General features: G+C 33.0%; 11 protein-coding genes and 1 long non-coding RNA gene across 38 annotated transcripts; 7 read left to right on the top strand and 5 right to left on the bottom strand.

Annotated features, from left to right (window-relative positions):
• Positions 1 to 21,972: 21,972 nt before the first annotated feature.
• Positions 21,973 to 111,123, bottom strand: LOC114338218 (protein Malvolio). The gene is made up of 7 exons (XM_050650195.1): positions 110,831 to 111,123; positions 45,319 to 45,508; positions 40,612 to 40,771; positions 31,001 to 31,454; positions 30,886 to 30,948; positions 27,503 to 27,885; positions 21,973 to 22,290 (listed from the first exon to the last, which is right to left on the bottom strand). The coding sequence occupies exons 1-7, from the start codon at positions 110,993 to 110,995 to the stop codon at positions 22,014 to 22,016; spliced, it is 1,692 nt and encodes a 563-aa protein (XP_050506152.1). The 5' UTR covers positions 110,996 to 111,123; the 3' UTR covers positions 21,973 to 22,013.
• A 102,554-nt stretch (positions 111,124 to 213,677) lies between these two features.
• Positions 213,678 to 214,276, top strand: LOC126879294 (uncharacterized). Its single transcript, XR_007696033.1, has 2 exons — positions 213,678 to 213,940; positions 214,015 to 214,276. It is a non-coding gene; the product is annotated as an uncharacterized LOC126879294 (long non-coding RNA).
• A 1,220-nt stretch (positions 214,277 to 215,496) lies between these two features.
• On the top strand, positions 215,497 to 248,800 carry LOC126884256 (clumping factor A-like). Its single transcript, XM_050650191.1, has 5 exons — positions 215,497 to 215,796; positions 226,854 to 227,087; positions 227,931 to 227,982; positions 241,591 to 241,703; positions 248,589 to 248,800. Exons 1-5 carry the CDS (start codon positions 215,613 to 215,615, stop codon positions 248,720 to 248,722), a joined length of 717 nt encoding a protein of 238 aa, XP_050506148.1. The 5' UTR covers positions 215,497 to 215,612; the 3' UTR covers positions 248,723 to 248,800.
• A 14,174-nt stretch (positions 248,801 to 262,974) lies between these two features.
• On the top strand, positions 262,975 to 281,913 carry LOC126893383 (uncharacterized). The gene is made up of 2 exons (XM_050663499.1): positions 262,975 to 263,137; positions 281,290 to 281,913. The coding sequence occupies exons 1-2, from the start codon at positions 262,975 to 262,977 to the stop codon at positions 281,874 to 281,876; spliced, it is 750 nt and encodes a 249-aa protein (XP_050519456.1). The 3' UTR covers positions 281,877 to 281,913.
• Positions 281,914 to 305,461: 23,548 nt separating this feature from the next.
• On the top strand, positions 305,462 to 345,040 carry LOC114344572 (protein obstructor-E). The gene is made up of 5 exons (XM_028295408.2): positions 305,462 to 305,631; positions 327,577 to 327,771; positions 332,787 to 332,990; positions 340,342 to 340,555; positions 344,909 to 345,040. The coding sequence occupies exons 1-5, from the start codon at positions 305,589 to 305,591 to the stop codon at positions 344,979 to 344,981; spliced, it is 729 nt and encodes a 242-aa protein (XP_028151209.1). The 5' UTR covers positions 305,462 to 305,588; the 3' UTR covers positions 344,982 to 345,040.
• A 5,401-nt stretch (positions 345,041 to 350,441) lies between these two features.
• LOC114344868 (voltage-dependent calcium channel type A subunit alpha-1) lies at positions 350,442 to 811,031 on the bottom strand. 27 transcript variants are annotated; one of them, XM_050650056.1, is made up of 37 exons: positions 810,771 to 811,031; positions 758,078 to 758,266; positions 751,422 to 751,527; positions 747,923 to 748,062; positions 709,270 to 709,370; positions 670,565 to 670,720; positions 649,203 to 649,426; positions 643,882 to 643,985; positions 620,419 to 620,534; positions 615,263 to 615,424; positions 605,399 to 605,623; positions 600,691 to 601,118; positions 597,182 to 597,591; positions 591,024 to 591,326; positions 585,954 to 586,214; positions 575,647 to 575,790; positions 563,060 to 563,261; positions 560,839 to 561,003; positions 539,409 to 539,519; positions 506,988 to 507,071; positions 503,261 to 503,290; positions 494,267 to 494,311; positions 482,011 to 482,193; positions 479,922 to 480,013; positions 479,594 to 479,744; positions 469,716 to 469,843; positions 462,897 to 463,099; positions 454,098 to 454,309; positions 427,240 to 427,272; positions 411,976 to 412,172; positions 405,779 to 405,788; positions 395,032 to 395,153; positions 389,988 to 390,145; positions 375,647 to 375,835; positions 367,820 to 368,010; positions 361,419 to 361,651; positions 350,442 to 350,686 (listed from the first exon to the last, which is right to left on the bottom strand). In XM_050650056.1, the coding sequence occupies exons 2-37, from the start codon at positions 758,182 to 758,184 to the stop codon at positions 350,626 to 350,628; spliced, it is 5,787 nt and encodes a 1,928-aa protein (XP_050506013.1). In that variant the 5' UTR covers positions 758,185 to 758,266; positions 810,771 to 811,031; the 3' UTR covers positions 350,442 to 350,625. The 27 variants fall into 27 exon arrangements, with proteins under 27 accessions (XP_050506013.1, XP_050506028.1, XP_050506009.1 ...); XM_050650071.1 differs by having other exon boundaries at positions 605,399 to 605,611; XM_050650052.1 differs by lacking the exon at positions 709,270 to 709,370 and adding an exon at positions 701,367 to 701,467.
• Positions 811,032 to 861,210: 50,179 nt separating this feature from the next.
• On the top strand, positions 861,211 to 862,479 carry LOC126893376 (uncharacterized). Its single transcript, XM_050663489.1, has one exon. It carries the CDS (start codon positions 861,211 to 861,213, stop codon positions 862,477 to 862,479), a length of 1,269 nt encoding a protein of 422 aa, XP_050519446.1.
• Positions 862,480 to 886,487: 24,008 nt separating this feature from the next.
• LOC114344625 (protein crumbs) lies at positions 886,488 to 1,107,162 on the bottom strand. Its single transcript, XM_050650029.1, has 22 exons — positions 1,106,914 to 1,107,162; positions 1,017,271 to 1,017,411; positions 1,000,865 to 1,001,067; positions 995,509 to 995,704; positions 987,479 to 988,092; positions 980,489 to 980,831; positions 967,887 to 968,164; positions 964,713 to 964,899; positions 963,051 to 963,275; positions 954,283 to 954,636; positions 948,144 to 948,588; positions 944,635 to 945,327; positions 941,603 to 941,814; positions 938,440 to 938,594; positions 935,394 to 935,645; positions 934,650 to 934,840; positions 932,538 to 933,252; positions 918,510 to 918,960; positions 916,006 to 916,128; positions 909,491 to 909,724; positions 896,157 to 896,428; positions 886,488 to 887,304 (listed from the first exon to the last, which is right to left on the bottom strand). The coding sequence occupies exons 1-22, from the start codon at positions 1,106,978 to 1,106,980 to the stop codon at positions 887,077 to 887,079; spliced, it is 6,579 nt and encodes a 2,192-aa protein (XP_050505986.1). The 5' UTR covers positions 1,106,981 to 1,107,162; the 3' UTR covers positions 886,488 to 887,076.
• On the bottom strand, positions 1,032,662 to 1,037,563 carry LOC114344594 (sterol carrier protein 2). The gene is made up of 2 exons (XM_028295424.2): positions 1,037,398 to 1,037,563; positions 1,032,662 to 1,037,342 (listed from the first exon to the last, which is right to left on the bottom strand). Exon 2 carries the CDS (start codon positions 1,037,325 to 1,037,327, stop codon positions 1,035,705 to 1,035,707), a length of 1,623 nt encoding a protein of 540 aa, XP_028151225.2. The 5' UTR covers positions 1,037,328 to 1,037,342; positions 1,037,398 to 1,037,563; the 3' UTR covers positions 1,032,662 to 1,035,704.
• Positions 1,107,163 to 1,114,512: 7,350 nt separating the features above from the next.
• On the top strand, positions 1,114,513 to 1,134,164 carry LOC114344613 (delta-aminolevulinic acid dehydratase). The gene is made up of 6 exons (XM_028295444.2): positions 1,114,513 to 1,114,808; positions 1,114,887 to 1,115,034; positions 1,117,805 to 1,118,024; positions 1,118,630 to 1,118,774; positions 1,124,996 to 1,125,300; positions 1,133,961 to 1,134,164. Exons 1-6 carry the CDS (start codon positions 1,114,672 to 1,114,674, stop codon positions 1,134,029 to 1,134,031), a joined length of 1,026 nt encoding a protein of 341 aa, XP_028151245.2. The 5' UTR covers positions 1,114,513 to 1,114,671; the 3' UTR covers positions 1,134,032 to 1,134,164.
• A 10,236-nt stretch (positions 1,134,165 to 1,144,400) lies between these two features.
• Positions 1,144,401 to 1,146,970, top strand: LOC114344603 (uncharacterized). The gene has a single exon (XM_028295435.2). It carries the CDS (start codon positions 1,144,818 to 1,144,820, stop codon positions 1,146,180 to 1,146,182), a length of 1,365 nt encoding a protein of 454 aa, XP_028151236.2. The 5' UTR covers positions 1,144,401 to 1,144,817; the 3' UTR covers positions 1,146,183 to 1,146,970.
• An 826-nt stretch (positions 1,146,971 to 1,147,796) lies between these two features.
• Positions 1,147,797 to 1,150,479, bottom strand: LOC126884149 (piggyBac transposable element-derived protein 4-like). Its single transcript, XM_050650028.1, has 2 exons — positions 1,150,404 to 1,150,479; positions 1,147,797 to 1,149,875 (listed from the first exon to the last, which is right to left on the bottom strand). Exons 1-2 carry the CDS (start codon positions 1,150,474 to 1,150,476, stop codon positions 1,147,891 to 1,147,893), a joined length of 2,058 nt encoding a protein of 685 aa, XP_050505985.1. The 5' UTR covers positions 1,150,477 to 1,150,479; the 3' UTR covers positions 1,147,797 to 1,147,890.
• Positions 1,150,480 to 1,152,752: the final 2,273 nt, after the last annotated feature.

Genomic DNA, 1,152,752 nt, shown 5'->3' with positions numbered 1-1,152,752 from the left:
GTGGTCATAGAGCAAAATAACACCGAACCTCCAAAAATCATATGAACAAGCTGAATTTTGCTGAGAATCAGTGGCGTAACAAACTCCGTCGGGCCCCCCCCCCAGAATTGGAAATGGGGCCCCCTTTAAAAAACTACTAAATGCAACATGTGTAACAAATACCTGTATGTGTTATAGTCCAGTAAATGAACGTAAAATATAGCGATACCGTGTAATTTTCAGTGTCACCACTGAAGTGGTCAACTCAAGACTTTTCGAGTTATTTATGAGTAAAAATGTTTATTGTTCAACAAAAAACCACGTTGTTAGGCGATTTTTCGCAAATAGTTCAAAGAGTAAGTATTTGATCGAACAGAATATTGTTAGCAAAAATGTATCTAGCTTATAAAAAAATGAAACAAAAATGAAGTCTATCAACCCAGTAAAAGAAAAGTTGTAGCTCATGAAAAGTTTTTCTTATTCGTCAAAAATTCCAAATCGAATATTTCAACGTGAAATAACCAAAACGTGCTTTATTTTTTACAAAAGTTTCTAGCATCAAAACTAAGCCAGTTACGCTTAAAATACAGTTAGTCCCATTTTTTGGTAAAAAAATTGTGAAAATCTCCCCCTATTTAGCACCCCAAACGAAACTAATCATTATCGCCTTACAAATTACTTAACTTTTTTTATATGACCTGTAAAGTGCTTATTGGCCGGTTCAAAGTGCTTATTTTTAAAAGGTTTCTAGTTGAAAGGGCTTAAACGAATCACTAATCACGAGTATATGCAAATTTTAAACAACCATATCTTAACCAATGTTTGTCTTACAGAAAAACAGAATAAAGCCAAAATATTTATAAAAGCAAAGCCTACATTTCTTTATTCTTTCAGATTTTTCGTATCACTAATATTTACTTTTTAAGTTATTTTAAAAAAAAGGCATTTTTCCAAAATAAAAAAACTTTTTTTACTGTGAAACCAAATTTTTTCAAAAATAATTTCGAACTGGTCAAACTTACAGATCATATAAACAATAAATATTTAAAGTAAATGGTAGTAAAGCGCTAACGATAAATTTTTTTTGGGGTGCGAAATAGGGGCAGATTTTCATGATTTTTTTTACCAAAAAAGGGGTACTTTATTTGAGCGTAACTCGTATAGTTTTGGTGCTAGAAACTTTAAAATAAAAAATAAAAATAAAGCTTTTTTTGAAACATTTAAAAAAAGTTTTAATTAGTTTTCCCGAAAAGTGCTTCATTGTTTGGTTATTCCAAGTTGAAATATTTGATTTGGAATTGGACGAATAAGAATAATTTTTCATGAGCTTCAACTGTGCTTTTATTGTGTCAATAGACTTCATGAAAAAGTACACCATTTTTTTGTATCGTATGAACTACATTTTTGCTACAAATATGTTTTCTAAAACGTTGTTTTTTTGTTAAAAAATAAACATTTTCATTCGAAAATGACTTGAAAAGTATTAACATAGATAAAGAAACTCTATAGAACAAAAGTTGCTTTACTAGCCCATTTATGCATTTCCGGACTAAACGTACAACCTAAATCCAAATTGTCAAGCAAATACGTCCGTCGTGACGTTGCTAATTTCACTCCAAAACTGTCAGTTACTGTAACTTCATTTTCAATACTGCACTGCTTAAAAAACGTATGTGTGCAAATAATATAACAACACATTTTAACATATATTCGACGGCAAGATGGGGCGCTTGACATATTGGGGCCCCCATAAGATTGGTAAGCTTAGGGCGTGGAGGCCTCTGTTACGCCTCTGGATAATTGTATCGAAATACTAACTAAACGTAGGTAAAGATTAAAGAGAAAACCCATTTCTAGATTTAGAAATATTGTTCTAAAATTCGGCAAATTGCAATTCTCAAACCTTTCACCATAAAATCACCATAAAAGTTCGTGAGGCCGGAAAAGAGTAAATTTCTAGATGTGAGATGATTCACTTGCCGAATACGCCTATTTAGAAATTTACGTTTTTAAATTAAAACACACAAAGTAAAATCATATACCTATAACAGACTTTTGCATAATATCAGACGACAAGATGGGGCCCCCCGCAAGCTTCACCCTGCGGTGGCCTCTGTTACGCTCCTGCTGAGAATGTCAATTGTGGGAACCCAAAAAGGTGCAATAAAGTTTGGCACTCCTATCCCCAGGTTTCTCCCTGAATGGAAACGGAAAACATCGATTTCCAAGAATCTGTAGGTCATAGGAAAAAATATTTCAAACAAGAAATGTAGCTGAGAAAATTTTGAACAAAAATGTTTATTAGCATTTTTAATGTAACATGAACCGTTCTCTCAGAAACAGCGCTTGAAGCGAGCGGCGATTTTGAATGTCAGTTACGCGTGCAAAATCAATTTTTTAAATAAAATTTGTATCAACTGAACGGTAAAAATTCAGTCTCGTTGGAAAAGTGTCGTATCGACAATAATCGAAATCTGTTTTAACAATGAATAGTAGGTATAGCCTTCGTATACAACTTTTGCATTTGATCGCAAATGAAGTTCATAACTAAAAAAACGCTGGACGGAAGGGCCGCCCGAGAACTTTATCGTACCGATCTATTATCGTTATCGTACTAGATACTGCCATTCTATAAAAATAACAAAGTTACTCGTTATTTTGATATTTTAGAAACACCTTGTATACTTGAAAATATTTTATGGTTCTACGCATCATTAATTCCCGCATTTGAGAAAATGTTCGGGGACACACTATAGATTATTGCATAAATCAATAGAATATTAGTCATACTTTCATTTCAAATTAGTCCATTTTTCTGAGAAATTAATAGTTTACAATATTTGCATTTTACTGCATGGATTGTAATGAAATTTTGGGAGTAGCACAAAGCCCAATCACCTAATTCAAACTCTATCCTATATACTATGGCGCTTTTATCGTGGGGGCGGTTCTCACCACTTCTCGGGGATAGAACATTTTTATTTGCGAATTGCATGGAGCAAAAGGAAGAATTTTAAGAAAATTTAAAAATGCGCCCTATAATTTGATCTTATTTTTTTCACCCGTCCAACTTTTTGAAAGTAGAAATAACACTATATTAAGAGGTATTGCAAAAGAAAAACAATGCATTTAAATTCTGGTGAATGAGGGGTTAAATGTATGTACTTCTCATTTTTCCTTAAAGTACATTAGTCATATATTTTTTTGCACCATATCTCGCTTAGTTTGAATGTAACCGACATTTAACAGTGCTCGTTTTAAAGGCCTTTTCAAACACTACAAAAGCATGAGCATTTTGAGCATGCACCAAAAACCAAACTCTTTTTACCTACCATATCTCTTTTTGTATTATATATAGAAAATTTACGAAGGAACGAATCTCTTTGTTATTTATAATTAAAAAAAAATTTATATAGTGTTTTTAGTTTGATGCATAGTTTTTAAGGTATTCACAAAAAACCGTCCTAAAACGTGTCATTTTTAAATGAAAATGGCCAATTTTCAACTGCGCATAACTCAAAAAGTATTGAGTTCTCAAAAAAAAGTATAGATCAGTTTTTGCTTAAAAATAGGTTCTCTAGCCACTTCCATGCTTATTTTGACCAATAAATTTTCCACCCCCTTGAAGGGGTGGGAATTGCCCCAAGATAAAAGCGCCATAGTATATAGGGTAGATTTTGTTTCTTGAGCTATTCCCTACTTACTGTGAAAATATCAAGTACATCGATGTAGTAGGATGGAATTCGGAGCCAAATACCCTCATTGACTGCCCTATAATAATGCTCTGCTATGATCGCGTGAGAGGACACACACAAGATTCTAGCAAAATTTCAATTTTCTGTAACTTTTCGAGTTTTTGAGTTACAGCAACGAGTTTTATGTCATTGGAAAGATAATTTTACATTCTTTCAAAATATGTAAAATATACAGGGCGTATGTAAAAAATTAAGATTTATTTTTCATTTCCGGTTAAACCGGAAGCCATATTGTGGGTAAAATTTATTGTGCTAATAGATAATAAAGTACTATATATGTCTGCCAAATTTCAAATTTTAGTTTCTATTACAGAGGTAGTTACGGGCACTCGAATATTTTTTTATAAAAAATTCATAACTCCCCTCCTATGAGGAGTTAAGAAACCTGACTAATGTTATTCAATTTACCGATAGGATATCAAAAATATATCAAAAAATAAACAAATTCCTTGGAGTCATTTTTGAGAAAATTTAGTTCAAATTTATGTCAAATTTTGACCCCTTAAATATAGGCAACCCATAATTTTTTCTGAAAAACGATAATATTCTTGTTATAGCCCCATCTTTAGGCTATATAAATGTTTTTTCAAATTAAATTTATCTTAAACAAATTTTTAGATTGGTAGGGAAATGTGTCGGGTGGGCGGTCGGCCATGCTGGCCGCCATTTTGGATTTGGAAATGTCAAATTCCGTATTTCTATTTATCTATCGATGAGCTAACTTTAAGTTAAATTTCATTCGTTTCGGTCAAAATTTGCAAAAATGGGCCCTAAATAACCCCCCTATTTCGGTCCCCCTTTGAGAGGTTTTTTTCAAAAGCTTAGTTTCTCGACAAAATTCTCTTAAACTTACTCATACCGAATTTCATCGAAATCGGTCCAGTAGTTTTTGCTGGGCGGTGGCGACATACGTACGTACATACGTACGTACATACTTCCGACATGTTTTTTTTATTTGCTTTTTAGACTCAGGGGGACTCAAACGTCGAAAAAAAGTGAAATCTGAAAAAAATTTTTTTGCACGATCCTATAACTTTATCTATTATACTCATACTGCGTATGTAGTACGATAAAGTAAAATGTTAAATTAATTAAAAGTTAGGAGACTTTAATTTTTAATGATTGTCATGAGGTCAATAAAAATTACCACTTCCATTGACGAGTGACTATGGAATTTCCATTTTTATAGTCTAATCTTCAAAGCCCATTAGATGTAATGGATTTTGACAAGAGCTATGAGTCTTGCCGATGCAGTACACAAGTTTACGTGTTATTTTCAATATCATAGCTCTTGTCAAAAGCCATTACCTCTACATGAAACTTTTATTTTGAGTTTTGGCAACAACGAGGCATTTAAAGTAGGTATGCCTAAAAACGCTGAATTTAAACTTTCTCATTAAAATGTTTTAAAACGTATGACGGTGTGTAATGTGAAAGTTTAAATTCGGCGTTTTTAGGCTGCCTCATGATGTCAAAACTCAAAATCGGAATTTTAAGTTAAGGTAACAATGGAAATTTCTTAGCGACTATATGCAAATTTTATTAAAAAAATTGCTTTCGCACGCGTAACTCACATTAAAAGTCGTCGGTCGTTTCAAACGTTGTTTGAGAGAACCATTGATTCTACACAAAAAAAGCCAATACATAAACATTTTTGTTCGGAGTTATCTGTTACATTTCTTGTTTGTAACATTTTTTGCTACGGCGTACCAGTGGCGGCTCGTGACCTCAGTATGCGGGTAGGCTACACATATACTTCGGGTAGGCGACAAAAATTATCCTACAGTTTGTAATACATTTTGAGCCGTCTTGCAATACTAAATGTAATCTATGAGCGTAACGATGTGTAAAAATTGCTTTTGGAGCATCTACTTTAATTTTTGATTGTAATCCGTTTAAAGAGCCAGCCATTACACTTGCACCATCGTAAAATTGAGCAATTTATTTATTTTTGTAATCATATGGCTCAAGAACGTTTGAAATTAAACTATATAGAGCGTCTGCAGATCTATTCTCCCTAACATCAAAAAGCCCTAAAAATCTTTCTGTTACCTGACCAACTTTGTTAACAAAACGGATTGTTAAAGTACACTGTGATTTTTCGGTTATATCAGCAGTATCGTCCGCTAGTATAGAAAAAAATTGACTTTCATTAATTTGTGTTGAAATTTCATTTTTTACGTAATCGGCAAGACAATCTATTAAATCATTTTGTATTGTTTTTGACAAACCCGTGAACACCCCTTCTATTTTTTAACATGATCCTGGATTTCCTGATCGCGCCCAAGTAGCAATTTTTCGACGCATTGGTTGTCAGTACAAACAAATGTACTGTATACAACGTTGCCTGAGAGCATTTTCAGTTGTTTCGGCCAACGTCCCCTACCCCGACTGACATTACGATGTTACAACCTTTAGTTATACGGGCAACTAATTTATTACCATTGTGTCACAATGATTGTGACAACTACATAATATCACAGTTCAGTGTGGTTCAGTTTTTTCAACAATCACAACGAGTTAAAAATGTTATAATGCTAAACTAATTTACGCCCTGGCCGACTCTGTAGTTGTAGTTGAGTAGTTATCTGTCACGTCACGACCCTTGCGTTGTTCTAGAGGTGTGACACGTTTGCGGCAACTAGGAGAAAAAGAATTTACTTTATAACCTTATTTTTTTCTTATTATTATATATTTTATTTTGATGGAAATTTTCGATTTATTTAACAACCTGTTTATTTGTTTTTTTAATAGCTGGTTTCCATTCCATTGTTTTATCAGTAGATTTGATAATCTTGTATCAGCTTTCGTAGACAGGGTTGCCAGGTCAGTTTTTACTCTTTCAGTAGTTTTGTTTTCACAAAATCAGTAGATTCTTTTTAGGCCATGTAAATATACAGTAATACAGTGATATGCACATCCGTCCTAAATGTCCCAAGAGGAATTCCACAAAATTGGAAACCTAATTATTCCAAACCACCAACTGGTAATTACCATTTTTTAGCTAAAATCTACTAAATCAAAAACTAAAATATACTTAAGGATTTTTGGGATATATTTGGGATTTTTTATAATAAAAACAACAGCTAACTCAAGGGGATAGGCGCAAAATGTCGTCTGTTAAAATGTTCAATGTATTTTAAATATTTTCATTTTTTGCGAATCCTTAGAAAACTAATAAGTATTTTTGAAAAATTTAAACGCACAAAGAAAGATTACGTTATTACCGAGGACCGAAATTCCCTGAAAACTTCTATAATGTTTATTTTAATAAGTTACAGGGGTGAAAAAAAGAAAAAATTTAGTGTGACTTTTAATTCCAAATATCTCGTTCAAAAGAAACGTTTTGGTTTTTCTAAATAATGCAGTCTTTCATGCTGCGTTTAAATTTTTCAAAAATACTTATTATAGTTTCCTCATGATTAAAAAAATGGATCAAATTCTGTTGAAATATACCAAAAATCTACTAAAAAATATTGCCTACTAATGGTTTGTTTTTAACCAAGAGGAGTGATTCAAATTTACCGCGCTGTAATGCTTGTTTGTAATTGGTCCAACTGCAGGCAAGTTTACTCCACTCTTATAAAATTTTAACACTAATGACATTTATCAAATTTTGACCCTAGTGGAATTTCATAGGTTACTAAAGATATACCGGCGATTTTTTGTGTTATCTGTGTTATTCCTTTAATTTTTAGATTGTTAGTCTGCTTTTATATAAAAAGCAGTCGTTTTTAGAACTCTTTAGCGACGTATTAATATAATATAATATTCATGGATTACCGTTGAGGGCCGACATGATCAACCAAAAAAGAAGATGTATTTGGTTATTATTCTAGTGACTTTCTTAGGCGTGAATCTGCCTTTTAAGTTATTTACTCCTCCTGGTTAAAAAATAAACTATAGAATTTTTAAAAAAATATATCAAAAATCTACCAAAAAAGTAGAAATCTACTAAATGTGGCAACGCTGTTAATGAGAATGATACACTTTTGACACTGGTCACATGACCTCTGTCACCCAATAAGAGGGTGCGTTCTAAAATGGTTTTGATAATCGGCGCAGCCGGGTTTGGTTGGCGATTGGACTTCTAAGTTGTCTTATCCGTCTAAGGTTGGTGATAAGGTATTTTTTTAGTAATATTGGTAATATTGCTTAATGCGCCATTTTGGTTTTACTTGAGATTTTTGGGATGTAAAGAAAATGAAAACACAGAATATAAAAAATGCAGGCATTTTCTGATATCTTTAAAAGCATCATAAATACATTAAATTTATACAGAACATCTTTAACATAAATTTTGACTTTTATATTAAAATTTGATTTTTTAAATTTGCATATTTTTTGTCAAAAATGTCATAAAAAAAGGAGCGCGTGTGTTTGTTAAAGGTGAAATATCCATATTTGACGGTAATCTGAGATGCGTTTATAAATTTCACATCAGGTAATAAGTCTTTTATGTATTTATACATATAAATTTAAATACCGAATACGATGTCGAAAACAGTTTACTTTTTGGTTTTCGCATTCACCATACAGGTGTTAAAAATATAGGTAAAAAAACATAACTAGTCTGACTCCTTGAGCAACCATTGCACGCGCAGGTGCTTTTTATAGTCGCTTCGGTTGTCTTATGCAACGCGTACGAAACGATGTTGCTTAAACAGGAGGTTGCCTAGGCAACGTTAAGACAACTCAAAAATCGTCCACCAAATCAGTGCAGAATAGGGTCGTCTTCTAGGCAATAACAACGTTGTAAGAAAACGTTGCCACGCGGTAGATAACGTTGTCGCGTCGACAGATTGCTACTTGGGCGTTTAACTACTAAATTAAAAATTTCTTTAAAATTACCCATGTTTGAAGAATTATGGCTCTCACCACGACCGCGAAATGCAAGTTCTTGTTTTGCTAACACAATTGTAACATCAATTTCTTCAACTTCTTCAATCTTTTTCAACTTCTTCATTATATATCTTATTAGATAGAGAAATATGTCCAGCTAAAGCACTGTCAATAGTTTGTTTATTTTTTTCTAACCGTTTTAAACCTAAGTAATTGTTTAAATGGTCTTTCGAAGATTCATGTTTTTTTACACTAGCTAATAAATTTTTCAAATCTGAATATCCCTGACTCACCCAAACATTTTGCTTCAAATTTGAGAGCAACAGACAAGGCCAACAGAAAAGTGAATTTTTAAAATAACTTCCGCTTAGCCATTTATGATTTTCATACCATATTGTTTTAAACGATCTCGAAAATGGTCGATTGTCTTTTGTCTTATCTGTGGATAAAATTGTTAAATTTGGTAAAGGCCGGCCCATTGAAATAATTTCTGATCTTTCTTGATTTTGGCACCTTGAAAAAGGCGTCTAGGTCAAACTGCATATTACATCGTTTTAAATATTCATATTCGATGACTAAAGTTTTTCCACCAATAAAACTAACACACCTACGTTTCAACAACGTCAAATATTATAATACTTATTTTATTTATGTATCAAATAATAATTTACTCTTCGAATAAATTGATAAGTTAACAATTAACATCGCTTTAAATTTTTAATTATCTATATAATCTAATAACACAATTCGTCAGTTTAACTTTAAATTATCCAAATTGTATTGAAACACAATAAAAATATAATGGACGACTGACAAATAACTATTCACAGATTTATTTGTCGTTAGTGAATTATTACTAAATTAATATAAAATTAAAATGCCCTTCAATAGACCGATCTCAAATTTACCTGTTTATTATTCAGTTTTCATAAACAAATTTAAATTGTCCTACCTAGTTTTATTGAATACTTAACCTACCTAATAACAGCCAACATCAAAAAACAATTATTTAAAACAGTTTCACAAGACACAAGAGAAGCAACTGATAAAATTTTGAGGTCCGGCTATAAGACTCTGTGCCTATCCGCCCTTTCAAAATCGTGGCCAGCAGACCTGCAGCAGGCTTTTAGTTCGCGTAAACAGAGAGAGATCGCACGTCAATTCGGTGTTGGCGTCGTTCTATTTCAGGCTACGTTTTCAAGTGCCTGACCAAGGAAGAATATAGAATCTTATACAGTACTACTGATACTACAAGGAGCGTACAATAATTATAACTACGGAGAAAATTTTTTGGATATTTTTAAAAATAATTTGGATAATTTTTGCTATTTTATTGTAGGTATTGTGTCAAAATTTATAAATTACAATTTTGAAATAAGTAATTTATATTAATAATTTATATTATTGTACTACATTTGCGAGGGTAGGCGGCGCCTACCTTGCCTACCCCCACGGGCCGCCCCTGCTTGATAGTGATTCTAGCTCGACTGGCAGCGCAGGTGACCTCCTTGCTATGTGCTGTCGACATCGACCGCGACCTACACCTCCACCTCGACCCACTTGTTCTGTTCTTACCCTTAGAGGAGGCCCGGGTAGTAGTGATAAACTTTTTTGCATTTTTTGGTATCCCAAAAATTGCCATTCTCGGCAAAATTCAGCTTGTTTGTCTCATTTTTAGAGATCAAATCTCTGGAGAATGGAGTAGAGGTTGTTATCATGTTATTAATTATAGTTATTTATTTGATTTAATTTTTCTTAAACAGCTTATGGCGTAGCTGTGTGCTGCTTCAATAGGTTTTATTTTCGAAAAAAGTATGTTGAGTAAACACTTGAATTTGAAGAGGTAAAAGTAAAAATGACTAGTCATTATGATACATATGTATTAAAAAAAACTAAAAAAATGTCCAAAATAAAAAATATGAAAGTTATATTTTATAGAATATATTTTATTTGGTAACAAGAAAAGGTAGCTTTAACCGACCGCGTGGACACTCCACTCATCTTTTTATCCCACAACCAATTTAACTTTCTTTTTTTTTCCCAAATTATATTAATATTTCCAATATAATTAGTTTGAAACCCTCTTCGAATCGTTTTTTGCAAATTATTGTTAAATCATAATCTTATAATATTATATCGTTTTAGTAACACAAAGATTCTATTTTATTAATCATGGACTCTCATTTTTCTCTGGTCTCTTCAATTAGTAGTACGAAAAAAATGTTCTTTTGTCATTGTTTGGGTAAACATATGCAAATAAAATTAGACTTGCTGCCTGGCATATTACATTTTTTATATGTGATATTGTAAACTAAAATTCCATAATAGTATTGTAAAGTATTGTAAATATTTTATGTTATAACATGATGTCCCAAGGAATTGGGATTTTTGTAGTTTCATAAGTTTTTAGTTGTAAGAAAATACATTTTTTATGAAACACGAAAAAATTTTGACAACATTTAGCTGCTTTTATTTATTTTCCCTACTAATTCTAGATCTTGTGGACACCATTTAAAAACGATGTATTACCTACCTCGTGAGACTTTTTATTATTCCGTTCAACTTTTCTATTTCGGAAATTTTTTGTGTGGGAGCGTTTCGTAAATATAGAGGTTTCTAAACTTTGGTTCGTCCCACAACTGAAGTAAGTTCGTCCCTTAAAAATTTGTCACACAATATGACCAGTTAATTGTAAATATTTTATCAATCTTGCAAAAATCAGCTGCGAAGGCATACACATTTTATGACTCTTTATGATGCGTGCGCTCCCCCTCCCTTTATGGGGCGCGCACTATGGATTCGTAAATGGTGATTTTTTCAATATTGTTGATAAAAAACTTACGAGTTACTTTTAATATGGTCCGACAAAAATTTTAAGGGTACTCCAGTTATCGGACAGCCATTAAGGCCCAGAAAAACAATAAAGCTCCGGGAGTTGACGAAATACCAGCAGAACTATATAAGGTAGGTGGCAACCACCTAGCAAGTGACATCCACGGGCTCATCAAAGACGTGTGGCAAGAAGAGAAAATACCCGACGACTGGGAGAAAAGTATAGTATGCCCGATCTATAAAAAAGGAGACAAACTTCAGTGCAAAAACTACCGTGGAATCTCTACTATGTACAGCATATAAAGTCCTCACGTATATTATAAACCAGCGGCTCCAACCATTAGCAGAGAATATTATTGGAGAGTATCAGACGGGCTTCCGACGGGGAAGATCGACACTGGATCAAATATTTACAGTCAAACAGATCTTGAGCAAAGCATGGGAACACGATGTTGATGTTCACAACGTGTTTGTAGACTTCAAACAGGCATACGACTCGGTCAAAAGGAACAAACTATACTACACTGCTCGTCATAGAAAACGGGCACCCTAAAAAATGGGTCATTTTTGATGTCGTGTATCTCCTTAACCTGTTGTAAGTGATTTTTTGAATATGTTATAGCCTTATTCTTTGTCAATATCCTTGTAATAATATTGTTGCTAAACAGGTAAATTTTCATTGTATTCCGGGTGTACGAATCAAACTGTGTTTTTTTCTCAAAGTTCGCAACACCCTGTGGAATATTCTAGCCTTTATAAAATACTGAAGTGAAATCCCGACTATAGCCTCGGGTTTTCTGAACATTCTGTTTTTTGATTCATTCTCTTATGTTGGATAATACAAAAGTTATGTACTTTAACAACTAGTCATGTTCTTCATCAGTATAGGTTGTTTGTAAATAAGTGCGACAAACTTTAGGGGCAATTCTGCATAAAAAATAATGACCGTTTGCTTTATAAACTTATGTCCGCAAATGCTTCGTTTACGAGATACGGGATGTTAAATTTTTTTTACAAACTAACGATTTATTTTATTGCCCTAAAACCGGTTGAAATATGCAAATGAAATTTGGTAGGTTTTAAGAGATAGTTATTGCGAATTTTTTGACTTGCAATCAAGAATTTTATATTCACTATTGGCGTGCATATGGGTAATATGACCGATCAGATTACCCGTATGCACGCCAATAGTGATTATGAAATTCTTAATTGTATGTCAAAAAATGTGCAATAACTACGTCTTAAAACCCACCAAATTTCATTTGCATATCTCAACCGGTTTTAAAGCAATAAATAAATCGTCAGTTTGTAAGAAAAAATTCAACATCCCGTATCTCGCAAACGAAGCATTTGCGGACATACGATTATAAACCAAACTGTCATTATTTTTTAATGCAGAATTACCCCTTAAAGTTTGTCGCACTTGTTTAGAAACCATCGGTACTGAAAAAGAACATGCTTATTTGTTAAAGTACATAACTTTTGTATTATCCAACATAAGCGAATGAATCAAAAAACAAAATGTTGAGAAAACCTGAGGCTATAGTTGAGTTTTAATTTCAGTATTTTATAAATGCTAGCTGCTAGGATATTCCACAGGGTGTTGCGAACTTTGAGAAAAAAAAAACAGTTTGATTCGTACACCCGGTATACAATGAAAAATTTACCTGTTTAGCAAAAATATTATTACAGAGATATTGACAAAGAACAAGGCTATAACATATTCAACAAATCACTTAAATCGGACAACAGGTTTAGGAGATACGCAACCTCAAAAATTACCCATTTTTTAGGGTGCCCGTTTTCTATGACGCGCAGTTTATATATTGGCTGAATTGGCAATACCACACAAGCTAATAAGACTCATTAAAGCCACAATGGATGAAACTCGGGCATGTGTACGAATACAAAACCACCGGACATACTTTTTCAACATTTCGCAGGGACTAAAGCAGGGAGATGGGCTGGCCCCAACATTGTTTAACCTGACACTGGAGTATGCGGTTAGGCAAATGCAAACTGGACGAGGAAATCTACTGACCAACCGAACGGTTCAACTGGCTGCTTATGCAGATGATATTAATTTTATAAGTAGAACATCAACAGGAGCACAGGAAACATATGCAGAGTTAAAAACACAAACAAAAATGCTAGGTCTGGAAATTAACACAGAAAAAACAAAAATAATGACTCGGACGAGAAGAAATATAGTCCCAGAAAACATACATGAAGATGACATTGAAACGGTTGAAAAGTTTACATACCTGGGAGTAGAAATATATGCCGACGGATCAGAAGATGGAGAAATACGGAAGAGAATAACGCAGGCAAACAGAGCTTATTTTACCCTCTCCCATATATTTGGGTCTAAAAGTGTCAACCGAAATACAAAGATGAGAATCTATAAAACCTTAATTCTACCAATAACATGCTATGGCAGTGAAGCCTGGGTCCTGAAAGAAACATCCAAAAACAAACTCGACACATTCGAAAGGAAAGTACTTAGGAGAATACTAGGACCTGTGAGGGAAAACGGAATCTTCAGAAGTCGATAAAACAACGAGCTTTATCAACTTTATAAGGAAACGCCCCTGTCAGACTTCATTACAATACAAAGATTGCAATGGGCCGGACATGTGATAAGAATTGGAGAGGATAGGCTACCAAAACAAGCACTGAATGCTAGAATGCAAGGAAAGAGACTGGTTGGGAAGCCACGAAAGCGCTGGGAAGACACAGTAAACAGCGACGCACAAGCCCTTTTAGGAGTCCGTGTATGGAGAAAAGCAGCCACAGACAGGCAAGGGTGGAGGCAAAAAATAAAGGAGGCCAAGGCTCAATTTGGGCTGTATTGCCGTAGAAGAAGTTGTCGGACGCACCAAAGCTTAGAAATATATATGAAACGCCCACCTCCCGAAACAGAAAAGTTGTCCGACTCAACATGAATAACGGAATGAAATAGTCTCTTGTCCTACGGCCAGACGAGCAACAATTACAGCGCTATACGAGCAGTAAAATGAAGCTCAAAGAATGGGTCCCACGCCACGGTGAGTATAGTGAGTATATTTACAGCGCTGTCGCCATCCACTATGATACTCACCTTAGGCTACGGCTCCACGGGCGAGAAATTGACGCTAGCTGTAGCCGTAAAACGAACTTAAGGTTCCGCGGAACGGAATAGGAATAGCCGAATTGAACCGACTACGCACAAGTCCTATAGTCGGTTCAGTTCGGCTATTCCGTTCCGTGGAACCTTAAGTTTGTTTTACGGCTACTGCTAGCGTCAATTTTTCGCCCGTGGAGCCGTAGCCTTAGGACCTATTTTTCGAGCTTCATTTTACTGCTCTTACAGCGCTGTCACTCGTCTGGCCGTAGGCTTATAAAAAAGCAGCGGCTTTACTATGCAGCTGCTGCATCTTCGTGTTGCAAAGAAATTGAAAATGTTTATACATTTTTAATTCATTTACTCTTTTGTTGAGTACTAAGGAATCTTTCTTGTTGGAACTTTTACCACGCTGAGCAGATGGGATGTGAATTATTTAAAATTCTCTCTTCTTAATTTCCTCGGCATCCTGCATGATTTATAATTTTTGAAAATCTCGGGAGGTTGTAACTAAAGAAAGTATTCCACCTGTTGTACAATCTGGTGGTATGGGAACGATATTTACTGTCTTTTTCTGTGCTACTTCGATTGATAACTTATTTTGTTATAAAAAAAGTCTCGTGACGGAGGTAATAATTATTTTAATGGTTTGTTTTAAATTGGGCTTAAGGACTATTCCATTGCACTTTTATGGGACTTAGTTTATTATTGTAAATATATCATGAGACATTGTTTTATCCGTATCATAACACAGTGTGGAATCGTGAACACTGAAGAAAAATTATGTGATTAACATGCACTCTGGATATATCACATAGCATTAAGGCTTCAGGCTTAGCAGGGATCACGAATAACCGAAATATTCATACTAATAATGAGACAAAGCTATAAGCTAACAAATTTATTTGCCAAAGTAGTAGTTTAAAGTAATAAATGGATCTGTGGCTTAAGAGCAAACAGTAGCGATCAACAGGTAGCAACAAACGCGTTCCAAGATTGCGGCTCTAATTTTGAATATTTTGTCGAGATATTTGGCACACATATTCGTAATATAATAAAGAATGGCGGTACAGAGCCCAATTTCAGAAATATGTTAGTATGTGGAAATTACTCTATATAAAATATTGAAAAAAGGAGCCTGTACCACCATTAAAAAAGACAAAAAATACACTTTCTTCAAATAAACTTTTTTATCCCGTGTCTAGATTTTAAATCACATTGGAACTACTAAAAATCGATTTTTTTATAACAAGAAATCGAACGTCACTTACTTCGCAACATTTCGCGCCTATGTGTATAAAAATTATTGTTTTTGATAGTATAAACGTCACTGTCAGTGTCGAATTACCGACGCACTGTTGTCTCACTTTTGAAAGTTCGCAGAACTTTCGCAATCTTGGACCGCGTTTGTTGCTACCTGTTGATCGCTACTGTGTGCTCTTAAATTAGAATTTATCGTTAGATCGGTTGGGCATCTTGTAGATAAGAAGTACCGTAAGGCTTGGAGACACTAGAAAACCACAAAATTGATAATGCAATGACAAATCAATTTAAAAACGATTCTGAAATTGGTTTCGTGTGGCAAGTTAAGATACAGTAGGTCCCGTTAATCCGAACTTTAGTAATCCGTAACAGAATTTGGCAATAGATTTTTTGAGAAAATATGCAGTTACTCTAAGAACTACTTTATATATCTAAAAATGACAATAAAATATTTCAAGTAGGTACTTACCTAACTGTAATAAACCTTTCTTTGAAAAAATCAGTTAAATTTCTTTGCTTTAATGAATTCCAAGCTAAATTATGCCAGTGTCTCAAAACATGCTATCCACTGGCGTAGCGGCGGGGTGTTGCTCTACTCGCTGTTCGCTGTTGACATCGTTCCCATCACTTTCATAAGAGGTTTTGAAGGTTCTTCTGTAACCATTTCAATGATTTGCTGACCCTCATATTTATAATATCTCGTGTCAATCGTCATCTACTCACACCCATTTTCCTACAATCTAGATCATAGTTTTACGCCTCTTCACAGCCAAGAATATTTTGCACAAGGTGCCTTAATAAATTGGTTTCTTCAGCCTCTAGATCTGGCATTTCTTCGTAAATAAGACTTGGCCAAATTTTTTTCCAGGAGTTTCTTATAACTTTCTCATTCACAGATTTTCAGGTCTCTGCTACCCAGTAAATTTAGGTCTGGATCCCGCGTATGAAAAAAAAAGGTGATTAATAGCAAGCTGAAAATTTGTTAATAGTTTAAGGGTGTCTAGTCGGACAAACTTTGATATATGGGAACACTGGAACAGGGGAAGTTTTAATTGTGGAACAGGTTAAAAATTTGGAACGGTCAGACCACGAAAACGGCACATGTATTTTGTCCGACAGAACAAACTTAAACTCTCCGAACAGAGATTAAACTCTCATGCAAAAATCAGACTGCTATTTATCACCAAATGCGGGCGTTTTAATGAGTGGAACATGTAGAATATGTCAAATGACAGGAATTATGATAGGTGATAAATAGCAGTCCGATTTTTGCATGAGAGTTTAATCTCTGTTCGGAGAGTTTAAGTCTATTTTGTCAGACAAAATAAATGTGCCGTTTTCGTGGTGTGACCGTTCCAAATTTTTAACCTGTTCCATACTTAAAATTGCCACTGTTCCAGTGTTCCCATATATCAAAGTTTATCCGAATAGACACCCTTAAGCTATTAAAAAATTTTCAGCTTGCTATTAATCAACTTTTTTTTCATACGCGGGATCCAGACCTAATGTGTCTTTTATACATATAAAAGTATTATACATATGTATATGGGTTTGGTCCCAATTATTTCGGATTGCCGGAACTCCACTTTATTATATTTATATGGGATTAAGTCACAATTGATTGTAATAAAAATGACATTTTTAGACTATTTGACGTTATGAAGGATGACTTGAGAATGATGAATTAAGAAAAGAGAGGAGAATAATAGCACAAGAGAGATTTGAGTGGAAGGAAATATCCAGATACGGCAAATACTGACTTACGGTTATAAAGCCAAAAGAAGAATACGAATGTTTATTTAGAATAAAATATTATTTTCGATTCGAAAAGTCTTTTTTGAAACAACAAAATTTGCTCGGTTTTTGACTAGTCCAGTTATGTTCTGAGCGGTGTAGGACGTAAAAAGATGTAATAGCTAGGTAATATTCGCCAATGGACAGGAATCCACAGCTATGGAATGCTTCGCAATGCTGCTAAAAACAGAATCATTACCTTCTGACTATCTAACACCTTGTTCTGACAAGACAATGTACGGTGGACGCCTGCGCAGAAATGCACGGCGCCTTAAGAAGAAAAATGGAGGTTCAATTTGGATACGTATAGCTGGATATACAAACACATAATGTATACATTTTGAGCCATTGTTAGTCTACGCTTGATTTCTGAGGAGTCATCGCCATTGTGGGTTATCAGGGAGCTCAAGTATACAAATCTGTCTACTACTTCGAAATTCACCACTTGGTGGATGTGTGGTACATTATTCTGCAGATTACTGATTTTTTGCCTCTAGAGGTTCCTCCACTCCATTCGTCTAGTAAATTTCCTCATTATACAGGGTGTCCCGAAAAGATTGGTCATAAATTATACCATATAGATTCTGGGTTGATTGAACCTCACCTATATACAATAGTGCACACAAAAAAAGTTACAGCCCTTTGAAGTTACAAAATGAAAATCGATTTTTTTTTTCATATATCGAAAACTCTTAGAGATTTTTTATTGAAAATGGACATGTGGCATTCTTATGGCAGCAACATCTTTAAAAAAAATTAAGTGAAATTTGTGAGCCCCATAAAAATTTTGTGGGGGTTTTGTTCACTTAAACCCCCCAAAACTTTTGTGTACGTTCCAATTAAATTATTATTGTGGCACCATTAGGTAAACACAATGATTTTAAAACTTTTTTGCCTCTTAGTACGTTTTCGATGTTCGAAGCCAGTGTTTATCGAGATATTTTGAATATTTGTCGAATCCACCACATATTTGTATAATATGGTTAAGTACAATTATAGAGACCTGTTATTAATCTGAAAATTTATTTATAATTTACATTTTTAGGTATATTTTGAAAAAGAAAGCCACATCTCGATAAAAGGTGACGTATCAAAAAAAAAAGACTGAGAGGCAAAAAACTTTTAAAAACATTGTGTTTAACTAATGGTACCACAATAATAGTTTAATTGGAACGTACACAAACATTTGGGGGGTTTAAAGGAACAAAAACCCCATAAAATTTTTATGTAAATCTATTAAAAAAGAAGCCGCATCTCGATAAAACCTGGCTTGTCGAAAAGATACTAAAATCGTAATACGAATCGTAATAAAAGTCCGTGTGATGTTTCAACAGTTTTAATTATTAAAATAAACAACTAAAATTATAGATACTATTAAATTGACGAAATGTAAAAGCGTTTGTGTAATTGCGACCAAAATTTACGTGTTCTTGTTCTTACAAAAAGAAATGTATTTGGAGATAATTGCGTCTAATCAATATTATAACCGGCTTGTCATAATACCCGTCTTAAAGCGTCTTTTTACGTCTTATCCCAAATAACACGTCTGTCATGGTTCTGATGTTAAAATCGACTGACTGCCTTGATTCCCACACTAACCAAAACGCCGTCTCCTTTCTTCCCCTCTTCATGCTTAAAATCTGAAACTATTAAAATTCGACTGCAATAAATTTCACTCCCTATTAGTAATAAAAATTAGTTCACAGAGTGGCGACTGTTATTCTTACTTATGTCTTAAAGATTCAAAGTTACAAGTAGTTCGCACCGGCTGCGGCTGGGCTACCGTAGTAATCCCAATCCGTTCCACCCATCTGGGCCGACGTAGGTTTATATGTGTGAGACTCTTATTTCGTGCTCTTAATAATAATTAAAAAATCTAAACAAAAAACTTAACATCTAAGATTCAATATTTAAAATTCTACAGGTATTTTGCATATTCCTGTAATTTTATCGATCCGTCTTGTTGTGGGTCTTCCTCGTGATCTTCGGCCTTCCATCTTACCTTGTATAAGGAGTCTTTTTAGATTAGCTAGAACACTATATTATAATAAACTATTAAACAGTCCTACATTTCCCATTATACTCTAGAGGGGATCCCATTTTACTGAATCAAAAGCCTTTGTTTAAGCTACGAAACGGCAGCATTTGTGTATATCGTGTTCCCTCGGTTTTTTATTCTATGTCTGTTGTTCAATATCTGCTCACGCGTTCCTTCTCCTGGTACCAATCTAAATTGTCTTTCCGTTATATCTAGCTGTACAAAGTTTTTATCCCTTCATCGATTATATTTAGCAAGCTTTTCTTGCATGAGGAATAAGAGCGATGGTTCTGTAATTGCTGCATACTGTTAGTCGCACCGCTCATCAGGTCATTTACCTCTTATCCATATTATATTGCACATATGGATATTATCCAGTATTACATCTATACCAATCTGACCTATTGCTTTTATTCTCCGCTTGTACCCTCTATCCCTGAGTTTTTTGTTTCTGAGTTGGTTGAGGGCCTTCTCTACTTTTGCTCGTAAAATGATTGGTCCTGTCTCTTTGATTGCATGTTTCTTATAGTTCAGAGAAATAAGGAAAGAGAAAAAAAATAGCCTGTTGGTGACACAACCCCCTCCAGGCCGAAACCAAATTTTTTGAGTAATATGGACATCTATAATAATAACCTATATATTTCCTGCAGCCGATTTTGATGATATACATAGTTATAAACAAATGAAGATCAAAAAACGGTAAATTTTCGCTTTTTTCGTCTATTACTAAGAAAATAGTCATTTTAAAGAAATTTGAGAGTAAGAAACTCATAAACGGTATAAAAAAACTTCAATATGGCGTTTGCTTAATATGTCTATCCTTATTGGTTGCTTAGAAAATTGCAAAATAAATCATAAATTTTAAGTTTTTATAAATATTTATAACTTATGTAAAAATTAACTTAGAACCTTCTTATTACACGGAATGCTGAGACTTATGGTGCTTAATTCATACCCTAAATTTCGAAGAAATTGGTCAAATAGTTTAAAAGTTATTTAATTTGTTTATCCCAAATTTATTTTTTTTGCAACACTGTAAGTCAGAAAATGATGAAGCTACAGTAATACTTTGGATAGTTTATGGAAGAAGGAAATTTACAGTATTAATTTAATTAAAAAAAATTACAAAAAATAATTATAAATATTGCAAAATTATTTTCCAAAAACATGTGAATTGAATAAATGGGGGGGGGCTAACTTTGTCACTAATTGTCCTAGGACAGTTGTTTTTCTTTCTAAATGTGTATAAAAATTCAGTCTTTCTAAATATGAAAAAATAATTTTTCTACAGGTAACGGTTAAGAAGTTATTCTAATTGTTTATAAGTAAGCAAAAAATCGACATGTTTTTTCAAAATAATTTTACACTGTTTAAAATTATTTTTTGTCATTTATTTTTAATAATGGTAATAGTATAAATGTTCTTCTTTCATAAACTGTCCGAAGTATGATTGTAGCCTCATAATTTTCTGACTTGTAGTGTTGCAAAAAAAATGAATTTGGGATAAACAAATTAAATAACTTTTAAACTATTTGACCAATTGCTTTGAAATTTAAAATATAATTTAAGTACAAGAAGTATCAGCATTCCGTGTAATAAGAAGGTTCTAAGTTAATTTTTACATAAGTTATGAATATTTTTAAAAACTCAAAATTTATGATTTATTTTGCAATTTTCTAAGCAACCAATAAGGATGGACATATTCAGCGAACGCATATTGAAGTTTTTTATACGATTTATGAGTTTCTTACACTCAAATTTGTTTAAAGTGCTTAACTTTTTGGTAATATACGAAAAAATCGAAAATTTAACGTTTTTTGATCTTTATTTGTTTATAACTATGTATATCATCAAAATCGGCTGCAGGAAACATATAGGTTAATAATATAGATGTCCATACTACTCAAAAAATTTGGTTTCGGCCTGGAGGGGGATGTGTCACGAGAAAAATCTTATTTCTCTGGACTATTATGTTCAGAGACTGTTGCATATTAAGCCTCTACATAATTCTGAGCAGTAATTTTTGCAGGTTTATCCAATGCTCCCTATGTAGGTTTTTATTTCTCCATTATTAAATGGCTTGAAGTTGAACTCTCTAGCCAAATATTTAACTTTTTTAAATAGTTCATGATTTTCATGGTAATTTGCATATTGCTCCAGTTCTTGCCCATGTGATTGCTGCTATATCTCTGATGTGCATACATTCTATTTTCCTGCTTAGCTCCTCTATTTCTTGAGTGTTGTTTCCTGATTTTGTGGTATGCTGTGTTGAATTACCACAATAATAAGTAATAAGCTTAAAAAAGACACCTATTGTAATTTGAAGTTTGCAGTTGAGGTTTATTGGTCTAAGGAAAAAACGTAAATTAAAAAAATATATATATTTACATAAAAAAAATACAATAAATTACGGGTTTACGTTTACTATACTTGGAGGCCTTTTCATAGGTACCATTATGAACTTTTCCACGATAGAGGTTTTTTCGTTTAGTCCTATTCCAACCATTCCAACATAGAGGTGGATAGATATATAAACAACGAGTACAAAATAGCCAAAGGCTATTATATATATTATCACGAGAGCGTATAACGGCAAATCGGCTTCGTATAGTTTTTCTGTGACGAAGAAGATGTTGATTGAGATTATGATGACTGCTAAACATATCGACACAGCGTTTAGAATTCTGAAACAAAATTAAGTAAATAGCGTACGTATTTATATTTATAAATGAAGACCTGAAATGCTAATAAATCTAAGTGCCACTTTTTACAAATATCCTTTTCTTGTTGCTAACTGACCTTTGTCCCTATGCCAATGCACTGCTAAGAGACCTATGTGCCAAACACTCTCCAAACGGCTACAAAAAATTCCAACAGAATGCACTGTGTGTAACTCCACAGGTGGTGAAAATGCTATTGGATCTAGGTGCCAATGTAAACAAACAATATTCTTGCTTAGCATTAGCTAAATAGAGCATCTCTAAATCAGAAAAGGAGTATTTAAGCTCAGATTTAAATATGAGCAGACTGTTTACATCATGTAAATGTAAAGATAAACACCATAACAGTATCGTAGGTTAAAAGTTTTAAAGTAAAGTTTTTCTTAGATTTTCCTAAATTGTCTTTCAGAAGACCAAGAGTAGATACATGCAAAAAATGTGATTAGGTACCTACATATGAAATCCAAAGTACCTAAGAGATGGTATTTTGTCAATCAAAGCCAAAAAACTATTACACTTAAACCAGTCACAGGGCACAGTTTCTTTGCTGCAGATAATAGAAAATAAAGCCAAAGTGTCAAAAACGCAGACTGTTCAAGATGTTCAAAATGTAATTTGAACGATCCACAAACTTAAAGGCCTTTTCAAGTTCTCAGCATGGACAGGTATTTTGACTTTGAGGAAGCTGCCTCAAAGTACATCAACATAAAAAATATACGAATTTCTCAACATTCATGTACATCGATTTTTCAGCCAAGAAATCTGAGCTAGAGGTTCTCGTTTTTCTTCTACTTTTTCTTGTAAAACTAGTTGCAGCAGTACATTATATCTCTCACTCTTCCCCATGATATGACCGAGGTATTCTATTTTTGATGTTTTTATTGTGGTTAACAGCAAAACCTATTAAACCTCTATTCATGCCTTAATATTGATAAAAACAACCCTGTATTTGTGAGATGGAAGCAAAATTTTAATGAATTATTATTTGAGTGGGAGAAATTAAACGTTCTCAAGAAATATTACTACATATTACGAACATATAACTTAACAGCTTAACGTAAAACAGGTTAACGTAAAGCTTAACACCTTAACAGGGGAGCTTCAATTGGCCGAGAAAAAGAAAAAGGATCTCCAGAACATGCTAGAGTTTATTGACGAACTTAACAGGGAGTTCTACCGACAACTGTGTGAAGGTACTTAGATCTCTTATAAGTGACTATACCTATCGGTAGACTTAGATCTGTTCATAAAATAGTTAGTAATAAATTTCATAATACCTATTGTTAAGAACTATTAAAACATTATGACATAAACAAGCATTTGCCGTTAGTATAATATTTTAAAACATCTTTTGCAAAAATTTAATGAATTTTGTGTAAACTGTTGTGTTTTTATTCATTTACCAAAAATTTTGTTTTTGGCACTTAGATCAATTAGCATTTCAGGTCTTCAAATATGTTTGTCAGTATTCTTGTTTAGATGAGTTAGATATTGTATCGAAGAATTTTTTCTTGTAAAAGTTCTTTATCCCATCTTATAAGCTATTGATGAAAATGATTACAAACCGTTTAACCAAAAAAATAGACTTCTACTAACAGATAGGACATGCTTGTATCAGAAAAGGATTAAGTACAATCGACCACCTTCACACTGTACCTAATAATACTAAACAAATGTGCAGAATACGATGTACCGCGACAACTTGGCTTTTATAGATTATCAAAAAGTCTTCGATTACTTTAATCAATATTCAATACAAGTCATTACTTCCTACTCTCTTATATGTGTATTACTTCCTACTCTATAATTTAAGCCAGATAAATGAGATTTCTCAGAAGAATGAAATACTTGATACACAGGTATTAGAGAAAAACACCGACTAATGAAAAGTATCTCTAATGTGGTTTGTGAAGTAATAACATTTACTAATTTCAATGTGAAACCACAAATTGCAAAACAATTATTTATTTAATAAATTTAAGGACGCCTTTCGACATCAAAGTCATCATCAGTTTTATAACAGGAAAAACCAAATTAAGTCTAATTGAGTATTTATTAAAAAGTGGATGGGTTTCTAAAGTCATAGGGAACATCACAAACTAAACAATTAATATTAAAAAAAAACATTTAATAATAGGTTATTAAAAAGGCACAAAACGTAAATGACCTTTGCTTTATGATGAGAAAACTAAAGCAGGAATATACAAAGAATGTACTTAATGGAAATAAACCTAAAGAAAACTGAATAAAACAACGAAGAATACAGAAATAAAACAACAGAAAATAGTCGAAGGTAAACAAATCAAAGGAAGAGACAAGTACAAGTACCGATTTAGGTCAAATTACCACTAATATCAAACAAAGGAATAACTGAAGCAGATATAAAAAATAGACGAGAACAAACGAGAGACTGTATACAAAAATTTAACCCGTACACTGTGGGATGAGAAATCATGATTCAATAAAATTGTGCTTTGACTAGGAAAGTTTTGGGGTAGTTCTAATTTTTTTCATTATATATGGATTTTGGGCTGCTGAATCCGAATATGAGGTTTGCAGACAAAATTTCTTGCCGGAACATTGAAAAAATCGCGAAAAAAGCGAAAAATTTCAGCTTTTTTCCGCTTTTTTGCACAAATCCCGAAAACTATTAACTTTTAGTAAATGGTCTGTTAACAGAAATTAAAGTACTTAAAATTATCTACAAATATCACTATTTACTTTTTTTTTCAGACGAACCGTTCGGTCTAAAGTACAAGTTGAAAATTGCCAATTTTTAGCGATCTCGGCATAAGACCACTTTTTACATTCCAAAACTTAATTTTTTATTAGAATGCTGTCATTTGATACAATTCTCCTAGTTTTCTGTACAAATAATAAATGTTAGTTCATAGGTATGGTAGTATGTAGTTATCGTACACCTGCTGTGTAAAGCACGGCAGGTCAATTTTCTGCGGATCGCCTGCGAATGCTGACACTTCCAGGCGAACAGCTTCTGTATAGGATGAACAAAACCCCAAAGAGGAAACTACATCAACCTATTTTCTTGAGCCGTACTTTTTGTAGAGAAAACGGCCAACCCTGCAAGGAATGGTGAGACCAACTTTCTGGGCCTTACTGCCGCTACAAGACTTTGAGCAAGCGCGTTGCTTATCTGGAAGTGTCAGCAATCGCAGGCGATCCGCAGAAAATTGACCAGCCGTGCTTTACACAACAGGTGTTCGAAAACGCTGATTTTAACCCTTTCTATGCCAGGCCTTAATTTGCATGTTGGTCCCTCAATCCCAAAGGTTTTTTCATGCTTAGAGCCCCATTGCCTTATATATACGTCGCATATAACATGTTTTTTAATAAGTTTTTTTTTAATCAACTTAAACTTGAAAAAATATATCTAACTTAAAAAAAATAATGTAATGTAAATTAACATTAAAAGTTTTCTTTTGTGTGGTAGGTACTCCTCAAAACATGACAGTACACAAAGGCCGACTCCGCATCTTGCACACATGTATCTCGATTCGCTTCTTTTTTTCTGGTCTTTTCTGTGGCTACAAACGCTTCAACTCCTAGCAGCTACCTATAAGCGTTGCCACCAGTGCTACAATATAGCATATATATATATCTAAAATATGTGAACAAATATATACGGCAATGGGTCCGCATGACCTGTCTTAGGTGGCAACATTTTGAGGCTTTGGGAACAATAATCTAACATTTTCGGACATATTTCTACGGCATTGGGACACCAACGAGTGTAAAATTTTATAAGCAACGCATACTTTCGGCTTTGGTAAATTGAGACCATAACACCTTGAACGTATATATACGGTGGCTGGGAATACAGACCCACTTTTTCAAAAACATATATATGCAGCGTTGGGACAGAAAGGGTTAATGTACATACAATGGACGGATACCACACTTTTTACGTCATGGGTGGCATTTCTTGTATTGCACCTAAACATGCAATAGCTCCTAACCAATCCATTCCTCGGCTAAAAACTAAACCCGCACCTGAGGTTTGTGGAAGTCAGAGAGCTTTTCAACTAATACATTTTGAAAGGACAAAACCTCAAGGTTTATCAGAAATCAAGATCCGAAGGGAATTTTCACACCAACTGAAACTGTGACTCCATTTGTGCCTGATCTTCTGTGGCTCTAAGGGAAAAGCGGAGACATTATCGGTATTTTAGGATGAAATGGATTCATGGAGGCTGTGAGAAGAGACATACCATATTCATATTATGAACTAACATTTATTATTTGTACAGAAAACTAGGAGAAATTTATCAAATGACGGCATTCTAATAAAAATTAAAGTTTTGGAATGTAAAAAGTGGGTTTGGCCGAGACCGTTAAGAATTGGCAATTTTCAACTGGCACTTTAGACCGAACGGTTCGTCTGAAAAAAAAAAAGTAAATAGTGATGTTTGTAGATAATTTTAAGTACTTTAATTTCTATTAACAGACCATTTACTAAAAGTTAATAGTTTTCGAGATTTGAGCAAAAAATCGGAAAAAAGATGAAATTTTTAGATTTTCTCGCGATTTTTTCAATGTTCCGGCAAGAAATTTTGTCCGCAAACCTCATATTTGGATTCAGCAACCCAAAATCCATATATAATGAAAGAAATCAGAACTACCCCAAAACTTTCCCACTATTGAGCTCGTAGGGTACAAATTCACTGAATCATCAGTATAAAAACAAAAAGACAAATATTATTTATGATAGCATGACAAGAAGTATCCTCACTTATGGGTGTGAAAGTTGGATAATAAATACGAAAAACAAAAGTCAGAAGAGAAGACAAAAAGTTGGATAAACAGAATAACATAGTGGGGCCAGATAGAAAGAAGGAAGAGAGGCAGACCCCGAAGATCTTTCAGAGATGAAGTGGACGAAGTAATGGAAAGAATAAATCTGCAGGAAGGAAACTGGCAAAACAGAAAGAACTGGAGAGAATAGTTGAGTGAAGGAATACAGTGAAAACTGTGGAAAAAGACCCAAAAACTTCTAATTGTTTTCATATGGACCCCATTTTCAAATTACAAGAACTAAATATCTTTTCGGTCGCTAAGAAATTAAAAGAATATGAAATTAAGAAAATGGTGTAGTAATGTTCAAAAGAAAACAATGGAGCAGTTTTTATAAGTATTTTTAAATCTGTCGAATACTTACACTCCATTGGCAAACTCTCCCATTATCTTTTTGTTACTCGTAAACGCTATAGTCGGTATCAAAGCAAACGGTAGCTGCAGACTCATGACTGCATTTAAGTAATCATTTAAGCTTGTAAGGTCCGACATCGAAGTGAAAAACGCTGTGCAGAAAGTAGGAACCATAGCTATGGATCTGGTAAGGAGGACTCTCTTCCATCTGGACCATCGTAAGTCTAAGAAACCTTCCATGGCGAACTGGCCGGCGTACGTTCCTGTCATAGTGGAGCTTTGGCCTGCCGCGAGAATACCAACTGCCCAAATATACATTGCGGCTGTTCCAAAGGCACATCCAAGGAAAATGCCTCCTTTGTAGAGATCTGCCTCTACAAAATCCTCGCTAGTCTGAAAAATAGTGTAAAATTATTAGTTTTTTAAATATGGAAGCTTAAACTTAAAAATGTGCATATAAAATATAGAAATATTGAAAAACAAAAGAACAAGTAGCAAGATGTTAGTAAAATTAGGTCTAACATCTGCCATTTTGATGATAGGGTATTTGATATTTTGTACTTGTTTTATTTAGCTTAATTCCTCGACAACCAATGGCCATTGGCATGGTACAGTTAATTTTGCAATCCGATTCCTAGTGTAGTGTGTAATGTGTGTGCTGAGTAAATGTCTTGTTACTTTGAAAAGTCGACTTCATTGTCTTTACAAAGAGACGCTCAAGGCTCAGATTTTTAATTTTTGCATCCTTCAGATCATGCCCGGACCACTACAGAGGAATAACTCTCTTAAATACGACAATGAAGTTATTCACAGGCATACTCAAGAATAAATTGGAATCACAGATAAAGAACAGAGAAGAAGAGCAAGGATAAAGAAAATTAAGCTACCGGCAAACATTGTTGAAGTCATAAAACAAATGAACAATAACAACACGACAAAATTAAAAACAAACTACATTACTACGGTCAACATACCAACACCAGGAGGAATCAGGCAGGGAGACAGCCTCAGTCCATTTCTATTCAATATGCGAATGGATGAAATAATAGAAGATGCGGAATCGCTACAACTAGGATACAGACTCGGCCACAGTAGAATCAGTATAGTGTGCTATGCGGATGATGCAGCCCTGATTGCAGAGGACGAGGATGACCTACAAAGACAACTTTATCGATTCTATCAAGCATGTCGACGACTCAACCAGAATATATCCACGCAGAAAACAAAATGCATTACCATTGCGAAAGACCCAATTAGATGCAAGCTAGTGGTAGAGGGGAAACCCATAGAACAGCTAAACCAGTTCAAATATCTAGGTGTAGAGTTATCAAGTTATCATGACCCAGCCAGAGACCTAAGAGGACAAATTAACAAGGTCGCTGCCTTGTCATGATGTTTGAGAGATGTGGTCTGGAATAACCCATATATGAGAATGGACAGCAAAGTTAGAATTTATAAAACTTGCATCAGACCTGTTACGACCTATTGCATTGAATCAAGAGAAGACACCAATAAAACCAAAAGTATGCTAGGAGCAGCTGAAATGAAGACACTAAGAGCAATAGCAGGGAATACAAGAAGAGACAGAATACGAAACAACATCATCAGGGAACAATGTGGCGTGCAAGATGTAGTCACATAGGGCAGGCAAAGACGAAGAGAATGGTTCAGTCATTTTAAAAGAATGGAGGAGCACAGACTACCAAGAATTGCTCTAGAGTCTAGAAGGAAAACCAGCAGGCAAGTGTCCACCGGGGTGACCACCAAAAAGATGGAGAGATAACTGGCAGTCTACCTCTCAAGAAATACTTCAACTTCAAAATTAACAGATCGACAGATCTACAAGTATAAGAAGAAGAAGAAGAAGCATCCTTCAAGTGATGACATACGTAATAAAGAAATACGTAGAAGAACAAAATTAGAGGACGTAAATACAACGCGCGATGTCTTATTGATGGAAATATTTCCTAGGCGGGTATGGAAACTCGAAGGGGAGCTTTACGTCCAGAAGTTAGCAGTCAAGGGCTACTGAGGGCTACATCACTTTTGAGGGCTACATCACTTTTAACCCTGCAGTCAATCCAGTTACCCAGATATCTAAAGTGTTCCAACCTTTCCAGGATTTTGATATTATCTATGTAATTTTAGTTGGTACTGTGTCTTCTATATTAATTTTTCCGACAACCATCCATTTTGTTTTCTTTGCATTGATTGTTAAGCCCTTTGCATACATTCTTTGTTTACAGTAAAGGTCTGCCGGAACTTCTACCATTATGGAGGTGTCATATGCGTATCTTATGTTAGAATTCATAGTATATAAAAATGAACAGCTTATTTCAGGAAGGGACTCGAGTCATGTTAACTAACTTTTGAGAAATATGCAAAAAACTGTGTGGATATGAAGTCCTTTTCTGTCGTAAACGAAAAATATGCCATACGATTTCTCTATTAGATATAATAGAATGAATTGGTTCCCTTTCTACCGTAAACGATGTGTCTACCATCATAATGAATGAATCCACTCTTAACAAAAAAATAAAAAAAAAACTGACTCGCTAGACTAGACTAGCGCTAGAACGCGCTAGAACAGGTTTATTTCCGGAATTGCTTAAGCCAGGAATATCTTTGTAAAACTGGGTGAACGGGCTTCATTTCGATCCACATCTTTATAAAATCTTAGACTACGGCTAATAAAATGTGAGTAAATGAGACAAGTGTAAACAAATTCAAAGCCTTTGAGATGTGGCCCTATTGACGTAATCTTAAAATATCATGGACTGCAAGAGTACGCAACTAAGAAGTCCGCGAAAAGTCAAACTTGACAGAGAACTTATCACTTATAATTACACAAGAGCTCTAAAATTACCGATTTGTATCCCGAGTGACACTTTGACAGTTTTACTTTATTTACATTTATTTAAATTATGTGAAATTACCACGAGGGCAATACAAATCGGTTCTTTTAAGCGGTCGAGTGTAATTCGGTAAGATTATTTAATGAATAAAACTGTTCAAAACATAAATTTTCTGTTCAAAAGTTGTTGTTTGACTTCGTCGTATTAATTGATTATCACTTCTTTAAATCGCCTTATTCACATCTTTGTCTGAATATTTGCTAAACCTGCTCATAGTGTTCACTTTGAAAAGTTGTAAAACATTAATTGTGATTAATATGTCACTGAATGTTTATTTAATTTTAAATCCTGCCCCGGAACTGGGCAGGATTAAGCTTGAGACAGAGCTGTGGTAGAAAAGAAGCAGTAGGAAAACCAAGGAAAAAATTTGAATGAAATAAAAATTTTAGTCAACGACAGAAAATAAATGGATAAAAAGACCAGATGTTTTAATAAAAATCTAAATTAGAGAAAATCAGTATAAAAAATAAATATTTACCCCAAACTCCTCAACGGCCAGGTTAATAAGATAACTATTATTTGTTGTTTGACATTGGTCCACCTAAAAAAAAAGCATTTAATAACATTATTATGTCAAAAATATCATCTCTTACCAATCCTCTGTTAGACTTCTCAAACAACCCATATGCAAATACAGAAACCACAAAAATGTTGATAATTAAACTGCACAAAAGAGCTATAGCGCTCTCTATGTAGTAATACATATTGGCCTCCTTAATTTTGGCTGGTTTACTTCTATCAATATCTCTGCTTTTCACCAGAGCCGAATGCAGATATAGATTATGTGGCATAATGACTGCACCAATTACTCCGACGGCTTGGAGCAACACCTGCGAATCGCAATCTTGGCACATTGGAATGAAGAGTCCTTTAGCCACGTCTGCTGAAGATGGCTGCGCTACTATATACTCGTAACCAAAGGTAATACCCATCACAGCAATAAGGAATCCAAATAGAAGTTCCAGTTTTCTCAGGCCGTACTTGTCCAGAAAGAGAAAGGTGAACGTGTCGAAGATTGTTATTAGGCATCCCAACCATAAAGGTATGCTGAAAACAATAGAGTTTTAGTAATTTTATCCTTTTGTTTAAAGTAGGTAGGTATATATTTAAAAGAAGAAATTGGATGGTTGAATGAAAGTAAAGTACCATAAAAATGAAAATAATAATTACTATACAAAATGAAAGATCGGCGATAGTAAAGATACCCTAGGTCAGGGCCTCTAATTCTTCATTTTCTTGATTTTATTCGCTCCCTTCCGCAATGGAGAAAGGGAAATTTAGTTTGTTCATGAAACGTAGTGCTGAGCGAGCATTTTGAAAAGGGCGTGATAGCAAATATCTTTAACGGCTAAGGTCTAATAAGGGCTACCTAGAGTATGTAGTTTCCTAGGCCAGACTATCCTAAAGGGATAAGTTTATTGGCCGTCGTCTTGGTAAGTGATTCGAGTACCTCATACCTAGATGATAAAGATAATTTTTTTAGCTTCCCCTTAAGGTACCTGGATATTTAAGTTTAGAAGGGATAGTAAATTATTTAGAAACCCCAGTCCAATCATTTCCAAAATTTACTGGGTAAGTTATTAGTATTTTATCTGTCCAATTTTTTACTTGTTGTCATTCTTCGTTTATAGCATTTTTTGTTAAACTTTCTGTTTTAACATTTTTATAGTAGAAAATACTTAAAGAACGATTCTGTGGGAATAAACTTTCTATTTACAATAGGGAACTTGCATAAAATTTTAAATTCGAAAAAAATGTTATAAATCACAACAGAACATAATTTAAAACATGTATCAAAGATTAAAAAGTTTTATTTGGCTTTCGTTTGGCCCCTAAAGATGATTAAAATTCAAATTAAAACAGGTGGCCCAAAACGCGTCGTGACGTCATTCGTTTAAATTATGTTTACATTCTTCCAAAAAAGTAAACAAAATTTAAAATTAGACATTATAAACGTCAGTAGAAAATACAGTTATGTAACCTCACAAGTGTTTTTGATCGTTTGAACTATTTTAAATTGACTAAAGGTTCTCTAAACCAAGGCCAGAAAACAAAAAAAAATATATAGATTTTAAATTTGTACTTGTTTATGAGGTTTTAAGGCGTGAAATTTTGGAAATATTATTTTTAAAGGAAAGTGAATATTATTATGCAATAAAAAAATGTGAATGTGAATGTGAAAAAAAGTTCCCTATTAGGTTTGGCATTCGTTTTGACACTGACACTATTAAATTACATTTAAAATAGTTCAAACGATCAAAAACACTTGTGAGGTTACATAACTGACGTTTATAATGTCTAATTTTAAATTCTGTTCACTTTTTTGGAAGAATGTAAACATAATTTAAACGAATGACGTCACGACGCGTTTTGGACCACCTGTTTAATTTGAATTTTTAATCATCTTTAGGGGCCAAACGAAAGCCAAACAAAACTTTTTAATATATGATACATGTTTTAAATTATGTTCTGTTGTGATTTATAACATTTTCTTCGAATTACAATAGGGAACTTGCATAAAATTTTAAATTCGAAAAAAATGGTATAAATCACAACATAACATAATTTAGAACCTGTATCAAAAATAAAAAAAGTTTTGTTTGTCTTTCGTTTGGCCCCTAAAGACGACTAAAAATTCAACTTATACCAGCCACCCCAAAACGCGTCGTTACGTCACTGGGTTGTATGTTTACATTCTACACCAATTATTGTATATAATTTTGGATTAGACATTATAAACGTCAGTAGAAAATAGAGTTATGTGACGTTACAAATGTTTTTGATCGTTTGAACTATTCATAGAAAATTTGTACTTTTACAAAATGGTTTTATGGTTTTATTTTTAATAGTAAACCTTCTTTCCTTTCCTTCAAAAACTGTATCAAACTGCAATCTCAACAAACTGGTATATTTTATTACAATGACATACGATAAATGTCATTAGAATATAAATATTTTTCCTTTATTCCTCGACGACGATCTGGCTAAATACCCAAATAGGTGGAGGCCAATAAACTAAAGAAGAAGAAGAAGAATATACGTAAATATAACCATAAACTGAACCACATAGTCAAACTCTGTGATGTCACGGGTCGTTTGAACTGTTTTAAGATAAAGAAGACTTTAAATTTGTACTTCTAAGTTATTATGAGTTTTTGAAGCGTGAAATTTTGGAAATCTCATTTTTATACAAAACTGAACATTATTATGTAATAAAAAAAATGTGCAAGTTCCCTATAAGTGGTTAGAAGTTATAATTGGGGAAAATTATATTTTATTTAGGAAATATGTAGGAACTTAATCCTGATTTTCCCAGTTGTTTTAGGATTTCTCCTGATGGAGGTACTTGTCTGTATAAGGACTTGTTTCTACTGGTAGATGGACTTTAGTCCTTGTACGTAGATATTTTCTACTGAACAAATTTCCTGGGTTTATTGGAGTAGATTTTGAATTTTACTTCCTCCTGCTGGTTTGCTAGATTCCCGGTCACGTTTGGATATCCATACCGGTTTTCCTAGTGGTTTTCTGAGAAGGAGTAGGAGAAGACCATATCGACGGCGACGGGAGGAGTACTTGTATTAATAGATTTAGTTAAGTTCCGTTATATTCGGACGGTAAGTTCTTATAAATAATTTTTACTTCATCCCGTTTTGGTCAAGATCTACCATTTTTAATTGATAATGGGTATTGCATTGGATATTATTGTACAATATTGTGTTAATTTGTAATTAATATCATTTATCATATATTTAGGGATTATATGCATTACATATGTAACTCTATGTACACCGAGAGAACAATTTCTTTTCTCCTAAAACACTGATTTCTTTGAGCCATCTTTCTTAAAAGTTAACATATCATATTAACTTAAACATACCGGTTCACATAATAATATAAAGAAACGAGTTTTTTAAACACAACTCAATAATTTCTTAAAAATAATTTCCTCAATACTAAGAAATGCATTAAGAGGATCGGTACGTATTTTCGGCTGCAATGCTATTCAAATGGGGATTCATTTTTTTCGAATCCTGAGAAAACTAATAAGTATTTTTGAAAAATTTAAACGCAGAATGAAAGATTACGTTATTAGCGAGGGCCGAAAGTCCCTGAGAACTTCTATACTGTTTATTTTAATAAGTTACAGGGGTGAAAAACTAAGAGAAAATTTAGTGTGATTTTTAATTTCAAATATATCATTCAAAATAAACTTTCTATTTATTCTAAGGGACTTTCGGCCCTCGGTAATAATTTAGTCTTTTATTCTCCGTTTAAATTTTTCAAAAATATTTATTGGTTTTTTCAGGATTCGAAAAAAATTAACACAATGCCGTGGTAATATTTTCCAAATCTATCTTTGTCTTACAACGCACTCAGCCGAATATAATATTGTCAGCATATATTGTCAGTCAGACACTGACAATCAGTGACAATTTTAAATATTTGACATTGCATCGGGAATATGTTGAGTTATTGATTAAATATTATTGATATATAGTGTATTTGATAAATAATTGATTTAAGACGTGAATTTAATAAAAAGTTATTTATTGTGTATTATTTGTGGAAGATCCAAGCATTCCAAGCAGAGAATACATCAGGATAATATAATATATTCTGTGATCCAAGTATTTTGTTGTTAAAGATGTTCAAAATTGTAAGCGTTCCATAACAGTATATTATTAAAAAATCACTTTAACACTTTTCCTCTTTTCTCGATTGAGTATTAGTCTTTGTTGTACAAATAAATTATTACAATCACTGAATACATAGTAAGTGAAAAAATGATCACATTTATTAACTGAATTAATAATTTGCAATTATAAAAAATAACAGTTATCCAAGAACATTCAAAACCCGTCTCTTTAAATTAATGATGACATTTTCAAGTAGAATGACATTCTAGTAATGTTTACATATCCATAAAAGTGTGAATTTTCTTCTTTTTCTTCATGTGCCGTGCTCGATTATCGAACGTTGGCTATCAAATTGGCTATAGTAATTTTGTTAACGGCAGCTCGGAAAAGGGATGCAGAGGATCTGTTATACCATTCTCTCAGGTTTTTAAGCCATGACGTTCTTCTTCGACCTGGCCCTCTTCTTCCGTCTACCTTGCCTTGTATTATTAAATGGAGTATATTATATCTCTCTGGGTGTCGCATAACATGGCCAAAATATTCAAGTTTTCGATTTTTAACTGTTCTGACGACTTCTGTGACTTTTCCCATCCGGTGCAAAACAACTTCGTTACGAACTCTATCCACCCAACTTATTCGTAGGATTCTTCGGTATACCCAAATTTCAAAGGCTTCCAATTTCTTGAGAAGAGTATTTGTTAAAGTACAACCTTCGACACCGTACAAAAGAGTAGAGAACACATAAAATCTCACTAATCTAATTTTAAGATTCAAAGTAATGTTGTTTCCACATAAAAGTTTCTTTATCTTAAAGAATGCAGCTCTGGCCTTCTCTATACGTATTCTAATTTCTTTGCTCATGTCCCAGTTCTCATTTAGATTACAACCAAGGTAGGTGATACTGTTAGTTCTTTCTAATTGTTCACCATAAGCTGTTACTACTTCCGGTTGTATTGGCGTCTTACTGACAACCATCACCTTGGTCTTTGCGGTGTTTAGCTTGAGTCCATATTCATCACACGTTGTGGTAATCCTATTAATCAGATGTTGAAGTTCTTCATAATTGCTCGCAATTAACACCGTGTCATCCGCATATCTCAAATTATTAATATTGACGCCATTCATTTTGATACCACATTGAGCATTATCCACTGCTTTATTGAAAACAAACTCAGAATAGATGTTAAATATTAGTGGGGACAAAATGCAGCCCTGCCTTACTCCTCTTCGTATTTGAAGTTCTTCAGACGTGTCCCAGCCAATCCTGATGTTTGCACGTTGATGCCAGTAAAGATTTTTGATAATGCGTAGGTCTTTATCATCAATACCCACTTTCTGAAGAATAGCAATCATTTCCGTATGTTTTACCCGATCAAAGGCCTTCTCAAAGTCAATGAAACACATATAAACCGGATGTCCAACATCTCTGCATCTCTGTACCATAACCTGAATACTAAACAGTGCTTCTCTGGTCCCAAGGTTATTGCGGAATCCAAACTGTGTATCACCAAGCTGTGCTTCTATTTTTTGGTACATCCTAGAGTGCAAAATTCGTAGAAATATCTTTAAAACATGACTCATCAAGCTAATGGTTCGGTAGTCCCTACATCTTTTCGCGTTTGCTTTTTTAGGTATCGTCACAAAAGTCGACAGCAGCCAATCCGTTGGTATATAGCCAGTTTGATAAACTTTATTAAAAAGATGAAGGAGAGATCTTTTACCTGAATTTTCGAAGAGCTTTATTATTTCATTCGGTATTTCGTCTGGTCCCGTCGCTTTTCTGGTCTTTGCTAATCGTATTGGTTGTTCAATTTCGTCCATAGTTATGTCAGGTCCTGTAACTACTTCGTTAATTTCAAGCTCGGGCCTTTCATCATTAAACAGTTCCTCAATGTATTCTTTCCATCTGTCTATTTTATCCAAATCAGTGATAATCAGTTTTCCGTCTCTATCAACGATGTTATTTGCATGTTTTTTGTTCTGACCGGTGAGTTCTTTTATTTTTTTATACATATTAAATGAATCATGTTTTCTCTGCAACTCTTCAATTTCTAAACATTTTTTTTTCAAAGTATGTTTCTTTTGCCGCTCGTATTTTAGTCCTTATCTCTTTATTAATGCGTTTATACATTTCGATGTTTTGATTCTTAAATTTGCGTCTTTTTTCCATCAAATTCAAAATCTCATCGTTCATCCACTGTTGCTTCTTTTGATTTTTCTCTTTGAAGTTTGGAGTTGAGTTGCTTATAATCGTTTTGATTTGGTTCCAATGATCCTCGATGGATTCTTGTTGTTCGCTATTCTCAAAATTGCTCTCTAAATTGTTTGAAATCCCCTGACTGTTGTTTCTAATAAAATCGGTATCCAGTTTGTTAGAGGATCGTGGTTGTTTTATCCGTTTAAGTTTTAATTTTATTTCGGCTAACAATAGATTGTGATCAGATGGCACATCGGCGCCAGGATAGGTTTTTACAGACTTTACTGCATTTCTGTAACGCTCACTGATGGTTATGTAGTCAATTTGGTTTCTTACGATATTATTGGGGGTATCTGCTGGAGATTTCCACGTATATAATGTCCTTTTAGGTAATTTGAAAAAGGTATTCATTATACATAGATTATGTTCTTTGCAAAAATCTGCGAAATAGTCTCCCCTTTCATTTCTATCGCCCAGTCCATAACAGCCAATAATATTACTTTGTCTGCCTTTTCCTATCTTAGCATTAAGGTCACCCATCAGAATGGTGAGATCTCTAGTCTTGAGTTGGTCGGTAACAGTTTTTACATCGGCGTAGAACTTGTCAAGTTCTTCCAGTTCACTTTCCGCTGTCGGTGCATACACTTGTATTAAATTTATGTTTCTGGGTTTCGCGTTCAACTGAATCATTATGACTCGTTCAGATACCTGGCGTGAATTTTACTACACGTAATTTGCCGTGTAAAGACAGAAAAAGTAGGGATACACGTAAAATATTTGCGAATTATGTACCCATAGCCTTAATGGTTACATTTAATTTTCTTATCCTAAAGTTTTTGTTTCTTAAATTGAAAACTACAAATATTTTGCAGTATCAGAAATATATCTTAAGTTAATCCATATTTATATTTTTGTGAAAAAGAAATTTTCTTGCAATCAAATAAATATTTTAAACCACAAGAAATAATTCTTCAGAAATACCCTCTGTAGTAACTGTGGTTATAAAATAAAAACTTTATAAGCCGAAATGCTACTTGCAAAGAGATTTCTTCCACAAAAGAATTGCGCAGATTAACTATTTATGATTTAATCATTGTTTGTCAGTGTTTCTCAAGATGACGTGATATTAGTTCATGTTCATATAGATGGATTTTGGATTTGTTGGTGCTCTTTAAAAATTAACGGACATTTTGAAGGTACGTACATATATAGGTATTAAATAAAAGTAAATTGAGTAATTTAAGATGTAATAATAATATTGTTGCGTATCCGAATGGTTATAAAAGAAACATAATAGTATCTTTAAATGCTTTTTAGGTATAATGATGGACAACTCTGAAAGAAAGGAGCTTATCTATTATTCTAACTGGGAAATACGCCACAATTTAAAGCTGGGACAGAATGATATAATATATAGCTTCAGAACAATATTAAGAAAGGAGCTATTAACCAATTGCGGGGCCTTCCAGAAATGGTAGAACTTTATACATGTAAGTACCTTTTTAAAAATGTGTATACATACTTATGTATGTATCAACTATAATAGGTTTCTTGAATGTATCATCTTCTATAAAAATATACTACCTATACGACGCTATATCAAAATGGCGGGTGCAACGCTGAGAATGTGTTCTGTTCATTTATTTGTGATAAAGAAATCAGTTAGCATAAGAGAAATATTTTAATGGTTAAGAAATTTTATTGTCCAAAACTGTAAATTAGTTAATATGTATTAAATGACTTAAATTGTAAACTAATAATACTTTCCCGTAATACAATTTCTTAATGGTTAGTTATGCTGTCTCTTTTAGATTATAAAAATAAAGAAAATTACATATTATGTCTGCTTCAATGTTTTACATTGGTTGTATGTTCCTTCTTGTTTTAGCTAAACAATGTTTATTGTGTGACTTAATATTATACAGATAAATAATTAATATTTCATTAACAAAAAGAAAAAAATAAACAAAGATGTGTAGGTTAAATAATGCCATGTTTGAACTAAATATGATTGATATTAGTATTAATAGTTCTTATGTGGGGCCGTGTATTTGTATTTTTTTTTGTATTTTCTAAATTTGTCAAAATAAATATCTATATCTTTATAAAAAAAAATATTAAAATAAGTTTACTCTTTCCACATAACGATTTTGTTTTAGTGAATTGCTGATATACAAAGTGCTATTAACAAAAGAAGGAAAAATTGAGGAAGTTGGATTTGCCTCTCCATCCTTTTATTGTTATGTAGAAGCTAGTGGTTTAAGAGTGGAGAAAATATTTGTATGTAATAATGTTTTATATCTTCTTTTTATTAATAAATAATGATTTTACCTTAACACGATGATTTATTTCGCCGTATGTGATATCACTTTATTTTCAAGAAATATTACCTTAATTCTAAATATACGATTATATCTGCGAAATATATTTCTTAACATTAAATACATTAATTATTAATAGTAAGATAATCCTATTTCTTACTAAGAAATATTATTGCTTAGAAAGAATAGTTTTGTAATGCAAAAAAAACATATTCTTATGACTAATAAAATCAATTAACATCAAGTGTAATTTTTTTCTGATAAATGGGTTTGAAGTTTGCCAAAGAGTGATAGTTCAATCATGTTTAAGATATATTTCTTTGGCTATAGTAAAATTTATTTGAAATATTTTAGAAAATTATATATTACATACAAAGATATATTTCTTAGGCAATATGCCAAGTCAATCTTTCTTAAATATAAATAAAGTTTCTTTATCCCAAGAATTTTTTTCTCTCGGTGTAGGATACAAATAAGATATATCTTGACGATCCCATACCTGATCAGGTACGCAGGAAGGTTTCAATATTCATCAATATTATTGATGTTTCTACATCAATACGTTCTGTGTACGATATGTTAATACACGTCGTATAATTTATATTTTTATTATAAGAAACTTAGTTATTGACAAATTTTAGTACAATTTTTGTAAAACGGATTTACATTTGTATAATCGGGATTGATTTATTGTTTTTGCTTTGTCAGGACTTGCCGATTCCGTAATTCTCCTCATTTATTTATTTTTCGTTTATATGAAGAGTCAATATATGTTTGGTTAACTTTAAGGCTCGTTTTATCTCTTGTCTGTTTCAAAAATAAAATATTCTTATCCGAGGGGTAGTCCATTGGAACGGACTGGCGCCCATTTTTACTTCTGATTTTGGTCAAAAGAACTCCGACCCACTCCGCTACCCGACATGTTTCAGCAAGCCGGGTATACCTCTATGTCTCCCCTTCTTATTTGCGGCTTTAAAGGCGGGAGTTACAAATCAAAAAACGTTTTACTACAGTGTGTTCTCGCGTAAAAAGAACAAATTAATACTTACTATTTGTTTGTCAATAAATAGAGAGCGATGGCTGTACCGATAACTTCTTGCATATCTGATCCTATCACAGCAATTTCCACCATTATCCACAATATTAATCTCGGCACTTTTTTGTATTGTCTATAACACATTTCTGCTAGATGTAGGCCCGTTACGACACCTATAACAAACGAAAAAATAAAGAATATCTTGTCGTTAAAGATAAAACAAATACAATATATAGTACAACCCCATTTGAAGGATCTCTATAAAAAATAATATAATAATTTTTAAATTCAACAGCTTTTTGTCTTTCAGATCAACAGATTTACTATTCTAATTGGGAAATAAGCTACAATTTATCTTGAACAATGATTGTATTGACGTTTCGACTTCCACTTCGGACGTCGTTATCGAGTATAGAAGTCAAAACGTCATTAAAATCATTTTTCAAGATAAATTGTGGCTTATTTCCCAATTAGAATAGTAAATTACATAAATGCTACAAAGAAATAGCTTCAGATCAACAGATGTAAATACATCTTTTTTAATTGCAGCTATAAGCAGGTCGATCTAGAGAGCATTGCATATTTTTGCATATCTAAATTTAGCCATATAGTCTATTCTATTGCCGATCATCGAAAATTCACATTCCAGCAATGTATCGCTTATTTGATATTTTATGTAGGTAATTGTTAATTTGTTTATTTCAAGGTTCAGGTGTAATTTATTTAAATAACTTATTTAGTCAAACAAGAATATATTTATGGTATTAAAAGTTGTTAAATATATACGACAATTGGTTTAAATACGGTTTTTTAATAACAAAAAAGTGTAATGTATCTAAACGGATGTAATGTATCTATTAAATAAACGATTGATATAAGTAAAATAAGTCCAATAAAATTTTATACCAGATTATTAGTTGTCCAATAAAAACTTTTTTCAGTACTTGGAAGATAATTTTTCATATTGCTGCCATACATACGTATACAATCATGTTGTATCATGTATCCGGCTTGAACATTCCCGAAACAAAATCAGCTATTTGTGTATTGCATTCACTATTCTTGATAGTTTTTCTTGGTAAACTACGTCGTCAATGTTGTTTTTCATATTTAAATTGATGAAAAACCAAGTAAACCACAATTAATACCTTTGTACTTTATATTTGTCGATGATGATGAGTAATTACCTATTTATATCAATCACAATTGCATAAACATGAAAAAATATGTGTACATGTACATATATTATTATCTTGAGGTTCTCTAGAGAAGATCTATAGTCCATTTAATCCCAACGTGCGTTCTATATCAGATAACTGAAAAAATTTCACTATAACTATTTTAATTGTATATTTATATTCAGATGAATATTTACATTACTTCAACAAATATAAAGTGGTTAGTTTATTTCCTTGCCTTTCTGTGAGAGTTTGTACTGATCAAAGAGACCTCTGAATTGAGTAGGAATTCGTCAACACTCCACGCAGCATAAACTGTGTTCTCATTTCCGATACACCCCATTTTAATGGATAATACGGAACGTGGTATGGATATATAGGACATGTGCACAGAAGAGATATAAGAAAATAAAAACACAATTGGTATATAACATAGTGGCTGAAGGTATGTTTCGTACCAAACTGTAGATTTTTTGATTAAATATGAGAGACACACACATACATGTATATGCACATGCACAAACACAAAATACACATGCACACATACGCCATGATCAATCAACAATTCATCAGAAAATGTCACCTTCATTGGCTCGATCATATTTTCAACACCAATTAACCGCCAAAATCTAAAGATTTCTGGGAAAAAAAATACTGCTACAGAAACACTACTACTAAACAAGAATGAATTAGATGATGTGTAAACTAAGAGACCTGTTCTAGGTTCATGTTATATTTTTATATTTTTCTGTTCATGTAAAATTCAAATTTTCTGTAAAATTCAAAGACCAACAATCCAGCCTCTGTCCTATTAACTCCGGATTTCCGCAAGGTAGTGTTCTCGGGCCGCTGCTTTTCTCACTCTACACAGCCGATATACCAGAGTCTCATAATACTACGATCGCTTTCTTTGCTAATGACGTAGCAATACTAGCTGTAAATGAAGATCCCATACAAGCCTCACAAGACCTGCAACACCATCTGGACATACTCAGTGAATGGTACACAAAATGGCAAACAAAAGTAAACAAAACAAAATCATCTCAAATAACGTTTACCAACCGCCACAACACATGCCCACCTGTAAGAATGGAAAATGTACGAATACCAACAGTAACAGACGCTAAATACCTTGGCCTCCATCTTGACCAACGTCTTTATTGGAAGAAACATATCCAGACCAAAAGAAGACAGCTAGACTTGAAATTCCGGCAAATGTATTGGCTCCTTGGGCGCAGATCAAAACTCAACATCCAAAACAAAATTCTTCTGTACAAAGCAATACTCAAATATATTTGGTACTACGGACTACATATCTGGGGGTTGTGCAAAGTCAACATCACTGAATATCATCCAAAGATTTCAGTCTAAAGTTCTAAGATCAATAGTGGATGCACCATGGTACGTAAGTAATCAAACACTTCACGAAGACTTAAATATACCTTTCATCAGAGAAGAAATACATCGAGCCACGGAGTCACAAAATGAGGTACCATTCACCATGAAAATGAGTTAGTAAGGGAATTATTCCATAATGGCCCTGTCACAAGGAGACTAGATAGAACTATTTTAAAACAAACATAAATAGAATAAGATGCGACATCATTGGAAGTATCTTCTTCATGCACAAAAACATGGAACAAATTTACTTAATACTAGTAAAATTTAATAAAAAATTTTGGTCTTGGTAAAAGGTATATTATTTTAAAAAGCCCTATAGGGCTACAAACATCGAACAGAACGTTTTCGCTCTAAAAAGAGCATCATCAGTGTTGCAAGAACATGGTGAGCCAACCAAAAAATACGAAGGTCAAAGCCTTTCAAAAATGGACTAAAAGTCACATCAAAATGCTAACATAGCAAATTATAAAGGATGGATATAATCCCTAAGGATATTGCCCTAGGATAACATATGACTCCCACACGTTGTAAGTGGGTCAAAGGTAACAAATTAGGTCATTATGTTACAAGGGCTGACAGGCAACTGTCTGCCTGTCAGCTCTTGTAACATAATGACCTAATTTGTTACCTTTGACCCACTTACAACGTGTGGGAGTCATATGTTATCCTAGGGCCATATCCTTAGGGATTATATCCATCCTTTGGAATTTGCTATGTTAGCATTTTGGTGTGACTTTTAGTCCATTTTTGAAAGGCTTTGACCTTCGTATTTTTTGGTTGGCTCACCATGTTCTTGCAACACTGATGATGCTCTTTTTAGAGCGAAAACGTTCTGTTCGATGTTTGTAGCCCTATAGGGCTTTTTAAAATAATATACCTTTTACCAAGACTAAAACTTTTTATTAAATTTTACTTGTAATTAATGGTATACAGCCAGCTACAGGAAATTCTTCCTAGTGGATTTTTACTTAATACTCTTTTAATGATGTAGATTGTAAATAAACATAATTACATAAAAAAAATTTCTGTTAACTCTACTCTATCTTCTCGTACCATAATGATAATTTTTCTATGTATCCCTCGTTTTTAATTAATTTCGATGTATGTAATCAATATTTATAATCTATTCTACAGTGAGCACGTAATGGTTGGAATAAATTCATTTTCTCGAGAATGGACGATTTTGGAAAAAAATCCCGATACAGGTCAATTTTTATTTTTAAATTCCGACTTTTTGGCATATATATATCATACTAGTGACGTCACCCATCTGGGCGTGATGGCGTCATCTACGAATTTTTTAAATGAGAATAGGGGTCTTGTGATAGCTCATTTGAAAGGTAATTCAATTCTCTATTCAGTAATGTAAACATTAACATAATTGTTTATACAGGTTGCACAAAAAAAATTTTTTTGGATTAAATTTATTGACATAAAAAGAAGAATGTGTGTAATTTATTTAATTCAAAATACATTTTACTCCTATCAGAAAACAGGAAATAATGTTTATTTGACAAATAAATATTGTCTTTTGCTTAAATTCAGTATTAAAGCAGCCACCCACCTTCCTCTTGACAGTTTGAACATTTAATTTAAGCGAAAAACAATGATTATTTTTCAAATAATTATTTTTTCTGTTTTCTGAGAGCAGTAAAATGTATTTGAATTAAATAAATTACTTGTATTCTTCTTTTTATGTCAGTAAATTTAATCTAAAAAAAATTTTTTTTTGACACCCTGTATAAATAATTATGTTAATGGTTATATTATTGAATAGAGAATTGAATTACCTTTCAAGTGAGCTATCACACGACCCCTATTCCTATTTAAAAAAAATCATCGATGACGTCATCACGCCCAGATGGGTGACGTCACTAGTATGATATATATGCCAAAAAGTCGCAATTTAAAAATAAAAATTGACCTGTTTCGGGATTTTTTTCCAAAATCGTCCATTCTCAAGAAAATGAATTTATTCCAACCTTTACGTGCTCACTGTATATGTATAAACTTCCCCACGCTATTTTTTAAAGCGTATAATGTACTCATATATACGCATACATCTTAAAAAAGTGTATACTCATACCAATATTCTTTTGTTGTTTTGGAATATCGAAAGAGAAATTTGATAATATTCATACCTAGTTTTGTGGCCAAGGTCTGCATGATGAATCCCAAAATGGTCGCTCCAAATAAAACCCATAATAGTCTATAGCGTCCTACGGTTCCTGATTGAAGATCGCTTTCTATATTACCAGGATCGAGGTATGCTATGGACATTAAAAATCCCGGTCCTGTGAACGCCCATAACTTCTTAAAACTGAAGCGACTCTAAAAAGAAAAATAACTTTATTAATACAAGATGTTACAAAACAAGAAACACACATACAAGTTGAAGAAGTAAGAGTATTAAGAGGACCGAAGTGCGGAACTCACCACTATATGGTAATCTTTTTCTCATGGGCATCTTTCAGTGTGTCACAGTTTTTCGATTTCTTTCTAACGCATTAAATTGTATGTGACATAAAAAAAGGCATGTCTGTGATTAGAGACATTTATAACACTTATTGTAGTTATTCTAGTTGTCGATAGATGGCGCTATAATCGAAGAAAAAAATTATTTACGAATTATATAGTATATCTGCGAATATAATCTGTACAATTTATAAGACTATACAAATCAAAGAAAATACCATTTTATAAATGCAATAAACAGTATTGGTTTGTTTTTATACCAAATTGCAAATAAAATGTGACAACTGTCAGATTTAACTAAAATGTCATGTTAGAATAAATGTCATAAATGTATATTATCACGGACTTACCTTTCTTTCTATCATTTGTGACGCACCGAAAAATGCATATGAAAAGAAGCATATGATCAAAATTTTACCTACAGTATCGACCGCGACTACCACATCTAAATGACAACCACCTCAATCAAAACCACTGGAAACGAATCTACCTAAATATTACTTACTTACTCCGTGGCGTTACATCCCTTCGTGGGTTTTAGCCGACTCGACAACACATGCCTCCACTGTTTTCTATCTTGAGCAACCTCCATCCAATTTTCCACGCCCATAGTGCTTAGGTCTCCTGCTATATTATCTCGCCACCAGAATCGAGGGCGTCCGCTTGATCTTCTTCCAGTTTCCTCTCACATCAGTCTTACTGTTCTTTGGTCAGAATGTCTTCTGAGGTGTCCTACCCATTGGAGTTTTCTGAACTTTATTTCTTTTATGATGTTAACGTCTGGGTAAAGTTCTTCGAGCTCTTTGTTAGTTCTTATCCTATATTGTCCTGATACTTCATCCAGAACAGTCTCAAAGATCTTCCTTAGGATTTTTCTTTCTCAAACACGTAGTCTCTCTTTGTTTGTCTTTGTTATCGTCCACATTTCGCTTCCATACATAACAACGTGTCGTATGATTATTTTATAGACTTGTATCTTCGTACGTCTTGTTAGTTGTTTCGATTTTATAAGGTTTTAAGGCAAAAAGACATCTGTTGCAGGGCTTCATCCTGTTGTTTATTTCGTGTGATCTGTTATTGTCTTCATTTATTGTTGTTCCAAGATGCTTAAATTCTCTAACGCACTCAAAGTTAAAGTCATCGATGGTGATGTTCTGACCGATTCTGTATCTGCTTTGGTTATTGCGGCTCATATACATATATTTCGTCTTGTTTTCTTTGATTTGGAGCCCCATATTCTCTGCTTCCTTCACGAACCTCACGAAAGTCTCCTTTATTCTTAATCGTGTGTTTCCTATTAGATCGATATCGTCTGCAAATGCCAGTAGTAAGTTTGGTCCTTCTCGATGAAATAATGTGTTCGGTTTTTCGATTCTTACACTTCTGATTGTGTGTTCCAGAGCTAAGTTGAAGAGTTGTGGTGAAAGTGCATCTCCCTGTTTTAGTCCATTGTTTACTTTAAATGTCTCCGAGTATTGTTGTCCAACTCTCACCTTATATCGTAACCGTTTCATACACATCCGTATCAACCTGACTAGTTTTTTTGGAAAGCCAAGTTCCTGCATCGCTGTCCACGGTCTAGCCCTGCATACTCTATCAAATGCTTGTTTAAAATCTATGAACATCTGATGAAGCTCACGATCAAACTTCCAGCATTTTTTCATTATCTATTTTATTGTGAATATCTGGTCAATAGTAGGGCGGCCAAGTCTAAATCCGCATTGATAATCCCCAACGATTTCTTCTGTGTATGTTTTGGTTCTTTGTAGCAGGATGTTTGCAAGGATTTTATAGGTGGTGTTTAGGAGTGTTATTCCCCGGTAGTTAAAACATTGCTTTTTGTTTCAGTTTTTGTGGATTGGTACAATAACCCCTTCTTTCCATTCATCTGGCATTGTTCCTCTCTTTCAATTATAATATTGATGCACTGCAAAATGACTTAAGTATCTGGAGTATATAATGGGAGGCAGCAGCAGAAAAAGAAGAATTGGTAGGAATAAATATTCATGGCTCCGAAACCTTCGTCAATGGACTGGCTTATAAAAAGATAAATTGTTATATGCCGCGCAAGATCGAAAACGATATCGGTAAATTATCATGGAAGACTATAGACAGAATACCTATAACGAGATAATAAACAAAATCAATGAAGCAGCTTATGAAGCGCTCGGCACAATTCCAAGGAAAAAAAGAATACTTCATTGCGGTTGACAAATGGCATCGCTAATTCAGTACACAACAAGAAACAAGCGTATCAAAAGTGTATAACATAATGTAAAATAAGTCCGGAAATGGATAAACTGACTAATTTTAAGTAACTTTTGTTCTATAGAGCTTTTTCGCCAAGTCAACAATTTTCGAGTTATTTGCGAGTGAATATGTTCATTTTTCAACAAAATAACTACATTTTTAGACGGTTTTCCGCAAATAACTCAAAAAAGTAAGTATTTTGTCGAAAAAAACGTTCTTAGCAAAAATATAGCCTGTAAAAAAGTAAAAAAATGGTGTACGCGTTAGGTCTCTGGACCTCGTAAAACCAGAGTTATAGCCAATGAAAAATTGATTCATATTCAACAAATTTCAAATAGAATATTTCGAAGTGAAATATCCAAAAAATTAAGCACTTTTTGGGGAAAGCCCATCATAACTCTTTTAAAGTGTTTTAAAAAAGCTTTATTTCTGTTTTTATAAAAAGTTTCTAGCATTAAATTTAAGCAAGTTACGCTCAAAATAAAGTTGGTCGCTTTTGTTTTGGCAAAAAAAATCGGGAACACCACCCCCTAATTAGCAACCTAAATGAAATTAATCGTTACCGCTCCACAAATTATTTTACTTATGTTGTGTTTATATGATCTGTAAGTTTCATCGATTCAAAGTGCATATTTTGGAAAAAATTTGGTTTTAAAGTAAAATTTTTAAAAATTTTAATTTTGAAAAATATGCTTTTTTTCAAAATAACTTAAAAATTGTTAGAGATACCAAAAATCTCAAAAAACAAAAAAGTCAGCATTGCTTTTTGGAACACCATGTATTTTTTTGTTTTTCTGTTAAATAAAATTGATTGAGATTTGGTGTTTCTAAATTTGCATACATTCGTGATGAGTGACTCGTTCAACCCCTTTTAACTACAGCCCTTTCAAAAATAACGACTTTAAACCGATGAAACTTACAGATCATATAAACAATACATACACGGGTCAATAAACTTGTGAAGTCGTAACGATTAAGTTCATTTGAGATACTAATTAGGAGGTGATTTTCCCGATTTTTTTACCAAAATAAAAAGGGACTAACTTTATTTTGAGCGTAGCTTGTTTACTTTTGATGCTAGAATTTTTTTTATAAAACAAAAATGAAGCTTTTTTTAAACACTTTAAATAAGTTGTAATGAGTTTTCCCCGAATTGTACTTTATTTTTGGTTATTTCACGTTAAAGTATTCCATTTGAAATTTGACGAATATGAACATATTTTTAATTAGCTATAACTCTGCTTCTACTAGGTATAGAAACGTGATATATAGACCATTTTTTTTAAATTTTTTAAAGGCTATATTTTTGCTACGAATGTTTTTTCGACAAAATACGTACTATTTGAATTATTTGCAAAAAACCGTCTAAAAGTGTGGTTATTTTGTTGAAAAAATGAACATATTCACTGGCAAATAACTCGAAAAGTATTGACTTAGTGAAAAAACTCTATAGAACAAAACTTACTTATAATTAGTTAGTTTATCAATTTCCGGACTTACTTTGGACGAATACTTTTTCACCCCCTAGAGGGGGTGAAAAGCACCCCCGGGGCCAAAGCACATATCGGCACAACATCACTTTTTTTCTTTGACTTAGGGAGGCGTAGAATGGCATGGCAGCGCAACCTGAGAGAGTGTTATGTACATCAAACGAATTTTTCAGGGCAGTCAGCCGCCTCTAAGTCCGAATAGCTATGATGATTGCCGAACTCCGCGAAGATGGCACTTGGAGAAAATATTTATTTTTAATTCATATTTTTCTTGTCTTGAAGGTACTTGTCTTGTTTTGTAATAATTCGCGTTGTTCATCAGAGCTTGCCATAATTACGTTGTCATCTGTATATCTTATAATGTTGATAGTTCTTCCATTAATTAATATTCTATCACTTTCAAATAGTATGAAATGGTTCTTTGAGTGAAATTCATATTTTGCTGAAGAGAAACATGCTCTGGATTTTGTTAAAATCCTTGTTTCCAAATATTTCATGAAACAAATTTATGGATGCATTTTGTTTTTACTGTGTAATTACACTACTCTCAAACACAGCACAGACAATAATTTGTGTACATTTGATAACCTTCAAGTTATTTTTACTAATTCTGTTTGCAGTTGAAGTAAAAAGTAGATAACATGTTTTTATATTATTACTCTAAAGTCAGGATTTCCCTGATGAACTTAGATAAAGATATTTTGTTTATTTTTTCTTTTATTAAGAAATATTGACAGTTTGGTAGAACCTTCTGTTGGTTTTCCTTATGTACTAATTTAATAAGAAACTTATCTAGAAAGGTCAATTTCTTATTTGAATAATGAGATAAAACATTAGTTGAAATTCTAGGAAAGCGGGGTTTATGCATGATGCAGATATTTGGTAGGATTTTTTTTATTTAATGTCGTCTGAACCACTGGGGTTATAGCTTTCATTATCTAGATTTACAATCAAGATGCAGTAGAAATAAACAAACCAAGACACGTTAAATGCTACTAGGAGCACTCCCGAATCATAATTTACAATGTACATACATTGTAAATCCCAAATTATGATTTCCAAAGTTTATACATTGTAAATATGATTCTTGAGTGCTCCTAGTGGCATTGAACGTGTCTTCTACTGCATCTCGAATGTAAATCTAGGATGGGTAGGTAAATTGGATATGCTTAATTATTTTTATAATATATAGTCAATTTTGATTTAACTTGTTTATTGTTTATTGTTTATTGTAATGTTATAAACGTGTCGAAATGGCACACGATACATAATTTTTTTGCCTCGAAAACTAAGGCCATTGGCGTGGTGCGTTTGATTTCGCAATCAGTTGCGGTAGTGTGTGTGTCTTGTTACTTAGTAAAATCAACTTCTGTTTTTATAAAGAGATGCTAATTGTATCCGAACGTCTGCGGTCCCTTATGGGATCGAGTACCGATCCCATAAGGATAGAAATTGTTTTCATTTATTAATTTTTAATAAAAAACAATTCTTACCCTGCTGTGATTCGAACTCACAACCCTTGGATCCATAGGTAGACTCTCCTATAGGTCTGGATCTCGCGTACCAAAAAAAGTTTATTGATAGCAAGCTGAAAATTTGTTAATAGCTTAAGGGTGTCTAGTCGGACAAATTTTGATGTACGGGAACACTGGAACAGGTGAAGTTTTAATTGTGGAACAGGTTAAAAATTTGGAACGTCAGACTACGAAAACGTTCCATGTATTTTGTCTGACAGAATTTCCAATTGATTTGATACTATTTCATTAAACTCTGATGCAAAAATCAGACTGGTGTTTATCACCAACTGGGCATTTTAATGAGTGGAACACGAAGAACATTCCTGTCAAATGACAGAAATTATGTTGGTGATAAATAGCAGTCTGATTTTTGCATGAGAGTTTATTAAAAGAGTAACAAATCAATTGGATGTTCTATCCGACAAAATACATGGGACATTTTCGTAATATGACGTTCCAAATTTTTAACCTGTTATGACAGGTGATAAATAGCAGTTTGATTTTTGCATGAGAGTTTAATCTCTGTTCGGAGAGTTTAAGTCTATTCTGTCGGACAAAATAAATGTGCCGTTTTCGTGGTCTGACTGTTCCAAATTTTTAACCTGTTCCACAATTAAAACTTCCCCTGTTCCAGTGTTCCCATACATCAAAGTTTGTCCGACTAGACACCGTTAAGCTATTAACAAATTTTCAACTTGCTGTTAATAAAATTTTTTTTAGGTACGCGGGATCCAGTCCTATTACTACTAAAATTATATATTTATAAAGGAAAATAAATAGTGGTAGGGGAGCCCAAGCGGGGATTTTTGCAGTTATTCGACCGCGTCAGATTATGACATGGAGATAAATCTTGTACCCTGTAAATGTGCTCCTACCATATATTGGTTCTTAATACAGAGGAGTTCGTTAAGGAGGGCCCAAAAAAATTTATCCTTAGAAAACCTCGAAATCGTCAGAATAAGATAAGGTAAGTTAAGTACATGCAGAACAGTATACACTGTGTCCGTAAAGTATGGAACAAATTCTTTTTTAGCTAAACAGAGCATATTAAGAAATAATCCTGAAACATGTCGATTTTTGATTTTAATTTACCGTATTTTAAAATAATATTCTAATATACAGGGTGAATTACTTTCGAGTAATGACGTCACCGTCATTTTTTTTTTAAATGGAACACCCCCATTTTGTTTCAATTTTCGGATTACTCTAGCTGAGCTGATTCCAAAAATGTATCACATGTTGATTCAAATTGGTACAGGGTGGACAAAAATACAATAGTTTTGTGTGTGTTCATAAAGTACGCGTTAGTTAAATTAACAATATTATCAAAAATACTTATTTATTTTTGATATTTTAATTAATTTTTGATTTTAATTAATTTTTGATATTGTTTAATTTAATATTTTAATTTAATATCAAAAATTAATTAAAATTTAATATTATGAGTACACACAAAAGTATTGTATTTTTGTCCACCCTGTACCAATTTGAATCAACATGTGATACATTTTTGGAATCAGCTCAGCTAGAGTAATCCGAAAATTGAGACAAAATGGGGGTGTTCCATTTAAAAAAAATGACGGTGACGTCATTACTCGAAAGTAATTCACCCTGTATATTAGAATATTATTTTAAAATACGGTAAATTAAAATCAAAAATCGACGTGTTTCAGGATTATTTCTTAAAATGCTCTGTTTAGCTAAAAAAGAATTTGTTCCATACTTTACGGCCACAGTGTATATTTCAAAAATATGACGGTTTGAGCTGGGCGTAAGAAAATGGGTGAGTCACAAAGTTCACAAGAAAAAAGCAAATGTTTCGAGAAATAAACGTCAGATCGAAAATCAAAAAAATATGTGTACAATATTTCTTAAAAATCTATGGAATGATACCAAACACGAGCCCCCACGGAGAGAGGTGAGGGGTAAATTTAAAATTTTAATAAGATAATTCTTAATAGAATCAGGCAGAAATGTAAAGAGACAATGGGAAACAAACAATTCGGTTTAGAGAAGGATTGGGAACGAGGGCAGCTTTGTTCTCAATGCTAACATTACTTCAACGATCATGGGAAGTACAGAAACCAATTTACGTCTGCTTTGTAGATTTTGAGAAGGCGTTTGATAGGGTTAAACATGATAGGCTGTTTGAATATCTAGAAATGATTGGAATACATGATAAAGATCTGAGACTTTTACAACATCTACATTGGAATCAAGAAGCTTCTATTCTGGTAGACGGCACAGAAACAGACAAAATTTGCATTCATAGAGGTGTCAGACAGGGTTGTGTGTTATTCCCAACTTTGTTTAACGTTTACTCAGAAATAATTTTTAACGAAGCCTTGGAAGGGCAATGTGGAGTTCGAATCGGGGGAGAAACTATTAACAACATCAGACATGCAGATGACACCGCGATCATGGCTGAAAGTATCGAAGATCTTCAATTCCTTATAGATCGAGTCACTAGAGAATGCTCTAATAACGGACAGCATAAATACAACAAAGACTAAGTTAATTGTGGTTAGTAAACAAAACGTCGGCCCTATGCAACTGATTGTCAGTAATGAACTGATAACAAAAGTTAACCATTTCAAATGCCTAGGATGTTGGATAAATGAGACAATAAATCCGGATGAATAAATTAAAACTCGTATAAAAATTGCAAGAGGGGCATTTATGAAACTCAGATCTATTCTGAGCAATTCTCAGCTGAATTTACAACTATGAATCAAGTTCCTAAAATGTTATGTGTATCCTGTATTACTTTATGGTTGCGAAATCTGGATCATCAAGGTTAAAATGATGAACAAATTGGAAGCCTTCGAGATGTGGTCATATCGTAGAATGCTCAGAATATCTTGAGTTCAACGCATTTCAAACAAAGAAGTCTTAAACAGAGTAGGTCAAGGCGAAGGTGACCTAATGAAGATAATAAAAAAAAGAAAACTTGAATATCTGGGACATATAACGAGAGGTAGCAGATACAGGATATTGCAGGTAATACTCAACGAAAAGATCGACGGAGAAAGAGGAATTGGTAGGAAGAAATATTCATGGCTCCAAAACCTTCGTCAATGAACTGGTTTATCAGCAGATGAATTATTACATGCCGCGCAAGATCGAGAACGATATCGGCAAATTGTCATGGAAGCTACACACGCCTAAAATTTGGGCACGGTACTTAAAGAAGAAGTAATGGATACAAGAGTATATAGAGGAGTATCATGTGATTCGGATCACTTTATGGTAAAGTCCGAAATAGTTTTTCCGTTTAGATCCAAGAAAACAAAAGAACCACCTGAAGCCACAGAAATTTTTAACACAACAAATTACAACCTGGACAGCTTACAACATGAAAGTACGAGAACACTATATCAACGAAGACTAAATGAAAAATTAGAAGATGTAATCCAAAATGTATCCGTGCAAGAAGTGTACAAAAATATAATAGAGAGTATACAAATAGCCGCAAAAGAAGCGCTTGGTTTAAAATCCGAACGCCACAGTAAAAAGCTATGGTGGACCGAAGACATACAAAACCTAATAATGGAGAAAAAGAAAGCGTACGCAAGGTGGCTAAGTACTAAACATCCAGTAGAAAAAGACAAATATTTGGACCTACGCAGAACAACAAGAAGAGCAGTAACAGCAGCAAAAAAAAGAAATGTGGGATAGGAAATGCCAAGAGATCAACACTTACATAGGCGGAAGGAAGTGTTCAGAGACATGGAAATTTTTAAACAAAATAAAGAACACAGAAAGAAATACTACTTCTATTCAGTTAATATCAACAGAAAAATGGAAATAATAATCCGAGAGTTTGCTAACAGAAAGTAGAGCCGAATATACCACACAATCACCAACAGAAGTATTTGTTGAAGGCGAAGAGATTGTAGGGGGAGTTGATATGGTGAAGAAAGCTGTAAATGAACTAAAAAATGGTAGAGCTCCAGGGCCCGATAATATTCCTTCCGAATTAATAAAATGTGGCACAGATAAACTCTTTCAAGCACTTACTTGGTGTATGAACAAATATATAAACGGTGTCACACCACCCAGTTTATGAAAAGTAACTTATATTTCTTCCATTCATAAAAAAGGAAATAAGTTGGATTGCTCAAATTACAGAGGAATATCGGTAACTAGTACACTAAGCCGGGTGTACGGGCGGCGAATTTACAAAACCTATACCATTTCAGTCATAGCAGCGACTGAATTCGAATAGGGTTTGTATGCAGAATATTAGTTACATATCCTATACCATTTCAGTCATGACAGCGACTGAATTCGAATAGGGTTTGCATGCAGAATATTAGTTACATATCCTATACTGTTTCAGTCATGCAAGTAAAACTAATCAAATATTTACTTAGTGCATTTATTATTATATCATAAAATTTAGATATGTTTTGAAAATTAAAATTAATAATATATATTTCGATAATATTAAAAATTAAAAACAAATGAGTAATTACTAATGTACGAATATATGTATACAGTATGTCCTTGTAAGTTGGAACCATATGGAAAACAGGTCGATTTTTATTTTTAAATTATAATTTTTTTGGCATATATTTTATAGGTACTAATGACGTCGTCCATCTGAGCGTGATAACGTAATCGATGATTTTTTTTAATAGGAATATGGGTCGTGTGGCACCTCATTTGAAAGGGTGTTTAATTCTCTATTCAGTAATATAAACACAAATATCATTATTTATACAGGGTGGCCAAAAAAACAATTTTTGAATTATATTGATTGACGAAAAAAGAAGAATGTATGCAATTTACTTCAATCAAAATACTTTCTATCGCTGTCAGAAAATAGAAAAAACTGTTTATTTGGCAAATAAACATTGGTTTTTTGCTTAAATTAAATGTTCAAACTGCCAAGAGTTACGCGGGAGGCTGTTTGTGATTTAATTTAAGCAAGGCGGAATGTTTATTTGTGAAATAAACATTTTTTTCTCTATTTATTGATAGCAGTAAAATGTATTTTGAGTTAAATAAATTACATACATTCTTCTTTTTTGCGTCAATTAATTTAATTAAAAAATATTTTTTTGGTCACCTTATATTGGTATACATAATGATATTATTGTTTATATTACTGAACAGAGAATTGAACACACTTTCAAATTAGTTGCCACACGATCCCTATTCCCATTTAACAAAATCATCTATTACGTTATCACGCTTAGATGAATGACGTCACTAGTATGAAATATATGCCAAAAAATTGTAATTTAAAAATAAAATCGACCTGTTTCGGGATTTTTTTCCCAAGTCGTCCATTTTAGATAAAATGAATTTATTCCATAACTTAGCCCCTCTCTGTATAAAGATACTTTACTCTTGACAGAAATTCATATTTTTTGACATCTCTCATATACTATTAATAAAACTTAATATCAGATGATTGCATCTTCGGTTTTAGACCATGCAGAACTTTTTATGAAGAATATCTTTTTTGCGTAAAATCGTTAATAAAAATTTTTTCCATATGGTTCCAACTTACAGGGACATACTGTATATATTCATACATTAGTAATTATTCATTTGTTTTTAATTTTTAATATTATCCAAATATATACTATTCATTTTAATTTTCAAAACATCTCTAAATTTTATGATATAATAATAAATCCACTTAGTAAATATTTGATTAGTTTTACGTACATGACTGAAACAGTATAGATATTTGCTCAATAATAATAAAAAATTTCGTTTGCAAATCCTACACCAATACAGTTAATTTCTAGACCGAAATAGTATAGGATATGTAACTAATATTCTGCATACAAACCCTATTCGAATTCAGTCGCTGCCATGACTGAAATGGTATAGGATATGTAACTAATATTCTGCATACAAACCCTATTCGAATTCAGTCGCTGGCATGACTGAAATGGTATAGATTTTGTAAATTCGCGTACGGGCGCATTCTTAGAAATCTCATTGAGATGGAGTATAGGGAACAAGAAGTAGAAGAACAGGCTGGTTTCCGCGCTGGAAGGACTTGCACAGATAATGTTTTCTGCCTAAAACAATTAATTGAAAAAAAATCAGCAACCAATCAAGAGACCCATCTCATGTTTGTTGACCTCCGTAAAGCATACGACAGCATTCCTGTGACTAAATTGTGGAAATCACTACAAGAAACTAACATCAGCTACACTCTAATCAAAGCCTTAAAAAATCTATATGAAAATTCTACACTATCTAAAAAGTTCATAGTTAACAAGGGTCTGCGCCAGGGCTGCTGTTTTCACCAACTTTGTTCGAGATATATGTTGCAAAAGCACTAAACCAGTGGAAACGTAAATGCCACGGTATGGGTATAGACCTCGGAGAGGTTTGTTTGTATACCTTACAATTTGCTGATGACCAAGTCATCATAGCTAATGATAAAGACGACCTACAGTATATGGCAAGAAAACTGAAGGAGGAATATGAACAGTGGGGCTTGGAAATTAATGTGGAAAAAACTAAATACCTACCCATAGGAGCTGAGTTATCCAATATCGAACTAGAGGATAATGAACAAATCACATCCTGTAGTGAATACACGTACCTGGGAGTAATCTTCGATAGAACGGGAAAAGACGATGAGGAAATAAAGGAAAGGGTAACACAAGCTAGAAGAACAATTGGATGCCTAAATGGAATACTTTGGAGCTCCGAACTAGGAATACAGCGAAAATACAACATCTATGAAACACTTATTAAAAGCAGCCTACTTTACGGAGCAGAAACTTGGAGAATAACCGAGAACAACAGGAAAAAATTAGAAGCTGTAGAAATGGATGTGTTTAGAAGATCGTTAGGTATATCTCGCAGGGAAAGAATTCGAAATGAGGAAGTAAGACGAGGAATTGGAATAGATGGTTACTTAACAACAGACATTGAGAGGAAACAGTTGATTTGGTATGGTCATGTTCAAAGAATGGAAGACACAAGATTGCCCAAAAAGATCTTGGAGTGGGTACCACCAAACCGCAAAAAACGAGGAAGACCCAAAAAGACATGGAAAGAAGGGGTAACCAAAGCAATGAGTACAAGGGATCTTAGAGATGGCCAATGGGATGATAGAAGGACGTGGAAGTTAGGCATCGGACAACGTCGAAAGACGTTCTAAAACCGATACATACATACTTAAAGAAGAAGAAGGCTTTATTTTGTTTCGTTAACGCTTTGGTGCAGAAGTATAGGTACTTAATTCTCTTATTTTTTAAACGCTTTTCTTTACTTCAATAGTTTGCATCAAATCTTTAGACGTTAATTTGACTGACTTTTCTTTAATGCAAATGAATGAAAATTGGTGGACATATGCATTCGCGGGAACAATACACGAATAGTCAATAATTTTTTTTATGTTTATTAGTTCTTTAAATAAAAGAAAACGGTTTTAATGGAAAATGCTTAAATTCTCTTGTTTTCTACAATGTAGAAACTTGAAACTTTTACGGATTGTAGCTAATGATATGAACTATACATAATTTCACTTTTTACATTAATTGTTTACGTTATACTTCATAAATAAACAATAAAGTTGTAAATTTTGAACGCTCATATATTTGTTTATTCGCGGTGTGCAAGTACAGTAGGAAAAATGAAAGAATTCCCATGAACGAACATATAAAACACCCTGTATTTTCCTGTCACCGTGTCACAAAGAAAATTGTCCAGCGCAAGTACATGTAACAATAATCATTACATGTACTTGCGCTGGCCAATTTTTTGTGTGACACGGCGACAGGAAAATACAGCGTGTTTTATATGTTCGTTCATGGGTATCCTCTTTCATTTTTCCGACTGTACTTGGAAGGGATACGTGAAACGATCGTGCGCGAATAGCGGAGAAATATTGCAACTTGCAAATTGACATACATTTCATATCTACTGTCATTGGAGAAGAAAAATTATATGTTGCTCCACAATATTGATATGATATGCAATTATTATATAAAGGTAAATTTAATTAATTGTATTTTGCTTGCAGTACTGCATTTTATTAACTAATTTTATTTACTACATACAATTGTTTACGTTTTAATAACATAACCTGGATCTTATTTTTTCTTCTTATTATTTTTTTGGGCTATGGCCTTGACAATTATCCAGTAACCAGGACTAATATAATTGGCCAATATAATTAAAAGTGCGAATAAAGTTGCAGAGCGTAGAAATAGGTGTCGCTTTGCCGAACTTGCACGGTCCCAATATATAAATCGGCGTTTATTCGTGTCAAATTTCAATACGATACGAAACAAAACTTCAACCAAAACTCGAATTCAAAAAATTCGTGTTTTTATCGTAGTCTTAGAAAAACCACCGGTAGAGACGTTTTGTGCTACAATTAACATTAGAATTCGTTTTGTCATATTCATTAATTAAACGCTTTTCTTCAGTTCAATCGTTTGAGTCAAATCTTTGGACGTACTGCCTTTTCTTCAATGCAAGTGACTAAAAATTTGTAGACATATGCATCCACGGGAACAATACACGAATAGTCAATAAAAAATTTTTTTGTTTATTAATTGTTTAAATAAAAAAAAACGATTTTAACGAAAAATGCTTAAATTCTCTTGTTTTTACAATAAAGAAACATAAAACTTTTACAGATTATAACTAATTATATTATGAACTATACATAATTTCACTTTTTACGTTAATTGTTTACGTTAAAAACTAAAAATTAAAGACTAAAATTAAACATATTATAAAAAAATCAACTAAAAATCAAAAAATAAAAAAAATTGAAAAAATCTAACACATTTGTTAAAGAAAAGCGTGGTGCGAAAACCGTTTATTCCAGGGCTTCCCAAACTTATTCGTACTGTGACGCCCTTGGTACTTTGCTATTTTTTTGCGACGCCCCTCAACCCCATCCCTAATAATACTTAACAATTTTAGTACTAGCCTAGTAACAGGTTATAGTTATATCAAAAACATTATTTGAACAATTATAATTTTTATTAGAAATTAAAAACGAAATCAAAACATAGGCACAAAAGCAAAAAGGGATATATATTTATGTAACTGGCTAGTTAATGTGAGGGATGTGCTTGCTTTTTTGAGCACAGCTTATGAAACCTAGGCTCCAGTTTGGAAACTGGCACTCTCATTTCTTTTTCTAAGTTTATGTTTGAACTGTACTTGTTTTTAATTACTGCAACTGCAGAAAAGCCCGTTTCGCACAAGTACGAAGTCGCAAATGGTAATAAAACCTTTAATGCAGAAACACTGATTGCATGCTATTCATGAGAAACTGAGCTCCAAAATTCAAACAGTTTGTCCTTGTCATATTGAAGCTTTAGGCTAAAATCACAGGACAATTCTGTCAGTTGTTCTTTCCTCTTCCTCTGTTGAAAGTATCGATGGTGTGGATGACTGGAAAGGGTTTGTGACCCAGTCATAGTGCTCCAGATCTTCAAGAAAATATTTCTCAAAGTTTTCGCTCAATGATAATACATATGCGTTGTGTAAACATAATTTTAAAGAGGGATCGAGGATTTCTAACGATTTTTTTTGTACAATACCTTGTAAAGCAGGGAAACCGTCAATTTGTTGATCTTCTAATTTTCTCTTTCATACAAGCAACTTCTTAATTTGATCTGCCAATTGCATATGACTATTGTTTCCCTGTAAAGACTCATTAAGGTCATTTAATTTGTTAAATATGTCACAGAGGTATGCTAATTTTATTATGAACTCTGAATGAATAAAGTTTTGCGCATTTCAAGGATCTATCGATTTGATGTTACATTTTTTATTTCATTTATTTCTTAATACATTATTCTATATGTTTTACTCATTTAAAATCAAATAAATATATTTTCTGTATTGAAAGTCCGCGCGGGCAGGCGACGCCCCTGGGACAACGCCGCGTCGCGACGCACAGTTTGGGAAGCCCTGGTTTATTCGATGAAGACGCGCCACGCTTTTCTTTAACGAATGTGTTAGATTTTTTCAATTTATTTTCTTTTTAGTTGATTTTTTTATAATATGTTTAATTTTAGTCACTCGTAACTAAAGAAAGGCGTTTCTTAAAAATATTTTTTTCATTTTTTTTATTTCTAATATGCGCAGTGCTACTATGTTATGTTGCATATTTTTAGGCACTACGCTTTATTCTCTTGTCGGAATGTTTACAATGTGTAAAATTTACACAAACAGACAATTACTTTTTATTATTATTCTTTTTGCAGAAACAGTGTGGTAATGTACTTGCAGCTAATGTAAGAGTAATAAAAGTGGTGTTTGACTTCCTTTATCTAAAAATTAAATGGCATCTTGTGTAAATCTAACTCATTCAATATGCTTTGAATTTTCAATCAACTCATATATTTGTGGTTGATTATGAAACAAGTAATCAAGGTTTTTTGCAGCAAAGACATCGACTTGCACATGAATATGCATTTCTAAACGCAGGTTATGGCAAATTGAACTCATTCTTGCAGATGTTAAAAAAATATTTCATTAAACCAGTGATGAAACTATCGTACAGGTGGTTAACGAGATTATATCGAAACCTTTGATTAAGGTAAGGGGTTATTAACAGTCTTGGTCTGTTATTAAAGATAAGGTAATTGAAAAGGAATTGATAGTTTTTTTGACAAATTGGAATTAGTTTCTTATTTTTAAAGAACGCAAATTAGTTGATTAATTATTTTATAGATTGTGCATGTGAGGTTGCATATTTTGTATTTATCAGAATGAAACCACTCCTTTTACAACTTTCAGATTTAACATTTTTGACGAATCAGATTGCTTTTTTTTTATTCTTTTGAAAAAATAACTTGTCTTACTTTTATTTATTAAGGCATTTTTCTACAAAATCGTTTTTGCTTTTGGAAGCCGTAGGTACCTGTCATACAGCAGCCAATTTGCTTGTTGAACATCTTCCATTCGCTAGGTATACCCATTTCAGCATTCTGAAACCCTGTATCAGCTTATACAGGTCTAAGAGATAGTACCATATGCCTTTGGAGTCACTCGATAGTCTTCGAAAAGTATTTGCCGCCTGCTAATGTATGGCAAGTTGAAAATGAACTGACTGAGGATATCCAGATTCGCCGTGGGGTGCGCCAAGGGTGTATTTTATCACCATTGTTATTTAATTTATATAGTGAAGCTATCTCAGAATTAGCGTTGGCCGAAGTCAATGAGGGCCTAATAATAAACGGTGAGCCACTTAATAATACAAGATATGCTGACGATACCGTACTTCTAGCGGGAACACTGGAAGAATTGCAACACCTTGCTCAACAACTAAATATATATAACCTTGCTCAACACCTACATTGCAACGATTATGGACTAAAAATAAATTTGAAGAAAACCAAGTTCATGGTATTTACAAAAGCACAAAACATCAGAGTTAGACTAGTACTGGATAATACAGAAATTGAGCAAATATTTTCGTACAAATACCTTGGAGCATGGATCACAGAAGATACCGATCAGACAAAAGAAATAAGATGCCGCATTGAAATTGCATGATCCATTTTTAACAGAATGAGGAAACTTTTCTGTAATCGCAATATCAATGTAACGCTCCGGATACGAATGCTTCGTTGTTATATTTTCTCCACCCTTTTGTATGGGGTTGAGGCATGGACACTAAAACAATCCAACATTAAAAACCTGGAAGCATTCGAAATGTGGTGTTATAGACGTATTCTGAAAATACCATTTACAGATCGTAAAACAAACGCACAAGTGCTCGAACAACTAGGAAAACAATGCGAAGTTTTAAATTCTATAAAAATCAGGAAGTTGGAATACTTGGGGTACATCATGAGAGGTGAAAAATACGAACTCTTAAGGAATATAATGCAGGGCAAAATCAAAGGCAGAAGCGTAGGAAGACGTAAAATCTCGTGGCTACGCAATCTCCGTGAATAGTTTGGATGCAGCTCAATTGAACTATTCCGGCGCGTAACAAACAAAATTATAATTGCCAGAATGATTTCCAATCTCCGATAGGAGCGGAACTTTAAGAAGAAGAAGAATGCATGGCAGTCATCTAATGTATGGCAGTCACATGTTCTTGACCAGGTATATTTTTCCAGTGATCATATATTCCAGTAACCCATACCATTGTGACACTGTTATGTTCCGCAAGTTTGTCTAGTTCTCTTGCATTCTCTCTAGCATGCTCACACTAACCAAGAATCCTCCATATGGCTTATGGGAGCCCCTATGAGTGCTTTTAGCTCTCTGTGCTTATATTGATCTGGTTCCCTGGATATCATTATCACTAGCTTTACTGTATCTAGCGCTGCTCTGAAGAGTTCTATGGAACTACATTTAAACCAGTTCCTTAAACTTTTCAACCATGGCCTTTTCTTCTTCCTCTACTCGTTTCTTCTCTTATCTTCCCCTGTATTATCAGTCTTAGCATTTCATATCGCTGTATTAGGGATGGGAAAAACCTACCGTTTTAACCTAACAACGGTTTTTTTACTTCGCAATAACCGGTTTTAATGGTTGTTTTTTTTGTCCCGGTTATAACCGGTTTTCTCTTTTTAAAGTAAAAACCGGTTATTAGGTTTTTACGGTGATTGGGATTAGGTTAGGTATTATTTTGGATCCCAATCATAATTATTATTCTCAAGTAATTATTCCAAACAAAACCATAATTCAAATTTTATTTTATAAATACAGAAGCAAACTGAAATAGCAAACTCACATCAGCCAGAAACAATTAATTAAGTTTTATTATAATATTTCGTTGAAAAGGTATTTCTAATTATAATATTTACATAAGAAGTGATCTGGTTGAAGTAGACGCATACATCATCTATTTTTCACACTTGACTCTTGACATTGAAAGTGGGTGAATGACTTTTTCTAATTACCAAAAATAATGTTCTGACTATGAATATCGAACTACCGATTACGAATACGACTCTCCAAGGATTTCCCTACGTTTTCAAAACGATACACCATACAGGAAGTATTAAATGAGTTAAAATGTACCTATTATACAAATATACAAACGTGTTAAAAGAAATACATGATACATTTTTTGATGGTAGTAAAAATAAAAGATAAATTGCATTATCCAATTTATTTATGTAAATCCATAAATATATGTGTATCCAAGTAAAATATTTATGTTGATATTTTTTTTAAATCCCATTTGAAAGAGTCTGGGAAACTTTTTATAAGTTGAAATGGTTGAGTTAAATTGTATATTATTGCAATATGTATAGTCCGTCCGCTATAACTTTTCCCATGCGGTACGATTCATTTTCAATCAAACTAAGTCAAAACATAAATTGAAACGAACGTCGATGTGTATATACGTTTTGTATACCTACTGTATACTATATACTACACACATCGGCGTACGTTTCACTTTCTCTTTTGACTTAATTTGATTGAAAATGAATCGTACCGCATGGGAAAAGTTATAGCGGACGGACTATATATATTAATCTTACGATATATTATATTTAATAATAATCAATAAATATATAATAATAATAAAATAATAAATAAATATAATAATTAATAGAATAAAATGGTTTTATTAAAAATTGTGTTTTATTTATATTGATATTGATGTTCTTTCGATGGTACTAATTTTGATCATATTGATATCGAGTATCGAGTCGAGTGGAGTATCGCAAACTAAATGCATTGTAAATGTAACATTGTAACCTATTGGATTAAAAAACCGAAAACCGGTTTTTGGCGGGTTAAAACCGCCAGGTTAAACCGTAAGCAAAAAAAAAACGGTATAACCTTAAACCGGTGTTTTGTCAAAAACCGCCATCCCTTCGCTGTATTCTTGTATTCTTGTATTCATATTAACTCATTGTATGACCCAGAAATTGTAACTTTTTTATTTTTATTGTATTTATTATTTCGATTCTTTGTTCATTTCTCGCAATACCTCCGTGCTCATTTTTTCTGTATCCAGGCTATTCTAGCATTCTTATGTAACACCTCATTTTAAATGACTTTAGGTTATTTAGGTGTTCTGGCATACATATCATAATAGTGACATTATCATCTATCAGGGAGTGATGACGTAATCGATGATTTTTTTAAATAAGAATAGGGGTCATGTGATAGCTCATTTGAAAGGGTATTCCATTCTCTATTCACTAATGTAAACATAATTATTTATACAGGGTGTTCATAAAAACATTTTTTTAATTAAAATAATTGAGACAAAAAGAAGAATGTATGTAATTTATTTAATTTAAACTACTGTCAGAAAACAGAAAAAAAATTATTTGACAAATAAACATTGATTTTCGCTTAAACGAAATGTTCAAACTGGCAAGAGGCAGGTGGGTGGCAGCTTTAACATTGAATTTAAGAGAAAAACAATATTTATTTGTCAAATAAATATTTTTTCCCTATTTTCTGACAACATTAAAACGTATTTTGAATTAGATAAATTACATACATTCTTCTTTTTGTCTCAATTATTTTAATTAAAAAATGTTTTTTTGAACACCTTGTATAAATAATTATGTTAATGTTTATATGTATTAGGAAATAGAGAATTGAATACCCTTTCAAATAAGCTATCACATGACCCCTATTCTCATTTAAAAAAATCATCGATTACGTCATCACACCCAGATGGATGACGTCATTAGTATGATATATATGCCAAAAAATCGGAAATTAAAAATAAAAATGGACGTGTTTCTGTATTTTTCTTTAAAGTCACTGGTTTACGAAATAATGAATTTATGCGTTACTTTATGGACGCACTGTATAAGTTCATAAGTGTGTATTCTTTAAATAAATTCCTATTTTTAATAAAATTTAATAAATTTAAAATAGATAATTTTATAAAAAATATACCCCTAAGCAATATGCAATTAAGAAAATAAGTGAACAAGTTTACAAGTATTAAATATTCATTTATGTAACTTAATTATGCACTGCAATATGCAAATGCATGTACTTCTAATTAAGCAAAACTGGCAGAGGAGTCATTTTTGGAATTACAGAATTGTTTATAGTAAATAAATTATTTCTAATGTATTTCGGGTACAAATTATCGTGAACAGTATAAAATTTATTGATAACCTTATAATTTTTTTGAAAATGCTATAACATATTAACGTTTGTTTTATTATTATTACCAATCCATGAATCATATAACGAGCATCAAAAGTTTCCAGTAATTACCTCCTTTAATGTTTGAAAATCCAATGATAATATTACAGGTATTTTGTGCTATTAATATATTTTTTATTTGTCACGGTGTGGTAGGTATTTTTTTTATAAGTGACGAGAGAAAACTGTGGTAAATGCTAATTATGTGCATTAAAAATATATTATGAAACAAATTGAAATATTTGTGATATGCATTAGGGAATTTATAAAGGAATTTAAGGCGTTTATACAACAACATACCTCATTACCTAATGTTAAAAGTTTTGTCAACTTTACCAATACAAACATTCAACAGTAGATATTAGTGTAAGAGCTAGTGAACCCTCCGACTAACGGTTGTCCTGTAAGTCTAGAAATTTGTCTAGTGATAATTCATAGCACACCAAGGCTAAAAACCATGACCTGGCAGGCATCAGCCGTGCACGTGTATCTACCAGGTGAATCGAAAAGTGGTAAAATAAACTTTGTAAAATAAAAAGTTTAGGGGTAAAATAAACTTTCTCCTGTAAGGTTTAAATTTAAGTATGTGTTTAAGTAAGTCATTTAGAGGAAATGTGTTCAATGACAGGCGATTCTGAAGAGCATAAGACCTTGCCAGGCGAGGGGAAAGATTAGGGGTTTTTCCTAAAATTATATTTTTTGCATCGAACAAACTTTTTTTTAGATTTCTGAATCATTCCAAACAGAAAAGGTATTTAGTGATTTTTCTCTTAAGTTGATAGTTTTTGTTATATAAGCGATAGAAAATTTTGAAAATTGGGAAATCGGCCATTTTTAACCCTAAATCGGACATTTATCGAAAAATTTCAAAGTTGCCAAGGTAGGTAGATATTCTTTAAACATTGATTGATGAAATCCCAAAAAACTTTTTGCCATACAATATCGGGAACCCCTTTGTTTTTTAATTGCTAATCAAGCGGGCGCGACACTGTAGTATAAGTGAGGACGTTTGAGTTGGCATAAATTCATTATCTCGAGAATTGGCAAATTTCAAGAGAAATCCTTAGACAAGTAGATTTTTATTTTTAAATTAGGACTTTTTGGCATATATTTAATACTAGTGACGTCATCCATCTGAGCGTGATGACGTAATCGATGATTTTTTTAAATAAGAGTAGGGGTTGTATGATAGCTCATTTGAAAGGTTATTTAATTCTCTAGTTAGTAATATAAACATTAACATAATTATTTATACAGGGTTTACAAAAAAAATGTTTCTTCTATTTATAAAATTTAATCAAAGATAATTTAATAAAAAAAATTTTTTTTGTACACTTTGTATAAATAATTATGTTAATGTTTATATTAGTTTATAATAGAGAATTAAATAACTTTTCAAATCAGCTATCACACAACCCCTACTCTCATTTAAAAAATCATTGATTACGTCATCAGGCTCAGATCGATGACGTCACTAGTATTATATATATGCCAAAAAGTCCTAATTTGAAAATAAAAATCGACCTGTCTCAGGATTTCTCTTGAAATTTGCCCATTTTCGAGATAATGAATTTATGCCAACTCAAACGTCCTCACTTATACTACAATGTCGCGCCCGCTTGATTAGCAATTAAAAAACAAAGGGGTTTCCGATACTGTATTGCAAAAAGCTCTTTGACATTTCATCAATAAATGTTTAAAGAATATCTACCTACCTTGGCAACTTTGAAATTTTTAGATAAATGTCCGATTTAGGGTTAAAAATGGCCGATTTCGCAATTTTCAAAATTTTCAGTCGCTTATATAACAAAAACTATTAACTTAAGAGAAAAATCACTAAAGACCTTCTCTGTTTGGAATGATTTAAAAAACCTAAAAAAAATTTGTTCGATACAAAAAAAATAATTTTAGGAAAAACCCCTAATCTTTCCCCTCGCCTGGCAAGGTCTTATGCTCTTCATAATCGCTTGTCATTGTACACATTTCTTCTAAATGACTTACTCAAACACATACTTAAATTTAAACCTTACAGGAGAAAGTTTATTTTACCCCTAAACTATGCACTTTTCGATTCACCTGGTAGATACACTTGTACGGCTGATGCCTGCCAGGTCATGGTTTTTAGCCTTGGTGTGCTATGAATTATCACTAGAGACAAATTTCTAGCCTTACAGGACGACCGTTAGTCGGAGGGTTCACTAGCTCTTAGACTATATTGAATCACCAGATATTTTCAAAAATAATACAATTCATTTTCCTAATAGGTCCATATAAAGCTGCATAAAAGCTGCAGGGGGGAAAGCTTATTTTTGAGAACATAATGAAATTTAAAAAAAATATATCTTGGTTTGTAGGATCCAAATTCGAAAATACCCCATTTTTCATTGGTGTTTCCCCCATGTTCTTAGCACATAAACTTAACTGCATGTCAATAAAATAACGATTTTTGATAAATTTTTTTCTTATTTCTAATACCGGGGTCCGATTTGCCATTTTAAGAGCAGAACATGCCCTAAATACGGTAAATTCTTTTTTTTTTCTAATTACTAATTTAATTTCTTACGGTAAATTTTTGAAAATTTTTCCCAAGTTTTTAGCACATAATATAAGCGTTGATTGATTTAAGCTTAACTGCATGTGAGTGAAAAACGATTTTTCAATTATTTTGCCGTATTTCTAATAGCACGGCCATGTTGCCCATTTTCAGACCGAAATAGTGTAGTTCCAAAATTACATTTTTCGGTGATTCTTGTTTCAAATTTTAGGCACATAACCCAATTTAATGTCAAAAATAACGATTTTTGTTTAATTTGTTTTTTTTTGTTTAATAATAATTTTACACAATTTCATTATTATTAATACTAATTGAAAGAATTTATTTATTATTATTAGATAATTATTTTATTAACTTAATCCATAAATGATAATATTTAAATTAGCCCAGTAAATGAACGGGAAATTCGGCGATACCGTGTAATTTTCAGGGGCAACTCCGAATTGCATGAAAATTTGGATTTAGGTTCTACTTACCCTCCACTTCAAAGTTGAAATAGTGCCGTTGGTTGCTTTTACTTGGGGGTGACAGTCACCCCCTTCTTGGGGGGTGAAAAAACATACGTTCAAGATAAGACCGGAAATGGATAAATTGACTAATTTTAAGCAACTTTTGTTTTATAGAGTTTTTTACTTAAGTCAATACTTTTCGATTTATTTGCCATTGAAAATGTTGATTTTTCGACAAAGAAACTACGTTTTCAGACGGTTTTTCGCAAATCACTCAAAAAGTAAATATTTTATCGAACAAAATATCCTTAGCAAAAGTGTAGCTTATAAAAAACCCAAAAAATTGTGTATCAGTATAGTCTATCAATCAAATAAAAACAAAGTTATAGCTCATGAAAAATACGTTCTTATTCGTCTAATTCCAAATCGAATATTTCAAGGTGAAATCACCGAAAAATTAGGCACTTTTAGAGAAAAACCCATTTAAACTTTTTTAAAGTGTTTATAAAAAGATTTGTTTTAATTGTTAACAAAAGTTTTAGCATTAAAAATAAGCGAGTTACGCTCAAAATAAAGTTTCTATTTTATTTTGTAAAAAATCATGAAAATCTCACCGTGTTTAGCTCCCCAAATGAAATTAATCGCTACCGCTTTACAAGCAATTTACTTACCTATCTATTTTTTATATCATCTGTCAGTCTCACCGGTTTAAACTTTTATTTATGAAAGAGTTATAATTGAGAAAGCTTGAATGGGTCACTAATCACGAGTGTATGCAAATTTTGAACAGCCATATCTTAACCAATTTTTGTCTTACGAAGAAACAAAACGAAACTATCATATTTATAACAGCAAAACCTACATTTTTTTACTCCTTAAGATTTTTCTTATCACTAATACTTTTAAGTTCAAAAATTTTTAGAAAATTTGTTTTTACTATAAAACCAAATCTTTTCAAAAATAAGCACTTCAAACCAATCAAACTTAGTGATCATATAAACAATACACATACAGTTAAAATAGATGGTGAAGCCAAACGATTAATTTCATTTAGGGTGCTAAATAGAGAGAGGTTTTCACGATTTTTTTTTCCAAAAAAAAAGGCGCCAACTTTTTTTTTCAGTGTAACTCGTTTATTTTTGATGCTGTAAACTTTTGTAAAAAACAAATAATAAGCTTTGTTTCGATGCTTTAAAAATGTTAATAAAGTTTTCCCGAAAAACGCTTCTTTCTTCGGTGATTTCGAGTTGAATTATTCCATTTGGAATTAGACGAATAAGAACTTATTTTTCATGAGCTACAACTTTGCTTCTACTCAATTTGTAGACTTTACTGGTACACACCATTTTTTTCGTTTTTTTATAGGCTACACTTTTGCTAAAAATATTTTGTCGATAAAATATTTACTTTTTGAGTTATTTGGGAAAAACGGTCTGAAAACGTAGTTTTTTTGTCGAAAAATCAAAATTTTAAATCGTGAATAACTCGAAAAGTATTGACTTACGTAAAAAACTATATAGAGCAATAGGTGCTTAAAATAAGTCAATTTATCCATTTCCTGCCTTATTTTAAACACGCGTTTTTCACCCCCCGAGAAGGGCTAAATGTCACCCCCCAAGTAAAAGGAACCAACGGCACAAAATCAACTTTGAAGTGGAGGGTAAGTAGAACCCAAATCCAAATTTTCGTGCAATTCGGAGTTGCCTCTGGAAATTACACTCCAAAACGATCATTTATTGGGCTAAATGGTAACCAATACTTGAATGAAGAGGGAGAACAAAAATCGTCATGTGTCACATTTAAATAATGTTATGTAATTTAAATACAAAAAAAATCAGAAAAATGCAGTTTTTTTGGACCCACCCTGCTTTTAGAAAAAATTAAAAAAAAATAGATAAATACATTCTTCCTTCACATGCAGCAGAAGTTATGTGCTAAGAACATGAGAACGATATAAAAAAGGTTTGTTGCATTTTGAGTATATTCTGGGTTAAAAATTGAAAAACTGGTCTTGGTATTAGAAATAAGTAACACAATTTTTTGAAGTTATACTTCTTTAGGCGCGATATGAGGGTGATTATTTATTATTAATCTGCGCGCATGCGCACACCGACAGTATGATATTAGTCGTTGTACGGGCTCTGATTGGGTGTTGAAATGATCTGTCAATAATAATTGTTCAATATGAAGGTAAACAAATGTTGTATAATATATTAGTTTTATTGTTGTGAGGACAGAAACAAAAAAGTTTATAATTGTAGTGACTTTTTAAATAGTTTTTAAAAGCAACAGGTACGTAATATTTGTAAATGTTTCAGTGTCCTAATAAAAAATTGCATAGGTGCCTACCTATTTGAACCTACCAAAATACATAGTATGTAGTATGTAATACTTTTATTTACATAATTTGATTACCATCAAAATTTCTATCAATATTCACCTAATATACTGTTTTCTTACTCTATGTTTTGTTGTATTTTTTCAATTCTAAATCATTTCAATTCAAAATCAAAATAATTTGATTTAATTCAGAATTGTCAAAAGTTTAATCCGTTTAGTTACTTGAACTTCGCACATGATGATGTATAGTCTCCGTGGATAAGCGTTCAAGGTGAATGAATTCCAACACCAACCGCGCTAATAAGCGGGTTCGAACCCCAATAGAAACTTTTATTTTTTTATTTTTTTTATACATTTTATGATTGTAAGTGTATTTATTATATAATTTTATTTTCAGAAAATACGTATTTAGTTAAAAAAATTTCCGAAAATTATTGTTCAGAAATCATTTGTGGCATTTTTCAATGTGTTTGTGTGTGTTTTATTCTTTTATTATTTTAATTTTTGGCACTGTTTTAATAAAAATGTTTGAGAAGTAGTAAGTATAAATTAGTTTAATATTTAAATAAAATATAAATAAAAGTATATTAATTTCGTTTAAATCATATAATAGAAGTATAACTTCTTACGTGCGTACAAAGTACATACACATTCTTTTTTTTCTAAAAATTTATTATGTGCTAAAAACATGGGGGAAAACAACAAAAAAACATGGGGTTTTTCGAATTTTGAGGATGTTCCGGATAGAAACTGGAAAAGTTAACCCAGCCATTCAAAAGAACTGACAAAAATACATGGAAAATAATTATTTAGAAGTTTGCCAAAAATGACCTACATAACCTAAATTTTGTTTGAAAAATTTAATTATTTTTCCTGCGCTCAAATTTTATCTAAAAAATCTGAAAAAAAATCACAGTGTTTGTGGGCATGACAATATATATTCATGATTTTTTTCCGATTTTTCGAGGCAAAGGTGGTTTTTTAATATCTACTTTCCCCAAATATTATCCCAAATAAGAATCTGATAGAGTCTTTGGAAAAAACTTGTATTAACTAGATATATTCTTGTATTAGGAAACTAATCTAGATAACTAGAAACTAGATAAATGTTCTCTGAAATCTCTGAAAAAAATCACAGTGTTTGTGGGCATGAGAATATAATATATTCATAATAAATTTTTTCCGATTTTTCGAGAAAAATCTGATAGAATCTTTGGAAATAACTTGTATTAACTAGATATATTTTTGTATTAGGAAACTAATATAATCTAGATAACTAGAAACTAGATAACAAGACTCATTCCTGTTTGGTTTGTTGTTACCTATAGTTGTTGATGATGGCTTGTGTTGGGCCGAAAGGCGTCTAAAGTGATTTAGACTTAGGTATAATGTTTTTAATAAATTTTTTTGTGGTTCATCTTGGAGAGAGTTTAGGTATTATTACATTTTTTATTCTAGGAGCAATCGTAAAATTCGCGACTTATTTACATTATGTGGGTACACAATGTACAGGGTGAGGCAAATAAAGGGCCTATTAGAAATATCTCGAGAACTAAAGGCAACAGAATCATGAAAATTGGAATAAAGGGGTTTTGAAGGATGATCTATTAAATGAAAATATTTTCATCTCTTTGCAACTTCCGGTTATACCGGAAGTTGCTTATAACTTCGATTTTTTAAATGGGACATCCTGTATATTTTTACATTTTTGGATTCTCTTCGATGTCTTCTTTCTTAAAATATGAGGTTTTGTAATATTATACAGGGTATTTTAAAAGATAATTACGTTTTTTTTATTAATTTCGTAGCAAAATTAACACCCTGTAGAATTGTAGTAGTTTGACATGTAAAACTCTACTTACGTTCAAATGATTTTAATATACTCTACTATTGTTAAGAATCATTAGTATAGCTAAATTTTTAATTTTAGTATACAGGGTTGGTCGAAACTCGGAATGAGTATTTTCTGAGTTCTCTTAAATGGAACACCCTGTATTTTAGTATTGTAATGAAATGATATTTTATGGTACTTTTTTATTTCTTAAGCATTCCCTATACCTAACTGCTTTAATTTGTGCTTAATTGTTAATCGCACCAACAATCTTAACTAAGTAGGTATTTCGATAGCTAAACCATTATTGGTAATTTTAAGGACCAGTCTGGATTAATATGTATTTATTTCTGAAAAATTATTTGGGATTGAGTATTTTCACGGCCAACCTAATAAAATTTTACGTATTTTTTGTTGCAATTAATGTTTAGCTTGAATCACCAATAACTCACAAATTAAAGCAGTTAGGTATAGGGAATGCTTAAGAAATAAAAAAGTACTATAAAATATCATTTCACTAAAATACAAAAATACAGGGTGTTCCATTTAAGAAAACTCAGAAAATACTCATTCCGAGTTTCGACCAACCCTGTATACTAAAATTAAAAGTTTAGCTATACTAATGATTCTTATAGTAGAGTACATTAAAAATCATTTGAACGTAAGTAGAGTTTTAGATGTCAAACTACTACAATTCTACAGGGCAGGGTGTGAATTTTGCTACGAAATTAATAAAAAAACGTAATTATCTTTTAAAATACCCTGTATAATATTACAAAACCTTATATTTTAAGAAAGAAGACATCGAAGAGAATCCAAAAATGTAAAAATATACAGGGTGTCCCTTTTAAAAAAACGAAGTTATAAGCAACATCCGGTATAACCGGAAGTTGCAAAGAGATGAAAATATTTTCATTTAATAGATCATCCTTCAAAACCCCTTTATTTCAAATTTTCATGATTCTGTTGCCTTTAGTTCTCGAGATATTTCTAATAGGCCAGTTATCTGCCTCACCCTATACAGGGTGTCCCAGACTAATTTAGCCACGCTATATCTCTTAAACGAATAGAGATTTTCGAATGGGACAGAAAGTGATCTATTCTACTTGTAATACACTTTAATATGACGTAGAAAAAAATCATCCCCTAAATATTCATCCCTTAGTTACAACCCCTAACTTTAATTTTTTTAATAGCACCCTGTATATTTTTTTATAGTTTTGGATGTGGTCTTCTATCGTCTATTCAACACATTTTTTTAAAATAAAATCGGTTCGTAAATTACCAAGAAAATATCAGTTTAGTTTTGTTAATTATGTGTCCCAGACTAATTTATCCAGGCTATATTTCTTAAACGAATAGAGATTTTCGAATGGGACAAAAACTGATCTATTACATTTGTAATACACTTTAATAAAAAAATTATCCCCTAAATATTCATCCCTTAGTTACAACCCCTAACTTATTTTTTTAATAGCACCCTGTAAGTTAGGGAGGAATATTTACGAGATGAATTTTTTCTAAAGTGTATTACAAATGGAATAGATCAGTTTTGGTTCCATTCGAAAATCTTTAGTCGTTTAAGAAATATAGCCTGGATAAATTAGTCTGGGACACATAATTAACAAAACTGATATTTTCTTGGTAATTTACGAACCGATTTTATTTTTAAAAAATGTGTTGAATAGACGATAGAAGACAACATCCAAAACTAGAAAAAATATACAGGGTGCTATTAAAAAAATTTAAGTTAAGGGTTGTAACTAAGGGATGAATATTTAAGGGATGATTTTTTTGTACGCCATATTAAAGTGTATTACAAGTAGAATATATCACTTTTGTCCCATTCGAAAATCTCTATTCGTTTAAGAGATATAGCCTGGCTAAATTAGTCTGGGACACCCTGTATATACACATGCAAACATTTTCGCAATAAATTTACGTGACATAAAAAATAAGCGTTTACGTCAATGATATGAGTATAATGACAAAAAAGTGCCCAGAACTTTATTTTTATGTTACTGATTTTTTAATTGATAATAAAACATTGATGCACGTACAGTATTCCTCATTCTTTCGCATCTGTATTTGTAAACGAGGATACATGAACCATATAATGAACATTTATATTCCAATAAAACTAAATCGGTCAATACTATAAATTAGATAGTTACTTTCGTTATTGAGTTATATCTGTTGCCTTGATATATATTCCAAACAAATAAGTTTTGCAAGCCAAAAAAAAAACAAATTTTAATTGAGACTCTGGTTTGTTTGTAAATCAGGAGCAGGAGTGGTAAACTAAAAAGACAGATTCACACTCAAGAAAGTCACTAGAAACATCACCAAATATATCTTCTTTTTTGGTTGGTCATGTCGGACTTCGCCGGTAATCCATAAATATTGTAATATAGATACAAATATGTTGCTAAACAGTTCTAAAAGCAACAGTATTTCATATAAAAGCAAACTAAAAATCTAAAAATTAAAGGAATAACGCAAAAAACAAAAAATCGCAGATATAATTTAGTTAACCTATGAAATGCCAATAGTGTCAAAATTTTGTAAATTATGTCATTAGTGTCAAAAGTTCATGACAGTGGAATTAACTTGCCTGCGGTTGGACCCACGGTTATTAGACTTTATTACGGTTGTCTTGTCCGACGGTGGTGTGGAGACTTATATTTTTGACTTTACGTCACAAGAGTTTACATTCCCATATTTTTAAATGATTTTCGATCATTGAATGTGTGTTATTGTGTATATATGTGTATTATTTGTATTATTATGAAATAATTAGACAAATAGTACACATTTTATCTTATACCGGGTGGTGAATCGTAAAAAGGGCCATAGGAAACTCAATGTAAAATTCTGAATTGTTGAATTCCTGCTTCCCTAATTATTTTACATCAAAAGTCATGAGAGAATACTTGTAGAGAATTAAAATCTGTATTAAAATCAAAAGTTAAAATTGTTCTACGATTTAAATGCATAACAAAATTTTGAAAAATAGTATGATACATTTGCCACAATAGGTATGCGTGTAAAAGTAAGGCCACACGTTACTATTTAACTGACAGTGCTCACACCATTGACTGAATAAAAAAATCTATGATTAATCCTTTCTCCGCAACTGTGGGTATATTATCAACTGTATTGTTTTTAAACAATAGATCATAAAATAAAAATATTGACAGTTCAAAAATGTGAACATTATTGCATTGTGTGTGGCCTAAGTTTGGGCTGAAAACTAAAATGTATTACATTTTTACAAAATTTTGGAATATGTTTAATTACGTAGACCAATTTTAACAGCTATTTCCAATACAGATTTCAATCCTCTACAAATAGTTTCTAATGTCTTTTGATGTACAATAATTATTAGGGAAGCTGGAATTCAACAGTTCAGAATTTTACATTGAGAATGCAAAATTTTGACGCATGTCAAAATTCTCAATGTGTTTCAATTGTATTCATTTTTTTCGAATCCTGAGAAAACTAATAAATATTTTTGAAAAATTTAAACTCAGAATGAAAGACTACATTATTACCGAGGGCTGAAAGTCCCTGAAAACTTCTATAATGTTTATTTTAATAAGTTACAGGGCTGAAAATAAAAGATAAGTGTGATATTTAATTTCAAATATTTCATTCAATAGAATCTGCTTGTTTATTCTAAGGGGCTTTCCGTCCTCGGTAATAATGTAATCTTGCATCCTGCGTTTAAATTTTTCTAAAATACTTGGTTTTCTCAGGATTCGAAAAAAATCATATTACGATTCAAATGACAGTAAACTCTCGTGACGTAATCTCACCCTTAATGTTCATTGGTTAGTCGATTTAGGCAACCGTAGTAATGTCTAAGAACCGTGGGTTTAACCAATTACATACAAGCATTAAGACGCGATAAATTTGAATTACTCATCCTGGTTAAAAAACAAACCATAGTATGACATTAAACATTTGTTTGAAGGGAGTATACATTTCATGCATAGTTGGATTGTTTGTACATATTTCGCAAGGTCACAAATATTGACAATACTAGGTAATAAGTAATTCATCTTATGCGGTATTTTATGTAAATTACGTCAAAATATGAAAATGGTGTTAAACGGAGTTAAAATTTTGTTGTGTAACAATATTCATTTAAGTATGGAGGTGACAAACTAAATAAAAACATTTTTTGTCGACTCATATAAAGTCTGTGGAAATTAGAAACAATGGCATAAAAAGATATGGAAAATAGAATAAATGTACGAACAATAAAAACAATAGGAACAGTACAATATCAAAACCATGGGACTACATATTCTGCATAAACTCACGAGATAATAATTGACCCAATAAATAGAATATTTCGTACCTTTCGTAGGTTTTCATCTTCTACTGCTACCAAGACCAAAAGTTTGTAGTTTAGCAATTCACAAAAAAGTATGCATGTTAAAATATTACAATGGCATAATTTTACCGTTGAATAGAACACATAAAATACTTGCGGTGTACCTAGGGTAAACATTTTAGGATCTATTATATGAAAAATCAACTACATATTTCAAAACCTAAATAATTAAATCGGTAAATAAAATATTAGTGTGGTTTCAGAAGAGAACATTAGATTTTTCTATTGCGAAAAATTCAAGCAGAAAGTTACGAATATGAAAAACCCACCCAAATAAAAGAATAAATTAAAAATGTTTCGATTTAAAAAACAATGAGATTTGTGTTTGTACGTGGAAGCGTTTGTATCAAAATATACATGCATTAATGGTAGTTTTATCTACTGATAATTCCTACCATTGTTATTGTTGATTGTGAAATGCAATTTTAACCTTGGCATTGATGTTTATCCTCACCTGCAGTTTTAAAGGCAATATATACTTGGACCTTTCGCAAATTTGTATTAAATTTTTTGAATTAAAAAAGTATTATAATAATTTAATAAAAGGAGCTTCATATAAACCACATGCTATTAACCCGGGAGCAGTCGCGCCGTTAGAAAAAAGCTCACATTTTATCCTTTTCCGTGATAACTTGATGAAAAATTTTGCAACATAACTTTCCACTTATAAGTGCCTCGAGGAAGATTTTTGTAACGCGTTGGAATTTTTTTAAATTTATTTTTATTTCTGTTATTTTTTTTTGAATTTATGGCTTTGATGAGAACCAATTAGCTTTAAAATTGATGGATTCGACCGTTACTTGATGGAAGTTCATTTTATCTCACAATAAAACACTGAAAACTTTTGTTTTCTATACTTCCACAAAATTTATTATTTACAACTATGTGACTAAGCTGTTTCGGCAGAGTGCCTTTCTCAAGTGATATAATTTACATCATCATCTCATTGTTTGATTTGCTTGTCTAGAAAAATGCTTTAGAAGAAATGCGTACAATGTGTTTCCCTGTTTAGGATTTTGTCCTCTTCAGGGTTTGAGGTGAATGTTTAGTGTTGGCAGCAAAAGCAAACAGTCCGAAAAACACACTGGGGCAAGCGCCGTGTCCTGGTGTTCTTGGATCCTGGGTTATGCCGGACGGTGGTGTCCAGAAGGCTAAGAAGTCAACAGAGAAGAAAGTTTGATGGATTGTTGTTGGTTCCATAGACATTTACGTGTACTGTCCGTGCTTTGCTCTCGACCAGTCTCCCTAGAAACCATTGTACAACGACAGGCGAACCTGCGTCCCTCGTCGGCCGTCAGGAGGTGGCTTTGAGCGCAGCGTGGACAGTGTGCGTTCGAGTGGAGAAAATAGTTGCGGCTATTTTCTTGGGACGAACAGGTATAATTGTGCAATGAAGTTGGGAAACCGCAAAAAACCAACTTCTCCCTGTTCGGGGTAGGGAAGAGGAAATGTTAGAGGTGGGTACGGTAGGCTAACGGGGTAGCCTCAAGGATGTTTTCGTACTCCACCGGGAGTTCGTCAATGCATGTTTGCATTAGAGCGGACGGTACATGAATCTTTTTGCGTTTGGGCTTTCGGTGGAGTACGTGGCCGGAAGATGAACAGGAGCATTTGAGAGATTCTTGTGTGTCGGAAGGGGGGCCGTTGATTACTTTGATTGTGAAGTTCCTGTTCAGAGAGTTTATTCTCTCGGTGATTTTGGGGGTGTTCGAGATGTTATGGATTTCGTTTGAGGGATATCGCCAGTGCTCATAGTTACATCTACGCAAGACTCTACGCTCTGTCCTCAACAACCTCTCTTGTTTTTGTCTTGAGCAAAGAGAGTAGATACATGATTTGTACTCCATGACGGGTCGAATAAAGGTCTTGTAAGTGTGAATGAGAGTCTTCTTGTGTGTCTTGCCAATTTTTCCCGAGAGAGCGTTGAGAAGTCTGGCCCTGTTCCTTACCCTATCTAAAGTTGCCTTTAGATCTGCGTCCCAGTTGAGAGTCCTGGTAAACAGTACTCCCAAATAGTTCACAGTCGGGCTAACAACAAGCCTTTCTCCCAACAGACTCAGGGGATGTTGGTCGTCATCATTGCAAATGATTCTATTTGACACAGAAGGGGCGCGAAACACAATTGTTGTTGTTTTGTTCGCGTTCAGCGTGACTCTCCACTTACAACACCATTCGCCGACGCCGTCCAACAGAGCCTGGGCTCTTCTGAAGAGGAGTCTTGGGTTGTATCGAGAGGTAGTTGAGAGCAGAGTCGTGTCGTCTGCATAGAGAAACAGCCGAGTACCTGGGATATTTTGGTTAGTGATGTCGCTGTTGTAGATGATGTACAACAGCGGCGCTAGGACTGAACCCTGGGGAACTCCAGCTTGTGGAGTGAAGGGGGTGGACTTTTGATCGCCTATTTTAACTCTGACAGTACGGTTGTGGAGGTAGGAGTGTACAATTTTGGTAAATTGCAATGGTAGCCCGATGTCCAGAAGTTTCCGAACAAGCCCGTCGTGCCAGACCTGGTCGAAAGCCTTCTGCACATCCAGAAATGTGGCTATGGCGATTGAACCATCGTTGATGGTTTGGGTAACTTTGGTAGTGAAATCTATTAATGCATGTTTAGTAGATTTACCTGACTGGAATCCATATTGGAATTTTGGTATGATATTGTGGTTTTCGAGAAAGTTATTGAGCCTCTCTTTTAGGATTAGCTCAAGAACTTTACCCAGAGTATTGATTAATGAAATTGGTCTATAGGATTCCACGTCGGTTGGGGGTTTGCCTTTTTTCAAAAGCATGATGGTGTTGGCCACTTTCCAAGGAGTAGGAAAGTGGCTGTTTTTGATACATGTATTGAATATTTTAGTTAGAAGAGGAATGATACTCTCTGGAAGTTTTTTGAGGCACCTTCGGTTGATGCCATCAGGTCCGGGAGCGCTGTTTTTGCCGATTTGGCAAAAGCTCTCCGTTTCCCTGTCGGTGATGGGGTCCATGATAGGATCATAGACTGGAATGTAGTGGTTGAGAGTAACATTTACTATGTATTCTGTGTTGAATTTAAATATGCGTTCAAAGTTCGGGTTATCTGGCGTGATATAATTTACAATGTGTTTGCCTTTTTAAGTCTCTAACTGAAGAGGTTGAGGAGTGGGGAGCTGTTTGTCTCGAGTTGGTCATTCAGAAATTTTATATGTATTTTTCAGTTTATTAATTTCCATAGATTCTAAAAAAGATAGCTTAAGGCCTTTATTTTGAATATGCAGAATTTGAAACTCTTCATTGAAAGAATGATTATGATCTAGAAGGTGAAGTGCGTATGTAGAAGTGTCTGTTTTTCTATTGTTGAAAGCCCTTTTGTGTTCTGCTATCCGTTTGTCAAAAGTTCTGCCAGTTTGACCGATGTACGTTTTCGGACAGTCACCACAAGTTAGTTTGTACACACCACTCTGTAGTTGCTTTGTCTTTCGGCTTTTATTGTTCTTAATACCCGTGTTGAGCTGCCCCCCCCCCCACTTGCAAAAATTAAAAAACAAATAGCCCTGATTTATGAGCTATTTATGAGCTCTCATATTCCGCAAACTAAAAATTTTGAGCTCGTTCCACTGAGCAGGAATTTAATACCCTGAGTAGTAGTGGGGGGGGGCTGAGTCAGCCCCCCCCCCACTACTTAAAAATAGGAATATTCAATCGGTTGTTGCGGCAGAATTACAAGCTATTTATGAGCTCTTGAAATTATATAGTTTCGATTTTTGAGCCCATCCCCTTCACCCCCAAACAACCCTTTAATTGATTTAACTTAAGAGAAAGATGCTGAGAAAACTTAAAATATATCGTATTGCGAATATAATTCCTATAGCTTATATACTCTAAGAATAAACTATTAAATCAAGAGCATTTCGATTATTGAGCTACAACCCCTTCGCCAGAAAACCACCCTATCTTCCCGGCTTAAGAGAAAGTTGTAGTTAAAATGCGTTAAACTAATTATTTGGCGAATACATATCATTTAATAATTTATAAGCTTCCAAATTACGCGCATTTAGATCAGTAAATTGCAATTTATTTTGTATAGTGCAGTCACTGAAGGTAAAAATAAACGATTACCTTCAATTTCGGTGAACCTTCATCGATTTTCACGAAAATTGGTTAGTGGTTAGGGGATACGTCAAGAAACAAAGGTGACATGGTACCACCTTGCGCCTTTACCCCGAGGGTGGATACCGCCCCTTCTCGGGGGTGAAAATTATTTTATAAAAAATAACTGCACAAATCAATAAAAGAACAAATTAAAAGCAAAATTTATTATATAAAGTTAATAAAATAAGTAAATACTTTTTAAGTTATTAAAGATCAAAGATTTTAATTATTTGTGAAAAAAATGCATGTTTTGAAGAGGTTTTTTGTAAATCACTGAAAAACTGTAAGTTTTTACAAAAAAGTTAATAGTAGTTTAATTCGTATAGCTTATATTCTAAGAATAAACTCTATAATCACGCGCCTTTCGATTATTGAACTTCAACCCCTTCGCAAGAAAATCATCCCATATTCCCGGCTTAAGAGAAGGTTGTACTTAAAATAATTTAAATTAATTATTTGTCGACTATATATTGTTTAATAATTTATGAGCTCGCAAAATATACGCATCTCAATTATTGAATTGCCATTTTCTTTCTATAGTGCAGTCACTGCAGCTAAAAATCAACTATGACCTTCGATTTCGGTAAATCTCCATTCATTTTCACGAAAATTTGATACTATCAACTTTTTCTGGATCTTATTTTTCATAGGTATTTCTAAGTACTTTGACAAGTATTTAGTACCTAAGTGTTATAAAATGCATCTCTTTCCCGTTATTTAAGCTTGAACCCTTAGATTTGAACAGTCGCGGAAAAAAAATACATTTAATTACCAATAACTTACTTTAAATTAACATTAAAGGGTTTTTCAAGTAAGCAATTTATTATATTTTTTATTAGCTTCAATTTTAGTGATGAAAACTTTTTTGTAAAAACTTACAGTTTTTGAGTCATTTATGAAAAATCGCTCTAAAGCATTCATTTTCTTTCCAAAAATTAAAATATTTGATCTTTAATAACTCAAAAAGTATTGATTTATTTTAATCACATTATATAACAAATTTTGCTTACAATTTGTCCCTCTCTCGATTTGTGGGGTTATTTTTAATAAAGTAATTTTCACTCCCGAGAAGGGGTGACATATACCCCAGGCTAAAACCCCAAGTTGTTATTGTCAATTCGTGAAAATAAATGGCGATTTACCGAAATCGAAGGTAATAGTTGATTTTTACCTTCAGTGACTGCACTATAGAAAGAAAATGGCAATTCAATAATTGAGATGCGTATATTTTGCAAGCTCATAAATTATTAAACGATATGTAGTCGCCAAATAATTAATTTAAATTATTTTAAGAACAACTCTCTCTTAAGCCGGGAATATGGGGTCGTTTTTTTGCGAAGGGGTTGTAGCTCTATAATCGAAAGACGCGTGATTTAAGAATTTATTCTTAGAATATAAGCTATACGAATTAAACTACTATTAACTTTTTTGTAAAAACTTAAAGTTTTTCAGTGATTTACAAAAAACCTCTTCAAAACATGCATTTCTTTCACAAATAATTAAAATCTTTGATCTTTAATAACTTAAAAAGTATTGACTTATTTTATTAACTTTATATAATAAATTTTGCTTTTAATTTGTTCTTTTATTGATTTGTGCATTTATTTTTTATAAAATAATTTTCACCCCCGAGAAGGGGCGGTATCCACCCTCAAGGTAAAGGCGCAAGGTGGTACCATGTCACCTTTGTTTCTTGACGTATCCTCTAACTACTGACCAATTTTCGTGAAAATCGATGAAGGTTCACCGAAATTGAAGGTAATCGTTGATTTTTACCTTCAGTGACTGCACTATACAAAATAAATTGCAATTTACTGATCTAAATGCGCGTAATTTGGAAGGATATAAATTATTAAATGATATGTAGTCGCCAAATAATTAGTTTAATGCATTTTAAGTACAACTTTATCTTAAGCCGGGAAGATAGGGTGGTTTTCTTGCGAAGGGGTTGTAGCTCAATAATCGAAATGCTCTTGATTTAATAGTTTATTCTTAGAGTATATAAGCTATATGAATTATATCCGCAATACGATATATTTTAAGTTTTCTCAGCATCTTTCTCTTAAGTTAAATCAATTAAAGGGTTGTTTGGGGGTGAAGGGGATGAGCTCAAAAATCGAAAGTATATAATTTCAAGAGCTCATAAATAGCTCGTAATTCTGCCGCAAAAACCGATTCAATATTCCTATTTTTAAGTAGTGTACTAGTACCCACTAGGGTATTAAATTCCTGCTCAATGGAACGAGCTCAAAATTTTTAGTTTGCGGAATATGAGAGCTCATAAATAGCTCATAAATCAGGGCTATTTGTTTTTTAATTTTTGCAAGTGGGGGGGGGGGGGGCAGCTCAACACGGGTGTTCTTAATATGTATATTTGCTTAAGTTGTTGTTAGTTCTGAAAGCTGGTATTATTCCTTTCTTTTTTATGTATCTGGCTTTTTTGGTTGTTATCTTGCCAGTATATGTGAGAGAGCAGAAGGTACTGGGTTCTTTCTGTGGTGGTGGATACACTAATTTCAGGGCTTTCTTATGGAGTTTTTGATTTAAAATTTTGTTAACTGTTTGTTCATTATAGTCGTTGTTTACTGCTATTTGTTTAATGATGTTTAGTTCTATCTCGAAGTTATTTTTTGTGTAGGATGGGATGATGAATTGTGTATAGTTGTGTCAGTATGGGTAGGTTTATGATATACGGAGAACTCATGTTTGTTGTGTAGTCTGGTAATCGTTACATCTAGAAAGTTTATGGAATTATTCTGTTCTGTTTCTATTGTAAGCTCAATATTACTATGAAGTGAATTAATGTATGATAGAAATTGGTCAAGTTGTCTGTTAGTTCCTGTAAAGCATACTAGTATATCATCTACGTATCTCCACCAATATAAGAACTGTTTAAATACGGGATGTTTAGAAATTGTTGTTTCAAGTTGGTTCATAAATATATCTGATAGTAATGGGCTTAGAGGATTACCCATGATAAGTCCTGCACTGTTGTTTGTGTATATTTGATTATTGAATTCACCGTAAAAATACACTAGAACTAGTTAATAACATACAACATTTTCAATTGCCCAACAACTCCAGACTAATTTCATTTGACGTAAAAAATCTTTTTCCTAGTGTTCCTCCAACAGAAACTTTTGTTTTAGTTAAAAATCTTTTAGACCATAATAGTACAAATCCGATCATTGCATCTGAAATTTTACACCTTCTTGAAATTTGCATAAATCAAGACTATTTTGAACTCAATAATCAAATACACACAAACAACAGTGCAGGACTTATTATGGGTAATCCTCTAAGCCCATTACTATCAGATATATTTATGAACCAACTTGAAACAACAATTTCTAAACATCCCGTATTTAAACAGTTCTTATATTGGTGGAGATACGTAGATGATATACTAGTATGCTTTACAGGAACTAACAGACAACTTGACCAATTTCTATCATACATTAATTCACTTCATAGTAATATTGAGTTTACAGTAGAAACAGAACAGAATAATCCCATAAACTTTCTAGATGTAACGATTACCAGACTACACAATAAACATGAGTTCTCCGTATATCATAAACCTACCCATACTGACACAACTATACACAATTCATCATCACATCCTACACAACACAAATTAGCAGCCTACCATAACATGATACATCTTCTTCTTCTTCTTAAGGTGCCTATCCGTTCCGGATGTTGGCGACCAGCATGGCTATCCTAACTTTGCTTGCTGCTATTCTGAATAGTCCGGTTGTCGATGTATTAAACCACTTTCTCAGGTTTTGAAGCCAAGATATTCTTCTTCTCCCTGGTCCTCTCTTTCCAAATACCTTGCCTTGAAGAATGAGTTGCAACAAGCCATATCTCTGTTCATTCCTCATAACATGGCCAAGATATTCTAGTTTGCGCTCTTTGATTATGTTAATAATCTCGCATTCCTTGCCTATTCTACGTAGAACCTCAATATTAGTCACACGATCCACCCACGAAATTCTCAAAATGCGCCTGTAACACCACATCTCAAATGCCTCGAGTTTTCTCAACATGATACATAGAGTGACAGAAATTCCCATGACAAAAAATAACTTCGAGATAGAACTAAACATCATTAAACAAATAGCAGTAAACAACGGCTATAATGAACAAACAGTTAACAAAATTTTAAATCAAAAACTCCATAAGAAAGCCCTGAAATTAGTGTATCCACCACCACAAAAAGAACCCAGTACCTTCTGCTCTCTCACATATACTGGCAAGATAACAACAAAAATAACCAGATACATAAAAAAGAAAGGAATAATACCAGCTTTCAGAACTAACAACAACTTAAGCAAATATACATATTAAGAACAATAAAAGCCGAAAGAGAAAGCAACTACAGAGTGGTGTGTACAAACTAACTTGTGGTGACTGTCCGAAAACGTACATCGGTCAAACTGGCAGAACTTTTGACAAACGGATAGCAGAACACAAAAGGGCTTTCAACAATAGACAAACAGACACTTCTACATACGCACTTCACCTTCTAGATCATAATCATTCTTTCAATGAAGAGTTTCAAATTCTGCATATTCAAAATAAAGGCCTTAAGCTATCTTTTTTAGAATCTATGGAAATTAATAAACTGAAAAATACAGATATAATTCTGAATGACCAACTCGAGACAAACAGCTCCCCACTCCTCAACCTCTTCAGTTAAAGACTTAAAAAGGCAAACACATTGGGTGCGTTCGGACGACCATAGCGGCTGGCTGCCAGCAGAAATCGGCTGAGTGGTTGTATCCAGCCGTGATAGGGAAAGCTTAGTAAATCTCTCAGCGGCTGACTTCCAGCGGTGACGTCTGACAGCTACTGCTGGCTCAGCTGTCCAGCCGCTGTGGTCGTCCGAACGCACCCATTGTAAATTATATTACTTGAGAAAGGCACTCTGCCGAAACAGCTGTAGTCACATAATTGTAAATAATAAATTTTGTGGAAGTATAGAAAACAAGAGTTTTCAGTGTTTTATTGTGAGCTTTAAAATTGTTAGAAATATATATTCTTCACATAAAAAGTAAATAAAAATATTATAAAATAGAATTTGTTTTAAATTCGTATTAACATTCGTCTGGTGAGATTTTTTCTCTACGCGCGACTACTTACGTGAGAGAAGTGAGTGCGACTGCTCCCGGGTTAAACAAAGTAAACCGAGCATACCTAAATTATTTCGGCTACATTGCCAGAAGAACGAGGATTATGGAATTATTGGTGGTAGAAGGAAAGGTAAGGCCAAAGATCAAGAGGAAGATCTCCAACTCGATAAGAAGACCAAATGATGACTACGGAAAATCCCTCCATGAAGCCGTGCCTCTGGTACAGGATCGAAGTCAATGTAGAGAGCTGAGCAAGCTAACAATATTTGGAGTGAAGTGAAATGTAGTTATCGATCATTTGGACAATGGGAAATGGTGGTACAGGTAGGTACTACGGATAAGAGTGAAAGGCAATAATAAAGACGCCAAAGACTCACTAATAGCTGTAAGATCATTGATGATGATTAACAACAATCAACGTCATCTGCCACAAAGCAACAGCATCATCGTTGTCGACCAATTTGTGTATCTCTGGTACTTGGTTACTAATTTAAGAGAGAGCAATGAAGTCATACCACCGAAGAGGTGGTTGTATATCAACATTACAAAAGCTGAAATAACAGAATAAACAGAAAAAACACTTTTCCTACAAGAAAAAGAAGAATGATCAAAAAGGATTAGTTAACATGACATAATGCCGATGATTAAAGATTTCTAACTAAAGGGGAACATCTTTAACCCTTACTCGAAATTGACGACAACCAGAACTAATAGCCAACTGATGTACCTAATACATCCAGGAAATCCCTGTTGATGATCCGGTAACGCCAAAAACGTTTTGATGATAACTTTTTGTAACTAAATATATCAATTATTTCCTTTTATTACTTTAAGACAACATTATTTGGAGTCATCATCAATGGAGAGTTTCTGAAAAATTTAAGGTTTGCAGACGACACAGTCCTTATTGCAGACCGGCTAGATCATGCCTGTCAATTTCATCAAGACCTTCAGACCTCTTGTACAAGAGTTGGTCTTAAAATTAACTTTTCCAAAACGCAATATATGACCAAGCTTGTTCTGGTCAAAAATATCTCAACTAATGACACACAAATTGAACTATATACTTATAAATATCTGGGCCACTAGATGAATTTAGGAAGAAACAATCAAACAACAGATAAACACGAGAATAGGAATAACATGGGCAGTTTACAAAAAAAAACTGAGGGAAGAAGTCTTTCGAGTAGATATTCGCATGTGCTTGAAAAGGAAGGTATTTGATCAATGTGTTCGTAACCATAGGAGTTCCTTTTTATCACAATGTGCGAGAGTGACAGAAGCTAGAGAGAAATGAAGGAACATGGGAAAGGTCAACTTATCAATGTTATCAATGAAGTCATGATATCGCGATAGGTCATCAACTAAGAATACAAAGAAGATTGGATGTTGCTATGAGTACTAAATATCAGTCATAATGTCTATATTGGTAATTGAGATGGCGCGATAATTGAAAAGCAAAAGTGCGCAATACAAAGTTGACAAGTCAAGTGTTTTATCCGAATCAAGCATCAATAAATTTCAAAACAATGCTCCGATTAAATGATCCTTTATAGTCCAGGGCCCATCTGTTTTGAGATGGACGTTGAGAGGTGACTCAAATTTTTTTGCAGAAATTGCTTGAAAATAACTCAAATAATAATATTTCAGTTATCCTCCCTCTCAAAAAGGTCCGGAACATTCTTTAAATAATTAAAATGTCAAAAAATGAAGGAAAAATTCGATTTTTTTCTTCGTTTTTTGATTATAACTTTAAAAGTATTCATTTTCCAGAAAAGATGTACTGACATAAAAGTTGCGCAATTAAATTTCCTACAACATAGAATTAGTTAAAAGTTGAAAAAATAGTCACCCTTGTTGCAAAATAGCAATAATTGCGAAAAAAATCCATACAAAAACAAGTATTCGCATTTTACGTTGTTCAACCATTTATGCTAGACTTATGACCTTCATATTTCACCCAGAAAAACTTTATGATACAGTAAAACAATACTGTAAATTTTATTAAGATCGGTTTAATAGATTTTGCAAAATAAATTTTGCAATCCAGCTTTCGCAAAAACATTTCATTTTTTCAAAATGTTACAGGACTGAAAATAAAGCAGATAGCAAGTTGAAATTTTTTTTGCGTATAGAAGTGTACTGTACCTTTTATTTGCAATTTGCAAAATTAAAATCGATTAGCTACCACGGCGTCAGGAATTTTTTTAAATAAACATTAATTATTGGTGCTGCGCGCAGGACAGCGGTGTTCGATTCACATGAAGTTGATTTCCACCAAAATTTCTTCCAATCTTCATCTAATATATTATTTTCTTACTCTATATTTTGTTGTATTTTAATATTTTAATTCCACAAAAATCAAACTAATTTTATTATTGTTTGTGAAATATTGTTTAAACAATTGCATATGTTTAAAAATAATAAACTTTTATTCCCAAGTTAAAACATATGAACAAAGAAAGTTTTTGCTAAAAAAAGTGTTATTTCAAAGGATAGAGTATGGGTTTTTATTTTGCAATAAACAAATTTATTTATTTATATCGAAATGTAATAAAAATTAAAATGTATCAATAATTATCAAAGGTCGTTGGAATGCCCAATCAGAGCAAACTATCCGGTGTCCTGCGCGCAACACCAATAATTAATGTTTATTTTAAAAAAATTCCTGACGCTGTGGTGGTTAATAGATTTTAGTTTTGCAAATTGCAAATAAAAGGTACGGTACACTTCTATAAGCAAAAAAAAATTCAACTTGCTATCTGCTTTATTTTCAGTCCTGTAACAGTTTGAAAAAATGAATTTTTTTTGCGAAAGCTGGATTGCAAAATTTATTTTGCAAAATCTATTGAACCGATCTTAATGAAATTTGCAGTACTATTTAACTGTATCATATAGTTTTTCTGGGTGAAATTTGAAGGTCCTAAGTTTAGCATAAATGGTTGAAAAACGTAAAATGCGAATACTTGTTGTTGTATAGTTTTTTTCCCAATTATTGCTATTTTGCAACAAGGGTGACTATTTTTTAAATTTTCAACCAACTCTATATTGTATGAAATTTAATTACACAACTTTTATGTCAATACAACTTTTCTCGGAAATGAATACTCTTAAAGTTATAATCAAAAAACGAAGAAAAAAATCGAATTTTTCCTTAATTTCTTGACATTTTGATTATTTAAACAATGTTCCGGACCTTTTTGAGAGGGAAGATAACTCAAATATTATTATTTGAGTTATTTTCAAGCAATTTCTGCAAAAAAATTTGAGTCACCTCTCAACGTCCAAATGTACTAATATTTTTACAGATGCGCCCTGGTCTATTAGTGTATAAAAATATTATATGTAAAAACACATATTTCTTCTAGATTGCTTTGATTATTGGTACTGTAGGAGCGATAAATATAATCAGTACATTTTGGAAAATAGAATTGTAATGGCAATTTTTATAACAGAAAATTATTCCTAATGTAAATTTTTGTAGTCACAAAGCGAGAAGGAATTAAATAAAAAATATACAGCATTTATGTGCCCTTCGCAACAACATTTATCCTGAAAAGTCTGATGAGATTTGATATGGATGCGCATGCGTACATTTGTCAAATAATATATCATTCTACTCCCCCTCCTCAGTCGGTTATCCCACGCAAGAATATGGTGACATCATGATGCTTGATTAAATGTGAGTGATTGATAGATTGACCATTCAATTCCATTTAAGCTTTGTGAAATGCTTATGGAAGGGAAAGTACTGCGAATTATTTGATTTAACTAGACCAATGCGAAAGAGCCATCCTTTCCATGCTATTTTTCTTTCTAATAATATTGATTCATATGACCAATATATCTCAGAATATGTACGTCTACTGTTGTAATGCGTCTGGTATTAATATTAATTTAGTTCTTATGAACTCTCCACTTTTCTCTGTTTTGTGCTATTTGGTGCCAGTTTCTCCCCACTTTGGCTTTCATGTCGTCTAGCCATCGTTTTTGAAGTCTTCCTCTACTACGACTGTGTTACCCTCTATAATTCCGATAGAGGGTAGACTTACTTCAGGGATTTAGCATCCCTGCCCACGCGAGCTCCTGGTTATTACTACACTCCCCACTTAGAAGAAACTAGGCCCAAAACCCAGTATTATCCTACCCTAAACCCCAAATTCCTTCCCTATATCCCCCCACACTCGCCAACCGGTCTTGCCAGAGTGGCAAGTTATGGCTAACTCACCCCAAATGAGTTTTAATAATGATAATAATGTAAGAGGAAATATCAGTCAAGATGCAAGGCGAAGTTTCGTGGCTTTAGTTATGTCAATGTCGGTGGCATTACAGAGTTTCCTCAGTTTTGCTGTTGCTGACCTAACCGTTGTTAGTCGTCGACTTATTTCTTCTTCGCATCCACCATTATTTGTGATTATCCATCATACGTAGACCCTTAACCCTTAATTACTCAAGGATTAATGGTTATTATATAATATGTTAAACTGGTCATTTTCCAATGACAAAAATGTCTCAATATATACCATAGATCTGGTCAATCACTCAATTCAATACTTAATAGTTGTTTGCTTTTTACTTTTTAGTTTTAGTTTTGACTTTGTTGTTTAAATTTGTTTCTTATCGTTTTAGCCCGTAGTTTGTTTTTCTCCAAGACTGTCCTGGGCCTGATGATGAGGTAAATAATGTAAGCCTCGAAACCGGTAGCCCCCTTTTTAACTGACTGAATATGAATACTGACTTTTTTATACCCAATAGTATAATGGAGTCACATTGGCGACCGTTTCATAACTTTTAATTTCTTTGCATTGATCGTTAGTCCGTATTGTTGACTTACTTGTTGAGTTTTTGCATTATCTGTTCTAGTTATTTCTGACATTCAGCTAATACCAAGGTGTCGTCTGCGTATCTTAGGGTATTAGGCCCAGCCACTGTTATTCTTTCACCCCAATCTCCGAAAACTATTTACATGATATGCTTACTATAATATTATGTATTATTAAATAGGAGTCCCTACATTAGCAGGGTAGCAGACACATATTTAGCCTTTCATTGATGATATTAAGGAAACATTTACTTCGCAAAAACTAAAGTTTGGCAAAATTGACTCAAAATTAGTGAAATCATATATACAGTATGTCCCTGTAAGTTGTATCCATATGGAAAACTTTTTTATTATTAATTTTACGAAAAAAAGTTATTCTTTATAAAAAGCTCTGCATGGTCCAAAACCTAAGATTTAACCATCAAATATCAAATTTTTTGAATATTATATGAGGTATGTCAAAAAGTTTGAATTTCACTCAAGAGTAAAGTAGCTTTATTTTTCGTAATATTGGAAATTGCTATTATGAAAAGTTGTTTGGAATTAAAAACTATATTCTAATATGCAATTACATTCTTCTAATTGAATTTTTTTTTAAATTATGGATAACTATCATTATTTTTTCAGTTATTTCAATTCTGATAACTCTTTTATTATTAATTTTACGAAAAAAGTGATTCTTAATAAAAAGTCCTGGATGTTTTAAAACTTAAAATACAATCATCTTATATCAAATTTTATCAATTTTATACGAGGTATGTCAAAAACCAAATTTAGATCAAAAGTGAAGTACCTTTATAGTTCAGAATATTTCAATTAGAAGGATGTAATTACATACTGAAACATAGTTTTTAATTCTAAATAACTTTTCATAATAACAATTTTCGATATTGTGAAAAATAAACGTATTTTATTCTTGAGCGAAATTCATATTTTTTTGACATACCTCGTATAAAATTGATAACATTTGAGAAAAGATGGTTGTATTTTAGATTTTAGACCATGCACAACTTTTTATTAAGAATCACTTTTATTCGTAAAATGAATAATACAAGAGTTATCTGAATTAAAATAACTGAAAATAATGTTAGTTATCCATAATTTTTCAAAAAAAAAAAAATTTCAATTAGAAGGATGTAATTGCATACTAGAATACAGTTTTTAATTCCAAACAACTTTTCATAATAGCAATTTTCAATATTGTGAAAAATAAAGCTACTTTACTCTTGAGTGAAATTCAAACTTTTTGACATACCTCGTATAATTTTCAAAAAATTTGATATTTGATGGTTAAATTTTAGGTTTTGGACCATGCAGAGCTTTTTATAAGGAATAACTTTTTTTCGTAAAATTAATAATAAAAAAGTTTTCCATATGGATACAACTTACAGGGACATACTGTATATAAATCCACGGAAATTTACACGAAGAGTCCAAATATGGAATTTCACTTCTACATCTGGTAAGGTTAGGTGAAAACCTAGGACTTACGAAGTCCAGTTGCTTGTTTTCATTGTTATTAATCAACAAAAAGGCCTTTTCCGTTGTTTAAAAAAATATTTTCATTAAACAAACATTTTACTTAACTTTTGTTTCACCTCTATGAATTGTAAATAGTAGATAATGACTAATATTTAAGGAAAACAATTAAATATTAATGGTGGTTTTCACGGTTTTTCTATTTTTGTAACGTATGAAAAACAAACTGAGCGATGTAGTTTACCAACGAAACATTAATTTATTAATTGGTATTGGAAAACTATTGTATTTAGTGACAATAAACGTAGTATTGTATGTTAAAGAAATATTAATATGTATTTTGAGCCATCGATTTACGAATTAAATAGTCTTCAAAATAATGGATTGAGCCACAATTGATTGTAATGAAAATTACATTCTGTGATTTGTCGAAGACTGTGTTTTTAATGTATATTTCACACTGATTTATATAGGTAATTAGTGGTCTTGTTTTCTTTCACATAGAAATTGTTGCCCTCACAAGGTATTTTATAAATGCAGTTCTTTGATCTTTCTTGTGTGTTGTTAGGTTTGATTTTGGACAGGAGAGATAGGTGTATTGGTTGTTTATTTCCTATCCTGTTTAAATTTTCCGATAAGCCTTTTACATATGGTATTTTTGTCATTTTTCAATCCCTTCTTCTCATTGTTTCTGGATTGCTTGTGGTATTTTGTTTTATTTCTTTCACGGACTATTAGAAGCATTGAATAAATTTCTGATGGACATCAAAAATAAAGAAGAATCAATCATATCAGTCTATCGCTAGTAGATTAACGACACACGTACATTTTTGTGCTCCTAGTAATTTTCAAGATTACGCTGTAAATAATAATAATTTCGCAAACAAATTTTGCATACCAGTTTCCATATACCAATAGTCATTAGTGGTTGTAAAAAATTTTGTGTAAAAAAAAGTGCAATTACAGTGAACATAAACAACTGTGAGTACCATTTCACAATTTATTAATAATAAAACAAACTATACTAATTACATACCAGTAAAAAACCCGATCATGCCTTCTACCTCAGTTTGTTCTAACTGCTCCAAAAACATAGCAACAGCTGACCGTAAACTTCAGTGCGATGGTTGTAAGCGACAAATACATATCACATGCACGGATCTTTCTTCCGACGATCGCGTTACTCGACAGAAAATTCGTGGGATAAGTATCCTATGTAATTCTTGCAGCTCAAATATCTCTAATTTTTCGGAAATAAAAGATCTTTTGCTGGACTTTAAAATGGAAATTCGTACGAAAATTAATGATTTTGAAAGTAAAATAACTGAGTTAAATAACAAGCTCAGCCAAATTGACTTGTTTAAGTCTACCGAATTCACGGATAATATTGCAAACGAAGCTGTAGATCGCATGACACGTGCGAAGAATATTCTAATCAGAGGCGTTCCAGAATCTTCCTCTGGGGATGCACAACGCAGAAAAGATGACGACGCAAATAAGATTAACCTTGTCTTGGCAACTGTTGGCTGTCAGGAAAAGCAAATCACTTTCTACAGAGTCGGCAAAGCGAACCAACGTTTTTCCCGAATGATAAAGGTAGTAATGAGTTCGGAATACCACGTTAAAGATATTTTGAGAAATAAAGCAAAACTTTTGGAAAACAAAGCCACGGAAAAATTCTCAATAATTGACGATAAGACGCCCATCCAACAAACACGCTTAAAAGAACTCCGAAATGAACTAGAAATTCGCAAAAATAACGGTGAACATGACTTAACAATTAAATACATTAATGGCACTCCCAGAATCATGAAATTTCGTTCATAATTTTTCTACCGATAGATTTAATGATTGGCTATTTCTATATACGAATTTAGATTCACTTTCTGCAAAATTTGATGAATTTGTATGCACAGTGCAACTTCTTCAGCCACACATTATGTGTATTGCTGAATCCTGGCTTAAACCCTCAATCCCTGATTCTTCTGTTAACATCAATGGATATACAATTTATCGTAAAGACAGAGAAAATCGTGTCGGTGGTGGTGTATGCATTTATTTATCTAATATTATTACCACAACTTTCAAAATTAACATTAACCCATTAGATATTCCTGGAATAGATGCTATTCACGTGTCTATTACTAAAAATCCATTTTGCCTTAATTTAGTCTGTATATACCGTCCACCTCTTACAGTACTTGCACACGATAATATTATGTTTACTAAACTTGAAGAACTATCATCTCTCGATAATCTCATTATTACTGGAGATTTTAATTTTCCGGAGATCACCTGGCCAATAACTTCGTTATCTGACACCGAAAACTCTCATAATTTATTTAAAAGTTTTGTAGTAAATTCGAACTTAATACAGCTCATTACAGAACCTACCAGATTTAGAACTAATAACCAACCATCTACTTTAGATCTGGTGCTTATTAACGACGAACAGCTGATTTCATCTCTCGAAATCAGCTCTCCTATAGGAAAGTCAGATCATGCAGTTATAACGGCTCACATCCAATTCAATCAAATTCTACCCCGCAAAAATAATATTGTAACATACACCACAACAGATTTTTCTGAAGTCGACGCTGAATTCTCTCAAATCAACTGGAATTTGTTTTTTGCTGACTTAAACGACCCATCATCAATGTGGACTGCATTTCTCGATACCGTCCACAATATAATTTCTAAAAATACTACCATCCGTAAGACTTATAAAAACAATCTTAAACCGTGGATTAATCAAACGGCAACAGAAAAAATTAATCACAAACGACATCTCTGGCGAAAATTTAAACAGACCGGGCTTTACAGCGATTTTCAAAACCACCGCAGATTTTCAAATAATTTACAAACATTTCTAAAAACTTTAAGACGTAATTTTGAAACAAGTGTTATTGAAAGCGGTAACATTAAAAAAGTTTACAAATACATAAGATCCTCATTGACATCTAAAGTGTCCATACCTTTACTACAAAAACCTAATCAGACTTTATGCTCTTCTGACACAGATTCTTCCGAAACTCTCTCCTTAGCATTTTCACAGGTTTTTACTAAAGAATCGAATGATGGCAATCTACCTCCTATTAGGTGTAACCGTGTCGGCGCATCCTTAGAGCAAGTCGAATTTACAGTGGATCATGTCAAACAACATTTAATGAAACTTCACACAGTCGCTTCACCTGGTTTAGATGGTTTAACACCAAAAATGTTAAAAAGATGCGCAGACACGCTTGCAATACCTTTAACGTTAATTATGCAGACTTCTTTTATCCAGAATTCCTTACCCCCTAGTTGGAAATTAGCATCCGTCACCCCCATTTTTTAAAAAAGGCAACAAACTCGATCCAAACAATTATCGTCCGATTAGCTTGCTGTCAGTAGTTGGTAAGGTCATGGAAGCCATTATTTCCGAGGAGATGACTAAATTCCTTCTCCAGGAACATGTCATTCCAACACAACAACATGGATTTGTGTCTGGCCGCTCTACTCTAACCAATCTCCTACATTGTGTTAACGACTGGACGCTATCCCTTAACAGTTCGCAGCCGGTCGACGTTGTTTATCTAGACTTCTCTAAAGCCTTTGACCGTGTCCCTAAGCGCAGACTTCTACATAAGCTAGAACATTTCGGAGTTCGCGGTACTTTACTTCGTTGGATAGATGATTTCCTGACAGATCGACATTACAAAGTTAGAGTTGGCGAATCTTTCTCACAGGACAGGTTAGTGGAAAGTGGAGTGCCTCAGGGTTCTGTCCTCGGACCTCTGCTTTTTACGGTTTATACCAGCGATGTTCCTTATTATGTTTCCAGTAAAATATCGTTCTATGCTGATGACACAAAAATATATGCCAATCCTATGACAAACCAGTTAACCCTCCAAAGGGACTTGGACTCTATCTTTACTTGGTGTTCCCAATGGTTACTACCCTTAAACGCGGAAAAATGTGTAGTGCTTAGAATTGGTAAAAATAACCCACTTGTGCCGTATTTTGTTAACGGGCGACCATTAGATTCAGTGTTCTCGTATAACGACCTTGGTGTTATCGTAAACAGCAGTCTAACGTGGTCCGACCACATTACTTCTATTTGTAAACGTGCGAACTCCAGACTATATCTTATTCGGAGGTGTTTTTCGAGAGTTTCAATGCAGTCATTCTGTAAACTTTACACTATTTACGTAAGACCGATTCTTGAATACGCTGGTCCAACGTGGCATCCTGATTTGGTTCGAGACAAAACATTGTTGGAAAACGTCCAAAGAAAAGCAACTCGAATTCCATTGGGACTGAGAAGACCCTCCTATGCAGAGAGACTTAGTATGGCCAATCTAACTTCCTTCGAACTTCGTCGACAACGTGGAGACTTAATAACCACTTTTAAAATATTAAAATTCAGTTTCGGAAATCTCGACGAAATGTTTACTATAAACCAAGATGAACGCCTCAGAGGTCACCAGTTCAAACTTAAAAAAGAGAACTTTTCTACGAGATCAAGGCAGAACTTCCTACCAAATAGAGTGTTCGAGAGTTGGAATAACCTTAGTGATAACATTGTCACGGCCCCCTCTACTAACACGTTTAAAAACAGACTTGACCGTTTCTTATTATAGCTGAACTATTTTATTTTTTTTTTATGTAAACAAAAATTATATCTTTTTTCTTTTGTTTTATATTGTATCTACTAGTAGGTTAGTTATGTAATTTCTTTGTTTTTGGGCATAATAGGGACTTGTCCCTCTGCCCTTGCTTATGTATAATAATAATAATAATAATAATAATATTCACGATGGAAAAAGAAAACAACTCACTTTCTTTTCTGGGTGTGTTAATCACAAAAGAGGATACTGAATATGCAACCAAGGATTACAGAAAACCATAACGTAAACAGCAGAAAGGAAATTATCAAAGTATTATACTAGAAAAAAAACTAAAAAACTAAGTTTTCAATCTCATAGCACATAAAACAACATCCAAAAATGTTATTTTACATCCTACCAGACTGAAAACAATGGGAACCTTCTCTGGTAACACCTCCAAGGCTTCTATAATTTGCAAGCCATAATGGACACTGAGACTAAGGAAGATGAGGGAATTTTACAATTTATAAATCACGTCCCATCTGCTCAGCGCGGTAAAGTTCCAACGAGAATGGTTCCCTTCGTACTCCAATCAGAGTAAACATGTAAATCAAAAATGAATAACCATTTTCAATTTCGTTGCAACACGAAACTACAGCCGCATCATTATTCCAGTTCAATCAGAGAGTGTAGCAAGCACCTCTACCGGTTTCGAAACTTATTAGTCTCTCATCAGGAGGCACATATGCTGCTCTCTCTGACCCAACTAGGACAAACCCCGGCGTGCAGTCACGGATTGCAACGAACGAAATGGCACAGATGCCCTAGGGCAACTGCTAGCAAAAAACTAAGTTTTCAATCTAATAGCACATAAAACAACATCCAAAAATGTTATCCTACATCCTACCAGACTGAAAACAATGGGAACCTTCTCTGGTAACACCTACGAGGCTTTCCCAATTTGCAAGCCATAACGGATGCTGAGACTAAGGAAGATGAGAGAATTTTACAATTTATAATTGAGGTCCCATCTGCTCAGCGCGGTAAATGTAAAATAAAATTATATATTTTATACAGGGTGTTTCATTGGGAAACGGAAATACTTTAACGGTGAATAGAGGTCACCGAGGCGGTTCTAGATATACTAGATTTTTTGCCCTATCGACTTTTATAACCGAGTTACAGGGTGTTTTATCGATTTTGGCCAATTCTTTCCTAAGCCATAACTTAAAAACCACCCTGTATATTTTCTTGATATTTGGTACACATATGTCTCATTCAAAACCCAAACGACCGACATACTAACCGTAAGAAAAATCCAGGTCCGGATTAACAAAAAATTATAAAGTAATTGTGACCTTACAACAACACCCTGTATATTAAAATTTTGAAAATCGGTTTGCATATTTGAAAAGAGCACAAAAAAGTAAGTTTAATGGTTCGCTTCAATTTTTCGGCCAGACAATTTTATGGCTTTAATTTTGAAATTATATTGAATTTTTTAAGAATTCTGACATTAAAGAGCAGGTATTATTAACTTTTAGTTATAAATGATTAAAGTTAATGAATAAATACCCATTTTAAAAATAATCAATACCTATTTACCACATTGGAACGACCCAATTACTAATGACAAGGAAAATCCAGGTCCGGATTAACAAAAAAATATAAAGTAATTGTGACCTTGAAACAACACCCTGTATATAGAAATTTTGAAAATTTCTCTGCGCATTTTAAAAGAGCATAAAAAACTGTGATTAAAGGTTCATTTTAATTTTTCGCCGTTGATTTAATTACATCAATTTTGAAATTATATTTAAATTTTAAAGAACTCTGAGATTAAAAACCAGGTATGTATTATTAACTTAATAATTTAATGTCAATGAGTCAATACTTATTTTAAAAATACTTAATACTTATTTACTACGCTGGCTTCATAGATTCTATGGATTTGTAGCTGTATGCACATCATTAAAAATTAGATTTGCGAGAATTGGGATATTTTAATGATTTAGTAAAGAATTAAAAAACAGCTATATTAAATAAAAAAAAATTGTTTAAACAATTCAACAATTTAACATACATTAAAAATATTTGAACTATAACAGTTACTCAAAATGTCCGCATATATTGTTCGATGCATTTCCTTGCTCGTTTTAAAAGATTTCGAATCGATTTTCTAATTACATTGGGATTGTTCTTCATTTTACTGGCAGCTTCTTGTGACCTTGACAGAATTAATCAATATGATTTCAAAATTGCCGTAATTAAATTATCCGTGCAAAAATTTGACATGCACCCTTTAACGCAGTTTTTGATGCTCTTTTAAAATACACAAACAAATTTTCAAAATTTCAATATACAGGGTGTTGTTTCAAGGTCACAATTACTTTATATTTTTTTGTTAATCCGGACCTGGATTTTTCTTGTCATTAGTAATTGGGTTGTTCCAATGTGGTAAATAAGTATTGATTATTTTTAAAATGGGAATTTACTCATTAACTTTAATAATTTATAACTAAAAGTTAATAATACCTGCTTTTTAATGTCAGAGTTCTTAAAAAATTCAATATAATTTCAAAATTAAAGTCATCAAATTGTCTGGCCGAAAAATTGAAGCGAACCATTAAACTTACTTTTTTGTGCTCTTTTCAAATATGCAAACAGATTTTCAAAATTTGAATATACAGGGTGTTTTTTTAAGGTCACGATTACTTTATAATTTTTTGTTAATCCGGACCTGCATTTCTCTTATGGTTAGTATGTCGGTCGTTTGGGTTTTGAATGAGACATATGTGTACCCAATATCAAGAAAATATACAGGGTGGTTTTAAAGTTATGTCTTAGGAAAGAAATGGGCAAAATCGATAAAACACCCTGTAACTCGGTTATAAAAGTCGGTAGGGCAAAAAATGTAGTGTATCTAGAACCGGCTCGGTGACCTCTATTAACCATTAAAGTATTTCCGTTTCCCAATGAAACACCCTGTATATAATAAAAAATTTAAAAAAAATTATCAATTGTAAAATTTCCTCATCTTCCTTAGTCTAAGCATCCGTTATGGCTTGCAAATTGTAGAAGCCTCGTAGGTGTTACCAGAGAGGGTTCCCATTGTTTTCAGTCTAGTAGGATGTAGGATAACATTTTTGGATGTTGTTTTATGTGCTATTAGATTGAAAACTTAGTTTTTTGCTAGCAGTTGCCGCTAGGGCATCCGTGCCATTTCGTTCGTTGCAATCCGTGACTGCACGCCGGGGTTTGTCCTAGTTGGGTCAGAGAGAGAAGCATATGTGCCTCCTGATGAGAGACTAATAAGTTTCGAAACCGGTAGAGGTGCTTGCTACACTCTCTGATTGAACTGGAATAATGATGCGGCTGTAGTTTCGTGTTGCAACGAAATTGAAAATGGTTATTCATTTTTTTATTATACTAGAGTCCAAAATACCTGCTCTAATGAAAATGTATTTTAGGAAGAGAAAACAAGGAATTTTGCAGAATCTAGAAACTCCAACAAGAAAGGATTTAAGGATGACAACAATGCCACATGTAAAGAGCATATAATAAAAATTAAAAAGGATACTAATATAAGTACAACAAAAATAAAACAACCAATACACTGAGATATATTCTGTTCGAAACCAAACCTATTAACACACAAGAAAGATTAAAGAACTGCAACTATAAATTACCCTGTGAATCACTAACTTAACTTTTTGGTTATATTTTTCGTACAATTTTTAAAATAAACTTTTTTGAAAACGATTTCTGCAGTGGAAATCGAAACGTCAAACAGCAGTTAAAAATGTAATTTTCACTACAGTCGATTGTGGGCCAATCCCATATAAACATAACAATTTAATTAAAATTTATATTTTATAGTCGATAAATATGTTTGTTTCTTATGTACTATTACATCCCGTAAAGGTGTTAATTATTGTCTTAAATATTAATATAAGTAACCAAATTATTAAAAATGTTATTTTTTTTACTATCGGTTTATAGCGTTCTCCGACGCCTTCCGACTCCTAACCGCCATTCTTCTCTGTTTAACCATAGACCTGGAGGGATTTCTGTTTCCTCTAGTTCTTTTTCAATTCCCTCCCTCCAGCTTTTTCTCGGCCTTCCTCTTTTTCTTCTCCCTTGTGGTGTCCATGCCAAAATCTGTTTAGGGATCCTGTCATCTGGCATTCTCTGTACATGGCCGTACCATACCAGTTGTTTTGTTTTTATGTCATCAATTATTGTATGTGTTACTCCCATCATTTCTCGTATTCTCTCGTTCGGTATCCGATCTCCTCTTAATTTGCCTGCTGCTCTTCTCCAGAAGTCCATTTCTGTTACTAGTAACATTTTCTGCGCTCTTTGTTTCAATGGCCAAACTTCACTGCCATATGTGATTATACTTTTAAGTATGCTATTGTATATAAGCTGTTTGTTCGCTTTAGATATTGTCTGGTCCCACAGAATGCCGTTCATCATGGATATGGCTTTTCTACCCTGTATGTTTCCGTCTTTTATAGCAGCATCGAGTGTTCCATTTTGAGTTATCTTCATGCCCAGGTATTTGTATTCATCGCAGTGTTTAATTTTGACCCCATCGTCTAATGTAATGGACTGCTTTGTTCCTCCAATACACATGGCTTCAGTTTTCTTAATGTTGACTTCGAGGCCCCGTTTGTTATATTCTTCTATTAGCTTCCGCGTCATGTAACTTAAGTCGTCATGATCTTGAGCAATCAGAATTTGGTCATCAGCGAAACATAAAGTGTATAGTGTTGTGTCGTCATTGAGAGGGATTCCCATGCCATTACATTTTCTTTTCCACAGCTTGAGTGCTTGTTCCAGATAAATTTTAAAAAGGGTAGGCGAAATACAACAACCCTGCTTCAATCCTTTCGTGACCTTAAATCCCTCAGACATCCTTGATCCAGTTTTAATTTTTGCAGTCGTTCCATTATACAGACTTTGGACTGCTTTGATAAGACCATGTTTAATGTTGGTTTGATGTAGGGTTGACCATAGTTTGCTGAGGGGCACACTGTCATATGCTTTTTGTAAGTCTACGTATACCAGGTGAACTTCTTTATTGACGGCTGTTTTTTTCTCAATAACTTGGGTAATAGAGTATAGGTGGTCTACTGTGGACCGCCCAGCTCTAAAGCTAGCTTGCTCCTCTGCTTCGTAATCTCTATAGTCATTTTCTATTTTGTTCTTAATACGTTTCCCATACATCCTACTTATTGTGTTGTTTACCGCATTTATTAAAAATGTTATAATTAGGTTTAATTATTTACAAATGTGTCATTAGGTAACACTTGAAAAATTATAATTATCGAACTACAGAATAAGGTATTTACCACTATGACACAATACAGTAATAAGCGCGCTAATAACCGGCAAGATAACGCAAAAGATGGAAAACATAATACATTGTGAAGTAAAAAGAGATGGAAGTAGTAGAGGTGGAAATTATCGATATAAACGTATAAATTAACATTACATTACATAGTTTCCCACTTTTGGACGTATCGGAGAAGTATGATAACTGTTACTGTGACGGGAGAATTTTATAGAATACTCCTGTCACCGAGTCACCGAAGTCTAAAAGTGGGAAAATATGTAATGTAATGTTAATTTATACGTTTATATCGATAATTTCCTCCTCTACTAGTTTCATATCTCTCTTTTTCAAAACGTATTAGGTTTTAACCGGCATTTTTGCACTGTATATGGAAATAGCCTGGCTATTGAGATGTCCCGAACCGGAAATTTTGCTTATTTTTCTGGAGTATAAGGGCTAGACCTGTTAATATGTCGTATTCGTATTATATTCCATGTATAATTTTAAAAGGATAAGTGGACTATTCTCACTAAAAATGTATGCTATTGTATTTTATAAAGTGTTAATATTTGATGTTATAATTGTATGTGTTTATGGATTTTAAATAAAATATGTAAATAGATCATTGTTATTTTTTTCATTATTTACACTACTGTTTTATATTTTATGATCATGTAAATATATTATACCATACATGATTATTTTAATAATACGTTCTAAATCATAGGCTTTTGCATTTTAGCATATACGATCTGAATCTTTCTGTAACTTTGAGCCAGTTGATAATCCAAAAGTCTGCAACTTGACTACAAAAAGGAAACTACAAACTATATTTTACACTGGTGTGCAAGAATTTTAATATGAAAATATTGATAAAAAGACGAAAATTATGGCATTAGCAGGTGAACACTAGAACACCACACAAGAACAAAAATAGTAATTGACCATCATCCACTAGAATTGTTTGAGCTGTTGAAATGAATTGTTTGAGTTACTATGATTTCAAGAAATCACTTAAACTATTCTTAAAAATAGTTATTCCTTGAATGCCCCCTTAATCATACTAAGAATGCTAATCTTCTCATCTTCTCTAAAATGTATATTGCCTTAATTGAATTCTCAGTACTACGAACACAAATAAGAATAAATTATTAGTAGATTATTATTTTCTTAACAAAATAAGACAGATCATTCAACTATCTTATTATTTATTTTTATACACAAAACAAGATAGTATTTTAAGAACTGCTACCAATTTGTAAAGTAAATAGTTCTGAAGCTATTTTATTGTGACATCTTAATGCAATTTACTATTTTTATGGAAAATATACAACAGTTTTAAGTTAAAATAAGTATAGGTATTTTGACGTTTTGATTTGATTGTTCTCAAAACACAAAACGTTAATAAATTAAACAAACTTTGTTTTTGTTACTTGGTAAAAACTTCTTATAATAATTTAATTTTATCAGACTCATTGATATTGACAATATTTGACTTATTCATATTGATATTCTAGCCTTGATTGATTTCTAGTCAATATTTTTGAGTTGCGTTTCTGGAACGACTTTATTGGAATATAGTTCATTCGATTAAAAAAACTAGGAAATTAAACCTCATGATATTATCCCGACATGGTAAGTACCTATTTGATTTTGATATGAGACTCACGTGTATAGAAAACCAAAACACATCAAAAGATGTCTAAATTACAAAGTAAATCACATCAATATTAAAAGGAGAATCATTAAATAATTATACGATAGAGTCAAAATTACTTGTTTTAATGAAAACTCCTTCTTAGAGGAGAAAAATATTTTAACATTTGTTTTATTAAAAAATCAATAGGGAATTCTTTCTTTTATTTTTCGTTTATAAATAATAGGGAATTTCAAGAATAGACCGCATGAAAGAGAACAACTTGGACCGAGATCCTCTAGTATTCACAAGAAAACAAAATTCAAAACAACAACCACATTGAGAAACATTTCATCTAAAACGAAACTCGACAATGAACAATAAAGAACAAAGAATTGTATTTACCCTACTTACCTTGCCCTATTTAGGTGAAACATTAACACTATTAAATGTTAGAATAAGTGAACATCAATCTTAAATCATCTTAAATCAAAAATAGAGAATTTGATAAATTTCAAGTATGTAAAAACGCATGGGAAAATAAACATAGAGTTCAATGGAAATATTAAGGAAACAGCCCCGAGGAAAAGGAAAAGAAAAGAAAAGAAAAGAGGTCGCCCAGCACAAACTTGTAGAAGATCTATTATGGACGAGATAAGAGGTCAAGGAAAGTCTAGGAATGAGGTGAAGGCCTTAGCGCAAAATAGAACGCGATGGCGCGTTTTCACTGTAGCTCTTAAGGAGTTCAAGAACATTATAATATACAGGGTGTAACAAAAATACAGGTCATAAAGTTAATCACATATTCTGGGACCAAAAATAGTTCGATTGAACCTAACTTACTTTTGTACAAATGTGCACATAAAAAAAGTTACAGCCCTTTGAAGTTACAAAATAAAAATCGATTTTTTCCAATATATCGAAAACTACTAGAGATCTTTTATTGAAAATAGACATGTGGCATTCTAATGGTAGTGGTATCCTAAAAAAAATTATAGTGAAATTTTGACACCCCATAAAAATTTTATGGGGGTTTTGTTCCTTTAAACCCCCCCCAAACTTTTGTGTACGTTCCAATTCAATTTAATTATCATTGTAGTACCATTAATTAAACACAATATTTTAAAAACTTTTTGCCTCCTAGTACTTTTTCGAAAAGTCAGTTTTTATCGAGATATTTTGAATATTTTTCAAATCCACGACATATTTGTATATGGCTAAGTACGATTATGGAGACTTGGTAATAATATGAAAATTTATTTATGATTTACATTTTTAGGTATATTTTGAACCATATTAAAAAAGAAGTAATATCTCGATAAAAATGCTTTCTCGAAAAAATACAAAGAGGCAAAAAAGTTTTAAAAACACTGTGTTTAACTAATGGTACCGCAGTAAAAGTTTAATTGGAACATACAGAAATATTTGGGGGGTTTAAAGGAACAAAACCCCCATAAAATGTTTCTGTAAACATATTAAAAAAGAAACAGCAACTCGAGAAAAACTGCCTTATCGAACAAATACTAAGAGGTAAAAAAGTTTTAGAAATATTGAATTTAATTAACGGTACCACAATAATAATTTAATTGGAACGTACACAAAAGTTTGGGGGGTTTAAGGGAACAAAAACTCCCATAAAATTTTTATGGGGTGCACAAATTTCACTATAATTCTTTTTTAAGATTTTCCTGCCATAAGAATTCCACATGTCCATTTTCAATAAAAAATCTCTAATAGTTTTCGATGTATTCGAAAAAATCGATTTTCATTTTGTAACTTCAAAGGGCTGTAACTTTTTTTATGTGCATATTTGTACTAAGGTAAATTAGGTTCATTCGAACTATTTTTGGTCTCAAAATATGCGATTTAATTTATGACCTGTATTTTCGTTACTCCCTGTATAAATGAAACAGACGGTAACAAAAGAAAAATCAAAGAATCCGCTCCAATTATGTTAAATGCAACAGATTGCGTCTCAAATACCTCGCCAGAATGTAGGAATATTACCCATACTATTGCCCATATGCCCATGTTACATTAAAAAAGGAAATAAATAGAAAGAAAATACCGCTGTTAGTGAGTCAATACCATATATCATTTATGTTTTAAAATAATAGTTATACCTACATAAAATCACAGTTTCGTGTTAATGTCGTGAGGTTGTTTTCCTAGATTTTCCTCATGATTTACAATAGGATCACTAACAAGTGAAATGTCATCATTACATGTGGCTGTGTTTTTAAATAATACAAATCACATGCTATGTTTTTTCTGACAAGTATTCTTAAGTTAAAGTGGATTTCATGTAATCGAATAAACTATCTTTCAATAAAGTCGTCCGAGGAACGTTACTCCAAAATGTTGACAATATCATTTTAATAACATTTTAATTGTCAATATAAATGAGTTAGATAAAATTAAATTATTAGAAGAATTGTTACCAATTACCAAGTAACAAAGACAACTTCTTTAAATTAATGTTTTTCTAGAAAAAATAAGAAAAGTCCCAGATACAAAATTCATTATAAAAATAAAATTAAAATAACAAAATAATGATTTAAATCTGAAACCTTTCTTGGAACCATTTTCTGGTAACATCCTTTATCTTTGACATATACAATTTATAAGCCAAGATACTACGAATAAAGAAAGTGAAAATGATTCTACAATATGAAATTACATTTTGTCTTACTCGTCTAGTACTCTGGGCTAATTAGAAAAATACAAGGAAAAGTTATTTACCAGCAATTTTATTGCTGGAATCGAATCTTATGATTGTATATATTAATAATATAGGTATGCAAAGTCCGCAGATAGTGTGCTACTTTTTTTATAAACAAAATGGTGCCCGAAAATCGTGTTAGATGGCTCTGCTCGAGTTACTTGGGAACACAAAAAGAATGAAGAAAATTGCTCCATGGGAACCCGAGGAAATGAATTTTTTGAACGTATACCGATTTTGAACATTGAGATTACATTTTCTCCAACCTAATTTTTGATTGGAATTTTGCTAATTTTTGCAATTTTCTCCCGTAATATCGATAGTTTTTATTATAATAATATATGTTACGAGTATTTTAAATATATAAAGATTTGTGGGGAGAATGAGGACAAAAATAGAAAGGTGATTATTCAAAAATTATGATCCTATTTTTTATATCTTTGCCGTAATTGCCGGTCAACTTTGACCGGTTGTATCTCAGGAACCACTCATTACAGTTAAGCGTTTTTTTTCCTTTAAAAGAAGCGTCCTGCCGCTTTTTTTCAACACCGTTTTCATGATTTAATTTAATTTAATATTTCCCGAGATATGCTACTTGTTTATAAGACAAAAAATTGTTTATAATCTTAAAATATGCCTGAGGCCGCTTAAATAGTCCAATTTCAATTCTGTAACGTACATTACGAGTAGATAGGTACAGTGTCGTTTTATACAAAAATCATAGTTATTCTTATGTATCATAATTATTGTGGTTATTTTACCGACCGAAAATTTTTAAATAACAATTCAATTGTCACTTAACTGTTCATTCAATTTTCATCGGCTTCTGGAATTATAATCTATACAAAAAGAGCTTTAATATTGCTAAGTTATTTAATTATTGATTAACAATTACTTATCTCAAATATTAGTTGAAAAATAAAAATTTTGTTGGAAAACCCGCATGTTCCGCGGAAAATTTTCGTTGAACTAAATCGGAAAAAACACGTCTCTATGCAGATTTCAATTACGGTGAATTTTTATTTGGGTGTTTTTGATTTAAAATTAAAATATTTGGAGTTATAGAGCAAAAATTGAAAAAAACACGATTTCGGGCGCCATTTTGTTTATAAAAAAATTAGCACACTATCTGCGGACTTTGCATACCTATATTATTAATATATACAATCATAAGATTCGATTGCAGCAATAAAATTGCTCGTAAATAAATTTTCCCAAAAATGGCCTATTCTCCGATAATCTGCCCAGACTATAGGAAAAGGTCCGAAAGATAGTTCCAATACTCAAAATCTGAGTAAAGATAAATATAAAAGATAAAAGTAAAAGACAGTTTATATTTCCTTTCGATGTTGAGGATATCCACCATCCCTAGACAGCTGTTTCTGTCTCTAGACGTCTTCAGTAGAGCTACGTGAACACTTCTGAACCAAGACGAAAATAAACTGCGTACTAATTAGCCAAAGACAAAAATATAATGGTTAAAATCTGCGAACTCTCTAATTTAAATATTATAGTCATGGATTTGTTTCCATAGCAGCCAAAATAGTGCGTTAAGTTTACAGAACGGAGAACTATAGTATAGCTCAAGGGTCACCAATTAGTTTCCCTGTGGGTCCGTTTCGAAAACCTATGACACTTCCGGGGTCCGGATAAAATGCTGCCTGTGTCTGGTTGTTATGATTCGGTTTCTTTGCGAATTCTTGTTAAGAAATATCCCCTATAAACAAACCAGAAGAGTGCCGGGCGAAATTTTTGGGCAGAAACTGTTTAACAATTTTTTTTAACAAATTCAAAACATTACCTTTTTTGTCCCCGAAAATATGTTTTTAGCATTTTTGGATCATCTTATACAAAAAAGATCTTCTATCATTTTACCGAAACTTGAGAGTTTTCAAGCATCGAAAATGCGTATTTTCGCATTTTTCAGATTTTAAATCGCTTATAGCTCGAAAACTATCAACTTTTCAAAAATATGAAAGAAACCTAAAATACATTTTTCGAGACAAAAAGATAATTTTGAATTTGTTTAAAAAAATTGTTTCGTTCTGATTTGTTTAAAGGGGACATTTTTGAAATGGAATCCGCAAATAAATCGAGTCCGAAATATTTTTCATACGAAAGAGGCCTCACACATGGACTAATATGGAAATGAAAACTAATAATATCTATCTGATTTTTTTTTGGTCACTGTAGACTTTCCTGGTACAGTAAATATAAAAAATATAAATCCATCGTGTATTGTTTTGATGTTATTATCGGTATATTTTGAACATAGCAATATTCTAAATTGTTACTGAGAATATTATTTTAAAAGTTAGGAATTTATATTTTGAATGCTAATGAAGTTTTTAGACATCTTCAGTTTTGTAGAAAGGAAATTGAGGAATTTAAAATAAATAATCATAGTACAAGATGGTAATTATTAACATGTTATCTTTTCTACATTAGTTTCAATGCAAGCTGTTTGTTGCAAACTTATTAAATCTGAAAAGTATTTCAAATAAAGGCACAGCTGAAAAGTTCTCCCACTTAACATATACTAGAGAGGAAATGAATATAGAAAAACGCACGTGACAATTTTATATTACAGTTTACTTAAATTCAAAATTAATGAATATAGTAAGTATAACAAAGGGGAAAAACTTTTTACAAAATTAAATTATCAGAGAGAAAAATGACATTTTTGTTATGTACAACCTGTCTGAAGTTTGGAATGAGTTTAGTGCAACTGATTCTCATTAGGGAGTTGGGATATTCATCTGTAAGCTGAGATCTGTACCAATTTTTAATAAAGTTTATTCTTGATAACGCGAATTCGCACACATAAGTTGAGCCAAACATAGCACACAATTTCATGGCCAAACATTTTCAAAATTGCCAAGCACTAGGTATATTGTGAATTTATTGACGGTCCGCACAAAACTAGCTCACGGTCCGGATGCCGACCGTGGTCCGCTAATTGGTGGCCCCTGGTATAGCTTATGAAAAAGAAGTAATCTGTTTCACCCTGTCGCATGTCGTAAAAATGTGGCACGATATACCTACCCATCTTTTGTTTATACAAGAAACCCAATTTTTTAAAGGGGTATAATATAATATAAGCTGGGAATCTACATACATATTTATATCTCCAGTGGCCATAAATGCAAGATAAACGTATCTAATTTTTTACTGTTGTCACTTTTCAAAAATAAATCTACATGTGCAGGATACATTACCAGACATTAAGTTGAGCAGCCTACTCACAAGTTATAAGTAATTTCCTGTATAATCAAATTAAATTGTAATAGTAACAACAAATATGAATGAGCGAAAGTATCGTCCAATGCCAAGGATAATATGAATTATTTTTATAATAACTATCACACATACTTTCTATAAAAAATGTACTAACCGTATCGTCCTCGGGAATTATAACTTTCTCGTTAGAAAAATAGGTATCCACTTCATTATCATTATTTTCATAGTAATAAGGAGGTGGTGGGTCATTGACACAATATTTTTTTGTATTATTGTCACTGCAACAATCGTCTGTCACGTTTGGTTCGGTCCCGACCATTTTGGTGTATGCGAAAATCAAGGCAGATTCGAGATAGAGGCCTCACGCGCCGCAACTTTACATCATTAACTAATGTTCCAATGACACTAGTACGATACATATATTTCCCTCACCACGTATCGTACCAAATAATTAGCCATGTGCTTGCGATTACGTTCGGTAGTGAATCCTCACGTCTATAGATAATGAGTCAAGTGGGTATTCTTTTTGATTGATTGGAGGGTACTTTTAAGTTTCGTAGTAGTCCAGGGCGCATCTGTTTTGAGATGGACGTTGAGAGGTGACTCAAATTCTTTTGCAGGAATTGCTTAAAAATAACTCAAATAATAATATTTGAGTTATCCTCCCACTCAAAATGGTCCGGAACATTGTTTAAATAACCAAAATGTCAAAATATGAAGGAAAAATTCGATTTTTTATTGGTTTTTTGATTATACCTTTAAAACTATTCATTTCTGAGAAAATTTGTACTGACATAAAAGTTGCGTAATTAAATTTCCTACAATAACAATATAGAATTGGTTAAAAATTTAAAAATTAGTCACCCTTGTTGCAAAATAGCAATAATTGCGAAAAGAACCATACAAAAACAAGTATTCGCATTTTACGTTTTTCAACCATTTATACTACACTTAGGACCTTCATGTTTTACCCAGAAAAACTTTATGATATAGTAAACCAACACTGTAAATTTCATTAAGATCGGTTTAACACACTTTGCAAAATAAATTTTGCAATCCAGCTTTCACAAAAAAAATTCATTTTTTTTAATGTTGCAGGACTGAAAATAAAGCAGATAGCAAGTTGAATTTTTTTTTGCTTATAGAAGTGTACTGTACCTTTCATTTGCAAAATTAAAATCAATTAATTAGCATGGCGTCAGGAAATTATTTAAATAAACATTAATTTTTGGTGCTACGCGCAGGACAGCGGTGATCGATTCACACAAGTTAATTTCCACCAAAATTTCTTCCAAACTTTATCTAATATATTATTTTCTTACTCTATACTTTGTCGTATTTTAATATTTTAATTACACAAAAATCAAACTAATTTTATTATTGTTTTTGAAATATTGTTTAAACAATTGCTACGTTTAAAAATAATAAACTTTTATTCTCTACCTTTAAATATATGAACAAAGAAAGTTTTTGCTAAAAAAAGTGTTATTTCAAAGGATAGAGTATGTGTTTTTATTTTGCAATAAACAAATTTATTTATTTATATCGAAATGTAATAAAAATTAAAATGTATCAATCATTATCAAAGGTTATTGGAATGCCCAATCAGAGCAAACTATCCGCTGTCCTGCGCGTAGCACCAATAATTAATGTTTATTTAAAAAAAATCCTGACGCCGTGGTAGTTAATTGATTTTAATTTTGCAAATTTCAAATGAAAGGTACAGTAAACTTCTATATGCAAAAAAATTTCAACTTGCTATCTGCTTTATTTTCAGTCCTGTAACGTTTTGAAAAAATGAATTTTTTTGCGAAAGCTGGATTGCAAAATTCATTTTGCAAAATCTATTGAACCGATCTTAATGAAATTTACAATATTGTTTTATTGTATCATAAAGTTTTTCTGGGTAAATATGAAGGTGCTAAGTGTAGCATAAATGGTTGAAAACCGTAAAATGCGAATACTTGTTTTTGTATGTTTTTTTCGCAATTATTGCTATTTTGCAACAAGGGTGACTATTTTTTAAATTTTTCACCAATTGTAGTAAAATTAAATTCGCAACTTTTACGTCAGTACAACTTTTTTTTGGAAATGAATACTTTTAAAGTTATAATCAAAAAACAAAAAAAAAATTTGATTATTTAAACAATGTTCCGGACCTTTTTGAGAGGGAGGATAACTCAAATATTATTATTTGAGTTATTTTCAAGCAATTTCTGCAAAAAAATTTGAGTCACCTCTCAACGTCCAAATGTACTAATATTTTTACAGATGCACCCTGGTCTATAGACGTTTAGAGAAAAGAAACCCTAGATATGGTAAATGAGCCGTTTACTATATAAATCAATGTGAATTACTAAATTTTTTGAAGATATTATTTAGATCTTTTTATGCTAAAGTGGTACACTTAAGAAAAAAGGAATATAAAAACAAGGATTATCAGTGGAAAATCTATGAATAAGAAAAGCTCTTTGCACATTTTGTATTTCGGGCCATATACAGGGTTAGTTTTTAGTTAGAAATTTGTCGATAATTCCATTATGGTACACGTAAATTATTCGAGTTCTACTTTGCTCTAAAGCCTTCACCTCATTCCAAGACTGTCCTTGATCTCTTGTTCATGATGGAACTTCTCCAAGTTTGTACTGGACTGGCTGTTTATTGTTCCTTGGGGACTCTCTAGGGTAGTCTTTGCAACCCCTCTTATCAGTTTGTCTGTAAAGTTTCACATCCTTAAAGTAGAACAGGGCACAAAGAGCAAGAGAAGAAAGAGGATTTAACCTCAATATAAATAAAACAAAATGGATGTTGGTCAGCAAAACTCAAAAACCTGCCAGACAATTGAAAATATAAAACCAATTAATTCAACAAGTTGATTCGTATATATCCCTTGGAACAGTTGTTGTCAACTCGAAATGGGATCAAACAACCGAAATACGATCTAGAATTGAAAAGGCCAGAGCAACATTTAACAACATGAGAAATACAGGGTGTAACAAAAATACAGCTCATAAATTAAAGTACATATTTTGGGACCAAAAATAGTTTGAATGAACCTCACTTACCTTAGTATAAATATGCACATAAAAGAAGTTACAGCCCTTTAAAGTTACAAAATGAAAATCGATTTTCTCGAATATATTGAAAACTATTAGAGATTTTTTTATTGAAAATAGGCATGTGGTATTCTTATGGCAGGAACATCTTGGGGAAAAATTATAGTGAAATTTGTGCACCCCCTAAAAATTTTGTGGGGTTTTGTTCCCTTAAACCCCCCCAAACTTTTGTGTACGTGCCAATTAATTTATTATTGTGGTACCGTTAGTTTTTTAATTCAATAATTCAATATTTTCAAAACTTTTTGCCTCTTAGTATTTTTTCGATAAGACAGTTTTTATCGAGATGCGGCTTCTTTTTTAATACGTTTACATACAAAATTTATGGGGGTTTTGTGCTTTTAAACCCCCTAAATGTGTGTGTACGTTCCAATTAAACTATTACTGCGGTACCATTAGTTAAACACAGTCTTTTTAAAAATGTTTGCCTCTTTGTATTTTTTCGATAAGACACCTTTTATCGAGATGTGGCTTCTTTTTTAATATGGTTCAAAATATACCTAAAAATGTAAATCATAAATAAATTTTCATATTACATAATATGTAAAGTGTCCATAAACGTACTTAACCATACAAATATGTGGTGGATTTGACAAATATTCAAAATATCTCGATAAAAACTGATTTTTCGAAAAAGTACTAAGAGGTAAAATAGTTTGTAAAACATTGTGTTTAACTAATGGTACTATAATAATAATTAAATTGGAACGTATACAAAAGTTTGGGGGGGGGGGGGTTAAGGAACAAAACCCCCATAAAATTTTTGAGGGGTTTCCAAATTCCATTATAATTTTTTCTTAAGATACTACTGCCATAATAATGCCACATGTCCATTTTTAATAAAAAATATCTAATAGTTTTCGATATATTGGGAAAATTCGATTTTCATTTTGTAACTTCAAAGGGCTGTAACTTTTTTTATGTGCACATTTGTACTAAGGTAAGTTAGGTTCAATCGAAATATTTTTGGTCCCAGAATATGCAAATAAATTTATGACCTGTATTTTTGTTACACCCTGTATATTCACCAATTGTGACATATCTCTCTCACAAAAAATACGGCTGCTAAAATGCTATGTATTTCCAATTTTGCTGTATGGCGCAGAGGCATGGACAATAACGGATACATTAATGAGCAAGCTGAAGACATTTGAAATGTGGGTGTACCGACGTATCCTCAAAATATCCTAGACTACTCACACCACCAACATTGAGGTATTACGCCAAAAATGAAAACAAAAAGAAATCTCTTTCACACTTAATAAACGGAAACTTGAATATCTCGCCCATATTATGAGACATGATAAATATCATATATTCCAACTGATAATACAGGAGACACTCATGTCTTCAAAACTTACGCCAATGATTTGTCGATTGAGTTATTCAGAAACGCAGCAAACAAAATTAAAATTGCTATAATGATAGCCAACGTCCGCAACTGACAAGGCACATGAAGAAGAAGAAGAAGAAGAAGAAGAAGAAGAAGAAGAAGAAGAAGAAGAAGAAGAAGAAGAAGAAGAAGAAGAAGAAGAAGAAGAAGAAGAAGAAGAAGAAGAAGAAGAAGAAGAGTAGAATAAACATGACGTACTGGCTTGACCTCCAAACAGGAAGAGCGTGCTGAAAGCTCGTTGAGTTTTTCGTATCCTCCTATGAATATCGTCTTCTGTACATCAGCTTTCTGTTATGACACTTCCAACATGCGGAGTAAGCACGCATCCCTGTTTGACTCCAGTAAGTAGTACGTTAATCCCATTGTGGTCACGCTGCAATTTGGCTCAGTGTAGTGATTTTGTAACGCAAATTATTTTTTTTTTGAGGGATATTTCCTAGTTCTAAAATTTGCCATATAGCGACATGAGATAAGCTGTCAAAGGCACACTCGAAATCGACAAAAACCATGTATGGTGGAGTGCGTTCCATTCAACCGATTGTTCCATTATTACACACTACACTCACATTCTTAATGTCGTCAATGCAGGAGAATTCTGGTCTAAAGCCTGTTTAATTAGCTCGAAATTCAACTTTGTTTATTAATCTATTTAGTTGATGGTCGTGAAAATTTTGTTTATGGCGTTAAGCAAGGTGTGAGGCTAAGCAAGCTAAAATCTTTGCACAGTGTGAGGTTGCGCTTTTTTGGAAGCTTAATAATGTTCCCTTTTTGCTAGCCCACTGAAATGCAGTTTGTTTCACACCTCTCGGATTATGGGGAGCAAAATTTCAGCATTTAGATGCGGATCAGTTTTTAGTATAACCGCAGCAATGTTATCGATTCCAGGGGACCTGTTGTTTCTCAGAGAATTGATAGCTATTATTATCTTCTTTTGGAAGGAGCCTCGTATGATATATGCAGATCTATATTTTGTGGGTTTTCGACAATTTCATCTGCGTTATCCCTTGGCATACCTAACATATCCTGAAAATGCTTTTTTATCTTTCTACTTGGTCATTGCTGTAATAAGTTTTTTATCTTTCTACTTGGTCATTGCTCTAATAAGTAATTCCCTTGTCTTGGATCTTATATTGAAGCCCATTTTTTGTTAGTCGTCTAGTAATTTGGTATAGCTCTCCAGTTTTGTTGTGTTGTGCAACTGTTTGTGCTTGTTTTTGCTAGTTCTGCTAGCAGCCCATCTTCTTTTGTCTCTTCTTACATTTCTTTTAGCTGCCTTATTGTTTCATATTCTTGTTGTCTATTCGATCTTTCATCTACAGTTCTTGCTTCAAGATATTCTCTTTTCGCTATTTTCTTTCCCTGATAAGCTTCCAAATTTCATTTGGTATCCATTCTATTCTATATTTCTCTTTTTATCCTGTTTTTCTTTAGCTATTTCTCTCATTACCTCTGTCAAATCTCCTCAGCTATTTACATCACAGTCTCTTGTTTTGAGTTGAAGTTCCTCCATAAACATGTGCCTTTCTAGAGACGTTTTTAGTTTGTCTAGATCTAGATTGTATGTTGGTGTTTCGCGTGATTTTGTTTTCATGGTAGTGATTAGTAGATGATGGTCACTTGCGATATCAGCTCCTCATTTATTCAACAATCATCTTTCACGCTTAATTCGGTTCCGACCATTTTGTTGTATGCGAAAATCAAAGCAGATTTGAGATAGAGGCCTCACGTGCCGTAACTTTACATCATTAATTAATGCTCCAATGACACTTGTATACGATACATATATTTCCCTCACCACGTATCGTAAGAAATTGTAGGGGACGAAGTATGTTAAATGTGCAGTCACTCGAGCGTTATGGGGACCTATTGGGTTGTGAAGAGTAGATCCTAAAACCAAAAAAAGTTAAATAAAGTTTTCCATTTTAGTGGGGACTTTCCATTTTTAATTTATTTTCCGACAATCGTTTTTTCTGATTATAGCGCCATCTATCCATAATTAGAAAAAATGTTTCGAATAAAAGTTGCTTATTTTTACGTAAATAATCCAAATCTGGAAAAAAATTTGGGCTTCTATTTAAAATTTTAAAGTACCCCTCACCCCACCTCCGTGGGGGGTCGTGTTTGGTACCATTCGATAGATTTTTCAAAAATATTGATTAAGTGTATTTCGCAGTTTTTCGATCTAATGTTTACTTTGCGAAATATCGCGGTATTTGTATTTAAAATTTTAAATTTACCCCCACCCCTCCCCGTGGGGGGTCATGTTTGGTATTATTCGATAGATTTTTGAAAAATATTTAACTCGTATTTTTTAGTTTTTGTGAAACTTTTTAACTCACCCATTTCCTTACGTCCCGCTCAAATCGTCAGATTTTTAAATATACACTGTTTTGCATGTCCTTAACTTAGCATATCTTAATCTGACAATTTCAAGTATTTTTAAGGATATATTTTTTTTCGGGCCCCCCTTAACGAACTCCCCTGTGTTAAAAGCTAATATATGGTAGAGTTACATCTGCAGGGCACCAGGTTTCTCCCCATATGATAATCTGACGCGCTCGAGTAACTGCAAAAATTCCCGCTTGGGCTCCCTTACCAAAATAATTAGCCATGTGCTTGCGATTACGTTCGGTAGTAAATTCTCACGTGTCTGTAGATAATGAGTCAAGTGGGTATTCTTTTTGATTGATTGGAGGATACTTTTAATAAGTTTTGTAGACGTTTAGAGACGAGACACCATCGGTGTGGTAAATGAGCCGTTTACTGCTTAAATCAGTGTGAAGTACCACATTTTTTGTTTTATTTAGAGGTTTTTATATTTAAATTTAAATTTAAAATAAAGGGTAAAGGTACAAGGGAACAAATCCTGAACCTGAAACAACTCATTGAAAAGTCTAGAGAATTTCAAGTACCTATGATTATATGCTTCGTTGACTACCAAAAGGCATTTGATTGTGTAAGCTGGATAAATCTGTGGTAAATTTTAATAGAAATGGGCGCACCAATGCACCTGGTGACACTTATTAAAAATCTGTACCAGTCTAATATAGCGACAGTACGACTAGATCAGAAGTTCTCAAACCAATTCAAGACCGAGAGAGGTGTTAGACAAGGATGCGAGTTGTCACCTGACTTATTTAAAATTTATGGTGAACATGTCATGAGGATGGTTTTAGAAGGATGGGCCGGTGGAGTAACAGTAGCTGGTAGGAAAATCTCCAATTTAAGATTTGCTGATGACACTACACTTATAGCAGCAAATGAGCAAGAAATGTTTGATCTTCTGCGAAGAGTTGAGTACGAAAGCAATAAAGTTGGTCTGAAAATCAGTAAAGCTAAGACAAAAATAATGGTGGTAGACAGATTTGACACTATTCAACTGACTAACATATTACAGGAATACCAGATAGTAAACACCTTTGTCTATCTCGGGTCTAGTATAACTAACGATGGTAACTGTGAAACAGAAGTTCGGAGACTTATTGGTATGGCAAAAAATGCGATGAGTCGCCTAACTAAAGTTTGGAAAGACAGATCTATCTCTCAAAATATCAAGATGAGACTGGTGAATGCCCTTGTATTCTCAATATTTCTATACGGAGCAGAGACTTGGACTCTTCGCGCATGCGAGTGCCAAAAAATTGATGCCTTTGAGATATGGTGCTGGAGATACCTTGGACAGCTCATAGGACAAACGTTTCCATTCTAAACCAACTCAATATTAAAAAAAGGCTGTCCACATTATGTCTGCAACGAATTCTGCAATTCTTTGGTCACGTGGTTCGCAGAGGTGACGACAGTTTGGAGAGATTAATTGTTTCTGGAAACGTTCTGGGGAGAAGATCAAGAGGACGATCACCAACTAGATGGTCTGACCAAATAAAACATTCAGCTGGAAACTCATTCTGCGAAGCTCTTAGAGCAGCTGAAGATAGAGACCAATGGAGAAACATTGTTAGGAATATTGGAAGAAATCACGATCCTCAGTAAAGGGGAAACGACAGGAGAGAGAGAGAGATATTTAAATTACATTTTCCAGATAGGGAATAACAATAATAATTTATGCAATAACTGCCAAAGTGTTACGTGAATTTATATTAGAACATGCCGTTTACGAAACGGCTGCCTTTTAGGACACATCAAAGGATCGTGTGAAATAAAAGACATTGGGTAGTTTATAGTACAACGGAACGGGGCGGCAACGGGGACCTGCACCGTCTAGCTGCCGTACTCGCCCCGTACCTGCGCAGCTCCGTTCTAACTACTTTTCAGCGGTCGCATAACTCAAAAGTCGCATATTCACGGGGAACTATTTTATTTTAATTGTTTTTGACCAATCCTGCTTGTCGGTATATGGTGTATTCAGAGTATACTATTATAGTTACATTCTAAAATATCCAAAAATCCCAGTTAATTTAAAGTGAAAAGTTTTTGACACATATATCCGTCTTGTCATGTCTTTGGAGTGGAGACCATGACATTTAATAAAAAATCTCACAATAGACTTATATAACTCAAAGAGCATTTGAAAGAAATAACCAAAAAATCAAGCACTTTTCGTAGAAAACTGCAATTTTTTAAAGTATTTGAAAACAGCTTTATTTTTGTTTTTTAAAAAAGTTTCTAACATCAAAAGTAAGTAAGTTACAATTAGTATCCAAAATTAAATTAATCGTTACCGCTTCAGAAATTACTTTACTTTTTATTGTTTGTAACATCTGTAAGATTCATTGGTTTAAAGTGCTTAGTTTTGAAAAGGCTGCAGTTAAATGGGCTTAAACGAGTCACTAATCACAAGTGTATCCAAATTTTTAACAGCAATATCTTAACCAATTTTTGTTTTCAGGAAAATAAAAAGTCCAAAATCCAATAGTAAAACCTATAAAATAATTATTTAAAAAATATTATATTTTTACTACTTGAGATTTTTGGTATCACCAATAACCTACAAGGGACCAAATTTATTTTGAGCGCTACATACTTAATTTTGATGCTAGAAACTTTCATAAAAAAAAAAACAAAAATAAAGCTTTTTTTAAACACTTTAAGAAAGTTGCGATAAGTTTTTCCCCTAAAAGTGCTTAATTTTTTGGTTATGTCAAGTTAAAATATCCGATTTGACGAATAAGAACCTACTTTTTATTACCTACAACTCTGCTCCTACTGAGTCTACAGACTTCGTATATATGTTACAGTTCAAGTTGATTCTCAGTTAGAGTTGACTCCAACTAGTTGGAGTCAACTCCAACTGAAACGACCAGTAAAAGTTGATTTTATAAATTTAAATCAACTTTTACTAGTTGGAGTTGACTCTTCCTGGATCGATTCAGTAAATGTTGATTATACGAGAATCTCAAGTGCATTTTTGATGAGTGTGCGTTTCTTTGTTTTGACCGTTTCAACTACTTATTAGTATAGTCTGTAACGTCGCCCCCGTTAGGTAAATTATTCTGATTCGATTTTTTGCACAAACTTACTCAAAAAAATACATCCGTATAACAATCCTTATAACAAATACATAGGCTGTCACGCGGTACCGCGGTCGAAAAATTGTTTAACCAATTTCAGTAAAGTCAGTCAGTAAAGTGACTCTTTATCGAATGAGTCTGATATTACGAGCAGAGGAACAGACACTTTCGATAAAGAGTATTGAGGTGGTGCGTACAAAATTGTATCGTCAATCATAAAAAACATTAACACTTACTTACAACTTTGAGGAATTTTTTTTAATTTTAGACGAAATAAAAAATTCGAATGACAGTAATGACAGTAATGACAGTAATGACAGATGACTTTTGCATGATGGCCGGTTTTGATGTTTAATCGATAGTTATCAATATTGTATACCTACCTAATTACTATATCTGTAAAGTTTTGATTTATTTTGTATGAATATAATTGCGAAACACTGCAGAATTTTACTTTTTGACATAAATTTTATTAATAATAAGATAAATTTTGTAAAATATTTTTAATAATTAAAGTAAATACATTTTAATTTCACTCAAATAAATAATCGATTGCTGCCATTGACCACTTACATTCAATCTCGGTTAATTTGATTAATTATCGCGGCAGGTAAAGTAACATTCTTCTTTTAATACAACAAAATGAGGGCACATGAGTACAATACTGCCGAAAATGAGGGCAGATGATTACAATAATGAATTATTTTAGTGACGTTTGGCGATAAACAATGATTTTAAACAAATTCGCAAAAATAAATTTTTTCACTTCGTACAAATTTTTTTTTAGATCCTTTGGGCTTTTTCTCTAAAATTGACTGTTGTCGAGTTATTAGCGACTTAAAATTTGAAAAACGCCAAAATATCCATTTTCAAGGTTTAATAACTCGGTTAAAGATCATTATTGTGAAAGTCGAGCGAGCGGCCGTGGAGTAACGGCATAATCTCTGGCCTCATACGCCAGTGCACGTGGGTTCGAGCCCTGCTTAAGACAAACCATTTTCATTTCCAATAATGACACGAGCCGTCTCACCATGCCTTGGAGAGCACGTTAAGACGTCGGTCCCCCTGGGCTAGTGTACATCGACACTAGTTACTTGAAACAGGGTTAAAGATGTAATTGGTGCCGGAACTGTCCGAAAGGCAAAAATGCCATACGATATTATATATTATGAAAGTCAGAAACTAAAAAAAATCAAAGATTAAAGCTACCTCTATAAGATCCTGAAGAAATTTTTGTCATTATTTCATTAATAAGATATTATTTTTAATTATCAACAATGAGCGCTAACCGTGTATTGAGGGGGCCGTCAATGTGAGTGCGAGTGAGACTCACCATTGGACGGCTGGAATGGTGCATCTCTTTAGCACCCACCATTGACGGCCGCCTAATACGCACTTAGCGCTCATTGTTAATAATTAAAGATAAAGCTTAGTAATAAAATAGTGACAAAAATTTCTGCTGGATCTTGTAGAGGGGGCTATAAACTTTGATTTGGTCACTTTCTGACTTTCATAATAATGGATTTTAACCGAGTTATTAAGCCTTGAAAATAGCTATTTTCGCATTTTTCAAATTTTAAATCGCGTATAACTCGACAACAATCAATTTTAGAGAAAAATCACAAAATACCTTTTTTGCTCAGAATAACCCAAATGATCTAAAAAAAAATTGTTCGAAGTGAAAAAATTATTTTTGTGAATTTCTCTGAAAAAAATATTTTTGTGAATTTGTCTAAAAAAATTGTTTAAACAATGTATCGATCAAGGTACTGTCTGGCACCCAGTAGATTTGTTATAAGTACCTCTTTTTGAGTAAGTTTGTGCAAAAAATTCGAATCGGAGTAATTTACCTAACGGGGGCGACGTTACAGTATAGACTAATTTGAACATATTCAGTAACATTTAATTTCTAGAATCGGCTGTTTGTGTGAATCAGAATCAACTTTTACTAAATGGCATTGGGAAGAGTATACTTTTCCTAGTTGGAGTCTACTTTTACTAGTAAATGTTGAATATAAATCTTCATTTTATATTTATAATCAACTTTTACTGAAACCAGCCGTTAGAGTTGACTCCAACTAGTTGGAGTCAACTCCAACTGGATAATCAACTTGAACTGTAACACCATTTTTCCTATTATATAAGCTATATTTCTACTAAGAAAATTTTTTTTGATAAAATACTTACTTTTTGAGTTATTTGAGAAAAACAGTATAAAAGCGTATTTTTTTTTGTTGAAAAATAACCATATTCATCCGTAAATAATTCGAAAAGTATTGACTTACAGTGAAAAACACTATAGAACTAAAGTTGCTTAGAATTATTAGTCAGTTTATTCAATTCCGGACTTATCTTAAACGTATGTTTTTTCACCCCGAGAAGAGGTGAAACTCACCCCCAGAGCAAAAGTACACATCGGCACAATATCACTTTTTTCGTTGACATGTGTACGCCAAATTTCATGTCAATCCAAGCGGTTTCTTAAAAATTCCAGCAAAAGTTCTGAGTAAACGGACTACAAATTAGCTTGAGTTTTTATACATATGTACCGGGTGTCCCAATAAGAATGGCTCTCGGCCATATCTCAGGAACGGTTTATAGTAGAGCTTTGAAATAAAAAATTTTATAACAAAAGTTGCCTCAGGAAAAGCCTGGAAATTATTTTCATAATTGTGGGTCCACCGCTAGAGGGCGTAATGGAATATCAAAAATAAAAAAATCTAAATTTTACAAAATTTTCCTAATGAAGGGGCACTGGAAATCCGATTATTGTATTCTTCTTCAAATTCTGCGCATATTGGATTTAACAAGTTTAACTCTACCTCTGCAAATAAGAGGTGGAGGTGAGTGGGAACCTTGTTATAAAAAAATGGCTGTAAGTCCGGTTCTGCTAAATCAAATTTTGAAAATTGGGTCTTGTTCAAGACAGATCTTTTTCTTCAATGTAAGCGTGATAATTTTGAACCATCCTAATAAGTAATAAGCCAGCTGGGAGGCGTTATTTAATTTTTTTCAGAAATCTAGTTTTCTTTGGAAAATATTAAATACAAGTATGCATTTTTAATCATACTTTATAAAATTAGATTAAATTAGCAATAGAATAGTGAAAACCGCATGTCGATACCTTTTGTCTATCTCAAGATATCTCGAGAAACGTGTAAATTTTATACATAACTGTTACTATCACCGGTAAACTAAGTTAATGAAAAGTAGTGTGCTGTGGAAAAAAACAAAATAACATTTTCCAGATGTCAATGTATAAAAATATAATTAATTAAAACAACAATATAAAGAGAAACAATACTATTAAAATTAAATATAACACAGAACAAAAAGAACTACTTAGTGACGACCTAAATATTCAAATTGTTGCCCATCATACACTACTCTAGAATACATTATCCAGAGAATACTAAACGCCATTCAAAGCATATCGAGAGCAGAAATTGAGATTGCTGTTCAATCTACTCTTGAAAGAGTAAATGTTTGCAACGAAAATGATGGGCAAAAATTTGAACGTTTATGTCATCACTAAATAGTTGTTTTTATTTCTTTGTAATAGGGCTTTTCAACGCTTCTCATTTGTTTCGAGCCTCTGTCATATGCCGTATAATCCGTGTATAATATTAATATACGAGATATGAACGAGGCTCGAAACAAATGAGAAGCGTTGAAAAGACCTAATATACGTTGACAGCTGGAAAATGTTTCTTTGTTATCTCCATAGCACACTACTTTTAATGAATTATTTCGTTTACCGGTGACAGTAACAGTTATGTTTTTAAATTTACACGTTTTGTAAGATATCTCGAGATAGAAAAAAGATATTAACATGCGGTTTTCGCTATTCTGTTTCTAATTTTGTCTAATTTTGTAATATGGTATTAAAAATACATGTTTGTATTTAATATTTTCCAAGGAACACTAGATTTCTGAAAAAAATTAAATAACGCCTTCTAGCTGGCACATTACTCAGTAAGTTGGTTCGAAATCATAACTTTTACATTGACGAAAAAGATCTGTCTTCAACAAGACCAAGTTTGCAAAATTTGATTAAGCAGAACCGGACTCACAGCCAGTTTTTCATAACAAGGTTCCCACTCACCCCCACCTCTTATTTCCAAAGGTAGACCTAAACTTGTCAAATCAAATATGCGTAGAATTTTATGAAGAATACGACGATCGGATTTCCAGTGCCCCTTCATTAGGAAAATTTTGTAAAATTTAGATTTTTTAATTTTTGATATTCAATTACGCCCTCTAGCGGTGGTCCCACAATTATGAAAATAATGTCCAGGCTTTTCCTGAGGCAACTTTTGTTATAAATTTTTTTATTTCAAAGCTCTACTATAAACGGTTCCTGAGATATGGCCGAGAGCCATTCTTATTGGGACACCCGGTATATGATATACAGGGTGTCCAGAAACTCTACCGACAAACGAAGACAGGAGATTCCTCAGATAATTTTAAGATATTTTAACTAAATTCACCTAGTCCGAAAATGCTTCCTAAAGGAGCTAGAGCTCTTTGAAGATGGCGTCTTGTAAGTAGTTTTTCTTAAATACCTCCAGAACACTTCTATTAAGAAAAATGAAAATTGGTACACATATTTATCTTTCAGAGATAAATCGACTCCATGCATTGAGAATTTCTAGTACCGGTCATAGGCGTCCGTTTTGGGTAGGGCAACAATTATTTTATCGCATAACTTTTTTATCTTTAATTTTTAAGCATTTTTGACTCTGGATTATTAAATTGTGAGATATTCTACAACTAAAAGATACTCTTGTTTTAGGTCGATAGGATACACCGTTTTCTAGAAAAATCGATTGGAAATTTTTCTTTTTTTGAATTTCCAAAAAAAATTAAAAAAAACTATTTAGAAATCTGAAAACTGGTACGTTTATTTATATTTCAGAGACGAATCGATTTGATTAACTGCGAATTTCTAGTACGGATCATATGCGTCCGTTTTGGGTAGGTCAACGGTTATTTTATCCCATAACATTTTTGTCTTTCATTTTTAAGCATTTTTGACTCTAGATTATTAAGTTATGAGGTATTCTAGTACTAAAAGTTACTGTTGCTTTAAGTTGATAAAATTCACCGTTTTTTTTTGAAAATTGCTTTCAATTTTTATTCAAATTCAAAAAAAGAAAAATTTTCAATTAGATTTTTCTAGAAAACCGTGTGTCCTATGGACTTAAACTAAGAGTACCTTTTAGTACCAGAATACCTCACAATTTAATAATCCAGTGTCAAAAATGCTTAAAAATTAAAGACAAAAAAGTTATGTTATAAAATAACCGTTGCCCTACCCAAAACGGACGCCTATGATCGATAATAGAAATTGGCAATGGATGGAATCGATTTATCTCTGGAAGATAAGTATACGTACCGATTCTCGTTTTTCTAAATTGAAGCATTCTGGAGGTACTTAAGAAAAACTAATTACAAGAAGTCTTCTTCAAAGAGCTCTAGCTCCTTTAGGAAGCATTTTCGGACTAGGCGAATTGAGCTAAATTGTCTTAAAATTATCTGAAGAATCTCCTGTCTTGGTTTGTCGGTAGAGTTTATGGACACCCTGTATATTTTATGATATATTATGCTGATTTATATTATGTTTATTAAATACTTTGATATACAATGTGTGTGCTTATTGGGCGAGCGGGCCCTCATCCCAACTGGAACCAGGGCCCGCTGATCTGTCAGTACGCCACTGCATCATTAACTAATGTTCCAATGACACTAGAGCGATACATATATTTCCCTCATCACATATCGTTCTCACGACTTTAATAATGAATCAAGTGGGTATTCTTTTTGATTGAGTGGACGGTACTTTTAAAAATAGGCGAGGAAATAAAGCAATAAACCTACCAATTTTTTCCAGTTGAGTGAATCTCAATAAAACTTTTTGCATTCGATTCGCATGAGTCTTAGGAATTTTCGTGAACAAAAACGGAGCAAATGAAATAAGGAAAATGCATTTTCCAAAGGTGTTTCAAAGTGATGAGTTCAATATTACTTTTTGGAGTTTTATGGGAATTCGATACAAAATCAGGTTAAACTCATATCTCGGGGGTATTTTGGGGACGTCGATCACGAATATCATGACGACGATGGTACCCAATGCACCTGGTGATCAGGACGTGTCTCAGTTCCTGGAGTTTTGTGAAAATTAGATACAAGACCATTGTGCAAAGTCATTAATCGGGGTGTTTTTGGGGCGACGATGGCCTCCGAAACACTTGACCAGGATAGGCCTCGGTCTTGGAGTTTTGTAGAAATTCGATACGAAATTAGTACAAACTCGTTACTCGAAGTTTTTTCGGGATGCTGAATAGGAATATTATGTTGCCAATAGTCTCCGAGGGGTCTACCCCAAAATCCCGAGATCCAAAATCTCGACAGCCAAAATACCGACGGCCAAAATACCGACACGCCAGAATCCCGACAGGCCAAAATCCCGACAAGCCAGAATCCCGACAGGTTTGATAAGTTCCTTTTTAACATATAATTATATTTATTCCTGGTTTTTTGTTTATGGTCATGTGTTTTTTATTTTTTGTTACTAAACAAAAGTATTTACCATTTAATATGAATTAATTTTCTAAATAAAATTTCTAACATGGGTATATGAATTGAAATATTTTTTTCGCCAATATATAGTCCAATAATATATTCATCATCATTAGCCTCTCTCAATCCACTGCTGGACATAGGCCTCCCCTGTTTGTCTCCAAAGTGTTCTATCTAGTGCTTTCTGTATCCAGTTTTTTGTTGTCTTTCGTAAGTCGTCTTGCCATCGTATTGGTGGTCTTCCTCTGCTACGTTTATCGGCTCTTGGTCTCCATTCAACTAGTTTGCGAGTCCATCTTCCGTCCTTCATTCTGGCAACGTGTCCAGCCCATTTCCATTTTAAGTTACAGCTTCTTTCAATGACGTCTATGACTTTGGACTTAGCTCGTAGATCTTCGTTTCTAATCCTGTCTCGCAGAGTGGCCCCTATCATTGATCGCTCCATTCTTCTCTGCGCTACTCTTAGTTTTTGTGCGTTTTTCTTTGTGAGCGATAATGTTTCTGCACCATAGGTCATCACCGGTAGCACGCATTGTTCGAAAACTTTTTTCTTCATGTTAGTTGGAATGTCATTCTTAAAAATATCCCGAAGAGCTCCGTATGCTGCCAATAATATATTATGTATAATAAAATCCTGAATTCAAGTTTACTTTTATATAATGATATTATCATGTCACTTACAACCTTCCATTTCTGTAAGTATAGCTTTTATATTATAAAATGTAGTGTTTAACGATTTTTTCTTTTAAAATACATAAAAGTTAGTACCCGTACTTATTAGTAAGTAATTAATTTTTCAATTTCAATACTCTATAATATGATTTGGTATTGCATTTGAAAAGGAAACAATAAATATTCAAAATGTAGTGGTCGGGATTTTTGCTTATGCGAGGATTATTGCATGTCGGGATTTTGGCCTGTCGGGATTCTGGCGTGTCGGTGTTTGGCCATCGAGATTTTGGCTGTCGGAATTTTGGCTGTCGGGATTTTGGGCGTCACCGGTCTCCGAGACACCTGGTGGCCAGAATCTGACTCGTCTACAATAGTTTTATGTAAATTCGATAAAAAATTAGTTGTTCCTGCTCATCAGGTTCCATGGAGGCCTTCGCCGACATGATATTCTTGTTTAAGGATCAGCAAAATCTTCTCAGTAACGAGTTTGACTGATTTTATATCGATTTTCTACACAATTCCAGGATAGGATGCCCGTCCTGGTCACCAGGTCACCCAAAAACCTTCGATTAACGCATAGTGATTTCATATCTAATTTTTACAAAACTCTAGAAGACGAGGCCCGTTGTGAGCAAAAAGTGCATCGAAAACCATCGCCTTTATGATATTCGTGATCAGCGTCACCAAAACCTCCGAGTAAGGAGTTTGTACTAATTTTGTATCAAATTTCCATAAAACTCCCAACGAGGCCCATTATGGGCACCAGGTTCATCGGAGACCATCGCCGACATGATATTAGCGTTTATCAGCCCCCAAAAACCCGAATAACGAGCTTACATTAACTTTGTTCAATTTTCACATGTTAAAAATATTATTATATTTTTTACTGTGTTTAATCTCTTATTAAACCCTTAACTTTAAATAAATCTCAAGCCAGCCCTGTTCAATAGTACCATTTCATCACTCCTATTTCTTACCCTCCCTCCTCACCCTTACAGACAGACAATATTTGGACAATTTGGACATCCGCTGTAGGGTGAGCTTATCTCTCGTACCTCTTGCAAGACGTGAGAGTGCAATCTCTCTGTTGCTCTCTCTCATCAGCCGTTCGACGGTCAACAAGTACCACTCACAACGAGGGTGCAATTACTCACTCTACTCTTACACCCGCAAAAGGGTGAGTTCTCTCTCTCATCAGCGGTTCCACAGAAAAGTCGGTACCGCTCATCTCTCTTCACTCTGGACGGTCCAGCCTTCCTTTTGGGCTGAATCGAAATAGCAATACGTGTTACGTTACGTGACGAACAGTATATCGGGAGTGACGTCATACCTGATTTCGCAAATCGTGGTACGGGAACAATCAATTCGTGTGTGACCACGGCTCTACAACGTTCACAGTTTGGTAAGATTTTATATACATATTAATATTGTCTGTATAAAACCTTATACTTTATACTCTCACTTGAACCTGAACCTAACAATCCTACACTAATTACAGTCCACAATCAAAACTAGAGATTGTATTTTACAATCTCACATATGTACAAGCTTTTCGTACATATTGTGGTCCTTCGAGCCGGATTCTCACTCTCTCTCTCATTATCTCATTAGTCTGGTTAATTTGAACCAAATAACTCTAGAAACGATTATTCTATCGCTTTTATCTCTTTGGCAAATGCAAAACTGCAAACTTTCGTAGTGCAATTATTCATACATGATCCTTGATCCACATACCAGGATAAATCGTTATTGGTCTCATACTCTTTTATATAATATCATAGTATCTCTTTGGAGCATCTATATTGTGTTCAGTTAACACGTATCTCTTTTTATTATATCTTTTATAATATATGTTATAAATCTCTTTATATCAAGCGATCTATATATTGTGGTCAATATCGACATTAAGCTCTCTCTCACCAGCCGTTCGACGGTCAACAAGTACCACTCACAACGAGGGTGCAATGACTCACTCTACTCTTACACCCGCAAAAGGGTGAGTTCTCTCTCTCATCAGCGGTTCCACAGAAAAGTCGGTACCGCTCATCTCTTCACTCTGGACGGTCCAGCCTTCCTTTTGGGCTGAATCGAAATAGCAATACGTGTTACGTTACGTGACGAACAGTAATTCGGGAGTGACGCCATATCTGATTTCGCAAATCGAGGTACGGGAACAATCAATTCGTATGTGACCACGGCTCTACAACGTTCACAGTTTGGTAAGACTTTATATACATATTAATATTGTCTGTATAAAACCTTATACTTTATACTCTCACTTGAACCTGAACCTAACAATCCTACACTAATTACAGTCCACAATCAAAACTAGAGATTGTATTTTACAATCTCACATATGTACAAGCGTTATCGTACAAACTATGTATTACATTGTCATAAAACTCCAGGAAACGAGGCCCATCCTGGTTACCAGGTGTCCCGGAGACCATCGTCGTAAAGATATTCGTGTTCAGCGAACCCAAAAACCCTTTGGTACCAAAATTGAATTCATCTTTGTAAATTATTTCCGAGTTACGAATTTGTCATTTTTGCTCAATTCTAAATGCATTTTGGAAAATGCCTTTTCCTTGGTCAATAATGCAATGTTCATTTCGTCATCATTTTTGTTCACAAAGTTTCCTAAGGCTCGTATGAATCGTATGCAAAAAGTTTAGTTGAGATTCGTCCAACTGCAAAATTTTAGGTTTTAGGCTTTTTATTGCTTCATTGCCTCGGCTATAAGTTTTGTAGACATTTAGAGATGAGACATCGTCGTTGACTACATAATCATGATATGGGCCACATATTATGTAAATCAATGTGAAGTATGTACTAAATTTTTTGGTCGAGTTACACGTTTTTTATATTTAAATATCATTTTTGACAGATAGGGAATAACAATAATAATTTATGCAATAACTGCCAAAGTACCACTTTAAAAAAAGGAATATAGAAAACAGGACCAGCCGTCAGTGACGACTCCATGAATAAGAAAGGCTCTTTATGCGTTTTGTGTTTCCTGCAATATACAGGGTATTAATTTTTACACAGTTTTTAGTGCGATATTGGCCGATAAGTCCGTTATGAAACAGAATATTAATAAAAACTCATTTAGAAAAAAAAATAGGCAATGACATTCTCCATGCTTGAAAATATGCCGAATTCTACAGAATTATTAATAACTACGTGGTAGAGCAAACATACAATTTGTTAAATTGGACACCCTGTAAATTTTCTCATATTTAGATTTCTCCCATAATCCCTGATCTTAGAATATGAAGTTTTACACCACTGTACACACGAGTTTTAAGCATTTTTTAATTTGCTATCGTTATGAAATATACACCCTGTATATTAAGAAATAGTACATTAATAATTCAAGTGATGAAAAGGTTGCAAGTGTGATTCCATGATGTATAGATGTATGAAAAAGGCCAAAACTCACAATCTTATTTTTTTTAGTGATAAAAGATGTTATTGAAGGCGTCCTTTCGGAGCTTACAGTAATATGCTCCATCATCAGGTCCAGTAAAGAGCTTGTTTGTTTAGAAAACAATACTAAAAGATATCAGTTATAAGAAATTTTCCGCTAACATCCAAGGCACTGTCTGTTCTTATTCTTTCTTTCAGGCACTATCCGGAAATTTAGCACCCTAATGAAGGTGTCCGTGTATGGAGAAGAGCAGCCACAGACGAGCAAGAATGGAGGCCAAAGCTCAATTTGAGCTGTAGTGCTGTAGAAGAAGAAGAAGAATGAAGGTGAATAGAAGGAAATAACACAGAGGAAATATGGAAAAATATAAAAAATCCATTTTGAATATTACTAGAAGAGGTACTAGAACAGAGGGAAATAAAAAGAAGAAAAGAGTGGTTTGATGCAGAATTCGAAATCAAAATAAAACAGAAAAACCAAACAAGAGATAAATGGATATTAACTAAAGAATAACATCATCGAAACGAATACAACGAAGGAAGAAGGAAGGAGGGAATGCGAAGTGATTCACCACAATAAGCCAATCAGAGAGCTCTAAGTAAGAGAGGCAAACATTCCATCCGGAATAAGAACCCTTGATGATAAATGAAGGTTGGCTGTAATCATTGAAAATTCGTCTATATCTTCTTCTTTTCTGATAAGCGTCTGTGTGTTTAACCCGGTCCAGTCGCGAATGTTTTTCAGTCAGGATATTTGTCGTCTACCGAGACCCCGTTTTCCCTCGATTTTACCCTTTATAATCAGCTTGTAGGATTGTTAGAGGTCAAAAGAAGAGGAGAAATGTGTATAGAACTAGAATCAGGAAATCGCCTCTATTACAAACGAAAGGAGGACGAAACATATGGAGGAATAGGATTTTTGATCAAAGAGAAAATTAAACAAAACGTAATCGAGTATAAGAGCATATCAGATAGAGTAGGATATATCATACTAGAAATTAACAGGAAGACAAGAATGAAACTAATACAAGTATATGCTCCAACAACAACACATGATAAGGAAGAAATTGATAACTTTTATGATGACATCCACAGCAATGGAAGACAAAAATATAAAAACAACAATCGTTATGGGAGATTTTAACGCAAAAATCGGAAAGAAAATGGAAGATTCAGAAAACAAAATAGGAAACTACGGACTAGAATATCTGGAACAACAAAACCTTCATGCAATAAATACATACTTTAATAAGAAGCCAAACCGAAAATGGACATGGGTCTCCCCAAATGGGGTGACAAAAAATGAAATAGACTACTTCCTCTGCCAAAATAAACAAATCTTCGAAGACGTAACTGCACTTAATAAATTCTCAACTGGCAGCGACCACCGCATACTACGAGCCAAAATAGAAATAAGCAAACTAGAGACGCAGAAACCGAGAAGAAAACCAACGGCTATTGACCATAGCAGAATAAGACAAAACGCAGAAGAATATAGACTTTAAGGGAAAATTATAAACAACAAGTAGCAAAGGAAGAGTCAGAAATTAATAAGATTAATGAAGAAATGAAAGAAAAACTCTTGGAAGCGGGAATGAAAACTGCCAAAAAACTAACAACAAAAGAAAATAGATTAAGTAGCGGGACAGTTAAATTAATGGAAAGTAGACGAAAACTAATAAGCGAAATCAAAAGAAACACAGTAGAATACGTAGAACTGAACAAACTTATTAGGAGAAAAACCAGAGAGGATCTAAGAAAACACACTGAAAATGAAATCGAGAAAGTAATTGAGAGAAATAAGGGCCTAAAATGCTTACGACCAAATTTAGGGAAACCACTACTCATTTCAATAAAGGATGAAACAGGACGGGAAGAGAGGAGAAAAGATAAGATATCAGAAGAAGTAGAAATGTTTTATAAAGAACTATACACCTCAAAGAAAGACGCAAACTTCAACACTCAGGAATATATCAAGAAAACAATCACGAATGTAAACTCAGAAACATTACCAAAAATAGAAAATTATGAAATAGAAGCAGCACTATCACAATTAAAGAACAACAAAGCACCAGGACCAGATGGAATCCTTGCTGAAATATTGAAAGAAGGGAAAGAAGAAATCTTACAAACATTAAGAAATCTGTTTAATCAGTGTCTACATAAAGGAGAAATACCCGACGAATGGAACGAAAGTCTTACAATCCTGCTATTTAAGAAAGGCGACAGAAAGGACGTAAAAAATTACAGACCCATCTCACTGCTGTCGCAAACGTATAAACTATTCATGAGGATTATCAACAACAGGGTAACACACAAATTGGACTCTTATCAACCAGTAGAGCAGGCAGGATTCCGAAAGGGATATAGCGCCACTGACCATCTTCTAACAATTAGGACACTAATAGAAAAAGCTAACGAATACCATATAGATCTGCACTTAGCGTTCGTTGACTACGAAAAACCATTTGACAGCGTGGAAATGTGGGTAATAGAAAAAGCTATAAACAACTGTAGAATAGATTCCAGATACAGAATGCTAATATATAATATATATATAAGAAAGCAACAATGACAGTACAATTGGAAGAAACCACAAAACCCATACCAATTAACAGAGGAGTGCGACAGGGAGATTTTATTTCTCCTAAACTATTTACATTAGCACTGGAAGATGTTTTCAAAACAATGGAATGGACAAACATGGGAATAAACATAAATGGAAAGAAACTAAACCACCTAAGATATGCAGACGATGTAGTAGTATAGCATCAAGTTTTGAAGAACTACAAACCATGCTAACCGAACTAGCAAATGAATCCGAACAAATAGGTCTAAAAATGAATTTTGCCAAAACAGAAACAATGACAAACACACAAGAGAGTAGAAACGTAATACTGAACCACACCACAATAGAAGCGGTTAATGATTATATATTTGGGACAGATGATAAAAATAAATAAGGAAAACCAAACAGCGGAGGTAAAAAGAAGGGTCAGATTGGCCTGGGCAGGATCTGGAAAATTAAAATGGGTCCTAAAGAATAAAAAAATACAACAATACTTAAAAACAAGAGTGTTTGACCAGTGCATACTCCCAATTCTCACATACGCATGCCAAACATGGACCTTGACCAAGGCAAACATGGATAAAATAATGAAGACACAAAGAGCCATGGAGAGAGCAATGTTAGGAGTAAAATTGACAGAAGAAAAACAAAACAACTGGGTCGGAAATAGAACAAAAGTCAAAGACGCAGGCCAACATATAGCCAGGCTAAAATGGAGCTTCGCAGGTCATAACGTTAGACAAACGGACAATAGGTGGAATAACACGATACATCAATGGAGACCATGGACAGGAAAGAGAGCAAGAGGACGACCCCAGATAACATGGAGAGACGACATTCAAAAGATAGGAGGAACGCACTGGAAACAGAAAGCACTAAACAGAAGCGAATGGAGGAAACTGGGGGAAGCCTATGTTCAAAATTTGACGAATTAAAGGGCAAAAGAAGAAAGAAGAATCAGCTTACTTATCAGTTCTTAGTATTTTCCCCAAATATGCTGTTTTTTTCTTTTTGATAGTCCAAGCTTTGACGGCATAAAGAATAATAGAGAGGATATAACATTTTACCATCCGATGCTGGATTTGCAGATTGAGTCTTTGCTTACTCAGAAATTTCCTCATCTTCAAAAAGGCTGCTCTTGATGGCTCTATTCTTAATCGAATTTCTGATTTCGGCTTTAGATCTTCCGTAATATTAATCCCTCAATTTTCAACCCTATATACAGTTGCACCATTATGCATCTGAAACAAGTTCTAACATAGCGCGTATTTCAATAACGACGCAACTACCCTATAGTAGCTCAGTACATAGTTACATCTCCGTTGTTTTTGTATCATATGTACATAGTATTTTAGACAATAAACAGGAATTGACAAAATTTGCAGTTCCGTCATTCTTCTCCCAGACCGGACTGAATATCCGCCTGCTATTACTGTTATTATTATAATTTATTTTAAGTTACACAGCATTCGGTTCCTCTCTACTTATTCTTACAGTTGTGCTACATATTTTGCCACGTGAAGTCGTATTAAAAATTGTGAAGTATTTTAAGTTTTATCGTTAATACTATTGAGAGTCTTGCGAGTAAAATTTATATTTTTGTAATAAGCATTTTGACTTTTTTTAAGCGTGCATCATAAGTGGTTGTTTTATTTGTAACAAACCTCTGGGGAAAATTATTTGTCAGTGAGAGAGTCGAACCATCTTTACTCAGTGTTGTTGGCGAATGTTTTTTCGTCTCTTTGGTGGAAATAAAGACGATTTTCTAGAAACCCTGAGATACAACTTATTCGATAAAACAGTGACAAGAAATGCATTTAACCTCTTCTCACTTCCTCCAACACAAGATGCAGCCTGTCTCCACAGACTCCGAGTGTGTCACCAGATTCAGTCATGGCTCGGTAAACATTGTGATCCAGAAAATTGGGACTGGAACAAGCATGGAAAATTTTGGATACGAATCCAAAGTTCGAAGCCTCCAATACCCCCGAGCTTATTAAATTCGTTTTTTGCAGATGCAATGGAAACTGGAAGTACGTGCGGTTGCCGAAAAGCAGACATCAAATGTTTAGCAGTGGGCCTCCATTGTGGTGGTGAAAGCTGCAACAACATCGTGGACATACCAAAATTAATTGAAAAAAATGGATTGGGAGATGAATTACCGAAAACGACGCCAACGCTAACTCCCATTATACCACAAAAAATAATTCACCTCTGATACTGATTCAGATCTTGATTCGCAGCCTGGACCGTCGAAAAAAATAATAATGGTAGGGCAGCCCAAGCGTTGATTTTTGTAGTTACTTGAGCGCGTCAGATTATCATATGGGGAGAAACTTTACACTGCAGATGCACCTCTACCATATATTGGCTCTTAACGCAGGGGAGTTCGTTAAGGCCGGTCCGAAAAAAAAGATATCCTTAGAAAAACTCGAAATTGTCAGACTAAGATAAGGTAAAGTAAATATATGCAAGAGAGTGTATATTTTAAAAATCTGACGATTTGAGCGCAAAACGAACGTCAGATCGAAAAACTAAAAAATACCTACGTGTTCAATAGGTATTTTTAAAAATCTATCGAATGATATAGAAATAGAAATACTTAGCAAAAAAATATCAAAACATTTTTTTTTTTTTTTTTTTTTTTTTTTATTTATTATTTATACATATGACCTGGCCTCTAGTGACTAATCCAGGTCGTTTTTTCCTGATGGGATTACAGATATTTTTTTTTATATTTTTACATTTTTTACTCAACTATTAAATCTATTTTTACAATAACAATTTGCCATAATCTATTAATTACGTATAACAAACAAATTTAAATAAACAATTTAAAATATTTTTGGTACTATCAACTCCCTTCTAAGTTATAAAGACAGTCCCTCTATTTTCAGAAGAGAGTTGGTAGTTTTTTTTTTTTTTTTTTTATTTTTTTATTTTTATTTTTATGAATTATGTATTGAATTATTATTTTTATTGATTTATTTTATATTGAATTATTATTATTATAATTGTAAATATCTATTTTTGAATTTATATTTTATTTTATTTATTTTAACTTTATCTTACTCAACTTCATCAGGGTTGGATTATTGGTTGTCTTCTTCTATTATTATAGATTTCTTGTTGTTTTTTAGATATTATTTGTGTGAGATTGTTTAATATTTCAAAATATTCTTCATTTTGTAATATATCTCTTATTTCAATTCTTTCTAATTTTCTTCTCATTTCTCTATGTTCTTCATTTTCTATAGTATTTTCACAATGTAACACTATATGTTCTGGTGTACCTAGTTCTCCACATTCACAATATGCATCATCTTTTAAGTTAAATCTTTCCAAATATGTTGGGTACGGTCCATGTCCTGTTAAAAAGTGTATTAAACCTTGTTTTGGATTAAAATAATTTGGAATGTTTTCTAATATTGGTATAAAATTGTATAAACGTCTAGATTTTGTTGAATTTTCCCATTCATTTTGTCTTTTTCTATTTATTATTTCTTTTAATTCTCTTTTATTTCTTATATCTAATCCTATTATTTGTATTATTTTTTCATATTTTTCTTTTTTTAGCCAATAATTACATGCTCTTTTTTGTGTTTCTAAATGCATTGGCATTACTCCAGTTAAAACTGTGAGTGCCTGTGTTGCAGTTGTTCCAAATGCTCCCGTCATTCTTACAAGAAATCCTCTCTGAGCTCTATTTAATTTTTCTGCGTTTTTTTTATTTATTAATCTATGTGCCCATACACTTGAACCGTACCCTACAATTGATGCAAGTATTGTACTTAGGTATATTCTCATCTGTCGGAACGAAATTCTATATTCCTTCTGTGCTAGACTAGCAATGCTATGCATGATCTTTGTTGCCTTTTCACAGACACAATTCATGTGTTTTGTAAATAATTTTTGTTCGTCTATTATAATACCTAAATATCTTGTTTCCATTTTTCTTTTTATTGTTTTCCCTCTAATTTTTATAATTGGATCTCTTTCTAAATTTCCTTTTATTAAACTATATGTTGTTTTTGAATCTGATATTGTTAATTTTACTTTATTCATCCAATCATTTACTCTTATTAATACTTCATTTGATTTATTTTCTAATTCTCTTCTTGAGTTTGCATCTATGATCAACAACAAATCATCTGCATATGCTATGCTTCCAAGCACTTCAGGATCTATAGTCAATTGTTCCAACAGTTCCTCTAGCATTACATCCCAGAACATAGGTCCACAAACTGATCCTTGTGGACATCCTTTTGTGATATGTTTTGTCTTTTTTCCTGTTGGACAGCTTAGGCTTGCATATCGGTCTTGACAGTAGTTTCTGAGACTTCCGTACAGATTCTTTGGACATCTCATTCTTCGAAGTCTTTCAAAGAATGACGGCCACCAAAGATTGTCAAAAGCCCCAGACACGTCTATAAAGATCATTAAAACATACTTTTTTATGCTTTCGTTTACTATTTCAAATACTTTATTTATTGCATCTTCTGTTGATCTACCTTTCCTAAAACCATACTGACCAGGATGTAATCCAATTTCTGTTCTTATTTGATTTAATTTTTTACATAGTAATTTTTCTTGTAATTTTCCCATTGTATTCAATAAACATACCGGTCTATATGATTTCGGTAAGGCAGGATCTTTATCTTCCCCTTTATGTATTATTATAACTTCTGCTTGTTTAAAATTATTGGGAAACCTTCTTTGTCTAAGACATTCATTATATAATGATGTTAGTACTGGAATTATTTGTTCCGACAATGCTTGAAGTATTTCAACATGAATATTATCCGGTCCAGGTGCCTTCTTTCTTTTCATTTCTCTCATACTTTCATATACTTCTTCTTCTGTGAATTCCTCTATTTCTCTTTCTTCTTCTATTTGGTATTCTTGTATCATTTCTTCTCTTATATTTCTTTGTTCTACTGTTTCTCCTTCTAATTTATCTGGAGGTAATAATACATTAAGTAATGTTTCAGCCGATTCTTCCCAACTTTCTGTAAATGTTCCATCTTCTTTTTTTAAAGTAGAAAGCATTGTCGGACATCTAATTTTTTTAGAAACTATTTTATATGGTATTCCCCACATATCTAATTCTAAGTGTCTTGATACGAAGGTTTCCCAACTTTTAGCTTTTGTTATTTTTATTTCTTGTTTATATTCTTGTTTTAGTCTTCTATACTCACCTAGAAGGATTTGCCTCTCAAGATAGATACCACATCGTTGATATCGCTTTCGCGCATATCTAACTCTGCTTCTCATTCTTGTGAGGTTTTCCTTCCAGGCTGAGTTTTTTACTTTACTATTTTCTTTTATTTTTGGTATTGCTATATCCATTGCTTTTTTAATTTGTTTGGTTAATTCTTTTGTTGCAATATTTATATTAGATCCCCTTTGTACCAGACAAGGTGGTCGAAACTCAGACTTTAATAGTTCATAATTTGCTTTACCTATATTGTATCTTACCGAAGATATTTCCGTATTACGTGGATTTAGGTTATTAAGATTGAAAGTTATAAGGTTGTGATCACTTATTGTTGCATGCTCCATCACTTTCCAATCCTTAACTAGGTGTGCTACTGCAACATTTGATATTGTTATATCTATATTGCTAGCCGCACCAGCTCTGTTTTGAAAAGTTGGTGGGTTTCCTGGTTTATTGTGTACTATCAACTCTAGTTCATTAATCATATCTTCTACTAATAATCCTTTTTGATCTGTTTGAGTTGAATTCCACAATATTGATTTTGCATTTACGTCTGCTACAACTATAACTTTTTCCTCTCTATACGTTATAAATATAGCTCTTATCTTTTCCACGTATTCATCAATATCTTCACAGAACTGACAATATAGGTTAGCTATGATAAATTTACCTGCTTTTGTTAGCAATTCTACACAGATACAGTGTCGATCACTAAATTGTTTTAGAATTAGAAGTCTCATATTTTTATTGAATAATACGGTTACCGCCATTGGATTTTCTCCTATGCTTGCACATTGTGCATTAATTGGCATGTGTTGAATTTTTCCTAGTCTTGTGTATGGTTCTTGAATGCAAACCATATCAAGACTATTTTCTTCTGCTGTTTTTCTTATTTCATGTAGTACTGTGATACTTCTCATACCATTTATTTGTCCTATTTTTATATTGAATGTTTTGTTTGTCATTAATTAATTTGGTTTGTTTTTTTTTTTATTAATTTCATTTTGGTTTCCGTGTTTATTAGAATCGAATAAATTTTCATTTTTAGTATTTTATCACCATATCTGTGTATTTTATTATTTTTAATTATTTTATCTGAGTTTATTCCCTCTTCTCTGATACAATAATTTTTATTATTTTTAAAGTATTTTTGTTTTATATTATGATTTATATTTTTTGTATTTTTAGCATTTAAAGTATGATTTTTTGTTCTCATGACTCTGTTTTTAACCATTGCATCACATTGGTTTTTATGTTTTTGAAATTTTTTATTTTTTATTATATTAATTTTTAATGTTATAAAATTTAATTTTAATTTAATTTTAATTTCAAATTTAGTTTTAATTTTCATTTTAATTTTAATTTTAATTAAATTTTAAATAATATTTATGCACCATAGTCTGTTTTTTGAATTAGACGATTTAAAAGTAGAGCATAAGTTGTACAATTTTTATTTTCTTTATTACATTGTTTTCCTCTGTGTTTGCAAGGTATGCATAGCTTTGGCTGTCCTGTTTTATTACAATTTTTTCTTTCGTGATTTTCACCACAATGGTTACATGTTGTTTCTTTATTACAGTGTTTGCTTACGTGTCCTAGATCATTATATTTATTACATTTTGCTACCACTATGTAATCTTTTGTGTTTACACTTGTAAAACCAACATATGTTTTATTTATTATTAATTGTTTTCTTATATCAGGTGATACTTCTAATACATAATGGACCGTAGATTTCTCTCTTGGTCCTGTCTTAAATTTTAATTTACAATTGTTTGTAAAGTCTTCTTTTGTTATATTTTCAAAATTTTGAGTATATATTTTATTTAATATAATTTCTTCTTTTTCGTTGCTTGGTAAATCATACATTATTACTAGTGGTTTTCTTTTTTTTGGAAGTTCACATTTAAATTTTTCTTTTATTTTTTCATTATTTTTTATTTTTTCAATGTCTTCTAGTGTTGGAGTTTCAATTATTAATACTCTTCCTGATGTTCTCATTTTGTTTATTTTTAATTTATTTTTTTCTGGATCTAGAACTTTCGTAAGTTCTTCTTGTACTTTTCTTCCAGTTTGTGCTGTTTCACTTGTTATAAAAAGAGTGTTTATTTGTTTTTGTGTCTCTATTAGTTTTTGATTTTCAGTTTTATTATTTATTGGTTTTGATGTTATTGCAGCATATGTTTGTTTCGTTTCTTGTGTTTGTGTTACTTTTCTTAATTTTTCATATTCTATTCTTTGTCTATTATTTTCTTCTTTTAATATTTTTATTTGTCCTTCCATATTTCCATATTCCATTGCTAATAACATTATTCTATTTTTTAAATCATCTTTTCCTATTTTACTTAATCTTTTACCTATTTCCATTTCACCTTCAATGAAGTCAAGTAAGTCTTTAATTTTTGTTTTAGTATTATCAATATTTTCATTCAAATTTATATTTAATTCAGTATAATTTATATTATTATCTACAATACTATTATCTAATATTTCATTATTATTATTATAATTTTCTTTTTATCTCCCATTTTTTTCCACTTTTTTATCTACAATTTCTTCAGTGTGTTCTTAGCCCTACCACTGAGCTTATTGTGGGAGGACCCCGACTTATGGCAGTGGAGTGGTTGCCCGCCCCCTAACCACGTGGAGGTGGCAGGAGTACTAACTACTAACACTAAAGAAATACAGGATACATACACAGATGTTCTTACTAAAATAAATAGAAATGTTCTAACCTATTTGAATTTGGATGCCTGTTATAAAATCCTCCTCCATGGGGTTAACGTTTATATATATTACAACTAGTTGATGGGATCATCAAGGAGAGTTCGTTTCACACTTTCGTATGATTTGAGACCGTTAACGGGATTCTCTTAACGGGATATCAACAGATTTTATTAAAGTTTTGACGTCTATTTGTGTCACTTCTTCAGTAAGAGCTTCACTGGTTTCTTGAACACTAACAATTTTTACCTTTATCTGGATATAAATGTAATCCTTTATATTATGGTCAATTAAATCACTAAAAAAGGATACTAAACGAGATCAAATAAAGATTTTGATATCTATGTTTATCACCATGTACTAATATAGTTTTCTTTCAGTGAGGAATTCACTATTTCTTTGCGTAATAATAATTACTATATATATTTTGATATAAATATATTCTCTTGCACCTTTACAGCTTCCAAAGTAACTAAAAAATCAATTTTCTTCTAAAAAACTTTGATAAGTACTTCGACGTCAATTTGACAATTTCAGGCATAATATATATTAATTAATATATATAAGCATAATATATATAAGCATAATAAATATCAAAACATCAAAAGCAATAGAAATACGTAGAGGAGTGCGACAGGGATGCATTTTGTCACCACTGCTATTTAATGTATGTAGTGAAAGCATCTGCCAGGAAGCCCTTTTGCAAGTAAATGAAGGAATCGTAATCAATGGAGAGGTTGCAAATAATATTCGATACGCGGACGACACTGTACTAGTTGCAAGAAGAGTAGAAGAATTACATCGATTACTTACAACCATAAATATTGCTTGCAACAATTATGGCATAAACATTAATATAAAAAAAAACAAGTATAAGGTCTTCAGTAAAAACATGACACAACCAACACATATTAGTACATATTTATAAACGGCATTCAAATTGAAAAAGTATCAAGTTACAAATACTTGAGAATTGTAATAAACGAAACCGGAGACCAAAACAATGAAATAAGACATATCGAAATTGCCAAGGTCACCTTCATAAAGATGAGAAAAGTCTTCTGCAACAGAAATAAAAGCATCCCTCTACGACTAAGAATACTAAGAGGCTACGTATTTAACACGCTATCATATGGTGTAGATGCCTGGACTTTTAAACAGAAAAACATAAAAAATATTGAAAGTTTCGAGATGTGGTGCTACCGTCGAATGCTGAAAATAGGTTGGGTTGAAAGAATCACAAACCTTGAAGTAATACGAAGGACAGGAAAAGCCCCAGAATTTTTTTTAACGATAAAAAGAAGAAAACTCGAATATTTGGGTCACCTGATGAGAGGTCATAAATACGCATTACTTCAAAATATAATGCAAGCAAAAATAGAAGGAAAACGGAATCCAGGCCGTAGAAGAATGTCATGGTTGCGGAATTTGAGAGAGTGGTTTGGCTGCATCACTAATGAACTTTTTAGGTCAGCTGTAAACAAGGTCAGCAAGAAGAAGAAGATTGAATGATACCAAATACGACCCCCCATGGAGAGGGGTGGAGGATAAATTTAAAATTTTAAATACGAACCCCGCAATATTTCGCGAAATGAACATCAGATCGAAAAACTGTTAAATATACTTGTTCAATATTTTTGAAAAATCTATCGAATGGTACCAAACAGGGACCACCACGGAGGTGGGGTGGGAGGTTACTTTAAAATCTTAAATAGGAGCCCCAAATTTTTATTGCAGATTTGGATCCTTTACGTAAAAATAAGCAACTTTTATTCGAGATATTTTTCTAATTATGGATAGACGGCGCTATATCAGAAAAAACGATTGTTGGAAATGGAAAATTAAATTAAAAAATGGAAAGTCCCCTCTAAAATGGAAAACTTTACTAAACTTTTTTTGGTTTTAGGACCTAGTAATCACAACCCAATAGGTCCCCATAACGCTCGAGTGACTGCAAATTCAGCATAATTTCCTCCCCTACTATAACTACGTTAGACCCTTTTCAATGTTTACTAAGGAAGTAAAACTTCTCTTGTAGGTAGATGGTATATAAATTTATTAAAAATTTTCTATACAGATATAAGTTAGATTAAAGTGGGTACATCACTAGTACAAAACAACAAACGGACTAATCAGTCCATCATCAGGTTGAAACTTCAGATCCAAAGTAGTTGGAACTAGCTACATAGTTAGGTCGAAGGGCCTTAACATTACAAAAATTAAGCCATTTCGGCTACAACAATGTCGACAATAAGTCGATGTTAAAAGAATACAATTAGACTATAATGGAGTCATTATCTTGGCTTCAAAATGATTGAAGAGGCTGGCTTCAAACTAGAGTCAGTTTGAAGCCAAGATGAGGACTCCATTATAGTCTATTTGTATTCTTTTAACATCGACTTATGGTCAACTTTGTTAAGGTCCTTCGACCTAACTACTTCAACCTGATGATGGACTGATTAGTCTGAAAACGTTTGTTGTTTTGTACTAGCGATGTACCCACTTTAATCCAACTTGGATCTTTTAGAAAAATTTTAATCAATTTATATACCATCTACCTACAAGAGAAGTTTTACTTCTTTAGTAAATTTTTTATTATGGTATACAGCCAATGAGAGGAATTTTTCCTTTTTATTTTACTTTTTCAATGTATAATAATAAAAAATATTATTTTGTTTAGAAATTGTCCGTGGATTAGGCCTACTTAACTAGGAATACCACAAAATAAAACGCGCCTCCAGACTCTACCTCAAAGGTGGCTGGAAAAAAGAGTCAAAAATAGGCTAATAATAGCATAGGAATATTAGGATCATAATAAATTGTATGAATAAAAAAATATATAGATAGAAAAGTAAGCCTAACGTTTTGTTTTTATTGTATTCCTATGAGCATTAAGTTGGGTGTTAACCCAACTTAATGGAGCACTGTAAAACAGTGGTTTTACACTGGTTAAGTTTGGTTAAGTTTGGAGCACTGTAAAACATAGATAAATAAATTAAATCAAACAAAAGACTAAGTTTTCACTCTAATGGCATATAACATATCCCACCAGAATGAAAACAATGGGAACCTTCTCTGGTTACACCTCCGAGGCTTCTACAATTTGCAAGCCATACGGATGCTGAGACTAAGGAAGATGAGGGAATTCTACAATTTACAATTCACGTCACATCTGCTCAGCGCGGTAAAGTTCCAACGAGACTGGTTCCCTTCATACTCCACACAGAGTAAATGTAAATCAAAAATGAATAACCATTTTCAATTTCGTTGCAAAACGAAAATACAGCCGAACCATATTCCAGTCCAATCAGAGAGTGCTGCAAGCACCTCTACCGGTTTCGAAACTTATTAGTCTCTCATCAGGAGGCACATATGCTGCTCTCCCTGATCCAACCAAAACAAACCCCAGCGTGCAGTCCCGAATTGCAACAAACGAAATGGCATAGATGCCCTAGCGGCAACTGCTATCAAAAGACTAAGTTTTCACTCTAATGGTATATAACATATCCCACCAGAATGAAAACAATGGGAACCTTCTCTGGTTACACCTCCGAGGCTTCTACAATTTGCAAGCCATACGGATGCTGAGACTAAGGAAGATGAGGGAATTCTACAATTTACAATTCACGTCACATCTGCTCAGCGCGGTAAAGTTTCAACGAGACTGGTTCCCTTCATACTCCACACAGAGTAAATGTAAATCAAAAATGAATAACCATTTTCAATTTCGTTGCAAAACGAAAATACAGCCGAACCATATTCCAGTCCAATCAGAGAGTGCTGCAAGCACCTCTACCGGTTTCGAAACTTATTAGTCTCTCATCAGGAGGCACATATGCTGCTCTCCCTGATCCAACCAAAACAAACCCCAGCGTGCAGTCCCGAATTGCAACGAACGAAATGGCATAGATGCCCTAGCGGCAACTGCTAGCAAAAGACTAAGTTGTCACTCTAATGGCATATAACATATCCCACCAGAATGAAAACAATGGGAACCTTCTCTGGTTACACCTCCGAGGCTTCTACAATTTGCAAGCCATACGGATGCTGAGACTAAGGAAGATGAGGGAATTCTACAATTTACAATTCACGTCACATCTGCTCAGCGCGGTAAAGTTCCAACGAGACTGGTTCCCTTCATACTCCACACAGAGTAAATGTAAATCAAAAATGAATAACCATTTTCAATTTCGTTGCAAAACGAAAATACAGCCGAACCATATTCCAGTCCAATCAGAGAGTGCTGCAAGCACCTCTACCGGTTTCGAAACTTATTAGTCTCTCATCAGGAGGCACATATGCTGCTCTCCCTGATCCAACCAAAACAAACCCCAGCGTGCAGTCCCGAATTGCAACGAACGAAATGGCATAGATGCCCTAGCGGCAACTGCTAGCAAAAGACTAAGTTTTCACTCTAATGGCATATAACATATCCCACCAGAATGAAAACAATGGGAACCTTCTCTGGTTACACCTCCGAGGCTTCTACAATTTGCAAGCCATACGGATGCTGAGACTAAGGAAGATGAGGGAATTCTACAATTTACAATTCACGTCACATCTGCTCAGCGCGGTAAAGTTCCAACGAGACTGGTTCCCTTCATACTCCACACAGAGTAAATGTAAATCAAAAATGAATAACCATTTTCAATTTCGTTGCAAAACGAAAATACAGCCGAACCATATTCCAGTCCAATCAGAGAGTGCTGCAAGCACCTCTACCGGTTTCGAAACTTATTAGTCTCTCATCAGGAGGCACATATGCTGCTCTCCCTGATCCAACCAAAACAAACCCCAGCGTGCAGTCCCGAATTGCAACGAACGAAATGGCATAGATGCCCTAGCGGCAACTGCTCTTGTAAATCAAACAACTTTATAGTGGAAATTGTTCGTTGAAAAATCTTATTCCAAATTACTGTGATGTCATTTTATTGTAAAATGAACTGAAAAAAGTTATAAACTCCAAAAGGAAACTTGTTACAAAATTTTCACTTATTTTTGTTTATAACTTTTTTGTTGGTCACTTGACGATAAAAAGTAATAGAAATAAAATTGTAGAAAATTTAATTGGCTGCATTTTATGTTTCATTAAATTTGTCAGTTTGCTAGTTTACGAGATACAGCGCGAAACCCATTTGCACCTTTTTTCCAAGATGGCGACCCCACAAACAAATGCAAGCTAAGGCCTAAAAATGTAACATTTCAATGTACTATTATAATTTTTTATTTTATGGAGATCTCTTTATTTGCAATTTAAGGTTCTACTTCTTAGTTTATGTTATCTTAGGTCTGGATCCCGCGTATGAAAAAAAAGTTGATTAATAGCAAGCTGAAAATTTGTTAATAACTTAAGGGTGTCTAGTCGGACAAACTTTGATATATGGGAACACTGGAACAGGGGAAGTTTTAATTGTGGAACAGGTTAAAAATTTGGAACGGTCAGACCACGAAAACGGCACATGCATTTTGTCCGACAGAACAGACTGAAACTCTCCGAACAGAGATTAAACTCTCATGCAAAAATGAGACTGCTATTTATCACCAAATGGGCGTTTTAATGAGTGGAACATGTAGAATATGTCAAATGACAGGAATTATGACAGGTGATAAATAGCAGTCTGATTTTTGCATGAGAGTTTAATCTCTGTTCGGAGAGTTTAAGTCTATTCTGTCGGACAAAATAAATGTGCCGTTTTCGTGGTCTGATCGTTCCAAATTTTTAACCTGTTCCACAATTAAAACTACTCCTGTTCCAGTGTTCCCATATATCAAAGTTTATCCGACTAGATACCCTTAAGCTCTTAACAAATTTTCAGCTTGCTATTAATCAACTTTTTTTTCATACGCGGGATCCAGACCTATCTCCTTTCCTTTTAAATTATTTTTTTCTACGACCGTTTAATAATATACTCATTATTCGCTATTTTTGAATAGATAATAACACCCATTACTTTACCCGTGAGTAATAATTCATTACTCACGGGCTGAAGTTACTCGCGGGTCATTACTCACGGGTTGAAGTTAGATTCAAGTGGTGCATGGCACTTTTAATATACCTATTAGCAAATAAAATTACTTAGGGCCGGTTGTTCGAACGCTAATCAACAATGATCATTATTAAATATTTAATTACTGTCACCAAAACTGTCAATGTCAACTTTGTTTGGGTCACTGAAAACATAATTAATTACAATTATGAGATTTATTATTAATTATGTTAATAATTATTGTTATATTAATTGATTATAGTCTCAGAATTGTAGTTAATTATGTTTTAACAATTGACATTGACAGTAATTAATTATTTGATAATGATCATTGTTGATTAGCGTTCGAACAACCGGCCCTAAACTTGTTTATTTAATAAAATAATCATTGTAATTTATATGAACAATTAAATTTGAAAAATGTTTAATACCCCAGGCTGTGGGTGAAAAAACGTGATATAATTCAGGAATTTTTGAAACCTATCAGATGTTGTAAAGGACGATGCCAGGAATAACTTCTATTAAAGGGGACCAAAAATATTGTGAGCTTTTTTATTTATTGCGATTTTCATTTGTTAAATTTGCAATTTTTAAAGATTTTTAATTTTGCAGCTTAGGATATTGATTCTAGAGAAAAACTTTTTAATAGAAAGTTGTAGTAAATTAAAAAACCTACAATTTGAGCTATAATAGGTTTAATTTTGTTTATTGTTATTGCAAAACAGCCTGCGAAAGTTCCAAAATGACCGTTTTTTACAATTGCGTTATTTATTGTAAAAGTAATCTTTTTTTTTATTTTTTAAAGCTTTAAAATGAACATCTTTCAATTCCAAATATAAAAAAAAATCCTAAGGCCGGATTAACTAATTTGTTGCGTAGATATTATAAATTGATTATCCCAAGAGGTCAAATGTCGAAGACTATAACTTTTTGAAAAAAAATCATAGAGAGTTGGTGAAACATCCAACCTCCTTCTAAAGAGTCATGTTTTCATATTCTGATATAAATAAATGCGTAAAACATTTTTAAACCTCTAATTTTTGGGTTTGAAAATAAGGGGGCAAATTTCGTTATAAACATTTAGAGCTGAAGCGGCCCTTGTACATCCTATGAGTTTCTAACTTACAGATTATTGTTGCTGAAGACAAAACGAAGATTTACAAAAAATAAAAAATTTCTACGACCAACTGAAGCCGAGATAATTTTTGGGTTTGAAAATAAGGGGGCAAATTTCGTTATAAACATTTAGAGCTGAAGCGGCCCTGTACATCCTATGAGTTTCTAACTTACAGATTATTATTGCTGAAGACGAAACGGAGATTCATAAAAAAATGAAAATTTTCTAGAACCAACTGAAGCCGAGATAATTGTTTCTTTTTTCTTAAATCGTAGTGCCTTTATTTATAACAATTAAGAAATTATATTACAGTCGTTGACTAAAGAAAGACTTATATTATCTTAAAATAAAAATTACTATAAAATATAGTTTCATTTAATTATTAAAAATTATTTTTAAAATCGGTGCTTTTGCGAGCGGCCGAATTTTGCAAACCGCCCGGCTCGATTCAAATCCGCGCGCTCGGAAAATTTTTACGTAACTTGTATTAAATTTTGACTGAAAACAATTTAATAATATTACCATTATAATATAGTCTATTTACCACTGTATTTGTTTTTCTTGATAAACTTTTATATGTGAAATCTCATTTCTGAAGAAATAATATTACAAAAATGATACATATATATGAAATATATAACTATATTTTTAATTTTTTCATTGTTATATAAATATAATAATAATAATGTTACTTCTTATTATACAATATAAAACATTTTCTTCTTGTAGTGACTATCTGTTTTGGATGTTGGCGACATGGCAATTTGGTAAACCCCATTTGGAAACTGAGAACCAGGAAGGCGAAGTATTACCTTGCTAGAAAATTTACGTACGTCGTTCAACACAACAACTACAAATCTTTTTAGAGCAGCAGTACCGATTTAGTGTGCAAGTACAGATTGCCATGATGGTCGCCAACATCCAAAACGGATAGTCACTACAAGAAGAAAAAGTTTTATATTGTATAATAAGAAGTAACATTATTATTATTACATTTATATAAAAATGAAAAAATTAAAAATATAGTTATATATTTCATATATATGTATCATTTTTGTAATATTATTTTTTCAGGAATGAGATTTCACATATAAAGGTTTATCAAGAAAAACAAATACAGTGGTAAATAGACTATATTATAATGGTAATATTATTAAATTGTTTTCGGTCAAAATTTAATACAAGTTACTTAAAAATTTTCCGAGATTTGAAGCGAGCCGGGCGGTTTGCGAAATTCGGCCGCTCGCAAAAGCACCGATTTTAAAAATAATTTTAATAATTAAAGGTAACTCTATTTTATAATAATTTTTATATTAAGATAATATAAGTCTGTCTTTAGTCAATGACTGTAAAATAATTTATTAATTTTTATAAATAAAGGCACTACGATTTAAGAAAAAAGAAACAATTATCTCGGCTTCAGTTGGTTGTAGAAAATTTTTATTTCTTTATGAATCTTCGTTTCATCCTCAGCAACAATAATCTGTAAGTTAGAAACTCCTAGGATGTACAGGGCCGCTTCAGCTCTAAATGTTTATAACGAAATTTGCCCCCTTATTTTCAAACCTAACATTTAGCTCGGCTTCAGTTGGTCGTAGAATTTTTTTATTTTTTTTTATAAATCTTTGCTTTGTCTTCAGAAACAATAATCTACAAGTTCGAAACTCATAGGATGTACAGGGCCGCTTCAGCTCTAAATGTTTATAACGAAATTTGGCCCCTTATTTTCAAACCCAAAAATTAGAGATTTAAAAATGTTTTACGCATTTATTTACATCAGATTATGAAAGCATGACTCTTTAGAAGGAGATTGGATGTTTCACCAACTCTCTATGATTTTTTTTCAAAAAGTTATAGCCTTCGACATTTGACCTCTTGGGATAATCAATTTATAATATCTAAGCAACAAATTTGTTAATCCGGCCTTACAATTTTTTTTTATGTTTGGAGTTGAAAGATCTTCATTTTAAATCTTTAAAAAATAAAAAAAATAATTTGTACAATAAATAACGCAATTGTAAAAAACGGCCATTTTGGACCTTTCGCAGGCTGTTTTGCAATAACCAATAAACGAAATTAAACTTATTATAGCTCAAATTGTAGGTTTTCTAATTTACTACAACTTTCTATTAAAAAGTTTTTCTAGAATCAATATCCTAAGCTGCAAAATTAATAATCTTTAAAAATTGCAAATTTAACAAATGAAAATCGCAATAAATAAAAAAGCTCACAATATTTTTGGTCACATTTTAGTAGAAGTTACTCCTGGCATAGTCCTTTACAACACCTGATAGGTTTCAAAAATTCCTGAATTATATCCTGAAATCGACCTATTTTTCACCCACAGCCTGGAGTTTAAGGATTTAGTACTTTAACAGTGGGTTAGTATATTTTTTACAAATATTGAATGGGTTGCATATGTGAGTTCATATTAAATGTAGTAATGAAACAAAGACTTACTCACAATCATTTAATTATACTTTGACGACCGGTATCGATCTCTACATTATTCAGATCATCTTCAGGTCGGCGTTACAATTAAAGATAACCAGAGTTAGAACATTGTCTGGTTGCACAAATGTTAATAGAAAGCTAAATTCGAAAACATTTTTTGAAATAACGGTTTGCAACTGTTGACATTTCAGAAATGCGATACATACAAATGCACACTTATGAGTAACAGATACTCATAAGCATGTATAAGCAAATGGATGCATGCAGTTTATGAATATTTGTTGAAAAAGTTAAAAAAAAAAAATTTTTTTAAAATTTTTAAAAAACTAATTAAAGTATTAATCAAAATTAAATATTCTTCCAAAATTCAAAAATAATAATAATAAATAGTAATATTGCTCTGATCTACTTACATGCCGTTACAAGAGATGCGTTGCATGCAAGAGAAATTTCTATACATTTCATAGATTTCAAAGTGTTTGGCACCTACAATTTATTAAATTTGTGACATCCCTTAGTCCTTTGACCGGGAACAAGACATTTTAATTTAATTTAATTAAATACTTTCCTATTTGTCATTTCCCATACTTTGACCTCTGCCCATATCGCAAAACATCAACGAGCAAAGACCATCACATTAGTACAAGAGTCTACAATAAAGTGATTTCAAACTTAGCTACATTTAAAACACATCCACTCGAGCATTGTCTTCCTCCTGTCTAACACAACATCCTTTGTTTCACAGCACGCATCTTCCTTCAGGATCCATTCAAATGTCAAAAAATTTACTGTGTTTTGACCTACGTAACATGTCTGTTTGCCCTATTCCTCTCCCAGCTAACCTATTAGCAAAAGTTGGACGTATTAACATGTTAACAACTAAGTTGCAACGCATCTCTTGTAACGGCATGTAAGTAGATCAGAGCAATATTACTATTTATTATTATTATTTTTGAATTTTGGAAGAATATTTAATTTTGATTAATATTTTAATTAGTTTTTTAAAAAAATTTATTTTTAACTTTTCCAACAAATATTCATAAACTGCATGCATCCATTTGCTTATACATGCTTATGAGTATCTGTTACTCATAAGTGTGCATTTGTATGTATCGCATTTCTGAAATGTCAACAGTTGCAAACCGTTATTTCAAAAAATGTTTTCGAATTTAGCTTTCTATTAACATTTGTGCAACCAGACAATGTTCTAACTCTGGTTATCTTTAATTGTAGCATTTAACTACTTGTAACGCCGACCTGAAGATGATCTGAATAATGTAGAGATCGAAACCGGTCGTCAAAGTATAATTAAATGATTGTGAGTAAGTCTTTGTTTCATTACTACATTTATATTTTTTACGTTTAAATTTCAACATTTGACATTTTAAGATTGACGTTATTAAAAGGTAAACAATAAACAATCGGTATTAATTTCGTAAAAGGACTTACGGATATGAAATTCATATCAATAAATTCTGTTTTACTTACTGTTCATTTTACAATAGATTTTAATTGAGAGCACACCTTCTTTTTCATGTAATTGCCTTAAATATGTCTTATTTTTAAAAGCCACCGCCATTCCATGACATAATGACAACTTTTTGACTGTTTTATAAGCTCAACGAATGTAATTCTAACAGTGTTGTTATAGTTATATAAAATATATTTTCTTATGAAAACAAAATATTTCGTTTTAAATAATGTTAGTAGTTGATAATTATATTTTTCTACTAATCCAAATAAAAAAAGGTCGTAGAAAAAGTATAGTATTCTACTTGCTTGTAATGGTTATTACTCACTCTGATGAATTACGACACTCTCCAATGGCTCGTGTCGCAAACTTCATCATTGTGAGTAATAGCCATCATTACATGCTCGTTGAATAATATACTATTATATCTTTTGTGGGAGAATTTATAGTTGAAAATTACCGTACTGTAAGTGAAGTGAATTGCTTTTGTAATTTCGTCAGTTAATTCTTATATTTGTTTTATTAATTTCGGCTCTTCTTAATTTTGTTACCAGTTGTTTCATTGCAAAAGGTAAAACATTGCAAAAATCGCGCAACTTTTATTTAACAGCTTTATAGAAAAGGACTTCATTGCATACGAAAGCTGCACTCCTCACCAGATATCCAATTTTTACCGTCGAATTGAAACAAATTTTATTTAAATTTATGTCGCGCGAGTAACTGACATTAAAAATCGCCATTGGTTTAAGTGTTGTTTCTGAGAGTACCGTTATTTTTACATAAAAAGTGCTAATATACATTTTTGTTCAGAATTATATCAGCTGCATATCCTATTTGAAACATTTTTTTCTACGGCGTATAGATTCTTGGTAAATCGATATTTTCCGTTTCCCAACACTTATCTCGCGGGGCGTTTTAGGGGGAAACCCGATAGGAGTGACAAACTTTTTTGCACCTTTTTGGGCTCCTAAAATTGACACTCTCAGCAAAATTCAGCTGGTTCATATGATTTTTAGAGGTTCGGTGACATTATTATCTCTGATGACTCGAGTAATAATTATAGACACCTGATAATCCAAATATTTGATGTACTTCAGATAAAAAAAATACACAATTATTTATCTTCGAATATTAAAAAAAGAGAAGCGATGCCTATGAAGATAGCCATTGGTTAATAGTTTCTTAAATAACAAGAATTCGCCGTTACTGATTGTGTTTGCAACAGTTTCTCACTGGGGAAGCGATTCCAATAAGTGCTTCTCACTTCTATCCGGTTCTTCATTAAGCAGCTACCTAAAATGCTTCTGCCATTTACCTAGCTTCTTCTGCTTATCTCTTATTAGGTGCTCGTATTTACTCTTATAGTAATTCTGTTTTCTTGCCCATTGGTCACTGCTCCTTTTCGCCTCCCGAGCTACTTCAGATAAATAAAAGTAAACAATTTATCTTTGAATATTAAAAAAAAGACAAGCGACGCCTATGAAGGTAGCCATTGGTTAATTGTTTGTTAAATAACAAGAATTCGCCGTTACTGATTGTATTTGCAACAGTTTCTCACGGGGGAAGCGATTCCAATAAGTGCTTGCAAAATAATATTAGTTGTTGTGGCCAACAACTTAGCCTAGATTTTTTGCGTTAATTCAATAAAGAAAGGCGATCTTAATTCTACGGTATAATACAATCAAGCAAGTGAGGCAAGATAACGAAACAATCGAAGTGGGTATTTTCTTCAATTTTATGATTATATTTATATGTGGTTAAATTAATTTGTGGGTTGAGACGTGGTGTAGACACTAAAAAATATATTATTATATATATTTCATAATCAAAAATTTTTCATCATATTATTAAATTAGAATATGGTTCTCTATGATAAAATTGAAAAATGTAAGAAATGAAAAAAAAAATAGCTGAAGGTAAAGAAACAGAAGATCCGGACACAATATGAAACGGTTTCAAAATAATATAGCAAAAATTCGAAGAAAACCTCAAAAGAACAGATAAAACAACAATGAACAGCACCCTGGATGCCAAAGAGATACTCATGAAAGAAGACAATAACAGAACAAAGGCAACAAAAGATGGGTGAAGTACATACATAACTTATTTGGAGATAACAGAACACAAAGCATTAACAAGCATAATATATACCTGACAAAGATAATTTTCTTGTAAATCAGAAATACAATTTTCAATACAAAACATGAAAAATGGAAATTTCTCAGAGTCCTTATAATATTTGTACAGAGATTATAAAACTCATTGAACAAGAAAATTTAGACTTGTTCCCTCAAATCCTCAACATTATACTGGTTGGCTGGAAAGTCCCTTTGCAGTAATGAATTGTTTTTTTTTCATACTACACAGGAAAAAATTACTAACACAATTTTGTTTGTAAGTTATTTATTATTTACTTATTAACTATATGACGCTCCGCCATGTCCACATGTTCATCCATCTGGGCATGTCGAGAGTCGGGAGTCACTGACGTAAAAGCTTGGCGAACTCCGTTTCGCAAGTAGGGGAAAGGTAGGTAAAGTGGAATGGGTGGGTAAAGCGGAATAAGCTTAAAATTTAATTTCAAAATTGGCGGTTTTTGTTGTAACTCCTACCACAATATACCTTTTGACATTTGGCAATATTTACTTCAATATGGCGCACTTTCATTGATATGTTCATGTGAGTTAAACAAGATCATTGTTTTTTAACAAAAAGTTGTAATATTTGGTGACTAAGACGAAATTTCTTATCAGCAACAGGTAAGTTTTTCTAACCGTATTTATTATCTATTGTATAAAATGGTTATTTGTGGACATAAATACTCTTTCTTTAACTTATTAGCACGTTTGGTTAGTAGCTATCGTGTTTGTACAGAAAAAATGTTGATGCGGGTAAAGTGGAATGAAACGTATGCGGGTAAAGCGGAATGACGTTCCACTTTACCTCCTAAAAGTTTAACAATGTAATTAAATGACAACATTTTTTTAGCATGCCTAATTTTTACAAACGAAAGACTTCGCAGCAGAGTTGGGACGAGAAGGCAATGGCTGAGGCTCTAACTGCATGTCAAGGTGGTTTATCAATTCATTCTTCTGCAAAACAATATAACATTCCATCGACAACTCTTTTTAGAAGATTAAAGCGACCACCAGAAGAACGTTTAGTGAAGCAACTTGGACGATTCCGTTGCGTGTTCACGGTAGATCAAGAGAGGATGTTGGTAGACTATATTCTTAAAATGGAAGAACGCCTGTTTGGGCTAACTATTTCTGACTTAAAATATCTTACCTACGAGTTTGCCATACGAAATAACATTGAACATAGATTCAATAATGAGAAGAAAGAAGCTGGTAAAGTATGGTTGCTTGGTTTCATGAAACGGCACCCAGTTCTTTCACTTCGACTTCCAGAGAAAACGTCAGCAGCGCGAGCGTCAGCATTTAACGCAGTTAGTGTCGGAAAGTTCTTTGATTTATTGGAAGACTTATACCAAAAACACAACTACAAACCTAACCGCATCTATAATTGTGACGAAACCGGAATCTCTACCGTGCCAAATAAGCCTTCAAAGATTATTTCAAAAAAGGGGAAAAAGCAAGTAGGAGTTTTATCATCAGCTGAAAGAGGTACGCTTACAACTGCAGAAATTTGCTTCAACGCTGCAGGGGAATACATCCCTCCTGCTCTTATTTTTCCACGGGTGAGACATCACTTGACATTCGACATTGGAGTTCCTCTGAATACCAAAATTTTCACGCATGCTTCTGAATGGATGCAGACCGAAATCTTTACGGCTTGGTTTCACCATTTTATTAAATTTGCGAAGCCTACCTCCGAGGACAGGGTTTTACTAATTTTAGATGGCCATTCAACCCACATAAAAAACATTGAAGTCTTAGAGCTTGCTAAGAAAAACTTTGTAGACATCCTGGTGCTACCACCACATTGCACACATCGACTTCAGCCACTGGACGTATCATTTATGTATCCCATGTCGACCTTCTATGAACAGGCAGTGCGAGTTTGGCTGCGAACCCACCCGGGGAAAGTTGTGACGATTCATGATGTCGGTCCTCTCTTCGGAGAAGCTTACTTGAAGGCAGCTAGTATGGCAACAGCTATCTCAGGATTTAAGAAGACGGGTATTTGGCCGTTTGAGAGACCTGATCCAAACGTTTTCGTGGCTGCAGATACAACTGATCGTCCTGGGCCTCTACTCGCTACATCTAACCTGCCATCAGCGTCCACTCCAGTGTCAAATGACATTCTCCTCCATAAGACTATTGTTAGTCCTGCGGATATTTTACCTATCCCACGGGTCGCTTCAAATATCGAAAATCCAACGAAGAAAAGGGCTCGATCAGGAAAAACTGTAGTAGCAACTTCTACCCCTTTTATTGAAGAGTTAAAGAATTTGAAGGCTCCGACCCCAAAAAATCCAACCAAGAAAGTTACGAAGCAACTATTTCAAAGCGACAGCGAAGAAGAAGATGATGCAAACATCAGCATTTATAGTGACACCGACAGCGGTTCAGAGTTGGACCTACCAGTTCAAATTCCTACCATAAAAACAGAAGATATTAAGGAAGGGATATATGTAGCTGTAGAGTACAACGGACAAACATTTCCCGGTTTAGTAATTTCAAAATCAGGTGAATCAGCGTCTGTAAAGTGTATGGAAAGGACGCAAAAATATTTCAAATGGCCTAATAAAGATGATGTATTAGATTACAACATTAAGGACATTAAAATGATTATTAATGAACCAAAACAGTTAAGACGAGGGTTTTTCAATGTTCCTGAGCTCTGTTTATATGCTTAGTTGAATAAATAATATTAATTCATTTTAAGTTTTTGTATTCCGCTTTACCTCCAATATGGCGGGTAAAGTGGAATATTACACCACTTTTACTTTTGACGTTTTTCTCCGAAGTGGTGATATATTAGTTTAATTTCTTAACAGTACTACGTAGGGCTATAACGTAAGTGGCTTCTTCCATAAACTCAAACTTTTAAGACGAATACTTCTACCGGGATACAAGCTTGAATCGGTAATTATTCCACTTTACCTAACTTTCCCCTACTCATTCGAAACTTATCTTTCTAACCTCCTCTTTAATTGAACATGACACTTCATTGTCCGATATTGTTAGATCTGGACTTCTTGGTGGCCAAAGCATTGGTGGAGGACAATTTGGAGAACCTCGTTCAATCCATTGGTCCGGGAAGATTTCATTCAGGCTTTTGCGGACAGTGAAAGCAAAATGAGATGGATCATCATCTTGTTGAAATTATACAGCGTCAGTAGTGTAATCAGATGCGCGCATGCGCCGGAACTCACTGTAAAGGAGTTTTCCGGCCACCGGGCATAAACGTTGAGGTATAAAACAGGAATGATTACTGTTAACATCAACTTTATTTCTCTACCACAAGAAATGGTTAACATCAACTTTATTCCGCTACCAAAAACTAGAGCTCTGCCAAAAACATTTCAGTTTTCTTAAATGGATCTGTATTTTGTTAGTATTTTAATGAAATGATAATTTATGGTACTTCATTATTTTTTAAGCATTTTCTATAGATAACTGCTTTAATCTGAGCCAAAAATTAATTGCAACAACTATTAGGTGAAATTTTGTAAGGTAAAACATTCAATCAAAAATATTTAAAAACAAAACTTACCTAATAATCTAGACTGATGCTTAATGTGTTACTATTCTAATATAAAGTTAAAAAACATATTAGTTAAAAAACATATTAAGTGTTAAAAACAAATTAGTTAAAACTTTGATAAAATTAAACTGAGAAGATAATAAGTATCTGCATTACAATCATTATAAAAAATCTAAATTTTATGCCCAGTAACAAATCAACATAAAGTGAAGACAAAAATAACGAGAAAATCGTTGAATTTATAATAAATATTCAAAATGGCCTCCGTCAACGTCAATATTATTCTTGTAAGAGATCTTCTTTCGTAAATTCATTTCTAATTATCTCTTTCATACCATCTTCAGTTACAGCTGGTGTTTTATACACCTTATCTTTTATACAACAATAGAAGAAAATCTAGCTTGTTTCACTATGGAGATCGTGGAGATCAACTCCCCTTCCAATCCAACTTCCAGGAAAAATATCATTTAAATGCTCATTCACTAAAAAAATGGGATGTACTGGAGCGCCGTCATGTATTATCCCTATTCTTTGATGCGGGTTCAACGGTACTTCTTTCAATAATTCCGGAAATTCGTTGTACAGAAAATGTCTCGAAAAAGTAGAGTCTGATGATTTAATTTCCAAGAACTTCAGCCCAAATATTAACAACAATCTTGTTTGACTATTTGTGAGAGTGTGAAGTGGAGTAGAAGTTAGTAATAGCGAAAATTATCTGCAAAATTCAGAGGAAAATAAAATTCCTGTAGCTAGCTGTATACCATAAATAACAAATATACGAGATCCTTTGTCTCATTCTTCTTCTTTTTGCATATATATGTCTCTGTTTATTCAATGTGCCTCTAGTAAGTTGTCGTTCCATCGTTTTCGTGGTCTTCCCACTGAGCCTCTTCCTATTGGGGAACCGTCTCTCGCTGACCTGACTACTCTATTTGTTGTCGTTCGGCTTATGTGGTCATTCCATTCTATACTTCTGTTTCTTACCCAGTTATTAATGTTATCCACCTTGCAGCTCCGTCGTATATCTGTACTTCTAGCTCTGTCCTATAGAGTCCATATAGTCTTACCATCGATTTTTCGAAGGGTTTTCTTCTCCGCTGTTTCGAGCAATATTTTATCCTCTCTGTGTCGGGATCCTTTGTAAAAGATATATTTAAAATTCCCTAAATAAGGCTTAAATTAAATCATAGAACGTTTTCGGTTTAAGAAATCCATCATCAGTGTTACTAACAGCCAAAAAATAGCATGCCTGAGCCACCAAAATGTTTTGGGTGAAAACCCTTTAAATGTTTGCAGCTGTTGTGTTATACTTCATATTAATAAAAATACTCAATGATGTAGCAAATATACCTGGATATTACCCAGGGCAACACAGGACTCTTCGGAATTTGAGGATTAACACCTCACATACAGAAGTTCAATGGTCAACTTTGGTTCAAAATTATTTGTGTTTATAGTACCATTCTTCTGAAAAATTACTTCATTTCGAAATAAAACGTATTCGAAGAAATCATAATTCTGAATTTGTTGCTGCGTCTACTGACAAAATACTCTTTAGTAGGATCAGGATCAGCAAAATAGGACCATACTAGAAGCATGCAGTGGCGTACCGATAGATTGGCGGGCCCTGGTACCAGTTGGGATGCGGGCCCGCCCGCCCAATAAAAACACAAATTGTATATCTAAAGTTTTTAATACACAATAAATATACCCCATTCCACGAATATAAGTCTGTTTTGGATTATCGCGACAACGAATATTTTACTGTGCAAAATATGAAGAACGAAAGTAAATTGCAAATTATATTGTTGTTTATTGGAGTATTATTTATTAGAGCAAAATACTTTCGTACTTCTTATGTTGCACACTAAAACAGACGTATATTCGTGGAATACACCATATAAATCATCATATCATAAAATATACATTATATATTTATAAAAATTCAAGTTAATAATTTCGAATATAAACAAAACCTGCCTTGAACCCTTTTTATTCTTAATAATTTTACTCACTCATTTTTGCTGTAAATTTTAAAGAACCACTTGGATTGACATGAAATTTGACTTACACATAGCTAACATGTCAAAGAAAAAAAGTGATATTGTGCCGATTTGTGCTTTTGCCGAGGGGGTGAGTTCACCCCTTTTTGAGGGTGAAAAAAATTACGTTCAAAGTAAGTCTGGAAATGGATAAACTGACTAATTTTAAGCAAAAAAAAGAATGTGTGTGTACTTTGTACGCACGTAAGAAGATATTCTTCTATTATATAATAGGTAATTTAAACGAAGTAAATATACTTAAAAGGTTATTTGTACTTATTTCATTTAAAAATCAAACCAACTTTCTTATCTACCACTTTCAAAAAAGAAGAATATCTTCAAAAATTATATAATAATATACTTACAATCATAAAATCTATAAAAAAAAAATAAAAAAATAATAACTTGCTTGGGGCTTGAACCCACTTCACGTCTACCGCGCCGTACGAAAGTTGACGCCATTTCAAACTGCACCAAACTCTCGTATACGTCATGTGGGAATATACACAAACTAAACGTTTACACCATAAATTTATATGAATTTAATAAAATCATTAGTTTGATTTTTGTCGAAATAAAATACAACAAAATATAGAGTAAGAAAACGATATATGAGATGAAGATTTGTAGAAAGTTTGTTCGTAATCAGATTATGTAAATTAAAGCATTGCCTACTAATAGGTAACTACATTATTTTGTTTACATTTTCCAAATAGATAGGTATTGAAACTATTAGGTATTTCCAACTGAGACATTTAGAATTACGTACCTGCGGCTTTTCAAAACTATTTAAAAAGTGACTATAATTATAAATTTGATTTTATTTCTGTCCACACATCAATAAAAACTAATATTATACAATATTTTTGTTTACCGATAACCTCCATATTGAACAATTATTGACAGATCATTTCAAAATTTCAACACCCAATCAGAGCCCGTATAACAACTAATACCATACTGTCGGTGTGCGCATGCGCGCGGATCAATCAAATTTTACCCTCAATCGATTCGCCGCTAAAGAAGAATATCTTCAAAAACGATAAAATCCTTTATAAAAGGTATATTTGTTAAAATCCCTAAAAAGGGCTACATCACAACAGAACTAGTTTTCGATCAGATGACCGATCATCATCAGTGTTTGCGTGATCTAACATGCTAACCACCAAAATATAAAAATATGTGGGTAAAAATACTTTAAAATTGATCCGTCATGGAAACATGGATAAAATATGTGAACTTAACCATGGATGTACAAATTATTTCATGTAATATGCTCCAGGTACCATTTGAGCCCAAAATTGACTTGTTCACATGCTGACTATATCGTGGCAAGTAACTTGCCACCATTGTCTATTGTCTTGGGATTATTTTTATGACCCACCGCATAAAACTTGCATTGAATATCTCATTTTACGAATTTCTGAAACTTTGTAGTTTACAACTTATTCATGGATCATGCAAATATAAAAAATACAAGTGTTTGTGTTAGCACGTGTAGGCAGGCACCGGCGCGGCGGTTTTTCGTTAACCAAGTATTGAAATATGCGCTTTGGTTTAAGCAGGTAAAACGAGTAAGGAACCTTACAAAAACGTTCCCTTTAGTAAATTTTGTTTTCAAATTTTTTGATGAATACGTACTCATCGTTTCTATATAAGTACCTACACAAAAATTAAAATTTAATAAGCAGTTACATTTCCTAGTGTGTACTTGTGTAGTTCAAAATGTCACCATCAAATTAGAAGCAACATGAGGAAAAAGGGCGATAGAGCGGGCCCTGGTTACCTTGAACCCGCGGAACTATGCTCAGTACGCCACTGGAAGCATGGTATTATTTGTGCTCCAGTGGGCCTCTTCCCCAAACAATTGTTTTCGCATTTCTTACGACAAATGAGTAAGTTGGACTTCCTCACACTAATGCGGCGTCCTGTACAGTTATTCTTCCTCTTCTTCAAGTCCGTCTCCTATCGGAGGTTGGAAATCATCACAGCTATTCTTATTTTACTGGCGGCTGCCCTAAATAGGTCGATGGAACTGCAGCCGAACCATTCCCTCAGATTTCTTAACCAAGATATTCTGCGCCTACCGATACTTCTCTTACCCCTGATTTTACCCTGAATGATCAGTCTCAGCAGCGAGTATTTGTCACCTCTCATAACATGGCCAAAGTATTCAAGCTTTCTTCTTTTAACAGTAAGTACAACTTCACATCCTTTTCCGATCCGACGTAAAATTTCGGCATTCGTCACGTGGTCCACCCAAGATACACGTAGCATTCTACGGTAACACCACATTTCAAAAGCTTCAATGTTTTTAATGCTGCCCATCTTGATGGTCCATGACTCAACTCCGTATAATATCTAAAGTGGAGAAGATATAACACCGCAGCATACGCACTCTCAGATCAAGATTTATGTCACGACTACAGAGAAATATTTTCATCTTGTTAAATGCTGATCTAGCTATTTCTATTCTTGCTCTTATTTCTTTTGTTTGATCGCCTGTATGATCCAGGCAAGCTCCAAGGTATTTATAGGAGGATACCCTTTCTATAACCGTGTTATTGACAACCAAATCATTCCTGGCGTGTGGATCTTTTGTTATTACCATCCATTAGTTTTTCTGAGGTTTAATGTAAGTCCGTAGCTGTTGCAGTAGTGGTTAGTGCGTTCCATCAGTCGTTGCAGATCTGTAAGATTGTCTGCTAATATCACTGTGTCGTCATCGTATCTCAAATTATTGATTGTATTTCCGTTGATCACTACACCACAACTAACGTCCGACAGAGCTTCTTTAAATATGACTTCGCTATAAAAATTAAACAAAAGAGGAGACAGAATACACCCCTGTCTTACTCCTCTACATATTTTGATCTCCTCAGTCATTTCATCATCTACCTTGACTCGTGCTGTTTGATTCCAATACAAATTAGTTATTATTCTAATATCTTTTTCATCAATGTTCTTTTCGACTAGAAGTTGTCTCAGTCGGTCGTGTCGGACTCTATCGAAGGCCTTCTCAAAGTCTATAAAGCAGGCGTATACATCCTGATTGATATCCAAACACCGTTGAAATAGTACGCCCACACCAAAGAGCGTTTCCCTCGTACCAAGGCCGTTCCTGAAGCCCATTTGTGTTTCACTTATATCTTCTTCAAGTTTGCGGAAAATTCTATTATGAATGATTTTTAGAAAAACTTTAAGCATATGACTCATCAAGGCAATCGTTCTGTAATCCGAGCACTCTTTTACATTTGATTTTTTAGGTATTAAAATGAATGTGGACCTTAACCAGTCTTGTGGTATTATTCCAGTATCATATATGTTGTTAAATAACTCGAGTATCATGTTCATCACTTCTCCATCAATAAGTTTTAATACTTCAACCGGTATTTCATCAGGCCCTGGTGTCTTACCATCCTTGGTGTTTTTTAAAGCATATTCCAGTTCTTGTTTAAGTATCCTTAAACCCTTCATTTCTTCTCGTTTCACTGTTATTAATTCTCTTTCGTCGTCAAAAAGTTCTTTTACGTATTATTTCCATCTTGTGAGTTTTTGTTTGAAATCTATTATAATCTTGCCTTCTGAATCATTCACCATTCCACTATGAGTCTTCTTCTTTGTACCAGTCATTTCTCTGATCTTCTTATGCATGCCGAAACTATCGTACTTTCTCTCACATTCCTCAATATCCTTGCATTGTTCTGACAGCCACTTTTCTTTTTCCTCTTTGATCATTCTCTTTATGGTTCGATTTATTGCATCATATTGTTGTTTGTTTTTGTTCTTATAGGCACGTCTCTCATCCATTAAATTAAGAATTTCTTCTGTCATCCATGCCTTTATTTTAGTTCTCTCAGTTCGTTTAGGAGTCAACGTCTCTTTAACAGCTGTTGTTAGTGCTGCCTTTATCTGTTTCCAATTATTTTCAACTTCTTCGGAGTTCACGCTATTAATTTCTTTCAAGTTTTTATTAATTTTTTCTTTTATGTCTTCTCTTGTTCTTGTATCTTTTAGTCTATTGAAATATATCCGAGTCGTTTTTTTCTTTTTTAGTTTCTTTAATTTTATGTTTAACACATATACAACCGGATTGTGGTCAGAGTAAATGTCCGCACCTGGGTAGGTCTTTGTTGATAGTATAGAATTTCTAAATCTGTGGTTAACCAGAATGTAATCTATTTGATTTCTAATCATCCTCCCGTTACAATCAGCAGGGGATTTCCATGTGTAAAGTCTACGCTTCGGGAGTTTAAACATTGTGTTTGTAATTACAAATTTTTCATTTTGACAAAATTGAACCATTCTGCCACCACGTTCATTACGGTCTCCTAACCCATAGTCTCCAACACAATCTTCCACTCTACCCTGACCCACCTTGGCGTTGAAATCACCCATTATTATTATGGGTTCCTTTTTCTGTATACTTTTGAGGACCGCTTGTAATTGTGTATAAAAGTCCTCAATTACATTGTCATCCTTATCTGCTGTAGGGGCATATACCTGAATAATATTAATGTTCTTCGGTTGTGCTTTTAATAATAATAATAATAATAATAATAGCTTTATTGCCCAACAGTTTCCCATTTATAGGACAAATACAGGAAAAAAATAACATAATTCATTAGTATAACATCTACAAAGTAATAGTAGAGACCTAATCTAAGTAAAGAGAAGCCATTTTTAACAAATCATTAAGTGAGCACGAAAAAATATCACAATGATTGCAAATACTATTATAATTCTTACACATGACAAAAAGAGGCGATTTAACTAATATATTTGTTCTTGCTCTTGGACACTTAAATAAAACGTTTGATCTAGATCTAACTCGAGGAACGTTGAAATTAATTTGTGCTAATAAATCACTACAGTCAATACTGTTATGTAATAATTTATACAAAAATGTTAATGAACTAATTTCTCTCCTTAATTCTAAACTAACCATGTCAACTCTACAACATAATGTATTATTATCACATCCACGGTTAGGATAGATTCCATCAATTTTAAATATCAGATATTTTATAAGTTTTCTCTGTACTTTTTCAATATCTTTTGTATAACAATTATATATAGGATACCAAACTAAACTGCAATATTCTAATTTTGGACGTACTAGAGAATAGTATAATAATTTTATTGGTGTTATGTTGGTGAAGTTTCTGCAATTCCTAATAATGAAACCGTACATTCTCATAGCTTCAGAAACTTTTTGTTCAATATGCAAATTGAAAGTTAACTTGCAGTCAAAAATGACACCTAAGTCTTTGAGGCTATTACATTTTTCCAAAACAGAGTTCTGAATTATATAGTTAAAGTTAATTGTCGTCAATTTCCTGCAAAAACTCACTACTTTACATTTTGCAGAATTTAATAGTAGTTTGTTATTAGTACACCATGTATCAATAGCAGTTAAGTTACGCTGAAGTTCTAAACAATCGCCAATAGTGTCGATCTTACAGAAAATTTTCAAGTCGTCCGCAAAACACAATTTTTTACAGTTAATTTCTTGAAACAAATCATTAATATAAAGTAAAAATAATAACGGTCCTAGATTGGAGCCTTGCGGAACACCAGACTTAGACAGAATTAAATCTGACTTAAAACCATTATAGAATACATACTGTCTCCTTCCTATTAAATAACTACCAAAGAATTTAATTAAATTAACAGAAAATCCTAAATTTTATAACTTGGATAATAAATACGGATGAACCACCTTATCAAATGCCTTCGAGAAATCTGTATATACGACATCAATTTGTCCTTGTTCATCTAATACTTCAGAAATAAATTGTGTCATCACTACCAGGTTTGTGACAGTAGATCGTTTATCTATGAATCCGTGTTGAAAAGGTGCAATATAGCCGCGAACACACGGATATATACGATTATACAGAACAATCTCGAAAATCTTTGAGAAGTTACACAACAGAGAGACAGGTCTGTAATTAGATATATCAGATTTAACTCCATTTTTAAATATAGGACATACTTTTGACTCTTTCCATATTTCAGGATATTTTCCAGTTTCCAAAGACAAGTTAAACAGTTTTTGAAGCGGTTTGACAAATATTCGTGTACAATCTTTAACTAGAAATGCTGGAATCTTATCTGGACCAGTCGTCATTTTATTTTTTAATCTTTTAAAAGCTTCCAGAATTTCATTTTCTTCAAATTTCAAAAAATTAATGGTTGGTAAATTAAAACCCTGAACGCTGATGTCCTCTGGTTCATTATTGTCAGTAGATACATATACTTTTTCAAAAAATGTTTTAAAAGCGTTGACAATATCCTGGGGATTATCAAAAGTATTTCCCTCATAGCACATTTCACCTGGAATTCGCGATGACTTATTTTTAGTATGTACATAAGACCAAAATGATTTTGTTTCAATGGTAATACTGTCTTGAATGTTTTCAATGTAATTGTTATATGCAGTTTTAATTTGCTGTTTAATAACTTTGCGCAATCTTTTAAATTCTATGTGATATATTTCGTTTCCTGTTTTTCTATACTTTTGACGGTTTTTGGCTTTGATTTTAATATTTTTAATAATATCTGAGTGATACCAATTTGGATACTTATGTTTATAATTTTTGTATACCGGAACATATCTATCAACTATTGTATACAATATATTATAAAATTGCTTTAATGCTATATTTACATCATCGTAATTATCTAAAAAGTCCCAATTAGTTTGTAATAGTTCAGAATACAGAGAAGTGAAATTTGCTTTCCGAAAATTATACATTTTCGAATTAGAATTTGGTAAAAACCTAATTTCCTTTTTTCCCAAATTATTAATCTTTATCATAAGTGCAGGATGATGACCATCTTCTTTAACCAGTGAAGAATTATCATGAATAATATCACATTTCTCTGATGACATTACTAAATCCAACAAACGACCTAAGTTATTAGGCACATCATTGTATTGAACTAAATTAAATAAACTTAAAAAATCTAATACAGTTGATGTTTTTTTATCTAATCTGCTTTGATCTACAAACTTGGGTACATTGAAGTCACCTAATATAACAATGGTTTCATTAAATATATCCAGTTGTTCTAAACATTCAAAAAAGTATTCGAAGTCTTCAGAACTTAACTTATCAATAATATAAAGAACTAAAACATAAAATTTTCTATAACCAACACAACATTTTACAGCTAACATATCGATTAGGGGAAACTGTAGATCGTATGTGGATACATCGATAACAGACGATTTAATCTCCGTCTTCAGCGCTAATAAGACGCCTCCCCCAGTGGTTTTATCTACAACATCAAATTTTCGATCCTTTCTATACACATCGTATTGATCAGGAAACAACTCTAGACTGGACACATCCTTGTTCAACCAGGTCTCACTTAAAGCAATAATGTCATATTCACCCTCACTTACACTAGTATAAAACTCTGAAACTTTAGAGTTAAGACCACGTACATTCTGGTAATAACATATAAGTTCACATCCTACAACACTGTCGGGCTCTATTGGTTTAAAGGCACTACCTTGGGTATACCATTCATATACTTGATTTTGAAAGATCCATTTCCACTCGCATTCATGTTGTTTAGTTCAACCTTTACATTGTTGTAATAATTAATTTGATTTCTAGTTCGATCAAATGACATTGACACATTTTTGTAGTTCCCATTTCTTAGAAATTTAGCTTGCCGTATTAAAGCAAATACATCATTTTCATCATCTAATATGACCTTAATTGGTCGAATTCGCCCTTGGTTAACTTGCCCAAGTCTGAAGAGCTTAATGTTGGCAGTATTCATATTAGGACTTACGCTTGAGATTATTTTTGGAACTTCAGACTTATCGCTAATCTTACGATGATCCTCAGATAGTTGTTGATCCTGTTCCGGCACACCAAAGAAAATAACATTTCGTTTTCTTTTATTTCGTTCGTTGACTTCTTGTATTATTTCTTCCATTTCTAGTGGGTTCGAAGAAGATTTCAAAATCTGGTTATCATTTTTTAGGGCTTGTATTTCAGCCTGAAGTGAGAGAATTAATGATTTTAAGTCTTTAATCTGATTACCAATTTGTCTACAATTTATGCAAGACCAGTCACATCCCTTCTCTTCATCATTAATCAGTTCAAGCTCATTTGCACTAATGTTAACACAAGTATGTCTAAATACTTTAGTACACACCGAGCATTTTAACATTAAATTTGGTTTGTATGATTTGCTGCAGCAAGAACATATTAAATTTGACGGCATATTTCCGAAAATACAGCTAACGATACGCTTATGTTCCTCCAAATACTTTAAAAAAACAACAAGAAACAAAAAACAGACTGGAATGTGTTACCTTACTTTATGAATTCTTGTAATTAGCAAGCAATTAAAAATTGTAATATACCTGTTCCAAAACACTAATTGCAAATCACTTTTTAGACTAGTAAAAAGAAATCACAACAAATATCAAATATTAATACGTTGATTCGGTTATTAAAGAGATTCGATGTTGCTTCGATCGTGTCTCAACTACTACTCTCAACTACTTTTAGTAGTCTCAACTACTTTTAATTGTATCAGCATTACTCTATCTGAATAAGGAACAAAATTTATCATCGAATCATTTATGCGACTGTCCAGAACAATACCGACTCCATAAAGATGAGCTGGATTGTTGTTTCCTACATAGTACATCGTGCCATTTGTTGTTGTACATTTACCGTCTCCTGGTCACCTAACATCGCTTATGCCGAGAATATCTATTTTCAGTCGTTTCATTTCGGATACAACATTATCGATTTTACCTGGAGAATATAGACTTCTCGCATTCCATGTAGCAATTTTTATGCAGGGATTTCGCAGGCTGACGACCAGAGGGACCCTGCAGTATGTTGTCATGCCACTCCTGCCGGATCTTGGTTTCCGTGTTCCATGATCAGTAATCTTTAATCTTTCATTACTTGTAGTCATGATGATTTTACTAGGGATTTTAATGAGGTGGTTTCCCATTGCCTTCCTCATCGCAGTGTAGAAGCCATTAAAACTGTTTCAGTCATGCCTCCTAGTATCCAATGATGAGCCGGTCCAAGATCTATTCCTGTACGCCACAACTTGGTACTGAAAACGCTGCTTCCGTCTCCAGGAATTTGATTTTATATTAACCCTAACATCAAGGGTTGCCACTTCCGCCGTCCGCCCCGTACCGAAGCTCTGCTTCTCCGCCGTGTCTGCCGTTGTGGACTTCATCCGTAACCCTGGACAAGGGACCCTAAACAGGTGCTAGTTTCCCGGGTCAGGAAACCCCCGGAATCTGCGGTGGGCAGGGATTGATTCATTTTCCCTGATAGGACTGTCTTCAAGAATTTAAAGAGTTCCTACCCGCTACCCTTACAGTTATTACATCTTCATATTTTATTCCTGTTATCTATTAACATTAGAATCGTCTTTTCTTCCATTGTGCACATAGATTTTGTTTTGTTTGAGTTCGTTTTTAGTGCTTTATTTTAGTATCTTTTTTCTTAACTTTCTCGTTGTGTATGCTAAGTTGTCTTTGTCCTGGAGTCCAAAATGATGTGCTTATCCAGAAATTGCAGCGTATAAATCTCTACATTATTTTTAGTGGTATATCCATTCCGCTACGTTTTTCTTCCAGTTTTTTATTACATATATGCGATTTGACATATATTTTGAATACTGTTGAAGATAAAAATCAAATCTGTTTGAGAAGTTTATTTACACAGAAGCCTGTAATTAATTTACCTATTTCGTATTTTATTTTTTTATTGTTGCATGTTTACATTTTTTGAGTTAATTACCTTATTTATATTTACCTTTTGTTAAAGGTTACAGACCTTTAAAAGTATTTACTTTCTTAACAATATATTTTATATTTTAAAGTAAATAAACAATTTACACACGAACATCTTGATTTGAACGTATCTGTCACTATTTCCTTTAAATTTTTAGTAAATATGTTAAACAATGGTGTTATTGCAATGCCACCTTTAGTTGTCGCATATTGTCTGATCTCCCCTTTTTATATACTGACATTAAACATCTATTTATTTTCCATTCTTTTAGTTTTTGCCGTATTATTTTGGATTTGGAAAGCTGCGTGGACCTAAAATTGGCATTGAGGATGCGACCCACTTCGCTGAGACGTATTCTCGGTCTTACTTTATTGTGTCGATTACTGGAATGTGAATAAAATCGACATAAATCGCCTTGAGACTTTCGAAATGTGGTGCTGAAGAAGATTTTTAAAAGTTTCTTGGGTGGAGAAGATTAGAAACTCCACAATACTAGAACGTCTCAGCAAGACTACTGAGATTATAAAAATCATCAAGAAGAGAAAGCTGCAATATTTCTGATATGTAATGAGAGGTCCCAAATATAAGTTGCTACAAAATATAATGCAAGGGTAAATAGCAGGCAAACGAAGTCCAGGAAGAAAAACTTCATGGTTGAAGAACTTAAATTGGTATGGTGTTGATTCAAGCATGCTGTTTAGGGTGGTAGCGAATAAAATTAAGATAGCTACGAAGGTAGCCAACGTTCTGAAAGGACATGGTACATGAAGAAGAAGAACGCTACGTGGGCCCTAGTCTCCTCAAGAATTTCTCTCCAGTCGTCCCCATCCATTGTTTTCCTCCGTCAAGCACGTATTCCTATATTTCTCATGTATGGGCTATTCCACGAATATACGACGGTCTTGGATTATCGCTACAACGCATATTTTAGTGTGCAACATAAGAAGTGCTAAGTAAATGGCTCTAATAATTGTGTAAAGACTGAAATAGTTTTGTACACACTTATGACAACAGGTGAACACTTTCAAGAGGTGAACGCTTTCGGCTTATAAAGCCATCTTCGGAGCTATGGTCAAAGACCATACTCCAGACTTTTGACCATAGCTCCGAAGATGGCTTTATTAGCCGAAAGCGCTCAGCTAGGAATTATTTGTTTTACACACTTCAAAAGTACACTTTCCCTGTTCACCTGTCTAATAATTGTTCCAATAAACAATAATCTATTTTGCAATTTACTTTCGTTCTTCATAATTTGCACAGTAAAATATTCGTTGTCGAGATAATCCACAACAGACGTATGTTCGTGGAATTTAATAATAATAATGTTTATTTAGGAATAACAATAAATATTTACAAAAAAAAATAAAAAGCATAATAAGTACTACCTAAATAAACATAAATAACTCACTAAAGTTGAGCTACCCTGTATATATATATATATATATATATATATATATATATATATATATATATATATATATATATTACTAATATACATACAAAAGTAGCACCCTTTGTGCGTGAGACTTAAAAATATAATATACTAATTTACAAATATAAACAAACACAAAAAATATTTAACAAATGTATAAATGTATAGAGTTATATGAAAATTTATAAAAATACTAAAAACTCTAACATTAATCAAGAAAAAATAAAAATATAATAATTTTAATATAATGTGTGATATAAATGTGGCCATCAATAATTCAAGAAATGTCGCAGTTGATAATAAAAATCTATTTAGATTTTTATTATTTAGACAATTTTTATTTTCGATACAATTTTTTATTTCTTATTTAAGTTTATTTACTCGTATTACAATTATTGTCCATTAATAAGTTCTTCGTAGAATTCTGTTGATTTGTTCCCAATCCATTGTTTAATTTCATATTTATACCTATGTTTTTTATAATTTTTAAATTGTTTTAAATTATCCGGCAGCAAATTGTACAATTTGGGCCCTATGTAACCAACATATCTTTGAAGGATGGATTTATTACATTTTGGTAGAATTGTATTATGTTTTATATATCTAGTTTGGTGGGCATGACTGTTAAAATTTAATATTATCTTTTTTTCATGTATATGTATAAGGGCTTTATAACAGAATAATTTACGTACATTTAAAAATTTACTTTCATTATATAACAGCTCACTAGAATATCTTAAATTTTTCCCGTATATAATTATTCTAATTAGCCATTTCTGAATAATATTTATAGAATGTAAGTAATTATTGCGTATTCCACCCCATCCTAAAAGGCCATATGTAAGTTGAGATTGTATAAGTGCATAATAAAGAATTCGCAAATGAGTTATTCCTAAAAATTGTTTTAAAAATTTAAATCTTGATAAGAGTCCTCTTAATTTATTTACTATATTATTTGCTTGGGTGTTCCATCGTAAATGTTTATCAATTATTATACCTAGATATTTAATCTCGTATGTATGTGGAATTTCATTTTTTGCATCAATTTTTAATGAGCAAAGATTTGGGAGGTTATTAACATATGATGTAAATGGTATATATTTTGTTTTTTCTATATTTAAGGTAAGTTTATTAAACTGAAACCATTTCTGAATTGTAGCAAAATCTGTTTCAGCTTTTTGTTTTAAATTATTCCATGTATATGCATCATAGAAAATAGCTGTGTCATCTGCAAAACTTATTATCTTACCTGTTACATTCAGTCTGAATAGATCATTGATATAAATATTGAAGAGAATTGGTCCCAAGGCTGTTCCCTGTGGTACTCCGTAAGATATAATATATAGAATATATATAATATATGGAATAGGGTATATTCTTTCGTGTTTTTAAGAGGCCTAGTTCTGGGTCTTTCTCTTCTTCTCTGACCAATGGGTCTCTCAAAGAGCGTTTTTACAGTTGCGTCAAATTGTTTCACCGTATTATTACGATTGTAAAATAGCTTTGTTATTATTCTTGTCAAATCCATCCGTTATCGGTTCCTCCTTAATATTTCCCGGTTCGCTTAATCGTGGTTTTTAATCGCTCTTTCATTATATTTATTATTTATAATACTGGTTCTACTTGTATTTCTATATTTTATATTTGCCTGGCAATGGGATAAGACAGTGGGATTTCGTTGCTGTTTTATCCGATCATGGATGATTTAATCCGATCATGGATGAAATAATAAAAAAAGTAAGAAAAAGGATAGCAAATGGGAGAAAAACAACTTAAAATAATCTGCTATGCAGGCGATGCAATAATAATCTCTTAAAGTGAAGATGATTTACAATGTATAGTGATGTAAGAAGAGAATATTTTCTTAAGAGTTGCTGCGTCCTTAATCGTGCAAAGACGATACATAAAAAGGGAAAATGAAAAACGGAAAATGTGTATACGGCTTTTCTAAGTAAACGCGAAACAAAGAGTAATTTAACTGTGGAAATAATGCTAGACAATTATTTGTTTAAGAATTTTACAAGAATGTTAAAAAGTGATTTCGAACTATTAATAAATAATGACAGGGCCAAGAATAGAGAAGAAATATCAAACATAAGAAATGCAACACCAATCTCAACAAGATTAGCAATTGTTTTTTAATATATACTAACAGTTTTAGTTTAATGTATTTATTCAGAATGCACTACTCGTCTCATCGTTCCAGAAGTATGCCAAGTTCCACAACTCTGGACGTAAATGTACTGCATTAATAAACCTTATTGTGATTTCATTTGACCACGTATTCATCATTTCTTTGTATGTTTTGACAAAACCAAATTAAATTTCAACAGAGTACAGGAAATAAAGAGGAAATACAGAGCAACATACAAAATTTTCCACAGCAGTTCGACTTTATCGGCAACGCATCAGACACTGCAATAGTGTTCAAATACAAGTAAAATTTCGGCCACATGGCTCAGCCAAACGGCGATATTTTCATTAGATGGTTGTAATGTTGCCAGAAACATCCCAAATATATATTTTCGGCAACATATATATTGCTTCAAAAACTAGCCCGTCTAAATTCCCCTTTCGTAGACCAATCCATGACTGACCTGAAGACTCGTGAAAAATAAAATCTCACAACTTCTCATCAGTACATTGAAATGCAGAATGTAGATGACCAGGATGAGCTAATGATAGAAATAGATTCTGAACCTGAGACCTCATGTTTTTCTGATTAAATCGCCACATTCATTTCTAGCATTATTTGTTGTTAAGAAGAAACTTTCATTTTTTTATCAAATAAATTTTGTGTTCTCTGTTGTTTTTGTATTTTGTTTATATATAAAGAACACTGTTGTTTAGTCTCATAATTTTGTATATAATTTCATGATTTTTAATACCCTATTTCATCTTCAACAATATCCCTAAATACATCGTAGGATTCATTCTCAGAAAATTCTCCATATCGAGAATATTCTCGAGAATATTCTCGAGAATAATTTCTGATTTTTCATTCTCGAGAATTTTTCAACACTAACAATGTATGCTGTTAATTTCCCCATAAAAAAAACAAAATTCATGATCATGGCAGCAAATCTACTAAGCTTTAAATTAGAGCAGGATGGCCATATAGTACAACAAGTGATGGAGTTAAAACTCGAAAAACTCTATTATGGAAAACTACGGAAAACTCGAAATAAAAGTGGAAATCAAGTAAATAGAGCAAACAGAGCCGCAGTTTGCCTGAATGAAACAATCAATTTGCATGGAGTAATAAAAATATCGGGAAAGAAATAAAAGGCAGAATTTACTAAATAGTCATCGGACCAATAATGACATACGCGACAGAAAAACGACCTGACGTAGAGAGGACAAAAATACCACGAAAAAGATGGAACAACAACTTACTGGAGGCACATTAAAAAATATACAAAAAACAGAGTCGTGTCTACAAAAAAATGAGAAGAAAAAGAAATTTCTATATTATTTAGTGGTCTATTCATTACACGACGTTTATTCTTCCAGTTTTTAATTTCATATTTGATTCGACATTGGAATATTTTGATTACTGTTGGAGATAAAAGTAATTCCTGTTTGAGAAATGTATTTACATAGAAGCCTATTGTAGCTAATTTATTTCGTATAAATTTTACTATTATTTCTTATGTACTTCTTTTTAGTTAACTAACTTCTATTTTATATTTTTCTTTTGTTAAATGTTAAAGGCTTCTTAAAATATTTACTTTCTTAAAATTTATGTACGGCTAAAAAACAACTGGTATGGTACGGCCATGTACAAAGAATGCCAGATGACAGGATCCCTAAACAGATTTTGGCATGGACACCACAAGGGAGAAGAAAAAGAGGAAGGCCGAGAAGAAGCTGGAGGAGGGGAATTGAAAAAGAACTAGAGGAAAGAGAAATCCCTCCAGGTCTATGGTTAAACAGAGAAGAATGGCGGTTAGGAGTCGGAAGGCGTCGGAGAACGCTGTAAACCGATAGTAGTAGTAGTAGTAGTAGTAGTAGTAGTAGTAGTCGTAGTAATAGTAAAATTTATGTACGTATTTCTATATTTTATATTTCTTTTCATTTCATACATTGATATACAACATGAATTACAATATAAGCGACACAAAGTTAGAAATATAGTCAACGTCACACACAGAGTAAGTAAAGCACCTCTACCCTTATTATTTGTAGACTTGCAGCCTCAAACTTATAATAAGGAAATATTTGATATACAATATTTACACCACACAAGAATAACGGTTGAGCCTCCTAGACCGAAGAATGAAATAGTTCAGTGTATGAGATGCCAGAGGTATGGACATTCAAAAACATACTGCACAAAACCTTTCAACTGTGTAAGATGTGGGCGTGGACATGAATCAAAAACCTGCCAGAAGCCACGTAACACTCCCGCCAAATGTGCTTTATGTAATGGAGGCCACCCTGCCAATTTTAAGGGCTTTTTTGTGTACCGAGATTTAATTAACAAGAAAACCAACAATAGGGGTCCACCTCAAATCCACCAACAAAATCAAGAAACAGTAGACCAAACGCCAACCATTAATACAACATTCCAAAATCATCATCCGGACACAAAGCCGACTTATTCTGCAATAGTACAAAATAATCCCAACAGGCAGTCAACACACAATGAGAACGAACATTTAACAGACATCTTGAGCAGCTTCCTTAACCAATTCAGAGACATGTTCAATCATCTACTTAATCAGAACAGCACGATCTTAACAATGCTCACAACTGTTATCAACAAGATTGCACACTAATGGCTCATACAATTATCATAGCAGCTTGGAACTCAAACGGACTTTTACATCGTATACAGGAGCTTATTATTTTTCTGAAAATGCACAAGATTGATATACTTTTGATTTCTGAAAGTCACAGCACTGAGAGAACTGTAGTTAAAATACCCAATTATGTGACATATTATGCCAATCATTCCGATGGTGGAGCTCATGTAGGATCTGCTGTAATTATTAAAAACTCCATTAAACATTATGAACTGCAGCCATATATTACAAACAAAATACAAAGTGCAAGAGTAAGATACAAAGCACAACATGGCATATTACCATAACTTCACTATACAGTCCCCCTCGATATGTGATCTGAACTGAAGAATATAATGAACTTTTTGATTATCTAGGCTCCCATTACATAATTGCTGGAGATTGGAATGCAAAACACACTACCTGGGGTTCAAGGCTTATTACAACCAAAGGAAAACATCTCCTGGAAACAGTTCAACAAAAAAATCTCAACTATTTATCAACTGGCGAGCCAACTTATTGGCCCACTGATGGAAATAAAATTCCAGACATATTATATTTTGCTATAATCAAAAGTATACCAATCCATCAATGTGATATTAAATCAAACTTTGACCTTAGCTCCGATCATAGTCCCATAATCATCAATGTGAGTAGTGAAATTCTGCAAAAAGTTTCCCCTCCTAGACTATGTTCTAAACGAACTGACTGGCTAGAATTTCAAGAAATCGTAAACACCAACCTAAATCTCAACGTAAGGCTAAAAACAGAAGAAGAAATTGAGACAGCAGTTCACGATTTCACAATTCTGATGCAAAACGCGGCCTGGAAAGCAACACCTGTACATCATAACAGAAAGACAGATGATGTTCCCAGATATATTAAGGAGTTGGTAACTGAGAAGCGTAGGACACGCAGAATCTGGCAGCACACAAGAAACCCAGCGGACAAAACCAATCTCAATAGACTGACTCACAGACTACATTCAGCACTTCAAGAGTCCAGAAATACATCTTTTGAATATTTCATCAAAAACCTGACTCCCAGTGATCACTCATTATGAAGAGCGACCAAAAAAATAAAAAGACTCGTCGTAACAGCTTCTCCATTAAGACAGACCGATAATGCATGGGCTAGTTCAAATAAGGAAAAGCAAGAGTTTTTGTGGAACACCTTGAAAAAGTGTTTGCACCAGTAGATTTATTCGAAGATGAAGAAATAAACAGCTATTTAGATCCTCCCTGTCAACCATCACCACTTTCTAGATCAATTACTCCATCAGGAATTATGGAAGAGATAAAGAAAATCAACTCCCATAAAGCTCCAGGTTATGATCTAATTGTGGGACAAATTCTCAAACGTTTACCAAGAAGAGCCATCGTGTTTCTCACTACTTTATACAACAGAATCCTTCATCTTTCCTACTATCCAACGCAATGGAAATTTGTTGAAATTATCATGATCGCCAAACCTGGAAAGCCTCCAACAGAAGCTGCCTCTTACAGACCTATAAGCCTGCTGTCTATACTTTCTAAAATATTTGAGCGACTATTGCAAAGTAGAATAAATAGTATAACCTCGATTAATAATTTAATACCAAATTATTAATTGGGCTTTAAGGAAAAACACATCACAACTCAGCAATGCCATAGGATAGTAAATTTAATCAGAGACGGCTTGGAAAACAAGAACATTTGCACTGCAGCATTTCTAGATATTCAGCAAGCCTTTGATAAGGTTAGGCACCAAGGGCTTTTATACAAACTAAAAACAAACATGCCGAGTCAGATTTATTTACTTCTAAAATCATACCTTTCCAACAGACATTTCGATGTTAAAATGTAAAAAGATAATAGAAACTACCAACTCATAAAGGCGGGAGTATCCGAAGGCAGTGTTTTGGGGCCATTTTTGTACTTATTATACACTGCTGATATACCAACTACTACATTTGCCGATGATACAGCAATAATAATTGCGCTTGACCATGATCCAGTAGTGGCCTCCAACAAGCTACAAACACATTTAGATCGATGACAAAACTGGCTCCAAAAATGGAAAATCAAAGTAAACCACGAAAAATCGGCTCACATAACATTTATGAACCGACATGTAAATTGTCCACATGTTACAATAAACCACCAAATTATCTCAATGAAGACCGAAGTCAAATATTTAGGTATTCATCTTGATCAGAAACTAACATGGAAAGTGCACCTTAAAGCTAAAAAACAACAACTCCAATTAAAAATCAGACAAATGAATTGGCTTCTTGGTAGAAGATCACAATTATCCATAGAAAACAAACTGGCAATATACAAAATAATACTAAAACCTATATGGACCTACAGGATTGAACTATGGGGATGTACGAAACCATCAAACACCAAAATTCTGCAGACATACCAATCAAAAACTTTATAAGAATCATTGCAAATGCACCCTGGTATATTTCAAACCAAACATTACATGAGGACGTAAAAATACCATTTATAAAGGACGTAATAGGACTGCATGCGACCAAACATAGAAAAAGAAGTATCAATCATAACAACGAGTTGATTTCCACGCTTACCAATCGTCCATTACCAGTTCTGAGACTCAAGAAATAGTGGTCAGAAGACTTGTGTGAGTGACACTTGTGTTAGTGAATACAGTGGTGAATAAAGTGAACCGGCACTGGCCGGCAACACCTACACAACATTATACTCTGGGCTAATTAGCAAAATACAAGGAAAAGTTATTTACCAGCAATTTTATTGCTGGAATCGAATCTTATTATTGTATGTATTAATAATATAGATATGCAAAGTCCGCAGATAGTGTGCTACTTTTTTATAAACAAAATGGCGCCCGAAAATCGTGTTTTTTCAATTTTTGCTATATAACTCCAAAGATTTTAACTTTAGACCAAAAATACCCAAATAAAAATTCACCGCAATTAAATTCTGGATAGAGACGTGTTTTTTCCGATTTACTTCGACGAAAACTTTCCCCGAAAAAATCGGGTTTTTCCAACAAAATCTTTAATTTTCAACTAAACTTGTAGATAAGTAGATGTTAATCAATAATTAAATAACTTGGTAACATAAAAGCCCTTTCCGTATATATTATAATTCCAGAAGTCTATGGAAATTGAATGAACAGTTTAGCAACAATTAAAATGTTAATTAAAAATTTACGGTCTATAATAACCACAATAATTATGATGCATAAGAATAACTATGATTTTTTCATAAAAGACACTATACCTATCTAATGTACTTTACAGAATTGAAATTGAATTATTTAAGCGGCCTCAGGAATATTTTCAAATTATAAACAATTTTTTGGCTTATAAACAAATAGAATATCTCGGGAAATATTAAACTAAATTAAATTGTGAAAACGGTATTCGAAAGACAGCGGCAGGAAGCTTCTTTTAAAAGAAAAAACGTTTAATTATGACGAGTGGTTCCTGAGATACCACCGGTCAAAGTTGACCAGAATTTACGGCAAAGATATAAACAATAGGATCATAATTTTTAAACTATCACCTTTTTATTTTTGTCCTCTTTCTCCACACCAATTTTCATATCTTTAAAATCCTCATAACATATATTATTATAATAAAAACTATCGATAATACGTGTGAAAATTGCCAAAAATAACAAAATTCCAATCAAAAATTAGGTTGGAGAAAATGTAACCCTCAAAGTTCAAAATCGGTATACGTTAACAAAAGGCATTTTCTCGGCTTCCCATGGAGCAATTTCCTTCATTCTTTTTTTGTTCCCTAATAACTCGAGTAGAGCCATCGAACTAACGTATCATTAAATGTCAAACTTGCTTTTGTTTTGTTATAATAGATTAATTTATTTATAAGAACAGAAAATTACACATTTTTTCCAGTTGTAGGCTTTTTTTAGATAAACTTACTACAAGTGTACCTTTTAAAGTTAAAAACATAAATATTCTCATTTGAAAGCTGTATAATTATTTAAACAATTTTTATTTACACAAATTAAAATATTGTGTTATAATAAATAAATTAATTTATTATAACAAAACAAAAGCAAGTTTGACATTTAATAATGCGTTAGTTCGATGGCTCTACTCAAGTTACTTGGGAACAAAAAAGAATGAAGGAAATTTCTACATGGGAAGCCGAGAAAATACATTTTTTTTAACGTATACCGATTTTGAACTTTGAGGGTTACATTTCCTCCAACCTAATTTTTGATTGGAATTTTGCTATTTTTGGCAATTTTCTCACGTATTATCGATAGTTTTTATTATAATAATATATGTTATGGAGATTTTAAAGATATGAAAATTGGTGTGGAGAAAGAGGACAAAAATAAAAAGGTGATAGTTTAAAAATTATGATCCTATTGTTTATATCTTTGCTGTAAATTCTAGTTAACTTTGACCGGTGGTATCTCAGGAACCACTCGTCATAATTAAACGTTTTTTCTTTTAAAAGAAGCTTCCTGCCGCTGTCTTTCGAATACAGTTTTCACAATTTAATTTAGTTTAATATTTCCCGAGATATTCTATTTGTTTATAAGCCAAAAAATTGTTTATAATTTGAAAATATTCCTGAGGCCGCCTAAATAATCCAATTTCAATTCTTTAAAGTATATTAGATAGGTATAGTGTATTTTTATGAAAAAATCATAGTTATTCTTATGCATCATAATTATTGTCGTTATTATAGCGACCGTAAATTTTTAATTAACATTTCAATTGTTGCTAAAGCGTTCATTTAATTTCGATTGGCTTCTGAAATTATAATATACATGAAAAGGGCTTTTACATTACCAGGTTATTTAGTTATTGATTAATAACTACTTATCTAAAAGTTTAGTTGAAAATTAAAGATTTTGTTGGAAAAACCCGCTTTTTCCGGGGAAAGTTTTCGTCGAAGTAAATCGGAAAAAACACGTCTCTATGCAGAATTTAATTGCGGTGAATTTTTATTTGAGTGTTTTTGGCCTAAAGTTAAAATCTTTGGAGTTATAGAGCAAAAATTGAAAAAAACACGATTTTCGGGCGCCATTTTGTTTATAAAAAAAGTAGCACACCATCTGCGGACTTTGTATATCTATATTATTAATATATACAATCATAAGATTCGATTCCAGCAATAAAATTGCTGGTAAATAACTTTTCCCAAAAATGGCATATTCTCCGATAATCAGCCCAGACTATTACATAATTTATCAGTTTTACTTAATACTCCTTTGTAGAGTAGATTGTAAATTTGCAAGTTTCAAATAAAAAAAAATAAAAATTCTTACAATGATATGTCTTTGAATAAAAAGTACATGATATATGGATAGGTCTGTAAATATTGTTAGTGTGCTGAATTAAATAAATGTTTTCTTGAATAAGTTTACACAATTACTAATAAGTAACAATAATTCACTTTGTCAAGCAAATATTTGTATCCTTCAGATTTAAATTTAGAAAGAAGTCCCATAGTACAGGACTTCCCCACTTGTTATGTACCATAGTCACGTTCTAAGATAACATAAAAAGAAAACAATACCGATTATATTATATTATGGAAAATTATCAAAAAAGTTATCGGAAAATGGTAATCCCAGTTTCGTTTAACGACTATTAAACATACAATTATTAGTAGCACCTAAAATTATAGGCCTGGATCCCGCGAACAAAAAAAAGTTACTGCAAGCTGAAAATTTGTTAATAGCCTATTAGTCCAAGGCGCATCTGTTTTGAGATGGACGTTGAGAGGTGACTCAAATTTTTTTGCAGAGACTGCTTGAAAATAACTCAAATAATAATATTTTAGTTATCCTCCCACTCAAACTGGTCCGGAACATTGTTTAAATAATCAAAATGTCAAAATATGAAGGAAAAATTCGATTTTTTTATTATTTTTTTGATTATAACTTTAAAACTATTCATTTCCGAGAAAAGTTGTACTGTCCACCAAAATGTCTTCCAATTTTTATCTAATATATTATTTTCTTACTCTATATTTTGTTGTATTTTAATATTTTAATTCCACAAAAATCAAACTAATTTTATTATTGTTTGTGAAATATTGTTTAAACAATTGCATATATATTTAAAAATAATAAAATTTTATTCTGTAAGTTAAAATATATGAACAAAGAAAGTTTTTGCTAAAAAAAGTGTTCAAAGGATAGAGTATGTGTTTTTATTTTGCAATAAACAAATTTATTTATTTATTTATATCGAAATGTAATAAAAATTAAAATGTATCAATCATTATCAAAGATCATTGGAATGCCCAATCAGAGCAAACTATCCGCTGTCCTGCGCGTAGCATCAATAATTAATGTTTATTTAAAAAAATTCCTGACGCCGTTGTTGTAAATCGATTTTAATTCTGCAAATTTCAAATGAAAGGTACATTACACTTCTATATGCAAAAAAAATTCAACTTGATATATGCTTTATTTTCAGTCCTGTAACATTTTGAAAAAATGAATTTTTTTTGCGAAAGCTGGATTGCAAAATTTATTTTGCAAAATCTTTTGAACCGATCTTAATGAAATTTACAGTATTGCTTTACTGTATCATAAAGTTTTTCATCGTAAAATATGAAGGTCCTAAGTGTAGGATAAATGGTTGAAAGCCGTAAAATGCAAATACTTGTTTTTGTATGATTTTTTCGCAATTATTGCTATTTTGCAACAAGCGTGACTATTTTTCAAATTTGCAACCAATTTTATATCTTAGGAAATTTAATTACGTGACTTTTATGTCAGTACAACTTTTCTCGTAAATGAACACTTTTAAAGTTATAATCAAATAACGAAGAAAAAAATCGAATTTTTCCTTCATTTTTTGACATTTTGATTATTTAAACAATGTTCCGGACCTTTTTGAGAGGGAGGATAACTCAAATATTATTACTTGAGTTATTTTCAAGCAATTTCTGCAAAAAATTTTGAGTCACCTCTCAACGTCCAAATTATGTACTAATATTTTTACAGATGCGCCCTGGTCTATATCGGTGTCTAGTCGGACAAACGTTGATGTACCTATGTGAAGACTGGAACAGGAGAAGTTTTAATTGTGGAACTTGATTTTAATTGTGGAACGTGTCATATCCTGACAAGTTTATGATTGTGAAAACTAGCAGGTTGTTTTTAAGTTTATTCAATAACAAACTTTTAGTACATTATCTGACGCTTTTTTCTGTAAATTTTAAAGAACTGTTTGGATTGACATAAAATTTGGCATACGCATAGCCAACATGTCAAAGAAAAAAAAAATGATATTGTGCCGATGTGTGCTTTTGCCCTGGGGGTGAGTTTCATCCCTTCTCGGGGGTGAAAAATATACGTTCAAAATAAGTCCGAAATTCAATAAAATGTCTAATTCTAAGCAACTTTTATTCTATACAGTTTTTTCACTAAGTCAATACTTTTCGAGATATTTGCGAGTGTATATGTTCATTTGTCAGCAAAACAAACACGTTTTTAGACAATTTTTCACAAATAACTCAAAAAGTATTTTATCGAAAAAACCATTGGTAGCAAAAGTATAGCTTGTAAAAAAGTGAAAAAATGGTGTATACATGAAGTCTCCAGACCTAGCAGAAGCAGATTTATAGCTAAAGAAAAATAGGTTCATATTCGCCAAACTTCAAATAAATATATTTCAACGTGAAATAACCAAAAAATTAAGCACTTTTTGGAAAAAACTCATTACAACTTCTTTATGTCTATTTTTATAAAAAAATATTCTATCTTCAAATGTGAGCAAGTTACGCTCAAAATACAGTTGGTCCGTTTTGGTTTGGCAAAAAAATCGAGAAAATCACCCCCTTAATTAAAAACTTAAATAGAATAATTAATCTTTACCGCTTCACACGTTGCTTTATTTATGTTGTGTCTATATGGTCTGTAAGTTTCATCGATTCAACGTGCTTATTTTGAAAAAAAAAATGGTTTTAAAATAAAATTTTTAATTTTGAAAAAAATGTTTTTTCCAAAATACCTTAAAAATTATTAGTAATACCAAAAATCTCAAAAAGTAATAAAATGTACGTTTTGCTTTTCTGAATATTTTGGACTATTTGTTTTCCTGTTATACAAAAATCGGTTATGCTATGGCGGTTCAAAATATGCATACATTCGGGATTAGTGACTCGTTCAAGCAATTTTAACTACAGCCTTTTCAAAAATAAGCACTTTGAACCGCTGAGACTTACAGATCGTATAAAGAATAAATAAACAAAGTAACCTGTGAAGCGGTTACGATTAATTTTATTTAATATGCTAATTAGGGGGTGCTTTTCGGGATTCTTTTTACCAAAAAATAAAAGGTACCAACAATATTTTGAGCATAACTCACTTACTTTTAAGGTTAGAAGTCTTTTTAAAAAACAAAAATAAACCTTTTTTACACACTTTAAAAAAGTTTAAATGAGTGTTCCCCGAAAAGTGTTCCGTTTTTTGGTTATTTCTCGATGAAATATTCAATTTGGAATTTGACGAATATGAACCTACTTTTCATTAGCTACAACTTCGCTTGTATTGGGTCTACAGACTTAGTATATGCACCATTTTTTTCATTTTTTTATAAACTAAATTTCTATTAAGAATATTTTTTTGGACAAAATACTTACTTTTTAAGTTATTTGCGAAAAACCGTCTAAAAACGTGGTTATTTTGTTTGAAAATGAACAAATTCATTCGCAAATAACTCGAAAAGTATTGACTTGGTGAAAAAACTCTATAGAACAAAAGTTGCTTAGAATGAGTCAGTTTACCGAATGCCGAACTTATTTTGGACATATATTTTTTCACCCCCGAGAAGGGGTGAAACTCACCCCCAGGGCAAAAGCACACATCGGCACAATATCACTTTTTTTCATCGACTTATTAGCTATGTGTATGCCAAATTTCATGTCAATCCAAGTGGTTCTTTAAAATTTAGAGGTTTTGCAATATTTTACAGTTAAAGAAGGTACTATTTATATAGGGTGTCCCGAAAAGATTGGTCATAAATTATACCACATATTCTGGGGTTAAAAATAGGTTGATTGAACCTCACTTACCTATATACAATAGTGCACACAAAAAAGTTACAGCCCTTTGAAGTTACAAAATGAAAATTGATTTTTTTTCATATATCGAAAACTCTTTTTTGTTGAAAATGGACATGTGGCATTCTTATGGCAGCAACATCTTAAATAAAAATTAAAGTGAAATTTGTGCACCCCATAAAAATTTTATGGGGGTTTTGTTCCCTTAAACCCCCCCTTAATTATTATTAAGGCACCATTAGTGAAATACAATGTTTTTAAAACTTTTTGCCTTTAAATATTTTGAATATTTGTCAAATCCACCACATATTTGTCTATGGTTAAGTACGATTATAGAGACCTGTTAATAATCTGAAAATTTATTTATAATTTACATTTTTAGGTGTATTTTGAAAAAGAAGCCACATCTCGATAAAAGGTGACTTATCAAAAAAAGACTAAGAGGCAAAAAAGTTTTAAAAACACTGTGTTTAACCAATGGTACCAAAATAATAGTTTAATTGGAACGTACACAAACATTTGGGGGGTTTAAAGGAACAAAACCTCCATAAAATTATTATGTAAATATATTAAAAAATAAGCCGCATCTCGATAAAAACTGGCTTATCGAAAAAATACTAAGAGGCAAAAAAGTTTTAAAAACGTTGTGATTAACTAATGGTACCACAATAATGAATTAATTGGAACATACACAAAAGTTTGGGGGGTTTAAGGGAACAAAACCCCCATAAAATTTTTATGGGGTGGAAAAATACTATAATTTTGTTTTAAGATGTTCCTGCCATAAGAATGATACATGTCCATTTTCAATAAAAAAATCTCTAATAGTTTTCGATATATTGAAAAAAATTAATTTTCATTTTGTAACTTCAAAGGGCTGTAACTTTTTTTATGAGCACATTTATACTATGGTAAGTTAGGTTCAATCGAACTATTTTTGACCCCAGAATGTGTGGTATAATTTATGACCAATCTTTTCGGGACACCCTGTATATTATATGAAAAAATGTTTGTCTGACAAAAATGTTGGGCATTTTAATAAATCCGACACGTAGAACATGTCAGCTGACCGGAATTATGCTGGTGGTAAATAACAGTCTGATTTTTGCATGAAAGTTTAATGAAAGGGTAACAAATGGAAGTTCTGTCCAACAAAATACATGGGAAGTTTTCGTAGTCTGATGTTCAAAACTTTTAACCTGTTCCACAATTAAAACTTCCCCTGTAGCAGTGTTTCTGTACATCAAAGTTTGTCCGACTAGATACTGTTAAGTTATTAATATATTTTCAGCTTGCTATTTTTTTTTGGTACGCGGGATCCAGGCCTATTATACTAATTTTAACAGTAGTTGATTTTCTCGAGAACGATTAAAGGAATTTTTTTTTTGTATTATTTTAAATTTTTCTTTGGTATTTACACTGTTGGGCAAAGGTTTACTCAAACTTATCTTTTGAACTTATACTGGGTGGAAGAAAAAAAAATGTTTTTTTATGTTAACTTTGAAAGTTCCCTGTAGGGAAGAAAAGGTACAAAGATGGGTATACCTACATGGAAATCATGTTGTGGGATCATGCATTGTGAACATTTCCCTGATATCTTTAAAAACAATGATAATAGACGGTTTTACTCTTTAACATTTTTTTAACTGAAACAATACTGAATACTGAAACAACACAATACTAAAGTAACAATAAAAATTAACAAGAGTTAACAAAATTTAAAATAAAAAAAAACAACGTAAACTTATAATATCGCGTGTTCTCCCTCTCGTCCTAATAACAGCTTTACATCGCCTAGGCATGTTGGGTATTAAGCAGGCTCTTTCGTTTTTGTCTATGAAGTTTCAGATACCAGTAACCGTATACTACAATGACAATGTAACCAAGACACACTGTTACAAGGAGCACTCCTGAATCATGATTTACAATGGATATACATTGTAAATCCCAAATGATGATTTAAAAAGTTTATACATTTTAAATCATGATTCAGGAGTACAGTAGTGCAGCTTGTAATAGTTAACGTTTCTTTGTTTGATTTCTAGTTCATCTTTATTGTGATTTTAGTATAGTTTCTATATCTTTAGAAAACAGGAAGGGGCTGACGAAGTCTTAATTGTCTACCGACCGTTTCCCATAAGTGATCAATAGGATTCATGTCGGGACTGTAATGGTAGGGGAGCAAAGTATGCTAAATATGCAGTCACTCGAGCACTTTGGGCACCTATTGGGTTGTTAAGAGTAGGTCCTAAAACCAAATAAAGTTAAGTAAAATTTTCCAATTTCCAAAAGTATGCTAAATATGCAGTCACTCGAGCGCTTTGGGGACCTATTGGGTTGCGAAGAGTAGGTCCTAAAACCAAAAAAATTAAAGTAAAGTTTTCCAATTTAGTGGGGACTTTCCATTTTTACTTTAATTTTCCATTTCCAACAATCGTTGTTTTAGATTATAGCGCCATCTATCCATAATTTGAAAAAATGCCTCGAATAAAAGTTACTTATTTTGGTGGGGGTCGTGTTTGGTGCCATTCGATACATTTTTCAAAAATATCGAATAAGTGTATTTTTCAGTTTTTTGATCTGATGTTCATTTCGCGAAATATTGCGGGATTCGTATTTGAAATATTAAATTTACTTGTGAAACTTTGGGACCCACCCATTTCTTTACGCCCCACGCAAATCGTCAGATTTTTGAAATATACACTGTTTTGCAAGCACTTAACTTACCTTATCTTAATCTGACAATTTCGAGTTTTTCTAAGGATAGATTTTTTTTCGGCCCCCCGTAACGAACTCCCCTGTATTAAGAGCCAATTAAGCCAATTAAGAGTAGAGGTACATTTTCAGGGTACAAGGTTTCTCCCCATGTAATAATCTGACGCGCTCGAGTAACTGCAAAAATCCCCGCTTGGGCTCCCCTACCATGAGGTTGCTAATTAAATATCTCAATATTTGTATCACTTAAATATTGAATAACTACTCGATACGTGACGTGATGAGGTATTGCTTTATCATGTATTAAGATGAATTTATTTCCTATATAAAGTGCGAAAGAAACAAAGTTTTCAAAGAAAGAAAATCTCTGTAATGTACCTTTCGCAATTTAAAGACTTTTTACGAAGACACCAAATCCGTTCTTGCTGTCAAGGAAATTCTATTCCAACACATCACAGAGCCTCCATTAAACTTTCTCATTTCTCTTGTGTTGCGTCGAGTATATAGCTCACCTGGCAGACAAATAACTAACAGATAAGTATCAATCAGAATTTTTTACGTTTTGTGTCTTGCTGTTTTTAAAGTTTGGTTAACTATTATTTTTATTGTTAATTTAGTATTATTTTAGTTAAAACACAATGTCAAATAATAATCTAATAAAGTAAATTAAAAAAAAAACAAAATGTTCACACAACATAACACTACAACATAATTTCAATGTTTACCCACTGCTGGTACCTTGTCATCCCTACAGGGTGTCTCAAACTTAACATAAAAATAACATTTCTTTTCTTCCACCCGGATTAAGCTCAAAAAAGAAGTTTAAGTAAACTTTTGCCTAACTGTGTAAATACCAAAGAAAAATCTAAAATAAAAAAATTAGCGGAATCCGTTAATCTGTTCACGAAAAAAATCAAATATGAAAATGAACATAATTTTAGGTGATGCGCAACTTTTGAAACTATGTCACACCTCTGCTCAAATAGTGTCACAACTCAAAAAAATAAATAATTACGGTTTTATTGCATCAACAGTTTAATAAAACTACAAAATCTTATCTCAAAAAGTGTTACATTTACAAGTATTTGTCGTTAGATGACACTAGTGTCATTATATTATTAACCAAAATCAACCGTGCACCGAACATGAACAGTGTCACATTAGCCCAATAAATGACCGTTTTGAAATGTAATTTTCAGGGGCAACTCCCAATTGCATGAAAATTTGGATTTAGATTCTACATACCCTCAACTTTAAAGTTGAATTTGTGTCGTTGGTTGCTTTTACTTAGGGGGTGACAGTCACCCCTTCTTGGGGGTGAAAAAACATACGTTCAACATAAGCCCGGAAATAGATAAATAGACTGATTATAAGCAACTTTCGTTCTATAAAGTTTTTATTAAGTCAATAATTTTCGAGTTATTTGCGATTGAAAATGTTTATTTTTCGACAAATAAAGCACGTTTTTAGACGGTTTTTCTCAAATAACTCAAAAAGTAAATATTTTATCGAAAAACAATATTCTTAGCAAAAGTGTAGCTTATAAAAAAACTAAGAGAATGGTGTATCATTAAAGTCTATAAACCGAGTAAAAGCATAGTTGTAGCTCACGAAAATTACGTTCTTCTTCGTCTAATTCCAAATCGAATATTTCAACGTGAAATCACCGAAACATTAAGGGATTCTTGGGAAAGAATTATTAACATTTTTTAAACTGTTTAAAAAAAGCTTTATTTTTGTTTTTACAAAAGTTCCTAGCATTTAAAATAAACGAGTAACCCAAAAAAAGTTGGGGCCTTTTTTTGGTAAAAAATATCGTGAAAATCGCCCTCTATTTAGCACCGTAAACAAAATGAATCATTACTGCTTTACCATTTACTTTAAATGTTTTTATACTGTTTATATGATCTGTAAGTTTGACCGGTTTGAAGTGCATATTTTTGAAAAAATTTGGTTTTATAGTAAAAAAAAATTTTTCTAAAAATTTTGTAAAATTTTTTTTTTAAATAACCTAAAAGAGTATTAGTGATACGAAAAATCGCAGAGTAAAAAACTGTAGGTTTTGCTGTTATAAATATACTAGTTTCATTTTGTTTTTCTGTAAGAGAAAAATTGGTTAGGGTATGTCTATTCAAAGTTTGCATACACTAGTGTTTAGTGACTCGTTCAACCCCATTCAACTACAATCCTTTCAAAAATCTGGACTTTAAACCGGTGAAACTAACAGATCATATAAAAAATAGATAATTGAAGTTAATTGTTTGTACAGCGATAACGATTAATTTCATTTGGAGAGCTAAACACGGGGAGATTTTCATTATTTTTTTTTACCAAAAAAGGAGGCCAACTTTATTTTGAGCGTAATTTGCTTATTTTTAATTCTAGAAACTTTTATAAACAATTAAAATAAAGCTTTTCTTAAACACTTTAAAAAAGTTTGAATGGTATTTTCCCGAAAGGTGCTTTATTTTTTGGTTATTTTACGATGAACTGTTCGATTTGGAATTGTACGAATAAAAACGTATTTTTCATGAGCTACAAATTTGCCTTTGCTGCATCTATACACAACCGTCTGAAAACGTAGTTTTTTTGTCAAAAAATAAACATTTTCAATCGCAAATAACTCGAAAATATCGAAAAGTATTACATAAAAAACTCTATAGACCGAAAGTTGCTTATAATCAGTCAATGTATCCATTTCCGAGCTTATCTTGAGCGCATATTTTTTCACCACCGAGAAGGGGTGACTATCACCCCCCAAGTAAAAGCAACCAACGGCATAAATTAAACTTTGGAGTAGAGGATTAGTAGCACCTAAATCCAAATTTTCCTGCAATTCTGAGTTGGCCCTGAAAATTACACGGTATCGCCGTATTTTCCGTTCATTTACTGGGCTACATATCGACTTGTGCTTATTGTGCAAGGCATTTGTCCATCTAAGATGTGTATAAAGCGTCGTTTGTCGAGTTGAGACAGTATATTTATATGATTACTTGATTCAAAACAATCTGCGTATATTCTCAATAAAAGTGACACATGTATCACTTTTTATCTTTCATTTTGCAGTACTTTTTGTTTAATGTTGTTATTTGTATTTAAAATTATATCATTAAAAAGTATAAGTCTGTTAACCAGGTAATAATAATGATATTATATTCTTATTCTTATAAGAGCCGTTTTTCGTAAATTTCTTGTTACTTTATTATAATGTCACAACTCAAAAAACTATATTTTTAAAAATATTTTTAGCAGAATTAATACACTATTTTGTAGAGCTCCAAAAACTGACTAAAATAGTTATTATACTAATTTTTTCTACGAGCGTGCAAAAATGTCTACTATCGCGCACGCGTTTTAGTTTAGAAAGTTTTACTTTTCCGCACGCGTTTTACTTTTCCGCACGCGTTTTACTTTTCCGCACGCGTTTTACTTTTTCGCACGCGTTTTACTTTTCCCCACGCGTTTAGATATTTTAATATGGTCTTAAACTAAGTATAATACTTGCAATAAACTAATATTTAGATATTATTTATAATAACAGTAGTTTTGAATCATCGGCATGGAAACCAAGATCGTCGTCGTGCTAACTAATTATATTGAAAGTTTGGTTTTGACAACCTTGTCAAAGATTTAATTTGTGTATGTATTTTCATATTAATTAAATTAATTGATTAAGATTTGGTCATTTTTTAAAGACTCGTAGAAAAAATATTGTTCCTAACTCTTGCAGAAAGTCTTTTTTCCGCACTCGACTGCTTGCGAACTCCCGCTTCGCGTCGTTCGGCAAACTGCAGTCGCGTGCGGAAAGTATGACTTTCTGCACTTGTTAGGAAATAGTATATTGTGCAACAAGTGCAGAAAGATACTAATTTCTCACGAGTTTGAAAAGTTGCGGTACGAGCGCAAGCGAGTGCCGCAATTCAAACGAGTGAGAAATTATCTTTCTGCACGTGTTTCACACTATACTTTTTCTAAAAGCACAGTTTTTCCTAAAAATAAAAATCACAATTTCCAAACGACGATTAATTATAATAGGTACCTATGTGATAAATTTTAAACTATATTTAATTAATACCTACTAATCAATTTAAATTCCTTATACCTAAATAAATTGCACAGAAATCAATTAAAAAATTAATGCACTGCCTTAATTTTTTTAAATTTAAACAATTATTACACATTATTGACATTATATTTATGCAGTCACGGATTTACACAAAACCTACTTCATTCGACGTCTCTTGCACAAGTTGCTAAATCCTTATTGGTTATTTGATAATTATAATATGTTTAATAAGAATAAAATTGTAAAATAAAACAGTTGTAACATCCATAATTTAGTTTCTATGCTATAGTTAAATATAATAATTGTCTTATAGGTTATATATTTGTCTAAAGTTTAACCACGGATGTAAACAGAATATAACGTTACTCAGAATGCGGTAGTCCACGGATGTAAACAGAATATAACGTTACTCAGAATGAGGTAGTCAACTGTGCAGAAAAGAACTTTGCGGCACAGAAACGTCACTTTGCGGCACAGAAACGTCACTTTTCTGCACACTAATGTCAAATATCTTATACTGTGAGAAAATATCAAGTTTGCTAACATAAAGCCATGCAGAAAAATGCACTTTGAACAGTGGTTGTAGAAAAATAACTATAACAGTTTTTTAATTAAACCCGGAAAAGTTCTAGCACAAATTTTAAACTTCGTTTTCTCGATACTTTGCATTTTTGACTTATGACACTGTTTGAGCGGAGGTGCTATATGTATAATATCTCAACAAGTAAATGTTAATGCCTATTTGTGCTTTATTTTGTCCAAGCTGAAGTAGAGTAATATTTTTAAAATATAAATCAAACAAAAATGTTATCATAGGAAGATGAATCTACGGGGTTTTCTGTTTTTAATGGAAGTTGTTTTCTTTCATAGATATTAGTTAGTAAATAGATTTCTTCACTAAACCGAAAGGGATTTTTCTTTTGATAATGTTTTCAGCATAACTCGGTTTTTCCTTAATTGATTAATCAATTAGAACACCCGTTTGCTCTGATTGACCCGTTCCGGTCAATTTTTCCAGTAGAGATGTTTATCAGGTTTTAAAAACTAGACCGATTTAGATAATTTTAATGTCATTTGCTTGTATAAATATAATACATTTCTTTGAAATAATAAATATGTTGACTCTGTTGATTATTTTTAAATGACTTAAACTAATAATTCTCGCAATAATATAACTGATAAGAAATACCTAAAATGAGATGTTACTGCATTATTTCATGCGCTATTTCTAACGTTAATTGAGAAAAATTTTCCGTTATTTTTGGCGTAAATCAAATCTTATCTTTTATTGTAGTTTATAAATAGACAATATTATTGTCTACCTTTTTAAAGAATTGCAAAAATTATTTTGTTGTGACATATGGATAATTGCTATTTTGCAATAACAATTTCAGTTATTTGTCGTTAATGTTTATCACTGGCATTCAGTTGCTATTTTCCTAAAATACCGGTTTATATAATATTCTCTCTGATAAAATACAATTATTGGAAAATAGATTGCAAAGATTGCAATGTTTAGGTCACGTCCGTTGTCAGACGAAAAATGGAAATTATTTGGGTCGAAGGATAGAGGGGGTCCGGACAAATAATCCCCGGACAAATAATCCCGGACAGAAAATCCCCACAAATTATCCCGGGACAAAAAATCCCCGGACAAAAAATCCCCACAAAAAATCCCCACAAATAATCCCCACAAATAATCCCCGGACAAATAATCCCCGGACAAAAAATCCCCACAAAAAATCCCGGACAAAAAATCCCCACAAATTTTTTTGGACAAAATATCCCCACAAAAAATCCCGGACAGAAAATCCCCAAAAAATGTTTGCTGTCGAATAGTTCTCTAAAAGTTTTCCCGTGAATGGTGGAAGATATGGGAAATAAGCTAAGGCTGTGGGAATCATGTTGTAATTGGCTTAAATCTTTTGATCACTCTGCTTTGAGTAACTCTGTTCAAAACATGTCTATTCATGATAATAACTGATAACTATACTGAAAACAATAATCTTGATTATACTAATGTAAAAAATCCGTTCCACGCATCGCATCGCCATGAAAGTTATACAAAGCATTTCGATTATTTTGACTTTTTTGTTGGTTTTGGGAATACATTTATGTTCATTACTATTCGATATCAGGTTTTTAGAAAACGTAATTGAGGATCTGTGTGCTACCATAAAAAAACTTTAAAAATTTATCCGTAAATCAAACCAGTCATGGCTGCATGGGGGAGAGGCTAGATGGGAGAAGGTCTGTAGGGCGGCCTAGAAAAAGATAGAAAAATGCAGTCTGGCGGCCTAGAAAAAGGTGGAAAGATGCAGTCTGGCGGCCTAGAAAAAGGTTGAAAAGTTATAACGCCATTGATGATGATGATGACTAAATATTTTTGACGTTAAACTTACAAAAAGAACAGAATTTTTTGCATTACTATCAAGATTATCGTTTTCTGGACCAGCAGTTATCATCACGAATAGACAATAAGTACAACGTGATTCCCAAAGCCTTAGCTTATTCCCCATATCTTCCACGATTTCGAGTTCGACATTTGGTAATCGAAATTACAATATATGCTTAATTTTAATCGCTAATCATTATTTTCGTGCCGAAGACTGGTTTCATGGCGATTGCTATAACTCTCATGCACTGAAGCTGAAAAACATTTGCGTCTATTGCATTCACGGGAAAACTTTTAGAGAACTATTCGGTAGCAAAAAAATTTCTTGGGGATTTTTTGTCCGGGATTATTTGTGGGGATACTTTGTCCAAAAAAATTTGTGGGGATTTTTTGTCCGGGATTTTTTGTGGGGATTTTTTGTCCGGGGATTATTTGTCCGGGGATTATTTGTGGGGATTATTTGTGGGGATTTTTTGTGGGGATTTTTTGTCCGGGGATTTTTTGTCCGGGGATAATTTGTGGGGATTTTTTGTCCGGGATTATTTGTCCGGGGATTATTTGTCCCAGCTTCGGATAGAGCTTTTAGAAGTTGATGGAAAGAGAAGTAGAGGAACATCGAGGAGAAGATGGAAGGACTATGTGACAGAGGACTTAATAAAGATAAATGAAAAACTCACGATGAACAGGAATGAATGGCGAAGAAAAGCTGAGAAGGAATAAAGAGACAATTGGGTAACAGATAGGAATCCGTGATGGTCTGAAACTAAGTCTTGGCTATCCAATACCCTGCACAGGGAAGACCTGGCTATGAAATTATCATTTCGTATACCGCGCGTCTCAATAATAGCAAATGAGGAATGTCCTTTAAATATATAGAACAATAGGGTAACGTTTTTATGTTCTAAGTCATAACTGCCCTTAAATTTTGATTATGCTCAATAGTGCAGTTACTGAAGGTGGATATAAGCTAGTACCTCCGATTTCGTTCAACCTCTATCGATTTGCATGAAAATTGGTGAGTGATTAGAGGATATCTTAAGGAACAAAGGTTAGATGGTGTCAACTTGCGCTTTTACCCTGGGGGTGGATGCCACCCCTTCTCGAGAATGAAAACTTTTTTATTAAAAATAACCCCATAAATCGATAGTGGGACAAATTCTAAGCAAAATTTGTTAAGTAAAATTATTAAAATAAATTAATACTTTTTGAGTTATTAAAGATCAAAGATTTTAATTTTTCGTCAGAAAAATACATGTTTTAATAGTCCAGAAAGCCACTGCGCATCCGCTAGGAAAATTATTCTAATTCGGATTTTTTGCACAATCTTACTCAAAAAGGACCCCTTTTAACAAATTTGCATGTTGCCAGGACCAAAAGTTGGTCAAAAATTTTTTAAACGTTTTTTTTTGTTTTTTTCCTAAAATTATTTTTTTTGCATGGAATAAAGTTTTTTAGGTGTTTTGGATCATTCCAAACAGAAAAGGTCTTTAGTGACTTTTCTCTGAAGTTGATAGTTTTTGACATATAAGCGATTAAAAATTGAAAAATTGCGAAATCGGCCATTTTTAGCCCTCAAAAACTATATGAAAAACTGAAAATTTGAATGTTGCCAAGGTAGGTAGATATTCTTTAAACATCGATTGATGAAATCCCAGAGCGTTTTTTGCAATACAATATTCAAAACTCCTTTGTTTTTTAATTGCTAATCAAGCCTGCGCGACACTATTTTCCACCGTCGCATGTGTACCTACCTATACAGCAGCGGTGCTCAAAGAGTCGATCGCGATCGACCGGTCGATCGCCAAAGTTTTTGAAGTCGATCGCGATTCACAGAAAAAAATACAAATGGGAAAAGACGAGGACTGTGCTGACTCACCACACTTGCTGACTTCTTTGTCAAAAAATTGAAATTATTGATTGATCAAAGGAAGAGAAAGGAAACAACATTCCATTGTTGAAAAAAGTTGTTTATTATGAGATGGAGCTGCAAGCAGTTCGTAGAGATTTTGAAAGAAGCTTCGCTAATTTTTAAAAACTGACAGATATTGTAACATTCATGTCTAATTCATTTTCTTGTGAAGACGTGGAAAAAATTGCCACTGAATTATCCGTTACTTTCAATATAGAGATCATTTCCGTCCAAAATGAGGTACTGAAAATAAAATTCCAGAGCGACCGATACGAAATTTTCGTCTTTCATATCCCATGACAAATATCCCTCTTTGAGGTAAGTAGCTATTCTGCTCACAGCATTCTTTGGATCAACGTACAAGTACTTTTTTTGTACTTTTGTGAGAGTCTGCATTTTCCCTAATTAATAAAGGTCGTAAAATTAAATTGTCGTAATCGGCTAACTGACGAACATCTCTCATCATGCTTGCTTTTGGCTTGGCAATTACGTACCATCATATATGAAAAACTTGTGTATGATATGCAGTGCCATGTATCAACATCCAAATAAAATTAAGATGAAAAACATTGCTGTAATTACAACTCTATATACAGGGTGTCCAGAAACTCTACCGACAAACGAAGACAGGAGATTTTTTAGATAATTTTAAGATAATTTAACCCAATTCACCTAGTCCGAAAATACTTCCTAAGGGAGCTAGGGCTCTTTGAAGATGGCGTCATGTAATTAGTTTTTCTTAAATAACTCCAGAACGCTTCTATTTAGAAAAACGAAAATTGATATGCATATTTACTTTCCAGAAATGAATCCATCCCATCCATTGTGAATTTCTAGTATTGGTCATAGGCGTCCGTTTTGGGTAGGGCAACGGTTATTTTATCGCATAACTTTTTTGTCTTTAACTTTTAAGCATTTTTGACACTGGATTATTAAATTGTGATGTATTCTAGCACTAAAAGGTACTCTTGCTTTAAGTCGGTAGGACACACCGTTTTCTAGAAAAATGGATTTGAAAGTTTTTCGTTTTGGGAATGAGAAAAAAAAATTGAAAAAAAAATTTCAAAAAAAAACGATGTATTTTACTAACTTAAAGCAAGAGTAACTTTTAGTACTCGAATACCTCATAATTTAATATTCTAGTGTCAAAAATGCTTAAAAATTAAGGACAAAAAAGTTACGCTATAAAATAACTGTTGACCTACCCAAAACGGACGCCTACGACCGGTACTAGAAATTCGCAATTAATGAAATCGATTTATCTCTGGAATATAAATAAATGTACCAGTTTTCGTCTTTATAAATAGGTTTTTTTGGAATTTTTTTTTTTGAAATTCAAAGAACGAAAAATTTTCAAATCGATTTTTCTAGAAAACGGTGTGTCCTACCGGCTTCAAACAAGAGTACCTTTTAGCATTAGAATACCTCACAATTTAATAATGCAGTGTCAAAAATGCTTAAAAATTAAAGACAAAAAAGTTATGCGATAAAATAACCGTTGCCCTGCCCAAAACGGACGCCTATGATCGGTACTAAAAATTCACAAAGGATGGAATAGATTTATATCTGGAAGATAAATACGCGTACCAATTTTTGTTTTTCTAAATAGAAGCGTTCTGGAGGTATTTAAGAAAAACTCATTACAAGACGCCATTTTCAAAGAGCTCTAGCTCCCTTAGGAAGCATTTTCGGACTAAGTGAATAGGGTTAAATGGTCTTAGAATTATCTGAAGAATCTTCTGTCTTCGTTTGTCGGTAGAGTTTCTGGACACCCTGTAGTTACAACTTTTTATCAAATAGAAATGTGCAATAAAGATTTTTCCACCTACCTCTACCGAAAGTATACTTTTCCGGACCTGATTGTAGGGAGCAAAGTTGTACTTTTCCTCCCTAGGGAGGAAAATATTTTTCCTCCCTAGGGAGGAAAAGTAAAAGTGACGTCATAATATTTCATTCATGAAATATAACTTATTGACGCCCTGTATAATATCTATTTTCTATTACGGAGTATCTATACATTTTAACGTTTATTTATAAAACATCCTGTATTTTGCAGAATGGTAAAAAACAGTAAATTGTTATTTTTATTTAACAATGTTTACATTAATAATTTGACTTATATTTGACAGCTGACAGTTATATTGTACCTACTTGTTGTTTTAGTTCTAATAAATTTTGTTGGTTAGTTACATAAATAAATTAAGTAAAAATGACAAAATGACTTGTTATTTGAGGAAGGTGGAAAAACCATATGTATAACATGGGAGTAAAGTGCCTTTTCCTCCCTTGAATGATTACTGCCCTCCGCTACGCGTCGGGCAGTAAACTTCATTCTCGGGAGGAAAAGTTACACTTTCCTCCCTTGTTATACAAATAGCTATTTATTTTCAAAATTACTTTTTTTCCTAGCAGTCGATCGCTAGACGCTTGCAGTTTATGTGGTAGATCCCTCGCAGTAAAAGTCTGAGCACCACTGCTATACAGTATCGTGTAAATGCAAGGAATAAATTAGTTATTTCGTAAACTATCGAGTTTAAGGAAAAATCCCAAAACAGGTCGATTTTTATTTTTAAGTTATGATATTGTGGCGTATATGGTATACTAGTGACGTCATCCATCTGGGCGCGATGACGTAATCGATGATTTTTTTAAATAAGAATAGGGCTCGTGTGCTAGCTCATTTGAAAGGTTCTTCAATTCTCTATCCAGTAATATATTTACTACATAATATATAATAACATTTACATAATTATTTATACAGGGTGTCTAAAAAATTTTTATTAAATTAAATTATTTGACAAAAAAGAAGAATGTATAAACAATTATGTAAATGTTTATATTATTGAGTAGATAATTGAAGAACCTTTCAAATGAGCTAGCACACGACCCCTATTCCCATTTAAAAAAATCATCGATTACGTCATCACGCCCAGATGGATGACGTCACTAGTATACCATATATGCCACAATATCATAACTTAAAAATAAAAATCGACCTGTTTCGGGATTTTTCCCTAAAGTACGGTTTACGAAATAACGAATTTATTCCTTGCATTTACACCATACTGTATAGGTACACATGCAACGGTGGAAAATAGTGTCGCGCAGGCTTGATTAGCAATTAAAAAACAAAGGAGTTTTGAATACTGTATTGCAAGAAACTCTCCGGGGTTTCATCAATCGATGTTTAAAGAATATCTACCTACCTTGGCAACATTCAAATTTTCAGTTTTTCATATAGTTTTTGAGGGCTAAAAATGGCCGATTTCGCAATTTTTCAATATTTAATCGCTTATATGTCAAAAACTATCAACTTTAGAGAAAAGTCACTAAAGACTTTTTCTGTTTGGAATGATCCAAAAAACCTGAAAAAACTTTGCTCCATGCAAAAAAAATAATTTTAGGAAAAAAACAAAAAAAAAAGTTTCAAAAAATTTTTGATCAACTTTTGGTCCCGGCAACATGCCAATTTGTTAAAAGGGGTCCTTTTTGAGTAAGATTGTGCAAAAAATCCGAATTAGAATAATTTTCCTAGCGGATGCGCAGTGGCTTTCTGGACTGTAAACCGATCTTTCATAAATAACTCAAAAACTATAAGTTTTTGCAAAAAAGTTATTACTATTAAAATTTAAGCTAATAAAAAACGAAATAAACTCCTTACTTGCAAAACCGTATGATGTTAACTAAAAGTGAATTATAGGTAATTGTATGTATATTTTTTTCGGCGATTACCCAAATCTAAGTATTCAAGCTTAAATAACGGGAAAATGATGCATTTTATAACATAAACTTATTAAACATTTCTCAAAGTACTTGAGATATCTATCAAATAATCTGCCGAAAAAGTTGATACCATTAAAATTTACGCTCCAAAAAGTTTTCAAAATTTATCTTTTAAAAATTTTTCCAAAAAATGTTATGTTTTTTTTTAATAACTCCCTTAATTTTTACGACATCAGGTTCAACTACAAACCTTTTGAAAGTTAATTTAAAGGGCTATTAAACCGCGTTAAATTAAATCTTTTAAACCCCTTTCTTTGTTAAATATAAAAGGTTAAATGGCCCCGGTTACATGGTTCTCTCAGTAAAATTTAAGATTTAAACGTTTCTATCTCGGTTATTTTTTACCCTACAGAAATAGTGAAACAAGCAGGATATTTGATAAAGAAAAATCTAAAATTTGGTTATATATTATGATTTACTATTTTCAATGGGAAATACGCCACAATTTTACCAAAAAAAATGATTTTGTTAACGTTACGACGCACAAGTCGAGTGTTGTTGTCAAAATACAAAATAATACTGAATATATATATGATTTTTTACTTATATTCAGTATTTTTGGAGTAATTTTTAAAAGAATATGAACATTACGATAATTTTAAAAATTATGACTTTTTTGAATTATATCTTTTTTTCAAAAATATGCATTCTAAAGCGGTCAAAATTGTTAAAATCATTACTTATGCTAATATAAAGAAATTCTTTTAAGGATTACTATAAATTTTAATATTTGTGGAAATGGCGTATGTTTTATTTTTCACTTTTTTTCTAAAAAATTTGAAAGGGTTCTCTTATTTTCATCATAACTTGCTTAATTTCGATGCTATTAACTTCTTCTGGAGCTTATTTGATAGGTATTTCGAAGTACTTTGAGAAATGTTTGATAAGTTTATATTATAAAATGCATCATTTTCCGTTTTTTAAGCTTGAAAACTTAAATTTGGGTACTCGCCGAAAAAAAAAATATTCAGTTATCCATAACTCACTTTGAATTAACATTATTGTAGTTCTTTAGTAAGGAATATATTCAATTTTTTATTATCTTCAATTTTGGTAACAAGAGCTTTTTTGTAAAAGCTTATAGTTTTTGAGTTATACGTGAAAAACAGCTTTAAAACATGCATTTTTTTACGAAAAAATAAAAGCTTTGATATTTAATAACTCAAAAAGTATTGATTTATTTTAATAACTTTATTTAACAAATTTTGCTTAGAATTTGTCCCTCTATCGATTTGTGGCATTATTTTTAATACAATAATTTTCACCCGCGAGAAGGGGTGACATCCACCCCCAGGGTAAAAGCGCAAGTTGGCACCATGTCACCTTTGTTCCTTGAGGTATCCTCTAACTACTCAGCAATTTTCATGAAAATCGATGGCGGCTCAACGAAATCGAAGGTAAAAACCTTCAGTGACTGCACTACAATCATAATATGTATTTTTTTTATTTAAATGTATGTGTCTCGGCAGCAATGGCCATTGACACAAACAATATTGGTTATACAAGAATTAATTACAATAAGGACTTAAAACTAATTATTATAACAGTTAATTTCTAAATCGCAAATAACATTAGGTAAAAATTATGAAAAAAAATTGGATATACAATCATTGGATACTATAGAGACGTACAACTAATTATAAAATTGCTTCGGTCTTCTTGGGATACTTCGGACGTTGTTTCGTCGTAGTAGCAGTTGCATATGAACTAGTAAGATTACTGGAAGAATTGGGTCCAGACATGGTGATGCTAACAGTGGGGGAACATTGATTTAAATTGTTACTCATGTAGTCAAAAGTAACTTGAATTTGTTTATATTACGCTTTAGATGTCTGGAAATAAGAGTGATAACCTTGGATACATCCCTGCAATACTGGTTGGCGTCCGTTGGGACGGGATAGCAACAGTGAAAAACTATTGACAGTTTGAGACTGAATGGGTTTAAGTTGGAAGATTATTAAGTAAAACATCTCTTACTGACTGACGTTACAGCTTGTTCTTGATGATTAACACGTAACACAATTGTTATTAGTCACTATTTGAGCGAAAACTAATTTTAATAACTAGTATTGACAGTAATAATTACAAATTTCGGCACCAATTTACAGATCGATACATACACGTTCTGACGTTATTTTGACCAATATGTATTTCTAAACTGTATATTATACATATTTCGTCAAATTTCGTCTGGTCAATTTAATTTCCGTTAAGTCTATTTAAAAATTTTGTTAATTACTTTTCCAGTAAAGGTACTCAGTTTTGTATTATATACAATACGGTATTGTATCATAAATAAATAAACTTTTTAACGGAAGTTGATAAAAAAACTGGATGTATATATTTATTTTGTTCTAGTTTGCTAAAACGCGTAGAATAATATATCGCTTGTATTTTTTAAACGACTTTAAAGCAGTACTTAACCAGAAATCCGAGTTAAAATTGTTCAATTTTAATATTATAGTTGGGTTATAGGCTCGCATTCGACAACCCATTTGCCATTCTGCCTGTTCTAATAACGAAATAATTGTATTTACTGAAGGACAAACAGACATGGATAATTCAAGGTTTTTTACATTTTAATGTAAAATGGGTGAAAACAAAATTGGCTCTCCTTAAAATTTTCGTAAGTCCCGTAGGATGTATGTTAAGAGTAAGTGAATTTACAGAATATTACAAAAATATTACAAATAAAGTAAAAAGTATAACACGTCTATTTTCAAATTCTTGTAACACTTTTTGAAATGTTTCTTTATTTTTATCTCTGCAAATTTGAATAATTTGCTGTTATAAGTAATCAAGATAATATTGGTTGTATCTTGTAGTCCTCAGATTTTAAGTTTCATCACAAAAAAGCCGAGTGGTTTATGGTGGACATCTAGGTGGCCACTGTATAGCACCCCTTCGACCAATCCGCTTGCTGCGTACATTTTAGTTAAACGAAGCTTTGCGATTCGTGCGTTACTCATTGTATCCCCATGTATCCCCTACCAAATTAATTGTTTTTGCTGGAAGACGTTGATTATTCATTTTTCCACAAGGCGATATCAAATTATTTGCTTTTGTTGGATGTGGTATATTATTGTTATTTCCAACTTCATCATTTCCCTCATTTCAGTATTTGTTATTTTCTCGAGAACTATTTTTCTCTTCTTTGTATAAGAGACGTCGGTCCAGAGTTGATTTGCTAAGTCATAACATAACTGGTTATTCCCATAGGATAGGTTCTTTGACCAAATAATTCAGTTAAAACATTCAAATTATTTTACTCTATTTATAATCCTCTACCTAATTTTACGTTCACTCCTTCCAGTTTTATCAATTTGTGTGCCCAAGTGGACCTGTTGCATGGTCTTCTTCTTCTTTAAGTACCGTGCCCAAATTTTTAGGCGTGGGTAGCTTCCATAACAATTTGGCGATATCGTTCTCGATCTTGTGCGGCATGTAACAATTGATCTGCTGATAAGCCAGTCCACTGACGAAGGTTTCGGAGCCATGAATATTTCTTTCGACCAATTCCTCTTTTTCCGTCGATCTTTCCATTGAGTATTAACTGCAGCATCCTGTATCTGCTACCTCTCATTATATGCCCCAGATATTCAAGTTTTCTCTTTTTTATCATCTTCATTAAGTCACCTTCGCCTTGACCTACTCTGTTTAAGACTTCTCTGTTTGAAATGCGTTGAACCCAAGATATTCTGAGCATTCTACGATACGACCACATCTCAAAGGCTTCTAATTTGTTCATCATGTTAACCTTCATGATCCAGGTTTCACATCCATATAGTAATACAGGATACACATAACATTTTAGGAACTTGATTCTTAGTTGTAAGTTCAGCTGAGAGTTGCTCAGAATAGATCTAAGTTTCATAAATGCTCCTCTTGCAATTTCTATACGAGTTTTAATTTCTTCATCCGGATTTAGTGTCTCGTTTATCCAACATCCTAGGTATTTAAAATGGTTAACTTTTGTTATTGATTCGTCATTGACAATTAGTTGCATAGGGCCGACGTCCCGTTTACTAACCACAAGTCTTATTGTCTCGTTCTATCTAATTGTATACACAATGTGATTCTTGTCCTATACACAATTATTATCAGATACCAGTCTTCATTTTTCATAATCTTTTATGTAGTAATTTGACCGATCATAAAATCGAGATGTTCTTTATTTTGCCTTATCACGACCTTGCAGTCGGCCAAATATAGGGTGTATAAAGTTCTTCCGTTGTTAAATTGTATGTCCATTTATGTTAAGTTGTATGTGCTGGCATTTATGTAGATTTTTAACGGTCATAGTAGAAGAGGAATATCATAGTAGAAGTGTAGAAGAGGAATAATTATGTGTGTATGTTGAACAGAGTCTGAATAATTAAATTTTCTGACCACTTCGTACCGCCTGCCATATTTCTTATTAATTATTATAGTGCGGCAGATTCGTGCAAATATTATAAGAATTGTGCAATTAATGATAGAAGCATATAATTTTGACCACACATACTACACATATAAAGGTTCAAAATTAGATACGAGGTCATTTGGTCATCTCAGATTTTGCCTTTTACAAAAATGGCGGGCATTCAAAATGGCGACTATACATATGTGACTAATAGCACGATAACTTTTGAACGAGACGTCAGATTTCAACCAAATTTGGTATAAAGGTTATTTTTTGATGTATAAGATCAAGGTCTTGAACCGGAAGAATCGGTTTACCAGAAGTTGTGCTCTTCCTAGTTTTTATGTAAAAATATGTTGTTTCTTTCCAATTATTTTACCCTGTATGTACTAATTTTTCAAAAAGTTAATACCGTCATTGAAAAGAGCGTAAAAATATTTTTTAGGGAATATTTTGAACTTTTTAGTTATGTTAATTATTACTATGTAATAAATGCAAAGTGGCAACGTGGCATTAGATAGAAAACAAAGTGTTTTAATTTTCGCCTGCATTTTACCCGATTTTCGCGTGGTGCAGCGAACATTGAATGCTGAGTGGGTGAAAAAGGTAAGGTATAAACTGTGCCCTACCTAATGCAAGAATAATATAAGTAAAAACGGTAAAAAATAGTATAAAATACTAAACGGACAAATAAAAGTGAGGTTAACAGCTAACAGATAAGCTTATAAACACTGGCGAATGCTGGTCAAATTTCAAGCGGTGTTGCCGGATTTAAAAAAAATAGAAACACCTGCCGAAAAACAAAAGCAATTTTGGTGCGTGGATAATTGGGCATACCTCCTCGTGGTTGAAACGGGTGTGCCCAGTTAACGCTACGTACAAAATGGCTGAGAACGAGTATAGTGTGGACGAAAAGACAAGAAAAAGAGGAGATGAATCGGAAGATGAGGCAGACGATAGCAGAAGTAAAAAAGTACATCGGTCGCCTGGGAATGATAGGCAACTAGAAAAAATATTGGAGAGCCTAAATATTATCACAATGGAAATAAGGGAACTAAGAGAAGAGCAAAAAGAGTACAGAGCGGAAATGAAGGAACTCAGACAAGAAAATGAAAAGCTGAAACAGGAAAACAGAGAAACCCAACAAAAAGTGGAAGAATTGGAAAATAAAATAGACAGAATGGAAAAGGACAAAAGACGAAATAATATAATACTGCAGGGAGTAGATATGGATACCTACGATCAAAACATAACAAAAGATAACGTCCAAGATTTTTTATGCAATGCACTAAAAGTTGAGACAAAAATAAAAAGCGCAAGAAAAATTGGAAGTAAATCCTGCTTGATTGAGCTCGAAAATGCAACGGACAAAGAAGAAATTATGAAAAATAAAGGCAAATTGAGAGACATAAAGGGAAAAGAAATATATATTAATGACGACATGGACAAAAATGAACGGATGATACAGGGTAAAATCAGAACGAATGCAAAAGAGGCTAAATTGGAAGGAAAAAACGTCAAGGTAGGATTTCAAAAAATAAAAATAAATGAGGAGGTATGGACATGGAATAAACATCAGCAACAACTCTTAAAAATAGAAAACCAAAACAGAAACCAAAAAAACTAAACGACGTAAATGAAACGGTAGCAACAACGGCAATGGACAAGGAGACGATTGGGATTAAAAACAAGAAAATGAAAACTAATTTGGGAACATGGAACGTAAGAGGCACTTATGAAACGGGAAAACTTAAAGAATTAATTAGAGAAACAAAAAGATATGAAATAGATATATTAGCTTTACAAGAAACAAAACAATTAGACACAGAAATAGTAGAAATAGATGATATAGTATTTTTTAAAAGTGGGGGGAATAACAGATTGCTAGGAACAGGCTTTATCATACAGAAAAGATGGAAAACCAGAGTGATGAATTTCAAGCCGATATCAGATAGAATGTGCACAATCAGGTTAAAAGGGAATCAACGAAACATAAGCATAATAAATGTACATGCACCAATAGAAGACGCCACCGAAGAAGACAAAGATGCATACTATGAGCAACTAGAGAGAGAATATGACAGATTACCAGCATTTGATATCAAAATAGTAATGGGAGACTGCAATGCTAAAGTGGGAAAAGAGGATATATATGAAAATATAACAGGAAAATACAGTAAACACGATGTATCAAATGATAATGGTCAACGAATTATAGGTTTTGCCACAGAAAGACAAATGGTAATAAAAAGCACATACCAACGCAGAAAAGATATACATAAAGGAACGTGGATTTCCCCTGACAAAAGGACAATAAATCAAATAGACCACATATTAATAGAGAAGAAGCACGCCCATAATATAATAAATATAAAAAGTATGAGAGGAGCGGAATGTGACTCAGATCACTTTTTGGTAAGAGCAGCCTATAGAATAAATGCTAATATAAAGAAAGACAATCAAAGGGACAAAGAAATCAAAAAACAATTCAACACAGCAATACTAAAAGATAATATGACACAGAAGAAGTACGAACAACAAATAACCAGCAGACTAAACGAAGAACCAGAAACACTAGACCCGGAAGAAAAGTGGGAAAGCATAAAAGAAGCAGTTTTAAACACCAGTAAAGAAATATTAATTAAAGGTAATAGAAAACAAAAAGCAAAAGAATGGTATGATGAGGAATGTCAAAAAATAGCAGAAGAAATTAGAAAAATAAGAATAAAAAACTTAAGAAATAATAGTGACATTAGCACACAAGAATATAGAGAATTGAAGAGAATTATGAAGAGAACATGCAGAAATAAAAAAAGAAAATACAACGAAGAAAAACTCAAAGTGATAGAGGAAAAATTCCAAAAAAAGGAAATAAGATCCTTTTACCAGGAAACAAGAAAAATGGAAAGGGGATATCAGAAACATAACCCATATATGAAAAATGAGGAAGGAATATTAATAAATGAACCCGGGGAAATAATGAGAAATTGGCAAACTTATTTTACACAACTTTTAAACAAAAACGAAGAAGAAAGGGGAACAATCCAGGAAATTGAAGATGACCATATAGTAATAGAAACACCTACGAGGGAAGAAATAGAAAATGAAATAAGAGGGCTAAAAAACAATAAAAGCCCAGGAATAACGGAAATATCGGCGGAAATGATAAAGGCAGGAGGAAAAAGACTACACAAGGAGATACATAGCCTGATAAAAAGTATATGGGAAACAGAAAGAATGCCAGGAGAATGGACCAGGGCAAGGATATGCCCCATACATAAAAAAGGTGATAAAATGAGATGTGAAAATTATAGAGGTATCGCGTTGCTAGAAGTCGTGTACAAAATATTGACAAACATCTTAAGAAAAAAGCTGAATCAATACACGGAAAAGATATTGGGCGAATATCAGGCAGGATTCAGAAGTAATAGGTCGACGACAGACCAAATATTTGCGTTAAAAGAAATCCAAACTACGTGCTACGAACATAAAATAGCAGTATACGTCCTGTTCGTCGACTTTAAACAGGCCTATGATACGGTAAAGCGGCAACAGATGTACGCACTAATGAAAGAAATGGGCATACCAAGTAAAATCGTCAGGATGGTAAAGATGACTATGGATAACTCCACAAACGAAATAGCATGGAAGGGACATAAATCAAATAATTTTGAAACAAAGGAAGGATTAAGACAAGGAGACCCACTATCAACGACTCTTTTTAATGTAATACTGGAAGGAATAATCAGGAAAAGTAAAATAAGCACACAGGAAACGATTTTTAAAAATGGCCACCAATGTATTGCATTCGCAGATGATCTAACATTATTATCGACAAGTAAGAAAGAGCTAACAAAATTAATGAGCAATATAATAAAACAAGCCAAACCTTTTGGTCTTCTCATAAATAAGGAAAAGACAAAATACATGATAATGGGAGAAACAGATAAAGAAAATGAAGACAATTTCACATTGGAGATAGAAGGAGAAAATGTATGCGCATTTAAAAGAGTTTCAGAATTTACATACCTGGGTGTAAAAGTAGATGAAAAGGGACATGGGGAAGGGGAAATAAAAGCAAGAATAGCAAAAGCAAACAAAAAGTATGGAGCATTGCGTCCATTAATGAAATCCAAAGATGTGTCAAGAAAAACAAAAATAAGAATCTACAAAACAGTTATCAGACCTACAGCTACATATGCATGTGAAACATGGGTGCTTAAAAAATCAGAAATAGACCTTTTAGAAAGATGGGAGAGGAAAATACAACGAGCAATATATGGAGGCGTGAAAATAGACGGTCAATGGAGAAGAAGAAATAATAAGGAACTTGAAGAACTATATAATGAACCAAAAATAACGACGGCAATCAAAGCACAGAGAATCCAATACTTAGGACACATAGAAAGAATGGGAAAGGCGAGAATGCCAAAAATGGTTCTATTACGTAAGCCAATACAAAAAAGAAGAATAGGAAGACCAAGAAGGAGATGGAAGGACAGCGTATATGAAGACTTAAAACAAAGTAATATTGTAAACTGGAAAGAAAAAGCTTTGGACAGAAAACAATGGAAGGAAGTGGTGAAGAAATGTATGGAAAGACTATAATGTTAAGTGTAGTATTAAGTGTTTTATACAAACAAATGTAATATTGTATATATTATAGTAGTATAGGATATAGCATTATATATAAATATGTAATAGTAATTGTAAGGAAAAATTAAATCTTTCAGCCCTAGGCCTTCACGGCCTGTTGAGCTTAATAAATAAAATAAATACATAAATGCATAACTTATTTTCACATGTACCTATGTGCGGCATATGTGCATTTAATGGTAGAAGCATATAGTTTGGACCACATATCCTACACATACAAAGGTTTAAATTTAGATATGAGGCCATCTCAGATTTTGCCTTTTACAAAAAAGGCGGGCATTCAAAATGGAGACTATACATATGTGACTAATAACACGATAACTTTTGAACGAGACGTCAGATTTCAACCAAATTTGGTATATAGATTATTTTTTTGATGTGTAAGATCGAGCTCTTGAACCGGAAGAATCGGTTTACCAGAAGTTGTGTTTTTCCTGATTTTTTTGTAAAAATATGTTGTTTATTTTTTCAATTCTTTTACCCTGTGTATATTAAGTTTTCAAAAAGGAAACACCGGCGTTAAAAAGAGCGTAAAAATATTTTTTAGGAAATATTTTCAACTCTTTAGTTATATTAGTTACCATTTAATAAATGCATAACGTATCTTCACATGTAGGTACCTATGTGCGGCAGATTCGTGAAAATAATAATATAAGAATTATTGTACATTTAAAGGCAGAAGCATATAATTTTTACCACACATACTACACATACAAAGATTCAAATTTAGATATGAGGCCATCTCAGATTTTGTCTTTTACAAAATTGGCGGGCATTCAAAATGAATCTGCCGCCCGTAGGTACATGTGAACATACATTATGCATTTATTAAATGGTAATTAACATAACTAAAAAGTTCAAAATATTTCCTAAAAAATATTTTTACACTCTTTTCAATGGCGGTATTACCCTTTTGAAAAATTTATATATACAGGGTGAAAGAATTGGAAAAGAAACAGCATATTTTTACATAAACAAACAGTAAAAACACAACTTCTGGTAAACTGATTCCTCCGGTTCAAGAACTCGACATTACTCATCAAAAAATAACCTATATATCAAAATTGGCTGAAATCTGACGTCTCGTTCAAAAGTTATCGTGTTATTAGCCATATATGTATAGTCGCCATTTTAAAAACCCGCCATTTGTGTAAAAGAAACAAAAACTAAGATGGCCTCATATCTAAATTTGAACCTTTATATGTGTAGTGTACATATGTGGTCCAAATTATATAATCCTATCATTAAAGGCACAATTGTTTCACATATCGGCTGCACTATTATTACTCCAATTTTCCTTTCTCCTATACTAGCTCCACCTTGACATTTGTCAAAAACTTGACGCATGTGATCACTATACCTATATATTGAATAGAATGGAGGATATTCTACATTCTTTACAAAATAAAATCCACGAGGAAAATAAACTTCCTGTAGCTGGCTGTATACCATAAATCACAAAAATGCCAAGTTTCTTGTAAAAGGTATATATTAAAATACCCTAAATAAGGGTCAAAATACAAAACGTTTTCGGATTAAGGAATCCATCATCAGTGTTTAAAAGCCAAAATTTGCATGCCTGAGCCACCAAAATGTATAGGGTAAAAACCCTTTAAATGTAAATAATAAAGATGTTTTACATATTTATATAAAATTCATCGGATGTAATAGATAAACCTGGATGTTACCCAGGGCAACACAGGACTCTCCCCACGTGGTTGGAACTTTTTTTGGTGAAAACCTCACATATTGGATTTCAATGGCCAACTCTGAGTTGGCCATTGAAATCCAATATGTGAGGTTTTCACCAAAAAAAGTTCCAACCACGTGGGGAGAGTCCTGTGTTGCCCTGGGTAACATCCAGGTTTATCTATTACATCCGATGAATTTTATATAAATATGTAAAACATCTTTATTATTTACATTTAAAGGGTTTTTACCCTATACATTTTGGTGGCTCAGGCATGCAAATTTTGGCTTTTAAACACTGATGATGGATTCCTTAATCCGAAAACGTTTTGTATTTTGACCCTTATTTAGGGTATTTTAATATATACCTTTTACAAGAAACTTGGCATTTTTTCTTTACAAAATACTTTACATTTCTTCCAAACTCCAGATTTGAATTTGAAAATTTTCGAAACAACATTATTAACGATAACATTATAAGCGATATTATTATTTATATACAGTTTTTTAGTCCGTTCTTTAACGGTAAAATATCGCAAAACCTCTAAATTTTAAAGAACCGCTTAGATTGACATGCAATTTGGCACACACATAGCTAACATGTCAAAGAAAAAAAGTGATATTGTGCCGATATGTGCTTTTGCCCTGGGGGTGAAAAAATATTCGTCCAAAGAAAGTCAGGAAATGGATAAACTGGCTAATTTTAAGTAACTTTTGTTCTATAGAGTTTTTTCACTAAGTCAATACTTTTCAAGTTATTTGGCAGTGAATATGTTCATTGTTTCAACAAAATAACCACGCTTTTAGACGGTTTTTCGCAAATAACTCAAATAGTAAGTATTTTGTCGAAAAACATTCTTAGCAAAAATATAGCCTGTAAAAATTTTTAAAAAAAATAGTCTATATATCACGTCTTTATACCTAGTAGAAGCAGAGTTATAGCTAATGAAAGATAGGTTCATATTCGTCAAATTCCAAATGGAATACTTTAACGTGAAATAACCAAAAATGAAGCATATTTCGGAGAAAACTCATTACAACTTATTTAAAATGTTTAAAAAAAGCTTCATTGTTGTTTTATAAAAAAAATTCTAGCATCAAAAGTAAACAAGTTACGCTCAAAATAAAGTTAGTCTCTTTTTGTTTTGGTGAAAAAATCGAGAAATTCACCCTCTAATTAGTATCTTAAATGAACTTAATCGTTACGACTTCACAAGTTTCTTGACTCGTGTATGTATTGTTTATATGATCTGTAAGTTTCATCGGTTCAAAGTCCTTATTATTGAAAAGGCTGTAGTTAAAAGGGGTTGAACGAGTCACTGATCACGAATGTATACAAATTGAGAAACACCAAATCTTAATCAATTTTTGTCTAACAGAAAAACAAAAAAATACATGATATTCAGAAAAGCAATGCTGACTTTTTTGTTTTTCGAGATGTTTGGTATCTCTAACAATTTTTAAGTTATTTTGAAAAAAAGCCTATTTTTCAAAATTAAAATTTTTAAAAATTTTATTTGAAACCAAATTTTTTCAACAATAAGCACTTTGAATCAATGAAACTTACAGATCATATAATAATAACACAACATAAGTAAAATAATTTGTGGAGCGGTAACGATTAATTTCATTTAAGTTGCTAATTAGGGGGTGGTCCTCCCGATTTTTTTTTTCCAAAACAAAAGGGACCAACTTTATTTTGAGCGTAACTTGCTTAAATTTGATGCTTGAAACTTTTTGTAAAAACAGAAATAAAGCTTTTTTAAACACTTTAAAAAAGTCATAAGGGGGTTTCCCCAAAAAGTGCTTAATTTTTTGGATATTTCACGTCGAAATATTCTATTTGAAATTTGGTGAATATGAATCTATTTTTCATTGGGTATAACTCTGGTTCTACGAGATCCAGAGACCTAACGCGTACACTAGTTTTTTTACTTTTTTATAGGCTATATTTTTGCTAAGAACGTTTTTTTCGACAAAGTACTTACTTTTTGAGTTATTTGCGAAAAACCGTCTAAAAATGTGGTTATTTTGTTGAAAAATGAACATATTCACTCGCAAATAACTCGAAAAGTGTTGACTTGGCGAAAAAGCTCTATAGAACAAAAGTTACTTAAAATTAGTCAGTTTTCCCATTTCCGGAGTTATTTTGGACATATATTTTTTCACCCCCAAGAGGGGGTGAAAGTCACCCCCAGGGCAAAAGCACACATCGGCACAATATCACTTTTTTTCTTTGACATGTAAGCTATAAGTATGCCAAATTTCATGTCAATTCAAGGGGTTCTTTAAAATTTAGAGCAAAAACCGTGAAAGAATGTACTATTTGTAATAAATAGATTACTGGCGTACACATCTCTTTAGGTATATGCCATATTTTATCTCATTTTACGTTATCGAAGGACAAGGTTCATAGATAGGGGTTAGGTTATCTCATAACTATGTGGGCGGAAGCGAGAGGGAGGGGAATGCCTACGTCACTCGTACGACAAAGTCAAGTTTGACAGTTGTTTGTGGTTATATTTCCGTATATTTTTGTGGAATTTTCTTGTAATATCGTTTATTTGTTTAATATTTGTTGAGTTTTTAAGCATATAAGGACAATATTACTATAATTACTTATTTGGGTCCTATACAAAGGCAGTAATGACTTGTGAAGTGTGTTTTCGTAACCGTGTAAAGTTAGTTTAAAAATTATAATATTACACATAATAATATGTAGTTTTGTATGTTATAATAATAAAACATTTTTTAGATGAGTGGTGGTAGCATTTGTAGCATAGCTATATGTAAAAGCAACTCCAAAATTCCTGAACCAGATGGAAACAAAATAATGCTTTTGGACATTTCCCAAATACCTTAACATTATCAAACAATAATGGATAATAAAATGTTACAAGATAAATGGGCCTCTAAACATAAGACAATAGGTAGCAAACATTTCCTCGTGTCTGAATATGTTAATATTATGTTATGTCTTTTTTATATTTTAACCTAATAATAAATTATTTATATTATTTGTTCTTTTGTTGTTGCATACCACCAAAAATGATAAAAGTGCTGCACATTCCACGAAAAACATAATGAGTAAGTACCTACATATTAGTATTTTTGATTTTAAACTTTTTCTTCTATTTTTTTTGGATTTTTGTGCTAATTAAATTGTTTTCTCCATTTAAAACACACATAATAAGTGTTAAATGAATTCTAGTTTTTTGTTAGCAGACTATTGATTTTTAAGGGAAAAATTGATATAATTACCAATATAAGAACCACTTAATATACCTATACCCAAGAAAATCTCAAAATATATTGCAAAACCTAAGTTTTTGAACCTTTTATTAGCATTGACTCTTATGGCAATTTTAAAATTGTCGTACGGATGACGTATTCCCGCCTTTAAAAAGCCAGCCTTTGATTGGTCTACAGTTATGAGACAACCTACGCCCTAATCTATTAACCTTGATCGAAGGACTTGGAGTAGTCAATAAAGAACATATATGTTAAAATCTCGAAATTTTTCCATAATTTAACGAATATTAATAATATGTTCTCTTATTCCTCTACTAGGGATGAATCCGCATTGTTCTTGGGGAATTTGTGGTAAGAGAATTGATTTTGGTCTTTTATTAATGATGGTTAGAAGTACTTTGCGAGCGTGAGATAACCATGCTCACGGTAATTACTGCAATCTGTCCAGATTTCATTGCAAATTATAAGCATTACTTCCGTCTCTAATTCTCCCATTTCTTTGAGTCTCTCTGCTATTATTCCATCTTCCCTTTCTTCTTTTTTGAATATTAGCCTCATATTCTTATTGCAGCCTCAATTTCTGATTTTAATATTTGAAGTTCTTTTCATAACTGATTTCTTCTTAAAAAGTTACTCATAAAGTTGCTTAATTACTTGCAATTCTGTGTTTTTTATTGAGTGCTCTTGTTTTTAATATCGGTTAGTATCTCTTGCAATATTTCAAATTGGATCTGGTAATATCTGTCCTTAATTCAACGAAAACAATAAGTTCTAAATAAGATCAAAATTGCCCATTTATAATGACTTTTCTAACATTTTTGTCTACATTTTATAATCCATTACAAGAACAACAAATCTACGCCACAGGTAACTGATTAAGCTGGTTCGACTGTGTCCTATTACATTATTAAACCACAAAGCAATCCAAAACTGTATTACCAATTATGTAATTGCAAACCACATCTGATACAATCTTTCCACTATTAAAACATGGCAAGAGATATGGGTTTATAAATACATCTCTGTCGGAATTTTAAAATTAAAGGTGTCGAACCTCACGAGTGCTCTAGATTTTTTGGTTGTTTTCTTTCAAAGTCAAACATGATGAAAATTTTAGGAGTATATGGTGTAGTGGTGGTGATGTTTTTGAGTTTTTCGGGTAGTTCTGGGTACTTTTTCGATGATTTGATGGAGGAGCAGAACGATGATACTGCGTTAGTGGAAAGCACGATCAGAGAAGCGAGGGCTGTGAGACCGCAGAGCATACACGACCTTTTAAAACCTGGTAAGAAGTTCTTGTAGTTCTTTTTTTCAGTTTTATATTTTCAACGAAAACTTTTCGTTTATAAATTTGCAAAAGTCTGTGTGTTATTGCGTCGCCGCTCCTGCAATACTTAGAGCAGATGTATCGATGGATTCTTATGTAGTTTTGTCTTTTGAATCCAAATCTGAAAACGGCATTTCGATATCTCAAACCGTCTTCGAGATAATCGACCTCAAAATCTAAAATGTGACGTCACAATCCGGTTATCTCCTATCAGGCACTAAACGTCAGCTGAAATCTTTGATTAGGAAGTAGGCTACTTTTTTAATCTGAATTTGTTAAGCAAAGCAAATGTTATTATTTATATTTGAGTTTGACACTTCGTTAATGTCAAACCAAATTTTAAATTATTTAGCTATTAATAAAATATAAATGACATTTTATAGTGAATTTAATTATTATAATAATATGTGTAATAAATGTATAAAAATACAATTTGAGTATATTTTGAAAGCAATAATACATATTATACTATATTAATAATGAATCAGTACAAACGATTATATTTAAATTTGGTAAATTCTCCACTTGACCAGCGACCAGCGCACACAACTCAAAACACAAGTACCTACGCAAATACGGTTGCGTGAAGCGTGGCGCAAAGCCGTGTAATTTACGAGACTCGCTAGGTCTGTAGATCCAAGTAAAGTTCATCAGTAAAAAGTATCTTTATCATGTATGTATTATTTATTTTACAATACTGGAAAATTGTTATTTAAAATGTAGTTTGGAATAAAAAAGTATGTTCTGATATATGAAATTACATCCTTCTAATAAAAAAAAATGTTTGACGAATTTTCTCAAATTATGGATACCAACATCACTTTCATTTATAACTCTTGTATTTTTAATTTGACGAAGAAAAGTTATTCTTCATAAAAATCTCTTCTTGGTCTAAGATTTATGATGCATCATGAATCAAATTTTATTAATTTTATACGAGGTATGTAAAAAAATATGAATTTCGAGTAAAGTATCTTTATAGTTCACAACATTTAAATTAGAATGATGTACTTGCACATTAAAACATAATTTTTAATTCTAAACAGTTTTTCGTAATAGCAATTTTCTATATTATGAATTTAAATAGGTATATAAACAAAGTTTTCGTTATGATAATGCTCGCAATTTCAGCTTGTTTTAATTTTCATTCGCGCGTTTACAATATTATCTTATGTTTTATTATTAAGAGTTTTAATCTTAGCTTTTAATAAATTCGAATTAAACCACAAATAAGAAATAAACACTTATCTTAAAAATAATCTCTTGATCAAAGAAACTATCTTCCTTTGCTACTTTCAATACACAATAAAAAATTGTTGTCATAGTTGTTATTATATTTGTCTCACTAAATAAATTTTTACTGATCATTTGAATATGACAGTTTTTAAATCAATTTAGCTTTATTGAAAATATGAGCAAACCTAGAAAAAATAATTATGGTACTGTGTATGTCCGATTATATCATAATTTTTTAATGGCATAGACATTAGTCATTCAGTCAGTTGCAATATATTCTAAAGAATCACTTACGTCTGGTCTAGGGGTCCATTAAGACATTTTTAGTATAGACGGACAGTATGTACCTACGATGTGTAGATTCTTTTATGAATGCAATTTTTTTCTTCAGTTTTGTTCATTTCTATGTATATTCTTAGATAAAATACGTAGATCATAATGCACGGTTATTGGTTTTTAAATTTTTTTCTGATAAACCTTTTACGTACTATCTATTTCTTAACAACTTAACAAATCTTGGAAAACAAAGGCTTAAACTTTACAACTCTACAATATAGAATAATACTTCTTGTAGTAATAAAACACAGACTTACTCACAATCATTTAATTATACTTTGACGACCGGTTTCGATCTCTACATTATACAGATCATCTTTAGGTCGGCGTTACAAGTAGTTAAATGCTACAATTAAAGAAAACCAGAGTTAGAACATTATCTGGTTGCACAAGTGTTAACAGAAAGCCAAATTCGAAAAAATTTTTTGAAATAAAGGTTTTCAACTGTTGACATTTCAGAATATTAATACCTACAAATGCACACCTATGAGTTAAAATGCTCATAAGCATATATGAGCAAATGGGTGCATGTAGTTTGTGAATATGTGTTGAAATTTAAATTATTAACAATTAAAAACAAATTAAACCATTAAGCACACTTAAATATGCATCCAAACTCAAAATAATAATAACAAATAGATAGTAATATTGTTCAAACCTACTTACATGCCGTTACAAGGGATGCGTTGCCACTTAGTTGTTATCATATTAATTCGTCCAACTTATGCTAATTGGTTTGCTGGGAGGGTTATACGGTAAACAGACATGTTACGCAGGTCAAAACAAAGTAAGTTTTTGAATTTGGAATGGATCCTTACTTTGTTTTGACCTGCGTAACATGTCTGTTTACCGTATAACCCTCCCAGCAAACCAATTAGCATAAGTTGGACGAATTAATATGATAACAACTAAGTGGCAACGCATCCCTTGTAACGGCATGTAAGTAGGTTTGAACAATATTACTATCTATTTGTTATTATTATTTTGAGTTTGGATGCATATTTAAGTTTGCTTAATGGTTTAATTTGTTTTTAATTGTTAATAATTTAAATTTCAACACATATTCACAAACTACATGCACCCATTTGCTCATATATGCTTATGAGCATTTTAACTCATAGGTGTGCATTTGTAGGTATCAATATTCTGAAATGTCAACAGTTGAAAACCTTTATTTCAAAATTTTTTTTCGAATTTGGCTTTCTGTTAGCACTTGTGCAACCAGATAATGTTCTAACTCTGGTTTTCTTTAATTGTAGCATTTAACTACTTGTAACGCCGACCTGAAGATGATCTGTATAATGTAGAGATCGAAACCGGTCGTCAAAGTATAATTAAATGATTGTGAGTAAGTCTGTGTTTCATTACTACATTTAATATGGACTCACATATGCAACCCATTCAATATTTGAATAATACTTCTCTTATTCTCCGTCATTCTTTTTAAAAGGCACAGTACCACCAAAGCTTTTTTAGGTCGTCCAATGCTTCTTCGCATATTTGCGATTTGTCTTAATTCTTTTCTTACTATTCTGTTTTGCGCCACATTATCATGTCTATTCTATTCAATTTTTCTTTTCTGCACCAATAACGTTTTCACTTACTTCTCGATCGTATAAAGTTTTGCCGGTTCTTTTTTAGCATTTTGAGTTATGATATTTGTATTCTATGTTCCTTTTGTGTGGGAATGTAGGTCTTGTTTTTGCAGTGTATAAATCATAAGAGTACACCTATTGTTTTTTGTACACTTTAGTTTTTATGCCTAGATCAAGATGCACATTTCTTCATAACATTATATCGTTTAGACAGCCTGATAGTTTAATATAGTGCAGTCACTGAAGGTTTTTACCTCCGATTTCGTTGAACCTCCATCGATTTTCATGAAAATTGGTGAGTAGTTAGAGGAGACCTCAAGGAACAAAGGTGACATGATGCCAACATGCGCTTTTACCCTGGGGTGGATGCCACCCCTTCTCGGGGGTGAAAATTATTTTATTCAAAATAATACCATAAATCGATAGAGCGACAAATTCTAAGCAGAATTTGTTATATAAAGTTATTAACATAAATCAATACTTTTTGAGTTATTAAAGATCAAAGATTGTCTTTTTTCGTAAAAAATGCATGTTTTAAGGCCGTTTTTCACGTATAACTCAAAAACTATAATCATTTACAAAAAAGTTATTATTACAAAAATTGAAGACAATAAAAAAGTGAATATACCTAGCACTTAAAGAACTGAACTAATGTCAACTCAAAGTGAGTTATGGGTAATCGAATGAATATTTTTTTCGACGAGTACTCAAATCTAAGTATTCAAGCTTAAATAACGGGAAAACGATGCATTTTATAACATATACCTGCTAAGCACTTTCAAAGTACTTCGGAACACCTATTAAATGAGCTCCAGTTCCCTAAAAAGTTAATAACATCAATATTAAGCAAGTTATGATGAAAATAAGGAAACTCTTTTGAACATTTTAGGAAAAAGTAAAAAATAAACCATACGCCATTTCCACAAAAATTCAGGTTGATAGTAATCCTTACAACAATTTCTTTATATTAGCATAAGTACTGATTTAAAAAATTTTAACCGGTTTAGAATGCATATTTTTGAAAAAAGATGTAATTTAAAAAAATCAGAATTTTTAAAATTATCGTAATTTTCTTGTTCTTTTGATAATAACTCCAAAAATCCTCAATATACGTAAAAAATTATATATAACCATATTTTAGTTTTTTCTGTATCAAATATTTTACCTGTTTAACTATTTTGGTGGGGTAAAAAATAACCGAGATAGAAACGTTTAAAACATAAATTGTGCTGCGAGAACAATGTAACTGGGGCCATTTAACCTTTTATTTTAAAAAAAGTAAGGGATTCAAAAGATTAAATTCAACGTGGCTTAATAGCACTTGGAATTTACTTTTAAATGCTTTTTAGATGAAGCTGATGTCTTAAAAATTAACGGAGTTGTTTTAAAAAAATAATAACATTTTTTGGAAAAAATTTTAAAAGCTAAAATTTGAAAAAAATTTGGGTATTCGCCGTAAAAAATATACGTTCAATTACCTATAACTCACTTTAAGTTAACATTAAAAGATTTGTCTAGTAAGGAGTCTATTTCGTTTTTATTTGCTTCAATTTTGGTAATAATAACTTTTTTGTAAAAACTTATAGTTTTTGAGTTATTTATGAAAAATCTGATAAAAACACGAATTTTTCTCACGAAAAATTAAAATCTTTGATCCTTAATAACTCAACAATTTTTGATTTATTTTAATAACTTTATATAACAAATTTTGTTTATAATTTGTCCCTCTATCGAATGGGGTTATTTTTAATAAAATAATTTTCACCCCTGAGAAGGGATGGCATCCACCCTTAGGGTAGAAGCGCAGGTCGGCACCATGTCACCTTTGTTCCTTGAGATATCCTCTAAGCACTCACCAATTTTCAAGCACATCGAAGGAGGTTCAACGAAATCGGAGGTAATAGCTCATATCCACCTTCAGTTACTGCACTAATAGGGTTCTAAAAATATGTCATTGTGATATTTATATGTTATCAACTATATTTCAAGAGATTTAATCACAGAAAATAAAATAATTCGCTGTGCTACAAAAACTAATAAAATATCAAGCAATCTACTATATTTCATGGCAATTAACCACAATTTTTATTGAAAATATATTCATTTTGTCGTTTAGATATTCGCTTAAAAAGTCGTTCAAAATTAAAAAATATAAAGTTCAAATTAAGTAACTGAATAATAATTTCGTTGTAAACCGAAACAAGAACGGTCTTATTTTTGGTTCGTTCAGAGAGCGCCAAAATCAACCTGACCGTTTTCAATCCTTATTAGAATATACTTAGAGAGTGCATATTTGTTTCTCTTGAACAACAAAAATTCGGGCGACCAGCATCGATTCACAACGAAGTAACCTGATGGCGTGGATGTCGTAGCGACATCTGCTCAAGACAAGTGTAAGTTACTTTTAATAAAAATTAAAAAGACTATCAAAAATGAGACTATTGGGACCAATCTTCTCGTAACATTTTTGTGGATTCTAAAATTTGCAAATCAACGAACTGCCGTTGCAAAGAAGGCCTCCCGTGAAAATCTCGGCTCATTTTTTTCTACTGCATTTGAAGTTTTAATTCAACAAATAATTGAACTATTTGCTTATTATGCTGCTCATACTCGCCCGATGAACCTGTATTGTTACATGTCCATTTTCATCTATGTATATAGCGGAAGAGAAATATATAAAGTCACAAAGCAAGAAGAAACCAACAGTTAAGATTGATCCCAAAATATGGGAGAAATACTACGAAGAGTTATTTAAGGCGAGAAAAAGTTCTCTCGAATATACAGAAGAAACAGACCTTGATAATGAAATCGAAATCGAAAAGCCGTCATATGAGGACTTTCTACGTGTGATAAGAAATCTAAAATAAAAAAGAGCAGCAGGCCCAGATGAAATCCCAAATGAGCTAATAAAACGAGGCGGAGAAGACAACGGAAAATATACGACCTAATATGGATTTGGGAAGAAGAAATAATGGCCGAAGAATGGAAAACTGGATGAATATTTCCGATTCTTAAGAAAGGGGACACCACAAAATGTAACAACTATAGAGGAGTAACACTTTTAAACATCTGCTACAAAATATTGACATCATTAATCAGACACAATCAAAATACATTGAAACTAAAATAGGAGACTACCAGCACGGATTTAGAGAGGGAAGGTCAACAATAGACGCAGTTCACATAATGACACAGTCAATTGAGGAATGTTACGAACATGATATCGACTTACACATCCTTTTCATAGACTTCAAGCAAGCCTTTGACAGCTTAACAAGACCCGACCTAATAGAAAACATGAAAAACCTAGATATATCAATGAAACTTGTAAAGCTTACGAAAATGACAATGAAAGGATCGACTGTAGCAATAATTATAGATAACGGAATCACCAAAAATATAGAAATAGCAAGTGGAGTACGACAAGGTGACTCTCTATCAACGTCACTATTTAATGTCGCTATAGAAGGAACAATAAGATCTACAGAAATAAAAGGTACGATTATAACATCGACGTCGCAACTTGTGGCGTATGCTGACGACATAGCATTAATTAGCAGAAACCTAAACAGTTTAAAGGAAGAATTTACGAAGTTATGCAAAGAAGCATCAAGGTAGAACATTTTAAATATCTTGGAGTCTCAGTTAATAGAACTAACGATAGAAGTATCGAAATTAATAAAATAGTCCAGACAGGAAACAGAACCGACTGGAAATAAAGTAACTTCCTCAAAGATAAGAAGCTTACTTCGAATACAAAACTGAAAATTTACAAAGCAGAAATTTGACCAGTAATCACATGTAGCTGAATCACACGTGTTGAAGTAATGTGTCTAACACAGAAAGAGGAAAAAAGATTAAGGATTCTAGAAAGGAAAATAATTCGGAGGATAGCAGGACCACTAAACTTAGGTAATAATTAATTTAGAAAACTAACGAACCACGAAGTAAGAGAACTTCTGAAAGGAGAAGACATCGTCAGATTTATCAAGGCACAGAGACTCAGATGGATGGGACATATAGAAAGGAGGAATCAATAAGCCGTTATCAAGAAAATTTCCAAATGGAGACCTGTATCAGGCAGACCACGAGGAAAACCCAAAACTAGATGGAAGAACCAGATAGTAGAGGACCTTAAAAAGATGGGAGTCAGAGAATGGGTAATCAGAAGCAAAAACAGGAACGAATGGAGGAAAATTGTAGAAGATGCCAATTCACATAAGCAATTGTAAAACCAAAATGTTAATGCGGATTGATTCACCGCGACAAACGGAAGAGCCCAAAGAGGGCGGCAATCACTCCGCTAGGAGTGTAGACGCCATGATGATGATGATATAGCGGAAGAAGGCTAATGAAACTAGGATGTTGTCTGGGGTACACGACAATTAGACCGAAATCATTAGACCGAAAGTAGCATACCGAACTCATTAGACCGAAAAGCGGTTTACCGAAACCTCACTAGACCGAACAGCATTAGACCGAAATGTTACATAAATTAAAAAAGAATGCAAAAAATCATGCTAAGATTTTGTATATCTGTTTTTTTGTTTATTGTGTTTTTTTTTGTATTATTTCATATATAGGTTGTCTGCAGTACAGTAATGTATTGTACAGTCTGATATAAAATAATTTTCATCCATTAAACAAATTAGTGAAGGTAGAAATAAATTAAGGGTAGAGTGACGTTAACACCATTTTAACTATTTTTAATAACCATCCAAATAACATTTAGTTGTAATTACATTTGTCTTATCTCTTTGACTGCGACAAGTAAAAAAGAAATTGAGGGTAAATTTTATTTGCTTCTAATTTGAATTTAATGATTATGACAACAAACATTATGGATAAAGGGTGAAGGGAGGTTGGTGTTACCCTTCCTCAGATTACAATCCTGTTTGAGCACCCTGTATTATGTACCTAATGCTTTTCGGTCTTCTGCTTTGCGGCCTCCTACTGTTCGGTCTAGTAGGTTCTTTTCGGTCTAATGAGTTCGGTCTACTGCTTTCGGTCTAATGATTTCGGTCTCTTTACTCTAAACCGTTGTCTGGTATTCATAGTTGATTTGTTCTTATCTTTCACTTAGGTATTTGTAATTTTTTTGAGCTGCTTGTCTTTCGTTCACTCATGATATGCCAGGGTTTTATAAACCATGCCCCAGCTTGTACAGATGTAGAGGATGGGAACGATATGATTTTTCAATTACTAGATAGTCTCCGAAAAATGTTCGCTGCCTGCGATCTAATGCCTCGCAGTCGTGCAAGATAAGTTTCAGGCCGTTTGCTACAGAGTGTGCAACTTATGACTCTGTAAAACTGTCCCATTGTATGCAGGTGTCCCTTGACTGGCGCATATTCAGTAAGGATGTCTGTGTTAGAAAAAATCATAAGAGAAAGCGGCATAAACAGAAGTATAAACAGATATGCAGATAATGTGGTTCTGTGATTCTATGATGAAGAGCTGTAAAGAAATTAGGACAAATTGTTAGCAGCTAATTAACACTAGCCACTAAAAAAAGCTGATATATGGAACAAAAAAGTTAAAAGGGAACAGGGAATTAAAATATTCTTTTTTATAACGACTCAAGAATGACTGGATCGATTTGGCTAATTTTGATTTTTAATGATATGTAGAAATAGGAAAAATAAAATTCTAGAAAGGTTTAAAAGGGAAAAAATAATGATGAGATTGTAGGCAAAAATAGGAGCAGCAACAATTTTACTTTTCCATACAAATATGTGCAAACATACAGTACATTCCTGTGATTAACGTCAATAAAACGGTGGCTATATTCACGTCTATTTACATTTTTTCGTTGCACGTGGGGGCCCGGAGTTTAATTCCCCGCCATTCATTAACTTTTTTTTCTTTATATTTTAAATCTTATAAATGATTTACCAATCAATAAAATTAATATGAAATAAGTAGCCTGTGTATAGCTTGCATATCTAATTCTGGAATTAGATTGCTCATGTCAGTTCATTTATCGTCTGTTTGCTTCCCAAATTACAGAAAGCACAGTCATGGCATTTTCGTGAATAATTTTAAACGTACGAAAGCTTTGAACTTCTGTTGTTTTTAAAAGGTATCGCTATAACGTCTTTTGTACATTATTTTTAAACATGTTTGCTTATATATTATGACAGAAATAGTTTGTTTGCTTTTGTTTTTGCTAATATGACAGGAAGAACGCGAATTTGTCTTCATTCAAAATGTCTTTATAGATTTGCTTTTTGTCATTTACAGTGATGAGACTAATAACCGGCAAAATAACGCAAAAGATCGAAAACATATTAAGTTGTGAGATAAAAAGAAATGAAATTATTGGAAGTGGGAAATTTAGCGATATAAACCTATAAATTTATAGTCGATTTATTGTTTACCACCTTTAGACGTATCGGACGAGTTTGGCAACTGTCACTGTGACAGTGACAGTTTTAGTTGACATACGTCTGATACGTCTAGATATGGGAAACAATAAAAACATAAAGATAATGTAAATTTATAGGGTTTTATTGCTGAATTTTCCACCTCCACTAGTTTCATTTCCTTTTATCTCATAACTTAATATGATTTCTATCTTTTGCGTTAACAACTTTATCAGATGAACAACAAGGATTCAGATCCGGAAGATCCTGCGTATGCGCCGTATTTGTGCTGAGACAAATCACAGAAAAGGCCACTGAGTAAAATAAACCAGCATATCTATGTTTTATAGACCTGACAAAGGCTTTCGATCGCATCCAAGTCGAAGACGTCTTACATTTACTGTATAGAAGAAACATACCAATCAATATTATACAAACCATCGAAAACATCTACTTTCATAATCGAATACAGGCAAAGATAAATGGAAAACTAACGCAGTTTATACCAGTACAAAGCGGAGTCAGACAAGGTGACTCATTAAGCCCACTGCTCTTTGATATAATAGTGGATGAAATAATAGAAGCAGTACGTAAAGGTCTGGTTACAGAATGGGGAACAAAGAAATCCAAATATTATTTTATGCAGACGACGGACGCCGCATTAATCGCCGAGACAGAGGACGATCTCCAAAGATTAACACACATCTTCAATACAACAGCCAAGAAATACAATATGATAATATCAGCAGAAAAAACCAAATGTATGACAACATCTAAATACCCACTACGATGTAAAATCGAAATTGATGGGAAAATAATAAAGCAGGAAGCAAGGTTTAGATATCTGGGAATAGATATAACCAGTTACGGAGATGTTGAAGAAGAATTACGACAACAAAGCTGAAAAGCAAGTAAAGCGGCGGGATCTCTTAATGACACAATCTAGAAGAACAAACACCTAAGGCAAGACACAAAAGCAAGAATCTATAAAGCAGCAATTAGACCTATATTAACATACACGGCGGAGACGAGACCAGACACATCTAAAACGAGACAACTACTAGAAACAACAGAGATAAAAATACTCCGACGAGTATCAGGGAAAACTCTGTTGGATAAGGAGAGAAGCGAAAACATAAGAAGATCATGCAATATATAAGACATAAATGGATGGGTGACAAAACGGAAACAGGAGTGGAACGAACACATTAGTAGATTGGCTGAGGATAGGATAGTACGAATAGCACGAGATAAGTCACCAAATGGACGAAGAAGTATTGGCAGACCAAGAAAAAGATGGTGCGATAACTTAAACAATTTAGGAGGCTAATTGGCTAATATTGAAGAAGAAACAGGCTTTAAAGCCTACATACAAGAAGGAAGAAGAAAAAGAAGAAGCGTTATTGTATATATATCCTCATCTGTATATATCACTGTATATCCTACTGCACTTCTTCTTACGTTTATAACTATTTCGTTTTAGGTGTTAAAGAGGCTTATCTACACACGTACGGTGACGAACCTGGAGCGGATGGAAATGTTCAAGGATTTCTAAAGAAGACCAATGATAAAGGGGACGATGGATACAAACACTTTGACAGTTACCATAAAAAGGATGCTGACAAATTTGGGTTTGAAGTTCATTCCGAATATGGAAAATTAAACAAGGCAGACATCGATACTACAAGCGGTAGAAAGGAGGCTACTTCTAACAAAGGTATTTATTAAGGCCACTTACGGTATTGCCGCGTCGTCCAATTTCGTCGAATTGATAGAGATTTTTGTCGTGTGTGACTGTGCATCCAGCGAGATCATACAATTTGACCGCAGACAGAATAGTTTGTCTTCTACAGTACTGCAGAAATTATCGGTATCATCGACACCGCAGTACCGTGAGTGGCCGGTTTTATACTTGTTATATGAAATTAAATATTAAGGGCATAGGCGCAAAATGTCGTCTGTTAAAATATTCAATGTGTTTTAAATGTATTTATTTTTTTCGGATTATTTGAAAACTAATAAATATTTTAAAAAAATTTAAACAAAGAATGAAAGATTACATTATTACTGAGGGCCGAAAGTAACTGAAAACTTCGATAATGTTACAGGGGTGAAAATAAAAGAGAAAATTTAGTGTGATTTTTTATTGCAAATATTTCATTCAAAAGAAACTTTTTATTTATTCTAAGGGACTTTCGCCCCTCTGTAATAACGTAGTCTTTTATTCTGCGTTTAAATTTTTAAAAAATCTTTATTAGTTTTCTCAGGATTCGAAAAAAATAAATACATTTAAAACACATTGAAAATTTTGACAGGCGACATTTTGCGGCTTTCCCCTTAAACAACTATAACAAAGCTGTTTTCTGTATTTCTTATACAAGACTATTTTTACTTAGTTTTATTCCTTTATATGGCTATGTCCTTGATTTCTGTCTTGCATGTCCTATTTATGGCAATTTTGTAAGTTTTTCTGAACCTTTTCTTTCAAGTTTTTAAGTAATAATTTGCTTGAAGTTGGTTTATTATATTCCTATAAAAAGTCTATCTATCTTTTTTTCAGATAACGCTGATGAAACTAAGAAGTCCTACAAAGTGGTAGAGGATCCAGAAAGGTATGTTATTGTTTTTTTATAGAATGCATTACTAAATAATTATACACCATATATCATATGATTCTATGATTATATTAAATTAGTATGGTATAACTAGACCCAAACCCAGACATCCAAAGTGAAAGTTATCCTCCAATACCAAATTGTTCTATATGATCCACATAATGTTCAGAAAAAAGTCACACCATTTTGAGCGTTGGGTTTGGGGGGAGAGGGGGTAGAAATGGGTAAATTCGTAGTTTTTTAAGTTTTTCGTAAATATTTCTAAAACTATACGATTTAGAATAAACAACCCTCTACACAAAAATGTTCTACATTAAATTTTAAATAAAAAAGGTCCTATGCATAATCCTTCTAAAATGAACGGTTTCAAAGTTACGGAGGTAGTATAGTATAATTGGTCCAAAAAAAGGCCTAACCTAAACATCCAAAGTAAAAGTTTTCCTACAACACCAAATTGTTCTATATGGTCCACACATTGTTCAGTAAAAAGTTACACCATTTTAAGCGTCCGGTTTGGGGGGGAGATGGGAGAGAAATCGGTAAATTAGTAGTGTTTTTAGGTTTTTCGTCAATATTTCTAAAACTGTGCTTTAAAACAAAAAAGGTTCTACACATAATTTTTATAAAATCAACGGTTCCAGAGTTACGGAGGGTGAAAAGTGGAGGTTTTCGATACTTTTTATATTGTTTGGGCAATTTCCTACAGATTTTCTTTAACAGGATTGGGTTTTATAAATCAAATTTGCTATTTCAGTGGCCGATAGTATGTTAGTGATAAGCCCTTGAAGAAACGTCAACCTCTCCACCCAAAATCATCATCAATTGCCCAAGAAATATAAAAAGTATCGAAAACCTCCACTTTCACCCTCCGTAACTCTGGAACCGTTGATTTTATAACAATTATGTATAGGACCTTTTTTGTTTTAAATTTTATGTAGAACATTTTCGTATAGAATATTGTTTACGCTAAAGCATAGTTTTAGAAATATTGACGAAAAACGTAAAAAAACTACTAATTTACCGATTTTTCCCCAATCTCCCCCCAAAACCGGACGCTCAAAATGGTGTAACTTTTTACTGAACCATATGTGGACCATATAGAACAATTTGGTGTTGGAGGAAAACTTTTATTTTTGATGTCTGGGTTAGGCCTTTTTTTGGATCAATTATACTATACTACCTCTGTAACTTTGGAACCGTTCATTTTAGAAGGATTATGCATTGGACCTTTTTAATTTCAAATTTAATGTAGAACATTTTGGTATAGAAGGTTATTCATGCTAAACCGCATAGTTTTAGAAATATTGACGAAAAACGCAAAAACTACGAATTTACCGATTTCTCCCCCCTCTCCCACCCAAACCCGACGCTCAAAATGGTGTGACTTTTTTCTGAACATTATGTGGACCATATAGAACAATTTGGTGTTGGAGGAGAACTTTCACTTTGGATGTCTGGGTCATGCCATCTTTTGGATCAATCTTATCATATTAAATAGTATAAAATCTAAAAACAATTAAATTGTGGTCAAGAACGTAAGTAACCAATAATTATGTAAAATCAATAATTTAAATGGACATCCTAAGTCTTGACGTCACAAAATTGGGAGGAACTTATATTTGGCTCCAAACAATTTTGTTTATAATGTTAAACACTCATAAGGAATTTTTAATTTATTGTTTACGTGGTTTGTGTGACAAAATAGACTTTTCATTTAGGTATTTAGTTAAAGAATCGTGCCAATTAAGAGATTTTTATTTGTTTTGGCCCAGGAACCGAAAAGTGGGCGACGCCTGGTGGCGAATTTGAAAAGCATCAACTCAAGGAATACTTTGATTTTGCCATTAATTTGTGTACATATTTGCGGTCAGTTTATGTTGTATAGTATTTTTACTACAAAAACGTTATTACGTAGGTCAAAATTTTTGACGTAAGAGAACTGTCAAAACATTAGAATGTGACTTTTCATTATTGCTATGTTTATTATAAACACGGCAATAATGAAAAGTCACATTCTAACGTTTTGACAGTTCTTTTACGTCAAAAATTTTGACCTACGTAATAACGTTTTTGTAGTAAAAATACTATAATTAACAATAATTTCGACTTAAAAAAACTATTGCAGTGTTCCACAGTATTCATTCCTATTATACTCTACGTAATGATCTAAATTAACCAATGCCAAATCACACATTTTGTTAATTTAACGATTGTATTAAACGTAGTATTATTTAATGTTTAGGCGACTGCAAAATTAAATAAACAAATAAAATGTAGTATATATTCTGTACATATAATGTACATTGTTATGCAAAGTGAATTCAAATGACAAAATGAATTGTTTTCCTAGAGTTCTCGTCCATCTTTGAAATTTTGAGCGCCCTCTGTTGGAATTTAATTTTTCGAATACCTATATATGAAAAAACATGAGTCTTTATTTTGGGTTGTATCAATATCAATCCCCTTTAACGACATGTCTTGGCTTACCGCCTCACTCTGGGTCTTCTTCGGTCTTCCTTCGCTACTCCTTCCCTGAACCAGAAGATTGGCAATTCTTTATATTGGGTGATTAACGTCTCGATGATGAACTTGATCAAACCCAAATCTTAACCTATGCTCTCTCATGAGCATCAATTGGTGTTACCTTTAGACTCTCCCTGATAATTCATTCATAATTGTGTTTCTGTCACTACACTTATCCATCTAAGTATTCTCATTTCCACCATATGCATTCGTTATTCCTCTTTCTTTATGAATTGTTATTCCGTACGTCATTGCTGCTCTTATATATGTCTTATAGAATTTTCCCTTTAGCGTCACTGTATTTTTTTTCACACAACACAACACACAAAGATATCATTTTATTTGTAGTGACTCCATCTTTAAATGAACATTCAAAATACTCTGTCCTTGTTCACCCTTTTACCGCAAGGTTTGTTTTACAGTTCCAGTTTTGTGTCATGTTTTTTTGAGTGGTTTTAACTATTTAATACTAACAATATATCATCAGCATACATTAAACAGCAGGGAATGTGACCCTATAGTTTCTCTGTTTATCCTCATCATAATTGGCTCTGCTGCAAACTCATAGTGGGTCTTGTCCTGTTCAAGGCTCAGCCTCCATTTTTTTCCTATCCATTGCCTTGATTTTCCAATTTCGTACTTAACATTCGTAAGTATTCTTCGACCTAATCCTCAAACCGTGCTCTAGGCCTGCCTCTTCTCACTTCATCCTATCCTTGGATACGATTTAATTTACGTTAAAGGAAATAGTCCAGGGTAATAAAGTTTTTTCCATGACACTCGAGCAGCCAGGGTACTGAAGCGTTTTTTCGACAGGTAATACCTATAAGAGCCGGTAGCGAGTAGGAACTCCTTTTGGATAGTCCTATCAGGGAAAGTGAATCAATCCCTGCCTTCCGCAGATTCCAGGTGTTTCCAGACCCGGGAAACTAGTACCTGTCAAGGGTCCCTTGTCCAGGGTCACGGATGAAGCCCACAACGGCATCCAGGGCGGAGAAGAAAATCTTCACAACGGCCTGGAAGGCGGAGGTGGCAGCCCACTGGTTTTAGGGTTTGTATAAAATCGAGGGGAAGATTGATCTCCAAAGTCCAGAAAGACAGTCAATCTAAAGGATGAAAACCTTAGACAAATTTCCGGGCCCTCCAGGTTGGGGGTTGGATCATTGAGCTAGCTCCTTAATATCTAGAAAAAAACTACTGCTAAAAATCCCAAACCAAGCCTCGGAAATAGAGACGGATCTAAACAAAGACGAAAACGGCTACGAAAAAGGACCATGATGATAGGTACATGGAATATACAAGGAATAAGGGGTAAAACTGAAGAGATCATCAAAGAAATAAAACAACTTGGCCTCAACATAGTGACCCTCACTGAAACAAAGAAGAAGGGCGTTGGATCAGTAATGATAGGAGAGTACATACACCTGTATAGCGGCGTACCAAAGGAAGAAAGAGCTAAGAGAGGGGTATCCGTAATTATTAACAAAAAGTTTAAAAGGAAAATAACCAGCTGGACTGCAATAGATGAAAATATCCTGCAAGTAAATATGACCCCACACCATAAAAAAAACAACAATACTAGCCATATATGCTCCCTCAGATGATGAGAATGTAACCACAAAAGACGAATTCTTTGCAAAATTAAACGAAGTTATCACGAGAATTGGAAATAACCGAGAAATATTTTTATTAGGCGATTTTAATGGAAGAACAGGAAACAAGCGCCACAACAATGTAATTGGACCTTATGGAGAAGACGTCGTAAATGATAACGGAGAAAGACTTATTAATCTGTGTGAAAGTAATAGACTCAAAATAACTAATAGATATTACTGTCACAAAAACATACACAAACATACATGGTTTCAACCAACAAGGAATCTTAAGTCTATAATAGATTACGTGATAGTTAAACAAAATTCACAAATACTCATTAGTGATATTAGAGCTATGAGAGGAGCAGTATGCGGATCAGATCATCACATGGTCAGGGCGAAAATTATTTTCTCATATAGATTAAACGAAAGGGTCTCACCAAGCCAAGACGAACAGCTTTTAGAAAGAATTGAACTTCCTCAATACAATCTGTCCAGTTTAATTCATGAGAGCACCCGTACACTATATAAGACTCGACTGGACTCCAAACTTGACGAAACACTAACAAATACCAAATACATATATGAGAACATAATATCAAGTATTCATCAAACAGCACAGGAGGTTTTAGGAATCAAACAAAATAAAATTAGTAACAAGCTTTGGTGGAATGAAGACGTCGAAAAACGGTAACAGAAAAGAAAAGATTATACCATAAATGGTTGAGTACAAAAGGTGACGCAGACAAAGACCGATATAATGAAATGAAGAAGAAAACTTAGAAAGATAATTATGACCTCCAAACATGAGACGTGGGACAGAAAATGCAGAGAGATAGAATCCTATATTGGAGGACGACAATGCACTGAGGCGTGAAAGTTTATAAACTCTGTTAAGAAGCCGACTAACGAGAAAGTGATTCTAAATCCCGTAAATCCCGAGGATTGGACACATTATTACAAACATCTATTAAATGAGAACAGAGACGAATTTAAAGAAGATATGAATTCATCAAGAATCGAAATTCTGGGAGAGCATATTACCATAGATATCAACAGAGTGCAAAAAGCTATAGCAGGGATGAAGAATGGGAAAGCAAGCGGACTAGAGGGAGTAACTACGGAACTAATAAAGAATGGCTCAGAGAAATTACACAGAATGATCACTGGGATATTTAACGAATATAGTACATTAATGGCCATCCAACACCAGATAAATGGAAAACAGCATATATGACTCCAATATATAAAAAAGGTGACAGGAGAAATTGTAAAAACTATAGAGGGATATCGGTCACAAGTTCAATGAGTCGGCTATATGGTCGAATACTACGGGACCTGATAGAGGAAGATTATCAATCGTCTGAAGACGAAGAACAAGGAGGATTTAGAGCAGGTCGTTCATGTACAGATAACATCTTTTGTCTTAAACAAATTATAGAAAAGAAAGTTGTGACAAATAGAGAGTTACATATGACTTTTGTAGATCTTGAGAAGGCATATGACACAGTCCCGCTAAATAAACTATGGGAAGTCCTGGGCACATCAAACATACATCAAACATTGGTTAGTGCTCTCAAAGATCTATATTACGGCTCAAACTCCCAAATGAAATTCGGAAACCTCTTAGCTGAAAAATTTGCAGTTACTAAGGGTCTCAGACAGGGATGTTGTATCTCTCCGACTTTGTTTAAGATTAATATCTCTGCAGCTCTGAAACAATGGAAAAGGAAAGTCAAAGGAATGGGTATACAATTGAACGATCAGGATTGTATATATACTTTACAGTTTGCAGATGATCAGGTGGTGATCTCAAATGACAAAGATGACATGGAATATATGCTTAGAAAACTAATTGAAGAATACCAGAAATGGGGATTAAATATCAATTTAGAAAAGAAAAAATACCTCTCAATTGGCGCTGAAGCAGAACAACTCGATATCGAAGACAATCAAAAAATAAATCCATGTGACGAAAATAATACCTGGGCGTCATCTTCGACCGTAGTGGAAAAGACGAACGAGAAATTGAACATCGAATCATACAAGCCAGAAGAGCTATAGCATGTCTAAACGGAGTTCTATGGAGTGAAGAAATATCAAAGAAAAGAAAATGGAACATATATGAGACAATGGTTAAAACTAGCCTACTTTATGGAGCCGAGACATGGAGAATAGCCGATAAATATAAGAAAAAGGTCGAAGCCACGGAAATGGATGCCATCAGAAGATCGCTGAGAATATCAAGAGCCGAAAGAATAAGGAATGAAGTAATAAAACAACAAATGGGTGTAGAGGGCACTATAGTTGAGGATATTGAAAGAAAACAGCTCATATGGTATGGGCATGTGAGCCGAATGGGGGACGAAAGATTGCCTAAAAAAACTATGATGTGGCAACCCCCAGAGAAGAAAAAACGAGGACGACCACCACAGAGATGGAATCTGGAAGTTAGGAAAGCGATTAGCGCTCGAAATCTAAATGAAGACCTAACTCAGGACAGAATACAGTGGCGTTTGGGAGTCGGACAACGTCGTAAGACGTTATAAAACCGAATATATATATATATATATATATATATATATATATATATATATATATATATATATATATATATATATATACATATATATATAATACTTTTAAGATCAAATTGTAACTATTTTCTGCGTAGGATCTGGCGGCCATTTTTATTTATAAACAATTAAGTGTCAAAAATGGCATTTTTCCCTTTTTTTTCAAATCAATGGAAAACAGTGAAACTTATGGTTTTTTTGTACAAATATCTTTGAGATTATGGAAAAAGCTTTAAAATGACGTATTACAAAGTTTGACATACTCATTTATTGTTAATATAATTGCGAAAAAAGGTCGGAATTGCAAAAAAAATTAATTTCGCAATATCTATTGTGAAAATTAGTGTACAGCTTTGAAATTTTTGTCATATAAGGATTCTTTGGTGCTTAATATGTGATAAAAATTTCAAAGCGATTCATTTAATTGTTTAAATTTTATTCAAATTTTTTCCCAGACAGCATATTTTTTACAATAACATAAGTCAGAAAAAAATGACGTTAGAACCATTCCACAGATGTCAAATTAAAGAGCATGAGCTATACTTTTAACTTGGTTTAAAAATGCGAATAAAAAATGCATTTAATAGTAATAAATAATTATGCAAAAGTATCGTAAATCTTTCCTTATAAACTTTTTATTTTGTTATATAAGAAATTATATATATTTATTACAATTTTTTATTAATAATGATATAAATAACATTACTTGGTAGTTGTGCATTTAAAACAAGGTAAAAAAGTTAATTTTTTTGGAGAAAGTTATTCAAAAACTTTATAAGGAAAGATTTACGATAATTTTGCACAATTATTTATTACTAACAAATGCATTTTTTATTCGCTTTTTTAAACCAAGTTGAAAATATAGTTCATACTCTTCCATTTGACACCTGTTGGAATGGTTCTAACGTCATTTTTTTCTGACTTATGTTAGTGCAAAAAGAATGCTCACTGAGATAAACAATTGGAATAAAATTTAAACAATTGAATGAATCGCTTTGAAATTTTTATCACATATTAAGCACCAAAGAACCCTCATTTGACAAAAATGTCAAACCTGTACACTAATTTTTCACTCTTCAGAACTGCTGCAAACAGAGTAAAATGGGCCATGACGATCGTCAATGTCCTCAAAGGATGAGGAACATGAAGAAAAGTTAAAAACGTACATGTTCATTATGAACTGCTTTGGTGACGAAAACGTGTAAAATCAATTTAATAAACTATTATTTCTATAAAATAATAATAAATAATTTCGTATTAATTAATCTCATAACAAATATTGAATCATCTAAAATCTATAGAATATACAGGGTGTCCCGAAAAGATTGGTCATAAATAATACCACACATTCTGGGGTCAAAAATGGTTCAATTGAACCTAACTTACCTTAGTATAAATGTGCTCATAAAAAAAGTTACAGCCCTTTGAAGTTACAAAATGAAAATCGATTTATTTTAATATATCGAATACTATTAGAGATATTTTATTGAAAATGGACATGTATCATTCTTATGGCAGGAACATGTTAAAATAAAATTATAGTGAAATTTGTCCACCTCATAAAAATTTTATGGGGGTTTTGTTCCCTTAAACCCCCCCAAACTTTTGTGTACGTTCCAATTAATTCATTATTGTGGTACCATTAGTTAAACACAAGGTTTTTAAAACTTTTTTGCCTCTTAATATTTTTTCTATAAACTAGTTTTTATCGAGATGCGCCTTCTTTTTTAATATGTTTACATAAAAATTTTGTGGGCGTTTTGTTCCAAACCCCCCAAATGTTTGTGACGTTCCAATTAAACTATTATTGCGGTACCATAACTTAAACACAGCGTTTTTAAAACTTTTTTGCCTCTTAGCCTTTTTTTGACAAATCACCTTTTATCGAGATATGGCTTCTTTTTCAAAATATACCTAAAAATGTAAATTATAAATACATTTTCAGATTATTAACAGGTCTCTATAATCGTACTTAACCATATAAAAATATGTGGTGGATTCGACAAATATTCAAAATATCTCGATAAACACTGCCTTATCGAAAAAATAATAAGAGGCAAAAAAGTTTTAAAAACATTGTTTTTAACTAACGGTGCCACAATAATAATTTAATTGGAACGTACACAAAAGTTTGGGGGGTTTAAGGGAACAAAACCCCCATACAATTTTTATGGGGTGCACAAATTTCACTTAAATTTTTTTTAAGATGTTCCTTCCATAAGAATGCTACATGACCATTTTCAATTAAAAATCTCCAAGAGTTTTCGATATATGAAAATAAAACGATTTTCATTTTGTAACTTCAAAGGGCTGTAACTTTTTTTGTGTGCACTATTGTACATAGATAAGTCAGGTTCAAACAACCTATTTTTGACCCCAGAATCTGTGGTATAATTTATGACCAATCTTTTCGGGACACCCTGTATATTAAAAATATTAGATAAATTGTTGACCTAGACATTTCTAGTTCAGAGATAACAGCGCTTTAAACTCATAATATAATTTAGGTCAAGTTGAGTATACCCTTTTTAGTAGTTAATTTTTTTATAATTTTTTAATTTGTGTAGGTTTTGATATAATATATGGAATGAATAAAATTAACAAGGTCATTTTAATACTGTAGTGATAGGAATCACAATCAAAACAGTCGATTTGAGTAATAGTCCAAGTAATGAAGCTTAAAATATTACAAAACATCTCTATTTTTACAGAATGGATCGATTTGCGTGAAAATTTGAGAATAAGTAGTGGATGGTCCAAGGATCAAAATCTATATGATGCCGAAAGACGCTTTTACCATGGGGGTGGTTGCCACCCCATCTCGGGGGTGGAAATTTTATATTATATTTTGACCGCAAAAGTTGATAAAAAACACTCATTCTAAGCAAAAAATGATCTATACATTTTTTTGATAAAATTAATAGTTTTCGATTTATTCGAAAGTGTTAGTTTTATATCAAAAAAATCAATGTTTTTCGATATACATTTACGATTCACTAAATTTTTGCCATAGAATAAAATTTTTCAAACCAGCTTCTTGGAAAGTAAATAACCTTCAATGTCATATTTAAACATTTTTTCGTATCTCTGATACTTATCTTTCTATTCTGAAGAAAATGGCATTTTTTACCAAACTACAAAATTCGTTTTGGCTTTTAACTCCAGTTTTTTAAAAACTAATTATCTGAGCTCAAACTTGTAGAATCTATTAATAATACAAAAATAAAGAAGAATCAGTAAGGCCAATGACTAAAAGTACCGCTAACTTACAGTATTATGCTTCCAATAGGATTTCCACTTTTTTTTTCAAAAAAATATATTGATTTTTTAACCGTAACTTTTTTATTTTTTATCTTAGAAAGTTCGGTAAAAAATAATTTTGTAGGTTTTTGCAAGTTCTTTAAGCATATTGATATTAAATCTTTTTAAAATCCTCAGACGCAAAAAGAGGTAACGTTGAAAGGGTTGATAAACGTGGTTTTTGCATGTTATTACAAGTTTTAATTTTCAATAGCTCACTCAATTTTTGACGTAGAAAAAATGTTTACAAATTAGGTTCTTGGGAATTAAATAAGCTACAATTTCATATTTAAACATTTTTTCGTATCTCTGATTCTAATCTTTCTATTCTGAAGGAAAAGCCATTTTATTCCAAACTACAAAAATTCATTATTTGCTTTTAACTCCATTTTTGGTTAAACTAATTATTGTAAGCGGGTCAAACTTCTAGAGCCTATTAATGATACATAAATAAAGAAGAAATAATAAGGTCAATGAAGATTTTTAATTAGGTTGGTGATTAGAAGGTTGCTTCCGATCCCTTTTTCGCTGAAAAAATAGGGACTGACATTCTTCTCATTATAAGTCACTTAATTTTTGAGCTAGAAACCTTTGTTTTATATCTATAGATATATATCTTTAAATACTTTAAATCAGTTTGAGCAAGTTTTCCTCGAAAAATGCGTAGTTTTCCCGTCTTTTGACTTTGAAACTTACAATATTTAGCATTTGACGAAGAAGAGCTAACATATAATAAAATATAGCTCGATTACTATTAGTCTTAAAGAAAATTAAGAAAAACTGTTTTGTTTATTTTTTCAAAAGGTACATTTTTGTTAAGTAGAATTGTTTTGATAGAACGAAAATTTTTGGAGTTATTAGCAGAAAACTTATTAAAAACATTGATTTTTTCGATATAAAACTAACACTTTCGATAGCGGATAAATCGAAAACTATTAATTTCATCAGAAAAATGTATGGAACGTTTTTTGCTCAGAATGAATGTTTTTACCAACTTTTGTGGTCAAAATATAATAAAAAATTTCCACCCCTGAGATGGGGTGGCAACCGCCCCCATGGTAAAACCGACTTTTGGCATCATATAGATTTGATCCTTGGACTACCCACTACTTATTCTTAAATTTTCAAGCAAATCGATCTATTCTCTAAAAATTTCGAGGTGAAAAGCTTCGGTTCCTGGACTATAATATCTTTTGATTAAATGATTGTTTTCGAATATAGTTTTGAAATTTAAGTATATTGTAACAATATACTTATATACTTAATATACTTAACAACATAAGTATATTGTAGTATCATAATATAGTGCCTACTTAGATGTATGTAATTAGTAAGTCAAAATAGTAAGTCCTTAAACTAACTATTGTTTTCATCCAATTTTGAAAAAATGTGAAAACGTTGAATTACGTCCGTCCGTGAACACAACTCCTTCGTCACTATACCACGTATAATGACAAATGAGGTGTCGAATGAAAGCTCATAATCCAAAGATGAAAAATTTGACCCAAGACTTCCAGTTTTAGAAATATAGCCGAAAGTACTATTCTAAAGTCGCCAAAATAATACAAGCGATATATTATTCGACGCGCGATATATAACAAGACGAGAACAAATATATACTTCCGGTTGTATGACTGTCTGTCCGTCTGTCCGTCCGTCCGCGAATATAACTCCTCTAATATTAATTCAGATAGAATGGCAAATAAGGTGTCGAAGGAAAGCTTATAACCCAAGGATATTAATAAAGATGAGAAATTTGACCGCGGACGTCCGGTTTTAGAGTTGCAACCGGAAGTACCGTTTTAAAGTCACTGAAATAGTATAAGCGATATATTATTCGACGTTTCTTAGCAAGACGAGAACAAATGTATACTTTTGGTTTTTATATCATTTCCGGTTAAAAATATTTAACCGGAAGTGTCATATTATAGCCACAGAAATAGTACATGTGATATATCAATCGAAGCGTATTGAAAAATTAAATTTAGTTCCGGTTTTGAAGTCATTTCGTCTTAATTACGACCGAAAGTTTAGTAAAAGAGTTCAAATATCAACTTCCGGTTCTACTTTCGATCACTTTGGGTGAAAACCTAGGACTTACCGAATAAATACACCGAATATAAAGATACACATTGTGTATCTTTCATAACACTATAATTAATTCATTTCAACTGTTGATGATTCCCTTAGGGGAATACTTTTTCTTAGGCCCGATACTTTCTGACCAGATTAAATCCCGGTTAGTGGAATTTTGTCAGGCAAAATTCATCTAACCGAGGTTTAATCGGGACAGAAAGTACCGGCCCTTAGAATGTCAGAAGTAGAAATCTCAGTAAAGTTAATCTATAATATAGGTATAGTTAGCAAAGAGTAAATAATAGGATAAAATATGATTACAATAAAAAAAAAAGATAAAAATAATAGCCCTGGCTCCCGCGTACCAAAAAAAAATGATTAATAGCAGGTTAAAATTTGTTAATAGCTTAACGGTCTCTAGTCGGACAAACTTTGATATATGGGAAAACTGGAACAGGGGAAGTTTTAATTGTGGAACGTGATTTTAATTGTGGAACGTGTCATCCTGACAAGTTTATGGTTGTGAAAACTAACAGGTTGTTTTTAAATTTATTCAATAGCAAACTTTATATAATATATACCTAAAAAATGTTTTCCGACAAATATATTGGGCGTCCCAAACGTAGAACATTTCCAATGACAGGAATTATATTGGTGGTAAATAGCAGTCTGATTTTTGCATGAAAGTTTAATGAAAGGGTAGCAAATCAATTGGAAGTTACATCCGACAAAATACATGTAACGTTTTCGTAGTCTGACGTTCGAAACCTGTAACCTGTTCCACAATTAAAACTTTCCCGCTCTTCCAGTGTTCCCGTACATCAAAGTTTGTCCGACTAGACACCGTTAAGCTATTAACAAATTGTCAGCTTGCAATAAACTTTTTTGGTACGCGGGATAAACTTTACAGTTTTTAAATAGATACATTCCCTAACATTACAAACTAGTAGTAATGTGTGTTGCATATGCTTAAGATCAGTTATTTAGAGATTCATGTCTTTTGAGAAGCAAACAACAAAAATTAGCATCAGATTTCTAATAATTAGTAAAAAAAAATGTTACAAAAATAAAAAGAAAAAGGTAACAGCGGCACGCAGCATTTTATATAGGTATAAATAACATACACGTGCAAAAACCAATCCTTCCATCAAAGATTTTAAAAATGCGGAATAAATAGCGGGGTTTAATAAGGTAGTACCGTTGATTGAGATATTAATACCGTATTAATATTTCAATCAACGGTAGTACGTATATTTTGGATTTAAATTCAAAAGTAGCGACAAATCCTTTAGAAAAAATATCTAGATATTGTCCAAATAAACCTACAATTTTTAAATTTACTTATGGATACATACTAGGAAATAAACCTACAGCAAGTAATCATTTTAATAAAAACAACATTTTCAAAGTAATATATGTATTCTTTAAAATTGTTAACAATTTTGGTTTTCATAAGTTCCTGTTAATTTCTCCAGAATTTGGTAGTACATCATATTGAGTTTCATAAATTTTATATTATGTATTTTATTTTTTAGCAACAGCCAATATTATGGAGATTACGAAGGAGAAGGGGAATCTGAAAAATATGCCGATAGTGAGTCGAATGCAGAAGCTGAAGAGGAAGAAGAGTCCAGTCCCTACTCTTCACGTAAGATGATGCTATATTAAAATTATTAGATTATATAAATTATTGGAAATATTTTTCCGTCACAAAAAGATCACTAAACTACATTTAAATGTTTTTCTTGAAAGTACATTTATGGTACTTTGGATTGTTTATATTTTATGTTGTGCATATTGGAACATAGGGGGAGTCAACAGTCAAATAAATGTCAGAACTAAAAATGTATTTCCATCTTTAGAAATCCTAAATCCAGAAATTTTGTACGATAAGAGTTGATTTCTGTTTTGGTAATGAACCACCAGGCCCGGTCCGAGAGATTTTGCTGCCCTGGGTTAGGTCGGGGACTGCGTCTCCTCACCCTCACTTTCTAAACAAAAATTGGCTCTTTTCTAAATTTTGCCGCCCCTAAAAATTTGTCGCTCCGGGCAGCTGCCCAGTTCGCCCACCCTTGGGGTCGATCTTGTGAACATGTGTCACTGTTGTGCCAATTCGAAGGTTTATGTCCAAAGATTGATGGTCTTGGTTGATTAGATAGATAGAATCAAAGATATATTCTGATACATACCCTGATGTGATATGCAGATTTGTAAATAAAGGTTTGCAGTCTTCCTACGCATCGATTTAACAATATTTTTTGCGCATACACGTAATGTCCCTAGTTAAACATTAAACTACTATTATTTCTAACGAAGATGATCTGCTTAGTTAATACGATTGTTATGATATGTCCGAGAGCGTAATTCTCTCTAGAAACTAATGCTCCTTCTTCTTCTTTAACTGCCGTCTCGAGGTTGAATATCATCATCACTATATTTACTTTAATACTAATAACACCAAACATTCCATGTATGTTCCTAGAATGTACACACAGGACATTGAAAACATTCCTGGAATGTCCTCAAAAGCACAAGAACGTCCCCTAAATGTCCCAGGAAAGTCCTCTGTCAGCATTTTAAACATTCCCTGAATGTCTTATTGGAACATTTCATGAATGTCTTCGAATGTTCTTTGGACATTCACAGTATATTTTTTAGACATTCCCTGGATATAGTCGCTGATGTAATATAATACCTCCGATTTGTTTTTTCATGAGTTTTGTAAGAGAGACTAAAAACTTTTTTTACAGTCACCTCCTGTTTTCATATATGATATTTTTTGACATGTTTTGTAGTAAATTCAACTATCTATTTACTACAAAACATGTCAAAATTTACATGTAAAAACAGGAGATGACCCTAAAAATGGTTTTTCGTCTCCTACAAAATTCATGAAAAAGCAGATACGAGGTATTGTCACATCACCGACGATATACCAGAAGTATATGTGGCCATACCAAATACCATATCCTTGATAAATATAAACATTTTTATTACACAAAATCTTGTCATATATTTTTTCCATAATCATCACTACGATGATGATTCATTTTATTGAATTGTACATTACAATTACAATGTGGTCATAACTGACCAATGAGCAATTTTAATTTAACCTAAATTACTACTGTTCCTTAAAATAAAGAGCTTACCCCATAGCGTCTCTTATCTAATCTAACAAGATCGTGCACTATTCTAACATACACAGGCACACAAGCACTATGCTCTGCTTTTCACTATTACCTATCACTCAAACTAGCTCAAAAGGCTTTGTCCTCTTCAATCTTCTAGTTTGCCCAGTAGTATCGAGGAGCTGGATTTCCTCAATATTCTCGTACTTATGAAGTTGTTGCTCGTGACTTCCTGCCATCATCTTGATGATTATATCCAGGTTCCATTCCTAGGTCCTTATGGAGATCACTGTTTGTCACATACCAATGAGCATCTACAATATTTCTCAGTATTTTGTTCTGGAATCTTTGTATAATTTTTATATTACTTGGTCCATACAGGTCTTAATATTTGTTGATAAAGTAAACTTATTATGCATCGACAATGTGAAGTTTCTTCCAAATAGCCAATACACTTTTTATATCTATCTTTTGGTTATATCTGTTTTTTTTTGTAGACCACTTTCAGCTGATTCTAAAAAAAAATTAAAATGAATGGTAATTTTTCTATTCTTTACAATTAAAAATCAAAAGAAATAGGTACTATTTACAGGTAATAATATGCATAAATAATTCGTTTCATAAAGAATAAAGAAAATTGAAGGATTTTATAATACTTACATAATTGTTTAAACAAAAAAAAATCCAGCCAGAGCAGAGCAAAACCAACACTAACAGACAGCAGACAGAACAGCAAAAAAGCCACTAAGGGCGATTTTTCGCCCGTGTGGCCAAAGCCTAATTTCCATTTTCCAGAAATTTTTAGGTTATCATGAAAATGTGATGACCACGCGACCCTACACAGATACACGCGCGGCAAATTTGAAAATGAACGCAAATTGAATAGTAAATGGCCCCTCTTAAAATATAGGACATTGGTGGGATGTTCATAGAATGACTTGTGGTAACATTCCAATTCCACCAATAATTTAATCAGATGTTCACCGAATGTTCCTTGAATGTCCAGGACATTCAAACATTAATAGAACTTTGATAGTACATTCCTGGAATGTTTTGTTTTGTTAGGGATCTATCGCTGCCGCTGCTCTGAAGAGTTTTATAGAACTGCATTTAAACCAGTCAATTAAATTCTTCAACCATTACACTCTCCTTTTTCTATACTCCTTCCTCCTCTTAACTGTCCCTGTATTATCAGTCTTAGTTGGTCTTAGCATTTTATATCACTGTTCCACCATTACATGTCCCAGATATTGTAACTTTCTTATTTATATGGTCTTTATTATTTCTCGCAATATTACTACCAAAGAATATATGGAGAGTATATATTCTTTGCTACTACAATCGTTCGTTTTCTTCCGTGTCCAGGCTAAGCATTTTCCTGTAAACAGTCATTTCAAATGACTGTAGCTTATTTATGTACCTATTCTTGCTCCAATGTCCAGCTTTTAAGTCCATATTTCAGTATCGAAAACACGTAGCATCTCAGAGCGCTTATTCTCAGTTCTAGTCTAAGTTCTTTGTTGCAGAGAATTGTTTTCATTTTTACAAACCCTTTCTTGCTATTTCTATCCTGGCCCTTACTTTTGTCATTTGATCACTATTGTCTGAATTCAGGTTCCTAGGTAGGTATTTGTATTTATCAACAATTTATGTAGGTAAATTTCCCAAATGTATGTTTGTATATTTGTTTCCTTGGTTATTATCGTGTATTTGGTCTTTTTTATATCCATTTTTAGTCCATATTTTTTTTCAGGAACTGTTTGTTTTGTATAGTAGTAATTGGAGATGTTTCGCGGAGCTTGCCACAATCTCGGTGTCATCTGCATATCTTATGTTGTTAATAGATCTTCCGTTAATTATTATCCCTACACTTTGAGATAGTAATGCTTCTTCAAAACAGGCTTCACTATAGGTATACTTAATAATAATGGAGATATAATACATCCTGGCCTAACTCCTCACCTGATTTAAATTTTTGGACTGGGTTCATTATCTATTACTATTTGTGCTCTTTCATTCCAGTAAAGGTTTGTAATTTTTTCGTAAATCTCATTTGTCTATGTTTTTGTCTTTAGAACTTGGAATAATTTTTCATGTCTTACTTTGTCAAATGCTTTTTCAAAATCAACGGTACAAATCAACATTTTGAGCTGTCACATTAAAAGCCAATAACGCCTCTCTTATTCCTAGTCCATTTCTGACACAAACTGTCGATGCTCTTGTAGAACAATATTTTTACGTTTCGTTTCGACTATCTATACTTTTATTTTAAAACCATATTCTATTTGAATAAGTTATCAATCACTATAATTCAGTCAATTTGTACTCTGCGAGCCCCCTAGTGGGAAAGTTTTGGGGTAGTTCTGATTTCTTTCATAATATGTATTTTGGGCTGCTACATCCGAATATGAGGTTTGCGGACAAAATTTCGGGACGGAACATTGTGTAAATCACGAAAAAAGCGAAAAATTTCTGCTTTTCCCACTTTTTTGGTTAAATCTCGAAAACTATTAACTTTTAGTAAATGGTTTGTTAACAGATATTAATGTACTTAAAATTCTCTACAAATATCACTATTTACTTTTTTCTTTAGACGAACCTTCCGGTCTACAGTGCAAGTTGAAAATTGCCAATTTTTAACGGTCTCTGCAAAACCCACTTTTTATATTTCAAAACTTTATTTTTTATTAGAATGCTGTCATTTGATAAATTTCTCCTAGTTTTCTGCACAAATAATTAAAAAGAAAAAAAGGTCGAAATTGTACAAATTCACTATCACAAAAGTTAGGCCTCTAACAAAATAAAACAAAAAATATCGTGATTATTAATATTAAAAATTAAAATACAAATAATGTATAATTTAAAATTATATGAGCCGTTGTCTTTTAGAAGGTACTGGCTGTGGTTCTCCGGTGACGATAGGTCCCGATATATTATTCTTCGGTTCCGCATGTTCTGGAAAATAAAAGAGATGGTGTCAGTTCTAAAGGAGATATTTGTGGCGATTGCAAAATAGATTGTGAGATTAAACATACCTTCCGCATTGTGCTGAAGTTTTTCGATGGCATCATGTTCTGGCTCAGGGTCTAATTGCTCCATCGTCAGCGTAAGGGGGCGTTTTCCTCGAAAATAAAAGAGGTAGGGAGATACTGACTTGTGATCATATATATCAAGGAGAGATGAATGATTACGAAAAAGCTTGTGAGATTCTACATAAGACTGTCTCTTTCTTCAATCTCTTACGTCTACGTCTATATCAGAGCTATCTTCCGGTTGCTCAACGTTGTCATACAGTCCTTCGCATGATGTGCAAATTGGGGAACAATGGAGGCCCGCCTTCCTGCATCCACAATTGCGTTGGCAGCCCCTTTTACATTTACAAGAAATATACCGTAGTAGTGAGTTTGGTGCATGGTCCAAAGTGGTTGGCACTGGCACGAGACCAGTAGTAGTTTTTTTCCAACCCCACTCACTTGGATCTTTTTGTTTCTCGTCAGGCGTGGCTCGACATAAAGATAGCCATTGCTGCACCTGATAATAAACTCGAAGTGAATGTTCTCGTGCAGCAGATTCGGCAGGGGGCAATGATACGTATTGTCTGATCTCAAATCGTTTAGATTGGTCTCTTTTTTTCTTCCATATAAAGCCATGAGAAACATAACAACCTCAACTTGATGTGCATTAGGGTATTTAAAAGCCTCAATGGTTTGTTGCAAGTCTGTATTATTCTGCAGGACTAAGAAATTTCAGTTTTCCCTAATTAAACAATGCAGAGGTAGTATCACAACTACTCACCGCATCTAGGGATACTATATGGTCCATTAGGATTTTCCCAGCAGCCAGATGAGAGTTGTAGAAGCTTTGCGAAACCTTTCCTTTTCCTGGTTTCAGAAAAAATACATTTTTCGAGTTAGGACTACACAGGCCAATCAAAATGACCAGACGGTCGATACCTTCCCCCACCACTGTCACATGTTTATTTGACGGTGCCATCTCAAGAGCTGTTGTGATAATTAGGCTATCAGCACCCTCCATAGGATGGAAGATATAAATTTATCAAATGACAGCATTTTAATAAAAAAAAGGTTTGAAATGTAAAAAGTGGGTTTTACAGAAACCGTTAAAAATTGGCAATATTCAACTTGCACTTTAGACCGAAAGGTTCGTCTTAAAAAAAATAGATAGTGATATTTGTAGAGAATTTTAAGAACTTTAATTTCTGTTAACAGAACATTCACTAAAAATTCACAGTTTTTGAGATTTAAGCTAAAAATCGGGAAAGAGCACAAATTTTTCACTTTTTTCGCGATTTAGTCAGTGTTCCGTCACGAAATTTTGTCCGCAAACCTCATATTCGGATTTAGCAGGCCAAAATACATAGATAATAAAAAAAATCAGAACTACCCCAAAACTTTCCTAGTCAAAACACAATTTGATTGAATCACTAATGGTAGGGGAGCAAAGCGTGCTAAATGTGCAGTCACTCGAGCGCTTTGGGGACCTATTGGGTTATGATTATTAGGTCCTAAAACCAAAAAAAGTTAAGTAAAATTTTCCATTTTAGCGGGCGCTTGCTATTTTTTAATTTAATTTTCCATTTCCATTAATTGTTTTTTCCGATTATAGCGCCATCTATCCATAATTCGAAAAAAGGGTTCGAATAAAAGTTGCTTATTTTTATGCAGATAATCCAAATCTGTAATAAAAAATGGGAGTTACCATTTAAAATTTTAAAGTAACCCCCCACCCCACCTCCGTGGGGGGTCGCGTTTGGTACTATTCAATATATTTTTCAAAAATATTAAATAAGTGCATTTTGCGGTTTTTCGATGTGATGTTTATTTTGCTAAATATTGCGGGATTTGTAATTAAAATTTTAAATTTACCCCCCACCCCTCTCTGTGAGGGTTCATGTTTGGTATCTTTCGATAGATTTTTGAAAAATATTCAACGTGCAGTTTTTAGTTTTTCGATCTGACGTTCATTTCGCGAAATATTCGCTTTTTTCTTGTGAAACTTTGTGACTCACCAATTTCCTTACGCCCCGCTCAAATCGTCAGATTTTTTAAATATACACTGTTTTGCATGTACTTAACTTACCTTATCTTAATCTGACAATTTCGAGTATTTTTAAGGATAGATTTTTATTTTCGGGCCCCCCTAAACGAACTCCCCTGTGTTAAGAGCCAATATATGGCAGAGGTACATCTGCATGGTACCACGTTTCTCCCCAGATGATAATCTGACGCGCTCGAGTAACTGCAAAAATCCCCGCTTGGGCTCCCCTACCATAATGATTCAGTTGATTGCCAGTGGAAATTTATGAATCTTCAGTAAATTTCCCTTTATAAGTTTTGAAAACAAAGTGAAAAATATTCCTAATTTTTATAAATATATTTCAGTCTACTCTAACAGTGATGCAGAGAGTGATGGAGAAAGCTCTGAGGATGGTGAAAAATCCTCGTATACTTCTAGTGCCGATGATGGTGATGAGGAATCGGAAAGTTATACAAACGAGGAGGAAGAAGAGGAATAATTATAGGAAATTTTTGTATATTATTTTAGTATAAGTTTTGTGTATATTGAATTTAAAATTATATTTTATAATATTTGGTTTGGTCTCTTTACTTTTATCCATATAGAAATGAAAAACTGAAAAGGGCCGGATAGCTCAGGTGGTAGGATGTCTGATGTCCAAGCAGAAGCCCGGGGATCGAATCCCAGCGCAGCGCCGGCAAGAACAGCTAGACATTTTTACAAATGTCTACAACTCTGCAGAGTGACAGTAGAACCACTCTCCGAAAAAAATTTTTTTGAAGTTATACTTCTTTACGGGCGTAATGACGGTGAAATTTTATATGGGAAAACCTAGCGACCGGGCGCATGCGCATTATAACTTTGTTCTGATTGGATGTTCAAATGACATGACAAAAATTATCCAATATGGCAGCTGTGGCACAGCTGTGGGACTGTGTTTGGTTATAATGTATGCTTGTTGCGTTTTAAAATTTGTAGGAAGAGAAACAACAAACAAAAAGTTAGTTAATGGTTATACTGCCTTTTTAAATAGTTTTCATATTATATTTTTGGACTTATTTACATAGAAGAGATGATTGTTGCATGCCAATGTGAAAGCTCATCAAACTGTGCCTAGTATGAGTGCCGCAGATCTCGCTTATTCAAAGCTAAAGAATCTTTCACTGGTAAGTGTTTTATAAATAGTTGATCAAATTTTGTTATGATATTTGAACATAGCCACTTTGCACGACGCAAGTGATTGCGAAATGTATTAGTCGTTATACGGGCTCCGATACCTACCTTGAACCTACCAAAATACATAAGTAGTATGTAATACTTTTTTTTACATAATTTGATTACCATCAAAATTTATATCAATATTCACCTAATATTGTCTTCTTACCCTATGTTTTGTTGTATTTTTTCAATTCTAAATCATTTCAATTCAAAATCAAAATAATTTGATTTACATAAGTTAAAAATGTCAAAAGGTTAATCTGTTTAGTTAGACGATCTTCGCACATAATGACAAGCTGCCTCTGTGGTGCAGTTTTAATGCGGGTGAATCCCAATACAACGCAAATACCAGCCGCGTGGTAAGTTGGTTCGAATCCCAATAGAAACTTTTATTTTTTTATTTTTTTTTATACATTTTATGATTGTAAGTATATTTATTATATAATTTTATTTTCAGAAAATACGTATTTAGTTAAAAATTTTTCCGACAATTAATGTTCAGAAATCATTTGTGGCATTTTTAATGTGTTTGTGTGTGTTTTATTTTTTTATTATTTTAATTTTTGGCACTGTTTTAATAAAAATGTTTGAGAAGTATTAAGTATAAATTAATTTAATATTTAAATAAAATATAAATAAAAAGTATATTAATTTCGTTTATAATCATATAATCATATAATCATATAATAGAAGTATAACTTCTTACGTGCGTACAAAGTACACACACATTCTTTTTTTTTTAACGTTTATTCAGCAATCTGTTAGTTATAAAAATTCTAACAATAAGCGTCTTTGGGGTTTGAAATAAAAAAGAATTGACGTTAGAGAGGTCAGTCCAATGACTGGACCTCTAATATGGAACAAACATGACATTCCGATAAGATGCTACATACAAACATACATTTTACATTTACAAACAATACATATATCTAAAATATAAACACAATTACGGTGAGGTATAAAACTTATTTATAAATAAGGTCCAGTGGATTTTTACGTTTTAGTCTGTGAGTTTGTTGACTATTATCAAGCAAGTTTATTGCCAGGGCATTTGGATGGCTTTCTAGGCGTTTTATGTACCGAACACTGCACTGAACTATCACTTCACTGATCGTAGGTACTTCTAGATCACAATAAATGTCTTTGTTTGACACGAACCATGGGGCGTCTGTTATAGAGCGTAACACTTTGGATTGCAATCTTTCCATTATGGATATGTTGGATTTTGCTGCTGTACCCCATAGCTGGATCCCATAGGTCCAGACCGGTTTGAGTATTGTATTGTATACCAACAATTTGTTACGTATAGACAACTTCGATGTTCTGCCCAGTATCCAATAATGTTTACGAAATTTTAAATTTAACTGTTGGCGCTTTTTCCATATATGTGTTCTCCATGTCAAAGTTTTGTCCAGGTGCATACCAAGGTATTTAACGCTTTCGGCTTGTGGAATTGCTTTGTTATTTATTTCTATATTAGGCGATATTTTACGACATTTTGTAAATATGATATTGTAGCGGAAGAGAAATCTTGGCCGATCCCCGTATAACAGTAAACACCTCGAGAATGACGTAATCGGATGTGCTAGGCCTCGCCGGAGAATTCTGGAAGGTACGTCACGTAGGCGGAACAAGCCGATAGCTCGAGATGGGAGTCGATTGTTCCAGAATAACAACTGGGTATAAATACGGGCATATTTTGTGAATAAGTTTAGTGTATAAGATAAATTCGTCTGTAACTTATATAAATAAAGTCGTATATAAATTACGAACCGCTAGTTTTATTGTAATTAGAAGTAATTACACTAGTCACGCTACAGTTGGTGTCGGTGTTCGGTTAACTTAGTGCGATATAAATAAGTGAATTACAGAGAGACTTTAAAAGACTTTTGAACTTTATTCGTCGGGAATAACCGGAGTGCGTTAATTGTTCGGTATTCGGAAAGACTTTAAAATACTTTTGGACTTTATTCGTCGGGAATAGTTAAAGTGCGTTGATTGTTCGGTATTCGGAAAGACTGTTAAAAGACATTTTGGAAAGTACGTGTGTGCCGACCAAAGATGTTGCTACAAGAACTTACAGTAAAACAGCTCCGTGAACAGCTCGAGGAACGGGATCTGGACAGCAGTGGGCTCAAGATAGTCCTAGAAGCACGACTCGAGGATGTCCTCACGAAGAACGGAGAAGACCCAAAGACGTTCCACTTCCAGTCAGCAGAACAAGTAATCTTATCGAAATTAAAAACTGTTTCTGAAACGATCGATGAAACTTCTAGAAGAAGCGACGAGAAACTTGAAGAAGTTAGTAGAAAAAGCGACGAGAAATTCGAAAATGTTGCTAAAAGATTCGATGAGACTTCTCAAATAATTAAAGAGGTCTGTAGGCAAAACAACGAAAAACTAGAAGAAGTTTGTAAACAGAACAATGAGAAATTTGAAGAAGTTTCTAGAACATTCGATAAGATGCAGAAAAGTGTAGAGACCGTAGAAGAAAAGATCAAACAGCTAGAGAGCAGGATAACCGATACAAAAGTACAACCATCAGTTAATGCAGCAACGTTAGATCCTTTAGTGAAAGATGAACTACCGAGAGACGAAACGTCGCATAATATGAGATTCAAATTACCACCATTCGATGGAAAGTCCTCTTGGTCCATATATCTTAGACAATTTGAAGCTATTGCGACCGCCAATCATTGGACCGAACAGGAAAAGGCTGTTTCCTTGACTGCTGCTTTGCGAGGTGATGCTGCAGATATATTAAGATCAATTCCTAAGGGTCAAGAAAATTGTTACCAGACCTTGTTCACTCGTCTAGAAAAACGCTATGGAGATGCCCATCTACAACAAGTATACAAAGCACAACTGCGAAGTAGAAGTCAACGAGCAAGTGAGAATCTGCAAGAATTTGAAGCAGATGTGGCTCGTGTGGTGCGGTTGGCTTATCCAGAGGTGCCAGACAGCGTTTTAGAAGAAATTGCAGTAGATACCTTCGTCAATGGGCTGAAAGATAATGAACTACAGAAAGCTTTACGACTAGCAAGGCCGAAAGTTTTAGATGAAGCACTTGCTATTGCCTTGGAACACGAAGCAGCTAGCCAAGCTTCACGAAACAATCGAGTAATAACCGTGGAAAAAGGCGATAAGAGAAAAGATGAACGTTTGGTGGAAATGGTACGGAGGGTGATTCGTGACACGATGCCGAAGAGACGCATGAAGAGGGCTGGAAGAGTTGGTTCAAATACAGATGCTTCCTCGATACGGCCATGCAGTGAAAGTTGTAATCACCGGCTTAAAGTAGATGAACAGCTTTGCCCCGTGAGACGAACCACCGTAATTAATGAGCAATGGCAGCCCCAACAGTTACAAGACGCCCAAGAATCCATGTATAAAAAGAGTATTGGATTGGATGCGGCAAGGTGAGAGACCTAGTTGGCAGAACATTAGTGCATGTAGTCCAGAAGTCGAGGCCTACTGGAGCCAATGGAATTGCCTGGTACTAAAAGATGATCTTCTGTACAGAACCTTTGAGAACGATGATGGTACAGAATCTAAGCTTCAGTTAATTGTACCTAAAAGTAAAGTGTCAGAAGTATTGCGTCAGTTGCATGACGGTACATCAGGTGGACACTTTGGTATTACGAAGACTCTGCAAAAGGTTCGAGAACGGTTCTATTGGGTGAACTGTAAAGATGATGTAAGAAGATGGTGCCGAAAATGTGAACCGTGTGCATCCGGTAATGGTCCGGTTGGTAAAAAGCGAGCACCCATGAGACAGTACAATGTTGGAAGTCCTATGGAAAGAGTAGCTATCGACATTGCAGGTCCATTTCCAGAAACCGATGCTGGAAATAAATACATCCTGGTAGCCATGGATTATTTTACAAAATGGACTGAGGCCTATGCATTACCAAATCAAGAAGCTGCTACCGTTGCAGAGGTACTTGTTAAAGAATTCTTTAGCCGATTTGGTGTTCCCTTGGAGATCCACTCCGACCAAGGGCGAAACTTTGAGTCAGCTCTTTTCCAAAACGTTTGTAAATTGATTGGTGCCAATAAGACCAGAACAACACCCCTGCATCCTCAATCAGATGGGATGGTCGAGAGGATGAACCGAACGATGGGTAAACACTTGTCCAAAGTTGTATCTGAACATCAGCGAGATTGGGACCAACACATTCATTTATTCCTGATGGCCTACCGCTCGGCCGTAAATGAAACTACAGGTCAAACACCAACCTGCCTGATGTTGGGTCGTGAAGTTCGGTTGCCCTGCGACCTAGAGTTTGGCTGCGGACCTTCCGAGGAACATGTTGCAGGCGAAGACTACGTTGACCGCCTGAAATTACGAATGAACAACATTCATGAACTTGCCCGACAACACATCCAGATAGCCAGTGACAGAATGAAAGATCAATATGATTCTCGATGCAAGAATGAAAGCTTCGAAGTAGGTGATCTTGTCTGGCTTTATAATCCGCAACGTCGTCGAGGCTTATGTCCTAAACTGCAAAGACAATGGGAAGGTCCATATGAAGTTAAAAAGAAAATAAATGACGTAATATATAGAATTAAGAAGTTGCCAAACGGTAAACCAAAAGTTATTCACATAAATCGTCTTGCACCATATGCTGGCTCAAATGAAACAGAAGAAGCACGAGTCGTCCAACAGGAGATGAAAGATGTCGCACAGCCAAGTTTTAATCAATTTATGTCAAATTACGCAGCGAGAAAGAGTGCTAGATTCGGCGTGACCACAGAAGTTCAGCAAGATCTGTTTGGTGTTCCAGAAAACGTCTCTCTGGCCCACTGTGTTGCCCAAGACCTCGAGATGACTAAAGGAATATCGTCCGTATTCAATAGAAAGTTCGGCCGCCTGGACGAGTTAAGAAATCAGCAGCCTAAAATTGGAAGAGTACTGCGATTGGAAGATGGTCCTCGATCTTTGCTGTATATGGTGACCAGAAAGTCTTATACGGACACGCCAAGCTACGAGAACATATGGCGTGCTCTAACTAATTTGAAGAAAATCGTGTGTAATTATGACATCAAAAATTTGGCTTTACCAAAAATAGGCCATGCAGTAGAAAATCTGGATTGGAAGATTGTGAGAAGCATGCTTGAAGTGGTCTTCAGAGGAACTGGTGTACAAATCACTGTGTGTTGCATGAACCCGAAGATGTCGTACCCTTCAAAGACAGTAGACTGTTATTTCTTCTTGAAGGGTGTATGCAGAGCTGGAGAGTCGTGTAGATTCCGCCATCCTGGGCCTTCATTTAGAGTTGCTGATCGAGACGCTCAGATCTTAAGAGGGGAGCAGTGTAGCGGAAGAGAAATCTTGGCCGATCCCCGTATAACAGTAAACACCTCGAGAATGACGTAATCGGATGTGCTAGGCCTCGCCGGAGAATTCTGGAAGGTACGTCACGTAGGCGGAACAAGCCGATAGCTCGAGATGGGAGTCGATTGTTCCAGAATAACAACTGGGTATAAATACGGGCATATTTTGTGAATAAGTTTAGTGTATAAGATAAATTCGTCTGTAACTTATATAAATAAAGTCGTATATAAATTACGAACCGCTAGTTTTATTGTAATTAGAAGTAATTACACTAGTCACGCTACAATATGTTGTGATTTTGATTCATTGATCTTTATTCGCCATTTCTTTGTCCACTTTTCAATATGCCTTTGAAGAGATTCGGTAGCTGTTGCGGGATTTTCATCTGTGACTAACATAGCTGTGTCATCTGCGAATGTTGTAGTCGTTACATTTTCGTTTGTTGGTATGTCGTGTGTAAATATTAAATATAATATAGGACCCAGAACACTACCTTGAGGGACTCCAGATCGTATAGGGTAGATTTTCGATGTATCTGCTTCATGCTTGACACGGTAGTACCTTTCTTCTAAATATGATTTTAGTATAGTAAACATTGAATCAGGAACGTTCATTTTTATTTTGAAGAGCAACCCTTCATGCCAGACTTTATCACAAGCCTGGCTGACGTCAAGAAAAAGTGCAGAACAGTACTTTTTTTCTTCAAAAGTTTTATTTACTATATCAACGACTCTATGAACTTGTTCTATTGTTGAATGCTTCTCTCTGAAACCAAACTGGTGATCCGGAAAAAGATTATTATCAGTTATTATCTTCATTAGCCTGGTCGCTAATAGCTTCTCAAATAGTTTAGCTAGTATCGGTAAGAGACTAATAGGACGATAAGAGGTATGTTCGTGAGGTGGTTTACCATGTTTATGGATCATTATTATATCAGCAATTTTCCATTGCGTTGGTACAATTTTCAGCCTTATTGCGGCGTTGAATAGTTGTGTTATCATAATTACACCTTTATCTGGTAACTCTTTTAAGATAGTTCCTGTTATAAGGTCATAGCCAGGAGCTTTTTTGGTTTTTAATCTATATTGAATAGTATTTTTTACATCTCTTTTTGTTACTGGTTTCATTTGCTCACTTGGCTGTTGGATTGTTGCTAGACTTTCATAGATAGCCTCATCTTCTTCAGCACTGACAGAGGGCAGAGGTTGAAAAACTTCTTCAAGATATTTTCCAAATGCCTCTGCTTTTTCTTGATCTGTTCTCGACCATGAGCCATCTGGATTTCTTAATGCTGGTATGTGTTTACTGGGTTGTTTTAATTTCCTGGTTGCCTTCCAAAGTGAATAATCGGTATCTGCTGTTGGTGTTAAATTTTGAAGATAATTTTCGATGTAGGAGTTTTTGTGCTGTAGTATTGTATTTTTCAGCTGCCTTGCGGCTCTATTGTAGTTCATTTTGTCTTGATGCTGCCTTGTGTTTTGCCATATCTTTCTTAGTCTCCTCTTTTCTTTAATTTGATTTCTTATATTAATAGGATTGTTTCTTTTATTCTGTGTATCTTTACATTTTGGAGTGGCATTCCAAGCAGCTTCTTGGAGAAGTGTAGCAAATTCATATACTGCCAATTCAAGTTCATCTTTTGTTTTGAGAGAAATATTAAGGTTTATTTTTTGATGTATTTCTTCCCTGAACTCATTCCAGTCAGTTTTATGATTGTGCAGTTTTGCTGGACGTTCCTTCTCAACAAATCTTGAATTTAGCGTCGCTATTACAGGGGTATGGTCTGAAGTAATTTCATAATTTGGTACAATATTTAGATAGCCTTCTCCAAAACCTTTGCTTACACCGAAAAATTGGAAGTAAAATCTTTAGTCGCGCATGGCGACCGCGCAATGTTCCCAGTCGCTTTTGCCCCACTCTCGCATTTCTAGTCGCGTAGAAACGTACGGGTTTTAACAAGGAAAACCCGCATCCACCACTGGTGAATTACCAATTGCGTACTGCGGGTATTACTTCTTGAGATCAAAGTGCCGACATAAAAAAAGTTTTACTGTCTCTGCAGGTCCAAAACCAGGTGTAATAATAGGTGGTTAAGCGTAACACTGGCCCTATTACATTCCTTGTATACCGTAGGCTCTAGAGATAGCAGTCTACCCTGCTATAATCCCAAAGCCGCGTTAGGCGTTAGCGATATAAAACGGGAGACTATTATTAAATAAAACTGAAAAACTACATCAATAACTTCTTAAAAATCATGGAAATCATATTATACAGCGAGGACGTTCGAGTCGGAATAAATTAATTTTCTCGAGAATGGGCGAATCTGGAGATAAATCCCGAAACAGGTCGATTTTTATTTTTAAATTAAAATTTTTTAACATATATATTATACTAGTGACGTCATCCATCTGGGCGTAATGACGTAATCGATGATTTTTTTAAATGAGAATATGAGTCGTGTGATAGCTCATTTCAAAGGGTATTCAATTCTCTATTCACTAATATAAACATTAACATAATTATTTAAACAGTGGACCCAAAAAAATCTTTTTTAATTACATTAATTGAGACATGCTAAATACATTTTACTGCTGTCAAAAAAAAAAAAGAAAAAAATATTAATTTGAAAACTAGGCATTTTCGCTTAAATTAAATATTCAAACTGCTAAGAGGCAAGTGGGTGGCAGCCTTAATATTGAATTTAAGCGAAAAATAATATTTATTAATCAAATAAACATGTTTTTCTGTTTTCGGACAACATTAAAATTTATTTCGAATTAAATAAATTACAGTAGAGCGTCGATAATCCGAACTAATTGGTACAGGAGTAGTTCGGATTATCAAATTGTTCGGATTATCGAACATATGTTCAAAATACATACAAAGCTCATAAACATAGTACATGTACATATGTATGATACGTTTTAGTTACAAGGAATAAAACACCTGCATAATAAACAAATATATTGTATGTATTTCTGCATAAACAAAACAAAAATCCGCGGTCATATTTTGCCCATATTGTCATATTAAATCCAAAAATTCGGTCCGCGATCATATTTTTTAATTTTATAAGTTTTTTTGCGTTCTGATTAGCGATCGTTCGGATTACTAGGGTTCGGATTATCGACGCTCTACTGTACATACATTCTTCTTTTTGTTTCAATTAATTTAATTGAAAATTAATTTTTTTGGACACCCTGTATAAATAATTATATTAACGTTTACATTACTAAATAGAGCATTGAATAACCTTTCAAATGAACTATCGCACACGCCCTATTCTTATTTAAAAAAATCATCGATTACGTCATCACATCCAGATGGATGACGTCACGAGTATGATAAAATAACAAAAAGTCATAATTTAAAAATAAAAATCGACCTGTCTCAGGATTTCTCTCCAAATTTTTTCATTCTCGAGATAATGAATTTATTCCAACTCAAACGTCCTCACTGTATAATATACAACTTAAAATACAATACAAAAATACAATATGTAATATGTTACAGTTCAAGTTGATTATCCAGTTGGAACCCTAAATCGGACATTTATCTAAAAATTTCAATGTTGCCAAGGTACGTAGATATTCTTTAAACATTGATTGATGAAATTCCGAAGAGTTTTTTGCAATAAAATATCGAAAACCCCTTTGTTTTTTTAATTGCTGATCAAGCGGGCGCGGCACTGTAGTATAAGTGAGGACGTTTGAGTTTGCATAAATTCATTATCTCGAGAATGGGCAAATTTCAAGAGAAATCCTCAGACAGGTCGATTTTTATTTTTGAATTAGGACTTTTTGGTATATATAATACTAGTGACGTCGTCCATCTGGGCGTGATGATGTAATCGATGATTTTTTTTAAATAAGAGTAGGGGTTGTGTGATAGCTCATTTGAAAGGTTATTTAATTCTCTATTCAGGAATATAAACATTAATATAATTAATTATACAGGGTGTACAAAAAATTTTTTTCTTCTATTTGTCAAATTTAATCAAAGTTAATTTAATAAAAAAAAATTTTTGTACACCCTGTATAAATAATTATGTTAATGTTTATACTAGTGAATAGAGAATTAAATAACCTTTCAAATGAGCTATCACACAACCCCTACTCTCATTTAAAAAAATCATCGATTACGTCATCACGCTCAGATGGATGACGTCACTAGTATTATATATATATATATGCCAAAAAGTCTTTATTTAAAAATAAAAGTCGACCTGTCTGAGGATTTCTCTTGAAATTTGCCCATTCTCGAGATAATGAATGTATGCCAACTCAAACGTCCTCACTTTAATACTACAGTGTCGCGCCCGCTTGATTAGCAATTAAAAAACAAAGGGGTTTCCGATATTGTATTGCAAAAAACTCTTTGGGATTTCATAAATCAATGTTTAAAGAATATCTACCTACCTTGGCAACTTTGAAATTTTTAGATAAATGTCCGATTTAGGGTTAAAAATGGTTGATTTCGCAATTTTCAAAATTTTCAATCGCTTATATAACAAAAACTATTAACTTAAGAGAAAAATCACTAAAGACCTTTTCTGTTTGGAATGATTGAAAAAACTTAAAAAAATTTGTTCGATGAAAAAAAAATAATTTTAGGAAAAACCCCTAATCTTTCCCCTCGCCTGGCAAGGTATTATGCTCTTCAGAATCGCCTGTCATTGTACACATTTCTTCTTAATGACTTACTCAAACACATACTTAAATTTAAACCTTACAGGAGAAAGTTTATTTTACCCTCTAAATTTGCACTTTTCGATTCACCTGGTAGATACACGTGCACCGCTGATGCCTGCCAGGTCATGGATTTTAGCCTTGGTGTGCTATGAATTATCACTCTACAAATTTCTAGCCTTACAGGACGACCGTTAGTCGGAGGGTTCACTAGCTCTTAGACTAATAACCATTCCGCGTCCGAGTACGCAGCTATCTGTCTCTGAGAACACAGGGCCCGGTTCCACCTGCCAACCAAACTGTGGCCAACTCCATGCTTTTCAGCAGCATTGGATTACATATGTAATCCAAAGTGGCGCAGCTAAAGGCTCCCTCAATATTTATAAAGAAGCCCAGGCTGTATTACTTCCGATCTAACTCTCGCTTCACCCTGTAGACAAGATGATGCAGGGCCATCTCACAATAGTTCTCAGCCTGGTAGGCGTATTAGCTTGTATGCAAAGGGCTTCCCCTAGGTGCTCCATCATGTATAAACTGGTCTCTCTAGAGCCTTTACTATTGTTCCTGTCATTTGAGCAGATTGTAAATTTAATTTTTCATTATCAATAAAAATATTAATAAGGAAGTTTACCCAGTATGTAAGTAAATAAAGATAACAAAAATAAATATAAAAACAGCAATACTTTACGTATACAGGGTGTAACGAAAATACAGGTCATAAATTTAATCACATATTCTGGGACCAAAAATAGTTTGATTGAACCTAACTTACCTTACTACAAATGTGCATGTAAAAAAAGTTAAAACCCTTTGAAGTTACAAAATGAAAATCGATTTTTTCCAATGTATCGAAAACTATTAAAGATTTTTTATTGAAAATGGACATATGGCATTCGTATGAAAGTAGCATCTTAAGAAAAAATTATAGTGAAATTTGGACACCCTATAAAAATTTTATGGGGGTTTAGTTCCTTTAAACCGCCCCAAACTTTTGTGTACGTTCCAATTAAATTATGATTGTAGTACCATTACTTAAACACAATATTTTTGAAACTTTTTTGGCTCTTAGTACTTTTTCGAAAAGTCAGTTTTTATCGAGATATTTTGAATATTTTTCAAATCCACCACATATTTGTATATGGTTAAGTACGATTATGGAGACTTGGTAATAATATGAAAATTTATGTATGATTTACATTTTTAGGTATATTTTGAACCGTATTAAAAAAGAAGCCATATCTCGATAAAAGTTGCCTTCTCGAAAAAATATAAAGAGGCAAAAAAGTTTTAAAAACATTTTGTTTAACTAATGGTATCACAGTAATAGTTTAATTGGAGCGTACACAAACATTTGCGAGGTTTAAAGGAACAAAAGCCCCATACAATTTTTATGTAAACATATTAAAAAAGAAGCCGCAACTCGATAAAAACTGCCTTTTAGAAAAAATACTGAGAGCCAAAAAAGCTTTACAAATATTGAATTTAACTAATGGTACCACAATAATAATTTAATTGGAACGTACAGAAAAGTTTGGGGGGTTTAAGGGAACAAAACCCCCATAAAATTTTTATGGGGAGCACAAATTTCACTATAATTTTTCTTTAAAATGCTCCTGCCATAAGAATGCCGCATATCCATTTTCAATAAAAAATCTCTAATAGTTTTCGATATATTCGAAAAAATCTATTTTCAGTTTGTATCTTCAAAGGGCTATAACTTTTTTTATGTGCATATTTGTACTAAGGTAAGTTAGGTTCATTCGAACTATTTTTGGTCCCAGAATATGTGATTTAAGTTATGACCTGTATTTTTGTTATAATTGTATAATAAGGAAAAAATGAGATTCCGATTAAATAAAGCATTTAGTATAATTTAAAAAATATTAAACATTAATTAATATTTTCTTTCTATCTGAAAGCTTTCTATCTGAGAGTTGAATCTTCATGTAAAACATTAGAGCTTAATCTCTAATGTGTGGTTTACCTCCATCGGGATATTTGATTTCAATTTGATGAAATATCTTCCTATTATTGTATTAGACCAGGTCATTTGGAATAAAATAAATTAATTTTTAAACATAGCACCTATCGACCAGCAACTTTTTGTATTGTGCTCGGGATGACGCCAGAATAAAAGTGTTTAATAGAAAAATGAGTGAAAATGGATAATTGCATTTACAGTGATAAAATGCATCCAAAAGTGATTAAATATGTCAAAATCAGTATATTAGGTGCCAAATTTTGTTAACCTGGACTTTTTGGGATCGTTGACCATGAATACCCTATCAGAACCGAACCTCAGAATACCTGGTGACCAGGTTCACTGCTGAAGCCCGACAAGTTCTAGAAGTTCAAGGGTTTTCGTCACTAAATTGATGAAAACAGATTTTTCGGGTAAAGACGAGTTTTTGGGGTTGTTGAACACGAATATGACATCACAGCACCTAGTGCCCAGAGTGACCGCGATGCACGTCCCTGACACCAGGTGTTCAGTAGATCGTTTCGAATAGTGTATTCGTATTCAACTACCACAAAAACCCCCGAGTAATCTGCTTCAATTAAGTTCCGAAAATCCTCGAAACTCCAGAAAACGACGTGCCTTAGTAGTTACTCTGGACACCAGGTGATCCGGGAAGAGTAAGTTCTTATTGCGTATTCGTGTTCAGCAACACCAAAACCATCGGGGTAATCAATTTGCTTCAATTTAGTGCTGAAACCCCTTTAAACTCCAGAAGATGACGAGCTTTAGCAGTGATTCTGAGAACCAGAGGCTCCAGGGGTCCGTTCTCATAGCGTATTTATATTCAGCGACCCTAAAATCTCCTCGGGTAATCTGTTTGCATCAATTTAGTACCAAAAACCTTCGAAACTGCAGATGGCGTGCCTTAGCAGTACCTTTGCTCACCAGGGACTGCGGGGTCAGTTTTGATGGCGTACTCATGTTCAGCGACACTAAAACCACCGAGTATCAAAATCTGGCCCGTAATATGCTGATTGTGACATTTCTATGCACTTTTGGATAGGTTTTATGCACTTTAAAATGCAATTATGCATTTCCACCTATTTTTCTATCACAGACTTTTTTCCTGGCGTCATCCTGAACATAACTCAAAAAGTTACAAGTCGGTAGGTGCTGTATTTAAAAACCAATTTCTTCCGGTATTTTTGTTCTAAATATCCTGGTCTATATGAATGTAATAATATAATGAAGGAAGTTCGACCGGTAACAGTTTATATGGATTCATTTATTAAATAAAAAAAATATTACACTTGTAGTTTCTTATGAGAGCAAATTACATAATGGTAAATTATCCTCATTTCTAGAAAAGTAGGCATAACAAACCAAAATTAAATACATTTAAAAAACGACTATGATCAGTCAACCGAAAAGCCGAAGAATGATCTCATTCCGATTTGGTCGTTTTTTCGATCTTCCGTTAGAAAGTAAACAAAAACAAATGTTATAAAAGAGCCTTTTGTAGTACATTTTCGAGTTAGTATAAAATGATCGTTTATACGATCTTCACTGCGATAGTTTTTTCGAAATTAAGTTTAGCTGGACGATTACCTTTTCCTTACGCTGTGGGAGTCGGAAATTTGAATGGATCAACAGCAGAGGCATTGCCCAGTGCCGAACAGCTCGTTGCTAATGCTTTTGTCGAAGAAGGTAAGTACAGTAAGGTCTCTTTTTATGCGGATTTTTTTATGCGATTTTGAAGTTATGCGGTTTGTATTTCATCCAAAAATTTCCATTATTAATTACTAGTCTAATTCACGGTTATTAGACTTTATTACGGTTGTCTTGTCCGACGGTGGTGGGGAGACTTATATTTTTGACTGTACGTCACAAGAGTTTACATTCCCATATATTTTTAAATTATTTTCGATCATTGAATGTGTGTTATTGTATATATATGTGTATTATTTGTGTTATTATGAAATAATAAGACAAATAGTACACATTTTATCTTATACCGGGTGGTGAATCGTAAAAAGGGCCATCAATGTAAAATTCTGAATTGTTGAATTCCTGCTTCCCTAATTATTATACATCAAAAGTCATGAGAGAATACTTGTAGAGAATTAAAATCTGTATTAAAATCAAAAGTTAAAATTGTTCTACGATTTAAATGCATTCCAAAATTTTGAAAAATATGATACATTTGCCACAATAGGTATGCGTGTAAAAGTAAGGCCACACGTTACTATTTAACTGACAGTGCTCACACCATTGACTGAATAGAAAAATCTTTATTATTAATCCTTTCTCCGCAACTGAGGGTATCTTATTAACTGTATTGTTTTTAAACAATAGATGATAAAATAAAAATATTGACAGTTCAAAAATGTGAACATTATTGCATTGTGTGTGGCCTAAGTTTGGGCTGAAAACTAAAATGTATTACATTTTTACAAAATTTTGGAATATGTTTAATTACGTAGACCAATTTTAACAGTTATTTCCAATACAGATTTCAATCCTCTTCAAATAGTTTCTAATGTCTTTTGATGTAAAATAATTATTAGGGAAGCTGGAATTCAACAGTTCAGAATTTTACATTGAGTTAATGCAAAACTTTGACGCATGTCAAAATTCTCAAAGTGTTTTAATTGTATTATTTTTTTTTCGAATCCTGAGAAAACACATAAATATTTTTGAAAAATTTAAACTCAGAATGAAAGACTACATTATTACCGAGGGCTGAAAGTCCCTGAAAACTTCTATAATGTTTATTTTAATAAGTTACAGGGCTGAAAATAAAAGAGAAGTGTGATATTTAATTTCAAATATTTCATTCAATAGAATCTGCTTGTTTATTCTAAGGGTCTTTCCGCCCTCGGTAATAATGTAATCTTGCATCCTGCTTTTAAATTTTTCTAAAATACTTGGTTTCCTCAGGATTCGAAAAAAATGATATTACGATTCAAATGACAGTAAACTCTCGTGACGTAATCTCACCCTTAATGTTCATTGGTTAGTCGATTTAGGCAACCGTAGTCACGGTTCTTAGACATTACTACGGTTGCCTAAATCGACTAACCAATGAACATTAAGGGTGAGATTACGTCACGAGAGTTTACTGTCATTTGAATCGTAATATGATTTTTTTCGAATCCTGAGTATTTTAGAACCAAGTATTTTAGAAAAATTTAAACGCAGGATGCAAGATTACATTATTACCGAGGGCGGAAAGCCCCTTAGAATAAACAAGCAGATTCTATTGAATGAAATATTTGAAATTAAATATCACACTTCTCTTTTATTTTCAGCCCTGTAACTTATTAAAATAAACATTATAGAAGTTTTCAGGGAATTTCAGCCCTCGGTAATAATGTAGTCTTTCATTCTGAGTTTAAATTTTTTAAAAATATTTATTAGTTTTCTCAGGATTCGAAAAAAATGAATACAATTAAAACACATTGAGAATTTTGACATGCGTCAAAGTTTTGCATTAACTCAATGTAAAATTCTGAACTGTTGAATTCCAGCTTCCCTAATAATTATTTTACATCAAAAGACATTAGAAACTATTTGAAGAGGATTGAAATCTGTATTGAAAATAACTGTTAAAATTGGTCTACGTAATTAAACATATTCCAAAATTTTGTAAAAATGTAATACATTTTAGTTTTCAGCCCAAACTTAGGCCACACACAATGCAATAATGTTCACATTTTTGAACTGTCAATATTTTTATTTTATCATCTATTTTTTAAAAACAATACAGTTGATAAGATACCCTCAGTTGCGGAGAAAGGATTAATAATAAAGATTTGTTTATTCAGTCAATGGTGTGAGCACCGTCAGTTAAATAGTAACGTGTGGCCTTACTTTTACACGCATACCTATTGTGGCAAATGTATCATATTTTTCAAAATTTTGGAATGCATTTAAATCGTAGAACAATTTTAACTTTTAATTTTAATACAGATTTTAATTCTCTACAAGTATTCTCTCATGACTTTTGATGTAGAATAATTAGGGAAGCAGGAATTCAACAATTCAGAATTTTACATTGAGTTTCCTATGGCCCTTTTTACGATTCATCACCCGGTATAAGATAAAATGTGTACTATTTGCCTTATTATTTCATAATACCACAAATAATACACATATACACAACAACACAAATTCAATGATCGAAAATAATTTAAAAATATGGGAATGTAAACTCTTGTGACGTAAAGTCAAAAATATAAGTCTCTCCACCATCGTCGGACAAGACAACCGTAATAAAGTCTAATAACCGTGAACCGTAGTAATGTCTAAGAACCGTGAGTCTAATTAATATTAACTATGTCATATATTATAATTCATATGTCAATATAATATGTCAATATAATAATGTCATTAATCTGCATAGAGGTATATATTAACATAGAGGGAGCCTACCTTCCGCGCTTCCTGACGACAAGATCTCATGGACTGGTTTGCTGCATCTCTTTCTAACACATTGTATGGAAAATCTACGATGACATTCAGTGTGGACATAGGCACGGAAGAGTAGGACAACTGTAGCAGCTTTACTATGCGTAAGAGTGAAACAGCACTAATCCAAATAAAAAAGATGGTGTCGTCACTTCGCTCTGAATGACACTCTCTCTATGCTAATATATAACTCTATGCTAATCTGAGGGTTTGCAATTCGGGTATTCCCCTTGTTAAATGATGTAGCATGTAGCTATTACATTACATCAATCTGAGATTCACATTGGAAGGTATAACCTGTAATTCTTTTGAAATTAAATTTAAATGTTTAAGTATTTAAGAGTTTAACGCTCGGTTTCATAATCAGTTAAAGTGGACTTTAAATTTTAAGTTGGTACCTTTATCAATGCAATTCATATGGGTAAATGTCAACGTTAAGGTGAACTTTAGTTAATGTCCACTTTAAGTTAATTATGAAACCGGGCGTAAATGTTGCTGATTTCAAGTTGCAGTATAATAAACAGCACATTTTGATTTCTGGATTGAAACATTTAATTAAGTGTCATAAAGTTTTAAGTTTCATTAGAAGAGGTTTTTGCAATTTCAGTATCGTTAGTTTGCGTTTTTAATTCCTTCTTTAAGATTTTATTTGGCCTAATGGAGAAAAAAACATCAAACACATACAATTTTTGGTGGACAAACGTCCATCATTTTATGTGATTTTAGAAAACTATGGAACGTATCCCTACTTTTTCAATGCAAGTAAAGTCTTTTTTTATGCGATTTTTTTATGCGCTTTTCTGTAGAACGTATCCACCGCATAAAACGAGACCTTACTGTAAATTATTGTCGTGTACTGATGGCCAAAGAAGATGGAACACGGTTATATACGATGACATACGGTTGTTTATTTGGATCAAAAGTACATATTTCTTTTAGACCTGGATCCCGCGTACCAAAAAAAGTTGAATAATAGCAAGCTGAAAATTTGTTAATAGCTTAACGGTGTCTAGTCGGACAAACTTTGATAAACGGGAACACTGGAACAGGGGAAGTTTTAATTGTGGAACGGTTTAAAAATTTGGAACGTCAGATTACGAAAACGTCCCATGTATTTTGTCGGACAGAACATCCAATTGATTTGTTACTCTTTCATTAAACTCTCATGCAAAAATCAAATTGCTATTACCAATCAACATGATTCCTGTCATTTGACATATTCTTCGTGTTCCACTCATTATAAAGCCCAGTTGGTGATAAACAGCAGTCTGATTTTTGCATGGGAGTTTAATGAAATGGTAACAAATCAGTTGGAAATTCTGTCCGACAAAACAAATGGCACGTTTTCGTAATCTGATGTTCCAAATTTTTAAACTGTTCCACAATTAAAACTTTACCTTTTCCAGTGTTCCCATACACCAAAGTTTGTCCGACAGACACCGTTAAGCTATTAACAAATTTTCAGCTTGCTATTAATCAACTTTTTTTGATACGCGGGATCCAGGTCTATTTGTCTTATCTAAAAATATAAATGTATTATGTGAAAAAGTTTTTACCTCGTTATTTTTTCTTTATCTGATTTTTTTTTATTATATTTATATCGGATTGAACCACAATTATTGGTATAATCAAAATGAAATTTCTTAATTAGCTACTGACGTTTCGATTACCACTCCGAACATCGTTCTCGAAAAAGAAAAAGGAAGTTTCTCAAAAATTCTGTGATTTATAACCGTATTTTATTAGGTTATGTATTCCTTTCCAAAAAAAATTTATTTTGGATATTTTGGACCGTAGCACTGTGTGGTTAAAAATTGTATGAACATGATGTTAGTTTCCTTGTGGTATCCAATTTTGACTGTTTGTGTGTGTTATTTTGTGTTAATTTTTTTGGTGGAATAAGTGTCGTATAGGCCTTTTCATTCACAGTCATTTGTTTCGAGCTTCTGTCATGTGTCACATAATATTAATATATCTACGTCATACGTTATTGATAATATAACCAATGATACAAACCAAAGACGTATGATGTAGATATATTAATATGATTTGACACATGACAGAAGCTCGAAACAAATGACAATCGATGAAAAGCCCTATATGTGATTGTTGAAAATAATAAGTTTATTAACTTTGTCGATGGTTGTATTGTGCGTTGCATATGTATTGGGTATGAGGGTTTGTTCTTCACTCGGCTATTGTTGGTTTTTTCTTGTTATTAACTTCTTCTTTTAGTATTGGTAACCAAAGCCTGTTACACTCTCCTGATGGGTTTGCTACATATTTTTCTTCGTTTGCAGGCTGAGGGCTGCTTCTTTAAATTTGATCTTTTTTATGTCTGTTTCTTTCGTGGTTATTGATGCATCTTTCACGTTTGCATATCTGAGATTTCTCGAAGTCTGTGTTCTTGATGTATGTTTCATTCTTGTTAACCCTAAGACTTAGAGGTTGTGCAGTTTCCGTAACGTAGAAGTTGTCGCATTCAGAGGCTATTTTGTAAATGTAAGTAGTTATTGGTTCTTTCTTGTGTGTTGTTGATTTTGGTTTTGGACAGGATAGATCTCAGGGTTTTGGTTGCTTTGAATGTTGTGATGTTATACTTTTTTCCTACCCTTCTTAAATTTTGTGATACGCCCTTTACATAATATGGTATTGTTGTCATCCTTAAATCCCTTCTTGTGGACATATCTGGAGTACTAGTGGTGTTCTGTTGTTTCTTGTCTTCAATCTTGTGGAGTTTCTTGTTTATAGAAGACAGCGTCAAGTCATTTCTTATCAAAAGCTTTGTTAGCAGCTTTGCTTCTTCCTGGACGGCATTTTTATCGGAGCAGGGGCTTTGGACTATACCATGATATAGAGATTTGATTTAATTATTCCTTTCTTCAGGTTTACGTTGTGGTTGGAGTGAAATGTAAATATTTATTGGTATGGGTTTGATTTTCTGTAAACTTTGGTTGCATAGCCTGTGCCTTCTTTTATGATTTGCATAGTTCCAGAAGCTTGCTAAACGTTTGTTGTTGTTTTTTTTTTCGAAAAAACAAAAAAGATTAGAAAATTTATTTCTGTGTACTCAACTTAAGTTTATTTGTAATTTTTAGTCATTTTGGATTGATTTACACAATAAATTTAAAATGCTAAGAGTTCGTATCGTTGGCAATTTCGTCATTTAAGCGACTTCGAAAAGAGGTGCACTGTAGGGAAATTCCTCTAAGAGTTAACGCTAATCCATGAACGGTGTTAAGAGTTTGGATGAGCTTGTCTAATGATGAGACTTATCGGCGTCGTGAAGGAGATGGACGTCCTAGAATATTGCAAGGCCGTAATTTGCGCCATCTTAACCTCCTTGATACCAAAAATAGACGGGACAGTGTACATCAACAAAGATATGATTTAGTTGCAGCTACAGAGAGGGTAGTCACAAGAACAGGCAATCAAAGATTACTTGAAATGGAACAGATAGCTTACCGTTCGCTGTAGGTGTTACTTTGATACCCCAGCATAAGGTTCGACGCTTAAACTGGTGCAGAGCTCGGCAAAACTGTAATGACCAATGGAATTTTATTTGCTGCAGTGATGAATCTAGGCTTTGTTTAGGTGGCTTTGATGGGCGGATAAGTGTAAGATGAGTGTCTCTAGGTGAGAGACAAAATATAGACTTGGCTGTTGAAAGTCATACAATAAGACAACCAACCATTATGGAAAGGGGTGCTCTATGTTTGGGAAGTAGATCACCTTTAGGTTTTATTGATGGCACTCTGAAAGCCTCGACGATATATTGGCGAAGTACTATAGCCGGTTTTACATCCCCACCTACAAACCATTCGAAATGCGACCTTTCAAAAGGAGAACTCAAGACCTCATCATCATCATCATCACACAGCCAAATTTGTCCACTGTCGGACATAGGCCTCCTAAAGATGTCTCCACCCTTCTCTGTCCTGGGAAGCTGCAATCCAGTTTGTCGCTATTCTCTTTATATCGTCGGTCCATCTGGTAGGTGATCTTCCACGACTTCGTTTGTCCGCCCTTGGCCGCCACTCTAAGATCTTCCTCATAGACCTCATATTGCCCTTGAAATCATGGAGTTCATACAAGAATTTGATAGGTATGGAGACTTTGGAGTGCCAATTAAGGTCAGCTGATTTATCATCTATCGAGTATGTGTGGGATATTAAACCTTAAACCTTCTATTATCACGTCCTCTTGCAAACTTAACAGACCTATAGCATGCCATAATAAGGATCTGGATGAGTATTCCGCAATATAATATAACCAATTAATTCTGTCAATCTCCCATACAGTAACTAAGTGTACAAAAATGCGAAGAGAAGCCACTCATTATTAATTTTTTGACGAAGATGACGTTTCAAATTTGTTATAGAATAGAAATACACTCGGAAGCAAAAAAATCGATCCACTGAAAATTTGGTCATTTTTGATGTCTCGATTTTCCTAAACCTGTTGTCCGATTTAAGTGACTTTTTTACCATGTTATAGCCTTATTCATTAACAATATCGCTGTAATAATATTTTTGCTAGACAGATAAACTGTCATTGTATACCGGATGTACGAATTAAACTGTGTTTTTTCTCAAAGTTCGCATTAACTTGGACTATTCTAGCGTTTATAAAATACTGAAATTAAAAATCAACTATACCCCCAGGTTTCCTTAACATTCTATTTTTAGATTCATTCGCTTATGTTGGATAATAAAAATTTTAGGTAGTTTAACAATTGGACTTGTTCGTTATCAGCACAGGGTGTTTCAAAATAAGTGCGGCAAACTGTCAGGGGTAATTGTACACATTGAAAATAATGACAGTTTGCTTTATAATTATATGTCCGCAAACGCTTCGTTTTCGAGATACCGGATGTTCAATATTTTTTACAAACTTACGATTTATTTTTGGCTTTAAAACCAGTTGATATATTTAAATAGAATTTGGTGGGTTATAAGACGTAGTTATTGCACATTTTTTGACATACAATTAAGAATTTAATATTCACCATTAGCGCGCCGATTATGACCGATCATATTACCCGTATGCACGTCAATTGTGCATAAAAATTTCTTAATTGTATGTCAAAAAAATGTGAAATAACTACGTCTTAAAACCCACCAAATTTGATTTGCATATCTTAACTGGTTTTAAAGCAAGAAATAAATGGTTAGTTTGTAAAAAAATTGAACATCTCGTATCTCAGAAACGAAGCGTTTATAAATCTTGATTATAAAGCAAACTGCCATAATTTTCTTATGTTAAATTATCCCTTAAAGTTTGTCGCACTTATTTAGAAACACCCTGTACTGATGACGAACATGGCCAGTTGTTAAAGTACCTAAATTTTTTGTTATCCAACATAAGCGAATGAATCTAAAAACAGAATGTTAAGAAAACCTGAGGCTATAGTTGGGTTTTAATTTTAGTATTTTATAAATGCTAGATAGCCCAGTAAATGAACGGGAAATGCGGCGATACCGTGTAATTTTCAGGGGCAACTCCGAATTGCATGAAAATTTGGATTTAGGTTCTACTTACCCTCCACTTCAAAGTTGAAATTTTGCCGTTGGTTGCTTTTACTTGGGGGGTGACAGTCACCCCCTCTCGGGGTTGAAAAAACATACGTTCAAGATAAGACCGGAAATGGATAAATTGACTGATTTTAAGCAACTTTTGTTCTATAGAGTTTTTTACGTAAGTCAATACTTTTCGAGTTATTTGCCATTGAAATGTTGATTTTTCGACAAAAAACTACGTTTTCAGACGGTTTTTCGCAAATAACTCAGAAAGTAAATATTTTATCGAAAAAAATATTCTTAGCAAAAGTGTAGCTTATAGAAAACAAAAAAAAATGGTGTATCAGTAAAGTCTATCAATCAAGTAAAAACAAAGTTGTAGCTCATGAAAAATACGTTCTTATTCGTCTAATTCCAAATCGAATATTTCAAGGTGAAATCACCGAAAAATTAAGCACTTTTCGGGAAAAACCCATTTAAACTTTTTTAAAGTGTTTATAAAAAGCTTTATTTAAATTGTTAACAAAAGTTTTTAGCATTAAAAATAAGCGAGTTACGCTCAAAATAAAGTTACCCTCTTTTTTTTTGTAAAAAATCATGAGAATCTCTCCGTGTTTAGCTCCCCAAATGAAATTAATCGCTACCGCTTTACAAACAATTTACTTACCTATCTATTTTTTATATGATGTGTCAGTCTCACCGTTTAAACTGTTTATTTTTGAAAAGGTTATAGTTGAAAAAGCTTGAATGGGCCACTAATCACGAGTGTATGTAAATTTTGAACAGCCATATCTCAACCAATTTTTGTCTTACTGAGAAACAAAATGAAACTAGCATATTTATAATAGCAAAACCTATATTTTAACTGTTTCAGATTTTTCTTATCACTAATACTTTTTAAGTTATTTTGAAAAAAGGAAATTTTTCAAAAATTTTTAGAAAATTTTTTTTAATATAAAACCAAATTTTTTTAAAAATAAGCACTTCAAACCAATCAAACTTACAGATCATATAAACAATACACATACAGTTAAAATAAATGGTAAAGAGGTAACGATTAAATTCATTTAGGGTGCTAAATAGAGGGAGGTTTTCACGATTTTTTTTACCAAAAAAAGGGGCCAACTTTTCTTTTCAGTGTAACTAGTTTATTTTTGATGCTGGAAACTTTTATAAAAAAACAAATAGTAAGCCTTTTTAGATACTTTAAAAATGTTAATAAGGTTTTCCCGAAAAGTGCTTCACTCTTCGGTGATTTCACCTTGAAATATTCGATTTGGAATTAGACGAATAAGAACGTATTTTTCATGAGCTACAACTTTGCTTCTACTCAATTTGTAGACTTTACTAGTACACCATTTTTTCGTTCTTTTATAAGCTACACTTTTGCTAAAAATATTTTTTTTTGATAACATATGTACTTTTTGAGTTTTTTGCGAAAAACTGTCTGAAAACGTAGTTTTTTGTCGAAAAATCAACATTTTAAATCGCGAATAACTCGAAAAGTATTGACTTACGTAAAAAACTTTATAGAACAAAAGGTGCTTAAAATCAGTCAATTTATCCATTTCCGGTCTTAACTTGAACGTATGTTTTTTCACCCCCGAGAAGGGGCGACTGTCACCCCCCAAGCAAAAGCAACTAACGGCACAATTTCAACTTTGAAGTGGAGGGTAAGTAGAACCTAAATCCAAGTTTTCATGCAATTCGGAGTTGCCCCTGGAAATTACACTTCAAAACTGTCATTTATTGGGCTAAGAATAGTCCAGAGGGTGATGCGAACTTTGAGAAAAAACACAGTTTGATTCGTACCCTCGGCAAACAATGACAATTTACCTGTCTAGCAACAATATTATTACAGCGATATTGTTAATGAATAAGGCTATAACATTGTAATCACTTAAATCGGACAATAGGTTTAGGAAATTCGAGACATCAAAAATGACCAAATTTTCAGTGGATCGATTTTTTTGTACCTGAGTGTAGAATAGAAATATACTTTATTGTACTTAAAATTTTTACAATTTTATGGATAAAGCTTACATACAGTCAAAAAATAATATCAATAACAAATAACAAATATACAATTTACTAACATTAGATAAATCGTCAATCTACAGTAATATAAGATATAAAGGCAAGGACATATTTATAACGGTATCAAATAATAAGCATATAATAGTGAAAACTTACATAAATAAATATTAACAAAAATATTTGTGATATTGCCACTTGCTTCTACACAGCCATAATATGAAAAAGTCAAATTTAGCTCAATGGTATCTCCAGCGTGAAACATTGGATATTTTGTACATCCATGTGTAAAGTCACATCAATTTTATATTAGATATTTATTTATTTATCATAATAGATAATACACAAAACAAAAACATTGCACTCCACACCTGTACAAATTACATAAGAATTGTCAAGACAAGGAGCGCTGTATAATTATCATAAAGTATTACAAAAATTAAAAACATGAGACTAAACAAATAAAGAAATAAGCATTGTCAAATTAAATTAATCAGAAACATTCAATATATAAATAAAAAAAGAAAAAATAAAATAAAAATAAAAACACTGGAAGAACAACAAACATTGCCAATTGGTTTCTAGGTCTTAGTTTTAATATAATGGATTAATAATCTCTTAAAGATAGTTGCATTATGGCTATTTTTAATGTGATAAGGTATTTTATTGAACTGTACAATTCCTTTATGAAACAAGCTTTTCATTGAACTGGACTTGTTGGTTGTTCTAACATAAAAATTTATTGAATTTGCAGCTCTAGTGCTATGCTCATGAACATTTTCTATCGGGACCAACTGACTGTTCAAATACTCAGGCAATAAATGGTTTACCATCTTAAATAAGAATGTCATAGATTGGACATACATAAAATGTTCAACTTTTAACCAATTTAAAGTTTTCAGCATATCTTGAATTCGAGTATATCGATTGCATCTCAATATTACTCGCATAGCCTTATTTTGGAGAATTTGAAGCCTGTCATAATTAGAACATCCTGTATAAATCAATGAACAACAATATAAAAAGTGAGGTAATATTAACGAATTATAAATTGTTAATTTAGTTTGAAATGTCAAAAATGGTGATACTCTTCGAAAAAAACCTATTTTCTTCCCTATCTTTCTGCAAATGTAATCAACATGTTTACTAAAAGTTGGTTCCCTATCCAATATGAATCCCAAATACTTTATTTCCTGAACCATTTCAATTTTTTCATTATTTAATTTAATGTGAACATCCGAACTTAAGAATTTTCCGAAAAGAGTATTATTACCAATAAACATGTATTTGGATTTTAACTCATTGACTTTCAATTTGTTTAACTTAAATCTTTCAGTTAATAAATGCAATTCACGATTCATCGTGTCCACTACATCAACAAAATCTTCCCCATAAAAATATATTAATGTGTCATCAGCAAAAAGATGAATTTTACATTTGCTTAATACGTTTCCCAAATCATTAATGTATAATATGAAAAGTAGAGGTCCAAGTACACTGCCTTGCGGCACACCAATATCATTTAACTGTGGATTTGACATTTCACTATTTAATTTAGTCCTTTGGTACCTATTTGACAGATAATTTTCCAGCCAATTAAAAACTGTCCCGTTAAAACCATATTTCTTTAATTTCAAAAGAAGTATATGACGATCTATTGTTTCAAATGCTCTTTTGAGATCTATAAAAACTGCGCATATACCGACCCCTGTCGTATCTAAAATACTTTTCATATCTGAGACAACTAACTGTAATGCGGTCTCACATGAATGAGAATTTCTAAATCCAGACTGGTAATTATACAGGATATTATTTGAAGTAATAAATTTAATCAGCTGATTGTACACCACAATTTCTAAAACTTTTTCACAAAATGGGAGCATATTTATTGGACGTAATTGATCAAGTTTATTAGTATTAGGAACTTTTTAAACAGGAACTATAGTTGATATTTTAAATTGCTTGGGCACCAGGCCCTTCTCTAAACTCATATTAATTAAATTTAATAAAGGATAACCTAACACATGAAATAGATTTTTGATAATATCAAGACCTACTTCATCCGTACTATTTTTTTTATATTGTACTTTGATTATATCATATAGTTGGTTTATTGATATGCTCTCAAAAGTTTCAAAATTTACATCAGATGAAACAACTGTCTGCAAATTTAAATTAATATCACTATTTTTTTTTCAAAACTTACAATAATATCTTTAATACTATCAACATAATATTGATTTAATATGTTTGCCAAATTTACACTATATGTTACACCTTCATGTTCAAGACTTTGAAATTTTGATATAGTTTTATTAGTTCCTACTAACTGTTTGAGATGTTTCCACATTTGTTTAGAATTACCCCTATTCCTATCAATATTTGACTCATAAAATCTAATTTTAACTTGTTTTAAAATTCTAACACAGTTATTTCTTTCAATTTTATAGTTATTCCAATCTACGCAATCGTTTGTAAACAAAAATCTTTTATAAGCAAGATTTTTATTCTTAACTGCCAATTTACAAGTGTTGTCAAACCATTTATTACCAAAGTTCTTAACTTCCACAGTTTTAACTGGTGACACTCTATCCAAAACATCTACGATATTACTGATGAAAGTATCAGTAACGTCATCGATGCTTACCGAAGAATATGCCCAATCTTTTTCAATCAACATGTTTATCATATTATCATATATTATTTTAGAACGAATTTGTTTTGTTTCAATGACTTCATTTTTAGTTACTTTATTATTGAGCACATGGACAATACAGTGATCAGATATTATGTAATTTTTTTCTACATGAGCAGTTAACATATAGTCATTACTTATGACAAGATCAATCATAGATTTTGAATCTTTAAAAATTCTTGTATATTCATTTACAAGTTGCTGCATTCCATTATTTTCTATATATTCTTTCAATTTACTTTTACCCTGACAATTTTTATCATAATGTATGTTGAAATCTCCAGCAATGACTATACTACAACTATATGTTCCTATGACGGATTAATTTTAACCCATTAACGGCCAAGCAAAGAAATACTGCAATAATATGTAATATATTTAATTAACTAGAGTAAAATAAACTTAAACATTCGTAAAAAAATTGTTTTACACTTTGATAATGGCAGGTGTCACAACAACAAAATGGTTCGTTTTCGAACCTTTGGCGGAAATGAGATATAAAAATTGAAATACACAATTTTTTTTGTGAAAAGTCTCAAAACATTTAGAGTGTAAATGGACCTGGAAGTTTTGATAAACAAAAATAGTATGGTAAGAACATTGCCTACACCTTCTTCAGCTTCTTTCCCAAAAACGAAGTCGAACGGCCCTCTATCTTTTTTAGAAATTATTTTAGATATTTCCAGTTTACACTTTCCAATCCTGTATCTTGCACTGTGCCAGTTGCATAAATTCGACAAATCGACATATTGTCTACAACACTACACAACCTCCCTTATGTAGCCCCCCCCCCCACCCTAGATTATAACAAAACTGAATACCAGAATACCCGTCTTTCTAAAGGTACGTATCCACTACGTTCGTAATATTGGACCATCGAGGCACTGCCGCACGGTCGTTGGCGCACTGTTGCACGGTCCGGGAGCGTGAACCATCCACTATGTTCACAAACCTCTTGCACTCCCTGCAACTGCTCCAATCGATACGGTATGCGCTCCTCTACATATAAACCGTCACCTATTGGACCGCCGAGGCGAAGCGCGCACTTTTGCACGGTCCGGGAGCGCCAACCATCCACTATGTTCACAAACCTATTGCGCTCCGCGCTCCCTGCAACTGGTCCCATCTACATGCATAAATTCCTCTACATATAAACCGCCACCTATTGGACCGTTGAGGTGGAGCGCACACTGTTGTATGGTCCGAGAGCCATCCACTATTTTCACGAACTTCTTGCGCTCCGCGCTCCCTGAAACTGCTCCAATCGATACGGTGTGCGCTCCCTTACATATAAACCACCACAGATTTGAACGCCGAGGCAGAGTGCGCACAATTGCACAGTCCGGGAGCGCCAAACGTGTCCACTATGTGGAGCAGTTGCAGGAGCTCGGAGCGCAAGCATAGTGGATACGTCTTTTTACACATAATAAAGAAATATCCCAACAAATTACTGCCTGTGCATCACCTTGAACTTATTCCTGATCAGACAGGATTATATGTCGACTTCCGCCAATGGTTCGTTATCGAACCATTATTTTCAAACACGAGATCTGATGACTCAGAATTTTTTTTTGTATTTTTATAATAATTGGTGTACAAGTAGGTTAAAAAAATAATGTTTTAATTTATTTGACCAGAAAAGTGTTATGCCAATAAAATTACTACAGTAAAAATAAAGTTGTGTCGAAGGATTGAAAATGTCGGACATTTAGAAAATATTTTTGTGATGAAAGCATGAATTTGGAAATTAAACAAAATTAAATTTAGTTACACTTATATCTTCTCGTTGCTTAAAAAATACAAAGATTTAAAAAAATAACGAATTGTCAAAAAAAAAATTCTACAAAAAAATGGTGCGTTTTCGCACCTTTGGCGCTAAATGGGTTAAAGGGTTTTTATCCTAATATTTTCACTTTGGTGGTTAGCACGTTTGATTCAAGAAACACTGATGATGATCGGTCAACCGATTGAAAACTAGTTCTGTTTGTTTGATGATGTAGCCCTGTACCTATAGGGATTTTAACAAATATACCTTTTATAAAGGATTTCATGTTTTTTTTTTAATATTTGTCTTTCTAGGTGTTGCATTTTTTTGTCTATCGGTATATTTAAATACACGTTGTTTTTATGTCTAACTGACAGCACTACCCCAGAGTGAATTTAGTGAATATTAATATAGGTACATAGAATACCCTAAACAAAAAATGCATTGCTGAGATACAGTGGTTTAAGAGCTTTTAGTAAACATTTTATATTTTGTAATAATGCACTTTGATTTAACCACTGGCGTCAGGTATTAATGAAGATATTCTTCCCCAATTTGGTAAGACACTAAAGTAAATATATATCTACTAGTACCAGCTACATAAGAGACGTAAGAGCTCAGCGGCGTGCTATATGTGAAATTACATAAAAAAGGCATCATCTCATAAAACAGGTAGACCCATTGTTTATGGAATTACATACTTACTTACTTAGTCCTAAGCCTTTCTACGTGGCATTGTAGTCTCCATGCTTTCCGATCTTACGTTAGGTTTCTTGCACTTTCCAATGTCAATCCCTTCTTCTCGACTTCTTTCCTGATTTCATCTACCCACATAACTCTTGGTGTTCCTCTTTTGTTTTTCCCCTGCACTCCAATTTCGAACACTCGTTTTGTTATCCTCTAGTTCTACATTCTACACACGTGCTCGAAGCATCTAAGTTGTCCGTGTACTATTTTTTCATTGATTGGTTCTACTTTTAGGTTTTGTCTAATTGTTTCGTTTCGTATTTTGTCTGTCCTCTTTCTGTTTGCTATTTCCTCAGGAACCTCATTTCCATAGCATTGACTCTGGATTTTTGTCTCCCCGTCAATGTCCATGTCTCGCTGCTACACATGATTGTGGGTCTAACTACTAATTTAACGACTGCCGTTTTTAATTTCGCCGGTATCTCTTTTTTCCACAAAAATGTTGTTTTCATAGTGTTAAATAAGCTTCCTGTTCGTCCCATTCTCTCGATTATTTCCACGTCTTGTTTACCATTTGATCCGATTATTACTCCTAGGTATTTAAAATATTCCACTTGCTCTAGTTGTTTCCCGTCTAATTATATTGCGTGTGTCTTCCTCGTATTTGAAATTATCATTGTTTTTGTTTTCTCTGTATTAATTTTCATATTTATGTTTGATAGTTCTTCTTCTAGGATTTCAAGATTGTTCTGTAGGTCTTCTCTGTTTACTGCTATCAATACCATGTCGTCTGCAAATAGTAGCTCCGATAGTTGAGTCCGTTTCATTTGCCAGTATCCTAATGTTAATTTTCTCATTCTTCTCTTGGCTTTCTTTATCGCTTCATCCAGTACCACTGAGAATAGCAGTAGACTCAGCACGCATCCCTGTTTGACGCCTTGACTTGTAGTAAGATCTCTGGTTTCCTCGTTATTGGTTCTTACTTTATTTGTATTATTTTTGTACATATCCTTTATTACTTCTATTATGTTGTGTCTGTCGACTCCCCTTTCTTTTAGTGTTTTCCACACGTCCTTTCTTCGGATTCTGTCAAACGCCTTTTCCAGGCCAATGAAGTACATATGTATCTCTCTATTCTTCTTGATTACCTTCTCACTTAATTGTCTTAATGTGAATATTAGGTCTTGCGTGCTTCTGTCCTACCTGAATCCACACTGTGTGTCTTCCATAGTTGTTTCTATTTGGGTTTTTGTTCTTGTCTCTATTATTCTTGCGAATACCTTCCCAGGGATACTTGATATGGTGATACCTCGGTAATTATTACAGTTTCTCTTGTCTCCCTTTTTGTGTATTGGTAATAAAATGTCTTTATTCCAGTCCTTTAGTAATTCTGCTCTATTTATGATATCATTCATTAGTCCTTTCATGCTATCCATTCCCTCTGTACCCATGAATTTTATCATTTCCGGGGTGATACGATCCTTGCCTGGTGCTTTGCGTAATTTTACTCTTTCTATTGCTTTCTCTAATTCCTCTCTTGTTATGGATTCCACTTGTTGTTCTTCATTCCTTTCTTGTATCTCCCCTATGTTTTCCGTGTCTGCATGAGTTAGCTTTTTGAAATGTTCTTTCCATCTTTCCATTATTTGTTTTTCTTCTGTTAGTACGTTTCCATTCTTGTCTTTTATATTCGGCATCGTGTGCTCTTTCTTTTGTCTTTGAGTTGTTTTAATGTGCCGCAGAAGAGTTTTTGGTTTTCCCTATAATTTTTTGTCATTTTTTGTCCAAATCTCTCGCATGACTTTTCTTTTCCTGTTTTCACCGCTATTTTAACCTCTTTCCTTTTTTCTCTATATGCCTTGTAATATTTCTGGTGTTTTGTGCTTAGGCATCTCTTCCATTTGTCTTTTTTGTTCATTATTTTCTCTCGTATTTGCTATTTTTGCTTTCTCGCGAGTTTCCTCAGCTGCTTTGATTATGCTGAATTACATACCGGGAATAATATCAACTCGCTAAGCTGAGTACTTATTAAGTCTATTAGATAGCTGGTACTATAGTTCAGCAAGCAAACTAAGAGAGTCATTAATATTCAGCTCAGCGTGCAGTACTAAAGTACTGTAAAGTACAGAACTTTACAGTAATTACTGTACAATATTTACTTTTCAATCAAATTACCTGTTGGTTTAAAAGGTAATAACTAAATTTTTATACGGCTAAAGTGATTGGTAAATACTGTAACTAGAGTATAATCTCACTAATCTGATATCATTAAACAAGAGGGTGCCGGATTAGTGGAATATCCGGATTACCATATTGCACATATAAATTCACAATAAGTAAAGTAAATTATTTATTCGTAGAAGAAATAACTACACATTTAACTGATTGCGAACCTACTTAGTTTTTTTTTTGTCAAAGGTTCTATGTTTGACAAACCTATAGCAGCACAGGAAAGGGCTTTCAATAATAGAAAAACAGACACTTCTACATACGCACTTCACCTTCTAGATCATAATCATTCTTTTAATGAACAGTCTCAAATTTTTATATGCCAAATAAAGGCCATAAGCTATATTTATTAGGGTCCATGGAAATTAATAATTAAAAATACAGAACTGAGCATTAAAGATCCGGCTCCTTATTAAATACTATTAAATATATTAATATTGCTTAACAATGAATTTTACAGTTTTAGGTGATGTAAGAGAAATACAACCTTTGGAAAAGCTAGATCCACTGAAGGCTACGTTACCATTAGATGGAAAAGATGATATCGACGAAGCTGATACTAATCAAGACGACCAAAAATCCGAACAAACTACAGCTGAAGCCGATGGGAACGACCACGATAAGATAAGCCAAGTTCAAAAACAATACAAGGGCAAAAAAGGGCACAAATCAGCAAAGTTTGGAGAGAAAAAGGGCCATAAGAAGGGACATAAAACCAAAGGATACAACAATAGATTCCATAAAGATGAGTATGTCAAAGAACACAAATTATACGGGGATGCCTACAGGGATAATCACAAGAATCGTTATGTGGACTCACAGAGTAGGCATGCGAATAAGGATAGGGGATATGGCAGAAGTGATAAACATAGTCACAGTCATAGTGCTAACAGGTTCGGGAAGAAGGGGGTTGATGATGTAGGAAAATATGATGATCATCATGAAGACTTTGATAACGATTCAAAACACGAACAGATTAATAGACATAAAACTAAAAGAATCAAAATCAAGCATGAGAATCCCTATCCAAATCATAGGCCATATTAAAAGTAACCAAATTAATATCAATAAATTTTTTTTTATATATTTATCTATTATTTTAATACCACTTTTGTCTTCCCAAATATATTTTAATATGTGTTTTTTAATCGGAACTTAAGAAGGAACAAAGAAAGAAAAAAGTAAAGACAAATAGATGAAAATACTTGCAATCAATTTATTCTACCACGGATGACCGGTTTCACTTACTATTATTTTTTACTAAGCATCTTCAGTCTCCAATACGGCAAAATTAAATTCTGGTGGTGGTTTCATGATATTTTCCGTAGTTATCGCCTCTTTTGAATTTCGCCACATGTGTGTTTTATGCTTAGGTTGTCTCCTCCTTTCTGACATTTTTATTTATTTCGTTTAAATATTGTTCTTTTGTTTTATGCCATTTAGTTTTTCATATCCTATTCTCTTTTTCCCTTTCTTCTTTGTTTTTTTTTCTAATCTTTTCTCTCAAGTAGCAAGATGAACAGCTAGTACCTATACGAGATATAGTTGAAAACCTTTTTATTCCCAATACTGATACTGATACTGATACAATAATGATTAATCTCTCTTATTCTTCATGTACCATTTGCTTTCAGAACGTTGCTACCATCAAAGCTACATATATTAATTTTATTCATTGCCACCCTAAAGAGAATGCTTGTACCAATAACATACCATGAATCATGTATAAGTTCCTTAACCATGAAGTCCTTCTTCATTCTGGACTCCGTTTGCCTGCTATTTTCTCTTGAATAATATTTTGTATCAATCTATATTTAGGACCTCTCGTTCTCTTCTTCTTCTACGGCACTACAGCCCAAATTGAGCCTTGTCCTCCTTTATTTTTTGCCTCCACCCTTGCTTGTCTGTGGCTGCTCTTCTCCATACACGGACTCCTAAAAGGGCTTGTGCGTCGCTGTTTACTGTGTCTTACTAGCGCTTTCTTGGCTTTCCAACCGGTCTCTTTCCCTGCATTCTAGCATTCAGTGCTCTTTTTGGTAGCCTATCCTCTCCAATTCTTATCACATGTCCGGCCCATTGCAATCGTTGTATTCTAAGTCTGAAGTCTGACAGGGGTGCTTCCTTATAAAGTTGATAAAGTTCGTTGTTGTATCGACTTCTGAAGATTCCGTTTTCCCTCACAGGTCCTAGTATTCTCCTCAGTACTTTCCTTTCGAAAGTGTCGAGTTTGTCTTTGGATGTTTCTTTTAGGACCCAGGCTTCACTACCATAGCATGATCTTGGTCGAATTAAAGTTTTATAGATTCTCATCTTTGTATTTCGGTGGACACTTTTAGACCGAAATATATGGGAGAGGGTAAAATAAGCTCTGTTTGCCTGCGTTATTCTCTTCCGTATTTCTCCATCTTCTGATCCGTCGGCATATATTTCTACTCCCAGGTATGTAAACTTTCCAACCGTTTCAATGTCATCTTTATGTATAATGTTTTGTGGGACTATATTTCTTCTCGTCTGAGTCATTATTTTTGTTTTTCTGTGTTAATTTCCAGACCTAGCAATTTTGTTTGTGTTTTTAACTCTGCGTATGTTTCCTGTGCTCCTGTTGATGTTCTACTATAATATTAATATCGTCGGCATAAGCGGCCAGTTAAACCGTTCGGTTGGTCAGTAGGTTTCCTCGTCCAGTTTGCATTTGCCTAACCGCATAGTCCAGTGCCAGGTTAAATAATGTTGGGGCCAGCCCATCTCCCTGCTTTAGTCCCTGCGAAATTTTGAAAAAGTCTGTCCGGTGGTTTTGTATTCGTACACATGCCTGAGTTTCATCCATTGTGGCTTTAATGAGTATTATTAGCTTGTGTGGTATTGCCAATTCAGCCAATATATAGTATAGTTTGTTCCTTTTGACTGAGTCGTATGCCCGTTTGAAGTCTACAAACACGTTGTGAACATCAATATCGTGTTCCCATGATTTGCTTAAGATCTGTTTGACTGTAAATATTTGATCCAGTGTCGATCTTCCCCGTCGGAAGCCCATCTGATACTCTCCAATAATATTTTCTACTAGTGGTTGGAGCCGCTAGTTTATAATATACGTGAGGACTTTATATGCTGTGCATAGTAGTTTTTGCACTGGAGTTTGTCTCCTTTTTTATAGATCGGGCATACTATACTTTTCTTCCAGTCGTTGGGTATTTTCTCTTCTTGCCATATGTCTTTGATGAGCGCGTAGATGTGACTTGCTAGGTGGGCGCCACCTACCTTATACAGTTATGCTGGTATTTCGTCAACTCCCGGAGCTTTATTGTTTTTCTGGGCCTTAACCCTTAAACGCCCAACCTTTTTTAGTTTCCATGTACGCCCAAGGGTGTGTAAAAAATGTCCACCTCGAAAATAGCTAATATATTTTTTGAGAGTTGTTAGAAATGGATTAAACTTAAGAATATTTTGCTTAATAAACACAGCATCTTCTAAAATATTAATATAAACAATTTACAAACCTTAGAACAAAATTACAATGTACATCAAAATTAACATACCAGTAAAAGCCAGCAATTCAGATTTGTCGATTTTCACCACATTCTTCCTTTCAACCTCCTCATTGGAGGATAATTATGTAGATTATGTAATTATACGTCGATAATTATATGAATTATCTTCCTGCCACCGAGAAATTATAAAGAAACCTTTAGTAACAAGTTTTACCAAGGGTGTACTTTTTATGCCCACCCATAGTTAACTCAAGATGCTGCTTTTATTTTAAAAAATATCGGTAGAACCAAATTAACATTCGATAAAGGGCTGTCTTTTTAACAATAAATAATTTTTTTTAAATTTTTAAACACGTAATAAATATGTTACAAGGGAATACGCATTAGGTGGACATTTTTCACCCACCCTTGGGCGTTTAAGGGTTAATAGCTTCGAGAACTTCCTCTATAGTTAGAGCTTCTACTTCATCATCTACTTCATTCTCTTCTACGTAGTTCATACCCATTTCATCTTCCATCTCTACTTCTGTTCCAAGTTGGGTCTGAAAATAATGCTTCCAGGTTTCTGTGACTTTCTGTTAGTCACTGATTATTTGCCCCCTTTCATCTTTACATAGACTTGAGGTTTATACCCACTTCTTGTCTTTTTTACGTATTCGTATGCCCCTCTAATTTCGTTATTTTTGAAATTATCTTCCATTTTTTCTATTTGTCTATTTTCATAAGCTCTCTTTTTCTTTCTACATATCTTGTCTGCTTTCCGTCTTGCGACTTCAAATACTGTTCGTTTTTCCCGTGTTCTTCTTGTTATGTACATTTTGTGTGCTTCATTTCTTTCCCCTATTGCTTGTCTGCACTCGTCATCAAACCATGCTCCTCTTCTCTCCTTTTTCTGGTTTCCCAGGGTGGACGCTGCTGCCGTCAGAACTGCTGTTTTGATATTACTCCATTTGCCCTCTATGGAGTGCAGTTCTAGCGTCCATAACTCATTTACGACTTCTTGTTCGAACTTCTCTTTACATTCCTGGATCTTCAGTTTTTCCAGGTCCAGTTTGTTTGTTCTTTGTTGCCTTTTGTTTCTTTCCCTGTTAACTCTGCATCTAAATTTGGTTTGTAGTAAAAGATGGTCTGATCCACAGCATGCTCCTCGTCGTGTTCTTACATCGGAGATGTGAGGATCTCTCATTACATGTCCGAAATATTCCAGATTTCTCTTCTTGAAATCCCTCTGATCGTTATCATTTCTCGATAGGCTTTCTGACCTCCACGGTATACATAGATTACTTCGCTACTTTCTTATTCAATCTCCAATTATTATATTTATATTGTGTTTGGATAAATTATATTTAGCAGATGTTCATATTAATCCATTAGTTGCTCGTAAAATAGGCTGTTTTTCTTCATCTTTAACATGTACAGACTGCTACTGTCATCTTACATATTTGTACACATGTTCTTTCTAAGCTCCATTCTCAGCTCTTCCTTTTTATTTGTAAAATTTTCATTTTTTATACGTCATCCATAGCTTACCATACTCATAGCTTGGTTCGTTTTCTTTTTATCAGTCACCTTTCCGTCTTTTACCTTTTTTTGTTTTTTTCTAATTTTTTATTCCCCTTGTTCTACTTCCATATCTCTTCTTCTATTGATATCTTCCTAAAGCCTATTCTTACTTATTTCCCATTCACCTTTCTCTTACCCTCATCGTCACATCATGCTTTTCATTATCGTTTCTTTTTTATTCAACTCTTACGTATGGTTCAAATAAACCCTTAAGTTGGTTAAATTTTTTAGTTTGCGTTTGTTCTGCAGTAGTTTTTTTCGTCAGTGTTATCTAATTCCAGCAGACAGGTACACCGAAGTTCTGAAATACGTTTTATGTAAACATTTTCTGTGAAGCATGAAAATTGGCAGCATTTGAGATGTGGTTATATCGAAGAATGCTTAAAATCCCGTGGACTGACTGAGTTATAAATGAGAAAGTCCTCACAAGAATGAAGAAGAACCGAGAGGTACTGACCACCATCAAATCTCGAAAGTTACAATACTTCAGATACATTATGCGAAATAAATCCAGATACGCCCTCCTACAAGCCATCCTGGAAGAAAGAATATTTGGAAAGCGGGGTTTACGAAGAAGAAGAACATCCTGGTTGAAGAACTTCAGAACCTGGTTCAACACAACATCTGTGCAGCTTTTCCGCGCTGCTGCAGATAAGATAAAGATTGCCATGATGATTGCTAATATTCGTCATGGATAGGTACTTCAAGAAGAAGAAGATGTTCTGTAATATTATTATTTTCTTTCTTATAGTTATTTAGAATCCTCTATACCCATTTTTTAGCCTTTAAAAAAAATTGTTCTCACTCTTTTTCCTATTTTAGCGGAATATTCGTTTTCTTGTTAAATTTAATTGATTATCTTCCTGCTTGATATCATAATTGGTGCCTATGTAAGATATTATTAATATTTCTAGTGTAAATTATATCCAAGTTTTTAATTAATCACATATGGAAAGTAGTTAAGAAAGTAACAACTATCATTAAAATTATTATTGATTACTTTCAATACACACAAAACAAAGTTCGATGAACAAACAAATTATCCTTGGCTGGAAGAATTGTTCAAAAAAGAATTAAAAAAAACTGATATTTTTAACCAGATTTAAGATAATGTCAAAAATTCATTTATATACTTATAGACTAGGAGCCGGTATAGGTGAAATTTGCTAATCATTTTAGGCACTATAAGACCCTATAACTTAAATAGTAGAACCTAAAAGAAAACGTATGAACACTCTGCCGTCACTTTTTAGTGGTACATGCGTTGACAGTGGCGCATCAAACTTTCCACTTATGGACGGGATAAATAAATTAAAAAGTACCCTTACTTACTCCCAGAATTCAATTTTTTTGATGTTTTTAAGTTTTATGTGATTAAACAATTAGGCTCAGCGTAATTTTATCCCGTAATGTTTTACCTTTCGTAGTGTTACAATTATTTGTGGCATCATAAGATGCCATTTCCTTGTGGCCTCACAATAGACTACACGGTGTACATCAACTAGGAAATGATTTAGTTTCAGCTACAGGAAGGGTAGTCTTAAGAAGAACAGTGAATTAAAGATTACTTGGGACCTGAGAGCTTACCGTCCGCTTTTGGTGTTACTTTTGATACCACAACACAAGGCTCGATGCTTAGAATAATGCAGAACTCTGCAAAACTGGAATGGCCAATGGAGTTTTGTCTGCTTCAGTGATGAATCTAGATTTTGTTTGGGTGGCTCTGATGGGCGCATAAGAGTACGACGTATTCTAGGTGAAACACGAAATATAGACTTGGCTGTTAAACGTCATACAAGACAACCAAGCATTATGGTATGGGGTTCTTTATATTTGGGAAGCACATCACTTCTAGTTTTTATTAACGGCACTCTGACAGCTCGACGATATATTGGTGAAGTACTGCAACCGGTTTTACACCCATACTTACAAACAATTGTAAATGCGGTCTGTCAACAAGATAACGCAAGACCTTATATTTCCTATAAAACCATAGAGTTCATGCAAGGATCTGTTATAGAAACTTTGGAGTTAGTCCAGGGTAATAAGCTAGAAATAGACCATGTTTGGGCCACTCAAAGATCCAGGTGGCTGACTACTTTTTTTAGTTATTAGGCTACGGCTCCACGGGCTGGAAATTGACGCTAGCAGTAGCCGCAAAACGAACTTAAGGTTCCGCAGAACGGAATAGGAATAGCCGAACTGTACCGACTACAGGACTTGTGCGTAGTTGGTTCAGTTCGGCTATTCCTATTCCGTTCCGTGGAACCTTAAGTTCGTTTTGCGGCTACTGCTAGCGTCAATTTCCAGCCCGTGGAGCCGTAGCCTTATAGACTGTAGGAAGAAAACCTACCTGTTTCCTGCCTAAAGTTCGCGTCCATTTTTTAATTATTAACAATTTAGTGTAAAAATCGCGATTTCTTCGATTTTTTGCACCCCTTTCAAAAGCTAGACAGTTGACATAAAACTACAAAATTTAATTTTTTAGAACATTGAAAAACCTTCAAAATGCCGATTTTTGGAAGTTAAAAAGTTAGTTTGTTGCTACGCAAACTGAAAAATAAGTGAAAATAGTTATTTGTTAATAAGTTTTACTAAAACTACTTTAGAATTTTAGTGTTTCACCCAAAGTTATGTATTGGGGTACTTAACAAACTCTCAAAATTTGAGACCAATCCATTAGTTAGTTTAAAAGTTATTCTATTTGTTTATCCCAGAGAGCTTTATTTTGCAATAACATAAGACAGAAAATAATGAAGATAAGGCAATTCTGCGTATGTGTAATGAAAGTAGAACAGTGATACTATCAAAATGTACTAAAAAAAGATAAAAAATTATCTCATATAGTCAAAAATACTAATGCCAAAATTTTTGAAATTTTGTAGTTTATAAACATTTAGAACAACTTTAAAAATATTGTCCGTAGAAAAATCGTTTTACATATTCGAAAAGTCGGCATTTTACACGAATTTTTAAAAATGTTGTTCAGTTGGTGACTAGTCGTGGTAAGTGAAGGGGAAGCTGGCAGCCGACAAATGCATGAGTTCAAAAACTCAAAAAGGCAAACTTAAAACTACATACTATCATTTTCTATATCTCGGGATCTGCTAAATATATTTTGATCTTCCTTTTTTTAATTTGTATGTAATTTTTCTGTACATTACAAATATGTGATTCGTCTATTTGCAACTTGACATTTATTATTTAATAAAAAGTTTAATTTGTTTAAACAATTTTTGAAAAAATTATTTTTTTCCCAAGAATCAATGTTTTTAATCAGACTATCATTATTAATCATTCAAAAAGTTAGGGTATACTTTAATAAATAAATTATCTTCAATAAATAATTATCTAATAAAAATATTTTATTTATTTAAGTGAACGTTAACTTTTTGTATGATCAAAATTAATGATATTATGATTAAAAAAATAGATTTTTGTAAAAAATATTTTTTCAAGTATGGTTTAAATAAATTAGACTGATTATTAATTAATAAATTTATAAACAAATTGCATATATTTAATGTACGAAGAAATTACATACAAATTAAAAAAGAAAGATGAAAATCCATTGAGTTCATCCGGAGATACAGAAAATTGTATTAGTTTGAAATTGCTTTTTTGGTATTTTAACTCGGTGGATTCGTAGGTTCCCCCCAGTAACCGTTTGAACTACAATTTTGAAAAATCGTAGAGGGTGCTGTTATGATACAATGTTTATGCAAATTTTTTAACAAAAAATACAAATCCCATTATTGAAATGGCATCAATGAAATTCCTTAATTATTATAAACAAATCAGCTGTGAATTAAAAAAAAACACGGCTAACTTTGTCCCTAATGAACCCAGGCTATTTTTTTTATTTGAAAATTCGTGTTGAAATACTAGAAATTTTCGAATATATAAAAAGATTGTTCCTACGGACAATATTTGTAAAGTTATTCTAAATGTTTATAAACTACAAAATTTCAAAAACTTGGCATTAGAATTTTTGATTATATTGATTAATTTTATTTATCTTTTTTAATACATTTTGATACTATCACTGTTCTACTTTCATTTGGCATACTCAAAATTGCCCTATCTTCGTTATTTTCTGTCTTATGTTATTGTAAAATAAAGGTCTCTGGGATAAACAAATAGAATAACTGTTAAACTAATTAATGGATTGGTCTTAAATTTTAAAGGTTTGTTAAGTACCTCAATACCCAACTTTGGGTGAAACACTAAAGTTCTAAGATAGTTTAAGTAAAAGTTATTAACAAATAACGATTTTCACTTATTTTGCAGTTTGCGTAGCAACAAATTAACTTTTTAACTTTCAAAAATCGGCATTTTAAAGGTTTTTCATTGTTCTAAAAAATTGAATTTTGTTTATTTGTAAAGTTATGTCAACTATTTAGCTTTTAAATGGGGTGCAAAAAATCGAAAAAATCGCGATTTTTGCACTAAATTGTTAATAATTAAAAAACGGACGCAAACTCTAGGCAATAAACAGGTAGGTTTTCTTCCTATAGGTCTACCATAACTAAAAAAGTAACAGCTACCAGGATCTTGTCCCGAGAAAATCCTTATTACCCTGGACTAAGTAGCCATCACGATGATTTGTCATCCATCCAAAATGTGGGATATGGTTCGTCGAAACCCAAATAAATTGCCGCCTTCTCCAGCAAACTTACAAGACCTATGGCATGTCATAAGAAGAATCTGGATGAGTATTCCGCAATATGATATATTATTACTTAATTCGATCAATGCTCCATAGTGTAACTAAGTGTAAATTGACGTTGTAAATTTGTTTAGGTATAATGATGTAATAATAAGGATATTATATTTAATGTGTTGCTTTTTTGTCCATCAGTATATTCTCTAAATTTTTTAGCATATTGTTTATTAATTAAAAGGAACAAGAATTTTATAGACATTCAAATACACCTGGGCATTTAGCATTAAAAACACCGGAAAAAATTGCAACTCTTTGCATTGTGTTAAGGATGATGTCAGTAAAAAAAGATTGCTATACAAAAACGGGTGGAAATGCATAATTTTATTTTAAAGTGCTTAAAATGCATCCAGAAGTATATAAACATGTCAAAATAAGCATATTAACGGCCAGATTTTATTACTTAAGGGTTTTTGGAGTCGTTGAACAGGACTACTCCATCAGAATCGACTTCCGGGACACCTAGTACCCAGTATCACTGCTAGGGCACGCCATCTTCTGAGGTTTCGAGGGGTTTCAGTATTAAATTGATGCAGGCAGACGGTTTTCTCGGGTGGTTTTTGAGGTTGCTGAAAACGAATACGCATCACAACCGTTTCCCGGAGCACCTGGTCCTCACGGTAACTGCTAAGGAACGTAAACTTCCGGAGTTTCAAAGGTTTTCGGCCCTAAATACATGCAAATAGATAACTAGGCTGCTACGGACCGCCTGGTACTCAAAGTCACTGCTATGGCATGTTATTTTCTAAAGTTTGGAGGGTTTTGGGCACCAGGTACACCGGAAGTCGGTTCTGATGGTGTATTCTTGTTCAGAAACCCCCAAAACCCCCCGAGTAATCTGTTTGCAGCAAATTAGTGCCAAAAAACCCTCGAAACTCCAGAAGACGTGCCATAGTAGTGAACCTGGGCACCAGTTGCTCCGGTGGTCGATTCTGATAGCGTATTTATCTTCAGTGACCTCAGAAACCACCGAGTAACAAAATCTGACCCTTAATACACTTATTTTTGACATGTTTATGCACTTTTGGATGTATTTTATGCATTTTAAAATGCAACTATGCATTTCCACCCATTTTATATTGTAGACTTTTTCTTGACATTATTCTGAATATAATGCAACCAATTGTAAGTTTCTGTGCTTTATTTGAAAATCGATTAATTTTGTGCTAAATGCCCTGTCTGACAAATAAGTTGATTTAGTTCTAAGTTGATTTTATTGACATAACTCTATACTCATTATTAGCTTTTTACTTTTCTTTAATAAACTACTTAGTTTGTGTGTTATTTATGTCAATAATTATGCGCGTTTCTTGTTATAAATCAAGATGTATTTTTTACTTCAAAAATTTCTTAGAAGGATAATAATATTTAAATTTCTTGGCAAGAAAAACAAGTTTGGTATCCTTGAAATTCTTTAGTATAGAGTAAAGGTGTCACCTCGTTAAAGTGAATAAAAGTAAAAGATCATTTTTTGATAATTTTGGGTCTGACATCCTCTAAATTTGACTGTTGATATGGAAGCCATGGTCAACAGGTGAATACACTTATTAAGAATATATAAAATAACAAATTATTTGCAGATCAGATCAAATTCTTTCACCTTTTGTTATTTTTTATAGCGCTCCTCTTATGTGTTTTTTTTTGTCAAAAAAATCATGGTTTTTAATTTTACCTCGTGCATTTATTTTACAAATTGCAAAAAATTTTAGTCTACCTATTTATAAAATAGTTATTTATGAAACAGTTCGTGAAGTATGCTTTTTGCGAACGCACGCGATGTTTAGAGCACGAGCGACAACGGAGCGAGTGCTATACATCGCGTAAGTTCGCAAGATACCCTAGAAGTATCAAGAGGAATATTGTAACTAAAGAAATCTTATAGCAATGTGTACAAATAGCAATGATAGCAATGTTAACTGTTATTAGAAACTATATTTGACTTAGAAATGTTAGCTACAGCACCAGGTTAAATATATAAAATATTTGAAAGTTTTTGTACTTTTTTGTTAAAAATCTCTTTTTAAAGCTCTTGCGGCACCTCAAGATGTAAATTTAGAACAAAACTATTGTGTAGTTTTATTGTAGACATAATAAGGCAACTTTCGAGTGCTATTAGAAAGTTCTTTGAAAAAAAATGTTTTTGAAGTTATACTTCTTTACCGGCGATAGAGGGTGATTTTTTTATATGTTAAAACCTATCAGCCCGGCGCATGCGCATTATAACTTTGTTCTGATTGGAAGGTAAACAAATGTATAATATATTAGTTTTATTGTTGTGAGGACAGAAACAAAAAAGTTTATAATATTGTAGTGACTTTTAAATAGTTTTTAAAAGCAACAGGTACGTAATAATTGTTAATGTATCATGGGTATAAACCTACCTATTTGATCTGCCAAAATACATAGTATGTAATACTTTTATTTATATAATTTGATTACCATCAAAATTTCCATCAATATTCACCTAATATATTGTTTTTTTACTCTATGTTTTGTTGTATTTTTTCAATTCTAAATCATTTCAATTCAAAATTAAAATAATTTGATGAATTTTCAAAATATCAAAATATCACAAGTTTAATCCGTTTAGTTAGTCGATCTTCGTAAATAATGACACATAGTGTCCGTGGCTAAGCGGAGAAGGCGAATGAATTCCAATACCAACCGCTCTTAGCGCTGGTTCGAGTCCCAATAGAAACTTTCTTTTTTGTTTTTTTTAATACATTTTATGATTGTAAGTATATTTATTATATAATTGTATTTTCAGAAAATACGTATTTAGTTAAAAAAAATTTCGACAATTAATGTTCAGACATCATTTGTGGCTTGTTTAATGTGTTTGTGTGTGTTTTATTCTTTTATTATTTTAATTTTTGTCACTGTTCTAATAAAAATGTTTGAGAAGTAGTAAGTATAAATTAGTTTAATATTTAAACAAAATATAAATAAAAAGTTTATTAATTTCGTTTAAATCATATAATAGAAGTATAACTTCTTACGTGCGTACAAAGTACACACACATTCTTTTTTTCCTATCCTTTCGTTCCACCCTACTGCCCATCCGCTAGGAAAAATATTCCGATTCGGATTTTTTGCACATTCTTACTCAAAAAGGAAGCCTTTTAACAAATTTGCATGTTGCCAGGACCAAAAGTAAAATTATTTTTTTTTTCATGGAACAAAGTTTTTTTAGGTTTTTGGGTTCATTCCAAACAAAAAAGGTCTTTTCTCTAAAGTTGATAGTTTTTGACATATAAGCGATTAAAAATTGAAAAATTGCGAAATCGGCCATTTTTAACCCTCATAAACTATGTGAAAAACTGAAAATTTGAATGTTGCCAAGGTAAGCAGATATTCTTTAAACATCGATTGATGAAATCCCGAAGAGTTTTTTGCAATACAATATTCAGAACTCCTTTGTTTTTTAATTTCTAATCAAGCGTGTGCGACACTATTTTCCACCGTTGCATGTGCATTAGGGTGGAACGAAAGAATAGGAAAAAAATTTTTTTTTCTTTCATGGAACTTTCTAATAGCACTCGAAAGTTGCCTTAGCATGTCTACAATAAAACTACAAAATATTTTTGTTCTAGGTTTACATCTTGAGGTGCCGCAAGAGCTTTGAAAAGATAGGTTTTTAACAAAAAATACAGAAAATTTTAAATGTTTAATATATGTAACCTGGTGACGTAGCTAACATTTCTTAGTCAAATATTGTTTCTAATAACGGCTAACATTGTTATCATTGCTATATGAACACATTGCTATAAGATTTCTTTAGTTACAATATTCATCTTGATACTTAAATAAAATGGTTTTTTGTCTCAAACTTGGGCATGACCTCTTGGGAAGAAATCTTTGCTCTAACAAAGCCATTTTTGCTTCTAGACCACAGACACAAAGAGATGACTCAGTAACGAGCTTTATAGCTCATTCCACTGCCTGTGTATGACAGGGAAAACACGGAAAATCCATACACTGTACCTGACAACTAGGGTATCTTGCTTCACTTATATATTTTTTAAGTCCTCGCCAGTTCTATGTTTTGTCATAGGATGCTAACGCCTGGTTGCACCAACAGATCTTAAGCTCCAGCTTAGCTAAGCTCTACTTATAGATAGGGCCTCCTTGAGTATCACTTACGTTGCACCATAATTTTAGATTCTTACCTTATTATCAATTATATCTATTATTATATTATGGTATTCTTATTGTAATATATTATAATTATATTATATTAATTCTTATGATATTCTCGACTTAAGCTTAAGATCTGTTGGTGCAACCGGGCATAAGTAATTTTATTCTTCCGTCCAGTTAATTATATCTATATCAATGTAAGTAGAAGTAAGTAATCGACGTAAGTAAACTTCCTTCACCATTTATGAGTTCCGATTTTGCCTTCAAAAGTCGCCGCAGACCAGCTCTCTTATATGTTTTCTCTTGTCACATTCCTTTGAATTACTGGATCAATTATTTGGAGATGTTGCTCACAAAGATAACGTGAAAATTTGATGAGTCTTCATAGATGTTTTGATCCATTTACACAAAATGGTTTCAGTTTGATATGAAACCAGACTGGGACATACACCTTCATCACATACATAGTTACAGTTTTCAGATTATTTGAAGGATTCTCTGTTGCAACATATAACCCAAGAAGGCGATTGGCCAACGTAAGCCATCGTGAATGAGCTAATTTCCCATGGGTTTCTAAAAAAAGATCAGAAGGAGATACACCACTGGAGATTGCTATGCACATTTCAAGTAAATATTTTTGATCTGTGCTTACATCATCCTTAATCTCTAGAGTAGGGAGGTTGTTTTGTATGGGAACGAAATTAACCACATGAAGCTGGTTACACATTTCAAGTTCTTCGTCTAAAAGCCCTCCTAATAAGGTCTTTAGTTTTTCCATTCAATGTGCAAAACAAATTATGCAAAGGCAATTATTCATTGGTATAGGACAAACAAATCGGCCACTTCAGCGGCTTGTTTAGGTTGTCTTCTATAAAAGCAATTACACCATTGTTAATACCGGTGTTAGCGGCAGTTCCATCAAATCCGACAGCTGTTATATTGGAAATGTTCAAAAGATTGTCCTCTTAAAAATGCTCCATTATCTTTTATAACTTCACGTGTTCCGGAAGCAGAAGTTATATACCCTAGCAAGGTTGATCCAGGCTCCTCTACTATTGAAATGTGCTCTTCTGCTATAGTTAGAATGTTAAATTGTATTAAGGAATGAAATAAAGATTTCCTATTAAATATTTCTTTAAATGTGGAATTCAAGTTTAAACTTTGCCAGTTTTAGTAAAAATAAACATTGGATTGTTGTAAGTTAAAACTAAAATTATCTTAAAAGAGTAGTTTTAGAGTGTGTATTTATTATTTAAAATAGGAATTAAGACATTACAATATCTATTTTTTACCAAACCAAAATCATCAAAATTCGCAAAATTTAACTAAAAATTCTAACTTTCAGCCCTTTTGCGGCACCTCTAAAAATATTTTGTTTGGAAACATATTTTATTTGTGACTTCACAATGGCTATAGGCAACTTTTTATCACTATTACACATTGAAATTATGAAATCATTTTTTTCGTTCCACCCTAATGTGCATACAGTATGGTGCAAATGAAAGGAATAAATTTGTTATTTCGTAAACCGGCGACTTTAAGGAAAAATCCCGAAACAGGTCGATTTTTATTTTTAAGTTATGATATTGTGGCATATATGGTATACTAGTGACGTCATCCATCTTGGGGTGATGACGTAATCGATAATTTTTAAATGAGAATAGGGGTCGTGTGCTAGCTCATTTGAAAGGTTCTTCAATTCTCTATTCAGTAATATAAACATTTTCATAATTATTTATACAGGGTGTCCTGTATACTGTCCTGTAAATTTTTGGACACCCTGTATAAATAATTATGTAAATGTTTATATTACTGAATAGAGAATTGAAGAACCTTTCAAATGAGCTAGCACACGACCCCTATTCTCATTTAAAAATTATCGATTACGTCATCACCCCCAGATGGATGACGTCACTAGTATACCATATATGCCACAATATCATAACTTAAAAATAAAATCGAGCTGTTTCGGGACTTTTCGTTAAAGTCGCCGGTTTACGAAATAACGAATTTATTTCTTTCATTTGCACCATACTGTATACACATGCAACGGTGGAAAATAGTGTCGCGCACGCTTGATTAGCAATTAAAAAACAAAGGAGTTATGAATATTGTATTCCAAAAAAACTCTTCGGGATTCCATCAATCGATGTTTAAAGAATACCTACCTTGGAAACATTCAAATTTTCAGTTTTTTACATAGTTTTTGAGGGTTAAAAATGGCCGATTTCGCAATTTTTCAATATTTAATCGCTTATATGGCAAAAACTATCAACTTTAGAGAAAAGCCATTAAAGACCTTTTCTATTTGGAATGATCCAAAAAAACCTAAAAAAACTTTGTTCCATGCAAAAAAAAATAATTTTAGGAAAAAAACAAAAAAAAACGAATAATAAATAAGATGGTTTTGCTTGTTTTCGATTCAGAGGGATGCACACCCGCTGGACAGGCTGTTTCTACCATTGCAGGCGTCATCAGCAGCGTTCGTTAGCGTGCACTCCTCTGAATCGAAAAACAGCCGGACCATCAATTTAAAGGGAATCTGAAAGATAATTCAAAATCCCCATTAGGACGCGATACAGCGACATCTCTTAACAAATTGAAGAGTCTCAGATGCAGAATCCACCAAAAATGGTAAATAGTTATTTAAATCTGAGACTATTCGTGTTGAAAGTTCTTTCTGGTACATCCTTAATCTGTGACTTTTTCAATTAATAAGACCGCAGACGACGAATATAGAAAACGAGAAGGAAACGATCACATTCCGTTTTCATTCGTCTAGGAAAAAAGGAAGAGGAACTTTCAGTACTCAAATCCGAGTAAAGATAGAAAAATAATAAATGATGGTTTTGCTTGTTTTCGATTCAGAGGGATGCACACCCGCTGAACAGGCTGTTTCTACCATTGCAGGCAAAGAAAAAACGTTTAAAAAATTTTTGACCCACTTTTGGTCCTGGCAACATGCAAATTTGTTAAAAGGGGTCCTTTTTGAGTAAGATTGTGCAAAAAATCCGAATCGGAATATTTTTCCTAGTGGATGTGCAGTGGCTTTCTGGACTATATATGAAAGTGTGTCAAAAACAGTGCGAAAAAGTAAGTCCAATTTAAAATACATTGTTACTTCACGCACTGCTATCTATAATGACAGTTTTCACAAACTAAAAACTTATACATAATATGACATAGAGTAGATAAATATCTTTTGTGAATGTATAAATTGCTATTGAAAAAAAGAACCCATTTATTATTGGTTGCAATTTTTTTCTTGGGGTCTGTTGCCAAGTAGGGAAATGTCAAGTAGAGAATAAAATGTCAAGAAAAATAGCGAAATTCCCGAATCTGAACAAAAGCAGCTGGAAGAAAATTCAAACCGAGAACAACGTGTGAAGATAATGAGGGTAACATAATATGATCAGACCAGCCAGAAGTACTCAGAAGATGGACATACAATTTTAAGGAAAAAGTTGGAAGAGATAGAGGAGTGGCAGACCCTTATATACCCATCTTACTTTAACATGATATACCAGAAAACAGCGAAAAAAATCCACCAACAATTGCTGATATTAAAACAGCAGTAGACAAATTAAAGAACAATAAATTACTGGGATTGGATCAAATAACATCGAAGTCACTAAAGGATAAAAGACGCATCACTAAAAATAATACGACAGCTGATAACCAAGCTAAAGTTGAAAATAAGTACCTAGTTAGATACTTTTAATAGACCTGGGTCCCGCGTATCAAAAAAAGTTGATTAATAGCAAGCTGAAAATGTGTTAATAACTTAACGGTGTCTAGTCGGACAAACTTTGATATATGGGAACACTGGAAAATGGGAAGTTTTAATTGTGGAGCAGGTTAAAAATTTGGAACGTCAGACTACGAAAACGTTCCATGTATTTTGTCGGACAAAACTTCCAATTGATTTGTTACCATTTCATTAAACTTTAATGCAAAAATCAGACTGGTGTTTATTACCAACTGGGCATTTTAATGAGTGGAACACGAAGACATATCAAATGACAGGCATCATGTTGGTTAGTTCTAGCAGACTTTGCATAAGAGTTTATTGAAAGGGTAACAAATCAATTGGATGTTCTGTCCGACAAAATACATAGGACGTTTTCGTAATCTGAGGTTCTAAATTTTTATAAACTGTTTCACAATTAAAACTTCCTCTGTCCCAGTGTTCCCGTACATCAAAATGTGTCCGACTAGACACCATTAAGCTATTAACAAATTTTCAGTCTGCTATTAGTTAACTCGGGAATCTCGGTTCTATACTCAACAAGTTTTTTTGGTACTCGGGATAATCATTAGGCAACTAAAATCAGATACCGTAGCTAGAAAAACAAAGTGTCTAATATACAAAACTTTTTACACACCAGTAGGTACTCACATGTGGTACAGAAACTCTCTAAAAGATTATAAACAATTATAAAAGATTATAAAAATAATTAGCCACCTTTGGAAGAAAAATCTTCCGACACATATACAAAGGCACAAAAAGGAAAATTAAATTCGGCAAATAATATACAACTTTGAGCTTTATAAAATATACCAGAATGCATATTATATACTTCCGGTTTTATGTCTGTCTGTTCGTCTGTCCGTCTGTCCGTCTGTCCGCCAATATAACTCCTCCGTTATTAAAACAAATATAATGACAAATGAGGTGAGGAATGAAAAAATATAACCCAAAGATGGTACTAAATATGAGAACTTTGAACTCGAACTTCCGGTTTTAGAGTATCAACCGGAAGCACTGTTTTAAAGTCGCCAAAATAGTTCAAGCGATATATTATTTGACGTGCCTTAGTATGACGAGAACAAATATATACTTCCGATTTCAGGTCTGTCTCCTTCAAGAAAAGATAGAATGACAAATGAGGTGTCTAATGAGAGAGTATAACCAAAATATGATTTTAAAGGTGAGAAATTTAACCTTGGACTTCCGGTTTCAGAATTAATGTTTTCACCGTTTTCACCGTTTCACACTGTTTTAAAGTCGCCGAAATAGCACAAGCTTATTCACAATATTATTCGACGCGTCTTAGCAAGACAGGAATAAGCATATACAGTCGAACCCGCTTAATAGAATACCTCTTATAGGAATATCCTCCTTTAAGGAATAGAAATTTGAGGTCCCGAAACGTTTCTACTAGCCACCGATGATCGGTTATTAGAATATTCCGGTTATAAGAATACTTTTGATTGGCACGAAGACTATTCCAATAAGCGGGTTCGACTGTACATACTTCCAGTTTTTATATCACTTCCGGTTAAAAAGGCGTAACCGGAAGTGCGACATTGTAGTCGCAGAAATAGTACATGTGATATAAATAAATACATGGAGCTCCAATATTTATTTCCGGTTTTGATATCATTTCCGGTTAAGAAGTTATGACCGGAAGTTTGGCAAACATGACTCAAAATTAGTGAAATCATATATCAAAAAACGCAAAGTTACACGAAGAGTTCAAATATCGACTTTCGGTCACGTTGAGTGAAAACCTATGACTTACGAAGTCCAATTGCTTATTTCTTTAAGGTCTCACTATTTTCTGTTGCATGGTGAATATAAAATATAAATAATTGGAAGAGACTGTAAGACTTGTACACACTTCTAAGTAGGTCAAAACGGCAAACAAGTGTATGTTCTCAAAAAAATTGATAGTGTGTAAAAACTGTTTTTTTATCAGCTTTCAAAGTACTTTCAACACATAACGTGCCATCATCAGTGCTTCCTAAAAGGACATTTAAGATAAGATTTTTTATAAAAAGAAAGATTGAAAAACTTACGTCCTCTTAAAAAACCTTCATAGAAGAACAATTGCTAAACGTTACAATAAAAAACATATATTCTGGGCAAAAGCCACATATATCTAGTATAAATGAATAAATTCACATCTAACTTCAAATTTACGTGTCAGTAGTGAATTGATTCATTTCAAGGGCTTGTTATACCCGATATCTGTTGCTTTTGCCCAGAATCTATGTTTTTTATTGTGTCGTTTAGCAATTTCTCTTCTATGAAGGTTTTATAAGAGGACGTAAGTTTTTCAATCTTTCTTTTTATAAAAAATCTTATCTCAAATGTCCTTTTAGGAAGCTCTGATGACGGCACGTTATGACACTATCAATTTTTTTGAGAACAAACATTTGCTTGCCGTTTTGACCAATACAGTCGAACCCGCTTATTAGAGTACCGGTTATAGGAATATCCCGGTTTAAGGAATAGAAATTTGAGGTCCCGAAACGATTCTATTTACTCCTTAATAAATTTATCCGCTTATAGGAATACGTTTTAATGAATTATTATCGCTTAATCGAATATTATTCAAGTGGACGAACAACTTTTTATTCATATTTTCCAAAAAAATCAAAATTATGTCTGGTTTATTATATTTTTCAGATAATAAATACTTTATTACGCACTAGTTGGACCCTTTTACGAAATACAACAGGCCATAAAATACCTACTTTTACTTGTCTCACAAATCTTGTAAAAATTTATATTGCGACCCACCTCGTTGCAGTTATAAATTTTATTGGTTAATGGTTTATTGACTTCGACAATACAATGGCAGACAAGAATAGAAATGTTCTCTTTTATTGATAACCGACCCGTCCATAAACCCGACATAAGTTTGAATATTTTAATAATCCGTTTTTTGCCTGCCAATTCATTAAATCACAGAATTCGACAAAATAAAGGACGAATATTTTTGTTTCTTTTGACGATAATTTATCGGTTTTCGAAGATACTTAAAATTTAGAACAAAACAATGAAACCACTCAACTCAATATTAAAGCGAAAGATGAGGCAAAAGATGAAGATTTTTTCGATTTTGTGGATATTTCATCCAATTTAGCAAGTCCTAACCGTTTGTAATATTATAAGAAGATTTCTGGAGGGCCAATTCAATGAAATTTGTTCTAATTTGTATAACTTAAAGATTTTTCAAAAAAAAAATGAGCAGTAATTTTGGCGTATGCATTTTAAATAAGACAATATATACATGTTTACATATTGCACACATTTCATGCTTAATAATGGATTTATGCACAAAAATATGATTTGGTTTTTTAATAAAATAAGTTACACTGCTGTATCATTGACATAAAAGGACCTAAAACCATATAAATATAATGTAAATGTAGGCACATACATAGTATGTACTATTATTATGTAGGTATATTCAGTAGGTATACTTATTTCTACCAGCCATCAATGATCGGGTATTAGAATATCCCCGTTATAGGAATATTTTTGCTTGGCACGAAGGCTATTCCAATAAGCGGGTTCGACTGTATAATATATGGCCTATTGTGATATGTACTTTCTTGAATTCGCTTCGTATGTCATCTAGTTCGTGTTTTATTTGTATTCTGATTTTTATTTCTATTATTATTTTATAAATATAGTTTTGCTGCTACACATTTCAGGGTTATGCCTCTAGAGATCTGACAGTCTTTTGTATTTCCCTTCTCGTGCACTTGTATAATTATTGCATTGAACCATCCTCTAGGCCAGGCAATGTTTATATCTTCCTTATTAGATTTTGCTTGTAGGTATGTATTTTAATATTTCTGTACTAACTTCATGGCACCCATCCAGGAGCTTTCCCAGTTTTTATATTTACTTTTGCTTCCTCTGGTTGTTCTTCCTATATACTGTTTTCTGTGTTTTTGCCTGATTCGCCAATTACGTTGTTTTTATTATTCTTTGCTTTTCCTTGCTCTCCGTTTAAGAGATATTTGAAATATTCCCTCCATATTGTTATTTGTCCATCTATTATTTGTTTTAGCCATATTTTTTTGTTACTTCGTAGGGTTTTGGGTGTTCTATAAAACAATTTTACACTTTCTTTGTTGTTTTCTTCCACTTTTTCTCCGAACTTGTCCCAGATTTTTATTTTCTCATTTTTGGCTATTTCTTTGACTTATATTTTGTTTTTACCTCTTTATTCCACCATGGTGTCCGTTTCTCCTTTCTATTATTTCTTGTGGTCCGAGATATTAGTTTTGCTCTATTTATCATGGCATTTCCACATTTTTCCGATTTTTCTTCTTTTATTTTTGTCATTTCGTCTTCTTTGTCCATTTTCTTCTCTAACTCCTCCTTGTTTCCAAATATTGTTTAAATTAATTTGTACATATATGTATATGCTTATTTTGATGTCAGTTATTAACAAAAGACACAATTCTCAGGCTTTTGTCTTTGTTATGTATTGTATAAATATTTAAACGATATATACAGGGTGTAACAAAAATACAGGTCATAAATGAAATCACATATTTTGGGACCAAAAATAGTTCGAATGAACCTAACTTACCTTGGTACAAATATGCACATAAAAAAAGTTACAGCCCTTTGAAGTTACTAAATGAAAATCGATTTTTTCGAATATATCGAAAACTATTAGATATTTTTAATTGAAAATGGACATGTGGCATTCGTATGGCGGGAACATCTTAGAAAAATTATAGTGAAATTTGTGCACCCCATAAAAATTGTATGGGGGCATTGTTCCATTAAACCCCCCCCCCAAGCTTTTGTGTACGTTCGAATAATATTATTATTGTGGTACTATTAGTTAAATTCAATATGTTTTAAACTTTTTTGGCTCTTAGTATTTTTTTCGATAAAGCAGTTTTTATCGAGCTGTGGCTCCTTTTTTAATGTTAACATAAAAACTTTATGGGGGTTTTGCTCCTTTAAACCCCCCAAATGTTGTGTACGTTCCAATTAAACTCTTACTGCGATACCATTAGTTAAACACAGTGTTTTAAAACTTTTTTGCCTCTTTGTATTTTTTTGATAAGGCACCTTTTATAGAGATGTGGCTTCTTTTTTAATATGGCTCAAAATATACCTAAAAATGTAAATCATAAATAAATTTTCATATTATTACCAAGTCTCCATAATCGTACTTAACACATACAAATATGTGGGTCTAGGACGTTTCATCGCCGCCAGTTCACCGCCGTCGTTTCGATGCCGCCAGTTCATCGCCGACCGATTCATCGCCGGCCCATTCATCGCCGGCCGATTCATCGCCAGTCAGTTAATCTCTAACTGATATATTTCCGAATTTTCGACAGTTACATTTATTATTTATTTTTAGTAATAATTAGGAATTCTAGGAAATGCGAGATATGACAATTCCCGTTGCCATACTTAATCTTTTAATAGACTTTTAAACTTTTATAATATAAAATATAATTTAACACTACAAATTTAATACTATTTAGTATCAAATTTAGGGGAAGTAGAAATAGAACAGTAAATTAATATAATAATATTTTTTCCACCTACCTCTACCGAAAGTATACTTTTCCGGACCTGATTGTAGGGAGCAAAGTTGTACTTTTCCTCCCTAGGGAGGAAAATATTTTTCCTCCCTAGGGAGGAAAAGTAAAAGTGACGTCATGGTATTTCTTTCATGAAATATAACTTATTGACGCCCTGTATCTATGCATTTAAATGCATCTAAAATGTATCTATACATTTTAACGTTTATTTAAAAACACTCTGTATTTTGCAGAATGGTAAAAAACAGTAAATTGTTATTTTGATCTAACAATGTTTACATTAATAATTTTACTTATATTTGACAGTTGACAGTTATATTGTACCTACTTGTTAGTTTTATTTCTAATAAATTTTGTTGGTTAGTTACATAAATAAATTAAGTAAAAATGAAAAAATGACTTGTTATTTGAGGAAGGTGGAAAAACCATATGTATAACATGGGAGTAAAGTGCCTTTTCCTCCCTTGAATGATTACTGCCCTCCGCTACGCGTCGGGCAGTAAACTTCATTCTCGGGAGGAAAAGTAGCACTTTCCTCCCTTGTTATACAAATAGCTATTTATCTATTTATTTGTCATAAGTTTTGAACTGAATTTAACGTCGTGTCGTGTCATCTCCCATAATACAAAATCAACTGACTAACTGGCGATGAAACGGCCGGCGATGAAACGGACGGTGATGAAATGAACTGGCGATGAACCGGCGGCATCTAAACGGCGGTGATGAAACGTCCCATTCCGCAAATGGGTGGTGGATTTGACAAATATTCAAAATATCTCGATAAAAACTAGACTTTTCGAAAAAGTAGTAGGAGGCAAAAAAGTTTTTAAAACATTCTGTTTAACTAATGGTACTACAATAATAATTAAACTGGAACGTACAAAAAAGTGTGGAAGGGTTTAAAGGAACAAAACCCCCATAAAATCTTTATAGGGTTTCTAAATTTCACTTTAATTTTTTCTTAAGATGCTACTGCCATAATAATGCCACATGTCCATTTTCAATAAAATATCTCTAATAGTTTTCGATATATTGGAAAAAATCGATTTTCATTTTGTAACTTCAAAGGGATGTAACTTTTTTTATGTGCACATTTATCCTAAGGTAAGTTAGGTTCAATGGAACTATTTTTGGTCCCAGAAAATGTAATTAAATTTATGACCTGTATTTTTGTTACACCCTGTACACTTCCTACTGATAATTACGGTTTTCAAGTATGTATTGTGGTAATACATCATAAACAGACATAAACTTAGTTAAAATTATTACATTTCTCAATCAATCGCCTTTGTATAGAGCATCACCATATTCAAACGAATTTACGCTTCAAACTAGACGAATCTCTCTGTATATTTCTTCATATCCTTCACTCCTTTCCTTAAAATTATTACAGCTATTTCTTTAACAGACGAACGTGGCAAGAACTTGCACTTTCTACGGCCTCGAATGTGAGAACAGTTAGCCAACAACTTTCAGTTTCGCTGGAACTTCAGTACATGTTAACTCTTCTACCACGGCACTTTTAAGATGAAATTTTTAGTTTTTGTCTGTGTTTGTATAGCTGCTGCAAGTATGTATTACTTTTATTTATTAAATACTGTACCTTATATATCCAATAACCATGAAGAATCGTACTTAAATAATATAGATATTGTATACTCTAGAGTCTAGAGTAACGGTGGTTCTCTTTAAATCAATGCATGGTTAAAAGTTTCTCGTGGAGCAATTATTAATATGTTCTTAAACATGTTTAAGTTTAATGTTTATTTAATACATAATATTTTATCATATATAACCATAGAGATGCCTAAAATCATTTTTGTCCTACCATTCATTGCATAATTTGAAAAAGAAAATGGTGTAATAACTGTTAACGACGCCGACGTTTGATCGTTTCGTTATTGATGAATATCGAATATGTGAAATATGTGTTCGAAGAAAAAAAATTCTGTGTTTGACGCAATTTTGTTACAATTATGAAACAAAATACGAACTTTACATGCTTTAAAAACATAAAAATTATTTCAAAAATATAACTGCATTATCCCTATGGGCTATTCCACGAATATACGACTGTCTAGGATTACAACGAATCTGGCTACAACGAATATTTTAATGTGCAACATAAGAAGTGCGAAAGTAAATGGCTCTAATATTTGTTCCAATAAACAACAATGTATTTTTCAATTTAATTTCGTTCTTCATAATTTGCACAGTAAAATATTCGTTGTCGAGATAATCCACAACAGTCGTATGTTCGTGGAATAGGGTATATCAGCGCTGAAAACAGGGATTATTATTCATTAAATTAAAAAACCGTTTGGTTAAGTTTTTTGAGTATTAGGGATGTTATATCATCTCCGAAATGTATATTACTATTTATATCCAAATCACTTTTGAATCCCGCAGATCTAAAAATGAGGCCGGCTAAAATATTATGTTTTTGTAATGGTGAGGTTTAAGCAATTTGTATTGTTCGTCCATAAAGATGACCATCCATAACTCCTTTAGTAGGTTATTTGTATGAGAGAATATTTTGTCTTGGCATATTCTTCGTCTCGTAGAAAATCCTTCTTGGTCATGACATGACATCTGCAATTATGCCAGTTATGACATCTCTTTAACTTTAGAAATCGCAAATAAGAAGGTACAATACGAAGAATAATACTCTGCGGTACTACCAGTTTTAATCAGTGCCGGTTTAACCTAACTTCGGGCCCTGGGCGCTGAATATTTAGGGGCCCCCTTAATTGCTATTCGTAGTCAGATTTTTTTACAAGAAAACACATTCATGTATTTATACCCGTAAAATCCATACACAATTTTTAGCAAACAAGAAGAATAGCAAACGTAAAAAATATTCCAAAAAATATATTTAAAAATGTATAAAAAAACAGAAAATTACACAAAACAACACTTGACAAACAAAAAAAATATATTCTAAAAAATACATATGACAAAAATTAGATCACTTTTTTGCTTGACTAGGCATTAGCAATCTGTCAGATAATATCACAATTAAGTTGCTCCAGGTCTTCAATTTCTATAATACAATAGTGATATGCGTCTACATTTTCTTGACCCAAATTTGGCGTTAAATATACTTTTATTCTTTTTAAAGCCGAAAAAGGCCGCTCGCCTGATGCATTAGAAGTTGGTACCTATCGTGAAATAAACTTGCAGTAAAGGTAAAATATTGGAAAATGTTGCCTTTATAATCTTTACATCCATGATGACACCAAATTTTATAAATGTTTATTCAAATTTTGGCATAATGTTATAGAATGGGTAATTTCGTTATGCAAGTTCTCTTTGGTTTCATCAACATATTTTTTATATTTCACATATAGAGTATTAGTTGACGTCTTGATTGCTTCCTTATCTAGCGTAGAAAATCATCTAACAGTTGATGTAACATCTTTGTAGCATATATCCCCGTCTTCGTAAAAAAATATTTTTGGCTTCTACTTCAATATCGCTTGGACATATTTCTTACGTCTCAAACAAATCTCAAAATAGATGTCATTATTTCTACTCCAATTGACACGTTTAAGTCCACAGTTTCTTCACGTTCACGTATTGCTTTTTGCATTAACTCATTCCAAAGTTTTTGACCATATCAGTGTCAATAGAGCTGTCTCAAAGATTTTATTCAGCAGTGTCTTGGCTTCAATTTTAATTGTTAATTTTTCGTCTCTGTTATTGCTTAACTGAAAATTGACTAGTTCTTAACAAAGCATTTACAGTGTCAAAAGTTTCTACAAGCTTTGATATCATTACTTCCAAGAATTTATTGCAAATTTGGTGAGACAAATAGCTAACTGAACCTTTTAATTTATTCGCATTTCGCTGTAAATGCTCAGCTAAGAAGTAGTCAAATTTAGCCTAGTATACAAGACAACTTAAGTAATTTCCTTTATGATGACTCGTTAAATCCTCATTGCATCAACGGAAAACTAGTCCTTGAGAAGCAAGTCATTTAGTAGTGACAACAATTCTTTATGGACGTTTATCCAATAGCGTTTACAACTCCAATCAATGATGATCTTGTTATTAATGTAACCATAGAGTTCAGATGAAATTTACTTTCTTCGTGAGATTTGAGCAAAATATTCAAATGTTTCCAATGGGTCCATCAAAACTCAGTTAAACTATTTTTTCAAATGAAAATAATTTGCAAGGGTAACAATAAACAGCTTTAACACTTGCGTCATATATTAGCCCAGTGATTCCCAATCTTTTATATCTGGCGACCCACCTTCTGATGTTTTTTCATATTTGCGACCCATCCCCCACCCATGATGATATAATATGTACTTTATTCAGTTACTGTAAGAGCGACGCCGCGACCCATCTGCAATCCGCCCGCGACCCACTAGTGGGTCGCGACCCACCGGTTGGGAAACGCTGTATTAGCCAATCTCTCTTTTCTTTGCCTCCATTGGGTTTTCCTCTATAAAAGTTGCTTTTATTTAATCTACTATAATAAGCTTTTTCTCCATCTTCAAATATTTTTTACAATGTTCTATCACTTTTTTGTTTAAAAGTTCACAGTTTTTATAAAGTCATCAGTCTTAAAATCAGACCATTTCGAAATCGCAGGTATTTCGTCGTCTTTTTTTTCTATTATGGAAAATACGTAGATTATTTAGAGGACTTTACTTTTTTATTAGTAAAAGGAACGAGCCTTACGGGCCCCTCCGGGGCCCGGGCCCCTGGGCGCCCGCCCCAAGCGCCCAGTGCATAAACCGGCACTGGTTTTAATATTTATTTCCTCTTCTTTTATTGTATAAAATCTCTTAGTTAATAATCATCATCATCAACATCATTGGCGCTACAACCCAAGGTGGGTCTAGGCTTGTTCTAGAAGCAGCTTCAATTCCTTCCTATATTTCGCCTTGGTTTTACAATGTCATATTCTTAACACCCGTATCGTATTTTATCTGGTCCTTCAATCACTCTCTGGGTTTAGTTCATTAGTTTATTCATAGCAGCTAAGCATTATAGTCCAGAGAAATAAGATTTTTCTCGTGACACATCCACCTTCAGGCCGAAACCAAATTGTTTGAGTAGTATGGATATCTTTATTAATAACCTATATGTTTCCTGCAGTCGATTTTGATGATATACATAGTTATAAACAAATGAAGATAAAAAAACGGTAAATTTTCGCTTTTTTCGTCTATTACTAAAAAGTAAAGCATTCTAAACAAATTTGAGAATAAGAAACTAATAAATCATATAAAAAAAACTTCAATATGGCGTTCGCTGAATATGTCTATCCTTTTTTTTTTGTTTAGAAAATTGCAAAATAAGTCATAAATTTTGAGATTTTATAAATGTTCATAACTTAAGTAAAAATTAAGTTAGAACCTCCTTATTACACGGAATGCTGAGACTTCTTGTGCTTAAATTAGATTTTAAATTTCAAACCAATTGGTCCAATAGTTTAAAAGTTATTTAATTTGTTTATCCCAAATTCATTTTTTTTTGCAACACTGTAAGTCAGAAAATTATGAGCTTACAGTAATATTTCGGACAGTTTATGAAATAAGAACATTTATACTATTACCTTAATTAAAAAAAATGACAAAAAGTAATTTTAAACAGTGTAACATTATTTTGCAAAACATGTCGTATTTGTACTTACTTATAAACAATTAGAATAACTTTTTAACCGTTACCCGTAGAAAAATTATTTTTTCATATTTAGAAAGTCTGAATTTTAATACACATTTAGAAAGAAAAACAATTGTCCTAGAACAATAGGGACGAAGTTAGCCCCCCTTTTTTTAATTCACATGTTCTTGTAAAATAATTTTGCAATATTTAGAATTATGTTTTGTCATTTTTTTTAATTAAATTAATAGTGTAAATGTTCTTCTATCATAAACTATCCAAAGTATTACTGTAACTTCATCATTTTCTGACTTATAGTGTTAAAAATTTTAGTTAAGAGTTGTATTGCTATTATAGCAATACAACTCTTCGTGAGTATTTCAGCGTTTACAGCGTTTACATGTTTTTCCAGAAAGACCTAGACATGACTATTCCACCAGAAATTCTACTTTTGACATCTATTTACCGATCCCGTCCAGTGAGTTAATAAAGAAATCTATATTATATTCTACAAAAAAACTATACAACCATCTCCCTCTACAACTTAAATCTGCAACATCTTTCCCCAAGTTCCGTAAAATGACTAAAGCCTATTTATCTGAAAGACCATATTATTCAATAGCAGAGTTTCTTAACCAATAACTAAGAAATTACAGTATTGTTATGTATAAGTAGAATCTTAATCTATATTTGAGTGTCATATGCAGCAGCATAATTTATTAAATTTCTTATTAAATTTCTTAAGGTAGATTACGCAATTTGCAATTTTTTTTTAATTTTGCAATAGATTGTTACTGATTTTTATTTGACTTTATTATGTTTTATTTATATTGACGATTTGTATAATTTTAGTAAATTGTATTTGTTATTGTTTTTATTTATGATTCTTGTAAGCTTTGTCTATAAAATTGTTAAATTTTTCATGACAATAAAGCATATTTCTATTCTATTCTATTCTACTATCGCCTTCCATGTTTGTCGATCCTGTGCCACTATTTTCCATTTTCTCACATCCCTTTTCTCCAGATCCACTCTTTCTACATCTTTTCACCTTGTTCCAGGTTGTCCTATTTATACACTTTCTCCCATCTGGACTTTCCCAATATACATTTTTTATAAGATGACTATCGTTACTGCGTTTCACATATCCTGTCTATTAGTCTATTTATTTCGCTTCGCTTAATGGCGACCTGGAAAGCCCTGTGTTCTTAGTCTTCCTCCTCTGCCGGTCCTGGTTACCGATAACTATGAACAGTATTTGTGTCTCCAGACGAATATTTGATAACCATGCTGATGATAATAAAGGCACCTATTGCAAGTCTGTAACGCGGTGATTTCCTCTTGATTTCTTCATCAATTAATGGATCACGAAATCTCGTCGTCCATCAATCAACTTGATCTACTTAAGGGGGGGGGGGGGAATGGTTTGAAATATTTTTTTTTTATTATATAAAATAAAAGTGTGTACTTTCAAGAATACTCTCTAAAAATTTCAGATTGATCGGAGTAAAATTACCAGAGATACAGCGTGTTGAATATCCCTACGTTCGATGCCGCTTTGCCGCGGCTTCGCGCCAGCACGCTTGAGCGTAGTGAGAAACGTTAAACAACTGTTCGCCTTCTCTTTTGTAGATTACTACGCGATTCAAAAAACATATTCCAATGTTCATCACTTTAATATTTCGCAGACAAATAAGAAGATGAAGAATGCAGTTGTCAAAACTTTAAACGCATTTTTCTCAAAACTGCTTTTTCAAATGCGGTGGACATTGTAACTGAAAAAATACTTGACCGATCTACCTGACATTTTGCATAAATTTTCTTTAGACATTTTGTGAGGTAACAATTTCGAGATATTTTTCGTTTTGTGTTTATTTTTTGATCAACAATAATAAATCTATTCATTTTCACAAAATTTTTACCTAACATTTCGTATTTTTGATTTCTGAGTGATACCAAAAATTTAAAAATTATTAAAAATAAAAAAACTCGACGTTGTTACCTCGTGAAACTCATATGCTAATTAAATCTTTTTGAATTTTTTGTTTCGTATGATCCAGTGACGAGTTCTGATGTTCACCGCAAAATCCATTTTTTTAGCTGCCTGACAAAATTTGTCACCAATGGCTTAGTTTTCAATATTTTGGATTGACTTTCTTAAATATTCTTTAAATTATACTTAATATGTTTGTTAAATTTAAAAGTAAAATAATTCTACCATAGCTTCGAAAGAACTATACTCCCCTCCGATTTCAAACCATACTCCCCCCCCCCCCCTAAGTCTATTTGAATTCAAAATCGCATTAACAATTATTTTTATTAGTTCTAAACTAAGATGATTATTGTAAAGAAATGACTTCATTTTCATGAAAGTAGTTTTGGTCATCGCTAATTTGCGTTTTATTTCTATGTCTGGATCTAGTTGGTCCGTTACGACAGTTCCCAAATATATGTCATTTTGTGAACTTTTTTAATTTGGACTCTCAAAGATGGTGGCTCAAATTTCAAAGATATGGTGGCTCCTGGCTTCTGAGCCACCTTGGATAATTAGGGGTTGGTTACCCCCTACCATAAGGGTTGATGAAATAACTCGTATCACCGTAGATGCATTTATTTTATAAGTTAGAGTACTAACGGTAAATAGCTGGTGGTACGTTAGTTCTCAGTAGCTGTGATGTTTTCCCTTTGGGATCTCAAATATTAATGACTTACTCTTCGCAATGGAATTAGAAGATAATAATTAGTCTTCTCCTGTTTATTGTTTTGGTATATAATGAAAGTAACATTGTTTTGGTTAAAAGCGCTGAGTCGACTCGGTTATAAAAATAATGAATACTATTGTTATTGCAAACCGACCTTTGTCAAACCTAAACTGTTACACTGATATGTGCTAATTTAGGTCGATCGTATTTACTATAAACAAACGTAGTTTGTTTTGCTAAAGACATTTAAAATTATTAAAAGGATTTGTTTTAATAAGAAGATTACTAAGAGATACCGTGTATCCCAACACAGTACCTATATTGTGGAATTTGAAAACTGACACGTTATTGTAAAGACAAGGCCTTTACAATGACGTAATATTAATATCAATTGTATTTAAAAAATTGGACTGACTCCTAATCCGGCTTGAAGAGCAAAAGTGGCAAAGTTTAGTACGTATATCGAAAAGTGTCCCCTTTAAAAAAAATCTACGGGACTCTGTGCTTTTCTGAAATGTTGACATAGTGATAATGATAACGCTGTGTTTCGTTTAGCTCAGTCAACCGTGGTCAACCAGTATTTTCTATTTCACTGTTTCCTGAATCACACTGCACATAGTAAATAATGTAGGTATTAACATTTTTATCGACCTTATATTTCAAAACCACTCTAGATACTTCTTAGTACTTAATCAGTGACCTCTAAAATTCTTGTTTTTAAGTTATTAAATTGTCTTAAATGACTAACCAAACTAGGTGCGCTAGTTGTCTGCAATGATTTATATTATGAATTACTTAGTTATGACTTTGTTCAATTTCTTTTAGTTGCTACTATTTTGTGAGAAAGGTTTTTGTGAAGAATTTAATAACAAGCAATCATTTTTAGCTTTAAATAACTCACTAGCATTCTTGACGGTTCCTCATGCGTATATGACAGATCAAGCATGATAAATATTCAAAAGTGTATATAGAGTTGAGAGACCAGACATTACCATAAAATATGACCAAGTTTAAAAGTAATTATATGCTTTCACTTATATTTAAGTAAATAAATCGATTATATAATATGTTGCTTAACGGCTATTCTGACTTTTGCTGTGCCATTTTTGTTTTTGATCGTTTAAAGACCGCCAAAACAGAAGTTTTTATATAAAATATTAATAATCATAATGTTGCTATCAACGAAAGTATGTTATTGCATGTTAGGTGTATTGCAAGAAAGTTTCCTGTTGATAATATTGGAAATCAAAATAACAATTTGAATGCCGATTGGACAAACTAATAACTAAAAAGAAAAAAATATGAAAGGAACCAAAAAACAAGAACAGCGAAGAACAAATTGCGCCCAATCAGTTTGGATTTGTGAACGCCGTTGGTGCGAGGGAAGCTTTGTTTAGTACGCAGGTGTTGTTTTGAAAATATAGAGATGTCAACTGAAATGTTTTTGCATGCCTGATTGACTACAAGAAGGCTTTAGATAGAGTCAGGCATGAACAAATGATGAAAGTGTTGAAGAGGACAGGGATTGACGGAAGAGACCTGAAAATAATAGCTAACCTTTATTGGAATCAATCAGCAGTGCTCCTAATAGATGGAGAATATACAGACCAGGTCAAAATTTTAAGGAGAGTCAGACAGGGATGCATAATTTCACCGCTGATATTAAATCTGTACTCAGAGCACATTTTTGAAGAGGTTCAAAAAGATATTGATGAAGGCATCTTAATAAATGGAGTCAAGCTCAGTAACCTGCGGTTTGCAGATGATACAATAGTGTTTTCCAATACCATAGAAGGGTTGCAAAACTTAATGAATAAAATATCGGAAACAAGTAGAACATATGGACTAGATATGATCACCAGCAAAACCAAGCTAATGATCATCAGCAAGCAAAACATAACTGGAGAATTGAACGTGCCTCACAATACAACTACTTGGGAACTATAATCAATGAGTCGTGGGATAATATACTCAAGAGATAAGATGTCGCATCGGAAAGGCAAAAAGTACATTCTTGACTATGAGCTCTGTGTTAAAGAGCCATGACCTCACCCTAAAAACAAAAATAAGGCTCCTTAAATGTTACGTGTATTCAGTGCTTCTATACGAAGTAGAAACGTGGACATTGAAGGCAGAAACTCGATCAAAACTTCAGGCTTTTGAGCTGTGGTTGTCCAGAAGCATCGTGAAGATACCATGGACAAAAAAAGTCACCAATGAAGAAGTACTACGGAGGATGAACACAACCGCAGATTTAGTCAACATTGTGAAGAGCCGTAATCTGCAGTGCTTGGGACATATAATGAGAAATCAAGGCAGATACGAGCTACTCCAATGCATTTTACAAGGTAAAATTGAAAGAAAAAGGGCCCCTGGATGAAGAAGAATATCCTGGCTAGCTAACGTGAGAGCATGGTATAGAAAGACCTCAACAAAATTATTCCGTATAGCAACCAACAAAGTGATTATAGCCAGAATGATCGCCAACGTTCGGAACGGACAGGCACGCTAAGAAGAAGAACCAAAGAAGAATAAACACTACTAAAAAATATAAACCAATAAAATAAAGGTTCTAAATAACACCTGTATATGCAATGACAGCAACCAAAATAGAAAAGAAGAAAGGAATAAACACAAAAACATTAAAAAAATCTGTCACAACCACTTACTCGGACTAAATATACCTAGATTGGGTGAAATAAAAACAAATATAAAAAAAGACTTAAATAGAGAAAACGTAATTAAATACAAAATATTAAAACGAAAAAGAATAGAGCATATTTAGAACTTTACAGAACAGAACCGACTACTTTAAGGAAAAATCCCGAAACAGGTCGATTTTTATTTTTATTACGATTTTTTGGCATATATATCATACTAGTGATGTCATCCATCTGGGCGTGATGACGTAATCGATGATTTTTTTAAATGAGAGTAGGCGTCGTGTGATAGCTCATTTAAAAGGTAACTGAATTCTCTGTTCTGTAATATAAATATGAATATAATTATTTATACAGCGTGTTTAAAAAACATTGTTTTAATTAAAATAATTGAGACAAAACGAAGAATGTAATTTATTTCATTTAAAATACGTTTTACTGTTGTCAAAAAACAAGAAAAAAATGTTTATTTGACAAATAAATATTGTTTTTCGCTTATATTCAATCTTAAAGCTGCCACCCACCTGCCTCTTGGCAGTTTGAACACTTCGTTTAAGCGAAAATTAATGTTTATTTGTCAAATAAATTTTTTTTCTGTTTTCTGACAGCAGTAAAATGTATTTAAAATTAAATAGATTACATACATTCATGTTTTTATGTCAATTAATTTAATAAAAAAAAACAATTTTTTGGCCAACCTATATAAATAATTACGGCAATGAAGTAAAGAAACACAGACGTACTCACAATCATTTAATTTACTTCGACGACCGGTTTCGATCTCTACAATATACAGATCATCTTCAGGTCGGCGTTACAAGTGATTAAATGCTACAATTAAAGAAAGCCAGAGTTAGAACAGTGTCTGGTTGCACCAAAATGCTAATAGAAAGCCAAAATTTTGAAAGGTATGTAAATGTTGACATTTCAGAACAACAAACAAATACATACGTATGCACACATACAGTACGTAAATCGTTCTGCTGGACATAGGAAATATACATTAAGATCATTGTCGCTACTGTGCTAACCTGTGTTAGTTGAAACTTCTGTTCAAGTACGAGTTTCTGGTGCAATAGAGCTGTTAGAACGAATAGAATAAGTGATTTTGAATGCAAGGCAGTCCATAAATAAATCAAAAACAAAGATTTTAATGCCCCTTAATGCTAATAACAATAATTATTATATTGTCATTGAGAGAGCGAAGTTGCCACAATTATCTTAATATAATACAATGTATGTATTTATGTATCTAAATATATACAGTGAATGTTCCCTATATACAGCTGAACGATTTACGCACTGTATAAGCAAACAAGTACTCATAAGCACGCACACGCACACAGATGCATGAGGTTGCATCATGCACATGCTACTGATGAACTTACAAATCATCCCTTGTAACGGCATGTAAGTAGATCAAAATTTAAAATTTAATTTTAATTTAACAAATAGTCATAATAAACCTCATGCATCTGTGTGCGTGTGCGTGCTTATGAGTACTTGTTTGCTCATATGTGTGCATACGTATGCATTTGTTTGTTGTTCTGAAATGTCAACAGTCACATACCTTTCGAAATTTTTGGCTTTCTATTTGCATTTTGATACAACCAGACAATGTTCTAACTCTGGCTTTCTTTAATTGTAGCATTTAACCACTTGTAACGCCGACCTGAAGATGATCTGTATATTGTAGAGATCGAAACCGGTCGTCGAAGTGAAATAAATGACTGTGAGTACGTCTGTGTTTCTTTACTTCATTTAAAATGAACTCACATATGCAACTCATTCAACATTTGAATTATGGCAATGTTTATACTACTAAATAGAGAATTGAATACCCTTTCAAATGAGCTATCAGATGACCCCTATTCTTATTTAAAAAATCATCAATTATGTCATCACGCCTAGATGGATGAGGACACTAAAAATTGTAATTTAAAAATAAAAATCGACTTGTTTCGGGAATTTTTCTTAAAGTCGTCGGTTTAGGGAATAACGAATTTATGCGTTACTTTATGGACGCACTGTATATACTCTTCGACACTTTCAATACATTACAGATATCTAATTTTTTATAAATATATTCTATTGATAGATAAAAGGCATTATATTTAATTTAGAGCATCATTACAGTTGCTTTCTTGATGAGAACAAAAAGAGTTCGAAATGGTCCATAGAAAGATGGTAATGATCTCTGAATCGAAATTAAATATAATGCCTTTTATCTACCCACGGTTTTACTCACGTATCGAGTACTAGGAAGCAGATTTGTTGATCTTTACCTCGGTGAATTTATATGTTGTGGAGTGCAACTATGTAGACTCCCCATGTCTCTACATTCATCACCCTTTTCCTTGCAATTTTTAGGATGGGAATAGGTATAAGAGATTTTATTATTTTTAAACATTTATTTGTTTGAAAATGGAGTCTTTTGGGTTTCGACATTTTGTTTATATTCTATTGACTCTTCCATTACCATTACAAAGTCTGTAAGGTCGCTTGTGTATACACTGCGTGGGTAGTCCCACACTATGTGCCTGGTCATCAGTCTTGCATAGCCGCAATCACAAGAAATCGAGGAAAGTTTACCCCATCTGTAGAGAAAGTCGGCGCATCTTCCACAGTTATGATTCGATTAAGGGCTGCCCAAGTCTTACGGGGATATTCAAATTTTCCAGGTTTGTCATAATAGGTCGACGGGTCAGTGTATATACTCGCTAAGAGTGGTCCCGGACTCGTCGGCTGGAGAAAGAGGAGGTGAGTTTAGTTGGTAGGCGATCCGGCATGGTGAAGCGTGGCGGATTGAATCCAACACACCTGGGACACCTTCCCAGACGGTCTTTAAAAGATTCTCACCTCCCAAAAAAAAAGGTTTGTCATAATGTTCAGTAGACTATGGTAATATGGATCTGTCCTAATTTCTTCTCTCCATCGAGCATTTAAGTCAAAATTGGATTGCTGCAGGTCTTGAGCGGATTTTAGGAGAGGTAACTTGGATCGGAGATGGTTTTTAAGAATATCGGGGATGTCGTTGTGGTCTAGAACTTGACGACTATCCATAGTTCTGTTGCATTCTTTAACCAAAGCATGGTCGTGGCGTAGGTTGGGTGGCCATATGTTATTCAGGGTGAGTAGTCACATTGTGTGCATAATTGTGCCCGTTATGCCGACCAGGTGGGTATGCATGCTATTTAAAATACCGGTGCACAGTATTCTGCCATCAGATATATCAGGCAAAGAGCAGAGAATTTTAAGGCTGGTGTGGTGAACCCCATGTAGTGCCGCAGAGTTTCTATACAGGGTGTAAAAAAAAATACAGGTCATAAATTTAACTACATATTCTGGGACCAAAAATAGTTCGATTGAACCTAACTTACCTTAGTACAAATGTGCGCATAAAAGAAGTTACAGCCCTTTGAAGTTACAAAATGAAAATCGATTTTTTCCAATATATCGAAAACTATTAGAGATCTTTTATTAAAAATAGACATATGGAATTCTTATGGTAGTAGTATCTAAAGAAAAAATTATAGTGAAATTTGAACACACCATAAAAATTTTATCGGGGTTTTGTTCTTTTAAACCCCCCCAAACTTTTGTGTACGTTCCAATTTAATTATTATTGTACTACCATTAGTTAAACATAATATTTTAAAAACTTTTTTGCCTCTCAGTACTTTTTCGAAAAGTCAGTTTTTATCGAGATATTTTGAATATTTGTCAAATCCACCACATATTTGTATATGGCTAGTACGATTATGGATACAGTAATAATATGAAAATTTATTTATGATTTACATTTTTAGGTATATTTTGAACCATATTAAAAAAGAAGTAATATCTCGATAAAAAGTGCTTTCTCGAAAAAATACAAAGAGGCAAAAAACTTTTAAAAACACTGTGTTTAACTAATGGTACCGTAGTAAAAGTTTAATTGGAACATACACAAACATTTGGGGGGTTTAAAGGAACAAAATCCCCATAAAATTTTTATGTAAACATATTAAAAAGGAAGCCGCTACTCGATAAAAACTGCCTTATCGAAAAAATACTAAGAGGCAAAAAAGTTTTAGAAATATTTAATTTAACTAATGGTACCACAATAATAATTTAATTGGAACGTACACAAAAGTTTGGGGGGGGGGCGGGGTTTAAGGGAACAAAACTCCCATAAATTTTTTATGGGGTGCACAAATTTTACTATAATTCTTTTTTTAAGATGCTCCTGCCATAAGAATGCCACATGTCCATTTTCAATAAAAAATCTGTAATAGTTTTCGATATATTCGAAAAAATCGATTTTCATTTTGTAACTTCAAAGGGCTGTAACTTTTTTCATGTGCATATTTGTACTAAGGTAAATTAGGTTCATTCAAACTATTTTTGGTCTCAGAATATGTGATTTAATTTATGACCTGTATTTTCGTTACACCCTGTATAATATTGTTACAGATTTTTAGTTTTGCTGCTGTTTTCGTCAGATGTCAGTTGTGAGTATTTTGTCTAGAATAACTCCAAGGTATTTCGGTTACTTATTGTGTTTCAACAGTTTGTTATTAAAATACACTCGTAATTCTTTGTTTGCCAGCCTGTTGTTGCGATGAAAAATTGATATTTAAGTTTTTGTAGTAATCTCCATTTCTTAAAGTATTCGCTTACGATGGATAGGTCCTTCGTGACAGTAATCTCTGTAGTTTCTAAAGATTGGTGGTTTGTAACAAGGGTCCAGTCGTCAGCATATCCAAACTTCCAAGATTCGGTTGCAGGCATGTCAGCAATATTGAGGCTGAAAAGTAAAATGGCAAGACAGAACTCTGCTTTCATCTGTCTGCTAATCTTCCTTTCCATTATTACTTGGAATGTTCTGTTTGTCAGCATGTTTTGAATGAGGATAATTATATTTCTGCAGGAGACCATATGGGTCAGTGTATATATTAATCCCTGTTTCCAAATCGATTCGTATACAAAATCTATGAATGCGGTTGATGTTTTTTTATTGTTTTGAAAACTAGCTTCCATAAAAGTTGTTAGTGACAAGACTTGGTCCGTACAGCTTCGATGAGGGCGAAAGCGTGCTTGTTCAGTGAGAACATTTTTAAGTACTCTGTGACTAATTCTGTTAAGGAGAAGCTTTTCTAATAGTTTATACCATGCTAAGTAGTGCTATGGGCCGGTAGTTTTCTGACTTATCGTTTGGTTTGTCCGGTTTCGGTTCGCTTAGGTGAAATTAAGTGAGAAAGGAATGTTGCATTACTGAAGTATATCAGTATGGAACATTGCAAGCCACTGTTTCCTGTATGCACCACTGTGTATCAGGAACTCACGATGGATGCCATCAAACCCAGATGCTTGACTTGATTTCATTTCTTTCAGCGCATGTGTGATTTCACAAATAAGAATTCTTGTTGAATATTTTGAGTCTGGTCTGTTCGTTTGTTTTAACGTCCATGTCCCTAAGTCTCTTTTTACTTTGGTAGTATGTGTTAGATCTCGAGGAACTCTGGATAGAGATACTATATGGGAGGCAACCTTGTGATTATGATGATGACTTTTAAATAATGTTTCATAATTTATATATTCGTTGAGTTACATGCTTTATAATATCTGATAAAATTGGTGTATATTATGTTTAATTTTTGTAGCATGTTCGAGAGTAATTCTCAATTTACTTATTTAATCAATATGTGGCTGAATAAATGTGAAGAAATAGACACTCTTATGGGAGGAACAAAAAGCAAAGAAGCTTGGAGATCAATATCAAATACAAGACAAAACGTACAAGAAAGATGCCAGATATCCCTTATAAATGTAGGCGAGTGGGAAACATACTTTAAAAACCTATTGTAAGATTAAATAGACAGGAATATGTAAGGCAAACCATTATCGCCCCAAACAACCTGGAACAACTAGAAGATATAACAATTTAAGGACTAGAACGAGAGAAATGAAAAACAATAAAGCTCCTGGTCCCGGAGGTATTCCAATTGAACTCATCAAGCACAGAACGACACAAGCAAAACAAATTTTAATTGAAATATTCAACGGATGCCTTTCAGGCAATAGTGGCGTACCCTCCGAATGGAAAAAGTCCATAACTACCCCTATCTACAAAAAGGGTGGTAGAAAAAATTGTAATAATTACAGTGGCATTAGTATGACCAGCTCAGTTGGAAGACTGTACGGATGTATAATAAAGAAACGGATAGAAAAGGAGTGGCAAGATTCCGAAGAACAAAGTGGATTTGGGCCAGGTATATCATGGACAGATAACATCTTCTGCATAAGACATCTACTAGAAAAACGTTCTGCTAGGAATCTAGAAACTCACATGGTATTTGTAGACTTAAAAAAGCTTATATGATACCGTTCCCAGAGAAATAATGTTTGATGTATCACAACAAACCACTTTAAATAGAAAATACATCCAAAGAATAAAATATCTCTGTGCTAATACAATAATAGCAATTAAAATAGGAGCGAAACTTTCAAATACTCTTAAAACTTCGAAAGGTCTTTTGCAGGGATGCTGTCTGTCGCCCACTTTATTTAAAATTTACTTTACACATGTGTTAAAATATTGGACTAGGAAATGCCAAACAATGGGGATACCAGTAGGAGATTCTTATTTGTACACGTTGATATTTGCTGACGACCAAGTTGTGATTTCTGCTGATAAAGAAGATGCCAATTACATGATTAGAAAATTGAAAGAGGAGTACCGAAAATGGGGTTTGAAAATAAGCATGAAGAAAACTGATTACCTTTTAGTCGGAGGCGATACGGAAGACTTAGAATTAGAAGGGGAATACATAAAAGGATGTGATGAATTTAAATATCTAGGGTTTATTTTTGACAAAAACTCCAAATTCGACCAAAATATCGAATAAGTCAAAGAAGAAAAGTTATAAAGCAGGTGAATGGCATTTGGTGGAGTAAAGGACTGCAAAATCAGACAAAGAAAATAATCTACCAAACTATCGTGGAAGGGATTGTATTGTACAACTCGGAAGTGTGGGAAGTAAAAGACCGACAAAATAAAAGACTTCAAGCTTTAGAAATGGACGCACTTAGAATAAGCTGAAGAATATCTAAACTACAGCATATCCCAAACGATGAAATAAAAGAAATAATGTAAGTAGAAAAGGATATTATAGACAGAATAGAACAAAAAAGATTAATATGGTACGGGCATGTCCAGAGAATGGCACCAACAAGATGGCCCAAGAAAATAATCCAGTATGCACCACCTGAGAGAAGAAAAAAAGGCAGACCGAAGAGAACATGGGTACAAGATGTAGAGAAAGCAATGAACAGTAGACAACTCAACGAGGAAGATATTCGTGATCGAAAAGCATGGCGAATAGGATGGGGGAAACCGCGGATGCTGTAGAACACCCGATATATTTTATATATACTTATTTAATCATTCATCAGTTAAATTCCAATAATATGAAATGTATTTCTATAAGCTCTCTATAGCATATCCAAAGATTGATTTTATTACTAATTATCAATCAAAAGTTTTCATCATTCTGTGATCTTTACGTTATGCTAGAAAGATTTCTAATTTATATTAAAATTAATCGTAAGCAGCAAAAAACTTTCAAGGTAACGTAATATACCGATCCTACTGGCAACATTAAAACAGTTATATCTGCATATATTTTTTATTAATTCAATCATGTCACGACATCTTATAGTAAAAGGATGTGAAGAATGTCACGGTTATGCAACCGATTTGTACAAAAAACTTTTAGCGTTAATTAACAGTCTAAACATTTCTTTGACATTTAGCATTACTCAGACAACTTCTTGCTGAATCACAATGAATTCTACAAATCTAATAAATGTCTGCAGTAACTTCATGCATGATTTTTAGTCAAGAATTCGACGGGGTGATCCAAGTGTGACATACCTACTCTTGTTATGTAATCGTAGATCGTTAGAAAGCAACAAACATAACTGTGCAAAACATATATAAGTCATTAATTTCTCTGCATCAACGAATCTATTTTGTGGTGGGTAGCAATGACATCGCAGTATTTTAGTCAAAATAGTACCAACATTCTAAATATTCATGGTTGTGGGTGTAAATGGCAATATTGTTGAACACTCCAAGCGAAATCATTGATGAAATGTATTTATTCTTGTTGTTTCTTGTATTCTTGTTGTTGTACGCAAAAATGGAAAATATTAGAAACAATACAAAAGAAAGTAAAGAGTATTATAAAAACAAAAGAAGAGAAGCTCAACGATTATGCAGGCAAAAAAAGGGAAATGTACTGGAAAAGCAACTATAAATAATAATTGAAGAAAACTAAGTCCAAAAAGAAGTTAAACATTTTTATCAAGGAGTAAAAAAACACGAGAGACTCAAAATAAATTCACAATGTTTTGCAGAAATAAAGACGGTATGTTGCTGGGAGACAAGATAGAAAAATTGAATAGATGGGCAGAGTACTTCGGAGAATAATGATTATTAAACGATAGAGGCCAAGCAGAAACAGAAATGCAACAGCGAGGGCAAGAAATCGAACAACAACAAAAACAAGAAGCTGAACCACAACAAACACAAGCACCGACAGAAATGGAGATAATAACAGTAAAAAAGACCTAAAAATAATAAAAGTGCCGAAGAAAGCGGAGTGCCAGCAGAGATATTAAAGGTAGGAGGAAATATACTGCAGCAAAAAATAGCTCGACTTATAAAGAAAATATGGGAAAACGAAAAAATGTCGGAGCAATGGAACACAGCACTCATTTGTCGAATTCACAAGAAAGGTGATAAGACCATATTATATGAAAATTACAGAGGAATCGCACTGTTAGAAGTAGTGTATAAGGTATTGGCAAAACCTATAAGAACTAGATTGAAAGCTTATGAATCAGAAATAATAGGAGAATGCCAGGCTGGTTTTAGTCCTGTCGCCAGGGGGGGTACAACGGCCTCCTTAATTCAGATGGACTTACCCAAGTTTTTTTTATATTTTTTGACCCGCAGAATACGAATTTTTTGGGTAACAGTTGATCCGGATGTCGATAAGATTGTTATAGAAAAAGAACTTGAGGAATTACATAACAGTGATTTCTCGCAAAACAAAACATATTTTTGTATTTTTGGGTCATTCTAGGCAAAAAATACTGTGACAAGTTTTTTCGTAGGATGCATAGTTTTCGAGATAACCGCGGTTGAACTTTCAAAAAATCGAAAAATTGCAATTTTTAAACCCGAATAACTTTTGATTAAAAAATAAAGTAGCAATTCTGCTTACCGCATTTGAAAGTTTAAGTCAAATTATATCGGTTTTGATTATTTGCATTGCTAAAAATTTATTATTTTTATTGTTAAACAAAGCTATAAACAGCTAGTGCGTGAGTGATGTTTTCAATGATTTCTCATTTAAAATCGAACGAGTAGGTAGAGTAGCTACAAGTGCAAGCGAGGCAATTTCTACGTAGCATGCGTTAAAACGCATGGATTAGGGACGGGAAACACTATGTGTTTATAGCTTGGTTTAACAATAAAAAAATTAATTTTTAGCAATACAACTAATCAAAACCGATATAATTTGACTTAAACTGTCAAATGCGGTAAGCAGAATTGCTACTTTATTTTTTAATCAAAAGTTATTCGGGTTCAAAAATTGCAATTATTCGATTTTTTGAAAGTTCAACCGCGGTTATCTCGAAAACTATGCATTATACGAAAAAACTTGTAGGAATATTTTTTGCTTAAAATGACCCAAAAAATACAAAAAGATGTTTTGCTTTGCGAGAAATCGCTGTTATGTAATTCCTCAAGTTCTTTGTCTATAACAATCTTATCGACATTCGGATCAACTGTTACCCAAAAAATTCGTATTCTACGGGTCAAAATATATAAAAAAACTTGGGTAAGTCCATCTGAATTAAGGAGGCCGTTGTACCCCCCCTGGTGACAGGACTATTTCAGACAGGGAACATAAACAACCGATCAAATTTCTATGCTAAAATTAATACAAAACAATAGTTATGAACAAAATCTAGGCTTGCATATAAATATGCTCTTTATCGATTTTAAACTGGCTGACGACTCCATCTCACGAAACGGGCTATACGAGCAATGAGAGCACTAGAAATATCAGAGAAAATGATACGATTAGTTAAAATGACGTTAACCAATACAGTCAATAAAGTCATGATAGAAGGCAGTTTTTCAAGTTCAAATCAGTTTAACGTCAACAGGGGATCAAATCAAGGGGACCCCTGTTAACAGACTTATTCATTCTAGTACTAAAAGAGATAATTAGAGGAGCCAATATCCAGACAAGCGGCACGATTCTTAACAAAAGACAACAGTGCATAGGTTTTGTAGACAAAGAGAGAGATAGATAAACGGTTGTCGAAAGCAAAGCAGTAGGTTTATTAAACGCACTATTAAAGGCAAAAACCTGTCCGGGGCAGCCAAGATCCGAGCGTAAGAAATAATAATGAGACCAACGGTGTTGTATACATGTGAAACTTGGACAATGAACCAGACAGAAGAAAAAAAGCTAGATATTTGGGAGAGGAAAATAATGAGAAAAATTTTTGGTGGTGTAAAGGAGGCTAAAGGGGAATGGCGCAGAAGAACACACCAGGAGCTAATGGAGATGTATAAGAAACCTAAAATAACTCAAGGTACAGAAAGTTAGATGGTTGGGATATGTTTTACGAATGCCACAAGAAAGAAACATCCTAAGAGTTTTATCAGCAGGTGAACAAGGGAAGGAAAGAAGAGGGAGACCACGAAGGAAGTGGTTTGATGCAAAAAATATGTAAAGAGAAAACAGTTTCTTTTCGTATTTTCTATTGACTTTAAAATTATGTATTTGATGTAACTTTGTCCTGTTTCATATTCTTTATATTCGAATTTCTGACATATTTTTTGCAACTTTCCGTTTTAATTGAAGTATGGTACAGTTGTAATTATTGTATTGTGTATATAAAATGTTTTAGTTAGTATATGACTTGTAATATATCTATATAAATATTCAAATTTTCAATAACTTCCATAATAACATTAAATTTACTTATGAAATGGAAGAAAACAACAAAATTAATTTTCTCGATCTAAGTTTGGAGTATAACAGCAATAACGGACTTATAACTACCAACTGGTTTACAAAAGAAGTCTGGTCTGGAAGATATTTAAACTACAATACCAACGCACCGGTAAGTCACAAAAGAAGTATTATATTCAGTCTAACGGATAGAGCAATTAAGCTATCTAGCCCACAATTCCATTCCGAAAATCTGAAAAGAGTTAAAGATATTTTAGAAAAAAATAATTATCCGCCAGAATTTTAAAACCCTCTAATTAAAAAAAGAAAATATATCATCAACAACCAATCAAATTCCAATACCACTCCAAATCAAATCCAAATTTCACCTAACAATGTCAATAGTAATATCACCAACCCAAATAAACGCTATATATCCCTACCATATATAAATGGATTTTCCGAACAAATGTCGAGAATGTTTGCAAAATATGATATCAATGTTGGACATAAAGCGCCTAAAACATCGGGGCAATGTTTTTCAAAATTTAAACCCATTGTTACTAAGGACCAGCAGTCAGATGTTGTTTATAAAGTAAATTGTAAAGACTGCAATTCGACATACATTGGGCAAACACATCAATATATACATAGAAGGATGGTTGCACACAAACATAGTGTACAAACCAACAAAGTAAACACTACAGCATTAGCCAAGCATTCAATAGAAAATAACCATGCTTTTGATTTTGAAAATGTACAAATTTTAGAAAAAGAACAAAACTACAACAAAAGATGTATATTGGAGATGATTCATGTAAAGAAAGACCATAATTGCATAAATAATAAAACTGACATCAAGGATCTCTCCAATGTATATCATAATTTAATAAATTGATTTAATTTTTATAAATGTACAATTTGGCAAATATTTTAAATACGGTCCTTAACGGACGTCAATTTTGAATTCTGCCATATGGTTTCAAGAGTCAACGCATTCCACAACAAAACGCCAAGCCAACAAGTGCAATGTAAATTTTAGTCTTTTGTTTTGTTTTATGTAATGTTTATAATTATTCATTAAAGTGCTTATTGAAAATCGCAATTAGCCGAAACGTTTAAGCCATAACAAAGTGTTTTATTTTTCTCAGACCGAAAACCCAGGAATTAAAAAGTTTCTATTATATAAATATATATACACCGTTATGAAGCGTCTACACTCTTCGGTAGGGATCTATGGAAGAGTATCATCAAGCCGGAAGCCCTTATCCCTTGCCGCACCGCTCCTCCATAGGCCGATCAGACACCAGTTTACTCCAGACCAAGTCGTAGATTCTATAGAATTTTATACTACGACGTTTATATACGATGTTTTTATTTTTGAAATGACCGTGCTGGGACTCGAACCTCGATCGTAAATCCACTAGATTTCTCGATCGAGCACGCCTCAGCCCACTGAGCCATCTGACCGACATATACATATATATCTTTATGTTATCCTATTTTTTAGGTGCACAATTTAAATGTCCACCAAAAGATGGCCAATACCCAGACCCCATTCAATGTGATAAATTTTATGAATGTGAGGATGGAATAGCCAAAACAAAATTATGTCCAGATGGTTTAGTGTTCGATCCAGAAATTAGAAAACGGAATAAATGTGATCAACCTTTCAATGTTGACTGTGGAGATAGGGATCAATTACGTAAGTACAATTTAAATTATGTTTACAATTGAAAGTTTCGTGGACTATTTCATATTTGTATAAGTGATGGTTTACTACTCTAAAGACTAAGATTAATTTATTATCAAATATACTGGATATCTAAATTACAACTCTTCACACCAATAAAGGATTCTAAAAGGCTCTATTTCAAATAACCAGAATCAAAAAAGCATAGAAATACGTAACTTTACAAAGCATCTCTTCTTCCTCTTCCTAGTCAGTAGCTTGTTTTCCAGCATCATGATTTCGTGAAACCTTTTGTAATGTTAATTTCCATTTGACACGATCTTCCGATATTTTTATTAATTGTAATAGTCGACTTTGAATTTCATAATAAGATCTGTATAGGTCTGTAATATGGTTAGCGATCTTCCTCGACTTCTTTTTCCGTGGACCATACCCCCACTGTAAGCCTTTAAAAACCATTTCTTTTAATAACGCGACCGAAGGACTTAGCAATATTTTCAGCGGCTACGGTCCATAGTCTCTTCTTTGTTTTGGATCTGTTAAAGGATTGATAAATGAGCTCTTTTCTTTATCCAAGATACTCTCAATTTTAGACAATAGTTTTAACTATTCGTACCTTGATATTAGGTATTATAAGATGACTTTTCCAAATCTTTGTAAGTTTTGTCATGACCTGATTGACCACTTGACCAGTGCAATAAATTTTTCAAATGATTCACTGCACCCCGCTTGGTTTGTTATTGAGGAGCCAATATAGGGTGAAAGCGTCATAGATTTCTTTTATATTTATTTAAATTCTTTGGGATCTGTCAGTCTACTATCATTATTTTAGATTTTTGTTTTTTAATCGGAAGACTTAAATTTTTTATATCAACTCGTTATATGAGTTCTTCTAATTTTTCTTTAAATGCAGTGATGAGGGCGTATTATCAACGTACCGAAGGTTATTCATTTTGGTGCCATTGATGGTGATTCCTCCTTCCTAGTATTCTAAACTCTAAAGCATGCCACATAATCCAATCTCCGTATATGTTGAAGGGGATGGAGTTCAGTACCTACTTCTGTCGCACACTCTTGTTGACACTCATTAAGATCACTTTCTACCTAAATTAATGGTACTTATTTCTTCGAGAAAGCTTCATAGTTATCTACCAACGCAAACAGTCGAAAGGTTTGGTGTAATCAATATAGCATAAATAGTTTCTACAATTTATCTATGTTTAAAATATGTTCTCTAGTACTCTAGTGCATCTGTAAGGTACAAAGCCCATTTGGTTCGGCATGTAATGTTTGAGACGCTCCGATATAATCTGCAGCATTACGTTGATGGCATGTGAAATGAGCGCTTCTTGTTATGATGCCTATCTGTTACGGATGGTGGATACTAACAAGACTATTTTGGCTGTGTTGACTGCTGCTCTAAAATGTCAGGTAGTGTTCAAGTTAATTTTCTTATGGTATGAAAACAGAATACACCTCTAATGCACCTTACGTTGAATTATGGTCCGAAACAGATCGTACCGTTGTTAATTACGCATTATATTGCCCAGGTATTTAAGTTTGCGACAATTTATTGATACATAGTTAGTTCACGCTCTTTACCCATTCTGTGCAAAACTTCTTTGTTGGTAATTTTGTCTATCAAGGAAATCCACAACATAAATCTATAATACCGTAATGAAAATGCTTCGAGTCTTTTAGTGATGCTTCAGTTAAGGTCCATGACTCCATTTCATATAGACGGACGAAGAATATGTAGTATTTTATAGAAGGGGAGGAAAGTATGCTAAATGTGCAGTCACTCGAGCGTTATAGGGACCTATTGGGTTGTGAAGATTTGGTCCTAAAACAAAAAAAAATAAATAAAATTTTCCATCTTAGTGGTGACTTTCCATTTTTTAATTTAATTTTCAATTTCCAACAATCATTTTTTCTGATTATAGCGCCATCTATCCATAATTCGAAAAAATGTCTCGAATAAAAGTTACCTATTTTTACGTAAGGAATCCAAATCTGAAATAAAAAAGGGGCTCGTATTTAATATTTTAAAGTAAGCCCCCACCCGTGGGGGGATATTCGATAGGTTTTTCAAAAATTCTAAATACGTGTATTTTTCAGTTTTTCGATCTGTCGTTCATTTCGCGAAATATTCGCTTTTTTCTTGTGAAACTTTGTGATTCGCCCATTTCCTTAACCGCTCAAATCGTCAGATTTTTGAAATATACACTGTTTTGCATGATGTACCTACTTACCTTATCTTACTTTGACGATTTCGTGTTTTTCTAAGGATAGATTTTTTCCGCCCCCACCCTTAACGAACTCCTTTGTATTAAGAGCCAATATATGGTAGAGGTACATTTACAGGGTACAAGGTTTCTCCCCATGTGATAATCTGACGCGCTCGAGTAACTGCAAGAATCCCCGCTTGGGCTCCCCTACCATTAAATGCCATTAGTAAACGAACTTTTATTTCCAATTTTATATAGTGACTGTTAAAATTGTTTCCATTTGGACGAAAGCTGATCTTATTCCTTATCTTAATTTCTGTCGGGTGTTTCCACTGTTTATTTAAATTTGCACCTAATAGTCCAGAGAAATAAGGTTTTTTCTCGTGACACATCCACCTTCAGGCCGAAACCAAATTGTTTGAGTAGTATGGATATCTTTATTAATAACCTATATGTTTCCTGCAGCCGATTTTGATGACATACATAGTTATAAACAAATGAAGATCAAAAAACGGTAAATTTTCGCTTTTTTCGTCTATTACTAAAAAGTAAAGCATTCTAAACAAATTTGAGAATAAGAAACTCATAAACCATGTAAAAAACATCAATACGGCGGTCGCTAAATATGTCTATCCTTATTTGTTGCTTAGAAAATTGCAAAATAAATCATAAATTTTGAGATTATATAAATGTTCATAACTTATGTAAAAATTAAGTTAGAACCTTCTTATTACAAGAAATGCTGAGACTTCTTGTGCTTAAATTATATTTTAAATTTAAAAGCAATTGGTCAAATAGTTTAAAAGTTATTTAATTTGTTTTTCACAAATTCATTTTTTTTGCAACACTATAAGTCAGAAAATTATGAGGTTAAAGTAATACTTCGGACAGTTTATGAAAGAGGAACATTTATACTATTAACTTAATTAAAAAAAATGACAAAAATTAATTTTAAACAGTGTAAATTTATTTTGCAAAAACATGTCGATTTCTTGCTTACTTAAAAACAATTAGAATAACTTTTTAACCGTTACCCGTAGAAAAATTATTTTCCATATTTAGAAAGACTGAATTTTTATACACATTTTGAAAGAAAAACAATTGTCGTAGGACAATTAGGGACGAAGTTAGCCCCCCCCCCCTTTTTAATTCACATGTTCCTGCAAAATAATTTTGCAATATTTAAAATTATTTTTTGTCATTTTTTTTAATTAAGTTAATAGTGTAAATCTTCTTCTTTTATAAACTATCGACAGTATGACTATAACTTCATCATTTTCTGACTTATAGTTTTGCAAAAAAAAAATAATTTGGGATACACAAATTAAATAATTTTTAAAATATTTGACCGATTGCTTTGAAGTTTAGGGTATGATTTAAGCACCAGTGGTCTCAGCATCCCATATAATAGGAAGGTTCTAAGTTAATTTTTACATAAGTTATGAATATTTATAAAAACTCAAAATTTATGATTTATTTTGCAATTTTCTAAGCATCCAATAAGGATAGACATATTCAGCGAACGCCGTATTAAAGATTTTTATACGATTTATGAGTTTCTTATTCTCAAATTTGTTTAGAATGCTTCACTTTTTAGTAATAGACGAAAAAAGCGAAAATTAACCGTTTTTTGATCTTCATTTGTTTATAACTATGTATACCGTCAAAATCGGCTGCAGAAAACATATAGGTTATTATTATAGATGTCCATACTACTCGGCCTGGAGGGGGTTGTGTCACCAACAGGATATTTTTTACTATACATAGCAAATGTTTGATGTTAAATTCAAGCCTAAGCCTGCTACTTACTTCTGCGATCCTGGAGATAAGCGTTCAGACTGTATGCAAAAATGACGTATTTTATGTTGTTCTCCAGTCGTTCTCTATTATAAGTATTCCCTTGTCTATATCAGTTAGCGCTAGGTTCGCAATGTACTCTGTTAATATGAATGTGCTCTGTTAAAAATGATCTCTACCTGCAGCTGTTGAAGAAAGTGAGCGCTGTGGTGCGATAAATTTCACATATATCTTTCGGAGTTTTTTGTAGATAGGTACATACTATATATTGACCATGAATTCGGCATCAATAAAAAAACTAGGATCATTCGAGCTGCGGGTGTACAGAAGAATTCTGAAAATATCGTGGACAGAACACGTCACCAACAAAGAGGTTCTGAGAAATATGAATAAAGAAATAGAAATCTTAAATACCATCAAAACAAGAAAATTAGAGATGCAGAATATCATGTCTGCGCAACCTGAGAGAATGGTACGGATGTAGATCAAATGAATTTTCAGAACAGCAGTCTCTAAAGTGCAAATAGCTATGATGATTGCGGACCTCCGTCGCAAAGATAGCACTTAAAGAAGAAGATATATTGATTTAGTCCAGTCTTCAGGCCAAGTTTGATTGCTCCAGATTATATGACATATTTTTTAAAAAATATCAGTGCCTGCATCTTCGATCCCATAAGCATTTTCGTCTGCATTTTCATGTTGTCTGCTTCAGATTATGTGTGAGTTTTTAGCTTTCTTAGCTTTAAGCTTTAAACATTTTTCTTGTCTCTTTTTTATCTATATGTTATTTGACTTCGTTGCATAGATCGTTAAGATATTTATTTTGATCGTCCCTACATTTCTGCTTTATTTCCTTGCTAAGCTCTGAGTCTTTTGGGCTTGCATCAGGAATTTTGATATCTTGGAATTTAAGATCTTTCGGGTTCGAATTTTACAATACAATAAAGCATAGCTACTATTTATATTGTTTACATTACATAATATTTTTTGTTCTGTTCTTAGAACCCCCTCAACCAAAAGGTGTTTGCCCCAGGTTAAACGGTTTCTTTGCACATGAAGACCCTACTGTTTGTAACAAATTCTACAACTGTATCCAAGGTGACAATACTGAACAGACCTGTACGGCAGGTCTAGTATTCGATGAATACAATGGACTCTGTGTCTGGCCTGAAACAATTGACAGGAAAGGTTGTAACATGCAAGGAAGTAAGTAATCATTTCTTTTAAAATCAAAAAATAAACTGTAGACATAGGCGAAGCAACGAAGCACTAAAAAACCCAAAACCTAGGAATTTTGTGCAGTAAGATGAATCTTCATGCAACTTTTGCAACTTTTGAGTGTCAGGAAAGTTTGTGAACTAAATTGATCTCCGGCAGATAAAAATTTCTATAAGATTCAGCATTCAAAATTAGCCCATGTGGTGAGACCGCTCCCGTCTGAAAAAAATTCTGATTCGGTTTCTTCGTGGATTCCTACTCAAAAAGATCTCCTTTAAACAAATCTGAAGAGTGCCGGGCGGAATTTTTGGGCAGAAATTGTTTAAACAAATTTTTTTAAACAAATACAAAAGATCACCTTTTTTTGTTCTAAAATATATATTTTTAGGTTTTCTGGGTTATTATAAACAAGAAAGGTATCTTGTAATTTTCCTCAAAAATTGATAGTTTTCCAGTTATAAGCGATATAAAATCTGAAAAATGCGAAAATACGCATTTTCGAGGTTTAAAAACTCATATTTAAATTAGCATTTTTGAGGTTGCTAGATACTTAATTTTAAGGTTATACATTCAGCTTCAAGATTCGGAAGAGTGATCACCTCTAACTTTAATTTATACCGTTGTTTTTTAATTGTTAAATATGCATGTTTATCCGATTGTTTTGCTGGTGCGGTGCGCTCTATTTCAAAAATCTCCTATTTTCTTCCGAAAAATATTTTTCCTAGATTCTTTGGTATATTCTAAATAAAATAAGTTTCCTGACATTTTTCTCAAAAGTTAATAGTTTTAAAGTTATAAGCGATTTAAAATCCGAAAAATGACAAAAAAACGTATTTTCGGTTTTTAAATCGCTTATAACTTTAAAACTATTAACTTTTGAGGAAAATGTCAAAAAACTTTTTTTATTTATAATGTCCCAAAGAATCTAAAAAAATATTGTTCGGAGGAAAATAGAAGATTTATGGAATAGAGCGCGCCGCACCGGCAAAAAAATCGGATGGACATGCATCTTTAACAATTAAAAAACAACGATTTAAATTAAGGTTAGACGCGATCACCCTTTAGAATCTTGAAACTGTTTAAACTTTAATTTAAGTATATGGCAACCTCAAAAATACTAATTTAAATATGAGTTTTTAAGCCTCAAATTTTCGCATTTTTCAGATTTTAAATCGCTTATAACTCGAAAACTATCAATTTTTTAGAAAATTTACAAGATACCTTTCTTGTTTAGAATGACCCACGAAACTTAAAAATATGTGATATGGAGCAAAAAAACGTGATCTTTTGTATTTTTTTTTAAAAACTTGTTTAAACAATTTCTGCCCAAAACTTCCGTCCGACACCCTTCAGATTTGTTTAAAGGGGACATTTTTGAATAGGAATCCACAAAGAAACCGAATCAGATATTTTTCCAGACGGGAGCGGTCTCACCACATGGAGTAAGTGCATCTCGAAGAGATGTAAAATGAAAAATTTATAGCTCAGAAAATACTGACGGAAATGAGTTCAATTTTTTATAATCGGCGGTTTTAGAGGTCATTGAACACGAATTTGATCTCGGCGATGGATTCCAAGGTACCTGGTGCCCATGGTGGATGGAACCAGTCGTCTGAAATTATAGGTTATAATTCGATTAAGGCCCTTAATCGAATTAGAACAAACAAAATGAACATACAATGCCACAATAAAGTAATTCAGTTGTCAATATTTTCAATATCTGAAAAGTCGTCCAAATATCCAATTTCTTCCAGTGGTTCATTATTCCCAGTATCTGGTAGAATCTATTGGCAAGCAGCAATTTCTGCCTACACTGTTTTGTGCAACCGAAAGGTGCATTTAATTTTTTTGGTTCTATTTTCTTCCCTTTCGTATTTATATATTCGTAACCTAGATTTCTTTTAATCTTGCACTTATTTTTTTTATGTCGATGTCGTTGGGTATCCTTCTGTCTTCATCTAGACGGCGTCTTATTTTCTGGAGTTGGCAAGAGACCTCGAGAAGTCTTTGGGGTATAAACCTATTCATTTTTCTACAAAAAAGTAGGTATTTTACTAAAAAGGGATAAGCCACAAAAAACCTTTAGAAAAATCCAAATATTTTTAGATTCGAAAAATATAACATAAGGGGACAAGCCACACATTCAATAAACTTACTGTTCCTTAGTTTATATTTTCCGAATCGCTGCTACTTCCGGATACTGTATAGTTTTTGTCATCTTCGCTTTTATTTAAAAACGGATCTTGATCTTGGTCACTGTGTTTAGAATCAAACTCAGAAAAGTCTATTTTCCGTTTACATGTACAGAAATATTCCGCCGCCACAGCAATCAACATGGCGCGCCCTCTTGATTACTACTGTGGCTTGTCTCCTTCTGTTGCAATATAAAGTAATGATGACACAACGAGACTTACTACAGCGGTGCCGTCTATGAGAAAACAGCTGAAATTTTCTGTTTGGGGCATTAATATGATCTTAAAGTGCGCGATTTCCACTTTAACTCATTCTTGACAAAATTGTGGCTTGTCCCGTTCTGGTTCCAAGCTCTTCAATTATTCAAAATCAGTCAATAACTAGAATAACTACTACTTAGGGGTTTGTGGGGTCCATGAGCACTAATTTCATGTCGGCGATGATCTCGGAGGTATCTGGTGTCTATGGTGGAACTCGTCGCCTGGAATTTTATGTTACAATCATTCAAGAGCAGTCAATAACCATTATTCGGGGTCGCTGGTCGCTGAGCGCTAAGTTCATGACCACGATAATCTCCGGGGTACATGGTTTAATAAAAATTAAAAATTAATATTCAGCGACCCCTAAAACCCCCGAGTAATGGTTATTAACTGATTTCGAATGATTATAACATAAAACTCCAAGCAACGAGTTCCACCATGGGCACCAGGTACCACTGAGACTATTGCCGTCATGAAATTCGTGTCCAGCGACCACCAAAACTCCCCGAGTAGTAATTATTGACTGATTTTGAATATAACATAAAACTCTAGGCGACGAGTTCGACCGTAGGCACCAGATACCTCCGAGATCATCGCCGACATGAAATTCGTGCTCAGCGACGCCCAAAACATTTGGATATTAGTGATTGACTCATTTTGAATGATTATAACCTAAAACTCTAGACGACGAGTTCGATCCTGGGCACCAGGTACCTTGGAGTCCATCGCCGAGATAAAATTCGTATTTAACGACCTTCAAAACTCCCCGAGTATAAAAATTGAACTCTTTTCCGTCAGTATTTCATGAGTTTTAAACTTTTCAAGTAAATTTAATGAAAAATTTTGTCTTGGTAAAATGTATATTTATTTAAAAGCCCATAAAAGGGATACAAATATTAAAACAAAACGTTGTCGCTATGTAACAAGAGCATCAGTGTTACAAGAACATGCTAAGCCACCCAAAGATACTAAGGTTAAAACCTTTTAAAAATAGACTAAATGTCTTATATAAATGGATACATCATAAAATCCAAGGGACGTATATAATTCCTATGGATATGGCATTAGGGCAACATATGACTCCCACACGTGGTACACTTCCCGTCATTAAAAACTGGTACACTTTTTTTTCCCAATGTAAACCTGTGTTCAGACTGGATACAATAATTCGTGAATCACTTCGTTGTTGCCATAACAGATAACGGGATTGCACAAAATCTAAATACAAAAAAAAGACGTTAAAAAATGTATAAAGGTATTAAATAGGTATTATTTTTATCACTACCAATTGACCATCATTGAAGAAACCTGGGATAGGTTGGTCGAAGATAAAAACATATAACTAAATTTATTTCCCACTGCCCAGAAGATTACAACAAGAGTTTAATAATAATGTAGCTATGACAAAATATTAATATTTCAGCAGTTTCGAATTGTAATACATATATTTAAAAAAAAAAAATCAATGGGAAAATCCCAATAGTTGGCTGTATACCATAGTTTAAAAAAACCAATACAGAAGTAAAAACTTCGAGATGTATTCTGGTATAAAATCGTTTATTTAAAAACTATAAAATGTCATCGATTGCAGAACGTTTTCGTTCTAAACAGAACATCTTCAGTGCCTAGAATGAAGTATTTCCACGTTAGATTAAAGCAAAAGGTTAAAAATGTGACTGTTAAAATGAAAAAAGTGTGGGAATACTTACATCCTGCCGAGTATTTTGAAACTAGCACACCGTAAATAGTGTTAACATCATCATATATGGTTTACATAATGTAATATGTTAAAATGTTATGACTACAAGTCGATGTTAACGGATAAAGTGGAACACATGCTAAACACATCCGTTAACATCGACTTGTAGTCATAACATTTTAACATATTACATTATGTAAACCATATATGATGATGTTAACACTATTTACGGTGTGCTAGTTTCAAAATACTCGGCAGGATGTAAGTATTCCCACACTTTTTTCATTTTAACAGTCACATTTTTAACCTTTTGCTTTAATCTAACGTGGAAATACTTCATTCTAGGCACTGAAGATGTTCTGTTTAGAACGAAAACGTTCTGCAATCGATGACATTTTATAGTTTTTAAATAAACGATTTTATACCAGAATACATCTCGAAGTTTTTACTTCTGTATTGGTTTTTTTACATATATTTAAATTCCACACTTCTTGTTCACTGTAAAAGTTATTCATATTGTATTAATTTCAAATCAATATTTTTATTTTTCTCGTGTGTTTATTTTAGTATCCCACAACTCAATAGAGTTTTGTATTTACAGTACAATTTACGAGAAACCAATCACGCTTCTCGATTTTAATTTAAACATAATAATTTAAAGTTATGTCTAGATTTATTAATTATTATTATTTTTGAATTTTTCGAAATATTTTCATAAATTATAATAAAACACGAATCAATGTATGGGTACTTAATTGAGATGACTGGCAACGTTGCCCTAGAAATTAGAATGACACATTTGACAAGATCAACTTACACAACTTGACAAACGCGATTTTAGGTTATAAGAGTTGTACCAGTTTTTTTGACGCGAAGTGTACGTGGGTTACTAGATATTAATTGATTAGGTCATTACGTTGAAACAGGTGATTGTCTTTCACCTCTTTCAACGTAATGACCTAATTAATACTTATTACCCTATTAATACCCTATTTTTAAAAGGTTTTAACCTTAGTATTTTTGGGTGGCTTAGCATGTGTACAGAGCGCAAACCGTTTTGTTTTAATATTTGTAGCCCTTTTATGGGGTTTTTAAATAAATATACCTTTTACCAAGACAAATTTTTCATTAAATTTACTTGTAATTAATGGCATACAGCCAGCTACAGGAAATTCTTTCTTGTGGATATTTATTAATTTTTCATTTTCCATCTCTTCGAGATGCACTTTGAATGAATTTTTGTTATTGAAATTCTCATCTGCCGGAGATCAATTTTGTTCACAAACATTCCTGACATTCTCCTGAATCGAATGCAAAAAGTTGCATGACGATTCATCTGATTGCACAAAGTTCCTAGTAGTGCAGCCACTGAAGGTGGATATGAACTATTACCTCCGATTTCGTTGAACCTACATCGAGTTGCATGAAAATTAGTGAGTGGTTAGAGGATATCTCTATATTTTAATTTTTCGTGAGAAAAATGCATGTTTTTAACCGATTTTTTATCAGTAACTCAAAAACTATAAGTTTTTACAAAAAAGTTGTTATTACCAAAATTGAAGCCAATAAAAAATGAAATAAACTTCTTTCTAGAAAAACCTTTTAGTGTTAACTAACAGTGAGTTATAGGTAATTGAATGTATATTTCTTTCGGCGAGTAACCAAATCTAAGTATTCAAGCTTAAATCGGGAAAATGATGCATTTTATAACATAAACTCATTAAACGTCTGTCAAAGTACGTAGAAATATATATATATATATATATATATATATATATATATATATATATATATATATATATATATATATATATATATCAAATAAGCCCCCGAACAAGTTAATAGCATGAACGTTTATGCTACAATTTTTTTAAAATTTATCTTTTAAAAAGTTTTCCAAAAAATGTTATTGTTTTTTTGTAAATAACTCCGTTAATTTTTACGACATCAAGTTCACCTAAAACCCATTTGAAAACCAATTCCAAGGGCTATTAAATCACGTTGAATTTAATCTTGTAAACCCCTTACTTTTTTAAAAATAAAAGGTTAAATGGCCCCGGTTACATGGTCCTCACAGTAAACTTTAAAGCTTTAAACGTTTCTATCTCGGATATTTTTTACCTTACAGAAATAGCAAACAGGTAGAATATTTGATACAGAAAAAACTAAAATTTGGTTATTTATCATTTTTTATGTATATTAAGTATTTCTGGAGTTATTATCAAAAGAATAATATGAAAATTACGATAATATTAAAAATTCTGATTTTTTTAAATTACCTTTTTTTTTCAAAAATATGCATTCTAAACCGGTCAAAATTGTTAAAATTATTACTTATGCTAATATAAAGAGATTCTGGTAAGGATTACTATTAATTTTAATTTTTGTGGAAATGGCGTATGTTTTTATTTTTCACTTTTTCGTAAAAAATTCGAAAAGGTTCTCTTATATTCATCAACTTGCTTAATTTTGTTGCTATTAACTTCTTCTAGAGCTCATTTGATAGGTGCTCCAAAGTACTTTGACAAGTGTTTAGCAGGTATATTTTATAATATGCATACTTTTCCCGTTATTTAAGCTTGAATGCTTAGATTTAAGTACTCGTCGAAAAAAATATACATTCAATTGCCCATAACTCACTTTGAATTAACATTAGTTTAGTTCTTGAAGTAAGAAGTGTATTCAGTTTTTTATTATCTTCAATTTCGGTAATTTCAACTTTTTTGTAAAAACTTAAAGTTTTTGAGTATACGTGAAAAACTGTTTTAAAACATGCATTTTTTATGAAAAAATAAAATTTTTGATCTTTCATAACTAAAAAAGTATAGACTTATATTAATAACCTTATATAACAAATTTTGCTTAAAATTTGTCTCTCTATCGATTTATGGTATCATTTTTAATAAAATAATTTTCACCCCTAACAAGGGGTGGCATTCACCCCCAGGGTAATAGCGCAAAGCGCAAATTAGCATAATGTCACCTTTGTTCCTTGAGGTATCCTCTAATTACTTACCAATTTTCATGAAAATCAATGGAGGTTCAACGAAATAGGGGGTGAAAACCTTCAGTGACTGCACTGTAGGTTTAATGCTTTGTTTCCTCGCCTAACATACTAATTTACAGGTTTCATCAATCATTTTGTATCTAATGTAAATGCTATATCTAATATAATTTTTCAATTTAGACACCCTTAAGGATGGTTTTACTTGCCCCAAAGAAACTCAGAAGGACGCCAATGGAAATCTAGTAGTTCATCCTAAATTCCCCCATACCACAGACTGCCAAAGATTCTACGTGTGCCTTAATGGTGTAGAGCCTAGAGATTTAGGATGCCAAGTAGGTGAAGTATACAATGACGTTACTCAGAGGTGTGATGCTCCAGAGAATGTTCCTGGATGGTAAGACATTTTTACAGTATAGTTTTTATCCCTTTTTGTAGATAGATTTAGTATCAAAAATTTTATTTTGTTTCAATGTTTTTCTTAAATAAGAAATTATGACTATGAATCTGTAATCAATCACAAACAAATCTGGCTAATTTGCTCCGCCAAAGCCATTTTCAGAAAAAAAAATTTCCTTCGTAAATTACAATAAATTTAGCAATAAATAGTGCTATTTTGGCCCTCAGGATCACATGAGAGCTAGTTACCTTAGAGTAATATCGAATTTATACTACAAGCAGCAAAAAAAAGTACACTTTAATGAACAGCTAGAAAATTTAAATTAGGCGTGAAATGAGAGAGAGATGCGTATTACCGCCAAACCTTTTTTTATGCCTACTCGGAAAATATCCTGAAAAAGGCTCTTGAATGTGGAACAGCTAGAATAAAGGTAAATGGAGTTCCCATTAACAACATTAGATATGCGGATGACATTGTCAAAATGGCGAAAAATATTGAAGATTTTCAGAGACTGGTGACCAGAATAGCAATGGACAATAATACGGTAAAACAATACACGTTAAAGAGGTAGAGTTTATAAGAATATTAAAAACTCAAATAAACAACAAGAATCTTCTAATAATCGGAACCAATGTCAAACGGATCTTATAATAAACGAAGCCAATGTGAAACGAATGTAAAAATATGCATATCTGAGAACGATTATTAACAGAAATAATTACCTCCAGGAAATTAACATGAGGATAGAAGAGGCTAGGGCAAATTTCAAAAAAAATGAGAAAAGCACAAGAAATTTAAAGTTAGAGCTAAGCTAATAATTTAAATTTTAATTTAATTTAAAGTTAGAACTAAGCAAGCTAAGCTTGCCTATTGGCGACGTGCTACGTTTTCTCTATTTTGTTTTATGAACTGAAAGCATGGACCTTGAATGCAATATCAACTAAAAACTGGAATTATTCGTGTGGTGAGTGTACAGAAGAACTCTGAAAATATTGTGGACAAAACACGCCGCAAACAAATAGGTTCTGAAAAGGTTGAATAAAGAAATGTAAATTTTAAATACAATCAAAACAGAAGAAGATTGGAATAACTAGGACACAAAACACGTAGAGAGAGATATACCTTACTCTAACTGATTATACAGGGAAAAATCTAAGAAAAGAGAAGTGCAGGGAGACGTAAAAATATCATGGCTACGCAATCTGAGAAAGTGGTACGGATATGTACATCAAATATGTATACTTTTTAAAGCAGCCGTCTCTAAAGTCCGAATAGCTACGAAGATTGCCGAACCCCATGACAAGATGAGACAAAAATACTATTTTAATCTTTGAGGCCATTTCACACCTGCTTTAAATTTTCTTATCTGTCTTATAAAGCCCGTTTTTACTGATCATATTATGAGATGTTTTTTTAAGTGAGGACAGTATTGATATATTACAATAATTAAATTCTAATAACAATTTACTAATCCGACGCCCTGAACGTCACTAAGGATTCTGAGAAAGAAGAATATAACAATTTATTTTTTACATAAAATACTAGCGTTTTATCCACTTTTACACATAATTGTCAAAAGGTTTAAACTATGCTGTTACTCATCCATCTATTTCAAAATTAGACATAATTAGCTCAGTGGAAAAAATATCCCAGTGTTTACCAACTCATGAAAAAGAACAATATAGGGTACTATGTAAACTTGAATTATAAAAATCTAATAAAATTGAACAGAATATCAGCAAAGAGGAAATGAAAGCTTTAAAAACTTAAAAAAAAATGATGACTCCTTAACAAACCTACCAGCGGGTAAAGGAAATGCAACTGTAATAATGGATAAAATACAATATGAGGACAAAATTACAGATCTAATTACAAATGGACCTTATACCAAATTAACGAAGGATCCAACGGAGACACTGGAAAACAAAATCTATAGAACTTTATTCAAATTTCAAAATGATATAACTTACTATCAAAGAAAATTAATGACACCTCATTACAGTAAGACACCACATTTTTATGGAGTACTGAAAATTCATAAAGCGAATATTCCACTTAGACTTATTTGTAGTACCATCAATTCTCCTTATAGTGAACTATCAAAATTTTTATTAAATATTACAAAACCATTTGCAAATAATAATGACACATTTATAAAAAATACACAACACTTTTTAAACAAATTACCAAATATTGAATTTAATCCAAATAATATTTTATTAAGTTTTGACATAACAGTTTATTTAGAAATGTGCCATTAGATAAAACTTAAAACATAATCAAAACGAAATTAGAGAATGATAACACATTGGCAACTAGGATAAGACTAAATGTATCAGCTATAATGGAGTTATTGACATTATGTACTAATAATACCTATTTTCAATATCAATACCTATTTTAAATATCCTATACACAAAATTTTGGTCTAGCAATGGGCTCTTCTTTATCTCCATTATTGGCTAATATATTTATGGAGGATTTCGAAACTAATATCATTTCTAGTGTATATAAAACCAACACACACCAACAGATATCTCAATTACAAATCAAATCACAACACAAACGTTAAAAAGGAAATCATTAAATCCTTATATGATAGAGCCAAAATTACTTGTTCCAACGAAAATTCATTGTTAGAAGAAAAACAATTGTTAACATCTATTTTATTAAAAAATGATTATCCTTTATCGTTTATAAATAAGGAATTGTCAAGATTGGATCGAATAGAACAGAACAGCGTAGAACGGGATCCTTAAACAGTCACAAGAAATAATACGAGGAACATATCAATACCATATATAAAAGGACTTTTCGAGAAACTTAAAACAATAGGAAATAAATTCAACATTTCAACAACATTCAAAACAACAAACACGTTGAGATCTCTTCTATCTAAAACTAAACCTAACAATGAACAATAAAGAACAAAGAATTGTATTGATACAATACCTTGTGAATGCGAACAATTTTATTTAGGTGAAACAAGACCATTAAACGTTAGAATACGTGAACATGTGTCTTATATTAAAAATAGAGAAAAAAAATTAAAAATAGAGAATTTGATAGATCTCAAATATGTCAACACGCATTGGATAATGAACATAGAGTTCAGTGGAGAGATTCAAGTATAGGCCTGAAAGAAACAGGTAGTAAAAAGAGAAAAATCAAAGAAGCGGCCCTAATTATGCTAAATGAAACCAATTGTGTCTCAAATTCCTCGGTAGAATGCAATAGGATGTGGTTACCCATACTGAAAGAGGAAGTCAATAGGAAGAAAATACCATGATTAGTAAGTCAGTAACAAACCGAAATATTCACTGCAGCATCCATCTGGCTTGCATCTTGTAGAAGACTTGGAGGTGGTACCAGGGAAATGGACCAATAAGTTTTCAATTTAAAAATCTTTTAGTAATATTTTTAATATTTTTCAATATTATTAATGTTGCTATTAGGATTGAAAACTTTACCTTTCAATTGCCAGATGACGCTAGTCACCTAATCCATACACGTCAGTTGCAATGTGGAGATGAACTTTCATGGTTGGTCACTTCGAGTATGGAGCAGCAAGCCGACGACGCCTCTCCATTGATGACTCCAATAAGAGTCGAAAATCGTCGATTCAGAGTTATGAACTGCGCTCCGTATTCTAAGTGAAAAATAAGATTGTTTTGCCTTCGCATTGCAACTGAATAAAAATTGTATACCTTTGTATTTGTATTTTATTATAATATAACTATATATAATATGTTATAGCATATTTAACACAATATAATATAAAAAATAAACACCATATTAGTTATAAACTCCAATTTACACAAACAAAATGCGCTAATTCCATCACTAAAATAAATGGTAAACGTCAAAATTTTTAGTAAACAAGATATAAACGTAAAAAATATACTGACATTGATACAGTTAAATTCCTTTAAACATTTTTCGAAGTTATTTATTGATATAAATAACATTTAGATTTCGAAGATAATTATTTTATTAAATAAACAAGTTTAAGTAATTTTATTTACAGTGTATACACGATTAATATTAAAAGTGGCATGCGCCACTTGAATCTAACTTCAGCCCATGAGTAATGACCCGTGAATAACTTCAGTCCGTGAGTAATGAACTATTACTCACCGGTAAAGTAATGGGTGCTATTATCTATTAAAAAATAGGGAATAATGAGCATGTTATTAAACGGTCGTAGAAAAATTATATTTAAACTACATATTATGATATAATCAATATATTAGTGCAATGGGCAAATTTGACCACAATTTATAATACTTATAATGTATTTTAAATTTCGATAGAATTTTATTGTACTGATTTTTGCTTTTTGTTTTACAGTGAAGACTGGTACCAAAGTGAAGAAACTCCTTCATCAGGTAATTCAAAACCTGCGAAGCCTAAATCTAAATAATTTTAAGTTCGTTGTTTTAGAATGTAATAATTTTCCTACGAATTAAATTTTTATATAAAGTTTGTCTTATTTATTTGAAATACACTTTAATTTACACTAAGTCCAATAATCAATTGAAGGGGGTGACTCACTGGCCAAATTCAAATATTACACCCGTAAACTGTTATAAAATTCCACAACTCCAGCGCCGTCGTTGTTTAATTAATTTTTAAGATTGAATTAAACATTGAAATAAACATTGAAGAAGCAGAGGTAATGGAAGCATTAACCTTTAACTACACGCGCTGGCGTATTTTGTACGCCAGATATATATATATATATATATATATATATATATATATATATATATATATATATTTAAAAATTTAATTTTTGACCCTTTTATCTATCTAACCTATCACTGGAATGTGCTTTAAAATTGGGTTTAGTTTCGTTATAATCGGCGTTCTGGGAAGATCGTAATTTACAGTTTATTATTTGTTGTTTCCGGTGGTGGACAATATACGCCACGATTATAGTAATATAAGTAGTAATATAAGTACAGTGGAACCTCGATAATTCGGATTAATCGGGACCGCGGCCGATCCGGGTTATCGAAAATCCGAGATAGCCGGAGAATATGGTAAAAATTAATAAAATACGGTATACTTACAGATAAACTCCGTTAGAATTGAAATACCATGAAATATATTTATAAATATGCACAGTACCTACTCATTAAAATTACTAAAAAAACACCAAACACAAACGGAAGCGAACAATACAAGACACACAATACAGTCACAACGATGTAATGTTATTTAAGAACAGTGAAAACTAAAGACCATTGTTTATAAAAGAATTTTTTAAATAGTCTTTCCTAAACAATGCTAAGACAGTTTGAAATAAAAAGGAATAGGTACTACAGACAGGTGGCTGTTGTTTCTGCGGCGTGTGCTATGAGTCATTTTTAATATCGTATAGTTCAAATTACACACATACACATTATCTCTCAAATATTATATTACATACATTTTTATTGTTGAAAGGTTTGTCTGATAATTAACTATTTTGATGGGAAATAAGCCACAATTAAATTGAAAAATACAAAATATTGAAAATCAAAATGTTTATCTGATGAAAGTCGGTCCGGGTTAGCCGGACTTCCGGGTTATCGGGGGCCGACTTATCGGGGTTTCACTGTACATATTTCAATTGTTTTTTAGTCATTAGGGCACAAAATATATTTTTCTTTATAAACAATACTTTTTCTCATCTAAAAAATCACATTTAAAAAAATTTTTTATTAGTAATTTTATTTATCATGGAATCAGATTCCAGTTATAAATCCCCATTGGCTTACTGAGAAGGAACTACTCGTGCTGATGCCGAATAAGGTTTATAACAAACAACTAAGTGTATTTTTCAAAAAAAAAAAATAATAAAAAAATCCGATATTTTTAAGTGTATTTTCTTGTGGTGTATAAAATACGCCACGCGTGTTGTTATGTTATAACTTGATGCGCAGGCAGTTAAATGTTAAGGAAATTAAAAAATAGGAAATCACCAGGTGTGGACAGAATATCTAATGAACTGCTAAAGTACGGAGGACAAGATCTGACCAAACTATTAAAACTAATCCAAAAAATAGTATAAAACAGAATACCAGAAGAATGGAGATCAAGCATCCTAATACCTCTCTTCAAAAAGGGAGAAAAATCGGACCCAGAGAATGACAAAGGAATTAATTTATTAAACGCAACACTAAAATTATCGACCAAAGTAACAACAAAGAAACTGAATAAAATTATAACATTAGCAGAAGAACAACATGGCTTTAGGTCGGGAAGATCATGCACCGACGCTATATTTATAATGAGGCAGGTTCATACTTATGTTTCATGGACCTTAAGAAGGTATTCGACAGAGTCAAATTAAAGGACGTTATCCATTTATTGTACGCAAGAGAGGTACCTCCAGGAATAATTAAAACGATCGAAAATATCTACCAGAACAACGCAATAAAAGTAAAAGTAGATGAAGAACTAACTGACCCAATTGAAGCTGGCAATGGCATAAGACAGGGAGATTCCCTGAGTCCTCTATTGTTCAACCTGATCATGGATGAAATAATAAAAAAAGTAAGAACAAAAAAAAAGAATACCAAATGGAAGAAAAACAACTTAAAATAATCTGCTATGCAGACGACGCAATATTAATCTCTCGAAGTGAAGATAATTTACAGCGTATGCTACACCGATTTAATATAACCGCTAGAAAATTTAACATAATAGTTTCCCCAAAAAAGACTAAATGCATGGTTACAACAGCAAATCTAATAAGGTGTCAAATAATAGAGCTGGAGGGTCAAATAATAGAACAAGTCATGGAGTTTAAATATCTAGGCATCACACTATCTAGCTACGGAAAGCTCGAAACAGAAGTGGAAGATCAGGTGAATAAAGCAAACAGAGCCGCAGGTTGCCTGAATGAAACAATATGGAGAAATTAAAACATCGAAAAAGAAGTGAAAGGCAGAATTTACAAAACAGTCACCAGGCCAATAATGACGTACGCGGCAGAAACACGACCTGATACAGAGAGGACAAAAATAATGCTAGAAACAGCATAGATGAAAACACTGGAAAAATCAATGGGATGACACTCTGGGATAGAGCTAGAAGTGCAGATAAACGACGGAGATGCAAGGTGGACAACATTAATAACTGGGTAAGGAACAGAAGAATAGAATGGAATGACCACATAAGCCGAATGACAACGAAGATAGTAGTAAGGACGGCGAGAGACGGTTCCCCAATAGGAAGACGATCAGTGGGAAGATCACGAAAAAGGTGGAATGACAACCTACTGGAGACACATTGAAAAACAGACAGAGTCACGTCTTCAAAAAAAGAAGAAGAAGAAGATTGCATTAGTTAATTAAAAATTAATTACATTGTGATGTCTTTGTCGCTACCTTCTAGGTCGGTATATGGATTTCTTACTCCCCAAGTGTTAATATTATTATCTAATAAAAATAATATGGTGTGGTATTTTTGCCTGGGAGATTCTTTCGTACAGGTTCCGGTGCAATTGCATCTTTAACCCTGTCTTAGGTTTATAATAAAAACTAGTGTCGTTGCTCACTAGTCCAGGAGGACCAACGGCTTTACGTGTCCTCTGAAACACGGTGACGTGACGGTTCGTATAATTTTTAGACAATTAAACTTTCATTGTCGGTTAAAAGAATTGAATTCGTGCATTCTGGCTTGATATATGTCTGTATATGTCATATCAGTAGCTAACTACAGCAGCCATTATATGTGCGCAAGTAACCTGCCCAAGTGTTGCGTTACTATTAAAGCAATATTCGAAGAATTAATTTCTTAAATCGACACATATCATTGAACAGCATTACCATTGGCTACAGTGAAACGTATTTTGCGCAAAATAACCTGACTATATAACCTCCAAATACAAATAAGCGCGGATGAAAACATATTAAGTTGGATGACCCCAAAAAGATATCTTCTAAAGAACTTTACATTTTTGTTTTTCTTTGAAAATGTGCTAGAACTCATAAATATTCTTCTTCTTATACTTGTTGTAGATCTGTCGATCTGTTAATTCCGACGTTGAAGTATTTCTTGAGAGGTAGACTACCAGCTATCTCTCCAACTTTTTGGTGGTCTTCCCGGTGGACGCTTGCCTGCTGGATTTCCTTCTAGAGCAATTCTTGGTAGTCTGTGCTCCTCCATTCTTTTTACATGACTGAACCATTCTCTTCGTCTTTGCCTGCCCCGTCTGACTACATCTTGCACGCCACATTGTTCCCTGATGATGTTGTTTCGTATTCTATCTCTTCTTGTCTTCCCTGCTATTGCTCTTAGTGTCTTCATTTCGGCTGTTCGTAGCATGCTTTTGATTTTATTGGTGTCTTCTCGTGATTCAATGCCATAGGTCATAACAGGTCTGATGCAAGTTTTATAAATTCTAACTTTGCTGTCCATTCTCATATATGGGTTATTCCAGACCACATCTCTCAAACATCCCGACAAGACAGCGGCCTTGTTAATTTGTTCTCTTAGGTCTCTGGCTGGATCATGATAACTTGATAACTCTACACCTAGATATTTGAACTGACTTAGCTGTTCTATTGGTTTTCCCTCTACCACTAGCTTGCATCTAATTGGGTCTTTCGCAATGGTAATGCATTTTGTTTTCTGCGTGGATATGTTCATGTTGAGTCGTCGACATGCTTGATAAAATCGATAAAGTTGTCTTTGTAGGTCATCCTCGTCCTCTGCAATCAGGGCTGCATCATCCGCATAGCACACTATACTGATTCTACTGTGGCCGAGTCTGTATCCTAGTTGTAGCGATTCCACATCTTCTATTATCTCATCCATTAGCATATTGAATAGAAATGGACTGAGGCTGTCTCCCTGCCTGATTCCTCCTGGTGTTGGTATGTTGGCCGTAGCGATGTCGTTTGTTTTAATTTTTGTCGTGTTGTTATTGTTCATTTGTTTTATGACTTCAACAATGTTTGCCGGTATCCTTTTTTGCTTAATTTTCTTTATTATATCGCTAAGTCCGACTCTGTCAAATGCTCTCGTTAGGTCTACGAAGCAAATATATACAGGTTTGTTATATTCTATCGACTTCTCTTTCAGTTGTTTTATGACAAATATTGCATCCGTCGTCGACCTGTCTTTCCTGAATCCTTGCTGTTCTTTTCTGTTTTTTATCTGTGATTCTAATTTATCCATGAGTATGCCTGTGAATAAGTTCATTGTCGTATTTAGAAAGTTATTCCTCTGTAGTTGTCCGGGCATGATCTTTGTCCTTTCTTAAAAATCGGTATTGTGATACTGGTGTGCCAATCTTGTGGTATCTCTGCTCTGTCTAAAATTCTGTCTAAAAATCTGTCTAAGATTTTGTTAAACAATGTTGTGAGACAATTAATGAGTTTCTGACCGCCGTATTTCAGCAGTTCGCTCGGTATTCCATCAGTACCTGGCGATCGTCTATGCTTTAAGATCTTCGTTCTCGCTTCTACTTCAGTTTCTTTAGTGATATACCTGTCTTCTGTATTGTAATCGTGTTCGTTATTGGCGTCTTCACCTTTGTAGAGCTCTCTGAAATATTTTTCCCATGTCTCAGTTGGTATCCCATCTGAGGAACTCTTAAATCTATATTAACAAAAATAGCCAAAATTGATCATTTTCCTAGAATGAGCCATGTATTTGATATTTGGTTCATACTTCACCTATCAACTTTGTGAATTCTCCTTGTAGGCTTTGACCACGTTTCTCTGGGACTCTACTGTGATGCCATTTTCACCGGTTTTCTCTTTATTATTCATATTAACCACTGTGTGCATTTTTTTTTTCAAATGAAACTCATATCGTTCACTTATATCAGAATCTGCAGAAAGTGAAAAAAAAAAGAATGTAAATGGATTAAAAAAGATACACATTTGTCTATAAAAAATTTCTTATTTCCTTATAATAATCTAACGTGACCCAGCTGTACACAGAAATTTAAAAACAGATTAAGTCTAATATTATAATAATAGTAGTAATAATCATAGTAATTTGTTAAAGTCTCTTTATGTAAAAACACTGAATATTATATACTCTCATAGAGCATTAAGCAAATGCTAGCACCAGTCATCTTCGTCTGATTCGGAGTGGCCAGATCCAGTTGGTTTGGGTTTGTACCTTAAAAATAAATTAAAAATATAATTAATTTTATTATGTTTTTTAAAAGGATAGTGCAGTCACTAAAGGTGGATATGAGCTATTACCTCCGATTTCGTTGAACCTCCATCGACTTGCATGAAAATTGGTAAGTGGTTAGAGGATATCTCAAGGAAGAAAGGTGACATGGGGCCAACTTGCGCTTTTACCCTGGGAGTGGGAGCCACCCCTTCTCGAGGGTGAAAATTATTTTATTAAAAATGATCCCATAATTCGATAGAGGGACAAATTCCAAGCACAATTTGTTATATAAAGTTATTAAAATAAATCAAAACTTTTTGAGATATTAAAGATCAAAATATTTAATTTTTCGTGAGAAAAATGCATGTTTTTAACCGATTTTTCATAAATAACTCAAAAACTATAGGTTTTTACAAAAAAGTTATTCTTACCAAAATTAAATCTAATGAAAAACAAAATAAACTCCTTACTAAAAAAATCTTTTAATGTTAACTGAAAGTGAGTTATAGATAATTTAATGTATATTTTTTTCGGCGAGCACCCAAATCTAAGTACATATTCAAACTTAAAGAACAGGAAAATGATGCATTTTATAATATAAACTTAATAAACATTTCTCAATGTACTTAGAAATATCTATCAAATGAGTCCTCGAGCAAGTTAATAGCATTAAAATTTATGTTACAAAAATTTTTCAAAATTTATCCATTAAAATTTTTTCCAAAAAATGTTATTGTTTTTTTTAATAACTCATTTAATTTTTAGGATATCAGGTTTGCCTAAAAACCATTTAAAAGTTAATTCAAAGGGCTATTAAACGTCGTTAAATTTAATCTTTTAAACCTCTTATTTTTTTTTTTTAAATAAAAGGTTAAATAGCCCCGGTTACATCGTTCTCGCAGCAAATTTTAAGCTTTAAACGTTTCTATCTCGGTTATTTTTTACCCTACAGAAATAAAAAAAAATATTTGAAACAGAAAAAACTAAAATTTGCTTGTATATCATTTTTTACGTATATTGAGTATTTTTGGAGTTAGTATCAAAAGAAAATCAAAATTACGATAATTTTGAAAATTATATCTTTTTTTTCTTCAAAAATTTGCATTCTAAACCGGTGAAAATTGTTGAAATAATTACTTATGTTAATATAAAGAAATTCTTGTAAGGATTAATATAAATAATATTTTTTGTGGAAATGGCGTATGTATAATTTCATCTCACAATAAAACACTGAAAAACGTTTGTTTTTCTATACTTCCACAAAATTTATTACAACTATGTTATTACTACAGCTGTTTCGGCAAAGTGCCTTTCTCAAGTGATATATTTTACAATGTGTTTGCCTTTTTAAGTCTTTAACTGAAGAGGTTGAGGAGTGGGGAGCTGTTTGTCTCGAGTTGGTCATTCAGAATTATATCTGTATTTTTCAATTTATTAATTTCCATTGATTCTAAAAGTGATAGCTTAAGGCCTTTATTTTGAATATGTAGAATTTGAAACTCTCCATTGAAAGAATGATTATGATCTAGAAGGTGAAGTGCGTATGTAGAAGTGTCTGTTTTTCTATTGTTGAAAGCCCTTTTGTGTTCTGCTATCCGTTTGTCAAAAGTTCTGCCAGTTTGACCGATGTAAGTTTTCGGACAGTCACCACAAGTTAGTTTGTACACACCACTCTGTAGTTGCTTTCTCTTTCGGCTTTTATTGTTTTTAATATGTTTGCTTAAGTTGTTGTTAGTTCTGAAAGCTGGTGTTATTCCTTTCTTTTTTATGTATCTGGCTATTTTTGTTGTTATTTTGCCAGTATATGTGAGAGAGCAGAAGGTACTGGGTTCTTTCTGTGGTGGTGGATACACTAATTTCAAGGCTTTCTTATGGAGTTTTTGGTTTAAAATGTTGTTAACTGTTTGTTCGTTATAGCCATTGTTTACTGCTATTTGTCTAATGATATTTAGTTCTGTCTCGAAGTTATTTTTTGTCATAGGAATTTCTGTCAGTCTATGTATCATGCTATGGTAGGCTGCTAATTTGTGTTGTGTGGGATGGGATGATGAATTGTGTATAGTTGTGTCAGTATGGGTAGGTTTATGATATACGGAGAACTCATGTTTGTTGTGTAGTCTGGTAATCGTTACATCTAGAAAGTTTATGGAATTATTCTGTTCTGTTTCTATTGTGAACTCAATATTACTATGAAGTGAATTAATGTATGATAGAAATTGGTCAAGTTGTCTGTTAGTTCCTGTAAAGCAGACTAGTATGTCATCCACGTATCTCCACCAATATAAGAACTGTTTAAATAAGGGGTGTTTAGAAATTGTTGTTTCAAGTTGGTTCATAAATATATCTGATAGTAATGGGCTTAAAGGATTACCCATAATTACAGATTACACATAATTAAAGGATTGCCCATTACTATCAGATATATTTATGAACCAACTTGAAACAACAATTTCTAAACACCCCTTATTTAAACAGTTCTTATATTGGTGGAGATACGTGGATGACATACTAGTCTGCTTTACAGGAACTAACAGACAACTTGACCAATTTCTATGATATATTAATTCACTTCATAGTAATATTGAGTTCACAATAGAAACAGAACAGAATAATTCCATAAACTTTCTAGATGTAACGATTACCAGACTACACAACAAACATGAGTTCTCCGTATATCATAAACCTACCCATACTGACACAACTATACACAATTCATCATCCCATCCTACACAACACAAATTAGCAGCCTACCATAGCATGATACATAGACTGACAGAAATTCCTATGACAAAAAATAACTTCGAGACAGAACTAAATATCATTAGACAAATAGCAGTAAACAATGGCTATAACGAACAAACAGTTAACAACATTTTAAACCAAAAACTCCATAAGAAAGCCTTGAAATTAGTGTATCCACCACCACAGAAAGAACCCAGTACCTTCTGCTCTCTCACATATACTGGCAAAATAACAACACAAATAGCCAGATGCATAAAAAAGAAAGGAATAACACCAGCTTTCAGAACTAACAACAACTTAAGCAAACATATTAAAAACAATAAAAGCCGAAAGAGAAAGCAACTACAGAGTGGTGTGTACAAACTAACTTGTGGTGACTGTCCGAAAACTTACATCGGTCAAACTGGCAGAACTTTTGACAAACGGATAGCAGAACACAAAAGGGCTTTCAACAATAGAAAAACAGACAATTCTACATACGCACTTCACCTTCTAGATCATAATCATTCTTTCAATGAAGAGTTTCAAATTCTACATATTCAAAATAAAGGCCTTAAGCTATCACTTTTAGAATCAATGGAAATTAATAAATTGAAAAATACAGATATAATTCTGAATGACCAACTCGAGACAAACAGCTCCCCACTCCTCAACCTCTTCAGTTAAAGACTTAAAAAGGCAAACACATTGTAAAATATATCACTTGAGAAAGGCACTTTGCCGAAACAGCTGTAGTAATAACATAGTTGTAATAAATTTTGTGGAAGTATAGAAAAACAAACGTTTTTCAGTGTTTTATTGTGAGATAAAATGAACTTCCATCAAGTAACGGTCGAATCCATCAATTATGTATAATTTTTCATTTTTTCCTAAAAAATTCGAAAGGGTTCTCTTGTTTTCATCATAACTTGCTTAATTTTAATGCTATTAACTTCTTCTAAAGCTCATTTGATAGGTAATCCGAAGTTCTTTGACAAGTGCTTAACAGATATATTTTATAAAATGCATCGTTTTCCCGTTATTTAAGCGTGAACACTTGATTTGAGTACTCGTCGAAGAAAATTTACATTCAATTACCCATAACTCACTTTGACTTAACATTAGTTTAGTTATTTAAGTAAGGAGTGCATTCAATTTTTTATTATCTTCAATTTTGGTAATAATAACTTTTTTGTAAAAGCTTATAGTTTTTGAGTTATACGTGAAAAACATCTTTAAAGCATGCATTTTTTTACGAAAAAATAAAATCTTTGATCCTCAATAATTTAAAAAGCATTGATTTATATTATTAACTTTATATAACAAATTTTGCTTAGAATTTGTTCTTATATCGATTTATGCCATTATTTTTGATAAAATAATTTTTACCTCCGAGAAGGGGTGGCTTCCACCTCCAAAGTAAAAGCGCAAGTTTGCATCATGTCATCTTTGTTGCTTAAGGTTTCCTCTAACTATTCATCAATTTTCATGAAAATCGATGGAGGTTCAACGAAATCGTAGGTGAAAACCGTCAGTGACTCCACTAAGTGTGAACATAATATTATAAGTTTAATAAAGATATAAACTAATATATTTCTCTTTTATTAGCTTATTCAGTGATTGCTAAAAGTAATATATTATTTGGTTACAATAAAAATGTAAACAAATCGTTTTTCAATATAACTTTTTCAATACATAAATTTATCTGATCTATACAAAATCAACTAACCGGCTGTAAGAAGTCCTTACGTTATACAAAAAATTATAGAAAATCTTGTGCATTTTTGACACATTTACTAGAGCAGCGTTTCTCAGCTTTTCGGTATTCTTGACCCAACTTTCAATCACAATTTTCATCGCCCTTTCTGAATACAATGTATACAATAATCATGTATATAGATAAATAGCATTTGACTTTACAGACGCTTACAGACACCACTATTAAAGAACTTGAAGCATTTGAGATGTGGCTTTATACACGAATGCTGAGAATATCATGCACAGCAAGGATCACGAACAAGGAAGTTCTAGGAAGAATGAAGAAGGAACCGGAGATTGCGTTTACCATCAAACGAATAAAATTGCAGTATGTGGAATACAATTGTAGTTATGAGAAACCAGCACCGTTACTCCCTCCTGCTGCAGTCCATATTGCAAGGTAAAGTCAAAGGTAAGCCTAGTACGCATCTAAACATTCCGTATATGTATTTGGCACCTAGGAGTTTTCTATTCTTTCCTTGCGGCACGCGGCCATATTTCAACTAATAGGCGGCGAGGTGCCATTCACTTATACGGAATGTTATTCGGTGCGAAATTCATATACGGAATGTTAAATGTTCGTAGACGGAAAAAGACAAGGTTTTATTAGAGTCGATTAAAAGGAGATTGATTATAAAATACTTGTTAATGCATTATTCAATAAAAAAAAAATAAAACAATTATAGCATATGGAATGTTATTTGGTGCGAAATTCATATACGGAATGTTAAATGTTCGTACTTCGTAGATAAAAAAGACGACTATTTTCGTCTGGTCGCACACAGCCCTAAACTTCAACAGAATTAAATAGCTGAAATATATCTAAACTAAACATACTAAACAACACGTGCAAGTCATTAAAAATTCTGCGAAAGCGAAACTTTAGTCAAATAAAGAAATAATGTCTCTCAAATCTATACCATTCGCATTATTTCGCACCAAATAACATTTCATATAGGTAATAATTGTTTTATTTTCTTTAATAATACATTAACAAAATATTTTAAAAATCAGTCTTCTTTAACTGACTTAGGTAATAAAAAATCGTATTTTTTAGTATATGCATGAAAACATTCCGCATATGAATTTCGTACCAATACAAATACACAATTCGCACAATTTTCCAAATACTATAATTATTGTTTTATTTGTATTTAATATTACATTCAAGTACAGGGTGTCCACTTATATTTTTCCCCATTTTAACTGCCTATAACTTCTAAACGGCTCAAGATAGAAATATGCGGTTTTCGCTGAAATGTTTTATTTTAGTAAAAGTTTTGTCTGAATGGACTGAATTTTTTATATCGCTTTCAAATACGAAAAGAAAAATGGCGGATTTTTGAAAGAAACGTTGTTGACTTTTTTTAATAGAACACCCAGTATATTTTTTTATAAATTGAAATAAAGGTCATTCACCTATCCAGCGGTATAAAGTTTTTTAAAATCGGTTGTCAAATCACTGAGTAATTAATTTTTAAAGTGAGAGGTGCAACGTGGATATCACATATCTAAATAACATAACTAAGCAAATTGATATTATGTTATGTGATTTCCACATTGCATCTCTCATTTTAAAAATTAATTGCTCAGTCATTTGATCACTGATTTTAAAAAAATTTATATCGTTGGATAGGGAAATGACCGTTTTTTCAAGTTTTTAGGTAAATTACTATTTTTTATGTCGCTTTTAAATAAAAAATGGCGGATTTTTGAAAAAAAAACGTTGTTGACTTTTTTTATTGAAACACCCAGTATATTTTTTGTAGCTTGAAAAAACGGTCATTTACCTATCCAGCGATATTAATTTTTTTAAAATCGGTTGTCAAATGACTGAGAAAATAATTTTTAAAATGAAAGATGCAATGTGGAAATCACATGTTATGTTATTTAGGTATGTGATATCCACGTTGCACCGCTCATTTTAAAAATTAATTACTCAGTGATTTGACAACCGATTTTGAAAAACTTTATATCGCTGGATAGGTGAATGCCCTTTCTTTCAATTTACAAAAAAATATGCTGGGTCTTCCATTAAAAAAAAGTCAACAACGTTTTTTTCAAAAATCCGCCATTTTTCTTTTCGTATTTAAAAGCGATATAAAAAATTCAATTCATTCAGACAAAACTTTTACTAAAATAAAACATTTCATCGAAAACCGCATATTTCTATCTTTAGCTGTTTAGAAGTTATAGGCAGTTAAAATGGGGGAAAATATAAGTGGGCACCCGGTATTTTAAAATAAATCTCCTTTTAATCGAATCTAATGAAAAGTTGTTTTTTCCGTCTACGAATATTTAACATTCCGTATATGAATTTCGCACCGAATAACATTTCGCATACGTGCATGGCACCTCGCCGCCTTTTGGTTGAAATATGGCCGCATGCCGCAAACAACCAATAGAAAACTCCTAGGTGCCAAATACATATATATGGAATGTTTAGATGCGCCCGGTACCCGGTAAAAGGAGAATATCATGGTTGCGGAATTTGAGAACATGGTTTAATAAAACCTCAACGGACTGTTTTTACCAAATTTACGATCAAGATGCAGTAGAAATAAACAAACCAAGACACGTTAAATGCTACTAGGAGTACTCCCGAATCATAATAATTTACAATGTATAAACTTTGTAAATCATGATTTGGGATTTACAATGTGTATGTCGTAGGCAAGTACGAAATTCAAGTATCCTTGCAAAAGCCTAGTCACTTTCGTAATGACTTGGCAGTTTGTATCGCGTTTTCATTTTTGCGAAATTACTTATTCACACTTTTAGGCATTTGCAAAATTGCCGGAAAGGGGCGTTGGGTAATTTAATTTTTAGAGTATTTTTAGTGTTGCAATTTAGGCACAGATCATATATAAGTTTAGGTTATGTTGTTTATTTTTGTTATTGTTGTATAGTTTTATTTTATCATCTATGCAAATTAGTGCAATTAACTCGTCGTATAGCTTTTCCAATAAGTTCAGTGAAATAAAAATTTACTACCAAAATATTGAATAAAATCAAAAAAAGTTTAATTAATTAAGTTAACATTGTTAATGCTGAGTCCGCGAGTCTTTACCCGTGCGTCATCATTTAAAGCATACGAAATAAGTCGGAAATCTATTTCAGGCAACAACAACTGACAGAAAGTGGCTACTGTTTCGATTACGGGTTTTATTATAAAATTTGACGTTATCAAATATATAGAATGTCAAATAATGTAAGTTTTGCTTCAAAATTTTTGTGCAGAATTACAGCTACATTTGAAATAGCTTAATAAATTATTTTATTATTATTGATTAATAAATAAATAAACAATTTATAAAAAAAATCAATAACATATTTTATTTTTGGTATTTTATTCACTTTGACGGAAATCTAAACACAATCATTTCTTTACTGTGTGAATGACGTTAGCTTTGTATGTTTTAAATATTAATTGCCAAAATATAATTATTTACCTTAAAATTTCAAAGCCCAATATAAAATTAGTTGTGAAAACAATTGTTTGTGTAATATAAAGAAACTTCAAAACGCAAAAACTCGACAAAAACCGCAAAAAATTCAACTGACTGACAGCCACAAAAGTAAACAAAGCAGAAACGTCAAACAAATTGTGCGTAAAATATGAAAACATACCGAATCGTCTTTTTTTGTACCTATCTCTTTTCAATGCACTGAGTCTAGATGGTTCATAAAAATAACATGTGTTTTTACTTAATAACAAACCGCAGCTGGTTTGTCAAGGAGTTTCATTCGTGGAAGAGAATGATGCTAGATAAAAAGTATGTGTTTTATCTCGCCAGGTATTAATGACGCACGGGTAAAGACTCGCGGACTCAACTGTAGAATAATATTTGTTCCTTACTATAAAATAAAGGTTTAAGAATCACTGGGTGTAATAATTTTATAGCAAAAATTATTTAAATTTAATAGATTTTATAAACATAATCTAATTTGCAACACTGTTTCAAAATAAAATTACCCTTTGACAGAATTGCGTGAAGGTAAAAACGTTCACGTTTCCGGTGGTTTTGTAAATGCCTAAAAGTGTGAAGTGATTTTGTAAAAATGAAAACGTTATACAAACTGCCTAGTCATTACGAAAATTACTAGGCTTTTGCAAGAATGCCTGCATTTCATACTTGCCTACGACATATACATTGTAAATTATGATTCGGGAGTGCTCCTAGTAGCAATTAACGTGTCTTGGTTTGTTTATTTCTACTGCATCTTGATTGTAAACTTAGTATAGTTGGAACGGATTTTGGATCATTCTGCACATCGTACAAATCTAGTTGGAACGTATAAAATTTAGTGCGCGGGCGTTGAACGGTTACCGCATGGTTTTGTATTGAGTTGGAACAAACCTTTTAAATTATAAGTGTTTTTTATCTTACTTAGAGCTTGCTTTCTTAATAGTCTAAGAGCTGGGAGCGGATTTTGTGCGTGATAAGTAATATGGAAAAACTATACGTGGATATGTTGAATTAGTTGTGTACATGACTTTCACCAACGGCCGGAAACCAGAGTGGGGGCCGAGGGTAGTTATAAGGGGTCAAAGTCGCGGATTTTATTATTTTTTTTATGAAGCTCATGATCGACATAGTGCACCAAAATTTGGGAATATGTAGGTTATGACGTACCTAAGTAAAATCTCTAGGGGCACAACACTGCGTGGCCGACAAAGGGGTGGGGGTAGGGGTGAATATAAAAATATAAGGGGCTTTTTGCGACGTTCGTGATAGAGAGAGTGCACCAAAATTTGAGTATAAGTAAACCATGACATAAGTAAGTAAAATCCCCAGAGCCGGAAACCAGAGTGGGGGAGGAAGGTAGTTATAAGGGGTCAAAATCCCGTTTTTTATTATTTTTTTTTGTGACGCTCATGATCGACACAGTGCATCAAAATTTGGTAATAAGTAGGTCATGATGTAAGTAAGTAAAATCTCCAGGAGTGGAATGCTGCGTGGCCGACAAAGGGGTGGGGCAGTGGTGAATATAAAGAAATGTAAGGGGTTTTTTGCGACGTTCGTGATTGAGTAGTGCACCAAAATTTGGGAATAAGTAGACCATGACATAACTAAGTAATATCCCCAGAGACGGAAACCAGAGTGGCAGACGAGGGTAGTTATAAGGGGTAATATTCGCGGCTTTTATTATTTTTTTTGTGGCGCTCATGATGGAGATAGTGCACCAAAAATTTGGGAGTAAGTAGGTCATGACGTAATTAAGTAAAATTTCCAGGGGCGGAACGCTGCTTGGGGTACAAAGGGGTGGTAGGCAGGGGTGAGTTTAAAAATATATGGGGGTTTTTTTGCCGTTCGTGATCGAGATAGTGCACCAAAATTTGGGAATAAGTAGATCATGACATTACTAAGTAAAATCTGCAGGGGCGGAACGCTGCGTGGGGGACAAATGTTGTGCCAGGTCACAAAAAATAATACACACTGCGATTTTGACCCCTTAAAAACTACAATCATCCGCAACTCTGGTTTCCGGCTCTGGGGATTTTACTTGGATAAGTTATGGTCTACTTATTCCCAAATTTTAGTGCATTATCTCAATCTAGAACGTCGCAAAAAACCCCTTATATTTTTTATATTTACACTTACCCCCACCCCTTTATCGGCCACGAAGCGTTCCACCCCCGGAGGTTATACTTATTTACCTCATGACCTACTTATTTCCAAATTTTGGTGCACTATCTCGATCATGAGCGTCACAAAAGAAAATAATAAAAACGGCGACTTTGACCACTTATAATTACCCTCGTCCCCCACTCTGGTTTCCGGCTCTGGGGATTTTACATAGTAATGTTATGGTCTACTTATTCCCAAATTTTGGTCCACTATCTCAATCACGAACGTTGCCAAAAATCTCTTTATATTTTTTATATTCATCCCTACCCCCACCCCTTTGTCGGCCACGCAGCGTTCCGCCCCTAGAGATTTTACTTAGTTACGTCATGACCTAGTTATTCCCAAATTTTGGTGCACTATCTCCATCATGAGCGTCACAAAAAAAATAATAAAAACCGCGAATTTGACCCCTTATAACTACCCTCGGCCCCCACTCTGGTTTCCGGCTGTTGGTGAAAGTCATGTACACAACTGATTCAACATATCCCCGTATAGTTTTTCCATATTACTTATCACGCACAAAATTCGCTTCTATCTCTCCGCCTATAAGGATAGTGACAAAAAGAAATGATAGTTTATTTTTATTTTTACTGTAATAATTGTATCATTCATAAACTTACCCGTTAGGTAAAGGACTAGGGAGTACTCTTCCACCCCTTCCCATAGCAACGGCTTGCTCGAAACTCAGAGGTGTTTGGTTGGCATCCCTGACTCCAGGATTGACTGCTACGTTGACGGGGTTGATGTTTGCGGTCTCTGGAGGAGATATTTCCCTGAGAGGTTCTCGGTCGAGGGGGAACGTGTGCGGGTGGTTGTGTGGAGTTACGTGCGCCGAATGAGACTGAAAATGTTGCTAAAATACAAATATATAACATCAACTCTATACTATTTATTTTAATAAGTAATATATATCTTAAAATTGATGAAAATATAGTTAATAATTTAGTTTATTTAATGAATTTGACACATCTCAAAAAGTGAACAAGCTAAACTTGGGCTAAACAAGCAGCTAAAAGATAAGAATTTAAGCCAAAACCGAAACTAACAATATACAGGGTGTATGATTAAGAATGTCAAATCTCTGAGTTGTAGATTCTAGACCTCAGAATATTAAGATTTAACCAAAATTACTTATATAAAATGTGGCTCCTTATTGAGTTACAGGGTGTTTTATTTATTAATTTTAAAACTATTTTTGCCCATTACTTTAAAACTATCTGACGTTTTCTTATCATACTTGGCAAAAAGTGTGGTTACTATACACCCTACTAAACTGTGATAAATAAATGTTTCTAGCTAATGCCAGAGGCGTACGATAGGGGATAGTGAATGGATAACCCTTAGGCATTAGGGGAATTACTATTTTAGTGCAATTTTTCGATTCTACAATACTTTCTATGTAAATAATATACTCTTCATTGGTAACGACAAAGTCATTAGTTTTCGAGATATTTGAAGATAAAAATGAAACGGCACAATTATTTTGATTAATGTATTGTCTAGCTTTATTTTTAACTTCAAATGTCTCGAAAACTAATAATTTTATCGATACCAATGAAGAATATATTATTTACATAAAAAGGATTGGAAAATCTAAAAATTAACTAAAATATCAATTCCGTCAGTGGCGTAGAATTTGGGAAGGGTTAACCAGTCACTTTCCCCTGTCGTACGTCTCTGGTAGTAGCCAGAAACGATTAGTTAACATAATTTAGTAGGGTGTACAGTAGCTACACTTTCTGCCAAGTATGATAAAGATACGTCAAATAGTTTTTAAGTACTGGGTACAAACAATTTTTAAATAATAATCATATGAATCATATCATAAATTAATCAAAATAACTGTGTCGTTAACTTCAAATATCAAATATCAAATATTAACTTCAAATATCTCGAAAACTAATGACTTTATCATTACCAATGAAGAGTATATTATTTACATAGAAAATATTGAGCTAAAATAGTAATTCCACCAGTGGCGTAGAGAAGGGATTTGGCGTAGAATTTGTATCGCCTGTCGTACGCCTCTGGTAGTAGTTGGAAATGTTTATTTATCATAATTTAGTAGGATGTATAGTAGCCACACTTTCTGCCAAGTAGGTATGATAAGGAAACGTCAAATAGTTTTAAAGTAATGGGTAAAAATATTTTTAAAATTATTAAATAAAACACCCTGTAATTCAGTAAGGAACCACATTTTATATAAGTGATTTGGGTTAAATCTTAATAATTTGAGGTCTAGAATCTATAACTCAGAGATTGAACATTCTTAATGAAACACCCTGTAGAGAACACTCATCCTACCAGTGCTGAGATAATAAACGAACATAGACATCTGCTGCTCTTAGAAAGAAAGATACTAATCGGCGAGAATGGTGTTTGGAGAAGACCATGTAATTTCGTAGTGTACGAGAAGTATAAAAAAATAGTAAATAGCAAAGATGTAGTATCTTTTATAAAAATAGGTAGTCTTAGTTGGCCTAGACATCTGTCAAAAGTGAATAAAATTACCCACCCAGACGAACCCCTTTGGCATTCTTTTTTGTAGGAAATGGGAGTAGAATTAGACCAACACTGAGATAAATGGACGGTGCGGACGACGGCGTGAGAAAGATCAACGCAGTACACTGTAGTGATGTTGATTATAGTTACTTTCGAGAATTCGTTACAAATCGTTACTTTTGTATAAAGTAATAATTTACAGTATTCGTTACTTTGATTACTATGATTACTTTTGTTACTTTTGTATTTAAGTACCGGTAATCATATCTAAAATCGTATTTCTCAGTAGGTATTTATTTTGTATAAAGTAATCATTTACAGTATTCGTTACTTTGATTACTATGATTACTTTTGAAACTTTTGTATTTGAGTACCGGTAATCATATCAAAAATTGTATTTCTCAGTAGGTAGGTATTTTATATAAAGTAATCATTTACAGTATTCGTTACTTTGAGTACTATGATTACTTTTGTATTTGAGTACCGGTAATCATATCGAGAATCGTATTTCTCAGTAGGTAGGTATTTTGTATAGGGATTCCGATATAATAACGACCTTCACGAAGTACGAAGTAATCAAAGTAATCAAAGTAATAAAAGTAGATACAATAGTCGTTACTCGCTCGGATACGATTGGTACGAAGTAATCAGAGTAATCAAAGTAACGATTTGCCTCTCTGTATAGTAATCGTTACTTTCCGTATTCGTAAGTAACGAGTACTTTGTAACGAATAGTTACTTTTTCAACATCACTAGTACACTGGCAAGGGTTGGCCATGAATAGAAACGACTGGCGAAATAGACTGGGGAAGGTGGATGCGTAACTAGGGCTGTAGTACCACTGATGATAATGATGATTTTTAAATTCCGCTTGATCCCATTTATTATGATCGAAACTAATATTTACTCCACATCTATTGGTATAATATCAGTTGTTTATGGCTCTTTCAGTGTTTCCACTATCTATCTTTTTACCTACTCTTCTATTGATTGAAAAGTTTGCTGATTTTCGTTTTTATCCTCAAATATTTTCTTTAGAGTGTTATACAGAGTGTCCCAAAAGTAGTGGAACGATCGAATATTTCGCGAACTAAACATCGGATCGAAAAACTGAAAAATACGTGTTCAATCATTTTCAAAAATCTATCCAATTACATTAAACACCAACCCCCACTACACCCCCTGGAGGTGGGGTGGGGGGTAACTTTAAAATCTTAAATGGAAACCCCTAGTTTTTCTTGCAGATTGGGATTCGTTACGTAAAAGTAAGCAACTTTTATTCAAGACATTTTTTCAAACTGTGGATAGATGGCGCTATAATTGGGAAAAACGGTTTATCCTGATACCATAGGTAAATTATAGAAACGGTCTAATATCTCGAGAAATACACTTCCAAATGAGAAACCAAAAAAGAGGTTTTTAATATTTTTTGAAAACCTATCGATAAACACCAAACATGACCCTCCAACCCACCTCCTGGAGGTGGGGTGGGGGGTAACTTTAAAATATTAAATAGCAACCCCAATTTTTATTACAGATTCGGATTTGCCATGAAAAATTAAGCAATATTTATTCGAAACATTTTTTAGAATTGTTGATAGATGGCGCTTTAATTGGAAAAATACGATTTATTAGCGCCATCTATCAGCAATTTTAAAAAATATTTCGAATAAATGTTTCTTAATTTTTCATGACGAAATGGAATCTGCAATAAAAAGTAGGGGTTGCTATTTAAGATTTTAAATTTACCCCCACCCCACCTCCAGGGAGTGGGTTGGAGGGTCATGTTAGCGTTTATCGATAGGTTTTCGAAAAATTTTAAAAACCTCTTTTTTAGTTTCTCATTTGGAAGTGTATTTCTCGAGATATTAGACAGTTTCTATAATTTACCTATGGTATCAGGATAAATCGTTTTTTCCAATTATAGCGCCATCTATCCACAGTTCGAAAAAATGTCTTGAATAAAAGTTGCTTACTTTTACGTAACGAATCCAAATCTGCAAGAAAAACTAGGGGTTTCCATTTGAGATTTTAAAGTTACCCCCCACCCCACCTCCAGGGGGTGTAGTGGGGGTTGGTGTTTGGTGTCATTGGATAGCTTTTTGAAAATGATTGAACAAGTATTTTTCAGTTTTTCGATCCGATGTTTAGTTCGCGAAATATTCGACCGTTCCACTACTTTTGGGACACCCTATATAAAATCATTTTTAAAAAAATGTGGTATGGTCATGATTAGGGTAGATCGCGGAGAGCTAATTTGTGAGCCCTTCAGGATTAAATGTTAGCAGAGGCGTCGCTGCTATAATCACTGTGATCAGTAGAGAAACAACATATATACTGTTTATTAATTTTGGTTTTTAATCTTGTCCAGCGACTTTTCAGATATTTGGCAGGTAATACTGGATGGATTTTATTTAAAAAATTGAGTAGTTTTTCGATATCTTCTGTATAAGTTTTAGCAATGCTACGAGGATCAGCAGAGTTGTGTGCGTTTTCGAAGAAATCAATTAATTCTTTCTGGGTTAAATATCTGTTGTCAGAATTCTCTTGGAAGAAAGAACTAGTGCATTTAATAAGATCTTCTGCTAAATTCTTATTATCTTCAGGAACAGACTTGCTTTCTTAGATTTAAGGAGAGGTTCTTTGAATGGGTTCTGGTCTACTGATGTTGAAGAAGACGATATTTCTGATACCGTTTGTTTAGACGATTGAGTGTCAGAGGATCTAGGAGGTTGATTTTGCCTGTGATTATTCATTTCAACGTTATCTGTCTGGATAGGTGTTTGAATGGGACTTGAATCTACTAGAGAAGTATTGATTACTTCTTTTGATTGTTAACTGGTAGATTGTTGTGAAGATTGTGAAGAATGGATAGTTGGATGAACATATGTTATGTTGGGGTGGCAATTTTGGATATAATTTTGTTTGAGTAGTAGGTGATGAATTTTCGATAGATGTTTGAGTGTTTGTATTTTTTGTGCGCTGAGAGGCTTGATGACCTTATTGTGTGCAAATGTAGCATGACTCTTTTTCAAGTGAAAAATAAATTCGATAATTGATTTGTTCATAGGTAATTAATATAGACTCAGGAATATTTTCCAAATTTTTAGGAGCAATGTAAGTATAACGTCGGAAACTCAAGATATGCTTAAATAAAAAGTTAGTTGTTCCTATTCTTAAAAAATCCAATGGAGTTATTTGATGAATTCCAATATTTTGTAGTTCAGTCTCTATAATACTGTGAGGTATTATTTGGCAGACATTAGAAATTATCAGTTTTTCGCTTGGTGTGATTAATTTCCTGGCTTGGATACGTTCCTGATTGATTACTATTGTTCCATTATCTGTTCTTAAACATTTGGTGACTGTTTCTTCAGTAGTAAAATATATGCAAATACGATCATTTACAATCCTGGAAATGGCGAGAATTTTATTGGGATCGAGCTTAGTTGCTATGGCATTTAAATAATCTTCAATTTTAGTATTTGGAAGTGGATTGAACAAAATGGATTGCTTTTTGCTGGGTAATTTTTTGTTAGGTTGATTCACAGCAGTTGAATATAATTTTGATTGATTGGATGGATTTATAACATGTTGAGAATTTTGAAGTTCAGAAGTTCTCTCCTCTGGACTTTCCTGCATATTGGGCCTATGTTGCCTGATTACGGCCCTGGTACTTAGACAGATTCATTAGTAATTAAGCTAATTATTACCTCGGTACTGGTATTTATAACCGTTGTTTTCTGTTTGTTGGTTAAATAATAGTAAAAAAGATGGTCTAACTTACAGTTTGATCCCAAAATTGGATTAAGCACTATATAATACACTATAATACCAACTTTGATAATTTTCTAACAAGTAAAATTACCTTAATTTTGATAAAAACTAAGAGCTAATCGGAACATTGTTTACTAGCTAAGAAACCAGTTTCGAATCCAAGATAAAATTTTGTTGTATCGAATTTATTGTTCAGTAAAATATAAGTGCATTTTTATATTCTTTCTAAAACCGGTAGATCTGTAGATAGGCCATCACTGCTAGGCACATAAGTTTCTACCGAACCATCAGCGACAATTAATAAAAGCGTTGTATAAAAGCACCAATTTAATTTAATGCATTTTTAACACGCCTGTCACCACGCATTCTCTAATTCCGTGTGACAGAATTTGAGAACGCGGTGACACAATCTCGCCGACGCGCAAAGTTGTTGCATAGAGGCACGTATCCACTATGTTGGTGCTCCGCGCTCCTGTAACTGCTCCACATAGTGGATACGTTGGCGCTCCCCCTCGGTGCAACAGTGCGCTATCCGACTCGGTGCCCCAATCTGTTATATGTAGAGAAGCGCATGCCGTAACGATTGGAGCAGTTGCAGGGAGCGAAGAGCGCCAACCTAGTGTATATGTGCCTTAACAGAACACAATGACTTTAGAGAACGCGGCGTTTCTGTCCCCAAGCGACAGGCGACAAAAAACGCATGCATAAAAGGTACCTAAGGTATTAATTTGGCGTTACTTACGTGTGTAGGAGATGCGTTGAGTTTAGGGAAATTAATGGACCCCGGCCGAAGCTGTAGGGTGGAAGGCTTGCAAGGAGTCGGAGGCAGTCTTCTTCCTTGACCTTTACGCCCTCCCAGCGTCGGATGACTGTGCTGCACGTTGCCCTGATGGGCAGCAGATTTCTGCATCGGTATACCTACCACAGCACCAGCTGTAAAATATCAATCAGAATTTTCGATAAAAAGATCTAAGGATGACTCTCTTGGCACATCAAACACCTATAAGGGAGTGTCAAAGTCTCATGCGAGTGAGAGTTTGACTGTGCATAGAAACATTGAGAGACTTTGATAAAATCATGTTTAAAGTATTTATAAGTTTTCAGTTTTTTTATATTTCCTATTTTAATTTGGATCGATAGATGTTAACAATATTTATTAATGAACAAGGTCTGCCAACTAAAAATACAAAATAAGTTTCTAATAAACCCCATTTCATATTAGAAAAATCAGGATAGGGTCTTGAAATAGTTTCTAGATATGCTGAAAATAAGGAGAATACAAGCCTTAGGCGAGCCATGGTAAGAAGACGACTCTGTGAAAGACGAAATCCACAGTTTTGTTGTCGAACGTCTCCTGCACATCACTGTGGGGATTATGGTGTGAGGTACCATCGAGTATGGTTCAAGGTGACCTCTAATCTTCGTCAGAGAAAAGATGAGAACTCACCGATACGTAGAAGAAATTCTGGAATCTCACCTCATGCTATATCTTCAGACGCTCCAATGTCTTTTTCCGCGGGATAACAGAAGTCCACACATTTAGAGTCACCATGGACTTCTCTTAACAGGCTAGAGTCAATATTTTGACCAGGCCCCCGAGATCCCCCGATTTATTCCCAATTTAAAACGTGAGAGACATTATGGGTCGAGATTTCTTAATATAGAGCAACCTCTTCTGGGAGCATCCAAGACTGTGTTGTTTACAGAGATGTAGTGGTAAGTGGTTTCAATCATATTGTAATTTTGATTGTTGGTTTATAGGAATACTCTGTATAATTATTAAAATATATTCAAAATATAATAATTTTTTATGGTTTTTCGGATCCCTATGTCCCTATAAAAAAATTACAAAATTAAACTGAAAAACATTTTGTACTTAAATGTAAGCAGCGAAAAAGTACGTTTCTAAGTTTCTAGTACTTAGGTAATTTTCAACTATATAAATGCTATAAACAAGATTAAAAATATATTGCGGGAAATGCGCAAATATCTACATTTTTCTGATTATTTCATTCATAGGAGATTCTGGCCAATAGAAAGCTACAGACATGCAAATTAAGGTGATAATTTTTGATAATCTCCCGTCGTTAAGCATATTACGTCAGATGCCCTTCGTTGCTACGAAAAAATACATTCAGTGACATTAATGACAAATGTTTTAAAAATTATAAAAGTGATGACTTTCAACCGTCAAATACATATTTATAACAACTGTGTGTTTAATTTCACTAATTGGTACTTACATATATAAATTACAATAAAATTTTGGTTTTGAACAGTTTTATTCATGAAATAATAGCAACAAATTGCACTCGAACTCTAAAATTAATATAGAATTTTTGCCCTCGTGACACTTTGACATAATTTCACTTGCCTTCGGCTCGTGAAATTAAAACTGCCAAAGTGACACTCGGGAAAAATTCAATAATTTTAGAGCTCTTGTGCAATTACTACTGATAATATATATTAAATACATACACAAATAATCTATAGAAATATTAATTTATTCATTGGACTCCAACAGCTATTTTCAGATTTTGACGTTTCTGTTTTAGTAATTTGTTATAGTAAAAACAAATCTACCACTTGGTAAGCAGTATTCAACTACGAACTATTCTCAGTAAATTTTTAACTCATTAATATTCACACCTCAGCATTAACTGCTTTAGCAGTTTGAAAATAGTATTACATTTTAAGTCATGAATAACATTACGGCAAATCCTACAAATAATATTATCCTTGTTTAAGATTTTTCTGTTTTTTTTTTGTTTGCCCTTTTTCTTGGCTTGGTTAAATGAAAGACTCCTTTTGTAATACCTATATAGGGTGAGGCAGATAACTGGCCTATTAGAAATATCTCGAGAACTAAAGGCAACAGAATCATGAAAATTAGAATAAAGGGGTTTTGAGGGATGATCTATTAAATGAAAATATTTTCATCTCTTTGCAACTTCCGGTTATACCGGTTATAACTTGGTTTTTTTAAATGGGACACCCTGTATATTTTTCCATTTTTAGATTCTCCTCAATATCTTTTTTCTTAAAATATGAGATTTTGTAATATTATACAGGGTATTTTAAAAGATATTTACGTTTTTTTATTAATTTCGTAGCAACATTCACACCCTGTACAATTGTAATAGTTTGACATTAAAAACTCTGCTTACGTTCAAGTGATTTTTACTATAGTCTATTATTGTTAGGAATCATTAGTATAGCTAATTTTGAAATTTTAGTATACAGGGTTGGTCGAAATTCGGAATGAATATTTTCTGAGTTTTCTTAAATATAACCTGTATTTTAGTATTGTAATGAAATGATATTTCATAGTACTTTTTTATTTTATAAGTATTCCCTATACCTAACTGCTTTAATTTGTGAGTTATTGGTGATTCAAGCTAAACATTAATTGCAACAAAAAATACGTAACATTTTATTAGGTTGGCCATGAAAATATTCAATCACAAATAATTTTTCAGAAATAAATACATATTAATCCAGACTGATCCTTAAAATTACCAATAATGGTTTAGCTATCAAAATACCTACGTAGTTAAGATTGTTGGTGCGATTAACAATTAAGCACAAATTAAAGCAGTTAGGTACAGGGAATGCTTAAGAAATAAAAAAGTACCATAAAATATCATTTCATTACAATACTAAAATACAGGGTGTTCCATTTAAGAAAACTCAGAAAATACTCATTCCGAGTTTCGACCAACCCTGTATACTAAAATTAAAAATTTAGCTATACTAATGATTCTTAACAATAGTAGACTATATTAAAAATCATTTGAACGTAAGTACAGTTTTAGTTGTCAAACTACTACAATTCTACAGGGTGTGAATATTGCTACGAAATTAATAAAAAAACGTAATTATCTTTTAAAATACCCTGTATAACATTACAAATCCTCATATTTTAAGAAAGAATACATCGAAGAGAATCCAAAAATGTAAAAATATATAGGGTGTCCCATTAAAAAAAACGAAGTTATAAGCAACTTCCGATATAACCGGAAGTTGCAAAGAGATGAAAATATTTTCATTTAATAGATCATCCTTCAAAACCCCTGTATTCCAATTTTCATGATTCTGTTGCCTTTAGTTCTCGAGATATTTCTAATAGGCCAATTATCTGCCTCACCCTGTATAGGTAGGTATTGTGCAGTCGGGGACATTTTTTACTTTTATTTACTTTTTGTTGTTTCTTCTGTTACTTTTCCTTTGCCAGACTCTATAGGTCCGTGTTACTGAGTTTCTTTAGCATAATAATGATGCAACTAATTAGGGGACACTTGTTTATAAATGTGTAATATTTTTCTGTGAGGATTTTATTTATGTGTGGTCCTATTTTCTTAAGAGTATGAAGCATATCTCCAGTGGCCGATCCAGAGGAGAGTGTCACGGGGTCACGGGGTGAAAAAAAATCGATAGCTGTCAAACAAACAAAAAAATTAGGTCCATCCAAAAAATAATTGAAAACCCACTTATCCTATGGTTGGTAAGACTAAGTTACCTTGCATCAGAGAAAAGTAATTAAATCACCTTCAAGATTCATGACCACCCCCCCAAATTTTTGGAACTGCCACTGCGTATCTATCATCTCATCGTATTACACATTTATAGGATTTCATTTACTGGCGATATCCAACTCAAGACCACGAGACGAGATAGTCTTTGGTGCCAATTTGGATATTTTAATCTTCTATTGTAGAGTTTAGAGCTTGTTTTTACATTTTCCATTTTTATGTAAATTCTTTATACCTTACACTCAGAATAAACTAGTTTAACATTTTGGAACGTCTTGTCTATTTTAATAATATCACATATATAATACAAATGCAAGATGTCTTACACACTAAACAATTACAAAAAAGGTCCTGCCACAAATGCTTAGAACTCAAAATTTATAAAATTATCAATACGGAAATTCATAAAAAATTGTTAAAAATTCTGACATGAGACAAAGAAAATGAGTCCAAGAAAAAATTGGTTAGGCAGAAAAATACCAGGATCCTCAACAATGGTTTTTCCAAAAATATCTGTAAGCTAATGAAAATTACAGTAAACTAATCGAAGAACCAAAAGAAAACAGAAATATCTAAAGTTTTACAATACTAAAACGATTAACAAAGATGCTAAAATCAGTTAAATAACTTAAAAAGAACTGAAGCTTATTAAATATTGAAAAATCTTTCAGGTGTAGCACTTTTCACATGATTTTATCTGTTATATAGTTTGACACTTAATTCGGTTAGAACATATTAGTACCATTGGGTACTTACTTAATATATTTCTGGATGCAATTATCGTTAAGGGGGTAGACGAAAAATATTGGTCCAATGCTGTTTAAATGTATATTTTTTTTGAATCCTGAGAAAAGTAAGAAATATTTTTGAAAAATTTGAACGCAGAAGGAAATATTACATTATTATCGAGGGCCAAAAGTAACTTAGAATAAACAAAAAGTTTTTTTTGAATGAAATATTTGAAATTAAATATCACATTAAATTTTCTTTTTTTTTACCCCTGTAACTCATTCACACAAACATTAGAGAAGTTTTCAGCCACTATCGGCCCTCGATAATAATGTAATAATGTAATCTTTCATTTTGTGTTTAAATTTTTCAAAAATACTTATTTGTTTTCTCAGGATTCGAAAAAAAAATGAATGCATTTAAACAGTATTGCGCCTACCCCTTAGGTAAAGGTTTATAAAATTTTCATAACAAGGAGAAAAATGCAGGAGCACTTTGATATCATCGATCGCTGACGTCACGTAAATTAATTATCCCAACAAGAAAGAGTTTTCAAAATCCACAAGGAAGAATCCTGTCAGTTGCCTGCCACCTCTTATAACATAATGACCTAGTTACCTTTTGACCCACTTACCACGTGTGAGAGTCATATGTTGCCCTAGGGCCGTACCCTTAGGAATTTTATCTATCCTTTGGATTTTTCGATGTATTTATTTATATTAGACTTTTGTCTGTTTTTTGAAAGGATTTGACCTTATAATTTTTGGTTGGCTCACCATGTTCTTGTAACACTGATGATGCTCTTGTTACAGAGCGAAAACGTTTTGTTGATATGTTTGTAGCCCATTAGGGCTTTTTAAACTAATATACCTTTTACCAAAAGGAAATTTTTTTATTAAATTTCACTTAAAGAGTTTTCAGTTACTTAAAATAAGGCAATAACGTGATCATAACATATAAGATTAATGCCTAGGACATTCTTAGATAGTGTACTCTCTCTCGCTCTCTCCCCTCCCTTCTCTCCCCCCTCCCTTCTCTCTCTGTCTATCTCTCTCTACTTCTCTCTCTTGATCTCTATTGTTCTCTCTTAGTAATCATGTATTTAAAATTTGACATCGGCCTTCTTTAGATCCTCCACTTTTCAATATTTTATACTTTCCATATCACACTTAGTTCTGCGGCATTATTTAGATCATGGTACCCCCTTGATTGTGGCCTTTTTGATGCCGCTTTCTTAAATGTGTAGTAAATTCCATTTCTTCTTCTTCTTCTTCCTCTTTATAAGCAATTCTGCTTGTTCATTGGCGGATTGATACCTCTATGGAAGGTTGTCACTCCATCTTTTGCGCGGTCGGCCGATACTTCTTCTGCCGATTGGTGATTTATCTCGTGCTATTTTGACCACACGTGTCTCCCCCATTCTGGTAATGTGGTTGTTCCATTCTTTTTTTCTATTTAGTGTCCATTCGTTTATACACTGTAAGCTACATTGTCTTCTAATATCTTCGCTCCTCTTTCGATCTCTCAGTGTATTTCCTGTAATTCTTCTCAGTACTCTCATCTCTGCCGTTTCCAGAAGTCTTTTTGTTGTGGCTGTATCGGGTCTTGTTTCAGATGCATATGTCATTATTGGTCTTACACTGGCTTTATAAATTATTGACTTCATCTCAGTGTTAATATATCGGTTTCGCCATATAGTGTTATTAAGGCATCCTGCCAATCTATTTGCTTTTTGTACTTGATTTCTCACTTCTTTGTCTAGGTCTCCGTAACTTGACAATGTAATTCCAAGGTATTTTACTTCCATTACTTGTTCAATACTGATACCATCAATTTCTATTTTGCATCTGATTGGTTCTTTACTGATTACTATTGTTTTGGTTTTCTGAGATGAAATTGTCATATTGAATTCCTTTGCTCTTATGTTAAATCTGTGGACTAATCTTTGCAGACTATCTTCATCTTGGGCTATCAATATTGCGTCGTCTGCGTAGCAGAGTATTTTTACTTCTTTGTTTCCCATTCTATATCCTCTTCCTTTGTTGATCCCATTTCGACTGACATTATTCTCAGCTAGTGCTTAACTATTTTTCATTTAACACTTATCGTAACTTATTTCAATCTCTGGTGACGTCCTTTGGTGATGATGGGATCCTTTCTAGTAATGGGATCCAATTTGTCATTGTTTTTTAGTTCTATCTTATATGTATATATATTTTCTGTCTATAGTTTCTTTTAATATTGCCTTGAAACCAGGAGCATCTTTATTTGCTCTGACAGCCAGGCAGAGCTAAGGGTTTTGGAATTGCCCAAGATCAGCTCTAAGCTGGTTGGTTCATGAGTGCAAGAGAGCACTGGATGATGTTGCTCTGATCAACAGGGTTAGCTTAATATGGGTACTGGGACACACAGGTGTGGAAGGAAATGAACGGACTGACGCCTTGGCAAGACAGCGCCAACCACTCTGTCTGTAGCACCCGACCTGTGATTGGCGTGCCCTTCAATATTGGTCGGTGTAATCTCAGGGAGCTTCTTCTGTGAAGGTTCCAGGACGCCTGGGTCAGTTGTGGAGGTTTGAGATAGGCTAAGCTCCACATAGTGGGGCCATCCAAAAATCTCACAGCCCAACTTCGTCTTCTAGATCGTAGAATATGCTCCCTGGTGGTCAGTATGCTCACCGACTATTGTAGTCTCCGACGGCACTTTCATCTGCTTAGATTGGCGGATGGCTCACGGTGCCTTCTATGTATGAGGAGGAGGAAACCTCCTCACATGTCCTCTGGAAGTTCCCGGCTTTGGTCTATCAGAGGTGACAGATCCTGAGATCGGCTTCTATGCAGCCGAGCTAGATCGCTGAAAGATTGGACGTTCGGGGTGGCATCGACAGAAGGAGCTGAGTTTTGCAGACCCTGCTGATACTGAAAGACATGGGAGCCCGGTGCAACTTAGGTCCAAGAAACGCCGAAAACCGGGTTCTTATGGATCTGGTCTGTAAGATAGGGGTGATATAACGGACCCGCCGTAGGAGATCTAAGTATCTGAAGGGCTCACAGGTACGCCTACCCCGATGCACCATACTATACTATCATGTCGTACTTACGTTTACACGCGATCAGTAAATCAAGTAATTTTTATTTACAATTGTGCTCTTATTAATTCGAAAGTTTAATGTGCCAGTTATTATTTTTGGCTGTATATTCTCTAACCGAATTAAGCGCCGAATCTACAATCAAGACCAAGACCCACGACACTTAACACACGAATAGACAGCATTCACCAATATCCATTCATGCCATTGAAAATCTCACCAATAAACGGTGGGCCCTGATGATGCGGCAGCGATGAGTTCGTAGGACTAGGTGATCGAGATCTTTGACACAAACTGGTCGTACCGTAATCCATTTTTCTGGAGAAGCCAAAACCGCCAAACTTCGAGTTATGTCTTCCTCCGGAAGGCGACGGCGACCGAGTGGGACTGGTCGATGCTGACCAGGAGCCTTAAACAAGAAGTAAGTATTAATTTAGTAAAATTAAAGTACGTAAAACTAGACCAGAGCACGTAGGAAAAAATAAATCGATTTTTAAATACAGCACCTACTGACTTGCAACTTTTTGCATTGTGTTCAGAAAGACGACAGGACAAAAGTCTACAATGAAAAAATGAGTGTACAATTTTGGGGTCGCTGAATATGAGTACGCGAATAAAACCGACCCATGGATCACCTGGTATCCACGGTTATTTCTAAGGTACGTCATCTGGACTTACGTGGGTTCTCGGTATTAAATTAATGCAAACAGGGATTTTGGGATCGCTAAACATGAACACGTCATCAAAATCAACACCCGAAACACTTAATGCCCAGGGTCACTGCTGAGGAATATGATCTTGTGGAGTTTCAAGGGTTTTCGCCACTAAATTAATGGCAACAGATTACTAAGAGGTTTTGGGGTTGCTGAACACAAATCTGTCAGTCATCAGAACTGAACCCCTTGGAGATACTGAGTACGATTATGACGTAGGTGAAGGCCTCTGGAATATTTGGTGTCCATTGTGGATAATTTGATCGCATTATTAAGTATTGACGTTATTATTCGTCATTCTGGACATCAGATATTCCAGAAGCCTTCCACCTACCTCATATTCGTACTCAGCAACCCCAAAATCCCCCAAGGACCCTGCTTACATCAATTTAGTGCCAGAAACCTCCGAAATTCTGGAAGATAGTGTGCATAGCAGTCATTTTTGGCACTAGGGGCTTCGAGGATCTATTCCTGTCACATTCCTGTTCAACAAACCCAAAACACCCTGGTAATCTGTTTGCATCAATTTAGTGGCAAAAAACATAAAAACTCCAAAAGATGACGTACCATAGCTGTAACTCTGGGCACCAGGTGCTCTGGGGATCGGTTCTGATGGAGTATTTATATATAGTAACCTTAAAACCCTCTGAATACAGAAATATGGCCCCCAGTATACTATTTTGACATGTTTATGCACTGTTGGAAGCATTTTATGCATTTTAAATGCAATTAGGCATTTCCACCAATTTTTCTATTGTAGACTTTTTTTACTGTCGTCATCACGAACACAATGCAAAAAGTTGCAAGTCAATAGGTGCAGGTCAATAGGAACATACATTTAACAATCGATTTATTCTAGCGTTTTTTGTTGTAAATGCCCTGATCTAAACGAAAAGGATTGTTAAAATGAATTGTTTCATGTTAGTCTTTTCTGTGAATGTTTCAATTTGTTTTTGTGTCATTGTTTATTCCTCTATTCTAATCTAGTGTTCTTTATGTGTGTGCATTAAGACTATTTTAAGCCATTCAAATGTATGTGGTGAGTGCTGTCTTTCTTGTTTATTTATTGGTGAATGAATTGCTTTCGTGAAAGTTTTTCTGATAAAATGTAATTTTTTTCTGTGTTCATTTCTGTATCAAAACAAATAGTTCTGTGTTTATTAAAAATTTCTATGACGTCAATATAAGTGAGTGAATATGTCCTGTTTATGTAATTGTTAAAACTGATTATAGTTTTGCCAACAAATTTGTTGTTTTCCATTTACTAGTCTTCTACCAGGATATACTTTTTTTATGTGGATGCGTGTGGATATTAAAAGTTACTGGATGTGTCATTTGGCTTGTAAGAGAAAAACATAGAAAAGCTCCTCCTCAACAAAATTAGTCACAGGATACTTGAAAATGCTCCCACTAAACAAGCAGATTCCTGTCCTTATCGAACCTGTATGAGCCATGTCGTGTACAGTGTAAAACAAACTTTATAGAAGCTAGTTTTCAAATGAAATAAAAAGCAGCAACAGCATTCGTAGATCTAACAGCAGCGTATGATACTCTTTGGAGACAAGGAATAATATATAAAGTGTCCCGTATTATCCCTTGCAGTAAGATAATTAATCTCATTGGCAACCAGCTGACAAACAGAACCTTCCAGGTAATAAAGGGAAAGATGAGCATACATATGAAATTTAATAATGGCCTTTCACAGGGTTCTGTTCTTACCCCTTTACTATTTACATATACTGCGAACATGCCTGCAACCGAATCTCGGAAGTTTGGATATGCCAACGACTGAACCTTTCCAACAAGCCACCAATCTTTAGAAACTACAGAAGGGCTAAAAAAATGAAGAAACGTTGGACTAAGTATATAGAACGAAACGAAGACTATGTTGAAAAATAAAATATTTTTTTATATAAAAACGTATTTTCCATTCAAAAAGTCACGGACTTATTATATTAACTCGGCCCCTAGTAATCGTGTACAGAGAATTTCTACGATGTACTCGTAAACACCTTTAAAATAATAACTAACATAGTCGGAAGTAAGAAATACTGTGAGGAGCAAAATTATAGAATAAATTCATTATTTCGAGAATAGGCGAAAAAAATCATCAAATACTTCACCACGTTCATAATGATACAATAACGCCACAAGTATGATATGTATACCAAAAAATCATAATTTAAAATAAAAATTTTAAAGATAATTAACTTTATTAAAGATAAAAGATAATTTGAAAATAAAATTTTTTTAATAATTTAAAAAGAAAATTAGGGATTTTTCTCGAAAAAATGAATTTATTCAATAGTTTTGCTCGACCCTTAACCATATAATGAAATGATATTCATATGTAAACCATATTACTAAAGTATTATCTGTTACCAAAGACAGATAAGACTATTCATGGACTCTAACTATTTAAATTCAATTACACTGCCATAGTCATTGGTAAAAAATTCTACCCAATCCACAACAAACCTGTAGTTTGCTGATCTTTTAAAATAGGGTTAAAAAATAATATATGAATAGGAAAAATGTGGTACAGTACTGACTTGAATAAAACAAGATACTTTATACGAAAACTACAATAAAGACGAGATATTACATAATTATATAACTTTTTTTGAAGAATGAAGATGAAGAATTCAAATATCTAGGCACAGCAGCAGATAAAAGAGAAACACCAAATCAAAACGTACAACAAACGTATCCGATCGAAATATCCGCAAACATTTTAAAGGAGAAAAAGATACATTGATATAGAAGAAATGGACTATTAAAGGAAAGTGAACTTTTGCTATTTGTTTAGAATTATTGAGAAGAAACTGGCCGTCAACCAGGAGGTGCGTCTGTTATATGTGGACTTACAAAAGCGTATGATAGCATCCCACAAAACAAACTATGGGAAAGCATTAGAGAAAACCAATATAAGCGCAAATTTAATAACAGCGGCGAAACAATTGTATACCAAAACTGCAGCAAGGGTGAAAGTTGGAAGCAGGCTATCGAGAGGATTCCAAATTAGCAAAGGCCTAAAACAAGGGTGCTGCCTTTCACCGACATTATTTAAGATCTACCTCGAGCAAACTCTAAAAACGCAAATGCAGAAACATGGGATTACCGATCAACAACAATACAATATACACTTTGTCATTTGCAGACGAGCAACTTGTACTAGCGCAAGGCTACGAAGATATTGAATATATGACAAAGAAATTAATAGAGGAGTACAAAAAAGGTAGTTTGGAAATAAACATAAAGAAGACCGAATATATGTGTATCGGTGGGACACAGCAGGACCTTACACTGGGGAATGGAGAAAGTATTAAACATTGCGACGCATATAAATACCTGGGTATGACCATCACACCGTCGAGCGGGACGACGCCTCCAACCCCCTTCTGCAGCGATATGCAAACGATTTTCCGCCTTTGACACCAGCACAGGCTGGTCCTCAGCGTCAGAGCGCTCGGAATAAGCATGGTGCTATACCAAAAATTCCAACCCAACCGTCTAAACAAGCACCCCAACAATCGCAACAACAACCCACGCAACAACAACCCTCTTCTCAACAACAAGCATCCATCAGCGCTTCCAACAATCCTGAACCCAACGATTTCGTCTTCCAAAGAAGACAACTAAGACAGATGTCTTATGCCAATGCCGCAGCCAATCCACGCCCCAAAACCCAAGCCAGAAACCAAAACGTCATTAACGCCATAAACGATCCTACACTGTCCGAATATCTCATCAAAGATCTCCCAAAAGATCTGTGTAACAAACGCACCTTCTTTCGGCAAATAAATGCCACCACTCTCTTAGCCAACAAAATCCATTCTTGTAAAGTACTCTCTCATGGAATCGCACACCTTCGACTTTTCAATCCGATAAATGCAGGGGATATAGAAAAAGCTATCCACACAGCAACTGGCCAAACCATGGTTACGGTTCACAGCCGTAGCAGAAATGCTAACACTTCCACTAAAGAGCCCACCTACCTCCTCTGCATTACTGGAATCGACGTGGATTACTCCGAGCAGGAGGTCACTGACTTGCTCACAGAACAACAATTCCCAGTCGAAAGACTGTGGAGAGTCAAAGCCTATAAAACAGGCAAGGACTCTAAAGTGATCAAGGTGGTGACCAAATCCTTGGAGAAATTCACGTCAGCATTGAGCCGAGGCATAACTCTAGATGGTGAGATCTACAATGCCGAACTTCCTCATGGCTCCGATCCTACAATCCCCACCCCAAAATATTGCAGCAAATGCTGCATCAACGGACACTCCATCGACGAATGCCCTCAAAAAACATTCGTCTGCCCCCACTGCGGCGGCAACCACAAATCCAGCGCCTGCACCAAACAGCAGGAACCCAAATGCCCGAATTGCGGCGGTGACCACCCCGCATACTCCAACAAGTGTCCACAAAGACACACCATCCCCTCCGCCCAACACGAAATACAGCCACTAACGATCGAAAGATCATTCCCCCCTTTCAAACTCCCAACAGAAACAAAGAACATCTTGTCGATTCAGACTGCTCTGCTGCTGAACTTGTTGCCCGAACTTCGAGAACATATCGCTGCAATCACGGCTAATTTAATTAGCCAAGTCTACGACCAATCGACAGTGGTCCACGGGTACGGGAGCAATGTCACGGTGACATTCCGCTCCAACCACTAAAACCCTCCCTTTATGGATTTCACCCTAGGCACAGTCAACTGTCAGGGTCTCTCCAAAAAGAGACCCCTCATCAAGAATATCCTGTCGAAGCACAACATCCAGATCCTCGCACTCACAGATACTCTGTCGAAAAACGATCCACACTTCGCAGGATATTCGATTATCCATCGAAGCCGCTGTCAGGTTTCACGTGGGAATGGTATACTCGTGAAACACGGAATACCGCACAACACACAAACATTCCCACAAAATTTTCGTCCACCTGATGTGGACTTCCTGGCAATCGACGTGCATATCCCCAATAACGAAACCCTCACGATAGTCTCTTACTACAAACACCCGGGTCAGCCACTCAGCAGGCACTTGCTTGAGTATTTTTCAACGCTTAGCAAGGCCGTGCTGATGGGTGACCTAAATTGTAGACACACTCAGTTTGGTGATCACCGCTTAAACCCAGAAGGCATCCGCCTCACGGATTATCTACTAGACCTTCCCATTTCAAGAATCACCAACACTGAATTCACGTTTTTGAACGCCAATGGGGCCTCTATTGTCGACCACATCCTAGTTACTAGTAACATTCTGGATCGGTTCGGGGATAGATGCCACACGGGCGATTCAATAACGTCAGACCACGTACCTCTTCTTGTCGACACCGACATACTAATTCCAAAACAACCAAACCCTCCAAGATCTATAAGAGACTATCGTCACGCTAACTGGACTGAATTCCAAAACTTCATCACACAAAATCTCCCTATGTTAGGCGAACTCGATACTAACGACAGTATCGACACCAGTGCAACCGAAATCGAGAACCTCATCACTGAGGCGATCACGCACGCAATTCCACTCAAACAAATAACCTATACATCACCGGCACTTCCACAATACATCATTGCCAAAATCCAACAAAAACGACGTCTTCTACATCAATACAAGGCCAACAGAAACCCACTAATCAAAACAGAGTACAACCGGATCTGTGCCAGGATAAAGAGGGAGATATCTGTCCTAACGGCTCGCCGGTGGGAAGATGCTACCTCAAAACTGGACTACAGAGACGGAGGTAAATTCTGGCAAAAATTCGAAGTCCTAACAAAACAAAAAATATCTCAACCATCCCATCTGTTGGTCAACAATCACATAGTCAATTCCCCAGAAGGGAAAGCCGAAGCATTCAGAAATTCGCTTCAAAACAATTTTCAAACTCCAGATAACCCGAACTTTGATCGCATATTTAAATTCAACACAGAATACATTGTAAATGTTACTCTCAACCACTACATTCCAGTCTATGATCCTATCATGGACCCCCTCACAGACAGGGAAACGGAGAGCTTTTGCCAAATCGGCAAAAACAGCGCTCCCGGACCTGATGGCATCAACCGAAGGTGCCTCAAAAAACTTCCAGAGAGTATCATTCCTCTTCTAACTAAAATATTCAATGCATGTCTCAAAAACAGCCACTTTCCTACTCCTTGGAAGGTGGCCAACACCATCATGCTTTTGAAAAAAGGCAAACCCCCAACCGACGTGGAATCCTATAGACCAATTTCATTAATCAATACTCTGGGTAAAGTTCTTGAGCTAATCCTAAAAGAGAGGCTCAATGACTTTCTCGAAAACTACAATATCATACCAAAATTCCAATACGGATTCCAGTCAGGTAAATCTACTAAACATGCATTAATAGATTTCACTACCAAAGTTACTCAAACCATCAACGATGGTTCATTCGCCATAGCCACATTTCTGGATGTGCAGAAGGCTTTCGACCAGGTCTGGCACGACGGGCTTGTTCGGAAACTTCTGGACATCGGGCTACCATTGCAATTTACCAAAATTGTACACTCCTACCTCCACAACCGTACTGTCAGAGTTAGAATAGGCGATCAAAGGTCCACCCCTTCACTCCACAAGCTGGAGTTCCCCAGGGTTCAGTCCTAGCACCGCTGTTGTACATCATCTACAACAGCGACATCACTAACCAAAATATCCCAGGTACTCGGCTGTTTCTCTATGCAGACGACACGACTCTGCTCTCAACAACCTCTCGATACAACCCAAGACTCCTCTTCAGAAGAGCCCAGGCTCTGTTGGACGGCGTCGGCGAATGGTGTTGTAAGTGGAGAGTCACGCTGAACGCGAACAAAACAACAACAATTGTGTTTCGCGCCCCTTCTGTGTCAAATAGAATCATACGCAATGAAGACGACCAATATCCACTGAGACTGTTGGGAGAAAGGCTTGTTGTTAGCCCGACTGCGAACTATTTGGGAGTACTGTTTACCAGGACTCTCAACTGGGACGCAGATCTAAAGGCAACTTTAGATAGGGTAAGGAACAGGGCCAGACTTCTCAACGCTCTCTCGGGAAAAATTGGCAAGACACACAAGAAGACTCTCATCCACACTTACAAGACCTTTATTCGACCCGTCATGGAGTACAAATCATGTATCTACTCTCTTTGCTCAAGACAAAAACAAGAGAGGTTGTTGAGAACAGAACGTAGAATCTTGCGTAGATGCAACTATGAGCACTGGCGATATCCCTCAAACGAAATCCATAACATCTCGAACACCCCCAAAATCACCGAGAGAATAAACTCTCTGAACAGGAACTTCACAATCAAAGTAATCAACGGCCCCCCTTCCGACACACAAGAATCTCTCAAATGTTCCTGTTCATCTTCCGGCCACGTACTCCACCGAAAGCCCAAACGCAAAAAGATTCATGTACCGTCCGCTCTAATGCAAACATGCATTGACGAACTCCCGGTGGAGTACGAAAACATCCTTGAGGCTACCCCGTTAGCCTACCGTACCCACCTCTAACACTTCCTCTTCCCTACCCCGAACAGGGAGAAGTTGGTTTTTTGCGGTTTCCCAACTTCATTGCACAATTATACCTGTTCGTCCCAAGACAATAGCCGCAACTATTTTCTCCACTCGAACGCACACTGTCCACGCTGCACTCAAAGCCACCTCCTGACCGCCGACGAGGGACGCAGGTTCGCCTGTCGTTGTACAATGGTTTCTAGGGAGATTGGTCGAGAGCAAAGCACGGACAGTACACGTAAATGTCTATGGAACCAACAACAATCCATCAAACTTTCTTCTCTGTTGACTTCTTAGCCTTCTGGACACCACCATCCGGCAAACCCAGGATCCAAGAACACCAGGACACGGCGCTCACCCCAGTGTGTCTTTCGGACTGTTTGCTTTTGCTGCCAACACAATACATTCACCTCAAACCCTGAAGAGGACAAAATCCTAAACGGGGAAGCACATTGAACGCATTTCTTCTTAACATTATCAAGACAAGCAAATCAAACAATGTAGTAGTACCATCACACAAGAACGAAACGTAGACCGGACGATAGAAGAAAGAAACAACCAGGGAAGAAAACAATTACCCTTCTCAAGTAAAGATAAAATTAATAGTTTTCGATTTATTCGCTATCGAAAGTGTTAGTTTTGTATCGAAAAAATCAATGTTTTTAATAGGTTTTCTGCTAATATCTCCAAAAGTTTTCGTTTTATCACAACAACTTTACTTAAGAAAAATGGAGCTTTTAAAAAAATAAACAAAACCGTTTTTTAAATTTTATTAAAGACCAATAGTAATCGAGTTATACTCTATTATATGTTGGCTCTTCTTCGCCAAATGCTAATATTGTATGTAGTTTCAAAGCCAAAAGACGGGAAAACTATGCATTTTTCGAGGTCAACTTGTTCAAACTATTTTAAAGTACTTAAAATTATCTATCTCCAAAAATAAAAAAAAGTCTGTAGCTCAAAAATTAAGTGACTTATACTGAAAAGAATGTCAGTCCCCATTTTTGTCAGCGAAAAAGTGATCGCAAGCAACCTCTTAATCACCATTCTAATTAAAATTAGTCATTAACTGTTTTTGGTCTTTTTTATTTATGTATTACTAATAGGTTCGAGAAGTTTTACCAGCTTAGAATAATTAGTTAAAAAAAATGGAGTTAAAAGCGAATAACGAACTTTTGTTGTTTTAAAAAAAATGGCATTTTCTTCAGAATAGCAAGATTACCATCAGACATACGAACAAATGTTTCGAAATGAAATTGTAGCTTATTAAATTCCCAAGAACGTGGTTTGCAAAAAATTTTTCTACGGCAAAAATTGAATGAGCTATTGACAATTAAAACTTGTAATAACATGCAAAAACCACCTTTACCAACCCTTTCAAAGTCACCTCTTTTTGCGACTGAGGATTTTAAAAAGATTTAATATTAATAGACTTATAGATTTTATAAGAACCTACAAAAAAATTCACGGTTAAAAAATCAATATATTTTTTTGAAAAAAAAAGGAGAAATCTAATTGGAAGCATAATAATGTAAGTTGGCGGTGTTTTTAGTCATTGGTCTTATTAATTTTTATTTATTAATGTATTAATTTTTAATAGATTCTAGAAGTTTGACTGGCTTAAAATGATTGATTTTTTAAAAACTGGAGTTAAAAGCGAATAACGAATTTTTTTAGTTTGGTAAAAATTGCAATTTTCTTCAGAATAGAAATATTAGCATCAGGGATACGAAAAAATGTTTCAATAGAAAATTGTAGGGTATTTAATTCCCAAGAATTTGGTTTGAAAAAAATTTTTCTACGGCAAAATTTGAGTGAATAGGAAATGAGTATATCGAAAAACATTGATTTTATCTATACAAAACTAATACTTTCGATAGCGAATAAATCGAAAACTATTAATTTTATCAAAAAAATGTATAGAACATTTTTTGTCTAGAATGAATGTTTTTATTAACTTTTGCGGTCAAAATATAATAAAAAATTTGCACCCCCGAGATGGGGTGGCAACCACCCCCATGGTAAAAGCGCCATTCGGAATCATATAGATTTTGATCCTTGGACTATCCACTACTATTCTCAAATTTTCAAGCAAATCGATCCATTCTGTAAAAATTGCGAGGTGAAAAGCTTCGGTTCCTGGCCTATTGCTATTACACGAATTGCTTAGACTTCTGGTGCTTAAATTATATTTTAAATTTCAAAGCAATTGGTCAAATAGTTTAAAAGTTATTTAATTTGTTTATCCCAAATTCATTTTTTGTTGCAACACTATAAGTCAGAAAATTATGAGGTTACAGTAAGACTTCTGACAGTTTATGGAAGAAGAACATTTATACTATTGACTTAATTAAAAAAAATTAAAAAAAGTAATTTTAAACAATGTAAAATTATTTTGCGAAACACGTCGATTTTTTGCTTACTTATACACAATTAGAATAACTTTTTAACCGTTACCCGTAGAAAAATTATTTTTTCATATTTGAAAAGACTGAATTTTTATACACATTTAGAAAGAAAAACAATTGTCCTAGGACAATTAGAGTTGAAGTTAGCCCCCCCTTTATTAATTTCACATGTTTTTGCAAAATAATTTTGCAGTATTTAGAATTATTTTTTGTCATTTTTTTTAATTAAATTAATACTATAAATCTTCTTCTTTCATAAACTATCCAAAGTATTAGTGTAACTTCATCATTTTCTGACTTATAGCTTATATCTAAAAATTAATTTGGGAAAAACAAATTAAATACCTTTCAAACTATTTGACCAATTGCTTTGAAATTTAGTGTATGATTTAAGCACCAGAAGTCTCAGCATTCCGTGTAATAAGAACGTTCTAAATTAAATTTTACTTCAGTTATGAATATTTATATAAACTCAAAATTTATGAAATAAAAATGTGTACCATTTTATTCGGTTGCAATGCGAAGGCAAACCAATCTTACTTTTTAATTAGAATACGGAGTGCAGTCCAGTTCCTTTAACCGCGATTTTCTGCTCTTATTGGAGCTTCATCAGAAGAAACGTAGGCACTGTTCTCCATACTCCAACTAAATTGCATCGAGAGGTTTTCCCACACATCGCAACCAAAGTGATGATAATAGGTGGCAAGCGCCATCTGGCAATTGAAAGACGAAGCAAGTTTTCAATCCTAATAGTAAATTAATAATATTGAAAAATATTAAAAATCACTAAAAGATTTTTAAATTGAAAACTTATTGGTACATTTTCATGGTAACACCTCCAAGACTTCTATAATTTGCAAGTCATATGGATGCTGCAGTGAAGACGACAGGGAAGGAATTCTACTCCTTGCAATTCACATCCCCCGTCTGCAGCCGGCAAAGTTCCAACTGAAAAATGCACCTGGTTACTCTACGGAGTAATACGAAAAATAAAATAAAAATGTGTACCATTTTTATTCGGTTGCAATGCGAAGGCAAACCAATCTTACTTTTTAATTAGAATACGGAGTGCAGTCCAGTTCTTTTAACCGCGATTTTCTGCTCTTATTGGAGCTTCATCAGAAGAAACGTATGAGTATGGAGTATGGAGAACAGTGCCTACGTTTCTTCTGATGAAGCTCCAATAAGAGCAGAAAATCGCGGTTAAAGGAACTGGACTGCACTCCGTATTCTAATTAAAAAGTAAGATTGGTTTGCCTTCGCATTGCAACCGAATAAAAATGGTACACATTTTTATTTTATTTTTCGTATTACTCCGTAGAGTAACCAGGTGCATTTTTCAGTTGGAACTTTGCCGGCTGCAGACGGGGGATGTGAATTGCAAGGAGTATAATTCCTTCCCTTTCGTCTTCACTACAGCATCCATATGACTTGCAAATTATAGAAGTCTTGGAGGTGTTACCATGAAAATATACCAATAAGTTTTCAATTTAAAAATCTTTTAGTGATTTTTAATATTTTTCAATATTATTAATTTACTATTAGGATTGAAAACTTGCTTCGTCTTTCAAAATTTATGATTTATTTTGCAATTTTCTAAGCAACCAATAAGGATAGACATATTCAGCGAACGCCATATTGAAGTTTTTTATACGATTTATGAGTTTCTCACTCTCAAATTTGTTTAAAATACTTAACTTTTTGGTTATAGACGAAAAAAGCGAAAATTTACCGTTTTTTGATCTTCATTTGTTTATAACTATGTATATCATCAAAATCGGCTGCAGGAAACATATAGGTTAATAATATAGATGTCCATACTACTCAAAAAATTGGTTTCGGCCTGGAGGGGGTTGTGTCACCAACAGGATATTTTTTTCCTTATTTCTCTGAACTATCCTCCAAATATTGAAAATAATGAATTCGAGAGAAAAACTGTGAAAGATCTTTAATCAAAACCAAATCTCAAAATAGACAGAATGTCTCAGAACAAAATTTAATGTATAAGGTATAAATAAGTTGACACTAAAGAGAAAAAAGAATGGAACAATCACATCAGTAGAATGGCGGACACAAGAGTCGTTAAATTAGCATAAGATACCACAAAGTGGAGGAAGAAGAAGACTTCTACTTCAGAATTTTTTTTTCTTAAATGAATAAACATTTTAAATTTCGTTGCAAAACGAAAATACAGCCGAACCATATTCTAGTCCAATCAGAGAGTGCAGCAAGCACCTCTACCGGTTTCGAAACTTATTAGTCTCTCATCAGAAGGCACATATGCTGCTCTCTCTGATCCAACCAAAACAAACCCCAGCCTGCAGTCCCGGATTGCAACGAACGAAATGGTATAGATGCCCTAGCAGCAACTGCTAGCAAAAAGACTAAGTTTTCACTCTAATGGCATATAAAACAACATAATGCTATTCTACATCCTACCAGAATGAAAACAATGGGAACCTTCTCTGGTTACACATCCGAGGCTTCTACAATTTGCAAGCCATACGGATGCTGAGACTAAGGAAGATGAAGGAATTCTACAATTTACAATTCACGTCCCATCTGCTCAGCGCGGTAAAGTTCCAACCAGAATGGTTCACTTCGTACTCCAATCAGAGTAAATGTAAATCAAAAATGAATAACCATTTTCAATTTCGTTGCAAAACGAAAATACTGCCGAACTTTATTCTAGTCCAATCAGAGAATGCAGCAAGCACCTCTACCGGTTTCGAAACTTATTAGTCTCTCATCAGGAGGCACATATGCTGCTCTCTCTGATCCAACCAAAACAAACCCCAGCCTGCAGTCCCGGATTGCAACGAACGTTTGTTGCGTGGCGTTTGTTTTGGTTGGATCAGAGAGAGCAGCATATGTGCCTCCTGATGAGAGATAATAAGTTGCAAAACCGGTAGAGGTGCTTGCTGCACTCTCTGATTGGACTAGAATATGGTTCGGCTGTATTTTCGTTTTGCACCGAAATTGAAAATGGTTATTCATTTTTTATTTACATTTACTCTGATTGGAGTACGAAGTGAACCATTCTCGTTGGAACTTTACCGCGTTGAGTAGATGGGACGTGAATTGTAAATTGTAGAATTCCCTCATCTTCCTTAGTCTCAGCATCCGTATGGCTTCCCATAGAGAAGGTTCCCATTGTTTTCATTCTGGTGGGATGTAGAATAGCATTATGTTGTTTTATATGCCATTAGAGTGAAAACTCTATGTTGTCTTTTTTTCTTCTTTTTCTTATTGTAAGACATGGTCCTGATAATTTTTGCATCCCAGTTCTTGTGATATTGATGTACAGCTGACATACTCCATTTTCGGAGTCTTCCTAGTGGTTTTTTATATTGGTTTTATGTGAATTTTCCATCAATTTAACAGGTCTTCATGGCTCCATTCTATCGACATGATCTTGATATGATCTTTAATTCTAAATGAGCTTTAGGGTTTAGCCCATTTAAAATTGAATTATTAGGCATCAACCTCATTTTTGGAGTAAAATTTGAGAGCTCTTCCATATTTTGGCCTTCTTTATTACTGTGACTTTTTAGTGGACCTGTCTTTGTGATCAATGATCCCAGATATAAGTATGAGATAACAACCTCAAACAGGTCAATCGTGGTTATGTTTGGATGATTCTTATGTAGCTAATCTACTATTATAATCTTTGTCTTTGATATGTTTAACTGCAGATCAAATATTTGATTTTCGTTTACAACCAGTCTTATGAGGTAAATTAAATCTTCTTGACTATTTGCAAGAAGGGCTCTGTATTATTTACAAAACGTAAGTTGTTTAAATTTACTTAAAATACACTAAAATTGATAGATATTAGCTGGTTTTAATTATCATAAAAAAAATGTAGATACTTGCTATTTTTAGTTTTGCCATAAATCTAAACCCAACACCTACCTCTAGGGAATCGATGCCTTTGAGAGGCCATTTGATGTTCTTGTTTAACAATTTCAACTACGTTAGAAACTGTATCAGAGAAGCCGATGTCATGGTGAAGATGATGCGGATATCTTCTACGTGGCGATGGACTTCTCTGAAATGACGGAGAGTTTTGCCTGAAAAATAGAGAAATAGTAAATATATGAAATATTATGTCCCATCAAATATGTTTAAAAAATGTTTAGTGTAAGGACCTTGTGGGTGCTAACGAATATACCAAGAAGTAGACTCTTAATACGGTGAGCACTATGGAGGGCCTGTGGGATGGAGCAGACTTTATGCAGTAGACTGATAGAATGCCTAAGCAGGCGATATCAGGTAATCATCCTGTACCCTAAAGAGACTGATGAAATAATTATCAAGACTTGACTAATGGAAACGTAAGGAAACAAAAATCAAGACCTTAATATGGCAGACTGGTTATTAAAATATCGGAAGATCGGAAGGATGGACAAATCCTAGTGTTCTCAATCGACGAAATCTCTTGCAAGGGTAAAAGGCTGTTTACTTCAAGGCATAAAACTGAATTAGCAAGCTGTCCTTTAAGGCGATTAGAAACCTTGATGGCTCCCATCAGAAGCATGATATGTAGAAGAACCGCTAGCAGAATAAAGCAGTCTTGTTACCTCTAGGAATAATTAAATCGATCGAAAATATCTACCAGAACAACAAAATAAAAGTAAAACTAGAAGAAGAACAAACTGACCCAATTAAAGCTAACAATGCGATAAAGAGGGGGATTCCCTAAGTCCTCTATTGTTCAAGCTGATCATGGATGAAATAATAAAAAATTAAGAACTGAAAAAGGATACCAAATAGGAGACAAAAAACTTAAAATAATTTTGACGATGCAATACAAAGTGAAGATGGTTTACAATGTATGCTGCACAGATTTAATGTAACCGCCAGAAAATTTACATACGCTAATAAGGGCTAGGATAGAAATAGCAAGAAATGGCAACAAAGACCTTAGATTAGAACTGAGAGTAAGAGCTTTGAGATGCTACGTGTTTTCAATACTACAATATGGACTTGAAAGCTGGACATTGAAGCAAGAACACATAAATAAACTACAGTCCTTTGAAATGTGGTGTTACAGGAGGATGCTTAGAATAGTATGGACACAGAAAAAAAACTAACACGGATGTATTGCAAGAAATGGACAAACAATACAAAATTATAAACACAATAAAAATAAGAAAGTTACAATATCTAGGACACGTAATGAGGTGACGATATGAACTACTAAGACTGATCATACAGGGAAAGATAAGAGGAGAAAGGAGTATGGAAAGAAGGAGAGTGTCATGGTTAAAGAATTTAAAGGACTGGTTTAAGTGCAGTTCAATAGAACTTTTCAGAGCAGCGGTAGATAGAGTAAAGATAGTGATGATGATATCTAACCTCCGATTGGGAGACGACACTTAAAGAAGAAGTAATTGCAATTATAATACTGCCGTCCTAAGCCAAAAAGACGCATCTCAATATTTTAAGTTTTTGAGTTATTGCGATTTATCGGTGTTTCATTACAGGACTCGTATTTATTTAATTTTTGAATTTCTTTTTTTTTGGTTGTTTGTAGTAATGTGTTTGAGTAATAAATAACTTTGAAGTTTTATTTGTTTAGAAAGTGATTTTTAGTTAAAAATTTAGAAAGTGATTTTTGGTTAAAAATGAGATGCGTCTATTCCGCTTAGGATTTTAGTACAAATTTCAGATACGTCAAGAAGGATATTGCATTTTGCTAATATTTTAAAAGAAATAGACACCTTTATTACATACTTTTTAAACAAAGGAGGTTTATTGAAAGTTAATAAATTTAACATATCAGCTTACAAAAAATACTAACATTTTAGTTTGTGTCATCGTCTTGGGAAACTGGAAGATCTTTCCAAAACTGAAGCCTGTTGTTTTTCATTATTGCACCGAGGTTTTTTTATTATTAACTCTTTCTTTTCAGATGAAATTCCAAGGACTTTTTGTTGTTTTTTTGGCGGGGGCAGTATTTTATTTTTTGTAATTTTGGCAGTAAGAAAATCAAGTGCAATTTTTGGACAATCGAAGTCATTTTGGTATGTCATAATATGGGAACCCCTTTGGACAGATACCTGGACTATTTCATTTACATATGGCCGGGGGTTAATTTTACTAAGTTTATATTGCGAGGTGTAATCCTCCCAAAGAAAAAAATGATGTAACTCCATTAGCAGAACTTCAGTTTGCCGGGCGGATTGTTTTACGGCTTGAACAAAATCTGCAAAATCGTACAGTTTGTTGCCCATCTTTTTCATTGACAGTTCAACTTTGTAATGAAACGAATCCGCTGCCATACATGTATGGCCTGGCTCAAAATATTTTATAATAATTTCATTAGCATTAATTTCATGGGAATTAACATTGAAGGGCAAAAATGAAAGAATTCTTATTTTGCGCAGAGCAATTATCAAGCCATAATGTTATTTTGATAGCGTCTCCCTTAACTAGTGGTAGGGGAGCAAAGTATGCTAAATGTGCAGTCACTCGAGCGTTATGGGGACCTATTGGGTTGTGAAGGGTAGGTCCTAAAACCAAAAAAATGTAAGTAAAGTTTTCCATTTCAGTGGGCGCTTGCCATTTTTTAATTTTATTTTCCATTTCCAACAATCGTTTTTCCGATTATAACGCCATCTATCCATAATTCGAAAAAATGTTTCGAATAAAAGTTACTTATTTTTACGTAAGTAATCCAAATCTGCAATAAAAAATGGGGCTCCTATTTAAGATTTTAAAGTAACCCCCCACCCCACCTCCGTGGGGGTCGTGTTTAGTGCCATTTGATAGATTTTTGAAAAATATTGAATAAGTGTATTTTACAGTTTTTCGATTTGATGTTCATTTCGCGAAATATCGCGGGATTCGTATTTAAAATATTAAATTTACCCCCCACCCCTCTCCGTGGGAAGTCATGTTTGGTATCATTCGATAGATTTTTAAAAAATATTGAGCACATATTTTTTAGTTTTTCGATCTGTCATTCATTTCGCGAAATATTCGCTTTTTTCTTGTGAAATTTTGGGACTCCCCCATTTCCTTACGCCAGTCTCAAATCGTCAGATTTTTGAAATATACACTCTTTTGCATGTACTTAACTTACCTTATCTTAATCTGACAATTTAGAGTTTTTTTAAAGATAGATTTTTTTTTTCGGGCCCCCCTTAACGAGCTCCCCTGTGCTAAGAGCCAATATATGGTAGAGGTACATTTGCAGGGTACCAGGTTTCTCCCCATATGATAATCTGACGCGCTCGAGTAACTGCAAAAATCCCCGCTTGGGCTCCCCTACCATAGGAAAAACTGGTAAAATGTACTTATTAATTCATCTTTACTGCGTTTAAACAAGGCGTCATGCCAAACAGCGGCAAACCTTTTGTCATTCTTTTTTTGACAATTAGTACAAAGCTCTCATTGTAAACTGTTAATCTGTTTGTGAAAATTGCAGTTTTAAATGTTTCCAGTCTTGGCAGCATAATAACTTTTTCAAGGTCTGCGCAGTATATTATAATCTTACCTGGTTCTTCTGGTTGACTACCATCATCTCTGTAATTTTCACGCGACTTTGCTGCTCTGTCTATATGTTTTTACCAATTGTTACAATTATCACAGGAAACGTTAATAAAATTATTTTTTTCAAGTTAATTGTAGCTTATTTCCCATCTAAATAGTTAATTATAAAAATGCCACAAGGAAATAGCTTCAGAACAACATCACAGGTTTCGTCAAGATTATCTTTTGTGTGACTTTTATCATGTAGAGGAAACTCTTCACAACTTTCACATTCTTCGTGTCCAAGACTTGCTAGCGAAATATTTTCTTAGCTACTACTCACAGTTTATCACCCCGATAAAACAAATTTGTTGAAACAACGATTATTACAATTCACATAAAAGTTAGGTTCTAAACAGCCCATAACAGGTGCTCGTGTGTTCTTACCACCACTAACTCATTACACAGAAACTACGATGTAAAAAAATAACTAATTAGGACGCATCTAAATGCGCACTGTGCTTAAAATTACCAAAAATCCTAAGCGAAAAAGGCGCATCTTTGAGAACCGTCATATTCGCTTGGGAAAATGAGATACGTCGAATCGGAGTAGGATTTTGTATTTTTTTAAGATGCGTCTAATTTTATTACCAATTTTTAGGCACCATGGAGTTAAAATGCGTCTTTTTCAGTTAGGAAATTCGTTAAACACTGTATTTGGTGTCGTTAAGAACCATAATATAAAAATCGAAAAATTTTGAGATACGTCATTTTGGCTTAAGACGGCAGAATAGCAAATCAACTAAGATAATTATTTAGAGCTGGAGGGTGATGGAGTTCAAATATCTAGGGATCACACTATCTAGCTACGGAAAGCTCATCGTCTAGAAGTGGAAGATGAAGACAAGTGAATAGATCAAGCAGAGCCGCAGGTTGCCTAAATGAAACAATAAGGAAAAATAAAAATATTGGAAAAGAAATGAAAGAAAGAATTTACAAAACAGTCATCGGAATAATAATGACATACGCGGCAGAGACTTGATACAGAGAGAACAAATAGAATGCTAGAAATAACATGGATGAAAGCCCTTCGAAATATCGATGGTAAGACACTGTAGGACATAGTTAGAAGTACAAATATATGACGGAGATGCAAGGTGAACAACATTAATAACTAGGTAAGGAACAGAAGAGTAGAATGTAACGAACTCATAAGCCGAATGACAACAAATAGAATAGTAAAGACCCAATAGAATAGTTCCCCAATAGGACGACGATCAATGGGAAGACCATGAAAACGATGAAACGACAACTTGCCGGAAGCAAATTAAAAAACAGGCATACTTATGTCTACATAAAAAGAAGAAGAAGAAGACTAAGAATTTTTATCATACAAAAACAGATTCTACAGATTAATATTAATTATGTCAACCTGTAACTTTGTGTCTATGTTTACATTAAAGCAATAAAGTGCACTTGCCTATGACTGGGACTTCTTCTATGATGGTTGATGAAACTTCCTGGCCGCAACAAGGCCTGATCCCCGGTACTATCACACGACGGCCTTCGCGAGCCTCCGATGATATCCTGAAATTCCATCACCTGTAGAAAGTCCATACTCTAACTATGATAATACTACAGCTAAATCGATAGAAACTGAACTATGTTAAAAAGAGTAAAATTATTAGGTTGTCATTTATAGAACAAGTCCTGTATATATGCAGCATCAATAAATCTAAACATGCAGAAACATGCAGTAAGGTAAAAAATAGAAAATAATAAAAATGCAAAATACTTAAACATCAAATAGCAAATGGCTGGTGGGATACCACCAAGTTTATAGGGAGGTTATTTAATATTTAAAATTTAAAAGGAGTGTTTAAAAGTAAAATCAAGTGGTGACAAGGTAGTAGTAATCTGGTATTTTGAATAAGCCACAAATATCTTATTCTTAAAAATCCTCCTCTTGGTTCACAAAATATACTGTGTATGTGTCTTTCCACATTCCTCGATAACACGACATCTCAAAGTTGGCAAGTCTTTTTTCAGTTGCGTCCATAATTGTCCAGGCTTTAACTCCATATAAATGGACAGAGAATACGTAACATCTCCATACTCAAGTTTTAATTTCTATTCTCAGTTTCCATTGCATAATACTGATTTCATTGTTCGCCATTGTTTCACAGGTTGCGATCTCATTGTTCATTTAGTTCACATCCCAAACAATAAGGCTTTTCATCGATTGTCATTTGTTTCGAGCTTCTGTCATGTGTCACATAATATTAATATAGCTACGTCATACATCTTTTGTTTGTATCATTGGTAGATACCAATGACGCATGACGTAGATATATTATTATTATTATGTGACACATGACAGAAGCTCGAAACAAATGACTGTGAATGAAAAGCCCTATAAATTGTATCTGAGTACTTTCTCTAAAGCTTTTCCTTTATAAAGGCGGGTTCTCACTTGTCAGTTTCCCTGACGCATTCTGGCTGATTCATTAAGGTGAAACAGTAGCGATCAACAGGTAGCGAAAACGCGTTCCAAGATTGCGGCTGTAATTTTGAATATTTTTTCGAGATATTTGGCACACGTATTCTTAATATAATAAAGAATGGCGGTACAGAGCCCAATTTGAAAAATATATTAATATGTGGAAATTACTGTGTAATTAAATTCAATATTAAAAAAACGAGCCTGTACCGCCATTAAGAAGAACAAAAAAATACACTTTCTTCAAATAAACTTTTTTATCCGATGCCTAGATTTTGTGTCATTTTGGAACTACTAATTAAATTAAAAATGTTAGTAGTTCCCAAATGACACAAAATCTAGGCATCGGATAAAAAAGTTTATTTGAAGAAAGTGTATTTTTTTGTTCTTCTTAATGGTGGTACAGGCTCGTTTTTTAATATTGTATTTAATTAAAGAGTAATTTCCACATATTAATATATTTTTCAAATTGGGCTCTGTACCGCCATTCTTTATTATATTACGAATACGTGTGCCAAATATCTCGAAAAAATATTCAAAATTACAGCCGCAATCTTGGAACGCGTTTTTGCTACCTGTTGATCGCTACTGTTTCCTCTTAATGAAAAATAAAAAGTGACCATTGCATTCACACGTTTCATATTTTGTTCCATTCAGTCCTCAGTTAGTCCAAACATTTTATATCGTGGTAATGAAAATGGTTCAAAAAAAATTGAAACCTGCTTTTCGGGAAGTATGTTTACAATGAGTATAAATGAATTACAGAATATTCCAGTGAATCGAAAGAAAAGAAAACGTCGCAGATGTTGGGGCAGGTCCTGAATATTTCGCAAAAATATATGGGGTGCTAGTGCAACTATGTATATTGAAAGAATTAGCTTTGGAAGATTGTGATTCATATACAAACCACTTAAGAACAAAGACAAATTTCAAGAGATTCTGCAAAAAATTGCTCCAAAATTGCTCTCAAAACTTGCCACATTGAACAAATCACGAAAATGGATGTTCTCGCGCTTCAGTTTCTATTCATTATGCGACCATGATCAGTCAATAATGATAAAAAGTAGAACTGGCTTTCACTTTAACTAAAAGTATGAATGTACTGATCATTTAAAATGAAAAGGTGTTCTCATGTTCATTATTTGTTCAGGATCACTGAATCAATTAGACTGCGTCAGCAAAACTGACAAGTGAGAACCCGCCTATAATGAATAGAAACTGAAGCACGAGAACATACATTTTCGTGATTTGTTCAATTTGGACCTGCCCCAATATCTACGACGTTTTCTTTTCTTTCGATTCACTGGAATATTCTGTAATTCATTTACTAATCATTGTAAATTTACTTTCCGAACAGCTGGTTTAAATTTTTTTTAACCATTTTCATTACAACGATATAAAATGTTTGGACTGACTGAGGGCTGAATGGAGCAAAACATGAAACGTTTGAATGCAATGGTCACTTTTTATTTTTCATTATTAATGAAACAGCCAGACTGCGTCAGCGAAACTGACAAGTGAGAACCCGCCTTGAGGACTCAATGGAGCAAAACATGAAACGTGTGAATGCAATGGTCACTTTTTATGTTTCATTATTAATGAATCAGCCAGACTGCGTCAGCGAAACTGACAACCTACATCATCAGCAATGGCCAACAATAGTTTTGATCCTCGATTCGCAAGGCGCGAATCCGCGGATTCGCCCTGTCAGCTCAGTCAGATGATACTTTACTTATATTCTAAGGCCAAATTGAATAGCAACGGTGATAAGAGGTTTCCTTGTCTAATTTCTGATGTTACACTAGTCTTTTATATTTGTTGTCAGTAATTTAACACATTTTGAAACACAAAATTAAACATAATTCAGGTAGATTTATTGAGAGCCACAAATTATCCTTCAAAGAGCCACATGAACCCGTCTTCGTAAATTGTTTCGTCTTCAAACTTGTTCAGTGTGATCAACCACAATTTGCAGCGCTTCTCTGCTGTGTGCAAGGAGTATTGTATCGTCTGGACCTCGATTTTTGACCCTTCGCTTCGTTATCGAACGTATTCGCTTCGTATACTAAACAGATACGAAACCAATACGTTCGATAACGAAGCGAAGGGTCAAAAATCGAGGCCCTGGATAACTGAGATTATTCACTAGTGTTCCGTTAATAATTGATATGCCTTTATTTATGTATTCTAGTGCCTCTTGAAATATGTCTTCTGAGGACTTATTAAAAAGTAAAGGGATATTACACATCCTTGTCATACTCCTCTTCCTATTGGGTAAGGAGAACACATAATAATCGGAGAGGAAGTAATCAGCAGAATAAGCCGAATGGGCAAACAACTCGAAGCTCAACTCAAGAATTTTTGCCATTGTCAAAACTCTCTTGGGAGCAGCTGCATAGTCTTATAGGCTATTATAATGTAATATTGGCTATTATACATTGATGTAAATTTACCATTTTTGGTAAAGGATCAGCAAAGGCAGGGTAATTTTTTTCACATTCAAAACTTCGTTAGAAATATGCGTAGTGCGTTCTTTACTTAATTCTTGTGATTCTCTCTATGTAATTCTCTATCAATTTACACACCTTCAATTTACGATCAGCTAGAACCATTTCGTGGACTTTCTTTACATTTTTCAGTGTAACTTCATCATTGAGCAGTGCAGTACGTGGTTCATCCAATGTAGATATATGGCCACTACGAAATTGAAAACGCAATATGAACATTTAACAGTGTAGTCTGAAGGAGCGTTAGTTCGATAGTATATAGGCAAGGCACTCAAAACCTACCAAATTTTTGCAATTGGAAGCAGCGTCTAAATGAATCTTGTTGTATTCGATTTGTAAGAGCCTTATGAAAATAAGATGAAAATTAAATTACTGAATAAGGAAAATTAATTTTCCAACAAGCCTTTCGGTTTTTTGGGTTCGCTGTGATAAAAAATAATAAATTTTTAATTCGGAAATAATTGACGGAAATGGGTTGAATATTACTACTCGGAGGTTTTTGGGCTCACTAAACACGAATATCGTGACGAAGATATTATAGTCTAAGAGCTAGTGAACCCTCCGACTAACGGTCTTCCTGTAAGGCTAGAAATTTGTCTAGTGATAATTCATAGCACACCAAGGCTAAAAACCATGACCTGGCAGGCATCAGCCCTGCACGTGTATCTACCAGTTGAATCGAAAAGTGCATAGTTTAGGGGAAAAATAAATTTTCTGCTTTAAAGTTTAAATTTAAGTATGTGTTTGAAAAAGTCATTTAGAATAAATGTGTACAATGCCAGGCGATTCTGAACAGCATAAGACCTCGCCAGGCGAGGGGAAAGATTAGGCTTTTTTCCTAAAATTATTTTTTCTTGCATCGAACACATTTTTTTACATTTTTTGAATCATTCCAAACAGAAAAGGTCTTTAGTGACTTTTCACTTAGGTTAATAGTTTTTGACATAAGCGATTAAAAAGTTTAAAAATTGCTAAATCGACCATTTTTAACCCTGAATCGGACATTTAACTGAAAATTTCAATGTTGCTAAGGTAAGTAGATATCCTTTAAACATCGATTGATGAAATCCCAAAGAGTTGTTTGCAATACAATATCGAAAACCCCCTTGTTTTTTAATTGTTCAAGCGGGCGCGACACTGTAGTATAAGTGAGGACGTTTGAGTTTGCATAAATTCATCATCTCGAGAATGGACAAATTTGAAGAGAAATCCTCGGACAGGACGATTTTTATTTTTAAATTAGGACTTTTTGGCATATATAATAATACTAGTGACGTTATCCATCTGGGCGTGATGACGCAATCGATGATTTTTTTGAATGGGAGTAGGTGTCGTGTGATAGCTGATTTGATAGATTATTTAATTCTTAATTCAGTAATATAAACGTTAACCTAATTATTTATACAAATTGTGTGCAATTTTTTTTTCTTTTTGTGTAAATTAATTTAATAAAAATTTTATTTTTTAGATCGTGTATAAATAAATATGTTAATGTTTATATTTATGAATATAGAATTAAATAACCTTTCAAATGAGCTATCACACGACCCCTACTCCCATTCAACAAAAAATCATCGATTACGTCATCACGCCCAGATGGATGCCGTCACTAGTATTATGTATATACCAAAAAGTCTCAATTTAAAAATAAAAATCTATTTGTTCGAGGATTTCTCTTCAAATTTGCCCATTCTCGAGATAATGAATTTATGCAAACTCAAAGTCCTCACTTATACTACAGTGTCGCGCCCGCTTGATAAGCAATTAAAAAACAAGGGGGTTTTCGATATTGTATTGCAAAAAACTCTTCGGGATTTCATCAATTGACGTTTAGAGAATATCTACCTACCTTGGCAACATTGAAATTTTCAGTTAAATGTCCGATTCAGGGTTAAAAATGGCCGATTACATAATTTTTAAATTTTTTAATCGCTTATAATATGTCAAAAACTATTAACCTAAGAGAAAAGTCACTAAAGACCTTTTCGGTTTGGAATTATTCAAAAAACCTAAAAAAACTTTGTTCGACGCAAAAAAAATAATTTTAGGAAAACCCTAATTTTTGCCCTCGCCTGACAAGGTCTTATGCTGTTCAGAATCACCTGGCATTGTACACATTTCTTCTAAATGACTTACTCAAACACATACTTAAATTTAAACTTTACACTAGAAAGTTTATTTTTCCCCTAAACTATGCACTTTTCTATTCACCTGGTACATACACGTGCAGGGCCGATGCCTGCCAGGTCATGGTTTTTAGCCTTGGTGTACTATGAATTATCACTATACAAATTTCTAGCCTTACAGGATGACCGTTAGTCGGAGGGTTCACTAGCTCTTAGACTAATAATCTTCGATGCACCTAGTGCCCAGGATAGATCTCTTCTGGAGATTTATGTAAATTTGATGTAAAATCAGTACATACGGGTGTTACTCGGGGGTTTTTGGGTTCGCTGATCACGAATATCGTAACGGATATTTGTTTCTGAGGCCCCTGGTGCCCAGGACGGGTCTAGACTCTTGGAGTTTTGCGGAAATTTGATATCACGATGAAACGCCAGGAACAAGGGTTGCGGAATATTTCCTAAAAACTCCCATAACAATTAAACTTTACAAATACACCCGGTAAATTAACACATTGATTGTATATAACAATCCTATGTGTCCTATATCATATATCCCATATTTATATAACAATCCTATAGTAATGCACTGTACTGTGGCAGTGAACTCAATATTGAAGTCTACCGAGATAACATCTTCCGATGACGACTCTCATCGAAAGAGGTGCATTTAACACAGAACAGTATCAACACTATTAATTTCTGACTATAAATACGGATTAATTGCTTGCCAGCTTCATTTTATGTTCTTCCTGATATGGCAAATTTTGCAGCTTATCCGAAATACGCAAATAAACTACCAGATAACAAATTATGAGTCTAATATGTAATGTAAAACTAAAGGTACCAATAAGATAAAATAAACAAAAATTTAAAATAAAAAAAAAGGTTTCTAATAAATGTTGGGTTTGAATTTGAATATCTCATTAAAATTTTTCGGTATAAATTTTTGTTATAAATTTTTATTATATTTCCTAGATTTTTTGTCCAATTCCTTGCTAAATTTGAAGCTATAGACGCTACACAACAAAATTAATCTAAGACTTTATACACATATTGTATTATAAAAAGTGTATGAACATGCCTTTTTATATGTATTTTTTTTTAATTACTAGTCTAAAAATGTGACAAAAATTGCGATAGTTCGTGCAAAAAAGTAATGCAAATGTAGTAGATGTGTCTAGTAGAGATTGGTAGAGTTAAAACAGTGAGTGTATGGTTACTGATTATGAGGTATAGTTAGGACCATTTCAACAACGTCTTTGATAAACCAAGTAAGAATTTATTCCAGAGAATGACCTATAAACCCCACAAGAAATGTACTAATAAGGAGGTTTTTCGTAAAAATCATATTCCAATGTCCACCCAAAAACCTATAATATAGAGCTTGACTCATTTACAGCCATCTGTGCTAGTATATTTCACAGAAAATTAGGCCAGTCCATTATCCACCCCTTTGGCTTATATGCTATTTTAAACAACTCTAAGAAATACTGTGACAATAATAATATGACTCATCAGGGTAATAGTTTGATGATCGAAACAGCACTAATAGACCAGGGTATTTAGCACAAAAAACACCGGAATAAATCGATTTTTAAATACAGCACCTAGAGACAACTGTTTGCATTGTGTTCAAGATGATGACAGGAAAAAAATCTAGTATAGAAAAATGGGTGGAAAGGCATAATTACATTTTTAAAGTAAGTAAAATATATCCAAAAGTGCATAAACATTGCAAAATAAGCATATTAAAGGCAATATTTTGTTACTGGAGGATTTTTGTGGTCGCTGAGCATGACTACGTCATCAGAACAGACCTTCGGGTACCTGATGCCCAGACCCACTGTTAAGGCACGTCATCAGGAGGTTTGAGGGTTATCGGCACTAAATTGCTCCAAACAGATTACTTAGATGTTTTTGGAGTCGCTAAACACGAACACACCATCAGGATCGACCCCCGGAGCACCTGGTGCCTAGTGTTACTCCTAAGGCACGTCATCTTCTGGAGTTTCAAAGGTTTTCGGTATTAAATTGATGCAAATAGGTTACTATGGCGGTTTTTGGGGATCACCCGGAGCACCTGGTGCTTAGTGTCACATAATTTTCTGGAGTCTCGAGCGAGGTCGGTACTAAATTGATGCAAACAGAATACACTGGGTATTTTAGGGGTTACTGAACACGAATACGCCATCAGAACTGATCCTTGGAGCATCTGGTGCTCACGGTCACTGTTAAGGCACGTCATCTTCAGGAGTTTCGAAGGTTTTTGGCCTTCAATGCATTGAAGTAGATTACTAGGAGGTTTCGGGGTCGCTGAATACGAGTACGTCATCAGAAACGACCCCCCAAACCCCAGGTACCGAAGGTCACTGCTAAGGCGTGTTATCTTCTGAAGTTCGGGGGGTTTTGGGCAACTTTTTAAGAAACTGAATGAATGGGAAAAGAAAAGTATTTTTGAAGTAATAAATTTGAAGTTTTGTAAATTTTTTTTAATCTCCTGGCTGACCGTTTTCGCCTTACAAAGTTATCTTCCGAGCTATAGTCAAAGGTTTAAGGTACCACTAAACAGAGAGAGGAATGCCATTTTTTGAATTGAAAACATTTCTTATGCAGTTTTAAAACTTGGTCGGGGGTTGAAATTTTTATATGTAAAAATTGTAAAAACTTTAAATACATCTAGAACAGCACATGGGACTTTCACATGTACTGGCCTAGACTTTTTTTACAATTTTTACATTTATAAAAGTTTCAACCTCCGGCCAAATTTTAAAACTACAAAGGATTTTTTTTCAAATCAAAAAATGGGATCTCTCTCTCTCTCTCTCTCTCTCTCTCTCTCTCTTTCAAGTGATACTTCAAATCTTTGAACATAGCTCTATGAAGATGGCTTTGTACAACTGGTTCCTAAAAAAACTGATACGACTCTTAGTAAAATTTGATTATTTTGACCAGTGTATTTGATTGGTCTGACATTATATTATATTTATTATGACAGACTGTCAAAGTCAGTTAAAATAATCAAACAAACAACTACTGATTACATTTATAGTTATTAAGGTACCAAGGGTATTATAAGGATAATAACGCTTGAGGTCAATGGTGTATAGACCGAGGGCCTTCGGCCCGAGGTATATACGTTGACCGAAAGCGTTATTATTATAATACCCGTGGTGCCTTCAACGTTTAATATCCGACTAAATTATTCTTTATATAAAAAAATTGAATGAATTTTGAATTAATTAGTTTTCAAATAAGTACATTTACCAGAAATAGTCGTAACGTAATTGTGGTAACCATAGTTTTACTTAGAGTTTTATTTGTCAACTTGACAGTACATATTTAACTCGTTATTTAAATTTAATAGGCCCTAGGGCGTTATATCGTACTTAATAAACTTCAAAATAATGTCATTATTTGTCAAATAAAAGACCATTCGGACATTAATTTAAAAATTGTAATAATTATTAAGGTCTAAATTTTTATATTATTTTGAATTTCTGCATTTTATAAAGAGTATATAAATGATAGTTTTTACATAAAGTAGGGTTGTTGTTATCATTTTTATTATTAAAGGAATAAAACAAACGACTTAACTCAACAATACATATGTATATTAAAGCAAGAATTATAACCAAATTAAAAGATAACTGGGCACTATCAGAGGCACCAAAACATTTTAACATAAGCAGAACCACAGTTTTTCTATTAATAAAAAATGGAGGGAACAAGAAACTCTCGAAAAAAAGGGAGGGTCTGGAAGACCAAAACTATACTAAATTTAGGTATGTAAAAATAAAATTAGTATTTTGTAATATGTCCATCAGCAGTGATAACAGCTTGTAGTCTTCGGTCCATCTGCGTGAAAGGAACTATGAAATTGTCTTCTTCAGAGAGCTCTTCCCAAACCTTGCTTTCTTTTGAGAGTTTCTTGTTCTCTCCATCTTTTATTAATATTAAAAACGGTTGTTCTGCTTACGTTAAAATGGTTCGCTACGGCAGATGGTGACCAACCATCTTCTAAATTCGTTACAATTCTTAATATTAGTTTTTTGCCAGCATGTGGAGCCACTTTTGAGGTTGAATAGAATAAGTTATCTGACAAATTTTAAGATTTGGCAGTGACAGTGACAGTATGTAAATAATAAGTATTTATCCTTTAAAATACACTGCTTAATTTTTTACAAAATACGCTTTAAGAGTCTTATCAGTTTTTTTTTGAACCAGCTGTAAGTCTAAAGCGCTCAGCTAGGAAAAAAAAATTTACAAACTTCAAAATTACTCTTTTTTTTCATTCAGAAGAGTGTAAAAATCATACCAGTCTTTTAAACTTTTAAAAAACTGACACATCGGTACTCACCGGAGGGACCGCAGACGTTCGTATACAATTAGCGTCTCTTTGCAAAGACAATGACGTCGACTTTGCAAAGTAACAAGACACTTACTCAACACACACTACACATTACACCTGAGTTGGTGATAAGTTATACAATTACGTGGCTAAAGGTTCTAGTTCTAAACCAAGGCCAGAATCAAAGAGAAAAAAAAAAGAAAAAAAAACTGACACAATTTCAAATATTTTGTGCAACTGTTGAAAGAAACAAGGCAAGAAGGAGATAATAAGATAGGGTAATTGAAAATTTCTGATGCTGGAGAAATAGTAAGATGAGTTGAAACTATAAGCGGAAATATCACAAAATGAAATAAAGTGGTGTTAAAAGCTGCATATGGGATACTTGATAATGGGACATTACTAATTACATATCATATTCTCCACTTATCTCCATAGACTCTTTGGTCTACTATATGTGCATTTGATTGTAATAATTGTAAACTGTGAAATTAGTAAGAGTTTAAGAAATATTAAGTGAATTAATAAAGTAAAAATATGTACTTGTATCATACAAAAATCTATCAAAGACTATTCTACTATTATACCTTAAGGATGGATTCTAAGACTATTTTTATCATATTATATCTGCATCTGGAAATGAATATTTAAACATTTATCACCCAACTATGTAAGGTTCTAGGTATTTTCCTGACCTAACTATTCTAATACATATAATATACCACCTAAGCAGAGGGTATTTTCACCTTTTTGTTCCTGAAACAAAAAAAAATGTGTTTTTAGTGGTTTGAAAATGTATTAATATATTTTTAGTAAAAAGCTGTTTATCATCTGTTTATACACAAAAAACTATCTTTTGAGGGTTGGGCCCTTTCTTTTGAAGACGAAGTAAGAGCTGAAGTTAAAATTTGAAGTGGAAAAATCTGCAATCCAAGCCCAGAAGGGTATGATCAGTGGAGCAGATCAAATATACAGTAAATGACTGAAATTTTTAACGATATGGCATTCATCAACTCGTCAGCAGAGGACCGAATGCTCATCGATACCAACGCAATCCCACTAAGTTCTCCACTCCAATGAATCCAAAAAGTGATGGGCCGCCGAGAGTGCATTTAAGAAGAAAGCCGAGGGCCATGAAATCAGTTCAACTCAGTGTACTGAATTTAAAAGGAACTCAAACGGCACTATACGACCCATTGAGTCAGAATCTGCCGGGGTGAAGGAACTCTGTATTTAAGAGATGCTTCGCTGGTAACTGTATAACCGCAGTTAGCGGTTGCTGCAATCTCAGATCCGGAGTTGTTGGATGGGTAGCTGTGTGTATAGTTGTCAATGTTTTTATTTCGAGAAAATGTGTGATTATACGGGATTGGGGTATAATGGGGGCTACGAGTCTTTGTGTAGTTATTCATATATTATATTTAAGGAAATAAATTTATAGTTGAGATATTTGTAACAGTGGATGAGTTTAACAGCAGAAAATAGCTGCACATAGCTCCAGAGCAATATAGAATCGAGTTTATTATACGAAAACTGTAAGCATGTTAGTAGCAGACGTTCCTCGGAACAAGGTAGATACACTAAGAAGAAAAAGAATTTAATTTAACAAATACTCTCTTAATTTGCTCTTAGGCACTACTTATTTTTTTTTTGTTTTTTGAACGTGATATTTTTAATACAGCTTTTATAAAAATATTAGTTTTCAATGACGTTTAAAATACACTCATCGACAAAAATTTCCGCCACCCAAAATTTTTGATTAATTTTAACAATATATAACTTTATTATTTGTACTCCGATTTTCAAGATTCTTGCATCGGTTTGTAGGTACATGACAATATCTTCTTACGTGCGTACAAAGTACACACACATTCTTTTTTTTTTCAGAAAATACGTATTTAGCTAAAATTTTTGTCAACAATAATTATTGTTCAGAAATCATTTCTTTGTTTCATTTTTCATTGTGTTTTGCGTGTGTTTAATTCTTTTATTTTTTTAATTTTTGGTATTGCTTTAATAAAAAATTTTGGAAAGTAGTGACTATTAAAATTAGCTTAATATTTATATAAAATATAAATAAACTGTTTAAAGTATATTGATTTCGTTGAAATCATATAATAGAAGTATAACTTCTTACGTGCGTACAAAGAACACACATTCTTTTTTTACCGGAATAATAACAACATCAATACATTGTGTTGATGTCGTTTGTTATTATTCCGGTAAAAAAAAGAATGTGTGTGTGTACTTTGTACGCACGTAAGAAGTTATACTTCTATTATATGATTTCAACGAAATCAATATACTTTAAACAGTTTATTTATATTTTATATAAATATTAAACTAATTTTAATAGTCACTACTTTCCAAAAATTTTTATTAAAACAATACCAAAAATTAAAAAAATAAAAGAATAAAACACACGCAAACACAATGAAAAATGAAACACAGAAATGATTTCTGAACAATAATTATTGTTGACAAAAATTTTAGCTAAATACGTATTTTCTGAAAAAAAAGAATGTGTGTACTTTGTACGCACGTAAGAAGACATTCTTCTATTATATAGGTCATTTCAACGAAGTAAATTTACTTAACAGGTTATTTGTATTTTATTTAAAAGTTAAACTAACTTTCTTATCTACCACTTTCAAAAAAAATTTTAATAAAACAACCAAAAATAAAAAAAAAGAATGGGTGTACTTTGTACGCACGTAAGAAGTTATACTTCTATTATATAATTTCAACGAAATCAATATACTTTAAACAGTTTCTCTACTACTTTCCAAAAATTTTTATTAAAACAATACCAAAAATTAAAAAAATAAAAGAATAATAAAACACACACAAACACATTGAAAAATGCCACAAATGATTTCTGAGCAATAATTGTTGCCAAAAATTTTAATTAAATACGTATTTTCTGAAAAAAAATATATAATAATATACTTACAATCATAAAATCTATAAAAAATATAAAAAAATGATATAACTTGCATTGGGCTTGAACCTAATTCCCGTGTATCCCGCCGTACGAGAGTCGAAGCGATTTCAAACTGCACCACCTTCGCGTATACGTCATGTGGGAATATACACAAACTGAACAACTTTTTGACATTTTATTTATATGAATTTTTATTAGTTTGATTTTTGTCTAATTAAAATACAACAATATATAGAGTAAGAAAACGATACATTAGATGAAAATTTGTAGAAAGTTTGTTCGTAACCAGATTATGTAAATTAAAGCATTGCCTACTAGGGGTATAGCATAGCAATTACTAGGTAAGTACATAATTTTTTTTACATTTTCCAAATAGGTATGAAGATAATTTTTTATTGGAATACAACTGAAACATTTAGAATTACGTACCTGTGGCTTTTCAAAACTATTTAGAAAGTCACTATAATTATAAATTTGATTTTATTTCTGTCCTCACAACAATAAAAACTAATATATTATACAACATTTTTGTTTACCCATAACCTCCATATTGAACAGTTATTGACAGATCATTTCAACACCCAATCTGAGCCCGTATAAAGACTAATACCAAACTGTCGGTGTGCGCATGCGCGCAGATCAATATAAATGCACCCCTCAATCTCAATCGCGCCTAAAGAAGTATAACTTCAAAAATACGAATCGCCCAGGACTTGAACCCACGTCGTTTCAATCTCGGAGCTAACGCCCTACCAACTACTCTAGCGAGGTCGTTGCAATTGACATGTAAGTTTCGGATATAATTACACAACACGGCGAGGAATAGTGTAAAAATGTTATAATATAATATTCTTTTACTACAGAGAAACACAAATCCAAAAACACAAGAATTATATTAAATAATACATTTACTAAAAACAATAATATATTCTTTTAATGACTTATCTGCACGGATACAGATACATACATACCTATCTTGAAAGATTAGCAAGGAACTACATACTGTCTGTGTGCGCAGGCGCGCAGATTTATGTACAATTTTACCCTCAATCAAGAAGAGTATCTTCAAAAATATAATAAATATACTTATAATCATAAAATGTATAAAAAAAATAAAAAAAAAATAAAAATTTGCATTGGGAATTGAACCTGCGTCTATAATATTTTGAACTCACCGCACGTAGAACTTAGCTAGTGAGATATGTGAATGATATGGGAAGATATAGCAATGAAACGTTAACTTTTTTGACAGTTGCTTATTCTCTTACAGTGGAATTAAAATATTAAAATACAATAAAATATAGACTAAAAAGACCCCAAATATCCCCAAATCTAAAATATAGACCCCAATTTATTAGATATGAAGATTGGTAGAAATTGTGGTGGTAATCAAATTATGTAAATCAAAGCATTACCTACTAGGTACATTTTCCAAATAGATATGTAAGTCCTAATCTTTTATTACAATACTGAAACATTTAAAATTACTTACCTGTTGCTTTTACAAACTGTTTAAAAGTCACTAAAATTATAAACTGGCTTTTTGTGTCTGTCCTCACAACAATAAAAACTAATATACAGTTGAGTCCGGGAATCTTTACCCGTGCGTTATCATTTAAATCATACGAAATAAGTGGATGATAAGTCGAAAATTGAAATTCACTAAACGCAACAGCAAGTGAAAGTAAGTGTCTTGCTGTTGCGTTTAGTAAATTTCAATTTCCGACTTATTATCGACTTATTTCGTATGTTTTAAATGATGACGCACGGGTAAAGATTCCCGGACTCAACTGTACACACAATGTGTTTACCTATATAACCATTGACGTATAACCGTAATAAAATAACCGACATATTGAACAATTGTTTACAGGTCATTGTAATTACAAAATCAGAGGACGTATAACGTTTAAGCTGCGCCAGGGACCAAGATTTTCATGATTTCGCGCACATATAAATTTACTCCCAAAGCGCCTAAACAAGTACAACTTCAAAAATTTTTGCTTAGATGGCATTATACGGGGGAGAATGGAAGCATTGTTTTTTCTCCTAAATTTAAAAAATTCTTTGGAAAAATTGGAGGGCTGTTTTTGTTTCATACTCCTTTTGTATTATCCTGGAAGTATCACTAAGGTTTTGATTTTTGAATTATCTGCTTTCTTGTAAGAGCTGTAAATAGAAACACTGCTTTGAAGGTTTATTTAATTAAAAATATCAAACGCACTAAAATTAACAAAACAAAACAAAATTAACAACAAAACAAAACAATTCAATAGCGAGTATGTCCACCTCTTGCAGCAACGACTGCTCGCAATCTGTTTAGCATCGAATATAGACGTGTTATCCTCAGGGCCGCCGAGAGGGCGGTACACCCGGTACATTTTACCGGGGCCCGGCGATGTAAGGGGGCCGGCGTCGACCAGACCAAAGACGTAATTTTTCCCGTTTTTTTGCTCTTCACTTTATGTCCATAATGCGTATAATTAGATAATACTCGGCTATATTTAATATTATGACCTTTAATCGATTTTGTTTAAAATTTTAACAGCAATAAATCACAAGATCAAATACTACAGTGCAGGAGATATGGATATGGAGATTAAAAATATATCAGCGCTTCTAGAATATTTACATAAAATCAGAAGAATCTATGTTGCAGCATCTAAATTAGTTACCAGCAATTATGGAATAAATCCAGAATTTACATCAAATAAAGAAAAACCGCGCAAAGAGCCTATGAGATTTTTTAATGATTTGCGTGGGCCTAGAATAAACAATTTAACCAGGAGATTTAACGCGGAAAGTAAAATTCATTCGCTATTTAATATTTTATGGATATTCCGAGATAAAGATGACGACAATATTAAGAAAAAAATTGATATGTATTGGGCGAGTTTTATAAAAAAGACATCAGTGAAGAATTGATAGATGGAATTTTTCATTTGAGAGCGAAATACAAGGACAATATTGGTGAATTTCGACTTTCTCCAATATATTTGCTAAATAAACTTAAACATCTCAAATTTGAATCGTTATTGCGTTAAGAATATTTTCCACATTACCGGTACAGTCGCAGAAGCAGAAATATCATTTAGTTTTCTTTTTCGCATAAAAAATTCTATGAGGTAATAATAGCTACAATGAAACAGGATCGGTCAGCTGCCTACCAACTTTGTGAATTGAGAATGATTTGGCAAAATCATGCGATTTTTTGAAAATTAGAGACATTTTTGCAAATTAGAAATTTCGAAAAGCACCTGTATTATAAATATTTTCACTATTATAAATATAATAAAAATTTAATAAAATTTATATTTGAATAATAATTTTATTTCTATAAAAATTAAACAAATTTTTTCGCTCTTCACATTTTGTCGGAAGCCCTCCCTTCACTTTTACCGGGGCCCGCTCATCCCTCTCGGCGGCCCTGGTTATCCTTGCCTGGGGAATAGCCCCATATTCCTCTAGCAGGTCCATAACTGCACCAAATTTTCTGGAGGCCTAGGATGACGGCGAATAGCTTTTTTAATTCATCCTATAAATGCTCAATAGGATTGAGATGCTGCATGTGGGCAATTCGAATCTTATCAATCCAACCAGAATTTTATGAGTCAATAAGTGTTTTTATTTACAAAAAATGGTACAGCTCTTACAAGAAAAGAGATATTCGGATAATTAAAAAAAATTTTAGTGATGAATCCGGGATAATATGGCAGAACTATGAAACAAAATCAGCTATTCCATTTTTCCACAGAATTTTTTAAAGTTAGGAGAAAATACAACGCTTCCATTCACCCCTGTATAATGCCATGCAAGCAAAATTTTTTTGTTACCTGAATAATACTAAATAATACCAATGCATGTATCTACAAACTGGTATAAGAATCTTGAAAATCGGAGCACAAATAATAAAGTTATAAATTGTTAAACTTAATCAAAAATTTTGGGTGGCGGAATTTTGTGCCAGTGAGTGTATATACAAAACAGAAAAATACTCACCTAATCGATCGGTTCCTCTTCGTGTTTCTTCTGGCAAGGGTAATAAGAGAGCTATCCTCTGGCAGGGTGAGATGGGTTTCAGAATGATCTTGTCCCCCCATAAGGGGGGCGACCTCCAGACTAAAAGACCCAGCCCTGCTGCCTCCGCCTCCGAGATGACCGGCCATGTCCATCAGGCAGTCGAAAAACGATGCTTTCTGTTTCGGTACAAATAACTTTTAGGTACTTTAAGCGTTTCAAAACTAACCAAAAAACTTCCTTTTTTAAACAATTATTAATATCACAAGGATTTCTAATCATTTAACTTACTAGGCAAAGAAAGCTCTCTATGAAATTATCTAGAAAAAGAGTTCCAGAACGATTCGACGAATTTCTAGCTCATTCTATAAAACTCATGCACTATAATTTTTAATTAAATTATAGTAATACCACGGTTGAAGACTAAAATTAGTGCTAATGTGAAAAACTCTAGTAATAAAACTTATTTTGTTTAAATGTATCTAGAACTATATTAAAAGTGTATTTACATGCCTTTATACTCGAAATTTACAATTTTGCTATTGGATACCCCCGTTAAGATAATCGAAATACCCTCACCCATAATTCAATTTTATTCATTTTTTACATTGTTATTAAACCATAAGACGTCTCATATTTTTTTGTTTTTATTTTTTTTAGGTGATATACAATCTATTTAAAAATTTCAAAAAATTCACACACATAGATAAGGCTTTTACAAAACACGCGTAGGTTGAGTGTGCGTAACATCAAAAAAGATTTCCCAAAAAAAACCCACGTTTTTGGGGAGTTTGAATGTACTTAGTTATTTTAAACGTTGTATAGCTTATAAAAGAAACCTTCATCTGATTTATTTTGAAGTCTATAAAATAGGGAAAATCCCCAAAAACCCCCAAAAAACAGTTTTCGAATCTTTTAAGGTTAAAGGTTTCCAAAAATTAAAAAAATACAGTTTTTGATAAAATGCACAAAATAAAAAAATAGACCTGCATCCATCTCCAAAAAAATGTATGGGCTCTTTTCCAAAAAAAAAAAAAAAAAATTTATAAATCTGACATGTTTTGTAAATGTCCCAACTACGCTGTGACTTTTCGAAATTTTTAAATGAATGCATCCCTACTAAAAAATAAATAAAAACGAAAATCTGAGGGTTTTTTGTGTTGAGTGAATGGGGAAGGGGTGGTGGGTTAAAATTGCGTCGAGTCTTATTTTTTAATCACATAAAATGTAAAAAATTGGATTCTGGAGTGAGGACATTTTATTTATCTTGACGGGCAGTACCTATCCTATACATAAAATTATTAATATTTTCAACTCACTTATAAATAAAAAACTATCCATTCAAACTTTTTCTAGATTGATACCATTTTTTTTTCTGTGACGTTGATTTGATTAAGATCTATTTGTTCCTTCATTAATTATTATTAATTTTTAGTTTGAACACAATCCTGATATTATATTAAATTATGTTTTTGCTTCTGATATTTTTGTAACGGTCTGTTGAGCGTACTAGGAGCAATGAAGTCGTTAAAAAATTCAAAAATTGATCAATCTTGTTGAACAATATTTATTTATATAGAATAATTTGTTCTATTGTATATTAAGTCAATAGTTAATTTTTATTTCGTTACTAAAAACGTATCCATTATTATAGTTTTATTAAAGATTACAGGAATTTTATTTTATTCTTTTTTTGATGTGCCTATACGTGACTAATGTTAGCGGGAATCTTTATCTTATATTCAACAGTGAGAAAAGTTGCACAGATGTTGTATTGAACCAAGTTCTGAAGTTCTTTAACCAGGATGTTCTTCGTCGACCTTGCTACCCAAATATTTTTCTTTGTAGGATGGCTTGTAGAAGGGCATAAGGGATTCATTTCGCATAATAAATCTTGATAAAGCCAATTTGACAGATCAAAAATAAAATCAAAAATTGAACTCATAAACCTATTAACGAGACATTATGATGCATCAATAAAAGCAGGAAATAAATTATCAGTAATCAAAATTTATGAAAATTATTAAGAAAATACCAAGCAGGTTGTGTAATGCAAGGGGACAAGGACTGGGCAAAATTAAACTAGAGAGTTTTGTAAACTACAAATTTCTAAATATCTAGGAACCATTACAAACGATAAAGGTGAAGATAAGGATTAAATAAAGCATAAAAAGGCTCGTATAGGCACATTAATGAGGTAAATTACTCATATATCATTTTATAGGTGACAAAAAATATCTCAGTCAAATCAGTGTTCACAAAAAATGTTGTATGGTATAAAGTAAATTTTAAATTCACCAATTTTTGCCAGGAAGTGTACTTTAAAGAATGGTTGTGTTTATACAAATAAAATTGGAAAATTTAAGATATCATCCTTGAACTTTAATCAAAATAAAGTTTAGAGAAAAAAATTTTATCTTACAATTGAATTTGATCTAAAATTTAATTTTGTAGTGCTTTTTCCTGTTATTATTATTTTTTATCTAAAAGTTTCTTTATTATGTATATAAAACATTTACATATCTCTCTTTCGTGTTTTCATCGAAAAATTTTTGGCTCTCCTTGTTTTGGAAACGTTTTTTAAGTACGAAGAAATAAAGAAGTGTTAGTTAAAAATGAATACCAATGTTTTTAAAATAATAATGTTATACTGATCCTAAGACAATTTGAATTGTCAAAATTAAAATTAAAAAAAATATATATTTTTAAAAAGTAATGTGTGAATAAATTTATAATAGGGGCTTAACAGTAATAATAGTTTGTATATTTTCGCAGAAACTATAAAATAAAATACCAGCAAAAATATTATATACATAGTAGTTTTAGATTTTAAATTTATCATTTTTAGGGTATTTCATTAAGAGGTCATAATATTATGGAAAATAGTATCAGTAAAATAAATTTCATAGATTTGTTAATAGAGTTAGATTACTAGTTGTATAATATTAATATAATTGTAATAAATTTGTCAAAAATTAAAGCTAAAAGAAATCTATAAAAAAAATTATTAGAGGAAGTATTAAACATGTTTGTGCTTTATAGTATATTTTTCTTCTTTTTTGGTTCTACTGTTTCTTTTCTACTTTTTTTAACCCATTTTTAGTGAGATAGAGATGTTTGACATATTCATCCATCGTTTGACTTATTTCATCTATTTCCTCCTAAAAGTGTACCTAAGTCATAACTGAATTTTATGCTCTTAAAACCCTTAAAAATAACTCAACTATATTTTAGACGGAAACGATATTATACATGTCAATGAACAAAAGTGCCATGGTAGATACAACAGAAATTCAAGTATCTACACTCCTTGGTATAGACAAGTCCTTTAGAAACAGGAGAATTTTACATAAAAATTGTATAAAAATGAAAAAAATTAGAAACTGTAAAATATACACTATACACTATCCTACTAAGCAGCATTGGTTTTCAAGTGGATTAAGTTACTAGAGAGTAACTTTCACACCAGTTTAGATTAGGAGTAGCCCTTATGAAGCTGTTCTTCAAAAAAGTTCTTGTTAAATCAGATATTATTTCTCCATTGTATAATTAATCTCGTTCCAGGTAGTACTGATTCACTTATTGCTTAAGTTTTTGTCTTACTCCTTTTAAAATATTCGCGGTGTGCAAGTACTTGGAAGGGAAAGGAGAAACGACCGTGCGCGAGTCGCGGAGAAATATTGCAACTATCTTAAATAATTCATATTGTCAATTGAAATTGTCAAATTGACGTATATTTCATACCTTCTGTCATTGAAGCAGAAAAATTATATATTGCTCCACAATATCGATATGATATGCAATTATTATATAAAGGTAAATTTAATTAATTGTATTTTGCTTGCAGTACTGCATTTTAATAACTAATTTTATTTACTACATACAATTGTTTACGTTTGCATATCATAAGCTGCATCTTATTTTTTCTTCTTATTATTTTTTTGGAATATGGCCTTGACAATTATCCAGTAACCAGGACTAATATAATTGGCCAATATAATTAAAAGTGCGAATAAAAGTACAGAGCGTAGAAATAGGGGTCGCTTTGCCGAACTTGCACGGTTCCAATATGCCAATGTCACAATATTCACTGATATTTTGACATGTTTAATACGAGAGGAGAGGTGACTTTTGGCTAGCACTGTATAGAAAAGATAAGAATAAAAAATGTTCAAGAAATAATAACAAAGTATCAAATAAGGAATAGAGAAAATAAAAATAAGCCCAGAGACCTCTAAAATGACTTACCTTAAATATTATATTAGGTAAAGTAGTTAGAAATATACGAATTTATTTTATAGTTTCCACATTTTCATACAAAAAATTTAGAGTCTATCAGCTAAATATCCGATTCTTCTCCTGGTTCGTCTTCAATACCAACCTAGATACGCAGAGGGTAATCCTCATACCCAAAATAATAATCCCCAACAAATAAGCACGACATATACTTTCACAGTAGGCAGGAATTGGAAACACTAAGTAATGGTGATAAAACTGTGAGTGTTGTTATTTTTTTTTTTTTTGTTTACATGTATATACATTTAGTTTATTTTTTATTTAAAAAAGCATGCTGAAGAAAATAGACATATTAAAAAGAGACTAGATAAAAATTACGCACAGGATGTTTTTTTAAATCCGTACCAGAAGTAACTTTGAGATATTTGACCAAAAAATGTAAAAAGATCCAAATATACTGCGAATATAATAAAAGTATTACCATAAAGTGTTACTGAAGAACATAATAATAATCAATTGAAGATAGAATCACAGGATATGATTAATGGCATATAGCCAGGGAGGTAGTGTCAAATTTGACCGGAGCATTTTAGCATGGCTGGTTTCTTATTATTTAGGTAGGTGCTCCAAAGCTTATTAACAAATGATGTGTCAGCTGGCCCACAACCGGGGATTTTAGTCAAAAAAAGGTAAAACATGAAAGTTGATGGACCAACGCTACAGCTTAAATGTCAAATATTTATATACGTTACTCAGAACATTTAATGGACTTGCTTATTTGGCGCCTACCTTGCACTCAGGAGATCGGAGTTCAAATCCTGGCGCGGAAAATTCTTTTTGTTTTTTAAATTGACATTTTATTTTGAAAAATATTTATTTTTATAATACCACGTTTTTATTATTTATACGAGACAATATAAAAAAATCTGTATGTCTTTTATAGAATTATGCATAGAACTTATGAAATAGCATAAATATACATTTGATCATAAATATTATGATTCACCTTAATAAGCAAAATTACTGTACATGAACCCCTGAAGCTTCCTGAGTTAGTACGACCAATCTAAGTGAAAAAGGGGGTTGGCCTCCCCACCCCACCCCCCTCCTGACATTTTTTATCTTTTTAGACAAACTGTTTTTTGCATAATTTTATGTGATGTAAAACCAAAAAATACATACAACCCTAATTTTTCACTTTTCTATCACCAACCCCCATTTTTAATATCAATCTAATTATTTCCCTGTTCTCTATAATATATAAAAATGAATTTTTGTCTGTATGTCCCTTATAGAATCGTAAATTATGCATTTAATCATATAATGACCTCAAGCAAAGTTTTTGTACTTACATGAACCCAGGAAGGAGTTAATACGACCAACCTAAGTAATCATTATTTTGTGATGTCTGCGTAAATAAATTATTTACGCAGACACCACATAACAATAAGTATGTATTGTTTATTAGAAAAAAGTAGACACAATATTTTTGAGTATTTTTTGGCTTTCTGGTAATTTTTAGGTATTTAACTTTTAAACATTATTTGGTTCTAAGGCGGTACGAAGTTTGCCTGGTCAGCTAGGTAATACTAAAAAAATATTCTTGGACTAGTTTGGCAAAGACTAAAAAGTATAAATCATTAATTTATGAATTTTAGATTGTAAGAAAAAAGCGTCCACATGGAACTAGTGGAAGAAGGTCTGAAAACACTTGAGATTACCAATTGGAGGAACAAAGCAAGGAACAGAACAGAATGGCGGAAAATCCTAGAACAAGCCAGGAGCCAAAAAGGGTTGTCGAGCTACTGATGATGATGATGAAGAAAAAATCGTCAGCTGCATTATGTAGGTACATGGCAAAAAATGTTAGCTGACCAAGTGAACGTGACAGAAAAATACGGAAATCCCGTATCATTTTTTCTTCATCATCATCATCAGTAGCTCGACAACCCTTTTTGGCTCCTGGCTTGTTCTAAGATTTTCCGCCATTCTGTTCTGTTCCTTGCTTTGTTCCTCCAATTGGTAATCTCAAGTGTTTTCAGACCTTCTTCCACTTGTTTCATGTGGACGCTTTTTTCTTACAATCTAAAATTCATAAATTAATGATTTATACTTTTTAGTCTTTGCCAAACTAGTCCAAGAATATTTTTTTAGTATTACCTAGCTGACCAGGCAAACTTCGTACCGCCTTAGAACCAAATAATGTTTAAAAGTTAAATACCTAAAAATTACCAGAAAGCCAAAAAATACTTAAAAATATTGCGTCTACTTTTTTCTAATAAACAATACATACTTATTGTTTTGTGGTGTCTGCGTAAATAATTTATTTACGCAGACATCACAAAATAATGATTACTTAGGTTGGTCGTATTAACTCCTTCCTGGGTTCATGTAAGTACAAAAACTTTGCTTGAGGTCATTATATGATTAAATGCATAGTTTACGATTCTATAAGGGACATACAGACAAAAATTCATTTTTATAATATATTATAGAGAACAGGGAAATAATTAGATTGCTATTAAAAATGGGGGTTGGTGATAGAAAAGTGAAAAACTAGGGTTGTATGTATTTTTTGGTTTTACATCACATAAAATTATGCAAAAAACAGTTTGTCTAAAAAGATAAAAAAATGTCAGGAGGGGGTGGGGTGGGGAGGACAACCCCCTTTTTCACTTAGATTGGTCGTACTAACTCAGGAAGCATCAGGGGTTCATGTACAGTAATTTTGCTTATTAAGGTGAATCATAATATTTATGAACAGATGTATATATTATGCTATTTCATAAGTTCTATGCATAATTCTATAAAAGACATACTGATTTTTTTATATTGTCTCGTATAAATAATAAAAATGTGGTATTATAAAAATAAATATTTTTCAAAATAAAATGTCAATTTAAAAAACAAAAAGAATTTTCCGCGCCAGGATTTGAACCCCGATCTCCTGAGTGAAAGGTAGGCGCCAAGTAAGCAAGTCCATTAAATGTTCTGAGTAACGTATATAAATATTTGACATTTAAGCTGTAGCGTTGATCCATCAACTTTCATGTTTTACCTTTTCTTGACTAAAATCCCCGGTTTTGGGCCAGCTGACACATCATTTGTTAATAAGCTTTGGAGCACCTACCTAAATAATAAGAAACCAGCCATGCTAAAATGCTCCGGTCAAATTTGACACTACCTCCCTGGCTAATAAGCTGTATGGATCGAAATTCACTAGAAAATACAAGAAACTTAATATGGCAATAAGAAAAAAAATACTACGACACAATAGGGACAGCAGTACGGAAAAAATCAAAAATTCTAAATAGCATAGGCTGACAACAAAGTAATACATCAAATAAAAGACAAAAATGAAATCACTATAAACGAGAAGAATTAGATAATAAATACTGTTAAAGAATATTATCCAGAATTATGCTCTTCCAGCTTAGCAAAATCGGAAAACCACGATAAAGAATGAAGAATATTAAATATAGGATCTAAAACACTGTCAAAAAATAATAACCAGGAAGTTGGATCAATAAAAAAGCTCCTGGAGACGACGGAATAACAAAAAAAATAATTAATGCTGGAGGTCAAACTACTTTATTGGCAGTTAAAATCCTAATGAACAAGTGCCTCTTGGGCTTACTATTCCAACCTCTTGGCAAATAGCGCAAATACTTTTAATAAACCAGAAAGCTTACAAACACAAACTCAAAAAGTACAGACTAATAAGCCTGTTACCACATCTGTACAAACACTTTACGCAAATAATTACCAACAAACTATCAAATAAATTCGATAGTTACCAGTCTGTTACTGTTACTAAATAACATACGTTATAGTACCACAGAACACCCACAGACAATACGGACACTAACTTAGAGAAAAGTATAACGAATACAATGGAACTATTCATTTGGCAGTTTTGGATTAAAAAAGACAACAGATTCAATAAAACTCTGGCACATATTAGAAGGAACGAATAACGCTGTAATTGATTCCAGATATGGAATACTCCTTAAATTTATATATGATAATGCAACTATGCAGAAAAGTAGCAGGTCTAACAACAAACAAAATAAGATCAGAAAAAGGAATTAGGCAGGAAGACAAAAACCTTCCAAAATTGTTTACTCTTGCATTAGAAGATGTGTTCAAGAAGTAAAATTGGGAACAACGCAGAATTAAAATCGATGGCAAATTTTTATGACTTGTCTATGAGATAGTACTCGTAAGGAACAATACAGAGGATCTACTCTGCATGTTAAAGGAACTTAAACGAGGGTGTGGGACTATCATTCTAAAAATGATTTCAAATAAAACAGAAGTGATGGACTGAACTGGACAAACAGAATCAAACGGAGAGATCACTAAAATAGTCTAGTGGTTTAGGAATCCTTAATAGGTAACTGTATGTTTTGCGAGCTTCATAAGATCCCCAACACGATGGGTAGACCAAATGAAGATAGACCAGAGCGCATCTGTAAAAATATTAGTACATTTAGATGTTGAGAGGTTATTATATTTTTTTTGCAGAAATTGCTTGAAAATAACTCATATAATTATATTTGAGTTATCCTCCCACTCAAAAAGGTCCGGAACATTGCTTAAATAATCAAAATGTCAAAAAATTAAGTAAAAATTCGATTTCTTTATTCGTTTTTTGATTATAACTTTAAAAGTATTTATTTTCGAGAAAAGTTGCACTGACATAAAAGTTGCATAATTAAATTTGCTACAACATAGGATTAGTTAAAAATTTTAAAAATTGTCACCCTTGTTGCAAAATAGCAATAATTGCGAAAAAAACCATAAAAAACAAGTATTCGCATTTTACATTTTTCAACCATTTATGCTACACTTAGCACCTTCATATTTCACCCAGAAAAACGTTATGGTACAGTAAAACAATACTATAAATTTCATTAAGATCGGATTAATAGATTTGGCAAAATAAATATTGCAATCCAGCTTTCGCAAAAAAAATTAATTTTTTCAAAATGTTGCAAGACTGAAAATAAAGCAGACTGCAAGTTAATTTTTTTTACATATAGAAGAATACTGTACCTTTCATTTGCAATTTGCAAAATTAAAATCGGTTAACTACCACAGCGTCAGGAATTTTTTTAAAATCAACAATAATTTTTGGTGCTACGCGCAGGACAGCGGATACGTTTGCTCTGATTGGGCATTCCAATGACCTTTGATAATGATTGATAAATTTAAATTTTTGGTACATTTAGATATAAATAAATAAATTTGTTTATTGCAAAATAAAACTACATACTCTGCCTTTGACATAATACTTTTTTTAGCAAAAACTTTCTCTGTTCATATATTTTAACTTAAAGAATAAAAGTTTATTATTTTTAAACATATGCTTGTTTAAACAATATTTCACAAAAAATATTCAAATAAGTTTGATTTTTGTGGAATTAAAATATTAAAATACAACAAAATATAGAGCAAGAAAATAATATATTAAATAAAGATTGGAAGAAATTTTGGTAGAAATCGACTTGTGTGAATCGAACACCGCTGTCCTGCGCGTAGCACCAAAAATTAATGTTTATTTAAAAAAAATTCTGACGCCGTGGTAGTTAACCGATTTTAATTTTGCAAATTGCTAATGAAAGGTACAGTATTCTTCTATGCGTAAAAAAATTTCAACATGCTATCTGCTTTATTTTCAGTCCTGCAACATTTTGGAAAAATGAATTTTTTTTACGAAAGCTGGATTGCAAAATTTATTTTGCAAAATCTATTAAACCGATCTTAATGAAATTTACAGTATTGTTTTATTGTATCATAGAGTTTTTATGGGTACAATATGAATGTCCTAAGTGAATCATAAATGGTTGAAAAACTTAAAATGCGAATACTTATGTTTTTTTCGCAATTATTGCAACAAGGGTGACAATTTTTATAATTTTTAACCAATCCTATATTGTTGGAAATTTATTTACGCAACTTTTATGTCAGTGCAACTTTTCTCGGAAGTAAACACTTTTAAAGTTATAATCAAAAAACGAATAAAAAAATCGAATTTTTCCTTAATTTTTTGACATTTTGATTATTTAAACAATGTTCCGGACCTTTTTGAGTGGGAGGATAACTGAATTATTATTCGTTGAGAGGTGACTCAAGCAATTTCCGCAAAAAAATATGAGTCACCTCTCAACGTTAATCTCAAAACAGATGCGCCCTGGACTAAGAATCTGGTGGGCAAATCCCTACACGAAGCCGTTTATTAACAATATTTAGAGGTCACTACGGCGTACAAGGGCTCAATGAATGAGGAGGAGGATGTTTTGCCAGCTATAAGTTTTTGTAAAGTTTATGTTGCCGTTCATTTCTAGCCTGGTTTAATAAATTAAGATTGAGTTTAAATATTACAAATATTTTAGTAAAATATCTCACATACCCCTACAGATTAAAAAAAATCTATCCCGCTACTTCATGCTAACACAGAAGTAAGTTTACTAGAAAAATCTGCACAGCACTTACTCATGCACAAAAGTTTAAGTACAAAGTTTAAGCAATAGAAAGATTAAAAAGATACTGAGTCGAGTGCAGTTTGTAATAGAAGAAAAATATGTCTACATCGTGGACTAGATCCAGATATTAAAAAGCTGTTTATGAATTTGATGAAAATTTCTGTAGAGATTTGGTTGTTGTTGAAACTGTTTACCGTTAGTCTTATGAAAAAATGAAACGTAAGCTTAAAATTTCCTGCTAAATTGGAAAATCTGCAACATTCGTTGTAAAAAAATAGTATTTAAATAAACCATGTTTATGTTTGTGTTTAACGCATACTCTCATATTAATGACTCCAAAAAATATCTTGTTGGTTTCCATGGATGGTTTCCAAAATATATCTATATATTTTGACTGTTTGGTGGTGGTTAATTCTTCATTATGAAAGTATTTAAGGTATTGTATAAATGTGATCTAATTTAGCTTACCTACTTATTATAATTCAATGTTTTCTTACGTAAAGTATGTTGTTGATACTTGATTTTATCTTAATTGTTTTAACTTCTGGGTATATATAAATTGTCATTTATATTTGAACTGAGATCAATGATGTTCTCGGTTTTTCTATGTTAGTAGGTACCATATGATGCAGTTATGTAGTCGTCTACTGGTTTTTCTGACTACCATATTGTTGGTTTTTGAAGTATTCAGTTTTAAGTCGTAGACTTCACATTTTTCAGTAGTACTATTAATTCATAACTAACGTTCTTCCGCAGAACTCGCAGGCAACACAGTATCATCCGCATATCTCAGATCATCTGATTTTAATTTCGTTTAACCGTGATACCGACATTAAACCTCACAAGTGCTCTTTGGGAATATGCTCAGCGTGCCGATTAAAAAGCCTTGGTGACAAGATGCATCCCTGTCGAACTCCACGGAGAATTTATATTGATTCAGGCGTATCTAGAATTTGCTTACTGGTGATATTATAGATTTTATACAACTCTTAAGTTTTTGTCAACTGTTTCTATACGTCCAAGAATTTTTATCAATTTTACATGTGCAACTTTTTCAAATGCTTTCTTAAAGTCTATAATGCACATGTACACAAGATGATAGACATCTCTACACCTCTGAATCAGTACTTTCACGTTGAATAGTGCCTTTCTTGTTCCAAGATTATTAGGTACGTAAACCAAATTGCGTAGCACTAATTTCTCCTACAATTCTAGCATAAGTTCTGGAATGAATTTTCCGAAGAAGTATTTTTAAAACTCTTAATAATTGGCCGCAATAAAACTCCTATAGTTGGAGTATGCTTTTGCATTTCCTTTTTTTCTTTTTTGAAAGCTTCAGAAAAATAGAGCTTTTTGATCTGCTGATGTTTTTTCGCTTTTGAATACTTTATTTAAAAGGCTAAGAAGACATTTTCCTTTTATTTCCAAGGTTTTTAAGTATTTCTCTTGGTTTTTCAATTCTTTCATTGTTACTGGAGTACCTGTAATAAAATTTTGTATTTCTTTTACTTGTCGTTCATCACTAAATAGTTCGTTAATGTACTCTTCCCACCTTTTTAGTTTATCGATATCGTTTATGACAAGGTTTACTTTATCAACAAAGTTGTATAGATCAGGTTGTATTATCTTGTATTTTGTATAGCAATATCCTCTCCATGTTCTTGTTTAAGATGAATACATCTTGCTTTTTTTGCAGATCTTCAATTTCCAGATATTTACATTCAAAATTATTACGCTTTTACTGTTGCACAAATAAAATAACGTTTGTATATTACTAGTCTAATAATAAAATTACAGTTAAATTAAGTAAAATAAAATTACACTACATGTAAATCAAAATTAATGTAAATTCGTACAGGTTGAAACAAACTTTATATCAAAGTTTAGGTGGGTACAAAAGATATTCTCAAAAAAGTATCCAAATCATACAAGGGGATCATTATTTGAATAAGTAAAAAGGGGTCATTTTTGCAAAAAAAAATACTTTTTTAACTGCTGAAGTCATTCAATTACTAATGATGGTCAATAGGACTGTTTTCTGCAAAGTTGAAAAGTAAATCTTTCACATAAGTCTTACTAAATTAAATTTGACCCCCTATTTATTTAAATAATTATACATAAAACTTTAAAAACTCATTCGCAAAAAATTATTTTTAGCGTTTTAAATAAGCACTATAAAATATCTTATTTTACAGGGATAGTTGAGCTATGTTATCAGTATTAATAAAAAATTGGTCCAAAAATATTTAATATTTTTTGAGATATTGAATTTGTTTATTAAATGTTACTTTATTTTCAATTGCAAAAACGCGGTTGTTGCTAAAGAAATATTCACCTGTATTAAAGCTTATTATTTTTATGTTTATGTATATTTTCGATAAATGTATTGATAAATTCAAATTTCAATTAAACTTCCCCCTAAAATGGCATTTGAAAATTATTCAAATTTGTTTATAATTTGCTTTTTTAATAACGTCGCGGAGATTAAATATTTTGAAATGCCGTTTCAATAATTGGGTTCCTGGGAATTTTTAACTAATTAACAAATTTTTTGTTTTTTTTTCCTCTTCTTTTTTTTTGGAGTTATATTACTACGGGCCCTTTTAGGGTTAAGTTTCATTAATAATGTCAAATCTCTAAGTTGTAGATTCTAGACCTAAAAATATTAAGATTGGTCTAAAATCACTTAAATAAAATGTGGCATAAATGTTACAGGGTGTTTTATTTAAAAAATTTAAAATTATTTTTACCAAGTACTTTTAAACTATTAGACGTATCCTTATCATACTTGGCAAGAAGTGTGGGTACTACACAGTCTACTAAATTGTGATCAATAAAAGTTTCTAGCTACTACCAGAGGTGTACGACAGGGGATAGTTAATGGTTGACCCTTCCTAAATTCTACGCCACTGAGGGAATTACTATTTTAGCGAAATTTTTCGAGTCTCCAATACTTTCTATGTAAATAATATGCTTCTTACAGGTAACGATTAAGTCATTAGTTTTCGAGATATTGGACGTTAAAAATGAAACGGCATAGTTATTTTGATTCATTCATTCATTCATTTTAAACTTCCAATATCTCGCAAACTGATGACTTTATCGATACCAATAAAGTTATTTACATACAAAGTATTGGAGAATCGAAAAATTTCGCTATAATAGTAATTCACTCAGTGGCGTAGAATTTGGGAAGGGTCAATCATTCACTATCCCCTGTCGTATGCCTCTGGCCTAGCTAGAAACGTTTATTAGTCACATTGTAGTAGGGTGTATAATAGCCACACTTTCTGCCAAGTATGATAAGTATACGTAAAATAGTTTTGAAGTACTTAGTAACAATAATTTTTAAATTCTTAAATAAAACACCCTGTAACTCAGTAAGTAGCCACATTTTATTTAAAAGATTTTAGTTAAATCTTAATATTTTTAGGTCTAGAATCTACAATTCAGAGATTTGATATTCTTAATGAAATTTAACCCAAAAAGGGCCCGTTGTAATATAACTCCAAGAAAAAAAAAGAAGAAAAAGCGACAAAAAAATTTCGTTAATTAGTAAAAAATTCCCAGGAACCCAATTATCGAAACGGCCTTTCAAAATATTTAATCGCCGCGACGTTATTAAAAAAAAACAAATTGTAAACAAATTTTAATAATTTTCAAATGCCATTTTAGGGGGGAGTTTAACTGAAATTTGAATTTACAATACATTTATCCAAAATATACATAAAAATAAAAATAATAAGATCTTATGCAGGTGAATATTTCTTTGGCAACAACCGCGTTTTTGCAATGGAAAATATAGTAACATTTAAAAATCAAATTCAATATCTCAAAAAATATTAAATATTTTTCGACCTTTTTTTTTGGCTTAATACTGGTAACATAGCGCAACTTCGTCTGTAAAATAGGACATTTTATAGTGCTTATTCAAAACGCTAAAAATAATTTTTAGAAAATTTGTTTTTAAAGTTTTATATACAATTATTTAAATAAATAGGGGGTTAAATTTAATTTAGTAAGTGTTATGTCAAAAATTTACCCTTCAACTTTGCAGAAAAAAATCCCTTAGATCTTTATTAATAAGTGAATTACCTCAGCAGTTAAAATAATATTTTTTTGCAAAAATGACCTTTTTTAATTATTTAACCAATGATCCCCTTGTATGATTTGGATACTTTCTCGCAAATATCTTTTGTACCCACCTAAACTTTGATATAAAATTTGTTTCAACCTGTACGAATTTACATTTTAACTTTTTTTATTTTATTAGGTTATACCTACTTAATCATGAAAAGGGCGGTTTTAAAAAAAGATACTTAACCGAAATCTTCAACAAATTCATAAAAGCAGCCATAAAATAACACTTAGATACTGTATCTATATATTGAAGTACTCTATTCAACTATTTGATCTAGTTCTACTTGCAGGACTGTACTATGAATGAAAATTCCTCGATTGAAATGCAATAAAAATTGAAGTGAATAGAAAAAAAATGCGAAAATGATAATGAATATACTACCGCGGTATTGGCTGAAGGACTGTTTCCAAATCCCTGAAAATAATTTATAGAGTTACAATGTACTAGTTTTTTGGTCTTCTACTTATTTGCTGTGTGAATCGTTTGCTGTTTGGTAAATTGCAGTAGTGATTGGTTGCCAAACGGGTTTCCTGAATATTTCTTATCTTGCTTGGTATTCTTTGTAGGCATAATTTTTAGTGAAAATATAATGGAAAACTTTGTTTTTATCATTGGTGTATTTTTTTCTACTAGTGATAGTCTAGGCGCCAAATAGAGGTTACCGTGTCCTTTTCAATTCTTTCAATTCTGATAGACAAACTCAACGGTTTCTTATGGATTTTGGCTGCTGATTACGAATTTCTAGGGTGGATTTCGATTCGAGTGGTCAAAAAATTTTTATAAACAATTTAATTGTTTATACGGCTCTGGCTCATAGACTAAAAGAGATAAAAAAATGTTTCAAATAAAATTTGTTCCTTAATAAAAACGAAGAAAAAATCGTTTACTAAACTTAAATCTAACCATTAGAACTCAAGATATTGTAAAATTAGTGCACAATGCAAATTGCAAAATAAGTATTATTCGAGGCTTTATCGATCGTAACTCGGCTTTTACGCATGAAAATGAGTCCTAGAAGGTCTTGTTTTAAAGCCTAATTAATTGGCTTCCAAAAAAAGTTTTTTTTTTTTTTTATTTTATTATCAGCATCAACCACTTTGGGTTATTAGCTGTACTGTCATTAATACATGGTTACTTAAATCTAATAACATTTTGACTATTACATAAGTTCACATTTAGGTAACAATATAATTTACAAATTAAGAATTATAAAATGTTAACAGTGGTTATAGTTTGCTTAAAACATTAATGTCTTTCAGATAATTAAACAAATGTGTAAGCTTACAGTGTGATCCTAAGACTGCTTTTATATTGAGAGGTATGGAGTGTTTTTGTCTTTCATTAAGATATTTAGGACACTCTATTAATATATGTGTTACATTGATGTCGCAATTACACAGGTCACAAATAGGGCGATTTGACTTAGAGATTAGGTAGCTGTGAGTAAGTCTGCTATGCCCTATGCGTAAACGATTTAGCTTCACAAACAGCTGGCGATTTAGGTCTATCTCACACCAAGGTTCAATTGAGGGCTTTATTGTGTGTAGAGATGATTGTGAAAGATTCCATTCGTTTTCCCATTTGTTTAACACTTTTTCTTTAAGGAATGGTTTGTAATCGGAAACAGGCACTAAGTTCACTAACACTGAAGACGCACTGTGTATTGCTTCTCTGGCATGGAAATCTGCTTTTTCGTTTCCTTGAAGTCCAATGTGTGATGGAACCCATATAAAGCTTACTTGCTGCATCATGTTCTTCAGTAAATGTAATTGTTCTTTTATTAAAATACTTATAGGATTACTTGTATATAACTGTTCTATCGTATGTAATGCACTGAGTGAGTCGGTAATTATGACAGATTTTGGAATTTTTTGAGTACGAATGTGAATGAGGGCTTGCAGAATTGAATATAGTTCTCCAGAGTAAATACTGCAAGTGGAAGATAATTTAAATTGTAATATAGTGTTTGAATCTACAACTGCCGATCCCACACCATCAGCAGTCTTAGATGAATCTGTATAAATATAACAATGATCTGGGAAAGAAGCAAGTATGTTGAGAAAAGATTGATTAATTGTTGCATGGGGGGTATCAAGCTTATTGTATTTAGAAAGAGTTAGATCACATATTGCAGGAGGAAAGGTCCAGGGCGGAGGAGTAACTGTATTTGTCTGATTAAAAAATTTTGGGAATTGAATATTATTGAGAGAGAGATATTTTCTGATTCTCTCGTAAAAGGGGGGGTTAGTTCTTTTTTTATTTACATAAGTTTCTTTGAAACGTTCTGCAATAGTGTGGTGGAAAGTGGGATGCGATTCTATTGCATATATGGATGATGCGTAGGCTAATGACAAGTACATTCTTCGGAAATTTAAAGGTGGTTCTCCGGTTAAACATTGTAAACTATTAATGGGGCTAGTACAGAATGCTCCTGTGGCTATTCTTAATGCTGTATTTTGTATGACTTCTAGTTGAGCAAGAAGTGTCTTCTTTGCAGATGAGTATACAATTGATCCATAGTCGAGTTTGGATCGTACTAGAGATTTGTAAATAAGAATCAAACTTTTACAATCTGAACCCCAATTACGATTGCACAGTGTACGCATTAAATTGAGACCAGATTGACAGGATTGTTTAATGTGCATAATGTGGTACTTCCAAGATAGTTTTTTATCAAAGATCATTCCTAGAAATTTGAAGTGTTCCACATAAGTTAAGTTGTTTCCATATAACTGAAGATCTGGAGTTGTAGACTGCCGTTTTTTTGAAAATAAAATACATTTAGTTTTGGTTGTAGAGAATTGCAATCCTACAGCTTTCGACCAGTTTTCAAGGTGATTTAATGCACATTGTAAATTTTTCTGTATAGAAAGAATATTTTTTCCTCTCGAATATATAACTAAATCGTCAGCGTATAATCTCGCTTTAACAAGTTGTGGAAAGTTTTCTAAGATTTTGTTTATTGCTACTAAGAATAGTGTTGAACTAATAACAGATCCTTGAGGTGTTCCATTTGTTTGGTCTTTAGTGCTGGATAGTGTACCATTTATCTTAACCTTAAATTGTCTCTTACTAAGAAAATTTTGAATGAAATATAGCATGTTACCTTTGACGCCCCACTGACTTAGTGTGTTAAGAATGTCGTATCTCCAAGCCATGTCAAACGCTTTTGTTATATCGAAAAAAACCGCAAGACATTCCTGTCCAATTGCAAACGATTCATTTATCTCGGATTCTAGGTCAATTAAATTATCTATAGTGGATCTGTTCCTGCGAAAGCCGCTTTGTTCATTGATTATTAATTTATTATTTTCCAAAAACCACCTTAGTCTATTATTCACCATTTTTTCCAAGATTTTACACATTGTGTTGGTAAGCGAAATTGGCCTATAGGATTCGGGATCAGTTCGTGGTTTATTTGGTTTTAGTAATGGAACTATTATCGCCTGCGTCCATTTTGTGGGAAACTCATTATTAGTCCAAATTCTGTTGTATAGGTTAAGAAGATATTGTTTTCCATTATCTGGTAGATTTTGTAAGAAACTAACAGGAATATCGTCTGGTCCTGGCGCCGATTTTTTGCTGGTACTTAAAGAGTGATTAAGCTCTTCCATGGTAAATGTTATATTAAGAGGATTATCTTCAATGCAATTAAAATCTATTAATTTATTTTCCGAAATCATCTTGGTATTGATAAATTCTTTAGAAAAGTTGTTATTGTTGGAGTTCATTTCAAATTGTTTTGCTAATAAATCTGCTATTTCGTTATTAGATGTTACTATCTGTTTGTTATTGCATAGAAATGGAATCTTTTTATAGGTATTACTTCCAGATATTTTTCTAACTTTTTCCCATACGGTGCTTATAGGCATAGTGGAATTAATAGAGGACATAAATTCTTGCCAAGATTTTTTTCTGTTCTTTTTAGTTATATATCTAGCTTGAGCCCGTAACTTCTTATATTCTATAGTATTTTCAAGTGTTTTGTGACGTTTCAATTTGTTAAAGGATTTTTTATATTTCTTTATTATATCAGTACACTCTGCGTTCCACCATGGTAATGAATTTCTTTTATGTAGAGTTTGTGTTTTACCTATATGATTTTCACCGGCAAGATGGATTAATGATATAAACGAATTCAAAAGTTCATCTATATGATGATTTTCGTTGACTTCTTTTAAGCTATGGCAGTTCTGTTGAATATACTTTTTGAATAAATACCAATCGGCTTTCTTTAGATTCCATTTTGGAATTGGGGTTGTATTAGTATCTTCATAATTACTGTTAAAAGAGACTTTAATAGGATAATGATCACTTCCAAATAAAAACGGAATTACATCCCATGAAAACTTTGCTGATAGTACAGGATCACATAATGACAGGTCGATAGCTGATGAAGTACCTGTATGAATATTATATCTTGTTGATTGTCCATCATTCAGTACGTTTAGGTTTTTTGAGGTAATTATGTTTTCTAAAATTTTGCCCTTGGAATTTATTCCAAGAGATCCCCATATTGGATTATGGCTGTTAAAATCACCAACGATTATTCTGGGAGTGGGAATCTGATCTAATACATCTGAAATATCTGCTTCTGTGATAGGTAAGTCAGGTGGAATATAAATATTACAGATATTCATTTTTTGTGGAAAGGACACTGATACTCCTACTACTTCTAAATTACTATTGATTACTAATGCTTCTGATTCATATTTTTTGTTAACATACGTAACAACTCCTCCACTAGCGATATTTGCGTTGTCTCGGTTTTTATGGAAACAAGAATAATTCTTCATGTCATAACTATGATATCCTTTAAAGTTTGTTTCTTGTAAACATATTATTGATGGTGAGATTATTGAACATAAATGTTTAAGCATTTCTAAACGGGGATAAAACCCGTTAACATTCCATTGTAGTATCGGTTCGAAGATTTTAGTTTATTTCTGGAGCTGAATTTGTCGAACAATCACTATCTTGATAAGCGGGATCGTCTAGCATTTTTTCGATTTTGTTTATTAATTTAGTGCATTTAGTTTTCATGCTTTTTTCTGTAAAATATGGCTTAATTGTTGTTAACATGTAAATAAAGTTGGGTATATCCGTTGTGTATGTTTGTAATAAACTAATGGGATCAGTCGAGCTAGTATAATTTTCAAAAAAGTCAAGTGTTTGTTCATATGTTAAGTTAAAATTATTTGACGTATCGTGAAATACTGTTTTTGTTGGCATCATTATTTCCTGAATTGATCTGGTAGATTCAGTTTGCTTTTTTTGTTTCTTTTTGGTTTGTGTTGGTACTTTAAATTCTTTATTTAATTCTTCAGTGGGAGATGGAGTAGTATTAATTTCCGAAATTGTTCTCTTATTGGTCGTTGACTGATCCTTAGATATACAATTAGTTTCCATAATTAATACGGGGGGCATTAAATTAGTATCTGTTTGTTGGTTAAGTGAAGGTTCGGCACTAGAATTACTGACTGGATGATTTGGTTCCATTTCTAGGGGTGATGGAATAGACTTGGGGGATTCTTGTGGTTGTTGTTGTATTGGTTGTTGTTGTATTGGTTGTTGTTGTATTGGTTGTGGTTGTATTGCTTGTTGTTGTTGTATTGGTTGTTGTTGTATTGGTTGTTGTTGTATTGGTTGTTGTTGCATTGGTTGTTGTTGTATTGGTTGTTGTTGTATTGGTTGTTGTTGTATTGGTTGTTGCGGTTGGTGTTGGATATGAGAGGAATCATTTTGTTGATTATGATTTGAACAATTTGCTGCAACGTGACCTGTGTTCTTACAGATAAAACATGAAGGTTTATCTAAACTTAAATATATGCGATACGAAGTTTGATCATATGTCATTAAGAAAGAAGAGGGAAGGTCTATATCTACAAGTGGTTGAATATAAGTTTGTCTTCTAAAACTGAGGACGTGTTGAAATTCTGGAAGTTGACTACCGATTCTAAGGAAGGTTAAAGGTGACATTAATTTAAGACCAAATTTGGTTAACTCATTCTCTATTAGAATATGTGGAATAGAAGGGCAAACACCCGATAGTAACAGTCGTTCGTTTGGAGTTATCAATTTTCGTGCTTTTAGATTTTCGCCTTTAATTGTTATTTCTGCTGGACCGGACATAAATTTTTCCACCAGGGATTCGCTGGAGAGATAAATACATATTCTGTTATTTGATAGCCTTGATGAAAATAAAATATTCCGTGGATGAACAACTTCACCAAGTGCTATTAAGTACTCTTCTATTTTAGTATCAGGTAGCGAATTAAATAAAATTGCTTGCAGCTTTGAAGGAAATTGAATTGAAGAAGCATTGTTAAGCACAGTTGAATATGAGGTTTTGTTTTGAGGTTGTTGATGATCTTCAGTCATGATTGTTGACAAATTAGTTAGGTCGGATCTGGTATCATTTGGTATACTCATTAGTAATTATAAACCAGTTTCAGAACCAGAACTAGTTCCGAGAACTGGCCTTTCGGCCGTCACTTAACCTTACAAACGGTATGCTTTGTAATGTTTTGAATAAATAAATAATAAAAACTCACTGGTTTATTCCGTAAGGTAACTGCACTATATACTATTACTTTTTGCTTATTTTCAAGTTTATTTGGATATAAACTACTTGAAAAAAGATGATTTTTTGGGACTGAAATGTAAACACAGTTTGTGTTACCATGTTCAGGACCGGACCCAAAAAAAGTTTGTTACATGACTTTATCTTCATTTATTTTAAAGTTATATCCGTTTGAAGTTATAATTTTCTTAAAAAATTACATTAATTTGTTTATAAGAGTTTCCAGCAAATTTGAGCTATAAAAATGTATACTTTAATTAACAATAATGATAGAAGAACTCAAAAGGAACAATTTGAGGTTATGAAAACGTTCATAAGTTTATTTTTGGCTAAGATGTCGATATTTTAATGGCGCGCGCTATGAGGAGCAAGATCGGCTCACCGCGTAAAGGTTCACGCGTTAACTTCTCGATGCAAATTATAATTTCTATGTATACGTACGTTATCTTCATTTTTCATTGTTGAAAATGCTAATAAAATTTTATCATACAATGCTTATAATTAAATCATCATACTGTACCTCGTATCACCTTTCATTCTATTTACTTCTATTTTTTGTATTAAATGAGAAAAAAAAAACATTAAAAACTAATATTTCAGAAGTATAACTAAAAAGTAAGTTGATATTATTTCTTAATACTATTTTTACAACCTTTTTTTTCATGCATCTGCATAGAGATATACAGGGAATCACAGCTTTTTTACATCTGCATAAGTTCTTAGAGAAATTTTTACAGTTACATAGTGGTACTAAGTCTATTTTTGTAGGCAGTAAAACTAAAACTTTTTGGGGCTTCAGAGTCTAATTATCTATATGATATTCATATAAAGTAGATCTAGTTTTGCAGCATCATCAAGGCCCGTCAATTGTGTGTATGCCGCCACATCATAAATGCCCGTTTTATATGCAGTGATGATGCTGCAAAAGAACTCGATCCATTTTTATATGGATATCACATATTGGCTCATTTGCATGCGTAGAAGTCGAGTTACGATCGATAAAGCGTCGAAGAATACTGTGAGCCATAAAATATCGATATCTTGGCCAAAAATAAACTTACGAACCTTTTCGTAAGCTCAAATTGTTCCTTTTAATTTCTTCTATCATTATTGTTAACAAGAGTATAAATATTTATAGCTCAAATTTGCTTGAAACCCCTATAAACAAATTAATTTACAATTTTTTTAAGAAAATTAAAACTTCAAACGGGTATAACTTTAAAAAAATAAATGAAGATACAGTATTTTAACAAACTTTGTTTGAAAGCCTATTAATGAAGCTTTAAAACGAGACCTTCTAAGGCTCATTTGCATGCGCAGCAGCCGAGTTACTATCGATAAAGCTTCGAAAAATACTTATTTTGCAATTGGCAATTTACATTTTGCACTAATTTTACAATATCTTAAGTTCTAATTAATGGATTTAAATTCAGTAAACGTTTTTTCTTTGTTTTTTATAAAGGAACAAATTTTATTTGAAACATTTTTTTATCTCTTTTAGTTTATGAGCCAGAGCCTTATAAACAATTTATAAAGAATTAAATTGTTTATAACAATTTTTTGACCACTCAGATCGAAATCCACCATCAAAATTCATAATCAGCAGCCAAAAATCCATAAGAAACCGTTGAGTTTGTCCATCAGAATTGAAAAGTACACGGTGACCCCTCTGGCGCCTAGACTATGAAGCTTAAGGACACCTCACAGATCTTATGAAAAATGTAATATCACTCAAATGAATAAAATTTACTTAAATAGATTTGTTTAGAAATTACAATCATTTCGTGTAATTGCGCCAACTCTAAATTTTGATTAATAACGCCTAAAATTGTAGTTAAAATTTATGGAAATTACATTTTTGAAGCCCATAAAACGGCCATATTCATCAATATTATTAGTCTAGTCGCTATTGAAAATAGCATAGCCCAGCGTGAGGCTGGCCCATATTTTTCAGTGCGTCTGTAAAATATGTGTTTTTCATCTGTAAAATAATAAAACTTTCTATAAAATACCTGCACAAATATTTATGAATTGCCGATCCACAAAATCTCCTTTCTCTGTCTAACTCAAGTACATAGGTACCTATTTGATTTTAGATTTATTTATCAATTTATATTTATATTTTATCAATTTATATTTATATTTATATTTTAGATCAATTCACGGCGTTATTATTCAAAATTCAGAGTTGGCGCAATGATATTAAATGATTGTAAATTCGAGTCAAATCTATTCATTTAAATTTTATTTCATTTGAGTGACATTACATTTTGCATAAGATGTGTACGGTGCAATGTCCTTTCGGGAAGAATCTGGGTGTACTTTAGTTTATTATACTATCGAAATGGGACAAAACTATATATTGCCCCACCGATTTAATTTAAAAACTATTATTTACATATCAAAATCAATTAGCATCAAAACTGTTAAATGAAAATTTTATCTTTGGTACCATCATAAACAGTCAAATTTACCGTGTTACAAAAATAGAGTAGAAACTGAAGGGTAGGAAATACCATAGAAGATAACATAGAAGATATCATTAACAATTAATATAAACAAACACATACCACAAATCAGTAATAAAGATTATTTTTTTGATGATCACAGAACACAAAGGCCACAACAAATCATTATTCTCTTTGCATTATCCCTATGCGGGGTCGGCTTCCCTAATTGCATTTCGCCACACAATTCTATCTTGGATCATATCAATGTTAATCCCCTTTACCAACATGTCCTGCCTAATCGTCTCTCCCAGGTCTTCTTTGTTCTTCCTCTCCTACTCCTTCCAAGAATCTGCACTTCAGCTATTCTTCGTATTGGCTGATTAACGTCTCGACGTTGAACATGACCAAACCATTTTAACCTATGCTCTCTCATTTTGGCATCAATTGGTACCACACCTAGACTTCACCTAATATACTCATTTCTAATTTTATCCTTCTTTGTCACTCCACTCATCCATCTAAGCATTCTCATTTCCGCCACATGCATTCGTTGTTCCCCTTTATTTTTCACTGCCCAACATTCAGTTCCGTAAATCATAGCCGGTCTTATGGCTATTTTATAGAATTTTTCCTTCAGCTTCATTGGAATTTTTCTGTCACACAACACACCACTCGCTTCTTTCCACTTCATCCATCCAGCCCTAATTCTACTGCATGTATCTCCATCTATTTCTCCATTACTCTGTAATACCGATCCTAGGTACTTAAAACTATTGATTTTCTCAATCATTTCACCATCCAAAGATACCATTTTATTTGTAGTAACTCCATCTTTAAATGAACATTCCAAATACTCTGTTTTTGTCCTACTAAGTTTTAAACCTTTTTCCTCCAGAGCTTGTCTCCAGTGTTCCAGTTTTTGTTCTAAGTCTCTTTCACTATTTCCTATTAACACTACATCATCAGCATACACTAGACACCATGGAATGCTACCCTGTAGTTTCGCTGTTATCTGGTCCAAAACTAATGAGAACAAATAAAGACTAAGCACCGAGCCTTGGTGCAATGCTACTTTCACCTGGAATTTATCAGTCTCTCCCACACCTGTTCTAACACTAGTTACTCCCTCATACATATCTCTCACAATCTTTACATATTCGCCAGGGACTCCTTTCTTATTGAGTGCTCACCACAGAATCTCTCGAGGAACTCTATCATATGCTTTCTCAAGATTAATGAATACCATATGAGCGTTGGTCTCTTTATTCCTGTATTTTTCCATCAGTTGCCTTACAATGGAAATTGCATCTGTTGTTGATCTGCCCTGCATAAAGCCAAATTGATTATCGGATATTTCGGTTTCTTCACGTATCCGTCTATCAATTACTCTTTCCCATATTTTCATGGTGTGGCTAAGTAGTTTTATAGCCCTGTAGTTTGTACACTGTTGTATGTCTCCCTTGTTTTTGTAGACAGGTACTAGGTACTGAGGTTGTATATGGTATTAAACTATTAAAAAGGACAAAGCCTCTGGACCAGAGAATATGTATGTAGAAACAATCAAACTGAATGAAGAAAATCTAGACATTATTGTGAAGCTTTTTGAACGATATCTACGATACGGGCCAGATTCCAAAAGTCGGGTTCGCTCTACTTTATCGCCCTAACCAAAAAATACCCCGTGCGAAATTCTGCAAGGAATAAGCATAAGAAATTCTGCCAATAAGCCTAATGGCCCATTTTTTAAAACTTTCTTTGAGAATACTACACACAAGATAATTTAAGAAATGTGAATCAGTTTGGTATCAAAAATGGACTTGGTGCGAGATAAGCCATCTTTAGGTTAGTAAGCAAACGTTAGTACATAATTGTTTATATCAAATAATTGATATTTTTCTCTGTTTCATCGATTATTAGCAGGCATTCGATAATGGAAAACACGAAATAATGATGAAATAAATACAAGACTTGAAATGGGATAAAAAAGAAATAAGAGTTATCTCCAATCTGCATTGGAACCAGACAGCAACAGTACGTCTTCGAAATTTGAACAAAACGGAAGATTTCTCAATAAAAAGGAAGTAAGGCAATTTTGAATACTTTCTCCTTTTTAGGGTGCTGTCTACTTTAGTCAAGGTTAGCGATTACACTGGCAAATTTGTCTCTGTCCAATGCGGTACAAAGAAAGATGTTGAATCAAGGCCGGTCCAGTCTCTGATGTTTCTAAGCCATGAAATCCTGCGCCTACCAAGACCACGTTTTCCTTCAATCTTACCTTGGATGATCAGTTGCAAAATGCGGTACTTTTCGTTTCTCGTTATGTGTCCCAGGTAGCTAACTTTTCTAGCTTTGATGATCTTCAGCAGCTCCCTATCTCTACCTATTCTCCTCAGAACATTTTAGTTGGTGATATGGGTTCTTCAAGGCATTTTCAAGATCCTTCTATAAATCCAGAGGTCAAAGGCTTCTAACTTATTTATCAGCGTTATGTTGAGTGTCCAGACCTCCGTTCCATACAAAAGTATTGACCATACATAGCAATGCAGAAAACGATATCTATGGCTGATATTAATGCTGCTGTTAAAAAATAAGCTTTTCATTTTGCTAAAGCCTTGTCGCGCTACCTCTATACTCGCTCGCTCTTACTTCTTGTTTATAATCAAGTTGATTGTTTATTGGTTGTATTGGTTTATTGATAGTTGTATTGGTTTATGTATTCAAGCTGTTAGTGGTTCACATAAATTTGAGAGGGTAGATTTTTTATCCTTGATATTTTCATAATTTTGGTTTCCGGATACTTTCTCCAATGCTGTCTAACTTATACGAAGAGAAAACATTTGCAGAAACAGTGGCCAACTCTAATAGGACTATCAAAATAAAAGGCATATTTATTAACAACATTAGGTATGCCGATGATACAGCGATAGTGGCAGATAACATCCAAGATCTTCAATTAGTCCAGTCGTAAGAGACGAAAATGCCAGTGATCCTCTATTTATATTACTTTGTCGAGTCTGGATTCGACCACAGTTTTTCTGCCCAGTTTTGGGCTACGTCTACACCCTTTGAATTAACGAGCCATAAGTCGTCGAGGGTACAATGTGATGGACAAAGCCTGTATACTCTCAGGTGCTCCATATTCGGTATTTCCCAACATTCACAAAGTACGTCGATATCTGTCTTTATACCTTATTTAATGAGGTTCTGTTTTGCAGGGGCAACACTGGTGCGTAAGCGGTTAAGTATCTGCCAGGTTTTCCAGTTTAGGTCCATTCGGATAGGTGGTTCTGGGTGTAGGGGGAACAGTTCGGGAGGTTCGACGCTGAAGTTTCTCATAAACCATTCCCTTGATTTAAGCCGGTTGGTTCCTGGCGGTTCGTCAATCCCACATAATTAGTACCTTTTATCGAAAGTTTGCCTGAACTTTCCACATATTGCGAGGCACATCTACGGTCTTCTGGTGATGCGAATCCAGCTGCCCGGTACAGTAGGGATAAAGGGGTACATTTCATACACCCATTGGTTATTCTACATGTTTCATTTAATGCAGTGGTAACTTGGCTGATCTAGATCTACTCCAAATGGTACAGGCATATTCCCCTGATGAAAAATACAGGCTTTAGCTGTTGACTATAAGACCTATGAGTTTTCACCCCATTTGCTCCCTACATGTTTCCGGGGAAGGTTGTTACTCGTAATAACCTTTTGTCTTGCCTTCTGACAGTTGAATTTATATATTCATGACCGTTTTACTATGGCTCCAAGATATTTCGGCCTGTCAGTATGTTCCAAGTGTTGTCCCTTCCAAGATACATTCAGTTTTGCATGCTCCAAATGGTTGTTGAGATGGAATGCTTCTATTACAGTCTCTGTAACATTTTTTCATAGTGTGCTCTTTTCTTTTGTCGATTTATTTCCTTTACTTTTGTTCTTTGCTCGTTGTATGCTCGTTTATTATCTGCTTGATTTGTGTATGCTCTCATTAAACAAAAATTTATATCTGGGAATGGATAAACAATCTTTTGAAATCAGGTTTTTTTATTAGGAATTCATCATCATCATTCTCTTTGTCTTATCCCTATGCGGGGTCGGCTTCCCTAATTGCATTTCTTCACACAATTCTATCTTGGATCATATCAATGTTAATCCCCTTTACCAACATGTCCTGCATTATCGTCGTCCCCCATTTCTTCTTATGGCTGTTTTATAGAATTTTCCCTTCAGCTTCATTGGAATTTTTCTGTCACACACCACACCACTCCCTTCTTTCCACTTCATCCATCCAGCTCTAATTCTACTGCATGCATCTCCATCTATTTCTCCATTACCTGTAATACCGATCCTAGGTATTTAAAACTATTGCTTTTTCCAATCATTTCACCATCCAAAGATACCATTTTATGTGTAGTAACTCCATCTTTAAATGAACATTCCAAATACTCTGTTTTTGTCCTACTAAGTTTTAAACCTTTTTCCTCCAGAGCTTGTCTCCACTGTTCCAGCTTTTATTCTAAGTATCGTTCACTATTTCCTATTAACACTACATCATCAGCATACATTAGGCACCATGGAATTCTACCCTGTAATTTCGCTGTTATCTGGTCCAAAACTAATGAGAATAAATAAGGACTAAGCACCGAGCCTTGGTGCAATCCTATTTTCACCTGAAATTTATCAGTCTCTCCCACACCTGTCCTAACACTAGTCGTTACTCCCTCATACTTATCTCTCACAATCTTTACATATTCGCCAGGGACTCCTTTCTTATTGAGTGCCCATCACAGAATCTCTCAAGGAACTCTATCAGATGTTTTCTCAAGATCAATGAATACCATATGAGCGTTGGTCTCTTTATTCCTGTATTTTTCCATCGGTTGCCTTATAATGCAAATTACATCTGCTGTTGATCTGTCCTGCATAAAGCCAAATTGATTCTCGAATATTTCGGGTTCTTCACGTATCCGTCTATCAATTACTTTCTCCCATATTTTCATGTTTTTTCATGTGTGTTTCATTACTCTCTCCCATATCTATCAATTACTCTCTCCCATATTCCCAATTGGGAATTATTTTACATAACGGAAATGATGGATTTACTGCATTACAACACTAAATTATTTGACTATATTTTATAGAGAGTACATTCATATAAACACTAAACGAGATTCATCCAATATGCAAGAAAAGTTTATGCAAGAAAAATTATAATTTCCAAACAATTTTTACTCAACAAATTTAAATTGTAATTCATTGACGCAAATTGGTATCAAATACGTGAGTTTATTAATCTTAACAACAGAAGGAATCACAATTATTCGCACTGCTAGTTATAAAAACAAAGTTCTCCCATTATATTCGAAGTACATTTGCATTTTTGATAAATCGTTTTAAAAACGGCTTCACATTGGTCGAAAAATAACGTTACCAAACTTTTCTCACATACTCGATAGGTACTTTATCTTTACGTGACTATAAAGTATTGCCTGTTGTTTGTTTGACTTTATTATCGAGTTTCGTGACCGAAGGCCTGATTGATTTCTAGATATAAAAATATTTACGTCTGATATGATTGATAGATAGCGCTTGGGCATGTTGCATTTTAGTAATGAGTCTATAAGGTAGCCGGTGTTGTGTAATTTGTAAATAATACCTGAAAATACACGGTGGTCGGATAAACACTAAAAATAGTTTAGAGAAATAAGGGAAAAAAATATCCTGTTGGTAACACAACCCCCTCCGGGCCGAAACCAAATTTTTTGAGTAGCATGGACATCTATAATAATAACCTATATGTTTCCTGATATACATAGCCGATTATTTCCTGATATACATAGCCATATGAAGCCGATTTTGATGATATACATAGTTATAAACAAATGAAGATAAAAAAACCGTAAATTTTCGCTTTTTCCATCTATTACCAAAAAGTTAAATATTTTAAACAAATTTGAGAGTAAGAAACTCATAACTCGTATAAAAAACTTCAATATGGCGTTCACTACATATGTCTATCCTTATTGGTTGCTTAGAAAATTGCAAAATAAATAATAAATTTTGAGTTTATATAAATATTCATAATTTATGTAAAAATTAACTTAGAACCTTCTTATTATACGGAATGCTGAGACTTCTGGTGCTTAAATCATACCCTAAATTTCAAAGCAATTGGTCAAATAGTTTAAAAGTTATTTAATTTGATTTTCCCAAATTAATTTTTTTTGCAACACCGTAAGTCAGAAAATGATAAAGTTAGAGTAATACTTTGGATAGTTTATGATAGAAGCAAATTTACACTATTCATTTAATTAAAAAAAAACAAGACAAAAATAATTCTAAATATTGCAAAATTATTTTGCAAAAACATGTGAATTAAAAAGGGGGGCTAACTTCGTCCCTAACTGTCCTAGAACAATTGTTTTTCTTTCTAAATGTGTATAAAAATTTAGTATTTCTAAATATGAAAAAATAATTTTTCTACGGGTCACAATTAAAAAGTTATTCTAATTGTTTATAAGTAAGCAAAAAATCGACATGTTTTTGCAAAATAATTTTATCTACTCTATGTCATATTATGTATAAGTTTTTAGTTTGTGAAACCTGTCATTATAGATAGCAGTGCGTGAAGTAAAAATGTATTTTAAATGGGATTTACTTTTTCGCACTGATTTTTGGCACACTTTCATATAATCAAATTAATATCCTTAACTTTCGCGTTGTCATGGTGATAACATAATGAGTAATAAATTACAACAAAAGTTTTGACAGTTTTGTGGTTTGAAAGAAGTTATGGTTTATTTTTTAACCAGGAGGAATAAACTAAAAAGACAGATTCACACCCAAGAAAGTCACTAGAAAAATAACCAAATACATCTTCTTTTTTGGTTGATCATGTTGGCCCTCAACGTTAATCCATAAATATTATATTATATTAATACGTCGCTGAAGAGTTCTAAAAACAACTGCTTTTTATATCAAATCAGACTAAAAATCTAAAAATTAAAGAAATAACACAGAAAACACAAAAAATCGCCGATATAACTGAATAAACCTATGAAATACCAAAAGTGTCGAAACTTGATAAATGTCATTAGTGTCAAAATTTTATAATAGTGGAGTAAACTTGCCTGCCGCTATACCAATTACAGACAAGGATTACAGTGCGGTAAATTTGAATAACTCCTCTTGGTTTAAAAACAAACCATAGAATTTTTAAATGTCCAAGTTTTAAAAATTTTAGAATAGAAATGAATTCCAGTGACGAAGAGTTACAGTTTTTTTATTTGTTTATCGTAAATAAAATATTGTATGAAACTGTGCGTGAAGTACTTTTTGCGAACTTACTCGATGTATAGCACTCGCACCGCTGTCGCTCGTGCTCTAAACATCGCGTGCGTTCACAAAAAGCATACTTCACGCACTGTTTCATAAATAACTATTACACTGCTTAAAATTACTTTTTGTCATTTTTCTTTGAATTAAGTTAGAAGTATAAATGTTCTTCTTTCATAAACTGTCCGAAGTATTATTGTGACCTCATAATTTTCTGACTTATAGTGTTGCAAAAAAAATTAATGTGGGATAAACAAATTAAATAACTATGAGGACCGGTTGTTCGAACGCTAATCATCATTGATCACTATCAAATATTTAATTACTGTCACAACTGTCAATGTCAACTTTGGTTGGGTTGCTGAAAACATAGTTAATTATAATTATGAGATTAGTTAGTCAATTAACATAACAATTATTAACATAATTGATTAACTAATTTAATAATTGTCATCAATAATTATGTTTTCGGCAACCCAAATAAAGTTGACATTGACAGTTGTGACAGTAATTAAGTATCTGATAGTGATCAATGTTGATTAGCGTTCGAACAACCGGCCCTTAAACTATTTGACAAATTACTTTTAAATTTAAAATATAATTTAAGCACAAGAAATCTCAGCAATCCGTTTAATAAGAAGGTTCTAACTTAATTTTTAAATAAGTTATCAACATTTATAAAATATAAACTTATATAAATTATAAACTATAACTTCGGATCTACTGACGATAAAGACCTGGTCTGACTCTAATTTACTCTCTTTTAACGTAAATAAAACAGAAGCATTATCCTATAAAGGAGCTCTTCAACCTTTGCCACTTCATAACAGCCAGATCAGTACCGTTGATTCTGTAAAATTTCTTGGTATTTTTTTAGACAGCAACCTCAAATGGTCACTTCATATCGATTCGTTAAGTAAGAAACTCGCCTCAGCTTGCTATGCAATACGATCTGTCTCAAGGGAACTCAATTTAGCATCTTCTAAAATAACATATTTTTCATTGTTCGAGTCTCATCTTCGATATGGTCTTCCTTTTTGGGGTTCTAGTACAGCTGCTCAAATTGATGTCATTTTTAGATTGCAAAAAAGAGCAATAAGATATTTGTTTGGCCTCAGAAGATCTACACATTGCAGAAGTTACTTCAGAGATCACGAAATTTTAACACTTCCATCTTTATATATTCTAGAAACGGTCTGTTTAATTCGTAAACACCTTCATGTCTTTCCATCCAGGCCCAATCATCTTTACTCCACCAGAAATTCAATCTTTGATATTTATTTACCGATTCCATCCACTGAGTTAGTAAAGAAATCTATATTATATTCCGCAAAGAAACTGTACAATCATCTTCCGTTACAACTTAAATCTGCAACATCTTTCCCTAAGTTCCGAAAAATGACAAAAGCCTATCTATCCAAAAGACCATATTATTCAATAGAAGAATTTCTTAATGAATAACTAAGAAAATTGGGTTCCATGCGCAGTAGCATAAACTTGTCAGTTCCTTATATTGTACCTATTTTATTTTATTTGTTGTATGTTCAATTTGCAATTTATATATATTTTGCAATAAATTGTTTTTGTCTTGGCTTTTATATCTTATACTGTACATTATTGACGATTTATCTAATTTTAGTAAATTGTAGTTGTTATTTGTTATTTATATTATGTTTTTCTTTTGACTGTATGTAAGCTTTGTCCATAAAATTGTAAAAATTTTCAGTGGCAATAAAGCATATTTCTATTCTAAAATCTCAAAACCTATGACTTATTTTGCACTTTTCTAAGCAACAAATAAGGATATACATTTTCATCGAACGCCATATAGAAGTTTTTTGTATAATTTATGAGTTTCCTATTCTCAAATTTGTTAAAATGCTTCACATTTTAGTAATAGACGAAAAAAGCGAAAATTTATCGTTTTTGATCTTCACTTGTTTACAACTATGTATATCATCAAAATTGGCTGCAGGAAACATATAGGTTATCAATATAGATGTCCATTATGTCCATACTACTTACTCAAAAAATTTGGTTTCGGCCTGAAGGGGGATGTGTCACGAGAAAAATCTTATTTCTCTGGACCATAAAGAAATTTCGTCTTGGTCAATTATCCTCACACATTTTGCTTTTTAGATGTTCCCAGAACAGAAAATATAAATCTAAAGATAATTCAATGTACCTACATTGAATAAAGTCACTTGTATCGTTGATTGAACATTCTGAAACTGTAACTTTATTACCAAAGGCGAATTTGAAGAATTGTCGCCCCTAGGCTATCCACAATTTGCCACCTCCCCACCACCATTTTTTACCTTTTTACCAAAATTTTCCGCCCCCTGAATTCTGCCACCCTGGGCTATAGCCCATTCAACCCATATGTAAATCCAGCCCTTCTTATTGCATCCTACTTGCATTATTATAATATTAACAGACAAATTATCACTTATTTTACATTTATAGTTAAATACACTTTGTCCAATAATGACGTATCACATCACTGAATAATTATCTGCACCTGCAGGTCTTCTAAATATCCATCTATAGTTGCAATAACTTCTACATTTGAAGTTTTAAATACTTATAATGTAATCTCTGATATGGGTATAACTACAGAACCATGTCGAACCAAAATTAAACACATTCTGAGGTCACAGCCTCATAGATGTCAATCGTTGTTATGTGTGGATGATTGTAATGTAGTTTATCCACTGCCATGACCTTTGTTCTTGATATGATTAACTGCCGACCAAATATTTGACTTTTCTCTGTCTGTCTGTATCATCTTCTAAACGTAGGTTATTTCTTTTTTGGTCGTTTATTGAGATGCCCTTTTCGCCTCCTTCAAGCGCTCTTCTTATAATATCTTCTTCTTTTATGCCGTTTTGTTTTCAAGCCTTGGCTATCGTCCTATTAACAAGTTGATGAAAGGTTTCTCAGTCGGCAGCTATATGGAACAATTCCTCGACTCTTTTCTCAATAATATACTTCCCATATAATATGTTAAATAATTGTGGAGATAGTCATCTTTGTCTGACATCTTGATCTGGATAGAATTCGTTTCAGAGTGTGTCAAGCACTTAACTGTTCCAGTAGTGTGTTCGTATAGTTCAGTTATAAGCGAAATTAAGTAATGTGGTATTGTACCCTCGGAGATCGCTGGGAAAATTTACACTCAAAATAACAAAATTCAGTTTGGCAACACTGTGTGAATGTTGATAGTAACATATCCCTTTTAAGGTAAACAGAACTGTAATTTAGTCCAGACAAATTAATATATTTTTTTCCAACAAAAATGAGATTTTTCAACCAAATAATGTTTCAAATATGATGTGCAAAATAATTTTTAATTGGGTTCTGCTAATGAGCTTGCTTTTTTGTCATTAAAGTAGAAAAAACATTAATTTTCACTCATTAAATCATTATCGTCCAGTTATCGTCTTAATTATTTTAACTGTACTAATATGCGTCGACTAATTCTGAATGATTAATGGGTTGTGGAAACATTTAATCTGTAGCGGCTTCTGGAATGTCTTAAATCGAATTTCATTGATAAAATGCGCATATATCCCACCGATCTTCGCTTCGACCATACGTCTACGTCTTTTAGTATATGCCATACTTGTATAAATAAATTTTGATGTCTACCTGTGTTGCTCTAGCTACCTTATAGAAACATATTAAACTGGAATAGTTAATAATTTGGAATTGCATTTCGTTTCCGAGAAAAATCAATTCATTCGCTAATCGTCTTAAGGGGTCTTCGCCATCCAAGAAACCTATTTGGGGTATATTTTAAAATTTTCTCGTGTGGCTCACATTTAACGGTACTGAAATACGTGTTGAATGAACATGTACTAGGTTTCTGTTCAACTACTTCACAACATCAGTGTTTTAGTGTATAGGTACTTATAGTGTTCAGCTACAACATAAACTAATAACATCGATTATTATGTCCTATATACTATGGATGGGTATTGATAATAATGTGCATTTGGATAATACGTTTTGTCCTACTTGTTTATAGGAAGAGGTTATTTTATTAAAAAAATATAAAATATGACGAAATATATTTTTGTTGATCTGTGTCCATTGAACTGGCAAGAACCACACGTTCTATACCCTATTCCACGAACATACGACTGTTGTGGATTATCTCGACAACGAATATTTTACTGTGCAAATTATGAAGAACGAAAGTAAATTGCAAAATACATTGTTGTTTATTGAAACAATTATTAGAGCCATTTACTTTCGCACTTCCTATGTTGCACACTAAAATATTCGTTATTATAAAATATTCGATGTCGGGATAGTATCACAGGGTTTTTCCTGGTTTTCCCTTGTGATTTACTATGAAGTCTCTAACGCGAGAATTTTACTGTCGTTGCATTTGGTTGTCTTTTTAAAGACATATCACATGCTATAATTTTTTATGACGGATATTCTTGAGTTGGGGTTCATTTCATGTAATCGAATGAACTATCTTTCAGTAAGTCGTCCCAGGAACGCAACTCATAAATATTGGCAATATCATTTTAAAGTCTTCTACTTTAAAATGTATAATATATGTCTGAATTGCCAATATAAATGAGTGAGATTAAATAAATTATTAGAAGAATTTTTTTTGCTTAGCAACAACACTTTAGTTTATTTTAGTAATATTTTGTATTTTGACAACGGCACCCGATTTGGGCGTCGAAACGTTAATAAAATTATTTTTTTCATTTTAATTGTGGCTTATTTCCCATATAAATAATTAATCAAAATATTCGTTGTCGCGATAATCCAAGACAGTCGTATATTCGTGGAATAGCCCATATTCGAGCAGGGAACCATGTTGCCCTTTGAGCACCATTAATATACAGGGTGTTTCATTAATAATTGTCCATATAGTAACTGGAGAAACCTTAGCACAAAATACGAAGATTTAACCTAAAACACTTAACTAAAATGTGGTTCCTTACCGAGTTACAGGTTGTTTTATTTAAAAATTTAAAAATTATTTTTGCTCAGCATTTTAATACTATTCGATGTATCCTTTTCATACTTGGCAGGAAGTATAGGTACTGTACAATCTATTAAATTGTGTTAAACAAACGTTTCTGGCCATTACCAGAGGCGTACGATGGGGGAAAGTGAATGGTTGACTCTTTCCAAGTTCTACGCCACTGGCGGAATTGCTATTTTAGTTCAATTTTTGGATTCTCCAATACTTTCTATCAAAATGATATACTCTTAATTCGTAACGATAAAGTCATTAGTTTTCGAGATCTTTGAAGTTAAAAATGAAACGACACGGTTATTTTGATTAATGTACTATGTCGTTTCATTTTTAATTTCAAATATCTCGAAAACTAATCATTTTAGCGTTACGAATTATTTACATAAAAAGTAGTGGAAAATCAAAAGATTACACTAAAATAGCAATTTCGTCAGTGGCGTAGAATTTGGGAAGAGTCAACCAGGCACTATCCCCTGTCGTACGCCTCTGGTAGTAGCTAGAAACGTTTATGTATCTTAATTTAGTAGGGTGTTCTGTACCTACATTTTCTGCCAAGTATGATAAGGATACGCCAAATAGTTTTAAAGTACTGGGTACAAATAATTAAATTTTAATCATATGAATCATATTAACATAAATTAATCAAAATAACTGTTCCGTTTCATATTTAACTTCAAATATCTCGAAAAATAATGACTTTATCGTTACCAATGTAGAGTATATTATTTACCTAGAAAGTATTGGAGAATCTAAAAATGGCACTAAAATAGTAATTCCTTCAGTGGCGTAAAATTTGAGAAGGGTCAACCATTCACTATCCCCTGTCGTACGCCTCTGGTAGTAGCTAGAAACGTATGTTTATCATAATTTAGTAGGGTGTGTAGTAGCCGCACTTTCTGCCAAGTATGAAAAGGATACGTCGAATAGTTTTAAAATGCTGAGAAAAAATAATTTTTAAATTTTTAAAAAAAGCACCCTGTAACTCAGTAAGGAACCACATTTTATTTAAGTGTTTTAGGTTAAATCTTCGTATTTTGTGCTAAGGTTTCTCCAGTTACTATATGGACAATTATTAATGAAACACCCTGTACAATCTATTAACATCGACTTGCGAGTCGCTATATTTATTATAATCTTACTATGTAAATCATATATCTCGATGTTAAAACCTTTAATAGTGTGGTGGTTTCATCTACTAAGCAGAACGCACTGAGGATGATCTGATTTAGATCGAAAACGTTTTGCAATCCATTTGGATGACATTTTAATAGTTTTTAATAAACTTTTTATACCATTATAAAAACGAAGTTTTTTACTTCTGTATGAGTTTGAACTGGGATTTTCCCATTGATTTTTTTTGTATTTACTGTCATTAATAAGTCATATAATTACAAGAAATTATGTAAATTTTAGCAGATAATTTATTATTTAATAGTTATTTTTAAGGAATGTTATCAGATATGTACTCAACTTGAGAATAATTTGCAGGTATTATTCAGATTTGGTTGTATAGAATTGGCATTTGGTGATTTTATACCTTAAGATAAGAAGTTCAGAGTACAAAAATATGTTGGTTTTAGCATATTTTAACTTCTTTTATTATGTCTTCTTTTTACCGTGTAGTCCGTTTTTTTTTCGTGTAATAAATAGAGATGTCAGGTAGTTGGAACGTGGACTATAATTTTCTTTATGATTCACTTCTACACTATCTGTCTAGTCAAGTCAACTATTATGTAATTGGAAAGATGGATCCACGCAATAGGTACACACACGTATACATATGGCTTCCTATAGCAGAAAAAATAATGTCGTTTGGTTTGGCATAAGATATTTGTAAATCTGATACAATTCGATAATATATAGAACTTTATTATTGTAAATTATTTACGTTTTGACTATTCGCTTGAGACACTATGTACTTATGCCCTTCTTATTGATGTGACTATCCATAACGAAAGCTATCGACCATCACGGCAATCTTTATCTTGCCCGGAGGGCATATCTGGATTCATTTCTCATAATGTATGTGAACTATTGTACCATTCGAGATTTGATGACCTCCTCATTTGTGACTGGGCCAATTTTCTGTAGTGCACTGTAGTATATCAGAAAAGGAACCTATATACCAAATTTTGTTGAAATCTGACGTCTCGTTCAAAAGTTATCGAGCTATTAGTCACATATGTATTGTCGCCATTTTGAATGCCCGCCATTTGTGTAAAAGGCAAAATCTGAGATGGCCTCATATCCAAGTTTGAACCTTTATATGTGTACTATATGCGGTCCAAATTATATACTTCTATCATTAAATGCACAATTGTTTCACATATCGGCTGCACTACTGGATCTTAAGTATTCTATGACATAGCCACATCTCAAATACTTCCAATCTTATGTCCTAAACATACCTCCTAAAGGAGCTATATACCATTTCTAGATATTCAGTCCTCTCCGCTCTATAGTGAGATATCACTGCCTTCAGTGACCACTTGTTCTTCTTATGTATGGTCCTCTCCTCTGGGAGATTGGATTTCATACCAATGCAGCAATTTCATAATCTGATGTATCTCCATAGGGCATTTCATCGATTGTCATTTGTTTCGAGCTTCTGTCATGTGTCACATAATATTAATATATCTACATCTTACGTCTTTGGTTTGTATCATTGGTATATACCAACAACGTATGACGTAGATATATTAATATTATTTGACACATGACAGAAGCTCGAAACAAATGACTGTGAATGAAAAGCCCTATTCCAAAAGATGTGAGCGCAGTATGTTGAGTGGTTTTTTCCAATAGTATAATTTTGTTTATATATTATTTTTAACAATGAAAGACGTTTCTCTGGTATTCTTTCATATTTGTACTTCGTGTTCTTAATTTAATGTAGATTCTTAATTAAGTTAGTTACTTTATGTATTCCCAAAAATTGTTTGTAAATATTAACAAAATAACCTCTTCCAAAAAATATGGGTAAAATTTAGTATAAATTAAGATAAGATAAAGGATAGATCTAAAATTTTCAGCCAGTAAAATTTTTTTATTATTTTTACATGTAGCTTTCTAATTAACTTAAAACCAAACTAGGTTTCTGCGTATAAAAATAAATATTTACCCCAATTATCTTGTTAAAAATGTAAAAATAAAATATCTACGTTTAACACCATCAAATAATAATATTTTATGAAAGATTATATTGGCGTCAAACAGCGACAGCGTGCATAAATGGAGAATCAACAGAAATATGTAAAATTCACAGAAGTGTCAGACAGGGTTGTAAACTGTCCCCACTGTTATTCAATCTATATTCAGAATATTTAAAGAAGCGCTGCATAATTTGGAATGGGGCGTTAAAGTTAATGGAATCCTGATAAATACAATCAGATATGCAGATGATACAATTATTTTAAGTGATGACATGAATGGATTGCAATGCCATTTAAATGCCATTGGCACAGTGGTAAGAGAGTTTGGCCTAAACATAAACTGTTCAAAAACAAAATACATGGTGTTTAGCCGTTTAGCGCATCAAGATTCACGGTTATATGTTGATGGTAATATAATTCAAAGAGTACCCGGTTTTAAATATCTTGGTTGCCATATTACTGAACAACTAGATCCAGATAAAGAGATAAAATGTAGAATCGAGATATCCCGCACAACATTTTTAAAAATGGGGTTACTCTTTTGTAATGATAACTTGCAAAATGTTACATTTGGTCAGTCCTCTTATACGGTGTCAAAGCGTGGATATTAAAAATATCCACCATTAATCGTTTGGAGGCCTTTGAAATGTGGCTGCACAGACGTACACTAAAAATACCATGGACGGCTATGCTAATAAATGTGGCACTCCTTAAGAGAGCAACTGCTACTCGCCAGCTGCTTGATAATATCAAATATAGAAAGATGGCCTATTTTGGTAGTAACGGGAGACCGATATCTTCTTCTTCTTCGTCTAGCCATTCACGTCCACATATGAACATAAGCCTCTTCAAGTCTTCCTTTCCATTGTTTTTTGTTGTAGGCTACTTGTAGCCAATTTTTCCCGGCAGTTCGTTTCAGATCATATGTCCATCTCATAGGAGGTCTACCTCTGGGTCTTTTGTGTTGGTATGGTCTCCAGATTAGAATTGTTCTGTGCCATTTGTTTAGATCGCTCCTACCTACACGTCCAGCGTATTCCCATTTCAATTTTAATGATTTTTGTACCACATCGGTGACTTTGGTTTTCTGTCTTATCCATGTGTTTGTTTTCCTGTTCTTAAGTGATATGCCAAGCATTGCTCTTTCTATCGCGTGTTGAGTGACTCTGAGTATGTTCATATTCTTTTTTGTGATTGTCCATGTTTGTGCCCCATATGTTAATATCGGAATAATGCATGAATCAAAAACTTTAGATCTAAGATGTAGTTGAATTTGCTGATTTCTGAGTATATAGTTCAGTTTACCGAATGCTGCCCATGCTAACTTTCTTCTTCTTTTTATTTCTTCCGTTTGAATTTCCCTATTTAGTATTATTTTTGTCCTAAGTATATATATTCTTCAACTTTTTCCATAACTTTGTCGTTTATTATTGTCACGGATTCTTCGGAATGCATGACTTTTGTTTTGTTTAACTTCATTGTCAGTCCTATTTTAGAAGATTCTCTGTGCAGTTCTGAAAGCATGGTTTTCAGTTCTTGTAGGTCAGTAGCTATCAGGATTATGTCATCCGCAAATCGTAGATTACTGAGGTAGCGGCCATTGATGTTTATTCCCTTATATTTCCAATTTAGATTTTTAAACACGTCCTCCAAAACTAAGGTGAACAGTTTGGGTGATAGAGTGTCTCCCTGTTTGAGACCGATATAATATTCTTCAACTTATTATGATGGGTAAAATCGAAGGACGCAGAGGAATTGCTAGAAAACAGGACTATTGGTTGAAGAATATAAGGATGTGGACAGGTATAAAGAAACAAGAGCAACTAGTTAGAATAGCTCGAGACAGAAACAGTTTCGCCATGTTAACCGCCAAAGTCAAGGGGACTTAATAGGGCACGTTAAGAAGAATAAAATATTAAACGCAAACAGAGAAATACGCAACAGACTTTACTAAGTAACAAAACATTTACTCAACACATACACTACACATTATTCCTTGAGCTAGTGATAAACTCTAATTTCACTGTAGCTGGTTGAATGATTAATGTCGATGTCATTAAAAAAATTGGTGATGTAGAAAATAATATACTTTAAGGGCTGAATTTTTAAATATGTCCTTTGACTATCTCTTAATAAAATATGTTTTATGTTTATTTAAAAAAAAAACAATAATAGATAACTAATATTTTTTATCCATCAATACCAATGCCACATTAGTGTTACATTATATAAAACAAAATGGTTGTTATACTAATATTTTTTGTTAGATACTAACAGGCAAACAAATGAACCAGATTTGGTTCTATTTTCTCATTAAAAACATTGAAGAGTATATATTAAAACTTTCACTAGTTTTTTTTGAGTGCACCAAAAGAAAATGTTTAAATTGAAAGCGTGAATGACTAAACAATCAAGGTATTGATTATAACGTTGAACAGAAGACACTGCGTTGTTTAGTAAAATATAATTCTTTTATATGTTTATGTCTATTTACTTAACACAACTACTTAACACAATTATGTTAACAACCAGTTTGCTTTTTTATTGTAAAGGTCGTCCTACTACAATAAATATTTACACAATATCTAAATACAAACACACAAAACATCCATTTACCCGACAATAACCAACAAATAGTAATAGTGTGGATAGGTAAATACAAATGTCATGGTGAAATAGCATTGATAATATAGCCGGGGAATAAAAAAGCGTCTTACCGGTATACCAGTAGGCTCCACCTGGCCGAACCTGGTGCTGCGCCAGCTCTCCAGGATCAGAAGACCGGCGTATAACTTGCCGACGGACATTTTGCCGGTGTTGAGCTGGTTGGTCGGTGGAACCAACAGCTCCACCATGTTCTTGGCTTGGATCGGCCAGATGTTTTTGATTGTCTCTTTGAGTTCGTCATCGGCCTGGTCCATTTCATCAGCTAAAAGTTTTTTGAAACATATTAAAAGGTAATACTAATATTAAATTATATATTAAAAGACTGCATTTTCTATCGATGCCGTCTCCTAATCGGAGGTTGGATATGATCATCACATCACTATCTTTATTCTATCTACCGCTGCTCTAAAGAGTTCTATAGAACTGCATTTAAACCAGTCTCTTAAATTCTTCAACCATGACACTCTGGCAGTACCGGATTAAGAATCCTGAGGCCCCTAGGCAACCCAAGCTATGAGGTCCCTTTAAAAACCTAGGTTTCTCCGTTTTTAATAATTTTTATTTTTGAAAATGTCCGTTGGCCCGTTGCGAAATAACCCAAAATGACTGTGAAGCAGAAATAAATTGTTTTCCCTGCAAGTTTGAAGCTGGGCTATAAAATATTTGACCTGTTCTAGTTCATTTTCAAGTTCAGATTCAATATCATCAGGATAGCTTTTATGTAGTTTTTAAGCACACTCCTTTATTTGACTATCACTCAATTTTGGAAAAACACAAAAGACCAAATACTGAGTTCATTGACCCGTACACTGTCACTGTCAAATTTATCTTTTTGGAATTTTAAGAACTTCAAAAGTGAATTTATTAGAATCTGAACTGCAGTTTGAAGTTTAATCTCTTCTCTCTGCGATGATTTACTGACAGCGTTGATGTGTTCTAAAATTGTTACCCAAAACTCATTCATTATGAATGTTTCTTTTTTGACATTTCTTTCAACAAATACTTTAGCCTCATGAACTGTTTCAGCTTGCTGATTAGTGTCTTCACCATGTATGAAGAGGAGATTTGAAAGCGTTGTAACCTTTAGGCAAAAGTCTTATGGCATGTGCTGCTTGTTCTTATAAGGACTAGATCATGGCGAATGAGATGGCTTAGTGGAGTTTCATTTAAGCATTTGATCATAACTTCCCAACGGTGGGTAGAGGATGAAAAAAAGTTGTACACAGACAGAACAAACCCAAAATACGATATTCTATTTAAGGGAAAATACGTCAGCCGAACTCTTTTAATTTTTGTTCCACTGATTTGTTTTCGAAAAACCATAAATTGTATAAAAATCTTGTAATGCCTTCAAAATTTCTTTTTGACGCTGAAACACTTCCATCAAGATTTTTACATTCTGAAGACCTTTCCCAATCCAAAATGTCCTTACTTCTTTAGTTACTGCATTCCGTAAGCCTATGCCGTTTTCCGAATTTAGGACCCAATTTATCTTAACTTCAATTTTTAACTTAGTTTCGGTTTCTGGTTCTTTAACTTCTTGAACTGTCGATACATGTTTTTTCATCTTCTTCAGTTAGGGAAGCTATGTTTCCCTCAGTTATTTCTATTCCATCACGTGCATTTTCATTGGTTGCAGCTTCACTAGCTATGGATTTCCGTGTGAAACTGAGTTTAAATAAGTTTTGCTTCTGTTTTGGATTTTGATTAAGGATCTTTTCTTTCTCCTGATTTTTCTTGTATATTTTTGCTCACTTTCCAATCTTGTTTTCTTGTTTCCATCTGTAATACTGGTCCTTCTACCAAAGGACATTCATTAGCGATGTATTCCCACAGCATATACTTTCTATGTGAACAAAAGTATGCATTGTAATGTAGCTTTATATTAATACGTCCACCATAACGTTTATGGTATTGTGCGATATTTGAATCTTTCAACATTTTTTAGTTTTGGCCCCGCGAGGCCCTCTTTGGGGCCGAGGCCCCTAGGCAACTGCCTACTTTGCCTAATGGTTAATCCGGCACTCTCCTTCTTATACCTCTTCGTCCTCTTATCGTTCCATGTATTAACAGGTAAAAGGTAACAGGTAACACCTATCCTAGATATTGTGATTTTTTTATTTTTATTGTTTTATTATTTCGTATTCTTTGCCCCGTATTTCTTGCAATACTTCCGTGTTTGTTTTCTTGTGTGTCCATGCTATTCTGGGCTTACTTCTCTAATACCACATTTCAAATGACTATATCTTATTTAAGTGTTCTTGCTTTAACATACAGCTTTCAAGTCAAGTCCATATTGCAGTATCAAAAATATGTAGCATCTTAGAGCTCTTAGAGAATAGCTTCCATTTTTAAAAACACATTTTTTGCTATTTCTATGCTGGCCTTACTTCTGTTGTTTAATCATTACTGTCTGAAATCGGGTTCCTAGGTATTTATATTTATCAACTCTTTATATTGGTACATTTTCCAAATGTGTGTTTATTTGTATATTGGTTTTCTTAGTTATTATCATGTAGTTGGTCATTTGATATTTATATTTAGTTCATATTTTTCACAGAAACTGTTTATTTTGTTTAGTAGTAATTTGAGGTTTTCAGCAGAAGTTACCGTAATCACGGTGTTATCTACATTTCTTAAGTTGTTAGTAGATCTTCCGTTATATATTATTTCTTCATTTTGAGATAGTAATGCTTCTTCAAAAATGGCTTCACTAGATACATTAAATAGTAATGGAAACATAATACATCCCTGCCTAACTCCTCTCCTGATTTCAATTTCTGGACTGGGTTTGTTATCTATTACAATTTGTGCTCTTTGATTCCAGTAAAGGTTTGTTAATATTCGTAAGTCTCTTTTGTCTATGTTTTTTGTCTTTAGAATTTGGACTAATTTTTCACTAACTTTTCAACCCATATTTGTAACAAAACTGTAACCATGACCATGAAACGTGTGTACATTCATTTATATTCGTTTTTTTTGCATTCATTCATGTGCTTGATGTTATCAGTCTATCTGGTTTGAGATCTGCCTCTACTTCTCGTATTTGCTTTTGCTCGCGATTAAACAATTCGTTTCGTCCAATGGTTGTCTTCCATTATTAATAAAGGTACTGTCTAGTTCCATTTTAACATGGTAATCCTTTTACTTTTGTCCTGTTACTTTTGATCATCTTCTTGGTAATCTTCTGCTTCATTATTTTTTTCATTGGATTTGCGATCCTTTATGAGAACAGGATTACCAGCAAACTAAAAGAGATCGACTTACAACCAGAATGGGGAGTAGAAGATACCTGGCAAACAATTACCAAATGCGTCAACGAAGCAGCAGAAGAAGCGATTGGAAAGCGGAAAATTAACACTAGAGCGACAAACCACACCAAACCGTGGTTTTGTCAAGAGGTAAAAGAACTCTCTGAATTAAAAGAGAGATATAAAAGCACAAAATCTGAAGAAGCTCTCGCAGAATATGTCCAAGTAAGAAACGAAGTAAACGCAAGAATAAAATCAATCAAAAGAGAACTAAATTCACTAGCGACATGCACTACGACCTATATGGTGCCCAAAAGAAAGTATGGAAAATGCTTCGGAACAGGAAAAACCAGTTAACGAGTTCGTGCAGACCAAGAGAGTACCTATAGAGACATGGCAACAGCATTTTAAAGAGCTATATGATGCTGAAGAAACGCTGAATATAAATGAATATGAAACACATATAAGTGCTATAATCAATGACGAAGAGGTAGAAGCAAAAATCAAGAAGCTAAAAAACAGAAAATCACCTTGAACAGATGGTATACCCAATAAACTTTTAAAATATGGAGGCCCTGAACTTGCAAGTAAACTGGCGCAACTCTTTAAAAAAATCTTAAACGAAACAGAAACACCAGAGTAATGGCATAAGAGCATCAAAATCCCCATATTTAAAAATGGACAAAAAACTTGCCCACAAAACTACAGAGAAATAACCCTCTTAAATACAACGATGAAACTTTTCACGGGTATTCTTAAGGACGAACTGGAAAGACAAATCACTAATGTTGAAGAACAACAAGGTTTTACAAAGGGGCGATCTATAACAGACGCAGTATTTATAATAAAACAAATAAAAGAAAAAGCTTTAGAGTTCGGCATACCAGCGTATATGTGCTTCATTGATCTGACGAAGGCGTTTAACAAAGTTCGCCTGGGAGACATTCTAAATATATTAATAGAAAATAAAACACCGACCAGCATAACAAAGATAGTCCATAAGCTCAATAACAACAACGTAACCAAAGTTAGAGCAGAAGACCAGTTCACTGAAAATATTTCAACACCGGAAGGAATAATACAAGGAGACAGTTTAAGCCCCTTCTTCTTTAACCTACTCATGGGCAAAATTATAAACAAAGTAACATCTCTTAATCTCGGATATAGAATGGGCAACAAAAGAATTGGTATGGTGTGTTACGCCGATGATGCAGCAATTATTGCTGAATCAGAAGATGATCTTCAGAGACAGCTCTTTCAGTTCTTTCAAGTAAGCCGCCAACTAAATACAAACATTTCTACCAACAAAACTAAATGTATGACAATAGCAAAAGGTCCGCTCAGATGTAAGTTAATGGTTGAGAACAACCCCATAGAACAGGTGATGCAGTTCAGATATCTGGGCATAGATATATCAAGCACTCACAACCCAGTAAAGGATCTGAGGAGTCAGATGAATAAAGCATCTGCATTGTCAGGATGTCTGCGGGAGATATTCTCGTCAAATCCGTATATGCGCACAGATAGTAAAATTAGAATCTACAAGACTTGCATACGACCGATCATGACATATGGCATAGAAGTGAGCGAAGACACCAACAAAACGAAACAGATGCTAAGAGTTGCCGAAATGAAAACCCTAAGAACAATAGTGGGGAAAACAAGAAGAGAAAGAGTAAGAAATACAGACATTAGAGAGCAATGCAAAATTCAAGATATTGTAAGACGGGGAAGGCAGCGCAAGAGGATGTGGTACAACCATGTAAGAAGAATGGATGAGAATAGACTCCCAAAAATTGCCCTAGAAAACAACCTGCCCGGTTCAAGACCCCTCGGAAGACCACCTAAAGATGGAGGGATAGTTGACAATCTACCTCCCAGGAAATTAACCAGAGGCAGCTTCAGGATTAAACAGATCCAAAGATCTCCAAGAAGTAAAAGAAGAAGAAGATTTGCGATCGCTGAGCTTAATGTTGAGCATTTTCGGTTCCATAGCTATCTGTGTCACTTGAAGTTTGTGAACTATGTTGTTGTGAAAAGCCCATCCTTCAGTTCCATATATAACAACTGGCAATACGTACTGATCGAAAGTTTTTGTAACATAATATTTATGGTGCACATAACATGTGCACATTGTGCACCATAAATATTAAATAAGTCAGGCGAAAAACGTATCCTTGTCTAACCCGTCTTTCTGTTTTGAATTGACTTAAGAATTTCTGATCTGGTCGTACTTCATCCAGTTGCCATATTGGACTGGTACAGATTTTTAATAAGTGTTATTAGGTGTATCGGTGCACCCATCTCTATTAAAATTAATCAAAGGTTTATCCAGCTTACACAATAAGATGTTTTCTAGTAGACAACAAAGAATATTATCATAGGTATGTACTTGAACTTGACTTTTCAATGAGTTGTCTCTAGGTAAGTTTAATCGGCTTTTGATGATTTGCAACAAAAATTTTCTAGCATGTGTTATTAGTGACAATGTACGGTAGTTTTACATCTGGTAGTAGCTCTTTTTTTTTGTATAGTGCAATATAAATTGAGATACATCAATTAGATTACTATTTTTCCTAATTCCAAACAGCGACATAGATACAAGGGATGAATTCGAGTGATTGCAGCATTTTTGCTGCAAACCTTAATTATTAGAAAAAAGACTAAGTTTTCACTCTAATGGCATATAAAACAACATAATTCTATTCTACATCATTCTTAATTATTAGATATTTAACCTATTTAACCCATTAACCGCCAAGCAAAGAAATACTGCCATAATATGTAATATAGTTGATTAACTAGAGTAAAATAAACTTAAACATTCGTAAAAAAAATGTTTTACACTTTGATAATGGCAGGTGTCAACAACAAAATGGTTCGTTTCGAACCTTTGGCGGAAATGAGATATAAAAATTGAAATACACACTTTTATTTTTTGTGAAAAGTCTCAAAACAGAGTGTAAATGGACCTGGAAGTTTTGATAAACAAAAATAGTATGGTCAGAACATAGTATGGTCAGAATAGTATGGTCAGAAGCTTCTTCAGCTTCTTTCTCAAAAACAAAGTCGAACGGCCCTCTATCTTTTTTAGAAATTATTTTAGATATTTCTAGTTTACACTTTTCAATCCTGTATCTTGCACAGTGCCAGTTGCATAAATTCGACAAATTGACATATTGTCTACAACTACAACACTACACAACCTCCCTTATGTAACCCCCTCCCCCCTCCCCCACCCTAGATTATAACAAAACTGAATACCAGAATACCCGTCTTTCTAAAGGTACGTATCCACTACGTTCGTAATATTGGACCACCGAGGCACTGCCGCACGGTCGTTGGCGCACTGTTGCACGGTCCGGGAGCGCCAACCATCCACTATGTTCAGGAACCTCTTGCATTCCGCGCTCCTTGCAACTGCTCCAATCGATACGGTATGCACTCCTCTACGTATAAACCGACACCAATTGGAACGCCCAGGCGGAGCGCGCACTGTTGCACGGTCCGGGAGCGCCAACCATCCACTATGTTCACAAACCTCTTGCGCTCCGCGCTCCCTGCAACTGCTCCCACCTACATATAAACCGCCACCTATTGGATCGTTGAGGCGGAGCGCACACTGTTGCATGGTCCGAGAGCGTCAACCATCCACTATGTTCTCGAACTTCTTGAGCTCCGTGCTCCCTGCAACTGCTCCAATCGATACGGTATGCGCTCCCTTACATATAAACTGCCACAGATTGGAGCGCCGAGGCTGAGTGCACACAGTTGCACAGTCCGGGAGCGCCAAACGTGTTTACTATGTGGAGCAGTTGCAGGAGCTCGGAGCGCAAGCATAGTGGATACGTGTTTTTATATACAGTGAGCACGTAAAGGTTGGAATAAATTCATTTTCTCGAAAATGGACGATTTGGGAAAAAAATCCCGAAACAGGTCAATTTTTATTTTTAAATTAGGACTTTTTGACATATATATCATACTAGTGACGTCACCCATTTTGGCATAATGACGTCATCGATGATTTTTTTAAATGAGAATAGGGGTCGTGTGATAGTTCATTTGAAAGTTGATTTAATTATCTATTCAGTAATATAAACATTAACATAATTATTTATCCAGGGTGCCGAAAAAAAAATTTTTTTAATTAAATTTATTGTCATAAAAAGAAGAATATGTGTAATTTATTTAATTCAAAATACATTTTACTGCTCTCAGAAAACAGAAAAAAATGTTTATTTGAAAAAAAATCATTGCTTTTCGATTAAATTAAATGCTCAAATTGTCAAGAGGCAGGTGGGTGGCTGCTTTAATATTGAATTTGCAAAAAACAATATTTATTTGTCAAATAAACATTTTTTCCTGTTTTAATAAATTACACAGATTCTTCTTTTTATGTCAATAAATTTAATTCAAAAAATTTTTTTGGACACCCTGTATAAATAATTATGTTAATGTTTATATTACTGTATAGAGATTTAAATTACCTTTCAAATGAGCTATAACACCACCCCTATTCTCATTTAAAAAAATCATCGATGACGTCATCACGCCCAAATGGGTGACGTCACTAGTATGATATATATGCCAAAAAGACCTAATTTAAAAATAAAAATCGACCTATTTCTGGATTTTTTTCCAAAATTGTCCATTCTTGAGAAAATGAATTTATTCCAACCTTTACGTGTTCTCTGTATAATAAAGAAATATCCCAACAAATTACTGCCTGTGCATCACCTTGAACTTATTCCTGATCAGACAGGATTATAATATGTCGACTTCCGCCAATGGTTCGTTATCGAACCATTATTTTCAAACACGAGATTTGATGACTCAGAAAATATTTTTTTTGTATTTTTATAACAATTGGTGTACAAATAGGTTAAAAAAATAATGTTTTAATTTATTTGACCACAAAAGTGTTGTCAATAAAATTACTATAGTAAAAATAAAGTTGTGTCGAAAGATTGAAAATGTCGGACATTTAGAAAATATTTTTGTGATGAAAGCATGAGTTTGGAAACTAAACAAAATTAAATTTAGTTACACTTATATCTTTTGGTTACTTAAAAAATGCAAAGATTTAAAAAAACTTAACGAATTGTCAAAAAAAAAATCTACAAAAGATGGTGCGCTTTCGCACCTTTGGCGCTAAATGGTTTAAAACAAATTTTTATTTTATAACATGGTAAAGTAAAAACATAGTTTTACCACAGAATAACTAACCATACAGAAGCGAAACTGACTGTCGTTTCCATTGATTTTGTGGGAACCGAAATATTTGACCTTGAGCCCTAGTTACAGAATGGAACTTGATGTTCTAAGGAATAGACCAATTCAAATGATGTGATATTTTGACAAGTAGTTATTAATTAATTTTGAAATATAAAATTTAACTATAAAATATAAATAAACTATAAAATAAAACATATATAAATATAAAATTTAACTAAAAACAACTGTCACTGTCAGTCTAAAAGTGAGGTTATACCAGTTACATTGACACATGAGCATGGAAATTATGTTACCATTTTGGGCCTGAGTTTCGCTTCTGTATGGTTAGTTATTCTTTCTGTGGTTTTACAGCAAAATGTGTACCTGTTCGCATTTTAATGCTAAGATTTTCTCTGACGAGAGCAAAGAATGTCGTAGTAAAATTAACTTTCCCATCGTCGTCTACTGGCATGTTCATCCTAATTAATTTCTTATACGCTAATCGATTAGGACACTTGTTTCCAAAGCCTAATGGCGGATCCATATTTTTCAACATGTCGTACATTTCGCTGTAGTGGATTTTTCCTCTGTAAAAAATTTAAACAAATCATAATAATTATAAATATTAAAATAAGGATTGGTTTAATAGTACATGAGTGTTCTAGAACTAGTTCCGTGTGGGGTCTTAGATTTTCTGTTGAATATATAACTGACCACGTGAGGAGTATTCGATTCTCCTTTGATGAGTTCCCAAGTGGTGGAAGGGAAATGCCTCCCAGATATGGCTGATTCTTAATACACAAAATACAGCATAACAACTTTTTGTCTCAAAAACAAGCAGACAACAAGAAAGCTACATTGTGCTACATTGAGCTACACTGTGTAGAAGACGACACTCTTGGAACATGGCACGACAACAAAATAACACCCTGCCTTTCCTCGATGTTTTAGTCTTAAAGAAGGATACTGGATATGAGACTCAAGTGTATAGAAAACCAACACATACCAACAGATATCTCAATTACAAATCAAATCACAATATCAACGTTAAAAAGGGAATCATAAAATCCTTATATGATAGAGCCAAAATTACTTGTTCTAACGAAAATTCCTTTTTAGAAGAAAAACAATTCTTAACATCTGTTTTATTAAAAAATGATTATCCTTTATCGTTTATAAATAAGGAATTGTCAACATTGGATCGAATGGAACAGAACAACATAGAACGGGATCCTACAACATTCACAAGAAATAATACGAGGAAAATATCAATACCATACATAAAAGGACTATCCGAGAAACTTAAAACAATAGGAAATAAATTCAACATTTCAACAACATTCAAAACAACCAATACATTGAGATCTATTCTATCTAAAACTAAACCTAACAATGAACAAGAAAGGACAAAGAATTGTATTTATAAAATACCTTGTGAATGCGAACAGTTTTATATAGGTGAAACATCAAGACCATTAAACGTTAGAATAAGTGAACATCAATCTTATATTAAAAAAAGAGAATTTGATAGATCTCAAATATGTCAACATGCATGGGATAATGAACATAGAGTTCAGTGGAGAGATTCAAGTATAGTCCTGAAAGAAACAGATAGTAAAAAGAGAAAAATCAAAGAAGCGGCTCTAATTATGCTAAACGAAACCAATTGTGTCGCAAATTCCTCGGTGGAATTCAGTAGGATGTGGATACCCATACTGAAAGAGGAAGTCAATAGAAAGAAAATACCACAATTAGTAAGTCAATAGTCGAGTTAGTAGATATTTTATATTTTAGTATTACTTATATACCCATGTATTATTGATATTATTTATAATTTAAACAAAATTATAGTAAAGTCAGAATTTGGTATTAATTTTGAGAATAAATTAAATGTAAGACCAAATACTTACGATGTCGGGATAGTATCACGAGGTTTTTCCTGGTTTTCCCTCGTGATTTACTATGAGATCTCTAACGCGAGAATTTTAATGTCACCGTTGCATGTGGTTGTCTTTTTAAAGGCAGATCACATGCTATGATTTTTTTGTGACGGATATTCTTGAGTTGGGGTTGATTTCATGTAATCGAATGAACTATCTTTCAGTAAAGTCGTCCCAGGAACGCAACTCATAAATATTGGCAATATCATTTTAAAGTCTTCTACTTTAAAATGTATCATATGTATCTGAATTGCCGATATAAATGAGTCAAATTAAATAAATTATTAGAAGAATTTTTTTACTAAGCAACAACATTTTTGTTTATATTAATAGTATTTTGTATTTTGACAACGGCACCCGATTTGGGCGTCGAAACGTTAATAAAAAATCATTTTTTAATAATATTGTGGCTTATTTCCCATTCTAAATAGTTAAAATTGTAAAAATGCCACAAAAAAATAGCTTCAGAACAACATTAACACAACAAAATATTTGGGCGTAACCCTGGATCGAGCACTAGATACAAGAAACACTGTCATAGCACAAAAGAGAAAGTTGCTGCAACAAATAACATAAAAATACGGAAACTAACAGGTCATTTTCGGGGGGCACAACTACAGACACTGAAATCATCATTACTATGGGGACCCTGTTCCCATAGAAATAGTTCTGCACCAATGCATTATCTATCTGTTTGTTAAATGTGCGTCCAATAAGTTGTCATTCCATCGTTTTCGTGGTCTTCCCACTGATCGTCTTCCTATTGGGGAACCTTCTCCCGCCGTCCTTACTACTCTATTTGTTGTCATGCAGATTACGTGGCCTTTCCATTCTATTCTTCTGTTTCTTACCCAATTATTATTGTTCTTCACCTTGCAGCTATACTTCTAGCTCTGTCACATAGTGCATTACCATCGATTTCTGGAAGCGTTTTTATCTCTGCTGTTTCTAGCAGTCTTTTTGTCATATCTGTATCAGGTCGCGTTTATGCCGCGTATGGCAGTATTGCTCTGATGGCTGTTTTTTCAATTCTGCCTTTCATTTCTTTTCCGATATTTTTATTTTTTCATATTGTTTCATTCAGGCAACCTGCGGCTTTGTTTGCTTTATTCACTTGATCTTCCACTTCTGTTTTGAGCTTTTCGTGGCAAGATGCTGTGATATCTAGATATATTTTAACTCCAAAACTTGTTCTATTATCTGATCCTATAGCTCTAATTGACATCTTATTGGATTTTCTTAAGTTCTTAAGCCAGGATATTCTTCTTCTACATTTACCTATCCTAGGATTTTACCTTGTATTATGTTGTAATAATGAGTATATTTTCCATCTTATCACAAGTATTTAAGTTTTCTTCTTTTGATAGTTAATAGCATCTCTGCCTTATTTCCAATCCTTCTGGTTACCCCCACTTTCCGAATTTTTAATCCAGAATATTTGTAGAATTCCTGTTCTGTAACAACAAAATTCAAAGGCGCTCATAACGAAGAGTAGAGAACACGTAACACCGAAGTATCTTTAGGCATAGTTATAACCTTATATCTCGACAACAGAATTTTTTAAGTTTAATTAATGATGCACGTACTACTTCAGTACGTATCTAAATTTATTTGGTTTGGTATACATTTTATGTTATCCATGTTTCTCATTATTTGTAAGTATCCACATTCTCAATTACAGTGTCTTTAATAATCAATCATTCCAATTATTGGATATTTGCATCTTCTGATTTAGTCATGATCATGCATTTAATCTTCTTCTACTTCTTCTACGACACTACAGCCCAAATTGAGCCTTGGCCTCCTTTTGGATACATTTGGAATGCATTTAATCTGTTTTAGGCTTATTCTCATTGGTTTTGTATCTGATACCAGGGAAACTATAGAATAAAAATCGATGGTGCTTAATGGTACAGCTTGTCAAATATACGATGATACTTGCGATTTTGTCCACTTGCGTAGAAAAAGAAGTGGGAACGCATTCGGTGAATTGTGTTGCTGCTGACTGCACATCGTAGGTAGAGCCTAATATCAATGTGGCCAAGTATCACCGTATATTTGACAAACTGTACCCAAGCGGAGATTTTGCGCGTAACTCGAGCGCGTCGAGTTTTTTTGGTTTTCGGATCTAATCTTCACAACCCAATAGGTCCCCATAACGCTCAAATAACTGCAAATTTAGCATCCAAAGCTTCCCTACTAATGGCTATTCCACGAATATACGACTGTCTTGGATCATCGCGACAACTAATATTTTAGTGTGCAACATAAGAAGTGCGAAAGTAAATGGCTCTAATAATTGTTCCAATAAACAACAATGTATTTTGCAATTTACTTTCGTTCTTCATAATTTGCACAGTAAAATATTCGTTGACGAGATAATCCACAACAGTCGTATGTGTTCGTGGAATAGGGTATATTATAATGTATGCTAATGATGTAGTGTTAGTAGGAAATAGAGCAAGTAATTTATAACCAAAAAATGGGCAGTGGAGACAAGCTCTTGAGAAACATGGTTAAAAGCTTAGTAGGACAATAAAGAGTATTTGAAATTTTCATTTACAGATTGAGTTACTACACATGAAATGATCATTTTGGATGATAAAATTATTGTTAAAATATAATAGTTGTAACTACCTACGATCAGTAGTACATATACAGTAATTAGTCTAAGAGCTAGTGAACCCTCCGACTAACGGTCGTCCTGTAAGGCTAAAAATTTGTCTAGTGATAACTCATAGCACACCAAGGCTAAAAACCATGACCTGGCAGGCATCAGCCGTGCACGTGTATCTACCAGGTGAATCGAAAAGTGCAAATTTAGGTGGTAAAATAAACTTTTTCCTGTAAAGTTTAAATTTAAGTATGTGTTTGAGTAAGTCATTTAGAAGAAATGTGTACAATGACAGGCGATTCTGAAGAGCATAAGACCTTGCCGGACGAGGGAAAAGATTAGGGGTTTTTCCTAAAATTATCTTTTTTGCACCGAACAAATTTTTTTAGGTTTTTGAATCATTCCAAACAGAAAAGAAAATAATTTTAGGAAAAACCCCTAATCTTTTCCCTCGTCCGGCAAGGTCTTATGCTCTTCAGAATCGCCTGTCATTGTACACATTTCTTCTAAATGACTTACTCAAACACATACTTAAATTTAAACTTTACAGGAAAAAGTTTATTTTACCCCCTAAATTTGCACTTTTCGATTCACCTGGTAGATACACGTGCACGGCTGATGCCTGCCAGGTCATGGTTTTTAGCCTTGGTGTGCTATGAATTATCACTAGATAAATTTCTAGCCTTACAGGACGACCGTTAGTCGGAGGGTTCACTAGCTCTCAGACTAAATGGGGAAATATATGAAGATGTAATCAGTAGAATGAGGATGGGATAGATGAAGTGGAAGGAAGTGATTAGTGTATTCTGTGCCGAATATATTCCCATGAAACTAAAAGAAAAATTATATAAAAGTGGGATAAGATTATCTATAATATATGGAACTAAATGTTGGGCAGTTAGAAAAAGAAGGGGAACAACGAATGAATGTGGCGGAAAAAGAATGCTTATATGGCTGCGTGAAGTAACAAAAAAGGACAAAATTAATAATACACCCATTATAGATAGTGTAGACCGGTAGACGTAGCACCAATTGATGCCAATATGGGAGAGCATACGTTAAGGTGATTTGGTTCCACCCTGCATAAAGATAAAGACAAAGAAAATGGTGTTAGAAAACCATTGTTACTTTCATCTCTCGAATATATATTAAAAATTTTTTGTATTCTGAGTTCAGAGAAATAAAAAAAATATCCTGTTGGTGACACAACCCCCTCCAGACCGAAACCAAATTTTTTGAGTAATATGGACATCTATAATAATAACCATATGTTTCCTGCAGTCGATTTTGTTGATATACATAGTTATAAACAAATGAAATCAAGAAACGGTAAATTTTCGCTTTATTCGTCTATTACCAAAAAGTTAAGCATTTTAAACAAATTTGAGAGTAAGAATTTCATAAGTCGTATAAAAAACTTCAATATGGCTTTCGATGAATACGTCTATTCTTATTCGTTGCTTATAAAATTGCAAAATAAATCATAAATTTTAAGTTTTTATAAATATTCATAACTTATGTAAAAATTATCTTAAAACCTTCCTATTACACGGAATGCTGAGACTTCTGGTGCTTAAATTATACCATAAATCTCAAAGCAATTGGTCAAATATTTTAAAAGTTATTCAATTTGTTTATCTCCAATTATTTTTTTTGCAACATTATAAGTCAGAAAATGAAGAAGTTATAGTAATACTTTGGATAGCTTGTGAAAGAAGGAGATTGACACTATTAATTTAATTTAATTTAAAAAAAATGACAAAAGTGAATTCTCAATATTGCAAAATTATTTTGCCAGAACATGTGAGTTAGAAAAGGGGGGGCTAACTTCGTCCCTAATTGTCCTATGACAATTGTTTTTCTTCCTAAATGTGTATATAAATTAAGTCTTTCTAAATATGAAAATAATAATTTTTCTACGGGTAACGGTTAAAAAGTTATTCTAATTGTTTATAAGTAAGCAAACAATCGACATGTTTTTGCAAAAGAATTTTACACGGTTTAAAATTACTTTTTGACATTTTTTTAATTAAGTTAATATTATAAATGTTCTTCTTTCATAAACTGTTGGAAGTATTACTGTAACCTCATAATTTTCTGACTGATAGTGTTGCACAAAAAATGAGTTTGGGATAAACAAATTAAATAACTTTTAAACTATTTGACCAATTGGTTTGGTCAAGCACAAGAAGTTTCAGCATTCCGTGTAATAAGAAGGTTCTAACTTATTTTTTACATTTTATGTATTACAAGTTATGAACATTTAAAAAATCTCAAAATTTATGATTTATTTTGCAATTTTCTAAGCAACAAATAAGGGCAGACATATTCAGCGAAAGCCATATTGAAGTTTTTTATATGATTTATGAGTTGCTTAGTCTCAAATTTGTTAAGAATGATTCACTTGTTAGTAATAGACAACAAAAACGAAAATTTAACCTTTTTTGATCTTTATTTGTTTATAACTATGTATATCATCAAAATCAGCTGCAGTAAACATATAGGTTGTTAATATAGATGTCCATACTATTTAAAATATTTGGTTTCGGCCTGGAGGGGGATGTGTCACGAGAAAAATCTTATTTCTCTGGACTATCTTTAACATTTATTTTTCCTATAGTAAACTAAGTACCTATTCTATTTACTTACGTGGCATTTGGATCGTATTCTGCCCAAATTCTAACGAATTCGTCTAAATGATGAGCACCCAATATGGAAGGATCACGTGTTAAATAATCAAAATTGTCCATAATGACGGCTACGAACAAGTTTAACATCTGCAACAAAACAGCAAAAATTAAAACCTGATTATCCTCTATAACCAAAATTATAACCCACTAAAGTTAGGCTCTTATTGCTCTCTCCTTACTTCATAATGATAAATAAAACTATGATTGGCAAGAAATCGTGTTTTTCTTCTTAAAGTGCCTATCCGTTCCGGATGTTGGCGATCATCATGGCTATCTTGACTTTGTTAACCGCAGCGCAGAACTGTCCACAGTAACACAGAACACAGTAACAAATCTATTGAACTTAATTTGTTTCCCATGACAGGTTCCGCAACTAAAAATTATTCGCCACATTTCGTAAATTTTTCGGTTGGAAAAATTTATTATAACTAACACATAATATCTTAAAAAACTCTAACATGAAGTAAAAACCACTTCTATGTAATAGGCATATTTATTAAAAATTTTAAAAAATCCCAATCGATTGAATAAAATATGTCTAATTCAGAACGTTTTCGGACCTATCAGTCCATCATCAGTGAATCTAAAATAGAATAAGTAATCTGGATTAGGATGAATTACTGGATTATCTGTATATCTAATTACATTAAGTAGTTCCGAGTTGATTCTTATTTAATATGTCTGTCTCTCAAGCGCATTTATAAAGAACTAGTCCGAGTATACATTGAACAATGGTGGGTCTAATATACTTGACATCAATTGTGCCCAGTACAGAGATATATTTCTAGGTTTATATCTCCTAGCGTTTAATTAATAAATCTACCTTCTTTTTTAAGTACAATCTCCCAATCGGAGGTTGGATATTATCATCACTATCTTTACTTTATTTATCGCTGCTCTAAAGGTTTCTATAGAACTGCATTTAAACCAGTACCTTAAATTCTTCAACCATGGCACTCTCCTTCTTCCTATACTCCTTCCTCCTCTTATCTTTCCCTGTATTATCAGTCTTGGCATTTCATATTGCGGTCCCCTCATTACGTGTCCCAAATATCCTAACTTTCTTATTTTTATTGTGTTTATTATTTCGTATTATTTGGCCATTTCTCACAATACTTCCGTTTCTTTTTCTTCTGCTATTCTAAGTCCTCCAGTACACATTTCAAATGACTTTAGCTTATTTATGTGTTCTTGCTTCAATGTCCAGTTTTCAAAGTCCACATTGCAGTACCGAATACACTTAACATCTCAGAGCTCTTACTCTCAGTTCTAATCTAAGGTCTTTGTTACAGAGAATTGTTTTAATTTTTACAAATGCATTTCTTGCTTTTTCTTATTTCTCTTGTTTGATCAGTATTGTCTAAAATTCAGGTTCCTAGGTATTTGTATTTATTAACCCTTTCTATCGGTAAATTTTCCAAATGTATGTTTGTTTGTAAGTATTTTGTCTTTCTTATATTCACCTATAGTCCTTATTTTTCACATAAATTGTTTGTTTTGTTTATTAGTAATTGGAGATGTTCAGTAGAGCTTGCCATAATCATGGTGTCATCTGCATATCTTATGTTGTTAATAGTTCTTCCGTTAATTATTATTCCTTCACTTTAAGATATTAATGCTTCTTCAAAAATGGCTTCACTGTATACATTAAATATAGTCTGGGCTAATTATCGGAGAATAGGCCATTTTTGGGAAAAGTTATTTACCAGCAATTTTATTGCTGGAATCGAATCTTATGATTGTATATATTAATAATATAGATATGCAAAGTCCGCAGATAGTGTGCTACTTTTTTTATAAACAAAATGGCGCCCGAAAATCGTGTTTTTTTCAAATTTTGCTCAATAACTCCAAATATTTTAACTTTAGACCAAAAACACCCAAATAAAAATTCACCGCAAATAAATTCTGCATAGAAACGTGTTTTTTACGATTTACTTTGACGAAAACTTTCCCCGGAAAAAGAGGGTATTTCCAACAAAATCTTTAATTTTCAACTAAACTTTTAGATAAGTAGTTGTTACTCAATAATTAAATAACTTGGTAACGTAAAAGCCCTTTCCGTATATATTATAATTCCAGAAGCCGATGGAAATTGAATGAACAGTTTAGTAACAATTGAAATGTTAATTAAAAACTTACGGTCACTATAATAACGACAATAATTACGGTACATAAGAATAACTATGATTTTTTCATAAAAAGCCAATATACCTATCTAACGTACTTTACAGAATTGAAATTGGACTATTTAAGCGGCCTCAGGAATATTTTAAAATTATAAACAATTTTTTGGCTTATAAGCAAATAGAATATCTCGGGAAGTATTAAACTAAATTAAATTGTGAAAACGGTATTCGAAAGACAGCGGCAGGACGCTTCTTTAAAAACGTTTAATTATGACGAGTGGTTGCTGAGATACAATCGGTCAAAAGTGACCGAAATTTACAGCAAAGATATAAACAATAGGATCATAATTTTCAAACCATCACCTTTTTATTTTTGTCCTCTTTCTCCACACCAATTTTCATATCTTTAAAATCCTCATAACATATATTATTATAATAAAAACTATCGATAATACGTGTGAAAATTGCAAAAAATAGCAAAATTGCAATCAAAAATTAGGTTAGAGAAAATGTAACCCTCAAAGTTCAAAATCGGTATACGTTAAAAAAATGAATTTTCTCGGCTTCCCATGGAGCAATTTCCTTCATTCTTTTTTTGTTCCCAAGTAAGTCGAGTAGAGCCATCGAACTAACGCATTATTAAATGTCAAACTTGCTTTTGTTTTGTTATAATAAATTAATTAATTTATTATAACACAATATTTTTAATTATTTAAATAAAAATTGTTTAAATAATTATACAGCTTTCAAATGAGAATATTTATGTTTTTAACTTTAAAAGGTACACTTGTAGTAAGTTTATCTAAAAAAAAAGCCTACAACTGGAAAAAATATGTAATTTTCTGTTCTTATAAATAAATTAATCTATTATACCAAAACAAAAGCAAGTTTGATATTTACTAATGCGTTAGTTCGATGGCTCTACTGGAGTTATTAGGGAACAAAAAAAGAATGAAGGAAATTGCTCCATGGGAAGCCGAGAAAATGCAGTTTGTTAACGTATACCGATTTTGAACTTTGAGGGTTACATTTTCTCCAACCTAATTTTTGATTGGAATTTCGCTATTTTTGGCAATTTTCACACGTATTATCGATAGTTTTTATTATAATAATATATGTTATGAGGATTTTAAAGATATGAAAATTGGTGTGGAGAAATAGGACAAAAATAAAAAGGTGATGGTTTGATAATTATGATCCTATTGTTTATATCTTTGCCGTAAATTCCGGTTAACTTTGACCGGCTTTATCTCAGGAACCACTCGTCATAATTAAACGTTTTTCCTTTTAGAAGAAGCGTCCTGCCGCTGTCTTTCGAATACCGTTTTCACAATTTAATTTAGTTTAATATTTCCCGAGATATTCTATTTATTTATAAACCAAAAAATTGTTTATAATTTTAAAATATTCCTGAGGCCGCTTAAATAGTCCAATTTCAATTTTGTATAGTACATTAGATAGGTATAGTTTCTTTTTATGAAAAAATCATAGTTTTTCTTATGCATCATAATTATTGTCGTTATTATAGCGACCGTAAATTTTTAATTAACATTTTAATTGTTGCTAAACTGTTTATTCAATTTCCATAGACTTCTGGAATTATAATATATACGGAAAGGGCTTTTACGTTACCAAGTTATTTAATTATCGATTAACAACTACTTATCTAAAAGTTTAATTGAAAATTAAAGATTTTGTTGGAAAAACCCGCTTTTTCCGGGGAAAGTTTTCGTCAAAGTAATTTGGAAAAAACACGTCGCTATGCAGAATTTAATTGCGGTGAATTTTTATTTGAGTGTTTTTGGTCTAAAGTTAAAATCTTTGAAGTTATAGAGCAAAAATTGAAAAAAAAACACGATTTTCGGGCGCCATTTTGTTTATAAAAAAAGTAGCACACTATCTGCGGACTTTGCAGATCTATATTATTAATACATACAATAATAAGATTCAATTCCAGCAATAAAATTGCTGGTAAATAACTTTTCCTTGTATTTTGCTAATTAGCCCAGAGTAATAATAATACATCTCTGCCTAACTCCTCCTGATTTCAATTATTGGACTAGGTTCGTGATCTATTACCATTAGTGCTCTTCTATTCCAGTAAAGGTTTGTTATTATTCAATAAGTCTCTTTTGTTTATGTTTTTTGTCTTTAAAATTTGGACTAATTTTTCATGTAGGTTTTTGTCGAATGCTTTTTGAAAATCAACGTAACAATCATGCATATCCACATTCATATCCACGCATTTTTGGGCTGTCGCATTAAAAGCAAATAACGCCTCTCTGGTTAATAGTCCCTTTCTGAACCCAAACAGACTATCATCTACTCCTTCTTCCAGTTTTTATATTTATACGACCATGTCTAATTTTCAAGAATAATTTTAGAACATGAGTTATTTTATTAGTGGTATTGTTCTGTATTCACTGCAATGTTTAGCGTTTGTAATTTTAGGGATAGCACAAAAGGTGGAGAATTACCATTTTTTCGGTATGTGTCCTGTTTTGTACACTGCGTAAACAAGTCTACTATAATGTCTAAGGCGTCATCATTTATGCAGTTTAAGCTTTCTACTGAGATTTGGTCTGGACCTACTGCTTTATCATTTCTGCTGTTTTTTAATGCCATTTTAATTTCCTCTTTTACTATCGTTAAAACGATATCATCCTCTACTTCTACTTACATCTGCTCTATTATTTATTTTCTTTGAAAAATTCATTGATGTATTCAGTCCATCTTTTTAGTTTTTCGTTAGTATTCAACACAAGTATCTTTCAGTATTCCCGGTTTTTTTCTATTGTTGTGAGTTAATTCTTTAATTTTTGAAGTGAAAACTTCTTTAGGGACGTTGTGCACTTTTTGGATAGGGGAAAAAGCATTGAATTCGCGACCGTCATCGCGACCGTCATTGCGACCGTCATCGCTTATGCTATATATTATGTGTATGTATATATAAATTTTGTAAAGGTATTTAAATTTAAAATAAATGTAAAACATATTTTAAGATGGGGAAAAAGGATTTATTTGGCGACCGTCATCGCGACAGTCATTTCTTCGGCGAAATAAATTTTGTACGTATGTATATTGTATGTATGTATATATAAATTGTATAGAAATATTTAAATTTAAAATAAATGTGAAACCTGTTTTTGGATGGGGAAAAAAATTTTTTTGGTGACCGTCATCGCTTCGACGAAATAAATTTTATACGTATATTATTATAATGTACGTATAATAATAGTAATATTATTGAAGTGAAAACTTCTTTAAGGACGTTGTGCACTTTATAGATGGGAAAAAAGCATTGAATTCGCGACCGTCATTGCGACCGTCATCGCTTCGGCGAAATAAATTTTGTACGTATATGTATATTATTATGTGTATGAATTAAACGAAAAGATTTCTCTGGTATACAGAAGAAATCTTTTCCGTAGCGGACGCGAAAATGTAAATTTCAAAGTCTTCATAAAAGACGATGAACGACAAAAGACACCTCTTTGTGTCACAGATTTGTCTACAAAGCCACGTTATTCGCTACACATTCGTCAATAACGGAGAAACCGTGATATGAAAGGAAACGGCGATTGCATTTTATTTCACTTCGACCACCACCGATATTCTACACGACGTGTTTCGAGCTCATGTCAAGCTCTCGTCAGGAACATCTTGGTGGATGGTCGAGGTGTAACAAAATGCATTTGGCCTTTCTGGTAATAATAAAATAACCAGACTTCAGTACACTTGGTACGACATCTATATGAATTAAACGAAAAGATTTCTCTGGTATACAGAAGAAATCTTTTCCGTAGTGGACGCGAAAATGTAAATTTCAAAGTCTTCATAAAAGACGATGAACGACAAAAGACACCTCTTTGTGTCACAGATTTGTCTACAAAGCCACGTTATTCGCTACACATTCGTCAATAACGGAGAAACCGTGATATGAGAGGAAACGGCGATTGCATTTTATTTCACTTCGACTATTATGCGTATGTATATATAAATAGTGTAGAAGGCAACAACGCGTATATAATATTGGTATAACACCTATTTTTGGATGGGGATAAAGAATTGATTTCGCGACCGTCATCATTTAGTCGAAATACATTTTGTATGTATATATATTATCTTCTTCTTCAGCCTGTTTGCATCCACTCCTAGACAAAGGCCTCCCCATGAGTTCTCCATTCTTCTCTGTTTTGTGCTATTTGGTGCGTTTCTCCCTATTTTTGCTTTGATGTCGTCTAGCCATCGTTTTTGTGGTCTTCCTCTACTACGACTGTGCTCGCGTGGTCTCCAATGTACAATGTTTCTCGTCCACGTTTCGATGTTTTGTCGTGCCACGTGTCCTACCCAGATCCGTTTCATTTGAATTTCAATTCTTCCAATTACATATTCCACTTTCGCCCTGCTTAGCACGTCCTCATTTTGTACATGTTCCCTCAGAGATACCCCTAACATAGCTAGTTTGATCGCCCTCTGTGTCGTTCTCAATCTATTGGCTGATACCTCTGTATGTGTCATTGTCTCCATTCTGTAGGTCATAATTGGTAGAATACAACTGTTGAATACCCTTTTCTTTAGATTTATTGGTATCTTTTTGTTCTTCAACACATAACTGAGTCTTGCTACTGCTGCCCAAGTCATTCGTATCCTTCTAGTTATTTCTGCCGTTTGATTCTGTTTGCCTAGTTTTCTCGTGTGACCTAGGTATATATACTTTTCGACACTTTCGATATCACTTCCATCTAAGTCGATTGTGATATATTGATTTGTCATCACTTTTGTTTTGTTTGTTTTTGTCCTCTGTCTATTTGAATCCTTGCGTTATTCATTCCTTCTAATATGGCCCAGAGTTCTATGGAATCGAATGCCTTATTGTAATCCACAAATGCCAAATGAATAGGTTCATTGTATTCGCTGAACTTTTCGATAAGTGTCGTTATTGTCTGTAGGTGTTCTATGTCAACAGGCTGGTAACTATCGAATTTATTTGATAGCCTGTTAGTAATTATTTTGGTAAACATTCTGTACGGATGTGGCAACAGGCTTATTGGTTTGGAATTTTCGCGTTTGTAGTACCTACATATTAGGTGTATGTATATACAGGGTGTCCCGAAAAGATCGGTCATAAATTATACCACAGATTCTGGGGTCAAAAATAGGTTGATTGAACCGCACTTACCTATATACAATAGTGCACACAAAAAAAGTTACAGCACTTTGAAGTTACAAACTGATAATCGATTTATTTTTATGTATCGAAAACTCTTAGAGATTTTTTATTGAAAATGGACACGAGGCATTCTTATAGTAGCATCATCTTAAAAAAAAATTAAAGCGAAATTTGTGCACCCCATAAAAATTTATGGGGGTTTTGTTCCTTTAAACCCCACCAAACTTTCGTGTACGTTCCAATTAAATTATTATTGTTGCACTGTTAGGTAACCAGGATATTTTAAAAACTTTTTTGCCTCCTAGTACTTTTTCGATAAGCCAGTGTTTATTGAGATATTTTGAATATTTGTCGAATGCACCACATATTTGTATATGGTTAAGTACGATTATAGAGAGCTGTTAATAATCTGAAAATTTCTTTATACTTTACATTATTAGGTATATTTTAAAAAAGAAGCCACATATCGATAAAAAGCGTGACCCGTCAAAATAGCCCGGTCAAAACAGCCCCGTCAAAAAAGCCCCGTCAAAATAGCCTCAACACAAAATAGCCTCGACAAAATAGCCCGCACACAAAATAGCCCCGACAAAATAGCCCGCACACAAAATAGCCCCGGTCAAAACAGCCCCGGCTAAAATAGCCCCGGCTAAAACAGCCTCTTATAAACAATTACATAATTATTTATACAAGGTGTCCAAAAACTTTTTTTTTAATTTAAATTATTTGACAAAAAGGAAGAATGTATTTAATTTATTTAATTTAAAATGCATTTTACTGTTCCCCGAAAACAGAAAAAAATGTTTATATCATAAATTAACATTGATTTTTGCTTAACTTTATTGTTCAAACTTCCAAGAGGCAGGAAAGACAGGACTCGAGTTCTCTGAAAAGACAATTTTTGTTTAATATGGTTAAGATAAACATCTGAATAGAGGATAATTACCATTTCCGAAAAAATGTATTTTTAAGGAATTATTTCATGATGAATTCTGAAGGGAGCTTTTTTTTTCGGGGCTATTTTGTCGGGGCTATTTTGTCGGGGCTATTTTGTCGGCGGGCTATTATTCCGCGGCGATTTTGTCTGCAGGCTATTTTGTCGGAGCTATTTTGTGTGCGGGATATTATGTCGGGGCTATTTTGTCGGAGCTTTTTTGACGGGGCTATTTTGACGGGGTACCGATAAAAAGTGACTTATCAAAAAAAGACTAAGAGGCAAAAAGTTTTAAAAACACTGTGTTTACCTAATGGTACTACAATAATAGTTTAATTGGAACGTACACAAACATTTGGGGGGTTTACAGGAACAAAACCCCCATACAATTTTTATGTAAATATATTAATAAAGAAGCCGCATCCCGATAAAAACTGGCTTATCTAAAAAATACCAAGAGGCAAAAAAGTTTTAGAAACGTTGTGTTTAACTAATGGTACCACAATAATGAATTAATTGGAACGTACACAAAAGTTTGGGGGGGTTTAAGGGATCAAAACCCCCATAAAATTTTTATGGGGTGGACAAATTTCACTATAATTTTGTTTTTAGATGTTCCTGCCATAAGAATGCTCCATGTCCATTTTCAATAAAAAATCTCTAATAGTTTTCGATATATTGAAAAAAATCGATTTTCATTTTGTAACTTCAAAGGGCTGTAACTTTTTTTATGAGCGCATTTGTACTAAGGTAAGTTAGATTCAATCGAACTATTTTTGACCCCAGAATGTGTGGTATAATTTATGACCAATCTTTTCGGGACACCCTATATAAATAATATACGACGCACGCAACGCGTGTATAATATAGGTATAGAACTTCCTTTTTGGATTGAGATAAGGCATTGAATTCACAACCGTCATCGCTACGGCGAGATATTAGTAATTTATATACTATAGGTTAAATTGCGTATGTATAAGTTCGAACGAAGTTATAATGGCTGGAGGAGGGATAGAGTGTGTACCCGAAGGAGCTTGCGAAGCAAGCGCAAAAGGGGCCACACGGTCCCTAATCTAATCATTTTAAGTGATTAGTATTTAAAGTATTTTTGAAGTGAAAATTTCTGTAGCGATTTTGTGCACTTTCTGGATGGGAAAAAGCATTGAATTCGTAACCGTCATCGCTTCGCCGAAATAAATCTGTACGTTTATGTATTATGTGTATGTATATATAAATAGTATAGGCTGCACTCAATGGATATAATGTAGGCATATCAATTCTCTTTGGATGGGGAAAAAGCATTGAACTCGCGATCGTTATCGACACGGCAGATATTAGTAATTTATATACTATAGGTTGAATTGCGTATAAGTTCGACCGAAGTTATAATGGTTAGAGGAGGGATAGAGTGTGTACCCGAAGGGGCTTGCTTCATAAGAAGTTTTCACTTCTGTCGGCACTCCCACGAGTGCCCTAATTTTTTTATATGTGTTAAATTATCATGTCTTTTCTGGTAATCTTCTATTTCTGAAAACTGTAACTATAAATGAAACTATACAAAATAAAAACTACGTAAACAGTCTTTCTTAATACCCACTTACCAAGAACGAACAGAAGAATATAAATGACACAAAATAGGCATAAGCTATATTGTGACCACACTGGTGTCCGTCTTTTCCCGAATTTTCGTCACACATCTTGCCTTTCACACACGATAACATTATGCTAGGCCAATTTTCACCTGTGGCACATCTGAAACATATCGAAATCATACAATTAGAAATGACCATTCAATTGTTGGTTAAATTATATATGTAGATCTAAACGTTAGAGGAACAGAAAAACTTTGTTCAAAATAAGATTTTGACTTTTGACTGTCATTAAGTATAGCAGTAGGTATATACAAATGCAACAAAAAATTCATGTTACCTGAATAATAGCATTAGTCCTTGAATAAAATTACGAAAATTATTATGTCTATCTATAGCTGTCTCCGGAGAAACTTCAATGTTACCAAAAACCTGTAAACAAATGAAATATTATTTAATATTATACAATATAATAAGATCCTCGAGCGTTATGGGACCAATTGGGTTGTGAAGATTAGGTCCTAAAACCAAAAAAGTTAAGTTAAATGTTCGATTTTAGTAGGGACTTTCCATTTTTTAATTTAATAATTTTCCATTTCCAACAATGATTTTTTCCGATTATAGCGCCTTCTATCCATAATTCAAAAAAATGTCTCGAATAAAAGTTGCTTATTTTTACGTAATGAATCCAAATCTGCCATAAAAAAATGGGGGCTCCTATTTAGGATTTTATTGTAACCTCCCACCCCACATTCGTGGGCGGTCGTGTTTCATGTCATTCGATAGATTTTTTAAAATTATTGAACAGGTATTTTTCAGTTTTTTGATCTGATGTTCATTTCGCGAAATATCGCCGGGTTCCTATAAAAATTAGCCATTGACCACACCGTGGTCAGTATCTCGAGATATAAGCGTTTTTTTGGGGGTGTGCCGCTCATCTATTATTTTATCGTTCGCTAATTTGATCAGGAATTCTATAAAACTGAAAAAATATACAAAAAGGGGTAGTTTTGGCGTTAATGTACTCAGTAACATTATAAGTATTACACCCAGGTGGAATCATTTCTTGAACTTAATTTTTTGGCAGCACAATGACTATATTTAAAGCATGCTATGATAACAATATTAACGTTTTATCTTTTATAGTTTTTGTAAAAATAAAGTTTTATCTTTAAATTTGTTTGTGAAAAGACTCATTTATGAAGACCGGTTGGTACAGAAATTTTAGTTATTATTCTTCAGTCTAATTGTATTCAGTGCAAGAATATGCCTCTAGTTCGAAGACACCAAAATGTCCATCATTTTAGCGATTTTGACAGGGGCAGAATTATTGCCTTGTCAACGAAATTGGCCGTTGTGTTAATATACGGCAAATACAGTTATGCGAGTGTGTCGTGTGTGGACAAACGAAGGTAGAGGAATACGAAGAAGACCAACTGGTCAACCGAGGTGTACCACAGGGCGTCAAAATGGGCGCTTTAGACTCCTGGCTATGCGAGACCGTTTTGCTATTACGCGTCAAATCGTTGACCAATGGTTTGGAGTAGAAGGTAGACTTGTTACGTACCCTATACCGTAGCATTCGAGCCTTTGGACTGTTTTCATTCCTCCCACGACGAGTGCTTCCTTTGACTGCGCTGCGGACCACTGTCATCAACGTTGGAATTGTTGCAGAGAACGGCAGCATTGGGTGGCAAAATGGCATATTGCAGCATTTAGCGATGAATCGCGATTTTGTTTAGGTATGCATGATGATCGTAAGATGATAAGACGTCGCCGTGGGGAGCGACGAGATATCGGGTTTGCTGTTGAGCGGCATCTACACAGGACAGTAGGAGTAATGGTTTGGGCGGTTATTGCCTATGGTAGCGGATCACCACTTTTGTTTCTTCGAGGCAGTTTGACAGATGACATCTTACAAACCACTTTACTGCCTTATCTACACGGCCGTCAAAACGCCCTTTTTCAGGAAGACAACGCGCGTCCCCATATAGCTCGTCGAACTATGGACTTTTTCCAATATCTTAGTGTTAATTTTTTGCCGTGGCTACCCCGTTCACTGGGTTTAAATCGTGTCGAACATGTGTGGGATATAAAGGGGAGGAGACTGTCCACTTTGCACCATCCTCCACAGACTCTGCCACAGTTAATCCATGAAATTCAAGTTGCTTGGAAAGAGATGCCTCAAGCAGACATCGATCATCTCATTTTGTCAATGCCTAGAAGTATACAGGAGTGTTTTCAGCTAGGGGGTCGCCAAACACATTAATATTTTTTTTTGATTACATGTCAATAAAAAGTCTTGCCAATGTTATCGTTTCATTCTTGATGTAAATGTACCATGTTGCCAAAAAATTAGGTTCCAGAAATAATTCCTTCTGTGTGTAACACTTCTGATGTCACTGAGTATATTATCATACGTTACTTACTTGCATTCCAATAATGGCGTAAATGAAAAAAAGCATGGCGATAAGTCCACAGACGTAAGGAAGTGCTTTGAAACTTTGAACGAAAGTCCAAAGCAGTATTCTTATCGTGTATCCCTGACGTAGTAGCTTGATCAACCGGGCAGCTCGGAACAACCTCAAGAATCCGACATTTATGAAATTTTCCTGAAAACGTACAGACTTATTTAGTACAGATACGAAATAGTAGAAGATCCACGGAGATGGGACTATAAGTAATTTTTTTTTAATTGACTTAGGCAATGTTGAAACACATCTTGATTTATAACTTGTATCTGTTCAGTTTTTATGTTGCTCATACTCATAATCATCATTTTTTCAACCTTAACTATGCAACATGAATGTCTGAATGAATGTTTGTAATCATGGTTGCGTATATTCATTATTTTTCCATTAATAACTAAGGTCCAATACTTCTTCAGATATCTTAAACTACTAAAGCTTCAGATATCTGAGACTGCTGATATCTATAGAGGGCCAGAGACAATACAGCTTTTATCCTGGAGGTAGAAATGATATTATCTCCCAAAAAAATAAACTACTTAGAAGCAGTCCTTCATACTAAGCGAACTTTTAAGTAGTATGTTAAATACATCGTTCATAGGGTAGAGGAGAGGATTACTGACTTGGTCAGGATTATGCCCAACGAAGGAGGACCAGGAACTGCCAAAAGGAGAATCTTAATGGAAGTGATCCACACTACGGTGCTCTACGTGACACCGGTAAGTCAATAACTGCTTAATATTAAGAAATATAGGAGGATGCTAAAGAAAGCCCAAAGAAAAGCATTACTAATGCAAACAGAACAACATCAACGGTGGACATACAAGTGATCGCTGGTGTGTTACCCATCCACCTGATTGTGAAAGGAAAGGGCAGAAACCTAGGGGAAGGATGAGCATGAGAAAATGTTACCTAGGAATAGAAACTTAATGGATTTGCACGAAGAATGAACAAATAACCATTTAGCGGCCTGGATGATATGGATGAGCAAATATTGCAGAATCAATGAAGAGCGATGACAGAGACACTACTTACTTTTTACCCAGTCTCTAACTAGCTACGGATTCCTCAAGGCCTCTCTGGAAAGGATAGGCAAGGTTGCAGATGGAAACTGCAGTGGGTGGAGTGGCTTACACGGCCGAGCACTTTTTATTCTAGTACAGAATGGTAAGGTAGGGAGGCAGGGTAAGTGCACGAATTGCACAGGGAATTCGGTAGGGTATTGCACTACAAATACCATAACACCATAGACAATGACGTGTGTTTGTCGAATGGAGTCTGGAGGAGTTGGAAACATACTGATTTTTATCGTAACATCATCTTCAGCGATGAGGCCTACGTTCGTATAAATTCATCTGTCAACAAACAGAATTGTCTATGTTTGACATTACAAATCCAGATGGAATCCACGAGAAAATCACTGATTGGCGGGGATTTGGGACTGGAGTATAATCGGTGCATAATTATCTGAGTATGAAGTTAGGCCGGTCATTACCTTCATTGGCAAGTACTATAGCTCGATGATTATTAACTTCTTCTGGCCTGAATTGGATGATACGGACAACTACGACATGTGTATTTGACGGGACGGCACTATGTGTTACACACCTTCTTCTTGTGGAGTTTTTCCCCGCAGTGGGGAGTCGCAGGTTAATAAGCCACAAATCACTGCGGCCCTCAAAACCGACATAACTCATGCGATCTGTTGAATTCAGACTGGATTGTTCATAGTCATGAAAAATTGGACATTTCGGATGCGCGCCATTTTGCTCAACAGCGGCGGACATTTTAACGACGTTATATTCCATACATGATGCCAACGAGAGCTTTTCAACTGAATAAAATCTTTCAATATTTAACACAAAATGTTTTATTTAAACTTAAAGATAGGGAGCGTTTTATTAACGATCTATAGTATGGTAGACAATAATTTGTCCCACAATAACGTATGGAAGCGAGACATGGACTCTGAACCAGCGGGAAACGACAAAATTACTGGTACTTGAAAGAAAGATACTGCGGACTAGCTATGGGCCTTGCAGAGAAGAGACAACAATAGAATGGAGAAGAAGACACAATGATCAATTCCAGACAGTATATAGAGATGAAAACATAGTACGCTACATTAAAGAAAACCGAATGAAATGGGCGGGCCACGTGCTAAGATCGAGTGACGAAAGACTTCTGAACGCCACATTCTGGGAAAGGCTCGATGGTAAAAGGTCAGTTGGTCGCCCAAGAAAGAGATGGAAGGACGCAGTAGCCAGTTATTTACGCAAAATGGGAGTACAGCAAGGGAAATAGCTGCTCAGGACGACAACAATGGATGGAAATAATAAACGCGGCCAAGACTCATATAGAGTTGTAGAGCCAAATGATGATGATGATAGTACGGTTTGCTTTTTTTAACCAAGTTGTGTTTCAACATTATTTTTTATTTTATTCTATATTCTTGAAAGCATATAGATTGTTTTATTTGCAACTAATATATGTATATTTTGTACTATGATTTTATGATTCTATCTAATTGTTTTCTAATTAGTTTAGCGGCTATCTAATTAATATCAACAAATTCTACCTTAAAATATAAGAATTATAAGGATTGGTACTTAAATACTTGAACCACGTAACTTAGCTAAACAGGACACAACATTAAATATGTATAAACAAATCATAACATTGAAAATAAAAAAACAGTAATCTAAATACAAATATGTGGCTCCACCACCACCAAAACAACCTTAAAAAAAGTTTTTAAATTATTTGTATTTCTATCTATACACAACATGTTAAATATTCGCAGATCTCTGATTCCTGATTTCAACAAAAAAATTAGTAGGAACAGTGCTGAAAACAAAAGTCCAGAAATGTGTAGGACAAGCTAAACAAATACTGAGCGGGACTAAACAAAAGAAAAAGAAACTGCAGCACTCTCTCTTAGATTCTTTCATACTTAGCTATGCATTTTTGCCCAGTCTCCCTCGGCGTCCTTTTTCTTTCTTTCGATTAGTTTTGGCATTATTTGTTTTCCTCTTCTTCTTCTTCTTCTTCTTCTCCTTCTCCTTCTTCTTCTTCTTCTTCTTTATTCAGTCGAGACTCGTTAAACTCTGGAACTTGGTCGCAAGACCCTGTTCCAGTGTTCACATACATCAAAGTTTGTCCGACTAGACACCCTTAAGCTATTAAAAAATTTCCAGCTTGCTTTTAATCAACATTTTTTTCATACGCGGGATCGAGACCTGTTTTTTCACAAGATAATTTAACCATAATCTTTTAAAAATATAAAAAATATACAAGGTGTTTCATTAAAAATAAAGACTATGCTAGATTTGCGTGAATCACTCTGTATATTTAAATTAATGTTTAATAAACAACCATTTGAATTCAAAAGTAGTCCTCTAAAATAAGGACAAAAATTAATATATTCCATAAGAGGTTGCCACACTGTAGTTATGGAATAATAGTACCACAAAACTTTAAATAAATTTTAAACATAAAATAAAAAATTATGTTTTGTTAAGGTTGTCTTGGTTAAAATAATTTATGACAAAAACAACCAAAACAGTATTTATAACAATTTATGCTAAACCAAGAGTACATAAATCCTATACTAAAATCACAATAAAGATGCACTAGAAATAAGCAAACCAAGACACGTTAAAAATGTTGCAGGGAGCACTCCTAAGTCATGATTTACACTGTATATATTTACACATTGTAAATCATGACTCGGGAGTGCTCCTCGTATCATTCAACGTTTCTTGGTTTGTTTATTTCTAGTGTATCTTGGTTGTGATTTTAGTATAGTGTTAAATACCAAACGGTTTTAACATAAATTTGATTTCTTTAACAAAATTCACAACGTATCCCAATTCTACTATTTATTTACTATATTCAAGTACCAATACAAAAAATTTATATATATACAATGAAAGTGTGTGTGTTCTTGGTGTTGTGTACGTGTCACATAGTGAGGGTACTTACCAAAAACCCACCCATTAGTCATCCGACATGCAAAATACGTGTGACGTAACCAGATTTTTCAAGAAATTAGATATATTGAATAAAAACTAACTAGTTCACTTCTATTAATATAATAAAATAAAATTTATTAATAAGTGGAAGGCTTATTTCTGATGGCCGATGGCTTATGTGCCGATATCTCAGAAGGGTAAGTGGTACATATGGAACAGTCTAGAGAAAAAATATAGGTAAAAAATTATGGCAGGTACCTGAGAGTTTTAACTCATATTTCATAAGAAATACGTATTGAGGTAATGTTATATTGGCCTATTTTTTTATAAACAAAAACCAAAGTGCGAAAATGTTGTTTTATACCTTTCTAATTATATTAGGAGCAATTATGAGCCTAATTTTGGTCACTACTAGGTTGTGATCTGATCCTATTTCGGCACTCGGATATGTTTTCGCTGACATAATTGCCTTTCTATATCTTTGTGTGACTAATACATAGTCTATTTGGTTTCTTACAATTATCTATTTTTGATCTTATGGCGACTTCCAGTGTATAGTCTTCTCTTTGTAAGTTTAAACAATGTATAACTTACCAAAAACTTACCATTAATGAAGAAGTAGTGGAATAATTATAATTAAAAAGGCAAGGGCAGCATTCCCCTGAATGTTTAAGCTATTTTACTATTATACGTAGTTTGAGTTTCAAACTGAAAATACAACTCCCACAATATTACATATCTTTTTATGACATAAAGCAGAGTCTTGGACCTGACACCTAACTGCATCAACAGTAACGAGACAGGTAGATTTTCAGATTTGGACGTTTTTAAAACCTCCCAATAGCTCTACAAAATACCTTCTTCTTACGGTTTCGATCCGTTATCCCTGTTATTCTCTTTCCAAGCCTTAGCCTGAAGAATGAATTGCAACAAGCCAAATCTCTGTTCATTTCTCAAAACATGGCCAAGATATTCTAATTTGCACTCTTTGATTGTCTTAATAATTTCGCATTTCTTGCTCTTTCTACGTAGGACCTCAATATTATCCACAGTTGAAATTCTTAAGGTGCGTCTGTAACATTACATGGCGAAGGGAGCTTCCTTAAAGAAGCTTCAGAAAGTGTCCAAGCCTCTACTCCATATTATAACGTAGAAAATATATAGCATCTGATGATAGAGATATTGATACCAACAGGTAACTAGTGACTTTTGCGAATATACTTTATCTTTACTAACCCTGTGTATAAAAAAGATAATACGTATCAACATTAAAATATTCATTAACTTGTAAATATAAATTTATATTTAAATTATAAAATAAAATTAAAAAGATATAAGTAGGAATAATAGGTTTTTCGTTAATTTCATATTAAAAACTTATTCATTAAAAAACCAAACTAAATATACAATTTGATCTGGCTACATCATTTTGTAACTACACAATCTTTATTATACTTTACTTTTTAATGCATTCTCAGTTTTTGGAAAACTTATTTATATGTATTTATTATCGATTTTGACTTTTACCATTAATCTAAAAGGCAAAGCTGTTCAAACGCCTGTGAAGCTGTACTGCTACATGCAGCAATAACATTCTCTAATGATATTTTGAAATATATTAGGCACAGCCTATTTTAAATATTGGACAAACAGGTAGGATACTGAGAAAACGTAGACTAGTAAACGCTGCTCTTCTTCTTTAACCTTCGGATGGCCAAGGGGGTAAATTTAAACCCGAGCGTATGTTTTTCTTTAATAAATTCAAAAATATTTTCAATTTTTAACTTATTATTTTTTATTTGACTTTAATATCATTCTAGATATCCTTATATTTTGAAATAAAAAAAATTCCCCATATTTTACGAATAAAAAATATATTCTGAAGTTAATGTTTAGTAAAATACCGTCTATTATTATACATTATTATTATTTCCTGGCGTATATTATTATAGTTTCTTAGTATTTTGCGTACATATAAGATATGGCCTGCAAATATCTTACTGGGGCTGAGTTACAGGAAATTGTTACTGCTAGCGATTTTTATGATGATATACAGGGTGTCTGCGTAACTTGGAACCATATGGGAAACTTTTTTAATATCCATTTTACGAAAAAAGGTCATGCTTTATAAAGTGCTCTGCATAGTCTAAAACCTAAGATGCAATCATCAGATATCAAATGTTGTCAACAGTATACGAGGTATGTCAAAAAATATGAATTTCGCTCAAGAGCAAACTACCTTTATATTTCAAAATATTAAAAAATTTTATTATGAAAAGTTATTTGCAATTAAAAACCATATTCAAATATGCAATAACTACTTGAAAAAAAAATTCTGAAATTTTCCTAAATTACCGAATCATTTTTATTTATTATACATGTAATAACTCTTTTATTAATAATTTTAGGAAAAAAAGTTATTCTTCATAAAAATCTGTGCATGGTCTAAACCTCAAGATGCAAACATTAGTTATCCAAGTTTGTTAATTTTATACGAGGTGTGTCAAATAATATAAATTTAGAAATTCTTTCTAAGAATTCTTTCGAAGAAAGAATTTCTAAATTCAAATTATTTGACACACCTCGTATAAAATTAACAAACTTGGATAACTGATGGTTGCATCTTGAGGTTTAGACCATGCACAGATTTTTATGAAGAATAACTTTTTTCCTAAAGTTATTAATAAATAAAACATGTCTAATAAATAAAAATGATGTTCGAAATCGGTAATTTGGGAAAATTTCAGAAATTTTTTTTTCGAGTAGAAGGCTGTTATTGCATATTTGAATATGGTTTTTAACAACAAAGAACTTTTCATAATAAAATTTTTTGATATTTTGGAATATAAAGGTAGTTTGCTCTTGAGCGAAATTCATATTTTTTGACATACCCCGTATACTGTTGACAAAATTTGATATCTGATGATTGCATCTTAGGTTTTAGACTATGCAGAGCACTTTATAAAGAATAACTTTTTTTCGTAAAATTGATATTAAAAAAGTTTCCCATATGGTTCTAAGTTACGCAGAAGATGTAACCCTGTAGAAGATGAAATAATATCAGAAAACGAGGATGTATTGTTAGATGAAGATTTAAATGCTGAAAACATTCATTCCAAGTCATTTTTGACCTGGGGTTATTTTTTACCCCCGTTGGTCATCCGTGTAACAAAAAAAGGTTGGTCATCGGAAGGTTAAATACCGTCTCCCAATCGGATGTTGGATATCATCATTACTCTTATTACTCTATCTACCGCTATTCTGAAGAGTTATAACTGCATTTAAACCAGTCCCTTAAATTCTTCAACCAATTATACTCTCCTTCTTCCTATACTCCTTCCGCCATTTAACTTTCCCTGTAGTATCAGTCTTAGCATTTCATATCGCTGTCCCCTCATTACGTGTCCCAGTTATTGTATCTTCCTTATTTTTATTGTGTTTATTATTTCATATTCTTTACCCATTTCTCGCAATACTTCCGTGTTTTCTTCTGTGTCCATGCTATTCTAAGCATCCTTCTGTAACACCACATTTCAAATGACTGTAGATTATTTATGTGTTCTCGCTTGAATGTCCAGCTTTCAAGCCCATATTGCAGTATCGAGAACACGTAGCATCTAAAAGCTCTTACTCTCAGTTCTAATCTAAGGTCTTTAACCGCACTTTAACCGTTGCCCACCATTTCAAATGGAGCTGGAGAAAGAGTACCGGTAACGATATAAAATGACGTGCGCCTAAGATAGAACCAAGTTTACCAGAGTACTGATCTGATAAAATCTTCACCGGGCCCTTGGGTATTGACGGAGACCAAGTCATGATTGGTTATTTTCCGTTTTTTGCCGGATAGAGTTTGGATACTGACCAGTACATAGTTGTTTTGTTGAAATTTTCCTAGCGTCGACCGTAGTTTTTCGTAGGTATCAACAGCGGATCGTAGCATTGTCGATTCATTCACTAGGATTGGTATTTTATTTTTATTGTACATATAGGCTAATGATTATGTTCAAAATAAGAGAGCTAAAAGGAACTACAACGTTAACGGGATTTTATTTTCTCATATAGCCAATGGACATCTAAATTTGAAGAAAACGTTTAAATGGGTGCGTTTTTGAGAAATGGGTGAATTAGTCACTAGGCATAGGGTGAATTCGGGTGCGTGCTATGCACTTTTGGTACAAAGACGTCTACAGGAAAATTGTTCCAGGTTAAATTTACTATCGAAATATTACATTTTAAAGTTAAAAGTCTTTTTATTTACAAAAACATATTCAAAAGAAAAGCAAGAAAAACAACACGAAAAAAAGCAATTTTGTTTATTGTCCCATAACTTTTTCCCACGGGGATATAGGTATAGACATTGCTTCAGCAAAAATTACTTCCATTCTTTCTCTTTAAAATGACGTTTAGAATAAGTCTCTAGCATTTATATTTTCCGAAATAGGATTTTTCAAAATTCGCCGCTCATAGCATTTTTTGGCCATTTTCCCCATTATTTCGCAAACTTTTTTCTCTAACGTTTTTTACGCCCTTCTAGGTACATGCAATGGTACATTTATTAGAAAGAGGAGCCAATTACCTTTAAAATGCTTCGGGCATATTTTTTTTTCAATTGGAAGAATTTAATTGCATATTGTAATATAATTTTTAATTCCAAATAATTTTTTTTAATAACACTTTTCGATATTGTGAGGTACTTTACTCTTGAGCAAATTCATATTTTTTAACATACCTCGTACACTATTAATAAAATTTTATATTTGATGATTGCATGTTAGGTTTCACACTAGGCAGAGCATTTTATAAAGAATAACTTTTTTCATAAAATTAATACTAAAAAAGTTTTCCATATGGTTCCAACTATTGCATGTGTATAATATTATGTCACAATTTGAAAAAGCATATCTTTGTTAAAAATAGTTCTAGAATTTTTTACAGTACACCATTTTAAAGTAAAGAAAATGAGCTTTCCTTTTTTATTACACAATGTATATACCCAAAAATACAATAAAAAAAGTTATAATGAGAAATTTAAAAATAGTCGTAAAATATATCAAAAATCATTAACAGTATAAAATTTTAAAAAACCATATCTTGCTTAAATATAGCCATACGGCCTTCTACGATAGAACATTTTAAAGGCAATTGACTTGTCCTTCTACTAAATGTACCATTGCGTATATGTACCTAGACATGCGTAGAAAAAAGTTACAGAACAATGTTTGCGAAGTAGCAAGGAAAATATTCCAAAATCGCTGTGGGTGGCGAAATTTGAAAAATCATATTTTGGAAATTGTAAATCACAGGGACTGCTACCAAACGCAGTTTTAAAGATGGAACTTCTTTTTCTGTGAAGCAATGCCTATACCTATATCTTCGTGGAAAACAGTTATGGGGCAAAAAACAAAATTGCTATCTTTCATGTGTTTTTCTTGTTTTTCTTTTGGATATATTTTTGTAAAAAAACGTGTTTTTGACTTTAGAATGTGATATTTCGATAGCAAACTTAACCTGGAACAATTTTCCTATAGACGTGTTTGCACTAAATGTGCATAGAACTCACCCTGATTCGCCCTGTGCCTAGTTCACCCCTTTCTCAAAAATGCACCAATTTAAATAGTAGCACTCCGTGGTTTTTTTCAAATATAGAGGTCCATTGACTATATGAAACAATAAAACCCTGTTAACGTTGTAGTTCCTTTCTAAAATCCATAATCCATAGCCTAATATTACAATGAAATTAATTTTATTTTGTTACTTATTTATTTCGAAGATAATAATAATAGGTCTGGATCCCGCGTATGAAAAAAAAAGTTGATTAATAGCAAGCTGAAAATTTGTTAGTAGCTTAAGGGTGTCTAGTCGGATAAACTCTGATATATGGGAACACCGGAACAGGGTCAGTTTTAATTGTGGAACAGGTTAAAAATTTGGAACGGTCAGATCACGAAAACGGCACATTTATTTTGTCCGACAGAACAGACTTAAACTCTCCGAACAGAGAATAAACTCTCATGCAAAAATCAGACTGCTATTTATCATCTGTCATAATTCCTGTCATTTGACATATTCTACATGTTTCACTCATTAAAACGCCCATTTGGTGATAAGTAGCAGTCTGATTTTTTGCATGAGAGTTTAAGCTCTGTTCGGAGAGTTTAAGTCTGTTCTGTCGGACAAAATAAATGTGCCGTTTTCGTGGTCTGACCGTTCCAAATTTTTAACCTGTTCCACAATTAAAACTGACCCTGTTCCAGTGTTCCTATATATCAAAGTTTGTCCGACGAGACACCCTTAAGCTATCAACAAATTTCCAGCTTGCTACTAATCAACTTTTTTTTCATACGCCGGATCCAGACCTATAATAGTCTCCCGAATTGTACCGCCAACGCGGCTTTGGGATTATAGCAGGGTAGTCTGCTGTCTCTAGGGCCTGCGGTATACAAGAAAGGTAACAGGGCCAGTGCTACGCTTGAACCGCCTATTATTACACCTGGTTTTTACCAAGGTACTCATTTTTATTCAGGCTGAATCGACCATTTTAAAAATGTGTAGATGTTCTCTTCGGCGCTTGGTTTCGAACCCCCCTATACCTGCGTGGAAGTCAGACATCGTATCGCCTGAGCTATCCGGGCCCCCGAAGATATTTTTATTTAAATTGACTTTACCAAGTCTGATGTCTAAGAGAGTTACCCGTAGTTACCCGATATTTCTCATGTCAACTACCGTAGGTATTCTCCAGTTTTCCCGGAGTGTGTAGATCTTAATTTAGGTACTGTTTATCTTGACGAATACTCTATGTAGCTTTTAGCGATCAACCAAAGTAGATTTTTAATAGTATCCATATATAAATTCATGTTTTTAATTTTACTTCCTCTAATCTGCGGGTAAAATAAATTACATATCACAAAGTACCTTGGAAGATAAAACATAAAATATATAGCATAAAAAACCGAATATTTATTTAAATATCAAATATTATTCCCAAAATATCATTATTCTAAGAAGCGAGAATGTTTATAAGCGCCATTTTAAATAGAAATCAATCAGTAACAGCTATCAAAGGAAGCATCGGCATGCTTTTATCAGTCAAATTTTAAATTAAAACAGCACTTGATTTTTTACTTAATACCTATATATTCAGATAGATTTTAATAATTTTCCTTATTTCCTTATTTATCGGTAAATTAACTTAGTTTTTATTATTAATATTATTTATATTTTTATTTACGCTTATGCTTTACTTATCTAGTATAGAGGATAAGGCAAAATTTTGGACTCGAAGAACTCTGATGAAAAACCAACAGTTTTTTCAAATAGTGTTAGTACAAAATTTTGCGACACTCTATACAGGGTGTCCCGGAAAATAGTGCGTTCCTTTAAGGTATGGATAGAATACACAATTTAGAACAAAAAAGTCCTATACCATTTTTTTCTAAAGTTAACCGATTACAAAAAAAAGATTACATTGGTTTCCATATACCTGAATTTTAATCTTCAGAAAATTAAATAATCTGACAACATGTTACGCACTGGTGAATAAGAACTCGTTTGTGTCTTACAGTATTTAAAATAATCCAACCTAATACTTACTATTTTTGTTTACTATATTTTTTTTAAAATGTAGTTGAAATATGGCAAAATTTTAAACGAATTATACTTACATATTTTAAGAGGAAAACACATGTTTTAAATGAACCACCACTTTTGCGAACACATGAATTCATAGAGTAACATGCACTCATACGACGAGAAATTCCAGCAAAACATTTTGAAAAAATTTTAGTAGGTATTATGCCTCTCCATTTATTGATCTGCCATAAATAAACAACATAATATCATAATATTACTCATGAACACACGATTCAAAAACATTTTCGGCGTGGACACTAAACAGCATTCTTCCAAATTATCTGTTTACTAAACATGGGACTATTTACGTTTAGATTTTTGTACTTCACAGAGTTGCCAGATTTGAATTTGCGTTCCAAAATGTTTTATAGTTTTTTGGTCAAACGGTTGAATTTAGAAAAAAAATGTTATAAGAGTTTTTTGTTCTACATGGTGCCTTCTACCTATACCTTTAAGGAACGCACTATTTTCCGGGACACCCTGTATAAAATAAAAGTAATAATTTTTAACTAAACGTAAGCAGAAAGCACTTCTAAACAAATTAAATCTTTTTCAGCGTCAAAAATCATTTTCTATAGTTTCCATTAAGTTTTCCAAAACCAGAAAATACATACCTGCATCCACTTCCCTATGGTCGCAGGTAAATCAAGTTCCGTTCTCTACAAAAATCAGTGCAAAAGTTAGAAGTCAGAGAATGAGGTGCTGCTGGATCTAAATTAATCCTAATCATGCTATGACTAACCTTTATAATACACTATTGAGCCTAATCCTTCTGAAATGAGTTACCTTCTAGCTCTAGATACTTAGGTCTGACTAAGAAACAGAATTGCTCTAGTGATCGAGAGGTCTATGAAGAATATTTATTAAAAAAACATATTTTTGAAAGAAATTTTTGCCTTCGTATAATTTTTAACCAAGAAAATAAATATATTTTTCATCTAGCAGCATTATTTTTGTTTCAGAATTTCATAGATTTTTTGTTTATAAGTTATCTAAGTTGGCTTCTTTAATAAGAAAACATAGTATCAATAATTGCAGTAGTAATAATAATAGTAAGTGTTATTAGTAAGGGTCCCGGTGAATTCTTAACTATTTTAATCCCCCATCCTAATTACAGGCCAACTGGTAACTCTGGCCCGCAGGTAATTTTTCGATAACTCACTAACTACCGGTGAATTTGTAACTTTCATTTTTTAAGTAATGTTGATAATCTAATACCGTTATTCCTGGTATGTACCTGTATAAATTGCCCTCTTTGAAGTGGTGTAAAAGGTATTGATCATTTATGCATTGTCTCTTGGAAGAGTTTTTAGAGAAAATCCAAATAAATTTTCTGAAAATGGCTGAAATTCTTGTAACAGATTTCGTAATGAGTGAACGTGGGTATAAGTTATTGGTGGTAAATAATTTTCAATTACACTTAAAGAAAGTGCTAAAAAGTGGAAAATATTTATGGAACTATTCTGCATCTGGTGGCAAGGCAACCTGTTATACCGACGGTAAGTTTTTTTTTAATATTTTAAGTAGTAACAAACACTTTTGTTGGTTATCAAAAATTTGATGTCAAAAATACTAATTTTTGCTATTTATTGTCTACTAGTAAGAAGAAAAGCATTTAAAAAAAAATTTAAGATAACCGCATTTAGTTGCATGTAAAACAATTTAAACAAGGTTTTATAAATCTTGCTATACTTAATTGTTGCTTATAAAACTATAAATTAAGTTAGTTAAACGTTAATAACCTATGTAAAAATAAAACTTCTATCTTGAATCTCGGTAATATAATTACAGAAAACTACATAAAAAAATAATATTGACTACATCTCAGCTTTAAAACTGCAGCTACCTACAAATACGAAGGTGAACTTTTTGAATCGTTTTATCAGGAAATTGAAACAGCAAATGAGCAAGAACTGACCTATTAAAATCTACCAATAGAACAGCGAAAGCGGAAAAAACGGACAAACAAGATGTGCAGATTTTGGAAACGGAATAAGAAACTAAAGAGGTTAAATGCTAACCAGATTTCTATTGTAACACAAACTTTTTGGTGTATTTAAGATTATTGTAAAATACAATTGTGTAAAATACAATTAAAAAATTGCATTTTAAGAAAAAGCAGACTAGGAAGTGAACATAAGTTAATTGAAACGGAAGAACTAAAAGTGAATATTATATATTTTATAATAACAGACAAAAAATAATTAAATAACTTAATAGTAGGGGAGGAAAGTATGCTAAATATGCGTCATTCGAGCGTTATGAGGACCTATTGTGTTGTGAAGAGTAGGTCCTAAAACCAAAACAAGTTAAGTACAGTTTTCCATTTAAGTGGGGAGTTTCCATTTTTTAATTTTTCATTTCCAACAATCGTTTTTTCCGTTTATAACACCATCTATTCATAATTCGAAAAAATATCTCGAATAAAAGTTTCTTATTAAGGAATCCAAATCTACAATAAACAATGGGGGCTCCTATTTAAGTTTTTAAAGTAACCCCCTCCCTACCTCCGTGGGGGGTCGTGTTTAGTGTCATTCGATAGATTTTTCAAAAATATTAAATACATTAATTTTGCAGTTCTTCGAACTGATGTTCATTTCGCAAAATATCGCAGGGTTCCTATTTAAAATTTTAAATTTACCTCCCACCCCTCTCTGTTGGGATCGTGTTTGGTATCATTCAATAGATTTTTGAAAAATATTGAATAGTTATTTTTTAGTTTTTCGATCTGACGTTCATTTCTCGAAATATTCGCTTTTTTCTTGTGAAACTTTGTGACTCACCCATTTTCTTACTGTCTGCCAATCCTTAACGTGGTCCAAAGCAGACGTAATAAAAAACTATGTAAAAGTAGAGCATTCACATGTTCCTGTAGGCAATCAATTGCCATCGACTATAAGTCACATTATTTTATTGTATTTATTATGTAGTTCAAACATTTAACCCAACCAGTGTTTGGCACTGTGGCTATTTTGCAAGGAGACGGAGTTCACTGATGATGGACTGATAAGTCCGAAAACGTTTTGAACAATGAATGTAATTCTTTTGTATTTTTTTGAATTTTAATTCTTGATTAAATTTTATACCAACTACACCAGGGAGCTTTTCACTTCTCGTTAAGTTATTTAACTAGATGGTATACAGACAACTTTCGGGAACTGTCCCGTTTAATTAAAAAAAAAAAAATTAGTTCAAAATGTAACTCTACCAGTAAGAGACCAGTAGGAGCTACAAACAATAAACGTACAAAAGGAAAGAGCAAAGACGATAAACAGTTGCAAACGCATGGTTTGTAATACATCTACTAGCTAGAAACATCCTTAAAAAATATAGTCGAAACCCTACGGAGTAATGATTCCAATCTATTAGGAATCAGATCACAATAAATTAATAACTGACTCGGTTAAAAATACACAACTATAATTTTGCAGGAGTAATGACACCAAAAGCTAAAATATTGCCGATAAGATACAAAATCTCCAAGCGAGAAAGAAAAGATAAACAAAGAAGAATATACAACACTAAATAAAAAAGGTTTAGCAGAAATTAGAAACAGAATAAAAGTTTAAGGATAATGCGAAGAGAGCTGGCATAAAGTAAAAAAGAAAAATATAAGCTGAGAGACAATACCGAAAAAGCATCAACAGATATACCATCCAAAGATCAAACGACCACCAATTTCTCCACCAAAAAATGTAGTGGAATGTAGTCGTACAATCTGGAACATTCTCTAGAAGAAGATAAATCATTTTGTAAAAATCCACAAGGAATAGCTATTTGTATAACAAGGGAGGAAAGTGCTACTTTTCCTCCCGAGAATGAAGTTTACTGCCCGACGCGTAGCGGAGGGCAGTAATCATTCAAGGGAGGAAAAGGTACTTTACTCCCATGTTATACATATGGTTTTTCCACCTTCCTCAAATAACAAGTCATTTTTTTCATTTTTACTTAATTTATTTATGTAACTAACCAACAAAATTTATTAGAACTAAAACAAACAAGTAGGTACAATATAACTGTCAACTGTCAAATATAAGTCAATTATTAATGTAAACATTGTTAAATCAGAATAACAATTTACTGTTTTTTACCATTCTGCAAAATACAGAGTGTTTTTAAATAAACGTTAAAATGTATAGATACTTACGTAATAAAAAATAGATATCGTACAGGGCGTCAATAAGTTATATTTCATGAATGAAACACCATGACCTCACTTTTACTTTTCCTCCCTAGGGAGGAAAAATATTTTCCTCCCTAGGGAGGAAAAGTACAACTTTGCTCCCTACAATTAGGTCCGGAAAAGTATACTTTCGGTAGAGGTAGGTGGAAAAAGGTTTTCCTGTAGTTGGCTGTATACCATATAATACAAAAAACAATAAAATCCTTTATAAAAGGTATCTATATATTAAAACTATACATCACAGAACTAGTTTTCGATTGGTTGACCAATCATCATCAGTGCTTACGTGATCTAAAATGTAACCACCAAAATATAATATTACAATATTACAAAAATATGTGGGTAAAAATCCTTTAAAAGTAATCCGTCAAAGAAACGAAGATACGAACTTAAGCATGGATGTTTAATCAACTATTTTCAATGGGAAATAAACCACAATTTTACAAAAAAAAAAATGATTTTATTAACGTTTAAAAAACAAAATGAAAAATTTTGTATTTTGACAAAGACGCCCGACTTGGGCGTCGAAACGTTAATAAAATCATTTTTTGGTAAAATTGTGGCTTATTTCCTATTCAAAATAGTTGATTATAAAACTGCCACAAGGAAATAGCTTCAGAACAACATGGATGTTTAAAATATTCCATTTAATACGCTTGAGGTACCATCTGAGCTATGATTAGACTTATTCACATGATGACACTATGGTAGCAGATGAGCACTAGCAAGTCACTTGCTATCATACTATGTATCATCATGTGAACAAGTCGAATCAGAGCTCAGATGGTACCTAGAGGGTATTAAATGTAGTGCAGTCACTGAAGGTGGATATGAGCTATTACCTCCGATTTCGTTGAACCTCCATCGATTTGCATGAAAATTGGTGAGTGGTTAGAGGATATATCAATGAACAAAGGTGACATGGTAACTTGTGCTTTTACCCTGGGAGTGGATGCCACCCCTCCTCGGGGTGAAAATTATTTTATTAAAAATAGCCCCACAATTCGATAGAGGGACAAATTATAAGCAAAATTTGTTATATAAAGTTATTAAAATAAATCAAAACTTTTTGAGTTATTAAAGATCAAAGATTTTAATTTTTCGTGAGAAAAATTCACGTTTTTAACCGATTTTTCATAAATAAATCAAAAACTATAAGTTTTTACAAAAAAGTTATTATTACCAAAATTGAGGCTAATAACAAATAAAATAAACTCCTTACTAGAAAAACCTTTCAATCTTAACTAAAAGTGAGTTACAGGTAATTGAATGTATATTTCTTTCGTCGAGTAACCAAATCTAAGTATTCAAGCTTAAATACCGGGAAAATGATGCATTTTATAATATAAACTTATTTAACATTTGTTAAAGTTCATAGAAATATCTATCAAATAAGCCCTCGAACAAGTTGATAGCATTAAAATTTATGCACCAAAAATGTTTCAAAATGTATCTTTTAAAATTTTTTCCAAAAAATGTTATTGTTTTTTTGTAAATAACTCCGTTAATTTTTAAGGTATCAGGTTCACCTAAAAACAAATTAAAACTTGATTCCAAAAACTATTAAAAATGCCAAAATTAGTCTTTTAAGCCTCTTAGTTTTTTAAAAATAAAAGGTTAAATGGTCCCGGTTACATGGTTCTCGCAGCAAAATTGAAATTTTAAACGTTTCTATCTCGATTATTTTTTACTCTACGGAAATAGCAAAATCGGTAAAGTATTTGTAACAGAAAAAACTAAAATTTATTTTTGTTATCATTTTTTACGTATATTGAGTATTTTTGGAGTTATTATCAAAAGAAAATGAAAAGTTTAAAATTCAAAATTTAAAATTTAAAAATCAGAATTTTAAAAATTCTGAGTTTTTTTAAATTATATCTTTTTTTTCAAAAATATGCATTCTAAACCGGCCAAAATTGTTGAAATCATTTCCTATATTAACCTTAAGAAATTCTTGTGAAGATTACTACAAATTTTAATTTTTGTGGAAATGGCGTATATTTTATTTTTCACTTTTTCCTAAAATAATCGAAAGGGTTCTCTTATTTTCATTATAACTTGCTTAATTTTGATGATATTAACTTCTACTTGAGCTCATTTAATAGGTATTTCAAAGTACTTTGACAAGTGTTTAACAAGTATATTCTATAAAATGCATCGTTTTCCCGTTATGTAAGCTTGAATACTTAGATTTGAGTACTCGTCGAAAAAAATATACATTCAATTACCCATAACTTACTTTGAAATAACATAAGTTTAGTTCTTTAAGTGGGAAGTGTATTAAATTTTTTATTATCTTTAATTTTGGTAATAATAGCTTTTTTACAAAAGCTTCTAGTTTTTGAGTAATACGTGAAAAACCTTAAAAACATGCATTTTTGAAGAAAAAAATAAAATCTTTGATATTTAATAACTGAAAAAGTATTGATTTATGTTAATACCTTTATATAACAAATTTTGCTTAGAAGTTGTCCCTCTATCGATTTATGGTATTATTTTTAATAAAAAAATTTCACCCCTGAGAAGGGGTGGCATCCACCCCCAGGGTAAAAGCGCAAGTTGACATTATGCCACCTTTGTTCCTTGAAGTATCTTCTAACTACTCACCAATTTTCATGAAAATCGATAAAGGTTCAACGAAATCGGAGGTGAAAACCTTCAGTGACTCCACTAATGGAATATTTTAAATATCCATGCTTAAGTTCGCATTTTTCATCGATGTTTCTTTGACGGATTACTTTTAAAGGGTTTTTACCCACATATTTTTGTAATTTTATATTCTGGTGGTTAGCATGTTAGATCACGTAAGCACTGATGGTGATTGGTCAATCAATCGAAAACTAGTTCTGTGATGTAGCCCTTTTTAGGGATTTTAAATATATACCTTTTATAAAGGATTTTATTGTTTTTTTTTATTTTGTGAAACTTGCTGCAAATCGTTAAATTTATTTTTTTAAATTTCAGTTTTTAAGTAGTAAGAAATAATATATTGACTAGCATTGTGGAATTTGGAAAAATTAAATTGCTCCAGTTAAAGTTAGTCCAAATATTTCTGAGGGATAGTTTTAGCAGTAAAAAAAGAGCAAGTCACATTTAATTTTGATTGATGCCAAATGATAATTGCATCTCACGTTCCACTGTATAAGTTAATCACCCTAGTTTTAAGTCCTTTTTAGGTGAACATTTCAATAAATTTTTATCGAAAAAATTCAGCGGGAATTCGAGGGCAATTTCTTGTATATTCTCGTGGATAAAACGACAGATGTATGCGTCAGGTATATAGCCTAATTTGATAATTGGAATTTTAAATATATAAGGGTAAGGAATTTGGAATGTATATGTATAAGATAGTTTACTAAACCTCTTTTTACTCAACGCTATACCAGTGAATAAATAGTTTAATGATTTCAGATACGTTAAAAGCGGCTGTTAATTTAAAGATGTCTTATCCTAATTTAATCTACTGCACTTACGTAGCCCAATGAGTAAATAAAATTGGAGAAGGAAAATAAGAAATCTGTTTCCGTTGGGGAATGATTTTATAAAAATTACGAAAAATTTTTTTTCGGAAAGTCAAAAATGAAATCGGCATTTGGAAGTAATGGTCAATTCATTTTTTAAAAAATGAAATAAGTTTTTGACACAAATGAAGGTTTTTCGTTTTGATCTAATGTTGCTAAAGTTTTGAATGCGGCATTTTTCGAGGAATTACAAATCGAGCCAGATTTATTATCCGCTCTGAAATATGCTCCAATTATATCTGTCGATGTATAACTTTCATTTCCAATGTAAGTTCAAATTAATTTTAAGTGATCGAAAACATGTTCTTTTTGCTCTTCGTCTAGCCATTCACGTCCACATCTGAACATAAGCCTATTCAAGTCTTTCTTTCCATTGCTTCTTGTTCTAAGCTACTTGTAGCCAATTTTTCCCGCCAGTTCGTTCAGATCATCTGTCGATCTCATAGGAGGTCTCTGGGCCTCTTGTGTTGGTATGGTCTCCAGGTTAGAATTGTTCTGTACCATTTGTTTAGATCGCTCCTAGCTACATGTCCAGCGTATTCCCATTTCAATTTTAATGATTTTTGTACCACATCGGTGACTTTGGTTTTCTGTCTCATCCATGTGTTTGTTTTCCTGTCCTTAAGTAATATGCCAAGCATTGCCGAAAACATGTTATGTTGTGTAAATATATTTATTGTTTTAAGTTAATATTAAGGTGAAACAGTAGCGATCAACAGGTAGCGAAAACGCGTTCCAAGATTGCGGCTGTAATTTTGAATATTTTTTCGAGGTATTTGGCACACGTATTTGTAATATAATAAAGAATGGCGATATAGAGCCCAATTTGAAAAATATATTAATATGTGGAAATTACTCTGTAATTAAATACAATATTAAAAAGACGAGCCTGTACCGCCATTAAGAAGAACAAAAAAATACACTTTCTTCAAATAAACTTTTTTATCCGATGCCTAGATTTTGTGTCATTTTGGAACTACTAATGAAATAAAAAATTTTAGTTGTTCCAAAATGGCACAAAATCTAGGTATCGGATGAAAAAGTTTATTTGAAGAAAGTGTATTTTTTTGTTCTTCTTAATGGCGGTACAGGCTCGTTTTTTTAATATTGTATTTAATTACAGAGTAATTTCCACATATTAATATATTTTTCAAATTGGGCTCTGTACAGCCATTCTTTATTATATTACGAATAAGTGTGCCAAATATCTCGAAAAAATATTCAAAATTACAGCCGCAATCTTGGAACGCGTTTTTGCTACCTGTTGATCGCTACTGTTTCCTCTTAAGGTAATTAACTTTGTATAATAAAAAATAAGTTATTTACCTATATTGCATATATTAATATGTCTGCCTTTTTAAATAAAAATATTTGCCTACATTGGCGCTTTTTCTTCAATTTTTGATACCTATAAATCCGACGTCTGATTATAAAAAGAAAATCTCACAATAAAACACTGAAAAACGTTTGTTTTCTATACTTCCACAAAATTTATTACAACTATGTTATTACTACAGCTGTTTCGGCAAAGTGCCCTTCTACTGCCGAAACAGGTGTAGTATAACATAGTTGTAATAAATTTTGTGGAAGTATAGAAAACAAAGGTTTTTCAGTGTTTTATTGTGAGATAAAATGAACTTCCATCAAGTAACGGTCGAATCCATCAATTATAAAAAGAAAAATCTTATTATTTGTTTAAACTTAGTCGTTGAGGCAAAAATTTCTTTCAAAAACACATATAGTTTAATAAGACATTCTTCTAAAGCTCTCCTACATTTCCTATCCACAAAAATGTACCTAGACACAACAACGATAAGAAGTATTCACGTTTGTTGAGAAAAGATTTTAAGGACCTATTCTACAAATATACCGTATTAAAAAATAGGTCACAGAAATATCCTTACCCTTTCCTTCTGCATCTGAGCCGCTCGTTCCTTGAATGAAACAACAATTTAATAAAAGAGTTATCAACATAAACTCCAACCGATATATGAATAGACGTGTGCAGAATTCATTTGTGGCCCCAATTACAGAGTTGCCACGGTTCTCACAAATAATGACTGATTATTTTGAAATGCTGTTTACATGAATCATTGTTTCAATAAAACTATACAGGGTAGCGAAAAAGTATGGAAACACGGCAATTTCTCGGAAACCGCTAAAACGATTTTTATAGATTTTGGTCGGTCAGGGTCTTCTAATGCGGCCGATATTATAGTGGTAACTACATTGTTGTCTAATCTTCCGTTTTTCTGAAAATCTAATGAACTTTCTTATTTCAAATGGAACACCCTATATATTTTTGCGTTGTGCAGTCCTTAAGAAATACTGATTATTTTTCATGTTATATTTCCTATATCTAAATGCCATAATTTCGGAGGTATTGGCTACTTTTATTAAAAAAACAAAATTAAATTTTAAACAAATTATAAAAATCAATTTTTTCGTCACGGATAGACATAATGTTAGATTCTTTGGATCATTTGGAACAAAAAACGTCTTATGTAATTTTTTTTAAAATTAATCGATTCCGAGTTTTAAACAATTAAAAACTGAAAAAAAAATAATTGTGTTCAAAAACACAAGTAAAAAAAAAATAATTTTTTAAATTACGAAATACCTAAATTCAAGCTCAAACGTTCTTCTATCAGCTTCCTATAAGAATTTTTGGCACGTTTTATTCATACAGGGTGTTCTATTTGAAATAAGAAAGTTCATTATATTTCCAGAAAAGTGAAAGATTTGACAACAATGTAATTACCACTATAGCACCGGCCGCATTAGAAAAGTCTTACCCACAAAAATCTATACAAATCGTTCTAGCGGTTTCCGAGAAATTACCGTGTTTCCATACTTGTTCGCTACTCTGTATACATATTTTTCCTGTTGTAGACTTTTTTTAGAAACACTTACCACACGCGTACCTTTAAACGTACAAAATACAAAATATTCTCATTTGAAAGCTGAATAGTTATTTCAACAATCTTCGTTTAAAAAAATTAAACATTTTTGTTATAATAAATAAACTAACTTATAACAAAACTAAACCATCTTTGGTACTTAGTAATGCGTCAATTAGGTGGCTCTACTCGAGTTACTTGGGAAAAAAACAAAATGAAGAAAATTGATCTATGGGAAGCCGAAAAAATAGATTTTTTTAACGTTTACCGATTATGAATTTTCAAATTCCATTTTCTTCAACCTAGTTTTTAATTGAGATTTTGGTATTTTTGATTCTTTTATGCGTAACACCGATCGTCTTTATTATTATAAGATATGTCACGAGTCTCGTCAAGATATGAAAATTTGAAGATTACCATCCTATTAATCCTATATGAAGATTACCAGTCCAAACTGAGTGTCACTTATATTCTCTTCTAATTTATTAAATATTCTTTTGTGAATTATTTTTAAAAATATTTTCAATGTGTGGCTCATCATTGCTATAGTTGCTAGAAAACATTCCTAAGGTTGCTCAAATAGTCCATTTTTGTAGCTTATAAAAAAACAAAGAGATTCGTTCCTCCATATATCTTCTAGTTATATTACAAAAAGAGATATGGTAGGTGAGAAGAGTTTGTTTTTTTGGTGCATGCTGAAATCGGTGTATTCAACTTGAAATAAAAGAGAAAAGGTCGATGTTAGTTGTATCATGCTACCAATACCTTTTGTAGTGATTGAAAAGTCCTTTAGAATAAGTCACATTAGATGTCGATTACATTAAAAGTAAGCGATATATGTTGAAAAAAAATTGATGACTAATAGAATTTAAAAAAAATGTGAAGTACATTTAACCCCTCATCTATCAGAATTTAAATGCATCGTTTGCCTTCTACAATACTTTTTATTATAGTGTTATTTCTATGTTTTAAAAGATGGACGGGTTTAAAGTGGATAGTTTTTGAAAAAAATAAGATCAAATTATAGAGCGCATTTTTAAATTTTCTTAAGAATCTTCCTTTTCCTCCATGTAACTCGAAAATGATAAGAGATACGAAAAAAGGTACCACCCAAAATGTAGGGTTTTGTTGAGTAAAAATTTTGTTTTATGTTTCATTATTGTATCCCTTATCATTTTCAAGTTATATGTAGAAAGAAGATTTTTAAGGAAATCTAAAAATGCGCTCTATAAATTGATCGTGTATTTTTTTCAAAAACCATTTATTTTAAACCCGTCCAACTTTTTGAATCCGTTCATAATACTATAATAAAAGGTATTGTAGAAGTAAAATGATGCATTAAAATTCTGGTAAATGAGAGGTTAAATAAACTTCTCATTTTTTCTTAAAATACATTAATCATAAATTTTTGCAGTATATCTCGCTTAGTTTGAATGCAATATACCTTTAATATTGCGCATTTTAAAGATCTTTTTAAGCACTACAGAAGGTGTTGGTAATATTATACATCTAAAATCAACCGTTTGTCTGTTATTTCAATTTGAATACAACGATTTGAGCAAGCACCAAAAAAAAAACTATTTTCACCTACCATATCTCTTTTTAGATTATAACTAGAAGATTTACGAATGAACTAGTCTCTTTGGTTTTTTATAAGCTACAAAAATGTTCTATATAGTTTTTTAGTTTTATGCATGGTTTTTAAGATGTTTGCAAAAAACCGTTCGAAAATGTGTTATGTTTCAATGAAAATGGCCAATTTTCAACCACGAATAATTCAAAAAATATTGAGTTTTGAAAAAAAAATTATAGAACAGCTTTTGCTTACAATTAAGTTCTCTAGCCACTTTCGTGGTTATTTTAACCAAGAAATTTTCTACCCCCGAGAAGGGGTGTGAACCACCCCAAGATAAGAGCACACTATTAGAATTAGGAGATAAGTAGAGGCTATTCCCAAAATTTTATTAACATCCGTGCAGCAGGATAGAATTCGAAGGTAATCTCCTGTTTTTCTCTCATTGACTGGTGTATTATGAACTGTAGAAGTCAGAGATAAAGGATGTTACCAGAAAGTAGTTCCAAGAAATGGTTTAGATTTAAATCATTATTTAATATTTTGATTTTATTTTAATAATGAATTTTGTATCTGGGACTTTTCTTCTTTTTCTATTTATCAAATTATCCTTCATACTAGCCACACGTTCTTGAACATTTTTAAAGACAATAATAAGTTTATCAGTAGCGGCTTCTTGTTTGCCGAATTTTAACACAGAGTATATTATTTCACGAGCTTGAGCACTAAAAATTTTTCGCTCCACGTTGTACTGTTGACCCATTTTTAGATTAAACGAACAATTAAAAGTTCAAAATCACTATAATTACAAATTATTAAAAATTGAGATTTTACATAAAACTTGTCAACGTCGCTAATCGGCGCTATAGTAAAACTATCCACATAAACAGCTAAGCGGTTGTCGATCAACTTTCTCTGCCGTAATTTGAAATTTGCTAGCGCGCAACGTCTATTCCTATTTCGGTTCACCTGTAGACATAAAAAGTGCTAATATCAAATATGCTGTTAGTGCACAGATCGTGCTGATTGCAATCAAAATTAAATTGATATTCTGTACCTTCCAGATGAGACGACGATAGATCTGTGTAAAATGTGTTGTTATAGTGGTAAAATGTTTCTCGATATTAGTAATTTCTAAAGAATCTATGGCATACTTACTCCAAACTCGACAACCATAGCGTCCACTATGCTACCGATAACAGTCACGAAGTCAAACGTGTTCCACGGGTCTTTGAAGAAGTTCTGTGGAAAAGCAGATCACATGGATTAGTTAGATTTTGGTAAAGATCGAGGTGAGGCTGGAAGTTATGATGCGCCGTGGTATACACTGAACTGTTTGCTGCTGCTGGTTGGTGGAAGTGCAAGTATTGAGAACATTTTGACAGATGCCTTGCTATTAACCATATTTTAAATCGCAGAAAACGTGAACCAGTGTATTCTGATGTAACTTGTAAACTCTTTTAGCCCGATCAAAGAAAAATCTGACCCCAAAAAAAAATAAAGGACGGATGACAATTTGGGAATAGGTAGTTGAAATTGTCTATTATTATATAAGAAAAAGTTTACAATTCTACATCTCCTCCATTTTACACAAATGGAGGTGAATGCCCCTCTCTCGAAGATGAAAAAATACATTCAAAATAAGACCGGAATTGGATAAAATGACTAATTCTAAACAACTTTTCTTCTATAGAGTTTTTTCACTAAGTCAATACTTTTTGAGTTATTCGCGAGTGAATATGCTCATGTTTAACAAAATAAAACATGTTTTTGGACGGTTTTTCGGAGATAACTCAAAAAGTAAGTATTTTAGCGAAAAAAATTTTCTTAGCGAAAATGTAGCCCATCAAATGGGTTATTGAAAAAAATGGTGTATACATGAGGTCTGTAGACCCAGCGGAAGCAGAGTTGCAGCTAATGAAATGTAGGCTCTTCTTCGTCAAATTCCAAAACGAATATTTCAATGTGAAATAACCCAAAACGGAGCACTTTTAGGGGAAAATTCATTTTAACTTTTTTAAAGTGTTTAAAAAAGGTTTATTTTTATTTTTAAAGAAAACCTGTAATATTAAAAGTAAGTGAATTACCCTCAAAATATTGCTGGTCCCTTTTATTTTTTTGTAAAAAAATCGCGAAAATCACCCCCTAATTAGCATCACATATACGTTTTAATATTACCACTTCACAAGTTACTTTGTCTACAGTAGGAAAAATGAAAGAATACGCATGAACGAACACATAAAGCACGCTGTATTTTCCTGTCACCGTGTGACACAAAAAATTGGCCAGCGCAAGTACATGTAATAATTATTGTTACATGTACTTGCACTGGAAAATTTTCTTTGTGACACGGTGACAGGAAAATAAAGCGTGCTTTATGTGTTCGTTCATGGGTATTCTTTCATGTTTCCTATTGTATGTATTATTTATATGATCTGTAAGTTTCATCGGTTCAAAGTGCTTCGTTTTGAAAAAGCTGTAGTTAAAATGTCTTGAACTAATCACGAGTTTAGGCAAATTTTGAACAGCCATAGCATAACCAATTTTTGTCTAACAAGAAAACAAAAAATGAAAAATATTCAGAATGGTACATTTTATTACTCTTTGAGATTTTTGCTACTCCTAATTGTTTTTACGTTAATTCCATAAACAATAACGATTTAAAAATGTTTTATTTTAAACCCAATTTTTTCAAAACCGAGCACTTTGAACCAATGAAATTTATAGATGATATAAACAATATATAAGTAAAGTAACTTGTAAAGCGGTAACGATTAATTTTATTTGAGAAGCTAATTAGGGGGTGATTTTAGCCATTTTTTTACCCAAAAATAAAAGCGACCAACAATATTTTGAGCGTAACTCACTTACTTTTAATATTAGAAGTTTTTTTAAAAAACAAAAATAAACCTTTTTTTAAACAATTTAAAAAAGTTGTAATGAATTTTTCCCAAAGATTGCTCAGTTTTCTGGTTATTTCACATTGAAATATTCGATTTGGAATTTGGCGAAGAAAAGCCTACATTTCATTAGCTGCAACTCTGCTTCTACTGGGTCTGCAGACCTCATGCATACACATTTTTTTCAATTTTTTATAAGCTATATTTTTACTAAGAATATTTTTTTCGCTAAAATACTTACTTTTTGAATTATCTCCGAAAAACCGTGCAAAAACATTTTTTTTTTTTTTGTTAAAAATGAACACATTCACTCGCAAATAACTCAAAAAGTATTGACTTAGTAAAAAAACTCTATAGAGCAAAAGTTACTTATAATTAGTCATTTTATCCAATTCCGGACTTATTTTGAACGTATATTTTTTCACTCCCGAGGAAAAATTTTTCACCCCGTATTTTCCAATTTTTGTATATCGGAGAGGATGTAGAATTGTAAACTTTTTCTTATATAATAATAGACAATTTCAACTACCTATTGCCAAATTTTCATTCTTCCTTTATTTTTTTGGGGGTTTTCGTGAAATTTTGCGTTCCCTGATCGTTCTATTTTTGTTGCAAAAAGAAATGAAATACAGTTAATATTTCATTCCGTTTTAGAGGCAACTATCATCATCCTACGTACGTTTCACCCTTTTGGGATCCTCAAAGAGACCTGTGGTCTGTTCTTAACAGTAACGAAAACCAACCGACTTACTAATCAAAATTATATGAAATAATGTGCTGCTGGATGCTGTAGCGACATCTATTTAAAGCCACGAGAGTTTTAGATCCGTAAAACTAGAACTTCTATCGTTGGAAGATCTTTCCCTGAAGATCCCAAAAGGGTGAAAAGTACATAAGATGATGGATTCCTCTGAAACGGAATGAAATATTAACTGTCTTCTATTTTCTTTTAGATTTAATCTTATCTGAGTACACGACATCAAGATTCGTATGAATTTTACCTAGATGACTTGACTGGTGGTGGAATGCAATCTTAGATTCCCATAGTCTGCATTATTTATCGTTCGTTTGCCTTGAAAATTGTAGAAGGCACGAATTCAGGTTGTCACCAGAAACTTGATTCCAAAATATTATAAACATCTGTAGTACGAAAGAATGTACTACCAAGAAAATAACTAATAAGTAAAAGTAAAAATAAATATTAAAAAATATCAAAAATTTAATAAATACATGTCTTCCGAAAATGATTCTCAATGTTCTCATTTTTTTTATTAGAGAACCAAATTTGCTGTTTCTGCTTGTTTCTAACACTCAAATGGATAAAAAAACAATAGTAGGATAGAACAAAATTATCTAAATTAAATGTAATTTGTATTCCAAACCAGGCCATCGTCCTAATAAACGAACACTTTACAAATATCTGTAACTTAGTTATATTAATACTTGTTAGGAAATGGCGCATATTGTTTTGTTAAAAGCCATATTATTAAAAATATCTACTATACTAAAGTTGCAATCAAGATGCAGTAGAAATAAACAAACCAAGACACGTTAAATGCTACTAGAAGCACTCCTGAATCATAATTTACAATGTATAAATTTTGGAAATCATGATTTTGGATTTACAATGTATATTCATTGTAAATTATGATTCAGGAGTGCTTCTAGTAGCATTTAACGTGTCTTGGTTTGTTTATTTCTACTGCATCTTGATTGTAAATTTAGTATAGTCGTTGTATTGATTGCTAGCTGTTTGCTATATAATTTTTGAGTTTACCTGAGAGTTTATAGTTTCCAAACATGCTTGAAGGAATGTGAGTAAAATTAATTATTTAGATCGTTTAATTTAAATAGTATATTGTGCAACAAGAGAGAAATATGTCGTTTTCTCACGTGTTGTACACTGTGCTTTTTCTATGGATGCGTTTTTGTCAAGAGTTCAAACTTCAAAATTAAATAATTTAGGTGTTTTTATGTAGATTATGTGCCAAAATTGAAATAAAATACATATTATACACATATATGTAGGTATTTAATATTCTTAATATTTATATACTTTTATTTATTTAAAATTATAGTTACCAGTTATATTTGAACAGTTTTGAAAGGTAATTTCTGATAAGTTTTGATTTGACACATTTTATTTGACAAAAATATTTGTGTTTGTATTGTGCATATTACCATGGAAACCGCGATTCTACGTATGGAACTCATGAGAAAAAATATTTCTCACTGCAATGGCCGACTTTTCTCACAGCCTGAGAAATTGTTCGTTTTGAATGTATGTAAGTAGTGAGAGAAGTTGCACATTGTATAGCATCCATAGAAAAAAATATTTTCTTGTATGTATTTAAATATTATGTACCTTTAATAACCATGTAAATAATTATATTATGACTAAATGAGAAAAACTATTATGAGAAAAACTATTATTATTTCTGAGTATTGGTTATCAATGTTTGGTATTCTATTTGGGGGTAGGCGCAAAATCTTGAGCTAATGCTATTTAAATGCATTCATTTTTTTCGAATCCTGAAAATACTAATAAATTTTTTGAAAAATTTAAACGCAAAATGAAATATTATATTATTACCGAGGGCTGAAAGTCCCTTAGAATAAACAAAAAATTTCTTTTGAATGAAATATGTGAAATTAAAAATTACGCTAAATTTTCTCTATTTTTGCATCCCCGTAACTTATTAAAATAAACATTATAGAAGTTTTCTGGGACTTTCGACCCTCGGTATTAATGTATTATTTCATTCTGCGATTAAATTTTTGAAAAATATTTATTAGTTTTCTCAGGATTCGAAAAAATAAATGTATTTAAATATCATTAGCCCAAGATTTCATTCCATACTCCAAGAGAATTATCCTCTTACAATTAAATCAGAATAAACCCAAATTAAACATAATATAAGTTTATGCTCCGACTGCGGACAAACCAGAGAGCGATATTGAAATTTTCTACGAAGACCTAGACAATATTTTAAAATCCATTAAAACGCAGGATGTTACAATTATAATGGGAGATTTTAACGCAAAGGTTGGAGACGAAAAAGTAGAAGAATGTACAGGAGGATATGGTCTGGGCAACAGAAACGAAAGAGGTGACAGGCTTATCGAATTTTGCCAAAACAATAATTTTGTCATAAATAATACATTGTTTAAAATGCCAAAGAGAAGACTATATACCTGGAAGTCACCAGCAGATCAAGAAGGGAGAATTGTAAGAAACCAAATAGATTATGTATTGATTAGACAAAGATACAAGAACGCAATTATATCTTCAAAAACCTATCCAGGTGCCGACATAGGATCAGATCACAATCCAGTAGTGACCAAAATTAGGCTCAAAATGAAAATAATAAAACGCAGAACAACAGATGTAAAAATCGATACAAGTAAACTAAGAAACCCACTCATAAAACAACGCCTGACAGATGAAATTAATAACCGTTTAATGAATGTTAAAGAACAAATCCAACAAAATACTGAAACAGAGACAAAATGGTTATTAATAAAGACAGAAATAGATAAATGTCAAAAAGAAATTCTTACACCAATCAGATACAAAAAGAAACAATGGATGACGGAGGAAATCTTAGATTTAATGGAAGAAAGACGTCAGCATAAAAACAAAGATAATCAGATGTACAAAAATGTGGATAAACAAATAAAATCTGAAATTAAACAGGCTAAAGAACAGTGGTTAAAAGAACAATGCGCAGAAATAGAAGAACATCAGAAAAGACATGATAATTTTAACACACATAAAAAAATTAAGGAATTAACGCAGATCAACAGAAAAAGAAAACCGGGAATACTAAAAGATACAGATGGGAAACTTGTGTTGAGTACTAACGAAAAATTAAAGAGATGGACAGAATACATAAATGAATTGTTCAAAGACAATAGAACAGAGCAGATGGAAGTCGAAGTAGAAGATGATACGGTTTTGAAGATATTAAAAGAAGAAATTAAATCGGCATTAAAAAACAGCAAAAATGGTAAAGCAGTAGGTCCAGACCAAATCCCAGTAGAAAGCTTAAAATGTATAAATGATGAAACCTTAGACATTATCGTAGACTTGTTTAACACAGTGTACAAAACAGGAAACATACCAAAACAATGGTTACTCTCAACCTTTTGTGCTATCCCTAAAAATACAAACGCTAAAGATTGCAGTGAATACAGAACAATATCATTAATAAGTCACATTCTCAAATTATTCTTGAAAATAATACATGGTCGTATAAACAAAAAACTAGAAGAAGGAATAGATGATAGTCAGTTTGGGTTCAGAAACGGACTAGGAATCAGAGAGGCGTTATTTGCTTTTAATGTGTTAGCTCAAAGATGCATGGACATGAATGTGGATGTGCATGTTTGTTACGTTGATTTTGAGAAGGCTTTTGACAAAGTAAGACATGAAAAATTAGTCCAAATTCTAAAGACAAAAAACATAGACAAAGGGGACTTACGAATAACAACAAACCTTTACTGGAATCAAAGAGCACAAATTGTAATAGATAACGAACCCAGTCCAGAAATTGAAATCAGGAGAGGAGTTCGGCAGGGATGTATTATGTCTCCATTACTCTTTAATGCATATAGTGAAGCCATTTTTGAAGAAGCATTGCTATCTCAAAGTGAAGGAATAATAATTAACGGAAGATCTATTAACAACATAAGATATGCAGATGACACCGTCATTATAGCAAGCTCTGCTGAACAACTCCAACTACTACTGAACAAAACAAACAATTTCTGTAAAGAATATGGACTAAAAATGAATATAAAAAAGACCAAATACATGATAATAACTAAGAAAACAAACATACAAACAAGCATACATTTGGGAAATGTGCCGATAGAAAGGGTTGATAAATACAAATACCTAGGAACCTGGATTTCAGAGAAAAATGAACAAACAACAGAAATAAGGACCAGGATAGAAATGGCAAGAAATGCGTTTGTAAAGATGAAAACAGTTCTCTGCAACAAAGACCTTAGTTTAGAACTGAGAGCAAGAGCTTTGAGATGCTACGTGTTCTCGATACTACAATATGGACTTGAAAGCTGGACATTAAAGCAAGAACACATAAATAAGCTACAGTCATTTGAAATGTGTTACAGGTGTTACAGAAGAATGCTTAGAATAGCATGGACACAGAGGAAAACGAACACGGAAGTACTGCGAGAAATGGGTAAAGAATGCGAAATAATAAAGACAATAAAAATAAGAAAGTTACAATATCTGGGACACGTAATGAGGGGACCGCGATATGAAATGCTAAGACTGATAATACAGGGAAAGATAAGAGGCGGAAGGAGTATAGGAAGAAGGAGAGTGTCATGGTTAAAGAATTTAAGGGACTGGTTTAGATGCAGTTCTATAGAACTTTTTAGAGCAGCGGTGGATAGAGTAAAGATAGTGATGATGATATCCAACCTCCGATTAGGAGACGGCACTTGAAGAAGAAGAAGAAGCCCAATATTTTAAGCCTACCCCTTTAAGGAGGGTGACATTTAATGATGAGCTTTAATGAAATTAATAAGAAATTCATCATGTAAAAACATTTTCAATTTCTTTGCAACACGAAAATGCAGCAGCTACATAATACTCCGGTTAAATCGGAGAGTGCAGGAAGAGTCTATACCGGTTTCGGAGGTCTTTTCCTCCTCATCAGTTGTCCCATATCCTATTCTCTCCGATTTCCCGAGGGATCATACTTTGGGCCTTTTCAAATTGCACAGAACGAAATGTCACTGATGTACTAGAGCCATCTACCGAAAAACAAATTAAGTCACCAATCGAAGTAGCACAGAGAACGACAATAAATATCGTTCCCGTGCCAACCAGATTGACAACAGGTGAAATACTTTCTTTGGTTAGAACCTCCCGAGATTTTGAAAAATTATAAATCATACAGGATGCCGAGGAAATTAAGATGAGAGAATTTTAAATAATTCACAACCCATCTGCTCAGCGTGGTAAAAGTTCTAACAAGAAAGATTCCTTAGTACTGAAGAAAAGAGTAAATGAATTAAACTGTATAAACATTTTCAATTTCTTTGCAACACGAACATGCAGCAGCTGCATCTGGTTAAATCGGAGAGTGCAGGAAGAGTCTATACCGGTTTCGGAGGTTTTTCCTCCTCATCAGTAGTCCCATATCCTCCTCTCTCCGATTTCCCCAGGCATCATACTTTGGGCCTTTCCGAATTGCAAAGAACGAAATGTCACGGATGCACTAGAGCCATCTACGACAAGAAATTTATCGACCACAAGAAAAACAGCACAGCCTAGATGGTTTTAGAAGTCGATTGTTCCGTATTATGGAAAAGATGGATTCAAACAGTTTGTCCGTGGAAAACCTCAGGTGAGGATGTTCTCTTCTGATCTTCAACTGATATTGAACAGAAGTGTAAATTTCTTGGTTTGCAAGCAAGTGTTGTCTGACAATTTGGTGAGTCCCAACAAGAATTTGCCCTAAAATGTGTATACTATGACAACTGAAGGGTTTAGAATAAAAAGGATAGGAGTTTTTTTTTAATATGAGATTAGTACATATTATAAAATTTAATATTCTATATTTTTAGATTAATAAGGGTATAAGCTTCAAACGTAACATACATATAGTGACATCTACGAGCTAGTAGAAAAATCTTCTAAAGAAATCTTCAAAATGTGTTGGAATAAAAAAGGTATAAGTATTACTTGTACCGTTTCTATTCGACGCGACGAAGCGATTCCGAGCATAGTGAATTTTTTACGTAGGTACAGTGAGACTTGTTAAAACGTGTTTCAACAATTTTAATAAAGTGTGATCTACATAATATGGAAAATTGCACAGGTGAATTCCATGTAGGAATTGTACATTCCATGAGACAAGGACATTTTTTGTCTTATTCAAAATTTAATAAAATTGTCAGTGACCACAAACGAGACTGTGACAACCACAGTATTAAATTTCGGGATATACAGTATTTTAAATATGTATAATAGCACCGAATAGCCCTTTTCATTCTTTTTTAAATCCACCTTGGATGAGGAATTTTCTTTCTCTTAGTGCATTTGTAAGATAATGTCGCCCTCTGGTCGCCCATTTTTGACAGAAAACTTATTTTATTTTACAGTAGAAATAACTGCACGAAAATTAACATAAAATAATGGAAAAATTTACAGACGCTTCTTAAATTTATTCCTCGTATTTATCACTATTTTTATACATCGCTGCAGTATGAATCGAATCCAGCGAAAAATAAAAGAAGAGCTGTACAAATTACGGAAACGCCAGAGTTTTCTGAATTTTCTTGATGATGATGATAATACAATATTATCCTCTGATGATGAATAAAATGTTATTCATACCAGTCTGAAAATAAACAGTTTAATTTTCAAATCTGTACTTTTATTTAGAATAAAAACGGTATAATACATTTTTTTTTCACTAAAAAAATTTTGTTCTACTACTCTTTATTTTTACATTTGGAACCAAAAAATAAGCTACTTACAAAATTTATGTAAGCATAGCAGTTTACCTAAATTATTTTAGTAATTTACAGTGATGAAATAACTTTAAGTCCAATTATCTCAAAACAAGGTTTAATGGACTTATACCATTTCTATTCCAAACCCTTCAACTATTTTACCACACTACTGCTTCTGGAAGAACTTACATCAAGTGGACATAAAAAAACAGGTACAATAAGCGGAAAATCACCTAGGTATATATTGTGATATTAACGTTTCAAATACATTAAAAAAAGAAAGAGGATCTATTTACTACTGTACTGCAGAAGAGAGAGAAATGATAGTTTGCAAATGGAATAACAATAATTTTTTTTCATAAACCAGTTGCTGGTTTGCATCTTTACTTACTTTACTTTTGTCCCTGCTATTTGAAGTCCAGGTTTCTGAGCCGTATAGTAGCACGGACAAGAATACGCTGTTAAATACTTTTATTTTGGTGCTGATACTGATCTTCTTTTTTTTTCGAATAAATGTCTTGTTTAATACGTAGTAAAATTTACTCGCATTCTTTACTTTGTTGTTGATTTCAAATTTCTGGTTCTATTTCCCCTCCAGTTTTACATTCGAGCCCAAATTGGCTCATTCAGCTTCCTTAATCTGTCTTTGAACTATTCTTTATCACTCTTTTCAGCCTTCTTGGAAACTACAATAATCTCAATTTCAGGTTGATTTTCGTTTTGTATTTATTAAAATATTTGTTCAAAATTTGCAAATTTTTTGTAGGTACTATTTAAAATTTCTCACAATAACTGAATCATAATATAGTTCATTTTTACAATAATTTCTTATATTTCGATAATTTTTATTTCAAGATCGTTTGTGTTTCATCGTTGCGTAATGTGTTTCGTACAACTTTCGCCCCTTCTTTGAAATTTCAGTTCCGGTGCTTAAAATCTGCTTTTGTATTTTTTGTATCTTTCCCCATATTTATTTCCATACGTCTGATAACATTTATACAAAATTTTAGTTTTGTTTTCTTCATCATCATCATCAATGGCGCTACAACTCTTCGTGAGTCTTTGCCGCGTTTACTATTGCCTTCCATGTTTGTCGGTTCTGTGCCACTAATTCTCATTGTCGCACTCTCATTTTCTCTAGATCTTCTTTGGCTGCATCTTTCCACCTTTTTCTAGGCCGCCCTACAGACCTTCTTCCATATGGCCTTTCCAAGAACACATTGTTTATAAGGCAATTGTCGTTACTGCGTATCACATGCCCTGCCCATCTGAGTCTATTGGCCTTTATATATCTGACTAGATTTTATTTTTGGAATAGAGACTCTAGCTCGTTATTGTATCTGCGCCTCCATTCGTTTGTTACGCTGTCTCTGCAAGGGCCATATATCATTCGAAGGATTTTACGTTCCCACACCAGCAATTTATTTACTTCTCTTTTTGTTAGTGTCCATGTTTCGCTTCCATACGCGACTGCTGGTCGTGTTATGGTTTTATATATCTGGATTTTTGCACCTCGTGAAAGAAGTTTTGACTTCATTAGATGTTGCATTGCAAAGAAAGATCTGTTTCCTGCCATTATTCTCGTTTCCACTGCTCGCTCTAATTTATTGTCATTTGTGATTGTTGCTCCTAGATATTTAAATTCTTTAACCACTTCGAAGTTGTGATCTTTTATAGTAATGTTTTGCCTTATTCGCCGTCGTTCTTATTTTGAGACGACCATGTATTTTGTTTTGTCTTCATTTATTTTTAGACCGATGTTTAATGCAGCTTCTTCAAAGCTCAAGAAATTATCCTTAATTTCTAATGTTGATTGTGCTACTGCGTCTACGTCATCGGCAAAGGCGAGTATGATTTTTGCTCCCCGAGCTGTTATGATTGATTTTGTGATATATTTTCCGCATGACATATTCTAAGGCCAGGTAAACAACAATGGGGACAACGGATCTCCCTGTCTCAGTCCAGAATTTACGCAGTCCAGAATTTGATATTTTCCCCCTATTCTAACCTGTGCAAAGGAGTTACTTACACACATGTTTGTTTTCTTACATCCGTCTAATTGTCCATTGTCATCTGCTACTCCTTTCTTTCCCTGATTTTTGTTGCCCTTTTTACATCTAAATATTTAACGGACAGAAGACTTAACTCTCATAAAAGAGTTTAGCGGAAAAATTGAGGAAACAACGTAAGTTGGAGAAATCAATGCTTGGAATAAATTTTGGAAAAAGACTAATAAACAAGGAAGCTTTAGACGGACAGAGTGGAAGACATTATCGAAACACTGGAAGCCCGACGGCCTCAAAAGAATCGTGACCAAAAAGAAATACTATAAATTTCCACATCTTAATTTCGATACTCTCCAATCTCTCACGTCCCTTTCTTACAAGTTGTTCTTTACAGCTTTTAACCATTTCTTCTTTGGATGCCCTATTCATGTTTCAGTATTGTTTCAACATTTCGGTTCTCTGGCATTCGTATAATGTGACCAAGTAACTAGCTCTTTGGACTGGTACTTTTGACGTAACTATTGGTTTTCCATAGATACTCATTATTTATTTATTTGTTCGTCTTCTCCAAATATTTTTCCCATCTGTACCTATTCCTTCGAAGATTTTTCTGGGCATCTTTTTTCCCAGATCTCTACTTTCTTTTTTTTCCTGCTGATTTATGGTCCACATTTCGCTGGCATGCATAACCGTGGGTCTAATTACTGCCTCATTAACTCACAGTTTGGCTGTTTTTGACACAGTTTTTGCTTTCAGTATTAAATTTAGTGTCCCTACTGCTCTGGTCCCTTAATTATTCTTTTGTCTATCTCTTGTCTTGTCCTTGTTTTCCCGTGTTCGTTATGTATACTTAAGTATTCAAATTTTGTCACTTTTTCAAAACTATTGACAGCTTCTACTCCTTACATTTGGTATAGTTGCTATCATTTATTGTTTCCTCTCGTTATTGTAATGTTTATACACTCACCGGCACAAAATTCCTCCTCACAAAATTTTTGATTGAGTTTGACAATCCATAACTTTATTATTTGTACACCGATTTTCAAGATTCTTGCAGCAGTTTGTAGGTACATGTATTGATGTCGTTTGTTATTATTCTGGTAATAAATTTTTTTTGCTTAGATGGCATTATACGGGGGTGAATGAAAGTGTTGTTTTTTCTCCTAACTTTAAAAAATTCTGTGGAAAAATTGGCGAGCTGATTTTGTTTCATACTCCTTTTGTATCATCCTGGAGGTATCACTAAGGTTTTGTTTTTTGAATTATTCGAATATCTCTTTTCTTGTAAGAGATATAAATACAAACACTACTTTGAAGGTTTATTTAATTAAAAATATCAAACGCTAACTAAAATTAACAAAACAAAATTAACAACAAAACAAAACAATTCAATAGCGTGTATGTCCACCTCTTGCAGCAGCGACTGCTCGCAATCTGTTTAGCATCGAATAAAGGTGTGTGTTATCCTTGCCTGGGGAATAGCCCGATATTCCTCTACCAGGGCCATAACTGTACCAATTTTCTGGAGGGCTAGAATGACGGCGAATAGCTTTTTTTAGTTCATCTTATAAATACTCAATAAGATTAAGATCTGGGCTACATGCGGGCCATTCTAATCTTATCAATCCAAGCTCTATTTTATGAGTCAATCAGTGTTTTTATTAACAAAAAATAGTACAGCTCTTACAAGAATAGAGATATTCGGATAATTCAAAAAACAAAATTTTAGTGATGCCTCCGGGATAATATGACAGGACTATGAAACAAAATCAGCTATTCCATTTTTCCACAGAATTTTTTAAAGTTAGGAGAAAATACAACGCTTCCATTCACCCCTGTATAATGCCATGCAAGCAAAACTTTTTTGTTACCGGAATAACACCAAACGATAACAATACATGTACCTACAAACTGGAGCAAGAATTTTGAAAATCTGAGCACAAATAATAAAGTTATAAATTGTCAAACTTATTCAAAAATTTTGGGTGGCGGAATTTTGTGCCGGTGAGTGTATTTAAAATGTAAATCAAAGGTTTTTATATCGTTTTGGAAATGATATTTTGCAAATTCTCAAATAGGTTATCATCTTTTTATGTTGACAGACCATTTATTTACTAAATTAACGTGGGCTTACTTAATTTCAGAATATACTGATGATGATTTGATAGATCCGAAAACGTTTTGAAAATTTTAATCCTTTTCAATAATTTTATGATTAATGATTAATTTTTTAAAATCATACCAGTTACACTGTAAGTTTTTTTAATAAAATTTTCATTAAGCCTGCAACCTAAAGTAATACTGACATTGTTTATTTTTGTTTGAATTCTCGATCAACCTACTGCTTCTCCAATTTAGTATTTTGTTTTATATCTCCATTGTTGTTTTGGTTGAATGGACTGAATACCCTCTTTATAGGACGAGGATAATATTTTTCTGCTCATATTCATTATCAGCTTCCCTAATACTATTCGTGTTTAAGAATGTCTACAACATTTTTCAATGAAAAAGTGAGTCGTAGATATTCAGAAAACGGTTAAAATAGAAAACTTTTAAACCGTTTCAGATGAGGGATTAAAAATCAAAGACTATAATTTCTTCCTTTGAATGTCTGAAGGAATTATGATTTGAATTTGGTCAGTATTCGTTTTGTTTTAATATTCTTGCCACCGTATCTTTCCTTTTGTGTGATGACATTTTTGGATATTACACAGCAGACAGCATTACTTTTAACAAGATGTTCTTAAATGGCTAGTTTTTTTTAAACTAAAATTGTTGTCAATGCTTACAGCGATTTATTTAAATACGTACATGCTATAGGCGTATACCGCGTACCAAAAAAGAAGTTGATTAATATCAAGCTGAATTTTGTTAAAAGCATACACATTCGAACTTCCGAAATCAAAATATTTTAATTTTTGCCATAGTAGAGGTAGCCTAATTAGTATGCTATAATAATGACCTTGATTAGAAACAATTTCTCTTACTATATTAGGTTTTTTTTAGTTTTAACGTTTTACTCAAAGAATTAGAAATATTAGAGATTAAACTTGTAAATGCCTAGTAAAACCTATAAAAAAAAAACGAGGATATAGTTCCTAGCTTTCGTCAATGAAGATATTTCTTTTCTCCAAAATAGAGATTCTCTTCTTTAACTTTAAAATTCAAAAATTGGGGATTTGTTTACAATTATTATTTTAAGTTGGAATAACAACAACATCATAAACAACAAACATGTTACATAATTACAATTTGTAGATTCCATGATAACATTCTGGTTAAAAAATAACTATAAAAATATTTCTCTAGTTTTACTGCTAAAGCTTGTAGCGATCGTCAAAATGTTACTCAATACTTGTGACAATGGTACTAAATCAATATCTACCTGTGAGTTATTATGAAAGTTTATACTATATTCTTAATTAAAATGTAAAAGATCTTTAGTTAAATATGTTTATTAATAATATTAATGTTTTCTCTGTCAAACGCTTTTGATAAACTACAAAATACGCACTTACATAAAATATAGACATTATAATATCTCAAATATCAATATGGATCTCCTTACCTGAAATTTAAACGAATTTAAACTTACCCTTACTTTCGTCGGATTATTGTTCCAATCCCGCTTTTTTATGTCATCTCAATTTTTAAAATATATTTTTAGCCCAGTAAATGAACGGGAAATACGGCGACACCGTGTAATTTTTAGAATCAAATCCGAATCGCATAAACATTTGGATTTAGGTTGTACTTAGCCTGCACTTAAAAGTTTAACTAGTACCGCTGGTTGCTTTTAATTGGGAGATGACAATCACCCCTTCTCGGGGGTGAAAAAACACGAGTTTAAAATAATTCCGGAAATTGATAAATTTGCTAATTCTCAGCAACTTTTGTTATATCGAATTTTTTTTAAGTAAATCAATACTTTTCGAGTTGTTTCTGATTGAAAATGTTTATTTTTCGACAAAAAAACGTTTTCAGGCGGTTTTTCGCCAAAAAACAATCAAAAACTAAGTTTTTTATCGAAAAAAATATTCTTAGCAAAATGTAGCATAAAAAAAACGAAAAAAAAATTGTGTATTCACGAAGTCTATAGACCCAGCAAAAGCAAAGTTGTAGCTCATGCAATATACGTTTTTATTCGTCAAATTCCAAATATAATATTTCAACGTGAAATAATTAAAAATTAAACACTCTTCGGGAAAAATCCAATAAAACTTTTTTAAAGTGTTCAAAAAAAGGTTTATTTTTATTTATCATAAAAGTTTCTATAATTAAAGCTAAGCAAGTTACGCTCAAAATAAAGTTGTTCCCTTTTTTTGCTAAAAACAATCATGAAAATCTCCCTCTGTTTAGCACCCCAAATGAAATTAATCGTTACCGCTTTAGAAACAATATACTTTACTTATGTATTTTTTATATGATCTGTAAGTTTCACTGGTTTAAAGTGCTTATTTTTGTTGAAAAGGTTTGAACGAGTCACTAATCACGAGTGTATGCAAACTTTGAACAGCCATATCTTAACCAATTTTTGTCTAACAGAAAAACAAAATGAAACTAGCATATTTATAAAAGCAAAAGCTACATTTCTTTATTCTTTGAGATTCTTCGTGTTACTAATAATTTTTAAGTTATTTTAAAAAGGAAATTTTTCCAAACTTTTTAGAAAAAAGTGTTTTTTACTATGAACCAAATTTTTTCAAATATAAGCACTTCGAACTGGTTCAACTTACATATCTTATAAACAATACACATACATATAAAGTAAAAGGTAAATCGGTAACGATTAATTTTATTTAGGGTGCTAAATAGGGGGAAATTTTCACGATTTTTTTAACAAAAAAAGGGGCCAACTTTATGTTGAGCGTAACTCGTTTAGTTTTGTTGCTAGAAACTTTTATAAAAAATAAAAATAAAGCTTTTTTTAAACACTTATACAATTTTTATAACTTTTTCCCTAAAATTGCCGGCCTCCCGGAAATTTTTTGGTTATTTCACGTTGAAATATTCGATTTGGAATTTGACGAATAAGAACATATTTTTCATGAGATACAACTTTGCTTTTACTGGCTTTATAGACTTCATTAATACACGATTCTTTTCGTTATTTATAAGCTACATTTTTATTAAGAATATTTTTTTCTATAAAATATTTGCTTTTTGTGTAATTCACGAAAAGCGTTCTGACGAAGTTGTTTTTGTGTCGAAAAATAAACATTTTAAATCGCAAATAACTCGAAAAGTATTGCCTTACGTAAAAATCTCTATAAACCGTAAGTTACTTACAATTAGTCAAATTTATCCATTTCCGGACTTATTTTAAATGCGCGTTTTTTCACCCCCGAGAAGGGGTGACTTTCACCCCCCAAGTAAAAGCACGCAACGGCGCAACTTCAACTTTGAAGTGAAAGGTAAATGGAAACTAAATCCAAATGTTCATGCAATTCGGAGTTGACCCTGAAAATTACACTCCAAAACGGTCATTTACTGGGCTATTTGGAAAAATAAAAAAATGCAAAAACACTCTTTATTATTAACGTTTCGGCTACTAACCAAAAGTCAATAACAGCAGCTTATTGGGACAACAATGTTTAAAAGTGGGTATTGAAACAAGAGGAAATAAATAAATTATCTTTAGTTAAAAACTAGTGGTCTTAGTTTAATATACTATATAATATATTATTATACCGGGTGTCCACTTATATTTTCCCCCATTTTAACTACCTAGAACTTCTAAACGGCTCAAGACAGAAATATGCGGTTTTCGCTGAAATGTTTTAATTTCGTAAAAGTTTTGTCTGAATGGATTTAATTTTTAATGTCGCTTTCAAATACGAAAAAAAAATGGCGGAATTTTGAAAAAAAAACATTGTTGACTTTTTTTTAATGGAACACCCAGTATATATTTTTATAAATTGAAAGAACGGTCATTCACCTATCCAGCGATATAAAGTTTTTCGAAATCGGTTTTCAAATCACTGAGTAATTAATTTTTAAAATGAGAGGTGCAACGTGGATACCACATACCTAAATAACATAAATAAGCAAATTGATATTATGTTTTGTGATTTCCACATTGCATCTCTCATTTTAAAAATTAATTGCTCACTCATGTGAGAACCCATTTTAAAATAATTTATATCGCTGGATAGGTAAATGACGGTTTTTTCAAGTTTTTAGATAAATGACCATTTTTTATATCGCTTGTTGACTTTTTTTATTAAAACACCCAGTGTATTTTTTTGTATTTTGAAAAAACGGTCATTTACCTATTCAGCGATATAAAAATTTTTAAAATAGGTTGTCAAATGAATGAGCAATTAATTTTTAAAATGAGAGATGCAATGTGGAAATCACATAACATTGATATCAATTTGGTTAGGTATGTGATATTCACGTTGCACCTCTCATTTTAAAAATTAATTACTCAGTGATTTGACAACCTATTTCGAAAAAATTTATATCGCTGGATAGGTGAATAATCTTTCTTTCAATTTACAAAAAATATACTGGGTGTTCCATTAAAAAAAGTCAACAACGTTTTTTTCAAAAATCCGCCATTTTATTTCGTATTTGAAAGCGATATAAAAAATTCAATCCATTCAGACAAAACTTTTACTAAAATAAAAAATTTCAGCGAAAACCGCATATTTTTATCTTGAGCCGTTTAGAAGTTATAGGCAGTCAAAATGGGGGAAAATATAAGTGGACACCCGGAATTACTGGGGTAACTGGGAAACATATAACAAATACTCTTACTAAATACAATACAGAGATAAGATCGAAAAGGGAATTTTGAAAGAGGTTCTGCCAGAGTATATTTCATATTATACCTGCCAACACTCGAATCCACAAAATTCATTCCAAGGGTGAAGGATCAAGCACAAGGACCAGGCCTACTTAAAAGACCTGATGAGACCTTTGCCGAACCTAAAAAAGAAATTCTAGAGCTCTTATTACAGAACCATTTCCCAGGTTCAACAATTATTGATGAGCAAACTCAGGCTGAAACCCTAGAATGGTCTAAACGTCCTAGGAGATAAGACTGATAATTATCTGCAATAAACATAAAACCAGAGAAAGTAAAGAGACTCATAAACCACTTTGCTCCATATAAATCTCCAGGAAAGGATGGAGTATTTCCTGTCCTACTTAAAAATGGATTGGGCATCTTATTTTCCATTCTAACAAAGAACTTTAGGGCCACCATTGCACTAAGTTATATAACAGAGATTTGGACAAATGTAAGGCTGGTGAACATAAACAAAATATGGCGACAAGACAACGCCCTACCTAAATCCTACAGGCCGATCAATATTACATACAATCCGTCCAATATACTTACCGTTGCACGTCATCCACGCCATAGCCCGTGACGTCACATGATACCAACACGAAATATTTAGGCAGTAGGTCTGTTCTTTTTAGAATCATTTAGCCGAGTACACAGGAATTACAGCCACTACACATATTTTATTATACAGTACGTAAACAGTTCAGCTGGACATAGGGAATACACATTGAGAAAATTGTGGCAACTGTGTTAACCTGTGTTAGTTAAAGCTTCTGTTCGAGTACGAGTTTTTGGTGCAATATAACTGTTTTAAAACCAATGGAATGAGTGAGTTTTGAAGCAAGGCTCTTTATAAATAAATCAAAAACAAAGTTTATGATTAATGAATTCGATCATAGATCGATAAAGGTAACAAAGTAAGTTTACTCTGGGTATCTGGACAAACATTGAAGGGCAGGAAAAAGCGGACGTATTTACCAGAGGAGAAGCAAATGAAACATTCATATGCCCATCACCTGTTGTTGGCCTAGCAAGAAACAGCCAACAGAACAACATCAGACTGGCTTTAACAGATGAAACGTAACTATTGGTACGAATAGATTGGTATTAAATATTAGGCATGAACTACTAGATATGAATGGGTATGATCTGGGAATCATCGTATGTCTCCTAACAGGACACGGTCATCTCAAGAGGAACATAAATAAAATCGGACTGACAGAAAGTGCAAATTGTAGATTCTGAACAGGCTGATGACAAGATGGCGGAACATGGTCTGTGTAACTGCCAAGAGATGGTTAGGATAAGGCTCAATTCGAGCATTATCAACTCGAGCCACGACTTCCTGTAAGTGTCATCCAAGGCCATGATAGGCTTGACTTTTGTTAAAAAGGCTGACTGAAGGAATATCTTTAACCACAGGAGATAAGCCACAATAGATCTCTTAGGTTGATTTTAGTGGTTGTTAATATTGAACATAACGTTACCTTCTTTGTATTCACAGGTTAATGGGCTATAGAATATAATGTTTGTATCTAAAAATCAATTATAAGTTTACATAATTGATTTTTAAAATATAACTTGTTCTTGGATACCCTTAAAAGTACAAAAATAATATTCGTATTGACAGAATATCAATAATAGTTGGCACATTATGTTATAATATTGTTTAAAGCAGAATGTTGCAAATTATTTCTACATGACGTTTTTAAATATTTTATGAAAATATCAGGCACCATCTATTGTCTTTAAAAATCCAATACAGGCAAAAGATGGAAGTGTAGTTATAGGTGCAGTGCAACCTTTCCTCGCGCTACTCAGCCAATGAGTATTGATTCACTTCTTTTCTTTATGTGACCATCCCGAACTCTCCTAAAGAAGCTGCACTTAAGAGCTGCAGTAAAAAGCTAATGTAAGTTAAAATAAGAATTAAGAATTATTATTAAACTAAAGATCTTTTACGTGATATACATATGTGTCCGTAAATTGATACTTAATGTGTTTAAAAATATGAAAGCTTTACCTTAACACCATAAGCGATTAACTTCAATAATGTTTCACCGAGGAAGAGTAACGTAAAAAGTATGTTCATAACTGCGAGGATGTCGGACAACAAAGGTGGCGAGTCGTGGTACTACAAACAACTCAAAATATATATCTAATCTACGAAGCATTTTGGTAAATAATACAGTGTATGAAGGTAAAAATCAACTATTACCTCCGATTTCGTTGAACATCCATCGATTTTCATGAAAATTGGTGAGTATTTAGAGTTAGAGCATACCTCAAGGAACAAAAGTGACACGGCGCCAACTTGCGCTTTTACCCTGGGGGTGGATGCCATCCCTTCTCGGGGGGTCAAAATTATTGTATTAAAAATAATTCAATAAATCGATAGAGTGATAAATTCTAAGAAACATTTGTTATGTAAAGTCACTAAAATAAATCAATTCTTTTTGAGTTATTAAAGATCAAAGATTTTATTTTTTCGTGAAAAATTCATGTTTTAAACCGGCATTTCATAAATAACTTAAAAACTATAAGTTTTTACAAGAAAATTATTATTGCCAAAATTGAGGGTAATTAAAAATCAAATAAATTTAGCTATTAACTGAAGCTAATAAAAAATCAAATAAATTTCTCACTTGAAAAACCTCTTAATTAATTTAAAGTGAGTTATAGGTAATTGAATGTGTGTTTTTTTGGCGAGTACTAAAATCTAAGTATTCAAGCTTAAATATCGGGAAAACGATGTATTTTATATCACATACTTACTAAACACTTGTCAAAAACACTTATAGACCAGGGCTCATCTGTAAAAATATTAGCACATTAGGACGTTGAGAGGTGACTCAAAAATTATTTGCAGAATTTGCTTGAAAATAAATCAAATAATAATATTTAAGTTATCCTCCCTCTCAAGAAGGTCCGGAACATTGTTTAAATATTCAAAATGTCAAAAATTGAAGGAAAAATTCGATTTTTTTCTTAGTTCTTTGATTATAACCTATAAAGTATTCATTTCCGAGAAAAGTTGTACTGACATAAAAGTTGAGTAATTAAATTTCCTACAATATAGAATTGGTTAAGAATTTAAGACATAGTCACCCTTGTTGCAAAATAGCAATAATTGCGAAAAAAACATATAAAAACAAGTATTCGCATTTTACGTTTTTCAACCATTTATGCTCCACTTAGGACCTTCGTATTTCACCCAAAAAAACTATATGATACACTAAAATAATATTGTAAATTTTATTAAGATCGGTTTAATAGATTTTTCAAAATAAATTTTGCAATCCAGCTTTCTCAAAAAAAAAATTCATTTTTTCAAAATGTTACAGGACTGAAAATAAAGCAGATAACAAGTTGAAATTTTTTTGCGTATAGAAGTCTACTGTACCTTTCATTTGCAATTTTGCAAAATTAAAATCGATTAACTACCACGGCGTCAGGAAATTTTTTAAATAAATATTAATTATTGGTGCTACGCGCAGGACAGCGGATAGTTTGCTCTTATTGGGCATTCCAATGACCTTTGATAATGATTGAAACATTTTAATTTTTATTACATTTCGGTATAAATAAATAAATTTGTTTATTGCAAAATAAAAACACATACTCTATCCTTTGAAATAACACTTTTATTAGCAAAAACTTTATTGTTTATATATTTTAACTTAGAGAATAAAAGTTTATTATTTTTAAATATATGCAATTGTTTAAACAATATTTCACAAACAATAATAAAATTAGTTTGATATTTGTGGAATTAAAATATTAAAATACAACAGAATATAGAGTAAGAAAATAATATATTAGATAAAGATTAGAAGAAATTTTGGTGGAAATCAACTTGTGTGAATTCTACACCGCTGTCCTGCGCGTAGCACCAAAAATTAATGTTTATTTAAAAAATTTCCTGACGCCGTGGTAATTAATCGATTTTAATTTTGCAAATTGCAAATGAAAGGTACAGTACACTTCTATAAGCAAAAAAATTTCAACTTGCTATCTGCTTTATTTTCAATCCTGTAACATTTTGAAGAAATTAATTTTTTTTGCGAAAGCTGGATTGCAAAATTTATTTTGCAAAATCTATTGAACCGATCTTAATAAAATTTACAGTATTTTTTTACTGTATCATATAGTTTTTCTGGATGAAATATGAAGGTCCTAAGTATAGCAGAAATTGTTGAAAAAAGTAAAATACGAATACTTGTTTTTGTATTGTTTTTTCGCAATTATTGCTATTTTGCAACAAGGGTGACTATTTTTAAAAAATTTTACCAATTCTGTATTGTAGGAAATTTAATTATGCAACTTTTATGTCAGTAAAACTTTTCTCGGAAATGAATACTTTTACAGTTATAATCAGAAAACGAAATGAAAAATCGAATTTTTCCTTAACTTTTTGACATTTTGATCATTTAAACAATGTTCCGGACCTTTTTGAGAGGGAGAATAACTCAAATATTATTATTTGACTTATTTTCAAGCAATTTCTGCAAAAAAATTTGAGTCACCTCTCAACGTCCATCTCAAAACAGATGCGCCCTGGACTATTAGTACTAAAGTACACTACTCCACTGAATTAACCCACCACCTTAAAAGAGGTGCATCGAAACAGTTTTGATGTCTCCAATTTCCTACACCTGTCGTCCAATTTAAGTGATTTTTAATATGTTGTAGCCTTATTATTTAAAAAGATCGCTGTAATATAATTGTTGCTAGACAGGTAAATTGTCACTGTATACCGGGTATACCAATCAAACTGTGTTTTTTTCTCAATGTTCACCACATTCTCTGAAATATTCTAGCATTTATAAAATACTGAAATTAAAATCCAACTATAGCTTCAGATTTTCTTAACATTTTGTTATTTGATTCAATCGCTTAATATGTTGGATAATAAAAAAGTTGGTTATGACAGTTTGCTTTATAAACCTACGTCCGCAAATGCTTCGTTTCCGAGATACGGGGTGTTGAAATTTTTCTTACAAACTGACGATTTATTTATTCCTCTAAAACAGGTTCAGATATCCAAATGAAATTTGATGGGTGTTAAGAGGTAGTTATTGTGCATTTTTTGACATACAATTAACCCGCCGTTACACGCGTCTTCTATTGTGACGTGGTTGCACGCGTATGAGCGTCGCCCTCACCTTCATAAATTCGACTTATTTCGAGGAAGAATGAATGTCAACATGTATAAATATAAAATGGGTTGTACTCACATATTATAGAAAGTCTCGTAAACCAATTTTTTTATTAATTTAACAAAAAAAAAAGTAAAAATAATATAGATCAAAAGCAAGTTTTCTTAATTTTCAATTTCAGCAAGCCACTGAAGAAATTAACGTTCTTTACGCGAATTCATTTTACTAAAAATACAAATTAAAATTAAAAACTGTTCTGAAGCTATTTCTTTGTGGCATTTATGTAATTAACTATTAATATTTTGTATTTTGATAACGATATCCCAGGTGGAATTCGAAACGTCAATAAAATCAATTTTTCAAGTTAAATTGTGGCTTATTTCCCAAATAGAATAGGTAAATTTAAAAATGGGTTCTTAACCAGTGGCGCACCTAGAATTTTCCTCTGGGGGGGGGGGAGGAGGGTTTGCTTGGACACCGAAAGTTTTTTGTATTATTTGTGAAAGACAAGTTACATTTTCCTACTTTCTTTTATATATATTTCTATATGCTCTGGGTGGGATTTTAACCCCCAAACCCCCTCGGTGTGCCACTGTTCCTAACCTAATCCAAACAATAATATTTTAATTAAACCTACCTAAATATTAAATAAAAACCTAAAAGTTTCTTTGAGATAACAGAAACGTGATTTCACTGTGATTGCACGCGCAGTGAGGAATTCCCTCACTTGAAGAGGGATGTCTCTTCTTTCAACTATCACACAGCACACTGGCCGCCTGAAATATTCTATAACTTTTTCATACCCTCTCATAAACCATGCTAAACGCATTCCTGGGTGCTTAAGGTTATCGTATTAGTTTACACAATTTCATTGGTTATAAACAAATATGGTGAGGGATTTCCTCATAGCGCGTGTAATGGCGGGTTAAGAATATTATGTTCACCATTGGTGTGCACATGGGTAATATGAAGGTATGCCCGTAAATGGTGAATATACAATTATTAATTATATGTTAAACAATGCGCAATAACTACCTCTTATCACCTACTAAATTTCAATTGCATATCTCAACCGGTTTTAGGTTGGATATGCAATAAATAAATCGTCAGTTTGTAAGAAAAATTTCAACATCCCATATTTCGGAAACGAAACATTTGCGGACATATTATGTTTATAAAGCAAAGTGATATTATTTTTTTAATGCAGAATCATACCTTAAAATTTTCTGCACTTATTTATAAACACCCTGTATTAATTAAGAACATGGCTAGATGTTAAAGTACCTAACTTTTTTATTATCCAACATAAGCGAATGAATCAAAAAACGGAATGTTAAGAAAACCCGACGCTATAGTTGGGTTTTGATTTCAGTATCTTATAAATGCTAAAATATTCTACAGCGTGTGGTGAACTTTAAGAAAATAAACACAGTTTGATTAATATACTCTATATACACTGACAATTTACCTGTCTAGCAACAACTATTTTATTACACAGATTTCCTTACATAATAAGGCTATAATATACTAATAAATCACTTAAATCGGACAACAGGTTTAGGGAATTCGAGACATCAAAAATGATCTATTTTTAAGGTGGTGAGTTAATTTCTTGGGGTAGTGTACTAAAATTATTCAGAAATACCTATCAAATGAACTCCAAAAGAAGTTGATAGTATCAAAATTTATGCTCCAAAAGTGTTTTAAAATTTATGCGCTAAAATTTTTTCCAAAAAAATTATTTTGTTTTTTTTAGAATAATTTGTGTGGGGTTTAAAATCGTATTCAATTTAATCTTTCAAATTCCTTTTTTATTATTATAAAAGGTTAAATGGGCCGCGGTTACATAGTTCTTGCAGTAAAATTTGGGCTTTAAACGTTTCTATCTCGGTTATTTCTAATAGTATAAAAATAAAAAACAAGTAAAATCTTTGCTAACAAAAAACTCAAATATCTGATGTTTTTAAAGCACAGTTTTTTTTACAAAAATATGCATTCTAAACCGGTCAATACTATATCTACTCATTCTAAGTTAAAAAGTAGGGAGAATATGTATGTTTTATTTTCCATTTTTGCTAAAAAATTCGAAAGTGTCCTCTTATTTTCATCATAACTTACTTAGTATATTTTATAAATGCATCGTTTTCGCGTTATTTAGGCTTCATACTTAGATTTGAGGACTGGCCGAAAAAAATGTCCATTTAATCACTTATTACGCTTTTAATTAGTATTAAAAGATTTGTCAAGTAAGATATTTAAGAAGCTTCAATTTTGGTACTAGTACGTTTTTTGTAAAAGCCTAAAGATTTTGGGGTATTTATGAAAAACTGCTGTAAAACATGCATTTTTTTACTAAAAATTAAAATCTTCAATTTTTAATTGGTGTTAATTCATAACCCCGCTTAATTCCCTTAATAATAATTGGGTTAACTTAAAAGGTGTTAATTTAAGATATAACACAATTTGGTCAACATCTGTTCCTCAATCGATTTATGGGGTTATTTTAAAAAAAAATATTTTCACCCACGAGAAATAGCGCAAGTTGGCACAATGTTACTTTTGTTTATTGAGGTATCCTCTAACTACTCACCCATTTTCATGAAAATCGATACAGGTTCAACAAAATCGCAGATGAAAACCTTCAGTGACTGCAATAAAACATTAAAAAAAATTTGAAAAAAGTCGGCAGAACCAGATTATACTCAAAAACCCGGTGTATTCAATCGGTCTTCAAACTTGAATACTAGTCGGGCGGCTGTATCCTTTCAGGCCCTTGTGTCAAGAATTTGTTGTTTTTGTAGCTTCATGCATTTTAAAATAGTACATCTAATATAGCCATGCAAGACAACATCGACAAATTGACAAAAATGATATACAAAACGCATTCCCATAGTACAACCAGTAAAGACATTGTTTAACAATAATGTTTATAGCAAAACAGTTCAGTGATATACTGTGTACGTCGAAATCATGCTTCCTGATCCTCTGATTACGGGCTTTAGTTAACATTAGTTAGAGAATACATTCAGTTAGCGGTTATGCTTGTTTTATAAACTTTAGCAAATGTTGTCGTTTTACCTTTGACGTTGCCGTTAAATATAATATCAAATAAGGAAATCAGTTATCTTTGTTTGATTGCAAGATACATAATTATTGATTTATTGAGCAGTATTTATAAATTAATTGAAATATATTTTCCAATTAAATAGCTACTAGTTTAAAATTTGAACAGATCGCTTAAATAGACTTTTTTGTTTTATTACTTGTTATAAATTCAGTATTATTTGCTTAGTTTTTGAGACCGCATGCTCAAAATTATAGTCTTTTGATTGATAAGCTGTTTGAATTAAGTTAATTGAGAAAGATATAATTAATTGATCAAGTCTACTTTGGCTGGTATTTAATGTGATCTATTATTGTCCTCAGTAGCCGTTATACATTATACAAGTATAATTCGTTATACATATAACAATTTGAACAATTGTAATCTGTTCGAATTTTTAAGTTTTAATGTTTATAATTAAACAAAATATATTATTATTCCTTTAAAAGCTTTTACTTCACTGTAAACTTTTTGAACTTCTATGTTATACATTAAAACTTTCTCATTTGAAGTTTACTTTACAAGTTTACAAAAACTAAACTTTGGATTATACAAAAATATAAATTAATACTAAAGCAAAATATCCAATTTAAAACCACTAAATAAAGTCAAGTGTGTAATAATTTTTTGAAAACGGCAACGGTAAACAAAAACGACGACAACAGATTTATAAAACCTTCCCAATGTCAAATGCATGTTAACATTATTCAATAATTTTTAAAAATTTTGTTGCTTCCGAGCTAATATCTTGTCTCTCATGCTAATAAACTGACAAGCAAATAAGTGTTTCCTTAGCACGCAACAATAACCATAATATAATCGAAAACACTATTAGTTGAAATGAGTTTTATACATGTTATTTCTGTTTTTGATACATATAGCATTATACAAAGATATAAATTAACCAGACAGAGCCTTTTTAGAGTGGATATGAACAATATGTAACTATTTGTGTAAAATATAACCCAGCACAAGAGTACCTAGATAAAAATAAAAAAAATTTAGAAAGGGGCCTACATAAAGTTATTTGTTTATATTATGAAGTAAATGGTACAATCCGTCGAAATTAAATTTTTAATTTTTTATTTTTAGTTCGGAGGTCAATATGATCAAAAATGTGTTCGACCAAAATTTAAAGAGGGGAACATCTCAGACTCATAACCGACAAAATATGGACTAGTAAATATCTAAATAACACTTAAAGAATAATAGGTGAAAACATGCTATAGCAAACAATAAAAAATAGATCCACGAAAATGTATTGAGAAAATGAGGTAATCGCCGAATCAACTCCTTCCCACGTTGCAATTTTTAATACTAACAAACTGCGGATACTAACAAACATAGGTCAAAATTGCAGTAAATCAAACATAAAACTTATTCCAAATATTTTAGAAAATATCGTGAATCGATTTAAGAATAATATAGGTACCTATAGAGCGACTGTATCGTCGCCCCCGTTAGCGAAATTATAACAAATCCACAGGGTGCCAGGCGGTGCCGTGCACAACACGGCAAACAATTTTTTTTAACAAATTCACAAAAATAATGTTTTTATTTCTAATTCTTTATTTCTTTTTTAGATAATTTGAGTCATTCTGAGCAAAAAAGATCTCTTGTGATTTTTCTCTAAAATTGACTGTTGTCGAGTTATACGCGCTTTAAAATTTGAAAAATGCCAAATTTTTAAGGCTAAATAACTCGATTAAAAATTATATTATGAAAGTCAGAAAGTGATCAAATTAAAGCTTAAAACCCTGATCAAATTAAAGCTTAAAATACTGAAGAAATTTTTGTCATTATTTTATTTCAAAGCTGGTATTTTTAATTATTAACAATTAGCGCTATAGTCCATGCTGCATACTCGCTCCCGTCAGCAAAATTATTTCGATTAGATTTTTTTGCACAAAGTTACTCAAAAAGAGGTCCTTATAAAAAATCCACAGGTTGCCACGCGGTGGCGTGGTCGAAACATTGTTTCAACAATTTTTTTTAACAAATTCACAAAAATAATTTTTTTACTTCGAAACATTTTTTTTTAGATAATTTGGGCCATCCTGAGCAAAGAATGTCTCTTGTGATTTTTCTCGAAAATTGATTGTTGTCGAGTGATACGCGGTACGCTTAGTTATTCGGCCTTAAAAATGGCAATTTTTACATTTTTCAAATTTTAAATCGCGTATAACTCGACAACAATAAATTCTAGTGCAATAGAACAATAGACCTTTTTTTCTCAGAATGATCCAAATTTGTTCTAGGTGAAAAAATTATTTTTGTGAATTTAAAAAAAAAATTGCTTTAACAAAATTATTTTTCGCCCAAGGTACCGCCTGGCACCCTATGAATTTGTTATAAAGACTTATTTTTAAGTAACTTTGTGCAAAAAATCTAATCGAAATAATTTCGCTAACGGGGACGACGATACAGCCTGCACTATATAGCGGTAATTGTTTAATTAAAAATAACAGCTTTGTAGTAAAATAATGACAAAAATTTCTTCAGGATCTTTAAGGATGGGGTTTAAACTTTTATTTGGTCACTTTTTTATTTTCATAATAATAATTTTTAATCAAGTTATTAAGCCTTGAAAATGGCCATTTTCGCATTTTTCAAATTTTAAATCGCGTATAACTCGACAACAGCTTGCACTATAGCGCTAATTGTTAATAATTAAAAATAACAGATTTGTAATAAAATAATGACAAAAATTTCTTCAGGATCTTTAAGGATGGGGTTTAAACTTTTATTTGGTCACTTTTTTATTTTCATAATAATAATTTTTAATCAAGTTATTAAGCCTTGAAAATGGCCATTTTCGCATTTTTCAAATTTTAAATCGCGTATAACTCGACAACAGCTTGCACTATAGCGCTAATTGTTAATAATTAAAAATAACAGATTTGTAATAAAATAATGACAAAAATTTCTTCAGGATCTTGAAGGAGGGGTTTTAAACTTTTATTTGGTCACTTTTTGACTTTCATAATAATAATTTTTAATCAAGTTATTAAGCCTTGAAAATGGCCATATTCGCCTTTTTCAAATTTTAAATTGCGTATGACTCGACAACAATCAATTTTAGAAAAAAAATAACAAGAGACCTTTTTTGTTCCTAATGACCCAGATTATCTAAAAAAAATGTCCGAAATAAAAAAACTATTTTTGTGAATTTGTTTAAAAAAATTGTTTAAAGAATTTTGCGACCACGGCACCCCCTGGCACCCTGTGGATTTGTTATAAGGACATCTTTTTGAGTAAGTTTGTGCAAAAAAATCGAATCGGAATAATTTCACTAACGGGCTTTACTATAGAAAATTCTTGTTAAAAATTAAAATTCCACTAGAAAAAATGTGGATGTTGATTGGATTGTACGCCTAAGTAATTTCTTGCCTATGTATTTTATTTTGTAATGTATGTTTGCTCTTTTGTAGGTTAATTTAACTCAATTTTGTGACATTCAGAGATTTGTTTAAAGACAAAAATTTGGGAAGATCACTCGAAACATAAATGATAACGAAAAGCCACAAAAGCAATTTATACAGATAATAATTTTTATTTATTTACAAAACTATTCATGTTATAAAATTTTTTAGTTTTATTGTTTTTTTATTGCCTATTAAGGTCTAGATTTATGCCAAATAAGAAATTTATATATTATTTTAGTAAAAATTCATTTAAGATGACTATAATTTAATTATGAACTTATTATTTTCAAATTTTAGAAACTGTATGTTATAGACACATAACTCGTCATCTGCTCAAGAAAGGAAACTTTTCTGAGGATAATCAAAATAGAAGAAATTTTAAAAAATATCAGCACTGCGTCAGGAAAAGTATTAGTAGTTGTTTTTTACAGCAAATGTGGTCTTCCGGTCCCTCAATCCGAGCTTTTCGTATAGTCCTATTTTTCATTATGTTATTTTTCGGTTATTTTTAGTTTCATTCACATTTCTTCTTCTTGATATATTTTATTGATTTTTTACAGTTTCTAATGTTCAGTATTTTTAATTCTCTGTCTTCACACAAACTCTTCTCTAGCCGAAGCAATGTGAGTTTTTACTTAATAATTGCTTGATTTTAGAGTTTGATATTGTGTTATCTATTCTTCTATTAAAAGTTAAAAAATAAAGAAAAAGTCGTTATCTATATAGTCGTGATCAGTCGTCACCCATTGCTAAATAAAATATTACGAGAAAAAAGTCCATGACAACTGGAACGAAGCTGTAACGCTCTTATTGTACAAAAAAAGGCGACAAAGGCGACTTAAAAATTATCGTACAATAACATTACTCAATACGAATTAAACACCTAAAAAATTCGGACTAACAGATTTAGCATCCCTAATTACTTATTAACTCTAAAAATCCTAATCGAACAACTAAATGAATATAACTTTCATTCATTTTGGAGTGAACTAGGAAAAATAAAAAAAATGAGTAACAACTCAAAGAATATCACAATAGAAGTACAGCCTAAGAAGACAGAACAGGTCCCAGTTTACATATACTTGGGGTAAATAATAAAAGTGAACAAAGAAAATATATTGTGAAGATAAAACATCAAATAAGATTAGCATAGATAGAATTTGTAAAACTGGCTTTCACATTATAGAATCATAAATATCAGCAATATCTTAAAATAAAAGTATTTGACCAATGCGTATTGCCAGATGATATTATACGGATTGATGCCAAACTTGGACAATGACAAGGTTGCACATGGATAATATAACGATAATATAGAGAAGTCCCAAAGAGCACTGGAAAGCAAATGTAGCGAATAAATGAGGTGAGCAGATGATTTAAAAAGATATGTTGGTTCACGGTGGATAAAAAAAAATAAATATTTTGTCCTCCAATTTTTCCCATCGTATATAAAGACTGGCATTTGTTCTTTAATAGTGATATCTCGATTATTAGAACAGCTAATTTATCCTTTCTTATTATAATCATAGCTGATCATCTCTTCTTTAATAAATATGTCTTATGTAATATCCTAAATGTTTTATCCATTCTTGCAACTTTTTTCTTACTGATTTTTTTACAATAATTTAGCTGTAATATTCTTTAAGTTTATGGAAGACGTGTTTTGAGAGTTCTTACCCTGTATCTGTTGATTAAGTTATTAACTCTCCATAACTTAGTAATATTGTAAAAATACTCAATTCCATTAAGAAGATTTTTATGCATGTGTCATGCTAGACGTAGACCAAGGCCCGGATTACGAACACTCGATACGAATCGTGTCCGCCATGTTTTCCCATAAGGCGCTACGGTAAAACATGGCGGATACGATGCGTATCGAGTGTACGTAATCTGGGCCCCAGTCTTGCAATTGGAAGTAAGACTGTTCCACTTATCTTTTGCGATGTTTAATATAGAATATTAGCAACTTCATCACAGTTCCTTTTACATTTTAAACCTTAACCATTTTACATTTGTTTTGACGTTTCCATTTCTTTATTCGTCCATGTCCATTTCCATTTCGTCAATATGACAGTTCTTTCTTTTTGAGAAGCAAAGAATTTTTTCGACAAGAATCCTGGTGTAATCCTATGATATTTTTTGCCATTCATCTAAAAATTTATACCTAGAATATATAATACAAGGAAAAGGGGGCTGATTTATTTTCTGTTTCTTCTTTTTCTGACTTGCTTGAAAATTAGTTGTGCAGAACTAGAATCTGTTGTGGAACCATTGTCATATAGAACTAGCTCCACCAAAATAATTAAAAAAATTATATTGAAAGAAGACTATGCAACTGAAATAATGATCTATAAGTTACAAGGACAAGAATACCAACAAGAACATCTCTTGTAGTGAATATTTAATATTGTTATATTTTAGTTTATTTCGTTAATATTAACCGCGCATATATCACAGAAAAATCTAAGAAAATTTCATATTTAGATGTTTTTATAATTTTTTTTGTATAGTTTAAATATTTTTAATCGTATAATTTTTGTACAATTTTTTGTACAATTCGTACAATTTTAAATTTTTAGTTATATCTGAATAATAATCGTAAAAACTACTACAGGAAACTACTGATCTCAAAACAGATAACTGAATGTCAAAGGTACTTAAGATTGTTCAACGGTCGTTCCTATGTTCCTTACCCTTACGCCGAATGCGAGAATCTTCAGGATACACTCCACAGTGAACATTCCTGTGAATCCCCAGTTGAGATACTTTAATGTACTGGTGTAGGTTTCGCCTTGCTTGTCATACTGTTAACACAAGATAAAAATTCGCATATTCGGCAGGCACTAGCCACTTTTCATTCTAAATAGAACTATGTATTTAAGGGAAATATTCCATTCTAAGTAAGTATTCCTTTTTTAGATATGGTTCGTGACTAATAGTCTAGTAAAATAAACTTACACTACATGTAAATCAAAATGTAAATTCGTACAGGTTGAAACAAATTTTATATCAAAGTTTAGGTGGGTACAAAAGATATTTTCAAAAAAGTATCCAAATCATACAGGGGGATCATTGTTTAAATAATTAAAAAGGGGTCATTTTTGCAAAAAAAAAAACTTTTTTAACTACTGAGGTCATTCAATTACTAATGAAGATCTATAGGATTATTTTCTACAAAGTTGAAGGGTAAATCTTTCATATAAGACTTACTAAATTAAATTCGACCCCCTATTTATTTAAATAATTGTACATAAAACTTTAAAAACAAATTTGCAAATTATTATTTTTAGCGTTTTAAATAAGCACTATAAAATATCTTGTTTTACAGGAGAAGTTGCGCTATGTTACCAGTATTAATCAAAAAAAAAATTGGTTAAAAAATATTTAACATTTTTTGAGATATTGAATTTGTTTATTAAATGTTACTATATTTTCAATTGCAAAAACGCGGTTGTTGCCAAAGACATATTTACCTTTGTTAAATCTTATTATTTTTATTTTTATGTATATTTTCGACAAATGTATTGACAAATTCAAATTTCGATTAAACTTCCCCCTAAAATGGCATTTGAAAATTATTCAAATTTGTTTATAATTTATTTTTTTAATACCGTCGCGGGGATTAAATATTTTGAAATTCCGTTTCGATAATTGAGTTCCTGGGAATTTTTCACTAATTAACAAATTTTTTTGTCTTTTTTTTCTCTTCTTTTTTTTTCTTGGAGTTATATTACTACGGGCCCTTTTAGGGTTAAGTTTCATTAAGCATGTCGACTCTCTAAGTTGTAGATTATAGACCTAAAAATATTAAGATTTAACAAAAATCTCTTTAATAAAATGTGTCTACTTACTGAGTTACAGAGGGTGTTTCATTTAAAATTTAAAAATTATTGTTACCAAGTACTTTAAAACTATTTGACGTATCCTTATCATACTTGGCAGAAAGTGTGGGTACTATACAGTCTACTAAATTGTGATAAATAAAAGTTTCTAGCTACTACCAGAGGTGTACGACAGGGGATAGTGAATTATTTTTCGATTCTCTAATACTTTCTATGTAAATAATATACTCTTTACTGGTAACAATTAAGTCATTAGTTTTCGAGATATTGGACGTTGAAAATTAAATGGCATAATTATTTTGATTTATCCATTCATTCATTTTAAACTTCCAATATCTCTCAAACTGATGACTTTATCGATACCAATAAAGTTATTTACATACAAAGTATTGGAGAATCGAAAAATTTCCTAAAATAGTAATTCACTCAGTGGCGTAGAATTTGGGAAGGGTCAATCATTCACTATCCCCTGTTGTACGCCTCTGGCACTAGCTAGAAACGTTTATTAATCACAATTTAGTAGGGTGTATAATAGCCACACTTTCTGCCAAGTATGATAAGGATACGTCAAATAGTTTTAAAGTACTTGGTAACAATAATTTTTAAATTTTTAAATAAAACACCCTGTAACTCAGTAAGTAGCCACATTTTATTTTAGAGATTTTAGTTAAATCTTAATATTTTTAGGTCTAGAATCTACAACTCAGAGATTCGACATTCTTAATAAAATTTAACCCTAAAAGAAAAATAAAATAAAAAAAAATATAACTCCAAGAAAAAAGAAGAAGAAAAAAACGACAAAAAAATTTTGTTAATTAGTAAAAAATTCCCAGGAAGGCAATCATCGAAACGGCATTTCAAAATACTTAATCCCCGAGACGTTATTAAAAAAACAAATTATAAACAAATTTGAATAATTTTCAAATGCCATTTTAGGGGGGAGTTTAATTAAAATTTGAATTTATCAATACATTTATCGAAAACATACATAAAAATAAAAATAATGAGATCTTAAGCAGGTGAATATTTCTTTGGCAACAACCGCATTTTTGCAATTGAAAATATAGTAACATTTAATAAACAAATTCAATATTTTCAAAAATATTAAATATTTTTTGACCAGTTTTTTTTTACTTAATACTGGTAACATAGCGCAACTTTGTCCGTAAAATAAGATATTTTATAGTGCTTATTTAAAACGCTAAAAATAATTATTTGCAAATTTGTTTTTAAATTTTTATATACAATTATTTAAATAAATAGGGGGTCAAATTTAATTCAGTAAATCTTATGTGAAAGATTTATCCTTTAACTTTGCAGGAAAAAATCCGATAGACCTTCATTAATAAGTGAATTACCTCAGCAGTTTAAAAAGTATTTTTTTTGCAAAAATGACCCCTTTTTAATTATTTAAACAATGATCCCCTTCTATGATTTGGATACTTTCTCGAAAATATCTTTTGTACCCACCTAAACTTTGATATAAAATTTGTTTTAACCTGTACGAATTTACATTTTGACTTTTTTTTATTTTATTAGGCTATAAAGGTTGTTGTTAGATTCAATAGGTGACCACCAGAAGTTTTGTAATTTGTAATCATTTAATAAAAGTATTGCATTAAAACAGATTAATGATAAATAATATTAAAAGATATATTTTTTAAAACAAAGGACCATTAATTAAGTATGTTATCAAGGTCTGTGGATAGGGCATAAATTAAGGACATAAGCAAGCAGAAATACATTAAGGGTGATAATTAGTCTGAGAAAGCTCAGTGGATCCGTTCTAGTAAAAGGTACACAAGAGTGATTTACAGAATTGCAGACGGCTTTAATATCCTGATTTTAAAATTATTTACAATCCTACAGGATGTTTCATAACGGCGTACAAGATTAAAGTTATATTTTTGAATACCCTGTATTTTATTTTAAATTTGAAATGTGCTTCACTTCCCCATTACAATAATATAGGGTATTTAAAATTATTATACTATGTATTTAAAAAGTTATAACACTACTAATCGTATCATGTTCAATGTCCTATACAATAAAGGAGTACATTAACCATAATCTATTTCAACTATAGTTATTTAAGAGGAAACAGTAGCGATCAACAGGTAGCGAAAACCCGTTCCAAGATTGCGGCTGTAATTTTGAATATTTTTTCGAGATATTTGGCGCACATATTCGTAATATAATAAAGAATGGCGATACAATTTGAAAAATATATTAATATGTGGAAATTACTCTGTAATTGAATACAATATTAAAAAAACGAGCCTGTACCGCCATTAAGAAGAACAAAAAAATACACTTTCTTCAAATAAACTTTTTTATCCGGTGCCTAGATTATGTGTCATTTTGGAACTACTAAAATTTTTTATTTCATTAGTAGTTCCAAAATAACACAAAATCTAGGCATCGGATAAAAACGTTTATTTGAAGAAAGTGTATTTTTTTGTTCTTCTTAATGGCGGTACAGGCTCGTCTTTTTAATATTGTATTTAATTACAGAGTAATTTCCACATATTAATATATTTTTCAAATTGGGCTCTGTACCGCCATTCTTTATTATATTACGAATACGTGTGCCAAATATCTCGAAAAAATATTCAAAATTACAGCCGCAATCTTGGCACGCGTTTTTGCTACCTGTTGATCGCTACTGTTTCCTCTTAATAATAATTGTCAAAAATTTAAAAAAATGAGTGATTTTGATAACATTTATTAAATCGAATAAAAGGGTTAGTCAAAAGCCAAATACATTATTTTGTTAGTCATTTTAAATGGATTACACTATATTTTATATCACTATCGAAAAGTACTCTTACCATACTTTAATTTTTATGAAGCATATCCTATGACTGAAGTTATATCCCTATTTTATAGATTGGGCATATAAACCCGCTGTTTAGGAGCGTATGAATTTGTCCTATACCCTATTCCACGAACATACGCCTGTTTTGGATTACTTCGACAACGAATATTTTACTGTGCAAAATAAGAAGAACGAAAGTAAATTGCAAATTACATTGTTGTTTATTGGAATAATTATTAGCGCCATTTACTTTCGTACTTCTTATGTTGCACAGTAAAATATTCGTTGTCGAAGTAATCCAAAACAGGCGTATGTTCGTGGAATGGCCCATATGAACAAAACTACATTATGAACATAATTATTTAATTATAAATTTTGGAAAATCAGAGGATACATTTTGGTATTAGGGAAAACAAGATTGATGAAACTGACGATGTTTAATATCAGGTGCACAACTTGAATACAGATTTTTTGGGAAAATACATTTTAAGCTAGAACAGGTTAAACAATGTATTACCGATAAGCAAACGTCAGGCTAGAAACCTAGAAAAACCTAAATATCATAGGAAAAAATATTGGAAAATAGGCCACAAACCAGTTTTTTCCATTTAAATACCTAGGAGAGTATGTAATATATCCTGCCCTAGGAAAAAAAGGATTGGACATCTTATTTCCCATCCCAACGAATATCTTTAGGGCTAGTTTAGCGCTAGATTATATACCAAAAACTTCTAGGTTAGGCCGTCGACAACTGTAAGGTGGTGACATGCACAAAACAGAACGGCAAGATAACGCCCTACCTAAATTCTACAGACTGATCAGTCTTAGATCATTTATGTTGAAGACAATAGAAAAAAGTCTTAATAAATATACTAAGGGGCCATTCAGGGATCATCCTCTGCATGGAAACCAACACGCATGTCAAGAAGGAAAATCAACAGGAACAGGACTGGACGAAGTAGTTCATTCCATTCATAATGGAGACATGGCATTAACCGATTTTTCGAAGGTTGGACATCAAGATGGCAATTCGTATTTTACTTACAGTAGCTCTGAATAGTTGGTTAGCGCTCAGACTAAACAATCCCCTTAGATTTCGGAACCAGGAAATTCGTCTTCTTCCTAAATCTTGTTTACCTTTTATTTTACCTTCTATAATCAAACGCAGCAGACTATAATGACATCTTACTCTATGAGAGAAATACTCAAGCTTTCGCCTTTCAATTGTCTGTATAATTTCTTTCCTCTTATCAACCCTATCAACGACTTCAATATTGCTAACTTTGTCTTAACATGATATTCGTAGGATTCTTCGATAACACCAAAGCTCAAAAGCTTCCAATTTCTTAATCTCTAGATATACAATGGAAGCCACAATTAATAATACACTACCAAATTCTCTTTAGCAGCATCAGAAGGGATATCCGCTACCGAATTCAGCTGGATCAAAGCAATGCTGGAAAATATGCTGATCTAACAGACCTCCAAAGAGAGGAGATTTTGGCCAAAACAGTTAAGGAGTGCTCTCTCCCCTCCTGTGATCACTCCTGGTGGATGACTCGATCTCGCGAATACAAGAGGACCTACTGTTGTACTCTAGTAGTTTTTGATTCTTAAGGAATAATTGTTTCACTTAAAGCATCAAGAAGCAAACTGATGGTGGCAAACATGAGGAAAGGTGAAAAATTGCTAGGTCTAATTCGGTAGAACCACGAAATTTACCCAGCATCCCAAGATAAAAAAAGCTAGAGTCAAGACACAAAAACAAAAATGTATTAAATATGTAAGAGGCAAAGGAAAGTCGTTATTTTTTACACCTATACGTTATTTTTAAGTTTTGTTAGCTATTTTAGTATACGTTTGTTTATTTATTAATTTTATTTACAGATCATAACATATTTATTTATTTATCCATTTAAATCTTTCGATCTGGTAGAAAATTATGAAATATATAAATTTTATACAGATTATTTATAAATACAGGTTTATGAAGGTGGTAACATGATAATATAGAAATATCAAAAATTGTGGTAAGGCCTTGATGTAGGGGGAAAGTAATACCAAAACATCGATATGACAGTTGGAACATAACAGTGACAGCAATTGTGTAACTTCAAAAAGCATGAATTTTGTAAACAAGTGTGCAAAATGGCTTTGAACGTCAATTTTATTGCAAGTTTCAAGTTGTGCAGTTTAAATTTGTAACTAAGGACATGTAGAAACATACAAAGTGGTTGCACAAAGTTAAGATTTTCAGATAAAGTTTGATTTTACTTAAAAAAATTTAAAATGAATAGTTCAAAATAGCATAAACTAGAGTACTCTAGGCAAATTAGGACAAAACAAGGAAAACTTATTTAATACCAATTTTATTGCTGGGATCGAATCTTATGATTGTATGTATTAGTAATGTGGGTATGCAAAGTCCGCAGATGGTGTTTTTTTATAAACAAATTAGCGCTCCGAAATCGTGTATTTTCAATTATTGCTATGTAGCTCCGAAGATTATCGACGAAACAAAGAAAAACATAATTTATTTGATCTAAACTTTCTGTATTAATGTTTGATCGTCTGAGAATCTGCGAAACTGATATCCATCCTGAAGCACCTAAGATTACCACGACATTCACATACGCATACGTTAGAACGACGTTCGGAAATCACTCAGTACGTTTTGGTGCATGATACATACAAATTTGGGGCATACAAATTTCAGTAGGTACTGTTAATTTAGCCACACCATGAAAATATGGGAGAGAGTAATTGATAGACGGATACGTGAAGAAACCGATATATATATCCGATAATTAATTTGGCTTTATGCAGGGCAGATCAACAACAGATGCAATTTTCATTGTAAGGCAACTGATGGAGAAATACAGAAATAAATAAACCAACGCTCATATGGTATTCATTGATCTTGAGAAGTTCACTATAATAGAGTTCCTCGAGAGATTCTGTGGTGGGCACTCAATAAGAAAGGAGTCCCTGGCGAATATGTAAAGATTGTGAGAGACATGTATGAGTGAGTAACGACTAGTGTTAGGACAGGTGTTGGAGAGACTGATAAATTTCAGGTGAAAGTAGGATTGCACCAAGCCTCGTTGCTTAGTCCTTATTTATTCTCATTAGTTTTGGACCAGGTAACAGCGAATTTACAGGGTAGCATTCCATGGTGCCTAATGAAAGAGACTTGGAACAAAAACTGAAACAGTGGAGACAAGCTCTGGAGGAAAAGTTTAAAACTTAGTAGGACAAAAACAGAGTATTTGGAATGTTCATTTAAAGATGGAGTTACTACAAATAAAATGGTATATTTGGATGGTGAAATTATTGTGAAAATCAATAGTTTTAAGTACCTAGGATTGGTATTACAGAGTAATGGAGAAGTAGATGGAGATGCATGCAGTAGAATTAGAGCTAGATGGATGAAGTGGAAAGAAGCGAGTATTGTGTTGTGTGACTGAAAAATTCCAATGAAGTTGAAGGGAAAATTCTATAAAACAGCCATAAGACCGCCTATGATGTACGGAACTAAATGTTGGGCAGTGAAAAAGAAAGAGGAACAACGAATGCATGTGGCGGAAATGAGAATGCTTAGATGGATGAGTGGAGTGACAAAGAAGGATAAAATTAGAAATGAGTATATTGGGGTAAGTCTAGGTGTGGCACCAATTGATGCCAAAATGAGAGAGCATAGGTTAAGATGGTTTGGTCATGTTCAAGTTTGAGACGTTAATCACCCAATACGAAGAGTAGCTGAAGTGCAGATTCGTGGAAGGAGTAGGAGAGGAAGACCAAAGAAGACCTGGGGAGAGACGATAAGGCAGGACATGTTGGTAAAGGGGATTAACATTGATATGACCCAAGATAGAATTGTGTGGAGAAATGTAATTAGGGAAGCCGACCCTGTATAGAAATAATTCAAAGAGAATGATGATGATGATGAACGATGACTGTTAATTTTGCCGCATACCGTACTTGGGCCATTCAAACGGTCTCCAAGTTACGGTGACTTTTGTGATCTGTAATCGGTGAACAAATTTGCTGTGTACATTTTCCAAGTATTAAGTATATCGTGAGGATGCATTATTAGTTTATTTTAGTCATTAGTCATACCAGTAACTTGTTTTTTGTTGATAATTTCAGCAATTTTCTAAATTTTCTTGTGGAGATTGAAGCTGTCGACGAGTTCATATAGGTTTTCAGCTTCGGTGCAAAGTGTAGTCATCCATTTTCTCATTATTTACAACGCAATAGTCGTATATGCATAGAAAACGTTTCTAAATAACATCTGTTTTATGGTATTTCGAACTCAATAAACTACTTTTTAGTTGATTTTCAATTTCATTCATGAATGATTCTGATTTAAAAAAGTTTAAAAAATCTAAAACTTTAGACAATTGTGACAATCTCAACTTTGAACAATCTGAAACAACATGCTTTTCAAGTGTTTTCTTTAATGAACACGACTCTTTTGTGCATACGATGCTTTATTTTTGTCGAACAGAAGCTTTTGGACATTCTTTACACGAAACTGCACAAGAACATTTCTCAAATAAATATTCCAATTGCAAGAACTCAAGAAACGATCATGGAAACTTTTATTGTAGATTTATATAATATGAACCATGCCTTGCACAAGAACTTTTAAGGTTGCTAATACGTTCACGATACAAAATTTTAATTAAGTATGTGTGTTGATTTTATTCTTATTTATTACTCGAATAACTTTATGAAAACAATGCCATAGAATAACTGCGTTTACTTCATAAAAAACAAATAACAATAAACTAATTGAAAAAAGAAAGCAGCCAGTATAGTCCTGTCGCCAGTGGGGGTACAACGGCCTCCTTAATTCAGATGGACTTATCCAAGTTATTTTTATGTATTTTGACCCGTAGAACACGAATTTGTTGGGTAACAGTTGATCCGGATGTCGATAAGATTGTTATAAACAAAGAACTTGAGGAATCACATAACAGCGATTTTTCGCAAAAAAACAATTTTTTGTATTTTTTTGGTCATTCTATGCAAAAAATGTTTTTACAAGTATTTTCGTAGGATGCATAGTTTTCGACATAAACGCGGTTGAACTTTCAAAAAATCGAAAAATTGCAATTTTTGAACCCGAATAACTTTTGATTTAAAAATAAAATAGCAATTCTGCTTACCGCATTTTAAAGTTAAAGTCAAATTCTATCGGTTTTGATTACTTTCATTGCTAAAAATTAATTTTTTTATTGTTAAACAAAGCTATAAACACATAGTGACTGAATGATGTTTTCAATGCATTTCTCATTTGAAATCAAACGAGTAGGCGCGCATATAGACAATGTCTACGTAGATTACGTACATTAAATCTCATGCATTGGGCACGGGAAATACTATGTGTTTATGGCTTTGTTTAACAAATAAAAACTTAATTTTTAGCAATGCAAATAATCAAAACAGATAGAATTTGACTTGAACTTTCAAAAGCAGTAAGCATAATTGCTATTTTATTTTTTAAGCAAAAGTTATTCGGGTTCAAAAATTGCACTTTTTCAATTTTTTGAAAGTTTAACCGCGTTTATCTCGAAAACTATGCATCCCACGAAAAAACTTGTAAGACTGAGAATCACCCAGAGTGAAAACTTAGTCTTTTTGCTAGCAGTTGCCGCTAGGGCATCTATGCCATTTCTTTCGTTGCAATCCGGGACTGCACGCTGGGGTTTGTTTTGGTTGGATCAGGGAGAGCAGCATATGTGCCTCCTGATGAGAGACTAATAAGTTTCGAAACCGGTAGAGGTGCTTGCTGCACTCTCTGATTCGACTGGAATATGGTTCGGCTGTATTTTCGTTTTGCAACGAAATTAAAAATGGTTATTCATTTTTGATTTACATTTACTCTGATTGGAGTATTAAGGGAACCCTTCTCGTTGGAACTTTACCGCGCTGAGCAGATGGGACGTGAATTGTAAATTGTAGAATTCCCCCATCTTCCTTAGTCTCAGCATCCAAATCTCAGGCTTGCAAATTGTAGAAGGCTCGGAGGTGTAACCAGGGAAGGTTCCCATTGATTTCATTCTGGTGGGATGTAGATGCCATTATGTTGTTTTATATGCCATTAGAGTGAAAACATAGTCTTTTTAACAGTACAATTGGGATGTTGTTTGATCCAGTAGCTTACTTGATTTTGGCTAATTTTATGGAATCACTAACTTCAAATAATATAAAACAGTAAAAGAAGGCTTAAATTATTGCATATCAGAAAAACCGCTTATGAATTTTTGAATAACAAAATAAAGAAAATAAAAGAAATTATATCCATAACCAACAAAACTATACTTTTAGATAAATATTCATCAAATTCTGTTCAGTTATTTCATCTTTATTATTTGTAGTGGACATATTAGCAACCAGATACCTTTAACTGCACTTTTTTATTTAAAATTCCTTATTTTTACTCGTTTAAACACCATTTTTAATAAAAAAATTTTATAAACCTTAAAAACCAAATAAACTTACACGAACGAATAATAAACAGTAAAAACCAAAACTTCAGTAACTGAGGAATTTTAAATTAAATCACCTGTTTTTCTTTACTTATTCCAATCAATATTTACTTAGAATGAATATTACGCTATAGTCTACAATAGCCATAGATAATGAGATAGTTAATAATATTGTAATCTAGTTCTAACGTTAAACTAGTAATAGGTTTCTATAAGTAAGATCTAAATATCCTAAATGATCCTAAGATAATATTTAGCTGGTTAAGTTCTATATTATATTCCTATTGTAGATAGTCTATACGGGTTCGGGAAATTCGCAGAAAATTGTGTCCCCAAATAAAAAGTATTTGAATGTTTATTTGTTAAGCTACTATAGACAAATTTATAAAAAATATTTTATTATAATGCTAACTTTTTTTCTTATTACGTAAATAGAAGAGACATTAGAACAGTAGAGGTAATATCTTAAAGAAAAGAGTTTAAAACATGTTTAGATAAATACAGAATATGTATAATATTCATTTGAATATAGAGGTATCAACAGGTGGGGCAAAAAGTAATCAGTCAATGTTGTTTTGTTGTAATTTATTTGTTTTTCTGAAAAACAGTCCCAATTCATGCGGAAAAAGTCATCCAATTGACGAGTAAAAATTCGGTAGTCATGATTATGTAGCTCGCGCCGTCCGGAGTCGTAAGAAGAAGGCATGTGGCGTTCTTAACGAAAAATAGCCCTATGAGTCCTTCAGCGTAAAAAGCACACCACGCAGTAACTTTGAGCGGATGTAATGCCTCTTTGTGGATGACCCACTGATTTTTGGTGCTTAAAAAATAATTTTTTTCATTCACATAACCGCTAAGATGAAATGAGCTTCATCGCTCTTAATAATTTTCGGTAAAAAATCGCCCTTCTCTCTGCTCCGGTCCGATCAGCTTTGGAAGCATCTGGTGTTATCCCAGTCTCTTCCAGGCAAGTGATTAAATGCCGCAGTATTTGCCCAGTTGGTGACGAATGGCCAGAAAACCTGCGTAATTCATACTGCGCCAATACAACCGACGAAGTGTTGCGCAAAAAAAAATGGAAACAATTATTCCACGTCCTTTCAGAGTAAATTGCAGGAACGTATCTATAAAAATAATATCGGGTAGCCAGGTGGTAAAGGCTCTGGAATTGAATCGAATTGACTCTCAAAGTTAGTTTGGAACTCTCTTCACAAAATTTGATTTAGATCAAAAAAATAACAAAGCAAGTTTCCTCTGGGTATCTCGACGACATACTGGCATTGAAATGAATGAAAAAGCGGAACTTCTTGCCAGGGGAGGGGCAAAAGAAACAATAATAGGCCCAGAACCTTTAGTTTTCATAGCAAGGAGCATAGCCAAAAGACCGATATCACACTGGGTGGAATGAATAAAACGTAATCATTGGTACAAAGAAATAGATCTTAAACATTCGAAGTCTTTTATACATGAACCTTCAGAAATCCAAAGATCTACTAGGTATGAATATGAATGATCTGGGAATTATATTAGATCTCTTAATATAACACAGCCAGAAAGTGTGGATTGCAGGTTTTGACTGGGCGAAGACGAGATACTGGAAAATTTTCTGTGTATTTGTCCACTGTTGGATAGGATTACAACATTAATAACTGCATCCGAAGAGGAAATGTCCAGCCTGCTGCAGCTAGTAGAAGCCGAAAAATGGTGGTCTCAAGATCAATAAACAAAAAACAAAAATTATGATAGCAGATTATTCAAATTCACTTCAGACAACAGGAGCCTTAAACCAGTTTGAATTGGTTAACGAGTTCAATTATCTAGGATCCTACATCAGTAATACATGATCTTGTGAAACAGAAATACGTAGGAGAATAGGCATGGCCAAAAACGCTATGAGTCGATTATCGAAAATCTGGAAAGATCGCTCCTTGTCGAAGAACACCAAAATAAAATTAGTACGTGCCTTAATTTTTCCCATATTTAATTACGAATCCGAAACATGGACAATGAAATCGGAAGACAGAAAAAGGATTGACGCCTTTGAAATGTGGTGCTGGAGAAGAATGCTTCGGATCTCATGGACGGAACACAGAACAAATCACTCAATCCTCCAAGAGCTTAATATTCAGACTCGACTTTCCTCTATTTGCCTCTCCACCGTCTTAAAAATTTTCGGCCATATTGCAAGAAGTGATGATAATCTTGAGAGACTCGAGTAGGTCGCTCACCTACTCGATGGACGAATCAAGTACAGAAAGAAAGCCAGTGGAAAAACATTATCTGAATCCATGAGGGAAGCTCAGGACAGAAGCCGATGGAAAGAAATAGTTGCTCGTATTATAGGGAATCACGACACTCAGCAATGAGGAAACGACTGAGGAGGAGGATAGGATTAGGCTCAATACATACCGATTAGGCGTAATACGATGTCATCGGCGTACCTTAGGTGGTTCAAGTGTTGTCCACAAATTTGTATACCTTTTTCTTCCCATTCTAATCATTTAAAGATATTTTCCAGAGCCTGATTGAAAAGTTTAGGTGATATTGTTTCACCCTGTCTTACACCTCTATTTATTTGAATTGATTGTGTTTAAAATTATAATATAGCATACAAAATTTAACAGTTTGTGTACTAGTATCATGCTTCTAATGATCAAGAAGAGCGATATACCAGAAAATTGTAGAGTAGTCAACCTGCTTAGCAGTTCTGAAACTGGCTAGAAAAATCATAACTAACACAATTACTAATAAAATTGAACTATCAGATGAAAACCAATACTTTCACGTTCATAGGTCTCATTCAGTAGATCAACAAAAACACTTGCCTATACAAAACTTAACGGCGTAACTCGCCTGTTGCGTAAGAGAAACAGATCATCTTCAGGTCCTATTAAAACAATTACCAAAATGAACAACAAACTAATTGAACTTTGAATAAAGCAGACTGCAAGAACTACCACTGCATCTTCGTGGCCATCACTCTCAGTAGGTTATATTTAAAAGTTATGAAAACCCTAGTAGGGAATATGAACCACTTGAGCTGGAGCAGCAAGCAGGATTCGAGTTTAATTATCCACCACATCTACGCTTTAACTCAGAAAGGCGCCCAAAATTTTCTTGACTAATAAAAAGAAGACCTATCATGTTGTTCTGAAGCTATTTCCTTGTGGCATTTTTATGATTAATTATTTATATGGGAAATAAGCCACAATTAAAATGAAAAAAATAATTTTATTAACGTTTCGACGCCCAAATCGGGTGCCGTTGTCAAAATACAAAATATTACTAAAATAAACTAAAGTGTTGTTGCTAAGCAAAAAAATTCTTCTAATAATTTATTTAATCTCACTCATTTATATTGGCAATTCAGACATATATTATACATTTTAAAGTAGAAGACTTTAAAATGATATTGCCAATATTTATGAGTTGCGTTCCTGGGACGACTTAATGAAAGATAGTTCATTCGATTACATGAAATTAACCCCAACTCAAGAATATCCGTCATAAAAAATTATAGCATGTGCTATGTCTTTAAAAAGACAACCAAATGCAACGACAGTAAAATTCTCGCGTTAGAGACTTCATAGTAAATCACAAGGGAAAACCAGGAAAAACCCTGTGATACTATCCCGACATCGTAAGTATTTGGTCTTACATTAATTTACTCTCAAAAAATAATACCAAATTCTGACTTGTAACATGTTTAAATTATAAATAATATTAATAATACTAGATATATAAGTAATACTAAAATATAAAATATGTACTAGCTCGATATTATTGACTTATTAATCTTGGTATTTTCTTTCTATTGACTTCCTCTTTCAGTATGGGTAACCACATCCTACTGCATTCTACCGAAGAATTTGCGACACAATTGGTTTCATTTAGCATAATTAGAGCCGCTTCTTTGATTTTTCTCTTTTTACTATCTGATTCTTTCAGGACTATACTTGAATCTCTCCACTGAATTTTTTTTTTGTGATTTACTATGAAGTCTCTAACGCGAGAATTTTACTGTCGTTGCATTTGGTTGTCTTTTTAAAGACATAGCACATGCTATAATTTTTTATGACGGATATTCTTGAGTTGGGGTTAATTTCATGTAATCGAATGAACTATCTTTCAGTAAGTCGTCCCAGGAACGCAACTCATAAATATTGGCAATATCATTTTAAAGTCTTCTACTTTAAAATGTATAATATATGTCTGAATTGCCAATATAAATGAGTGAGATTAAATAAATTATTAGAAGAATTTTTTTGCTTAGCAACAACACTTTTATTTATTTTAGTAATATTTTGTATTTTGACAACGGCACCCGATTTGGGCGTCGAAACGTTAATAAAATTATTTTTTTCATTTTAATTGTGGCTTATTTCCCATATAAATAATTAATCAAGACCTATCATATCAAGAAAGTAGAAAGAACAAGCACAAGAAGAAGAAGAAAAATATAAATAGATTATATACAAGTTATATATTCATGTTAAAAGTTTTATCTTTTTTTGGATTTTGTTCAGCATTACTTTGATACTGATAGTTAACAAATTTATGTATTATTTTGTACTTAATGAAAACCTTCAAATACCATTTATTTGGGAAAGAACTTCCTACGAACCGATAATAAACAGTTATCACAGTATGTTGAACACATGAACAAATACATAAAGATGCTGATTACCGGCCTCAAGCTTACGTAGTGCACAATGCTTTCAAGCATTCAGTGTGTTGTTTTTGTTTTAGATACACGGGAGGTATCAACTTGAGGCTTGGAAGCCTTATGGTTGCCGACTTTTACAGCGTTACAGTCTCTTACCAAAATTCACAAAAAACTTGTACCAATACGTTTTCAAATAAAATTTATACTGAATTATTATTTTTAATAAAGAGCTTTTTTGTTTTTCCAAATTATTTTTTATACTTTAAAAATATTATAACTTTATCATTTAGCTCAAATCAAGTTTTGATCTTTTAAATATAATTTAAGGAAGCTTTGAAACAACTTTCTACAAAGGCGTTAGTTTAAATATCATGAGGTGATGAATATCCTTAGACATGGAAAACTACCAAAGTTTTATGTCATTTAAGAGCCCCCTCTTTAGATTTAGTAACATATAATAATCAGACGGGACCAAATTATAAGGGAAAAAATACGCTAGATGAGGACAAGTTGTCATTGTCACAACGCTCTTGCAAACCGGTGCAGAGTCTTAGAGAAATAAACCTTTTTTTGTTCTGTATATGAGGCCATTTCTCAATGGGTTCCTGCTTAAAATTATCTAATAATACACAAAAATATTGGCTAGGGATATCTTAATATCTTTTTAGTCTAACCTATAATGTTTACAGGTGAATGCCCTTGTATTCTCAATACTTCTATAAGGAACAGAGACTTGGACTCTTCGCGCACGCGTGCGCCAAAACATTTATGCCTTTGAGATGTGGTGCTGGAGAAGAATGCTGCGCATACCTTGGACAAACGTTTCCATTTTAAACCAATTCGAGGTTAAAAAAAGGCTGTCCACAATATGTCTGCAACGAATTCTGCAATTCTTCGGTCACGTGATTCGCAGAGGTGACGATAGTTTGGAGAGATTAATTGTTTCTGGAAACGTTCCGGGGAGAAGATCAAGAGAACGATAATCAACTAGATGGTCTGACCAAATAAAGAATTCAGCTGGAAACTCATTCTGCGACGCTCTTAGAGCAGCTGAAGATAGAGACCAATGGAAAAAAATTGTTAGGAATATTGGAAGAAATCACGACCCTCAGTAATAGGGAAACAACAAGAGAGAGAGAGAGAGAGAGAGAGAGAGAGAGAGAGAGAGAGAAAGAGAGAGAGAGAGAGAGAGAATGTTTCCAGTGATCCATTATTGGCTGCTTTGAAGCAAGTTTTTTTTGGCTTCAGTCCACTGCCATGCGTTTCTTATATTCTCAGGCATATATGAGTGAACTAGTGGATCCAGATTTCGTCAAGGCTTACCAACCGATTCACGAAGGATTGCGCTTCATAATGTGAAGTATGCCTTCTGTAGATGCAACACAATCAAATAAATGAACTCTTTGGCAATAGTGTTTTGTTATTTTTTTTTTATTTTGTTCTTTATCAAAAATTGTAGAAGATTCGATAACAAATGCCTAGAATAGCAGCTTTTATAAAGATTTTAATTCGCTGAAACTTTTTACTGTTAGTTATTACGGAAAAAAAATGCAAGTTTAAGACATTTACAAAAAAATGTATAGTTAACATATTTATAATGTTTAAGAATCATAAAAATAACAAATTCATTTAATTTGAAACACCCGACCTGACAAAGGATACAGACCTGATAAAGGTTTTCGATCGCATCCAAGTCGAAGACGTCTACACCCACTATATAGAACAAACATACCAATCAACCTGATACAAAACATCAAAAACATCTACTTCCATAATCAAATACATGCAAATATAAATGGGAAACTAACACAATTTATACAAGTACAAAGCGGAGTCAGACAAGGATACTCGTTAAGCCCACTGCTCTTTAATATAACAATGGACGAAATAATACAAGCACTACGTAAAGGCCATGGTTACAGAATGGAGAACAAAAATATCGAAATATTATATTATGCAGACAACGTCTCATTAATCGCCGATACAGAAGACGATCTCCAAAGATTAACACATATTGTTAATACAACAGCCAAGAAATACGATATGATAATATCAGCAGAAAAAATCAAATGTATGACAACATCTAAGTACCCACTACGATGTAAAATCGAAATTGATGGGAAAATAACAAAGCAGGAAGCAAGGTATAGATATCTGGGATTAGATGTAACTAGTTAAGTAGATGTTAAAGAAGAAGTACGACAACAAAGCTTAAAAGCAAGTTAAGTGGCGGGATCTCTTAATGACACAATCTGGAAGAACAAACACCTAAGACAAGACACAAAAGCAAGAATCTATAAAGCAGCAGTTACACCTATATTGACATATACGGCGGAGACAAGACCTGATACATCTAAAACGAGACAACTACTAAAAAAAAACAGAGATGAAAATACTTCGACGAATATCAGGGAAAAGTCTGTTGGATAGGGAGAAAAGCGAAACCATAAGAAGAGCATTCAATGTAGAAGACATAAATGGATGGGTGACAAATCGGAAACAGGAGTGGAACGAACACATTAGTAGAATGGCAGAGGATAGGATAGTACAAATAGCACGAGATAAGTCACCAAATGGACGAAGAAGTATTGGCAGACCAAGAAAAAAATGGTGCGATATTAAAACAATTTAGGAGGCTAATATTGAAGAAGAAACAGGCTTTAAAGCCTACATACAATAAAGAAGAAGAATTTGAAACACCAAAATATAGTTATCTACAAAAATTTATTTATCTGAAAGTTTTGATCTTTATTGTTATTTTTTACTGGACTAATACAATTAGTTTTAACTTTATTTACTGGTCTAATAGAAAGCACTTACATTTATAATTTTGTCTGGTGGTTTTATAATGTTTCGATAGCTGTAAACTCATACCAGATAGTAAAATAATAGAAATAATCTATTAATGGAATTCATATCATATTGAATATCATTAAATCAGAATAATCATATTGAAAGTCACATTACATTTTTATTGGTTTTAGTTTGTAAACATAAATAAAATAAAAAAACACTTCTTTGCTCATAAATTTTATTTTATAAAACTTTCGTTTGTCATGTTTTTTGTAATATTATCATTTTATATTACCATTTAATAAACATTAAATTTTTTTTTAAATATTGTGTTCATAGGGAATTTATTAGCCACAGTTGTTTATAATGACCATTACATTTTTACCAAAAAAATATTTGACGTTTCGATTTCCATTCCGGAAATCGTTTTCAAGAAGATTATTAAGAAAAATATATTTAAAGAGTGTATAATCGCCAAGTTGTTGAAGGTTTTTTCCATGACACTTGAACAGCCACTTGAACAGGTACTGAAGCGTTTTTTCGACAAGTAATACCTATAAGACCAAATTGTAACTATTTCCTGCGTAGGATCTGGCGGCCATTTTTATTTATAAACAATTAAGTGTCAAAAATGGCATTTTTTACTTTTTTTTAAATCAATGGAAAACAGGGAAACATGGTTTTTTTAATATAAATATGGTCGAGATTATGAAAAAAGCTTTAAAATGACGTATTATAAAATTTGATGTACTCATTTATTGTTAATATAATTGCGAAAAAAGGTCGGAATTACAAAAAAAATTATTTTCGCAATATCTGTTGTAAAAATTAGTGTACAGCTTTGAAATTTTTGTCAAATAAAGGTTCTTTGGTGCTTAATATGTGATAAAAATTTCAAAGCGATTCATTCAATTGTTTAAATTTTATTCAAATTGTTTATCCCAGAGATCATTTTTTTGCAATAACATAAGTCAGAAGAAAATGACGTAAAAACCATTCCACAGGTGTCAAATGAAAGAGCATATGCTATATTTTCAACTTGGTTTAAAAAAAAGTGAATAAAAAATTCATTTATTAGTAATAAATAATTATGGAAAAGTATTGTAAATCTTTCCTTATAAACTTTTTATTTTGTTATATAAGAAATTATACATATTTATTACAATTTTTATCAATTATGATATAGATAATATTACTTGGTAGTTGTGCACTTAAAACAGGGTAAAAAAGTTAATTATTTTGGAAAAAGTTATTCAAAAAGTTTATAAAGAATAATTGACGATACTTTTGCATAATTATTTATTAGTAATAAATGCATTTTTTATTCACTGTTTTAAACCATGTTGAAAATGTAGCTCATGCTCTTTCATTTGACACTTGTGGAATGATTCTATGGTCATTATTTTCTGACTTATGTTATTGCAAAAAAATGCTCTCGGGGATAAACAACTTGAATAAAATTTAAACAATTGAATGAATCGTTTTGAAATTTTTATCACATATTAAGCACCAAAGAACCCTCATTTGACAAAAAATTCAAAGCTGTACACTAATTTTTACAACAGTTATTGGGAAAATATTTTTTTTGCAATTCCGACATTTTTTCGCAATTATATTAACAATAAATTTGTAATGTTGTTCTGAAGCTATTTTCTTGTGGCATTTTTATAATCAAGTATATTTAAATGGGAAATAAGCCACAATTTTACCTAAAAATGATTTTATTAACGTTTCGACGCCCAAGTCGGGTGTCGTTGTCAAAATACAAAATAATACTAAATAAATAAAAATGTTGTTGCTTAGTAAAAAATTCTTCTAATAATTTATTTAATCTGCTATGAAATCTCTAACGCGAGAATTTCAGTGCCACCGTTGCATTTGGTTGTCTTTTTAAAGACAGATTACATGCTATGATTTTTTGTGGCGGATATTCTTGAGTTGGGATTGATTTCATGTAATCGAATGAACTATCTTTTAGTAAAGTCGTCCCAGGAACGCAACTCATCAATATTGACAATATCATTTTAAAGTCGTCTACTTTAAAATTTATAATACGTGTCTGAATTGCCGATATAAATGAGTCAGATTAAATAAATTATTAGAAGAATTTTTTACTAAGCAACAACATTTTTATTTATTTAGTATTATTTTGTATTTTGACAACGACACCCGACTTGGGCGTCGAAACGTTAATAAAATCATTTTTAGGTAAAATTGTGGCTTATTTCCCATTTAAATATACTTGATAATAAATTTGTATATCAAACTTTGTAATACGTCATTTTAAAGCTTTTTCCATTTTTCACTGTTTTCCGTTGATTTGAAAAAAGAGGGGAAAATGCCATTTTTGACAGTTAATTGTTTATAAATAAAAATGGCCGTCAGATCCTACGCAGGAAATAGCTATAATTTGTTCCTATAGGTATTACCTGTCGAAAAATCGCTTCAGTACCCTGGCTGCTGAAGTGTCACGAACAGCGTATATTTTTGTCTTATTGCCCTGGCCTATATCAAAATTGAGGTTAATATACTTGGACATAATTTTGTGGGCAACAGTCATGCAATATCTAAGCGTAGATGTTTTACGCCTATTATTTATGTTGTTTGCACATCAAATTCCAATAATTATAATTATTCTGCATGTCTCTGCATTATTTTTATGTGCTTTAGGCGGTTTTTCTGTATGGTAGATAATGTTCGTATTGCGTTGTGTATTATGTATTGCATATAAATTGTGTATGATTAAAGACATGCGTTTCACATTTTTTCATTCGATATTGTTGGTGTATTATTGATCTTCACTTCTTATTTTTAAGTATTGGCAACTAAATCCTCCTGCATCCTGCTGATAGGCTTGCTACTCATTTTTTTAGCAGCATGCTTTGATTGCCAATAATTAAAGAAAAAGTGAACAACAATAATATACCAACAACATCGGATCAGAAAATGTGAAACGTCTGTCTTCAATCACATAAAATACGTATTCAATACACAATACACAAGACAATACGAACATTCCCATAAAAAAACGCATAAAGTACATAAAAATAATGCAAAAAACATACAAAAAAAAAATAGAATTTGATGTACCATAGGGCATAAAACATTCACTCTCAGATCTTTTCAGCTAAAGCATGGTTGTTGCCTACAACACCATGACCAAGTATACCAACCTCAATTTTAATAAAGCCCTCAAAAACTTGGCGGTTTTACAGTCTCTAAACACAATTTCTCTTAATAATCTTTTTGAAAACGATTTCCGAAGTGGAAATCGAAACGTCAAATCATTTTTAGGTAAAAATGTAATTGTCATTATAAACAACTCTGGCTCATCCCATATAAACACAACATTTAATTTAGACATGCCACAAGAAAGTAGTTTCCTTGTTAAACTTTTTTATGAATTGGAATTTTCTGTGAATTTTGGTAAACTGCAGCTGATTTGGACTCAGATCAGATTAATCAGGTTAAATGTATTGTTCTCTCTATAGGGTTTGGGATACTTACCTTCATCATAAGTAACAACGTGTTAAATACAATTAACATCATGATAAAATACTCGAAGGGAGTGGAAACAACAATTCTCCATATTTTGTATTTGAAGCTGTTCCGTTTGTTTGGCATGTACCTCTCCAACGGCCGTGCTTGTATGGTGAAGTCGATGCAAGATTTCTAAAATCAAACGACAATTAATGTATATTTTTAAATCGATTCTATTTAGAAAAAAAAATACTTGATGATGAGTTCAATGGAAAAAAACTACCTATATGCAAAATGCATCCATAAAAAGTTACGTGGTGTTAAAATTACAAAATAAAATGGATTGACTATTTTACTGCAAATGGGTTTAAAATGTTAAAAGAGTTGTAACGTAGCTTAATTTTTACTTTTTTGTGGATTCAAAATTTGACAGTTTAGTGATAGTATAAAATGAATTGGAGTTTTAGGCCAGGAACCGGAGCTTTTCACCTCGCAATTTTTACAGAATAGATCGATTTGCTTGAAAATTTGAGAATAAGTAGTGGATAGTCCAACGATCAAAATCTATATGATGCCGAAAGGCGCTTTTACCATGGGGGTGGTTGCCACCCCATCTCGGGGGTGGAAATTTTTAATTATATTTTGACCGCAAAAATTGATAAAATTATTCATTATAATCAAAAAGGGTTCTATACATTTTTTTGATAAAATTAATAGTTTTCGTTTTATTCGCTATCGAAAGTGTTAGTATTGTACAGAAAAAATCAATGTTTTTCGATATACTTATTCATTTATGATTCACTCAATTTTTGCCAAAGAAAAAATGTTTTCAAACCAAGTTCTTGGGAATCAAATAACCTACAATTTTATATTAAAACATTTTTTCCTATCTCTGATACTAATCTTTCTATTCTGAAGAAAATGGCATTTTTTACCAAACTACAAAGATTCGTTATTTGCTTTTAACTCCAGTTTTTTAAAAACTAATTATTCTAAGCCAGTCAAACTTCTAGAATCTATTAATAATACATAAATAAATAAATAAATAATAAATAAGGCCAATGACTAAGAACCACCGCTAACTTACATTATTATGCTTCCAATTATTGGATTTCTCCTTTTTTTTTCAAAAAAATATATTGATTTATTAACCGTAACTATTTTACTTTTTATCTTAGAAAGTTTGGTAAAAATAATTTGATAGGTTTTTACAAGATCTATAAGACTTTTAATATTAAATATTTTTAAAATCCTCAGTCGCAAAAAGAGGTGACTTTGAAAGGGTTGGTAAAGGTGGTTTTTATATGTTATTACAAGTTTTAATTGTTAATAGCTCACTCAATTTTTACAGTAAAAAAAATTTTTGCAAACCATGTTCTTGGGAATTAAATATGCTACAACATCGTATTTAAACATTTTTCGTATCTCTGATGCCAATCTTGCTATTCTGAAGAAAATGCCATTTTTTTACAAACTACAAAAAGACCAAATAAGGTCAATGACTAATTTTAATTAGGGTGGTGATTAGGGGGTTGCTTGCGATCACTTTTTCGCTGAAAAAAATAGGGACTGACATTCTTTCCATTATAAGTCACTTCATTTTTACGCTAGAGACTTTTTTTATTTCTGGAGATAGATAATTTTAAGTACTTTAAATTAGTTTGAACAAGTTGTTCTCGAAAAATGCATAGTTTTCCCGTCTTTGACTTTGAAATTACAATATTTAGCATTTGACGAAGAAGAGCCATCATATAATAAAGTACAGTTCGATTACTATTGGTCTTAAAGAAAACTTAAAAAACGATTTTGTTTATTTCTTTAAAAGATAAATTTTTGTTAAGTAAAGTTGTTTTGATAAAACGAAAACTTTTGGAGTTATTAGCAGAAAACTTTTTAAAAACATTGATTTTTTCGATATAAAACTAATACTTTCGATAGCGAATAAATCGAAAACTATCAATTTTATGAAAAAAATGTATAGAACGTTTGTTACTTAGAATGAAAGTTTTTACCAACTTTTGCGAATAAAATAAGAAAAAATTTCCACCCCTCGAGATGGTGTGGCAACCAAATCCATGGTAAAAGCGCATTTCAGCATGATATAGATTTTGATGCATGGACTATCCACTACTTATTCTCAAATTTTCAAGCAAATCGATCCATTCTGTAAAAATTGCGAGGTTTTGTCCTATTTTAAGCTTCATTACTTGTACTATTTTTAAATATTAAAAAATTGCACTATCCTTACCTGGTTTTTGTCTATTTCTCCGCTTTGAAGTTCAGCCTCACCCTGTTCTTGAAAAGTAATGATGATCAAGGCCACGAATATATTTACAAAGAAGAAAGGAAATACTACGAAATATACAATATAGAAAATGGATATCTCTATTCGGAAATTTTGAATTGGGCCTTGATCCTCATAAGTGGCAGCCATTGAATTTTGCAGAATCCTGAAAAACAGTATTAATTATTAAAATATTCACCACCACCGACCATAAAATTAGGGTCACCGCATATTTTAGAAACTTTATGTTTTTGTGTCTTTTTTGGTTGTAACGTAATCGAAGATTCCAAATGGGGTGAGTGGTGGCATTAAAAGTGTTGAAAAACGAATATTATGGAAACGTCTGGTATGGCACAGAAATGCATAAGTCGAACCCGCTTATTAGAATATCGGTTATAGGAATATTCCGGTTTAAGAAATAGAAATTTAAGGTCCCGAAACGTTTCTATTAGCCCCCAATGATCGGTTATTAGAATATCCTGGTTAAAGGAATACTTTTTCTTGACACTAAGGCTATTCCAATAAGCGGGTTCGACTGTATTGGATAGAGAATGGGAAAAAATGTAATTTATTGATTCCTTTATAAAGATGACATCATAGCTTGCCGCTGATCCTCTCTGTATCCATCCATGCGCCTTGCAACAATGACAGAGAATCTAGTTCGATTCAGTGGATTGATATGGTGGGAGCTCCTACCTCTAGGTCTCTGAGTATAAAGGTTGATCGAAATATTAATACGATAAATCAGAGGCAACCACCCGACCAAAAATTGTTTCTTCTCCCACCCATCCGAGTGCCGGTAATAGTAGTTTTTCACCGGCATCTAAACGATGGTTTTCTGAATTCAAAAGCGGTCGTACCGATAACAATGATGCTGGGCGCTCTGGAATGTCAAATGATTCGGTTATTTCCGAAAACATCGAAAAAAGCTGGAAGTTACTATGTAAAACCGCAATGTGAAGTTGAAAGGAATAGCTGATATGCTAAAGTTGTCAAAGTTTAGCGTTTTGACAATGAAACATGAATATTTCGGTGTGAGAACGCTATTTTCAAAACGGGTGGCGCGTTTTCTCACACTAGAGCAAAAACAACAAAGAATTGGTTAATTTCGTCGCTGTTTGCACTTGTTTTATCAGAATAAATCCGACTTTTTGCATAGGTATCACAACTAGACATAGATAGCAGTCACAACTAGACTTAGGCAAATATGCAAATTGCATATTTTGCATATAATGCATAAAAAATGCAAAAATGTCAAATTTTGCATATTTTTATAAAAGTGAGCATAAAGTGCATATAATTTGAAAATTTGGTGTTAACTATATATTTTTATATTCAAACTTACAGATAGCATGAAAATGCCAATATTTAATTTTGTTTTGGTATTCAAACTCTTGGTATAGTAACTAATAAAAGACAGCGGCTTATAGTTTTGTCACGTTTTGTCCTGGAATTAAGGGTTTGTTTTTGCCAGTTTATGTCTTTAGGTAAAAATTTTTTTTTGACGGTCAGTTTCACTTGGTTTCACTTTTGTTGTAAAATTGGAGGCGTAAACAAAGTGTATTTCTAATTGTGAATAATTATTGTGCTTTGAAAATGCCGAAAATAAGCAATGTTTCAACTTGGATAAAACCTTACAAAGAGCTATCTATGGATATGAATAAAGTTTATTGCTTATGTTCTGGCAAAACCGTAAGTACATACGTATTATTTTTTATTTTATTTTAAAAATTTACACGGTGGTACAAACAAAGATTTTAAAATTGGAGATTATGTTTAAGAAAAGTACCGACACAAAGCTAGGTCGCAATATATCGATGTATTTTTTCTTTTTCAAGCATTTTTTAAACTCCTTGCGATAAAAAATAGGATAGCTATTTAAAATTCAAATCATTCAATAGTCTACTGAAAGGTCGCTAACATTTTTTTTCTAACAATAGCATAGTTTGCTTTAATTTTGCTAAAAACAAAAACATATCATATATTGGACTTAATTAATGAAGTGCTTTTAATTTATGCTCACAGTATTTTTTCTTTAAATGTAAACAGAAAAGACCAAGCCCCTTTTGTAAATATTTGGGGGTTATTCCTTCTTGCACAGTCATTTCTTGACATTTTCAAGATTACTACACCGATTTTTATTTGATTTAATTTAAATATTTTAATTGTTATGCCAAACGGTTCATTTTTAGTTTATTTCTACAATCTTAGATTTTAAAAATGGGTACAACTATAGAATATTTATATTTTTTTTAGATTTCATCTGAAAAAAATTTCAAATAGCTCAGCATGTCAGAACCGCGAAACATTTAGCTAAAAAAGTAAAAACCACATCCGGTGAAAAATATCAACCTTCAGTGTCCAAGTGCTTTCAGTCAAGTTAAAAAAAACAAACCGAACAAGAAACTTTTAACGAAGACTTGTGTCGTGCATTAGTATCTTCTAATATACCGCTTTCAAAATTATCTAATGAAAACTTTGGTTATTTAAAAAAAAATATTGCAAACAAAACATTCCCAGTGAACGAGCTTCAAAGAGAAATAATGTCAATTTGTTATACTCCTCCTCAGTTATCCACAACATAAAAGCCGAAATAGGTAATAATTACTTTTACATATGTGTGGACGAGACCACTGACTCGTCAGGAAGATACATTGTGCACTTATTAATTGGTGTACTTAGCGATGAAACCTTTCCAAAATCGTATTTAATTTCCTGTAAGCAAGTAGAAAAAACCATCGCTCTAACAATATTACGGTTTCTACAAGAAGCATTAGCAAACTTTTTTCTTCCTGCTGCTGTGCCTAATGATAAATTATTGCTTATTTTATCTGATGCCGCACCATATATGGTGAAAGCAGGACAAAATTTTAAAATATTTTATCCAAACTTAATACTGTCACTTGTTTAGCGCATGGAATAAACACAGTTGCGGAGGAAGTAAGAAAAAAATTTCCAATAGTTAACAGTTTAATAGCGAGCGTTAAAAAGGTATTCCTGAAATCACCTGTAAGAACACAATGTTACAGAGATATGCTTCCTGCTGTTCGACTGCCACCGCAACCCATTTTAACACGTTGAGTAACATGGTTGGAAGCAGCTAATTTCCATGCTGATCATTTTGTTGATTAAAAAAACTAATTAACCTTTTAACGGATGATAGCTGCCAATCTATATTGGAAGCTAAGCAAGCCTTCCAAAATAACATCCTCCAACAGCAACTGTCATTCATAAAATCAAATTATAGTTTTGTCCAGAAAACTATAACTCAATTAGAATCCTCCAAATTATCATTGTTAGAGAGTACAGTTTTAATAAAAGAATTTGAGTCATTGTGTCAAAACGTTAAAGGTACTATTGGAAAAGAAATTTTTCAAAAATTTAAAGTAACCATGGAAAAGAATAGTGGTTACCAGGTTTTTTCTGAAGTGGTTCAAGTACTAGCTGGGACATTTTCCGAACCACTTAATTTAGAACCATCTATTATAGTAAATTTAAAAAATGCCCCAGTTACATCAGTTGATGTCGAAAGAAGTTTTTCTATTTACATATATATGTATTCAGATAGAAGTATGTTTTTATTAGAAAATTTTGAACATCATTTGTTAATCTATTGTTACCACAATTCAAAATAATATTTATATGTTAAAATAATTGTATATGTTATGTATTTATAATATTTTAAGTATTTTTGTAAATAAAAAAATATTGTAATTATTTTTTATTCCATCCTTATTTCTAGATAAATATGCATATTTTGCATACAATACTGCATATTTATGCGCATATTTCATACTTTTTTATTTGAATATTTGTTTAAGTCTAGTCACAATGAATGAAACATAGATCCGTCACTTCCAAATTATGGATGGTCAACGACCAAAGACCGTCCAAAGCTTTTGTATTTTGGGACCCACAAGGAATTATTTTCGTTGACTGTTTGAAACATAGAGAAATAATTTAACGACATCTATATTGGTTTATTGGAACGATGGAAAACTTTAATCGCAAAGAAAAAGCCTAATTTGTTGAAGAAAAAATTGTTGTTTCGCCAAGATAACGCACTGTGTCACAGGTCCACGAAAATGATGGCAAAAATGTACAAATTTGGCTTTGAGTTGCTTCCGCTTTGAGTTGCTTATAGTCGAGATCTGGCCCCCAGCTATTACCACCTTTTATCCGATATAAATGCTCTGTGGCAAAAGATATCGCTCCGATGAGGAAGTAGTTTCAAAAACTGAAGCCCATTTTTAATGTAATGTAAAAGTAAATCGTTTTACAAGGGCGGCATCGAAAAATTAGGAAAGCGTTTGAAATATTTCATCGCCGCTAAAAGAGATTAGTTTGATGAGTAAAGCTTAATTTTGGCAAAAAAATGCTGATTCAATAGTTACCGCAGACTATGCCACTTATTGACCGACGTATTATACCCAAAATTTAACGAGACAAATACACTAGGATCTCATATTATCACTTTATCGACATATATTTACTGTTAAAATTTTTTTCTACATTTTTCATATTCAAAAAACTAGAAACATATATATATTTCATATACAAAACTAGAAACTTAAAAACAGCTCTAGAACAGATGAGAAACAACTCATTTGAAAACTATGTATCAAACCTTTGGCGTCAAGATAACTCTATCTGGAAACCAATCAAAAACAAAAATAAACCAATAAATACTTCACCTCCAATTCGGAAAAACTCAATACTACCAGGACCATGGGCAAAAAGCAACAAAGAAAAAGCTGATTTATTTGCTGAACATCTAACTGAAGTCTTCAAGCCACACGACAATGACCAAGTACGAGAAGTAGAGCAGGAACTAGCCTTACCAATTAATCAACGAGAGCGACTAACTTTAATTACACCGAAGGAGATCAAAGATGAAATTAATCATTTGAATGAAAAGAAGGCACCAGGCGCTGATCTCATAACAGCAACAATGCTAAAACCACTTCCTAAAAAAGGTATAATGAAGTTATTGTACATATTAAATGCAATCTTAAGACTTAATTATTGGCCTATATCACTAAAAATTGCCCAAGTAATTATGATACCGAAACCTGGTAAAGCTTTAACAGATGTTTCATCATACCGCCCAATAAGTCTACTGCCAATAATGTCAAAACTTCTTGAAAAGCTGTTACTTAAAAAATTATGAGCGACCTAGAATTCCAAAACTGGATCCCAGAACACCAATTTGGATTCCGGCAAGGTCATTCTACAGTGCAACAATGCCATCGCATATCAAATGTATCTAATAGAGCTTTGGACAATAAACAGTATTGCACAGCAGCCTTTCTGGACATCAGCCAAGCATTTGATAAGGTATGTCACCCAGGATTCCTTTATAAAATCAAAAAATCCCTACCCAACAAATACTTTGACTTATTAAAATCATATCTAAATCACAGAGAATTTGAAACTAAAGTGGAGGATGAACTATCAAACCGTAACAAAATTCAATCAGGAGTCCCACAAGGTAGTATATTGGGTCTACTTCTTTATGTACTGTAGACATCCGATTTACCAACCTATCCACAAACTACCATTGGAACTTTCGCTGATGACACAGCAATATTTGCAACTGAAGAGGATCCAAGAGCTGCAGTATTAAAACTTCAAGAACACCTAGACCAAAACTGGATCCCAGAACACCAATTTGGATTCCGGCAAGGTCATTCTACAGTGCAACAATGCCATCGCATATCAAATGTAACTAATAAGCTTTGGACAATAAACAGTATTGCACAGCAGCCTTTCTGGACATCATCCAAGCATTTGATAAGGTATGGCACCCAGGATTACTTTATAAAATCAAAAAATCCCTACCCAACAAATATTTTGATTTATTAAAATCATATCTAAATCACAGAGAATTTGAAATTAAAATGGAGGATGAACTATCAAACCGTAACAAAATTCAATCAGGAGTCCCATAAGGTAGTATATTGGGTCTACTTCTTTATGTACTGTAGACATCCGATTTACCAACCTCTCCACAAACCACCATTGGAACTTTCGCTGATGACACAGCAATATTTGCAACTGAAGAGGATCCAAGAGCTGCAGTATTAAAACTTCAAGAACACCTAGACCAAATTGGACAGTGGTTAAAGAAATGGAAGATAAAAGATAATGAAACTAAGTCAACACATATAACTTTTACACTAAGGAAAGACCAATGCTCAAATATTAGCCTTAATCAAGTCAACATACCACAACAGAATATCGTCAAATACCTGGGGCTTCATCTTGATTCTAAATTAAACTGGAAACAACACATTCTAAATAAGAAGAAACAAATTGAGTTGAAAGTGAAAGAAATTAATTGGTTTATAGGTAGAAAATCTCGACTCTCAATTGAGAACAAACTGTTGATTTATAAAACAGTCTTCAAACCTATATGGACGTACGGTATAGAACTATGGAGTTGTGCCAGCAAATCAAACACAAAAATTATCCAAAGAACTCAATCAACAATTTTACGCACCATAGCAAATGCCCCGTGGTACATTTCCAACCAAACTCTTCATACAGACCAAAACATCCCGTTAGTCAGCACAGTAATTCAAGAAAGAGCCAACAGACACCACGAGAAATTGGAAGGCCACCCCAACCAATTAATATTACCATTACTGCAGCCACTAAACAACAGAAGATTGCAAAGATTATGGCCCATAGATCTTCGCTGAAACTGAGGTGAAACCGCTGGGTGATGTACCTCATAACGCCATTTTAGTGTACAATACTACATTGATATAAGTTATTGTACTTGTTATCAAATTAACTCATAGAATATGTAATTCTGATTGTTAATAAATGCTTACAAAAAAAATGCATATTCTTCATTTTGGGATGTAGATCCATGGTAGGATCTATATCCCACCATGGAACAACTAAGAGAGAAAGAGTGGGTCAGTTAACGGTATAAAAGCAGGCCAGCTAAAAAGAACAGTCAGTCTTGCGGCGCTAAGCTCTAGTCACCCTGGCTAACTAGTGTACTGAACCGGTAAGCCAATCTGGGCGAAGGAACCCTGCATTGAAGAGATGCTTCGCGCGTAATTAAACAATATTCGTGTAACCGTGGCGTGAATGGTTCCTTCTATCTCCTGCATGGAGTTGTAAGGGTATCTGTGTGTGTAGTCGTTGATTCTTTGATTCCGTGCTTGCGAAGTTGCGTATTTAGTTATACCGGACTGAGGTATAACATTTGCGATATTTCATGCGTGGTTATTCTGGACTGAGGTATTACATTTGCGAGATTGCGTGCGTGATTGAGGTATAACGTAGTTGCGAGTCTGTGCGTAGTTGTTTCTTGCATTACATTAATATTATTATTGTGCATTAATTGCACTACATTAGTGTAGAATTGTAAATATGTTATCCTCAATTTTAAGTCTCCTGTATATAATTTTTTTTAATTATTATTACGAACACGAAACGAGCGTCCGTCGACGCCCACAGGGACAGATGGGTGTATCCAATCGACGGGTGGCGGTGAGAAGATTGCGTTTATTTTCAATCGCCCTTAAGACATAAAAATAACATAAGAGCCCTTTGAAACAATTTTAATAGGTTAGTTCTCAGGGGAAAGCGAATTAAACCATGGAAAGAGGGAGATTAGCTGTAAGAGATTTTTATTTAGCGTGGAGGTTCGAGAGTAAGTCGATTTTAACATCAGAACCTCGACGGACGTGTTATTTTAGATAATTGAAAAAGACACAACTTAAAGCGACGCTTTAAGACGGGTATTATGGCAAGCTGGTTATAATATTGATTAGACGCAACTATTTCCAAATACATTTCTTTTTGTAAGAACACGTAAATTTTGATCGCAATTGCACAAACACTTTTATATTTCGTCAACTTAATAGTATGTATCCATAATTTAGTTATCTATTTTATTAATTAAAACTGTTAAACATCACACGGACTTTTATGACGATTGTCTTTAACGAATCCTACATTAGTATTGTTAAATACTTTTGATAGTATTAAATACAATTTTATTTTTATTTGCAGACGTCCGCCAAGGGGCTTTCTTCGGGGGCGGTTGTATACAGGGTGTTTCATTGGTAAAGTAACATACATTAACTGTAGAAAGAGGATACTTAGGCGGTCTCAAAAATACCATACTTAATGGGTCTTACTCCATTATTAACAAAGATACTGGGTGTTTTATCTATTTTGCCATTTTCTTAATTGGTTCATAACTTTTTGACCACACTGTATATTTATTGTATATTTGGCACGCAAATATCATTTAAGGCGTACAATAAATTAATTTATTTACAATTGTAAAAAATCCGAGTCCGGCTTAAAAAATATTTAAAAAATGTTCCAACCCCAAAACAACACCCTGTACATTAAATTTTTTTAAAATGGATTTTTCAGTTGAAAAGAGGATAAAAAACTAAATTTAGTGGTATACTTTGAATTTTCGGCAAAATGATTTTTCTGGTGAAATTTGGAATTTGAATTCTGAAATTAAGTGAATTGCGAGAGCTCTAAGTAGAAAAAATTGAAATACAGCTTACAACTTGTCAACCACACTGTATATTGATTTTATATTTAACACGCGATATTCTTTTAGGTGTCCATTCAATTAATTTACAATTATAAAAAAATCCAGGTCCGGATTAAAAAATATTGTATAAATGTTCCAACCCAAAAAACACCTTGTATATTAAATTTTTTTAAAATGGATTTTGCATATGAAAAAGGGATGAAAAACAAAATTAGTGGTATACTTTGAATTTTCGGCAAAATGATTTTTCTGGTAAAAATTTGAATTTGAATTCTGAAATTATGTGAATTGCGAAGCTCAAAGTAAAATAAATTAAAATATGACTTAATTTTAATGAATACCATTATTTTATCTAAATTGGTAAAATATTAATATTTCCACACATAAAAATAATTTTTGATGACCCCCTATGTGGCTCAGTGGTAAGAGCGCCTACCTTTGGATCGAAAGGTCCGAATGGTCGTGAGTTCGAATCTCACCAGGGTCAGAAATTTTTCGTTTATTATAAATTAATAAATGAAAATGGTTTCTGTCCTTGTGGGATCGGTACTCACCGGAGGGACCGCAGACGTTCGGATACAATTAGCGTCTCTTTGCAAAGACAATGACGTCGACTTTGCAATGTAACAAGACACTTACTCAACACACACAGTACACATGACGCTAGGTACCTAACTACAAAAATTTACCGTACCTACGTATAAAAAAAATAATTTTTGATGGTGGTAATTTTGAATAAGTCCTTTAGTTTTGAATAGTGATTATGCTGCAAATTTTCGCTGTTTTGTTATAATTTTTAGCTATTTTTATTCATTATTTAAAGATGAATATTCGCCAAAAACTATTTTTTACACATAATAAAAAACACTAAAATATTAACATTTTACCAATTTAGATTAAATAATGGTATTAATTAAAATTAACTCGCATTTTAATTTTTTCTACAAGAGCTCTCGCAATTGACATAATTTCAGAATTCAAATTCAAAATTTTACCAGAAAAATCATTTTGTCGAAAATTCAAAGTATACCACTAATTTTGTTTTTCATCCCCTTTTCAAATGCGAAATCCTTTTTAAAGAAAGTTAATATACAAGGTGTTTTTTTGGGTCGGAATATTTACACAATATTTTTTAAACCGGACCTGGATTTTCTATAATTGTAAATAAATTAATTGATTGGACACCTAAAAGAATATTCGCGTGTTAAATATAAAATCAATATACAGTGAGGTTGACAAGTTGTAAGCTGTATTTCAATTTTTTTCTACTTAGAGCTCTCGCAATTCACTTAATTTTCGAATATAAATTCAAAATTTCACCAGAAAAATCATTTTGCCGAAAATTCAAATTATACCACCAAATGTAGTTTTTCATCCTCTTTTCAACTGAAAAATCCATTTAAAAAAAATTTAATGTACAGGGTGTTGTTTTGAGGTCGGGAATATTTTTCCAATATTTTTTAATCCGGATCTGGATTTTTTACAATTGTAAATAAATTAATTTATTGTACACCTTAAATGATATTTGTGTGACAAATATAAAATAAATATACAGTGTGGTTAAAAAGTTATGAACCAATTAAGAAAATGGCAAAATAGATAAAACACCCAGTATCTTTGTTATTAATGGAGTAAGATCCATGTATAAGTATGGTATTTTCGAGATCGTCTAAGTGTCCTCTTTCCACAGTTAATGTATGTTACTTTCCCAATGAAACACCCTGTATAATACGGGGGTATATATGTTATGGCGAGCACGCCACTGTGTGTGTTTATATTTCAATATTTAGACTACGTGACATGATAAACACCAACGCTTGTAATTTCGCGGTGTCAGCGAAATGTTCATGGACTATGAAAGGTTTTAAGAAATATGTAGTTTGTATTCATTAATTTAGGCAGTATCGTTTTGTATCTCTAACTGTTAACATCTCAATAAATTTGTGCATTTCCTTCAGTAGTTACGTTACTCAATTCTCCAACGAACACACCACATTTTATAAAGAATAAGACTGGCGCAGTTAGTAGAAATTTCCAATTAGAAAAAGTAAAGCCTTTTTTTCTAATCGATTTTAATCGTTAATTGGGAAATTGGAGAATTAGTGACTTAGTAGTTGAGTTCCGAGTGTAAGGCCACGAGGAAGGTAAACTGAAGGAACCCGTAAGCAACTTGAAGAATTCCAAGTGTAAGGCCACTTGTTGTGTAAAGCCACAAAGCAATTCGGAAGTTCTGGAGAGGCGCAACTAGTAACTTCGTGAAATCTTCTCAACCACCAGCTTCAGTGAAAAGCCACTCGACCCTGGAAACGGTGAAGCATTTCCACAGAAGAAGCAACTACATACAGTTTAGAATTTCGACCAGTTCCAGTGTACAGCCACTTGATCCAGAAGGTACAACGTTCTCCACCCGTTCTCTTCCCGTTCCAGTGTAAATCCACCTGATCTGAGACGCTGCAACGTTCTCGACCCGTTCCAGTGTAAGGCCACGTTCTCACGGAAGTACTTGAGTTTCATGTGGCCCTACCTGCCCTGTTCGGAGCATATCCAGAGAGGCTCTACACTACAAGCCCAAAACTTCGAAGCTGCAAAGAGGCCCTTCTTTGACACCCCAGCTTCGGTTTTCAGGAGGGAGGTGTTATGGCGAGCACGCCACTGTGTGTGTTTATATTTCAATATTTAGACTACGTGACATGATAAACACCAACGCTTGTAATTTCGCGGTGTCAGCGAAATGTTCATGGACTATGAAAGGTTTTAAGAAATATGTAAGTAGTTTGTATTCATTAATTTAGGCAGTATCGTTTTGTATCTCTAACTGTTAACATCTCAATAAATTTGTGCATTTCCTTCAGTAGTTACGTTACTCAATTCTCCAACGAACACACCACATTTTATAAAGAATAAGACTTATATAAATATCCATAATATTATATTTATTTATTTTGAGCGTGTTTTTTACTGAGTCTATTGTCATCAAAGAAAAAGAACTTTCCGTCACAATATAATCGAACATTTTAGTAGTTATAATTGAATAACAAATAAATAACTTCCCAAATATTTCAGTATTTTTTCTGCTGAACTTTATGCAATACTCAAAGCCCTTGAACATGTCAACAAAAACAAAATACCAAAATGCTTGATCCTAAGTGATTCACTCGGTGCTTTACAAACTTTAAATCATGTGTATCCTAAAAACCCCCTAGAGAAAATGGTAAAATCTGAACTAGAAGAGGCTCAAGAAAATTCCAGACGCATTACCTTCATATGGATCCCATCTCATATTGGTATCGATGGAAACGAAGCAGCAGATCAGTGCGCCCGTAAAGTGTCGGAAAGTGTCGAAACAGAGGTAACGGAGTGTCGAAATCTCGCGAGTGACATAAAATCGTACTTTAGAAATCTAATCACGTGTAAATGGAACCAAGAATGGAAATATTCACAGACATCTTTAAGAACAATCAAGGATAATGTTTACCCGCGGCTATCGAGAATACGAGCCCGAAAACTTCAAACTGTTATCACACGTCTGCGTATAGGTCACACAAGATACACGCACTCTCACCTGTTTACAAGAGACGATCCCCCTAAATGTGAAATTTGTGACGAAATAAATAATGTAAAACATTTTTTAATTGGCTGTCCACTTTTTGCAAATGAACGAATTAGATTCAATATTCCTAACAACATCAACAAACTTTTAGGCACAGATGGTTACTATGACAATATCGCAAACTATTTAAAATGTATAGAGCTATATTATAGAATCTAAATTACTGGAAGTTATACCTACACTGTATTCTTAATTTAAGATACATACTGTAATTATAGATAATAATATCGATAATTATTTAAAACTCATAGAATTATATTATAGATTGTAAGTTATTGGAACTGTACTCCTACACTGTATTCCCGCTAATCACCTCTTGGTGGATGCGGTAAATTTTCAATAAAAAAAAAAAAAAAAAAAAAAAAAAAAAAAAAAAAAAAACAAATAAATAAATCAACTCACTGAGGCCATCCTTCTCCAGTCTGTACAGCAAACAGCGTCAGCATCGCCATGGGTACATTGTCGTAATGGAATTTTTGTGGCAACCATTCGCGACTTTGCACCTGAGGCACGTCATTGTCTTCTTCATATACAAAATATTGACCTCTGTAATAAATTTAAAAAAATAAAATTAGACTCAATAAAAAACAATCAAAATTGTAGATAAGTTACTAAAATTAGTTCAGTATCATGTTCGAACCCGTGTTGAGCTGCCCCCCCCCCCCCACTTGCAAAAATTAAAAAACAAATAGCCTTGATTTATGAGCTATTTATGAGCTCTCATATTCCGCAAACTAAAAATTTTGAGCTCGTTCCACTGAGCAGGAATTTAATACCCTAGTGGGGGGGGGGTTGAGTCAGCCCCCCCCCCACTACTTAAAAATAGAAATATTGAATCGGTTTTTACGGCAGAATTACGAGCTATTTATGAGCTCTTGAAATTATATAGTTTCGATTTTTGAGCTCATCCCCTTCACCCCCAAACAACCCTTTAATTGATTTAACTTAAGAGAAAGATGCTGAGAAAACTTAAAATATATCGTATTGCGGATATAATTCATATAGCTTATATACTCTAAGAATTAACTATTAAATCAAGAGCATTTCGATTATTGAGCTACAACCCCTTCGCAAGAAAACCACCCTATCTTCCCGGCTTAAGAGAAAGTTGTACTTAAAATGCGTTAAACTAATTATTTGGCGACTACATATCATTTAATAATTTATAAGCTTCCAAATTACGCGCATTTAGATCAGTAAATTGCAATTTATTTTGTATAGTGCAGTCACTGAAGTTAAAAATCAACGATTACCTTCAAGTTCGGTGAACCTTCATCGATTTTCACGAAAATTGGTCAGTGGTTAGAGGATACGTCAAGAAACAAAGGTGACATGGTACCACCTTGCGCCTTTATCCTGAGGGTGGATACCGCCCCTTCTCGGGGGTGAAAATTATTTTATAAAAAATAACTGCACAAATCAATAAATGAACAAATTAAAAGCAAAATTTATTATATAAAGTTAATAAAATAAGTCAATACTTTTTAAGTTATTAAAGATCTAAGATTTTAATTATTTGTGAAAAAAATGCATGTTTTGAAGAGGTTTTTTGTAAATCACTGAAAAAGTTTTTACAAAAAAGTTAATAGTAGTTTAATTCGCATAGCTTATATTCTAAGAATAAACTCTTAAATCACGCACCTTTCGATTACATAGCTACAACCCCTTCGCAAGAAAACGACCCCATTTTCCCGGCTTAAGAGAGAGTTGTTCTTAAAATAATTTAAATTGATTATTTGGCGACTACATATCGTTTAATAATTTATTAGCTTGCAAAATATACGCATCTCAATTATTGAATTGCCATTTTCTTTCTATAGTGCAGTCACTGAAGGTAAAAATCAACTATTACCTTCGATTTCGGTAAATCTCCATTTATTTTCACGAATTGACAATAACAACTTGGGGTTTTAGCCTGGGGTATATGTCACCCCTTCTCGGGAGTGAAAATTACTTTATTAAAAATAACCCCACAAATCGAGAGAGGGACAAATTGTAAGCAAAATTTGTTATATAATGTGATTAAAATAAATCAATACTTTTTGAGTTATTAAAGATCAAATATTTTAATTTTTGGAAAGAAAATGCATGCTTTAGAGCGATTTTTCATAAATGACTCAAAAACTGTAAGTTTTTACAAAAAAGTTTTGATCACTAAAATTGAAGCTAATAAAAAATATAATAAATTGCTTACTTGAAAAACCTTTAATGTTAATTTAAAGTAAGTTATTGGTAATTAAATGTATATTTTTTTCCGCGACTGTTCAAATCTAAGGGTTCAAGCTTAAATAACGGGAAAAAGATGCATTTTATAACACTTAGGTACTAAATACTTGTCAAAGTACTTAGAAATACCCATCAAAAATAAGATCCAGAAAAAGTTGATAGTATCAAAATCCGCTCACCAATTTTCGTGAAAATGAATGGAGATTTACCGAAATCGAAGGTCATAGTTGATTTTTACCTTCAGTGACTGCACTATAGAAAGAAAATGGCAATTCAATAATTGAGATGCGTATATTTTGCGAGCTCATAAATTATTAAACAATATATAGTCGACAAATAATTAATTTAAATTATTTTAAGTACAACCCTCTCTTAAGCCGGGAATAAGGGATGGTTTTCTTGCGAAGGGGTTGTAGTTCAATAATCGAAAGGCGTGTGATTTTAGAGTTTATTCTTAGAATATAAGCTATACGAATTAAACTACTATTAACTTTTTTGTAAAAACTTACAGTTTTTCAGTGATTTACAAAAAACCTCTTCAAAACATGCATTTTTTTCACAAATAATTAAAATCTTTGATCTTTAATAACTTAAAAAGTATTGACTTATTTTATTAACTTTGTATAATAAATTTTGCTTTTAATTTGTTCTTTTATTGATTTGTGCAGTTATTTTTTATAAAATAATTTTCACCCCCGAGAAGGGGCGGTATCCACCCTCAGGGTAAAGGCGCAAGGTGGTACCATGTCACCTTTGTTTCTTGACGTATCCTCTAACCACTGACCAATTTTCGTGAAAATCGATGAAGGGTCACCGAAATTGAAGGTAATCGTTGATTTTTACCTTCAGTGACTGCACTATACAAAATAAATTGCAATTTACTGATCTAAATGCGCGTAATTTGGAAGCTTATAAATTATTAAATGATATGTAGTCGCCAAATAATTAGTTTAACGCATTTTAAGTACAACTTTCTCTTAAGCCGGGAAGATAGGGTGGTTTTCTTGCGAAGGGGTTGTAGCTCAATAATCGAAATGCCCTTGATTTAATAGTTTATTCTTAGAGTATATAAGCTATAGGAATGTTATCCGCAATACGATATATTTTAAGTTTTCTCAGCATCTTTCTCTTAAGTTAAATCAATTAAAGGGTTGTTTGGGGGTGAAGGGGATGACCTCAAAAATCGAAACTATATAATTTCAAGAGCTCATAAATAGCTCGTAATTCTGCCGCAAAAACCGATTCAATATTCCTATTTTTAAGTAGTGGGGGGGGGCTGACTCAGCCACCCCCCCCCCCCCCCGCTATGGTATTAAATTCCTGCTCAGTGGAACGAGCTCAAAATTTTTAGTTTGCGGAATATGAGAGCTCATAAATAGCTCATAAATCAGGGCTATTTGTTTTTTAATTTTTGCAAGTGGGGGGGGGGGGCAGCTCTACACGGGTCATGTTCGATACTGCTGATACCTTTTACGATTCAAAGAAATATACACATAGTTTCAAAAGTTATGCGTCACCTGAACATATGGTTATTTTCATAGTTGATTTTTTCGTGAACAGGTTAACGGATTCCGCTATTTTTTTATTATTTTAGATTTTTCTTTGGTTTGACACAGTTGGGCAAAGGTTTACTCAAAGTTTTTTTGGACTTATACCCGGTGGAAGAAAATATATGTTTCCTTATGTTAAGTTTCGACGACTTTCTCCAGGAAGTACATAAAATAATGCCCTCTATTCGCAACGGAACATCACAAGAAATATGGGAGACTTTTAAACATTGTGTAACAACCCCAATTGATCATCCAAAGATAAATAATCCTGTGAAACGGAAACACTGGATAACAGACGAAGCCTTTCAAATCATTGAGAATAAAAGAAATCTTTGTCAAAGTGGTGTGCATAGTGAAAGGGAAAAATCTAGTTTAAGAAACCTCAATAAAGAAATAAAACGAAGATGCAAGGCAGATCAAAAATTATACTATCAAAGTATATGCAAAGAAATTGAGAGACATGATCAGAATAATCAAAAGTCCAAAACAAGTCCCGAAATGGATAAACTGACTAATTTTAAGCAACTTTTGTTCTATAGAGTTTTTTCACCAAATCAATACTCTTCGAGTTATTTGCAAGTGAATATGTTTTTTTTCAACACTTGCATATGTTTTTTTTGTGAATTTTTCAACAAAATAACCACGTTTTTAGAGGATTTTTCGCAAATAAACCCAAAACGTAAGCATTTTGTCGAAAAAAATATTCTTATCAAAACTGTAGCCTATAAAAAAGGGAAAAAACGGTGTATATATTAGGTCTCCTTACTTAGCAAAAGCAGAGTTATAGCTAATGAAAAATAGGTTCATATTCGAAAAATGCCAAATAGAATAATTCAATGTGAAATATCCAAATATTGAAGAATTCTTGGGGAAAACACATTACAACTTTTTTAAAGTGTTTAAAAAAAGCTTTATTTCTTCTTTTATAAAAAAATTTTCTAACATCAGATCTAACCAAGTTACGCTCAAAATAAAGTTGGTCCCTTTTGTTTTGGCAAAAAAAATCAGGAAAATCACCCCCCAATTAGCAACTTGAAAGAAATTAATCGTTACCGTTTCACAAGTTACTTTGCTTATGTTGTGTTTATATAATCTGTAAGTTTCATCGATTCAAAGTGCTTATTTTTGAAAAAAATTGGTTTTAAAATAAAATTTTTATTGTTAGAGATACCAAAAATCTTAACAAAAAAAGTCGGCTTTACTTTTCTGAGTATTTTGTACTTTTTGTTTTTCTGTAAGACAAAAATTGGTTAAGATTCGGTCTTTCTAAATTTGCATACACTCGTGATAAGTTACTCGTTCAAGCCCTTTTAACTACAGCTCTTTCAAAAATAAGGAATTTGAACCGATGAAACTTACAGATCATATGATCAATACATACGCGAGTAAAAAACTTGTGAAGTGATAACAATTAAGTTCATTTGAAATGCTAATTAGGGGGTGACCTTCCCGACTTCTTACGAAAAAAAAGGGACCAACTTTATTTTGAGCGTAACTTGTTTCCTTTTGAGGCTAATTTTTTTTACATCAAAAATAAGCATTTTTTAAACACTTTAAAAAGATTAAAACGAGTTTTGCCCAAAAAAGTGCTTCGTTTTTTGGTTATGGCACGTTAAAATATTCGATTTGGAATTTGACGGATATGAACCTATTTTTCATGAGGTATAATTTTGCTTCTACTAGGTATAGTGACCTAATATATACACCGTGTTTTTCACTTTTTTACGTGATATATTTTTAATAAGAATTTTTTTTCGACCAAATACCTACTTTTTGAGTTATGTGCGAAGAACCTTCTGAAAACGTGGTTATTTTGTAAAAAAATTAACACATTCACTCGCAAATAACTCGAAAAGTACTAACTTGGTGAAAAAACTTTATAGAACAAAAGTTGCTTAAAATTAGTTATTTTATCCATTTCCGGACTTATTTAGAACATATATTTTTCACCCCCAAAAGGGGGTTAAACTCACCCCTAGGGCAAAAGCACACATCGGCACAATATCACTTTTTTTTTTTTTTTTTTTTTTTTTCTTTGTGGGGGACAGAGTTGCTCGCGTCCGTGGTCTATCGTAAGGTACGATCACACGTGTCCCCTGGGTAACGCTAAATGAGCAGCAGCGATTCGTCGTTACGCGCGCTGATCCATGAGTGTACGAATCCCTACTCGAAACGGCCCTTCTCAGGGCAGCGACGCAGACCTCAAAGTCATCTTCTGGAACGCTGGAGGTCTAAGCAACAGCAAGTTTTTAGAACTCAAACGAAGCGTTCTCGAAAAGAACGTTGATATATATGTCATTGTAGAGGCAGGAGCCGCTACAGACACACCTCACCTCTACCCTACAGTTGGCTATTCAACCCATGTGCTGAAGAGGAGTCGACAAGTAGCGTCAGCAATCATCATCGGAATCAAAACCCCTCTAGTATGCAAGACTAACATAATTCACGAAATGCAGGATAGAGATAAACTGGAAATGTTCCAGGTCGAAGTCTGGAAAAACTCGAAACATGTCACCCTTTTCTTACTATACAATCCGCCAGATAATATACCTGCATTGGAATTGGTAGAGCAACAAATCCAGCCAAGTACCATCATAATTGGAGATTTCAATAGTCCATCCACGAGATGGGGCTACTCTTGAACCACCAACGTTGGGAAACACCTCGAGGACTTTTTGGATAACAACTATCTTGATGTAGTTAACACCCCACCTACGTTCTTATCGTTTAGAGGAAGTCAATCAAGGCCCGATCTTGTCGTAACACACCCACACATTACAGGGAAGACCAGTGTAACCCTCCTGGACGACGCAGCAGGCTGTGGTCACCGCGCTCTGCTAGTGACATGCAAACTGGCAAAGGACAAAAAAGCCCAAAATCGCGCCCCGCGCTGGAATTTTAAAAAGGCGAATTGGAAAAAGTACAGGGAATGCACAGATGAAGTCCTTACTCAACTAACACTACAAGAACCAGAAGAAGCAGCAAAGAAAGTAACCGAGGCCATACTTAGATGTGCAAAAGAGTGCATACCGCGAGGTCAAATTAAGGGGTATAAGACTTTCTGGTCCCCAACGCTATCCAAATTGAAAGCTGCCAGAAATAAAGCCAGGGGCAAAGCTGAAAAATCCAGGCAAATGAACGATTGTGTAGAGCTTCGAAAGAGACAAGCGATCCTAACTCAAGCCATTAAGTCAGGGAAAAGAGAAGCTTTCAAATCCTTCCTTGCTAAGCTCGACTTCCGAAAAGACGGCGTCAAAGCGCACAGGTTCGTTACTACGCTAAACAATGATGGAAACAAGCAACAGCAAATGCCAATGAGAGGCATGGCTAGAGAACTCACCACACATGCCGATATAGCAAACGAACTCTGTAAACACTACACAAAAGTGAGTAATATTAAGATAAATAAGAGGGAGAGAGCAAGACTGTTGCGCTATCCCCCTCCCCGGCGGATGAGCAAAAGTATAAAGGACATCTGTACAGAAGATTTCTCGATATCGGAGCTGGAAGCGGCTCTCTCTGACACAAAAACGAAAAAGGCAGCAGGGATTGACGAGTTGTACCCGGAAATGCTTAAATATCTGGGAGCCGCAGCCAAAAACACCATTCTGAGCTTGATTAACCTAACATGGAATTCAAGAGTCCCAAGTCAATGGAGGAAGAGCGAGGTCATACCCACCCTAAAGAAACAAAAAGACCCGAGCCTGACTGATAGCTACCGGCCAATATCCCTCACAAGCTCCTTATGCAAAGTAGCCGAAAAAATGGTTCTGGACAGACTGAACTGAGCCATAACCCATCTTGAACTGATTGACGACGCACAAGCTGGCTTCAGGAAACACAGGAACACCATGGACCATGTAGTCGAGTTTGCTCAAAAAGTCAAGGATGCTTTCCACCGTAAGATGTCAACAGTTGCAGTGCTAGTAGACCTCAAAGCTGCATACGACACAGTATGGAGAGGTTTGCTGTTACACAAGATAGCGAAGTCTGGAATTGACGGTAAACTGTTCAATTGGATAAAATCTTTTCTCGGTGAAAGGTATCAGAGAGTCAAATTTCACAACCATTGTTCCAAATTCAGACTACAAAGACAAGGGCTGCCACAAGGAGCTGTCATCAGCTGTCAATTGTTCAACCTAATGATAAACGATGTGCTCGCAATGATTAGAAAGACACCTGGTGTTGATGCCCTCCTGTATGCCGATGACCTCCTAATATGGGCATCAAGTAGCAGTCTGAAAGCGCTCGAGGGAGTAATGAACCAGGCTCTCAAAAATCTAGAAAAATGGGCGGATAAAAACTGCCTAACTGTCAGTACAACCAAAACCGTATATCAAGTACTTACCCTTTCAACAAAGCAGACTGCTGTCAAGCTGACATACAAAGGAGTCGACCTGGAAAGAGAGGAGGTAACAAAATACCTGGGGGTGTACATAGACTAGAAAATGACGTGGAAACCTCAAATCGACGACATTGCAGAGAAAGCCACAAAGAGATGTCGACTGCTCAAACGTCTCACGGCAACAAAATGGGGCGCCACGCAAGATGTCTTGGTAGCAACATACAAAACCTATGTCCGGCCTATACTAGAATATGGGAGTGAAGCTACAATAACTGCGAGTACAAACACCACCTCCAAGCTTGAAGTCGCCCAGAACACTGCCCTTCGCGTCATCACCGGTGCTCCAAAATCAACACCGATTACATCAATGGAAGCCCAGACCGGTATTGAACCAATACAATGCCGCAGAGAGCAACACGCGTTAACCTTCTGGGAAAGGCAAAGACGAATACTTCCATAAAAATGGGACGAATATAGACAAGCAGCCTCACGTCTTAAAACACAAACCACTCCGCTTACAGTAGCAAATCAAATCATGGAAAATACCACATTGACCTGTCGAAAGCCGCCCCCTTCCCAGCGCAAACTACACTCGCCCGCTGTCTACCAAACACAGAATTGCGTCTTGAAAACCATAACGACCCGAAGCACTTATCGTCAGACATTGTCCTAAGGAAAGCCGCCCTAGAGACGATACACACCAATTACCCAGCGCATGAGTGGCTCCACATCTATCTCACCAACTATGATGGCGAAATTGCTGCTATACACGAAGCCGCTAAAAGTCTCGAGAATCTCCAACACCCCCAAAAAGTTGCCTTCTTTATCGACTGCCAAGCCGCAATCCTCGCCCTGTCGACAAATCGATATACCGACTGTGCCCAAACAATATCTTGCCGCGTCCAACTATCGAACTTGCTGGAAAAAGGGTGGCTGATTACTTTACAATGGATCCCTAGTCATGTCGGTGTTGAAGGGAATGAAGCGGCGGATGAACTTGCAAAAGAAGGCACTACTCTTCCACAGCCCCCTAGCTTCCAATCGTACACATCAGCAAAGTCCACCATTAAAAGAGGAATCAAAGCGAAGATAAAAGACCAGCAAATACAAGCCGGTGCTGGAAAATCTTGGGCCCACCTAATAGAGTCACCAATCCCTCACAACTTGCCGAGACCCATCAGTGTAGCCGCGTTCAGAACAACTACGGGGCATGACTACCTGGCCTCCCATCTACATCGCATCGGCGTCCGTGAAAATGACAACTGTCCACTATGTAATCAGCCCCAGATGGATGCTGCTCACCTCCCAGAGTGCCCAGCCCTGATAACAGACCCACCCGAGGAGGATGAAGATCGCCTACGAGAAACGGCTCGTCTATACTGGTCAGCGCGCCGCCAAATGGCTAACATGCCAAGGGTGGGCGTTGGCTAGTAAGTAAGTAAGTAAGTACTTTTTTTCTTTGACTTGTTAGCTATGTGTATGCCAAATTCCATGTCAATCCAAGCGGTTCTTTGAAATTTAAAGGTTTTGCAATATTTTACCTTTAAAGAACGTACTATTAAGGATCTACCTAGAAATTAGTTTCACGGGAGGTTTCAGATCTACGGATATGGGACTTCTCATTTCGTTAACATTAACAGATGGCGCTACAGCGTCCAATACTCGAATTATCTTTATAGTTCTGCTTAAATAGACAGCTTGATTTCATTTCGATTCAGAACTGATCATGTAGCCCCTCTGATGAAGTCTGTAGGGACCGAAACGTACGTAAGGGAATAATTGATCAAGTCTGATCCGAAATGAAACATAAGCTGTCTTTCATTTTCTAATAAAGTGGAACCCCGATAAGTCGGCCCCCAATAACCCGGAAGTCCGGCTAACCCGGACTGATTTTCATCAGACAAACATTTCAACAATAAAAATGTACTATCCGTTCCGTTGCAAGATAATTCGGATGGAATTCTCCAGATTATTTTGTGCTTGATATCGGCCCACTCTCTTAATCTGGGGAATTCCATCCGAATTATCTTGCAAGGGATAGTATGTAATATAATATTTGAGAGATAATACGTATTTGTGTAATTTGAACTATGTATACGATAGTAAAAATGACTCATGGCACACGACGGCGGCAGAGCGACGGTCATTGTCTCGGATTTATCGGAAACAACAGGCACCTGTTATTCCTTTATTTATTTCAAACTGTCTTAGCATTGTTTAAAAAAGACTAAATGACTATTTAAAAAATTATTTTTGAAACAATGGTCTTAGTTTTGACTGTTCGTAACATCGTTCCGATTGTGACTGTATTGTGTGTAGTACAGTCTTGTATTGTTTGCTTCCGTTTGCTTAGGTTTGTGTTTGCGTGTTTTTAATAATTTAGATGTGTAGGTACTGTGCATATATATTTCATGTTATTTCAATTATAACGGAGTTTATCTGTAAGTATAACGTATTTTATTAATTTTTACCATATTCTCCGGCTTACCCGGATTTTCGATAACCCGGATCGGCCGCGGTCCCGATTAATGCGAGTTATCGAGGTTCCACTGTAGTTATAATTGTTTTACGAAATGTTGTATACTTACTGGCAGGTCATAGCGTTAAATTTACTAGCATCTGTACAGTAGAAAAATTTTCCGTTAAATAACTGAACGGCAATCACAGCAAATATGAATTGGAATAATATATACACTATAAGAATATTTATCACATTTTTTAAGGAGTTCACTAAGCAGTCAAATACTGCTTTCAGTTTCGGCACTCTTTTTATTGTTTTTAAAGGTCTAAGAACACGTAACACTCGCAGAGATTTTATGGTAGACAAGTTGGCAGCTTCAGGACGCTTTCTGTAAACAAAAAAGAAGAAATTAGCATATTTATTTTTAAATCTCCAATCGATTATAATTGACTCGATATATTTTGTAATTCGATTCCCTAAGTCCAGATTAAAACAACTTAACCATTCATGGTCCAGTCATGAAAGAAATTGTGTAAGTGACCTCAAATGATAAAATATTTGATTTTATGACGACCAGTTTCGCTGTCTATACTTTGCTCGGCATCTTCAGGTCCCGGTTAAAGTAAAATTAAATGTTTCCGGTATAAGGGAAGAATATAGTAGTATTCAATATCATACTTTTTCTCTGCACTTTGCTAAAGTGGGGGTTGGTAGAGGGATAGATTTGAATGTAAGTGATTAGTGACATCGAGCCTTCTTAAAAAAGATTAATTACAGGAATTTTTCCTATTCTTAAAATCGAAAAAAATAAGATGTAGTGTTCAGATTGCTTTCCCTATCAAAAAGTTCCAAACTCCTGTTATGTCCATCCCCTTTGTGTTTGTTCTAGTATCTCTTATGTGTTATTTATCGACTTTAAAACAAAAAAAAATTATCATTACAAAGAAACCATTTAATTCAACTCAACCTGATAATGTTTCCAAAAATTTTAAATTAATTTTTTAACCTACTCAACTATTTATTAAATTCAACAGATATTAACATAAATGAAAGATTTTTTCATTTATTATTTTTTCATATATTACTTTTTCAACTTTTTTAGTTATGTATATTCCATAAAGTTTCATTGCTCTACAGATAATTATAACTTTATATTATAATAAATTTAATATCACCTACTGCATTATCTACCTATACACTTGACTCTAATTCTGAATTAGCTATTAATGATTTTATTGATTGACACTTTTAATATAAAATTTTAGCAAATTACTAATTTTCCAATTTCAATTTTTCAAACAAATCAAACAAATTTTCACAATCAGATCACAACTATTGCATATCCGACCAATCTTGTCTAAACGTTGCACACCCAATTTTACATCCATGTATAAGTTCTTGAAGATCCTGAACAACATCTAATTATCCTATATAATAAATAAATAAAATCTACACAATTAATTAAAAATAACATCACTTTATATATAACTAACAATTTTTCGTTTTTCTCAGTTTAATGTCGTGTTATCTTACTAAGCCCCTCAAGATTCTGCCAATGTTTTGTTAATATATATTCATTCAAAACTATCCCTCTACCCCCCCCCCCCACAAAAACCCCCCTTTAGCAAAGTGCACAGAAAAAGTATGATATTGAATACTACTATATTCTTCCTTTATACCGGAAACATTTAATTTTACTTTAACCGGGACCTGAAGATGCGATGCTGTGCAAAGTTTAGACAGCGAAACCGGTCGTCAGTAAAATAAATTGTTTGTGAGAACGTCTCTCTTTTTCTTTACTACACTAGTATGGACTCACACATGCAACCCATTCATTATTTATTTGATTTTAATACAAGAGATAAAATATGTCTTAAAAGCAAAAAAATATGAGTTGGAATACCAAAAGTAAGAACAAATATTATATACGCACCTCATAAATATTGGCAATATCATTTTAAAGTCTTCTACTTTAAAATGTATAATATATGTCTGAATTGCCGATATAAATGAGTCAGATTAAATCAATTATTAGAAGAATTTTTTACTAAGCAACAACATTTTTGTTTAATTCATTAATATTTTTATATATTTTGAAAGCGGCATCCGATTTGGATGTTGAAACGTTAATAAAATCATTTTTTTAGTAAAATTGTGGCTTATATCTCATTAAAAATAGTTAATTACAAAAATGCCACAAGAAAATAGCTTCAAAACAACACAAAAGTAAGCTCAATATAATTTAAAGAAAAATTGCTAGTAGGTCGGTATTGTTAGATATACTCTATAGTCCTGTCGCCAGTGGGGGTACAACAGCCTCCTTAATTCAGATGGACTTACCCAAGTTTTTTTTATGTATTTTAACCCGTAGAACACAATTATTTTGGGTAACAGTTGATCCGGATGTCGATAAGATTGTTATAAACAAAGAACTTGAGGAATTACATAAGAGCGATTTTTCGCAAAACAAAACATTTTTTTCTATTTTTTGGGTGATTCTCAGCAAAAAATGTTTTTACAAGTTTTTTCGTAGGATGCATAGTTTTCGACGTAAACGCGGTTGAACTTTCAAAAAATCGAAAAATTGCAATTTTTGAACCCGAATAACTTTTGATCGAAAAATAAAATAGCAATTCTGCTTACCGCATTTGAAAGTTTGAAAGTTTGTACATTGCTAAAAATTAATTTTTTAATTGTTAATCAAAGCTATAAACACATAGTGATTGAATAATGTTTTCATTGCATTTCTCATTTGAAATCGAACGAGTAGGCGCGCATACAGACAATTTCTACGTAGATTACGTACATTAAAATGCATGCATTGGGCACGGGAAACACTATGTGTTTATGGCTTTGTTTAACAAATAAAACCTTAATTTTTAGCAATGACAATAATCAAAACCGATAGAATTTGACTTGAATTTTCAAAAGCAGTAAGCAGAATTGCTATTTTATTTTATAATCAAAAGTTATTCGGGTTCAAAAATTGCACTTTTTCGATTTTTTGAAAGTTCAACCGCGTTTATCTCGAAAACTATGCATCCTACAAAAAACCATTTTTTGCTGAGAATCACCCAAAAATACAAAAAAATGTTTTGTTTTGCGAAGAATCGCTGTTATGTAATTCCCCAAGTTCTTAGTTTATTACAATCTTATCGACATCCGGATTAACTGTTACCCAAAAAATTCGTGTTCTACGACGGGTCAAAATACATAAAAAAAACTTGGGTGAATTAACGAGGCCGTTGTACCCCCCTGGCGTCAGGACTACTATGGGAGCATCCATAAACTACGTCGTAAAAAATTTGAACTTTTTAATACACTCCCCCCTCCGTCGTAATTCGTCGTTTAGAGACGACCCCACCCCCATGTCGACGTCGTCGTTGCAACTCACGACCCCCCTTTCATTGATTTAAAAAAAATCAATATTATTTCTGTTTTATAAATATATTTGAAAAATTTAAACGCAGAATAAAAGATTACATTATTACCGAGGGTTGAAAGTCCCTTAGAATAAACAAAAGGTTTCTTTTGAATGAAATATTTGAAATGAAAAATCAGACAAAATTTTCTCTTATTTTTTTTCACCCCTGTAACTTATTAAAATAAACATTATAGATGTTTTCAGGAACTTTTGGCCCTCGGCAATAATGCAGTCTTTCAATCTGCGATTAAAATTTTCAAAAATCTTTATTAGTTTTCTTAATATTTGAAAAAAATGAATGCATTTAAATAGCATTGGACCAAGATTTTATGGGGTATGCTTTCTTAACTGCATCATATAAATCTTTATGTTTATTTTGTTTTGATTTCAATGCCATTTCTTCTAAAGTATAAATACGACTTACTAACTGAATAGAAAATAATATTTTATTTTTATTCGTTCTTTCAGAACTGTTGTTTCACACACCGTATGCAGCACATAAGTGAACTAACAATTTAATATTTTTTTGCTGCCAGACGTTATTCTGTATATAGAAGCGATTGTTTAAACCCAAAGAACAATGTCTTATTATTTGTTGTCCTATACAAAATTGCTACCTAATATTATTTTAAGACCCTGACTGATAAAAACTAAATGAAAAGTATGCGATAAAAGTATCTATAATAGAATTATTTTTTTTAATTTTAACAAAGGTATATTTATTCGTAAACGTTTTGTTTTATTTTCAATTGCATATCAAAAACTATACGTTTTTATATGATTATCTGATACTTTAATACTGGTAGAAGCTAGTAAAAAATTATTTTTATTGACACAATAGCGACAAAAATTTAAATATACCAATATATTAAACGACGGCGAATGGGTACTCACACCTCCTCTCCCTCTGTTGTACTCCGTCGTAATAAGCAAGCCCCCCTCCCTCTTCTCAACGACGTAGTTTATGGATGACCCCTATCGACGATGGATATATGACGATGGAACTATCCTCCCTTGTGGATGATTGGGCGTTTAAATGTTTCTTTGGCAACAGTGTAAGCTTGCTGACTGGCCAAGTCAGCGCATATTCTTTCTTGTTTATTCTTTGGATAAACTCTGTTACACAGTACAGTACTAGCTGCTTCCATTATCTTCCATTTCCTGCTCTGATTTTGACTTCACCCCATGTTGGTCCAATTTTTTGTGATCTCTCATTGTAGTTCTTTTCCAGCTGTTCTTTGGTATACCTCTCTTTCTTTTCCCATCTGGTTGGTACTCAAATGCTTGTCGCACTATGTTGTTTTGAACTTTCCTCAAAGTTTTGTATTAGTTATTCTGTTGGTCCAGTATATTTTGCAGATTTTTCTTAAAAATTTTATTTCAAAAGTTGTAGTTGCTTAATTGTAGTTTAGTCCTGTTTCTATGTTTCTACTCCATAAACTACATAGTATACTTTTTAGTAGTCAGTATGTGTATGTCATTTGTGCTGCTTGTTTTTTGCTGTTTGCATCCAATTTGCACAGCAAAAATCACAAAAGAGAAATACATGGAAAAGACCGAGGGAGACCTACATCCAGCAGTGGATAGATCCGGGTTAAATGATGATAATGATGTATATGCTATATAGACATATATGTAGAATATACAATATATGGACTTCAGGGAATGAAATATTGATGTTTTTCAACAAATTATTTTACAGTTAACATTATTGTACGTTCCGCCGAAAAACTATGTTTCGTTAAGATTTATAAATAAAGTATAAATACTTACGCAAAATTAAAGCCCATGGAGACTAGTGCACAAATGACGACTACTGCATCCATAATATTCCAAACTTCCCTGAGATAAGACCCTGGGTGGAGGATAATGCCCAAATCTATCACTTTCAAAAACATTTCTACGGCGAAAACGCTGGTGAAAGCATAGTCGAATTTATCTAAAATAACGTTGCGAAAGGCATCTTCGTCCACGGGATCTTCACACGCAAGTGCAATAGAACTGAGACAGATCACTATCATAATGAAGAAATCAAAGTAACGTAAGTTAACTACCCAATGGGCACCTCTCCTCACTCTGAAATAAAAAGATTTCTATTGTTAAGAACTTTTAGGAGACTACATAACTAACTATATAAAATACATACATCAAAGAATAATAAGTAAAAAATACATATTTTTTACTTATTATCTGAGTCCAGTTTGATATCTGAGTCCATTCACGAATGTTTCTTAACCGAGAAACTTGTTTTGTTCCTATACTTCTACGTCCCTCTGATCTGCCTTTAAGGATCAATTGTAGCATTCTATATCGATTTCCGTGTTTAAGAGTCTTTAGCAGTTTTCTCTCTTTCCTGACCCTCCTTAGCAGGCGCGGATATATGGGGGGTCAACGGGTCCATGGACCCCCTCTTGTATTTAGTCTATAAGTATTTTTTTATTATTTATTATTTTTTTCTATTAACTCTAAACTTTGAGCCATCAGTACAACACTAAACTGCAGGCGCATTTGTTTGGGTACCGGTGGAACCATAAACAACGGAAATATTTTTCTCAATTCAAATAATAACAAAAATTATATTTTAATACGGTAAATACATTACACTGGGTATAAACCTTATCTCATGAAAAGTCACGTTTCAAATTTGCGATGCAATAAAGATATAAAAATTTGTATTTTACTAGATAATTTATGCGTACCTACCCATTGATGGTAGAAAGGTTAATCTATATGGTAAAAAACGACCAGTGAGATTAATAGTCGTGAATTGTCTATCAATCATTTTGATACCGTAGGTATCTGCGATTATATAGTGTATTTTATCCTTAGAGTAAGTGTGAGTTGTATAGCTAAATCTGGAAAATATAATAGTTTTTTAATTCCTCATGTCCTCACTAGTTTTTCTTACTGTCCAAGGTACCTTCGGCATTCGTCTTCTTCTTCTTAAAGTTCCCTCTCCTATCGGAGATTGGATATCATAATTGCCGTGGTCACTTTCTTGGCTGCTGCTCTGAATAGTTGTAATGAACTTAAACCATTCTCTAAGGTTCCTCAGCCAGGAGATGCGTCTTCTGCCTATGCTTCTTCTTCCTTGGATCCTTCCTTGCATAATAATTCTCAGGAACTCATATTTTTTTCCTCTGGTAATGTGACCCAAATATTCCAGTTTTCTAGTTTTTACACTTTTCATAACTTCTAACTCCTTATTTAAACGTCGTCGCACTTCAACATTGGTAATCTTTTGAACCCACTGAATTTTCAATATTCTTCTGTAACACCACATTTCGAACGCTTCTATTCTTCTTATGTGTTGTCTCTTCAATGTCAAAGCTTCCATTCCGTATAGCAATATAGAAAATATGTAGCATCTTAGAGCCCTCAATCTGAGAGGCAACTGAAGGTCTTTGTTTGTAAGCATTGTCTTCATTTTTATAAATGCTTGCCTTGCAGTTTCAATTCGGACTTTAATATCTTTGCTTTGGTCATTTTTGTCATCAGCTCAGGTTCCCAGATATTTGTATGTCTTAACTTTTTCTATTTGGGTTTGCTCTAACATTAAACTTTCATTTCCATGTTCTGTTTTTGAGACAATGATTAATTTGGCTTTTTCTTGTTTATTTTTAGTCCGTATCGAATGCAATAATCGTTAATTCTATTTAGCAATTCTTGTAGCGATTCCAGGGCGTCTGCCATTATAACGGTGTCATCAGCGAATCTTATCTTATTTACTATTCTTCCGTTTATAGAGATTCCATCACTTAGCTCCGCTATCGCTTCCTGAAATATGGCTTCACTGTTAAACAGTAGCTGCGACAGAACACAACCCTGTCTTACTCCTCTCTTTATATCAATATTCTCGGTTTCTTGTTCTTCTATCTTTATATTGATCTCTCTTGTTCCAAGTCCTTTGCTGAACCCAAATTGGGCATCATCCATATCATATTCTAGCTTTCTGTATAATCTTCCATGAATCACCTTTAGAAATATTTTGACTATGGCTTATTTTGGGTATGGCTTATTAGTGATATTGTCCTATAGTCCGAACAATCTTTGGCGTATATTGTTTTTGGTATTGTTACAAAGGTGGACACCAACCATTTCTGAGGGATTTTCCCGGTTTTATATACTTCATTAAACAGATCCAGTAGTACCGGTAGAGTTTCATCGTCTAGACATTTCAGTAATTCCGCAGGTATTTTGTCTGGATCTACAGTTTTTCCGTTTTTTGCATTTCGTATTGCTTGTTCGATTTCCTCCATTATGATTTCTGGTCCCGTTTCGCTGTCGATTTCTTCCGGTTCTTGTCTATTATCCTCAAACAGATCTGTTATGTATGTCTTTCACTTTTTTAATTATTTCTCTTTGACTTCTATAATAATTTTTCCATTTATGTTTTTAAGAAAGCCATCTTTCTTTTTTCGCTGTGTATTTTTGATATCCTTTATTTTCTTGTGCATGTTAAAGCTATCATACTTTTTAGAATATTCTTCTATTTCACTACATTGATTTGCCAGCCAGGTGGATTTGGCCTCTTTCATTTTCTTTCCTATTAATCTATAGATTTCCTTGTATTTTGCCTTACTACTTCCTTTATGTTTCCTTCTTTCCTCCATTAGCTCTAGGATTTCTGAAGTCATCCATCTCTGTTTTTGTATTATTTTTTTGGGTAATATTTTCTTTCCTGCCTCTACTAACGTTTCTTGTATCACGTTCCATTTGTCATTTACATCCGTCTGTGAATCCATATTTCCAACGCTTCAATCCTGCTCATGATCGATAGAAAAGTACAGACTGACCAAACATATCACTTTTAACCATTCTTTATCTCAGTTCTAAACTGAGATGATTATTGCAAAGAAATTATTTCATTTTCATAAAAGTAGCGTTCGTCATTGCTATTCTGCGTTTTATGTCTATGGTCAAACCGGCAAACAGGTGCATGTTCTCAAAAAATTAGTAGTGTGTAAAAACTTTTTTATTAATTAGTTAAGTACTTTCAGCACATCACGTGCCATCATCAGAGCTTCGTCCTATAGGTACAAATCCTTCATAGAAGAAGCAATTACCAAACAACACATTAAAATGCATGGATACTGGGCAAAGCCACAGATCTCGGGTATATAAACCCTTAAAATTATTATTTTTTAATCATGCTTTATTTAACAATCAGAATACATTAACATCCTATAAGTTAAAGTGTTGACTTGGGAGCTGGGCTCCTCATTGGCGTGAAGGGATTCCTTCCAGTGAAGGAGTCCTAGGTAGTCTTCATGTCAGCTGACCATAATCTTTTCAACCTTCTGGTAATTGGAGCTTGTACTAGCGGCTGTAATACTGCGTTTTGGTGTGTTTCCATTTTCTTGTGGTGTTTGTTGTAGCTATCTTTAATGACATCTGTGATGAATGGAAGCTTCAGATCTTCATGTAATGTTAAATTCGACACGAACCAAGGTGCATTTGTGATCATGCATACTATTTTGACTGGCTCCTTTGGATGATAGCAATAATAGATTTGCTTGCACATCCCAGACCTCGATACCATACATCCATATTGGTTTGATTACGGTGTTGTATATCAGCAGTTTATTTTCCAAACTTAGTTTTGATTTTCTACCTATCAACCAGTAGAAATCTTTGACTTTCATGTCTATTTGTTTTCTCTTCTTTGTTATGTGCACTTTCCAAGTAAGTTTAGAGTCTAGATGTATGCCGATGTATTTGGAAGAGTTGTTTTTAGCAATAATTTTGTTATTTATGTATAGTGATGGACACTGATCTTTTCTTGTAGTAAAGTTGACGTGAATGGATTTAGCCTCATTTATCTTAATTTTCCATTGTTTTACCCAATTTTCTAAGTTTTTCAAGTCATTTTGTAGGATGTTGGAAGCTTCTACTGGATCTTGGTGAATTGCTAAGATGACGGTGTCATCCGCAAAGGTTCCTATGACAGTGTGTGGAGACGTAGGAATATCTGATGTGAATAATACATATAGAATGGTATCCAGGACACTGCTTTGCGGAACTCCGGCCTTGAGTGGGATATTTTGCGAATATTCATCATTCACTTTTACAAGAAACTGTCTGTCATGAAGATATGATTCGATCAGTCGATAGAAGGATAGTGGAAAAATTTTAGATATTTTGTATAATAGTCCATCATGCCAAACCTTGTCAAAGGCTTGGCTAACATCCAAGAATACTGAGGAACAGTATTGTTTTTGTTATATTGCTAGATTTATTGAATGTGTTATTCTGTGTATTTGCTGAACTGTTGAATGGCCTTGTCGAAAACCAAATTGGTGTGATGGGATCCAATCCTCAGGGAGTACTTCCTTATTTATTCTTTGAAGTATGAGTCTTTCTAGTACTTTTGACTGGCAATAAGCTGATGGGCCGATAAGATGAAACTTCGTTTGGGTTTTTGCCTGCCTTTAGTATTAAAATTATTTCTGCGGTTTTGAGTTGCATCGGCCAGTTATTTAGTCTCAGGATAGCATTGAAAATGTACATTATGAGTATGACTCCTCTGCGTGGCAGTTCTTTTAACATTTTGGAGGTTACTTTGTCGATCCCTAGAGATTTTCTTGAATTTAGGAAGTTTAGTTCATTTTGAACTTGCTTTCCAGAAAGTTGTTTGGTTGCAAGTATGTTTTTTGGGATATTTAAGAGATGTCTAGCTATTTCGTCATCAACTACATCACAGTTCGGTGTGAATACATTGGATAAGTATGCACCAAATAGTGAAGCCTTTTCTTTATCGCTTCTTGCCCATATAGCTGCGGGATTGTTGGAGTCACGTACAGGAAAATTCTGCATTTGAGGCTTGTTTTTGAATTTGCATGGTTTCCAGATGGAGTTATCATTTCGGTTAAGACCCTTCAAATATTCACTAAATGAACTTTCACGCAGTTCTTTAATTTTTGCTTTTAGTCGACTACTGGCTCGGTTGTACGCTGTTCTGTCAACAGGGGCTTGCGTGCGTTGTAATCTAGCCCTTGCTTTTCATTTTAGAGCTATGAGTTCCTTCACTTCTTCAGGAACAGAAATGCCTTTCATTTGGATGGTGGGACGAGGAGTGGCTTGTTATACTGATTCTATTAGGAGGTCATTAAAAGTTGTGATCGCCTCTTCGACTTCATTGGGTTCCTTTAGTCTGATGTCGAGTTTTACTTTTTCTTCAATTCTGGTACGATATTCTTCCCATTTTGGTTTTTTATTATGTAGTCTTGTGGGAGTTTTTCTATGTAACGCTGTTGTTCCTATTGAAGCTATTATCGGAGAATGGTCAGAAGAAAGATCATAGCTTGGTATTACGTCTAAGTGAGGAGCTGATAACCCATTTGTCACAAACAAGTCAAGCAAGTCAGGAGTTTTAGCAGGATCAGTTGGCCTGTAAGTTGGAGTTCCTGTTGACAGGTATGCGTAATGCTTCTCTTGAATCACTGATGCCAATTCTCTACCTTTGGTTGTTGTAAGTCTAGACTCCCATAAAATGTGTTTGCTATTGTAATCACCGCCCGCAATAAATTTGGATCCTAGTGTATCGAAAAAATCACTGAAATGTTCCTTTTTTATGTTGTGTCGGGGTGGACAGTAGACGGCGGCCACTTTTAGATTATATGAGTCCATGCAAACGTTGACAGTTGTGGCTTGTAGAAAATTTTCAGCATATTTTGGCATTTCATGGTGCTTTATTGTGTTTTTTATTAGGATAGCAGTACCAGCATGTGCAGTGTTGTCTGGGTGATTGCTGTGATATGTTGTGTAATGTGGAATGTAAAAATAGGATCTGTCAGTGAAGTGTGTTTCGCTGATGAGGTTAAAATTATTAAAATACAACATGGCTGCGTCAAACCATTGTGAGCTTGACGCAGCCATGTTAAAGGTAGAGGGAAACATGTCATATACAAGAATAAAGAATGGCTACTTACGGATTAGTTGAAGAAAGAATAAACATGCTAGAGTACGGCAGCATCGGTTTCGGGCCCACGATCTCTTCCTCTTCGGCTTTCTCCTCAACCTTTTTCCTGGACTTGACGGGACTAGAAAGACCTGCATCCAATTTGAGACCGCCCTCCATTTGAAGGGCTTCCATTTCCTTTTCTAGTTCCAGCGCCTGCTTCTCCTTATTTTCTTCCGCTTGTTCTTCTTCGGCCGCCGTCAGCTCCTGGGCGTTGGCCAAGTTGTCGACGGCGATGGCAAGAAAGACGTTGAGGAGGGTGTAGTTACCGAATAACATAAGAACTATAAAATATAGGGAGTATATCATGGCGACGTTCGGACCACCAAGAGCGTTGATTCCGTGGTACATGACTTCGTTCCAGTCCTCACCGGTCAGTATCTATAACAGATAAAACGAGTAGTTTTTAAAAGGATATCTAATATTCTAGTCTTAGTGAATTGTGTTGATGTTGCAAAAGATATTTTCAAATTGTGGCAAAAGTTTTGAACGATAGATTTTTTTAAAACGTTAATATGTGTAATGTTTTCATTTAAAAGGACCCCGCACACATCTCTACATTACATTAAATTTACATTAATAGATTCGTCTTAAAATTACAATAATTTTGTATCATTGCGCCAACTCTGAATTTTAATTAACAAGGGCATGTAATTAAAGTTGATCAAAGTCACATTTTTGAAGTTTATAAAAATGTCATTCATAAATACTATTAGTCTAATGGCTATTGAAAATAGTTTCCCAGCGTGAGCTAAGCCGATTAGACGAACAATCTACTTTTGTGTGACTGGCCAAATTATACCCACTTTATTATCGATAAGATAAGATTAGGCCTCTTGAAGAAAGATTTACGAACTGGCGATTTACAATATCTTTTTTCTCTCTTTGACTCACGTACACTCCCATTTGTTTTAGATTTATTTATATCAATTTATGCCCTAATTAAGCAAAATTCAGTGTTGGCGCAATTATATGAAAATATTATATTTTCGAGACTATTCTATTTATGTAAATTTTATTTCGTTTGAATGATATTATATTTTCCATAAGATGTGGATCCTTTACAAAATAAGAAAAGTCCTTCCTCTCAACCACTTTCTAATCTTCTAGTCCTATCTCTCCGACCTCCATTTCCTTGTAAAAGTAAAAGATCAGTGCACTATCTGATATCCAATCAAAGCTGGAGTAACTCAAGCTAGTGTCCTTGGAACTACCTATATTGTCGTATACCTACTCTACACAGCAGATCTTCCTACAAGTCAAAACATCACCACAGCCACATATGCAGATGACACAGCAATCACTGTGGCTCACTCAAACCCGTACATCGCCTCACAACTGCTCCAGACAAATCTTGATAAAATAAAGATCTGGTTATGGTAGGGGAGCCCAATCGGGGATTTTTGCAGTTACTCGAGCGCGTCAGATTATCACATGGGGAGAAAACTCGTACCCTGTAAATGTACCTCTACCATATATTGGCTCTTGATACAGAGGAGTTCATTACGGGGGGTCCGAAAAAAAATTTATCCTTAGAAAAACTCGAAATCATCAGATTAAGATAAGGTAAGTTAAGTATATGCAAAATAATTTATATTTCCAAAATCTGACGATTTGAGCGGGGCGTAAGGAAATGGGTGTCACAAAGCTTCACAAAAAAAAAAGCGAATATTTCGCGAAATGAACGTCAGATCGCAAAACTAAAAAATACGTGTTCAATATTTTTCAAAAATCTATCGAATGATACCAAACATGACCCCCACGGAGAGGGGTGGGTGGTAAATTTAAAATTTTAACCCGGGAGCACTCGAGCTCACTTCTGTAACGTAAGTATTCGCGCGTAGAGAAAAATCTCACAATATAGATTTAAATAAGAATTTAAATCAGACTTAAAAAAAATTCTACGTATTACTACGATCTTCCTCGAGGCACTTACGAGTGGAAAGTTATGTTGCAAAATTTTTCATCAAGTTATCACAAAAAAGAATAAAATGTAAGATTTTTTCTCACGGCGCGACTGATCCCGGATTAAATACGAACCCCGCGATATTTCGCGAAATGAACATCAGATCAAAAAACTGCAAAATACACGTATCCAATATTTTTTAAAAATCTATCGAATGGCACCAAACACGACCCACCACGAAGGCGTGGTGGGGAGTTACTTTAAAATCTTAAATAGAAGCCCCCAATTTTTGTTGCAGATTTGGTTCTTTATGTAAAAATAAGTAACTTTTATTCGAGACATTTTTTCGAATTATGGATAGATGGCTCTAAGTATAATCGGAAAGAACGATTGTTGGAAATGGAAAATTAAATTAAAAATGGAGAGTCCCCCACTTTATGGAAAACTTAACTGAACTTTTTTTGGTTTTAGGACCTACTGTTCACAACCCAATCGGTCCCCATAACGCTCGAGTAACTGCAAATTTAGCATACTTTCCTCCCCTACTATTACAAACATGGCGAATTAAAATAAACGAAAGTAAGTCAGTACATATAACGTTCACTAATCGAAAAGATATGTGCCCAACTGTCTCATTAAATAATCAAGCACTACAACAAAGAGATGATGTAAAATACCTAGGTATGCACTAGGACCGCAGATTAACGTGGAAGAAACACATATTCACGAAAAGAAAACAGTTGGGTCTAAAACTTAATAAAATGTACTGGCTGGTAGGAAAAAGGTCATAACTAAGTTTGTGCAATAAAATTTTAGTATACAAGTCAGTGATTAAGCCAATATGGGCTATGGTTTCCAACTGTGGGGATCTGCGTCGAGATCCAATGTCGACATCCTGTAGAGATTCCAATCGAAGACCTTCCGCATATCACAAATGCACCGTGGTACATGCCCAATGAATACATCAATCTTCAATAATAAAAACTGTCAAAGAATAAATTGCCAGTTACTCCCAAAAATACGACATACGACTGCAAAATAACCCCAACAGGCTAGCGAAGAACCTAATGAGAACCCAGGCAAAAAGAATGCTAAAGCGCCAGACTCCAAGCGATCTACCAACAAGATTTTAAATTTTCAAAAATATGTTAATTTATGATACACATCTTATTAGAGTCACAAATAATTTTGTTACTAAAATTATGATTTCATAGGTTATTGTCCCTGGACAGTCTCCTGCAAGTCTTTTGTAATTTAATTAAACAATTTACTTATTGTAATGATTATTACAGATTGTAAATAAATGGGATGTTAAAAAAATGTTTATGTTTATTTATTTAGATCTACTCACTTGACGGTGAGTTGTTACATTGTTTTGTATAAATATTAGGTTTGTTCTAGCAAACAGTTAAACTAGTCAGAAACCGTCAGCAAACAGTTGGTCAGTGAGAGAACATAATACAGTCACCAGTGCTATCCCCTCTACTCGCGCTGGTCCGCTATTCGCTGATGGTTTCAAACCGTTTGAAACTGATGCTAGAACAAACCTATTAGTTTAAAAATTAAGTACTTACCTGGAATACAGTCAACAATGCGATAGGAAAAGTATTAAAGTTGGCAAGGGGAGTTCCGGATTCAAAGTTGAACTGTCCTCCGAAAAGCTGCATCCCAAGTAGAGCGAAAATGAGGATAAACAAAAACAGAAGGAACAACAACGAAATGATCGATCGCATTGAATTGAGCAATGATATTACAAGATTGCGCAGCGACGACCAATATTTTGTCACTTTGAATATCCTTAGGAGCCTCAAAGCTCTCAGCACCGATAATCCGAACGAACCACCTTTTAGCCACGACCAAATAACTTCGAAAATGGAACCCGTTATCACTACACAATCGAATCTGTTAAAAGCTGACTCGAAATATATTCTTGGTCCCAAGGCGTACATCTTTATAAACATTTCTGTCATAAATAGACCCAAGAAAACGAATTCGGCGTAAACTGAAACAAAAAATATATTTTAGTAAACGTATGTACTTTCAAGAATTATTTCATTGGTCACTTTAGTTTTTTAAATACAACACCCCATATATTATGCCGTTAATGGACGGATCGGCTATTGTGAAATTTGAAGACAGGCTATCTAGTGTTGTCCTTTGTTCTCTATTACAGGACAGATTGGCCCCTCAATTTTAGTTCTCATCCTCCTTCTTAATTCAATTTCCTGACCTGAATGATTAGATGAAACGAGAATCCACACTAATTCATCGGATCGGGATCACCTCGTTCACAGATGGGTCCAGAATGAACGAGCGGGAATGGAGTGTGTGGTGGAGGAGGCGGATTTGAGTCTAGGTAGGCTCTCGGCTCCCATATATCAGTCTTTCAGGCCGAGATTTTCACGATCTTGGTATGTGCTCAACAGATAATAGATAGGGCTTGATACAAATACAAGAGAGCACTTGATAATGTTGCGCTGAAGGTTACCATAGTTTGGGTACCGGGACTCACAAGTGTGAAAGGGAACGGACGGACTGATGCCCTGGCAAGACGCGGCTCATCTACTCTTCCTGTGGTTCCCGAACCTGTGATTGGGTTGCCGTTCAGTACTGGTCGGGGTAGTCTGAAGAACCTTCTTTTGAGGAGATTCGAGGACTCCTGGGCTAGTTGTGGAGGTATGAGACAAGCTAGGCTGTACATTGTGGGGTTATCCAAAAGTCATAGAGCCCAACTTCTTCTTCTTCTAGACCGTAAAATATGCTCTCTGGTGGTCAGTATGCTTACCAGCTACTAGAGACTTTATGCAGCCGAGAAAAGTGAGGGCGTTACCCCTGAAGAGACTTGTGGCTTTCAGTGAGGCCATAATGTTACTAAAGGATTAGACGTTTGGGACGGTAGAAGGAGATCAGATTTTCAACCTATGCTGATTCTAAGAAAGATGGTATAGCCTGGATTGATCTACGCCCCAGAAACGCGAAAGACCAGGTTCTTATGGACGTAGTCCATATGATAGGGGTAATAAAATGGACCCGACTTACGAGGTATAAATGTCTAAAAGGCTTTCAAGTGGGCCCTATCCCGATGTAGCATACCATACCATATTGTTTATTAAAACTATGTCCACATCAATAGCACTTAAACCGTATACATACAGTGTGGGCCAAAGAAAACAGTCCACCTCGATATTTGGCAGTATTTATTAGATTTTAAGGAAATGAAGAAACAGGTCGATTTTTGATATAAGGGGGACACATTTTTACGGTACATACATTTGTCAATTCTCAACCCCTCCCTTACACTTCCCCCACCTCTTATTTTTAAATAGAGAATAGGGGTCGTGTGCTAGCCCATTAGAAAGATTATTCAATTCTCTATTCAGTAATATTAACATTGACATAATTATTTATACAGGGTGTCCAAGTGACTTATTTTGAGTTAAATTAATTGACACAAAAAGAAGAATGTATGTAATTTATTTAACTCAAAATACATTTTACTGCTAACAGAAAACAGAAAAAATGTTTATTTGATAAATAAACATTGTTTGTTGCTTAAATTCAATATTCAACCTACCAAGAGGCAGATGGGTGGCAGCTTGAACATTGAAATTAAGCGAAAAGCAATGTTTATTTATAAAAAACATTTTTTTCTGTTTTGTGACAGCTGTAGAATGTATTTTGAAATATATAAATTACGTACATTCTTCTTTTTGTGTCAATTAATTAAATTAAAATATTGTTATTTTCTCTACACCCTGTAAAAATAATTATGTTATTGTTTATATTACTGAATAGAGAATTGAATAAACTTTCAAATGAGCTGGCACACGACCCCTATTCTCTATTTAAAAATAAGGGGTGGAGGAAGTGGAAGGGAGGGGGTTGAGAATTGACAAATGTATGTACCGTAAAAATGTGTCCCCCTTATATTAAAAATCGACCTGTTTCATCATTTGCTTAAAATCTAATAAATACTGCCAAATATCGAGGTGGACTGTTTTCTTTGGCCCACACTGTATAATACTTTTGATATTATGTAGTCAGAAACATTTTAAAAGATAAAACAAATAGACCTGGATCCCGTGTACAAAAAGTTGACTAATAGAAAGCTGAAAATTTGTTAATAGCTTAACGGTGTCTAGTCGGACAAACTTTGATGTATGGGAACACTGAAACAGGGGAAGTTTTAATTGTGGAAGAGCTAATTTACGATCATATTCATATTTATTTAATTCTGGAAACAACTGGAGTTTGTAGGGTTTAAATGAATTCCTACACCATGTATTTCAACATGAAAGTCTGCATTGAATATACAGTCTTATTGTAATTTATAACAAAAAACGACTAAAATCCTTTATAAAAGGTATATTTGTTAAAATCCTTAAAAAGGGCTACATCACAGAACTAGTTTTCGATTGGATGACCGATCATCATCAGTGCTTACCTAAAATGCGTATAACCTGATAAGATAATGCAAAGTTTTTAGATTTTGACTACGGTTTTAAGAAAAGTTGTAGGTTATACTCACGTGGTGTAACATGCTAACCACCAAAATACAAAAATATATGAGTAAAAACCCTTTAAAATTGATCCGTCATGGAAACATAGATAAAATATGTGAATTTAAACATGGATATAAAAAATATTCCATGTATTATGCTCCAGGAACCATTTGACTTGTTCACATGTTGACTGTATGGTGGCAAGTGGCAATGATAACGGAACTCCTAAACGATGACATGACAGAAATGACAGTTCCACAGGAAGTTGAAAAATTTTACCTGTTAGTTAGGAAGACTCTGGTGTAAAGCTTGTTAAATTGAGAACAGTAACGACAATCACTCCACTGTGATAAATAATATCAATTAAAGTAAAATTAAACTTGATGTTATAGTTATGAAAATGTAGTTAAGTATGTTGTCAATGAAGGTGGTAGGCAAACCACATTACACATAAAATCTAAAACTGAAATCGACAATAAATCCATTTGTGATAAGACCTAAGATTTAGAAAAGCATTTTATGTTGATTTAAAGTCATCGAATTTATTTAAATTGTTGGTAGCTGTTGGAATTTGTGTAAGTTCAAGAAAAGATCACAGAAGGGGTGACAGCAGTGTAAAAATGTCTCAAATAATCTAGGGGGGATATATCATTAAAAAATTAATTTATAACCTTTTTTGGTTTTTGATCTGGACCTGTTCGAATGTTTCCTGGATCTGGACCTGCACCTGTTTTACTCGTCCAGTTTCCTCAAAGCGCTCTACAACTTTTTGTACCATCGCCTTATGGATAGGAGAATGGTTTGGAAAAGAATCATTGAACTAGTTGGCTACTTCAGTATAAGATCTTTATCTATCGCCGTAGCCCCTCATCATTAAAGCAGTAATCCGCTCTTTTTCTTAAAAAAAATCGTAGAGATTTTTAAAAACATATCAAACAACTCTCAGCTTTGATATTATAACAGTTTATTTTACAAAGCTTTTCAGTAAACGGTAAGCTGTTATTAGTTTTATGAATTAATCTGAAGGCATTCTGCAACATTGAATATTTACTGAATTACTTTAAAACTGCTTGGCACTGAAAAGGTTTATTTGTTTAAGGCCTTCGTAAATAGATAAAATACCAATTGTTACATGGTTAAAGTGGTACTGAAGTGAGAATTAAAAAAAAATATACAATGTGTAGAGTGTTGTTTATATAAAACCAAAGTGACTAATGATGCTATAAAAAACATTACAAGCATCAACTTTTAAATATACATATTGCAGAATAGGCGTATCTGGTTTTTCGTTTTTTGTACAACTCTGATCATCCATTTAAGAGGTAATTAGGCGTTTCCCACATTCGACGCCGCACGTAATTATTTATTAGGTGTATTAGTTCATTCGTTAGCTATGGAGGAATGTCACCAAGCCTCAAACTCTCATCTCTTGCCACACTATTCGATTATAGTCCGGTCCGACACCAACATATTCTAGTCTAAGCAGTAGATTTAGTTTAAATTTTAAATTACTATGTCAGTTTTTTTTATTTTTCTGTATATCGGGTCAAAATTCGAACGCATCTCCACTAGAGCCAGATGCGAGTGGTCGAATTGCCCTACTTAGTAGATCCCTAAACTCCGGAGTATAGTGCCAATTTGAACAGCGTTTTCGTATTCTACAACTCAAAGCTCGTTTAGAAATCATGGTTTGGTTCATGAGGCATTCCGATCCCAAACTTTTGTTGTTGAATGAATTAGTAAAATTTATTTGGACTATAATTAACGTTTTAATACTTACATAAAAAATTTGTGAGCCACTGCGGTTGGCCGTGATACTCCACAGCCACACAGATTGTGTTGAACAGTACCAACACGATGACGGACCAGTAAAACCACTGCGTTTTTATGACGTGTCGAATGCAGAATCTAAATCGTTTTTCTGCTCTCCAAAACCTGGCACAGCCACTCTGGCCTTGCACTCTAGACTTCAGGTAGGAGGATTTACCGTAACCTGCTAACAGAACTTTTACTTCAACATTGATTATAGTGTACTCTGGATACTTTATATTGGTCCAGTAGTGTAGGAAACAGAGGTTGAGAGACTTACTTTTTCTTCCCCCTTCTCCTGCCTTTAAAGGGGGTAATTTGTGGTTTTTGCGAAATGTAGCCCTTCCTGTACTAAGATGACTATTTTTCCTATTATTTATTTCCCGACAGCATATGTCTATCACCCACCGTTTAGCGGTTGACAAAAGTTGACAAGTTTTTAAAAAAGATGATTTAAAAAAAAAAATTTCCCTAACTCTAATGGAAATCAAGAAACACCATACGGCAAGTAATCACAAATAAGTGGCTGAGTTTTTGGTATATCTTTCATTTAAGGGCAATTGCCCATTTTTTACTTACAGGGTGGTACATTTTAAAATACCCCTTTTTATACCATCTGAACCGCTTATGCTAGAGTAAAAAAACTTTCAGCGATTACCCACGTCCTGGTGTTATTTACAAATTTGTATAATGCACCCCCATTTTTCCCCGAAGCCACCACAAAAAAAATTAAGAATTAATAAAGAAAGTGATGTTCTTGGAATCCTTCACATACCATGCCCTTTATTAAAATGCTTAATATATCATTTTGTGCACGTTCTTATTACCCGTGCATGGACACCAAAAGCGATTTCTTGGTGCAACCCCTGTAGCAAAAAATAAAATGGTGGGTTGAAAAAAAATATTTTTTTTGCTTTCTGGCCCATATGGGTATATGCTCCATGGAATTTTTCATAAATATATATTTCATAGCAACAACATGTTTTATTTTACTAGTATTTTGTATTTTGACAACGAAACCCGATTTGGGCTTCGAAACGTTAATAAATTCATTTTTTAGTAAAATTGTGGCTTATTTCCCATAAAAAATACGTAAATATATATTGTTATTGCAACATCCCTGCCGAAACTACCCCTATCACAATAAACTGTGCATAAAAATTACCTATGCATTTGTTTGAAACAAAACTTATACAGAATTAAAGACCACTATTTTCTCTACAAATAAGGTCCTATGCATTTTTTTCGTATCAGCAACCGTTACGGCACAGTGGCGCCGTAAACCTCACAAATGCTTTGGCGGGCTCCAGTTTTTGTTTTTTTTTTTTTCGTCGCCTATTCGTTTTATTGATAACGTACTTATGGAAAATAAAAGGACACACTGTCTGCTACATATTATGACCTATGCATATTTTACTTTCTTTGCACCCTAAAGCCACAGTGGTGGTCCAAAATAAATTTTTGATTATTTTCTTTATTAAATCTCCTTTTTTTGGGGTGGATCCGGGGAAAATATGGGGGTGCATTATAAACATTTGTAAATCATACTTGTACATGGGTAATCGCTGAAAGGTTTTTTACTCTAGCATAAGCGGTTCAGATGGTATGAAAAGGGATTTTTAAAATGTAACACCTTGTAATAAAAAATAATAATAATAATAATAGAGTTTATTTGTAGCAATTAGTACATAATAATAAACCCAAGTTCTCACTGAAGTTGTTAGTCACATGGACTACAACTTTTGCGTGGGGGTTAAATTTTGATTATAAAACACCATTAATTTATCTTAAAGTTTACAAAAAGGTATTAAATAATCTGTTTCGCTCATCTGTCTTCAAATTTGGGCTCCTCTTCTCACTAATTCAGTTAACGTTAAATTTTGTTTATCGAAACTACGAGAATCTCTAATAAAATTCAACAAAGGATTGCGAAATACTTCAGATGGGATTCTTCTGGCAGGAATTCGTTTTATATGAGAATTATCATGACTTTTAAGGTGTTTTATTCACTTTTACAGTAACTGTCTCAATTTAAACATTTATAAGTGACATTTGATATAAATCATTTTTGAATGAAATTTAAAATGGGGCATTGCCTTTAAATGAAACCTATAAACCTATACCAAAAAATCAGTCACTTATTTGTGATTAATTTCCGTAGGGTTTCTTTTTGATTTCCATTTAAAAACACGCTACGTTTCGCAAAACCCACAAATTACACCCTATAAAGGAATGAAAAGGGGGGTTCCGGGGCGAAATTTTTTTAAAAAAGGTTAGTCTTAGTTAGGTTTTAAAAAAAATAAAACCGGTCTTGTGTCCATTTGCGAGGTTCAACCTCTGTTTCCTACAGTACACGGCATTTAGAAGAAATAACACCGGAATAAATCGATTTTTAAATACAGTACCTAGAGACTTGCAACTGTTCGCATTGTGTTCAGGATGACGTCAGCAAAAAGTATAGATACAACACAAGAATAGGTGGAAATGCACATTTACACTTAGAGTGCATAAAATGTAGTCAAAAGTGCATAAACATGAAAAAATCAGTACATTAAGGGAGAAATTGTGTTACTCAGGGAATTTTGGTGTCGCTGATTATGAATACTCTAGTAGAACCGGGTTACTACTAAGGTACGTCATCTGGAGTTCCTAGAGCAGTTTTCAGCAGTACATTAATTCAAACATACTCCAAGACGTTCTTGGGAACACTGGACATGCATACACCATCATAGCGGATCCCCGGAGCATCCGGTGCCCAGGACCACTGTTAAGGCACGTTATCTTCTGGAGTTTCGAGAGTTTTCGACATTAAGTTGATGCAAACAGTGTGGTGAACTATCTGAAAAGCTACCCGCCGTCAACAAACCCCCGGTTCGAAAAATTAAATAAAAGTCTTTCTACTTTAAACGTTCTATTTTCTAATTCAGTTGCACATCAAGACTAAAACATCAAATGTTGCACAAAAATTAATAGCGAAAGCAGTATATCTCTAAAATGAATCTAAAAAACAAAAATAATTAAAAATGTGTTTTTCTCGCGGCTCGGAAAGTCAACGATCACCGCGTGTCTCGTCTTCGCCTCAATTCGCATTCTATTACAACACCACTGGCCAAGACATATTTCTTCTACTATTCATTCAGGGAAAGAATAGTAGAAAAAATATGTTGGAACATGAAAGGAAGCCCTAACACAATTTGGAGAAAAATGGCCAATGTTATTAGAGAGACGGCTATTGGGATATAATAATACTTGGGAAAACGTCAGGAAAGAAGTTTGAGGATAAAGAGACTTGATGGTCAAATGAAGTACAAGTAAAAATAAAAGAGAATGGAAAATTATGTAAAAAGTGGCAGGAAACCAGATCGGACATAGATCTTCAAAACTATATGGTCGCCAAAAAGGAAGCGAAAGTGGCAGTTGCAAAAGCTAAAGCAAAAACGTATTCAAACCTGGTATCAACTTGATACCAGGGAAGGCGAACCAAAGATATATAAAATAGGCAAACAGAGACCAAAGAAAGCAAGACATTTTAATCAGATTAGATGTATCCGAGATGAAAATAAAAAAATACTAATTCACGAAAAGGATGCCAAAAAGAGATGGAGAAAGTATTTTGACAGTTCATTAAATGAAGAATTTGACAGACAGCCTGTGGAGTTAACGGAGACAGTAACAGCAATGGTTACCAGAATAATAAACAAGGAAGTGGCTCAAGCGCTTCAAAAAATAAAGAAAGGAAAAGCAGTCGGACCAGTTGATATTCCTGGGGAAGTATGGAGAGCATTGGAGGAGACAGGAATAAGTTGGGTAACAGGTATATTTAATAGAATTATGGAAGTTGGACAAATGCCAGACGAATGGAGAAGCAGTATATTAGTACCTGTCTACAAAAACAAGGGAGACATACAACAATGTACAAACTACAGGGCTATAAAACTACTTAGCCACACCATGAAAATATGGGAGAGAGTAATTGATAGACGGATACGTGAAGAAACCGAAATATCCGATAATCAATTTGGCTTTATATAGAGCAGATCAACGACAGATGCAATTTTCATGGTAAGGCAACTGATGGAAAAATACAGGAATAAAGAGACCAACGCTCATATGATATTCATTGATCTTGAGAAAGTATATGATAGAGTTCCTCGAGAGATTCTGTGGTGGGCACTCAATAAGAAAGGAGTCCCTGGCGAGTATGTAAAGATTGTGAGAGATATGTATGAGGGAGTAATGACTAGTGTTAGGACAGGTGTGGGAGAGACTGATAAATTTCAGGTGAAAGTAGTACTGCACCAATGCTTGGTGCTTAGTCCTTATTTATTCTCATTAGTTTTGGACCAGATAACAGCGAAACTACAGGGTAGCATTCCATGGTGCCTAAGGTATGCTGATGATGTAGTGTTAATAGGAAATAGTGAAAGAGACTTATGGAACAAAAACGGGAACAGTGGAGACAAGCTCTGGAGGAAAAAGGTTTAAAACTTAGTAGGACAAAAGAGAGTATTTGGAATGTTCCTTTAAAGATGGAGTTACTACAAATAAAATGGTATCTTTGGATGGTGAAATGATTGTGAAAAGCAATAGTTTTAAGTACCTAGGATCGGTATTACAGAGTAATGGAGAAATAGATGGAGATGCATGCAGTAGAATTAGGGCTGGATGGATGAAGTGGAAAGAAGCGAGTGGTGTGTTGTGTGACAGAAAAATTCCAATGAAGCTGAAGGGAAAATTCTATAAAACAGCCATAAGACCGGCTATGATGTACGGAACTGAATGTTGGGCAGTGAAAAAGAAAGAGGAACAACGAATGCATGTGGCGGAAATGAGAATGCTTAAATGGATGAGTGGAGTGACAAAGAAGGATAAAATTAGAAATGAGTATATTAGGGGAACTCTAGGTATGGCACCAATCGATGCCAAAATGAAAGAGCATAGGTTAAGATGGTTTGGTCATGTTCAACGTCGAAACGTTAATCACCCAATACGAAGATAGCTGAAGTGCAGATTCCTAGAAGGAGTAGGAGGGGAAGACCAAAGAAAACCTGGGGAGAGACGATAAGGCAGGACATGTTGGTAAAGGGGATCAACATTGATATGGCCCAAGATAGAATTGTGTGGAGAAATGCAATTAGGGAAGCCGACCCCGCATAGGGATAAGGCAAAGAGAATGATGATGACTACTGGCCAAAATTCTCGGTAAAAAACGGTTAAAATCTTCTCAGCGTATATGGTAAAAATCTGCAGACCTAGCATGACCTGATCTTCTCCGACGTAATTATTATCAAAACAAACAGATAACCATCTGTAAGTAGAAGAATGCGGCGCTATGCTTACATTACTGAAAGTATTCATTTCTCAAGGCTTTTGAACCTCACAATAAATTAACGGTTTTGAATACAGGGTGGAGCCCCAGACAACTAAAATTATTACAATATTTAAATGGCTCGAACAAACAGGATACTCGGAGATTTTAGGGTCTGCTGGATACGCCATCAGAATTGATCCCTATAACACATGGTGTCCAGAGTCACTGCTAAAGCACGTCAACTTCTGAAGATTAGAAGGTTTTCGACACTAAATTGATACAGATAGATTACTCGGAGGTTTGCAACACCTGGTGCCCGTGCCTGGGCACTTCGTTCTCCAAATGCTGGTTTTATGTCTTATTCGTATTCAGCAACCCAAAAAACTCCGGGTAATCTGTTTTCATTAATTTAGTCACGAAAACCATCGAAACTCTGATAAATTGCCTCAGTAGTGACCCTGGGCACCAGGTGCTCTTGTGGTTGGTTAATGACGTATTCGAATTCAGCCACCTCAAAAACCTCTGAGTAATCTGTTTGCGTCAATTTAGTGCCAAAACCCTCGAAACTCCGGATGACGCGTCTTAGTACTAACCATGGACAGATGGCAGGTACTCCGGCAGTCAGTTTTAATGGTGTGTTTAATGGTGTTCAGCTACCTTGGAAACCCCAGAGTAACAAAATATGGCCCTTAGTATTCTGATTTTGACATGTTTTTGAAATTTTTGGACGCATTTTATTTATGTAATGTAAAATGCAATAAAGTATTTTCTATGGGAAATAAGCCACAATTTTACTAAAAAATGAATTTATTAACGTTTCGAAGCCCAAATCGGGTTTCGTTGTCAAAATACAAATTTTGTATTTTGTATTAATTCATTTTTTAAAAAAATTGTGGCTTATTTTCCATAGAAAATACTTATTTATAAAAATGCCACAAGGAAATAGCTTCAGAACAACAGTAAAATGCAATTATCCATTTCCACTCATTTTTCTTTTATAGACTTTTTTCTGACGTCATCCCGAACACAATGCAAAAATTTACAAGTTGATAGATACTATATTTAAAAATCGGCTTATTTTTTCCTAAATGCCATGGTCTATATAGAGTGAGTTTTATGTATGGAAACACTCAATTGTCTCGAAAACGGCTTGCCCGATTTTTATAGAATTTGGTAGGTAGGGGCTTTCTAATGCGGCCGATATTATAGTGTTAATTACATTGTTGTCAGATTTTCCGTTTTTTTTAATCTAATGAACTTTCTTATTTCAAATGGAACATGCTGTATATTTTTTGTGTTTTGCAGTCCTTAAAAAATACTGATAATTTTTTATGTTATATTTCCTATAAGTACCTAAATGCCATCATTTCGGAGTTATTGCTACATTTATTAAAACAAAATGTAAGCAAGTCATATAAATCAATTTTTTTCGGCCCGGGTAGTCATTATTTTACGTTATTTGGATCATTCAGAACAAAAAAGGTCTTTTTTGATTTTTCTCTAAAGTTAATCGTTTTCGAGTAATAAGCAATTTAAAACTGAAAAAAATCGAATTATGACGATTTTCAAGGTTCAAAAACACAAGCAAAAAATATAATTTTCGAAATTACGAAGCACCTAAATTCAAGCCCAACTCGTCTTCTAATAGCTCAACATCAGAGCTCGTTTTATTCTAAAACATTGCTTTTTAATTGTTAATGAAGTGCATATGATAAGACGGGAGATAGGGTTGCATTAACAACTAAAAAACAATGTTTCAAAATGAAACAAGCTCAAATTTCTTATCGGTAGCTAATAAAATAAATCTTGAACTTGAATTTGGGTAATTTGTAGGTTCAAATATAATATTTTTTATTTGTGTTTTTGAACCTTGAAAATCGTCATTATTCGATTTTTTTCAGTTTCAAATTTTATAAGTCGGAAACGATTAATTTTAGAGAAAAATTACACAGATCTTTTTTGTTCCCAATGATCCAAAAAACCTAAAATAGTGTTTACCAGGGCCGAAAAAATTGATTTTTATAATTTGATTAAAATATTTTTAAAAAAATTAATGTAGCAATAACTCCGAAATTATGGCATTTAGGTATAGGGAATATAACATGAGAAATAATCAGTATTTCTTAAGGACTTCAAAACGCAAAAAATATATAGGGTATTCTATTTGAAATAAGAAAGTTCATTAGATTTTCCGAAAAACAGAAAATCTGACAACAACGTAATTAGCACTATAAATATCGACCGTATTAGAAAACCCTTACCCACCAAAATTTATAAAAATCGTGCAATCCCTTTTCGAGATAATTGATAATTGTTACATAAAACTCACTCTGTGTATATGTAGTTAACATCAATTCAAACAATCTGATATTTGTACATGTGATAATAATTTCCTTTAATAAAAAAACAATATATCTATGTTTTTACGGCATTAAAAATTTGTAAAGGTATTAACCAAAATCATTACGTCCATTTATAAGTAAAAGATGATAAATAGACTAAAAGAAAAATTCTCGAGAAAATAATCTGGACGAACGAGATATAGATTCGAATAAATGTTAATATCGAAAAGGGGAAAAAAGTCACCAATGTTTTGCGTTTTCTGACACAGTAGTCATACAATCAGGAAATAAAGAAGATCTACAGCAAACAATAAAAATGTATTATACATCAACGAGTTACAATAGATACATATACAGGGTGTAACAAAAATACAGGTCATAAATTAAATCACATATTCTGGGACCAAAAATAGTTCGAATGAACCTAACTTACCTTAGTACAAATATGCACATAAAAAAGTTATAGCCCTTTGAAGTTACAAAATGAAAATCCATTTTTTCGAATACATCGAAAACTATTAGAGATTTTTTATTGAAAATGGATATGTGGCATTCTTATGGCAGGAGCATCTTAAAGAAAAATTATAGTGAAATTTGTGCTCCCCATAAAAATTTTATGGGGGTTTTGTTCCCTTAAACCCCCCCAAACTTTTCTGTACTTTCCAATTAAATTATTATTGTGGTACCATTAGTTAAACTCAATATTTTTAAAACTTTTTTGGCTCTTAGTATTTTTTCGATAAGGCAGTTTTTATCGAGTTGTGGCTTTTTTTTTAATATGTTTACATAAAAATTTTATGGGGGTTTTGTTCCTTTAAACCCTCCAAATATTTGTGTACGTTCCAATTAAACTATTACTGCGATACCATTAGTTAAACACAATGTTATTAAAACTTTTTTGCCTCTTTGTATTTTTTCGAGAAGGCACCTTTTATCGAGATATGGCTTCTTTTTAATACGGTTCAAAATATACCTAAAAATGTAAATCATACATAAATTTTCATATTATTAGCAAGTCTCCATAATCGTACTTAACCATATACAAATATGTGGTGAATTTGACAAATATTCAATATATCTCGATAAAAACTGACTTTTCGAAAAAGTACTAAGAGCCAAAAAAGTTTTAAAAATATTTTGTTTAAGTAATGGTACTACAATAATAATTTAATTGGAACGTACACAAAAGTTTGGGGGGCTTTAAAGGAACCAAACCCCCATACAATTTTTATAGGGTGTCCAAATTTCACTATAATTTTTTCTTAAGATGCTACAGTTATAAGAATACCACATGTCCATTTTCAATAAAAAATCTCTAATAGTTTTCGATATATTGAAAAAAATTGATTTTCATTTTGTAACTTCAAAGGGTTGTAACTTTTTTTATATGCATATTTGTACTAAGGTAAGTTAGGTTCAATAAAACTATTTTTTGTCCCAGAATATGTGATTAAATTTATGACCTGTATTTTCGTTACACCCTGTATTATAGAGATTTTACACCAGCAGTTCATGGAATAGTCTAGATCACAAATGAAGATACGTACAAATTCAAAAAGTCTGAAAAACCTGTGAACCGTCATAACACGAAAATCAAAGAAGTGTCAAAAGGCGTAAAATAAGGATATATAAAATAGTGATAAGACAAATACATAGTTACATAGTATCTGCGGAAAAAAGTAGTTAAGAACATTTTTAAGGGTATTATACATAATTGACTATGGATAAGAACTTAGAAGAACTATTGTATATACAGACCCTACCATAATAGGATCAATAAAATGTCAAAGAATAATATCGTTGGGATATACCAAATCTACATAAATTAAAGGTTATCAGGAGAACTTATAAGTAGTTTGTCAGATCGGCAAAGAAGAGGTGGATCAAGGAGGAGTTGGTTACAAAAATATGAAAAAAGCTAAGCAAACTAGGAAAAAAGACAAAAACAAGAACAAATGGGGGCTACTGATTTAAAATATTGACAACAAGCAAAACCTCTAAGTTAAATTAGAAATAGTTTGAGATCCAGAAATTAAATTTTAAATATGAAGGAAATATAAAAGAAGCTCAATATTTTTTGTTTAACACAGAGTTGATATTTCTAAAAAAAACTAAATTTATACTAAAAATTTTTATTGGTAAACTGTATCAAAATCATTAAACTGTAATCAAAATGTCTTACCATCATCGCCCATCTCGTCTTCTTCCTGTTCCTCTTCAGTGTCTGTGCTTTTACTCTTTCCCATACTTTTAAGCTTCTTTTTTCTGGCAGCTCTTCGTCGTGCTTCCATTATGTGTAATTTCTCTTCTTCAGTCGTTCGTTCTTCAGCTAATATTACTTCCTCTACAAAAACAGTAGCAAATTGAATAACAAATTAAATGAATAATGCAGAGTAGCTATCAAAAATCTACAAGCTTGTGTATTTAGCCGGATATTCTGCCGTTTATTAAATTAATAATTATATACGTAATTTTATTTTCAATAGGTTTATTCTAGTTAAAATAGTTATAAATATATTAATAAAAACATCATTCCTCAATATCAGTTCATTACTGTTAAGTCCTCGTTCTTGTTGCTCATAAATGTACAACGAAAGAAATTGGTACATAACCTGCACTTAATCCTGTTAGTGATGCCATAGTAGATCATGAGGAAAACCAGGAAAAACACCTCATGATACTTTCTCGATATATCAAATATTTGGTGTTACATTTAGTTTACTCTCAATATTAATGTCAAACCCTTGTTAGTTGACTTACTTGGCCTCGATCTTTTAGGTAGTGGTCTGCTTTTGCCTGCCTTGCGAAAAAAATTTAAAAGTGGTGTTTTTGGCCTCATAATATAAAATTTTTGACTGTTTTGTATGTTTTCTGGATTGTTTATTTGAATAATGTCTGTTTACGTAGATTATTTATTTGTGAATTGTATGTTGCATACGTATTTTCTATAAATTGAAGAGGAATTCTGAAAGTGACTTCTTTTAATCCGCTATTGTTGGTACGATCTTGTTGTTGTCCTCTTTTAATATCGGCAAACAAAGTCTGCTCCATTCTAATGATGGGTTTGCTACACATTTTTCTTTATTATGTAGGATTTCCAGAACAAAGTCCTTAGAACAATGCTGCATGCCCCTTGGTACGTGCCAAACTATGTGATGGAGCAAGACCACAATGTGCCATCTATAAAAACAGTAATAACAGAATATTACAAAAAATATACCAAGAGACTAGAATCTCATCCAAACGAGTTAGCCAGCAACTTCACTGATGACCACAATGATGTACGACACCTGAAAAGATTCAAAGTAGTGGACCTAGCAAGAAGATTCGAATAATCTGTAATACTTAAACTTCTTTTAACTTTTTTTAATTTAATTTATGTAAAGAGGGTGATCACTAGATCTCCCTCTACAGGTCAAATTTTTAACTTTTGTCAAACAATTTACCTATTGTTCTCAGTTATGGACAGATTGTAAATAAAACATTTTAAAAAAAAAATTATGTAGGATGCGAGTTGCTTATTTATGAAGCGAAATGTGTGGCAAACCCATCACCAGAATGTAGCCGACTTTGGTTGCCAATACTAAAAGAAGAAGACAACGAAAAGAACATACCAATAATAGCAGATAAAAGGAAGTCACAGACATATTACCTACAAGTTATACAAAATATATATGCAACACACAATACACAAACATATAATCTACGTAAACACACATTACACGAACAAATAATACAATAAAACCTATAAAACAATCAGCATTTGATATTCAAAGGGTAAAAACACCAACCTCAGATTGTTTCAACAAAAAGCAGGCTATTGCCTACAAACTCCAGGCCAAGATGATCAACCATTAATGTTAAAAAACATAGTTTACTAACAACTTGTAGGTTATATATTTTTCCAGAATATTTAAAATACTCTTTTTTTGAAAACTATTTCCGTAGTGGAAATTGAACCGCTAAACATTACCTAGTTAAAATATAGTTTTCAATACAATGAATTGTGACCTATATAAACATAATATTTATTCTGTATATGTACTTCATCGAGACTACTGGATTTTCAGTTTTACTTTGTAGTAAACTCTTCTATGTATTCATTATAAGTCCATTGTTGACTTTTCCTCCCTATCCTGTCGATTACTTAACTTTTTTATATATGGTAAAATAATTGACCCTTTGGTCTGGTTCCTTCACATCTCTGCATTCCGCAGTCACTTTGCAGTGTGGGCAGCATATCCCAATATAAAACTTATGGAACCTTGCAGCTCAGTGTGGCCGGTTTTAAGCAGACGAACTGAAAGTCCGTCAAAATAGAATATTTCAGAAGTCCACAACATCTTGATTTGAAAATCTGTGGGTTTTATTATTTTAAAATAATTCATAGATAGGAACTATGAAAGATATTTATACGATATTAAAGATATATCATTTGAATATTAATTATAATTAGCCTGTGATTAATATTATATTTAATAGTTATTTATGATATAAGTGTTAAAAGTACAATCTTAAGGCACGCATGTGAAAGTTTGCAGAATGAGCGAAGCGAATTCTACAATTCACATGAGTGCCTTAAAAATGTACTTTTTAACACGTGTACTTTGTACGCAAGTAAGAAGTTATACTTCTATTATATGATTTCAACGAAATAAATATACTTTCAACAGGTTATTTGTATTTAAAGATTAAACTAATTTTTACTTACTATTTTCCAAAAATTTTTATTTAAACAATACTAAAAATAAAAAAAAAGTTAGATAACACACGGATTCGAACCAGGGACCTCTCGATGTCCGGTCGAACGCGCTACCACCGAGCTAAACTCCCTTTGCTTTGACAGCTTATAAGATTTCTCATACATACTGACAAATTTAATAGACCAAGTGAGGTATAAAAATACTTTAAAATTTATTTAATATAAATACTAATACCTCTTGGCAACACTGTTCTTCATAAGAATCTGTACTGAAAGATGACCGTGGAACGCAGTATAGGCATCTATTTTTTTCCTTATTATTGTTTTATCTCTTTTATCTCCTCTTTTATCTGTTTGTCCACTGTTTTGTACTTAGCTAAATATTTGGTTCCTAAGCTATTGTGAAATACAAATTATTTTTCCCCCTACCACTACCCAAAGTATACATTTCCTGGCCTCATTGTAGGGAGCAAAGTTACTTTTCATCTCTAGGGAGTGAAAAAGTGACCTCCCTTTTCCTCCCATAGTGACGTCATGGTATGTCATCGATGAAATAACTTATTGACTTCTATTTTCTATTATGTAAGTATTTATACATTTTAACGTTTATTTTATAGAATATCCTGTATTTTGCAGAATGATAAAAAACAGTAAATTGTTATTTTTATTTAACAATGTTTACATTAATAATTTGAATTTTATTTGACAGTTGAAAGTTATAAATAGTGTACCTACATGTTAGTTTTAGTTCTTTAATAAATTTTGTTAGTTACATAAATAAATTATTTAAAAATGAAAAAATTACGTGTTATATGAGGGAGGTGGAAAAATCATATAACATGGGAGTAAAGTGCCTTTTCCTTCCTTGAATGATTACTGCCCTCCGCTACGCGTCAAGCAGTAAACTTCATTCTTGGGAGGAAAAGTAGCACTTTGCTCCCTTGTTATACAAAAGCTATTGTTATCCCAGCCATAGTTTCTTCTTAATTTAAGGTTTTTATCTTATCGCTGAGAAAACCCAATGTTTACAGAAAGTTACGAATTCAAAATATACCGATATTTTACATTTTGTTTTAATACAAATTTTAAAACATTTTTCCCAATAAATTTTCAATACACTATTGAAAACAAACAGGGTCTTTATTCTATATATTTACTGGTTGTGAGTAGAGTTAAAAACGAGCTTCTTCTTTTATCATCATCATCAATCAGCCAATCGCGTCCACTGCTGGACATGGGCCTCCCTCAGATCAAGGTAATATTATACAGTGAGCCCATAAAGGTTGGACTTTAAATTATCTTTTTTTGACATATACACACTATTCTTTACATACATGGTGGTAATCTCATAGGGATTTCGAAATAAAAATGGTCATAACTTGTTAAGTACTCGGTATAGTAATGCAAAACCCTATATTATATGAACAGGAATTATGAGAGGAATATAAATATGAAAAAATATATAGGGTGTCCCATTCAAAAAATTATATGTTTGATATACCACGCAGTTATTGATCACCCTGTAGAAATAAACATATTTTCCAAGCCGAGAGAATATCAATGCCTACATTTTTACTAACTTTTTTCGATATTCTATACCATAATGGAATTATCGACCGATCCCGCACTAAAAACTCACCCTGTATATCATACTAGTGACGTTATCCATCTGGGCGTGATGACGTAATCGATGATTTTTTAAATGAGAATCGGTTTAGTGTGAGATTATTTGAAACTTTATTCAATTCTCTATTCAGTAATATAAACATTAACATAATTATTTATACAGGCTGTCCAAAATTTATTTTTTTGAATTAAATTAATTGACACAAAAGAAGAATGTATGTAATTTATTTAATTTAAAATACATTTTACTACTCTAATAAAACAGAAAAAAATGTTAAATTAAATATTCGAGTTGCCAAGAGACAGGGGGTGGCAACTTTAACAATGAATTTAAGCAAAACACAATATTTATTAGCCAATAACATTTTTTCTGTTTTTTTTTTTGACAGCAGTAAAATGTATTTTGAATTGAATAAATTACACACATTTTTCTTTATGTCTCAATTAATCTAATCCAAACAAAATTGTTGACCATTTGTATAAATAATTATGTTAATATATACTACTGTATAGAGAATTGAATAACCTTTGAATTGAGCTAGCACACGACCCCTGTTCTCATTTAAAAAATCATCGATTACGTCATCACGCTCAGATGGATGACGTCACTAGTATGATATGTATGCCAAAAAAGCATAATTTAAAAGCAAAAATCGACCTGTTTCGGGATTTAATACCAAAATCGCTCATTCATGAAAAAATGAATTTATTCCAACCTTTACGTTCTCACTGTATATGTGAAGTAAATTAAAGAATAATATGTCAATTTATCTACACGATACATAATTACCCTTTTTGGGTTACCATACCAAATGAAACTGAAATAAAAAGATTCCCTAAACATTTACTGTTTTAAAGGTTATCGATTATATTCAGATCCGACCAAATTATCAATTCATCCCCATCCCGTAGTTCGTTCCCTCAAAGCCAGATCAACTATTCAACCTATTTTCGACAGAACATCCAACTAAATTAATTATCTCCGAAAATCTACTCGGCCAAGCTCTTACCTGCTTTACAGATCCATTGCACGTAACCGTTCAATTCTCTCTCTAGCTGTGCAGCTCGTCTTAATTTTAAAAATTCTTGGCGATTTTCTACTTTTTCTCTTTCTCTGGCGAACTCGCTAAATAAGAAAAGCAAGGGTTAGGAGCTTCTAGCTTATACTACTTACTGCTACAGGAAGGATGTGCTTATGATTTAAGGAAAGTCATATAGAGTAAAAAAATACTAAAATCCGTTATACAAGGTATATTTTATTTAAAGTCCTTAAACGGCTACATCATCGAACATTTTCGAACTAAAAAGTTCATCATCAGATGCCAAATTTTTGAAATTTTGTAGTTTATAAACATTTAAAATAACTTTAAAATATTGTCAGTAGAAAAAATCATTTTACATATTCGAAAAGCTGGTATTTTACACGAATTTTTAAAAATTTAGTTTAAATGGTGACTAGTCGTGGTAAGTGAAGGGAAAACTGGGAACCGACAAATGCCAGAGTTCAAAAACTAAAAAAGCAACTTAAACTACTATCATTTTCTATATCTCAGGATCTACTCAATGGATTTTGATCTTCCTTTTTTTAATTTTTATATAATTTTTATGTACATTACTAGGGATGGGAAAAATCTACCGGTTTAAATCTAAAACCGGTTTTTTTACTTCGCAATAACCGGTTTTACCGGTTGTTTTTTTGTCCCGGTTATAACCGGTTTTTTCTTTTTAAAGTAAAAACCGGTTATTAGGTTTTTACGGTGATTAGGATTAGGTTAGGTATTATGTTGGATCCCAATCATAACTATTATTCTCAAGTAATTATTCCAAACAAAACCATAATTCAAATTTTATTTTATTTTATAAAATACAGAAGCAAACTGAAAGTGCAATCTCACATCAGCCAGAAACAATTACTAAGTTTTATTATAATATTTCCTTGAAAAGATATTTGTAATCATAATATTTACATAAGAAGTGATCTGGTTGAATTAGACGCAAACATCATCTATTTTTCACACTTAACTCTTGACATTGAAAGTGGGTGAATGACTTTTTCTGATTACCAAAAATAATGCTCTGACTATGAATATCGAATTTTTGATTACGAATACGAATCTACAAGAATTTCCCTACGTTCTCAAAACGATACACTCATACAGGAAGTATTAAATGAGTTAAAATGAGTTCTACCTATTCTACAAATATACAAACGTGTTAAAAGTAATACATGTTCTTTCGATAGTACTAATTTTGATCATATTGATATCGAGTCGAATGGAGTATCGCAAACTAAAGTGTACAGTAAATGTAACTTTGTAACCTATTGGATTAAAAAAAAACGGAAAACCGGTTTTTCCAAAAACCGGTTTTTTTGGCCGGTTATAACCGCCAGGTTAAACCGTAAGCAAAAAACCGGTATAATCGAAAACCGGTGTTTTGTCAAAAACCGCCATCCCTATACATTATACATTACAAATATGAAATTTGTCTAGACATTTATTAATTAATAAACTGTCTAATTTGTTTAAAAATTTTTGAAAAAATAATTTTTTTCTCAAAAATCCATATTTTTAATCATACTCTCATTACTAATCATAGAAAAAGTTAAGGAATTCTTTAATAAATAAATTATCTTCAATAAATAATTATCTAATAAAAATAATTTATTAAAGTGATTACTATGATTTAAAATATAGATTTTTGGAAAAAAATTATTTTTTTAAGAATTGTTTAAACAAATTCGACTGTTTATTAATAAATAAAATAAACAAATTGCATATTTGTAATGTACGTAGAAATTACATACAAATTAAAAAAAAGAAAGATTAAATCCATTGAATTGATCCAGAGATACGGAAAATTGTATTAGTTTGAATTTGCTTTTGTGGGTATTTTAACTCGGTGGATTTGTAGGTTCCCCCTAGTAACCGTTTGAACTACAACCGTTCTGAACCGTTTTAAAAATTCGTAGAGGTGCTGTGAAAGTACAATGTTTATGCAACTTTTTTTAGCAGAAAATACAAATCCCTTTTAATATCGGCCGTATTAGAAAACCCTTACCCACCAAAATCTATAAAAATCGTTCCAGCGGTTTCCGAGAAATTACCGTGTTTCCATACTTTCTCGCTACCCTGTAGATCTCCGGCCTAGTCTTGACTAATCTTCACTCATGAGTTAATTTTAATTAAATTTTAAAATTTAATATATTAAAAAGGGCTCAATGCATGGACTTTTTTCCAGACAGTTATGTGCCAAAAAGGAGGGTAAATCGCATGCATATTAGCTATAAACTCTATTAATTAAAAACGTTGAATTGGTTTTCAAAAAACAGCGGAGTTCGGCTTAAGAAAAAAACATCCACCCCGTACAAAAAATACACGAACAACAAGGTCTTTTGTTAGTGAGTTTAAAAATAGACGCTTGATATAAACTATAATTATATACCTACGCCTGATCCGTCCCATACTAAATGAACTGTTAACGAACCTTACAAAATGGAATATTGATTCGTTCTAAAACCTCATCTGAACAGAACAGTCTGGTCATTCCGTCTCGCTGACAAGCTTTGTGGTCAATTTGTTGCTTTTTAGCCTAATCGCTTATACGTATTATCAAGCTATCTATCTAGGTTACTAGCATGTAGATACAATTAGGTTTTGGTTTAACAGTTATTTATCGAGAGATGAATTCACTTGTAACGAAATTGCGCAATTTATAATAAAAAATAAATATGCAACACATTCAAAATTTATAAAACAGCTACTAATACAGGGTGTTTGGTAAAGAATGGGTCTTAGCTTAACATTAGATTCCTGAGCTTAAAATAGGTCGATTTAAGCTAACTTACCTGAGTACGAAAGTTGATAATTATTACCGAAATACACAAATACCTCATAGTTAAACGTTTATTTTATTTATTCTTGAATATTTCCTAACAGGCATGGGATAACAAAACGAAGTTTGGTAGGCGGGAGTTTTTTGGGACGAGAAATCTGAATTCGCCGCCAAAAATGATCTATTATCCACAGGGCGCCACATACGTTTTTCGACGCTGATTTAATACGTTCAATTTTTTTAATCCCCCACTCTACATACTTTTTTAATCAAAACTTTTGTTCTCTTAATATTTTTACTTAAAAACGGAATGCACATTCATCTCGCTAAACTCAACTGTTTTCAAAATAAACGCATTTTAGATCTGAGATGCAACATAATTTTTTGCATAATGTCATTGTAGTTACTTACACCCGAAAAATAAACTTAAAACCATAATAATATCCAAAGATGTATCGCAAATTCCTTCAAATGGAATTTGTGATGCAATAACATAAATATGAAAACTTTCACAATTATTATGGTTTCAAGTTTATTTTTTGGGTGTAATTACAATGATATCATGCAAAAAATTATGTTGCATCGCAGATTTAAAATGCATTTATCTCTAAAACAGTTGGGTTTAGCGAGATGAATGTAGTATACCTTTTTTAAGTGAAAATATTAAGAGAACAAAAGCTTTGATTCAAAAAGTATGTAGAGTGGGGGATAAAAAAATTGAACGTATTAAATCAGCGCTGAAAGACGTATGTGGCGCCCTCTGGATAATAGATCATTTTTGGTGGCGAATTTAGATTTCTCGTCTCAAAAAACCTCCGCCTACCAAATTTCGTGTTGTTATCTCATGCCTACCAGGAAATATTCAAGAGTAAATCAAATAAAAGTTTAACTTTGACACCCTGTATTTCGATTATTATCAACTTTCGTACTAAGGTAAGTTAGCTTATATCCACCTATTTTAAGCTCAGAAATCTAAGGTTAAGCTATGGCCCATTCCTTACCAAACATCCTGTATAATAATATTATTAACAAGGCTACAGCACCTACATCATGGCATCTTGATGCGGCGTATCCATCGAACTAATAAAATGAAGTATGAACACAAAACGTTAAATAAGATACAAAGTTTATTTGATAAACATGAAACAAAGTGTACAATAGTGATATTGTAAATAGTAGCTCTCAAGAATTTAAGCGAAGAATAAAAAGTTGTAGACATATTAACAATTAAACTTAACTATTTAACTGATTAACTGGTTCAAATTATGGCCATATCAGATTCAGTTCTTTAGCATTCTATGCTAATTAATATCCTTCGCTAAATTTTTACTTCTTCTATTTAACTTGTGCAATCATTTCTAGTATATCAAAATCAATATTGTCCTTGAAATCTTTTTAAACCGACATCTCTTGACATTTTCCAAACCACATTTTATCATTTTTAAGTAGCCGATAAAGGGATCCTAACATTCCTTAACAAGAAGTATACACTACAGATCTCTATTGAGATTCTGCTACATTGGCGTTTTCCTTTAATTTTACAGATCTGATGATATAAGATTTTCCAGTGGAAATATAAGTGGATGCCACTAAAAAGGACCTTGAATAACAAAATGTAAAACATTCGAATATTATTATCTATAAAACTTGAATTTAGTTTTTTCAATATTTTACAGGGTTGTTATTACAGTAATTTTACAGTTTATTCTTTTGTATTATCTTAGTGCCTCTTTCAAATATCCCTTGAGAATAAATTACAAATTATATAATGAACTCTGTGTTCTTTGTCTTTTAACTTGTATATATTGCATATTACAAGAAATTAAAATGCTAAATCAGGTTAGCAGACCTGGCCCCAGGGGAGGGCGAACTGGGCGGCTGCCCAGGGCGGAAAAGTTAGAGGCGGCAAATTTTAGAGGACAGCCAATTTTTAAACTGAAGAAATAATTATCATAGATTAACAGATAACAGATCATAACAGATAACATATCATAAATTTACAACTAACTACTACAGTTACAAAATGTGCAATGGTGAAAATGTTAAGAGAAAGTAGTTAATTTATTCTGACAAACAATTCTGTGTATTTTTTTTTTTGTAAAATATTTTCTAAACTCAAAATTACATTTACTGAAAATGGATAATTATTTTAAAACATATAGCTGAAGCTTTGTCCGGTCACGCTAAGTCCCCAACTCATCTACAGTCACAGCGACAGTGGGTAGAACAAACAATTAGACTAGAATCGGGCAAAACTATAGACTTCTAAATTCAGACACTCGCCATTGGAAAAATGTAATAAAACGACTTATATCAATAATACAGTTCTTAGCACAACAATGTCTTCCATTGAGGGGCGATTCTGATAAACTGTTTCATCAAAACAATGGTAAATTTTTAAAGCTTGTTGAACTCTTTGGAAAAACTGATTATGTTTTACAAGAGCACGTTAGCAGAACAACGAATGGTAATAACAAGCAGCATTACTACTTGGGAAAACGTATTCAAAACGAAATAATTCATCTCCTTCATAACCAAATCAAAAATAAAATTTTAAACTTTTTGAAGTCAGAACAGTATTATAGCATAATTTTAGATTGTACATCTGATATTTCTGGGGTGGAACAGATGACTATTGTTGTACGTTTTATCAATTTAGGTTTCTGTTCACAAAGTGTTAAAATTGCAGAACATTTTCTTGCATTTGTGCCAGTACTGGAAACCACTGGCTTGGGATTACAGAAGTTATTTTGCAAAAACTGAATGAACTGGGAATGCGTTTGGAAGATATGAGAAAACAAGGGTATGATAATGGGGCAAACATGAAAGGGAAGAACTTAGGATTTTAAAATAGAATTTTGAAAATGAATCCTAGAGCATTTTTTATTCCATGTTCTAGCCATTCACTCAACTTAGTCGTGAACGATGCTGCTAAATCCTCACAATTTGCAGTTTCTTTGTTTTCCTTAGTGACAAAAATTGACAACTTTTTGCAGCATCTATTCATCGTTGAAATCATATTTCTAGCCTGACATTGAAACCTTTGTGGCTTCAATGAAACTACAAACTACGAAACTAGATGGAAAAGTAGAATTGATGCAATTACCCCCATCAGATAACAAATTGAAGAAATCTACGAAGCTCTTGTAGAAATCACCGTCAATAAAGACAACGATAAAACAGTTGCTCATGAGGCAAGCTGTTTGGCAAATCAAATCCGCAATTTTATTTTTCTTTGCTCTGTAGTAATATGGCATCTCATGAGTCTACCAAGGGGGGGCGGTGTTTGCCGTCTTGCCCAGGGCGGCAAAATCCCTAGGGCCGGGCCTGCAGGTTAGGTACCGAAAGTTGGCTGTATACCATTTAGTTAAAAAAATTAACATCAAAGTAAAAAACTACTGTTGCAATTTTATTCTTCTTCTAATGGCGCTACAACCCTTTGTGAGTATTCGCCTGCTTAACAATGTTCTTCCGTTCTACCCTGTCGGATACTTTCCATCGCCACTGTCTGATGTTCATGGTTTTAAAATTTTCCTCTACGTCGTCTATCTATCTTTTACGTGACCTTTCTCTTCTTCTATTTCCTTTGGGCTTCCATCTCTGGATTACCTTTACAACTCGATTACATATCTGGCATTCCTCCTAAGTGATCAAGACTAACAAGATTAACAAGAAGTATCCTCTACAGATCTCTATTGAGACTCTTGCCAAGATGTAGTATCCGGCAAATTTTAATTAATTTTAATCTGTTTGTCCTTCGTCCAGTGTGTGTTTAATGTTATTTATTAGTTGCAAAATTCTTTGAATTACGTTTTTGCTATACAAATGTTATCTACATTTTGCTGGGATATCTTCCTGTTTTGACGAAATGCCCCTATGATGCTAAGTTAGCGAAAGTATTCTTGGGCAAGATTTGATTAAACTACATGCTCGAAATCTGCCTTATATCCCTATAAATTCCATATATGGAATTTGTTGAATGCTCGAATATTATTCGAGCATTCAACCTAATTCTATTTTAAAATACTAATTCAGGAAAAGGATGTCAAAAAGAGATGGAGATGGAGATGGATATTTTGACAGTTTATTAAATGAAGAATTTGACAGACAGCCTGTGGAGTTAACGGAGACAGTAACAGCAATGGTTACCAAAATAACAAACGAGGAAATGGCTCAAGCGCTTTAAAAAATAAAGAAAGGAAAAGCAGTCGGATCAAATGATATTCCTGGGGAAGTATGGAGAGCATTGGGAGAGACAGGAGTAAGTTGGCTAGCAGGTCTATTTAATATAATTATGGAAGTTGGACAAATTCCAGACGAATGGAGAAGCAGTATATTAGTACCTGTCTACAAAAACAAGGGAGACATACAAAAATGTACAAACTACAGGGCTATAAAACTACTTAGCCACACCATGAAAATATGGAAGAGAGAAAATATGGATAGACGGATACGTGAAGAAACCGAAATATCCGATAATCAATTTGGCTTTATGCAGAGCAGATCAACAACAGATGCAATATTCATTGATCTTGAGAAAGCATATGATAGAGTTCCAGAGATTCTGTGGGGGGCACTCAATAAGAAAGGAGTCACTGGCGAATATGTAAAGATTGTGAGAGATATGTATGAGGGAGTAACGACTAGTGTTAGGACAGGTGTGGGAGAGACTGATAAATTTCAGGTGAAAGTAGGATTACACCAAGGCTCGTTGTTTAGTCCTTATATTTATTTTCATTAGTTTTGGACCAGATAACAGCGAAACTACAGGGTAGCATTCCATGATGCCTAATGTATGCTGATGATGTAGTGTTAATAGGAAATAGTGAAAGAGACTTAGAACAAAAACTGGAACAGTGGAGACAAGCTCTGGAGCAAAAAGGTTTAAAACTTAGTAGGACAAAAACCGAGTATTTAGAATGTTCATTTAAAGATGGAGTTACTACAAATAAAATAGTATCTTTGGATGGTGAAATGATTGTGAAAAGCAATAGTTTTAAATACCTAGGATCGGTATTACAGAGTAATGAAGCAATAGATGGAGATGTATGCAGTAGAATTAGGGCTGGATGGATGAAGTGGAAAGAAGCGAGTGGTGTGTTGTGTGAGAAAAATTCCAATGAAGCTGAAGGAAAAATTCTATAAAACAAGCACAAGACCGGCTATGATGTACGGAACTGAATGTTGGGCAGTGAAAAAGAAAGAGGAACAACGAATGCACGTGGCGGAAATGAGAATGCTTAGATGGATGAGTGGAGTGACAAAGAAGGATAAAATTAGAAATTAGTATATTAGGGGAAGTATAGGTGTGGCACCAATTGATGCCAAAATGAGATGGCATAGGTTAAGATGGTTTGGTCATGTTTAACGTCGAGACGTTAATCACCCAATACGAAGAATAGCTGAAGTGCAGATTCCTGGAAGGAGTAGGAGAGGAAGACCAAAGAAGACCTGGGGGAGACGATAAGGCAGGACATGTTGATAAAGAGGATTAACATTGATATGACCCAAGATAGAATTGTGTGGAGAAATGCAATTAGGGAAGCCGACCCCGCATAGGGATAAGGCAAAGAGATGTGTATTTGATTAAAATAAAAATAACCACCGAAACACCTCTACCAACAGATCAAAGAACAAATTAATACTCAAAAAGATTTATGAAGTAGAAAGACAAATACAACTTAACGCAACATAAAAATGGAGAGTTTGAAGAAGATCCTGAGGAACATCATACATCAAACTGGAGGGCTATTTAAAATAGATGTTAAAAAAGGATTAAAATGTATAAAAAGTTATAAATCCATACGATTGGACGAAATATCAACTACGAAATATTAAGACTACTAATAAAGAACCACATTGATATATTATTGTGTCATCATTATCATCATCATTCAACCCGGATCTATCCACTGCTGGATATAGGTCTCCCTCAGGCTTTTCCATGTATTTCTGTTGTGTGCTGTTTGCATTCAATTTTTGTCGATCCGTTTAATGTCATCAGACCATCTTATTGGTGGCCGACCTCTACTTCGATATGCTTCTGGTCTTGGTCTCCAGTGGATTATTCACTGTGGCCATCTGTTATCCGACTATTATGTATGGCGCGAATAATAGCAGGAAACAGATCTTTCTTTGTAATGCAACCTCTAATAAAGTCAAAACTCACGAAGTGCAAAAATCGAGATATATAAGACCCTAATACGACCAGCAGTCGCGTATGGAAGCGAAACATGGACACTAACAAATAGAGAAGTAATATTATTTTTCTTCTTCTTCTTCTACGACACTACAGCCCAAATTGAGCCTTGGCCTCCTTTATGTTTTGCCTCCACCCTTGCTTGTCTGTGGCTGCTCTTCTCCATAGAGGGACTCCTAAAAGGGCTTATGCGTCGCCGTTTACTGTGTCTTCCCAGCGCTTTCTTGGCTTTCCAACCGGTCTCTTTCCTTGCATTCTAGCATTCAGTGCTCTTTTTGGTAGCCTATCCTCTCCCATTCTTATCACATGTCCAGCCCATTGCAATCTTTGTATTCTAATGAAGTCTGACAGGGGTGCTTCCTTATAAAGTTGATAAAGTTCGTTGTTGTATCGACTTCTGAAGATTCCGCTTTCCCTCACAGGTCCTAGTATTCTACTCAGTACTTTCCTTTCGAATGTGTCGAGTTTGTTTTTGGATGTTTCTTTCAGGACCCAGGCTTCACTGCCATAGCATGGTATTGGTCGAATTAAAGTTTTATAGACTCTTATCTTTGTATTTCAGTGGACACTCAATAAGCTTTGTTTGCCTGCGTTATTCTCTTCCGTATTTCTCCATCTTCTGATCCGTCGGCATATATTTCTACTCCCAGGTATGTAAACTTTCCAACCGTTTCAATGTCATCTTTATGTATAATGTTTTGTGGGACTATATTTCTTTTCGTCTGAGTCTTTATTTTTGTTTTTTCTGTGTTAATTTCCAGACCAAGTATTTTTGTTTGTGTTTTTAACTCTGCGTATGTTTCCTGTGCTCCTGTTGATGTTCTACTCATAATATTAATATCATCGGTATAAGCTGCCATTTGAACCGTTTGGTTGGTCAGTAGGTTTCCTCGTCCAGTTTGCATTTGCCTAACCGCATACTCCAGTGCCAGGTTAAACAATGTTGGGGCCCAACCCATCTCCCTGCTTTAGTCCCTGCGAAATTTTGAAAAAGTCTGTCCGGTGGTTTTGTAAGAGAAGTAATATGGAAACGTAAAATCCTTCGAATGCAAAGACAGCGTGACAAACGAATGGAGGCACAGATATAACCACGAGTTAGAGTCTCTCTTCGGGATGAAAAATCAGGATATGTGATACGCAGTAACAACAACAAAATGGGAGTGAGACAATGGGAAATAGTGGCACAGGACCGACAAACATGGAAGGCAACAGTAAACGTGACAAAGACGAATATTTTTAACGCCATTGAGGAGGAAAAATATCCGCTATTAGAACGCTATTAGAATTATTTAATGAAATCTACGATACTGGAAAAATTTCGAAAGCATGGCTAATATCTGGATTCATCCCAATATCCAAAAACCAAAAAAAATGAGTAATGAAATGTAAAGAATATATTATACCGATCAGCTTGATGAACCATATTTTTAAAGCCTTCTTGCGAGTGATACATGAAAGATGATATCCCCCATTCTTGGGGATAGCAAAGCAAGCAGCATATTTTGGTTGATGGCACTACGCAGTACTACTAGAGCTATGGAATGGCTCTTAACATATAAAAAACCAAATTATTATTATCAGTAAGAACAAGATTGAAGAAGAAAAATATCCAGATTCTTACTTGGGATGTAAAGAATGTTAAAAATATCATGAATACAACACGTAACAAAGGGGGAGAAAAAGAAGCAAAATGAAAAAAGAAAAATAAATTCTCAACACTATGAAAGAAAGAAAAATGTGCTACTTTGGTCACATTTTAAGAAATGAAAAATATGAGTTAATGCTATTGGTTATATAACGTAGAGGTGTAACCAAGATGACTCTAAGGGGGGGTTACAACTACTTGATGGTCTCTGGGGGTAAGGAATAGTATTGGTGTTAAGCGTATAGAGCTCAAAGTACATCCAAATGGGGGGGTGGTTATAACCCCAAAACCACCCCCTGGTTACGCCTATAGACAGAAGATAGAAGGAAAAAGAAGACTGGAGAGACTACGCACGTCCTGGTTCAAAAATTTGAAGCAGTGGAGTTGAATAACAACAACCGAACTTTTCGGAACTGCTGAAGGCAGAGTAAAGTAGACTGTAATGATCTCCATTGTCCTTAAAGGATATGCCACACTAAGAAGTGGAAGATTCGAATAAATCAAGATTGACAAAGTAAAAATTACTATTAGATTCTACACCCACCAGCACAAAATTCCGCCACCCAAAATTTTTGATTAAGTTTGACAATTTATAACTTTATTATTTGTACGCAGATTTTTAAGATTATTAGATAAGTTTGCAGGTACAGGTTTTCATGCCGTTTATTATTATTCCGGAAACAAAAAAAGTTTTGCTTAGATGGCATTATAAGGGGGTGAATGAAAGCGTTGTATTTTCTCCTAACTTGAAAAATTGAAGGGTTGATTTTGTTACATAATCCTGTTTTATTATCCTGGAGGTATACCTAAGACTTTGTTTTTTTTTTTAATTATCCGAATAACTCTTTTCTTTTAAAATCTGTAAATAAAAACATTGCTTTGAAGGTTTACTAAATTAAAAATATTAACGCACTAAAATTAACAACAAAAAACAAAATTAACAACAAAACAAAACAATTCAATAGCGGGCATGTCTACTTCTCGCAGCAACGACTGCTCGCAATCCGTTTGGCATCGAATAAAGATGTGTTATCCTTGCCTGGGGAATAGCCCGATATTCCTCTACCAGGGCCATAACTGTATTAAATTTTCTGGAGGGCTAGGAGACGGCGAATAGCTATTTTTAATTCATCCCATAAATGCTCAATAGGATTGAGATTTGGGCTGCATGCGGGCCGTTCTAATCTTATCAATCCAACCTCTATTTATAGTCCAGAAAGCCACTGCGCTTCCGCTAGGAAAAATATTCCAAATCGGATTTTTTGCACAATCTTACTCAAAAAGATCTCCCTTTAACAAATTTGCATGTTGCCAGGTCCAAAAGTGGGTCAAAATGTTTTTAAACGTTTTTTTTTTTGTGAAATAAATGGCGACTCGATTCTAGTTTTCTGTTGACCTAGATATCAAAATATCAACAGGCACCGCTGGGAAATATTCCAAAAATGCGGTTCAGAGAAACTATATGAAACGAGTCTTTGTACTCTTATACAGAGTATGGCATTAGTAAAAATTTAAAAAATAGACGGTTTAGTTTTGATTTAAATATGTCTCCTGCCATCCCCCGATAGCGCTATTTCTAGGTCTACCTTTTGTCAAGGAGGCTATGCAAGAAGACAAATTTAAATCAAAACTTCCGTAGTTCTCGGTATACAATAAAACTATTTATACCGGAGTAAGGTTAGAACGCCCTCTAACGGGGAATAAGTGAAATAAATGGCGACTCGATTCTAGTTTTCTGTTGACCTAGATATCAAAATATCAACAGGCACCGCTGGGAAATATTCCAAAAATGCGGTTCAGAGAAACTATATGAAACGAGTCTTTGTACTCTTATACAGAGTATGGCATTAGTCAAAATACAAAAATAGACGGTTTAGTTTTGATTTAAATCTGTCTCCTGCCATCCCCCGATAGCGCTATTTCTAGGTCTACCTTTTGTCAAGGAGGCTATGCAAGAAGACAAATTTAAATCAAAACTTCCGTAGTTCTCGGTATACAATAAATTTTTTTTTTTGTTTTTTTTTTCCTAAAAATATGTTTTTTGTATCGAGCAAAGTTGTTTTTAGATTTTTTGGATCATTTCAAACAGAAAATTTCTTTAGTGACTTTTCTCTAAAGTTGATAGTTTTTGACATATAAGCGATTAAAAATTAAAAAATTGCGAAATCGGACATTTCTAACCCTCAGAATGTGAAAAACTGAAAATTTCGATGTTGCCAATGTAAGAAAATATTCTTTGAACATCGATTGATGAAAGGTCGAAGAGTTTTTTGCAATACAGTATCGAAAACCCCTTTGTTTTTTAATTGCCAATCAAGGGCGCTTGATTGGCAACCGTTGCATGAATTATGTAACATGCGTTAATATATGTGCGGAACAATATTTCGATTTATTTTTTTTTCACCATCTTGCTTGAAAATATCCCCTCTTAACAAATTTGTATGTTGCCAGTATCAAAAAGTCAACAATTTTTTTAAACGTTGTTTTTTGTTTTTTCCTAAAACTAATTTCTTTGCATCGGACATTTTTTTTTAGGTTTCTTGGATAATTCCAAATAAAAAATAACTTAAGTGACTTTTCTGTAAATGTGATAGTGTTCGAGATATAAGCGATTAAAAAGTTAAAAATTGCAAAATCGACCATTTTTAACCCCCAAAAGCTATGTAAAAAACCGAAAATTTCAAAGATACCAAGGTACGTAGATATTCTAAGAATATCGATTGATGAAGTCCCGAAGTGCTTTTTGCAATACAATATCGAAAACTCCTTTGTTTTTTAATTGCTAGTCAAGCGGTCGCTACACTATTTTTAACCGTTGCATGTATACAACATTCTATGTAATAATATTATGCGTAAATATATGTGCGGAAAAATATTCTGATTCAATTTTTTTTTACCATCTTGCTTAAAAAGGTTCCCTACTAACAAATTTGCATGTTGCCAGGGTCAAAAATGTGTCAAAGATAATTTTTAAACCATTTTTTTAAACTTAAAATTTTCTCCGATTACATACACACGTGTAACGGATGAAAATAATGTCGCTCTCGCTTGATTAGCAATTAAAAAAACAAAGGGGTTTTCGTTATTGTATTGTAAAATGCTCTTCGGGATTTCATTAATAAATATTCTTAGAATATCTACGTACCTTGGTATCATTAAAATTTTTAGTGTTTCACATAATTTTTGAGGGTTAAAAATGGCCGATTTAGCAATTTTTAAAATTGCAATCGCTTATATCTCGAAAACTATCACATTTACAAAAAAATCACTTAAGATCTTTTCTATTTCGAATGATCCAAAAAACCTTAAAAAAATTTGTCCGATGCAAAAAAATTAGTTTTAGGAAAAAACAAAAAACAAACGTTTAAAATTTTTTTTGACTTTTTGATCCTGGCAACATACCAATTTGTTAAGAGGAGATATTTTCAAGCAAGATGGTGAGAAAAAATTTAATCGAAATATTTTTCCGCACATATATTTACGCATGTTACACATACATGCAACGGTTGCCAAGCAAGTGCCCGCTTGATTGGCAATTAGAAAACAAAGGGGTTTTCGATATTGTATTGCAAAAACTCTTCGGGATTTCATCAATCGATATTCAAAGAATATCTTTTTACCTTGGCAACTTCGAAATTTTCAGTTTTTCACATAGTTTCTGAGGGTTAAAAATGGCCGATTTCGCAATTTTTAAATTTTTAATCGCTTATATGTCAAAAACTATCAACTTTAGAGCAAAGTGACTAAAGACCTTTTCTGTTTGAAATGATCCAAAAAACCAAAAAAAACTTTGTTAGATGCAAAAAAAATAATTTCAGGAAAAAAACAAAAAAAAAACGTTTAAAAAATTTTTTACCCACTTTTGGACCTGGCAACATGCAAATTTGTTAAAAAGAGTCCTTTTTGAGTAAGAATGTGCAAAAAATCCGAATCGGAATATTTTTCCTAGCGGATGCGCAGTGGCTTTCTGGACTATTAAGATATTTGTGTTTATGATTCAATCAGTGTTTTTAATTACAAAAAATTGTACAGCTCTTACAAGAAAAGAGATACATATTCGGATAATTGAAAAAGCAAATTCTTAGGAATATCTCCAGAATAATACAAAAGTAGTATGTAACAAAATGAGCCCTCCAATTATTCCACAGAATTTTTTAAAGTTAGGAGAAAATACAACGCTTCCATTCACTCCCGTATAATGTTATCTAAGCAAAAAATATTTGTTAGCGAAATAATAACAAACGACACCAAAACATGTAAGTACCTATAAACTCATGCAAGAATCTTGAAAATCGGAGTACAAATAATAAAGGTAAAAATTGTCAAATTTAATCAAAAAATTTTGGGTGGCGGAATTTTGTGCCGGTGAGTGTATATATCGATACATCAGTATCAAAGTGCACCATCTCAAAAAACATAGTTCTTCACAAATCAACTTTAACTTATTTTTGTCTGAGAGCAAATATTTTTAATCTGTTGTAAATTTTTTTTAGTCCATTTTTTTTTTCAAATAGAAAAATATTTTGGAATTAGATGTTTATTTTATGGTTCTTTTAGATGATAATTTTTAATTATTATTTTTTTAAATAATTAAGATTTTTTTTTTGAGTTGGTGCGCTATGAAACGGTCAACACGTGATTTTTTTAATAGTTAGTGCTTTTGGTATAGGGTATTTGTATGGAAATCAAATAAAAAATTTTAAGTATTTATCTATAAAATAAAATTTATGGTATGAAAATTTATAATAAAATCAAAATTATTCCGAATCGTCAATTTCTTCAGCTGCAGCAACTGTGGCAGAGGTTGGTAAGTTCTGGAAAAACTCGCAGTGTATTCTGGGTATTGCACCTGAGGAGCAGAGCGACAATAAATCACGTTTTTTAAGTTCTGGCACACCAGGAGGTTTATTAGAGAGGGTGAGAGATGGTTCTTCATAAGCCACTCTTGTTCTATTTTGTCGAATATTTATGACCTTATATTTTTTGTCACAATAAGATTTCTTATACATTATTTTGTATGGCTGATCTTTCTCAAATCTTAGAATTTGCATTTTGCTCCAATTTACTTTGTCTCCGGCTTCATTAACATTAAAATTTTTCCCCATTTTTTGGAAATTTTTTATTTCATACACTTCGGCTATTTCTTCTGTAGTATACGGCCGTCCAGTTTTCTTAGCCAAGCTAATTATCGGTATCAGTTGCGATGGAATATAGAGCGGGTTTCCCTTCAGGTATCTTTTTTTTTTAAGTGAAAACTTCTTTAGGGACGTTGTGCACTTTTTGGATAGGGGAAGAAGCATTGAATTGGCGACCGTCATCGCGACCGTCATCGCTTATGCTATATATTATGTGAATGTATATATAAATTGTGTAGAGGTATTTACATTTAAAATAAATGTAAAACATATTTTAAGATGGGGAAAAAAGATTTGATTCGCGACTGTCATCGCGACCGTCATCTCTTCGGCTAAATAAATTTTGTACGTATATACAATATGTGTATGTATATATAAATTGTATAGAAATATTTAAATTTAAAATAAATGTAAAACCTATTTTTGGATGGGGAAAAAGAATTTTTTTGGCGACCGTCATCGCGACCGACACCTCTTCGGCGAAATAAATTTTGTACATATATTTATTATGTGTATGTATATATAAATTGTGTAGAAGTTTTAAATTTAAAATAAATGTAAAATCTATTTTAGGATGGAGAGAAAGGATTGATTTCACTTCAGTCATCGCGACCGTCATCGCTTCGACGAAATAAATTTTGTACGTATATTATTATAATGTACGTATATTAATAGTAATATTATTAAAGTGAACACTTCTTCCACATGAGTTCTCAATTCGTCTCTGTTTTGTGCTATTTGGTGCCAGTTTCTCCCCATTTTTGCTTTGATGTCGTCTAGCCATCGTTTTTGCGGTCTTCCTCCACTACGACTGTGCTCGCGTGGTCTCCAATGTACAAGGTTTCTCGTCCACGTTTTGATGTTTTGTCGTGCCACGTGTCCTACCCAGGTCCGTTTCATTGGCGTTTCAATTCTTTCAATATTCCACTTTCGTCCTGCTTCGCACGTCCTCATTTTGTATAAATATGTTTCCTCAGAGATCTGTGTCGTTCTCAATCTATTGGCTGATACCTCTGTAAGTGTGATCGTCTCCATTCTATACGTCATAATTGGTAGAATACAACTGCTGAATACCCGTTTCTTTACATTTATTTGTACCTTTTTGTTCTTCAACACATCACTGAGTCTTGCTACTGCTGCCCAATTCATTCGGATTCTTCTAGTTATTTCTGCCGTTTGATTCTGTTTGCCTAGTTTGATCGTGTGACCTAGGTATACTTTTCGACACTCTCGATATCACTTCCATCTAAGTCCATTGTGATATATTGATTTGTCATTACTTTTGTTTTATTTGTTTTTGTCCTATGTCTAACTTCTCTCTCCGTTCTTATTTTGCTTATTGTTAGACCTTCTGATACATTTATTTGCATAGTTGTATTGTCGTATATGTATTTGAGGAGTATTTTATATCTAGAATCGAATGCCTTATTGTAATCCACAAATACCAAACGAAGAGGTTCATTGTATTCGTTGAACTTTTCGATAGGTGTCGTTATTGTCTGTAGGTGTTCTATGGTACTATGTCAACAGGCTGGTAACTATCGAATTTATTTGATAGCCTTTTTAGTAATTATTTTGTTAAGCATTCTGTACGGATGTGGCAACAGGCTTATTGGTTTGAAATTTTCGCGTTTGTGGTACCTATATATTAGGTGTATGTATATATAAATAGTATAGGACGCACGCAACGCGTTTATAATATAGGTATAGAACTTCTTTTTGGATTGAGAAAAAGCATTGCATTCGCAACCGTCATCGCTACGGCGAGATATTAGTAACTAATTTATATACTATAGGTTGAATTGCATATGTATAAGTTCAAACGAAGTTATAATAGTTGGAGGAGGGATAGAGTGTGTACCCGAAGGAGCTTGCGATGCAAGCGCATAAAGGGACACACGGTCCCTACTTCAATCATTATAAGTGAATAGAGTTTAAAGTATTTTTGAAGTGAAAACTTCTGTAGCGATTTTGTATACTTTCTGGATGGGGAAAAAAACATTGAATTCGTGACCGTTATCGGTTATCGTTTCGCCGAAATAAATTCTGTACGTTTATGTATTATGTGTCTGTATATATAAATAGTATAGGATGCACCCAATGGGTATATTATGTAGGTATATCACTTCTCTTTGGACGGGGAAAAAGCATTGAACTCGCGATCGTTATCGACACGGCAGATATTAGTAATTTATATACTATAGGTTGAATTGCGTATAAGTTCGACCGAAGTTATAATGGTTGGAGGAGGGATAGAGTGTGTACCCGAAGGGTCTTGCTTCGTAAGAAGTTTTCACTTCTGTCGGCACTCCCACGAGTGCCCTAATTTTTTTTTTTTTTTTCTATAAGGGCATGCATCGCATCACCTTCATTTTGAGTATGCTCAACTACTAAGAATTTGTGGGTTATGCTTTTTATTGGTAGATTTTGACAGCAATATAAAAACAAGCTAGCAGTGAACTTGTTTTTGTTTTGGGCCCGGGCAATTATCAGAATAAAATATTATGTGCTCATATTGAGCTGCGTGGTTCTTTAGATACTGCCAAAGACACGTGCCTATTTCATTCTTACCTCTGTTTGCGATACCTTCGTGCCACAAAAAACTATAGCCATGTTTATGGGAAATATAAAAAATAGTGAAGTTGTAACATGATAGCCGCCTCATATAAAAAAATCACTCCGATTTCCTGTTGGTAGTAACAATACAGCTTGGAGATCGAAGCAACAAACTAGAGTATTTCTATCTCCTTTGAATTTTATTGATATCAAACTCCTTCTCTAACCGACTCTGATTTTTTTCTGTAATATGCGCATCATAATTAAGTTGTTGTAATACTTTTTCATCTGCTGTTAGATTTTGAAATGAGTTGCAGAAACAACACTGGTCCTTTTTTGCCTGAAAAAAGGAAATATTAAATTCCGTGTTGAAAATCATGGTGTAGTAATGGAGTTTTACGGGAATTTTCTGTTCTTCTCTACATTTTTCTTGAGATTCTGTACATAGTAGCTAAATTTAGAGATCCGTGTAGGTACTGTTTGTTTGTCCTTGCTCTGCAATAATTAGTGGAAAAGATTTGATGTGGCATCTCATGAATTCTTTTTCATCATCTAGCACCCTTGGTCGCCCAGCATTTTCTTTTCCTCCGCGATTGTCATTCTTTACAAAAATCAAACTCTGTTTTTTTTTCATTGCGCTAATTATTATCCTATTTGAAATGTTTAAAGTGTTCATAAAGAAAACCTTAACATACTCTAATTTTTTATAATACTTACAGCATCATCACTATGTCCACCACGTTCTTCCATACATCCATTTGCAACTTTTAACATATACATTGTTCTTTTGATCCCTAACTTTTTCCATGGCTGAATATTCATTATGACGTTACTATCTTAGTTTTCGACGCACTTTATAAATTTAAATTTCAATTGTTTTTCACGTAAAGTATATTTATAATCATACACAATATAAAATAACTTCCAAAAGAGACACCGAACACCTTAAACACAGAGAATACTCGCACGAATGACAATGAAGATGCAGATTTTGCAGGTATTAACCATTTCATACCGCACCATTATCAGTTAGTAGCTGACAACAGTTCTACCGAACAAGTTTTAGTATACACTATTCCACATGATGCGGTATGAAACTACGACGGTGTTAACAAAATATTCGATTCTGTATGTTGACAAGTCAAAATTTTTTTATGGTGTTGGAATTTTTAAATGGTGCAATTTGAAACTGATAAATAAACATCTTTTAACCATTTCCTCATACTTATCTCAATATTGAAAAATTTTGAGTTGGTGCACTCTGATACTGATGTATCGATTATATATTAGATTGTAATTTAGTAAAGTTTTTTAATTGTTTTATAAAAAAAAATGTACAATTGATTCTTTTTTAACTCTCGGTAATAATATTGAGGTATTTCTAATTACAATTAAATTATAAAATCATGCCAGGATCGACCTAGTTTCGAATCCGTACCCTTTTCGTGTTAACCGACAAAAAAATTAGGAAGATGTAAAGCAATCTCCAGTCGCGCTGTATAATTCATATCTCGATAAATAATTTCAAGTGTTAGAGCCTGGCTGGCATAATCGATTTCCGACCTGCTTGCGTTATCCAGTCTATGTAACGGCCGAAACACTCGTTCACCATATTTTTATATTTCGTCCTGAAATATTTGGCACGCCTTTCCACTCGGATTCGTTCGTTGGAAAATTCACTGTTAAAATAAATACTTGAGTAAACAAAAAGTGGATAAGAAGTAAAAGGAATTTATAAGCCATTTGGGAAAATTCAAGGGAGGAATAGCAAAAGGGGGGAAATAATAAGTATTAAAAATAATTTTAAATTATTTCTGGAAGGTTATATTTAAGATTTTCATGTAATAAATACTTTAGCAGCTACGTACACAATACTATTATTACAGATCATTATCGTCGTGGCATCTGAACTCCTAGAGGAGTAATTGTCGCCCTATTTGAGCTCTTTATTTCCGTTCTCTCCAGCTCTTTCAGTTTCTCCAGTCCCCTTCCCGCAGATTTCTTCTGTTAATTGCTCCGTCCACTTCGTCTACCTCTTTTCCTTCTTCATATCGGGCTCCACTCTGTTATTCTGTTTACCCAACGTTTTTGGTCTGCTCTTCTAACATTTTCGTACCATTTTAAACTCTTCTGTTCTAAATTAGTTCCCTAAATCCATTATTACTTTTCATTCACTCAGTCACTCACTCATTATTCATCTTTCTATGTCAGGCACATTATTTCAACACCATATGTGATTACTGGTCTAATTGCTGCTCTTGATTCAGTCAATTTGTACTCTACGAACTCCCTAGTGGGAAAGTTTTGGGGTAGTTCTGATTTCTTTCATTATATATGGATTTTGGGCTGCTGTTTAAATAACTAAAAAGGGGTCCTTTTTGCACAATATTTACTTTTTTAACTGCTGAGCTAATTTACATTTTAATGAAGGTCTTTAGGATTTTTTTCTACAAAGCTGAAAGATAAATATTTTACGTAAGACTTGCTAAATTAAATTTGACCTCCTATTTATTTAAATAATTATATATAAAATTTAAAAATCAAATTTGCAAATTTGCGTTTTAAATAAGCACTGTAAAATATATTATCTAATAGGAGAAGTTGCCCTATGTTACCAGTATTAGGCAAAAAAACATTGGTTAAAAAATATTTAATAATTTATGAGATATTTAATTTGTTTATTTTAAATTGCAAAAACGGGGTTTTTACCAAAAGAATATAAATCTGTGTAAAACCTCATTACTTTTATTTTTATGTATGTTTTCGGTAAATGAATTGATAAATTCAAATTTTAATCTAACTCCCCTCTAAAATGGCATTTGATAATTTTTCTAATTTGTTTATAATTTGTTTTTTTAATAACGTCGCGGGGATTAAACATTTTGAAATGCTGTTCTGATAATCGGGTTCCTGGGAATTTTTCACTAATTAACAAATTTTTTTGTCGTTTTTTCTTCTTTTTTTTTCCTTTTAATAAAAGATATAGTTTTGCTTACAGCGGGGGTTTCATTAAGAATGTCCAATCTCTGAGTTTTAGATTCTAGACCTCAAAATATTAAGATTTAACCAAAATCGCTTAAATAAAATATGGCTCCTTATTGAGTTACAAGGTGTTATATTAAAAAAAAATATATTTTTGCTCAGTATTTTAAAACTATTCGACGTATCCTTTTCATACTTGGTAGAAAGTGTAAGTACTATACACCCTATGAAATTATGTTAAATACAAGTTTCCGGCTATTACCAGAGGCGTACGACAGGGGACAGTAAATGGTTTACCCTTCCCAAATTCTACGTCACTAGTGAAATTGCCATTTTAGCACAATTTTTAGATTATCCAATACTCTCTATGTAAATAACGTCCTCTTTACTCATAACGATAAAGTCATTCGTTTTCAAGATATTTGAAGTTAAACACGTAACAGCACAGTTATTTAGTTATTTTGATTAATATATTGTGCCGCTTAATTTTTAGTTTCAAATATCTCGAAAACTAATGATTTTATCATTAAGAATGAATAAAATACTCTTCAGTCTTAACGATAAAGTCATTAGTTATCGAGATATTTGAAATTAAAGATTAAACAGCACAAATCATTAATCAAAATGCCGTTACATGTTTAACTGCAAATATCTCGAAAACTAATAACTTTATCGTTACGAGTGAAGAGTAAGTTATTTACTTATAGAGTATTGGAGAATCTAAAACTTGCGCTAAAATAGGAATTTCGCCAGTGACGTAGAATTTGGGAAGGGTCAACCATTTCCTTTCCCCTGTCATACGCCTCTGGCAATAGCCGAAAACCTGTATTTAACTTAATTTCATAAGTTGTATAGCACCTACACTGTCTACCAAGTATGAAAAGGATACGTCGAATAGTTTTAAAATACTGAGCCAAAATAATTTTTAAATTTTTAAATAAAACACCCTGTAACTCAATAAGGAGCAATATTTTATTTAAGTGATTTTGGTTAAATCTTAATATTTTGAGGTCCAGAATCGACTACTCAGAGATGGGATATTATTAATGAAACCCCCTCTATAAGCAAAACTATATCTTTTACTATAAGGAAAAAAAAAAGAAAAAACGACAAAAAAAATTTGTTAATTAGTTAAAAATTCCCAGAAACCCGATTATAGGAACAGCATTTCAAAATATTTAATCCTCGCGACATTATTAAAAAACATATTATAAACAAATGAGAACAATCTTCAAATGTTATTTTAGAGGGGAGTTAATTTGAAATTTGAATTTATTAACACATTTAACGAAAACATACATAAAAATAAAAGTAATGAGATATTAAACGGGTTTATACTCTTGTGAACAACCGCGTTTTTGCAATTGAAAATATAGTAACATTTGATAAACAAATTAAATATCTCATAGATTATTAAATATTTTTAACCAATTTTTTTTGCTTAATACTGGTAATATAAGTAGTGCTTTTTTAAAACGCAAAAATAATTTTTTTGTAAATTTGATTTTTAAATTTTATATATAATTATTTAAATAAATAGGTGGTCAAATTTAATTTAGTAAGTTTTAGGTGAAAGATTTGTCCTTCAGCTTTGTAGAAAAAAAAACCTAAAGACCTTCATTGGAATTCAAATTACCTCAGCAGTTAAAAAAGTAAATGTTGTACAAAAATGACCCCTTTTTAATTATTTAAACAATGATCCCCTTATATGATTTGGATACTTTCTTGAAAATATCTTTGGTACTCACCTAAACTTTGATATAAAATTTGTTCCAACCTGTACGAATTTACATTTCGATTTACATGTAGTGTAATCTTATTTTACTAGACTATAAATAATAAAAATCATTTTAAATTTTTTGTAGGGTTATATTTAAGATTTTGATGTCAGGTAGGTACTCTAGCAGCTACATAAGAACTTATTATAGATATTTATTACGAAATTTCGACCATTATAGAAAATATTAGACAAGGACATTAAAGTCATTTTAAATTAAACTAGACCAGTATTTCACTCAAAATTTCCTAAACGTTTATCACTTAATTTCTAATTTTCAAGTATTGAAGGACGCACTTATAGATTCGCTTTAAAGAATAGTTAGCAAAAAATATGTTTACTTACCCGCTGAGAACACCGAGAACTAAGTTTAACATAAAAAATGATCCCAAAACTATAAGTGGAACAAAGTATATCCAATTGAACATACTACCAATTGCGTCATTCATCTGAAAGTAAATTAAACTATTAGTAAGGTAGTGCCATTAATTGTATGTGCTGAAATAGCAAACACTAGAAAGAAAATAGCAGGAGAGACTAACAAAAACAATGGTATAAATGGAAGGAGTAGTTTAACATAAAGTGCCGAAAATAATAAATAGCAAAAATAAGTATGTATGTACATTAAGGATTGAAATGATCACGAAAGAAATAGCGAAGACAAGCAGTAGATATATAGACCAGAGGAAAAATGTAAATGCGGTCTTAACAAAAACCTATATCCTTTAAAAAAATAAAGCGGGAATGAGTTTAAGCGGGGAAGCAGAAATTGTAGAGAGATGGGAAAAATAGTTCAACGAATTATTAAATACCAAGGAAAAGCCAAAACAAACAGAACTCAGAGAATTAAAAGATGTAGAAGGCAATACACCCAAGAGAAAACAAATCGAGAAAAAAATAAAAAAAAAAACTGAAAAACAACAAATGTTCAAAAAGTGATGACATAACTACAGATATTATATGGGAGAAAATTGCTAAATTAATGAATATACAAAATTATGTAGGAGATGTAGATAAAAGAAAGACTTCCAGTAGACTGAAAGGAAGCAATTATTTTCCCAATACTGACGGACTAAATATTAGTTATCAGATAAATACAAACAGAAATCTACGAACACAAACTACCAACGATAGTCGTCTTCATCGACTTCAAGTAGACATACGATATAATGAAGAAAACGAAATTAAAAAAGACACTTAAAAAATTCGGAAATAGCAGAAAGGTACGCAACATAATGCATATTACTGTACGGAATATATGGAATGAAATGGAATATTGAAATGCAAGTTAAAGCAAAAAATAGAACTATGCAAAATAACGATACAAGTAGAAATATACTGCTGTAAGACATGGACTAAGAATGAATAAAATTCATTAAAGATCTGAGAAAGTAAATTTCTGAGAAAGGTATATGGGAAAACATAAAAGGTAGCCTATGGATAAGAAAGTCAAACGACTAGTTAAAGGAATTATACAATCAACCAAACATATTGGAAGTGATAAAGGCGCAGACGTCTACTTAGATTAGGGTGACCAAATGTCCCGTAAAAACGGGATTATCCCGTTTTTTAACGATTTGTCCCGGAGTTCCGAAAAAGTATCTCGGGACGCCTAAATGTCCCGTATTTGCGTTGGGTTGAGTTTTGTATCTGACAATATTTTCTCTCTTTTATTTTTCTTCAATTTCTGCATTTGTTTTCATTCTTATTTCTCCCTCTTTTGTTACATTGTGGCTCAGTATTGTTCTCAATATTTTTCTTTCAAATTTCAGAAGGCTATCTTCCTCTTTCTTGTTAATCGTCGTTGTTTTCATCCCATATGTAACACCACGTCTTATTAAGTTCTTATATAGGTTCATATTATACTTAGAGTCTTGCTTCTCAGCAGATTTCTACCGTGTAGATGTTTTCCTGTCCTTCAGAATTCTTTCCTCTGTTCTCTCTTTTTCCGGTTTTCCCTATTTTTACTCCTAAGTAGCTAAATATGGATACAGTTTCAAATTGATGGTTCTGTGTTATTAGATATTTCTGAGTTGGGTCATCTTTCCCTATCGCCATGTATTTATGTAATTTTCAAACTGCAGGTGTTATCTTCGTCTTCGCTGTGATGACTGAATCATCTGCATATGTTACTATTTGAAGTTGATCTGTAATAATGTTTTTGTTTGCAATTTTGTCACCCTCATGATTACAGATTATGTCAATATCTGATATTGTCAATATCAGATTAAATACTGTCGGAGAGATAGTCATCTTGTTTCACGCCTTTGTGTACATTAATCTCCTTAGAAGTTGTTCCGTTGTAACTGATCCTTGTTCTGGCGTTCTTTAGGCTCACTGTTAGCATATGTCTTAATTTTTCTGGGATTCCAACATTCTCTAGCTTCTCCATCATTTTTGTCCGATTGGTTGTATTAAAAGCGATTTTGAAATCCATGAATATTAGGTGCATTTCTCTGTTGTATTCTCTCGATTTTTGAATTATTTGCTCCACTGTATGTATGAAATTAATCGTCGACCTCCCCCGGTCTGAACCTGTTCTGGTATTTTCCTAATATTCGTTCAGTGCATGATTTAAGTCTTATGTTTAGTATATTTTCTAGAATGTTATAATATGTGTTGTTTAATAAAGTTATTGCTCTGTAATTCTCGCCCTTTTCTAGATCTCCTTTTATACAGAGTGGGCCAAATAAAAGGAGCCACCCCGATATTTGGCAGTATTTATTAGATTTTAAGAAAATAAAAAAACAGGTCAATTTTTGATCTAAGGGGGACACATTTTTACGGTACAAACATCTGTCACTTGTCAACTCCCTCCCTGCCACTTCCCCCACCCCTTATTTTTAAATAGGGAATAGGGGTCGTGTGCTAGCTCATTTGAAAGGTTACTCAATTCTCTATTCAGTAATATCAACATTGACATAAAAATTTATACAGGGTGTCTAAGAAAAATTATTTTAAATTAAATTAATTGACACAAAAAGAAGAATGTATGTAATTTATTTAACTCAGAATACATTCTACTGCTGATAAAAAACAAAAAAAAAATGTTTATCTGATAAATAAACACTGTTTGTTGCTTAAATTCAATATTCAACCTACCAAGAGGCAGATGGGTGGAAACTTGAACATTAAAATTAAGCAAAAAGCAGTGTCTATTTATCAAAAAACATTTTTTTCTGTTTTCTGTCAGCAGTAGAATGTGTTCTGAGTTAAATAAATTACATACATTCTACTTTTTGTGTCAATTAATTTAATTCAAAATAATGTTTCTTGGACACCCTGTATACATTTTTAAGTCGATGTTGATATTACTGAATAGAGAATTGAATAACTTTTCAAATGAGCTCGCACACGACCCCTATTCCCTATTTAAAAATAAGATGGTAGTGGAAGTGGAAGGGAGGGAGTTGACAAATGGCAGATGTTTGTATCGTAAAAATATGTCCCCCTTAGATCAAAAATTGACCTGTTTTTTTATTTTATTAAAATCTAATAAATACTGCCAAATATCGGGGTGGCTCCTTTTATTTGGCCCACTCTGTATATCTGTAGGTACCTACTATAATACCTGCGTTCCAATCGGCTGGTAGTCTGTTTTGTTCATATTTGTTGTATTAGCTGGTTTATTCCTTTACGTAATTCTCTTCCTCCGTATTTTATTCCACAGTTATTTCATCTTCTGTGAAAATTTTTCCTTCGTCGTTATCTTGTACGGCCTTACTTCTTCACCGCAGTGTATTTCCTTCACAGTGAATACCATTTTTTCGTAATATTCTTCCCATATTTTGCTGATCTGTCTGTCCTCAAACAAGGTTTTTCTTTTTTTGCTTTTTAGTCCTCTTGTTTTAATGCTGGGCTTATTGTTTGCTGCTTTGACTTTTTTGTAAAATTATTGTTGTATTTGATAATTTTCTCTGTATTTTTCAATATCCTCCAGCGAAACCAGTCATTTTTCTTCTTTTTATTTGTTGGGTTGGCTTTGTTTCTCGATATTTTGTATTCTTCCCTGTTTTGTTCTGACGGGTTGTTGATCCATGCCATTCTGGAGGAGTTTTATAGTTTTCTATTTCGCAGTCTTGATTGTACGTAAATTACACATTCAAAAGTAAATTGAAAAGGATTTATAGGTCCCAAATTAGCTAAAAGACCGTGTTTTAATTTCCCCTACCTGTTTGGGTATCGCTCCAAACCCTCCTTGGCAGTGGCGAACCCAGGCGGGTTTTGGGGGTTAAATCCCCCAGGGCATATGAAAAATATACAAAAAATCGTAGGAAAATATAACACGTCTTTCACAAACAATACAAAAAAAATTCGACGCCCAACCAACCCTCTCCCCCCAGAGAAAAATTCTAGGTGCGCCACTGCTCCTTGATGTGTCCCGTTTTTTCAAGTTTATGATTTGGCCACCCTAACTTAGATGAAGGCCACTTGAAAGAATGCGAACAAGAGAAATCCAAAAAGGGTCATAAGCTATAGTATATCCTCAAAAAAAAAGAAAACAAAACAGATGAAAATAGAGATCAAAACATATATCGAAAGAATGGGACTAGAATGTCAGAAAGTAAAAAATTAGTAGGTATTAGAAAGGAGTTAAGAAAAATCACAAATCAAGCCGTAAAACAACGTAGTACTTAAATAAAATGAAGAAACACAGCAAGCAGAATGAAAATGTAAAGAAACTTTTAATCTATGAGTCTTTAAGTCCTTTAGTGCGGTTCTTACTGTCTTGTTTTTCAACGCTCCTAGTTTCTAACAGTAACTGTTTAAAATTTGCTTATTTCCATGCATGTAGCTTGATAGGAGACCAAATAAGAGAAGGTTTACAAAATGGCCTAGAAAAATGTGAAAAGATGCAGTAACAGAAGATCTGGAGAAAATGAGAGTGAGACAATGGGAAATAGTGGCACAGGATCGACAAATATGAAATTCTTCTTCTTCTTTCTGCTCCTTGATGGGCTCGAGTCTGTTCCATCTTCGGATTCCTCCTCATTATGAGATACCCAGGTTGTCACTCCATCTCTTCCTTGGCCTTCCTATACTCCTTCGGCCATCTGGTGATCTACCTCATGCTATCTTTACTAGTCTTCCTTCTCCCATTCTGCTTATATGGCTATACCATTCTTTTTTTTCCAGTGCCCAGTCATTTATATTCTCTATATTACAGCTTTGCCTGAGGTCTGTGCTACGTTGTCTATCCCATAATGATTTTAATGTGTTATCTCGGACTATTTTCATTTCACACGTTTCCATCAGTCTTTTTATCCTTGTGTTGTCATGTCTTGTTTCCGGAGTGTAAGTCATAATTGGCCTAACTACTGTCCTATGGATCTTGGCCTTTGTTTCTGTCCGTAGATGTGTGTTGTGGCAGATAATGTGTTTAAGACATCCTGCTATTCTGTAGGCTTTGTTTACTTGTTGGGCAAATTCAGCTTCTGTGTCTCCATGACTGTGCATTAGCACTCTCAAGTAGTTGATGCTTCTTTCTTGCTGGATTATTTTGCTGTCCACTTCCAGCTTGCACTTTATTGGATCTTTAGAGAACAATAGTAACCGCGGTAAAAATGCACGAAGAGTTGTAACGCAATTGATGATAATTGATGATGATGAAGAATTATGAGAACCTAACCAAAGCATACAATATTTACCAAAAAAAAATCACTTACCCAATACAATATGGCAGTCCAACCTTCCATAGTAATACACTGAAACACAGTCAACATAGCAAACCCAATGTTATCGAACGATGTTATACCATTATTGGGCCCCTGCCACCTTTCCAGACATACCGAGTTTCCATCTCTACACCAGTTGCTCCCTTGATTTTTTGCTTGTGTTTCATTATCTGTATTACATGGAACTTCTTCCTCTCCTTCTTTAACAATTTCATCTGTAAAGGAACGCAAATAAAAATATCAGCGAATGTTCCAATATTATTGTTATAAGAGCTTAAAGAACAAATCAGTCAATAAGTTATAATTAGAGTCCGGATTTCTGAGCATAATGCGTATGGTAAATAATACGTGGTAAATAAGTCATGGTAAATATGCAAAAATAAGTCATTTTGACCAATTTTTTATGGTTTTTTGCTTTCTTAAATTGGTATGCATATTTTGAACTTTTGTGCTTATTTGAAGCTTTTTTATAATTATTATTATTTCTGCATTTGACATCATGTTTATATGATTATATTCTTCAAAACGTAGCCTATAAAAACCTGTCAAAAAATATTAATTATATCCACATTTTTGCTTATCTTTATTTGTCAATATTTTTGCTAATAATACCAATGCACCTACATTTAGGTACATCCGGGACTTCCCCGTCCGAGTCGTTTCGTCTGTATGTAAGTAAAACTGTTAGTCTGGGCTGATTATCGGAGAATAGGCCATTTTTGGGAAAAGTTATTTACCAGCAATTTTATTGCTGGAATCGAATTATAAGATCCTATATATTAATAATATAGGTATGCAAAGTCCTCAGATAGTGTGCTACTTTTTGTATAAACAAAATGGCGCAGGAAAATCGTGTTTTTTCAATTATTGCTCTATAACTCCGAAGATTTTAACTTTACAACAAAAACACTCAAATAAAAATTCACCGTGATTAAATTCTGCATAGAAACGTGCTTTTCCGATCTGCTCCGATGAAAATTTTCCTAGGAAAATGCGGGTTTTCCCAACAAAATCTTTAATTTTCAAATAAAGTTTAAGATAAGTAATTATCTACCAATAATTAAATAATTTGGTGACTTAAAAGCTTTCTTGGTTTAGATTATAGTTCCAGAAGCTGGTGAAAATTAAACGAATATTTTAGCCACAATTCAATTGTTAATTAATAATTTATGGTCGCAATAATAACCAAAATAATTATGATACACTGATTAAACTTTGAAATCTTATAAAGATGAGATGCCTATTTAACATTTTGTTGACAAAATATTAATTTCTTATTTTTTTGCATAATCTTTAAATGTTTAAAAAAAAATAATTATAAACAAATTAAAGTTTCTCAGAAAGTTTTTATTATATTATAATTTTAAAAAATAACTAAAATGCGGATTTCAAATATCTTGAAAATTAATGCTTTAAAACTTTTTTGCAACCATTTGCAAAAAAGTTATGAAACAGCAAAGTAAACATACGATTACTACGGTGTTTATAATTTTTTTAATTCTTTCAAAGCGTAGAAGTGAGTTTAAAGTACAAGCTAACTATTTACAAAAAAATATCGATTATAAGTTTAATGGTTATCTTTTAATTAAAGATTATAAATATATGTTTTTGCAATTTACACGCGCGAAAGTAGAATAATACAGTACTGTAGCTAAAATTTTCACTCGGAGCGACGACCGGCGGCCGCGCGACGTACACTTTTAATAAATAATGTATGCTGCGTGTCAGTCGCTTCGAGTGAACATTTTAGCTCCGACTCTGTACCTTTTATTTACCTTTACTCTTTACATTTTACTTTTGCGCTAAAAATTACAAAAAAAAAGTATTTTTAATCTTTGATTAAAATATAACCATTGCACTAATTTTTGACATTCTTTGTGAGTAATTAGACTGTACCATAGACTCACTTTTAAGCTTTGAAACAATTAAAACAAATTATAAACAACAGAGAAATCGTATATTTATTTTGCTATTTCATAACTTTTTTGCAAATGGTTGGAAAATTTTTTTAAAGCATTCATTTTCAAGACCTATGAAATACGCATTTTAAGTATTTTTAAAATTAGAATTTAATAAACAATTTCTGAGAAATGTTAATTTGTTTATAACAATTTTATTTAAACATTTAAAGATTATGCAAAAAAATGAAAAATTTATATTTTGTCGACAAAATATTAAATAGACATCACACCTTTATAATCTTTCTAAGTTTGATCAATGTCTCATGATTATTTTGGTTGTTATTGCGACTGTAAATTGTTAATTAACAATTGAATTGTTGCTAAAGTATTCGTTTCATTTTCACCGGCTTCTGAATTTATAATCTATACCAAGAAATCTTTTATTTCACCAAGCTATATAATTATTGATAAATAATTACTGGCCCAAAAAAATTATTTGAAAATTCGAGATTTTGTTGGAAAAACCCACATTTTCCGAGAAAAATTTTCGTCGGAGCAAAACGGGAAAAACATGCCTCTATGTAGAATTAAATTGGGGTGAATTTTTATTTAAGTGTTTTTGGTGTAAAGTTAAAATCTTCGGAGTTATAGAGCAATAATTGAAAAAAATACGATTTGTCGGCGCCATTTTGTTTATAAAAAAAGTAGCACACTATGTGCGGACTTTGCATACCTATATTAATAATATATAGGGTCTTATAATTCGTTTCCAGCAATAAAATTGCTGGTAAATAACCTTTCTTTGTACTTTACTAATTAGACCAGGGTATTATAACTATTTTTTTTTTCAAAATTTAAAGATTATGCAAAAAAAACAAAAATTTTTTATTTTGTCGATAAAATATTAAATAAGCATTTTATCTTTATAATCTTTATAAGTTTGATCAATGTATCATGATTATTTTGGTTATTATTGCGATCATAAATCGTTAATTAACAATTGAATTGTTGCTAAAATATTCGTTTAATTTTCACCGGCTTCTGGAATTACAATATATACCAAGAAAGCTTTGATGTCACTAAGTTATTTAATTATTGATTAATAATTACTTACCTAAAACTTTATTTGAAAATTAGAGTTTTTGTTAGGAAAACCCGCATTTTCCGACGAAAATTTTCGTCGGAGCAAATATCGTGAAAAACATATCTCTAGTTATGCAGAATTTAATTGCGTTGAATTTTTATTTGGGTGTTTTTGTTGTAAAGTTAAAATCTTCGGAATTATAGAGCAATAATTGAAAAAATACGATTTGTCGGCGCCATTTTGTTTATAAAAAAAAGTAGCACACTATCTGCGGACTTTGCATACCTATATTATTAATATATACGATCTTATAATTCGATTCCAGCAATAAAATTGCTGGTAAATAACTTTTCCATGAATTTTGCTAATTAGCCCAGAGTATGTATGTAAGTAAGTAAAACCCCATTGAATGTAAGTAAGTCTGTATATAAGTCTGTACGTAAGTAAAACCCCCTTGAGACTATATGTTGTTTGTATCTATCTTAATTAGAATCTACGAAAATTAATAAATTAAAAAATACAGACATAATTCTGAATTGACCAACTTGAGACAAACAGTTCCCCAGTCGTCAACCTATTTAGGTAGAGACTTTAAAGTGCAGACACATAGTAAGATATATCACTTGAGAAAGGTACTAGGCCGAAACAGTTTTAGTGATACTTCTTCTTCTTATACTTGTTGTAGATCTGTCGATCTGTTAATTCCGACGTTGAAGTATTTCTTGAGAGGTAGACTGCCAGCTATCTCTCTATCTTTTTGGTGGTCTCCCCGGTAAACGCTTGTCTGCTGGTTTTCCTTCTAGCGCAATTCTTGGTAGTCTGTGCTCCTCCATTCTTTTTACATGACTGAACCATTCTCTTCGTCTTTGCCTGCCCCATCTGACTACATCTTGCATGCCACATTGTTCCCTGATGATGTTGTTTCGTATTCTATATCTTCTTGTCTTCCCTGATAATATTGCTCTTAGTGTCTTCATTTCGCCTGTTCGTAGCATGCTTTTAGTTTTATTGGTGTCTTCTCTTGATTTAATGCCATAAGTCATAGCAGGTCTGATGCAAGTTTTATAAATCCTAACTTTGCTGTCTATTCTCATATATGGGTTATTCCAGACCACATCTGTCAAACATCCGGACAAGACAGCGGCCTTTGTTAATTTGCCCTCTTAGGTCTCTAGCTGGGTCAAAATAACTTAATAAGTCTACACCTAGATATTTGAACTGGTTTAGCTGTTCTATGGGTTCCCCTCTACCACGAGCTTGCATCTAATTGTATCTTTCGCAATGATAATGCATTTTGTTTTCTGCGTGGATATGTTCATGTTGAGTCGTCGACATGCTTGGTCGAATCGATTAAGTTGTCTTTGTAGGTCATTCTCATCCTCTGAAATTAGGGCTGCATCATCCGCATAGCACACTATACTGATTCTACTCTACTGTGACCGAGGCTGTATTCTAGTTGTAGCGATTCCACATCTTCTCTTATTTCATCCATTAGCATATTGAATAGAAATAGTCTAGTCGCAACAAAGGGGGTCCCGTGGGAAATTTTGGCTCACCGTGATTTGATGGTGATATTATAGATTTTTGGGTCGCTGAATCCAATGGAAGTGGTCTGGAAGCCCAAATATGGTGCGTTTAATTGTTATTAACGAATTATGGTAAAATTAGGTATTTTTCAGGTATTATTAGAAGCCCTGTAAATAAATTGAATGTGTTAAGGTCTTCTCTGGTGTATTTTTGATGTGACCAGTCGCGATTACTCAAAATATGTTCTTATTTTGTTGATAACAAAATAATTGTTTATTCGCCGAAAAGCTTGTAATAATGCTCTATCTACATAAAGTTTGTAGTCTATTTCATAGTATTTTTATACACTAAATCGATTGCCACTAGTCGTGATAGCTTAAACCAGTTTTAGTAGGTTTACATGAAATTGGATTGACATGGAATTTGGCATACACGTAGCTAATATGTCAGACAGAACAAGTGATATTGTGCCGATGTGTACTTTAACCCTGGAGTTTCACCCCTCTTCGGGGGTGAAAAAAGAAAACTTTAAAATAAGTCCGGAAGTGGATAAACTGATTACTTCTAAGCAACTTTTATTCTATATAGTTTTTTTCGCTAAGTCAATTCTTTTCGAGTTATCTGCGAGTGAACATATTAATTAAAAAAAACACACAAGTCTTTGGTGGTTTTATAAGCACTTTCGAACTGATGAAACTTACAGGTCATATAAATACAACATAAATAAAGAAACTTGTTAAGCGGTAACGGTTAATTTCATTTGAGATGCTAATTAGGGGGTGATGTTGCCGTTTTTTTAACCAAAAAAATGGGACCAACTTTATTTTGAGCGTAAGTTGCTTATTTTTGATACTAGATACTTTTTCAAAAAACAAGAATAAACTTTTTTTTAAAAAGCTTTAAAAAAGTTGTAATGAGTTTTCCTTAAAAAATGCTTCACTTTTTGGTTATTTTATGTTGAGATATTCGATTTGGAATTTGACGAATATGAACCTGTTGTTCATTAGCTACAACTTCGATTCTACTGGGTCTACGAACCTCACACATACACCATTTTTTTCACTTTTTTATAGTCTATATTTTTGCTAAGTAAATTTTTGTTGAAAAAATACTTATTTTTGAGTTATTTACGAAAACCCGTCTAAAAACGTGGGTTTTTTGGTGAAAAATTAACATATTCACTCTCAAATAACTCGGAAAGTATTGACTTAGTGAAAAAACTGTATAGAACAAAAGTTACTAAGAATTAATCAGTTTATCCACTTCTGGGCTTATTTTAAAGGTTTTTTTTAAACTGGGAGGAAATTCACCTCCAGAGTAAAAGCACACATCGGCACAATATCACTTGTTTTGTTTGACATGTTAGCTACGTTTATGCCAAATTTCATGTCAATCCAAGTGGTTTTTTAAAATTTGGAGCAAAATCCGTGAGTAAACGTACTATAAACCATTATTTTTGCAATAATTTATTAATAACAAAGTCAGAACGTGGTTTAAGCTATCACGACTAGTGGAAATCGATTTAGCGCATAAAAATACTATGAAAAAGACTACAAACTTTCTATAGATGGCGCATTATTTAAAGCTTTTCGGCGAATAAACAATTATTTTGTTATTAACAAACTAAGAACTTATTTTAAGTAATCGCGACTAGTCGCATTCGATTCAGCGACCAAAAATACACCTGAAAAGACCTTAACACTATCAATTTATTTACAGGACTTCGAATATTTCCTGAAAAATACTTAATTTTACCACAATTTGTTAATAACAATTAAACGCACCATATTTGGGCTCCCAGATCACTTCCATTGGATTCAGCGACCCAAAAAACCTATAATACCACCATCAAATCACGGCGATCTAGAATTTCCACGGGACCCCCTATGTTGCGACTAGACTAAAATGGACTGAGGCTGTCTCCCTGCCTGATTCCCCCTGATAATGGTATGTTGGCCGTAGTGGTGTCGTTTATTTTAATTTTTGGCGTGTTGTTATTGTTCATTTGTTTTATGACTTCAACAATGTTTGTCGGTATCCTTTTTGGATTAATTTTTTGTATTATATCGCTAAGTCTGGCTCTGTCAAATGCTTTCGTTAGGTCTACGAAGCAAATATATGCAGGTTTGTTATATTCTATCGACTTCTCTTTCACTTAAATCGTCTTCGACGTCGACCTGTCTTTTCTGAATCCTTGCTGATCTTCTCTTAGTCCAGGACGCATCTGTTTTGAGATGGACGTTGAGAGGTGACTCAAATAAATTTTTTGCAGAAATTGCTTGAAAATAACTCAAATAATAATATTTGAGTTATCCTCCCACTCAAATGGTCCGGAAGATTGTTTAAATAATCAAAATGCCAAATTATGAAGGAAAAATTCGTTTTCTTATGGTTTTTTGATTATAACTTTAAAACTATTCATTTTTAAGAAAAGTTTTACTTACATAAAAGTTGCGTAATTAAATTTCCTACAATATAGAATTGGTTAAAAATTTAAAACATAGTCACCCTTGTTGCAAAATAGCAATAATTGCGAAAAAAAAACATACAAAAACAAGTATTTGTATTTTACGTTTTTCAGCCATTTACGCTACACTTAGGACCTTCATATTTTACCCAGAAAAACTTTATGATATAGCAAAACAACACTGTAAATTTTATTAAAATCGGTTTAATAGATTTTGCAAAATAAATTTTGCAATCCAGCTTTCGCAAAAAAAAAATCATTTTTTTTTTAATGTTGCAGGACTGAAAATAAAGCAGATAGCAAGTTGAATTTTTTTGCTTATATAAGTGTACTGTACCTTTCATTTACAATTTGCAAAATTAAAATCGATTAATTACCACGGCGTCAGGAAATTTTTTAAATAAACATTAATTTTTGGTGCTACGCGCAGCACAGCGGTGTTCGATTCACACAAGTTGATTTCCACCAAAATTTCTTCCAATCTTTATTTAATATATTATTTTCTTACTCTATATTTTGTTGTATTTTAATATTTTAATCCCACAAAAATTAAACTAATTTTATTATTGTTTGTGAAATATTGTTTAAAGAATTGCATATGTTTAAAAATAATAAACTTATATTCTCTAAGTTAAAATATATGAACAAAGAAAGTTTTTGCTAAGAAAAAGTGTTATTTCAAAGGATAGAGTATGTGTTTTTATTTTGCAATAAACAAATTTATTTATTTTTATCGAAATGTAATAAAAATTAAAATGTATCAATCATTATCAAAGGTCACTGGAATGCCCAAACAGAGCAAACTATCTGCTGTTCTGCGCGTAGCACCAATAATTAATGTTTATTTAAAAAAATTCCTGACGCCGAGGTAGTTATTCGATTTTAATTTTGCAAATTGCAAATGAAAAGTACAGTACACTTTTATAATCAAAAAAAATTTCAACTTGCTCTCTGCTTTATTTTGAGTCCTGTAACATTTTGAAGAAATGAATTTTTTTGCGAAAGCTGGATTGCAAAATTTATTTTGCAAAAGCTATTAAACCGATCTTAATGAAATTTACAGTATTGTTTTACTGTATCATAAAGTTTTTCTGGGTGAAGCATGAAGGTCCTAGGTGGAGCATAAATGATTGAAAAACGTAAAATGCGATTACTTGTTTTTGTATGGTTTTTCCGCAATTATTGCTATTTTGCAACAAGGGTGACTATTTTTTAAATTTATAACCAATTCTACATGGTAGAAAATTTAATTACGCAACTTTTATGTTTGTACAACTTTTCTCGGAAATGAATACTTTTTAAGTGGTAATCAAAAAACGAAGAAAGAAATCGAATTTTTCCTTCATTTTTTGACATTTTAATTATTTAAACAATGTTCAGGACCCTTTTGAGAGGGAGGATAACTCAAATATTATTATTTGATTTATTTTCAAGCAATTTCTGCAAAAAAATTTGAGTCGCCTCTCAACGTCCAAATGTACTAATATTTTTACAGATGCGCCCGGGTCTATCTGTTCATTATCTGTAATTCCAATTTATCCTGAGTGTGCCTTTTAATAACTGCATTATCGTATTTAAGAAAGTTATTACTCTGTACTTGTCTGGACATGATCTTTGCCCTTGCTTAAAAATCGGTAGTGTGATACTGGTGTGCCAATATTTTAGTGATACTAACTTGTAATAAATTTTGTGGAAATATTGAAAACAAAAGTTTTTCAGTGTTTTACTGTTAGATAAAATGAATTTCCATCAAGTAACGGTCGAATCCATCGCTTCTAGTGTTGTAGTTTTCCTCGAATTAGGTAAATATAGGAAGGTACACTTTCGTTCGATCCTGATTTCAACGAGTTACCATAATCCTTCTAAGAATATGAGGCGTCGTGTAGCCGCGTCGTCTCGGCGGCAAAGCGACGCAATTGTCCCATCACAGCCTACTGCTAGGATTTTCCCGATGAACTTTTGCCAAAATGAAACGCAATATTTCGACGGGGTTGCGGAACAGCGGGCAGCTCTACGGGGTTGAAGGGGGTTGTTGTTTTTTGGAGACAGCATTGACGCCGGGATACGACCTTTCAGAGTTTATATATGGATGATTGTAAATGGGGAGAATAAAAAGTTGGTTATTGTTTGGCGTAGGCTGCGAAATGGAATTTTTTGTCGAAATAACTATTTTTAAATTTACTGCACTTACCGAAGATTTCATTGCAGATGTGATGCGTATTGAAATTTTGCCAGAACTTAATGGATGCGAAAACTTTTTAAAATGTTGGCGCCTAGTTTTTTAAACAAGATTTAAAAATGCACTTAATCTTTTTCTTTTTAGCTTATACTTATTAAAAAGCATTTCTGAGTCTACTGTTCACTGCATTATCAGTTAAGACGTTAGGTAGTAAATCTTACATACATATAACAGCTCTACACTCTAATTTTCTTAATAAATCTTAATACTTTTGGCCAAAAATGCCACTTCTAAAATGTCTTCTATCCCCCATTCCGTGAAGAGGCGAGAAAGCCTAAACGCGGTTGTCATAACGTGTCTTGTTGTTGTTGTATACCTCTTATTTAAAATTTTTTCTTTGATTAATGATTTCGTTTCGAATTTGATATATTTTTTACTAACTGCGGTTTATGAGTGACTTTTATTATTAATTATTTGTAAAATTTACATTTATTAATAGTAACAAATAGACTTCCGAACGGTAAGGTTGTATCCGAGACGTTCTTATCAACGAGTAGTTAAATTAGTATATTATTAAGGATATTATTTATCGTGAGTGATGTCCGACGATCCAATTAAATGGTCGTTATGTTATCACGAAACCAGAAACCAAAAGTCGATTAATAAGTAAGTTTTTACTTTTATTTTTATTAAAAATAAAGGAACAATTATTATTTTAAAATGTTTCCTAATCAGACGCCAACTGAGGCAATATTAGTCCAGGAAAAGAACGTTTTATTTTCAGAAAATGCACAACGTTCGAAAAATGAACAAGCATTATATAATGCATGGGTTCAATCAGAAAATAATGTTCAAAAACTTAATATAGATAATCAGCGCCTAAATCAAATAATTATCACAATGGAGCAAAGATTAGCAAAGCTTGAGAATACCCAACAAGATATAGGGTCAACAGCAAGCGCCGATAAAACAAAAACCAATACAGACAAATCTGAATATTTTACCGATGAAGAAGATTTAGCCAACGAAACGGAGTGGATAAGACAAGAGAACAGGAGGACCAAAAAACGCAAAATGGATATTTCATTATCTCCTCCCTCTCCAGAGAAAGCAACAGCTGTAAAGCAAATTCAAAAGCCAAAACTGCCACCTCCGGTTGTAGTAAAAGGTTTCGAAGATGCTGCCAACTTAAGTAAGACTCTAGTCGATGCTAGTATTAAATTCACCATGAAAATAATAAACAGTGAAGTCATAAAAATCAATACACCCGACAGTAATGAGTATAGAAAACTAATAAACAGTTTAAACACGAGTAAATTTTCCTATCACACATATGAAAATAAACAAGAAAGACCAATCAGAGTAATGGTTAAGAAACTACATCATTCCTATCAGCCTAATGACATAGTAAATGAGCTACAAAGAAGAGGATATAAAGCTATACAAGCTGATAAAAAAATGAAGTGGAGAACTAAAAAACCTCTTGATATGTTCATCCTGACGTTCAGACAAGATGAAGATATAAACAAAATCTTTGGAATAACTGACATTTTGAGCATGAGAGTAGAAATTGAACCACTAAGGAGCTTGAAGCTGGTACCACAGTGTAAAAGATGCCAGGCCTATGGTCATACCTGGAAATATTGTAATAAGGAACCAAGATGTGTTAAATGCATCGGTAAGCACCTTACCAAAGATTGTCAGAAACCACTAAAAGAGGAACCAAAGTGTATTCATTGCGGTGAAAATCATCCTGCAAGCTACCGAGGATGTTATGTAGCCAAAAAAATACAAAAGCTGAGAAATCAGAGAACAAATAAGGCCAGTCTACCAAAACCACCACAAAGGGTCAATGAGAAGGAAAAGCCAAAAGCACAAAACGTCACTGCAAATAGAAAATACAGTGATGTAGTTAATAATATAAAACAAACGGACCAAGAATTGGAAACCGAGAATACATTGAAAATAAAATTAGAAAAACTCATCAAGATAGATGACAAAATAACACAAATAGATATACGCGTTACTAGGTTGGAACATAGCGCTAAAGGAGCTATACCGAAAATTCGAAATGGCTAAGCAACTACGAATCATGGAATGGAATGCCAATGGGCTTCTACAACATAAAAATGAACTGCAAACTATCCTAGATACAGAAGAAGTTGATTTATGTCTCATAGCTGAAACACATTTCACGAAACAATCTTTTATAAAGCTTAGAGGATACAGGGTATACCACACTATACATCCTGACAATGCAGCCAAAGGAGGCAGCGCACTAATAATAAAAGATAACATTGAACATTATGAGGAGCTAAAATATGAAACAGAACACATACAAGCAACTACGGTATGTGTCAAACTCAAAACTAATTGCGAAGTTAATGTAAGCTCAATTTATAGCCCCCCTAGGCATTCCATTAAAAAAGAACAGTATGTAGAATACTTGAAAAGTTTGCGAAAAAGATATATCATTGGAGGTGACTTTAATGCAAAGCACACCCAATAGGGATCAAGATTTTATGTTTTTTTTCAATATTTTTATTTGATGTTTGTTAATTTTTAACTTTATTCTTAATTTGTATTAGTTGTAAAATGATATTTCTCTTTGTTTTTGGGCATAATAGGAGCTCGCTCCTCTGCCCTTATTTGATTTATAATAATAATAATAATAATAATAAAGATTAACAACAACTAAAGGAAAAGAGTTACTGGCAGCCATAAAAGAACAGAAATGTGAAGTAATATCAACAGGTAGACCGACTTATTGGCCAACAGATACAAACAAAATACCGGACTTAATTGATTTCTTTGTTATTAAAAATATTTCATCCAACTATGTAGATATTAATGAAGGTTGAGATATGAATTCAGATCATTCACCCATAATACTCATTGTGAGTGACACGATTATCAGAAAGGATTGTAACCCAATACTAACAAATAAACTAACAGACTGGGAAAGTTTTAGATCAATCCTTGAAGATAGAATTGAACTAGTAGTACCATTAAAAAAACCTGAACAACTAGATGAGGAAGTTGAGTTGCTTGTACAAAATATACAAAAATCAGCATGGGAAAGTACTCCTACTATAAGATCAAACGTCAAAGGAAACAACTATCCGAAAGAAATTAAAAAGTTAATTAAAGAGAAAAGAAAACTTAGAAGGAAGTGGCAACAAACCAGAGCACCCCAAGATAAAACAAATTTAAACAATGCTAGTCAAAAACTTAAAAGAGAGATTCAAAATATAAAAAATGAGTCAATCAGTTATTACCTGAGAGAGTTGACGGATAATAGTAGCACAGAGTACTCTCTATGGAAAGCTACAAAAAGGCTAAAAAGACCAGTAACCCATTCTCCACCCATTAAACTAGAAGATGGTAGCTGGGCTAGAAGTAATGAGCAAAAGGCAGAGAGATTTGCCACATATTTAGAAAATACATTTAAACCGCATGATGACCAAAATAATGATCAAATATCGATAGAGCCTAATCAGACAGAGGAGAGAATCAGACCAACATCCCCGAAGGAAGTAGCTGATGAAATAAAAGACAATATAAATCCTAAGAAGGCACCAGGATATGATCTAATTACTGGAGAATTACTAAAAAACCTGCCTCGTAAAGCCATAGTCAAATTGACCAACATCATCAATGCTGCATTTAGATTGAGATATGTTCCAAATTTATGGAAAATAGCTGAGGTTATAATGATACCAAAACCAGGAAAATCACCAAATGAAGTGTCTTCATATAGACCATTATCACTTTTACCAGTGATGTCGAAGCTTTTTGAGAAACTTCTGCTAAAAAGAATAAAACCAATAATAGAAGAGAAAAAAATGATTCCAAACCACCAATTTGGCTTCAGAAATAAACATTCTACGATTGATCAGGTACACAGAATGACTAACATAATTGAGAAATCATTAGAAGAAAATAAAGTCTGTTCTACAATCTTTTTAGACGTAGCTAAGGCCTTCGACAAAGTTTGGCATGAAGGTTTAGTCTACAAACTCAAAATTCTTATGCCTAAACAATATTCAGAAATTTTACAATCATATATATCTGACAGATATTTCAGAATTAAGCAAGAAGACGTGTACACTTATCTAAAAGAAATCAGAGCAGGAGTCCCTCAAGGAAGCGTATTAGGTCCTGTTCTCTACCTGTTATACACATACGATATACCTGAAATGGAAAATGATACTATAGCCACATTTGCAGATGACACCGCTATCTTAGCAGTAGGTGATACCAGCGAAGAAGCAGCAGAAAAATTACAGTTGGCAATCAATAAAATACACAACTGGACTAAAAAATGGAAAATCAAATTAAATGAATCTAAATCTATTCATATCAATTTTACAAATAAAAAAATCGAAAACATTCCAATTAGAATAAATGATGCCCAAATACCATATGCATCTTCTGCAAAATATTTAGGTATCACACTTGATGCAAGGCTTCGCTGGAAAGTCCACATTAAAAAGAAAAGGGAAGAATTAGGTATCCGTTACAAAAAATGTATTGGCTGATGGGAAGAAACTCTGCATTGTCCACATATAACAAAATACTTTTATACAAACAAATACTTAGACCAGTATGGATGTATGGTTGCCAACTCTGGGGCTGTGCCAATTCAAGTAATATTCAGATTATCCAGAGATTGCAGAATAAAGTATTACGGAACATCGTTGATGCTCCTTGGTATATCCGAAATGTCGACCTCCACAAGGATCTTGAGATGGAAGATGTAGACAAAGTTATCAAGAAGATGGCAGGTAGTCACGAACAACGGCTCCATAGTCATGTAAACATCGAGGCCATCCAGCTCCTCGATAATACTGGGCTAGAAAGAAGACTCAAACGAAGAAAACCATTTGAGTTAGTGTAAAGTGTTAGTGTAAAAGCAGAGCATAGTGTTGTATTGTGTGTTAGTTTTAGTATTAAAATTTCATACTTGTTAAAAAAATAAGAGGACACCATAGGGTTAAGAGCTTAGATTATGTATCATTTAGTAATATAAGTTAAAGAAGAACTGATAATTGGTCAACTGATGACCAGATTTCAGTAGTCTAAACACAGCTTGTGTTTAATAAAAAAAAAAAAAAAACATTTATTAATTTTTTTGCGGTATTACAGGTTTTATTAAATGTCTTAAGGGGAAATTTTCCGCAAATACAATTAATAAGTGTGTTTATCTTATTTTATCATAATGGTAGGGGAGCAAAGTATGCTAAATGTGCAGTTACTTGAGCGTTATGGGGACCTATTGGGTTGTGAAAGTCCTGTTGTGACCTATTGGTCCTAAAACCAAAAAAAGTTAAGTAAAGTTTTCCATTTTAGTGGGGACTTTCCATTTTTAATTTAATTTGCCATTTCCAACAATCGTTTTTTTTTAGATTATAGCGCCATCTATCCATAATTCGAAAAAATGTCTTGAATAAAAGTTACTTAGTTTTACGTAAGGAATCTAAATCTGCAATAAAAATGGGGGCTCCTATTTTAGATTTAAAAGTAACCCCAACCCCACCTCCGTGAGGGGTCGTGTTTGACGCCATTCGATAGATTTTTCAAAAATATTGAATATGTGTATTTTTTAGTTTTTCGATCTGATGTTCATTTCGCGAAATATCGCGGGATTCGTATTTACAATTTTAAGTTTACCCCCCACCCCTCTCCGTGGGAAGTCGTGTTTGATAGATTTTTGAAAAATATTGAGCACGTATTTTTTAATTTTTCGATCTGTCATTAATTTCTCGAAATATTCGCTTTTTTCTTGTGAAATTTTGGGATCCACCCATTTCCTTACACCCCATTCAAATCGTCAGATTTTTGAAATATACACTGTTTTGCATGTACTTAACTTATCTTATCTTAATCTGACGATTTCGAGTTCTTCTAAGGATAGATTTTTTTTTGTCCCCCACTTAACAAACTCCCTTGCATTAAGAGCCAATATATGAGGGGTCTAGATGCAAAACCGGACATCTCCACTTTTTGGTAAAAATAAGGTGAATACACCTCTGAAATATGTGATAGTCCAGAAAGCCACTGCGCATCCGCGAGGAAAAATATTCTAATTCGGATTTTTTGCACAATCTTACTCAAAAAGGACTCCTTTTAACAAATTTGCATGTTGCCAGAACCAAAAGGTGGTCAAAAAATTTTTAAACGTTTTTTTTTTGTTTTTTTTCCTAAAATAATTTTTTTGCATTTAAAAAAGTTTTTTTAGGTTTTTTGGATCATTCCAAACAGAAAAGGTCTTTAGTGACTTTTCTCTAAAAATGATAGCTTTTGACATATAAGCGATTAAAAATTGAAAAATTGCGAAATCGGTCATTTTTAACCCTCAAAAACTATGTGAAAAACTGAAAATTTGAATGTTACCAAGGCGCGTAGATATTCTTTAAACATCGATTGATGAAATCCCGAAGAGTTTTTTGCAATACAATATTCAAAACTCCTTTGTTTTTTAATTGCTAATCAAGCGTGCGCGACACTATTTTCCACCGACAGTATGGTGCAAATGAAAGGAATAAATTCGTTATTTCGTAAAACGGCGACTTTAAGGAAAAATCCCGAAACAGGTCGATTTTTATTTTTTCCATGCAAAAAAAAATAATTTTAAGAAAAAAACAAAAAAAAACGTTTAAAAATTTTTTGACCACCTTTTGGTCCTGGCAACATGCAAATTTGTTAAAATGAGTCCTTTTTGAGTAAGATTGTGCAAAAAATCCGAATTAGAATATTTTTCCTAGCGGATGCGCAGTGGCTTTCTGGACTATGATTAAAGAGCTATATATTACCAATTTGATAAAGAGCAAAATTGGACAATTTCTAGTAGTAATTTGGTGTGAAAGAATTGGTTCAGATGCAAAAGTGGACTTTTCCTTCAATTTGAGATAGGGAACAGAAAAGTTGTAAATTGTTTTTTTAAGTTTACTTGGAATGGCATAAAGTGGAAATGTCCGGTTTTGAATCTAGACCCCTCATATGGTAGAGGTACATTTTCAGGGTACAAGGTTTCTCCCCATGTAATAATCTGACGCGCTCGAGTAACTGCAAAAATTCCCGCTTGGGCTCCCCTACCATAATAAATACAATAAATCCTAAATTATATTAGACCTAAAATGCTATCAGACCTACATAAATGTAAAATCAAAAGAAATAGGAATAAATACAAATCTAGAAACACCTAAATATCTAACTAACGAATCTCTGGATATAAATTACGATATAACATTGGACAACAATAATATAAAAAAGGTTAAGTCGTATATCGTTAGCACAAAAAATCGAACTACCAAAGCTTAAGCTAATGGCTGATGTAAATAAAGATGTTCCTTAGCATGGGCAGCATTTGAAAGATTACAAACAGAATTCAAATCTATCTTATCAAATACTCTAAGGCAAAAACTTTAGTACGTACCTAAGTAGAAACCTGAGCTTTTAACAACAACATAGTCCACAAACTTCAAGTGAATCAGAGACCTATGGAATGGGGAATGTTCAACAGTAAGCTCAGCGATCACAAGGCCAATGAAGAGATAAGAAAATGATTAAAAGTAACAGATTTAACCCCAAAGATTGCCAATGGAACTGGGCAGGTCATATAAGAAGAATGGAAAACAACCATTGGACGAAGCGAATTGCTGAATCGGGACAAAGAACAAATGAGAGAAGTAGAAGTAGACCTCAAACCAGATAGACTGATGACATCAGGCGACTGGCTGGTCACAAATGGTTGCAAAACAAAGAACAGAAATGAATGGAACCACCTAAGGGAGGCTTACGTCCGACAAGAGATCGAATAGGTTTTGATGATGATGAAAGAAAGTAAATAAAATTATTTTAACATATTTTTAATTCTCCTGGAATTGTCCTTTTCCGGCTTCTTAGTGCAATGTCTTTTTTAAGAGAAACGATTTACACTTAATTTTGTCTTTTTCCATTTAACTGTTCATTATATCTTTTAATGTACCCATATAAGAATAAATCGTTTACGATCACCGCTCATAAAATTTTAATCTTCTTCTTCATGTACCATATTCTTTCTGAACGTTGGTTACCATTCAATCTTAATTTTATTCACTGCCACTTTAACTAGCACGCTTGTATCAATACCTATTAATGGATATCACTCAAAAAATTTCATTCAAACTCGAAATATAATAAAATTAACAGTCCATTAAACGATCTATGAAAATAGTAATATAAAGAATAAAATTTATTCTTTAGGAACTTCATTTAATGGGGTACCTTTGAGTTGACTCCTGTCTTGAGCAGGTAGTTATTTTATTGGTCGAGTTCACTCCTGACACTATTCGAATTCACTCCCGAGCAATTTCACAATAGAGGATGATTAAAGGATATTATTTTTCTGAAATTTAAATATAGTTGCCAAATTGTACCTACTTTTATCCATAAAAATAACTTAGAAAGTTGAGTTTCCGGTTATTTTATTACTGTTAGGAACTAGGGGTACATTATATCAATATTTTAAGTTTTTGCAATATAATCTGTCTAAAAAATTCCCTGTCTGTAAAAAAAATTTCTGTTAGATGTAGAATTTAATTGTTAAATAGTAATTGTAGGTATAAATGTAATTTTCATAAATCTATTTCATTTTAAATAAATTTTTTTTTTTTAATTTTTATATCATGTTTTTATCATTTATTTAAATTTTTATATACAATTTTTTCAGAATTTCTTAAAATAAAAATATTCAAGAGTAATTTATTATCCTAACTGGGAAATAACCCACAATTTAACTTAACCTTTAACTACCCACGCATTAAGTTATAGCATAACTACATGCGTGGCGTACTTTATACGCCACGCCATATGTTTTTTTTTAATACACTTAGTTACCTTATTCGGCATCAGCTAATACTTGGAGTTAATTCTCAGTAAGCCAATTGGGATTTATAAGTGGAATCTGATTCCATGATATTACCAAAATTACTAATAAAAATTTTTTTGAAATGCAATTTTTTACATGAGAAAAAGTATTGTTTATAAAGAAAAATATATTTTGTGCCATAATGACTTAGAAACAATTGAAAAATGTACTTATATTACTACTTATATTATTATAATCGTGGCGTATATTGTGCACTACCGGAAACAACAAATACTAAAATGTAAATTACGATCTTCCCTGAACGCCGATTATAACGAAACTAAAGCCAATTGTAAAGCATATTCCAGTGATAGGTTAGGTAGATAAACAAGGTCAAAAATTAAATTTTTATATATATTGGCAATAGAATTCGTATATATGGCGTACAAAATACGCCAGCGCGTGTAGTTAAAGGTTAAAAAAAATGATTTTATTGACGTTTCGACTTCCATCTCGGACTAAGTAATATTTTGTATTTTAATAACGACATCCGAAGTGGAGGTCGAAACATCAATAAAACAATTTTCTAAGTTAAATTGTGACTTATTTCCCAGTTAGAATAATAAATTACATAAATGCTAATTTATTTCTATAATCAGTAACTACTGTTTTATTTTAGAAATTAAGATAAAGCTATTTGATGAAAAAACAATATATATATATATATATATATATATATATAAAAATAGTATAGAAAATAATAGCAGACTGCAGTGGCGGCCCGTAAGGTAGTGCCATAGAGCCATGGCACTACCTTGCTAACTATCCATAAACATATTTTTTATCTTCAAAACTTTTTAATTCCTATTAATTTTTTTGTGTGTATTTCTTTTGATCTTCATAAATTATATAAAATATGGCAACTATGGGCGCAATACAATCCCTGCCGACAGCGGAGAGTATTCGACAGGAGAATCTCCTTCGCGCCGAAGTCAGTACTGGCACGAGTAAAGAGAGAAAGATTTTACGAGCATTATATGTAAGTGACGGAGAAAGAGCTATATTGGACTATTAGTATACCTTAACATTAGAATCTCTGTGCCAGGCACGAGGGTATGAAAGCTTCAGTAGCTACAAAAGTAAGAATGCTGCGAGCTTACGTCTTCTCTGTCTTTTTTTATGGTGTTGAATCGTGGTCCTTGAACGAGGATATGATAAGAACCGGGAGGTACTGACCACCATCAAATCTCAGGAGTTATGAGAATACTTTAGACACATTATGCGAAATGAATCCAGATATGCCCTCCTACAAGCCATCTTGCAACAAAAGATATTTTGAAAGCGAGGTAAAGGAAGAAGAAGAACATCCTGGTTAAAGAACCTCAGAACCTGGTTCAACACAACATCTGTGCAGCTTTTCCGCGCTGCTGCAGACAGAATAAAGATTGCCATGAAAATCGCCAATATTCGTCACGGATAGGCATATCGAGAAGAGGAATAAATTATAAACAATCATACACTTGCGATCATAAAAAGCGAGTCACTCGATGAATTATTCAAGTTAGATGTCTCGAATTTTCTAAACCTGTTGTCCGATTTGAGTGATTTTTTTAGTATGTTATAGCCTTATTCTTTAACAATATCACTATAATAATATTGTTGTTAGACAAGTAAATTGTCATTGTATACCGGGTGTAACAATCATACAGTGTTTATTCCTCAAAGTTCGGAACACCCTGTGGAATGTTTTAGCATAGATAAAATATTCAAATTAGAAATCGATTGTAGCCTTAGGCTTTCTTAACATTTTCTTTTTTGATTTATTTGTTTATGTTGGACAATAATAAAGTTAGGCACGTTAATAACTAGCCATGTTCTTCATCAATACAGGGTGTTTCTAAATAAGTGCGAAAAACTTCAAGGGGTAATTCTGCATGAAAAAATAATGACAGTTTGCTTTATAAACATATGTTTGCAAATGCTTCGTTTCCGAGATACTGGATGTTGAAATTTTTTTTACAAACTGATGATTTATTTATTGCTCTAAAACTCGTAGAGATATGCAAATAAAATTTGGTAGGTTTTAAGAGGCAGTTATTGTACATTTTTTGACATACAATTAATAATTCTATATTCACCATTGGCGTGCATACGGGTATAAACATTTTAGATACATCCCGTATGCACGCCAATGGTGAATATGAAATTCTTAATTGTATGTCAAAAAATGCGCCATAACTACCTCTTAACAACTACCAAATTTCATTTGCATATCGCAACCGGTTTTAGAGCAATAAATAAATCGTCAGTTTGTAAGAAAAAATTCAACATCCCGTATCTCGAAACCGAATAATTTGCGGCCATGCGTTTATAAAGCAAACGGTCATTATTTTTTCATGCAGAATTACCCCTTAAAGTTTGTCGCGCTTATTTAGAAACACCCTGTATTGATGAAGAACATGGTTATTTGTTAACGTGCCTAACTTTTTTATTATCCAACATAAACCAATAAAGCAAAAAAGAAAATGTTACGAAAGCCTAAGGCTACAATCTAGTTTTAATTTCAATATTTTATCTATGCTAAACATTCCACAGGGTGTTCCGAGCTTTGAGGAATAAACTCACTATGAGTGTTAAACTCGGTATACAATGACAATTTACCTATCTAGCAGCAATATTGTTATAGCGATATTGTTAAAGAATAAGGCTATAACATATTAAAAAAATCACTCAAATCGGACAACAGGCTTAGAAAATTCGAGACATCTAACTTGAATAAATCATCGAGTGACCCGCTTTTTATGATCGCAAGTGTATTATAGGGCCATATTATTTTTTAAGAAAAACTGCTCCTTGTTACCTAGAATTTCTTCAGAATTATCTGATGTCACAGCTGAATCAACCATTTCCAAATAGAAATCATTTGTGGTTTCAACGAGATGGAGCTTCCCCACACTACGGCGTTGAGGTACAGAATTACTTAAATAACGTTTTTCCAGGTAAATGGAGAGATAGAAGTAGACCTATAGAATAACCGTTAAGATCTCCAACCAACACTTAATAAACCAACTGTTATGGTTAATCCTGTAGAAACAAATATTCAAATAACTGCATCATTGCAATGGTGATTAGTAGACCTTTCACATGACGTGTCCTGTGACATCGGTTTTTATTTAAAAAATCGTCGATTGCGTTACTATGAGAACACTGATGGTTTAATTTCCAACACATAAATAGCAAATAAATATATGAAATCGTAAATTTATTCCATAGATTTGCATCACACTGTATGCACAATATTTTACTAATACAACTAAATAATAATAACAAAATTATTAACTTACCTATGTTGTAAAGACTATAACAAGTTTTATGCAAGGCACCGGAATAAAATTCCAATCCTATTATGGCAAAAATAACAATGGCGAATAATACCAAAAGTCCAATTTGAAGTAATGGTGCCATAGCCTTGATGATAGACTTCAAAACTACCTGCAGGCCTAAAAAAAGATTTTTCAAAAAGTAAACTGTTACAACTATAAATAAGTATGATTTTTAAGAAATTTTTATGTACATATGAATTTAAGGTAATGAAATAGGTAAAAACTATAAGCCAATTTTTTTATAATGTTTCTTTGAGGTGTATTTTTTGAATTATATGATTCCGTTACAGTATTTTTCATTTTTTATTAGTTACGCAAAATTGGTAAGATGATGTCAAACTTTTTTCTCTTCTTCACGAATATCTTTCTGTAGTTCTTAAAATGTCATTTTTTGCAGGTTAGTGTCTGAATCTAGGTAAAAATAGGATTTTAGGGTTGGGCTCATGACACCTCCTTGTCTTGGTGTTTCAGTTGTTTCGAATTCTGTTAATTTCATGTAGTTCCTATTTCTGTTGTATAGATTTTTGATGACTTCAATTAGCTTTTCCTCACCGCCTCTTCTTATGAAGCTGTCCCACACAGTTTGCCATTTTACCCTATCGAATGCCTTTTGCAGATCTATGAAGGCGATATAGGTATGCTTTGTTTTTAGACAATAACGTTTTTTCAATTATTTGTTTGACTATGAAAATATGTACTCCGCGTCCTTTTCTAAAGCCGCTTTGTGTTTCATTTAAAGTAGTTCCTGTAATTTTTCTGATCTTTTGTTCTAGTATTGTTTCATAAACCTTGTCTAATGTTTCAATCATCCATTAATATTCAGAATGTTGCTTAAAGTTATCATCCGAGCCTCTACGTGTTGTTCTGTTTCCTTTTATCTAAAGGTATGATTCCGACATCGACGGCAGGCGGCAGACGACAACTGTAAACGGCAGTTGCAGTTGTCGCCGTGACAGACGTCACTACTTTGCACTATTAATTTGTATGAGACTGATTCCGATATCTAACTGCAAGTGCTATCCGGCAGAACGCCAGTTGCTAATAATTATACAAATTAAGAATGAAAAGTAAATACGTATGTCATGGTAACAACTGTAACTGGCTTTTGCAGTTGCCGTTTGCCGTCTGCCGTAGATGTCGGAATCGTACCTTAAGAGATTAAGCAGCTGCTTTTTACAACTTTCTTCTTGTGGTAAAACTTATCTGACTTTCGGTTAATTACAGACCTGGCTAACAATTCTTAGGTCTATGAATTCATTAGTTAACATGCATCTTGCCATATTTTTTCGCTATCTTTCTTACAATTTTCATATAACAGAGAACTTTGTTCGAACTAGACTAAGTTAATTTATGTCCTTTTTAAGAAGGTGCTTTAGAACTAAAGTGGCATTTTCGAAATCTTAACAGTTATTAAAATATATTAAATGATCTTCTTTTAGTGTCGACTCCACTCATAAAGGTTAGCTATAACCATTTCAAATTCATCTCTATCTTCTTCTTTCTCAATGTTATGTATATTTTCACCATTTATGTTGCTCCCTTTTGTACCGGGTGTCCCAATAAGAATGGCTCTCGGCCATATCTCAGGAACCGTTTATAGTACAGCTTTGGGAAAAAAAATTTTATAACAAAAGTTACCTCGAGAAAAGCCTGGAAATTATTTTCATATTTGTAAGTCAACCGCTAGAGGGCGTAATGGAATGTCAAAAATTTAAAAATCAAAATTTTACAAAATTTACATAATGAAAGGGCACTGAAAATCGTATTCTTCGCAAAATTCTGCGAATATTTGATTTCACAAGTGTAACTCTACCTTTGCAAATAAGAGGTGGGGGTGAGTGGTAACCTTGTTATGAAAAATGGCTGTAAGCCCGGTTCTGCTTAATCGATTTTTGCAAACTTGGTCTCATTGAAAACAGATCTTTTTCGTTAATGTAAGAGTTATAATTATGAAACAGTCTAATAAGTAATATGCCAGCTAGGGGGCGCTATTTTATGTTTTTCAGAAATCTAGTTTTCTTTGGAAAATATTAAATACAAGTATGCACTTTTAACCCTGTATTACAAAATTAGACCAAATTATCAACAGAATATCGAAAACCGCATGTCGATACCTTTTTTATGTCTCGAGATATCTTAAGAAACGTGTTAATTTTTAAACATAACTGATGATGTCTCCTGTAAACGAAGTTACGGAAATCAAAGTGGAAACAAGTAGTGTGCTGTGGAAAAAAATTAAAGCATGACACTTGCGGAATGCCGACAGAAGTGAATACTTATTATAGATTCGATTATATTCGTTTGATTCAATTAGATTCTATTCGATTAGATTTAATTTTATTTAGTATATATTATATCTATAATTTAATATAAATATATAATATATACCTTATTTAATACATAATATTATATACTAGTGATTTTACCCGTTAAAATTAGGATTAATAAGATAAGATACATAAAGCTTTAAATTATTATTTTTTTAATAATGTAACCGATATCTTTTAATTTAAAAATTTAATTACTGATGAAGTATAGTAAATATTTCGTGTAAATTTTAATCGTAAATAATGCATGGAAGAGTTCATTTATTTTTAGATACTCTCATTAAAGGGGAGGCCGTTATACAAAAGTGACTTCTTTAAATTTGTTGATTACATTATTCCTTTCAACCTACTTATCATCAAATTGTATTTTTAAACATCCTATTCATTTTATATAATAATAATTAAATTCACTATCAAATTTGAAGTAAAACTTCTTTTGAAAGTTTGTTAATTCTAAACATAATGGGTAAAATCACTAGTACAGATTGTCAAACGTAGCAAAAAGTTTAAAAATTTCGTCGATTGTAAGATTTTCAAACTCTTTCCTACGTTTGACAAATCATATATATTATGTATTAAATTGGGTATATTTTAAATATATTAAATTATAAGCATAATTATAATAAATAAAATTAAATCCAATTAAATGGAATCGAATTGAATCGAACGGAATATAATTGAATCTATGAGAAATATTCACTTCTATCGGCACTCCGCAAGTGTCCCGCTCTAATTTGTTTCCGTAGCACACTACCTGTTTTCACTTTGATTTCCTTAACTTCGTTTACCGGTGACATTTTCAGTTTGTTTACAATTTATACGTTTCTTAAGATATCTCGAGATAGAAAAAAGGTATCGACATGCGGTTTTCGATATTCTGTTGATAATTTGGGCTAATTTTGTAATACAGGGTTAAAAGTGCGTACTTGTATTTAATATTTTCCAAAAAAAACTAGATTTCTGAAAAACATAAAATAGCGCCCCCTAGCTGGCATATTACTTACTAGTCTGTTTCGTAATTATAACTCTTAAATTAACGAAAAAGATCTGTTTTCAACGAGACCAAGTTTGCAAAAATCGATTAAGCAGAACCGGAAGCCATTTTTCATAACAAAGTTCCCACTCACCCACACCTCTTATTTGCAAAGGTAGAGTTACACTTGTGAAATCAAATATTTGCAGAATTTTGCGAAGAATACGATGATCGGATTTTCAGTGCCCTTTCATTATGTAAATTTTGTAAAATTTTGATTTTTAAATTTTTGATATTCAATTACGCCCTCTAGCGGTGGACTTACAAAAATGAAAACAATTTCCAGGCTTTTCTCGAGGCAACTTTTGTTATAAAAATTTTTTCCCAAAGCTGTACTATAAACGGTTCCTGAGATATGGCCTAGAGCCATTCTTATTGGGACACCCGGTACATTTTTTAAGTGCTTGTGTAAATAACTCTTGGAAGTATGTATTTTTGTCGACTCCTTTTCACTTTAGACATTTCATGAGAATGTTATATTAAACTTTGTCGAAAGCTGTCTAATGTTCTAAAAATGCGACGAAAAGATCTTTTTGTTGATCTCGCCATTTTTGGACCAGAGTTGTGAAATTATGTAGAGCTTCTACTGTTTCGACGCCATTACGAAAGCCAAAGTGCCTATTACTCAAATCCGCTTTAAATTTTCTGAATGTGCTAATTCAGCTAATCATCTTTTTATACCTACTGTAGTTTTTAACCCTTTCTTACTTTAAAAACATCTTCCTACACACAATTTCAAGTTGATTCAATACGTTATTGTTTTCCCACAATAAAGTTGTCACATTTATTGATTTCTTGTGAAAGATATAAATTTACTTGATGTATTTCTACATAAACAATTCAAATTTTGTTTCAATCTTACCTCAAATTCAATATGCTCGGTGATCTGAATAGTCACCTGATAAATGTATTGTGTCTGAATTAGGTCACTGCCTTTTCATACATTTGGAATGTGCTCACTGTAAATGCACCGATTGAGTTATAGTCCAGAGCGCATCTGTTTTGAGGTGGACGTTGAGAGGGGACTCAAATTTTTTTGCAGAAATTGCTTGAAAATAACTCAAATAATAATATCTGAGTTATCCTCCCACTCAAAATGGTCCGGAATATTGTTTAAATAATAAAAATGTCAAAATATGAAGGAAAAATTCGATTTTTTTATTGGTTTTTTGATTATAACTTTAAAACCATTTATTTCTGAGAAAAGTTGTACTAGCATTAAAGTTGCGTAATTAAATTTCTTACAAAATAGAATTGGTTAAAAATTTAAAAAATAGTCCCCCTTGTTATAAAATAGCAATAATTTCGAAAAAAAACCATACAAAAACAAGTATTCGCATTTTACGTTTTTCAACCATTTATGCTAGACTTAGGATCTTCATGTTTTACCCAGAAAAACAATATGATATAGTAAAACAACACTGCAAATTTCATTAAGATCGGTTTAATAGATTTTGCAAAATAAATTTTGCAATCCAGCATTCGCAAAAAAAAATTCATTTTTTTTTTAAATGTTGCAGCACTAAAAATAAATCAGATAGCAAGTTGAATTTTTTTGCTTATATAAGTATGCTTTACCTTTCATTTGCAATTTGCAAAATTAAAATCGATTAATTACCACGGCGTCAGGAAATTTTTTAAATAAACATTAATTTTTGGTGCTACGCGCAGGACTGCGATGTTCGATTCACACAAGTTGATTTCCACCAAAATTTCTTCCAATCTTTATCTAATATATTATTTTCTTACTCTATATTTTGCTGTACTTTAATATTTCAATTCCACAAAAATCAAACTAATTTTATTATTGTTTGTGAAATATTATTTAAACAATTGCATATGTTTAAAAATAATAAACTTTTATTCTCTAAGTTAAAATATATGAACAAAAAAGTTTTTGCAAAAAAAGTGTTATTTCAAAGGATAGAGTATGTGTTTTTATTTTGCAATAAACAAATTTATTTATTTATATCGAAATGTAATAAAAATTAAAATGTATCAATCATTATCAAAGGTCATTGGAATGCCCAATCAGAGCAAACTATCCGCTGCGCTGTCCTGCGCGTAGCACCAATAATTAATGTTTATTTAAAAAAAATTCCTGACGCCGTGGTAGTTATTCGATTTTAATTTTGCAAATTGCAAATGAAAGGTACAGTACACTTCTATACGTAAAAAAAATCAACTTGCTATCTGCTTTATTTTCAGTCCTGTAACATTTTGAAAGAATGAACTTCTTTTGCGAAAGCTGGATTGCAAAATTTATTTTGCAAAATCTATTAAACCGATCTTAATCAAATTTACAGCAATATTTTACTGTATCATAAAGTTTTTCTGGGTGAAATATGAAGGTCCTAAGTGCAGAATAAATGGTTGAAAAACGTAAAATGCGAATACTTGTTTTTTTATGGTTTTTTTCGCAATTATTTCTATTTTGCAACAAGACTGGCTATTTTTTTTTTATTTTTAACCAATTCTATATTGTAGGAAATTTATTTGCGCAACTTTTATGTTGATACAACTTTTCTCGCAAATGAATACTTTTAAAGTTATAATCAAAAAACGAAGACAAAAATCGAATTCTTGCTTCATTTTTTGACATTTTGATTATTTAAACAATGTTCCGGACCTTTTTGAGAGGAAGGATAACTCAAATATTATTATTTGAGTTATTTTCAAGCAATTTCTGTAAATAAATTTGAGTCACCTCTCAATGTCCAAATGTACTAATATTTTTACAGATGCGCCCTGGTCTAATATTGTCTTCAAGTAACAATACTCATTGTAACGAAATTTATCCAAATATAATCGAAAACAATATACAGTTATTGGTCTTTTTTGAATAGTTATATAAAATGAGACAGAGTGTGTTTAAAAATTATTCCTTATGATTATTTTAATAAAAAATAATGGTCTTACAAACTATAAAAATAATGTACAATCACAGTGGGATTTTAAGTATATTTTTTGAGACAACTTTTGTTTTATTTTGCCAAATATCTTTTCTACGCCAGAATGCATACCAGAACGGCGGTAAGCAATGTTTTCCAAACTTTTGTTAAAGGAAGTTAAATTTAAAAAATGGTATTTAGAACAACAAAAAGAAAACTGATTGAATAATAATATGTACGTTTATGCCAAGGTGTGCTTTTCAATAAATTGGAAGGGCAAAAATCTAATATTATAAAATCAGCGATCAATCGAGATATTTTAGGTGTTTAGTGTGGCACAGGAGTCTATTCTATATTAATAGCTAGTCTGTTTAGCCCAGTAAATGAACGGTAAATACGGCGATACCGTGTAATTTTCAGGGGCAACTCCGAATTGCATGAAAATTTGGATATAGGTTCTACTTACCCTCCATTTCAAAGTTGAAATTGTACCGTTGGTTGCTCTTTCTTGGGGGGTGACAGTCACCCCTTCTCGGGGGTGAAAAAACGTATATTCAAGATAAGACCGGAAATGTATAAATTGACTGATTTTAAGCAACTTTTGTTCTATAGAGTTTTTTATGTAAGTCAATACTATTCGAGTTTATTTTTCGACAAAAAAATAACTACGTTTTCGGACGGTTTTTCGTAAATAACTCAAAAAGTAAATACTTCATCGAAAAAAATATCGTTAGCAAAAGTGTAGCTTATAAAATACTGAAAAAAAAATGTGTATCAGTAAAGTCTATCAATCGAGTAAAAACAAAATTGTAGCTCATGAAAAATACGTTCTTGTGCGTCTAATTCCAAATCGAATATTTCAAGGTGAAATCACCGAAAAATTAAGCACTTTTCGGAAAAAACCTGTTTAAACTTTTTTAAAGTGTTTATAAAAAGCTTTACTAGAATTGTTCATAAAAGTTTCTAGCATTAAAAATAAGCGAGTTACGCTCAAAATAAAGTTGGCCCTCTTTTTTTGTAAAAAAATCATGCAAATCTCCCCGTGTTTAGCTCCTCAAATGAAATTAATCGCTACCGCTTTACAAACAATTTACTTACTTATCTATTTTTTATATGATCTGTCAGTCTCACCGGTTTAAAGTGCTTATTTTTGAAAGGGTTATAGTTAAAAGAAAAAGCTTGAACGGGTCACTAATCACGAGTGTATGCAAATTTTGAACAGCCATATCTTAACCAATTTTTGTTATACGAAAAAACAAAATGAAACTAGCATATTTATAATAACAAAACCTATATTTTTTTACTCTTTAAGATTTTTCTTATCACTAATACTTTTTAAGTTATTTTGAAAAAAGGAAATTTTTCAAAAATTTTTAGAAAATTTTGTTTTACTATAAAACCAAATTTTTTCAAAAATAAGCACTTCAAGCCAATCAAACTTACAGATCATATAAACAATATACATACAGTTAAAATAAATGGTAAAGCGGTAACGATTAATTTTATTTAGGGTGCGAAATAGAGGGAGGTTTTCACAATTTTGTTTACCAAAAAAGGGGCCAACTATTTTTTTCCGTGTAACTCGTCTATTTTTGGTGCTAGAAACTTTTGTAAAAAACAAATATAAATATTTTTTTAGGTACTTTAACAATGTTAATAAGCTTTTCCCGAAAAGTGCATAATTTTTTGGTGATTTCGCGTTGACTTATTCGATTTGGAATCAGACGAATAAGAAGGTATTTTTCATGAGGTACAACTTTGCTTTTTCTCAATCTATATACTTTACTGATACACCATTTTTTGTTTGTTTTTTTATAAGCTATACTTTTGCTTATAATACTTTTTTCGATAAAATATTTACTTTTTGAGTTATTTGCGAAAAACGGTCTGAAAACGTAGTTTTTTTGTCGAAAAATCAACATTTTCAATTGCGAATAACGCGGAAAGTATTGACTTGCGTAAAAAACTTTATAGAACTAAAGTTGCTTATAATCGGTCAGTTTATTTATTTCCGGGGTTATTTTAAACAGGCGTTTTTCACCCCCTGAGAAGGGGTGACTGTCACCCCCCAAGTAAAAGCAACCAATGGGACAAATTCAACTTTGAAGTGGAGGGTAAGTAGAACCTAATTCCAACTTTTCATGCAATTCGGAGTTGCCCCCGAAAATTATACTCCAAAACGGTCATTTATTGGGCTACTGGTTTAAATGTAAACATGGTAGTTCCGTTTTGGTGGCGTCCAGTGACGAAAATATCTTCCAAGGGTAACCAGGTCGTTTGTTAAAATTTTCTTAGTAGCGGGCAATTCTTTATGTCCCGTAGCAAGCGTCCAGTAGTCTGTATATCTGATCTTTTTTGATGTGGTTTCGGGCATTTCTGCTATTTAAAGGCTAAAGAGTAGGGGGCCAGCACTAATCCTTGTGGGATGGCATTATTCAGTTTCATTTGGCATTTCATTTGCCATTTTCACTTTCATCGCCCACGATGACTTAGAAACATCTGTTGCCTCGCATACCATTAATGGTATCAGTGATATTCCTGCATGGAATGGCTCGCATTATTTATATATTACCCTTTGTGTTCAGACAGTATGGTACGCTGCTGTATAATCAATGAATCAATGAAAACAGTAGATATTTTTGGTTAGTCATAATAGTGCTACAGCCCTTAAATGGCCTCTAACTTTCTGTGGCCTCTTAAGCTTTCTGTGTCATTCTGCTCTGTCTCTTAGTTGGATTTTCCACTTGGCGACTGCGATCTTCTTGGCATCCTGTATTACCCCGTCCATCCACCTCAGCTTTGGTCTGTCCATCTTCTCATTCCCACCGGTTGCGCTGTTAGTATCTTTTTTATGATGTTCGATTCCGAGGCCAGGGCTACGTCCTGCCCACTGCAGATGGTTTCGCTTGAATATAATGGTAATATCTTTTCTACTAAACTTATGCTGGTAGATATTCTGCAGTTCAAAGTTATATCTACGCCTCCATATTTCGTTCTCACAGACCCGTCCTAGTATTTGGCACAGTGTCTTTCTTTTAAAAATAATAGAGAGGATTGATCTGTTTTGATTAAGGTTCATTGATCCATATGATGTTTGTTAGCTTAACAATTTGATAGACTATGATAACACGTGTTTGCAATTATGATTTGACTTTTTATTTCCCTTATTGTGTTACTATTGGGGTTAACCGATGTCTTTAGATATATGGACACTTTGACCACTTCGAAGTTTTGGTCATTGACAATTAGATCTGTGTCAACATCTCTAGATCTTGTCTTTATGTTCTTATTTTAGTGCCTATTCGTTTAGAATATTGACTATCAGTCTGGCTATAATTGTTTTATTAACTGATGCATTAAATAGATTAGTTGTTGTTGTGGAGAACCATTTCCTCAGGTTTTTTAACCATGATATTATTGTTCTCCCAATTCCTCGCTTTCCGAATAATTTACCTTGAAGGATTACCTTCAGTAATCTGTATTTAGTGCCGTTTCTCATTATGTGTCCGAGATATTCTAACTTTCTACTTTTAATGGTATACATCACCTCTCTTTCTTTAACCACTCTTCGTAATACGGTCTCGTTGGTTATCTTGTCCGTCCATGATATCCTTAGGATTCGCCTGTATAGCCACATCTCGAAGGCTTCAAGTTTTTTGTCCATTGCTTCAGTGAGTGTCCAGGATTGAACTCCGTAATACAATATTAAGAAGATATAACATCGTAGGAGCCTTACTTTTATCTCCAGATTAAGGTTGTGGCTTTTAAAGAGTTTGGCCATGTTATTGAATGTACTCCTAGCCTACTCTATTCTTCATTTTATTTCTTGTGAGTGATCCTGTTCGTTTACTATTATTCCAAGATAGGTATACTGATTTACTCGGTCCACTTCTGTATTATTGATAAGTAGTTGGGCGTCTCTAATTTTATTTTTGCTGATGATCATAAATTTTGTTTTTGATATATTTACTTGAAGTCCAAATCTTTCACTTACTTCATTTACTTTGTTTATTAGTTGCTGTAAACTGTTCAAACTGTCTGCAAAAATAACGGTGTCGTCTGCATAGCAGATATTGTTTAGGCGTTCTCCATTTAGAAGTATTCCATGTTCGCAATTTTCCAAGGCTTCACTAAATATTTCCTCTTAATATAGGTTAAATAATATAGGTGAAAGTATACAACCTTGTCTAACGCCTCGTAGAGTCTGGATCGCTTCCGTTGGTTCACCTCCAAGATTCGTTCTTATTGTGGCTGATTGGTTCCAATATAAATTTTGTATTGTACGCCGGTCTTTATCATCCATTTGGGCTCTTGTTAGAACATCCATCATTTTTCGGTGCTGAGCCGGTGTAATTTTTTATATGTAAATTAGCTTATTGAGCTATTTGAGCCGATTTATATATAATCCCATTCGTTCTGCAAGCCATTGCCCAGTAAATCTGCCACTGTGCTTTAGAAACTCATGTCATCAAAGCTAGTGGTTTTCCCATTTCCATTTCATTAAGAGCTTCCGTGATTTCTTCACAGGTGAGAGTGTTGGAATACTATGTCCTTGTATTTTAAAGTATTGAGGTCTTTTTAACTTTAATTTAATGTAAGGTGTAAGGTGTAAGGATTTGTGGTGCTCTTAACGTAGACATTATGTGGGACGCCACTTGGTCTTGTGTTACTAGATTATTTGAACGCTCGGGTGGGTTACTGCCTTCTAGTTTGAGCAGTGCTCAGGCTTGCCTAATCGTGTTTTTAAAATCTAAATTTTCAACTGTCTCAGTTCATTTCTGGCACCTAGCAGTATCAATTCTGTGGAGTAATTCGTCTGCAATTTCCTGCTTTCCGTCTTCACAGAATCTTTCATACAGTTTTTCGCTCTCCTCAGACTATCAAGGAATATACTCTTTGTGGTACCCTCTAGGAATTGCTGCCTTTGCTGATGTTATTATTGTTCGCGTCAATCTCTCGTAACTTACGCTTATTGGTGGAATCCCACCTACGCATTTATCAAGATTGTTAGAGAAATCAGGCCAGTTTTTTTCTGAAGTTTCATCTGAGGCGTGGAAAATGGAAGCGGTCTTATAACTGGGATATTGTACGGAGGATTATCGATTGCCAACAAGAACTCTCAACAAAAAGATACAGGACAGAAGATCAAAAGGAAGACCAAGGATAAGATAGGAAGTGGTAGTATAAAGTCATAGCTCAAAACATAATGGCATCAGAACAAGTTACGTAATACCTCAGAAATTGCATGAGGTCAAGACAAAATTTGGGCAGTATCGCCGCGGTTAGAGGAAGATTATTATCGTGCGTACAACTTGTTTATTTACAAACGTGCTTTATCAGTGAAATATGTTACCGAGATTTCTTATAATATTTAACCTGATAATTATGTTATTATTATTTTGTCATTCTAAACCCACCTATATTACAATATTGATTTGATATATGTGTTTTGAAACCAAAAAATAAATTATTTTAACACTTTTTCAGTATTGACGAATGTTAGTTGCATTTTAACAATGGTTGTAAAATGTTTCAAATCCATCCGATGGACACAACTGAATCGATTTCGTTTGAAAATATACTTAAGAGATATCTTTTTGGGCACCATCTTCAGAATAGTTATATTACTTATTATGCCATTCTTTTATTTAAACTAAAAACTAAGCTACAGGACCAATAACTGTATATGATAGTTTTAAATAATAAAATTAGTTCCAGTTGTTTAGATAATCAGTATATTTAATAATGTTCTATCATTATTCAATGATTGTACATATAAAGATTTTTACCGTTTTTTCGATTATAGCCACATATTCAATAAGTGGGACATCATGCCACAATACGTGGAAAATAATGAAAATTGGAAAGCAGGGGAAAAATTGTATTTGCTTAAAAAGCACATAATCAATATTAGCATTGTAATTACATAATATTATATTATAATATAATCAAATACGAGAAAAAAAATTTTTTTTCTCTTAATGACAGTGGCAAAGACAAAAGGTCAGTCATGTTTTCTTGTAGTTTTGTCAACCAATGCTTACATTATCATACTTAGGCGAGGCAATGAAGCAATAAACCTAGGAATTTTGTGCAGTAAGATGAATCGTCATACAATTTTTTGCATTAGATTCGAGAGGGTGTCAGGCAATTTTGTTAACTAAATTGATCTCCGGCAAAAAAATTTGTGCATGAGAAAATGCATTTTCAAAGTGCATTTCGAAGGAATGGAAAATGAAAAAATTTAGAACTCAGAAAATATTGACGGAAATGAGTTTAATTTTTACACTTGGGGGTTTTGGAAGTCACTGAACACGAATTCATTACGGCAATGGTCTTCAATCTATCTGTTGTCCAGGGTGGAACTCGTTGCCTGGAACGATCGAATAGTTAGCTGGACGTTAGCGAAAATCTGAAAAATAAGTTTTCAATATTTTTCAAAAATCTATCGAATGACACTAAACACGACTACCCCCCACTCCACCCTCTGGAGGTGAGGTGGGGGTAACTTTAAAATCTTAAACGGAAATCTCCATTTGTTATTGCAGATTTAGATTGCCTACGTAAAAATAAGCAACTTTTATTCGAGACATTTTTCGAGATAATTATGGATAGATGGCGTTATAATCGGAAAACCACTATTTATTAGCGCAATCTATCAAGAATTCTAAAAAATGTTTCGAATAAATGTTACTTATTTTTCAATGAGTAATCCAAATCTGCAATAAAAAAGTAGGGGATTCCTATTTGATTTTAAAGTTACTCCCACCACTCTCCCAGGGGGTAGAGTGGAGGGTCTTATTTAATGTAATTCGATAGGTTCTTGCAAAATATTAAACAATTAATTTTTGTTTTGGAACTGTATTTCTCAAAATATTAGACCGTTTCTATAATTTACCTGTGATATCACGATAAATCGTTTTTTCCTATTATAGCTCCATCTATCCACAATTGGAAAAAATGTTTCAAATAAAAGTTGCTTATTTTTACGTAAACAATCCAAATCTGCAATAACTAATGGGGGTTTCCATTTAAGATTTTAAAGTTACCCCCACCTAACCTCCAGGGGTTGTGTGGGGGGGGGGGGAGTTCGTGTTTAGTGTCATTCGATAGATTTTTGAAAAATATATGAACACGTATTTTTCAGTTTTCAAATCTTTATTTCGCTGATTATTCGATCGTCCCGCGAATTATTCAATCGTTCCAGGCGACGAATCACACCCTGTGCATCAGGTACCTCTGAGACCATCGCCGTTATGAAATTCGTGTTCAGTGACCTCCAAAACCCCCTAGTTTAAAAGTGAACTCATTTCCGTCAATATTTCCTGAGTTCTAAATTTTTCATTTTCCATCTCTTCGAGATGCACTTTGAAATTACATTTTCTTATGCACAAAAATTTTTGGCCATGTGAACGGCCCAGCGCCATTTTTTTTGTAATTTTTTCCACGATATCCCTGATCTTCGTTCTACGTGTTATCTCGGTGTTACCAATCTTGTCTCTCAATGATCTTCCAAGCATATTTCGTTCTATTGCCCTTTGCACTGTTTCTGGTTCTTTTAGCAGATTTCCTGGTAAGGGCTACGGTCTCCAAATTGGTGCTATGCAAGTGTTATACACCTTGTTCTTTAAGTTTATAGGAATAGAGGTGTTTTCCAAGATGTCTACTTGTTAATTGAAGCAACCCTTGCCAGTTGTGTTCTTCTTTTAATTTCAGCATCTTGAGGTGGTTTTTCCAGTTTAATGACATGGCTCAGGAGGTAGCAGGTAGCATTCCTCTACGATTTGAGTAGAGGATAGGCTGCTACAGAGTTTGGTGCCCCTTCCTTGTACTAGCCGCTGACGATGCTTCTTCCTATTATGAAGGAGTTAGGTCCCCATACCATTTCTGACTCTTTTCAAATTATCTTATCTTCATGCTGGACCACGCATGGCTTGACCACTTAAATTATACATTATTTTGAAAAAGTTATTTTCTGATTCGTTCTGTCAATAATTTATTATGCCTATTATTCATTCATGATTAAATCTTTATTGGATTTGGAGCTTCTGGGATAATGGGATAAAAGTAATGAGGCTCTGGATAAGAGGAATATCTGCTCTCATAGATATGCTTGCCTTACCTATAGATAAAATTTTTATAAACCATTTATGTAGAATCTCAATATAAACTTAAGCGAAGGGTTGTCTAAAATCAGTAATAAGTGGATACCACATACGTTTACAAATTCACTTGTATCTATTAAGCTGCATATCCATTTCGCGAGGCTGCCGAGCGCGGCCTGTCTCGCGAGGAAATCTTGGCATTTACCTCGCACGGCACACGAGGCTTTATCGCTTTGCTACGCGTAACATGGCGCGCACGTCAACCTCACTAAATGGATACGCGGCTTTAGGTTTTATAGTTTTGAACAATTCACAACATAAATAGAACATAGTAAAAATAGTAGGTCTGGATCTCGCGTATGAAAAAAAAGTTGATTAATAGCAAGTTGAAAATTTGTTAATAGCTTAAGGATGTCTAGTCGGATAAACTTTGATATATGGGAACACTGGAACAGGGGCAGTTTTAATTGTGGGACAGGTTAAAAATCTGGAACGGTCAGACCACGAAAACGGCACATTTATTTTGTCTGACAGAATAGACTTAAACTCTCCGAAGAGAGATTAAACTCTCATGCAAAAAACAGACTGCTATTTATCACTTGTCATAATTCCTGTCATTTGACATATTCTAAATGTTCCACTCATTAAGACGCCCATTTGGTGATAAATAGCAGTCTGATTTTTGCATGAGAGTTTAATCTCTATTCGAAGAGTTTAAGTCTGTTCTGTCGGACAAAATACATGTGCCGTTTTCGTGGTCTGACCGTTCCAAATTTTTAACCTGTTCCACAATTAAAACTTCCCCTGTTCCAGTGTTCCCATATATCAAAGTTTGTCCGACTTGATACCCTTAAGCTATTAACAAATTTTCAGCTTACTATTAATCAACTTTTTTTTTCATACGCGGGATCCAGACCTATAGGTATGCTTAATTACTTTTCATTATCGCATAGAAACGATTGATGTGTATGTGTCTCAATTTAAAAATAAATTTCTACGTTTTGGACACTGCATTTCTAAGGTTTTTAATATGATTTATTGGACTTTCCGGTGCTGTCTATACCGGCCCATGAAATATTAAATATACTGATGCTATAAACAACTGGTAATTGCATTTTGTAGAACTTTATGAATAAAACAACAACATTGATTTGCTATGAGTTCTATTATTATATATTAGCATCTATACGACTACGTAAATATATAGGAAAAACGTAATCAACAGAACGTTGGCTGGAAATATACACTGAATACTATAATAATTATAAAGAATTGAAAGGTGTGAGTTTGTCCCAGATTATCTAAGGTTATAACATATACAAAGAACGACATATAATGATACAAGAAAAAACTTATGAATACCACTAGACCAGGAAGGATCTGTTTTTAGGTGGATGTGAGAGGTGGCATTCGGATTTTTGCGGATAAAGTTAGGTGATAATTTCGTTAATAATAATTGACTTATGCTCCTTCTCAAATAAGCCCGGAACATTAATAAAAAAAATTAAATATTTAAAAATTTCGTTTTTTTCTACTTTTTTGCTTATAACTTTAAAACGATTCATTTTAGAACAAAGTCGTATAGAAATAAAGCAAATATAATTAAATTTTCTATCAGATGCGATTGGTTAAAAATGTTTTAATTGTACACCCTTGCTGCAAAATACCAATAAATATTAAATAAGGGGGCAAAACAAGCCTGTCTTTATTCAATGTTTCTCCATCACTTAGGTAACACTTGGAACCTTCCTTATTCGCTTAGAAAATTTTTGTAATGTGCTAACCGTTCACCAAATTTCATTAAAATTGACTTACTAGATTTTGCATATTAATTTTGCAATCTAAACTTTTTTTAAAAAATTAAAATTATTTAAAATCTTGTACAACAAAAATTAGAACATACACAGATTTGTCAATTTTTTTACATATAAAGAAGCACTCCACCTATCTAATGCACTTTACAGTATTGAAGTCGGATTATTTAAGCAGCCTCAGCAATGTTTTAAAGTTATAAACAATTTTTTGGCTTATAAACAAATTAGTGCTGTGTCCAGGAAGGGGTGCTATGGGTTCCTTTATTTAGATGGATTTACCCAAGTTTTTTATGTATTTTGACCCGTAGAACACGAATTTTTTGGGTAACAGTTGATCCGGATGTCGATAACATTGTTATAAACAAAGAACTTGAGGAATTACATAACATCGATTTTTCGTAAAATAAAACATTTTTTGAATTTCTTGGGTAATTCTAAGCAAAAAATGTTTATACAAGTTTTTTCGTAGGATGCATAGTTTTTGAGATAAACGCGGTGGAACATTAAAAATCGAAAAATTGCAATTTTTGAACGAGAATAACTTTTGAACAATAAATAAAATAGCAATTCTGCTGACAGCATTTGAAGGGTTAAGTCAAATTATACCGCTTTTAATTATTTGCATTGCTAAAAATTAATTTTTTTTATTATTAAACAAAGCTATTTGTTTATAAATCAGAAAATTGTTTATAATTTTAAAACATTGCTGAGGCCCCTTAAATAATCCGATTTTAATTCTGTAAAGTGTATTAGATAGGTAAGAGCACCTTTTTATATGTAAAAAAATTAGCCAACTTCTAAATGCTCTACTTTTTGTTCAGAAAGATTTTAAAAAATTTGAACTTTTTTAAAAACATTTATATTGCAAATTTATTATGCAAAATCTATTAGGTCGATTTTAATGAAATTTGGTAGACCATTTAAGTAAGTAATAGTCTATCGTTTGACATTGTCTTTCGGTCTACGATCTCAATAGATCTTTTTTATTTATTTCAGACATCATGACACGTAATTGGCTGGTCAGGATGTCTAAGGGGTGTCATCTGGAGAAACAAAGATATGAGGCTGGAAGGGAAAGTACGCATATACAAATCATGTGCAAGAACGATCATGACGTACGCGACAGAAACAAAATGTGACATAGCAGAAACCAAGAGGATACTCAGAACATCAGAAATGAGAACTTTGAGGTCAATAAGTGGGAAAACACTGAGAGACAGAATACCGAACGACAGAATAAGAAATCTCTGTAACATACAAGATATAGTACGGTGGGGAAGACAGAGACGACGAGAATGGAATCAGCATGTGATGAGAATGGAAGCGAGAGAATAGCCCGTATAGCCAGGGATTCGAATCCAACAGGCAAGAGACCAATAGGAAGTCCTTTAAAAAGTGGCGAGATAGCTGGCAATCAACATCACAGCTACCAATACAAGCTCAAAATCGGTTAAGAATAGACCAAGAGGCCTAATATAAGAAAAATAAGAAGAAGAGGTAGTAGTAGTATTTTTCTGTTTGTAGTAAGAATCCAATACATATTTTCAGTGCGACAAGCCAATACACTCACCGTAAGTCTATTGTCAAATCCCTAGTTTATAACTAAAATTTTATTATAATACGAGATCCCTCTTCAAAATTACTACCTTCATAAGTTAGTTAATTAAAATCACATTTTTAGATATATCAATTTAAGAATAGGAGAGTACATTAGTAGCAGGTCGACAATCAAAAATTGGCAGCAAATAGTACCTATTGATTAAATTAATGGTAAGTAATTCATTTTAATAAAATTGGTTCATGACGTAGGTGCATGTTTTTATATCAAATCAAAGCTTATATTTTTTCTAATATATGATGTAAGATTGTCTATGAAAAAATGGCGGAAAATTAGGGTTGCTAGCTGTTAAAAACGCGGGGTTTCAGAGATAAAGTGAAAGAATCCTAGCCGTAACGACACTGTTTTGATAAGATTTAAAAACTCGCATTCGTCATCAAATATTGCTAACCTTGTCAAACCAGTTGCGTTGCACGCTAGCTTTCTTTCACTTTATCTCTGATACCCTGCATTTTTAAGAGCTGACAACTCTGAATTGATTTTCACAGACAATCTTATATTATCATGGTGTTCGGAAAAAAACTTTACTTTGATACTATATTTATAAAACATGCATCTACGTAGTGAACGATTTTTTTTTAATGAATTATTCTTAATTTAATTAAAATTATTTGCCAATTTTTGACTAGCAATCTGGTATCCTATTCTTTTTTTTTTTTAATTAACTAACTTATGAAGGTAGTGATTCTGCAGTGGGATCTTAGATTATTATGTTTACCTAGTAATAAGTAAATAAAATGTAATGCATTTTTATACCAATCAAAATATCCTGTCGATTGTGAATATTAATCAAATATACTCAAATATAAAACTTACAACTCTTTATGATAGCAAACCAACTTTGTTCTTTCTCATTCGTAAATTATACAAATATATCTTAAAGAATTTTTATAAATTAATATCGTTCCTTAAATATAAAACATCGTGTATTTAGTGTCGTGTAGTGTATCTATATTATCAGCACTAAATGGGAACTAGAATTTAAAAATGCAGGAGTTGTGTGATTCTAAATTAGTGCCACCTATTTTCTAGCATCACAACTATCTCCTCCTTACTGTTGTTTCAATTTGTTTAAATTTGTAATAATTTAGTGCTCAGCTTTCTTTATTGTTTTTACAAAAAAAAATACTCTTATAGTACAGTGAATGAAGGTAAAATTCACATATTACCTCCGATTTCGGTGAACATCCATCGATTTTCATGAAAATTGGTGAGTGGTTAGAGGATACCTCAACAAACAAAAGTGTCATGGTGCCAACTGAAGCTTTTAGCCTGGAGTGGATGCCACCCCTTCCCGAGAGTGACAATTATTTTTTTAAAATATCCCCATAAATCGATATAGGGACAAATTCTAAGCAAAATATATTATAATAAACACAGTTATTATATACATATTATATACATAAATAAATCAATACTTTTTGAGTTAGAGATCAAAGATTTGAATTTGTAAAAACAATGCATGTTTTACCGCGGTTTTCATAAATAATCCAAAATAGTTATTTATGAAACAGTTCGTGAAGTATACTTTTTTGCGCACGCACGCGATGTTTAGAGCACGAGCGGTGCGAGTGCTATTCATCGCGTAAGTGCGCAAAAAGTACTTCACGCACAGTTTCATACAATATCTTATCTACGATAAACAAATAAAAAAACTGCAACCTTCGTCACTGTAATATATTTCTATTCTACGATTTTTAGAAGTTTGACATTTAAAAATCCAAACTTCTTTCAAACCACAAAACTGTCAAAATTTTTGTTGTAATGTATTGCTTACATTTCATGACCATGACAACACGAAAGCTAAAGATATTTGATTATATGAAAGTGTGCCAAAAAAGATTTCGAACAGTGCGAAAAAGTAAATCCCATTTAAAATACGTTACTTCACGCACACTTTAAACCCTTCACGTACTGCTATCTATAATGACAGTTTTCACAAACTAAAAGCTTATACATAATATGAGGTAGAGTAGATAAAATATACTTACAAAACGCTTGTCAAAGTACTCATTAATACCTATCAAATAAGCATCAAAATTTATGCTCCCAAAATTTTTCAAATAGTATGCTCTAAAAATTTTTCCAAAAACATGTTATTGTTTTTTTTTTAGAATAATCCGATAATTTGTACGATGTCAGGATTATCCAAAAAATAATTAGAAATATTATTTCAGGGATTGCAAAATCATATTAAATTTATTCTTCTAATGGCCGGTTTCGCCAACAACGAATAGTAGTTTATTCGACTGACTATAAAACTGACATATCTATGTTATACCAACGTCAAATAAGACTTATTTTATTTATTTATGAAATAAATATTTAGTCTTCGAATAAAATGACAAGTTAATCTCGCTTTAAATATCTATAACAAAGAAAATTGGTCAGTTTAACTTTAAATTATCAAAATTATATGGAAACACTTGAGGTTTGTTCTAGCATCAGTTTCAAACGGTTTGAAACCATCAGCGAATAGTGGACCAGCGCGAGTAGAGGGGATAGCACTGGTGGCTGTATTATGTTCTCTCACTGACCAACTGTTTGCTGTTGGTTTCTGACTAGTTTGACTGTTTGCTAGAACAAACCTAATAAAAATATAATCGACTAATAAATTTTATTCGACGAATGAACTATTCACTGATTTATTTGTTGTTATTGAAACCGGACCCAAATCCCTTATTTTTTAAGAAGAAATGTTAAAAGCCACCGGTTACATGGTCCTTGCATTAAATTTAGCCTTTAAACGTTTATATCTGGCTTATTTTTTACTCTACAAAAAAATAGCTTTGTTAAAAAAGAACTCACATTTTTTTCTGTATTATTTTTTAGGTTTATCGAGTAATTTTGGAGTAATTATCGAAAGAAAATAAAATTTATGAAAATTTGAAAAATTCTGATTTTTTTAAATTATACTTTTTTTAATATGCATTCTAAACTGGTCAAAATGTTTGAGGTCATTACCTATACTAAAGTAAAGAACGTTTTATAGGGATTACTATAAATTTTAATTTTATTGAGATGAAGAATGTTTTATTTTTCACTTTTTCTTAAAACAAATCGAGAGGGGCCCTTTTATTTTTATCATAACTTGCTTAATTTTGATGCTATCAACTTCTTCTGGAGCTCATTTCATTTGTATTTCTGAGTTCTTTGACAAGTGTTAAGTAGATAAGCATATTTTATAAAATGCATTTATGATGCATATTATCATTTTTTCGTTTTAAATACCTAGATTTGAGTATACTTTGAATTAGTATTATTTTAAAAAGTTTTTCGACTAAGGAATTTATTCGATTTTTAATTAGCTTAAATTTGAAAAAATAATAAAAAAAATAATAACTTTTCTGTAAAACCTTATAGTTTTTGAGCTATTTATGAAAAACCGCTTTAAAGATGTATTTTTTTACGAAAAATTAAAATCTCTGATCTTGAGTAACTCAAAAAGTATTGATTTAACTTTATGTGGCATATTTTGCCTATAATTTATCCCTCTATTGTTTTATGGGGTTATTTTTAATAAAATAATTTTATTAAAATAAACGAGATGGAGTGGAATCCACCCCCAGGATAAAAGCGCAAGTTGTTACCATGTACTTTTATTTCTTATGGTATCTTCTAACTACTCACCACTTTGCATGAAAATCGACGGAGCTTCAACGAAATCGGAAATGAAAACCTTCAGTGACTGTACTAAATAGTTTAGTGCTCAGCTTTGTTTATTGATTTTACAAAAAACAAATACTCCTAATTTCATAGTTAATTGTGTAATTTTAAAACACTAGCAATAGCAGAACAAGCTTATAATCCAGAAAAAATTATCGATACTCACAGATCAGACAGTCAAAAAATAAGCAAAGATTTTTAAAGAAACGAACTAAAGTCTAATAGAGATAAAAAATTTATACAGCTTTATCGTTTCTTTTAATGTTAATAACAATTTTAAAGTACACGGAAGAAGCAAAAAACAGGATAGCTTTAGATATTCTTGTCACATTGTAACGATTCAAAAATTCTGCGTTTTGATGCACTATTTCACTTCCCACCCTGTATAGTATTTTCTAATATTCAATACTTCAACTTGAATTTATATTTACGAATGTTTGTTTGTTTTTCTATCCTAATACGAGAATTGTTTTAATGTTGCCTCTTAGATTTATTTATTCAAAATAAGGTTAACTATCTTAAAATTCGAAAGAAAAACATTTGCAAACACTTCGATTAGTATAAGCAAAACCAATATTTTGTTTATTCGTCTCTAAGTTGTCCTATTGGTTGAAATTATATGCGAGCGCGATTGCCGCGGAATGGATCTTTGCCAATGAAAATGCACTTCACTTTCCAGTTACATCTTGTCTGGGGAAGTCATCTCAATGGAGAGAAGCGATACCGGCTGTTTTAGCACATATATATGCATTTGTACAATATTTGGGTGTTTGAATAGACCTTTGGAAATACAAGTATATCTTTGGCATTAGTTAGTAATATTTAGGGTCAATAAAATTGTGAGAAGAAGTAAAGTATTTGCAGTAGCCCAGTTAGGTACTATTTATTATTAACGGAGTTTTGTTACAAGATATTGTAAGATTTTTTTGTTTACGAATCCTGCAACCACAAATTAATAGCTGAGGTAAATATTTCTTTTTGGAGAACCAGGGCCGGATTTGCCACTAGGCCGACTAGGCACTGGCATAGAGCGCCAAATTTGTTAGGGCGCGAACCAGGCAGATTTTGTTCGGTGCATCACAAACCCGGCCACCAACTTACACATCATCAAGGCAGCACTATCCATCAGATAAAAAAGACAGTTATTTAACTGATAAGCTATTTTCTCGTAAACTTAAAAATGGAGAAATAATAAATAGAAATTGGATGTCTTTTTCTCAGAGAAAGGGTCTGTGTTTTGTGTACCATGCATATTGTTCAGTTGCTCTGCTAACGCAAAAACATTTACAGCCGGTTTTAATGATTGAAAAAATGCTTCACAAAGAGTGGTAGACCACGAAAATTCTCCATGTCATAAGTCACACCAGAAAACATTCAAATTGATAGGTCAAATAAAAGGACATGTTAGTTCAAGTCTTGCTGATCAGTTAAATAAGGAAACTAATAACTGGAGAAATGTTCTTAAGCGTGTTGTTGCCGCTGTAAAATTTCTATCCACAAAGGATTAGCTTTCCGTAGTAGCCATGAATATTTAGGACTGTTTGATCAAGGCATATTTTTAGGTTTAATACAATTTTTATTCGAATTTGACTCCTTTCTTGCAGAGCAATTGAAAGTATATGGCGATGGAGGTTCAAGTACAACTTCATACATTTCTTAGTCAACATATTATGAAGAAGTTATCCTTCTTATGACTGAAAATGTTCGAAGACAAATATTAAATGAAGCTAAGGAAGCAAAATATTTTGGAATTATGGTAGACTCCACTACAGACATATCTCATATTGACCAATTAACGTTGGTACTAAGGAATATAACTAGAGATCGCATACCCGTAGAACTCTTTTTGTGTTTTTTGCCTAATGTCGGACACAAAGCTGAAGAGATTGAAAATGCTATTATCGATGTTTGTGATATATTCGATTTGGATATCACAAAATGCCGTGGTTACTCATATGATAATGCCAGTAATATGGCAGGGACTCAGGTGTTCAAACCAGAATCAAAAAACTATGTCCTCAGGCTGAGTATGTCCCACGTGCCGCTCATTCCTTAAATCTGGTAGGATCTGTGGCCGTTAGTTCATGTGTGGTTGCTGTTTCTTTTTTGTTCTACTTCAAGAACTGTACAATTTTTTCACAAGTTCAACACATCGATGGGAGCTTTATTTGAACCAAAATGTTCTGTGGTACTTCAAAGCCTATCTAAAACACCTTGGTTTGCGAGAAACGATGCTTGTCGAGCTCTGAAAGAAAATTGGCCGGCAATGACAGAATCTTTGAAACTAATAGAGAATGACAGGAACGAAAAACCTTCATGCCGTAGTGACGCATCTGCTCTAAGATTAAACCTTGAATCACTAGAGATAGTATTTTTCTCCATATTTTGGAGTACCGTTTTAGAACGATTACAAAAAGTCAGTACTAAGCTTCAGTATGAAACTACAACTTTAAGTAAAGTAAAAGGATATTATCAGTCGTTGGCTGGTTTTTTGGTAGAGCTTGGTTAAGCCAAAAGTTGGTTGGTTATAAGGGGGTTGGGGGAGGGGAGATCAAGACGTAGGGCGCCAGAAATATTAATGCCTAGTAGGGTTCAACATGTAAATCCGGTCCTGTGGAGAACAATATAAAGAAAGAAAATGTACCTAGAAGTGCTCTTATTGTATTTATTTGTATCAACACAATGTAGTGCTGGTGTTTTTGTTTTGAAGGGGTATTTCAAGTATTTTTTTATGTATCACAGTTGTTTTCTTTGTAGAACAATAAGGCCGGCCGCAAGTTGACAAGCAGCATTGTGAAGTGACGCAGGTAAGTCATGATGAGAAAAACTTGCTAGTGACTGGATCACCGCAAATTGAAACGCATTTTGTGCCCACTGTTCTTAAGTAACGTGTTTCTTTCCTACGGAGTTCGTGGATCTTAGTTATACAAACCGTGAAAATCTACGGAATGGGAACTGCGTAGCGCAAAATCCCGCACAGTGAAAACTGCGTCACGTCACTCTGATTGGAAACTTGCGGTATCCAGGTATCCAATTTTTCGTACGGTGTTCAAATTGAGCAATTCTCCATTAGTATTTGCTCTTCTTAAGACCTTCTCGTTTCTCAACCTATCTCTGTCCATGGTATGCAGAATATTTTTTTACGCAAGGTCTATATTTCAAAGGCTTCCAGCTTATTAATGAAAGATATTTTCAACGTTCATGCCTCCATGCCGTATAACAATATGGACCATACACAGCAGTTGACCATTCCGTAACGGAGATTGAAGAAAAGATTGCGGTTACAAAGTAGCGGCTTAAATTAAATAAAGGCTTGTCTTACTTATTCGTTACGGCAATTTATTTCTTGTTGAGGATCCCACTAGTTATTCACCATCATTCCCAAGTATTTGAACGCTTTCTCTTGATCAATTGGAGCATTATCTACTTGTAGTTATACTCTTAAAAGTGCGCCCTTTCTTATTGCCATGCATTTAGTTTTTTCTGTATATTATTTATTGTTTTGGCAATTTTATAATATTCTAGGTGTTTTTCTTTTCCCACTTAAAAGTTGAGCCATACAACGTACCGTTAATTTTTATAGTTGTTCATGTTATTAAGGCTACAAACAATATTAACTTGACCCATTTCTTTTTTAACAGTTTTCCTGTCCTTTAGTTGTTAACCAAGCTTTACCCCTACGTAATTATTAATTGTTTTTAGTAACGATTCGCTTTATTGTCTAATTACTCTCGCATAGTTGTTTTTCGCGCCTCGAAAAAGGCACTAGTTTTCAGATTTGACCTAGTAAGCGTCCCAGTTAATTAATGCACCCTTTTGTGCCATTTCTGTGTGATAAATCGTGCAAAAAGAGCGTCTAAAGTAGGTCTCTTGGCCATTTTAATGCAAGACGAGCGGAGATAACGACGTGGGAGGCTTATATGCATCGGAAAGGAACTGGGTACTGGATTTCAAAGGTAATTGTCGTTTAGAGTTGTTACTTACCCACTTAATTATCATAAATTATATCCCAAAGGAATCTCCAGCGTTTCAGGATGTTTCCCGCTTCAAGTGAATTCTTTAATGGAAACAATTAACTATTGATATCTCAAAAATTCAATCTTTTTCTTCAAGTGTCATCTTCATTCCGAAGGTTGGCGATCATCAGGGCTCTACGTATTTTCGAAACTGCTGACCGAAACAATTCGTTGTTGCTACAGCTATACCATTCCCGTAGATTCTTTAGCCCGGAGTTTCGTCTTCTTCCTATGGACCTTCTTCCTGCTATCTTTCCCTGCATAATTATTCGAAGCAGTTCATATCTTTCGCCTCTTGTAATGTGTCCCAAGTATTGCAGTTTTCGTTTTTTGATCGTAAATATGACTTCCTTTTCTTTATTCATTCTTCTCAAGACCTCGCCGTTTGTGACTCTCTCCGTCCATGATATTCTCAAGATTCTGCGATACATCCACAGTTCAAATGCCTCCAACTTTTTGGTATCAATCTTTTTCAGCGTCCATGACTCCATTCCGTAGAAAAGCACAGAAAGTACGTAACATCTCATCAGGCGAAGTTTCATTTCAAGGCTCTCATCTCTTCCACAGAACACTCTCTTCATTTTAGTGAATATGGATCTGGCTTTTTCTATTCTTATTTTGATTTCTGCTGAGCTATCGTTGTCTTCATTTATTAAAGTGCCTAAATATTTGTATTTGCTAACTCGATCGATAATTTCATTGTGTAAATATAAATTTTGGACATTTCGTGTTGATTTAGATATTACCATAAATTTAGTTTTCTTTATGTTCAAAGATAGTCCATATTCTTCGCTGCAGTCTGCTATCTTATTCACCAATGTCTGTAGCTCTTCAAGTGTTTCTGCGATCAGAACGGTGTCGTCGGCAAATCTCAGATTGTTTAATCTAACACAATTTATTTTAATACCTATGGATTGCTCAGAGATTCATTATGTCTTCGGAATAGAGATTAAACAGGGTTGGTGACAGTATACACCCTTGTCTCACACCTCGCCTTATTTCAATTTCTTCAGTGGTATTATTCTCTACTCTCACTACTGCTTTCTGATTGTAGTACATATTTGCTATAATTTCATTGTGTAAATATAAATTTTGGACATTTCGTGTTGATTTAGATATTACCATAAATTTAGTTTTCTTTATGTTCAAAGATAGTCCATATTCTTCGCTGCAGTCTGCTATCTTATTCACCAATGTCTGTAGCTCTTCAAGTGTTTCTGCGATCAAAACGGTGTCGTCGGCAAATCTCAGATTGTTTAATCTAACACCATTTATTTTAATACCTATGGATTGCTCAGAGATGTCTTCAGATGCTCATTATGTCTTCGGAATAGAGATTAAACAGGGTTGGTGACAGTATACACCCTTGTCTCACACCTCGCCTTATTTCAATTTCTACAGTGGTATTATTCTCTACTCTCACTACTGCTTTGTGATTGTAGTACATATTTATTTGCTATTAATCGGATGTCTCGATTATCTAAATTCTTTTCTGCCAGGAGTCTGATTAGATGATCATGCCGCACTTTATCAAAGGCCTTGTTATAATCTATGAAACACATGAGTACATCTTTGTCAAGACATATTTGAGACGTTCAGTGCAAACAACGCCTCTCTTGTTCCGAGTCCATTTCGGAATTCAAACTGAGTATCATTGATATCCATTTCCAGTTTTCTGTGTACTCTAGTGTTTATAATTTTCAGGAATATTTTCAGTACATGGCTCATCAAATTGATTGTACGGTAATCACTACATTGTTTGGCATTCATCTTTTTTGGTATAATACCAAAGGTGGATAAAAGCCATTCTTGTGGTATTTTTTCTGATGTATAAATGCTATTGAAAAGTTCAACTAAAATGTTAATCGAGTCTTCTTCTATCAGTTTAAGGATTTCCGTTGGTATTTCATCTGGACCTGGGGCTTTACCGTTTTTCATTCTTTTTAGTGCGTACATTACTTCCTCTTCCGTTATTTCTGGACCTTCGTCTCCTTGTATGTTACTTAGTTTAGATTGTTGTCTATCCTCTGCAAAGAGTTCTTCAACATAGTTTTTCCATGTCTTTAACTGTCCTTCTAGTTCTGTTATTATGTTTCCGTTGACATTATACAGGATATTTGGCTGCTTATATCACTGGTCAATAAATTTTTTGTAACACGTTAACTGATAATCATATCTTGTCTTCTATTCCCTTTACCATATTCTCAGAAGAAGTATTTAAGCCATCGCTAAAGGAAAGCACAGAGGGCATAACGATAAATGGAGAAATAATTAATAACATGAGTTATGCTAACGACACTGTGATTCTCGCGAGTAGCATGGAGGAGCTGAGCTACCTGATGGGTGAGATACAAAGAACAAGTGCTCATTACGGGCTCAAACTGAACATCACAAAAAACCAAATGGATGCTAGTACCCAACAACGAGCAAGACAACTGATATCAGACACTGAAAGAATTGAACACGTGATACACGAAACATATTGTCTGAATTGCCGATATAAATGAGTCAGATTTAATTTTAATTATTAGAAAAAATTTTTACTAAGCAACAACATTTTTGTTTAATTTATTAATATTTTATATTTTGACAACGACATCCGATGTGGATGTCGAAACGTTAATAAGATTATTTTTTCAAGTTAAATTGTGGCTTATTTCCCAATTAGAATAGTTAATTACAAAAATGCCACAAAGAAATAGCTTCAAAACAATATTCTGAATTTTATGGACCTCGATTCCAAATCTCTATGATCCCTGCAGTGGGTTTTGTGAACTTTTTAAATTATCAACAATTTAGGGCCAAAAATGCACCATTTTAGGAACATTCGCCTGTCAGTAAAAAGTAAAGCATTCTGAACGAGTTACACTCCTGGCCAAAAAAATCGGGACACCGTAAAAATGGGTCATTTTTGATGTCTCGAATGTCCAAAACTGCTGTCCGATTTTAGTGATTTTTTTAATATGTTATAGCCTTATTCTCTTAGAATATGGATGTAGTAATAGTGTTACTTAGCAGGTAAATATAATTGTATACCGGGTGTAGCAATAATACTGTGTTTTTTCCTGAAAGTTCGTAACACCCTGTGGTACATTCTAGCATTTAAAAAATATCGAAACTAAAACTTAATTGTAGCCTTAGCCTTTCTTACCATTCTGCTTTTTGACTCATTCACTTACGTTGGATAATGAAAAAGTTAGGTACTTTGACAACTAGCCATGTTCTTCATCAATACAGGGTGTTTCTAAATAAGTGCGACAAACTTTAAGGGGTAATTCTGCATGAAAAATTAATGACTGTTTGATTTATAAACATAATTCTGCAAATGCTTCGTTTCCGAGATACCGGATGTTAAATTTTTTCTTACACACTGACGATTTATTTATTGCTCTAAAACCGGTTGAGATATGTAAATTAAATTTGGTGGGTTGTAAACATTGTTTATTGCGCATTTTTTGACATACAATTATGTATTTTATATTCACCATTGGCGTGCATACGGGTCATATTACTCGGTCATATTACCTTAATGTACGCCAATGGCGAATATAATATTTTTAGTTGTATGTCAAAAAATGTGAAATAACTACCTCTTCAAACTTACCAAATTTCATTTGCATATCTCAACCGGTTTTAGAGCAATAAATAAATCGTCAGTTTGTAAGAAAAAATTCAACATCCCGTATCTCGGAAACGAATCATTTGCGTACATATGTTTATAAAGCAAACTGTCATTATTTTTTCATGCAGAATTAACCCTTAAAGTTTGTCGCATTTATTTAGAAACACCCTGTATTGATGAAGAACATGGCTAGTTGTCAAAGTACCTAACTTTTTCATTATCCAACGTAAGTGAATGAGTCAAAAAGCAGAGTGTTAAGAAAGTCTAAGGCTATAATTGAGTTTTAATTTCAGTATTTTTTAAATCCTAGAATATTCCACAGGGTGTTACGAACTTTCAGGGAAAAACACAGTATTATTCTTACACCCCGTATTCAATCACATTTACCTGTTCAGCTATTACCTATTACTACATCCATATTCTAAGAGAATAAGGCTATAACATATTAAAAAAAATCACTAAAATCGGACAGAAACAGGTTTAGGAGATTCGACACATCAAAAATGACCCATTTTTGTGGTGTCCCGATTTTTTGACCAGGAGTGTATTATGAGGTAATTATTCAATGAAACTTGCTTAAAGCTAAAATGGCGATTTATGAATGTACTTTACTAATTAGTTGCTTAAAAAACTATACGAAACCTCAGAACCCTTAATTTTGAATAAATGTTAATATAATAACATTTGTAAAAATAAACAACCTTGATATTGTTGGGTCTTATATTGCTAAAAATGTAGTTCATCAATTAGTTTACAAATTGTTTAATTTGTTTGTCCCAAACAATTTTTTGCAGTAACATAAGTCAGAAAAAAAGACCTTTTTTAAAACTGGATTTTCTTGTGATTAGGAAGTGGGTCGTTCCAATGTAGTAAATAATTGGGTATTGATTATTTTTAGAATGAGTATTTATTCATTAACTTTAATAATTTATTATTAAAAGTTAACAATACATACCCGCTTTTTAATCTCAGAGTTTTTAAAAATTTCAATATATAATGTAATTTCAAAATTAAATTTAAACGAATTTTGAAGATTTCAATATACAGTGTTGAGTGTTGTTTCAAGGTCACAATGAATTTATATTTTTTGTTAATCAGGACCTGGATTTTTCTTGTGATTAGTAGTTGGGTGGTTTAGGTTCCAGTTGAGACATATGTGTACCAAATATCAAAAAAATATACAATTTTTCTCTAAAGTGGATCTAGAAAAATTGGGCAAAATCGTTGGGGCAATAAATATAGTATATCTAGTACCACATCGCGACCTCTATTGAGCATTTAAGTATTTCCATTTCCAAATAAGACAAACTGTATAAATTACAGTGTTTCGTCCCCGTACTATCCTGTATGAGTGAATACTAATACTAATATGTATATAGAGGCTGCCAACCAAAGCTAAAATAATACAGTGCCTCTGACATATTATCATTTGGTATCGGTTTTCATAAAATAAAAGATATTTGGTGGGTGTTCCGATATCTTAAAAGTTTTAGAACCTCTAAAAATTTTTTTATTTACTTATTATTTATAATAATAAAATTATTTATTATTTAAAAGCAGATCGAAGAATATCTAAAACTTGCATTTCCGCTTCTTCGCTAGAAGACCAAGAAAAAAGAATAGTATAGAACTGAAAGGAAGAGGAAGACTCACAACTACATTTCTACTTACTAGGAATGCCAGAGACTAGCTTCAGCGGTCTAAGCACTCGAATAGCCCGCAAGGCGCGGGGGTCCAAATCGATGTAATCTTGGGGGATCGACGTTAGTAACCTGCAAAAATCTAGCCTCTAGCTATGGCACTACTCTTCTTACCAATCTAGAACTAGTAACTAGTTTCTAATACGACTATATGGTACTAGTGATAATACAGACTTTTAGGCTCTCACAAAAATTACTGTTTCGATATTATTAAGTGTGATTTTTTTAAATGGAAACTTTGTGCATCCCATAATGATTGTTGAATAGTGTCAATAAATGGAAAAAATATATACCTTTGTAGACAAGGTGAATTTTATCTATGCTTACAAACTGTCTAAAATGCAATTAATGTACAAAAATACCAATAACAAAAAATGATAACCAAAGTGCTACAATACATGAACAAAAGACTCTACTATAAAAAATTAAAGGCTATTTAAAAGAAATAACCTAACTATTAGCGGTGAGGGAATTAATCCCTGGGCGCGAGTTTTGCACTGAGAGACTTTGCATCTCCTTAAACCATCTCAAGACCACTGAATACTCCCAATAATGAATGGGGGTATGTAACCTTTAACTGCATCCTTACTGAGGTGGCTTGTTAAAACTGAACCAAGTGAAATGTTGAATGGGTTGCATGTGAGAGTTCATTTTGAATTAAGTAAAAAACAGACGTACTCTCCATCATTTATTGTAACTTCCGACGACCGGTTTCGCTCTCTAAAATATGCAGATCATCTTCAGGCCTACGCTTACAAGTCACTAAATGCTACAAATAAAAACCAGAGTTAGAACAATGTCTGGTTGTAAAAGATGCTAAAGATCCATAAGATCAAGCCAATATTGAACAACTTACATAAAAGTAGTTAAGGCACTAGACAAATACATATGCATGTACAATCGGGGGCGGTAACAAACGTCCCCAAGCTCACAAACACATGCAGACGGCATACATCTGCATGTGTTTGTGAGCTTGGGGACGTCTGTCACCGCCCCCGATTGTACATGCATATGTATTTGTCTGCTGTCTTCACTACTTTTATGTATGTTGTTCAATATTGGCTTGATCTTTTGGATCTTTAGCATCTTTTACAACCAGACATTGTTCTAACTCTGGTTTTTATTTGTAGCATTTAGTGATTCGTAACCGTTAACCTGAAGATGCTCTGCATACTTTAGAGAGCGAAACCGGTCGTCGGAAGTTACAATAAATGATTGAGAGAACGTCTGTTTTTTACTTCATTCCTTCATTGAACCAAGTGAATATATACTGGATATAGTTGATGAACAATCCCTACAACAGGCCGGGAAATACCGTCTTGAAGGATATAAAGCACTAGGGTGACAGTATCGCAAACAGTTCCTTTGGTTCAGCAGGTTATGCTCCATCGTATTTAGACCTTACCGTTGCAAGCGGGGCTATGCGAGAGGTAGGAAGAGTTTATCTCTTGTCACCGATGGGATCAATATGGTAAAATGAAAAAAAGAAAAAACCTAGGGCAAAAGGCTTCTTAAGGTCGAAGAATCAAGCCAAAAGCATAGTTCCTAGAGCAGAAGGGCAGTGAACTTCTAGAGAACTTTTGAACGCCGAAAGGCCAGGAAGTTCTAAAGAAATCTCCCCAGCTGAAAAGTAAGAAACCACAAAGTCTGTTAGAGTAACAGCGTTGGAATACATTGATATCATGACAGATGAAGAGATTAACGCTGCGAAGCTATCTGATCTGGCATCTCTAAAGCCAAAATCAGTAAGGTGGTGAAACAAGGAAAATATTACACAAAACCAAATGAGCTTTATTCGAGGCCAATCAGGACCACATCTAGGCCGCTGAAAGAGCAAAAAAGATGTAGTCAAAGCCATTAGAGGCCATGACAAAACAAAAACAACTCAGGAACAACAAGAACAAAGATCCAAAAAGACCAAGGTAAGACGGAAGAACATCAATCAAAATCCAACTCAAAGGTAAAAGGATAAGAACCGAGGGTATGACCTGCCGCTTCTGTTAAGGTTGCGGCATTACTAACAATGTTCCCAAAAACTAAGATGGAAGTGAATAAGCTTATGGTAGTCCAAAAAACTATCTTGGTGGTATATGAAGAAATTCTGGAAGCAGGACTTCGGGTTCTCTTAATGATGATTACCCATCGGCCTAGTTTTATAGAACTTAACTGTGCGAATGACACAAGTACGAGGTGGCTTAAGGAAGTGTTTCCAATTTTGGAGTTTCTGGATCTCTCAGGGTTTTGGAGAAAGAAGACACACTGCACTTATTAGCTGTCTTCGTATAGGATGAAGATAGGAAATATCCTGAGTCCCAATGTTTTTTTAATAGACTCAGGATATATAAACAATGGGCTCAGGACAGATCTATGAACACTTTGGGGTAGGTAACCTTCACACAAAGGGTTTTATGGATCTTCTGAATGGATTCTGAATCTCGAGAAGAGCTCCAGAAACACGAAATGGCATTCTCTTTTTGAACGGGAAAGTTAGCTTTTCCATTCAAGGAAGGCATTCCCTAAAATTCACGGCAGACCTAACAGTCAAAGCCATAGTAGGCCTGCTAATAGGGCACTGTAAGCTGACTAGGCAGTTAAAGCTTATAGGATTGGCAGATGATGATCTATACAGATTCTTTCACCCAGGGAAAAGAAACCGCAGAGGACATGATATGTCGGTGTGTAAGAAAAGCCGCAGGTAAAAAATCACACGGAAGGTCCAGTATCGAAGGTATCACACCTTTTAAAAAAATTACGTGCTAGAAAATGTACTCTAATGCTAGAGGATCTCATTGGATCTGAAAACGACGCAGTAGGATATGCCAAATATTAATAATTGGTCAATATAAGAGGAGACAAAAAAATACCCAGACTCAGATCGTTCTAGCATTTAGATATTATAAAAATCATGAAAGTTTATCATATAGTACATTCTTTTTCTTCGTCATTCTTCTCGAATTTAGACAAATTAAATGTTTTATCTTCATATAGTTATCTCCTTCATGGTTAAGTCATCGCTCTAAACCTTTCGTTGACTGCTCACCACCACAGGAATTCTCACCACTCTTCTTTCTTTCATTATATTAGTATTTATTCCACTGTTTTTTTTTTCTTTTCAATACCCAGTTATTGATTGATAGACCTTCCATGCGTTTTTATTGTCCACTTCTTTCCCTGTCTAGGAGTGTTTTTCCAGCTATTTTCCAACTGTTGAAATATCTTCACCTTTATTGTCTCAATAGGTTTTCTAATTTTTCGTCAAATCATTGACATTATTGTCTTTGCATATATTACAAAAAAACTAAAAAAATAGGATGCAAAAAGTATTTATTTTCCCAGACTAAATAAACAGAACGATTATAGTAAAGTTATTATTATGTTCTGTTTTCAATAATAATTAAAATTTGTTTTTTTAATTTCATCACAGTATTATTACATTCTGACTTAAATTTTTGATGAAAGTGCAGTTAATTGTATGACGTATTATCTCTAGTTCCTTGGCAGTCAATAACCAAATGTCTTAATATTTGTGAAAAATAAATTCATAATCTTACGACAAATCTAGACATTATCTAGTACGTACCATTAAAATTAAAATTATATACATAATGCATTCTGGCTACATATTTTCTTTAATTTACGGTGAATCGAAAACAAAAGTGTGTAATGAAAATGTACGGGTAAAAAAGGTCAAAACATTATGTGATATTTTATGTTTTTTGCTATTTTGATTACTTGTCAATTATAAGAAATAAAGAATTTAATTTTTTAGATATCTCGATAATATTTAATAACTCGTTTTAAATTTTATCAGTAGTCCCTCATGAGCATCATCATTCCCAAGCGTTCTATTCTTGGTTATATCTCCAAGCAAGGTATTTTCAATTGTCTCGCTGTAACCTAGCTTCATCCAATATGTTCTAACATCTTTGATTATGTCATCTATGTATCTCAGGTATTGTCTTACTATATTTATTTTACTTATTCTTAATCTGCATGTGGTTACAATATTCATCTGTCATCCTCTTTTCTTATTAAGTGTGTTGTTTATCTTCATTTGAAAGAATCTTTACAATTTTCTACGCGAGGTTCTACATCTTCTGCCGCATCCCACATTTTGATAGCCACGTCATTTTGCATCCAGGTATATTGGTTAATTTTCTGGCCTTTCACTGTAGGCATAACTCTGATAATCTCCTGTAATGCTCCCTGAATATAAATGTTAGAGAAAGTATAGGATAAGCAACATCACTGTTTGAGATCCATCGTTACCAGCAGTGTGTTATAATTCATATTTCTAGAACAAGACATGTTTGTATGCTATTGTTAAATAAACTGACCTCAAAAACTACCACCTACCTCAATTGTTTAAATAGTAAAATTGTATTAAAAAGTGCAAGAAGTAATATATGTATTTTCTTGTGCGATGATGTTGAATTTAAGCCTTGCCTATATATATTGGGAAGGCGAACACTACATGGCGATCCTCTAACAGTACATGGCGACTCTGCAACACTACTATTTGTTTTAGCTCATCTGTGATCCTTTCGGGATTTTCTGTTCTGGTTTTATCCAAATATTAGAAGGCCTTCCTTGCTGCTTAGTGTATGCAATTTTTCACTAACTAATACTACTTCTACTGTTTTTACTGTATCTAGAGTTCCTAGCTTTGCAGCCAGTCTTATCTTGTACAGGAATTGTAGATTTATCTCTTAAGCTATCAATATTATAGTTAAATGCTTTACTAGACTCGGTGGTATTTTCGTTCCCGGTTTGTGTGGTATTTTTTTGGTTCTGAAAAAACTCATTTATAACATTTAAGTCTAAGCTTTGACATATGTCTAAAAGTCATTTACTATTATTATTTACTCTTTCTTCGTCATATTTCCCCAATACATTATTGCTTCTAAAGTATCGTAGTACGCAAGAAGGTCTTTTGTTTTTCGTAAAATTCATCTTTTTTTCTACTTCCTGCCAGCTTTTAATTTTTTTTTTCTGAGTCTCTTGTGGACACCAATGGAATCTCATCTTTTTGCTCTAACGTCTTTTTCAACACCACCGGAAATGTAAAATTTATATGCAATAACTACAAGTATTCATAGTATGATGAAACATAGATATAACGATCGCTAGACAAATATACAGAATTAAATTAAATGTATATTAAAAAATTAAAGAAATAAATGTTACATGATAAAGTATTTTTATGTATAAAAAGAAAATATGTATTAAAATATTGAAATATTTAAAAAATGTGGAAGAAATAGAAATTATGTACAAAATAATGTCAAATTTTGACTAATCTACTCATTGAGTTGTTGACCACCACATATTCGTTAAATCATTAATTCGTTGTATTATTGTATGTTAGTTTCTATCTCTAGCAATATATTTAATATGTGTTATGTAGCTGGACCAATACACGCACTGTAAAATAAAAATCTAACTATTAATCAATACTAAGAAAAAACAAACGGTAGGATATAATAAAAAACACAAAAGGGTCACATATCCAGTCCGGTACCCCTGTGACTAAAACTCATACTAAAAAAATCAACAGCTATACCCCAGGCTGTGGGTGAAAAAACGTGTTATAATTCAGAAATTTTTGAAACCGATCAGGTGTTGTAAAGGACGATGCCAGGAATAACTTATACTAAAATGTAACCAAAAATTTTGGGAGCTTTTTTATTTATGACGTTTTTCATTTGTTAAATTTGCAATTTTTAAAGATTTTTAATTTTGCAGCTTAGGATATTCATTTTAGAGAAAAACTTTTAAATATAAAGTTGTAGTAAATTAAAAATCCTACAATTTGAGCTGTGGCAAGTTTAATTTCGTTAATTTTTATTGCAAAACAGCCTAGGAAAAGTCCAAAATGGCCGTTTTTGCAATTACATTATTTATTGTAAAAATAACTGATTTATACTTAAAGGCTTTAAAATTAAAACCTATAAATTCCAAATATAGAAAAAATGAAAAGCCCGATTGGCGAACTTGTTGCTTAGATATTATAAATTGTTTATCTCGAGAGGTCAAATGTCGAAAGCTATAACTTTTTGAAAAAAAAAACATAGTGAGTTAATCCTAGATACACTCCCCTTCTAAAGAGTTATGTTTTCATATTTTGATGTAAATAATGCGTAAAATATTTTTCAACCTCTTACTTTCGGGCTTAAAAATGAGGGGGCATATTTCGTTATAAACGTTTAGAACTGAAGCGGTCCTATACATCCTATGAGTTTAGAACTTACAGATTATTGTTGTTAAGACAAAACTAAGTTTTAAAAAAATTTCTACGGCTATCTGAAGCTGATATAATTGTTTTTGTTTTCTTAAATTGTAGGGACTAAAGAAAGACTTATATGATTTTAAAATAGAAATTACTTTAAAAGAAAATAACATTTATTTATTAAAAATGACTTTTAAATTGGAGTGGACATTTATTTTTCTTTATGACTGTGATTAATTGTGTCAGTTACCCATGTTATTTATGTGTATGCCAAATTTCATGTCAATACAAGCGGTTCTTTAAAATTTGGAGCAAAAACCGTGTTTCACTGTACTATAAAAGTTGCTAAGGGCAACCAACACAATAAATCACAATCACGAAGAACAATAAATCTCCACTCCACTTTGAAAATCATTTTTAATATTTAAATGTAATTTTCGTTTAAAATATTTTTTATTTTAAGATAATATAAGTGTTTTTTTAGTCAATGACTGTGAAATAATTTCTTGATTGTTATAAATAAAGTCACTACGATTTAAGAAAACAAAAACAATTATCTCGTCCTCAGTTCGTCGTAGAAAATTTTTATTTTGTTTTTAATCTTCGTTTTGTCTTCAGCAACAATAATCTGCAAGTTAGAAACTCACAGGATGTATAGGAGCCGCTTCAGTTTTAAATGTGAAATTTGCCCCCTTATTTTCAAACCCGAAAGAGGTTGGCAAATGTTTTACGCATTTATTTGCATCAGAATATAAAAATATAAGTCCTTAGAAGGAGAGTGTATCTAGGATTAACTCACTATGTTTTTTTATAGCCTGCGACATTTGACCTATCGGGATCAATAATTTAAAATATCTAAGCAACAAGTTCGCCAATCGGGTTTTACCAATTTTTTTATCTCACAATAAAACACTGAAAAACGTTTGTTTTTCTACTTCACTTGAGAAAGGCACTTTGCCGAAACAGCTGTAGTAATAACATAGTTGTAATAAATTTTGTGGAAGTATAGAAAAACAAACGTTTTTCAGTGTTTTATTGTGAGATAAAATGAACTTCCATCAAGTAACGGTCGAATCCATCAATTTTTTTATGTTTCGAATTGAAATTTCTTCATTTTAAAGCCTTAAAATATAAAAAAAAGTTATTTTCATAATAAATAATGCAATTGCAAATAACGGCCATTTTGGACTTTCGCAGGCTGTTTTGCAATAAGATAATTAAACTTGACATATCTCAAATTGTAGATTTTTTAATTTACTGCAACTTTCTATTTAAAAGTTTTTCTCTAAAATGAATATCCTAAGCTTAAAAATTAAAAACTTTTAAAAATTGCAAATTTAACAAATTAATGAAAAACGTCATAAATATAAAAGCTCTTAAAATTTTTGGTTACATTTTAGTAGAAGATATTCCTGGCATCGTCCTTTACAACACCCGATAGGTTTCAATTCAAATTTGAAAATTTTTCAAATTATATCCTGAAACCGACCTATTTTTCACCCACAGCTTGGACTACTATTAGAAGTAACCAACTCTAAGAATCAAAGACTAAAAAACACTAGTCTGCTCTACACGTTTAGCGGCCATGTGTAAGACTCTAAACAATATAAGTAAATATATTCGCAGCCGATCTGATCCTTCTTACTTGGAATTCTGGAGACTAATTTGAGCGGCCGCAGTACGCGGAACGAGCGCAGCATCCTCAGATCAACGTCAACATTCGCTTCAGCAAATACTGTCATCGACCTTGCCATTAGAAAAAATTATAATTACGCTGGTTAAGGTACGTGCGCTGTTGATAAAGGTGTTCCAAATGTGCTCACATCATCGATATATTGTTTATTTCCATACTATTTCAAGAGCCGGTAAAAAAGTTGCACATAGTCTTTTAAACTAAGTCTACTGTTTTATACTATATAGTCTTATACCCACTTTACACGATGCAAGTAATTGCGCAATTAATTGCACAGTTTCTTGCGCAAGAAGTTGTGCAATGAGTTGCGCAATTACTTGCATCGTGTAAAGTGACTACAGGGTGCAAGCAATTGCATAAACTGACATGAAATAGACAGAAACTTTGACAAAACAGCATAAATTTTAGGGTATGTTGTTTTTATAAAATAAATGTAATTTTTTGAGTAATCAGATATTAGACTATTTTTGTTAGATTATAATTCGAGGAAATTATAATGTATTATAACAAAATCTATTAATACCTAATGCAAGTATACCTATAATATATTATTCATTAACAAAAGGAAATAAGTTGTAAGAAATACAAATAGAAAATAGTTTTTTTAATCCCTATGTTACATAATTAAAGTTATCCACCAAAATAATGTTATCTGTGAAGCGTGAAATTTGTAAAAAGTTCTCTACTTTTGTTAAAAAAAAATGTTTAGTTTGAAATTTAGGATGACAGAATGTCAATGTAGTAAAAACAAACAGTGTAGCCTTAAAAGTTACTAAAAATATAACCAAATTTCAGAAAAAATTGCATGAAAAATAGGACATGTTCTATTTAGCTGCAACTTCTTGCAGCAAGAAGTTGCTTCAAGAAATTGCAGCTTTTCTGTGCAAATTTCGTATGACACGATGCAATTTCTATTGCTGCAAGAAATGGTGCAATTAATTGCGCAATTAGTTGCATCGTGTAAAGTGGCTATTAAATAAACAACGATGAACAGAAAGAGTAACCTTAATAGGCGAGCGATTTACCTCTAAAAAGATGCATATAAACGGAATATATCCAATAATTTTTTTGCATTTCTACCGCTCCAAATCTTTTCTATTCGATTCTACAGTCCGTGCAATATATCATCTGTGTCATAGCACGTGACGTCACATGATACTAACACGAAATATTTAAGTCGCAGGGTTTGTTCCTTTTTAGAATCGTTTAGCTGAGTATACTGGAATTACAGCCACTAGACATATTTTTTTATATACGCGTAGAAATAATATTAGAAGATTTCTATTAGGCAGCGTTTAGACGCCGCGATAAATGCGAGCAATTTATCGTAACGATCGAGTTGTTTCAATTTATCGTTGTGTGTAAACGATACATCGCGCATCGCAGCGATTTATCGCTGGTTTAGGTGCTGCGATAAATGCGAGCAATTTATCGTAACGATCAAGTTGTTTCAATTTATAATCAATATCGCAGCGTCTAAACAAGCTTTAAAAAATCAATAAATCGTAGCAATTTATCACCACAATAAATTGCTCGAATTTATCGCGGCGTCTAACGCTGCTTTAATTTAAATTTAAAGAAGTATACCCTAACTTGTTTCATTTAATTTGTATAGGTGGAATATAAAGCGTTTTTATAAAGCACTTTGTGCGGATTACACTCTAACTGCGATCAAATAAAAGGTGACATTTTGGCATAAATTGCTAACATTTATTTGGCAGTTGCGGTGTTGATACTTCAGATTTGTTTTTATTCTTTACTATAAGTATTTTTATTGTTTTTATTATTTACTTTAATGTCCGACTGGCATATTATTTGACAAATAATGACATGATTTCGAAGTCAGTTAAGTATGATATAATGCCCTTGAACGTTACTTATTTGAAAACTAATTAATTCAAAATTTATTAAAAAATTTTGCATATAAAGAATAATTTAGTCGGACATTAAATGTTGAAGGCACCACGGGTATTATAGATAATAACGCTTTCCGCCAACGTATATCCCTCGGGCCAAAGGCCCTCGGTATATACACCATTGATCTCAAGCGTTATTATCCTTATAATACCCTTGGTACCTTAATAACTATAACGTAAAATTATAACTTAATTCTTGTTTTCTATTTCTAATGTGTTTGTTTATTTACATTGACTATTAATTTGGTTTGTTGTATAATCCACTTTGCAATAATTATGTGATATATTTGATTTAAAATAAATTCAAGAATTTTTTGTAACCTTGGGCAACACTGTCAACTTAGATCTCTGACGTAGATAATGACGGGCAACGGTATCTATGTATCTAGATTGTACGGACTGTATTATAATCTTCAAAGTTCAAATTAATTTTTTCCAATCAAGAACTAACTTACAAAAATTCCCGAATGACCACGAATAATATGATTTTAGGCGCATCTCATCGAAATAAACACGTTTTCTCTCTTGGAAATTTCTCTCAAAAATTGCACAAATAACTCGAAAAGGAATCATTTTTCGAAAGATTAACAAGAGAGAACAAGTGTTTACTTCGATGGGATACTAAAAATATTTTATTCAAAAGAATTTGCTAAATTGTTTTTTATATATCAATATATTTGTTAGATAATAACAATTTCCAGCCTACTTGGAAAAATTTTTAAAAATACATTTTAACTTTAACAATGTACAGAAGCGAATAAAAAAGATTTCGTGCAGTAGAAATGCAAAAAAAATTAGTCGGTTTATGCTCTGCCGGTATATATTTATTGGTTTTAGCTCTGTCTGTTTTAGCAGGACCCATACATATACATCTGCCTTCAAATTGCGCAACTACAACTGTACAGTTTAAGTCTAAGGTGTTGTTTAAGGTGTAATCGCGTAAAAATGTGTATGTGTGACTTGTTTGCACAATAATGATCGTACTCTGTAACTTTACGCAATTTAATCGCAGATGTATAATACTTATTTAACATGGGAAAGATTGTTGTTAAATAACCTTAAAATAAACAACCTTAATTTTTGTGAGCGGTACTACTTTTATACATACAGTGAGCACGTAAAGGTTGTAATAAATTCATTTTCTCGAGAATGAACGATTTTAGAAAGAAATCCCGAAATCGGTCAATTTTTATTTTTAAGTTAAGACTTTTTGGCATATATATCATACTAGTGGCGTCACCCATCTGGGCGTGATGACGTCATCGATGATTTTTTTTAATAGGGGTCGTGTGATAGCTCATTTGAAAGGTAATTCAATTCTCTATTCAGTATTATAAACATTAACATAATTATTTATACAGGGTATCCAAAAAAAAAATTTTTAATTAAATTTATTGACATAAAAAGAAGAATGTGTGTAATTTATTTAATTTAAAATACATTTTACTGCTATCAGAAAACAGGAAAAAATGTTTATTTGGCAAAAAATATATTGTTTTTCGCTTAAATTTAATATAAAGCAGCCACCCACCAGCCTCGTGACAGTTTGAAGATTTAATTAGGGCGAAAAGCAATGATTATTTTTCAAATAAACATTTTTTTTCTGTTTTCTGAGAAAAGTAAAATGTATTTTGAATTAAATAAATCACATACATTCTTCTTTTTATGTCAATAAATTTAAACAAAAAAAATTTTTGGACACCCTGTATAAATAATTATGTTAAGGTTTGTATTACTGAATAGAGAATTGAATTGCCTTTCAAATGATCTATCACACGACCCCTATTCTGACTTAAAAAAATCATCAATGACGTCATCACGCCCAGATGGGTGACGTCACTAGTATGATATATATGTTAAAAAGTAGTAATTTAAAAATAAAAATTGACCTGTTTCGGGATTTTTTTCCAAAATCGCCCATTCTCGAGAAAATGAATTTATTCCAACCTTTACGTGCTCACTGTATAATAGATTAATAAAAAAATTTATTTATTTTTGCTTAATTTTAGACGGCATTTGGAAAATCTTGTCTATTTCTAAATGAAAAATGTATATACTGTGTATACTAAAATCAAAATAAAAATGCACTGGAAATAAAGAAACCAAGACACGTTAAATGATACTAGGAGCACTTCCGAATCATTATTTACAATGTATCAACTTTGTAAGTCATTATTTGGGATTTACAATGTATGTGTATACATTTTGGGAGTGCTCCTCATAACACTCAACGTGTCTTGGTTTGTTTATTTCTAGTGATTTATTGTGATTTTATTATGTTTGCATTACAGATATTAGATTGTTTTCAACAAGATTTGTTAATTTTTACCAACTCTTGGAATTCCTACATTAAATGACATGTAATAATTACTGCTCAAAAGTATCACCTTTTACATCAATAAAATTTTATTTAGGATTGTTCTGGTTCTTAAAAAGAAAATTTGCTAGTTTCCTGCAAAATTTTAGGCTTGTCTCGGGCCACAGATGACTGATTCAGACGGGGCTGTATCGTCGCCCCCGTTCGCCAAATTATTCCGATTCGATTTCTTTGCACAAACTTCCTCAAAAAGAGGTCTTTACCACAAATCCACAGGGTGGCTGCTTTCTCATCTTTCAGCAGCCACCACTTGATTTTTTGTGGTTATCGGAGAGGACCACAAAAAATCAAGTGGTGGCTGCTGAAAGATGAGAAAGAAGGTCTATTCAGGAGAAGAATAGTAGAAAAAATATGTTGGAACATGAAAGGAAGCCCTAATACAATTTGGAGAAAAATGGCCAGTAGTATTAGAGAGACTGCTATTGAAATACTTGGGAAAACGTCAGGAAAAAAGTTTGAGGATAAAGAGACTTGGTGGTGGTCAAACGAAGTACAAGGAAAAATAAAAGAGAAGAGAAAATTATATAAAAAGTGGCAAGAAACCAGATCCGACACAGATCTTCAAAACTATATGGTGGCGAAAAAGGAAGCGAAAGTAGCAGTAGCAAAAGCCAAAGCAGAAGCGTATTCAAACCTATACGATCAACTTGATACCAGGGAAGGCGAAACGAAGATATATAAAATAGCCAAGAAGAGAGCAAAGAAAGCAAAAGATTTTAATCAGATTAGATGTATCCGAGATGAAAATAATAAAATACTAGTTCACGAAAGGGATGTCAAAAAGAGATGGAGAAAGTACTTTGACAGTTTATTAAATGAAGAATTTGACAGACAGCCTGTAGAGTCAACGGAAACAGTAGCAGCAATGGTCACCAAAATAACCAACGAGGAAGTGGCTCAAGCGCTTCAAAAAATAAAGAAAAGAAAAGCGGTAGGACCAGATGATATTCCTGGGGAAGTATGGAGAGCATTGGGAGAGACAGGAACAAGGTGGCTAGCAGGTCTATTTAATAGAATTATGGAAGTCGGACAAATGCCAGACGAATGGAGAAGCAGTATACTGGTACCTGTTTACAAAAACAAGGGAGATATACAACAATGTACAAACTACAGGGCTATAAAACTGCTTAGCCACACCATGAAAATATGGGAAAGAGTAATTGACAGACGGATACGTGAAGAGACCGAAATATCCGAGAATCAATTTGGCTTTATGCAGGGTAGATCAACAACAGATGCAATTTTCATTATAAGGCAGTTGATGGAAAAATACAGGAGTAAAGAAACAAACGCTCAAATGGTATTCATTGATCTTGAGAAAGCATATGATAGAGTTCCACGAGAGATTCTGTGGTGGGCACTCAATAAGAAAGGAGTCCCTGGTGAATATGTAAAGATTGTGAGGGATATGTATGAGGGAGTAACGACTAGTGTTAGGACAGGTGTGGGAGAGACTGATAAATTTCATGTGAAAGTAGGATTGCACCAAGGCTCGGTGCTTAGTCCGTATTTATTCTCATTAGTTTTGGACCAGATAACAGCGAAACTACAGAGTAACATTCCATGGTGCTTAATGTATGCTGATGATGTCGTGTTAGTAGGAAATAGTGAAAGAGACTTAGAACAAAAACTGGAACAGTGGAGACAAGCTCTGGAGGAAAAAGGTTTAAAACTTAGTAGGACAAAAACAGAGTATTTGGAATGTTCATTTAAAGATGGAGCTACTACAAATAAAATGGTATCTTTGGATGGTGAAATGATTGTGAAAAGCAATAGTTTTAAGTACCTAGGATCGGTATTACAGAGTAATGGAGAAATAGATGGAGATGCATGCAGTAGAATTAGGGCTGGATGGATGAAGTGGAAAGAAGCGAGTGGTGTGTTGTGTGACTGAAAAATTCCAATGAAGCTGAAGGGAAAATTCTATAAAACAGCCATAAGACCGGCTATGATGTACGGAACTGAATGTTGGGCAGTGAAAAAGAAAGAGGAACAACGAATGCATGTGGCGGAAATGAGAATGCTTAGATGGATGAGTGAAGTGATAAAGAAGGATAAAATTAGAAATGAGTATATTAGGGGAAGTCTAGGCGTGGCACCAATTGATGCCAAAATGAGAGAGCATAGGTTAAGATGGTTTGGTCATGTTCAACGTCGAGACGTTAATCACCCAATACGAAGAATAGCTGAAGTGCAGATTCCTGGAAGGAGTAGGAGAGGAAGACCAAAGAAGACCTGGGGGAGGCGATAAGGCAGGATATCTTGGTAAAGGGGATTAACATTGATATGACCCAAGATAGAATTGTGTGGAGAAATGCAATTAGGGAAGCCGACCCCGCATAGGGATAAGGCAAAGAGAATGATGATGACCACAAATCCACAGGGTGCCAGGCGGTGCCGTGATGCTTAAACAATTTTTTTAAACAAATTCACAAAACTAATTGTTTCACTTCGAACAAATTTTTTTTAGATAATATGGGTCTTTCTGAGGAAAACCAGTTTCTTGTTATTTTCCTCTAAAATTGATTTTTGTTGAGTTATACGCGATTTAAAATTTGAAAAATGCAAAATTGGTCATTTTCAAGGCTTAATAACTCGATTAAAAATTAAATTACGAAAGCCAGAAAGTGATCAAATCAAAGTTTAAAACCCCTCCTTCAAGAACCTGAAGAAATTTTTGTCATTATTTTATTACAAAGCTGTTATTTTTAATTATTAACAATTAGTGCTATAGTCCAGGCTGTATCGTCGCCCCCGCTAGCGAAATTATTTCGATTAGATTTGTTTGCATAAACGCACTCAAAAACAGGTCCTTATAACAAATCCATAGAGTGCCGGGTAGTACCTTGCTCGAAAAATTCTTTAAACAATTTGTTTAAATTTTTGAACGAATACATTAGTAGAATGGCAGAGGATAGGATAGTACGAATAATACGAGATAAATCACCAAATGGACAGAGAAATATTGGCAGACCAAGAAAAATATGGTGCGATAATTTAAACAATTTAGGAGGCTAATATTGAAGAAAAAACATGCTTTAAAGCGTACATACAAGAAGGAAAATGAAGAAGAACTTCATAAGGTCATAATTTCTTTCAAAATAAATTAAATGGTACAAATATTTTTTAATTCTTGCAAAACTTAGTACCAAAGTAGAATCTGTTTACGAGATATTTGAAAAAAATTTAATTTTTATTTTGTCTTTTGACTTCAAAAGGCACTAGCTTTTTTGTATGCAGATTTGTGCTAACGTCAGTTAGGCTCTGTGGAGTTATTTTTGACACAAAATAAAAGATTTAATTTATGATCTAATCTATTTTTGCACTCTGGATAATGGGATAATGGCTCAACTAGAATTATAAAAATGGAACTACTTTATTTGACGTTTTGCCCTTCACATCCGAAGCCGTTGAAAAAATAAGTTTAACAGATTAGGAAACCAATAAAAAAGGAAGGATAAATTTGATGTGGAATTTAAAAGAAATCTAAAACTCAGCCCAAATAATAAACATAAAAAGCAATTTTTATTGACTATTCGTGTTTTGTTCCCGCGAATGCATATGTCTGTAAATTTTCATTCATTTGCATTGGAGAAAAGGCAGTCAAATTAACGTCTAAAGATTTGACGCAAACTATTGAACTAAAGAAAAGCGTTTAAAAATATGTAGTATGTCTGAGTAACATCATGCTTTTCTTTAATTTTCTTTGTTAATTTTCTTCAAATCACTAAAAAGAGATTTTTCTGCTCTCATGATTGGATATCATTAAGAGTGTTTTAATAAAACTCTTTACTATCAATATTATATTTACTGGAAAATTTACTTTGAGCTTAAAAGCTATGTTTGGTAATAGCCTCAAATTCGAAAGCTGAAACGTCAAATAAAGAGTGGTAGATGACTTTTGAAAATTTCAGATTTTTGTCAAGTAAACGGTGATATTTTTCAGAGGAGTACGGTTCATTTTTAAATCTTCATTTCTTAACGTGGTTCTAGTCTTTACAAGTTACATATATTCACAAGACATTTCGTTTTCTTGTAATAAAATAGAAAGATAAAAATAAGTTGAATAAATTAAAATATTTGATTTTTTTATGTAATAGAAGAAGGAACTTTTCTTAGAAGGGATATAACTACCACTCCCAGAAAACTTGTCTTTAAGTATATCCCATTTGATTTCCATTCATCATATAACTTCTAGAATCTAATAATTAAGAAACAATCTCATACGTGGAAAATCATAAATGGATTAAGTTGTTTTCTGGACTCGCTTTTTACTTGGTGGTAAAGAACACAATATTAGCCTCGGGTAAGTAAAACTATTTTTTATTTCAGCAAAACTTCGTATAGAAGAAAGAAAATTTTTGTTTCTTAAAATATGGCTTAATAAATCCTTTATTTAATAAATAAAACAAAGTACCAGATGAATTTGTAATAACTTTTGATTTAGCTTCAAAAATACATTTTTATTTCAAAAATAAAATGTATGTGGGATGGAATGTCAAATTGACAAATAAGAATAATATTCACACTATACAGTGCTAGTAAAAAGTCTGTACCCCTCTCGTATCTTTTGAACCGTTATATCTATAATAATGAAATTTGGAGGGAGGAAATAAACGGACGTACGCTTCTTAAATATTCATGAAAGGTGACGTAATAGGCACAGATGACGTTACAAAGCCATTGTGACCGATTATTTTAAATGGGACCTTATGGCAAGTGATACCTCGTTTGAAAGGTATTCAAAATACCTATTCAGTCATACTAATTTTTTTTGAGTTTTAGTTGATTTTGATTTTAGTGAATAAATCAAATAAATATAATATTGTAGTTTCGCATTTGATTAATAAAAATTCAAATGTCCGCCTATGGTTTTTTTGTTAAAAAAGTTGACGTTTTTCAATTCTGTAGTAGTTTTTACGCCAACGTCAACCTTTTTGACAAGTAATCATATGCGGAATTTTGAATTTTTATTAATTAAATGCGATACTACAATTTTATATTTATTTCATTTATTCATCAAAATTAGCTTAAACTCAGACAAAATTAGTATTACTGAATAGGTATTTTCAAAACCTTTCAAATGAGGTAGCACTTGCCATAAGGTCCCATTTAAAATTATCTGTCACAGTGACACTGTAAAGTCATTTGTCATAATTACGTCAACTGTCATGACTAGTTAACAAGCTTACGTCCGTTTATTTCTAGGTCTGGATCCCGCGTATGAAAAAAAAGTTGATTAATAGCAAGCTGAAAATTTGTTAATAGCTTAAGGGTGTCTAGTCGGACAAACTTTGATATATGGGAACACTGGAACAGGGGAAGTTTTAATTGTGGAACAGGTTAAAAATTTGGAACGGTCAGATCACGAAAACGGCACATGTATTTTGTCCGACAGAACAGACTTAAACTCTTCGAACAGAGATTAAACTCTCATGCAAAAATCAGACTGCTATGTATTACCAAATGGGCGTTTTAATGAGTGGAACATGTAGAATATGTCAAATGACAGGCATTATGACAGGTGATAAATAGCAGTCTGATTTTTGCATGAAAGTTTAATCTCTGTTCGAAGAGTTTAAGTCTGTTCTGTCGGACAAAATAAATGTGCCGTTCTCGTGGTGTGACCATTCCAAATTTTTAACCTGTTCCACAATTAAAACTGCCCCTGTTCCAGTGTTCCCATATATCAAAGTTTATCCGACTATACACCCTTAAGCTATTAACAAATTTTCAGCTTGCTATTAATCAACTTTTTTTTCATGCGCGGGATCCAGACCTATTCCTGCCTCCAAATTCCACTATTATAGGTATAACTGTTCAAATGATACGAGGGGGAGTACGGACTTTTGAATAGCACTGTATAAAAAATTATAGCGAGAGCTTTGAACAAATGACACTTATAAGTAAGATAATTAGCAAATAATATTTGACATTATTGACATCGACCAGTATATTTAACAACTAACTGATGGCAGGAGGAAAGAACCTGACGATTAAACAAATTTGTTATCCAAGAACTCGCGATCTTAATAAGGAGCATAGTTATAATACTATATGAGCCAACCATATTATTTAATACTGCAAAAATATGAAATATGATTCTTGTTAAAGTCTAGAACGATAATATGTTACAAATTTGTAAAGTAACAGCTAAACTGTTACCTTAGCATAGCATAAGTTTATCAGAATCTATTTTAAAAGCAATAGAACCTTTTAAACTATTTATGTTTGGAAATAAACCAAATATCGATCGTGTGAGGAGAGTTGTGAAACCTAGTATACAGTGTGCATACAATGGGTCATATTTATATGTTGGACATCCTTGTCCACAAGATATGACAAATTTGGTTAAGTTGTTTTTATTTAAAATGTCAATACCAAACATGTTATTATATACCTAAGTTGTATTACATTCTTAGCTGGGATTTGAAAAGAACAGCTTTTGTATTTACACTCACCGGCACAAAATTCTGAATCTCCCGTAGCTGCAACCCTTAGCATTATTTTGGAGATAATTTATCTAACTTTTTGAGGTATTAATATCGTCTAAAAGATTTTTAATTTTTTTTCAGATCAGCATTCGACATTTGCCATCAAACTTTTTTAGAGATAGTAGATATAAACTAAGGCTCTGAAATATCGTTATTGGTTTCTGAAATAACTAAGGTTTCAGCTACGAGAGGTTCAGTTGGAACAGGACAAGATTTTGTCAAACACAACTGCAACAAAAACTGTTCCACAAACAGATGCAAGAGCAAGAAGGCAAAGATAATCCGAAATTTTAAGTGTCATCAAAACACTCCATGGAAAAATAGATATTTTTTAAAATTGAGGTATAATTATTGCTCTTATAAAAAACACTGATAATTTGTTATAATATGATTGTTTCTGTTACCAATTTCCATTAGTTTTAACGACGAGTCATTATCTTTTAATAAAAATAATATTTTCCAATTACAGAGTATTTTATTTAGTTTATCTCTTTATGTTGGTTTTGTAGAGTATATTATAAAGGCCTTACTAGTTGATCCTGAAGTATCCTATTATAGTCTAAGAACCCTCCGACTAACGGTCGTCCTGTAAGGCTAGAAATTTGTCTAGTGATAACCCATAGCACACCAAGGCTAAAAACCATGACCTGGCAGGCATCAGCCGTGCACGTGTATTTACCAGGTGAATCGAAAAGTGCAAATTTAGGGGGTAAAATAAACTTTCTCCTCTAAAGTTTAAATTTAAGTATGTGTTAGAATAAGTCATTTAGAAGAAATGTGCACAATGGCAGGCGATCCTGAAGAGCATAAGACCTTGCCAGGCGAGGGGAAAGATTATGGGTTTTTCCTAAAATTATTTTTTTTTGCACCGAACAAAGTTTTTTAGGTTTTTTGAATCATTCCAAACACAAAAAGTTTTTGGTGATTTTTCTCTAACTTAATAGTTTTTGTTATATAAGCGATTAAAAATTTAGAAAATTGCGAAATCGGCCATTTTTTACCCTAAATCGGACATTTAACTAAAAATTTCAATGTTGCCAAGGTAGGACGATATTCTTTAAACATTGATTGATGAAATCCCGAAGAGTTTTTTGCAATACAATATCGAAAACCCCTTTGTTATTTAATTGCTAATCAAGCGGGCGCGACACTGTAGTATAAATGAGAACGTTTAAGTTTGCATAAATTCATTATCTCGAGAATGGGCAAATTTGAAGAGAAATCCTGAGACAGGTCGATTTTTATTTTTAAATTAGGACTTTTTGGCATATATATAATATTAGTGACGTCATCCATCTGGGCGTAATGGCTTACTCGATGATTTTTTAAATAAGAGTAGGGGTTGTGTGATAGCTCATTTGAAAGGCTATTGAATTCTCTATTCAGTAATATAAACATTAACATAATTATTTATACAGGGTGTACAAAAAAAATTATTCTTCTTTTTGTCTAAATTAATTTATTAAAAAAAATTTTTTTGTACACCCTGTATAAATGATTTGTTAATATTTATATTACTGAATAGAGAATTAAATAACCTTTCAAATGAGTAATCACACAACCCCTACTCTCATTAAAAAAATCATCAATTACGTCATCACGACCAGATGGATGACGTCACTAGTATTATATATATGCCAAAAAGTCCTAATTTAAAAATAAAAATCGACCAGTCTGAGGATTTCTCTTCAAATTTGCCCATTCTCGAGATAATGAATTTATGCAAACTCAAACGTCCTCATTTATACTATAGTGTCGCGCCCGCTTGATTAGCAATTAAAAAACAAAGGGGTTTTCGATATTGTATTGCAAAAAACTCTTCGGAATTGCATCAATCAATGTTTATAGAATATCTACCTACCTTAGCAACATTGAAATTTTTAGTTACATGTCCGATTTAGGGTTAAAAATGGCCGATTTCGTAATTTTTAAAATTTTTAATCGTTTATATAACAAAAACTATTAACCTAAGAGAAAAGTCACTAAAGACCTTTTCTGTTTGGAATGATTCAAAAAACCTAAAAAAAACTTTTTTCGGTGCAAAAAAGATAATTTTAGGAAAAACCCCTAATCTTTCCCCTCGCCTGGCAAGGTCTTGTGCTCTTCAGAATCGCCTGTCATTGTACACATTTCTTTTAAATGACTTACTCAAACACATACTTAAATTTAAACTTTACAGGAGAAAGTTTATTTTACCCCCTAAATTTGCACTTTTCGGTTCACCTGGTAAATACACGTGCACGGCTGATGCCTGCCAGGTCATGGTTTTTAGCCTTGGTGTGCTATGAATTATCACTAGACAAATTTCTAGCCTTACAGGACGACCGTTAGTCGGAGGGTTCACTAGCTCTTAGACTATTACGTTTAGGACAAACTAGTTTGGCCTAGGCCAAACTAGTTTGTGTGTCTGAAATACACACGAAAATGGAGAAAGATAGAAGTAATACACATATGAAATTTAGGAAAAGTCTGGGGGACCCGAGATGAACTGTTTGTAGTGTTCTTTCATAGAGATGCTTAGATATTAATCAGGAATTATAATATGTCTTTATCAAGAAGTGAACTCTAATGAACTAAGAGTAATCACACGCATACTCACAGGAAGCAGATATTGCAGATAGTATTTCTTTAAAATGGACAAAGTGGAGAAAGCATAAAATGCAGAAGAAATTGCCAAATATATTAGGTATGCAACCGGAGTAGCTTCGAAACGAATAATACTATTTCTTACAAATCCTAATATTTTAAACTAAATCATAAATATATAGGGTACACCTAATCGGTTTTTAGGTTGCAGTATGGAAAGATCTATGAGGCTATACAGCCCATTTGAAATCTACGATCTAAAAGGTAGACGAAAAACTATTTCTTTTTAGTTAACATAAAACTCAAATTTTCTTGTTTAGTTCAAAATGATTGGTTTATTATTATAAACAAACAGTATTCAAAATTAGATACATTTTTTATTTTCACTTTAATATACTACAGAGCAGAAATGACTTCTATTAAACCCATCAGTGTTATGTAAAATATGATTGTCTTTGCTTTAACTTTACAGTTAGAATTTGACTCATTTCGAGTAAGTATGTACTTATGACCTTAGTTTTATACGGAGGCTGAAAAAATATTAGAAACTTCTTTCACTTCTTGAAAGGTAAAAATTAGCTCCTCCATCATGATATAACCCAGTATATAGCTCAGTTTAACATTCTTGTTTGGTATTAACTTTATGTTTATAACCAAATAACCAAATTCGAAATACCTTGAAGACAATTATCAATGTGGATCATTACTTACAAATCAACCTGTGTTCAAATCCTGTTTATTCTGCAATACCTATTAGCTCATTTTATACACGTTTATATTTTTTTTCTGTGTTGACCGAACTTTTACCACCAAATCTTTTAACTAAAGAATAGGCAGGAATTTAGATGGTATAATTTATATTTTTGTTTAATTTATAACATAATAATTGACGCTGGCTGGACAATTTCATTTATTATTATTTACTTAAAAGCGCCAAATTATATCATTACTAATTTATTATAATAATCGATAATGATAATATAAAAATGCAAGAAATGTACTTATGGATAAATAAAGTATTATAATTGTAGTAAAATGACAAAATTAAAAGAAATTGTATTTAAATTCATTTAATTATTCATTACTCTGCCTGGGGTTTATAAGCGCAAAGACTAGGTGGATTGAGAAAGACTAGACTAGTGGATTGACTAGAGAAGACAAAACTTATACAAAAATTTATATTGCACTACAAGATACCAGACGCATGGAGAAACAGCATAATGATACCAATGTTCAAGAAATGAGACAAAGAAGACCCCAAAAATTATAGAGGTATAAATCTACTGAACACCGCACTTAAGATAACCACAAAAGTCCTAACCAACAAAATCAATAAACTAACAACTTTATTAAATGAACAACAAGGATTCAGATCCGGAAGATCCTGCGTAGATGCCGTATTTGTACTGAGACAAATCACAGAAAAGGCCATCGAGTACAATAAACCAGCATATCTATGTTTTATTGACCTGACAAAGGCTTTCGATCGCATCCAAGTCGAAGACGTCTTACACTTACTCTATAGAAGAAACATACCAATGAATATTATACAAACCATCGAAAACATCTGCTTCCATAATCAAATACAGGCAGAGATAAATGGAAAACTAACATAGTTTATACCAGTACAAAGCGGAGTCAGACAAGGTGACTCGTTAAGCCCACTTCTCTTTAATGTAATAATGGACTAAATAATAAAAGCAGTACGTAAAGGTCATGGTTACAGAATGGGGAACAAAGAAATCCAAATATTATGTTATGCAGACGACGCCGCATTCATCGTCGAGACATAAGACGATCTCTAAAGATTAACACACATCAATATCAATACAACAGCCAAGAAACACAATATGATAATATCAGAAAAATAGCAAATGTATGACAACATCTAAATACCCACTACGATGTAAAATCGAAATTGATGGGGAAATAATAAAGCAGGAAGCAAAGTTTAGATATCTGGGAATAGATATAACCAGTTACGGAGATGTTGAAGAGGAAGTACGACAACAAAGCTTAAAAGCAAGTAAAGCGGCGGGATCTCTTAATGACATAATCTGGAAGAACAAACACCTAAGACAAGACACAAAAGCAAGAATCTATAAAGGAGCAATTACACCTATATTGACATACACGGCGGAGACAAGACCTGACACATCTAAAACGAGACGACTACGGATGGATGGGTGACAAAAGGGAAACAGGAGTTGAACGAACACATTAGTAGAATGGCAGAGAATAGTACGAATAGCACGAGATAAGTCACCAAATGGACGAAGAAGTATTGGCAGACCAAGAAAAAGATGGTGCGATAATTTAAACAATTTAGGAGGCTAATATTGAAGAAGAAACAGGCTTTAAAGCCTACATACAAGAAGGAGGAAGATGAGATAGTATTTAAATTCATGGAAGGATGAAGATAAATGTCTACAAATATTTTTATAATAAAGAAATAGTATTTGTAGATAACGCCAAAAACTGTCCAAAAGAACATTGCAATGAGGACATGGGTAACAAACTGTCAACAACTGTCAAATTACATAAAGAAACCAACTATGGCCACGAAGGATTATCAGTTTTTTATTACTACACACACCGGCAAAATTAGCCGAATACGTTAAAAATGGGACATGTTTGATGTCTCGTATTTCATAAACCAGTGGTCCGATTTGAGTGATTCTTTTAGTATGTTATAGCCTTATTATTTAAAAATATCGTTGTAATAATATTGTTGCTAGACAGGTAAATACCATTTTATACCGGGTGTACCAATCATACTGTGTTTTTTTCTTAAAGTTTGGAACACCCTGTGGAATATTCTAGCATATGTAAAATATTAGAATTAATACTCAATTGTAGACTTAGGCTTGCTTAACATTTTCCTTTTCGATTCATTTACTTATGTGAGATAATAAAAAAGTTATGTGCGTTAACAACTATCCATGTTTTTCATCAATAAATCCTCATAGAAGGGGAGGAAAGTATACTAAATTTGCAATTACTCGAGCGTTATGGGAACCTATTGGATTGTGAAGAGTATATGCTAAAATCAGAAAAAGGTTAAGTTAAGTTTTCCATAAAGTGGGGGACTTTTCATTTTTTAATTTAATTTTCCATTTGAAACAATCATTTTTCTCCGATTATAGCGCTATTTCTCCATAATTCGAAAAAATATGTCGAATAAAAGTTGCTTATTTTTACGCAAAGAATCCAAATCTGCAATAAAAATTGGGGGCTCCTATTTAAGATTTTAAATTAAATCCCCCACCCCACCTCCGTGGGGGCTCGTGACACCCCACGGAGAGGGGTGGGGGTAAATTAAAAATTATAAATACGAACCCTGCGATATTTTGCGAAATAAACATCAGATCGTAAAACTGCAAAATACACCTATTCAATATTTTTCAAAAATCTACCGAATGGCACCAAACACGACCCTCCACGGAGGTGGGGTGGGGGGTTACATTAAAATATTAAATAGGAGCCCCAATTTTTATTGCAGATTTGGATCCTTGACGTAAAAATAAGCAACTTTTATTCGCAACATTTTTTCCTATTATGGATAAATAGCGCTATAATCGGAAAAAACGATTGGTGGAAATGGAAAATTAAATTGAAAAATGGAGAGTCCCATACTCTATGGAAAACTTAACTTAACTTTTTTTGGTTGTAGCACCCACTCTTCACAATCCACTCCAGGTCACAAGAACGCTCGAGTAATTGCAAATTTAGCATACTTTTCTCCCCTACTATGAGGATTTATTGATAAAAAACCTGGCTAGTTGTTAAAGCACATAACTTTTTTATTTTCCAACATAAGCAAATGAATCAAAAAAGAAAATGTTAAGAAAGCATAATTCTACAATCGAGTTTTAATTTTAATATTTTATATATGCTGGAATATTCCACAGGGTGTTCCGAACTTTAAGAAAAAAACACAGTATGCTTGTTACATCCGGTATAAAATGACATTTACCTGTCTAGCAACAATATTATTACACCGATATTCTTAAATAAAAAGGCTATAACATACTAAAAGAATCACTCAAATCGGACCACTGGTTTATGAAATACGAGACATCAAACATGTCCCATTTTTAACGTGTTCGGCTAATTTTGCCGGTGTGTGTAGTTTTAAAGATGATAAATATAGGACAGAATTTATGCAAAGAGAGTCAAATATAAAAATAAAAAAGAAATAAGTTGCATATTGAATCAATAAGAACCAATACAGTCAGTGATTTCCCATATTATAATCAAAAACTTCAGACATAATTACTAAAAATGTAATCGACACGACAGAAGAAATCAACGAATCATTTAGAGAATAAAGTTTTTTGCTGAAGAAATGAAAGTCTTCGGATTGCAACAAAATTCTAAACCAACTTTTAAAAATTGGTACAAATATATTCACTGAGTAATGAAGAATTTTATTGCAAAAAATTTGTATGTAATATATTTATCTGCAATAAAATTGAGGCTTTCGAAAGGTGGCTTCATCGTCGGATCCTGAAAATCTCTTATACCGACCACGTTACTAACCAGGACCTCGATTTTTGACCCTTCGCTTCGTTATCGATAATTCGCTATCTGTATACTAAACAGATACGAAGCGAATACGTTCGATAACGAAGCGAAGGGTCAAAAATCGAGGTCCAGGGTGTTTCATTAAGAATGAAAAAAGAATTATAAACCACAATAAAAACAGCCAAAATCGAATACCTCGGTCACATCATGAGGAACAGCGAGATATATGAAATACTGCAACTAATCTTGCAGAGAAAAGTAGAAAGAAAACGGGGATCAGGAAGGCAAAGGATTTCCTGGTTGAAAAATCTACGTATGTGGTTCAACACAGCAACCACAAATATTTTCAGAGCAGCAGTGTGCAAAGTTAACAATCAACGCAAAGAAAACAAAATGAATGGTCGGAAAAATTAATATCGAAGACTCGGTACTAAAATTAGATAAGAAAAATTATTTATATGGGAATGGGAAATAAGCCACAATTAAAATGAAAAAATAATTTTATTAACGTTTCGACGCCCAAATCGGGTGCCGTTGTCAAAATACAAAATACTACTAATGGAAACAAAAATGTTGTTGCTTAGTAAAAAATTCTTCTAATAATTTATTTAATTTGACTCATTTATATCGGCAATTCAGATACATATGATACATTTTAAAGTATAAGACTTTAAAATGATATTGCCAATATTTATGAGTTGCGTTCCTGGGACGACTTTACTGAAAGATAGTTCATTCGATTACATGAAATCAACCCCAACTCAAGAATATCCGTCACAAAAAAAAATCATAGCATGTGATCTGTCTTTAAAAAGACAACCACATGCAACGGTGACATTAAAATTCTAGTGTTAGAGATCTCATAGTAAATCACGAGGGAAAACCAGGAAAAACCTCGTGATACTATCCCGACATCGTAAGTATTTGGTCTTACATTTAAATTACTCTCAAAATTAATACCAAATTCTGACTTTACTATAATTTTGTTTAAATTATAAATAATATCAATAATATATGGATATATAAGTAATACTAAAATATAAAATATGTACTAACTCGACTATTGACTTATTAATTGTGGTATTTTCTTTCTATTGACTTCCTCTTTCAGTATGGGTATCCACATCCTACTGCATTCCACCGAGGAATTTGCGACACAATTGGTTTCGTTTAGCATAATTAGAGCCGCTTCTTTGATTTTTCTCTTTTTACTATCTGTTTCTTTCAGGACTATACTTGAATCTCTCCACTGAACTCTATGTTCATTATCCCATGCGTGTTGACATATTTGAGATCTATCAAACTCTCTATTTTTAATATAAGATTGATGTTCACTTATTCTAACGTTTAATGGTCTTGATGTTTCACCTATATAAAACTGTTCGCATTCACAAGGTATTTTATAAATACAATTCTTTGTCCTTTCTTGTTCATTGTTAGGTTTAGTCTTAGATAGAATAGATCTCAATGTGTTGTTTGTTTTGAATGTTGTTGAAATGTTGAATTTATTTCCTATTGTTTTAAGTTTCTCAGATAGTCCTTTTATGTATGGTATTGATATTTTCCTCGTATTATTTCTTGTGAATGTTGTAGGATCCCGTTCTATGTTGTTCTGTTCCATTCGATCCAATCTTGATAATTCTTTATTTATAAACGATAAAGGATAATCATTTTTTAATAAAACAGATGTTAAGAATTGTTTTTCTTCTAAAAATTAATTTTCGTTAGAACAAGTAATTTTGGCTCTATCATATAAGGATTTTATAATTCCCTTTTTAACGCTGATGTGATTTGATTTGTAATTGAGATATCTGTTGGTATGTGTTGGTTTTCTATACACTTGAGTCTCATATCCAGTATCCTTCTTTGAGACTAAAACATCGAGGAAAGGCAGGGTGTCATTATATTCCTTTTCCATTGTAAATTTTATTGTCTCTTCTTGATCGTTTATAATATTCAGGAATGTATCCAACAATTCTGATCTATGAGGCCATATTGAAAACACATCATTGACATATCTCCACCATACAGTGGGCTTTAAATTTTGTTTAGAAATTATATTAGTTTCGAAATCCTCCAAAAAATTATTTTTTCATTTTAATTGTGGCTTATTTCCCATATAAATAATTAATCATAAAAATGCCACAAGGAAATAGCTTCAGAATAACATTAGATAAGAAAATCCCGGAAAAGGGAAAATTCTTGAACACTTTAATTATCTGGATAGCTGGATTGACTATATATAAGCAGTGGGGTTCCTACGGTTTCCTCCGCATCCCACATTTCGTTCGCCATCGTTTTCTATCCACCCACTCGTTTTCTTCAATTGCTCTATCTGCCGTAGACTGTTTTATGCATTTCTTCCATGTTTCTGCAGGCCTTCCTCTTCTTCTTCTATTCATGGGTGTGTAATTGAATGCTCTTTTTGGCCATCTTTCCTCTGACATCCTCATAACATGACCATACCATAGCAATTTCTTTGTTTCTATATGGTCAACCGTGGAATAAACACTCTTTGTCCGTCGTCTTATTTCCTTATTTGGTACGTGTTCTAATCTAGATACCCTGCATGCTCTACGTAAGTAATCCATTTCAGCTACTTCTATATTTTTTCTTTTCTTTCCGGTGAGTTGCCAACACTCTGCTCCATAAGTTATAATAGGTTCCACAATTGTTCTGTAGATTGTTAATTTTGTGTTCAGCTTCATCTTATTAGACCATAATAGATCATTTAAAATACGAGTTGCTTTCCTTCCATGCTGTATCCTATGCTGTATGTCTCTTTTTGTAGTTCCTTCTTCTGATATTATGCTTCCTAAATATCTACATTCCTTACATTTTCTTATACTTCTTAACTCTAATTCCGGATCTTCGGTTTCCTCTCCTATTCTCAAATATTCCGTTTTCTCCATGTTCATACATAGGCCCCATTCTTCATATTCGATCTGTAACTTTCTTAGCATATAATCCATATCGCGTTCATCGTTGGCAAGATTTGCAGGCTGGATTGACTGCAAGGTGTAAAGTGATGAGGAAATTTTGACCAGAATAGAACTTGTACGAAAAAGCTTTGTTGGCTGGCGTTCTGTATTGTGCATTAGAAATCTGTCATTGACCACACGTCTAAGAGTATTGAAGTGCTACATCTGGTCCGTTTTGTTCTATGGATGTGAAACTTGGACAACAAAAATGAAGAGTTTCAAAAAATTGGAAGCGTTCAAGTTGTGTACAGCACACATATCCAACGAACGTGTGCTGGAGACCATGCACAAAGAGCTAGAATTGATCAATGTCATAAAAATGAAAAAGGTTCCTCCCAATTGGGATCTACTTTCAGCTTTATACGCTTAACACCAATATCTGTTGTTGACAAATCAAGCCATTTTGAAGTTGTAACCCCCTCCCCTTAGGATCATCCTGGTTACGCCGTTAGAGGACCTAAATATTGCTTACTCCGGTTGATCATTCAGAGCAAAATCGAAGGAAAACGCTGAGTTGGAAGAAAATAACTGTCCTGGCTGCGTAACATTAGACAATGGACAGGTCGAACTCGAGGAATTGTTTCATATAGCTGCCGACCGAGAAACATTTCATCAGCTTGTTAATACGACGATAGCCAACGCTTAAAAACAAGCACGGCACACAAAGGAGAAGAAGAAGTGTGCAAAATACAGATTGCCATGATGGCCACCAGCATCGAAATGGATAGGCAGTACAAGAAAAAATATAATAAACAAACTATTTTAGAGCACCCTCCGACAAAAATATAATTTTTAATAAAACCAGAGCTAATAATTTATTGTTATAACAGATCCATATATTATTATGTATTTAAGAAAATAATTAAATTCGTCCAGTAAATCAAATCTGGGGAAAATTTACTTATTGCTAAATTTTCCGATTTATTTTCCATCCGGGAAATACAATTAAAATTTTATTATCGTCATCAAGAGCTAATAGGTATTTCCAGAAGCTGTAAAATTTAGTCTGTAAAAAGCTGAAGTAAAGAACACTAAAGAATAAAAACTTTACAGGCTGTTATTTTCTCGAGACTTTTATGCGTTTTCTGAAAAGCTACATGAGAATAACTTAGCTTGATTCTCAGAAAATTAGAAATAAATAAACTGAACGCTTTAAGTTATTTTTCCATAACTTTTTAAAAATATTAAATTTTTTGTTGGTATTGTCTCAATGGACCTTTCTCAAGTATTTTTACGTATTTATTAATTATGTACGTACGTAATATTTTTTTGAAGTGAAAACTTCTTTAGGGACGTTGTGCGATTTTTGGATAGGGGAAAAGCATTGAATTCGCGACCGTCATCGCGACCGTCATTGCGACCGTCATCGCTTATGCTATATATTATTTGTGTGTATATATAAATTGTATAGAAGTATGTATTTCAATTTAAAATAAATGTAAAACCTATTTTTAGGATGGGGGAAAAAGATTTATTTCGCGACCGTCATAGCGACCGTCATCTCTTCGACGAAATAAATTTTGTACGTATCTATATTATGTGTATCTATACATAAATTGTATAGAAGTATTTAAATTTAAAATAAATGTAAAACCTATTTTTCAATAGGGAAAAAGGATTTATTTCGCGACTGTCATCGCGGCCGTCACCTCTTCAAAAAAAATAAATTTTGTACGTATATGTATTGAAGTGAAAACTTCTTTAGGGACGTTGTGCACTTTTTGGATGGGAAAAAGTATTAAATTGGCAACCGTCATTGCGACCGTCATCGCTTCGAAGAAATACATTTTTGAAGTGAAAACTTCCTGAGGGTCGTTGTGCACTTTTTGGATGGGGAAAATGTATTAAATTAGCGGCCGTCATCGTTTCGACGAAATAAATTTTTAAAGTGAAAATTTCTTTAGGGACGTTGTGCACTTTTTAGATAGGGAAAAAGTATTGAATTAGCGAACGTCATCGCGACCGTCAACGCTTCGGCAAAATAAATTTTTAAAGTGAAAACTTCTTTTGGGGACGTTGTGCACTTTTTAGATGGGGAAGAAGTATTGAATTAGCGACCGTCATCGCTTCGGCGAAATACATTTTTGAAGTGAAAACTTCTTTAGGGACGTTGTGCACTTTTTGGATGGGGAAAAATTATTAAATTTGGATGGGGAGAAAGTAATAAATAAGCGACCGTCATCGCTTCGACGAAATAAACATTTGAAGTAAAAACTTCTTTAGGGACGTTGTGCTCTTTTTGGATGGAAAAAAAGTATTAAATTATCGACCGTCATCGCGACCGTCATCGCTTCGATGAAATAAATTCGTGAAGTGAAAACTTCTTGAGGGACGTTTTGCACTTTTTGGATGGGGAAAAAGTATGGAATTATGGACCGTCACCGCTTCGACGAAATAAATATTTGAAGTGAAACTTCTTTACGGACATTGTACACTTTTTCGATGGAAAAAAGCATTAAATTAGCGACCGTCATCGCTTCGATGAAATCAATTTTTGAAGTGGAAACTTCTTGAGGGACGTTGTGCACTTTTTGGATGGGGAAAAATATAAATTAGCGACCTTTATCGCTTCGACGAAATAAATTTTTGAAGTGAAAACTTCTTTAGGGACGTTGTGCACTTTTTGGATGGACAAAATTATTAAATTAGCGACCGTCATCGCTTCGATGAAATACTTTTTTGAAGTGAAAACTTCTTTAGGAACGTTGTGCACTTTTTGGATGGGGGAAAAGTATTGAATTAGGGACCGTCATCGCTTCGACGAAATAAATATTTGAAGTGAAACTTATTTATGGACGTTGTGCACTTTTTCGATGTAAAAAAGTATTAAATTAGCGACCGTCATCGCTTCGATGAAATCAATTTTTGAAGTGGAAACTTCTTGAGGGACGTTGTGCACTTTTTGGATGGGGAAAATATTATATTAGGGAACCTTCATCGCTTCGACAAAATAAATTTTTGAAGTAAAAACTTCTTAAGGGACGTTGTGCACTTTTTGGATAAGGAAAAATTATTAAATTAACGACCATCATCGCTTCGACGAAATAAATTTTTTAAGTGAAAACTTTTATAGCGACGTTGTGCACTTTTTGTATGGAGGAAAAGTATTGAATTAGGGCCGTAATCGCTTCGACGAAATAAATATTTGAAGTGAAACTTATTTAGGGACGTTGTGCGCTTTTTCGATGTAAAAAAGTATTAAATTAGCGACCTTCATCGCTTCGATGAAATAAATAATTGAAGTGAAAACTTCTTGAGGGACGTTGTGCACTTTTTGGATGGGGGAAAAGTATTGAATTAGGGACCGTCATCGCTTCGACGAAATAAATATTTGAAGTGAAACTTATTTATGGACGTTGTGCACTTTTTCGATGTAAAAAAGTATTAAATTAGCGACCGTCATCGCTTCGATGAAATCAATTTTTGAAGTGGAAACTTCTTGAGGGACGTTGTGCACTTTTTGGATGGGGAAAATATTATATTAGGGAACCTTCATCGCTTCGACAAAATAAATTTTTGAAGTAAAAACTTCTTAAGGGACGTTGTGCACTTTTTGGATAAGGAAAAATTATTAAATTAACGACCATCATCGCCTCGACGAAATAAATTTTTTAAGTGAAAACTTTTATAGCGACGTTGTGCACTTTTTTTATGGAGGAAAAGTATTGAATTAGGGCCGTAATCGCTTCGACGAAATAAATATTTGAAGTGAAACTTATTTAGGGACGTTGTGCGCTTTTTCGATGTAAAAAAGTATTAAATTAGCGACCTTCATCGCTTCGATGAAATAAATAATTGAAGTGAAAACTTCTTGAGGGACGTTGTGCACTTTTTGGATGGGGAAAAAGTAGTAAATTAGCGAACGTTATTGCTTCGACGAAATAAATTTTTGAATTGAAGGGACGTTGTGCACTTCTTGGATGGGGAAAAAGTATTGAATTTGCGACCGTCATCACTTCGCTGAAATAAATTTTGTACATATATAAATTATGTGTATGTATACATAAATAGCATAGGGCATACGCATCGTGTATATCATATGTGATATAGGTATAGCACTTCTTTTAGGGTGGGGTAAAAGCATTGAGCTCGTAATTTATATACTATAAGAAGTTTTCACTTCTGTCGGCACTCCCACGAGTGCCTTTAATTTTTTTTTATTTTATTTAGCTAATGCCTCAACAACTAACGGCCATTAGCAAGGTGATGGTACTGTATGGATTTTTCCAATTAGGTACCTAGTGTAATGTGTAGTGTGTGTGTTGAGTAAATGTCTTGTTACTTTGCAAAGTCGACGTCATTGTCTTTGCAAAGAGACGCTAATTCTATCCGAAAGTCTGCGGTCCCTCCGGTGAGTACCGATCCCACAAAGACAGAAACTATTTTCATTTATTAATTTATAATAAACGAAAAATTTCTGACCCTGGTGAGATTCGAACTCACGACCATTCGGACCTTTCGATCCAAAGGTAGGCGCTCTTACCACTGAGCCACAGAGGGGGTGTACGTAATATTTGTACATTTAGTATGTTTAGATATATGTTTATTTTTAATTTTAAATTATGATTTTTTGGCATATATATCATACTAGTGACGTCATCAATCTGGGCGTGATGACGTAATCCATGATTTTACAAATAATAGGAATCGTGTGCTCGCTCATTTGAAAGGGTATTTAATTCCTCTATTCAGTAATGTAAGCATTAATATAATCATTTATACAGGGGGGTATAAAATATTTTTTAATTAAATTAATTTACAAAAAAAGAAGAATGTATGTAATTTTATTAATTTAAAATACATTTTACGACTGTCAGAAAACAGAAAAAAATGTTTATTTAAAAAATAAGCATTGCTTTTCGCTTAAAATCACCGATAACCAAAGTTTAACCATTTTAAATGCCTAGGATGTTGGATAAATGCGACAATAAATCCCGATGAAGAAATCAAAACTCGTAGGTATAGAAATTGCAAGAGGAGCATTTATAAAACTTAGATCTATTCTGAGCAATTCTTAGCTGAACTTACAATTAAGAATCAAGTTCCTAAAATGTTATGTATATCCTGTATTACTATATGGATGTGAAACCTGGAGCATAAAGGTTAACATGATGAATAAATTAAAAGACTTCGAGATGTGGTCATATCATAGAATGCTCAGAATATCATGGGCTCAACGCATTTCAAACAAAGAAGTTTTAAACAGAGTAGGTCAATGCGAAGGTGACTCAATGAAGATGATAAAAAAGAGAAAACTTGAATATCTGGGGCACATAACGGGAGGTAAATAGCAGATACAGGATACTGCACTAATCAATGGAAAGATCGACGGAAAAATAGTAATTGGTAGAGAGAAATATTCATGGATCCGAAACCTTCTTCAACGGACTGGCTTATCAGCAGGTCAATTATTACATGCCGCGCAAGATCGAGAACGATACTTAAAGAAGAAGATGACGGCCAACGTCTGAATACGGACACGGCACCAAAAAAAGAAGATTCCATGAAAGAGTTTCTAATACGCGTATCCATACCTTTATTTATGAGACTGGAAGACATAATGAGACTGAAATTAGTTTTAAATCCAGTGATTTGAATCTGTAGCTAGTGCAGTAATTCATACGAATGGAAAACGAACATTCATGCCCATCGGTCATTATACACACACCCAAACTTATATGGAATCACCATGTATTTCAAATAATCCATGTGGTGAGACCGCTCCCGTCTGGAAAAATTTCTGATTCGGTTTATTTGTGGATTACTATTCAAAAATGTCACCTTTAAACAAATCTGAAGGGTGCCGGGCGGAATTTTTGGGCAGAAATTGTTTAAACAATTTTTTTAAACAAATACAAAAGATCACGTTTTTTTTCGAAACATATACTTTTAGGTTTTTTGGGTCATTCTAAACAAGAAAGGTATCTTGTAATTTTTCTGAAAAATTGACAGTTTTCGAGTTATAGGCGATTTAAAATCTGAAAAATGCGAAAATACGCATTTTCGAGGCTTAAAAACTCATATTTAAATTAGTATTTTTGGGGTTGTCAGATACTTAAATTGAAGATTCAACATTCAGCTTCAAGATTCTGCAGAGTGATCGCGTCTGGCCTTAATTTATACCGTTGTTCTTTAATTGTTAAATATGCGTGTTTATACGATTTTTTTGCCGGTGCGGCGCGCTCCATTTAAAAAATCTCCTATTTTCCCCCGAAAAATATTTTTTCTAGATTCTTTGGGATATTCTAAATAAAATAAGTTTCTTGGCATTTTTCCCAAAAGTTAACAGTTTTAAAGTTATAAGCGATTTAAAATCCGAAAATGCGTTCTTTTGGCATTTTTCGGATTTTAAATCGCTTATAACTTTAAAACTATTAACTTTTAAGAAAAATGTCAAGAAACTTATTTTATTTAGAATATCGCAAAGAATCTAGAAAAAATATTTTTCGGAGGAGAATAGGAGATTTTTTAAATAGAGCGCGCCGCACCGGCAAAAAATCTGATAAACACGCATATTTAACAATTAAAAAACAACGGTATAAATTAAGGCTAGACGTGATCACTCTACAGAATCTTAAAGCTGAATGTTGAATCTTTAATTTAAGTATGTGGTAACCTCAAAAATACTAATTTAAATATGAGTTTTTAAGCCTCGAAAATGCGTATGCTCGCATTTTTCAGATTTTAAATCGCCTATAACTCGAAAACTATCAATTTTTCAGGAAAATTACAAGATACCTTTCTTGTTTAGAATGACCCAACAAATCTAAAAATATATGTTGCAGGGCAAAAAAGCGTGATCTTTTGTATTTGTTTAAAAAAATTGTTTAAACAATTTCTGCCCAAAAATTCCGCACAGCACCCTCCAGATTTGTTTAAAGGGGACATTTTTGAATAGGAATCCACAAATAAACCGAATCAGAATTTTTTTCAGCCGAGAGCGGTCTCACCACATGGACTAAAAGTAATGTTATTATTTCTTTTGAAAAAACTTGTTATTGTTACGAAGAATAAAGATTTTTATTGAAAATAAACAAATCTATAAGACAATCAGATAGTACAGCTCGGTACATTATAGGTTATTTGCTTGAGTTGCAAATTGAACGAAAATAAATAAACTAACTTTTGCGTCCAAAAACGAAAATATGCCTCATGTGGGGTTATAGAACTTACAACGAGGAAAGATTATTGGTCTTGTGGAGCAAGTAATGTTCTCAGAGAGACATAGCTGTAGAGCTGGGAGTAAGACAGGGGGTTCTGTCCAAAACTTATGCTGGGTAACAAGAACTAGGAAAGCTCAAAAATAAAGCACAACAAAGTCGCCAAAAAGTAATAATGGCTCGCCACGATCGTTTAATAGACCAATCAGCTGGAAGACACCCAACCAATTGTCACCTGCAGCTCCAAAGGCAGCCTTTGGAAGCTACATGTGTAACTGTTTCAGTTGAAACGATAAGAAGAAGAGTTCGTGCCAAGAAGTATACAGCAGGAGACAGTTATAAGTTCCCGAGTTGTCCAGGTAGCACAAGATTGATCGCCTAAATTGATGTCTTCACCACCAAAACGGGAACATTGGGAATTGAAAAACTGTGCTATTTTTAGAAAAATCAGGATTTGTGTAAAATCAGATGACCCACGAAATCGTATACTTAGAGGTCGAGGAAGACAAGCAATAACGAAAACTGTCAGATCTGTTCAAAAATATACAAGGGTAAGTGTAATGTTCTGGACAGAAATTGTGGTCCGTATAAAAACTCCTTTAATTTTCATCCAATCAACTTTTACTGCTCACAGATATGTTGATAACCTGTAGTTAGGCTCTGCAGAGGTGTAACAGCAGAAAATTTAATTTTCTTGCGTGATAATGGACCTCCACATACCATTAGAGTGACTAGAGACATCATTTAAGCAGAAGGTATCCCTTGTTTAGAGTGGCCTGCTTGCTCACCCGAGCTTAACCCTATAGAGTATTTGTGGGATATGCTTAAAAGAAAAATTAGAGCTCGCCGGGATAATCCACAAAACACCGCACGGCTAGTACAAGCTGCTCTTGAAGGATGGAGTAACCTACCACAACAAAATGTTGATAATTTGATTAGGAGCGTGCCCACGCAAACTGAAGCTTGTATAAGGACTAAGGGTAATAACACTGACTACCAAAAAAACACAAAAAATAAATAAATATAAACAATTTAAACATTATTTGTTTTGCATTGAAATTTTTTTTGCTATTGACTTTAAAACAACTAGTTTCAATCTGCTTGTTAAATACTTTATGGTTTAGTTTAATTGTTATCCATTTGTTATTAAATTGTTTTAAAATAAATATAGTTTGACTTGGTGTGTTCGTTTTTTTTAATTCGCACGAAATAATAAGAAATATCAGGTGATTCCATATAAGTTTGGGTGTCTGTACTTTCTCTATAGCAATAAAAAATGTTCTTGAAAAAGTATAGATATTCGCAAAACAGAATGAAATTTAATTCAATTTTATCATTTCACTACAGATGGAATTTCAATAGTTGTATTATCGTTTTTCGAATAATCATTGTTTAGTGTCGACGGAATATCTGTAGAGTCTAGAATCAGAGACCCAAAAAGCTAAAAAAATACATCGAATAACAGTTCCTTTGTCGCATACGTTATGCCTCTATTGTTTTTGGACGTCATATTTATAAGCGCACTGTTATTTTTTCTTTTATAGGAGACGGCGTCGTAATGGTTATTTACTTGATCAGAAGCAGTAATTAAATTGTTATTGATTAGCAAAGAGTGCTTAAATATCCCCAACAGGATTATCAAATTACATTCACATATTCAGCATGCAAGATCCTTATTAAAGAGCATTGCGATCGATAAATTAATTACATAATTAATTTTCATTGATTTGCACTACTGGCATTGTTTAACTAATTAAATGGAGTTAAGTGTTGCTAAAAATATAAAGCTTTAGAGATATCATTTGTAGAAAATTTCGAATGTATCGATTTTCCGAGTAATTCGCTGAAATAACCATAAAATTACTACCCTATCTTTATCATAAAAGGGTTTATATACGACCTAATAATAAAGATTTGGAAAGAAGAAAGAATGCCCGAAGAATAAAAAACTGGATGGATATTTCCAATTCTTAATAAAGGGGACACCACAAAATGTAACAACTATAGAGGAGTAACACTGTTAATCAGCTGCTACAAAATATTGACATCATTAATCAGACAAAAACTCTCAAAATACATTGAAACTAAAATAGAAGACTACAAGCACGGATTTAGAGAGGGAAGGTCAGTAATAGACGCAGTTCACATAATCAGACAGTCAATTGAGAAATGTTACGAACATGATATCGACTTACACAAGCCTTTGACAGCTTAACAAGACCCGACCTAATAGAAGACATGAAAACCCTAGATATACCAATGAAACTTATAAAACTTACGAAAATAACAATGAAAGGATCGACTGCAACAATAATTACAGATAACGGAATCACCAAAAATGTAGAAATAGCAAGTGGAGTACGACAAGGCGACTCTACAGAAATAAAAGGTACGATTATTCGACGTCGCAACTTACCGCGTATGCTGACAACATAGCATTAATTAGCAGAAACCTAAACAGTTTAAAGGAAGAATTTACGAAGTTATGCAAAGAAGCATCCAAAAAGGGTTTAGAAATAAATCAGAACAAAACAAAGTATGTACCTAACATCATCATCATCATCATTTGGCTCTACAACTCTATGTGAGTCTTGGCCGCGTTTACTATTTCCCTCCATTGTTGTCGGTCCTGAGCAGCTATTTCCCATTGCTGTACTCCCATTTTGCGTAGATCGCTGGCTACTGCGTCCTTCCATCTCTTTCTTGGGCGACCAACTGATCTTTTTCCATCGGGCCTTTCCCAGAATGTGGCGTTTAGAAGTCTTTCGTCACTTGATCTTAGTACGTGACCCGCCCATCGTATTCTGTTTGATTTAATGTAGCGTACTATGTTTTCATCTCCGTATATTGTCTGGAGTTCATCATTGTGTCTTCTTCTCCATTCTCCTGTTGTCTCTTCTCTGCAAGGCCCATAGATAGTCCGCAGTATCTTTCTTTCAAGTACCAGTAATTTTGTTGTTTCCCGCTGATTCAGAGTCCAGGTTTCGCTTCCGTACGTTATTGTGGGACGAATTATTATTGTCTTATATACTCTTATTTTTGCTGGTCTTGAGAGTATTTTTGATTTAAGTAGGGTCCTTAACGAGTAATATGCCCTGTTTCCTGCAATAATCCTGGCTGCCACGTCCTTTTCATAGTTATTTTCAGATGTTATGATCGCTCCCAAGTACTTAAATTCTTTGACGACTTCAAAATTGTATTCATTAATTGTTACGTTTTGTCTAACCCTTGGTCTTGGGTTCTTCGTAACCACCATGTACTTGGTCTTGTCCTCGTTGACCTTAAGACCAACTTCCTTGGCTCCGTTCTCGAATAGGGTGAAAACTTCTTTTGCATCTCTGGTGGATTGTGCAATTGTGTCCACGTCATCCGCAAAGGCTAATAGTATTTTTGATCCTTGGGCGGCAAATCCGTTTGTCAGTTGTGGCTGAGCTTTCCTTACTGCATGTTCCAGTGCGAAGTTAAACATCAGGGGGGCGAGAGGATCTCCTTGTCTAAGTCCTGTGTCAATGAGGAATTCCTCCGACGTGTTGCTGCCAACTCTGATTCGTGCGGAAGCGTTCTCCGTGCTCACCTTTGCTAATCGTACCAGTTTTCCAGGTACTCCCATTTCTACCATAGTCTCCCACAATGCTTCTCTGCTAACAGAATCGTAAGCTTGTTTGAAGTCTTGTACTATTTGAATACTATTCTTTTCAATTCTTTCCTGCCTGCTGCTTAATTTTTTCAGTTTGTGATTTTAAGTTCTTCCATGTCTCTTTAAACATCTTTCTTCCATCTGGTTTTCGGTCTACCTTTCTTCCTATTCCTCCCGTTAGTATTCTTTTGGGGAGTTTTGTGTTTGGTATCCTTTGGATATGTCCCAAACATCTCATTCTTTGTTATTTTATGATCCCCATGGTATTTGTTTCTCCATACATCCTCTACAGTTCTACATTTGATCTTTTTATCTACATACAATTCCATATCTTTCCTCCAAATATTTTCCTGAGGACTTTTCTTTCCCACACTTTCAGCATGACTTGCTTGGATTTGGTGATCGTCCATGTTTCACTGGCATGTAATGCTCTAGGTCTTAACACTGTCTTAAGTATTCTTTTCTTAGCCCTTCTGGATATGTTCTTACTTCTTAATAAGTTGTTTAGAGCAAAGATACGATTACCAGCATAAGTCTCGCTTGCATTTCTTCTTTCATATTTGGTCTTCTAGATATTGGAATCTTTCTACTTCTTCGAATTTATATATTTTTCCTTCTGTGCTTATTGTCAGGTATTGTCCTTGTATATATTCTCGTTCTGTTCATTCCATATACTTAGTCTCTTCTTCGTTTATGTATATTCCTTTCTTTCTCGCTATCGCCTCTAGTTTTTTTAAATTTCTTTTAATTCTTGTTTACATCCGGTTAACAGTACTATGTTATCAGCGAATGCCAAGCATTGGTATTGCCGTTGATATACAAGTCCTGTCCTGTTAATTTCGGCTTCTCTGATGACAATTTCAAGAAAAATACTGAAAAACAATTATGACGCTGGGTCACCTTGTCGCACCCCTTCACCGACCTCAAACTTATCTATTTCCATTCCAGTAGATGCAATATTCAATATCTTTTACATAGATGCATTGGGTTTTATTTGGAATTTAAAGTCATTTTAAATTTTATATGGTACAATTAGTTCTCACTTTTATAAAAAGATGGCACTACTAGCTTTCTTAATATGTTGGTTTCCTCAATATATGGCGTTACTTTTTGTCATGTAAAATTTTCAGCATATGAAACAACAAAATACTTTAGAGTTGTATGATAAAAACATGGTATTATAAAAAGATCTTTTTTATAAAAGTGTAATTATTTAGTTCCCGTTTTAGTGTCATTTCCCGGTGAATACTTATGACCGGAAAGTTGGCAAAATGACTCAAAATTAGTGAAATTGTATACCAATCGACGCAAAGTTCTTCTTCTTTAAGTTCCATCTTCTATCGAAGGTTGGAAATCATCATGGAAATATGGAGCCTGTTCACTGCCACTCTAAATAGCTCTGCACTACTGCATTCGAACGATTCCCGTAAGTTCTTAAGCCAGGATGTTCTTCGTCTTCCCACATTTCGCTTTCCTCGGATTTTGCCTTGCATAATAAGTTGTAATAATGAGTATTTTTGCGCTCTCATCACATGTCCCAAATACTCAAGTTTTCGTCTTTTGATAGTTAGTATTATTTCCGGTTGATTTCCTATCCTTCTACATAGTTACTTCTACGTTTGACATTCTTTGAATCCATAATATTCGTAGGATTCTTCTGTAACACCAAAATTCAAAGGCGGCCAGCTTGTTCAAATGGATTTGTTTCAATGTCCACGCTTCCAAGCCATAAAGAAGAGTAGAGAACACGTAACATCGAAGCATCCTTAAGCGTAGTTCTAACCTTATATCCCGACAACATCCCGACAACAAAGAAACTTTTTAAGTTTAATGAATTTTTACGTTTAATGATGCACGTGCTATTTCAATACGTGTCTTAATTTCTTTGGTTTGGTTTACATTTGATATTATCCATGTTCCTAAGCATTTGTAGTTATTTATCCACACTCTCAATTACAGTATCATCAATAGTTAATTGGATGTTTGTGTGAGCTGATTTAGTCATGATCATGCATTTAGTTTTCTTTAAATTCGTCTTCAGTCCATACTCATGGCAGCGTTCATTAAGGCGTTGCATTACGTTCTGTAAATCATTGTTGTTATCAGTTATTATTACTGTAGATTTGTACGTCTGCAAAACTTAAGTTGTTTAAAACTTCTCCATTGATAGATATACCTTCTATTGAATCTGAGAGCGCTTATTGAAATACCGCTTCACTGTAGACATTGAAAAGTAGTGGAGACAGCACGCAACCCTGACGGACTCCTTTCTGTATTTGGATATCTTTGATGTCTCGGTTGTCAACTCTTACCTTGGCAGTTTGATTCCAATATATAGGTATTAGATATAATTTTCATATCACGACTGTCAATATATTTGCTTTTTAATATATGTATCTACAAGCTTTTTATGTTGAACTTTATCAAATTTCTTTTCAAAGTCGACAAAACATAAGTACATATCCTGATTCATGTCCATGCATCTCTGGTCCAGCACATTCAAGCCGAACAAAGCACCTCGTGCTCATACCATTTCTAAAGCCAAATTGTGTGTCACTGATTTCGAATTCGAGAGTTTTAACAATTCTGTTGTATTATTTTCAAAAATGTTTTAGGTGTGTGTCTCATTTATTATTCTGTGATCCTACCAATTAACGCAAAGTCATACTAGTTAAAATAGCGACTTCCAGTTCTACTTCGGAACACGTTGGGTGAAAACTTAGGACTTACGAAGTCTAATTGTTTGTCCAGTCTTACCATTATTTGATTTTTAAAAATGTGGCATTATTTCTTTTTGCGTCGACTGCACTTTGAGCTTTATTTCACAGTGTAGGTACCCGTTTTATTTATTGGTGTAGAATATACAGTTCATATAAATTAATTTCCCACAAACAAAAATAAGTGGATTAATCAGAGGGTTGAAACCCCATGAATCCAATTGGACCCAATAACGCATATATCCGATTGGATCGCGACATACATGTTTTTAAATTCGTACCGGTAATTTTTCAATTAAAGTGAGGCTTTCCAATTTCCCAGGCATGCATATTTCGCCTATTAAATACTCCGCTTTTGGTAGGAGTGCTTTTATGAAAAAAATTTTTCAAAACATTACACCAATATGCACCATAAAACACTGAACCTCCGAAAAAAACGACAAGACGGATCTTAATAATTCTTTTGCATTCAATTCGTGAATGCGGCAGGAAACTTTGTGACCTCTAATTGAAAAAATGCATACAAAAAATGCATTCTTAAAGTGCATCCTCAATCAGACAATAAAAAAAATTCAGAACTCGTCAATTATCGGCGGAAATGAGTTCAATTTTGTCACTCGGGGGTTTTTCTTTTTTTTTTTTTTTTTTCTTTTCTTTAAGGTTTACACTGAAAACGAATATGACGTCGTAAGTGATCACCCGAGTACCTGGTGGCCAGGGTACCTACTGTTTACCTCGTTCATTTTGTGTTTATTTGTCAAATAAACATTTTTTCTGTTTCCTGAAAGCAGTAAAATATATTTTGAATTAAATAAGGTACATAATATATTCTTCTTTTTTTGTCAATTAATTTACATTACAATTTTTTTTTTACTGTATTAACAATTATGTTAATATTTATATTACGGAATACAGAATTAAATACCTTTTCAAATGAGCTATCCCACGACCCCTAGTCTCATTTAAAAAATCATCGATTACGTCATCACGTCCATATGGACGACGTCACTCGTATGAAATATATGCCAAAATATCGTAATTTAAAAATAAAAATCGACCTGTTTCGGGATTTTTCCTTAAAGTCGCCGGTTTACGAAATATCGAATTTATTACAGACATTCGCACCATATTGTATGTGTATGTATTAGTCTAAGAGCTAGAGCCGAAAACTCATCGTCATAAGTAATATGGAGTTTGACATGTGAAATGTGTCTATTGTATATTGATAAATATGACCCCTTTCAGGCTGACACCTCAGTGGATACAGGAAGTAGCAATAAGGGTTGAAAGGGGAAAGTTAGTGTAGTCTTTAAAGGTTTTCACCTCCTATTTTGTTAAACCTCCATCGGTTTACATGAAAATTGGTGACTAGTTAGAGCATACCCCAAGAAATAAAAATGCTTTGGTGCCAACTTGCACTTTTACCCTGGGGGTGGATACCACCCCTTCTCGGGGGTGAAAACTATTTTATTAAAAATAAACCCACAAATCGATAGAGGGACAAATCATAAGTAAAATTTGTTATATCATGTTATTAAAATAAATCAATACTTTTTGAGTTATTAAAGATCAAAAATTTGTCTGTTTAAGAGCACATGCGTGAAGTTACGGATGATAAAAAGAACATATTAATTAATTGTATATTACTAAAATATTGTAAGGCAACTGATGGAAAAATACAGGAATAAAGAGGCCAACGCTCATATGGTATTCATTGATCTTGAGAAAGCATATGATAGAGTTCCTCGAGAGATTCTGTGGTGGGCACTCAATAAGAAAGGAGTCCCTGGCGAGTATGTAAAGATTGTGAGAGATAGGTATGAGGGAGTAACGACTAGTGTTAGAACAGGTGTGGGAGAGACTGATAAGTTTCAGGTGAAAGTAGGATTGCACCAAGGCTCGGTGCTTAGTCCTTATTTATTCTCTTTAGTTTTGGACTAGATAATAGAGAAAACTACAGGGTAGTATTCCATGGTGCCTAATGTATGCTGATGATATAGTGTTAATAGGAAATAGTGAAAGAGACTTAGAACAAAAACTGGAACAGTGGAGACAAGCTCTGGAGGGAAAAGGTTTAAAACTTAGTAGGACAAAAACAGAGTATTTGGAATGTTCAGTTAAAGATGGAGTTACTACAAATAAAATGGTATCTTTGGATGGTGAAATGATTGTGAAAAGCAATAGTTTTAAGTACCTAGGATCGGTATTACAGAGTAATGGAAATGCATGCAGTAGAATTAGGGCTGGATGGATGAAGTGGAAAGAAGCGAGTGGTGTGTTTTGTGACAGAAAAATTCCAATTAAGCTTAAGGGAAAATTCTATAAACAGCTATAAGACCGGCTATGATGCACGGAACTGAATGTTGGGCAGTGAAAAAGAAAGAGGAACAACGAATGCATGTGGTGGAAATGAGAATGCTTAGATGGACGAGTGGAATGACAAAGAAGGATAAAATTAGAAATGAGTATATTAGGGGAAGTCTAGGTGTGGCACCAATTGATGCCAAAATGAGAGAGCATAGGTTAAGATGGTTTGGTCATGTTCATCGTCGAGACGTTAGTCACCCAATACGAAGAATAGCTGAAGTGCAGATTCCTGTAAGGAGTAGGAGAGGAAGATCAAAGAAGACCTGGGGGGAGGCGATAAGGCAGGACATGTTGGTAAAGGGGATTAACATTGATATGACCCAAGATAGAATTGTGTGGAGAAATGCAATTAGGGAAGCCGACACCGCATAGGGATAAGGCAAAGAGAATGATGATGATATGTTACTAAAATATTATTTTTATATTATTTTGATATTATAAATTTAGCAAAACTGTATTTGAATATGTCAAGTGTACCCATTATTGGACACCCCCAGTTTCTGGACATATTCAGTTTATATTGATAGAAAAAATTCAATTAAATATCGAAATAATATAAAAATAATATTATACTAACATACAATTAATTATATGTTCTTTTTATCATCCGTAACTTCACGCATATGCTCTTAAATAGACAAAAATATTTGATCTTTAATAACTCAAAAAGTATTGATTTATTTTAATAACATGATATAACAAATTTTACTTAAAATTTGTCCCTCTATCGATTTGTGGGGTTATTTTTAATAATAAAATTGTTTTCACCCGCGGGAAGGGGTGGTATTCACCACCATGGTAAAAGTGCAAGCTGGCACCAAATCAGTTTTATTTCTTGAGGTATGTTCTAACTAGTCGCCAATTTTCATGCAAATCGATGGAGGTTTAACAAAATAGGAGGTGAAAACCTTTAATGACTGCACTAACTTTCCCCTTTCATCCCTTATTGCTACTTCCTGTATCCACTGAGGTGTCAGCCTGAAAGGGGTCATAATTGTCAATATAAAATGAACACATTTTACAGGAAAAACTCCATATTACTTATGACGATGATTTTTCGGCTCTAGCTCTCCGTCTATATGTGTTGGTGTGCATGTGTGTAAAATGTCATTAGACATTCGAAATTTAATAGAAGAGGAGAATTTAAAAAGTGGTTGACATTATATATCTTTAATTTTCTTAAAAATATAATGAAATATCTGAAAGTGTTTTTTTGTATTAGATAATGGATGTTTTTTATTAATGCGTGGATTAATATTGTATATAATGATTAGAACTTTATTAAGAACAATTTATTCTTCGGTTAATATAGTTTTGACAGTCAAAGAAATATGATTAAAACTTCCGATAAATTTATATAAAAATGCTTGAGAAAGAGACCACTTTCAATCGGGGTTTAAATATTAGTGCCTACGATACTAATATCTTGTTGGAATTAAATATAAAATAAGTTATAATTTTTAGTAAACTTGTATGTATGATAAGATATTTAATTTTTGTTTTTTAATGTATTTAACAATCGAACCCGCTTATTGGAATAGCCTTCGTGCCAAGCAAAAGTATTCCTTTATCCGGGATATTCTAATAACCAATTATTGGTGGCTAGTAGAAACGTTTCGGGATATCAAATTTCTATGCATTAAACCGGGATATTCCTATAACCGGTATTCTAATAAGCAGGTTCGACTGTATAGGCCTTAAAATCTCTCTTCATACTTTATAATGTCTTCTATGTCTTGAAAAAGTACTCGTATTTCGGTTTATCATCCTGTAAAGTTTTTTTCCTTAGCAATGTAGGTATATTAACAATATGTAAAATTTAAAAGAGAAAGCGATAACTCACCCGGTCAAGACGACAAAGAAATCCATGATGTTCCAGACGTTCCTTAGGTAGGAACCCCTGTGAAGCACAAACCCGAGAGCCAGAATTTTTAAAGAAGCTTCAACACAAAAGATACCGAGAAAATAATTTTCTGTTTTTTCCTGAAAAATAAAAATTGATCATCAGATTAAATAATTTCGGATACCTAGTCAAAATTTTTATTAATATTATATCTAGTAAGTATCTCTATACAACAAGAATAAAAAACCGCTAAACGCCGTAAAAATGAGTGGCGCATACAATATTCCAACTACAAAGAGCTGATATGAATATTACGTGGCGCGAAAATATATTTTCATTTTGATGGAAAATAAAATTCTTCTTTTATTTTAAAAGATGTTTCCATATTATTTGCTAAATTTGAAGTAAAACCCGCCACAAAAGTAACTTTGATAGAGTTTGTATTTTGAAGCTGTTTTGTGGCGCGTTTTACTTCAAATTTAGCAAATATTATGGCAAAATCTTTCAAAATAAAACTAGAATTTTATTTTCCATCAAAATGAAAATACGTTTTCGCGCCACGTAATATTCATTTCATATCAGCTCTTTTGTAGTTGGAATACTGAATGCGCCACTCATTTTGACGGCGTTTAGCGGATTTTTATTTTTGTATCAGGAGTTTTTCAAAATTATTTATAAATTAAATTTATGAAGTTGAATGTAATGTTTCTCGATTCCACGTTAAGCGTTATAAATGATCGCCTTTCTATTATTATCTCTCAAATGATCTAGTGTCCATCGAATGTACACTAGATTGTTTTTTCTATTCGAAATAGATTACAAAAAAAATTGGGATGGCCGATAAATGAACTCGGATTGCCCTATCAAATTTAGCGTCATAACCACTACAACTACATAAACCATTTTGGTGATAATGGTCAAATAGATATAAGCTTGATAACTTCGAAACGGCTTAATCGATTTTAATCACTAAACATGAGTTTGAAACGTATTAATTAACAAGTAGTATATGATGCATTCAAGGTCAAGTATGATAACTGAAGGTATTACAGGAATTATTGAGCTTGAAAAACCGTTTTTCCCAGAGGAAATATATTTGATCACACTTATGAAGCCTATAACTTAAAATTCGAATTTTCCCAGATATAAGGTATACACCGTTAGACAAGTATTCTTAAATATTGACTCTAGACTAGAGTGAACAATTTATTTGATGAATGAATGTCTCCTTGTCTCACTCCTTGTCCTAAGTCAAATTTTTCTGTGTTTTCGTGTAGTCGTATATTTATTTTGAAATTTTAATGTTCTTATAAATGTTCTGATTAGTGACGTGTACCTTTAAATATTTGGCTTCATTTTAATGATTCAAATACTGTTTCAAACTCTACAGAATCAATAACCTTCTCGTAATCGATAAATGTAAGAACCAATGGTATGAGGTCCTGGATTTATTTTTCAAATTAATATCTTTATAGTATGCAAATGGTTATATGTGCCAAATCCTGCTCTGAAGCCTGCCTGTAAAGAGTTTGCACACATGTGACAAGAGGGTTATGGGTCTATAATTTTCTAATTTATTGATATCATTTTTTTGTACAACAGGACTATCACTACATTATGGAAGTCATTTGAATCGTACCCTCTTCTTACTCTTCATGTACCATGTCTTTTCAGAAATTAGTTACCATCACAGCTATCTTAATTGTATTCGCTGCCACCATAAATATCATGCTTGTGTCAACACCATACCAATCTTGCAAGTTCTTCAAATATGATGTCCTTCGTTATCGTGGACTGCGCTTGCCTGCTATTTTCCCTTGCATAATATTTTGTAACAACCTATATTTGGGACCTCTCAATATTTTCGAAATACTCAGGCTTTCTCTTCTTAGTGCTTTTTATAACCTCAATAGCATTGCTGGGACGTTCAAGTATTCTGGAGTTTTCAATCTTCTCCACCCAAGAAACTATAGAATTCTTCTATAGCACCACATTTTGAAAGCGTCACGGCGATTTAGATCGATTTTATTCACAGTTCAGGACTCATCACCATAAAGTAAGACCAAGAACACCTAGCAGCGAAGTAGAAGAATCCTCAGTGCCAATTTTAGTTATTTGTTACATAATTTGGACATCCTTCTAAAAGCTGTTCTGGCCTGCCCTATCCTAGATTTCGCCGTGACTCCCTGCGTTACAATTTAACTGATATCCAACCGCCATTCTTCTCTGTTAGACCATAGATCTGGAGGGATTTCTCTTTTCTCTAGTTCTTTTTCAACTCCAGCTTCTTCTCGGTCTTCCTCTTTTTCTTCTCCCTTGTGGTGTGCATGCCAAAACCTGCTTAGGTATCCTGTCATCTGGCATTCTCTGTACATGGTCGTACTATACTAGTTGTTTTGTTTTTATGTCATCAATTATTGTATTTGTGACTCTCATCATTTCTCGTATTCTCTCATTTGGTATCAGATCTCGTCTTGATTTGCGTGCTGCTCTTCTACAGAAGTTGCTTAAGTTTTATATTGTGTTATTCACTTATTACGAGTATTTTGGTTTTCCGTATGTTCAGATCCAGACCTTCTTCCTTAAAGCTCTCAACGATACTACCAAGAAATGTTTGCAGGTCATCTTGACTAGAAGCAAGGAGTACTGTGTCGTTCGCATATCGCAAATTATTGATTTCATCCTTTACATATTCCTTCTTCTTTTTCAGATAATGCATGTCTGAAAAGTTTTTCGGAGTAAACGAAAAGCAGGAGCAACAAGAGGCATCCCTGCCGTACTCCTCTTTTAATATAAAGACCCGGTGATTCCAAATCGTCTACTAAAACTGATGTTGTTTGTTACCAATACAAATTTGCAATTATGCAAACATCTCTGCCATACCCTCGTATCCAGCATTTTAGTAAACAGATCGATTACTGATTTTAATAGGTTTTCTTCTCCTACATTTATTGCATCAATAAAAAGTTTATCATCAGATTTTTATGAGAATGCTTTTTCAGACTTATTTATGAGAGGGCTTACACGTGTCGGGAAATTGTCTCGCGATCTTTGGTTGCTACAGACTCATTTACAGAACTTTCTAGCTATTTTTAGAAAGTCCGTTTATCTGTTGGTGCCTTTCTGTCTTTGTCTCTCTGCTTGTATTTTTCCGTTTTTTATTTTGTGTGAATTCTTTTCTCAATATTTTTAAACCTTTCTTGTCTTCTACTGCTTGTGTGCATTTGTAACCGAGTCCGTTATTAATTTATTGTGATCGTCGATACTGCGAAGTTTGGGATTATTACTCTGTAGAGTTTACTCTCTAGTTTTATGTTAGTATGCTTCTGGCTGGTTTGGTGGATTCCAATATATGCTTTTGCAACTGTTTTTCATATTTGATCTTTATTTTTATAGGTTTATCGTTACTCGAGTGAATGAGGTAATGAGTGAATAGGATAATAAATTTATATTACAATTATAGTATATAAAATAAATGTATGAATAAATTTATACTTACAAGTTTTTGCGCCAACATGGTTTTGTCGTGAAAGGGCAGATGCTCCTCCAATGCTAATACAACACAGTTAGCTATGATTGTCAAAAGCACAGCATATTCAAAAGGATTAAACATAATATTAAGGAAAATACGCATGTGTGGAAGTTTTACATTCTATAATTATACATTGTCATTAAGTCAGCTGATACCAATGTTTTCACCTACATTTTGCATAAACTCAACCAACAGTGCAGATAATAACACGAAATTCATTAAATGGACAGCCAGTTAGTCAAAACAAATGTCAAGTTGGACCCACATGTGAATAATTGTAACCTCATCTAGTATAGACCCGAATACAAACAATAATTGCCAAACACTATACCATAAAAAGGATGAGAAGCCCAGTGACAAACCAAGATAAAGGATTACTGGTTATACTGGTTATCCAGCTCAATCTTACGACAACATACATATGTGTTAACCTAGAAAATGAAAATGGTATCGAAGACATATCAGATAAACAAAATAAAGAAAAACAAACCAAAAGCACCCTAAATTTTTATTGCTAGCGTACAAAACATAAACCAGCTAATAAAGCTATGAAACAATATAGTTCAAGACTTCTGTCAAATCAAAGCATTAGGAAAATACCAAGTGAAAGGACAACCTAAATCGGGTGAAGCTTATTATAATAATCAAAGCACTTATCGACAAAAAAAAATTTCATACCTATCAGACAAAGCAAGATAAACATTTCTGAGTTGTTATAACAGCTACAGAAACACACATTAGATGTCATTATTGAAAACACCAATCAACTGGACCATGAATTAGTAAATGTTTCAAATATTAAGCAAAACAAAACAAACAAATAACTACCTATATTTTTTTGTGGACTTGAAACAGAAGAAGAAGAACAAATATATCTACAAGACACAGACACTAATGAACAACATTGTCATTTGCAGTCCCACCTACAAGATACATTTTACTATAGTGCACCAGATGCCAGAGGTATGGCAATAGAAAAAAAATTTTGTCAGATGCTCGCAAGGTGTGTAATATGCGATTAATCTTATACGTGCAGTTGGATGCTAAAATATACAACACATTTCCAAGAACTGTCTTTTAATGTAATTCTTTTCATTGCAAAAAATTTTAACCTCTTCAAAATTAACCTTGTGTTTAGATAAAATAGCAGGTTGTGATAGTGCGCAACAATGTGTGGATACGTTAATCACTACAGTGTGAAGTTAATCTACAGTGTGAAGTGTGAAGTGAACGCCCGGTCTGCCCTACATTCTGCACAAGGAAAGTGGTAAACAACATTAATTTGTTCAAATGTTTGAAAACAAGTTCCTGACAGTCTCAAGTTTATTTGTAACTTGAGAAAAATATGGTAAGGATGAAAAATGGGATATTGACGAAGTTAAAGGTGTTCCATATGTTATAGTTTGAACTGTATTATTAACTGTTATATTTGAACTCTACTTTAGTTGGTCGCCACTGGGTAAATCATTAATAAAGGAACTGTAACTCTTACACAAAAGATATGTGTTAACCAAGGAAGGGGAATAGGAATTTTCAACAAGATTACTTGGCAATAAAAGAAAAGATTGCCTTCGGTGATTTTAAGTGGATGGCAAGAATGGTAGGTGATAAACCTGTTTGAAGTCATTGGCTGTCTACACCAACTTGTAAGTAAAAGGTGCTATCTGCCCTCATGATGACGCGCATATCCAAAAAAGGTAAGCTAATAGTGGTTGAGTCCTCTAATTCACAAGTGAATTGAAGGTGGCGATCAAAAGCGTTGAACACTGACAGGGTGCTCAATGTTCTTTCTAGTGGTAATGCTAGAATTAGAATATCACCATAAATCTTAATAAAAGGGATTTGAAAATCCAACAACGTTAAAACTCGATAAAGATATTCGACTGAACTCTGAAGTAATAGTTAACCAGACTTACATAAATTCAATCGGAAAAATATATGCCACAAAAAATAACAGATGGACTTAGTAATATCAAAATTTGTATGTTTGTTATTACTAATATAAGTAAAGGGTGATTCATTTAGAGGTACTTTTTTGGTGAGGATTTGATGGGAGATCGTGCATGAATCGGATAACCTGACCAGGGCCGCGCCGTCCATAAAGGCGGAGAGGAGCGGTGCGCCCCGGCGCCAAACCAAAAAGGCGCCGGCAGGTGCCGAAAAAAAATTTTGACAATATCAAAAGTACCAGAAATATTAGTAATGTTAACGTAATTTGTTATCTTGTAAATGTTAATGTAATGTAATTTGTTATCTTGTAAAATTGAAAATTTACCAATCGTAGGTAGATATAAAAATAGCAGTTATTATTACTTTGATTATTGTGTACGAACCGTTATTTCTCTCATTAAACTAAACTATCACTCCATTCCTTCACGGTAAAATATTACAAAACCTCTGAATTTTAAAGAACAGCTTGGATTAACATGAAATTTGGCATACGCATAGCTAACAGGTCAAAGAAGAAAATGATATTGTGTCGACGTGTGCTTTTGCCCTAGGGGAGTACCACCCCTTCACGGGAGTGAAAAACTATACGTTTAAAATAAGCCCCGAATTGGATAAACTGACGAATTGTAAGTAACTATAAAGTTAAGTTGTTCTATAAAGATTTTATATTACTTAAGTCAATATCTAGTCTTTTCGAGTTATTTGCGAGTGAATATGTTTATTTTTCGACAATAAAAAACACGTTTTTAGACGGTTTTTCGCAAATAACTCAAACAGTAAGTATTTTGAAATTTAAAAAAAAAGCACTTTGAAATGGTGAAACTTCAAGATCATATAAATATACATAAAAGTGAAGTAAATTTTAAAGCTGTAATAATTAATTTCAGTTGGGATGCTAATTAAGTGGAGATATTTACGATGTTTTTCACCAAAAAAAAAACCAACTTTATTTTCAGCGTTACTGGCTTACTTTTGCTGCTAGAGACTTTAAAAAAAATAAAAATAAAGCTTTTTCTAAGACTTTAAAAAACTTATAACGAGTTTTGCCCGAAAAGTGCTTCATTTTTTGGTTATTTCACGTTGAAATGTTAGATTTGGAATTTGACAAATAAGAACCAACTTTTCTCGAGCTACAACTCTTCCTCTACTAGATTTACCGACTTCATGCGTACACAAGTTTTTTAAATTTTTTTATAAGCTATATTTTTGCTAAAAACATTTTTTTAAACAAAATGCACACTTTTTGTGTTATTTGCGAAAAATCGTCTAAAACCGTGGTTTTTATGTTGAAAAATGAACATATTTACTCGCAAATAGCTCAAAAAATATTAACTTGAAAAAAACTGTATATAGAACAAAAGTTGTTTAGAATTAGTCAGTTCATCCACTTCCGGACTTAATTTTAACGTATATTTTTTCATCTCCGACGACGCAATATCAATTATTTTCTTTGTTATAAATTAGCTATGCGTATGCCAAATTTCATGTCAAATCCGAGCGGTTCTTGAAAATACGGAGAAAAAAGCGTAAACAAATGGACTATAATAATAATTATATATTTATTTGTTCTCTTTAATCGTTGTTTTTTTTAAATATTTATAGTATTCACATAACTTATCAGTATATTGCTTTCCTGCTGCTGAAAATCTAAGAGCAGAAAATAAGGGTTACCCAGAGGGTCATGCTAAGAATCACAAGGAGACAGAATACCAAATAATATCAGGCAAAGAACAAAAATGAAAAACATAGTAGAACATGTATCAAAAAAGAAATGGAGATATGCAGGTCATGTGGCATGGACACCGAACAACAGCTACACTCAGAAGATTATTGGAATATGCGACCGCGGGCGGACAATCGGATAAACGAAGCAGAAGCACCACCAACGTGCTGGAGTGACGATGTAAAGAGAATGGCTACGATTGAGGCATTGGAGGTCAATTTTACTCCATTCATTGGTAAAATACCAATCAAAGTGCTCGAACACGTCATAGAGAATTGGCACTTCATAATGGACCATCTTAACCGCAGTCACGGTCAACATTTGAAAGAAATTATCTTTAAGAAGTAATTGTAGAGAATGGTTCTTTTGTGTGATATTAAGATTTTTAAATAAAATTCAATTTTTTCATAGTTGTTTCTTTATGAAAAAAGTACCTCTTAACGAATCACCCTTTATCTCAAGAAGATGCCAGGTAGCTATATTTTAAGAGGATAAGACTAGTAAGTATAAGCATTATTTGAGTATTTTTGTGTAAGGACCTAACCGTTGTTAAGTACATATTTCTAAAATGTGTGTGTCACAACAAAATAAAATACATATAAACCAAAATACACACATTCCGAAAATGATTATAAAACCCTTTTAAACAAAAATAATATTTAACGGTCCTAATAGTTTCATCGCATACTATACAGGGTATTTGGTAAAGAATGAACCATAGCTTAACCTTAGATTCCTGAGGTTAAAATAGGTCGATTTAAGCTAACTTACCTTAGTACGAAAGTTGATAATAACCAAAATGGTGTCAAAGTTAAACTTTTATTTTATTTATTCTTGAATATTTCCTAACAAGCATGAGATAATAACACAAAATTTGGTAAGCGGAGGTTTTTGGGACGAGAAATCTAAATTCGCCACCAAAAATGATCTATTACGCATAGGGCGCCACATAGGCCTTTCAGCGCTCATTTAATATGTTCATTTTTTTATTACCCACTCTACATACTTTTTGAATCAAAACTTTTATTCTCTTAATATTTTTACTTAAAAAAGGTATACTACATTAATCTCGCTAAACTAAACCGTTTTCGAAATAAACGCATTTTAAATCTGCGAGGCAATATAATTTTTTGCATATCATTAGAGAGCGGAATATATGCAAAGTGCATATATATGCATATATTGCATATTTTCAGAAAACAAACACAACATTTCATATTTAAGCTAAACACGATTTATTTTGCATATTTTAAAAATAAATTATATAAAAGTTTAAAATTTTCCTCTCTTAGTTGGAATTTTATAACTTCGATATGAACGAGCTCGTTATTTATCTATATATCGCTCATTATTATCTATCTGGACTTTCCCATTACTACCTGAATTTAACAATTATGGGTGTTCCCAGAAAAATATTATTTTATTAGCGTAGAAAGTCGTAGGTACCTACCTGCTTTTAAGGGTGTAATATTTATTTTGTCAGTTTCCGGCCAACATTTGTTTAAAGTAAACGTTGTATCGAATTTAGTGTTTTTGAAGTGATTGGTATATATTAAATTTAAATATGTCTACCATTATGTCAAGCATCATAAAAGTTAATTTTAGTTTTTTACCAGATCTAATAAAGTCATTAGAACAAAGGAATTTACAATTAAGTGATTCGGTTAATCTTGTTAACACTTTTTCTGCTCATTGTCAAAAAATTCCCGGAAATACAGGGATTACAATTAGAAATAAATTAAAAAATGTTTTAGAAAAAAATGAGGGCTTCGATTGTTTGAGGAAAGTACGTATTTTTGAAGGCAACTTTTCTGAAGATCTTACGACTTGGCAAATTAGTTTACTGCCTAAATTAAAATATTGTCCTATAACATCAGTAGATGTAGAACGAACTTTTTCTGTGTCCAAACACGTTTTTAGTGATAGAAGGCAAAAGTTGCTAGTTGAAAATTTTGAAAAATATTTGTATATAAATTCATACTATAATTTAGATTCTTAATTTAATTATAATATCAGTTTTTGTGTGTCATTTCATTTGTTTTTATGTGAAAAATAAATATGTATTAAACATAAATGTAGGTTGAATTTTTTAAACATAAATATTTATATTTAATACATTGTTTTATTTTTGAGTATTTTTAATATGCATTTGCATATTTAGACAAATTTAGAAAAAATACCTGCATATTTGTAGTAAAAGTAATGCATATATATGCGCATATTTTGGTAATGTTGTGTTGCATATATTCCGCTCTCTACATATCATTGTAGTTACACTCAAAAAATAACTTAAACCCCTAAAAATTTCCAAAAATGTATCGCATATTTCTTCAAATGGAATTTGAAATACACTGCCGTAAATATGAGAACTGGCACAATTCTTATGGTTTCAAGTTTATTTTTCTGGTCTAACTACAATGATATTATGCAAGAAATTATGTTGTATCGCAGATTTAAAATGCGTTTATCTCGAAAACAGTTGAGTTTGGCGAGATGAATGTAGTATACCTTTTTTAAGTAAAAATATTAAGAGAATAAAAGTTTTGATTAAAAAAGTTTGTAGAAAGGAGGATGAAAAAATTGAACGTATTAAATTAGCGCTGAAAGACGTATGTGGCGCCCTCTGGGTAATACATCATTTTTGGTAGCGAATTTAGATTACTCGTCCCAAAAAACCCCCGTTTACCAAATTTTGTGTTGATATCCCATGCCTGTCAGAAAATATTCAAGAATAAATAATAAAATAAATGTTTAACTTTGACACCCTGTATTTCAGTTATTATCAACTTTCGTACTCAGGTAAGTTAGCTTAAATCGACCTCTTTTAAGCTCAGGAATCTAGGGTTAAGCTATGGCCCATTCTTTACCAAACACCCTATATAAACAATGTGATAAATGTAGGTACACATTATGACATATTATGTGTCTATATAAAGTATGTAAAGGATATGGCCACTCGATGATGAAGCGCGTATATCTGCGAATGGGGTTTTCCTCTGAAAAAAGAAAAAGTGAGGAGGGCCCCTGTCCAGATCCAGCTGCGCTGGCACCTCCCATTCTATCACCTGTTCCTCTGGCGGCCCCCGCCTTCTGCCACTGCACCGCCTGAGCCGACAAAGCCTCTTCCGCGGTGGCCAACCTGAAATCAAAAATATTCATTAGCTATTATTATCAAGACAATTAGATTTAATAATTAAAGAAATATGTACAATCAATTTGGACTCAAATGAATCCACAGCAAATAACAAATTTTGTAAATAGCGCTCAAAAATACTTATAATACAGTCAAAACTGTGTAAAACGTACCCGTAAACCAATGCTGCACGTTTCCATATTACCTTAATTAGGTCAGGTTCTTTATATTCTGATATGCAGGCAGTTATCATAATTAGGCATACCATTGTATATAACTGTTAATTGATAACCATAACTGAAGGATTATAGATATTTCAGTACCTCTGTTTGCGACCTGCCCTCTAAACAGTTCTGTTCTTCCTGTTGATCGGTTTGTGTAGGAAACATTTCGGATTACATAAATTACAAAACAAACGGATTAAACAATTCCACTATTATTATGTCGTGTTAAAAATATTATTAAATTCTTATTCACGGTGTAGATGTCGCTAGTCTTTAAACCAGAGAAGAAAAAGAAATTCAGGAAATTTCTTCGACGGTATCGTTATTTGTAGAGAAAAAAGGCAGAAAAATAAGAACTAATATTGTCAAACATAAAATTTATACTGGTAACGCTAAGACAATTTTTTGTCAAACAGCTCGACGATTACCCATAGATATAATAACACATAGATTAGGCCAGGTCCGAAAAATAGCGTAACGCGGAGCAGTTCGGGTCGGTGGTCTATTTATCTCTCTCTACCGGCGCTTAGCTTTCTCTCTCTCTCTAGCATATGATGGCCGCCGCCTCTGTGTCTTTGTCGTTCCATTACTCCCAACTCCCACCTCTTGGTAGATACCGGGTCGTCCAATAAGCCGATCTCTCGGCTATATATCAGAAACTATTCATGTTATAACTTTAGGAGAAAAAATTCCTTGGTAAAATTGGCCAAGAGAAATAGCTGGAAATAACTTTCAAGTTTCTGGGTTAACCGCTAGGGGGCGTAACCTGTGAAGAAAAATTTGAAAACCAGTTTTTTGTAAAATATACCTAATTATACCTAGTGTTAAATAAGTAAACTAGAAAGAGGCCTTAATTCTCCACAAAGTTGTTTAAGTACTTTTTTTTTTATTTTTTCAAATAAAGGGTGGGGAGAGTGGGAAAATATTTGTAGATAAATACCTATAACTTTGGTTTGGATCAACCGATTTTAACAAAATTAGTGTCATTAGAGATAGTGTGGATGATTTAATTTACATCTTCTATAAAACAATTGCATTTAGTTTTATTTGTCATGGGTATAGGGTACTTTCGAATAGAAAAAATTAAAATTTGTTTTTCTTCAAAATATTTAATGAAAACATCTATTTATTGTAAATTATAATGGAACTTGATTAAATTCGTAACAAAATGGCGCAAACCGCATGTTGATAGCTTTTGTCGAACTCGAGATATTAATAAAAACGCATAAACATAAGTAAGTATGGTATTGACTCGCCCTTTATTATAACTTAAAAATAAATATGTGAAAGAAAGATCATACAAATATCTCGATCATTAAAACTTAATGTCCAATTAAATGTTCAAATGGTTTTCCATCGTTGACCACACAAAGATGTAATCTTTCGCGCGTAGACATAAGAGCTGCTTCAATCTCATCTGTTGATATACTATTTATTGCGTTTATAATGCGCTGTTTCATGTCGTCTCGCGTGGTTGGTCGAATTTGGTACACTAAGTCCTTCAATCTTCCCCACAGATAAAAGTCCAGACATGTCTGGAGATCTAGCTGGCCATGAAAATATACTTTCCCTTCCAATCCATTTATTTGGATAACTTGCATTCAGATAATCTCGAACTCGTCTGGAAAAGTGCGCAGGACACCCGTCATGTTGTAATATCATATCTCTTCTTGTTTGTAAGGAAATATCTTCCAATAAAACAAGCAACTGATTTTCCAGAAAATCCAAATATTTTTCGCCATTTAAAGCTCTATCAAAGAAATATGGACCTACGATCTTTCCATCAACTATACCACACCAAATATTAAGACTCAATCTACCTTGAAGCTGCACCTCCTGTGTCCAATGCGGATTTTCTTCAGCCCAATAATGCATATTATGCAGATTAGCACCACCCGCACTATTAAACGTAGCTTCGTCTGTCCACAAAATCTTTGACATGATATGCGGTTGTTCTTCTAGCAGACCTAACATCCAACTGCAGTAATCCAGCCTTGCATCAAAATCTCTCTCATGTAAAGCTTGGTGGAGAACTACATGATAAGGATGCAGTCTAAAAAACAGAACAATAAATATTGGTGAAAAAGAAACCACTATACCTATTTACTAAAACTCAAAAACTCTTGAAAAATCCACAATTGTTTCACAAGATAAATCGTGCATAAGTATTTTTAGAAACGGATAAAGGGATAAAAGCGCCGTGTTGCAGTTTTTATCGGAATATTAAAATAACAGTTGAATCTAAAGTTTAAAGGGAATTCCAAGTTTCTGACCTAAACGTTCACTTTATAATATGAAAAACCAACCTGTGATGTTTTAAAATTTTTAGAACAGTAGTTTTGAATATGTTTAATTCTACAGAGATTTGCCGACTGCTTATATGTGAATTCTGTTGAATTAAAACAAAAATATTGATTTAGTTATCTTCGGTCATACCTCTACTACGTCGTTTAAAACAAGGACGATGAAAACTACCAGTTTCTCTTAATATTCTTGCCTTTCTTTCAAATACTTGTTTGCCATAATGTCTCCTGTCAGGATATCTTACAGAATATATACGTGAGGCAATAGCGGCATTTTGGTGACATTCGAAATAAACTCCAAATCATACAATTCTGCATTTGACATACTCATCACGAATTATTAGTACTGATAATTAATTACTAATATTACCAATATTAATATCTATTGAAAAAAGTGCAATCTTCAATTCGAATTATAATACAGTAGAACCCCTCTAATCCGTCACCCTCGGGACTAGGAATATGGTCGGAACGCAAAAAAGGTCGGATTATCAGAAAAAGTCATTAAATACGTCTGTACAAGAAAAAAGCCTGTATTATTCTCTTCAGTGATATAATAACCATACATATGTACATAATTATATTGCATTAAAATGCCAGAATTCTTTGTTATGTATTTATTAAATTAATTGCAAAAAAAGGTACATATGTACTGAAAAAATTAGTAGTCTACTTGGAAAAAAAGTCAGTGATAGATTTCTGTTTACAAGACGAAATTCTGGACTTAGCTGCAATGTTTCTCCAATTTTTGATCCACAAGATGTCCATCGGTGTTGATGCTGGATTCTGCTCTATGTACTGAAGGCCGATTTCAAATGCATTCTTGGCATCGGTGTGTGAAATCTGGACAGGAGGCTCGTCAACATCACTGTCGGATTCTGAGTTCACGTTTTCATCACCATCATGTTCCAAAACCGCGGCAACAATGTCGTCATCATTCAGCACTTCACTGGTTTTGCAGTTTTTGTCGCATTGTTCAATCCACTCTTCAACTTCACCAGCAGGGATTGAATTATTCAGGGTTTGAAGATTTTTAACGATTTCCTGCATGTCGTTTTGCTCATCTTCGATCTGGTCAATTTCGGTCATAACTTCTGGCCAAAGCTTACGCCAAGATTTTCTTAGCGTGTCAGGACTCAGTTCTGCCCATGACTCAGCCATTGTATAGATAGCATCTTTAATGTTGAAGGATTTCATGGCTTGAAAAATGTCATATCCTTCTTCGGATTTTTCTAAGATAGAACTTATGATGTATTTTCGGCGATAACGCCTCTAACATTCTATCACTCCCTGATCCATTGGCTGGATAAGTGATGTGACATTTGGTGGGAGGAAGATAGCTTTTATATCTCCTTTTACTAAATCCTCCTCAGAGGGATGCGATGGTGCATTGTCTAATAGCAGTAGAGCTTGACGGGAAGATTTTTCTTTTTCAAATCCTTCTCAACACATGGCACAAACTCGTCAAAAAACCACGATTTGAAAAGATTGCAGTCCATCCAAACTGATTTTTGATTGCGGTAATAAACCGGCAATGATGATAAATTGATGTTTTTGAAAGCCCTGGGCTTCTTAGATTTGCCTATAACAAACAGGGAAAGCTTGTGTGTACCATCGGCATTGCTACAAGGAGCAACAGTTAACCTATCTTTTAAGAGTTTCGTTCCCGCTACGGTTTCATTTGGCTCACTTAAGGTTTTACTGAGAAGCATTTTGTAATTTAGGTCTGTCTCGTCTATGTTATAGACTTGGCAAGGTAACAGTTCATTTTCTTTTACGATTTCTTGAAACTTCACCGAAAACTCGTTAGCCGCCTCAGCATCAGCAGATAATTTTTCACCACAAATTGAGATAAACCGGATACCATGACGGGTTTTCCAGCGATCAATCCAGCCTTCACTAGCTTTAAACTCACTTCCGACTTCTAGTTTTTTGTGCAAAATTATTGCCTTTTATTTTATGATTGGGCCAGATATCGGAGTTCCCTTCCTACTTTCTTGGCTGAACCACATCCATAATTCACTATCAAGCAGTTCAAGTTTAGGCTTTTTCAATGTTTTTCGATTCTTAAGAGCGTTTTCTCCATCTATCGTCATTCAAGGTCTTTCCGATTTTTTCTCCAATCCTTAATTGTTGTCACGCCTACGTTCAGTTCCTTGGCAATTTTTTGTAGTGATTCACCCTTATCCAGCCTTTGAAGCACTGCAAGTTTTTCACTTAACGAAAGAGTAATGTGTTTACGTTTCGCGGACATTTTGAAAACATATGTACACACCACAAGGTTCGAAATAACACTGAAAGAATTGCGAGCAGGCACTGAAGGAATTTGCCGGGGCATGCGGGCAGGTCGGATTACCCGGAGCGTCGGACCATCCGAGGGCGGATTAGAGGGGTTCTACTGTATAACACTTCTTAACAATGTTTTGACTGCTGTCAATAAATAAACAATATGAACTCCCCGTCAAATTCATTGTCGTAGCCTACTTAGTTTGGAAAAAATTATTTTTAATCGTATGAAATAACAATGGTCAAAATAGGTATCAACATTAAGATTCTTCTGCTGTAAAAAAATCTAAAAGTACCTACTGACTTATTTTTTAATTTAATTTATAATACAGGGTGAGTCAATACTATATACTTATGTTTATGCGTTTTTATTCATATCTCTAGTTCAACAAAAGCTATCAACATGCGGTTTGCACCATTTTGTTACGAATTTAATCCAGTTCCATTATAATTAACAATAAGTAAGTGTTTCCATTAAACATTTTGAAGAAAAACAAATTTTAATTTTTTCTATTCGAAAGTACCCTCTACCTATGACAATTAAAACTAAATGCAATTATTTTATATTAGATGTAAATTAATTCATCCACACTCTTTCTAATGACACTAATTTCGTTAAATTCGGTTGATCCAAACCAAAGTTATAGGTATTTATCCACAAAACTTTCCCACTCTCCCCCCTCCTTATTTGAAAAAATAAAAAAAAAGTACTTAAACAACTTTGTGGAGAATTAAGGCCTCTTTCTAGTTTACTTATTTAACACTTGGTATAATTGGGCATATTTCACAAAAAACTGGTTTTCAAATTTTTCTTCACAGGTTACGCCCCCTAGCGGTTAACCCAGAATCTTGAAAGTTATTTCCAGCGATTTCTCTTGGTCACTTTTACTAAGGAATTTTTTCTTCTAAAGTTATAACATGGATAGTTTCTGATATATAGCCGAGAGATCGGCTTATTGGATCACCCGGTACATACTCCTAAAATGTAACGCATTTCGAATAGGCATTGAGAAAAATAAAGGTACTTTGCTCTTGAGCAAAATTCATATTTTTTGACAAACCTCGTATAATAATGATAAAATTTAATATCTGATGACTGAATCTCAGGATTTACACTATGCAGAACTTTTTATGAAGAATACCTTTTTTTCATAAAATTAATAATAAAAAAGTTTATCATATGTTTCCAACTTAAGTACTGTGACCTAAAAAACTGCCCGTAGTTAGCAAGAGCTTACTGCATTGCTTTACAATTTTCGTTGATTAACATTTGCATTACACAAACAAAAACAGAATGAAAAACAACATCATCGTCCTACTGTTTATGATAATACAGAGATAGATGGAGATTGCATAAAATATGAAGCTTTGAAAAACCGTGGGTGTATTTTGCATAGTCCGGTGTATAAATATCCGGATGGTCTATTTAATTTACGACACATCATTTACCAGAGCAAGTCTCAACGTATACCTGACAAAATAACTTTGGAAATAAAATGAAAATAAAATATAATACTTATTTATGAAACAGTTCGTGAAGTATGCTTTTTGCGAACGCACGCGATGTTTAGAGCACGAGCGACAGCGGAGAGAGTGCTATACATCGCGTAAGTTCGCAAAAAGTACTTCACGCCCAGTTTATCTACGATAAACAAATAAAAAAACTGTAACTCTTCGTCACTGGAATTCATTTCTATTCTACAATTTTTAAAACTTTGACATTTAAAAATTCTAACTTCTTTCAAACCATAAAACTGTCAAAACTTTTGTCGTAATTTATTGCTGACAATGTCATCACCATGACAACGCGAAAGTTAAGGATATTTGATTATATGAAAGTGTGCCAAAAACAGTGCGAAAAAGTACATTCCATTTAAAATACATTGTTACTTCACTTCTTCTCTTCTTCATGTACCATGTCCTTTCAGAACGTTGGTTACCATCATAGCTATCTTAATTTTATTCACTGCCACCCTAAATAGCATGCTTGTACCAACACCATACCAATCTCGCAAGTTCTTCAACCATGAGGTTCTTCTTCGTCCTGGACTGCGTTTGCCTGCTATTTTTCCTTGCATGATATTTTGTAGCAACCTATATTTGGGACCTCTCATTACATGTCCGAAATACTCTAGCTTTCTCTGCTTGATTCTTTATATGATCTCAGTAGTCTTGCTGAGACGTTCTAGTATTGTGGAGTTTCGAATCTTCTCCAGCCAGGAAACTTTTAAAATTCTTCTATAGCACCACATTTCTAACGCCTCAAGATGATTTAGATCGATTTTATTCACAGTCCAGGACTCGACACCATAAAGTAAGACCGAGAACACGTAGCAGCGAAGTAGGCGGATCCTCAATGCCAATTTTAGGTCTCTGTTACATAACACCTTGGACATCCTTCTAAAAGCGGCTCTAGCCTGCTCTATCCTAAATCTAATTTAGCCGTGACTTTCTGCGTTACAATTTAATTGCTGTTCAAGGTAAACGATTTTATCAACTTGCTCAAGTTTGGTATTATTTACATATTATAAAGACGGTTTTATATGCTGTTGTTTACTTATTACGAGTATTTTGGTTTTCCGTATGTTCAGATCCACGATCTGTTCAGATCCACGATCCATGTTACTTCACGAACACTTTAAATCAGAGGTTCCCAAACTATTTTTTCTCGTAGACCACTTTAAAAAATATACTGGTTTCGGTGGACCCCCTGCTACTGGGGGGAGGGGGGTAAAAATAAGATATTGAAGGTCTTTTTCGTCTTCTTTTCTTTTCTCAAAATATCATTTTAAGCGATTTTACAGTGATTTGGAATCTATTTAAACAAATTTGCATTTTTTATTGTAAATTATCAAATGAAAAAATTGTGTTTTAGTAGAAGATTTATCCAAAATGTGATTATTAGGCATTATATCAAGTTTTTTGTTTTAAAACAAGTTGTTGATCAAACTTTAGCGTAGAAAACGATACAATACTGTTTTTTCCATTTTCATTCATTCCCAAAATACATGTTCTTCTATTTGGCTAAAAATTTGCCCACAGATAGCCAAAACACAGGACTTTAATGGTTAAGAGAATTTGTATAGTTTTACAATACAAGAAAAGTTACATGTAATAGAGAGTAAAAATTATATAGTACAGTCGGGTTAGCATTTGATCTTGCATGCCGAGCTACCTAAGCAAGATTCTATTTTTCTAATCTTAAGGGGGTCAATGGTACTGTAAATTTAAAATCGCGAATAAAGGAGAACCGTTTTTGCTCAATATCTCCGCCATATTTAACTTTTCGGCAACAAGTGTAAGGACTGAAGTTGTGGAAAATATGATTTCGTAAAATTAATTCTATTTTAAATTTTTTTGTGCCGTCGATATTTTCCGAGTTATGGGGGAAAGAGTGACAGTTACAGCATAATTATTGAATTATCTCGTTTAGTATTAGTTTTATAACAAAAATGTACCTATACAAAAATGAAGATATTGAAATTTTATACAATTTTGATCTCTTTCATGTTTTTGCTAAAGTCAATATTTCAGGTAGTACGTATTATGCGGTAAAGGCGCGAACATAAGCCCGGATTGATTTGATAGCAGTGGTTTTTGTTCAATATCTCCGCAATTTTTAACTTTTTGACAAAAATGGTAGGAACTGAAATTGATCCAAATAAAGTGTGTTTACAATAATTGTTATTATTTTCTGTATTAATTGTACTTACAGTAGACGCCTATATTTTTGACTCTGATATTATTCCACGTATTTTTTTGTATTGTAAAATGATACAAATTCTTTTAACCACTTAAAGTCCTGTATTTTGGCTATCTGTGGGCAAATTTTCAGCCAAATCGAAAGACATGTGTTTTGGAAATGGAGGAAAATGTAAAAAACGGTATTTTAACGTTTTCTACACTAAAATTTGATCAAAAACTTGTTTTTAATCAAAATAATGATGCATTATAATAACATTTTTGAGTCACTTCTATTAAAATATTATTTTTTCCATTGATATTTTACAATAAAATATGAAAATTTGTTTAAATAAATACCAAATCGCTATAGAATTTTCGTGGACCCCCACTTGTAACTTGTGAACCCCCATTTTTATTTCATGCTAACGTAAACCCCGTTGAGTCCCTCGTGGACCCCTGGGAGTCCACCTGGACCACTTTGGGAATCACTGCTTTAAATCCTTCACGTACTGCTATCTATAATGACAGTTTTCACAAACTAAAAACTTATACATAATATGAGATACATTAGATAAACATGTTTTTAAAGTAGGTCTGCAAAAATAACATCATAGATTTTATCAGAAAAATATAAAAATATGTAGGGGAGCCCAAGCGGGGATTTTGCGCGTTACTCGAGCGCGTCAGAAAATCACATGGGGAGAAACCGAGAATCCTTGTACATGTACCCTGCAAATATACCCCTATCATATATAGACTCTTAAGACAGGGAAGTGCGTTGGGGGCAGTCCGTAAAAAAATCGAATCACAAAAAAATGAAATGGGTGAGTCACAAAGATTCACAAAAAAGCGATTTATTAGCTTCGAAAAACTGAAAAAGTAACTTTAATTCAAGACATTTTTTCAAATTATGGATAGATGGCGCTAAGATCGGATAAAAACAATTCTTGAAAATTTGTATCCGCTCACCTCTCCCACTAAAATTTAATCTAACTTTTTTTGGTCTTAGGACCTAATCTTTAGAACCAATAGGTTTTCATGATACTTTAGTAACCGCAAATTTAGCATCCAAGTCTAGTCGCAACATAGGAGGTCTCGTGGGAAATTCTAGCTCGCCGTGATTTGATGGTGGTATTATAGGTTTTTTGGGTCACTGAATCCAATGGAAGTCGTCTGGAAGCCCAAATATGGTGTGTTTAATTGTTATTAACAAATTTTGTTAAAATTAGGTATTTTTCAGGAATTATTAGAAGCCCTGTAAATAAATTGATAGTGTTAAGGTCTTCTCTGGTGTATTTTTGGTCGCTGAATCGAATATGACGAGTCGCGATTAGTCAAAATATGTTCTTGTTTTGTTAATAACAAAACCTGCCTTGATCTTTTTTATCTTTTTCATTTTTACTCAGTTTGAGTATTTAGAAACTGTCTTTCGGTCCTTTTCCTTGACGAAGGGAAGGTAAATGCGTGGCCTAAGCGTCCTCTATTTGCTTTCTCCTACTTTCGTCGTCTCTTGTTATTATATATTGTAAAATCCGGAGATACGGGATGCAGCCAGATAGCAGTTTATTAACGAAAAGTCTTAGATTTTAAATATTGTTTATTATATTTTTATTTCAATTATTCTAATTGTTTAAAAGGTAGTAAACTTTGTATCTGGGGCTTTTCGTTGTTTTCCTCGTAATACGAGAGATGTCGCTAAATTGCGTCTCAGAGGTGGGTTCATTGCATTGCGATGGTTCGCCTTAAATTGGCAGAATTGTTTGTATTTCCTTCAGAGTTGAGACTTCTGAGCTTCACTGATGAGGCATAAGGATGCTGAAATAGCTATATGAAGATGGTGGTGCAACTCTGAATCAAATATAAACAAAACCTGCCTTGATCTTTTTTATCTTTTTCATTTTTACTCAGTTTGAGTATTTAGAAACTGTCTTTCGGTCCTTTTCCTTGACGAAGGGAAGGTAAATGCGTGGCCTAAGCGTCCTCTATTTGCTTTCTCCTACTTTCGTCGTCTCTTGTTATTATATATTGTAAAATCCGGAGATACGGGATGCAGCCAGAAAGCAGTTTATTAACGAAAAGTCTTAGATTTAAAATATTGTTTATTATATTTTTATTTCAATTATTCTAATTGTTTAAAAGGTAGTAAACTTTGTATCTGGGGCTTTTCGTTGTTTTCCTTGTAATACGAGAGATGTCGCTAAATTGCGTCTCAGAGGTGGGTTCATTGCATTGCGATGGTTAGCCTTAAATTGGCAGAATTGTTTGTATTTCCTTCAGAGTTGAGACTTCTGAGCTTCACTGATGAGGTATAAGGATGCTGAAATAGCTATATGGAGATGGTGGTCCAACTCTGAATCAAATATAAACAAAACCTGCCTTGATATTTTTTATCTTAAACAAAATAATTGTTTATTCGCCGACAGTCTAGAAATAATGCGCTATCTACAGCAAGTTTGTAGTCTTTTTCATAGTATTTTTATACGCTAAATCGATTGCCACTAGTCGTGACAGCTTAAACCACGTTCCGACTTTGTTAAATTATTGCAAAAATAAGTAACTGTTTATAGTTCATTAATTTACTCAAGGTTTTTGCTATAAATTTTAAAAAACCACTTGGATTGAGATGAAATTTGGCATACACGTAGCTAACATGTCAGACAAAACAAGTGATATTTTACCGATGTGTGCTTTTACCCTGCGGGTGAGTTCCACCCCTTTTCGGGGGTGAAAAAAGATACCTTTAAAATAAGTCTGGAAATGAATAAACTGATTAATTCTAAGCAACTTTTGTTCTATTGAGTTTTTTCAGTACAATACTTTTCGAGTTATTTGCGAGTGAATGTGTTCATTTTTCAACAAGAAACCCACGTTTTTAGATGGTTTTTTGTAAATAACTCAAAAAGTCAGTATTTTTCAAAAAAAGTTTTCTTAGCAAAAATATAGTCTATAAAAAAGTGAAAAAAATGGTGTATGTGTGAGGTATGTAGACCCAGTAGAAGCGGAGTTGTAGCTAATGAACAACAGGTTCATAATCGTCAAATTTCAAATCGAATACTTCAACATAAAGTAACCAAAAAATGAAGCACTTTTTGAGGAAAACTCATTACAACTTTTTTAAATTTAAAAAAAAAACTTTAGCATCTCAAATGAAATTAATCGTTTCGAAAGTACTTATAAAACCACTAAAAACGTGGTTTTTTGTTAAAAAATGAATATACTTCTTTATGAAAATACCCAATTTTACCATAATTTGTTAATAACAATTAAAGGCACCATTTTGGGCTTCTAAACCACTTCCATTGGATTCAGCGACTCAAAAAACCTATAATACCACCATCAAATCACGGCAAGCTAGAATTTCCCACGGGACACCCTATGTTGCGACTAGACTACCTCTACTATCATTTGTTGAATGAGGTGCATCAGATCGAAAAATTTAAAGCTTATTAGAAGAAACATAACAATGTTAATTTCAAAATGAAATTACTCATAATAATATAAGTGTTACATATAAAGTATGTAGTAGTTTAAGGTACTTATGATGAGCCCTACAAAATATATATAGAAGTAGAGGCATATACCTACAATCATAGCTACTTGAATACAAAGGTATAAACTGGGTACTTTGTGATCAAATATTGAAAGCTTATCCCCACATTGCAACTGCCGTGTATGGATTAGGTGACTAGCGTCATCTGGCAATTGAAAGGTAAAGTTTTCAATCCTAATAGCAACATTAATAATATTGAAAAATATTAAAAATATTACTAAAAGATTTTTAAATTGAAAACTTATTGGTCCATTTTCCTGGCAACACCTCCAAGGCTTCTACAATTTGCAAGCCAGATGGATGCTGCAGTGAAGACAAAGGGAGGTAATTCTAAAAAGTTGTAATTCACAACCCCCGTCTGCAGCTTGGTAAAGTTCCAACGGAAAATTGACCTAGTTACTCTATAGGAGTAATACTAATATAAACTAAAATAAAAATGTTTACCATTTTTATTCAGTTTCAATGCGAAGGCAAAACAATCTTATTTTTCACTTAGAACAGGGAGCGCAGTCCAGCACTCTGAATTGACGATTTTCGACTCTTATTGGAGTCATCATCGGAGAGGCGTAGGCCTGCTGCTCTCTGCTCGAAGTGACCAAACATTGAAATCTTATCACCACGTTGCAACTGACGTGTATGGATTAGGTGACTAGCGTCATCTGGCAATTGAAAGGTAAAGTTTTCAATCCTAATAGCAACATTAATAATATTGAAAAATATTAAAAATATTACTAAAAGATTTTTAAATTGAAAACTTATTGGTCCATTTCCCTGGTAACACCTCCAAGGCTTCTACAATTTGCAAGCCAGATGGATGCTGCAGTGAAGACAAAGGGGGGGAATTCTAAAAAGTTGCAATTTACAACCCGCGTCTGCAGCTTGGTAAAGTTGTAACGGAAAATGAACCTAGTTACTCTATAGGAGTAATATATAGTACATTGTTTACCGGGTAGGAAAAGCTTAACATTCCTGGACGACTGTGAAGATTGCTAAGTCGAGGCGCAAGCCGAGACTTAGCAACACAGAGTCCAGGAATGTGGCTTTTCCTACGAGGTAAACATACTATTTTTCCGCAAATCGTTTAAAATTCGACAGATATTGATTGATTTAAAAAAAACGCGATAATTTTATTCCCAAATAAATGGTGCTTTGAAATTCCTAATAAAATTACTTAAGTTACTATGGAAACGTATTGAGGTTGAATTGTCAAACTTGACGCTTATAAATTTAACACTAACAACTGTACGGAAATATCATTTTCCACCTACCTCTACCGAAAGTATACTTTTCCGGACCTGATTGTAGGGAGCAAAGTTGTACTTTTCCTCCCTAGGGAGGAAAATATTTTTCCTCCCTAGGGAGGAAAAGTAAAAGTGACGTCATGGTATTTCATTCATGAAATGTAACTTATTCACGCCCTGTACAATATCTATTTTCTATTACATAAGTATCTATACATTTTAACGTTTATTTATAAAACACTCTGTATTTTGCAGAATGGAAAAAAGCAGTAAATTGTTATTTTGATTTAACAATGTTTACATTAATAATTTGACTTATTTGACAGTTGACAGTTATATTGTACCTACTTGTTAGTTTTAGTTCTAATAAATTTTGTTGGTTAGTTACATAAATAAATTAAGTAAAAATGAAAAAATGACTTGTTATTTGAGGAAGGTGGAAAAATCATATGTATAACATGGGAGTAAAGTGCCTTTTCCTCCCTTGAATGATTACTGCGCTCCGCTACGCGTCGGGCAGTAAACTTCATTCTCGGGAGGAAAAGTAGCACTTTCCTCCCTTGTTATACAAATAGCTATTCCTTACAGTAAGGAAATGACATTTCCTTACAGTAAGGAAGTCCTGACTTTTTCTTCAAGAAATTTTGACAGGAATGTCAAAATTTCCTGTCGATTTGCGGAAAAATATATTTCATCATTATTTTTTGAAGTTATACGCTGTGAGCTCGTACGTAGAGGGGATATTTACAAATTCGCGAACGCCAGTAGTGACAAGTTTGTAAACGTTTACCGGAAATTTGACATAAATGTCAAAGTGATTAATTTAAAATTAACATTGAAAACATTAATTATAAACAATATTAGTTGGTCAAAGCTGTGGTATATATTTTTACCTTAAATATACTTACGTTTTAAATACTGAATTTAAGTTTTTTTAATGTTCCGTAATATCTAATTATAAATAATCTATTATAATCTTAGCGCCATCTACACGATTATTGTCAAAGTATCCGAAGTAAGAAATTGATATTTTATCAATAGAACGTCAAAATGATTAGAAAAATCTTAAAAAAATCGATTACAATTTAATTACTTTTTTGCGTTGTAAATATTAAGCGATAACAATTAAATAAAAAATTTAAAAATTACCGGTAAAAGTTGAATTAGTAACCGCTAGGAGCGACACCAGCGAAGCTCAGAGCGTATACTTCTTTACGATCGAAGGTGAAATTTTATGTAGTATGTAGTTCGTTGCTAATCTTTCAAATTGTGTATGTATCAGCGCAAATAAGTCATTAAAAGAATATATTAGTGTTCTTAGTAAATGTATTATTTATTATAATTTTTGTGTCTTTTGATTTGTGTTCCTCGGGCGTAAGATATCTATTTTTATACTTCACTTTGATCTATTTGTCACCGTGATGTGTAATTATATCCGACACGTAAATAGCACAGGGCTTGATAGCTCGGTTGGTATAGCATTGGACCAGAGATCGAGAGATCGCGGGTTCAAATCCCGGACGATTCATATTAATTTTTTTTATTTTTGGTATTGTTAAGTTTTGGTTAATTTTTGGTTATTATTGTTAATTTTTGGTATTGTAACTGTTAAGTATATTTATTTTGTTGAAATTATATAATAGAAGTATAACTTCTGACGTGCGTACAAAGAACGCACACATTCTTTTTTTTTTATTATTATTTCATTATTTTTTTAAGTTAGCTGTTTTATTGATTATAGTTTTATAAAACTGATTCTTTATACGTATTTATACGCCTACATACTAATTGCTATCGATTCTGTTATAAATAAGATAAGATAAGTGACATATGCTAGTGCAGTAATGACAATAAAAATAATTGATTTAAAGAAATTATTGAAAATATAACATTAGTAATGTTGTAGATAACAGATAAATTGGTATAATAGGTGCACCTTTTACGCTTATTACTTTCATAAATATGCAGACTGTGTGGTGTGTTACATAATTTTTATAAATCGACTCCATTAGGCAAACTAATAGTACCTAATCTGATTTTACTTGCATAAATTTTTTGTAGTGTTCATTACCAATATTCACACTGTTTGCTGCTATAATATTTGCTATTATTAATATAGGTTTTTTACACTCTTTGCCACAATACAGGTTTTTTGGAAATAAATATAAAAACTAAAATTTAAGTACCACACAATTCGCACTTTTAGTATTTTGTTCCGATTGGGTACCACTACCACTCAGATAGTTACCTGTAAAAGATTACGATAGAATATAAGGGAATTAATCTATATGTCATTAAAGAAAAATATGGATTTATAAAATCAGAACGTTTTCGTCTAAACTATCTATCAAATCAGCCCTACACATATGAATACAGGCCTCCTCTTCCTTCTTCCATGGCTCTCTATCTTGGGCAATTTGCATACATTTTGACCCGGCATGTTTGTTCAAGTCATCTAACCATCGCATTTGTGGGCTTCCCCTTTTTCGTTTGTGGTTCCACGGTCTCCAATGTATAATGGTCATAGTCCATCTTTCATCCTTGTGCCTTAGGGTGTGTCCGCCGAACTTAAATTTAAGCTTTGCTAATTTGGTTGAGATATCTTTCACTTTTGTTTGGTTACGGATCCATTCGTTTTTTTCCTCTCTGTTAGTTTAATGTTCAGCATTTGTTACTTGTAAGCATTGTTCCAAGATATGTATATTTGTCCACTCATTCGACATTGGTTCCATTTATTAGAAGCTTTTCGCTATTCCTTTGAGTTTATCTACTTATGAGTCGATATTCTCATTAATTGTGTCTTCTTGACGTTCATTTTTAAACCATATTATTTTCCATACTCGACTAATCTGGTCACCTCTCTCTGAAGATCTTCAGTATTTTCGGTAAAGATGACAGTATCATCCGCCAGGTCTACAGGTTACCTGTTCTTACCTTTATCCTTTATTCCAGCTGTTTGACCCTCAAGAGCTTCTTTCAGGATCTTTTCCGAGTGGGCATTAAACATAAATGGAGACACTACGTATCTCTGTCTCACCCCAGATCTTATTTCAATTTTCTCTGACAGCTGACCGTTAACACATACTTTTGCTCTCTGCTTATAGTATAATTTAGATCCTGTTATTGAAATATATCTTTTTTGATTTCAGGACATTCATTAATAAATTGTTCATGTAATACTTTATGGAATGCTTTATTATATTCTAAAGTCTAGACTTATAGCCTAAAGTCTAAAGAAGGCCTTTTTGGTGAAGGCGCCCCATATTATTTTTTATGCCAAACGATTAAAATCGCTAAGGTTTGTTCTGTTCATGTTTTACGCATTTTGAGGTGGAGGAAAGGATGGTGATTATGTTCAGATAAACCGCAAATATTGCGGTAGTGTCAAATGTTCACTATATCTCGTATCTTCGTTGTAATTGGTTCGATTTTGATTTATGAGGCGTTAAATAAAAGGGGATTGGGTATAAATGAATTTTTAACACAAAAAAACAAACATGACAGCATGCCAAAATGGCCTCAAATTATATATCACCAAGGGATTGGACACCGAGGGTAACAGAGAAAAATCTAAGGTAACAGCATAACCAAAGGGCGATATATCATATCTTCGTTGTTATTGGTCCGATTTTGACATATGAATACATCGAAATGAAAAATAGAGCATGGTGGTACGCCATAAAGACTCTACAGTCATGCTGCCATGATGTCCAAACCATCGCACATACATAGGCTGCACACAAGTCGATCCATTGCTACATATAAGCCGCAAACTGGGAACTGTACTTTACATGGCCTGTATTATCATCAGGTGTTTTAATATTTTTCTTGTGCTACAAATAATAAGCTAGTAAGCGTAAAAAACAGTAAAATAAAATAACATATTAAAACACTGCAAGTACCCATTTACTTTAAAATTTGCAATATAAATAAAGCAATCCATGTATCCATTGAGTCCATTTCCTCGTTTCAGCTTCCTATGTAGTACTCAGGAAATGGTTATTAAATATAAAATTCGATCAGAAACTTTAGTAGGAGAAATGCTTTAATCAAAGGCAGCGTGGGATTCAATAAATTCATTTGCGGTGGAAGTCCTTCAGGATCTTAGTCACATTAAAAGGAGACGAGCTGAAGATAGGGAGGATTAGAAGGAGAGAAGCAATGACTTTGACGACATGAAATGGCAATATCCAGATCCTTCCCCGTAAATTAATACCTTTCGGCAATTTCGCAGGGGAAACCGAGGCATGTACTGTAAAGTACTATGCCGACATACTAGGCAGTACATCTAGTACTGATGATACGTAAATGTATTTCCAACCTCTATAAAAAAAACATACACACACACACACACACAAGTGCGTATTGTATCTATAACTGTCTTTTACTATTTGGCTCCAGCTTTAAATAATAGGTTAGCAAGCGTAAAAAACAGTGAATTAAAATGACATATTAAAACACTGCAAATACCCATTTATGTACTTATTTTTTAGTTCGCAATTAAAATTTGTACTGCAAATAAAAGCACTACATGTATCCATTGAGTACATTACCCAGTTCCATTAATTTAATAGAGCGATCGCTCTAACCACGAAACCCCATTTATCATTTTACATGATATTTCTCGTTATTGGTGGTGCACTGCAGGCTTGATTATAATATTATGTATGCCGTTTGTGTGTAGTTTGTACTCATTTTTGGAGCGAATATTATTCGCAGTAATTATTTCTCTTGATTATTTTAGAAGTATTCGCTGACGTATTTTATGGCTTCAGCGTACGAAACGGAAACGTGAAAACTTAGTTATGTAATAAAATAAGGGTTGCCTAAGAGGGCAAGTCAAAATGTTTATCATTTATAATAAAATTACTATTTACCTGAGACTCTCACCCTTTTTTATTTTTATTTATCTGAATAGGAACAGCGTTTCATGTCATATATTTAACATATGGTTATCATCAGTGTTATTTGGACTTCGCCCATACCTTTTCTCAACGTTGTACTGCACTTGTTCCATACCATTAATCCCTTTTATTATGAAAATTATCTAGCATAATACTTATGTTTTATATTGTGTGTTATGTACGTTTTATTATTAAGTTGGTTATTTGGTTGGTTGGTTAAATGCATCTGGTATTTCTACAGCGCGCTAATAACCGGCGAAATAACGCAAACGATGGAAAACATAATACATTGCGCAACAAAAAGAGATGAAACTAGTTGAGGTGGAAATTATCGTTGTAAACGTATAAATTTACATTGCATAGTTTCCCATCTTTAGACGTCTGTGAGAGGAGTATTTTATAAAATTCTACTGTCACAGTGACAGTTGTCATACTCCTTTGATACGTCTAAAGGTGGGAAACTATGTAATGTTAATTTATACGTTTATAACGATAATTTCCACCTCCACTGGTTTCATCTCTGTTTGTTTCGCAATGTATTATGTTTTCCACCTTTTGTGTTATTTTGCCGGTTAATAACGCGCTCATCACTGTACACCACACAACAATTTGCTCAAAGATAAGAAGCTTACTCGGAATACGAAACTGAAAATTTACAGAGCAGCAATTAGACCAGTAATCACATATGGTGCTGAAGTAATGTGTCTGATGCAGAAAGATGAAGAAAGATTGAGAATCCTAGAGAGGAAAATAATTCGGAGGATAGCAGGTCCACTTCTTCTTCTTTTAGTGCCTATTCGTTTCGAATATTGGCGATCATTCTGGCTATAATTATTTTATTAACTGATGCTTTAAAAAGATTAGTTGTTGTTGTGGAGAACCATTGCTTCAGGTTCTTTAACCATGATATTCTTCTTCTCCCAATTCCTCGCTTTGCGAATACTTTACCTTGAAGGATTACCTTCAGTAACCTGTATTTGGTGCGGTTTCTCATTATGTGTCCGAGATATTCTAACTTTCTCCTTTTAATGGTATACATCACCTCTCTTTCTTTGCCCACTCTTCGTAATACGGTCTCGTTGGTTATCTTGTCCGTCCATGATATCCTTAGGATTCGCCTGTATAGCCACATCTCGAAGGCTTTAAGTTTTTTCTCCATTGCTTTAGTTAGTGTCCAGGATTCAACGCCGTAATACAATATTGAGAAGATATAACATCGTAGGAGCCTTACTTTTATCTCCAGATTAAGGTTGTGACTTTTAAATAGTTTGGCCATGTTATTGAATGCACTCCTAGCCTTTTCTATTCTACATTTTATTTCCTGTGAGTGATCCCATTGTTCATTTACTATTGTTCCAAGATAGTTATACTGTTTTACTCGGTCCACTGGAGTATAATTGATTAGTAGTTGGGAGTCTCTAATTTTATTTTTGCTGATGATCATAAATTTAGTTTTTGTTATATTTACTTGAAGTCCAAATCTTTCACTTACTTCATTTACTTTGTTTATTAGTTGCTGTAAACTGTTCAAACTGTCTGCAAAAATAATGCTGTCGTCTGCATAGCGGATTTTGTTTAGGGCTTTCATGAATCCAAACTGTGTGTCTTGTATTCTCTCTTCGCATAGCTTGTATATTCTACGATGTATAATTTTAAGAAAAAGTTTTAATGTATGGCTCATTAGACTTATTAGCCTATATTCTCCGCACTTTTTTGCTCCCTGTTTCTTTGGTAAGGTAATAAATTCTGAAACTAGCCAATCTTTTGGGATATTGCCTGTGTCATAGATATTATTGAAGATTTTACATAGTATTCTTAAAGATTCATCATCAAGAAGTTTAAGAAATTCAGATTGTAGTCCGTCTGGTCCTGGAGCTCTACCTTCTGTTAGTGATATTATGGCTGTTCTTATTTCTGCCACTAGTATAGGTGGTCCTGTTTCTGTAGGTATTGGGGACTAGTTCTCCCTCTCATCAAAAAATAAATTTCGTATGTAATTTTTCTAGGTATCATTGATACTCTCTTTTTCGACGATTATCTCTCCATTGTCATTAACAAGTTTACTTATTCTTCTGTTTTTACATATGCCTGTAATTTCTCTTACCTTCTTATGCACGTTGAATGTACGAAGAATGCACGTTATTTACTTTGAGGAATTTCGATATCATGGCATTTTTTCTCCAGTTCATTCTGTTTAGCTTCTCTGATCTTTCTCTGTATCTCTCGCTGTAATGTTTTATACTTGGAGTTATCGTTCTTGTTTTTCCTTCTTTCTTCCATTAGTTGCAGAATCTCTGTCGTCATCCATGTCTTATTCTTACCTTCTTCGTCCTTCATAAAATTGTCTTTAATGTCGTCTATCGTTTTATTAAGGGATTCTATCTTATCTTCTGTGCTTTCCGTTGTATTACCGATTTCTGTAAATTTTCTATTTAATGTTTTTCTGACTATTTCTCTTACTTCGGTCCACTAAACTTAGGTAATAATGAATTTATAAAACTGATGAACCACGAAGTAAGAGAACTTGAAATCGTCAGATTTATCAAGGCACAGAGACTCGGATGGATGGGACATATAGAAAAGAGAAATCCAGAAGCAGTTATCAAGAAAATTGCCAAATGGAGACCTACATCATACAAACCATGAGGAAGACCCAAAACCAGATGGGAGAACCAGATAGTCGAGGACCTTAAGAAGATGGCAGTTAGAGAGTGGGTAACCATAAGCAAAAACAAAAACGAATGGAGAAAAACTGTACAAGATGGCAAGTCACACAACCAATTGTAAAACCAAAATGTTAATATAGACTGATTCACCGCGAGCCCAAAGAGAGCGGCAATCACTCCGCTTCAGTTGTTGATAGATGGCGCTATAATCGGAAAAGAAATGATTTAGGTATTTACCCATTATTTACCTATAGGGCTTTTTATTCACAGTGATTTGTTTCGAGCTTTTTTCATATGTCGTATAATCCGTGTATATTAATATTATACACATATTATAATATAGCATATGACAAAAGCTCGAAACAAATGACAATCGATGAAAAGCCCTATTACATACAGTTGGAAAAATGAAAGAATACCCATGAACGAACATATAAAACACGCTGTATTTTCCTGTCACCGTGTCACACAAAAAATTGGCCAGCGCAAGTAGGTACATGTAATAATTATTGTTACATGTACTTGCATTAGGCAATTTTCTTTGTGACACGGTGACAGGAAAACACAGCGTGTTTTATATGTTCGTTTATGGGTATTCTTTCATTTTTCCGACTGTATCTATACGACTATAATTCAAAGTTCTCAGTCTTTCAGTGTGTCATTAATGACGTAATATATATGATTTTAAGAATGTAGAGAATCATAGCATGACATTTTAGTTAAATCTGACAGTTGCCAGAATCGTAATCGTTTTTGGTATAAAACAAATCAATTGTGTTTATTTCATTTAGAAAGAGGTATGTTCTTTGATTTGCATAGTCTTATAAATTGTACAGATTATAGTCGTCTAGATAATAATATTATTATATATTATATAAATCATTTTTTGTTCGATTATAGCGCCATCTATCAACAACTAGAATAAATGTTATAAATGATTTTAATCACGGACGTACCTTTTTTCTGTTACTTGCAACTCAATGCGTTAGAAAGAAATCGAAAAACTGTGACGCACTGAAAGATGTCTGTGAGAAGGAGATTATACTGATTTTAGAGACCATTTTTAATACATAAATAATGGAACTTTATAGGGACAGTTTGTCAAATATATGAAAAAGTTTTAAAATCTTGATTTGAGACTCACTTCTCTTTTATTTGTGCAGTAGACAGCAATAATTGTAGATATAGATACCGAGTTTCGTCTACCGAATTTGACTTTCATATAGTAATCTACGTATTCACTCTATGTAGAAGTAAAATTCTTATCAATTATATCAAGAGTGAAGTTTAAACTAAAATAAAGTAAAAAAGTCTTGTCTATTCAAACGGGATAAGGAATAGGTAATATAAATTCCTTTATGTAGAGAAGCTACACAAAAGCAGAGAAGCAGTTACAAAAAGCAATTTGCTAAAGAGCTTTAGAACCGCAAGAAGAACTGGTGTAAGTTTGGGTATTTCAGGGAAAATTTAAGATGATATTAAATATCTTAAAGGTAAGTAAACCCGCTACTTTTTCAATATCTAATAAAAACCGCACAAAACAAAAACCGATAATTATGCCAAAAGTCTCAGCTATTTAAAAAAAAACTTAAAAAATACACATTCTAATTTTCGAACGACCCAGTATATCAAAATTAAATATTTTTCTGTTAATAATTTTAGATACGTAATAGACTATATAAAAAATTGTTTGAATACCTATGAACTATTGTATGAACTACCTCGCATAACATTTCAAAATTTTATATTGATTTTACAAAACGCTGAATATCCCTGTATATTTGAAAATACCTTCAGGGTATGGTCCTATCGATGTTTCAACTTTTACCTTAATATTTTTTACGCACTTCTAACGACAAATGGGTAATTGGACTTCCTCACACTTACGCCGCACTCGATATTGAGAAAAGAGAAGATAAATTTCTTAAGAGGCGATATCAAAATGGATGTCATTAGGCAAAAAAAGTAGAGAAAAAATCGTCAGATAAACAGAAAAGTTAGGACAATACAAATGAAATAAGCAAATAATAGAAATGTAAAAAAACGTAAAACATTACAATCATAGAGAAAAATATGAGTAGATTTCAACATTCAAGCCAAAATTATTTTCAAATGGATTCAAAGAAAACGGTTAAAAAAGCAAATAGTCATCTGTAATACACAGTGAAAAAATAGGTGCTAGATCAACTATGGACATAGTTTCGGAATCATTAGGATATATTCATTTTCTCATAGGCATCTTTCAGTGCGTCACAGTTTTTTTCGATTTCTTTCTAACGCATTAAGTTGTATGTGACATAAAAAAAGCCACGTCCGTAATTACAGACATTTATAACATTTATTCTAGTTGTTGATAGATGGCGCTATAATTAAAAAAAAATATTTACGAATTATATAATATATCTACGAATATAATCTGTACAATTTATAAGACTATGCAAATTAAAGAAAATACCATTTTATAAATGCAATACACACAATTGATTTGTTTTTATGCCAAATTGCAAATAAAATGTGACAACTGTCAGATTTAACTAAAATGTCATGTTAGAATAAATGTTATAAATGTGTATTATTACGGACTTACCTTTTTTTCTATCATTTGTGACTCACTGAAAAATACCCATGAAAAAGACTTTATCAGTTCAGATATGTCTAAAAACACCAGTCCAGATGGTTTTCAGTTGACAAATAATAATTGATATTCAAGTCAAGTCAAGTCAAATTAGATATTATTCGAGAGCTCAAAAAATAAAGAGAATAGGTATAAGCATTGTATAAATGTATATCGTTTTTATTGTGAAATAGAGTCTTGATAATAAACTAGGACTTCCAAATTTGATTTTAAAAATATAAGTCAAGAGTCAAATAAAGAAGTGTTTGGCAATTTGTACTTTTTTCTTTTTCCAAATAAGCTATGTTGTTGTTCGTTTTAGAGCAACATTTTCTTCATATGAATTAGCTTTTTGATTTATTTATGGGAGACTCTGTATTTAAAAACTTATATACTACTAAAATTTTAGAAGATGTGTAATGTAAAAATACTTGAGTCTTGTATTAGAATTTAAGAATATTCAAATAAAAATAAAATAATAATAAATAAAAACCAAATAAAAATTTACCATTAGACGATTACCTGCTCAAATTATTCAAAAATGTTTCGGTGATTCACAAAAAAAATCCAATACACTTAACAGTTCCACATGGTTAACTGGGTTCTAAAGAGTCTAACATGTTTTAAATTTGAAAAATATTGTAGATAATCTGGATAGTGCGACAATAAAGACGCGATTTCTAGACATGGATTGAAGGTACACGCAAGACTGGCCTCTTTGCACACGATTGTATTTCATCTTATGTAGAGGGAGTAATTTGAGCCTCGAATTTTATGGGTTATAAAGCAACTCGATATCAATGTAATTGGACATAAGGGTGGTTTATTGTGAAGAATTCCAATTTCTCTTGATTACATATACATTCTATTTTTACCAAAGTTTCTTAGGCTTAGGTCCATCATAGTAAAAATTACTATGGTGTTTATTGATATTTGATTTTATATTAAAACAATTAGTTACCTCCGCCTCATAGGCGTGTTGAATGTATTATATAGTTTATTTTAAATTAAATTGAAATTTACTTTGTTAAGATTTTTGACATCTCTTTTGTCATTCACGCGTTGTTATTTTTTAAATTTCTATGGACTCTAGGAGTTCCCTCTTCTTTTTGTTATGTTGACTTTGAGGATTTTAGTTTTATCAAAATCAAATGTATGTTCTTTTCGTTAACACGTTTTGTGAGGGGTGTATTGTTATTTTTGTTATATTTGTGAGACCGAATTCTAGAGTTAAGTAGCCGGCTAGTTTGTCCAACATTTACATATCGCAATTTAAGCAAGGAATTTCATATACAACATGGTTTTTAGTTTAGTAAAATTCTATTTCAAAAGATTATATCCTTTATGAGCAACTGTAATAATATGTTTGGACAGGAGGTTTGCAAGTTGTTCTGATAACCCTTGTATGTAAGGAACAGACGTATAATTCTTCTTTACCTTATTATTTTTGTTCTTGTTATTGTAAAATGTATGTAGTCGCGACTTAAAAGTGTTTTCTATGAGGTGATATGGGTGTGAATTAGGAGTTATTACCCTTTTTGCTTTCTTTTATAGCCTGAGCTCTATTGATGGGGTCGGACAATCTGATGACTCTATCGGCGAGGCCGATAACTACTGACTTTTTGGGACAACGGATGATAGGAGTTGAAGTTCAGATATCTTGACGACCAGGTTATTTTGGTGTACCATGAAGTAGTTATCATGCTATTGTCTCGTTGTAAGGTCAGGTCCAGAAAATTGATTTGATAATTTTTTTCAACTTCTATGTTCTAGTATTTTATAGAATTCTCCTGCCACAGTAACAATTTTCATACTCCTTCGATGCGTCTAAAGGTGAGAAACTATATAATGTAATGTTATTTTATATGTTTATATCGATAATTTCCACCTCTACTAGTTTCATCTCTTTTTACTTCATATTGTATTATGTTTTCCATCTTTTGCGTTATTTTACCGGTTATTAGCGTGCTCATGACTGTATAAAATTATGAACTATATTATTTTTTCAATCTCTATGTCGTGAAAGAAGTTTGTAATCGATTTTAAACTAATATAAAACAAATAAAAAGTATAAAATGGTAAAAAATGAATGAAACATGTTTCGAAAGAATTACATCATAATAACATGTAAATCACATATTGTGATATACCTTAATATAGCTAATATTGCATTAATTTAATGAAATATGATTTTTAATTGTATTAACTTAATAAAATATTAAATATTGGCTATTAAAATTAAAGTAAACTAAAAAATAAATAAAAAAAATAGGTAACACCCGGGTTTGAACCGGGGACCTCTCGATCTGCATTCGAATGCTCTGATATTCTCTACCTACTTTCCGCTGTTGACTAACGTACTTTACAATGGGATCTAAATGGCATTGCATTATTTGCATCTAAAATGGCTTAAAATAAAACTCCATACATCCATGTAAAAGCTATTGAATATTGCATTTCCATCGAGTTCTGAGCTATTCTGAAAATTTCAGATATCTAGCTGGTCTGGAAGTATGTTTAAAATCAATGACAAAAACAAGTGAAGTATATAAAAACGTTTTAATAAGAGGCATTTATCATTTCGATAAAAAATTTCCCACTGTCTTTAACCTATTTATCCAATATATCTTTGCTAATAGTTTTGTCAATTTTTCTGGATGGTTTTCAAGAATGTTTTTAAATAAATTTAAAATAATTGATGGATTCGAAACCACAGAAAGAACCCAGTACTTTCTGTTCTATCACATATACTGGCAAGATAACAACAAAAATAGCCAAATACATAAAAAAGAAAGGAATAACACCAGCTTTCAGAACTAACAACAACTTAAGCAAATATATTAAGAACAATAAGTGCCGAAAGAGAAAACAACTACAGAGTGGTGTTTACAAACTAACTTGTGGTGACTGTCCGAAAACTTACATCGGTCAAACAGGCAGAACCTTTGACAAACTGGCAGAAACTTTGACAAACGGATAGCAGAACAGAAAAGGGCTTTCAACAATAGAAAAACAGACACTTCTCCATACGCACTTCACCTTCTAAATCATAATCAAAATACAGATATAATTCTGAATGATAAACTCGAGACAAACAGCTCCCCACTCCTCAACATCTTCAGTTAAAGACTTTAAAAAGGCAAACTCCATGGACCTATTATACGTCCATGGCAAACCCGTAGTTAATCTAAATCACTTGAGAAAGGCACTCTGCCGAAACAGCTGTAGTCACATAGTTGTAATAAATTTTGTAGAAGTATAGAAAACAAACGTTTTCAGTGTTTTATCGTTAGATAAAATTTTGGTAATATTATGGCTTATTTCCCATTAGAAGTAATTCATTATAAAAATGCCACAAGAAAATAGCTTCAGAACAACATTGTTAGATAAATTTAAAATACTTGACCTTAACCATCTTAAATCTAAATTTCCCACTTCTTTATGGAATACATCTTTAGAATTTCACTATGTAGTCAATCTCGACAAACACAAGCTTTGAATTCAAGAAAATTATCTGATTCATTACCCAACAACAAAAGTTGGACTTTAAATACATCGACAATGGGGAGACTAAAAATTTTAGAATGGCGACTTTTTGGCATGAAATCAAGATTCCTTGGATCGATATACATTGTTACAAATGTGGAAATTTTTGCTCAAATAAAATGATGTGTGTTTACCAAAAAAGTTTATGTGGACGTGATTCATAGTTATTACCAGAAGGAATTCACTGTAAATTGTAGATAAAAATTCTGCTAACTTACTTTACGCAACATTAACCTAACTAAATACATGCAAGGATTGAAACTTATTCAAGCTATCATAATTATAAAAAACTCGCAGAAATATGACAGTATCCATATTAATAAATCAAGAAACAAAGAAACCAAATAGACCAGGGCGCATCTGTAAAAATATTAGTACCTACATTTGGACGTTGAGAGGTGATTCATTTTTTTGCAGAAATTGTTTCTAAATAACTCATGTAATAATAATTGAGTTATCCTCCCAGTCAAAAAGGTCCGGAACATTGTTTAAATATTCAAAATGTCAAAAAATGAAGGAAACATTCGATTTTTTTCTTCGTTTTTTCGATTATAACTTTAAAAGTACAGTGGAACCCCGATAAGTCGGCCCCCAATAACCCGGAAGTCCGGCTAATCCGGAAGTCCGGCTAACCCGGACCGATTTTCATCAGATAAACATTTTGATTTTCAGTACATATTTTGTATTTTGAAAATGACACCCGTTCTGGGCGTCGAAATGTTAATAAAATTATTTTTTCAATTTAATTGTGGCATATTACCCATCAAAAGAATTAATTATCAGATAAATATTTCAACAATAAAAATGTATGTATGTAATATAATATTTGAGAGATAATGTGTATTTGTGTAATTTGAACTATACGACAGTAAAAATGACTCATGGCACAAGCCGGCAGAAACAACAGGCACCTGTCTGTAGTATTCCTTTATTTTTTATTTCAAACTGTGTTAGCATTGTTTAAGAAAGACTATTTAAAAAATTATTTTTTAGTCAATGGTCTTAGTTTTCACTGTTCTTAATACATAATAACAAAACATCGTTCCGATTGTGACTGTATGAATACAGTATAGTAGTGCATTGTTCGCTTCCGTTTGCTTAGGTTTGTGTTTGCGTGTTTTTAGTAATTTAGATGTGTAGGTACTGTGCGTATTTATATATATTTCATGTTATTTCAATTCTAACGGAGTTTATCTCTAAGTATACCGTATTTTATTAATTTTTACCATATTCTCCGGTTTACCATAATCCAAGTTATCGAGGTTCCATTGTATTCATTTCCGAGAAAAGTTGTAGTGACATAAAAGTTGATTAATTAAATTTCCTACAATATAGCATTGGTTAAAAATGTTTAAAATTGTCAGCCTTGTTGCAAAATAGCAATAATTGCGAAAAAAACCACAAAAAAAGAAGTATTCGCATTTTACGTTTTTCAACCATTTATCCTACAATTAGGACCTTCATATTTCACCCAGAAAACTTTAGGATATAATAAAACAATACTGTAAATTTCGCTAACATTGATTTAACAGACTTTGCAAAATAAATTTTGCAATCCAGTTTTCGCCAAAAAGCAAGTTAATTTTTTTACATATAGAAGAATACTTTACCTTTCATTTACAATTTTCAAAATTAAAATCGGTTAACTACCACGGCGTCAGGAATTTTTTTAAATAAACATTAATTTTTGGTGCTACACGCATGACAGCGGATACGTTTGCTCTGATTGAGCATTCCAATGACCTTTGATAATGATTGATAAATTTTAATTTTTAGTACATTTCGATATAAATAAATAAATGTGTTTATTGCAAAATAAAAATACATACTCTGTCCTTTGAAATAATACTTTTTTTAGCAGAAACTCTCTTTGTTCTTATATTTTAGCATATAGAATAAAAGTTTATTATTTTTAAACATAATATGCAATTTTTTAAATTAAACAATATTTCACAAACAATAATCAAATAGTTTGATTTTGGTTGAATTAAAATACAACAAAATATAGAGTAAGAAAGTAATATATTAGATAAACATTGGTAGCCGCAACATTCGATAATTTTTGACAGGTCATTGGAATGCCCAATCAGAGCAAACGTATCCGATATCCTGTGCGTAGCACCCAATATTAGTGTTTATTTAAAAAAAATTCCTGACGCCTTAGTAGTTACCCGATTTTAATTTTGTAAATTGCAAATGAAGGGTACGGTACTCTTCCATATGCAAAAAAAAACTTCAATTTGCTACATGCTTTATTTTCAGTCCTGCAACATTTTGAAAAAATGCATTTTTTTGCGAAAGCTGGATTGCAAATTTTATTTTGCAAAATCTATTGAACCTATCTTAACCAAAATTTACAGTATTGTTTGAGTATATCATGAAGTTTTCCTGGGTGAAATATGAAGGTCCTAAGGGTAGCAGAAATGGTTGAAAAACGTTTAATGCGAATACTTGTTTTTTTATGGTTTTTTCGCAATTATTGCTATTTTGCAACAAGGATAACAATTTTTAAAATTTTTAACTAATCCTATACTGTAGGAAATTTAATGGCGCAACTTTTATGTCAGTGCAACTTTTCCCGGAAATGAATACTTTTAAAGTTATAATCAAATAATAAAGAAAAAAATCGAATTTATCCTTAATTTTTTGACATTTTGATTATTTAAACAATGTTCCGGACCTTTTTGAGTGGGAGGATAACTCAATTATTATTGTAAGAGTTAATTCCAAGCAATTTCTGCAAAAAATATGAGTCACCTCTCAAAGTCCATCTCAAAGCAGATGCGCCCTGGACTAAAATATAAAATTGAAATCAGAATAAATAACAAATTGCTTACAACACAGAACACTATAAACAGAATATTATAAAAAATAATACAGTAGAACCCCGCAAATCCGAACTAATTGGGGGGACAGCCTGTTCGGATTTCGAAAAGTTCGTATTATCTGAAAGTTAGCCTAACTAATAATTCAAAGCTTTGGTTTTCGTTGATTTTGAGTCACAAAACGTTCTCGCAAGAGTGTGGACTGTGGACAATATTTTTGGACTAAGTTGACTACAAGGAAACCGAGCTAAGTTGATATTTAACATATATAAGCACTACGTTTACGCAGTTTACACACTTACGTTTACGAACATGTAAACCGAATGGAACCAGATAGATTTGCGAACATCTGTAAAAACAACAAGCCGTATAGCAGAAGACCCGTTGTAAAGCCGCCGAAAAGGCGGAAAGACAATGTACACTCAACAACAACTGAAACAGAATAAGAGGCAGACAAACAGGAGGAATCCTTGTCGCACGAAGAAGAAGAAGGATAAGAAGTTTACGTATAAAGTACGTATTTATTTTTAAGAAATATTAAATGTCAACGTCCTTTGTATCCTACATTGTTCAATTTTCTGGTTCTACTCTGTATAATAAACATGTTTTTAAGTTTTTGTCGTGAATTTTTTATTTTTTTTCACTTTGTGTTGGTTTGGATTTGCCGAAAGTTCGGATTAGCGGGATTCAGATTTGCGGGGTTCTACTGTATAACGAATAAATGAGTCTAAATTAAAACAACCAGATTACAGAAAATACTTCAGGGGGATTCCCTGAGCCCTTTATTTTTTAACCTGAGCATGGATGAAATAACACAAAAAGTAAGAACAAAGAAAGGGTACCAAATTGGAGAAAGACAACTGAAAAGAATGTGCTATGCAGAAGTCGTATACTAATCTCTTAGCCAAGCCGCACACCAAAGAAACATGAAACGAAAAACATGAAACATGAAACGAAAAACATGCTTCATGAAAAGAAAACACTTCTAAACAAATCTCAAAGTCCGCCTACCAATGAAACGAGTGTGATTCATGCTCATGACACATTTTTATTTTCGGAGAGGTTCATAAATGGCCGGACATATATTTGTTTAGCAGTGGTTTATTTCCATGAAACGTAATTTACGTTTCATGTTTCTTTGATGTGCGGGCCTGCCTAAAAGTGAAGATTTTTTACAAGGTATGCTGCAGTAATTTATTATAATCGCCATAAAACGTGTTAATTTCACCAAAATAAGACAAGATGCATGCAAATGTAAAATTCAAATCTAGTAAGATGTAAATTAAAGATGAAGGGTCAGAAAATAGGACAAATGATGGAATGTATGGAAATCTCGAGACAGAAGTGGAAGATCAAGTGAATAGAGCAAACAGAGCCGTAGAATGCATGAATGAAACAATATGAAGAAATAAAAATATCGGCAAAGAAATGAAAGGCAGGACTGACAAAATAGTCATCAGATCAATAATGGCAGAAACACGACCTGACACAGAGAGGACAAAAATAATGCTGGAAACAGCAGAGATGAAACCCCTCACAAAAATCGATGGTGAGATATTATGAAACAGTGCTAGAAGTAAAGTTATACTATGAAGAGGCATAGGCCTAACCAGGGGGTGATTTTGGGGGTTATATAACCCTCCTACTCTTGGATGTACTTTGAGCTCTATACGCTTAACACCATTATTATTCCAGACTCCCCCAGAGACCTTCAAGTAGACGTAACCCCCTTAGGATCATCCTGGTTGCACCTCTGTGGAGAGGCAAAGAATATTGAGGACTGGGTAAGAATGAGCAGAGTAGAATGAGACGATCATATAGGCCGAATGACAACAAATAGAGCAGTAAAGATGGCGAGAGACGGTTCTCTAATATGAAGACTAGCATTGGGAAGACCACGAGTACGACGGAACTTACTGAAATCACATTGAAAAGCAGATAGAGTCTACACAAAAGAAAGAAGAATAAGAAGAGGTCATAAAAAAGCAATTAGAAAGGTTCTGAAGGGTATAAAAATGGAAAAGCAGCAGGAGCTGGAGACATACCTATAGAACTGGTAAAATTTGGTTCAGATCAGCTAATCGAAAGAATTGTAGATATTAATATATTCACTAGTCAACAAATAAACAAAAAAAGTTGCGACTGATGTTAAAATAGCTGTTCCGGAGAATTTAAACTGTCCTGAATGCGAATTCAAACACTAAAATTTTCCACCACGTATACAGGGTGGTTCATCTTATTCGCCTCGGTGTCTGTACGGAAAACCACTTGATATTTTAAAAAAATTTCTTCACAGTAATATACAGGGCCATTAATACTACAATCTAAAAATAATGTGAATTATACAGGGTGCTCCAAAATAGAGTGGTATATCAAAGTTTTATTTTTTCTTATGGAATGCCCTATATCTGATGGCATTACTGAATTGATCTTAAAAAATAAGCTATATTTTTATAAGGGTTCCCTATACCTAAATACAGGGTGTTTTGATTTATTTCGATTTTTATGAAAATGTAAGGTTTTAGAAAAAAATAAATATCTACGAATCTAAGAATCAGTCACAAATTCCTTCTTGGATCTTAATAATAGACTATTTAGCATACTTAAACAGATGCTTAGTGCAACAAAATTTCTTACAGGGTGGTCAAAATATGAGATTGTTCTATTAACAAATTCAAGCTGTAATAACTTACTTAATTTAAATGGAACACCCTGTATCTTACTGGTCTATCGCGTAGAAAATATACTTATCTTTCAATGTGTATTAGGGTTTACTACACCTATCTTTTTACAGGGTGGTCAAAATATTAGATTGTTCTATTAACAAATTCAAACTGCAATAACTTACTTATTTTAAATAGAACACCCTATATCTTACTAGCCTATCGCGTAGACAATTTATTTAGCTTTCAATTCTTATTAGGGTTTCCTATACCTATCTCCCTTCATTTGTTAAATATTTAAAGATTTCCTAATTGGCAAGCTTTAAAAATTAGAATTAAGTAAATATGTCGTGGTTACATATTATGAACAACACATCACCAACACCGGCAATATACTTAGACATGATACTGTCAATAATAAAATTTTCATTGTTATCATGTAATCACACAGAGTGTTGTATTATTTTAGTTGATTTTGGCCTACATGTGACATTGAATAATATGTTTATATTAAACTGCATACCCTATATTAGATGCCGTATTCTGGAAGATACTTAAATTATATTTCATTCCGTATAAGTATTTTCCATATCTTAAACCAATGATTATTAAGAGGAAACAGTAGCGATCAACAGGTAGCGAAAACGCGTTCCAAGATTGCGGCTGTAATTTTGAATATTTTTTCGAGATATTTGGCACAAGTATTCGTAATATAATAAAGAATGGCGGTAGAGAGCCCAATTTGAAAAATATATTAATATGTGGAAATTACTCTGTAATTAAATACAATATTAAAAAAACGAGCCTGTACCGCCATTAAGAAGAACAAAAAAATACACTTTCTTCAAATAATATTGTATTTAATTGCAGAGTAATTTCCACATATTAATATATTTTTCAAATTCGGCTCTGTACCGCCATTCTTTATTATATTACGAATACGTGTGCCAAATATCTCGAAAAAATATTCAAAATTACAGCCGCAATCTTGGAACGCGTTTTGGCTACCTGTTTATCGCTACTGTATCACCTTAAATAAATTTAAGAACACCACTTTTTGTTTGAATCTTTGAATCGCAATTACAGATAATTAAATGCAATGGCTGCTATGACGAAAACGAGCCTATTGTACAAAAATATGTAAAAATGGGTATTTACAGAATAACATGGGAATTAACATTTACAGAATAACATGTGTATTGAGAATGTTTACATGGAATTGAAGAAATTTTAAATATCTTTCATTATAAAGAATAGAATATCGAGAATGTCATTTAAAATAAGAACACTCTGTGTGATTAAATGATCAAAATATGAATTTTATTAACGAAAGTATCTTGACTAAGATATTTAAGTATATTGCCGGTGTTGGTGATGTGTTGTACATAACCAAGACATAGGTACTTAATTCTAATTTTTAAAGCTTACAAATTAGGAAATCTTTAAATATTTCAAAAATGAAGAGAGATAGGCATAGGTAACCCTAATAAGAATTGAAAGCAAAGTAAATTTTATACGCGATAGATTAGTAAGATACAGGGTGTTCCATTTAAAATAAGTAAGTTATTACAGCGTTAATTTGTTAATAGAACAATCTAATATTTTGACCACCCTGTAAAAGATAGGTATAGGAAACCCTAATATCAATTAAAAGCTAAGAGTAAATTTTCTATGCGATAGACTAGTAAGATACAGGGTGTTCTATTTAAAATAAGTAAGTTATTACAGCTTGAATTTGTTAATAGAACAATCTCATATTTCGACCACCCTGTAAGAAATTTTGTTGCAGCAAGCATCTGTATAAGTATGCTAAATAGTCTAATATTAAGATCCAAGAAGTAATTTGTTACTGATTTTTAGATTCGTAGATATTTATTTTTTTCTAAAACCTTACATTTTCATAAAAATCGAAATAAATCAAGACACCCTGTATTTAGGTATAGGGAACCCTTATAAAAGTATAGCTTATTTTTTAAGGTCAATTCAGTAATGTCATCAGATATAGTGTATTCCATAAGAAGAAATATAACTTTGATATACCACTCTTTTTTTGAGCAACCTGTATAATTCACATTATTTTTAGGTTGTAGTATTAAAGGCCCTGTATATTTCTGTGAAGAAATTTTTTTAAAATATCAAGTGGTTTTCCGTACAGAGACCGAGGCGGATAAGGTGAACCACCCTGTATATGTTGAGTTATCTTCTTCTTAAAGTGCCGTGCATTTTCTGCGTAGGCGTCCACCGTACATTGCCTTGTCAGGTGAAATGTTAGAGTATGAGTTATAGAATGCATTAAATGTTGCTGTTTATTATAAAAATTCGTATATACTATATACACATAAGCTCATAACTAGAAACAATAAAACTAGTAAGTCTTTTGTACACAATTTTGTGCAAATCCCAATTTTCCCATAACACTGTTTGGATTAACACAAGCACACATTTTATCTAGGATAAAAACTAGGATAGCTCCTGGTTACGGTTCCTAAATATTATAAGTTGTACTAGCTAGTACATTCCATTTAAAAAAAAATCCCTGATTGTAATCTAGAACCTAGAGTTAAGCATGTCCTTTGGACAAGTGAAGGTCTCGAACTAAATAATGTAATTCGGCTAGTTCGATGCAATAAGGTGATATTCTTTTCTGATACATCATCGGGTTCACTTTTATCGCAATACATTTCCAAATCTTCCTCCCCATTTTCCCGGGAACCTGGAACTGGTAAATCTTCTCCATGGAAAACCGGTTTTATTGCTGAGGTACTAATATCTGGATATTCAATTTTATGCTTGCTCTTCCTTGAAAACCCAGACACTTTTGTCATGAAGAAGTAACAGTCGTTAAAACGGTTTAGAACTACATATGTACATAAGTTTAAATGGGTAGGTTTATTGATTAAGGATTACCTTTGGTTTATTCTTTATTTAAATGTTAATGTGTTATTCGTAGACATTAGATATCCCAGTGTTGCCAAATTATGCACAATTTTTATGAAAAACGTTAATTTGATAACATCACGCCCCCATATATTACAAATCACTGTTTTAAAAAAATTTAAGTAAAATGCTCATAACCCTAAATTCGTAACTCATTTTGCATTAGAGTCGCAAATTGGTTGTAAACTAGTAATATACAGTGCTCTTCACATAAAACTATCCACCTTAAATAACTTTTGAACCACTGATTTTTAGAAAAAACGCAAAAACACGTCAAATGATACTTGAAGGGGGAGACATTATGTCATATTTAACCTTGATGGGAAAGGCACCTTCTCACCCCCCGTATCATCCCTTAATTATTTTTAAATTACTTCCAACTTTTTTATTTGATATTTGGATTCTCCTCTTTATATTGATTTCAAAAATGTGTAACACTTGATGATTTAGTTTATGAGAAAAAGAAATACAAAAGCAAGGAAATATTCACTTTTGATTTGAGTATTAAATTGCTTACAGTTCGTAATTTTTTTATCTGCCAATTTCATAGACTTGGTTTTGATTTGTTATTGTGTTAATGTTTAGGTCTTTTTGGTTCTTCTCACAATATTTCTACTTATATTTTAGTTCTGGCTAGTATGATTTGGCAGCTAAAATTTAGAAGAATTTGAAAAGACTTTTATAAAAATGTTTTATGTATTTTTTTTAAACTAAATGAAAGTTGGTTAAGAATTTAAACGGCTTAAACAAAAATAAAGTATTAACAAGGAAGATAGTTGTTAATTATATTTTATTAAAAAATTTTTAGAAGAAATCATGGAAGAATACAGAAGAATGGAATACATGGAAGAATCTTCCAAACAATTTAAAAATTGTTTATTTTTTTTTGTAGTTTCAATGTTTTTCTCTAATTAATATCTTGACAATAAAAACGAGGTCATTCGGATTCGTTACCCATATTGAAAAATATCAAAGTTTACATATTATTAATGATTAGGAACAATTTTGCTTACGTCATCAGCTTTTTTAAACAAAATATCGGTCATCTGTCGCATTATTCTCTGACAGGATTTCCTTTAGCTTTACAAAACAGCATTCGAATGGATGGTAGTTAATTAAAGCAGAGATGGATATTGACTGTTTGAATATAACGTCTTTGTTTTTCTCTATTTATATCAGGTAATCAATTGTAAAGAAAACACTTCAGTTTAATTATACAGACATAGTCAGGACTCCCATTCCCTAACGACCTATTTACAGTCATCTTAATCAATGAAAAGTAGCCCCGGTCTTTGTAGTGTTGGAGAAATGCAAATTATGAAGCGCGAAGCAATGTAGGTTGTACATGGTTTGGGGAGAGTGCTATCAAAAAGCGTGAAGGAGTGAGTGGTGGAGAACTTATCGTATCTTTCAATGAAAGTTAATAAAAACATGACTTAATTTCGTGCGCCTATGATAGTTGATAGGCACGGAACCAATGATAGTTGAAGGCAATATAGTGGTTATAAGATACAGAGGAAGATCTTCAGCATGATGATAAGACCAAATAAAGGACATGACTGACGTCTCATTCTCCGAACCAAAACAATACGCACATGAGAGAGATAATAGGATAGAAATAGTCAAACGAATTACGTGACATCACTACAACCTTACGAAGGAAAATAGATAGAGGTGGAGGAGGATGAACTTAACAATCTCTTGCCTTTACTAAAATGTTGCTGTTCGTTCTTTTAGTCTTTCTGTTGTTCATCGATCTTCTGTCTCAGTTGCGTGTGTTCAGTCTTCTTTATTATTAATGACCATCCGGTTCTACCGCTGTCTCCCTTTTTTCTATGAAATTTAGCAACTTAATTTTTTATACATATAAGTAATACTGCTATATTGGAATATTACTATACTTTATTGAGATCATTGTACAACTATAAAATATATTATGCAATTCTGCACATTTGTTCTCCATATCTCCATGTAATTTTTTCTGATTTTGTACCCCAAACATGTTCCCTGAAATGTTTCGTATGTATATCCAAATTTTTCTCTACTCTGCTTCCTTCCGTTTCTATGTGTCAAACATACAGTGCTAGTCAAAAGTCCGTACCCCCCTCGTATCTTTTGAACGGTTATACCTATAATAGTGAAATTTGGAGGCAGGAAATAAACGGACGTAAGCTCCTTAACTAGTCATGACAGGTGACGTAATAATGACAGATGACGTTACAGATCCACTGTGACCGATAATTTTAAATGGGACCTTATGGCAAGTGATAGCTCGTTTGAACGGTATTCAAAATACATATTCAATCATACTAATTTTTTTGGGTTTAAGTTGATTTTGATTTTGGTGAATAAATTAAATAAATATAATATTGTAATTTCGCATTTAATTATTAAAAATTCAAATGCCCGCCTATGGTTTTTTTGTCAAAAAAGTTGACGGTTTTCAATTCTCTAGTGTTTTTACGTCAACGTCAACCTTTTTGACAAGTAATCATAAGCGAAATTTTGAATTTTTATTAATTAAATGCGAAACTACAATTTTATATTTATTTCATTTATTCATCAAAATTAGGACTGTATAGAAAAAAAAATGCTTTTCTATGGATGGTATACAATGTGCAACTTCTCTCACTACTTACATACATTCAAAACGAATAATTTCTCAGGCAGTGAGAAAAGTCGGCCATTGCAGTGAGAAATATTTTTTCTCACGGGTTCACCGCCGTTTACATACATATGATCGCCATTTCCATGGTAACATGCACAATACAAACACAATTATTTTTGTCAAACAAAATGTGTTGTCAAAACTTATCAAAAATTACCTTTTATAAGACTGTTCAACTGTGAATTATAATGTTAAATAAATAAAGTATATAAATATTAAGAATATTAAATACCTATGTGTATATATGTATTTTATTTCAATTTAGGCATATAATATACCTAAAACCACCTAAATTACTTAATTTTGAAGTTTTAACTCTTGACAAAAACGCATCCATAGAAAAAGTACAGTGTACAACACGAGAGAAAATGACATATTTCTCTCTCACTTGATTTTCGGCACTCGCCTCGTGCCTCGGCTCGTGCCAACAAACTTCTGCGCTCGTGAGAAATATGTCTTTTTTCTCTCTTGTTGTACAATATACTATATCACTGTTTTATAACAATCATTTAAACCCATTGAGATATTTTTTCTAATCTTATGGTAGGGGAGTCCAAACGGGGATTTTTGCAGTTACTCGAGCGCGTCAGATTATTACATGGGGAGAAACCTTGTACCCTGAAAATGTACCTCTACCATATATTGGACTTAATGCACGGGAGTTCGTTAAGAGGGGGCTGAAAAAAATGTATCCATAGAAAAACTCGAAATCGTCAGATTAAGATAAGGTAAGTTAATTGCATGCAAAACAGTGTATATTTCAAAAATCTGACGATTTGAGCCGGGCGTAAGGAAATGAGCGAGTCCCAAAGTTTGACAAGAAAAAAACGAATAATTCGCGAAATGAATGACAGATCGAAAAACTAAAAAATACGTACTCAATATTTTTCAAAAATCTATCGAACAATACCAAACACAACTACCCACGGAGGGGGTGGGGGGTAAATTTAATATTTTAAATACGAATCCCGCGATATTTCGAGAAATGAACATCAGATCGAAAAACTGAAAAATACACTTATTCAATATTTTTGATTAATCTATCGAATGGCACCAAACACGACCTTCCACGGAGGTGGGGTGGGGGGAACCTTTTAAATCTTAAATCAAAGCCCCCATTTTTTTATTGCAGATTTGGATTCCTCACGTAAAAATAAGTAACTTTTATTCGAGACATTTTTTCGAATTATGGATAGAAGGCGCTATAATCTAAAAAAACGATTGTTGGAAATGGAAAATTAAATTAAAAATGGAAAGTCCCCACTAAAATGGAAAACTTTACTTAACTTTTTTTGGTTTTAGGACCTACTCTTCACAACTCAATAGGACCCCAAAGCGCTCGAGTGACTGCACATTTAGCATACTTTGTTCCCCTGTTCCATGTTCTTTTATTTACTTTTAAGTAACTTCTTTTTATTGTGACTTGGTGACCAAAACAATTCTTTTGATTTTTTACTAAATATTCACTTTTGATTTGATAAGTATTAAATTACTGTAAATTTTGTTTATCTACCAATTTCATATTGTGATTTTTTATTGTGTTAACGTTAAATTATTTTGGGTTCTTCTCACAGTATTTCTACTTACATAATTATATTTTAGTTCTGGCTAGTATGGTTTGGCAGCTAAAATTTAGAAGAATTTGGAAAAAATGTTTTGTTTTGTGTATTTTTTGAAACATAATGAAAGTCGGCTAGGATAGTTGTTGATTATATTTTGTGTAAACTTGTTTAGAAGAAATCGTGGAAGAATACAAGCACCTTCCAAACAATTTAAAAATTGCATATTATCTTCTGTATTTTCAGTGTTTTTGTCTAATTAGTGTCTTGACAATAAAAAAGAGGTCACTTGGATTCGTTACCCCTATTGAAAAATGTCCAAGTTAACATACTATTAATGATTAAGAACAATTTTGCTTACGTCATCAATTTTTTTAAACAAAATCTCGGTCATCTGTCGCATTATACTCTGACAGGATTTCCTTTAGCTTTACAAAACAGCATTCGAATGCATGGAAGTTAATTAAAATAGAAATGGATATTGACTGTTTTAATATAATGTAATGTCTTTTGTTTTTCACTATTTATATTAGGTAATCAATTGTAAAGAAAACACTTTAGTTTACTTGTACAGATATAGTCAGGACTCCCATTCCCTAACGACCTATTTACAGTCATCTTAATCAATGAAAAGTAGCCCCGGTCTTTGTAGAGTTGGAGAAATGCAAATTATGAAACGCGAAGCAATGTAGGTTATACATGGTTTGGGGAGAGTGCTATCAAAAAGGGTGAAGGAGCGAGTGGTGGAGAACTTAACGTACCTTTCAATGAAAGTTAATAAAAACATGACTTTTCTTCGTGCGCGTACGATAGTTGATAGGCACGGAACCAATGATAGTTGAAGGCAATATAGTGGTTATAAGATACAGAGGAAGATCTCCAGCATGATGGTAAAACCAAATAAAGGACATGACTGTCGTCTCATTCTCCGAAGTAAGACAACACGCACATGAGAGAGATAATGGGATAGAAATAGTCAAACGAATTGCATGACGTCACTACATCCGTAAGAAGGAACAAATGTAGAGGTGGAGGAGGATGAATTTAACAATCTCTTGTCTTTATTAAAATGTTGCTGTTCATTCTTTCTAGACTTTCTGTTGTTCATTTATCTTCTCTCCCAATTGCGTGTGTTAAGTATTCTTTTATTATTAATGACCGTCTGGTTCTACCTTTGCCTCCCTCGTTTATGTTTTTCTATGAAACTGATATTTAGCAACCTCGTTCTTATTTATATAAGTAATACTGTTATAGTGGAATATTACTATACATTATTGAGGTCACTGTACCACCACAAGATATATTATGCAACTCTGCATTTGTTCTTAATATATCCACGTAATTTTTTCTGATTCTTTACCAAACATGTTCTCTGAAATTTTTCTTATGCAGGGTGATTGATTAGTAGGGTAAAGCTCAATAGCTCCGGTATAGTAATAAATAGCAATACAAGTTAATAACAAAAATTTTAGCCACCTTTGAGCTTCACATTACAAAATTAGTTAGAAGGTTACAGGGTGTTCGATAACACAGTGGCAGACCAAACTTATTAAATGGAACACCCCATATTTTATTTTATATTCGAAATCCTATTAACTTCTCCATCACAAAAATATAAAGGTTTGTAATGTTATACAGGGTATTTACAAAGGTATAACCAATTTTGTATGAAAATCGTAACAAGTTGAACTCCCTGTATAAATAAAAATAAGCACAACAGCAATGGTTTATTAATGCCATATTTTTTTATTTATTGTCAAAATTTTTAAGAATTATTGATATTGCTAATTTTCTTTATATCAAATACAGGGTGAGTCAAAACGCAAGTACATTATTTTCTCAGTAATGTTAAATGGAACATCCTGTATTTTATATCAATATTGAGAAGTAACATTAACGTACTTTAATTTTTATATAACATTCCCTATGCCCAAATGTATTAGTTTTCGAGATATTTTCAGTTTTCAGAGCAAATTATTTTAGGTGTTTAAATTTATCTAAATTTTAAGTAAGCCATGACTGAATTGACAATTGAAGATTACCGATTATCAATCCGGTAATCAATGTAACGCTGTAGCAAATAAAGAAATAAAAATAATTTACTAGTAATACATTTTACAAACAAAAACGCAACCACTACATGCAACATTTTTGAAACAATTAAAAACTATCTTTTTGTGTAAATGCAACAAATAAACAAAGAAAATTAGTAATAAATTTTACAAAAAACACACAAACACAAAATACAACATTTTGTGAAGACAATTAAACACTACTTTTGTATGTAAATGTAACAATATAACAAATAAAGAACGAAACATAATTTATCAGTAATACATTTTGCAAAAAACATGTTTGAAAAAATTAGAAGCTACTTTTAATAAAATATTTTTAATATTTAATTACATACAGTCGGAAAAATGAAAGAATACCCATGAACGAACATATAAAACACGCTGTATTTTCCTGTCACCGTGTCACACAAAAAATTGGCCAGCGCAAGTACATATAATAATTATTATTACATGTACTTGCGCTGGGCAATTTTCTTTGTGACACGGTGATAGGAAAATACAGCGTGTTTTATATGTTCGTTCATGGGTATTCTTTCATTTTTCCGACTGTAAGTTACATAAGGTGTTCAAAATTATCTCCTAACACATTTATGTACGCCTAAAAACGATCATGGAATGAGCTACTTACTCTACGGAGCATTTGTAAATTAACACATCGAAATACACTTTGTATTCTATTTTTCATCTCATCCCTTGTTGTTGGAGGTATTTTATAAACTTCATTATTAACGTAACCCCAAACAAATCAGTCCAGTTTATTAAATTCTGGTGATTTGGGTGGCCAAGCTACTGGTCCATTGAAAAATGAAAATATATCGAAAATTAATAAATTTAGACATAGGACATGTTATCTAAAAATTAAAGTACGGTAATGGTACTTTTCAATAGTAATATAAAATACAGGGTGTTCCATTTAAAATTACTGAGAAAATAATGTACTTGAGTTTTGACTCACCCTGTATTTGATATAAAGAAAATTAGCAATATCGACCAATCTTGAAAATTTTGACAATACGTTAAAAAATATAGCATTAATAAACCATTGTTGTTTTGCTTATTTTTATTTATACAGAGAGTTGAATTTGTTACGATTTTCATATAAAATTGGTTATAACTTTGTAAATACCCTGTGTAACATAACAAACCTTTATATTTTTGTGATGGAGGAGTTAACAGGTTTTCGAATTTAAAATAAAATATAGGGTGTTCCATTAAAAAAAACATGGGTTTGGTCTGCCACTGTGTTATCGAACACCCTGTAACATTCTAACTAATTTTGTAACGTGAAGCTCAAAGGTGGCTAAAATTTTTGTTGTTAACTTCTATTGCTATCTATTACTATAGCGGAGCTATTGAGCTTTACCCTACTAATCAATCACCCTGTGTATATCTTCATTTTTCTCTACACTGCTTCCTCCTTTTTCTATGTTTTAAGCGTATAGAAATTAAAAAATGTTATCACTCTTTTATAACAATAATTTACCCTCATTGAGATATGTTTTCAAATCTTAGTAATTTATTTATTCTTTATACAGCTTCTTTTATAATTACATTTAAAGATCATTTTTTATTGTTATTTTTTGACTGTATAAAATTGTAAAAAATTGTAAAATTGTTTGGCTTTGTCCATAAAATTGTAAAATTTCTAGTGACAATAAAGCATATTTCTATTCTATTCTATTGTAATTTGGTGACGCAAACAGTTGCTTCGATTGTTTAACATAAATTTTCATATGTGATCTGATAAGAAGTATTAAAAATAAAATTGTTTACACTTCGTTAATTTTTTCTACTGTCAATTTCATAGAGCTTGTGTTTGATTTGTTATTGTGTTAATTTTTACTTGTTTTCAGGTTGCCTCATAGTATTTCTGCTTATACAGGGTGTAACAAAAATACAGGCCATAAATTAAATCACATATTCTGGGACCAAAAATAGTTCGAATGAACCTAACTTACCTTAGTACAAATATGCACATAAAAAAAGTTACAGCCCTTTGAAATTACAAAATGAAAATCGATTTTTTCGAATAGATCGAAAACTATTAGAGATTTTTTATTGAAAATGGACATGTGGAATTCTTTTGGTAGGAACATCTTAAAGAAAAATTATAGTGAAATTTGTGCGCCCCATAAAAATTTTATGGGGATTTTGTTCCCTTAAACCCCCCCAAACTTTTGTGTACGTCTCAATTAAATTATTATTGTGGTACCATTAGTTAAATTCAATATTATTAAAACTTTTTTGCCTCCTAGTATTTTTTTGATAAGGCAGTTTTTATCGAGTTGAGGCTTATTTTTCAATATTTTTACATAAAAATTTTATGGGGGTTTTGTTCTTTTAAACCCCCCAAATGTTTGTGTACGTTCCAATTAAAATATTACTGCGGTACCATTAGTTAAACACAGTGTTTTTAAAACTTTTTTGCCTCTTTGTATTTTTTCGAAAAGGTACCTTTTATTGAGATGTGACTTCTTTTTTAATATGGTTCAAAATATCCCTAAAAATGTAAATCATAATTAAATGTTAATATTATTACCAAGTCTCCATAATCGTACTTAACCATATACAAATAGTATGTGGTGGATTTGACAAATTATATTCGAAATATCTCGATAAAAACTGACTTTTCAAAAAAGTACTAAGAGGCAAAAAAGTTTTAAAAACATTGTGTTTAACTAATGGTACTACAATAATAATTTAATTGGAACGTACAATAAGTTTGGGTGGGTTTAAAGGAACAAAACCCCCATAAAATTTTTATGGGGTGTCCAAATTTCACTATAATTTTTTCTTAAGATGCTACTGCCATAAGAATGGCACATGTCCATCTTCAATAAAAAATCTCCAATAGTTTTCGATACATTCGAAAAAATCGATTTTAATTTTGTAACTTAAAAAGGGCTGTAACTTTTTTTATGTGCACATTTGTACAAAGGTAAGTTAGGTTCAATCGAATTATTTTTGGTCCTAGAATATGTGATTAAATTTATGACCTGTATTTTTGTTACACCCTGTATTCTAGTTCTGGCTAGTATCATTTGATCAACTGCTAATGCTAAAATTTAGTCGAATTTTTCAAGCAATTTATAATGGTAGGGGAGCAAAGTATGCTAAATGTGCAGTCACTCGAGCGCTTTGGGGACCTATTGGGTTGTGATTATTAGGTCCTAAAACCAAAAAAATTTAAGTAAAATTTTCCATTTTAGCGGGCGCTTGCCATTTTTTAATTTAATTTTCCATTTCCATTAATGGTTTTTTCCGAATACAGCGCCATCTATCCATAATTCGAAAAAATGTTTCGAATAAAAGTTGCTTATTTTTATGCAAAGAATTCAAATCTGCCATAAAAAATGGGGGCTCCCACTTAAGATTTTAAAGTAACCCCCCACCCCACCTCCGTGGGGGGTCGCGTTTGGTACCATTTGATATATTTTTCAAAAATATTAAATAAGTGTATTTTGCAGTTTTTCGATCTGATGTTTATTTTGCTAAATATCGCGGGATTTGTATTTAAAATTTAAAATTTACCCCCCACCCCCCTCTGCGAGGTGTCGTGTTTGGTATCTATCGATAGATTTTTTAAAAATATTGAACGTGTAGTTTTTAGTTTTTCGATCTGACGTTCATTTCGCGAAATATTCGCCTTTTCCTTGTGAAACTTTGTGACTCACCAATTCCCTTACGCCCCGCTCAAATCGTCAGATTTTTTAAATATACACTGTTTTGCATGTACTTAACTTACTTTATCTTAATCTGACAATTTCGAGTATTTTTAAGGATAGATTTTTTTTTTCGGGCCCCCCTAAACGAACTCCCCTGTGTTAAGAGCCATTATATGGCAGAGGTACATCTGCAGGGTACCACGTTTCTCCCCATATGATAATCTGACGCGCTCGAGTAACTGCAAAAATCCCCGCTTGGGCTCCCCTACCATAAACAAGTTTTTGTATTTTTTGAAATGAAATTAAAGTCGGCTAAGAATTAAACATCCCAAACAAATATAAAGTATTAAAAATTAAATTAGGAAGGAAGGTAATTGTTGATTATTGTTTTTATAAACATTTTCAGAAGAAATCGTGCAAGAATACATTAATCTTCCAAACGATATTAAAATAATTGTATATTCTGTTCTGTATTTTCAGTGTTTTTGTCTAATTAGTGTCTTGACAATAAAAACGAGGACACTTGGATTCGTTACCCCTATTGAAAAATGTCAAAGTTAACATTCTATTAATGATTAAGACCAAGTTTGCTTACGTCATCAATTTTCTTAAACAAAATCTCGGTCATCTGCCGCATTATACTCTGACAGGATTTCCTAACATTCTTTAACATGCTTTACAAAACAGCATTCGAATGCATGGAAGTTAATTAAAATAGAAATGTATATTGACTGTTTGAATATAACGTCTTTGTTTTTCTCTATTTATATCAGGTAATCAATTGTAAAGAAAACACTTCAGTTTACTTGTATAGACATAGTCAGGACTCCCATACTCCCATTCCCTAACGACCTATTTACAGTCATCTTAATCAATGAAAAGTAGCCCCGGTCTTTGGAGAGTTGGAGAAATGCAAATTATGAAACGAGAAGCGATGTAGGTTGTACATGGTTTGGGGAGAGTGTTATTAAAAAACGTGAACGAGTGAATAATGGAGAACTTACCGTATCTTTCAATGAAAGTTAATAAAATATGACTTTATTTCGTGCGCCTATGTGTAGGCACGGAACCAATGAGAGTTGAAGGCAATATAGTAGTTATAAGATACAGAGGAAGATCTCCAGCATGATGATAAGACCAAATAAAGGACATGACTGACGACTCATTCTCCGAAGCAAAACAACACGCACATGAGAGAGATAATAGGACAGAAATAGTCAAACGAATTACATGACGTCACTACATCCTTACGAAGGAGAAAATATAGAGGTGGAGGAGGATGAACTTAATCTCTTGCCTTTATTAAAATGTTGCTGTTCATTGTTTCTAGTCTTTCTGTCTTTCTTCTCTCCCAGTTGCGTGTGTTAAGTCTTCTTTTATTATTAATGACCATCTGGTTCTACCTCTGCCTCCCTTGTTTATGTTTTTCTATGGAACTGATATTTAGCAACCTCATTCTTATTCATATAAGTAATACTGTTATATTGGAATATTACCATACATTATTGAGGTCACTGTACCACCACAAAATATAACTCCATATATCCACGTAAATTTTTCTGATTTTTTACCAAACATGTTCTCTGAAATTTTTCTTATGTATACTCGTATGTTAATTTTTCTCTACACTGCTTCCTTCTTTTTCTGTTTTAAGCGTATAGAAGTTAAAAAATGTTATCACTCTTTTATAACAATAATTTAAACTCATTGAGATTTGAGATATGTTTTCAAATCTTAGTAATTTATTTATTCTTTATACAGCTTCTATTATAATTACATTTAAGGATTATCTTTTTATTGTTATTTTTTGACTGTATAAAATTGTAAAATTGTTTGGCTTTGTCCACAAAATTGTAAAATTTCTATTGTAAAAATATTCTATTGTAATTTGATGACCCAAACAGTTCCTTCGATTTTTTAAGATAAATATTCACAGGTGATCTGTTAAGAAGTATTAAAAATAAAATTGTTTACTCAGAATCGGTTAGTAATTTATGGATTTCTAACCTTTGAAGTAATCAGGAAGCGACTTATTACTTACTTTACTTTCCCAGCTAGCCGGGAAAGTACTTTCCCGGCTAGCATCTGTCACTTTTCTATCTGCAAATGTCAATGTCATTTTTGATTAAAAGATGGTTTAGAAAGAATAGAATCCACTCAACATTAATTTAATTAAGAAACAACAACAACAATAACAAAAAGAAAACTATTTGGAATTATAAATATTAATAGTTACATTAGCACACCTTTAGCCACGCACCATTTACTGTATAGTTCATAGGTGGTTTCATACCTCTCCCTGCTTTTTTCAGGAGTCAGGAATTATTCCTTCAGTAGCTCTCTCTGCAGCTACCCGCAGTTCTGGTGGCGTACATTCAAATTCACTATCAGACATTTTTGTAAAATAAACACAATTTGATTATATGTACAATTAATGGCGTCGTGTACCGATTAAAAGTCAGATTCAACAAACTTGTTTTGTTACCTAGCAACAATCTCACAGGTTAAAATTACTTAAAATAATTCATCTTATCACATAATGAAAATGGATACAGATATTTGAAACGAAATTATTATTGGTAGATTGTGAGTATTAGAAATCCATAAACTATTAACCGATTGTGAATAAAATAGTATACAAACCTCGCGGGAACTCATTCTAGCCTCGCGTCTGTAGTTTGTACCTTGCCGCTCGGCTGAAATAGAGTACTTTCCCGCTAGGTATGTAATATAATATTACACTTCGTTTATTTTTTTTCTACAGCCAATTTCATAGAGCTTGTGTTTGATTTGTTATTGTGTTAATTCTTACTTGTTTTCAGGTCGCCCCATAGTATTTCTACTTATATTCTAGTTCTGGCTAGTATTATTTGATCAACAGCTAATGCTAAAATTTAGTCGAATTTGGCAAGCATTTTATAAACAAGTTTTTGTATTTTTTGAAATAAAATTAAAGTCGACTAAGAACTAAACATCCCAAACAAATATAAAGTATTAAAAATTAAATTAGGAAGGAAGGTAATTGTTGATTATTGTTTTTATAAACATTTTAAGAAGAAATCGTGCAAGAGTACAGGAATCTTCCAAACGATATTAAAATAATTGTATATTCTCTTCTGAATTTTCAGTGTCTTTGTCTAATTAGTGTCTTGACAATAAAAACTAGGTCACTTGGATTCGTTACCCCTATTGAAAAATGTCAAAGTTAACATACTATTAATGATTAAGAACAATTTTGCTTACGTCATCAATTTTTTTAAACAAAATCTCGGTCATCTGTCGCATTATACTCTGACAGGATTTCCTTTAGCTTTACAAAACAGCATTCGAATGCATAGAAGTTAATTAAAATAGAAATGGATATTGACTGTTTGAATATAACGTCTTTGTTTTTCTTTATTTATATCAGGTAATTAATTGTACAGAAAACACTTGAGTTTACTTGTAAAGACATAGTCAGGACTCGCATTCCCTAACGACCTATTTACAATCATCTTAATCAATGAAAAGTAGCCCCGGTCTTTGTAGAGTTGGAGAAATGCAAATTATGAAACGCGAAGCAATGTAGGTTATACATGGTTTGGGGAGAGTGCTATCAAAAAGCGTGAAGGAGTGAGTGGTGGAGAACTTATCGTATCTTTCAATGAAAGTTAATAAAAACATGACTTAATTTCGTGCGCCTATGATAGTTGAAGGCAATATAGTGGTTATAAGATACAGAGGAAGATCTTCAGCATGATGGTAAAACCAAATAAAGGACATGGCTGTCTCATGTCTCATTTTTCGAAGCAAAACAACACGCACATGAGAGAGGTAATAGGATAGAAATAATCAAACGAATTGCATGACGTCACTACATCCTTAAGAAGGAGCAAATATAGAGGTGGAGGAGGATGAATTTAACAATCTCTTGTCTTTATTAAAATGTTGTTGTTCATTCTTTCTAGTCTTTCTGTTGTTCATCCATCTTCTCTCCCAATTGCGTGTGTTAAGTTTTCTTTTATTATTAATGACCATCTGTGGACCGATTCTATAAGATCAACGCGAAACAATTACGTTCGTGATCCGACGGTTTGCTATTCTGTAAGCTCATTCGGGAAGAATCGGAGAAGCAGATCACGAAGCCGATTACAAAGCGAAAGCGATAACTTTTGACTTGCGTTTCGTTTCGCTTTCGATAGTGATTGGTCGATCATTTTCACGTGGTAAACAAGCGCAGGCGCTAAGCAGGTTGTTCGTTGTTCGTTGTGTTGATTTCACAAGAATTCTGTGTTCTTTGTTTTGTTGATAATGAATTATGAATTAGTGATGCTCTTACACCACCTTCCCAATCTTCCGTAAGTTCCTGTAGCTCATCAAAAAGGAATCAAACTAGTTCTTTGCTTAAGCGAAAAATATCAATAAACCTTATATCTGTTAAACCAAATGGGTCACTTCTATCTCGAAGGAACCTACTATCCTCTGGCGTTAACCGCAGATCGCAGATGGTTTCTTCGCTCGAGTTCTCCTTCTCCATATAGAACAAATTGCACCGGCAACATTTTTATTAAAATATAATAAAAATTTAATCAAACTTGTGATTATAAGGTTATATAGGTACGTCATGTAACTCTCTAGTTACTCTTCTTCTTTCTTTACTTCTTCTTTTTTTACTTCCTGCACATATATTTGCAATGTTGCCGTAATTATTTATTCATAGATCGTTTAAACTCGTATATTATCGTATGCCGCTATGATAACGAAGCGAAAGCGAAAACTAACCTTATAGAATATGAACATAAATCAACTTCGCTATCGTTTAGCTTAGCTTTCGCGGTAATAACGAAAATTATAGAATTCGCCTACTGGTTCTATATTTGCCTCCCTTGTTTATGTTTTTCTATGAAACTGATATTTAGCAACCTCATTCTTATTTATATAAGTAATACTGTTATAGTGGAATATTACTATACATTATTGAGGTCACTGTACCACCACAAAATATATTATGCAACTTTGCATTTGTTCTCCATATATCCACGTAAGTTTTTCTGATTTTTTACCAAACATGTTCTCTGAAATTTTTCTTATGTATATCTTAATTTTTATTAAACGCTTTTCTTTAGTTCAATAGTTTGCATCAAATCTTTGGACGTTAATTTGACTGACTTTTCTTCAATGCAAATGAATGAGCAGACATATGCATTCGCGGGAACCATACTCGAATAGTCAATTAAAAAAATTTTTGTTTATTACTTGTTTTAAAAAAAAAACGATTTTAATGGAAAATGCTTATATTCTCTTGTTTTTTACAATGAAGAAGATTGAAACTTTTACAGATTGTAGCTAATTATATGAACTATACATAATTTTACTTTTTACGTTAATTGTTTACGTTATGCTTCATAAATAAACAATAAAGTTTCAAATTTTTTGCCGATTTCGACTACTTTTCATGTTAGTACATCATATGTTTTATACATATTTTAATAAACATGACGATATATTTTAATGTTCGAAAAGTGTTAGACTAAAAATAAAAAATAAAAAAATATTTTTAAGGAACGCTTTTCTTTAGTCACGAGTGACTAAAATTAAATATATGTTATAAAAAAATCAACTAAAAAGCAAAAAATAAAAAAATTGAAAAAATCTAACACATTCGTTAAAGAAAATCGTGGGGCGAAAACCGTTTATTCGATGAAGATGCGCCACGTTACCGAATGTGTTAGATTTTTAATTTTTTTTATTTTTTGCTTTTTAGTTGATTTCTTTTAATATATATATATTTAATTTTAGTCACTCGTAACTAAATAAAAGCGTTTCTTAAAAATATTTTTTCATATTTTTTAATTCTCTACACTGCTTCCTTCTTTTTCTATGTTTTAAGCGTAAAGAAATTAAAAAATATTATCACTCTTTTATAACAATAATTTAAACTCATTGAGATTATTTTTTCAAATCTTAGTAATTTATTTATTCTATATACAGCTTCTTTTATAATTACATTTAAGGATCATCTTTTTATTGTTATTTTTGACTGTGTAAAATTCTAAAAAATTGTAAAATTGTTTGGCTTTGTCCATAAAATTGTAAAATTTTCAGTGACAATAAAGCATATTTCTATTCTATTCTATTGTAATTTGGTGACCCAAACAGTTCCTTCGATTTTTTAACATAAATATTCACAGGTGATCTGATAAGAAGTATTAAAAATAAAATTGTTTACACTTCGTTTATTTTTTTTTCTACTGCTAGTTTCATAGAGCTTGTGTTTGATTTGTTATTGTGTTAATTTTTACTTGTTTGCAGGTCGCTTCATAGTATTTCTACTTATATTCTGGTTCTGGCTAGTATTATTTGATCAACAGCTAATGCTAAAATTTAATTGAATTTGGCAAGCATTTTATAAACAAATTTTTGTATTTTTTGAAATAAAATTAAAGTCGGCTAATAATTAAACATCCGAACAAATATAAAATATTAAAAATTAAATAAGGAAGGAAGGTAATTGCTGATTATTGTTTTTATAAACATTTTAAGAAGAAATCGTGCAAGAATACAGGAATCTTCCAAACGATATTAAAATAATTGTATATTCTCTTCTGTATTTTCAGTGTTTTTGTCTAATTAGTGTCTTGACAATAAAAACGAGGTCACTTGGATTCGTTACCCCTATTGAAAAATGTCAAAGTTAACATACTATTAATGATTAAGAACAATTTTGCTTACGTCATCAATTTTTTTAAACAAAATCTCGGTCATCTGTCGCATTATACTCTGACAGGATTTCCTTTAGCTTTACAAAACAGCATTCGAATGCATGGAAGTTAATTAAAATAGAAATGTATATTGACTGTTTGAATATAACGTCTGTGTTTTTCTCTATTTATATCAGGTAATCAATTGTAAAGAAAACACTTCAGTTTACTTGTACAGACATAGTCAGGACTCCCATTCCCTAACGACCTATTTACAGTCATCTTAATCAATGAAAAGTAGCCCCGGTCTTTGGAGAGTTGGAGAAATGCAAATTATGAAAGGCGAAGCGATGTAGGTTGTACATGGTTTGGGGAGAGTGCTATCAAAAAGCGTGAAGGAGCGAGTGGTGGAGAACTTACCGTGTCTGTCAATGAAAGTTCATAAAAACATGCCTCCATTTTGTGCGCCTATGTGGAGGTACACGTCTTTTTATGAAACTTGCCGTTCGCGCTGCGTCGACCAGCCATTACAATGGATCCAACAACTGGCACTTCATATTAACAACTACACATAGTACGAATAAATGTCCCCCGGAATCGTTTCCCTGCTATTTTTCGCCGCCGAACTCTTCTCGCTCGAGGACATCCGCACCCGTTTAGCGCACTGTGCACCTCGGGCTCCCTTCGTCGGAAGTCGCCCGGAGTCGGGGGTGATTTTGTAGCAGGGCCATCGTTGCCAAACGGTCCGGGATTACCAGGAATTTTCACGGAGAGAGGGGTAGCTTCGCATGTGCGAGCGAGCTAATTTCGAGTCGTTTTATTTGTTTATTAGGCGAAGCAACGAAGCCCAAAATCGAGGAATTTTGTGCAGTAAAATGAATTGTCGTGCAACTTTTTGCATTCGATTCAGGAGAGTGTTAGGAAATTTTTGTGAGCTAAATTGATCTCCGGCAGATGAAAATTTCCTTAAGAAAAATGCGTTCAAAATGCATCTCGAAGAGATGGAAAATGAAAAATGTATAACTCAGGAAAAACTGACGTAAATGAGTTCAATTTTTATACTCGAGGGTTTTGGATGTCGTTAAATCCGAATTTCATCTTGGCAATGGACTCCAAGGTACCTGCTGCCCAGGGTGAAACTGGTAGCCTGGAGTTTTATATTGTAATAATTCAAAATCAGTCAATAACTATTACTCAGGGGTTTTGGGGGTCGCCGAGCACGACTTTCATGTCGGCGATGATCTCGGAGGTATCTGGTGCCTATGGTGGAACTCGTCTTCTGAAGTTTTCTCTTATAATCATTCAAAATTAGTCAATAACCACTACTCGGGGAGTTTTGGAGGTCTCTGAGCACGAATTTTATGTCGGCGATGGTCTTCAACTTACCTGGTGCCCAGAGTGGAAGTTGTCGTCTGGAGTTTTACGTTATAATCATTCAAAATCAGTCAACAACAATTACTCAATAGTTTTGGGGTCGCTGGGAATAAATTCCATGACTGCGATGGTCTCAGTGGCGTAGCTGACAGGCCCGCAAGGCGAGGGGGCCCGACATAAGGAGGGGCCCCTTAAAGCCTTCAAGCATAATACTTCTACTTTGGGGACCAAAACATATTTTCAGAATAAGCATCAAAATAGGTAATTTGGAAGGAAGTAATGAAGCGGATAGTTGACTTAACTCTTACCCTTCCGGATGCAATTTAGTGTTTCGTGTTGGTAGTTTAGATGAAAGTGAATCCAAAAAGGTTATTTTTGTCGGTGGTTCTTTTACTAGATAAATATGTTCCTGTTTTAGCTAAATAAAGTGCAGAAGGTCTTGTAAATGAAATTTTAAAATTTATACAATTAAAGAACCTTTCCGTACACAACTTCAGAGGAAAGTGATATGATGGGCAAGCGTTATGGTGGTGTATATTCAGGCGTACAAAGGGGCATAACTGACATTGAAAAAACAGCTTCCTATGTTCATTGTGCATCCCATAATCTGAACCTAGTGTTGAATGATGCCGTTGCTTGTATACAGGGGTTGGTCTTTTACGATATAATTAAGAAATTATATGTTTTTAGTGCAAGTATTAAAAGATGGTATGTACATACTATGTACTATTATAACTTTGGATTCATCGCGTTTGCCAACACTAGAAAGGTTATGTGAAACCCGGTGGTCATCCAGATATGATACTCTTATGGCTTTGCGTCGAGCTTTCCGACAAGTAATGAAACTTTTTACGAAAATTTCATTGCTGTCTAAAAAAAATTAAAAATTAGAAACTAATGCATTATTAGAGCATATGATTAAAGGCAAATTTTGAATTTGCCTTTAACATTACTATTCGATCTAAAATACTTAACTTTATTAATCTAAATAACATCCAAACTTTTGCATTCTCAAATAGCAGAGTTAACGGCCGCGCTTAACCTTTTTGAAAAAACTCATGATTATCTGCGAGAAATGAGAAATTCATTTTCCCAAAGGTTATAGGCTATTGATTATATTCAAAATAAGATAGCTAAAAGGAACTACAACGTTAACAGGGTTTTATTATTTCATATATGGTCAATGAACATCTATATATGAAAAAACCGCGAATTGCTACCATTTAAAGGGGTGCGTTTTTGAGAAATGGGTGAATTAGTCCCTGGGCACAGATTACATTAGGGTGAGTTCTGTGCACTTTTGGTACAACCATATCTACATAAAAATTGTTCCTGGTTAAATTTCCTATCTAAATATCACTTTTCAAAGTCAATAGTACTTTTTTTTATAAAAATATATTCAAAAGAAAAATCACAAAAAAACCCAAAAGAAAGAAATTTTGTTTTTTGTCACATAACTTTTGTCCACGAGGATATAAGTATAGACATTGCTTTAGAGAAAAAAACCTACATATTTATTCTTTAAAATGTTGTTTAGTAGAGGTAATTAGGATTTATAGTTTTCGAAATATAATTTTTCAAAATTCGCCACTCACAGCAATTTTGAGCAATTTTCCTTGTTATTTCGCAAATATTGTTCTGTAACTTTTTTCTACGTAACTTTAGGTATATGCAATGGTACACGTAGTAGGAATAGAAATCAATTAGCTTTAAAATGGTCTACTGTCTAACGGTGTACGACTTTTTTTAAAGATATTATGGTTTTCAAAGTTTTATACTTTTAACGATTTTTTATAATATAATATAAAAATAAAACAATATTATTATATAATATATAATATATTATATAATATTATATTATATATAGTATATATAATATAATATTATATATTATATAATACCTAATATAAAAAAATAATTTATTTACATTTTTTACGATTATTTTTGAAATTTCTCATTATAACTTTTTTGTTCCTTGTACATGAATATACTATATATTGCTCAATAAAGAGAGCTTACTTTCTGTTCTTTAAAATGGTGTATCATCTATATTTAAATATTTAATGGAAACAGAGTGATTCTTTGATATTTTTTTACCTGTATTATTTAAAATTATTTCTTTTACAAAAATTACATAAATATTAGTCTTAGAAAACATCACTTTAGTTAAAATTATTTAAACGTTGACATTTAAAAATTTTTCAAAATCAAAGTCCATCTCTTTGTTAGCAGCATTAGCTTCAATATCTTTCTCTGGCACCTCAGTTATCTTAGAGTTTTCACAATTAGTACCCATGCACATGCACCCTTTGCAAAATATTGAACAACTAATTCCTATCTTCCTACAACCGCAGTTTTTTGTACATCTCTTGGTACATTTACATTCTATTTTTCAAGCAATTGAAACTGTAACTGTGTTAATCCATATTTTGAAGTTTTAACGGCCGAGTCAAGTGGATCTAAAGTATTACCTATAAAAAATAAGATTCAATCATAACACACAATTACATAAAAAGTTATAATGAGGAATTTAAAAATAATCCTAAAATCAAAAATTGTTGCAAGTACTTAGTACATTTTGAAAAAGCATATCTTATTGAAAAATAATCCTAGAATTTTTTATAATACACCATTTTAAATTAAATAGAATAAGCTTTCTTTTTTATTATATAATAATATATGTATACCTAAATGTAGAAAAAAAGTTATAATGGGAAATTTAAAAAATAATCGTGAAAAATATAAAAACTTGTTAAAAGTATAAAGTTTTGAAAAATATAACCTCTTTAAAAGAAGTCGTGCAACATTATACAGTAGAAAATTTTAAAGGTAATTGATTTCTATTCCTCTTACATGTACCATTGCACATGCCTAAAGTTACATAGAAAAAAGTTACAGAACAATATTTGCGACATAACAAGGAAAATTGCCCAAAATTGCTGTGAGTGGAGAACTTTGTAAAATCATATTTCGAAAACTTTAAACCCTAATGACCTCTACCAAAAATCATTTTAAAGACAAAATATGTAAGTTTTTTTTCTGTGAAGCAATATCTATACCTATATCCCTGTGGACACAAGTTATGGGACAAAAAGCAAAATTTCTTTCTTTTGGGTTTCTTTGTGCTTTTTCTTTTGAATATATTTTTGTAAAAAAAAGTATCTTTGACTTTAAAAAGTTATATTTAAATAGGAAATTTAACCAGGAACAATTTTTATGTAGACGTGTTTGTACCAAAAGTGCATAGAACTCGCCCTAATGTAACCTGTGCCCAGGGACTAATTCACCCATTTCTCAAAAACGCACCCCTTTAAATGGTAGCACTCCGCGGTTTTTTCATATATAGAGATTCATTGACCTTATGAAATAATAAAACCCCGTTAACGTTGTAGTTCCTTTCTATAGTACATAACCAATAGCCTCTTAGCAGAAGCACCAGGAATAGCAGAATAGTGGGGTATTATACCGGAATTTAATAATAAACGAATAAAACGTATAAAAAAATTTTACGATAAGCTCAGCTGCGACGAAAAAAAAAACTAAAAAGGTTTGAGTTTTCAATGTAAATTTAGATATAATATTCTAACACCTTACTAATAGGTTTGTCGGATTAATGCCTGGTTGCACCAACAGATATTAAGCTTAAGACGTACCTTAAGCTTAAATATAAATATAAATCCTTATGCTGGTGCCACACTAGCATCCAATGCCGTTCATTATCGCATTATTTGACATATTTCTAATGCAAATAATGCGATAATTAACGGTATTAGATGCTAGTGTCGCCTCAGTATTAAAGTATAAGCTGGGCTTAGCTAAGCTAGATCTGTTAGTTGGCTGATCTGTAGGTGCAACCAAGCATAAGAGACATGTATAATAGGTTTTCATGTGTATTCCCAAAAAATCTATTAACACTAACTGAAGAAAACTTGTTAAAGAAAGGCCAAATATTGTCATTTACACATACTTTAGTAATTATAGTGTTATTAGTTGTCGTTATGTTTATAATACGGGGGCCCACAAACATTTTCGCGGGGGGCCCTCAATCTTCAGCTACGCCACTGGATGGTCTCCGAGGTACACGATGCCCACGGTGGAAGTCGTCGCATGAAGTTTTATGTTATAATCATTCAAAATCAGTCAGTATCCATTACTTTGGGGTTTTTGGGGGTCGCTGAGCACGAATTTCATGTCGGCCATGATCTTCAAATAATCTGGTGCCCAGGGTGGGACACGTCGCCTGGTGTTTTATGTTATAATCGTTCGAAATCAGTCAATAACTATTATTCGGGGATTTTGGGAGATCGCTGATCACGAAATTTCATGTCGACGATGATCTTCAACTTACCTGGTGCGCAGGGTGGAACCCGTCGCTTAGAGTTTTACGTTATAATCATTCAAAATCAGTCAACAACCATTACTCGGAGAGTTTTGGTGGTTGCTGAGCACGACTTTCATAACGGCGATGGTCTCCGAGGTACCTGATGCCCAGGTTGGAACTCGTCTCCTAGAGTTTTATGTTAAACTCATTCAAAATCAGTCAGTAACAATTGCTTAGGGGTTTTGCTGGTCAGTGAACACGAATTTGACTGATTTTAAATGCTTATAACATAAAATTCCAGGAGGCAAGTTCCACCCTGGGCACCAGATACCTTGGAAGGCAATTGCCAACATGAAATTCGTGTTCAGCGGCCCCCAAAGCCACCGACTAATAGTTATTTACTGAATTTGAATGATTATAATATAACACTCCAAGCGACAAGTTTCACCATGGGCATCAGGTACCTCGGAGACCATCGCCGTCATGGGATTCGTGCTAAGCGACCACCAAAACCATTGAGTAATGGTTGTTGACTAATTTTGAATGATTATAACATAAAACTTCAAGCGACGAGTTCTACCATGGGCACAAGGTTCCAGGGAGACCATCATCGTCATGAAATTCGTGTTTAGGGACCACCATAACCACCGCGTAATGGTTATTGACTGAGTTTGATTATAACATAAATCACCAGGTGACGAATTCTACTCTGGGCACCAGGTACCTCGGAGACCATCACCGTTAAGAATTTCGTGCTCATGGACCTCCAAACCCCCCGAGTAATAGTTATTGACTGATTTTGATTATAACATAAAACTCCAGGCAACTAGTTCCACCAGATACCTCGAGATCATCGTCGACATGAAATTCGTGGTCAGCGACCTCCAAAACCACTTTTGTAATAGTTATTGACTGATTTTGAATAATTATAACATAAATCTCCAGGCAGCGAGTTCTACTCTGGGCACCAGATACTTTGGAGACCATCGCCGTCATCAATTTTGTGCTCAGCGACCTCCAAAACCTCCGAGTAATGGTTATCGACTGATTTTGAATGATTATAGCATAAAAATCCAGGCGACGAGTTTCACCCTGGGCACCAGGTACCTTGGTTATGCCGAGATGAAATTCGTGTTCAACGACTTCCAAAACCCTCGAGTATAAAAATTGAACTCATTGCGTCAGTATTTCCTGAGTCATAAATTTTTCATTTTCCGTCTCTTCGAAATGCACTTTGAATGCATTTTTCGTATGGAAATTTTCATCTACCGAAGATCAATTTAGTCCACAAACTTTCCTGACACTCTCCTGAATCGAATGCAAAAAGTTGCATGATGATTCATCTTACTACACAAAATCCTTAGGTGTAATGCTTCGTTTCCTCGCCTATATGGAATGCAGACGTAGCTGATCATTTCAATACTATAAAAGTATTTTCTATTAGGGGCGATAAAAAGCATAAAATAAAATGATGAGTAGTTAAATTACGGTTACGATAATAAAAGCAAACGAGATCATTAAACACTCTTTGTTGAAAATACATTATGAAGATCTTCACACGAATTAGAAATAAAAAAGTGTTTTATTGAATGTCTAGTCAGACGAAATAGTTAACGGTTATCACATTTTGTAATATTCAATTTGCAGATGACACCACCGGGATTATTGTAAGTATTAATTAGTCAAATGAATTCCCGCGATATCAAAAAGAGATTAGAGAAATTTTAAAGTGCTTTTAACGACTTTAATCAAATACTATGTAGTTGAAATCTAAACTCAACATTAAAATTATTGGGTCCTACCCATGGTAAAGTAAAGTTTCATGGCACAATTTTGCGCATGACATTTGACAGCTGAGGTCAAGCGTGTGACGTAGCAAAGATCCCTGCGAGCCATTATTTCTAATGCTAGTTACTATTATGTGGATTATTTTGCAAAATTCTTAAAATTAACTCGTTTTTAGCGATTTTTTAAAGTTTTTTTGGATAATATATATTTGTTACAGTTGGTATACTTATATACCTACTTACAGACTAATTTAAGAATATTTACTCGTTAGTGTCTTTATAGTTTTATTTGCTTTCGTGTATTTGTTTTTGTGTTTGGTGTTTGTACTTAAGTCTGGACTCAAGTGTAGCTACAAATTTTGAGTACCTATATTACAAAGTGATCATCAACAAATTAAGAAGTGGGATACCCTGTATATTTGAAAATAATTTTAAAATTTGTAGCGACACATTTTTAAGTGGATATTACTTTTTTGTATCTTTAAACAACTGAAATATCGAACTCTGGAGTACCACTTGACCAACCTGTATGTATAATAAACAAATAATAATTAAAAATGCTTTAAAAAGGATAACAAAATAACAAGTTTCTAAAATATCAGTTTCAAAACCTCGCTAAAATAACTACCCGAAAATCATCAAAATTAAATAAAATATTTTTATAATTAAATATTATAATAACACAACTTTATCATTTCTTTATAATTACTATAATTAAATTAGCCAAATTATATTAAAACTTTAAAATTAAAAAGTATTTTTAATTTTTGAACTATGTACATTCAAATATTGCGTGAAGAAGGATTTTTACTACGTCATGCGAGAAAGCGACCAATTTTGGAACATTACGTGCCATACCCTCCTCAAAGAATTTCCTCTTCTAAAGATCTTCTAGTGATGTTATCTTATTCTATTCGCAGCAGCTCTTAATAGATCAGTTGAGGTTAGACCAGTCCATTTCCTAAGACTGGCCAGCCAGGACTTACGTCTACGTCCTGGGCGTCTCTTGGCCTCAATTTTGCCTTTTAGAATTAACTGTAGAAATCGGTATTTATTATTACGCATGATGTGGCCGAAGTAAGCAGGTGTTAATAATTTCTTTGTCTTTTCTTAGCCTCTGGAGAATAGTTATGTTAGTTGTGTGGTGTTTTTATCAGACCCTTAACATACGTCAGTGGCACCAGATTTCAAATGCCTCTAATCGTTTTGTGGCATCTTCTGTAAAACTCCAGTATTCACTAGGGGGCAGGAGGAGGACATTAAAGACGTAACACCTAAGAATTCTTATGCGTAAGTTCCGTAAGTTATAGAAAATCTTAAACCCCTTTTCTATTCTCATACTATAATATACCAATTATGATGTCATTACCTGTATCATAATGAACTTCATTATGATACAGATTTTCATTAAGATATATATTTTTAACCAATAGAATTGCGATATGGCATTCGCGATAAAGGTGGTACACGCGGAGTGACCAATGGCCAGTCAAATACATACGCTTTGACAGTTCTCAATGTGTAAACAAACTGTCAAACTGGCAAACTTCTTAATTTGTTTGTGTTACAAAATTAATAAATGCTTTGTAAGAGATCGTGGGGTGCAGATCAAACTACTGGATTGACTTTTTATCGAGCCTATATTAGATCTATTATAGATTATGGGTGTTTGGTGTATGGATCAGCGAGCATAAGTAATTTACGTAAACTTGATAGAATCCAATTGAAAGCTTTGAAAAATGTGTTAGGGTTGATGAAAAGCACTCCAAATGAAGCTACACTAGTTCTAGCATCTGAAAATCCACTCCCATTACGTAGAAAATATTTGGCAAGCAAATATCTCCTAATCCAACATTATCGCTGCACGTATAATGCAAAAATAATTAGTCAATTAAATACAGCTGATTTAACATCTACACATTTTGCAAAAAAGAATTCTCCACTACTAGTGACAGCATTTGTAACTTGCCATGAACTTAATTTAACAAACTCTCCTTGCTACCTTATTTGGGAATCATTGGATATACCACACTTAACAAGCGTTCTATCTACAAATATTATTATCCCTAAATACCAAACTAAATTTTGTCATAATACTCTCAAGGAAATCTTAAGTAATTATTCAGATTACACCACGATCTATACAGATGGGTCAATATCAGTAAACTGTACAACAAGTGCTTACTTTGTACCAAAAATAAATTTAAAAAAAGTATTTACTCTAAATAATCAATCCAGCATCTTTTCCGCCGAAGCATGTGCTATATATAAAGCTCTTGAATGGTGTTGTGAGAAACAATGGAACAAAATTGTTGTGTGCAGTGATTCACTATCAGTATTAAATGCATTACAAAACTTTAGAGTCACAATTAACAGCAATATATTTATATTAAAAATATTGCAACAATTACTAAAATTATCAGCTTCAACATATAGTGTTAAATTTGTGTGGGTTAAGGGACATTCAGACATATTAGGTAATAGTATTGCGGATTCAATAGCTAAAAATCCACTAAAGTACCCTCAAATATTGATTGAAGAACTTAACACATGTGATCTTTTTGCATACGTTAAACAGCATATTAAATGTAAATGGGATAGACGTTGGATTCAGTTCGGTGAAAGTACAGGCACTAATTTGTTTAAATTACAACCAACAGTAGCTGTTAACCAATTTTACAAAGTTGTTGCACTAAGTAGAAATACAGTGTCGACCATCCTAAGATTAAAAGTAGATCATGGATGTTTCCCGAAGCATCTACATAAAATCGGAGTTCTCCCAACAGGCAGATGTGACTGTGGAACTAGCATAGCTAATCTAAATCATATATTTTTTAACTGTCCCTTAAATCTCAATGCAAGTATGTGGCTGCTACAAGAATTGCTGAAAGCAGGTTTAAGTACTCCCCTAGACTTAAATGTGCTATTAAGTGTGGATAACATTAAAATTTTTAAACTAATTATGACATTTCTTCAAAAAATTAAATTAAAAGTGTGAATGTAAAACTAATCGTTTGAATGAATAGGTATTTCTTTTGTATTATGTAATGTATGAATGAGATATTTACTGTAATTAATTATATTATTTTGTAACCTATGTATGTTTTTAGTTCTTACCGTAGTGAAAAAGAAAAAAAAATAATATAGTTGTATTTATTAACATAGTACGTAGGCATTGTTATTTGTAAGCTTTATTTTTTTTATTTTTTATTTTTAAGTGTATACTGGACAATTTTATACTTATGAACGAATAATAATTGTATAATAATATGTATTTACGTGGCTAAAGGTTCTGAACCAAGGCCAGAATAAAATATAAAAAAAAAAATTAATAAATCCGAATGGTAGTGAGTTCGAATCCCACCAAGGTCAGAGATTTTTCTTTTATTATAAATTAATGAATGAAAATAGTTTCTGTCCTTGTGGGATCGGTACTCACCGGAGGGACCGCAGACGTTCGGATACAATAAGCGTCTCTTTGCAAAGACAATGACGTCGACTTTGCAAAGTAACAAGACACTTACTCAACACACACACTACACATTACACCTGAGTTAGTGATAAGTTATACAATTACGTGGCTAAAGGTTCTAGTTCTAAACCAAGGCCAGAATCAGAGAAAAAAAAATAATAAATTTGAATATACTTTTTGTTGTAAATGATCAAAAAAAAGTAGTGTATACAACTTGCATTTAATTATCATTATGAAGCTAATACTCTATACGAAACTCGCCGCATACGGCTCGTTGGTGTTCAATATCTGCTCACGCATTCTTTTTCTGGTACGAATCTGCATGGTTTTTGGGCTATCTCAGAAAGTAGAAAGTTCTTTAGCCGTTCATTGATTATACAGTGCGCTGAAATAAGTGTTACCCCCCCCCCCCTGATTAAGTTATTTATTTTTAGCACATAAGCAAAACGCTCGGACTTTTAAAATAATCATAGTATAATTATTATAGCATCAACATTTCGAACTTTACGCGATCCCTCTTCAGGTGACCGGCATTATAATATTTTAATCCTTTTTGAGAGCGTAGGCGCAAAATTTCGGTCGAATTCTTTTAAATGCATTTATTTTTTTCGAATTCTGAGAAAACTAATAAGTATTTTTTAAAAATTTAAACGCAGAATGAAAGATTACATTATTACCGAGGGCAGAAACTCCCTTAGAATAAACACAAAGTTTCTTTTGAATGATATATTTGAAATTAAAAATCAGTCTAAATTTTCTCATTTTTTCACCCCTGCAACTTATTAAAATAAATATTATAGAAGTTGTCAGGACCATCGATAATACTGTAATATTTCATTCTGCGTTTAAATTTTTTAAAAATACTTATTAGTTTTCTCAGGATTCGAAAAAAATTAATGCTTTTAAAAATAATGCGACCGAAATTTTGCGCCTACGCCCTCAAAAAGGATTAAAGTAATATACATTTTTATAATCAGTATGTCAAAAGCTTTTAAATGATGTGTCACATGATGTACTTTCCTATTTAAAAAAAAATCAAAGTTATGCCTGTCACCTGAAGAGGGACCGCGTAAAGTTCGAAACATTGATGCTATAATATACTATAATTATTTTTAAAATCGACCTGTCCGAGCGTTTTGTTTATATGCTAAAAATAAATAAGTTAATAAGGGGGGTAACACTTATTCCAGTGCAGTGTTTTTGCTCAAGTTCTATGTTGGAATTATTTAAAGCGATGTAAGTAAGAGGAGTGCGACAGGTATGCATTTTGTCATCACTGCTATGTATATGTATATAGTGAAAGCATCTGCCAGGACGCCCTTTTGCAATCAAACGAAGGAATCGTAATCAATGGAGAGGTTGTAAATAATATTCGATACGCGGACGACACTATACTAGTTGTACGAACAGTAGAAGAATTACAACGATTACTTGGATAACTGGAGACCAAAACAATTAAATAAAAAGACGTATCTAAATTGCCAGGGCCACCTTCATAAAGATGAGAAAATTATTCTGCAACAGAGATATAAGCATCCCTCTACGATTATGAACGCTAAGAGGCTACGTATTTAACACGCTATTATACTATGTAGAGGCCTGGACTCTCAAACAGAACAACATAAAAAATAAAAATGAAAGTTTCGAGATGTGGTGCTACCGTCGAATGCTGCAGAAAGTTGGGTTGAAAGGGTCACAAACTTTGAAGTAATACGAAGGATAGGAAAAGACTCAGAAATTTTGTTAACGATAAAACGAAGAAAACTGAAATATTTGGGTCATCTGATGAGAGGACATAAATACACATTGCTTCAAAATATAATGCAAGGAAAAATAGAATAGAAGGAAAACGGAATCCAGGCCGTAGAAGAATGCCATGGTTGAGGAATTTGAGAGAGTGGTTTGGCTGCACCACTAATGAACTCTTTAGGTCAGCTGTAAACAAGGTCAGGATAGCCTTGACGATTTCCAATCACCGATAGGAGTGGCAAAAGAAGAAGAAGAAGAAGTAAGTCTCTCAATGCAGTGGATGCAACCGAAAAACGTCATGTGTTACATGCAAGTCAGACAGTGTCGACCAATCAAGAACTGAATCTGAGCAGTACCCAAGAAAATAATAAAGACCTGTGACAAATTATCCGATTTACTCTTCGCAAACTGCAATTGAAAAAGAAACTAATAAATATCTAAAGAAAATATCTGACTGCGTCAAAAGTTCAACTGAATATATTTATAATTTTAATGTTAGTTTGTAGAATTTATTATTTTTTGTGACGTATTTTTCATTATACTTTTCATTATACTCTGCATTCGCAACTTACTTAGAATAAAACTATACGCTAAGTATTTACGTAATATAAAATACCAGTATAACTACAAAACAAAATTAAAAAGTGATATCGGAAGAGCACGAAAAAAATCGTGATAGTATTTTTGTAAAGACAGAACAAACGAAATCTTATTATTTTAGTGAATAAAAATAAAGTATCACGAACACGAACTTTAAATCGTAATAAACCTTTACTATTTACATTTAATTTCTTCCCCGATAATTTTTAACATTACGCGGAATAGCAATTGACTTGCAGTTTCCTGGTAAGATTTTTGATAAATGAGCAACATTATTTTTTCTACTATAATGTAATGATGTTTAATATCTAAGGTCAACTGTACCCGCCGTTGAGATTCTGCCGAAACTTACGACAAATCTGGCAACAATGTGCAGGGCGTCGCAGGAGGCGCAGGACTGAAAAGGACGCAGGAGTTGGACCCAACATTCTGGAGATCGGGGTCAAATTGCTACAAAATATGCGATATATGGTGACCATATTTTGCTATTATCTTAAAATTACGAATAACAAATTATTAACTAGACAAGTATATATAATATGTGGTTCATAGTTAAATTAAACTAGAGTAGATGATAAAAATCAATACTCGCTGCTTAGAGTGTGAATTGGCTAATACGAGGTTATTACCAAAAGTTGACGAAGATTACAAGGATATACAGTCTTTGACGAAATTTACCGAGGATTATTAATGGAGACAGGAAGCTAAAAAAAATAGCTATTTAAACAAAAAATGTTTATTAAAATATTCTTCTTCTTCTTCTTCTTACTCTTTCTAAGCAATTCTGCTTGTTCATTGGCGGATTGATACCTCTATGGAAGGTTGTCACTCCATCTTTTGCGCGGTCGGCCGATACTTCTTCTACCGATTGGTGATTTGTCTCTTGCTATTTTGACCACACATGTCTCCCCCATTCTAGTTATGTGGTTATTCTATTATTTTTTTCTATTTAGTGTCCATTGGTTCATACACTGTACGTTACATTGTCTTCACTCAACGAAAAAGGTACGTAATATCAATAAAAATTTTAATTCAGACAACAAACGCAATACTTAAAATTTGTCCAATTCTTGGTTTTATTGGGACAACAAAACGATGTTCATCAATTCATTATTTTCGTTCGTTGAGCCAATGTATTACGTTTATTGAATGGATGAACATTCATTATGTATACCATAATATCACTTTATTGGTATTACGAACTCTGTTCACTGAGTCAACGAACACTATTTATTGATATTACGAACTCTGTTCACTGAGTCAACGAACACTATTTATTGAAACAACAACGTCGTTAATTGACCGACGAAGACTATCCGTTGTGTCAATATAACAGTGTTATTTCTCCTAACGCATTTCGTTTATTTCTACAATTATTTCTGTTTATTGTTACAATTAATTCCGTTCATTCCTACTATAAACGTATTTTATATTAATAATTACTGAATGCAATAGCCCAATGTATGATATTAATTGATTAATAATAATTTTTTAAATCCCCCTTTTTTGTCCTTAACCTAAAGGACTTTACACTGTGTGATTTTTCATATGATTTCACTTATACAGTGTACTGGAATAAGTGTTACACTACCCCACCCCCTTATTAACTTATTTATTTTTAGCACATAAGCAAAACGCTCGGACAGGTCGATTTTTAAAATAATCAAAGTATATTATAACATCAATGTTTCGAACTTTACACGACCCCTTTTCAGGTGACAGGCGAGGCGTAACTTTGATTTTTTTAATGGGAAAGTTCGTCATGTGACAGCTTATTGAAAAGCGTTTGAAATAGTGATTCCAAAAATGTATAACACTTTAATCCTTTTTGAGACCGCAGGTGCAAAATTTAGATCGAATTCTTTTTAAGCGCATTCATTTTTTTTTGGAATTCTGAGAAAACTATTACATTATTACCGAGGGCAGAAAGTCCCTTAGAATAAACAAAAAGTTTCTGTTGAATGGTATGCCTATTTGAAATTAAAAATCATACTAAATTTTCTCTTTTTCGCCCCTGTGACTTATTAAAATAATCATTATAGAGGTTCTCAGGGACTTCAGACCCTCGATAATACTGTAATATTTTATTTTGCATTTAAATTTTCAAAAATAATAATTAGTTTTCCAAGGATTCGAAAAAAATGAATACATTTAAAAAGAATTCGACCGAAATTTCACGATAATAGACATACAAAAACTTCCTTCTACTACGGACTACACTTGAAAACGAAATGCAATTATTATTCGGCACTTTGGTAACACAGAGAAGCTAGGGGTATCACGATAAGGAAAAGCCGTTAACTTTCAAATCGTCAAGCAATACATTTATTGTCTCAACAACTACGATTATTGTCACAATGAACGCATTGATTGTGGGAATTAAATGCAGTAGTAGGCTTCACTCCTACTTCGATCTCTCAGCGTATTGCCTGTAATTCCTCTCAGTACTTTCATCTCTGCCGTTTCCAGTAGTCTTTGTGTTGTGGCTGTATCGGGTCTTATTTCTGATGCATATCGTCGGTCTAATAAGCAAATTACCTAAGTCACAAATTTAAAATTTTACAGGAGAGACAAAAAACTTTTGAACAAAAGTAAAAAAGAGAAAATTGCCTAACTCCATGCAATACATAATTGACCAAAATTAATTAAACAAAATATTTACACAAACTTTCTACGTATTATACCATATCCATATTAATAATAATAATTGAAATATATTTATTTACTTACATTTTCTAACGTTTTCAATCAAAACAACTTCAGAAACACTGACATAGGCAATATTCGTATGAATGGGAAAGAAAGGACTTCAGCAAAATTTGTTTAGCGAAATTAAATATTAATGTCAGGCGGTTTGTCAGGCGGTAGCTTTTCCCGTCTACTATTAGATGACACCAAAAAACAATTTTCGGAAAAAATGGACTTAGGCAATTTGCTTATTAGACAGACGATATGTCATTATTGGTGACCGTTCACTGGCTTTAAAAATTCTTGACTTCATCTCAGTGTTAATATATCGGTTTCGCCATAAGACATCCTGCCAGTCTATTTGCGTTTTGTAATTGATTTCTCACTTCTTTGTCCAGGTCTCCGTAACTTGACAATGTAATTCCAAGGCATTTTACTTCCATTACTTATTCAATACTGATACCATCAATTTCTATTTTACATCTGATTGGTTCTTTACTGATTGCTATTTTTTAGTTTTCTGAGAGTTTTTAGAGTTTTTGAGTTTTAGTTTATTAAAATATTAGGATATACATACAAATATAAAATCGCCAATCGAAGATATTTTGATATAAAAAAATCTAACAAAGTTTGACGAAACAAACGTTTTTTTTTCTCTTGCAAAATTTTCTTAGCCGGCTGATAATTTTTTTATTTCTTTTTTTTTTGTAGAAGAAAGGCGCTCTTCATTGTACTCCATATTTTTTAAAATCTGTAATCATTTTTAATTAAACTGAGGTCTTCAATCAAGTTTCCAACAGTCATTTTATCCTCTGTTTGAACTGGATCTAAACAATCAAGCTCTTCAATATCTTGCTCACGCATTTCTATGAGTTCATCAATTGTCAGCTCCTGAGTGTGGGGATAATAGTTCTTGAATGTTAGTATACCATCCACTACTAAATTTTTTGTATGGCGATATCAAAGCCCCTAAAGACGATTTTTTGGCTCCTAAAGACGATTCTAAATTCAAATTAAAGCAACTAGCCCAAAACGCGTCGTGACGTCATACGGTTAATGTTTCCATTCTGCACCAACAAAGTAAACAAAATTGTATATAATTTTAAATTAGACATTATAAACGTCAGTAGAAAATACAGTTATGTGATGTCACAAGTGTTTTTGATCGTTTGAACTGTTCATAGGAAACTTGTACTTTTACAAAATGGTTTTATTTTCCATAGTAAACCTTCTTTCCTTTCCTTCAAAAACTGTATCAAACTCCAATCTCAACAAACTGGTATATATGATTACAATGACATACGATAAATGTCATTAGAATATAAATATTTTTTCCTTATTCCGCGACGATGAGTTGTCCAAATACCCAAGTAGGTGGAGGCCAATAAACTAAAGAAGGAGAAGAAGAATATGCCTAAATATAACCATAAAGTTAAACTATGTGACGTCACGGGTCATTTGAACTATTTGACTATCGCAGAAGATTTTAAATTTGTATTTCTAACTTATCATGAGTTTTTGAAGCGTGAAATTTTGGAAATCTCATTTTTAAACAAAACTGAACATTATTATGTAATAAAAAAATGTGCAAATTCCCTATTCCACCTACAGCCCAGTAAATGACAGGCTTGGAGTGTAATTTTCAGGGTCAACTACGAGTTGCATGATAATTTGGATTTAGATTCTACTTACCCTCCACTTCAAAGTTGAACTTGTGCCGTTGGTTACTCTTACTTGGGGGTGAAAGTCGCCCCTTTTCGATGATGAAAAAATGCACATTTAAAATAAGTGCGGAAATAGATAAATCGATTAATTATAAGCAACTTTTGTCTTATAGAGTTTTTTAATTAAGTCGGTACTTTTCGAGTTATTTGAGATTGAAAATGTTTAATTTTCGACAAAACCACGTTTTCTGGGGGTTTTCGCAAATAACTTAAAAAGTAAATATTTTAGCGGAAAAAATATTCCCAGTAAGAATGTAGCTTATTAGAAAACCAAAAAACATTTGTGTATTAATGAAGTTTATAAATCCACCAAAAGCAAAGTTGTAGGCTCATAAAAAGTACGTTCCTATTCGTCAAATTTCAAATTGAATATTTAAATGTAAAATAACCAAAAAATTGAGCAATTTTCGGGAAAACTTATTAAAAATTTTTAAGTTGTTTAAAAAAAACCTTATTCTTATTTTGTATAAAAGTTTCTAGCATCAAAATTAAACGAGTTACGCTTAAAACAAATTTGGCCCCTTTTTTGGTAAAAATACTTGTGGAAATCTCCCCCTATTTAGCACCCTAAAGAAAATTAATCGTTACAATTTACTTTATATGTATGTGTATTGTTTATACGATCTGTAAGTCTGACGAGATAGAAGTGCTTATTTTTGAAAAAATTTGGTTTTATAGTAAAAAAAGTTTTTCTAAAAATTTCGGAAAAATGCTCTTTTTTCAAAATAACTTATACCTATTAATACAAAAAATATTAGTACACAAATGTATCATTTTGTTTTTCTGTAAGACAAAAATTGGTTAAGATGTGACTGTCCAAAGTTTGCATACACTCATGATTAGTCACTCGTTCAAGCCCTTTCAACTATAATCCTTTCAAAAATAAGTACTTTAAACCGATGAAACTTACAGATCTTATAAAAAATACACAAGTAAAGTAATTTTTTTAAAGCGGTAACGATTAATTTCATTTGGCGTAATAAATAGGAGGAGATTTTCACAATTTTTTTTCCAAAAAAAGGAGCCAGCTTTAATTTGAGCGTAGTAACTCGCTGAGTTTTGGTACTTGAAACTTTTATAAAAAATAAATGTAAAGCATTTTGTAAAAACTTTTAAAAAGTTTTAATGGTTTATTCCCGAAAAGTGCTACTTTTTGGTTATTTTACGTTGAAATATTCGAATTGGAATTTGCCGAATAAGAACTTTTTTCATGAGTTACAACTTTGCTTTTGCTGGGTCTATAGACTTCACGAATACACAACTCTTTACGTTTATTTCTGTGCTACGTTTTTGCTGCATTGCAGCAAAAACGCGTCTTTTGCTATTGCTACGTCTGTGCTATATTTTTTCGATAAAATACTATTATTGAGTGATTAATAGTATATTAAGTATGTAAATCGGTAAGGGTTTTATACCGATCGAAGACAATTGTTTGGAGGAGGAGCGGAGCGACGACTCCAATTATTGTCTGAGATCGGTTACCCTTAACGTTCGACATGCTTATAACGTTTTTTGCACGCACAATTGATACCATTATAAATTATAAAATTAAACATTTTCGTCATATTGACTAGTTTCATTCATTTTATCAAGATAGATACTTTGGTTGTTAGGTAGTAAGTAGGGTGCATAACAACAATGGAGAATTGAGTTTTTATTTAGTTGTCAATAATTTTAAGTACAATTTTGATTATTATAAATTAAAATATGAGTGAAAGTGAATTTGAAGAAATTGAACGGGCTTGGAAAGAAGGGTGTTCCGCAATTATTCCCGAAAAATCCAAAATCCGTTATCAAAATACCTACCAAAGTTTTAAAAAATGGTGCGAAGGCAAGAATTTAAGAATCAAAGAAAAGACTCTATTGGCATATTTCGTTCAAAGACATATGCAGTTGAAAGCTCCTGGAAACCTCTGGGCAGAATATTCAATGATTAAATCCACCGTTTTTCTTTATGATGGCATTGATATTTCCAAATTTTCAACTTTGATCGCGTATTTGAAGAGAAAAATTAACAAATTTTACCATAAGTTTCAATATTAATAAATAATTTGTTAGTTTTCTTTATTCTTTCAAAAAATAAATTAAAATTAAGAGATTTTTTAACTCGACGGTAAGTGAATTACTTACCGTCGAGTTGGAGTACTTACCGTCGAGTTGGATTACTTACCGTCGAGTTGCTAGTAAATGTCACCTACTGACGTAAAATCTGTCACGGTAAACAGTCAAAAATGATCAATCGTGCAAAAAATACTAGGTATTTTGTGAGTTATTTTCGAAAAACCGCCTAAAAACGTGGCTTTTTGTCGAAAAATAAACATTTTCAATCGCAAATAACTCAAAAAGTATTGACTTAATTAAAGAACTCTATAGAACCAAAGTTGCTTAGAATTAGTCAATTTATTAATTTCCGGACTTATTTTAAATACGCGTTTTTTCAACCCCGAGAAGGGGTGACTGTCACTCCCCAAGTAAAAGCAACCAACGGTGGAATTTCATTTTTGACGTGGGGGGGTAAGTAGAACCTAAATCCAAATTGTCATGCAATTCGGTGCCCCTGAAAATTACACGGTGTCGCCGTATTTCCCATTCATTTACTGGGCAACTATGTCAGTGATTAAAAAAACACTTTTTTTCTACAAAAGAGAAGAGCTCCAAAAAAATATAACAAAAATAGTAAAATGGGCGAAAACTAAAAGTGAAACCGATAGTAGTGAAGATGATTATTATGATATAATATTCACCTTATACGTTGTTAACTATTCTTTCTCAGATCAGTTTCTCATGCTTACTGAATATTACATTTAAATACTGTTTTAACTGTAAAATCAGGTTATTATTAAAATGAAGTTAATAAATACTACCAAAAAAATAATTCTGATAGTTTTTCTTGCGAATTCACCAAAGTTTAGAAAGGTAACATGGCACATTCGCCAAATTTTAAAGTAATACATTTTTAGATGTTTTATTAAATTAAAAAGAAACTACTAATTACCAGAGAACGACAGTTCTCGTCTCGCCCAAGATCAAAATCTATAAATCCATTGTCAGACCTGTACTAACATATGATTGCGAAACGTGGACCATGACCAAATCAAACGAAGAAAAGCTCAGACGTTTTGAACGAAACATACTTAGAAAAGTTTTCGGACCTCACCACGACATTAACACAAACCAGTATAGGATCATAACCAACTTCGAAATAAAATAACTCTACAATGAGACCGATATTGTCCAAGAAATTAAATCACAGAGACTAAGATGGGCAGGCCACGTGCACAGATTTCATAACGAGAGACTTGTAAGACTGGTATGGGAAGGAGATTCCTACAGGCAAAAGACCACTCGGACGTCCCAGAATGCGATGGAGAGATAACATCCAAACAGATCTCCGAAAAGTGAACATCCCGTTTGACCCTAGGTTGATGGAAGACCGAACAAATTGGAAGAAAGTTGTACAGTCAGCCAGGGCTCACCCAGGGTTGTAGCGCTACGTGATGATGATGATGACAGTTCTCGTCAGTGGCGCACAATGTATATTTACCCCTACATGCGACACTATATAGGGTGAGGCAGATAACTGGCCTATTAGAAATATCTCGAGAACTAAAGGCAACAGAATCATGAAAATTGGAATAAAGGGGTTTTGAAGGATGATCTATTAAATGAAAATATTTTCATCTCTTTGCAACTTCCGTTTATACCGGAAGTTGCTTATAACTTAGTTTTTTTAAATGGGACACCCTGTATATTTTTACATTTTTGGATTCTCTTTGATGTCTTCTTTCTTAAAATATCAAGTTTTGTAATATTATACAGGGTATTTTAAAAGATAATTACGTTTTTTTTTTAATTTCGTAGCAAAATTAACACCCTGTAGAATTATAGTAGTTTGACATCTAAAACTCTACTTACGTTCAAATGATTTTTAGTATACTCTACTATTGTTAAGAGTCATTAGTATAGCTAAATTTTTAATTTTAGTATACAGGGTTGGTCGAAACTCGGAATGAGTATTTTCTGAGTTTTCTTAAATGGAACACCCTGTATTTTAGTATTGTAATGAAATCATATTTTATGGTACTTTTTTATTTCTTAAGCATTCCCTATACCTAACTGCTTTAATTTGTGAGTTATTGGTGATTCAAGCTAAACATTAATTGCAACAAAAAATACGTAAAATTTTATTAGGTTGGCCGTGAAAATACTCAATCCCAAATAATTTTTCAGAAATAAATACATATTAATCCAGACTGGTCCTTAAAATTACCAATAATGGTTCAGCTATCAAAATACCTACGTAGTTAAGATTGTTGGTGCGATTAACAATTAAGCACAAATTAAAGCAGTTAGGTATAGGGAATGCTTAAGAAATAAAAAAGTACCATAAAATATCATTTCATTACAATACTAAAATACAGGGTGTTCCATTTAAGAAAACTCAGAAAATACTCATTCCGAGTTTTGACCAACCCTGTATACTAAAATTAAAAATTTAGCTATACTAATGATTCTTAACAATAATAGAGTATATTAAAAATCATTTGAACGTAAGTAGAGTTTTAGATGTCAAACTACTATAATTCTACAGGGTGTTAATTTTGCTACGAAATTAATAAAAAAACGTAATTATCTTTTAAAATACCCTGTATAATATTACAAAACCTGATATTTTAAGAAAGAAGACATCAAAGAAAATCCAAAAATGTAAAAATATACAGGGTGGCCCATTTAAAAAAACGAAGTTATAAGTAACTTCCGGTATAACCGGAAGTTGCAAAGAGATGAAAATATTTTCATTTAATAGATCATCCTTCAAAACCCCTTTATTCCAATTTTCATGATTCTGTTGCCTTTAGTTCTCGAGATATTTCTAATAGGCCCTTTATTTGCCTCACCCTGTATATACACGAAATTTTCGATTTTCTAAATCCGACTGAATTGAAAATTGGACCAAATCCCATCTTAAAGTTTAGGAGAAGACTCGTCCATCCATATGTCAACTCTCCATTTTGGTCCAAGGGTGTGGATTTTACGGCCCTTCCCATTTATAGTCTGTTTTTCGTTCTCGTCCAAAAAACTCCCAAAAATTTCAATAATTTAAGTCCGGCCTTTACGGCTTCTGATAGTACTGATCATTACCTTTCCAACACATCTCTAATTTTGAAAATCGGTTATATCATTCAAAAGTTACCGAGCTCAGAAATATGACTCAATTTTTATTTAAAAAGGGGAAAATGTTTGTGGAACATGTATGTGTGTGGAAAAAATACACCGATCTAATTTTTTTTGAAGATGAGGTCAGGGCCGATTCAGAACCGGTGTAGTTTGTGACTATTGACCACACATACGTTAGCTATAGGACTTGGTAGATACAAAATGACATATTTTTTGGGCGTATATATCTTAGGTTCAAGGAAAGGCAGGAAAACTGCAAATACACCAAATCAATAGCGTTGAGTTAAGCTTTTAAGTGGTGCCTAAGCGGTTAGGATCAGACATACACACGGCTCATAATAGCCGAAAAACTGAAAAACCAAACTTTGAAAATTTTGATTTTTTGACACTTACTCAAAATTTCAAATTACGAATTACGCCAATAACTGAGCGTTTGTAGGAGGACCCTAGGCGTATCTAAGGGCGTATACCTTATATCTGGGAAAATTCGAATTTTTAAGTTATGGGCTTCATAAATATGATCAAGTCTATTTCTTATGGGGAAAACGGTTTTTCAAGTTCAATAATTCCGCATTACCTTGAGTTATCATACTTGACCTTGGATGCATCAGATATTAATTGTCAATACGCTTCAAACTCATGTTTAATTATCAAAATCGGTTAAGCCGTTCAGAAGTAATCGAGCTCCAAATGTATAATTCATTTAACCATTATCGCCGAAATGGTAATGGTTACGACACTAAGATTGATCGTACAATCCGAGTTCATTTGCCGGCCATAATTAATAGGATGGCTGAGATATGAGCTCTTATTGTCTTATCACAAGTCTGGTGTCGTAACTACTAGATCATTTGTAACGACTTTTACGACCATTTATAACGCTTGTCGTGTAATCGAGAAACATTACATTCAACTTCATACATTAAATTTATAAAAAAAAAAACTTTGAAAAACTCCTGATATAAGAATAAAAAACCGCCAAACGCCGTAAAAATGAGTGGCGCATACAATATTCCAGCTACAAAAGAGCTGATATGAGTATTACGTGGCGCGAAAATGTATCTTCATTTTGATGGAAAATAAAATTCTAGTTTTATTTTGAAAGATTTTTCCATAATATTTGCTAAATTTGAAGTAAAACGCGTCACAAAAGAGTAACTTTGATACAGTTTGCATTTTTAAGCTCTTTTGTGGTGCGTTCTACTTTAAATTTAGCAAATATTATGGAAAAATCTTTCAAAATAAAACTAGAATTTTATTTTCCATCAAAATGAAAATACATTTTCGCGCCACGTAATATTCATATCAGCTCTTGTGTAGCTGGAATATTGTATGCGCCACTCATTTTTACGCTGTTTAGCGGTTTTTTATTCTTGTTTGGTTGACAATTATAATTATTGTTTCGTTTCCATAGTGGGCTATATTTATTATTTTTTATGCTAATTTGACAGAGGTATTTCTCTCACGTCTCTCAAGTTAGCATAAAACATAATAAACAACTGTGGGAACAAAACAATAATTATTATTGTCATCAAAAGCAGCAGTGTTTTTTAATATCGACTGTCACTGTTACTAATAAAACACTCGTATTCTAAGGTTATTCCGTATTTATATCTCTAGAATAGTTATCCTAAGTACAAGGTAGATATAGTACGAAAATAATTCGTTACTAATAAACTCGGTATAAGTTAAATATAAGTATTCCCACTTTATTACGAAATAATAGTTTGGCAACGTTGCAATCTTCTGCAAAAATACATAGAACAACGATATAATTGTGTCAAATAAGTCAATTTTGATTTTTCTTTGTAACTGACAAACCAAATTAACCTACTTGAAAAGTTTTCGGAATGATAAAAATGAGTTTTAATTGATTTTTTTAAATACGTTTAAAATACCAGTATTCTTCTTTTATATGGTTTCCACAGAATTGCTGTATCATTATTATTTTCTGAACAATAACATTGCAAAAAAAAGTTCCTAGGGGTAAACAAATTGAATAAAATTTAAACTAATTAACGAATCATCTTGAAATTTTTTGTGCGTTATATGGACTATTTGACTCGACTGTTCATGCAATATCAAATTCAAATAAGTTAATCACCTATTAAGTTTTCCAAAAACCTTACACCATCTTTAGAAAACCGATATTTAAATATTGTGAAAAGAGATTTATTCTATCTTTGAGGAAGTTTACTTTTTCGTGTATCTTCTATCATGTTAATTAAATTATCAACTTCTTCGACAGTCGCAACACCCCTTAAACACATTTTTTTTATTATATAATTACTCACAAAGCAAATCAAAAGATAATATATTTTTGCCTCTGATGACACTGACAGTCATAAAATAGGTTATACCAGACTTAAACAAGGGTGTGGGTCGGTATAAACATGGTATAAACTTGGACTAAATTTTTATACCAAGTATAACCTATACCTAAGTTATTCCATGATTATTGGTAATGATTTTGCCTATACCTGATTTATTCTCAGTATAACTTTTATCCTTGGTTTATTAGTAACGGTTTATTATTAGTGTATGAGTACGGGCGATTATTATAATTATTTCATTCATAGAGATTTTGACCAATAGCTAAAAAAAATCAAAATTTCGGCTATTATTTTTTAATGATTTTAACTTCCAATCGTGGAGTAAGATTTTTCATCACATTTTTAATTCTGACCAATCAGATTATTATTATACCGGGAATTTTCTACCTACATTATTATACGGGGAATAATTTTTAGGTATTTTGTTTCTGTTTAATTACGAGTTTCCTAGTTTTGACAACTGTCTCATTTAAGAAAATGAAACATAATAAACTTTTAGTTCTGCATCTAATGTCAAATTGTCACGAGGACAACACAAATCGGAAAATTTAAGCGCTCGAGTGTACTTCGGTAAGATTATTTCATGAATAAAACTGTATTTATAAATAATTTTAACTAATATTTTATTGATACTTTCGTCTGAATGTTTGCTAAACTGTGCTGTTCACTTTAACAAGTTGAAAAATGTTTGTCACATTAATTGGGATAAATGTTAATGAATGTTTTTATACACAGACTTTTTTGTATGTAAGTAAGAAAAAATAATATGTTGAATATCACACGATACTGAATAAATAAGGAAATCTCACAATAAAACACTGAAAAACGTTTGTTTTCTATACTTCCACAAAATTTATTACAACTATGTTATTACTACAGCTGTTTCGGCAAAGTGCCTTTCTCAAGTGATATATTTTACAATGTGTTTGCCTTTTTAAGTCTTTAACTGAAGAGGTTGAGGAGTGGGGAGCTGTTTGTCTCGAGTTGGTCATTCAGAATTATATCTGTATTTTTCAATTTATTAATTTCCATTGATTCTAAAAGTGATAGCTTAAGGCCTTTATTTTGAACATGTAGAATTTGAAACTCTTTATTGAAAGAATGATTATGATCTAGAAGGTGAAGTGCGTATGTAGAAGTGTCTGTTTTTCTATTGTTGAAAGCCCTTTTGTGTTCTGCTATCCGTTTGTCAAAAGTTCTGCCAGTTTGACCGATATAAGTTTTCGGACAGTCACCACAAGTTAGTTTGTACACACCACTCTGTAGTTGCTTTCTCTTTCGGCTTTTATTGTTTTTAATATGTTTGCTTAAGTTGTTGTTAGTTCTGAAAGCTGGTGTTATTCCTTTGTTTTTTATGTATCTGGCTATTTTTGTTGTTATTTTGTCAGTATATGTGAGAGAGCAGAAGGTACTGGGTTCTTTCTGTGGTGGTGGATACACTAATTTCAAGGCTTTCTTATGGAGTTTTTGGTTTAAAATGTTGTTAACTGTTTGTTCGTTATAGCCATTGTTTACTGCTATTTGTCTAATGATATTTAGTTCTGACTCGAAGTTATATTTGTCATAGGAATTTCTGTCAGTCTATGTATCATGCTATGGTAGGCTGCTAATTTGTGTTGTGTAGGATGGGATGATGAATTGTGTATAGTTGTGTCAGTATGGGTAGGTTTATGGTATACGGAGAACTCATGTTTGTTGTGTAGTCTGGTAATCGTTACATCTAGAAAGTTTATGGAATTATTCTGTTCTGTTTCTATTGTGAACTCAATATTACTATGAAGTGAATTAATGTATGATAGAAATTGGTCAAGTTGTCTGTTAGTTCCTGTAAAGCAGACTAGTATGTCATCCACGTATCTCCACCAATATAAGAACTGTTTAAATACGGGGTGTTTAGAAATTGTTGTTTCAAGTTGGTTCATAAATATATCTGATAGTAATGGGCTTAGAGGATTACTCATAATAAGTCCTGCACTGTTGTTTGTGTAAATTTGATTATTGAATTCCATATTTAAATCCATATTTGAATTTGATTATTTGAATAACATAGTTGTAATAAATTTTGTGGAAGTATAGAAAACAAACGTTTTTCAGTGTTTTATTGTGAGATAAAATGAACTTCCATCAAATAACGGTCGAATCCATCAATTAAATAAGGGAATAATAGTCCAATTCTCAAATTCTAAATTCTCAAATAATATTCTACTCGAGCCCTGGCGGGCTTTCGTGTCTAGTTCCAGGCAACAAATTTTCGACACATTGTCGCAATATTGTCAATTTATTCTCACTCTGTTGTGATATTATTGTTGATAATAATTTTTGATAATTAACCGTTGCAAGTAGCGTGGCAGATGTCCTTCGTTGTTACATAAATTTAAAATTAGATAAACAGTTAATGTTTTACAGGCCGGCGTAGCTCAGGCGGTAGGATGTCTGACTCGCCTGCTGGTAGGCCGGGGTTCAAAACCCATGCAGAACCGGCGAGAAAAGCTAGGTTGACTTAGCCTGAATAAAATGAAAGCATCCCTAGATAAATGTTGACATCAGCATTTGTGTGTTTGCCAAAGAAAGTGAATACCAAAGAATGAAGTGACTACCGAACCATAAGCTTAATGTCGCATACCTTGAAAATTCTATTGAAAACTATCCACGCCAGAATACACTCTAAACTGGAGCTGGATATTAGTGACACTCAATATGGGTTCCGCAATGGTATGGGTACCAGAGAGGCATTATTCTCCTTCAACGTGCTGGCACAGAGATGTTTGGATGTTAACCATCCTCTTTACGTCTTTTTTATAGACTACAATAAAGCGTTTGATAAAGTAAAATATGATCGACTCATGGAAATCCTAAAAAATAAAAACCTAGATGAAAGGAATTTAAGACTAATAACACACCTCTATTACAATCAGCGAGCAATAGTAAGAATTGAAAAGGAAACATCTAAAGAAATGGAAATAAAGAGAGGAGTCAGGCAAGGCTGCATACTCTCACCTCTATTATTTAACGCTTATTCTGAAGAGGTAATGCGAGAAACTCTGGAAGATGAAATAGTCGGCACAATGGCAAAAGAAGTATCGGAAGAAGACGAATTTCATGGCTGAAGAATCTGAGAGAATGGTTTGGATGCAGCTCAAAACAACTATTTAGAGCTACTGCCTCAAAAATTAAAATAGCTATGATGATTGCCAACCTCCGTAGCGAAGATGGCACCTGAAGAAGAAGAATAAAATTAGTACCTTGGGTAAACCAGGGGTAATAATAGGCGGTTGAAGGGTAGCACTGGCCCTGGTACTTTCCTTGTAAACTGTAGGCCCTAGATATAACAGACTACCCTGCTAAAATCCCAACGACGCGTCAGCGGTATAAAACGGGAGACTATTATTAATGTTTTACAATTTATTAAAGTGCAGGTTTAGTAAATATTCGGACGAATATATCAATAAGGGCCGGATCAGCCAAAATCCCGACAGCCACAATCCCGACGGCCAAAATCCCGACAGGCTTGATAAGTTTCTTGTTAACATATAATTCCATTTATTTCTTTTTTTTTTGTTTATGGCCATCTGTTTTTATTTTGTGTTACTAAACAAAAGTATTTACAATATAGTCCAATAATACATATATGTATAATCAAATCCTGAATTCAAGTTTACTTTCATATAATAGATATTATCATGTCACTTACAACCTTCCATTTCAGTAAGTATAGCTTTTCTATATATTATATAAAAGAAAGTCGAGGTTGTGTTAGTTACACCATTTATAACTCCAGAACGACTAAACAGATTTTTATGAAATTTTACATGTATATTCTAGCGGACTTGGAATAGGATAATATGGAGTTTCATACCCGTACGTCATAAGGGGGGTTGCCCCCCCTGATATATTTTTTTAATTTTTGGAAAAACCGTTTTTTACTATTTTTATGAGATGTAGAAGCAAAAGATACATACAATCCTAAATTTTAAATTTTTTATCTCAGACCGTTATTTTTTAATAGCTATTTAAATATTTTACATCTATATATATATAAAAGAAAGTCGAGGTTGTGTTAGTTACACCATTTATAACTCGAGAACGACTGAACAGATTTTTATGAAATTTTACATGTATATTTTAGCGGACTGGGAATAGGATAATATGGAGTTTCATACCCGTATGTCATAAGGGGGGGTTGCCCCCCTGATATATTTTTTTAATTTTTGGAAAAACCGTTTTTTACTATTTTTATGAGATGTAGAAGCAAAAGATACATACAATCCTAAATTTTCAATTTTTTATCTCAGACCGTTATTTTGTAATAGCTATTTAAATATTTTACATCTATATAATATATAAAAGAAAGTCGAGGTTGTGTTAGTTACACCATTTATAACTCGAGAACGACTGAACAGATTTTTATGAAATGTTTCATGTATATTTTAGCGGACTGGGAATAGGATAATATGGAGTTTCATACCCGTACGTCATAAGGGGGGGTTGCCCCCCTGATATATTTTTTTAATTTTTGGAAAAACCGTTTTTTACTATTTTTATGAGATGTAGAAGCAAAAGATACATACAATCCTAAATTTTCAATTTTTTATCTCAGACCGTTATTTTTTAATAGCCATTTAAATATTTTACATCTATATATTGTTGCGATCTTGATTATTGATATGAGATGATAATTTTATATGTCATTTAATTTAATCAATGCATTACTAATAATCTAATTAATTTACCAGATCACATATCAATATGTTTTCAATCTCAGGGCTTTTTATAAAATTAATTACTTACATACGTGGCTTCTAAGTATTTCTTAATGGTTCCTAATCGGGATAGGAAAGAAAAGAGTAAAATAATAACACGACATATGGGTTACAATTGTAATCAAAATATTGTTTATTTTATTTAAATGGCAATCACTGCTTAATATTTGCTATATCTTATTATTCTTAAACATAACATTTTCACATGGGAATCTTATTTCCTTTTGATTTCCAATTGAAAGTTTTTATTAACATTTAACTATTATGATTTATTAGCAACAATTCTATTTAAGTTTGATGAAGCTTTTCTGATATTATTGATTATGTTTCTTCAATTTTAAATGTGGTATTTACTACGAAAAACCCATACATTCATGTCCAAACAAATGAGACTGACCTTTTTCTGGTGCACTGAGAATGTCTTCACATAAGACCCGTTTCCTGCTATCCTTGGCTGCAATCAAAACCTCGTCCTGGCTTCCAGTAATGTTCTCCTCTGAAACTAGCTCGTATAGCTCTCGTTTCCTGCTTCTGTCGTGATGCTGTGCTCTACCTTTTTCGAAACTGCAATCAGCTACCGGGAACTCTTGGCTCAAGGAGGTTCTTTTACTCTCAACCTGGCCTACCTCTCGTTCTACGATAGATACTCCACACTCACGGAACTACACAGGCTTTCTCACTCTCCGTACACTACCGTCTACTACTCGACTTCACTTCTCGACAGCTCAAAACATTCTGATCTCTATTTGTCATTCATTCCCCTACTTTCTAAATATCCCTTCCAGATTCACAAATCAAACTTCCACCACCAACTCTCATTCGCAGTATTCCTCAAAACCAATTTTTAAACTTTCTAAATATGCTTAATGGATTTCAAAGAAAATAGTTAATTCCCATTCTAAAATTACTTTCTACTATATACAAATTTTAATGACCTATTCTCTATTTCCACTTAGTCTTATTTAGCATCGGCTAATGACCGATCCTTCCGCGAACAACGATAATGGCCTATTATCGATTTCACTTGAGTCTTATTTAATCACTTCTTAAAATTAAATATAACAATTTGTTGTATACAGGTTGTTCTAAATTTATATGCCCGTGGTTGAGAAAATTGAAAATATTTTATATTAAATTGAATTTTGTCTATAATTATCAAATTTTAATTTTCATATCAAATAGAAATATAACAAATCCCCGCCTTGTATTCGATAAAATTTATCTGCATTTTTACATAAATTTTCTCGAGGCAAAACCAACTCCCTGTATATTTCCTTACTTTAATCTACGTCTTATACCCCTTCTTCTTGTATTACTCTAATTAGTCCCACCTGTAGAGTAATTGTTTCATTATTTTCAGTGTCCTCATCCTGTGTTAGAGTGTCGGCTATTATGTTGTCTTTCCCTTTTTCCCATATCAATCTTCTGTCTTTTTCCTCAGATTTTTCACATACTTTTACCGTGCATTCTGCATCCTCGTTTTCATATGCCTCCTCTTCAAATGCCACTGTTTCGATCATATCTTTTTCGCTTTCATTTGTTAGCTTTATTTCTTCTTCTCCTGAGCTCATCTCTTCTTTTGAGGAATCCCAGTTTTCTTTTGCTTTTGATACTCTCAATTTTTCTTCTTCTGGGCTCAACTCTTCTTTTGAGGAGCCACAGGTTTCATTTTCTTTTGTCTTTTTCTGACTTTTTCTCCCTTTTCTTCTTTGTCCTTGCTTCGTTGCCAAATTCATTTCCACTGTTTGTTCTTTACCTGATTCGTCCGTATTTTGTTTCTCCTGTTCCTTGTTCTGTTCTTCTTCTTTTTCTTCTGTTAGATTCATCGTATTATTTTTAAAATCTATCACTCCATGTTTTTCTGCCAATTCGTCAACTCCTACTATCATGTCATGTGACATGTTTGGCATTATTACACATTGTAGTGCATACATCTTCTTACCCAGTCGTACCATTACTCGTATGCCTTCATTTATAGTTGCCAATGTCCGTTTGTTTGCGCCCACTAAATTTACCCTAGGTATTTTGTAAATTAAATTTGTTAAGTTAACTTCTTCTATTAGTTTTCTGTTGACCAATGTTATTTCAGATCCAGTGTCTATCATAATTTTAATTGGTTTCTCGTTGATAAATCCATCCACAAATTTTAAATTAACTCCATTTTTCTTTTCGTTGTTTCTTGCCAATTTAATAAACTCCTTGGGGTTACAAAAGATTCCTGTTTGATTTTTGGTTTTTAGTGAGCGCCGTCGTGAAAAAACGCCGGTTGCTCATCGTAGTTTATATTTTCGTCATAATGTCTCTCTCCGTCATATTCATCTGTCTGGGTATTATTTACTTCTCTTCTATTTTCTCTTGGTCTGTCGGATCTGTTTCGGTTTTCTCGATTTCTGTCCTCATTCCATTGCCTATTTCTTTGTTCATATTTTCCTCTTCCGTTGTCTCTATTTTCGTTTTCCCTTCTGGGATTAAATTCTCGTCTTGTATAGTCCCTCCTATTTTGATTTCTATCTCTGTAATCCTGTGTTTCTCGGAGCCTGTAATCTTCTCGCGACCTTCTTGATTTTCTTTCTCTTAAACGTGATTCTCTTATTTGTAGGAATTGGCATAAACTATCTATGTCTTTGTAGTTTTGCAATGTGATATGGTCTTCCAGCGTTTCTTCGAAATGTCTTGCAATCAGTTCGACTAATTGTTCCGATGAGTAATTATATTGTAGATGTTTTGCGTTATAGTAAATTTGTAATGCATATGTCCTTTCTGATATACCCATCCTATCATTGTATTTCCCATTTTGCAATTCCTTGTTAATTTCCAATTGTTGGACTTTTCCCCAGAAATAATTCAAAAATTTTTGTTCAAATTGTTGCCAACTGTCAAATTCTTCTTCTTTGCAATCGAACCATAGGCTTGCTTCATATTTTAGATGGTTTCTGATAGTTTCTTTTGCTGTTTCGAAATTTCCGATGTGCTGTATTTTCTTTTTCAGGCTATTTATGAACGGCACTGGGTGTAATCTTCTTACATCCCCGCCAAACCTTATCTTCACGTCATCTGTGCTATGTATTACCATTTCTCTTCTTTCTCCGACATTCTGTTGAGTATTGATTTCCGCAATCTTTCTTTCCACTTCTTCTATGTCTGCTTGAATAGCGTTTTGCAACTTGTTTTCCAAACTTTCCATTTCTTTTTTCTGGCAATTCGTTAACTCCTTCATTTTATTTTGAATTTTCATTTCTTGTTCTTTCATGTGTTCCTTCATTCTCATTTCTTGTTTTTGCATGTGATCTTTAATTTTCATTTCATACTTTTCTATGCGTTCCTCTATTTTCTTATTGTTCTCTTCTATCGCTTGTTTTGTTTCCTGTTGATTGTCATCCATTTTTTTCTCCACTTTATCCATTTTCTGTTCCATTTTTTGTTGTGTTTCATCCATTTTCTGTTCTATTCTTTGTGACTGGAGTTGCATCATTTGTAATAATTTATCTATTCCTGATAATTCTTGCTGTTCTGATGCCATGATTGTCGTGTCTAAAATATCTTCTTGGTCTGAATTATTCTCTTGATTTGAATGTTCTTTTTGTTTTTTGTTGTCTTTGCTTTGGCTTCTTGTCACAGACATTTGTTTTCAAGAAGTACTGTCCCCGCCAAATATGAAATTTTACTAGTATGTTACCAAGACGACTTTTTCTCACCCAAATATTATAAATTGTCAATAAATATATCAAATGTAAATATCGTAAAATAAAATATTAAATCAGTTATGTAAAATTTGTACCTAAAGAGATCTAAAATTTTATGTTATCAAATGTAAGTATCTCACTTTTTACCACAGGCATATAAATTTTCAAATACCGGCTTTACTCTTTCTATCCTTCAAATTTACCACTAGAAATACTTTACAATGCCCTCCACGTTGGACGACAGTTGTTGTGATCTTGATTATTGATATGAGATGATAATTTTATATGTCATTTAATTTAATCAATGCATTACTAATAATCTAATTAATTTACCAGATCACATATCAATATGTTTTCAATCTCAGGGCTTTTTATAAAATTAATTACTTACATACGTGGCTTCTAAGTATTTCTTAATGGTTCCTAATCGGGATAGGAAAGAAAAGAGTAAAATAATAACACGACATATGGGTTACAATTGTAATCAAAATATTGTTTATTTTATTTAAATGGCAATCACTGCTTAATATTTGCTATATCTTATTATTCTTAAACATAACATTTTCACATGGGAATCTTATTTCCTTTTGATTTCCAATTGAAAGTTTTTATTAACATTTAACTATTATGATTTATTAGCAACAATTCTATTTAAGTTTGATGAAGCTTTTCTGATATTATTGATTATGTTTCTTCAATTTTAAATGTGGTATTTACTACGAAAAACCCATACATTCATGTCCAAACAAATGAGACTGACCTTTTTCTGGTGCACTGAGAATGTCTTCACATAAGACCCGTTTCCTGCTATCCTTGGCTGCAATCAAAACCTCGTCCTGGCTTCCAGTAATGTTCTCCTCTGAAACTAGCTCGTATAGCTCTCGTTTCCTGCTTCTGTCGTGATGCTGTGCTCTACCTTTTTCGAAACTGCAATCAGCTACCGGGAACTCTTGGCTCAAGGAGGTTCTTTTACTCTCAACCTGGCCTACCTCTCGTTCTACGATAGATACTCCACACTCACGGAACTACACAGGCTTTCTCACTCTCCGTACACTACCGTCTACTACTCGACTTCACTTCTCGACAGCTCAAAACATTCTGATCTCTATTTGTCATTCATTCCCCTACTTTCTAAATATCCCTTCCAGATTCACAAATCAAACTTCCACCACCAACTCTCATTCGCAGTATTCCTCAAAACCAATTTTTAAACTTTCTAAATATGCTTAATGGATTTCAAAGAAAATAGTTAATTCCCATTCTAAAATTACTTTCTACTATATACAAATTTTAATGACCTATTCTCTATTTCCACTTAGTCTTATTTAGCATCGGCTAATGACCGATCCTTCCGCGAACAACGATAATGGCCTATTATCGATTTCACTTGAGTCTTATTTAATCACTTCTTAAAATTAAATATAACAATTTGTTGTATACAGGTTGTTCTAAATTTATATGCCCGTGGTTGAGAAAATTGAAAATATTTTATATTAAATTGAATTTTGTCTATAATTATCAAATTTTAATTTTCATATCAAATAGAAATATAACAATATATATATAAAAGAAAGTCGAGGTTGTGTTAGTTACACCATTTATAACTCGAGAACGACTAAACAGATTTTTATGAAATTTTACATGTATATTCTAGCGGACTGGGAATAGGATAATATGGAGTTTCATACTCGTACGTCATAAGGGGGGTTGCCCTCCCTGATATATTTTTTTAATTTTTGGAAAAACCGTTTTTTACTATTTTTATGAGATGTAGAAGCAAAAGATACATACAATCCTAAACTTTCAATTTTTTATCTCAGACCGTTATTTTTTAATAGCCATTTAAATATTTTACATCTATATAAAAAGTCGCCGGTCGCAGTGTTTGTTACCATACTCCTCCGAAACGACTTAACCGATTTTTATGAAATTTTGCAGGTATATTGGACTGTACTGGGAGTAGGTTGCTGTCTATATTTCATACCCATATGTTATTAGGGGGTTGCCCATGACGCCGTAACTCTCACAATAATGACGTGAAAAATATGAAATTAAGTAGGTAGACTCCTTGCTGAATTCCGAGCAGAACCGTACTAAAAATTTTTGTCTAGCACAATTGGTGTCCGAAATACAATATCTCAAGCCGTAGCAATATTCTGAGGACAGAAGAAGAACGAGCGACAAATTTCATAGAAGAGAAGTGGCACAGTTTAACTTTGGGACTCAAATTGGGCAAAATATGAATTTTTTAATTTTGCGAAATTTTCAAAAAATATCTCTAAACGGAACTGTAAGCAGGAGAAAAATTCTGAGCACACGAAAAGAACAAGCAGCAAATTATAAAATTTTATTTAATTTTAATTCATTTTGTTTAATTTTATTTAATTTAAGTATTTTATTTATTTTCGTTTATTTTATTCCATTTTATTAAATTTTATTTATTCTTATTAGACTATATTTTCTTTTATTTAATTTTATTATTATTTTTTAATTTATTTATTATTTTTATTTAATGTTATTCAGTATTATTTATTTTTATTTACGTTTATTAAATTTCATTTAATTTTAATTTACTTCATTTACTTTTTTATTTAATTTTAATTGAATTTAATTTTATTTAATCAACACTATAGACTTGGAATCTCCCCGAACCTAATAATAAATAGATGGTTGTTTTGAATGTAGATATAATAAAGCTGTTATATTCATTATAAGATAAACAAATTTAAGATTGTAACTGTTGCACTACAAACTTTATTTTGTTACTTCTAATTAAACTTTATTATTTCAAACATCATGTGTAATTAATTAAAAATAATAATAAAACCTCATTCACATCGAGCATTTTTGTTTATTAATTATTACGAAATCCTTTTGTTCATTTTAAGTTTATTGTGTACAACAATTTGTTTTTATCTATTGAGGCAGTACGAAGTCTGCCGGGTCAGCTAGTATATTATAAAATGAAGTGTTTAAATAATTTTTTCTTTTAAGATAGATAATACTTAGTACCCGTACTTATTAGTAAGTAATAATTTTTCAATTTCAATACTCTATCTATAATATGATTTGGTATTGCATTTGAAAAGGAAACAATAAATATTCAAAATGTAGTGGTCGGAATTTTTACTTATGCGAGGACTGTTGCATGTCGGGATTTTGGCCTGTCGGGATTCTGGCGTGTCGGGATTCTGGCGTGTTGGTGTTTTGGCCGTCGGGATTTTGGCTGTCGGGATTTTGGCTATCGCGATTTTGGGCGCCATTGATCAATAAGGCAACTAAATAAATCACAATAAAATTTTTGTTCTGAACAGTTTTATTCATGAACTAATCTTACCGAACTACACTGTGTGTGTGTTTATGTTTTATTGGCACTGGTTTAAGCAACCAACTGGCCAGTCAATGTGTTTTGAATTCTCTCTTTTACAAAATATATGCTTAGTATCTAAATTTAAAACTATTAGTACTACTGTTTTTTTTTACTCTGTTTTTTTTATTATTTTTTTTTATTATATTTTTTAACATTTTTTTTATTACATTTTTTATTTTTTTTTTATTTTTTTTTTATTTTTTTTTTAGTTTTTTTTTTAGTTTTTTTTTTTTTTTTTGTATATTTTTTTATCGCGCTAAGACCTAAACCCGATTCAACCTCGCGGAGGTTTAGATCTTAGTAACTTTTTATTTTATTTAATTATTTTTTTTTTTTTTTATTTTTTTTTTCTTTTTTTCTCAGAGCTTTAATTTTAAACAATTAACATGGTTGTACAAAATTTTATAAACATCTAGATTGTTTGATTGTAAAAGGTATATAAGATTAAAAGGAAATTGTACATTAATTTGAACTAGATTGGCAAAAAAGTTTGATATTTCAATAAAATGTAAAGGACATTCTAATAGCATATGTTGTAGATCAGCTAGCTCTCCACATAAACATTCATCATTATCTACAAGTCCTATTTCTCTTTTGTAGACTGGAGTCAGACAGTGATTACTTCTTATTCGACAAATAGTTTTGATAAAGCCTTTGTTGGAAACTTGATTAAACCATGTCTTGATGGGAAGTGTAGGCTGGATTTTTTTGTAATAATTTCCTTTGTCTGAATTATTGTATTGTTCCTGCCATTTCGTCCGTTTGATAGATCTCATAATAGAAATTATGTCTCCCATAGGAAGTTGATAAGTATGCAGAGTGGATTCCTTCGTTGTTGCTTTTTTAGCCAGATCATCTACTATTTCGTTGTTTTTTATACCAATGTGTGCTTTTATCCAACACAATATTATATTTTTGCCCGATTTCAAAGCTTCACTGTTCATTGCTATGATGTCACTGATGATATAATTTTCTGCAAAATTATGTACATTGTATTTCAATGTCTTTACAATGCTTTGGCAGTCTGTAAATATAACATAATTGAGTTCTTTTTGATTAATACATATTTTGTATGCTTCTTTGATTGCAATGAGTTCAGCTGTGAAAATTGTCATTTTATCAGGTAATCTGTTGTTTATTTTTATACTTTTTTGTGGGTAATATATAGCATATCCAACTTTTCCTTCCATTTTTGAACCATCCGTATATAATTTCTGATAACTCCCCCAGTTTTTTTGTACACACTGAAGGTGGTCTATTTTAGTAAGGAAGTCTGTCGCACGAATATTACTTAAATGACAGTTAACTGGAGATAAATAATCTTCATAATTTAGCTTTCGAGACGAGCTTTGTTCAATTTGGTGTATGTCGCCAATGGAATTAGAAACGTTGAGGAAGCTTTCCACAACTAAAAGCAGTTTCTTTTTTTCCCAGTAATAATGAGTTAGGTATGAGGTGGTTAAATGAACAATTTTATTTAATAGCAGTTTATCGTTAACCGCTGTTTTAACTATAAATTTCTCACTTAGGTATTCCCTGCGTAATGAAAGTGGAGGTTCATTAAGCTCACATTCCATGACCAATATAGGTGTGCTACGAAGATAACCAGTGCATAACCTAAGTGCCTTATTTTTGATCCTCTCGATTTTTTGGAGTACAGAGTTTGATGCTGAGCCATAAAAAATAGATCCATAGTCTAAGATTGATCTTATCAAATTTCTGTATAGTAATATTGATATGTTTGGATCAGCTCCCCAGTTACTGACACTTACAGTCTTCATGATATTCATTGCATTTTCCATTCTTCGTAATATGTAATTTGTGTGTTCTTTCCAATTTAATTTGGAGTCTAAAAATACGCCAAGAAATTTTATTGAAGTTTTATAAGGAATACTAGTATTATCAAATTGTAGATGGCTTTGAGGAACATATCGTTTTTTAGTGAAGGTAACAATGGTTGATTTACTCTCTGATATTGTTAAGTTATTATCGGTAGCCCATTTTTTTATAATATTCAATGTCGATTTAAGGTAGTTATTACATCTATCTATTGACTTATTTTCTGCATATATCGCAACATCATCAGCGTACTGTAGGATTTTTATGTGTTGAGGAAGTTTAGTTTCTAAGTCAGCAGTATACAGTATATATAATATAGGACTTAGGATGCTACCCTGAGGTAGTCCCAAAGATGTGTATCGGGAGTTAGATTGATCTCCATTTAATCTAACGTGAACTGCTCGATTAATGTATAAGTTAATGATGTTCCATGTTACTATCTCGGGTATTCGTATTTCCAACATTTTCGCGTATAGTATGTGAAGATTAACGTTGTCGTAAGCCCCTTTTATATCTAAGAACAAAGCACTAACTGCTTTCTTATAAGTAAAGGAACTATAAATGTCTATTAAAAAGTGGCAGAGGCTATCTTGTGTGGATTTACCTTTTCTAAAACCAAACTGACTTCTTGGTAATAGGTCGTTCTTTTCTAGCCAAAATTCCAGACGGTTTTTAATAAGTCTCTCATATGTTTTTAGTATACAGGAAGCCAGACCGATTGGACGGTAAGAATCCCAATTCTTTGATGATTTTCCTGGTTTTAAAACCGGGATAATAGTGTAAACGTGCCAATCGTCAGGAATCTTTATGCGGCGCATCCAAATTTCATTATATATATTTAGTAGTGCAGCCTTACCAATTCTTGAAAGATTTGATAGCATCGAGTAATGGATATTATCGGCACCTGGTGCTGAATTTGAGTTTTTCTTCAACGCAAAGTTTAGTTCAGTGGCAGAAAATGGTTTGACTAGGAAACGGATTGGTTCTGGATAGTCGTACAGAGCATTTAGTTGTAAATCAGGAATTACTAATTCTGCAGACGGCGGTGTGATATTTTGATGGAACTCTTCTATCCACGAAGCTTCCGACAGAATAACAGGGACTTTGTTCTTTGTTTTTCTATTTTTTATTCGGTTAACTTTTGACCATACATCTTTAATAGGGACTGACCTATTTAGGGATCCGACATAATCTCTCCAGCTATTTCTTTTAGTTTGTTTAGTGATCTTCTTGACATGTGCATCATCTTTTTTATACTTAAGTAGGTTTTCATGGTTTGGATTTTCTTTGAATATACAAAAACTTTCCTGTCTTCTTCTGACTGCTTCTTCACATTCTAAATCCCACCAGTATTTTCCTCTGGAAGTCGGTTTTTTTATTTTAAATTTGGTGATGCAGTAGGATGCAGTTGTATTTATATTGTGCAAAATTTGTTCATAAGAATTTATATCTTTAAATTGAGAGAATACATCTTCCGAATACTGTTCATATAATTTCCAGTCGACATTCTTTAAATTCCACTTTTGTGAATATGGATTATATGTATGAGTTGGTTGATCCTCTAACTCTACTCTTATAGGTGTATGGTCTGAACCAAATAGGTCTTGAAGTGTTTTCCAAGTGATCAGGTGGTTTAAGTCAGGAGTACAAATGGTCAGGTCTATTGCCGATTTCGAGAAGTTCCTAAAGAAAGTAGGAGAGCCATCATTTTTGAATATTAAATTATTATCGTCTATACAGTCCATCAAGATTTTACCTTTCATATCTGTTTGGTTGTCTAGGCCCCAGGCAATGTGGTGAGCATTAAGGTCACCTCCTATTATAAATGGTCTTTCTATAGATGTTATGAAATTGTTCCATTGTTGTAACAATAACTTGGTTCCTGGGGGAACATACATAGATATAAATGTGACAGTATATGACTTAAACTTTATTTTTATTGCTACTTTATTGACGTTTATTAAATCTACTTTCATGGTGACTTCCTCGTAATATAGGTTTGAATTTATTAAAATTGCTGAGCCACCGCCAACAGTTACTGAAAAGCGGTCGTCTCTGACAATATTGTACCCGTGAAAGTTATAATACTTTTCTGGTTTAAATCTAGTTTCTGATAATAATGCGATATCAACTTTCTGGTCTTCTAATAGGTGGATAAGGTTTTCTCTATTAGAGTTAGCCGATCTACAATTCCATTGACAAATTACCAATCGATTCATTATTATATAAGAGAGAACTTAAAACTGATTGAATTGAATTTACTAGAACTGATTTTTCTGGAATTTCAAAATTTTTGTGATTTATATTAGAGATAATACTTGTAACTATATTTGATATTAATTCTGTTAATTCTTTTGATGGTTCATGTATTTTAGATCCTTGTTCTGGATTAAATGTAGATTGATACGAAGAAGAGGTGATAATACCACCAGGTCTGTTGGACATGGGGTTTAACTTTATTATTTTTTGATGTTCCATTGTTACTTGGTCTGGTGAGGAAGAGATAGGTCGTTTGTATTTTGGTGGTTTTATTATTGTATATCTATTTGAAACTGAAGGTAGAGCGAACTGATTGGAAGATGTTTGAGACGTGGACAATTGAGTAAAGGAATATGAAGAGGATGGTGCATTTATATTTGGAGTTTGATGAGAATTTATTGAGGAATTATTGGCTGCTATAGATGCATAAGTTATCTTAGGAAAGAGTTTAATTGTTTCCTTAAAAGATAAGCTGTTTTCAGACATATAATGTTTTATTTTCTTTTGGCGATCAAATTCTGGGCATATCTCCCATTCATTAGTGAAGTGTTCACCTTCACAGGATAGACATTTTTTGTTAAACGATGATAAAGAACAAGAATCGGAAAGGTGAGATTCATGACACTTAAAACAGCGAGGATTACTTTTACACTGCTTACTCATGTGCCCATACCTATAGCAGTGGTAACAGATAATTACCTTTTGCTGGTATTTTTCAACAGTGTGTAAGACATGATTAATTACTACATACTTTGGTATATTCTGGCATTTAAAAGACACAATAACTGATTTTGTTGGATTAAATATTACTTTGTCATCTGCTACTATTTTTCTTGTTATTCGTTTCACATACTCAACCGAGAATTTGCAATGGTGATCAAATTCCTTTATTCTATTTTTAAGATATTCTTCCGATATATCTGAATCTATATCCCTTACTACACCTAGTTTAAACAATTGAAATTTTGGAATGTATGCGGTCAGATTTTTCTGAATAAGGAATTTGGAAGTAACTAAAGCATTTGCGCTACTATAATTTTTAAATGAGACCCTAACTCGGTTGCGTCCGATTGAGTCAATTTTTTTTATATAATTGTCAATTTCTGGATGTAACGTAAATAGGATCTCGCCTATTTTAACAGCGTTTAATTTTCCTGTAAAATTTAAACTGGAGTTTTCAATGAAAATGTAAAAAGGTCCTAAATCAATTTTTTCGTATAAATAAACAGGCCTGGTTTTTTCTGGTTGATCTGAGTTTACTAAAGTATTTTGTTTTTCATTAATATTGTTAAGATTAATACTACTACTTATCTTATTTTGAGGCTGGTTGGGTAGAAATCCATTTAAATCTTGTAAATCACAGCTACTATCCATCGAATTCTCAATATCAGGCGGTTCGCCTCCACTAGATGACTCCATAGAGGAGTTTTCAAGTAACGTTTAACTTATGAACACTTTCAAAATGTAAACTAAATAAGGAAAAGTTTAACAAAACTAAACAAACTAAATTAGAACGGTATAAATCAAATAATCCGCCAAAAATTAATATTTTTCGGAGAGATTTCCAAATTTAAATTAACTTTGACAATTATTTTGACGTATGAGTACCGAACTACACTCGATCTCTTAAAAGTACATATTTGTATTGCCGTAGTAACTCAAGGAAAAACATTTAAGGAAAAATAGCGGATAGGAGAAGCGTAGAAATGAGATGCGTTTCCTGGTTGAATAACCTGAGAGAATGGTTTGGTTGCACCTCAAGGCAACTGTTCAGAGCAGCTAACTCGAAGGTCAGAATAGCCATGATGATTGTCCACCTTCGTCGCGGAGATGGAACTTAAAGGAGAAGATTGCGCTAGTGACACTATAATATAAATAAATAAATTATTCTAACTCTTAGTGGCACTCGGGATATAAATCGATAATTTTAGAGCTCTTGTGTAAAAATAACTGAAAAGGTTATAAAGTACCCAAATGCTGTAAAGTCGTAGATTCAAATATAAAATTCTATCTAAATCCAACTAATTCAACTGGTCCAATAGATAAAAAAAATATGAGAAAAATATTTTTAAGAAACGCTTTTCTTTAGTTACGAGTGACTAAAATTAATCATATAAAAAAATCAACTAAAAAGCAAAAAATAAAAAAAAATTGAAAAAATCTAACACATTCGTCAAAGAAGAGCGTGACGCGTCTTCATTGAATAAACGGTTTTCGCACCACGCTTTTCATTAACAAATGTGTTAGATTTTTAAATTTTTTTTTTATTTTTTGCTTTTTAGTTGATTTTTTTATATGTTTAATTTTAGTCACTCGTAACTAAAGAAACGCCTTTCTTAAAAATATTTTTTTCATTATTTTTTTATTTTTTACTTTTTAGTCTTACACTTTTTAAACATTAAAATATATCGTCATGTTTATTAAAATACAGTCGGAAAATGAAAAAATACCCATGAACGATTACATCAATCACTTATTTTGTATTTGCTGTCTTTTTCTACAACAAACGTTTGTTATTTAAATAGAGTCGGAAAAATGAAAGAATACCCATGAACGATCACATCAATCACTTATTTTGAAAAATGAAAGAATACCCATGAACGATCACATCAATCACTTAAATAACAAACGTTTGTTATAGAAAAAGACAGCAAATACAAAATAAGTGATTGATGTGATCGTTCATGGGTATTCTTTCATTTTTCCGACTGTATGTATAAAACATATGATGTAGGTACAAACATGAAAAGTAGTCGGAATCGGCAAAAAAATTGAAACTTTATTGTTGATTTATGAAGCGTAACGTAAACAATTAACGTAAAAAGTGAAATTATGTATAGTTCATATAATTAGCTACAATCTGTAAAAGTTTCAAGTTTCTACATTGTAAAAAACAAGAGAATTTAAGCATTTTCCGTTAATATCGTTTTTTTATTTACACAATTAATAAATAAAAAAAAAATGTTATTGACTCTTCGTGTATTGTTCCCGCGAATGCATATGTCTGCAAATTTTTAGTCATTTGCATTGAAGAAAAGGCAGTCAAATTGACGTCCAAATATTTGAACCAAACGATTGAACTAAAGAAAAGCGTTTAATTAATTAATACGACAAAACGAATTCTAATGTTAATTGTAGCACAAAACGTCTCTACCGGTGGTTTTTCTAATACTACGATAAAAACACGAATTTTTTAAATTCGAGTTTTGGTTGAAGTTTTGTTTCGTATCGTATTGAAATGTGACATGAATAAACGCCGATTTATATATAAACAAATATACGAGCGTTCAAAATTTGAAACTTTATTGTTTATTTATGAAGCATAACGTAAACAATTAACGTAAAAAGTGAAATTATGTATAGTTCATATCATTAGCTACAATCCGTAAAAGTTTCAAGTTTCTACATTGTAAAAAACAAGAGAATTTAAGCATTTTCCATTAAAATCATTTTTTTTATTTAAACAATTAATAAACATAAATTTTTTTATTGACTATTCGTGTATTGTTCCCGCGAATGCATATGTCTGCAAATTTTCATTCATTTGCATTGAAGAAAAGTCAGTAAAATTAACGCCTAAAGATTTGATGCAAACTATTGAAGTAAAGAAAAGCGTTTAAAAATGAATACATTTCCTCAACAAAAACCATACTACTCATATTACAAAAAAAACACTTATTTTCTACAAATGTCACTCGATACTCTTTCAAACAAACGCTTCAACGCTTCTCATTTGTTTCGAGATTCTGTCATATGTCATATATTAGTATTATACACGGATTATACTATACTACATATGGCAAAAGCTCGAAACAAATGAGAAGCGTTGAAAAGCCCTATGATGTACACATCGGTGAACGTTTCACTTTATTTTTTGATTTAACTTGTTTGAAAATGAATCATGACGCATGGGAAAAGTCAGAGTGGAAGAACTAGGTATATTAGGTATATAATATGTAATACCTATATAACTTGGTGGTAAAACGATTCAAGCATATTTCGCCCTACAGTCGCCATCTATCGCCATTACATTTAATGTAATGAAAACAAATGCAGTTTGCACTAGTTGTAAACGGGTTTAAGTACGTGCACTTGAATCATTTTACCACAAAACTATTTTTATAGTAATCTGTAAGAACACACAATACAGGATTAATTTGAAGTAAATAAATATTATATTTGTGGGGAAACTTTTATGTGGGGAAAAAGTATTGAATTTGCGGCGGTCATCACCTCGCCGAAATAAATTTTGTACATTGTGTATGTATACATAAATAGCATAGGACGTACGCAACGCGTATATTATATGTATAGGTATATCACTTCTTTTTGGATAGGGAAAAAGCATTGAGCTCATAATTGATATACTATAAGAAGTTTTCACTTCTGTCGGCACTCCCACGAGTGCCCTAAAAATTATTTTTGTTGATAGTAACAGTAATAATATACCCTTATATTTTTTCATTTAGTTATCATTAATGACTCTTAGAATTTACAACACTCAAACAATTTTCCAGTTGATTGTCTCAGAACTATAAAAACTGCACTTAAACCGTTTTACGTCTGACCCCCTCAATTATATTTTTTCCTTTTGCCATCTATCGGAGGGAAAACATATTAGATTCGATTGGTGGGAAACAAAAATCGATGACATCTAGAAGTTATTCTTGGATTGAAGTTGGTTCAAACTTAACTTTGCTTACTTGTTAATAGATGACGCTGAGAAAAATCATAATATTTCAATACCACTGTAATATTATGCTAGCTAGAAAATAAAGCATTATACACCTCTAACTTTTTTAACGTAGGACGAATCGTTATGAAACCTTTTGCATTCGATTCGAGAGAGCTTCAGCAAAAAAGTTGACCTATTGACATGAGGGACAAGAAAATTGCATTGTTATAGGCGGAAAATGCATTTTCCGAAGTGCATATCAAAGTGTTAAAAAATAAATATTCACAACTCGGAAAATAATCATGGAAATAAGTTCAATGTTCATACTCGAGGGGCTTTTGACGTCGCTGAATAGGAATGTAGTGTCGGCGAAGCTGATTCTCGGCATCTACGTCGTCTCAGTGGCGTAGCGTGAGTGTCAGCTGCCCGGGGGCGGAAGACAATTTTACCGCCCTCTTATGTGGTATTTTAATTTAATGTATACCTGGGTACTATACATTAAATACATTAAATTGTAGAGTACTTTTCGGCGAGAGCAGTCATCATTATTTTGCATTATACAGGTTAAATTTTAAATAAAAAAGTTTATCTGAGTTTTACAATCACTTTTTTAATACAAAAATTCTATTACTTTAACCAATTAGATACATTGATATAACTTAGATACCTATTATTACTTAAGATTAGGTACACCTTGACGATCGACAACATTAAATAAAATCAATTTTTAATTAGAACTAGAACGAGCCTTTAATGTTATATTTTTATTAAAAAGGAATATGAGTATTTGTTAGAATTAAAAACAAAACTTCCGTCTTCAATTCAAAATTTATATGTCTACTTTTTTTAAGAGCAAAAGTCTTTTATTGCACCGTCAATGTCTATCACATCACATACCTTTTGCTCAATAGACAAAATATCCAAATTAGTTAGTCTTAAGCATAGAGTTATATATTAGCATAGAGAGAGCCTTCACTATGCGCGTCCTGACGACAAGATCCATCTTCGACTGGTTTGCGCTATCTCTTTCTAACACATCGTACCGAGAAACTAAGATGACATAAAGGTGTGAGTATAGGCACGGAAGAGGAGGACAACTGTCTCAGCTTAATATGCGTAAGAGTGAAACAGCACTAATCCAAAGAAAAAAGATGGTGTCGTCACTTCGCTTTGAATGACACTCTCTCTATGTCAATATATACCTCTATGGTCTTAAGGCCGCGTCTCACCATCAAATGATTTGATCAAACAGTTTGAGCAAACTTGACGTACTTGAGGAAGTACGTCAAAGTGACGTCACAATTGCAGTTTTTTTGAAATTCTAAAAATCTGTGCTCTCACTATCAGTCTAGTTTGATCAAATTTTTTGTATTGAGTTGTCTAACTTGTTTGTACTTTATTTAAAATTAAAATTTTTCATTATTATCCACAATGAACACTCAGGATGTGACGTCACTAACTGTCACTTTCAGTTTGCTCAAACCAGTTTGATCAAATTATTTGATGGTGGGACGCGGCCTTTAGAGTACTCATTGTCGATCTTAAATAATTTTTAATCAATATCAATTTTGAAAAACTTCTCTCACAGCTGACATTGCTTATAACAACTGTGAAAAATATTCGGAACATTATTAAAATATTGGGCAGAGTATCTTTCAGCTTGGATTTACAATACGTTTAAATAATTCAAGTTAATCTGCATTAATCAATTTATTTTCGTTGCCTGTAGCAGCAACGAAAATCAACAGTCGAAGTCTTTCCAGATGCGTAGTCTAGATTACATTCAGTGTCGTCTGGACCTAATAATATAGCCGGCGTTAGATAAGCAAACTTACATATCTGTTAGATTCTGTAGCTGTTGAAAACGCTCACGAATTTCTACAATAATTCTATCTAACGAAGAAAACAGATTTCGTCTCAACTCATTTTCACAAGACAAGTTAGCATCTCTAGTTTCGTCATCAAAATATACTTTCTTGTTATGCCCCTCCGTGGTTTTATGAAAATTCCTTCACACATATTTTTTGCATAACCTATAGCTCCTTTTGCCCATTCCTCTCTTTTCTCTGTCAATATCATATGCAAAGCATTTACTTTCTGAGCGCACAATCCTATGTCAAGTCCCCTTGTTTGTAAATTGTTCCCTTGTTCCCACAAGTCAGACGTTGCAAGACGTTGTTGCCAGTCGCTACAAAATATTATCATTCAAAGAAAAGGAATTCCCCGAATTCGTCACAAAATAAGTAATGAAAAATTCTGTGCTACTTTCGATCGGTCCGAATTTATAGTGATAAAAATATAATATGGTTCAGATATTTACAAAATCTTCTTCTTCTTGTAATAGGACTATGTCCTGTTTCTTCTGTTACAGTCTCTGCTGCGATCCGGAGGTCCAGCTCTCGTACCATTGTTTTTTGGGTCTTCCTATGGGGTCGCTTGACACGAATACTGCATCGAAGATGCAGTACGAGGCACATGGTGCATGGTATCTGCATCGTGTCCTACAGTTTCATGGAAATTCGTTATAGTCGAGGAAATGAAGCTGAAAAAATGGCAAACCCTCGAATTTTTTTCGTCCAGCATCGATTTGTACAAAAATTTGGGATTAGACTCATTACACCCTCTAGTTCATTTTCTATATTGAGCCGTTGTACGCTTTTGGTTTTTTAAGGGTAAAAACTACACCTAATTGTAAAAAATTATAAAATAACATTTTAAACTTATATATTGTCAACATTTGGTTTTTATATTAGTTACATAATGATTGTTTTATGCTTTAAGATATACTATCATAATATTTCAACCCTTAAAACCACCCTTGTTGGAGCTATATATAAAAAATTTACTTATATTAAAAGAATAATTTTGGCTTGCATCTATTTACATAAAAATTTGGGATTAGGATCATCTCACCCTATACTTCATATTCTATATCATGCTTAAGGGCGTTGATTATTTTTAGGGGTGTAAACTCCCCCTTATTGTCAAAAATTATATAAAAACATTGTAAACTTTAATATGGGTAAAATTTGGTTTTGATTGGTTAAATAATGAATGTTTTATACTTTAGGATATAGTATCATAATATTTCAACCCTCAAAAACCACCCTTAATAACATTACAGTTTTTATAAGTAGATATTTTAATAGGTCAATACAGAAAAAAAAAGTAGAATTAAAGAATTACAAAAACATTTATTTACACAAAAATACGAATTTACAAATATATACAAATACAAATACAAATAGTTTTTTCGTCATCTTCCAGTATACGAACCGGTTCTGTGGTATTATACATACATTGAAAATTATCCATAAGCGGACTATCCGAATTTTTCGAAAAAAAAAATCGTTTTTTAAACATAGCTCCTTCACTTTTGGCGATAAAAAGTTTTTTTCAAAAATGACTTTGTAGGATTTTTAAAGAGTTATAAGACTGTGTAAACTAAATTTCGTAGAATCCCTTAGTTTTTAATTAGGGTGGGTTTAAAGGGCTCGAATAAGGGGGTGTGTGCTCGTAAATAGAGGTTTTAAAAAACTATATCTCGCTAACTGTTCACCAAAATGAAAATCTATGTACAAAAGAATTTTGGTTATTAAAAAAGCTACAATTTAGTAATCCATCATTTTTTTCGTATCTGCAGTATTTTCGGAGCTATTTTGAAGTAAAACGTAAAAAATGGGAAATTCCAAAAAATTAATTTTTCTTTAAACTCAAATTTTTCTAAAACTAGGCCTTTTAAATAGGTCAAACTTCTTGATTGTATTGATAATATAAATATAAAAGGAATTACAGAAAGGTCAAGACCAATTTTTATTTGGAGGGTAGTTAGGGGGTTGTTTTCACTGATTTTTTCATAGAGAAAAGCAGGTACCGACATTTTTCTGATCATAAGTCGCTTAATATTCAGGCTAGAAACTTTTTATTACTATTTTTTGACAGGCCTAACTGTATGCTTGAAAAAAGGTTATTTAGGTTTTCCTCGAAAAATGCAAAGTTTTTCCGTTATTTTACTTTGAATATTGCAAATTATGCATTTCACGAAAATAGCTAACTTTTAACATGTTGTATCTCGGTTTGTATTGGTCTTAAAGATATTGCAGAAAAAGAATTTGGTTTGTGTTACTAAAAGATACAATTTTAATACCTACAGTTTTTTTGATTAAATGCATATTTTTCGAGGTATTCTCAAAAAACCCTCTCAAAAAGTCGATTTTTTTCATCAAAAAACTGTTACTTTCAAGCGCGAATAACTCGAAAAATATTAGTTTTACGAAGAAAATGTAAAAAACATTTTTTTCTTAGAATTACTCTTTACATAGATTTACATAGTTAAAATGTTATAAAAAATTCCCGCCCCCGAGATGGGGTGGCAACAGGCCCGGTCTGGCCAGGGCGGCTGGTCGGCGATCGCCGAGGGCCTCCGGCTCAAGGGGGCCTCCAAAAGCCAAAAAATTCAAGTAAACAAAAGTTTTTTTATTATAAAAAATTATTTTGTTTTACTGTGTAAACACATTTATAAATCGGTAGAAACTCATGAAAACTCCCATTATTATGAACTTGCGGCCAAGGCAGCTTTTCAATGCCCAAAAGGTCGTGATATTGAGAGTCTTCTAGCGGGGAACCAATCTAAACAACGAGAAAGAGAAGTTTACACAAGAAGATTAGTTGTTCAACGTTTGATTGACATAGTTTTATTTCTGGGTAGACAAGGCATTGCTTAGAGAGGGGACAAAGCAGAAGGGGCCTACTCACTTGACTCTGTAGAAAATCATGGCAATTTTCTCGAACTTGCCATGATGGTTGCAAACTATGACGTCATTTTACAAAACCATGTGAAACAATGCATTGAGGAGAGTAAGAAACATAAACAAAAAACAATTGAGAAAAGAAAACTTGTCGGAAAGTCAACCAAATGACAGTACGGGCGAGGCTCTTTGATCACATTTTTGTCCAAATCGTTTATAAACAAGCTAATTAAAACGATTGCTACAATTGGACGTAATATCATATTGAAAGACCTCAAAGATAGTATTATTTACAGCGTGATGGTAGACTCTACCCAAGATGTGGCAGTGATGGACCAATTAGCTATATGCGTACGCTACGTTGTCCAAGGAAAGGTTTATGAAAGACTACTAGAGATGACTGTTATTGATGACTCTAGTGGACAAGCATTGTACGAGCGAATAACATCGGAATTAGCAAAGTACGGAATTCAAGCATCAAATATAGTTGCGTGTTCATTCGACGGGGCAAGTAATATGAAAGGGTGTTACAATGGCTTACATGCTCACTTCAAAAAGGCAAATGAAAATATGATTTATACTCACTGTATGGCTCACGTCTTAAACTTAGTAGTAGCTGACTCGACAGTAAAGTTGCTTCAAGCAGAAAACTTATTTGGATTGGTAGAGGAATCTGCAGTTTTTCTGAGTTCATCTTACAAACGAATGGCAGTGTGGGAGAAAGAAACAAAAAAACAACATACCGCCCACGACAAACTTTATAGACTGCAAAAAATAGGAGCCACTAGGTGGTGGAGTAAACATAAGGCTCTGTCATCGATAACTGATGAAAGTGTTTTAAGGAGCGGGGAAATTGCCACGGACAAATTAACTAACGTCATTACCGTATTATTCAAAGAAATATCTGATGGTAATTTTGATTGCAAATCCAGATATATGGCCAGAAATTTGGCAAGTCAATGGGCGAAATTTGAAAACCTATTTATTTCATTCGTTTTACTAGATATGTTTCTTGTTATAACGCCTGTTTCGAAATATTTGCAAACTAAAACATTGGACTACGCTATTGCTTGGGATTTGGTTCAAACACTACTTAAACAGATCAATGAAAAAAGAAATGACAAATATTTTGAATTTTTGTACACGAAAACAAAAGAGTATGCGACTGCTGTTAACAGTAAATTGGAAGATAGCAATATTGATTTGGAATTACAATTGGACTTTACGGAAAGAAGAATTTCAAAGAAAAAACGAATGCCTGGGGAACAATCAAGTGATGATGCTCCTGAAATATCAGCAGCTCAACATTTCAAGCATGTATTTTTCAATATGTTAGACTGTGCTAGAACAAGCATAGAAGAAAGATTTTGCCCAAACAGAGAAATTTTAGAGGACCTTTCTTGGTTAAATCCAAGAAAATTTAATGACATAATGACGATTAAAGACTTTCCGGCTGGAGTCCTCTCTTGTATCTCAAAACTTTACAATGTTGAAAGAAGTATATTATTAATAGAACTTAAACAATTTGCAGATCAGTACAAAAGTTTCATAAAAGTTGTAAACACTTAAGATGAACAGATCCCAGACGAAGAATCAAACAAAGCAGAAGAAATTTTAAAAGACCGTGAACTCGATTCGGAACCTGAATCAGAACAAGACAATTTTCGTGGTTTCTGCAATGACAGCAAAAAATGTTTCAAGTGTTTGTCATGTGCCTTCTCAGTTCTTGTTGAACTCTCTGGATCAGGATTGTTCACTAACTTATATGTAGTTTATAAATTTATCCTAACGATACCCTGTACACAGGTTATATGTGAACGGGTTTTTTCTAAGCTAAAAATAATAAAGAATCGTCTTAGGGCTAGTTTAGGCCAAGACCTTATGTCTAGCCTTATTTTTATGAACATAGAGAGAGACTTGTTTTCTGACATCGACAAAGAAGAAATCATTAATGTCGTGGCCAGTAGTAGTGACGAACTTAAAAGAAAACTGATGGGATAGGCTAGGCAATCGTTGATAAGGCTACTATCACTATGGTAGGAATTTTTGTCGTGTTTATACGGTTAACACATTTTTTTTAACTTCTTTATGTAATAATTATTTATGTTATACTTATACTTCTATTACACTAGGTCATATTTTAGTATCAACGTACACTAGGGCGTTGCATTAAAGTTTTGTTTAATATAATGGAGCGTTTTTTTGCCTTGTGTTTTTATCGACACTAGGCCATATTTTAGTATCAATGTACACTAGAGTGTTGCAATAAAGTTTTGTTTAATGTAAAATGCAGCGTTTTTTCATTGCGTTTTTATTGTCATGTTAGTAGTTGACCTTTCATTTAACTATCGTTCTGTTTTAGTCAACCATTCTTAAACAGTACTGCATTTAAAATTGATTTTTGAAGTAGTTACATTTATTAATAAATTAAAATTTGGTGCTGATGTAAAGGTAAAATATTTTAATCATTTTAGCCTCTGGATTGTTGATATACAATGTCAATGTCATTTAGAGGTACAGTATTACCTAACCAAATAGAATCGCTAAGATCTTCAAATTGCATTGTAAAATATTTAGCAATTATTCAATTTCAACCAAATTATTAAAAATTTAAAAGCATTTAAAACCACGTTAGCCGCATGCAGCAAACATAGGCTAACTATTGTTGCCGTGAGAGGACCCCATGGTCCTCGTTCTATTTCCGGGGGGGGGGGGCCTCAAATCACCATCTAGCCGAGGGCCTCCAATGGAGCCAGACCGGGCCTGGGTGGCAACCACCCCCAAGGTTTTAGCGTACAGCGGCATGATATAGAAAATGATCCTTGGACTATTCCTCACCTTCTGTAAAAATTTCAAGTAAATCCATGCTGGACGAAAAAATTACGAGCCAAAATGCTTCATTTCCTCGACTATTATGAAAATAGTAGAAATTTATTATATTGGGGTTTTTGAGATCACTGCACACGAGTTAGTCTAAGAACTGGGAGCGGATTTTCTGCGTGATAAGTAATATGGAAAAACTATACGGGGATATGTTGAATTAGTTGTATACATGACTTTTCCCAACGGCCGGAAACCAAAGTGGGGGACGAGGGTAGTTATAAGGGGTCAAAGTCGCGGTTTTTTTTATTTTTTTTTTTTTTTTTGTGACACTCATGATCGAGATAGTGCACCAAAATTTGGGAATAAGTAGGTCATGATGTAACTAAGTAAAATCTCTAGAGGCGGAGCGCTGCGGGGCCGACAAAGGGGTAGGGGTAGGGGTGAATATTAAAAATATAAGGGGTTTTTTGCGACGTTCGTGATTGAGATAGTGCACCAAAATTTCGGAATACATGACATAACTAAGTAAAATCTTCAGACCCGGAAACCAGAGTGGGGGACGAGGGTAGTTATAAGGGGTCAAATTCGCGGTTTTTATTATTTTTTTTTGTGACGCTCATGATACATATAGTGCACCAAAATTTGGGAATAAGTAGGTCATGACGTAACTAAGTAAAATCTCCAGGAGCGGAACGCTGCTTGGGGTACAAAGGGGTGGTAGGCAGGGGTGAGTATAAAAATATAAGGGTTTTTTTTGCCGTTCGTGATCTAGATAGTGCACCAAAATTTGGGATCAAGTAGATCATGACATTACTAAGTAAAATCTGCAGGGGCGGAAGGCTGCGTGGGGAAAAATGTTGTGCTGCGTCACAAAAAAAAATAATACAAACTGAGACTTTGACCCCTTAAAACTACCTTCATCCCCAACTCTGAATTCCGCCCCTGGAGATTTTGCTTAGTTACGTCATGATCTACTTATACTCCCAAATGTTGGTTCACTATCTCGATCACGAACGTCACAAAAAATCCCTTATAACTTTTATATTCACCCCTCCTCCACCCCTTTGTCGGACACGCAGTGTTCCGCCCCTGGAGGTTTTACTTAGTTACGTCATGACCTACTTATTACCAAATTTTGGTGCAGTATCTCAATCATGAGCGTCACAAAAAAAATAATAAAAACCGCGACTTTGACCCCTTATAACTACCCTCGTCCTCCACTCTGGTTTACGGCTCTGGAGATTTTACTTAGTTATGCCATGGTCTATTAATTCCCAAATTTTGGTGCACTATCCCAATCACGAACGTCGGAAAAAAACCCTTATATTTTTATATTCACCCCTGCCCCACCCCTTTGTCGGCCACGCAGGTTACACCCCTGGAGATTTTACTTAGTTACGTCATGACCTACTTATTCCCAAATTTTGGTGCACTATTATATGGATCATGAGCTTCACAAAAAAAATAGTAAAAACCGCGACTTTGACCCCTTATTACTACCCTCGTCCCCCAATCTGGTTTCCGGCCGTTGGGGAAAGTCATGTACACAACTAATTCAACATATCCCCGTATAGTTTTTCCATATTACTTATCACGCACAAAATCCGCTTCTATCCCTCCGACTAAATATTATTACAATGACAGTTGTATAGTTACATAGTTGCTAGAGTTTGGTCAAAATTTCATTCCATTGTCATGTCTTTACTAACAATTAAACAGAAGCAAAATATACTTACAAATTTTTGTAAAAATTGGAATTATTCAAACAGTATAGGAACTTTGGATAGGAAGCAAAATTACCAAACAATAGCCAACTCTATTCTCAATAAAAGAGAATTTAGTGTTGATGTAATAACTCTAGTCGATGCTTACTCAAAGATTTATTATTATTAATACTGAGACGACCTCCTTTTAAAAAAATCAAGGAGAAAATTTTAATTTTTCGGTAATGGGAGCTTTGAATGGTTGTGGTGATACGCTGAAAATATGTGGATAAAAGTTGCTTGGATGTGATAGCCCACGTCATTATAGGAAATAAACGTTTCCTTTACTATTATCAGTGTCTAAAGGACCATTGGAAAAATGATCTCCCTAAATAATATTCTAAAACCATATGGAAGTATATTACTTTTCAGCAGAGACAATAAAAAACTAGTATGTAAAATTCCATAGTGTAAATTTTTTTGTGGCATTTTTAACATAATAACATGACATAATATGTTATTTAAAATATTAGATGGGAATTAACCACAATTTTAGTTGAAGATATGTTGTATTTGCATTTCGATTTCCACTTCATATTAAGAAAATTATGGCGCCTACCTTGTTTAAAATGTATATTCAATGTGAATAAGTTCATAAAATATGAATTCAACAATTCGCTAATGACCAGATAATACTCACATAGAAAAAAGATAACTTGGAATATATGGTAAGGAAATTTAGAGAGGAATACCAAAAGCCAAGACTGACAATAAATTATAATAACAATTCAGACATACATTATAATACATTTTAATGTAGAGGACTTAAAATGATATTGATAACTTAAGAATACCTACCTGTAACGAAAGATGTATGTGATTGTCTTTGTATGTATGTGATTTGTCTTTAGAAGGGTAACCACACCCATTAATGATAGTAAAATTCTCTCGTTGTAAATCATGAGGAAAAACTCATGATACTTACCGTATCTTACCCTTAATTATCTTATATTACGTACCCATTATTCGCTGAATAGTGAGTTGCCTAGTTAATAATTAGACCCTCAGATGGTATGACAAAAGTACACTATTTTTCTTCTATTGTGTTTAGCAGTTCCTTTTTATGTTAATCATTCTTTCATAAACTGCTTAACAGGAGCTTAACGCCTTCCAAGTTTTCAGGCAAGATTGGTGTGTCGTCATGCGTCAGTCAATTTTGTTATTTATTATTATTCCACCTATTTTCAAACATTTAAGTATAACACATAAAGTGTTGATACGATTACATGGGCGCTCATGCCCATGGGCAGGGGGTCATGGCTCCCTGTAGCTTTTCGGGTGCTGTAAACTATATAATATGGTTATTCAAAACTATACAAAATATAATGTGCAACATCTTCACGTCTGGCCCCCCCTGAAAATTTTTATATGGGCGCCCGTGTACGATTCAGTTTTATAGTCACAGTATAGGAGGAATTCCTCCTATACTGTGTTATATTCCTCTTATACTGTGTTATAGTCATGATTTGAGATTTTAGTAAAGGTGTTTTAAAAATTTGAGATCATAGCTGTTAACTCCAGTTTATATGGAATTATGTTCAAAAAGACGGGCATACTGAACTTAAAATCGAAGTCTATGAAGCAGACATACATGTTTTCTCCTTGTAGAACGAATTCATTCGATTCTGCAGAATGAGTAAAAGGGGTTTACAAGGTGTCATTCATTATGCTTATTTATCTGAAGTCACTACATTGAGATGAAGCTAGACGCTTTTGTAGATTTAATTAAAAAATGGTATAATGCCTTACATTGTGTAATAGTAGGTTAAGCAGTCCCATAAAAATTTGGTCGGGTCTCCAAAAGGCATCCTTTGATAAATCGATTGTGATATGAGCTGTGTGACATGTACCATCTTGTTAAGACCACAGGTCACCCACATCAAGGCTATTCCATTCAAGAAAGAAAAATTCAGTGATTATGGATCTATAGCGCTGTCATCGACTATCTATCTATTGGCCTTCATTTGTCCAAAGTTGAACGTAGGTCTCCCCCTTATTTTTTCACTCTTCTCGGTTCAGTGCTAATCATGTCCATCTGGTCCCTGCGTATCTTTTTAGGTCATCCGACCATCTCATCTGTGGTCTACCCCTTCCTCTTTTGTAGTCCCAAGGTCTCCAGTGAGTTATCGCTTCATTCCATTCTTCCGTCTCTTTGTCTGCTGTTGTGTCCTGAAAATTTCCATTTGAGAGTGCAGCTGCATGTTTGTTTACGTCTTTCAAAAATGTATAAACATTTTCAATTTCTTTGCAACACGAAAATGCAGCAGCTGCATAATACTCTGGTTAAATCGGAGAGTTCAGGAAGAGTCTATACCGGTTTCGGAGGTCTTTCCCCCTCATCAGTAGTCCCATATCCTCTTCTCTCCGATTTCCCCAGGTATCATACTTTGGGCCTTCCCGAATTGCAAAGAAAGAAATGTCACGGATGAACTAGGGCCATCTACCGAAAAACAAAGTAAGTTATCAATCGAAGTAGCACATAAAACGACAATAAATATCGTTTTCATACTACCTGATTGACAACAGGTGGAATACTTTCTTTGGTTACACCTCCTGAGATTTTCAAAATTTATAAATCATACAGGATGCCGAGGAAATTACGATGAGACAATTTTAAATAATTCACAACTCATCTGCTCAGCCTGGTAAAAGTTCCAACAAGAAAGATTCCTTAATACTCAAACAAAAGAGTAAATGAATTAAAAATGTATAAACATTTTCAACTTCTTTGCAACACGAAAGTGCAGCAGCTGCTTAATACTCTGGTTAAATCGGAGAGTGCAGGAAGTCTATACCGGTTTCGGAGGTCTTTTCCCCCTCATCAGTAGTCTCATATCTCCAAATCGGAGAGAAGAGGATATGGGACTACTGATGAGGGGGAAAAGACCTCCGAAACCGGTATAGACTCTTCCTGCACTCTCCGATTTAACCAGAGTATTATGCAGCTGCTGCATTTTCGTGTTGCAAAGAAATTGAAAATGTTTATACATTTTTAATTCATTTACACTTTTGTTTGAGTATTAAGGAATCTATCTTGTTCTAGCTTTTACCACGCTGAGCAGATGAGTTGTGAATTACTTAATTTCCTCGGCATCCTGTATGATTTATAAATTTTGAAAATTTCAGGAGGTGTAACCAAAGAAAGTATTCCACCTGTTGTCAATCTGGTGGTATGGAAACGATATTTATTGTCGTTTTCTATGCTACTTCGATTGATAACTTACTTTGTTTACGTCTTTCACTTTGGTTTTATTTCTGGTCCATAGATTTTTCTTTTTATTACTTAGCTTGATACCCAGCATCTACCTTTCCATTGCCCTTTGAGTCTTGGCCATCTTTTCTATATTTTCTTTTGTGAAGGTCCAGTCTGTGCTCCATATGTAAGTACTGATAGGACACATTAATCATATACTATTGTGCGGAGGTATTGGGCATATTTCTGGCTTTTTAGGATATAGCTCATTTTTCCGAATGTCACCCATGCGAGACTTATTCTCTATTTTATGTCTACTGTTTCATTATTTGCCCTAGGCATATGTACTCCTCCTATCATTGACTGTTGACAATAGGGCTTTTCATCGATTGTCATTAGTTTCAATCTTCTGTCATGTGTCACATAATATTAATATGTGACATAATTATGTCACCCGACTGTTTTCAGCTCCCGTCCTAACAGACGCCGAAGATGTTTACCAAGTAACCTTTTTTTATACAATGATTTGAGGGACCCTAATTTAAAGAAAGATCTTGATCGAGTTGTTTACATAGCTTTTTCTTTTGTTCTGGTACTAGTAAATTCGATTTTACGTGCTTTAAGTTATTATGTAAATACTCGTTTATTCTGGATAATTCTTTTGTATTCGTGATGATTAAGCAATGTATAAATAAGAGGGATTTTGAAATTAGCGGTTAGTTGTGAATTTGAATACGCCGGTGTACTTTGATATGTATCGGGCGCGGTATATTTTTTGAATTTGTAATTATGTAGATAAATTAGTAGATTTGGTGTAATAAATAAATTAGATATCGTAGTTTGTAAAATAAAAAGATATAAATTCAGTGTTTTTCATTTGTTAAGTTGTAAATTATTAAAAATAAATAAAGTCAACTAAAAAATTAAATATTAGTGCCTAAAAGATCATAGAAAGGTCAAGTCAGTTTTGTAACAAATATATCTTCGTCATACGTCTTTGGTTTGTATCATTGGTGTATACCAATAACGTATGACGTAGATATATTAATATTATGTGACACATGACAGAAGTTCGAAACAAATGACTGTGAATGAAAAGCCCTATAAAGTTACGATAGCGAATGTGGTATGCAGGGCCGCGTTTAGGTCAAATGCCGCCCTAGGCAATTCTCTAGTAGCCGCCCTTCAAACATGTACCATTTTTGCGAAAAAAAAATGCAATCAGAATTTTTTATTTAAATAAGAATGTTAGGTTCTTCAAATAATGTTTGGAAATGTATTAAAAATATTCTTTATTTTACATCGTGCGTAATGTTACATATTACTATTATAAGTATGTTTGAGCGTTTTGACCTGTGCCCAATGCATGATACGTAGAAATTGCCTGTTTGTAGGCGCACCTACTCTTTCGATTTTAAATGAGAGATGCATTGAAAACATTAGGTACTCAAGCACTATGTGTTTATAGCTTTGTTTGACAATAAAAAAAATTATTTTTAGCAATGTAAATAATCAAAACCGGTATAATTTGACATGAGCTTTCAAACGCGGTAAACAGAATTGCTATTTTATTTTTTAATCAAAAGTTATTCGGGTTCAAAAATTGCAAGTTTTCGATATTTTGAAAGTTCAACCGCGTTTATCTCGAAAACTATGCATCCTACGAAAAAACTTGTAACAACATTTTTTGCTTATAATTACCCAAAAAAAGTAGAAAAAAAAGGTTTGTTTTGCTAAAAATCGCTGTTATGTAATTCCTCAAGTTCTTTGTTTATAACAATCTTATCGACATCCGGATCATCTGTTAACCAAAAAATTCGTGTTCTACGGGACAAAATACATAAAAAAAACTTGGGTAAGTCCATCTGAATAAAGTAGGCCGTTGTACATTTTAATACGGACAATATTTTTACAGTTATTCTAAATGTTTATAAATTAGGATTTTTTACTATATTAGATAATTTTTTATCTTTTATTAATACATTTTGATAGTATCACTTTTCTACTTTCATTTGGCTTACGCAGAATTGTCCTATCTTCATTATTTTCTGTCATTTGTTATTGCAAAACAAATAGGTCTCTGGGATAAACAAATGAAATAACTTTTTAACTAATTAATGGATCGGTCTCAAATTTTGAGGATTTTTATCAAATTTTGAGGGGACTCCAATACCCAACTTTGAGTGAAACACTACAGTTCTAAGTTAGTTTTAGTAAAAGTTTGACTTTCAAAAATAGTCATTTTGAAGGTTTTTCAATGTTCTAAAAAAATAAATTTTGTAATTTTATGTCAACTATTAAGCTTTTTAATTGAGTGCAAAAAATGGAAAAAATCGCGTTGATTGCACTAAATTGTTGATAATTAAAAAACGGGCGCGAACTCTTAGGCAGGAAACATGTAGGATTTCATCCTATAGGTCAACAGTTAACAATAACTAAAAAAGTTCAGCTACCTCGAAATTTCAGTGTCCCGAACATGGTCTATTTCTTGCTTATTTCCCTGGAGTATATCTGTGCGACGGCACGAACCTTATCTACTTGTAATAATACAGTTTGAAAATCCAAACTCTAACTCCATGTCCTACTGTAGACAAGTCAAAACTTTAGTTTCTGCAAAATGTGCAATATTGAAGTGTTCAATGGCGCACCGCCTTTGCCCAGCTGCCGGCGGCCTAATAATCACTAAATTTATGACTTCCGTGCTTTTTGAATGAATAGTGTTAAGATAACAGAATGCTATGTTTGTTCTATTCTACTTGGAAATGAATGCCCACTTCTATTTCATTGATGAATGAACATGCATATTTGTTATTCGATTTTAATTTTTATATACAAATATTTTTTGTACAGTATTTTTGCCGCCCTCTCACAATTTGCCGCCCTAGGCAACTGCCTATATTACCTAATGGATAAAGCAGCCCTGGTGGTATGTAGTATTTCGATAGTGGTTACGATAGCCAACATTATCCAATAACGGTTATTGAACTAGAAGAAGAAGGCGTTACTTCCGAAGTAAGTTCAGATTTCGGTTTCTGTGCTGCGGGCCATCCGAGTTGGAAGGTATCTCTCCGGAGGGTTAAGTAAAACACAAACTATTATAACTATTATATTTAATATTGTATAATTTAACAACTAAGAAGATTTATTAAGTACATGTCTTATTTACATATAAAGAATTTTAAGGGATAATTTTTGGAGCACATACATGTTAAGGCATGTTATAAAATATATTTAAGTAGAAATTATTTAAGTACTAAATACTGACACAATGGTTCCAAAAAGTTACCCCCAAAAACCACTAGAAAAAATCTAATTATTATTATCATTGTTCAATATTTTGTCAGATGTAAATACAGTTATTCCAAAGGATCTTTTCACATACATGAACTTATTCACGAATGACTTTTATACTAGTTTTCTTTATCAATTGCTTGTATTCAAGAAACTAGGTGGAAAGGACAAAGGGCGAAAGAACTAGGTGAAGGATACAAATTGTGGTATGTAGGGAGTAGTAACACTAGAAATGGAGTTGGTATAATTGCTGATAGTGAAATGAAAGATAACGTAGTAGAAGTTGTAAGAACGAGTGATAGAATGATGTCAGTGAAATTTGTAATTGATAAAGAGGTATTGAATGTTGTTTGTGTGTATGCTCCCCAAACAGGTCTGGGTGAGAATGAAAAAAGAGCTTTATATGATCAATTAGGAGACGTACTGAGTGATATTCCAGCAGAGGAGAAAGTTATAATAGGAGGTGATTTCAATGCACATGTGGGCCAAACCAAGACAGGATATGAAACAATACATGGGGGATTAGGCTTTGGAACTAGAAATGAAGCTGGAGATGACATGCTTGAATTAGCAACAGCATTGGATATGGCGATTGTTAAAACATTCTTTAAAAAGAGAGAAACTCAACTTATTACCTACAAAAGTGGACAACATCAATCCCAAATAGACTACTTCATGATAAGGAAAGAAGACATACGTGAATGCAAGGACTGCAAGGTAATAGTGAGTGAGACAGTAAGCCAACAACATAAGCTGCTTGTTCTGGACATCGAAGTAAAAAGCGAAACTAAAAAAAAATATCGGAGAGGACCACAAAAAATCAAATGGTGGCTGCTGAAAGATGAGAAAGAAGGTCTATTCAGGAGAAGAATAGTAGAAAAAATATGTTGGAACATGAAAGGAAGCCCTAATACAATTTGGAGAAAAATGGCCAGTAGTATAAGAGAGACTGCTATTGACATACTTGGGAAAACGTCAGGAAAAAAGTTTGAGGATAAAGAGACTTGGTGGTGGTCAAACGAAGTACAAGGAAAAATAAAAGAGAAGAGAAAATTATATAAAAAGTGGCAAGAAACCAGATCCGACACAGATCTTCAAAACTATATGGTGGCGAAAAAGGAAGCGAAAGGAGCAGTAGCAAAAGCCAAAGCAGAAGCGTATTCAAACCTATATGATCAACTTGATACCAGGGAAGGCGAAACGAAGATATATAAAATAGCCAAACAGAGAGCAAGGAAAGCAAAAGATTTTAATCAGATTAGATGTATCCGAGATGAAAATAATAAAATACTAGTTCACGAAAGGGAAGTCAAAAAGAGATGGAGAAAGTACTTTGACAGCTTATTAAATGAAGAATTTGACAGACAGCCTGTAGAGTCAACGGAGACAGTAGCAGCAATGGTCACCAAAATAACCAACGAGGAAGTGGCTCAAGCGCTTCAAAAAATAAAGAAAGGAAAAGCGGTAGGACCAGATGATATTCCTGGGGAAGTATGGAGAGCATTGGGAGAGACAGGAACAAGGTGGCTAGCAGGTCTATTTAATAGAATTATGGAAGTCGGACAAATGCCAGACGAATGGAGAAGCAGTATACTGGTACCTGTTTACAAAAACAAGGGAGATATACAACAATGTACAAACTACAGGGCTATAAAACTGCTTAGCCACACCATGAAAATATGGGAAAGAGTAATTGACAGACGGATACGTGAAGAGACCGAAATATCCGAGAATCAATTTGGCTTTATGCAGTGTAGATCAACAACACATGCAATTTTCATTATAAGGCAGTTGATGGAAAAATACAGGAGTAAAGAAACAAACGCTCATATGGTATTCATTGATCTTGAGAAAGCATATGATAGAGTTCCTCGAGAGATTCTGTGGTGGGCACTCAATAAGAAAGGAGTCCCTGGTGAATATGTAAAGATTGTGAGGGATATGTATGAGGGAGTAACGACTAGTGTTAGGACAGGTGTGGGAGAGACTGATAAATTTCATGTGAAAGTAGGATTGCACCAAGGCTCTGTGCTTAGTCCGTATTTATTCTCATTAGTTTTGGACCAGATAACAGCGAAACTACAGGGTAACATTCCATGGTGCTTAATGTATGCTGATGATGTCGTGTTAGTAGGAAATAGTGAAAGAGACTTAGAACAAAAACTGGAACAGTGGAGACAAGCTCTGGAGGAAAAAGGTTTAAAACTTAGTAGGACAAAAACAGAGTATTTGGAATGTTCATTTAAAGATGGAGCTACTACAAATAAAATGGTATCTTTGGATGGTGAAATGATTGTGAAAAGCAATAGTTTTAAGTACCTAGGATCGGTATTACAGAGTAATGGAGAAATAGATGGAGATGCATGCAGTAGAATTAGGGCTGGATGGATGAAGTGGAAAGAAGCGAGTGGTGTGTTGTGTGACAGAAAAATTCCAATGAAGCTGAAGGGAAAATTCTATAAAACAGCCATAAGACCGGCTATGATGTACGGGACTGAATGTTGGGCAGTGAAAAAGAAAGAGGAACAACGAATGCATGTGGCGGAAATGAGAATGCTTAGATGGATGAGTGGAGTGACAAAGAAGGATAAAATTAGAAATGAGTATATTAGGGGAAGTCTAGGTGTGGCACCAATTGATGCCAAAATGAGAGAGCATAGGTTAAGATGGTTCGGTCATGTTCAACGTCGAGACGTTAATCACCCAATACGAAGAATAGCTGAAGTGCAGATTCCTGGAAGGAGTAGGAGAGGAAGACCAAAGAAGACCTGGGGGGAGGCGATAAGGCAGGACATGTTGGTAAAGGGGATTAACATTGATATGACCCAAGACAGAATTGTGTGGAGAAATGCAATTAGGGAAGCCGACCCCGCATAGGGATAAGGCAAAGAGAATGATGATGATGACTAGTTTTCTTTATCACTCACAAAAACTAGTATCGCAAAATTAAGCCGCTTGTCCATAGAAACCACAATACGTTAAACAAGGATAAGCGATATGTCATGTCTTTAACACATACGTGCGTTCGGGGTGCCTGTCGGCGACAAATTAGCAGCAAAACGCATGCGCACTTTAAAATGATATAAATAATATCGTTAATAGATAAATATACAAGGTATAATTACCTAGTATAATTTAATAATTAGTTATTAATATTAATTAAAAGTAAATATACCTTGTATATTTATCTATTAACGGTATTATTTATAGTAAGTGAGGTTAGAAATTTTCGGCGACAATTTGTCCACTGTACCCGCGAACGCAACAATTATTTACTAAAAATTTTGACGTTTGTCATTTTCAGTAACATTGGCGCATGTATTATGTTTAAAAATGGGTTTTCATATTATTTAAACTTTCAGTCTTTGTTTGTACATTTCATTGTAATTTTTATTTTCAAACATAAATGTAAGAACGGCTAACTGTTGCCCTCTTATTTGATTACTTCCGGTAATTATTTATTTTTAAGCTAATGTGACAAGTAATATTTTTAACCTACATTGTCATTATACTACGTGAGTCTGGCTGTAGTTCTGTCGAACGGAAACTTATTTGTTTCTTTTCGAGATTATTGTTTTGTTTTTTTATTTATAACCGTTCTATGTTTTTCTTTATATTATCAATAGTCCGTATGATGTTCAAACTGTTTAATGCCGAGTCCATCAATCTCCTTCAATAGTGAAACAAAATCTTCAATAAAATATCTTTATAAAATAGGTCCACCGGAATAATAGCCACTTCCTAATGATTGCATTGACAGTTACGATGGTCGGACCAAATAAAGAATGATACTATAAAAACATTGTTATTTATAGAATCATGACTGGTTACCAAATACTACTGACTGTAATACATCCAACTCCCACAGAAATCTTGAAGCACGTTGCCACTAGCGCTACTCTCGGCGTGAGTTGAACTACGTTTTGACAACGTAAAATTTGACGTAATCATTCAAATTTAATTTTATAAATTTTTTAATAACGAGCTAATTTTGCTAAATTAAACGTCCAAAGCTTAGAATATAAAATAAACAGGAAGGAGTCTGTCATATATTAACAACACCTTAAATTTCTAGCGGAAGCGGCCATCTTGAACGTCTGTGGATGACTCATAAGTTTTTGTCAACGAGGTAGAAGGTGTTTGTGTATTGGATCAGCTGTGTGCATATGCGTATCATCTGGTAAAGCTACTGTATATGCAATCAATTAACTGAAGTTATTAGTATAAAAAAATGTTATTTAACTGACTTTTCAACAAAATATTATATTAATACGTATTTTCTCTTGATCTATAGCTGTTTGTTTAACATCAAAGATGTAATAAAATCGTTAAGAATTTATTTTCTTCCTTCTTTCAAAGGTACGTCACTGGAGATAGAAAGCAAATATGACAGCTGATCGTCATTTGCAACCTCCTTCCTGGCTCAAAGTAATTTCGCATTGTACTCCTTCCTGGTTTATTTTATATTCTAAGGTCCAAAGCAAAGCAAAACAACACGCACAGGAGAGAGAGAATAGGGAACTTGCACATTTTTTTTATTACATAATAATGTTCAGTTTTGTATAAAAATGAGATTTCCGAAATTTCACGCTTCAAAAACTCATAATAATTCAGAAGTACACATTTAAAGTCTTCTTTATGTTAAAATAGTTCAAATGACCCGTGACGTCACAGAGTTTAACTATGTGGTTCAGTTCTTTATGGTTATATTTACGTATATTCTTCTTCTTCTTTAGTTTATTGGCCTCCACCTACTTGGGTATTTAATCAGATCGTCGTCGGGGAATAAAGGAAAAATATTTATATTCTAATGACATTTATCGTATGTCATTGTAATAAAATATACCAGTTTTTTGAGATTGCAGTTTGATACAGTTTTTGAAGGAAAGGAAAGAAGGTTTATTATTGAAAATAAAACCATTTTGTAAAAGTACAAATTTTCTGTGAATAGTTCAAACGATCAAAAACATTTGTAACGTCACATAACTGTACTTTCTACTGACGTTTATAATGTCTAATTTGAAATTATATAGACAATTGATGTAGAATTTAAACATACAACCCCGTGACGTCACGACGCGTTTTGGGGTAGCTGGTATAAGTTGAATTTTTAGTCGTCTTTAGAGGCCAAACGAAAGAAAAACAAAACTTTTTTATTTTTGATACAGGTTCTAAGTTATGTTCTGTTGTGATTTATACCATTTTTTTAGAATTTAAATTTTATGCAAGTTCCCTATTGGACAGAAATAGTCAAATAAATTACATGACGCCACTACATCCTTACGAAGGAGAAAAGATAGAGGAGCAGGACATTGACAGTACATGATGACGTAAGTCTCATTATTTAACTTGTTTGCAAACAAGTCATCTACGTTTGTGCAAAGATTCGTTGTAACAATCGTATGGTTTTATTGCAAAATTCTATAATCTGATATTTTTTATATTTAACAACTGGCAAAACATTGACAACAAATTAATTCAGTAAAACATTGTATACGAATTCAATGCTTTGGTCTAAATCGAGTGACATTCACTGGATTACATTAATTAAGTACATAGTAATAAAATCCAAATAATTATCACATTTTTTTCTTATGGACGGTTCCTTTCTCGGTATTGTTTACATATTATCAGTTTCAAGTAAAACAACCGTTTCATCAATGTTTAAGAAAAAGTATTTTGAATTAGTGCAGATTTAAATAGCTTAAATATAATAAATTATGTGAACCATCTGTCTTGTTCTATTAAAAATCGTAATAAGGGACTTAAAATTGATCACAAAACAATTTGAAACAAAATAAAAAGTATATAACATTTTTAAAAGCTAAAACAAAAGCAGTCTGTTTACAAAAAAGTCCTTTAAGTTCACATAGGGCAATAGTTCTACTAGGGCAATAATTTGACAGCTGCTATAGTCTTTTTAATATAATGATTCGGAACTCCATGAAAAGAGCATACAAAATATACATTTATCTTGCAGCGTTGCAACTGATACAGTCCATCCCAAACCCTTCTTTCAGTGCATCATAGTTTGTCGAATTTTCTCTATCGTGATTAATATACCTAGAACTCAGAAAATTATGTATTCGTGGACGGATAGTTGCCTACTTTCACAATGTCAAGGGGTAAAATTACAATTGTAATAATTCTAGGTTAGTATATTTCGACATTTTATCGTCGACGCACAGAAAGAAGGGTTTGGGATGAAGTATACATATTCCACAGCATGTAGTCTGATAGCATAGACATAATAAGAATAGACTAGGTAAAGGTATGGGCGCCTCTGTGAATAGAGGTGTAACGCCAATATTAAGGACGTCATTGGCCAATATTCACTTTGAGTGGTCTATACCGCATGTCTGATATGCGATTCACTGTAAGGAGGATAGGGCCAATAGGGCTTTTCATTCACAGTCATTGGTTTCGAGCTTCTGTCATATGTCGTATAATCCGTGTATATTAATATTATACACAGATTATACAACATATGACAGAAACTCGAAACAAATGACAATCGATGAAAAGCCCTATACAAACTAAATGAGAATTTTCTTGACAATGTTGCCGCTCCCAACAGCAGCGGCTGTGAAAGGTAGTATTAGGCAAGTACTTGTAGAGGATTATCGCTGTTAACTGCTGTGAAATACTAAAAGAGGATTTATTTATGATAATTCACAGAATGGCAACCCCGCTTGTAATATACAACCATACTGATTCTAACGTTTGAAACGGAGAATAGCCATCTTTGTCTGTCGTATGCGTGGTATCAATCTAAAAAAAGAGAGATATACTACCGATCGGCTGCCCGCGCATTAACTATTTTGCTCAGTATGCCTTGTCTATTCCTATTATGTCTATGTCTGATAGCCAGACTAGATGTAAACAATTTAGAATAGGTATTTGAACATTGTGTGTAATATTTAAATACATAATTAAAGACCTGGGTTACCGTTAATAGGAGTTCGTCCCAAAGGGGAATAATTGAAGATTTTAAATTACATTTTTTGTGATTTATTTGAAATTCTAATAGATACTATATATTTAGTATTAAATAAAATAGACAATAAATCCATCCGAATATTTTATTGGTTCTAAAATTTGGCCAGGTGCTTTCAAAATTGAATTGTATTTTAAAAAAACATGTTCACAGACACATAATTTCAGTGGAGCTTTATAAATATAAATACAAAAAGGAGGACACTATCGAGGATTAAGTATAATTAACATTATCTATGGGCAGACCCAAACTATCTACTTTAGATATTGAATGGGTATAGATATTGACTACTTTAGCTCTAGAAGATATGATAAGAATGGGTTTAGATATTGACTACTTTAGCTCTAGAAGATATGTTTCGAACTTTGAAATGGATAAATAAAGGAGTGACAATAGACGGTGAACACCTAAACCATCTGAGATTTGTCGATGATGTCAGGCTAATAGCAAAAAACAAAGAAGAATTGCAGGAAATGCTATTGGACCTATGTAAATACAAAAAGAAATAAGATTAAAAATCCACAAGGAAAAATTTCCTGTAGCTGGCTGTATACCATTAATTACAAGTAAAATTTAATAAAAAATTTTTGGCTTGGTAAAAGGTATATTAGTTTAAAAAGCCCCTATAGGGCTACAAACATAGAAACAAAACGTTTTCGCTTTGTAACAAGAGCATCATCAGTGTTACCTAAAATAAGTATAACCATATTAATTAAAGCAAAATGTTAAAGTTAAAATGATGACCAAGGTAAACGCAAAGTTTGGTTATACTTACAAGAACATGGTGAGATAACCAAAAAAAAAGGTCAAAGCCTTTCAAACACAGACTAGAAAAGTCTTATATAGATGTCTTATAAAGTCTTATATAGATGCCAACATGGCAAAATCCAAAGGATGGATAAAATTCCTATGGCTACGGTCCTAGGGCAACATATGACTCCCACACGTGGTAAGTGGGTCAATAGCTAACATTAGGTCATTATGTTACAAGAGGTGCCAGGCAACTAAGAGATGAAACTTCAAAAGCGAATCTGTCTGATGTCAGAGCAACAATTGTCAATGAAACTTGAAGTTTTATGAAATGTTGGTTACGCAGCCACTAAATTTAAAGTTATTTATGGTACAAGCAATGATAACAGCTAACATCAGTGTGTTGGAATTATAAAAATACAAAAGTTAGTGAAAATAAATTATCTAAGATGTAAAAAAGAAGGCGAATTTGAAAACCCGCAATCATCAATGAGGTGTACTTGAATTGATGAAGCAAAGATAGGCAAACCAAAATACAGAAGGTAGTTTTGCAGTTTGTATTGGAAGTAGATAATTAATATTTGTGACCCAACACAAATGATGGCTGATAAAGCTGGCTGAAATAAAGATGAGACAACTAAATTAGGGGTTGTGATATCAAATGCTGAGAAATGTTGTAAATGCAAAACTTGTTTATGAGTTTATAGGATATAGATGGATTCATCAACACAAATTTCAACTTTAACATTTTGCTTTAATTAATATGGTTATACTTATTTTAGGTAACACTGATGATGTTCTTGTTACAGAGCGAAAACGTTTTGTTACTATGTTTGTAGCCCTATAGGGGCTTTTTAAACTAATATAACTTTTACCAAGCCAAAATTTTTTTATTAAATGTTACTTAAGATTAAAAATAAATCTAGCAAAAACTAAATATCTAATCAACGAATCTCTAGATATAACTGAGAATATAACTCTGGACAATAATAATATAGAAAAGGTTAAGTCGTATATACACTTAGGACAAAATATCGAACTGTCAAAGCTTAACCTAAACGCTGATTAAATAGATGTCTTAGCATGGGCAGCATTTGGTCGATTGCAAACAGTATTTAAATCAAACGTAGCTCAAAGAGATAAGAAAACAATCAAAAGTAACACGTGATCCAGAAGATTGCCATGTTAAAATGGAACTGGGAAAGACACATAGGAAGAATGGAAGCAACCGTTGGACGAAGCGAATTCTCGAATAGCGACCAAGGGCAAGCAAAAGAAGTAGAGGCAGACCTCAAACAAGATGGACTGATGACATCAAGCGAATGGCTGGCCACGAAAGGATGTATTCCGTTGGGTGAGAGTTGAAGGCATTAATTAAAAAATAATAAAAATAAGTGTAACGACGAACAGTAATATATTTATTTATTTTGGGTGAACAAGCGGTGTGTTTGCTTATATCTCGAAAGAGGGTTGATTGTTAGCGAGCCGAGGGTTTGTCTGCATCGTTTGCACGCTGTGTAGAGACTGGCCCTGGACCACCACTTATTATGTCAACTGGTTTTGCGGTTTTGAGATAATGAGCAGAAAGGGCCATAAATCCTGCATCTGCCTTTTAAAGGCTGTATTTCAAGAAATTGACATAACGAGTGTGCCACTCTGGGGACATAGCAATCTATTAGTGTTTCCTTGAAAGAAACATTAATCTTACACAATCTGTTTAGGGATATAATTTCGTTTCTCGAAATCAACGGCATATGGTTTGTATATCACATGTGGATTTTAAGTGACCAATGCCGTTTCGTTTTGAGAAAAGTTATCAAAAATTAAGAAAATAAAATTAGCAAAAATAGTAAACAAATAAATGAACACACCTAAGGGAGGCTTACATCCGACGGTGGAGGGAATAGCTGTTGATGATGATGATGGGGTATGAAAAAAAAATGAAAGGAAAAGCTGAGGTAAAAGGTTGTAGAAGACGAACTAGGATTAGCAATGCCCTTGTGGTAACAAATGAAAACAGTTTGGGCCTGAAGAAATACCTAAAGAAAGAGTGGATCATTAAGATCAAGAGGATGCTAATCAAAACTTAAAAATAAAAATATGAAAAAACAACAATTCATTCCAACATAAAAATAGTTGCTCTTTAGCGTTAATTGAACATATAAAGGTACCTTCTCCACTTTATTAAAAACACAGTCGACGGAAAAGTTGTTTAACTAATTGCTGGATTAAAATAGCTAGTAATAATCCAGAATCTCCAATATTATTGATCACACTAGGTTTTAAATAAATATTAAAGTTTATCCTGTATTATTCTAGTATTTTCTAAAATTCTACATTGTTCCTAACGTGTTATTGCTTTATTGTAAATAATAACAGACAGATGATACTATTTCAACAAAAATTACAAGTTTTTATAACATACATATCACTTACATATTTAAGATTCGGATAAAATTGAACTAGAAAGTAAAGATGAAACTAATAAATAAAATCTTATAACAATAAAAAATAATATAAAAATATTTTATAGAAGCAGTTACATTGTACTAAATAAAACAGCGTTATTTATTTTTGTTTTGTGTTTGTAACAATGTACAAACGGTGGAGCTTCGTCGAAAGCAGAGGGTGGTTTGATATTAATTCAGCCTACGATGGATGACAGAACTATTCTTCTGCGAATAGCAAGTGCTTACAGGACTGTGCCTGCTGCTGCCCTGTAGCTCCTGTGGGTAATCACCGGCGGTGTCTCCTTACAGGCGCAGATCTAGAAATTCATAATAGGGGGGGCCGACTTACCTCAAATACAGTGATGCCACAGCTACCGATTTTTTCGGTAATCTACCGAATACCTGTCAAATCTACCGATCTACCTAATTCTCCTTATTTTTCTACCGAAAAATCAAAATTCTTAATTTTCAAATTAATCTGCCGATTTTTTTTTTCTACCGAAAAATCAAAATTATTAGAAAAAATTTTTTAGCGGATAGATTTGGCAACAGAGTTTAGTCAATTTTCAAGAATTCTTGAATTGCTTTTACTAGCTTGTGACACAATGTGCGAACCAGCAGATACGGATTTACCGATATCAATTTTATGACCAGTCCTTGGTCCTTTTATATTATGATTTTGGGAGTAAAGTGTATCTACCTGAATCTGGATAGTGAATACTGAAGGATTGTGGCTTATTTTGATATAGAAGATAATTCCAAACTAAAAATAGTATTTATATTAAAATCTTAAGACAGAAGAAATTTATTTTGCACCTTTTTAACTTACAGTATTTCGACATAACTAAAGAACATTAAAAATTTTTCTCGTTCTCAATTGCTTCAATATCCGACATTATTTTGTTTTTAAACGATTATAAAGTATAAAAAATCATGTTTTTGCCTATAAAACATTCATTGTAGATTTTAGAGAAAATTGTTCTAAATAAATATTCTAGATCTTAATAGTTTCTAATTTGAAACACATAAACAATTGGAGATAATTGCAAAAAACCCTTATTTTTGCAGTAATTTATAAATGTTAATAACTTATAACCATTATTTATTATAAAAAATATTTTTAACTTGTTTAAACAATTATACAGCTTTCAAATAAGAATATTTGAATTTTGAACGGTGATACAGTAGCGATCAACAGGTAGCCAAAACGCGTTCCAAGATTGCGGCTGTAATTTTGAATATTTTTTCGAGATATTTGGCACACATATTCGTAATATAATAAAGAATGGCGGTACAGAGCCAAATTTGAAAAATATATTAATATGTGGAAATTACTCTGTAATTGAATACAATATTAAAAAAACGAGCCTGTACCGCCATTAAAAAGAACAAAAAAATACACTTTCTTCAAATAAACTTTTTTATCCGATGCCTAGATTTTGTGTCATTTTGGAACTACTAATGAAATAAAAATTTTTAGTAGTTCCAAAATGACACAAAATCTAGCCATTGGATAAAAAAGTTTATTTGAAGAAAGTGTATTTTTTTATTCTTCTTAATGGCGGTACAGGCTCGTTTTTTTAATATTGTATTTAATTACAGAGTAATTTCCACATATTAATATATTTTTCAAATTGGGCTCTGTACCGCCATTCTTTATTACATTACGAATACGTGTGCCAAATATCTCGAATAAATATTCAAAATTACAGCCGCAATCTTGGAACGCGTTTTCGCTACCTGTTGATCGCTACTGTTTCCCCTTAATAGGTACACGTGTGGTAAGTTTTTTTTTTTTTAGTCTACAACAGGAAAAAATATGCTGCTTTATTTTATTATAAATTAATTAATTCCTTATAACAAAACTAAAGCATCCTTGATATTTAGTATTGCGATAGTTAGACGGCACTATTCGAGATACTTTGGATTAAAAAAAAAATTAAGAAAATTGCTCTATAATACCTAGAAAGCCGAGAAAATACATTTTTTAAGGTATACCGATTTTGAACTTTGAATGATTTTTATGATGAATGGTGATTATTGATCATTATGATGATGAATGTAGTTTATTTTTGAATATTCGTACCTAAAGTATTATTTTTTTGCAATGTGATAGCAAAAGAAGCAAAAAAATGAAATCTACAGAAATTTTACGATTTCTACCGAAAAAATAGGAGCAGTCTCTCTCCCGAAATTTTGTCCAACACTGCTCAAATATTATATTTTCCAGATTTACCAATACGACTCACACTTACTCTAAGGATAAAATACACTATATAATCCCAGATGCCTACGGTATCAAAAGGATTGATAGACAATTCACGACTATTAATCTCACTGGTCGTTATTTTCCATAAAGATTAACCTTTCTACCATCAATGGGTAGGTACGCATGGATTATCTAGTAAAATACAAATTTGTATATCTTTATTGTATCGCAAATTTGAAACGTGACTTTTCATGAGATAAGGTTTATACCCAGTGCTATTATTTATGTATTTACATTTTAAAATATCATTGTTGTTATTCTTTGAATTGAGAAAAATATTTCCGTTGTTTATGGTTCCACCGGTACCCAAACAAATGCGCCTGCACATTATTTTTCAGAGAAGGGTGTTTTATTAGATTTTATGGCTTCTTTCAATTCTTTGGAAGCGGTTGTCGTGTAATTTAGTGTTGTACTGATGGCTTAAAGTACTGAGTTAACAGAAAAAAATAATAAATAATAAAAAAATACTTATAGACTAAATACAATAGGGGGTCCATGGACCCGTTGACCAGCCCCCTCCCCCCCGTATCCGCGCCTGAACCCTTACATGTGTTGGTGGGAGACAGAGAAACATACAGAGAAAGAAAGAGAGAGGGAGAGACAGAGAGAGATCGAGAGAGAGAGAAGTCATGAAAGGGTCACATCCATTGGGATTTTGCAGGACGAGTGGGATGCCACGGGGCATGCGGCACAGTGGACGAAGTCACTGATACCGAATCTGCTGAGTCGGCTGGACTGCGGATACAGGCGCTTAGACTACTATCTGACGCAAGTGCTCACAGGACACGTGAGCTTCCGTTGCTACTAGCAGAGGTTCAAAAGGCCGAATCGGGCATTTTACTGTATTGTGGTGCTTCGGACATTGTGTCACATACCGTTTTGGAGTATATCAGATGGGTAAGAGAAAGGAATGAGCTACCTAGTGTTTCGAGTCGGTGAGTGAGATGGTAGAAAAGATGGTGTTGGATGAGCAACAAAATCCACAACTACGTGAGAAATGTACTCGACTAAAGAAAAGGAGCGAGAGCTAAATGCAGTTCTATTGTGCGTTTCGCAGTGACTTTGCAGTGCGAGCAGCATATCCCCATATAAATCTTATGGAACCTTGCAGCTCAGTGTTGCCGGTTTTAAGTAGGTGAACTTAAAGTCCGTCTAAACAGAATATTCCAGAAGTTCAAAAATTTTGATTTGAAAACCTGTGTATTTTATTATTTTTAACTAATTCATAGATAGGTACTATGAATGATATTTATACGATATTAACGATAAAGCATTTGAATATTAATTATAATTAGCCTGTCTCTCTTGACAATTATAATATATCTCTTGGCAACACTGTTCTTCATAAGAGTCTGTACTGAAAGGTGACCGTGAAACGAAGATTAGCAGGTATCGTGGAGGCAGAACTATTTTGAGAATTGCAAGCAAAATTATTTTTTGGAAGGGATAAAAGATTGAAAAAGCTTATTGAGGGAAGAAGAAACAGTTTTAAAAATAAAAAGTTAATAATCGTAGGTTTTCTTGCTTACCTAGATTAAAGTCAAACCACACTCGCTTAGGCAAAGTCCGATTCGGCAGCTGCCATTTCGATAGTTCAGACTAACAATGGAGAGTGTAAGTTGCCAAATATCATTCGATGCACTCAAATCAATATAAATAGTGATAAAAGATTAAGTTGAATATACTGTAACATGCTTCCGACACTTCATTTAATCACTGAATAAAGAAAAGAAAAATCAAACAAACGAACAGACTTAGAGGAATCACTTAAGAGGTAGAAAAAACGGTTGTAGCATAATTATAGCTTCGATAAAATCGATAAAAGAAGGTGTACTACCATGTTTACTTCCACTCATCGTTTTGACCCGACTAAAATACAATGCGAGGCACAAGTATGGAATACTTGAGTTATTTTAGAAGTTATTAATAGGATAAGCATTAAATTTATTTTTTAGGGATTGTGTACTATGGTCGATGTTCATGTGGTATTAGTATTGTTGTTAATTTTTCCATTTTTTTCAATAATAAAGGGGACTTCGTCTTTATTAAATGGATTATCCTGTAGATTTTAAATTATTACATTACTTGTGTAATTCTGAATATTTTTACTGTAACACTCACTATATCTAAATGTAACCATTTCTAATTTCTATTAAATTTTCATATGTTTTTTCATTTGTCAATATTTTCATATTTTGTCATATTTTCATATGTCAACAACAATCTGACAACAACGCAAACGCCATACGAAGATCGGGCATATTACAAAACAGCTATAATAAAAAAAAGTAAATTTGATTATGCTCTTAGTCTTGAAATAATGAGTGTATTCCATATATTCGCCTCACACTGTATTTAATACCAAGAGTATTGAAGAAAAAAATTTACAGCCATTTTTAGACAGTGTCGTCTTTTATCACTATTTACGGTTAAAATCAATCACGCCTATACGAGGTATATTCTATTTTCAAATACAAAAAATCTTTGGAGCAATGTTTTGAAACGACAAATTACTTTATACAAATTAATTCTAGTATTACGAAAAACAAAGACATTGTGGTTTACAGAACATACCTCGTATATATCCAAATCAATTTATACGGACATAATACGACAATTGAAATAATAATTTAAATAAGTCTTTCTTCAGGCGGCGGTTTCAACACATGATCCAGTTCTACTCGTGGATTGCAAAACTCTTGAGCACTCGGGCTGTAGGTACCTCTGGTGGCCCTTTTGCTGCGAGCTACGTTAAAGAACACCGCAAGGACCGCAGCTGCTCCTATGAGAATGGCCAAGGCGATGGGGAGAACTATGTACAATATGTTTATTCCGCCTTCAGCTTGACTGGCTGCCACCTAAAAACAATACAATGCATTGATATATAGCGATACGCTTTAATTACTATTTTTGCTAAATTTTTAATAACTTTTGTCAAAACGAAATAACATTAGTCATTTAAAATTCACATTTAATATACAAACCATATGCTAACAAGGGCCGTTAAGTTTAAGAAACGAAATGTATCCCTAAGCAGATTGTATAAAATTAATGTTTTTTTCAAGGAAACACTAATAGATTTCGTTGTCAGATTGCCATGCTCTTTATGTCAACTTCTTAAATACAGAAAGGTTCTCATCTTTTTAAAACACAGATGTAGTAATTGATTGCCTTTCTAGCCATATTGTAAAACCGCAAGCATGGTGACATAATAGAGTGTGGTGGTCTCGCAGTATCGACATAGCAGGCGCGCGGTTCAGACACACCCTCGCTAAAATTGCTTTTTTTTTCCTTACGAAATAATAAACGAAGCACGCTTGTTTACCCAAAAATAAATATGTATATTATTGACAATTGTTTGCGTTTTAATTAATATTATTTTATATAATTGTTTCCGTCAACACACCCACCAACGGAATAGATACAATACAGTACGTCATCAATCAGATTTATACGTCGTCACAGTACGATCAGCTGGTTAGAATTATTGACAAATTTACAAAAACTACGAGCATCCAAATACGTATAGTCGAAACGCAAATCGGACAGAATGCGCAACAAACTTTTTATCAATGTGTGGTATATGAAATTCGATATGTTTAAGAGATTCCCGAAGCCCCTTTGCAGATAACCTATTTTATAGTCGGCTCGGAAATCCGTTAGAAAATTTAAACCGAATATAACAAAATTCAGTTTGGCAAATTTGTGTGAATACCAATAGTCTGGGCAGATTATCGGAGAATAGGCCATTTTTGGGAAAAGTTATTTACCAGCAATTTTATTGCTGGAATCGAATATTTTGATTGTATTTATTAATAATATAGGTATGCAAAGTCCGCAGATAGTGTGCTACTTTTTTTATAAACAAAATGGCGCCCAAAAATCGTTTTTTTTTTCAAGTTTTGCACTATAACTCCAAAGACTTTAACTTTACAAAAAAACACCCAAATAAAAATTCACCGTTATTAAATTCTGCATAGAGACTTGTTTTTCCCGATTTACTTCGACGAAAATTTTCCCCATAAAATGCGGGTTTTTCCAACAAAATCTTTAATTTTCAACTAAAATTTTAGATAAGTAATTGTTTATCAGTAATTAAATAACTTTTATGATGCTTAAGAATAACTATGATTTTTGTATAAAAAGACTGTACCTATCTAATGCACTTTACAGAATTGAAATTGGACAATTTAAGCGGCCTCAGGAATATTTTAAATGTATAAACAATTTTTTGGCTTATAAACAAATAGAACATCTCGGGAAATATTAAACTAAATTAAATCATGAAAACGGTGTTGGAAAAAAAGCGGTAGGGCGCTTATTTTAAAAGAAAAAACGTTTAATTGTGATTAGTGGTTCCTGAGATATAACCGGTCAAAGTTGACCGGCCTTTACGGCAAAGATATAAACACTAGGATCATAATTTTCTAACCATCACCTTTTTATTTTTGTCCTCTTTCTCCACACCAATTTTCATATCTTTAAAATACTCACAACATATATTATTATAATATAAACTATCGATATTACGAGTGAAAATTGCCAAAACTAGCAAAATTCCAATCAAAAATTAGGTTGGAGAAAATATCCTTTAATATACATGCATACATTTATAAAAATTTATTTCGACTTCATATGTTGAACATTGAAAAATGTCAAATATCAAGCAAATTAACTTTTTTTCTTGTTAACACAAAAAGGGTATTTGACAATTAAAAATTTAATAATTAATGCTTTATTAATGCTCCGATACGATTAGGCATATATCTAATCGAGTTCGCTATTGTTTCTTGTGGGATGTTAAGCCACTCTGCTTCTATTGCGACAATAAGCTCTGGGATCGAATTGGGGTATGAAGTCTAGCTCAAATTCTTTGTTTTAGCTCATTCCATAAATGGTTGCTGGCCATTCCATAACCCGAAAACCGACTTTGGTATTATAATCTTGCATGATTTTTGAGGTATGCGGCCTTGCATTGTCCTGCATAATAATAAATTCGTCTCCAATATAGTCACCGTAAGGTAACACATGCATTGCTAAAATCTCCGTTAAACCTCCTCGCTCGTGAAGACGGTTACCCCACAAATGAAAACAAGGTCAGTTCGTATCCCCTTAGAAATTGCACCCCAGACCATGCAGGAACCACTTCCATAAGGACTCCGCTCTTCAATGCAGCATTTTGCGAATCGATATCTTTGTCTTCGGTACACTTTCGTTCTTCGGTCGTTACCATAAAGAAATATTCTGGTCTCATCTGAGAATAGAACAGATCCCCATTGTTCCAACGCGCAGCGTCCAGTTCAGATGATCCTGTACAAACGCACGCTTGCTTGTCGATGAGTTGCAGTAAACTTTTGACCACTTGCAGACACTGGGGGAGTCAGATTATTTTCCTCCAGTCTTCGTCTTACTCTCAAATAACTAATAGCCGTTCCTCTTACTTCACGGAGCTGGTTTTGCACTTGAACGACATTAAGGTGACGATTAAGGTTGAGGTCTTAAGGGGTCATATACGTTTCTGGGCTTCAAAAAATCGATTTTGTTATTTTAAAAGGGACCTCTCTTAGAAACATTTTAAGACCAGAACGAGTTCGATATTCGAATTATTGACGAAGTTTAAAACTCTTGCAAAACTTTAAACGCGTTTTTCTCGAAATAGCATTTTTCATAACGGTGGGCATGATAACTGCTTAACCGTTCGTCCAATTCATTTTTGGCATACATATTCTAAATTATATTCACTATCGTGTGACGAGAGCTTTTTTTGATTAAATTTAACCATTTTCGAATAGCAATAAAAAAAATAGACAATTTTTTTGGTGAAAATTACGACTTTTTTTTAAATTCCGGCCATTTCCGTAATTTTTTTTTTCTTAAATTCCTCTCGTCATACGAGAACTATGACTTTAAAAAATGATAACAAATAAACAATTTTTGTTTCAGATAAATATTACGAGCTGAATCATGCCCACCGTTTGACCTGAAAAAAACACGTTCTACGCCACTGGACGCAGCCGCCATGTTTTTAATTATTTTTTAACTTTTAACATATGTTTTATGCTCCCTAAGAGTCCACCTTTAAAATTAAAAAAAAATGAAGTCAATTAGCCCAATAGTTTTCGTACAATTTATCATTACATTTAGACTACTTTTTAAGCTCGAGAAACGTTTAATGACCCCTTAATATTGTTGACACAATAAAGCGATCATCACGAGTAATTGTAGGTCGCTTCCTACCTGTTCCATGTCGTCTACGAAAAAATCCAGTCTCCTCATAACGTTGGAACACTCTGCGAACCGCGGCTAGTGTCATATTCGGTTGAACAGTAACAGCTCGCTGGCTAAGTGCATTTTCTATTAATGCAATAAGTTAAACTTTCACATACCTGAACACTAATTAATTATGAAAAGCAAACAATATGCAATTGTTAGTTGTCAAGGCAATAAAAAGTTTGACAAATTTCTTATTATCGTTATAAACATCAAATAAACATCTTTTTATGTTTAGCGGTTGCTACGCATATAAATGATAAGCAATCCATGACAAATTTATACTCATATTAAAGCCGAAAGTGAAAAGTTTAAAGTGGACCGATTTACATACACGCAAGTTTATGGTAGGGGAGCAAAGTATGCTAAATTTGCAGTCACTCGAGCGTTATGGGGACATATTGGGTTGTGATTATTAGGTCCTAAAACCAAAAAAAGTTAAGTAAAATTTTCCATTTAGTGAGGACTTTCCATTTTTTAATTTAATTTTCCATTTGCAACAATCGTTTTTTCCGATTATAGCGCCATCTGTCCATAACTCGAAAAAATGTCTCGAATAAAAGTTGCTTATTTTTACGTAAATAATCCAAATCTGCAATAAAAATTTGGGGTCCCATATAAGATTTTAAAGTAACCCCCACCCCACCTCCGTGGGGGGTCGTATTTGGTACCATTCGATAGATTTTTCAAAAACATTTTGAAAGTGTCTTTTGCAGTTTTTCGATCTGATGTTCATTTTGCGTAATATTGCGGGGTGTGTATTTAAAATTTTAAATTTACCCCCCACCCCTCTCCGTGGGAGGTCATGTTTAGTACCATTCGATAGATTTTTGAAAAATATTGAAGACGTATTTTTTAGTTTTTTGATCTGACGTTCATTTCTAGAAATATTTATTTTTTTTTTGTGTAACTTTTTGACTAACCCATTTCCTTACGCCCCGCGCAAATCGTCAGATTTTTGAAATATACACTCTTCTGCATGTACTTAACTTGCCTTATCTTAATCTGACAATTTCGAGTATTTTTAAGGATAGATTTTTTTTCGGACCCCCCTTAACGAACTCCCCTGTGTTAAGAGCCAATATATATGGTAGAGATACATCTGCAGGGTACCAAGTTTCTCTCCATATGATAATCTGACGCGCTTGAGTAACTGCAAAAATCCCCGCTTGAGCTCCCCTACCATTATTATCACAGGCTAGAGTTGAATTACATATTTCGCTTTCACCACGCATTATCGTACAAGACATAGCAAAGTGGTCAGGTTTAATAGCAATTTTAACACAAATTGTAAAATTTTGTTTGTAACTGTGCTCAAATAAAATTAAGTTATTTAATCTCACAATCTACGATTACGTCGACATCGAATTGATACCTGCTTCGACGAAAATTTATTAACCTGAGTCTTTATAATTAAGTGTCGTCTTATGTTGAGGACAAGAGACATCCACAGCAGTATACTTTTACGTCATTACAAATACTTTGTTATAATAAACTTAGGTGCATAGAAATCGGCCCACTTAAAAATTTGGTCTTTTTGATGTCTCGTATTTCCTAAACCTGTTGGCCGATTTAAGTGATTTTTTAATATGTTATAGCCTGATTCTTTAACAATATCGCTGTAATAATATTGTTGCTAAACAGATTAATTTTTATTCTATACCGGGTGTACGAATAATCAAACTGTGTTTTTTTCTCAAAGTTCGCATCACCCTGTGGACTATCATTTATAAAATACTGAAATTAAAACCCAACTACAGCTTCAGGTTTTCTTAATATTTTGTTTTTTGATTCATTCGTTTATGTTGGATAATAAAAAAGTTAGGTATTTTAACAACTAGACATGTTCTTCATCAATACACTTACTTACTTACTTACTTACTAGCCAACGCCCACCCTTGGCATGTTAGCCATTTGGTGGCGCGCTGACCAGTATAGACGAGCCGTTTCTCGTAGGCGATTTTCATCCTCCTCGGGTGGGTCTGTTATCAGGGCTGGGCACTCTGGGAGGTGAGCAGCATCCATCTGGGGCTGATTACATAGTGGACAGTTGTCATTTTCACGGACGCCGATGCGATGTAGATGGGAGGCCAGGTAGTCATGCCCCGTAGTTGTTCTAAACGCGGCTACACTGATGGGTCTCGGCAAGTTGTGAGAGATTGGTGACTCTATTAGGTGGGCCCAAGGCCAAGACTCTATTAGGTGGGCCATTTGCTGGTCTTTTATCTTCGCTTTGATTCCTCTTTTAATGGTGGACTTTGCTGATGTGTACGATTGGAAGCTAGGGGGCTGTAGAAGAGTAGTGCCTTCTTTTGCAAGTTCATCCGCCGCTTCATTCCCTTCAACACCGACATGACTAGGGATCCATTGTAAAGTAATCAGCCACCCTTTTTCCAGCAAGTTCGATAGTTGGACGCGGCAAGATATTGTTTGGGCACAGTCGGTATATTGATTTGTCGACAGGGCGAGGATTGCGGCTTGGCAGTCGATGAAGAAGGCAACTTTTTGGGGGTGTTGGAGATTCTCGAGACTTTTAGCGGCTTCGTGTATAGCAGCAATTTCTCCATCATAGTTGGTGAGAGGGGCACCCACAGCTATGGAGCCTTTTCTTCATCAATACACGGTGTTTCTAAATAAGTGCGACAAACTTTAAGGGGTAATTCTGCATGAAAAGTTAGGGACAGTTAGCTTTATAAACATATGTTTGCAAATGTTTCGTTTCCGAGCTACGGGATGTCGAATTTTTCTTACAAACTGACAATTTATTTATTGCTCTAAAACCAGTTGAGATATGTCGGTCATATCACCAGTATGTGCGCTAATGGTGAATTAAAATTCTTAATTTTATGTCAAAAAATCGTCAAAAACTATCTCTTAAAACCTACCAAATTTTATTTGCATATCTCAACTGGTTTTAGAGCAATAAATAAATCGTGAGTTTGTAAAAAAAATCAACATCCCGTATCTCGGAAACGAAACATTGGCAAACATACGTTTATAAAGCAAACTATCATTATTTTTTCATGCAGAATTACCCCTTAAAGTTTGTCCCACTTATTTGGAAACACCGTATATTGATGAAGAACATGTCTAGTTGTTAAAGTGCCTAACTTTTTTATTATCCAACATAAAAGAATGAATAAAAAATCAGAATGTTAAGAAAACGTGAGGCTATTAGTTGAGTTTTAATTTCAGTATTTTATAAAACCTACAATATCCCACAGTGTGATGCGAACTTTGAGAAAAAAAACACAGTTTGATTCGTACACCCCGTATACAATAAAAAATTACCTGTTTAGCAACAATATTATTACAGCGATATTCTTAAAGAATCAGGCTATAGCATATTAAAAAATCACTTAAATCGGCCAACAGGTTTAGGAAATACGAGAAATCAAAAATAACCAAATTTTTAAGTAGGCCGATTTCTATGCACGTAAGTTTAGTACAAATCCGTCACTAAAATTTATTATTTTTTATAGTTGCAATTTTTCATCATTTACCTCTGAAAATATAATAATTTTGAATAACAGTATTAGTCAATATTGTGAGGCCACTCCCGTATGAAAAAAACTCTGATTCGGTTTCTTTGCGGATTCCTGTTTAAAAATGTTCCTAAACAAATCAGAAGGCCACTTGGCGAAATATTTGGACAGAAATTGTTATTAGTGCAGTCATAAGCTTTTTAGCTCAGAAATTTTTTACTATGAACCGATTTACATGAAATTTTGGAATTAGGCTTATCCTACCCTTAACTTCAAAAGTGATATTGACCCGAACTCCGTTTTCACCCTGGGGTGGTTGCCACCCCTTTTCGGTGGTGGAACTTTTTGTTTCAAAATAACCTTAGATATCGATAGAAGACCTAATTTTAAGCAAAAAATGTTGTATAAAGTTTTTTCAAAAACCCAATACTTTTCAAGTTATTGGTAATTGAAAATTCGGAATTTTCTCACGATTTTCAACATTTTTTTGCAAATATCTCCAAAAATATGCATTTTAACGATAATATAATGAACAAAATTGTAGCAGGTAAAAGAATGAACAAATTGGTTTTTTAAAGAGTGTTCTAAGTGCAACATTAAGCGAGATATTGAAGATCAAAGCCGTTTTTTATTTTGTGTGAAATTTAATCGATGTATTCAATGCCATCTAGCGGAGAGCGAATAAATTGTATGCATGCTAATGAGAAAGGATTTTATAGTGCTTAAAATAAGCTTTAAAATAGGCACTGTCAAAAGTCTTTTGTACGTAAAATGAGTGAGCTGTAACGAAAAAAAAAAGAGGAACATCTAATGGTTTTTTTTAATCAATGGATTTCATAAGTGCCATTTCCACCAAAATTAAAATTAATCGTATTTCGTCTAGAATCAACTTTAATATAGTTTGATAGATTCTAGCAGTTTCGCTGCTTTGGAACACATATTTTTTGAAAAAATCACGATTTTAAGAAAAAAAAATTTCTAATTTAAAAAAAACCACCTTATTTTCATAATATCTCAAAAATAATGAAAGATACGTAAATAGGTGTAATAATAAAAAAATATTTTTTTTGACAAAAATTTTGGTTTGTTTTTCCTATCACAAAAAAATTGAGGAAGATATGATTAAAAAAAGCGCGGTAGCGCAACCAGTCTCTCTCGAGCCCTTTGACCCTTCGCCGTTTCAAAATAAAAGGTTTTTCACTATATATTATACTGAAAAAAGTTGTAGCTCTTTTAATTATCTTCAAAATGGTTTTTTATAAGTTGTGATAGCTTCAAAATTGAAGTAGTTATGGCCCAAAAACTAATCGTATTTTTTTCTACTTGGTAAACTAAACATTTTTAAATGTATAATCATACATATTCAATGTTTTAATTTAGGGGTAGTTTTAAGGGTTAAAGAACTTGAGCATATGATTTGCCAGCATAGCTTTTTCGAGAACGTGGAACGATATTTAAATCCTTTTTAGTTTATCAAAAGAAATTTTTTATACAATTTTTAATCAGGGGTTGATTTTAAGGGTTGAAAAAACATCATTTACTCTGTATTTAATCTTTTTATGTCATACTAAATTATTTTTTTGGAAATTTTTTCGATTTAGGAGTTGTTTTCAAGGGTTGTACGGTTTTCAAGGGGATGAAAATGAGTTTAACATGAGGTTATTGTGTTAGAAAACACTTCACAATGTCACTCTTTATTATTAGACACGTTTTCTGGCGATAAAATGGCTCAATGTCATTTTTTCCATTAAGGGGTTGATTTCACCCCTTAAAAATAAAAAACGGAGTTCGGGTCAATATCACTTTTGAAGTTAAGGGTAATATAAGCCTAATTCCAAAATCTCATGTAAATCGGTTCATAGTAAAAAATTTCGGAGGTAAAAACCTATTTTACGCTTCAATGACTGCACTACATATAAAAAAAAATATGTATACTAAAAATTTTTAGAAATTACCTTTAATTTGGTACAATTCTTTCCTTCGTAATTCTCCTCACATAGGCAAACATAATCAGATTTATCTGTACACTGTGGCTGGCATAATCCATTCTCACATGGTTTTATAGACTCGCAAGGATCGTCCAGATCACATTGATAGCCACACTTCCCTTTTTGTTCACAAATACACCTGTAAGACCCAGGAATGTTTTCGCAAACGCCAGCTCGACCACAAGGCATACCGTTCTGACATTCATTGATGTCATTTTCACACAAGAGACCTGTATAACCTAGAAAATGATTGGCATTTAGTAAATTTACTACAAGGATTGGTATACAGTATGCTGCAAATATGTCTCTAATAAATTTGTTATTGCGTAAGCCAGCGACTTAAGGAATAATCTTGAATCAGGTCGATTTTTATTTTTGAATTATGACTTCTTGACGTATATATCATACTAGTGGCGTCATCCATTTAAGCGTGATGACGTAATCGACAATTTTTAAAGTTATACTTCTTTAGGCACGAGGGTGAATTTTTATTTTCCCGGGCGCATGCGCACACCGACAGTATGGTATTAGTCGCTCAAACGTTATACGGAATCTGATTGAGTGTTAAAATCATCTGTCAATAATTGTTCAATATGGAGATTATGAATAAACAAATGTGTATATTAGTTTCTATTGTTGTGATGGCAGAGAAAAAAAGCAAGTTTATAATTTTAGTGACTTTTAAATAGTTTTTAAAAGCGACAGGTACGTAATAATTGTAAATGTTTCAGTATCCTAATAAAAAATCGCATAGGTACCTACCTATTTGGAAAATTTAAAATGAATTTACCAAAATAGTATGTAATGCTTTGATTTACATAATTTGATTACCATCAAAAAAATATATTGTTATTCCACAAAATATTCCTTTAATTCCACAAAAATCAAACTAATTTGATTAAATTCATATAAGTAATAAACAACTGTCAAAAAGTTTATGGTGTAAACGTTCAGTAAGTGTATATTCCCACATGACAGATACGCTAAGATGGCGCAATGGGCAAGCACTTCGATTTTCGATCGGCATGATCGACGGGGAGTGGGTTCGATCTCCCAATGCAAGTTACTATTTTTTTTTTATTTTTTTTATACATTTTATGATTCTAAGTATATTATTATATAATTTTTTTTCAGAAAATACGTATTTAGTTAAAATTTTTGGCAACAATTATTGTTCAGAAATCATTTCTTTGTGGCATTTTTTAATGTGTTTGTGTGTGTTTTATTGTTTTATTTTTTTAATTTTTGATATTGTTTTAATAAAAATTTTTGGAAAGTAATAAGTATTAAAATTAGTTTAATAGTTAAATTAAATATAAATAAACTGTTTAAAGTATAATGATTTCGTTGAAATCATATAATATAAGTATAACTTCTTACGTGCGTACAAAGTACACACATTCTTTTTTTTAATGAGAACAGGGGTTGTGTGCTAGCTCATTTGAAAGGCTATTCAATTCTCTATTCAGTAATATAAACACTGACATAATTATTTGTACAGGGTGTCTAAGAAAAATTATTTTGAATTAAATTAACTGACACAAAAAGAAGCATGTACGTAATCTATTTAATTCAAAATGCATTCTACTGCTGTCAGAAAACAGAAAGAAATGTGTGTTTCATAAGTAAACATTGATTTAGCTCAAATTCAATGTTCTAACTGCCAAGAGGCAGAATATTTATTGATACATTTTTTTCTGTTTTTTGATAGCAGTAGAACATATTTTGAATTAAATAAATTACATACATTCTTCTTTTTGTGTCAATTAATTTAATTCACAAAAATTTTTCTTTGACATCCTGTATAAATAATTATGTTAATGTTTGTATTACTGAATAGAGAACTGAATAACGTTTCAAACTAGTTGGCGCACGACCCCTATTCTCATTTAAAAAAATCATCGACTACGTCAAAAAATCATAATAAAAATAAAAATCGACCTGTTTCAGGATTTTTCGTTAAAGTCGCTGGCTTACGAAATAACGCATTTATTTCAAACATTTGCACCGTACTGTATAAGATATATTAGTTGTCACCGCCACGCTACTAGACACACGGGTACATTGAGCTAATACAGTCCTGGATCCTTCACTTGTTGCACTGTTTACTTTTATGTATAGTGACGTCTAGAAAGTCAGAAAATGTATTATAAATATACAGAGTTGACAGTTTATAGAACAGTAGTTGTATTTGAAGTTTATAGTTATCACTATGTTAAAAGTTGTAAAAGTTATAAATTATTGTAATATTGTTGGTGTTTGAATATAGTTATTTATGAAACAGTTTGTTATGGTCTATTTTCACGCAAAAGCCGACTGCAATTTGCAGCCGTATGTCAGTCAATATTTATAAACTTGCTGTGATCAGCTACCGTACTACAAGAAAATATGAAAATAAATAACTCTGAATTGGTCACTACTAGTTAGACAACCAACAGTACCCTTGATAACACAGCATAATTATCAAACAGTATTTTGGGTGGCATAGTCACTATCACAAGGGTCTGTCATTGACACCGACGCGAAAGGTTTTACTTTTTGGTTGGAGGTCAGGAAGTCAAGTTCACGTGCCAATGTGAGGAAAATTAGGGGTTTTCCTTTGAACGTTTGGAAGGAATAGCGTGAGGGGTCGGATAGTTGTGGAATTGATGTCTGGTGGGTTTTGGTTTTGTTTGTCAATCGGCCGATGTAACGGACTTTTGCTGAGCGGAAGCAAGGGTTAGAAGCGTGTTTTCTATGCCGGTGTGCTAGGGAAATTTTATATTTTCCCGGATAATCACAGCCCTCTTTGAGGTAAGTTAAGATAGATCTCGTTATAATTTAACCCTTTTCATTTTCCTCAATTCAAAGTTGAATCTTACTTCTTTATTTCTTTACTGTCACTTGTTAATTGTTTTTGTGGTAGAATTCGAACGTAAAAAGAGCGTGTAGTTTACCTATACTATCTTTCACTTTTTGTTGGTGTTAAGAACTTTAAAATTTACAGTAACAACCGGTGGTTGATGATTTTGAATAATAATAAAATTCTGACTTAATTAATTAGGCCGGGTAGACAAAAATCAAAATTTGAATAAGAATGTTGTCGGCAAATTAAATTTTTGCTTAAAATATGAACTATTTGTAGGGTGCAAGTGTGAGGTCCTAGGTATACCTACCCAAATATATTAGTCTTCGCATGGCATAGGGTTCTGCCTAAGGTGAAGTCACAATGATTAAATACCAAGCTTAACGACTGAAGTTTGGCTATGTAAGTAAGGGAAAGCAGAAATCGAAAGGTAGGAGGATTTTTCCTTTTTTTCTTTGGAGTATTGGATTTTCAACGCAGAAAATTCTACACAGTGGTTATGTTAATATCGTGCGGCTAAGTGGACTGAAACATTATCACTTTTCGTTTAATTTAAGGTTGTTCATACTTTAATAACATTTTCTATTTTGTTTTTCCTTTTCTTTTTTTATATATATATAGTATAATATCAATGTGAGCCTATATAGATCTATAAGGAGTTTAATACCGTAACATGTATGAATACAACCTTGGTTACATTTAAATATTTAATAATATTAACTTAAATAATTATGTATTATAAAATGTTTTTTTATGAGATTAGGATTTCTTTTAACTTCTGATATTTACCTATTTATCGGTTAGAAGTAAGTAATTTTACGTAGTGGTATCTGGGGAAAACCGATTGGCGCAACCGGGTTAACACTATAAAAGATATTTAGGCATTAAGTACTTAGGTACGACTCACGATATCGCCTTCTTCTGAGCTAAGCCGGAATACCACTGTTAAGGTCACCGTTCTTAGAGTCCTATGATCAAAACTCAATTTTCAATTTTTTTTTTATATTTTTTTTTTATTTAACCAGCGCAGCGGTAGCAAAGACCGTAACAAGTGGCGCCCAAACGTGATTTTTTATACAGTGTGCACCATAACTTATGCATAGAATTTACCAAAATAATTTAATTTTATTCATATTTCATTTATTCATTTAGTATGTACCATTAATATATTCTAAATAATCCAGTATTATTTATCACTATTTACATATCACAGTGATATTATCATATTTATATTGTATCGAGTCTTAATTTAAGAGTCTACACACTTAAATTAGTTGTTGTGGTGTCAAAATATTAGTTAGTAAGAATTCTTTAGTACGGTATTGTGCTTTATACATTTCCACTTAGAATTTGATTGATTTTGCTTGATAATCCAATTTTGACTTAAGTAACGACTTATATGGGTAATTATTTTAAATTTCCCTACAGTTTTACAGTTTCCTACAGTAAAAACAGTTTTATGGGTTTACTAATTTTGCTTTTACTGCTGGTCCTTTATATTTTTTTGAAGGGGGTGAGGAAATATAAATAAATTTTCTTCTTCTTTTTTTTTTATTATTTTTTTATTGTTGTAAAGTAATTTGTGGCTCGGACTGTTTACCCAAAATGGATATTTATAGGTTACGTAGCGACGAGTTAACTTATGAACTCACAAGTAGAGGCTATGACATTGGAGACGGTAAGGTAGAGACTAAGCGCAATTTACTACGGAGTGCTATAAAAGCAGAGATTTTAGGAAGAATTAAACCCAGAACGGTGGAATTCGATCCCGTATCGGAATTAGGTATTTGTTCCGGTAAAATTCAGGAAATAGTAGGGGACTTAGAACAATTCGATATTAATAACGTTAGATCTGAATATGCTAGGATTAACACCAGGTTACTTCATGTTAGTAGAAGAGTGGAAAATATTTGTGCTCCTTTAGAGCTTAGAGATGAGAAACGGAACATGATGGATTTAATGAAGGACTTAGTAGTTAATTTAGAGACACTAGTTACAGGTGGTACATTAGAAGCTGTCGGTCAAGATGACCCTACGTCATCTTCCAGCTTATTGGATGCGAGTACAGACGAATTGGCAGACCTTTTACATAGATCATCGGCGATAGGAGAAACAGTATATGGTACAGAAACGAATAATCCTAATAAGTTAGCTTTAAATTATACCCAAAATTGTAATACGACTCCTTCAGCGACTTGGTCAGGAAATTGGATGCCCAAACGAACATTACAGGAATTTGACCCTCTTTTTAAAAATATTTCGTCTAGTTCAAAACCTAGTTTAAAAACTAATACAAATAATACTACTACAAGTTCAGCTCAGCAGGTTCCTACTATTAATAACGTTGTTGTTACAAGTAATGATTACGGTCACAATGCTGATAATGACTTTTTTAGACCTAGTGTTAATATTCCTGGTCCGATAATTAATCCTTCGTTGGATAGTAACAATGTTTCTACAATGCCAGCTTTTAATAGATTTACTAATAGGACTATACCTAGTACTAATCATATTCTTGAATCAAATAATAATCAGTATCTTGGTACAAATAATATTCCTGGAAATTTTGGGAATACTCCCATTTCTTCAAACATTATTCCAAATAATACAAACCATGTTACTTTTGCGGAGGATATCGCTCAATCGTTAAGAACAAGCTACGCGGAGGTACCTAACATGCATAGGACAAATCCGGATTATAATTTTCCCAATAATAATTTAGTAAGTCAATATTCCGGTAGTAGCGGTAACAATTTTTATCTTACACCTTCTGGTAACGTTCCTTCAGATTTAAATAATTTTTCAGGCTTTGTTTCTCAACTAAATAATAATTATAATAATTTAGGGGGTAATACGACTCAGCCGAAAAATTTTTACACTCCTGATAATTATCCAAATCTTAACACAGCTTTCACTACTAACGTAGGTAATTCATCACATTTTGGACAAAATATTTCAAGGAATAATTTAGGTTATTCGACACATCCAAATGAGGTGTCCGATAAATGTATGGCTAAAAATTCAGAAATAAAGGTACCCGATAAATTTGTAGATGTGGGTAAATGGAAGTTAAGTTTTGACGCGACTTCTAGTGTAACAGACTTCCTTGATCGTCTTGAGGAAATGCGAATTTCGAGGAATATTTCTGAAACTCAAATGTTAAATAGTGTGTCGGAATTACTGAACGGCGACGTAAATATATGGTATCGTTTCGCCAGGAGCAAAATTTCGAGCTATAGAGAATTTCAACAAGTTTTGAGGAACACCTTCTTGCCTAGTAATTACGAGGAGAAAATTTTAGAGATTTTGAGACATCGTACCCAGGCTACGGGAGAAAACGTAGTTATCTATGTTGCATATATGGAAGGACTCTATAACAAATTGGCTACTAAACCAGACGAGATTTCGAGGGTCAGACACATTAAGAACCGTATGTTGCCATATATTCAATTAGGTTTGGCTGGAAAACCGGTTAATACCATAGATACCCTGATTTATGTCGGTAGAGAAATTGAGGAGGCACATGCAAATGCGCAGGAATATCGTACTCCACCTGTTAATCCTCGTAATTCTGTCGAACCAGGATTAGAGTATAGGCGACCGAACTTAAGGGTCTCTGCCATTAATAATTCAAGACGTTCCAACGGCGGATATTGCAATACGAATTCTCAAAGTGGTCCAGTAGGTCCTTCGTTTACGGGTACTACTTCAAATTCTGGAGCAGAGGTAAATGTCACAGCGTCAACTACCAATACTAGTCCATCTTCATCTGTAGATGTTAGTGCGGTTCCCACGACTTTAGTTACTAGGGGTAAATGTTACAACTGTGGTAAGATTGGTCATTTCCGAAGACAGTGTGCCCAGCCAGCACGTCCTTTCTGTTATCGATGTAAAGAGCCGAATGTGAAGATTACGAACTGTCCTAAGTGCTCGGGAAACGAGTTGGCAGGTTAGTAGGCAGTCACCCTGGTAGCCTGAGCAATTTTTCAGTGGCTAATGAGTTTAATTGTGTACAGGTAGCTACCCACTCGGTCGATCCTCCTTCTAGTGATCTTAGGGTAGTAGATTGTGTTGATAAGTCAGTGCAATCGGTTTGTTTATCAAAGTCCGTCGTCTCGACTCAGATGCGGTTGGTTTTGGATTATATATTTGCAAGTTTGCCAGACGACAATAGGCCTCATCTTATCGTAGATGTTTTAGGTGTAAAACTTAGAGCTTTGCTGGATACGGGAGCAAATTTAACAGTTTTTGGAAGTCCCGGTTGGGATATTTTAATGAATTTAGGTTGTAAACTTTCAGCTACAGAGATCAGTACTTGTCGTGTTGCCAATGAAGCAGCTTGCGAGGTAAGTGGTACGGTAGAAATACCATTTCAATTAGAAGGACGAATTAGGGTCTTAAAAGCGTATGTCATTCCCGACTTACCCCATCACTTGGTGTTAGGTATGGACTTTTGGTTGGCCATGGAAATAGTCCCAGATTTCAAGAACCAGAGTTGGTCTTTTAATGTTGAACAAGATGAGGGTGCGACTTCAAGTTTACAAGTATGTCCCATAGCTAGTGTTAAGCTCAGCAGGACGTTATCTGATGAGCAGTCAGCACGATTGAACAGGCTGGTCGATAATTACTTCGAGACCGTAGGGGGAAAATCATTAGGGAAAACTACTCTTATTGAGCATAAGATAGTCCTTACTAATTCAGAACCAATCAAAATACGTCCATATAGAGTTTCTCCAGCGATTCAACAAATGATCGATAAGGAAGTGAAGTCGATGCTTGAAGAAGATATTATTGAACCTTCTAAATCAGCGTTCTCTTTTCCGGTTGTCATGGTTCCGAAAAAAGAAAAAGGCTCGTATCGATTCTGTGTTGATTATAGGCAGCTGAATAAGGTTACGAAGAAGGACGCTTATCCCATTCCCTTTATTGCTGGAATACTTGATAAGTTAGGAAACGCCCGATACATAAGCTCTGTGGATGTCAAGAGCGCTTTCTTCCAAGTTCCTGTTGCCGCAGATTCTAAGGAGTATACAGCTTTTTCGGTACCTGGTCGTGGTCATTACCAATTCAAGCGTATGCCTTTCGGTTTATCTAATAGCCCCGCTACTTTTCAGCGACTAATGGATCGAGTGTTAGGCCCCGAATTAGAACCATATGCTTTCGTCTACTTAGATGACGTTATAATAGTCACGGACACATTTGACAGACATCTCGAAATTCTGGAAAAAGTTTTCAAACGGTTGTCAGGTGCTGGTCTGACCTTGGCTAAGGACAAGTGTACGTTTTGTCGGAAGGAGTTAAAATATTTAGGATATGTGGTAGACGATTTAGGTCTCCACTGTGATCAGGATAAGGTTAGGGCCATTCTGGAAATACCAACACCCAAAAACATAACAGAAATTCGTCGCCTAATAGGCACGGCCTCGTGGTATAGGAGGTTCATACCTCAGTTCTCGTCAGTAGTTGCACCGATTACGGGTTTGCTTCGAAAGAACAGAAAATGGAACTGGACCGAGGAATGTGAGGATTCCTTTCGTAAGATTAAGGACTGTTTAGTATCTGCTCCCATCCTAAGTTGTCCAAACTTCTCTAAGCCGTTTCAGCTTCAGACGGACGCCTCGGCGTATGGTATCGGAGCGGTTTTAAGTCAGCTGTCAGATGATGGCGAACACGTAATTGCATATGTGAGTAGGTCCTTGTCACATACCGAAAGAAATTACTCTACCGTTGAGAGAGAATGTTTGGCGATTGTGTGGTCCATAGAGAAACTGAGGGCATATTTGGAAGGTTATTCTTTTACCGTCGTTACAGACCATCATTCTTTGACGTGGTTATATAAATTACCACAACCAACTGGGCGACTAGCCAGGTGGATTCTGAGACTCCAACAATTTGATTTTAGGATTGTACATCGCAAGGGAGCTGAAAATGTCGTTCCAGACATGTTAAGTAGGGCCGTCCCGAGCATTGACGTTGTCGATTTAGTGCAGTCGCAAGATGATATTCCGGAGGTTAAGGATCCATGGTATGTCAAACAGAAGACGTTAGTGGAAGAATCTCCTTTAAAGTATCCGTTGTGGCGAGTGGCCGATGGTCGATTATATAAGTATGTGGCGAATCGTTATTCGAAACTTGTAGGATTCGAATACGATTGGAAGTTAGTGGTTCCAAGAGATAAACGGAAAGATATTCTTCGGAAACAGCATGACGATCCAACTTCTGGTCATACTGGTGTACATAAGACTTTTCATCGAATATCTTCAAAATTTTATTGGCCTAAAATGAAGAGTGATGTCGGCAAGTACGTAAGGAATTGTCATACTTGCATCGCTAGTAAACCCGAACAAAAGGCTCCAGCTGGTCAATTATGTGGAAGACCTGACGTATCGAAACCATGGGAATTAGTGTCGGTGGACATAGTAGGTCCATTTCCCAAATCAACCAATGGATATCTTTATATTTTGAGTGTACAGGATTACTTTACCAAATTCTGTATTTTCCAACCTATGCGTACGGCAAATTCGAAAACCATCTGCAAGATTTTGGAGGATCACGTATTCTTACTTTTTGGAGTGCCCCAGAAGCTGCTGACCGATAATGGGAAACAATTCGTTAGCAAGGAGTTTGTGGATTTTACAGGTTCATATGGTGTTGATCTTATACGCACTGCTAATTATCACCCGCAAGCTAACGCTTGTGAACGTCAGCATAGGACTTTAAAGACGATGCTGCGCTCCTATGTAGCAGACAACCACCGTCAGTGGGATCAGTACCTGCAAAAGGTAGCGTGTGCTATTCGCACTTCCATCAGCGAGACTACGAAGGTAACTCCTTTTCTGGCAAATTTTGGCAGGGAAATAATTGTTAATGGTAAGGATCATTCACAAGGCGTTTCTAACGAGTCCGTGGTTGCAGAACCTGCGAACCGACCTAATGAATTGTCAAAGTTATTTAAAGATATTCGCCAGCGGCTGGATAAGGCCTACCAGACTAGTAAAAAACGGTATGATCTCAGGCGTAGAGATGTAATTTATGAAGTAGGGCAAAAGGTGTGGCTTAAAAACTATGTACAGTCCGATGCGGCAAGTTACTTCACAGCATCATTAGCGCCAAAATTTCGCGGACCCCTAACAATTTATGAAAAAGTCAGTCCTTGGGTATACAAGTTAAAAGACGATAAAGGTACTAGCGTAGGAACTTGGCACAGTAAAGATTTGAAAGCAGATATCACTGCTGTTTCAACTCCAACTTAAGTCATCTTATATGGTAGATTGTAATACTGATTTGTCTAGATATGGTTTTTTTTAGTAAGTATACATATATATTTTTTTTTTAATAGAACTCCAGGAAACTTTAGAGCACATAGTTTTGTTCTAGGCAATTTTGCAACGACCTTTTCCTTTATAGGTGTTCGTTGTCACGGATTTTTTTTTTTTTTTTTTTTTGCATACATTGCCAAGAGAGTGATATCTCTACAAAACGAGCTGTGGGTAAGATTTTTTTTTTTGAGTAAGTGATAGAGTATTAGACCTTATAGTTATTGAGTATAATTCTTATCTCAGATAGGACTTTTTCTAATGTTACAGATACTGAGGTATCTTTGGCAATGCAAGTTACCGATGATGTATTAGTTGTATACATGCAGGTTTTTTTTTAGTATGGAAAAGTGAATTGATTTGGAAAATTGTCGATCCCTATAGGATCAAAATTTTGGCTATGATTTTTTTTTTGTGCTGTAACTGGTGATTACCAGAGGCCATGTAAAGGGTCCCGATTTCAACAGTATCAAAGTTGATTCTGATAGTCTAGTTTTTAGTCTTATTTTGTAAGGATACTAACAATAGAATTAGAAAAATGCTTTTACTCCCGTCAGTGGCTCAATATATTCAAGTCCACGCGCCTTTCTGTGTTCACTCACAGTTAGGTGTTGCAATATTATGGATATCATACTCCTTAGGGGCGAAGGTTTAACCAACCACACAAATTTGAGGCCATCCATTTTTTTTTTTTTTTATGTTTTTTTTTTAGGAAGGGGGTGATGTTATGGTCTATTTTCACGCAAAAGCCGACTGCAATTTGCAGCCGTATGTCAGTCAATATTTATAAACTTGCTGTGATCAGCTACCGTACTACAAGAAAATATGAAAATAAATAACTCTGAATTGGTCACTACTAGTTAGACAACCAACAGTACCCTTGATAACACAGCATAATTATCAAACAGTATTTTGGGTGGCATAGTCACTATCACAAGGGTCTGTCATTGACACCGACGCGAAAGGTTTTACTTTTTGGTTGGAGGTCAGGAAGTCAAGTTCACGTGCCAATGTGAGGAAAATTAGGGGTTTTCCTTTGAACGTTTGGAAGGAATAGCGTGAGGGGTCGGATAGTTGTGGAATTGATGTCTGGTGGGTTTTGGTTTTGTTTGTCAATCGGCCGATGTAACGGACTTTTGCTGAGCGGAAGCAAGGGTTAGAAGCGTGTTTTCTATGCCGGTGTGCTAGGGAAATTTTATATTTTCCCGGATAATCACAGCCCTCTTTGAGGTAAGTTAAGATAGATCTCGTTATAATTTAACCCTTTTCATTTTCCTCAATTCAAAGTTGAATCTTACTTCTTTATTTCTTTACTGTCACTTGTTAATTGTTTTTGTGGTAGAATTCGAACGTAAAAAGAGCGTGTAGTTTACCTATACTATCTTTCACTTTTTGTTGGTGTTAAGAACTTTAAAATTTACAGTAACAACCGGTGGTTGATGATTTTGAATAATAATAAAATTCTGACTTAATTAATTAGGCCGGGTAGACAAAAATCAAAATTTGAATAAGAATGTTGTCGGCAAATTAAATTTTTGCTTAAAATATGAACTATTTGTAGGGTGCAAGTGTGAGGTCCTAGGTATACCTACCCAAATATATTAGTCTTCGCATGGCATAGGGTTCTGCCTAAGGTGAAGTCACAATGATTAAATACCAAGCTTAACGACTGAAGTTTGGCTATGTAAGTAAGGGAAAGCAGAAATCGAAAGGTAGGAGGATTTTTCCTTTTTTTCTTTGGAGTATTGGATTTTCAACGCAGAAAATTCTACACAGTGGTTATGTTAATATCGTGCGGCTAAGTGGACTGAAACATTATCACTTTTCGTTTAATTTAAGGTTGTTCATACTTTAATAACATTTTCTATTTTGTTTTTCCTTTTCTTTTTTTATATATATACAGTATAATATCAATGTGAGCCTATATAGATCTATAAGGAGTTTAATACCGTAACATGTATGAATACAACCTTGGTTACATTTAAATATTTAATAATATTAACTTAAATAATTATGTATTATAAAATGTTTTTTTATGAGATTAGGATTTCTTTTAACTTCTGATATTTACCTATTTATCGGTTAGAAGTAAGTAATTTTACGTAGTGGTATCTGGGGAAAACCGATTGGCGCAACCGGGTTAACACTATAAAAGATATTTAGGCATTAAGTACTTAGGTACGACTCACGATATCGCCTTCTTCTGAGCTAAGCCGGAATACCACTGTTAAGGTCACCGTTCTTAGAGTCCTATGATCAAAACTCAATTTTCAATTTTTTTTTTATATTTTTTTTTTATTTAACCAGCGCAGCGGTAGCAAAGACCGTAACAAGTTCGCGAAGTATGCTTTTTGCGAACGCACGCGATTTTTAGAGCACGAGCGACACGAAGCGAGTGCTATACATCGCGTAAGTTCGCAAAAAGTATTGCACGCACAGTTTCATACAATATTTTATCTACGATAAACAAATAAAAAAACTGTAACTCCTCGTCACTGGAATTCATTTCTATTCTACAATTTTTAGAACTTTGACATTTAAAAATCCCAACTACTTTCAAACCACAAAACTGTCAAAAATTTTGTTGTAAGTCGTTGCTCATATTGTCATCACCATGACAACGGGAAAGTTAAAGATATTTGATTACATGAAAGTGTGCCAAAACACCGATTGAAAGTGTGCGAAAAAGTAAATCCCATTTAAAATACATTGTTACTTCACCCACACTTTAAACGCTTCACGCACTGCTATCTATAATGACAGTTTTCACAAATTAAAAACTTATACATAATGTGACATAGAGTAGATAAAAGTAATTTTAAAGCAGAGTAACAATACTATAAATTATTGTATTTTTTGTATCGAGAAACAATTTTTTGAGTATGTAGTTTCATGAGAGTCACATGACATGACAGACATGAAAGTCACAGGTGAGAACATGCCGGATTAGCCCAAGGCTAACAATTAGGTACTCGTGTGTCTACTACCGTGGCGCTTACTGTATATATTACTATACAGGATATAGAATACTATATAATAAGATATAGCATATACGACACCACATTCTGGGAATTTATGTTGTAGGTAAAGCATAATGTAAATTTGACCATGACTAAATAATTAGATGACTCACTACTCACCTGTATTTTCACAGTTACAAATGTATCGGTTAATTCCGTCAATGCAGACACCACGATTCTGACAGGGACTGCCACCATTCGGTAAGATACATTCGTTAATGTTGATTTCGCAGAACTTTCCTTCGAATCCTCTTTGGCACTGACAGAACGGTACCAATAAGCTGTCGTTGCAAAATCCTTGATCACAGTGAGTGTTCGTGCAGAACGGTGTATCGCATAGTGGTCCTTCCATACCTAAAAATATAAAATAAATATTGTAAAATATTAAGCTATACGAAAATGGTAATACAATTATATCATTTCGGTTTGTCAAAGTATATCTTCAAAATTGTAAGCACTAATTTATCAGAAATGAGGGTGACGTTTCAGCTTTATTTTCCAGAGTAGGGATGTTTAAAAATTACACGCACCTTCGAAATACGCATGCCACAAAAAACATGAATCCTAAAAACATTAACTATTTAATATTGAAAGTTCTGTCCTGTATTCCGAGGTAAATGTTCAGGTTTCGTAACAGTGTGTTTTTTCCGGGAGTGGGTTGTCAGCCCACTGTCCAACCTTCCTCCTTTACTCGGGCTTAGGACCGGCAGTGTTGACTCCTGAGCTACTCAATCCACCCATTTGTCACCACAGGCAGGGTTTTGATAAATTTTGACACCAGTAAAAACATGGTTATAAGCTCCACATGCTTCCCACATAAAGACATACACAAAATGACATGGATTTCACCAGATCCACAACCAATCAAATCAACCATGTGCTGATAGACAAAAGGGCAGCCAGTAGTATCTCAGATGTGAGAACACGACGAGGAGCATGCTGTGGATCAGACCATCTTTTACTACAAACCAAATTTAGATGCAGGGTTAACAAAGAAAGAAACGAAAGACAACAAAGAACAAACAAATTGAACCTGGAAAAACTGAAGATTCAGGAATGTAAAGAGAAGTTCGAAGAAGAAGTCGCAAATGAGTTAAGAACGCTAGAACTACACTCCATAGAGGGCAAATGGAATAATATCAAAACAGCAGTACTGACAGCAGTAGCGTCCACCCTGGGAAACAAGAAAAAGGAGAGAAAAGGAGCATGGTTTGATGACGAGTGCAGACAAGCAATAGATGAAAGAAATGAAGCACACAAAATGTATATAACAAGAAGAACACGGGAAAGACGAACATCACGTCGCAAGACGAAAAGCAGACAAGATATGTAGAAATAAAAAGAGCCTATGAAAATGGACAAATAGAAAAAATGGAAGAAAATTTCAAAAACAACGAAATTAGAGGCGCTTACCAATACCTAAAAAAGATAAAAAGTGGGTATAAACCTGAAACAAGTCTATGTAAAGATGAAAGTGTGCAAATAATCAGTGACCAAGAGAAAGTCACAGAAACCTGGAAGCATTATTTTCAGACCCTACTTGGGACACACGTAGACATGGATGGTGAAATGGGTACGGACTACATAGAATAGAATGAAGTAGAGAATGGAGTACAAGCTCCAACCATAGAGGAAGTTCTCGAAGCTATTAAGGCCCAGAAAAACAATAAAGCCCCGGGAGTTGACAAAATACCAGCAGAATTGTATAAAGTAGGTGGCGACCACCTAGCAAGTCACATTCACGCGCTCATCAAAGTCATATGGCAAGAAGAGAAAATACCCGACGACTGGAAGAAAAGTATAGTTTGCCCGATCTATAAAAAAGGAGACAAACTCCAGTGCAAAAAGTACCGTGGAATTTCTCTACTATATACAGCATATAAAGTCCTCACGTATATTATAAACCAGCGGCTGCAACCACTAGCAGAAAATATTATTGGAGAGTATCAGACGGGCTTCCGACGGGGAAGATCGACACTGGATCAAATATTTACAGTCAAACAGATCTTAAGCAAATCATGGGAATACGACATTGATATCCACAACGTGTTTGTAGACTTCAAACAGGCATACGACTCAGTCAAAAGGAACAAACTCTACAATATATTGGCTGAATTGGCAATACCACACAAGCTAATTAGACTCATTAAAGCCACAATGGATGAAACTGAGACATGTGTAGGAATACAAAACCACCGGACACTTTTTCAAAATTTCGCAGGGACTAAAGCAGGGAGATGGGCTGGCCCCAACTTTGTTTAACCTGGCACTGGAGTATGCGGTTAGGCAAATGCAAACTGGACGAGGAAACATACTGACCAACTGAACGGTTCAACTGGTCGCTTATGCCGATGATATTAATATTATGAGTAGAACATCAATAGAAGCACAGGAAACATACGCAGAGTTAAAAACGCAAACAAAAAGGCTAGGTCTGGAAGTTAACACAAAAAAAAACAAGAATAATGATACAGAAGAAATATAGTCCCACAAAACATTATACATCAAGATGACATTGAAACGGTTGGAAAGTTTACATACCTGGTAGTAGAACTATATGCCGACGGATCAGAAGATGGAGAAATACGAAAGAGAATAACGCAGGCAAACAGAGCTTATTTTACCCTCTCCCATATATTTCGGTCTAAAAATGCCCACCGAAATACAAAGATGAGAATCTATAAAACCTTAATTCGACCAATAGCATGCTATGGCAGTGAAGCATGGGTCCTGAAAGAAACATCCAAAAACAAACTCGACACATTCGAAAGGAAAGTACTGAGGAGAATACTAGGACATGTGAGGGAAAACGGAATCTGCAGAAGTCGATACAACAACGAGCTTTATTAACTTTATAAGGAAACACCCCTGTCAGACTTAATTAAAATACAAAGATTGCAATGGGCCGGACATGTGATAAGAATGGGAGAGGATAGGCTACCAAAAAGAGCACTGAATGCTAGAATGCAGCGAAAGAGACCGGTTGGAAAGCCAAGAAAGCGCTCGACGCACAAGCCCTTTTAGGAGTCCATGTATGAAGAACAGCCACAGACAAGCAAGGGTGGAGGCAAAAAATAAAGGAGGCCAAGGCTCAATTTGGGCTGTAGTTCCGTAGAAGAAGAAGAAGACTTAATATTGAATTGAATAAATAACGTATAAAAACTGTTAGACTGTTGCGACTGTTAGACGCAAAACAATAAATATTCCAACGATTTTACTGCTGTAAAAATTAGGTTTTGACTGCCCTGTGATAAAAACACACTGCAAACAATTGGCGATGTTAAGTCACAATGACGACCTCTCGTGGATTTCGGCGGAACTAAAATTGAGGGCGTTTTTCTTTTTATTGGCCTGCTATAATGGGGGTTTTTAATGTCAAATCGTTGTTAAAATCGTTGTCAGTAATTTCGAAAATCAATATAATTAATAAAATTTAATACGAAAGATTTAATTAAAAGCTTACAAACCTTTTTTCAAAAGTGTTCTTTTGTGTGTGTTGTGTTGCAGAATATTTGGAGTAAATTTAGGACGAACACGGTCTTTTGATTCTACTGATGCTCATAGATTAATCGATGGGACTACAACTTTTTCACTTTATTGATTTTCTAAAATACTCACAACGATTTGACATTAAAACCCCCATTATAGCAGGCCAATAAAAAGAAAAACCCGCAATTTTAGTTTCGCCGAAATCCACGAGAGGTCGTCATTGTGACTTAACATCGCCAATTACATGATTTCAGTAATGACGGATTTCACTGTTTCGTTCAATGAGTAAGTCAGGTTCATGAAGTTTTGTAAGACCAATAATACAATACACAATAATATAATACACAAAATCAACAAAAAATGGTATTGCAACTGAAAGTAAGAGTAGTATATTCCAATATGCACATGAAATGTAAAACACATAATATCTACAGAAAACAGAATCTGATTAACAAATGTTGAGGTGATAAGAAAGGTTAAAAAAGAAAAGGAAATAATGAATACGTTTAAAACAAAGAAAGTTTGTTTCAGTAAAATTTTGTTTGTTTGTGGACAGTAAACAAAGCAGTATTTTGCAGATGATAGTACAAGATAAAGTTTAGAAAAAGAGAAGCATTGGAAGAATGGGTATTTTCTGGTTAAAAAAATTAAGGACGTAGTATAAATAAGTTCCGTTGATCAATCCAGGGAATATCCAAAATCAAAATGGCGAATCAAAAGAAGAAACATTAAGAATGTTCTTTTAATTTGTTTTATATTTATCACGTGCACTGAAAAGCTAGACTGAGCTTGTAAAAAGAATAAACAAATTCGTAAAACCTATTAAACTATAAAATTCTCAAAATTCATTATTTTGAGAAAATAAATGCGATATAGAAAAACAATTGAACGTTTTTGAAGTTATACTTTTTTAGACGCGATTAAGAGTGAATTTTATTATTCTGCGCGCATGCGCACACAGACAATATGGCGTTAGTTGCTAAATCTTTCAAGTTATGTATATATCAGTGCAAAAAATAGGTGCGAAAAGAATATATTAGTGTTTTTTGTGTCTTTGGATTTGTATTCCTCGAGAGTAAGATAAGTATTATTAAAACATTTTTATATTTATTATACTTCACTTCGTCTGTTTGTTACCATGAATTATCATTATGTCCGAGAAACTATAAAAACGGAGAGGACGTGGCGTTATTGGTAGAGCATTCGGCTACAGATCGAGAGGTCTTGGGTTCAAATCCGGACCATTCCTATTTTTTTTTATTTTTGGAAAGTGGTAAGCATTAAAATTAGTTTAATATTTAAATAAAATAAAAATAAACTGTTTAAAGTATATTTATTTCGTTGAAATCATATAATAGGAGTATGACTTCTTATGTGCGTACAAAATATACACACACATTATGTTTTTTAATGGCATAAACATTCATCATTGTGCCAGTCGCAATCAAGTTATAGTTTATTACCAACTCTGAGGAGTAATGTGGAGTGTGTGTGTTGAGTAAATGTCTTGTTACTTAGTAATGTCGACTTCATTGTCTTTACAAAGAGACGATAATTCAACGTCTTCGGTCCCTCAGGAGAGTACTGATTCCATAGGATAAAAATTATTTTAATTTATTATATTTTTGATAAACAAAAATTTCCTACCCAGATGAGATTCGAACTCACAACCTTCCAAAGGTAGGCTCTCTTACCAATGAGCCACAGACGGGTGACGAACAACTGTGCAGAGAACATACCAAGGATTTCTTGAGACCGATCTCATCAGCGGCGACCCGGTCAAACACCCGGTCAACCGGGTGCCAAAAGGAAGACAACAGAACAGTCAGAGAAGATCGTGTTCTCAGTATTGCTGCATTGCCAGGCCTGACACATAAGGCCTCAGTCATTTCAGCAGGTCCAAAGACAGGCAATTAGCGTTTCGACGAAGGTTAAGGGAACTATGACAATCCAGCAATGGGGTCATTACTTACTGCTGCTCACAAAAGACGTAGACTTGCATTAGGGAACTTGCACATTTTTTTTATTACATAATAATATTCAGTTTTGTATAAAAATGAGATTTCCAAAATTTCCCGCTTCAAAAACTCATAATAACTTAGAAGTACAAATTTAAAGTCTTCTGTATTTTAAAATAGTTCAAACGACCCGTGACGTCACATAGTTTAACTATATGGTTCCGTTTATGGTTATATTTAGGTATACTCTTCTGCTTCTTCTTTAGTTTATTACTGGCCTCCACCTACTTGGGTATTTAGCCAGCTCGTCGTCGCGGAATAAAGGAAAAATATTTATATTCTAATGACATTTATCGTATGTCGTTGTAATAATATATACCAGTTTGTTGAGATTGGAGTTTGATATAGTTATTGAAGGAAAGGAAAGAAGGTTTACTATGGAAAATAAAACCATTTTGTACAAATTTTCTACGAGTAGTTCAAACGATCAAAAACACTTGTAACGTCACATAGCTGCATTTTCTACTGACGTTTATAATGTTTAATTTAAAATTATATACAATTTTGTTTACTTTGTTGGTCCAGAATGTAAACATATAGCCCGAGGACGCCACGACACGTTTTGGGCTGGCTGGTATAATTTTAATTTTTAATCGTCGTTAGGTGCCAAACGAAAAACAAGCAAAATTTTTTATCTTTGATACATGTTTTAAATTATGTTCTGTTGTGATTTATAACATTTTTTTCGAATTTAAAATTTTATGTAAGTTCCCTTTTGACCGTGAACACGGCAATTGGAAAAAAGTATTGTTTACGGATGAGTGTAGAATACCAATTTATGGAAAATATGGTCAAAATAAGGTCTATAGAAGGACTGGAGAAAGTTATGACACCCGCACTCGGTCACGCCGGGTTGCTTTTGGTGACACACAACATATTTGAATGATACGCTAATAAAGGTTAGATAAGCGGTGTATTTTATATATCTTCTTCTACGTTGCGGTTGATCGTTGATCTATAGTTCTCTTCTACTTGTCAGAATAACCAAAGGATACATAACATTGTCATGTTTGAATTTTATAAAGATAATATTATGTAACTTTAGATATTTTCACGTTTTTGAGAATTTAGTGCATGCAATTTTGAAAATTATATTATAGTGAAGATTATGTAATCTGAATTGCCTACCTTCAGTGCAAACACAGGTAAAATTGTTACCAGTGACCTCATTTGCTCCTGTTTCACAACTAGCAGGCTCTTTACATGGTTTGTTCTCGCAGGTGATCAGTAAAGGAGCTTCGCACTGTTTACCTAAAAATTATAAATAAGATTAAAATATAAAATGTTTATGTTGTACAACGTACGAGAAAGTACCACGTACCCTGTTAGTGCCCTAAACTAGTTTCAAAAAAATGTACTACATAGTAGAGTTACGTGGCACAAACTCTTCAAACTTGAAATGTATTACGCTGTTCAATAAGTTTTGCGGTTCGATAAGAATCAAACACATGAACCAGGCAAGGAGATTCACTAAGCCCTCTACTGTTTAACATAATGTTGGACGCAATAACAAAACAAGTGAAGAAAAAAGAGGGTAAAAAATGGGCGATAGAGAGATAAAAATACTCTGTTACGATGATGGCACCGTGTTAGTAGCAGAGTGCGAAGACGACCTACAAAGACTACAGCACGAATTCAATATTAACACAAAAGAAATGAATATGAAAATATCAGCCCAAAAAACAAAAAACTTAGTAATAGCCAAAGAACCAATAAGATGCAAATTGGAGTTAGAAAATCAAATTATACAACAAGTAATGACTTTCAAATATCTGGGAATTAATCTATCAGTCGACAACAATATCGAAGAAGAGGTAAAAGACCAAATAATTAAAGCCAGTAGAACGGCCGGATGCCTAAACGACACAATTTGGAAAAACAAACACCTAAGATTGGAAACAAAGGCCCAAATATATGTCAGTTATTAGGCTAGTTATGACTTACACGGTCGAAACAAGACCAGACACAAGTAAAACACATCTCGATATCTGGAGACCAACGAAATGAAGCTCTTAAGAAGGATTGCTACAAATGGACTACAGGACAGAAGAATTGCCCTACATATGTAGGGTAGACAATATCTGGTAAATACTTGGGTAAAGAACAGCAAATAAGAGGGAAATCAATACATAAGCAGAATGTCTGAATCAAGGATAGTAAGAATAGCCGGGAATAAGTCACCGTTGGGCAAAAGAAGTATAGAACGCCCAAGGAAAAGATAGAACCATAATTTAGGGATAGAATAAAAAGCACCGTTGAAGAAAAATAGGCAGTAATGCCTATATAAAAGAAAAAGATCATAGACATACAGTGCGCTGGAATAAGTGTTACCCCCCCCCCTTATTAACTTATTTATTTTTAGCACATAAGCAAAACGCTCGGACAGGTCGATTTTTAAAATAATCATAGTATATTATAGCATCAATGTTTCGAACTTTACGCGATGCCTCTTCAGGTGACAGGCACAACTTTGGATTTTTTACATGGGAAAGTACATCATGTGACACCTCATTTAAAAGCTTTTAAAATACTGATTGAAAGCGTAGGAACAAAATGTCGGTCGAATTATTTTTCAATGTATTCATTTTTTTCGAATCCTGCGAAAACTAATACGTATTTTTTAAAAATTTAAACGCAGAATGAAATATTACAGTATTATTATCGAGGGTCGAAAGTCCCTGAAAACTACTATAATGATTATTTTAATAAGACACAGGGGAGAAAAAAAGAGAAAATTTAGTCTGATTTTTAATTTAAAATAAATCATTCAAAAGACACTTTTGTTTGTTCTAAGTGACTTTCAGCCCTCGGTAGTAATGTAACCTTTCATTTTGCCTTTAAATTTTTCAAAAATACTTATTAGTTTTCTCAGGATCCGAAAAAAATAAATGCGTTTAAAAATAATTCTCACGAAATTTTGTGCTTACTTTCTTAAAGATGATTAAAGTGTTATGTATTTTTGTAATCAGTATTTAAGAAGCTTTTAAATGAGTTGTCACATGATTTAAAAAAATCCCGTACTTTCCCATTTAAAAAAATCAAAGTTGTGCCTGTCACCTAAAGAGGGATCGCGTAAAGTTCGAAACATTGATGCTATAATATACTATGCTTATTTTAAAAATAGACTTGTTCGAGCGTTTTGCTTATGTACTAAAAATAAATAAGTTAATAAGGGGGGTAACACTTATCCAGCCAGCGCACTGGAAAACTGTTCCCCTAGTGTGATAAAGAAAAATATTTGTAATTAGGGTAAGCACATCTTTCTATTTCTAATTGGCAGGGTCTATCCAATGACGTTGGGTTTATCGACTACGTGACTTTCCAACTGCCGAAGATTTGATAAACCCCGCCGATTAAAAAGAGATGCGTACCCTAATTACAAACAATTTTCTGCGTTGCACTGGGGAACAGTTTTAGATTGCAGCGCGCAAACTAGGTATTCTATGTCTAGTAGGTGTAGGATTGTTCTATATATGGATTAGGTGACTACAGACTACAGTGGGAGAGAAAATATCTATGGGTAGGATGGCTTTACGTGACGTTTAGAAAGGTTTGATATGACTAGCTTAAGATGTGAGAGTGCGCCAAAATTTAAATATTCTATATAATTACCAGTAAAATAAATTACTTACCGACAAAACCTTCGGGACAATCACATTTGAACGTTCCAATCAAATCATTACAAGTGCCTCCATGTCTGCACGGATTGCTGAGACATTCGTCGATGTCAGTTTCGCAATACTCTCCTTCGTACCCAGCCAAACACTCGCATTTGTATTCGTTGATCAGATCGACACATGTGGCGTTATTCTCGCAATGATTGTTCTGGCATTCGTCGATATCGATGGAGCAATCGTCACCTGTGTATCCTGGCTGACAATGGCATTTGTACGTTTCGGTACTGTTTAGACACACGCCCTTATTGAGACAGTCCACCGAATAACACAAAATGCATCCTTGTTCGGCCGTAAATTCTTCTTTCAGTTCGTACATTCTTTTAAGGTTGGTTTTGTTCGGGTAGATTTCTAGAGTGTGAAAATAGGGAAGAAGTAAACCTCCTATTCTTAATTCGCCTAAGCAGCCCTTAAATTCAAAAATAATAATTCATTAAAAATCAGCGACCAATTTATGTTACTTATCACAACGTTTACCAAGTTATTAAGGAGTGTCCGCTGTGAAAGGTAACTATGATTATAGGTCACGTGGTACTCTCGCTATTTGGAGGACGTTTTTATGTGTATTCCTTATACGTAATTTACAAAAGCAAGAGATTAATTAAAGTTTTGCTATTAATTTTGTGCTAATGTATCAATACTATATTAGAAATTTGCTATAAATACTCTACTCTATATTGTAGAATTTTTTTTTGATATAATACACAAATATAGTTAGTGTAAATATAGAAAAACACGAACACATTAAGGTTAACTTATGTCTAGTTTAGGGCAACATAATCCAAGAATTATATTATATTATATACAAGGTAAAATATTCTGCTAATGTATCAATAAAAGGCGAAATGCCAAAAATAATTTACAATATTTAGCTGCATTTAAAGTAAAAAAAAAATAATATTTATGAATGCTGTTTTATATAAACTCAAAAATTGTAGCTTCTCAATAAAAAAATATAATTTCGTAAAAGTCTATATTTACATTTTAAACATTCGTATACATTATACAAAAAATATTGCAACACTGTGGCGTACTTTGTTATTAAACAAAGCTTTAATCCATTTTTTTATATGATCCAACCTATTTTTTCATGTAGGAAAACGAAAGGTTTTCACTCCACTATTTCCCCACGTAAGTAAACAATCAATGACACAAGAACCATGATAAGGCATTTTTAAAAAATAAACGCAAATATAATGTACGCACAAACGTCCCCCACGGTTTACAATTTATGCTACCAGGAGAAGCACTGTCGACATTTCATATCCTCTCCACGTCAACCCTCCCAGCGGATAGGAAACGCTTCTTGAATTTTATTAAACATTGTTTTTACTGTTCGTGGTTTCAGAGAGTAACAATGGTTATTACTTTACACACCACATTAGAAAGATACTTTTCCACCTACCTCTATCAAAAGTATACTTTTCCTGGCCTGATTGTAGGGAGCAAAGTCGTACTTTTCCTCCCTAGAGAGGAAAAGTAAAAGTGACGTCATGGTATGTCATTGATGAAATAACTTATTGACGCCCTATACAATATTCTAATATCTATTACGTAAGTATCTATACATTTTAACGTTTATTTATAGAGCACCCTGTATTTTACAGAATAGTAAAAACTGTAAATTGTTATTTTGATTTAACAATGTTTACATTAATAATTTGACTTATATTTGACAGTTGACAGTTATACTGTACCTACTTGTTATTTTAGTGCTCAAATAAATTTTGTCAGTTACATAAATAAATTATTTAAAAATGAAAAAATTAGTTGATATTTGAGGAAGGTGGAAAAATCATATGTATAACATGGGAGTAAAGTGCCTTTTCCTCCCTCGTTATACAAATAGCTATTTCATTATGAATTACAGTGAATTTAAAATGTGAAATGTTTGTTATAAATAATATGGAAAAAAATATATTATATAGTTCCAAAAGTTATGCATCGCCCCTCGTATTCAAGATTTTTACACTTTTATACATCCATTAAACTCAACAAGTTTCTTTGTTGTCGGGATATAAGGTTAGAACTACGCCTAAGGATGCTTCGATGTTACGTGTTCTCTACTCTTCTTTATGGCTTGGAAGCGTGGACATTGAAACAAGTCCATTTGAATAAGTTGGCCGCCTTTGAATTTTGGTGTTACAGAACAATCTTACGAATCATGGATTCAAAGAATGTCAAACGTGGAAGTAACTAGAAGGATAGAAAATCAACCGGAAATAATACTATCTATCAAAAGACGAAAACTTGAGTACTTGGGACATGTGATGAGAGGTTAAAAATACTCACTACAACTTATTATGCAAGGCAAAATCTGAGGAAAGCGAAGTATGGGAAGACGAAGAACATCCTGGCTTAAGAACTTACGGGAATGGTTCGAATGCAGTAGGTAGTGCAGAGCTATTTAGAGCGGCAGTCAAAAGGGTTCGCATTGCCATGATGATTTCCTACCTTCGATAGAAGATGGAACTTAAAGAAGAAGATCCTTATCACAGATTTAATAGACCTTTTTCATATAAAATAAACCTTTTTTGGTATTTTTATTTTATTTAAATACCCATTTAATTGATCTGGTTTTGCCAAGGTGTAAACATTTGAAAAATTTATTCTGGTAAAATTTGTGAAAACGTGATTTATAACGTGAATCGTAATTTAATTTCAGAGTTACACCGTGCAAAAATTAACGCTATATGGCTTAATTACACGTAACGAGTACAGTGGCGAGACAGCAAACTGTTACTAGACCGAGACAGTGATGAGGGCGAGAGATTGTTTATACGTATTTGACAATTTTTGAATTTGGAGCCGAGTCAGTTCAGTTTCTTGTAACAAAATGAACTTCTGTTGGAGTGATATACTCCAACAGAAGTAATGAAAAAGAAAAGACTAAGTAATAAAAAGGAACTGGTATAAAAATGAAGAGAATGTGTATGTGGGGTGTGTGTAAAGAAAAGGGTGCAGTGGCTTCTACGTTGAGAAGCCGCAATAGGAAAAAATACTACTTTGCAGTAGTACTGAAGAAAGGGGAATTAGAGGGGATAGAAGTAGAAGTGGGAAGAGATAGAGGCAAACTGAATAGAGTTGGCTAGCTATAGATGCAAGAGAGCAACTTGACACTCAAGGATGGATACGGCTCGTTTGCATGCCTGTCGAAGAACAGTAGCTCTATATAGATAGTAATGATGACTAGAAGATGAAATAATAAAATAAGAATAATATACTGAAAATGAATGGAGATGAATAATGACTAAAAACGAACAAAATAAATAAAACTAACTAATCATGGGCGCCATGAAAATGATCTTCGATCATTTTCCCAGGTATCTTACACTGCTGTCAAATATTAAATAAGTATATTAAATCTGTAATAATGAACATAAAGGAGTAATAAAATAATTGATATACAAAATAAATAAATATTTATTAAAAATAACTACTAGATTTTTGACAACCTCTGAGTTACACAAAGTGTATATCATGTGACTCTAAAATGACATAAGTTATACAGAAGTTAAGTTAAACCTGATATATCATATAACAACAGTCCTGCTATATGTATGTACAAAAGATATACCTCTTACTTACATATAGGGTACAAAATTACATAAGTCTTCTACCAAATGGTTATAGTACGCCTGCTACGTACAACCAAATGAAACCGATGAATATTAAAAGTAATATAAATAAATAGGCCCAAGCCTCACTAAGGGAAAATACAATAATGAAGGAAGCAAGTTAAATTTACAAGGAATGAAATAGAAATGAAGTTGAGATAAATACCTACGATGACCTAAATTAACCGAACAAATGGAATAAAGCGAATAACAATAAAATATTTGGGAAACAAGCTAGTAATATTAAAAAAATAAATTTACCCGAATTACATAAACCAATATCAAAGCAATAATAAAGTATTAAAAACCTAATTTTCTCTAGGCTTATTCCTGTGCACAAGAAGTTACCGTAGATACAAAGTTTGGGAACCAAATAATCTAATATACAAATATGTCAAAAAAAACCAGAGGTAACCTAAATCTGGAAAAAAAACATAGTGTATTTAACAGATAGTCTGAAATATAAAAAAAACCAATAGTTACTAAAACACCTCACTAAATGTTCCCAAACGAGGTTGCGGTTGCATCCTAGAAAATGATGCACCAGGATGGTGCGACCCCATGGCTCCTGTAGGCCCAGGTGCCAAGACGAAAATTGAGCTGGAACGCTCCCATAGCTTGCTCCCAAAAGGACGTATTCCCTGGCGACTTGACTGTGGCTGTAGTGGTTTCCCTAGGTGTCAAAGGGCTATGAGTTCACCATGTGGTTACTCCAAAATGGCGTGATTTCTATTCCGATTCCAAGAGGGGTTGTTCTACCCACATGCCACCCTACTGTAGAAAACCATTTGTGGTAATTTTTTTCTTTTCACTGATGTTATAAAATAAAAAACCAACCGCCATTCTAATATTCTATGGTAGCAACCAACTTCACCTACAGCCACAGGTCAAGTGATGAACATTCGTCTCTCCTTCCAAGAGTACGACGTCAAACTCACCGAACGCGAAATAATTCTCGATAGGTGGAGTATGTTCCATCACCGAGGTATGACGTCACGTCAGTGGTCCTATACGAGGAATTAGAGAATTTAAATGGGAGAGCGAAGGAAAATAATTATAAAAATAATTAAAGAGTTAAGTTAGTAACGTGACCGTTACAATCCCCTTCTACTCGGGAAAAAAAATTTATCAAAGAAATTTTTTTTTAAACCTCAAAATATTAACAACTAAATTTACAATAGTCTAACAATCCACGTTGATTCGCAAGATTACCAATAAGAATGAACTGATGATCAGGAAAAATAAATAAATTACTCAAATTCATATTAGAAGGTTACTATGTTACTCTCTGCTACCAAATATTAACATAATATTGCTTAAAAATCAAAACAAAACTAAATATTGTACTAAAGTTCATAATAATGCTAAGTGTCGAACTGGGCACCAAAACCAAAATTGAGCTATCCATGGACATCAGATTTATAAAGGATATATCCAAGGACGGAACAACCAGGAAAAGGTGTGAGCCAATTCGAACCATATCACAAGTAAATGTATCAAAGTGATTAAAAAAAAATCAGTAACTAAAATAAGTAAAGAATTGAACACTTAATCCAAAATTGAACTAACAATGGACACCAGATTCATAATAGTATATCCAGAGAAGAACAATCAGGAAGATTTATGGAACAACTCTCACTAATGCCAAATAATACCAATAATAAACATACCAAAGGAATCCAAAACTCAATAACCAAAATAAATGTGGAATCGGACACTTAATCCAAAGTCGGACTATCAGTGGACACCAGATTCATAAAAGGCATATCCAAAGAAGAACGACCAGGCAAATTTATGGACCAATTTGCACCAATACTAATCCACATAAACAGATCAGGTCTACGTACACCCACATCCGGTAATACGAACCTATCCAACCAAATACACAAAATAAATGAAGAATCGGACACTTATCCAGAATCGGACTATCAATGGACACCAGATTTATATAGGAGTATATCCAAAGAAGAACGATCAGGCAAATTTATGGACCAATTCTTACTAATACTAAATAAACTAAATTATTGGATCCAATGGTAACTAATACTGAACAAAATAAATAAATTAGGTCTACATACACCCTCATCCGGTAATATGAACCTATCCAAACTAAGTAATCAAAATAAGTCAGAATAAAAAATTACTAACAGACTAAGTAACAGAGATGTAACCTGACTAAATCAAAAGTAAGATAAATACCTAAAGTGTATTGACTAAGATATTATAGAAACTACATAAACTTAATTCGTGCTGGTATTCGCGAACTATAGCATGTTGCTACAACAGATGTATGAGAATAACCAGACTCAGATAAGGTACTAATATAAGAATAAGTAAGAAAGAAAACAGAATGAATGGTGAACTTACAAGGTCTATGGCACTATGATAAATAATAGGAAGAAAAACAATATGATAAGTGATAGGGAAAAAAAATTGACGAGAACAAGCACAATTTTAAATAAAACTGCAAATTCATGCGTTCTCACATACGTGGAATTATTCAGGAAATATTCCAGAATCTGAATAGCAACTAATGCCTAAGGAAAGAAGTGGGAATATACTCTGATGAACAACTCATTTGTCTAAACACTCCAAATACTGACTTAACAAACCTACTGCGTATAGGGATAGTCAACAACAAACATGCTATGAAGTACGAGATAAAATATAAACTAAATACTTCCCTATCAAATTGTAAATATGTAACTGGAATAATTGGACTAATTAGACAAGAATAGTTAGGACATGCTGCAGGCATTTCCTGACCAGAAATATTATGATAAATAAACATCTGCATACTCAGCCATGAAAGACATAGATTACGAAATTTAATCGAACAGCACTGGCCACGTACCGAACAACAACTTCGAACCCACGTATTCACTAAATCCTAGTACACACAGACTAATTCTTAGAGGAAATAATATGAAAGACTTAAGAATTCACACATACTTACATCAAAATTCCAAACTAATTCCAGAATCATAATGTATAGGAAATAAGGGTCTGAATTATTATAATGTACTTAAGATATCTGTGACAAATGTCAATAGAGTAACCCAATAACAAATTAACAACCACATCTTTCCAATATGGCAAATGCAATAACAAGATATAAAAATAATATAAAAAAAATAGTAGGTAATCAAATATTCAAAAATATATAACACATAGGTAATCTGACATATGTAGTGCATAACATATAGTTCCATAATAATATCCATATTAACCAAGAGTAGGTACTTGTATGAGTTCACCTATCCAAATATATAAATATATAATAGTCAACAACCCTTCTAACTTAGGGGTTAGGTGTGCAAAAACTAGACAAAAATACAAGTGAAGTTTTTATTAATTGGATAATCCTACTGACAGGATTAGCAATTAATAATATTGACTCATAATAATAATTAAAATGCACCATGCCTAATACCAAAAAAAAGTTAAACTCATACATAAAGTACTACATAATAATTAAATTAATAAGTAATAAATTAAAAGTCATCAACAACAAAGCCAAAGATGAAATCAAGCAATGTATGTAGGTACCTGCATTATCAGATGACAAAAAAAATATTTGAGCTAAGCTAAAGACAAACAGAAGAAGAGATTAGCTTGAACAACACTGTTAAGGTAATCTTCTTCTGAAGACTGTTCTATAACTTAGTAGGAAAATAGTATCAATGTTTCCTAACTAATAAAGAATTTATATTTAAATCTCAACCTAAAGTATCTGATTTCTATGAGCATTATATTATGGTACCCACATTGATATATTATTATCAACAATAATAAAACTAGAAACTGAGATGGATAATGGAACTACTTTACTATAAAATAATTATAATTGTTATGTTTAACACTACCAATTAAAGAAAAATAATTTGGATGACCATCTGTAATCATCCGAACCATGCGAATTCAACGTATCATGTGTAGAAGCTAATGTTGTGGACTGATTGTGCTTTGTGGTGTGTGCCTGTCTTACCAAACAACCCAAATATCAAAAATAACAAATATAAAATATAATCTAAAGTTTGTAAGACAAAGATACATATGGAGAAAATATTAGCGACACACCAACAAATAAAAAATGCCAGCAAATATATAAAAATAATCAAATCAATAGCGTAAATAAAATACCTAAATACTGAAAATGATTTCTAGTTATGTATAAAATATAACCATACTAGAAAAAAATGTATGCATATATTCAACGATTAATTGTACGCGCAAACGTACTACCATTGGTAGAAGGAATAAAAATTTAACTAATAGAACATAATGTCAGTTATGTATACTCAATCTAAATACATAAATAAGTTTCCAATAAAAATACAAAATCCAAACTAAGATATGAGCTGTACCACTAAAACTAAAAATGAGGTATCGAAATCAACTAATCAAAACCAAAAGCAGCATAAGTCTACCTGTTTAGTATTCGTAAAGTTTTAAAGACCAAAAATAAATCAGAAGTAACATGTATACAAAGATTCAAAAGTTAATAAAACAGAAAATTCCAATAAAAGAAAATTGAACTAAAAGAACTACTGTCTTAGAACCATAAAACGGTTGGCACCACGCATTGGGCAGCCAGTGTAACAAAATGAACTTCTGTTGGAGTGATATACTCCAACAGAAGTAATGAAAAAGAAAAGACTAAGTAATAAAAAGGAACTGGTATAAAAATGAAGAGAATGTGTATGTGGGGTGTGTGTAAAGAAAAGGGTGCAGTGGCTTCTACGTTGAGAAGCCGCAATAGGAAAAAATACTACTTTGCAGTAGTACTGAAGAAAGGGGAATTAGAGGGGATAGAAGTAGAAGTGGGAAGAGATAGAGGCAAACTGAATAGAGTTGGCTAGCTATAGATGCAAGAGAGCAACTTGACACTCAAGGATGGATACGGCTCGTTTGCATGCCTGTCGAAGAACAGTAGCTCTATATAGATAGTAATGATGACTAGAAGATGAAATAATAAAATAAGAATAATATACTGAAAATGAATGGAGATGAATAATGACTAAAAACGAACAAAATAAATAAAACTAACTAATCATGGGCGCCATGAAAATGATCTTCGATCATTTTCCCAGGTATCTTACACTGCTGTCAAATATTAAATAAGTATATTAAATCTGTAATAATGAACATAAAGGAGTAATAAAATAATTGATATACAAAATAAATAAATATTTATTAAAAATAACTACTAGATTTTTGACAACCTCTGAGTTACACAAAGTGTATATCATGTGACTCTAAAATGACATAAGTTATACAGAAGTTAAGTTAAACCTGATATATCATATAACAACAGTCCTGCTATATGTATGTACAAAAGATATACCTCTTACTTACATATAGGGTACAAAATTACATAAGTCTTCTACCAAATGGTTATAGTACGCCTGCTACGTACAACCAAATGAAACCGATGAATATTAAAAGTAATATAAATAAATAGGCCCAAGCCTCACTAAGGGAAAATACAATAATGAAGGAAGCAAGTTAAATTTACAAGGAATGAAATAGAAATGAAGTTGAGATAAATACCTACGATGACCTAAATTAACCGAACAAATGGAATAAAGCGAATAACAATAAAATATTTGGGAAACAAGCTAGTAATATTAAAAAAATAAATTTACCCGAATTACATAAACCAATATCAAAGCAATAATAAAGTATTAAAAACCTAATTTTCTCTAGGCTTATTCCTGTGCACAAGAAGTTACCGTAGATACAAAGTTTGGGAACCAAATAATCTAATATACAAATATGTCAAAAAAAACCAGAGGTAACCTAAATCTGGAAAAAAAACATAGTGTATTTAACAGATAGTCTGAAATATAAAAAAAACCAATAGTTACTAAAACACCTCACTAAATGTTCCCAAACGAGGTTGCGGTTGCATCCTAGAAAATGATGCACCAGGATGGTGCGACCCCATGGCTCCTGTAGGCCCAGGTGCCAAGACGAAAATTGAGCTGGAACGCTCCCATAGCTTGCTCCCAAAAGGACGTATTCCCTGGCGACTTGACTGTGGCTGTAGTGGTTTCCCTAGGTGTCAAAGGGCTATGAGTTCACCATGTGGTTACTCCAAAATGGCGTGATTTCTATTCCGATTCCAAGAGGGGTTGTTCTACCCACATGCCACCCTACTGTAGAAAACCATTTGTGGTAATTTTTTTCTTTTCACTGATGTTATAAAATAAAAAACCAACCGCCATTCTAATATTCTATGGTAGCAACCAACTTCACCTACAGCCACAGGTCAAGTGATGAACATTCGTCTCTCCTTCCAAGAGTACGACGTCAAACTCACCGAACGCGAAATAATTCTCGATAGGTGGAGTATGTTCCATCACCGAGGTATGACGTCACGTCAGTGGTCCTATACGAGGAATTAGAGAATTTAAATGGGAGAGCGAAGGAAAATAATTATAAAAATAATTAAAGAGTTAAGTTAGTAACGTGACCGTTACATTCTATTCTCAAAAACAAGGAGTAGTGTACTTATGGATCGTAAAGCTAACATTAAAAATATATCAAACGGCTTATACTATACCATTTTTTATACAAGAATTGACGGATATATTATGAGAAGGAGATAAGCGGCTTTGGACTATAGACAACGAATTTTAAGAAGACCAAATCTCGCTGCTCCCGATTTCTTCGATTCATTGATTTTTTTATTTCTTGTCTATATGTCGAATTTAAATTTTTTATTTTATTTGACTTCTTGAGTTTTAAAACCAACAATATTTATTTCTTCTACAATCGATACATATGTTGCATCACGTTTTTGTTTATTTTTATACTCCAAAGATTTGAAATTTCATAAGCACGAGTGTGACTTATCTATAGTATTGAACTAAACTTTATTGTCCTATCTGAGTTCCATTTATTGTTAGCTATTTTTGAGAATCACAAATCACATTGATTAACACAAGTCGTCTCCTCTGATGAAGTAGTAATGTGCACAGTTACACAGCGAGTGTTGTTTACACATACCGAGTGGATTGGCGAGTATACGATTGAAGGGTGGGAGGTCGAAGACTCGGCCTAGTAAATAGAACAAGATCCGAGTGACTGTCTCGCCATATGACTGGGTCGAGTGCTCGACCAAGCACTCGTTAGTATGTTTATACCAAACGAGCACTCGGCCGAGAACACTGGCTCGCTACAATACTCGTTACGTGTAATCAAGGTTTTAGTTGAAGAAGGCCATTTACAGCAGCTCGTCCCACATATATGAAATAGGTTTCTTTAGACAAATACAGAATACAATACAGAATAGAGCTCTCTCATTTAGACCCCGAGTTACCATTGAGCAACAATAGATATATCAGAATTTTCATTCGGAGAAATTTTTCTATCTCTGTACCAGTCTTCCAAATAGACTTCAGGCATGCTACAGAAGTCAGAGTATCGTTGGCTACAATAAAAAGAAGAATTTTACAGTCAGGTTTGAGTAGTCGTCGATCAATAAGAGTTCGTGAGCTACAACTTAGACATGTTTTGTACCGCCTCCAGTTGGCTCAGGAACACATGCAGCTCCCTCAACAGTTTGGGAATTTGGTGCTTTTTTCAGACGAAGACCAGAATCTGTTTAAATAGTGATAGCCGGTGATTTCGTGTTTGGCGAGAGCCAACAAGAGCTGTACAACTAGCACATGCCCGTCCCATACTTCCTCTCGCTAGTGGCAGTGTTATATTTTGGGCACATATTATAGCAGGTGGAAGCACGGAATTGGTGGTTATTGACGGGAACAGATCAAAGGTACATAACACGGATTTTGGAACCTCGTGTGAGATTATGACGAGGAGCTGTGAGTGAAAATTTTGTATGTATGGATGATAACATAGCCCACATAGGACTCAAGCTGTGAATGACTATCTTGAGACAGAGTGACCTTTGTTGTCTCCAAACATGAACCCCATTGAACATGCATGGGATGTGCTCTCCAGAGCTTTTTATGCCGAAGGTATTCTCCTAGAATCCACCATGAACTTACGATGCCTGTAGAGAAGAATGGAAGAATCTGCGGTAAGAAATGATTGATCGACTTGTTAGCAGTATTAGAGCTCGAACACAGGCTTGTTTGTGGCCCACATTCCCGTGGTGGAAATACACGATATTCAAATAATTGTTAAATACATTTTGTTACGTTTCAAAATCGTACTACGACACTCCACCCTATATATCCATCACAACATTGATATTTGTAAATTAATAATTAATTATTTCATACCTATGGTGTCACCTTGAGGTCAAAAACCCAGAACGCAGGTGTTGTCAACTATAATTTCTACCTCTGGTGTGGAGCTATTTCGTTAATTGGAAAACAGATGGACTTTTGGCATTATTGTTCATGATGATTGTCTTTCTAAGGTAAGAAAGAATTCTCGCGGAGCGTGTTTTTCCATAATTTCCCATATCTTAGTAATGTTGGAAATACTTTTAGGGTATTTTAGTATAAATAGGAATAGTACTGTGTAATGTGAGAATGCCGTAGATGGGCTGTGCTGCGGGTATTCTAGGTGGTCGTAGATGCTTGGCAACGTCGTGGGCGTTTGACACTTTCGATAAAGCGAAGGAATTTATTGGAAGTAAAAAGTGGAAAGTATGGTCATTTTATTTTGTGTACGGCGCTCGGAAAAGAGGTGTTCTCTTCACCAGTTGGTGGTTTTAAAGGCCGTAGCATACCTGGAAGGATGGTGAATGTGGTTGGACCAAACCCTTCTTCAATTATTTGGATCAAAAGAGACCAATTATAGAAAAACCTCGAGATAATCTGAATTGCGGCATTATTTTGAGTAAGTGTTTTTTTTATTACTTTTCGCCATGATTTGACCATGTGATCGTGGCACCTTTTTGTAATACCGGCTATTTATTTTAGGGTTTTTTTTTGGGAACAGTTTTCCCGTATACTTTTATCTCTGATGACAGATTTTTGCAAACATATTGCATATTTTGCTGTAGTACTGTGTTGGAGTTTTGGTGAATGATAGTTTCCTGGATTCGCTTGCACGTGGTTCCATTAAGGTTCTGGGGGAACCATGCGGGGTAGCTGAACCTTTCCAGTGGGACGGGTGGATTGGTAACTCATTCAGTTATTTCTATAGGATTTATAGGAGTCCCGCGGGACTGTGATGACCTTAGTTGGGGACAATTGGAGAAGTGTAAATAACTATTTTTATTTATATTGCTTATTGACCTGGGAGGTAAGTCTTTAACGTTTTTTTTGTTTTGTGGAGAAATACAGTGAAACATTTATTTCAATTTTTATAAGCTAACTATCATGAGCAAGCCATTCTGAATTTTTGCACGATAAATATTTGTTGTAGTCGACGCATACAAGATAGACCTGACTATCTCATATATCTATGTAAAAAAGTATCATAACATCGACAAGTAGGTAATCGTTTGTAAAACGTTATGCTTGTAAAAAAAAGGTGATTATTTATATTTTGTTCAATTTATATAAATTTCTTTTTAAGTTTTAATTTGAAATAGCCGTAACTTGCTCAGATAATACATATACAGGGTAATAAAGCGAGCTATGTGTATAAATTAATTTTGATAATCTGAAATATAATTTGAAAATGTGTAATGGTAAATGGAAAGTCTATCCCGAATTTATTATTTATGATTTTAAAGACACCACTACTTACTCATGTGCCCAGGTATATTTGAATGATTTTTTTAGATTATTCATTTACTGTTTATTTGATTTAATTGACTGCGTTATATAATTTCTTGCATCGATAAAAGCAGCATAAGAGAGTCACCCATATATTTTCTTAGTCAATCAATTATTCTTTTGTTTCCTTTAGGTAATAATATATTTAATTATTGTGGTGTATTGTGGTTTTATTTATTTTGATGTAGTTGTGTTTAATAGCGTAGCAGTTGTAGCATTCGATCATTTAGGTATATTCTTCTTCTTGTCGGTTCAGAAGTAAGATCACTGTTGCCTAGGGGTTGTACCGTCGAGGATCCGACTGGCGCCCGTGATTTCTGGTTTTCTTTTGGTCGTCTAAGGCCCACAACCCATCCCGCTGCCAGACAAGGTAATAGCTGGCCGGTCACACCCCTTGTTACCCCTTCTTCTGCCTTAGCTGAGGAGTGGGGGTAGCAATTTTAATTAGAAATAAATGTTTTAGTTTTTCATTTTTTATTTATTAAAAAACGTCATCTGTTTTAAAACAAAAAATATCTGTCAAAGTTACGATATTTTTTTATCAATGATCTATACTCTATAACATTAGTTGCTAAAAATAGTTAATAATAGCTAAACTTTTGGGTGATGTATAACTTTTGAAACTATGTGTATATAATTCATTAGTAAAATATTTACTTTACCTTAAAATTATCAGTCTTCTTATCTTGGTCCACTTTATATAGTAATACGTCTTCTGATAGCTCGTTGCTTTCTAACGAATTACTGATGAGAGATTCGGCTGTAGTGGTATCACTAACAGGAATATACCCAGTCATATTTGTATCTGTATTGTCTATCACAGTCTGATAATCAAAAGTTTGGCCATCACTACCACCAACGTATACAACTCCGTCTTTGAATACTTCTGTAAAAGTATATATGTCGAACTCTTTCACTTCGAAGTCGGATGATTCGTCCATAACATGCTCTTTAAAACCCCCTCTGAATTTTTGGTTTTTGTAAAGGAACAGCAAAGATATCCACTGGCCCTTGAACCTGTCTTTGCGGAACCTTTTCGTTTCTGGCATTCCGTTCAAGTTCCATTCTATCACCACCTCGTTGTGGTAAATGAAAACAGTGAAATAACTTTCTTTATGTTTTGCGAATAGAACGGTACCCCATGAACGGGTACGATAGTTCAGTTCTAGGGAATCATACACGAAGTTGTTGTCGGCTGATGGATCTATCGTTAAATGGTATTGAAGAGGTTTCTGTAGACCGTTGAAGGTACTATTCGTTATACACTCGTAGCCATCTTCCAGATTTTTGCATTCGGATCCGGCTGGACAACCTTGCAATTTGCAGAATTCTAATTCATTGCAATCTTTACCTTTGAAACCAATCGGACAAACACACCTAGAAAAATTAACGGTATCATTAGTTTTTATAGATAGATAAAGCAACAGAAGTATCATAAATGGTTGAAATCACAAGATACATATGATAAAACCCAATCTGGGAACAAAGATGTAAGGAAGTGGAATGTCATCGTGGTGGAAGCAGATCCTCAGAAGCTTGGAGGTTCATTCGAAATCTAAGAAGTGGCAACAGAAATAATACAAACCTTCAAACTATGGGTTTAGAAAAATGGAAAACCCACTACAAAGAAGAACTTCAAGAAAATAGACAGGAATACATAAAATGTGCATATTATATCGATCCTAAGGACTATACTATTAATATTTTTGGTGCAATAACCGTCCACATTGTTCTACATTGAATTTCTTATACAGCACGTGTACGGTTTTTGATCCGCAGAGGTATTTTTGAAGGCCAGAGGTCATAAACTCAATTTCGACAAAAGTGGTCTTTGGCCGGTTGTTTTGGCCGGTAAAATGGGCAATAAGTAAAATTAAATGACGAATTCGTTGAGAGAATAATAAAATCACTAACAAATAAAAAAGCGTGTGGTCCAGAAGGAATCCCAGCGGAACTTGTAAAAAACTTATGTAAAATCGATCAAATTAATAACCTTAATTTTCAACAATTACACAAACGGAGAAAACATACCAGAAAAAAGATTGGATAACCCCAATACACAAAAAGGACAACAAAGAAGACTGCCAGAACTATCGCTGTATTACTGTAACCAGCACCTTGAGCAGATTATATAGAAAGACTTTGAAAACTCTAATAGAAAATGAATATGCACCTTTAGAGATCGAACAACAAGCAGGATTCCGAGCAGGATTCCGAGCAGGAAGATCCTGCATTGACCACATCTTCACACTCAACCAACTCAACGAAAAAAAAGTAGCCAGAGACAGAGATATACATCTACTATTCGTCGATCTAACTAAGGCATAGGATACCGTACCACTGTGTAAATTATGGCAAGTCCTGGAAAAATCCCTTATCAATGTAACTTTAATAAAAGCAGTGCAAAAATTCTATAACAACACCCAAGCAAAATATAAAAATCAACAGCAGATTATCCGACAGCTTCATGGTGAATAAGGGACTACGAGAGGGATCCAGCTTATCGCCAACACTGTATAAAATCTATATAAATGAGGTGTTAAATAAATGGCGGAAATCATGTTCTGGCACGGCGATACAGCTAAACGACGACTCAACATACTACATTTTGCTGACGATCAGGAGGTGATTGCCCAGGATAAAGATGATCTAATATTAGTGACAAACCCGCTGTTTCGAGAATACAAAGAATGCGTCAATATAGTGAAAACCAAATATATGTCTATATTAGGAGAGAGAAATATTTGTCATGTGACAATATTTATTTGACTTACATATAATCGTTCCAGGTTATTTTACATTCTCCTCTATGACAAGGATTCGTCCTACAGAGATCGTCTGAATAGACCCCTTTCAATATAGTCGATCTATCGAATGTTACGTTACCAAAAGATGCGGGGACGTCTAAGTCCTGAGCCTGGAGCGGATAAAACTCCACGATCATTACAGATGAACCGTTGCTTATCTGAAAATTAAAATTAAGATTGTGTTGTTTCATATAAGTCAAAATTACGTTGTATATATGGTGTTGTAAGGCGAATTGAACATATACAATTTAAAATTGACTATATCTGTATCAGATCAGAAGATCAGACTAAGGAAGTGTTATGTGATTGTGCGCTGCTCTAGAGAGCAGAAGCATGGTCCACAAGAGAGGCCATGCTTAAAAAAGTAGAAGCAACAAATTGTGGTATTATATATTGAGCATTAGTTGTAGGGACAAAATAGTAGACTGTGCTAGATATAGCCTATATTCTGCAAGTGCTGCGCTGCAGTATGCATCTGTTGCATGTTCAATTCGTAGACTTCCAACCCTTTAATTCCACAGGCCCATTTTAACCTTCTCTCTGATAATTTTGTACTACCTTATCGCAAACGATGGAATGAAATTATTAATATATACGACATAAATGAAAAGTTAATTGAAAGTTGAATTGAAATGTTAGCTTATACCATTATTCGGACCATATAGAAATACTATAAAAGTTTATATAAAAAACAGTTAATAATATTCTTACTTGAACATCCTGGATGATCCCTTTGAAATGTACGTTACTGAGTGGAGAGCTTATAGCTGCTGGGGCTGTGGGAGCTATATTAATTTTTGTAACGGTAGGCAAGTTTTCATTCGCCTGTCTAATAGACCTCGATTGCGGTTGACCTCCAAGGTAAAGTACCCGAACATCTAAAGGTCCTGAAGCGGATATGGTCTTCCGAAAGTATTCTGTATTATTAAGTTTTACTTGGACCAAAGTTACATTACGTATCACCTAAAGCAGAGAAGTTCATAAGCTATGAAATCAAGTTATTCAAATATATTCGAACTAATATACATACTATACACAACCAAACGTATATGGAATCACCACGTATTTCACACCAATATTTATTTCTTCGAAAAGAACTTGTTATTGTTGAGGAGAATAAAAGTTTTTATTGAAAATAAACAAACCGATAAAACAATCAGATAATACAGCTCTGTAAGTTAGATTATTTGAGGCCTATAGATTCAAAACCTGCTAAATTCATTTTTTGAAATTTTTCAGGAGACTAAAACAACATTAAAAATGTAAATTTCTCAAAAAGTATCCGGCATTTCTTAATCAAAGTGACATCAATAAATTTCATAAAATGGCACACTAATTTGGTATAGTAATTTTTCTGCATGCCCCTTACATCTTCAGATATTTGTACTTTTAGTTTAGATTTAGCAGATTTTGATTCTAAGCCCACATAATATTGCTCATTTTCAACTGCTTTTAGCGCAATTAATGCACTAAAAGTAGGTATTAAACCATTTTGATAGGAAAACAACCAAATATATAAGAAAAAAGAGTATTTTATTGTTCATAAAACTATGGACATAGCACGGTTTGATTCTACGTTAACATTTCAGTGGTATTTTGATGAGGTTTTAGAGGGTTTTGAGACGAAACCTTAAGCCTGTAGATTAATAGATACTTGAACTTTGAAATTGTGTAAAAAAGGGAAAACGAAAAATTTAGGATTTAGCAGGTTTTGATTCTGATGGGCTCATTTGCTTTAGTTGTAAAATGATCGAAAATAAATAAACTAGCATTTACGTTCAAAAACGCAAATATGCCTTATGTGGGGTTAACGGACATGCAAAGGAGAAATATTATTGGTAAAAAATAAAACGGGATAATACCCGAAGGTTGGCTGTATACCATCTAGTTAAATAAAATTAACATGAAGTAAAACTCCCTAGTGTAGTTGGTATATTTAATAAAAATTCTAAAAAAATTTTAAAAATCCAAACGGATTACGTTCAAAACGTTTTCGGACTTAACAGTCCATCATCAGTGAACCTAAAAGTAAGTAATCTCACTTAGTAAAATTGAAAAAGGGTGAAATTTTGAATGTTAAAAAATTGAAAAGTGTGGTTACGATTACTTACTCTCTGTCCTTGCTAAATAGCCACAATGCCAAACACTGGTTAAGATGTATGTTCTAACTACATGGTGAAATTAAGCCAAATTATTTAACAAATTTCACCATGTAGTTAGAACATACATCTTGACCAGTGTTTCGCATTGTGGCTATTTAGCAAGGACAGAGAGTAAGTAATCGTAACCACACTTTTCAATTTTTTAACATTCAAAATTTCACCCTTTTTCAATTTTACTAAGTGAGATTACTTACTTTTAGGTTCACTGATGATGGACTGATAAGTCCGAAAACGTTTTGAACGTAATTCGTTTGGATTTTTAAAATTGTTTTAGAATTTTTATTAAATATACCAACTACACTAGGGAGTTTTACTTCATGTTAATTTTAAATATTATTGGTCTTGTAGAGCAAGGACCGTCTCAGAGGGACCTAGCTGCAGTGGTAGGCGAAACACAGGGTGTTGTGTCAAAAACCTATGCTAGGTATCAGCAATTAGAAAAGATTACAAAATAGAACAAGACAAAGTCGCCAAAAAGTAACAATGGCTCGCCACGATTGTTTCATTATCCAAAAAGCTAGAAGAGCCCCAACAATTTCTCATTTGCAGCTCCAAAGGCAGCTTCTAGAAGCTACAGGTGTGTTTCAGTGAAAACAGTAAAAAAAGAGTTCGATCCAAGGACTATATAGCAGGAAAGAGTCACGGTTCCGGAGTTATCCTGGCAGCACCAAATTGATCGTCTAAATTGGTATCTTAAACACCAAAATTGGAACATTGGAAATTGCGAAAATTTGCTATTTTCAGATCAACCCAGGATTTTTATAAAATAAGATGACGGATGGAAGACCAGAAAGAACGGAAAATGCCAGATCTTTTCACAGATATAAAGAAGGAAGTGCCATGTTATTTTGAGACATTAGGATCGGTAAATAAACGCATTTAATTTTCATCCAACCAACTTTGACAGCTCGCTGGTATGTTGATTTAGTTCTAGAACCTATAATTAGGTTTTAGAGAGGAGCAATGGGAGAAAATTGAATTTTCATACATGATAATGTACCTCTATATACCAGCAGAGTGACTATACACTTTCTTGAAGCAGAAGATATCACTGTTTTGGAGTGGCCTGCTTGCTCACCCGACCTTAACCCTACGGAGCATTTGTGGGATATGCTTAAAGGAAAAATTGGACCTCGCCGGAATAATCCACAAAATACTACACGACCAGTACAAGCTGCTCTTGAAGAATGGAACAACCTACCACAACAAAATGTTGACAGTTTGACTAAGAGCAAGCCCACGCCAATTAACGCTTGCATAAGCCCAGGAGTGGTAACAATGACCACTAAAAAAAACAAATAAATAAAAATAATTTAAGTATTATTCGTTTTACAGTGAAATTTTTTATTAGATTGATTTTGATTAGACTGCTTTAAAATAAAAAATATTGTTTGACTTCGTATGTTGTTGTTTTTAATTCGCTTGAAATATCAAAAAAGATCAGATGATTCCATATAAGTTTGGCTATGAGTAAACTCCAGACAAGAATAAAAATACATGATTGCAAGTATACCACTGGAAAAGTAGTCATGTAAGAATGCAAGAAAGCAATGCTGATCATTAGTGTAGTGATTATTGTATATAAAAGAGCTTACCTTTATTAAATGGTTCCATCCGTTATCTAACTTTACTCCCCCTACGGTATAACTTTCTAAGTTGCCTTCGAATTGTATTCTTACTAATAATTCTCCTCCTTCAAGTTGGGCAGCAATGTAAGTTTCGTCATTTGCATTTGGAAGCAAGCCGGAGCCTATAAAACACACAAGTATTTATTTAAAATTGTGTTGTCGCCATACAACGTTATGTATCAATATCCGTATGGTATCAGTAGCTTTAAGGCTGATTTATCTTACACCGTGACGTGGACGGCACGGCGCGTAGAACAATAGAAATCGCACGTCCTCGGCACTTCCCGTTGTCGCTCCGTTCCGTTGTAGAATAAACTAGCCAATGCTTTTCAAATCAGACGATTCTTCAACGTTCCCCGTCCCGTCCAGGTCCCCGTCGTAGAATAAATTCGGCTTTTACCTTAAAAGGCATACTGTCAAAATTGCATGTCATTCGGATTATTTACCGCGTTACAGTGCTTGAAGTAATTTTTATAAAGAATGGATTCAAAGTCATTTCGTCTGTTGATTTATCACTGTTACTTGATGGGGAAAACGCCATCCAATCCAAGCAATGGCTCAATAAGTGTTACCAGGACTCTGCTCCATCGATTACAACCAATAAACGATGGTTTGCTGAATTCAACGGCTCATATTACCCGTATGCGCGCCAATGGTGAATATTAAATTCTTACTTACTTTTCACTATGTGAAAAAATGTACAATAACTACGTCTTAAAACCCACCAAATTTCATTTGCATATCTCAACCGGTTTTAAAGCAATAAATAAATCGTCAGTTTGTAAGAAAAATTTTAACACCCTCTATCTCAGAAACGAATCATTTGCGAACATAGGTTTATAAAGCAAACTGACATTATTTTTTCATGTAGAATTACCCCTTGAAGTTTGCCATACTTATTTAAAAACTGTATTGATGAAAAGCATGGCTAATTGTTAAAGTACCTAAGTTTTTCACGGTCCAACATAAGCGAATGAATCAAAAAACAGAATGTTGAGAAAATATGAGACTATAGTTGGGTTTTAATTTGAGTATATTATAAATGCTACAATATTCCACAGGGTGATCCGAAGTTTGAGAAAAAACACAGTTTCATTGGTACACCCGGTATACCGGGTGGTGAATTGGAAAACGGGCCAACGGACCAAACTCAATGTAAAATTCTAAACTGTTAAATTCCTGCTTCCCTAATTATTTTACATCAAAAGACATTAGAAACTATTTGTAGAGGATTGAAATTTGTATTAAAAACAACTGTTAAAATTTTTCTACGAAATAAGCATATTCCAAAATTTTGTAAAAATGTAATACATTTTTCAGTTTTTCAGCCCAAAATTAGGCCACACGCAGTGTAATAATGTGTCACAATGAAGTTATTATTTTCACATTTTTGAATTGTCAATATTTTTATTTTATCATTTATTGTTTAAAAACAATACCGTTGATAAGATACCCTCAGTTGCGGAGAAAGTATTAATAATAAAAATTGTTTATTCAATCAATGGTGTGAGCACTGTCAGTTAAATAGTAACGTGTGGCCTAAATTTATATTTTTCAAAATTTAAAATTTTGGAATGCGTTTAAATCGTAGATCAATTTTAACTTTTGATTTTAATACAGATTTCAATTCTCTACAAATATACTCTCATGACTTTTGATGTAAAATAATTAGGGAAGCAGGAATTCAACAGTTTAGAATTTTACATTGAGTTTCCTATGTCCCGTTTTACGATTCACCACCCTGTATAATGAAAATTTACCTGTTTAGCAACAATATTATTACAGTGATATTGTTAAAGAATAAGGTTATAACATATTAAAAACTCACTTAAATCGGACAACAGGTTTAGAAAATTGGAGACATCAAAAGTGACCCATTTTTAAGGTGTCCTGTTAATTTTGCACCCCAGTGTCGTTAGGCCTACGACTTATTGGCCGATATAATATCAATAGTAGTATATCTATTATTGTCGACGGTTCAGCGAAATTATATTAGTAGATGAAAGAATTTTATACATATTTATCTTCTCCCTATTCATTATAGGGTTAAGGATCCTATTATGAAACCCGTTCCTAATATGAGACCCCTGTCTCTAGAGCCTTGTAAGTGCTGCAGCCTGGTGAGTGGGGTAAAAACTAAGCTCTGGTAGTGTTTCCAGTAGGCTGTGAATAAATCGAGTTTCTGTGATTTAGTATTACATACCAGTCAGTGAAGTTTTTAAGTTTTTTGCGAGTCAAAAGTTTTTTAATCGGTGTAGCTCAAACTTAATTTTTATTTTTAAGGTGAGAGAAAAAAAATCACCTTAGTAATTAGTTGATAGCTACTTAAATTGGTTACAGAACACACAATTATAGTGGCGCAAAAACCAATCATAAACTCAAAACACGGACTAAAAAGTTCACACGTGGTTGCTCCTAATATGAGACCCTCAAGTGTGCCTTATATTATAATATGATATATCATATTAGGGTACTGTAATGTTTTGAGTATAGCATCATGTCTTTTTACTATTTTATTGGGAAATAAGCCGTAATTTAAGTTAAAAATGAAATTTATTGACGTTTAGACTTCCAATTTTTATTTTTAACTTAAATTGTGGCTTATTAAAAAAAAAGAAAATTACATAATATGCCACAAAGAAACAGCTTCAGAACAATAGAATCATGTCTACAGCATGTACCTAATACAGTTTATATCCAGAACAATGCGTTAAAATAATTTGTATCACCTGTTTAACCTATATGACGTGGTGTCTCATATTAGGATATCACATGGTCTCATATTAAGACACCTTTTTTTAAGTTGGGAATTTTGACATTTTTAAAAATTAATTTATTGGTAAAAAAATATTAGTTTAAAATTAATTTTGAACCTGTTCAATATAATAGCATAATTATCTGACATGTATCTAATTTAAGACTTCTTTAATCCATAAACTTTACGATTACCAAAAGTTTTAAAAAAAGGGTCCCATATTTGGATCCATTACCCTATCATGAACGAATTGATTACAACAAAAATTGGTGGGGCAGATCTAATTGGATCAGACTAAATCTCATATTTAATTTATCAATATTTTACCGTAGACTAGAAAAATATTTTAATACAATGGAGAAATCAATAACATACCCAAATAAAAAATCTGTCCCCTAGACTGTCTTGTTCTAATAAACATGCTGATATCGACTATAGATCTGACTGCTCTCCTTGCATAATCTGCGACGTCGACCGTTACCAAAGAATCTGTGATGTTCTCGTGGCCAAATGTGGCAGCTGTGTAGTTGTACTGGCAAGTGTGACCTAAATATGGACGTTCACATGTGCAGCTAAAATCTCTCCATCTAAAAAACGAGAAAATTTGACAATAGCTAAAGTGAATGAGAGAACAAAGATAAGTCTTTAGGTCAGTAAAAAAAACAGCTGAAAAAACCTTATACGGGTTTTGAAGGTTCTAAAAGGTCTATGAGCGATAGCTAATGACAAATCCTTGAAGACGTACAGCTGATTTTGTTGCTATTTTTAACAATCATAAAAAGTAAAAACAAATTATTTTTGCATATTTCTATTTGCATATCTTCTACATTTTACAGAAAAATTATTCAAATGAAGGTGTTCATCTTATTAAAATTTTTTTCTACAACCGTGTTAAAAATGCAATTTTTAGCACTCTATACGAGAGTTAAAAATGCTACTTTAAGACACTAGTGCTTTAAAAAAATTTTAAGGCACTGCAGTTCGTATTGACCGTATAGGCAATTTTGATATAATGTTAAAAAAATATAAAAATGGAATGTCAGTCAAGTTCAAGTAAAAGTTTTTGTATATATTGTCCTGTAGTTATGCGTGTTAAAAAGTACATTTTTAAGGCACTCTTGTGAATTGCAGAACTCGCTTCGCTCATTCTGCAAACTTTCACATGCGTGCCTTAAACGTAAACACTTTCTATGGTCAATAGGAACCAAGATGGCAATTTTTTTCCATAGGGCTTTTCAACGATTCTCATTTGTTTCGGGCACTTGTCATATGTGGTATATTAACATTATACGACATATGACAAGTTCCCGAAACAAATGAGAAGCGTTGGAAAGCCCTATTGTTTGTTAACATTAAGAGCTGACAATTTAACAGATTACAGCGTAAGATCTAAATTTCATGATCCATTTTGTAAATGGCATATACCAGAAAAGAATAAAATGGTATAATCTCTTAAAGTGATGATACTCGTAAAATACCGTCTGTCCAAGCTCAGTTTTTTTTTAGACTGGAACTTCAAATTGGAGCGCGCTGAAAAAATTTGCAATATCTCGGTTTCTATGGCACGCAGAAGATTGATTTTATAAATTGCGTTGGATCAATAAAATAATAAGAGTTGTGCTATTTTCACCTCCCGGAAATATCAATTAAAATTTTTCAATAAAAAAGTCGAATTTTACTACAATTTATACAAGATATTTAAATATTGGTTGACGTATATTATTTATATAAAAATATAATTTTTATTAATTATTCTTCTATTATTAATTATGTATAATAAATAATGTATATTAATTATTACAATTTAAATATTTCTTACGAAATAATAGTAAAATTCAATACCTTTTCTATGGAAAAAATTTATTTATTAATTTTTCCGGGAGTTGAAAGTAGACCCGTTCTTATTATTTTCTCGAGCTACCCTAGCTCATTAAAAAAAAATGAATGTGTTGCAGGCCATATAAGGCGAGATAATGCAAATTTTCCAGTGCGTTTCAATTTGAAGTTTCATCTAAAAAAAAACGGCGCTCGGAAAGGTCTCTCCTCCCCTTTAACGTGGCGGTATTTTACGAATAGGATCGGTCTAAGGGGTTATAATTTTTGTACACCTTTGTATATATGCACCTTACAATTTGCTCAAATAGTATTATAATACGTTCAATTTTCAGATCCTAATGTCAATAAACAATGGAAAACAGAAACAGAACAGAAAACAGAAGAAAAAATGCTATCTTGGTTTATATTGGTCATGGAAGGTTCTATTTTTTAAAGATTATGTTTTTTCACCTTCTTTTCGGTGAACATGCTTACAAGCGACATAAAAATACCAAAGGTGTTATAAATAATTATAAGCTAAAAAGTCGGCCCTTTTTAGAACGTTTTTTTTTAAACAATTTTGAATTTTTTATTTAAATTAAGCCACAAAGAATCCATCTGTTAAATAAATATCTCTATAGTCACTGTTTGGGCAAGTAAAATTGTTTAACCTTCGGATGACCAAGCGGGGGAAATTGTGACCCCAGCGTATGTTTTTCTTTAATAAATTCAAAAGTATTTTCAATTTTTAACTCATTATTTTTTTATTTGACTTTAATATCATTCTAGATATCCTCATATTTTGAAATAAAAAAAATTCCCTATATTTTACGAATAAAAAATATATTCTGAAGTTGATGTTTAGTAACATACCGTCTATTATGTGTAATTCCAAGTAATTTTTACGCTAATGACGTCCACTTTGCAAAGTAACAAGACACTTACTCAACATACACACTACACATGACACTTAATACTCATGTTGTGACTGAATGAATGACAAAAAGTCCATGCAATAAAAAAAAATTAAAAAAAAAACTTCATTTTTTTGTTAATCGTCATTTTTGACCTGGGGTCATTTTTCCTCCCCTTGGTCACCCGTGTAACAAAAAAAGGTTGGTCATCGGAAGGTTAAATAATCGCTCTCCGGGATAAACCAATTGAATAACTTACAAACTATTTGGCTGGATTTACCTAGCTAAGATTTAGCACACTTCAATAACTCATTAATTTTCATATTTCAAGTAGTTGAAATTACTGCAAAAATAAGTGTTTTCGCAATTATCTCGGTCAATTGTTTATGTATTTTAATTTAGAAACTGGCAAATTAAAGAACTTTTTAAGAGATACAACTTTTATTTGAACAATTGTTTTCTTAAATGAATAAGTAGGTAACATTTTATATGCAAAAAGTGATTATTCACTTTTTACGATTGTTTAAAAACAAAGCAAAATCAGCTGTACATCTTCAAAGATGTGCAGCTGATCATCATCATCTAGCATTCGTATACCTTTTATAACCTTCAAAACCCTGTATAAGATTTTTCACGTAACATTGATGATTTTTTTCACAGATGGATTGGGGTACTTACCGATCAGTACAATGTCCTCCTGACTCACAAGGATTCGGTGTACACTGAGGTTCTCTAATACACTTCTCTTCGACGTTTTGAAAATTAAGCCAAGTGGCATTTCTAAGCTGCGGCAATACCCACTGGCTATTAACCAAAACATCTTCAGTACACCCTACTAGAAACGGTTGTCCATGCGTCAATTTTCGAAGATTGTTGGGAATTCCTCCGATATACGTAACAGGGAAACTAGTACTAGAAACGTTGTTGTTCTCGTTATAGCTTATAGGATATATAGTTTGTTCCTCGTTAGCTGACAATACTAAATGCGAAGAGTTGATAGCAACGAACACTTTCTGCCAGTCGCTGTTGTTCAGATTTGATCCAGTGAAAACCCCTTCCCATTTATTCAGTAGGCTCGAATGAAGATTCAGTCTTCCTTTAGAAAGCTCCAATATGTAATACGTTAAACCTTTCCCAAGAGCCAACAGTCCATCCCCTAGTGTTGTCTTGAACCTAAACTGTATATCGTAACCTTCTTCTCTTGTTGTGTTAACGGTTACCGAAGACACTGCACTAAATGACATCGTGGTTATTTGTTCACATGTGTAGCCGTGGAAGCCGTTGGGGCAAGTGCAGTTGAACTTGTGCTCGGTCTCGTTAATAAGGTAAGGACGGCACTGTCCTTCATTTAGACAAGGATTATCCATACACCTAAAATCACAACAACAATATCATTTACATTTTTTTAGCAGCTTGCGGTTTGAGTACCTATTAATATTTTATTAGTATCTTATTCATACACATGTAATGATGGCTATTACTCACGACAATGAAGTTTGCGACACAAGCCGAAGGCGAGTATTCTACCCATGCGAGTAGAATACTATACTTTTTCTACGACCTTTATTATTGTACTTTAAAATGCATCGTTCGTTTATTGATAACTACATATAACAAAAAAACTAAAATAAGTTTTTATTGCTTTTTTATTTTAGGTACTTTTATTTTGTTATTACAGTGGAACCTCGATAACTCGGATTAATCGAGACCGCGGCCGATCCGGGTTAGCCGCAGAATATGGTAAAAATTAATAAAATATGGTATACTTACAGATAAACTCCGTTAGAATTGAAATAACATGAAATATACAGGGTGTCCCGAAAAGATTGGTCATAAATTATACCACAGATTCTGGGATAAAAAATAGGTTGGTTGAACCTCACTTACCTATATACAATAGTGCACACAAAAAAAGTTACAACCCTTTAAAGTTACAAAATGAAAATCAATTTTTTTTCATATATCGAAAACTCATAGAGATTTTTCATTGAAAATGGACATGTGGCATTTTTATGGCAGCAGCATCTTAAATAAAAATTAAAGTAAAATTTGTGTACCCCATAAAAATTTTATAGGGGGTTTGTTCCCTTAAACCCCCCAAACTTTTGTGTACGTTCCAATTTAATTATTATTGTAGCACCATTAGTTAAACACACTGTTTTTAAAACATTTTTGCCTCTTAGGACTTTTTCGATAAGCCAGTGTTTATCGAGATATTTTGAATATTTATCGAACCCACCACATATTTGTATATGGTTAAATACGATTATAGAGACCTGTTAATAATCTGAAAATGTATTTATAATTTACATTTTTAGGTATATTTTGAAAAAGAAGCCACATCTCGATAAAAGGTGACTTATCAAAAAAAGACTAAGAGTCAAAAAAGTTTTAAAAACACTGTGTTTAACTAATGGTACCACAACAATAGTTTAATTGGAACGTACACAAACATTTGGGGGGTTGTTTAAAGGAACAAAACTCCCATAAAATTTTTATGTAATTATATTAAAAAAGAAGCCGCGTCTCGATAAATACTCGCTTATCGAAAAAATACTAAGAAGCAAAAAAGTTTTAAAAACGTTGTGTTTATCTAATGGTACCACAATAATGAATTAATTGGAACGTACACAAAAGTTTGGGGGGGTTTAAGGGATCAAAACTCCCATAAAATTTTTATGGGGTAGACAAATCTCACTTTGTTTTAAGATGATCATGCCATAAGAATGATACATGTCCATTTTCAATAAAAAATCTTTAATAGTTTTCGATATATTGAAAAAAAATCGATTTTCATTTTGTAAATTCAAAGGGCTATAACTTTTTTTATGAGCACATTTGTACTAAGCTAAGTTCAATCGAACTATTTTTGACTCCAGAATGTGTGGTATCTTTTCGGGACACCCTGTATATAAATATGCACAGTACCTACACATCTTAATTACTAAAAACACGCAAACACAAACCTAAGCAAACGGAAGCGAACAATACCACAATAGTGTATTCATACAGTCACAATCGGAACGATGTTTTGTTATTGTGTGTTAAGAACAGTGAAAACTAAGACCATTGATTAAAAAATAATTTTTTAAATAGTCTTTCTTAAACAATACTAACACAGTTTGAAATAAAAAATAAAGGAATAATACAGACAGGTGCCTGTTGTTTCTGCCGGCTTGTGCCATGAGTCATTTTTACTATCGTATAGTTCAAATTACACAAATACACTTTATCTCTCAAATATTATATTACATACATACATTTTTATTGTTGAAACGTTTATCTGAAACTTATCTTATATTAAACCAATACAGAAGTAAAAACTTCGAGATGTATTCTGGTATAAAATCGTTTATTTAAAACTATAAAATGTCATGGATTGCAGAACGTTTTCGTTCTAAACAGAACATCTTCAGTGCATCCTGACAAGTATTTTGAAACTAGCACACTGTAAATAGTGTTAACATCATCGTATATGGTTTACATAATGTAATATATTAAAATGTTATGACTACAAGTCGATGTTGATAGATAAAGTGGAACACATGCTAAAAGGGTGCCATGGTTCCCTGCTCGAAGATGCTAGGTACTTGGTCTGTGCCCACTGAATTGGCAAGTACCTAGCATCTTCGAGCAGGGAACCATGGCACCCTTTTAGCATGTGTTCCACTTTATCTATCAACATCGACTTGTAGTCATAACATTTTAATATATTACATTATGTAAACCATATACGATGATGTTAACTCTATTTACAGTGTGCTAGTTTCAAAATACTCGGCAGGATGCACTGAAGATGTTCTGTTTAGAACGAAAACGTTCTGCAATCCATGACATTTTATAGTTTTAAATAAACGATTTTATACCAGAATACATCTCGAAGTTTTTACTTCTGTATTGGTTTTTTAAACTATGGTATACAGCCAACTATTGGGATTTTCCCATTGATTTTTTATTTTTTTTTATCTTATATTGAAAAAATAATTTTATTAACATTTCGACGCCCAGAACGGGTGTCATTGTCAAAATACAAAATATGTACTGAAAATCAAAATGTTTATCTGATGAAAATCGGTCCGGGTTATCGGGGGCCGACTTATCGGGGTTCCACTGTACTCCCATTTAACTTTATCGGCACCTCATTACTACTTACTATAAATAAAATAAAATTTACCCATTATACTTACCCTGTAAGTTCAACCGAGCAATTTTTTCCTCCATATCCTGCGGTACACTGACAAAAATAGTTAGCTACCTTATCGATACAAGTACCATTAACGCAAGGTTTATATTTCTCACACTCGTCTATATCCAGCTCGCAATGGACACCCTCGTAGCCTTCTTCGCACTCGCACACGTATCCTCCGATTTTGTCCGTGCACGTACCGTAGAAACACGGATTACTTTCGCACTCGTTGATGTTAATCTCGCAGTTCTGGCCTGTCACTCCTGGGACGCAGATACATTCGTATCCTGCAGCTTCCGAGTAATTGAAGGGCCTGGAAAAGCGTTCGGGAAGGTTGTACGATAGTTCTGTGGAGTACAGGGTGACGTTAGAACGTTCGATGCAAGTTCCGTTGTGCTGACAGGGATTGCTTTCACATTCGTTTATATCGATTTCGCAATTTTTACCTGAAACGTTAAAAATTTAATTATCTTATCTGTCTTCTTCTTTTGAATGTATAAGATCATAAACACTATCCAAACACATCTGTACATAAATTACAGGAACGTATTAAAATGGGGCTAAGTGCTCTTCCCTGTCTTAAACCTCCATTTATTGTAAACATATCTGATGTTGAATTATTACTAGTTACGGCACTGTTCTCAGTGTATATTTTTTGTATAATTTTTAGTAGCTTGTTGTCCATTCCTTTTTCTCTTAGTAGTTTCCATAGTGTCTGTATTGGTACGTTGTCGAAGGCTTTTTCTAGGTCAAGAAATGCTACGTATATTTTCTTTTTTTTTCTTGGATCGCTATATGATCTTGTATACTTCTACCACTTCTAGATCCACTTTGTATTTCGTCTAGTGTGACTTCTGTCATTATTCTTAATCGTTTGTTTATTATTTTTTCGAAGAGTTTCATTCACGTACATAGTAACGTCAATCCTCTGTAATTATTACATTCTCTCATATCTCCTTTTTTGGTACACAACAATTAGACCGAAAGCATTAGACCGAAAGCAGTAGAACGAACTCATTGGACCGAAAAGCTCTTTACTTAAACCTCACTAGACCGAACAGCATTAGATCGAAATGGTACACAAATTAAAAAGATTGCATTAAATTATGCTAAGATTTTGTATATCTGTCTTTTTGTTTATTATATTATTAAAAACAAAAAAAAATAAACAAAAAACAAAGCAAAAAAACACCACTAAATTATTTTTAATATTTAATTTTTAGTATTGTACACTGTACATAATAGATTAAAATAAACCCAAAACAAATAAAAACAAAAAAATAAACAAAACACAAAGAAAAAACAACCTTTAAACTATTGTTAGTATGTAATTTTTAGTATTGTACATAATAAATAAAAAATAAACAAAAACCAAAGCAAAAAAAACAAACTCTAAACTCGCCACTACTTTGTGCTGCCAATCCTAAGCCTGGATAAAGGGTGAAGGTTGATGTTACCTTTGCTCAGATTACAATCCTGTTTGAGCACCCTGTATTATGTACCTAATGCTTTTTGGTCTCCTACTGTTCGGTCTAGTGAGGTTTCGGTAAAGTGCTTTTCGGTCTAATGATTTCGGCCTCTTTACAGTAAGGGACCGTTCAAGTATTACGTAACGCAGGTTGGGGGGGGGGGTCGAAAATCCTACTTGAACGCTCCCTAAACCCCTTTTTTGTATATGGATACTTAGTGAAACAAGCGTATATCAGATGGCTGAGCAGTAAACAACAAAAAGATAGAGATGAATACCTGGAACTCAAAAGAATAACAAGAAGAACAACAGTAAAAGCAAAAAGAGAAATGTGGGATAAGAAGTGCCAGGAAATTAATACCTACCTGGGAGGCAGAAAATGTACAGAAACATGGAAGTTCCTCAATAAAATAAGAACTAACGAAAGGAAGAGCACAAACATTCAATTAATATCCACACAAAAATGGGAAAAGTACTATGGGGAACTACTGACAGAAAATAGGGACGAATACTTAACTCAATCACCAATAGAGGTTAACATTGAAGGAGAAGATATAACAATACAAGTGACAGAAATTAGAAAAGCTATAAAAGAACTGAAAAACGGTAGGTCTCCAGGACCAGGGGATATCCCAGCCGAACTAATAAAATGTGGATCACAAAAATTGTTTGAAACCGTCACTTGATGCATAAATCAATTTATAAATGGTTCTCCCGTACCCGACGAGTGGAAAATTGCTTATATTTCGTCGATCCATAAGAAAGGAGATAAGCTTAAATGTGAAAACTATAGAGGGATATCAGTGACTAGTACATTCAGCCGTTTGTATGGACGAATAATTAGAGACCGCATTGAGAAGGAGTACAAAGACCAAGAGGAAGAAGAACAATCCGGTTTTCGAACAGGAAGAAGCTGTACTGATAATATCTTCTGCCTCAAACAACTAATAGAAAAAAAATTAAGCACAAATCAAGAAACCCACCTCATGTTTATTGACTTGCAGAAGGCGTACGATACAGTTCCTGTAAACAAACTTTGGAACGTGTTACGACAGACGAATATTAGTGTCACCTTAATAAAAGCCTTAAGAAATTTGTATGAAGGGTCAACATCACAAATAAAAACTGGAAACAGATTATCGCAAAGCTTCCTGGTTAATAAAGGTCTACCTCAGGGGTGTTGTGTATCACCGACCTTATTTAAAATATATGTTGCAAAAGCATTGAAAGAGTGGAAACGAAAATGCAGAGGCATGGGCGTAGACCTTGGAGAGATTTGCTTATATACATTGCAGTTTGCTGATGACCAGGTTGTTATAGCAAACGATAAAGATGATTTAGAGTACATGGCAAGGAAATTACAAGAAGAATATAGAAAGTGGGGACTAGAAATTAATACAGAAAAAACAAAATACCTGCCAATAGGTACCGAACTATCGAACATCACATTAGAAAATAATGAAATCATCATGCCCTGCGACCATTACACATATCTAGGAATCGTTTTTGACACAACGGGGAAAGATGATGAAGAAATAAAGAGAAGAATAACACAATCCAGAAAAACAATAGGTTGTCTAAACAGCGTACTGTGGAATCATGAAATAGGAAAAAGAAGAAAACACAATATCTACGAATCTCTTATTAAAAGCAGTCTATTGTACGGAGCAGAAACTTGGCGGATAACCGAAAACAACAGAAGAAAACTGGAGGCAGTAGAAATGGCCGCTTTTAGAAGATCAGTAGGAGTGTCACGCAGAGAGAGAATACGTAATGATGAGATAAGACAGCGAATGGGGGTTGACGGCTCTCTAACAACAGACATAGAAAGAAAACAGCTGATATGGTACGGACACGTCCAGAGGATGGATAACTCAAGACTCCCTAAAATAATTATGCAATGGGTACCACCAAACCGCAGAAAGAGAGGAAGACCCAAGAAATCTTGGAGAGAGGGAGTAACGAAGGCGATGAGCGCAAGAGATCTTAGAGAGGGCCAATGGGATGATAGAGTGTCATGGAAATTAGGCATCGGACAACGTCGCAAGACGTTTTAAAACCGATTACCGAAACTTAGTGACCATACCTTTTAAAAAACCCTTATACAACCAGTGTTGACATATGGATCGGAGACATGGACCATCTCCAAGACAGATGAAAACCTTCTGCTTATATTTGAACGAAGAATCCTGAGAGGAATATTCGGTGGCATCTGTGAACATGGTGTTTGGAGGAGGAGGTACAACTACGAGGTATACCACAGATATGTATAAACAGATATTTGGTGGTAAAGACGTAGTATCTTTTACAAGAATGGGAAGACTAAGATGGGCAGGACATCTAGCAAGATCACAGCACAACAACCCTCCTAGAAGAATCCTTATGTCACAACCTGTGGGAAGTAGAAATAGGGGTAGGCCAAAACTCAGATGGAAGGATGGTGTAGATGCGGATGGGAGAAAAATAGGCGCAGGAAACTGGCAACGGTTGGCAATGTATAGGACTGAATGGCGTAATAAACTTGGGAAGGTCGAGGCTCTTTCATAGTTCTGTAGCACCATTGATGATGATGATGATGACTATTAGTGACACTTTCCAATCTTCCGGGATATTTTCATTTTTCCATATTTTATTCATAATTTTTAGTAATACTTGTTCACCACTTTTTCTCATGCTATTTATAATTTCTGTTGTTATTTTATCCACTCCAGGAGCGTTTCCATACTTCAGCGCCTTTATTGCTTCTTCTAGTTCTTCCTCTTTTATTGAGTTTTCTGTATTTCCATTATTTTTTCTTCACTTTTACCTGCTTTTTTATTTCTTAATACTACCACGCTGTATGTTTCTTTATTGAGACTTTTTTACTTGTTCCACATAATTCCTTAGCTGCCTCCAGTGGTAGATAGTTATAATTCTCCATAGGTTGTTTATATTATTAATGCCTTCTGTTTCTTTTATTGTTCTAAGTTTTTCGTTTACTTTTTTCTCAAACATTTTTGCCATTTCTTTGTTTCTTAGCTTATACGTTTTTATCATCTTTTTTTAATTGGTTTCTCCTTTGACGTACTTGGTTTTCCTACTTTTGTATTTCTTCTCGCATCTTTGTTTCACCAGTATTGGTTGCTGCCTATTTCGGGTCCTCCGCATACTTTTGTATCCATTATTTTTCTTCTAGCATTGCTTTCAACTAGTATACAGGTTGCAACAAAAATTCAGGTCATAAATTTAATCACATATTCTGGGACCAAAAATGGTTCGACTGAACCTAACTTACCTTAGTACAAATGTGCATATAAAAAAAGTTACAGCCCCCTTTGAAGTTACAAAATGAAAATTAATTTTTTCCAATATATCGAACAGTATTAGAGATTTTTTATTGAAAATGGACATGTGGCATTCTCATGGCAGTAGTATCTTAAACAAAAATTATAGTGAAATTTGGACACCCCTTAAAATTTTTATGGGGTTCTTTTAAACCCCCCCAAACTTTTGTGTACGTTCCAATTTAATTATTATTGTAGTACCATTAGTTAAACACAACGTTTTAAAATATTTTTTGCCTCTTAGTACTTTTTCGAAAAGTCAGTTTTTTTCGAGATATTTTGAATATTTTTTGTCAAATCCACCACACATTTGTATATGGTTAATTAAGTACATGGAGACTTGGTAAAAATGTAATATGAAAAATTATTTATGATTTACACGTTTATGTATATTTTGAACCATATTAAAAAAGAAGCCACACCTCAATAAAAGGTGCCTTATCGAAAAAAAAAGAGGCAAACAAGTTTTAAAAACACTGTGTTTAACTAATGGTACCGCAGTAATAGTTTAATTGGAACGTACACAAACATTTGGGGGGTTTAAAGGCACAAAACCCCCATAAATTTTTTATGTAAACATATTAAAAAAGAAGCCATCTAGATAAAAACTGCGCCTTATCGAAGAAATACTAGGAGGCAAAAAAGTTTTGAAAATATTGAATTTAACAAATGGTACCGCAATAATAATTTAATTGGCACGTATACAAAAGTTTGGGGGGTTTAAGGGAACAAAACCCCATAAAATTTTTATGGGGTGCACAAATTTCACTATAATTTTTCTTTAAGATGTTCCTGCCATAAGAATGCCACATGTCCATTTTCAATAAAAAATCTCTAATAGTTTTCGATATATTCGAGAAAATCGATTTTCATTTTGTAACTTCAAAGGGCTGTAACTTTTTTTATGTGCATATTTGTACTATGGTAAGTTAGGTTCATTTGAACTATTTTTGGTCCCAGAATAATATGTACTTTAATTTATGACCTGTATTTTGTTACACCCTGTATAGTCAATTATGGATTTCTCATTTAGACTTTTGACTTCTTTTGTATACATATAAATATATTTCTTTGTGTAAAAAATGTATTAGTTATTGTCATACTGTTTTAAAGTAGAAAATTCTAGCATCTCCTTTCGTACATTTCGCCTTTTATTGAAATCCTCTGCAATTCATATTTCTCCTCTTGCGGCTTCTGTTGCTAAAATTAGCAACAGTTAGGTAAAGATCTTCATATGTACTACATCAAAGTATACAAATGGCACAATAAACTGTGTAAAAATACATTTTTAATGCAAAAAAGTAAAAATAATATCAAAAAGGTACCAAACGATTGAATAATATGCTTACCTTTATACCCGGGATAGCAATTACAGGTATAATCTTTCACTAAATCAATACAGGGGGCTCCGTTCTGGCACGGATCTCCCTGGCAATCATCGATGTTATTCTCACAATGCAGCCCTTCATAACCAGTGTCTGTACAGTTACAAGTGTAACTATTCAAGCCGTCGATACATTGAGCACCATGTTGACAGGGAGAAGATTCGCAATCGTCTATGTTGATTTCGCACTGTTTTCCTGTCAATCCCTCTGGACAGACGCACGTGAATTCGTTGATGCCGTCGATGCAAGTAGCGCCGTGCATACAAGGGTTCGATTCGCATTCGTCTATATTTAAAGAACAATCCTTCCCATCATAACCTACGAAAAACATTGTTCTAAAGTTATGAATGTATTTGTAAAATTTGGAATGTACAGGTGAACCGAAGTAGGACTAGACGTGAACATACTGTGCGCGCTAGCAAATTTCAAATTACGGCGGACAGAGCTCAGTTGGTCGACAACCGCTTAGATGTTTATGTGGATAGTTTTACTATAAGGCCGATTCGCGACGTTGAAAAGGTTTGTGTAAAATCTCAATTCTTAATAACTGTTTAATTGTTCATTTAATCTAAAAATGGGTTAACAGTTTAAAGTGAAGCCAAAATTTTTGAATGCACAAGCTCGTGAAATAATACACTCTGTGTTAAAATTCGCTCAACGAGAAGCGAGAAGCAGCTGCTGATAAACCTATTATTGACTTTAAAAAATTTCAAGAGATTATGCCTAGTATGACAGATAATTTGATAAATATTGTAATAAAGAGAATACTAAATAATCTAAGATTTGTGGGTTGCATTTTCAGGAATTTCTTTTAGTCCAGGCTATATCGTCGCCCCCGTCAGGTAAATTATTCCGATTCGATTTTTTTGCACAAACTTACTCAAAAATAGCTCCTTATAACAAATCCACAGGGTGCCAGGCGGTACCGTGATCAAAAAATCGTTTAAACAATTTTTTTAAATAAATTCACAAAAATAATTTTTTTACTTTGGACATTTTTTTGGATCATTTGGGTCAATCTGAGCAAAAAAGGTCGCTTGTGATTTTTCTCTAAAATTGATTGCTGTCGAGTTATACGCGATTTAAAATTTGAAAAATGTAAAAATGACTAATTTCAAGGCTTAATAACTCGATTAAAAATAATTATGAACGTCAGAAAGTGAGCAAATCAAAGTCTAAAGCCCCCTCTACACGATCCTGAAGAATTTTTTGTCATTATTTTATTACTAAGACATTATTTTTAATTGTCAACAATGAGCGCTAAACGTTATTGGGCGGCCGTCAATGTGAGTGTCAGTGAGATACACCATTGGACGGCCGGAATGGTACATCTCTGTCGCCACCATTCACGGCCGCCTAATACGCTCTTGGCGCTCATTGTTACTAATTAAAAATAACAGCTTAGTGATAAAATAATGACAAAAATTTCTTCAGGATCTTGTAAAGGGGACTTTAAACTTTGATTTGGTCACTTTCTGACTTTCATAATAATTATTTTTAACCGAGTTATTAAGCCTTGAAAATGGTCATTTTCGCATTTTTCAAATTTTAAATCGCGTATAACTCGAAAACAATCAATTTTAGAGAAAAATCACAAGAGATATTTTTTGCTCAGAATGACCAAAATGATCTAAAAAATTTGTTCGAAGTGAAGAAATTATTGTTGTGAATTGGTTTAAAAAAAATTGTGTAAACAATTTTTCGACCACGGTAATGCCTGGCACCCTGTGGATTTGTTATAAGAACCTCTTTTTGAGTAAGTTTGTGCAAAAAAACGAATCAGAATAATTTACCTAACGGGGGCGACGATACAGCCTGGGGGCCGTTCAAGTATTACGTAACGCAGGTTGGGGGGGGGGCAGGTTAAACAGTTGAACAAGGTCTGTTACGTCGGCAAATTATATTAATTTTCATATTACTAAAAAACAAGTGCCCATTTTAAATAAAGTTCATAAGAGATTGGTTTAAGAATTTTATTATAAGGTGACAAAGAAAGTATGCGTTTGGAAATTCGGAATCTCAGGTTTCGATGGGAGAAAAACAGATAGGAATCGAAAACTGTTGATGGAAAAAACATTATATGACACCTACAGTTATAGTATTTAAGATAGATTAAACAATTTAGAAATTAAAAAATATTTATTGTGTTTACTGATGAAACGTATTTACGTTCAAGACATAGTGGCAGTATTAGTTGAACAAATTTGAAATAAATACATGCAACACGTTATAAACAATGATTCATGTAAGCAATATTTAAAAAAAATCAGGCAATACGCGGGCGGATTTATATAAAACTAGCCTTTGATAGAAAAAACAAGCTTTTTGGGATTAAATCGATTTATTTCTCAACATAACCCCCCTTCTAGCTCGATACACTTAGTAAGACGATGTTCCAATTTTTTTATCCCATCTGAATAGTATGTTTGCTCGAGTTCTTCAAAATAGGCCGAAGTCTCAGCGACGACTTCATCAATTGTTGCGAAACGGCGTCCTCCGAGTCATTTTTTGAGCAAGGACACACCAGGCGGCGCGCGTCGAATCGACGTCGAGGCAGCGTAAAACACATGGCGCGGTATAACAGCGGCAGCTATGCTACGATTTAAAGTATTTGTATTTCGTTGTTGCCAAATTTAGTCGCGTGTTAGCTGCTGTACGATACGATGTCTGAAAGTTATGACGATTTGTCTTTTGTAATAAATACAAGTTTATTTTATCTTAGATTAAAGAAAAAAAGAAACGCAGATATTGGATACATCCAATCATAAAGGAACGAAATTATAAGGGATTTTTTACACATTATATTACCGAAATTAATATAATAAAAGGCCCAGAGATGTTTTTTAATTTTACAAGAATGTCTAAATAATCTTTTCAGCAGTTATTAGTGAGTATTAAAAAGCCGTGTTCAAGAAATAACACCGTTATGAGGGAAAGCATATCACCTAAGAAAAACTATTTATAACGCTAAGAGGCATTCCATTCTATGGTACGCCACTGAGCAAATACAGGTGTTAAATTGATTAAAAAAATTATTCAAATTAAAGCCAAAGTACGTATCGAGAAAGACGAAAACCAGAATATACAAAACCGTAATAAGAGCAACAGCCACCTACGGATGTGAGACATGGGTGCTAAATAAAACAGAAGAAAAAAAGATATAGAGTTGAGAACGGAACGTGCTAAGAGCTATTTTCAGGGGAAAGAATACAGATAGAGAAGAGGGCTGGCATAGAAGCACCAATCAAGAATTAAGGATGCTTTACAAGGAACCATGTGTAACAAGATACACAAAGTCATAAAGAATCAGGTGGGCAGGTCATGTCGAGGGGATGGATAAGGGAAGAATGCCAAAGATGGTACTGCACAGAAGACCAGTTGGGACTAGGAGACGAGGTAGACCAAGAAAAAGACGGCAAGAAAGTTTCAGGAAGGTGTAGTATCGATGGAAATTACACACTGGAAAGAGGAGCTGAAAAATAGGATATAGTGGAGAACCATAGTTCAGCAATTTTTACATAGACATCAAATAAAATTATATATAAATTATTAGCATAAACTGTATTATCTAAAATTGTAAATACAAGGCCTGTAGAGCATAATAAATAAAATAATAAATAAATAAATAAAATAATAAATAATAATAAATAAGGTTTTTTTTATTATTTTGTTTGAATATGCATCAATGCGCATATCCCAAATAGCTGGTCTCATCTGAATTTCATTAATTAATTTTTCTACATGTGTATTTCCCATCACAAAAACACGATCTGACAACACTCATTACAGAATTCGCTAGAAAACAGCTGAAACGTCTGTGTTGCACCACGATACACGCATTTATGATATGCCGTCAAAGTCATAAAACCGATTGGCGGTGGATGGGTTCCAGGATATGTCGCCAGAAAGCCGCTGCATAGAAAATTTTAAGTGCATCTGGTGTGTGTTACTGCATCAAAGTATAATAAGGGATGCGTCGCTATCGACATCTCAGCGGGGGTTCAGTCGACGTACGCCGCCCCGTCTGTGTTACCTCTTTAGGTTTGGAACCAGGAAAAAGTCGCTGGCGGCAAGATCTGGGGAATACGGTGGGTGTTCAACTAATTCATAGCCCAATTCGTGTAATTTTGCCATGGCGACGGCCGATCGGTGAGCCGGTGCGTTGTCTTGGTGAAAGAGCACTTTTTGCGTGCCAAACCGGGGCGTTTGCGACGCAATAGGGAACTTCCATAAAATTTTAAATTCGAAAAAAATGTTATAAATCACAACAGAACAAAATTTAAAACATGTATCAAAGATAAAAAAGTTTTGTTTGGCTTTCGTTTGGCCCCTAAAGACGATTAAAAATTCAAATTATTCCAGCCAGGCCAAAACGCGTCGTGACGTCATCCGTTTATATGTTTAAATTCTTCCAACAAAGTAAACAGAATTTTAAATTAGACGTTATAAACGTCAGTAGAAAATTCAGTTATGTGACGTTACAAGTGTTTTTGATCGTTTGAACTATTCATAGAAAACTTATACTTTTACAAAATAGTTTTATTTTCCGTAGTAAACCTTCTTTCCTTTCCTTTAATAACTATATCAAACTCCAATGTCAACAAACTGGTACGATAATGTTAATAGAATATAAATATTTTTCCTTTATTCCGCGACGAGGTATACCCAAGTAGGTGGCGGACAATAAACTAAAGAAGAAGAAGAAGAATATACCTAATTATAACCATAAACGGGACCATATAGTTAAATTGTGTGACGTCACGGTCGTTTGAACTATTTTAAAATACAGAAGACTTTAAATTTGTACTTCTAAGTTATTATGAGTTTTTGAAGCGTAAAATTTTGGAAATCTCATTTTTATACAAAACTAAACATTATTATGTAATAAAAAAAATGTGCAAGTTCCCTATTCGGCATCGAATTGATTCAATAATGCTGCGTAGTACTCTCCATTTTTGTACACAATGTGCACTTTTTGCCTTCTTCGGCGGGCCTTCGCTGCGTTTGCGCCAACTGTTTCGACTCTTCTTTGGTATTCGGTGTGCAATAATGCACCCAGGTTTCATCAACGGTGATAAATCGGAGAAAAAAGTCACTCGGATCGCCTCGTATCATCGCCAAAAGCGTCTCCGAAGTGGTCACACGTTTTCGCATTTGGTGGATTGTCAGCAAACGCGGCACCCATCGCGCTGATAGCTTTTTCATGCCCAAATGATGGTGAATGATGGTGTGAACGCGTTCGTAGGAAATGTTTAGGGCATCTACTAACTCGCGGAGCTTGATTCGACGATCTGCCATAATCATGTGATGGACTTTGCTGATCATTTCTGGCGTGGTGACTTCATTTGGCCTCCCGGGACCCTCATCATCAAAAAGACTCATACGACCACGAACAAATTCAGCTTTCCAAAATTTTACTGTCGGTAACGAAGGTGCAGCCTCACCATATACTTCGTCCAAGTCGGCTTTGATTTGCACATTCGTTTGTTCCTTTTTGTGGGGAAACTTAATCACCGAACGATACTCGATTTTTTCTATTTTTCCGAAAGCACAATAGTTATTTTCCGCACAAAACTAGTGCGGAAAGTAATACTTTCTCGCACGAGACTGCCGTTGACAAGAACGACGACGAAGACACTTTCCGCATGAGTTAGGAAAAATATTTTTTCTAGGGCCGTACGTTTGGAAAAAAGCCACAACAAATAGAGTTATATCAATTTTTTTAGGAGTAAAAATACACAATACACAAATTATTTCTTTGACGAGGTTGTCAAAACCAAACTTTCAATCTAATTGGTTACCATGACGACGATTTAAAACCATTGTTATTGTCTACTGATTTGACTTTTGAATATTATGTCAAAATAATTTTATTTCATTGAATTATCAGTAGTAATTGCACAAGAGCTCTAAAATTATTGAATTTTTCCCGAGTGTCACTTTGGCAGTTTTAATTTCACGAGCCGAAGGCGAGTGAAATTATGTCAAAGTGTCACGAGGGCAAAAATTCTATATTAATTTTAGAGTTCGAGTGCAATTTGTTGCGATTATTTCATGAATAAAACTGTTCAAAACCAAAATGTTATTGTCATTTATATATGTAAGTACCAATTAGTGAAATTAAACACACAGTTGTTATAAATATGTATTTGACGGTTGAAAGTCATCACTTTTATAATTTTTAAAACATTTGTCATTAATGTCACTGAATGTATTTTTTCGTAGCAACGAAGGGCATCTGACGTAATATGCTTAACGACGGGAGATTATCAAAAATTATCACCTTAATTTGCAGGTCTGTAGCTTTCTATTGGTCAGAATCTCCTATGAATGAAATAATCGAGTTAATTTAATTAAAACATGAAGACAATAAGATAAATTTGAAATAAATTAGTAAATAATATCTAAATATTAGTTTATTGCATGTATTCTATTATATTATTATAATGCAATATTACAAGGTATTCTACCTTCCCGCACGGCGTGCGGGAAAGTGGCTGTTTTAGCACGGCCGTAGAAAAAAGTTGTTTGCTTCTGATTATTGACCGACGCACAGTGGTGAATTTCGCCGAAAACCTGGCCAAAATGTAAAAATTTAAGTTTATAAGTATACCCCGAGAAATTTGATATCAACCTTGCTCTGTAGGTTTCTGAGAATCATAAACGGCCGTTAAGGGTAGAACAATACAAGCATATCATGCATGGGCGCCCATATAAAAAATTTGAGGGGAGGGGCCAGACGTGAAGATGTTGCACATTACATTTTGTATACTTTGGATGACAATCTATAGTTTAAAGCAACAGAAAAGCTAGGGGGGCCGTGGCCGTGCCCATGGGTATGGGCGCCTATGAGATCATATACATATTTATATTAGTGTAAAGTTGTGATTGAACGACAGCGGACTAAATAAAAATTAAGTGCGTTATACAATAATAGTGGGGCATTGTTTGGATTTCATTTAGAACTATAGACGTGTATTATTTTGTTAGTTTATAGTGGATGCTATGTCTGGAGGTAAGTGGAGTATTTTAATATACTTTTTAGACTTTTTTTTTCGTAAAATATACTTCATTTACAACATATTTGCAAAATATTGGCAAGAATTTTCAATCGTTTTAAGTTTTACAAGTTTTAAAAAGGGAAAAGTAAAAAAGTCTACTCAGCAAAGATATTTTGCTTAGTAAATAGTTCAAAATGTATATAAATAATCCTCAAAAAATCATCTGAGCCAGTTGCATCCTTAGCGGAATTGATAATTTAAAAAAAATATAACATGCTGGAGAATTTCTACATTAAGAGACTTTAATGCTATGTGGTCAGTTAATAAAGTAAGAACAAAATATGAAGCATTTGATCCAGTAAATTTACAGTTTTTTTACACACGAGCCGCCGTTTTTTGTTATTTTTTGCATTCTTCTTCTTTTTTATCTTTAAGTCCTTTTATTCTTATGTATAATCCTATGTTTTTGCTCCCCTATTTTTATATATTTTAATAATTTAGGTTTTGTGAGCCAAAAATTTAAATTTTTTAAAAATGAAATGCATTAACGAAACTTTGTGTTAAGAAGCCATACATTGGTAGGTAATTATTATAATTAATCGGATCCATTTACAAAACAATTAAGATGTATTAAGAGTTGCCCTACCTATTTTTGGAAAGTAACGTTTATGCATTTTATTTTTAAAAAAGGCAAAATTATTGGACTCACCCGACCAAAATTATTAAATAATATAAAAATAAAAAGCAAAAAGATAGGGCTACATAAAGGTAAAATGACTTAAAGATAAAAAAGAAGAAGAAAGCAAAAAAAAATAACAAAAAACGGCGGTTCTTGTGTAAAAAAACTGTTAATTTACTGGATCAGATGCTTCATATTTTGTTTCTACTTTATTAACTGACCATAACATTAAAGTCTCTTAATGTAGAAATTCTCCAGCATGTTACAGTTTTTTAAAATGAAGAATTCCGCTAAGTTTGCAACTTGTCGCAGATGATTTCTTGAGGAATATTTATATACATATTGAATTATTTATTAAGCAAAAAATCTTTGCTGGCCAAAGCTGACTTTTTTACTTTTCCCATTTTAAAACTTGGTAAACAGAAAACGATTGAACATTCTTGCCATCATTTTGTAAATATGTTGTAAATAAAGTTTATGTTAGGAAAAAGAATCTAAAAAGTATATTAAAATACTCCACTTACCTCCAGAAATACCTCCACTGTAAAATAACAAAATAATATACGTCTAGTTTTAAACGAAAACCTAACAATGCATCAATTGTAAAACACACTTTAATTTTATTCGGTCCGCTTTCGTTCAATCCCAACTTTACACCAATATAAATGATATGTGATATGCTTGTATTGTTTTACCCTCAACAGCCGTTTATGATCCTCAGAAACCTACAGAGCAAGATTTATATAAAATTTCTCGGAATATATAAACTTAAATTTTTGCATTTTGGCCAGGTTTTAGGCAAAATTCACCACTGTGCGACGTCACGTCATGAATGGCAAATGTCAAAACCGAGAGCAATTCGGTATCAAGTAACGCCATCTATAAAAAGCTAGTTTTATATCAATATATCCTCGTATTTGTAAGAACCATGACAACTTTGTAATTTAAGCCCCAAATGAATTCTACATCCCTTCTCCGGTTCGCGTGCAGCTTACGTCTATACCTATACCGGTCAAAGTGTACTGAAAATGAGTTATATAAAAATTTCTTACCTGGCGGACATCGGCATTCGAAATTATTGACTAGATTAATACAAGTAGCATTATTCTTGCATGGCATCGACAGACATTCATCGAAGTCCAAGTTACAATGTTCCCCTGTGTAACCCGGTTTACAGTAACACTGAAAACTTCCTGGGAAGTTGACGCAAATTCCGTGATTGCAAATCTTGTTATCGGACTCTTTGCATTCATCAATATCATCTTTACACAGAGGACCTACAAACATGTTAAATTTCCCCTATTATTTTTGTTGAAAGACTGATAGGTTTTGTACACACTTGAAATGAATGAAAGAAATGAAAGAAGTATATTAAAGTGTGTAAATGTATTTTAATTTCCTTAGCTAAGCGCTTTCGACATAAAAGTCATCTTCAGAGCTAATGGTCAATATATAAAAAGTACCGGCTACTTAGGAATGTATTTTCTTGCATCGCATTAAGAAATTTTTAATTCTGGTCCACTGTACAACTCCGGCTGATGAAAGCTAGTTTTAATTTTTAATTTTTCAATGGTAAAACAATAAGAACAACCACTGGGACGATACATACATATAAAATTTTTGGCATGGTACAGGTTTTACCCAACCATTTTGAAGTGATATGAGCTGGCGACTCTTATGAGCTTACCAGCTCATATCACTTCAAAATGGTTGGGTAAAACCTGTACCATGCCAAAAATTTTATATGTATGTATCGTCCCAGTGGTTGTTCTTATTGTTTTACCATTGAAAAATTAAAAATTAAAACTAGCTTTCATCAGCCGGAGTTGTACAGTGGACCAGAATTAAAAATTTCTTAATGCGATGCAAGAAAATACATTCCTAAGTAGCCGGTACTTTTTATATATTGACCATTAGCTCTGAAGATGACTTTTATGTCGAAAGCGCTTAGCTAAGGAAATTAAAATACATTTACACACTTTAATATACTTCTTTCACTTCTTTTATTATTTTTGTGTTTCCCAAACAGTTTATATGAAATATTAGTTGCCTAGACTAACAGCACAAGTAAATCTATGTCGAAATGTAGGCAACCAATACTACAAGTAAACAAGAAATAAAGTTCTTTGAAATGAAGAATTTTTAAACTAAATATGGTTGGTTCCGTATAAATACCGTTGTACGTCATTATCTACGTCAGAGATATAAATTGACATTATGCCAAAGTACAAAAAAAATTCCGAATTCATTTTAAATCAAATATATCACACAATTATTGCAGAAGTGAATTACACAACAAAATAAATTAATATTAATGTAAATAAATAAAAACATTAGAAATAGAAAACAAGAATTAAGTGATAATCTTACGTCAAAGTAGATAACCAAACAATAAATACATATATAACAAAACAAATACTTCATATAAACGTGTGCTTCATAAAAACGCTTTATAATCCACTTATACAAATTAAATCAAACAAGTTATGGTTTTTAAAAGGGAATAGACCTAGGGACTTAAATATTTTGTGTTGTTATCATATGATGTCACTTACTATGACGAGGATGACGTGCAACGGTATTTATACTGTACGAACCATAAATAATTCTAATATAAAATAAAGCACAAAACTTTTAGAGACTATATAGAGATATATATTATAACTCAAATATAAATTAAAAGTAAAAATATGTAAGAAGGACGAAATACTAACCTGTATATCCTGGATTACAATTACAGACTGCTTCATGAGTAATCTTGTCAATAACGCATGTACCATTATGACAGGGTTTTTGAGCACATGGATCTATACCGATACTACAGTCATCGCCTGAGAAGCCTGGCGGGCATCTGCATTCATAATCGTTGACCAAATCAATGCATATTTTAGCTGGTGGACACTGAAATTATTCAAGTCAAAATGTATATGGATACTAAATACTACTATAAAACTAATAAATGCTGCTTACAAAACAAAAAATAAAATGAAAACAATTAAACGAATCAGAAGCAAACTAATCAAGCACCAAAAAGAGAGGTCTAGACCAGAGAAACAAAGCAGAAAATAGAAAAAAAAAATCATAAATAACAGAGGCAAAGAGTGGACAGACTATGTTAAAAAGACAAAAGCAAAACAATGTCATGTAGGTACATATAATGTGTTCTCTATTTGACCTCATGAACCAGAAGTATTGAAAAAATTTCTGATTGATTGTAAAGGAGAACAAATCGAATTCACAATGGAAAAAGAAAAAACATTTTATTTACTTTTCTGGATTTGTTAAGAAAAAAAGGATACAGGATATGTTACCAAGGTTTACAGAAAACCAACCCACACCAACAGATATTTAAATTAGCACTCAAACTACAACGTAAATATCAAAAGAGAATGATCAAATCATTGTGTTAGAGCCTAAAACACCAATTTTGATGAAAGTGCATTTCAGGAAGAAAAAAATCTGTGCTAACACAGGTCTTAACCAAAAATGATTACCCGTTGTCATTTATAAACAAGGAATTTCACAAGATTGATGAAAAGAAACAACAAAACATCACAAGTAATTCAAAAACACTCAACAAAAAAGAGAAAACAACGGCTAGAATAAATAATACTAGAAAACTATTGAAGCAAAGAAGTCAAAACATTTAAGAAGAAATAGAAAGAGCACTATCAAAAAAAGAATGTGCGTGTACTTTGTACTCACGTAAGAAGTTATTCTTCTATTATATAGGTAATTTCAACGAAGTAAATATACTTAACAGGTTATTTGTATTTTATTTAAATATTAAACTAACTTTCTTATCTACCACTTTCAAAATTTTTTTATTAAAACAACTAAAAATAAAAAAAAAATATGAATCGCCCAGGATTGGAACTCGTGATCTTCCGTCTCGGATCTAACGCCCTACCAACTACTCCAGCGAGGTCCTTGTAATTGACACGTAAGTTTCGGGTATAATTACACAACACGGCGACAAATAGACAGTGTAAAAATGTTAGACCTACATAATATTTTATTATTTTACTACAGAGGAACACAAATCCAAAAATACAAGAATTATAATAAATAATACATTTACTAAAAACACTAATATATTCCTTTAATGACTTATTTGCGCGGATACAGATACATACATACCTATCTTGAAAGATTAGCACCGAACTATGTCTGTGTGCGCAGGCGCGCAGATTTATGAAAAATTTTACTCTCAATCGAATCGCGCCTAAAGAAGAATAACTTCAAAAATCTAGAAATTGTGTATCAATAAAGAAGGAATATAATAAAAGGAATGAACTAAATATATGAAAACTTCTTCAGAACAAATAAGGCTAATAACAATAAAAAGGCATTAATGGACGACAGAAAAGGTCCGACACTACAGGTAAAAGAACTAAGAAAGAATATGGAAGAAAGGTTCCAGACATAATATCTAGATTTATTTTAAAAGTATGACGAAGTAAAAACAATGAAATGCCCAATTTAAAAACAAGTGTAGAACATTCTTTGAAAAATTATGAAATTATAGATCACGGCCCCCGTTTTTGCCCACGAAATTATGAAATTATAGAGAGCCCCCTGAACAAAATCATACCAGCCGTCACTGAGTAGGAGAATGGATAAGACCAAAGAACAAGAAAACGATAAGACTAACTAATCAGGAGTTAATGTAGATTATATGGATGCTCAAAATAACAGAACATTAGGACATCCAGATTGAGATTTTTGGAACATACGTTGCGGATTTCAAAGGAATCTTTCCCAATCTTCACAATATAGGAAAGAACTTATAAGCCAATGACACTCACAGAATAAGTAAAACTACATATGGATAATACAAACGACGAACCCACATTGAAACCAAGAACCTTCTCTATGCTGACGATCTCGCAATAGGTGCTCAAGGAAAAAGTTTTGAGGAGGTGGAGGAGAAACTCGAAACTGCCTTAAAACAATGACGGCATACTACTTGCAGAAGTCGCTAAGACCCAATCTTTCTAAAACCCATGTCTATGCCTTCCACCTTCGCGCAAAGGAAGCTAATCAAAAAACCAAAATTTCGTGGAATGGTTAATACATTAGAATACACAAACCAACCTAAATATCTTAGAGTAACTCTGGACCGGTCCCTCGCCTACAGATAACATTGCATAAAAACGAGAGGGAAAGTAACAACTAGGAACAGCATACTTAACTCAGAAAGCTAACGGGAAGTAAATAGGGCGCATGTTCTGGCGTCTTAAGAACAACGGCACAGGCATTGTGTTTCTCAACTGCTGAATACGCGTCCCTCCTTTGGGGCAGATCTGCCCACACCAAACAAGTTGATACCGCGCTAAATCAAAAATGCAGGAGAGTAACGGGGTGCATGAAAGCGACGCCACTCTCAAATCTATATAGAGCAGCTGGTTTTGTAGAACCCTCGATACGCCGAGGCCTTGCAGAGCACATAGAGAAGCACAGATCGCGGATGAGCGACATGCCCTATACACAGCTCGAACGCCACGAAAGCGACTAAAATCCAGGAAAAGCTTCCTTGGAACAATGTAGGATGATCCGCCCGAGTATTTTCCTCTTCCCAAGATGACCGGTCAATCTCTAGACTAAACGTGGAAACTATGAATAGTATAAGAACGGAAGTCGCTCCAGTAAAACAATGGTAAAACGGGGAAAATAAACCAATATGATGTGAACTGTGACTGGAGAAAGAAAGTGTATGAAACATCTTCTTACATGCTGAAACTGTCCTCATAGGGGTACCCTCGAAGATTTATGGCTCGCCAATAAATATGGAACCGACGTAGCCCGATACTGGGCCGAAATTATATGAAGTGACATGTCCGAGCACGTTAAAGTAAGTAAGTAACAAAAAAGAAAGGATGCCTTACCTTATTTCCTACACAATCATCGATATTTGTTTCGCACGTTTCTCCTTCAAACCCAGATAGGCATCGGCAAGTGAACTCCCTCTTGTTCGAAGATGATATACAAGTGGCGTTATTTTTACAAGGTCCCAATTCACAGATATCGTAAGGTTTTTCACATGTGTACCCCATCCAGGATTCTGTGCAGTTACATACAAAACCGTTGATTTTGTCATAGCACGTTCCACCATTTTGACATGGAGAGGATGCACATTCGTCGACATTGGTCTGGCAGATTTTACCTACAGAAAATCAGTTATTGTTAATGTGAGATTTAACGAAATATATATCGTTCATTCTAAAAGTGAATTTTATAGTTATAGAATATTATTCTGAATGGATTTTAAGATAATAAACATTTTGCAAATTATTGTATAAAAAGAAATAGGGGCATTCGTTCAATATGATCTTTTTTATTGTTTATTACATAACAGTTACATCTTATTTCTGCCTTAGAAAATAGTTTTTATTTGTTCCTTTTATTGAGTCTGTTAACGCCTAAACGCTTAATGTTTGGTTTAATGGATATATATTACTATATCTTGTGTTTACCTTCTTATGCACTGGTGCAATTATTGCATTTGACCAAACTGATTATTTGTTTCTTCCATATTAGATTTAGGTTAGGATGTATAATAATCTTCTCTTTGCTTTCTCTCCTACATTAAATATTATTTAAACATCTCTGGACTAATTGCATTGCTTCTAGAAGCTTTCGCTGTCTTTATCTTTCCTATTGCTTCCTCTAGTTCTTCTTCCTGTATAGCTTCTTTCTTTCTTTTGGTCATTAATTATTTTAGTTTTATTTCTTTGTTTCTTTGTAGGTTTTTTAGTATTCTATAAAACAATATTACATTTTCTTTACTGATTTCTTCTATTTTTTCTCCGAACGTTCCTTAACTTTTCTTTTGCCAATTTTTGACTATTTATATAACGCTTATTATCTGTATTTTATATGTGTCATGTTTTTGTTGCGTTTTGTCTTGTAGGTTCCTTCCACAACTTCTTCTTTTCTTTTATTTCGATTATTACCTCCTCATTGAAAGAGTGGTTTGGCTGCACCACCAATAAACATTTTAGGTCAGCTGTAAAAGGTCAGGATATCTTTGATGATTTCCAATCTCCGATAGGAGTGGCACAAGAAGAAGACCTCCTCATTCGGCCATGGTGTCAGTTTCTCTTTCCTGTTATTTCTCGTGGTCCTACATACTAGTTTTGCTATATTTATCATAGCATTTTTAAATATTCCTTATTCGTCCTCTACTATTTCTGTCATTTCTCTTATTTTGTCCATTTCCTTCTCTAACTCCTCCTTATTATCTGATTTTCGTTGTCTCTTCCCTGAGTTTATGTATTTTAATTATTTCCTTGTATTTATTATTCTTGTCACCTTTGCTTTTTATTTCTATGCGTTTGCTGTTAAATATAGTTTCCAGTAGTTAGTGATTATTGCCTATTTCATAGAGTTCTTCCAAATGGACCACACATAATTTATTTTCTTTTCGTTGGGTGGAAACAACTTCACGTTAGTGAGACTGTTAAGAAGATCAACTGAAGCGAAGAGGATGGCTCGGAATTTTTCTGTGCTTCTAAAGTCCACATCAATGGAAAACCACTCACGCGCTGATCTCCAGCGCAACCATAAACCTGATTCCCTTTTATAAAGGACGTCATAACTAAATAGAATCCCAATAAGCAAAAAATGTATTTTTGAAGTGAAAACTTCTTTAGGGACGTTGTGCGATTTTTGGATAGGGGAAAAGCATTGAATTGGCGACCGTCATCGCGATCGTCATTGCGACCGTCGTCATCGCGACCGTCATTGCGACCGTCATCGCTTATGCTATATATTATGTGTATGAATATATAAATTGTGTAGAGGCATTTAAATTTAAAATAAATGTAAAACCTATTTTTGGATGGGGAAAAAGGTTTGATTTCGCGACCATCATCGCGACCGTCATCGCGTCGGCGAAATAAATTTTGTACATATATAGGTATATTATGTGTATGTATATATAAATTGTATAGAAGTATTTAAATTTAAAATAAATGTAAAACCTATTTTAGGATGCGGAAAAATGATTTATTTCGCGACCGTCATCGCGACCGTCATCTCTTCGGCGAAATAAATTTTGTACGTATCTATATTATGAGTATGTATACATAAATTGTATAAAAGTATTTAAATTTAAAATAAATGTAAAATCTATTTTGGGATGCGGAAAAAAGATTGATTTCACGACTGTCATCGCTTCGACGAAATAAATTTTGTACGTGTATTATTATAATAATACTAATATTATTGAAGTGAAAATTTCTTTAGGGACGTTGTGCACTTTTTAGATGGGGAAAAAGTATTGAATTAGCGACCGTCATCGCCTTGGCGAAATAAATTTTTGAAGTGAAAACTTTTTTAGGGACGTTGTGCACTTTTTAGATGGGGAAAAAGTGTTGAATTAGCGACCGCCATTGCTTCTGCGAAATAAATTTTTGAAGTGAAAACTTCTTTAGCGACGTTGTGCACTTTTTAGATATACAAAAATATTGAATTAGCGACCGTCATCGCGACCGTCATTGCTTCGACGAAATAATGTTGTGAAGTGAAAACTTCTTTAGGGACGTTTTGGTCTTTTTAGATGGGGAAAAAGTATTGAATTAGCGACCGTCATTGCTTCGACGAAATACATTTTTGAAGTGAACACTTCTTTAACGACGTTGTGCACTTTTTAGATGGGGAAAAAGTATTGAATTAGCGACCGTCATCACTTCAGCGAAATAAATTTTTGAAGTGAAAAGTTCTTTAGGGACGTTGTGCAGTTTTTAGATGGGGAAAAAGTATTAAATTAGCGACCGGTATTTGTTCGACGAAATAATTTTTTGAAGTGAAAACTTCTTTAGGGACGTTTTGCACTTTTTCGATGGGAAAAAAGTATTAAATTAGCGACCGTCATTGCTTCGACGAAATAAATTTTTGAGGCGAAACCTTTTTTAGGGACGTTATACACTTTTTAGATGGAGAAAAAGTGTTGAATTATCGACAGTCATCGCTTTGGCGAAATAAATTTTTCAAATGAAAACTTCCTTGGGGACGTAGTGCACTTTTTGGATGGGAAAGAGGTATTGATTAGCGACCGTTATTGCTTCGACGAACTAAATTTTTGAAGTGAAAACTTCTTTAGGTACGTTGTGCCCTTTTTAGATGGAGAAAAAGTATTGAATTATCGACCGTCATCGCGACCGTCATTGCTTCGAAATACATTTTTGAAGCGAAAAGTTCTTTAGGGACGTTATACACTTTTTAGATGGGGAATAAGTGTTGTATTAGCGACCATCATCGCTTCGGCGAAATAAATTTTCAAATGAAAACTTCTTAGGGACGTTGTGCACTATTTAGATGGGGAAAAAGTATTAAATTACCGACCGTCATTGTTTGACGAAATAAATTTTTAAAGTGAAAACATCTGTAGGGACGTTGTGCACTATTTAGATAGGAAAAAAGTATTGAGTTTGCGACGGTCATCACATTGCCGAAATAAATTTCGTACGTACATAATATACAGGGTGTAACAAAAATACAGGTCATAAATTTAATCACATATTCTGGGACCAAAAATAGTTCGATTGAACCTAACTTAACTTAGTACAAAGTGCACATAAAAAAAGTTACAGCCCTTTGAAGTTACAAAATGAAAATCGATTTTTTCCAATATATCGAAAACTATTAGAGATCTTTTATTGAAAATAGACATGTGGCATTCTTATGGCAGTAGTATCTTAAAAAAAAAATCAGAGTGAAATTTGGACACCCCATAAAAATTTTATGGGGGTTTTGTTCCTTTAAACCCCCCAAACTTTTGTGTACGTTCCAATTTAATTATTATTGTAGTACCATTAGTTAAACCCGATGTTCTAGAAACTTTTTTGCCTCTTAGTAGTTTTTCGAAAAGTCAGTTTTTATCGAGATATTTTGAATATTTGTCAAATCCACCAAATATTTTGTATATGGCTAAGTACGATTATGGAGACTTGGTAATAATATGAAAATTTATTTATGATTTACATTTTTAGGTATATTTTGAACCATATTAAGAAAGAAGTCACATCTCGATAAAAAGTGCCTTCTCGAAAAAATACAAAGAGGCAAAAAAGTTTTAAAAACACTGTGTTTAACTAATGGTACCGCAGTAAAAGTTTAATTGGAACATACACAAACATTTGGGGGGTTTAAAGGAACAAAACCCCCATAAAATTTGTATGTAAACATATTAAAAAAGAAGCCGCAACTCGATAAAAACTGCCTTATCGGAAAAATACTAGGAGGCAAAAAAGTTTTAGAAATATTGAATTTAACTAATGGTACCACAATAATAATTTAATTGGAACGTACACAAAAGTTTGGGGGGTTTAAGGGAACAAAACCCCCATAAAATTTTTAAGGGGTGCACAAATTTCACTATAATTCTTTTTTAAGATGTTCGTGCCATAAGAATGCCACATGTCCATTTTCAATAAAAAATCTCTAATAGTTTTCGATATATTCGAAAAAATCTATTTTCATTTTGTAACTTCAAAGGGCTGTAACTTTTTTTATGTGCATATTTATACTAAGGTAAATTAGGTTCATTCGAACTATTTTTGGTCTCAGAATATGTGATTCAATTTAAGACCTGTATTTTCGTTACACCCTGTATATTATGTGTAAGTATACATAAATGGCATAGAATGTACGCAACGCTTATATAATATAGGTATAGCACTTCTTTTTGGATGTGGAAAAGCATTGAGCTTGTAATTTATATACTATAAGAAGTTTTCACTTCTGTCGGCACTCCCATGAGTTCTTTAAATTTTTTTTTAATATGGAGTATCTGCTTTTACAATGAACGACACAAACTTTGATAAATTAGATGAGCATAAAAAGACTGGTTTTTATGTTATTAGTAATAATTGCTTAAAATACCGTAAATATTGTTATTTTTTACTGTTGACAATAGAGATATTTTAGTTTAGCATCATCTAGTACTAAAAATTCACCATTATAAGTAACCCCAGTTTCACACACTAGGAATTTGAACGTGCGGTCGCTAAAACGCACGATGGCATTTCAATGATGGCTCGAGCAATCCCATGGTAACTTTCACATTACACAGCATTTGGAACGTTCAGTGAAGTCGCCGTGTAATGTGAAAGTTACCATGGGATTACTTGAGCTACCATTTGGAATGTCATCGTGTGTTCTAGCAATCGCACGTTCAAATTCTTAGTGTGTGAAACCGGGCTAACTATTTTATTTCAGAAATAGGTTAACACAAATGAAAGAAAAAAGATAAATGTTATTGACTAAACTACGAACTATAACTACTACCTTGAAACCCAGAGGTGCAAACGCAAGTGAAGTGCGTCCCATTTTCAGAGCACTGTCCCGAATTGAGACAGGGCTCGCTTGAACAGAGTCCCAACTTGACATCGCAGTTTTTACCACTCCAACCAGGTAAACAAGTGCAGAGGTAGCCACCTAACTGTGAATATACCAAAATAAGTGACCTTAGGGTGTTAGTAGGATGTAACAAAGCTCCGCATAAACACAAAACTTACTGCCCACTGTTCATTGTCGTTTCAAACTTCTGGAATATCAGTTTTTTCGCAATTATAAAACACACCAATCTTTTGGTTATCTATTTATTAACAATTTATTGCAATATACATACAACAAATATAATTTTAATATACATGGTGTCCAGAAACTCTACCGACAAACGAAGACAGGAGATTCCTCAGATAATTTTAAGACAATTTAACCCAATTCACCTAGTCCGAAAATGCTTCTTAAGGGAGCTAGAGCTCTTTGAAGATGGCGTCATGAAATTAGTTTTTCTTAAATACCTCCAGAACGCTTCTATTTAGAAAAACAAAAATTGGTATGCATATTTACTTTTCAGAGATGAATCGATTCCATCCATTGCAAATTTCTAGTACCGGTCATAGGCGTCCGTTTTGGGCAGAGAAACGGGTGTTTTATCGCATAACTTTTTGTCCTTAACTTTTATGCATTTTTGACACCGAATTATTAAATTGTGAGGTATTCTAGTATTAAAAGGTACTCTTGCTTTAAGTCGGTAGGACACCCCGTTTTCTAGAAAAATCGATTTGAAAGTTTTTCGTTTTTGGAATTTGAAAAAAAATTGAAAGAACTTTTCAACAAAAAACGAAGTATTTTACTAACATAAAGTAAGAGTAACTTTTAGTACTCGAATACCTCATAATTTAATAATCTAGTGTCAAAAATGCTCAAAAATTCAAAACAAAAAAATTATGCTATAAAATAACTGTTGACCTACCCAAAACGGACGCCTATGACCAGTACCAGAAATTCGCAATTAATAAAATCGATTTATCTCTGGAATATAAATAAATGTACCAGTTTTCGTCTTTCTAAACAGTTTTTTTTAAGGCGAAAATTTTTTAAATCGATTAGGTTAGATTAGGTTAAATCGATTTTTCTAGAAAACGGTGTGTCCTATCGATTTAAAACAAGAGTACCTTTTAGCACTAGAATACTTTACAATTTAATAATCCAGTGTCAGAAATACATAAAAGTTAAGGATAAAAAAGTTATGCGATAAAATAACCGTTGCCCTACCCAAAACGGACGCCTATGATCGGTACTAGAAATTTGCAATGGATGGATTAGATTTATATCTTGAAAATAAATACGCGTACCAATTTTTGTTTTTCTAAATAGAAGCGTTCTGGAGGTATTTAAGAAAAACTAATTACAAGACGCCATCTTCAAAGAGCTCTAGCTCCTTTAGGAAGCATTTTCGGACTAAGTGAATTGGGTTAAATTATCTTAAAATTATCTGAAGAATCTCCTGTCTTCGTTTGTCGGTAGAGTTTCTGTGAATTTCTGTTTCGGACTAAGTGAATTGGGTTAAATTATCTTAAAATTATCTGAAGAATCTCCTGTCTTCGTTTGTCGGTAGAGTTTCTGGACACCCTGTATATTAGCAATTTATTAACAACTAACGTTAAGGTGATACAGTAGCGATCAACAGGTGTCAACAAACGCGGTCCAATATTGCGAAAGTTCTGCGAACTTTCAAAAGTGTGGCAACAGTGCGTCGGTAATTCGTCACTGACAGTGACGTTTATACTATCAAAAACAATAATTTTTATACACATAGGCGCGAAATGTTGCCAAGTCAGTGATGTTCGATTTCTTGTTATAAAAAAACCGATTTTTAGTAGTTCCAAGATTACACAAAATCTAGGCATGCGATAAAAAAATTTATTTGAAGAAAGTGTATTTTTTTGTCTTTCTTAATGGCGGTACAGGCTCCTTTTTTCAATATTTTATTTAGTTGTAGAGTAATTTCCACATACTAACATATTTCTGAAATTGGGCTCTGTACCGCCATTCTTTATTATATTACGAACATGTGTGCCAAATATCTCGACAAAATATTCAAAATTAGAGCCGCAATCTTGGAACGCGTTTGTGGCTACCTGTTGATCGCTACTGTTCGCTCTTAAAAAGGTTAGTAGAATATATTGCTATTATAATTACAAATGAAACGTTTACATTTTTTATAACGGACTCCCCTTTAACTGGAGTAAATTGACTCTTTTGTCTACTTTACGTGTCGTTTTACCAACGAATATACAATATATTCGTTGGTTTTTCGTTGATGATTCAAACATTCTTACTCTAAATATTTGATGATTCATCAGTAATTAAATTTTTCGCGAAATTGACAGTAAAAATATTGTTTACTTTATTAAGAAAAAAACTTGAAAATATTGAGTGGAGTGACTGCAAATGGCAATAGGGAACTTGCACATTTTTTTATTACATAATAATAAGGTTCAGTTTTGTATAAAAATGAGATTTCCGAAATTTCACGCTTCAAAAACTAATAATAACTTAGAAGTACAAATTTAAAGTCTTCTGTATTTTAAAATAGTTCAAACGGCCCGTGACGTCACATAGTTTAACTATATGGTTCCGTTTATGGTTATATTTAGGTATATTCTTCTTCTTTAGTTTATTGGCCTCCACCTAGTTGGGTATTTGGCCAGCTCGTCGTCACGGAATAAAGGAAAAATATTTATATTCTAATGACATTTATCGTATGTTATTGTAATAATATATACTAGTTTGTTGAGTTTGGACTTTGATATAGTTATTGAAGGAAAGGAAAGAAGATTTACTATGGAAAATAAAACCATTTTGTAAAAGTACAAATTTTCTATGAATAGTTCAAACGATCACAAACACTTGAAGACCTTGGGACCAGTAGGGGACATGCCACAAAAGATTATTTTGGAGAAAACACAATTTTAAACTTATTTTCAGATCCTGAAATCCAATTTTTCCATTTTTCTCTCGGAAGTAAGGTCCAAAATCGTTTGGAAATATGTTATTAAATACACAAGTAAAGTAAGACAATTGTTTATTTAACGGATTTTGAGTTTTTTAACATTTTTTGAAAAAAATATGTGGCTTATCCCCTTTTGTACAAAAAAAATATATTCTAAAAAATGAACTGTAGTCTTTGTCATCTTCGCTTTTATTTAAAAATGGGTTTTGGTCACTTTGTTTCAGAATCAAACTCATCAAAATCTATTTTCCGTTTACATGCACCGGAATGTTCCGCCGCCATGTTGATTACTACTGTGGCTTGTCTCCTTCTGTTGCAATATAAAGTAATGGTGACACAACGGGACTTACTACAGCGGCGCCATCTATGAGAAAAAAGCTGAAATTTTCTATTTGTGACATTAATATGGTCTTAGAGTGTGCGATTTCTACTTTAACTCATTTTTGACGAAATTGTGGCTTGTCCCCTTCTGGTCCCAAGGTCTTCACTTGTAACGTCACATAACTGTATTTTTTACTGACGTCTATAATGTCTAATTTAAAATTATATACAATTTTGTTTACTTTGTTGGTGCAAAATGTAAACATATAACCCGATGACGTCACGACGCGTTTTGGGCTGGCTGGTATAATTTGAATTTTTAATCGTCTTTAGGGGCCAAACGAAAGACAAACAAAACTTTTTTATCTTTGATACATGTTTTAAATTATGTTCTGTTGTGATTTATAACTATAACATTTTTTTCGAATTTAAAATTTTATGCAAGTTCCCCACGAGCATAATCGCTAGTGTATTACGAAAACTCTGATATTCCGTGAAACTTGTGATATTTTTTTATGTTCATATTCACTCTACGAATCAACATACTCACATAATCTTTACAAGAAACACCATGCAAACAGGGGCGTGTGATGCATTGTGATTGAGTGCTACAAAAAATTCCCTTCCAACTTTTGGGACAAACGCACACGAAATGAGTAAGCAGGTCAATGCAAATTCCACCATTTTTACACATTCCAGGCTTACACCGATAGGCCCTATCGCATGCAGGGCCTTTAGGTTAGTAGGAAGCAGCATGCAAAGGGAAATAGAACGGCAAATGATTAAGAATGAAATGCAAACATACAGTACATTGTTGTGCATTGGTAAATATTCATATCGAAAGCACAAGTTTTTTTAACTATCACGATATTGTGTCTAAAAATCAAATTCTTTTACACTCGCTGGCACAATTAACCGCCCACCTTGTATTTCCTTCCATTTACAGAAACTGTCATTCTTGTACCACATCTCATGAAACATACAGTGAAAACTATCTTTGGGGAAAAGAAAACAATAAAAGTATTAAAAAAAAAGTCGTTTATCAAAAGATGCTTCGCAAAAATCCACCACAGTTAAGAAATCTTCGAAGAAAATTTAATTAAGATCGTGACTGTGTGCCGGCCTGCACTGCAATTCGAGATGACCACTTCGTTGTCAGCAAAGCGTTGAGAAATCGCGTTTGCACCACTCCTGAAGCTCGTACGCATCATTTTGTGGTGAGAAATGTTAGTCTGAGTGACTGAGTACCATTATAAGAAGACTGGCAGAAAGAAATTTGAGGGTTTTCCGTCCAGCTCGCGCCCCACAACTGCTCTCACAACACCGTAGAGCTAGACTTGGTTTTGCGCGAGAATATGCTGACTGGATTATGGCGGGACGGAAGCACATACTGTTCTCAGACGAGGACAGAATAGCTCTAAGATGTCCAGATGGACGTTAGCATGTCTAAAGGCGTCACAATTAAAGGTTTGTTCCATGCATTACAACCGAAACAGTGGCTTACCGAGGATCAATAATGATTTGGGGAAGTATCTCCTACGAAACTCGTACTGATATTATTGGGTTCGATAGAGGCAGTGTGAATGCTCAAAGATACGTGAAAGAAGTTCGTTAACCTTCCGATGACCAACCTTTTTATGTTACACGGATGACCAACGGGGGTAAAAAATGACCCCAGGTCAAAAATGACCTGGAATGAATGTTTTCAGCATTTAAATCTTCATCTAACACTACATCCTCGTTTTCTGATACTATTTCATGATCTATATCATCATAAAAATCGCTAGCAGTAACAATTTCCTGTAACTCATCCTCAGTAAGATATTTGCGGGCCAAATCTTATATGTACACAAAATACTAAGAAACTATAATAATATACGCCAGGAAATAATAATAATGACTAATTGTAGCAGACAGGAATGTCATGACTTGTACAGTTACGATCACTGAATAGTTTACACCTTAATTTTTATATTGTAATATTGTAAAATTGCAGTGTCGTACGGATCTGATAAATTTCAATGTCAAAAAATATCAAAAAGTCAATACTTGTCAAAAATTTCGCGTGTTGAAAAATAAAATAAAACGATATCAAACTCCTCTAAAAATCTTCTTGGTATGCTTTCAATTTTGTTAATTTTTTTATTCAGCTTAATGCCTCGACAACTAATGGACCTTGGCATTGTTGTTAAATTTTATAAAATATATTTATATTATTTTGATTTTTAATTTTAATCAACCTATTCTAGGCACACCACTGGTAACGTCACTTTGACGTAAAAGGTGCGTTTAAACAAGATAAAATTTAACAAAATCGGCTCCTAGATACGTAAGCCTGTAAACTATTCAATGATCGTAACTGTACATAAGAGGCACCACAGTCTAAAAATAGATTTTGATAACGCGCAGTGTAAAACTACTTGGAATTCCACATAATAGACGGTATTTTACTAAACATCCACTTCAGAATATATTTTTTATTCGTAAAATATAGGTAATTTTTTTTATTTGAAAATATGAGGATATGTAGAATGATATTAAAGTCAAATAAAAAAATAATGAGTTAAAAATTGAAAATACTTTTGAATTTATTAAAGAAAAACATACAAATTTACCCCCCTTGGTCATCCGAAGGTTAAGACCATGTCATGCCTTTCGCACCGTTCGTTGGTGAAAACTTTAGATTAATGCATGACAATGCACGTTCACATACCGGAAGATTCACGTGAGTACCATAATGAGGTCGGGACAGGGGCGGTTTCTCCATTGGTTCACTTGTGCAGTGAACACCCAATCAAATTTCATTAAAATACAGATTTTTAAAAATCTCAAATATTATAGTATCATTAAAATATTTTTTCTTAAATCTCATAAATATCATAGTATCATTAAAATATAACTTTATTAATCATATAATTTATTTGCACTACAACACAGCTACGCTAGATGCACGTGGCAAGTGCAGAATTCAAATTGAACCCAGTCACTACACAGTAACCCTATAGAAGAAAGAGAGATCTTTAATCCGTGACACAACGATTCTCCTATCTTAAAACATTGAGGATTTGTGCAGTGCACACACAGACCGGGGCGGAGCGTTTCGATTCACAGTTTGGCATTTTCTGTTGTGGGAATGTGGGAATTTATTAAATACAATATTGGTAGTTTATTAGGGTGGAGCCTTATTCAGAGACGTTTATAAAAGAAAATGCAAATAATTTTGAAAATCGACTTCTTATAAAAAGAATGGACCAACTTGGCCGGAGATAAACAAGAATGTGCAATAAGAAACAAAAAGTTTAAACATTGTTTTAAAGTTGAACAATTGAACACATTTGAGACAACTCAAAAACCGATAAGAGCAAGAGTACTATCCCCTACATCCCTCCAAGAGCTCAAGAAGGCTACGGTAGAGAAGTGGCACAATATCCCCCAATCGGATATCCAGAATATCATGCATGGATTGCCGAACCGGCTCCAAGAAGTCATAAGAGCCAGAGGCGGCGACACCCAATATAAATACTCATATATTTTTTTTAATTAGACTATGATTTTCAAAATTATCTTTGTTTGAATTTTCTTTCGAAGATATTTAAATAGTGGATTTTTGCTAAGCATCCATCCATTGATAAACAACTTATTTTCAATAATTTTATTGTTTCCTTTTCCTCAAAGGTAATTTTCACCCTATCTTTCATAAAATGTGTCCAAGATTGACAATTTCTGCAAATTGAAAGAAATACAAGGTGGGCGGTTAATTGTTTTCGTCAGTGAAATATTGCGTCTAAGAATAAAATGCTTTCTATATAAATATTTACAGAATGCTGAAGCAAAAATGACACAAAATAGTGAAGTACTCACCCGAGAAGCCATTGGGGCAAGTACAATTAAACGAGCCCTTGTAGGGCGTACAAGTACCGCCGTTCAAACATGGATTCCTGGAGCATACAGTGGACGTATTGCAGTCTGGGTATTCTCCTGGATTCTCCGGTTTGCAGACGCACACTGACCCTCCGCCTGGTACTTCTTTGCATTCCGCATAGAAGGGGCAAGAGTTTGAATCGCATTGACGTAGCTGGCCGCCGGGTTCTATCTCACAGTTGGTGCCCAAGTAACCGTTGATGCATCTGCATTCGTATCTGTCGCCGTGGCTGACACACATTCCGTTGTTTAGGCACGGTTTTGATAGACATTCGTCGATTACCTAAAATCAGAAAATGTCATATTAAATATACAGTAGGTGGAACGAAAAAAATGTTTTTATAATTTCAAAGTGTAATAGCGATAAAAAGTTGCCTGTAGCCATTGTTAAGCCACAAATAAAATATTTTTCAAAACAAAATATTTTTAGAGGTGCCGGAAAAGGGTTGAAAATTAGAATTTTTAGTTTTTTGCGAATTTTGATGATTTTATTTTGGTCAAAAATAGCTATTGTAATGTCTTAATTCCTATTTTAAATGATAAATACACACTCTACAACTACTCTTTAAAGATAATTTTAGTTTTAACTTACAACAATCCAATATTTATTTTTACTAAAACTGACAAAGTTTGAACTAGAATTCCACATTTAAAGAAATATTTAGTAGTAAATATTTATTTCATACCTTAATATAATTTAACAATCTTAGTAGCAGATGAAAGCCAAGACGTGAGAAAAATATGTATTGGTAGAGATGACAAGATAATTTCAAAGGTTCTGGCAACGAGGGAGGAAAGGAGGCAAAAACTAGTACACCAGCATTTGAATTACAGACAATAATCAGTAGCTGATGGTAACACAGCTGTGAATATTACATGTGTTACATGCTGATGATTATGATCAAAGTTACGAGCAAGAATTTATTTATAATTCTAAAAAGCCCTCAAGTTCTTTAAGTATAACTAAACAAATGCGAGTAAAACTGCCAACAGTAGCTTCTATCTGTGACAGGACTGGTGTCTCAGACAGAATAGCAGCAGCAATCACCCGTGCTGTACAAGATGTTGGCATTATTATGGAAGATAATAAAATTATGGTAATTGATAGGATAAAAATACGTCGAGCACGGTTAAAAAAACGTACAAAAGCCACAGAAATTAGCTTCACTTAAATTGGAAAAACGCGGGGTTATTCTTTGATGGAAGAAAAGACAAAACAATTAATCAAGAAAAACGAGGGCACACATTTTACAAAAAGACTATACTAGAAGAGCACATTTCAATAGTAGAGGAACCTGGATCAACCTTTCTAGGGCATACAACTCTTGCTTCCGGAACAGGTGAAGCTATAAAAGATATCATAGTAGGGCATTTTCAAGGTGACAATCCTTTGAACATTTCCAATATAACAGCTGTCGGATGTGATGGAACTGCCACTATCACCGGTGATAACAATGGTGTAATTGATTTAATAGAAAAAAACCTAAATATGCCGCTGCAGTGGCTGATTTGTTTGTTCCATACCAATGAATTGCCTTTGCGTCATTTGTTTTGTACATTGGATGGAATAACTAAAAACCCTAATGAATTTGAAGAGGTTTAAGTAAAGAACTTAAAATCTGTAACCAGCTTTCTGTGGTTAATTTCGCTCCCATACAAAACAACCTCCCTATTCTAGAGATTAAGGATGACCTAAGCACAGATCGAAAATATTTACTTGAAATGTGCAAAGCAATCTCCAGTGGCGTATGCCATTCTGATCTTTCTTTAAAAACCTCTGGGAAATTAGCTCATTCACGATGGCTTACGTTGGCCAATCACATTCTTCGGTTATATGTTGCAACAGAGAATCCTTCAGATAATCTGAAAACTTTAACTATGTATGTGATGAAGGTATATGCCCCAGTCTTGTCTCATATCAAACTAAAACCATCTTGTGTAAATGGAATAAAACATCTATGGGGACTCATCAAATTTTCGCGTTATCTTTGTGAGGAACATCTCCAAATAACTGATCCAGTAATTCAAAGGAATGATTACTTCTCTCGCCCAGAAAATAGTTTTTTTCCATGGTATGTGACAAAAGAAAACACATAAGAGAGCTAGGTCTACGGCAACTTTTGAAGGCAAGATCGGAACTCATAAATGGTGTAAGGAACTTTGTTGTCCCGAAGCTTAACTTTAATGCCAATGACTACATTGATATAATTAACTGGACGGAAGAAAGAATCACTGAACCTCCTATGACAAAACATATAACTGACGAGGACTTAAAGTATATAATAAGTGAAGTAAGAGACCCTAGTTGTCAGGTGCAGTATGTGGATTTTCAGTGTTTTCAGTGTCATACACAGGCAGTGGAAAGAGTCATAAAGCTCGTGACTAAGTCATCTCTTAGTGTCTGTAGTCTAGAAGCAAGAAATGCCTTTGCTAGAGCAAATATTGCTTTCCAAAAGATTATGCCCAAGTTTAAGACAAAAAACAATGTTTTGAGTCTCAAGAGGAATATTGTAGCTAAAGAAATCTTATAGCAATGTGTACATATAGCAATGATAGCAATGTTAACTGTTATTATAAACAATATATGACTAAGAAAAAATATACACCGAAAAAAAGAAACGAGACTCGGAAAATGACATATTAGAACGGCTCGAAAGCCATATGAGTCACGGAGAAACAAGAAAGTTCTATCATCAAATAAATATTATTAGAAAAGAATTCAAACCGAGAATCAACTATTGTAATGATAAGGAAGGTAACTTACTTACCAACAAAGAGGATATCCTGTTACGATGGGTAGAGCACTTTCAAGAGTTACTGGAAGGGGAACCTACTAACAATATAGAGCTGGAATACCGAAATGAGGAACTCGTGGAACCCCCCTCGGTAGAAGAAGTGAAAATATCTATAAAAAAACTAAGAAACCACAAATCCCCAGGCAGCGATGGCATCCCAGCAGAGTTATTTAAGCACGGTGGAGAGCAGCTCACCAAGGTGATGCGAGAAATTGTTTGTAAAATTTGGTCTGAGGAGCAAATGCCTGAAGAATGGAGCTTAGGCTTAATATGCCCGTTACACAAAAAGGGAAACTAACTGGAATGCAATAATTACCGCGGAATAACTCTCCTAAATACAGCATACAAGATATTGTCAAACATTTTGCACGAGAGATTGAAGCCTTAGACCGAAACGTTTCTAGGAGAATATCAGGCAGGATTCAGACGTGGACGTTCAACCATTAACCAGATCTTTACACTACGACAGATCCTGGAAAAAGCGCAAGAGTTTAACACAGATATGTACCATATTTTTGTCGATTTTAAAGCTGCTTATGACAGTGTATTAAGACCAAGTCTCTACAACGCTATGAATGAGTTAGGAATTCCAAAAAAAAAGCATATGCATGATAAAAGTGACAATGGCGAAGATGATATCAGCAGTAAAAATTCAAAACGACTCGTCAACCCCATTTGAAATACATAGGGGGTTAAGGCAGGGAGATGCGCTGGCGTGTCAACTTTTTAATGTAGCATTAGAAAAAGTCGTACGAGACGCTAATATAGATAGCAGGGGAACAATATTCAATAGATCTGTCCAAATTCTAGCATATGCAGACGACGTGGACATTATAACAAGAACCAGAGCGAGAACTGCGGAAATCCTAATCGAGCTAGTAGCAGCAGCAGAACAAGTGGGGTTACATATAAATCGAAATAAAACAAAATTCATGGCGACTAACACAAACACAAGAGCTGGAAATATTGACGCAGATCTAATCATCAATGACCAAAACTTCGAAGCGGTCAAAGAGTTCATATATCTAGGGACATCGGTTAACCCCAATAATAACACATCAGAGGAAATAAAAAGACGAATAATAATTGCAAACAGGTGTTATCATAGTCTATCAAAGTACTTAGCTAACAAACGTCTGTCTCAAAAAACTCGTATAAGGCTGTATAGAACATTGATAGTCCCCGTTCTCACATATGGATCAGAGGCATGGACGCTAACTAAAACTGATGAATCCGCTCTGTCGATTTTTGAAAGAAAGGTGCTACGTAAGATATTCGGAGCGGCCTGTGAGAACGGAATATGGAGGCGTAGATATAACTTTGAACTGCAGAATATCTACAATCATACGTTTGGTGGAAAAGATATTATCACTATAATTAAGCGAAACCGCCTGCAGTGGGCAGGACATGTAGCCCGGGCCCCTGAATCGAACATGATAAAAAAGATTCTAACAGCGCAACCCGTGGGAATGAGAAGACGGGGTAGACCAAAGCTGAGGTGGATGGACGGGGTAACACAGGATGCCGAGAAGATCGGAGTCGGCAACTGGAAAATGCAAGCAAGGGACAAAACAGAATGGCGTAGAAAGCTTGAGAAGGTCGAGGCCCTCTAAGGGCTGTAGCACCAAGATGATGATGAAGATAATATGACTAAGAAATGTTAGCTATGGCACCAAGTTAAATATATAAAATATTTGAAAATTTCTGTATTTTTTTGTTAAAAACCTATCTTTTCAATGCTTTTGCGGCACCTCAAGATGTAAACCTAGAATAAAAATATTTTGTAGTTTTATTGTAGACATAAAAAGGCAACTTTCGAGTGCTATTAGAAAGTTCTTTGAAACAAAAATTTTTTTCCTATCCTTTCGTTCCAGCCTAATATACAGGGTTGGAATTTCAAGGAATGAATATACAAGAAATACAATGGGCCGAATTATGCGCATGACAACCATCGTAGTGAAACCAAATATTCCTAAAATGTAGTTATAAATTTAGGAAGGCAGATAAAACATTATCATCATCATCAGTGAGATCACAGCTCTATATGAGTCAAAGCCTTTTTCAGAATTTTCCGTTCTCTAATTCCGTTCACCCCTGTCTCTTTCTCTTCTCCATGGAATAAAGGCAATAGATTTTAAAACGTCCTCTAAGTTATATTGATACCTAAGTCTCCGTCTTCCTCTGGATCCAAATCGGTCCTCTTCGGTCTAAAACTTTTCTGGCTGTTGCACCTTCCTCTTGCAACTCAAAGTTGCAACGGCTGCGCCACAAACCTAGGATTTTTCGCTCGAAACATTTAAGCGGTTCTTGCTTGAGCACGTTTCTGCTTCATTTGTTAATTAATGTATTATAAACGGTCACTAATTTTTCTGGGTCTTCTTCTGGTCTTCATTTCAACAATCTGTCTTCTCAAGCCATAGTATCACTTATTAGAAAGCACTATTCTTCTTTTAATTTCTTCGCTGACGTTGTTATCTTTGGCCAACAGCGACTAGATAGAAGGTGTCCACATCTTCCAGTTCTAAATCGTCAATTATTACTCTGCTAGGAAAAACATTATTCTGTTTTATTAATTTCTGTTGTCATTTAATTTACATTTAACATTTCATTTCTGGGAAAATTTTGTTCATACTTTATATTTAAATGTTTATTCTCTGTAGACAAATATACTCTGTTTGCATTTTACTTAGCATTAAGGAAGGAAGATTTTTCATCCGTAAATAAAATAGAAGAAAAAAATTGATCATAATCTTGTGTTTTCTTGTTCCCAGAAAATACTCTACCACGTTTTTGGTCGATTGGAGAATATACTGAGTGTGATATTCGTCATAAGATCAATATCTATGTTTTTTTATATTTGACAACTCAAACATGTTACATAATTTTAACAGTGGCATACATAGCAATAACAGTTAAAACAAGATGAACAGAACTAGACCCTCATTACTTGGTCTATAATTGTAACGCATATTTAACTAACAGAATTTTTCGGGTTTCAGCTGACCAAAAGCTGTCCAGGATGCAAACAGTTCAAGAAGTCAAGGCAGCACTTTCCCATTGATGCCAAAACAAATACAACGTTCTACGCGGATGATACGCGAATCTATCCCGCGGCCAAAGAAGGCAGAGGAATAGTTGAGAGATTAGAAAACCACTTATGAAGAATATCAGACTACACGGAAAAATGGAAAATAAAAATAAACAACGGAGAAGACTCAATTTATCTTTACGCAGCAACAAAAACCACCAGAGGTAGAACTAACAATGAGGAGAAACAGAATCCAATCAGAAAAAATCGTCAAGTACCTCGGAGTCCACCTCAACACAAAAATAAATTTCACCAGGAACATCCAAGAAGGCAAGAAAAAAGCTTCAGTGGAGGAGAGACTAATTCAACCTTATATTTTCAAGACCAGCCCTCTATCGCAGCCCACAAAGATTCAATTATACCAAGTCTACGTTACAGCTGTGATGTTATATACAGTCCCAGTATGGAGGTCATCGGTAGAGACCAACTGGACGAAACTCGAGAGAACAGAAACGGCACGTTACAGATTGATTGAAGGATCCACATGGCAAGACCTAGTTCTAAGGGCCTCCTTCTAAGCAATACTTCAGTACACACCACTGAGGGAGGTGGTCGAGAATAGGACAAGGTGATTCTTCCACCAGACCACAAGAAGAATACTAAAGACAGAGTAATAAAATTTAAATCCCTCTTAATAGCAAAAAATAGAATAGCACGAGATAAGTCACCAATCAAAAGAGGAAACTTAAGTTGACCTAGAAAAAGATTGAGTGCTAACAGAATACAAGACAATTTTGAAGAAAAATAGACCAAATTCAGTAGAATGAAAAGCGCAAACCGGCTCGGCTCAACAGAGAAGTAACGTTTTTGAAACGAGCAGTGTAGAGCTGTTACCGAAATTAAAGACGTCTTTGTCTGTCTTATTTGAAAGCACACTATTGAACCTTGTGTTAATTTTGGATGTTCCCTTGTTAGAGTTCCTAAAGTGTATGATAATAGTATTGGTAAAAACCAATTAATACCGTTATTAAAACAGTTCTACAGTTCATAAATAGGTCAAACCTTATAGAGACAAAAATTTATTGTTACAATTGCATTTTTACTTACACTTCTACAATTCCTGCCTCCAAACCCTGGTAAACACTGGCACAAATACGAACCATAAGTGTTAAAGCACGTTCCTTGACTAGAACATGGATTCAATTTGCACTCGTTGACATCTTTGTCGCAAATTCTTCCTTCGTATCCGGTGTGATTGCAATCACAAGTAAAATTATTATAACTGTCCAAGCAGATTCCGTCGTTCAAGCAGGGATTAGAAAGACATTCGTCTTGATCGATTTCGCAATTTTCGCCCTCGAAGCCTTCTTTACATCGGCAGTAAGTCTCTTCAGTATCAGGATTGACGTCGCAGATACCGCCGTTCAAACAAGCTTTGTTTTTGCACAAGGGCTGTGTCTTGAGTTTAGTTTCGCATCTTTTTCCTGTGAAACCAGGGCTGCAAGTGCACGTAAAATCTCCTGATTGGTCAGAGGTGCAGTTGACTGCAGAGTTTTTGCATATTGGCGGGATTTTGTCACATGGATTTCCTAAATCTATTTCACAATTTTTGCCAGAATATCGTGGGTTGCACAAACATGTGTAGGTGTCTTGTTTACTAAGACAGGTTCCGTGCCGCATGCACGGTTCTGTTTCACACCAGTCAAGGCCCTTTGGAACACCTACAAAGACAGAAAAAAAATGTTTAATAATAAACTAAGTATCAGCGTTGATTGAGGTATTGGAGAAGATATCTCATGTTACGAAAGAAAACGAAACCTCTGCTATATTCGCCTCATAGATGGCAGGCCAAAAGCCATCTAGTGAGCAGATATGTGAATCTCTAACCCTTAGAACGACAAAGAAATTTGTATAAAATTCTACTTGTATTATTTTTGGATTTGACCACAAAACGCTACAATCGACAGCGTTGCCATTTCTAAATGTTTTGGTAATATTCGGTATCGAAAATATTTATTAGTCCAAGCTGTATAGTCACCTCCGTTATGTAAATTATTCCTTTTCGATTATTTTGCACAAATTTACTCAAAAAGAGATCCTTATAACAAATCCACAGGGTACCGGGCGGTACCGCGGTCGGAAAATTGTTTAAAAATTTTTTTTAAACAAATTCACAAAAATATTTTTTTTCACTTCGAACAATTTTTTTTAGATTCTTTGGGTCATTCTCAGCAAAAAAGGTGTCTTGTTATTTTTCTCTAAAATTGATTGTTGTTGAGTTATACGCGATTTAAAATTTGAAAAAGCTAAAATAACCATTTTCAAGGGTTAATAACTCGGTTAAAAGTAATCATTATGAAAGTCAGAAACTGACCAAATTACCCAAAGATTAAAGTCCCCTCTACAAGATCCTGAAGAAATGTTTGTCATTATTTCATTACTAAGATGTTATTTTTAATTATCAACAATGAGCTTTAAGCGTGTATTGAGGCGGCGCGGCCGTCAATGTGAGTGCGAGTGAGATGCTCCATTGGACGGCTGGAATGGTGCATCTCTTTCGCAATCACCATTGAAGGCCGCCTAATATGCGCTTAGCGCCCATTGTTAATAATTAAAAATGACAGCTTAGTAATAACATAATGACAACAATTTCTTTATGATCTTGTAGAGGGGGTTTTAAACTTTGATTAGGTCACTTTCCGACTTTCATAATAATTATTAGAGAGCGGAATATATGCAAAGTGCATATAGATGCTATTTTCAGACAACAAACACAACATTGCATATTTAAGCTAAACACGATTTATTTTGCATATTTTAAAAATAAATTATATAAAAGTTTAAAATTTTCCTCTCTTAGTTGGAATTTTATAACTTCGATATGAACGAGCTCGTTATTTATCTATCTATGGCTCATTATTATCTATCTGGACTTTCCCATTACTACCTGAATTTAACAATTATGGGTGTTCCCAGAAAAATATTATTTTATTAGCGTAGCAAGTCGTAGGTACCTACCTGCTTTTAAGGGTCTAATATTTATTTTGTCAGTTTCCGGCCAACATTTGTTTAAAGTAAACGTTGTATCGTATTTAGTGTTTTTGAAGTGATTGGTATATATTAAATTTAAATATGTCTACCATTAAAAAAAGCGCTTGGATAAAGTGTTTTCCCGAGTTAAAGTTAAGTGGAGACAAAGTATTTTGCAAGGCCTGTTCCAAAATCGTAAGTTACATTCATTTTCACATTTCATTTTTTAAATATTGTCCTATAACATCAGTAGATGTAGAACGAACTTTTTCTGTGTCCAAACACGTTTTTAGTGATAGAAGGCAAAAGTTGCTAGTTGAAAATTTTGAAAAATATTTGATTATAAATTCATACTATAATTTAGATTCTTAATTTAATTATAATATCAGTTTTTGTGTCATTTCATTTGTTTTTATGTGAAAAATAAATATGTATTAAACATAAATGTAGGTTGAATTTTTTAAACATAAATGTTTATATTTAATATATTGTTTTATTTTTGAGTATTTTTAATATGCATTTGCATATTTAGACAAATTTAGAAAAAATACCTGCATATTTGTAGTTAAAGTAATGCATATATATGCGCATATTTTGGTAATGTTGTGTTACATATATTCCGCTCTCTAATAATTATATTTAACCGAGTTATTAAACATTGAAAATGGCCATTTTCGCATTTTTCAAATTTTAAATCGCGGATAACTCGACAACAATCAATTTTAGAGAAAAATCACAAGTTACTAGGTCTGGATCCCGCGTACCAAAAAAGTTGATTAATAGCAAGCTGAAAATGTGTGAATAGCTTAACGGTGTCTAGTCGGACAAACTTTGATGTATGGGAACATTGGAACAGGAGAAGTTTTAATAGTGGTTCAGGTTAAAGATTTGGACCGTCAGGCTACGAAAACTGTATTTTGTCGGATAGAACTTTCAATTGATTTGTTACGTTTTCATTGAACTCTAATGCAAAAATCAGACTGCTATTTATCACCAACGTAATTCCTGTTATTTGACATATTCTACGTGTCGGACTTAAAATGCCCAGTTGGTGATAAATAGCAGTCTGATATTTGCATGAGAGTTTAATAAAAGGGTAACAAATCAATTGGAAGTTCTGTCCGACAAAATAGATGGGATGTTTTCGTAGTCTAACGCTCCAAATTTTTAACCTGTTCCACGATTAAAACTTCCCCTGTTCCAGTGTTCCCATGCATCAAAGTTTGTCCGACTAGACACTCTTAAGCTATGATCAAATTTCAACTTGCTATTAATCAACTTTTTTTTGGTACGCGGGATCCAAAACTATACCTTTTTTGCTCAGAATGGCCCAAATGATCTAAAAAATTATTTTTGTGAATTTGTTTAACAAAAATTATTGTTTAAACAATTTTTCGATTATGGTACCGTCTCTCACCCTGTGGATTTGTTATAAGGACCTCTTTTTGAGTAAGTTTGTGCAAAAATTTCGAATTGGAATAATTTACCTAACGGGGGCGACAATACAAACTCGACTATGTCCTAGCAAACATCTTTCTTAAATACCGTTATATGAAGGGTAGTGGTCCTGGCTGGTGATTTATTGCCGGGCTGAGGTTCGCTTTAGAATTAAAATAAAACCAGATGTGCGAAAGACTTTGCTTTGGAAATATTTACCTATACAATATGTACTATATTTTCACAATAATGGATTTAAACTTAGATTATAGAAACGAATCTTCTTCTTTTTGTGCCTATTCGTTTAGAATATTGACGATCATTCTGGCTCTAATGATTTTATTAACTGATGCTTTAAATAGATTAGTTGTTGTGGAGAACCATTTCCTCAGGTTCTTTAACCATGATATTCTTCTTCTTCCAATTTCTCGCTTCCGAATACTTTGCCTTGAAGTATTACCGTCAGTAATCTGTATTTGGTGCCGTTTCTCATTATGTGTTATACTAACTTTCGAACTTTTTAACGATATATACTAACTTTCTCCTTTTAATGGTGTACATCACCTCTCTTTCTTTTCCCATTCTTCGTAATACGGTCTCGTTGGTTATCTTGTCCGTCCATGATATCCTTATGATTCGTCTGTATAGTCACATCTCGAAGGTTTCAAGTTTTTTCTCCATCGCTTTAGTGAGTGTCCAGGATTCAACTCAGTAGTATAATATTAAAAAGATATAACATCGTAGGAGCCTTACTTTTATCTCCAGTTTAAGGTTGTGGATTTTAAAGAGTTTTGCCATGTTATTTAATGCATTCCGAGCCTTCTCTATTTTACATTTTATTTCTTGTGAGTGGTCCCATTGTTCGTTTACTATTGTTCCAAGATAGGTATACTATACTGTATACTGGTATATTAACTCAGTCCCCTGGTGTATTCTTGATAACCAGTTGGGCGCCTCTAATTTTATTTTTGCTGATGACCATAAATTTAGTTTTTGATATATTTTCTTGTAGTCCAAATCTTTTACTTATACGCCAGGGAAATAAGGCAAAAATATGCCATGTTCGGAACACTTGAGCAGCCAGGTTACAAATGGTTTTTTTGGGTACTATATACTATACATATACCCAGGGCCGCGCCGTCCACGTGTGCAATGTGTGCGGCGCACACAGGCGCCAGCAATTAAGGGGCGCCACTAGAGTTGGTACAAAAATTTTACGCAGGTCACAACAACACTTACCCATTTACCGACCTTGCCACTCCGTATATCTCAACTTCAAAGGAAAGTAGGCCTTTGAAGTTTGCCTACATTACGTATTGATGTATACAATCTGCATAAACAAGAAAAATCCTAATTATTAACTATTTTTTACGGGAAATAAGCCACAATTTTACTAAAAAATATATTTTATTAATATTTTATTTTATTATTTTTTTAGTAAAATTGTGGCTTATTTACCATCAAAAATAGTTAATTACAAAAATGCCACAAGAAAATAGTTTCAGAACAACCTTAAGAAAAATCCTGTAAAGACATGCAGCCACCGGTCCAGCAGAATTTATGCTTTAAAGCCATTGTACAACAATTTGACAGAAATAATGATGCTTTATGTGATATAACACATTCGGATTTTGATCTTGATTCAAAATATCAAGCTAGATGTTTAGGAGATAAAATACCAACATTTACATTTATATGCTCAGTCCACATTTATGGTATGAAGTTCTGATGAAAGTTAACTTCGTCAGCAAAAGTTTACGATCAAAAACAATGAATATGCTAAATGCTTTAGAAGAGTTAAGGGCGTAGGTAAAATTTCGCTCCAATGTGTTTTAAATTCATTAATTTTTTTCAAATCCTGAGAAAACTAATAGGTATTTTTGAAAAATTTAAACCCAGAATGAAAGATTGCATTATTACCAAGGGCCGAAAGTCCCTAAAAACTTATATGATGTTTATTTGTTTATTTTAATAAACGTCATAGAAGTGATTTTTAGTTTTAAATATCTCATTCAAATGAAACATTTCGGTTATTCTAATGGACTTTCGGCCCTCGGTAATAATGTAATCTTTCACTCAGCGTTTAAATTTTTCAAGAATACTTATTAGTTTTCTCAGGATTCGAAAAAAATTGTTAATTCATTTAAAACACATTGATGCGAAATTTTACGTCTACGCCCTTAAAACAATTCTCGCTCTAGTTTCGAATAGATAGCAAATTTAATGATGTTATTACTACAGCCAATGAAACTGTAGAGAAACTGGATGCGGAGCCATGGTACAATAACTTTCCCAAGCTTAATTGAAGCTTTATTGTACCATGATGCGGAGCCCAGTTTACAACCAGCCACACAGTTACGGAGTCGGAATAAAAGCAGGCTGTTCGCTTACGAACGTAAAAACAGACGAACAGATGTTGGATCCTAAAATGTCATACAAAGTTCATTTCTTTTATTGTGTTCTCGACCAAGCATTAATTTCAGTTGTTATTTCAATCAACGTCAATATCCAATACGTAGGTATAAATTTATTAAATGTAAACCACGTACAGTACTTTTATTTTTTACTCCTTTTAAACTCCTTTGTATAATATTATATTTCAATCAAGGATGGCACCTAAAAACATTTTATTTAAAATACACGCTAATTATCCAGGTACAGTAAATTGGACTAAAGTTTAATGGCAATAAAGTTTAATATATTCTTCTAAAAGCTTTACAATAATATCACTTAGGTCTGGATCCCGCGTATGAAAAAAAAGTTGATTAATAGCAAGCTGAAAATTTGTTAATAGCTTAAGAGTGTCTAGTCGGACAAACTTTGATATATGGGAACACTGGAACAGAGGAAGTTTTAATTGTGAAACAGGTTAAAAATTTGGAACAGTCATACCACGAAAACGGCACATGTATTTTGTCCGACAGAACAGACTTAAACTCTCCGAACAGAGATTAAACTCTCATGCAAAAATCAGACTGCTATTTATCACCAATATGGGCGTTTTAATGAGTAGAACATGTAGAATATGTCAAATGAGAGGAATTATGACAGGTGATAAATAGCAGTCTGATTTTTGCATGAGAGTTTAATCTCTGTTCGGAGAGTTTAAGTCTGTTCTGTCGGACAAAATATATGTGCCGTTTTCGTGGTCTGACCGTTCCAAATTTGTAACCTGTTCCACAATTAAAACTGCCCCTGTTACAGTGTTTCCATATATCAAAGATTATCCGACTAGACACCCTTAAGCTTTTAACAAATTTTCAGCTTGCTATTAATAATCTTTTTTTTCATACGCGGGATCCAGACCTAACTGTGAATGTATCGGAAACAGGTGTTTGTCCAACGTTCATGTTTTTTTATGCGTATTTTGTTTCTATTGTTAATTTAACCTTGCCCTTCTTAAAAATAACGTTAACTAAAAATTGAAAAACTGAACTAAATTAATTAACAGATACATAATATGTTAATTAGAAACGGTGTCCCAACCGTCTTTATTGTCAAAGCCTTATATAAAATATGCCCTTAAATAAAGGTAGATATGACGACATATAACAAGAAAAGCCTTCTATAAGTGTAATACAAAGCAACTAATAATAATTATTGTGGGCATATTATGTTTCGAAATTCGTTAAGAATTACAAGAAATATTTATTTATACAATATGTATTCTAATTCAATCAAGGATTTAAATGAATATACTCTTGAATAAAACGATAAACACAAAGTTGGAATCCGATCAATTCATGTAATACAATACATAGGTATTGAAAAAAATCAAATGACAGTAGTTACATTATATCAAACTACAAAAAAGTTGTTTCAAACAACGTAAATACCACCGTTCATTGAAATATTATATTTCAGACCTATAAATATTTACAAAGAAAGAATCATTTAAATTTTATGACTAACTAGAAATTTCTTAGATGTGGCAACAGAGCTGGTGTGTAAAAAGGCTGGCTGAGTCTCTTTCCTTGTCTAAGGTGTAACGGTAAACGAAATAAAACAGGAAACTACAGGCTAACAGTATAGTTTGCGATGAATCCACTGGGGCAGTACCTACCGAAGAATCTATTTTTCAATAATTTTCCAGTTTGTAAGAGACAGAAGATCGTATTCGCGTTTTTGAAAGAAGGATAGAGATACTCGGTGAATGTCGGTGATAGAATGCCTCAATTTTTAGTGAAGCATGAGAGATCTTCCCATATCAATATTTCAATTAACGGTATCAGTCAAAAATTAAAAGTATTAATTCGAAAAGCTACCCCACTAAAAAGAGAAACCGAAATGCACGATATAAACAAAATATATTATTTATATCATGTTCTTATATTTAAACCTGAATTATTTTTGATGGATTGATTTCGCTCCCTTTTATTTATAGCTGTGCCTTTTTAAAATTAATACCAGAAGACTAATCTTCTTGTAGTGCCTATCCGTTTTAATGTTGGCGAGCATCATGGCAATCTGTACTTTGCACGCTGCTGCTCTGAAACGATTTGTGGTTGTTGTGTTGAACCAAGTACGTAGATTTTCTACTTTTCCATGTAAAATTAGTTGCAGCGGTTTGGCTATTTTTAAGCTGTGGTTAACAGCTTATTTTTCTTTTTGTACTCTTAATAAGAAAAAAAGAGTGATAATAACCATAAAAGTGCATCATTTATACTTACATGAATCATATGGTATAGGGCAAGGTTTAAAAAGAACATTATGATTGGATTTTATTATACTTGGATCAAAGATAACTGTTGGTCCCTCCAAAAGACATCCATTGAACTGTTTTCCTATGAGTAGAACAGCAGCTCCTTCGTTGTACAGTCCTGGACTAACCAAAAGTTCGTTTCGATATGTTGAATTTGCCAAAAGCTAAAATCATTTAATATTAATTAGTTTTTAAAAATTGTCGATTATTAATCAAGTGTTATTAATATATATTTTAATATTATATTAATCGTAACTTAGTAATTAATGTAATATTAATATAACAACACCAAGAGCTTCACTGCTTCACTTTAATTAATCTTCTTGTTCTTGACTGGATTTACAACTCGGAGTTTTTGTGCATCCACTATAGCCCACCATTTTATGATTTTGCGACTCCGTTTCCCATTGTTGGACCCCAATCCTAGATAAATCGGCTCAACATCATCCTTACATCTTTTTCTGGGATGGAATCTACCTACTGATCTTCTACTGTTGTAACGGTACCAAAGTTATTTGAAATTTCGATCCAGTTTACATTTGTAACACTTTCGTTACACCCTATATGTTAGAATCGTTGAATTCATATTTGTTTATCGAAGAATCGTAAGTTCTCACAAATGTTTCGTATTACGTGATTTATTCTTGATTCTCACGAATAGTCGAATGTATAATCTGTTTCTAGGCAGAATGTGACGTATTTTGTTTTTCACAGTATTGAATCGATAAATTCTTATTTCCTCGATTCTCGTGCGTGTTCGTATCTCTGTTTTTTAATTTATCTAACAACCGACAAAGGAATTTTGGTCATAATTCTTTGGTAAGTAGTCTTAAAGTCGGGGTTTTATTTATGTAAGAGCTAGAATGTTGATATAATAAATTCCATAGGCGCTGAGTGTGTTTATGTAATCCAACAAGTGTTCTTATAGCTGACTTAAGCATTTTTGATGGGAACAGGCCTGAGTTGTGAATGCAGCTGATTTGTGACACTTTCCATGGGAAGAATGGGTAGAGTGAAATATTGAGGTTTCTTTGTGTATTCTTTTCATTGATTGGTGGAGCTGTTTTGGTTCGCCAGATGGTTCAACTTGAAGCGTAAATTGCAACTTCTTATTGGCAAAGATTAAATTTATTGAGTGTTTTGAATCTGTAATTGGTCGATGGATGGTCGAGGGATTATCGATGGGATATATCGTGTGATGATATTGGATAGGGCGTTTTGGTTAGAGTCTGGGGAAAGAGAGAAGTTCCATCTGGGCCGTCTTCAAGTTCAGTTCTGTTATAATCGTCATGAAGTGAAGTTCCAGTTAGGTTCCAGTGAAGTAAAATGTAGTTACAAGTTCTTCGGCCGGCTGATAGAACTCAGCCCGGCGACACATGGCGGACAGATACGTGAACTCCGGCAATTATTTTAGCTATTGTTAGGCTATTGCCGATATTTGTTTACCACTTTTGGTATCATTTTTTTACATGCAGTCAGATCCAGGAATTATGCAGAAGAAGTTTTCGTTTTGTGTTACTAGATTCAACACCCTAGTTAAAGCATTTGCTTCCATTCTAATATTTTTTGATTCCGTTTAATGAACAAATCACTTTTAATATTTTTGTTCGAGTAGAACTAATTTGCTTTTGAGAATGCCGAATGCATACAATGCTGAATTTTTCTATAAAGATTTTTCTATGAACTATGGTTTCATCAATTATGTACTGTTGCTGTATCAATCATTTATAAAGTGACTTTAAAGTGAAGTGAAATCGCGCCTTGGACAACCACCAAAAGAACCAGGACAATGATTGTAACACAAGGTATAATTTTTTGTTATGTAGAAAGTTGAGGTGGATGGACGGGGTAACACAAGATGCCGAGAAGATCGGATTCGGCAACTGGAAAATGCAAGCAAGGGACAGAACACAATGGCGTAGAAAGCTTGAGAAGGTCGAGGCCCTCTAAGGGCTGTAGCACCGATGATGATGATGATAATGGTATACAGCCAGCTACAGGAATTTCTTCCTTGTGGATTTTTATATAAATATAATAATTGACATATACAGTCTTAATTTAGATTGTCTTTTTAGCAGCTTAGATCTTAATAATGATGAGACCTCTTTCTATCTGGTTGTCATCTGTGATTACCGCCTCATATATTTAAACTCTTTTGCTACTTCGAAGTTGTGGTCATTAATAGTTATGTTCTGCCTGACTCTTGGTCTTGGATTTTTGGTTACTAGCATGTATTTCGTCTTCTCTAGCAGATCCAGACTACCTGTTTTCTGCTCGAGATGTGAAAATACCTCCGTCACGTCTCCTGTAGAATGAGCGACTTCCTCTAGATCTAGATCACCAGCAGAGGCCAACAATAGTTTTGATCCTCGATTCGTGCTATTTTACTTACACTCTGGGTTAATTAGCAAAATACAAGGAAAAGTTATTTATCAGCAATTTTATTGCTTGAATTATGATTCTATATATTAATAATATAGATATGCAAAGTCCGCAGATAGTGTGCTACTTTTTTTATAAACAAAATGACGCCCGAAAATCGTGTTTTTTTTCAATTTTTGCTCTATAATTCCAAATATTTTTAACTTTACACCAAAAACACCCTAATAAAAATTCACCGAAATTAAATTCTGCATAGAGACGTGTTTTTCTAGATTTACATCGACGAAAATTTTCCCCGGAAAATGCGGATTTTTCCAACAATATCTTTAACTTTCAACTAAAATTTTAGATAAGTAATTGTTTATCAATAATTAAATAACTTGGTAATGTAAAAGATCTTTTCGTATAGATTATAATTCCAGAAACCAATGAAAATTTAATGAACAGTTTAGCAACAATTGAATTGTTAATTAAAAATTTACGGTCGCTATAATAACCACAATAATTATGATACATAAGAATAACTATGATTTTTGTATAAAAATACACTATACCTATCTAATGTACTTTACTGAATTGAAATTGAAAACAAATCGAATATCTTGGGAAATATTAAATTAAATTAAATCATGAAAACGGTATTGGAAAAAAAAGCGACAGGACGCTTCTTTTAAAAGAAAAAACGTTTAATTGTGATGAGTGGTTCCTGGTATGAAACCGGTCAAAGTTAACCGGCATTTACGGCAAATATATAAACAATAGAATCATAATTTTCAAACCATCACCTTTTTATTTTTGTCCTTTTTCTCCACACCAATTTTCATATCTTTAAAATACCCATAACATATATTAATATAATAAAAACTGTCGATATTATGAGTGAAAATTGCCAAAAATAGCAAAATTCCAATCGAAAATTAGGCTGGAGAAAATGTAATCTCAAAGTTAAAAATCGGTATTCGTTAAAAACTGCATTTTCTCGGCTTCCCATGGAGCAATTTTCTTCATTCTTTTTTGTTCCCAAGTAACTCGAGTAGAGCCATCTAACTAATGCATTATTAAATGTCAAACTTGCTTTTGTTTTGTTATAATAGATTAATTTATTTATAAGAAAAGAAAACTACATATTTTTTCCAGTTGTAGACTTTTTTTAGATAAACTTACTACACGTGTACCTTTTAACGTTAAAAACACAAATATTCTTATTTGAAAGCTGTATAATTATTTAAACAATCTTTATTTAAACAAATTAAAAATTTTTTAAAATTAAAATCAACAATATTTTAAACAATTAAAATCTAAGTGGTTCACTTATTTCCAGGTTTACACTGAGGATGGTCAGTTTGACCGAAAACGTTTTGTACAACCACTCCCTTGTGGATGAATTTTAAAAATTTTTTAATAAATTTATAATATACCTATATACAACAGAAGTGTTTACTTCATTCTACGTTGTCTTAACAAAGGTATACAGCCAACTACAGGGTTTACCCTTTTAATGTTTTTTTTTTTTTTTTTTTTTTTTTTTTTTTTTAAATTTTTGTTATAATAAATAAATTCATTTATTATAACAAAACAAAAGCAACTTTGACATTTAATAATGCGTTAGTTAGATGGCTCTACTCGAGTTACTTGGAAACAAAAAAAGAATGAAGAAAATTGCTCCATGGGAAGCCGAGAAAATGCATTTTTTTAACGTATACCGATTTTGAACTTTGAGATTACATTTTCTCCAACCTAATTTTTGATTGGAATTTTGCTATTTTTGGCAATTTTCACTCATAATATCGATAGTTATTATTTTAATAATATATGTTATGAGTATTTTAAAGATATGAAAATTGGTGTGGAGAAAGAGGACAAAAATAAAAAGGTGATGGTTCGAAAATTATGATCCTATTGTTTATATCTTTGCCGTAAATACCGGTCAACTTTGACCGGTTGTATCTTAGGAACAACTCATCATAATTAAACGTTGCTTCTTTTAAAAGAAGCGTCCTGACGCTTTTTTTCCAATACCGTTTTCATGATTTAAATTAATTTAATGTTTCCCGAGATGTTCTATTTGTTTATAAGCCAAAAAATTGTTTATAATTTTAAAATATTCCTAAGGCCGCTTAAATAGTCCAATTTCAATTCTGTAAAGTACATTCGATAGGTATAGTGTCTTTTTATACAAACATCATAGTTATTCTTATGTATCGTAATTATTGTGGTTATTATAGCGACCGTAAATTTTTAATTAACAATTCAATTGTTGCCAAACTGTTCATTCAATTTCCATCGGCTGCTTCTGGAATTATAGTCTATACGAAAAGAGCTTTTATATTACCAAGTTATTTAATTATTGATAAACAATTACTTATCTAAAATTTTATTTGAAAATTAAGATTTTGATGGAAAACCCGCATTTTCCGGGGAAAATTTTCGTCGAAGTAGATCGGGAAAAACACGTCTCTATGCAGAATTTAATTACGGTGAATTTTTATTTGGGTGTTTTTGGTGTAAAGTTAAAATCTTTGTAGTTATAGAGCAAAAATTGAAAAAAAACACGATTTTCGGGCGCCATTTTGTTTATAAAAAAGTAGCACACTATCTACGGACTTTGCATATCTATATTATTAATATATACAATCATAAGATTCGATTCCAGCAATAAAATTGCTGGTAAATAAATTTTCCCAAAAACGGCCTATTCTCCGATAATCTGCCCAGACTATTATTATATCTAAGGCCAAGTTTAATAGTAACGGTGATAAGGGGTCTCCTTGTCTAAGTCCTGATATTATACTAAATGGTATCGATATTCCGTTTCTTTCTCGTTCATCCTGAGACTTATTGGTCTTGCAGATTCTGCCAGATACAATGTTGCATTCACGGGCTATTTAATAGATGTAAAAAATTTTAAAACCTATCTAACTCTTAAAACTAACATAACATACCTGAACGTTACCGTCCACTTCAATGGTTAAGTTTCCTGACACATATTGAAGATACACCGTGTGCCATTTGTTGTTTAGAAAGTTGCCTAAAATCTTATGTTCATATTTCTTGCCGCCGGTCCTTGCCTCGAAACCCACCTCGTCAGAATTTACAGAAAGTTCAATAAGGTCGTCGTTTAGTTGTTGGGAAAACAGATTCCCACCTAAAAAAAGAATTTAATGTTATTTTGTAAAAACAACGCGCAAACAAAATCAAACAGCTTTCGAATAAAATCGAAAAATACATTGATGTTAAGGAGGGTAAATTAATAGTGATATGAAAGAAAAAATATATAAGTAACTTTTAACGTGAAGTAAAAGCTCTCTGGTGTAGATGGTATATCGACACCTATAAGAGTTATTTGTCGACCAAGTAAGCGGTATGCACAGCGCAACATAAGAGAGATGAGATTATTTAATGGAGGCTCTGTGATGATTTGGGGTAGAATTTCCCCGAAATATAATATAAATACGGATTTGGTGTCTACCTGGAGGCTCTTTAAGTAGCGAGAGGTACATTACACATATTCTTTTTCTTTGAACACTATTTTCCTTTTGCACTGTATATAAGAAATAATTTCATCTTAGTGGTATGATAAGACATGGCCTTCTCACGTATCGCAGTCGTCAGTTAAAACACATCTTAAAGAGTAAAACCGTCTAGTTTTTTTGTTTTTAAAGATATCAGAGAAATTAAAAAAATAAAGGGTTCACAAAATATGATACCACCCAATAGTATCAATGCATAACCACCTTTTTACCTTTTCCTCCCTACAGGGTGTCTCAAACTTTTGTGTCGATTAAAACACATGTTAAACTAAAAAACCGTATGTTTTCTTTGTTTCTGAAGATATCAGGAACATTCACAAAACAAAATGTCCACAAAACATAAGACTGCAATAAGATTTTGATTTATACTCAGATTTGTACCTCGTCCTCCCTACAGGGTGTTTCAAACTTAACATAAGTTTTCTTCCACCCGGTATTAGTACAAAAAAGAAGTTTGTGTAAATCTTTGCACAACTGTGTAAACACTAAAGAAATATCTAAAATAATAAAAAAAAAATTAGCGGAATCCGTTAATCTGTTCACGAAAAAATGAGTTATGAAAATGAGCATCCTATATGAGCATTTCTATATCCCTAACTTATGCCTCGCAGTATAGCTTTTTGTGCTGATAACCAACATAAATATTTAAACTGACCTAGTTTAGTCCATTTATGTGAGATTATATGTTTTAAATACTTGTTTTATACATTGTATGTAACGTGCCCATAATTATTATTACGAGCTCACAGTTATTATGATTTGGTCTAATGCAACTGTAATTCTACAAACTAACGTGAAAATTAATCATGATAATTACATAATCTAAAGTTCTAAAAGAGTAATATTGTTATAAAAATAGATGAAGGTTATGAAGAAGTGGTTGGAATCGTATAAGACAAATAAATACGAAATTTACCTAGTAAATCAAGAAAACAATATGCATAGTCCTACATATTTTTCAAAAAGATCGTATGATATTAAACCTTCATCACCTTGATCCGGGTGCTAATAAAAATTTTATTTTTTTCTTATCTCGGTTTTTTACAGCGTTCTCTAAATCCACCCAGCCAGGATTGTTTCGGACCTTCTCTCTTCTTTCTTTCCCTTGGCATCCATTTTAAAATTGTTTTGGTCGCCTGGCGTTGTCCATTCTTTCTACATGATCATACTAGATCAGTTGTCTCCTTTGAATTTCATCGATGATGGTTGACTTGACTCCCATTATATTTCTGATTTGGTCATTTTGTATTCTTTCAAGCCTTGATTTTCTAGCCGAGCTTCTCCAGAAGTCCATTTCTAATGCAAGTAGGCGTCGTTCCAGGGATTTAGTATGTTGTCATGTTTGGCATCCATAGAGCACTATACTTTTAAAAATTAAACATGACATTTTTATATACAAATAAAACATTTTTTGGTTTTTGCATAAACGTAGAAATACTTGTGTACGCAACTTATTCAAAAGTGTTTACATTTGGCACTCCACATGCTATCACAATGTTAAGTTGCGTGCAGTAAGTACTTGTCAAATTTTGATCCTTCGATGTCGGCTCTTCCTATCATTGCGAATCAGAACTAGCGAAGCGTTGGATATTTCACTCATCGACAGGGAACATGAGCTGATTTTGAACTGAGCAATTTCTGCTTAGTTGGAGGGGAAATATATGTTCGGACATTTGGTTGACGTACTTACTCTTGTGGATAATGGCGCGAAGCTATCAGCCGTGAGATTATGCCTGAAGGTCTCTAATTTTGTCGAATTCGACTAATTGACAAACATTTTGATCGTATGTGACCGTGCATCCAACAAAATCGTTACAATTTTACCACAGTGGGACTCACCTGCCTGCTGCAGTAATGCAGAATTAATATCATCGACGATTTTGTCGAACGACACGGCAGTACCGTGAGTGGCCGGCTTAAAGCTATATACTTTCTAGTTAAAGATGGCAATGATATTCCTTGAAGTTCCAAGAGCCAAAAGGCTCAAAATAATGAAACTTAAGACGGACGAATGTAATTATTATGTTTTCGATATTGGAACTTGGAATTTGTAGATGACCTACATGAGTACCTGACAGTGTTCTGACATGAGTGTAAAAATAAAGCCGTTTTCTCTTTTATCGCAATGTTTTTAACACACATGTTAACGAGGTCTTAATGTTTCTTATCCTGTCTTTAGTGTAGAATATTTGTTCAAAATAATATATTATCATTGTATTTCTATGCCTGATAAAATGTATCTGCCTATTTAGTGGAGTCACTGAAGGTAGATATAAGCTATTACCTCCGATTTCGTTGAACCTCCATCGATTTGCATGAAAATTGGTGAGTGCTTAGAGGATATCTCAAGGAACAAAGGTGACATGGTGCCAACTTGCGCTTTTACCCTGGGGGTGGATGCCACCCCTTCTCGGGGGTGAAAATTATTTTATTAAAAATAGCCCCATAATTCGATAGAGGGACAAATTTCAAGCAAAATTTGTTATATAAAGTTATTAAAATAAATCAAAACTTTTTGAGTTATAAAAGATCAAAGATTTTAATTTTTTTGAGAAAAATGCATGTTTTTAACCAATTTTTCATCAATAACTCAAAAAGTGTAATTTTTTACAAAAAAGTTATTATCAAAATTGAAGCTAATAAAAAATGAAATAAACCCCTTACTACAAAAACCTTTTAATTTTAACTAAAAGTGAGTTATAGGTAATTGAATGTATATTTTTTTCGGCGAGTAAAAAACTCTTAAGTATTCAAGCTGAAATAACGAGAAATTGGAGCATTTTGTAACATAAACTTGTTAAACATATGTCAAAGTACTTAAAAATATCTATTAAATGAGCCCCGAACATGTTGATAGCGTTAAAATTTATGCTCCAAAACTTTTCAAAATGTATCTTTTAAAAATTTTTTCAAAAAATGTTATTGTTTTTTTTTAATAACTCCGTTCGCGTTTACGATATCAGTTTCATCTAAAAACTGTTTGAAAGTTAATTCCAAGTGCTATTTAAGCACGTTGAACCTAATCTTTTAAACCACTTACTTCTTTAAAAATAAAAGGTTAAATGACCCCGGTTGCATGGTTCCCACAGCAAAATTTAAGATTTAAACGTTTCTATCTCGGTTATTTTTTACCCTATAGAAATAGTAAAACAGGTAAAATATTTGGCACAGGAAAACTAAAATTTGGTTATATATAATTTTTTACGTATATTGAGTATTTTTGGAGTTATTATCAAAAGAACATGAGAATTACAAAAATTTTAAAAATTATGATTTTATTAAATTATTTTTTTTTTCAAAAATATGCATTCTAAACCGGTCAAAATTATTGAGCACATTACTTATGCTAATATAAAGAAGATCTTGTAAGGATTACTATAAATTTTATTTTTGTGGAAATGGCGTATGTTTTATTTTTTATTTTTTACTAAAAAAATCGAAACGGTTCTTTTATTTTCATTATAACTTGCTTAATTTTGACACTATTACCTTGTTCTGAAGCTCATTTGATAGGTATTCCGAAGTACTTTGGCAAATGTTAAGCAGAAATATTTTTTTCCGCAAATCGCCAGGAAATTTTGACATTCCTGTCAAAATTTCTTGAAGAAAAAGTCAGGACTTCCTTACTGTAAGGAAATGTTATTTCCTTACTGTAAGGAAATGATATTTCCGTACAGTTGTTAGTGTTACATATAGTAACATAATATTCCTCAATACGTTTCCATAGTAACCCAAGTAATTTTATTAGGAATTTCAAAGCACCATTTATTTGGGAATAAAATTATCGCGTTTTTTTTAAATCAATCAATATCTGTCGAATTTTAAACGATTTGCGGAAAAATAGTATGTTTACCTCGTAGGAAAAGCCACATTCCTGGACTCTGTGTTGCTAAGTCTCGGCTTGCGCCTCGACTTAGCAATCTTCACAGTCGTCCAGGAATGTTAAGCTTTTCCTACCCGGTAAACAATGTACTAATACATTGCACAGTTTTCCCGTTATTTAAGCTTGAATACTTAGATTTGAGTACTCGTCGAAAAAAAATACACATTCAATTGCCCATTACTCACTTTGAACTAACATTAGTTTAGTTCTTTATGTGAGGAATGTATTCAATTTTTTATTATCTTCCATTTCAATAATAATAACTTTTTTGTAAAAGCTTATAGTTTTTGATGTATACGTGAAAAACCGATTTAAAACATGCATTTTTTTAAGAAAAAATAAAATCTTTGGTCTTTAATAACTCAAAAAGTGTTGATTTATTTTAATAACTTTATTTAACAAATTTTGCTTATAATTTGTCCCTCCATGAACTTATGGTATTATTTTTAATAAAATAATTTTCACCCCCGAGAAGGGGTGGCATCCGCCCCCAGGGGAAAAGCACAAGTTGGCATCATGTCACCTTTGTTCCTTGAGGTATCCTCTAATTACTCACCAATTTTAATGAAAATCGATGGAGGTTCAACGAAATCGGAGGTGAAAACCTTCAGTGACTGCACTAATTATTGACATACGAACAATTATTTATTAAAAGATTAGTTCCTTGAACTTTAGTGTACTTAAACTCAACAACAATAATAATTGTAAACCACTGTTAAACAACACATTTATATATTTTTAAAATGTTTATAACGTAATAATTTCTTAATGTTTGGCAGCGTTAAAACTATGACCACAGGAAACTGGAAGAAAACTGCTAGGCATTGACGAACTCATGCAAAATAAACGAAAAGTGGATGGCTTTTATTTAAAAAAAAAACATCATTTTACAGTATTCTAGAGGTTGTAAAGGACCGCCGCGAATTTAATGGAATTTGAAAAGTATTTCAAATCACAAGTTACAATTTAAAAAATACATTATTCAAGAAGTAGTTATGGTCGTGTGCACGTCGTGTGATAAAAGTTTTCACGCTCCTGCGCAGTAAAAAAATACGTTCCAACAGATGATAGTTCATCACATCGTCCTTCCGAGAGTTCCAACAAAAATTGTGATCTTCCAGTGACAGTTTCGTGACGATCATTTCAGTACACGGATAACGGGATAAATGGAAGTAGGTACTAGTTTGGCTGACCTGCGCACTAGGATCGTTTTTCGAATTACCGTCACCGGGCGGTGCAAATGATGAACATGCGCAGAAAAACGATACACGCAGTTTCGTGACGATTTTTGGGCCGTACAAAAATTGTGTCCAAAAACAATAACAATTTTGTTCTAACAAAACAAAAACAACTTAAATAATCTGCTATGCAGACGATGCAATACTAATCTCTCAGTGACGATGATTTACAACGTATGCTGCACCAATTTAACATAACCGCCAGAAAATTTAACATGTTAATTTCCACAAAAAAGATTAAATGCATGGTTATAACCACGGTACACAGAGAACCGGTATGTTCGCACGCATGGAAGGCGAACGCGTGACGTCATATGGGAACCTTAATTTTCATCCGGCAATGCTAAATGAAACGGTAATATTGTTTGAATTTTAAAATTATGTACCTATCATTGCTTTTTAAATAAGAAATTGTATTGTATATTCTTTTTACTGTCATTTTCCAATGTGCATTTAATTTAAACATGAATTTCCGTTGAAAAATAAAGATTTTAGGTATCTGTTGTCCAATATACATTCACCATAGTATATTAAAAAAATAAAACAGAAATAATATAAACATTCACTTTACTACTGGGTCTGTAAAAATGTTTCACATAAAATTGTGTCTACTTAAGGTAGACTTCCGCACCAAGCGACCGAGACAGGAGACCGCGACAGGCGACAGATAGGCGAGGTCTCCCCACGACTGCTCTCAATGCAATTATATCAGGGTAGTTCTGCAGCCCGCGACCGAGACCAGCGACCAACTATCTTCTATTCGCGACCTATCTGTCGCCTGTCGCGGTCTCCTGTCTCGGTCGCTTGGTGCGGAAGTCTACCTTTACTGTTATTCTAGATTGTTGAAAAATATTTGACTAAAAATAAAAACAAATCAATTAAGAAATTTGAAGTTTTAGATGAATAGAACCAATTACTTGATGACTTTCAAATTTTATTTACAAAATAGAAAAATGTTGATTTTAAGTTAAACCAGGTTAGGAATCTAAAAATTTCAAGTGCGAACATTTTATTAGACTGTAATATACATACATGTACAGAGTGGGCCAAAGAAAACAGTCCACCTCGATATTTGGCAGTATTTATTAGATTTTAAGGAAATGACGAAACAGGTCGATTTTTGATCTAAGTGAGACACATTTTTACTGTACATACATTTGTCAATTGTCAACCCCCTCCCTTCCAGTCCCCTCACCCCTTATTTTTAAATAGGGAATAGGGGTCGTGTGCTAGCTCATTTAAAAGGTTACTCGATTCTCTATTTAGTAATATAAACATAAACATAATTATTTATACAGGGTGTTCAAGAAAAAATATATTAATTAAATTAATTGACACAAGAAGAAGAATGTATGTAATTTATTTAATTCAAAATACATTCTACTGCTGTCACAAAACAAAAAAAAATGTTTTTTGATAAATAAACATTGCTCTTCGCTTAATTTCAATATTCAAGCTGCCACCCATCTGCCAGTCGATCGGATAGCTCAGTGCGACTAGCGGCTGGCCCGCACTTCACTTCGCCGTGAGGTACGAGAGTTCAAGCCCAAGCCAGGCCATCGGAAAAACAAAAAGGCTAACGCGTCAGTATAAAATTCTAAATATGAATCTGGCGCTTAGACTGGAATATGCGGGCATCTGATCGACCTATGAGGGAGCAGTACGGCAAGGGATAAGGGCTTGCGGCTCGGTGATACTCCCCCATAGATCCCTACCGAAGGGCGTTGACGCCTAAGAACGGTGTATATACACCCATCTGCCTCTTGGTAGGTTGAATATTGAATTTAAGCGAAAAACAATATTTATTTATCAAATAAACATTTTTCTCTGTTTTCTGTCAGTAGTAGAATGTATTTTGATTTAAATAAATTGCATACATTCTTCTTTTTGTGTCAATTAATTTAATTCAAAATAATTTTTCTTGGACAGCCTGTATAAATAATTAAGTCAATGTTATTATTACTGAATAAAGAATTTAATAACATTTCAAATGAGGTAGCACACGACCCGTATTCCCTATTTAAAAATAAGGGGTGGGGGAAATGGAAGGGAGGGGGTTGACAAATGACAGATGTATGTACCGTAAAAATGTATGCCCCTTAGATTAAAAATCGACCTGTTTCTTCATTTCCTTAAAATCTAATAAATACTGCCAAATATTGAGGTGGACTGTTTTCTTTGGCCCACTCTGTATATGAATGTATAAAATGTTCGCACTTTAAATTTTTAGATTCCTAACCTGGTTTAACTTTAAATCAATTATGTATATTAATACTATCTGTACTGTAATACATATTATGTATATTATTAAAAAAACAAATTTGCGGGAAAAGTTTTATTAATAATATTAGAATTAGTATCTATAAATAAAATCATTTTTTAAAATTAGAAAATTTAGATATCTTTTTGTCAAGTGACCTCTGGCAGTTTTTAAAACTTTTTTCTGTTAATATCCGTCATTCTAATATATGTTCGTGTTCTGCACATGCATAATATCACCTCGAATGGCATTATAGTCTCGGTTTTAATAAATTACTATAAAACTAATAGTTATATTATAATAGTTTTAAAAATACACAGTTATGCTAATAAATAACAATTTGTAATTAAAAGAATATAGAATTGCTTCAATCGTTAACAGCTTAATATTTTAAAACCGCCTCAATCTATTCACTTTCAACGCCACCACATACGAAATAATGCATCCAAACAATAAGCAAATATCTGTTACGTTCCCACTAGCGTTACCAGGTGTCCCGATTTGCGCGGGACGTCCCGATTTTCAGGGGTCTGGGGACGCGTACCGATTTGTACCTGATCGGGACACTAAATGTCCCGATTTTCACCCACGAAAACCAATTTCAGGAGGACTTGCAGTGAATTTTATAACTATGTTATAAAAACAAGGCACTCCTAAAAGCGGTAAAATCGAATGAAAAATATAATTTTAATAAAATATAAATAATTTACTTAATCTACGATTTTTTCTTGTAATTTCGTCTGATTATTATTATGTAGGATTAAATACAGATTATAGAAACACCTTGTAGTCCAGTAAATGAACGGGAAATATGGCGATACCGTGTAATTTTCAGGATCAACTCCGAATTGTATGAAAATTTGGACGGCTTGTGCCGTTGGTTGCTTTTACTCGGGGGGTGAAAGTCACTCCTAGCTAGGGGTGAAAAACCGCGCGTTTAAAATAAATCCGGAGATGCATAAATTGACTAAATTCTAAGCAATTTTAGTTCTATAGAATTTTAACGTTAATACTTTTCGAGTTACGATTACGATTGAAAATGTTTATTTTTCGACAAAAAAATCACGTTTTCAGTCGATTTTCACAAATAACTCAAAAAGTAAGTATTTTATCGAAAAAACTATTTTTTAGCAAAAATGTAGCTTAGAAAAAACAAAGAGAGCTGTGTATTCGTAAAGTCTATAGACCCAGCAAAAGCAAATTTGTAGCTAATGAAAAATACGTTCCCATTCGTCAAATTCCAAATCAAATATTTCAACGTGAAATAACCAAGAAATGAAGCACTTTTCGGGAAAAACCAATTAAAACTTTTTTAAACAAGCTTTTTATTTTATTGTTTTAAAAAAGTTTCTAGCATCAAAACTAAGTGAGTTATGCTCAAAATCAAGTTGACTCTTTTTTTGGTAAAAAAATTGTGAAAATCTCCCTCTACTTAGCACCCCAAATGAAATTAATCGTTACCGCTTTACAAATAATTTACTTTTCCTATGTATTTTTGACATGATTAAAAGGGCCTGAACGAGTCACTAATCACGAGTGTATGCAAAATATGAACAGCCATATTTGAACCAATTTTTGAAAACCTACCTACTTTTTACTCCTTGAGATTTTTAGTATCCCTAATACTTTTTAAGTAATTTTTGAAAAAAGGGCATTTCAAATATTTTAGAATTTCTTTTTTTACTATAAAACCAATTTTTTTCAAAACTAAGCACTCCCAAGAGGCAAACCTTACAGATCGTATAAATTATAAACATATAAAGTAAATGGTCAAGCGGTAACGATTAATTTTATTTACGGTGCTAAATAGGGGGAGATTTTCACCATTTTTTTTCTACTAAAAAAAGGAGCCAACTTTATTTTGAGCGTAACTCGCTTAGTTTTAATGTTAGAGACTTTTATATAAAACAAAATTAAAGATTTTTTTTAAACACTTTAAAAACGTTTAATATGTTTTGCCCGAAAATTGCTTAATTTTTTGGTTATTTCAAGTTGAAAAATTCGATTTGGAATTTGACGAATAAGAACGTATTTTTGATGAGCTACAACTTTGCTTTTACTGGTTTTATAGACTTTCTGAACATACAATTTTTTTGCTTTTTTAAAAGCTACATTTTTGCTACGAATATTTTTTCGATAAAATTATTCGAAAAGTATTGACTTAGTTTAAAAATTATATAGAACAAAAGTTTTTTAGAGTTAGTCAGTTGATCCATTTTGGGACTTACCTTAAACGCCCTTTTTTTCACCCCCGAGAAAGGGTAACTGTAACTGTCACCCCCCAAGTAAAAGCAACCAACGGTACAAGTTCATCTTTGAAGTAGACAGTAAGTAGAACCTAAAACCCGAGTTAGGGTTGTCCCGATCTACAACCCTAAATCCCGATTTGTTTTTGCTTATGTACCGAGTAAAAACAAATAGGACCTGGCAACACTAGTTCCCACGTGACGTGCTGCGCGGCCGAAACCAAATTTAGCGACGACAATCGGCATACCGAACAGCAAATCTAATAAAAGATGTAAACTGGAGCTGGAGGGTCAAATAATAGAGCAAGTGATGGAGTTTAAATATCTAGGCATCACACTATCTAGCTACGGAATGCTCGAAACAGAAGTGGAAGATCAAGTGAATAGAGCAAACAGAGCCGCAGGTTGCCTGAATGACACAATATGGAGAAATGAAAATATCGGAAAAGAAATGACAGGCAGAATTTACAAAACAGTTATCAGACCAATAATGACATACGCGGCAGAAACACGACCCGACACAGAGAGGACAAAAAGATTACTCGAAACAGCCGAAATGAAAACCCTCCGAAAAATCGATGGCAAGACTCTATGGGACAGAGCTAGAAATACAGATATACGACGGAGATGCAAGGTGGACAACATTAATAGCTGGGTAAGAAACAGAAGAATAGAATGGAATGATCACATAAGTCGAATGACAACAAATAAGATAAGCAGGACGGCGAGAGACGGTTCCCCAATAGGAAGACGATCAGTGGGACGACCACGAAAACGATGGAACGACAACTTACTAGAGGCACATTGAAGGACCAGACACAGGGTTACCAGACCTAGGGAATTTTCCCTAAACCTAGGGAATTTTGAGCCAGTTTAGGGAAAAAGGGAATTTTATTCAATTCTATGAAAAATCTAGGGAATTCTTAATATTTGTAAGACGATTTTAAAAAATCTGTTTGATTTTATAAGCTTTATAAAATTGCACATATATTATCTATATGAAAATCGTTTTATTCGCGAATTCGGGGAATCCCAGCGATGCGTCAAAGTTTAGAAGTGAAGAGAATATGACAGATATCGATTTTTACGATTATCGATTATTCCCCATTTGTTATCAAGGGCAAACAAACATCAATAAGGTTATGTTATCAGGGTTTCTGATTTCTGGATTGTAGGATTAAAATATCTATTATCCATAATATATAAAATCCACGAAGAGATTTCTCTGGGATTGGGCTCTACCATTAACCATAAAAATATTACTAGATTATTAGATAACCATAAATGTTCGATTTTTGATTTGGTGTGTCGCTTGTCAACAATAATCGATTCGAATCGATCAGTGTTTCGATAATTTTTAATTTTGACCATTTCGGACATTTTACAGTTTGGGAGTACAATACTAGAAGTGTACAATATTTTCCGTACAATGCTAGGGCTAGGATTGTCCAATTCCAATTTCGGGCTTTGCTCGTAACATATACAAAAAAATTCTGGGTCTACTCGCGGAGGACATCCTGAAATTACACAGAGGCAGTACGCCTGCGCATTAGCTGTTCCGATGGAAAAAGTCGACCTTATTCAATGCCCAGTTTTGTAATGCGCATGCGTATATTGAAAATATATAGGGAATTCTAGGGTAAAAATTGTTGTCAAGTTGTTAGGGAAATCTAGGGAAATTTTGACAAAAATTCTAGGGAATTAAAAAAAAATCATCTGGCAACCCTGACCAGACAGAGTCATGTCTTTAAAAAAGGAGAAGAAGAAAAAAAAATTGTGTGTTGGAACAAACCTCAAATTGTTTGGTTTGTTACCATATGACCATAACGTCAAAGAAGGTGGAATTAATATGGGCACAAATAAAAATCTAAAAATAATAAAACATGAACTTATCAAGAAGTCATTTACAGGAGTAACTAGAGAAACCTAGAGAGATGTTATAAATCACGCGATTAACCAAGAGTAAAAAGAATGACTTTTGGATAATCTCATAGAAGATACAGTTCAGACATAATTATTAGAAAACGTTACGATCCAATTTTTTGAATGTTATGATTTGCGATAAGCACACTTATGTAATTACCGAAAACTTAAACAAACGTAATTGTAGATAATGGTCACGTAACAACCCTTGTTGGATGCGTGAATATCCCACCCAGTATCTATAAAAACTTACTGTATGCGCTGGAATAATCGGCGACAAAATAATTGAAGGAAACTTAAATAGCCCAAATAGATTATTTGATACTTTCAGACAATAACTACATATCTAACGAAGAAACACAACAACAGTACCGTAAAACCTCGATATAACGGACCTCTATATAACGGACTTCGGATATAACGGACGAAAAATCCGGTCAAATGTAAAAAAATTCAAAACGTCCTGTTGATATGATACATGCTTGACCTGTCACATACCAAGATACATTGAATACCAACGGGGTCCCCCGTGGACCCCAAATGCTACACCTACCTAGAAACTTTAGTTGTATGTTTTTGCCAAAAATACAACATCGCATATTCAATCCATGGATCAGGGAATAATTTTGGAAACCAAACGAATATCTAGTAAAAAAAAATTGTCTGTTGGCCAAGATACAGACATAAGATTAGAAGGGTTGGAAATTCCTGATTTCTGTAAGACAATACATATCTAATAATGCCGGAGAAAAAGTAGGTAGCTGAGATGTTTTATTTTACAATGGCTAGAAGTAGATGAAGGTGTCCCTGGGTATAATATCACTACTGAAAGTGAAATAGCAGATGAAGTTATGAACCTAAAACATGAGGATGGAAGTGAAGATAGCAAAGAAGGCAAAACAACACTGCAAAAAATGAAGTTCTCAGAGGTAAGATCGCATCTTAACGATCTAATAACATTTATTGATTATTCGGACAACGAAGTTCAACTGTATTATACGCAATTTCGTAATTTTAGAGAGTTGATTATAAAAAAACAGCAAACTTCAAAAGTGCAAACAAAACTTGATTCCTTTTTCAAATCGGGATTACCGAAAGCAAGCTTGTCGATATCAAACAACGTCACTTCACGACTAATTTCTGAAGATAATTAAATAGAATTTTGTTTGTGTTTTTTATTTATATTTAAATACAGTGTACATATTTTCAAAAAAGAAGTTTTTTTATTTATTTTAAACCTATTTTTATATAACGGACTTTCGGCTTCAACGGACACCCCCCGTCCCTCCAATTAGTCCGTTATATCGAGGTTTTACTGTATTTGAATGCGACATGATGGAGCTCCACCTCACACCTCACTGTGAGCGTGAGGTTAGGAGAGATGTAAGTACTGTGTTTCTCAGCTTGGAAGGCGGGGTTTTATCTAATAGTTCCCACAATCACCCCATATGACTCCTTTAGACTATTTCATTATGATCACTTAAAAAACACCGTGTATAAAACAGAACCTGGCAATATTCAGGAATTATAGATACGATTGCCGTATAGATAATAGATAAGAATAATTGAGGAGTCGGGAATGTTGCAAAATGTATTGTTTTGTAAGTTTTAAAGATCGCATGGCTTGTATTGAAGCAAAGGACAGCATTTTAATCATCTCCTGTCACCGCCTTCACTTTTGGCTTCTATAGTTCCCTATTCTATTTGTTTATCACTTAAATGTGAACCTTCATTTAACATGACAAACACAAATATCTAAAGATGTGTATTCAGTTGTTGCAGAGAAACTGCACCAGTTTCTGCTCCAGTTGTGTTAATTTTTTTTACTAATGTACTGATAGTAGAGCTTGTCATAGGATTTCTTTTAGAATATAAATTATTAAAGATTATTCAAATTTTAAACGAGTTTATTCAATCACAGCTATCTAAGATATTACAGTAGACTCAAATTAACATCAGATCGAAAAACTGACAAATACACGTATTCAATATTTTTGAAAAATCTATCGAATGACACCAAACACGACCTCCAACGGAGGTAGTACCTCCGTGGTACCACCAGGGAGTACTTTAAAATCTTAAATAGGAGCTCCCATTTTTTATTGCAGATTTGGATTCCTTACGTAAAAATAAGTAACTTTTATTCGAGACAGTTTTTCGAATTATGGATAGATGGCACTATAATCGGAAAAAATAATTCTTGGAAATGGGAAATTAAATTAAAAAATGGAAAGTCCCCAACTTTATGGAAAACTTAACTTTTTTGGGTTTTAGGACCTAATCTTCGCAACCCAATAGATCCCCATAACGCTCGAGTGACTGCACATTTAGCATACTTTCCTCCCCTACTATAGGGAATACTCGTATTATACAGAGTGGTCTATTGGAAATATCAAAATTCATTATATTTTCAGAAAAACGGAAAATGTGACAACCGTGTAAATACTACCGTAAGATCGGCCGTACTAGAAAACCTACAAACTAAAATTTATATAAATCGTGCAAGCTACTTCCGAAGTAATTGAAGCGTTACATACTTAAAACTGTATCTGTATAATCAAGATGTCGTGATGGAGACATTAAGAAATGAGGCATACACATGAATTTTAACTAAATTCTACTTGTATTTAGGTACCTACACTACTCCAAGAAATTAGGGCTCCACCTCTGCCTCCACCTTAAAAATGGGCCATTTTTGATGTCTCGAATTTCCTAAACCTGTCGTCCGATTTAATCGATTTTTTTATTATGTTATAGCCTTATTCTTTAACAATATCGCTGTAATAAAATTGTTGCTAGACAGGTAAATTGTCATTGTTTGCCGAGGGTACCAATCAAACTGTGTTTTTTCTCAAAGTTCACTACACACTGTGGAATATTCTAGCATTTAAAAAATACTGAAATTAAAACCCAACTATAGCCTCAGATTTTCTTAACATTCTGTTTTTTTATTCAATCGCTATGTTAATAATAAAAAAGTTAGGTACTTTAACAACTAGAAATGTTTTTCATCAATACAGGGTGTGCGACAAACTTTAAAGGGTAATTCACTAATTCTACATGAAAAAGAAATGACAGTTTGCTTTATAAACTTATGTCCGCAAATGCTTCGTTTCCGAGACACAGGGTGTTGAAATTTTTGTTACAAGCTAACGATTTATTTATTGCTCTAAAACCGGTTGAGATATGCAAATCAAATTTGGTGGGTTTTAAGAGGTAAGTAGTTATTGTGCATTTTTTGACATACAATTAAAATTTTATATTCACCATTGGCGTTCATACGGGTATTTATCACCAACTGGGCATTTTAATAAGCCCGACACGTAGAACATGTCAAATGACAGGAACTATGACAGGTGATAAATAGCAGTCTGATTTTTTGCATGAGAGTTTAATGAAAGGGTAACAAATCAATTGTAGTTCTGTCCAACAAAATACATGGGACGTTTTCGTAGTCTGACGTTCAAAATTTTTAACCTGTTCCACAATTAAAACTTCCCCTGTTCCAATACATCAAAGTTTGTCCGACTAGACACTGTTAAGCTATTAACGCGGGATCTAGGCCTATTCTGTTATCTGGATCAATATCTGCTCAGTGCAGTAGTGTATTATTTTAAGAATTCGTTAATGCTGAGCCATAGGGAAGTAGTGTTTATTTTATAATTAATTTATTATATTTTTGTACAACAGAACTAAGTTGTTGGACTATTTAGAGCCAGGCCTAGAACAGATAAGAGAATAGTGCTATTTACACTTAGAAATCTGAAGCAGGTTTGTCAAAATGACAGTGACTATTTCTCTATGTTGACTTATCAGTTATTTAGTTATAATATGTTCGATTTCTTGTTAGAAATAAAATATTTTAATAGTTCCAGTATGACACAAAATCTAGGCATGGGATAAAAAAGTTTATTGGAAGAAATTTTTTTGTTCTTCTAAATGGCGGTACAGGCTCGTTTTTTAATATTGTATTTAGTTATAGAATAATTTCCACATACTATACTATATTACGAATATGTGTGCCAAATATCTCGACAAAATATTCAAAATTAAAGCCGCAATCTTGGAACGCGTTTTCCGTTTCGATGACGCGCTACTGTAGCCTCTTAAAAAAATCATTTAAATCGGACAACAGGTTTAGGAAATTCGAGACATCAAAAATGACCTATTTTTAAGGTGGTGCGTTAATTTCTTGGAGTAGTGTAGTTTCATACCAAATTACATACTAAAAACTATACGATATCATTATCTATATTTGTAACACTTACCATAACATGTTCTAAAACTTAATCCAGTCTGTTTCTTTAACGATATAATCGTCTGAAGTCTTAAATAGGAAGATCCATTGAAGTAGGCTTCTGGTTGATGCGAAGGGCCAAAACTTGAAACTTCATGGCAAATTGCTAATACTAGAACAAAAGGAAAAGTTATAGCATTATAAGATAATATCAAATTGAAATAAAAATATTGTTGAATGTCAGAATACTTAAACTACATAATAAGAAACTACAGAAAAGAAGTTATTAATGGGATAGTTGTAGAGGCCAGCTGCTTTATAGTCGAAACGGAAATCGGTCAGAATGGTCAACTAAATGGCGGTATCAATGTTCTGCATAAATGTTTAAGTAATTCGAGAAGTCGACTTATTTAGATGAGGTATTTTAACATCCCATTAATCATTGTAAATGAGTCATTTTGGAGCTTACAGTAAATACTTACAATATTAGTACAGTTAAAATAATAGACAATAAATATTATCAAGAGAAATTCAACGTTTTCTTTTATTTTAAGGACAAAAGCAAGTTCATTTGCGGAACCGAATTCAAAATTACACTGTGGTGCAAAATTAACCGGACACCTTAAAAATGGGTCATTTTTGATGTCTCGAATTTCCTAAACCTGTTGTCCGATTTAAGTGGTTGTTTTAATATATTATAGCCTTGTTCTTTAGCAATATCACTGTAATAGCACTGTTGCTAAACAGTTAAATTTTCATTGTATACCGGGTGTATCAATCAAACTGTGTTTTTTCTCAAAATTCGCATCACCTTGTGGAATATTCTAGCATTTATAAAATACTGAAATTAAAATCCAACTATAGCCTCATGTTTTCTCAACATTTTGTTTTTTGATTCATTCGCTTATGTTAAATAATAAAAAAGTTAGGTACTTTAACAACTAGCCATGTTTTTCATCAATACAGCGTGTTTTTAAATAATAACTGGCAAACTTTAAGGGGTAATTCTGAATGAAAAAATAATGACAGTTTGCTTTATCAACGATATGTCTGCAAATGCTTCGTTTCCGAGATAGGGGGTGTTGAAAGTTTTCTTACAAACTGACGACTTATTTATTGCTTTAAAACCGGTTGAGGTATGCAAATGAAATTTGGTGGGTTTTAAGAAGTAGTTATTGCACATTTTTTGACGTACAATTAAGAATTTAATATTTACCATTGGCGCGCATACGAGTAATATGAGGGCTTATATTACCCGTATGCGCGCCAATGGTGAATATTAAATTCTTACTTGTATGTCCAAAAATGTACAATAACTACGTCTTAACACCCACCAAATTTCATTTGCATATCTCAACTGGTTTTTAAGCAATAAATAAATCGTCAGTTTGTAAGAAAAATTTCAACACCCTCTATCTCAGAAATGAAGCATTTGCGGACATAGGTTTAGAAAGCAAACTGTCATTATTTTTTCATGTAGAATTACCCCTTAAAGTTTGTCGCACTTATTTAGAAACACCCTCTATTGATAAAGAACATGGCTAGTTGTTAAATTTCCTAACTTTTTTATGGTCCTACTTAAGCGAATGAATCAAAAAACAGAATGTTGAGAAAACATAAGGGTTTTAATTTGAGTACTCCATAAATGCTAGAATATTCCACAGGGTGGTGCGAAAGTTTAAGAAAAAAACACAGTTTCATTAGTACACCCGGTATGCAATGAAAATTTACCTGTTTAGCCACAATATTATTACAGCGATATTGATAAAGAATAAGGCTATAACATATTAAAAAATCACTTATATCGGACAACAGGTTTAGAAAATTCGAGACATCAAAAATGACCCATTTTTAAGGTGTCCGGTTAATTTTGCACTCCAGTGTATTTTGCACATTATCATTGCAATAATTCATCATGCAATTATCATCTTGAAAACAGTATTTGGTTAAAACATCTCATTATTGTTGGTAAAAAAATATATTAATTTGTCTGGACTAAATTACGATTCTGTTGATATCCTATAGTCCGTCCCACCTTGACTTTACAATAGAAGGAACATAGGCAATGCAGTCCTTATGAGAGTTTTTAGCGAGGAGATGCCGATTTTATCAAAAAGGGTTTGTAATCGATCATTAGAGAGATTAAATTAAAATTAGGCAATCTACAATTTTGCGTTTAAGTTTATTTTGGTAGGGGAAGGAAAGTATGCTAAATGTGCAGTCACTCGAGCGTTATGGGGACCTATTGGGTTGTGAAGAGTGGGTCCTAAAACCAAAAAAAGTTAAGTTTTCCATAAAGTGGGGGACTTTCCATTTTTTAATTTAATTTTCCATTTCCAAGAATCATTTTTTCCGATTATAGCGCCATCTATCCATAATTCGAAAAAATGTCTCGAATAAAAGTTACTTATTTTTACGTAAGGAGTCCAAATCTGCAATAAAAAAATGGGAGCTGCTATTTAAGATTTTAAAGTAACCCCCGCCCCACCTCCGTGGGGGTTCGTGTTTGGTGCCATTCGACAGATTTTTCAAAAATATTGAATAGATAAATGTAATTTTCAGTTTTTCGATCTGATGTTCATTTCGTGAAATATCGCGAGATTCGTATTTAAAATTTTAAATTTACCCCCCACCTCTCTCCGTGGGAAGTCGTGTTCGATATCATTCGATAGATTTTTGAAAAATATTGAGCATGTATTTTTTAGTTTTTCGATCTGTCATTCATTCCGCGAAATATTCGCTTTTTTCTTGTGAAACTTTGTGACTCACCCATTTCCTTACGCACCGCTCAAATCGTCAGATTTTTGAAATATACACTCTTTCGCATGTACTTAACTTACCTTATCTTAATCTGACGATTTCGAGTTTTTTTAATGATAGATTTTTTTTCGGGCCACCCTTAACGAACTCCCCTGTATTCAGATCTAATAGTTAGGGGTACAATAGGGATGTTCACAAAAAATTAAAAAGTCATTTCAAACATGTAAAACGATTAAGAAACACCCTAGGAATAATTGTCCAAAATTTCAACAAAATTGAAAAAGCCTTTCTATAAAAAATCTTTATTAGAAATATAGCATTATTTTAAATTTCAAGAACGCTTCTCTATTGGCCTGACGTCACTAGTTGCATACCCCAAGCGCGCGCCATTCTCATAGTGTTACTGTTTACCTGTTTGACGTTTCAGGTCATTTTATTTTGTTCTCTTCTTGTTTTATCAGGGTTAAAGTGGAGTTTTATAGTGAATTTGTTTAGTTTAAAGTGGATAGACTGTTTGTAAGGACATATTTTGGGTTTTACAAAAATAAACAAATAAAATGGAAGAAGGTTTTCAGAAAGCCGATTCGTATAAACTACCGACTGTAGTGTAGATGTAACAATGGTGTATGATTTATTGGCATCTTGTAAAAAAAAATCTACCACAGCTTTACTGAGTGTATATTCCATATAATTTTCCATGTCTTCTTTAAGCTAAAAAAATAAATGCTTAATACTCCACAAAAAAAATAGAGGAAGTTGTATGCATGCATTGTACGCATGCATATTGTATACATACATTGGCTGGTTATTACTTTACCTTGGTTAGGTGTATTAAAAATATTTTTATTCTTCTTCATGTGCCTTGTCCGTTGTGGACGTTGGCTATCATCATGGCAATTTTAATTTCATTTGAGGCGTTTCTGAATAACTCGATCGATTTTTGTCCAAATAATTGGCGTAAGTTTTTAAGTCATGAGTGTCTTTTCTTCCGGGTCCGCGTTTGCTCTCTATTTTACCTTGCGTTATCAGTTGGAGTATACGATATTTATCATGCCTCATGATATGACCGAAATATTTAAGATTTCGTTTCTTAATTGTAAAAGAGATTTCTTTTTGTTTTCCCATTCGACGCAATACCTGTACGTTGGTGTGGGTCGCCCAGGATATTTTGAGGATACGTGGGTACACCCACATCTCGAATGCCTCTAGCTTTTTCATTAATATTTCCATTATTGTCCAGGCCTCTGCGCCATATAGCAAGACCGGAAATAATAACATTTTAGCAGCCGCATTTTTAGTGGGAGAGATATTATGTCGCAATGGGTGAAAATATTTCTCATGCATGTTAAATGTTGCTATGTCCTTTTCAACTCTAGATCTTATTTCGGTTGTTTCGTATTTCGAGTTGACAACTGTTCCAAGGTAAAAAATATTTTTGAACTTGGGTATTATACATTTTCATTTCAACCAATCTTTTCACTAAATTATTAATGATTTTAATATAATATAAAGTCATACCTACATCCACATGTAGTTATTTCAAGGTTTACTTTTACTGTACCTATGTATTATTAGAATCCCGTTTTTAGGAATATCCCAGTTTAAGGAATACAAATTTGAGGTCCCGAAACTTTTTCATTTACTCTTTAGTAGGTGCAAAATCTTGGTCCAATGCTATTTAAATTCATTCATTTTTTTTCGAATCCTGAGAAAACTAATAATAAGTATTTTTGAAAAATGTAAATGCAGAAAGAACAATTACATTATTACCAAGGGCCGAAAGTCTCTGGAAAACTTCTATAATGTTTATTTTATTAAGTTAGTTCTTTAAGTTAGTTATTTTAAGTTCTAGCTGCAACAAACCATTTCTTTTTCTGTTTTAAATTGGCTGGAACGGTAATAAAAATCTTGTCAGAACTGTTTTTTGATGTATTTACACACCCAGGAACAAAACACCACTTATTTGGCTTTATTTTTAATAATTAAATACGTAAAAAACTGCGCACATTCAAATACACTTCGTAAATAAGTATACAAAACTAGTCGTCGATCAGAGACGTTACGACTGCTGACGTCACAGACCGTAGCCTCGCTGCAGGGTACCGTTTTTCTAGCCTCCAAGAAAATCAACATTATGAACTCATTTATCTTAAAAAATATACATTTTTAAACAGTTTTATGATTGTTACGTTTTTATATACCTTGTAATCTATTGAATTTAACTATATTTAAAAATTAGTGAACATCCCTATTATAGTTTACAAAAACATTACATGTTTAGGTCATAATTACGGCACTAATTACGGCATAATTAGCACATAATTAAGGTAAGGCTTAGGCCAAAATTTTTAAAAATAGAGTCAAAACTCCTGTTCGATTCGTAAAATAGCATAAGGGAGAAAATCGTCGCAACACATGCGATTTTCTTTACAACAGAAAATTTAATTTTCACGCAGATATCCCTAGGAAACTCCACAGTTTTATTCTCCTTGATCTCATCTTGCAGTACTCTTAAAAACATACGGGACAGAATCGTGACTGAACTTCTATTGAAATCCGATGAATCCAAAAATCTTTAAAAAATGCAACGACTATCAGATAGTCTAGACCAGACTTAGATTCTAATGAACCATGTATTGGAAATACTTTTTTAGGAATATTGAACTGGAGAATTAACAATAAAATAGACGAGCAACTAAGCGAAACAATTTGCATTACCTAACAACCTTGGAGAAAGATGACGCATTAGTCAGTCGGCAGGTCATGGTTCAAAGATGTAGAACAGCGGTTCTCAATCTCTGGTACATGTACCACTGGTGGTACATTTCATTATTTGAGGTGGTACGCAAAACTCAAAACAGCCAAAATCAGCACCACCATTGGCACAATTATAGTTAATTAGATCACCTAGCTAGACAGGTATTTTAGTTAGGTGGTACCAAAAATAATAAAAAGTATTTGGTGGTACCTGACTCAAAAAGATTCAGAACCTCTGATGTAGAACAACCAGTTTCACGTGTTTTTTCTACTTTGGGAATGCCTTTGACCGGACTAATCACAATAAAATGATTATGATCTTGCAGTAAAAATACGTGAGATTCTTTTATTCTACGGATTCTTGAAAGTTATTTGTCGATACATCAGTGGCAGATCCAGAGCCCCCCCCCCCCCAAACGAAAATAAATATCAATTCAATATACCTAATCCTAAAATAAAGAAAAACAAAAAAAATTAGGGCCATCCAAAAAATAATTGAAAACCCACTTATTCCAGGGGTGGTAAGACTAAGTGACTTTGCATCAGAGAATAGTAATTAAATCACCCTCAAAATCCATGACCCCCCCCCTCAAAAAAATCTGGATCCGCCACTTACATGCATAGGTAAAGTCGATTCGCTGATCTGTCTAGTGATGATAGTAATTTCTTTTTTGAGAAGTTTGCTAGACGTGACTGGAAATTACTACACAACCAAACATACCTGCTCCTAGCCAATATTATTAATAGTGTAAACAGACATAAATACCATAAACCTTACGCCAATCAATAATTATTTCAAAAATGAATAACCATTTTCAATTTCGTTGCAAAACGAAAATACAGCCGCATCATATTCTAGTCCAATCAGAGAGTGCAGCAAGCACCTCTACCGGTTTCGAAACTTATTAGTCTCTCATCAGGAGGCACATATGCTGCTCTCTCTGATCCAACCAAAACAAACCCCGGCGTGCAGTCACGGATTGCAACGAACGAAATGGCATAGATGCCCTAGCGGCAATCCGTCACTGCACGCCGGGGTTTGTTTTGGTTGGATCAGAGAGAGCAGCATATGTGCCTCCTGATGAGAGACTAATAAATTTCGAAACCGCTAGAGGTGCTTGCTGCACTCTCTGATTGGACTAGAATATGATGCGGCTGTATTTTCGCTTTGCAACGAAATTGAAAATGGTTATTCATTTTTGATTTACATGTTTATTCTGATTGGAGTACGAAGGGAACCATTCTCGTTGGAGCTTTACCGCCCTGAGCAGATGGGACGTGAATTATAATTTGTAAAATTCCCTCATCTTCCTTAGTCTCAGCATCCGTTATGGCTTGCAAATTGTAGAAGCCTCGGAGGTGTATCCAGAGAAAGTTCCCATTGTTTTCAGTCTGGTGGGATGTAGAGTAACATTATTTTGTTTTATATGCCATTAGATTGAAAACTTAGTCTTTTGCTAGCAGTTGCCGATAAGGCATCTATGCCATTTCGTTCGTTGCAATCCGTGACTGCACGCCGGGGTTTGTTTTGGTTGGATCAGAGAGAGCAGCATAATATGTGCCTCCTGATGGGAGACTAATAAGTTTCGAAACCGGTAGAGGTGCTTGCTGCACTCTCTGATTGGACTAGTATATGATACGGCTGTATTTTCGTTCTGCAACGAAATTGAAAATGGTTATTCATTTTTGATTTACATGTTTACTCTGATTGGAGTACGAAGGGAACCATTCTCGTTGGAACTTTACCGCGCTGAGCAGATGGAACGTGAATTATAAATTGTAAAATTCCCTCTTCTTCCTTAGTTTCAGCATCCGTTATGGCTTGCAAATTGTAGAAGCCTCGGAGGTGTAACCAGAGAAAGTTCCCATTGTTTTCAGTCTGGTGGGATTTTTTTTATTGGCTTTAGGATTAGACCATGCGGCCAGAAACAAAGTAAATAGTACATACATAAACATAATATATCTTATCTAAAATATCTAATTAGTAATCTAATTAAGGTTATTTAAGTGAAGGTTATTTAAGTCTGACCGACCTTTTTGTTAAGAATATATATAATAAACATTTTATTTAAAGTGAATTTTTGCTAAATTAATCTTAATAAAAATTTTGGGATAAGGTCAAGGGTCACACTTTTCTCATTCAAGGGTTTTTCTTTTTTCTTAATAATTATTGATTACCTATATACCCACCCCACACGGTAAGGCAGGCATGTAGGCAATCAAAAGGAAAGACATTTAAGGTTACAAGCCTAATCTAGTCATTCTATAACTTAATTTTACAGTCATATAGGAAAAACAAAATAAAATCAAAAATACGTTTATCACTTAGTGGCAAAAGATACATAACATTATAGGGACCATAAACGTTTAAACTTCTTAAATTTTTTGTAAGAATGTCCGCCTGATGTGTGTACTTCTTACAATTAAAAAATATATGATCCAAGTCCGCTGTTTCATTGCAAATATCACAACGATTGTAATCAATTGTTTTTATTTTGTATAAATGTGCCGGATAGCAAGCATGTCCAAATTTCATCCGAGATATGGTTGTTATGGAACTTCTCGGATAATCGTAATTTTTAAACCAGTAATTTTTTCGAATATCGGGTTCTAGCAATGAATATCTTGTGCCTTTTGTCAAAATAAAATGTTTGTATTGTTTAGACCATTTTTTATATAAATTATCCTTAGCAATATTTATTCTCTAATCTGGTGGGATTTAGAGTAACATTATGTTGTTTTATATGCCATTAGATTGAAAACTTCGTCTTTTCAATAATTATTTATTTACACCATTATAATGTATTGATAACAAATGAGAAAACTATTTATTGTACAAAATATGTTGAAGAAATTAATTCCACAAAATTTTATAAAATTAGCATACACTCACACTATTTCCAATAATTCTTCTTTTTTTAATGAAAGATTAAGTTGATTTGAGCAGTTAATAGTGTGAGTTAGGAATTTTTGTGTTATATGTTTCCTATTCCGAATGTGTCAAAATAAATCTCGGCTGAGCGAATTCAGTATACCTTATAATCTTATATGAACAAATTTAACTTAAAGGTTAATGTCTTTAAATTATTTTATTAATTAGTCTTGAATGTTGGACATGTTTAATGAGTTTTAACTGAAGATACATCTCAAGAAATAGCCAGTCACTCTACCACTTGCCATTTTATCATGTTTATTTTTATAAAATATTGAAAAAAGATTTAATATATGGCAACGTTGATATTTGTTTCCCCACATTTCAGTGATTATAAGAAGTTATTGATTACAGAATTTTAACACCTCGTAATGAGTATGAAAATGAAAAATTTTTAATAGAGCTTTTCAACGATTCTCATTTGTTTAGAGCTTCTGTCATATGTCGTATAGGTCTGGATCCCGCGTATGAAAAAAAAGTTGATTAATAGCAAGCTGAAAATTTGTTGATAGCTTAAGGGTGTCTAGTCGGATAAACTTTGATATATGGGAACACTGGAACAGGGGCAGTTTTAATTGTGGAACAGATTAGAAATTTGGAACGGTCAGACCACGAAAACGGCACATTTATTTTGTCCGACAGAATAGACTTAAACTCTACGAACAGAGATTAAACTCTCATGCAAAAATCAGACTGCTATTTATCACCTGTCATAATTCCTGTCATTTGACATATTCTACATGTTCCACTCATTCAAACGCCCATTTGGTGATAAATAGCAGTCTGACTTTTTGCATGAGAGTTTAATCTCTGCTCGTAGAGTTTAAGTCTATTCTGTCGGACAAAATACATGTGCCGTTTTCGTGGTCTGACCGTTCTAAATTTTTAACCTGTTCCACAATTAAAACTTCCCCTGTTCCAGTGTTCCCATATATCAAAGTTTGTCCGACTAGACACCCTTAAGCTATTAACAAATTTTCAGCTTGATATTAATCAACTTTTTTTTTCATACGGGGGATCCAGACCTAGTATATTAATGCTATACACGGGTTATACGACATATGACAGAAGCTCGAAACAAATGAGTGAATCATGGATAAAAATTGTGTAACTGCTAAAGTATCTGAAGTATGTAATGATAGTATATAGTTGTTCCATTTTATCTTTGCCCATGCGTCACGATTCTTTTCCAAACAAATTAAGTCAAAACATAAAGTGAAATTCCACGACAGGAAGTTATTATCATTATGGGAGACTTTAATGCCAAGATTGGAGCTGGAGATAAGACGCAGTACATCGGCGCACATGGACTTTGAGTCAGAAACGACAGAGGAGACCTCCTAGAAAAATTCGCAGAAGACTCAGAACTCGTTGTCACTAACACATTTTTCCAATTACCACCTCGAAAGCTGTACACATGGAAATCCCCTCAAGACAAACCCGGGAGAATTATTAGAAATCAAATAGATTACATTTTAGTAAACAAAAGATTCCGAAACAGCTTTACATCTGTCAAGACTTATCCTGGAGCAGACTTAGAGACGGACCACGTTCCACTGGTGGGAGTATTTCGCGTCAAACTCAAAATAGTGCAGAAAAGAAATCACAATCATACGACCTACTTATGCTAAAAGACCCTGACACGAAAATGAGGGTCCAAGCCACGTTAAACGAGCAAGTGACTGCAATTAGAGACGCATCGAACGAAGAACAAATGATCAAACAGATGACCGAAATAGTTCAAAATGTAAAGGATAGACACTTAAAGGCAGATAAATTAACCAAGAAGAAATCATGGATGACAGATAAGATCCTGAAACTAATGGACGAAAGAAGAAATGCCAAAAATGACCCCGACACATACAAAACAATCAATATATCAATAAGAAGGAAAACTAGAGAAGCGAAAGAAAAAGAAGCAATGGAGAGATGCCAAGAAATTGAGATTCTACAATCAAAGTACGATAGTCACAATGTACATAGGAAAGTTAAAGAACTCACAGGTGGACTAAGACGGAGACAGGGAGGAAATCTAACTGATTCTGACGGAAACATCATCTTAGATAAACAGAGTAAAATTAGAACGTGGAAAGAATATCTAGAAAAACTGTTTGAAGACCAAAGAGATAACACCTTTGAGCTAAAAGAAGAGGTAAATGATGGACCAAGAATATTACAGCAGAAAGTTTATTCTGCCATAACACAGCTAAAGGATGGCAAAGCAGCAGGTCCCGATAATATACAAGCAGAACTACTCAAACTGATGGACAACGAATCAATAGCAATAATCACAAAGATATTCAACAACATATACAACTCTGGACAAATGCCAACAGAATGGCTGAAGTCTGAGTTTATTGCACTTCCAAAAAAAACCAGGAGCCAAAAAGTGCGAAGATTACCGTACGATAAGCCTGATGAGTCATCTTCTAAAATTGTTCCTAAAGGTAATCCATACGAGAATTTACAAGCTATGTTAAAGTCAAATTTCGCCCAACCAGTTCGGGTTCATAAATGCTGTTGGTACGAGAGAGGCTTTGTTTTCAATACAAGTCTTATTCCAGAGATGCAGAGACGTAAACTGCGACGTATACGCATGTCTGGTTGATTACGAGAAAGCGTTTGATCGAGTACAACACGCCAAGATGATGCAAATACTAAAAGAAGCAGGAATTAACAACCAAGATCTGAAAATAATTAGAAACCTTTACTGGAATCAGACTTCAAACCTCAGAGTTGACGGTGAACTCACCGAATATGTCAAAATCATGCGTGGAGTGAGGCAAGGCTGAATTTTGTCCCCCCTAATTTTCAATATTTACTCTGAAAGAATATTTATCGAAGCTTTGCACGAAACTGAAAAAGGTATTCTACTAAACGGGTACCGGCTAAATAATATCAGGTATGCAGATGACACCATAGTATTTGCGGACAACCTAGAAGACCTACAAGTACTCATGGACAAAATCACGTATTACAGTCAGCAATATGGACTCAATATAAACGTAAAGAAAACAAAGCTTATGATCGTCAGCAAGAAAAAGATAACAGAAAGTCAACTCTGTATATCAACCAAACCCCTGTAGAAAGAGTGAGGCACTACAACTACCTCGGCACCATAATAAATGAAGAATGGACCAATAACCAAGAAATAAGAGCGCGCATTGGAAAAGCTAGATCAATCTTCAACCGTATGGGGGCGTTTTTCAAGAGCCACAACCTTTCTCTTGGTATAAAAGTAAGAATGCTGAGATGTTACGTCTTCTCTGTCCTTTTTTATGGTGTTGAATCATGGACCTTGAACGAGGATATGTGCCGAAAGTTGGAAGCATTTGAGATGTGGCTATATCGGAGAGTTCTTAAAATCCCATGGACTGATCGGGTCACAAATGAGGAGGTTCTTAGAAGAATGGGGAAGAACCGAGAAGTACTAACCACCATCAAATCTCGAAAGTTGGAATACTTTGGACACATTATGCGAAATGAATCCAGATATGCCCTCCTACAAGCCATCCTGCAAGGAAAAATATTTGGAAAGCGAGGTCCAGCAAGAAGAAGAACATCCTGGTTAAAAAACCTCGGAACCTGGTTCAACACAACATATGTGCAGCTTTTCCGCGTTGCTGCAAATAAGGTGAAGATTGCCATGATGATCGCCAACATTCGTCACGGATAGGCACATCAAGAAGAAGATAAAGTGAAACGTACTTCGATGTGTATATATGTTACGGACAATGATGTAAATTGGCCATTGACGTTAAAGACCGGGCATTGTCGTGAATGTCCATTTCGCCTGGTTATTAGCGACAATGCCCGGCCATTAACGACAATAACATGAGCTATTGGCCAATGTTGTAAAAAAAAACAACCTAAAATTGGAATTTTCATCAATAACCGGTCAATAACGGCAGTGGCCAAAGTTGATAAATAAAGTTAGGTATGATGTCCTATTATTTCTTTTATGTAAGATAGCTTCTGAAGGCTAATCATTTTTATTTTGATCCATAAGATAGTGAACCACGGCATTTTGTAACACTTTTTACATAAATTTACTACGAGTAATTTCAGCAAGAGCACAAAAATGAAGCAAATAATAAACATAACCTATCTTTTAGTTTAAATTTCAACGTTGACCCATTAACAACGGGCATTGTTGACATTGACCGGACAATGGTGGAAATGTTATCAAGAATTTAAAATTATCATCAATGTCCAGTATCTATGGACAATAACGTTAATATCCGGCAATTGTCGACAATGACTAGTTCAACAAGCCATTGTCGATATTGACCGGTTATTAACGTTATTGGCCGGATTTACGTTATATTTATACACATTGTGTATACTGTATACTAGGTATATTATAATATACACATCGACGTACGTTTCACTTTATGTTTTGATATAATTTGTTTGAAAATGAATCATGACGCATGGGCAAAGATAAAATAGAACAAGAACAACTATATTTTGCTTCATGAATATTTTTCATGAATTATTTTTTATTTTGCTTCATAAAACATTCGTTGTCCCAGACATATTTGCATATCTGTGGTTTGTCGTGTCAGGCACGTTTGCCTAATATCTGCATTTGTATGGCATGCCTAACACACAAGAATATGTCATGATTGAAAGAAGATCCTGAGAAAAACCGTATCACTGAAGACTATAAGCTGTAGTAGCATATTTGTTTTGATTATTTTTCTTTTTGTATAGACATGACTTTGTCTGTTTTTCAATGTGCCTCCAGTAAGTTGTCGTTCCATTGTTTTCGTGGTCTTCTCACTTATCGTCTTCCTATTAGGGAACCGTCCTTTGCTGTCTTTACTACTACATTTGCTGTCGTCTGGATTATATGATCGTTAAATTCTACTCTTCTATTTTATACCCAATTCTTACTGTTCTCAACTTTGCATCTCCGTCGTGTATTTTTACCTACTTCTAGCTCTGTCCCATAGTGTTTTACCTTCATAATTTTTCTATTGGTTTTCACCTCTGCTGTTTCTATCATTCTTTTCGTGCTCTGTCAGGTCATGTTTCTGCCGCGTATGTCATTTATTTGTCTGGCGACTGTTTTGTAATTCTGTCTTTCATTTTTTCTCGATATTTTTATTCTGTCATATTGTTTCATTCTGTTTCGAGATATCCGTAGCCGGATAGTGTGGTGTGTGATGCTTACATATTATTTAAACTCCATCACTTGTTCTATTATCTGACCATCCAGATTTAATTTACATCTCAGTAGATTTGCTGTTATAATCATTGCTTTTTTGGGAAAATTAAAATGTTAAATTTTCTGTTGGTTATATTAAATTTGTGCATCATAAATGACAATCGATGAAAAGCCCTATACAAAATACCTACCTACTAATGCTGTTCTGCTTCGTGTATTACACAAACACTTTCGATTAAGTGAAGTGGGATCTCCTCTGGAATATAATGGGATTTATGGGAGTACCTAACCACCTAGTTAACCTAGTAAGAAATCTGTATTATTAAACCTCAGCTAAAGCTACAAAACGACAGTACAAGGAATAAATTCAACTGAGTTCAAAATAAAAAAAGGAACTAGATAGAGCTGCATACTTTCACCATTATTAAACAACATATACCCATTCTCAATGTATAATGAGGAAATTACTACACGAATGGGATGGAGGAATCACTATAGGAGGCAGAAAAATCAGTAACCTGTGATACACAGACGACACACTTATAATAGCTGCAAACAAAGTCGAAATGACTACCATTATTGAGCAGCTAAAACGGATAAGCAAAAAATTCAGGATTCAAATCAAAACTGGGAAAACAAAAATAATGATCGTAGAGAAATAATATCCTACCACACATTCATCAAATGGCGAATTTCAAAGTAGTAGAGAGATTTGTATACTTGGGATATTAATAAGGGAAGACCGAACAATATCAAGGAAGACTATGCTCACGTTGGTCAATGCCCTTATTTTTCTTATGCAGCTAAAAAATTGACTCCCAAAAAATCAAAAGAATTTTGAAATGTGGGTCTATAGAAGAAATTATACACGTGTCCTGGACAGAACACAGAACCAATCTGCCAATGCTATAAAAGCCTAATATAACAGACAGACTTAAAAAAGTGAAATGGGCATTCTTAAATTACTTCGGCTACATGGCGAGAAGAACGGGGCCTTTGGAAGTATGGGCAATAAAAAGAAAGGTAGAAGGCCGAAGACCAAGAAGAGCTCCAACAATGGTGAGACCAGACTCTGATGGGAAAATTCTTACATGAAGGCATATACCTGGCACAGAATCGCAACAAGATAACAATATATAGGTTCACCACGCCCTGACAATGGCTCAAAGAATGAGGGGAAGGTATGTTTACTTTACCTATGACTTTTGACATTGTCATCTTTATCAATCTTACGAGATTAACAATAATTCTTAAGTCGTGCGTTGCTTTATGCAACTTGTTTCCTATACTCTAATTACCTTCTTACTTTTAACATGAAAGTTGAAAAGTAACTTCTGATCTTCTTGGCTGAATCTCTCGTTTATATTAATTTAATATCTTCTTTTTTAAACAGTTTATACAAATTAATACTGTTAGTTGACCAATTTGAGTTACCAGTTATTTTTAGGTATATATTTGAACAATTATTAAAAACCAGTTTTAAAAAGCTTTTAAATGTTATTGTTACGAAAACCAGATAAGAATCCATTAAATTACTCACAAAGGTTATATAGTTGAAAGTAATTAAAAAAGCAATTTCAAAGACAAATTTATTTTATATAAAAAATATTTTAAACTATGCCATAAAATAATAAACAATAGAAAATGAGAATATTTAATATTTATTACAAATGAAATGGCTGGTACAATAAAAAAGAAGATGCTCAAATTACACAATAAAAACAGTACCTACTATTAAGTAGAATAAAGACATTTGAGGTTTTATTATTTAAGGTAAAGTTTAAAAACAGAAGAGATCAATAATAGTTTCAAAAGTTTATTAAAATATTACATAATAATATAAAATTTTACAAAATAATATTTCTGGCTACATAAAAACAAGTAATATATAATAATAACCACCAACAATAAAGAAAGTATTGTTTCTTTGAATATCCTATACCACATTTATGTTACATTTTACTTTTCAGTAGTTTCTATGGAAAAAATAGTAAAATGAGCATTATGCACAGTTATGAGACTCAATTTACAGACTCAATCTACATATCTTTAAAGTACCAAAGTATTATAAGTCAGCTTTTTCTTCATATCAGTCAGTCTATCGAAAGTAGGTATTATAATTAAATGCACTTTCTGTTGAAATAATTAAGTATCAAATTTTAATAAAAAAATATACAAAGAAAATTATAGATATTATAGAATCAAAACGAAAAATTTGTGACATACAATCCACTTAACCCATTAACGATCAAATATTTTTTTCAAATTTCATCTTATTAACGTTGCTGTTATCATAATTGCAAGTATGTACCTATGTATGAACAAGTTAAAAACAGTTACAGAAATTAACATTTTTATTTGCGTTTAATAAAAATAAGTTTATGTTTTATGATATTGTATCAAACAATAAGTTTGGCTTTACAATTTTCTCCTGGACATCTGCTTTTCACCTTTCTCCATGAAGTATTCTTTCCCACCGAAGTTTATTTCCGTAAATACTTTAGTCAGATGTTGAAGTTATTGAACTTCCTACTATACTTCTTGTACTCAAAATCAAGTTTAGGTAGTTACACATCGACGAAATTCTAATAAAGTGGTGTTTGACTTATTGACTCATTTTTAGAGAAGCCATAAATTTATATTATTTATTTAGCCAATCTAACATATCAAATAATACACTTGATCCTAATGTCAAATATTCGGAGTCAGTGATAGCAATTATTTTGCCAGTATATAGTCAAAATTATAACAGTAACCGATTCTTTCACCAAAATCCCAAAATGTGTAGCTGAATCGAATACTATATGCTACTTATAAATTGCTTCAATGAGTTATATGTAACTTTAAAAAAATTCATCAACTAGTGCACAGATTCACATTCAACTGAATAATGAAATTATGTATATTTTAATAAGTCTAATCTAAACGAAGTCAGCAAATTTGCAAAATATAATGCAACAAAAGTTATGATTCAGTAATTCAGCCTAAAATATCTATGGAAAATTTTTTCTAAATTTCAAGGGTTGATAAAATTTTTTTTCAGTAATCTATAAATAGGCTGGCTTATACATAATGGGTTATTGTGACTTATAATACTTTGGTAAAAATGTGACAAATTATGTAGGGTACATAAAAAACAGAATAAGACAAATTTATAGTGACATAAGACATGTTTATGGACATAGAAAAAATATAGTGTACAGTACATTATGTATTTATTTCCCTCTTCGAATTCATTTATATACAGTCCCTGGTCATATTATTATGACCACCTAAGAATTTTTACAAAAATCAACTATTCCACTAGTACGTTTTGTTTAAAATATGATTTTTAAATTTAGTTTTGTTATGCAATGTTAATTGTTATTATAAAATATTTGAAAATATTACATATTTATATTTTTTTAATATTTTGTTGAACTTCTGACCTTAATCAGATGGAAAATATTTGGGAGCTTTTAAAACGAGAAATTTCCAATGAAAAGGTCACTAACGAAATTGTTTTGATTAAAGAACTAATATATCATTGAAACCACAATGACACATTGAAGCAAAAAAAAATTTAACTGCTTTCAAAGTATGCCAAGACGGGTACTAGCAGTAATCAAAGTTAGAGGGGGCTCAGCAAAATATTTTAAAAAATGCAAATATGTGATATTTTCAAATGGTTTATTGCTGTTTATTATTAAATGTATTATATTTGATAATAAATACCAATAAAACATTTAAAAATATCACATCTTTTTATTTTTTCAATATTTTGTTGAGCCCCCTTTAACTTTGACTAGCACTTGTATACGTCTTGGCATATTTGAATGCAGTTAAATTTTTTTGCTTCAATTTGTCATTGTGGCGTCATTTTAAAAGCTCCCAAATATTTTCGATCTGATTAAGGTCAAAAGTTCAACAAAGTATTAAAAAGTATATAAATATGTACTATTTTCAAATGTTTTATTGGTGTTTATTATTAAAGATAATATAGTTAATTTATAACATTAACATGACATAACAAAATTAAATTTAAAAATCATTTTTTAAACAAAACATACCTAGTAGAATAGTTGATTTTTGTAAAAATTCATAGGTGGTCATAATAATATGGCCAGGGACTGTAAACGTTTTATTCCTGTTTTTGCTAGTGGAACATGAATTTGTATCTCTTCTGAGTGGGAATAAATACCCCTATTTATTTTACTAATTTAACATACAGAAATATATGTTTCAAGGAACCAGGTTCATACCTATACCATATCTGAATTTTTTATTTACCATCAAATAAAAATAGTACAATCCACCAAGTAGTGAAAAATAAAAAAAAATTATAAAAAAATAGGTAGGTACATCGAAAAATTTATATTGTAATAATGCTATTTTGGTGAACTTGGAACTATGATTATGAAAAACCATTAATTCATTAAGAACATTTACCTACAGACATCAAGGTTGCATATTATTAATAATATACAATGATATACATGTCTAGTTTATTTACGGAACAAACTTGTTTGAAACAAAAATATTTGAATTTAGTATCTCAGGAAAAATTACACTGGTCTTCAACTGTTAACAAAATATTGAAAGTATTTCACAAAAGGTCAATAGATTCTGAAGTTATCAACAAAAATATGTAATAAAAAGGAGATAACAGAGCAAGTATTTATACTTACATATTTGTTTACATAAAGGACTCATTGTACAGCGTGTACAATATTTTTACAGGAAGTGATGTGTAAAACAAGAAAGTATGTTTTGTCACTTATATAATATATACTCCCAAAAAGATAAAACAAAACCTTAGTGTACACAATACAGAAAGATAAAGAAAATTACCTATAAACGTAATTTATAACTTAGCCCTAAGTACCTCAATTTTGGCAGCGGCTGTTTTCTGTAATTCTATTAATCGCATGGCTACACCCATATTCCCTTGAATTTTTACTTTGCCTTGGAAAAATGCCTTCTGTGGTGGAATTTTGCCAGACAATAATTCTAAAACATCCTCTTCCTTAACAATGAAAGTAACATCTGGCTTGTCTTTTCCATTAAATACTATCTGTCCTTTGCCTACCTTAGTATTGATCACCCAATATCCAGTTTCACCTGATTTTTTCACTACTTTCAATCCATAGATTCCTCTATGTCTTTCTACTAATCCTTCTTCATCTTCATTCATTGCCTGTTGAAGTATCCTTAAATATTTAGAGGCTTCAAAATTATCTCCTCCAACCAAATCTGAATTTGGACCAGATGTAGTACTAGTAACCTGCGATTGATTTTGAGCGAAACCTAATTGATACAGAGCTACTACTACAGCTCCTCCTAAGCCAATATTCTGTTGCAGAGCTAATCTAGCCCCTCGGACTTGTCTTGGACCAGCCTCGCCTCTTAGTTGCCACGTAAGTTCTGCACACTGAGCTATTCCTGTTGCGCCCAAAGGATGTCCCTTAGAAATCAATCCTCCACTGGGATTAACTACATATTTTCCTCCATAAGTATTATCTCCACGATCTATGAGCTCTCCTGCCTTACCTGGAGGACACAGTCCCAAAGCTTCATAAGTAATAAGTTCGTTAGCAGAGAAACAGTCATGAAGTTCAACAACTTGAACATCAGTGGGTCTTCGGTTTGTTTTTCTAAACAATCGTTCCGCTGCCAATTTTGTCATATCATATCCTACAATTTTCATTAAACTTTTATCTGCAAATGTGGATGGTAGATCAGTGGCCATCTCCATTCCAAGAATTTCAACAGCTCTGGACTCTAATCCGTGAGCTTTAACAAATCTTTCGGAAGCAACGATAGCTGCTGCAGCGCCATCACTGGTTGGACAACACTGTAACTTGGTTATGGGGCCATAAATTTTAGGCGATTGCAGGATTTGGTCTAGTGTATATTCATCTTGAAACTGGCTTTTTGGATTGTTAACAGAATGTTTATGGTTTTTATACGCAATTTTGGCGAAATGTTCAGGTTTAGTTCCATATTTCTTCATGTGTTCTATTGCAGCATTACCAAATAGTTGTGCTGTCATCGGTGCATTAACTATATCTGCCAATTCAGACATAGCTTCAACATGTTTGTCCATGGGGTTTGTTCTATCATTAAATTTAGATGATAAGCTACCTCTTTCCATTTTTTCAAAACCTACAGCGAGAGCACAGTCACATTTACCAGATTCTACCAATTCTTTCGCCAACATTAAAGCACTGGATCCGGTAGAACAATTATTGTTAACGTTAAAAATTGGAATGCCCTCCATACCTACTTCATAGATGACCCTTTGGCCTGAAGTTGAATCTCCATACACATATCCAGCAGTAGCAAGTTGCACTTCCTTTATGTTGATTTTGGCATCACCTAAGGCTTGGAGAATGGCTTCCTTGCCCCATTCAGGATAGTCATCGTCCCGTTTGCCTGGTTTATCGAATTTTGTCATTCCAACACCAATTACAAAAACACGACCCATTTTGATGTATATAATCTACAAAAATAACCAAGTAAATACAAGCGAGAAGTATAAAAATGCTAAAACGTACCTTTCACAAGAGGATGCACTAAATAACAGCAATGATGATACTAAAATGAAAGTTGGACTTCGTTGTTAAGAAGTACTAAAAGCGAAATTTCAGACTTTGAACGAGGATCGTCAAAAAAACACTTAACCTCACCACAACAACTACTGACGTGTACAGTTGATCTTGACATAAGCGCGACGTTGTCACGTCTTACTCGAAAAACTTCCTAAATAATAATATAGGTTCAGGATCAGTATTGAAAATAATGGTAGAGATAAATGATGAATTTAAAAAGTATGATGGAAGTGACTAATTACCTCTTGTCACTCTGTTTCATATATTTCAGCTATTTTTTTTATTTTGGCTGTTTATATATCACTTAATATTAATTTCAGTTCTTCCGTTTTTTTTCCTCTTTTTTCCTCTCAAAATGGAATAGGTATTGAGTAGCATGAGTCAGAATGATCTGCTTTATATATGACTAGGTAATTATAACGAAAATTGAGAATGATAAAAAATTCAAGAACAAACTGTAAACACGTACAGTTGTATCCCTGAATCTTTACCCGTGCGTCATCATTTAAAGCATACGAAATAAGTCGGAAATTGAAATTTACTAAACGCAACAGCAAGTCACTTAATGTCACTTGCTGTTGCGTTTAGTAAATTTCAATTTCCGACTTATTTTGTATGCTTTAAATGATGACGCATGGGTAAAGATTCAGGAACTCAACGGTATCACAGTTCAAATATCTAGGATTTGACCTATCCAGTAAACAAAATGCTTCAAAAGATTTTAAAAAACCTTACAAATAAAGCAGCACTTGTGTCAGGATGTTTTAAGAGATGTAGTTTGTAATGTTGGTAAAAAATCAGTGGATGACACAGCAAATCCTAGACCTGATGGAAGTTCGATCTCTCTCTCTTGTCGTTTCCCCATTACTGAGGATCGTGATTTCTTCCAATATTCCTAACAATGTTTCTCCATTGGTCTCTATCTTCAGCTGCTCTAAGAGCAGCTCGATGGAAACATAAAAATACATATGAAACAAATACCGTGAAATCAACAAACTCGTAAAAAGAAAAATAAACCAGCCAAAGAATCTTGGCTCGAGAATTCGTGTAAAGAAATAGAAAACCTCAAAAACACAACAGTTTGAACCTCCACAAGAAACTTAAATATATCTCCGGAATTAGACAACTGAAAAATGTACTTGACAACGTAGATAGAAAAAATTGTGACCACGAACCACGAACAACTGTGCAAAGAATGGCAGAGATATATCAGTGATCTTTTTGACGCTGCTTCTTGAGAAAATGTTACTATTCACATACTACCTGTGACAATGAGTTAGACAGAAGTCACCAAATGCAGCGATTTTAGATTAATCAGTTTGATAAGCCACACTTAAAATACCTTTACGAATTACACAAAACCGAGTATTCCTTCTATGCGAAAGTAGAATGGGTAATAAGTAATTTGAATTTAGGAATGGTCTAGGAACTAGAGAAGCACTATTTTGGGTCCGCGTTCTCTTACAAAATTATTGTTTTCGAAAGAACGTTTATGTTTGTTTCATTGACTTTGAGAAGGCATTCGACTGATATTTGAAGCAATAAAGCACTGAACCTCCGAAAAAAAAACGACAAGATGGATCTTAATAATTCTTTTTGGATTCGATTCGTGAATGCGCCAGGAAACTTTGCGACCCCTAGTCATGAGATAATATTGAAAAACTTCATACAAAAAATGCATTCTTAAAGTGCATCTCAAACAGACAATAAAAAAATTCAGAACTCGTCAATCATTGGCGGTAATGAGATAAATTTTGTTACTCGGGAGTTTTTGGGGTCGCTGAAAACGAATATGACGTCGTAAGTGATCTCCGGAGTACCTGGTGCCCAGGGTACCTACTTTTTACCTCGTCCTGTGGAGTTTTAGGCAAATTCATTAAAAAAATAGTCAAAAATCATTACTCGGGAGGTTTTGGGGGTCGCTGACGACGAATATGATATCGGAAGTGATCTCCGAGTACCTATAGTACCCAGGGTACCTACTGTTTACCTCGTCTTCTTGAGTGTTCTGCAAATTCATTAAAAAATTATTCAAAAATCATTACTCAGAGGTTTTTGGGGTCTCTGACGGCGAATATGACATCGAAAGTGATCTAAGAAGTACCTGATGCGCAGGGTACCTACTGTTTACCTCGTCTTCAGAAGTTTTCGGCAAATTCATTAAAAAATTAGTCAAAAATCATTACTTGCGGGATTTTGGGGTCGATGACGATGAATATGACATCGGAAGTGATCTCCGGAGTACGGGGTGTCCAGGGTACCTACTGTTTATATCGTATCTAATGATTTTTGACAAATTTTTTAATGAATTTTCCGAAAACTCCAGAAAACGAGATAAATAGTTGGTACCCTGGGCACGAGGTACTCCGGAGATCACTTCCGATGTCATATTCGTCGTCAGCGACCCCAAAAACACCCCAAGTAATAATTTTTGACAAATTGTTTGATGAATTTGCCGAAAACTCCACAAGGCGAGGTAAACAGTAGGTACCCTAGGGACCAGGTACTCCGGAGATCACTTACGACGTCATGTTCGTTTTCAGCGGCCCCAAAAATCCCCGAGTAACAAAATTGAACTCATTTCAGCCAATAATTGACAAGTTCTGAATTTTTTTTATTGTCTGTTTGAGATGCATTTTAAGAATGCATTTTTTATGTAGTTTTTTAATATTATCTCATGACTAGGGATCACAAAGTTTCCTGGCGCATTCACGAAACGAATGCAAAAGGAATTATTAAGATCCGTCTTGTCGTTTTTTTTTTCGGGGGTAAGGCCGATTTTAGTGGTTTATTGCTTCCCCTATGAGTACAACATAATCTACCCAAAAGCATTCAAAAAATTAACGCTGTGTCTAGGTACACGCTAACGTGTACGCAAATAAAAAAGTTAGGTACACGCTAAACGTCATCAAGTCAGTGACGTCACTATTTAGCGTGCACTGTTACTGGTTTTTTGTGTACACGCTAACTTGAGCCGCGTGTATGATGTGATAAGTACCGTGAGTGTCAGAGTGAGGTAAGAATTTGTCTAATCGCGTTGTGTTTACACGTTAATATTGATTAGTAAAGATATTTTTAATTTTTTATTTTTTTAGTGTTTGTTTTTAAATTATATATGCAGAGTGGACAATTATTTAGTTATTTTAATTAGTTTAACAACATTTTAAAATAGTATGAAAAAGATAAGACACTATAAATTAATATATATATATTTTTAAAAGTGAAATAGTATTATTATTACCGCCCAAAATTAAAATAAAAGGAAGACCTACAGCTTTCACAATTATATTACGTATAAAAAATATTTTAACAATATTTTGTACATGTCATGTCAACTAAATACATGTTTATTTTGCTAGCCGAATATATACTTTTACAAATTGTAAAATACTTTTACAAATATATACACATTAAGTTTGAAACATCTGAATAGTTCTGACTCCCTTCCCCTTCCCTTAATAACAAATATTTTTCTATAAAACACTTACGCCTGATTTCATAATAAAGTTAAAGGAGACTTTAACTTAAAGGAGGCTTTAATCAATACATAATCAATTATTTAAAGCCCCCTTTAATTTAAAGTCTCCTTTAACTTTATTATGAAATCGGGCGTACATATCAAAATAGCGTGTATCTAATATACAGTCACTGCGCACGCTAAATAATGACGTCACTGGCTTGATGAAATTTAACTCGCGTGTACCTAACTTTTTTATTTGCGTACACGCTAGCGTGTACCTAGACACAGCGAAAAATTAAAAGCAGTCGAATTGTGGTGCTACCGAAGGATCTTAAAAATATCGTGGGTTTTCACACACTTCCAAAGAAGATGTTCTTAAAATGAAGAATTTCGTCTGCTCATAAACATCATAAAGAGAAGGGACACTGAATACTTCGGCCACATAATTAGAAAAAATCCATCTACTTCGCCTTAAAATATACAAGGAAAAGTTGAGGGAAAGAGATGGATTCGTCGAAAGAAACCTTCATGGCTGAGTAATATTAGACAATGGTGAGGTTCCACAGTAGCAGAAATATTTCGCGCAGCAGCCGATAGAGAACGGTTTCAGGAAATTGCAAACATGATGACGGCCAACGTCTGAATACGGACACGGCAAAGAAGAAGTTTGTAAAAGATGAGAGGGAGCAGCACTCACTCATCTGAAGACTATTTTCTTTCTCTTTTATTTCCAACGATCGCTTTATATTAAATAGATTTTCTGTTAAAAATGAAAATGCGCAGCCAATTATAGCTATTTGTATAACAAGGGAGGAAAGTGCTACTTTTCCTCCCGAGAATGAAGTTTACTGCCCGACGCGTAGCGGAGGGCAGTAATCATTCAAGGGAGGAAAAGGCACTTTACTCCCATGTTATACATATGGTTTTTCCACCTTCCTCAAATTAATAACAAGTTATTTTTCATTTTTACTTACTTTATTTATGTAACTAACCAACAAAATTTATTAAAACTAAAACTAACAAGTAGGTACAATATAACTGTCAACTGTCAAATATAAGTCAAATTATTAATGTAAACATTGTTAAATCAAAATAACAATTTACTGTCTTTTACCATTCTGCAAAACACTGGGTGTTTTATAAATAAACGTTAAAATGTATAGATAGTTACGTAATAGAAAATAGATATTGTACAGGGCGTCAATAAGTTATATTTCATGAATGACGTCACTTTTACTTTTCCTCCCTAGGGAGGAAAAATATTTTCCTCCCTAGGGAGGAAAAGTACAACTTTGCTCCCTACAATCAGGTCCGGAAAAGTATACTTTCGGTAGAGGTAGGTGAAAAAATTATTTTCCATTTTATTTCGTTAATTCACTTCAAATAACAAAAAGCGGCAACGTCGGATACCCGTGACATACTGCCATGCAGTGTTGCCATATATTTAAAATAATCTGAAAATTTATATCAAAGCAAGTTGTGCATAGCACAATAATTCCCCAGATGCTGGAAATTTTTTAAACACGACCTTAGTAAAGAATGGTAAAGAGTAATATTATATTTTTAAAAAGTGGAATTTATGAAAAATATTTTATGGATGAATATCATTTATTAAAATTAGTATTAGTATGTCGGCAGATGTATTTTAAACATATATATTTTATGATTATGGTTAAGTGTAATTTTTAATGCAGAAAAATTTCTAAACTTAAAAAATAAGATAGATTTGGCTTTTAATCACCTATAGGTTGGTTTAATGGCATATTATTCTATGTTCTTATACAGAGTGGGTTTTAGTAACTGCACATACATTTGTTTTAATAAAATATCAGTAATAAAAAAGAGCGGGGTTTTCCAACTGAAATTATAAATTTTAATTTGTGATATAACTTTTATAATACAGTGGCGACAAAAAAAAATCTTTATAAAGTGAATAAAACGCATAAATCAGGATAATTATTATTTTAATTTTGCAAATTACTACTTTATAAGGATATTTAATTTTGGGTTCTGTGGCAGTTATGGAAGGGTTCAACATTACTACATGCCTGATGATGGTATCAGACTTAGATGATGTTTTTAAGAGCTCCAGAACCAGATTTTCTTTCTGGAACAATCTCAAAAGGCTACGACGCATCCGACCCTTTCAATTGATAAATTGAATCTCTTGAAACACCAATATCACATGCTCTGGTAATTACAGAGTCCCCTTTCTCAATAATTAACGTTGAAGCACGAACTTTATGTTCATTTGTGAGTTTCTTTCGCCTCTCAGTTTTTACTTCAGTTTTTCAAGAAGTTTCACATTGACTACTTGTATAAAGCCAACTGTGTGTACAGAACAAACGCACATAATAAACTAAAGAGAATAAGATGTCAGTAAACTGCAGGCATCTGCTGACGCAAGTATGTCATCACCTTTCCCCTCAAACGCTAAACAGGCTCAGTTGGCTTTATACAAGTAGTCAATGTGAAACTTCTTGAAAAACTGAAGTAAAAACTATGGGGCGTAAGAAACTCACAAATGAACAGAACGTTCGTGCATCAACTTTACTTGAGAAAGGGGACTCTGTAATTAGTAATTACCATAGCATAATATGCTATGGTGATATATGGCAATATCATATTATGATATTGGTGTTTCAAGAGATTCAATTTATCAATTATAACGGTCGGATGCGTCGTAGCCTTCTGAGACTGTTCCGGAAAGAAAACCTGGTTCTGGAGCTCTTAAAAACATCATCTAAGTCTGACACCATTAGTGTTGCCCAAATGCACGACCAAGACGAGACTTAGAGAGTCTTGGTCTTGCGCCAATACTCGTGATCTTGGTCTTGGTCTTGCACTCTCGGTCTTGGTCTTGGTCTTGCAGCAAGAGTCTTGCAAGTCTCGCAGTTACAACGTACATTTCACAGATTCTACAAGTGCCGCTGGGGGATGGCGTTTATTCGCAGTATTATAGTCGGTGTAAGATAGAAAAAGTATTCGAAATCATGAAATAACAAATGTTATATTATTTGCTATTTCATCATTTCGAATAAGCCCTCTCTTTACACCGACTATAACACTACGCATAGATACCATCCCCCACCGGCACCTTTAGAATCTGTACACTGTAACAGAGTAGGCACATTTTAATCTTGAATTAACATAGCCATAGTAATGACCAATAAAATTAATAAATGTCTAAACTGACATTGGGTAAGGTGTGATCCCACGATCGGCACGATCTATGCGATCCATGCCAATGCTCTAATTGAGCTATCCATGGCCCACGGGAGTCAGTTTCTTAATAAACGTTTGCATTTAATAAGCTTACATGTGCCAAAACATGGTTAAAATACAAAAAATCAAATTAATCACATAAAGTTGACTGTATTTCAAAGACTATTATCTGTCTAGAAAGGGATTGATCGACCCTCACCTTATAGGGTGTCTGCGTAACTTGGAACCATATGGGAAACTTGTTTAATATCAATTTTACGAAAAAAAGTCATTCTTTATAAAGTGCTCTGCATAGTCTATGTCTATAACCTAAGATGCAATCATCAGATATCCAATATTGTCAACAGTATACGAGGTATGTCAAAAAATATGAATTTCACTCAAGAGCAAACTACCCTTATATTTCAAAATATCAAAAAATTTTATTTTGAAAAGTTATTTGTAATCAAAAACCATATTCAAATATGCAATAACAGCCTTCTACTTGAAAAAAAAAATTCTGAAATTTTCCTAAATTACCGATTCCGAACATCATTTTTATTTATTAGACATGTAATAACTCTTTTTTTAATAATTTTAGGAAAAAAAAGTTATTCTTCATAAAAATCTGTGCATGGTCTAAACCTCAAGATGCAACCATCAGTTATCCAAGTTTGTTAATTTTATACGAGGTGTGTCAAATAATATGAATTTAGAAAGAATTCTTTTTAAATTCCTTCTAAATTCATATTATTTGACACACCTCGTATAAAATTAACAAACTTGGATAACTGATGGTTGCATCTTGAGGTTTAGACCATGCACAGATTTTTATGAAGAATAACTTGTTTTTCTAAAATTATTAATAAAAGAGTTATTACATGTCTAATAAATAAAAATGATGTTCGAAATGGGCAATTTAGGAAAATTTCAGAAATTTTTTTTTCAAGTAGAAGGCTGTTATTGCATATTTGAATATGGTTTTTAATTACAAATAACTTTTCATCATAAAATTTTTTGATATCCTAAAATTTTTTGATATTTTGAAATATAAAGGTAGTTTGCTCTTCATATTTTTTGACACACCTCGTATACTGTTGACAAAATTTGATATCTGATGATTGCATCTTAGGTTTTAGATTATGCAGAGCACTTTATAAAGAATGACTTCTTTTCGTAAAATTGATATTAAAAAAGTTTCCCATATGGTTCCAAGTAACGCAGACACCCTGTATGAGATGGAATAAAAGACTTGTACAATTTGCCATTTATTTAAGTAAGAAATAAAATACAATACAAATTAAATTACAGAACAGTACGCAATTGCTTTGACGTTACTGTTACTAAGACCGCTAAGACTTTACCTTTATATTAATTTTTTTTGACCAGGAATTAATACAAAGTATTTTTTAATACAATTCTTTATAGAAGATCTAGAGAAAATGGGAGTGTGACAATGGGAATTAGTGGCAAAGAACCGACAACCATGGACGGCAATAGTAAACGCGGCAAACACTCACGAAGAGTTGTAAAGGCCATTGATGATGATGACAATTCTTTATACTCGTTACTATCCAATACCCTAAGTAGGATATTGTTACTTTCCCTAGTCCAATAGTCCAATACCCTACCGTTATTTCGTTACTTTAAATATTTCTGTATTTTGTTTATAGAGTAGCCGGAATTATCTGTTAATAATTTGTCTCCTTACTTTTGAATAACAAATACTACAATGATTAAAGTAATTTACAAAAGCATGAAAATAGAGACTTCATCTGTAAGTTTAAAATGCGAAAGTGTCAATGAAATTCATTTTAAACTGTTAATTTTTTATTTGTAGTCTGCTGCGCGGTTAAAAAGAATAATGAGTTTAAATTTCTCTGTCAAAGATAAGCATACCGAAAACTGAAAAGGTATTAACATAATCTGTTTCGCGATTAGCAGACATGTGTCTGTTAGACATGTTTTGGCGTCATTCATAAACGCCGAAAGATATGCATATCAAAGAAAGAAACTTATTGTTTATTGTTCATTATGTTAAAATATAATAGAAATAGACTGTTATTGATAGTTAGTCGAAAATAGCCGCGCATTTTCAGCAAATTTTGGTGTGTAACTGATATCGCACACTCAGCACAAACAATGTTAGTCTATAGGCCGATAAAATTTGTAATATGTATTATATTTTTTAATTTTTTGTCAGCTAAGCTGAGATGACATAATATTTTTAAAATGTTCTGGCCGCTATTATCAAAATCTGGACAATAAATTTCAGAGTGAAGAAATAATCCTCTGCTGGGGCAGAATGCTCGAAATGTTTTATTTTTACATCGTACTTATGACCTCTGAGTACGTATAAAATGTGCAAATGTTCTTTTAATCGATATTTTGATTCGCTATGTATGCTTATTGTATTGTTCGTAATGCGCATAAGTCCAATTTTACACATTTTTGTTACATATTTTTTGGCGTCTCAAAGAGTCTCTATGCATCTAAACATATACCCGAAATATTATACTACCTAGATGACACTCGATTCTAACTGCAAGACGCAAGAGTCTCGCAGGGTTAGTCTTGTTCTTGCTCAAATCTTGCAGGGTCAGTCTTGGTCTTGGTCTTGCTAAAATTAGGCGGTCTTGTCTTGGTCTTGCGAAAATGCAAGAGCAAGACCAAGACTGCAAGACCAAGACTGATTTTGGGCAACACTAGACACCATCACCAGGCATGTAGTAATCTTGAACCCTGCCATAACTGCCACAGAACCCAAAATTAAATATCCTTACATAGTATTAAATTGTAAAATTAAAATAATAGTTATCCTGATTTATGCGTTTTATTCACTTTGTAAAGATTCTTTTGCGGCACTGTACTTTCTTAACGTTTTCAGAATCCGTCCTTAAGTCACATCGTGTAAATGTGCACATAACTTTTTTGTTCTTTACTTTAGTAATTATCTGAATTTAATATTGTGCTAATTAACGTGACCACAAGTGACAATTTAAAACAAATAATATTCTTTATTAATTATTATAGACCAATGAAAAAGAGAAAATACTACAACTTAGATGGTTTAATAGTAATATGCTACCTGTTAGCCTTTATAACTATGGTAGGCGTTTGGCATAAAATCAATAAGTGTGATTTAGTTTTCTGGTATTTACTGATGTCGAAACCATAATATTTATGTGGATTACGATACCAATGTTGTATAATCTACATTATAAAGTCTAGCTTTTACAATAACCTACATATTTTCTTGTAAACAACATTGAACACGTGATATTAAGCACAATTTGGTTAAAAAATTGCTGGCATCAACTTCTCTTAGTTCAGGTTCCAATATACAGAGTGTTTCATTAATAATTGTCCATATAGTAACTGGAGTAAACTTAATACAAAATACGAAGATTTAACATAAAACGCTTAAATAAAATGTGGTTCTTTACTGAGTTACAGGGTGTTTTATCTAAAAATTTAAAAACTACTTTTGCTCAGCATTTTAAAACTATTCAACGTATCCTTTTCATACTTAGCAGAAAGTGCAACTACTATACACCCTACTAAATTATGATAAACAAACGCTTATAGGTACTACCAGAGGCGTACGACAGGGGATAGTGAATGGTTGACCCTTCTCAAATTCTACGCCACTGGAAAAATTACTATTTTAGTGCCATTTTTAGATTCTCCAATACTTTATACGTAAATCATATACTCTGCATTGGTAACGATAAAGTCATTAGTTTTCGAGATATTTGAAGTTAAATATGAAACGGCACAGTTATTTTGATTAACTTACGATATGATTCATATGATTAAAATTTAAAGATTATTTGTACCCAGTACTTTAAAACTATTTGGCATATCCTTATCATACTTGGCAGAAAGTGTAGGTACTGTACACCCTACTAAATTAAGATAAACAAAAGTTTCTAGCTACTACCAGAGGCGTACGACAGGGGATAGTGGCTGGTTGACCCTTCCCAAATTCTACGCCACTGACAAAATTGCTATTTTAGTGTAATTATTTGATTTTCCAATACTTTTTATGCAAATAATATACTCTTAATTCGTAACGATAAAATGATTAGTTTTCGAGATATTTGAAATTAAAAATAAAGCGACGCAATACATTAATCAAAATAACCGTGTCGTTTCATTTTTAACTTTAAATATCTCGAAAACTAATGACTATATCGTTACGAATGAAGGCTATATTATTTTCAGAGAAAGTATTGGAGAATCTAAAAATTGAACTAAAATAGCAATTCCACCAGTGGCGTAGAATTTCGAAAGGGTCAACCATTCATTTTCCCCCGTCGTACGCCTCTGGTAATAGCCAGAAACGTTTGTTTAACATAATTTAGTAGTTTGTATAGTACCTATACTTACTGCTAAGTATGAAAAAGATACGTCGAGTAGTTTTAAAATTCTGAGCAAAGATAATTTTTAAATTTTTAGATAAAACACCCTGTAACTCAGTAAGGAACCACATTTTATTTAAGTGTTTTAGGTTAAATCTTCGTACTTTATCCTAAGGTTTCTCCAGTTACTATATGGACAATTATTAATGAAACACCCTGTATGTTCTAGTAATTTTCTATGATCTGTGAAATTGTAGTAGCCTGGTCTAGTTAATCCTCTATAATTTAATTTTTCATCGTTTCCTGGACTCTTATTTTTCTTTAATTTCTCTATTATTTCTTTTTCATTCGACAGCTATTCTTTCCAGCTGTTTAGTATTTCCTCGTCACTTACAAAATTTCTTCCATTTTTGCTTTTGTAGTGTACAGGTTATACTATACGGATCACAAACTTGGAGAATAACAAAACACAAGACTGAAAAGACTCAATCCTACATCAACAAATGCTTACGAAAAATTCTAAGAATATTTTTCCCAACCGGATCACAAACGAAAACTTATGGAAAAACGAAGCAAGAACCAATACATAAAGAAATAAGAAAGAGAAGATGGAAATGGGCGGGCCATACTCTGCGGAAACCTGACAGATATAACAAAACAAGCATTGGAATTCCAACCTCCAGAAAAACGGAAACAGGGGAGACCGATAAATACATGGAAGAAAACAACTATTAGAGAAGCAGAAAACGTCGGCCTAACCTGGAAAGAAGTCAGAGAAAAGGCACAAGATCGGCAAAAATGGAGAGTTATAGTAGATGCCCTATATTCCAGTGGGAACGGAGAGGATAAGTAAGTAAGTAAGTGTACAGGTTTTCTTTGGTACCCCTTTTTCTCACTTTTCACCCCTTTATACAGGGTGTTCAGAAATTCTACCGACAAACGAAGACAGGAGATTCCTCAGATAATTTTAAGACAATTTAACCAAATTCACCTAGTCCGAAAGTGCTTCCTAAGGGAGCTAGAGCTCTTTGAAGATGGCGTCTTGTAATTAGTTTCTCTTAAATACCTCCAGAACGCTTCTAGTTAGAAAAATGAAAATTGGTACACATATTTATCTTCCAGAGATAAATCGACTCGATCCATTGTGAATTTCTAGTACCAGTCATAAACGTCCGTTTTTGGGTGGGCAACGGTTTTTTATCGCATAACTTTTTTGTCTTACACTTTTAAGCATTTTTGATACTGGATTATTAAATTGTGAGGTATTCTAGTACTAAAAAATACTATTGCTTTAAGTGGGTAGGACACACCGTTTTCTAGAAAAATCGATTTAAACATTTTTGGTTTCCTAAATTTGAAAAAAAAATTTAAAAAAAACGGTGTACTTTACCAACTTAAAGCAAGAGTTACTTTTAGTACTAGAATACCTTATAATTTAATAATCTAGTGTAAAAAATTCTTAAAAATTAAAGACAAAAAGTTATGCCATAAAATAACCGTTGACCTACTCAAAACGGACGCACATGACTGGTAGTAGAAATTCGCAATTTTTTCTAAATAGTTTTTTTGAATTTTTTTTTTATATTCAAAAAACGAAAAATTTTTAAATCGATTTTTCTAGAAAAGGGTGTATCCTATCGACTTAAAGTAAGGGTACCTTTTAGTACTATAATACCTTACATTTTAAAAATAAAAATACAGACTCAAAAATGCTTAAAAACTAAAAACAAAAAAATTATGCGATAATATAACTGTTGCCCTACCCAAAAAGGACGCCTATGACCGGTGTGTTGGGATACACGGCATCTCTTAGTAATCTTCTTATTAAAACAAATCCTTTTAATAATTAAAAATGTCTTTAGCAAAACAACTACGTTTGTTGATCGACCTACATACGATCGACCTACATTAGCACATATCGGTGTAACAGTTTAGGTTTGACCAAGGTCGGTTTGAAATAACAATAGTATTCATTATTTTTATAACCTAGTCGACTCAGCGCTTTTAACCAAAACAATCTTACTTTCATTATATACCAAAACAATAAACAGGAGAAGACTAATTATTATTTTCTAATTCCATTGCGAAGAGTAAGTCATTAATATTTGAGATCCCAAAGGGAAAACATCACAGCTACTGAGAACTAACGTACCACCAGCTCTTTACCGTTAGTACTCTAACTTACAAAATAAATGCATCTACGGTGATACGAGTTATTTCATCAACCTTTATGGTAGGGGGTAACCAACCCTTAATTATCTGAGGTAGCTCAGAAGCTAGGAGCTACCATACCGGTACTAGAAATTTGCAATGGATGGAATCGATTTATCTCTGGAAAATAAATATGTGTATCAATTTTCGTTTTTCTAAATAGAAGCGTGCTGGAGATATTTAAGAAAAACTAATTACCAGACGCCATCTTCAAATAGCTCTAGCCCCTTTAGGAAGCGTTTGCGGACTAGATGATTTGGATTAAAAATTGTCTTAAAATTATCTAAGGAATCTCCTATCTTCGATTGTCGGTAGAGTTTCTGGACACCCTGTATAAGTTTCGAATTTCTCTATTTTCTATGCCTTTCAATTTATTTGGGAAATAGCCACAATTTAAGTTTGAAATTTAAATTTAACGTTTCAACTTCCACTTCGGAAATCATTATCAATTAATTCCGAAGTGGAAGTCGAGACGTCAAATAAATTTAATTCCAAACTTAAATTGTGTCTTATTTCCCAAATAAAACAGTAAATTGCATAAGATGCCTCAAGGAAATAGCTTCAGAACAATATTATTTTTTCTCGGTAGTGCTACACGGAGCACACTAGTTCGCTCCCATGGCCAAAAAACCCTCTTAATTGCATACTAGTTCGCTCCGAAAACCATAACCTAGTTCGCTCCCGTGGTTAAGCGGATTAAGTATTTATCTATTCCATTCCAGGAAAATTAATATCAGGAAAATTAATACTGTGACTTTTGTATTTTATGTTAGAAATTATATAAAATATTGGTGGTTACCTATTTATATAAATACAGTGATAAGCGCGCTAATAACCGGCAAAATAACGCAAACGATGGAAAACATATTAAGTTGTAAGATACAAGAGATGAAACTAGTAGATATGAGAAATTTAGAGGTAGAAACCTATAAATTTACATTATAATGATTGTTTCTCATCTTTAGACGTTTGGCAACTACCACTGTGACAGTGACAGTTTTTGTTGACATACTCATGTGATACGGCTAAAGGTAGGAAACAAATAATATAATCTAAATTTATAGGTTCGTACCGCTAAATTTCCAACCTCTACTAGTTTCATGCCTTTTTATTTCACAACTTAATATGTTTTCATCGTTTTGCGTTATTATGCCGGTTATTAGCGCGCTCATAACTGTATAACGAGACAGTGAAATTAGATAATTTAGATTTAGCCCAATAAATGACTATTTTGGAGTGTAATTTTCGGCGTTACTACGGATTTGGTTGAAAATTTGGTTTTAGGTTCTACCTATCCTCCACTTCAAAGTTGGACTTGTGCCGTTGGTTGCATTTAATTGAGGGTATAAATAACCCCTTCTCGAGGGCGAAAAATCATACGTTTCAAATAAGTCCAGAAATGGATAAGTTGACTACTTCTAAGTAACTTTTGTTCTATGTAGTTTTTTAAAGAAGTCAATAATTATTGTTTAACTTCTTGTTTGCTTTTGAATAACATCAAAAATGTTTATTTTTAAACAACAAAAAATAACACGTTTTCAGAAGGTTTTTCTCAAATAACTGAAAAAATAAGTTATAGAAAAAAAATTCTTAGCGAAAATATAGCCTATAATAAAATGAAAAACAGTTTATTCATGAATTGTAGGTACAGACCCAGCAAAAGAAGAGTTGCAGGTCAGGTATCTTATGAAAAATATGTTCCTATGAAAAATGTGTACCAAAAATACATTTTTGCTGAGAATATTTTTTTTTTGATAAAATATTTACTTTCTGGTTATTTGCGAAATATCGTCCAAAAATGTTGTTTTGAACAATAATAAAATAAACATTTTCACTCGCAGATAACTCGAAAAATATTGACTTTAAAAAACTCTATAGAACAACAGTTGCTTAGAATTAGTCAATTTATCTATTTCCGGCCATATTTTAAATGTATGTTTTTTCACCCCCGAGAAGGGGTGACTTTCACCCCCCAAGTAAAACAACCAACGGCATAAGTCCAACTTCGCGGTGGTAAGTAGAACGTAAATTCAAATGTTAATGCAATTCAGTGGTGACACTAAAAATTACGCGGTACCTATCGCCGGATTTCACGTTCGTTGAACTGAAGAATTGGGAAATTTAGCGATAAAAACCTATAAATTTACATTCGATTCACTGTTTCCCACCTTTAGACGTATTAGAGGAGGATGTCAACTAAAACTGTCACTGTCACAGCGGTAGTTGCCAAACTCGTCTGATACATCTAAAGGTGGAAAATAATAAATGTAATGTATTTATAGGTTCTATCGCTAAATTTCCCATCTCCACTAGTTTCATTTCTATTTATCTCACAACTTAATATTTCCATCTTTTGCGTTATTTTGCCGGTTATTAGCGCGCTCATTACTATATTTTAAAAAATGTTAATGATTGAATTAGAAATTAGATTAGAAATTTTGAATTGTTTTTAAAAATTAATGAAATAATTTTTGTGCTTATTCCTTATTCTAAAATATAGATATAATAAGAAAGCAATACAAGTGTAAAAACTAACATAATAGGTATGGGATATCCTCTACCATTACAAAATTAAACAAATATAAATTAAAACGAGGCATTTATTTTGCTACAAATCTAAGTGAAATACATTTGACAAAATCAAATCTACTAATTTTGTTTTGCTTTAATTCCGCTATTTTGTGATCAACAAATTTTTGGCGCTCTAGAAGTACTTTTCGGTACACTTTTTTTGGTTTCACCGAACTTCGTATTTTTACATAAGTGTCAATTTGAATATCTTGTAAGTTATATCTTATCGTTATAAGTTTAATATATTTTTAAGTAAGAAGTAGTGTTATATAGTAGCATTGTTTAAAAAGACTCATTCTTTTAAACAATGATAGTATTGTCGTATTAGAAAAATACAAAGTTTGGGAAATATTTATTAAAATTTTTATTAATAAAATGTATCAAAGTACCTGCTTTATGAAGGCAACATTATCTATTTAAGCTGACCCTGGCTATTCATTATTATTCATTGTGTACCCAGTAAAGACATTATTCAACTATCTTTTCTAAGAAATATATGGCCGGAGCGAACTTACCTATGCCCCTTTTCTGTGGAGTATTAAAATCTGACCGCCGGAGCGAACTAGTATACGCCCGTGCTACATCCAGATTTTTCTTTCGAATTTTGTTATTTCTTGTTATTTCAGTTTTTCGTTGGAATCTTGCCGCGCTGGACAGGCAGGAAGTGAGATGCAATTTATAGATCTCCCCCATTCTTCTTTGTTTCCAGCATTCGTGTGGTATTTAAATTGTAGAAACCACGAAGACGTTACCAGAAAATTGGTCTCAATAAACGTTTTACTTTTAATATTATTTTTAATTTTATTAAAATAAAACTTTCAATTGATTTGTTATTTCTGTTTTCTCGTTTCCGACGATTCGTTTTAGCGCTGTCATTCATTTGTTTTATTACGTATATAGTTTTAATAATTTTTTCATAAAATCTATATTTTCGCAAGTCTCAAATTGGTCTCAATAAAAGTTTTATTTTTATATTATTTTTAATTTTATTAAAGTAAAACTTTCGATTGTTCTGTTATTAGGCTATTGATTATGTACTATAGAAAGGAACTACAACGTTAACGGGGTTTTATTATTTCATATGGTTAATGAATCTCATCTCTATATATGAAAAAACCGCGGAGTGCTACCATTTAAAGGGGTGCGTTTTTGAGAAAAGGGTGAATTAGTCCCTGGGCACAGGTTACATTAGGGTGAGTTCTATGCACTTTTGGTACAAACACGTCTACATAAAAATTGTTCCTGGTTAAATTTCCTATCTAAATATAACTTTTTAAAGTCAAAGATACTTGTTTTTACAAAAATATATTCAAAAGAAAAAGCACAAAGAAACCCAAAAAAAAGAAATTTTGTTTTTTGTCCCATAACTTTTGTCCACGGGGATATAGGTATAGACATTGCTTCACAGAAAAAAAACTTACATATTTTCTCTTTAAAACGATGTTTGGTAGAGGTCATTAGGTTCTACAGTTTTCGAAATATGAGTTTTCAAAGTTCGCCAATCACAGCAATTTTGGGCAATTTTCCGTGTTATTTCGCAAATATTGTTCTGTAACTTTTTTCTACGCAACTTTAGGCATATGCAATGGTATATGCAAGAGGAATAGAAATCAATTACCTTTAAAATGTTCTACTATATAATGTTGTACGACTTCTTTTAAAGAGGTTATCTTTTTCAAGATTTTATACTTTTAACGAGTTTTTATATTTTTTACGATTATTTTTTAAATTTCCCATTATAATTTTTTTTTCTACATTTAAGTATATAATAAAAAGAAAGCTTGTTCTGTTTACTTTAAAATGGTGTATTATAAAAAATTCTAGGATTATTTTTAAATAAGATATGTTTTTTCAAAATGTAATAAGTACTTGCAACGATTTATGATTTTAGGATTATTTTTTAAATTTCTCATTATAACTTTCTTATGTGATTGTGTGCTATGATTGAATCTTATTTTTTATAGGTAATACTTTGGATCCACTTGACTCGGCCGGACAAACTTTAAAATATGGATTAATTCCAATATTTACTGTCAAAGCTCCTGCACCACAAGCTTTGCTTGAAAAAATAGCATGTAAATGTACCAAAGGATGTACAAAAAACTGCGGTTGTAGGAAGATAGGAATTAGTTGTTCAATATTCTGCAAAGGGTGCATGTGCATGGGTACTAATTGTGGGAATTCTAAGATAACGGAGGTGTCAGAGGAAGATATTGAAGCTAATGCTAACGAAGAGATGGACTTTGATTTTGAAAATTTTTTAAATGTCAACGTTTAAGTAATTTTAACTAAAGTGATGTTTTCTAAGGCTAATGTTTATGTAAGTTTTGTAAAAGAAATAATTTTAAATCATACGGGTAATAAAATATGAAAGAATCACTCGGTTTCCATTATTTAAATATAGATGATACACCATTTTAAAGAACAGAAAGTAAGCCCTTTTTATTAAGCAATATACAGTATATTGAGAGAATATAGAGTATATTGAGAGAATATAGAGTATATTGAGAGAAAAGAAAAAAGAAGTTATAATGAGAAATTTAAAAAATAATCCTAAAATCAAAAATCGTTGTAAGTACTTATTACATTTTGAAAAATAATATCTTATTCAAAAATAATCCTAGAATTATTTGTAGTATACCATTTTAAAGTAAACAATATAAGCTTTTTTTATTATATGATATAATATATACCTAAATGTAGAAGAAAAAAAGTTATAATGAGAAATTTCAAAAATAATCGTAAAAAATGTAAAAAATAATATTTTTTGTATATTAGGTATTATATAATATATAATATAATATTATATTATATATAATATATATATAATATACTATTATATAATATATTATATAATAATAATATTTTATTTTTACTTTATATTATAAAAAATCGTTAAAAGTATAAAACCTTGAAAACCCGTAATCTCTTTAAAAAAAAATAGTAGAACGTTATACAGTAGACCATTTTAAAGGTAATTCATTTCTATTTCTATTACGTGTACCATTGCATATACCTAAAGTTACGTAGAAAAAAGTTACAGAACAATATTTGCGAAATAACAAGGAAAATTGCCCAAAATTGCTGTGAGTGGCGAACTTTGAAAAATCATATTTCGAAAACTATAAATCCTAATAACCTCTACTAAACAACATTTTAAAGAAGGAATATGTAGGTTTTTTTCTGTAAAGCAATGTCTATACCTATATCCTCGCGGACAAAAGTTATGGGACAAAAAACAAAATTTCTTTCTTTTGGGTTTCTTTGTGCATTTTCTTTAGAATATATTTTTGTAAAAAAAGGTTCATTGACTTTAAAAAGTGTTATTTAGATAGGAAATTTAACCAGGAACAATTTTTATGTAGGTAGGTTTGTACCAAACGTGCATGGAACTCACCCTAATGTAACCTGTGCCCAGGGACTAATTCAGCCATTTCTCAAAAACGCACCGCTTTAAATGGTAGCACTCCGCGGTTTTTTCATATATAGATATCCATTGACCATATGAAATAATAAAACCCCGTTAACGTTGTAGTTCCTTTTAGCTATCTTATTTTGAATATAATCAATAGCCTATATTTCTGTTTTTTCGTTTCCGGCGATTCGTCTTAGCATTTTCATACCTACGTTTTAATATAGAGTTTTAATATTTTTTTCATATTTATATTTTTATAAGACATTCTATGCCTTTTGATATTTACGTATCAAGCCGCCTTAATTAAAGTGTTTGTTTGCATTTCTCTCATTATCCTCGAGAAACAAATACAATATCTTGCCAAAAGATCGATACGCCCCCCTGATTAGTGTCGGTATTCGGCATGATGCTTATTAACTTACTTACTTGTTACTTATTATCTTCGTTTCCACTGGAACATAGGGCATCTACTGTCTCCATTTTTGCCGATCTTGTGCTTTTTCTCTGACTTCTTTCCAAGTTAGGCCGACGTTTTCTGCTTCTTTAATAATTGTTTTCTTCCATGTATTTATCGGTCTCCCCTGTTTCCGTTTTCCTGGAGGTTGAAATTCCAATGCTTGTTTTGTTATGTCTGTGTCTGGTTTCCTCAGAGTATGGCCCACCCATTTCCATCTTGTCTTTCTTATTTCTTTATGTATTAGTTCTTGCTTCGTGTTTTCTTTTCATAAGTCTTTTATGATCCGGTTGGGCCAAAATATTCTTAGAATTTTTCGTAAGCATTTATTGATGAAGGATTAAATCTTTCCAGTGTTGTGTTTTGTTAATCTCCAAATTTGTGATCCGTATCATAGTACTGCCTTTACATTACTATTAAAGATTTTTTACTTTGGTGTCCAGTTGTATCTCATTAGACTTCCATAATATTATTTAACATATAGTATGCTGTGTGTGCTTTGCCAATTCGTGTTTGAATATCCTCCTTTGCTCCTCCTGTCGTGTTCAATATGCTTCCTAGATAACTACCTCTTTTCCACTGATTTCAGTTCTTGGTTTTCTATTTGTATGCCCAATTCTCTCGGTGTGTTAATCTTCATTAATTCAGTTTTATTCATGTTTATCTCCACACCCACTTTTTTACCTACTCTGGCTAATTTCTCACTTCTTTTCTGCATGCTCTGTCTCTTTGCTGAAAGTAGGCATACATCATCTGCGTATTCAAGATCTTCCAATTGTTCAAAGGTATTCCAGTGTATCCCAGTTTTACCGTTGCTGCTTTTTTTCATAAGCCAGTCCATGAGAATAATAAACAGAGTGGAAGACAGTATACAACCCTGCTTTACACCGCTGTTAATGTCGATTGGTTCTGTTAAATTCCCGTCGTATAATATTTTTGCTGTGGTGTTTTCATAAAACAACTTCATAATTCTTAAGAATTTGTCGGGTATCCCATCACTTTCTACTATTTCCCACAATTTTTCTCTATGTAGAATATCGAACGCCTTTCTAAAGTCAATGAAATTTAGATATAGTTTACTTAGCTATTCCAATGATCATTCTGAGCGTGCAGATCTCGTCTATACATGACTTATTTGCTCGGAAGCCAGCTTGATTTGGTGTTAATTTTTGGTCTATTTTATTTTTCATTCTATGGGTCATTATTTTACTCGCAACACATAAGAGGGTTATATAGGTAGGGTTACCATAATTTATTAAGGCCAAATCCGGACAGTGGTTGTCCAAGGAAAAAAACATATCCTTGCCCTTGCCTTTTGACACTCCCAAAGTTAGTATTAGTATTATCAGCACAAAGGCAAACTACTTTTGAAGCAATAGAGTACTTAATACATTTTAAACCATGTTCTACTAAAAGATCAGATGTTTCACCCGGAAGTTCATCAAAAAATAAAAGTTTCACGTTGACACCTTCATTTTGCTTAAAATAACGAACACATACGGGAGTCAGGGTGATATAGTTTTTGTTTGAACTATCATTGTAACCGTAAAAAAATTTGCATCTTTGAGATCTTCGAGTAATTTGTTAGATATGTTTTTTTAAATATTTTTTTTAGTAAAGAAAAAATCCGGACATTTCTCATATCCGGACGCCAATCCGGACATGTCTTTCAAATCCGGACTGTCCGGACGAAATCCGGACGTATGGTAACTCTATATATAGGTCTACAGTTCTCGCACTTTGAGGTGTCGCCTTTTTTCGAAATAGTGAAGAAACTATGTTCGGGAGCTGAGTAAGACACATACGTTTGCGATTTTTGAAAATAGTTTCAATCTATTTATCTTTTACTAACTAAGTGAATAAACTATGATTTTTTGGTTAAATAAAACATTTGTGTGAAATTTCACATAATTATCATGAAAGAGAAAACATTATTTAGAAAAAAAAAACAAAAAGGGGGTCCATATTAGGATCTTCTCTTCTAATTTTTTCATATTTATATTTTTGTAAGTAGTTCAGAGAAAAAAGGAAAAAAAATATCCTATTGGTGACACATCCCCCTCTAGCCCGAAACCAAATTTTTTGAGTAGTATTGACATCTATAATATTAACCCATATATTTCCTGTAGCCGATTTTGATGATATACATAGTTATAAACAAATGAAGATCAAAAAACGGTAAATTTTCGCTTTTTTCGACTATTACCAAAAAGTTAAGCATTTTAAACAAATTTGAGAGCAAGAAACTCATAAATCATATAAAAAACTTCAATATGGCGTTCACTGAATATGTTTATCCTTATTGATTGCTTAGAAAATTGCAAATAAATCATAAATTTTGAGTTTTTATAAATATTCATAACTTATGTAAAAATTAACTTAAAACCTTTTTATTACACGGATTGCTGAGACTTCTGGTGCTTAAATCATACCCTAAATTTCAAAGCGATTGGTCAAATAGTTTAAGTTATTTAATTTGTTTATCCCAAATTAATTTTTTTTGCAACACTTAAGTCAGAAAATGATGAAGTTACAATAATACTTTGGATAGTTTATGAAAAATGAAGATTTACACTATTAATTTAATTAAAAAAAATGACAAAAAATAATTGTAAATATTGCAAAATTATTTTGCAAGAACATGTGATTTAAAAAAAAGGGAGGGGGCTAACTTCGTCCCTAATTGTCCTAGGACAATTGTTTTTCTTTCTAAATGTGTATAAAAATTCAGTCTTTCTAAATATGAAAAAATAATATTTCCACGGGTAACCGTTAAAAAGTTATTCTAATTGTTGATAAGTAAGCAAAAAATCGACATGTTTTTGCAAAATAATTTTACACTGTTTAAAATTACTTTTTGTCATTTTTTTTTTAATTAAGTTAATAGTATAAATGTTCTTCTTTTATAAACTGTCCGAAGTATTACTGTAACCTCATAATTTTCTGACTTATAGTGTTGCAAAAAAAAATGAATCTGGGATAAACAAATTAAATAACTTTTAAACTATTTTAACAAATTGCTTTGAAATTTAAAATATAATTTAAGCACTAGAAGTCTCAGCATTCCGTGTAATAAGAAGGTTCTAACTTAATTTTTACATAAGTTATGAACATTTATAAAATCTCAAAATTTATGACTTATTTTGCAATTTTCTAAGCAACAAATAAGGATAGACATATTCAGCGAACGCCATATTGAAGTTTTTGAAGTTATACTTCTTTACGGGCGTAATGACGGTGAAATTTTATATGGGAAAACCTAGCGACCGGGCGCATGCGCATTATAACTTTGTTCTGATTGGATGTTCAAATGACATGACAAAAATTATCCAATATGGCAGCTGTGGCACAGCTGTGGGACTGTGTTTGGTTATAATGTATGCTTGTTGCGTTTTAAAATTTGTAGGAAGAGAAACAACAAACAAAAAGTTAGTTAATGGTTATACTGCCTTTTTAAATAGTTTTCATATTATATTTTTGGACTTATTTACATAGAAGAGATGATTGTTGCATGCCAATGTGAAAGCTCATCAAACTGTGCCTAGTATGAGTGCCGCAGATCTCGCTTATTCAAAGCTAAAGAATCTTTCACTGGTAAGTGTTTTATAAATAGTTGATCAAATTTTGTTATGATATTTGAACATAGCCACTTTGCACGACGCAAGTGATTGCGAAATGTATTAGTCGTTATACGGGCTCCGATACCTACCTTGAACCTACCAAAATACATAAGTAGTATGTAATACTTTTTTTTACATAATTTGATTACCATCAAAATTTATATCAATATTCACCTAATATATTGTCTTCTTACCCTATGTTTTGTTGTATTTTTTCAATTCTAAATCATTTCAATTCAAAATCAAAATAATTTGATTTACATAAGTTAAAAATGTCAAAAGGTTAATCTGTTTAGTTAGACGATCTTCGCACATAATGACAAGCTGCCTCTGTGGTGCAGTTTTAATGCGGGTGAATTCCAATACAACGCAAATACCAGCCGCGTGGTAAGTTGGTTCGAATCCCAATAGAAACTTTTATTTTTTTATTTTTTTTTATACATTTTATGATTGTAAGTATATTTATTATATAATTTTATTTTCAGAAAATACGTATTTAGTTAAAAATTTTTCCGACAATTAATGTTCAGAAATCATTTGTGGCATTTTTAATGTGTTTGTGTGTGTTTTATTTTTTTAATTTTTGGCACTGTTTTAATAAAAATGTTTGAGAAGTATTAAGTATAAATTAATTTAATATTTAAATAAAATATAAATAAAAAGTATATTAATTTCGTTTATAATCATATAATCATATAATAGAAGTATAACTTCTTACGTGCGTACAAAGTACACACACATTCTTTTTTTTTATATGATTTATGAGTATCTTATTCTCAAATTTGTTTAGAATGCTTTACTTTTTAGTAATAGACGAAAAAAGCGAAAATTTACCGTTTTGTGATCTTCATTTGTTTATAACTATGTATATCATCAAAATCGGCTGCAGGAAACATATAGGTTATTATTATAGATGTCCATACTACTCAAAAAATTTTGTTTCGGCCTGGAGGGGGATGTGTCACGAGAAAAATCTTATTTCTCTGGATTAATGGCTTATGATGTAAGCCGCCTTAATTAAAGTGTTTGTTTGCATTTCTCTCATTATCCTCGAGAAACAAATATATATCTTGCCAAAAGATCGATACGCCCCCCTGATTAGTGTCGGTATTCGGCATGATGCTTATTACCACATTTAATTACACAAACTTATGATTATAACAAAAAATCTGTACAACTTTCTTTCCTGCAGAGAAAATATTAATTAGCCATTGTGTTCGAACGATCATTTACATAATATTAATTTGTTTTATGAGGAAGCCTGCTAAAGAGGACGATCTCACATTATTGGATGTGTGTAAATCTAAACTATGAATAGAAGAAGTGAATTGTGTAAAACTAAGATGATCTTCGGAAAAAATCTAACAAAGTACCTATAGTCCATTTACTCACGGTTTTTACTCCGAATTTTAATGAACCGCTTAGATTGACATGAAATTTGGCATACACATAGCTATGTGATATTGTGTCGATGTGTGCTTTTGCCTTAGGGATGAGTTTCACCCCTTCTTGGGGGTGAGTTTCACCCCTTCACTCATTTGAACAGACGTTCAAATTAAGTCCAGAAATGGATAAACTGACTAATTCTAAGCAACTTTTGTTCTATAGAGTTTTTTCCCTAAGTCAATACTTTTTTAGTTATTTGCTTTAATTGTAATATGTCCGTTTTTCAACAAAAAAAAAACACGGTTTTTCGCAAATAACTCAAAAAGTAAGTCTTTTGTCGAAAAAAATATTCGTAGCAAAAATATAGCTTATAAAAATGTGAAAGAAATAGTGTATGTATGAAGTCTGTATACCCGTAAAAGCAGAGTTGTAGCTGATGAAAAGTAAGTTCTGATTAGTCAAGGTCCATATCGAATATTTCAACGTTAAATAATAAAAAAATAAAGCATTTCTCGGGGAAAACTCATCACAACCTTTTTAAATAAAAAAAAAGCTTTATTTTAAAACCTAGCAAGTTACACTCAAAATAAAGTTGGTCCCTTTTTTTTGTAAAAAAAAATCGTAAAATCACCCCCTAATTTACTTTACTTATGTATTGTTTATATAATCTGTAAGTTTTATTCATTCAAAGTGCGTATTTTTGAAAGGGCTGTAGTCAAAAGGGTTTGAACAAGTCACTAATATGAGTGCATACAAACTTTGAACAGTCATATCTTAACTAATGTTTGTCTTACAGAAAAACAAAAAAATTAAAATATTCAGAAAAGCGGAACCTACATTGTTTTGCTCTTTGGAATTTTTGGTGCCACTAATAAATTTTAGATATTTTGAAGAAAAAAGAAGTCAAATAAACATGTTTTTCTGTTTTCTGACAGCAGTAAAATGTATTTTGAATTCAATAAATTACTTACAATCTTCTTTTTGTGTCAATTAATTTAATTAAAAAAAAATTATTTCTTTATTATTTTTACTTAAAAAAGGTATAGGTACTACATCCATCTTCGCTAAATTCAACCGTTTTCGAGATAAATGCATTTGAAATAAGCGAAATACACCCTGTATTTCGGTTATTATCAACTTTTGTAATAAGTTAGCATAAATCGACCTATTTTAAGATAATATATGGTTAAGCTATGGCCCATTCGTTGTCAAGTATATGCAAAAAAATCATGCATGATTTTTTGTTCATCAAAACTGGCTGTGGGAGTCAGTGTATGTAGATGCCGAAAAGCTGGATTGTTCTGCACTGCTTGCTCTCATTGTTCTGGACAAGACTGTTCGAATTGTCCAGTTTTCAATGAACAAGAAATTGAAGCATGCGAAGATATCTATGATAGAGGTGGTGCTAATGATATAGATTTTGAATAAAAAAATTTTTCGTTCTAATAATTTTAAATTTTGAATATTACTGTAAAAATTATTCATTTATCTTTTTTTCGATATAAGAATAAAGTTCGATATTTTTTTATTCGATTATATGTACTTTTCTCATTTCAAATATCCGCAATTTGAAATTTAAATTCTCAATATTTAATTCAGGCTCAGGAACTTCTCAAAAATAAATATAATACATTTTGTAAAAAATCGGATGTTGGAACTATATTTTAAGTTTTTAGGAAAAAATCCGCCACTTTGAATTTTGAAATTGTAATGGTAGGGGAGCTCAAGCGGGGATTTTTGCAGTTACTCGAGCGCGTCAGATTATCACATGGAGAGAAACCTTGTACCCTGTAAATGTACCTCTACCATATATTGGCTCTCAATATGGGGGAGTTCGTTAAGGGGGACCGAAAAAAAATATATCCTTAGAAAAACTCGAAATCGTTAGATTAAGATAAGGTAAGTTAAGTACATGCAAAACAGTGTATATTTCAAAAATCTGACGATTTGAGCGGGGAGTAAGGAAATGGGTGAGTCACAAAGTTTCACAAGAAAAGCGAATATTTCGCGAAATGAACGACAGATCCAAAAACTAAAAAATACGTGATCAATATTTTTCAAAAATCTATCGAATGATACCAAACACGACTCCCCGCGGAGAGAAGTGGGGGGTAAATTTAAAATTTTAAATAAGAATCCCGCGATATTTCGCGAAATGACCATCAGATCGAAAAACTGAAAAATACACTTATTCAATATTTTTGAAAAATGTATCCAATGACATCAAACACGACCCCCCAACGAGGTGGGGTGGGGGGTTACTTTAAAATCTTAAATAGAACCCCCCATTTTTTATTGTAGATTTGTATTTCTTACGGAAAAATAAGTAACTTTTATTCGAGACATTTTTGAAGTTATATTTCTTTAGGCACGAGGGTGAATTTTTATTTTGCCGGGCGCATGCGCACACCGACAGTATGGTTTTAGTCGCTCAAAAGTTATTTTTAGTTAGTTTTAACCGGAAATTATATAAAAACCAAAAGTATACATTTGTTCTCATCTTGCTTAGCCACGTCAAATAATGTATCGCTTATATTATTTCGGTGACTTCGGTACTTCAGGTTGTAGATTACTCTAAAACCGTAAGTCCGGTGTCAAATTTCTCATCCTTAATACCACTCTTGGGTTATAAGCTTTTGTTCGACACCTTAGTTGTCATTCTATCTGTATTAATACTGGAGGAGTTATATTCGCGGACGGACGGACAGACAGTCATGAAATCGGAATTTGTTCTCCTCTTGCTAGTTTGTGTTTATGGCTTCAAACAGTACTTCTGGTTGCACTTCTAAAACCGCAAGTCCTACGTCAAATTTCTCAGCTTTAGTACCATCCTTGGATTATAAACTTTTATTCGACACCTCATTTGTAATTGTACCTGGCATAATGGAGGAGTTATATTCACGGACGGACGGACGGACAATCATGAAACTGAAATTATATAAATGATGAACAAGTTGCTGATATGAGCACATTGTGTAAATGTTAGGATATAGAAAGTCTAATGCTCACAATCTTATTGAAGGTTTTTATTTAAACAGTTTTCGGGCGACCGGTTTCGGCGTTTACAGTTTATACGCCATCATCAGGGCCTTTAGAAACTGAACAAGCTAAAATGAATAAGCTGTTACAATACAGTTGTCCTAGGTTAAGTTATAACTTAACCTAGGACAACTGTATTTTAACAGCTTATTCATTGTTATAACTTAACCTAGGACAACTGTATTTTAACAGCTTATTCATTTTAGCTTGTTCAGTTTCTAAAGGCCCTGATGATGGCGTATAAACTGTAAACGCCGAAACCGGTCACCCGAAAAGTGTTTAAATAAAAACCTTCAATAAGATTGTGAATACATATTCATTTCTATATCCTAACATTTTGAAATTATATGTATATTTGTTCTCATCTTGATAAGGCGCGTAGAATATCGCTTGTACTATTTCGGTGACTTTAAAACAGTACTTCCGGCTGCATTTCTAAAACCGGAAGTCCTAGGTCAAATTTATTACCATCCTTGGATTATAAGCTTTCATTCGACACCTATTTTGTCATTCTACGATTCTACCTGGTATAATGACGGAGGTGTTGGTTGTGTTTACGGAAGGACGGGCGGACAGACGGACGTGGACAATTCAACGTTTTCGGATTTTTTCAAAATTGGGTGAAAAGAAAAAAGGTTTTAGAAAAACGTGAGTTTTTTTTATTTTTCAGGAACAATGCATGTTTTCGATCTACTTTGACTCTACTATATGGTGTAACATTGCTTTATCTCGCTTTCTGATGTGGGAAATATCAGAAAGCGAGCAATTTGATCAATAAAACTTATTATAAAGGTGGCTAAATAACTAAATATCAAAAATCTCTCTATGACAAATCAATTCGTAAAATATAATCCGGTCAACTTAGACATCAAAATAGTTGGCAAATAACAAAAATTGCCGGAGAGCCAAATTTTGGTGGAGAACTAGAGTTTACCATAACAAATAAAGTTTTAAAAGTCCCCATCGATCCCATGTGTGCAACAAAAGTTATTCGGGGTCAAAGGTCAAAATTTGAGATTTTTTGGATTTTTCTCGAAAACGGTAAGTTTTATCAAAAAAAAACATCAAACCAAAGTTGTAGATCTTAACATTCTCTACAAAAATAGTCCTTAGAATTTTTTTCCTAAGAGTTACCATTCCTGAGATATCGTGATTTTAAAAGTTACTTTATACATTATATATGCACATATAAGCCACGTATATGCATAATGTGGCACTTAAGACAAGTATAAATGCCTATTTGTGTCTCTTTTATATAATATATTATACTATTCTGAAAATATTTCTTCAAAAGATAATCAGTCCCAAACTGAATTTCCTCTATCCACGTGGCCTTAAAAAACATTTGGCTATACCATTGTTTAAAAAAGAACAGATTGTCTATTGTAAACAATGGCTACAGTATTGTCCGTAGGTCCTGTTCATATTATCTGTTTCTTTTAGTGCTAAAGGTTCAGTTCAAGTGAATATAAGTGCTTATTACAAGCGTCTACCATTTAGCAGACATTACGGGCTTACAGTGACAGTGGTATTTGACGGCTACAGTGACTCGACAAAGAATATTAAAGCTGGAGAACAACGTCGTCGAACTACAAAAACATCATCAGGTTCCGAGATTATCTTTGATGAAAATATAACAGTTCCAGCGAATCAACAACAATTTTTCGCTAACATTAATAATAAATCTCGTTTCATTTCCATGTTAACTAACAAATTAACAGCTGCGAATATTGAAGTGAAACAAGCTAAAAATGACGCAGATGTCCTTATAATTGAGACAGCAATTGAAAAATATAAGGCAACAAACGCAACAATTGTAGTTGGTGAAGATGTTGATTTGTTAGTACTGCTTACTGCAAGGACTACAGTAGATAAAGTTATTTATTTTCTGAAACCTGGAAGGGCTCAACAGCGAACAGAGATATATTCTTCGAAAAGTTTATCGGCTTATCCCAAATGCCAAAAATACATTTTATTTTTACATGCGATAACCGGCTGCGACACTACGTCAGCAATGTACAGAAGGGGCAAAACGTCAGTACTTAAATTATTCGAAAAAAAAAAGATTTGACTGACTGCTGTAAAGTTTTTACAGAACTTGATTCCACACCGAAACAATAATTACGGAAGGAATTCACTTTCTTCTTGCGGTTTATGGAGCTCCAAAAAAATTAGTTGTCTTGATAAATACCGATACTTAACTTTTGTAAAAAATACGCGAAACAAGAAACAAGTACAACTATCATGTCTTCCTCCAACATCAGCATCTGCTTTTCAACATTTGTATCGAGTATATTATCAAGTTCAAACATGGCTAGGCAATGAACTGAATCCAGAAGACTGGGGTTGGAAATTAATAGATAATACTCTGGAACCGATTAAAACCTTACTCCCACCTGCTCCAGAAAAACTCCTTAACACCATTTTTTGCAATTGCAAAAAAGGTTGTAGTGCCAAATGTGGATGTAAAAAAGTCGGATTGCTGTGTTCTCTAGCGTGTACCAACTGCCAAGGTCAGTCTTGCTCAAATGTCCAGTTTAGTACAACAGAGGAAGACTCCTGTGATTTTAATGAAGAGACCAATGACTCAGTCACATTTGAACAATTTTTGAACATCCAGCAAGAGGAAGAGGAAGAAGATGAAATCGAAGAAGACTTGACTCTTGAAGTAGACTTTCAAGAATATGAATCTGATTAAAATATCTAAAGAAATCGAAACAATAGTTAACCTAATAATCAATAGCAATATCAATAATCAATATCAATAATAAGGTAATATCTAGAACTTGACCAGTATTGTTTCCTTAAATTATCCCAAAATTGTCAAAACAGTTAGTGGAGTAGGCCTACAGGGGAAACCAAGGTAAAAAAACGCGCCGAGTAGGTACACTACCTCACAGGTGCAGGTGGTGTGGAAACGTGTGCGTGCATAATATCATGTATAATGTGACTCTAGAATCGCGATATCTCAGGAATGGCAACTCTTAGGAAAAAAATAGTAAAGACTATTTTTGTAGAGAATTTTAAGATCTACAACTTTGGTTTAAAGTTCTATTTTGATAAAACTTACCGTTTTCGAAAAAAAATCCAAAAAATTTCAAATTTTGACCTTTGACCCCGAATAACTTTTGTTGCACACATGGGATCGATGGGGACTTTTAATACTTTATTTGTTATGGTATATCCTAGCTCTCCACCAAAATTTGGCTCTCCGGCAATTTTTGTTATTTCAAATGTCTATATAGACCGGGTTAATAATAATGTTAAAGAATTTTAATATGAATTAGGAATGGGTCTTTGAAAAGAACCGACTAAATGGAATAAACGGTACGTTAGATGTAATAAGGCGTGGTAGGTCGTTTTTTTTGTAGGCAACGGTAAAATGGTACTTTCTTAGATGTTGATTATTGTAATGGGAGGTAGAGATGTGTTCGTTGTGAATGACTCGTTTCCGGTGAACGTTACCACATTAGGAATCATACAAATCAACTTTTCTCGAATTTATTAATTTCACGCGTTCATTATAAATTGTATGCATTACATCACTCTTCTTCTCCCTCTTTATAAGCAATTCTGCTTGTTCATTGGCGGATTGAAACGTCTATGGAAGGTTGTCAATCCTTCTTTTGCGTGGTCGGCTAATATTTCTACCGATTGGTGATTTATTTCGTGCTGTTTTGACCACACGTGTCTGCCCAATTCTGCTTATATGGTTATTCCATTCTTTTTTTTTCTATTTAGTGTCTATTCGTTTATACATACTTACTTGCTTACTTAATCCAGAACTCGTCTACCTTTCGGTGTGAGTTATTATGGAGTTGGGTTCTCCGTCGTTTTCTTCCATTTCCTTCTACCCATGGCCAATGCTTTTGTTTCGTCCCATTTTATCCCTCTTTTGTCGGCCTCCTCACTTCCCCGGCTTCCCTCACTTCTTCTGTCCACGTCTTTCTTGGACTTCCTCTCTTCTTTCTTCCCATATCGTTCGCTTCATATGTCTGTCTTACTATGTTTTCTTCCCCTCTCTTCTCAGTACATGTCCGAGTCATCTAAGTTGTCCTTGTTCGATTGTTGTTGTAACTGGGCGTATTTTCAGATTTTCTCTAAAGGTTTGATTTCTAATTTTATGTTTCCTAGTTTTTCCCTCTATTGTTTTCAAAAATCTCATTTCTGTGCTTATTAGTCTATTCTTTTGTCTTTTTGTTAATGCCCAAGATTCACAGGCATATGTTAGAGTGGGTTTCACAATATCTTTTACTATTTCCGTTTTTATATTGTTTGGTATTTCTTTCCTATTTAAAAAGTTACTCTTGATATTATTGTACAGCTTACCAGTCTTTGCAATTCTTTCATTAATCTCATCTTCTAATTTTCCATCCCGGCTTATGATTACCCCCAAATGCTTATATCTGGCTACCTGTTCAAGTTGCTTGCCATCTACTTCTATTTTATGATTTCCTTTTTGTCTTCCAATTATCATTGTTTTTGATTTTTCTTTGTTTATTTTCATGTTTTTGATTTTTCTTTGTTTATATTCATGTTTCTGATTTTTAGCTCTTCATCATACAGTATGTTTATATTTTCTTGCGTCTCACGTCGTCTGCGTAGCATAGTTCTGTTATTTGTATCATTTTCAACTTCCAATATCCTACATTATATTTTCTCCATTTGTGTTTGCGTTCTTTTATTACGTCATCTGGTACTACGTTAAAGAGTAGTGGGCTGGTGGGCTCAGGACACAACCCTGTTTTAATCCAATGTTGCTGTCGAATATTTTTGATTTTTCATTTCTTATCCTTACATAGCTTTTCGTTTTTTTCGTATAAACTCTGGATGTATCCTATTAGATCTTGTTCAATTTTTCTCTTCTCTAGTATTTTCCAAATATCTTCTCTTTTAATTCTGTCGAAAGCTTTTTCCATATCTATGAAACATGCATGTATTTCATTTTCTGTTTTAAGAGCCTTTTCTGCTATTTGTCTCATTATGAAAATTTGATCGTTCGTCCCTCTTTCTTTTCTAAAACCACTCTGGCTCTCCTCAAAGGTGTTTTCTAGTTTTTCTCTTAGCCTGTTTTCTAGTATAGTAGCATAAAGTTTTCCTACTGTGCTTCCAAGTGTTATTCCTCTCTAGTTTGAGCATTCTTTGATATCTCCTTTTTTATACAATGGTGTTATAATACCTATCTGCCAATCTAGTGGTACTTTCTTTTCTTTTTTAGCTTGGTTCATCATGTTTAGTAGTTCTTGTTGTCTTTCTTCATTCATGTATTTGACCATTTCTGCAGTTATATCGTCATGTCCTGGTGCTTTGCCCTCTTGATTTTGTTGATTGCATTTGTTAATTCTTTTTGTGCTATATTTCCTATCTGTTATTAAAAAATAATAAGGACTCAAATAATAAACTAATGATAAAGAGCAAGGAAGTAGAAGAAGTAGACAAGTTCGCATATTTGGGATCAATTATGGAAAGGAAGAGGATATGTAAAATGATATACAGACGAGATTATTAAAGGACCAAAGTGCATTAATGCTAAGAAAATTTGGCAAGCAAGTGAAATATTGGAAAAAACAAACATTAAACTCTTTAACAGCTGCATCAAAAGTATACTACTTTATGGAATACAAACATGTGAACAGGATGAAACTACAACTAAAAAGCTACAAACTTTTGTAAACAAATCTTTCTGAAAAATCCTGACAATATACTGGGCCAACAGAGTAACTAGTACAAAACTATGGGAAAGAACAAAACAAATCATATATTATTTAGGTACATATATAACAAATTATATACTACAATCAAGAAAAAAAATGAAAATGGATTGGCGATACCTTGAGGAAAGATCAGAACATCATAGCGACAAAAACACTTGAATACCAACCTGAGGGGAAAAAGAGGAAGGCCAGCAAGACCAGAAGACCAGAGAATGAACAAGAAAGAAGACGCGCGCTGATCGACCAGCCAGCCATTTATTTACTATTTTTGGCCAAGAGATGCACATGCACTCAGTACTCCACAAGGAGGGACGGTACTAGAGAAAGAGAGAGAGGGGGAGAGAGAAAGAGAAAGTTTGTTAGCAATTTTTGTATTGTATAAGTTTTTAGGTTTCTATCAGATGGATATTAATGAACAACAAAGGATAAAAAAATGTCTAGTAAAATATTACTATGGGCCATTCCACGAATATACTACGACTGTTTTGGATTGTCGCGACAATGAATATTTTAGTCTCCAACATAAGAAGTACCAAAGTAAATGGCTCTAATAATTATTCCAATAAACAACAAGGTAATTTGCTATTTACTTTCGTTCTTCATATTTTGCACTGTAAAATATTCGTTGTCGAGATAATCCAAAACAGTCGTATATTCGTGGAATAGGGTATAAATAAACGAGTTTGAACTTAATGACTTTGTGACATACTATTTAAAAAATGTTAAAAACAAATCCATAACAACACTAAACAGAGTGAGGTCACCACTAATAGTATGTGGTTTTGAAAGAAATGAATAAATGATACCCAGAAGTGAGTAAATAGTAAATACCAAGATATCGAATCATTAAAAGGAACAATATTGCCTGCCTCTTATGAGCGATTTAAAGAAAACTGTATTTAACAATAATTGTACCAAATTTTATCAGTACCGATGGTAATTAGAAAGTCTGAAAAGTAATTTTGAAATAATTATCAACGTATTACAATATAATATAGAAAATATTTGAAATTCTAATTATTATTGGATGAAGTTTACTATTTTAGTTGGGAATAAGCCACAATTATTATAGTTTTAAATTAAATTTATTTAACGTTTCGATTTCCACTTCGCAAATCTCTCTCTCTCTCTCTCTCTCTCTCTCTCTCTCTCTCTCTCTCTCTCTCCTGTCGTTTCCCCATTATTGAGGATCGTGATTTCTTCCAATATTCCTAACAATGTTTCTCCATTGGTCTCTATCTTCAGCTGCTCTAGGAGCTTCGCAGAATGAGTTTCCAGCTGAATGCTTTATTTGGTCAGACCATCTAGTTGGTGATCGTCCTCTTGATCTTCTCCCCGGAACGTTTCCAGAAACAATTAATCTCTCCAAACTGTCGTCACCTCTGCGAACCACGTGACCAAAGAATCAGAGTTCGTTGCAGACATATTGTGGACAGCCTTTTTTTAATATTGAGTTGGTTTAGAATGGAAACGTTTGGCCTATGAGCTGTCCAAGGTATGCGCAGCAGTCTTCTCCAGCACCACATCTCAAAGGCATCAATTTTTTGGCGCTCGCATGCGCGAAGAGTCCAAGTCTCTGCTCCGTATAGAAATATTGAGAATACAAGGGCATTCACCAGTCTCATCTTGATATTTTGAGAGAGAGATCTGTCTTTCCAAAGTTTAGTTAGGCGACTCATCGCATTTTTTGCCATACCAATACGTCTCCGAACTTCTGCTTCACAGTTACCATCGTTAGTTATACTAGACCCGAGATAGACAAAGGTGTTTACTATCTGGTATTCCTGTAATATGTTAGTCAGTTGAATAGTGTCAAATCTGTCAACCACCATTATTTTTGTCTTAGCTTTATTGATTTTCAGACCAACTTTATTGCTTTCGTACTCAACTTTTCGCAGAAGATCAAACATTTCTTGCTCATTTGCTGCTATAAGTGTAGTGTCATCAGCAAATCTTACATTGGAGATTTTTCTACCAGCTACTGTTACTCTACCGGCCCATCCTTCTAAAACCATCCTCATGACATGTTCACCATAAATGTTAAATAAGTCAGGTGACAACACGCATCCTTGTCTAACACCTCTCTCGGTCTTGAATTGGTTTGAGAACTTCTGATCTAGTCGTAATGTCGCTATATTAGACTGGTACAGATTTTTAATAAGTGTCACCAGGTGCATTGGTGCGCCCATTTCTATTAAAATTGACCACAGATATATCCAGCTTACACAAGCAATGCCTTTTGGTAGTCAACGAAGCATATAATCATAGGTACTTGAAATTCTCTAGACTTTTCAATGAGTTGTCTCAGGTTCAGGATTTGTTCCCTTGTACCTTTACCCTTTACAAACCCCGCTTGTTCCTGAGGTATTTGGTAATGTAGATAGGTTTTTAATCTGTTTTTGATGATATGCAACAAGATTTTACTAGCATGTGTTATTAGTGACAGTGTGCGGTAGTTTTCACATCTGGTAGTAGTTCCTTTTTTGTGTAGTGGAATATAAATTGAGGTACACCAATCAGATGGCCATTTACCTGAATTCCAAACAGCTACACAGATAGAATGGATGATATGTAATCCTTTGTCACCTAGTAACTGTAGTAATTCACATGGTATTGAATCAATGCCTGGGGATTTATTTCTCTTTAGTGATTTAATTGCATCTTTGACTTCAACGAGTAAGACAGTAGGTTCTCTAGGGTAGTCAGAAGGCCACTGATTTTCTGCTGATACCTCATTATTTTTATATAGCTCGCCACAGTAGTTTCGCCATGTTTCCAATATTTCATCAGTATCGGTCTTTAAACTACCTTCCTTATCTATTACAGACCACATTTGAGGTTTAAATTCTCTGGTAAGGAGTTTGATCTTCTGGAATAAGTCCCTCGGTTCATTTCGACAGCCATGTTCCTCTATCTCTCTGCATATTTGAGAGATGTAATCAGCTTTATCTTTGCGGCACTGTTTTCTGATTTCTCTTGATAACGCTCTGTATTCATCGTTTGTTCCATATCTAGTTTTATGTTCTTTTCTGCGTTGAATCACAGTCCACGTATTATCGGATATCCATGGCTTACGGCCAGTGGAAACCGCTGCCTCACAGTCTTTTGCAGCCTCGATTACCTTATCTTTGAGATAGATCCAAGTGCTCTCAGGCTCACTATCTACTTGGTCTAAAGAAAGAGCATCTTCTAGGTTTTGTTGGAAGTCATTGATTTTTGATGGACTTATGCCTAGTTGTACCAACAGATCTTAAGTTCCAGATTAGCTAAGCTCTACTTATAAATAGGGCCTCCTTGAGTATCACTTACGTTGCACCATAATTTTATATTCTTACCTTATTATCAATTATATCTATTATTATATTATGGTATTCTAATTGAATATATTATAATTATATTATATTAATTCTTATGATATTCTCGACTTAAGCTTAAGATCTGTTGGTGCAACCGGGCATTAGAGACATGACTTTTCTCTGGGGTGTTCTTTTGGGGACTTTGAAACGAAGTCGAACGTTCAATACCAGGAGTTGATGATCGCTTCCACAGTCTGCGCCAGGAAATGTTTTACAGTTGATGGACGACGACTTCCATCTTGATCTTATTAGGATGTAGTCTATTTGATTCCTTGTTCGTCCATCTGGGCTGCGCCATGCGTATAATCTCCGTGGATGATGTTGATATAACGTGTTTGTAATTGTAAGATGTTGTTCTACACAGAACTCCACTAGACGGTCGCCATTCTCATTTCTCTGTCCCAGTCCATTTTTGCCCAGCACTCCTTCAATATTTTCATTAGATGACCCCACTTTGGCGTTAAAATCTCAAATATCAAAATACTATCAAAATACACATTAATAAATCAAACAAAGTTTGTTTTTGTTGCTTCGCAAAAAAATTGATAATGCAAACACATAGTGTTAAAGTAGATGACATTAAAATGATATTGCCAATATTTACGAGTTGCGTTCCTGGGACGACTTTATTGGACGATAATTCATTCGATGACATGAAATCAACTTTAACTTAAGAATATCTGTCCAAAAAATCATAACATAATATGATTTGTCTTTAAAAAGACAAACACATGCAATGATGACAGTAAAATTCTCATGTTAGTGATCCCATATCTAGTAAATCACGAGGAAAAAACCTCATGATAATATCCCCAAATTTTAAGTATTTTCGTATTACATTTAGTTTACTCTCAAAATTGACACTGATGGCACTCTAATTTTATATAATCATATTTTAAAATATAAAAATTATGTATCGTCGATACGTTATTGACTTACTAATCGTTGTATTTTCGTTCAATTGATTTCCTCTTTTAATATTGATAACCACATCCTACTGCATTCTGCCGAGGAATTTGTGACACAATTTTTTTCATAACATAATTAGCCGCTTCTTTGATTTATCTATTTTTTCCCACACTTGTTTCTTTCAGGACTATATTTGAATATTTCCACTAAATTCTATGTAAGACCAAATACTTGCGACCAAACACGATAATTGCATGTGATTGTCTTCAAAAAGACAAATCACATGATAGGATTTTTTACTGACGGATATTGTTAAGTTAAAATTGATTTCATGTAATCGAATGAACTTCTTCCAATAAAGTCGTCCCAGAAACGTAACTCATAAATATTGGCAATATAATTTTAAAGTCACCTACTTTAAACTGTATAATATTTATAGGTCTGGATCCCGCGTATGAAAAAAAAAGTTGATTAACAGCAAGCTGAAAATTTGTTAATAGCTTATAGTGGAGTCACTGAAGGTTTTCACCTCCGATTTCGTTGAACCTCCATCGATTTTCATGAAAATTGGTGAGTAATTAGAGGATACCTCAAGGAACAAAGGTGACATAATGTCAACTTGCGCTTTTACCCTGGGGGTGGATGCCACCCCTTCTCGGGATGAAAATTATTTTATTAAAAATAATACCATAAATCGATAGAGGGACAAATTATAAGCAAAATTTGTTATATCAAGTTATTAATATAAATCAACACTTTTTGAGTTATTAAAGACCAAAGATTTTATTTTTTCGTAAAAAAATGCATGATTTAAATCGGTTTTTCACGTATAACTCAAAAACTATAAGCTTTTACAAAATAGTTATTATTACTGAAATTGATGATAATAAAAAACTGAATACATTTCTTACTCAAAGAACTAAACTAATGTTAGTTCAAAGTGAGTTATTGGCAATTGAATGTGTATTTTTTTCGACGAGTACTCAAATCTAAGTATTCAAGTGTGACGCCTCACAACCCGGCCTAATTATTCTCGATGCTTCCCGGGGTTACGAGTAAAGGCCAGACCCTCCACGGCGATTCGAGGCGACCGCTGTCAGAGTATTTAAGAACAGGAATTCGAGCACAGGCCAGTCAGTCAATGAACGAGCCGCGACGCGTGATATAATTGTATTCGAATCGGATTTAATGAAATGTATATATTAGTTATCGAAGTTATTATGTTTAGTTAATTAAATCATAAATTTGAGTTGTAAATAAATTAGATGTGTTAGTTGGTGTTATTTGTAATTATTAAAATAAATAAGTGATGTAAATAAAATAATATAAGTAAGTCTTCCTTTATTTAAATTAAACTTAGTGCCTAAAGATATAAATAAATAAAATAGTAGAGTCAATCGCGTAACAAAATGGTGTCAGAAGTGGGATACTTGAAATAAATATCAACGTAAATTTTCGGTTTAAATACAGTGTGGAACCTTTAAAAATAAATTAATATAAATCGTAATAAATAAAGTGTGTGATCATGTCTACCTTGTGTAAGCTAAAAATTGCAGACCTGAGACTTGAATTGGAAGAAAGGGACCTGAGTTCTACTGGAAAAAAGGCTGATCTAGTCGAACGTCTAAAAAACGCTCTTCAAGAAGAGGGTCAAGATCCAGAAACCTATTTGTTTGAAGACAAGCATGCTGCTGTGATATCGTCGATTTCGAAGGTTTCGACAGACATTACATTGTTAGAGAACAAAGTTTCTAGTGAAATCTCCCAAGTTTCCTCCGATGTTTCTAAAGTTTCGACAGACATTACATCGTTAGAGAACAAAGTATCGACAGACATTACATCGTTAGAGAGCAAAGTTTCTAGTGAAATCTCTCAAGTTTCCTCGGATGTTTTGAAAGTTTCGACAGACATTGCATCGTTAGAGAAGAAAGTTTCGGGTGATATTTCATCCCTTGAAAGCAAAATGACTAACGAGATCTCTGCTAACATCTCTAAGGTCACTTCGGATTTTGACGACAAGATATCGTCCATAAAATCTACTTTTGAAGAAAAGATCAAGGAAATAGAAAAGAAACTGGAGGAAACTGAAAAAGTGGACAAAGTGGTGGAACCCATCTTAACAGATATTAAAGATGATGAAACCAAATACAAATTGGAGCCACGGTCGATAGTTGAAGGGAGTGTAGGTCATGCTCGTGTTAAGGTGCCAAATTTCGACGGAAAGTCATCATGGAACAACTACATGAAACAGTTCGAATCGGCGGCCAGAGCGAACGGATGGTCCGAAAAAGAAAAAGCTGTAAACCTCACTATTGCTCTTCGAGGCGACGCTTTGGATGTCCTCCAGACCATAGCCGTAGAGGAGACAGATGACTTCGAGCAGCTTAAAAAGAGACTGAATATGCGATACGGGCACGAACATTTAGAGCATGTCTATCAGTCGCAGTTTAAAAATCGAAGACAAAAGAAAGATGAAGCTCTTCAAGAATACGAGGTCGATATTGCCAGGTTGGTACGATATGCATATCAAACAGCTCCCGAAGACATGATGGAAAAGCTGGCTGTTCAAACATTTATTGATGGCCTTCGTGATCATGAAATGCAAAGAACACTGCGATTAGCTCGTCACAAGACGCTGGTCGATGTCTTGTCTGCCGCCCTCGAATACGAATCAGCTACCCAGGCCTCTGGTGGGTACAGTAAAGTGAGGACTGTGAAAGAGGAACAGGATGAGGACAAACTTGACCAGCTTGTTAATATGATGAAAGACATGGCATCGAAGAAAACGAAGACTATAAGGTGCTGGAACTGTGGTGAAATGGGACACGTGCGGAGTGCATGTAAGTACCCTAGGTACAATAACAATCAAGAGACTCACCAGCAGGAAAACTAGAACGGGTCGGCCTTAGGGGGGCAGCTTCGACCCGCAACTTTTCCAAAGACCCTCTCATACTAATAGCTTCTTTGAAATGCCGTGAAGATAGTGTATATGTGGATGGAGAAATAAATGGTAAAAAGTATACATTGTTGGTGGATACCGGAGCGACCAGGACCATTATACGACCGTCAGTTTTAAACAGCCGTAAGAAACTCTTACCAACGAGGTTGCGACTGCGGACTGCCACAGGTGAAAACGCCAACACCCATGGAGAAATCCAGATACAATTAGGGATTGGAGCAGAAAAGTTCGTCCATACTGTCATAGTTGCAGACATCGAAGAAGATGTTATATTAGGAATGGACGTAATGAATTTGCATGGATTTCAATTGGATTTAAATTCGAGGAATACCTGACCTTACCTTTGAAGAGTTCATGGGTGCCTACGGAGGTACCGGTAAAGCAAGACATGGTGTTACCACTGAAGAAAAGCGAGATCTTCTCGCACTTCCCGATGACTATTCGCTGGCCCATACCATCCCGGCCAGTATCAAAGACGCACGAGGGTTGGCATCCGCCTTCCGAAGGAAGTTTGGTCGAGTTGCAGAACTTCAATGCCAACTGCCAGCTCCTGGCAAAGCATTAAAAGTCCAAGATGCATCACGTTACCTATTCTATCTGGTAACAAAAGACACTGTCCGTGACCAACCTACCTACCAAGATGTATGGGATGCATTAATTCAATTGAGAGAGCACGTGTTGGAGTCCGACGTGCAAAAGTTAGCCATGCCAAAGTTAGAATGCAGCCAATTAGACTGGAGAGTTATCCGAAATATGGTAGAAGAAATTTTCCAAGACACCGAGGTCCAGGTGTTAGTCTGTTGCAATCCGCATAGTTACTGGTGCGGAGAGAAGACCGTCCCCTGTCACTTTTATACAACTGGGAGTTGTAAAAGAGGGTCCAGTTGCAGATACCAGCATCCAGTTCCAGTCACGACAAGGTTCCAGGAGGAACCATCTTTTAAGGAGGGGGCAATGTGACGCCTCACAACCCGGCCTAATTATTCTCGATGCTTCCCGGTGTTACGAGTAAAGGCCAGACCTTCCACGGCGATTCGAGGCGACCGCTGTCAGAGTATTTAAGAACAGGAATTCGAGCACAGGCCAGTCAGTCAATGAACGAGCCGCGACGCGTGATATAATTGTATTCGAATCGGATTTAATGAAATGTATATATTAGTTATCGAAGTTATTATGTTTAGTTAATTAAATCATAAATTTGAGTTGTAAATAAATTAGATGTGTTAGTTGGTGTTATTTGTAATTATTAAAATAAATAAGTGATGTAAATAAAATAATATAAGTAAGTCTTCCTTTATTTAAATTAAACTTAGTGCCTAAAGATATAAATAAATAAAATAGTAGAGTCAATCGCGTAACACAAGCTTAAATAACGGGAAAACGATGCAATGTATAAAATATACCTGCTAATTATTTGTCAACGTACTTCAAAATACCTATTAAATGAGCTTCAGAACAAGTTAATAGCGTCAAAATTAAGCAAGTTATGATGAAAATAAAAGAACCCTTTCGAATTTTTTAGGAAAAAGTGAAAAATAAAACATACGCCATTTCCACAAAAATTTAAATTTATAATAATCCTTACAATAACTTCTTTATATTAGCATAAGTAATGATTTCAATAATTTTGACCGGTTTAGAATGCATATTTTAAAAAAAAAGATATAATTTGAAAAAATCATAATTTTTAAAATTATTGTAATTTTCATATTCTCTTAATAACAACTCCAAAAATACTCAATATACGTAAAAAATGATAAATACCCAAATTTTAGTTTATTCTGTGTCAAATATTTTACCTGTTTTACTATTTCCATAGGGTAATAAATAACCGAGATAGAAACGTTTAAATCTTAAATTTTGCTGTGGAAACCATGCAACCGGGGTCATTTACCCTTTAATTTTTAAAAAAGTGAGGGATCTAAAAGATTAAATTCAAAGTGGTTAAATAGCCTTTGGAATTAATTCCAAACGGTTTTTAGATAAACCTGATATCTTAAAAATAAACGGAGTTATTAAAAAAAACAATAACATTTTTTGGAAAAATTTTAACAAAATAAATTTTGAAAAAGGTTTGGTGCATAAATTTTAATGCTATCAACATGTTAGGGGGATCATTTAATAGATATTTTTAAGTACTTTGACAAATGTTAAATAAGTTTATGTTATAAAATGCATCATTTTCTCGTTATTTCAGCTTGAATACTTAGATTTTTTTACTCGCCGAAAAAAAAAATATATTCAATTACCTATAACTCACTTTTAGTTAACACTAAAAGGTTTTTCTAGTAAAGGATTTATTTAATTTTTTATTAGCTTCAATTTTGCTAATATTAACTTTTTTGCAAAAACTTATAGTTTTTGAGTTAAAGATGAAAAATCGGTTAAAAACATGCATTTTTCTCAAGAAAAAATAAAATCTTTGATCTTTAACTCGAAAAGTTTTGATTTATTTTAATAACTTTATATAACAAATTTTGCTTAGAATTTGTCCCTCTATCGAATTATGGGGTTATTTTCAATAAAATAATTTTCACCCTCGAGAAGGGGTGGCATCCACCCCCAGGGTAAAAGCGCAAGTTGGCACCGTGTCACCTTTGTTCCTTGAGATATCCTCTAACCACTCACCAATTTTCATGCAAATCTATGGAGGTTCAACGAAATCGGAGGTAATAGCTCATATCCACCTCCATTGACTGCACTATTAAGGGTGTCTAGTCGGATAAACTTTGATATATGGGAACACTGGAACAGGGGAAGTTTTAATTGTGGAACAGGTTAAAAATTTGGAACGGTCAGACCACGAAAACGGCACATTTATTTTGTCCGACAGAACAGACTTAAACTCTTCGAACAGAGATTAAACTCTCATGCAAAAATCAGACTGCTATTTATCACCTGTCATAATTCCTGTCATTTGACATATTCTACATGTTCCACTCATTAAAACGCCCATTTGGTGATAAATAGCAGTCTGATTTTTGCATGAGAGTTTAATCTCTGTTCGGAGAGTTTAATTCTGTTCTGTCGGACAAAATACATGTGCCGTTTTCGTGGCCTGACCGTTCCAAATTTTTAACCTGTTCCACAATTAAAACTTCCCCTGTTCCAGTGTTCCCATATATCAAAGTTTGTCCGCCTAGACACCCTTAAGCTATTAACAAATTTTCAGCTTGCTATTAATCAACTTTTTTTTATACACGGGATCCAGCCCTATTATGAACGAATTTTCAATATGAATGAGTCATATTTAAATTAAATTATTAGAAGAATTTTTTACCAAGCAACAAAAAAAACTTGTTTAATTTATTAATGTTTTTTTATTTTGATAGCGATTTCCGAAGTGGAAGTCGAAACGTCAAATAAATATATGTAATTTCAAACTAAAATAATTGTGGCTTATTCCAACTAAAACAGTCAATTGCATAAGATGCCACAAGAAAATAGTTTCAGAGCAATATTGGATGAAGGATGAAGTATTTTCAGCTTGCTATTAATCAACTTTTTTTTATACACGGGATCCAGCCCTATTATGAACGAATTTTCAATATGAATGAGTCATATTTAAATTAAATTATTAGAAGAATTTTTTACCAAGCAACAAACAAAACTTGTTTAATTTATTAATGTTTTTTTATTTTGATAGCGATTTCCGAAGTGGAAGTCGAAACGTCAAATAAATATATGTAATTTCAAACTAAAATAATTGTGGCTTATTCCAACTAAAACAGTCAATTGCATAAGATGCCACAAGAAAATAGTTTCAGAGCAATATTGGATGAAGGATGAAGTTACTATTTATACACATTTCGATCCTCATTTTCTAACTTATAAGTGCCAATTTTATCCGTAATCGTAATCCTCGTAGATTAATCCTGCTTATTTCTAATGAGATTATTCTTAATCTATAGTTAGACATGTCTCCAGTTAGTTCCGTTTTCTTAGACGCTCGGACTCGGATCGTGAAGTAATGTTTTTAAAGGATAACGGACGTAATAACGGTGCACAAGCTCACGTTATTAAGAATTATTATTTTTTCCGACGATACGTCATTAATTTGGGAAGTTAAATTCGGTTTCAGGTACCAGGTTCGTCTTCGCTATTTATGAATCTCTAGATGAAAAGAAAATAAAAAAACTATAGTTTATTTTGTATTTTTGTAAAAATATTAAATGTATAGACCAGGAAGGCTATGTTTTTAGGTGGATGTGAGAGGTGGCATTCGGATTTTTGCTGATAAAGTTAGGTGATAACTTCGTTAATAATAATTGACTTACGCCCCTTCTCAAATATGCCCGGAACATTAATAAAAAAAATAAAATATTTAAAAATTTCAAAAAATTTCGTTTTTTCTACTTTCTTTGCTTATAACTTTAAAACGATTCATTTTGGAACAAAGTCGTATAGGAATAAAACAAAGATAATTAATTTTTCTATCAGATACGATTGGTTAAAAATATCTTAATTTAACACCCTTGCTCCAAAGTAGCAATAAACATAAAATAGGGGGCAAAACAAACCTGTCCTTATTCAATGTTTTTCCATCACTTAGGTTACACTTGGAACCTTCCTAATTCGCTTAGAAAATTTTTGTAATGTGCTAAAACCGTCCACCAAATTTCATTAAAATTAACTTACTAGATTTTGCATCATAATTTTGCAATCTAACCTTTTTTTTTTAAATTAAAATTTTTTAAAATCTTGCACAACAAAAACTAGAACATACAAAGTTTTGTCAATTTTTTTACATATAAAGAAGCACTCCACCTATCTAATGCACTTTGCAGAATTGAAATCGGATTATTTAAGCAGCCTCAGCAATGTTTTAAAGTTATAAACAATTTTTTGGCAAAATTAGTGCTGTGTCCAGGAAGGGGTGCTACGGGCTCCTTTATTTAGATGGACTTACCCAAGTTTTTTTATGTATTTTGACCCGTAGAACACGAATTTGTTGGGTAACAGTTGATCCGGATGTCGATAAGATTGTTATAAACAAAGAACTTGAGGAATTACATAACATCGATTTTTCGCAAAATAAAACATTTTTTTGTATTTCTTGGGTAATTCTAAGCAAAAAATGTTCTTACAAGTTTTTTCGTAGGATGCATAGTTTTCGAGATAAACGCGGTGGAACATTCAAAAAATCGAAAAATTGCAATTTTTGAACGAGAATAACTTTTGATTAAAAAAAATAGCAATTCTGCTGACAGCATTTGAAAGTTTAAGTCAAATTATACCGGTTTTAATTATTTGCATTGCTAAAAATTATTTTTTTTTATTATTAAACAAAGCTATTTGTTTATAAGCCAAAAAATTGTTTATAATTTTAAAACATTGCTGAGGCCCCTTAAATAATCCGATTTTAATTCTGTAAAGTGTATTAGATAGGTAGAGCACCTCTTTATATGTAAAAAAATTAGCCAACTTCTAAATGGTCTACTTTTTGTTCAGAAAAGATTTTAAAAAATTTGAACTTTTTTAAAAACATTTACATTGCAAATTTTTTATGCAAAAACTATTAGGTCGATTTTAATAAAATTTGGTAGACCATTTAAGTAAGTTATAAGAATTTTCTAAGCGAATTACTAAGGTTCTAAGTGACACCAAAGTGGTTAAGAAACATTGAATAACAACAATAATAAAAGTAATACCTTAAGACATTTTTGGCCAGTCGTATATCATACAAAATTTGTACATATCATACGACTTTGTTCCAAAACGAACTGTTTTAAAGTTATAGGCAAAGAAAGCAGAAAAAAATCGATGTTTTTCGAAATTTTTAAATATTTTAATTTTTTTATTAATGTTCCGGGCATATTTGAGAAGGAGCATAAGTCAATTATTATTACTGAAGGTGTGATCTAACTTTATCTGCAAAAATCCGAATGCCACCTCTCACATCCAAAAATACACGTTTTTTACAGATTAGTCCTGGTCTAGTATGTAATAGCACAAAGAAGGGATAAATTTCTGCCAACAACAGGTGGAACAGGTGGAAGTTACAAGGAAGGGTACCCAATAGAGCAGTTAAAAGAAGTAATTAAAGGCAGGAAGAGAACTGTTTTCTTGCGGCATATTTAAGTTAAACATTTCCCATAGAAAATACTTAATTAAACATTGTATTTATAAAAATATTGAATGTATTTATACTTATGGGATTAAACCACAATTATCAGTTGTAATGAAAATTACATTTTAGTCGTTTTGCGTTTCAATCCCCAATCCTGAAATCTTTTTCAAAAAAGGTTCTTGTAAAACAACGAGTTATTTTAACCCCTAGTTGTTTTTTAATTGACGCTTTGTGTCAACCTTGATCTTGTAGGCAAATAGTCATATTTTGATATATTCTTGTTGCTGACTTCTTCTAGTATTGGTCACCAGAGTCTGTATCTACATTCTGTTGATGGGTTTGCTACATATTTTTCTTCATTATTAAGTAAAATTAGGATTGTATCTTTGATTTTTCTCCTTTTGCAGTACGTTTCTTTCATAACCAATGATGCATATCAAAAACTATAGACTGTAATACATACAACTCTTGACATTTTCCATTAATTGTGAGGAAGCAAAAAATAGCGCCATCTAGCGGTATGAGTAGGATAACCAGAGCAATCTGACCTTACATTTATAAAATGGATTTATTATTGTTTTTGTATAAGTGTTTGAACTATTTTTATCTTAATTTAATTTAGCAAAATTAGCTCGTTATTCAAAAATTTATAAAATTAAATTTGATTGTTTACGTCAAATTTTCGTTGTCAAAACGTAGTTCAACTCAAGCCACAGTGGCGCTAGTGGCAACGTGTTTCCAGACTTCTGTGGGAGTTGCATGTATTACAGTCATTAGTATTTGTGCATATTTACATTATACTCTGTGCTCATTTTATCCCAGGCATGTTTGTATAATATGGGATCTGTCGAAGTCTCTTTTTTGATATTTGATTAATGCTCGTTTATCCTAACACTTAGCGGTCTTGAGGTTTCTCCTACATAAAAATTGTTGCATTCGCAGTGTATTTTATAGATGCAGTTCTTTGATCTCTCCTGTGTTTTTTTATTTAGTTTTGGACAGAATAGATTTAAAGACATGAAATTAAAAATATCCAGTATCCGGGGAATTTTAACCAGAACTGAAGAGATAAACACCAAACACCTAAGCTATTTGATCTGCTACGTACAGTATTTGAAAAGATATTGAATAGAGAAGTTATTCAACAAGAATATAGATAATCCTAAATTTTAACCAGAACGGAAGAGATATGGATCACCTAAACTGTTTGAGTTGCTACGTACAGTATTTGAACAGAGTTTAAATAGAGAAGTTATTCCACGAGAATGAATAGAATAGAAATAGGCTTTATTGTCATGAAAAATTGTACAATTTTATCGACAAAGCTTATAAAAGTCAAGAAAACAAAACAATAACCATCCAATTTACTAAAATTACATCTTCTTCTTAAGGTGCCTATCCGTTCCGGATGTTGGCGATCAGCATGGCTATCCTAACTTTGCTTGCTGCTATTCTGAATAGTCCGGTTGTCGATGTATTAAACCACTTTCTCAGGTTTTGAAGCCAAGATATTCTTCTTCTCCCAGGTCCTCTCTTTCCAAATATTTTTGAATGAGTTGCAACAAGCCATATCTCTGTTCATTCCTCATAACATGGCCAAGATATTCTAGTTTGCGCTTTTTGATTGTGTTAAAATTACATAAATCGTCAATATATTTAAAATAATAATAACAATAATGAAGTTAAACACAAATAATCAATTGCATAATTTAAAATAAATTGCAAATGCATAGTCTACCTAGTAATTAATAAAAAAAGTTTTAAAAGTTGAGCTGCTAATAAAAACTACTGTATAAACTAAAAGCTACTACTTGTGCAAACGGTACTGTAATTTCTTAGTTATTGATTAAGAAAATCTTCTACTGAATAATATGGTCTTTCAGATAGGTAGGCTTTTGTCAGTTTACAGAATTTGGGGAAAGATGCTGCAGATTTAAGTTGTAGAGGGAGATGGTTGTAAAGTTTTTTTGCGGAGTATAATATAGATTTCTTTACTAACTCCGAGGACGGGGTCGGCAAACAGACGTTAAACGTAGAATTTCTCGTGAAGTAGTCATGATTGGGTCTTGGTGGAAAGACAAGAATGGAGATCGCATCTATACCTACAGAGAATGACACACCATTTTTTTCGAAAAAATACAAAATAGCAGGAATATCTACCACAGCCAGAGTATTAAGGGAGCCTAAAGAAACAGACATCAAACGCAAACAACCTGAAGAACAACCAAGACTCCGAGTTAGATGTTGTTCTGAAGCTATTTCCTTGTGGCATTTTTATGATTAATTATTTATATGGGAAATAAGCCACAATTAAAATGAAAAAAATAATTTTATTAACGTTTCGACGCCCAAATCGGGTGCCGTTGTCAAAATACAAAATATTACTAAAATAAACTAAAGTGTTGTTGCTAAGCAAAAAAAAAATTCTTCTAATAATTTATTTAATCTCACTCATTTATATTGGCAATTCAGACATATATTATACATTTTAAAGTAGAAGACTTTAAAATGATATTGCCAATATTTATGAGTTGCGTTCCTGGGACGACTTACTGAAAGATAGTTCATTCGATTACATGAAATTAACCCCAACTCAAGAATATCCGTCATAAAATTATAATCCGTCATCCATCTATTCCAAAATTAGACATAATCAGCTCAGTGGAGAAAATATCCCAGTGTCTACCAACTCATGAAAAAGAACAATATAGGGTACTATGTAAACTTGAATTGGAAAAGTCTAATCAAATTAAACAGAACATCAGCAAAGAGGAAATGAAAGCTTTAAAAACTTTAAGAAATGATGACTCCATAACAATCCTACCAGCGGATAAAGGCAATGCAACTGTAATAATGAATAAAATACAATATGAGGACAAAATTACAGATCTAATTACAAATGGACCTTATAGCAAATTAACGAAGGATCCAACGAAGACACTGGAAAACAAAATATATAGAACTTTATTCAAATTTAAAAATGATCTAACATACTATCAAAGAAAATTAATGACTAAGACACCACATTTTTATGGAGTGCCGAAAATTCATAAAGCGAACATACCACTTAGACCCATTTGTAGTACCATCAATTCTCCTTGTAGTGAACTATCAAAATTCTTATTAAACATTCTAAAACCATTTGCTAATAATGATGACACTTTTATAAAAAATACAAAACATTTTTTAAACAAATTATCAACTATTGAATTTAATCCAAATAATATTTTAGTAAGTTTTGACATAAACAGTTTATTTACAAATGTACCATTAGATAAAACTTTAAACATAATCAAAACGAAATTAGAGAATGATAATACATTGGCAACTAGGACAAGACTAAATGTATCAGCTATAATGGAGTTATTGACATTATGTACCCATAATACCTATTTTCAACTAAACAATGAATTCTATAAACAAAATTTTGGTCTAGCAATGGGCTCTTCTTTATCTCCATTATTGGCTAATATATTTATGGAGGATTTCGAAACTAATATTATTTCTAAACAAAATTTAAAACCCACAGTATGGTGGAGATATGTAGATGATGTGTTTTCAATATGGCCTCATAGATCAGAATTGTTGGATACGTTCCTGAATATTATAAACGATCAAGAAGAGACAATAAAATTTACAATGGAAAAGGAATACAATAACAGCCTACCTTTCCTCGATGTTTTGATCTCAAAGAAGGATATTGGATATGAGACTCAAGTGTATAGAAAACCAACACACACCAACAGATATCTCAATTACAAGTCAAATCACAACATCAACGTTAAAAAGGGAATCATTAAATCCTTATATGATAGAGCCAAAATTACTTGTTCTAACGAAAATTCCTTTTTAGCAGAAAAACAATTGTTAACATCTGTTTTATTAAAAAATGATTATCCTTTATCGTTTATAAATAAGGAATTGTCAAGATTGGATCGAATGGAACAGAACAACTTAGAACGGGATCCTACAACATTCACCAGAAATAATACGAGGAAAATATCAATACCATATATAAAAGGACTATCCGAGAAACTTAAAACAATAGGAAATAAATTCAACATTTCAACAACATTCAAAACAACAAACACATTGAGATCTATTCTATCTAAAACTAAACCTAACAATGATCAAGAAAGAACAAAGAATTGCATTTATAAAATACCTTGTGAATGCGAACAATTTTATTTAGGTGAGACATCAAGACCATTAGACGTTAGAATAAGTGAACATCAATCTTATATTAAAAATAGAGAATTTGAGAGATCTCAAATATGTCAACACGCATGAGATAATGAACATAGAGTTCAGTGGAGAGATTCAAGTATAGTCCTGAAAGAATCAGATAGTAAAAAGAGAAAAATCAAAGAAGCGGCTCTAATTATGCTAAATGAAACCAATTGTGTCGCAAATTCCTCGGTAGAATGCAGTAGGATGTGGTTACCCATACTGAAAGAGGAAGTCAATAGAAAGAAAATACCAAGATTAGTAAGTCAATAATATCGAGCTAGTACATATTTTATATTTTAGTATTACTTATATATCTAGTATTATTAATATTATTTATAATTTAAACATGTTACAAGTCAGAATTTGGTATTATTTTTTGAGAGTAAATTAATGTAAGACCAAATACTTACGATGTCGGGATAGTATCACAGGGTTTTTCCTGGTTTTCCCTTGTGATTTACTATGAAGTCTCTAACGCGAGAATTTTACTGTCGTTGCATTTGGTTGTCTTTTTAAAGACATATCACATGCTATAATTTTTTATGACGGATATTCTTGAGTTGGGGTTAATTTCATGTAATCGAATGAACTATCTTTCAGTAAGTCGTCCCAGGAACGCAACTCATAAATATTGGCAATATCATTTTAAAGTCTTCTACTTTAAAATGTATAATATATGTCTGAATTGCCAATATAAATGAGTGAGATTAAATAAATTATTAGAAGAATTTTTTTTTGCTTAGCAACAACACTTTAGTTTATTTTAGTAATATTTTGTATTTTGACAACGGCACCCGATTTGGGCGTCGAAACGTTAATAAAATTATTTTTTTCATTTTAATTGTGGCTTATTTCCCATATAAATAATTAATCCGAGTTAGATGATCCACTATTAACAATAAATACAACTGGAAAAGTGTGTAACATCGTGTCAATTTCATAACTATGGAAACAAATGACAAGTTTTAAAATGAACATAGTATGTATTTATTTAAATAGACGACGCAAAAATCCACCAAACACAATTACGCAAAAATTAAAATTTCACCCTCAAAGTGTACTCCCTCAAAGTGTGTTAAGATAAGCAAAATGCCCTCACGCCCAGAATTCAATTTTTTCATTTTTTTACGTTCTATGTAATTAAAAAGTAAGACTCAATGAGGCTCAAGTTTAACCCTCCACACCCCTTTCTCCTACCCCACCACCAAAAACGTTATTTTTTCATTTTTTTTTGTGGGATGCAATCAAGTTATTTGCAAAACATGTTTATTTTTTATAAACCCCTAGGTTGACTGTACATAACCTCAAGGCATTTTTTTGTGTTTATTTTCGAAAAACGCGTATAACGTTTTTGGAATGGCTATAGGCTATACGTCTAATTTTTTTTATTTCGTGTATTTTATCGAAAAACTATACTTCTAATTCTTTTCGGATTTCTCCGTAAGGCGGTTTTTGGGGATATTCCTAATTTTATAGACTTCAAAATAGATCAAATCAAGATTTTTATATATAAGTAATTTGAAGTACTTATGTAACTGAGCTCTTTAGGACTTAGGGCATTCATAAATTTTGCGAAACACGTTCAAACCACCCAAAAACCATGTGTTTGCCGGTTTTTAAGGATTTTTGCAAGTTTTTCGGGGTGAACATTTTTTTTTGAGATCGATACAATATAAATATTTTTTTTATTATTTTCTTTATGTGAAAAATAAAGGGGGTTTTTGAGGATTTCCTCCAAATTTCCAAAGGACTTTAAAATAGATCACATCAAGGTTTTACAGGCTATATGTATTAGAATATGAAATATCTGAGTATGAAGAGTAGCTGAATGGAAGAAATACATTCAAACTAAAAAAAACCCACCGTTTTAACGTGGAGTGGAAAAATATCTTACTATGGTTTGTTTTTAAACCAGGAGGAGTGATTCAAATTTATCGCGCCGTAATGCTTGTTTGTAACTGGTCCAACCTCAGGCAAGACTACTCAAATGTTATGAAATTTTGACACCATTGACATTTATGAAATTTTGACACTATTGGCACTTCATAGGTTAATCAGGTTATAACGGCGATTTTTGTGTTTTCTACGTTATTCCTTTAATTTTTAGATTGTTAGTCTGTTTTTATATAAAAAAATCAAAAAATAGTAAATCCTTTATAAAAGGTATTATTGTGTTTGCATTTTATCAATCAAAAGCAAAATAAAAATTAAATTAAATTTTTTTTAATAACGCGGGCACATAAATTTGATACACCCTGTATATTGAGCTGTTTTAAAATTTATTAGAATTTAGTTAGGATGTAAATAGATTTCTCTTTTAACGAGTTTTCCGCGGAACCATTAAAGACTTTTGTGAATAATTAAAGTGAAAAGAACTATGTATTTAGATTTAAAATGGAAAAAAATTGTTTACTGTATAGGTAATTATCAATATTTCTCGAAAGTGATAATTGAAAAGAAAGTTGGAATTTTAATATCTTCATTTCAATACGAGTATATGTGGGAGAGTTTCTCCGAAAGTAATTAGGTTTGTCGGAACAAATTTGAGGGTGACTGTTGTTTAGGGGCCGTCCATTAATCACGTGAGGCACGAAAGGGGGGGGAGGGGTCTAGAAAAAATCACGAAATGTAACAATACGCGTGATGTAAAGGGCATTAAACCTCAAAATGTATCACCAAGGGGGAGGGGGGGTTAAAAAAATGACAAAAAAACATCACGTGATTAATGGACGGCCCCTTATCAAATGGAAAAGTCAATGTTTTGATTCTTGGAATGTGGAAGGGGAAAAGATGGATTGGATGATTGAGAGAGATTGAAAAATTATTCATTATATTTTTGGCAGGGAGAAAGAGCGGTTTTCGACGTGTTAGGTGCCGAGATAGTTAGCATATATCAGTGGTTGGTTGATAGTGGAGAATAGTGTTGAAAAGTGGAACGAGCGACAGATCAAATCGAGACGAAATACCTCTTTGATTCTGTAGTATTGTGAGAAGGAGAGCAGAGAATTTTTGGAGTTTTGTTTGAATCGAGAACGTGTCAAAGAAACACGGTTTGTTGGAGGATTAATGCTGGTATGCTGACAGTTTTGAAGCTGGACAACGGAGAGAGGCTTTGATGAGTAGCCTTTACCATAATCAACGAGGGAGAGCTGTTTGGGGTCACGAGAAGACATCCGAGTGAGGGAAGCAAAAGGTCAGTCAATTTATGTGAAAGAGATTTTTATGTTCGGGAAATAAATTTTTGAGTAAAAAGCATATGAATTAAAGTTCCAACATTTCAAAATATAAATAGTAAATATAGGTAACCTTTCGAAGACATAAATTTGTTTGGTTTAGTTTGTTTTACCAAAGTCATCGGGAACAAACCGATAAATTTGTTTTTTTGTAAAGATAATAATTTTAAGTGGTATAAATTTCATTCGGACATCTGTGTCCACAGGTTTTTTAGATTCGATAGTTTTCAGAGTATTAATTTGATAAATAAAAGACAATTCTGTATTTTTATTATAATATTTTGCTTTATTTCTTTTCCCTATTTTATCCCGATTAGGATCAACTCAGAGATACTGAACCCACGAGAGAAGATAAGTATAACGTGAGATAATTTGGATTTTTTTTATAGTATAAAAAAGCACCCTGAGATTTTTTATTCAATTTTGATGTATGATTTGCGACAATTAAATGATTAATTAAATAAATAATAATCAATATAAAATTAATAAGAAGCAGATCACAACAGTATATATTTAAAAATCTCTAAAGAGACCCACATGTTATTTGTTAAACTATATCTTGGTGGTTAGCATGTAAACTTCACGTAAGCACTGATGATGACTGGTAAACCAGTCGAAAACTAGTTATGTGATTGTAATGTAGCCCTTTTTAGGGATTTTAAATATATACCTTTTATAAAGGATTTACTATTTTTTGTATTACATGGTATACAGCCAACTACAGGAAAACTTTTTCCTTGTGGATAAAAAAATCATGTCATGCCAATGTTGGCTTATTATAATTTTTTATTCTAATTCTATGACCTAACTCTAATTTTAATAAGACCCTGGTTTGTTATGTTATTTATTTGTAAATCTATTTTTGTACTTTTAACTTTTATGTTTATTAAAACTCTTATAGCCACTTTACACGATGCAACTAATTGCGCAATTAATTGCACAATTGCTTGCAGCAATAGAAATTGCATCGTGTCATATGCGAATTGCACAGAAAAGCTGCAACTTCTTGCAGCAATTTCTTGCTGCAAGAACTTGCAGCTAAATAGAACATGTCCTATTTTTCATAAAATTTTTTCTGCAATTTGGTTATATTTTTAGTAACTTTTAAGGCTACACTGTTTGTTTTGACATTTTGTCATCCTAAATTTCAAACTAAACAATTTTTGACAAAACTAGAGGAACTTTTTACCAATTTCACGCTTCACAGATATATATTATTCTGGTGGATAACTTTAATTATGCAACATAGGGATTAAAGAAACTATATTCTATTTTTATTTCTTTTGTATTTAACAACTTGTTTCCTTTTGTAAATGAATAATGTATTATAGGTATACTTGCATTAGGTATTATTTGATTTTGTTATACATAATACATATTATAATTTTCTCAAATTATAATCTAACATTTTTAATCTAATATATCTGATAACTCTACGCAAAAAATTACATTTTTAATTTATAAAAACAACATAACCTAAAATTTATGGTATGTCAAAGTTTCTGTCCATTTCATGTCAGTTTATGCAATTACTTGCACCGTGTAATCACTGTATTGCAGAAAGCTAGTTGCAACTTATTGCAGAAGTTCTTGCTGCAAGAACTTGTGCAATAAATTTCGCAATTACTTGCATCGTGTAAAGTGGCTATTAACACTGGGCCTGAGGATGAGGCATAAATTGTAAGCCTCGAAACCGGTCGTCTTTACTAAGAACAAAAAAGATTGTGAGTATCGACCCTTTTTTCATAACTATAAAATCAGTTGTTTTTAGAACTCTTTAGCGACGTATTAGTATCTATATTATAATATTTATGGATAATAGTCGAAGGCCGATATGATCAACCAAAAAAGAAGATGTATTTGGTGATTTTTTAGTAACTTTCTTGGGTGTGAATCTGTCTTTTTAGTTTTCTCCTTCTGGTTTAAAGCATAGTAACCTTGAACCGATCCTGTTGTGGCAATTATTTAGTGTAAAACAGGCAGGTTATTGTGATTTTATTGCCTTATTTAATTTAAGTAAATTCAGTTGTCCTTTTCTTTCATTATCGTGGGATCATTGTTCTATGTTTATTGTTTTGTTTTTTAAAAGCTTTACCCAACTAACAAAAGGAAGGATGTAGGTGGTGACAGCACGCCATTTATGTCTTTGTCTACTATGAGGTTCTTGTACTAAGATATAAGAATATAAATTCGAGAGTTTTAAACAGTTATGCCAAATTTCAATTAGTTTGAGAATATATTAAATATTTAATCAACGACCGGGAGTTCATAAGAAAAACCCTAATAAAACATTATTTAATTTATTTGTTTACTTTAATTTTAAATGTTTTTCTTGTATAAACAGGGCCGCCGCTACCATGTGTGCAAAGTGTGCATCGCACACGGGCGGCCGATTGTAGGGGCGTCCAAAAGCAGGCCACTGATGATATTTTTTAAACGAAAATAAATTCAAAAAATTAAATACACAGTAATGATTCAGATATTTCAATAAACTCGTAATATTTCAAACAATTTAAACAAAAATGCCAGAAAATGTTATTTATTATATGAACTGCCCCTTTGCAGTTGTAGTCATAAAGTAGTTCGCCAGAGCCAGAGTAGTAGGGCCCAGAGCACGCCAAATAGAATTCTATTTTACTGACGTCACAAAATAGAATTTCATAATGGGAGAATCGACGGTTGTTAGGCAACGTGACGTCACTAAAATAGAATTATATTTTTCTGACGTCACAAAATAGAATTTCATAATGGGAAAATTGACGGTTGCTAGGCAACGTGACGTCACTAAAATAGAATTCTATTTGGCGTGCTCCCGCACCTGGAATGCTTTTTAATTCAAAGTGACTGGCGGCTTTCGAACTGACTGTGGCTAAGGCTAAGTCCACACGAGCGAGAATTTACGGCGCCGCGCCGTAAGAACAGTAAATCTTAAACCTGACGAGGCATTGGTTGACTAACTCCTATTTCATCTACAATTGGTGGAGGAGTTAGTCAACCAGTGGGTTTACTGCTCTTACGGCGCCCTAAATTATCGCCCGTATGACCTACGGGTCCATATGCGATTTTTTCAAATTCTGAACATTTATGATTTGTTAAGAGAGTATGATACGACAATAGGATACTTTCCAAAAATTTAGGTAAGTGCTTGTTAAGTGGCTCTCATTGAGTAATAAAAAAGTCTTTTTTATTATTCGATGGTTTAAAAAAATCATTTTTATTACTCGATGGTTGCTCTGTTATACAATTGTTCCTTTATGCTTATATATGGTTATAGATGGGTTATAGTTCAGTCAAGTTGAAAATTTGATGATTTTAGACTCGCTTTTGATAAACGATTTTGTTTGTAATTATTAGTGGTGTGCCCGTTTTTTGGACACTACTTCATTTAAAATAGGCCTGGATCGCGCGTACCAAAAAAAAGTAGATCAATAGCAAGTTGAAAATTTGTTAATAGCTTAAAGGTGTCTAGTCGGACAAACTTTGATGTACGGGAACACTGGAACAGGGAAAGTTTTAATTGTGGAACAGTTTAAAAATTTGGAACGTTAGATTAGGAAAACCTTTCATGTATTTTGTCGGACAGAACATCCAACTGATTTGTTACGCTTTCATTAAACTCTCATGCAAAAATCAGACTGCTATTACTAGCCAACATTATTCCTGTCATTTGACATGTTCTTGGTGTTCCACTCATTAAAATGCTCAGTTGGTGATAAACACCAGTCTGATTGTTGCATGAGAGTTTAAGGAAATGGTAACAAATCAATTGGAAGTTATGTCCGACAAAATACATGGAACGTTTTCGTAGTCTGACGTTCCAAATTTTTAACCTTTCCACAATTAAAACTTCCCCTGTTTCAGTGTTCCCATACATCAAAGTTTATCAGACTAGACACCGTTAAGCTATTAACAAATTTTCAACTTGCTGTTAATCTACCTTTTTCTGGTACGCGGGATCCAGGTCTAAAAGTAACGTCAAGATCAGAGCAATTTTTATTCATATACGCGTTACGGTTACAATGTATCTCCTGTACATTTCTTTAAATACTAGTACCTATGTTGAAACAACAAAAGTGTTAAAAGGGGGGCGGCAAATATTATGTTGCACACGGGCGGCCAACACTTTAGCGGCGGCCCTGTGTATAAACAAGGCTCAACTGTGTATTAACAAAATGCCCTAAGTACCTTTAACTGAGGAAAAACTAATGCAGAATTAACAAAATGAAACAAATTAAATTAATGAACAAATTGAAGTCTCGGATGCAGAATTCACCATTATAATAAAATTAAAATGGTAAATAGTTATTTAAATCTGAGACTTTTCGTGTTGAAAGTTCTTTCTGGTACATCCTTAATCTGCGACTTTTACAATTTATAAGACAGCAGACGACGAATATAGAAAACAAAAAGGACTACTTGTAATCACATTCCGTTTTCATTCGTCTAGGAAAAGGACAGAAGAGGAACTTTCTAGTACTCAAATCTGAGTAAAGATAGAAAAGTAAAAGATGATTTTGCTGGTTTTTGATTCAGAGGGATGCACAATCGCTGGACAGCTGTTTCCACCATTTCAGGCTTTTTCAACAGCGCTAGCGTGCACTCCTCTGAATCGAAAAACAGCTCAACCATCAATTTAAGGGGAATTTGAAAGATCATTCAAATTTCCATTGGGACGCGATCCAACGACATCTCTTAACAAATTGAAGTCTCAGATGCAGAATTCACCATTATAATAAAATTAAAATGGTAAATAGTTATTTAAATCTGAAAACCATCTTTTACTTTTCTATCTTTACTCAGATTTGAGTACTAGAAAGTTCCTCTTCTGTCGGAATGTGATTGCAAGGAATCCTTTTTGTTTTCTATATTCGTCGTCTGCGGTCTTATAAATTGTAAAAGTCGCAGATTAAGGATGTACCAGAAAGAACTTTCAACACGAAAAGTCTCAGATTTAAATAACTATTTACCATTTTAATTTTATTATAATGGTGAATTCTTCATCTGAGACTCTTCAATTTATTAAGAGATGTCGCTGGATCGTGTCCCAATGGGAATTTGAATGATCTTTAAAATTCCCCTTAAATTGATAGTTGAGCTGTTTTTCGGTTCAGAGGAGTGCACGCTAGCGCTGTTGAAAAAGCCTGAAATGGTGGAAACAGCTGTCCAGCGATTGTGCATCCCTCTGAATCAAAAACAAGCAAAATCATCTTTTACTAAATTAATGAAATTAGTTAAAATTTAAAACAACTAATTTAAACAGAAAATACCAAAATCAAGCAAATAAGAATTAAAGAAATAAATTGGGTTAATAGAAATATCAAAATGAAAAATCTATTGAAAAAAATGTAAGCACCTAAATAAAATAACACCACTAATTAAAATTTAATATACCTATATATGGAAAGTTGAATACAAGGTGTTCCATATCGTCATGTTCAATTGTTATGAATGTAATCTAGGTTTAGGCCAGGGTAATAAAACAAAAATATACCCTGTTCGTGACACTTCAGCAGCCAGGGTACTGAAGCGTTTTTCCGACAGGTAATACCTATAAGAACAAATTATAACTATTTCCTGCGTAGGATCTGGCGGCCATTTTTATTTATAAACAATTAACTGTCAAAAAATGGGATTTTCCCCTTTTTTTTCAAATCAACGGAAAACAGTGAAACTTATGATTTTTTTAGTACAAATATCTTCGAGATTATGGAAAAAGCTTTAAAATAACGTATTACAAAGTTTGATATCCTCATTTATTGTTAATATAATTGCGAAAAAATGTCGGAATTGAAAAAAAAAATATTTTCTCAATAACTGTTGTAAAAATTAGTGTACAGCTTTGAAATTTTTGTCAAATGAGGGTTCTTTGGTGCTTAATATGTGATAAAAATTTCAAAGCGATTCATTCAATTGTTTAAATTTTATTCAAATTGTTTATCTCAGAGAGCATTTTTTTTGCAATAACATAAGTCAGAAAAAAATGACCTTAGAACCATTCCACAGGTGTCAAATGAAAGAGCATGAGCTACATTTTCAACATTGTTTAAAAAAGTGAATAAAAAATGCATTTATTAGTAATAAATAATTATGCAAAAGTATCATCAATTTTTCTTTTATAAACTGTTTGAATAACTTTTTCCAAAAAAAAAGTAACTTTTTTACCCTGTTTTAAGTGCACAACTACCAAGTAATGTTATCTATATCATAATTGATAAAAAATTGTAATAAATATGTATAATTTCTTATATAACAAAATAAAAAGTTTATAAGGAAAGATTTACGATACTTTTGCATAATTATTTATTAATAATAAATGCATTTTTTATTCACTTTTTTTAAACCAAGTTGAAAATATAGCTCATGCTCTTTCATTTGACACCTGTGGAATGGTTCTAACGTCATTTTCTTCTGACTTATGTTATTGCAAAAAAATTATCTCTGGGATAAACAATTTAAATAAAATTTAAACAATTGAATGAATTACTTTGAAATTTTTATCACATATTAAGCACCAAAGAACCCGTATTTGACAAAAATTTCAAAGCTGTACACTAATTTTTACAAGTTATTGCGAAAATAATTTTTTTGCAATTCCAACCTTTTTTCGCAATTATATTAACAATAAATGAGTATATCAAACTTTGTAATACATCATTTTAAAGCTTTTGCCATAATCTCGAAGATATTTGTACTAAAAAAATCATGTTTCCCTGTTTTCCATTGATTTGAAAAAAAAAGTGAAAAATTCCATTTTTTGACACTTAATTGTTTATAAATAAAAATGGCCGCCAGATCCTACGCAGGAAATAGTTACAATTTGCTCTTATAGGTATTACCTGTCGAAAAAACGCTTCAGTACCCTGGCTGTTCAAGTGTCATGGAAAAAAACCTTATTACCCTGGACTAGTTCGATTATAAGACGAAACAATTTTAAAATGGTTAATTGTTATCTACTTCAAAGTTGGAGAAAGAAGTGAATATTCAAAATATCCATAAACAAAATGTCAATTACATTGCAGACTTACATTTCTTCAGAATTTGAAAACTGTAGATTGAAGACTCAATTTAGAGAATTTACATGAAAAACTCAATTCACAAAATTTTCATTTTCAAAATAAGAATATCCTTTTTCGTGCTGGCAACACATCTTTACACTTAACCCTACAGAAGTCGCACCTGCGCTCAAACAGTGTCATAAGTCAGAAAAGCAAGGTATCGAGAAAACGAGGTTTAAAATTTGTGCTAGAATTTTTCCGGCTTTAATTCAAAAACTGTTAAAATTAGTATAATAACTATTAGTCAGTTAAAAAGGTTTTTGAAGCTCTACAAAATAGTGTATTACTTACTGCTGCTAAAAATATTTAAAAAAAAAATGAGTTGTGACACTATAGGTACAGATAAAATAACGAAAAATTTACGAAATATTATTTATGAAAAGTGGCTCTTGCAGTACCGAATGTAATATTATTATTATCTGGTTAACATGCTTATATTTTTTAATGATGTAACTTTAAATACAATTAACAATATTAAACAAAATATACTGCAAAAATAAAGATAAATAAGTGATAAATGTGTCACTTTTCTTGAGCACATACGCACACTGTTTTGAATAAAGTAATCACATATACCAGGGGTGGCCAATCTGTGGCTCGCGAGCCACATGTGGCTCTTTAAATGATAATTTGTGGCTCTCAATAAATGTGCCTGAATTACTTTTCATTTTTGTGTTTCAAAATATCTTAAATTACTGACAACAAATATAAGAGGATGAGGCTAAATGTACCATCAGGACTTAGAAAAGGAGACCCCTTATCAACGTTGTTATTCAATTTGGCCTTATAAAATATGTAGTAAGTAAAATATGATCTGAGCTTACAGGGGATTTGCGAATTGAGGATCAAAACTATTGTTGGCCTTTGCTGGTGATCTAGGGCAGTCCCTCATTCTACAAGAGACGTGAGGACTTTGAATAAATTAAGAGAAGATGAAATACTCAAGAAGACGAAAGTTCTCAGAATGATATTTGGCCCTCAAAGAGATGAATTGACAGGAGAGTGGAGAAGGCGCCCCAAAGCTGATCATCGTCAGATATATAAAAGCTAAGGTAAGATGGGCAGCTCCTGTGGTAAGATCAGAGGAAGACAGTGTCTTAAACAGACAGTGTTTTTTGAGAGACGATAGAAGATCAGCAGACCGTTGCAGGAAAATATGGAAGAATGACAAACAACCGAATTATCCTCAAATAGTAAAGACTGCTTGTAGAATTATTTGCATAGTTGAAATAACGATGTGAACCATTTTATTTTACTTTAAAATTCATAAAATCCAAACACTGAGAGAAAAACTGAATACCTTTTTTGCACTTTTTAAATATTTGTTTAATTGCGGCTCACGAAAAATTTCAAATTTTGAAAAATGGCTCGGACTAACAAGGAGCTTGGCCACCCCTGACATATACTGTCTTACTAGTACTAGATCCGAATAGGCGGTCAAAATGTATCCATCTGCTTGCCTGATGAAACATCTTTTTTATCAAATTTAATACATAGACAAATATTTCTAGCATGGGTTGCCTATCAAAATAGTGTCATAGCTATCCTTAAGGGAGGGCGAAGTGGTTGAAATCAATATTCCAAACACATTTTTTGAAGTTATACTTCTTTACCGGCGATAAAGGGTAAATTTTTGTATGGGAAAACCTAGCGACCGGACGCATGCGCATTATAACTTTGTTCTGATTGGATGTTCAAATGACATGTCAAAAATTATTCAATATGGCGGCTGTGGCACAGCTGTAGTTAGATTATTTATGGTTGTTGCGTTTTAAAATTTGTGTGAAAAGAAACAACAAACAAAAGTTAGTTAATACTTATACTGCCTTTTTAAATAGTTTTCATATACCTACATTTTTGGACTTTTGGACTATTTTGGAAAAGGAAAACTCATTCTAATTTGGTAAGTACCTAGTTTTTATTATAATCATATTGTAATTATACATTTGGATTAGGTTGAAATACATACATTTATTTTCTCAAGAATGCGGATTTTAGAGAGAAATCCCAAATTAGGTTCGATTTTTATTTTTAAATTATGATTTTTTGGCGTAGATTTATTTATCTAGTAGGTATGTAATGCTTTGATTTACATACTTAATTTGATTACCAACAAAAGTTCTACCAATCTTCATCTAATATATTGTTTTCTTACTGTTTTGTTATATTTTTATATTTTCTTCCACAAAATTTAAACTACATAATTTTCAAAACAATTGTCAAACAGTAAAACGTTCAGTTACCATATTTTTCCACATGATAAATAATGTGCGATTGGACGAGTGAGTCTACGCTTCGATTACGAGTCAAAGCGGCACGAAATTCAAGGGTTCAATTCCCGATGCAAGTTTTATTTTTTTATGCATATTATGATTGTAAGTATATTTGTTATATAATTTTTTTTTTTCAGCAAATGCGTATTTAAAATTTTTGCCAACAATTATTATCGTCCAGAAATCATTTTTTCTTTGTGGCATTTTTCAATGTGTTTGTGTGCGTTTTATTCTTTTATTTTTTTTTAATTTTTGGTATAGTCTTAAAAATCACATAATATGTAGTAGAAGTATAACTTCTTACGTGCGTACAAAGTACACACACATTCTTGTTTTTAAAGTATGGTAGAATTATTTCGTTTTTAAATTAAATAGGCATATTCAGTACAATTCATAGATTACTCAAGAAAAAATTCAAGGAAAAATACTGAAAAATAAGCCAACGGTGGCAAATTTTTAAAAGACACCTCAAAATATAATGAATTTTACGGTGGACATCAGAACTCATCATTGAATCATGGTAAACAAAAAATTAAAAGAAGATTTTATTAACTTATGAGTTTCTCGAGGTAACGCTGTCAAGTTTTTTTTAGTTTTATCTAATTTTAACTTTTTGATATCACTCAGAAATCTAAACAAAGAATTTTTTTGCAAAAAAGGATGAAAATCAACATTTTTATTATTGTTAAACAAAAAATAAGCATAAAACAAAAATATCTTGGCAGCGTTACCTCAAGGAATGTCTAAAGAAAATATATACTTTATACTTATACTTTAATTTTATATTTATATTTATACTACATTTATACTTTAATTAACAATAATGATAGAAGAACTCAAAAGGAACAATTTGAGCTTATGAATATGTTCGTAAGTTTATTTTTGGCCAAGATATCGATATTTTAATGGCGCGCTATAAGGAGCCAGACCGGCTCATGCTAACAGTGCTAACTTCTCCATGCAAATTATAATTTCTATGTGTATATACGTTATCTTTATTTTTCATTTTTGAAGATCCTAATAAAATTTTATATAATTCTTATATTAAATCATCATACTGTACCTCGTATAACCTTTCATTCTATTTACTTTGTCCTCTATTTTTTGTACTAAATGAGAAAAAAAAACATTAAAAACTAATATTTTAGAAATATAACTAAAAAGTCAGTTGATATTCTTTATTAAGAATAGGCAAGGCCTCCTGAGCAAAATAATGTAACACGACTTTACCGCGATATTACTTGACTGTGAACCGATCTTGCACCTCATAGCGCGCCATTAAAATATCGATATCTTAGCCAAAAATAAACTTACGAACATTTTCGTAAGCTCAAATTGTTCCTTTTCAGTTCTTCTATCATTATTGTTAGTCAAAGTATAAATAATGTTTATGGCTCAAATTTGGTTTAAATCCTTATAAACAAATTAATGTACAATTTTTTTAAGAAAATTATAACTTCAAACGGGTATAACTTTAAAACAAATGAAGATAAAGTAATTTAACAAACTTTGTTGGGAAGCCTATTAATTAAGCTTTAAAATGAGACCTTCTAGTGCTCATTTGCATGCATAGAAGCCGAGTTACGATCGATAAAGCTTCGAAACATACTTATTTTGCAATTTGAAATTTGCATTGTGCACTAATTTGCAATATCTTTAGTTCTAATTATTGGATTTGAGTTTAGTAAACGATGTTTTCTTCGTTTTTTACTAAGGAACAAATTTTATTTGAAACATTTTGTTGTATCTCTTTTAGTTTATGAACCAGAGCCTTATAAACAATTAGATTGTTTATAACAATTTTTTGGCCACTCGGATCGAAATCCATCCTCGAAAATTCGTAATCATCAGCCAAAAATCCATAAGAAACCGTTGAAATTGTCCATCAGAATTAAAAAGGCCACGGTGACCCCTCTGGCGCCTAGACCAGCGGTTCTCAATCTGTGGTACATGTACCACTGGTGATACATTTCATTTTTTGAGGTGGTACACAAAACGCAAAAACAGCCAAAATCAGCACCACTATTATAGTTAATTAGATCACCTAGTTAGATAGTATTTCAGTTAGGTGGTACCAAAAATAATAAAAAGTATTTGGTGGTACATGATACAAAAAGATTGACAACTGCTGGCCTAGACTACTATGTACCCAGTATTTTTCATATTCTGTAATCCAAAATGTCTTTAATTCAATTTTCCCTCAATTTATTGAAGATTGGAGTTTAGAGGTCATACTTATTTACAAAATTTGTCTTACTGTCATTGAAGTTAAAATAATCCTTTTAATGGTTAACATTTCAAAAGACTGAAATTATTTATAATTCAAAACATAAACATTCAGGTAAACATCTTCCAAGGTTCTACAATTTACTAAAATTAAATATTTATCTATTTTAAAATGCAGAACAAATTATTGTTCTATCAGAGTTGTAGCCTTGGAAAATGTTGGCATACAAAATTGTAATAGATACTTTTTTTGTTGTATTATGTTGTAATAATGATAGGAACTTGAAAATACTATAAATAGGATTAAATGAAAACTATTTATAGATTTAAAGAATAAGAATTGGCTCAAAAAATTTTGTTATCATCCAATAATTCCAAAAATGTTGTTTTATTGATGGATATAGATACAATCTAGCTAGAATAATGAGATAATCTGGTTAAGATTTTTTTGAAGTGAATACTTCTTATCGCTGGGTATGGAATATTGATGGGACTAAAATCGTATGGGGCGTCATTTAAAAATTGTGATGGGAGTGGTATAAAGTAGTATCAATTTCTATTCATATAATTATTTATATTTTAAACAAATTATATGTATGAGTAGGTTATATCAAAATAATATTTTGAAAACTGAATAAAGGAATTATATTATTTATTTATTATTTAGTCATGTTCAAATAATAACAAATTATTATACATATCAACAAAACATACATAGGTATATGTTAGAGTTTGACGGATCCATTAAAGTCAAACTAAATTTTAAATTATTTAAAATTTAGTTTGAATATGTAATAAAATAAAATATCATTGTATGTATAAAATTGTAAACTTAGGTTTGTAGACAGATTGTTCAGTCTACAATTGTGGCAGACACAATGTCAGAATAGAATTCGATCTAACTTTTTTTTATATGAATTAAATTAACATGTAATGACGTCGACTTTGCAAAGTAACAAGACACTTACTCAACACACACACTACACATTACACCTGAGTTAGTGATAAGATAGACAATTACGTGGCTAAAGGTTCTAGTTCTAAACCAAGGCCAGAATCAGAGAAAAAAAAAATTAACATGTAAAAAATCAAATGTACCTATGCCATCAATGCCATTACTTCACTAAATCAAGCACTAAGTTATTTGTTGATTCTCTTTGTTGTAAGTATGTTATAGGTTAGAGTTTGACGGATCCATTAAAGTCAAACTAAATTTTAAATTACATATTATGTGATAAAATATAAAAATCATGGTATGTATAAAATTGTAAACTTAGGCTTAGGTTTGTAGACAGATTGTTCAGTCTACAAATGTGGCAGACACAATGTCAGAATAGAATTGGATCTAACTTTTTTTTATATGAATTAAATTAACATGTAAAAAATCAAATGTACCTATGCCATCAATGCCATTACTTCACCAAATTAAGCACTAAGTTATTTGTTGATTCCCTTTGAAAAAATTATAGGTACCTTCAATTCAACCCAATGAATTTGAAATTTATACTTAATAATCATAAGCAGCAAGTTTGTCATTTTATATTTAAAGATTGAGAATTGAAATGAAACTCAAAATTCCCAGTATCATCTCCATTCATCATCATATTGTTGTATTTATTTAATGTATTCTATAGTGGACATAAGTACATGGCACTTAATTTCTTGCCTTAGGGTCGATTTCTCATACCTGCGTTAATCTATGGTTTAGTTGAACCAGGTTCACCGGTGATCTGTGGTTTTGTTTGGAATGCATTTCTCATTGCACGTTCATGTCAGCGCTCGTTCTACAGCTTTCGAGAAATGCCAATAGATGATTCGAGAAATGCCAAAAGATCTTTATGTTGACGACGACTCTGTAATGAGTCAAGTCGAATAATTTGCAGTAAAGACTCATAACTTTGACCAGTGAGATGCATCTTATAAGCATAATAACGTAAGAATTTACGCTGAACTTGTTCGATTTTATTAATATGACAGTTATATTGAGGTGACCAAACACATGATGCATACTCTAAATGTGGTCTAACCAAAGAACAATAAAGAAATTTTAAAGAACGACCAGTCGTAAAGCCATAGCTGCATCTTTTAACAAAGCCAAGCATCTTTAATAACTTAGAAACCATGCTATTAATGTGTAGGTTGAAATTCAAGTTAGTATCAAGAATAACACCCAGATCTATAACTGAGTCAACTAATTGTAACCTAGTGTCCCATATAAAGTAAGAATTATTCTCAAAGTGTCTTAGTCGAGTAAAAGTTATAGCATGGCATTTGTTTGCATTTAAGTCCATACCATTAAGTGAGCACCATTCCACAAGACCATTAAGATCTGATTGCAAATTGTAGTGATCCAAATCAGAGGTAATTATGTGAAATAATTTAAGGTCATCAGCAAATAGAAGAAATTGAGCAAAATTGAAGCTTTTATTTATGTCATTTATAAATAAATTAAAAAGGATAGGTCCTAAGTGGGAGCCTTGAGGTACACCCGATGTAACTATAATTTCATTAGAGAAATAATTCTTAATACGAACTATCTGCCTTCTATCTAATAGATAATTTCGAATCCAACTAAGCAGAGGATCAGAGAAACCCAACTGTTCGATCTTATGTAACAATAACGTATGGTTGACTCTATCGAATGCCTTGGAAAAATCTGTATAAATCGCATCTACCTGTTGTTTACTTTCCAATGCTTCATTTAAGAAGGAGGTATAATTTAACAAGTTCATTTCAGTTGATCTCCCCATAACAAAACCATACTGTTGTTCAATGATTACATTTTGTATAGTAGGCTTAATTTTGTCACATATTAAACTCTCGAATAGTTTGGGTATAGTATTAAGGATACTAATAGGTCTGTAGCTCTGTACCCTGCTTCTATCTCCATTCTTGAATATCGGTGATATAAAACTAACTTTCCAAACGGGAGGGAATTCACTCGTTTGTAATGATTTTTGAAAAATAAAGAATTACAATCAAAATTAAAGTAGATGCTCCAAAAGCAATTTTTACACATTGTTGCGCTCATAGATTACATTTAGTATTGCAAGACGGCTCAAAATGTATTACAAATTGTAGGATATTTTATGTCGCCTACCCGAAGTATATGTGTAGCCTACCCGCATACTGAGGTCACGAGCCGCCACTGTACTGTTGAATTATGGATTACTATAGGTAACTAAAAAATGACCACAAAATCATTATAATACAGATAGGAAATACCCAATAATCTTATGTAAAGTATATACCTACTTAAAATGTATGTTTCACTTTATGACATGTTTTCATGTTATTTGTTAAAAAATTATCAAAAGGAAAAAATAAAGATTATATTTTATAACTATAATGTTTGGCTGACAAAAGATTTCAATTTTTTATTAAAAATTTGAATATTGTTTTGGTGATAATGTAAAAAAAACTAGAGCATATAAATTTGTGTGTTAAATTTAAATGATCCATATTTTTAGGATCATTTTAACACTGTAGATAAAGGATTAAGGTCTATTATACAATAATATTGCCTTAGATACTTATAAACGAGCATAAGACTCATTTAAAAATGCAGAATAAGGTAATCAACCTCCATCTACTAGGTAACTAGGTGTAAGAAATAAGTGAGTCATCAGTTACTTGGAAACCACTTTCTGCATTTTGATTAATAATGGTAGGTAAAGATAGGATACAACATTAAAATACAATATTTAACTTACCAACGGTCAAAAAAATATTCTTTTTCACAATATCCATGAACTCCATTGTTTTCTTCCACTTCATCATTTATAAGAAAATCATAAGATATGATTGAGGGAAGGTGTTTGTCATTATTTTTTTAACACTGTCAGCACTTAACACACATTTTAATAACAAAAACTAATATTAACTAAAATAAAATAAAACGCCAAACACCGCGTAAACACACCAGAAACACATACGCAAAACAACTCAACAGTCAACCCACCTGCGATTGTCACTTGTTAAAAAAATAAATGTAATAAATAGACTGTCAAATCAGTGTTTTGTTAGTACTTAAAAGTACCGCCAACTTTTCAGATGGCAATTATAGGCCAGTAAATAAGTGTTTGGTGTGTAATTTTTGTCGTCAGGATGGATTTGCTTGAAAATTTGGATTTTTAGTTCTAGTCTCTAGTCTAAGATACGATATAAGGTCGATTTGCACCGATCTGTTTAATGCATAAAAATTATTGGATATGTAGTTTAGCATGTTAACAATCTAATCTTGTTCTAACTATACCTAATTACATAATTAATAATTAAAAAATAACTATTTTTTTTAATTAAAAAAAATTCGACCCTGGCAGATATTATTTTAGATTTTTTAGGTCATTCTAAACAGTAAAAGTCTTTTGTAATTTTTCTCTAAAGTTGATCGTTTTCTAGTTATAAACAATTTCAAACTGAAAACAGAACAAAAGATGACGATTTTCAGGGCTCAAAAACATAAACCTATAAAATATCATTTTTGAAATTTCGAAGTACCTAAATTCAAGTTCAAACATAATTCTATCAGTTCTTGATAAATCTTTTGGACTTGTTTCATTCTGAAACAGTGTTTTTTAGTCGTTAATGCCCGTCTCCCCATAAGAAACCTTCCTCATTAACAATTAAAAAAAAAAGAATGTGTGTGTACTTTGTACGCACGTAAGAAGTTATGATTTCTTAAAAATAAACATACTTTAAAGAGTTTGTTTTAATTTTTTTTAAACACCAAATTAATTTTGTGCTTACCGCTTTCAAAAAAAATAAAAAAAAGTATAGGATTGCTCCGGATTCGAACTCAAGCTCAAGACCTCTCGATCTCTGGCCGAATGCTATATAGTATGGTATAGTTAGACCCAAACCCAGACATCCAAAGTGAAAGTTATCCTCCAACACCAAATTGTTCTATATGGTCCACATAACGTTCAGAAAAAAGTCACACCATTTTGAGCGTCGGGTTTGGGGGGAGAGGGGGGAGAAATCTGTAAATTCGTAGTTTTTTACGTTTCTCGTCAATATTTCTAAGACTATGCGCTTTAGCATGAACAACCCTCTATACAAAATTGTTCTACATTAAATTTGAAATAAAAAAGGCCCTATGCATAACCCTTCTAAAATGAACGGTTTCAAAGTTACGGAGGTAGTATAGTATAATTGGTCCAAAAAAAGGCCTAACCCAGACATCCAAAGTAAAAGTTTTCCTTCAACACCAAATTGTTCTATATGGTTCACATACTGTTCAGTAAAAAGTTACACCATTTTGAGCGTCCGGTTTGGGGGGGAGATGGGGGAGAAGTCGGTAAATTAGTAGATTTTTAAAGTTTTTCGTCAATATTTCTACAACTGTGCTTTTTAGCGTAAAGGATGTTCTATAGAAAAATGTTCTACATAGAATTTAAAACAAAAAAGGTTCTATACATAATTGTTATAAAATCAACGGTTCCAGAGTTACGGAGGGTGAAAAGTGGAGGTTTTCGATACTACTTTTTATAATTACCGATTTCTCCCCCCCAAACCCGACGCTCAAAATGGTGTGACTTTTTTCTGAACATTATGTGGACGATATATAGAACAATTTGGTGTTGGAGGATAACTTTCACTTTGGATGTCTGGGTTTTTGGTATAATTATACCATACATTGCCCAAAAAATATAAAAAGTATCGAAAACCTCGACGTTTCACCCTCCGTAACTCTGGAACTGTTGATGTTATAACAATTATGTATACAAGATTTTTGTTTTAAATTTCATGTAGAACATTTCTGTATATAACATTGTTTACGCTAAAGCATAGTTTTAGAAATATTGACGAAAAACGAAAAAAACTACTAATTTACCAACTTCTTCCCCATCTACCCCCCAAACTGGACGCTCAAAATGGTGTAACTTTTTACTGAACAATATGTGGACCATACAGACCAATTTGGTGTTGGAGGAAAACTTTTACTTTGGATGTTTGGGTTAGGTCATTTTTTGGACCAGTTATACTATACTACCTCCGTAACTTTGGAACCATTCTTTTTAGAAAGATTATACATGGAACCTTTTTTATTTTAAATTTAATGTAGAACAATTTTGTATAGAAGGTTGTTCATGCTAAACCGCATAGTTTTAGAAATATTGACGAAAAACGTAAAAAACTACGAATATTCAGATTTCTCCCCCCTCTCCTCCCCCAAACCCGACGCTCAAAATGGTGTGACTTTTTTCTGGACATTGTGTGGACCATATAGAACAATTTGGTGTTGAAGGATAACTTTCACTTTGGATGTCTGGGTTATGCCATCTTTTGGATTAACTATACTATACTAATACCACATACGCTACGAGGACTGTGTCGGTTCGGACGTACCTAATGACAACTCACGGTAACAAACAGGCAAGGTGAAGTATAATAAATATACAATAAAATGTTTTAATAATACTCATCTTACTCATGAGGAAGACAAATCAAAAGACACCAAAATTATAATAAATATATTTACTAAAAACACTAATAAATTCTTTTCACGCCTTTCCTTGCACTAATATATTTATACATAACTTGAAAGATAGCAACTAAACGCCATACTGTCTGTATGCGCATGCGCTCAGTATTATGAAATTTTACTCTCAATCGCGCCTAAAGAAGTACAGTCGAACCCGCTTATTGGAATAGCCTTTGTACCAGGCAAAAATATTCTTATAACCGGGATATTCTAATAACCGATCATTGGTGGCTAGTCGAAATAAGTGTACCGAATATACTTAATAATATTATTTACATACTATGCCAATGTGTAGTTTTACATACTATGCCAATATGTAGTTTTATATACTATGCCAATATGTACATCATATATATACCTACATAATCAGTATATGTAAATGTTTTTAGGTCTTTTTACGTTAATAATACAGTAGTGTAACTACTACTTATCTATGTATGTGTTAAAATGGCAAATTACATTATATTATGTATGTGAATGAATACAGTAGCAGTAGGTAATTAATATAAAATGTATGCAATATGTAGATATGTAAATATTTTCTTATTAAAATGCATATAACAAAATTACTTATTTTTTCTTGAGAAATTATCGGTAATTATAGTTTTTTATTGTTAATCCATGTGGTCATCCTTAATCCATTGGTTGAATAAAACTTTTATTGGCGGCAAGAAATGGATGAATTTAACAAAGCCATAATTCACATCTTGCAAACAAGTAGGTAAATACTCTTTGGGTGAATTCTTCTTGAAAATAAACTGCTTCTAACAATTTTATAGCAGGCAACAGTGCCTTTGTGTAGACAAGTAAAAACTACTTTATGACCCATGCATTTTTCGGCTAAAGATCGAATTGGTAGGTACTCGTAACAAAGTAATAAATATTTATTATCCTAATAATATCTAATTCAGCACTACAGGCCTTGACGACTGACCATAATACCAAACATAATTTAAATTTTTAGTAAATTGTAAAAAAATAATCAAGTATATTCAAATGGAAAATAAGCCACAATTTTACCTAAAAATGATTTTATTAACGTTTCGACGCCCAAGTTGTAAAAAAATATTCGTTGATCTGCAAAATATGCTAATAAGCGGTATTATCTAATTAGAACCTATTCCAATAAAAGGATAAATTTATTAAGGAGTAAATGGAAACGTTTTGGGGAACTCGAATTTATATTCCATAAACCGTGATATTCCTATAACAGGGATTCTAATAAGCGGGTTCGACTGTATAACTTCAAAAATATGTTTTAGAATAAAACATAGATAAAATTCTATACTGATAGAAAAAGGTTTGAACTTAAATTTATGTACTTGATGATTACAAAAATGATATTTTTTACTTGTGTTTTTGAGCCTTGAAAATTGTCATCTTTCGCGTACTTTTTCAGTTTTAAATTGTTTATAACTCAAAAACGATCAACTTTAGAGAAAAATTACAAAAGACTTTTTTTGGTTTAGAATGAATAAAAAAATCTGAAGAAAATTCTGCTCTGGTCGAAATTTTCTTTTAATTCCTAAAAAATTTTTATTTTTAATTATTAATTAATTAAGGTTAGAAAAAGATTAGATCGGGTAACCCTTGTTTTTTGTAATTGTTAACATGCTAAATTACATATCCGATAATTTTTAACCATTAAACAGATTGGTGCAAATTGACCTTATATCTGATCCTCTACTATTCCTCTAGGTTCCTCTCAGTGGCTGCTCGTGATTTTTACAATAGGGGAGGCCATAACTATAAATATCTAGACAAATTTACACTAGCAAAAAAATAGTCCAAAAAATGTAATTTAAAAGACCCCATTTATTTTTGACCATTTTTTATCTACATTTCATAATATCATCATAGTTTATAATTTCATAATATCATATCATTTTAAAAATATTTAGTCTAATTGTGAAGTGTAATACCAATGTTTGTGTCGTTTATTTGTTAACAATTGCATCTTTGTAAGTAGATATGCATGTAATTTTATTTTTATTTTGCTCATACCTTTGTTTTAATAAAATTGTAGTGTACATCTACAATTGAAGCGAAAAAAATAGAATTGTTTTAATTTCTGAGTGAAAGAATCTGATATTTGTAAAAGTTTTCCGATATTTTTCTTCGTGTTAGAGATATCGGAAAAAGTTATTTGAACAAGTCCAAATATTATCTTAACCCCACATACCAAATTGGTAGGGTACTGTGCACCCTATAATATAATATAATACAATATAATATAATACCTAGTACCAGAGGCGTACGACAGGGAACAGTGAATGGTTTACCATTCCCAAATTCTACGCCACTGACGGAATTGCCATTTTACCACAATATTTCGACTCTCCAATACTTCCTACGTAAATAATACACTCTTCATTAATAACGATAAGTCCTTAGTTTTCGAGATATTTGAAGATGAAAATGAAACGGTACGGCTATTTCGATTAATGTATTGTTCCCATTCATTTTTAACTTCAAATATTTCTAAAACTAATGATTTCATCGTTACGAATAAAGAGTATATTATTTACATAGAAAGTATTGGAGAATCGAAAAATTGCGCTAAAATGGTAATTCTGCCAGTGGCGTAGAATGTTGGAATGGTCAACCATTCTCTTTCCGCTATCGTACGCCTCTGGTAGTAGCCAGAAACGTTTATTTAACATAATACACTGGGGTGTACAGTACCTATACACTTTCTGCCAAGTATGATAAGAATATGTCAAATACTTAAAGTACTGGATACAAATAGTTAATATTTGACCCAAATCACTTAATTAAAATGTGGCTCCTTACTGAGTTATAGGATATTTGATTTAAAAATTATTTGCATCCAGTACTTTAAGAAGTATAACATGTTCTTATCATGCTTGGCAAAAAGTATCCTACTAATTTATGATAAATAAACATTTCTGGCTACTACCAGAGGCGTACAACAGGGGAAAGTGAATGGTTGACCCTTCCCACAGTCTACGCCACTGGCGTAATTACTATTTTAGCGCAATTTTTAGATTCTGCAATACTTTCTATGGAAACAATATATTCGTAACGATAAAATCATTAGTTTTTTAAATATTTGAAGTTAAAAATTAAAGAGAACAATAAATTAATACCAAAATAGCTGTGCCTGAAAATTTCATTTTCAACTTCAAATATCTCGAAAATTCATTACTTTATTGTTACGAATGAAGAGTGTATTATTTACGTAGAAAGTATTGGAGAATCGAAATATATATATACTAAAATAGCAATTCGGTCAGTGGCGTAGAATTTGGGAAGAGTAAACCATTTACTGTCCCCTGTCGTAAGCCTCTGGTAGTAGCCAGAAACGTTTATTTATCATAATTTAGTAGGGTATATCATGATACTATAAACTATAAATGAAGTTATTGTTATTTATAGTATCATGGGGTATATAATACTTACACTTTCGGCCAAGTATGACAAGGATATGTCAAATAGTTTTAAAATGCCGGGTGAAAACAGTTATTAAATTTTTAAATAAAATACCCTGTAACTCAGTAACGATGCATATTTAATATTTTGGGGTCTAGAATCTACAACTCAGAGATTGCACATTCTTAATGAATCACCCTGTATATAAAGTTTCTAGCGCCAAAACTAAGCAAATTACGTCAAAATAGAGTTGGTCCCTTTTTTTTGTAAAAAAAATCGTGAAAATTACTCCTAGTTAGCATCAAAAATAAAATTAATCGTTACCGCTTTACAGTTTACTTTATTTACAGTCGGAAAAATGAAAGAATACCCATGAACGAACATATAAAACACGCTGTATTTTCCTGTCACCGTGTCACAAAGAAAATTGCCCAGCGCAAGTACATGTAATAATAATTATTACATGTACTTGCGCTGGCCAATTTTTTGTGCGACACGGTGACAGGAAAATACAGCGTGTTTTATATGTTCGTTCATGAGTATTCTTTAATTTTTCCTACTGTATGTATTGTTTATCTGTAAGTTTCACCGGTTCAAAGTATCTACTTACTTAATGTTTGAAAAATGGTTTTAAATAAAAAAATGTGATATTTCGAAAAAAATGCCTTTTTTCAGAATAACTTAAAAAGTAGTATTAATGATTTGAAAAAAATATACGTTTTGCTTAACTGAATATTTAAGATTTTTTGTTTTTTGGTAGACCAAAAATTGGTGCAAAACGATGTAAACACGAGTGTATGCAAAATTTGCATACACTCGTGATTAGTGACTCGTTCAAGCCCTTTCAACTACAACCCTTTCAAAAATAAGTACTTTGAACTGGTGAACCTTACGGATCATATAAACAATAGTAAGTAAAGTAAATTTGTAAAGCGATAACGATTAATTTCATTTAAGATACTAATTAGGGGTTGATTTTTTCGATTATTTTTACCAAAAATAGCAACCAACTTTCTTTTGAGCGACATAACTCAAAAAGTATTGACTTGGTGTTAGTGAACAACTCTATATAACAAAAGTTGCTTAGAATTACTCAGCTGATCCATTTGCTGACTTATTTTAAACGTACCTTCGTACCTATGTTTTTTCACCCCCGATAAGGGATGGCTTTCACCCACCAAGTCAAAATAATCAACAGCACAAGTCCAAAAGTGAAGTAAAGGGTAAGAGGAACCTAAATCCAAATTTGCATGCAATTCACATGAAATTTGGTGGTGACACGGAAAATTACTCGGTGTCGCTGTCTTTTACATTGAATACTGGCCTATTAAAATAATTTTATTAAATACTTGGAACAGTTCGAACTTCGAGGTATGCAACACATTATACGTATCATATTAGGTGATGGTAAGATAATTTTTGTTATGTAAATTTTTCAATTAATTGAAGTTGTGCAAAATCGTCATAATAGCATATTTCTGAATGAATCCTTATCATTTTTAAGTAACCACTACAACAGGTCATAGACGTCTACAGTAGTGCTTATCTGCTTATCAATCATTTCCAAGTTTGACGTTTGGATTAGTAAAACATGACAGCAAAAATTAATTTTCAGGTAAAAAATAAAGATATTCTGCAAAGTGGTATATTTAATCAAACTTTAAGGGACTGGCAGAGTATCCAATGTGAAATCACAGCGAAAAATTTGATGTACCCAGTCTTTATTGTGTAAGTAAGGTTATGTCATCCTCTTTATTTTTCACCCTCTTTATCACTATGTTTTCATGAATAAAATACAAATTTTAGGGAAGATGATGATGTCGTACAACCCATTAGTAGTATGCCAGGAATTTCAAGGTATGGAATAAATAAATTACGTGATCATTTACAAGATGTTGTTAAAAATGGACTACAATCTGTGTTACTTTTTGGAGTGGTAGAAAAGTTGTCCAAGGTAAGTAGCAAACATATTTCTAATGTAAAAGATGTTTCTTAGCCTTCTATCGTCCATTTTTGGACATAGGTGTCTTCCAACTCCTTTCATTCCATAGCAACCTAGCAATCCTGAGCTACCTAGGTACTTCCAAGAATATGAAACATTTCAACCTAATATAGATAGATAGATAGTTTATTTACGGTTATACGCTGTGAGCTCGTACATAGAGGGGATATTTACAAATTCGCGAACGCCAGTAGTGACAAGTTTGTAAACGTTTACTGGAAATTTGACATAAATGTCAAAGTGATTAATTTAAAATTAAAATTAAAAACATTAATTATAAACAATATTAGTTGGTCAAAGCTGTGGTATATATTTTTATCTTAAATATACTTACGTTTTAAATACTGAATTTAAGTTTTTTTAATGTTCCGTAATATCTAATTATAAATAATCTATTATAATCTTAGCGCCATCTACACGATTATTGTCAAAGTATCCAAAGTAAGAAATTGATATTTTATCAATAGAACGTCAAAATGATTAGAAAAATCTTTAAAAAATCGATTACAATTTAATTACTTTTTTGCGTTGTAAATATTAAGCGATAACAATTAAATAATAAATTTAAAAATTACTGGTAAAAGTTGAATTAGTAACCGCTAGGAGCGACACCAGCGAAGCTCAGAGCCAATACCTACCAATTACAATAATCACAATCGTCAAATAATTCATATCATATTAACAGTTTTAGAACTCAATAATAATTACATACAATTTACACAAGACAAATGAATAGAATAAATACCTAAATGACAGTTTACAGTGACAGCCTACATTGTATTTTAAAAAGATTTTTTCAGCTTTTTTCAAAAACTATTCAGAGAGCTAGAAAAAAAGTCTACATCTAAACCATTTCCAGATTGACACATTCCTCTTATAGGTCTATTTAGACAATAGTTTGTTTGTTGGAATTCTAAGTGAAAAACGTCCTTAGATCGTGTGCACCTTTGAGGAACCCTAAGACCTACTCACTGCAAAATTTGAGGCGAATCTATCATTCTGTTTACAATCTTGAAAAGAAAAACCAAATCTAGCATTAAACGACGATTTTCTAATGTTGGTATATTAAGCAATTTTAAAATGTCACAATACACTATATCTTATGAAGAAATCCCTAATTTATAGCCTACAAAGCGTAGAAATTTTTTCTAAACTTTCTCAATGCTTTCAATATGACATTTATATAAAGGAGACCAAATAGTACTGGAATATTCCAGAACTGATCTAATTATAAAACAATTCACACTTTTAAAACAATCCACATTATTAAATTCTGACAAGTTTCTTTTCAAAAATCCAAGTAATTTAAAAGCTTTATTACAAATAAAATTATAGTGATTTTTGAAATATAAAGTGGGATCAAAAAATACACCTAAATCTTTGAAAGTGTTTGTCGGTTCCAGAAATATATTATTTATAGAGTAATTAAAACAGATAGGTTGTCAGTTTCTAAAAAAGCGCATTATTTTACATTTATCAATATTAAGTGAAAGGTCATTCTTTGTACACCATTGTGAGAAATTGTTTACATCTTTTTGCATTTTTACACAGTCTAACATCCTTAATAATTCTAAAAATTTTCAAATCATCAGCATGCAACAAAATAACACAATTTTCAAAGATTTCTAAAATGTCATTTATGAAACAAATAAAAAGAATAGTCAATAAATGACCACCCTGTGGGATGCCAGACCTAACCAAAATCTCTTCAGAAAGACAGTTCTTGACTTTGACAACCTGAAGCCTGTCTGTCAGGTAGCTCTCCAACCACTCAAGTAGGGATCCATGAATTCCTAGTGCTTCTAGTTTTTTTATAAGAATCTTGATGTTAACACGATCGAATGCCTTTGAGAAGTCGGTATAGATCACATCGACCTGAGCCCCCTTCCCAAAGGCATCCAAAATGAATTCTTCTAGGATCACTAGATTTGTGGTTGTAGACCTACCCGGCATAAAGCCATGTTGTTCAGGAATAATTAAATTTTTAATTGAAAAAAATATTTTTGAAGCAATAATTGACTCAAAAATCTTTGCAAAAATAGAAATTTTGGAAATGGGTCTGTAATTTTCTAAACATGTTTTACTATCATTCTTAAAAATAGGAGAAATATAACTTTTTTTCCACTCTTCTGGGAAAGTGCCAGTACTTAATGATAAACGAAATATCTTTAGTAATACAGGAGACAGAGCAACACGACATTTATGTACAAAATAAGGCATGAGGGCCACTACTAAGTTTTAGATTTAATTTTTCTAACTTATTAAAAATATCTATTAAACTAATATTACAGCTGCTTAAACTAATCGTTTTATTATAATCAAAGCTTGGAATATCACAGTTATTGTTATCTGTTATTATATTGATTATCTAGTTATTATATTGATTGTTTCCCACCTTTAGATGTATCAGACGAGTTTCGCAACTACCACTGTCACAGTGACAGTTTTAGTTGTTGTTTATTTGGGTTTATATGACTGCAAACACTAAATCCATTCGCCAGACAGTTTTAGTTGACATACTCCTCTGATAAGTGTAAAGGTGGGAAGCAATCAATATAATGTAAATTTAAAGGTTAATACCGCTAAATTTCCCAGCTCGACTAGTTTCATTTCTTTTTATATCACAACTTAATATGTTTTCCATCTTTTGAGCTATTTTGCCGGTTATTAGCGCGCTCATCACTGTATACATATAAATTAATAAATTATATGCAATTTTTAGGATGATTTTGCTACCCATGCAGATAGCTCACAAAATCCAGTAGTCAAGGCACTTCCTAAACTAAAAAAATGGTTTCCTAATCTGACAATAGCCTGTGATGTTTGTTTATGCCCTTACAGTTCCCATGGACATTGTGGAATACTGAACAATGATGGTAGTTTAAATAATACTGCTAGTATCCAAAGAATATCAGATGTAGCTCTAGCTTATGCCAAAGCAGGTACCCAATACCATATTTATAATATTTATTAAACGGTAAAACCTTTTTTTTACAATCATACATAAAATACTGAAATAGAACATACAAAAATAGTTAAATTAGAACATATAGAAATATTTGATATTTACAAAAAACAGTCAAATTAGTAGGTTGTTGATATGAAATCTCGCTAAAGAAACCCCTGTTACATCTAGATTGTAACCGTAATATTCGTAGTTATAATATACCTTAAAGTAAGTTTTTTCACTACTATGGATACAGTCAAACCTGCCATATCCGGATCAATGTCGCAACAGACTGATCCGGATATGAAAAAATCTGGATATCAAGACCACTACTTCTTTTATAGTCTCTGAAACGTTTTCTCCTTCATACATTCCAGTAATCAACGCCGTCAACAACTTTCGTCGATAGACACGTTTTATAGATTCTATAATACATTATTTCGCCATCTTTTAGTTCTTCTTTTAGTGCGTTGTCCAACAGCAGGACTGCCTTTCTCGGTAGATTTGGGTAGATCCGGACGGCGCAGAACCGTCCGGATATGGGGAGGTCCGGATATGACAGGTCCGGATATGGCAGGTTGTACTGTATTATATTTTTAGGAGCAGATATTGTTGCACCGTCGGATATGATGGATGGAAGGATTGGAGCCATTAAAACAAAGTTGGTTAATAATGGTTTAGGTAATAGAGTAGCAGTATTATCTTATACTGCGAAATTTGCATCAGGTTTTTATGGACCATTTAGGTAATTATGTTAATATTTAAATATATTATTATATACCAAGATGTTTTAACAGCCTGTAATTAAAGTAGTGAATAGTTGTAACTGAAAATTGGGAAATATTATTCATACCTTTAATACTGCAATGATTTTAACACTTCGTTTATTTAGTCTTTATTTTAAATTAATTACACTTATTTTAAATTTATTTATACTTAAACTATTCACACTAAAACATAATTTATACAGTGCGCTGGAATAAGTGTTAACCCCCTCCCCCCCATATTAACTCATTTATTTTTAGCACATAGTAAAACGCTCGGACAGGGCGATTTTTAAAATAATCATAGTATATTATAGAATCAATGTTTTGAACTTTACGAGATCCCTCTTCAGGTGACAGTCATAACTTTGATTTTTTTAAATAGGAAAGTACATCATGTGGTACCTCATTTAAAAGCTTTTGAAACACTGATTACAAAAATGTATACCTTTTTAATATAATATTATATAATATAATATAATAATAAAGGTAATACTTGGGCAAAATTTCGGTCAAATGCTTTTTAAATGCATTCATTTTTTTTCGAATCCTGGGAAAACTAATGAGTATTTTTGAAAAATTTAAACGCAGAATGAAAGATTACATTAATACGAAGGGCCGAAAGTCCCTTAGAATAAACAAGAAGTTTCTTTTGAATAATATATTTGAAATTAAAAATCATACTAAATTTTCTCTTCGTTTTCACCCCTGTAACTTATTAAAACAACATTATAGAAGTTTTAAGGGACTTTCGGCCCCCGGTAATAATGTAATCTTTCATTCTGCGTTTAAATTTTTCAAAAATACTTATTAGTTTTTTCAGGATTAAAAAAATGATTGCATTTAACCCTTATCCGGGCAACACATTTTACTTACGTAACGGGGCAACTCGGGTCCGTTGGGCCCACCACTGTTCTTGAATGTACTATTCATATTTACCCATATATTTCTAATATTCTATTTTGATTTTTTATTAAAGTTAAATTTAAATTGTCTAGATTAAAAAGAGGTGCTACTATAGTATGCGGTCTACCTCGAGGGTGCGATCTACCTGAAGGATTTGCACAAAATAATGAAATGCACGAAAACTTTTGTAGAAAAAATATTTATTCACAGGTAATAAACATTTGGAGCCAAATAAAGGCTTAATAAATAAATAAAAACTTTTGTAAATCTACCATGCCATTTTATTTAAAAAGAGGGGTTGATGTTTACGCATATCCTGGAAAAAGATTACAGTGTTGTTGCCACTGGCGAAGCGTCCATGTAACCACTGTTACCATTGGTAACAGTTAAAAATCTTGCAAATAAATATTTTATGACTACTATGAAATAATTCCATTTAAATTTTTTACCAACAGAGATATTTGTTAATACATAGTACCTAATTCAGTAAATAGCCAACTAGACGCACGAAAATATTGGCGAGATTATGTGAATCCGTTGCACGTTATGATGTTGTTACCACTCCTGGCAGTGGTAACGCAGGAGGAATCTCGCTATCGCTCTGGACTAGCTCGTTTCTGAAAATTTTGAAGGAGCGACGCGCGACGGCTCTAGAGACGACGCGTGGGCAGTGGACACGGGGCACGCTTTGTATTGTAATCATTTTTTGGTTTGGTAACGTTGGTTTAGTACCTATTACAGATTACAGTGTGCGTGTATTTAAACATGGAAGAGTGTTGCTGCGTATTGCGTAATTGATCAACTACTTGAAAAGTCATTCTCCTTGTTTTTTTTATATATATAATTTTGAAGAAAAAATGAGATTATTGAAAATGAAAGAATTAAAATATAAACAATAGTTTTCAAAATCTGTTCTTTTTCCTACTTGTTCTTTTTTATGTTAAGTTTATGGTAGAATAATATGTTTAGTCTGTTTATTATTTATTGTTATATCAATTACATATACCTAATTACATACATAACACCAAATTTCGAAAGCTTCGAGCAGATTCATAGATGCAATGCAATTTCGAAATGTGGTGTTATAGGCGCATCTTACGTATATCCTGGGTTGACCGAATTACTAATGTGGAAGTCCTGCGTAGAACGGGGAAAGAGTGTGAAATTCTCATAACCATCAAAACAAAAAAATTAGAATATCTAGGACATGTAATGAGAAATCAAGAACGTTACGGCCTTCTCCAACTGATTCTCCAAGGGAAGGTAAATGGTAAAAGAGGACCGGGAAGAAGACGCATTTCCTCGCTTCAAAATTTACGAAAGTGGTATAACACCACTACCACTGAACTGTTCCGCGCTGCGGTAAACAAAGTCAAGATATCCATGATGATCGCCAACATCCGGAACGGATAGGCACTTTAAGAAAAAGAATTACATACATATAATTTGGGAATAGTGATTTGTTTAATTTTATCCCACAGGATTCAAAACAAAAACTTATATTTAGGAGGTTCAAAATAATTTTTTTTAAATAAGATTTTTTTACATCTGGTTTTGGTAACACTTTAGAAAAAGTCACGCGTCGCCACTGGTTGTTGCCTTTCATTATTGTGTGAAAACCCTTCTGAGAAAAGATTATGGCAATTAGCAGCTCATGTATAAAGTACCGACAAAAACAATATTTACAAAATGAATAAAATCTATTCAGAAGAGTATTATTATTTTACTTTTACAAATTAATACTTTGGCATATCAATTTACTATTTTAGTTGGGACTAAGCCACAAGATTAGCTTATTCCCACATAGAATAGCAAATTGATATGACAAATTAAATTATTATTAAGTATTAGGTAAAAAAAAAATAATAAAAATAAAAAAAAACCATAGATTAGTCATTTATTTTTCTTTTATTTATTTGTCATTTATTTATTCTTAGGAGCTTAGTTGTCGACACTCACATCGATATCAAACAACTTGATAGCAGATGCATTATTTATTTCAAAATATGTATAGGTACCTACCTAACAATATTATTGCATTCCTGATTATCAATTTTTAAAATTCATTTAGAATATATATAACACCTATTGTAAGCATCTCTTTGATGTTCACATCAAAGAGATGTTTACATTGTTTGTGACACGTTTAGACTTTATTATTGGATTTCCGGAATCATAAAAGTAGTTTAGATAATCCACAAAAACATTACCGGACTTCCAGATTAACTTCTGTAACAAAGATTTAGACTTTAGGTATAAATACAAATAGGGTCCGACGGGCCTGTGTTGCCCCTATACGTGACAAAATTCTTTCGATGCAATAATTTCAAAAATGATAATGAATATTTTGAATAGCTCATGACTATGTTGAAGGAAACATACTTCTAAACAAATTCAGTGATGCATAAAATTCAATAAAATTTTTTTTATCAGCTTATAATAAAAGAATTGGCGTCTCGGGTCGCCACATTTTTGTAATCAGTATTTCAAAATCTTTTAAATGATTAAATCTTTCCTATTCAAAAAATCAAAGTCATGACTGTCATCTGAAGAGGTATCGCGTAAAATTCGAAACATTGATGCTGTAATATACTATGATTTTAAAAATCGACCTGTCCGAGCGTTTTGCTTATGTGCTAACAATAAATAAGTTAATATGGGAGGGGGGGGGACACTTATTCCAGCGCACTGTATAATCCAATTTATTGGTTTAATAATTTATTTATTCCTGACTTAAAAATTAAAATATCCATTTTTTTTTATTTAAACACAAAACCACATCAACCGCGCAGGGTTATTAGTGGATATAACAATACAAAGTATTACATTAAATAGAGTTATACAATTTGATGTCTTTTAAATATGTTAACACTGATGAAACTTTTTTGGTGAGGATTGTCTTGAGGTCATCGTCTGTGATTCTATGGGATCTTCTTTGGCTTAGCTTCTAGGTCTGTTCTTACAAAGATGGCTACTCCGCCACTTGCCTGTTGTGCTATTCTGTTTTTTGGAAAACATTGGTAGTTTTGAAGGTTAATATTGGATTGCTTAAAATGAGTTTCTTGAAGACATAAGATCTTAGGGCATGTTTCATTTATTAGAGAAGTTTTAATTGTTCTAAATGGGTATAGAACCCATTGATATTCCACTGTAATATATAGGGGTTAGACATTTTCGAGTTCTGACTGAGAATGTGTTTCATCGGTCTCTTCTGTGGAAGAGAAATTATTGGGGCTTAGTTTCTTTCTTAATCGAGTTATATTATTTTTTAATTTTGAATTGTGGGTATAGGCGTGAACAAAATTAAGGATCTGAATTAATTCGGCTGTTTCGTTCGAATAGTTTTTTGATGTTATTTCGGGATGTTTTGCGTTTAATGTGTTTTCGAGAAAGTCACATATTTCGTCGAAGTTAAGGACAAATGGTGGTGATCTGTTTGCGATTTTGTCTTTAATTGTCTCTAGGGAAAGTAAAAGTTCATCTCGAGAATTTCTTTTAGACGTTTTTGTTTTTTTCTTTGATTTCCTTGTTACTGGAGAAGTGAAGATATGGGAATCGGACTGTGTGGTATTTTCGTTGATTTCTGGAGACGATGAGATGAGCCTTTTAGATGTTTTGTGACGTTTGGAATAATTTTAGGTTGTATTATTTCTAATGGAGTAAGATTGCTGATCTTGTTGGAAGTTGATGATGTTGGGATTTTTAAAGTGTTTGTTTCATTTGTATTATTTGTAGGTCTTGACATGTCGTCAGTTTCTATGGTAGATTCTAATTGGTTATTAGAGACCTGTACGTATGGGATCTGATCTAATATGTTTTGGGAAGATGCTGGGTGATCGTTAGAGGTGGATATTAAGGCTTTGTCAGAAAGTTTTTGTTCTGTTTGGTTATAAGGTAGATTTGTTATATATTGTGGGTTTTGGGAGGTTTCTGGACGAGCTTTAGAAGAGGTTGGATTAGAATTGGTTGGGTCAGGATTTGTTGTATTAGAAGTGGGTGGATTAGAATTGGTTGAGTCAAGATTGGTTGTATTAGAAGTGGTAGCATTAGAAGTGATTGTATTGGCGTTGTCAGGACATTCTGTTTCCTGGTGACCAATAGTCTTGCATTTTGAACAGTTGAATCCTTCTATAGAAAGGTATAGTCTGTAAGTGGTATTATCATGAGAGATCATGAAAGAATCGGGAATGGACATATTTTCTAAAGGTGTGATAAATATTTGCCTTCTAAAACTCAAGACATGTCTATATTCGCTTTCAGGTATTCCTACCCTAAGAAAAATCATTTTAGAGACGGTGTTTATACCCATTTTACGTAGTTTTTGTTCAATTAACGTGGTTGGAACAGAAGGACCAGCGTTTGATATTATCAGTCTTTGAGCTGGAGTGATAAGTCTTCTTATTTCTACTTGAGTTTCTTTTATATTGACGTATTTGTGGGAATGCAGCAATGAATCAACCATATTTTTAGAGGAAAGATATATACATATTCTATTGTTGGCTATTCTGGAAGCGAAAGATACGTTACGTGGACCAACTATTGAACCGACGGCTATGATGTACTCTTGAACTTTGGTTCCTTCAATACTAGAAAGAACTATGGCTTCGTCTTTTGTTGGTTGTTTAAACGTGTTAGCAACACTGGAATATGAGATGTGAGATGAAGTTTGGGTAGTGTTCATGGTGTTATTCGAAGTCATGTTTGATTAATTTTGAAGACGTTGCATGGCCGGCCCTGTCGCCGGTTCAAAAACCGGTGTGGATCTTGGCCCAAAACTGGTCCTATTTATGTTTCTTGGATATTTTATAGGTTATATTATTATTAATATAAATATAATATGATGTGGTTTTTGGTACTCACGTCAGGTTTGCGAGGTTTACATGGAGTTTCCACTATAACAATGTGGAGGAACTAACAAAATAATTTTAAATTGTGTTTTTATCATTTAAAAACTGATAAATTTCGCAGCGGTTTACAACGTGATGTATATTATTACGTTATTACTGTCAGGACCGCACTCCCAAAATATCCATTTATCATACATGCTTATATCAGATACAATTTTTACATTCAGACTGCTTCTAAAATCTGAACCTTACTCATATATTTTTTCTTTCCCATTAGCTGTGAGGATCCAATTAAATCCATTAATTATTTTCATTGTGAGGACATCATAGATCTCAAGTATATTTCAAATGATAATATTGCAGGTCCAATTGACGTTTCCCAATTTTAGTCAAAATTATTCATTACTTTCTCAGTTAGAAACTGTTAAAAACGTCATGTTTATTTACAGAGATGCAGCTAAATCAAAACCAGCCTTTGGGGACAGAAAATGCTACCAGCTGCCCCCTCAGAGCACTGGCTTAGCTTTGAGAGCAGCAGATCGAGACGTAAATGAAGGAGCTGACATGTTGATGGTTAAACCTGTCATGAGCTACATGGATATATTGAGACAGATCAAGGACAAACATCCTGAGTATCCCATGTTCGCATATCAGGTATCTGGAGAATATGCCATGATTCATCATGCTGCTACGAGGGGAGATTGTGACTTAAAAGTTATTTTAATGGAAGTTTTAGGATCCATCAGAAGAGCAGGTAAAAACAAATGTTACTCAGATTAATTGGAAATATTTTACTATATTTAAGTATTATATAGTAATGTTTGAATAATAGGCTATTGATTATATTCAAAATAAGATAGCTAAAAGGAACTACAACGTTAACGGGGTTTTATTATTTCATATGGTCAATGGACATCTATATATGAAAAAACCGCGGGGTACTACCATTTAAAGGGGTGCGTTTTTGAGAAATGGGTGAATTAGTCCCTGGGCACAGGTTACATTAGGGTGAGTTCTATGCACTTTTGGTACAAACATATCTACATAAAAATTGTTCCTGGTTAAATTTCGGATCTAAATATCACTATTTAAAGTCAAGGATACTTTTTTTTACAAAAATATATTAAAAAAAAAAAGAATATAGAAACCCAACAGAAAGAAATTTTGTTTTTTGTCCCATAACTTTTGTCCACGAAGATATAGGTATAGACATTGCTTTACAGAAAAAAACCTACATATTTCTTCTTTAAAATGCTGTTTAGTAGAGGTAATTAGGATTTATAGTTTTCGAAATATGATTTTTCAAAGTTCGCCACTCACAGCAATTTTGGGCAATTTTCCTTGTTATTTCGCAAATATTGTTCTGTAACTTTTTTCTACGTAACTTTAGGTATATGCAATGGTACACGTAATAGGAATAGAAATCAATTACCTTTAAAATGGTCTACTGTATGACGTTGTTCGACTTTTTTAAAAGAGATTATGGTTTTTCAAGGTTTTATACTTTTAACGATTTTTTATAATATAATATAAAAATAAAATAATATTATTATATACTATATTATATAATATTATATTGTATATTGTATATTATATATTATATATTACATATTATATATTATATATTATATATTATATATTATATATTATATATTATATATTATATATTATATATATATTATATATTATATATTATATATTATATATTATATATTATGTATTATATGTTATATATTATATTATATAAAAAGCTTATTTTGTTTACTGTTCTTTAAAATGGTGTATCATCTATATTTAAATAATGGAAACCGAGTGATTCTTTGATATTTTTTTACCTGTATTATTTAAAATTATTTCTTTTACAAAAATTACATAAACATTAGTCTTAGAAAACATCATCACTTTAGTTAAAATTATTTAAATGTTGACATTTAAAAAATTTTCAAAATCAAAGTCCATCTCTTTGTTAGCATTAGCTTCAATATCTTCCTCTGACACCTGAGTTATCTTAGAGTTCCCACATTTAGTACCCATGCACATGCACCCTTTGCAGAATATTGAACAACTAATTCCTATCCTACAACCGCAGTTTTTTGTACATCCTTTGGTACATTTACATGCTATTTTTTCAAGCAAAGCTTGTGGTGCAGGAGCTTTGACAGTAATTATTGGAATTAATCCATATTTTGAAGTTTGCCCGGCCGAGTCAAGTGGATCCAAAGTATTACCTATAAAAAATAAGATTCAATCATAACACACAATCACATAAAACAGTTATAATGAGAAATTTAAAAAATAATCCTAAAATCAAAAATAGTTGCAAGTACTTATTACATTTTGAAAAAGCATATCTTATTCAAAAATAATCCTAGAATTTTTTATAAACACCATTTTAAAGTAAACAGTATAAGCTTTCTTTTTTATTATATAATATATACCTAAATGTAGAAAAACAGTTATAATGGTAAATTTAAAAAATAATCGTAAAAAATATAAAAACTCGTTAAAAGTATAAATTCTTGAAAAAGACAACCTCTTCAAAAGAAGTCGTACAACATTATACATAGAACATTTTAAAGGTAATTGATTTCTATTTCTCTTACATGTACCATTGAATATGCCTAAAGTTACGTAGAAAAAAACTACAGAACAATATTTGCGAAATAACAAGGAAAATTGCCCAAAATTGCTGTGAGTGGCGAACTTTGAAAAATCATATTTCGAAAACTGTAAATCCTAATGACCTCTACCAAACAACATTTTAAAGAGAAAATATGTAAGTTTTTTTTCTGTGAAGCAATGTCTATACCTATATCCCGGTGGACAAAAGTTATGGGACAAAAAACAATTTCTTTCTTTTGGGTTTCTTTGTGCTTTTTCTTTTGAATATATTTTTGTAAAAAAAAGTATCTTTGACTTTAAAAAGTTATGTTTAGATAGGAAATTTAACCAGGAACAATTTTTATGTAGACGTGTTTGTACCAAAAGTGCATAGAACTCACCCTAATGTAACCTGTGCCCAGGGACTAATCCACCCATTTCTCAAAAACGCACCACTTTAAAAGGTAGCACTCCGCGGTTTTTTCATCTATAGAGATTCATTGACCATATGAAATAATAAAACCCCGTTAACGTTGTAGTTCCTTTCTATAGTACATAATCAATAGCCTATAACGGCGATTCGGTCAGTTGAAAGAAAACTCTATTTGTTTTAAGTCTCAATATTTCGTCACTACTTGGTGACTTCTTCAGGAGAAAACTGCAAAATTAATATTAGACATGGACAAACATTAAATATTTCGATACTTACAACTTAGTCCTGTCGCCAGGGGGGTACAACGGTATCCTTAATTCAGATGGACTTATCCAAGTTTTTTTTATGTATTTTGACCCGTAGAACACGAATTTTTTGGGTAACAGTTGATCCGGATGTCGATAAGATTGTTATAAACAAAGAACTTGAGGAATTACATAACAGCGATTTTTCGCAAAACAAAACATTTTTTTGTATTTTTTGGGTCATTCTCAGCAAAAAATGGTCTTACAATTTTTTTCGTACGATGCATAGTTTTCGAGATAAACGCGGTTGAACTTTCAAAAAATCGAAAAAGTGCAATTTTTGAACCCGAATAACTTTTGATTAAAAAATAAAAGAGCAATTCTGCTTACTGCATTTGAAAGTTCAAGTCAAATTCTATCGGTTTTGATTATTTACATTGCTAAAAATTTTTTCTTCTTTGAACTTATGATTGACTAAATTATGCTATATAGGCTATTGATTATGTACTATAGAAAGGAACTACAACGTTAATGGGGTTTTATTATTTCATATGGTCAATGAATCTCTATATATGAAAAAACCGCGGAGTGCTACCATTTAAAGGGGTGCGTTTTTGAGAAATGGGTGAATTAGTCCCTGGGCGCAGGTTACATTAGGGTGAGTTCTATGCACTTTTGGTACAAACACGTCTACATAAAAATTGTTCCTGGTTAAATTTCCCATCTAAATATAACTTTTTAAACTCAAAGATACTTTTTTTTACAAAAATATATTCAAAAGAAAAAGCACAAACAAACCCAAAAGAAAGAAATTTTGTTTTTTGTCCCATAACTTTTGTCCATGGGGATATAGGTATAGACATTGCTTCATAGAAAAAAAATATACATATTTTACCTTTAAAATGATGTTTGGCAGAGGTCATTAGGATTTACAGTTTTCGAAATATGATCTTTTAAAGTTCGCCACTCACAGCAATGTTGGGCAATTTTCCTTGTTATTTCGCAAATATTGTTCTGTAACTTTTTTCTACGTAACTTTAGGCATATGCAATAGTACATGTACGAGGAATAGAAATGAATTACCTTTAAAATGTTCTGCTGTGTAATGTTGTACGACTTCTTTTAAAGAGGTTATCTTTTTCAAAACTTTATACTTTTAACGAGTTTTCGTATTTTTTACAATTATTTTTTAAATTTCCCATTATAACTTTTTAATATAAATATATAATAAAAAAGAAAGCTTATTCTGTTTACTTTAAAATGGTGTATTATAAAAAATTCTAGGATTATTTTTGAATAAGATATGATTTTTCAAAATGTAATAAGTACTTGCAACGATTTTTGATTTTAGGATTATTTTTTATATTCCTTATTATAACTTTTTTATGTGATTGTGTGTTATGATTGAATCTTATTTTTTATAGGTAATACTTTGGATCCACTTGACTCGGCCGGGCAAACTTCAAAATATGGATTATGGATAGGAATTAGTTGTTCAATATTCTGCAAAGGGTGCATGTGCAATGTGCATGGGTACTAATTGTGGGAATTCTAAGATAACTGAGATGTCAGAGGCAGATATTGAAGCTAATGCTAACGAAGAGATGGACTTTGATTTTGAAAATTTTTTAAATGTCAACATTTAAATAATTTTAACTAAAGTGATGTTTTCTAAGTTTAATGTTTATGTAATTTTTGTAAAAGAAATTATTTTAAATAATGCATGTAAAAAATATCAAAGAATCACTCGGTTTCCATTACATATTTAAATATAGATGATACACCATTTTAAAGAACAGAAAGTAAGCCCTCTTTATTGAGCAATATATAGTATATTCATGTACAAGAGAAAAAAAGTTATAATGAGAAATTTCAAAAATAATCGTAAAAAATGTAAAAAAATAATATTTTTTTATATTAGGTATTATATAATAATATATAATATAATATTATATTATATATACTATATATATAATATAATAATATATAATATAATATTATATTATATATACTATATATAATATATATATAATATATTATATAATAATATTATTTTATTTTTATATTATATTATAAAAAATCGTTAAAAGTATAAAACCTTGAAAAACCATAATCTCTTTTAAAAAAGTCGAACAACGTCATACAGTAGACTATTTTAAAGGTAATTGATTTCTATTCCTATTACGTGTTCATTGCATATACCTAAAGTTACGTAGAAAAAATTTACAGAACAATATTTGCGAAATAACAAGGAAAATTGCCCAAAATTGCTGTGAGTGGCGAACTTTGAAAAATCATTTTTCGAAAACTATAAATCCTAATTACCTCTACTAAACAACATTTTAAAGAAGAAGTATGTAGATTTCTTTTCTGTAAAGCAATGTCTATACCTATATCCTCGTGGAGAAAAGTTATGGTACAAAAAACAAAATTTCTTTCTTTTTGGGTTTCTTTGTGCTTTTTCTTTTGAATATATTTTTGTAAAAAAAATTACCATTGACTTTAAAAATTGATATTTAGATAGGAAATTTAACCAGGAGCAATTTTTATGTAGATATGTTTGTACCAAAAGTGCTTAGAACTCACCCTAATGTACCCTGTGCCCAGGGACTAATTCACCCATTTCTCAAAAACGCACCCCTTTAAATGGTAGCACTCCGCGGTTTTTTCATATATAGATGTCCATTGACCATATGAAATAATAAAACCCCGTTAACGTTGTTCCTTTTAGCTATCTTATTTTGAATATAATCAATAGCCTATATAGAACCGTTCAATAAAAAAGAAACAAATATGGTATGTGATATTTTTTTAACCTCCCAATTTATTTACAATCTGTAAAACAAGTTACAATGAGTAAATTTTGTGACCACTAGTGTAGGTGACTTGGAGAAAATGATTCATTAATCATTTTCTTTACAAATATTTTACATAGATATAAAATTGTTTGTCTCTGGGAATTACGACACATATAACTAAAATCGCGATGGTAAATCACTAGGTGTATTTCGTCTAAGTCTTCGTCTGACTGGTTGTCTCATCAGGTTTCTGGCTAGTACATTTGGATGTTGTGTCAGTCTGTCTTCGTATTTCTGTGCGAAGTTAGTAATTTCTTCTTGTACTGTTGCAATTTCTAGATCGCGTCTAATAATATTATTTGCAACATACCATGGGGCATTTGTGATTATTCGAAGAACCTTCGACTGGAACCTCTCCAAGATTTCGATATTGGAGTTTGATGCAGTCCCCCAAAGTTGGATCCCGTAACTCCATATTGGCTTCAAAATTGCTTTGTAGACAAGTACTTTATTTTTCATCGAAAGTGATGATTTGTGGCCAATCAGCCAGTAAAGATTGTGTAATTTGAGACCAAGTTGTTTACGCTTCATATGTGATATAAACAACTCTCTCCGTTTCACAAATAATCTGACTAACCTTTTTTTCTCTTCTTTACTTCTTCTCATCGATTGTGTAGTCCTCGATTCTCCCACACGTGCTCCTAGGATGCTGCGAACGATCCTTCTCGTCCAAACTGCTTCACAAACAAACAACAGCACTCGCTCGAAATATCTCCTCAGTTTTCTCTCTGCTCGATATCTTATGCAAATTGATACCAACCGGCTACTCGTTCCAGACAGAAACAGGAATCTCTTCGGACACAAGGAGATTTAACTTCTCAACTCGATCAACGATTTCGTTTCAACACGATTCTGCTTACACGGCCGCCAACTTCACCACTTTACATCGACTTCTTACTTTTCAAAAACTGGACTGCTCTCTCCAGATGTTCATTACACAATGAAACTTTTTTTCTCCTCAAGACTCAGACTCAAACACTCTATTCTCTCTCCAACCGTCTCTCTAACCAATCACAAAACATCCTCTCTACACATTACATCCATACTTTCATTTCTTAAGAACAAATTATTTTTATATACAACTTTTCCATTTTGTCAAATTCCAGGAGATGCCAAAATTACTTTTGTGTTTCTACATGCTATAAAAACCCGATATATTCTAAAACTCAACAATTGTGTTTATCGTCTTTCCTTCTAAGAAGCATTTATAAACGTTCTATTGTTTACTTGAAAACGAATACATGTACTTTCTAATCCGACCGTATTAATTGTATTCGCGGTGTGCAAGTACTTGGAAGGGATACGCGAATCGATCGTGCGCGAATAGCGGAGAAATATTTCAACTTTCTTAAATAATTCATGTCAATTGAAATTGTTAAATTGACGTACATTTCATAACTACTGTCATTGAAGGACAAAAATTATATATTGCTCCACAATATTGGTATGATATGCAATTATTATATAAAGGTAAATTTAATTAATTGTATTTTGCTTGCAGTACTGCATTTTAATAACTAATTTTATTCACTACATACAATTGTTTACGTTTTAATAACATAACCTAAATCTTATTTTTTCTTCTTATTATTTTTTTTTGGACTATGGCCTTGACAATTATCCAGTAACCAGGACCATATGATTGGCCAATATAATTAAAAGTGCGAATAAAAGTGTAGAGCGTAGAAACCAGGTGTCGGTTTTCCGAACTTGCACGGTCCCAATAAGTCCGTTCATAGAATCATCAATACTGAACTTTTCCTCTTTCCGCGAAACACTGTTTACTAACTAAATTATATTATTTACAATTTTTGTTCATATACAGGGCGATGAAAATCTATGATCTCGTGGTCTTTGACATAAATTAATTTTCTTAATTTTTCCCATAAAAATTATATAACAATATATATAGGGTGAGGCAGATAACTGGTCTATTAGAAATATCTCGAGAACTAAAGGCAACAGAATCATGAAAATTGGAATAAAGGGGTTTTGAGGGATGATCTATTAAATGAAAATATTTTCATCTCTTTGCAACTTCCGGTTATACCGGAAGTTGCTTATAACTTGGTTTTTTTTAAATGGGACACCCTGTATATTTTTACATTTTTGGATTCTCCTCAATATCTTCTTTCTTAAAATATGAGATTTTGTAATATTATACAGGGTATTTTAAAAGATATTTACGTTTTTTTATTAATTTCGTAGCAACATTCACACCCTGTAGAATTGTAATAGTTTGACATTAAAAACTCTGCTTACGTTCAAGTGATTTTTAATATAGTCTATTATCGTTAAGAATCATTAGTATAGCTAATTTTGAAATATTAGTATACAGGGTTGGTCGAAACTCGGAATGAATATTTTCTGAGTTTTCTTAAATAGAACACCCTGTATTTTAGTATTGTAATGAAATGATATTTCATAGTACTTTTTTATTTTATAAGTATTCCCTATACCTAACTGCTTTAGTTTGTAAGTTATTGGTGATTCAAGCTAAACATTAATTGCAACAAAAAATACGTAAAATTTTATTAGGTTGGCCATGAAAATATTCAATCACAAACAATTTTTCAGAAATAAATACATATTAATCCAGACCGATCCTTAAAATTACCAGTAACGGTTTAGCTATCAAAATAGCTACATACGTAGTTAAGATTGTTGGTGCGACTAACAATTAAGCACAAATTAAAGCAGTTAGGTATAGGGAATGCTTAAGAAATAAAAAAGTACCATAAAATATCATTTCATTACAATACTAAAATACAGGGTGTACCATTTAAGAAAACTCAGAAAATACTCATTCCGAGTTTCGACCAACCCTGTATACTAAAATTAAAAATTTAGCTTTACTAATGATTCTTAACAATAGTAGACTATATTAAAAATCATTTGAACGTAAGTAGAGTTTTAGTTGTCAAACTACTACAATTCTACAGGGTGTGAATATTGCTACGAAATTAATAAACAAACGTAATTATCTTTTAAAATACCCTGTATAACATCACAAATCCTCATATTTTAAGAAAGAAGACATCGAAGAGAATCCAAAAATGTAAAAATATACAGGGTGTCCCATTAAAAAAAACGAAGTTATAAGCAACTTCCGGTATAACCGGAAGTTGCAAAGAGATGAAAATATTTTCATTTAATAGATCATCCTTCAAAACCCCAGTATTCCAAGTTTCATGATTCTATTGCTTTTAGTTCTCGAGATATTTCTAATAGGCCAGTTATCTGCCTCACCCTGTATAGTCACTTCTTGATTTTTTAGGTGCTGATGTCATTATTTCTTATTTTACCCCACAAGTATTGGAATGGACAACGTTAAAAAGCAAATTATAGAGAGAAGTTATTAAAAATAAAGCAAAATGGTGATAGCATTATATGACAAAAAATATGATATAAAATATTGACGATGCACTTGTTTATTTTAGCATTAAATTTTTTTTGGAAATATAGAGAATAAAAATTGTGATCTTGACTTTAATTTTTAATCTCTTTAGGATAGCTTCTCCCAAATTTATAAACTTACATATACAGAGTGATTGATTAGTGGGGTAAAGCTCAATAGCTCCGCTATAGTAATAGATAGCAATAAAAGTTAATAACAAAAATTTTAGCCAACTTTGAGCTTCACATTACAAAATTAGTTAGAATATTACAGGGTGTTCGATAACACAGTAGCAGACCAAACTTATGTTTTTTTTAAATGAAACACCCTATATTTTATTTTATGTTCGAAATCCTGTTAACTTCTCCATCACAAAAATATAAAGGTTTGTTATGTTATACAGGGTATTTACAAAGTTATAACCAATTTTGTATGAAAATCGTAACAAGTTCAACTCCCTGTATAAATAAAAATAAGCACAACAGCAATGGTTTATTCATGTCATATTTTTTTATTGATTGTCAAAATATTTAAGATATATTGACATTGCCAATTTTCTTTATATCAAATACAGGGTGCGTCAAAACGCAAGTACATTATTTTCTCAGTAATGTTAAATCTAACACCCTGTATTTTATATCATTATTGAAAAGTAACATTACCGTACTTAAATTTTTGCATAACATTCGCTATGTCCAAATTCATTAGTTTTCGAGATATTTTCATTTTTCAGAGCAAATTATTTTAGGTGTCTAAATTTATCTAAATTTTAGTAAGCCATGACTGAATTGACAATTTACGATTACTGATTATCAATCCGGTAATCAATGTAACAATGTAGCAAATAAAGAAATAAAAATAATTTTATGTAATACATTTTACAAAAAAAAAACAACTACAACATGCAACATTTTTGAAACAATTAAAAACTAATGTTGTTCTGAAGCTATTTCCATGTGGCATTTTTATAATTAAGTATTTTCTATGGGAAATAAGCCACCATTTTACTAAACAATGAATTTATTAACGTTTCTGAATTATCTGAATTGCCAATATAAATGAGTCAGATTAAATAAATTATTAGAATTTTTTTACTTAGCAACAACATTATTGTTTATTTTAATAGTATTTTGTATTTTGACAACGAAACCCGATTTGGGCTTTGAAACGTTAATAAATTCATTTTTTAGTAAAATTGTGGCTTATTTCCCATAGAAAATACTTAATTAAAAACTACTTTTTTGAAGTTATACTTCTTTACCGGCGATAGAGGGTGATTATTTTATATGTTAAAACCTATCAGCCCGGCGCATGCGCATTATAACTTTGTTCTGATTGGATGTTCAAATGACATGTCAAAAATTATCCGATATGGCAGCTGTGGTTTGGAGGTAAAGGTAAAGGTAAACAAATGTATAATATATTAGTTTTATTGTTGTGAGGACAGAAACAAAAAAGTTTATAATATTGTAGTGACTTTTAAACAGTTTTTAAAAGCAACAGGTACGTAATAATTGTTAATGTATCATGGGTATAAACCTACCTATTTGATCTGCCAAAATACATAGTATGTAATACTTTTATTTATATAATTTGATTACCATCAAAATTTCTATCAATATTCACCTAATATATTGTTTTTTACTCTATGTTTTGTTGTATTTTTTCAATTCTAAATCATTTCAATTCAAAATTAAAATAATTTGATCAATTTTCAAAATATCAAAATATCACAAGTTTAATCCGTTTAGTTAGTCGATCTTCGTAAATAATGACACATAGTGTCCATGGCTAAGCGGAGAAGGCGAATGAATTCCAATACCAACCGCTCTTATCAGCGCTGGTTCGAGTCCCAATAGAAACTTTCTTTTTTGTTTTTTTTAATACATTTTATGATTGTAAGTATATTTATTATATAATTGTATTTTCAGAAAATACGTATTTAGTTAAAATTTTCGACAATTAATGTTCAGACATCATTTGTGGCTTGTTTAATGTGTTTGTGTGTGTTTTATTCTTTTATTATTTTAATTTTTGGCACTGTTCTAATAAAAATGTTTGAGAAGTAGTAAGTATAAATTAGTTTGATATTTAAACAAAATATAAATAAAAAGTATATTAATTTCGTTTAAATCATATAATAGAAGTATAACTTCTTACGTGCGTACAAAGTACACACACATTCTTTTTTTATGTAAATGTAAATGCAACAAATAAACAAAGAAAATTAGTAATACATTTTACAAAAAAACACACAAACACAAAGTACAACATTTTGTGAAGACAATTAAGCACTATTTTTGTATGCAAATGTAACAATGTAACAAATAAAGAACGAAACATAATTTATCAGTAATACATTTTCCAAAAATCATGATTGAAAAAATTAGAAGCTACTTTTAATAAAATATATTTTTTTAATATTTAATTACATAAGGTGTTCAAAATTACCTCGTAACACATTTATGCACGCCTAAAAACGATCATTGAATGAGCTACTTACTCTACGAAGCATTTGTAAATTAACATGTCGAAATACACTTTGTATTATATTTTTCATCTCATCCGTTGTTGTTGGAGGTATTTTATAAACTTCATTATTAACGTAACCCCAAAAATATCAGTCCAGTTTATTAAATTCTGGTAATTTGGGTGGCCACGCTACTGGTCTATTGAAAAATGAAAATGTCTCGAAAACTAATAAATTTAGACATAATAGGGAATGTTATCAAAAATTAAAGTACGGTACTGGTACTTTTCAATAGTGATATAAAATACAGGGTGTTCCATTTAAAATTACTGAGAAAATAATGTACTTGCGTTTTTACTCACCCTGTATATGATATAAAGAAAATTAGCAATATCAATCATTCTTGAAAATTTTAGCAATACGTACAAAAGTATTGGCATTAATAAACCATTGCTGTTTTGCTTATTTTTATTTATACAGGGAGTTGAACTTGTTACGATTTTCATATAAAATTGGTTATAACTTTGTAAATACCCTATATAACATAACAAACCTTTATATTTTTGGGATGGAGAAGTTAGCAGGATTTCGAATTTAAAATAAAATAAACATAATCCATTTAAAAAAACATAAGTTTTGTCTGCCACTGTGTATTCGAACACCCTGTAATATTCTAACTAATTTTATAATCAGCCCTATTCTGTAACTTTTAACAAATCGAATAGAAATGACCAAGTCGAATCGTAATTACCCAAAATCGGAATGTTTGATATCTATCGCGTCATTTTTGTGTTTGGATCGGTATTCTGTAACTCATATCGTAATCGAAATCTCTGACTTCTATTTCACGCGGTTCTGAGGAGGTGGCAACCGCGCAGTAACCAGCGAAATTGTGTTCTGTGACCTATTTTGTTACTTGAAATATGACACCGTTGCCATTTCCTCAATGTTTTCATACTTTCTTCATACTATCCTCAAAGTTTTGAGAAGTAAATAAAATATTCGTGTAAATACTGGATGCAAAAAGCTCAAAAGAGGATAAATGGTTTTAAATTAAAGTTAATTAAAATTGATATAAAAAAGAAGATAAACTGATAAATAAAAAAGATAAGTGAAGATAAGAAGTATAAATGCTTTTAAATCAAAGATATTTAAATTGATGTTATTAATTCATTATTATTAATAAATTATTTAAAATTGATATTACTAATAATATGCAATCTTTAAGATTCGATTCCAGTTGAAATAACTGCTAAACAGCTTTTCCCAAAAATGGCATCTTTTCTATAATTTGTTCAGACTCAGACTATGAGCGTTGACTGATAAATATACAAGTATACTGGTATAATATTTATTTATCAATTAACGCATAAGAAGTCTATCGTATGCTATTCTTGTGCATTATACCAGTGGTTCCCAAAGTTTTTTAGTTCGCGGCGCACTTAATAAACTAGAATTTTTCCGCGGTGCCCTGAGTCAAAATATTGATTTAACGTCTAACTTTAACTGTAGTTAATACGGTTTCTGTTGCAGTTGATATGGTTAGGTTAATTTAATAATAATGAAACATACTTTAAATTCACAAACAATTTATTGAAAAAATAATTACATTAATTAATGCGATAAATGAGCTTGTTCTTGTTCATTACACCACTTTTCAAATCTCGGAATCAAACTGGACACAGCTACTCTCATTTCTTGTTCCACGTTAATTTTCGCACGGTATTTACTTTTTATTACAGCGACCGCCGAAAACCCAGCTTCGCACAAATAGGATGTTGCAAATGGAATTAAGATGCGCAGAGCTTTACCACTCAGCAGCGGATATTCATCTTTTACTGATATCCAAAAATCAGTTAGTTGCGTGCAGCCAAACTTTGTCTTCAACGTATTGTCGCAAGCCAAATCAATGAGATTTTCTTCTTCTAAAGAAGTAAATTCAGAAGGAGCTTCCGCTCCAAATGGATCTTGAATCCATGCAAACTGGTCGATATTATCAGCTTGAAAGTATTTTTCGAACCATTTGATAAGCTCTGATAAGTGATCCGCAAAAATAGATTTAATATTGCAAGAGATATTAAGTTCATTGGAGATAATAAACTCCTGCAACAAGGGACAACAATCATTGATATTATTATCATTAATTTTTCTCTTCCATACTTCTAATTTTTTTCTGAAAGCTGAAATCTTCTCCGCCAATTTTAAAATGTGCGTGTTGCGGCCTTGCAGGGAGAGATTCAACGCATTTAACTTTTCAAAGATATCACATAAGTATGCTAGTTGAATCAAAAAATCCGTTTCTACAAAGTACTTGGCATACTGGTGTTTTCCTTCTTCAAGAAAAATGTACATTTCTTGCCGTAATTTGAACGTACGAGATAAAACATTACCACGAGAGAGCCATCGTGAGTGGCAGTAGTATAACAGAGACGTGTGTTCTGCACCCATATCCTCACACATTTTTTTGAAAACCTTGCTTTCACCGGCCTAGTTTTTATATAATTTACCACAGTTACCACACGTTCTAAGACCAAATTTAGTGAAGGACTCAGATTCTTTGATGCAAGCGCTTCTCTATGAATGATGCAATGGGTCCATACTGAATCCGGAGCTTTGTTTCGAACAAGCGCATGTAATCCTCCATAACGGCCAGACATTGAACGACCGCCATCAGTGCAAACACCAACGCACTTTGTCCACTCCAAATTGTTTTCAACCACAAATGTATTCAGGATCTCGAACAAGTCTTTGTACTTGCAGTGATTTTTTTACAAAACAGAAGATCCTCCACAATGGTATTATCATCCAAGAACCTTATGTAACAAATCAAGTGTGCATCTTTACTAGAATCTGTTTCCTCATCCAACTGTAGCGCAAATTCACTTTCTTTTATTTCTTCAATTATTTGATCATTAAGATCCTCCGCCATACGCTAAATTCTGCGACTGATGGTGTTGTTAGATAAAGGCACTGCTGAAAGAAGTTTTCCCGCAGATTCTCCGATCATAATGTTTACCAAATCTACAGCAGCCGGTAGAATTAATTGTTCTGCGATTGTGTGGCGCTTTTTACACTTTGCAACTTTATACGCAACCTTGTATGATGCCAGCAAAGCATTTTTAGGTATCGACAAATGCTTGGAAAAGTTACCTTTTTGTTGCTTCAAATCATTTAACTTCCTGGTAAAAAAGCTACGAGGTTTGTCAGCAAAGTTTGGATGATTGGCTTCCAAGTGGCATTTTAACTTACTTGGAAGCATGCATTCTGGAGCCAAAAGTTTCAGGCACAATACACATTGTGGTCTCTCTTCATCATTGACGTTTGTTGATGTAAAGCCAAAATCCAAATAGCTGTCATCATATTTACGGTATTTTCGTTTCTTCACGACTCTACCACTAGTTTGTGGTGCATCCAATTTATTTTTAGAACCACCTTGTTTATTTAAATTCAAAAACTTTTCCATTTTTACAGCAACTTTTGTACAGAAGTAGGTGAAACAACCCTGTTTATATTCACACTGATAAATGAAACGATGCGAACAGTATGAAACTACAAATTCAACTAACTAAAATTTAGATAAGTAAAAATTCATAGTTTTAAAATGTGCACGTGCAAAGACACGATTGTATTTGCCGACCGGCAGTGATTTATGGCCTGTCGGTCTGAAGTCAATTTACAGTAGTAAGAGAATTGTTTCGTGGAATTATTAATTGTACAAATAAAATTACTAATAACTGAACTCGTTTATCATGGGAAACATTTTTAGATAGGTATATTTTAAAAGTTAAAAAGTTGTCATAACAACTTTAGTTTAATGTTTAATACTTGAAGGTAATTATGTGATTATGTCTAATACTGGAAGAAAATTTTCGCGGCGCCCCTGTAGTCGAGCCACGGCGCCCCAGGGCGCCGCGGCGCACAGTTTGGGAAGCACTGCATTATACCATTGATTGCAATTGTACAAGAAATATGGGAACAAAATATGGCAACAATGTGAATGGGAAACATTCAGACGCCAAGTAGCAAATAAATAAGGTTTGGTCCAATTATTCATACTCGTACAACATGTCTAAATGAAATATATATAGTTCTCTAAACAAATAACACCACAGACTAAAAATTAAGCAGCTAAAAAAAGGTACAAATACTATAAATAAGTAGTATGTAATTAATTATTTTTATATATAAAATATAAACGTCAAAACAAAACAAAATGCGCTTGCGTCAACCACAATTCCGATAATCGAAATCTCATTTCGACAGGATAAATGCTGTCGAAGTGATTTCTATTCACATTACGATTGTACAGATTCCGAAGTAGTTATGGAATACGGATTTGGACTATTTCTATTCGACTTGGTCACTTCTATTCGATTTTACTGACTTCTATCATCGAAATGAGTTACAGAATAGGCATGATTGTGAAGCTCAAAGGTGGCTAAAATTTTTGTTATTAACTTTTATTGCTATCTATTACTATAGTGGATCTATTGAGCTTTACTCCACTAATCAATCACCCTGTATGTTTCCTTTACTGGAGTGTCTAACGAAAAACATTGAGGATCTTTGTTTTTACTTCCTTTCCACTTCATATTTTTATACAGAGGAAAGCCAGATCAGTGACGCACAGATTAATATATAGTCAGCAAAACATAAGACAGGCGCATAGTGCTGACAATAGAAATCTAATCGAGGAGTTAAATTAATCGATGCAACAGCTACGAGATATAGCTTTGAAAATCAGTTAAAAATTAATGTACCAGACAAGAAAGACCAGAAGGAAGGTGTATCCTTACAAGCGGAAACTACCTGGTACAGTGATGGCTGATATGTCGGAGTCGGTGACAACCTGGCAAATGTGCGGTTCCTTGGAGTCTTTGCATAAAGGCTGATTTATGTTAGGACGGGGCGTGCGCGTGCACGATACGTGCCGTAGAACAATAGAAAGCGCACTTCCTGAGTCTCCCATAGAGATATATATTAACATAGAGGGAGCCTACCTTCCGCGCTTCCTGACGACAAGATCTCATGGACTGGTTTGCTGCATCTCTTTCTAACACATTGTATCGAAAATCTATGATGACATTCAGTGTGGATATAGGCACGGAAGAGGAGGACAACTGCAGCAGCTTTACTATGCGTAAGAGTGAAACAGCACTAATCCAAATAAAAAAGATGGTGTCGTCACTTCGCTCTGAATGACACTCTCTCTATGCTAATATATAACTCTATGGAGTCTCCGCGTTCTGCAGTATGATAAACTAGCCAATGCTTTTCATATCAGACTATTCATCAACGTGCCGTGCCTTCCTAACATAAATCTAGCCTTAGGCGAAGAAATGCTGGCAAAGAGCTACATGGAAGGTTCAGGCTCGAAGTTATTAGGCATTTTAAAAAGTATCAGAAATATAGACGCATATAGGTATGCGTCTATAGTCATGCAGTATCAGGCTAGATGACCACAATTGATCTGAAAAGGTCACAGCAGAATATACCCAACCAAAAGCCACCTCATTGAATCCAGGGCCGCGCCGAGGCTTTCAAGCGCCCTGGGGCAAGTAATTTTAGGCGCCCATTTCCTCCTTTGTAAGTAGTTTTTTGTAGCTTAGTGAATCGTTATACGGTATACCTACAAACTATTTTTTATGTGTTAGGAAAGTATCATCATCATTATAATCTAACCGTTATATTCCCCTGCTGAACATATGCCTCCTCTAAATTTCTCCATGTCTCCCTATCTTGAGGTAACAGCTATCCAGTTCCCGGCAGTTCTCTTTACATCGTCACTCCAGCGCGTTGGTGGTCGATCTCTGCTTCGTTTATCCGATTGTACGCCCGCGGTCGCTATTCCAGTAATCTTCTAGTCTAGCTGTTGTTCGGTGTTCTTGCCACATGACCTGCACATCTCCATTTCTTCTTTGCTACATGTTCTACTGTGTCTTTGATTTTTGTCCCTTGCCTGATATTATTTGGTATTCTGTCTCCTTGTGATTCTTAGCATGGCCCTCTGGGTAACCCTTATTTTCTGCTCTTAGATTTTCAGCAGCAGTAAAATAATATTATACTGATAAGTTATTATGAATACTATAAATATTTACAAAAAACAACGATTACATTATCAGAGAACAAATAAATATATAGTTATTATTACTATAGTTCATTTGCTTATGGTTTTTGCTCTGTATATTAAAGAACCGCTTGGATTGACATGAAATTTGGCATACGCATAGCTATTTATAACAAAGAAAACAATTGATATTGCGTCGTCGGGGATGAAAAAATATACGTTAAAATTAATTCCGGAAGTGGATAAACTGACCAACTGATTCTAAGCAACTTTTGTTCCATATACAGTTTTTTCACTAAGTCAATATTTTTCGAGTTACTTGCGAGTGAATATGTTCATTTTTGAACATAAAAACCACGGTTTTTATTGTGGGTTTAAAAAGTGGGTTCTTATTCGTCAAATTCCAAATCGAACATTTCACCGTGAAATAACCAAAAAATTAAGCACTTTTCGGGCAAAACTCGTTATAATTTTTTAAAAGTCTTTAGAAAAAGCTTTATTTTTGTTTTTTTAAAAAGTTTCTAGCAGCAAAAGTAAGTCAGTAACGCTGAAAATAAAGTTGGTCCTTTTTTTTGGTCAAAAACATCGTAAAAATCTCCGCTTAATTAGCATCCCCAATGAAATTAATCGTTACAGCTTTAAAATTTACTTCACTTATGTATACATATTTATATGATCTGGAAGTTTCACCATTTCAAAGTGCTTATTTTTGAAAAAAAATTGGTTTTAAATTAAAAAAAAAAATAACTTGAAATTTTGAAGGAAATGCCTTTTTTTCAAAATTTTTCCCAAGAATATATTTTCGATAAAATACTTACTATTTGAGTTATTTGCGCAAAACCGTCTAAAAACGTGTTTTTTTTTTGTTCAAAAATAAACATTATTCACTCGCAAATAACTCGAAAAGTAGATATTGACTTGGGCACGTGGTACTCCCTAGGGCAAAAGCACACGTGGACACAATAATCATTTTCTTCTTTGACATGTTGGCTATGTGTATGCCAAATTTTATGTTAATCCAAGCTGTTCTTTAAAATCCAGAGGCTTTGCAATATTTTACCGTGAGTGAATGGAGTAAAATAGTTCAGTTTAATGAGAGAAATAACGATTCGTACACTTAGGGGATCAAAGTAATAATAACTGCTATTTTTATATCTACCTACGATTGGCAAATTTTCAATTTTACAAATTATATATTAAATATTTCTGGTAATTTTCGTATTGTCAAATTTTTTTTCGGCACCTACGGCGCCTTTTTGGTCCGGCGCCGGGGGGCACCGCTCCTCTCCGTTCTTATGGATCATCTCCGTCCTCATCGGCCCTGATTGAATCTATCTTTGAAATGTCTTTTTAGGCATTTTGCATTTTCGTTTAAAGTTTAAAAGTTATGACTATGACCAAATACTATCGAGGTGCTATTGACTAGTATTTGCTATAAGATAGTTAGCCAGCCACCAATATAGCAGTTCGTAATGAAGGTTGCCTTAACGTAGGTGCAACAAACAATTCAGTATCAAGCATTCAAGCAAAACTTATGAATGTTCATCCTTTATTGATATAATTTTAAAAAATCTGTTAATTACTTGCCTTTTATATAACTAGCAGTCATTTTTCGATTAACTTATGACTTTATAATAAAATAAAGGATCTAAAATCTAAATGTCAGCTGAGAATTTAAATCCCAGGGGAATGTGACATATGTCACTTCAAATGATTTGAAATTTGATAATCTGGAATCTAAACAGCTGATAAAAACTATGATAATAAATTTATGTTATATTTATTTCGATAATTATAAAAATCAAAATGTGTGTGATTAAATTTAAATTTTGAAACCAAATAAATTTAAAATTTCGGTATTATTTGGTTACTTCAGGATTGCCAATACAAATCTTCATTCTTGTTATGGGAGTGTTATGTCGTTGGCATGCAGGAGGGCGGCCTTGTAGCACCAACGACGGCGGCCTTCCAAAGATTAGAAAGTGCTAACTTTCTAATCTCTGCTACACTACAGAAGTGTGTGATTTCGAGCGTATTGTCGTCCAAGAGTGAAAATTCGGTGTTGTGTCGTTGCAAGTGCCCTATATTTTTAATGGAAACAAAGTTTATTGTCACACATAAAAAGTACAACAGTTCGTGACACCCACTTCTTGTAATTCGGAAATCCTGTTAGCATTTCGTTACAAATACGCCTTAAGAAATGGTATCCCGTCGAAAGATTTTATCAAGGTCACGAGACGACCTCCATATGGACACTGTGTTTCAACCCCCTGACGATGAAGAAGACGTTTGGTACCAAAAAGACAAACTCTACAGGGACCACATACAAGAAGTGCTCAACAAATGGACTCAAATCGATGACGAAATATGGGCTAAAGTGATAGTATTAGAGAGAAACAGAAGAGTAGCTAAAGCTTATGCAAGGGCCCCAGTTCTCACAGTAAATGACTCAGACGATGGGTTTGATGGTTTCAGAATAGGGTTATGTGGTTTTGAGAACCCTATGAGAGACCAAAAGACAGGGGAATATAAGAGACACATCGGACATGGTGTTAAAATAAAAATGGATGATGCAGGTAATATTCTTATAAAACGAGTATCAAAGTGTAATGTATATATAAAAAACACAGCCCTAGATACTGAGAATGCTATAGGAAATGAAGTTTTGAAATTACCTAATTGTGCTTTAGAACCAGAAAAGCCTGTAAAGTTGTTCGATATGAAAAAATTCCAGTCAAATGTCAATAGAGAGTTAAGAAGGGCTTATCCAGATCGTCGTCGTTTAGAATGTCAGTGTCTGAGTGCAATAGCTTTTGTTAAAGTGGAACCAGAATTGTTAGAATGTCCTATATGGGTGTTGATAATAAATATTGTAGCTTTGGACATGTTAAAATCAAAATTACCTCCAGTCCAGAGAGTTATGGATATCAAAAATCGACCTAGAATTCCAATTCCAGATGAGGATCCTTATAGTATCGCTGCAACAGATAGTGGGCACTTCGGGCCTTCAAATTTCATGGGAGGTGGTGTAGCTGCTACAAGAGAACACCTCATAATGCAGAGTCAGCGTAGAAGTGATAAACCTCCAAAGTTACCACCCAGAGAGAACATGTATCCCCATGATATTCCACAACCAGATTATGATGACTATATGTCAGGAAGACAACTAAAAACAGTCACCTCTGCTAGAGATAAAGAAAGACAGCCTCCAGAAATTAAGAAATTCGAAGAAGACCCTTACTACTGTGGTTTACGTACTAGACTTCCCAACTTCGTCCAAAGACGGAGTGAGAAACCACCTAAATTACCGCCCAGAGAAAATATGTATCCTGTCCCACAGGATATACCATCTCCTGACTATGATGAAGGTGTGACAAAGAGCTGGTTGAAACCTTTTGGTTCTTCAAGAGGTAAAGAGAAGGCAAAGGACAGTAAGCAGTATGAAGACCCTTACTATTGTGGAATGAGAGCTAGAGTGCCCAATTTTGTAGCTAAATTCAAAGGAAAGGAGTCTGTACCGATGAAGAGGTTCAGCGTGAGTCAAGGATCTCAGCATTCCAAGTAAGAAACAAGTTTTATATATTTTTGTACCAACTAAGAATTACTTTGGACATTTGATTTTCATATTGAAATAACAGTTTTAAAAGCCGCAAAATTTGAATTGTGACCATATCAAACAATATGGCTTCAACTAAAAATTATAAGCTTCTAGACCTTGGACCCACAAAAAAATTATTACCTCTCATGAGACTTTTTTTATTCAGTTATTCATGTCGAGTTAGACAACTTTTCTAATAGGGACAATTTTCAGGAGAGGGGTGTTTCGTAAATACAGTGGAACCCCGATAAGTCGACCCCCGATAACCCGGAAGTCCGGCTAACCCGGACCGATTTTCATCAGACAAAATAAACATTTTTTCACTTTGACTGAGTTTTTTACCAAGAAATAAACAATACTGTATACAACTGTACGTAATTTAGATGTACTGTGCATTATGTATTTCAGGTTTTTGCAATTATAACATGTATTTGTTTATTATTTATATGTATTTTATTAATTTTTACATTATTCTCTGGCTAACCCATATTTTTGCTGGCCGCGGTCCCGATTAATCTGCCTTATCGAGGTTCCACTGTATAGCGGTTTTCAAACTTTGGTGCGTCCGTCAGCTGTAGTAATCTAAACAGTATTTTTATTATCAACTATTTTCAATGGGAAATAAGCCACAATTTCATCAAAAAATGACTTTTTTAACGTTTCGACACCCAAGTCGGATGTTGTTGTCATCGTATTTTTATTAAAGAGTCCTACAAAAAAATCACTGTTTATGACTATCATAACGAGTCATAAAATTTATACCCTCACAGCTGATTTTTGCAGGATTGTTTGATAAAAATGTTTACAATTAACAGTAATATTGTCATACACACCATACCATCATACGTCAAGTTTAGAAATCTCTATATTTACGAAAATCTCCTTAAAATTATCTTTATTAGAAAAGTTGTCCAACCTGACATGAATTACTGAAGGTTTGTTCCAACACCACTGAGAACCGTCATATAACGATCACATTACTATATAATTAATGTTCCATGGGTTCCATGGGAACTAAATAATATGTTCCATGGTACTGCGCAGGGCGGTGATCGTTACATGGAAGGTTCTCAGTAGTGTTGGAACAAACCTTGAATAAACAAAGTCTCATGAGGGAGGTTATCATTTTTTTTATAAGTGTGTGTCCAAGACACACTTAGGAAGAATTTTTGGTTAAGGAATTTATGCTAAATTGATATTAAATGACCCATATAATTACCAAATAAAAAGAAACTTTGTAGATAAAGTACTTTATAGCATAGTAATGGTGTTTAATGAGATTTTTATTGTGGGTAATATACCATTTGTCATGGTTCTATTACCACAAAACTATTAAGTATGTAATTTCTTTATTAACAGGTTGACTGCCAGGGCGGGCGTATACGCCCGCTACCTAATTTTCCCGATATGCCCCGGCGGGCGTATACGCCCGCTATGCACTCGACAAAATTGTATGTCTATATTTGCCAGCGGTCTTATTTAGAATGGTTTTAGATACAGTATACGACCGCTGTGGCATACAAGGCTCGCATATAAATGCGAGTTATAGAATTGCTAGACAAATATTGAAGAAAACTACAATTTTTATTTATTTTTATTTTTTAATAAAAAATTAAAGTAAATCTACTACACACAAGAAAAAAGGCTACATTATACTATGAACAAATTAATATAACTACTTTGAATGTATATTATAACAATCCAAACAAAAGTGAGGCTTGTCCTCGCAAATATCGCAATAGGTCACAACTTTTTTTACACGATTTTTGGATATTTCTCCACGAAGTTTTTTTGCATAACAGCCTCTACAATATCTTCTGGCTTTATTAAAAGGCCCTTCTTTTTTAAGTAGCTTATGAATTTGTGCTGATTTCGTTGACGTCGATTGTGTTGTTTCACTTTCATCATCATTTATCTCATCATAAGTTAGCAGGGATCTCACTAATTCTTCCCGAAACTCTGTAATTTTTACTTTTTTGTTAGCAAGTTGGTTGTATATTATGTGAGAATTTACAACCGCTGTCCCCAGAATGAATTCTATCGCTAGTTTTCGATACCACTTTAGTGATTTTCTTAACGATGAATTATAAGAGGTCATTTGATCAGATTGGTCAATAGATGACTTTCCTTTATTATATTCAATTATTGCCTTCGGTTTATGAACCACACCACTGCGTCGCTGTATGGCTACGGTTTCTGTAGTGTGCTTAGTAGTGAGAAGAAGAACATCCCTCTTATCTTTCCACTTCAAGACGCATACACCTTTTTCGTTTTCCTGTCCAAATACTTCCCCTCTTTTTAACTTTTTGAGTATGACATCTTTCGGATTTCCACGCCGGTTAGCTCTCAATGTACCAATATAATGTGTTTTATTTTCCAACAAAATATTTGTTAGTTCAAGACTTGTATAATAGTTATCAGCAATAATAGTTCGTCCTGAATTTAGTAGGTCCTTTGAGAGATTAATGACAATGTTAGTTGGTACAGAAGCGTTGCCCTCCCTTGTTTCCTTTCCAGCATATATGCGTAGATTCCATGTATATCCATTGCCACCGCATAATTTAAAAAGTTTTACTCCGTATTTGTGCGTTTTCTGGGGAATATATTGTTTGAATATCAATCTTCCTTGAAATGGAACGATAGACTCATCTACACAAAATGTTCGACCTGGAGTATAAACTTTTTGAAAATTTTTGATAAGTTTTTCTAGTAATGGCTGCACCTTGAATAAACGATCTCCTTCTGGACATCTTTCATTATCCGAAAAGTGCCACATTCTAAGAAGCAGCTGAAATCTATTTCGGGACATAGTTTTTGGTATAATAACATTTTTATATAGGTCGTCGTTGCTCCAATACTTTTCCAAAGAAGGCATTTTTACCAGACCCATGTAAGCAACTATACCAAGAAATCTAATCATTTCTTTTTTATCGGTCGGAACCCATCTCTGTAGTCTTGAATCATTGGTAATATCGTTGGAATCACACAATATTTGAGTAGCATATAAGTTTGTTTGATTTACAATCTCGTCAATTATTTCATCATCAACGAAAGTACGAAAACACTTATAAGGCGATAAATCATTTATAAGGATTGCAGCGTAATTGCCACATAATCCATCTTCCGCAGAGTATTCAAATTCGTGATGATTTCCAATTGGCTGCGTCCACGTATGTTCTAGAACATTTTGATTTGCTCCAACCTCATTTTCCTGGATATCGTCAGTATCTGCTAATTGAGTTTGAGCTAAAGTTTCAACATCAAAAAATTCTTCCAATTGTTCAGATGAAATATTGTTCTGTTCCCTTTCCAAATTTTTAGATAACATATTGTCGTCTGTTGCTGTAAATGGAATTGTGGCTGTAGCATCAGCAACTTCTTCTTCCTCCTCAGAGGCATCATCGGGCAAAAGTGATGTAGAACAGCTTGGTTGTTCCAAAACATTCCTCGTACACAATTTCTTTGAAGTGATTTTGGATGATTGCAATTTGCGTTTAATATTTGACTTGGGTTTGGACAATGTTATTTTCTGAGAAAACATGTCTGAAGATGCTTCTATGTCTGAGAAATCTGAACTGGATAATATTTCTTCATCACTGGTTGGCAAAAACATGGGATCAAGATCGGAATCAAGTGAACTAAAGGGGTCAGATTCGTCACCTGAAATAATAAAAAATACGAAATATAGTAACTATGCTTTTTCTCATGAGCATTTTTCAGTGCGACACAGTTTTTCGGTAACTTTCTAACGCATTAAGTTGTATATGACAGAAAAAAAGGCACGTCGGTGATTACTTTGGTAATTATTCTAGTTCTGTGATTATTCTAGTTGTCGATAGATGACGCTATAATCGAAAACAATTTATTTACTAATTATATAATATATCTACGAATATAATCTGTACAATTTATATTTATAAGAATATACAAATCAAAGAAAATACCATATTATAAATGCAATAAAGACAATTGATTTGTTTTTATGCCCAATTGCAAATAAAATTTGACAACTGTCAGATTTAACTAAAATGGCATGTCACTAAAATATATATTATCACGGACTTACCTTTTTTTCTATCGTTAGTGGCGCACTGAAAAATCCTCATAAAAAGAACCATAACAAAAAAATTAAAAATCCGTGGATTTCAAAAAAATAATATCTATTTCAAAAATGAATATCGTTATTACCTGACATTTCAGCATCTCTCAAAGCAAGTTCAACAATTTTTCTGCTTCGTTTACTCATTGTTACACAACACATACATCAAACAACAGTCAAAGATATACTGAGTAGTCTGGTCTGGCACTGTGGCACTTCTCTGTTTGACAAGTTCAGACTCGAATATAAGCGACCGCCAGTACGACGCCCGCTGGCACCACGGGCATAAATATGCCGCCTGTGCCCGGGCGGGCGCATACGCCCGCTAACGGTTTTTTTGAAAAATTTTCATTATTCTGAATTTTTTTTTATTTAAATAAAGAGTAATTATTTCAGAAAGGCATGTTTAATATTAATATGTGCTTGGCATATGGGGCAATTTTTTTTATTTATACATGGGCAGTCAACCTGTTAATTCAAATAATAGTTATTTATTAGTCCAGATGAGAACTTTCGAAAAGCAGAGCATAATGGACATGTTCCATAGGAGTCTATTTTTTTACTGGGATTGCTTCATGATATAGCTTGTATCAATAATAAAATTATGACATGCACCAGTTGCAAACCTCATGCATAATTTTTTATATATTGTTATCATAGTCTAAAAAAATTGAAAATTTTTTGCTTTTTGTACTCATATTTTCATCTATAACTCAAGATGTTGATCATATAAAAAAATTATACAAGGTAGGTAATCATTCGTTTTTCAATTGTACATAATACAGTAAAACCTCGATATATAGGACAGGATGTCCGTTGAAGCCAAAAGTCTGTTATACAGTCGAACCCTCTTATTATAATACTGGTTAACGAAATATCCTGGTTTAAGGAATAAAATTTTAAGGTCCCGAAACGTTTCTACTAGCTACCAATGATCGGTTATTAGAATATCCCGGTTATAGGAATATTTTTGCTTGGCACGAAGGCTATTCCAATAAGCGGGTTCGACTGTATAAAAATTGGTTTAAAATCAATCAAATTTTTTTTTAAATTGGTTATTTAAATGGGTTATTTAAACCATGGGTTGAATCAGCAATGTATTTCTTGGCAAAAACATACAATTAAAGTTGCTGTCTTCTGAATGTTGAATATTTTTAGGGGGATAAGTAGGAAAGTTGTCTAAAATCAATAAATTTCACCTCTTCAGCAGTATTTCCAGTTTCTTCTCTTGAACCATACCTTATTAGAGCTATACTATGAAACGGGCAGATGATGCATTATATCTTTGACAACTCTAGGTTTACGAGATTTTCCAACAGTTATAGCAGTCAATCCATGCGATCCATCGGCGTTAGCATAAAGCAGTGCCGAGATATTGACCTTGCTGATTTTTCTTTAAAAAATTCGACTTTTCAAATTTTTTTATCTTTTTATTTTTTTATATCCAAAGTCTGTTAAATAGAGGTCCATTCTATTGAGGTTTTACTGTACTTGACTAGTAGAAATTGAAAATTTAATGCTTGTTGTTTAAAAATTGCAATAATTGGGAAAAAAGTGCAAAAAATGGAATTTTTCCTTCAAATTTTTTTGACCTCCCTTAAATCTAATTTACAGCCTTCTTATTTCGCCTAGAAAAACTTTATAATACTATTACTAAAACATATGCTAAATTTCGTTAGGATCGGTTTAATAGTTTTTGCCTAATAATTTTGCAATTGGGTTCCACAAAATAAATGCAAATTTGCAAAATTATGCTGAGTCAAAATAAACACTAAATGGTTGAAGTTTTTTTCATATAAAGAAAGGCTTAATCAAACATACTTCGAAAAATTGAAATCGCCCAACTGGGAGAGCCTAGGGAGTTTTTTAACACTAGAAAGTCGGGCTTAGCTTATCTACCTAGAAAGGCGGAAGGGATCATTTTGGCCCCACATTCATTAATCAATTAAAACTCAGTTTAAAGAAATTAAATCTACTCTAGACGATAGAATCTGATTTTATTTTTTACTTTCATTGTTTAACACATTCGCTGCCTATCAAAAACATTCGGAACACCATACAGTTTGCAGTTTTTGATATTTGCCACACATTGCCTTGTTACAGCCGTGGCAAGGATTGTAAGTATGATTTCCTTTACAAAATCTTTTCAATTGATATTTTTGTCGTTTTTGGTTAGTAACAGTTATAGTTGTTGGTAGACCTGGTGTTGCTAGGCGTAGTTTCAGATTTCGGGAGGCAAGGTATGGAGCCCATAATTCTTCACACAGCCGAAGAATAAACTTACAAGGACTGAGTCTACTTCCAGTTATTTCTTTATAAATAATCCATGCATTTATTGCTTCCAAATCAAGAGTATTATAAAACACGTAGGTACATAGGCCATCGTCTTGAAGTTACTTTTGTAGTATAAAGACATGTCATTTGGCCCTCTACACCCA

The sequence above is a fragment of the Diabrotica virgifera genome, chromosome 1 (genome assembly GCF_917563875.1).
Source record: "Diabrotica virgifera virgifera chromosome 1, PGI_DIABVI_V3a".
Lineage (NCBI taxonomy): Eukaryota > Metazoa > Arthropoda > Insecta > Coleoptera > Chrysomelidae > Diabrotica > Diabrotica virgifera.
Note: the sequence above shows the minus strand (reverse complement) of the source record. Positions and strands in the feature narration are given on the sequence as shown.

Coding starts and splice junctions, on each gene's coding strand:
- LOC126893383 (XM_050663499.1), top strand. CDS start 262,975: ATGATCGTTTATACGATCTTCACTGCGATAGTTTTTTCGAAATTAAGT. Junction 263,138..281,289: donor TAATGCTTTTGTCGAAGAAG/GTAAGTACAGTA, acceptor TGAATTTTACAG/TTTTAGGTGATGTAAGAGAA.
- LOC114344625 (XM_050650029.1), bottom strand. CDS start 1,106,980: ATGATGAAGTGGAAGAAAACAATGGAGTTCATGGATATTGTGAAAAAG. Junction 1,001,068..1,017,270: donor AAGTTTTAGAACATGTTATG/GTAAGTGTTACA, acceptor TTCTTTTTTTAG/GTGGGAATCTGTTTTCCCAA. Junction 988,093..995,508: donor CCCTATACCATATGATTCAT/GTAAGTATAAAT, acceptor CTGTCTTTGTAG/GTGTTCCAAAGGGCCTTGAC.
- LOC126884256 (XM_050650191.1), top strand. CDS start 215,613: ATGATGAAAATTTTAGGAGTATATGGTGTAGTGGTGGTGATGTTTTTG. Junction 227,983..241,590: donor GTGGTAGAGGATCCAGAAAG/GTATGTTATTGT, acceptor TTTATTTTTTAG/CAACAGCCAATATTATGGAG. Junction 241,704..248,588: donor GTCCAGTCCCTACTCTTCAC/GTAAGATGATGC, acceptor AATATATTTCAG/TCTACTCTAACAGTGATGCA.
- LOC126884149 (XM_050650028.1), bottom strand. CDS start 1,150,476: ATGTGTTGTGTAACAATGAGTAAACGAAGCAGAAAAATTGTTGAACTT. Junction 1,149,876..1,150,403: donor GAGAGATGCTGAAATGTCAG/GTAATAACGATA, acceptor TTATTATTTCAG/GTGACGAATCTGACCCCTTT.
- LOC114344613 (XM_028295444.2), top strand. CDS start 1,114,672: ATGACAGCAAAAATTAATTTTCAGGTAAAAAATAAAGATATTCTGCAA. Junction 1,115,035..1,117,804: donor TGGTAGAAAAGTTGTCCAAG/GTAAGTAGCAAA, acceptor TGCAATTTTTAG/GATGATTTTGCTACCCATGC. Junction 1,125,301..1,133,960: donor AGGATCCATCAGAAGAGCAG/GTAAAAACAAAT, acceptor TTGATTTTTTAG/GTGCTGATGTCATTATTTCT.
- LOC114344594 (XM_028295424.2), bottom strand. CDS start 1,037,327: ATGGGTCGTGTTTTTGTAATTGGTGTTGGAATGACAAAATTCGATAAA.
- LOC114344603 (XM_028295435.2), top strand. CDS start 1,144,818: ATGGTATCCCGTCGAAAGATTTTATCAAGGTCACGAGACGACCTCCAT.
- LOC114344868 (XM_050650056.1), bottom strand. CDS start 758,184: ATGGGAGGTGCCAGCGCAGCTGGATCTGGACAGGGGCCCTCCTCACTT. Junction 615,425..620,418: donor GCAATGGATCTGTAAAGCAG/GTAAGAGCTTGG, acceptor CTGTTTTTGTAG/AGGAAGTAATATTAGCTGAA. Junction 494,312..503,260: donor CTCAGATGCAGAAGGAAAGG/GTAAGGATATTT, acceptor TGATTTTTGTAG/AGAACGGAACTTGATTTACC.
- LOC126893376 (XM_050663489.1), top strand. CDS start 861,211: ATGGTAGACTCTACCCAAGATGTGGCAGTGATGGACCAATTAGCTATA.
- LOC114338218 (XM_050650195.1), bottom strand. CDS start 110,995: ATGGTCGGGACCGAACCAAACGTGACAGACGATTGTTGCAGTGACAAT. Junction 27,886..30,885: donor TGGCCGTTGAGGAGTTTGGG/GTAAATATTTAT, acceptor ACTATTTTTCAG/ACTAGCGAGGATTTTGTAGA. Junction 22,291..27,502: donor GGAGAGTTTGCCAATGGAGT/GTAAGTATTCGA, acceptor ATTTTGTTTCAG/AATTCTAAACGCTGTGTCGA.
- LOC114344572 (XM_028295408.2), top strand. CDS start 305,589: ATGAAATTTTTAGTTTTTGTCTGTGTTTGTATAGCTGCTGCAA. Junction 327,772..332,786: donor TGGAGATAGGGATCAATTAC/GTAAGTACAATT, acceptor TTCTGTTCTTAG/AACCCCCTCAACCAAAAGGT. Junction 332,991..340,341: donor AGGTTGTAACATGCAAGGAA/GTAAGTAATCAT, acceptor TTTTCAATTTAG/ACACCCTTAAGGATGGTTTT.